This window comes from Zeugodacus cucurbitae, chromosome 2 (assembly GCF_028554725.1).
Source record: "Zeugodacus cucurbitae isolate PBARC_wt_2022May chromosome 2, idZeuCucr1.2, whole genome shotgun sequence".
Taxonomy (NCBI): domain Eukaryota; kingdom Metazoa; phylum Arthropoda; class Insecta; order Diptera; family Tephritidae; genus Zeugodacus; species Zeugodacus cucurbitae.
In genome coordinates this window covers 16,965,005-17,857,500 of record NC_071667.1, presented here as the reverse complement: position 1 = coordinate 17,857,500, position 892,496 = coordinate 16,965,005, and the positions used below count along the sequence as shown (strand labels likewise).

Sequence of the window (892,496 nt, the reverse complement as noted above, 5' to 3'; positions counted from 1 at the left end):
TACTCATTAAAGGATCACTAAATCGGTCAACATGTCATTTTGAAAGGTCAGATGTATTTAACGCTACTCGGTTTCTTGATAGCCACTTGCCAAATCTGAGTATACACAATTATAGTCCCACCCACCGCTTACTGCATAATCTTCCAAAACGCTTATATGCACGTACGCTTAGCGCGCGACAACCATGAAAGAGAATTGTCAAGCAGGCACCCAAGCAAGACTACTGATTAAGCGATTTCGATTTGTACACACCCACACCATTAGCCTGCCAGGTGGCGCAACGACATGCGCCCCGCTGATGTAAGTAGTCGCAATTCCACTAAACATGTCAGAGAGCTTGAACCACACAGACAGACATATACTTCTACACCACCACTTAACTCTACACTCCGCGTTCCACACGCCGTTCTGGCACGTCACGTCGAGACTTTCAATTAATCAATCCCATTGAATCTACTTGCATATTTACTTGCCACCACTAATCGCCACAATTTGTCAGCGGGAAGATTAGTTAATTAGTTGTGCTTTCAATTGAGGTGATTAAAAACGCAAAACTCATTTCATATAAACACACGAATGTCGCACGACAATGACGCGACAAGTGGTTGCTTATTTTGAAAATTTTTTAATTTTTTTACCGAAATCTATATAAGACTTTGGTACAATTCGCAGCAAGTATCTCAATGGTCCGCAAAGAATACCTCAGCCTACTAATTAATGTTAAGACCAGAAAGTCATAACCCTAATATGAGAGTAGGGTAGAAGTACAGTAGAACTCCAATTATCCGAACTTCGACTATCCGAATCGCCGATTATCCGAATCACAAAAAATTGTCGAAAAAAAGTCTAAGTGCGCTATTATTCTTCCCCCCGCGAAGCCAGTGTTTGCGCGTCAAGTCTTGACTTGACTTGTCTTAACTTAACAAAAAAAAAGAATCTGAAGAAAATGAGAAACAAGAATATGGAGAGGATGATGATGATGAAGATGCGTTGTCACTAGAGGAAATAAGAAAAATTATTGTAAAAATTCCTGGTTGTACAGAAGTAAGTGCTGAAGATGTAGGAGAGTGGATGGCTTGTGACACGTCTGACCCTGGTTTTCAAATTCACAATGACGATGAAATTGTTGTAAGTGTGAGAGAAGATGTTGAAGTGGAAGTGGAAGAAGAACTTTCTGCTGATTTTGAAGTAGTCGCTGGATCATCAGCTAGTGAAGCATTTGCCGGCCTCGAGACTGCTTTAAAGTGGATGGAGCGTCAGCCCGAGTGTGACCACTTGCAACTGCTAACCGTCAAGCGAATGCGTGACGTGGCTGCCCGAAAACGGTTGAAGACCGCAAAACAGCTTACATTGACGGAGATGTTTAAAAAACAATGATTTTTATTTCTAAACTTGTACACAAGTACATTTTATTTATATTTAAAACAAGTGAAAATTTCATGTTTCTTTCATTTAATTCAATAAAAAAAATAGTGTAATATCAAAACGTAGCTTTTATTCACTCCAATGGCAATTAAAAAAAAAATCCGATTATCCGAATATTTGATTATCCGAATGGGTCCCGGTCCCCATTAATTCGGATAATTGGAGTTCTACTGTATGCAAGTCCACAAGTCTATGGGGATCGTCATAGAGCTAAAGTTTATAATAGTGTTGTAGTTGACCCGTCCGATGTCAAAATCCGATGAGACAACGCTGGGAGTTTTCGAGGAAAAGTTTTTGCTAAAAGATTTATGGTCCTCTGAACATTCACAACGGCAAATATCGCAGACGATGGAACGATGAGTTGTATGAGTTATACGGCGACATTGACATAGTTCAGCGATAAAAAGACAGCAGCTACGCTGGCTAGGTCATATTGTCCGAATAGACGAAAGCTCACCAGCTTTGAAAGTGTCCGATGCAGTACTCGCCGATGGAAGCCGAGGAAGGGGAAGGCCTCCACTCCGTTGGAAAGATCAGGTGGAGAGCCACCTGTTTGCGACCCATTCATCCAGAAGCAAGACGCAAATGGATGATGGTGAATTATTCTCATTTCACTGTAGGTGAGACCGACTTTCCTAGCCTAGCAAGCTCGTTAGCCTTCCAATTTTCTGCGAGTCCGCTGTGGCCAGGCACCCATACCAGTCTGAATGTGAAGTGATCCGATGCAACTGATAGCAAGGACACGCTTTTAGCACTAACCTAATCTAATCGAACTTAATCGTATGATACCACTTTAATTGGTGTTTATATTTCCATCCAAATCGATTTTCCACTAACTTCTAAATGGAGCCATTTGCGTTTCATTTCTCAATGCGCATCGTCGCCCATTTTCAATGTCCTTCACGCGCCAACTGCAATGACATATAATATATATCTAGAAATATACGTACCTATATAGGACGCCAGTAGCGTGCCACTGGGAGTGCGCTGAAGATTTGCTGATAAATTGATTTTAAAGCGGGTAAATGCGATTTTTATTTATTGCCAACGTGCAGCTGCAGACGCTACCAGCAACCAGGAACCAGCTACAAATAGGCAACGAAGAGTCTCGCTGTGAGGCGTGAGTCATGGCAAAGCCACATCGGTACCGCACAGTTTTTCAAGTAGACCATTCATATTGATTACCCTCACATAAACATGGTGTTTTGCTTGCTTTCTTTGCACTCTGCTAAGCTTCAACTTTCTCGCCTAAATTCTCAACCAGTTCTTGTGTGTCGCTGACAAGTTTTCGTGTTATAGACATAATGACGTTAGCGCCACCTACACTTCAAGTAGCCACAACAACACCTTTTGCCACTCGACAAGCACTTGCAGCGTCGGTTTTACCCACGAACTCACTTCAGCTTCTGCATCGGCAAAGACATTATGGCAGGCAACGGTGTTGACATGATTTGTGTTTGCTTTCTTTTCTTTCCCCGTTTTCAAGGCTGTATTTTCTTTTCTGCTATTGTTGCAGCTGTTGGGGAGTATATTTTCAATACTTTCACGGGCAATTAAATTGTATTTTACGTAGAAAACCGGTGAGTTAATACAACTACCACATGCAGTTGGGTGTTTGAGTGTGTGTCTGTTTTGGGATAGCCATTGACCCGTTTTTGCGGCATCATTAAATAACTGAGTTCATTTGCTTTTGCCATCGTTTTACTAGCGACGGTTAAGGTAGGACAGAGGAAATTTATATTGAACTTCGTTAATCCGTTGTGGTATATTTGAAACCAATAAGAAATTTATATTAAGATTTGTACGCCAGCCAAAGCACCAAAAACCCAAAAGCAATGTATTCTTTTCGAATATTATAGTCACAAGGAACCAAGAAATCACAAGACTCCACGATAGAACTTGATTTCATTCAGACATCAAACCAACTGCTTCCATATCGGAACTTAACCCGATACTCTACGTGGTCTCACTGTTTTAAGTCATCGTAATTTATGCGGTCTTTCGTGGCAACGGTTATTCATTGTTAACGTATAAACTAATAATTTTTGATTGAGATATGAAACCATATGGACTTACGCGAAACATGTATATGAAACTGAACCTATAGAACCAAGTGTTATAGCTATTTTCTCTCACAGAGGTTATGTGGGCTTAACCATGGTTCATGTCTCTACCGCTGTATGTGAAGATTTATCGGAATCATGCTTTCCAGATGTCTACCTTAAGTAAGTATACATAAAACACCGGAACTTTTATATATATCTTCTAATCGTTAACTGTGATTTCAAGATTTTCCGTTTATATGTTATTCGAAGTATGGATTGTGATTTATTCGTTCATTTACTTTAGTTCTTCGTATTTATGTTTGTATGTTTGTTATATATTTATATCAGAATATCTTAAGAATTAGAATATCAAAGAAGCACATTTACACAGGGGAAGGGAATATGCCTTGATTATTGGTTATTCACTCAATATACAAAGTGGTTAAAAAATTAATCGGATCCGTATAGAAAACTTCCTCACAAAGATGCAAATATATCCCACTTATTGAAATAAGAAATAATTTCAACAACGGTAAATGTGACAAATTTCACTTTTAGTATTTAACGGTAACTGGCTTTGTTTACTACGAAGTAATTTCATTTTAATATACTTATTTACGAGGTGAAAAGCAATTATATGAACTTTTATGAATACTTACCAGTACCAAATCGTCTCTGATGCAATGACGTGTTTAATGTATAATCCAATAAACGAAAATTTGTGACATAAAATTCGATCTGAAAAGGTTAAAAGAGAAAGGTTTAACGATAAAATAATAAATAATCATATAAACGTACACAGGAGAAAAATCCCTTCCTTCGACGAATATTTACCGGGGGTTTTAAATAAATATATATAAGATTGTCTAAATGGAACACTCTAAGACCTTGCATTTTTAGACAAAAGAAAGAAAGAGGCCGAAATGTGTGAGTATGAAGAGCTTGACAACCTGGTCGAGAGGGGAAATGCTCGAAAATTCTACGAAAGGATCCGGCGAATAACAGAAGGTTTCAAAACCGGAGCATTCACCAAGCGCCAAACCTTGGAAAAGACCCATGAAACACACACCATCTCTTTGTCGATTTTAAACCTGCTTCTGACTGCACGAAAAGCAGCGTTGAGCAATAGTGAACATGGACAAGATGAAATACCTGCTGTCATAAAACAAACAGTCAGCGCACTCGCGTCTTGGCTCCCACTATTGACAGTCATAACTTTGAAGTTGTAGATAATTTCGTATAAGGTATAGAAAACCAGAATCAAGAATGTCAGTCTCGAAATCCAACACAGAATCACATTTGCCAAAAGCTATGGACGAACAAAAACAAAACTCTACAATTCTACTCTACACTCTACATTCCCGTCTACTTTATGGTACAGAAGCATGGACGATGTCAACATCCGATAAGGCGGCACGAGAAGTTTTCGGAAGATTAATTGTTCCTTAAACATTGGCAAGGGTTGACGATTTACAACACAGACTTCAAATTAAGCATGAGTTGCTAGAAAAGCGAAGCAATTAACACCCAAATTACTTAACTACTAGTTGAGAATATAATCTTCCGAATTTATATCGCTATTATTTGCTGTATATAAAATATTTATAAATATACCATCTTCAAATCAAATTAAAGCAGTTGTACTATGAGTACTTGTGCCTGTCAACACCAAGTCATATCTTATATATACTCGCATTTAACCGAAATAATCTGATACTTCGTAAAACTCCAACTTCCACACTGTGGTGGCAATAAAAGTAAGCTTTATATATTTATTTTTAAATTAATACCCACTTTTCAACGAAATTATTTGCCTTACTACTAACAAAACTTGGGCCACTTGAGAATTTTACGCCAGCTCTTACCGTTGTTGTTGTTATATTTGCGTGATGTCATGCGGCGGATGTGGTGTTGGTTGTGTGTTTGCACGCGCCAAATACACTAAACACCATTAAACTGAAGTGCATGGTACAGGTGGCATTGGGATATAATATATACAAACATTAGGATGGCACTTAAATATGCGAAATAAAATTTAGCTTTCATTTATTTTTTAGCAATTATATGTGTCACCTTCCACCAAAATACCTTCGATTTGTATACTCTCGCAACAAAAGCTGCTAAGAGAGTATTATAGTTTTGTTCACATAACGGTTGTTTGTACGTCATAAAACTAAACGAGTTAGATATAGGGTTATATATATCAAAATGATCAGGGTGACGAGACGAGTCAAAATCCGAATGTCTGTCTGTCCGTCCGTCCGTGCAACGGATAACTTGAGTAAAAATTGAGATATCTTGACCATCGGACCACTGCCACGCCAACAAAATGGCGAAAATCGAAAACACAAAAAGTGTCATAACTAAGCCATAAATAAAGTTATAAAAGTAAAATTTGGAACAGAGGATCGCACTAGAAAGGGCATATTTGGATGTAATTTTTTTGGGAAAGTGGGCGTGGCCCCTCCCTCAAATCGGTTATTTGTATATATCTCGCAAAGCAATAAAGCTATATAAACCAAACTTTCTGCAGTCAGTTCTCTTACGTACCCCACTACAAATTATGAAATTAGTTGAAATCGGATAATAACCACGCTCACCTCCTATACAAAGGTTAGGTTGAAAATTACTAAAAGTGAGTTAACTCAGTAACGAAAAACGCCAGAAACACTAAATTTCACATAAGAAATGACAGATAGAAAATGCACTCAGATTTTTTTACAAAATGGAAAAAGCGCGTGGCATCGCCCACTTATGGGTCAAAAACCATAGCTCAGTAACTACTCGACCGATTTCAATGAAGCATGGTTTGTAATAGTTTCCTTACATCCCAATGATATGTTGTGATAATAGGCCAAATTGCTTCACAACCACGCCTACTTCCTATATACCAGAACTTTGAAGACGATCTGAATCGTTAACTTTACAATATATAAAGTAAGCACTACTGAAGATATCGATGCAGAACTTTGTACAAATACACAAATAACTTTCAATAGACTTTATACAATATATATGACGAATATGTGGGTCAAATTGTGTACTATTATATAATATAAATAAAGTTAAATAAATAAATTGCGAGAGTATAAAATGTTCGGTTGCACCCGAACTTAGCCTTTCCTTACTTGATATTTATAATATTATACAAAAATTATAATTTTTGTATCTTGGATACGACACACCCTAACGAGGACTATTTGAGTTTGGTACAAAATTGTGTGTATGTGAATTATTAACCAGTAAGGACGCGGATCCAACAATGTCAGCCTCGAAATCTAGCGCAGAACCACTCTTGCCAACAAGTGCTACTTTGGTAGGCAATTGAAAAGTAAAGTCCTCTCTCGACGAACCAAAATCAAACTCAGCAAGTCGTTTATCATTCCCGTCCTGCTTTATGGTGCAGAAGCTTGGACGACGTCAACATCAGATGAGACGACACTAGGAACTCCTATGGTGCTCAACGGAGAATACCGCAGACGATGGAACGCTGAACTGTACGAGTTATACGACGGCATTGACATAGTTCAGCGAATAAAAAGACAGCGGCTACGCTGGCTAGATCCTGTTGTCCGAATTGACGAAGACACTCCAGCTCTGAAAGTGTTCGATACAATACCCGACCGACGAAGCCGAGGAAGGGGAAGGCCTCCACTCCGTTGAAGGGACCAGGTGGAGAATGACCCGCTTATACTTGGGATCTCCAACTGGCGCCGAACTGCGAAGGAAAGAGCGAAGTGGCACGCTATCATCCATTCGGCTATAACCGGCTAAACGGTTTCAACGCCAATTACATACATACAAGGACGGACGGATTTGGTAATTTTATCCATTTTATTTCTAAGAACCACCCTAATACAAAAATTTGCCTAACTGCAGGTATATGAGTTGACAAATTCATTGTTATACTCATGTCTATCATACAGCTTACGCTCATATTCACAACTCATCGCAACAAGAATATATTTATTTCATTACAACACGCTTACATTGTTGTTTTTATCGCATTATGCTTTATACATAATATTGGAAAGTTACGTCGCGGCTTCGTAACCGCACTTCCGTCAAGCAGTTCCGGTAAGCTTGGCGCACGTAAAACCCCGCGCTCGTTTACTCACACCCTAAACAACCTCTCAGTCACAACAAAGCATTTAAATCTCACAGCCTCACACCTATAAACTTTTGTTGCCCTTCTTTTTTTCTTCTTCTGGTCTTTTAAAGCCACACAACTCCTGTCATTAAGCTGTTTATTGTTATTATTGTTGTGCGAGTATAAAATGAAAATTCTCCAAAATTTAATCGTAATCGAAAGAGCGTAAATTATTTACGACGTTTTTAAGGGTTTTATTAGCGGCGCGCCGCATCGAACACCCACACCACACCCTCACGTGGGTCTCACGGTGAGTGTGTGGCAGCAACCCCTGTTGCTTCTGCAGATTATTGTTAAGTAATCATCATGGTTCACATTTACGGTAAATATATGTATATGTATACATACCTCCTTATTGATTTCTTTGATGTGAAGCATTTAAGAAATTTAGTGCTTGAATTCACAACAAAACACTTGAGGAATTAGCTGAACTCAATTTCATACACTTTCCTTCTCAATTTCGTTTTACAAACATTCATGTACCTTGCATAGAATGCAAAAATCAATAGATTCTTCAATTTCATAGTCTTCAATTTAAAGTTGAACGCTTTCAGGCAACAGCATGACTGAGTAGGTAGATCCATGCTACTTTAATGATGAATTGTGGATTTGAGATGATATACATATAGAAAATACATATAGAATTTTTGAAGAATTTTTCAGGATAATAATTTGGATAAGAAAATAAGTGTTTTCATAGAAATCTGTAATCCTGAGAACATGTACGCTTCGTGTTTTTCCAGATAATTGGTCAATAGTGGGTTCAACAAGCTTCAACGTGGTCACACAACAGATTTCGGTGAACCATATTCACATGCTGCAAAAATGGCAAACCAATATCCAGTAGTGGACCATAAATTTTTCAAAGCAATCGAACCGTTTGTTCTCTTCGTACAGAAAAAGTTTTTCTCGAAACTTTGCTTCGTCATATATAGCACACTCATAGTGTGTAGAGTTAATAAAAACTCACTAGGTCATCTATAGATACCCAAAAAGCAAGATCATTTCGAACAAGTAAGAAAGTTCGGTCCGATCCTTATATACTGGAAATTTATTTATTTAATTGTATTAAGATAGCACACCCATATATCCGGCATAAAATTCTCTAGAATAGCGAAAATAATTTTATATGGTATATGGAAGCTGGGTTAATTCCAGAACATATTTCAACTATTTTTGCCACTAAGCCACCCTATAATAACGATTTTACATACACTTAATTGTGCTAAGATATCTCACATATTAACCGGAGTATACGGTATAAGAGAGGTAGAAGAAGTGCAATACTCATGTTGTCCATTTTTATTCTATTCTTTATTCTATTAGAAGGAGCACATCTCGTTTGATTCTCTTTAGAATATGAAAAAGATTTACCGATATTTCTGATGAATCGCATACCTCCTTAGTAAAGTTCACCTCTCCTTCGTCAAAGGGGTTCTATCGGGCAATTGTCCCATCGGGATCCACGGTGTAAGGTCAAAAATCTTACCGGATTCAACCTGTAGATGCTGATTTCGAACAACCGGGGAGAAATAGCGGATATAGAAGTGAAAAATCTATGTAAATTTGTAGGTAGTCTTTAGGTAGGGCGCTTTGTCGAATTCTAATACTTAATCAAGAGAGTGGATCCTGGCTTCACAAAAGCCTGTCTTTCATAGTCTAGGTGTGTTTCCCTCTGGCGAACAGCCTTACAACCTAACCTAACTTAACTGAGATCCTCATGTTCGATATCTGCGGCATTGAAAAGTTATAATCCGATTTCGGTGATTTTTAGACGGACTATGGCATACTATAAATACGGTATTTTTGCAAAGTTTTGTTTCGATATCTAAACTGGTGCTAAACTTATATATTGTAAAGTGAACAAATGACTTCAATGACTTGAACTATAGGTATAGTGAAAGTAGCCGTTTCGCCCATTTTCAAACAATAGCATTGGGATACCAAAAAATATTATGAATTGAATTTCGTTGAAATTGGTCGAGTAGTTTCTGAGATATGGGTTTTGAAGGAAAGTAGGCGTTATTATAATCCAATTTCATCCATTTTTAGACTGCATATTGAAGTGGCCGTTTGGTTGTATAGCTTATGTAACTTTAGTTGTGAGAGTCTAAAAATTATTTATCTAATACCGAATTCTGACTCGAATTTAGGAAACATGTAAGTCCATGATAAAACTGCAGAATACCTACAGCTTTATTCTATACAATAGCATTGCTATCTATGGAACGAGGTTGTTCGCAAATTGACAATTAGTGACAAAAACTGTCAACAAATGTAGAACTAAAGAAACTCTAGTGAAGGATTCAATATCTGTTTCGATATAACAATAACCCGTTCTTCTATAATTTTGAGTTTATTAACTCCTACTTCTTCTTTAACCATTTACGTTAACACCACCACCGTTTCGCTGGCTTTTAATTCAGTAAAACAATTAAAAATTATTGCATGTCAATACCGTTGCTGTCAATACCAAGAACTCGCTTACTATCCATCTTCGCTTTAACGTAAAATTTCAGCAGAACCAATTTTTCCATGCATACTATAAATACCTTAATGATATCGTCAGCAGTGTAAATTCATTATTTACCGACTGATGCTGATAATTTTCTCCCACATACTCGTCACACATACAGACACACACAAATAAGTATAATAGTATTATACTTGCAATTCTTCATTGTCTCCTGACAATTGCTTCACCGCTGCTTGGAGTCTGCTGCCAGTTCGCGCGCTTCACTTCATTTATGCTTTATTCCCGCTCTTCATTCATTTAATTATTCAATTAAACAACATTGGTGAAATTTTCAATTAATCAAAAATTGTGCAGCCCATACCACAAGGAAAATATAACTTCATGTTAATGAAAATTTGTTGTGCTTTTATTGGCACTCTTTATCTGCCTCGATATACATACATACATTTGCTGCCACAGCCACGTTTACAATGATGTTCAGTTGAATTATGAACTTATGAATTAAGGTTTCAATTAATATTGTATGCATATATAGTATTCCACACAGCAACAGCAAAAGCATTGTATTAACAGTTACTTACGCCAGAAAATCACGTTAATAAGATAACGGTAGTTCAACATTTTTTACTATCCGATAACACGGTAACTAAATGAAAGGACGTTTTCTGACCTTTAACCTTTTACATAACTCTCACTTTTGCTACACGAACAACGAAACTCTGGCTAAAAGGTACAATTCAAGGCCAATTATTTTTCAAGAAGATAATTATTTTAAATAAACCTGTCAATTTTTAAGTGCTATTTCAGCATAAAGAATTTAAAAAAATAAGATAATAGAGTTTCATCATGTGGGTGAAGATCACGATAGGAGAGCCACTGAGATAAGCCATGAGAGAGAATTAATGAGAACCGGTGAGAGCTGCTTAGGTGTATTGAGACCCAATAAGAGGGATAGACGTCAATGGGTGCGACTGAGGCAGAGAGAGTGAGGACCTATGAGCATCAGTGGGAAGCTATGATTATCGGTGAGAAAATATGAGCAATGCAAATCGGTGGAAACAAATTTAAGTACCAATGGTGGTGTTTGAGAAACTATGAAAGGGGTTTTCAATAAGATCACTACAAAAGTTTCAATTTTTATTCCTGTGAAAGTTCTGTCGATGTCATTATGTATGGAACTCTTTTTCTTTTGCATGACCACCACGGGTACGCTTGCAGAAGTCTGGACGCTGAGCACAATTTTCGACGGTTTTCGTTCGATATTCGTACGAAGTTCGTCGTCGCAGGCTTGTTTGGCGTAGCCGTACAGGAAATAGTCTAACGACGCCAAATCGCACGACCGAGGCGGCCAATTAACTGGGCTATTTCGTGAGATAACACATTCACTAAACTTGGTTTTCAATAAATCGATTGTGACATTCGCTGAGTGGCTTGTGGCGCCATCCTGTTGGAACCACATATTGTCCAAGTCCATATCATCCAATTCGAGCGAAAAATATTCGGTTATCATTTAGAAGTAACACGAAATCACGGATGAAGTACGTAAATGACGCTGCCGGCCCATAAACCGCACCAAACCATAATTTTTTCGGGATCCAATGGTAACTCATGCAGTACGTGTGGATTGATGCCTGACCTACTACGCATATTTTGCTTATTGATGAAGCCATTCAGCCATAAATGAGCCTGATCGCTACGGAGGACCTAGCGCTCTTAAATTTGAGACTCCGAATTTCGATAGTAAATTTTAATAATTTCGCCTCGTTGTTGGATCATATATCTTTCCATGATGACATAACAAACTTTACTGAACAAAAATGGCAAAAGAGCTTGAAAAATATGGCGCTTTTTGATGTCCTTACTGTTCTAATTGTGTAGCGTCCCTTTTGACAATCCTTTTACTACAGTAAAACCTGTCTAAGTTGGACACCTGCGGTTCAGCACTTTTTGTCCAAGTTACGCGAGGATCCAAGTCATGAAGAAATGATTGTTTGCACTATATTATGTTGGTACAGAAAATTTTGTCCAATTTGAGCGAGTGTGCAAATTATAAGGGTTTCCAACTTTACAGATTTTACTGTATATGATTTTGAATATAAAAAAAAATAAAAAATACGCAATTTTTCACCTCTGAAACCTCATTTCGACTAAACTCTTACATATTCAGCATATTACCGTTGTCATAAATACTTTGTTGCATACCACAAGGCGCAATGGGGAAATGTATTTCAGTAATTTAGATTGAGTTTGTGATGTTTTTGTGGAAAGCTACAACAATATGGCGAAGCATAAAGGTGATTCACAAACTTCATACAATGCACATATCTATTATAAACTCGTACGTGCATACATATGTATATTAAATTCCATGCTCATTAAGAATCAAACCAAATTTATATGAGCACCCACACACAAATACGCATAGGTACCAAATGCGGGTGGGCACATTTAATCAACAACTAAATCACAACAATAATTTGTTTGCTTCATTATTTGACCTCAGCCAACGCAATTGCAATTGCATTTAAATACCGAATGTTGAATTTTCGAAAATACTTGCAGCAATTGGCAAATGTAAATTTCCGGAATTTAGTTTGATTGTACGCTGCTCGCCTGCAGTCACACGTTCACTTGCCAAACTAATAGCCGAATAAATATTTGTGGAACTGCTGCTAACTGTATATATGTGTGGGTGTGTGTGAATTCTTATGTAACTTTATGTATGTGTGTGTTCATTTTTCAGTAATTTATCGTTTATTTGAGCGTTCGTTCGATTTGTTGTTCATTTGCCAATGTAATTGTTGTTTGTGGATAATTGAAATTGTTTGTGTTGGAACTTAATGCCAAAACCCTGCCGTCGATTTGCTGCGGTCCACTATACGCACTAAATACTTGTATATATGTATGTATATAAATACACATGTATATATTTGAACCATAGAACTATGCGAACTAAATGTTTGCCTTTTTCACACTATCAAATACACACACTCATATACGCACTCATATTGAATTGCCGAATTCCATGCAGCGACACATGTCAATTTGCTCTCAAAACTCAAATGTGAATGCACAGTGAACAACTTTTTTTTTTACGATACGCATCAGTAAACAATAATTGACATATACATATGTGCCCCATTTCTTTAAAATTTTAAAGAAGGAATGACAAAGTTCGAGTGCTACCTAACCTTATATATATACTCTCGCAATTTATTTTTTTGCTTTTATTAAGATAACACACAATTTGTTCCATATATTCATCATATATATGCTATAAACTCCATTGAAAGTTGGAAACCCTAATATTAGGTACATCGGAGCTAGGTTAAGAGTCATGATCCGATGTCACTCTTTTTTTTGCACGGAGACATACTATTAAAAAAAACATTCACCCTGTATTTCTTCAAAATATGTGAGATATCTTATTTATATTTTCATTAAAAAATTAAATCGAAACTCTGAGGTCCTCACGTTCGATATCTGGGGCCTTGAAAAGTTATAGTCCGATTTCGTCGATTTTTAGAAGGACGACGCCACACTATTCGCAGTAATTGTGCAAAGTTCTGTTCCGATATCTTCACTAGTGATTACTTTATATATTGTAAAGTAAACGATTCAGATTGACCTTACAGTTCTGGAATATAGGAAGTAAGAGTGGTTGTGAACCGATTTGGCCTATTTCCATATCATATAATAGGGATGCCAGGAAAATATTACGAATCGAATTCCATTGAAATTTGTCGAGTAGTTTCTTAGCTTTTTGACCCATAAGTGGGCGGAGCCACACCCTTTCAGAATTAAAAAATGTTTAGTAGTTTTCAACATAACCTATACATGGAAGGTGGGCGTGGTTATTGTCCGATTTCTCCCATTTGAATAGTATATGATTGGGTTCTAAATAAAAATGTGGTCAGTAAGTTTGGTTTATATAGTTTTAGTATTTTGCAAAAAACATGATTGCGATGCCCGGTCCCCACTTTCCCAAAAATCTTTCATCTAAATATGCTCCTATATACTAAATGTTATAGCTTTTTATAACTTTTTTATGGTCGCGGCAATGGCTCGATTTTGCCCATCTGTAATGCCAATCACCCCAGGGAGCCAGGAAATACGTGTAAGTTTTGTTAAGATGTCTCAAATTTTACTCAATTTATCGGTGTACGGACAGTGAAACATCAGGATTTCAACGTCGTCTCGTCATCCTGATCATTTATATAATATCTGAACAATCAGTTGTGTGATAGCTAAAACTTTTTGTTGTTCGATTTTGGTAAATTTCAAATTTTGATTTTATTTATAATCAGGAAAAATCAAATTTTAAACAAAATTACAAAACTGTAATTGCAGGGGTTATGGGGAAAATGTTCATACCGGTTGTAGGATAGCTTCATATTTCAATTTTTAATTTCTACTTATGACCAAAAATTTATACACAACATTTCACGCTCCAAGCTACAGAAAACCTATATTACTGATTTTCACTGAGAACCTAAGTTAAACTGTCCAATAATGTCTGAAACTATCTTCCTGAATTTCGGAAAGAGTTCTTTCGCTGAGTGTAAGCCACTATCTAAATACTTTCACCGTGTATTTTACCTCGCACAAAGCACCGTTTGTTGTCCCATGCAGTTTACGAAAACCAATTCGAATTTGATTTTAATTAAGGTCAATGTGCAGACAATTTTCATTTAGTGGACGCACGAAGAGATTACAAATACTCAAATGGTGTAAATAATAGTGTAGTGCGATCAAATGGTAAATAGTAACTGTATATATAGGTACGTATATAGATTAACAATTAGTTAGAACTAACAAAGTAATAGGTAATAGAACTGTATATTCACAAGCATACAAAAGGTTTTTGATACACAGAGGGCTAGATTATTATATTTGACCATATTCGTATAACCTAGCATAGTTAGAATATGAAACAATAATTTTAGGTTTTTTATGGTCTTGAGTTTACATTTTTGTCACTTATATCCTTAAGGATGATCTGAAGGCATACGAGTACATATAGTACATTTATATACGTTATCTTTACAGGAAGCTCTAGAATAGTTACTAGAAAAAATGACCCGACGAAAATTTTTGAAAATGATATTTATATTTAGTCTTGAAGCATCTGCAGGTCGTGGAAGAAAGAGACTACCTTTGCCTTAATGACAGAAGAAGAAGAGCCATAAAACTTCCGAGTCCCTTAATTCGTACTAATATTAGTAGAAACTGCGTACTTCAAGTACTTTACTCTAACTATTTGCTAGAGAAGAGAGCCACCTGTTACCACTCTGTCTAGAGAAAAAAGGACAGTAAAAGGGTGTTACACTTACATAATATACTGAATCAGCGTTACAAGTGGGAATCATTAACGAACAGCTTAGGGTGTAAGATCGAGTAAAACAATTAACAATAACACCCCACACCCAACAACGGACTGCTAGTAAAAATTGATGTTGTAAAGTTTCTGCAATAAAGAGAAAGCGAGAATTTGATGGCCAAAATCAACATTTCTAATTAACAAATTTTAGTGTTTATTGAATGGCATTTCAGTAATTACAAAACAAAGTTAACGGTATTTGTGTGGATTATACAATATAAATGAGTGTGAGAGAGACCGCAGCAGCAGTGAATGCAAAATACAAGCTCGCTGTTGTGTCTATATATCAAAAGGATATTTGGTTAGACAGAGCGAGGAGTTAGAATCTACTAGCAATAGCGGTTATGCAATAAAATCGTCAATAACTCGAAAATTAATTAAATTATAATGCAGCCCACCAAGTTGTCTTCAGTGACACAAGCACTTTTTGATGAATTTCATTGCCTTCAACAGCTTTTATTGTATACTAAATATTATAGAAAGTAAATTAGGAAGTCTTCAGCAATATATAATAAATATAAACTTCTGGAATACTGTGAGGAATTGTATGAAGAATGAGAGATGTGACTGAGTGCTACAATAAAGTGATTACTTTAATCATTGATTAAAGAGAGATTCATTCTAAATTTTAGTGGTGTGAACACTTTGGTTGTATTTTGTGAAGTCCAGCCTAGAAAGGAGTTGGAACTGTTCTCTAGTACTAATATAACTTTACATAATGGAAAAGTACTGCTTCAGATACCCTAGAATGCACAAAGATAGAAAGAAAAGTCTTGTCATAACTGAACACCGAGATCGAAGATAATAACCCTACCATCTCATAACACTTTTATAAAAATAAATGCTCACAGATTTCTATGTTCTAAATCAAGTCGAAATCTAACGATTACCATCTCTGAGAGAGGTCACTATTTTGAAGATAATCTTAGATATAAATCTAATTCGTTCTCAAATAAGAATAACAGCAAATTACTTACTAAATCCGTGACCACTAAGGCTTACCCAAGCAAAGAGTGATAAATTTGAAGTTCCCTACTTTTTTAAAGAAAATTCAAATTTAATGATGAATGTTTATTATCGTTCGAAACAACATTCTTTTGCATTTATTTTTTTTAAAGATTATCTCTTTCAAATGTTAGCTGCTGCTACGTCTTAGATGGACCATTGAGTCCAATTTTGGATGACTCGTTCGAGCTTTTCGACTGGTACACGTGATGTTTTGCTCCAAAGCTTGAAACAAAGCGGGATTGTCCGTTATATAACATCATAACACAACAGCTTGACACGACTCACGCGTGATCTGTCAAAAAGAGGCTATTGAAAAAAGTACCTCTACTTAGATCCCCCGATATAAAAAATCTATTTCATCAAGAATACAAAATATGTTCGATCTATGATCGGATCAATTTGCCATCAGAGGACACAGATACAGCATTATTAAGATTTAATTATAATATATTATCTTCGACATCAGATTAAGAAGGTCTTATGAATGTAGGAGAGTGAATAAAAGCGAGAGTGTTACCTTATTTGTAAATTATTTAGAAAACACGAACCAAAATTTGTTGAAACCAGATCATAAAAAAGCCTCCACAACCTTTCTCCCCTACACAATTATATTCTCTTCTGTGTCTTACTCATCTCAACATGTGACCCATTTCCTGTTCGTGATTTATTTATTGTAATTCTAAACGAATGCTCTACACTTACATAGTCCTAGTAAAACAAAACTTTTAACTAACTCGAATACACTCTTTTGTTTAAACAAGTTTACTTAATTCCAGCATTCTTTGCAGTAAATATTCAGACCGTGTTCCACATGAACGAATAAACACTATGTGCGAAAAGTAATGAAACTTTTATAACAACAATGCGAATAAAAATTTACAGCAATACTTACAGTTAAACAAAAATCAAATATTACAAACGAAGTACCAGCAAAAATTAGAAGAGCAACAACAGCATAAAATATATATTATGCAACAGTAGCACACTAACAACATATTATAGTGAAGGGCGGTAGAGCTAGACGTCTATTTGCAACGCTACTGGCACTTCCGGTCCTACTTTCTTTGACTGTGATTCTCTTTTTTGCTGTTATTCTTACTCGCTTTTCATTCCGTATTTACCCTACTAATGTAGTGTGTGCGAGCTACTTTCGCAGCATGATTGCATACACACAGGCGCTAGACGCAGGCATAAATAAACACTGCGTGTACTTTTACAACACTTTTGACGCGCAAGGAATGTTTGCAATATGCTGTTTTTATTTACTTGCTGGTCTTACTGTTTTGCCGTTGTTGTTATTGTTGACATGCCGTTGGCTAACCAACGTAAATAAATAATTAAAAGTGTAAACCAAACCAAAAAATGTTCTTTTTATATGTGCAAATGTGCTAGTTTGTGCGCCGGGAAAACGCGCAAAGCGCTTTGAAAGTGGCGAAAATTATAATAATCATTTTTTATGAGACGGATATGACTGTGAAAGAAGTGGCCGAAATTGTAGCTTGTTTAGAGACACCAATTTTGACCCACATATTATAACTCGAGAACAATAATTGTGTTTTATGGTGCTTGATTTAACGAAAGTTCATTTTGAGTACAAAATTATTGTTATATTTCTTCGATTTGTTAAGAGAAACGGGTTTCAAACCCATTGTTATAACTCATGTTCCACAAGCAAGCGTTTATTAATTATTTCTGAAGCGGTATATGAATATTTAGCTTAATTATTTATGTGTGTAACAATCACTCACTTCTAAAATACTCATGGATAGTGGTAAAAACTGACCGTACTTTCTACAGTGGAGCTTATTGTAATTCGGATAATTGAGTAACTTTTTATATATTTCTCCACTAAAAGTTTAAAATTTCGTTACATACCTCTAACATGAGTTAATAATTTTGATCCGAAAGTTGGCGCTACAGCTGCTTCAGAAATATTTTAATATATGTAATCATATATTTCATTTAACCAATTTAGAAAGTCAAAGGTACATATTTAAACAGTATTTTGTGAAATTTTTATTTACAAATTCTGAAAACTAAGTCGTTGGTACGTCATCATAACTCATGATTGGTTCATCTAAAAACAATAAACCAAAAATATTTCGATAATACATGGATAATCTGGGATTGAATGCTGAGAAAGCCGATCTGTTTCTCTTTCTAAGGAAATGCTAAATTCCTCCTTGGAGGAACTTTCGTGAAAGGACCGCATTAAGAACTACCTGGGGGCTTTCTCCGATACTGCTATCCGATAGTGCTATTGTGTGGTGGACGGACTTGTAGAAATGGACCTATTGAAAGCCAATGGAACGGGTTCAGCGGCTTGCAGCGCTTTTTATAATATGAACTCTAAGAACCATCTTACGGCGGCTCTTGAATGGATACTAAACCTGTCGCCTTCAGATCTCCTTGCTGAAAACTGCGCGGCAAAATCGGGACGAAACGACTATAGGCGGGAGGAGAATTTACTTATAGAACCTTTGGACATAGCTCGGTGGGAAAGTGCGGTACCGACTACTTGATCACAATTTTTAAATGATGTAAGGCAGTCTTTCAAACTACCGAATTACTGCAATAATTTTCAAGTGGAGGTGTTTGTTATTGGGAAAGCCGCAGTGCTAGCCTCCAATGCAACATCCGGTTACTCCAGAGTAGATAGACAGTCAAGCAGCAATCAAGTCCAAAATCTCTGTCAAAAGTGTATTAAGTACCGGGGTGGCATTGAGGAGCATGGCAACGAAGATCTTAACGCGTAGGAAAAAATAAAATATTGAGATTTGAATTTTTGACTAGATTTTAAGCAACCAAAACTCACTTTTTGGGTCAAGTCTTCGCCATTTATTGGAAAAAAAAAAGTTGTAATAGAAATAAAAAAAAACTAGATAAGGTTACTTCAAACCTTGGGTAAAATTTGAACAAATTCACTTCATAGCTTTTCGAGAAATCGTATCTACCGGCTTGAAAATTTGTGTTTTGAGATAAACGCGTTTAAAGTTTAACTTTCATACTGACGTGGCCTGATGGGCAGAACTTCCAAATGGTTTATTTCTTAGAATATTACTCGGATTGATTTGATACTTTTGGATAATATTTAAAATTTATTGCACTATTTAATAAGGCAAAAAAATGTTGAAACCCACCTAACCCTTTGATCTTCGAAGAATTACTATTGGTGGCGTTCGGATTATTCAGAATATAAATTTATAGGCAACTCCGCGATCCATTGTTTTTTTTAAAGAACCAACACTAAAAGCAAACGCTTACATTATGCTATATCGATTTACCGTATAATAATGTTCATAACTGTATATCATACATACGAGAATAATATATTATTAACAAATATATAACGCACACACTAGTACTGTATCACTTTTACCGTTCGCACACTTTGCAACCGCAAAATTCATAATTTTTTCATTCGTTGTGACCATACAAAAACAAGACAACACCGAAATAAATAAAAGTATTGTTGAAAGAGAAATGTTGGAACTAAATTTTACACATTCCTCGCTTTCCTTGCATAATTTTTTATTTATTTTTTAATTTTTTTTTTTTTTTTGCATTGCATAAACAGTTGTGGTGCGCATAACGCGTGTTAGTATTCCTGCCTTTTACAGCTGGCGCAATGATGTTTGGTTGTCCAGTTGGCCCTTTTTTATGGCGCTACGTTCGCACCAGCCGTTACACAAGTTGTATTATTGTTGCGCTTTCGGTGTGCCATTAATTTTGCATTCATTAAATTCTTTTGCAATTTTGAGCACACCGCTTTTGCCACCCACAAACGCCCACGTGATACTCGAGCCCATTCAGCGCTTTTTCACGCATATGACGTTTGCGTTTTTTTTTTTTTTTGTTTTTTTTTTACACGCGCTGCAAAGTGAGTACCGAAAATTTTGCATTCCTTTTTTCACACTATCACTACCATAAAGCAGTGACCAAAGTGTTGAGGCGTAGAAAGTTACAACACCGCAAAGTATACAAAACCAGTTTGAAAAACACAATTTCATTTCGCATGACTCGCAAATTTGGCAATGGCAAGCAGACGGCGGCGTAAAAAAAGCAACTGAAAGTGATCAAACGTAAATCAGGAAATAAGTTGAAAAAAATTAGAAAATGACTTTAAAGCACCAAAGCTTTCTGCTAGAGAAAAAACGTAATGTTTCATGGAAACGAAAGTATGTCAAAAATATGGCTTCTCGAAAGAAATGCGTGGAACTTATATCATATGCGAGGTGGAATTAGATCGAGAACAATAAATATGCAAACTCAATCGTTGCTTCCGGGTTACTAAAAGTATTGGAACAACCAAATGGCAGGGGTTGGTATTGAAAATGGGCGAAATCGAACCATTGCCACACCCACAAAATGGCGAAAACCAAAAGCACATTAAGTGTCATAACTAAGCCATTAATTATGTTTATTATGTTAAAGTAAAGTTTGGTGCAAAGTTCGCACCAGGAAGGGCATTTTTGGATGAAATTTTTTTGGAAAAGTGGGCGTGTCCCCGCCCCAAATAGGTTTTTTGTATATATCTCGCAAACAAATAAAGCTACATATGTATATAAACCAAAATTTCTGCATTCATTTCCTTTGCGTACGCCATCACACGCCTTGGAAATAGTTGAAATCGGATAGTAACCACGAACCAGAAGGAAACTGCACTCAGATTTTTTTACAAAATGGAAAATGGGCGTGGCATCGCCCACTTATGGGTAAAAACCATATCTCAGGAACTACTCGGTTCCCAAGCACGCCTACTTCCCATATAACTCAATTTTGAATTTCATCTGATTCGTACACTTTATAATATATACATTAGGAACCAATGAAGATCGCGGAATAATACTTTACACAAATACTGTATATGATCTGTGGCATCACTTGTGAAATTGTCGAAATCGGACCCGGATGTCGAATATGAAGAACTCAGTGCCGTAGGGTAATTTTTCACCGAAAATATTGGTATATCTCTCAGATATCTCAATGTAATTCAGATGAAATCTAATAGTTTGTCTCTGTACCAGAAATGGTTAAAATCGGGTTATAACTTCCCCTAGCTCTCATACAAGAAAAACAATTATTTTCAGAGAGATTTGATTTGAACGAATTAAGGTCGGAAACATTACTCAAGATCCTTTTCAAAATCATGCGAATATATCTAATTGCCTTAAAGCAATGGCTTTTCTAAGTTTTGAAACACATGTGGTCGTACTCGGCCAGATCTGCCGAATAAAGTGGTAGTCGTCGACTTTTCGTCCGATAGTATAGTCTTTGACTTCTTTTGATCGAGTCGCCGAAATAATTCCTTTCAAATATTCCATCCATTCATATCCATATTTCGTCGGCGGTCTTAAAATGACGCAGAAACTCCTTCGGATTCTGCTGAAATGGCACAACAACTAATGCACAAGTCTGAAGCGGTTAAAATTTTGACAGTATCCGTGTACTAAAGATACTTCAATTTTCTGTGATAGTGACACCATCGGGCTGTGGGCTCGATACTTATATATACATATATATGTAGGTCAAGACTTTCCAATTCTGCATCTTCCCTCATAACTAATAATTGTATAATATTATGACTATTGAACAATCACTGTGTACTTGAATTTCACAAATTTTGCAGTTTCTATCAAGAAACGCAGCTATATTCATTGGATTTCCTTCGATCAACATGTGGAAGATCTTCCTTTCCTCACTCAGCTTGCACACCATTTACTTATACATCTATTATTAATGCGAACTCTTTAAAATCGTTACGTAGTTGCCTTTGGGTTGTTAATAAGTAAAATCAACACATTAACGTGGTGTCCACTTCGTGTTCGAAGAACTTAAGTTCACAAATATGCCCGCATGGCTCACGAGTACGTGCGTTCCCTGTTCACATAATTTGCTTGTGGTGATTTCATTTTACTTGCCACTACATTCTCTGTCATTCGTAAGTTTGTTTTACAATCAATAAATAAATAATTGAAGTTTTTTTCCGGCGAACACATTGTCAGCGCGTCCCTCCAACGGCCACCCACCCACAAGTGCATTAAGTAGGCTGATAAATTGCGACAAGCGTGTTGACCTCGCCCAATAACTGTGCGGCATAGTGCGGTGTCAGGCGCGTATGCTGCGAAGGCGCAGCTGTCGCTGTGTTGCATGCAACCAAACAGCGTGTACACAATGGAATTCCAATATGTTTTTCCGCTTATTCCTTTGTGGCGCTGCTGCCATATATGCACTGCATGATATTTTACTTCTTTATTTTTAATGATGTTTGTTGTTATTATTGCAGACAGTGTGTTTTGGTACGCGCTCACATGAAATAGCGTTATTTTCCATTTTGTTTTTTATTTTATTTTTTTTTTATTTTTTTTTTTTGGTTATTCGCTTTTGCTGCAACTTCTTGTCCACCAGACTTTATACGATTTATACCCGCCTGCTACTTGCGCAAACACACATACACAAAATATATCGCATGCACATATTTCGCTGTCAGTATAAAATATATGTATGTGTATGTAACAGCACTTGCAACAATATGTTGCAATACAATGACGACGATTGCCTTGTCGACAAGTCGCACTGATGGGCAATGCCGATTCTCCGAACGAGGACGCAGCAGCTGTTTAAGAATTTTCGCAATGAGTTGCTTTTTGATTACGTATGTAAATATGTAAATCTACATACATATGTGTATAGGAGTATGTGTCGAGATGCATGGGTTTGCGTCGATTTATTCGTGTTTGTGTGTATTGCATCGCAATGCCCAAAAATGGTACAAGGAAAATACGCAACAACAACAACAGCATCAAAAACAATAATAGCAGCAACAAAAACAACAACAACAGCAGCAATCGCAATCATGTAGCAGTAGCATTCAGGAATGTGGCAGCAACATTAATATAGCAAATGTGGCACATGATTGACATGCTGTCCACAATGCGAAAATTGTCCTTGGCGCACTTGCAACATGCCACAATTACACATTTTCACATACACCGATATAAATGCTGCTTGTACTTGTTTCTAAATATCACAGACACACATAACACAAAGCAACAACAATGTCAGCGGGCATACACACATGTGGCATGCAACTAACTAAGCAATTGCTTCCTCTTGAACACTGGCATTCCATAAATACGCGAACAGTGCGATAAGTCGATGAATTTTATATAAATTGTTAGAAAGGCTTAGCTTTATGGCGACCAAATCTTAAGATTTTGTTATAGAAATTGTCTTCTTTAAACTTAATGGATGACGGCAGTAATAAATGCTTAAAAGATCAGGAAGAGAAAATTTTACCTTGATTTCTATTCAAAAAATTAAAAATGTATGAGTTGAGAAGAAACTCAAACCTGACTATACTTAAGGCTCCTTAACCTTAATTCGAAACCCCAAGAAATCATCTAGATATTGCTTATTCAATGGGGTTCTCAAACCATTCTAGCCAGATTTTGAAAGGTGAAAGAACTTTTACTACAATCTCTCCAACTACAAACGATAAATGTTTTGGAGCGTCTCAGAGTTAACACAAAGTATTTTCCAACTTGTAACACTTCAATATAATGATTTAATACCGATCTCTTAAAGCGACCCTTTTTAAGAAAGGGTTTTTCGATTCCACCTTCGACGAATCAAAACTTCCGCAGTAACTCTTTCTATCTTTTCGCCTATGGATTAAGTTCGAAGTGAATTGTTTCCGCGAAGGACAAAGTAACACGTTCAAGGTCTCTTATCATGTTTGATAAAAAAGTGTGGACGAAGAAGCACCTAACTTCTCTTCTTAATTATAATAGAATATAAATTTCTATGGTGGAGTAGGTGAAGAGCCTGTCAGGAAGAAAATCTTCAAATAAAGGAGGCCGCGTCCGTAAGCCTTCGCCAGTCGTCTCTGCATTGCGCGGACTACGCCAATTGGTGATTTCAAGCTTCACCAGGTCTACATCCACTTGATCCTTCCGCCTGAGTTTCGGGTGCGCTTTTCTTCGTCGGCCGCCAATGGTACCGCATCGTGTATTTTACGCGCTGGAGTGATATCATCCATTCGGGCGATATGCCCAAGCTAACGCAGTCGCAGTATTTTTATGCGACTGTACTATATACATATCGCCGAAGAGCTCATACAGCTCGTCTTTCCAACGAATCCGGTATCACCTACGCCCACGCGTAGCGGGTCATAAATCATTCGGAGGACTTTTCTCTCAACGAGAGTGTTGTTTTAGTTTTGCTAGAGAGGATCGATATCTGCGGCATAGGTCAATAACTGGAGACTCTAGAAAAAGATAGTCCCAGCGCAGTTAAGATCTCCTTCGTGAATTATCTTCTCAAACATTAGTTGAAAGACATCGCATGATAAAAGGTCGTCTTGTCAGAAACCTCATTTGGTATCGACGAAGCTGGTGATATCGCTCATCGTAATTTTACATAGCCGTTCTATCAAAAGCAGCTTTGAAATCCACAAGAAGATGGTGCGTGACTATTTGAACCTCATTATGGTCAGGTGATGGTACAATAACGTTGTCGTCAACAACTATGGGTTCGGATTCTACTTCCATTCTATTGATAGCATTGCTGTCACCGTTCAGCAATTACGTCACACCTTGAAGGGGGGGAGGGTATCATTCAGAAGTAACATTGTGTGACAAGGGGCAGGGGGGGGGTCAAAAGCTTTGTGACATCACATCTCAAAATTTAGGGCAATATCGTTTCCCGCTCTGCTGCGCTCCTGGGTGCTAGACGATTGGCTGCTCTGTACCACGCCGATCACGCGCGGCTACTTCTGCCGGCGGTGGCGTGGTTTTACCGCTGCGTATGCATGCTTGTTGTTGCAATGTGTTGGCTGAGATTTGGAGCAAGTTGATCATTGATAATTTTCCAGTCGTTGCTGAATATGTTGCACCAACTGTTACTGGACTGGATCCTGAACAGGCTATGATGTTGAAAAATAATGCTACTTGGTATGCTAAACATGTACGTGAGTCACAATATTTTTTACAAATAGTTAAATGTGAAACTATTGCATGTTGCGGTATAAGACGTTCTAGTCTTTGGAAATTATTAAAAGAAGGATTTTTACCACCACCTGTGTTAATTAAACAGACATCAGAAGGTTATGGAGTCAGAGGGAGTGATGACAAAGGCGCTAAGTTTGCTCCATTATTACTACAGATATTATTAAATCTCCAAGCATCATCCCATCTGAAACAAGTTCCACATGATAGTTATTGCCCTAGTGTCGAGTCGTACTTATTTAAAAGATCGTGTAGCATATGTGGCCTACATTTTTCTTCATATAAAGCCACCAATCAACACTAACAATCACATAAAAAACAAGAGCTGTTACCTATACCGAAAATTCGTCCTCAAATAATTGCGGCTAGACGTGCCCGAGAGATTCTCTGTTTAATGAATGAGTACGATGCTTTATGGATGGAAGAAGAAGATATTGATACGAAAGATGTTCCTGACATCCAAATGGGGGTGGGGGTGAGTTCAAAATGTGATAACTTGTGACAAGGAGGGGGGGAGGGGTTAAAAAGTTCTTACATTCGTGTGACATAATTTATGGATGGCCCCTATCCTAAGTATGTTCCGGTCATCTGTCAACATATTGCCATCATTGTCTCTACAGGAACTAGGTCTGAGCTTGAACCCTCAAGTCAGGAGGGAGACGTTCCGACAAAAAGTCTCGGGACATGTTCTAGTTCGCCAGCATCTCCATCTCCTTGCGCTCATGTTTTCCGGAGAACCCAACTTGGGTAAAGTCTCCAACAGTTTGACGGTTACTCGATTTCCATTTCGTCTTCATAGCCACTAAAAACTATTCAGCATATAAAGTTTTAAGAACACCGCTAACTTATCAAACTGCCCCTGTCCGCACCACTGCACACACATTCATAGTCCATAACATTTGTAGCAAGCAAGCGGTACTGCATGTTGCCAATACAATTGTATGTCACCGTCAAGGGAGCTGTTACAAAATTTTACTGTTACTGTAGTCAACGCTCGCAGCAGCAGGTCATTGGGGCAGTGTGGCACTTCATATACTACATGTACGCACACATAGCCAACCGCAATGCTCATGTTGCATGCATGCAAATTACCAACGCAGCATTACTTGGTCGGATGGTCGGACAAGCCGACGCGTGTTGCAACTTCTGCAAAGGCAGGGCTACTAACGTGTTTTACCCACAATCAATTTCTGTTATTTTACAAATTTCTCTCAATCGACAATGCGAAAATCTATTTGCAACAAGCCTGTTGCAAGCCTTGCCAAGCATGTTGCAACAAATGCGAAATGTTTTAATACTTTTTGTACAAATGCTGTCGAGGTTCGGGCACGGAGTAGTGGCAGCACAGCACTTTTGGGGCAGAGTGCTCACAGACAGACAAGCACAGACTGGCATGCATGCTGCTCGCAGCGCTAAATCGGTTTTACTGCAATTTTTGTTTTACCACTCAGCATTGTTATGACATCTGCTTTATCTGTTAGCATTTGCATTATGCAACAATGCCGCATTTGCATTTGCAAGTGTGTTGCAAAAATGGACGCATTTTTAATTGTTGAAATGTTAGACACAGTTAGTCAAGTTAGAGTTAGACGCTGATTTTTTCCAACACTCAGAAATATGGCTTCTATAAAAAATTAACGCAGAATCTCCAATAAAACCCATATTTCGTAAGTGATCAGTTACCAGCGTAAGTGATCAGTTACAGCGGACTATGATTAAGGGTATATACATGGAGTTTCTGGAGCTTCTATCATAAACATTTTTCCTTTTATTTATTTTGCTTCCAAACCATTAGTAAATTATAAATCCCTTCCTCAGTAGGCACTTTATACTCTTGCAGCATGTTGCACAGAGTGTAATAGTTTTGTTTGCCTAACGTCTCTCTGTAAATTCTGGAACTAAACGAGACAGATAAAGGATTATCTATACCAAAGTGATCAGGATAACGTGATATAGGGTTATATATACCAAACTGATCGGGGTGAAGAGTGTAGTTCAAATCCGAATGTCTATCTGTCCGTCCGTCTGTGCAAGCTGTAACTTGAGTAAAATTTAAGACATCTTGATGAAACTTGGCACACTTATTTCTTGGCACCATAGGAAGGTTGCTTTCGAAATGAGCAAAATCGGACCACTGCCACGCCCACAAAATGACGAAAACCGAAAACACATAAAGTGCCATAACTAAGCCATAAATAAAGCTATGGAAATAAAATTTGGTATGAAGGATCGTGCTATGAAGGGGCATATTTGGATGTAATTTTTTTGGAGAGGTGGGCGTGGCACCGCCCCCACATTGTTTTTTGTACATATCTCGCAAACCAATAGAGCTACATAAACCAAACTTTCTGCAGTCGTTTTCTTTAGCCACTTCTTAATGCAGTCCAAAAATTAAAGAAATCGGATAATAGCCACGCTCACCTCCCATACAAAGGTTAGGTTGAAAATTACTAAAAGTGGGTTAACTCGCTAAGGAAAAACGTCAGAAACACTAAATTGCACATAAGCAATGGCAGATAGAAGCTGCATTCAGATTTTTTTACAAAATGGAAAATGGGCGTGGCGTCTCCCACTTATGGGTCAAAAAACATATCTCAGGAACTACTCGACCGATTTCAATGAAACTTGGTTTGTAATAGTTTCCTACATCCCAATGATATGTTGTGAAAATAGGCCAAATCGCTTCACAACCACGCCTACTTCCTATATACCAGAACTTTAAAGACTATCTGCATCGTTTACTTTACAATATATAAAGTAAGTACTAGTGAAGATATCGGTGCAGAACTTTGCACAAATACTACGTTTATAGTGTGGCAGCCCCATTCTAAAAATCGCCGAAATCGGGCCATAGGCTTTTAAGGCCCCATATATCGAACACGAGGGCCCCGGTGCTTCTAACCTAATATTATGGTTTCCAACTTTCAATGGACTTTATGCACTATATATGACGAATATGTGGGTCAAATTGTGTATTAATAATATAAATAAAGTTAAATAAATAAATTGCGAGAGTATAAAATGTTCGGTTACACCCGAACTTAGCCCTTCCTTACTTGTTTTTTATTTGAGGACCAAATAAATCATTTGTATTAACATGAATGTATTGCATTCACTAACCTGTCCTAAATGCGTGGCATAAATTTTAAAGGAAATCACGGTGCGTGCCTTGTAATTGCTTAATTATTTCATATTATTGAATTAGTTAATTTTTTTTTTGTAAGTATTCTAAAAGGTCTTCTTCAGTAACACTACACTGTTCAAAACAATGTTGCGCCTTTTTAGAAGGTTATTATTTTAGAAACGGTTCTGAAGTTTGACAGTTCCATTAGCAACACTTGGAGTAAGAAAAATCGAATAAAAGCATTCTAGTTTCATTAATTTTATCCAGTTTTTTGGTCAGAAACATTGATGATTACTATGACCTAGGAGTTCTCCATTTCGAAAACTTAAAATTCCTTTATGAGGCTGCATTTGACTAGTTATTGAACATTGAACATTTTTTCGTAGGTAACCAATTATTCCTACATGATTTAGCTTTTGCTAACCTTCAACAGGTCAATGCACAATTTTTCTACTCAGCGAGGTTAGATCCTTGCTATTGACTTAAAAAGTGATATATAATTTTCATTAACCGGATCTGAGCAATTTTCGGGGCAAACTTTTATAATTTTTTCCAAAAACTTTAGAACCAATATTTATTTTTCGAGGATATGTTACACCCTTGATCTTCTGAACTCACAAGTAATCAAAAGTATATGGTTAAAAAAGTGTTTTCTTCGAAAATCCTTAAATTTTGATACACTTGAATGGCGCTCTGTCATACGCATATAACCAAAACACAGTCGGCAGAATAAGTTCGGAAGGATAAGCTCCCCTGAAAATATTTTTCAGTGTCTAAACAATTAAGTCAATTAAACGGTGTAAATTTCCAATATTACTAAATATAGGCCACATGCGCATACCTTGCAACATATATATGAACCGCAACTCTCATATATAAGCCAAGAGTTCTCCTGCTGCACTTTCATAAACAGTCGTTATGTCTAACCAGCCAATACAATTTGAGCGTTTCACCATCCTCGCCAATGCATACTACACCAGCATTGGCCTGGACGCGTACGAAAAAACCGGGCAGCGCACGAGCAATATAAGACGTCGATTGTTGAGCATATTTTTCATCTTCACAATTGCCAATATGAACATAACCTTACTCAGTGAATTGCTATACATTTTAATGGCCTTCGTCAGTAACAACAACTTCGTTGAGGCAACAATGCTTTTATCATTTGTGGGTTTCGTCATTGTGGGCGATGTCAAAATCTACAGTATTTGGCGGCAACGTGAGCGCATTAGCGCCATGATACAAGCGCTACATGCGCTTTATCCCCAAACGCTGGCCGAGCAGGCGAAATATGCTGTGGAGCGGGAACTGCAGCGTTACAAGAGATTCGCTTATGCATTCGTACTGCTGCATGAGCTGCTAGTCTGGAGTTATAATCTATTTCCGTTACTCAACTATTTCATCTATGAAGTTTGGCTGACTTGGCGTGTCGTGGGCAAAACGCTGCCCTATAACTGTTGGACACCGTTCGATTGGCACAATAGTGATTGGCGCTATTATACCATGTATCTGACGCAAATCGCTGCCGGACAAGCGTGTCTCTCCGGACAATTGGCCAATGATTTGCTGTTGAGCGCGGTGGCAGTGCAGTTGATAATGCATTATCGGCAACTGGCGCGGCGCATAGAGGCGCATGTAGCAGACAGTAGAGACGACAGCGCCAGTAAACGGCGTGGAGAAAGTGCTAACGAGTGTGCTGCACATGATTTACATTTTCTGCGCACCATTATTGCCTATCATCAGCAGATTCTAAAGTGCATATTCTTGTTGTTGTCTCTTAAATTTATTGTTTGTATTGTTGTTGTTACTACAATTGCACACTTCTCTTGCAGCATATCACAAGTTTTGAACGATGTCTTTGGCATTTCGCTCTTCATCAATTTTACCTCTACCGCGCTGATTATCTGCTTTGTGCTCTTTCAAATCACCATAGGTGCGAATATCGATTCAATCATTATGTTGGCGTTCTTTCTCTTCTGTTCGCTGGTGCAAATCTTTCTCATTTGCTACTATGCACAGCAGCTTCTGGAGGCGGTAAATATGAGTATATCTATAATATTATTTTCTTTTAGCATAAAATATATTTGACCGCCTCTTTCTTTACACTGAATTAATAATAACTAAATCTCTTTTTTTCCTTTAATCTTTATCGTCTCACCTTTAGAGCGAGTACATCAGCTTTGCTGTTTACAATCACAATTGGTTCGTTGCTGATTTGCGTTATAGGAAAATGTTGATATTTATTATGGCACGCGCACAGAAGCCATCGAAATTGCAAGCCACTTCTTTGGTGACAGTTTCTATGTCAACCATGACTGATGTGAGTAACAGTAAATTAATGTGTAACATATGTATATAACATGTAAGGAAAGTCTAAATTCGGGTGCAACCGAACAATTTATACTCTCGCAATTTATTTATTTAATTTTATTACGATAACACACAATTTCACACATATATTCGGCATAAAACCCACTAGAATAACGAAAATCAACATAAATAAAATATGAGGTAATTACTGAACCGATTTCACTCATTTTCACCACCAAGGTACACCATATCACATAATTTAACATTAGAAGAAACAAATTTTCTCTGAATTACATTAAAATATCTGAGAGATTTACCGATGTTTTCGGTGAAAAATACCCTTAGGCATTGCGTTCTTCATGTTCGATATCCGTGACATTGAGGCATTGGTTCCTAATGTATATATTCCAAAGTGTACGAAAATTTTTAAACCGATTTCTTCCATTTTTTATCCGTGTCATCAGGGTGTAAAAAAAAATATTATATACCGAATTTGATTGCAATTGGTCGAGCAGTTCCTGAAATATGGTTTGTGACCCATAAGTGAGCGACGCCACGCCCATTTCACTTTATAATATATACATTGGGAACCAATGAAGATCTGTGGCATCACTTGTGAAAAAATTTTCGAAAACGGACTATAATAAGGCCCCAGATATCGAACATGTTGAACTCAGGGCCTTAGGTTAAATTTTAACCGAAAATATGGGTAAATCTCTCAGATAATTTAATGTAATTCAGAGGAAATTGCTTTCTTCCAATAGTGTGTCTCTGTTCCAAAAATGATTAAAATCGGGTCACAACATCTCCTAGCTCCCATATACATAATTATAGGTTTTTCAAAAATATCATCCTCTAGCTCCTATATACCTAATTATAGGTTTTTCAAAAAATCGTTGGGCTTTATTACGCATATATGTATTGGTTAATATGTCATATATCTTAGCAAAATGAAGTGAGCGTATAGTATTGGATATAGTGTACCTTGCTGATGAAATTGAATGAAATCGGTTCAGGAATTACCTCAGCCCTCATATCTATATATGACGATTTTCGTTATTCTATTAAACTTTATGCCGAATTTTTGGGTAAATTTGTGTGTTATTTTAATAAAATTTCTTCAATAAATTGCGAGAGTATAAAATGTTCGGTTACACCCGAACTTAGCCTTTTCTTACTTGTTCATATTTATTGTTATTAATACATAAAAACATAACATAAAAAATATTGGATCGAAGTATTTGAGAAAAGGCTAATAATGTTTTGGAATCAACTTTCGCGGATGACACAGCTTTAGTGAGCCGTAACAAATGCCCCATTATAGCATCAAGAATATTAGTGGAGCATTTAAGATCTGTCGAAAAATGGCTAGCTAACTGGCGTATAAATGTGAATGAACAAAAGTGTAAGCACGTTACATTTTCGCTAAGGCCAAAAATGTGCCCGGCAGTAAAAATGAATAATATTCTAGTGCCTCAAGCGAATGAAGTTACCTATCTTGGTATTCACCTAGATAGAAGGCTTACGTGGAGAAATCATATATCTAGAAAAATAAGGTGCATGAAGATAAGATCTGCAAATTTAAATTGGCTTTTAAATAAAAACTCTAAACTTAACCTAGACAACAAAGTGCTTTTATATAATGCGGTCATTAAGCCTATTTGGATGTATGGCATTCAACTGTGGGGTACGACATGTGCAACTAATATTGATATAATACAAAGGTTCCAATCGAAAATGCTTAGATCAATCACGTGCTCACCATGGTACATTCGCAATTAAAATATCCATAAAGATCTTGGTATCCCTATGGTAAAGAAAGCAGTAGAGGACAGCTGATTGAAATATATATCTAAACTCCGTGATCACCCAAACCCATTGGCGAATGCTTTAGTACATTCCTGCGATCAAACACGCCTAAAAAGAAGGGATATGCCTGCGTACTAAAGATCAACGTTTCACCAATACTGCTCAATCACTTGTTTGAGCTTGTCTATTTTTTAAATAGATTTAAGATTTTATAACTTATTGTTAGGCTTAAAATAAAGCAGATTCAATAAATAAAGAAACATTGAAAACAAAGTACCTCGAGGCACTTAAACGGGATTAATTTAAGTGCCTTTCCCGCTTAAAAGTCCTAAAATTTTTGTATGTTAAGAAGGGACACTTAAACGGCGATTACTCTATACTACTAATTGACATAATAGAAAATCTTATATTTTAAGCTATTATAACTCACACTTTCTTTATTTCTACATTGCAGCTACTTCAATTATCCTATAAAGGCTTTGCCGTTATTCGAACGATGTATGCACGAGAACCGAAGAGCGTTTCTAACTAATTACAAATTCTCATATATATATTTAAGTTAAAAAATATAAGAACAAGATTAATAGAATTTGATTTGAATAAAATTTGATTATTATGAGATTTTTATTCAAAGAAAAAGAGTTTAATTTTTGCGTCAATCAACTTAAATTTCGTTCCACCTATAAAATGAACTTCTAATGGTAATTCAATTTTTATGAATGTCTTTTTCATAACAAATCGATTCATACCACTATTTCATTGCTTGTTCTTTACTGTTGATGTTTCGTGACCAAACCAACCCACTTTACTGCGACGAACGCCCCAAAATGCGCAGTAGTATATCATTAAGGGCAGCGAAATAATTTTAAACGCCTACTAAATTAGCCGCCGAATAATTTCATCAATGCTCAATGTAGTTACGCGTATCAATAAGCACTGTTATTAATTTCACATAATCAAGTAATCAAAATCAACGAATGAATCTATTTAAAAAACGCCTCCTTAGAGCAACTGTTACACTATGCAACACAATCTTATTATTTTTGACTTATTGGTCGTGGATTAGGTCCGTCCTTGTCATCTCAAGTCCCCACCTCCAATGAAAAGTTCGAACTCGTCTTATTATTTTGTTTGGAAAGGTCTGCAGAAGAACTGATTAAAACAGATTTTGATTTCAGAGCCATTTAAAATAACAATTGAAACCCCGACTTATCAAGAATATTATTAAACATCTGATCGTTGCGTTATATGTTCTTTGTATGCGATTGGCTGAATTTTTTGATAAAAAACAGCTACGGTAGATGTCGCTGCTAAAAATATCAATCAGCTGATGAAACTTACCAACTTCTTATGAAAAGCAAAAACAAAAATGTATAACAGCTGATCGATTATCGAGTAGCTGTCAGTGTAAAAGGCAAAAAAGGGTTTCTCAATCAAAATTTTGATTGATCAATTGATTTGGCTGCCTAAAAAGCGCTATAAGGTAAGATTTTTTTTTTGGTAAGACTTGTCTACCTCTAACAAGCAGCTTCGCTTATCTCTAAGTCTATAGTAAAAAGACTTCTTTATACACAGCCGAAGTATGTTGGAACTGTCTTCGAAGAAGTTTTGCAGATGTGGTTGGAATATTCTAGATGCAGAGGAAACATTCTTCATATTCAGTAATTAGTCTGCAAAGAACTCGGAATACTTGAATCCATTAGAGTTAGATGAAAGACAAAGCATATTTTAAGCATACTTAGGCGCCGGTATAGTCAGATTCGATTTTTTGGTTATTACGTAAAAGGCATTAAATATGAATAATCGAAGCGATCTCTTAAATACCTACTGCGCTTTCACCCTACCAGACATTGTGCTTGTGGGTTAACAAAAAATATGAAATTTGTTACATAGTATTATTCCCACATTTCTTACATTCGAACAGCCAACTTCTTCGCCTATTTATATACGCTTCCATAACGGTTGCCAGACATTGTTCAGCGAGTATGCCAACCAAAATAGTTGAATTCGACGCTTTCATCAAAACAGCCAACTTCTGGTATAGCTCCAATGGCGTTGTGGCCTACGACGATATCTATCGTCAAGCTGGCAATGAACCAAACCAAAGAAGCATCACAGCTAGATTGGCAACACTGCTGCGCCAAATATACTGTTTCATTAGTCTGATCAACTTGAACTGGGTGCTAATCATAGAAGCTTCATTTGTTGTGGTCAACTTTATGGAAAATGCTGATTTCTTACAAGCTGCGAGAAATTTATCCTTCATGGGTTTCGTTGTGGTGGCGATTTTAAAAATATTGAGTAATCTGAAACAGCGCTCACGACTCAGCGTACTCATGCAAAAGCTGTACGAAATGTATCCCAAGCAAGCGGCTGATCAATCACCATACGAGCTACAGCGTCATCTGCAGCACTACAGACGCATTGGTTTTATATACGCCTTTACACATACCTTCACCGTTTGGGCTTACAACTCGCTACCGATGATCAACTACTTATTCTTGGCGCCGCTGCTGCAGCAGACGGTCGTAGAGCGTGTATTGCCGTACTCCTGTTGGGTACCCTTTGAGTGGCGCGACAATTGGCTCTATTATCCGCTCTATGTCTCGCAGGTCTTTGCTGGTCACACCTCCTTGGCGGCTTATTTGGCTAATGACTTATTATTGTGCGCTGCAACTGTACAACTAATAATGCATTTTCGAAAATTGGCACGTGACATTGAAGCATATCAGGCGGGGAGTACGAATGCCACGCAATTTGTGAACGCGGAAAAAGCGAAGCGTGATTTAAGCTTTCTCAGTACAGCCGTTTATTATCATAATCATACATTGGCGTAAGTTGGCATCTAAGCAAAGTTGTTGTAATTGTTGAAATAGGATTTATTTTCCCATTTTCTTTTGTTTAGACTCTGCCAACTAATCAGTGAAATATTTGGTATGCCGATTCTCATCAATTTCATATCGACTTCGTTCGTTATGTGCTTTCTGGCCTTTCAATTTACCGTTGGTGTGCCATTGGATGCTTTGGTCGTGCTGGTGTGCTATATGATCTGCTCTTTAGTTCAGATTTATATGATTTGCAGTTATGGTCAGGAGTTAATAACAACGGTAAGTATGAGTATGTGAAAATGGAAATTTTCTAAGGAAATATTAGGAAAAACAGAAATGACTGTCACCGAAAACTACAAAAATCTTAAAAACAGCATAAAGAGAGACTAACAGGATTTTCTCAAAAAAACCACCTCTTAGTGTCTGCATCATACGTACTTACCAAACTTTCTGTTACTCTATGAAAGCAAACTACTCAATAACTCTCTGGCGTTAATCCGAAAGTGTCAAAGAAAATCAATTCCGGGACCTCTATATCCTCGATAAGCCTTCCTGTAACACATAGTCAGTTGTTCCCCTATTTCTTTCAGAAGCTGGCTTAGGTTTAGTTAACGCGTTCCTGAAAATCGACAATCTCAGTATAATTTTTTTTGTCGGATGTCTATGAATTAGTTTCTATGAGAATATTTTTCCAGATATAAAGCAGATTTAAGGATCTGTAGTTAGTATATTTAAAAATAATTGAACAGATATGGACTGCTGTTGTTTTTGGAATTACTTTTACTATATTTACTTTTAGAAAATTTGCAAGAAAAAGATGTCCCTCCACTCTAGATATAGAAGTTAAAAAATATATATTTTGTTTTATTTTAATAGAGTGAAAATATTGGTAATGTCGTCTATAACCATAATTGGCTCGTTGCCGACATTCGCTACAAGAAATTGCTGATTATGATTATACGGCGCGCTCAAAAGCCAGCTATGCTACGAGCTACAAGCTTTGTGAATGTCTCAATGGGCACCATAACTGATGTGAGTAAATAATAGGGTTCAAATATTTATAAGTGCTAATATTCTTTAATTTAATTTTTTTTCAGATACTGCAATTATCATATAAATTCTTCGCATTAATTCGCACAATGTATGCAAGATAAGTGATGAAGACATTTCAAAATAAATAGTGAACTGGAACCTGAACCCATACTCTACTCTACCCTATAATGTACTCCGAACTACCCTAAATTCGACTGTACTCCACACCTGACTCTATTCATTCCTCAACTCCATATGCGACATTATACTCTAAAATATACCGCACTCTACTATACTCTATGTTCTATACTCCTCTACTCAGTGTTACTAGATACTTGTTAATATGATTCGACACTACTGCGTTTCTGATTCTACTCATTACTCGACTCTATATTCGACTTTATACTGTCCTCTATGTTCTATATTCATCTACTTAGTGTAACTACACCAAATGTATGATTAAAACTTCGTAATGGCTAACAAATTTAGCGATATTACACTGAATCGGCATTACACATCAACAACAAAGCAATGAACGAATATACGCCACGAAGCAAACTGAAAAGAGCATTGCGATTTAAACACCACTTAAAAGAAAAAACACTTGTGAGAAATTACAAAAATTAATGCCTTTTAAGTGCGAACACATATTCAAGCTTTAGCAATTGGAAAATTCACGGAATTGTGACGGTAACCACGTGTCAAAAAAGTGAACAGAAACATTTTCTTTTATTATCATTATCTTTCTAACTGTCTATTGTTATCGTTACCGTTTTATTATTAATGCTTCAAAAAATAAATAAACAGACATACATATGTATATACATACATTGTGCATGACAAGAGTATTCAATACTTATTGTCCCGCCAACCTGTAAGTAATTTGCGCCTACCCTTGACAGAGAACATCGACTTCTTCTCTTTCACTCGATATAACAGTATTTCCCTTGAAATTTTTAAAAGTAAACTTCTCTTCACACATATACAAATATGCATCCTATGCATAGGTATATACATACATATGTACATATAAACCTCTATGTGTGTACTGAAATGTGAAATTAAATGGTTGGTTGGTTGAAAAGGGAGGCGAAGAGAGCCTGACCGCAAGCGGCCGCACTTAGGCCATTATTAGGCCCATTGTGCTCCCCGAAGGTACCCTGATAAGCGTCACCTGAACAATTCGGTCAATTTAACGAAGTTTCTGATTTTATTCCATCCCTGCTGCCCAATTTCTCTTAGATTAGAGTAATGGAAGCCATAGAAGGTATCTCTTCTTAAACGCAGAAGGCCGGGCATTCGCAGAGATAATGCTCTAGTGTCTCATCATCTTCCTCGCACGCCCTGCATTCCGCCGATTCTACTATGCCAAGTCTCTGCAGGTGGCCTCTTAGAGGCAGGTGCCCCGTGATGACCCCTGTGGTACAGCTTAGTTCTATTTTACTTAAAGTAAGAAGTTTTTTGGTCTGTCCAGTGTCAACACTGCCCCATAGTAGCTTTGTGGTGCGACTCGTGTTGCACATGTTCCAGGACCTGAGCTGTTCCCCTAGCATTCATTGCTTTAGGCAGCGCTTTAGAGAACTGAAAGGTCTGGGGCAGTTTAAGGGAACTGTATTCCCAGCTGCACCTGAGCGAGCCAACTCATCTGACTTTTCATTTCCTTCTATACCTATATGACCGGGTACCCAGATAATGCTAACTGAGTTTTCTCCCGCTAGTCTATTAATTGCCTCTTTGCATGATCTGACGCATTGAGACTTTGTATTGGCGCAGCGGATAGCCTTAATCGCGGCTTGGCTATCCACAAGAAAGTTGATGGACCTGTTTGCTTGGGTACAGGCCCACCTAGCGCCTTCCCTTATTCCGACAATCTCAGCTTGGAATACCGAATTGTAGTCGTTTAGCTTTAAGCTTCTTTCTGTGTGTGGGTATTTACAGAAGAAGCCTGCTCCCGTTCCTGTTTCACCTTTTGATCCGTCGGTGAATATATAGATTTCACCGTTGGTACTATCTGTGATTGTTCCATTGGTCCAATCTTCTCTGCTGGGGAAGGAGAATGTTGCTTTAATTTCCTCCACAGTCTCGGTTTCCCGGTCACAGGACCAATCCAAACCGAATTCAGTGACAAGATTTATTATGATCCCATGTTCCCATTGGTACAAAGTTTGGGTCCAGTGACCCAAGATCTTTAGCCTACACGCTGTAAGCGCTGCAACATACTTCACTTGGATATGTATTGGCCGGATATCAAGGATAACCTCCAAAGACTTTGTTGAAGTTGTTTTCATAGCACCGGTTATCCCTATCAAGCAGGTCCTTTGAACCTGTTCCAATGGTTTAATCCGGCACTTTTTCGTTAGCGCTTTCCACCAAACTAACGCACCATATGTTAGTGTCGGTCGAATCACACTTGTATACAGCCAATATACCATCTGGGGTCGAAGACCCCACTACGTGGCAATATCTCTTCTGCAGGAGTTCCATATACGGAGAGCTTTGGAAGCCCTACACTCAATGTGTTCTCTCCAGCTTAATTAATTTAATTAAATACTTCTAAAAAATGTATAAGCTGCTTAGTGTAATTTCAATTAGTTCTATTTACTTTAAACACAAAGGTATGTTAGCATGCCTCTACATTATTCCATTTTTTAAGCATTGATTGATTGCGGTATGCACCTAAAATAGAGCTCTATCAAAATTTTTATAATGCTTTACTTTTTAGCTTCTTAGTGAAGATTATTTCATTTTATTTTTTTATTTCTCTAACATGTACTTGTACTATATTCAACGTTTAAGAAAATTTTAAATCCGATACAGTGCCATCTATCAGTGAGATAAGAGCATGGTGGTATCTATAAAAACGAATCCAAATTAAACCAACAAGTGGAAGGTGGTGTCTTTTCAGAAAAATTAGATACCAGAATTGCCTTCCGGCTACTGGATCACTGCAGTGTCTTCGAAGCGGAGATTACTGCAATTAAAGATAGTCTTCTCGTTGTGTCAAAAAGAGTGTTAACGATCAGGAATATATCTATATTTACAGATAGCCAAGCGGTTTTAAAATCAATAATGCCTCATAAAATCTCGTCGAAGATAGCGAAAGAATGCTTGGAGCTATTATAGTGATACTAACATCATAATTCACGATAAACCTGCAATGGGTACCAGAACATAGTAATATTCTTGGAAACTGTAAAGCAGATGAACTAGCCAAACTGAGCAACAGCTTACAGCTAGATACCAATAAAGCAGTAATTTACGCAACTCTGGTCACGTGCAGAAATTTAATCCACAATACGCTGTAGTTATATGTAGCTGAAATGCGGTGGAAACAATCACTGAATTGCTCAACAAACAGACAAACGTGGTCTGATTGGAATAAGAGCCGCACCTGTCGACTATTCGATTTTAAAAGGAATGGCATAAGAATCCTAGTAGGAATGTTAAAAGGTCTTTGTCTGATTGGGAGACAAGCCAACAAATTGGGGCTGCCTTACAACAACTACTGCAGAAACTGACAAGAATTAGAAGAAGAGACTACAGAACACCATCTATGCGTATGTAAGGCTCTGTATGAAAAAATAATCGCAACTATCGGACGCGGTCTCTCGATAATGTTGCGGAAGTCGCACACATCAGACTTTTTGGATTATCTAATTTTATTTTTTTTAAGACCTCAGCATTGTTCAAAAAGGACATAATCGTTTGTATTTGTAAATATTAAGAATAATTCTTTCTTTCTTTCTTTTCTTTTCCTTAACTTTTAGAGATTGTTATCCTCTACTGAAAAAGCGTAATCTGCTTGACTTTCTTACTAAAAGACCTATGTTGATAAAAATAATGAATTTTTTAAATTAAAGAAGTATCTCTCAATCGCTCTGAAGGTATACGTAAAACAATACGAATTCAAATTTTGTGGCGTAAACCTTTTGGGGAAGTACTTCGAACCCGAAGACAATTCTTTGAGCCTGAATATGTAGTGATTCTAAGCTGTTTTTAACAAGTCTGTGGTTCGATTTAATAATTTATTACGAGATTTATATAGTCGGCAATAAAATGTGAGTTAAAATTCCAAAGCGACAACGACAGCCAATGTTAATCCTGAGTGTTTTCCAATCGGCCGGTCTGAGGCAGTATTAACCATATGGAGCTGTAGCGCAATTTTAGATGAGTTTTTGAACATTGTTGTTGCAAGGAAAGACTCAACTCAATTCATTTTTATAGCAAGTACTATGTACTCCAGTAGTAGAGATAGTGCTAAAAGTTTCAAGCAAGAAACAGCTTACAATACCCAAGACCATTATTACCAACTGCAGTATAAGTGAAGGCTTCAATAACATCCAACTGCCAGTCTACCGAAACTTCAACTCCCACACCTCCGCTACTAACGGTAGCCACTTATGCGGGCGCAACGCCTTGGAAGTGCCACAAATGTGTTTATAATAATGAAGATATTGTCTCTGCTCTTACCTATACTTGAATGTATGTACGTATGCTTGTCAGCACGCATCTAATCGTGTCACATTTGTATATATGTGTATGTGTGCGTACGCACGAGTTGACGTGTTAGCGCTCATTTGTTGCACGTGTGTCGCGTGTCAATGCTATTACTACTGCTGCCACTTGCGCACACACACACAAACACACACTTTCAAGGACTAACATAAATATATACGCCACCTATAATAGTAGCAGCTGCAACGCCTTAAACTATATTATCCTATTTCCTGCAACTTCGCAAGTGACTGCTATGCACATACTCGTAAGTAGAGCGCATGTCATACCTTAGCTGTGAATAGTGTTGTTAACTAACAAAGAAGATTGGCTACAGCTTGCTGGCAGCGTCTTGGGAGCGCACAAATACTGCAGACTTGAACCTGATAAGAGCAATTCCACGTTTTTCCGCCACCGCGAACTTTACTATCGAGTAAATGTTGTTAAAAAAAAAGAAGCGAACTGCACACACCACGCACGACACACATACAAACGGAACGCAACTCCCCTTCATGTAATTTTTTCCCGATGTCTGCGCCAAGCTCAGCGGATGCACGTTTTACCGACAGCTGTTGCGGATAAGCGACCGCAGCGCTTCTTTATCCACTAAATTGTTGTTTTTGCATTGCGTTTGTGTGTGTGCGTGTGAGCGTAGCGTCACATTTAATATGCGCATAAATTTGACATTGATGGATCCTAATAGAGTTAGCGTGCGCAGTGCAAGTGAACGATGAGCGTTGGCAGCACGTTAACTGCAACGAATTCGTATTTCTCATATTTATTTAGCACTAACAGTGATCAAGGTGTCGAGTAGAGTTAAAATCCGGATGTCTGTCTGTCAGTCCGTGCAAGCTGTATCTTGAGTAAAACTTTAGATATCTTAATTAAACCGGGCGAAATCGGACCACTGCCACGCACACAAAATGTAGAAACTCGAAAACATATGAAGTGCCATAACTAAGCCATAAATAATGGTGTAAAAGCAAAATTTGGTACAAAGGATCGCACTAGGAAGGGGCATATTTGGATGTTAGTTTTTATGGAAAGTGGGCATGGCCCCGCCTTCTATTAAGTTTTTTGTACATGTCCCATAAACTACTTAAGCTATATCAACCAAACTCTCTAGAGTCGTTTCTTTTAGCGACTTCCTTACATAGTCCAAAAATGGCCGAAATCGGATTTTATCCACACCCACCTCTCATACAAAGTTATGTTGAAAACTACTAAAAATACCTTAATTTAGTAAGGCAAAACACTAGAAGCCTTAAATTTCATTATAAATAAGATACAGAAGAGCTGCACTCAAATTGGTATACAAAGTTTTAAATGGGTGTGGCTCCGCCACTTCCGGTTACACGCGAACTTAGCCCTTCCTTACTTGTTTTAGTTGAAAACATCGGTAAATCTCTCATAAATTCGAAAGTAATTCAAAGGGGATCTCTTCGTTCTAATAATGTGCGCCTGTACCAAAGATGGGCAAAATCTGTCCAAAATTTTCTCTACCCTCCGTATATGTAGCTCATAATCGGATTTTCAAACTCCCTGTGGACTTTGTATATATATGTTAGTATGTGAGATATCTTAGTATTATATTAAGCAAACGTAAATTTTGGGTATAATATAGCTTGGTATCAAAAATAGTTGAAATCGGTCCAGGAATTACCTCAGTACCAATATACTGTTATATTTATGTATATACAATGTTTTTTTTGTTTTCTAGTGGACTTTATTCCGAATATGTGGGTAAAATTGTGGGTTCTTTCAATAAAAATAAATAAAAAACTGCGACTGTATTAAATGTTCGGTTACACGAATTTAAGCCTTCCTTACTTATTTCTTTTTATCTGTTGCTGGAGTGAGAATCTTACATAGATACTTAAACTACAGTATAAATGCGTTTTTCACATCAAATGTGACGACCGCAAAATACTTTTTTTACCGTACGTCAACCTATCTCCTTCAATAGCATTTTCTGCTATATCTGTAACTTTCTTGATTGCAACAAGAGTTGAGCGTGTTCCACGGAAACTATATTGGTTTATAGAATTGAGGCTGTCGCTTCGCTAACAGCTTTCCACTTATTAGAGGACTGACACATAAGTGTAGTCAAGTTTTCCACCGAAAGACTACCACCAAGTGCAGTTTCCAACCTGTCCCTTACGTTAAAAAATCGAGAGCAGTGAAAAAATACGTGTTCAGAGTCTACTATGGACTCCGTACACACCGGACTGTACGGACTATCGTCGTGATGGAATTTATGGAGATAGCTTCTAAAGCACCCATGTCCACTTAATATATGTGTCAGATGGAAGTTCAGATCCCCATGCTGTCTATTTATCCATGAATGTATGTCAGAAATAAGTCTGTGGGTCCACCGTCTCTCTTTTTTGTTTCTGTTGGTTGTGATAATTCGCTTAATCTTTCGAATTCGTCACCCTGGATGCCTATGGACGACATATTTGCCAATACTTCAGCTGCTTCGCTGGATATAGTTCGAAAAGCACTTATTACTCTTATTGCTGAGAGTCGATATACAGCAGTTATTGGTTTCGTATACGCTTTAATGTGTAGCGCCTGGGCCCATATTGGCGCCGCATACAATATTACCGAGCTCATAGCTTTTGCAATTAGAAAACGTCGGCTGGAACGTTCGCAGCCTCTGTTTGCCATCGTTATAAATCTTATTTGCCTTATTTGACGTGTAAACCAAGTGCTCCTTGAATTTAAGCTTAAAGTCTCATATTACCCCTAAATACTTCAACTGTGGCTGTGAAATAATCGCACATTCCCCGACAGTTATGGCTCAGCCATTTCCAAACTCATGGAAGAGAACCATTGGCGCAGACCAATTATACACTCATTACATTTGTTCTGAAGGTCATCAAGCTGCTTAGCTACTGCTACCACTACAAGGTCATCTTTTTACGTTTTTTGGCTTTCGCAGCACACCGTAATACACGAGATTCCATAGAAGAGGGACTAAAACAGAGCCTTGTGGAACTCCACTAGAAATAAAGTAGCTCTTAGTTCCTTCGTCGGTGTCAAATATCAACCTTCTGTTTTCAAAATAATTCATAATAATATTTGTAAGGTATTTAGGGGCGCTTATTTCATATAATGCTTTGAATATATTTGTCCATTTTGCAGAGTTGAACGCATTCTTTACATCCAAGGTAATCAGCGCACAATATTCTTTTGTACCACCTTTCCATCGTTTGCCACTTACTGCACATTTTGCGGTGTCATCGACTTCTTTTAGAGCGTCGATAGTGGATCTCTTTTTTATGAAGCCGTATTGTCTCTCTGACAAACCGCCAGCTTCCTGGATTGCAAGCTCCAAGCGATTTCTTATTATGTTTTCGTACACTTTACCCATTGTGTCGAGCATACACAGAGGTCGGTACGATGATGGTTCTTCCGGTGGATTCTTTGGTTTTGGTAGTAAAACCAGACGCTGAACTTTCCAGGGGTCGGGAAATACCCCTTCTTTTATACATGCATTGTACATTTTGGCAAACAGTTTGGGTTTCAAAGTTATGGCTACCTTTAGAGCTCTGTGGGTATGCCATCTAATCCAGGTGATTTGTTGTTTTTAATTTTTTTCGCTATATCCAGAAGTTTCTCTACCGTAACTAAAAGGGGTGACTTTGAAATTTCGTTTCGTTCAGCAATGGAAATTACTATGTGTGTCGGAAATAATGCCTCGACGACTTTCTTCATGAACGGAGCGCTTTTAGGTTGTTGCGACTTATTTTTAAACTTCGACATACAGCTTTTGTATTCAGTTCCCCAGGGATCAATATATGCTTCTTCGCAGAGCTTTTCGAAGCAGTATCTTTTGCTGCGAGTGATGGCTGACTTCAGGAGCTTCTTATGTCTTTTAAACATTTCTTTATGGATATTTTCGTTTTCTCTACCCTGGTTGCGCTGTAAACGACGTCTTGTTGAATGACAGAGCTTCCTCAGCGTGGCAATTTCATCGTTCCACCAATATACTGGACGTCGTTTGTTGTGATGTTTTGTCCTTCGCATTGTTGCGTCGCATGCTGTGAACAGCTCTTTTCGCAATGCGGATACTAAGTGGGCCGCGTCTTCGCCTGGTGCCTTTGCTGCACTCAAGATTATCTCGAAAACATCAGTATCGAACTCGTTTTGCTTCCAGATTCGTTTCTGAGCAGTGTTCCCTCTCGGAGGTTCCATTTCTCGGGACACTGAAACTTCAGCAACGATAGCCATGTGATCACTATATGTAAACATGTCTGACACTTCCCACTTAATCCGCATCTAAGTGCGTCATTTACAGACATAAGGTCTATTATTGAACCTTTATTTCCTTTTTGATATGTGTTTTGGTACCGCTATTTAGTAACGTAAGGTTTGTTTGACTCAGGAATTCTAGTATTAAGCGCCCACGATGGTTTGTACTTCTGCTTCCCCGAACAGTAGACCATGCATTAAAATCACCTGACATTATTATCGGCGATTTGCCTCTCGTTTCTAGAGATAGCTAAAGGAGAACGTTTTCGAATTCCGAGATTGTTGCGCTTCGGCAACTTACAAAATATATATATATATATATATGTATATACCATGTATATTAGCCTATGTAAAACCAGTTTGAGCTGCTCTGGAGCATGACGTGAAAGGTTTTCCTTTGCAGAACCATATTGCCGCCTTGCCACTTATGTCTGAGATCCAAGTGCTTTCCGAGCGCTGAATATATTGCTCACTCAATAAGGCAATATCGATATTATTCTCTAACAGCGTATGTTTTAGCAGCTCTTGTGCTGCAGCGTGATTTAAATTTAACTGCAATATCTTCATTTTCGCAGTGACCTGTCAATCGGGTTGCAGCATGTTCGGCATATTCCCTGAGGCGACAAATCGACCATTAAGTGCCGCTTTGGCATCTTGAGCGCAAAGACACAACAGAGCTATCTGTGTGCCGCTACTTGTTTTTCGCATATTTTTAATATTCGATATCTCTAAATTCTGGCACTCCTTTTTCTTTTCTTCAGGAGTGGTTATTTCAACTAAATCCTTACATACTATTGTAACATTGTGGCTTTTAGGCTGTATTAGAGCCATCTCTCCGACCACTTCCTCTAGGGCATTCTGAAAAGTTTCGGCTTCTTGCCCGTTTGGTTTTTCAGTTCCAGTAAAAGGTCTCCTTTAAGAGTTTTTCTAATGTATGTCACATTCGATCCCAATTCTTCGAACTCACTGTTGTTTTTTAATTTACGCAATATTTCAGCATAAGAAGCACCGTCTTTTTTGGTTAAAACAATAGCGTCTGGTTTCAATCCACATCCATCCATTTTTCACCTGCGCTGGGTTTATTTCCTGGAGTATATACCTCTGCTGATTTCACGGTCTCGCTATATGTTGGCTGCGATTTTTCGTTTACATTCTTATGCTTCTTTGTTGGTGGTAGTTGGCCTTGTAACTCCCGCAGTCTTTTTGGAGTAATTACCTCTTTACTAATAGGCACTTTCTCCACCATAGTTTTCCTCAGTGCACTTTCGTTTTTCTCTGCTTTATTATACAGACTCACTATGCTGCTTACTACATCGCGCATGGCTTGGTTAATGTGTCGTTGGCCAGACATAATGTTTTCTAGCTCTTTAATCTTAGTACCAAGTTTACTGAAAACATTTGCAGTTTCACCAATATGCGATACCAGATTTTTGCTACCGCTTTTAACTTGGTCGGCATTGTCGCCATTCTTTGTTGATCCAGAAGCTATGGATACCTCGTTGTTGCCGTTTGGAGGCGTTCTCATTATTTTGGAGTTCCTCCTAAAAGGATTCTGCGGTGTTCGTCCATCACCATTTTCAGAGGCCATACCTCCGCAAAAGATGTTTGGGAACACTCTATTTATATTTCCAATGGTTGGCAACGCCAAAACCAAAGGAGAAGAGAAAACAAAAAAGGGATCAGCTGATCGAACAAAACAAAACGGCAAAATAGATTAAATGCACGTTTTTTGTCTCAATCGTTAAGAGGGAACTAGTGTTTAATTTTTACAATTTGCCGCGAAAAAAATAGGTAAGTGCAAATTAATTTTAATAAAAAAGCAATTTCTACTTATCTATCCCTGTAGGTATAGTGTCCAGTCAAAAGAATTCCAGTTTCCTGAAAAGCTTCAAGCTAAACTATTGTTGTTGGTGTGAAAAAACTTGGAGTTTGTACATAAACCCCAGGGCCTCACAAAAAAAAAACACGTCTGCTTCACTCTAAATACTGCACACTTCACACAGCGTTATATGTGTATGTGTGTGCGTCTGTGCGTAGAGTGACATTTAATATGCGCACAAATTTGACATTGACGGATCCAAATAGAGTTAACGTGCGGAGTGCAAGTGAACGATGAGCGTTGGCAGCACGTTAACTGCAACGAATTCGTTTTTCTTCTTCTTTAAGGCTAACAGAATAATATTAGCGAGCATATAGAGAGAGATTGAGAGTTTTGATAGTGAATAGTAAATATGATAGTTTATTAATCGTAGGATAGTGAAAATCATTTTTTTTATTTTCCAAGTATTTCAAAGTAAGCCTATGGGCTGTCACGGAACATTTTTTTTAATTTTGAAATGTTTTCAATATTAGCAAACAATAACTACATCTTATAATACTTATTTTATATATCTTTGATTCAAGTTCTTCACATTGACTTTTATTTATCTGAAAAATTAAATTATGGAAGAAAATATTATAAATTTGGATACAATTTTTGGTAAATAATAAAATTTTTAGCGAAAAATTCGCAATACGGGAACCATGTATATGCAATTTGTCAAAACAATATACACCGGCACAAAAAAAAGCTGATTTGATGTTCAACTTAACTCGAAGTCCGTTTATGCACCCGAGTTAACACATCTACATACGTAAAGAAAATGTGTATATTCTATCCGAGTAGATCATTTAACTCGTGGTGAAAAAGTGTTTATGCATGTGGGTTATTCTTATACATATTTTGGCTATAGTCTTTCACACAATACGCTCGACAGGACCTTGGACAGGACCAGGACAGGACCAGCATATTGTGGGGTCTCCCTTTTTATGAATTGGGCAAAGAAGCTGATGCATACACCTTATCAGTTCTTCACCGACGTATTTGAATAGTTCAGCCATTAATCTGTCGGCCCCCGCCGCCTTGTTGTTCTTCAGGCGGGTAATTGCTATTCGAATTACTTCATGGTCGGGTAATGGAACATCTATTCCATCGTTATCGATTGGGGAATCGGGTTCGCCATCTCCTGGTATTGTACTTTCATTGCCATTGAGCAGGTCGGTGTTCCCTCCATAATCCCAGTATGTTCTGGACATCCGTTACCAGATTACCTCCTCGGTGCCTACATGATAATGCTCCGGTCTTGAAAACTTCTGTAAATCGCCTCATCTTTTCATAAAATTTTCGAGCGTTACCCATGTCGGCCAGCTTCTCAAGCTTTTCATACTCTTTTTTTTACTTCTGCAAATGCGTCTCGCTTCCCTCTTCAGTTCTCGATATCTATCCCATCCCGAACGTGTTGTGGTCGATCACAATGTTGCGAGGTAGGCAGCCTATTTTCTCTCCACTGCGGAACGACAATTCTCATATTTTTTGGCGTTGCCGAAGACCAACTGTAGCTGGCTGCAGCAGTATGCAATGAGTTTCAGATGAGGTTCCACAGCTCCCTTATATCGAGGTAGTGATGAGTGCTCTCAGAGAACAGGAGTGCAAGTCAAGTAGAGTATTTCTTGGATGTCTATTGCGATTGCTGCTTTTCGATGTCGAACCTTCCTAGTGTTTGTGGGCAAGAGTTCTTTGCTGTACAGAGGCGAGTGCTGATCTTCGCTGCTACCAGAATATGCGCACAAATTTGGCATTGAGGGATCCTAATAGAGTTAGCGCGCGCAGTGCAAGTGAACGATGAGCGTTGACAGCACGTTAACTGCAACGAATTCGTCTTTCTTCTACTTATTTAGCGCTAACAGAATAATATAAGCGAGCATGTATTGAGGGTCTCGGAGTTTTGATAGTGAATAGTAAATATAAATGATATTTTATAAATCGTAAGAGAGTGAAAGTCTTTGGCGTGGAAGATTGAAGTTTAAGTTTGGACATTTTTTCAAGTATTTGAGAGTAACTGCCTTCCCTAAATAAAAGCGTTGGCGGAACGTTTTTTTCCGCTCAGCGTTAACGTCGATGCGCCATCCCTAAATAAAAGCGGCAACTTTACGTCAAATATCAAAATGTTTACTTGAATTGTTGTTGTGAAGTGAACAGAGAAACTTCGTGTTTCGCAGCCAACTTTACTTCGGAACGCTCTGTCAAAATAGAAAATTTCAACCGCTCAGCGTCGCCGTCGCGTTATTTCGGTATGCGCCATACAAATTGTATGGGCATGAGAATTTTTTGACAGTCATTTGCCGCTGACGCTTTTATTTAGGGAAGGCAGTAAGGCTATGTACCAAATTTAGCAGATGAAAGATGGATTGTACGATTGTTAACGCATTATATTCTATGAGAAGAAATAGAGAGAGAGAAGAGCGATTAAACAGATTCAATCTATAATATTGAAGGCCAAATATAGCTGCTTCTGTGCCCTCTACACAACTATTATGCGCAATTTCCGCTCAAAAAAGTTTAGTGGAAGAGGAAGAAAAAATGATTTACATATTTTTGACACCACACCTCTCAAATATTCGCACTGTGCGCCTATAAGTATGTCAAGATTTATGAGTACGCACTCGATGTTTACATATTAACTGAATGAACCTTTAACCATTTTATAAAGTGTTCGCCATTTATTTGATTTATGCATGTATGTATATATTTTTTTTAATATATACACGAAAAAACGCAGTAAATTCAAAACAACAGGCAAAAATTTTTTTTTCAAACTCATATATGTAACTGAAAGCTTGACATGACAATGAAAATATGATCGACAAGCGACTTTAAACACCAACAAACAGTTAACGCTGTTTCGTTATTATTGAGACTAGCATATTCAAAAGCACAAATTTAGCGGCTTTTTTTGCCTTCAACGTTCAACATTTAATACACATGTTTTGACAAGCAATCGATCACTTTGCTTAGTTCACACTTGAACACGCACACAAACACATGTAAGAGCACAAATTTCTGTCAATAAATTCTCATGTTTTTAACATTTATTTATTTTAATGGTAATTTTGGCTGATTTTTTACTTATTTATTCCATAAATGCATTTAGCAAAAATTTATGGAAATTCGAAAAAAATTCCACAAAAAATATGAAAATTAATGGCATTTGTTATTGATTGAAGGTTCATAGATTCCTTTACATACAAAACCACAAGAGTTGATTGAAGGCAAAAAATTGAATGTTATAAACTCTATGAATTTGTTTTTGAAGAAATTATTATTAAAAACCAATAAAGCTATAATAACAAAACTTTATGCAGTTGTTTTCCTTACCTACACCACTACACACCATAAAAATTCCTATAATAGGATAATAACCACGCCACATCCCATACAAAGGTTAGGTTGAAAATTACCAAAAGTGCGTTAACTCACTAAAGGAAAACATCAGAAACACTCAATTTTGCTGAAGAATGACAGAAAAAAATGAAAAATGAACGTTACGTCGCCCACTTATGGGTCAAAATCCATACCTTAGAAACTACTCAACCGATTTCAATAAAATTCGGTACATAGTGCTTTCTTAACACCATGATAACACGGACGGAACATGGGCGAAATAGGTTCACAACCACGCCTACTTTCCATATAACTAAATTTTTAGTTCCAACTTATTCCTTCACTTTATAATATATACATAAGAAACCAATTAAAACAGCGGAATAAATCTTTATACAAAGTGGCATCACTTGTGGAAAAATACACAATAACTATAACTTTTCAAGACCGCGGATATCGAACATGAAGAACTCAGTGCCTAAGAGTATTTTTTCACCGAAAATATCGTTAAATCTCTCTTATATTTTAATGTAATTCATAGGAAATTTTTTTCTTCTACTCGTCTGTCTCTGTACCAAAATGGTTAGAATCGGATCATAACTTCCCATATACCTAATTATAGGTTTTTCAAAGAAACGATCGGTTTAATACGTTATAAATCGGTTAATATGTAAAATATCTTAGCCACATTAAGTGAGCATATAACCTTAGATATAACGTATGTTGATGGTGAAAATTAGTGAAATCGGTTCAGGAATTACCTCAGCTCTCATATAATTTATACCTATATATGAATATATGTGTGAAATTGTGTGTTATCGTAATAAAATTAAATTAAAAAATTGCGAGATTATAAAATGTTCGGTTACACCCGAACGTAGCCCTTCCTTACTTTTTTAATTTCATATTTTCAATTGAAATAAAACATATAAACATTAAAATAATTTAATTAGGAAATTTACAATATAATTAACAAATTAAAAACAAAAATCATTCATATGTGAGACCACAGTTCAACTAAAATGAACGCACTTGCTTTGGAAGTAGAATTAGTTAAGAATTTTCAAATCAAATCAAATACCAAAGTGTACCTAGGCGTATGAGTAACATTTCATCAAAATATAGAATAGAAAAGCAATATGCTTCTCACTCAAAAGCAAATGATTGGCTATACATACATATATGACAATATAATTAATATAATTTTGCATATTAGCTTGCTTTAGGGACATGTGATTGAAGTTAGTAAGACTCTGGCCATGCACCATATGCACTTATAATTATTATGGTTTGCTGATTATCATAAAATGATGCTAAACAAAGGTAAATGCAAGTAAACACTTAATTTAATCAATACATATATATTGTATTTTCATTGTATATTGCATATGAAATGAGCTGATAACCTATATTGCAAAATTTACTGTATAAATTGGCTCAAAGTACAGATTTTAGTGCATATAGCAAATATTAATTTAATATATATTATAGCAAACAAATTGTTTGTTTCTTGCCATAGCTCATATTTGCTCTCATCAATATTAACAAATGTGAAACTAATAAAAAACAAGTAAGGAAAGGCTTAGTTCGAGTGCAACCGAATTCTCTCTCGCAATTTATCGATAGAATTTTATTAAGATAACACACAGTTCGGCATAATAATATATAGTGTATGATGGCTGAGGTAATTCCTGAACCAGATTTCACTAATTCTCACCACCAAGGTACAACATATCCAAGACTGTACGCTCACTTAATTTTGCTAAGATATATCACACATTAACCGATATATGCGGAAAAACTTATAATTAGGTATATATTAGCTAGGGGAAGTTAGGACCCGATTTTAACCATTTTGGTACAGGGACACACTATTATAAGAAAAAAATTCCCTCTGAATTAAATTAAAATACCTGAGAGATTTACCGATATTTTCGGTGAAAAATTACCAAAAGGCACTGAGTTCTTCATATTCGATATCCGGGGCATTGTGATGGCACAAGTGATGCCACGGATCATATACAGTATTTGTGTAAAGTGTTAATCCGCTATCTTCATTGGTTCCTAATATGTGTACAATAAGGTGAAAAAATCAAATTGTACTAAAAATTGAGTTATATTGGAAGTAGGCGTGGTTGTGAACCGATTTCGCCCATTTTCCATCATTTATCATCAGGGTGTCAAGAAAATATTATATACCGAATTTTGTTGAAATTGGTCGAGTAGTTTCTGATATATGATTTTTGACCCGTAAGAGGGCGACGCCACGTCCATCTCAGTGCAGCTTCCTTCTGCCATTTCTTCTGTAAAATTTAGTGTTTCTGATTTTTCTCATTAGTGAGTTAACGCATTTTTAGTGGTTTTCAACAAAACCTTGATATGGAAGTTGGGCATGGTTATAATCCGATTTCCTTCATTTTTAAACTGTATATGGAAGTTCCTGGAAGACACAACCCTAGAGATTTTATTTAGCTTCAGTAATTTACGAGATATGTACAAAAAACTTATTAAGACGACCGGACCCCGCTCTGATTCCCCAAAAATTAGGCTTGAAATAATATCTGACGATCTACTACAAATTCATTCATTCAAATTCCTCATTTAACTATTGTGAAGTAAACGAATTTAAGTCAAGCAATTCAAAGCTTTTTTATATAGAAAGTCAGATTTATTACAATTCAATCCTCCTTTCCTTTAAACCAAAAACATAAAAAAAGCAAATGTTACTCATACGCCCAGGAAGAATTTGAGTATAGGGCGTATGAGTAACCTTATTTTCAATTTTTAGATAAACTATCACTACTATAAACTAAGCATAAGAGCACATATTTAAACGCACAAATGTATGCTATTAACACTAATTCATTCAATTAATGTACCAATGATGATTGGTATTAAGCGCGAACGATAACAGTTTATCGAATTATATAGCAAACTAACAGCTGTTTGATTAGCCATTGTGTTTAACGGTTTATTTTATATCGTTTATTTGCTGGTTTTAATTAGAAAACAAACATTCGTGGTCGAATATACCATTTACTATTAATCATTTAATTGATTTTCTCCCGAGACCGATTCAGCGAAATTGGCCAACCGGGTCAAAGTGAGCCGCAAAGTTTGCCGGAACAACAAAATAACAACAAAAGGTTAAAAGAAAGAAAATTTCGCAAATGAAACGACAGAAATGTGCGAATTGTAAACGAAAGCGAATTTTTCCGCAGAATGCAGTGAAATGAATGAAATGGCAAAATTGATGTGTAAATAAACTCAAAAGGAATTATAAACATATATGTACTATATATTATTAAGCAGCTGAAGTGATAAATGAGCGAGAAAAAATAATTAGTTCAAATTAATGAAACTTAACTCTGCGCTTTTTTTGCTGTGTAATTTATTATAATTGTTTGAGTGTAAACCTGTTGGGGCATGCTGTTAAACAGAAAGAGTTGCAGCTGGTTTCAATAAGATCCTCTGACAGCAAAGCAATTTCCAAAAACAAGCGGCCTAAAGACGTCGTGAAACTTGAATCACTATGGATAATTTAGGGAAAAATTACTTTCAGATTTCGTTTCCTAAAAAAGAATCAGTAATCCCCAATACTAGTTGAAAACTCTCTTTTAAGCAGATGCTATTCGGGTACGAAACATTTTACTACTTTCTTTAAAGGATCAGTTTACTCCAACTATTATTATTTTCCCAAAGCGGTAATTTGAACACTGAATAGGTTCGAGTTTGAATCCAACCTTAAACACCTTGTTTTCAGTCTTCACTGCGATTGAACGGTCTTGGCGGATTGGGGTAGCGCGTGTGTGCACCGTGCTGTTAACAGGGGAATCCTCCAAAGAGTAGTTCTGTCCTCTGGATTATGGTCGTTAAAGGGATACTCGTGTTTCAAGGGATACTCGTGTGGTGGAAGTCGGTGGAAAAGGCCTCACAAGCTAAAAAGCTAGTAAATGTTCAACGAACGGCTCTCATAAGTATGAAAGCACGGGCGCTCTTCGGACGACACCAACCTTGGCACTTAACACCTGGAAGGTGCTTGGCCGCGAAATGTGTCATCAGACTTAGAGAATCCGGGTTTATATACGAGTGCGAGCCTGGGCACTCAAGAATCCTCGAACACTTCGACTTCATGCAGAGGTTATGGGATCATCTCCTAGCCCTGACGTTTAGGCAGGAAAAAGTCGTTGGACTTCGGAGCGCAACAACCTTTAAGGATGTGACGAATCATCTGGAATGTCCCGGATTTACTAGACCCGGAAAAATATTCCTTGGAATAGAAGTGAAAAATCTCTGCACATTTGTAGTGGGTTCAGGGCGCTTTGTCGACGTCTAATTGCTAATCTATACCCCCTAGAGGCTTCAAAAAGGACTATATTTTATAGTCTACACGTGTTTTCCTAACCTAACATAACCTAACTATTATTCCTAATATTCATCCCCACAGAATGGGAGATTCTTCCAAATTCGGAAAATAATGGAGATAATGTTCTTATGCATAACTTATGGTGAGATAACAGTCCGTAGGTGGATATATATACGAGTCCTTATCAGTCAAAAAATGAAGAGGACCCTTATAACCATTTCTGGTTTGACTGACACCAGAGTTGCAAACGCCAAAACATGTTCTCATGTTCTCATAACAAACTCATTTGTAATCTTCTTGTTTCTAAGCTCGGATTAGAAAATCGTGGAACTGCAAGAACATTAACTAATTATTATTGTTTTTTCCCAAAAATATACTAAAGAGATAAACAATCACTTCCTACACTCCCCACAAATGCCCGCGATTATGTCCCAGTTTTTACATTTGACATTTTATTAGCGGTCAGCATAATGCTGCGCTGCAAATCGCTTCTTTGACAGCTGCGTAATTAATGTCCAACCATTCGCTTGACCATAATTTCAATAATTCTACAAATTTTGTGTTGTGAAAACGAGCGCAGCGATAAAAAGTCTATAAAAAAGGAAAAAAGGAGCAGAAGCCCAACGAAGGATGATTCAAGACAAACTGTGTATGCGGAAAACCCTCAAAGAATTTCAATTAAATCAACGCAGCCACATCGCCAAGCGATGACGATGAGGCCAAAGCGCAGCAAGAAAGACAAAGTCAACGAGTAGCGAAGGAGAACAGAAGAAAATAAGAAAAGAAAAAAGCCAAGCGAAATGTGAAACCGTTACAGAAATGTGTAAAGCACTGAAACAATGTGCGTAGATAGAGGCAGAGCAGTCAATAGCAGGAGTAAAGATAAATTTGTGGTTATGTGCGCACAGAGTGCCGGCGCACTACACTAGGCAAAGCAACGGAAGTATGTAGTGCGGAGCTTATGCGAAACTCGTGGAACTCAGTAGCGTGGAGTTAAGTGAAAATTCGGTTAAACATTTTTTTCTCCTCGCCCCGCTACAGCACGATTTCGTGGTGAGCAGAGAAGCCGAATTGTGCAAAATGAGTTAACGGTACGCGAGAAAGTCAACGTAACGGTGGCAATCTGGACACAGCGCCAGCGAAACGCTATAAGAGTAACAACAAATATGGCAGTAAAAACTGCATGCAAAAAAATCAAAGAGTGCCACAGTACATGTAGTACAATATTTTGGTACCAAGAGACTAAGAGGGCGGCTAAGAACAGAGAGGCAGCTGCAGCGACAAGAGTAGTGAAATAAGCTTTGTTCAAGCAAAGAATTTATAATTTGAGTTGCTTGAGGAAAAAACAAAGAAAATCTGAAAACCAAAAAATAAAAAAAAAGTTAAAAACAAAATAAATAAAAAGAAATGTACTGCAAGCAACAAAACAGCGTTACGCAAGCCAAACAGCTCAAATGGCCATCAAGGCATGAATATTACTGCCGCGCTGAGTTGTGCTCGTATATTATGTACTTAGAATGCTTTGGTTAGCAAAGCGTGTTTTTTTAGTTGGTCATCTGGCCGCCAGTCACTGGATTCCTCCATCTACATTCTTCGCTCTCTTTTCATTTTTGTCTTTGCAATTCTTTTCAGCTTTTATTTTGCCACAGCATTGCAATTTAATTGCGTTTCGCATTACCGTTATGTACAAAGTGACTTGGTATGTAGCTTGAGTGTTTCTTTTTCTCACTAATATGCACTTCGTTTTTATACTCTCGCAACAAATGTTGCTAAAGAGAGTATTATAGTTTTGTTCACATAACGGTTGTTTGTAACATCCAAAACTAAACGAGTTAGATATAGGGTTATATATACCAAAGTAATCAGGGTGAAGAGTGGAGTTCAAATCCGAATGTCTGTCTGTCCGTCCGTCCGTCTGTGCAAGCTGTAACTTGAGTAAAAATTAAGATATCTTGATGAAACTTGGCACACTTATTTCTTGGCACCATAGGAAGGTTGCTTTCGAAAATGAGCAAAATCGGACCACTGCCACGCCCACAAAATGGCGAAAACCGAAAACACATAAAGTACCATAACTAAGCCATAAATAAAGCTATGGAAATAAAATTTGGTATGAAGGATCGCACTATGAAGGGGCATATTTGGATGTAATTTTTTTTGGGTAAGTGGGCGTGGCTCCGCCCCCTACTAAGTTTTTTGTACATATCTCGCAAACCAATTGAGCTATATAAACCAAACTTTCTGCAGTTGTTTTTTTTAGCCACTTCCTAATGCAGTCCTAAAATGAGAGAAATCGGGTCATAACCACGCCCACCTTCCATACAAAAGTTAGGTTGAAAATTACTAAAAGTGGGTTAACTCATTAACTCAAATGAAAGAAATCGGATCAAAACCACGCCCACCTTCCATACAAAAGTTAGGTTGAAAATTACTAAAAGTGGGTTAACTCATTAACGAAAAACGTCAGTAACACTAAATTTCCCATAAGAAATAACAGATGAAAGCTGCACTCAGATTTTTTTACAAAATGGAAACCATATCTCAGGAACTACTCGACCGATTTCAATGAAACTTGGTTTGTACTAGTTTCCTTACATCCCAATGATATGTTGTGAAAATAGGCCAAATCGCTTCACAACCACGCCTACTTCCTATATACCAGAACTTTGAAGACGATCTGAATCGTTTACTTTACAATATATAAAGTAAGTACTAGTGAAGATATCGGTGCAGCACTTTGCACAAATACTATGTTAATAGTGTGGCAGCCCCATTCTAAAAATCGCCGAAATCAGACCATAGGTTTTTAAGGCCCCATATATCGAACACCAGGACCTCGGTGCTTCTAACCTAATATTATGGTTTCCAACTTTCAATGGACTTTATACAATATATATGAGGAATATGTGGGTCAAATTGTGTATTATATAATATAAATAAAGTTAAATAAATAAATTGCAAGAGTATAAAATGTTCGGTTACATCCGAACTTAGCCCTTCCTTACTTTTTTTTTTTTTGGTTAAGTTAATCCAAATTAGATAATAGGATCAAGAGAACGCCTCACACCATCCACGTACATCCACTTTCGGTAAACAATTAGTCACAGGAAAATATTCCCAAATACATGTAGCTTTGTGTCTGCACAAACAGTTGCCCATTTTCACTTAGATTTATTTGAAATCAAAATTTTGAGAAAATTCGAATTGTCAAAATTTAGCCTGACCAACACCTTTCATTATAATAATTTGCTCAAATTTTCGAATATCTTTATGGAATTTTCAGTGTTATCAAGCTAATCACTTGTAGTTTTTTTAATTTAAAAAAGAAGAATTCGTTCCCTTTCATAAAAATACTCAAAAGTTCGGTAGTATCGAATTTAAAAAATTGCAAACTCTCCACTTCATTGTTCATAACTCTGTATAAATTGAAGTTACGGGACTTTAAATGACAGTAAACGGTAGTTTAGACAATCTACTATATAAATAAAGTAAGTTTGATTTCTATTGAATTTTTTGGAATATTTGCACAGTTTTTATACATTTAAGGAAAATTCTCAAATTTTAAATTTTTCACGTTTTTTTACTGGTATAAATTCCAATTTATCTACTGAAAAAAAAGTAAACAAACCTAACCCCACGTCCACTTAATTTATAAATAAAACAGATTTTACAAGACCCACCCAAATATTATCAAACTTCACCTTATAAAATCCCCTAACACTTAACAAAATTAACCTCAAGTGATCCTTCAAAATGTAAAGAAACCCTCACCCAAGGTCAATGACCTCGACCAAAATGTAAACGAACCCCGACCAAAGGACAATGACCACGGTCAAAATGTAAACAAACCACGACCAAAGGTCATTGACTTCGACCAAAATGTAAACAAACCCCGACCAAAGGTCAATGAACTCAGCCAAAATGTAAACAAACCCTTTTACATTTTGGCTCACTTGAGGTTAGGTTTGTTAAGTTTTAGGGAATTTTATATGTTTAAGTTTGTTGATATTTTGGGCGGGTCTCATGAATTATTTATATTCAGGGTTGTTGTGGAATCTGACAGTTGTCGGAATCAGAATTCAAACCGACAAAAAATGCTGGTTCGTGTCATGAATTCTGATATTATTGGTTTGATGTTCGAATCAGAAATTCTATTGGTTTTAGGTGTCATAGAAACCAATTTTATCGGTTTAACTATCAGAAACAAACCAAGAGCAAGTAACAAAATAAGTAATTCAGATAAGATCATGGAAATATCTAACTTTTTATATAAAAGTTAAACAATATACAGTGGAACTTCCATAACTCGAAGATCTCCATTACTTGAACTTATAAATTGGCAATAGCGTTTAAAAATCAAATTTCATACAAATTTCCTTCCATAACTCGAATTTCTATAACTCGAACTCTTGAAGTGGCATTGAAAGGCAATTCCGTATAAATTTCCTCGAAGTTTTTTTGTGGATTACGGTGATTCGAGTTAGAGAAGTTCCACTGTATACATATACTTAAATATGTACAAACTTTCATTCAAATAAAATAAAAGCTGAAATAATTTCTCATTTTAATTATATTTTTTGGGTTTAATGAATATTTTGAACTAATTATGTATATGATTACAATTCCAAAAACATGTCTTGCTAATTTTTCCCCATGAATAAATAGCAGAACAGCTGATTCGAATATTGGTTTGCTTATATTCGAAAAGACGAGAATCCAATCAGATTCTGTGACACCAATGAAAATCAGAATTGGTTTGCCATTCTGACATTCAGCAAATCTGTCTTGGATTCCACAACACACCTGATTTTAAGTGAACGTTAGGTTTATTCACATTTTTTCAATAGGTAAATTGGTCTCTATACTAGTAAAAAAATATGAAAAAGTTGAAAATTGGAGAATTTTCCTCAAATGTATAAAAAATGTGCAAATATTCCAAAAAAATCGATGAAAATTAATTTATACAGAGTTATGGTCAATGAAGTAGAGATATTAAAATTCTTTAAATTCGATACTACTAAATGGAACGAATGCTTCCATTTTAAGCTTTAAAAGCTACATGTCATTAGCTTGATAAACTGAAAATTTCATAAAGATATTCGAAAATTTGAGTAAATTATTACAATTTGAATGAAAGGTATTGGTCAGGCTGAATTTTGAAAATCCAAATTTTCTCAAAATTTTAAGTGAAAATAGGCAACTGTTGTGCGTGTAATAAATTTTTTTTTAAATTTGTACTTTACTGTAGCTGCAATATCTTACCAAAACTCCTAATACTATGGTCCAAATGCAGCTGTCTTATTTTAAAAAATTGCTTGAAGGACCTTGGACGATCAAAAATCTTAGCAGTAAAGAAATTATTTGAAATATTACTGTTTGGTCCAACTTCTTCCATATTCTAGAACGGAAGGAGTTTATGGTATGAAATTTTATGCAACTTAAGGTACCTTTCTGTTAGAAATTTGTGTTTTGAGGCCCTTGAGGGCATCTAAAGTCTTTTTGAAGTGATGGAAGAGTTCAAAAGAATACTTTATTGAGTCAAGAGCATTTAATCGCTCATTATAGATTGAGAGATATTGAGCAGTGTAAGGTTTATATTCATGTCATTACACCAACCACTAACATTACAGTTATGCTGTCTGAAAATTTAAAGCTTTTTACAGCCTCTTTTATATACACAATTCCTTTTGATTAATAGTGTATCAAGGCAACTGTAACAAATACATTAGTGTCGCAGATACATACATACACACAAACTAAATATATATGTGTTATATACCGGCAAACAATTTGTAATCTCGCCAAAACAGTAGCACAAAACAACCGATGAGCTAGACAACCATTTACTTTGACAATAATACTTAAAGCAACGACCGGGCCGGCGCCACCCCGCTGTGCAGACGTTGTGAATGGAAATGTCAGCGTTGGTAATGAAATTAAGACAAACTATTTCCGTTTAACAATTGCGGTAATTTTCTTGCATACAACACCTCAACACCGCGCCAGCAGGTTGCCACCTAACTTGAATAAGCCACGAATTTAACACGCACACCTGCTATGAGACACTCCCTGCTTTCAAAGTGCATTTGCATTAACGAGCTGCCGCTCAAAGCAACACATATATACATACGTACTTGTATAAGTAAATACCTTTGGTCTGTATACCGACCCGCATGTATGCGCCTTACTGGTTACGTGTTTAATTAGATTATGGGCTGTGGCAGCCACAACGAATGCAAGCAAACACTTATGCGGCACGACCGTTGCAAATGCATAGGGCGCGGTTATGCGGTCGGCGATAATCAAAGGCAGGCAGCGGCGAGTATTTAATTACATACAGTGTACGGCGCGCGTACTATCGAGTAGCATTGAGCACTCTAGGCGCACGCAACAACAACGGAACGATTTGAATTGTAACGAACGTAAAGAACGAAGCGCCGCATCGGCGTAGCACCCCCTCGCACTCGCACTCCGCTGTGACTTTCCACTCCCTCGTACTCGCTGGCACCGCTTTTGTACTCCAACTCGGGCACTGTCATTTTGATTGTCAGATTAATTTTAATTGAAAAATGTACGCCATTTCCAACATTGCCAACAATTCGCTGAAAGGTCATTGCGTGGCCGCGCCAAAGCCAGCAAGCTAGCTAGTTGCAACAAACGGACGTAGGACTTGAATTAGTGGTGTTGGCGCTCATTTTACTTATATTTCGAATGACTTACTGCTAGGTTGTCATTCCTGTTCATTGTTTTCCACAGCCAACTTGGAAGTGTTCAGCTGACAATGTGACTGACGGACGTAGAGGAATGGGCGCAAAATACTTCAAGTTGTAATCGTAAATCAAATTTTCATTTATTATTAGTTTTTAATTGTCAGCGAGTAACTAGTAGAAGAAAAAAAACTAATGATAGCGGAAAAAAGAAATGATAGCGGAAATTAAAAAATGTATTTCATGCAAATTTACGCGGTAACGCTGTGGATGCACAGTGGTATACTACTGGATTATGTGTGGAAAATTTTTATACTCTCGCAACAAAAGTTGCTAAGAGAGTATTATAGTTTTGTTCACATAAGTTGTTTGTAAGTCATAAAACTAAACGAGTTAGATATAGGGTTATACATATCAAAATGATCAGGATGACGAGACGAGTTGAAATCCGGATGTCTGTCTGTCCGTCCGTCTGTCCGTGCAATGGATAACTTGAGTAAACATTGAGATATCTTAACGAAACTTGGAACACGTATTCTTTGGCACCCTGAGGAGGTTGCTCTCGAAAATGGGCCAAATCGGAGCATTGCCACGCCCACAAAATGGCGAAAACCAAAAACCTATAAAGTGTTATAACTAAGCCATAAATAAAGTTATAAAAGTAAAATTTGGAATACAGGATCGCACTAGGAAGGGGCATATTAGGATGTAATTTTTGGGGAAGTGGGCGTGGCCCCGCCCCCAAATCGGTTATTTGTATATACCTCGCAAACCAACAAAGCTGTATAAACCAAACTTTCTTCAGTCGGTTCTCCTGCTTACCCCACCACACACCACGAAAATAGTTGAAATCGGATAATAACCACGCCCACCTGCCATACAAAGGTTAGGTTGAAAATTACTAAAAGTGAGTTAACTCACTAATGAAAAACGTCAGAGACACTAAATTTCACAGAAATAATAGCAGAAGGAAGCTGGACTGAGATTTTTTTACAAAATGGAAAATGGGCGTTTCATGGCCCACTTATGGGTCAAAAACCATATCTCAGGAAATACTCGACCGATTCGAATGAAATTCGATATATAATATTTTCTTGACACCCTGATGACACGTGTGGAAAATAGATGAAATCGGTTCACAACCACGACAACTTCCCATGTAACTCAATTTTGAACTCCATCTTATTACTTCACTTTATCATGTATACATAAGAAACCAATGAAGATAGCGAAATAAAACTTTACACAAATACTGTATATGATATGTGGCATTACTCGTGAAAAAATTGTCGAAATCGAACTATAACTTTTCAATGCCCCGGATATCGAATATGAAGAACTCAGTGCCCCAAGGCAACTTTTCGCCGAAAATTTCGGTAAATCTCTCAGGTATCTTAATTTAATTCAGAGGAAATATTTTTATTCTAATAGTGTGTCTCTGTATCAGAAAAGGTTAAAATCGGGTCATAACTTCCCTTATATATGAATATATGAGAATACCTAATTATAGGATTTTCAAAAATACCATGAGCTTAATAGCAAATATAAAATATTTCTGAATGAAAAAATCGATCACAAGATATCGATAAATAGATATAACCGATAACATAAAGTATCGATAACATAATATTGATAATAGATCATACAAAATAATAGAAAAGCGATTTTTTTGAATTGATTCATTGAATGTACGCAAATAAAATATTGCTTTAATAAAAAGGTCGATAATAATATATTGATAAATATTAATAATCGGTTATATAAAGTATCGGTACATTATAAAACAAGTAAGGAAAGGCTAAGTTCGGGTGCAACCGAACATTTTATACTCTCGCAATTTATTTAAAGATTTACCTATATTTTCGGTGAAAAATTACCCTTAGGCACTGAGTTCTTCATGTTTGATATCAGGGGCCTTGAAAAGTCATGTTCCGATTTTGACAATTTTTCCACAAGTGATGTCACAGCACAAATACAGTATTTGTGTAAAGTTTTATTTCGCTATCTTTATCGGTTCCTTATACATTATAAAGTGAAAGAATCAGAAGGATTCAAAATTGAGTTATATGGCAAGTAGGCGTAGTTGTGAACCGATTTCGCCCATATTCCACCAGTGTCATCAGGGTGTCAAGAACGTGTTATATATTGAACGTGTATATTTTATTATATGTTATTCCAGTAGCTTCCAGACTTTGATTAAAAACTGTCAACGTAGAAATAAATCGAATTAATAAATATTTATATTTGAAGACACCAATATTCATAGATTAAATCAAAACATTGAACAGCAACAACTAACCCACTGTGCCACCCAACATAACAAAGCGTACCTCAAAATTCACACCCATTTGTGCAACATGAAAGCATTTGACAAAAGTCCTGCCCCAGTGCACCCACCTTCATCCATACAAATTACTGTCAAGTAAGAATAATTCATTTAGTTTCATTTTAAGGAATTCCAAATCAATCATTTAACTAATACCGTTCAAAAGAAAAAGAACGACAAAAGGTTGCAAAGTGTTTTGAAGAGCTGCGAAACTTAAGCTGCAAGATTATTACTGTGCACACATTTTAATTAAATTTCTCAAAAATTGTTGCTTCAGCAGGGTGAAATTAAAAATGAAACTAAAACTGCATAAATACTATGAGTTAGAGCGGTATTTAATGTTATTTAAGATAAGTAAAACCGAACTCGTCTTGCGAAAATTCTCAAATTATGGCTCATTAAAAATATGCAGTTGAATCAGTTAAGTATTTAGGTTTGTTTACATTTTGGCTGAGGTCAATGAACTTTATCCAGGGTTTGTTCACATTTTGGCTGAGGTCCATAAACTTTGGCCAGGCTTTGTTTACATTTTGACCAAGTTCATTGACCTTTACCTAGGTTTTATTTATATTCTGGTCATCAAAGACTTTGACCAGGTTTTTTTACATTACGCTCGAAGTCAATGAACCTTTGGCACTTTTACCCTGCAAATGAGTTTTATTTTTAAACATTTTAAGGGTTCCGTGAGGTCAAGATTGTTGGGGTCAAATTCGTGATTATTTTGAGGGATCACATGGAATAATGTTGCTTTAAATATTTATTACCAAAGCAAATTTTGTTAAATATTGAGAAATCATACAAGTCAGGTTGGTATAGGTTTTGAGAGCTCATGTAAAGACAGGTTTGTTTTGGAGGGGCCAACCACGTGTGGTCAAGTTGTTGTAAATTTTGAGAGTTTACGGGAAATATTTATTTTCATGTTAGTTTTGTGGGTTGTTATCAAATGTATTTACATACTTGAAGGTTGAAGTAGCGCAATCTGGGGGCCACGAGTGGAGTCAAAGGAAATCAGGATAGGATTTAGGTAAAACGACCTATTGGTCGCTCCAAGTTCATATAATAAATATAATGAATTCAATTATTTTGAGAGGTTGCTTTTGCGAAATTTTATGGTTTTTACCACAGATAGAAATATCTCTTTGTCAGATACTTTTAGGAGCAATCAAGTTTAAGTTTTTGTTATAATATAAATTTCTCCAAGTTGGTTTGGCAACTCTGGAAATTTGTGAATACAAATAAATTTTAAATGTTTGCACTTGATCAATTATACTCGTCATATATGTATACATAGCCTAACAACAGCATTATGTTCGCTGTGCAATATGTTGCAAGAGTATTCATCCATATCCATATAAATATTATAAATGCGAAAGTAACTCTGTCTGTCTGTTACTCTTTCACGCCTAAACGGCCGAACGGATTTTGATGAAATTTGGTATGGTGATGGATGATAACCTAGAAATGGTCATAGGCTATACATAATCACGCCATCGTTTTTAGGTGGTAGGCAGTAGGCAGATAACTAAATTGAGTTAGTGATTTTTAGTCGTTTTTCTTGGGAATTTTGCTTTTTCACGTCGAAACGGCTGAATGGATTTTGATGAAATTTTGCAAGGTAATAGATGGTTACCTAAAAACGGATATAAGATCAAAATGATCACGTCATCGTACTTAGTGGGTAGGAAGTAGGCAGAAAACTGAATTGAGTTAGTGATTTTTATGGTTTTTGCAGGGAGTTTTGCTCTATCATGCCTAAACGGCTGAACGGATTTTGATGAAATTTAGTTAGGAGAAAGATAGTACTTGTTACATTTTTATTATTAGGTAGTTAAGGTAGCTGTTAGATGTAGGTATTTTCTTAACCAATCATTTGTTAATTCTCAATTTATGTGCATGTTCATATGTATGTACAATATTGTTTATGCTACATGGTATGGTATTGTTTTCAAGTGCGATTTTAGACAGACTTTGCCGGGTATCACTAAAAGCACCCCTGCAGAAGAAATAAATGCGTGTTTAAAAGCGACAACGTTATGGGTGCACGTAAAAACGTTTAGTCTGTCTACAAATATGAGAGGGCAACTACACAGTGATGTAAAATCTGGACAATATGCTGCTGCTCTTCTTAAAATTGGAGAAGATCGTATGGCAAAGGATGGTAATGGCATGATTACATTGGATCGTGAATTCTGCAATGTTGTGCATAATCCAGATGATCTAAATAACTTCGTCTATAGCGAAATGCTAACTAATATGTGGAATAGAGAATGGTTATGTGAAAGAGCAATTTTAGCGCCGACGAATGAAATGGTGGGACAGATAAACGAGCAAATTATGTCACGCGTGGGAGGTAATATTGTTGAGTTTTTGTCTGTAGACACTGTAATGGATACTGAACAAGTAACATCATACCCTGTAGAATTTCTTAATTCTTTAGAACTGTCGGGAGTACCTTCACACAAACTGAGGCTGAAAGTAGGCGTTCCTGTCCTTTTGATGCGAAATTTAGATGCCCCAATACTGTGTATTGGCACACGGTTGCAACTTGCAAGTAACACACCTCGGTCGCAATATTGTAAAAGAATGATTGCTTTTGGAATGATTGGACTGGAATGGCAAAAGGAGAGAATGTTTTAATCCCCCGTATACCCATAATTCTGACAGATTTGCCATTCAAGTTTAAGAGATTACAGTTTCCGCTGAAAATCGCATTCGCTATGATGATAAATAAAGCTCAGGGGCAAACATTAAAAGTAACCGGCATTAATGTAGAGCAGAGTTGTTTTACTTACGGACCATTATACGTGGCTTGCTCACGTATTTCAAGTTCACAGAATCGGGGGTTGGCAGATAGTTAGTAGTATTTTAAACCGATTTACATTATTTACTTTTTATATTTACTAAGGAAACATTCGGAGCTATCCATTATGTACTTAGGTTGCTTTTGAAGAGATTTTGATGTGAAGTTGAGGGCCGGAACACGATAGTTGGACATTGTTGCAGGGGGACTTACAGCCGGGAGAAAACGAAAAAACTTATGCGGACGAAGCCGCGGGTAAAAGCTATTATAAAATATATTTCTCAAGATCAAAAATACATTTCGCCCAGCTTAAACCACAGTCAATAAATAGTTTTCGCAAATAAAAGTGATTGACAAACAAACATAGATAATTGTTGTTATATTTCCATTATTGCTGTACAATTTCACTTGATCGCTTTTGCAGCAAAATGCCAGCAATCACAAGTTTGCTATTCAATATTTACTTTCTCAGAGCATAATACTACAGTATGAATTTTACATATACGTACTTCTATACTTCCAAAAGTATTTCCATACCTCCTATCGATACTTGAGTGCAGGCAAATATGCATGAGTTTTTTTATGTTTGAATGTATGCACAATTGATAGATGGTTTTTATGCACAATTTATTATTTGTCTATTTTTCCTATACACTTTTCGCATTGAAAGGAAATTGCCCGCATACAATGATTTGCATTTTTTCTATATTTATATACATATATATATATATATATATAAGTATTTTTGTTAGTTTATTACATACATCCGGTGAACTTCTAGTAGTTATGTATCTGTATGTGTACGACCATGAACTTTATTTCTACTTCAACCATTGCCCAGCAGATTTGCAAGTACAATAAACGCTGATTGGAAATCAAAGATCGAGCAACTGATGAAGCTGAAAGTACTCAACTACTTAGGGAATTGTTGCAGCAGCCAACACGAGTACTACATGTACTGATATACATATATGTATGTATATGTATTGGTGTTCATTTTCGTTTTCTCAAAGTGCATGGCTGTCTGCTGGCCCATTGCTTGCTTCTGGGTCCATTGATCTGTATGCACAATTACCTTCAACTTAACATTTACATACCGGCTGTTACAAGTGTTTGCAATTTATTGCTCTACGTATACATATATGTATATACAAACAATTGGCATTGTGTTAACGGTAAAAGGGAATACCAATCTATTTCCGTTTCGTCAAGTATATTGTTGTAAGCGAAGCAGGAAGTTTAAAGTTTGCAAAAGTCGGTGCGAATTCTGTTAAATATTGCACAAAAGTAAGCCAACAATTTATCCGTCCTTCCAACTGAACCAGCCGCAATAATCTGAATTACAACCAGAAAGGAAGGCCCAAGTTCGGGTGTAACCGAACATTTCATACTCGGAGACACATTATTAGTATAAAAAGATTCCCCCTGAGTTTCTTGACAATATCTGAGAGATTTACCGAAATTTTCGGAAAAAAATTTAAGACAAACACTTAAGTCCTCATTTTCGCTAACTGGGGCCTTGACAAGTTATTATTCGATTTCAGTGATTTGTAGACGAGCGATGTCACACTATTCTTATTAATAAGAAAAATCGTCACACTATAAATTTTGTATTTGTGCAAGGTTTTGTTCCGTTGTTCCGAACGAAATGTATGTACCAGTCAATGTAATCATTCGAGTAGTTGCTGAGGTATGGTCTTCTGCATAATGATGTGCCAGTTAACTCCAGTTTTTGAGATGCATATATACAAAAACTTTGATTTCCCAAAAAATATTTCATCCAACTATGTCCATTACCGTCTTCACCATAAGGGCACACGGGGCCCGTGCCCAGGGCCCCCAGGTCACAGGGGGCCCCGAAGGACCGACAATTTCTCTCACACATTTTTGTCGGGTATATTTCCGAACACATCCTACCTAATTTACTAAGTACACCATCTAGCGATCACTCACGCAATCACTCCGATTCTAAAGTCAAGCCGCGCCGTGTAAACAAGGCCAAACATAAATGTCGACATTGTCTATGGTTGGGGGAATCCCAGAATGATAATACAATTTTAATAACTATCTTAACTATATTAATATATGTGTATGTGTGCATGTTCATGTGTTGGTTATTGTTTAAACCTATGTTATGTGACCTTGGGTTTGTTTTAATGTGAGTACCCATGCAAACATTATTTATTTAAGTGTTTGTTTATGTATTTACTTTGTACTGCCTCAGCATTGGCGAAGACAACATATTGCAAGAGAAAAAGTAATTATTCAATATTAGTGGACTGTATGTGTTTTTAAAATAGTGAGAATTACACAGTTTCATATCTTATCTAATATATTGAATATTCTTAAGTGTAATAAAACTAAATATATTGATGCGTACTGAATGCTCCTTGGTATCAACGTACTTGTTCATTTTTGAACAATGGTTCACAAAAAAGAAAAAAGTTACAGCTCAAAAAGAAACAACGGAAAAACTTTCAAAGCTCACTTCGTTTTTTACCGTTGAAGAAACAAATAAGGTGAGGGATTATTCATTCTCATCACCGCACGACAAAAGTACCTCTGAATGTCTCCAGGAAAATGAGGTAACATGTGACGAAAATGAAAAACATACATTAGATGCTGAACCATCGACTTCAAGCCACTGTGAATTAATAACTACACGCTTAGAGAATGTAACTGCGTCTTCTGACCCTGGTGCTTACTGTGAAGACATTTTACCGGAAGAAGTCCGTGATATTTGGATTCGAAAAGGACCAATATTTTTCCAAAATATAAATAGTGACTTCTCTGAAACTTCTACCAGATCTGTCCCACGTTGACCAACTAACTTTCATAGTTAGATACGTAAAAGACGGACAGCCTATTGAGAGATTTATGCGATTTTTGCCTATGGATAAACATAATGCGCAATATATAGCAGATACCATTTTAAACTTTTTTGAAAGCCTTGATATTCCTATAAAAGATTGTCGCGGGCAGAGCTATGACAATGCACTCTGGGAAGTACTCTGGTGTTCAGTCAAGAATAAAAGAAATTTGCGAATTTGCGATTTACGTTCCATTTGCGGCAGATTCGCTAAATTTAGTGGGTGTTCAGGCTGTTAAGTGTGTTACTGAAGCGGTATCATTCTTTCAATTTGTACAAAAATTGTTCAATTTTTTCTCAGCTTCGACAAAACGATGAAAAAATTTTGACGGGGCATTTAGGAGCAAATAGAGTCCTAAAGTCTCTTTCGGAAACTAGATGGTCTGCACGTGCCAAAGCTATTAATGCTTTGCAAAATGGTTATTTAAATATTTCTAAAGCATTGTCTTCAATCGCCAGTGACACCAATCAACCAGGAGACACTAGAAAGGAAGCCCAAAGCCTAGAAAAAAAAATGGGAAAATTTGAGACTACTCTTCTAACGGAAATATGGAATGATCTTTTGGGAATTATGAATAAAACAAGCATAAGTTTAGAGAATATCCTTCAAAAAAATTGACTTTAAAGATATAATAGAGGATTTTGCTCAACAGAAATCCCGAAAGAAATCGTTATCTTAATATCGTAATCACACACACACCTACACGCATCATCATTAATGACATTTATATCATACTGTATTTGATTACCTTTATTAAATGTAAAAAAAAATTTTAGTATAAGTCGTTTTTTTACTTTCAAAAAGGGCCCCGAATTCTTGTGTGCCCAAGGGCCCCAGCTTGGTTTAAGACGGCCCTGACTATGTCCCTCCCTAGTGTGATCCTCTGTACCAAATTTTAATTTATAGCATTTTATAGATTTTCGGTTATCGCCATTTTGTGAGCGTGTCAGTGGTCTAATTTCCCCCCAACATCCTATTTCACATCCCCATCCACCTAAAATGCTTTTTTTCTTAGTCCGGCTCCGTCGAAACAACTTTAACCAACAGATCTAACAGGGATAGATAATCACTACAACAAAATTAGAAAAATTGTTTATAAAGCCTGATAGGCGGAAAAGGAGAAAGCTAAAAGCTTAAAGCTCAAAGTTCAAAAATCTTCAACAAACTTTTACTTCAAACCGCCTGTGATGAGAATGCAAATCTGAGTTTTACCTCTTGTTGGTTATACATACATATATATCTAATATGAGATTTTAAAAGGTTTCCAAACACACTAAGAACTTTCTTTAGTGCATTCAATCAATATTCTGTTAGAAGTAAAGACTTTTCTACACACAAACGTTAAATATGTTATATACTAGATATTAGTTCCATATACTTTCATATTGAGTTATTTTACTACGCTCGGAACTGCAGCTTAAGACGCCACAGTCCGTTTTACCATGCGCTAATGCTATTTCCACTTTTAGCAGTGCAAATCACACATTCATACAGATTTATTTCCACAAATTTTGTATCTTCAAACACATAAAACCTACATACTGTTGTATTACATAGTGTGCCAATCTCGTATTTTGTCAGATTTCTCGCATTTCAATAATATCCGTTGATGGCGGAACAACTTGGACGACGCCAACAACATATTGTCACTCCTTTAGTATAGGTATGTCAGTGTTTGTATGCGCTGGTTCCTTCGTACGACATTAGTTTTTGGTGCTTCGTGCAAGGAAGCTGAAAATTGAAAGCAAACATTATCCATTTTCAAAGATTATATGCCAAATGGATATGCAAGCGCACTTTACATTACATTCATTCATTTCGCATTTGCTTTGCACACTCTCCTTTCAGCGCTTCCAATTGCATTTCCTCTCCACTCGCTGCTGTGTACAGCTTCAGTAGATCTTTGCTACTTTATAACGTCGTCCAAGCGCTGTGTGCTCACAATGTGAGTAGCCGATCCTTCCAAGTCATTGCAGCTGCTGTCAATCTCTGTGAATATGTGTGCTTGGATGAGTGTGTGTGCGCACTTGTATAATTTTGTATATTGTGTAAAAAAAGGAAATGCAGTCAATAATCGAAATCAACTTGCAACTCGGCAAACTCATAATGGTCGTCCCATTTTCCTGCTTCCTGTTTTTTTATTTTTTTATTTCTCGCCACTCAAATGATTTTATTTTCGAATTTCTCTCTTTTATTCGCTTCAACTACTCGTATTTTCTTTGGCAATCGCTTTAGTTTCGACGATAGTAGGTGCGTATGTACATAGGTAACACTACCACTCAAATGTACACAAACACACACACACACTGGTACATTTCTTGCATTTTTCTGCACTCTTCTGGCTGGCCACTTTTGTTTGCTTGAATAACAACGCAAATTGCACAAAGTTGCGGATACGATTTAAACTGTTCTACACAGAAGAAGTTTTATGCTCTTATATTTGCTGTTATAGAGTTACGTTTTATTGTTTCGAGTCTCAATGGCGCCGAATTATTCGATATTTGATTGAAATAAAAGTAGCATTAGCTCTCTCTCTCTCTCTCTTTACATCGCATTCTCGCTTACCATTAAATTAAACTTCTTATTCTAGCCGGCTTTTCTTGATCTCTGTTTTTTTTCAGCCATTTCATATAACTATCAATATCCAGTTTCTCACTTTCAAAAAGTGCTTGACTAGAAATTATCAAGGCCCCGGCTATCGAACATGAAGATCTCTGAGCCTAAGAGTAATTTTTCACCGGAAAAATCGGTAAATCCCTCAGATATTCTAAAAAAATTCAAAAGATATGTGTTCCTTCCAATAATGTGTCTCTGTACCAAAAATGGTTAAAATCGGGTAATAACTTCCCCTATCTCCCATATACCTAATTATAGGTTTTTCATAAATATGGAGGGCTTTATACCTTATAAATCGGTTAATATGTAAAATATCTTAACCAAATTATGTAAGCGTATAGTCTTAGATATAATGTATGTTGGTGATGAAAATTAGTGAAATCGATTCAGGAATTATCTCAGCCCTCGAATACTACATTATATACTGAATATAACATATAATAGTTTTCTTTATTCTAGTGGACTTTTTGCCGAATATACTGCAAATTCCTAAAATTTCTCCATGTTTTAATTATCGGTCACCGTCGTAATGTGAGGGTTTTAAGGTTAGTTAGTTCACACTTAGATTCATTCAGTCTTTGGAAGTCGCTCTGGCTACGTTCGTTGTATGTCAGATATTTGGAATTAGGCTTTAATTATGTGAAGAACACCTTGCCCCCTAAATTATGAGGATAAACTATTAAAATATGAGTTCGAGAGAAAAGTCTTAAATTACGGTTTGCGAATTTTACGCCAGATTTAGGATCGCAAACGGATAAAATCTATCACATAAGAATCCAGAAGTCATCGAGGAGAAAGCGTATTTATTTGCAAGTATTAAAATACCGATTTATGTACATCCATATATAGGACTGACCGCAAAAATCACAAGGCCAATGTTATTTCAAAACAAGTAAGGAAAGGCTAAGTTCGGGTGCAACCGAACATTTTATACTCTCGCAATTTATTTAGAGATTTACCTATATTTTCGGTGAAAAATTACCCTTAGGCACTGAGTTCTTCATGTTTGATATCAGGGGCCTTGAAAAGTCATGGTCCGATTTTGACAATTTTTCCACAAGTGATGTCACTGCTCAAATACAGAATTTGTGTAAATTCTACCTACCTTTATCGGTTCCTTATGTATACATTATAAAGTGAAAGAATCAGAAGGAATCAAAATTGAGTTATATGGGAAGTAGACGTAGTTGTGAACCGATTTCGCCCCTATTCCACCAGTGTCATCAGGGTGTCAAGAACGTGTTATATACCGAATTTCCTTGAAATCGGTAGAGTAGTTCTTGAGATATGGTTTTTGACCCATAAGTGGGCGACGCCACGCCCATTTTCTATTTTGTAAAAAAATCTCAGTGCAGCTTCCTTCTACCATTTCTTATGTAAAATTTGGTGTTTCTGACGTTTCTTGTTAGTGAGTTAACGCACTTTTAGTCATTTTCAACCAAACCTTTGTATGGGAGGTGGGCGTGGTTATTATCCGATTTCTTTCATTTTTGGACTGTATAAGGAAACGGCTAAAAGAAACGACTGCAGAAAGTTTGGTTCATATAGCTTTATTGGTTTGCAAGATATATACAAAAAAGCCTAATTGGGGGCGGGGTCACGCCCACTTTTCCAAACACTTACATTCAAATTTGCCCCTCCCTAATGCGGTCCTATGTTCCAAATTTTATTTTTATAACTTTATTTATGGATAATTATAGCTCTTTATTTTTACTCAAGTTACAGCTTGCACGGACGGACAAACGGACAGACAGACATCCGGATTTGAACTTTACTCGTCACCCTGGTCACTTTGGTATATATAACCTTATATCTAACTCGTTTAGTTTTAGGACTTACAAACAACCGTTATGTGAACAAAACTATAATACTCTCTTAGCAACTTTTGTTGCGAGAGTATAAAAACACTTATAAAAAAGTCCAAAGAATAAAGAAGCCACTACACAAGGAACTTTATTATCTAAGAATAAAGAAATTGATGTACTCCAAAGAGACTCCTCACCTTTGAACGGACTCATTAGGAAGCATAACGACTGAGTAACGTCGTTCGCAAGTCGAACTCTATTACAAAGGATAAAGTATTTTCGGCCGGTTTTTGGAGTTCGTTAACTTTAAGGAGGCAAACCAAACGCTCATGGGATTTTCAGTGTGTATATGGAAGGGGGTAGTAAATTTGATTGTGTAGCTCTTTATTGTGAAGAAAAGCTGTATATACACATACATATATGGGCACCACTACAACGAGTACGGGTATTTGCGAGTGAAAACCAATAATGCATTGTTTCACTACCGAATTTGAAATGTGAAAAATGCGCAGCTTAAGCGTTGCCTGAAGGATTTTCTAAGGGAAAAAAGCACACGCTTGTACTAAAGCATTGCACTTTGAACCATTGCATTCCATTTTCTAAGATTTTTTTTACATTTTTTTATAAGTAACTGCTGTTGTGGCCACAGGAGCGGGTACAGCGGGCATATTTGTATGTAAGTTCGTGAGTGAGGTTGTGTGACAGTCCAAGCAGCGAACGCATGAAGGCATTTACACTTACGCATACTTCAGTTCTATATACATATATATATAAATACGTGTGTGTGTGTACGCTAACACTTCGACAATATATCCATAAGCCTGTTTGTTTGCGTCCTCGAGCACCAAGATATATTAGTTCGCCAGCGAAATTTGTTGTTTTTTTTTAATGTATATCATTTTCACTTGACGCAAGCCGCAGGAGAAGAAGAATGAAAAGAAATGCGCTTACTGAAGAATGTCAATATGCTTGTGTTTTGTTGTTGTTGTTGTTGCTGCTGTTAATCCAACTTGTACTTCTTGTTGTTTCTTCATCAGTAATACAGCACACACACTCAACATTACCTACTACATATACATGCAACTCGAGTTGTTATTATTGTTGTTGATTTTCTACATACATAGATGGCAACATTTTTGGCTGTTGTCCTCAGCATGTTTGAGAAATTGCTCAATATTTTGCATGACAATAACAGGAAACCAAAGGGGTACTTTTGAGGCGAACTTGTACACATGTACATATGTACATAAATATATATATATGCATGTATTTATACCGTCAGTGTAAACTTAAAAGTGGGAGTAGTTTTTGTTGTTGTTTTAATTTTTTGCTTTCGTCGTTAAAGCGAAAAATAGCCGGAAGTTCAAGCTATAAAATCCACACTACAGAGGCGGTCCGATGAAGTGGCGAAAACGCAATCAGCTTAAAGCAGAAAAAAAAATAAATGAAAACGAAACGGTATTTTGTTTATTCAATTTAGTATTTTGCGCTGCCACTCAACAGTTTTCGCCTTTAGGTGATTATTATGATTTTGTTTTTGATGCGTAGAAAAGTGTTTTTTGGTATGCCATTTGTGGAAGATTTAGTTGTGTATTACTCAATTCTCAATTCCAAAGACCCATTTCTAACAGTGGTGTACTTGTTGTCTCCGGTCGAGGCCCGTGTGCTACCATTTGGAATACATTCGTAGAAATCATCCCTGCAGTCACGTGCTGAAAGCCGAGGCGCCTCCCATATTCATCGAGAGTACCTTTCTAAAATATGTCGGCGAACTACAGAAATATACCGACCGGACTTCGGATGCGAAAGACATTTGACAAGCACTGAACGCCATTCCCAGTGGAACCACTAACACCTTTATCGAATCCATCCCCGTGAATGGCGTACTTGGGGACAAAACACCACCCATTCCCTCGTGAAAATAGAGTGACCCTTCCGCAACTTCCTTCTGGACATTGTAGCAGGTTAAACTTCTACTTATCTAGACTGAATACCAACATATTCAATAAATGTATGTTCTGTATGCTAAGAGTCCCCGCATGACACTAACCACCTCTTTGCATGTTGGGACTTATCATACTTTTATATTCAAAAGCTTTCCTGTACAGTAACCAAAGGACACATATTATCAAACAAATAAATCAATTTCAATAAATAATTATATTTTATTTAAACATATTGCTTTACAGAAATTCCGAAATTTTAAATCTCAAAATCAAATGGTAACTTTGTTTGCAAAATATGAAATCTATTGTGAACTAAATTTATTTGCAAATAAGAAGAAGAGCAAGAATAGAACTTTGTTGTCGAGCGCTTTTGCAAAAAAATTTAAAAAATTATTCAAACGTCGAATATGAATTTATTAAGTGCAAAATATAGTGTGCATGTGGAGATATGCCTTAAACCAAATGAAAAGTAAGTATTTGAGCGCTAAATTTGAAAAATATTCACCTCGTTGTATTTGCAGCCGGCTAGAAGCGCTGGAAAAGTTGCTTGACGCACCTGTACGGGAGTACATTTCATTGGCAAAAGTGCCGCTGGGCGAGACGATAAAAATTGATGAGACAATTATTGCAAACAATACCACGCTGGCAGATCTAAAATTAGTTGAATCTCTACTTGTGGAATGTGAAGCCAAAAGCAATGAAGAGGTACAATAAGATGAAAAACATTATCGAAATAACTTTTTCTTCATTTCATGCTTTTTTGCAGTTACTCACTGAAACTGACTTGAAGCATTTAATATTACATTTCTTCAGCCCACAAAGACGTGTTATGGAACTGGAAACTTTTGATATTGAGTCGAATGATGGCGGTGATGGTGATGCAGTACCTGCATCCAGTCATTGGCTGTTACCATCAAGCAGCTTTCTACACTTATGGGAGAATTTAATTTATGAAAATGGTTTGAAAGAAAAGGTTTGTATATCAAGGCACTATACTTTCATTATCAACACAATCAATGTTAATTCTACTCGTTACAGCTGCTAAAGTTTGCACTTTCGGCGCTGATATTCTCTCAGCACAGCGTAAATCCTCATATAATTTCCTGCAATCGCTTACTACTACTGCATGGTCCACCCGGTACCGGCAAGACCAGCTTATGCAAAGCGCTAGCTCAAAAACTAGCCATACGTGTGCGTCGTACGTTTCGCCACACACACTTAATTGAAATCAATAGTCACAGTTTATTTTCCAAATGGTTTTCGGAGAGCGGTAAACTGGTCATGCGGTTATTTGCGAAAATACGAGAAATTGTTGTTGATCCACATAACCTGGTATGTGTATTAATCGACGAAGTTGAATCGATGGCATATGCACGTGATTGCATGTCGGGGCAGGAGCCCAAAGATGCCATGCGTGTGGTTAACGCATTACTGACACAGCTGGATGCTATTAAAGAACATCCAAATGTTTTAATATTAGCAACATCAAATTTAGCTGACACCATCGATTTGGCCTTTTTAGATCGTGCTGATATCAAACAATATATTGGCTTGCCAAATGCTGCTGCAATTAAATGTATTTACGAAAAGATGTTAACAGAGATGATGCGTATTGGCATAATTAATGAACAATCGCTGCAAGATACTGAACGACATGAGGGATTGTTAACGGCTTTATCCGAACGCAGCATTGGTTTAAGCGGACGTGCACTACGTAAACTGCCATTTCTGGCGCATGCTGTACACACGGCAAGCTCTGATTTTGATATGAATGGAAAGATTGAATTATGCGATTTTTTGGATGCTATGTTAGCTGCGCTTGAACAGCATCATGAAGATCAGAAGCAAATAAAAACATAAGTTAATAAGTATTTTGAAAAGTCAAATTTTCATATATTTTTGTGCATTATGAAATACAATAAATAAATACAATTACACAACAAAAAGTCCGATATCTTGTATGCCGGCCAGTAGAAGCCTTGCAAGGTCTTCGTTTTTAACATTTTGACACCCAATTTCGAAGCATTTAACATACCCAAGGCACCGCGTAGAAATTGCTGTGCACCGCAATCATGTTGTTACCACGCCAGGTCCACACAAGCCACATACGTACATGGAAGGAAGGATTCCTCGAATAATCGAACAACGGTTGAAAAGAAAGCCTTTGAAAGAAAGAGTTGTTGTAGGCAATCATTATACTGTCGCAACATGTTGCACAGAGTATTTTAGTTTTGTTCACATAACGGTTGTTTGTGTCACAAAATAATGGGCCTAATCATTGTATCCGTTTCGATCGAAAAATGGTTCGATTCGATCGAAAAATTTTACGTCGGAATCATTGAATCCGTATCGAAAATAAAATTTACGATCACATTAAACTCACTTACCGACTCGAAGAAATACATCCCGCGGCTAATAGATGTCGCTAATTACGAAATCATTGAATCCGCAAAATCGAAAATTTTTTTCGGAATCTATCCGTTAGTGAATGAGTTGCGGAAATGAAAAGAAATAAAGCATTTGGAAGTTTTTATGTAAATAATTACTGATGACAGACTAAATCATGTTTTAAATGGGTATTTTAGAGACGAGAGACAAAAACGGACTAACAAAAATAAATTAAAAATGTTTAAAAGCGATATAAAGTTGACCACTCGAAATAGCAAAAGAATTTTCTCAAAGAGCCTCAGGAGAATTAAATATTTTTGTGGAAGAAATTTCTCAATAGTTAAATGTCAGTTTTAATTTTTTTTTTTTTGAATAAAGCAAAAAGCACAGACACTTTTTCAAATTTGTCGCATTTGTCGATAAAATAGTTTTACGTTCTCACTTTGTGGTAAAGCAGTTTATCGAATCAATGATTGCATGAACATTTTCGATCGAAAATCTTTATCGTATCGAAATCGAATTCGCTGCGGATTCAATGATTAGGCCCAAAATAAGAGTTAAATATGAGGTTATATATATATATAAATGATCAGCTGTCTGTCCGTCCGTGTAAGTGATAACTTGAGTAAAAATTAAGATATCTTAATGAAGTGCAGGTTGGTATTGAAAATGGGCGAAATCGGACCATTGCCACGCCCACAAAATGTCGAAAACCGAAAACATATAAAGTAGCACACTAAGTCATAAATAAAGTTATAAAAGTAAAATTTCGTACAAAGGATCGCACTAGGAAGAGGCATATCCGGACGTGGTCCCGCCCCCAAATCGATTTTTTGTACATATATTGGGCCTAATCATTGAATCCGCAGGGAATTCGATTTCGATAAGATACAGATTTTCGATCGAAAATGTGCATGCAATCATTGATTCCGTAGAAAAACTGCTTTACCACAAAGTCAGAACGTAAAACTGTTTTATCGGCCTTTATCGACAAATGCGACAAATTTTATAGTGCGACAAATTATAAGTGTCTGTGCTTTTTGCTTTGTTCAAAAAAATTAAAACTGACATTTAACTATTGAGATATTTCTTCCATAAAAATATTTAATTCTCCTGAGGCTCTTTAAGAAAATTCTTTCGCTATTTCGAGTGGGTAACTTTATATCGCTTTTAAACATTTTTAATTTATTTTTGTTAGTCCGTTTTTATCTTTCGTCTCTAAAATACCCATTTAAAACATGATTTAGTCCGTTATCAGTAATTATTTACATAAAATCTTCCAAATGGTTTATTTCTTTTACATTTCCACAACTCATTCACTAACGGATAGATTCCGACCAAAATTTTCGATTTTGCGGATTCATGATTTCGTAATTAGCGACATCTATTAGCCGCGGAATGTATTTTTTCGAGTCGGTAAGTGAGTTCAATGTGATCGTAAATTTTATTTTCGATACGGACTCAATGATTCCGACGTAAAATTTTTCGATCGAATCGAACCATTTTTCGATCGAAACTGATTCAATGATTAGGCCCAATATCATAATCAGTATTTTATTAATACTTCCTGAAGAAAAACCAAGAAAAAACATTAACTTCGTCTGTACCGAAGCTAATATACCCTTCATAGGTGCATTTCTTTTAGTAACTATGTGTTTAAGCAAATCTAAAGACGTATGAAAAAGTAAGTAAAAAAAAATAAAACATTTTACTAATTCTTTTTAGCCGGGTTGTTTGCTAGAAACATTAAGGTTATATAGTTAACCGATCTGAACAATTTCTTCGGAGATTATATTATTACCTTAAGCAGTAATCTATATCAAATGTCGTGAAGATACCACGTCAAATGCGAAAATTTTCCATACAAGCCATTGATTCCGATAGTTCGGTTTGTATGGCAGCTATATGATATAGTGGTCCGATATCGGCAGTTCCGACAAATGAGCAGCTCCTTGAAGAGAAAATATCATCTACAAAATTTCAAAACGATATCTTAAAAACTGAAGGACTACTTCGTATAAATACAGACAGACAGACAGATGGACATGGCTAAATCGACTCAGTTCAACATACTGATCATTTATATATATACTTTATCCGACGCTTCCTTCTGGGTGTTACAAACTTCGTGACAAACTTAATATTCCCTGTTCAGGGTATAAAAAATGTTAACCAAATAATGCCGCGTTCACTCAATGAAAAAACCCAACAGTAGAGAAAGAAGATAATACTATCGCAAACAAAGACTTACAAAGAGATAATGAATGAAAAGTTAGTTGTTTTCATAACATATACAAATATTAGCGCCAATAAAAACAAGATTTATTTACATAGAATGCGGTAAACACGAACTGATTATTATAAAGATAACTGTAGCACAAAAAATTGCATCAAGTGTATAGTACATTATTATTACCGTAAAGTTGGTTCGATCAGCTTTGGGTATGGTTATGACTATAGCACCTCTAATTTAACCTTAATTTTTGTATTTTCTATATAGTTTTATATTATCTTAATTTTATTTAATCATTCAACTTAAACTCTCTAAACAACAAAGAAGTTTTATCTTCACAGCTTCTCTACTTTCAGCCACACTTTGGTGTGGGGTACAAGCACAATACTATATTTGGAAATCTCTAATTCGGTTGGTGTCTTCTCCGATAAGCTGAAGCGATAAGATTTCCAAAGCGTAGGCCAATACAGTTACGCGGGCCATCACCGAAACCAAGGAAAGCTTGTGGATGACGTTTCTGCACTTCTTCCGGGTTGAATCGCTCTGGGCGGAATTCTTTTGGATTCTCATAGATTTCCGGATCATAATGTATTTCTTTCATTGGTATGTATATATTTGTGCCCTTCTCGAGTGTTATATTCGTACCAGGTATTTTATAATCATCAACGGAGACACGAGTCAGAGCAGCGAATGCTGGATATTTACGGAGAACCTCTGAAAATAAAATAAAGAAATAAAGTGAAGTCTCAATCAACATATGTGTGGTACTTAATGAAATGTTCAGATAATAAGCTTACCTGTTATAACTAGGTCTAAATATGTCATCTCCATCATAGCTTCGTAAGTCAAATGACCATTATGTTTCTCCAAAACACTAAAAATTTCCGCTCTCAACTTCTCCTGTATTTGGGGACTCTTCGCTAACTCAAAAAGCCCAAAAGCCATATTACTTGAGCTGGTCTCAAAGCCAGCCGCAAAAAATACGAACACCTGTGCAGCCATCTCTTCAATACCCATTGGAGGCAAGCCCTTTAAATCTTTGGAATTTTTCAACTCAATCAGCAAATTGAGGAAATCATTACGTTGAATATTCTGCTCTTCACGCAGACGCACTGTGTCACGTACCAGCTGCAGTATGAAGGCTTCAACGTCTTTAGGAGTTTCTTTGATATTGAATAATTTCAGAAATTTGTATATAGCGGGATATGTAACCATAAAGGTACGTAGACGTATAGAGAGATAACGTGGATAGAAAATACGGTGACCTATGCGACGAAATACCACATTAGGATCCTTTAAGCTATTACACTCAACACCGAAGACACAATGACCAATCACATCGGTTGTAAAGCGACCCATCATATCATGTAATTCTACATCGACGCTTCGCTTATTGGCCAATAGTGAGTCGAAAACCGCATCTAATTGACTCGCCACTGTCACCACCGTGGGAAACATAAACTTCATTTTCGCCGATGTGAAGGTCGGTGTAAGCTTCGTACGCAATGGACGCCACTGATCGCCATGCAGGCGAAAAAGATTATCTGTGATAACGCTATCAATCTTCCGTTGTATAAAGCGATCCGTAAATTTGTTGAAATCCTTAATTAGTATAGACTTTACCAAGTCTAAATTCAAAACAATAGCAATAGGTTGTGTGAAAATGTATGTGCCGACCAATTTTGCTTCACCACGAAACTGCTGATATACTTCGTGAATGAGTTCCGTTGTATGTATCGTCTTTATGCGAAACAAGTTGCCGAAAATATAATTCATTTTCAGTTGTGGCACTCCAAGCAGCTGCCAATATTGATACTTGTGACGTAGATAGATCAGCAGCACGATAAGTGTGGAGCAGAACACAAGAAAGATATCCATCTTATACATAACAAACTGGTGTGTCGTTAAATTAAGTTAATTCATCGATTTTTTCGTTGTAAGTTCCGTTACAGTTGGCTTTTAAGAAATTACTTTCACCTTGTTTGGAGGCAAACGTCCCTTTTTATGACTAATTTGCTCTAAATGCACTTCTAGTTGTTCTGTACTTCATATTTTAATTGTACTCGCACTTAAAAAAGTTTGTTCAGCTAAGTAAATTAATCATAATTAAATATTTAATTAATATGTTACAAGATTCACGAAATTATATCTATAGTAAACAATAGCTGAGTAGCGACAAACCGAGCACTTCAAGTAGTAAATTTAAGTAAAATTGTTTAAATATGTATATTATTATTATATTATATATTTTAAGTGGTTTGAGTTCATAAATCATTATATATATACATGTGTAGTACACATTGTGTACATATATTATATAGAAGATTGCTGGCAATGTTTGTAAGGGGAACAACTAGGCTATATCAAATCGTGTTGATACTTTAAAGGGCATGTATATAATACTACAATTATGATTATATAGATTGCAATGTCGACTTACCATTTGCTGAAATTCATTCGAGGATAATTTTTGTTTGGAGAGGAATAAGTAATAATATGAACAATTTTCTTTAGTAAATAGCACAAATTTTCGAGTCCACTATTGGTGATATATATTATAATGTATGTATTATATTGATATCTGATTACACCACCACAAGCCTCTCCAAAGGCTATAAAACGAGTCTCTACGCGTTGGGTTGCATTATAAGATGTATAAATTACACTTAATCGAAAATGCGGACATAGATTGACAAAGTTTTTATTAGTAAGCTTAGCAAATTGGAGAAAATCGAATGAAATGAAATAATTCATAACTTTAAGATTTATTTATTTTTAGGATTTATTTATTTTTCTGCGTTAACGATATATTTAACGGATATAAGTTACACGACACCCAACAAATTTAATTAAAATCAAAAATTTTTACATTTTACTAATTTGAACCGAGCATATTGTTCTGCATACGCGCACGCGGAAAAGGAAACTGAAAGAAAAAAGATTGGTGAAGTATTATTGGCAGGAAATGGCGGAAAAGAAATAACCGAAAATAACTGTAAAATTCCAGTATAAGTAATTGAACGACGGAAACAAATATAATAAATATGTGAGAAAGAGTGAAATGAAAATATCAACATCCATTATATTTATACACAAATATATGTACATACGTGCATACAAGAAATAGTTATATTGGAAGTATTTAAACGGCGAAAAAGAAATCATAAATACGCGTAGTTGAAAAATGAAGCGTATTGAGTATTTAACAAGTAAAATGCATTACTTGTAAAATGTTTCATTTGAGACGTTTCAATTTCTTAATGAATTATTTGTATTTTCGTTGCAACAATGCAAAAATATAAGCACTTGCATACTATTCTAAAGAATTTAATTGCAAATTACTACACGTATTATACGTGCAAATTCAAAATAAAACAATTATTTTTGTTTAACAAAATGTATATATGTAATTGTAATTTCATATATGTAAATACATAATTAATAACATTAAAACTCGCTTTCAGTATTTTATCGACTCTTCAAGGTAGTATTTATTAAATTTCTTCCAACCGAAACGCTTCTTTGGGTCCTTTTTACTCCATGCGGGTGTTAAATTCGGCATCAAGCCGGCCTTCTGTGCCATAGTTACTAATGTACCAATACGTTTCTGTTGTCTTTGGCATAATCCCGTAATACGACGGGGTAACATGCAACCATCGGAGCGCACGTATTGTGACAAAATCAACACATCCGTATGTTTGATGTCTAAGCCTAGTGTGCATTCTGGACAAAATCCTGTGCCGCACGCTTCATTTAGCATGAGATCGGCACGCGGCGAAGGTACATGCGCAGCTTCCAGGACAAGTGCATTATTCTCCACTTTTTCATGAACTGCAAATAATTAAATTATTTAGTAACGGGTTGTAAGGTTATGAAACAATAGCAGAGCGGTAAGTAACATATTTGTGACTTCCTATACTAACTTTCTTTAACCAAAACTGTAGAAGTAGTTGTTATACTTCGGTTGATTTGCACAATATTACGGCATATGGTTTGAGCGACACAACGCAATAAATTAGACATTTTCCTATACGAATTTACAAAATTTACTTTATTTACAAAAACATATGATCGGCAAAAATTGCCCACATTCACATATAAATCATTTACAATAGTGAAATGATTCACAATGAATTAATCAATTTGATTTTTCTTTTACATTTAGAAAATTAAAGTTTTTATACATGTATACCTTTATTTACAATCTACTGTTTCAATTTAGACTTTAAATAAGTGTAACTATTTTTATTAAGAGTAATTATATTATATAAATTAAAACAACTTTATGTACTTTAATGGCAATACTTTTGTGTTTATTAAACACACCTCGAAACGGTTAGCCAGTGTTATGTTGAGCATACTTTTATCTCATTCACACAACTGTCATCTAAAGCCATTTGCATCGAGTTTGTAATCGTCTCTTCCCGTACGCAGTCGAACAACTAAAACGTTAAAAATTTTTTCGTGAATTTTTACTTCCCGTTCTGCATTAAACCAAAGTAGTGGTGTGTGTTAATATTCCAGGCAAAGTTTTAATACATTTTCTCGGCCGAGCTAAATTTTTTTTTGTTTTAATCGTAAGTATATTCAAGAAAATAATTGTAAATAATAATATTAGTGTACATATGGCTAAAAGGAAAATGAAATTGAAAATAGAATATTTCGTATAAAAATTCTTTGTGGGTGATAAGGTACGTGCTGATTCATACAAGATGGACGGTTAATGTAGGTATGAGATATGCATACGGTGTTACAATCATTAGCAGATGTTTGGACGCATATACGAGGTTAAGGAATAAACTACTAGTAAAATATTTTAGATAATTTCTTAAATGAGGTCGTTGTGGTCAGGTAAAAATGGTTGTAGGTATAGACAAGTTAGAAAGGTCACCACGTTTCACTACCCACACAAACCATTGTATATGTATGTACGAATACAACGTTATGAGAAATATCACCGAAATGGAAATGGCGGCGATTGCACGATGGCAATCGGTTTATTTTCGAAATCAGTAAAGTTGCCATAGTACTGAAGGTACAAATAATGTGTTATATTTTAATATTGGTATGGTGTCATTATAATTTTTGTATTGTCGTATTAACAAAGTAATTGAACATTTTGTTTCAAAATCATAAAATTATTTCAAGAAATATACATCGTGAGACTTCGTGTTTATGGTTCGCTCATCATGAAAAAGTACGGCAACACTGCTAACTTTCAATCCAGTTGTTGCCTTTGCGCTATCGTCGTATTTTCTCTTCAATCACTTCGTTAATACCGTTCGGCGAAAGACGTGTGATTCTAATTTTTCGGCGTACATTTCGCCACATTAAAGTTTTTTTATTTTTTATAATATCTACTCTTAGTTTTTAATTTATATTAAATTTAATAATAATATTTAGAGAAAGTAACTGATTGTGATAAAACTATACAAGAAAAAATATTAAATTAAATACTAGAAAATAAAACAAAAATAGTGCGTGCGTGCGTGCGTGTCAATTTCAGTGAGTGTGAATAAAGAGACGGACACAAAGAAGAATTGACGAGTAGAAGAGGAAGGAAAACGGAGGTAGCAATAAGTAGAAGACCTTTGAAGTTGATTAGTGCACGAATCCGCTAGATTCGAGATTTCTACAAATTTCTAAAACGAACAAAGGAAATAATTTGCTGGTAATTGCGTGAGGTCAAACAGTAAACTGAAGTTCAGCAACAAGGCAATCGGTGTTTTTTTCCTCAGTTGAAACTTGTAAGTTCAATAAAGAAATTAGTTAGATACAATACTAAGGAAAGGCAAATTGTTAATGACTAAAATTAGTCTTACCAAAATTAGATTTCCATTGCATGCTTTACAACGAATAAATAAATGCATATGCTTTGATGCAATATAACAAATTTGTTTAAATGTGATCTCTATTATGGTTTGCATATTCTCTAAAAAATAGTGATCTTAAACCAGAATACACGTTTGCCACGAAAGAGGTCAGTACGAGGTGATCAGAAAGAAAAAGCATTAGAGAGTGAGGTTAGATGTACTCGCAATTGTCAGTCAATCTTAACACATTTGTTGGTAGATAACAATTTTATAAATGTGTTAGCTATAAAAAAATTAAGGAATGTGTAATAAAAATATATGTATGTATGTATACACTAACACTTTCACTTTCTGTTTGATAAATGACACTTCCGTTTGACCATGTGGAAGTGTAATGGCGGCAAGCGAATATAATAAGTATCATATTTGAGAACAAATGTTTGATTAGCTAATAATAGATATTCAATTGATTTTCATGTAAACATATTTTAATATTTGGTTGACTAGAAATATTAATATTTGAGAAATTATATAAAATGAAGCTCCTTTTATACAATTATTATATTGGTTTTATTTTGTTTTGCAGCAATTTATTGTATGAGTCAAAAAATTGAAAGACCAGTACTATCAGGTCAGCGCATCAAGACCAGAAAAAGAGGTAAAATTACAAAAAAAAAACACGTGAAAAAGTTCGGTTATGCTATAATTTGTATCTGCATTTTAGATGAAAGAGAGAAATATGACCCAACGGGATTCCGTGATGCGGTCATTGCTGGTCTCGAAAAAACTGAAGGTGACTTGGAACAAATCTCTAAATATCTAGACAGCGCTGGTAACAAACTTGATTATCGTCGCTACGGCGAAGTACTATTTGATATATTAATTGCCGGTGGTCTCTTAGGTATGTTATCTTTGTTTGCTAATACAAATTCTGTGACTCTACTCACACTCTTCCCATTATTTTCAGTTCCGGGAGGATCAATCTCTCAGGATGGCGAGAAGCCCCGCACAAGTTATTGCATATTCGAAGCAAACGAAGACATCGAGACGATGCGTAACCATGAGCAGGTAAAATAAATGTGATTTATGTATTTTTTAAATTTATTTTTATATAAGGAACTTTAATTTAGTTTGCATACAATTAGAGCCATCCGTCGACCGGCAATTATTTGATTGCACCATGTTGCGACGGAAGGTGTCGAATGTATGCAACAATAAACGTAACATTTTACTTGTCTTCGGTATGCTTCATAAAAGTGCAAATCGAAGATTTCTTATGTTGCGACAATATTCTTTTTATAGTAATAGATAATTGTTTAATATAGATATCTGCATACAATTAGAGCCATCAGCCGACTGGCAATCGCATTGCACCTTGTTGCGGCAGATGGTGTCGAATGTATGCGATATTAAACGTAACATTTTTACTTGTCTTTGATATGCTTCATAAAAGTGCAAATTGAAGATTTCTTATGTTGCGACAATTGCAAATTTTTTTATTTCAATTTTATTTTATTTACTCACATTTTATTATCTTTTTACTAATATTATTTACTTCTTGTACTGTTGCAGGTATTCCTCAAGCTCATGCGCCGATATAAGTACTTGGAGAAGATGTTCGAAGAGGAAATGAAGAAGGTGTTAGTCTTCATTAAAGGTTTTACACCAAGTGAACGTACCAAACTTGCGCGTATGACAACGCTCTGGATAAGTTAGTACCGTTTTGATATATTTTTTATATAATTATTTATATATTTATTTATATATTTATTTATTTTTTATATATTTATTTCATTCCAACTAACCAAATTTGGTTTAAGCAGTTTGTACCCAATGCGAGAACTATTTAATAGTTGGAATAGTAAATATTTTTGGCGTACTGACTTTTGAATTAATCTCAAATGCAAAAGACACAAACCCAATTACATTAAAAAAGAATTTCAATAGTTTCATTATTTTATTAATTTCTTATTATCACATGTTATTCATTATATACATATATTAATTTTTCTTTATATATAATATTGCAGTTAATAATTCTGTGCCCCCGAGTGTGCTGTTGGTATTGAACAACGAGCATTTGATTAAAGATGGTATTGCTCTCGACTTCCTTATCGAGGTATTTGTCGCTTTCAAAATAGAAAAGGGCATGGCGTATCTGATTCAAGCTCTTAAAAAGGGTGGACTCGAAAGCAAGTAAGTGAATTTAAAACAAATATAAAATGATAAATTAAATATAATATCATAATTTTAAAACACATGTATTTGCACATTTAGCACAGCATTTTTTAAACGCATTCGCACACTTTTTTGCACAATGAATCTCATGAGCTCAACATATTTTCATTGTCTAAGTGTGCAAGAGCAAACTAAAGTGATTGGGTGTCCAAAATTCTTACTTTCATAGAAAAATTGGCCAATAATCTCTTTGACAAAAAAAAAAAAAAAAAAAAAAAAACGTAAACATTACATTATAAATGCACTTTATTGGTAACACGCCGCAGACTTTGAGAATGACTTTGATTTCAAATATATCAATTCCATTGTACAAATTTGCAAGAGCAAAACAAAACGGTTGGGTGTCCAAACTTCTTTTTTGCGATAGAAACATTGGCCAATAACCGTTTTAACAATGCTGTTTATTACAAAATTATTGTTTCATATAAAGTGCCGCACACTTTGAGAATGGCTTTGACTCGCAATAAAACTCGTGACATGTCAATTTCATTGTACAAGTGTGCAAGAGCAATGTTAAAGTGATTGGGTGTCCAAACTTCTTAGTTCCATAGAAAAATTGGCCAATAATTGCTTCGACAATCAATAATCCGAAGAATAAGCAGCTGAGTATGGAATATGAAGAGTTTCAGGTTGAAATTAATATACTCCATTAATTTGATTAATTAACTCTCCAAGAGCAAAATGTAAATTTCATTACTTTCGCGATAACGCCGTACGCGTGCTCGTGTTTCAATTTAATTTGCGACAAATTTGTAAAATTAATTACAGTTCTTCATGCAAATATCATATATTAAATACGCACCTTTGAGAAATGTGTTGACTTCTTATACGTCAATATCATGGTATAAGTGTGCAAGAGCAATATAAAAGTAATTGGGTGTCCAAACTTCTCACAAAAATATAGAAACATTGGCCAATAATTACTCTTACATGCAATAAAAACCAATAAAAGTGTTATATAACGGATAATTTGTTAATTTTATTATAAACGCGATTATGAGATACGTGTGCTCGAAATGCAACAAATGTAAAAAAATTGTTAATTTACAGTTATATTTTTTTGTGTAATATGCACCTTTGAGAAATGTGTTGATGACTTACATATACATCAATATCATGGTATAAGTGTGCAAGAGCAATAAAGTAATTGGGTGTCCAAACTTCTCACAAAAATATAGAAACATTGGCCAATAATTACTCTTACATGCAACAAAACCAAAACTAAGTGCTATCCAACGGAGAGTTTCAGGTTGAAATTAATATAACTTGTTAATTTTATTAATTAATTCTCCAAGAAAAATATATAAATTTGATCATATACGCGATTACGCCGTACGCGTGCTCGTGTTCCAATTGAGTTTCTAACACATCTATACTTATATTCTGATAATTTTCTCATTTAATTTACATACATATATGTATTTATATCAAATTTATATTATATATATTTTTTTACTTAATCAATACTACATGAATTTTCTTTTCTTATTTGCGCTTACAGACTAATGGACTTTTTCCCACCAAACAAACGTACTGAAGAATATTTGAAACAAGTTTTTCTTGAAAAAGATTTAACTGAAATCATAAAATTACACAAAGCGCAGGCGAGTCAAGAGGCCAAGCGTGAACTGCAGCAAACGCTAATCGATGATATACATGACGAGAAGCCACACACAGAAATCACAGCCGATATTAAAGAATTTGCACAGCGCAATAACATTCCCGATCATGAGATTATAATCATTGTAAGTACAACGTACAACAAATATATTTTAATTTTTTTTTGTTATTTGTACTAAAACACGTTTTGTTGTATTTATTTACAGATTTGGTCGACTATAATGTCACTCGGTGAATGGAACAAGAAGGAAGAGTTGGTCACCGATCAGGCAGTGCGCCATCTCAAAGCCTATTGTCCATTGTTGCAGGCTTTTGCCTCCACCGAACGCTCTGAGTTGGCTTTGATACTGAAGGTACAGGAATTCTGTTATGAAAACATGAATTTCATGAAAGCCTTCCAGAAAATCATATTACTATTCTACAAAAGTAAGTGTCTTTAGATTGTGTTTTAATTTGTATGACTTTTATAATAATTGCATTGCTTTTTGTTTTTGTTTTTCTCTCATTAGCTGAAGTATTATCAGAGGAGAGCATACTCCGATGGTACAAAGATGCTCACTCCAGCAAAGGTAAAATGCATTTCCTCGAACAAATGCGCAAGTTTGTTGAATGGCTGCAATCAGCTGAAGAAGGTTAGTAAACAATTATAAAAAGAGAATGGAAAAGAAATTTTGAAATTTGCATTGCCGAAAATGTGTGTATTGACTACAATTGTAAACACTCATCTATTAAAAAAATGCTAAAGCAAATGTCAGAAAGTTTTTGCTTGCCTCGAAATCTGCTTGCTTTGTCTTGCAAAATATAGATTTATTAGGCCAATGAAGACTTTTACAAACTATATTCAATTAAATTTATAAAATAAATAAGTAGTTTGAAATTATTGTTTTTCATACATTTAGAATTATATTTATACTTTCTTCTATTTGCGCAGAATCTGAGTCCGAAGATGAACAAAAGGCACAAAGTAATGGCGAATAACATAATGATGCTGGCATTTTAGATTGGCTAGGGGCGTAGAAGACCAACAAAATCTATAACGTTGCATGGATATTGTTTATCCTCCTTAGTTTAATACTAGTTAAGATGAAGATGAAAAGTAAAAAATCAACGTAACGCGACGCAACCGCAACCACATCCACCAATTCTCCAACTACTATAGAACAACTACATACGTACGTTAGCGACGATGACATTATAACTGGCAGATAACTAAATGAATTCATTATATATATATATATATATTCTACACATCTAACATCAAATATATATATACATACGTACATAAAATATAATAAAAAATCGATCATTTCTCATACACCATAGTAAAAATGTTTACACAAATATGTTTTGAACATACAAAAAATGAAAACAAGCAATTAAAATATACCATATTATACATTCAAGAAAAAAAACAAACAAAAACAAATTTCTATATAAAAGTTATATAAGAAGAAACAATATTTGAGTGCGGAACACACATCAATGACCCCAATAGAAGTGTAACCAATAGGCAATTCATTGAAAACAACAGTCAGGCAACAAATAAAATATGTGAAGGCTAACTTTTTAAATGCCTCCCTTGTGGCAATACCGAGATTAGAAATTGAACAAACCGGAAAGTACAGCAACAAGCATGGTCAATGAGATATTTTAGTTAAGAAGGCTGAAAATTGTTGGATTTATATGTGTGTGCACTTTTTTCTTCTGCTGTAGTCTTATGTATAATTGAACTTAATTGCCAAATGGTGTGTCGGAAAGTAGTGCAAAACAAATGGCCCTATGAAAGTGTTAAAAGCATGAGTAATGATTATTTTATTTTTTATTGAAAATGGTGTGTGTGCGTGCACCAAACCCGAGCAGCCAACAACAGAACTTACCAAGGTAGTAAAATCACAAAAGAAATACCATCAAATTGTCAAAATTTAGGGCAAGAATATTCAAACACAAGTGAGATTGCAAGAAAAGTTGTAAAATATACGTATTAATAAATAATAATGAATGTGCTATATATGTGGAATTAATAATCGAACAAAATCAGAAGAAATTCTATGTGTAATAACAAATGAAATTACATTAACATTAAGAACAAAAAGTAATGTGTTTTATCATAAAATAAAAATATATCATACATATTGCAAATAAATAACACAGAAATTACGGGATACAAGGCGAAAATGTGTGATTTTGATTTTTTTCCTGCTATTTGTAACTAATAACTATGCTAATTTTGAAAGCGCTGAAGTGATTTATTTTTCTTTTTTTTAACTGGAATCTTACTTGAGGAAAAATCAACAGTGCTACTTATGAATTATAATGTTTAGATATCAAAATGGCGGTCAGTAGATTCAAGGGTTCTTCTAAAGCGGCTCTTTCATAGTTGGAACCTACAAATGTCATTTAATTGTCTACCTTATTGTATACAGCGACTAGCAGGTGTCTAGTAGTAGCCACTAGATAACCACACACCTAAATTTGTATTGCCTACAACTACTAGCAACTAGCTACTGATCATAGGTAGCCGGATTATTAACTGGACTCTTCGTAACTCAACGTCTTAAAATTTTGCTCCAAAATATAAAATCTTCAAGTAATAGGCTGGTTGCATCATCAGAAGAAGTCTAATTATGTTAAACGTGCGAAATGTTGGAGGCACAACTTCAATACACTTTAGCCATTGTCTAAACGATCGTCATTGGTTAACCTCTTTGACCCTTGCTACTGATTAATTAACTTTGTCACGGAAGAATGTTGTTAATTTGTATGTGACATTGGCGCCGAAATATTTCTCCTCCTCATATCTTTAGCAAGTTCCTATCCAACAATGAGAGTATAATTATTTTGGTTCCTATCTCAATCTTTCGAGTGAGATCATTTGTTTAAATGAATGCAAGCAAGGATGAATCATTTACGATTAAGCGTTTTTGCAAACTCCAAATTAGATTTTCTTTGTTTTCAGAATTTCAAAACCGTTTCAAAATTTGATTAACTATAGAAATGATGTGAGAAAAGGCATATACAAACGGAAGATTTGGTTTTGGTATACAGTTGTTTTCCGAAATAACGAACACATTAATTGTCAGGCCTATTCGTTACATCGAATTTTTCGTTAATTCGTGTACTCACTTAGAAGTATGTTTCTCAATAAAAATGAGTTAAATATCCGTAAATTGCAGTTTATAAAATTATTTTATTAATTATTTGTTAGAAAATGAAAAACCATAACAAAACAATTCAAATCCAATAAATTCTTCCAAAATGCACCAATTCTGATACTTATACTTCAATTTGGTGCTGATCAATAATTTTAAGTTTTATTTTTAATTCTGGTTGTTGTTATTTGATTTTTTTCTCTTCCTCCATATGTCTTCTTCATTTTGTTCGTTAAACCGAATACTTACAAATCACTGATGTTCGTTATTTAAGGTACTCAATGTAACAAATTTGCTTGTTCGTTATAAGCGATTTTCATTAAAACGAATATTCGTTATTTCGGAATACTACTGTACTATTATTTTTGTATACAGCATACCAAATAACTTAAGTTGTAGTTAGTGTAGATCTAGTATGATCGCTTAATCTATTCTTAAAGTTGATGAAAAACGATCTTCGCTTTAATTGGTAAAATATCTCATTATGCTTGATGTGAGACTTGTCGCTTACAAAAGAAGATCAAGCGCAGCACCCAAAATAGATTTTGTTAAGTTATCTGAACCGAAGTGCCTACGGGTATAAGGGCGCACTTAAAAAATTGATTTTTTACCTTATATATCATGTAGCACTAACATAAATCCCAAATAAAAATTAATTTAATAATAACATTAATTTTTAACACTTTTAAGCTTTCAGCTGAAATATATTTTTTATACCTTAAAAACCTTATTTAAAATGTGCACCCTGCACTGATAAGCCAGCAGCTGATAACCATCTGTTTAATAAGTAAAAAGCTGCTAACCGCGGAAGTCCAACAGTTTTTTCCAAACATGTAAAACTCTACCATCATACTAATAAAATAACAACTCAAATAAATCATCAATAAAATTTGAAAGCATTTGGTACGCAAAAATATGGAAGTGAACGAGAGTAGTGCTATGCCACAAAATCACACACAAAACACTTTTCTGCATTCACTTGTGGTAAATCAAAACACATTTTGATTACAACGTAACCTAATCAAATCCTATTTTGTTTTTTTTTTTTTTTAATAGGCAGGTGGCGTTGCTGGTGTTGTTGTGGACATTGCACTCTTCCCCATCGATACAATAAAAACTCGATTGCAGAGCGAATTGGGTTTCATACGTGCCGGTGGTTTTCGTGGCATTTATAAAGGTTTAGCACCGGCAGCGGCTGGCAGTGCACCAACTGCAGCGTTGTTCTTTTGCAGTTATGACAGTTTGAAGCGATATTTAAGCAAGACAACCGGTTTAAATAATTCGCCATATATACATATGGTGTCGGCTTCGTGTGCAGAAATTGTAAGTAGGAGATTATGAAAGATGATTAAGAAATGTTTATTTTTATATGAACTATTTAAATTACAGCTAGCATGTCTTATACGTGTACCCGTAGAAATCGCTAAACAACGACGACAAACAATTGGCAATACACAAAGAACAACTGCACTGCAAATTCTATGGCGCGCATACAAAACAGAGGGCTTACGACGTGGTCTATATCGTGGCTATGGTACTACAGTGATGCGTGAAATACCATTTAGTTTAATACAATTCCCACTTTGGGAATACTTTAAACTACATTGGACTGACGTCACTGGCATAGAATCAACACCTTTCACTGTCGCATTGTGTGGTGCAGTCGCGGGAGGAATTGCAGCCGGTTTAACCACACCACTTGATGTGGCCAAGACACGTATCATGCTCGCACAACAAGGCACTGCAACGAAGAAGTTGAATGCACGCATTGTGCTAAAAACTGTTTATAAAGAGAGAGGTTTTTCGGGGTAAGCACAAAATAACGATTATTGTTTACCGATATATGTAAGTGTGTACGTTTATTTTAAAATTATATGTGTTTTATCATACAATTTTATAGATTTCAACGATTACTTTCTTTTGCAGAATCTTTGCAGGTTTTACACCACGTGTGCTCTGGATAACTTTGGGGGGTGCATTCTTTTTTGGATTCTACGATCTCACCCTAAGACTATTAGGTGGTAATTCTGAATCGGAAAAAGTAAATTTTTAGCATTTAAATGCAGCAAAATTTTTAGGCGATCGACTAACACACATATATCACATACTCAAACTCAATATGTATTTGATTAGTTATAAGACAATATATGTATTATTTCAAACATTTGTTTTTAATAATTTCGGATTTTCTTGTTGGATATGTCGCTAAGATAATAAATTAATTACTTTCAATATTTATGCTCCTATAAATTTGATTTCATTTAGTGTTTTGTTTAAATGTTCCACTTGCACTGTTTTATCATTCTATATGCGCTATTATGTTAATAAGCGATAAAGGAACGTTGCGTACATTAAATATGACAAATTGTAAACAATAATGTTTTAAGACATTAATCTCACTGGCATATTCTTAAGTATAAAGCCCTTTCCGTAGTGTGCTGTTGTAGCTCTGGAAGGAGATGACATTTTTTGATTAGATTAATATTAAGCGATATATACTTCAACTGTTCACTATTTTATGTTTCACACACATTATCGATTTGCAGTTTTCCTTTCAGCAGGCATTCACTTGGATCATCGAAGTCCCCACGCTCCAGTAACGAATTGGAATAATCTTCGAAATTGTGCTTATATTCATTTCTTCTACGACAGTAAGCCTTTGCTAGGCGCCTTCGATTTCGTCCAATTAAGAAAACCTGAGTATAGACACACAATTATAAGTAAAAATCAATAAAAACATATTTTTTAATATGTACTAAGGAAGCATAGCATTAGACAATTTTCTTACCAATGCTGAAAAAGCTACTATAAATAAAAGAACTGCCAAAGGAATTAAAATAAAATGTCCACTTTCATCTGGTTCAATATCCGTATCCGTTGGTGTTGCATCTGTGAGTTTAATTGTTGTTGTAGCTCTTGACGCAGTTGTCGTTTGCTGTACAATGGAATTTGTAGTTTTTTCCACTGGGTACTTGGTTGCAGTATATGATGTGGAGGATTGAATAATTTCAAATGTTGTCATGTTTGTGTTAATTAATTATATTAAATCTCCAAACAAATTGTATATACAATGCAAAAGAGATTGTAATGCTCTTGTCATTTATTTGTTTACATACACGGAATGACAACTACTGCACAACTCAACGCATGGTTGCTTATAAAGCAAAACATGTGTGATATGGTAACGCCAATTGAAGCACGCCAATCATTTGGAAATCCATCACTGAACGCGTACCTATAATATTTGAGCAGTAATTTCTTGCTGGAAAAAATAATAATATTTATATCACAGTAATTTATATCATATTATTGAACGAGAAATAGCATACATTTGAACGTATATTGCTATCAGCGGATATGCAATCCGGCGAAGTTGCCAATTCTACGTCCATCACGTCATTGGACTTTGTTGATCTATCCGACTATTGTCGTCTTTGCCTGCAAATACCGGAGGACTCACAATTGCTGGATTTACAGTTAATTTATGATGAAGAGGAACAACTCAGCTATTATGATTGCTTTATCATATGTACACAAATTGATTTGCACGCTGGCGGCATTAATGCACCACATCAGCTATGCAAATCTTGTGGCTTAGAATTACAAGTGGCATATGATTTTCATAAAAAAGTGCAAGAATCAAAAAAGTTTTTATTGCAATTTCAAAAATCACATATTACTGATGGAGAAGCATTGGATACAACAATGACAAAAGATGGGACACAACAAGAAACAGATATACTTATTGAAGACCTAGAACAAAAAACAAGTGATGACACAGAAGTAGCTGAACCAATACAATTAGAAAATGAGTCAATAGATAATGAAATTGCCACTGCGGAAGAGGAAAATATAGAGCAATTAGAAGCGCCGATAGAATATGAAGAGCTGGAAGAGCATATTGAAATGGAAGAGTATCAATCTGTTGATGAGCTAATGGATGATGGTAAATACATAAAGCATATTTATATAATTAATTCGTTATAAATAGTAAATTAAAGTTATTGTAAATTAGCAAATAATTGAAATTATTGTACACTTGTATGAGTACTACTGTAAAATGGATTCCATATGGTAGTGTAAACAAATCTGGTTACTAATATTATACATCATTTGCACAACGTGGATTTTTAAAGTGTGTGTATTTAAAAAGATATATATCTATGTAATTATATGCAAAAACTTTAAAATTTTAATACAAAAATATTTGTAATGTTTCCTCAATTGTTTATTGAATGAATTTCAAGCGTGCTTAATTAAAATTTTAAAGTTAAATCAATTTATTTTTTTATTAATATAAATTTCAAATTAATTCATTTAATAAACAGATGCGGAAACAGTACAAATAAGAATCGATGACGACGAATATGTAATACAAAAGTTGAATTTAAGTGCGGATACTAATACCGAAGCCTTAATCGAGCCACTACATAAAAGCACAGATTTGCCTAAAACAACTCACAAAAAATCACAAATTCAAAACAAAGTCAAACATAAATTTGATGGTGAGAATGTCGACAGTGCTGGTACCGATGGCGACTTAACGAATGATGAGATAAATATTATGAAAAGTAACGAGGAGTACTTACAAAACAATAAAACAGCTATAACGGAATCCAAAAGCGATGTGAACTATGTAGTGATTTCGAAAAAAGGTGACATTCAACCACGACGTCGATACAGCGGTAAATATAGCTGTGAATATTGTCAGAAAGTATTTAAAAATCGTTCACGCATGCTAACTCATCGTCGTTCGCACGAACCAGACCGTCCGAAGTACGAATGCGAAGAGTGTGGCCGTTTGTATGCCACAAAACAGGCTAAGGATGTACATGTGCGTTCCTACCACAACAGAAACGGACTTAAGTGTCCAATTTGTGATAAAGTCTTCGTCATAAATAAGTTACTTGAAGTGCATATGCGATATCATACTGGTGATTTTCCGTATGTTTGTGATATATGTGGACAGAAGTTTGCACAAATGTGTCATTTGAACACCCATAAAAATGTTAAACACAATAGTGTGCGCTTCTCCTGTGAACATCCCGGCTGTGGTAAATATTTCACCTCATCTGCCTCGTTACGTAATCACGAGTTTTCACACGGCACAATGCCATTCGAGTGCGCGTATTGTAAGCGTGGCTATCCGGCGAAGGCAAAGTGAGTTTACAAATATTTTATTATATTTAAACTTATTTCTAATGACTTCATTTGTTTGTAGATTAAAAGTGCATATACGTCAAAAACATGACATTGAAGTGTCGCTTGAACAAATGGAGGAAATGCGTAAATTTCATGTGATGCGTTCGAAATTGAATTTAGTTAAGATTTCAAAATAACTATTAATAATAGAAAAGTAAATTAAATATTTATTACGAATATTAAATATAATAGTTTAAAGATAATATTTTAAAAGTAATGTTTCACTTGCGGTATATTAAGATTAAAAAAAAAACCAGTGAACAAATTTTTTAGCGGAATTAAAAAAAAATAAAGAAGAATAAGAGAAGAAGAATGTTTATGCATGAACTAATTCCACCAATTGTACTTTTACTTTACCGAAATCTTTTAAGGGCAGACTACCTACCGATTGAAATTCATCCGTTTACCAATGTTTATTTATTTACTTAAATATAACAACTTTAAGTTTAAATGTCTAAAAGCTTTTTCACACAATCTACTAACATGTTGACGTGCACTTTATAAAACAAATTCTAGGAAATGAAAGTGATGAACCCACTGTTGCTATGCAGCCCGAAGATGACTCCATACCCTTTTCGACAGATAAGTCCATCGATGAATCGGAATCGTTGAATTATTCAACTGCAGTAAATATCAGCACTCCAACCGTTCTTGTGAAGTTAGCACCTCCATCTGATGCCGATGATATTAATTTAGAAGAATATCTCTTTGAAAATCCCGAAACATCCGAAAGTTCGAAAAATGAACCGATGCGACAAGAAGTGAAGACTTCAGGAAAATTTAGGAGTACAAGCAAGCGCGGACGCGCGCCACTCATACCAGGTGGTCCACCATTTCAATGCGAATATTGCGATCATACAAGCCCGTCACGTTCACTTTTAGCCTCACATCGACATCGTAAACATCGTTTTAATAAGCCACCCAATAAATGTGCGGAATGTGGCAAAGAGTTTGCAACCAAACAACAATTGGAGCGTCATCAACAGCGTGTTAGTTGTCAATCTTATCCCGTCTTCAAGTGTGAATTTTGTGAGAAAACATGTATCGGTCGTGCCAACTATCAGATACATTTACGTTTTCACAAAAAAGTCTATCCATTTGTGTGTCATATATGCGCGAAACCCTTTATGATGGCGCAACATCTTAATAACCATGTGAAAACGAAGCATGAGGGCCAACGTTTCATCTGTGAAGAGGAGAATTGTGGTAAAATGTTTCAAACGGCACATGCACTTAAAAATCATGCTTACACGCACGTCGATCAGTTGCCCTATCGCTGTGAGTACTGTCAGCAAGATTTTGCCACCAAGGGCAGGTGAGTGATTTCCCTATAATATATGCTGTACATGTAAATAATTGAAATTGTTCTTTTTTAGGCTTCGTTGGCACATAAGCAGAATACATGGCATAGAGCATACTTTGGACGAGCTGGACAGCATGTTGGTGGCCAAAGAGATTAAACTGAAAGCGAAATTGCGACCAGCATTGACACCTGAGCGCAACGAACAGGGTGAGGTGCCAGATGAGGACGATCTAGAAGGCTACTGAAAAGTTTAGTCTTCTACTTATTATTTTTTTCGTGATAACAATAAAATTTTAAATTCTAACTAAATTTTATTATGTACGATAAATAGATAATGTTTATATTAGAACAGAAGATGCACATACATGAAGATATATATTATATCTACAGTGATATATTAATTACTTGTAGCAATTAAAAAGTTTATTGCTTATTAACAAAAAAAAAAATAGACCGATTTACTCTGTAAGTATTATTTGTATTTCATTTTTTTAATTGTATGTATGAAAATAATATAATAAATATGCAAATGATAAAAATATAAAAAAATTTAAATCTATTACTTCTCAATGCTAAATGCAATGTTATGGGAGTAGGTATTATTGAATTCAGCAAACGGTACGTTCAGTTTAAACAATACTACTTACCGATCTAAAAAGCATAGAAAACTAATATGCGATTAATAGAAAGTCATAAAATAAATTAACCATATTTATAATAGTTTTTATTCACAAAAAAAAAAAATAAAATAAAACGTATATGCATTAATAAATAACTTATTTATTTATTTGATGTTATTATCTATTATTATTTCATTTTTTAAATATTTTAGGACAAATGGAATATGTTTGTATTGAGGAATACAAACCGGTGCCTGCAGAAGTCATATCAACTGCCAAGTCAATTGTCGATACAACCAAATGCTTTGTGGAACTGACGACGAAGATAGATAACAACAATTCGATTACGAAACCATTTGAGTGCATAAAAGCCACGGAAACCGCGATTCTACCAAAAGGCTGTGGTAGTAAAATGAAAAATACTGATCCTCTCAGCACCTCGCCTATACGTGCAGACACATCGCATTTACCAATACAAATAATACGACCGCAACGAACAAGCCGCGTGTGCTGCGATTACTGCTCGAAGTCATTTCCGAGTCGAAGCAAAATGTTATGGCATCGACGCATGCACGAACCGGATCGGCCACGTTTCAACTGTCCTTTTGATGGTTGCGATCGTACCTATTTATCACGTCAATCCTGCGATCTGCATTACAAACAGACACATAGTTCACCTGTTGACTACCAGCCATTGGAGTGTAGGCTCTGTCACAAAACATTTGCCATACCGCAAACCTTGGAGATACATATGCGCTATCACACACGTGAATTTCCCTACGAATGTACACATTGTGAACGCAGATTTGCGCAAAAGGGTCATCTAACGGCACATCTCCAGGTTATGCACAATAATTTGAGGTATATTTGTCCGGTAGAGGGTTGTGGCAAAGTCTTCAAAAACACCATTTCATTACGTAATCATAGCTTTTCGCATACGGGTATGCCCTTTCGGTGCGCCTACTGCGATCGCGGTTATCCGCAAAAATCAAAGTAAATATCGTTTATTGAATTTTTATTTAAATTTGCATTTTTTATTTTGAACATTTATTTGCAGGCTTAAAGTTCACCTGAAACTGAAACACGATGTGGTCATGTCCATTGAAGAACTGGAAACAATGCGCAAACTCAAAAGCTTTCGCACACGTCACACGTTTGTCAAATTGCAAGCTATGCAAAGTGCTACCGCAAATTTCGAGGAAGCGGAGGGTAGCTTAGACAGCGGCGATATAAATGAATATTTCGTAGATGTGGTGGGAGAAAAGTAATGTTCAAGCGTATTGAATACGTAGAAAGACTGATCAAAGTGCTGCTATTGTCCTAGTGCCATTTATTAAATATATTAGTATATTAGGGGTTTGGAACTTCATTAGTTTACGCTCAAAGTGTACGTTATTGAAAACAGTAATTCAGGAAAGTTTTTAAATCTCAATCTAATAATTTACCAAGTTATTTCTATATTTCCGACAAGTTTCTACATTCTCATAATATTGTTGTGGATTCTTAAATTTTTAAATGTTTATAAAACCTAAGTAAAAGTGTTCCAATTCAAATATTTGTATGAATTATTTTATTAACATAATATCTGAATATACATACACGTCTCTGATCTTTGGAAACTTCAAGAGTATAAATGGGGAGGGTGGAAAAATACTTTGAAATTTCTATAAATTCAGCGAGTTATTGAATGATTATTAGCACTGACTTCAATTCACAATTCGTCTTATGTTGGTTTAAGTGAGACCGTTTGCGGTTAGGCGTTCTTTCGATCTCCCCTTTCAACCAATAAAGGAAAATTTCTATCTTGACGATAGAAACTAGAAAATAATTAAAAAATAAGAAAAAAACTATTGAATAAAATTACATTTTATTTGAATATGGCATTATCACGTTTAATAGAACAAAAATATTTAATTTTTGCACATCTTTTTGATAACAACAAATACACCAAAGTACACGCAGACACACTTGCTACTTAGTATATACTCTGCAGTGAAATGAACTAGTTGCAAACTATATACCTCATATAGTATGAGCCTGAAGGCTAACTAATCAAACGACTTTATTTTCTATGAGATAGTAATTACAATATTTTGTAAAAAATAAAGGGATTTTCAATAGGGACGCTACAAAAGTATACCGATAGGGACAGCAAAAGACGCCATATTTTTGCCACTATACGATCCAACAATGAGTCGAAATTATTAAAATTGACTACCGAAATTCGGAATCAGTGGCCTCAACTTTAAAGGCGCTACGTCCTAAGAAGCATAAGAAATATATGGGTTATCCATGTGTCACCATTTGCATCCCGAAAAAATTACGGTGCGGTTTATAGGCCGGTGGCACCGTTGGGTCGTACTGCTTCCGTGATGATCTAAACCGGCACGTTACTGTGAATGGGAATCGCTACCGTTTAATAATAACCGAATATTTCTGGCCCGAATTGGATGATATGGACTTGGACAATATGTCACAATCGATTTATTGAAATCCAAGTTTGATGAACATGTTATCTCACGAAATGGCCCAGTCAATTGGCCGCCTCGGTCGTACGATTTGCGTCATTAGACTATTTCCAGTGGAGCTACGTCAAGTCTATGGTCTATGCCAACAAGCCAGCGACCATTGATGAACTTCGTACGAATATCGAACATAAAATCGCAGCTGTCAGCCGATTTATGCTTGAAAACCGTCGAAAAATTGGGTTCAGCGTTTGGACTTCTGCAAGCGTGCCCACGACTTGTAAATGAAATCGAGTTCCATACGTAGTGGCATCGAATGCACTTTCACAGGAAAGAATAAAGAATTTCATTGATATCCCAAACCGTTTATGTTTTATTTAAAAAACTTTTGTAGCGTTCTTATTAAAAAACACTTTGTATTGATGTCACTCAAAATATTATGGTACTAAAACTTAAGTGCCCATAAGAATTCAATTTCGTGTTCCGATAAGAAATCAAGCTCACTGAATATTGAAAAGGTATTTTTTAGACGGGTTAAAGAAGTTAAACTATCGCTGAGCCCAGTCTATCGAGCCAAATAGTAACTATGTTGAGAAATAAATCGTATTTTTTCAACATTTTTGTCAGCTATGTATAATTCCTCTAGTGAAATAAAAAAATAAAGAAATAACTATTATGCAATCAATGTTAAATGACACGAATCCTTATTAAATCATATTACAATTGTTACCACTCTGGGTCTTGTCGAACTAGTTCATTTCCGTGTCATAATTCTAGTTGAGAACTAGTATTTTTGTAATTTGAAATACATTTAACACATGGTGTGCTTATCGCTTAAATATAATATTTTTTTTTAATATTTGTATGTAGAATAAAATTTGGCATCATTTTGACTATGTATGTAAATTCTTTATATATAGATTATACAATAAATACATTTATGCTTGAGCACACATACATTTGGTTGGGTGTATGTATGTATATATAGTTGTATGTGTGTATGTAAATGCAACTTAAATGCTAGACAATTTCTTTGGTAAATAAACTGCTACTGCACTTGTTGTTGTACTCGATAACTTGAGGTAGCAGTTACATATTGTAGCTAGTATGTACATACATATATAGATATTTTCTTACTTACAGCTATTTATGTTTGTATGTAATATGTGTTTTTAATAGATGATGATGACCGCTCAACCACTTGGTGGCACGGAAATACATACGTTCTTACATAATTCATTTGTATAAAGGGTGATCCATATGGTTGATACATTATTTTGACAGTGTCGGTTCATATAAGAATCTATAATATTACGGCATATCGACATCCGAGAAAAACGCAGACAATTTCATTAACACTGCCTTCTATAGCAATAGCCTCGAAGAACCTAAGGTATGCCTAAATTAGACGGAGTATCTGAAGGATACAAGTAACTATTATTAAATAGTAGTTGATTGCTCTCAGGATTTCTAGAACTGATGGATTAGAGCCTCATAATATAACGCTATATAAACTAAATTTACCGGAAGAAGACTATTATCCGTAATAATTTGGAAAGAGTTTAAGAATACAAAGCAGCTTCGAAGAAAAAAGTCAAAATCTAAAACTGACGTATCCAAACAGGTCTGGAACGCCTAAATAATAGCCCTTAGTGGGATCTGAAAATCCGTGTCAATCCAGCTATCGCAGAACCGGCTGTTGTGGGGATTGCATACCTGTGCATAACGAAATTCTCTCCAGACAGAGCCATCAAGAGTACCAGGACTATACCGACAGTACTTCGGATGCGACAGACTTTCGACAAGCACTGAACGCCATTTACAGAGGAGCCATTAACATCTTCGTCGACTCCCTGCCCGTGAATGGCGTACTTGAAGATAAAACATCACCACAGCACACATAGAGCTTGAGTTGCCTTGCGAAACTAGAGTGACCCTCGCTCAAGTTCTTTCTGGATACTGTAGCTTCCAGACTAGAGCCTGACATACTCAACATATGTCCTGCATGCAAAGAGTCTCCCATGACACTAACCACCTCTTTGCATACCCCCTAAACACCACTCATCTAACACCCCTTTCCCTCTCGCCCGACCCTATCGAAATAGCTCGTTTCCGTGGCCTACCGTTAGATGATTTTGATCAATTAATTTAAGCTTTCCGGTTGAAGCAGGAATTAGAATAGCAATTATCCGCTTGAAGAACAACAAGGCGGCGGTGGCCGATGGATTGCCGGCCGAGCTATTCAAATACGGCGGCGAAGAGCTGATAAGGTGCATGCATCAGCTTCTTTGCGGAATATGGTCGGAAGAAAGCATGCCCGACGTTTGGAATCTCAGTGTACTCTGCCCAATCCACAAAAAGGGAGATCCCACAATCTGCGCCAACTATCGTGGGATAAGTCTTCTTAACATCGTTTATAAGGTTCTATCGAGCGTACTGTGTGAAAGACTAAAGCCCACCATCAACAAACTGATTGGACTTTATCAGTTTAGCTTTAGACCTGGAAAATCAACAACTGACCAGATATTCACCATGCGCCAAATCTTTGAGAAGACCCGTGATAAGAGGATCGACACACACCATATATTTGCCGACTTTAAAGCTGCTTTCGACAGCACGAAAAGAAGCTGCCTTTATGCCGCGATGTCTGAATTTGGTATCCCCGTAAAACTAATACGGCTGTGTAAGTTGACGTTGAGCAACACCAAAAGCTCCGTCATGATTGGGAAGGACCTCTCCGAGCCGTTCGATACCAAACGAGGTTTCAGACAAGGTGACTCACTATCGTGCGACTTCTTTAACTTGATGTTGGAAAAAATAATACGAGCTGCAGAGCTAAACAGCGAAGGTATAATTTTTTATAAGAGTGTACAGCTACTGGCGTACGCCGATGATATCGATATCATTGGAAACAACACCCGCGCCGTTAGTTCTGCTTTTTCCCGCCTGGATAAGGAAGCGAAGCGAATGGGTCTGGCGGAGAACGAGGACAAGACGAAATATCTCCTGTCATCAAACAAACAGTCAGCGCATTCGCGTCTTGGCTTCCACGTCACTGTTGACAGTCATAACTTTGAAGTTGTAGATAATTTCGTCTACCTGGGAACCAGCATTAACATCAAAAATAATGTCAGCCTTGAAATCCAACGCAGAATGACTCTTGCCAACAGGTGCTACTATGGACTGAGTAGGCAATTGAAAAGTAAAGTCCTCTCTCGACGAACAAAAACTAAACTCAACAAGTCCCTTATCATTCCCGTCCTACTTTATGGTGCAGAAGCGTGGACGGTGTCAACATCCGATGAGGCGGCACTAGGAGTTTTCGAGAGAAAGGTTTTGCGGCTATAACCGCGTAAGCGGTGTCTACGCCAGTCAAGAAGAAGAGGATGAAGCAGGTTTGGGTAACCGTTAAAACAACAACAATAAAACTGAAATCCGAACTTTGACAGACACGGACCGCCATTACATGTGGAAGTGGATTTGGAAAGGTTGAACTTTTATGGTGAGAGAAAAAATTAATATAATGAACTGCATATTTATCAAGCGCACTTTTCGGAACCAGTTTTTGGAGTGGTGGCACCATGAACCATTTTCTTTGCAAACACTATGACTAACACGGTCAACAGTAATTACGATAGAACCATAGTGACCACCCTCTATGTATAACTACATAGATATTTGTACGAATAAAGCTACTCTCAATGATTCACGGTCAGCGGTATAGCCTTGCTCGACGATTCATCTGCAGGAAGGTTGAAATTTGTTAATATTATTGTGATTACGAAAACAAAAACTCGAACCCACACACACACATAACTTACATACGTGTTAATGTTTGTAACTCACCCGGATTTGATGATGCGGTGGCGGTTGCAATTGTCGTCGCCAAACCGTTAGATGGATCAGCTCGACGTCGCGATGTTATTTTCTTCCAACCGCGTAAGAGTATTTGATTGCGATATTTCGGAGTGGTGAATGTGTACAGCAGCGGATTGACAGCGGAATTCAGCGGCAATATGAATACTACCAACCAAGCGTAGATATCGTCTGCTCGTAAAACAATCAACAAACACGCACATGTGTATATATAAGCAGCTAACACTGCGTATGAGTAATAAAATTTACGATTTCTTACTTACCCGAAATGTTATAGTTGAAGAAGACCCAAATCTTCATGGCAATAATAGGCGCCCAACACAACACATCCGTGAGTACAATGAAAAAGAAACGCACCGCAAATTCACAATCCAACAGGGAGAGTGGTGTCGCTTTACGTGTACGCCAAATGGATATAAGCAACGCTGTATAGAGTAGCGCAATCATTAGTAGTAAAAATAAATTCACGCCCAAGAAGATGAACGCCGAATATTGCCAACCCAGTGGATATGGTTCTTGTATGTGCAACGGGAAGCATGTGCCCGAGTAGGTGCCATAGAATTTGGTGCTTGAGTGCCATAGCGCAACTGGCGCCACTGCAATGCCCACGCCCATCAACCAGATAGCCAGTAGGGCTATAAAAATATTCTTAATACCGATACGGTGTTGACTGCGAAACGGATCGGCGATAAGTAGGAAACGTTCGAATGACATGAAGGCGAGTATCAACATGGACACCTCGGATGATGTGACGGCCAGCGAGCCGATAGCCGCGCACTGCCAAGAGGTAATCCAATCCAGTGCGACCCTATGCGCAGGGTAGAAGAAAATAACACATAAAATCAAGTAAGTGTGTGTAAGATGAAAAGATGGTGGCAAATTTAATTAGAAATACAAGTTGATTTGGTTGCTAGAATTGAGTGGAGCTGACGCTCTGAACGGAAAAGTTCACTAGCCACTCCTACCGATAGGTTAGAAGCTAGAATCAAAGTGAAGTGTAGGGTCTATAAATGTGTGAATAAGAAGGATCCAGTAAAGTAGACGATAAGATTTGAGTCTGAACTTTATGTATCACGGATTCGAATAGCTTCTCAGGATCATTCTTTCTGTTGGAACGGTTACCCAAACGAGCCTGAACCGGCAAGATTAGATTAATTGAAGAACGAAATTGTCCGAGGGTCTCTTTAATTTCGCGAAATAACACGAGCTCTGTGTCTGCGACGGGTGGTGTTTTATCTCTAAGTACAAGTAGACGATAAGATTTGAGTCTGAACTTTTTGTATCACGGATTCGAATTGCTTCTCAGGATCGTTCTTGCTGTTGGAACGGTTACCCAAACGAGCCTGAACCGGCAATACTAGATTAATTAAAGAACGAAATTGTCCGAGGGCGCTTTAGTTTCGCGAAATAACACGAGCTCTGTGTCTGCGATGGGTGGTGTTTTATCTTTAGGTACACCATTCACGGGGATGGAGTCGATGAAGGTGTTAATGGCTCCTCTGTGAACGGCGTTCAGTACTTGTCGAAAGACTGTTGCATCCGAAGTCCGGTCAGTATAATCCTGTATGTCGTCGACGTATTTCAGGAAGGTACTCTTGATGGTTCTGATAGGCGGCTCGGCTTCTTCAGTGATGATTTCTACCAAAGCATTCTAGCAGAAACTGTCTGGAGAGCATTTCGTAATGCTCCATCAAAGGAAGCATACGGATCTCATTGTGTAGGTGCTCAACCGGAGACATCAAGAAGCTCCTTATCTTGGTAACAATCGCGGTCGTATGGGGAGTGAACGAGTACAGGCTATATAATGTAACACCCAACATTTTCTGGTTATGAACAGTCGGAATTTTGATGTCTGCGACAGAAATGTACAGGTCTAGACTGTACTCTTCCGTCCAGTTGGTGAAAAAGGACGCTGTGGATTTGGTAGGTGAGAGTGTAAGGCTCCTAGCAGTGAAGAAGCGAGAATGGACGAGGAGGCCGTTCACTTTGGATCATATGTCATCGATTCCATTGGCCGACGTCATTATCGTACAATCATGACATACTTCGGCAGGTTCTGGTGGTTGAGGGTGCTTCGATATATAAAAGTTGAATAGCAGGGGGGATAGGACACCACTCTTTGGAACCCCTTGTTTAATTCTTTTTTTGATTATATGTTTGCTCTAAACCTGTTTGGATCGGTATGTTTTAGTTTTCTCAGGAATGTCATCACTGATGGTTAGTAATACACGAAGGGAAGGCCGATATTTATAGTAGGGTCCTGAGTCGTTGCAGATTATCCTTACTAATCCCATAAAACGATGACCTTCACCTCTATTTATGATAGGACAGTTTTCATCTTCTTTGAAAGAGGTTCACTGGGTGGTGACTGTTCTGTTTTGTCCATCCCTTCGGATTGTGTCTAAATAAAGTCAAACACTAATGAGTCTACGAGATTGATTGATACCATGATGTTATGTGCTAATCATTATTACTAACTTCTCTTCAGCTCATTCAACTCACTTTACTTAATTCATAATTTCTATTGACTAATATTATAACTCTATATCTGTACTCTTCCACTTACTTGTAATATTCGCTCCGATAACGATAATCCTGTACGCCAATTGTTATTAAATAGAAACCCATTAATATATCAGCCAGTGCCAAGTTGCGTATAACCATTGTGACGGCAATGTTCTCATCGCGATAGATGAAACGTCCCCAAAGTACCATTATATTTCCCACTACCGTTACAAAAGCCATTATCCAAGCCGAGTAGCGTAGCACCGGTTTACTCAGCAGATCCCGAAATGACGAAACTCCATCACTATTCGGCTTACACATACGAAGTTGCGGTGTCATCGAACAGAAGTAGAAACGATCGAACTCAATATACTTGAGGTTAGACATCAGATTGATGGCTTCAAAATCTATGCGCTCGAATGGGATGCCCGTCAAATTAAGATACGAAATATTTAGATATCCAACAAGCTGATGGCTGATGTATAAGGGTGTGTGACTGAGGGAACTGTGAAAGAAATAATAATTTTAAAGTATCTATAAAGCCTATATAGGTATATTTTCAAACTCACAGCGCTTCTAAGCAACTACTGCGTAGAAATACTTCGCCAGATAGCTCCTTCAGGGGATTACCAATGAGTCGGCTGCAATAAAATAAGTAGAAAATACATGGAGATTTTAATTATTAATTTAATCATTCGTAATGATTATAAGAAGCATTAAGTATATCAAAGGTATACTTTCTTTTGGAGCCTAATGGGAGAAGGAGAACTAATATGTAACATATATGAGAACTGATATGCGCAACAACGTCAACTCCGTAGACTTAGAGCTATCATATTGTTCAAAGGTGTTCGAAAGTAAGTAATATATGTATGATGATGAAGAAATGAAAAGAGAGACTAATTGTAGAATATTTATGGACCTTAAGGAGCTTGTAGCGAAAAGAAAAAAAGACCACCTCAGGGCAGACGAATTAGAGCATTTAAGGTGATTACCGTGTTTATTATAGTAAAATATGAAATGTTGTTTATTTCACAAGAGTACTTCTACCGTATAACTGTCAGATCTACATGACCAGAAGGTATCCGAATTTCTGTCTGTCTAAGGAATTGTCAACTTGACCACTTTTCTCAAAATTATTTTGGGAACGTTTTCCACAGCTTCAGCAACAACAACTAGGGCTTCACTGCTTTAAAGAAAAACAAATCGTAAAAAACTAGGCTTTAATTGGTATTTCAGAGGACAAAAAATTACAAGTGTTCTGTCAAAATCACTTCCGTAGTTATAGCTCCGTTACCAAATAGCAGGAAATTAAATTCGAAACAACACCGAAATCCAGCGTATTCCAGCATTGTGAGCTCAGCTATCAGATACAGCTAGCCAAAAGTTCAACCCTCAAGAAATGGTTAGTGAATTCAGAGTCAATATATACGGGAGACAAACCCAAATTTTCGAATCCATCACTTAGACAATAACTAGAAAAAAAAACATCATAAAGAAGAGTCAAAGTTCATTCAAATAACCGTAAAATTATTATTAACTTTTGCTTTTATATTTTACGTACTTCATGTCTAAAATTAAATAAAATGAGTAGCATCACATTCCCGAGGTATTCTCGCGTTACTCATACGTCACGTAGTAGCCATATATGTACATTTTTTATTCAAAAACGTATAACATTTTTAATAGTTATTTACAATACCGTTATTTGTACAAAAATTTCCACTGTGACCCACATAAAGCATCGTGGATTACAAATGTATTTGCACAACTTTTGTTACCTTGAAGCTTGAGTCTGACAATGCGACGTCAAATAACTACTGGCGCTGGCCAAAAGCGGCATAACCAGAATTGACGCACTCGTTTTGGTGGTATCAGTGGTACGTGCCGTTTGGTAAAAAATGCGCCGTTATGCGCAAATTTCCGAAGTAACAATGTCAATACATACATACATACGTACACTCAAAGGATTCGATACACATAGAATTTATTGTGACACCGTTAGCATCTTTTGCTGTTGATTTGCCAAATATTTCAAAACTGACCAGCAACAGTTAAATATTTACATATTTTTACCCCTAAATACATACTGTATCTACGAGTATATGCTCGTCTGCGGTTGTAAATTAGTAATGAATGTGACCAGAGAGCCTGTGCGTTTCGTAGCATATTGTATCAATAAATTTTCCGAAAAATTATGGTAATTGCCCTGTGTGGTTATCAATAATTTATACTTCAACGTGTTGTTTATTGGATAATGAATTGGAAAATTAGATGCAACAGCAAACATTGAGGCAAAGAGCCCTTACTAATAACCAACAATCAAGCGGATGCACGAAAAATGTTCAAGGACTCTTTACTTTCTTACTTGCGGCTTTCATTTGTTTGGTTTGTAGCTGATAGAGCTTACAGTTCTTTTTGCGTGACTTGCGTGATATTCACAGGAGTTTGCATTAGGAAGATGTTTCCAAAGGACAAATTATGAATAGCTTTTTTATGTGGGAAATATACTCCGAGTTGTGACATTGGCAACCGATATTATCATTAAGCTGTCAAGAGTTTTGAAACTATGTAGGAGCCAAATCATATTTATATATTCACAGCTCACATGAAAAAAATCTATTAATGCCACAAAAGTACGTCATATATGGCTAATTAAAGTCATAGCTACATAATAGAATCATACTGTTTACCTCTTCTTTCCCCTTCCGCTCTTCTGTCGTAAGATAAATTTAAATCTAGATACATTGTCGTCATAGTTGGTACGATCGTTCATTCAAAAATCGCCATCGTAGATAATGTTATGAAAAAACAAGTAAGGAAGGGCTATCTCTTTATTAAGAAAACTATTGCTATATCTTTATTAAGAAAACACAAAATGTGACCCATATATTCGGCATAAATATATTTCACATATTAACCGATTTATAAGCTATTAAGCTCATCGTATTTTTGAAAATCCTATAATTAGGTATTCTCATATATTCATATATAAGGGAAGTTATGACCCGATTTTAACCTTTTCTGGTACAGAGACACACTATTAGAAGAAAAATATTTCCTCTGAATTAAATTAAGATGCCTGAGAGATTTACCGAAATTTTCGGAGAAAAGTTACCTTAGGCACTGAGTTCTTTATATTCGATATCCGGGGCATTGAAAAGTTATAGTCCGATTTCGAAAATTTTTTCACAAGTGATGCCAGAGATGATATACAGTATTTGTGTAAAGTTCTATTTCGCGATCTTCATTGGTTCCTTATGTATGTATTACAAAGTGAAGGAATAAGATGGAATTCAAAAATGAGTTATAAGGAAAGTTGTCGTGGTTGTGCATCGATTTCGTCCATTTTCCACACGTGTTATCAATATTATATACCAAATTTCATTCGAATCGGTCGAGTAGTTCCTGAGATATGGATTTTGACCCATAAGTGGGCGATGCCACGCCTATTTTCCATTTTGTAAAAAAATCTCAGTGCAGCTTCCTTGAGCTATTATTTCTGTGAAATTTAGTGATTCTGACGTTTTTCGTTAGTGAATTAACTCACTTTTAGTAATTTTCAACCTAACATTTGTATGGGAGGTGGGCGTGGTTATTATCCGATTTCAACTATTTTCATGGTGGGTGGTGGGGTACGTAGGAGAACCGACTGCAGAAAGTTTGGTTCCTATAGCTTTATTGGTTTGCAAGATATATACAAAAAACCTATTTGGGGGCGGTGTCACACCCAGTTTTCCAAAAAAATTACATTCAAATGTGCCCCTCTCTAATGCGATACTATGTTCCAAATTTTATTTTCATAACTATATTTATGGCTTAGTTATAGCTCTTTATGTGTTTTTGGTTATCGCCATTTTGTGGGCGTGACAGTGGTCCGATTCCGCCCATTCGAACTTAACCTTCTTATGGTGCCAAGGAATACGTGTTCCAAGTTTCATTACGATATCTCAATTTTTACTCAAGTTACAGCTTGCACGGTCGGACAGACATCCGGATTTGAACTTTACACGTCACCCTGAACACTTTGGTATATATAACCTTATATCTAACTCGTTTAGTTTTAGGACTTACAAACAACCGTTATGTGCCCCTTACTAAGTTTTTTGTTCATATCTCGTAAACTACTAAAGCTATATCAACGAATGAGTCGTTTTTCTCAGGTATTTCCTTATATAGTCCAAAAATTAATAAAATGGGATTATAACCACGCCCACCTCCCATACAAAGGTTACGTTGAAAACTACTAAAAATGCTTTAATTCGGTAAAGAAAACCAACAGAAGCCTTAAATTTCATTATAAAGAAGGCACAGAAGAGCTGCATTCAAAATTGTAAACAAAATTTTAAATGGGCGTGTTTCCGCCCACTTATGGGTCAAAAACCATATTTCCGAAACTACTCGACCAATTTCAACCAATTGAAATTAGGTTTGTAATATTTCCCTTGCATCCCAGTTATATATTGTGAAAATAGGCCAAATCGGTTAACAACCACGCCTACTTTCCATATACCAGAACTTTGAAGCCAATCTGAATCGTTTACTTTACAATATATAAAGGAAGCACCAGTGCAGATATCGGAATAGAACTTTGCACAAATACTGCATTTATAGTGTGGCATCGCTCCTCTAAAAATCGCCAAAATCGGACCATAAGTATTCAAGGCCTCATACATCGAATATGAGGACCTTAGAGCTTCGAATACATTTTTTAACGAAAATATAGGTGAATCTCTCAGATATTTTGAATAAATTCAGAGGGAATATTTTTATTCTAATATAATGTATCCGTGCCTAAAATACATGAAATCGGGTCATAACTTCACCTAACTCCCATATACTTAATATTAGGATTTTCAAACTTTCAAGGGACTTTATACCATATATATGCCGAATATGTGGGTCAAATTTTTTGTTATATTAATAAACAAAAAAACTAAATTGGGAGAGTTGGGTGGCACCCGAACTTAGCCCTTCCTTACTTGTTTAATTTAGCTTTTTCGTTTTCCCTAAAAATATTCTTACTTAAAATTTAGTCTTAAAGGAGAAGTAGTCAATTAACATAATAGCAAAATATGTGACATGAGCCAGAACTACATATTCGTAACACAAATTGTCTATAGTAGTTTCAATGAAAGAAATTACGTATGCCAACGAAATTAATAGGCAGCTAGGTTTACGTGGCTATTGGTTTGTCAGAATTAATAAGAATGTGTACTCGTAAAAATGATCAAACATACATATGATAATTGAGTTTTCGTATTACAATACGAGCCAATTGCATTTAGAACTGATCAGCGATTTTACTTTTCCATGCTTTGCAGAAGGCAAGTAAATACTCGGAAAACTTAACATCTAAACGAACCATGTTATGACTATTGGTAACGGCAACAGAAAATCAATTTTTAAGCAGCCTTGCAGTGGCCATGATACAAATGAAACTGACGAGACCCAAAACATTGAAAACAGAGGTCGGTAATGTGATTACGTAGATCAGATAGCTCTTCAAAATCTTTCTCAATGCTTCTGATTAACATTATATGAAAACAAAACACAAGAAAATATGTTTCTCGGATAATTTTCGTAATATATGTATGTGTATTGCAATCCAGGGAGTCAACGTTGAAAAACTTAAAAACGTCGCATTGTTCAAAATGGAGACTAAATATTTTTCTCTTACACAACTTATTTGGTAGCCTTTTAACGAATACTTAGAAATCATGTTATGGATTTAACCTTGCCAAATATGTCAAAATGGCCTTTTGACATTCAACCAAAAATATTATAATTTATTTTTTTTTAAGAATTAAAAATGGGTGTGACCCTCATTCGACTATATCAAACCAAAGAGCGTGGCTTTTGTTAGATAAATATTTTCAAAAAATATTTCTTCCGACCTTATCGATGTTTATTTGTTGAAGAATTATTCGAGACATCATCATCAGGTTTCATCAAGAATATAACACTTTGAAAAACAGTGATTCAAAACAGTTCTTGAGATATAGTGGACCGATTTTAATTAGATCCTATCAAAACTCAATGATAGGAAACCATCTTCATATTCTGGGCGAATCCTATCTAAACCAGATGATATACAAGCAGTGTGACAATTACTGTCGCCTAAAAGAAACCGAGTTTCATATTCGGGGGAACGAATTTTGATCATTAAGAGAGCTGGTTGGAACTGGAGAAATTTTAATTTCAGTAACTGCTGGATCAATCTGTTCCACATTAAAGCACACATTCGAGTTGCTTCTTCTATTCCGAATGTTAACCTGATGAAGGGCGAAATGGAATTTTGAATCAATCATTGAACCTTTAACATAATTCGAGAGAGTGAGGCATACAACTGCAAAACTGACACAATCTTCATAACTGTTACTAATACACTCTTTTCCAAAGTAGTCACATTTCATACTTTGAATTGTTTTATTTTTCTGCTTATTTATACTCGTTCTGGCTTTGGGTTCATTAATTTTGTGGCATAACTTTGATATGAGCGCCTACTAATGAATTCCGAACACGCCTGTCAGCCAGCAACGCCTCTACGTCACCATCATTGTTTCGCCCACGTAGCTTAACTACATTTTTTGTGCTCCCGTTCTTTTTTATACTCGTGTGAAGAAATTTGCATGAAAGCGTAAATATTTCTTATCTGTCTTGGATTTGTCTGTTTTGCCAACGAATTTATTTGAGTGGATTCCGAAAAGCAAATACAATACAAACACAAAAAGTGAAAACACTGATTACAATAACAAAAAAAAGTTGGAAAGGTTGCACATGCTCGCACAGGGGTGCGCTTCTGTATAGGCGTGATGCAAAGGCGAGAGGCAAAGGGTGACATGTTTCGCGGGAGGAATCACATTCTTGTTAATAACATTATTGCATTCATGCGTGAATATGGTTTGCACTCCTACAACATTTGCTTGCAATTTTTGTGTGAAAATTCCTAAACAAACTGGTTGAAAATATTCAATTTCATGCGCACAAGGACGATTTAGTTGCTACTCGAGGGCGTCTAAGTAAAATCGATATGCGGAGAATGAAAGAGTTGCTTATGGCTATTGTTTTGGGAATACCGCAAAACAGTGAAGTGTAAAATTGTAACAACAACAAATAATACTGACTAGAACTACATAAATTAATTTGTTATTCAACAAATGCGTTTGTATGCAGCTGAGGGATTCCCTGACCGATGATGTCTGGTGCACGAGGCAATATTAGAAAAAATAAAAGAAAAATCGGAAAAATAACAAATACCTCATAAAATAGCAGACAATAATTATGTGCAGAGTACCCATACAGACATAATAATAGTATGTTTCAAGTAGGGTAGGGTTAAGTTCAGACGAAGTCAATAAATCAATAAAAATAAGAAATTGATATGAGCAAATCACTCAGTTAGAGTTTCTCGTAATGCCAAAAGGTTAAAAATTTATGAACAAAAAGTATGTTTAACCTTTATGTGCTCGGGATTGTAAACTTACGATGGCGGTCGTAAGTCTACATTTGTAGCAATTATGTATTTGTATGGAAAACTATGTCAATATATGAACAAAAACACTGGCACGAAGAGTTTTATACTTGAATGCATTTTAATTAAGTAATATATGATTTTTAGATACATAGTTAAGTTGAAAATGTTTAAATATCAATCTTGGTACAACATTTACCCAAAGTATATGTTGTAGCATGTGTTTCACATACGGGTTTTTTACACCAACTGCAAATCTTGCGTGTGGTTTTACGCTTTTCAGCTTCACAATTTTGACAACGAACAGGAAGCATAGGTTGAAAGTCGTTGGAAATATCAGTCAAGTGGTTCTCAGTAGTACAGGAAACAAGAGAACTACCGAGTGATACCCTTGGATTTTCAGAGTGCTGTTCAATGGCTGGCATGAAAAGCTGTTTTGCAAGGCATCGCAGGAACTTTCGTCGTTTGTCTGTTTGTTGGATATGGTCGTTGTTTTCCGAATATATAATGAATCCGGCTTGAGCGCTTATATCTAACATGTTAGAAAACATTGCTAAAGGCCAAAGCAAAGTTTTCCGTTTAGTGGAATATGCAGAAAGCATTTTGTCCATTGCATCAACGCCTCCTTTGGTAGTATTGTAGTCAAGGATATACTTGCTTGTTTTTCTTCTCAGGTACAATAGCATTTGTCAAGGGCGTACAGTATAACAGCTTTTCCCTTCTTTAGCACGTAAGATACCAACGCCAATTTTGATTCAAGAAAGTCAAAAATTGTTGACAGTTCTGCTCGTTTGCGGTCTGCTTTCATTTCATTTGGCACAAATGTTTTGTTTTGACGAACAGTATCAAGAAGAGAGAGCCCTTTCGACATCAAATGCCTAGCCAGATTCAATGAAGTAAAAAAGTTATCACAGATTATGGTTCTTCCGGTGTTTTGCCAAGGGTAAACCAGCTCATCGGATCGAATATCGTCTTCTTCCAGTATCATTTCGTTTTCAGCATCAAATTCTTCGGGATTTATACCAGGTGGTACGTAATCATCAGTAGAATCATCAAAATCTAGTCCCTCTTCTGCTTCTTCATCAACCTCGAATTCTCAATATGGTTTTGAAGCTCTTCGTACCCTAGCCTGTGTTTACAATTTTCTTTTATATCATCCATTCCATGGAAAAGGTACTCTTACCGTTTAACGACTCGGTTTGAGGCATGCCCAGACATATTTATTGTTGTTTTTCCAAAAAATTAGAGTTGAGTGATATGAATTTTCATACATTTTATATGTTGTCTACATTTGTAGACTAACCGCCAGGAGATGGTCATTTTGAAAAGTAGGGCTGGGGGGTGCTGTAAACTATATTTTTTACGTGTTAGCGACCAAAGCTGCTTAGACTTGATTTTTAGGAAGCTACTGAAAATTTCGGACCATGTTGTTATGAAAAAATTGTTTTATTCAACTTTTTCTGCAAAAATGCTACAAATGTAGACTACCGAGCACATAAAGGTTAAATAAACCGATGTGGAATTACGTATTCATAATCTCTCAGAAAGAACGGAAATATTATGGAAATATTGGTTTTGTGATCTGATTTAGAGCAAATCACAAATTAGAGACTGATATTGCTCAATTAGAGATGAGATAAACTCACTAGAATACCAAAGAGTCACTAAATACATATCACCACAGATTCGTATCTATTAGAGACTTGAGACTGCTCGCAGAATACTGGCGTTAGTCTCTAATCCTGCATTGGAGATGATTTGTTGATCATTTGATGCCTATTTTAATGCCTTGGTGCTATCCATTATTGGTCTCGTGTCGTTCAGATCATTCTTGGAATGCTACGTTTATTATGCGCATATTTAATTTATCTTTATATAAAGCTTTAAGGATTAGTTCAATAAGCATTTTTGTAATTTTCGAAGTATATACATAGTTTTAAAATAGACTACAGAGGCAACGGCCCAGTTAGTAGTTTAAAAGGATTATACAACGAACTGTATTGGGGTATACAAGTAATCACCGCTAGTTCTCTAGTTTTACAATATACGTGTAGTAGTCTTGGCCGTCTTAATCAATGCTCAACCACTTTCCTTTTGTTGTACTTTAATAATGCAATCATGAAAGCTTTAACTGGTCTCCTTGCAAACGTCGCACAAAGTAATTAACCCACATTCACATTGCCGGGAAGTTGTAAACTGCGTGGCAGTGGCACAAATTAACTCTGTGCAGATGACCTTAAGATTTTGAAATGATAAATTAAAAACTTTTCATATAAAACTACGTGTATTTATATCATTTTATCACACTTCAGTTGTTTGTAATTAAATTTGCGACTTTTGTTAATTAGAGGAAAACAGATTTATTTTCACAATAAGGGCAATGTTGCTGTTAATAGCAAATGGGTTTCAATTGGGTCCTACTAAAGTGTTTTATTTGAGAATCTGTGTTGGCACAGTTATTTCTGGTGGCATATATGTAATTATGGTGTTTCTTTTGTTTTCGCAGATGGCAATGGCAATTTAAAGTTAGATATTTTGGGCTTTTTATGTGAATAGCATTTTTAGATAGCCAAATTAATTGATCAATCAAAATTTTATTGAAAAACCCTTTTTTGCCTTTTACAATACCGGCTACTCGATAACTGATCAGCTGCTATATATTTTTATTTTTGTTTTTCATAAGAAGTAAAAAAGGCCAGCAATGCTTTATATGCGTGCAGGCAAATGCTGGGTACAACCTAACCTTGCATAACGGGAGCACTAAGAACCACCCCAACGGCGGCTCTTGAATAATACTAAACCTGCCGCCTATAGATTTCTTCGCTGAAAACAGCGCGACAAAATCGGCGGGGCGCCTTATGGCAGCAGGAGAATTTAAGTATAGAACCTTTGGGCATAGTTCAGTGGGTAATGGCAGTTTGGCGGACACCGACTACCTGACCCCATCTTTCAAATGGGAAAGAATGTTCAAAGTGAACCTAGAAAGAGATGGCTGGCGTAAGGGCATAGCACCCGCACGCAGAAATTTAAACATATTTATGGATGGCTCGAAAATGGAGCACGGAGTAGGCGCGGGGATATACTGCCCGGAGTTAGGTATAAGGCAACCATTCAAACTACCGGACCACTGCAGTATATTTCAAGCGGAGGTGTTTGCAATTGGAAAAGCCGCTGAGCTATCCTTAAGCGCACCAACAAGATATTCTAAAGTAAACATATACGTAGACAGTCAGGCGGCAATCAAGGCAATATCATCCTTCAGCATATCGGCCAAAAGTGTCTTAAGTGGTAGGACAGCAGTGGATGATGTCGCCAGAAATAGGCGACTTCAATTCTACTGGGTGCCAGGCCACAAGGGCATAGAAGGTAACGAGATAGTGGACGAGATTGCCAAACGAGGCGTAAAACTGTCATCCGAAAATATGATGAAAGTTGATAGACCTATACACTGTCTATATGATGATCTAGACAGAAACTTGGTAAAAAAGTTCAAAACGCGCTGGAAGAACATACCGGGATGCAAAACCGTAAAAGTTATGTGCAAGGCGGTAGATAAGAAGTACACGAAATTTCTATTGGCGCTCGATAGAAGCAAATGTAGGAATATGATCGGCATACTCACTGGTCACTGTCTTGTGGCGGCGCACGCCTACAAGATGGGGCTGATAGATCGTGAAGGCTGCAGGAAATGTCAAGAGCAAGGCACCAGAGAAACAATGGAGCGACTCTTCTGTGAATGTAATGCATTATCAAGACAACGGCTTCAGCATTTGGGGGCTGCACAGTACGTTAATCTGGAAGAGATTTTGTTGGTAAAGCCACTAAGCCTTTTGACATTCGCAACAAGCGCTGGCATCCTAAAGGATGACTACTCCTCATTAACCAAGTGACGGCACTCCATCTGGTTTCACAAAGGACCAAAATTGGTCTATGTGTGGCGTTGTAGCCTGCCAGAGTAACCTAACCTAACCTAATCTTTTAATAAGAAGTTGGTAAGTTTAATCAGCGGATTGATATTTTTAGCAGCGTAATCTACCGTAGCATTTAATTATCCAAAAATATAGCAAATCGCAGACAAAGAATGTATATATATTGTTATAACTTTGTCGCAAAGTTGTATTTCATTTTTATAATAATATAATATTTAAAGGCTTGAAAATTCGATCCTCAATTAGCTTTGGGTGGCAAATAAGAATGGTTATCTATGGTACTATTATGTAGTACATATATAAAACTATTTTTTTAACCATACATTTCCAGCAGATTAAAGTAGAACAACCATGGGCTCTTCCACGAAAAGAATCGTGCTTTAATGTATGCGTGAAGATTTCTCGCAGCAGAAAAGTTTCAAATTCCATATGTATCATATTGCCAATCAAATAGTGCCAAAAAATTTGCTAAGTTTCGCTACAAGAAATAAATTTGAAGTGTCACTTTAATGAACCACTACCAATGCACACAATAAAAATTCATCTTCGATAGATAAAAAACACATTCACTGTGTCAGAGGAAGCGACTCCGGTTTATTAAATAAACATTTCACATCTTAACTTATTGCTGACGCTGCGTCACCAACCTATACATACATAGTTACAAACATATAAATGATGTGAGTGTGTGTGGAAAAGGTTAAAGAAACACATGTAGCAACAAATCTTATGATGTACGCTTGTCTAAAAACGTGATGTTGTGCACTTTCTAATCTCACTATTCACGTCCAAACAAACACACATATACACACATCTTAAGAAACACCACAGCAGACAGTCAAAGAGTACGTCTGGCAATTGTAACTTTGTGAATTTTTGTTTTGTTTTGCTCGTCTGCCAATCTGTTGCTATTTGTGAGCAATTTTGTTTATGTTTATGTTTATTTTTGAATTCGTCCATTATTATTTTTTGCTTATTTCGCATGCATACACATTCGTACATAGTTATGTATGTACATATGCATACATACATATGTTTCAAAAGCTTTCATTATTATTGCATTTTAAAGTTTGTGTTCGTGTTTAAATGTGTGTAACTATTTGTAAATTTATACTTCCCTTGTATTTACATAAAAAATGGTATCCCAAATTTTGTGGCAAGTAGTTTTTATACTCGTGCAACATGTTGCACAAAGAGTATAATAGTTTTATTCAAATAACGGTTGTTTGTAACAACTAAAGCTCATCCACTTAGATATTGAGTGTCTGTCCGGCCGTCAGTCCATGCAAACGATAACTTGAATGAAAATGGCTGAAATCATTTTATATTCACGCCCACTTTTCATATAAATTTTTTTTGAAATTACTGAAACTCTTTTGTGTCAAAAATCATATTCAAATACTAATATCTCTGTTTGAAATTGGCAAAAATCGGTCCAAACCACGTTTACTTCCTGCATTTGTTCACTTTACATTACATAAATCAAGCCTAGTCAAGATATCGGAATAAAACAAATACTGAATTGTAGTTGTGGCATAGTTGAAATAAAATTTTCGAAATCGGACTATAGCTTTTCAAGGTCACAAATACCGATCATGAGGACCTCAGTGTCTGTGCCTAATCTTTTACCGAAAATATTGCTCAATATCTCGGATATGCTTACTAAAATAATTCAGAAGAAATATTTTCATCATAATTTTTTGCGTCTTTGCAAATATACATTCGCAAAATATATATACTCAATATTATTAATATATCTCACAAATGAATCGTTATATTCGGTGAAAATAATTATATTTACCTTAATATTATATTCACCTAGGGTAATTCATTGACCAATTTGCCCAAATCACTAACTTGGCTTAAGGTGACCCGTAACTAACTAACGTACTGCTCAAAAATAAAAAATTAAAATCACCCCATAAATGTTCTGTTTCACATGACCTCTCAAAATGTAAAATAACTTGCAAAATTAAATCTCAAAATTTTGACCGCACGTGACCTTAAACCCAGGTATAAAGAAACTTGGCACCATGCGAACACATAAAATATAAGCAAGCCCTAACATTTATCCTGAAAAAATATACCCCTAATGAAAACAAATCTGATGTCATGTGACTCCTCAAAATGTAAACAATCTTAACGTCACGAGAACCTCAAAAAATTTACCTTTGGCTGGGGTTCGTTTACATTTTGATCGAGGTCATTGACCTTTGTTTGTTTACATTTTGACGGAGGTCAACGACGCTTTAACTGAGGTCATTGGCCTTTGGTCGGGGTTTGTTCACATTGTGGCCGAGGTTGGGGTTGGTTTACATTTTGGCTGAGGTCATTGACCTTTTTCCGGTGTTTGTTTACGTTTGGTCGAGGTCCTTGACCTTTAACCAGGGTTTGTTTACATTTTAGTCGAAATCATTGATCTTTGACCAGGATTTGTTTACATTATGGTCACGTTCATTGACCTTTGGCCAGGGTTTGTTTACGTTTTAGCTGAGGTCATTGACCTTTGTCCGGTGTTTGTTTACAGTTTGGCCAAGGTATTTGACCTTTGACCAGAGTTTGTTTACGTTTTAGTCGAGGTCATTGACTTTTGGTAAGGGTTTGTTTAAATTTTGGTCGGAACATTGTGCTTGATATAAAAAGCGGCAAGTTTGTATACGTTTAGAAAAAGCAGTTGAGGTCAGGTTTGTTAATATTTAGAAGGACCTTTTAAGTGTTCAAGTGGAGGTTAGGTTTATTTAGAGATATCATGTGGGTTTATTTACAAATAAGGGCACGTGATGCAATGTTTGTTTACATCTTAAGGGATCACATTAGGTTATTTATATTGTCAGGGTTCCGTGAGTTCAGGTCTAATTTTGGTATTTGTTTAATGGATATATCGGTTATCGCGTGAAATATCTTAATAAAAGGGTGTAGAAATTATATAAGTAGATTACGGTTCAACGCATTTCATTAAATTTTATTGGTTCAACATTCCTTATAATTACATTCAATTAAAAGGAAGAGCAATTTATAATTTTTATATGTTTATATTATACACTCTTCACACATTTTATACAAACAAACTGATTTTTTGATTTCAAATACGTACTCATGCATACCCAGTAAGCCGGGTCGTATACGTAATAAAACTTAATATGCGTACTCTTGTGTGACGCCGCTTCTTAACTGCTTTCTAAGTCCATTATCATTCATGAATCACAGTTTATTATAACATTATGCAAATGGATTTGAAATTGTTCTAGTTGTTTATTGAATATGTGCGATAAATTGGCCTACTGATATGAAGGCGAGAGCACAAGAAGCAGTGTGAAGGCTTCCTAAATTATTTGAAAGCAATTTATGATAGTTTTTTGGTTGGTGTAGGTACAAAATTTCTAGATTATTTGTGGTTGTTAGGTTTTTATTAAATTTTTTAGTATTCTCCAAATTTTAAGACATTAATTTTAAGACATTAATTTTATTGCGAAACACTTTAAAATGTGTAAGAATTTTATTTTATTTAATAGTTTTTTTTTGTAATCAATGAAGAAATATATTAAGAACAAGTTTTTTGAAAATTATTTCTATATTCAGAGAGGTCATTTCAGAATATTCGCCATCTAATTAACTAGTGGACAATGACGTTAATATATATATGTTACTCATACGCAATGGCATCACTTAAGCGACTCACATATTTCATGTACATTAAAGTGTTTGCCACATTTTCATTACTTGTGGCAGTCTACCGTTACTCATGATGAAGTGTATAGGTTAGTACGAGTAGGCCCATATAATTTATATTTCGTTTTATGCGGACAGTTAACTGGCGCAATATATTTCTTTAAAGCTCAGCAATTCACTTCACACGATTTTGATGCATTTAATACAAAACATTGGCCATACATTATTAAAGCCGCCCACAAATCTCTAAACACACATAGTACATAAAGCTGGACTATTATTCTTATTTAATAGCAGTTGAAGTAGCATAAAAATACTGTAAATCAACATTGAGCATTGCTTTACGATTTCAAGGAGTTACAGAATTTATAAGCACACAACACACTCACATGCTCGCACATACAATTTGTGGCGGTTTATTTGCTGCATACGCCTTGGTTAACGTGTTTGCTATTTCTCTTGTCTGCTGCCGTTTAAGACACACAGTAAAAACTCAGCGAGACAATAGTGCATTCTACTCTACTCGCATTGATTTCCGTTTCGTGCCCCTACCATATTGTTTTTGGATCAGCTGACCATCAATGCATGAATGCCCGTAAGGTGCTATGCATTCGTAAGGTTCGCTGCATTGTGTTTTAGCAGTTTTTCTTTTTGATATGCCCTTGTATATTCAACATGCGTACCTAAATGTGCAAAAAAGCGTATAAGCTTGAACGTAATACGTGCTTTGTTCCACGGTTATGGATTTGTAACATGGAAGTTTTCTGAAAAAACAAGTAAGGAAAGGCTAAATTCGGGTGCAACCGAACATTTTATACTCTCGCAATTTATTGAAGAAATTTTATTTACATAGCACACAAATTTACCTATAAATTCGGCCTAAAGAATAACGAAAATCGTCCTATATAGTGTATGAGGGCTGAGGTAATTCCTGAACCGATTTCATTCATTTTCACCAGCAAGGTACACTATATCCAAGACTATACACTCACTTAATTTCGTTAAGATATCTCACATATTAACCAATACATATATGCAGATTAAAGCCATATTTTTGAAAAACCTATAATTAGGTATATGGGAGCTAGGGGATGATATTTTTGAAAAACCTATAGCTAGGAGATGTTATTATCCGATTTTAATAATTTTTGGAACAGAAACACACTATTAGAATAAAGCAATTTCCTCTGAATTACATTAAATTAATCAGAGAGATTTATCCATATTTTTGGTTAAAATTTACACTTAGGCGCGGAGTTCAACATGTTCGATAACAGGGGCCTTGAAAAGTTATTGTCCGTTTTCGACAATTTTTTCTCAAGTGAAGCCAGAGATGATATGCACTAATTGTGTAAAGTTTTATTCCGCTATCTTCATTGGTTCCTTATGTTTACATTATAAAGTGAAGGAATCAGATGGAATTCACAATTGAGTTATATGGGAAGTTGTCGTGGTTATGAACCGATTTCATCCATTTTTCACATGTGTCATCAGGGTGTCAAGAAGGTATTATGTACCAAATTTCATTGAAATCTGTCGGTTTTTGACCCATAAGTGGGCGATGCAACGCCTATTTTTCATTTTGTAAAAAAATCTGAGTGCAGCTTCCTTCTGCTATTTCTTCTGTAAAATTTAGTGTTTCTGACTTTTCTCGTTAGTGAGTTAACACACTTTTAGTCAGTTTCAACCTAACCTTTATATGGGAGGTGGGCGTGGTTATTATCCGATTTCTTTTTTTTTTTTGGACTGTATAAGGAAACGGCTAGAAAAAGCGACCGCAGAAAGTTTGGTTTATATAGCTTTATTGGTTTGCGAGTTATATACAAAAAATCTATTTGAGGGCGGGGTCACGCCCACTTTTCCAAAAAAATTACATCCGAATGTCCCCTCCCTAATACCATCCTATGTTCCAAATTTAATTTTCATAACTTTATTTATGGCTTAGTTCTGACACTTTATGGGTTTTCGGTTTTCGCCATTTTGTGGGCGTGGCAATGGCTCAGGGTGCCAAGGAATACACTTTATGGGTTTTCGGTTTTCGCCATTTTGTGGGCGTGGCAATGGTCCGATTTTGCCCATTTTCGAAAGCAACCTCCTCAGGGTGCCAAGGAATACGTGTTCCAAGTTTCGTTAAGATATCTCAATTTTTACTCAAGTTATCCGTTGCACGGCAGACGGACGGACGGACAGACAGACATCCGTTTCAACTCGTCTCGTCATCCTGATCATTTTGATATATATAACCCTATATCTAACTCGTTTAGGTTTATGACTTACAAACAACCGTTATGTGAACAAAAAATACTCTCTTAGCAACTTTTGTTGTGAGAGTATAAAAATTAGAAATTATTTATGTAGAATAATAACTAAAACGGTGATTATCTATAATCGCCTGTTTGAATTTAAATTCAGCGAGTGAGAATTTAAAAATTTTACTGTTTTTTCAAACTGACCTCGTATTCGAATGCAAGTAAACGGTCAATATTTAATTTAGAATACATGTATTATAATGTAGAAGCTATCACCGGAATGTTATATTTTGTCAACGTTTGTACATGACTTTACAAAGCGAGACAAATAGGAAGCACCAACACTAACCTTGGACTTTAGAGTTTCAATGCACTTAGAGTTGAACTCAAAATTAAAATAATGAAAAAGTATTAAGAATGTTAATTGTAAGCAAAATTTTAATAACATCAGCTTTAGTTAAAGTTACTAAGGATAATCTAAGTTTGTCTGCAATTCCAGTGTATTTCTTAAGATCGTAATAGGATGCGCCAACTTCTTTGTTCATAATAACCGTTGTCTTTGTTGTTAACCTAATCTAATATGCTGGCGTACGCCGATGATATTGATATCATCGGAAGCAACAACCGCGCCGTTTGTTCCGCATTTTCCTGACTGGATACGGAAGCGAAGGGTATGGGTCAGGTGGTGAACGAGGACAAGACGAAATATCTCCTGTCTTTAAACAAACAGTCGCGTCTTGGCTGCCACGTCACTGTTGACAGTTATAACTTTGAAGTCGTAGATACTTTCGTCTACTTGGGAACCAGCGTTAACAACACCAACAATGCCAGCCTAGGCAATTGAAATGTCCTACCTCAGTCGATGGAACGATGGACTAAATGAGTTATACGACAACAGAGACATTGCTCAGCGAATAAAAAGACAGCAGCTACGCTTGTTAGGTCATGTTGTTCGAATGGACGAAAATGAGTTCGATGCAGTTCCCGATGGAGGAAGCCGCTGAAGAGGGAGACCTCCACTCCGTTGAAAGGACCAGGTGGAGAAGGACCTGTCTTCACTTGGTATTACCAATTGGCCCCAAACAGCCAAAACGTGGAAAGAGTGGCGCGCTGTTGTGGACTCGGCTATAACCGCGTAAGCGTTGCCTACGCCAGTCAAGATGAAGAAGCCAACCTAGCCTTTGCTGTGATTTTTGTTTCTTTTTCGAGTATTTCGGACGATATGGCTGTGATCATGGCTCAAATGTCCTCGGCTTCGTCAAAACTTCGTGGATTACTGGCGTATACTTTTTCATGTCACGATGGGTAGGACCGTAATTGGTATAGTAATTATTTGTTATAGGTAAATTCCAGCTCTGACTTATTAAACTCCTAGTATGAGCTGCTAAATATCAATCAATACCCTTTCTAACTAACTCTTAGTTTCAGCCAGTCTGAGTCCATAATACAATATTGTCTTTACTTGTAAGACTAGCCAATGCAACAAATTTCTTGCCACTCACGAATACATTAACTACAACGAGTATTTCCCTTTATTGCATTTAATGTTTTCGGTGCCTGCTGCGTGGCATCATCCTCTGCTGCAACACTTATGCAAACATTTACTTGGCACACAATTCAAAACAACAAACTGAGAGACAAGTAGGAGACAAGTTTCTACTTTCACTTTCTCTAGTTGCACTTCACCCAGCAGAGGGTGCATTTAATTTATCGTCTATTGAAGTAAGCGTTGAAATGAGTATGAAAACAGAGAGACTTAAGTATGTGCGAATCGTGCGAAGATGCAAGCTGTCAAATGAAACTAAGATTTTAACTATCTTTGTAGTGATTACACTAATGTATTGATGCTTTAAAGTCATTGAAAGAACAGTAAGAAAATAAGAATAAGTTTAGCTACAAGAAAAATCTGTAGAGAATGAGCTCGGGTGTGAAATATAATGAATGTGTAAACGAGTTTAATTCATTGCTCGGAGAGGTCTTCCTTTGAGGTGTCTAAACTAGTGATGAGCGATTTTTTCACAGTGATTGAAAAATAGTATATAGCAACTTCGATAAAATTTTGTAAATAGCAATGAATTACAATTGCAATGGCAGTTCAATAATTTGAGTTCTATCACAGTAGCTATATATTTGATCACAGTACCTATTGGAGTTCAGTAATTCTAATTCGAACACTGTAGCAATAACAGTTTAGTGATCAAAGTAGCAATTTTAGTTGCAATTTCGATAATTTTGAGTACGGTGATTACAAAAGCAGTTAAATCTACTAAAAATTTATTATTTAGTTAATTGTGTTTACAAAAGCAGATAAATTTGGATATTTTTAAAATTAATATATATAAAAATTTAAAAAATTAAAAAAAAAAAATGTGGAGTAAAAATTCTAATAAATTCGTTTTTTTTGTTGCGATCGCTATAGCAATATAAAATCACAGTGATTCAAAAATAGCAATATCGCTCATCACTACTCTAAACCAAATGCCCGAAGCAACCTCTTATTGACCCCTAACTTCAGGCTCGGCATTAGTTTGTTTAGGAGGCATTCTTAATGTCAATAAAATAGTATTAATTTTAACAGCAGTTAACGATTGCACAGTGGTTAGGCTTGTATGGAGGCGCGGTCATAAATACTTCCCTTTGAGATATCGCTATGAAATTTTCACCAAAAATCTAGAAAAATATTTTAAATATACATTAAAAAAATTGGCCGCATTGGACTACTAGAACCTATAGCTCCCATAGAACAGTAATTGGCATTATATGTCAATGATGCGCAAAATTACTTCTCATGGTCATAGTTGGAGAGTCGAAACTTTCAGTAAGGCTATGTAAAAAATTTAAGAAAGCGATACAGATTGAAATAACGACGGTTTATCCTTCTTTCCAACCTTTTTTAACCCAATTATAATGAGTTTGAACTTAAAAATAGTTAATTCAAAGGCCATTATTGGCCTATGGCGGAACCACTGTGCATTGATTGTAATTAAAATCTACTACCAACATTTGGACAAATGTTAAATCACTCATACGCACTGTAGTACCAAAACAGTCATAAATATAATAGCGAAGCCAATAGATTTAATTACTCTTACTATAATTATTATAAAATTGAGACTTTCCTAACTAAAAACGCAATATACTTACATATCTCTGATGTCATGCAAACTCCAAAAAGCTCTCGGATGAATGTGGGTAATACGATTGTCATTGAGATTTCTTCAAAATAGCCATAAAAATCCGTTGCGCGACATGAAATGACACAAAAGAAATAGTGTTCATATCAAAACAAATTAATCACCTTTACAATATTAAATACATAAATAAATATTTGTAATAGAAGCAATGGGAAAAGCATTTGCTGCTCACACCAGTTGATAAAGGGTGATTGTGTATGTGTTTATTTGTTCAACCAGTGTCCAATATATACAATGACTTACGCGTTTTTGGCTATTGCAATGTTGTTGTAATAAAAAATTGAATGACAGCAACAAATCAATAGAAAGCTGAGGTGTACAAGTATGCAACGCATGTAAATTTATCACAACAACAATAATAATTTGTTGTTGTTGTTAGTATATTTTTTGTTATTTTATTTTTCATTTTTTCTTGTTTTTGTTTTTATATAATATATTGTGTTCGTCGTGTGACGTGATTTTATGCCAAACTGTCTAGGCTGACTGCACTGATTTAGCATAATGTACTCGATATTGACACTAAATGCCGTGCAATCGCCCTCTCACTTCGTCTGTTGACAATGAAAAATGATTGGTATTAAATAAAAACAATGTAGACAATTTATTAACTGAATATTTATACATAGACGAAATGTCGCTTGTCTCCTACGATAGAATGTATGTGTGCGTCTGTGTTAGGGAGAACGTACGACTGCGTGTGAAGAGATATATGTCGGAGCAGCAGGCAAGGAAAGGCATGCCACAATATAATGGCTGAGTATTTAAGTTATGCCACTTTTTAGCTTTCGCTTGAGGTAACAAAATCACATTGTTTACTTTCAAACAATTCCACGCAAAAGCTCGCTGGAAAATTAAAACATCAATTTTGGCAATTTTAAATGATTTAAAATTAAAACTCTTCGCTAGCATCTTGTTTGTTGTTTATATTGAAGCATTTGCTGGGCGTAAAAAAGAAAAGTTTGTGCGATAAATATTTAAATTTTGAATTTTCTAAGTGCTAAAAATAAATGTGAGTATTGCTCTGTACATTAAAAAAATATATTTATTCAATATTCCCGAAATCTACTTACAACAGATTTAAAGTGGCAAGATTTGCAAACATGTCCTCTGAAATGTACTCAATGGCATTTGAATCCAAATAGCTGTAAAGTAAACAAGTGATAAAGATTTAATTAAATTTGTATAAAATATTTTCGTTTTAAGCAAAGTAATAGGCAATGCTAAACAAATTACGAACAACGTAGAATCTTAAGTTGTACGAAAGTAGCGCAATCAATTGAAAAGAAACATAATATCAGCGGCCGAAATGATTCTGCAGGCGCTTTTGAAAGCCATACGTGAGACAATCAAATGCGAAATGACAACCCAGTTACCCAATGGAGTTGAATTTTGGAAAATGAGAATATTTTATACAGTTGGATTTATGTTGTTTTGCTTTTATTAAAATAAAAATAAATGTAATTATATATACTTGGTTTTTGAGGCAGACTACCGATTTTTTTACCTATATTTATATTTGGTTGACTTCAGTTGCAATTCTCTTTAGAAAACAACTGCTATTTGAAACTTCAAGTCAAGATAATTATAATTCACAATACCAACCACAGACTTTATACTAAAGAGTTTTCAGAAGGGACGTTACAAAAGTAAACCGATAGGGATGGCAAACGACGTCATAGTTTTTCATGCTCTTTTGACATTTCTCTTCAGTAAGATTTGCCATTTCATCATGGAAAGATATACGATCTAACAACGAGTCGAAGTTTTTAAAATTTACTACCGATATTCGGAGTCACGGACTTTAAGAGCGTCAGATCAACAATTGACCGCCAAGTGGAATAAATGGAATCCACAGGCACAGTACAAAATGTTCCTCTGCCAGTGAGACAAAGAAGTAAACGTACTGCCGAGAATATTGCTGCTAACGCGTCAAGATTCAAATCAGTCTCCCACACGTCGTTCTCTAGCGTTGGACATCTCTGCCACGTCATTGTGGCGAATTTTGCGAAGTTCAAATTGACGCAAGAACTGAAGCCGCTTGTCCACAAGAGTCGTCATATGTTCGTGAATTGGGATGATCAACAACTTGAAAATTATCCAGATTTTCATCGAAAAATCGTCTTCAGCGATGAGGCTCATTTTTGGCTGAATGGCTTCGTCAATAAGCAAAATATGCGTTCCACACATACTCCATGAGTCACCATTGCATCCCGAAAAAATTAAGGTTTGGTGTGGTTTATGGGCCGCCGACGGCACATTACTATGAATGGGAATCGATACTGCTCAACGATAACTGAATATTTTTGGTCCGAATTGGATGATATGGACTTGGACAATATTGGTTCCAACAGAACGGCGCCACAAGCCACACAGCGAATGTCACAATCGATTTATTGAAAATCAAGTTTGGTGAACGTGTTATCTCACGAAATTGCCCACTCAATTGGCCGCCTCGGTTGCAGCAGTATCGGTCGATTTATGCTTGAAAACCGTCGAAAATTTGGTTTCGTCTAGATTTCTGCAAGCGTGCCCGTGCTGGCCATGCAAAAGAATTCGAATGCCATCGAATGTACTTTCACAGAAATAAATAATTTCATATATTAGATATGCAGAAACTCTCCAGCCATTCATGCATCCTTGGTGAATATACTTTAGTCAGTCATAAAGCCTTTTGGTTCTCGACGTCAATACTTATCATTTAATGCTTTCAACAGCATCTTCTAACGAGGCGTAAAATAAACACTTTATTGGTTCCAGCTTTTGATGATCTAATTAACGATATGTTTCAACGTCCACAGCTCTACCATATGTTTGATTATTTGTAAGCTATGTAGACTTAAAATGCTAAATAAAAGCAGTTCTACAAATCTTACCTAAATGCGAACTTGTTCTTGGTAAGTGTAATTTTTGTCAGGTTGGTTATCATATGTTTACTTTCGTACAAGTAAGAGTTAAATAATTTTGCCTACTTTCTTCTGTTTAACTTAATGGCAAGCATGTTATATAGTATATAGTTGGCTAACGTTTTCCCAAACATTGACTTTTACGACTCACATGCTAACTCACCATCAAGATCGCAGAAAACATATATTTGACTTGACTTCAAGTCGGTAAGTGTGAAACACGCTTTACCACCTACGAGTACATACTCACATTTCATAGAGACGCTGCATGTGCGGAAATTTCTCGTTACGCAGTGTGAGCAAATTATCACTCAGCATCAACCATTCGAGGCGTGGCATGTCCACAAATTGCGCCAACGGCAACTGACGCAATTGATTCGAAATGAGAAAGAGCCACACCAGCGAATTCATGCCACGAAATATGCCAACTGCCAATGTGCTTATATTGTTATGCCGCACATCCAATTTCTCCAGCTGATGTAGGCCATTGAATGTGCCTAGCGGCACATGCGATATGTTGCAATGCTTCAGTGAGCTGCCGGAAGGTGGGCGTTGAAAAAAGCAAAAGAAATTATGTGTAAATGTAAGGCATGTGTGGCTAGGGAAGAAATGCTGTTGATATGAATCGTACAAAATCGGCATAGAGATTAACGGTCAAGCGCGTGAAAGGTCAAAGGCCTCAATTGCTTGCCGCTAACGGTGTCTACGCATTTCCGTTACTTACAGCTTCTGTAAGTGTTTCAGCCCAGTAAAGCTATTTTCACGCAGCGTCAAATTACTGCGACCGATCATCAGATGCGTCACCTGCAATGGAGACGGACAAAAGTGGTTGTGGTGAGCACTTCAATTTTTAGATATGCCTATATTTAGCTCAACAGTTACCTCAGCGCTTAAGCGCGGTATGCGGATTAATTTCGCCTTGCGTCCACAATACAATAAAGTACGCTGGCGGCAGGTGCAAACACCTTTCGGATATGTTGTTATTTCTGTAATATATGAATGTACATATGTATGTCTATATCGTATAATAAGTCATAAGTCGCACGGACTATGTACTAAACATTTGAGGAATGCGTCCGCTGAGATATAAAATGCAGCACTTAAACGAATACTTACCGCAAACTGTATCGTTGTCACTCACTTGCGTACTCCGTCCACCATTTTCGGTGTCAATGGTTGCTTGCCCCAACGGTGTCACACCCACTGTCGTCACATTTATCAATTCTGTCGCGGTGCCATTGTGACCGCTGCTAAATATCTTACTTTGCTGTTGTTGCTTTTGTCGCTGTTGTTGTCGACGGCGTTCGATTGCATTGCCGACAATTTTATCGGTCAGCGCCTTACTGCCATAAAGTAGGCCACACTCGACCGGGTGTTCGTCACTGCCGTCGTCGCAATCTGTGCGATTGTCACAAATTTGACGCTGCGGCACGCACAACGTGTTGCCATCACAGGCGAATGTGCCCTGCGGACAGGGTCCTGCAAAGTGGCAGAGAGAATGAGAACCAAAATTTACAGTTACAATAAAATAAAAGAAATTAGCAGAAAAAATGTCTGAATCAAATTGTTGCCAGACCCGGCGCTGACCGGCAAATTAAAATAAAAACAATTTGTGTTTATAGCATTACCAAAGACACTTATTGGGCGCACCAGCGTTTGATTCACAGTGCCGCAGCTTGCGTTAGATGTAGCAAATTAATGTAACCGCTAACTACCAGCAGCAGAACGTTAATTTAAAATAATTGAAATGAACTTTTACAAGCTGTCTGCATTTTTATTTGCTCAATGCGTCCAACTTACTAGCGCAGTGAGGGGAAGGTGAGCAAGTAATTAATTAATGTCGAAAACAGAAAAATCGATGAGTTCATTTTTTAAAGTCAACTGGTGAATATACTGGTGGCTTCAAGAAATACCACAGTCGACGTTCCAAACAACGGGGAAGATTTAAAAAATCTTAGATTCGCCTCCTGGAGTTCGCATCGAAAAACTTCAAAATGTCACTCCGCTCAGTCAATATTTTATAATTATATAATACAATTCGAATGATATTCATACTAGCGATGAAGCGATTGGAACTCTAGACACTCCAGACACGGAAGAAATCGTAATGTATCTTAAATTAAGAATGAAACATTGTAACTCCTTCAAAAAGTGTTTAACTATATGAACCGCAATCTGTTGAGCTCATGTCGCTTAGTATATAAAGGGGGTTTCAATAGCTACGCTACAAAAGTATACCGATAGTGATATCGACGCCTTATTTTTTTCCTCTTTTTTGGCACTTCTCTTCATTAAGATTTACCATTTCATCATGGAATGATATACGACCCAACAACAAGTCGAAATTATTAAAATTTACTACCGAAATTCGGATTCAGTTGCCTCAACTTTAAGAGTGCTACGTCCAATTTATCGTCGTCGTCGTCATAATCATCTTGCCTGTGGAAAAATTTGAATCCACAAGCATAGTACAAAATGTGCCCGTGCCAGTGAGACAAAGAAATACGCATAATGTCGAGAATATTGCTGCCTATAGCGCATCAATTGAGGAAAACCCAAAAGAGTCTGTCCCACCGGCGTCCATTGGGCTTCTTCCGCGATGATCACGACCGCACGTTACTGCGAATGGGAATCGTTACCGCTCAATGATAACCGAATATTTTTGGTCCGAATTGAATGATATGGACTTGGACAATATGTACTTCCAACATTACGGCGCCACAAGCCACACAGCGACTGTCACAATGGATTTATTCAAAATCAAGTTTGGTGAACGTGTTATCTCACGAAATGGCCCAGTCAATTGGCCGCCTCGGTCGTGTCGTTTAACCGTTATATTATTTCCTATGCGGCTCTTTTTCGGTCCTGGTCTTCGTAATTTGAATTAACAGAACCTGGTTTTTGTAGGAACCTTCGTACTTCAAAAGTATTACATACATAGTTGTTATACGTATAAACAGATTCATAATTGTAACTATGTTGTATATTTGGTGATACACGTTAGGTTGCCTGAAAGCACCTCAAAAAAGTTGAGGTTGAAGATGATGGATTTTAGTGCAAAATATGGTTTTTGAACCTATGACACACTAAACAATCGTCACTCACTTCAAGAACTCGGTTAAAGCGCGGATTTTTTTTTTAATTTGTCAGTGTCTATGGCTTTAAACCAATTTGTGACAAATTTGGCCATAACCGTTATACAAACCACTATTATCTGCAAAAAATAAAGTAAATGAAGTCACATGAATAATTTGCTAACTACCCATAAATGTTAATGCATCCGTATCTTAGTTGTCTTCTTTGATTTCACTTCGGAAAAGCACTTTAAGTCGACACATAAAAATTTACAATCGATGTACCAGCCTATTTGTCTCAAGCCAAGCCAATATCGACAATGTGGCTACAATACATACAATGGCATGTAGACATGTGTGGCGCTCCTCTAATTTGTACCCAGGCATAGATGCCTATCTTGTGGCATGATTACAATATCGAAGACATTAACAATTATTTGATATTCACATTGGATATAAATGTTCAGTCGTATAGTATACAATATCGGCTTGTTATGGAACATATGCACAGTCGGTTTTATTGTTTTGGCACGAACACACACACTTACGCTTGTAAGTATATATGTATATAAGACAATTATTTGAATTAAACACAATTCGAAGACTTTGCTTAAATTGCACGGCTTTAGTTGTACCAGTAAATGTCAGCCATGTGGTAGTAATGCATGAAAATACTTATATAAATAGTTATGCTTCATTCGCAAGTTCCATATTAGCATTAGGGTGCTACTGATGTCAAATGTATTAAGAACATGTTTATTTCACATCCTTTTTCCAACAAATACCGCTGTTTATATGTGAAATTTATTACTAAAATTAGCAATTAAAGGTTAAGAGTTTTTTAAACCATTATTTTGATTTCATAAGTACTACCCTAATGTGTATATAAACTGACTACTACATATGTATATTTATTAACACAAATATCATATGTCTCTTTTCGCCACAGTCAAGAAATTAACTAAACTTTAACTACTCGGTGATTGTTATTGTCGAACATTTTCATACATATTGCTTTGAATTGATTTTATGAACGACTTATTTGCCACATAACAGAGTAATAATAGCAATAATAATCGTAAATACCGATTGGCGTTAGAAATTGTTGAAAATGCATAAACTTTTTTCAAATAGCAAAATTTTTCTTTATTTTTGTGAATAATTTGCGAAAAAAATCGAATTGGGTTGATGAGTGATAATCTATCTTCTTATAGCATAGACACCGCTTACGCGGTTATAGCCGAGTCCAAAACAGCACGCCACGTATCCCTCCTTCTGGCAGTTTGGCGCCAATTGGTTTTACCAAGCGAAGTCAGGTCCCTCTCCACCTGGTCCTTCCATCGGAGTGGAGGTCTCCCTCTTCCTCGGCTTCCACCAGCGGGTACTGCATCGAATACTTTCAGAGCTGGAGCACTTTCATCCATTCGAACAATATGACCTAGCCAGCGTAGCCGCTGTTTTTTTATTCGCTGGACTATGTCTATGTCGTCGAATAACACATACAGCTCATCGTTCCATCGCCTGCGGTATTCGCCGTTGCCAATTCTTAAGGGACCATAAATCTTCCGCAAAACCTTTCTCTCGAAAACTCCTAGTGCCGTCTCATCGGATGTTGACATCGTCCACGCTTCTGCACCGTAAAGTAGGACGGGAATGATGAGGGACTTGTAGAGTGTGGTTTTTGTTCGTCGAGAGAGGACTTTACTTTTCAATTGCCTACTTAGTCCATAGTAGCACCTGTTGGCATGAGTGATTCTGCGTTGGGTTTCCAGGCTGACATTGTTATTGCTGTTAATGCTGGTTCCCAGGTAGACGAAATTATCTACAACTTCAAAGTTATGACTGTCAACAGTGACGTGGGAGCCAAGACGCGAATGCGCTGACTGTTTGTTTGATGACAGGAGATATTTCGTCTTGTCCTCGTTCACCACCAGACCCATACGCTTCGCTTCCTTATCCAGTCTGGAAAAAGCAGATCTAACGGCGCGGGTGTTGTTTCCAATGATATCGATATCATCGGCGTACGCCAGTAGCTGTACACTCTTGAAGAAGATTGTACCTTCTCTATTTAGCTCTGCAGCTCTTATAATTTTTCCCATCATCAAGTTAAAGAAGTCGCACGATAGTGAGTCACCTTGTCTGAAATCTCGTCTGGTATCGAACGGCTCGGAGAGGTCCTTCCCGATCCTGACGGAGTTTTTGGTGTTGCTCAACGTCAACTTACACAGCCGTTTTAGTTTTGCGGAGATACCAAATTCAGACATCGCGGCATAAAGGCAACTCCTTTTCGTGCTGTCGAAAGCAGCTTTAAAGTCGACAAAGAGATGGTGTGTGTCGATCCTATTTTCACGGGTCTTCTCCAAAATTTTGCGCATGGTGAATATCTGGTCTGTTGGTGATTTTCCAGGTCTAAAGCCACACTGATAAGGTCCAATCAGTTTGTTGACGGCGGGCTTTAGTCTTTCACACAATACGCTCGCCAGAACCTTATACGCGATGTTGATGAGGCTTATCCCACGGTAATTGGCGCAAATTGTGGGGTCTCCCTTTTTGTGTCTCGATTCCAATCGTCAGACATGCTTTCTTCCGACCATATTCTACAAAGAAGCTGATGCAAGCACCTTATCAGCTCTTCGCCGCCTTATTTGAATAGCCTTATTGTTCTTCAAGCGGGTAATTGCTATTCGAATTTCTTCACAATCGGGCAATGGAACATCTGCTCCATCGTCGTCGATTGGGGAATCGGGTTCGCCATCTCCTGTTGTTGTACTTTCACTGCCATTCAGCAGGCTGGAGAAGTGTTCCCTCCACAAACTCAGTATACTCTGGTCATCAATAACTAGATCACCTCTAGGGGTCCTACAGGAGTGTGCTCCAGTCTTGAAACCTTCAGTTAGTCGCCGGATCTTTTCGTAAAATTTTCGAGCATTACCCCTGTCGGCCAGCTTGTCAAGCTCTTCATACTCACGCATTTCGGCCTCTTTCTTTTTTTCTGCAAATGCGTCTCGCTTCCCTCTTCAGCTCTCGGTATCTTTCCCACCCCGCTCGTGTTGCGGTCGATCGCAACATTGCGAGGTAGGCAGACTGTTTTCTCTCCACTGCGAGACGACAATCCTCATCATACCAGCTGTTTTTTTTTGGCTTTTCCGAAAACCAATGGTTTCGGTTGCAGATGTATGTAAGGAGTTTGATATGCCGTCCCACAGCTCCCTTATACCGAGATGCTGATGAGTGCTCCCAGAGAGCAGGAGTGCAAGTCGAGTAGAAAATCGTTCGGCTGTGGGTTGTGATTGCAGCTTCTCGATGTCGAACCTTCCTTGTGTTTTTTGACGTGTGCGCTTTTCTACACAGAGGCGGGTGCATATTTAGCTGCTACAAGATAGTGGTCCGAGTCGATGTTGGGACCACGAAGCGTACGCACATCAGAAACACTGGAGACATGTCGTCCATCTGTCACAACATGATCGATCTGGTTGCGGGTGATTCGATCCGGGGACAGCCAAGTAGCTTGATGGATTTTCTTATGCTGGAATCTAGTACTACAGACGACCACATTTCGGGCCCCGGCGAAGTCGATCAGCCTCAGACCGTTTGATGATGTTTCGTCATGGAGGCGGAATTTTCCGACTGTTGTGCCAAAGACACCTTCTTTACCCACCCTAGCGTTGAAATCGCCAAGCACGTTTTTAACATCGTGGCGGGGGCAGCGCTCATAGGTACGTTCTAGGCGCTCATAGAAGGTATCTTTGATCACTTCGTCCTTCTCTTCCGTCGGGGCGTGGGCGCAAATCAGCGATATGTTGAAGAACCTCGCTTTGTTGCGGATTTTGGCTAGACGTTCATCCACCGGAGTGAATGCCAGGACTCGACGACGGAGTCTCTCTCCTACCACGAATCCCACACCGAATTTGCACTCCTTTATATGGCCGCTGTAGTAGATGTCACAAGGACCCACCTTCTTCCGTCCTTGTCCCGTCCATCGCATTTCTTGGATTGCGGTGATGTCAGCCTTTACTCTTACGAGGACATCAACCAGCTGGGCAGAGGCACCTTCCCAATTAAGGGTCCGGACATTCCAGGTGCATGAGTACGTGTGCAGTGGCTTGAAGAAAAAGTATTAGAAATATTAAAGTCGGAGCCGTCGAACTCTGAGTGTTTCCAACGCCTTCATAATAAGAGAGAACGACAACGGAAACCAAAGACAAGAGGTATTATCAAGTTTTAGCTCATTGTAAATAAAATATAATTTCATTTTCGAATTTTTATCATTTTACTTTTTTAAATGGGAAAGTACATACATATGTATGGGAGAATGTGTATAAGTGTGTAAAATCTTATAACTATTGAAATGTTTTTTTTTAAACCCGTGCGAAGTCGGAGCAGTCTGCTAGTATTATAATAAGATCATAAACTATGTATGTATATGTCATCCAATATTTAGTGTTTCTCTGTAACAGTACCACTTAAATATTTGGGGAATTCGCCTTATCGCCATATGTTGAGAATGTAAAGTTAAGGTCCAAAATCCTTCTTATTGTAGAAGCAAGATATCCAATCGCCTATTAGCAATTGTAATGAATATAGTTTATACGAGGCTAAATTCTTTAAAACATTTTCCACATTCTTATCCCTACTGGGAACCTGTTTGATATCATGAATTTTAAAAGAAACCTTGGCTACATAATATTCTACAGATTGGTTCAGGGTATCAATAACATAGCCAATATCTGAAGAGATATCAAGGACTGATTTGCTGTCTGCCTAGTGACACATCCAGCTTTGAAAGGAGATCGTCGATAGGTTATTTACAATATTAACTATCTTGAAGGGGGAAGATCTATTTTGGCCGTGTAATCCAGCTAAAACTGACCTGGGGATCTAATAGCTTACATATTTTGCAAATAATAATTATTATTACGTTAATTTGGTCTTTAGAAATGCATCCCTTTAATATAATCTTTTGCAATCTCTGTCAACAAAAACGAAAGACAGTTGCCTAATCCACATACAATTTATAAACAAGAATGTGCTCACATGAGATCCCACTTGAACATAGTAAACGTGACAGAAATTTACTCCTTATCAATGTATCATATCATGTTGGCCAAGTCTTCGTAAGCCACTTTGCTCACAGTCGCAACAATTTAATCTTAAACACAACACTTGTAGCCAATACTAAAGCTAAATGGTTTAATATTAATGTAATATATGTACATACATATACAAACATATGTACGTATATTACCGCCATTTTATAAGAGGCGTAAAAAATAAGATAAGAATAGCAAAGAAGCAATTAATACTTGTAACTTTATTAAGTGGTTATGACAGGCAGTAGCAAAGAGCAACAACATATGCACGTACGTACATTACAAATTATCAATTTCTGCGATTGTCTATATATTATATACAAACATAGGTATATATATGTATAATCGCAACACGGTCAAGAAGACAATAAGCCTGAGCGCCAAAAAATATTTTTGTATCGCCACAATATCCTGTCCAAGAAACGGTGAAGATAGTGCAGAGTATGAGTGACAGCGGGTCGTGAACAAATCGAAAAAGGCATTAACGGCAAACGTGCGCCAGAATGCGAATAGCGCATTGCCTATTGCCATAAATAGGTTAATTTGAACGCCTGGCCCATGGGAGGAAAAGAAAGATGCTCGCACGGCATATAATTCGCACCGGACAATGGCTGAACGCAGCAAGGATACGCTGCCGCAAACAACAAAAAAAGAAATTATCAACAAAAAAAAGAATGGCGAAGAAAAAGAATAAGAAGCAAATATTCACACAAACTGCAAAAAAGAGCAAATATAGGCGATTTGATAAATAGACAAGTTCAGTTTAGTTAGTGTGCTATGTGTCAAAGGCCAATAGGTGACACTCACACCCCCGGCAATTGCATTATAAATAGCAAAATAGTCTAAGTAGACAACTGACAATGGTCAACGGTCAATGGGTATTGATACGTACATATACAAGGTTCCGAGACCTTTAAGCAAATGAAATTCAATTTTACTTCACCGCAGCAGATTATAAGGTGTGGAATTGATAATAAACAGGCAGCAGCATTCGATGATGTTGTCGATGGTTTGGCATTAAATTTGCGTGAATTCGGCAATAAATTTCTTCTTTTCATTTGCCAATTGAAATATTTTGAATAGCATTTTTATGTGGTATTGCGTTATTGCAGCAATAAAGATTGTTGGAAAATAGATCCTTAAGCAATAGGGTTATCCATACATTATGGAAGCGAAGTTTTAGAGCAGTCTTCCAACAACTCAACTCATATGTCGATACTACTACAATATAGAGATATCATGTAATCGATCGCGGGAATATAAGCTGTGACCCTCAACTTTGGTGTCATTTCACACTCTAGATTGTAAACTCCTTCCCTGTATTTTCACTTTTTCATTTTTATGTTTGCTTCCTATACATGTTTTAAGACAAAATTTTAAGAGCCACCCTCAGGTACTTACATATGTTATTTGTATTATTTTCTTTGATTTTTATTAGGGTCATCAAATGTGCTCCATATATTTGCATGCGGGCAAGAAATTTTCTCAATTCGTGTGGCAAAAGCTCCAAAAATACCAATGATATAAAAAATCATCTGTTTGAACATTTATGTAATTATGATTATTGATAAACACATAAAATGTATGCCAAAATATAGGAGAGAAAAAAATTAAATCCTATATTTCTGCCCAAGAAGAACGCTACTGAAATATCTTACTGCTGAAAATTCAAAAGTATCACTTTACGGTTTCCGATTCTTGAGTAGACTTATATCAATTCGCCAAAGGTATGATTGTCGAAGTGTTTCAATTTCGAATGCTATATATTGGACGACAAAGTCCCTGATGATTTCTTCAAGTTTTCCCCCATATAGCTTTGGCAACTCACGTACGGCAGGATCACCGCTTCTGTACTTATTACAGACAGGGCAGTAATCAGACAGCACTCCTCTGATTGTGAAGTGATAAATCAAACTAAGAGTTCAAAGGACCTCTTACGTTCAACCCAAAACCCTCGAAACAAGCTATCGATAATGAGGTCAGGCACTCCTTGCATAACCTTGAGCGTACTGTCATCTATCTCAAGTCAGTATTGCCGCTCAACTGTTGGAGTCAATACACATCTCTCTGAAGGAGGCTGCACTTCGAAACATTGCATCTACTTCTACTTTCATGGCAACCACTTCTGCTTGAAAGATACTACTGTGGTCGAAGAGCCTCATGCTGGTGTTGATTGAGAGCTTCCAGCAAGAGTATTAAAGGAATCATTGGTTAAGACTTTGTTGAGTGAAAGTGAAAGAGGAGAATTACTTAAACTATAAATATCATCAACATTAAGCTTGAATAATGTGTCTCATTACTACAAATGAACAGATCAGCATTTTCTAAGTAAATCATAGTCACAAAGCTCTGTATCATTTCATCGAAAGTGTTACCTGAGAAATTATAGCAAACGCTTAATTAATTCATTTAGTTGTCTTAATTAGTTGTCACAACGCGAATTAATTACAATTAATTAGGAAAGATTATAGCAATTTTCAAGCATTTTATCACAATTTAGTGTCTCATTATCAACTTAAAACCTCAAATTTTTTTAAATTATTTATCTAATAAATTGCGAAGTCGTAAATTACATTTAATGGCGTTAAATACTCACCTAAACTTAAATAGAATATTAATGCCGAAAGTGTAATGACCAAAAGCAGCAGACAGCCACCGATGGCGATGCTGCGTCCATAAACCATACTTTAAAAGTGTAACCAGCCGATTTTATTTATGACAAGCCAAGCGCCGTTGTTTAACAGTTCATTTGTTGTGAATTGAAAATTCTTAATTTCCTCTCGCACTTCAAGGCATGCAAGCGCAAGCGACTTCACTCACGAGTTCACATTTTACCCAACAAAAGCATAGCAATCGTTTAAACACAATTAAAGTCTTTTAAAGTTGAAGCTTTGCTGCAACGCTTTGTGGGCGGTGGTTCGCTTTACCGTTAGCCGTTTAAAATGTTATGCAGTCACGTGACAACAATCACTAAACAAAGCGCTTCCGCGTCGTTTAGCGATTAATCAAACACATTGTTGTTGTATTGTGTTAGTTGTTATTGTTGTTGCTGTTCATAGTTCATATTAGCGTACTTGGAAAATGCTGCTGCTGCTTCTTCTTCTCTGACAATAACTATCAACACCAACATTAACAACAACTTCAGCGACATGATAATACGAGTTGTTTGCCTTTCTGGTACATATTTACTGGAAAACCATTTTTTTCACACACGTCACCACTTCAAAGGTTCACTTTACTTCATTTATATGCATACGTATAAATACATATACATATCTATATTTGTTTGTATTTTAGCGCTCTACAATGTAAATATCACTTTATACTGCATATCGTCAGCGAGCGTCTGTAAAAGCTTCACAAATAATCCATCATTATCAGCATAAACATCATCATCAAACTGTATGAAATCTCCATTAGACAAAGTGACCAACGTTTCGGTTAAATGCTCGGACGGCAGTTGGTTTTTCACTTAGCTTCTTTTATTATCACTCACTTCTGGTTTTATGGCATTCGACATTTTACGGTGGTGATTGGTGTAAGCTACGCTGTGTAAGTTCGTTCACTGTGCAGTTCTAAATTTGGATATATTGCATATAGTACGAGTATATGTGTGTTCATATATTTATGCATGTGAGTTTATATGACAACTTTTTCATTTTTATAATTTTTATAATTACATAAAATTTTTTTTTATAGTCAAAATTAGAAGGTTTTCGGTAATAAATATAACTTTTCTTTCAAGGATTGTAGGATTTCCACGAAGATTTAAATACGGCTATTTTATAATAACCCTCAACAGTGCACCATCATTAAATGAAATTTCCCCAGCATTACCTCTGGTAGTGGTGCATAAAGTGGTCGGCTTAGTAAAATTCATATTGTCATGTTCGTACTCAGTATTTTATTAAGTTTTTAGAAACTCAAGACTTATTTAACCAAAGTTAGAATCTTGTCCATGATTGCTAATATAGGTCCAGGTATCAGTTATGAGGCTCCTATTTAATAGTAAATATCTAACGAGCTTATATAACGATAGTTTGAGAAAAATCGGGTATTTATATAGAATTGACCTAAGGCGATGTGAACGGGTTCGTTTTAAGATGCACCTGTATTAAAGACCAGAAGCTAGTATGAAGCCTTGAAAATCACTATAATAGTTATATTATAATTATACGAATCCCACAAAAGAATTCGAACCCATAAAGAGTAATTTATTTAAGGAAAATATCATCGATGAAATCATCGGCCCAAAAATGACTATTTGATTCCTGAAATTGAAGCTCGCCGACATTTGTTTTGAACAAGACGGCGCCACTTCCCACACAATCAATGAATTCATTGAGAGAACACTTCGGTGAACAGATAATTGGCCAACAAGATCGTGTGATATCACAACGATATACTTTTTCCGTGGGAATATGTAAAGTCTAAAGTCTATGCGGGCAATCCCGATTCGATTTAGGTCATCAAAAAACATCACGCGTGTCATTCGCCAGTTACCAGTCGAAATACTCAAACTAGTTATCAAAAATTGGACTCAATAGATGGACCATCCAACATTGGATGAAGATAATTAATGCCAAAGAATGTTCTTTCGAATGATAATAATAATGATAAGTGGGGAGCTTCGAAACCCTTTATAAATGTGGACGTGCGAATCACTCTAAAATATGAATATGAACATTTTTATACTCTAGCAACAAAGTTGCTAAGAGAGTATTATAGTTTTGTTCACATAACGGTTGTTTGTGTCACCCAGAAATAAACGAGTTGGAAATAGGGTTATATACAGACCAAAGTGATCAGAGTGAAGAGTGAAGTTGAAATCCGGTTGTCTATCTGTCCGTCCGACCGTCCGTCTGTGCAAGCTATAACTTGAGTAAAAATTAAGATATCGTGATGAAACTTGGCACACTTATTACTTGGCACACTTCTTTGTTGCTTTCGAAGATGGGCAAAATCAGACTACTGCCCTGCCCACAAAATTTGGTATGAAGGGTCGCACTATAAAGGGGCATATGTGGATATAATCTATATCAAGGAAACTTTCTAGAGTCGTTTCTTTTAGGTACTACCTTATACAGTCCAAAAATGGAGGAAATCGGATTATAACCACGCCCACCTCTCATACAAAGGTTATGTTGAAAACTTCTAAAAATGCTTTAATTCAGTAAGGAAAACCACCAGAAGCCTTAAATTTCATTATAAAGATGGTACAGAAGAGCTGCACTCAAAATGGTATACAAAATTTTAAAACGGCGTGGTTCCGCCCACTTATGGGTCAAAAACCATATCTTCGAAACTACTTGACCAATTTCAATGAAATTCGGTTCTTAATATCTTCCTAGCTTCCTAATGATATGTTGTGAAAGTAGTTCAAATCGGTTCACAACCACGCCTACTTCCCATATACCAGACCTTTGAAGTCGATCTGAATCGTTTACTTTACAATATATAGTATAAGGTAAGCACTAGTGAAGATATCGAAACAGAACTTTGCAAAAATACTGCATTTAAACATGGCGTCGCACTTCTAAAAATCGATAAGTTTCCATAAGGACAACAGTGCTTCTAACAAATTTTTTACCGAAAATATAGTTAAGCTTCTCAGATATTTTGAAGAAATTCAGAGGGAATATGTCTTCGCGCCAAAAATTTTTAAAATAACTTCCCCTAACTCCCATATACCTAATATTAGGGTTTTCAAACTTTCAATGAACTGTATACCATATATATGGCGAATATGTGAGTCAAATTGTTTGTTATCTTAATAAAATTAAATAAATAAATTGCGAGAGTATAAACAACTGACCAGATATTCACCATGCGCCAAATCTTGGAAAAGACCCGTGAAAATAGGATCGACACACACCACCTTTTTGTCGATTTTAAAGCTGCTTTCGACAGCACGGAGCTGCCTTTATGCCGCGATGTCTGAATTTGGTATCCCCGCAAAACTAATACGGCTGTGTAAGCTGACGTTGAGCAATACCAAAAGCTCCGTCAGGATCGGGAAGGACCTCTCCGAGCCGTTCGATACCAAACGAGGTTTCAGACAAGGTGACTCGCTATCGTGTGACTTCTTTAACCTGATGCTGGAAAAAATAGTTCGAGCCGCAGAGCTAAACAGAGACGGTACAATTTTTTATAAGAGTGTACAGCTACTGATGTACGCCGATGATATCGATATCATTGGAAACAACACCCACGCCGTTAGTTCTGCTTTTTCCAGACTGGATAAGGAAGCGAAGCGTATGGGTCTGGTGGTGAACGAGGACAAGACGAAATATCTCCTGTCATCAAACAAACAGTCAGCGCATTCGCGTCTTGGCTCCCACGTCACTGTTCACAGTCATAACTTTGAAGTTGTGAATAATTTCGTATACTTGGGAACTAGTATCAACAACACCAACAATGTCAGCCTCGAAATCCAGCGCAGAATCACTCTTGCCAACAGGTGCTACTTTGGACTGAGTAGGCAATTGAACATTAAAGTCCTCTCTCGACGAACAAAGTCCCTCATCATTCCCGTCCTACTTTATGGTGCAGAAGAGTGGACGGTGTCAATATCCGATGAGACGGCACTAGGAGTTTTCGAGAGAAAGGTTTTGCAGAAGATTTATGGTCCCTTAAACATTGGCAACGGCGAATACCGCAGAAGATGGAATGATGAGCTGTATGTGTTGTTCGACGACATAGACATAGTCCATCGAATAAGAAGACAGCGGCTACGCTGGCTAGGTCATGTTGTTCAAATGGACCAAAGTACCCCAGCTCTGAAAGTTTACGATGCAGTACCCGCTGGTTGAAGCCGAGGAAGAGGGAGACCTCCACTCCGATGGAAGGACCAGGTGGAGAAGGACCTGTCTTCACTTGGTATTAACAATTGACGCCAAACTGCCAAAAGGAGAGATGCGTGGCGCGCTGTTGTGGACTCGGCTATAACCGCGTAAGCGGTTTCTACGCCAGTAAAGAAGAAGAAGATATGTAGAAGAAACAAATTATTCTCGTTTTCTCCCAGAAAGTTCATACGTCAGTTGTATAGATTTTTTTCTTCATGGACAAATAGAAGAGAAGAAAGAGAATTTGTATCATTATATAAGTGCGATCAGAAATTTTCCAATGGGGAAAAAGGTAAGAATTGAGTTCCATTAGAACAACACCTTACCACACATGCCGCTAATGTTAGGTGCTCTTGCAATCTATGACGAACGATATTGAATGATGAATCTTTCTGAATTAATTGTGGTGAAAATTAAATTCATTTCAAACTCAGTGCTAATTTACATAAACATTTTATTCCAAACTGTATATTTCATAAACCTTTACTAACTACACTTGAATCTCAATTGACTACAGACTTTCAGCTACGTTGCCAGTGTAGGAGGTGTTTTGTATGTGCTAACATACATATGTATTTATATTTACAAAATTTACACATATTCAAATATTTATATAAACTGTATGAGTGCCTGCTTGTAGGAATTTTAGAGACAATCCACAATTACTTTTTTTAGCACCATCATCAAATATTAGCACTTACATGCATACACGCATACATTATTCGTGTGAAAATATACATGTACCAGCACATAAGCGTCATTTTCTTTATAAAATTACACTTAGTTTTTTGTACTGGCATTTTTTGCACAAAGAAGTCGTCGACTCTTTAGTTTATCCCTTTTTGTGGTGTGCGTTAAGTCCTGGGACTAATGTTTGGACACTTAAATGCATACAAAATAAGTACAGAGCATTATGAAGTCATTGAAAACGAACGAAGCTACTGTAATATGTATGTATAAATGTATGTATAAATGTATATCTATACATGGGACTAAAAATATGCATGTTTTATCTGATATTTGCATGTAGCCAAAAAATTCAAATGTATTAAAGCACGTACAAACTCATATGATTTTAATGCCTACTTTTACAAGTACATTAGCTCTAACTATACGTACTATATATACTTATACATATACATACATATGTAATTGTCGTTAAATTAATTGAAAATTATTGCTGTTGTCTAAATTACAAATTAAGCCATGCTTTTTATTCAAAAATACCAACAATTGTTAAAAAAAAGGGAACAAGGACAGCCTAAAACATTTAAGCGTTAAAGCATTTGTGATCTTTGAAACCAAATCGTAAATTTTAGCGAAAAAAGTACAATGTGTAATGTGGGTGCCCATTAGGCGCTGCTTTTAGTGGCTAAAAGGCAACCACCGAAACCATGACAAAAGTAATTACTTAGTGGAAGGACATTGCATATCTAAATAGTTTTTGGAGGTTTAAGGGGTTAGGGGTAGTCAGGATTTTCAAAAAATCAATTTTTATACTCTGAAAATTTGAAGTTTATCCGATAATTGCTTGTAGAGTTATTCGACAAATAACAACGAGCGCTCGGGCACTCCAACACACTAGTGTGAAACTTTAAATGCTTTTTTCTCAAAATCTATGTTTTTTGAACTGGTGACAACTGTAACTCGAAAACCGCTCGGTAGATTTTAATGAAATTTCTACAGCTTTTAGAATGCATAATAAACTCAGGCCTGAACCAAAGACTTTTTTTTCAAAAATTTAAATTTTTTAAGACCAATTAACTGTTGATTTTTTCCCGAAAATCTAGAAATAAAATTCCTGAGGCCGCCATTTGGTTAATTTTTGAAAAATTACTGAAAATTCTAATTTTTTCGTGTCTCTGACTACCCCATAACCCCTTAAAAGTGCTTTCTATTGCTTTTGGAAATGTAATTTTCATATACTCTGCTTTGGGTTAGCGGAGCAAAAGCAACTTGAATTCAGTTATTTATGGCAGTGGTTTGACCGGGCGTATGAGTAACCTATTGTCATGAATATATTTGAATCGGACTTTCATTTAACGAAATACGTTAATTTTCACCAATTAAAAATATATTTAAGAATAATATGTATCCAATAATAAAGCATATATATTCAGAGCATATATGGGAGTCTTAATGCTTTCTGTTGTTCTAGTAGAACGAGTAACATCTTCTGAACTTAGTGAAGTTAAGGATACCTCTCTATAAGGTTCGAAATGGAACTCATTCCCCAAATTGTTTACATAGACTGCTGGTCATAGGTTAGACGCACCCATTTTTTTCTTTAAAGAACCCGTTATATTTACTACCAGGGATATTTTAGTTGAGCAAAACCTTTTTCTTATTAAAGTTCAAACCATGTTAGATAAAAAACTGGTCTTAGTTGCTTGGCTTGTGCAAGCATAACTGTGCGAAAACTTTAGAAACATCGACGAATCTACATGCGTTTTCAATTGTCTTGTGTAAAAAGGAGTAATTATTTTCATTAATAAAAAAAGTAATATTAAGAAATCAATTGTTTTTTAGAAATATTTGGAAAACAATAGGAATATGTGATATTTTGAGCCTATTGAAAAACAAAACAAACTTTTCGACCGTTCCGCGTACAATCCAAAAATGCAAAACATCTTTAGCGTCTAAAAATTATGAAAAATCCACTTCTGATTGTCATACGGAAAGAAAAACGGCTTCAATTTGCGGAAGAGTACATGCCTCGGAGTGTTCATTCTGACAGTCGACTCAATGATCGGCACTTATTTGTTTTTACTGATGAAATGCGCTTTAATTTAGAGGGACTCAATGGCTTTCAATATTATTTTCATGATTTACGCAAAGAAGAAGTGTGTTTAAGTCGCTATCATAAGTGGGTAATGGTACGTTTTGCCATCACGTAGAACAATTGATTTTATTTTTATTGATGAGAAAGTGAACGGTGGTCGCTTCAAAACATCATTAGAGTCAGTTTTTCCATTGTTAAAAGATCTCTGCAGATCTATTCCATAGATTTTTCAACAAGATAATGCCCCGATTATTAACGCTCGATTAGTTAAGTCATTTACTTAGAGTCAAAACGTTAATATCATGACTTGGCCACCATAATCTCCGGATCTTAACGTAATTGAAAAAGTTTGGATTTAGCTTTCATGGAAAGTTTATGAAGAAGGAAAGCAGAAGATAAATAACCATTAATTGTAATTAATTATTTTATTCTATTCTAGTGCCCTAAGAACATGTTTGAAGAGCACAATTTCGTTAATTTTTTTAAATCTTTAGAATATAATCCCTGAAATATCATTGAATCACCGTTTTTCAACTTTTATTTAATTGAATTCAAAATAAAAGTTCTAAGCTGAATACTACTGTATGTACGGATGTGTTTAAGGAGGAGTGTATAAGTGTTAATCGCTATATATTATATGTTGCTATATTACTATATATATACACATAAAATATCTGTGCATTAATCAAGTCTGAATAGATGCTAAAACCAACCAATATCATCCTTATCTGACCGTCAATAATTTTAGAATAAATTAAAACAAAACAAATAAGGAAAGGCTAAGTTCGGGTGCAACCGAACATTTTATACTCTCGAAATTTATTAAAGAAACTTACAAACATACAAAATTTACCCATAAATTCGGCATAAAGTTTAATAGAATAACGAAAACTGTAATATATGCTATATGAGGGCTGAGGTAAATCTTCCATTTTCACCAGCAGGGTACACTATATCCAAGACTATACGCTCACTTAATTTTGCTAAGATATCTCACTTATTAACCAATACATATTTGCGGAATTATAAGAGCTGCAGAGCTTAATAGAGAAGGTACAATCTTCTACAAGAGTGTAATAATGGATAAGGAAGCGAAGCGAATGGGTCTGGAGGTGAATGAGGACAAGACGAAATATCTCCTGTCATCAAGCAAACAGTCGGCGCATTCGTGTCTTGGCTCCCACGTCACTGTTGACAGTCATAACTTCGAGGTCGTAGATAATTTCGTATACCTGGGAACCAGCATCAACAACACGAACAATGTCAGCCTCGAAATCCAGCGCAGAATAACTCTTGCCAACAGGTGCTACTTTGGACTGAGTAGGCAATTGAACAGTAAAGTCCTCTCTCGACGAACCAAAATCAAGCTCTACAAGTCGCTTATCATTCCCGTCCTGCTCTACGGTGCAGAAGCTTGGACGATGTCAACATCAGATGAGACGACACTAGGAGTTTTCGAGAGGAAAATTTTGCGCAAGATTTATGGTCCTCAGAACATTGGCAACGGCGAATACCGCAGACGATGGAACGATGAGCTGTACGAGTTATACGACGACATTGACATAGTTCAGCGAATAAAAAGACAGCGGCTACGCTAGCTAGGTCATGTTGTCCGAGGAAGGGGAAGGCCTCCACTCCGTTGGAGGTACCAGGTGGAGAGCGACCTGGTTACACTTGGGATCTCCAACTGGCGCCGAACTGCGAAGGAGAGAGAAAAAAAAAACCTTTGAAAAACCTAAAATTAGGTACATATATGAGAGCTAGGAGATGTTATGACCCGATTTTAATAATTTTTTTAACAGAACACTATTAGAAGAAAACAATTTCCTCTGAATTAAATTAAATTATCTGAGAGATTTACCCAAATGTTCAGTTAAAATTTATCCTTAGACGAGGAGTTCAACATGTTCGATTTCTCGGGCCTTGAAAAGTTATAGTTCGTTTTCGACAATTTTTTCACAAGTGAAGTCAGATATGATATGTACTATTTATGTAAAGAAGTTGTCGTGGTTGTGAACCGATTTCGCCCATTTTTTAACCGTGTCAACAGGGTGTCAAGAAAATATTATATACCGAATTTCATTGAAATCTGTCGAGTAGTTCCTGAGATATGCTTTTTGACCCATAAGTGGGCGATGCCACGCTCATTTTTCATTTTGTAAAAAAATCTGAGTGCAGCTTCCTTCTACTATTATTTCTACTAGTGTTTCTGTCGTTTTTCGTTAGTGAGTTAACCCACTTTTAGTAATTTTCAACCTAACATTTGTATGGGAGGTGGGCGTGGTTATTATCCTATTTCAACTATTTTCATGGTGTGTGGTGGGTTACGTAAGAGAACCGACTGCAGAAAGTTTGGTTTATATAGCTTTATTGGTTTGCGAGTTATATATAAATAACCGATTTGTAGGCGGGGCCCCGCCCACTTCACCAAAAAAACTACACCCAAATATGTCCCTTCCTAGTACGATCTCTTATTCCAAATTTTACTTTTTTAACTTTATTTATGGCTTAGTTATGACACTTTATGTGTTTTTCGAAAGCAACCCTCTCACTGCCCCAAGGAACATGTGTTCCAAGGACGGACGGACGGACAGACATCCGGATTTCAAATCTACTCGTCACCCTGATCACTTTGGTATATATGACTTTATATCTGACTCGTCTAGTTCTAGGTGTTACAAACAACCGTTATGTGAACAAAACTATTATACTCTCGTAGCAACTTTGTTGCGAGAGTATAAAAACCGAGTTGATTGGAAATAGTGTGTATGTAAAATAAAATAGCGTACTTATTGTTAATAATACATTTTTTTTTTATTATTGTTCTTGTTTTTTATTATTTCCATAGCAAGCGCATTTTTAGGAAATGAGCCATGTATTCAAAGTAATTTACTAAAAGTCACATAAAGTTGCCATTTCTTTCACCACATAAACACGTAAATATATTAACATACCCAACAATTTACAAACACATATACTCAAGGTACTAATACACATTTGTTGTCGCACAAAACCAACTATTTAACGGTAATTTCCTACTGTTTGTGGTCAAGTTAGACCCAACCGTTAGGCGTTGGATAGGCAATGACGAGAATTATCCATAGAATGCACACAACTCCAGCACCATAACACACAAGTACGCCAAGTAAACCCTTTGAAAAATTAAAACGACATTTCAGTATTTTCGGGCTAAAATGTAACAAATTAAACGAATCCCAAAAGTGTAATGACCCAGCAGAGGTAAAGGAAGTTCAATAATACCATCATTAGAATACCACAATCATTATTGCAAATAGCTGTGGAGTAGTAAATTTTCCAGCAGATTTAATATGGAAACTATTGACATATTTATTTGAAACAAAAAAATTTAAATTAAAACTTGGTTTTTTATATTTAAATATAAGTCTGTATGTGCATGTATTTTTCAAAATTTTCAAATTTTGTAAGTTTAGTACAGATATTTAATTTTTTCAATCAGTTTGAACTTTTTAATTGCATTATGGTCGCTGTTCTTCTTTTATGTGCTGCATGCTTTATGACGCTGTGCTTAAAATAGAAAGCGCCACACAACAATGCCGACGACTTTTTAGTATCAGAAAATAATAAAAAATGCAATATTCAAAGAAATTTTCATAAGAAACGTTCATAGACATGTGTATATAGCTCATTCAATAGTATCATGAATGAAAAATAACAAAAACACGCATAAAGTATTCAATTATTCAATTGGATTTCTTTTTTCTTTTTTTTTTTTGAAAAATAAAACACAAATGCTACATATAAGCTGAAACAATATTAAGTTAATTTATATTTTAGCACATTTTTGAGTGAAAATCGGTAGTTTTCATGTTGTAAATATAACTCATACGCACTGTTGAACACAACTATCGACATGTACTGGCACTGTGTCAAGAAATTTATTTGTATTTATTGTTCACACTTTATTATTATTTAGATTAATGTTAATCATACGCACTGTTGAACCAAAGCAAAAATTAACTTTTAAAGTAAGATAAATTGTATCTCACATTAATGTAAATCTAGAATAGTCAATAAGTTTAAAATATACTTTGTCACATATGAGTACTTGGCTGAAATTTTTGTCATTTTTAATACTTTTGTTCATTTTTGTGAAAATTGTAAAATTAAATTGCAAATTTTTATAATTAATTTTTTTAATTATTGTACTTATTTTTCAACGACTTTTTACGACTAAATATATAATTTTTTTTTATTTAAACGGATAGTAACTAATTTTTATTAGTATATGATTATTATAATATATCTTTAAACATTTCAATTAAATTATTTTATTTTATTACAGTTTCTTAATAATTATGGATTTTTAAGTTTATGATTTTTTTAATAATAATATATTTTATTTTATTTTATTTTATTTCATTTCATTTCATTTCATTTCATTTCATTTCATTTTATTTTATTTTATTTTATTTTATTTTATTTTATTTTATTTTATTTTATTTTATTTTATTTTAGCAGACTAATGGCGAACAGAGGAGGGCCCACCCCAGAAAAGAGAAAGCTCCTAATGTCGACAACCACTAGCGTCTTATTATATGGAGCAGAGGTTTGGGCAGACGTATTAAAAAGGGAAAATCGGCGTAAATTACTGGCTAGAGTGCATCGCACCGCAGCCCTCAGAGTTGCATCAGCCTATCGGACAGTGCCAGGTGACGCAATATTAGTTATAAGCGGAAACGTCCCAATTGACCTCCTAGCATACGAAAGAAAAAAGCTGTGGGAACTAAAGACAGTATGTCCAAACAACAAGAGCGCTATAGAACAAATAAAGAAGGATACAATACTAGCATGGCAACGAAGATGGAAAAATGATAGCCGCGGCAAATGGACGGCCAGACTCATAAAGGATCTAAACTCATGGACAAGCCGCAAATTCGGAGAAGTGGACTACTTCACAACACAGCTGCTATCTGGGCACGGATACTTTAAAAAGTACCTCCACAGAATGGGAAAAGTCGAAGAGCCGTCCTGCCTATACAACGACGCGACAGAAGATGATGCTGAACACACATTCTTTAAATGTGTGCATTGGGAACAGGAACGCACCGCCGTCGAAGACCTGGTTGGGCCAATAAACGCGGACAATATAGTCAGCGTCATGTTGGTGAGCAACGAAAACTGGAATATTATCCAGAAATACGTAGCTAATCTGCTACGTAACAAAAAGCGGGACCTGGACGCAGGTGCGCAGACGTAAGTCTCTCTATGAGAAAAATGGAACGCCACCCTGAAGTAATGCGAAAGCGGTTCCAGGGTGGGCGACGGTTCCCTAGAGCGGGGGTTTTTAGTGGCCTGCGAGTAGCACATACCATTGCTGCGACGACAGCTTTGATGATGCGGCAGGCATTTTCCACCCCCTCTCCCGCGAAAAAAAAAAAAAATTATTTTATTTTATTTTATTTTATTTTATTTCATTTTATTTTATTTTATTTCATTTCATTTTATTTTATTTTATTTTATTTTATTTTATTTTATTTTATTTTATTTTATTTTATTTTATTTCAGTTTATTTTATTTTATTTTATTTTATTTTATTTTTTATTAATTATTTTATTTAAACAATTTAATTAAAATTTTATCCGATCTAATAAACTTAACTGTTAAATTTTTGTTTATTAATTAATTAGTTGATTTGAATTTAAATTCTTTAAATTTTAGCCGAAATCAAATTTCAACATTTTTATCACACACACATCCTTATGCACAAGCAATATTGCAAGTGAACTTTGCCGGCGAATGCGGATGCCATGATAAGCGGCCTAAAGTCATTTAAGGTTTGACACATTTTCAAATCACTTTCGTCGCTCGTTTTACATTTTCGATAACCAAAAAGCACCAATACAAATATATGTATATCTAAGCACACAAATTCTCGAATAACATCACTTTTTTATATAAATTTCTTCTTTCTCAAAGGATTGTGTGCCACATCCGCTTAATAGATCCGCGCCAAAGATTAAAAAAAATATATGTATACATTTCAATGTTTCGGTAGGAAATACACGTCAAAAGCGTATACTCTTTCTTTCTTGCGATCTTGAGAGACAACGGCAAACGTCCTTGCGCCGGCACACACAGCATCCGACTGAATGGAAATTAGCGAATTGTTGCTGATTTTGTCAATGACCAAAACGACAGCGACCACGACGTGCTCGTCGACGCGTCGACGCCGACTGCGGCACCGGCAGCACCGAGTGTCATCAGCAAATCCACTGTATCAATAACGGTAATGATGACGAACAAATGAAAGACGACGAAGACACCGTTATAAAGCGCGATGATTATGACCATGCAGCATGTGACACTCGTACTGTGGCAAATGGTAAATAGTTGTAGGAGCGGTGGTGGTGGGGACGATACGAAAACAATAAACGCACGCTGTGCCATGGTAAGCTCATTATGATGTTGTGTGCATTCCGGCAGATGAAGCTGTTCTACGGAATGTTTCTCTCCTTTATGGTGTTGGTAATTAAGTGTTTATTTTAGCAAAGCCAAAACAATGATGATTATTCTAATGAAATTGGGTTTGAGGTGAAAGTAATATAAATGATTGTCTTGAACGAATGCTTCTAAAGTGCTGCATTGGAACTTATGCAGCGTTAGATGAATTACTTCTGAAGCTATAAAAGTTGTGATACCTGCGCCGTGGTGGGGGGATGTTCTGAAAGTGAAACTGTTGGTGGGAGATTAGATTGTGTAGTTATAGATTTAACAGGTTGATTCATGCAATGCGAACAAACTTATCTGGTATTTAAAAATGAAAAGTAGAATAAAAAAATATCAAATATTCTATTGGACCGTAAGTTTCTCTCGTTGGCTGAGAATACCATTAACTCAACTGAGTCGGTACAGTAAGAGCAAACAGTCAACAGGTTAACGTCTTGGTGCCCACGTGACTGCTGACAGTCTTAACGTTGTAGATAATTTCGTCTACCTTGGAAGCAGCAATAACAGCACCAACAATGTTAACCTCGTAATCCAACGAAGAATCATTATTGGGACGAACGAAAACCAATCTCTTCAAGTCGGTCAGCATTCCCGTCCTGATTTGTGGTGCAGAAGCGATGTCGACATCCGATGACCCAAGGCACTAGGAGTTTCCGAGAGAAAGTTTTATGGTACTTTGAACATTAGCAACGGCGAATATTGCAGACGATGGAACGATGAGGTGTACGAGTTTTACGACGACGTTGACATAGTTAGCGAATAACAAGTAAGGAAGGGCTAAGTTCGGGTGTAACCGAACATTTTATATTCTCGCAATTTATTGATGTAATTTTATAAAGATAACACAATTCGACCCATATATTGGGTATAAAGTTCAATAGAATAACGAAAATCATCATAAATAGTATATGGGGACTGAGGTAATTCCTAAACCGATTTCACTCGTTTTCACCACCAAGATACAATGTATCGAAGACTATACGCTCACTTAATTTAATATTACTTATAATTAGGTATATGGGATCTGGGGGAAGTTATGACCCGATTTTTACCATTTCAGGTACAGAGAGAAACTGTTATAAGAAAAATATTCAGAGGGAATGAATTACATTAAAATATCTGAGGGATTTACCTAAGTATATTTTCGAGGAAAAATTACCCTTAGGCACTGAGTTCTTCATGTTCGATATAAGGGGCCTTGAAAAGTCATGGTTCGATTTTGACAATTTTTTCACAAGTGATGCAACAGATCATATACAGTGTTTGTGTAAAGTTTTATTTTGCTATCTTCATTGGTTCCTAATGTATATATTATAAAGTGAAGGAATAAGATGAAATTCAAAAATGAGTTATATGGGAAGTTGTCTTGGTTATGAACCAATTTCGTCCATTTTTCACACGTGTCACCCTAATGTCAAGAAAATATTATATACCAAATTCTATTGAAATCGATCGAGTAGTTCCTGAGATATGGTTTTTGACCCATAAGTGGGCGACGCCACACCCATTTTCCATTTTGTAAAAAAATCTCAGTGCAGCTTTCTTCTGCCATTTCTTATGTAAAATTTGGTTTTGGTAGTCATTTTCAACCTAACCTTTGTATGGGAGGTGGGCGTGGTTATTATCCGATTTCTATCATTTTTGGACTGTATAAGGAAATGGCTAAAATAAACGACTGCAGAAAGTTTGGTTTATATAGCTGTGTCGGTTTGCGAGTTATATACAAAAAACCTATTTGGGGGTGGGGTCACGCCCACTTTTCCAAAAAAATTACATCCAAATGTGCCCCTCCCTGATGGGATCCTATGTTCCAAATTTCATTTTCATAACTTTATTTATGGCTTAGTTATGACACGGTATAGGTTTTCGGTTTCCGCCATTTTGTGGGCGTGGCAGTGGACCGATTTTGCAGTGGACAAAGCAACCACCTCAGGGTGCCAAGGAACATATGTTCCAAGTTTCATTAAGATATCTTAATTTTTACTCAAGTTATCACTTGCACGGACAGACGGACGGACAGACATCCGGATTTAAAATCCACTCGTCATCCTGATTATTTATGTATATATAACCCCATATCTAACTCTTATATTTCTTGGTGACACAAACAACCGTTAGGTGAACAAAACTATTATACTCTGTGCAACAGGTTGCGAGAGTATAAAAAGATCGCGGCTACGCTGGCTGGGTCTTGTTGTCCGAATGGACGAAGGCACTCCAGTGGTGAAAGTGTTCGATTCAGTAACCGCTCGTGGAAGCAGAAGAAGAAAAAGACCTGCACACCGTTGGAAAGAAAAGGGGGGAGCGACTTTTATTGGTTCGATTCAATTACATATCCATATATCGAAAGCAAAATTAGGACGTTTTTCACTTCTATCTATCAATGCTATTCCAGTCTAATCGGAGTATTAAGCATAAATATGATGAACGCAGATGACAAGTTTAAGGGAGTTAAGGTATTGGAACGTATATAAATATAGTTTCATTCTTAGAAAGCAGTAGAGACGTTTCTGCTCAGCGATTGGCTTTTTCAAGCTCAGAGATTTCGCCCATTTTCAAACTTCACTACTATCATTTGGATGTGAAGGTAATGCCACGAATTAATATCGATCGAATAGTTCACGAGATATGGTTTTTGACCCATAAGTGTACGGCACCACATACATCGTCCATTTTTTATATCAATCTGAGGCAGTATTTCTGTGCCATTCTTTCTGTTCCATATGTTGCGAGAGTATAAAAACATCAGGAGCCATGCTTTTCTATAACCATCATTCCACCAAATAAGGGGGTTTTCAATAGGGTCCCCCTTAATCCCAAATGACCATATTTTTTACCACTCTTTTGACATTTTTCTTCAGTAAGGTTTGCCATATCATTATGGAAAGATATTCGTTCCAACATCGAGTCGAAATTATTAAAATTTACTACCGAAATTCGGAGTCAGTGGCCTCAACTTTAAGAGCGCTACGTCCAACTTATGATGAGGCTCCAAGTACTTCATGAGTCACCATTGCATCCCGAAAAAATTAAGGTTTAATGCGATTTATGGGACGGCGGCGTCATTGGGTCGGACTTCTTCCGTGATGATCAAGACCGGCACGTTACTCGCTACCGCTCAACGATAACCGAATATTTTTGGTCCGAATTGGATGATATGGACTTGGAAAATATGTAGTTCCAAATGGCTTAGTCAATTGGGCACCAAGGGTCGTGTGATTTGACGCCGTTAGACTATCTCTTGTGGGGCTACGTAAAGTCTATGAACTATGCCAACAAGCCAGCAAAGATTGATGAACTTCGTACGTAAATCGAGCGTGAAATTGCAGCAGTATCGGCCGATATACGTATGCTTGAAAACCGTCGAAAATTGTGTTCAGCGTCTGGACTTCTGCAAGCATACCCGTGGTAGCCATGCAAAAGAAGTTCCATACATAATGGCATCTAATGTATTTTCACAGGAATAAAAAAAAGTAATGCTCTTATTGAAACCCACTTTATCTGTATCATAAAACAAGACTCTCAACATATTTTGTGAACTTTTTCAAATTTGCATTTATTTATTAAATTATTGAGATATTCTGCTGAATAGCTATATGTATTTTAACAATAGTTAGTATTTTATTTTGTTTTATTTGTTGATCTCTGCTTTGATCGTTGTTATTTATTTGCACGCGAGTGTGTATGCATTTATACGTAAAGTATTTTTTGTTTATTGTGTGTTTGCTGAGGAAATTATAATTTTATTATTTATTCTGATTTATATATAGTGGCTAGTAGCATATTTTAATGAAATTTCAGAATAACTGTATTTTTTCATTATTTAATCGCATAACAGTTTTATTTAATAGCAAAAGAATAAAATATATATAATAAGATTTAAATTGGAGGATTAATTTTTAATATTTCAGTATGGATATGTGTTTGTGTAAGTGTATATGTATATGTATAAATGTAAAGCTTGTGCTTGATATGGTTAGTATTTATTTGTGAATGTGCAATGTCAGCAGTGTTGAGTCGAATGCTGATAGCAACAATTTAACTATGCTTATTTAATACACATATTTGTATTAACAAATTTAAATAAAAAAATAAATAAATTTGAATAAAAAAATTATAAATAAAAAAGAGAATACAAAATATTACATAAAATAAAAATAAAAATTTATTTTGATTTGAAATTTTTTTGTAAAACATATTTTATAAAATAAAAATAAAAATTTATTTTAATTTGAAAATTCAGTTTTATTTTATTTATGTCTTTTTCATTTGTGATATGTAATTTTCAAAATACAACTACATATTTTCGTACAATTGTGTAATTTTAAATTAATGGATTTTTTGTTTTTGTTTGAAACGTTTATTGCTACATTAAAAGGCTACTAAATGCTACAAAGCTACTTAAATATTAGAAGGCGTTTCGACAATTATTGCAACTATTACATAAGTATGTGTTTTCTTTAAAATAAAAATATTTTTTAACAAAGTGTTTTTATTCTGCTCTTTTCTATAACAAAGCTTATAAGCTGAATGCTAAAAACTAAAATTGTGACATTTTGCTAATGGCAATGACGAACAAATACACTAAGCGTAATTAAGAATAGATTAAAAATTATACAGCGTTGGTGGATATTATAAATTTTAATAATATATAGAAATATGAAATTAAAAGTATAAAAAATCGACCACAGACTAGATAAAGCATCAATCAATATTCTACCAAACAAATAAAATGCTTACGAAATATGCTATTATATTTTATAATAAAAGCTATATTAATTTTTGTAATTTTAATAAAAATTAAAAAAAAAAAATTGTGTTCTATTAAAAAAAATTATATCGTTTTATTAGGTAAAACTGTAAAATAAACTTATCAAAATTAAATTTTGAAAATATTAAAAGAATTTTAAAAATAAAAAATAAAAAATTAAGAAAAATCATGAGAAATTAAAAAATTATTGAAATATGAAAAATTAGATGTAAACGGGTAAAATGTATTAAATTTAGGTGGGCACATATAAAACCAATTCTTCTAGATATGTGTAATTTCTTTTCTAGAGACTATTTTTTTAAGAAATCTTATTTTTTTCTCATGAAATGGGCACACATATGAACAATTCTTCTAGATAAGTGTAATTTCTTTTTTAGAAATAATCGTTTTTTTTTAATAAGAATTTTTTTCGCATGAAATATTTTTAGTGGAAAATAGAAATCCAAATTGTTTATAAATTTGTTAAGTATTTCCACATATATATATTTTTTTATAAAAAGAGAAAAATGCATAACAACATAACAAATAAAGCTTAAAAAGTATAATTAAAGCTTAATGCTGAAAAAATGAATGTGGGAATCTTTGAAAAACGTCTGTTAACCAAATGTAGCATCAAATGCAAATTAAAGCGGACCTACTTAGTGAAAAGTATGTAAACCTTACTTTACACATTTTGTCATACAAATTAATTAACTAATTAAGTCAAATGGGTTTTTCAAAACATAACCTACTCAACTAAAAATAAACTTAACAAACTAAAAACTTACAGAATTAATAATCAAAATGTGCTTATTGAAATTGTAGGTTTACAATTAGTGAGCAGCACAATACCATATGATATTATTACTTTATATATTATTTTTAACAAACAATTCGTGCATTAAAATGTGCATTTGCATACTACTGCATTGTGTTTATATTTTTATTATTTGTTTTTAAAATAATTTTTGTTGGTGGTAAATTTGCACTCTCTCGTGTGTTTATTAAACTAATATGCCTTAAGTTTGAAATGAAATGTTTTAAAACTACAAAAAAATAAAAAAAATAAAAAAAATAAAAAAAATAAAAAAAAATAAAAAATAATAAAAAAATTAAAAATATATAAAAAATTAAAAATATATAAAAAATTAAAAAAAATATATAAAATTAAAAACAACTATAAATAAATACACTAAAATGCTGCTTGGCTTTCTAAGTGTGCATGGCAGCACAAAAATATTGTTAATTAATATAAAATATTGTAAAATTGGTATATATACATATGTAATGCATGTAATTCATGTAATATATAGTATACATTTATTGGCTACATATGTATGTGAAAAATATCCATTTTCTTCATATACTAGCTGGCGCTTATATATTTATGTGTTAAATGTGCCAATTTCGTGTTTCATTAATAAATCACTTATGAGAGTTTTGTAACATTTAAAGTTTCAGTAGAGATCTTTCGAGTGTGAGCTTTTGTTGAACATCAAAATTTGTCTTTTTATGTTATTTTGTATATTTAAGTACATATTTCAATATGTTATATTATGTAATAATTTCAGTTAATTAGGTAATGTGTAAATATGTTTCGTGTCTTTTGTTCTTTGTTTGTAGGATATGTGGAAATTTGTATATTTGTTCGTTAGTATAGAATTCGATGCAGTAATTTTCGTGATTGTGTGTTAGAGTTATATTCATAACTTTTGTGTGTGACCATTGTGTACTAAAATAGTTTTTTTTTTTTGCATATTAGTACTTGAAAGTACTTATAAGTTATAGTAATATTTTTTTAACTATGTGAATGTATCGATCTGGATAACTTTCGATACGTAAAACTCTTTTTAAGAGCGCATTACAAGCAGATTAGTAAATTACTGTGACATATTCCGTGCTACAATTATACCCAAACACCATGTGGATTCTTGCTGGTCGGCACTGCATTTTCTAATTGTCTTGGTGAGCCGATTATGCGACGACTGCTACCGGGTTTATTGGAACCTTTAAAATAATATAAATTAATAAAATTATAAATTAAAAAATAATATAAATTAATAATATTTAACAAATCCATTAATTACCTTCTAAAAAGTGTTTGATCTCATCGGATGTTGTTACAGTGAGGCTTTGTAGATTTACTTCCTTCATTTCATTAACCAATTGCTCCACCTATAATATAAGAAAAAAAATAACATTTATTTCTATATACTACATCTAGGCTTTCTGCATACGTACTTGTCTTTTCTTCTCTGTGATCGCATTTTCAATTAACAAAATTTCTTTTTTCAAATTCTCAGCAGTCTTATTAGACGTATCTGTGTTGTGTATAGCTTGATCGATTTCGCTTTGTATGCGCTCCATCTCCATGAGAAAATCGCGTTCAACATTTTGTCTAAAATTTAAGCATATTATTGAAAAAATTAATTACATTAATTAAAAAAAAAAAAATAAGTACATTAATTAAAAAAAATGTAAGTACATTAATTTAAAAAAAAAAAATTTAAGTACATTAATTTAAAAAAATTTAAGAAAATCATTCAAAAAAAAATTAACTCAAAATAACTGGTAATTACCTATTTGCTTTCTGTTTGGTAGCATTGCTGCGCTGCTCCACCTCAATATCGTTCATCAATAGGCGTATTTTGTTTTTGCATTGCAACAATTCAGTTTCGCAATTTGCTAATTTCGAGCGCAATAAAGCAATTTCGGATTTTAATGTTTTCTCCTGCTGCTTCACCAGCTCATTCTCTTCCTCTACATACTGTAGTGTTTGCAGCTATAAATGTGGTATTAAGCTCAATTAATTGAAATAATTTTTATAATTTTAAATTTTAATATTAAATTTTTTATAGTTTTAATTTTAAATATACATTTTCTCTTTCATTGTATCCATTATATTTTTGCATTTACTACACCATACCCACCTGCTCACTACCCTGTCGAAATATCTGATCTGCTTTAGTGATTTCACGCGAAATCGCTTCAAGCTCCTGCGCTTGATCTCGCTCTTTCGTTTCCAAATAAACTATTTCAGCATCATACTGGTTTTAAAAAAAAAAACAGCATTTAAAATGAATACAGCAATGAAGTTTACTCAAATTTACTTACTTTACTCAATTCCAATTGTTGTGCTGATATCTTTTCGCGTTGGAATTTAATCAGCTGTAATAAATCATTATACTGTGTTGCCTGGAAGATGCTCTCGCTCTCCTCAATACTACCCACACTGCCGCCACTGCCACCACCACCACCAATGTTACCGCTGCCGCCACTATCAGCTAAACGCTGAAAGTCCACATCATAATCGCCAATATTGCTGTAATCGGTAAAATTGTTGTTCACAGATGCCGTGCCCATACTATTCGGTAAAAATTGTTGTGTGTGAAACTGTTGTTGTTGCTGTTGCAATTGTAATGGGCTGTTGCGGGGTGGTGGCGGATCGCGGTAAGGTGGTGGCACCAGCGCTCCATTTGCTGAAATGGTTGGCGCATTTTTATACAGCAAATCCGGTGGCATATCACCACCAACGCCGCCACTCCTATTTACATTGCCATTGTATATATCAAGGAAATTTTCACTGCTACTACTGCTACAGCTATTACTGCTATTGTTGTTGTTAAAGTTATTGCTATGCGGTGTGGCATATAGCACGTCCGGACTGTTGGCGGCTATGCGACGATCCAGTGATTCACGCACAACAGCCAAATTAATTTCATTGATTGATTTGCTATTCTGTGCACCGATTTGTTGATATATATTATTGCTATTATTATTGTTGTTGCCGTCATTGTTTATTTGCTGAGAGTCATGGAAATATCCAGCACCATCGGTAAATGCATTTGTGTGCATTCGAGGCATTTCAGTGGGATTCGAATGAGATTTTTCGTGACGCGGAATAAAATGAGGTAAAGCTGTCGAGTTGTTATTGTCAGTTGTTGTAGTAGGTGAACGTGAGATACGCGCGAGGTGCGGCGAAAGTGGTGAATTCGTGTTTGTGGGTGAGGAATTTTGTAACAGTACATTTCGTTGTTCATTATTTAAATTGTTGTTAGAATTGCTGTTGCTATTGCCACTATTATTATTTTGACGTTGTGGTATACCTTTGACAATACCTATGTTTTCTATACGTTTTGCATCGTGAGCACTGTAAGAAAATGTTGATTAAAAAATCGTAAAATATTCTATTTGCAATGACGCATACCCAAAACTTTTTTTCTTCAATTCACGTGGTTTTTCAAGTTGTGGCGATATATTCAAATTTGTATCTAGGTTGTTCAGATGTGGTGGCTTTGTTTGCTGTGGATTGTAGTTACTATTGGTGTTGTTGTTATTATTAACATTATTATGACTATTGCTATTGTTATTGCTTAAGCCTAAAGGCTTTCTCAACATCACAGCTGCATTACTAGTGTTACTGCTGTTATTGCTATTCACTACAGAATTATCTACACGTTGTGTGGATGGTTGTTGTTGTTTATTTTCCGAACGTTGCAGTATAAATTGAACATCATTGGCATATTCACCCCATTCCAGTAATAATTTAAGCGGATTTTCATTTGGCGCCAGCAAGCGCTCATTGTTGCGCCAACGTTCAATGAGTGTAAAGCGTCCCACTTTCCCAGTGGCATGCGCCAGCGCAAATACCACATCCTACCATAGAATAAAAATACAAGATATGGTAAAAAAAACACGTATTATTTGGATCTCAGCTATATGTATATTTACGTACCTGACATGTTGTGTTCACTGTAACTCCACATACGATCCGTTGAATACCTTCCACCCAAACTTTCAATTCCATGGCCGGGTGCAATGACTTTTAATGCACCAATTTGAGCTCTATTCTATTTATGCACTCGACGGACTTTATATAAGTCATTGATATTGAGGACTGGCGCTTAAAGCAGCGTTGATCGCGTGCTTGTTGCACGTCAAATGGTATGTTGGTGCCACTAACGATAATAGTAGTGCAGCAGACCACTCAAATTATTCGTTTACAACTTATCGCTCCAGTGAAGCGAAATGCATTTGTCGTTTTTATTATTGGCCTTAATGTTCTTCGTCTATCAATGTATGCCTCGCGAATACATATTTATGGCAACAATAGGCATATATTATGTATATAAATATGTCTTATCACAATAAATTATTATTTGTTATGAAAAAGTATGATTTATGAAAAATTAAGATCGATTTTCACTTTTCACAATTCACATTACATTTTCCTTTCTTGCCACGAATTTTTGCCCCGTCACTTGTTCAGTTGTTGTTATTTTCATTTTATGTGCTGCAAAAACTGCATTTGACAAGTTCTACTTGTGAATCGCAACAATGCTGTTGTTGTTGCTTGTTTATTCAAGGGGAGTGTGAGAGATAATATTGAGGGCGTCCACGAAAATTCCTTTTTTAATTGCCTTTTCTGAATACAATATCACATTTTCCTTCAATACGTTTGCATCACTTTAATCTTTAAACTATATTTCATTTTATTAATCATTTAAAACTACAAGAAAATTTATTTTATATTAACTTTTTACAAAACTAATTTCTCCTAAAATTCATCACCAACAAAAAACGCCATTTTGCCCTTTCGGTACATCACTTTTTATTTGACATTTATCACACCTTTCAATGCAACGTTTTGTTTACCTCCCAAAATGGTGCTGGGTTACCTACTCACTATCATACGCATTGTTTAGTACTCTGGAATTTCACCATACTAAAACAAATTATACATAATTAAACTGTTATATACTTGTAATAGCAATAAATAATTTTTCATATTCAAGATAGTCTATAAGCAAGATTCATTTAATAATTTTGTATATGTTTGCAATATAATTAATGCAACTCTGCGAGTATATTTTTGTTTTACTTCCTTTTGTAGTACTGATAGAAGTTGCCTTACCACATTATTTTTATTGATTCCGATATTAATACAATAACTTATTGTAAATAAATGAAAGAGACAAATTTATTTTTATAGAAATATTTACTCTGGCTGATAATTTTATAAACGTATATTATCTATATTAATATCTTGTAAAGCATATTGAACAACAGTTTTTTACCAAATGTAATACCTGGCAACTCATCGTATTTCCCAATTTTCATGTTCTCTTGTGCACTTTTTCATATTTCTGCAGTGGTTTTTTTCAAGTCAGCAATGTTCGTTCGCAAAATTGCTGTGCTGTTAATTTATTTTTATTATATTTCCTTAAATTTAGAAAAATGAAAAATTTATTGATTTTATTGAGAACCATTTTTTTAAATGTCTGATTTTGCTTGAGAAACAGCCAAATGTGAAATTAACGTCGATTAGTACAAAGGAAAAGTGTTTTCGCAGTGTGGTTGGGGGAAAGTATGCATACAATAGTGTGAACGACGAAAGAAAGTCATAAAGAGTTTAGTGGCGGATTGTGTTTGTCTGGAAAATTGTGCTAATAAGGAAAGGATGAAAATTTTGATTATAAGGATAATAACTAAAGTCTGAGCTTTCATGGTGAAGATATAAAATCAGAAACAACTAATAAAGAAGTATCAGATATAAACGGGAAGTAGTTCAGCAAAGTAGTTGTCGCTGTTTATCTTGTGATTGCAGCGACCAGCCCAACCAAAAAATAACTAAGCAGCGTAAATAGTTCGATAATTAAAACAATTCGGAATCACCTGTAAGCTGTTAACTTTCCGCAATGTCGAGTCGCAGTCGTGCAATACTTAATGTAAACCTCGATGCGGCCATGGCTAACGATCCGTTGCGGGAGCTCTTCGAAGCATGCAAAACTGGGGATATCACAAAAGTTAAGAAACTAATTACCACACAAACAGTGAACGCGCGGGATACTGCTGGACGCAAATCGACTCCTCTACATTTTGCAGCAGGTGAGTTCTTTTTTCCTTAATTAAAAATTAATTTATTATAGGGCATATGTACATATGTGTATTGGATCTAAAATGTTAGCGCTAATACAACATACAAGTGCAAATATAAACACACACCCACACAAGTATGCATTAGCATGAGTTCATTCAAGTAAACACAATAGTTAGGTATGAACGTCCTTAACTTAATTCGTCCTTGAATCACTGGGGCAACCGACTGACGCGCTACGGCTGCAATTGCGTCTACAATGCACACGTTGCTTTGACCCAGTTTGCCTGCAAAAATTTCTACAGTATTTCATGGGGCGGATGATAAGCGGTATCAAGGGTGGGCCTGTTGAAACAAGGGCAAGGGAGTGACTGAACATTATATGCTATATATATACATAGTTATGTACTAACATTTACATATGTCATATAGTGCAGCAGTTAGGCCGTGAATGTGATGCTGCTATGTACTTTGTGACGTTTGCGCTGAATAAAGCTTGGTGTATTGGTCCTTACTGTTGGTGCTGTTGCTCCATTTTTTCATATATCAGTTTTAATTTGTGCAACAATTTGTTGTTACTAGTAAAGTGTTGTGCGTCGTTGGTTCTGACGTATTTCGACTTAACTTGACCTGGGTCACCGGAATGTAGTGAATCTGTGATTGCTCCAATATTCAATTCATATCGATATTAATATGGTTACATATTTGTATTGTTTTTAACTTACTTAAATTTTAAAATGTAAAACTGAAGACAATAATTTACATGCCATAGCTAATTCATTTTTAGCATGAGTAAACGTAAATGGTTTTCACAAAATAACCAACTTAAGCATCTGGTCTAATTTTTATTTGCAGCTTAGTCAACGTTGTGCTCATTTTTTATGTTTACACACGTATTATGAATATGATTCCTTCTTCATTGATTTGCAACAGCGATAGGGGTTTGAGCACGTTCATGTGTTTTAGTTTCTAATCTCGGTGCATTAGATGTTCATTAGATGTTGAAAATAAATTCACAGGTTTATTTTTATACTTGAACGTAACAGAGCAGTGGTGTAATATAAAGGGTTGTCAATATTGTTATTATCAAGGATATTTAATCCTACTATTATTCCAATCCTACTATTGTCCAACAGTCTTGTCTTCTCTGTATCAAATGCCTTTTTACTTTCTGTGATGCACTTATTGAAGTTAGGTATTATAAAAAGTTTGGACGAGTTCAATTAAATGGATTTCTACCCACTATATCTATTAATTCCAACGTATTACACTTCGAATAATATAACTCTCAGTAGAGAGATATACAGAAACTTGATTAAGAAGAAGATGGTTAAGGAAAATAAGTGGAGCCTGATGCAGGTTTTGGTTGATTTAACATTTCTTTAAAATTAATGCTGCGAATTGACAAACTTTAGCACCAAATAATGAAAACCGCTTGATTACTTGAATAAAAAATATCTGAAAATATCGAAAATTTAAAAATATATGTATTTTCCACGTGTTACAAATTCCCTTGTTGCGTTGCTGTAAGACTTCTCCTAATTTTAACAGCTTTGTCATTGCTTACTTTTTGTTGCGGTTTTTTTTTAACCCACAAACTTGCTTTCGTTATTATTTAATATTCCAATTGTGTCGTTGCAACACTAACAAAAGGCTGTACGCTTGCAACATACTGAACTACAATTTGCAGCTCTCGCGTCAATTTGAAGTTTCACTCTTTGCTCATTGGCCTCCATCAAATGTATAAAAATGTAAATTACCTGAAAGTGAAGTGTTTGGTGTTTAACCACATTTTTAATACAAAAATATATATGTACATACATATAAGTATGTAAGTGTATGTATTTAATTATTTCCTTACATTTGTTTACTTTTATTTTCATTTTACACAATTTATTTGGCCATATGTTCGACTGTCAGTTGTAGCTTGTTAACTACTAACTTAGTTTCTCTCAAATTTGTGAAACTTTACTGCTTTTTCCCCTCGACTTATATAGGTATCTATGGTATATATAAATTTGTAAATTTTTGTATGCTTTATATAGTTACTAGTGTTGAGTAAATTTATGCCACCTGTCAATATTATTTGTTATATTCATTCAATTTATTCTATCTTTTAACTGATTTTTATATAGTTATAGGACTATAGGACATGCATATGCCCTCATATACATACACGTAATATTGAATAGGCGTTAGAAACCACTCACGGTTCTTCTTGGTAATTGAGTTTTAAAGAATCTAATAATGTTTCTATAAAATGCAATTTGTATTTGTTTTTTTAACTCCTGACATTTAATCATCGAAACTAGAGTGACCCTAGTATAATTGTCCAATTAGAGTAAATTCTTGATTTTCAAAAGAATTCGACGAAAAACATGTTCTTATAATTTGCATAGAATTAGCCAATGTTAAAGTTATCTTCATATGACGTGGTTTTATTGTTGTATATTATTTTTAAATTTAACTATCTCTGATATATGTATATATACAAAGCTATAAATATAATTATCAGTTTACAAGAGAACAATACATTTCTTTCAGAATGACTCAAGGCAGTGAAATCTAGTAATGTTTGCATACGTTAGTTTTCTAACAAATTATTAATACAAAATGTTGTGATAGAGAGCCAATTCATGGACAGTAACGCGCAATCAGCGACCGACCTTGTCTGAATATGTTGTTATTGTATTATGACTGATGTGAGCATTGTTATGGTTAATGTCTAATAGCGAAACCCATTCGAAACGCTAGCCAAAAAACTCATACAAATCGCGAGTGAATTTCAATTTCAAAGAAATATACAAAAACCATTTGTAAACTATTGTACAAGTAACTAGAAGAAAAATTATAACAAATAACACAAATGGCTTAACCGAGTGAACTGATTTGCTCTATACGAGGGTAGTTGGATAAGTTAGTCAGTTAAGCGGAATGAAGCTGATTTTATAAGGGGAGCAAGGTCCGGCTCTTCAACAAATTTTTCCATATCGTCCAAAACATTTTCAAATTTGCTATAAACTACATTATGGATCGTACACCACGTGCCTCTACCAAAGAAAATTTGCCTTGATTTCATCGAAATCATCCATGTAAGGATTTTCCTAAACTATAATAGCTTCTAGAGCAAGGTCCGACTCTTCAACAAATTTTTCCACCCGTCTAAAACATTTTCAAATTTGCTATAAACTATATTATGGACCGTACATAACGTGCCTCTATCTAAGGAAATTCGCCTTGTTTTCATAGAAATCATCCACCTAAACTAGCTTCCAGTTTTTTGCGTCAAACTTTTTTCAGCGATAATTTAAAATATTTGTTAAATATTTATATTATTTTTTATATTCTTATATGTATATCGAATCGCCCTTCTAACTTAGCGTTCACACGTATTTTACGAATAAAATGTTATAATTTTGTATTTGAATTTTTTATTTTATTTTGTTTTGCTTCGTTTTTTATTCAACATTCGTAAAGATATCACGTTTTACTACTGGCATAAGTTAAGCAATTGCATTCGAACCATTGTCATGTTGGCTTGCAGGCGATGACTAATTTGTGGTAACGCATCTTAAAAGCTGAAGTCAAATTCTATAATAACGGAATATACATATATATACGTGTATGTATGTATGTAGCACTGAAGTAAAAACCACTTCAAATAACTTAACTCAGAGAGGAAGTAAATAATTTTTTTTTTTCATTTTTAATGTTTAATAATATTAGTATTAATATGTACTTATACATATATATTGATAGCAATCTTCGCAGTGAATTTTTGCACACTGCTTTTAAAATATTTTCTGCTTATAAATTTGTTGTATTATTAGCTTGCATATAGCCATATTTACTTACATATATTATATACTGTTAAATATTTATTGAGAGTCGAAAACAGTTGTTAAGCTTTTAAGAATTACATTTATATTGTTTTAAATAAGAATGCAGAATTACAAATCTGTGAATATTTATATTTTTAGAACACAATACCGTTATAATATATACAAAAGCTGTGCTCACAATATACACTCATGTGAAAAATAATAGGGACACTTGCTTGAAAATAGGTAAAAAATAAATTATATTAAAATAAAAAAAAAAAATTATCAAAAATGTAACATGCAAATTGTTTGCTGGGATTTCAGTGAAGTAAAGAACCGTTATTAAAGAAAAAATGTTGATCATTTTGTGAAGTAAGATCGTTTTTGAGTGTGCGAAATAATAGGAACATATGTCATGTGTTCCTATTATTTTTCACATGACTGTACTTGTTGACAAAGTTTATCGAATTTTAGTTTTTTTTATACTGTTTTTGTGTATTCTTTTACCTATATTACTCTATACTATTTTTATACTCTCGCAACATGTTGTACAGAGTATTATAGTTTTGTTCACATAACGGTTGTTTGTGTCACCAAGAAATAAAAGAGTTAGATATGGAGTTATCTATATACATATATAAATGATCAGAATGACGAGTGGAGTTGAAATCCGGATGTCTGTCCGTCCGTCCGTGCAAGCGATAACTTGAGTAAAAATTGAGATATCTTAATGAAACTTGGAACACATGTTCGAAAATGGGCAAAATCGGTCCATTGCCACGCCCACAAAATGACAAAAACAAAAAACACATAAAGTGTCATAACTAAGCCATAAATAAAGTTATAACAGTAAAATTTGGAATAAAGGATCGCGCTAGGAAGGGGCATATTTGGATGTAATTTTTTTTGGGGAAGTGGGCGAGGCCCCGCCCCCGAATCGGTTATTTGTATATATCTCGCAAACCAATGAAGCTATATAAACCAAGCTTTCTGCAGTCGATTTTCTTACACCCCACCACACACCATGAAAATAGTTGAAATCGGATAATAACCACGCTCACCTCCTATACAAAGGTTAGGTTGAAAATTACTAAAAGTGGGTTAGTTCACTAACCAAATACGTCAGAAACACTAAATTTCACATAAGAAATGGCAGATGGAAGCTGCACTCAGATTTTTTTACATAATGGAAAATGGGCGTGGCGTAGCCCACTTATGGGTCAAAAACCATATCTCAGGAACTACTACTCAACCAATTTTGGTTTGTAATAGTTTCCTGACCTCCCAATAATATGTTGTGAAAATTGGCCAAATCGCTTCACAACCAACCCTACGATCTCAATCGTTTACTTTACAATATATAAAGTAAGCACTAGTAAAGATATCGGTGCAGAACTTTGCACAAATACTACGTTTATAGTGTGGCAGCCGCATTCTAAAAATCGCCAAAATCGGACCATAGGTGTTTAAGGCCCCATATATCGAACATAAGGACCTCGGTGCTTCTAACCTAATATTAGGGTTTCCAACTTTCAATGGTCTTTATACAATATATATGACGAATATGTGGGTCAAATTGTGTATTATATAATATCAATTAAGGTAAATAAATAAATTGCGAGAGTATAAAATGTTCGGTTACATCCGAACTTTGCCCTTTTTTACTTGTTTTTTTTTTTCATTTTCACTTCGGAGCATTTTTAATGAACTGCAGTATGAAATAAAAAAGTATAATACTTAAATAGGGAGCACAGTTTAGGCGTAACCAATTTTGTGATTTTGATAGAGGGATGTCCCTTGATTTTTTTAATATATGCAATCTATATTTCATTTAATCAATTTAGCATATCAAAGATAGATATTTAAACTCTGCCGTTGGCACCTCATCTCCCATAACGTGTCCAAAAAAAGGTCTTTTCAAAAAACTAAAAATATTTCGTTAGTATATGGATAAATCTAGTTAATGAACGAAGAAAAAATAAAATATTAAAATTTGAATGTTTGACAGAACTTTAAGCAAAACAACTCCCTTTTTTGGTCAAATTTTCGCCATATATTGTTTTGGAAAAAATAACTTTTCGAGAAATCGACACGAAAGTTTTGCAATCATACTAACGTGGCCTGATAGACGAAACTTTCAAAGGGAATATCTCTTAAAATATTAATCGTATTGATTTGGTATTTTTGAATAACGTTTTAAACATATTGCACTATTTAATAAGTTAAAAAATTTTTTTTTTTGCAAATTTTGAAATTTTGAGATCCTTAACTTAACCGCAATATAATCATACGATTTTTAAAATAATTAAAAATTGTGTTTAATTTTCATCTAATATGTCGTTTTAAAAACATTTATAGCATCTTTAATACATTTAGAACACATTTTTTTATGGCAATTCCACTTTTTTATAATGTGGTTAGCTGATCATTTTGAATTTAGCTGTGGTTTGTTTTGTTTTGGCAATGATTGCCTGAACTTGTTATGCATTATGGTTAAAACAACGCCAAATTTTATTTGTTATACATATATATGTACTTATGACTGTTAGACGTATATTGCTCACAATAACTTGAGTCAATATCGTTTTTCAAGTTGATAAGTGATAAATGGTGTCTTCAAATGCTTGCTTGGCCAAGACTTTCATTAATTATTTTAATTTGTTTGCTCCACTGTTAAACATACCATAATATTATGGTAGTTATACCATAATTTGAGCTAATGTTTGCTACTGCTATAAATTGCTTTAATTAAAATAATTATGAAGTCTATTATTATTTTTTGCTTAAATACTCCGATTACGTAATTTCAGTATGAGTATCGAACACGAAATTATAATTGTGTATGGAAATGAGGCATGGAATATCTTTTCAAAGATTTGCATAGCTTATCAAATGTTTTCTTCTTAAAATGTCTCCATAAAATTTCTTTTTTAAATATATATCTCTTGTCATTAGATTAAGTTTATAGTATTACTCGAAAACGTTAAGTATTAAAACCTATGTATGAAGATGGAATTTATTTTGCAAAATCCATTGAGTTTTAGTTGCCAACTTTACATTGCCTTTGTTGCCTTTAATTAATCCTCTTACTACCCAACACATCAGCGCAAAGATTTGTTGACAACAACGACACAATATCCTTGTCCACCTAGTGCTATGCATAAGCACTCGTATTTACCTGTCGCATTGTGTACAGCCTTCGGTGACCCCATTTAACTTGGTCACACAGCATTACTTGGTGACCCTGTAAACAACTTACCCCACCTTGTTGTTGCTTCTACAAATTGGTAGCTGGCCATTGTCCAGTTTACTGTTATTCAATAGTTGTTATGTGTGTGTCCAGATTATTTTTCACATTATACAGTGTAAGCAATAACATTGTGACCAAACCGACTATAAGGTAGCAAAAAGTTAACGAATGGATGAATGTTTATTAACATCTAAGTATATGTACAAAAATCTCTTAGGAACACATAAATATTATATATTTTTAATTATGACCCGATTTCACTCATTTTTGGCACGAAGACATATTATTAAAAGAAAATTATTACTTCTGAATTAATTCAAAATATCTGACACACCTTATATTTGCGTTAAAAAATATATTCGAAGCTCTGCGGTGATTATAATGCGATTTCTTCTTCTATTTTTGAACTATACGAAGAAGAAACAACTCTAAGAGAGTTTGGTTTATATAGCTTTAGTAGTTTACGCGATATGTTTAAAAAATTGGTAGGGGTCGGGGTCACGCCCACTTTCCAAATAAAAACCTTCAAATAAGCCCCTTCCTTTGTACGAAATTTCACTTTCATAGCTTAATTTACGGTATGTTATAGCTCTTTATAGGTTTTAGGTTATCGCCATTTTGTTGGCGTGGTAGTGATCCGATTACGCCCATTTAAAGATATCTCAATTTTTACTCAAGTTATAGCTTACACGGATGGACGGGCAGACAGACATCCGGATTTGAACATTAACCCTATATTGAACTCGTTTAGTTTTAGGACTTACCTATTCGAAAAAGAACAGTTGACCATATTTATCAAAAAGAAGACTATAAAGCGCCGCGAACGTTAACTAACTGTAAGCAACAGGGATGTTTTTTTTTTTTTGAATCCACTGCATTTATTATCTTCATACAAACACATACAGCTAGAAAGCGATATTATTATTATTAGCTAATATGTACACTTACACAATCACTTGCCATGTCTTTAGAAATTTACATAAATATTTTCTATAATCCCTAACAGGTTATGGCCGACGCGAGGTAGTTGAATTTCTTCTCAACAGTGGCGCTTCCATACAGGCCTGCGATGAAGGCGGTCTGCATCCATTGCATAATGCCTGCTCATTCGGACATGCCGAGGTGGTGCGATTACTCTTAAAGGCCGGCGCAAGCCCCAACACAACCGACAATTGGAATTACACACCGCTACACGAGGCGGCTAGCAAAGGTAAAGTGGACGTTTGCATCGCGTTGCTGCAGCATGGTGCCAATCCGAATATACGTAATTCGGAGCAGAAGACGCCACTGGAATTGGCCGATGACAACACGCGACCCGTACTAACCGGCGAATACCGTAAGGATGAGTTGTTGGAGGCGGCACGTTCCGGCGCTGAGGATCGCCTATTGGCACTGCTCACGCCACTTAATGTGAATTGTCATGCCAGCGATGGTAGACGTTCGACGCCGCTGCACTTGGCAGCCGGTTACAATCGCATTGGTATTGTGGAAATATTGTTGGCGAACGGCGCCGATGTGCATGCCAAGGACAAGGGCGGTTTGGTGCCATTGCATAATGCCTGCTCGTACGGACACTTCGAGGTGACAAAGCTGCTGATCAAGGCAGGCGCTAATGTTAATGCCAATGATTTGTGGGCGTTTACTCCACTGCACGAGGCGGCGTCCAAGAGCCGCATCGAGGTGTGCAGCCTGTTGCTGAGCAAAGGTGCCGATCCGACACTGCTCAACTGCCATAATAAGTCGGCAATCGACTCGGCACCGACAAGGGAGCTGCGTGAACGCATCACATGTAAGTTGTATGACAGTTATTATATTTTATACGCATAATATTTCATTGTACTGCTCCTCCAGATGAATTCAAAGGTCACTGCGTGCTGGATGCATGCAAAAAGGGCGATTTGGCACGTCTAAAGAAATTCCTCTCTTCCGAAAGTGTTAATTATATACATCCATATACAGGCGATACGCCACTACATGCTGCCGCCATTTCCATTGATCCGAAACGCAAACAGATCGTTGAAATTCTAATACGCAAAGGTGCATTGCTAAATGAGAAGAATAAGGCCTTCCTTACACCACTACACCTCACAGCCGAGCATTTGCACTACGATGTGATGGACACACTGTTAAAGAATGGCGCTAAGGTAAATGCATTAGACGGTCTGGGCCAAACTGCGTTGCACAAGTGCGCCAGAGATGAACAAGCCGTGCGTCTACTGCTCTCCTATTCCATTGATACAACCATAATTTCGCTAGAGGGTTACACAGCTGCACAATTGGCCTCTGATGCGGTGCTGAAGATATTCAAAGATCCGCCAGACACGGAAACACATCTATTGGAAGCTGCCAAGGCAGGCGATCTGGACACGGTACGTCGCATAGTGCTCGCCACACCGCACACGGTGAATTGCCGCGATCTCGATGGACGGCACTCCACACCGCTGCACTTTGCTGCCGGCTTCAATCGTGTGCCAGTGGTTGAGTTCTTATTGGAGCACGGCGCAGAAGTGCATGCCGCCGACAAAGGTGGCTTAGTGCCACTACACAACGCTTGTTCGTACGGTCACTACGAAGTCACGGAGCTGCTGGTGAAGCATGGCGCCAATGTCAACGTGTCGGATTTGTGGAAATTCACACCACTGCATGAAGCCGCCGCCAAGGGTAAATATGATATTGTCAAGTTATTGTTGAAACATGGCGCGGATCCGTCGAAGAAAAATCGCGATGGTGCCACGCCCGCTGATTTAGTCAAGGAATCGGATCACGATGTGGCGGAACTGTTGCGCGGCAACTCGGCGCTACTGGACGCAGCCAAGAAAGGAAACTTGGCGCGTGTACAACGCTTGGTCACACCGGAGACGATCAATTGTCGTGACGCACAAGGCCGCAATTCAACACCGTTACACCTAGCTGCCGGCTATAATAACTACGAAGTCGCAGAGTATCTGCTGGAAAATGGCGCTGATGTAAATGCACAAGACAAAGGTGGTTTAATACCCCTGCATAATGCTTCATCTTATGGACATTTGGATATTGCAGCGCTTTTAATTAAACACAAGACTGTGGTGAATGCAACCGACAAGTGGGGTTTTACACCCTTACATGAAGCAGCGCAAAAGGGACGCACACAATTATGCGCCCTACTGCTGGCACATGGCGCCGATCCATATATGAAAAATCAAGAAGGTCAAACACCAATCGAACTTGCTACTGCCGACGATGTGAAATGTTTATTACAGGACGCGATGACAACGTCATTAGGCGACTCGACATTGAGCTCCTCACAGCAATCGCTACTCAGTAATTCTCCATCACCAGCGCCAACAGCTGCTGGTGCAGCAGCAGGCACAGCCGCAGCTGGCGCTGGCAGCTTGACTGCTGCAGCGGCCGCCTGCAATGTGCTTTCACCAACCACTGAGACCGTAACACTGCCTTCTGGTGCCTCGATGACACTTAGCGTGCCAGTGCCGTTGCCACTGTCAACGCGCATTAGTCCCGCACAGGGTGCTGAAGCGAACTCTGGCGATTTGACCAGTTGCGAAGAGGTGCCCGATCCGGAGTCCATCACCAATGTGGCCAGTTTCTTATGCAGCCAACAGCTGGAGCACCTAATAGATCTCTTTGAGCGTGAACAAATCACGCTGGAAATACTAGCCGAAATGAGTCATGAGGATTTGAAGCAAGTGGGCGTGTCTGCGTATGGATTTAGACATAAAATATTGAAAGGTATTGCGCAGCTGCGCGCCACTACAGGTGAGACAGCAGTAGCTTCGCTGATTAATATATAACATTTTAATTCAATCAAATTGTTCTTTCTAACCACAGGCATTGGTAGCAATGTCAATCCTGGCACTCTTTTAGTGGATCTCTTGCCCGACGATAAGGAGTTTCTCGCGGTTGAAGAGGAAATGCAGGCTACTATACGCGAACATAGAGACAACGGCCAAGCGGGCGGTTACTTCACGCGCTACAATATTATACGCGTAAAAGAAATTACTGAAATTGAATTTTATTAAATTTGACTTATTTATATTCACGCTTTTATAGGTTCAAAAAGTACAGAACCGCAAACTTTGGGAGCGTTACGCACATCGACGTCATGAAGTCGCTGAAGAAAACTCCATACAGGCCAATGAACGTATGCTCTTCCATGGTAGCCCCTTCATCAATGCAATCGTGCAGAAGGGCTTCGATGAACGTCACGCATATATTGGTGGCATGTTTGGAGCGGGTATTTATTTTGCAGAGCACAGCTCAAAGAGTAATCAATATGTGTATGGCATTGGCGGCGGCATTGGTTGTCCCTCGCACAAAGATAAGTCCTGCTATGTTTGTCCAAGGTAAGTCAAGTGTTGTTGCAACTAGTTCCCCAAATAATTGCTGCTTAAGCGGCCAATACACTACACCATCGTGCTGCTGATTGATCGTGTATGTTCTTATGGTGTAAATGCACAATCTTCTGTAGCAAAAAAGAAACTGGTTTGATATTTTTATGATTGTACCAGCATGCTGGCGTAGTGTACTGTGAATGCATTCTACGCCCTGATGGATTTATTCCACCGGTTCCCATACTAAGTTCTCGAAAAAATATTATTAATACTCCATTTTCCAATTAGAAATGTATAAGTTTCTAATTTTCGAATAGAAATTCAGTCTTTAAAATAGCAAAAAAATTGTAAATTTTCTTTTTTTGAACTCCATACTTCTCATTTTCCCTCTCTAGGCAACTACTCCTATGTCGCGTCGCATTGGGAAAATCGTTCTTGCAGTATAGCGCGATGAAAATGGCACATGCGCCGCCTGGACATCACTCAGTTATTGGTCGACCATCGGCGGGTGGTTTGCATTTCGCTGAATATGTGGTCTACAGAGGCGAGCAGGTGAGTTATCGATTATATTAATGCATAATAATTGCACTCTATACTATACTATTTTGCAATCATATGTGTAGGCCTATCCGGAGTACTTGATAACGTATCAGATCGTCAAGCCCGATGATAACAGTAGCGGCAACGAGGAATCGAGATGATGGCCATCAGTTGGTTCCACTCCCACCACAACATCACCTGCTCAACAGCAACACCAAAATCCACAGCTGCAACAGCAACAACAGCAACAGCAGCAGCAGCAATTGCAACAACAGCTGACGCAACAACAACCGCAGCAACAACAGCTGACGCACCAACAACCTCAGCAACAACAACAACTACCGCAACCAAAACACCACAATGCGATAATCGCAACAACACATCACACACATCCACAACCGAAATTGAAACAGCAGCATTCACTGCCACTGCAACTGCAGTACCATCATCATGCACTTAACCAGCAACAACAGCAGGTCACCACTACACAGCCTTCACCGGCTGGCACATTTATCAGTCAAGCAGCCGGACTTATAACCACCGTCGCCAATGGCGGCGCCGATATCTTAGGGCATAATGGCGATATGTCGCCGCTTTCTTCCAGCAATTCCTTTTCATCGGTAGACACCAATCAAACCCTACTTAACTCAATTGCCAATCAAACGCAACTGCAGTTTCAGTATCAACAACAGCAACACCAAAAGCACCATCAACAACATCAAAAGTCGTCATACATGCTGCCACAACTGCCGCCACCATTACCGCCACCGAACAGCAATGGTGGTAGCCATATCAATCGGCATACTGCAAGCAATCGCTCTTATCGCACCAAATATGGTCAATTCATGATCATAACACCGGCAGTCTCCATTGATCGAGACTACGAGCATGATGAAGCATTCGGTAGTGGCGGTTCCGCGGCTGCCGCATTAACCAATAATTTCGATTTCGATGAGGAAGCTTATTGCAATGACAACAACACCAATGCCAATGGCAACAATACCAACAGCAACAATGGCAATATCTTCCGCATGTCGCTACTGCAGCACAGCAGCAGCATCGACAGCGGCAACAGCAGTGACAGTTCATTCCGCTCCAACTATAATCCCTATTTGCATCACAGTCGTCAGCATTTGCTGCCCAAAACAGCGCCACACTTCTACACATTCTCCTCATGGCGTTGGTGCACGCTCATTTGTGCGGCGATGCGTTGCTTTGGCGGCGGCCACAGCTCGAATGCACCGTACAGCAGCAGTTTTGCGCGCCCACCTTATCAACGTTCGCGCAGTTCTGGCGCACAAACGAGCCGTTCCTCGCAGCCGCATCGACGCTTGCGCTCCTCCTCGTTCACTGCCGAAACGGCATTCGAGCATTTTTCGGCACCATTTAAGGCGCGCAAAACGCGCGATCATCTCAACAACATCACATACGAATTGTGACGGTGGCGGCGGCAGTATGCACGACAACAACAATGTCAATTCGAAATGACGCCAATGCACGCGTGCGTGTTGGCGTTATCGGTGGTGATGGTGGTAATTGCAATCGCATTACGAATTCGAACGATTCGAACGACTGCATTGCAGCAAACGTTTAGCGCATTTTTTGATCTCCTCTTCGTATTTAGATTCGATTTGCTGTTCGGCGTAAAGTCAAAGCCATATGATAACAGCAATACGCTTAACGTCGCGTACACAGTGTCGTCGTATTCCAATTTAAAAGTTTATTATTATTATAATTACGATTATGATTACTTATTATGAGATAAAGAAAACTATTACTCGTATTACACTCTTACATTTACTCCATATTTCTTGAACTTTTAACTTATAGTCGTCGTCGTCGTGTTTAAGCAGAAGTTTAACAAAAACTAAAACAAAAAAAAAAAAAACAAGAAATTATACAAACATCTATATATATACATATTATATATTAGCGTGTAAGCTTTAGGTAGCAACGTTTCGGCAATATAGGAAAGCATGAAGAAAACGATTGAAAAAAATTAAAATTAAATAAAGTAAATATTAAAAAAAAAATGAAACCATAACGGCGCAGCAATGAAATCAAAAGCAGCAAAGAAAATTCGTAACGTTTCTCTAAATAAGCTGGCAAAATAAATATTTTTTTTTAAGTGCACACATACACACGTTAAGATGAGCGCGGGCCAAATATTCAGTTCCAAGCCATTGGAGTAATGCACACAACACATTCGATCTCGACCATTCCGCGTAGGCTAATAAAGTGTTCACGGGTGTTTTGCTTATATTTTTAAATACAGTGGAACTTCTCTAACTCGATTCACCATAATCCACAAAAAAACTTCGAGTTAGAGAGACTTTGAGTTATAGAATTTTCATTTAAACATACAATTTCGCAAAAAGCTGTAAAATATAGATTTTTACACAATTTTATTTATTTACTTCGTATAAAGTTTTATGTACATACGTTAAGACATGTATTCCGTAATTCCTGGTCTGAAAATTCAAATAATGGAAGGAAATTTGTATGAATTTTGACGTCTATTGTCAATTAAAGAGTTCGAGTTATAGAGAAATTCGTTAGGTTAGGGAAGTTTGAGTTATGGAACGAAATTTGTTTGTTGCCGTTTGCTATTGTTCGGCTCTTGACGTCTGTATCCCATTCCTTTGTTACATGATTTATGCAATCCATAAGTGTGATATTATAGTTTTTGTTGACATCCATACGATATTGAGGGACTCTTTTAAAATTCTGCCTCTATAGTAAAATTTTAAATTTGTATTATCCCCTGGTCTGAAAATTCAAAAAATGGAAGGAAATTTGTATGAATTTTGACGTCTATTGTCAATTAATGAGTTCGAGTTATAGAGAAACTCGTTAGGTTAGGGAAGTTTGAGTTATGGAACGAAATTAGTATGAAATTTGATTTCTAAGCGCTATTACCAATTCTAATTTCGAGTTATGGAGATCTTCGAGTTTTAGAAGTTCGAGTTATGGAAGTTCCACTGTATTTTAATGTGTTGCTGAAAATGAAAATCAAAAAGCTATAATCTCTAGCGTAATTTAATTTTAATTTATTTTAATAAATTCTTATCAAAGAATATTTTTCGAAGTTCATCGAAAAAAATCTGTTTTTCGTTCTTCGAAAATTTTATCAATTGCATAGTGAGTTTAGGAAAAAACATCTTCAAATTTTTGTAAAAACCTAGAGTCTTTTTGAGTTTAGTACCGTTAATTCTGTAGTTCCGGATAGCCCACGTCCATCTCTTTTATGTATGCATATTCAGTGAAATTCAGATATTTTTGCGGCACGAAAAATACACTGCAATTTTGAATAATATTTTAAAATTTAGCAAAGATATTCTAAAACGACAAAAAAGACATCAACAATTACCAAAACCCACAAAAAAAGAAATTAAATTAAAATTGATTACTTTACTATGGAAATAATTGAAACCGTGTACGATACTTTCAATGCATGCAACTAACTACTAAACAGCTGTAATTAGAGGTGTCATAAAATTTAACTCAAGATTAAACAATAAGATCATTATTCTCACGAATGTTGCGTCGGATTTTTATCGCGCCAAAAATTGTCAATTTTGCGGCATTATGTTTGGGAATGTTTTTATGTCGCTATAACAACAACAATCAATACAATTGAAAAAATATTTAAATGAACCCTTGTAGCGAGCTAACTACTCTCACTTCGCCAACATTTCTCCGGAATTTTTGGTAAAATTTTTTTCTTTTCTATTAAAATAACAACTAATTAATACTAGATTGTTTTACATAACGAAGAACGAACCGGGACGTATATTTGTCCGAGTGGTATCACTGTTTGACGAATGTAAAATGTAAATGAATAACGACAACATTCAATGCATATATATAGTGATTTATAAATTCTGAAAATCTTCTAATCTTGTACTAAGCTTAGATTTTTCGAACTCAATTGACTTTTCCCTTTTCTTATTATTCGAATAATCGTAACAATGGTTACACTATATAATTGTGTACCAATGTGCAATGTGTAATTACAACAAATTGCAAATGGTTGTAGTTGGTGCGCCTCTAATTGCAGCTGGCAAAGTGCACGCCGTCAATGGTAAGTTTATTGCAAATGTAGACTGCAAACAGACAAGCAATTGTTGTAACAACAAAGTAACGTCTATTTTTCTCGTGTATTAAAGCATACAGTATAACACCAACAAATATATTATACATACATATATATATAAATAAATAAAATAAAAATAAAAATATGTGAACAAATATATATTTTTATTAAGTGACTTTGAATGCGTAACCTTAAGTGTTTACAATTACAATTTACGATCTTCAATCCATTCTCTATACATATATTATTATTGATGTATAAATGATAATTGTATGAAGATATAAAAGAATCTTAATAAATATAAAAATAAAACTAAAAAAAATGCAATGTTTAACTTCAATTAAAATATAACTAAAACGAAATGAAAAATTTGTTTTGTTTACAGGAAGATATTTTATTAAATTTATTTGTTCTATTTTCATATTTGGTAGATAGATCGGGCTAGTCCACTGAAAAATTGATACTGTGATAATTTATTCGGAAAGTAAGGAAAACAGAATACAATTTCTATTTTTCAGGCTTAATTATGATAACATGATTTGAGAGTACGAAGTGTGCTTCGTTTTTTTTTTTTAAGTCACTAAATCACCTTTAAAATAGTCCCCAGTCGATATTATGCACTTATACCAGGGATACTTTCAATCGTCGAAACTGTTCCTAAAAACGATTTTTTGAATAGCCTTTGACACTTTCATCGATATCTTGTATGCTTTTAAAACAAAGGAACCACTTTTTTTCCAATAATAGAGGTTTGTATTACCTATTAACCGTGTTCGATTCGCCACTTCCTGCGGGTTCTACAAAGTCTGATTTTTTGTTATTTTGCTTATTCGATAGTTTATACTTTCAAAAGTATCCTTTGAAATCGACAAGGTCGTATCTTGAATAGGTTTTGAATTTCAGCGGTTTAAAGAGTGACTGCTCGCTCGCATAAGCCGCTATGGTCGAAACTTTAAACGCGTTTTTCTCGAAACGACATTTTTCAAAATTGCTGACATCATAACTCAACAAGAAATTGACCGATCGATTTCAAATTGAAAATTAGTATTCTTGAATATATTTACAATACAATGACCTACGATTTTTTTGATTGATTGAAAATTGTCAATTTGGCTTTAAAAAAAAAACGTTTTTTTAATAAAAAAGCTACACTTTTTTTAGAATTACGCCATTTTATTAATTTTTGATATTTTTCAAAAATTGTAGGTCATTGTATATGAAATACCCTTCAACTTTAATATTCTTTTTCCATTTTTTTTTTTGTTTCAGTAACTACATAACTTTCTTATTATACTCTCGCAACAAAAGTTGCTAAGAGAGTATTATAGTTTTGTTCACATAACGGTTGTGTGTAAGTCATAAAACTAAACGAGTTAGATATAAGGTTAAATATATCAAAATGATCAGGGTGACGAGACGAGTCAAAATCCGAATGTCTGTCTGTCCGTCCGTCCGTTCGTGCAACGGATAACTTGAGTAAAAATTAAGATGTCTTGACGAAACTTGGCACAAATATTCCTTGGGACCATGAGAGAGTTGCTTTCGAAATTGCCACGCCCACAAAATGGCGAAAACCGAAAGCACATAGTGTCATAACTAAGCTATAAATAAAGTTATAAAAGTAAAATGTGGTACAAAGGATCGTACTAGGATCCTAAACAAACCAAACTTTCTGCAGTCGTTTCCCTTACGCACCCCATCATATATATATATATTTGGCGTAGAAACCGCTTTAAGCGAATATAGCCGAATCCACCAGAGCGCGCCACTCGTTTCTCCTTTTTGCTTTTTGGCGCCAACTGGAAACACCAAGTGAAGCAAGGTCACTTTGCACTTGGTCTTTCCATCGGAGTGGAGGTCGTCCTCTTCCGGGGCTTCCTCCAGCGGGTATTGCATCGAACACTTTCAGAGCTGGAGTGTTTTCATCCATTCGTACAACATGACCTAGCCAGCGTAGCCGCTGTCTTTTTATTCGCTGAACTATGTCAATGTCGTCGTATAAATCGTACAGCTCATCGTTTCATCGTCTGCGGTATTCGCCGTTGTCAATGTTCAGAGGACCATAAATCTTACGCAAAACCTTTCTCTCGAAACACCACGCTTCGGCGCCATACATCAGGACGGGAATAATGAGCGACTTGTAGAGTTTGGACTTCGAGAGAGGACTTTACTTTGCAATTGCCTACTCAGTCCAAAGTAACACCTGTTGGCAAGAGTGATTCTGCGTTGGATTTCAAGGCTGACATTGTTGGTGTTTTTAACGCTGGTTTCCAAGTAGACGAAACTATCTACTACTTCAAAGGTATGACTGTCAACAGTGACCATCATACACCACGAAAATAGAGGAAATCGGATAATAACCACGCCCAGCTGCCATACAAAGGTTATGTTGAAAATCACTAAAAGTGCCGTTAACTCACTAACGAAAAACGTCAGAAACATTAAATTTTACAGAAGAAATGGAAAATGGACGCCCACTTATGAGTCAAAAACCATCTCTAGAACTACTCGACAGATTTCAATTAAATTCGGTATATAATACAGTGGAACTTCTCTAGCTCGAATTACAATAATCCAAAAAAAAACTTCGAGTTATAATTTACATTAAAACATATCATTTTTCAGAAAGCTTTAAAATATAATTTTTTTAAACAATTTTAATTATTTACTTCGCATAAACGTTTATGTTAAAATATGTATTCTGTAATTTTGTTTTAGTTGCAGTTGCAGTTTTGTTGCAGCTTTATATTGCTTGGCTCCACGTCTGACGTCTGTATCCCATGCCTTTGTTATATGATTTATGTTATCCATAGGTGTAATATCATATTTTATGTTCGCCTCCTTACGACATAGAGAGGCTCCTTTAAAATTCTGCCTCGATAGTAAAATTTTATATTAAGCCCTGTTCGAAAAGTTCGATTTGCGGAAGGAAATTTGTATAAAATTTGACTTCTATTGTCAATTCAAGGAAGTTTGAGTTATGGTAGGAAATTTGTTTGAAATTTGATTTCTAAACGCTATTGTCAAATTAAAAGTTCGACTTATAGATATATTCGACTTAATAGAAGTTCGAGTTATGAAAGTTTCACAGTATAAGTAAAATCATCAATACAGTTATCCAGTTGAATTCAATAAAGGAGAGCATGTGGATATCTCATTAAAGTGCTGTATCTGTAACCGCTTGATTTTCAAACACTGTTTGATTATACCAGTTTACTAATTTTATACCAGTTGGTGGTTCGATTCACCCAGTTTAGTATTGCAGTGTATTCGAAAATTTCGAGTATAGTAGTAATGTTAAAAATTGTATCATCAACAACATTTTTGCAACACTTCAAAAGCAAGTGATATCGCCTTAAAGTCAGATATTTTTCGTTTTGAATGCAATATATGTACATTCATACTTATGTACATACATATGTATGTATGTAAGTAGATGTGTAAATGCGTTCCTAAGGAAAACACCCATATTTTGCTACCCGTTACCAATTCGTCAGCTGTCAAGTACAGCTTAAAAGCATAGCCCTCAGGCCAACTAACTTTTTTTATTATTCGTACATTTTTGTTATTTTATTATATGTATGTATGTACTACCTTACTTTAGTAAGTACCTGTGACCACAGAGTGCATACAGAAATATAGAAATATCCACAAACATTTACAAAACTGTTGCAGCGGCAAATGTGCAAAATTGCAAAATTATAAGACGAAAAAAAAATAATTTCGTCTGTGGATCATTAAAGTGCAATTTATAACAGATTTGCCTTTCGAGAATCAAAATACAAATTAAAAAATATAAAAAACAGCAACAGCAGATGAACGGCGTGTGCGCTGGCTGACAAAAGATGACCAAACCATGTAGATGTGGTCATTGTCTGAGCGCATGCGTATGTTATACTCCACTTAAACGCGGATACGCTCTCAGTTTGGTTGTTCATTCATTAATTTTTCAACGCAGCTGCCGTTGAACGTTCGCGTTGTTGTTGTTAACGTTTATATCCAAGTAGGTAACAGCTGCGGTTGTGGGTTTTGAATGACTGACACTTTGTGTTTCAACTGTGAAGCCACACACGGCTTTGAATACTATGTGTTGTTGTTATTTATGGGGAGAGTATATTAAAATAAATAATAAATATATATCCATATATAGGGTGCTTTGAAATATATATAATAATAATAATATATATTATAAGTTTAAAAAGTCACCTTGGTAGTTTCGATCTACAGTAGCGGACAGTGAAATCCGGACAACCATTCGATTTTTATTTAACGGGCGATTGTGACCGAACAGTGTATTTTACTGCCGAAAGGCTTATTCTTTCACATAAATACGTGTTCGGTACACGTTTTAAAGCAACTTTTAGTTAATTTTTTAAGAGTTTAATAATTTATTTTGTGCTTGTGCTTCGGTAAAGATTTAATATGCCGAATTTCAAAAAAAATGTCCGAAATGCAAAAAAGTAATATTTTGATTTTGGGAAAATAAAAACTGACAATTCATGAAATTAGTAATAGAGTTGGCTTCAGCAAGTCCTCCGCCGGAGAATTCTTAAAAAAAAATCGATAGAACCAGGTATCTTAAGAAAAAACTGGCTCTGGATCAAAGAAGAAGACAAATTCAAAGAAAAATCGAGTGACGGAACGCATTTGCTTGAGGAATCGCTTCAAAACTGCTGAGGATGTTAAAGTGAAGTTATTTCAAGATGTCGGTACAGAAATTTGCGCAAGAACCGATCGTAGAAGGCTTCAAGATGTTGATTTGAACGCTCTTCGGCCCGCCAAAAAACGACTTTGGACCTCAAAAATGCATCAAAACCGTATACGATGGGCAAAAGATCATGAAAATTGGAGTCATCTTGATTGGCGAAATGTTCTCTTCTCGGATGAATCAAAATTTAACCCTTCTTGTGGCGACGGCATGTCGTACGTAAGGCGGAGAACTTGTGAGTAGTTCAAGGACGAATGTCTTCAATGAATCGTTAAGCAGGGAGGCCGCCGAATGGCCTGGGGATGCTTTTTTTACCATAGCCTTTCACAACTAGTCCTAATAGATGGAACCGTCATCGGGTTTAAGTACCAGGAGACACTTAAAACGAATTTAATACCCTTAATAGTGGACCATTTTTCATAAGCGGAAGTCCTTATTTTTCAGGATGACTCTGCGCCATGCCAGCGTGCCAAAATTGTAAGTATGAATTTGTTTGTACATCTAGAGGTTATTGCTATAATTTAAATTACAAATTTTATAATTGTCCTTTCATTTTTCTTTCAGGTGAAGAATTATTTATAAGAAAACGGGGTTTAGACTTTATAGTGTTCAGGTAATAGTCCGGATTTCAATCAAATTGAGAACTTTTGGTTTATAATGAAGCTCAGATATCACAGAAGAGACCAAAAACTTTAGCACAATTGCATAGAATTCTCGAAGATGTGTGGTATAACGGTATCGCAGCAGGAACATTACAAATTCTGATAAATTCAATGGAAGAGCGGATAAAATCCGTTATAAAAAACAAAGGAGGTTCGACAAAATACTAATTATAATGTTTTTGTATCAATTAATGTTCCCCTTAAATAATACTAAAAAAATATTTCTTTAGTGTAAAGAACAAAAAAGATATCACTGTTTATATTGTTAGCTACCAAAATGATAAAATATCTAAAATTAATTAAAATAAATGGAAGAATAAGTGCAATCAACAACACTGACTTTGTTTATACTTAATACTCAATTATTCTACATATATTATTGTTTTAAAGTAAAAAGTTTAAAATTTTGGCTAAAATAATATGAAATAACTATGAATTTTTAGTTGTCCGGATTTCACTCTCCGCTACTGTATGTATAAGTGACATCTTATGAGTGAGTTTTCCAAAATAGTGAACATTTTTTAAAGTTCAGCATACTCTATGCTTTAAAGGAAGTTCTTGTACGTACGTAGATGTCCCAAACCTTCGACTACACAAAAATTTATTCCGGAGTATGTCGATTGGAGAATACCATAAAATAACAATTGGTCTAGGGTTCATTATCATTTGGTTCTACAGCTCTTTGTGAGAATTGGCCTTCTGAACAATACGCCTGCAAACTAGTATATCTTTTGCGGTGTCTCTCCAGCTTTCCAGTCGGACCATCTTCAGATCTTAGTTTAATTCGTCCTTCCATCTTGATGTTGGCATTCCTCTTGCTTTGTCGTTGAATGCTTTCGCGTTCATTACCTTCTTTTGGATACAGAGAGTTGATAATTCTACGTTTACATTTGAGTACAAAAAATAGAAAACAATTTATGTATGCATATATGAACCTAATTTTTAGGAGCGCTTTTATTTGCAATACAAGTAACATTATTTATCCGATATAAATATAAATAACAGAATAAATAGAAATACATATTATATACGTATAAACGAATTTAATTAAATTTTTTTTTTTTGTAATTCAGTTTCACACTTTAAAGAATTGCCAGCTGAGAATAAAAAATATCACATTTTTATACTCTAAATTAAATAACAATATTTTATATTGAAATTTGTATGTATAATCGTCTTCACGTCACGTTGGTTATGCCAAAATCTGCAGGCCGGGACTAGTGCAATTTGAGCGAAAATAACATAAACAAATTAAGCACCAGGCACGACCTACGCAAAATGACACTATTATATGTATTATAATAGACGAGAGAGAACCATGAAAAACAGCAAATATTTATTATACGACTGAAACTACCACTTGCGAGCACAAGATGTTATTAACAGTCGTAAAGTTTAAAAAAAAAGACAATCCGCTATTCTTACCACGAGGCTTAGCAATATCACCTGCTGCCGAAATGCCTTCTGCCATTTCATTATTATCGCAAATTACGACATTTTTTATTTTAGTTTGCTTTTTATTTGCTCAATGCACAAATATACTTTAGTGACGACCGCTATAGCTGCCGTGAGCGCCGCCAAAGCATTCAGGCAATTAATTTATTAAAATGTGAATGTGCCGAACTACCGTTGGCGCGTTTCCACCAGGACCGTTGAGATGACTGTAGTGACTGGAAAAATTAATCGCATGCATAAAACAAAATATATACATATATATAAACAACGACAAAAACGACAGCAGATGCATTCCAAAATTGCTGGCGGAATTTCTGGAATCTGCAATCTACAATTAACACATATGTATGTCGATTTGTACTATATGTACTACTATATCGGTAAAAACATTATTTTTTTTCTCAAGTTATATACATATCTACATAGTTAAATGTTTTCAGTCCCCAAACGGATATCATATTTAAAGATATAAAATCGTTACCACCACCGGTTGGTTGTGTGGCCTGGTAATGGCTCAATTAATACAGCTTGCTTGGAAATATTACAAATTAAGGGGTTAGGGTAGTCACGAAAAATTTGCAAACAAAAATTATAAAGTTACAGCTGTTTGTGCTGTCCCAGTTCCAAAAAAAAACCTCCTTGCGGTGACAATCATAAGTCCTTGAAGATTCATCTAAAATCAATCGGATGAGAAAAAATAGTTTTATAAATAGATAATCCTGAGCCTGATCGAAGGTTTTTTTTTTAATTAACAAAGTGGCAAATATATATTTATATTGGTTTCAGCAAATCAAGTAAAAAATGAAGTTATTTGGTTTTAAAAAATCGATTTTTTGAAAAAAAAACAATTAAGCTTCGCTCAGGACCACAATTATTATGTTATGTATTCTAAAAGCTGTATAATTTTCATTAAAATCAACATAGCGGTTTTCGAGTTACAGTTGAAAAAACATAGTTTTGAGAAAAACGCATTTAAAGTTTCGCTCTTGCGTTTTGGAGTGCGCATGCGCTCTTTGTTATTTGTCGAATAACTCGAAAAATAATAATCGGATCAACTTCAAATTTTCAGAGAATGATGAAGATGCAAAAAAAAATAAAAATTAATTTTTTGAAATTCCTTACAACCCCTAACCCCTTAAGGAATCTAGGTGTGAGCAGCGTATAAATACAGTACCATATAGTGCAAAAAAACCCATCTTCTTGAAGCTCCAACAATTTTGTGATTGTTTTCTCTGTTTAGAAATCTCAGCATGTGTCTCCAAGACCTCTTTTTCGTTAAAGAATATTTTTTGTTCTGAAAAAAAAATTAAATATTTTTAGCACTTACTGTTTGCTCTCACGGTTCCAAGACGAACCCCTTATTTATATGTGCACAAAATTAAATGAAAATAAACAATTTGTATATTAAATTAATGAAAAAAGTATCTTACAAATCCAATCCAGCAAGCATAACTGAAATTAAGCGCAAAAATCATATTTATAAGCATTTAAAATTTAAGAGAATTAATAAAATTGTTATATAATATGAAATTATAATTTTTGAAGTAATTACTTAAAAAAAAATTGCCATATTAATTAGATCGCCACTATGTCATGATTTCTTATTGTCATAACCGTATTGCTTTGGTCAAATATATATGAATCCATGTCTTCGGTGTTTAGATAGTCCCGATTGTCTTGAAATGTTTTTGTTGTGTTGGTATTGTTGTGGTAAAAAATATAAAAAAAAAAACAATTTATAAAAATATGCTACGGTAAAGCATACTTTATTATGCCCCAAAATGTTCTAAAGTTATTACTATATAAAATAGACTGAAACTTACTGTATACACAAATATTCAAATTAATCATTGAAATAACTGTAAAAGAGCAAAAACTTTCGATAAACAGTCGAAATCCAAAGCTTCCAATACAAATTACTCACATTATTAAAAGCACATGCGGAAAACTTTATTCAATATACAAGCGTTGCGCAAAATATTGTATTATAACATACGAAATAACTAAAACATTACGAATAGGAAAACACAAGACAGTCAGTTCATTAAAAAAATATAGTATTAATTAAAACTAATTATATTTTATATGTATTTTTATTCAAATTATCTGCATGGATATTTTTAAACACCATTCACTGCTTCGCCAATGTTGCCGTTAATTTGCTGAAACGGTTGTGTTGTAGCAGACAGCGCTGATTGTGACTGCAACACATTTTGTTGCGCTGGCACTTGTGTGCTCTTCTCTTTACTATCCAACAGCACACGCACCACCTCCGAAGTGAACTTCTCTACCAACTGCAGCGCGCGTGTCGTGGGTAACTCCAACAGCGAGGCAGATACGAATTCACCAAAAGCGGCATACTTCTGTTCGGAATTACTCAAACAACGACGATTGATTTGTACATTGTAGGCGGAACGTGTTGGCGCCAATGTATGCTGCTGTTGCTGCTGTTCCTTGCGCTGGCCAACGATATTGTTTTTATTGTTGTTGTCATTTTTATGGCTGGTATTATGAGGAATGTTTGTACGCAATTGTGAGTGCGCACCACCACCGGGAGCAGCACGTTCTTGCATTGTGTCCAAGCGACGTATTTTGATTGATGGCGGTAGCGGTGGTGCAGGTGAGGCGGAATATTTCAATGGACGCTTATTGGAAGCGTGGTGGCCCCTGTTAAATGGCGATCTGGAATGTGGCTGTCGTTGTTGCATGCTGAGTAGTGTGGAAGCGGCGCTTAGTTTTAAGGGATGCGCGCTGTTTGTGTCGTCACCGCTTTGACTGGCGCTAAAAACAATAGTAAAATATATTAATGGTTAATATGAATGCAGAGAACAAGTGAACGTCTTATTACGATTCTTCATCGGCAGCATTTGCATCATCTGCATCAGGCTCCTCCATTTTAACGGCGAGTAGACCATTAGCGTATGTCGCCATATCGGCACTGCTGTTGTTACCGCCACCCTCGCCGCCGCCGCCGTCAGCGCCATCGCTGAACGAATCACGATTGCCAGTTGTCACCGCTGCTGAATTTAGTGTTTGTTGCTGCTGTTGTTGTTGTTGCAGGTATTGATCTGTTTGTTGCTGACGAGTACCTGGCTGTTGTTCATCATCATCATCACCGGTCTCCGCAAGCGATGTACGCGGTTGCATGCTCTTGTAGGAGCGACGCGGTCGTATGTGTTCCGAGAGGAAATGCAAATGTTGAAATAGTGGCCATGGTGATTCAATATTTTGGCCAGGATTCTCATCACGTAATTGCTCCAAGCGACGCTTCTCCAGATTGTAGCGATTGCGCAGCTGCAGCATGCGATCCTTCAGCAAGGACACTGAAAACACAAAAATCAAAAGGAAATTTAATTTTAATTGCATACATATTTATTACTATTGATGTGAGAATGAGGTATGTGGTGGCTCTGGTAGTTGCATACAAGACTTTATTACTGCCTTGGCAGTTGTTTGTAAACAAACCCAACACGATGGTTCACCTACTGTCATTCGCAAAGCTACATTTTCGCAAAACCAGAACACATCTGCACGCCAACCTAACCAACAACAACTAAGCGTGGCACGTTTTGTTTACAAACGTTTTATGTTCACACATTTTGAGATTTTCTTTTGGTACTGCTGCTCATTTTTCATACATATTTTTTGTATTTTTATTGTTTTTGCTATGCGCTCTTTTTTCCTTCTCTTGTTGTTATTACCATGCGCAAAGCAATAGCACAATAAAAGCTTTACTAATTATTGACCGCCTAAATACTTCCGTTGGGAGGTTGGTTTTCTGAGTTCTTTTCTTCATACAAATCAGTTTTGTTTTTTTGCTCTCTTCTGTTCTCCACTACCACTCTCTCTTCAATTTATTTTTTTGTAAGTGCTTATTAAATCATTAAAAAGTATGTACGTATGTATGTAGTATTGTAATTGAATTTTTAATAAATTAAGGGTGATTCAGCATATATATTTTATTTTTTATATATATACAGAAATGTGAACATATATGTCTGATGAGAGAATTTGCACAAATACAAAAATTTATTAATTAAAAAATGTTTTTAGAAATTAAATTTTAATTAGTTTGTAGTGAAAAAAAAACGATAACAGTTTTAGTTAATATATAATTATTATAATATCTCATAAACAAAGCTAAGTATTTTAATTTTAGCTATATAAAATACATATAATCAAATTCCAATAATTATATTATCAAAATATTTATTAATTTCAGACTTTAAATAACATATCCATAACTACATATATACATACATATGTACAAAGTCAATGTATCCTCATTGCACAACCAGTTGTATGCACCAACCAACAGCACCTCCAAAATGATAAAATTGCATTTTAACAACTAATTTACTCACCATCAAAGCCCAATTTGTTGGAAATCTCCTGCCATTGATGCGCTGTGTGCAATTTGTCCTTGAAACTGGCTGAATTGCGGTCGTAAAAGCCAGGACGAGCACGAAATTCACGTATGAGACTCAAATCGAATTCGCCTGTTGGCGCATAGCCACGACCACGTTTACATGGTTGCGGATAATCATAATTTACGTAGTCCACGTTGGCCGAGTTGTTGTGGTAACTCGCGTTGTTGCCAGCCGGTTCTGTAAAAAAAAAAGATGGCAAAATAAAGTTTAATTGAAATCAAAAAGAAAGAACTTCTACTGCATTTTCTGCACCATTATATGAAGCTTATACTATAATTATAGTTGATTTCTATAGAAAATATAACAGATTATTTCAATGAACACAGCTGTATTTGTCGTTCTTTTTAATTTCATTTTAATGTATATGGGCATTCATAAATACGTAAACCTTGTAACTTACGGGGTTAGGGGTAGTAGTCAGGATTTTCAAAAATTCAATTATTTGTTTTCATTTGTAGTATCTTAAAAATATTCTTTGAAGTTGATCCGATAATTACTTTTCGAGTTATTTGAAAAATAACAAAAAGCGCTCAGGCACTCCAAAACGTTAGTGTGAAACTTTAAATTTTTCTCAAAACTATGATTTTTGAACTGGTGACAACTGTAACTCGAAAACCGTTCAGTAGATTTTAATGAAATTTATATGTACAGCTTTTCGGATACATAATAATCCTGGGACTAATCGAAGATTTTTTATTTTTAAGAAATTTCGAAGTTTTAAGATCAACTGTTGACTTTTTCCGAAAATCTAAAAAAAAAATTTCCTGAGGCCGTCATTTTGTTAATTTTTTAAAAGAAAAAAGCTTCAATCAGGCCCAGGATTATCTATTTATAAAACTAATTTTTCTTATCTGATTGATTTTAGTTAAATCTGCAAGGACTTATGATTGCCTTCGCAAGAACCTTTTTTTGGAACTGGGTTAACACCATTAGCTATAACTTTCGAATTTAATACTTTTTTTTTCAATTTTCGTGACTTCAAGTCAAAACATTGCGTCATAACTTTTTTTTTATTTTTTGTAAAATAACATGATTGGATAGCAAAAAAAAATACTGAAAATTCGAATTTTTCGTGTCTCTCAGTACCCCTAACCCCTTAATAATATGTTTCCATTAAAAATTCAGTAAGTTTACTAGTTTTCCGTTTGCTGAATACATGTATATTTTTATTTGAAATGTTGTTCTAAGCCTTTAATTTTATTGTGATTAAATTTGCTCCTTGAAATAAGCACTTTACAACATGCTATTTATTTTACTCAATATCGTTTACAATAAATAAAGTCAGATAAGTATGGACAAGGCAGTACATATTTATATAATAAATGACAGCGAACATGAACATACATATTTATAAAAATGTATTCACATAACACATATGTATGCATGTACTTATACATTTTTATACATATAGTAGTATATTTAACGATTTTTATAAATACTTTAATAACTGTGCACAATCATTTTATTAATCAAAGATATAATCGCATTAATTGTACGTAAATATGTATGTATGTATGTTTATTCATATTTTTATTGCAGCGAGTGAAACTAAAGCAAAATTCATGCAATTCACAAAACTTTAAATGTGGAAAATAGTTTGCAATACTTTTTGATTACTTTGCGCAAAAATTCACATTTTTATAATACACAAATTTAATATGTGGATTTATTTTTATTTGCATTGTTTATTTCGATGGATTTTTATTTATCGCAATTACGGTTTGTTTATTTTTTCGTGACGTCTTATTACGATTTTATTTTTATTTTTACACATTTTTCATTGTACATAGATATGTATGTATGTATGTATGTATGTATGTAAATGCCTATACTTATACAAAAATATTTATTATTTGCGTTTGCTTTAAGCTATCTTTTGTGATTAAGCAGCGACAGCGACGAAAACTTTCGATATTCCAGCGATATTGTGAAAAGCAGACATTACATTCTTAAATATTGTATAGTAGTTTGCTCACTAGCTTGCTGAACTCGACAAATTAACTTAAACTTTAAATAAAAACAATAACTAAAACGCGCAGTCGAGTACATTGATATACTTACAACAACAGCAACACGGTGCAAAAGGCACTGTATTAAATTTAATATCAAGCAGAGATACGGAACTTATTATTTATTATTATTTTTATTCGTTTACTTTTCGTAGTTTAACTTAAATTTTCATAAGCCAATAGTGGAGGCAGTCAGCCAGCAGCATATTGCTAGCGCAAACGTTGGGGCTAAACCACCAACACCATGCCATGGCGCTTCGTGAATTTGAGCTGACTCTCTCTTACACAACAAAGTTCTCTTCGCATTTTTTTTTTTGTTTGTGCTTTTATTTAATGCCTGCTGTTTGCCGTGAAGCTTCAGTAGTTTAGCGGCAAATTAACGGCAATGGTATGATTGCTCTCGTCGTATTCTCGTGCGTTTGTGTTGTTGTATAACCGCTGTCATTGCGCGCATTTCTCTTACTCTCTCGCTCTCTCCCTCTCTATATCTATGTATTGCGCTCAGTTTGCACATTCGTGCCGCCGTACGTACTGCGCAAAGTTAAAGAACAAAAAATTAAATATTTTTCTACTTGCACAATAATATGTACAATTTGTTTAGCGTAAAAAACTATTTAATATTTGCTAGGCCGCCGCTGTTCATACTTCATATTAAAAATGACATGAAAAATCTTTGCACTTTAAATGAATTATTGGAAAATAATTGTAAATTTTCTGTTGTTGACGGCGTAATTTATGCGACACCTCGTCGGTATTTTGTTATAATGAAAGTTTTTTAAGAGACAAATGTTTTATAATAACGCGCATTGATTATATTAAATATTTTTTCCTATGTATGTATGTATTTAAAAGTGTGCACATGGCTAAGTAAGCGTGTATGGATACAAAATATATGTAATTATAAATACATAAATGTGTTTATGTTTGCTTATTATTTGTGCATACATATGTATGTATTTATGAACGTAGATATACTTTAAAATTTATTAGTGGCAGCTCCTCAAACACCGCACTGCACCCTTCCCCCCTCCCTTTACGAACTTTCATGGCATAAAAATCCATGTTATCTGTGCTACAAAGCGCTGTGTGGCCTATCTCTTGTATGTCATGTCTATTGTGAATTGTATTATAATTTACATGTTGACTTTTTCAACTTAAATTAAATATACATATATAGATCTGTGTTTGTAAGCATGCAGCTAGTTATGCATGCTTATAAAAATATTTTACATTTAATAAATATTTACTTACCAGTTTGATTATCCATTTAAACGGCGATTTTACGATTTTCACGATTAAATAATATGCGCAAAAAGTTAATATTTTTTATTTTAAAAATTTTCTACGCATAAAAATGCACGTCAAATAATCGATTTTTAGCCAACTGTTTTGTTTTTTTTATTCTCTCTTTCTTTTTGTTATATGCATGAAAATTTCATAAGTAAAATAAATTTAAAAATTAAAAAATTATTTCTCGTTCAGCATATGTATATGTATAACCCGTTCTCCGCTGCCAACAACAAACGACCGCACACAACGACATTAATTTTAAAACTAAAATATGAAATTTTATTATTTTGCTTTAACACTTAGCTGCGCTGCGCACACATCGTGTTACGCTTAAATATAATGAAAATGTAAAAAAGACGAACCAAGGCAACAGAAGAAAATATATAAATTTATAATGGCAATTCACATGTATAAGTTTTTCGAATATTTGTAATGGCATAAAAACACGAAGGCGCGCTCACGCCGAACATGATAAAAACAAAATGCAGAATACCCGTTCACACACACACACACACACACACTCTCACACAGAAGCAGACGGTGAAAGAGCGAAAAACTAAAGTAGTGAGTACAACAGTTGCTCTTTGTTTGGGTTCATATACACGAGAGACACGCTCGCTAAAAACTTGTCTGTAGCGCTGTGCCACACACTCTTTGGTGGCAAGTAATGGTCGATTCTTGAAACATACCGGTTTTGCGTCTTGTGTTGCGACTTTGCACTTGCAACATTGGTAATTTGCAATTTAGCCCAATTAACCAAAAGTAACTGGGGTGGAATTGCTTGAGACATGTTTAATGGATCTCCATTCAAAAGATCTTTACAAATAGAAGTTGTACCTATGATTTATATGTTTTTCAATTTTTTTTCGAAATGTTTAAATTTTTTATGAAACTTGGAAATGCACGTGGTATAATTAATAGAGGAACCAACTACTATTTTTTTATATTTTTTTAGAAACCAAAACGGGTGGTTTGGACTTCTGCCTACCGAATAAAATTAAATATTTAATAATACATTGACAACTGTCCTAGTTATTAAAAAATTAAAATTCGTTTATTCACCACTTTTAGACATATCAAACTCAAACAAGTGAAGCAAATATTAGTAATTTTTCATATTTCAAGCAAATCCCGTCTAGGATTAAGCTTAGTGAATGAGTAGCCGAAAATTGTCAATACTTTATGAAACAAACATAATTTTTTTATTTTTAGAAATATATTTTTGGTTGTTTTTGAATGATAATACACTATATTCGAATGACCAAATTTCACTGAGTGTTAATGATTAAGAACATCAGAAGAAAATTAAAAATAATCTACTGCGTAATGATACACATAACCTGTAAATTTTTATGTAAAATTATAAAAAAAAAGCTGCAAATAAGTTAAAACCAAGTTTATACACATGAAAACTTAATGAAGAATTGTAAAAATAAGTGTTTCAAAATATACTTGTCATATACACTCATACAAATGCAGAGTGTATATTACAAGCACAAAACTACTGGAATGCAAATTGAATGGCTTGCTGGGCCGCTCCGTTGCAGCAGCTCTCCCTAATTACTTTAAATATAAGTCGCGAAAATACATAACTATATCTATATTTACATAAATGTACATCGTAAATGCATACATATATATGTACATACTTTCTATGTAGTCGCGTGTTAAAGAAAAGCAAAAAATAGTTTTAACGGGTGATTTTTTTGAGGTTAGGATTTTCATGCATTAGTATTTGACAGATCACGTGGGATTTCAGACATGGTGTCAAAGAGAAAGATGCTCAGTATGCTTTGACATTTCATCATGAATAGACTTACTAACGAGCAACGCTTGCAAATCATTGAATTTTATTACCAAAATCAGTGTTCGGTTCGAAATGTGTTTATCGACAAATTTTGTTCAGCGATGAGGCTCATTTCTGGTTGAATGGCTACGTAAATAAGCAAAATTGCCGCATTTGGGGTGAAGAGCAACCAGAAGCCGTTCAAGAACTGCCCATGCATCCCGAAAAATGCACTGTTTGGTGTGGTTTGTACGCTGGTGGAATCATTGGACCGTATTTTTTCAAAGATGCTGTTGGACGCAACGTTACGGTGAATGGCGATCGCTATCGTTCGATGCTAACAAACTTTTTGTTGCCAAAAATGGAAGAACTGAACTTGGTTGACATGTGGTTTCAACAAGATGGCGCTACATGCCACACAGCTCGCGATTCTTTGGCCATTTTGAGGGAAAACTTCGGAGAACAATTCATCTCAAGAAATGGACCCGTAAGTTGGCCACCAAGATCATGCGATTTAACGCCTTTAGACTATTTTTTGTGGGGCTACGTCAAGTCTAAAGTCTACAGAAATAAGCCAGCAACTATTCCAGCTTTGGAAGACAACATTTCCGAAGAAATTCGGGCTATTCCGGCCGAAATGCTCGAAAAAGTTGCCCAAAATTGGACTTTCCGAATGGACCACCTAAGACGCAGCCGCGGTCAACATTTAAATGAAATTATCTTCTCTTAAGCTCTTAAAAAATCACCCTTTAGAACATTTACGAGTCTGACAAAGTCATTTACGAGTCTCGTGTTATTGGAGAAGAATCCATATAGATAACAAACATATATAATAAATTGTGGCAAATATGCATACGGAATACAAATGGTCAAAGATTGCATATGTAAGCGTTTTCTATTAATAACCTTGAATAACAAAGATTACCAAAAAACATTGTGTTAATGCAATTAATTATATCAAAAAATCAATTAATGACTCATTAACTTAATTAAATGTGCACAACGTCACACTTTGTATCTACACACGTAAGCGACAATTGAATTTATTTCTAATTATAATACTATATATTTAATTGTATCATTGTATTTTATTAAATGTTTGTGCATGTGTGTGTGCGTTTGATTTTTTATTTAATTTAATTTTTTGTTTAAATATGCGAACAATAATTTTCTATTTTATATTCGTTTTTTGCCCCGCTTATTAACTCTCTTCACACACATACGCTGATGCAGAAGTTATTTAGCACGCTCTTAGTTTCGAACTCTCAACTAGCTCTCACGCTCTTTCGTTATTTGAGATATTTTATTTACTATTAAATATTTACTTTTATGTTTTAATTTAATATGTACAAAATGTAGGTAGAGAAAATTTTCTTTGCTATAGAAAAATAAATTAAATAATAAAAAATACATGAAATGAATGAGAAAGCGTATGGTAAAATCGATAAGGAAGGTGAGCATCTTATGGGGGCGCTATTTTTAGTTGGTATGCACGAGGAAAGTTAATTATTTTCAGTTGAATATAAAAAAATTTGTATGTCGGTATGCATACTTATATTTTCAGGAATTTTGAAATGTAGGACTTTTTATTTGCTTAAATTGAACATACATTCGTAAATGAAATTGTGAAATAAAAATTATGACTGTTGGTAGTAAAAATAAAACGATAGAATTTTAAAATTCACTTATTTCTTTCAAATTCTCTAAATATTTTACAGTAAGACCAAAATCAATTCGTAAATCAAAATTTATTATACATTTTAATTGTTATTACAGATGCGAGAATTTATTTTTTTAACAGGATAATTTCATCTTTGTTAATTTTAAAGTTTTTTTTGTAATAATAAGTGTTTTTTGTATACTTCACATACTCAACCTTATTAAAATTTCAATTTCTCCAAATTTTTTAAAACTAATAAATGTGAAAAAGTGTTATTTCGGGTATTGTCGCAATTCACTTTCTTTATAACCACTTACCTGTTCGGGCGCTGTTCACCAAATCACTTTTGTTAGAAAATTTATCATTTTCATAAACTCTAACTCCTGACTATTGAGGAATATTGCTTTAAATTTCAAATGGGGTAACGTACGTTTTGGAAGCGCCATTCAAAGCTGTAAGGTAAAAAATAATAGTTATAAGAAAAAAAAGAATAAAAGTGATTTAAATTAACTACTACTCTAACGGTATATAAACTGAATAAATATTTCTTCAATTTAATTTAAATAAATTATAATGGTGTAACGATTTTATTTTTCAATATGTACATTTGTAAAAATATATTGTTGGTTTAAATAAATCTACATGATTTCTGTATAGATTTAGATGCCAATCACGCCACAACATCCAAATCCATATAAGGAGATTTATACCTATAAATTATGTGTTTTAAAAAGGATTTTTCAATAAGAGCGCTAAAAAAGAGCAATTTCTTTTGCATGACCACCCAGAAGTCACTGCACGCTCCCAGAAGTCCAGACACTGAACCAAATTTTCGACTGTTTTCAAGCATAAATAGTCCCACAGGAAATAGTCTAACGGCATCAAATCGTACGACCTGACCAATAACGCATATTTTGCTTATTGACGAAGCGCCACGTAGGACATAGCGCTCTTAAAGTTGAGGCCACTGACTGCGAATTTCGATAGCAAATTTTAATAATTTCGACTCGTTATTGAATCGTATATCTTTCCAGGATGAAATGGCAAACCTGACTGAAGAGAAATGTCAAAAGAAAAATATGGCGTCGTTTGCTGTACTTATCGAACTACTTTTGTAGCGTTCTTTTTGAAAAACCCTTTATTTATAGAAGATAGTATTTTTTTTATAAATTTTCATGATCAATGATTATTTAATCTAATATTTTGATCTAGAGGAATTAAAAAGGTTAAATAGTAAAAAAAACTATACACATTCCTCTGAATATGTTTTTTACGATGGAATTAATATAGTTTAAACTAAATATTTCAGTATAAAACCAAATGTACGTACAACTCATGTACCCTAAATGTATGCTTCGGTTTTTAAGTAATACTAGAATAAGAATAATATGTAGTACTAAATGAAGCATCAAAGTAAAGTGCTGAACACAAAGACGACGACACGACACGACGTAGCGACGGCTGATCACAAATGTCGCTTTGAAGCCAGCGGCTTGAACATTTTGAAGACGGCAGCGACATATCAAACAGCAATTTCATTGTTGCCGTACTAAAATCTTTCGCTTCAATAAAATTTACATATTTAGTTTAAAGTGAAATTATTTGTGCAAAAAATGTAAAAATTTGCGATTTATTTGTTTTAAATAATCGATTGTTATTATAAATGATATATCAAAGCTATTTTACGTTTCTGCTCGCAAAATAACGTCATACTTGTGAGAACTTTGAATAATTGTCGTCGGCAAAATTAGAAACATTTTTAATTTAGCGGCAACGACAACTACAAGCCTGTTGTCGCGTAGTCGTGCTGTTGTCAAAAAATCTGTGCCCATAAGAACGCGTGTATTTTAATATTTGACAGATGTCGCTCGTCGCTTGTCGTCTTCTATGTGTTCAGCACCTAAAGCGTGTTATTTCAGCTTTTCATACTCCTACATATATAAATTTACATTATTCTGTCCACGTGTACAAGTATAGTAAATATTCCAATATAAATAAGCTAACGCTATCGATTTATTTCCACTTCTATATGCTCACACTCACAGTTTGTGACACTTGTTGCTCACGTAAACCGCACATAGGCCGGGACAAGTGCAATATTAGCTTAGAATGCAACATAAAACATTGTCACTTTCCCGCCCTGCGTGCAATTCCATGCTACCTTGATCTGTATGCGCTTAGTGAAACTTATAAAAATACATTTAATGTTGCACATGTCGCTGCAACATTTTGGGGATATTTGTGTATATTTATGTATCACCCACCTTCATATACATATATGTATATAATATTCCAAATAAATTGCATACCTTGGTTACGAGCTTCTTCATACTTATTCATACTTCTTCATATACATATGAATATACATACATATATGAGAAAATCTAGTTCTCATTTTTCAATAAAAATAGTTTTATTGTCGCATAAATATTAAATTTCCACCTCCTTTTTATACACATTTCTACTTAAATATGTGTTAAGCATCCTTTACAACACAACAAAAACAATGCTTGCTTCCTGCCAGACTGCGTTCGTGCATTCCTTCCCCGCTTTTAACGGTAAGATAATGTGCCAACGCCAAGCGAGTTCATTTAATGACACATGCACATAGAACATATGCAGCAAATAGCTCCAACAAGTGAATCATTAAACTTTTATTTCATCACATAAAGGTAAACACACATATATATGAACATACATAGACACTAACTTATATACTTTGGCTCTTATGTCTGGCATAAAAATTTGGCAAGATTGCTTACTTTCTGTACCATGTGGTCTGGTTCGGCGGTAACGAATCCCTCCTCTTTACTCCTCTCATCATCTCATCATTACGCTCATTTTGACTTGCCCAACACTTACCTGTGTATGTACATGTGTATTTGTTTATTATACTCCTTCTATAGCGTCTGCCTCAGCGATCTCATCGATTTTTTGCACATTTTACCTTGACGATTACCTCCTTCAGCGAAGGACTGTACATCTTCAATGTCTGCATAAACGAATGAACTACATATAGATGTACGTATGCATGTATGGTTGTGATGCATATGTAGAGCGTTCTTTTCTTATTGCGTTTACTCTACTCCAGTTGTCGGCTATTTAGACCTTTTCTCGCTTCTCAAACAAATCATGCGGAAAATGCTTTTATTTTCAGTTGAAATGCTTTTATTGTACAAGTATTATATGTCAATATGTTCTTTTGTGTTTCTTTACGTTTATATTTTGGCGTATTAAATAATGGCACTAGCTGTTGGGTCTACACTTCGGTAGTGCTGGTTACCTGAGATTGGGCAGAAGGCTGAGCACAAAACACATTTTTTTACATAAAATGTGCCACTGGATACGAAGCGGCATCGATCATACCGATCTTCGCACACATCGATAAAAAAAAAACACATTTTGGTGTGTGTGCTCTTTTAGTTCGTGGTGGATCTTGTTGCAGGTATATCTAACACAAAAAAAAAATTGGGAATAAACATATACAATACCAATTTGCTCCAAATACAGCACATAGTTTTATTTAAGTTCAGATAATTTGATCCTTACAAAATGTGTCTATACAGTTATGTGTAAAATAATAAGACCACTAGCATATTTGCTATATGTACGTCACACAGATCGTTGAATTTGCACAACCATTAAAAGTTTGCATGCTGAGGACGTCATATAAATAATGCTCTTCTAAAAAGAAAAAAAAACCAACAAATATTCTATCACAAAAACAAATAAAATTATTTCGAATTGTTAAAAAAAAAATAACGTTCTTTTGGAAAATTTTTGTGAAAAAGCACGGGATAGCATGAGAGGAAGCTTTAAAACAAAATCTTGAGCAAGTTGAACGAAGATATTTATTCATAAATCATAAAACCATTTTTAGTTGTTAGAAGTTAGTTTACATAACGGTTATTTACGTCAAACGAAGAATACCATATAACCAAATGCTTCAGAACTCACAAGTTATAGAATTTTATATGTAAAATAGCTATTGATGCAGTGTTCCTCAAATTTATTGTTTAAAGATATTTAAAGTACAGTAGTTTTCCGAAATAACGAATATTCGTTTTAACGAAAACCGCTATCAACGAAAAACCCGTGTTTAACGCATTTTTATTGAAAAACATTTCTCTGAGTACTCAAATTAACGAAAAATTCGATGTAACGAACAGGCCTGACAATTAATGTGTTCGTTATTTCGAAAACTATTGTATAACAAAAAGCGAAACTTTTACAGATGCCAAATTTGTCATATTAAAATGATCCGTGATTATAAGTATAACTATAATGAGAATTTTATGGAATGTATAATTTTCGCTTAAATTTAAATATAATAAAATATAAATATAATTTGCCACATTCCATTATATGAAGGAAGTGAAAAATGAATATACAGTTGATCTCCTTTTTACACGGTTTTTTTTTGCACGGTTTTTTTTTACACGGTGTTTTTGACCACTTCCCAGTTACCATTTTTACACGGTTTTACTTTTTTTACACGGATTTTTTATTTTAATTGTATACTTTTTGCAATAAAATCAAAATTCCGAACGTCAATATGTCACAAATCCAATTCTGTTAATAGAATTTAATAAATTTTAAATTAGATTTAAACTAAAAAATACAAATTATAGATTCCAAAGCCATTGAAAAGATTCCAACAATTTCAATACGTAAACAAATAAATGAAGCTACATATATGAAGAAGTAAGAGAAAAGAAGACACAGCGATTAATGATGGAACTTTGAAATGTACTATTTTTTACCATTCCCAGAATAGTTGTTGTTTGTTCCTTCTAACAGTAAAGTGTACATACATAAAGGGTGATTTTTTAAGAGCTTGATAACTTTTTAAAAAAAAAAAACGCATAAAATTTGCAAAATCTCATCGGTTCTTTATTTGAAACGTTAGATTGGTTCATGACATTTACTTTTTGAAGATAATTTCATTTAAATGTTGACCGCGGCTGCGTCTTAGGTGGTCCATTCGGAAAGTCCAATTTTGGGCAACTTTTTCGAGCATTTCGGCCGGAATAGCCCGAATTTCTTCGGAAATGTTGTCTTCCAAAGCTGGAATAGTTGCTGGCTTATTTCTGTAGACTTTAGACTTGACGTAGCCCCACAAAAAATAGTCTAAAGGCGTTAAATCGCATGATCTTGGTGGCCAACTTACGGGTCCATTTCTTGAGATGAATTGTTCTCCGAAGTTTTCCCTCAAAATGGCCATAGAATCGCGAGCTGTGTGGCATGTAGCGCCATCTTGTTGAAACCACATGTCAACCAAGTTCAGTTCTTCCATTTTTGGCAACAAAAAGTTTGTTAGCATCGAACGATAGCGATCGCCATTCACCGTAACGTTGCGTCCAACAGCATCTTTGAAAAAATACGGTCCAATGATTCCACCAGCGTACAAACCACACCAAACAGTGCATTTTTCGGGATGCATGGGCAGTTCTTGAACGGCTTCTGGTTGCTCTTCACCCCAAATGCGGCAATTTTGCTTATTTACGTAGCCATTCAACCAGAAATGAGCCTCATCGCTGAACAAAATTTGTCGATAAACACATTTCGAACCGAACACTGATTTTGGTAATAAAATTCAATGATTTGCAAGCGTTGCTCGTTAGTAAGTCTATTCATGATGAAATGTCAAAGCATACTGAGCATCTTTCTCTTTGACACCATGTCTGAAATCCCACGTGATCTGTCAAATACTAATGCATGAAAATCCTAACCTCAAAAAAATCACCCGTTATAATACCAAAAAAGTCTATAACAACAACAACAGTGTAAATTCTCTGTACGAATAGATAGATTTTCATGTAAAATTAGATATTTTTTACACGTTTTCCATTTTTTGCACGATTTTTTTCTTAAATTGGTCCCAATAGTGAGTTTTATATAAAATTTTTATTTTTTTCACGGTTTTTTTTTGCACGTGTAATTTACTGTTAACCGTGCAAAAAGGAGATCAACTGTATTGAAGTTTTGTCCGTCAAATTAAGAAACTAAAAATAGTCAAAAACAAATTTTTTGCATTTTCAATTATAAGAAGTAAGCATTTTTATTCTTTTCACTCTTCTACAAAAGCCATAAGCGTAATGGCAACAATTTTTTTTATACATACATATTTACCGACCCAGTGAAATCTCGCACAGCAACAAAATAATAAACATATATTTATAAACTTATAATATACATCCATAAACATATACATATAAAACAAATAAACAAAAGACAATGGAAATCAAAACTTTTGAAAAGCGTTGCATTGCGCGGCATTGCTTCATGTAAACAAAACTACAAGAGCCACACAAATTTAAAACGTTAAAACACACAGCATTTTCGTTTATAATTTGTCTTTAGTTGATTTTGAGGAATAAAAAAGAAGTTGTCAACAGCGCAAATTTAGCGACATACCACAACCACTACTACAAACATAAATACTTATTTATACTTATAAGTGCGGCAATTCGAGTGTTGGCTTCGACGAGCTACAAATACTCCCAACGAAGCTGTTAAAACAATTCTTAGAAATAATGATATCCAATTCCGAATTGATCTGCAATATGGCACTGAGCTGATCTTAAGAAATCATCCGATAATAAGTAGAGTGAGAGAAAAAAGGAACAAAGAAATAAATATGTACGTGAATTTAGCAGCATAAAAAAGCTGACACCGTGCTAATGGGTAGGGTAAATTGATTTTTCACGATTTAAATAGCTGCTTTCCAAGAGTGGTGCATAGAACAAGCAGCTTACATAAGTATGTAAAAATCATATATGTTTCTTGCCTTAATTATATAAGTTTATAATAGAAGAAAATTATATCAGAGTGGTACACCCTCGTTTTGAATACGATTAGATAACAATGTTGTTGTTTTCACGTGTCAATTTTATGACAAGAGAGTTGAACAGAGGAGTGACAAATCGAAGGCAAGTATTTACATTTATTATGCAACAAATCTTAAAGGTCGTTATCAAAGATTTATAAATAATTTTGAAACATATAATTGGGGAGCTTCTTTAACTGATAGGTAAATGATATACATATGTATATTTGGCACGCGTATTTATAATAAAAGTGCTTTAATGTGCTTTTATCAGTAAGTACTAATGCTGTTATTTCCCCCAAAAGACATTGCAGCTGACGATATGGGGAATAGTCTTAAGTAAATAATTAGCGTTCGACTTGATTAAGATAAAAATGAATATTGTAATAATCAAAGTTCTCTATAACTATATAATTGATCATTTACCTTACCTCCTGTGCGAAAAGGATGGTTTTTCAAAATCTTAGGAAATAATTTCTAGTTACATTTATTGTTCTCATATACATATGGTATTCTAAATATTATAAAGCTAATAGAATCGTTTCAACATGATAAAATGAAGTACAAATCAAAATATAAGAACAATAAGTTAATGACTCTGACTTAACCTCACTTTATCGACTATATAATGAAATGTAAGGCATAAAATAAACAAAACAAAGAAAAGGGTATTTTCTACACTTTTTAACATTTCATTTTGATACTACTATTTTCCAAATTTAATAAATTTTGACGAAAAAATCATTATTTACAAATTTTCAATCTTTCCAAAAATTAAATTGAAAAAAATATTAGAATATTAGTATGAAGGATATTTTAAAACTTTTTGATCACATAACTAAATGAAAAATAATCTCAAATATAATAATAATTAATTAATTAGCAATATTGCTTTTTTTATAATGAAGAGTAAGTTAAAAAGACAATAGGTTAAATTACCATTACACAGTAATTACAATATTCAACACAATAAAAAATAATGATTACGTCTATTGCCAAAGAAAAACACAATCACCAGGAATTAAGGAAATCTTGCGGCGCATAGAGAAAACTACAATCAGATGCACTTAGGAAAAGTTCGATTGCTAAAGCACAATCGTACTCGTGCTCCACTACACCAATTCGTTGAGATGGCAATGACAGCGGCAGACAACAACGATAATAGTAATAGCATGGTAGGTACTACTATGATGCAATTGAGACAATCGAGAAAACCCGCTCAACGCCCCAACACACCACGAACAGCAGTGGCGTACAATAACACATTATACCATAATCTTACTGTTAAATACTCGTAGGAATATGTAAAGTGTGCCCCAGTAAAAGCAACAATCTGTACATTAGCAGCGCAACAGCGAGGCAACAACAGCTGAAAAGCTGCAAGTAACTATTGATTATGAACAGCCAACAAAAAGGAGCAAACTATACCATGCCACTACAATCTAGTAGCAACGCAAACGACGGACGGTGGACGATAGTGGTAACAGCTGCAACAGCTGTGGCAAAAACAAGAGGCGAGTGAGAACCGGCCTTGCAGCAGTAGACGCATATTGCCGGCCGCTCGGACAAATGTTTCACACAACGACTCCATACATACAAACATACATAGTATATCGTGACTGGGAGGTGGGTACGCTACAGTGGCCGAGTTTGGTGGGCAGCTGTGGCAGTCTAAACTGCTGACTGTGTGGAAAACTGCAAATACTACAGCCCAACCGGGTTGTTGCAAAATCAACGATTGCTACAAAATGCAATACATTCAACTAAAACTGTAACGGTGATTTTGTTATATACTTCAGCATCCTGTGTGTAGGCCAAGCAGTGAGTTAGTGAGTGAATGTACGCCGCCCTCCACTTTCTAGCGCACATATACATACACATACGATATGGATGCCTATCTTCTCGACAGGAAACCTGTTTTGCACCTTCTCTCTAGCCACTCTTCCAATGTTATGCTTATTTGGTTCTTTTTTACCGTTCACAGCCACCTTTCCGGGTGGTGCGGTAGCGTAACGTTTGGCCTAGAGACAGTTATATGTAACAACAGCATCAGTAGTAAAAACACAACAACTGTAAGACTTTGCAACTTTAACACCATTGGAGGTGCAGATAGTTCTTTTCATGTGTAACAATGAGTGTTGCGAGTTTTTGCGCATGCGTGGCACATCGGCTTGCTAGCTAATTCAACTAGGTAAATTCGTTGGTTGGTTGCTTATCTCTGAGTACGCTCCATTTTTCACTTCCTTCTTTTAAATATACTGTACACACCTCCTTTCAATTACATTGAGGCTGTCTGGCACTGTATTTGGAGATTTTGCTGCACTCCCTATCACCAATAAAATATATCAATGAAATGTAACTGTAAAGGAAAATCAAATACAAAAAGAGACTGTTGTTTCTTCATTATTTTATTTTATATTTTTTCCAGGGATTACCTTAGTATCAAATGTGGATGAAAGAATATATTAATATCTGGAAATGAAGGAAAGAAGAATTGAAATTACAAAAAACTTAAAAAGTCTTCGAGACTAGTGCTTCACACTGAAGGAATAGGAGCAATATAGTACTAACCCCTTTTCGCGTATTGTAAAAAAAATTATTGGTTAGCAACACAATCACAGCAAAGAAAAACGAATTTCGTATTGTTTTCTATTTTTTTATTCAAAGGTACCAATTAGTGGAATAATTTCTCAGGCTTAACTGTGTTGGTCTGCTCCATTTATTTATAATCGACAAATGTGTATGAAAAAATAAACTACCTAAAATTTAATTCGCAGAAAAACGGCAATGGAGCGACACAACAAGCGGGACTACCTGCAGAAGCAGTAGCATGACCAACGCACAGCCATCTCCATATATTTCATTATTGAGCTGAAAATCTGCAAGAGATTAGTTTGTGTGCCAAGATCCAACCATTTGCTAAAGGCCACGCACACGCATCAAAGCTAGAGTTTTGAAAACTTTGTCATCATCTAAGCTTACCAGTGAATACACATATTTTTTTATACAAATACTACTCTCCAAGAATCGTACGCTTGCGCATCTTTCCCCCCACAATTTAGGAACATTAATATGAGCGTAAAATGCTTCATAAGAAGCCGCCGAAGCAAAGCTTTCAGCAAGCAGACAGGGAAAGACCAATAAATTCATTTTAATGCTATATACACACAACAGTGAAAAGACAAAGCAGTATACAGCCACAACGGAGGAGTTTGTTGGATGTTCTCTTCTGTAAATGCTACGCGAAGATAAGCTAATTATGTTGGCGCTTAAGTTTAGTTGGATACAAAAATAGATATGCACGTGTATAGATCGGCAGCGGATATGAAATGATAATAAATTCAAAATTTGATTTATTTCACCATAAGCTAAAGATATTTAATGAGTTACAATTAAAAGATATACACATTTATAACGTTATTTCAATGGCTTGTGGGTTTTTAAATGTTTTTTGCTTTTTATTTACTTTTATTTCTCAGATCATCTAAGTTACCAATATTGCCCACTCTTGAAGTGGAAATTGAAGTTAACACAGCTGAAAGGAATCGTTTCTCAGTTACAAATATTTATGATAGCCTGCAGATACCGTGATAATACAGATTTTCAGCCATCACATACTAGTTGATTCGAACAAATATTTTTTGAAAGAATTCTTTCCGCAGAAAAAAGGCGGCTGCTCTGATTGTAATTATAATCAATTAAGTATTTCACATAATCGAAAAATAAAAGTAAACGTTATAATAAAACGTAGGCATACACGATAATTCCGAGAAAATAACGTAAAAATGTACATGCATACATATCTATACACTGAAATACGCATGCGCAACGTAAATGAAATTGTTGTTCGTCTGTGGTTTTGTTGCGGCAGTTGACTTGTTGCAAAAACGCATGTTTCACATGCCATCAATAGCTCACAGCCGACAAGCAGACAGACGAGCCCATGACTGCAAGGACCCATCAGACTGACTAATGATAATGGTTCATCAACACTTTCATCATTAACGTGTCATCTTTGATGTTTCAACATGAGGACAAGTGAGAAGATCCAAAATTAAGGAACAAACCGTGTTTTTTATCAAGAAAATGCGAAATAAATAAAGAAATGTCAGAGGAGAGTGCATAAAGAATATTTGAAAAAGGGAAATATTTGTGAAAAGATGTTGCACTCAGCATTTTAGGTTATGTTTACATGATATAAATAGGTAAAGAACACTATGACTTTATTTTGATGGCGCTTTTTTCAATATGCAATCACTGTAAGCACAACTCCGTAAATGAGTTGTGAAATTTCGCAATTCATATTGAGAAGAAAGATTACCTTTACATACATATGCATATAAAATGTTATAAAGCGAAATCGTTTCTGCTGCCGGTAATTTCACATTTTTTATTGCTGTTAATTGTTATGCGAAACAAAAAAAATTTTGCGATCAAACTATTTATAATGAAATTGTATAAAAACTTAATAAAATGGATTTCTTTTATAGAACTCAAGACGAATACGGTTCATATTCTTGATAAAACAACAATTAGACAGCATCTGTAGGTTTCTAATTGACGCTCAAAATTGTAGCATAGTTCTGGTTTAATTTATACAAATTTTATCGGAAATTTACCGAGTATAATTTAATAGAGAATAGAGAGACTTTAATAGAGTCCAATAATTAATAACTACTTCAAATATTTTAACCATCTATCGATTGTGGTTTTAATATCATAAATATATACTTTATTAATTATTCATTTTGATTGAATGCTGATGACAGGCCTTCCCAATCCAATTTCATTTCAAGGTTGAGTATACCATTGAATGAAAAAGGTTTATAACGCATTTTATTACTAAGAAAAAATATTACGTGGTTCAGTTTCTGCATTTTAATGGAATTATGGTTGAGCTAAAACAGGGGGTATATTTTGGATGGCTCATTTAGAAAATCGCCAACCCAACACTAAACAAGCACAAAAAAAAAAAAAAAAAATGCACACAGCAGCCGTTTTTCGTATGGTAAAAACCCTCAAACTGTGCAATGCACTAGATCCAACTGCCAGCGCAACAAACTTTTTGGTGACGAAATCTATACACCCAATTCCATTCATTTTACTACTACTACTGCTAGATTATTCAGTAGCTTTCTTGTTTTGGAGCATTTGCACGTGCGCCAAATGCAATAGCAAGTAACAAATTTTGAGGGTGGTAAGTTTTATGTGCCACATACTGTGCGTCATATGCCACCTCTTCCTCTTATTCCGTTTGAAGTGTGTACACATACCATTGCGTTCGCTTGAGTTCCTGCTGCTTAAACATTTGTTAGAAATTTTATTTACTACGCAGTAGTAGGTACACCCAAGAGCTTAAGGCTTTGCAATTGGTACAAACTTGCAACGCATTAATATACGCAGTTATTATTGATAACGTAGTTTTCGAAAATACAGTCATAATGTCCAAAGGCATTGTGACATTCGTTTGTGTGAGCATGCTAAAGTGCGCGTTTTATTTCATTAATTTTAATGATTTTTTCAAGTCGATTACACCATTGAGTGCTTACTTTTCCAATTTGTTTATTTTTTATAGCTGCATAGTGTAGAGTTTTGACTTGCTGTATTTTTCAAGTGTGGTGCGTTCATGATTATTATTATTTCAAAATTCTGATCACTATTCTATCACTCTCTATCCCTTATGTTAAAGGATCGAACACAGGTGGGTGGTATGTATGTTTAGAGCTTTAATGGTTCTTTAAGAAGCACGTGGTATATATTATATTCTGAGGTAAGTAGAAAGTATGTATGTCTTCCTTTTCCCCCGCTAGGAAAATCAATCAGTATATCATTATATGTAGATACTTCCTGTAATGTTTACAGTATAACTAGTCACATGACACCAAAATTTTTTTGTTTATTCATTCCTCAAACACTTAATTCCACGATTTCAATATTACTTCATTTTAACTGAACAAAATAAATTTGTTGCAATATATTTTAGACTACATGCAGTCATGCACGCTCACGGCGCTTGATTACTTAAAGCTAAAATTACTTGCCACAATCATCTATAACGGCGGCAGAAGAAACTGCAACCACAGCAGAGTTAGAATCTGCAGCATCAGCAGTCATTTTAGGTTTGTAGCAAGAATATCGTAAGCTTTTCAAGCATTGCAAAAACCTGAATTCGCAACATGTCATAGTTAGAATCTACACCAATGCACCAGTACAAAAAGCAGACCTGTTTCATGAATGAGGAAGTTACCTACACATATCCCAATATGTGTGCAATAGTAAAATATAGAAGAACGGATAATCGTCAGAGTTTGATCATGGCCATGACCATAAGGCTTTCCCTGCATGCTGTACACAGTAAATAGCAGAAGTTCGCTAATCATATGGAAAATTATAAATATTTGCCAGGATTTCGACGAGCATGCTCGACTCAAGGTTATACAACTGAAGGGCCAATTAATAAGTATGTCACGGTTACCCTTATGAGGTACAAGTTTTCTATGCAATTAAATTTCGATTAACTCTTGTTATAAATATTACATGTATTGTTTTATCAGATGGAAAGTGGCTAAGAATTTATTTTTTTTCGCAATTAATTTCGTAAGAAAATTTTAATATATGTACACCATTAAATAATTATTTATCAGGTAAAAGTGTGTTGAAAATTTTGAAAACGTCGTTTGGCTTCTAGATAATTTCATTCATGATAGTCCTATGATTATGTGAAATCTTTACGTATTTACAATCACAATAATTTTAATAACAAAAATTAATATTTCTTCGTTTTATTTGTATTGTCAAGCACTTACCTTATTGTGGATTTTTCTGTTTGCATACACTTGAATATTTTTACAGATGAAAAGTTTAACATAAAATTGCTGAATCACTGATTAAATCAAGGTTATTTATTTGCCAATTAGTGTAGATAAATAAAATGTTTTTATGTTTAATTCCAATTTCACGTACTTTTTGACAATATGAAAAAAAAAACACATTTCAAATAATACACGGAAAGTTGGTAAGGCACTGTAATGTTGCGATAAGCAAAATAACATAACGGTTTTTCAAAATTATTTTTTTCCTAATAATTGATATACACAAATGCAATGTTCACTGAAAATGATAAAGAACTCCTCCCACGCTAGTGTAACTGTAAATTAATATGTCCCAACAAGAACATTCGTTACAACGTCAATTATTGTGCTACACTATTATATGCTGCTCTATAATTCGACTTGACGATCCTACCGGCTTTACTGAAGTCTCTTTACTAGCGGACGAGATATAAAAACAACCGTTCATTTCGATGGCGCGCGCACAAGTGATTCCTTCAGTGCTACAGATTCGCACAACGGCTATCTGTCTCCTGCTGATTCTACAAAAAATGCTCCATCTAGCAGCTAGCTGCACGTATGACAACAACAATATCACACAACTTCAACTCCTCAAAATTTTTAAACCAGAATGCTAACGAACAAATAGAAAAAAAAGGAAAACGTACCGCGAAAAATGAAAAGGAAAAAGAGTAGCAGCCATATAGGCATGGCGACAACAACAAAGACAAGGCAGGAAAACAATGACGACGTAAATAACTGCACTCAATGAAATATAAACAGAAGCAGAGAACAGTTGCGCCGACGCTGACCAAACCGACGTCAAACTTGTTTGAATCGCATTAAGGGCACTCGCGAACAAAGCCGGCAACAGTTAGACCGTTTTCACACGGGCAATTTTTGTCGCGGCAATTCTTAGTTTTATAGGAGAGGGGGCGACCAAGGGAAGCGAGAGAGAGAGAGAAATTCTCCTCTCTTCGTCGCCCCCTCTCCTATAAAACTAAGAATTGCCGCGACAAAAATTGCCCGTGTGAAAACGGCCTTACTGATCAATACACATTCAACAACATACTACAAAATATCTATTTATGTAAGTATGTATATTTATTGTGGGCAAGGAAGTTTACCCAAGATTATCTTTTTTTCATTTGTGCATGAAGTCTGCCTATAAACTAATTATGTATGTATGTATGTTGTGTTCATGGTTGCCACTTCACAAATTTCAATCACCATATTTTTATCGTAAACACCGACATTTTTTTAGCATATTTTTGGCAATCTCATTTTAAATGACCACCAAAGATTTTCGGCAGCGAGGAATAAAATATTTTCTCAACACTTTTAGATTAGAAAAAAGGAACATTTCAAATGTTTTCACTTTTCAGAAACGTTTGGAGATAACGTTTTATATTTTAATAAGTGGATGTTCAATCTGTTGTCACAAATGTTTCTATTTTTCACTACAAAACGTTTAATTATATTATGAAGTATGATCTCATTAAGTACTAAACAACATTTGTACAAATTTGTTGTAACTTCTTTCTGCTCTTTGATATAATCCTGCAGGAATTTAAAATTTTGACATTATTTTCATAAAGATTGGCAACATTAACACAAGCATTTAAATACAGTTGAACTTCCCTAACTTGAATCACCATATATCACAAAAAAGCTTCGAGTTATAGAAAAAATTCATTAAAAGTTACAATTTTGCAAAAAGCTGTAAAATATAGATGTATACACAATTATATTTATTACACATAAAGGTTTATGTACATACGTTAAAACATGTATTTTGATTTGTTGCAGTTTGCTTTTGTTTGACTCTTGACGTCGGTATCCCATGCCTTTCATACATGGTTTATGCAATCTATAAATATAATGTCATAATTTTTGTTCGGCTCCATATGATATATAGGGACTCTTTTAAAATTCTGCCTCGATAGTAAAATTTAAAATTTTGTATTATGTACTAGTCGAAAAGTTTGATTTATGGAATTTCAACTGTAACTACATTAATGCACATATATGCACGTTTCTTGGTTTGCAGCTGCCTCCATACAATGTTAAAATACCTTATAATTTTCTTTGCTATCACTCGGCTTACAACGAAATGCTCGGAACCATCGAAATGTACATACATACATACAATAAACAGACAAATTTTTCCGCATTGTGTAGATCGCTGCAGTTGCGCAGACACCCTTAACAAATTTTTGCGTTCTTCGTATTGAACAAAATTTCTCTCCCGCTCTTCGGCGTTTACAACATGTATGATAAATTTTTGTTCGACCGAGTTTGTGTTATAACAATTATGTTTATACAGTGTGCCGTTTCGACTAGAGCTGCAAAACTGCAAATAGACGGCTAATTCGAGTTTGCGTTGAAACCATCGATATGATAGTATCGGATAATGTTTATATACACAGTTAAACTTCCCTAATACTACGTTCGGACCGACATTGAAAATATCTTGAAAACAAAATTTGTGGATTGTGGAACCAAAGTCGTTCTGGCCGACATTTTGTGTTTTCGATGAGTTTTCATTGACAATTCACAAATTTATTTGTTTGTTTACATTTGAGCATTTTTATACTCCCGCAACGTATTGCTAAGAAAGTATCAAAGTTTTGTTCTCATGTTGTTTGTAAGTCATAAAACTAAACGATATAGGGTTACAAATATCAAAATGATCAGGATGACAAGACGAGTTTAAAATCCGTCTGTCCGTACAAGCGTTTACTTGAGTAAAACTTCTGATACATTAATCAAACTTCAGGAATTACACCATCTTTCATATAATGATTTTTGTTTTCTAGTGGACTTTGTGCCCAATACATGAGTCGAGTACTCTAGTTATCAAATTGTCAGTGAGAGATGACCAGCATAACAGGATGACATTTTTTTGTTTTTTAATCATTTAAAAAATGGAGCACATGTGTATAATGTTGAAATATGAAAAGTCAACATTCGATAAAAGAAAAGAAAACGCGCTTAATAACATTAAACAAATAAATTGCGAGAGTATAAAATCTTCGGACACACGCGAACTTCGCCCTTCCTTTCATATTTTTATTTCTGTTTCTCCATAATTTTGACAAAGCAGTGGAATTTGTTTACAATATCAAATGACAATTTAGAGCTGGCAAAATATGTCTTCCAATAATATCGACTAAACTAGAGCAGGCACCGATTATAATGAGTGGAATGTAAGTTTTCAAGAAGTTTTCATCGAAAACTGTGATTTCGTTTGACAGATTTTGCATGGATGAAAACACAAGTTTTCGAACGAAAACCCATTTTTTCAATGTCGGTCCGAACGTAGTATAACTCAAATCACCATAATTCAACAAAATACTCCGAGCTATAGAGACTTCCTAGCAACCTAACCTAACCTATAGAAACTTGGTTTCATTAAAACATAAAATTTTTCAAAAATTTATTTATATTATATTTATTTATTTATTTACTTCGCAAAACAGTTTGTGTACAAACATTAAAATATGTATGTATTCTATAATTTTGTTTGTTGCAGTTGCAGTTTGCTTTTGGCTCTTGATGTCTGTATCCCATGACTTTGTTACATGCATGATTGCATAAAAATCCATAAGTGTAATATCATAGTCTCCAAACGATATAGAGGGCATCTTTTAAAATTATGCATCGATAGTAAAATTTTAAATTTTGTATTATTTCCGGGTGGAAAAGTTCGATTTATAGAAGCAAATTTGTATGAAATTTGATTTCTAAACGTAATTGCCAATTCAAGAGTTTGACTTCTGAAGATCTTCCAGTTATGGAAGTTCAACTGTACATTTCTTCTTATACTAGGTAAGTACTACCACAAAGTAAGCGTGTAAACTACTAGGAGTAAGTACTACCACAAAGTACCTACACTACTAGGAGTAAGTACTACCACAAAGTATCTACACTACTGCATTAATGTTTGACCACACGAATACCATCAGATTAGTTAGAGTAAATAGCCAATTTGCCAATTATACGATACCATCGTTATTTTCATTTTCGATAGTCGAAAAAAATGGCATAATTCTATTCTATCGATAGCGCCAGCGGTAGTTTTGACAGAAAATCTTAGATCTCAGTGTTTAATATTGTAATCAATCCTATCTCAACACCAGTATTTATTAATAAGTATAAGAAAGAATAATATTTTGGAATTATCGTAAAATGCTACTAAAATATTGAGACATCAAATAAAGGCCAATTGACATGCTATGCAGTGTTATTCTTCATGGTCTAAAGCAGCTGAAAGAGAACGAACTTTTTGAAAGATTCATTCAAGATCCATTCTGGCTAGGTCCCTTTAACATATGGGGCATTCTCTGGAAAAAAAGCCACTTGAAAAAAAAGTTCTTTATTTTCTTTGCCAATTATATATCTTATAGTACATGTAAAACCTTCGAACCGCCATAACTTTAAAACTAATGAACAGATTTTAAAACACCATGTGACTTATTTGTACAGAATTTCTCAAACTTTGAAACTGTATATCGTAAAAATTTTTAAAATTAATATTTCATAGCAAAAAATTCAATTTTTTTTTTTGTATTTTTTACAACTTATGCCCCCTTCGATTTTTTTCGAAAGTATTTTAAAATGTTCCTTATTTCATCACCTTTTTACCCCCCAAAGGGAATTTTGGGACAGCAATATTTGTATGAGCTACAAATAAAAAACCAACTCCGAACATGATGAAAAATCATTGATTTACGCACTATTATTATCAGAATTTAGCGTAACCCAGGATTAACGACGTGGACGTAGCAGACATTTAATCCCTTTTTGTTTTTTTTTTATTTTTTAATATTTTTTTCAATTCAATCCTTCATACCAAATTTTACTTCCATAGCTTTATTTATAGCTTAGTTATGGCACTTTAAGTGTTTTCGGTTTTCGCCATTTTGTGGGCGAGGCAGTGGTCCGATTACGCTCATTTTCGAACTTAACCTTCTTATGGTGCCAAGAAATACGTCTTCCAAGTTTCATCAAGATATCTCAATTTTTACTGAAGTTACAGCTTGCACGGACGGACGGACAGACATCCGGATTTGAACTTTTCTCGTCACCCTGATCATTTTGATATACATAACCCTATATCTAACTCGTTTAGTTTTAGGACTTACAACCAACCGTTATGTGGACAAAACTATAATACTCTCGTAGCAACTTTGTTGCGAGAGTATAAAAAAAGAAGTTAAGAAAAAATAACACTTTTACAACAGATATTCACAGCACGGAAGGACATTAGAATTTACATATTTTTAGGTAAGGGGCCGTGGTCATAGATACAATTCCATAACCTCGAAAACAAGAGTCAATCTTCTAAATTCGGGAATGCTATTTAATTTAATGTTTAATTGACTTCAAGAGTTTTGTAAGTATTTACATTATATCATATTCGTTCATATATAGGTTCTTCTTGCATTGCGCAGTTAGCGGTCGCCTACTTCTACTTTTCTCTTTTGTATGCAGCTTTTTGTACAGCTTTTGTCCTTGAGTTCATGTATTCTTTGCTTTCTAGAATAAAAGCATGTAGCTTTTAACATCACATAGTAGAATTAATTGGGGTTGAGTTGGGTCTAACCTTGAGTTTTATAAGTTTCATAAGCATCTTGGAAGGGTAGAATTTCAGAGTAATAACTAGGGGTTGTTTCTTACTCTTTTAACTCCACCTTATTTTGAATAACTACGAAATAAATATTGCGTAGTAAACTTACGCACTTTCCCAAAAAGTTTTTTATTAAATACGCATCAATGTGCATACATACTTATGTACATACATATGTAGGTATTTTATCTAAGTAAATATAAAATCAGAGCTAGATTGCTGCTACGCAATATTGCTGATGCAAATGACGCTTTTTCTTACTGTATGGAGTGGTCTCGAGTTTATCTTTGCGTATGCCTTTCTAACAAAAGTCTTCTACCAAATATTGTTATCTCGACTCTCCACAGAGAGAAACTAAAAATTAATCCATCAGTAATTAAATAGTGAATTTAAAGTTTATTCATTCTTCATTTAAAAGATAATATCAAGACAATAATTTCGACCCAAAAAAGTATCACAAATCATATCTATTCTCTCTCTATAGAATTATAAGAACAGCATTATATAATAGTTAGTACTGTTAACTGATTCAAAGTCCTAATTATTGTAATGATTTCAAACTGCAGGTCAAAAACCAGTGAGCTTAATTAAAGGCCGTAACAGACATGTAACCTAAGTCGACTAAGAGTTAAAATGATGTTAAATAGAGGGAGCAACTTTAAGGTTAGTTTAGACTAACTGAGACCTTAACTTTTTGCAGATTGCGACGTACCATATTCAAATATGCTTTCTCATACCCCTGACAGACGGCGCGTTAATTCGGAATAACTGCGTTAATCGGGGTTAATTCGAGAATTATATCAGTTAACTCGGTTTACTAACTCCCATTTAATCCTCAAAATTTTAGAGAGTTAGAGGGGGTTCGTGTCATTTTCGTTGGCAACATTGTTAAACATGGCCGCTTTTTATCTATTGTGAATGAAAATATGCAATACTGATAGCTGTTTTTCAATTAAATGTAAACAAAAACATACGCATGCTAATTTTTTCTAAAATGGAAGTTTTAATATTGACGTATTTATGTATATTTTTTTAATAATTAGTGATTTTGTACTAGTTGTGTGGCTAAAAACCCCAATATTTTCTTTCTATCCAATTTCATTTCACCAAAATGGAAATATTATTGCCAATCAGCTGTTATGGGAGTTTATAACTCGCTTTGCTGCCTTCTGTCACCCACAAAATTGGAACTGATTAAAAGCGCAGTTAATCCGAGTTAACTCTGCCGTCTGTCTAGCGTATTACATTCACTTACAAAACCCTGTTTAACAAGAACTTGATTAATTCAATTAAAGGATGTAAGGTGCTGGCGGGTTCGATAGAATCTTGCTTAGACTTACTTTGCTTACATATATGTACATACATATGAACATAAGTATATGAATTTATGTAAATATAAGTATGTAGATATGCATATAAATATGGTGCAAATCTCAATTCATTTCTAATAACATTTATCTACCGATTTCTCAGCATAGAATCTATCTCACAATTCACATCCATGTAACAACCCCATTTACCTACCTAGAAAACAAACCACCAACTACCCCAATTTTCATAACAATAAAACGCAATTATTTTGGCATTTCGTATCATTCAATTGAAATCACATGCTTTGCGGGTCGTTTCTTCGATACAACTAGTTTTCATTCAACTGGTGCGCAAAACAGTAACGCACTTACATACACAATGGCATGCATACAAACAAACAAAAAGGAATCGCAAGGTTTGCTTGCTTAGATTTAGGAACAACGCAATTTTATGAACTTTTAAATGGTGGACACCCTTCGCACAACGTTCAAATAAATTCCGACACGAAGAAGCGATTCGCATGATCCTATGATCTCAGCCCTAATAATATACATAATGTACATATGTATGTGCTTGTTTTTTTGTTTGTAGGACAACAAAGTGATCTCATTTCTTTACTTTCATTATTGTGTTTGAAAGAAAGACTATACGGGGCAATTATGTGCACCGCGTTAGGATATGGGACCATATCTGATGCTTTAATGAAGAGTAGCGAATTCCTTTATTTTTTACATGTATACAATGTGCATACATTTGCTTGTACCTTAGTGTGTTTGTATGTTTCCGTGAAAGTATGTGGCTATTTGTTGCACACCTTTATGAACACGTGGAGTCGGCTACGCGCTCAGCTTCCTGTCACATGGCGTTGTTTGTCTTAAAATTCGTTTAAATATTGCCTGACTGGAACTCGTAAAAGGTGATCGACATAGTGGTTTCGTTCAAAATCTTGAAAAATGCTGCGAAAATACCAACAATGACAATAAATAACGACTTTATTCGTGGGACTGCTTCGGCACAGTTCATTCCGTTAACCAAGTTTTCCTAAACAATGCTGAACTTTATGAATGGATACCTCGATATTCTGTTTAAAGTTTAAAATCAGTAATGAATTGCTCGCTAGACCCAGTGCTTTAAGACACCCTACACAAAATCGAACAGCATGCGTTTTTACTGAGTTTTTCAAAATTTTAATGACGATTTCTGGTACACTTCAACGTCTGAATCTATAATAATAATAATTTGTACAATAATCAAACTTTTTTTACAAGTAAGCTCTAGACTGACTCCTTTTTATACTCTCGCAACAAAGTTGCTAAAGAGAGTATTATAGTTTTGTTCACATAGCGGTTGTTTGTGTCACCCAGAAATAAAAGAGTTAGATATGGGGTTATGATCAGGATGACGAGAGGATTCGAAATCTGGATGTCTGTCCGTCCGTCTGTCCGTGCAAGCGATAACTTGAGTAAAAATTGAGATATCTTAATGAAACTTGGAGCACATATTCCTTGGCACCCTGAAGTGGTTGGTATAGAAAATGGGCGAAAAACGAAAACATATAAAGTGCCATAACTAAGACATAAATAAAGTTACAAAAGTAAAATTTGGTACAAAGAAACTCATATTTGGATGTAATTTTTTTGGGAAAGTGGGCGTGGCCCCGTCCCATACTTAGGTTTTTGTACATATCTCATTAACTGCTAAAGCTATATCAACCAAACTTTCTAGAGTCGTTTCCTTTAGGCTTTTCCTTTTACAGTCCAAAAATGGATGAAATCGGATTATAACCACGTACACCTCCCATATAAAGGTTATGTTTAAAACTACTAAAAACGCTTTAATTCACTAAGGAAAAGCACCAGAAACCTTAAATCTCATTACAAAGATGTTACAGAAAGGCTACACTCAAATTGGTATACAAAAGTTGAAATGGGCGTGGCTCCGCCCACTTATGGGTCAAAAACCATATTTCCGAAAATACTGGACCAATTTCAATGAAATTCGGTTCGTAATATTTTCCTGGCATTCTAATGATATGCTGTGAAAATAGGGCAAATCGGTTCACAACCACGCCTACTTCCTATATATCAGAACTGTGAAGTCAATCTGAATCGTTTACTTTACAATATATAAGTTAAGGGCTAGTGAAGATATGGGAGCAGAACTTTGCACAAATACTGGAATTATAGTGTGGGATCGCCTTTCTAAAATTCGTCGAAATCAAATAATAAGATTTCAAGGCCCCATATATACAACAAGAGGACCTCAGTGCTTCTAATACATTTTTTAGCGAAAAGATAGGTAAGTCTCTCATATGTTTTTAAGAAAGTCAAAGCGCATATTTTCCTTCTAATAATATATCTTCGTATCAAAAATGAATGAAATCGGGTCATAACTTCACCTAGCCCCCATATGCCAAATATTTCCAGCTTTCAAAGGACTTTGTACCATATACATATATGACGAATATGTGGGTCAAATTGTTTGTAATATTAATAAAATGAAATAAATAAATTGCGAGAGTATAAAATGTTCGGTTACGCCCGAACTTAGCCCTTCCTTACTTGTTTTAATTCGATATCTATCGACATTCTAACAGTCAAGTTGGTAAACATTATTACAGCCTCCGGTTGAAAAATAAACACACAGATGAAGCTTTAACCTTCATTTTGACAAACCACATGAACCACCCTTTACTTTGTAAATTTCTTAAACAAATTATTAACGTTACGACTATTTTCTTTCTCTTAAAAACGGAAAATATACTCGCATCATTCCCCTTCGTATAAGTATTTCGGCCGAGGGGTTCTACTGTTTGCGGTACAAGGCGTTTGGCATAAATTATAATCCTGAAGGATACAATTTTTTAATCACAAAGCATGCATGGATAAGTAGGCACATAGATATACAAATGTAAATACATAAATACCCTCGATAGATGAAAAGTGTGCGATAAAAATGAAAAGTTGAAACAACCAGTGAAATGTAGTAAATAGCAATTAGGGGTTTCCTATGAGATAAAAATACGAATTTATGTTTGTATGTGTATGATCTAAGCACGTGTTGCATGCGCTCGATCAGTTTGAATTTGGGTCGAAAGGGTTCTGTCGTAGCTTATCGGCATTTTAATGCATAATTAAATATGTGTATAATCACATCCTTTATAACTGTTATATTTTGAAAAAGGATATTCGGAATAGCATATGCAAAGTAGTAAGAGCACAACTTATGAGCAGTTCCCATGGTGTTATAACTGAAAGTACAAAAGAGGATGGGATCATGTGTAGAAGTTCACGCAAGTGAGGAAAGTTTTTGATTGTCATTCACTTGGGAGTGGCCAGAAACGATTCTTCTCCACATGGTTCAAGCAGCTCACGACTTCCGGTTTTAGACCAAGTATCCTCTGGGTAGCCAACAGACAGCCGTTTGAAGGCGAGCTAAAGTGAGAAGGCGAAGCCCGCTTATGCGGTTGTGCGTAGGGCTTGGGACCCATCACATAAAAACGAAGTACCAATGAAAAAATCTACGAAAGACTCGGATGAGACACCCCCCTTTTGATACAAAAGAGGAATAGTACAGCAAATATACAGCACATAATTAGTAATTACCGTTTCCGCTCAGATTATTTTCTTAAACCAACATGTAGAAGTTTCTTTATGTTTAAAGCCGACTCAAAAAACAGAAAATAATCTTTAATGAGGTCAGAATGTCACTATGTTGAATGTTTTCTCGAATTCCAGTCCCACTCTCGGAAGCTTTTATCGTTCTTATGTATATATAGGAAAAAAACTAGAATACGGCTTAAATTATTTTTAAAAGCAGAATGGTAAATCCCGATCATATTTAAAGTCATCTGTAGTATATAAACCAATATAAATCTTGCCTATTTAAAGACTAATATATTAAACGATTATTCAAGGTACTCAATTATTTCAGATTTCATTCGCGAAGTGACCACCATTGAAAAACATTCTCTAGAGTTTTAGATTTTGATTTGACCAACACTAAACCCACCTAGTGGTAGTATAATTTCTATATTGAATTAGACTCGACTGTGTCAGTTTATTGGAATTTCTGAGAAACAAATATAATTGTCCATAATGAGTTTACACACATTGAAAACATCTCGATTCAAACAACAGATATCTCTTAACTTAAAGGAATCAGAAACTTTTTGAGCACTCAGCAAGCCTGCTTGCCATCGAACAAATATGAGCATTTTATTTCTTTTAACGATCCGCTAAATTTTATGCAACTTTCCATTATTGGGTCATTATAAAGACCATATTCAGATACATACTATATTTCAATCCCTTCCCTTGATATTTTGTTGAAGTTGGAATGACACGTTCCAAAAAGATGGTAAACTACTACAAATACCATGCATATGTACATATATTTATTATGTACCCAAGGCGCTAGAGCTTTCATTCGCAACTAATTAGGTTGCTGCCACACGAGCGAGCAACAAGAAATTTGCGTGACTCCAACGACAGCTGTAAAAGTATTTTTGCAATTTTCGCAATGGTCTGCACCAGTCTTACGACTAGATCGCATATAAATTGATGAGCCTTCAATGTAGAAATACATACTTGCATATGTTTAAACATAATCTATCCCACAGATGTGCGCAGCACACTCTTATAACACGTGCCAAAGCGGCCAACAGCCCTACATGAAGCAAGCATGAGTCAGCCAAATCTGCCTAATGGCCAAACGACGGTAATAAAACATAAAACTAATAACAACAAAGCAGCGCCCCACGATCGTCAGGAAAAGGCAGTCGTCCTGTACGGACTCGCTCCATAAGCCAAATGTCGTTGACTGTATTTTAGCTGGTACAGTAGGGTGCAACTACTAGGCATAAAGTCCAGGTGCTAAGCACTTAAGAAAACATTCAGTCACTCTTGGCTGCCAATAAGTTATGTATGTACATATATAGGTATGAATGTATTTATGTGCCTCCTGTGGCTGAAAGCAGAGCAGTGATCAGCATGTAGCGACAGGATAATTCCTCGCGCTTTGCTCGGTGGCACGAATAGCCAGTTGCTTTGCTCCTTGTACTTGATTATTATGCTGATTCGAGGTCTTATAGTGCATAAAGGTATACCTTGTACATACACACATACATATGTAGGTATGGTGAGCTACCGATGTCTCCCCTTTGTGCAGTATATTTCTTTCATTCATTCTTCTTATTCTTTGTTGTCATTGAGTGTAACAAAAACATAAAAAATAAAAAATAAGACATAAAAAACAGCATAAAAGCATTTAAAGATGGTAAGTGAAGAAGCAGCAGATGAAATAAAGAAAACGTTGGTAACATCTGCTCAAAAATCCTCATGATTCCGGTGTCTTGTAGTTGGCAGTTACTAGTGGATATGCGCACACACTTATTTAAGAAAGTACATATGTATATATATATATATATATAAAGTTTGTTTGTCTGTATATGTCTGAGATCCACCAAAAAGCGGCTATTTTTTATGACAGCCTTCAGTGCTTCTAATCCTAAATTGTTTTATTTTTTTTTTTTGGAATTAAAAAATAGTCCAACAGTGATCATCCCACTCGATTTTTCTAAAAATTAAGAACTAGGAGTGTAGTGTGTTATAAAACTGTTTTCTCAATATCTTGCAGTTAGTCTTTTATAATTCAATGAGTTACAATATAAAAAAAATTAACGTTTTTTTGCAGAAATGTTGGTAAATAGTCTCAAATAGTATCCCTGTTGTGTATATCATTAATTTCAAATTACCATTTAGTTATTTGTAGCGCTCTTTGTCGGCCTCTTAAGATGCAATCTCACTTAGATTTAGCGGATGAAAATTCGTTGAAGCAAAGAACTTTAATATTTAATCATCGATAAGGTCTAAAACAATGACAAATCCGTTCTCGTTCATCATTGTTTCCAACTATTAGACAGTATCGAATGCACGATTGTGTACGAGGTAGTGTCTTAAAATCTCAATGTGATTTCATGAGAAACAGTGTTTAGCCGAACAAATAGGTACTTATCATCATCAAACAATGGTAGTCCACCCCAATGAAAACACCATTGAGAATTATTTCCGAGACAATTTTATGCAGATTTCAATCCGAACACTTATTTATATTGCATTTATGTATTATTATTTATTCAATCAAGAACTTTCGCTGAAAGATGGGAACCATCATATAATTTCATAAAATATATCACTCATTTTCCAAAAAAAAAAAATGTTGTCAATATCAATAAATCTGTAAAATATCGCGAAAATTTATGTACCGGTTTTATTTAACACTTTAAAAATAGCAATTAGTTAAAAACTTAAAATCAAAAATGATTATGTTTAACCAGAGTTGATACGCGAGTACACTTTATTTTTTTATTTTCATTATTTTAGAATGAAAAATTAGGGGTTTTAATTTCGTAAAGCCACGAAAGTTTTCCTCAAACCAGATGATAACCAGACATCAATTTTGAGTACTATCGAAAGTTCAATATCAGTAGCAACCCACCTGCAGTTTCTCAAAGCATTTTGTGCTTGTTGTAAATGTTAGTTGAATTATGTCCGGGTACAAATTAGAAAACGGGGCACTTATACTCACTATCATTTAATATGTTGGGGAGTGAACGAAAATAGATTTGAGGGATCATGTCAAGGTACGAGTAGTAGTAGTGTCAAGGGGAGTTAAATAAAATATGTTGATGAAAAATGTATACGGAATTTATCTTGCTACTCGATATCGTGGTTTATAAAAATTGTTTTTTCGCAAGATCGTGTAAGAACTAAGCATAAGTCCAATACTCGAGAGTTTAAAATATGATTAGCAATCTTTAAAAAATTAGTAAAAATATATACCCGTGGGAAATTTCTGATAATCAACGGATTCATTTCAGATTTAAAAATGAAATGCAAAACTTGTCTTCTTCTGTGTTTCTGCTGATTGAAATTGTGGAAAATTACTGATGATGCTGATTCTCTTCATCATTGTCCATTCGCTGATTAAATGTGTGACGGATTGCTGGCGTGAAAAAAGTCATAGAATTTAAAAAAGACCTATTGTGAATTGATGAATGGGTGGTCAACTGAGATAGGAGGACCTTTGTAGCAAAGGTAAGAAAACCCATTGTTTACAAAAAATATATTATGCAAATTTATCGGCCGGAAACCCGTTGCACTAGTATTTCTCGAAAGACATCTGTGTGCCAACGTGCGCAGATGCACAAACATGAACATACAAAAAGATGTACACAGGTATATATGTACTTTACGGAAACTTTCTTTCCGTACCTTCAAACGGCAAAGGATCCTTTGGAACAATAACATTCAAAACTTGTTCCATTGTTCGCTGGTAAAACCGAAAATTTTGCAATTCTAAATTTTATCACAAGCAGGATAATTCTTATTGTTTAATAAAATACAAAAACGTAAGTCCACGCAGTACAACTCAATTCCTGTTGAGCGAGAAATGCAAATTTCGAGCAAAAACCTTTCACAGCAAAATGCAGATGTACATTCGCAAAGAGATCCTTTTGTGTTCCTTCTCCTCCCGTGTTTTTTTTCGTTTTTGATGTTGTTTGGTTTGTACGAATATTTGTTGTCTCACATTTGTAGTTTACCATTGTTGGCTGTTGTTGATCTTTTCCAAACTGGAATGTAACTTTGTTGGTGTTGCGCACTTTCTAACGTTCTAACAAATGAATGCATTGAAATTTTGCAAGAAAAATAAAATTTGCAAGAAATCTGTGTGTTCGAAATATTTTCCTTAACTTAAGCTACTTGTTAATCTACAGCTGCTCATTGATTATCAATAGTCTTAATCTCATATTATCCCGAGTCGTCGATCTACATACCTGTCTTTCTGACATACATATCAACATACATACATACATATGAACCACAGATTCATATGGACATGCAAACGTACAGTTTGTGAATTCTTGGAAACAATTTCTAAACTAATCCTGTACGCTTTGGTTTGAATGGAAACAAAAATATTTTCAATATAGTACGAATTTAGCTAATATGAACCGGTTTCTAAAGAAGGACACGTACACGTTAAATAAAATTCTAAACCTGCCTGACGGGAATTCTTTGCAGAATCCATGCATATTTATGGATGTTGTGCAAGAAAGTGGAAGAAAACAAGTTAAACGAATAAAAAATCGTTACGAAAACAATGCAGACAAATTACTATACAGCATACTTGTATACGATTTTGGGCATCCGAAAAAGAAATCTACTCGTATCGAAGAAACACACAAATATGAAAAATATCGAATTTCGGCTTGCAAGCCGAAAGCACAGGAAGTCTTTACAAATCATGTGTAATGCGACTTCGAAAAGGATTTAAGTGCATATTTAAAAAAATTTATTGAAATACATTTGGGATATTTGTTATATGCATATATGCAAGCAGTATATCAAGAAAGTGTTTTGATTTGAGAGAAATATGTTCCCTTTAGAAAACACTATCTTGATACATGCATATAATGTATGTTCGTACGATTTTGTCTTATTTTTCTTAACTGGCGTAAGAACCGCTTACGTGGTTATACAACGAGTTACAGACAGGTCCTTCTCCACTTTGTCTTTCCAACGGAGTGGAGGTCTTCCTCTTCCTCGGCTACAAACAGCAAGTACTGCATTAAAGTACTTTTATTCGAACAACATGACCTAGCCATCGTACCCGCTGTATTTTCATTCGCTGAAATATGTCAATGTCACTTACATGTAATGCATACAGCTCATCGTTGCATCGTCTGCGGTATTCGCCGCTCCCAATCCGTAAATCTTCCGCAAAACCTTTCTCTCGAAAACTCCTAGTGCCGTCTCATCGCATGTTGACACCGTCCACGCTTCTGCACCATAAAACAGTACGGGAATGATGAGGGACTTGTAGAGTTTTTTTTTTGTTCGTCGAGAGAGAACTTTATTTTTCAATTGCCTACTTAGTCCAAAGTAGCATCTGTTGGTAAGAGTGATTGTGCGTTGGATTTCAAGGCTGGCATTGTTATTGGTGTTAATGTTGGTTCCAAGATAGACGAAATTATCTACAACTTCAAAGTTGTGACTGTCAACATTGAAGTGGGAGCCAAGACGAGAATGCGCTGACACCACCAGACCCATACGCTTCGCTTCCTTATTCAATCTGGATAAAGCATGCGTATGTACATTGTAAAAACAACAAAGGTAACAAAAGGTATGGTGAAGCCTTCTAATGCCAAATTTTACTCAAATATGAATACCACTAAAAGCTTTTTTGTGAACTAGTTCGCTTCTAGTAGTAGTATAATGTACGATTCAAACTGCAAGTATCAAATAAACAGAGGTGTTTGAAATCGGTGGAAATTTACTAGAGTACCTGATACCTCATAACAATATGGGCTGGTTCTAAATGGTTTAATATTCTCCCTAGCCTCCATGTATATAATATACTGATTTGCGAATTTCTTCGTATTTGCTCTTAGCTAATTGAGAGATTATAAATATTTTTGGCCTACCCTGAACTTAGCTATTCCTTAGTTTTTTAATTTTTTTATACTCTCGCAACAAATGTTGCTAAAGAGAGTATTATAGTTTTGTTCACATAACGGTTGTTTGTAACACCCAAAACTAAACGAGTTAGATATAGGGTTATATATACCAAAGTGATCAGGGTGAAGAGTGGAGTTCAAATCCGAATGTCTGTCTGTCCGTCCGTCCGTCCGTCTGTGCAAGCTGTAACTTGAGTAAAAATTAAGATATCTTGATGAAACTTGGCATCCTTATTTCTTGGCACCATAGGAAGGTTGCTTTCGAAAATGAGCAAAATCGGACCACTGCCACGCCCACAAAATGGCGAAAACACATAAAGTGCCATAACTAAGCCATAAACAAAGCTATGGAAATTTGGTATGAAGGATCGCACTATGAAGGGGCATATTTGGAGGTAATTTTTTTGGGGAAGTGGGCGTGGCCCCGCCCCCTACTAAGTTTTTTGTACATATCTCATAAACCAATAGAGCTATATAAACCCAACTTTCTGCAGTCGTTTTTTTAGCCATTTAGCCAAATGGGCGTGGCGTCGCCCACTTATGGGTCAAAAACCATATCTCAGGAACTACTCGACCGATTTCAATGAAACTTGGTTTGTAATAGTTTCCTTACATCCCAATGATATGCCAAATCGCTTCACAACCACGCCTACTTCCTATATACCAGAACTTTGAAGACAATCTGAAACGTTTACTTTACAATATATAAAGTTAGCACTAGTGAAGATATCGGTGCAGATCTTTGCACAAATACTATGTTAATAGTGTGGCAGCCTCATTCTAAAAATCGCCGAAATCGGACCACAGGTTTTTAAGGCCCCATATATCAAACACGAGGACCTCGATGCTTCTAACCAAATATTATGGTTTCCAACTTTCAATGGACTTTATACAATATATATGACGAATATGTGGGTCAAATTGTGTATGATATAGTATAAATAAAGTTAAATAAATAAATTTCGAGAGTATAAAATGTTCGGTTACACCCGAACTTAGCCCTTCCTTACTTGTTTATATTTACTTACTAGTACTTACCATCCTCAAACAAAGGTAGTACAACATGCAGAACATCAACGAGCCGAAGGAACTCCTTTAGAATATGCCTTTCCTTTGGTAGGTTAACGTAAAAATATACAAGCCAATCGAACAGAAGCCTGCTCAAAGTCTCTTGGCTTCCTGATAATATAGTTATTTCTCTTGTTTTACATAAGTAATTACATATCGGAAATCTGTTTGCTCCAAGTAAATTTCAATCTTTATTTTTATTATTTTAATGACATTCTACGATTAATTAATTGAACATCTATAACGCCCAATATTATCCACTGGTTTCAACTCAACTTACAACTGGTTCAACAACTCTAAACCATACAATACATCTATAACGCCAAATATTATCCACTGGTTTCAACTCAACTTACAACTGGTTCAACAACTCTAAACCATACAATGCTCATACCAATTGATTTTAGATTATTCTTTATTCCAGCTAGCTAAACTTCAAATCAAAGGCGAACCTGTCCGAAGGAAACAAATTACCATAGTCACAGCCAACGCAGAAGATTACAATCACACATTAACCAGTAACTAGTTGAAATTATTTTATAATTGATTTCGCATAAATTCCAGCTGGATCGTTTAAACGATTGCCAATTGATGAGATTTTTATAATCCGGTTTACAACACTTTAATATGCTATTATTAATCAGTTAGACACTTCAAACTTGTCATCATACATATCATAAAGATGACTAAATTGTTGAAAATGATGATGAAGATTATGTTACAGAGAGAGCAATATGTGAATAATATAATATAACCGCGGATTTTACATGATCTGTGTGCAGGTGCTATCTAAGAAATCATCTATGTATGTATGTAAAACTACAGAGTGTATTTTGCGTTAATGAAAGTTCTCAAAAAAATAATATAATAATATAAGATAAGGTGGCTTGAAACGCATAGGATTCAACGATAGTTCTAAGCATCGATAGTTGTGCTAAATAGTCGAAGTTCGAGAGAAAGCACCTATATACATATATGTGCACCGCTAAGACTAAGTTGCACCGATTGCCTAGGAGAATAAGATACTGATTATCTTGGATACAGAATTTCTCAGATCTAGCCATTCACAACAGCATTCTATATTTGCAAAAATATAAAAGTAATTTGAAAAATTTAATATTGAAAGTGCAATAAAATAGTTAAACCGAAAATTTTGTAATTTTAAGTTTTATCGCACGATTGATTATTCATATTCAAAACTGTAGCACTGAGAGGAATAAATCATCTTTAGACTGGGCAGAACAACTCGATTCCTGTCAAGCGAGAAATACAAATTTCTAACAAAAACCTCTCAAATAAAAGGACAGATGTATGTACATATATACGCAAGAGATCCTTTTATTTTTATTTTCCTCTTGTGCTTCATGCTGAGGCCTGGGATTGTAGGAATTTCTGTTGTCTCAACTTTGTAGTTTACCTTTAGTCATACATACATACATAGATATGCATAGCATGTTCTTATTAATGTTAGTTTGACTGTTAGTTCAACATTGCCTGTTGTTGATATTGTCCAAACTCGTTAGCGGCTTCGTTGTTGTTACATATTTAATCGAATGCATCAAAATTTTACAAGACAAAAAAATTGCAAAAATTTTTTCATAAATATAATTCTGTAGCTTTCAAATAGTCTTGCTTAATTTAAGCTACTAGTTAATCTACAACTGTTCTTTGCGTATCAATAGCTCTAGCTTAGCTAATCTGGTATTACCCCGATTCGTAGATCTAACTGTAGCTCATACATATTTACATACAGCCGCATTAACAGTAAAAGTAAGTAAGTAAGAGAAAATTTCCAAACTAATCCTGTATGTTTTCCTTTGAATGAAGAAAAAAAAAAAATTTTGAAAATAGTACCGGCTATTCTAAAGAAGGGCACCTTAAATACAATTCTAAATTACTCTTTGGCTTACAAATCTTTATATATAAAATGCATAATCGGCTGGACCGATTTGAATGAATTTTTTTGAGTGTTTTCAAGAGGATTCGAGAATGGTTTGTGCCACAAACTTTGTGGTCACCATTCGATCCAATTTAAATAGTGCATTAAATTAATTTTAGATTTACAATTTTTGTTTAATGTTTTATAGTGTTGTTTTTGATTGTGAAATGATTTACAATATACTTGGAACTCGCTACTGTCGGTGTACGATATCTTCCATCCAATTACATGTTTATTAATAGCTTAAAATATCATGCAGAACCACGTCTGTCGGGTCCTCTAGTTTAATATATGTAGATAGCAACTAAATTTAATTTTTTTAAAGAGTAACATGTTTATGCTACTTTCTTACGAATATTTATTATTTTATTTATTTTTTAAAGAATACATATATCATGCCCCTTTTTTTCGCTTCTTTTCATATCGTAATCGAACTTTCAATTGCTTAAGTTATTTTTATTGGTTTTTCGACTGTTTCAATGTCAATTATATATTTGCCTCGATCTTAAATAAGCATTGTTAAATAATTAAAACTGTCTCTGTGTTGCCAAAAATGAGTTTTGCTTGATCGAAAAACAAATAAGAATGCAAATATTTAGATATTCGGTATATAAATATATATGAAATATATATGTACTATGTATGTTTATATATTATAGATACATATGTATATCTATACCTATATCCTTAATATTTTGTATAAACAAAAATAAATATTTATGTCAAAAGCTATACCAATAATGTCTTATTGATGTTAACCATGATCGGTGCACATTTCTTATGCGAAAATATTTATATAATTCTTTCGGGTCCACGTTAATTTCATTTCAGATGATTATTAAAGGTAAAATAATAAGAAATAATAAATACTAGAGAACATTAAAATTATCTTTTGGCAGACAGTGTGTACGATTTTTATACTCTCGCAACAAAGTTCCTAAGAGAGTATTATAGTTTAGTTCATATAACGGTTGTTTATAAGTCATACAACTAAGATATAAAAAACCTATAAAGTTAAGTGGGAGTGGCCCCGGAAAACTTTACCCAAATGTTGTATTTGAGATGTAGCATGAAAAATTGACAAAATTGGACTATAACTTTTCAAGGCCTCGGGTATTTTTTCACCGAAACTATTGATAAATTTCTCAGATATTTTAATTTAATGCAGATGGAATCTTTTTCTTCTACGAGAGTGTGTCTCTGTATAACAAATAATTAAAACCTGGTCATACCTTCCCCTAGCTCCCTTATACCTAACTATAGGTTTTTCAAAAATACGCTGGGCTTTATTTCACATGTATCGGTAATATATGAGATATATTAGTAAGATATTAAGTGAGCGTATATTCATGGATATAGTGTACCTGGGTGGTGAAAATGAGTGAAATAGGTGCAGAAATTATCTAAGCCCTCATAAACTATTTATGATGATGTTTGTTATTCTAGAGGTTGCACCCGAACTTAGCCTTTCCTTCCTTATTTTAATCATGTTAGACATTATAGGAAGGCCTTTTACTCCAATTACAATAAGTGATATAATGCCTTGAAGCACTCCTTACAAGATTAATTTCATTGTAACAGGACCTTCTTCATATTGATATAAACTTGAGCCCCAAAAGTTTTCATAGGACCAATATTTTTACCTCCCAAAAAGAAGAAAACCATACATGTCTATAAGCCCACAAACATGTGAATGTAGATAGGTACATTTGTGTTTGCATGTAGTGTGCATTCGCATCCCCTTCTCCATTATCTCCCACTCATTTATTGAATTCACACGATTGCCCGAGATCGCAGCTTGCATGATAAAAGAGGAAACATGCGCATTTTGAATTTCTCACTGCTGACAATTGCAGCAGGCTGTCGATTGGCAGACATCCGCGTATTTCGGCAATCGTTTATATCAGGAAACCCAAACAACCACAAAAAGTAAAATAAATATAAAAGCAAACGACTTAAAACCAAGTTTATGACCAACAATGATCATTAGTTACCCAACAACAGAATCCTCTTTGACGACCAGTGAACTTCCGCAGACAATCAACTCGGAGCCGCCAATGAGAAGGCAACATGTGCAGCATGTTACTGGTTTCTTGGCTTGATCAGTCGAAGCAGATTTCGGCAGAAGGACTTGCAAGTTTATTTTAATAAATACACATACTCGAACATATGTTAATAAAGAATTACTTTTTGAAATAGCCCAGTTTAGAGTTGGTAGCAGACTCTTAAAACAACTGATCGCAATTTAACTAGTATAGTTAAGTTTCTTGGAAGCTCCCAGTTTCGTTTTTCCTTTGCTTGTTCTAGCCAAGTATTTACAAGTATGTGTTGTTCTTAATACTAGAGTGAACGTCTGTAGACTTTGTAATGTATAAATGTGAAAATATGTTTCTTCTTCACCGACCGGTTGGAAAGCTGTTGCCCACAGATGGACCCTGATTTTTATCCGACCATGGACTTTAAACTTTATATAGTCCGAAGAAAGATTCTTCTGATATGAGTGTACTTCGTTAAAGACTAAAGCTAGTTATGATAACATAAAGTTTCAGCTTATGATATGGCTGATGCCTTTGTATAGAAAACACCGGAATCAAGTCGCTAATACCTGGAAAGTCGTTATTGAAATGATGTGATCACAATCACTCTTCTGCTGGGACAAAGGAGTCTGGCATGAATCAGACACATGTTATAAACAACAAGTCTACAATGCCGAAAATTGGCAGATGCGTTTCATCTTCCATACACTGTGCACTACTGTGGAGCAGAGATGGAAGAAATATGAGAGATCGTAGGAAGGAAGCATTAAATACAGCAGGTAAAATAAAAGGATTGTGATGCGTCAAACAACTGGCTTTTAAAGTCTTACTCATTTTCATTTTCTTGCGTCAGAGCATAAATTTGTGCGACAGGTGTTTAACTTATTATCCTATGTTACACATGCGAGCGAGTATAAAAATGTATGCAAGTGCTATAGAAGCTGCTGTTTAAGTATCAATTTTGGGTTACATACATACACACATTTTGGTTAACAAATAGTCATTGCTAAGTGGCGATAAGAATAAGTGAAATGTATGTGTGTGTGATCACTTTGGTATATATAACCCTATATCTAACTCGTTTAGTTTTGGGTGTTACAAACAACCGTTATGTGAACAAAACTATAATACTCTCTAGCAACTTTGTTGCGAGAGTATAAAAATACTTTATTGAATTGTTATATATTCAACATTTGTATGTAAAATAAAGTAGAAGTCCAAAAATAGAAGCATTTAAGACTAGACTCTGAAAAAGTGAGGATCTTATAGAAATATCAATCACCATAATCCACAAAAAAGAACTTCGAGTTAGAGAGCATTCAAGTGTTAGAACGTAATTTGTATGAAATTTGACTTCTATTGCCAAGTTAAGGAGAACTTCGAGTTATAAAAGTTTGAGTTTTGGAAATTTAGAAGGTATAACGTTAAATTTCACGGGTTGTTTTTAAAGAAAAATGTAGTAACTCGCACGTGTTCTATAATCGTGCCAAACCGGACCATAATCAAACTAATGCATTTTCACACTTCGCACAAATACCAAAGTTGTCTGCGTAATTATCTGTTGTTTTTGATTACGTTACCGACTTTATTTGATTTCAAGCTGTTTTCGTAGCACTCTATAATTGCTATAGTAATGTGCAAGTCAGTAAAGGACCAAACTTTCAGCTGTCATTATTTAACTCATACTCGCCCATTAGCGATGTCCTTGCTACGCACTTGCGTTTATTGTTTTTCTTTGCTGTGTGTCAATTCTGCTAAAAAAATTACAAAAGCATATCAGCTAATTTCTTAAGAAATACTTAAATGAAATAACGGATCAGCCTTTCCTATATGTATAAACGTTTTTCCAGTATCTCGGTCGAAAAGATGTTGATCGTATTCGGAAAAGGGATTAAATAATATATAGTCATGTAACACACACTTATATTTGTATTATTTCTTTACATTTGCTATTTATCCTCTAAAATTTATATAATCGTTCCGTTTCGTTATCTGCTAAATGGCTAACTGAGCGTTCTTTTATGTACATTATCCATAAATAACTACAAAAAATGTTGACTTTCACATAGCTTAAGTAAAACTTGAGATATCTTAATGAAATTGGTACATATATTCTTCGGCTCTATGAGAGGGTTATTGCATACCGGCGAAATCGGACCATTACCACACCTTATAAACAACCATTATAGCAGAAAAGAGCTGAACTCAGATTTTTATAAAAGCAAGTAAGGAAGGGCTAAGTTGTGTACAAAGTCTCATCAAGATATTTTAAATTTTACTTAAGTTATCCCTTGGACGGACAGACGGACGGACGGATATGTTTATAACCCCATCCTAACTGTTTTATTTCTGGGTGCCACAAACAACCATTATGTGAACAAAACTATAATACTCTCTTTAGCAACTTTGTTGCGAGAGTATAAAATGGAAAATGGACATGGGGTCGACCACTTTTGAGTCAGAAACCATATCTCAGGAACTTTTCAACCGATTTCAATGAAATTTGGTATATAATATCTTTTCGACACCCCACAGTGGTTCCTCCCATAGGCAAAAACCAAAAAATCGATAGCAAAATATTTTGACAAAATGTGAACGAATTGTCTCTAAAATGACCAAAATTTTATATGGTAAAACAGTTTTATCTGGAAATCTAATGGGACTTTCTAAAATTAAAATATAATCATTTTCACAGTGCAGCTAATACTTCTCAACTAAAGGGGAAAAAGTGGTCTGTCGAATATTTACGTTCCTAAATTTCAATGATTTCAAATGTATTTTAAGTGGAAGGTATATATTTTATGTTCCAATAATAATAAAAGCTAATTTGTGTTTTTTTTTTTAATTATTGCTTTTCTTTTCCTTGTTTTTGTACGCGTCTTTATTATGTTTAGTTAAAGTTGTAGTTGTGTTCTCCCTCTCCTTTGACTTTTTTGTCCAGTGTATTTGTGGCTGTCTTTAGTTAATATAAAAGTTAAAGTTTGCTGCAGAAATTTGCAGATATGTATATGCATAATCTACAATATACTAACTCCATATTTTTTTCTTCAAGGTCATATCAACCAAGGTTATATCAACCAAATTTTCTGGAGATATCTCCTTTAAACACTTGATTATACAGCATGAAAATGGAGAAAATCGGATTATAACCACGCTCACCTCCCATACAAATGTTATCTTGAAGACTACTAAAAGTGCTTTAATTCAGTAAGGAAAAATACCACAAACCATACATTTTATCGTAAAGATGGTACGGAAAAGCTGCATTAAACTTGGCATAAAAAATGGACAATGGGCCTGGCGACGTCCACTTATGGGTTAAAAACCATATCTCAGGAACTACTCGACCAATTCCAACGAAATTCGGTTCTCGATTTTTTTTTTTGCCTCCCAATACTACAGTTTGAAAATTGGCGAAATCGGTTCACAATATTTACACCATAATTTTGAAGTCCATCTCATACGAATACTACATTTAGAATGTGGCATCGCCGGTGTAAAAATCGACGAAATCGTACTATAACCTTTCAAGGCCCCTTTTGTAATTGCAACAGCGTTTAGAAATCAAATTTTTACAAATTTCCTTCCATAACTCAAACTTCTATAACTCGAAGTTCTTCATAATGCAAACTCTTGAATTGGCAATAGAAGTCAAATTTCATACAAATTTCTTTCCATAAATCGAACTTTTCGACCAAGGCATAATCAAAATTTAAAATTTTACTATCGAGGCAGGATTTTAAAGAAGTCCCTATATTGGTATGGAGGCGAACTAAAAATTTGATATTACTCTAATGGATTTCATAAATCCTGTAACAAAGGCATGGGATACAGAAGTCAAGAGCCGAACAATACAATTTGCAACGAACAAAATTACAGAATAATTGTTTTAACGTATGTATGTACATAAAACTTTTTGCGAAGTAATTAACTAAAACTGTGGGTAAATCTATACTTTACAACCTTTTGAAAAATTTATGTTTTAATGAAAATTTCTATAACTCGAGGTTTTTTGTGTATGTACAGAAATGTCTTATTAAGGAGCTGTATATGTATATATGTAAAGAAGTGGGCGGGCCGGAGTGAACCACGACTTTTTCCCCTCCATATATTAATATCTCTGTTATTACAATAAATTGACAAAGTTTAAAACCGAAAATAACAAAATTATTATAACTTGTCCCGATCGTTCCTATGGAAGCTATAGGATATAGTCGCTCGATGTGGCTCATTTTTGTATAACATATTTAGAATATTTTTCTAGATTTTTGGTGAACATTTCATTGCTATATCTCATCGGGAAGTATTTATTGCCGCGGCTTCATACTCGTACAAGCGGAACCACTGTGCACCCTGCTGTTAACGGAGTTCGTACAAAGATATGTATATTTTTAAGGCCCCATGTTGTCTTCAATATTCAATGTTCAATTTTGTCTTCAATCGCAATCCTGTATTTTCATTTTTTGGAGCCTGGAGATAAAATTATTAAATATGTACAGTCGAACCTTCTATAACTCGAAGATCTCCATAACTCGAACTTTTGAATTGGCAATAGCGTTTAGAAATCAAATTTCATACAAATTTCCTTCCATAATTCGAACTTTCGATCAGAGCATAATACAAAATTTTAATATTTTACTATCAAGGAAAAATTTAAAAGGAGCCCCTATATTCGTATGGAGGCGAACAAAAAATATTACACGTATAGATTTCTTAAATCGTGTAATAAAGGCATGAGATACAGACGTCAAGTGCCAAACCAAATTACAGATTACATATTTTAATGTATTTAAATAACACTTTTTGCGAAGTAAATAACTCAAACTGTAGGTGAATCTATATTTTAAAGCTTTTTGAAAAAATTATGTTTTACTTAAAATTTTTATAGCTCGAAGTCTCTCTAACTCGAAGTGGTGATACGAGTTAGAGAAGTTCCACAGTATTTTATTTGCATTGTGGTACCTTGAAATAATCTACAAGAAGTAGGTGTACCGGAATATGACTAGAAAAACCGCTGATCAGACTGCGCCCGATTCTTATTAGATTGCATGGTATTCCTAAGTGTGGTGAGAAACGCTTGTTGTTCTAGTGTATTCACCAATCGTGGTACGAAAGCAGAACTAAAAACAATAAGGTCACATAAGAATTAATATCAAAGTAATTGGTCGATAGCATATACATATCCACTAAAAATATTTACTGTTGATTAACTTCTAAAATGTGCATTTAACTTAATGGGCTCGTCTGGATAATTTCTCATTCACTGAAACTGTTTTCTTAACGAATCTCTTATTCTGGTCACTCTTGAAGCGACACAATCAGCTGTTCAAATGTAAACAAATGAATTTACTTCGAATAAAAAATACAATTAGCTCCATAAAATAATTAAGAAGATAATAGTGTGATTACAATATTCTTATGATTAATGGTTGCAACCAGTGATATTAAAAATAAGTTCCAATGGATTTCCAAAAAATAAACATCAGTGAAAAGGTAGTGCCTAAAAATTATCTGAAACTAGCACAAGATGCACAGAAAAGTAGAGAAACAGAAAAGCGCGAGCTGTTGGAAAAGGTAACTAATTAGATAATAAACAAGATAATCATAGTAAATGTTTGTAACTAACAGCGTAAACTACCAATTAATGGTTGGAGTGATACACTTATCGAAGAACTGGTGCAGCAGCTGTCACTGCTCGACAGCAACAACTTTCCCAAAAAAGCAGGAGTTGGTGAACGCGAAGCACGCATAGCTTGTTGTAAGTAATGCATGTGCAAATTATGTACTATATTTAAAAATTACTATTTTTAGCGCTTGTTGCACGACGTCATTATAATTTCGGTCATGGCATTGGCCGTTCGGGTGATTTGTTGGAGGCACAACCGAAAGCGGCTGGTTCCACACTTATGGCTAATCTAACAAATTCAGTATTGCTAGATCTAATCCACGAGATGGGTGTGCGCAGTTGTCGCAGCTGTTTTTTAGCCCCTCTTGCGACAGGCATGTCCCTGCTCTTATGTCTACTTACTTTGCGGCAACAGAAGCCGGCAGCTAAATATGTTTTATGGTCACGTATCGATCAGAAATCCTGCTTCAAAAGTATAATTACAGCTGGACTCACACCAATAATTGTCGAACCCCAACTAAATGATAACGGTAGTTTAACTACAAATTTGCAAGGGCTAGCGCAAAAAATAGAAGAACTTAATGAAGAAAATATACTTTGTTTTTGTACAACAACTAGCTGTTTTGCACCACGAAATTCAGATGATATCATTGGTGTGGCGAAATTGGCGGCACAACACGCGTTGCCTCATCTCGTCAATAATGCTTATGGCTTACAAAGTACCTATCTCACACATCAACTCGAACAAGCACAGCGTGTGGGACGCGTTGACTTATTTGTGCAGAGTACAGATAAAAATCTCATGGTACCCGTTGGTGGCGCCATCATAGCGGGCTTCGATGAACAATTAGTGCGCAATGTTGCTAAAGCATATCCCGGACGCGCTTCATCGGCACAAACGCTTGACGTCTTCATGACGCTTTTGTCGCTGGGTCGCAATGGTTATTTGAATTTAGTCAAAGAGCGCAAAGAAAATTTTGAATATTTGCGCATGCGTATGCAAGAATTCGCCGAAAATCATGGAGAAATATTGTTGGAAGCAAAAGCCAATCCAATATCGCTGGCTATGAGTTTAAGTCAGTTGCAAGACACTGACATGGAACTAACTAAGTTCGGTTCAATGTTGTACACACGCGGTATTTCGGGTGCACGTGTTGTGGCTGTCGGTGATCACCGGAAGGTTGAAGGGCATCACTTTGAATGTTAGTAAACAAAACATTATGGATGTTTATATTATTTTTTGCCATTATTAATTTTTTTTACGTTTCTTTTGCAGGTTGGGGCTCACATTCTGCAGCGACGCAAATACCTTACTTAACAATGGCTGCCGGTTTGGGTATTACAAAATCAGAAATCGATAATAGTTTTCAAAAATTGCAAGCATGTTGGGACACATTTTCGAGTGAAAAGTCAAAAAACTATAATAAATAATTATAATTAATTAAGAAATTGATACTTACTTACCACTTTCTGTCAACGTTACATACTTATTTTATATTAATGCAGCTTTAATGTCGTGTCTTTTGCTTTTGCAAATTTAATTAACGTCGGTCATTATTTACATACTCAGCTAAACACTTCATTTACATAAAATAGTGCAAACTAAACAAATTGCGGTCATTATTATATTTTAAATCTAAAACAAACAAACTGGTTGATTCATAAACAATAAAAAATACTTATTAACATACGATATATGTATATGTATGCTATACGTATCGTTGTCAATTCTTTTCATTCCTCTTTCTGTTTTCTTTGTCATAGCCTAATTCATGCCGCTTCTCAATTGCAGCAGTAGCGTCTTTCATCTTTAAAAACAAAAATAAAAATAATATTTAAGTATTTTGATTTCTACCTTTAATTGTTCATATTATTCATATTACCTCACGATTCTTTTTTTCCAATGCTTCTTTCATGCGTATTTCAATCTTGGTCAGTGATGCATTATACTCTGTTTTAAGGCGTTCGTATTCGCTTAACATGTGCGCCTCTTTGTCCTCCGCATAGCGCTGTGGAGAGAATCATATTTATGTTATAGATATTGCCATTGGATTTGCATCTACGATCCAAGTGTAGGTTAAACTCTCAAAACAACAAGTTGGATTTAATATTATTTTTAGGTTTTCTGACATTGTGACAAATATATTTATTATCTCTCGTAAAAAAATTGCTAAGAGAGTATTATAGTTTTGTTCACATAACGGTTGTTCATAAGTCATAAAGTCAGAAGTGGGCGTGGCCCCGCCCCCAAATAGTTTTTTTGTATATATCTCGCAAACCGCTATATAAATATACGAAATATACTAATCTTTCTGCGGTCACTTTCCTTACATACCCCATTATACACCATAAAATAGATGAAATCGATTAATAACCACGCCCACCTCCCATACAAAGTTTATGTTGAAAATTACTAAATGTACGTTAACTTTACAGAAGAAATTGCAGAAGAAAATTGAACTCAAATTAAAAAAAAAATGGAAAATGGGAGTGGCGTCGCCCACTTTTGGGTAAACCATATATCTGAAACTACTTGACCGTTTTAAATGAAATTCGGTATATAATATTCTCTTAATACCCTTTTCACACGGACGGAATATGGGCAAACGTTAATTCCTATATTATGCAATTTTGAACTCCATTTGATTCCTTCACATTATTGTACATACATTAGGAACCAATGGCGGAATAAAACTTTACACAAATACTGTATTTGAGCTGTAACATCACTTGTGGAAAAATTGTCGAAATCGGACTAAAACTTTTCAATGCCCCGGATATCGAACATGAAGAACTCCGAGCCTAAGGGTAAGTTTTTACCGAAAATATCGGTAAATCTCTCAGACATTTTCATGTAATTCAGAGAGAATCTTTTTCTTCTAATAGTTTGTCTCTGTACCAAAAGTGGTGAAATTCGGGTCACCACTAGCTCCCATTCACCTAATTACGAGTTTTTCAAAATATTTATACCTTATAAGTCGGTTAATATGTGAAAAATTTTAGCCAAATTAAGTGAGCGTATATCCTTGGAGATGGTGTATATTGGTGGTGAAAATGAGTGAAGTCGATTCAGGAATTTCCTCAGCCTATATACTATATATTATGAGGAATTTTCGTTTTTCTATTGTACTTTATGCCAAATATATGGGTCAAATTGTGTGTATCTTAATAAAAATATAAAAATAAATTGAGAGACTATAAAATGTTCGGCTACACCCGAACTTAGCTCTTTTTTTAAAGTACTTTTGCAGCGTTTATTTCACACATAATTACCTTATAATTCGCCGCTGTATGCTTAGCTGAATTGTATTTCTTTTGCCACGCCGCTAAAGCTTTTTCATGTGCCCGTTCCAACGATTGTACTTTATCCTTCCACTCCGATTCAATATCATCCACATGCTTGCGTTGGTCCTCCCATTGCGCCATCACAGCCTTCATAGACTGGCGTTCAGCTTCGATTTGTACCTGTCTTTCTTCTAGCTCCTTAGACAATTGTGTGACACGCTGATTTTTGGCCAACAGTTCATCGCGACATTTATGCAAAATTGCGGTTTGCTTTTCAATCATCTCATGCGCCTCAGTATCCTTCTGCTTCAGTATATCTTCCATGTGTTCACGCTCTGCGAGTATGGCTTGCTTCAGCAGCTCCACTTCGGTGGTGCGCTGTTGCAGATCATTACTCACAATTTGGTATTCGCGTTGTAAACAAATATTTTTTTCTTCGGTTTGATGCAGTTTTATTTGGAAGCGTTTTATTTCGCCGGCAAAAAGTTTTGCCATTTCATCACGTATGCGCGATTCAATTTGTTTCACTTCGGTGACGGGAAGACGATTACATTCTTGTTTGTTATTAGTATTTTCAACGTTGGATTTATATTTCTGTGGAGACGGAGTTGCACTATTAGGTTCCGATGCACTGCTATGACTTTTGATATACTCCTCGAATCGTGCAGCCTTATTTTTGAGTTCACGTATGAGTTGCTCTTGTTGTTCGCAGAGCTTCAATTTTTCGTTGAGTTCGGCTATGCTAGTTTTCGCATCTTGCAATTGTTGCGTAAGATCGTCTATTTCTTTTTTATTAATAGAATTGACGTTACTTAGCTTAAGGTTTTGTATTTCGAACTAAAAAAAGGAACATTAGAAAATGTCGATATTTTTCATTGTAAAGTACGCTTACCTTCGTTATTTCTGACATATAATCGATGCATTTGCTACAATTGTTTGAACTATCTGCCTTGGTTGCTTTGTTATTCGTAGTCTTCTCTTGCTCCCAACGATCCTTCAGCGTTTTCACATCGCGTTCGTGGCACATTTTCTCAGTCTCAAGTATTTTCGTCAGTTCGGATGACTTTACTTCGGCTAATTGCAGCGCCCGCTGCAGATTGGCTATCTTCTCGCGTTGTTCTTGCAATTCTTTAATGCTATCTGTGTGACGTAGTTTTTCAATCTCATAACCCATCGCTTCTTTTGCGTTAGATATCTCAATGTAGAGATTCTTTAGGCGATCACATTCGGCCTGCGCATCCTTCAGCAGGAATTTATGTTTTTCCAATTCAAGCCGCATGTTATCCGCTGTTGTGCGACTGCGCAAATTCTGGTTCTCTTTCATTATTTGCTCATAGTTAACTTTCATGCTTTCATGCTCCTGTTTCAGTTCCTCCAAATCAACTTCAACGTTACGTAATTGCACATCTAATTTTTTACGCTCCTGCTCATGACTTTTACACTCCGCTTCAAAACGTGCGCATTGTTCCTGTAGTGCCTGCTTTTCGGCCTTCATTTGCTGTTGCAGTGCTTCAATGTCAGCACTGTTCTTGGTAGTATTATGTCTGTTTGCCGCTTTATTGCACAACTCTTCATTTTCTTGTTCAAGCAGCTTTAGGCGATTCTCAAGTCGCAAATTTGCCTCTTTAAGTGTGGAAATTTGTACTAACGCTTTATTTTCTTCTTCGCGCAACATACGTATTTCAGCAGTTTTATCATCAAGATTTTGCTGTAGACGACGTATCTCATCACGCTTGCCTTTTATATTGGAAAGTGCACGATAGAGTTCATCTTTAAGGTTACCCAAACGATCGTTGGTAGTTAAAGGCGTGCTACCCACCACTTTGCCATGAGTTTGGCTCAGACGGCCAGGTGTATCCTCTTGATTATGTTGATGCAGCACACTATCCATCACATCCAGCTCAGCTGTAGTGTGCTCCAAACGCTCAGTTAAAGAATTTATGGTTTTCTCCATCGTTTTAATTTGTTCCTGCAGACTAGCTATGAACTTTTGCAAGCGCATATTTTCCTAAAAGCATTAGAATTTATATTAATAACAATATTACTGTAGATGTCACGTGAACACACCTGTTGATAATCCTGCCGCGCTCTAAATTCTTCGCATGTTCTTTGCGCTTCAGCTAATGCATGATTCAGGTCATTGATTTTGCCAGACTTCTCCAGCAACATGTTTTCGTGACTGCTTTGCAAAGCTTGATACCGCGCATGTAAACTTTCCATTTCGCTTGTTTTTTTATCCAACTTACCAACCAATTGCTCCATTTGCTGTTGCATAACATCCAATTCGGCGCGATGTCGTTCTTCCATTTGTTTTCTTTGCAATTCCGCATTGCGCTGACTATTTTTGCCCAAATCCCGCTCTACCATATCATATTTTTGCTGCACATCAGCCAAAAGCATTTGTGTTGTTTCCAATTTGCCCAGCACAATGTTATGTTCACTTTCAAGCGATTTCTTTTCACTACGTAATTTACTAATACTATTTTCTAAATTGGAACACTTCTCTTTGCACTCCACAAGTAATTCATGTGTACTGTTCTTATTCGCCAATGCGCGATCCAACTCTGCTTCAGTTATACATAAACGCTTTTGCAGCTCATCGCGTTTCTTTTGTTCCTCACTGGCCAACTGTTTGAAATGTTCCGACTCGCGTGTGCGCGATTCAAGTAACATATTTAATTGATGTATCTCTGCATCAAATGCAGCTGGTGGTAAATGCAATGCATGTATATTATTGTTTTGCGCCTGTGGATGTACTTGTTTTGCGTGCGTTGTATGTTCATCATTCATATGCGAATGAAAGTTTGACGTTGAATCGACTGTGGTTTCATCTTCCTCCAAATCATCAAAAGCATTTTGTAATAAATTTCCCAACTAAATGTAATTGATCATATATATAATAAGTACCGAGAGAAAATTTCTTATTTGTATTTCATACAAACCTCTTCTTCGCGGCGTCTTTGATCTGCCAAAGCCTCCTCCTCTGCTGCGCGATCAAGACTTGTGTTTACCTGTATGCTTTCTGTGCCTTGAAAGATACTCATTCTTGCCTAGATTCTTAAACACTTGAAGTTTTGCGCATAGTATAAAAATTAAAACATATAAATATTTAAACAAATTAAATGTTTAACTGAAATTTGCACTAATCGCGCCGGCGCTTTGTAATTAATGAAAAATTATTTGACATTCGTAGACAGTGGTTATTTGCAGCGCCATCTAGGAATGAGTAGCAGATAGTTGCAAAACACAATATTAAGGTGTGTATACAATATTAATATTTATTTTTACATTAATAAAGGACGTATAAATAAATTAGCTTGTTAAAATTATAAAGGGTATAAATATTTTATTAATTAATAATAAAAAATAAATAATAAGAAAATTTTGACATAAAAATTAAAATATTTATGGTTTGCATAAAAACATTTAAAATTTAAATGATTTAAAATATTATTTAAGTTTGCATAACGTTAAGTAAAAAGTTCTAAATTTGTGTAGTGAAAACCCACAATATGAAATGCACATTTAAATTATTTCTGATTTCTTCCCTACACAACTTCAATGACTTCTATATAAAGTTAAATACTGTATATGTAGAGAATAATTGTAAATTTCACTGTTTCATTGCTAACTTCGCAGTGCAATAGCACCACATGTTGGTCATCAGATCTGATTTATTTTTTTTTTAATTTTTTCGATTTCCTTATAAAAACATATTGCTCTACCATATGTGTTAGCCTTGCAAAAGTAAAAAATAAGTAATAGTAGTACACAAGATTAACTCAAAGTTCTTAATATTTTCTTTTATTTTTCATCATGATTTTTACCTTATTTTCAAAAAAAGATTTTTTTTTTAGATTTTTTTCGTGTTTTTTTTTTGTATATTTTATTAATATTATACAGACTGTCCATTCATGTTCACTAACGCAGATATATTGGGACATTTATCTAATTTATCGGCGTCGATTTGGAAATCTTTGGACATGCGTTTCCAACTTTGCGCATCGAAGTAGTAAAATTTTCCTTGATTATTACCAGGAATTCGAGTAATCCATATTTTTTCTTCTATGTGAAATCTCCAATCGCGACCATAACTGTGTATGAAAAAATATTTAATTTAATAAATAAGTGTAAAAGAATAGTTTGCCACTTCAACCCATTACCGACTTCTGATACAGATATCTTAAACACCAAAAAATAATATCGAAGAGGTGTCCTCGTATGGGGACAGAAGGCGGTAATGGATTAAACAAATGTATGCTTGAATTGAACGGGGTATGAGTGAGGGAACATTAAAGCGATATATTGAAATCAGTTATATTCTAGCATTTTTTTTAAATAATACACTTACAGTTCCGCTGCGGCCATCATTTGCCAAATGTCGCCGATATTCGTATAGAACAAGAAAAAGAGCAGATCTTCTTGCAGCTTATTCAGTAACGGTGCGGACAGTTTATCCTTTATCGCATAATTGATCAGATATTCGGTTGGCACGTTGCATTCAACGTCTTGTACTCTATTTATTTATTTAAAAATATAAACATTATTAATAGTTGAAACTTGTTACGCTGAAATTTTGAACAAACCTGCAGGGGTGATCCGCAAACGGTCCAGCGAAGGTAGGATGTAAGCTTTCCTGTGAATTTAAATTCAGACCGAGGCCGGTAAGATCATTTCCTAACGCTAACGTCACTAAATTTGGATCCGACTCCGCCGCCCGTATGAATGTAAGCAGACCCACCATGCCAAATTGGTTATTCACCATACTCGCTGGGATGTTTGTGACCTTGCCTAAATATGGAGAAAATGCAATATTAGTATTGTATATAAACACAATTGATATTTTAGTTACGTTAATGTTTGTAAGTATGTGCTTGGGTACTGTAGAGATGGGAATAAAATTATAACACTATATGCAATAATGATGAAGCAATTTATTGCAACAAAAACAAAGTCATGTGAATTAACTTTTAACATTTTAGCTGAAGAACTAAATTGAACATTGAATGAAATGAAGCGGATTGTGTGCATGTGAAGTGAAACTTTTCTTGAACTAACAAATATCACTTTTTGAATAAATTATTGATCAAACATTTTTGTGAATCGCACACAATATACATAAACTAATAAATAAAAAAAATAATGTATTCGCATTTTGGAAAATAACAAAAAAAAAAAAATATTTTTAGCACTAAATTAGTGCGTAAGTTTATATAAAGTTGTCTTACACTTTATTGTATTTAAAAATGATTTTTCAACCGTTAAAACAGTTTTCTATTGTAAGAAGTCAGAGGCCAGCAGGCATGGGTTGTCTGGTAAGAGCTTTTAGCATTATATCCATAACAATAACTAATACGTTTCTTGCCTTATGAATTAAATATATATTATATTTATTCAATTGCTATAAAAACACACACAAAATAGGTTTTGCGGATTAGTTATCAACAAATAATCCTGGCTTATATATAAATATATTGGTTTTATCAAATTTTTAAACACGAAATATTAGTCTACTTTGATATCGAAATATGATGATTACTTATACATAGTAGACTATGAATAAACAATAAATGCATTAAACTTTTAATTCCCATTTCCACAGTTCCTAATTTCTTTTTAGAACTTTTCAACAAAATGTGTGCGCGAGTGCGTTGTTATTCTTTTACACAAAACGAAACAAGAAAAGTATTTGAAAACGAAAATCAAAATGTATGAGCGAAAGGTAAGAGAGAGACACGCTTATAAAAAAAATTACCATCAGGTGAAGTTTGCACTCCGCTTTTCACAAGTTTATCATTGCTGGAATTATCGTGTTGATGGTCGATGCCTCTACCACTACTGCCGCCACCACTACTACCGCTAACGCCAACGCCACTGCCAACGGCACCTAACCCACTGCCGCCTACAATTGAGTTCATCGTCTTCTCCGCACCGTCCAAATTGTTCTCCGTGATGCCCGAATTCGTTGTACCGTCGGAGATTTGAGTGCCCGGTAACGCAGGGAAATCTTCATTGGACATGGTGAATTCCGATTGTTCCGACGTTGGTTGTTTCACCATGCCGACTATACGTACATAACCCGTACATATGTAGGTATATTATATATTTATGTGTTTTGTTTGAAAGTTTGATATTAAAGGCGTAGAACGACGTAAGCGTTTCGAGTGTTTGTTATAATGCACGGCAACGGCGTAAGTCAGGACGAAAACGAAAACGAGAACAAGAAAATAGAAACGGATAACCCCATTATGAAGAAAGCGTGGCCAACAAATTACATTGACTATTTATTATATGTATATATATATATGTAGGTATAGATATAATATATATAAGAAATGTGTCTAATCAATTAATTACTTGGTTGTTTTCTTTTCTTTTTTCTCTTTACATGACATTTTGTTTAATTATTGCTACGTGTGTATGGTTATTATTTACGAAAATGTTCAAATGTTTTCCAGTTACATATACGTCCTGAATTTGGCTACACCACAACTACAACCACAACCACAATGTGTTTGTTGCGCACACAGGAACTCCTCTACACATAGAGCATATATGTATGTTTATGAGTTTAATGTTTGATTAGAAATTTCAAACACGCACCAGTATATAAAGTATATAAAGAAACATTGAGTAGTACAAAAGAAAAGTAATTAATACGAGAGTATACAATTTTGTTTTCGATTATTGTGTTCATAATAATAGGTGCATACAATTATTGCGATATTTAAGATTAAGTTATATACTCGTACGAGCTTTGAAGAGCTAAGGGAGCTTAATAATTGTATAAATTCACTATAAACTGCCTTTGTGTAAATGTAAATCAGAGAGACAGTAATACAAAAAATAACAATGTTCTCAGTAAAATTCAAATTCAATTTCAAAAAATGTTTTGCTACTTAAATAAGTATTTAATAGACAATATTAATTATTTAATTAAATATGATTACAAATTAACTTAATGCCGCTATTATTATGAACACAATTAAATTGTAAAACAAGATGGAGTAGCTATGTATGTACCAAAAAGTAAATGAAGCAACAGAGATGTGCGCATGCGCTGTTAAAATATATTTTTTTTGAAAATGTATTTTTAACACAACTAATATTATCCCGGCACCTCCACCTGAATGATAATAATAAAAAGATTGCTCCACGTATTAAAATAAATTTATGAATGCGTATGTTTATAAATAATTACATACATACAAATGTTACGACTAATAAAAGCAAAAATACTGAAATGTATCGCTTTCATGTTTATAACCAGTTTTCTATAAACGCGTAAACAATATTGCATTTCTAATTTAATTTAATATTGATAAAATTTGACAAAAACCAATTGTTTGACTTCATTATTTTTATTTTTTATAAAAAAGTTTAGTTTTGCTTTGAATATTCTTAATAAAAAACATTTTACTCTTTTTGTAGTATGCTCATATTCAAATAGTCACTATTAGTTTACTACTTGCACCTACATATGTATGTATGTGAGCATTATTTACACGAGCGCATAATACACATAGAGCAAACTTGTTATACTTAAAATAATTAATGATAATAAAGAAAAAAATATTTGTAAGGATATCGTTGAAGAACTCACAAGAGGTAAAGAAATTACCATAAGGTTTGCTTCCCGGTGGCTGGAGGGGATTCGTCTGAGGCAGTGATTGATCGTTCTGGCCACGCACATTCGTCAACGATGGAAATTCCGTTGGATCGAGCAGCGCGGGCGTTGCCGTATCTCCACTGCCACCAAAAACCGTGGGAAAACCACTTCCACCACCTCCAGTACCGTAGCCACCACGTCCCGATTGCATAAAGCTGCCCATATTCGACTGTAGAAATATAAATTTATATTAATACAAAAATTATACGAACAGATATTTTATGCCGAGTGTTTGTTAAAACTTACCATAGGGCCGCCACCTAACGCCTGCATAGTTCGTCGTTCGAACGTTTGTTGACCAAAGATACTCGCACGACCACCTCTCGATAACGCCGGACCGCCCACAGACAATTGTGCATTGCGATTCGGTGAGAGTTGAGGTTGTTGCGTTTGTCCGTAATTTGCACCGCCTAAAGAAATTTCATATAAGATTTGTTTGTCAATACTTTATTAAAATTGAAAATAAATACATACAAATATCTCCAAAAGCAATATAACTAATATACTTCACTAATTTTGTGGAATTCTTACCCGTTGGAAACATGCCAGACGTTGGTGTTACATGACCAGATAGTGAACTACCACCAAATCCACCTGTAGTTCGCCCCGTCATTGAGGTGTTTGCTAAACTTCTCGGGGGTTGCTGAAAATTTAAATTCGCCATGATCTGTAATATATAAATAATAAAAAAAGTAATGAAAATTAGTTGATTTGAAATTATTTAAAAAAAAATATTTAGCAAATGTATTGCTAAATTTTTATATTTGTACATCATTTGAATGTCAAAAATTTTACTTAAAAAATACCCAGAACAATGTTTGCGCATGCGTAAATATCCCACTGCGGAATCGAATACGTATCATTAAAAAATTTATGTTAAAAAAAAAACAAGACAGATTTACATAATATATAATTCCTATATTGGCCTCTTTTCTTATGTTGTATAATATATGTATATATGCGAAAGATATTCTGACGGAACACAAAGTCAGCAAACAAACCAGCGATAAGCGAAGATTGACTACAAATTGCAGCAAACCACTGTATTGGAGAAGTAGCAAACAAAATTCTTAACAACAAAAACACTAATACATGCACATACACATATGTTAATAAAACATGTTAACCACAAAGACAAATTGAGAATCGAGTCAGTCAACTGAATTTAGTATATACTTTTTGTATATACTGCACATAGTAGCAGCCTGTATTTTCAACTTTTATTAATCCTGGCTATGAATTTTGTCTATAGGGGAACTTCGCTGTTATCGAAGGCGTCTGTGTATTTGTAAATGTGCAAAATGATTTTGCTTTCTATTGACAGAATGTAAACATATTTTTGTATGTGTCTGATTAATCTTAGCACCAACTTTTTGTTAAATATTGCAACTGTATAACTATATTTACATATTCAACATATTTTAGGATATTATTTTTCAAAAAAGCAGATAATGTTTATTGCAATTTATCTATGTAAAATTGAAGTCATATGTTTATCTATATAAAACAATCTAACAAAAGGACAACACTATTTTAAAGAACCGTTATTGGTATTTGCCAATTTGACATCTTTTCTCTGCACAAATTGGAAATTTTTTTGAAGAAAGTTTCCCGCTATTTTTACTCTCTTGATTAATTTTAATCTTTTCGTTTCAGCCCTTTATATTTTCCTTTTATTTTTTGATATTATTAACATATTCACTGTGTTTCTGAACTCACCTAGGTATTCCCCTTTCCCCTCTGTTCTCTGCTGCTTTTTTCCACACGATCGACACACTGTAATTGTTGCGTTCACCGCATTTAACATTCCAAGTGACCTGTTTTCCACAGGAATTCGAGCGCACGCCAAAACGTCGCTTCTTTTGCTATACTGTGTCCGATTATATTATGTTATGGCAGTGTCGTAGACAGCGTTTTAAGTTCTTCTTCTGGCTTTAAGTTGAAGGAGAACAGTTGAAAACTAAAAACCAAAATAATGTTAATGTTGATAGTTCCTTCCAACAACTATTGGTAAAGCAATTCTTGCCTGCTTATAAAATTTGAAAATGTTAAGACGTATGTTTGTAGCAAGTGAAGATTGCTCAGCTTACGGTAGCATACGAAGATTGTTAAACAGCGACCAATCACAATTGTTTTTTTTTTTATTTTGTATGGACTTTACAGCGAATATGGACTGAATTGGATTTATGAAAATACAGCTGGTATCGGTTTATTTGCCGATACAAAGACGACGTTGGCTCATGGGATTTGATATTATTTTGCCCAATATTATGTTGGAGTGTTGGGTTTTTATTAAAAGAAATACTTTGCCTGCACTCTTACGGTGCCTTAGAAAGACGAAACGATGATAATTTTTCCTCTTTCCTATTGGCGCTTTGAATAGCCTGTTCACGACAGATTTTTAGTCCTTTTTCTTATTCTTCACGATTTTCGAGCGAGAAACATTAAATTTACAATTGCAAATTTCGCGCAAAATGCACTTTCTACCTTCTTTGCACTTGCACTTTTACACTTTTTTGTTCACAAAAAATTGATTTCAATTTTTCACACAATTTTCTAACACTCTGCGAAACGACAATGGCGACACGAACACCACGAACGAGTTGACGAACTAGTAGCTGAATTAATGCTGAATAAACATCAAGGCTGAAGTAACGCAGAGTCGTATTCTGGATAATACAAAATGTTTAATTTTAAAAATATTGTAATTCAATTTGGTAAAAAAATATATAAATTATCTTAAGTTCATTTCAATTTAAAAAAAAAAACTATAATTTTTAAAAAACAATTGCCTTGTATCTGAAAAGTATGTCTTGATTATATAAAATATGCATTTTTGAATTTCGGTCAGACAAGTAAAATCAATAAGAATCCAATAAAATCCGATTGGAGTTAGATTTTAATTTGAAACCCATTTAAATTGTTTAATAACGTTAGTTATCAACTTATTATGGTCAAATAGTATAAATTGTTGATTCCGATTTCCTTATGGTTTTACAAAGTAAAAAAAAAACGGGTATGCATAAAAATTTTATAATTCATATGAAAAACCGAATAGTAACCTTTTTCTCAATATACGAGTTCCGAAACCAATACAACCCTGCATAAATTTGACAGTTTAATATGAGGGATTTTATTTCGAATTGGGAAATTTCCCCAATCATATGATCGAAAAAGATTGGAGCCAGTCGAAATATTTTACACGACGGACCGACTTGGAGTAGCGCACACGCACACATTTCTACCTACTCCTGCTTTTTTTGCAAGTAAAATTATTTTTCATATATTTAATTCTTCAGTTCTGCTAATTTCATGTTAATGATTTATTTGAGAATTGTAAAATTTGATTATTGAACTAAGGAACTAAAGCAGTGTATACATACTTGAATTTACAGGAATCGTAAGATTGTGAAAACTGAATTCCATCGGCGGAATCTGAAAATTATTCTGTGAACGAAAAAAAGAAAATTTGCAAAGATGGCACTCAGCGACGCAGATGTACAAAAACAGGTGAGTTAAATTCCAAAAAGTTGCTAAATTGTTTGAAACTCTATAACGAATTAAAATAGATTATCCAATATGAATTTAGAGCAATTGAAAGAAATATCTAATGTGGCTGTAGTAAATTGAAAGATAGCAAATTTGGCAGCCATCATGTCATGGGATGTGTGTCATGTGAATACGACAGACAGTGTATGACAAATTGTAAATACAAATTATGTGTGCTCTCGACGTTTACTAATGATTTCTATCGGTTTCCAAAAATTGGATATAATTTTAATAAATGGTTTTTAAAAAATTAAGGTTTTTCACATCCAATTGGGATATTGTAAGCTGTAATATCAATGGTGCTAGTCATGTGACCAACCGAAGGTTGTGATATGAGTGTGAAAGAGACAACTGGTGTTGAGTGCATGCTTAAATGCATATGAGAGGCAGTTATCTCATTTTACTAAATTGTCAAATGCTAATAATTTGAAGAAGTAATATAGAGTGGGGAAAGCAATTGTGGGTCCAATAATGGCTGTGAATGTGAAAATAAAAATCGGATAAAATCTTATTGGATTGACAAGGGGGGTGGAAATGTGTTATCACATATTTATAAATAAGACGCTACATTAATAAGATCTATCTCCGAAGCTACTTCAAACTGGGATTGTAGATATTGTATTACTACCTAACCAAATCTTAGAAAATAGTGCTAGTAAATGTGAGGTGTTTATGGAACCGCAATGTTTTGCGCTCTTATATTTTTAGGCTTTTAACAACGAGAATCATGTGATTTAAAAGGTGTGTGTTGATGGTTAAAGCTTATATGATAATAGTTAGTTTGTCGATATGTCATAATCGAAGTACCAATAATGTGTCTATGTGTACTTGTTTCAATATAGATCAAGCATATGATGGCTTTCATTGAGCAAGAAGCCAATGAAAAAGCTGAAGAAATTGATGCTAAAGCCGAGGAAGAATTCAATATCGAAAAAGGACGTCTTGTGCAGCAACAACGCCTTAAGATCATGGAATACTATGAAAAGAAGGAGAAACAAGTTGAACTGCAGAAGAAGATTCAATCATCGAATATGCTGAATCAAGCTCGTTTGAAGGTTGATTTTATATTAATTGAAATAATATGAAATAGAGGCAATTTTAAATACATATGTAATTGTTATCCTCTAGGTATTGAAAGTGCGTGAAGATCATGTACGCAATGTGTTAGATGAAGCACGTCGTCGCCTTGGTGAAGTCACCAATAATCCCAGCGAATACAAAGAGGTCTTGCAGAAACTTATTTTGCAAGCGCTGTACCAGGCCATGGAGCCGAGTGTCACCCTACGCTGCCGTCAGGCCGATGTTGGTCTAATAAATGAAGTGCTGCCCGCCACCGTTGAGGAATACAAAAAACAAATTGGTAAAGATGTAAATGTACATATTGATACTGACAACCATCTTTCGGCAGACACCTGCGGTGGAATTGAGTTGATTGCGCTCAATGGACGTCTAAAGGTATTTATTTCTAAAGTTATTGTTTATGGTTTGCATGTTTTTAGCAAAAATAATAGCAATAGTTTATTAATAAGAAATTTAAAACTATTCTTGAATAAATTATTAAAACTTTTAATTTTAATTTTCAGGTGCCCAACACCCTTGAGTCCAGATTGGAATTGATTGCGCAACAACTAGTGCCAGAAATTCGTAACGCTTTGTTCGGTCGTAATGTTAATCGTAAATTCACCGATTAAATATTTTAAGTGTAAACACTATGCAACAAACAAAACCAACAGACATATAAATCCTACATACATAGTTAAACGAAGAAAGAAGAAATGAAACACTGAAAGAAAAGGTAGTTGAATGCGAGTTTATTATTTAATTTTACAAAGTAAAAAAAATATTCATTTACTGAGAAGTAATTGTTAGCTAAAAGAGTCAAATTTTAAAGCGGGTGAAAGAAATGTTGAAAACAAAATTGAGAATGTAATGTAGTGGTTTGAAAACAGTGTTTGAAATAAAAAAGACTCCTAGTGAGTTTTCTTGGAATCGAAAGAAGAGAAGACAAACCGAATGACCTCCTAACAATTATTGTGAATATAATTTAGAAATCAAACTGTGAAAGTGCGTGTACACTTCAAAATAATATTCCATTCAAAGATTTGCTGCCGCTAATTATCTATTTGTGCATATAACAAGTACACAACAACATCTGCTGCTTTATTAAATCTACGTCACGAATTTCTATGTGGATGTATGAAATCTTATTTGAAATACAAACTACTAAAGCCAGCAATAAAAATGGAAAAGGACGGCAAAAAATTAGTAAATGAACGTTTAACAAAAACAAAAATGCAACATATTTGTTAATTTGAGTTGTATAACTTAATACAAATAAAAAAACATAAATAAGCATTAAACTATCTAATAACAAAATGAAAAAAAACATATTCATAAATTGTATAATATCAATACATACTCACACGTTATATACATTCCTGTACAAAAAAAATTATTATGCTCGCTTAGAAATTTCAATAATTATTTTGTTCGGTTGCGAAATTAGTAATGAGCATAGAGTTGTAATAGTACTCAACTTTTCATTACTTGCTTTTGTTTCTACGATCTTTTAATGTATATTTTCTAAACTGTTTTTTTTTTAACACTGGTATCCTACCTCTATTTGGATTTCCTTTAATTGTTTTTATTGAGTTATGATGCACTTTAACCATCGTTTGTTGCCTAATGTTAACCAACTTATATAACTAGAGAAGCTTGTTTAGAAATAACAAAATCTTTATATTACAACACAACGAGCACCACATTTATACACCTCTTCTAGTGACAGGCAGCAGTAGCATCATATGGATAAGCAAATGGAATTTTTAGTTAACACTGTATTATGTATGCGGCGCATGCGAGCAGTAAGATGCAGTTTAATTTATTTTCGGGAATTTGCAGTTGTTATAAATTTGTAGTATGCAAGATGTGAATTGCACAAAATTCGTGCTCTTAATGTGTTCTTAAATGGTGGGCAAAAACAACTCAGCATTGCCGCATTTCAAACACTGAAATAAATGCTCTTCATGTTGCAAATGTGTACAACAGAATTGTGGTTAATTTCACTGTGCGAAATGCAGCGCCCACCAGCAAGATGAGTTTTGAAAACGAATTTTTTCGCGTTCTGTTTAAAAGCGTGAAAATCAAGAAGTTATTTGTTTGTTGGTTGAAAAACAAAATATATTTTGGGGATTTTGCAATTAAAATTATATTCTACTAAAATTTTCGTGTGTATAGTGGGATGTTTACCAGTGGTGTTGAGTTCAAAGTATTTGCAAGTACTTAAGCACTTCGTTTCTTATAAAACAACAAATATAGTTCGTGTTGCTTGTTTGGTGGTAACTCACTAATTTATTCAATATAATCAATGTGTGTATATGTTTGCCACAACTTTTAGTAATCTAAATGTTATATTAAAAAAAAAAATGTTGAAAACTGTTGGAAATATTGCTGCTACAAATCAAACCCGTAAATTTGCAATACTGTTATAATATATAATAACTGCTGTTTCCTATACCACTGCATTGCATAAACAGTTAGACCGAAAATTCGAAATTATTTTGCTCTCTTCGCTGCCTGTATTACTGCTGTTGTTAAATGTATTACAGAGAATCTTTGTAAGCTCTAAATGTTTCTACATTATTGTTTGTTTTTAATCGTTATTGATTTGTTCTTGCTCTTCTTTCGACTTTCTGTTAACTTTTAAAAGTATTTTCTTTACAAATGTAAAATAAAAGGTTGCTTTTTGGCCATATGTGTAAAAAAAGAATATTTAACAAAAAATATTTTGTGTTTTTGTTTTAATCAGAAATAAAAAAAAATTGTTAGCATATAAATAATAAATACAATACAATATTAAAAACTAACATACTTACGCCCAAATAAAACTTATGTACTTTAATAAGCGATATTGGGACGTTGTGTTAGATTTGTAGTTATCGTCATTGTTCTAAAATAGTATACATATACCTGCATATATACATATAAAATGATATTTAATAATAATAAAAAATTAATAAAACAGTATTTGATTGCAACAAAGCGTTCGGAAATGGAAACGGAAAAAGTGTATGTTGGTTTTTGTTGGGGGTAAACTTGGCAATTTACATAAAATGTAGGCTTTAAACGCTGCATTGTTTGCATGTGATTGACTTTACTTTTAAATTGTTCTTTAATAATACCATAATGATTTGGTGTTTGTTGTTGTTGTTTTCGTGGGTTGGCTGCTTAATGTCTTGAATTTGGAAATCTTTGCTATATATCTAAACGTTTCCTAGACAATATGTGGATATTAACGCTATAATAAGAATATACATATGTAATTAAAAAAAATACTCCCTTCAATTTTGTTTAAAATTTTAAATTTAAAATAAATACACATTCAAGATGATGTTTAAAAAAATTATTTATTAATTCTATAAAAAAATGGTTAAATGTCATAAATTTAATTGTTGATAAAGAGGTTTATTTTACATAATAAAGAAATCTGCGAATTATAAAGCAGAATGTGAGTTAATCTATCGCTGTGTTCTTGGAATATAACTGTTATAATAATTAAACTGTTTTGTTGATTTACTCTTGATATTACAATAAATATTACATACATATTGATGTACATTATTTAAGTAGAATTAATAGTCAAGGGTCATTTAATTTTTAATCTAAATTACAAAAGTACACATATAAATACGGGAATATACATATAAATAAATACTATAAAACTAAAATAAATATAAAAAAGGATTTTATTAAAATCCCAACAGATTTCAGCAGAGTGTTCTTAGTAAGTTAATAGAGTTCACAACTGTACTGTATTTAATTAGGAATGGTATATTTAGTATAGGAAGATGTTTAAGTATTTACGTGCATTGTCAAGTCTTAGGAAAAACACCACAGATAGATTTTTTATATGTGAATATATACATATGTACACACAAAATTTCATTTACTAAAAAATAGCTTTCGTGGTGACTTTTTGTACGGCTTTCATTTTGCTGCCATAGCAATGCTAACCATTCTGCGCACCACATTAACGTCGGTCGTCGCGTAAGGTTCCACGTCCTGCTTACCCATTGTTACATCGCAATCCATGTTTGCCACTCCACCATTACTGTTATTCGCGCCAGCTGCTGCCTGTGCAGAAGCATGAAATTCCACACATTTTGTAATCGTTAACAATTCATCCAAATTGCTTACACTAATGCCAGCACCAGGCATTATAATTATATCACGATGCTTAGCAATGAGTTGTGCTAGATTATCACTACCCTCGATAGCGGTAGCGCGAAGTCCGCTACTGAGCAAACGTTTAAAACCTAACTCCTTAATTATGGTTACATTTTCATGCATTAATTGTGGATTAGTGAGATCGAATGCGCGATGGAATGTAAGTGGCATGCCGGCGGCGCGCTCCAAAACACGTTGACATTTTTCCACATCGATAGAACGCTGCTCGGTGAGTGCACCAAAGACAAAGCCATCAGCACCGTGGGAACGTAGTATATCCAAGTCTAACAATACTGATTCAATTTCGTCATTCGAATAAATGAAATCATTGCCTCGTCTTGGTCGTAGCATGCAATAAATTGGTATGTTTATAAGTTCCTTAAGTGTCTTCAGCGTCCCTGGTGTAGGCGTTAGGCCACCTTCACTTAGCGCGGAACATAGTTCAATACGTGAAGCACCACCCTCAGCAGCGGCTAGTGCCGAAGCAATTGAATCGACACAAACCTCAAGTTTTATATCGGTCGAAGACATTTCAGTTGAGTTTTTATACTTTGTTTGTGATAAAAATTGAATTCTTCTATATTTGTTAACTAAAATAGGATATGTTTTATTCTTTAATAGTGCCAAAGAAGAATTATTTTATATTGAAAACATAAATATCACCTGATAACAAATGGCAAGTGTAACCAAAACAAATTTATGAATGAAAGTAAAAGATAGTTGCCAAATACTGAAAATTTAAATTGAACAATGGTGCTGCCTTATGTAAATTACTTATACTTAAGTGTAACAAACACGCAAACTAGAATTCATTGTTGCAGCTAATCTATAAAAGTTGTTTTTTTAATTTAAAGTAAAAAAATATTTCTTCTGACCAGTGGGTTCTACTTAAAAATTATTTTAAATATTGACTTAAAATACGCGTAATTTAATGAAATTTTGATATATGTAATCAAAAAAGAAACATCACTGGTACTTACACAGGGTGACCAATATTTAAAACTGCAATGGTAATCAGCTGATTTTGTTAAATTGTTTTAAATAAATCTTTTAAACCCGCTACATAAAATTTTATACACTAAAAAATGAGATTATCTCATTTGTTAAATGCAATGACTGCCAGAGAACCAGTTCTGCCGCGACGAAGGGTAAATTCTATTCACAAACAATTAAAATGGCTTACTGTAGCAAATATAATTATGCTAAATTCATCGTATCATCGTCCTTTCACACAGAAGTATAAACTTGTTCCTATTTTCTATAGAACAAACTTAGATCTTTGGCGATAGTGACCACGGGTGCAACCATATTCTACGCGGGCTTTTGCATTTACAAAGGCAATGAAAAATTTTACAAGAACACCTTAATGCCCTTATCACGATATTTGCCGGCTGAAACAAGTCATAAATTAGCCGTGCTGGCTTGTAAATATAAGGTGTTCTCAGCATCACAGCTACCAGACTCCAACAATTTGGTTTGTAATCACAACTTATTATTTTATTTAAATACTAATATACAGTATTATTTTCAGGCAGTTAAATTTTTTAATAAAGAAATATCGAACCCAATTGGTATTGCAGCTGGCTTTGATAAGCAAGGTGAAGCTGTGGAAGGTTTATCGAAGTTAGGATTTGGTTTTGTGGAAATTGGTTCAGTAACGCCTGAACCGCAACCCGGCAATCCATTACCACGCGTTTTTCGTCTAATTAACGATGAAGCTATAATAAATCGTTATGGATTTAATAGTGAAGGTCATCGCGTGGTCTTTGAGCGCTTAAATGAGCTAAGAAAAGTGCGTGGTTTCGACGGTGTACTGGGTGTCAATCTGGGAAAAAATAAAACTTCCGTATCTCCGATTTCAGATTATGTGAATGGCGTAAAAGTTTTTGGTCCCATCGCTGATTATTTGGTTGTTAATGTGAGTAGTCCAAATACACCAGGCTTACGTGATTTACAAGACAAAAAGGAGTTGGAACAATTGCTGACTGCAATTATTGAGGCGCGTAACGCTTTGCCTGTCAATAATAAAATACCAATATTTTTGAAAATTTCACCAGATATAACTAAACAAGATATTAACGATATTGTTGCTGTTATAAAGAAGAAAAATTGTCGCGTTGAGGGATTAATAGTTTCTAATACTACTATAACCCGTGATAATCTAAAAGAAATTGAGCTGGCCAAAGAGGTGGGTGGTTTAAGTGGTCCACCTATACGTAACAAATCCACGCAACTAATTGCTGAAATTTATGCACAAACTGACGGCAAAATTCCCATTATTGGTGTTGGTGGCATTTCATCAGGTGAGGATGCGCTCGAAAAATTGGAAGCAGGTGCCTCCTATTTACAATTCTATACTGCCTTTATATATGAAGGACCGCCAGTTGTTAGCCGCATTAAAAGAGAGTTAGCACAATTGCTGGCTGATAAAGGTTATGCAAGTGTGAAAGATGCCGTGGGCAAAAACTACAAAAATTACCTTAGTAAATAATTTGTTTAAACTATAATATAGATAAAGGTGTGTACTAAACTGTTATTTACTAAAAATGCAATTATTATACGAAAATAAAAAAAGTTTATATTCATGTGTTTTTGTAAAGTTTTTCCAAATATTTTTAATAAAGGATTTTTCCAATAAATTCAGTTGTTAATGATAAAGATTTTACAATATAGATTTTTAATTTTTAAGAGTTGGCTGGCTGCACTTTTAGTACTCGTCCTTCGATGAAATGTGTATTTTTATTAGAAGCACTATTAAATCCATCGCGACTGCTAAATGATACAAAACCGTACCCCTTTGAGAATCCTTGCTGTTTATCAAAAACAACAGCCGCATTTGCAACATGACCAAAGTTGGAAAAATATGATTGTAATTCTTTTTGTCCAATGGTCCATGGTAGATTACCAACAAACAGCTTGTATGAATTTCGTGCTATGCCAGACATTTTTAATGTTTAGTAATATTGATTTTTAAATAAAAATTTACGTTGCAACAACTGTTTCACCGTTCCTTTGTGATTTCAAGCAGATGTATGGTGTGACTGCCCATTAATTCTAAGAGATCAACTCCAAAACTTTTACCCAAGTTGTCGATATTGACAGGCACTGAACGTAACTTCCACTTTTTTAACAACGCCTCGATAGACCAATCAGCACTTCGCTCTTGATATGTGCAAATAAATTTCGCGTCTGTATTTCTTTCAAGTAGAAATGAAATGGTTACAAGTATATCTTCGAAAACACTTGGATCGTAAAAGCAATCGGCTCCTATTATCAAGTCAAGTGGTCCTATATTGAAAACACTATTCAATAGTAAACCCCAACTGAGGCCGATAACTTCAATATCTTGTCCGGGTACAAGATTATTAGCTAAGCAAGATTTTCGTATGTGTGCTAATGATTTTGGCAATATACAACTGTCGCTGAGTATAACACGTGCACCGCATTTAGCTGCCAATATACCAGGTAGTGCTGTGCCTGCACCCAATTCGAGAACACGCTTGCCTACAAGATTTCGACGTCTTTCCCACAAAAACCAAGCCAATACTGGAGCACACGGCCAAGTGTAGAATGAGTAACCGCTTTGTAAGAGCTGTTAAAATAAATGTAAAGTTCGTTACATCATTATTTCATATAAAGCGTTGTATGTTGATTTAATTGAAGTTTACGTTTCGTCATGAGCTCACCTCAGGTATTTGAATTTCCACTTTTTCTAAAGGTTCTGATAAAGTAGTAGTATCGCCTGAATTTTCAGTCTTCTGGTTGGTAAACACAAATTTTCTAATATGCCCAGGAATTTCGTTGCTTTTAGCACCTACACTGCCGATAAGCGCACCTGCAGTACTTGTTGTTGCTGTCACAGTTGCCACAGCTGTTGTTGTTTGCTCGTTATCACTTTCTTCGCTCACTTGATAACCACTAGTCATTTTTAAATAATAATTTTCAATAATTATATATATATGGAATATTTAAAAATATATGAATAATAAATCTTAAGACACGAGATAATTCAGGTTTGAAACTAGCGGGGCTTTAGAAAACAATAAAATAACAATAAATATCCCTTTGTATTTTAAGCATAAGATTGGCAGCACTTTTATGGGAAATAACGGAGAAGTCAAACAAAAAACACAAATTTTTAGATAAATTTGCCTTTTCCAATATATAACGCGGTAAACGGGACAGACAGAGGGACAATAAATAAATAACTCATGTGTTATAGTTTTTGTGGTGTTAAAAATGGATGAAGTGAATAATTTCTTTGACTTTTCAAAAGAATTCAACCGTGTTCCAGTACCCCGAGGATCTGTTTCGGGTAGCATTGCTGCAAATGCTGGCAAAATTGATAGTGGCAGACCCATTAAGCGTGAATATTTTGGTGACCATTACTCGAAGCACATTGCCGATAGAGAGCGAAGACGAATACTTGAGGCAAAAACATACAATTTGAATAAATTCACAACGGGAAATAGTAAATTATTTTTATTGTTATAGGAGGAAGATGATCAAATGAATGATACACGTTCATCACACCATGGCGCAAGTTCATCTACATGTATGGATGAACTTGAAGATTTGAGTGAAGAAGATGACATTAAACCAAAGGTAAATCGAATTGACGACAATGTATATACACGATATAATTTCAATTTGAAACGGGATGAGTCGCTTCCAATACACGACAACAAAGACCAAATTTTGAAAGCTATACGTAAATACCCAGTGGTGGTACTTGAAGGTGATACAGGATGCGGTAAAACTACACAGGTGAGTAGATAAACTTTAGTATTTGGGAAAGAATGCTTTGAATTCTCTTTTCATCGAAATCGATTGTTTTTATAGATACGTTCCACATATTAGCTATAACTACGTAACGTATCTGATTACTTAATAGGCCAAGGATTTTCTACTACTGTCTTGGAAAAATATTTGTATATAATTCAGTTTTTAGTACGATTTTTTATTATATGCTTTAAATTTTATACATTTAACTATTTGCTTATATTATATTAAAATTATTCGTTTTGTTGTGACTATGGAATATTCAATCTAATGATAATTTATGCTTATTATATGAGGTCGTTCTAGTCTCTTGGCTTAGTTCTATTTCTAATAGTTCACTTAATTGCTGCTCAATTACTTCTTCCTCTTGGTTGCTTTCATGCGTATCGTTCATATCCTCGGTATTTTCTTGAGATTCTGTTGTTTGCTCAACATCGGACAAATCTTGATCCTCCGTGCTTATTATGGATTCTTGCTCTTGCAGATCATCTAATAAATCCTTAGGCAATTCATCCGTAAATACGGTGCGTGCTGACATTCTTCTACGTATATTACTTTTTTTTGAAATACTTTCGGTTGCACCACAATCTTCGCTTTTCTTATTGTTATGAATACTTGTGAAACCTTTACGTTTCAAATTCCGTTTTGTACTTTTTAAAGGTGATAATTTTGGTTTATTTACTCGTCCCTCATTTTCGTCAACTATAGCCTGAATATTTTGAAAACACTGCTCTATACTTTTGAAAATTGTTGTAGCTGGTAGGGTCTGTTTATGCATACCACTTTTGTTTGAGTTCACTAACATTTCCTTCATTTCATTATAACCATCTTCAAGTACTGTCAGAGCCGGTAATATTCGTTGAATAGTTGGAAAATCCTGTAATTGTTGTCCAAGATTTTTGCTACTATTCTTACCCAAAACGTCTACATTATCTTTACCATTCAGTTTATCGTAATCAACGAAATCTTCCAAGCCTACACAATAGTTTAAAGCTGTGAAACGAAAAGCGTCGGCTTGCAATAGACGCCAAAATATGTATCGAGGTTCGTCCATATCTGGTGACATTGGTAATGAGTCTATAAAGTTTTTTATATTTTTCCAAGTATTTATATTGGTTTCAATTTTAACATAATGTTTTGTAGGTTGTTTAAAGTAAATCGCATATAGTAAATATAGATAACCGATTCTTCTACGTATTCGTTCATCTGTAAAGTGTTGCGCAGTTGTGTTGTTAGTGTTATGACTGACTGGTGGATCTATGTCTGTGTCATTTTCATCAGGACTGCATATATCCTGCTTAGCACAATGTATAATGGCTGAGGTCGTTTGTATTAATTCAATATGTGAGGTTTGCGCAAAATAAATGTGTTGGAATTGCAAAGATTTCCACTGTTTGCAAAATGAAGGGAAACTATTATTTCCCGAATTTACAAAGAGATCTATTAACTTCCGACAGTCCTCGAAAATAGCCGATTCCATAGCAATATTTCGCAATTAATTTGATTTAGCGCAAAACTAGAAACAACAAGTTCTGTTGTTGAAATGTCAAAATAATTGTTCAGTGTGACCCATCAAGACTTTGTTTATTTTGGGATATTTTCCTATTTACATGGGGAATTTGGGAAAAATGCATTAGGGTGTTCCATTTATGATGCAAATTTAAATAAAATGTGTGTATTTATAAATATTCTCGTTTAACAATTTTATAATTAAAATTTTAACTAATTATATTTTTTATTTCAGGTGCCTCAGTATATACTCGACGAAGCCTATATAAATAGGGAGTATTGCAAAATTGTCTGCACGCAACCGCGCAGGATTGCGGCAATCTCTATTGCTAAGCGCGTTTGCCAAGAGAGAAAATGGGAAGAAGGCTCCGTTGTTGGTTTTCAGGTATGTACATATGTTGGAAATATATGACTAAATTAAAAATTTCGATTTCGAAACTAACTTTAGGCAAATCAAATCCAGTACAATAGTAATAACGACATTAGATCGGAAAATACGTTACAATAACATTAGCTGAAAAAAAATATTGAAATATTTTGTGTATATTTGTATATCATATTTTCCCCAGGTTGGATTACACGCCAAAATTTCCGAAGATACACGCCTGCTATACTGCACAACGGGTGTACTACTGCAGAAGCTTATAAAGGAAAAGTCACTTAAACAATTTACACATATTATACTTGACGAGGTGCACGAACGTGACCAGGAAATGGATTTTTTACTAATAGTTATAAGGAAGTTGTTGACTACCAATTCGCGCGGAGTAAAGATAGTACTCATGTCGGCCACAATCAACGCTGGAGAGGTTGGTATATGCTAGTACATTGTACAAAATTAATTTAATAATTATATTAACTTTATTTTAGTTCTCTGATTACTTTACCATACGCCGCAATCCAGCGCCAGTGTTGCGAGTTGATACACGCCGCCTTTTTCAGGTGCGCGAATTTTACTTATCTGATCTGGGTCGCATCAATAGTACGGTAATTATGCCCAAATGTGTTGCATAAAACAGTCAACATTGTATTAATTGTTTTTTTAATATCACTTTATAGAATACCGATGTGGACGTATCGGATCCTGGCATATCGAAAGAAATGTATAATATTGCGTATAAATTGATTATTGTCATCGATAATATAGAGAAGCAAGAGGCTTCTGTTTCTCTGGATCCTGGCTCATTGCCACAAACATCGATTCTGATCTTTTTGCCTGGCATCAATGAAATTGACCAAATGTGCAACAAATTGCAATCGTTAACCGAATCTCTTGAGTAGGTGCTATGCATATGTGTTTTATTAAACAAAATTAAATATCCTGCTATTTATTTTTACAGCAATAATGTGAAACTCTGTCCTATACGTTTGCATTCTTTGATTTCGCCGGATGAGCAGAGCAAAGTATTTAATAACCCACCGACTGGTTTTCGTAAAGTAATACTTTCGACAAACATTGCGGAGAGTTCTATAACCGTGCCGGACGTTAAATACGGTGCGGCAAATATGGCATGTTGTTTAGTTACATTTTCTTATAAGCTTATTTTTTGTTGTAGTCATTGATTTTTGTCTCACGAAGTCACTGGTCACTGATACTGCCACAAATTTCTCGTCTTTACAACTGCATTGGGCATCGCGTGCAAATTGTCGCCAACGTGCTGGACGCGCAGGACGTGTAATGAATGGTCGTGTCTACCGTATGGTCTCAAAAGATTTCTATGAAGTACGTACAGTTAAAACTTTGCATTTCATTATAACCTATAAATATTTATATACAACAAAAAAATAATATTTTCAGCACTATATGGAAGAATTTGGCACTGCTGAAATGTTGCGCTGTCCGCTAGAGAATGCTGTGCTTAAAGCGAAATTGCTCGATATGGGTCCACCGCCAGATATACTCGGTTTGGCAATGACACCGCCCAATCTCTCGGATATACACAATACTATATTGACGCTGAAAGAGGTGGGCGCACTCTTCACCACCGTTAATGGCGCGTACTCCATACAAGATGGTGATCTGAGTTTTATGGGGCGCGTGATGGCCGGCATGCCCTTGGATATACGTTTAACACGTCTCATATTGCTGGGTTACATATTCAGCGCGATGGAAGAGGCGATTATAATAGGTAAATTTCTAAATTCATTCGTTTTGAAATGCTTTCCATGCCAGTTTAACTCGCTTATATGTGTTAGCTGCCGGCTTAAGTGTGCGTTCCATATTCCGTTCTGGCGTCGATCGTCGTGGTAATAATAGTCAAGCAGAAGCGTATATACAAAAACTTATTTGGGCTGACGGCTCTGGCTCGGACTTATTTGCTATTTTAAGAGCCTATCGTGTATGTTTGTATACAAATGTAGTCGTGGGTTAATAAATTTAATATATGTGTATATTTTCCGCGCAGCTGTGGTCATCGATGCGTGAACAACAAAATATTCACGAGGAACACAGTGAAACCATTTGGGCCAATCGTTATTTCATCAATTTACGTTCGATGAAAGAAATGCATTTGCTGGTGCAGGAGTTGCGCGAACGTCTACAAGGTTATGGCATACGCGAACAGAATGCCTATCAACGTGTCTGCTGGATCGATCGTGAAAAGATTATTATATTGAAAATTATCATCGCTGGCGCATTTTATCCCAATTATTTTACACGTTCGAATTTGAATGATACCGAACGTGAACGTGGCATCTACCATACACTATGCGGCAATGACCCATGCAATACGGTCTACTTCACTGGCTTCAATACACGTCACATTGGCCAGCTGTATACGGGCTCGGTTAAGGAACTGTTTCGTTCTGTGCGCATACATCCGAAAAATATCGAAGTGCGTTTTCAACCGGGAACCGAACGTGTGTTTGTTACATTCAAAAAAGATCTAGATGACGATGACGAAGGTGGTACATATAGACTGCTTGTACCGGGACGTGTTTGCCCCGATGTTTATAAGGCCGTGCGCATGCGTATGCTTGGCATGCGTACGTGTGTACGGGTTATGGAGTAAGTTGACTGGCAAGTAAAAACAATTATGATTAATATTTTATATTTTCCCAGTCCGCGCAGCGAGGTGCGCTATGCCGAAGAGCGTCGTATTGGCGCCATGGTAGAAGGAGTTTGGCAACCAACCAAGAAACAAATCAAAAATCCCGAGCTGATTGTCTTGCCTTCGGTGTTTCAGAAAATGATACGCGGCTATATAACGCATGTGAGCACACAAGTTTGCATATGTATTTGCAAATATTAATATTTCTTCCTTAAAATTTAGATTGAAACCTGCAGCAAATTCTATTTTCAACCGCTTTCGGAAATGGAGCGTTTACGTGAAATCCATGCTCTATTAAATAATCCCGAAAATTTGCAACAGGGTCGTTTCAAAAGTCCTGCCTATATATCTAAAGGCATGATGGTGGCTGCTCCATTTGAAAATAAATACCATCGCGCCAGGATAGTGAAAGTTTTAACTGCGGCGCGCCAACATTGTCAATTTAAGGTATTTCATACTCTTATTTTTGATATTTACATAATGTATTATTATTTACGATATGCGATTTACGATATTGCTCATAAACAGTGAAAAATTGGTCAGAAGAAACTGAAAATTCTAGAAACCCTTCAACAAATGAAGTCTTATCGGTTGAAATCTCGTTTTATATTATTATTTTATTATTCAAGACTAAAAAAACTTACCGATCCAAACAGGTCTGTATAGCCGAAACAACCTTTGGTCGCATCCGAAAATTACTGTCAATCTCGGTATCGCAGAACCGACTGTTGTGGAGATTGATTATTAATAATGAAGATTATTCAAGTTCTGCCAACCTAATACCTATATATGTATATGATATCTAATTACAATTACATATTCCATTGCAGGTATTCTTCGTCGATTATGGCAATACGGATGTTGTAGATTTCGAACAATTACGACGTTTCTCCTACCACTGTGAGTCGCTCAACGACATACCACCACGTATGTTTGAATGCCGTCTGGTAATGGTGGAACCATCTATGGTGAAATGTCCGAGCGGCAAGTGGCCCGATGAAGCAATGGAATTAATGCAGCAGACAGCCGATGCGGGTGTGGTCGAAATTGAAGTTTACTCAGTGGTCTCTGGTATTTCGAATGTGATTATAAAAACTGCATCGGGCACACTAAATGAAATATTGGTAGAGAAGAGTCTTGCACATAAATCGGATGAGAATTACATGTCTAAGGTTGTTATTATACAATTGAGCTATAAATAATTATTTTAACTGTACTTTTTTGTTCCATTCCATTTTTCAGGCCGATCATGATTTTCGTTTACGCAAACAATCTGTTGCTACTCGTTTTCTAGATGAAGATCATGCCAAGCAAAATGAAGAGTACTTACGTACCATACAACCCGAAGCCGATGTGGAAGTGGATCCACCACCACGTGAATATTGCACAAAAACGATTAATTTGCGTGGCCCATTTAGTGCGCTCGAAACGAAAATTTTCTCAGCCGTACGCATCGGCACCTGGAAGAGTGTGCACGTTGAACGTGATTCGGTGAATTCCGTGTTGATCGACACAGATCCGCAGGATGTGCACGAGCGTCTGATTGTTGCGGCCAGCATAACGGAAGCACAAAATACCGAAACGCTTACCGCACGCTCGACGACACTTATGCCGAATATACATGGTTTTAGCGCATTAATGACGCTACTCTTCTGTCCGACCATGCAAATAAAACGGAATATTAATAAGACTAAATATGTGGCAATACTGGCGGGCTTGGGTTATAATAAAGAAACCTATAAGCCACTCTATGAGGAGCACGACATTGTATTGAACTTAGATGCAGACATTTTAAAGGACGATTTGGAGTTAGTAAGTTGACCTGTGTAAAGTGGGGTTATGTATAGAAAAATAGTTGCTATAATTTAGTTTTGTTGTTGTTTTTTTTTTTAAATTCGTTTGCCCATTTACATTTTATATGAATTACTTTTCTCGCTTTCAGATCAATCAGTTGCGCTATTGCATGGACACCATCTTATATACGGATCCAAGTGATGAGCGCCCAACTATATTGCCAAATATGCGTGCCGATTTGTCTGCGAAAATTAAAAACTTAATTATAAGGTAAGTGAGAGGACTTAAATATATTTAAAGAAATTAATTGCATTTATTATAAAATGTTTTCCTGATGGCCTGGAGTTGGTATCGTCGAGTAAAAGTTCAGTAAAAACGGAGATATCTTAATGAAATTTGTTACACATATTCCTTGGCACCAGAGACTGTTTGTATTGCAGATGGTCGAAATCGGACTAGTGCCACGCCCACAAAATGGCGAAAACCGAAAACATATAAAGTCCCACTAATATGTCCGTTATTTGGATGAATTTTTTTTTGGGAAAGTTGTCGTAGCTCCGCCCCCAAATAGGTTTTTTGTATATATCTCGCAAACCAATATAGCTATATAAACCAAACTTTCTGCAGTCCCTTTCCTTACGTATCCCTTTATACACCATAAAAAAAGGTGAAATCAGATTATAACCACGCCTATCTCCCATACAAAGGTCATGTTGAAAATTACTAAAAGTACGTTAACTCACTAACGGAAAACACCTGAATCACTAAATTTTACAAAAGAAATGGCAGAAGGGAGCTGCACTCAGATTTTTTTAAGATATGGAAAATGGGCTTGGTGTTGTCCACTTATGGGTCAAAAATCATATCTCAGAAACTACTTGACCAATTTTAAGGGGTTAGGGGTAGTCAGAGACGCGAAAAATTAGAATTTTCAGTAATTTTTTTTTGCTAAAAATTTGAAAAAAAAATTATAATTTCCAAAGTTATAGCTGTCGGTGTTGACCCAGTTTCAAAAAAAAGATCCCTGCGGTGACAATCATAAGTCCTTGGAGTCATCTAAAATCAATCGGATAAAAAAAATAGTTTTATAAATAGATAATCCTGGGCCTGATCGAAGCTTTTTTAACAAAATAACGGCCTCAGGAAATTTTTTCTAGATTTTCGGGAAAAAATCAACAGTTAATTGGTCTTAAAAAATTGAAATTTTTGATAAAAAAAATCCTTCGATCAGGCCTGAGTTTATTATGTATTCTAAAAGCTGTATGAATTTTATTCAAATCTACTGAGCGGTTTTGAAATAAACGCATTTAAAGTTTCACACTAGCGTTTTGGTTTGCCCGAGCTCTCATTGTTATTTGTCGAATAACTCGAAAAGTAATTATCGGCCACTTCAAATTTACAGAGAATATTTTTAAGATATTACACTTAACGAAAAAGCAAAAAAATAATTAATTTTTTTTACATCCTGACTACACCTTACACCTTAATGAAGTTATATGTATATTTTCATATCACCCTGATGACACGAACGGAATTATAATTAATTATAGATTCTTTAAAAAATACGGTGGACTTTATATAGGTTTGGATATAGTGTACATTGGTGGTGAAAATGAGTGAAATCGGTTCAGGAATTACCTCATGCCTCATATACTATTTATGTATGATAATTTTCGTTATTCTATTGGTCTTAACCCGGTACTGCCCAGAACTTTTTACGTTTCAGAGTTTCCTGAAATGAAATAAACCTATGTATATTGACCGCCTGAGCACGAAAATGAATTCTATTATGCGATTCATTATATCAATATATAAATTTTCTGGAAAATGCGAAAAATCAGCGTAGTTTGAAGTTTTATAGTGAAATTTTCAAGTTATTTATGAAAATATAGGGATACATTTTGCGTTACCATATGGTAATCGTGGGTTAATTCGGGTTAATACCACAATTGTGTTATCTTCATAAAATTGCATCAATAAATTGCGAGAGTATAAAATGTTCGGTTGCACCCGAACTTAGCCTTTCCTTACTTGTTTTATTATGCATTTACATACTATAATTCTAATCTTCAGGAACCTATATTTCTCTTTACTTACTCTTCCATAGACTATTGAATAAAAATCGCAAATATATTGAGACACATGTGGATAGCCACGATAATGTATGGCAACCATACGATCTCGAGGATGTGATCGAAACCGAACCCATTTACGGGCACCGCTCATTGTTTCCCATGCATTCGGCGCTCAGATTGTACGATGAGAAGTTTGATCGTATACACTCGTTGGGTGTACACTGTCAGGAGTTGCATCGCTTGCGTCAGTTGTGAGTGACAAATCAACTATACATAAGTATATAGAAAAGTAATATTTTAATTGAATTTATCACATTTTTTCAGTGATGGCCGCATACAAACGATCACTTGTCAGCTATGCAATCAAACATTGGAGAATATCGTACAACTACGTATACATTTGCTTTCGCAGCTGCACCGTGATCGTGAGCAGCAGATACGTTTCAAAATGCCACGTTAACTGGCTTAGTTATTAGTAATGATAGTTATAATAAACTAACTACATTTTTTTCTACTGATCATAAACGAAATATATTCGTTTATATATAGATTCAAATTAATTTTTAAGTTTTATACTTCCTATAAATCAACATATGACATAGTACATACTCGAAAGCGAATTTGAAAAACATGAACTTATATATAGTTTTTTTTTCACATATTGAATTGAATTACCATTTGTTTTTGTTTCAAATTACATAACACAGAATTATCATAAGATCATTTAATTTTCTTTTTATTAAAACTTCTCATTAATTTGTAATTGTACACGTATTAATAAATGTGCTACTCTACATAACATATATTTATGCATATTTTAATATACAATCTATGTATGTTTGTTTGTCTGTTTGTGTGTAATGAAACCTTCACTTCACTGTCACTGTCACTCGTTAGTAACTCCCTTCTACATGCATAATGTGTAATTTTGCATGGCATTCAACGGTTTGCTACAGAGTCCACACATTTTACTTTTGTAGAGTCCGTAAATTTCGAAATTCAAGACATTGGACAAATCAAACTGTATGGTCGAATGCATTTGTGCATTTTCAACGATGAGTATATTATGTTCAGTCAATTCCACGCTGCAAAGAGGAAAGATTTACAGTGTATACAAAAAAATTCCAACTTCACATTCCTGAACTTTTGTTTACTTACTGAAAATCGTAATCGCTCACACCTTCCGGATATTGATAGGGTTTATCGCGCAAATTGATTAATGTGTCATTGCTGTTAACCGTTATATATATGGGCGCTTCATCGTGTAGTTTCGTTTGATTATCTACCGACCTAAAGGTGAAATAATTCTGTCCAATGTAAACGCGAAGACCGTAATTGGCGCTTAAGCCGTACTCCGGTGAAGGCAACAAAAATATGGCCATCTCTGGCAACACTGAACAGTCGGCAGCCAAGAGCGTTTGACAGTGCTTGGCCACAGTTACTTTGGTGAATTCGCTCAGGTTGATTAGGTAGTCGTCGAAGGTATTAACCATGCCATTTATTACCGAACAGGAGCCTAGAGAGGTTATATTAGATAAAATAGTGTCAATTTTACTTTCTTAGAAAACCAAAAATGGAATTAAATTGTTGCTAATTTTTACGATTTTATTCCATTTATTTTATTTATAAACAAATTTTATTTTATTTGTACAATTTTTTATTTTTTATTTATTTATTTTATTTATTTATTTTTTTAATTTATTCATTTATTTTTATTTTAAATAAATTTTTTTAATGAATTTAATTTAATTTAATTAATTTAATTCTATCTCTTACGTATTTTTCCGCTGAGTTTTTTGTTTTTGTTTTCAAAACTTACGTTTGAGTCCTGAATCATAGGATATCTCATGTGAGGCATCATATTTTGAGTCCAATTTCTGCAAGAATGGTATATGATAAATGCGCCAATTCACACCGTTCACTTCCACCGTCAGCCAGAAATAGTCGTTAGGCGCATGAAGTGAGAATTTAATTTCCTCATCCAAATTAAGACTCTCCACCTTTTTCTCAGACAAGGCAGAGACGAAGTGATCCAAACGTGTAGACCATAAATCAAACCAGGCAGGCATCTGGGAGAACGAATATATAATATATGAAGAAAAATATAATATATGGAGAATGAAAATATAGTGTATGGGAGAACGAAAATATATGTATATGTTTGTAAAGGCATCCATCTAAGTAAGTTATACTATCTGTACAAATACCGACACAAATTTAAATAAGGAAATCTAGGTGTAATCGAACAACTGTACTCGATCAATAAGTTTTAAGGACATTATGCTGTGAAAGTAATACAATCCATACAATAGTTATAGGGGTCCAATAATCTCAATTCAATATTCAAGCAATTTATTTTATAAATCACTCACATTATCGAATTTCAAATCCATATCATATTTGGTGGTCGATGTGAAATTTTCAAAATTACTACGCTTGCAATACTTCGAGGTTGGTATAGGGCTGAATTTGAGTACTTCCTTCGGACAGAAATCGGTATCGGTGAATGGATTGTCGGAGAGTAGGAAATCGCGCGCATAATCCGAAGGCTGTGGAGATATTAAAATTTTATTAATCGGTTTATATTCTACGGTTTCCTTAAATATTTCAAATACTTCATTAAATCAACTTACTCCTGCTCTGCCGGAGAAATGCACTTTTGAAGTGTTAAGCGGATTTTCATTCGTTCTGCTGGCGTTGCCGAACACCACATCTATGTTGAAGGTGTGTGGCCGTTTGGTGAATACGAGTGGTGCATAGGTTGCATTGATTTCTGCCTGAAAGTGTAAAGAATTTATATTGAAATTTAATTTAATAAGAGCTATAAGAATTATTCGGTTTAAGCTCGTTCGAAGCAAAAAAAGAGAACTGTCTTCAATAAAATGATTAAAACTAGTATACTCTGAATTTCAATCTGAGTTTAGAACGACGCGTTCCTTAAAATTATATATATATATATTTGGCGTCCTTAAAATTAGTTTCTGATTTATTTTTAATACAGGGAGCCCGTTTACTTGAAAGTGCTGAATTTTTAACCGATATAGTAGCCTTGATAGTCCAAGACCGTTAGATAAGTATCGCATTATAAAGTATTTAGTTAATTTGTTTGTTTGCCATGCTGCTTGATGAAATTGCTTTTGCCGCAATCTCGTACTACAGACGATCATATTTCGGGCCCAAGCGAAGTTGAACAGCTTCAGGCATTTAGGCAATGTTTCGTTATGGATGCTGAATTTTCTGACGATTGTGCCAAAGACATTTTTTTTACCCACCCCAGCATTGAAATCAACAAGTATGATTTTGACATCGTGGCTGGGGCAGCGCTCATATGTAAATGCGTTCTAATCGTTCGTAGAAAATATCTTTCGACACATCGTCCTTTTCTTCCGTTGGGGTGTGAGCGCAAATAAGCGATATGTTGAAGAACCTCGCTTTTATGCGAATTGTGCCTAGACGTTCATCCACCGGTATTAATGCCAGGACTCGGCGACTGAGTCTCTCTCCCACCACAAATCCAACACCCTCAAATCATGATCCTTACGTTTACAGTTGTCGTCATCAAAAGGGGGGTTTCTCATCGGAGCCTTTTCCGATTTTTCATTTGGTATTTCGTTTTTATGTGGTGGGTCCCAAACTCTACGCAAAACCGCAGAAGCGGGTTGCATTCTCACTTTAGAAACGGCTGTTTGTTGGCTACCCAGAAGATACTTGGTATCAAAATGGAACTTGAGTTGATTGAACTATGTGGGGAAGAATCGTTTATGACCACACCCGAGGGAATGGCAATCAAATCAAGAAATCTCTTTCTCTTGAGAAACTGAGAGATTTTCTAACATCATAATAAAACCACGCGGCACTGAGGTCCTTAATATTATCTATTTCATAGTAGTACTTTTTTCCTACAGGATACAATTAACTGCTAAATATGCAGACTTATGGCATTCAAAATTATCTAAACAGCTGTACTTAGGTGTATAAACACGCCACAAATCAAAAATACCACAAATGACATATGTAAATACATACTCGTTTAACAATGAGCTCAATTTGAGGCTAAGTATATGTCCGTACAGAGGTGACGCTTTCTGTGAGAATGTTGGTGGTATTAATGACTTTTTAGAGGCGCTATAAGAAGGATATTCCTTTGAGAAGCAATAATTGAACTTTATTGAGGTTAGACGATAAGTTCCGGTTACAGTTAGATTAATTTGCCAGAAAACTAACCGATATAGTTGTAGAGATCCTGATTTGGAATCAATGAAAATATTGCAACAAATTTTGGTTCTCATACGTTTTCTGCTTTTCAAATGCGCGTTAGGGAATACATACTTTAATGTCAGGCATATATTTAGTGGTTCAACTCTGACTGTCGATGGAATGAATCTTTGTTGGAACATGAAAGTTTTGAATTTTGGAGAGCCGTGTGTCTGTATGATACATACAAAAAAAAAATGTTTCCACAACTGTCGGGTCGTACGTAATACTAATGAGTCCGGATTTATATTCGGCCAATGACTGTCAATGCGACAGCGTTCCTCAAAATTATTTTAGGAATACTTTCTAACGTTAAAACTACAACAGCTTATGTTTTCTTCGAAATCAAGCAGCACACTGTAGCTCACACATTTCCATGGTGTCGGCTCGTTAAACACCTTAGTTACCACAACAAAACAACAGCGTAGAAGAATGCACATTTGTCTTCTTACAACTGACTTTTCAATTTACATACGAAAGTATGTAGACTGCATATAACTCCCACTCATACTTCGTGCATTGTGTTTACCGTTGTCGTGCTGTGAAATCCTTCAACAGTTCGTTGACTGCATTTGGATGTAAGGTTTTTGTGGATACTACTCTCCAACCATCAACTTGCACATACATACACTCCAATTTACACGTTGAAATACATAATAGCAACGCCAACGTGTCGAGCTGGCCGCATGCCGTGTAGACGTTGTGCAGCTCATAACTGCAGCTCAATTCAGTACCTTGCATGTCGTTTGCACTCAGTCCGTTGTGTTTGATCGATAGAGCCGTGTTTTTTTGGCGTATAATTTCGTTTTGAGATTTTGAAATCTTTTCAAAAACCAATACAAGTGAATGTTTTATTTTTTTAGGCAGCTAAAATTTCAGTTTCTCTCATTAATGCCAGTTGTAAAGAGCGACGTGGAACTACGGTCATATTTTGCAATTTTGTTGGATTGGAATTCAAACGAAATTTACAAATAACGTTTTTAATTTTGCATTTAAATTCTATATTCGTTGTTAATAAAAGAGAGCAAAAACAGATTGTTGTTGTATTCGGAAGAAAGTGAAATAAAAAATCCGAATTTTTAGTTGACCTCAAGTTTGTGTGCATCATGTCTTCGGTAAGTTTCGCGCCGTCTTATTATTTTTGGGCATAACTTGAATATTTTCACTTTTGCTCCACGCAGATTGAGTCCAAACGCGTACAGTACCGCAAGTACTTGGAGCGCGCGGGCGTCATAGACGCGCTCAGTAAGGCGCTAATTAAACTCTATGAAGAACAAAATAAACCAGACGATGCCATACGCTTCGTGCGCAAATTTATGTGTGAGTCATGTCCGGACGATGATCAATTCGATATGATGAAATCAGATCTCGAGGAAGCCAACAAGACCATAGCACGATTGGAGCAAGAGTTGGAACGTCTGCGTAGTCAAATGTAAGTTGATACATTTCGTATATACCTTAAACTATCACTTAGACACCACTTTTCTGTGTTTTTTGTTTTATTTTACAGTAAGAAGACACCCGAGGAGATTGCTGAGTTATTGGAAGAAGGCTTCAAGAGTCTCACGGAAGATGAGGAGTACAATAGCTCACTCCTACGCAAATATTTGACGCGTGAAGTGTTGGACGAGTATATGTTGACAACAACTGCACAGCCCACTGAAGCCAATCTTTTCGATTGTATACAATCGGGTACAACACATCACGACTCCAGTTGTGGTATTTATGCTGCCGATGCTGATTCCTATGATGTCTTTACTAAACTCTTCGATCCGGTTATACGCGACTATCACAGTCAATTAGAAAATGAGAGTGATATACTACAGAAGGAAACCGATTGGGGTAATGTGGATGAGATTGAAAATTTGGATCCAGAACGTAAATATATACTGTCGGCCAGAATTCGTATAGCGCGTAATCTTGAAGGTTATCCGTATTTCGTGAAATTGCGCGAGAAACAGTATATTGAAATAGAGGAAAAGGTACGCTCCGCTGCTGAGGGTTTGGATGGTGAGCTTACAGGCGCTTACTACAGCATGGGTGAGATCGAGCCAGATATCCAACGTGAAATGGTCGCACGTCATATACTTTTCAAACGTGGCGATGAATATTTAACAACGGCAGGTTGTTATCGTTTCTGGCCTACCGGTCGTGGTATATTCCATAATCCAGCCGAAACGTTTTTGATTTGGGTTAATGAGGAGGATCATTTGCGTATTATCTCGATGGCTAAGTGCGGTGATTTAGGTAAATATTAACGTACGCTTAAAATACCTTTGACCTATTACTCAAATACCATTGGTATGACATCCCTTAGGCGACGTCTATAATCGATTGGTTACGGGCATAACCGAATTGGAGAAGACGTTGCAGTTTGCGCGTCATCCACGCTATGGCAACTTGACCGCCTGTCCCACCAATCTTGGCACTACGCTACGCGCTTCAGTACACATACGCTTGCCGCTGTTGTCAGCGCAGGATGATAAGCTCAAAGCCATTGCGGAAGAGTTGAATTTGCAAATACGTGGCACCGGTGGTGAGCATACACAAATTGAGGATGGTGTTATGGATATATCGAATAGACGTCGCTTGGGTTTTACCGAATTCGAGTTGGTTAAATCGCTGCAGGAGGGCATAATCGCATTAATTGCGGCCGAGGAAGAGCTTGAAGCTGGCGGCGGTGACGATTAAGCGCATTGAAGCACTGTTTGTGTTTCTAAAGCATATCTGTGTCGTCCTTTATATGCCGAAGCAACAACAGCAGTAAAATAAAATTAATTTTCCATTATTTGTATACATTATTTGTTAACGTTTTAGCGCAATATTATGTTATCCATTTAAGTTTACCCATGACTGAAATCGGAAATCTCTCATTAATAAACTCTGAAATCATTTGTTTCTCAAAGTGAACATGTTTTCAATATTCATATTGTTTGAAGTCATTATTTTAATAGGGTAGGTTGGAGAATACTTTCTTCTGATTCTTGACAATAACTGTTTTGGAAACAGGTTTGAAGGTCGAAATGACGCGGCTTAATTTGTGTTATGGGGGGAAGCTGATTCACTATAAATTTATGATTAGAGCAAAGTCCAAAGTTCAAAATTTGGACCGGATTTTCCAACTTTTTCAATTACGAATTCATAATGAATCGGTATATAATGCTACTTACTTTCCAATCACGTGTATCAATTTTCGATGTGCGTTCCAAGTTGCCAATAATATTGAACCAGTTATTCTTCGTCGAGGAATAGACATCCATTGTAACATTCCAACTATGTAAAGCTTCGTTAACGTTCAAGTTGCTCGAGTGCTCCATTGTCATACTGAATTGCTGTCCAATCTTCTCGGCTGTGTTCAGAAGATCTTGTTTGCAAATTGAACCATCGATCTGAAAAAAATTAAGGATTTAATAATTTAGATACATTTTTATTATATGGTAAGATTTAAAAATATAGAAATGTTATCAAATTGAGATGATGCGATACTCTTATTGCCTATCCTATAGGACAATGCTGCAAATTACTAACCTTTGTAGGTTTCTCGTTCTGTATGAGCATTGTAAAGTTGCGGTCATAACCCAGATGGATTGAACTCAACTGTGCTACACCGAAAACATACATCAGGAAATTGATGACCACATTACGGGAGAAACCACTGTAAAAATGAGAGGAATGGTATTTATAATGTAAAATCATCTCCAGAACAAACTCACTTTTCCATAAATTCTGATTTGAGCAGCATGCCACGATATTTATTCAGCTCATTGAGATTCGTTTTTATGGACATCGAAATTCCCAGATCCTCGGTGTCATATTTGAATAGCTGGAACTGCAATACATATACGGCATAATAAATTAACTGTTGCTGTTTTTTAATATCACTAACTAACCACATCAACTAATCGATCCGGGTACATGATCTCCTCGAATGGTTGCGTGGCCTTTGTTATTTGACCACGTGTCGATGTTACAGAACGCGATTTGAACGAGAGTCCACTGGTCATATTCTCTGGACGCAGGAATGAATAACGCAGACATTTGCTTGTAATATTCAGATTCAAATCAGTATTGAAGGGCACATAAATGAGAAAGCCCTGTTCGCGATTAATCTCGTGATCCAAATTTAAGAATGGATTGTAGCTGCGACTGCGACACGACGCATACGAAGAGTAACGCGCATCAATCTCTAGCGCCGACTTCATTAGATCATTAGTTTGATGTTGTGTGATGTTGCCACGCAGTGAAGTAAGTACCGTGGTTTGCAATAAGACGTCTGAAGCGGTGCCCAATACTGTGGGCACTGAATATTTGGTCATGAAAGGCCAACGTACCGTCTGCATATTGATGTGACTATCGGCGCGTATAATGAAACTCACGCGATTAATAACTGCAAAGTGGACAAGAAAAAGGTTAAGATCCAAAGTCACCTTTATAAAACAATAGTGTGTACTCACGGTCTGTATAGGTTAGTTTTTGGAAAGTTTTCTGGTTTAGGTAATATGACAGCACTGTCTTGCCTTCCATTTGTAATATAAACTCAAGATGTAGAGGTTTGGATTGTATGATCGGCGCTTTCATGGCACGTAGTAATTCTTTGATATGTTCGAATTTCAGTGGGTCCGCAGCATTCTTAAGAAATTTATGGAAAATTGCATCAGGCAGACCGCGAGCTTTGATGTACAACTGTAAAATAAATTAAATTATTAGTATATATGTAAGTATTTACTAATTGTGTCCACCTACCGCTAATTGACCCGTAAACTTTCCGAGCGCTTCTGTATCGAATTTAAAGTATGCAACTACGGGTAAATCTGATTTCGAATCACCAACCAAAAAGGCTTGCAACATTGCGCCAATGCCGTATTTCGAATCGCGATAATCAAATATATAGTTGCCGGTAACCCAGTAGCGTGGTTCGGGCTTCTGGGGTAAATGTCGGTGCATATAAGAGAGTAGACGACGACTGTTGTGATGTGAGATTAAAGAAAAGAAATACACTAGAAAGCTAGAACCTACACTGTTATATGAAAAAGCCTACTTACAGGTGTTGATAACAGGGATAGGTGGTCTCAGATATACTTGTGATGGTTGTACGATAATAATTTATCATATGCGGATCAGTTTCACTTTGTATAATGCGATGAATACTAATAAGACGTGCTGCTGTGGGATTTGAAATTAATAGGAGAGTAACAGCGGTAACACGTAACTCCAAGCTGGCATTGCGTGACTCAAAGATTGGCCAGTATATTTCATAGATCTGCAAAGACATCAAAAACACTATACTGAATTGAACTACCACAAGAGAGATGATAGTCTTTCATACCCGTTCTGCACGCTCGGTAGCCAGTGAGAGTGTTGCCCAAGCGGCTAAGAACTTGATATCCTCATTTTCATTTGGATCGCTAACAATGGGATCAAGATAGTTGGCTACATTGCCCACTTGCAGATTGCTCAGACCTTGTAGGTATAGCATTTTCTGCTCATAATCGCGGCTATCTGTGTGGACATTACGAAATTTAGCGTTTAAACAAACAAATTACCACCAACAAGCTCATTGGATATCTTACTCAAATAGAGATTGAAATACTTTTGTACATATTCCTCGAAGACATCTTTATTGATGCGTCCAGCCATGAAGACGTTATGTACCAGGGTAGCGAAACTCAAAATAGCTGCTTGATGTACGTCTGGGCGATCAGGTCCTACAAATAAATTGGAAGAGTTTTCAAAATATGCCGTTGAAAGACCTTATTAATTTAAATACCCACCCAATGTGAGAAAAACTTCGCATTCTTTTACCATATCCAATGACAACTCAAAAATATGGAATGGAATTGAAATTAGAAGCTGTACCGCAATCGTAGACTTAAGATCCTTTGCCAACACCAAATCTCTTGTTAGAAATACAGAGGCTTTTGTGCCAATACGTGGTATAATCTCATGAAATATATTTCGTAGCGTCTCCTGTCGATACGATGTACCGATATCAACATCTCTATAAAGCTTCTTTAACGAATCGTAATCCATTTCGGACAGCACTTTTATTAAATCAGAAACAGCGGTATCATAGGGTTCACCAAATTGTAGTTCGGCATCTTCTAAACCCTCAGCAAGGCTATTAAGCATACTGGAAGCAGCGGTTATTAAAGTTTCCTGCAGTTGTGGATTACGTCCGCCCGTTGGATCGTTAAGTTCGACGGGTAATAACTCAATCCCAGACACCTCAGAACACATGGATGTCTCAATGTCTATGGGATTATCGATGGAGGTTTCATTCAGAAAATTTAGCAAAAGTCTAAAATACAGAAAGATATAGTTTGTCAAATTGCCAACAAATTCGAAAGTTGTAATTTACTCTGAATTTATATATTGCGCCTCTCCGGTCGACTCAAATGTATGTATCAACGTTGTGCCCTTGACATGTGCCATGCTAAGAAAGTAACCAGTCACCGGATGTGGCAGCATGCCATAAATGGCCTCATTACCAATAATGACGTTCTTTTGGAAGTCGAATTCACAAGTATTGGAAGGAACATTACTGCGTGTGACGTGAATGGCTTCGGAGAAGGGTGTGCAAGTCTTCAGTTCAGGAGTCTTTCGTATGGAAATGTAATTGGTTTTATTCGAAACGAAATACTCTGTCGAACATTTGCCATGTATGCCGATCTAAAGTATAAAATTAGTGAGTTAAGAAATTGAGTTCAAATACATTTTCTACCAACCTCGTCGACTACAAAAGCGCCGCTAGACTCCACTTGAAATTGTAATATAGATGCAATAGCACGCTTGAAGTTAGTCGACCAAATTGGATCTGCTTCCTTGAAGACGAGATGTGAGATTGTGCCATCGGGTGTTAGTACGATTTTGAACGGTTTGTAGGGTGGATACATTTCCTTATTCTGTAGGAACTTTTCACCAGAATTATTAAGTGTTATGTCATCGATGACGAGCTGCCAAAAGAAGAAATAACGTTAATCATGTATATATTTTGCAAAGGATGTGTACGGATCGATTAGAAAATGGAACTGAAAGCCTTTCATATTTTTTTTGTGAGCCTTACTGATAAAATGTTTTGTTCTACTAAATCACAAGACGTAAAACGAATTTCAACGGATATGTAGTTACGATTAGTTTTAATGGACCAAATACGAACTATGGAAATACGACAAATTTATATCAACTTTAACTTAACTTACTTTAACTTTATGGAAGTTTTACATTATAGAAAATATTCCAGTAGAAGAGAAACCTTAATAGAAAGCTTAATAGGCTTTCTATTAACCCTAGATATCTCTTGGCCTTTGCTTGTCGATAGAGGTCACATATATCTCTCTAGCCATCCGAATATTTTCGAAAGAGTTTAAACATCCTCTTAATCAGGAGAAGATAGCGTTGTGGTACAATAAATAATAATTTTTATTAGAAGAAAGCTCTTTTGAGGTATCCATCCAGTTATAGATACAGACAATGAAATCATGAAAAAAGCTAAACAATATGACGTCTAAGTTTTGAGCAAGACTAGTAAGAAAGATGATTACGGAGGTGATTTCGATTTTTTTAATATATATTGATAAGTAATGCTCTATCGGTACTAGAGTAGATATGGTCTGTTTTCCAAACATGTACTCGAAGTAGTTGAGAAACTTCCAAGATTAAGAAGAATTACAAGCCGGCATATTTAGTTGATACTCACTTATGTATGTCTGCCCAACATTAAACATTTCTGTGTCGTCACTGATAAGAGCCCAATCACACACATACAGGATTGAAAATATAATGAATGAGTATATAGAAATATACATAGGACCCTACAAGCATATACCTACATAACTACATATGCATAGTGTACTGATTCCCAAATGTTAAGTGGTGATCCGCGGTAATCAGCTGTTTGTCCGATAAGCATTTATTTATTACTCCATGTCGAGCAACATCATTAAGACAAATACACGTAAAAGCTGCTAAATATTATACATGCAAAAGTAAATACATTTCCCATGTCCTCGTATTTATTGTTTGTACATATGTATGGCATGTAGGTATAGCAGCCGGTCATTGTTGACTACATGAATAGGCTTGAAGATATTCTCAGATTAATCATAGCCGGCATGTGCGAGTAGCTGATGAGTGGGCCTGTGTAAATATTTCCTTTTTTCGCATTATACGCACACATAAACACACACGCATGCGTACATACAGGTACACATACTGGTGTAACCATGCTGAAACGTGACATAAATCGTCACGGCATATCGCCTAACTGGTGATAGTTCTCGGTCGGCTGAGTTCCCACAATCACTACGCCTCAACGTACACAAGTGTAAAATATCTGAGTAATTGCAGTGTGTGTATGTGCGTGCAGTAGACTTCCCTGCGGTAAATATGAGTATATTTATGACCGGTATGGAGTGCAAAAAGTACGAGTATACTTAAGATAGATAATTTTTTTTTGAATGAAATGTCTGTGATAAATTCTGAGGGCTCTGATTTATCTCTTTTAATGACCTTAAAGTGGATTATGTTGATCTTTAGTGGAGGCATTAGACCTAAGGTTAGCGTTTTAGTTCCTACAGGAGGAATCGACTTATGAGTGATCGTCTACAAAACCTATGAAATGATATTGAGGTGAGTTAACTCAAGTAAATGTGATCGCTTAGGCTGAAGAACTTGAAGTAATGTAAATTGTGATGCAATATTCTCAGGAATGCTGCCATTAACAGCGTTCGAGGGTAAGCTCAACTCTAAGATCTCTTCAATGTGGTCTTTGGGGATGCGATCCGCATGAATTGTTAAGCGATTTTCCGCCCTCAAATAGAGCATCGATTCCGAATATCAGTGAAATTATATTACAGATATCAAATTGGTCGAAACAGCGGAAATTTTTGAGTGAACAAGCTAATTGTAGATATTCCGAAAATACGACCCTGACAACAGTTCTTTTTTGCAATGCACCCGAAAGTGTTCAGTGTTATGTTACCCCTTTAGATAGTGGATACGTTTGAGGTTTACATGTTTTCGTCTAAAATTTGAGAAAATCTGTCTGTGTCTATATTTGACAATCGCAGTTTGATTGAGGGTCGGCCTCCAGTAGTTCTAACATTCTCTACAGGGTAGTTGCTTCATTTTTTGCAATGTCTGTGACTGTAGTTAGTCAAAACAATTAGAAGTGATTACAAGTTCGCTCATGGCAGTGAGAACCACAACCTGCACTCAGGCGACAAGTATTGGTGAATATCGGTTCGCCGCAGTTCAACACGACACACTGGAAAGGTCAATTTGTTTGACATCCTCATGAGCAACAACAACAATGGCCCCCACAAACAAGCAAATAAGCATATTGTATTTTTTTCTTCATTATTTATTTAATTTTATTTTCATTGTTTTTTTTTATTTTTTTTTTTTGCTGATTAATTTGATGCGCGACTACTTGTTGTCACTTCGGCATTCATTGAATTGGAAATTTCTTATTGAGTGAAACGAAATAAGGGGAAGAAAAGGCCATTGCCGAAGTGAAAATAAAACTAATTATTTTATTTAATAAAAATCGTATTCAAATTGAAAGGACTTTGAGATGAGGTGAAATGCAAATGCAGTAAAGACAAGTGATTAAATTCTATGCGCTTTCTAATACTATGTATTTATGTGCATGCGTTTGTTTGAAGGTACACGTTGGGGTACATCGATTTAGTTAAATTTGGTTGAGACAACAATTAACCAGTGTTATTTGTGCTATTTATGCAAATTTATAAAAAAAATACCATTGAATTTAATTCTAAAGGTTTCACCCTTATGAGCTCAGCCATATAAATACATACAAACGATCACATTTGTTTATAATGCCTTCATCTCAAATAGATTAAAAATGAAATAGAAACTACTAATACATACAGCTGTGTTCAAAATAATAAAAGTGCTGAGAAGTCAATGTTTGAATTTCTTGTAAAAAGAATATTTATTTCTGTGTTGAAATTGAGTACGAACATAACAGAAACGTTAATTTTACATATTATATGGCTTTTATTAATATAAAACCGCACATTTTTTCAATAACGATAAAATAGTAGTATTTCACATCTGCTTTAAAAAAGTATCTGAAACATAATAAATCTAAAATTATGTATGTATAGATACAAAGAAATGGGATTCAGTATTTGGTCGAAAAGCCTCTATTATATTAAAGTGCCTTATTGGGACGCGGCATAGAGTTGACTAGGCCTTCATAAAGGGTTTTAGATATTTCTTCCCAATAATCATTCACTATTACCCAAAGTTCGCGATTATTGCTTTTCTGAATATCATCCCATAGGTTATCTATGGATTTGAGGACCATTGCGCAGGCCAAGGCGTGACCCTAATCCCTTTGGTACGAAACCACTCCTTGGCTAGCCGACTTGTCTGTTTCGGGCCATTATTTTGCTGGTACACCCATTTCAAAGGAATTTTCAGTATAAGGTAACATTGTGCTATTCAAAATATCAAGGTAGACATGTTGATCCATGACAGTGTATGTACGATACATGGGCCCATGTAACATAAAAATAAAAGATAAGCCCAAACAAATATTTTTGACCTTCCATATTTTACCGTTATCGCAGTGTGTCTAGGGTGGTATTCAGTCTTCGGTGGGTAATGCACATACTGTCGTGAACCTGTGTCTCTAAAAAGAATGACTTTACTTTCATCTGTCCAGCACATATTTCGTCTCTTTTCCAATTTCAATAATACGACTCTAACACGCACACTATTATTATTTTGAACACAACTGTATATAAATATATATATTTTAATTGTGTGAGGTCAAGATGGTTAGTATTGCAAAAAAAATGATTTCCTTTGATATGTGAATATAGTATTGTGTGTGATGTGAGCCTTAGGGCTTGAACGACAAACAAAAATGAGCATAGTGTTCTTTATAAGTTTTTATGTTGGCCGGATTAAGAAATATACATGACAATAATTCGGTGAAATTGAAATGAATTGCTAAAGGCAAGTTCAAATAGCTATGTAATTATGAAAATGAATTAAATCAGAATGTGACCGAAGCAGTATTTGTAATATTGTGTAAGGTTAAGACATTCTTTTTAGGATTGTGGATTTGAAGGATTGTGGAGGAAGCAGAATTAAATCGAAATTATGTATACCCAGTAAATACACTGTTTCGAAATAATCAACTTATCTTCAGAGGTGACTATCAAAACGAACTCATCGATTTAATCGATTAGCTTTATTCAAACATTATTAGAAATTGTTATATATAAGCAGCCAGTGGAATCTGAGTGTCAGTTCTCAAAATTATTTGATAACTTATATACTTTAACAATAAGAGCCACAAAGTGAGTACCCAATGATAGTTGTTGGGATACGATGAAGTTTTTTTGATTAATCAATCTTTATATAATATTCATAAAACCAATAAAATAGATAAAATTATGAATTTATGGAAAGTTGGACAATACCTGACAGTGACTTCAATCAAAGATTTAAAGCTCATGCGATACTAGCTAGTACTAGTAATAGTAGTAACGAAATCACAGATTTTATCAAAACATCACGTTTTCTGGAAAGGAAGTATAGATTTTTTTTGGAATATTCAAATATACCAGCTAATGTACATTATTTTAGAAGAGCGGCAACTTTCACTACTGTTCTTCTGCCAAGATTTCTAAATAAAATTTAACGCAAAACATTTAAATGGAACGTTATAACACTCGAACTATGGCTTTTTGTCACAATTTTTATAGCTGATGGAATTTAAAGTGTAACAAATAAATTTCTATGTAACAATGCATGTTTTAGAAACATATCTAATGATTTACTACTATTTACTTACCGCTGCGGCCAAAACATTAGCTGTCTGCCGTTGTAGGGTCAACTTGCCGCGCACAATCCAACCGGAAGTCGGCGGTGCCGGATGTTCATCTTCTTGTGGTGCCTTGGCACCCACTGCCACCGTACCGACATACTCATACTCATATTGGCGGTTCAAAGCGATAATATGAAATGCGCTCACACTCGCACTGAGTGCGGACAGCAAACAAACTGGCGAAGATAGTGGTGAAGTACAAAAGATTATACAAAATGTAGTTTGGGTATGTTGTTTTGGGCATTTTGTAATATGATTAAACTACTTTTTTTTTACTTATTTAATGTAATAATAAATGAGTTTAATTTATAAATTGAGTTAAATTGAAAAAATTAAAAAAAAAAAAATGTAAACAATTTGTTAAAACTTTTTTCACTCTTCAATAAATTATTTATGAAATTTATTCGATAATTATAAATTATTTAGAATTTATAAAATTTAATTAAACAATTTATACATCAGTTCGTCTAATAAATAGCAATTTCCAAGTTATCTGCCGGCATAAAAATATCTTAAAAATTTAAAAAAATTGATATAAAAAACAATTTTATAAAATATTTTTATACTTGAAAAAAAAAAAAATCACTTTTACTAAATAACCTAGTATACTACATATGTAGTAGCAACAAATATATAGATAGGAATGTATAATAAAAAAAATTACGTCATCGCTGCAATTAGCAGTTTAAAAAATATTGAAAAATAAGATTAAATCTCAATGCAAATGAAATCATACAGAATATATACATATTTATAAATATGTATTGAGATTTTTGTACAAGTATGTATGTAAATTGAACTTGCTACGTACACAAAAAGATTAGGCAGCTCTTGCGCCTCATCCCGTTATCAATAATTGTTAAAAAAAAATATTCTAAAAACTTGAGTTTTCTAATTTATTTCCACGATCCTTTAACTGAACTTTGTTGCACTTCGGCACGTTGGCTTTTCTTGTTTTTGGTGTATGATTACGTTTCTGTTGTTGATTACGTTTACTCTGCGCGCAATTCACTGGTGGTTCACATATTTTGGAACACAAAAGTGTTTCATTTAATTTTTGTACATAAAAACAAAAATATCTCTATACATATGCATGTATGTATGTATATGTATATGTACTGGTTTTTTATTATTATTATTTTTTTGAAACTGATAACGTTGATTTTGTGTTTAAATATGCCTGTTGTAATGCACAAATTATATACACACAAATTCAAAAGCAACTTTTCAGTCAAAAACAGTTATAATAACGTATAACAGTAAATCTGTACGATTTCGAACTATTCACTCATAACCGTTTAACAATAACATATATATAAAATATATATGTATATGTATTTATTTACTAAATAGCGTATGCACACACACATTCGCATGCCCACTTAGAGCAACCGGAAACACAACGAAATGTCTTCGAAAATTGACACGATGTCCTGTTGCTTCGAAAAGTGTGCTTTAACACTTCAGCTGAGTAGTGTTCATACGCGACGCGTTCAAAACCCGTACTAAAGCGTTGCTTGAACGCAAGCTAGAAAGTAAGGGTGCTCGTCTTGATACTCGGCATTATTTTGTTTTTCACTTTCGTAGATAAGACTGCATGAGAAAAGAGCACACAAACTCATGCACACACATATGCGTGTTTAAACACAACCTAAAAATATATAAAAACATACATATGTACATATATATCGTTGTTTATTCACTTGTTGGTAGGTATTTGTAAATAGTATTTGTGAGTATCATATGTGTGGCCTGTGTTGGCGGTAAGATTTGAGTGCCTATATGCATACATACATACATACATACATAAGCGATATAAGGAGATGTGACATTTATGAATGAATGATATGCAAAAATGTGCATGCGTACGTGTGTGTGTCTGTGTGTTTTGACTTATGTACATACAGTTATGAGCCGTGTTTTGTGTAGTAATCATGCTTTAGTAAATCTATATGTAAATGTTTATGTGTAGTTAAACATTACACACAACTCCATTGACATCCCTTTACAACCCTGTAGGAAAAATCCTGGGTAAGCCTAAATATTTATGTAGAAAATAAGATTTTCGTATTTTTTGTGTACACAAATTTTTATTAAAGAACCGTTAGTTTTTCCTTCTAACTTCTTTTTATGTTCTTTGTTGACTCAAGTTGAGATCTCCGCTTGAAATATTTGTGTTTCGGGAACAAAAATAAGTCAAAGTAAACCAAGACTGGTGAATACGTTGGCTACTCGCTGACCTTTGCTTGCATTTCGTTGATAAGCAATACTTTTGCCTTCATTATTCGGCGTTATTCTTGTAAAAAATGAGATCTATGTGGGCTAACAAGATCTATAAAATATGTTAAAAACTTAACCATCGAGACCAAACTCTTTACTGCTGACATAACGATTATCAGTACAATTTCAGTTACTCGATTGCATCATCATTAATATACATACAGAGAAAATTTGCATGAGAGAAATGTTCTACAATCTCAAGATTCTCATGACATCTTTCACGCCGAAACACTCATGTTCTGCATGAGGCTGAGTAGTATTTTAAAGCTTTTGGGAGAATTATTGAAAAGGTTTCACATAAAATCTAGTTTATATAATACTAGCAGACCGCTCCGGCATCGCACGGCATTAGACAAACATTTTGAAAAGTTATAAGTTTTTACATACTCTACCATACATATGTATGTATGTATGTACTTTCCCATTTCTTGAGTGGATTCATTTTAAAAAAGTAAAATGAGGAAAATTCGAACATGAAATTATATTTTATTTGCAATAAGCTATTGATTACGACCAGATCGACTAGATCTTTGATGTCTGTTGTCTTTTTCTCTTATTATGAATTCGTTGGGAACGCCCTAGTGCGAGCTTGTATATTTCTAATATTTTGTTCTTCAAGCCGCTGCACACGCTCCATACTCGACACTCAAGCGCGTGCTTGGGAGTTTTTGAAATTTTGTTCAGCAAGCAGCTGCGAGCGCTCGTTACTCTACTCTCTGGCACGCGATTGCGATGCGAAGAGAATGACTTGCAAGACCATTTTCAGTTACAGATTCAGATTCTCCATCACTGAGTCTTTTTGAACTGAGAGGAACTAGTTCCAGAAAGTTGAGATTCTAGCAATAAATATAGCGCTCGTTACTCTACTCTCTGGCACGCGATTGCGATGCGAAAAGAATTTCAGTTACAGATTAAGATTCTCCATCACTGAGTCTTTTTGAACTGAGAGGAACTACTTCCAGAAAGTTGAGATTCTAGCAATAAATATAGCGCTCGTTACTCTACGCTCTGGCACGCGATTGCGATGCGAAGAGAATGACTTGCAAGATCATTTTCAGTTACAGATTAAGATTCTCCATCACTGAGTCGTTTTGAACTAAGAGGAACTATTTCCAGAAAGTTGAGATTCTAGCAATAAATATAGCCTATGTTACTCGGGATGAATGTAGCTTTCCAATGGTGAAAGCATTTTTGAAATCGACACAGTAGTTTTTGAGTTTATTCATTACAAACATACATACATACAAATCATTACTCTTTATAATAGTAGTATAGAAGTATAGATACATACAAGTCCCTTGATTTTCATAATAATATCGTTAGAAAAATCATTGTTGAGAGTCTGTGCATTTGATGTTTGAAAGATCGAAACTTTGATAAATATTACTGACGAACTTTTGATAACGATTACAGAAACTTATCCGAACGATTACAGAAACAGTTCGACAAAAAAGTATGTCCACCTTTCTTAAAGCTGAGCCCACTAATGGCCGTGAGGAGCTAGAAAAAAGGAATCTTAAGTGGTAATAACCAATATGCATTCTCCTAGTTTTTGAATAAATTTAGAAACTCAACAAAAAATGTCAGATTGTCCTTGAGTACAAAAATACTAACTCTATTCAACGAAATAGTGACTCATTATTCAAAATATCAAAGATATTGCCGTCTACTAATTTTTAAGTATCAAATTTTCAGAAGTTTCAGAAGAAGGATCTATTATTGACACATTATATGCACATATATACTAGTTTATACATTTTCTCATAGGGTTTACATTGCAAATGTTGGTTTGATTTTTTTTTGTAAATTGTTGATAATACGTACAACGTATTAACTCTCGCTCTTATTTATCTTTAGCTACTCGTTTACATCGGACAACTTCATCTAATTGTACTCCTTGATTGCTGATTCATATTTTTTGCTCATTTTTTATGCAACGCCATTGACCTCAGTTATAGTCACAATGAGCCTAATTGTAGGGTTGTGTACACACAATAACCCAGTAAACGAAAAATTTTTCGAAGAAGAAAGATGTCATAGTACTTATGCTGTAATGCAAGAATCAGAGAGTAGAGACTACTTGGTCTCATCTGACTAGTTTATAGGGGATAAACTTAATAATATTACAAGATCCCACTTGTCGGAGATGATTTGAGTGAAATAATGATCTTAGAACTTCGCTCGCTCTTCAACAGCAAAGAACCAATAGCCCACAAAAACAGGCTTCCTTCGATTTTAATTAATTTAGACTTCCCAAATGGAGAAAAACTTGATCGCATATTTTCTGTTATTAACTTCCATATACTGCCTATAGGGTTGAGAATTGTCGAAGTCCCGTGAGACTAAGTTTAAGGTATTTGCTTTTCAAAATACAATTAAGACTGGTAATTCCGAAAAAAATTATGCAATGTTGCTGAATGTACATACGTATATCAGTGGTCATAAATTTTTTGTATCATGGAAAGCAAAAGAGCCGGAGGTGAAGCTGAAGATAATACAGTTGAACTTCCTTAAGTCGAACTTCTATAATTCGAAGTTCTCCATAACTCGAATTCTTGAATTGGCAATTAAAGTCAAATTTCATTAAAATTACTTTCCGTAACTCAGAAGTCTCTAACACGAAGTTTCTTAGTGGATTATGATGATTCGAGTTAGGGAAGTTCAATTGTATGTTAAATAATTCTACGTGCTGTTACGTTGCCTACGTTATTTAAGATCAAAACATACCATACTTCGATTCACCTCATTCTAGCTCAACTAACCTTAATTCACCATATAATAACTCGACCTAGCGGAGATCACTTCCCTTCAAACATTCCACATAAACTCACCTCTAATTCGCAATTCCATTTATCAGATGGTACCTCACTTCATCACACTTTACGTGAATCAAATTTTAATTTACTATATATTTTTAACCCCAATATCTATCGTGGGGATGTAATAAAAAATCAGCGTATTAAGCTGTAAAATTAAAATGAATTGCCATGATTTATATTCCTTAAGCCATTTTACTTTAAAAGCGTTAAATTACCACAGGAAAATACGAATTTAATTTTAAATATATTTTATTACTAAATATTAAGTAGCGTCTTGCTACATATCTCTAAAAAGTTTTCATTGTACAAACCACGAACTGCACTACGCGCTTACAGTTTAATTACATTCCAATACACCATTCATAACAATTTTACATATGTAAACAGGCCGTCACGTGTATGCTACGTCAGTACATTACATACAAAACATGCATATTTTGAAAAAAAAAAAGAATTGAAAAAATAAACACAAGCAAGTCTATAACCGTTCATAAGCACTTGCAATTTAGTATGCACTACAATGACTTTAGTGCGCACCACCATGCGCATGACCGGCGCGTAGCACGGCACCAATGCCACTACCGTCGCTATTTGTTGCAGGTTTGGCTTTCGCATTGTCATTCAATTCACCCTCTTTATCACTCTCCAAGTTCTTGAGCTGTTGCATCCACATCTCAGCGTATACACCATCCTTACGTTGCAAAAGTTCCTCGTGCCGTCCACGTTCCGCAATGGAGCCATCCTTTAGCACGAGTATCTCATCGGCGTTTATGATTGTGGAGAGACGATGTGCAATTACAATTGTCGTACGATTGGCGCAGACCCGCGATAAAGCTGCTTGTATATTACGTTCGGTATTGGTGTCCAGCGCCGATGTGGCCTCATCGAGCAACACCAACACTGGCGCTTTGAGTAGAGTACGCGCTATGGCAACACGTTGTTTCTCGCCACCGCTCAGACGTAAGCCACGCTCACCCACTTTCGTTTCATAGCGATCGGGGAAGCCCAATATACGTTCGTGTATATCGGCCATGCGCGCAGCCTCGTACACTTCATCGGCGCGTGCGCCAATCTTGCCATATTCAATGTTATAATAAATGGTGTTGTTGAAGAGTACGGTGTCCTGCGGTACCACACCTGTGCGGAAACATATTGATATATTTAATTAGATATGAAGGAATTATCAAAATTTTTTGTACTTAACTCACCAATTGCCTTTCTCAAACTCTGCTGTTGCACTAATTTTATATTCTGTCCATCGATAAGCACTGCACCAGATTGTACATCATAGAAACGGAATAGCAAGCGTACAATTGTGCTTTTACCCGCGCCAGATGGTCCAACAATGGCGACAGTTTTACCCGGTGGCACACTGAAGTTCACATTGCGCAGCACAATCTTCTCGGGTGAGTAGCCGAAAGTGACATTTGAGAATTCAATGCCAGCGCCGGCTGTGACAAGTGGTGCAGCACCGGGAGCATCGACAACTTCCTGATCCTCCTTCAACAGATCGAACATATTCTCCATATCAACGAAATTCTTTTGTATGGCGCGATAGTAGGTGCCAAACCAATTGAGCGGCATATACAGGTCCATGAGGTAGGTGAAGAAGAGTACGAAGTCACCGACTGTGAGCGTCTGATGATTTGCAACTAAATAGACACACAGCATTGAGCCGGAGAGTAAGCCGAGACAGAGTATAATATTTTGTGAAGTGTTGAGCAGGTTCAGTGTCAACATGGAGAGGAATTCTTCTTTCTGTTTTCGTGAAATAAATGTATATTAATGAACTGTAAAATTAAATTTTCAGAATATGCATTTACCTGATATTTCAAAATGGCCTGCCGATATTCTTCAACCTCATACTGCTCAGCGCCATAGTATTTTACAGTTTCAAAATTTAGCAACGAGTCAACGCTGCGTGCGCGCTGTTCATTATCGGCTAAGTTCATGCGACGCTGGTATTTAGTGCGCCATTCGGTAACCAAAATTGTGGCCACTGCAAATAATTAAATTAATTTTGTTTTTGTTATATTCATTATTTCTTTGCTTTCTTTGATTTTCAAAATACTTACAAATATACAAAAACATTGTGAGAAACACAATGAGACCAAACCACCAATTGAATGCGTATATGAAAAATACCACAGCTACAAGCAAATCGACAATAGTAGGCGTAATCGAAAATATAATGTAATTTAATAAATTATTAATGGAGTCTGTGCCACGATCCATGATACGCAAAACTTCGCCAGTTTTACGTTGCAAATGCCAACGCAGCGAGAGTTGATGCAAATGGCTGAACAAATCAACTTCGATTTCCCGCGTTGTATACTGTTGTACGCGTATCCACAAGAAAGAACGTAAATTATTGAAAAGGCCCATAGTGCCTGTGCCACCGCCTTGTACAAAGCTTAATGCTACATAGATAAGTACGAAATCCCAGCGGAAGAGTAAAGGCGGTATGGTGAGGCTATCCACTGCAATCAAAGACATTTATTAATTTAAAAGAAATGTCTCAGGTTTTATGTATATAACTTACCCAACTTTTTGCGATAGATTGGCAAAAATAGTTTAATAACGCGTCCAGCAATTAGTAATATTACACAAACAACAACAGTCAATTGTAACACCACGTCTTTTTTGGGCCACATATAGGGAAAGAGTCTACCCAATTTTTTAAAAGCATTACGAAAAGCCGAACCTTGCTGTGTATTATTGTTGCTCTCATTGGCTGGTTCATCGAGTTGTACATAAGGCTGCATAATACCAGGCGCTTTAAGTCCCAATATGAAAATCAATAGTGAGGTTATAAAGCGTGTAACGAATAAAGCCATTTCCACTTGATCTTTATTGCTGTAAAAAGAAAGAGTAGATTAATGAAAAAGCAATTAAGTAAATGATAAGTCATAAATGTATTAGCATAATTTTAACAAAATAATGTACTGAAAGAGGCATGCTATTCCTACTTAGTTTTGTCTAGTACACATAAATTTGTATTCTATGAATTCTTTCAACTACTAACGTTTTAAGTGAGAACCACCAATCTTCATGTCGCAAATTGATGAACGCCAAAGATTCGTTGATAAAACCCAAAGTCCAAAACAGCAATAAAATTAGACCATGACCTCGCGTCGGTAGTGATGGCAGCTGATAGAAGCGTTCTTTTAATATAACGCAAACTGAGAAAGGATATGATATGCAAATAAGCACAGTTGAGAGTATCTAAAATATAAAGAAATTCAATTTTAAAGTGCTATAAAATTGTATTAAGTACACACATAACTCACCATATACCCATAAACTGCATGATCATTGTAGACGCGTGCATTTAAGAAAAATCTTACTAATGCCAATATAGGAAAAAAGAATAATAGGAAAAGCTGTAATGCGTATAAGCGTGATTTGGTGATATGCGTTGGATCGTTGCGTGTGGCGTATTTACGATACATTAGTAGTTGTATTGTGCCCATGAGCAACAAAAAACCACTCGCCACCGCATTTCCGATCGTATCCATAAAACAATGCGATATACCATTGTTTATCCATACTTGAGAAAATGTGACATTCGGCGGACAGTAGAGCATCTTGTTTTTTGTTGCTGTTGTTGTATTTTACTGTTGAAAGAATACATATATGAAAATTAGAATGGTGTATGTGCTTCAAAAACTTCAGAATGCGTAAAAAATCAAAAATAAATAATTACATATATAATTTGTATGGTATAGAGATATTATTATATACACGCACATACATATATTTGCTATTTTGTCGCTGAGCGCTTTGACAGCCGTCAAATAGATAAGAAAAAACTATATTGTTAATTGTGATTAGAGGCAACTGAATCATTAGAAAAGCGACAAAGCCCAAATGACAATATACATAATTATTTCACATTAATAATTTAATTTGGGAAACTGATAGGGTTTATGTGGGCGTTGTGCCATAATATTTTATGATTTGTAACCAGTTAAGTTATCTAAACCTTTTTACTGCACACCATTTATTATTTAGTTATAATTAAACGATAATACAGCATACATACAGCCTTACAGTTTTTTCTTTCTTGAAATTTTCAATTTACATTTGTCATTAGCAAGTCTGATTTTATTCTAAAAACCACTGATTTTGAGACAGACGCGTGCATACAATTATAATAGAAGCAGCAAACAAACAATCAATTGTTAGTATTTTTGTGAAACTTCCATGGAAAGCAAAAAATAAGATTTTGTTGTAAAATGTTTTTATGCACATTAGTTTATTCGTTTTCCTACAATTATTACACTTAAAACATATTTTTATCAAGTGGTTGTTTATTATCAATAACATTTTATAAGGAAGCAACAACAATACGTTTGCATACATACCTATAAGTCGATTGTTTCCTAGTTGTGCCACTGAACTGGACACTGGACAGAAGATCGCTTCCGATTTGTACACTAACTCCGTTTTTAAACTAAACCATTTTTCTTTGTCTCCAACCACACTGTAAAATCAAATTAATAATATAATGAAATTTAATTATAATTATGCAATTTTTGTTTTTACGCACTTCAAATTTTCTTTTTTGGAATGACTCAAATTTTTGTGTGCCGGCGTTAATTTGTACAGATTGAACTGCTAATAATTGATTTTATATATTAACTTTGTAACACTTGTAGTGTATAATGTTAAACACTGCGTTATTTTATTTTATATTATCATTAATTTTGTTTAATAAGCGGTGAAATTTCTGCGTAAACAATATCTCGACTGTTTTAATTAAAGATAAAAATTCTTCTTTAATTTTCATTGGCTGCTGTCAGCTGTGCAGCCAATTGTCAAAAATTACAATTAGAGATGTGCACGAACTTAAGTCGATAAAGAAAATAAAATTACGAAAAATGCGTACAATGTAGTCAATCGGACAATAATACCACAATATAAATCAAATTATAATATTCTATAACTAAATAAAGAACTCCATTAGAGATATTTATTTCTTTTTGCAAGCTATTCGATTAAACCTTTTTTCGATTACATGTATATCGACTGCTAATCACCCTGTGCTTGCCGATTTTCTATAAATCTAAGTTACCCTATGGCAGCTGTAAAACTAACGGAACAGGAAACCATTTTATTTTGTGTCGCAGTTTGTTCCGCATCATTAATGCAAATTTCCTTAATTAAATAATATTTATGTGCAATTAATAAAATCTTAGCAACTTTTAAAAAGAAAAAGTGTAATTAATAAAGAGTAGAAATAAAATGGCATGCATGTAAACAAACGTGCGTGTTCAATATATGTGCGTTAGAGGAAAATGTGAAAGTAAAAAGTATGTGTGTGCAAAATCGCAGTGGGAATATACATATATTGTGTGAAATTGTCATATGAAATGCAAGTCCACCTTTTATAGGTGTATAAAGTGTATATATCATGAAAATGTTTTAAGTGTGCTCTTTTACATGTTTCAATATTGTGCAATGAGTTCCTCTTTGTATATACGAAAAATGCACTAAGGTGATTTCATTGTTGCAGTGTCAAGTAAGTAGTTCTATGTAAAGTTGAATAAGGTATTTTTAAGTTCTATATTATATGAAATATTGCATTAATTTATTATGCATCGGAAATTAAAAGCAATTTGCTATGAGGTATACCATGAGCTTATACCATGGTACCATACCCAAAGAACAAAGTGTCCGCCGATGCCAAAGCAGTCGGTTCTACGTAAGCGGAACGGATTTTGAACCGTTCAACGACTTTCAAATCGGCAACATATCTCAAAATTATTTGTTGAATGTTTTATGCCACTACAACAACAACAAAGTTAATCAATATATTTTAGAACTTATTTCACCAAGTGCTTTTTCTTAAACTCTATTATTGTGTGCGTTTTATCACGAAACATTCTTCTTCTTGACTGGCGTAGACACCGCTTACGCGTTTATAGCCGAATCCAAAACAGCGCGCCACGTATCCCTCCTTCTGGCAGTTTGGCGCCAATTGATTATTCCAAGCGAAGCCAGGTCTCCACCTGGTCCTTCCATCGGAGTGGAGGTCTCCCTCTTCCTCGGGTACTGCATCGAATACTTTCAGAGCTGGAGCACTTTCCTCCATTCGAACAACATGATCTAGCCAGCGTAGCCGCTATTTTTTTATTCGCTGGACTATGTCTATGTCGTCGAATAACACATACAGCTCATCGTTCAATCGTCTGCGGTATTTGCCGTTGCTAATTCTTACGGGACCATAAATCTTCCGCAAAACCTTTCTCTCGAAAACTCCTAGTGCCGTCTCATCGGATGTTGACATAGTCCACGCTTCTGCACCGTAAAGTAGGACGGGAATGATGAGAGACTTGTAGAGTTTGGTTTTTGTTCGTCGAGAGAGGACTTTACTTTTCAATTGCCTACTTAGTCCATAGTAGCACCTGTTGGCAAGAGTGATTCTGCGTTGGATTTCCAGGCTGACATTGTTATTGCTGTTAATGCTGGTTCCCAGGTAGACAAAATTATCTACAACTTCAAAGTTATGACTGTCAACAGTGACGTGGGAGCCAAGACGCGAATGCGCTGACTGTTTGTTTGACGACAGGAGATATTTCGTCTTGTCCTCGTTCACCACCAGGCCCATACGCTTCGCTTCCTTATCCAGTCTGGAAAAAGCAGAACTAACGGCGCGGGCCGTATTAGTTTTGCGGGGATACCAAATTCAGACATCGCGGCATAAAGGCAGCTCCTTTTCGTGCTGTCGAAGGCAGCTTTAAAGTCGACAAATAGATGGTGTGTGTCGATCCTATTTTCACGGGTCTTCTCCAAAATTTGGCGCATGGTGAATATCTGGTCTGTTGTTGATTTTCCAGTATCACGAAAGATAAATAATAAAAAAATGCTTTAATAAACATTTCAGTAATTTTTACTGTTTTAATGAACATTTTTTTTCCAATTGCAAAGGCGAATTAATTAAAACATTTGTTATTGAAAATAATTAATTAGATGCTTTATTGTTTAAACTACACATTTTTACAATATTTAAAATTTATTTAAATGTACCGTATATACACAAATATATATTTCTAAATATACTAGTCAATAGTTAAGTAAAAAATAAATACAACTTAAAATGTAAATATATTTTCAAGATATAAATACATACATACAATTATTTGTTAACGTTTTTGAGAACAGCCACTGAATAGATAATTTACAAACATTCTTCACATACTGTTAAGAAAAAAATTAACTTACATACTATTTGTGATGATCGATTTAAGGACACAATGACATTAAGTTTATGGGGTTAATAATTTGTTATCTTGCTATTGACATATTACACAACACTATGCAACAGTCATTTGACAATCGAATAAATATTTCATTTTTTATAACTAGGATAAAACAATTTTGTGTAATGGTACTGAGTACAAGTATTTTCGTGTTATTAATTTATATTTGCATTTTTTTTATTACAACGAGAGTCACACAATAAGTTAAATTGTAGCAAATCTTAAATTTCAGTATTACTTGATTAAAGTTATTCGTGATCACATTTTCAATCTAACAACAGTTTCAAAGTGTTGCCTGCACTGTGGTTATACCTTCTGCAATAAATATACATATGTACATATAGGCGTCCACTTAGTGAACATGAGTTGCAACAAAACTGTTTTTTAGCTACGCATATATGTATATGCTATAGTACTAAAACAATGATTTTTACCAAATTAAGAATTTATTTTTCCCAATAACGGCTGTGCCACACTACCTACAGTTGGTGCGACCACAGTTACAACATTACCCGTTACACCCGCGCTCATATTCACCACGTTTGGAGTATCCATGGGCGGCACAACTTTGCTATTAAGATGCAAATTCTTTGCATTATTTGCTTTCACAATATTATTATAGCTATTATTGTTGCTATTACATACACTATCACATCGATTTTTTGCGACTACAACACTATGCACATTTTCGCTTTCCAACAAGCGCGCTTTACTACTGTTCAGGTGGTGATTTAATGGCAGCTCAATGTCGTCTTCGGCTTCATCGTCGTCGACGTCATTGTTCACAACACTACAAGGCATATACCTATTTGCTTCATTATAAGATTCATCGTCCGATGTGCCTCGATGAGGTAGAGATTGAGCTGAAGTATTTGCCTCAGCTCTGCCATTTATACAGTTATCTTGCTGCTCGTCACTTTTAATGTCTACTTGGAATTTGATGCGTTGACCACTTTGTAAGCTGGCATTGTCGGCACGTTCACTTGATACCAACGTCGAAATGGTCGGTGATGGTTTAAGGCGTAGCCGTGCTAACGCCGCTGATGTAGGCTGTAGTATGCCGCTTAAATTGGAATTCGAGTTGGATTGCAATAGGTGTGCAGAGCTATTACGGTGGCTATTCGCTAAATTGTTATTATGATTTTTGAGTGCACCAGATAACGGTAAACGTAGATTGACTAACTCGTTGTTGGCATCTTTGCGTGGCTCACGCAATGAGCGACTGCTGTAAATGTCACCATTGAGTCCATTAAAAGGTTTAGCTAGAGTTACTGTGTGCTCTTTGTTATATTGTTTGACATTATCCAGATAGTAATTGAAGTCTTCCGGTTTAAATTCGTTGCCATTTAATTTTGGTGATGATGACGAGATTTTGCGTTTAACCCGCAAAGTGGGTGTTTTTTTTACGCTGTTCTCTTCGGCTATCACCGTTGGCGATAGCTGCTCATCCTCTGAGATCTCGGAATATTGCTTTTGCAACATAGCACTATAACGTTGCGGCGGATGTTTAAGTGATGAACGTCGTCCGTGCAGCAAATGTTGTGCGGGTACCGAAGGTGATTCCGGTTTTGGTACTTCACCTTCCAGCCAGTAGGTGAGCATTTCACCTTTACCCTTCATTGGCACATAACCACGTTTTGTGGTAATAAATGTGCCGAATTCGTCTAATGCCAATTTGGTATGCTCACTAATGTGTATGCGTAGCGCTTCGCCATTCGATTCCATGCGTGACGCCGTATTCACCGTATCGCCGAAGAGACAATATCGCGGCATTTTCAGTCCCACAACGCCAGCTACGCAAGCGCCCGTATGCAAGCCAATACGCAGTTTTAGTTGATCTTGCGGCCGATGATGTATTCTAAATTTATGCACTGCACCCAGTAGTGCTAATGCCAGTCGTGCAATTTCACGCGCATGCTGATTACCATTGCGTATGGGCAGACCCGAGACAACCATATAGGCATCACCGATCGTCTCCACTTTGTAGACATCGAAATTCTCCACAATGGAATCGAAACAGGTGTAGAGATCATTCAGGAATTGCACCACCTGCATGGGTGTACTCTCCGCAGAGATGGCGGTGAAGCCAACAATATCACTAAAGTATATGGTAACCTGATCGAAGGTTTCGGCCACCACCGGTTGTCCGCTGATAAGTTGCGCTGCAACACTCTGCGGCAAGAGCTGATACAACAGCTTCTCACATTTCTTCTTCTCCTCAATGTAGTCTTGTGTACGCTCTTCGACTAGCTCCTCCAGATTATTGGCATACAGCTCCATGCGTTTAAGCAGATTGTCGACAATATTTCCCGTTTCATTGTCTCTGTATGAAAAAAATTAATTGAAATATAATTGAAAGAAGTCGGAGATTTCTGGTAGTGTGTACATACTTGTTGATTCGGCGTATAATTGATTTCAGTGCATTGAAGTCGGGACGGTCAATCGGATCCTCTGCCCAGCACTTGATCATGAGGTTATTAATGTCAAGATATCCATCATGATCATCGATGTATGGACGAAATGGTGTGGATATTTGTGTCGGATAGCTTTTGACTAGTTCAATTATTTCTGAAAAGCGAATATAATATATTTGCAAAATGATTAGTATTGACAATAGAAAAAAATAAACAAGTAAGGAAAGGCTAAGTTCTGGGGTAAACCGAACATTTTATACTCTCGCAATTTATTGATATAGGTTTATTAAGATAACACACAATTTGACCCATATATTCGACATGAAGTCCAATAGAATAACGAAAATCGTCATATATAGTGTATAAAGGTTGAGGTAATTCTTGAACCGATTTCACTCGTCTTCACCACTAAGGTACACTAAACCTAAGGCTATATGCTCACATAATTTTGCTAAGATATCTCACATATTAACCGATAAACGCGACATAAAGCTCACCGGAAGTTTGATAATCCAAATATAAGGTATGTATAGAGGGAGCTAGGGGAAGTTAAGACCCGATTTTAGGAACAGAGACACACTCTGATTTAAATTATAATATCTGAGATATTTACCGATATTTTCGGTGAAAAATTACCCTTAGGCATTGAGTTCTTCATGTTCGATATCAATGACCTTAAAAAGTTATAGTTCGATTTCGACAATTTTTCCACAAAGGAAGCCACAGATGATATGTATGTATGTATGTTATTGGCGTTCAACCGTTTAGCCGGTTATAACCGAATCGATGAGAGCGCGCCACTCCTCTCTTTCCTTCGCAGTTCGGCGCCAGTTGGAGATTCCAAGTGTAACCAGGTCGCTCTCCACCTGGTCCCTCCAACGGAGTGGAGGCCTTCCCCTTCCTCGGCTTCCTCCGGCGGGTACTGCATCGAACACTTTCAGGGCTGGAGTGTTTTCGTCCATTCGGACAACATGACCTAGTCAGCGTAGCCGCTGTCTTTTTATTCGCTGAACTATGTCAATGTCGTCGTATAAATCTTACAGCTCATCGTTCCATCGTCTGCGGTATTCGCCGTTGCCAATGTTCTGAGGACCATAAATTTTGCGCAAAATTTTCCTCTCAAAAACTCTTAGTGTCTGCACCATAAAGCAGGACGGGAATGATAAGCGACTTGTAGAGTTTGATTTTGGTTCGTCGAGAGAGGACTTTACTGTTCAATTGCCTACTCAGTCCAAAGTAGCACCTGTTGGCAAGAGTGATTCTGCGCTGGATTTCGAGGCTGACATTGTTGGTGTTGATGATACTGGTTCCCAGGTATACGAAATTATCTACGACTTCGAAGTTATGACTGTCAACAGTGACGTGGGAGCCAAGACGCGAGTGCGCCGACTGTTTGCTTGATGACAGGGGATATTTCGTCTTGTCCTCATTCACCTCCAGACCCATTCGCTTCGTCTCTTTATCCATGCGGGAAAAAGGAGAACAAACGGCGCGGTTATTGCTTCCGATGATATCAATATCATCGGCGTACGCCAGGAGCTGTACACTCTTGTAGAAGATTGTACCTTCTCTATTTAGCTCTGCAGCTCGTATTATTTTTTCCAGCATCAAGTTAAAGAAGTCGCACGATAGTGAGTCACCTTGTCTGAAACCTCGTTTGGTATCGAACGGCTCGGAGAGGTCCTTCCCAATCATGACGGAGCTTTTGGTGTTGCTCAACGTCAACTTACACAGCCGTATTAGTTTTGCGGGGATACCAAATTCAGACATCGCGGCATAAAGGCAGCTCCTTTTCGTGCTGTCGAAAGCAGCTTTAAAATCGACAAAAAGGTGGTGTGTGTCGATCCTATTTTCACGGGTCTTTTCCAAGATTTGGCGCATGATGAATATCTGGTCGGTTGTTGATTTTCCAGGTCTAAAGCCACACTGATAAGGTCAATCAGTTTGTTGACGGTGGGCTTAAGTCTTTCACACAGTACGCTCGATATAACCTTATAGGCGAAATTTAGGAGGCTTATCCCACGGTAATTGGCACAGTTTGTGGGATCTCCGACCATATTTTGCAAAGAAGCTGATGCATGCACCTTACCAGTTCTTCGCCGCCGTATTTGAATAGCTCAGCCGGTAATCTATCGGCCCCTGCCGCTTTGTTGTTCTTCAGGCGGGTAATTGCTATTCGAATTTCTTCATGGTCGGGTAATGGAATATCTATTCCATCGTCATCGATTGGGGAATCGGGTTCGCCATCTCCTGGTTTTGTACTTTCACTGCCATTCAGCAGGTCGGAGAAGTGTTCCCTCCATAATCCCAGTATGCCCTGGACATCGGTTACCAGATTACCATCTTGGTCTCTACATGGGGATGCTCCGGTCTTGAAACCTTCGTTAAGTCGCTTCATTTTTTCGTAAAATTTTCGAGCATTACCTCTGTTTGCCAGCTTCTCAAGCTCTTCGTACTCACGCATGCTCTCATAGAAAACATCTTTGGTCACATCGTCCAATTAAGGGTCCGGACATTCCAGGTGCTTGCCCTTAAATCCTTATCCTTAAAACGCTTGCAGGGGTCGTCATCAAAAGGGGGGTGTCTCATCCGAGGCTTTCGTCGATTTTTCATTGGTACTTCGTTTTTATGTGGTGGGTCCCAAACCCTTCGCACAACCGCGGGACCGGGTTCGCCTTCTCACTTTAGCTCGCCTTCAAACGGATGTTTGTTAGCTACTCAGAGGATACTTGGTCTAAAACCGGAAGTCGTGAGCTGCTTGAATCATGTGGAGAAGAATCGTTTCTGGCCACTCCCAAGTGAATGACAATCAAGAACTTTCCTCACTTACGTGAACTTCTACACATGATCCCATCCATCCTGATGATATACGGTATTTAAATAACGTTTTATTCCGCTATGTTCATCGGTTCCTTATGTCTACATTATAAAGTGAACGAATCGGGTGGAACTCAAAATTTAGTAATATGGAAATTAACCGTGTCATCGGGGTGCCAATAAAATATTATATACCGAATTTCATTGAAATCGGTCGAGTAGTTCCTGATATATGGCTTTTGCCCTATAAGTGGGCGACGCCACGCACATTTCGTCTCGTCATCCTACTCATTTTTATATATATAATCCTATTATATATCTATAATCCTATTATATATCTAACTCGTCAGTTTTATGACTTACAAACAGCCGTTATGAGGTTATGTGAACAAAACAATAGTACTCTCTTTGCAACTTTGTTGCGAGAGTATTTTACGGGATCAAAAATTTATATACACATTATTCACAAAACTGAATTAGTTACAACTTGCTAAATGGGTCAGCGTGTCAAACAAAGGTTAATAAGGAATATATGTATATACATATATTTTCGAATTTCGGAAAATGCATTCGTAACCATATGATGTGACATATTTTATTTGAAATATTTGAAAAAGGAAATGAAGTAAATTTTTTATTACATCTATTTTAAATTTTATTCTAAAATCGTGAGAGCTAATACCTTGGTTAAAGTACGGCGATAATTATAAAGAAAATTATGCCTTCTTTGTGTTAAATATAGAACTAAACAATTGAACACGTCGCAAACGCTACCAGCAACGTTCTAAAAGAGCTAATACTCATTTATTGGTAGCAATCGTTAAGTAAAAAAGCTGTGTATGACATGTCTTCATGTAAATTGGGAAAGAGCAATATTTCTTGCAAAATTAACGACAATGAAGCACAGCTGCCTGCTAATGATCGTATGAGTACGATTACGTTTAAAAATATAAACGATGCTTATAAATATTCTACAGTCGAAAGCAGCACATCGTTACTGAAGGCAACAATACCGACTCAAGAGCAGAAACGATTTTTAGTTACACCAAAACCCAAGGTGTTAAATATCTGTACGTTAAATCCTAACACAAAAGAATTTGAAGTAGCCACAAGTGCAAAAAACAACGCACAAACAGGAGATCTACCAACCCAGAACTTTCGTGTTGACATTAACAAACCGAAACATGCCAGACCACCATTTTTATATGAACACTATCCACTCAAGCCGGCATTGCTGTACGACAGTCCGTTGAGTTTCGTACGCGAACCACTAAATCGTGCAGATCAAATATCTTACTTGCCACAGAGGTCATTACATTCCATCACTTCGGTTACACAAATCAATCTACTAAAGCATACACTAAAAAAACAAAAATCACGCCTAATCAGCGGCGAAGATGATTATAAATATACTGAAATTGCTAACGCAGCGTGGAAGACGAAAGCGGCCTTTGCATGGACTGAGGGTACATCTTCAGAAAGTGTTTGTTCGACATGTCCTCGTAAAGGATTTTTGGTACCACATACCTCGGAACATTATACAGAACCAATATACGAGTCGGTAGAAACTAGTACGACGCGCGAAGCCGACAATTCGGCAATATTGACGGAGGTTTATAATACTGCATGGCAGAACATAGCAGATGCTTTAGTTGGTGATAATGAAAAACATTTGGATGAAAAAGAATCATTCTTGTTTTATAACCCATATTACCATTATGAGGGAGAAATTGGAGTAGAAACACCACTAGATCATCAGGCGTTTTCCTCTGATAATTGTAAGTTCCCTAAAAGTGTATACATATACGCAACTGCACTAACTCGGAGATATTAAATTTGTCGTTAGCTCGGCTGAATATATCCCCTAATTCGCACCAATCGGAAATAAAACATAAGGACTCACTGCTGCTTTATGCGAACTTAAAGCAAAAACGGCGTAAAACCGTAGCGACTTTGGATATTGGCGAAGGAAAACCATTGCGGTTTACTACATTTTTCGATGAGGGTATGTTCATACATTCATTTCACGTGTTTAGTTAGGCTTATGACCTGATTTGACTACAGCGCAACTCGCTAATAAGTCATCGGATGAGAACATCATTTTTGGTAGTGCTCGGGGAATAAAGTATAAACTTCAATGTTGGGAAGAATCGCGCATCGGTTGGCTCTCCGAACTCGAACGTCGGCACGAGGTACACCGTCGGCGGCAAAAACGTGCTGAGCTCCGTAAATTGAAACAGCAAACAGCCAAAAGCCGCTCAGGACTATGCTCATTTTGGTGTCAACGACTACGTTTCTGGCTAGCCAAATGGGATACCTAAAGGAGGCGGAATGATGAAGGTAAGGAAAGGAATGCATGTTAAATGCCTATTTAGCCGAAAGAATTGCCCGTAATTAGGATTGACACAATAACTCTGACATTTTTTACGCATTTAGAAGAGATGGTGATTTACTCTTATTTAATGGCGAATTGAAGTTGTCGTTCTTGTAAAATGTAAATAAAGGATTAGTGACACTCACGAATAGATAGTTTTTGTTTGCTATGGGTTAAGAGCACTTCTATTCTAAGAATATGTTATTTGTTGAAACTGTTTCGGAAAATTAAGAAGAAAAAAATCGTGAATTTGCGGTGTTGAACCTGACAGTGGCCAGGACAGGGGCCTTATAGAGGAACTACTGAGGTATGCGGAAAACATTCCTTTGCCTATATAATACTGTTGTTTTTTTGAGTAAGTCTGCAATAGGCTTCTGTGATTGACGTCTATATACTCACTATCCTCCAGCTTGTTCTCTAAAAGCCTTTTCGTACAGCCAAATTATTTGATCAATTAAAATATTAATTGATCATTAATTAATTGATTGTATTTAGTAGTATTAATGCTATATGTAATGTAAAAAAATTAGATTTTTATTTTGTATGGTAAATCGATCTAAATCAGCGCTTTAATGGAGCAAAGGCCGGTTAATTGATCAATTAGCTCCTATGCGAAAAGGCTGTAAGGTAAGAGTTTAAATTGAAGTAAAAGTTAATCTCTTCATATTGGGCAACTAGAGCAAATGCGATTTTTTCGATCACTACAGAAATACTGTGCTTATCAAACTTTTATTCCGTATCTATATTTATCGATTCACACGTTTTTATACATTTTCAATGTAAAATTTTTATTGTCAATATGTTTGAAATTCTTTTTTGTAAATATTTTTGAAAATGAAATAAATTCTTTGTTAATTAAAATTTTGAATTTCGAAATCGGGGAAATAAAGAAGTTTCGCTTGAAAAAGTCGAATCTTTTAGAATTGACACCAAAAAGTACACAATTCCAATGCAATAATGTCAAAGCAACAGCTAACGGCAGCAAGTGGTAACAGTGACAAAGCAGAGGTGGTGAAAATTCAAACCACAAAACTTCCACAGACTTCAAAACTCTCGCCTGCAAAAATCCAATATACATTCTACCAGCCGCATTTGTCTCAACCACCAACAGACTATATGTTTCTCGACGATAATCCCACGTTAAAAACTTCAACACAATTACAAACTGCAACAAGAGTAGAGCAGAAGCCAGGTACAAATTTACAACCGAGTCCTAATAAGCAACGACTTGAGAGTGGCGCTTCGCGTAAAGATTCATATGACTCCACTGACGACAATCCAGAATTATCGCTGAAAAGTAAATTGATGGAAGAGTGGGAAGTATGTCAAACGCAAGAAAAAGATTCCAATGAGTCTGTAAAAGGTTCCCGAGATGATATCAGAAGTGAAAAGTCTGTATGCATTACAATGGAACCAACTGAGCAGACGCCATTAAGCCCCCGGCGTTGCTCGGTAGAAGGTAAGCATTTACATATGTATGTGCTGACGTGTATAATTATACACTTTAAAGGTAAATTTATACCCCAGAAAAACCAACTGCCGCCGAGTAAAAGAAAACCCACAACCGTTGAACGCGGTTATTTGCTTTGGCAACTACAAAAGACGGGTGACGAAGTCGATCATTTAGAAACCATTATGAAACGAACGGTGGAACGAAAGCAGTTAGAAACGGAAACAGAAAACGTAACTCTGGAACATAACGTTTGAAATCACAAATGTATTGCAAGAACATAAAGACAATAAATATATATATATATACATATATATAATAAAAAGAGAATTTGTACCACGTGATATTCTTGATAATTAAATATGTTTTGGGGTTTATTAAGATCATTAACTAACGAAAGTCTGTTGCACAATTAGATTCCTTGGGACATATGAAGAGATCAAGTAAGTGGAGGATCACCATTAGAGAGGAGCATATTTGTTTCACTTTACAATATTTGGTTGGAATTTTTTTTTGAAAAGTGGGTGTGGTCCCACCCCCTACTAGGTTTTTTGTACATATCTCGTAAACTACTAAAGTTATATCAACCAAACACATTAGGCTCGTTTTTTAATCATTTCTATTACACAGTCAAAAAATGGAGGAAATCGGTATAACCACGCCTTCCTCCCATACAAAGTTAATGTTGAAAACTACTAAAAATTTGAAATGGGCGTGGATCCGCCACTTTATTTCTGAAACTACTCGACCAATTTCAACGAAATTGGACTCGAACCATTTCTTTGGCATCCCAATTCTATAGCTTAAAAATGGGCGAAATCGATTCACAGCCACGGTTACTTCTCATATACCACAATTTTAAAGTCGAACTGATTCGTTCACTTTACAATATACATATAAGTTAAGCACCAATGAAGATATCGTTGCACAAATATTGTATTTCTAGTGTAGCATAGCCAGTATAAAAATCGATCCGAAATCGGACTATAACTTTTCAGGGCCCCATTAATCGGATATGAGGATCTCAGATCCTGTGTCAACTGTTTAACGAAAAGAAGATGTGTTTCTTCTAATTGTTTGCCTCTGTGCCATAAATGGATAAAATTGATCCAATATTTCCCCTAGCCCCCACATAGCCCCTATACGGATTTTCAAACTACTGGTGGACTTTATACCGCATATATCGTTTACTATGTGAGATATCCTAGCAAAATTAAGTGATCGTATATTCTTGGATATACTGTAGCTTGGTGTTGAAAATTAGTGAAATCGGTCCAGGAATTACCCCACTTTGGGACTTTGGATATTGGCGAAGGAAAACCATTGCGGTTTACTACATTTTTCGATGAGGGTATGTTCATACATTCATTTCACGTGTTTAGTTAGGCTTATGACCTGATTTGACTACAGCGCAACTCGCTAATAAGTCATCGGATGAGAACATCATTTTTGGTAGTGCTCGGGGAATAAAGTATAAACTTCAATGTTGGGAAGAATCGCGCATCGGTTGGCTCTCCGAACTCGAACGTCGGCACGAGGTACACCGTCGGCGGCAAAAACGTGCTGAGCTCCGTAAATTGAAACAGCAAACAGCCAAAAGCCGCTCAGGACTATGCTCATTTTGGTGTCAACGACTACGTTTCTGGCTAGCCAAATGGGATACCTAAAGGAGGCGGAATGATGAAGGTAAGGAAAGGAATGCATGTTAAATGCCTATTTAGCCGAAAGAATTGCCCGTAATTAGGATTGACACAATAACTCTGACATTTTTTACGCATTTAGAAGAGATGGTGATTTACTCTTATTTAATGGCGAATTGAAGTTGTCGTTCTTGTAAAATGTAAATAAAGGATTAGTGACACTCACGAATAGATAGTTTTTGTTTGCTATGGGTTAAGAGCACTTCTATTCTAAGAATATGTTATTTGTTGAAACTGTTTCGGAAAATTAAGAAGAAAAAAATCGTGAATTTGCGGTGTTGAACCTGACAGTGGCCAGGACAGGGGCCTTATAGAGGAACTACTGAGGTATGCGGAAAACATTCCTTTGCCTATATAATACTGTTGTTTTTTTGAGTAAGTCTGCAATAGGCTTCTGTGATTGACGTCTATATACTCACTATCCTCCAGCTTGTTCTCTAAAAGCCTTTTCGTACAGCCAAATTATTTGATCAATTAAAATATTAATTGATCATTAATTAATTGATTGTATTTAGTAGTATTAATGCTATATGTAATGTAAAAAAATTAGATTTTTATTTTGTATGGTAAATCGATCTAAATCAGCGCTTTAATGGAGCAAAGGCCGGTTAATTGATCAATTAGCTCCTATGCGAAAAGGCTGTAAGGTAAGAGTTTAAATTGAAGTAAAAGTTAATCTCTTCATATTGGGCAACTAGAGCAAATGCGATTTTTTCGATCACTACAGAAATACTGTGCTTATCAAACTTTTATTCCGTATCTATATTTATCGATTCACACGTTTTTATACATTTTCAATGTAAAATTTTTATTGTCAATATGTTTGAAATTCTTTTTTGTAAATATTTTTGAAAATGAAATAAATTCTTTGTTAATTAAAATTTTGAATTTCGAAATCGGGGAAATAAAGAAGTTTCGCTTGAAAAAGTCGAATCTTTTAGAATTGACACCAAAAAGTACACAATTCCAATGCAATAATGTCAAAGCAACAGCTAACGGCAGCAAGTGGTAACAGTGACAAAGCAGAGGTGGTGAAAATTCAAACCACAAAACTTCCACAGACTTCAAAACTCTCGCCTGCAAAAATCCAATATACATTCTACCAGCCGCATTTGTCTCAACCACCAACAGACTATATGTTTCTCGACGATAATCCCACGTTAAAAACTTCAACACAATTACAAACTGCAACAAGAGTAGAGCAGAAGCCAGGTACAAATTTACAACCGAGTCCTAATAAGCAACGACTTGAGAGTGGCGCTTCGCGTAAAGATTCATATGACTCCACTGACGACAATCCAGAATTATCGCTGAAAAGTAAATTGATGGAAGAGTGGGAAGTATGTCAAACGCAAGAAAAAGATTCCAATGAGTCTGTAAAAGGTTCCCGAGATGATATCAGAAGTGAAAAGTCTGTATGCATTACAATGGAACCAACTGAGCAGACGCCATTAAGCCCCCGGCGTTGCTCGGTAGAAGGTAAGCATTTACATATGTATGTGCTGACGTGTATAATTATACACTTTAAAGGTAAATTTATACCCCAGAAAAACCAACTGCCGCCGAGTAAAAGAAAACCCACAACCGTTGAACGCGGTTATTTGCTTTGGCAACTACAAAAGACGGGTGACGAAGTCGATCATTTAGAAACCATTATGAAACGAACGGTGGAACGAAAGCAGTTAGAAACGGAAACAGAAAACGTAACTCTGGAACATAACGTTTGAAATCACAAATGTATTGCAAGAACATAAAGACAATAAATATATATATATATACATATATATAATAAAAAGAGAATTTGTACCACGTGATATTCTTGATAATTAAATATGTTTTGGGGTTTATTAAGATCATTAACTAACGAAAGTCTGTTGCACAATTAGATTCCTTGGGACATATGAAGAGATCAAGTAAGTGGAGGATCACCATTAGAGAGGAGCATATTTGTTTCACTTTACAATATTTGGTTGGAATTTTTTTTTGAAAAGTGGGTGTGGTCCCACCCCCTACTAGGTTTTTTGTACATATCTCGTAAACTACTAAAGTTATATCAACCAAACACATTAGGCTCGTTTTTTAATCATTTCTATTACACAGTCAAAAAATGGAGGAAATCGGTATAACCACGCCTTCCTCCCATACAAAGTTAATGTTGAAAACTACTAAAAATTTGAAATGGGCGTGGATCCGCCACTTTATTTCTGAAACTACTCGACCAATTTCAACGAAATTGGACTCGAACCATTTCTTTGGCATCCCAATTCTATAGCTTAAAAATGGGCGAAATCGATTCACAGCCACGGTTACTTCTCATATACCACAATTTTAAAGTCGAACTGATTCGTTCACTTTACAATATACATATAAGTTAAGCACCAATGAAGATATCGTTGCACAAATATTGTATTTCTAGTGTAGCATAGCCAGTATAAAAATCGATCCGAAATCGGACTATAACTTTTCAGGGCCCCATTAATCGGATATGAGGATCTCAGATCCTGTGTCAACTGTTTAACGAAAAGAAGATGTGTTTCTTCTAATTGTTTGCCTCTGTGCCATAAATGGATAAAATTGATCCAATATTTCCCCTAGCCCCCACATAGCCCCTATACGGATTTTCAAACTACTGGTGGACTTTATACCGCATATATCGTTTACTATGTGAGATATCCTAGCAAAATTAAGTGATCGTATATTCTTGGATATACTGTAGCTTGGTGTTGAAAATTAGTGAAATCGGTCCAGGAATTACCCCAGCCCTCATATACTATGTATGATGTTTTTCGTTATTCTAGTGAATTTATGGCGACTATACAGAACGATGTGTGTGTAATCTTAATAACATTAATAATTGCGAGAGTACATAATGTTGTATAAATGGTTACAACCGAATTTCATCCCTCCTTACTTTTCATCTTACCTTTAGGTGACTTTTCTATTGCAGTCTTGCCCAGATAAAATGGACCTTGTCTTGTGCTGATTTCATGTACAATTATGCCAAAGGAATAGACGTCACCCTTTTGTGTACCCTCTGGTGGACGATTATTGCCAATTTTTAGCAATTCCGGCGATGTCCAAAATAGTTCTGTAAGATATTAAATATAAGTTAGAGAAAAGGACTAAATTTCGTCTGTGAAGAATTGAAGACAGTCGATTTAAAAACCTCGAACATTCATTTATGGGTTTTAAAATCAATTCAAATACTTACTACTCCAATACGCATGACTGTTGCAGTCCTCCACATCGTTTTCCACCGCTTCCGGTCGTTCCCGCTTTAATGTATGCAAACCGAAATCGGTTATTTTTAGAACGAAACGCGAATCCACAACACAATTGGAGGATTTCAAATTGCCATGCGAACGTATTACCGAGTTGTGTAGAAAATGCATGCCGCGCACAATATCATGCATCAGTGATAGTTTAATCATCCAGTCCAGCTGGAATTGTTCATTCTCCAATATATCTTGCAGTGAGCCTTTCGGACAGTATTCGGTGAGTAGGAAACGCTTCGGCGGATCCAAACATGCGCCATAGAATTTCACCAAATGATCATGCTGCAGATCCTTCATACTTTTCAGTTCCAACATTAGCGAACGTGTCAAATTGATTTGACGATTCTCGATAGCCTTAATAGCTACTTCACAACCACGATACATCCCAACTGGTATGAAAATTTGACGATCACCGCACAAAGAACGCAAATCATCGGACATGAGTGTCAACTGCGAGTTATGCCGCACAAGTGAGTGGAAGGAGCCGCGTATACCGCGTCCACCCAAATCCGGACACACTAAATCACTCAGTGAAACCTTCCATGTCATGGAATTGATTTCCGCCTCTGATTTGTAATGTCGATAGCCGAAAAAGAAGCCGACGGTCATTAGCACGACTACGACGCCAAGTATGATCGATAGTATTGCATAACCGGGTAGTGCTGTAAAGCAAATGAGTTGAGGATTATAATCAATTATAATTTACTTCTATAAATTAACTAAACTTACAATTATCTGGACACAGTGAACCATCGTAACCGCAAATCGGCATACTAAGTGGCGGTTCTTTTCGACCACCGGCCCAGTGTATCTCCTTGCCCGGCACAAAGTCCAAACGATTATGCATGAAATCAGCAACAATTTCGAAACTACCCGTTTCTGGATTCATATCCAGTAAAGAATATGCTGATATGCGATCGCCGTTGTTATCGATAGTAACATTACCGGTAATACCTTTGAAACTACGACCCCACATACGTCGTACAATATCAGTGCCATTTATAGGCCGTGTCAGCACTGTCGGATCTTCACGTATACTGTCATTGAGTGCTTTGGCATAGAGCAATACACCATCGAAGAAGGATATAACAAAGGAAGAAACATCCTCATTTTCTTGGAATGTGTAATTATATTTCTTCGTGGCGATGGTTTTGATCTGTCAAAGGTTAAACACAAATAATAGTTAGGCAATTTGCTGTCAGTATTCACTAAACTTACCTTGTTAGAAACCCTAGTGTAGGCCTCATCATCCGGTTGTTTTGGTGTTAAATTCAATATAGCTGTATATGCTTTTTTTGCGCGTTCGTTATTTTCTTTTGTATCATTCTTATCATACCAAGGCTTCCAAGCGTTGTGTGAGGCGCTTTAAAGATTAAAGAAAATAAAAAAAATCATTAGGCGCACTGCAGAATGGCAAGGAACTCTGGAATATGAGAAACCAGATTATGAAAATATATAATTTTCAATAAATTTTACGATTGAAGATACGAGTACAAAGTTTTATTTGTAAGACCTTAATGTAATACCGAAATTATTATTGTGTTATTCAATTTTGCTTCAAGTATTTGAAATGCCGCTACTAATTAATTGAAACATATTGAGAATAAAAAAAATATCTGTTAGCTTTATATGACTAATAGCTTCAGCATTTGGGGGCCTTACAGTACGATAATCTGGAAGAGGCATCGTTAGTGAAACCACACAACCTTTGGAAATTCGCGTCAAGCGCAGGCATCCTAAATGATTATTGACTACGTGACGGCACTCCATCTGGTACCGCAAAGGACCAAAACGGGTCTATATGTTTAGGTTAGGTTAGGACCTTTATGTGTCATAGGATCTTATGGGTCTTATTCATTCGAGATGCCAGCTTTGTTTGAAAGATTTCTAATAATTTCTGGAGAAACCCTCTCGTCTCTACAGTCTTCTGAAGCTATCCATTAAGAAATCATCACCACAGAACCACCAAGCTACAATATAATGGACTCATTCCCGACAAGTCTAATATTGATGCACCCTTCAAATCTATTGCTATCGAAGTTACTGCACCAACAGATCACCAGCATTTTATTATTTTTTATTATTCAACACACAGTTCAATTAGAAATTTTAATTCTTAGAAGACTTCTGTTAAATGCTTATGTTAACATTCAAGCCACGCTTCCAAATCTCAGTTCAACGAAATTCACGCGAATCTCTCATGTGCTGAATTACACACTTTCTGTTTTTGCTTTGACTATTTAGTACTATAATATCAATGAGCATAAACACATGTCTCTTATTTTTAGAATTTCGTGTTCGTGTTGTGACACGAGGGATTTTTTAGTTTTTTTTTTCAAAGTTTACCGGTGTATTTATTATTATGAGTGACGCCGCTAAAAAACGTCTAAATAAATACCGTGTCCGCTTCGTGTACTTTTCTTATTGTTGATCATTTGAAAAGCTGAAAAAACTATTAGCTTAGCTAATTACTGTGAATTCGACTTGACAGATCTGAAGGTCGCTACTGTATACTGAAAGTAGTTCAGATTGTGATCAATGAGAGAGGTGCTATTGATAACGATTTTGTGTGATAAATTAGGCATCACCAATATATCAGCGAAATTGTGAATCGATTATCTTATTAACGTATACTATAGGCCACGTGCTCACATAGTTCTATAACTAGATTCTTTTTGATATAAAGTTGTGTTGGACGCTAAAAAGCGTCTAAATATGTAAATACCGTATTCGGCTTATATAATTTTTATTGGTGAAAATTAGTAAAGCTACAACTATTGCTTAAAATCGTTAATAACTTCGACAGGCGTGAAGGTCATAACTGTATGCTGAAGACATGATTTAAATTATTGTTATGTTATTACGTGACCTATAGAATACGTGCTCATTTAGTTATATTACTATATCCTTCATAGTACCTGGCATAACTCTTCTTTCTCCAAGAATTATACTAAAGGGGTTTTCAATAAAAGCACTACAAAAGTTTTTTTTTAAATAAAACAAAAACGGTTTGGGATATCAATGTTATTCCTGATAAAGTACATAATGTATGAAACTCGAATTCTTTTGCATGACCACCACGGCACGCTTGTAGAAGACCAGGCACTGAACCCAATCTTCGAGTTTTTTTCAAGCATACATCGAGCGATACTGATTTCACGTTCGATATTCGAACGAAGTTCATAAATTGTCGCTGGCGTCTTGGCATAGACTATAGACTTGACGTAGCCCCATATGCAATAGTCTAACGCCGTCAAATCGCACGACCGAGACGGCCAATAGAGTGGGTCATTTTGTGAGATAACAAGTTCCAAATTTGGTTTTCAATAAATCGATTATGACTTCGCTGTGTGGCTTGTGGCGCTATCCTGAGCCACATATTGTCTAAGTCCATATCATTCAATTCGGTTATCATTAAGCGGTAGCGATTCCAATTCACAGTAACGTGCACTGCAGAAGTGCGGCCCAATGACGCCGCCGGCCCATAAACCGCACCAAACCGTAATTTTTTCGGGATGCAACGGTGACTCATAGAGTATGTGTGGATTGGTGCCTGACCAATAAGACATATTTTGCTTATTGACGAAGCCACTCAGCCAGATATTGGATTTATCGCTGAAGATGATTTTTCGATAAAATCCGGACCATTTTCATTTTAATTTTTTTGCTCAGTCCAATTCACAAACATACGACTATACTGGTAGTAAAGTGTCTTCAGATCTTGCGTCAGTTTGATCTTGTACGGATGTAGGCCAAGATCTTTACGCAAAATTCGTCACAACGACGTCACAGCGATACCCAACGCTTGAGAACGACGTGTAAGAGACTGATTTGGGTCTTCCTCAATTGATGCGCTAACGACAGCAATATTCTCGACACTACGGCTACTTTTTTTCTCACTGGCACGGGATCATTTTGTATGGTGCCTGTGGATTCAAATTTCCAACTAGAGGCACAATTGTTGATCTGACAGAACGCTTATGACGACTATGAATTGGACGTAGCGCTCCGATCGGTAGTAAGTTTTAATAATTTCGACTCATTGGATCGTATATTTTTCCATAATGAGATGTCAAACCTTACTGAAGAGAAATGTCAAAAGAGCAGGGAGAAATATGGCGGGTTTGCTGTCTTTATCGATCTATTTTTGTAGCGTACCTTTTGATATTAATCATCGAATTGCATATTTTTAAGTTGGTACTTTTCAATTTATTTCATCTATTGCTTATGGGTACATAAAATCTTTTCTGCTTATTATTATACAATTAGCTTATGCATAATTCATTTAGTGTACATATATTTTTACTTACTGCGAGAACATTTCGATATTAATAAAGATATATTCGCCGCTATCGACCATATTCAATTCCTCAGCGGTCAGCATAATTCGACGTATATTTTCGGGGTCTGCACACATAATGACAACTGAAATGAGCAACAAAAAGCAAATCGTTAAAAATTAATATGATTTCTCGTTTCTTTCTTTCTAAATATAGTAGTAGCGTACTATTGTGTTTAGAAACAAGCAACAATTGCCTGCAATTTGAATACAAAATAGCTGAAGAACAAAGCATTCAAATGTGATACGAAATTCGTGAGACGGTTAAACAGTTATGTGTTGTCTAATTTATATGCACAAAACAGGTGTGTTTTATAATTAAGAATTTGTTGAAAAGCTCATGTCTATTTACAGTAGCATAAGCGTGTTTGCATATTTTATTATTCGGGTAAGGGGTTCACTTGCACCAAACTTCGCACTTTTTGCACAATATACGAAGATATTTATAGTTTTATTTTCGTAGAATATTTAATGTTACTTAAACCACTCGTCTCTTTCCTTCGCAGTTCGGCGCCAGTTGGAGATCCAAAATGTAACCAGGTCGCTCTCCACCTGGTCCCTCCAACGGAGTGGAGGCCTTACCCTTCCTCGGCTTCCTCCGGCGGGTACTGCATCGAACACTTTCAGAGCTGGAGTGTTTTCGTCTATTCGGACAACATGACCTAGACAGCGTAGCCGCTGTCTTTTTATTCACTGAACTATGTCAATGTCGTCGTATAGCTCGTACATCGTCTGCGGTATTCGCCGTTACCAATGTTCTGATGACCATAAATCTTCTCGAAAACTCCTAGTGTCGTCTCATCTGATGTTGACATCGTCCAAGCTTCTGCACATAAAGCAGGACGGGAATGATAAGCGACTTGTAGAGTTTGATTTTGGTTCGCCGAGAGAGGACTTTACTTTTCATTTGCCTACTCAGTCCAAAGTAGCACCTGTTGGCAAGAGTGATTCTGCGCTGGATTTCGATAATGTTGATTGTTGATACTGGTTCCCAGGTATACGAAATTATCTACGACTTCGAAGTTATGACTGTCAACAGTGACGTCGTTATGACTTCTCCAAATAGTCGATGTAATTCAGACCTTATGAATCATATTTTCGATCAATAGGGTAGACTTTGTTTTCCTTTGAATAGGTGCGCTGAGTTAAGTCCACTACTTCGACTATTCCTTCGCATTACGTTTGAACAGCGTCAAAACTGCTTTGAATTTGTATCGCGGTTGCATTTGCTTTTCGCAGTACTGTTTTGTATCCTCAATTTTGCAGGAGTTTATTATCAAAACGGCAATACTAGCATTGAAATCGATGACAGCCCTCCTCCAATATGCAGCTTTTTCCAGACTGGGTGTAAAACTCCTTGGAAGGCTTATTTTCAGCGAACCTAGTGAATAGGCTCGAATTGGCATTAGCCAACTCAAAAAGTTTGTAACAGATTCCAAGCACTTTGCCGAATCATTAGGGTCTTTCTGATCCATTAGGAGTTTTTTGGTATCACAAACAACAGTGTTTAAAAGTGTCCAGGTGAGATCTTCCTGACTACTAATCTAACCTATTGTCTTAGCTATCTCGCGCCACCTTCCAAATAAAGGTGACAGGAATTCGAAAGTGGCCAGATGATGCTTGACCAAGCTTCAACATAAATGGGAGATAACATAATGGCATTCATTGCCTACCGGTGGTTTCCGATTTTAGATAAACTATTTTTGATCAGGCTGGCAACTAATGTTTTTGGAATCAACTTAGGTTGACTCTACAGAGTTTTGAAATAAAATAATAAACCAAATAAACCAAATTCTCCTCGTTATAATTTTATTATGATGCTATCTTAAGGCTGACTCTGAATGAATGGGTCAATGTTAGTCGGTAACTTAAAAAATGCTATGTGGATTGTGGAAAGTGAATATGGAAGTTAGGATATGTGTAATGTGAATAGGAATGTGGGATCAAAGTGTGTTTTTATTATTATAGTGTGTTTACAGTATGAGTATGATCTCTTTATATTTGGGTGCGGAACATAACTCCCATGGCGGATTTGAATTCACGTTCTACGCTACTATAAGTTGTCAATAAAATCAGCGATTCAGACTATACCCTCTACCCCTTTATGTGGCATATATGATACATACGTACATATGTATGTATGTATATGTATATACTTCGGAGTGTAGTCAGCTGCTAATTTTTAAAACAATGTGTGATTTTCGAATTTTGAAAAATTTAAATTTAATATGATATTTAGAGATTATCGCCACCTAACAACCACCACGAAGCTACAATAAATAACTACATACTTATGTACATGTATTTATGAATGCATATTTGATTGCACTTCCGTTACGAATGTGTTAATTGTTTATTTCACACATTTATTGTCAATTTATTTGCATCTCTGCCATTGTGCTGCGAATGTAAACGTTGGCATTTCATGAGACATCATACAGGCGACCGTGGGGCGGTGACACGCTGTAGCGCCATAAAGTCTAGATGTGGCCAATAAATATACAACGTCACGTTTTAATGGTGCGCGCATGTGTCCTCACAACTATCACTTGTGTAAATAAATATGTACATATGTATGCAAGAATAATATTTGTATTTGCGAAAATATGTTGGCTTGTTTGTAGGCCTCACGCGAGTGAAACTACAATTTTGCACAAATATTGAACAGATAAATTAAAATATTTATTTTTATAAATACATACTCGTACACTTCTATATATGCGTATGTATGTGTGTATGTTTAGGTGTGCTCCCATCTCCACTCAAAGTCAATAGCAGCAACTTATAAATAAGCATCTTAGTTGAAATATATATATGTATTCGCGTAAATATGTATATGTATATGGCGTTTGTGACTCTATGCATATGTACGTACATAGTCATCCCGTAACTCACAATGTTGCCAATAATTTATATGAACGGAAATCGTAATAATAGCGAGTGCAATAAAAATAACTAAGTATACAATAAAATAAAAAATAATAGACTTGAAATTGTCAATAATTCAATTTGCTATACAAATACAACAACAATAAGAATCATATAGGATATCTATTGCAAGCAAGCGCTGGCGTCTACTTGTCTTACGTGACAGCTTCATTTGATTGCCTTCACCCATTTGTGTGGGCTTGCAGTTGCGATAACAGCACCTAAGCATGCTATAAAAGCAATTACTTGCCGCATAATGTTGCAAATAATTGCTTGTATGTATGTACATATACATGTATTTGAATGTTAAAATTGATTTTGATAATTTCTATAAGTACATATGTATGCAAATAACTCGTCTAAGATCAGTTATAATATCAATTACAATTTGTAGTCGATCATAGCTATAAAATAAAGGGTGTTTCAATAGGGTAGCTACAAAAGTAGACCGATAGGGATAAAAAACAACGCCTATTTTTCCCCGCTCTTTTGACATTCTCACTCTCTTCAGTAAGGTTTGCCATTTCATCATGGAAAGATATACGATCCACCAACGAGTCGAAATTATTAAAATTTACTACTGAAATTCGGAGGCAGTGGCCTCAACTTTAAGAGTGCTACGTCCAATTTATAAATGGTCGGCTTATTTCTGGCAGTATGGCTTCGTCGGCGTCGTCATTGGGCCGTACTGTGAATGAGAATCGCTACCGCTCAATGATAACCGAATGTTTTTGGCCAGAATTGGATAATATGGACTTGGACAATATGCGGTTCCAACAGGATGGCGCCACAAGCCACACAGCGAATGTCACAATCGATTTATTGAAAACCTAGCTTGCTGAACGTGTTATCTCGCGAAATGGCCCAGTCAATGGACCGCATCGGTCATGCGATTTGACGCCGTTAGACTATTTCCTGTGGGGCTACGTCAAGTGTTGGTATAGACCCAACAAGCCAGCGACGATTGATAAACTTCATATGAATATCGAAATTGCGTGAAATTGCAGCAGAATCGGCCGATTTATGCTTGAAAACCGTCGAAAACTGGGTTCAGCGACTGGACTTATGCAAGAGTGGTGGTCGTCGAGTTCCATACATAATGGCATCGAATGTACTTTCATAGGAATAAAAAATTTCATTGATATCCCATAGTAGCATCCCTATTGAAAAATCCTTCGAAATGTTCGATTGGCTCCAACGCGAGGCCAATCGAACAAACCACCCAAACGCGCTAAATATAGGTCTCATAGCAGAGGCGAGTTTTCCAGCCTCAGCTATGGTGATTTAGAGCCGATGTTCCAGGAAATTAATTATATCGTACTAGATTTTATTCTGAATCGTTTCGTAATATAAATGTCAAAGTTCATAATGCTAATATATGTAGACTTTGATCATAGAAAGTGAGATCATTAGTGTCTCAGATATGGAATGCAATCCGAATGGATGCAATGTTACTCACATATTCACATAAACAACGTCCAGACGCAATTTCATTAATTATAAAGTAAAATCCTATATTTTTTTACCGAGATACTTAATTTACATGACTCAGTTTTCTCAACTCATCTAACGACTAATAATTACAAGCTAACTAGCGAACTTGTTGCCTTGTGTACTTAAGTGATTTCGATTTAAACCTGAATGAGTAATATACATAAATTGCATATTTGTGGATATAATTATAAAGGGTTTGATTAAGCAAATAAGTCATTTGTAAAGTTAACGATACTAAAATATGGTATGATTTGCGTTTATTTACTGAGATGAGAATGGACAATTATATTTCGTGATTTAGAAATAGACATTTATTTGTTTTATTTACTTACATATGAGATATATCGTATAATCTCATTCCAACTGCTTATGAAAGCTGAAGGGGACCCATACAAATACGCCATATAACAAGGAACAGTGAAAATATTGGTGCAAACTCCGAAAGACAGTGTACGAACAAAGTCAAACTGACGACAAACTCAATGAGGTTCGAAACTCGGCATGAGCATTTTTTCTTTTTTGTATTTCTGATCATATTCAATATTAATTATGCTGAAATAGATTTATTTAAGATCCCAAGCATTTCGAGATCTAAATCTTACATGACATTCAAAAATATATTTTTTTAATGTTATGACTAAACTGGTAAATTTTGATGTGATATCTTCGACTAAAAATAGTGACAAAAAGCTTTTCAAGCTGAGGACTTTTTATAGTTAAAAATAAGAGATTTCTTTGAAAAAACAGTCAGAGAAAAACTTTTAAAAGATGCCTATCTTCAAACTATCTTCAAACTATCTTGATATTACGGTGTTGCCAAGTTATTCGATTTGATTTTTATATCTCTCTCTTTTAGTTGTTAAAGAGAGTATAATAATTTTGTTCACATTGTTTGTGTCACCCAGAAATAAAAGACTTAATTAAGCCATAAATAAAGTTATAAAACTAAAATTTGGTACAAAGGATCACACTAGGAAGAGGTATATTTGGATGTAATTTTTTTGGAGAAGTGGGCGTCGTTTCCCTTACGTACCCCATTACACACCATTAAAATAGTTGAAATCGGATAATAACCACGCCCACCTCCCATACAAGGTTATGTTAAAAATTACTAAAAGTGAGTTAACTCACTAACGAAAAAGTCAGAAACACTAAATTTTACAGAATAAATGGTATATAAGAGCTGCACTCCGATTAAAAAAAAAAGGAAAATGGGCCACTTATGGGTCAAAAACTATATCTCAGGAACTACTCGGTACATAATATTTTCTTGACAACCTGATAACACGTATAAAAAAAAAAATGGGCGAAATCGGTTTACAACCACGCCTACTTCCCATTTAACGAAATTTTGTTTTCCATCTGATCCCATCGCTTTAATATATCCTAGGTGATGTAAATTAGTGAAATCGGTTCAGGAATTAACTCAGCCCTCATATACTATATATAATGATTTTCGTTATTCTATTGGACTTTTTGTTGAATATATGGGTCAAATTGTGTGTTATTTTAATAAAACTATATCAAATTGCGATAAAACGTTCGGTTGCACCCGAACTTAGCCTTTCCTTACTAGTCTTATATAAAGTTGTAGTCTAGAAGGACCAGCATTGAATTTGGGAAATTTTGGAAATTAATTTATGAAATATGAACTTACTGACCTACTGAAGCAGACTTTAGAATACATACATACGTACATATAATACATACTAGTGTATATAAAATTGCTTCTATTAATAAAGAAATTAATGATTACTGTTAAATAATACTTGAAGTACAAACATATAATTTTGTTGTCGTATCGATGTCAATATTCGTTAAAAAACGAACTCACTCACACTAATCGAGACGTCTATGCAACCTGTGCAATCGAAGTCGGCGTTCAACAACCTTTCGAGGGCTGTCATTATAAATATTGTACAATTATATTGTACTTATATTTATAAGCAAATAAATACATGCGAGTACATATTTACACAGATACAACGAAATTATTTATTGTAATTTGCATAAATAACACCAACGCACACGTTTGGGTTGTTTTGTTTTTGTATTCGTACGTGTGAGGGGAATAGTGGTTAAAAAACTCACAAGCAGCTATGCTGGCCTATGGCAAACTCACCACTTTTTTTACCACTTTTGTGGATTTAAAAAACTTCGGTTTAACCAGCTTTTTCACCACCTTTGGCTGGCAGGGAAAATGCAATAGGTGGTCTGAGTAGTCGCTTCTGTTTGAGTGTGTGTTAGGGCTAATTGTTACAGGGTACACCATTGCTCGATTATATGAGATAGCAGTCAAATATCATCATTTGGTATGTAATGAAACACGGACGCTCGTGTTATTTGTTTTTAACGGAAGTGAAACATTTTGTTTAGAAATACTTGTGTTAGCTTATATTATTAGGTAGAAATTTTGTTTTCATTGCAAACACTTCACCATAGCCATGCGTTAAAATACTAAAATTTAAGCTGTATACTTACTTCGTACTTCCTTCGATAGTTTCATCATCATATTTTTAATCTTCGTGCCATTCCACGTATTCCTATCGAATCCCTGCTGTATAACCGAACTTGTACCCAGCTTCTCATGTATCGCATACGAGCAGAAGAAACACACCGAATAGCCTTTATCATCAATATTATCCGATTCATAGATCAGAGCCGTGCGCGTCCAATTGAATTCGTTGATGATCGCGAACACCGCATTGCCCAAATTGTTACCCTGTGTGCCACGTAGACGCGTCAATGTCGGAAAATTGCCAGCTTTCTTGCCAAATGCCGAAGCACTACCGGCCGTCGTTATAACGGGTATACTATAAGCGCCAGCATAACGTGAGATCGGCGCCAAAACATATTCACACGGCAGACCGAAGATGGCATGCAAATACGGCTGCTGCAGCAACACCTCATAGAAACCAATCGGTCCGTATATCGACGAGCAGAAGGAGTCACGGGCTACGAGCGTAAAATCAATGTAGGCTTCGTGAAAACCATGTTTCTGCACCGCACCAATACCGAGCTCGAGTGCGGGCAACATTTTCGCCATGAAGCAGTCATTATTTGTATCCGGTTCGGTGGTGGGCAACATAGCCAACAATGTAATGTGGTATTCGGCATAATGGGGCGTGTCATTGCGTCGTGGCGCTATAAATGTTTGCACCGATTCGCTTTTAACGCCCTTCCGTATGAAAGGAAACGTTTGACTGGCAATGCGTGTGGGTATCAGTGGGGACTCCGTTTGGTTGTTAGTGGTGGTGTTGACTAGTGCCACAGCACAGACGAGTAAAATCAGCAGCGTTTGACGGAGTAGTGAGCACAGATAACGCTGCATAATACGGCCACCAATTCCCATAGTGTTGTGGTGTCGCTGTGTGCGGATTAAAGCATTTTACCGCTATTGAGCGGATATTTCGGCGGGTTGTGGTTTTTTTTTATTGATTTGCACTGTTAATTGTTGGGATAACTTTGTGTTTTTTGTTGTTCCAATAAATAAATTAAGTTTGTACTACTGTATGTGGGATGAATATCCATAACTGTACTTTAGGTTTTTGTTTTATTTTTTTCAAAGCTATACATTTGACTTCACACAGTTTTTTTTTGTATACCGTTTTTATTTTAAGACATCTTCACTCTGTTGGGTTTACAAAAATTTTGTAAAAATAAAATATTATAACCTCAATTGTGTACGGAAGTGGTATTTAGTGGTTAACACATTTAAGTTAAAGATACATATGTATATATTTTTTGAGTTTTTTAATGCGTTTTGTTTTGATTAATTCTTTTTTGGTTTGATTTTTTTTATTAAATAATTTTTTGTTGTTTTTTCATGTTGTTACTCTTTTTGGTTTCATTATTTTCTATTTTCTATTTTTTATTTCATTATAATGTTTTCATGGCAAATGTTTGCATATTAGTTCCACACAACACAATTCAAGTATTGATTTATGTAAATTATTTGATTGTTTAAAGTTCGCATTTTTATAGCAAATCTCATAAATAATATAATTGGATGTTTCTTTCACTGGTTTTATGCAAATTTTTCGAATTGTTATTGCTTATTTATAACCATATATAACTAGATTAACCTAACCTAATATATATTCATATATGCTATAGTTTTATCAGATCAAATTGTGTCGCGATTATCATACTAATTATTTTAACATTTTCATGTCCCATAAATTGTTTTAGTTTATCGTGGTAGTGACTGATATGTACCTTTATTAGCTTGTGTCTGTGCCTCCAATCGCTTACCAATTAAAAATTACACCCTAATTGAACAGCTTTCTCTTTGTGAGAAATTCTATTTTTTATTCCAAATTAGTTAGTAGGAGCATTTGTATGTTTTTTTTCTGTAAAATGGGTGACAGAATCGAAAAATTCCCGATAAACATTCGTTCGCTTAGTTAAGTTCCTAAATTTAGAGAAACATTTGAGAGAACAAGTAAGGAAGGGCTAAGTTCGGGTGTAACCGAACATTTTATACTCTCGCAATTTATTTATTTAACTCTATTAATATTATATTATACACAATTTGACCCACATATTCGTCATATATATTGTACAAAGTCCATTGAAAGTTGGAAACCCTAATATTAGGTTAGAAGCACCGAAGTCCTCATGTTCGATATATGGGGCCTTAAAAAGCTATGGTCCGATTTCGGCGATTTTTAGAATGGGGCTGCCACACCATTAACATAGTATTTGTGCAAAGTTCTGCACCGATATCTTCACTAGTACTTACTTTATATATTGTAAAGCAAACGATTCAGATCGTCTTCAAAGTTCTGGTATATAGGAAGTAGGCAGTAGGTTGTGAAGCGATTTGGCCTATTTTCACAACATATCATTGGGATGTCAGGAAACTATTACAAACCAAGTTTCATTGAAATCGGTGGAGTAGTTCCTGAGATATGGTTTTTGACCCATACCACGCCCATTTTCCATTTTGTTAAAAAATTAGAGTGCAGCTTCCATCTCCCATTTCTTATGTGAAATTTAGTGTTTCTGCCGTTTTTCGTTAGTGAGTTAACCCACTTTTACCAATTTTCAACCTAACTTTTGTGTGGGAGGTGGGCGTGGTTATGATCCGATTTCTTTCATTTTTGGACTGTATTAAGAAGTGGCTAAAAACAACGACTGCAGAAAGTTTGGTTTATATAGCTCTATTGGCTTGCGAGATATGTACAAAAAACTTAGTAGGGGGCGGCGCCACGCCCACTTCCCCAAAAAAATTACATCCAAATATGCCCCTTCATAGTGCGATCCTTCATACGAAATTTTATTTCCATAGCTTTATTTATGGCTTAGTTATGGCACTTTATGTGTTTTCGGTTTTCGCCATTTTGTAGGTGTGGCAGTGGTCCGATTTTGCTCATTTCGAAAGCAACCTTCCTATGGTGCCAAGAAATAAGTGTGCCAAGTTTCATCAAGATATCTTAATTTTTACTCAAGTTACAGCTTGCACAGACGGACGGACGGACGGACGGACGGACAGACAGACATTCGAATTTGAACTCCACTCTTCACCCTGATCACTTTGGTATATATAACCCTTTATCTAACTCGTTTAGTTTTGGGTGTTACAAACAACCGTTATGTGAACAAAACTATAATACTCTCTTTAGCAACATTTGTTGCGAGAGTATAAAAAGCCATGGTTTGTTCTCCGAGAACATATTCCGAAATACATATTACAATATATATAAAGCACGTGAAAAAGGGGTGGATGCGTTTTAGGCAGCTCAAGTGAAATATACATACATATGTACTTCAAAAGAGGTCCACCTTCCGCGTAGTCTCAAAATTAAGGTACCAATTTCATCGGTCGAATCAAACGACTTTCCATAAGTTAAGTTACATATATATTATATATATGCTATATATTATGGTTTAATATTTTATATCATAATTTATACAAATATTTCAAATTTATCGTTTGCCGAACACTCTTTGCCCACCCTTTTGAATAATGTATTTGGCCTTCAACTTTGTCGGTGTCGATAAAAATCCACACAGTATGCTTGTGTAGATGCGTTTATAAGGAGTTCTGCAGTTATATAAGCCTTTTTTGTCAAACGGCTGGCTACTATGGAAACCCTTGTAGGAAAGTGCTCGCCACTGAGTTTAAAAATTTATAAATAAAATTTAGAAGTTTTGTTATACATGTCTCAGATTTAGTTTGAAGAATAGTTTCGACTTTCGTTTGTAGTATTTTTTAAAACAATTCTTACAATAATATTTTGTAGTAGACAAACAAAAACAGAAAGAAGGCAGCGAAGAATTTATAGTTGTTCAGAGCGTACAGTGTTTTCACTTTGAGTCAAGTTTATAGAACATTTTTGGGTTCAACTTTAAGCATTTCTATCAAATCCGCTCCGCAGCAATATATTTACAAATAAGAGATAATAATATGTATAAATTAATAACAGGGATGCATTATGGACATGCTGTATGACTTTATGAGATACTTTTACGCATCAATCAGTAGTAATGCGATTTCCTGCATGGTATGTAAGTCAATCTAAAAGTCTCAACAGTTTCTAAATATAATGTTTTGCGTGCTTTTTTTTTTGACCACAACGCTGTACATTTGCCAGCCGGCGTCTGCATTTTTTTCCAAAACTTGGCATTTTTTTCTTGTACTGTAGAACACCAAATAATCAATCGCAAGTTTATACAAACTTGTTTGGGGCTTCTACATTTTTCGGTCACTTTTTTGACTTTTGTGTACGTATGTATGTAAACAAACGGCTAAAAATAGCATTTTGCACTCAAACATTCAATAATTTCGATATTTGTTATTATATTTTAAGTTTTTTGCTCGTCGCGTGTTGAAGGATTTATAAATAAAAAAACTTAAATGAGTTGTTCCAGACGAATACATGTATGTATGTTTGTAGAGGAAAAGAAAACGATAATATTCGTTATCACTGCTATTTATTTATTTAAAGAGTTCGCACCTTAATTAATGTTTTTTAAATATATTTTTATGTCTATTTATAGTTTGATAAATTTAAGTTTATTTTTTTTTTATGGCATATTAATAACTGAATAACAGTAAAACACTGTAGATGGCACTGTGTGAAACGCTTCGTTACGATATCTGTTTAAAGTTGAAATTTTTAAGTTCTTCAAGTATGCTTCCAATAAAATATTATTATAATCCATGCTTTCAAATCTTACACTGATTATTGTTAGCTCAATTTAATTGTTCATCAGTTTCTTATCAATGAACCTTAGAATCTTGGTTTTATTACACAGCTGCGCTTAGTTTGTATTCTCTCTACTCTCTACTCTCTAAACAAAACCCGATCTTGGGAATTGATATTTTTAGCTGATAAAATTAATTAAAATCAAAAACGTAGAATGATGGAACTTTTAAGTTGTTAAAATATATTTCTCATATACAAAAAATCATCACAGAAATATATTGAAATCATATAATATAAGCTTGAATCTAAATTATGCTGATATTTTTATAATTTATTTTCTAAACTGATTAATAATGAAAGTCTCTTTGGTACTTAATCGTTTTATAAGTACCAAAGTAAATGTATGAGTATCTGCCATACACCACTTTTGCCATTACAATCAAATATATGTACATTAATTAAAATATTGCATAGGGAAATGCCATTGCGACAGTGTATCAACTAGACAATATTGAAAGTCAAAGGTCTACGCTTAATTATATGCAACTGAGAGATAAGTTCAATTTCCGCGTTACGGATGTGGCTTGGCAAACCGGCAGTTAACACCGTGCGCCGGATCAATTTATTTTCCAGCTTATTTACTTAAGCTTTCATAAATATTTATTCACTTCTTATGTGAAGGATTTGTTTTTTATTTAACTTTCAATTTATTGTACAAATATACATATAGAATATATCAAATACACATGTACTTATACATATATGTATATGTATGTAAGCTTATAAAAATACAATTATTTACCTTTGCAGACATTTTTGTTTATAATGACAATTCGATGGGTTGCTTATTTACTGATAAGCGTCTTTGAATACCTGCATATGTGTATGAAGACATGCATCAGCTATCAGTTGAGGGATCCTGATATCTTATATTCAAGTAAGGTAATAAATTACAAGTGAAAAGTCTATTAGTGATCAGAAAGAAAGACATTTGTTAAGTTTTGGTCAACAAATGAAACAAAGTTTGTTTTGTAAATCTGATTTTTATACTCTCGCAACAAAGTTGCTAATAGGGTTATATCTATATACCAAAGTGATCAGAGTGACGAGTAGATTTGAAATCATATTTGAGTGTAATTTTTTTGGAGAAGTGGGCGTGGCCCCGCCCCTACTAAGTTTTTTGTACATAGCTCGTTAATTACTAAAGCTATATCAACCAAACTCTCTAGAGTCGTTTGCTTTGGACATTATATATTATAATCACGCATACCTCCCATACAAAGGTTATGTTGAAACCTTAAATTTCATGGTAAAGAAGATACAGAAGAGCTGCCCTCAAATGTCTATACAAACTTTGAAATGGGCGTGGCGTCGTTCACTTATGGGTGAAAAACGATATCTCAGGAACTACTCGACGATTTTCACTGAAATTGAGTTCGTATCGTTAATTTGGCATTCTTATACTGCAGTTTGAAAAGTAGCGAAATCTGTTCACAACCACGCCTATTTTCCCTATACCACAATTTTGAGCTCCATATGATTCGTTTACTTTGCAATCTATAAATTAAGCACCAGTGAAGGTTTCGGAACAGAACATTTATAGTGAAGGATCTCCTGTTTAAAAATTGCTGAAGTCGGAGCATACATTTTCAAAGATACCAGATACCTAAAATTAGGACCTGAATGCTTGTGATAAATTTTTTACCGAAAATATATGTAGGTATATCTCTCAGATATTCTAAAGAGAAACGGCGTTGGACTTTTTGAAAGTGCGGTCGATGTTTCCAGTTAACTAGTAGGCTTTGGGCGTCGAAAACCATTAGTTAAACAATATTTTATATAATATATAGTAAAATATATTCATCCAAGTCTAAATAATCTATCAACAACAACAAGGTGCTGTGTCGGCCGTCTAAAAATACGTTCAAACGACGTAGAATCCCAGCTAGCGAAATCAAAAGATCGTTCGTTGAAGTCCACGCATTCAACTTTTAGCCAAAAATATAATTTATCATTCCGCTGGCACACTCACTCATCGACCGATATGTGATACCATCACTCTGATATTTCAAGCTAGCTATCATACTTGTAGTACTGTTCAGTACTGAACGAAGTTAGCTTTTGTTCACTTTTTCTAATTATAGCTTTTATGGTTTCAATGGTTTGTAAAAAAAGTCTTGAGACCTCCTATAGAACGATAGTAAATGGCAATTTGTTAATTATTCAATTTACAATTTTTGGCGGATGATTTTGCTACGTGCGCCATTAGACAGCATTTTACATACATACATATTTATGTACTTACATATGTACATATGTATTTCCCCGCCGGCTTTCAAACTTTTGTTTTGACTGCCATCGCTGATATTCAACTAATGCTTGTTTAATTTAATGATATGAGCTTTGGTCTTTTGTTGTTGTTTTGTTTTCGAGTTTTTTCATTTATGCTTATTTGCTTTTTGTTGACTGTCTATTTTTGGCGACAGTTTCGACAATAATGTCCGGCGCTTGTGCGACTTAATGCTATATATATATGTATATTTATGTACGTCTATTTGATCACTTTTTGTTTTGTTTGCTTCAACATTTCGCTTTGATTGCTTTTCAGATTTAGCACCAAAATAAACTGATATACAATAAATACATATGTATGTACCATAATTATGTACGCTTGTATATAATACATATATATAAGTATATATGTGTGCATATGTATGATTTTCGCTTGTTTTCAGGGGCTTGGCTGATTTTGCTTAGCTAAAGCGTGTTGCCGTAGATAATATTTTATGCTATAAATTATATATACACACATGTACATATATGTATGTTTGTATTTGAATTAAAATGCATTTTTTATAACACTGTTGTTTTTGTTGTTGTACCAAAAAATTAACATATTCCGCGCTGTGACAAATCTTTCGTGATTTCAGCTTTTTATTTTGCAAATCTCTAAGCAGTTGTGCAAAAATATCACAAATTTGTTTGAGTAGCAACATAACAAGAATAAAAATGAAAAAAAAAAAATAGAAAAAGACAAATTCGGGGATTAATACTGAAAGTGTTAGAAGTTGCCTGCGTCTCGTTGTACTCAGGGCGCGTTACAATTTTTTTCTGCTGATTTTGAGAAAGAATACTTGAATCAACTTAACTAGAATATTTACTCATAATGATCTCTCATTCACAATCATCCAAATTCTGGTAAATATTGAGGGTTTTCAAGATAGTTATTTGTTAAGTTGCTTTCAAGACTTTAAAATACAAATGGCATATTGTTTGAAAAGTATTTACTTCGAAAGATCTTATCATCTTATCTGAAAATCTTACCGAAGTGCTCTCTTTCCCCAGCTCTATTTAGCAGCTTTAAGATTTCAAATGCTGGCTACCGTCTATTTCCAAGTACTGAAACTGGCTTTGAAGATGAGTTCATTTTCCACAATTTTAGTTACTTTTCCGATTTACGAAATAAAGGTTTTCTAGAAAGAAGTTTTTGGAACTTAAAACAACCTAACGTAATGTAACATCCAATTGAGGTCACGTTATATGGTTAAAACTATTGCCGGTTGCTAGCTGTAGAAGTTGCCCTGGAGGAGGACGAGGTAGAATCATATTATCACTTTCTACTGGAATGTACCGTCTTTGTGAGATCAAGACAAATATTTCTCGGATCTCTCTTTTTCGAACAACCACGCGAAATGGTGGATATAGAAGTGAAAAATCTCTGCAGACTTGGAGTAGCTTTTGGGCACTTTAACGAATTCGAATATTTAATTAAAGGGGAGCATCCCATAGGGAACAACCATGCAACCAAAATTAACCTAACCTAATTATAAAATTTAATTATGCTCTTGGTAAAAATCCAAAATTACTTGCGTGAAATCAGCCAAACAGTAAGCGATATTTTATCCTAAATAATTTGCAAACACATACATATCTCTTTATTTGCTTGCCTACGTCACACGCCATAAATGAATTCTTTAAAGATTATTGCGCTTGCACGCAAATTTTTTGTTAGGTTTCGGTAGAGAATTTTTTGGGGATTTAGAATATTTTGTATGTTTGTTTATATTTATCAATAAATTTAGGTATCTTAAGCTCATTGATTTGTTGTGAAACTCAGTTCAAACAGCTTTATGGGATTTGCATTAAAAATTTGGCTTTTTTTTTGGAAGAGTTTCATTTACTAAAAAGTTAAATTAAATAATGTAGCTCAAAACGTGTGCCATAAGATATTATAAACAGATGTAACAAATTACTAGATACAATATTAGCTAGATACTTGGAGAGGGCGTAAGACTTGGACGATGGATCTAAATTTGACCATGTTCACTCTAACGAAAAATAAATTTTCGTTGACTTTTGAGAGGAACTAACTGACCAATTAGATTTGTGTATTCATATAGTTTAGTGGTAATCGAGTCCTGAATAGTTCCAGCAAAAAACATGTCCTAGAGGACAACATAGAGCCGAAAAATTAAAATTTGGACTAGGTTTTTTCGATACCAAATCGAGTTTTGATATTCATTATTTTTTCAATTTTATGTTTTTGCTTTTCCTCTAAAAATAAGTCAGTTAAAAGGTCTAAATGTATGTGAAAATATTTACATACAAAGCATATATTTACAATTTCGATACATACATACATACTTCACATACGTTATTGATTTTCACCTTTGAAATGTTAACGTTCGAAAGTCATTGACATTAAAAAGCCACGAGTTTGCACTTTTTTCTCTGTTTTTTCTTTACTTTTGATTTTCAATATTAATTTATACAAAATGCAAATATTTATGCCATATATTCATATGGGTTATAATGAGCCGTCAGTTTATACAAATGACATTTATATGTCAGAGTTTCCATTTTTTATTTAGGTTTAAAAATAGCAGACAATTAACGTTTAGCTCAAGAAATGGTCACATGAAATATTTCAACTGAACGGAATATAATTAATTGTTTAGCTACAAAAACACCACACATGTGACACGGGCTATAATTAAGCTTACTTTTATGGATATTGAATTTTTAAACGTCGAAATCTAGTTGGTGGCGTGTGTAACGGGTACTCCCTGGCACGGAGGGAAATATTTAAATATGCAGAAATATATTTGAACTTAAGCTAAAGGGTATTTCAAGATGTAGATACTCGTATAATAGATTACAAGGGATCAGGGTGACGAGACGAGTTGAAATCCGAATGTCTGTCTGTCCGTCCGTGCTACGGATAACTTGAGTAAATATTAAGATACACATGTTCCTCGGGACCGTGAGAATGTTGTTATTGGGCGAAATCTGACCACTGCCACGCCCACAAAAAGCAAAGCAGAAAAAAATAAAGTGTCATAACTAAGCCATAAATAAAGTTATAAAAGTAAAATTTGGGGAAGTGGACGTGGCGCCCCCAAATAGGTTTTTTGTATATATCTCACAAACCAATAAAGATATATAAACCAAACTTTCTGCAGTTGTTTCTGCAATCACACCATGAAAATAGTTGAAATCGGATAATAACCACCCCCACTTCACATACAAAGATTATGTTGAACATTACTAAAAGACTAACTAACTAACGAAAATCCGCAGAAACACTAAATTTTACAGAAGAAATGATAGAGAAGAGCTGCTGTCAGATTAAAAAAAAAAAAAGAAAAATGGCGTGGTGTCGCCCACTTATAGGTAAAAAAACCATATCTCAGGAACTACTTGACCGATTTCAATGAAAATCGTTATATACTAGTTTCTTAACACACTGATGACGCGGACGGATACGTGCGAAATCGGTTTACAACCACGCCTATTTCCCATATAATTCGATTTTGAATGCCATCTGATTCCTTCACTTTAAAATATAAACATGAGGAACCAATAAAGACAGCGGAATAAAACTTTACACAAATACTGTATTTAAGCTGTGACATCACTTGTGGAAAAATTGTCGAGACCGGCCTATAACTTTTCAAGATCCTTGATATCGATCATGAAAAACTCGCTGAGTAATGGTAATTTTTCACTGAAAATATTGGTAAATCTCTCAGATATTTTAATGTAATTTACAAAAATTTTTGCAATTAAGCAAATTTTTGTACTTCACAATTCTTATTCAAAATTTAAGCGCTCACGGGTACAATCTTTTAATATTTATCTTGAAATGTGTGTTTCTAAAATATTGTATAAATATTTATGCGAAACTTTTTGTTTTCTTACATTTTATTTTAAACCGGTTTAATTAATTGCACACACTTTATTTTTTAAATTATTTTTTGTTTTTCGTTTTCACTCGTTTTTTTCCTTGTTTTTGCTTTGTGGCAATTCAATTTGAATTTAGTGCCGCATTTAGCGAAGTGATTATTTTATACTGCCCGCCATCAAAGGTGGTTTAAATGTACACATGCAGGTATGTATATAAATAAATTTATACATTTTTTATATTTACTTATTTGTATTGTTGCATTTGTTGTTATTTTTAGCTAAAATGAATCCCAATAAAAAAACCAAATGTGGTGTGTGTAGAGTGATTTAGCGGTTTTGCGTGTAGAATAACTAAACGGTTTCTTTAAATATTTATTTTAAAGCTGTGGAAAACATTTGATTTGATTTTCATTTCTAATTTTGCTAAAAAATAGTCTGTGCGAAAGAATTAAAGAGTTCCATGAATAAACGTGGGCATGTTTGCTATGTTAACGTACAAGTTCGAATAAATACACTTATATACACAGTTACCTAAAAACATGTATATCTAAGTACATACAGTTACGTAAATAAACGCAAATAATAGATATATTTGTACTTTTGAGAGTACATTGTTAACCAGATGCTTATTGGAATCCGTTGTATTTTTGGTGTTGACCTTGAACATGAAATCTCTGCCGCACAAAAAAACTTCGCAGTTAATCGCACAATGCACTCAGTCGCTTTGTTGCGCGCACTCCTTTTAAAGTTCAATTCTAGAGATTTTTGTTTCAACTTTCTTGTTTGATTGTTTGTTAGCGGTATGTATTTGTCTTGATTTAAAACATTTGCAAATTAAACGTCATTATTACGTCAAAATTAAAATGCATTTTAATAAAAACGTAACAATAAATTTGCTTTATTAAGTGGATGGGTTACTTAGAAACGAGTGACGAGAGTTTGAAACTTGTCTGATCTGTTTTTGAATTTCACATATTAGAAATGCATTGTATGTGATTTTCATGAGGCCATGTAGAACCACGTTTCTAAAAGAGGACGTGGAAGGAGGTGGATATATATATATATATATATTTGGCGTAGGAACCGCTTTAAGCGATTATAGCCGAATCCACCAGAGCGCGCCACTCATTCCTCCTTTTTGCTTTTTGGCGCCAACTGGAAACACCAAGTGAAGCCAGGTCACTTTGCACTTGGTCTTTCCACCGGAGTGGAGGTCGTCCTCTTCCGCGGCTTCCTCCAGCGGGTACTGCATCGAATACTTTCAGAGCTGGAGTGTTTTCTTCCATCCGTACAACATGACCTAGCCAGCGTAGCCGCTGTCTTTTTATTCGCTGAACTATGTCAATGTCGTCGTATAACTCGTACAGCTCATCGTTCCATCGTCTGCGGTATTCGCCGTTGCCAATGTTTAGAGGACCATAAATCTTGCGCAAAACCTTTCTCTCGAAAACCCCAAGAGTCGTCTCATCGGATGTTGTCATCGTCCACGCTTCAGCGCCATACATCAGGACGGGAATAATGAGCGACTTATAGAGTTTGATTTTGGTTCGTCGAGAGAGGACTTTACTTTTCAATTGCCTACTCAGTCCAAAGTAGCACCTGTTGGCAAGAGTGATTCTGCGTTGGATTTCAAGGCTGACATTGTTGGTGTTGTTAATGCTGGTTCCCAGATAAACGAAATTATCTACAACTTCAAAGGAGGTGGATAATGTGTGTGATAATGTCCAGCTCAGCCGAGGCCTATCTGCCCAGTATTAAACAGCAATAGGACAACAGAGCTCCTACATGTTCCCATGTTACTATTAGTGTGACAGACGTGCCTGATCATGGAATACTCAGCCAACAACTTCCCGTGATTCCGTTGTGGCCAGGAACTAAGACCAGTCTAATCGAAAAGTATAACGATACCTGCAATAGCGAAGATAAGCATTCCTTAATCAGCCTTGAGCGCATGGTTAGCGAATTCAAAGCAAGTATTGCCGCTTTACTATCAGTGTGGATCGTCACCTCTCTAAATGTGCCAGGGCTAGGCTCGGCGACTTGGTTATGATCCATTAACTTCGGGATGATGTCGAAGTGTACTCGGATTTTTAGGTGTCCAGGCACGCACCCCTCTAAAACCCGGTTTCCCTAAGTTTGATACCAGCTTTCGTGGCCATGCACCTTCCAGCTAAGTATGTGTGGGTGCTATATGTACAAATGTAGACGGATGAGAATATATTAAAAAAGAAACGAAAAATACTGTTTTTTTAGCACACCTCTTCTATACTTTTCATATAGTTGGAAAATGTCGAAAGTTTTCTTTAGAAAAGGGAGTTTTAGTTTGTGTGTAGTAGTAGTTTAAGGGGGGAAAACGTTATAGAAAAGAAGTAAGGAAGGGCTAAGTTCGGTTGTGACCGAACATTTTATACTCTCGCAATTTATTTGTTTAATTTTATTAATATTATATAATACACAATTTGACCCACATATTCGTCATATATGTGGAATAAAGTCCGTTGAAAGTTTGATATCTAAATTTTTACTCAAGTTACAGCTTGCACGGACGGACGGACAGACAGACATCCGGATTTGAACTTTTCTCGTCACCCTGATCATTTTGATATATACATATAACCCTATATCTAACTCGTTTATTTTTAGGACTTACAACCAACCGTTATGTGGACAAAACTATAATACTCTCGTAGCAACTTTGTTGCGAGAGTATAAATATTATAATATTCAATCCGCTGAGGTTAAACTGGTCCAAATTGCTGTCATTGTCGTCTTTAAAATATAATCGAAAATAATTTCTTTTTGAACTATCCATTTGAACAGCAGCTAAATATTTTATACCAACAACATTCGCTTATGTCATTAGGCAGCTCATTAGCACACAATTCATATGAAAGCAATGATTCTTGTCATCAAACAACAAAAGCAAAAAACGAGATTTTGTAGCAATTTTTATAGCATCGGTCATTTGATTTTATTGCAGCTACTTTTATAGCACTAATACACTGTTTAAATGTGTCTATGTGTTGCTGATCTGTCATGGTTGGTTAGCGCTTAGTCAAATTTCTGTGCGCTCATTACACAGTAATAGAATATGACTTAAATCGCTGCTTTTGCGTAATGGAACCGGCAAATTTATGGATTTTAGCATTTTCGGTGAATAATTGGAAATAGTCATATGTAAATACAGATTGTACCTTCTATAATTTGACTTCTATGACTTTGTTCTTTAGGGTAACCGATTGTCTAACTATTGATGAACGGAGCAGCCATAAATATTCAGGGTAATAAGAGATAGTCGGTTACTCTCAAATTAAAGTTCCAATCTAAAGGAAATATTTAACTTCTCAAAATTCACAATTTTTTTTAAATAAAATTATCATATTTTTTCAAAATTTATTAAATTTAATTTCAAAACTGGTGCTCAAGTGAGCTGTCGCATTTAATAATCGTGAATACTTTAAATTTTTCCAAAGTGTAACTATTTCAGTGTTCGTAGGTGTTAGCTCGTGCATAGTACGCTGTCCAAACAATCGCTGCACGCTGAGTAACAAACCGTAGGCGGCAATTTTTATACAAATGACAGCTTGCAGCTCTGCATGTGTGCGCTATGTATGTCTGCACTACTTAAGAAGTAATTATTATTTATACAATTTTTGCAGTAAATATACACACGTAAACATGCGGGAGGAATTCAAATTACACACGCGGAAACAGTGATATAATCGAATGTGTGTATGTTTGCATGTACGTAGAGATGTAGTTACATTGACAATGAATATTTAATCAAGTGTTTCAAATTTATCGCAGTCAATTGAGCGACAAAAAACTGACCCATGTCAATAATTATTAATTATAGTATGCTTGACTACAGATATTTATACATACATCTGTACATACATTCATTCATTCGCCATTTGTAATGATGACAAAGTGATAATTTTTTTTTGTATGTGACTGTAAATATTTTATAGTAAAATATTTTTTCCTCGGCTGAGTTCTAGGTAGTGTTTACTTGACACATTAAAATTGAATAACAACAAGTAAGGAAAGGCTAAGTTCGGGTGCAACCGAACATTTTGTCTCTCGCAATTTATTGCTATATTTTTATTAAGATAACACACAATTTGACTCATATATTCGGCATAAAGTCCAATAGAAAAACGAAAATCATTATATATAGTATATAGGTTGAGGTAATTGCTGAACCGATTTCACCGACATACATTATATCTAAGATTATATGGTAATTTAATTTGCCTAAACAGCGCGCCACGTATCCCTCCTTCTGGCAGTTTGGCGCCAATTGGTTATACCAAGCGAAGCCAGTTCTCTCTCCACCTAGTCCTTCCATCGGAGTGGAGGTCTCCCTCTTCCTCGGCTTCCACCAGCGGGTACTGCATCGAATACTTTCAGAGCTGGAGCACTTTCATCCATTCGAATAACACATACAGCTCATCGTTCCATCGTCTGCGGTATTCGCCGTTGCCAATGTTTAAGGGACCATAAATCTTCCACAAAACCTTTCTTTCGAAAACTCCTAGTGCCGTATCATCGGATGTTGACATCGTCCACGCTTCTGCACCGTAAAAAAAGACGGAAATGATGAGAGACTTGTAGAGTTTGGTTTTTATTCGTCGAGAGAGGACTTTACTTTTCATTTGCCTACTTAGTCCATAGTAGCACCTGTTGGCAAGAGTGATTCTGCGTTGGATTTCAAGGCTGACATTATTATCGGTGTTAATGCTGGTTCCTAGGTATACGAAATTATCTACAACTTCAAAGTTATGACTGTCAACAGTGACGTGGGAGCCAAGACGCGAATGCGCTGACGGTTGTTTGACGACAGGAGATATTTCGTCTTGTCCTCGTTCACCACCAGACCCATACGCTTCGCTTCCTTATCTAGTCTGGAAAAAGCAGAACTAACGGCGCGGGTGTTGTTTCCAATGATATCGATATCATCGGCGTACGCCAGTAGCTGTACACTCTTATAGAAGATTGTACCTTCTCTATTTAGCTCTACAGCTCGCATTATTTTCTCCAGCATCAGGTTAAAGAAATCACACGATAGCGAGTCACCTTGTCTGAAGACTCGGTTGGTATCGAACGGCTCGGAGAGGTCCTTCCCGATCCTGATGGAGCTTTTGGTGTTGCTCAACGTCAGCTTACACAGCCGTATTAGTTTTGCGGGGATACCAAATTCATACATCGCGGCATAAAGGCAGCTCCTTTTCGTGCTGTCGAAAGCAGCTTTAAAGTCGACAAAGAGATGGTGTGTGTCGATCCTATTTTCACGGGTCTTCTCCAAGATTTGGCGCATGGTGAATATCTGGTCGGTTGTTGATTTTCTAGGTCTAAAGCCACACTGATAAGGTCCAATCAGTTTGTTGACGGCGGGCTTTAGTCTTTCACACAGTACGCTCGACAGAACCTTATACGCGATGTTGAGGAGGCTTATCCCACGGATATTAGTCCATCGTATTTTTGAAAATCCTATAATTAGGTATATGATAGCTAGGGGAAGTTATGATCCGATTTTAACCATTTCTGGTACGGAGACACACTATTAGAAGAAAAAGATTTCCTCTGAATTAAATTGAGATATCTGAGAGATTTACCGATATTTTCGGTGAAAAATTACTCAAAGGTACTGAGTTCTTCATATTCGATATCGGGGGCATTGAAAAGTTATAGCCGATTTCGAAAATTTTTTCACAAGTAATGGCCACAGATAATATACAGTATTTGTGCAAAGTTTTATTTCGCTATCTTCATTGGTTCCTTATGTATATATTATAAAGTGAGTTATAAGTGAAGTTGTCGTGGTTGTGAACCGATTTCATCCATGTTTCACACGTGTCATCAGGGTGTCAAAAAAACAGTATTTACCGAGCGGACAACAATGGAAAAAACAATGCAAGGTGAGCATGTACCGAAGAGAAAAGTACAATCTGTACAGACTGGCATTGACCGCTACGTCAACATAAAAAGGAAATCAAGTCCTATCAAGACAGCGGTTAATGCCAAAAAGTTTCAACCCGCCACGCTTAATACAAATAAGCCTGGAAATTTAAATGGCAACAGATTTGCCATACTAAGCAATGGTTTGGACGACGATGCGAAGGGTGCCACCACAGTCGCGAATGCTAAGCCGCCGCCAATATATTTACGTGAGCGTAGCTCAAATGCACTTGTTGATAAACTCAGTGAAATTGTAGGTACCAACAATTTTCATATCGTGCCTTTGAAAAAAGGCAAGATTGATGAAACTAAAATACAATCCTACACTGAGAAAAGTTTTATGGATATAGTGAAATTTTTGTCAAATAACAACAAGAATTATTATTCTTATCAACTGAAGAGCTCTAAAGGCCTAGTTGTTGTTTTAAAAGGCATTGAGTATTCGGTAGAATCTAATGATATCAAAGAAGCCCTTGAAGAATGCGGCTTTGGAATTAAAAATGTGGTAAATATCTTCAATAGAAATAAAGTACCACAACCAATGTTTAAAATTGAATTGTTGCCAAACTCTAATCCAATAAAAAAGAATGAAACACACCCAATATACAATTTAAAATATTTACTCCATCGTAGAATTACCGTTGAAGAACCTCATAAAAGAAATGGTCCGGTACAATGCACTAACTGCCAAGAGTATGGGCATACCAAATCATATTGCACTCTACGCAGTGTTTGTGTGGTATGTGGTGATTTGCACCCAATATCAAAATGCACTCTTAAAAAAGAGGATACAAATAAAAAATGCAGTAACTGTGGAGGAAATCATACTGCTAACTACAGGGGCTGCCCTGTATATAAAGACTTGAAATCAAAATTGTCACTGGGAATTCAAGCTCGTCGTAACCAAATGTTGAATATCCCTCGTAACGAAAATGAAGTAATTACAGACCAGAGTTCGAAACCCGGTAATTCTAAGGATATCCTTGTCCAGGGAAGCTATGCAAATGTGGTAAAAGGCAACGCTGTGCAAATGCAACAACCGCAAAATCCACCAAGTGGAGGTATTGAAAATATGATTCTAAATCTGACTCAATGTATGACACAATTCATGTCTACGATGCAAAACATGATCCAAGATTTGATCAAATCTCAAAATCAAATGTTACAAACTTTATTATCTAAAAAATGAGTATACTAAATATTTGTATATGGAATGCCAACGGTGTAAACCAACACAAACTGGAGTTAATACGATTTCTGACTGAAAAAAACATAGATGTTATGCTGATATCAGAAACTCATTTAACAAATAAAAACAATTTCTTTATAGCGGGATATAGACTTCATGTTACAAATCATCCAGATGGAAAGGCGCACGGTGGAACAGCAGTATTGGTTAGAAATCGGTTAAACCACCATGCTTTAGAACCACATGCTACAGCGCAGCTACAAGCTACAACAATATCATTGAAAAATCGAGGCTCTGACCTCAATCTGACGGCTATATACTGTCCACCTCGTTTTAAAATTACAGACTGCGAATTTAAAGTTTTTTTTGGAACGCTAGGTCCAAGATTTCTAGCTGGTGGTGATTATAATGCAAAACACATGTACTGGGGCTCACGTCTTATTAATCCGAAAGGACGACAGCTGTACTACACTATTATAAATAAGCACAATAACCTTGATATAATATCTCCTGGTAAGCCGACATACTGGCCCAGTGATAGAAACAAAATACCAGACTTAATAGATTTTGCTGTAGTCAAAAATATAGATAGATCGCTAATAACAGCAGATACATGTACAGACTTATCTTCAGATCATTCTCCTGTACTAATAAAGTTATTCGAACAGCCCATGATAGTTGAGCCAAAAGTATCTCTAACATCTTTTAAAACTAACTGGTTGAAATATAGAAAATATATCAGTAGCCACATTAATATCGATTTAAAAATAAGTACAGGAAGAGATATTGATGAAAGCGTAATGGAATTCAATGATGTAATAACAAATGCAGCTGTCTTGGCAACACCTAAAAGAAAAGTTAAGGTTTTTAGAAACATGACTAATAATGAAATAGAAAAGCTTGTAAATGAGAAAAGGCAAGCGAGACGTGAATGGCAGTTAAGTCGTTCCCCTTCAACTCTGCGTCAACTGAAATCGGCTGCACGTAAGTTAAAAAAAGCACTTAAACGCGATGAAGAATACAATACTGAAAATTATATAAAGCACCTGTGTCCAAATTCTAGCAAGAAAAACTCCCTTTGGAAAGCCCAAAAGTATTTTAAGCCTCCAGTAGATTCCAAGATGCCTATAAGACAGTCGAATGGTAATTGGGCGCGCAGTAATGAGGAAAAGGCAAATTGCTTTGCAAATCACCTTGAAAAGGTATTTCAACCCAATGTACCAAAAAACAACTTTAAGTTGCCAACTTTGCCCAATATTGCAAACGAGTCAAGCGTGTCTATTAGGACGTCTACTTATGAAATTATCAAGATCCTAAAAGAGCTAAATCCGAAAAAGTCTTCAGGACACGATAATATTACTCCAAAAATGTTAATTGAGTTGCCAAATATTGCTATATCAGTGCTCTCTTTGCTCTTTAATGCAATTCTTGGTTTCGGGTACTATCCAATTTCGTGGAAAAAGTCGCAGATCATCATGATAGATAAACCTGGAAAAGACTTAACACAACCATCTTCCTACAGGCCAATAAGTCTCTTACCATGTCTTTCCAAAATATTCGAAAAAGTTTTACTATCAAAAATGTCTCCTTTCCTCCACGAAAATAATATAATACCAACCCATCAATTCGGGTTTCGTGCTAAACATGGCACAGTAGAGCAAGTGAATAGAATTACAAACGAAATCAGGAAAGCATTCGAGCACAGAGAGTACTGTTCAGCTATTTTTCTCGATGTAGCTCAGGCGTTCGATAAGGTCTGGCATGAAGGCCTTTTATGGAAAATCAAAAACGTTTTACCTTACGAATTGCATAAAACATTGGAGTCATATTTAAGAAATAGGAAATTTACGGTTAAAGTAGCAGATTTTATATCAGAAGAACGAGCAATAAGGGCCGGTGTACCTCAGGGCAGTGTATTAGGCCCCACTCTGTACATAATATATACAGCAGACCTTCCAATAGCTAACAACGTATTGACATCCACTTTTGCGGATGACACAGCCATAGTAAGCCGAAACAAATGCCCCATTAGAGCATCAAGAGTATTAGAGGAGCACTTAACTTGTGTCGAAGAATGGCTAGCCAACTGGCGTATAAAAATTAATGAGCAAAAATGCAAGCATGTTACATTTTCCCTAAGGCCAGAAACATGTCGGACAATTAAAATAAACAATGTATTAGTACCCCAAGCGAATGAAGTAACTTATCTTGGGATTCACCTGGATCGAAGGCTTACGTGGCGGAAACATATAGCGAGTAAAGTAACTTGCATGAAGCAAATTTAAATTGGCTTCTAAACAAAAATTCTAAACTTAGCCTAGACAACAAAGTCCTGTTATACAATGCAATCATAAAACCGATTTGGATGTATGGTATTCAACTGTGGGGTACGACCTGTGCAACCAACATTGATATAATTCAGAGATTCCAATCTAAAATGCTTAGAACAATAACGGGTTCACCATGGTACATGCGTAATGAAAATATCCATAAGGATCTTGATATTCCTATGGTAAAGAAGGAAATAGAGGACAGCAGAAAGAAATATATTTCTAAACTTCGTGAACATCCAAACCCATTGGCAAACGCCTTGGTACATTCCAATCAAACTCGTTTAAAAAGAAGAGATCTACCTGCCTACTAAAGAGCAACGTTCTGCCAAAAAGCTCAAATACATTCTTGAGCTTACTTAGTTGTAAATAGATTTAAGATTTTAATACTTATTGTTAGGCTTTAAACAAAGCAGATTCAATAAATAAAGAAATATTGAAAAAAAAAAAAAATCTGTGTATGTGGTCCGATTTTGCCCATTTTCGAAAGCAACCCTCACATGGTCCCAAAGTACAACCAAGTTTCGTTTAGATATCTCATTCGGTTACTCGTCTCGTCACCTTGATCATTTTGATATATGTACATAACCCTATATCTAACTCGTTTAGTTTTATGACTTACAAACAACCGTTAGGTATGAATGAAGCGTGCGCTTTGTAATGCATCAAAAATATTTTCTTTTTTCAATTGTTGGAAATGAGTTCTTCAAGTGCTCATAAGTACATAAGTATTTTTATTTATTTAATTTAATTTAATTCAATTTTATATTTTATTTTATTTTGTTTTATTCTATTTTAATTTATTTTATTTTGTTTTATTTTATTTTATTTTGTTTTATTTTATTTTATTTTATTTTGTTTTGTTTTATTTTATTTTATTTTAATTTATTTTATTTTGTTTTATTTTATTTTTTTTTATTTTATTTTATTTTATTTTATTTTTTTTTTTATTTTATTTTATTTTATTTTATTTTGTTTATTTTATTTTATTTTATTTTATGTGCTTTGATTACATTCTTCAGAAATATGTATGTAGTTATGCGAATGATCAATTATTTCTAGCATGCTAGCATTTTGTTTTTCATTTGCTGATTGCTTTTTGTTTATGTCATGTAATTGTCATGTTCTGAAAAATGTCATGTAATCATATGATATTATTTCATCAATCACGAGACTTCATTAAACAAATTTTTGTAGTGATAGCTTTTAAAAGTAAACATTCTTTTCCACTTTAATTTTTTCATTTTAATAGTGTCTTCGATTTTTTTCTTGAACAAATTTTGGAGCGTGCCAGAAATAATACTAATGTGTAAATACAGGGTGTTGCTTTGTAAACATATTTTTTTTGTACTTTATTCTTGAGATATCAGAATGCAAATAATATTAAATGATAGTTGTCAACAAGTCAACTCGCCTTTCAAACTACCAGCAGTGTATATAGCAATATATAACAACTGGATTATCCAGATGTTGTCGCTATGTTTCGCACATTTCTATTTATATTATTTAATATTAACACATTTATTAATTATCAGTAATATTTAATAACGTGTGTTTATGCATATATGCTCGGGGAGTCTACGTTTTCTTATCGAATTAACATGCCGTAACAAACGTTTTTTTTGTTAGTTTTTTTGAATAATCGTTAACACTATTCAATTAGTTAATAATTAATATACTTTTAGAATTAGGGTGTTAATTGTTGATAAATATTGATTTGTCTATTTATTAGTTATAATAATTATGTATTGATATCACGTTCTATTTTTCACCACCTATTTAATTAAACGTAAACCATTTACTAATTTACTCAATTAATCTGCGCTCTCAAATAGCTATACATAAGTATCTGAAACTCCAATGTTCAGTTACTGTAATTAATTAATGAACTATTATCAACGGAAATGTCTTTGCGAGACTCCAAAATGATTGATGAACTTCAGACAATCTCGAGTTGGAACTTAAATTTTGTTAATTAAATTAATAAATAACCTATACAAAAATTTGATTTTGGTCTACGCTTGATAAGATGTATAGTAAAGATAGAAATAAAAGTACTAAATTAGAACAATTTGTGTTAGTATATTGTACAGAAAATTGAATTTTTTTCTGCTATACTATCAGGATCAAAATACTATATATATATTATCATTTAAACACTTTTTTATTTCCATACTTTCTCTTATTTTATAGCGATCATAATTCTCTTTCACCTTTTTACAGCTCATCAGTTCGCCTGCTGTTTGAAAAATGCTAACTGCCCGTTCACACAGTATGATATTATGATCTGAATTTATTGCTCGTATTTATTTCTACTTATATAAAGAAGCTAAATTATCACATTCCCGTAAAAAAGGTGAGCAATTAATGTTTCATTAGTACTTAATAGTAATTTTATTAACGCATACAACCATATGTATTTTGTATAGATAATAAGTAAATTACTGATAATTGAATTATCATGGTTCATGATTAATTGCCACAGTTATGCAGCAATAAAAATATATGCAACATATTTCATAATAATTAAAATACTCTCTTTTTGGCAACCACAATGAAATTTCATTAACCATTTATTCATTCAATAAATAATGCTTAATAAATACTTTTGCAGTCAAAAAGTTTTTACCAGAAGTAAAAATAGCTACCGCAGCTAAAATAGACTTAAGCTTTTCTATAATATTGTCACAAATATGTTGGGGTTCTTGTCAAATTGTGAGCTTATCAATCATTAAGATAATTAGATTATGTTATATGTTATTCTCAACCACCATCCAATTTATATCAACTGTGATAGGAAGACAACTAGAACTTGAGTAAATTGTATTTTTTACGACAGTTTAGTTAAGTCAACGATTCACAAATTATTTTCCGCACAGATATCTTTTATGCTTATTTTTAGAACAGCTGCCCACTTAAACATTTAGAAATCCATAACTTCCAATGGAAAAAGTAAATGAATAAGCATAAAATAAAATGTTTTTAGTTTCAAATAGCATTAGACTCTCACTAATTATTAACTAATGCGAAAGTTAATGCAGATATACATAAAAAATATCTTGATATTTCATTGGAAAGATTTATGGAATCAGCACGCTTTTGCATCAGATACGTAAATAAAATACTCAGCAATAACTTTTAGTGATACCCCAGTTAAATAATTATATGTGCATTTCGGTTTTTGTTTATATTTCTTATTCACTGTTATTTTTTGGATTTCGGTAAATGTGGAATAAAAGGTTGATATGTTACCGTTACTATGCAACGAAAATTGTTCCATACTTTTCTCGTTCATTGTAAAGTTACATTAAGAATGTGCTTGTGAATTGGGTATTGCATAGAAAATATTAATATGTGCAAAATCAGTTTAGTGGATCTTTCTTACTGATAGTGTCGCAGCAAAAACTTTTTTTGCAAAAATTTGTTTTCAAAATTATTGTAGGTGTATTAACTTAATGACTTATTAAAAATGTGATTACATTTATTTAACTTTAAGCCTAAAATGCCTCGTGGTACTAGTTTATCAGCCGAGAAACAAGTAATAATCATAGGAATGCATAAAAGCGGTTCCAAAATGGCTCTAGACCAAAGTGACATCGGAACTGTATCTCCAAATTTCTTAAAAACCCCACTAATTATGGTATAGTGCGACGCAGCGGACGAAAAATAACATTGACGAGCGGTGCGAAAGGATGATTCGACGGCTAGTAGTTGCGGACTTGATAAGCAGCGACCAAATATGCACCTAGTTAAGACAGAAAATCACAATAAATATAATTTTTCCAATTATACAAAAAAATCAGTTTCTGTAACACACCTCCATGTCACCTAAACCAACGCTAAAGAAAGACACAATAAAGCACATTTGAGGTTTGCAAATAAATACCAATTCTGTGCCGATGAGTGATAGAATACAGTCTTTAGTAACGAAAAAAATAAAATTTGGTCGGCCCAGGTCATTGCAAGAAATATTGGAGAGATTCGCACCAGGAACGACGGTCCTACTTCATGGACTGCATTTTGCTGCTGTGGAAAGCTATCTACATGTTTTATATTCACTCAAATGAATGCTAATATCAATGTAGATCTTTTGGACAGCGAGTTAATAAAATTTGCTGGCAATATTTATGGCATATAACTGGACATATATAATCCACACGAAGAACATCTTTAACTACCGGAAAATTCCGGTATTACAATGTGCAGAATTGAGTTCGAACCTAAATCCTATTGATGATCTCTGGGAGAACCTCTCTGCTCCTGTTTTCCACAACGGAAAGCAGTTTGAGACAGTACGTCACCTTAAATTAGCCATAAAGCAAGAATTTGCCAATATTTACATAACTATTCTGCAGTCAGTAGTTAATTCTCTGATTAAGCGGCTTAATTTAGTTTTAAAATATAAGTACAATTCTACTGACTATTAAAATAAACATTTCTTTCAGTTAAACTCAAATGTATAGGCTTTAATGGTAAAAATAGTAAAATGCACATATAAATATTTCCCATTAGCCTAAACTTCAATTCTGTTTTATATTTAAAAAAATTTTTTGAAATTTGTTAATTTTTTGTTTTTAATGTCGTATACATTAATAATAACAAACCTGCATACTCAGAAATATTTTGCAATTTTGTAATCTTTAATTTTTTTTGCAAAAAGTTCATGCACATATAATTATTTGACTGAGGTATATAGCTAGTTGATTAGTGAACTGCTTACTAAAAATGTATATAACTGAGAAGATATGTATATTGAAGTAAGAAAGCGATAATTTCGACTGTAATTGAACACTCTCGCAAATTCGTTATTTAATTTTATGAAGATAACACACAATTTGACTCATACACATATTCGGCATAAAGTCCAATAGAATAACGAAAATCAGCATATATAGTACATGTGGACTGGAGTAATTCCTGTACCGATTTCACTAATTTACACCACCAAGCTACATTCAAGTTTATACATTCTTGAAAACAGGAAAGTTTGTACTAAAGTACTACTACAGAAAACATTCACCCGATTTTATCCATTTTTGGCACAGAGGCACCCTATTAGAAGGAATACAACTCCTATGAATTTATTTAGAATATCTGAGAGATTTTTATTCGATCAAAAAAATGAGCCGCAAGCTTTGAGATCCTCATATTAGATATATGGGGCCTTAAAAAGTTTTTGTCCGATTTATTCGATGTGAAAAAATGTTTCCAATATCTTTACTGGTGTTTGATTTATATATTCTAAAGTGAACGAATCAGAAAGAGTTCATAATTGGCTTATATGGAAAATCGGTTGTGAACCGATTTCGTCCCATTTGGAACAACAGGATAGCAAGAAATTCTGTGGACATGGTAGTGATTCTTTCAATATCAACCCTCTAATGGTGCCAAGGAGCATGTGTACCAAGTTTCATTATGATATCTGAAGTTATTATCACATGTAATCATACATATAACTAGGGTTGCCAATGCACATAGTATCAGTCGCGTTTATACTAATCTCTCATGCAATATCTTCTTAAGGTTAATTACTAATTTATATCTTTGCAAAATTCATTCAAATTTCACGCATTCTACAATAGTTCTTCAAAAAGCGGCTACGTCAACTATATTCGAACATCTGTATATGTATATGCATTACTACAAAAAAAAAATCTTTCTTTAACAGAAGCAGTATATTTCTGCCAATGAGTTCTAAAAATATCTGAGCATATTGCTAGTTGCTATTTTTTAATCTACACAATGCTTTGTTGTTTTAACATTTGTGTGTAAATTTTGATTTCGTTTCGCTATACTTTGGAATATAACTATATATAGAACAAAAAGATGCACAAACATCGATACAAATGTTTGTAGTTAATATCTAATAGGTATTCCACATAATGTCGACAATTTGGAGATATTTTTTTAATTATTTGTATGTTCTCACAAATGTCATAATTCGCCAACGATAAAAGTACATACATTCATCATAAGAATCAGCAAAAAAACTGTGCAAACACTTGATATATTGTGGTAAACAAGCTTATTAGTTACTTTCACGCTGAGAAATGAGCTTGCAAAAATATATTCATTATTTTTACGAGCAGCAGCGTTGCATTTTTGTATTATTATTATTATTTTATTTTTGATAATTGTGTGTGATCCATTAGCGTATTTAGCTGTGTAATTTCACATTTTAGTTTGTATTTCTCGCAATGACTACTCAAAGGAACTTTAAGCGCTATTTTGGAATAATATTGAACTTAAGAGAGTTGTTTTGGTTGAAAGGTCATTCGGATCTGAGGTGCAGAGTGAATATTTAAATGCTATTATGTACGCAACTCGCCATTAATTCGATATTCAACTATTTGACGTATTTGTGTTATCTATACTTCTATACTAATATTATAAAGAGGAAATGTTTGTTTTTTTGTTTGTTTGTCTCGAATAGGCTCCGAAACTACAGAATCGATTTGAAAAATTCTTTCACCGTTGGAAAGCTATACTATCCCTGAGTGACATAAGCTATATTTAGTTTAAAAAAAAAAATAGGGTTCCTTACCAAAACTCCGATAATGTAAAAAAAATACCAAAAAACTTTCTTTAATCGCGAATGCTGCGAAAACAATTGAAGATATAACAAAGTGATGTACTACAATTTTGTAGAACTTATCATTATCTACAAAAAACGTCGCGACATCATATCTCTAACTATTATAGTTTTGTCACAATAAGCGATTTTATATAAAAAATTATTTAAAATACCGATACTTGAAAAGGCTCTTTATTTATACCTTAGTATTAATCCTTATCGAAATAAATGATTTATTATTTAAGATCGCTTCAAAACATTTACATATATAACTTTTTGAATTATTAGATTCTGACATTCCATTCAAAAGATATCACGAGTTAAAAATTTTGAAAAGCTGCTCGGCGGCTAACTATGCGTTGTAGAGTTGTAGGCGTCACTCGGGAACGAGAACGGCCAAACCGATCTGGCTAATTTTAGTCTTGAAATATTCGTGGAAAGCCGGAAAAAGATTAGAAAGTGAGTAAATATGGAAAAATTGCGAGGAAGATAATAATAAGAGAATTTTATTCGAGTTGACAAGAGAAAAGAGAAAACAAAAAAATAATATTTTGAAGGTTATCATTGTTACTTTGTTAAAATATTTTTGTTATTGTTTAATTGCATAAGGTCTTGTCGATAGCCCAACACAATTTGTAACAAATAAAGAAAGGCTAAGATCGGGTCCAACCGAACATTTTATACTCTCGCAATTTATTGATGTAATTTTATGAAGATAACACACAATTTGACCTATATATTCGGCATAAAGTCCCAAAGAAAATCATAATATAAATTATATAAGGGCTGATGTGATTCCAGAACCAATTTCACTCATTTTCACCACCAAGGTTAACGGGAATAGGGGTAACTTGGCACCTGTTAGTAGGCAAACAAATGGCACATTCGGCCTTGAAATTACTCCTAAATTGCAAATGAACAAAACACCAGTCGGCAAAATCGCCAAAAATAGCGCTATAATGAAAATTTTCCAAATATTCAAGAAGCCGCTGGAGGTACTGCACAGGACTTTAAAAGATCTTGATTGTCGATGAACGTTTTTGGTGGAGCCAGGAATCTATTAGCAGGTGATTTACGCCAGACTCTTCCAATTATTCCTGGATCCACTGTTACTGACGGGCTAATCGCATGCCTAAAATCATTTAATTTGTGGCGACACATAAAGAATCGTCAATTAACAACTAACATATGAGTGTTTTGTTGTTGGTAGTTGACACCTCGATGGATTAATAGCATTTCCAACAGATTTCTGTCACTTCATTGACTCGAAAGAGAAGTTTTTCTGACATGAAACCTCAATATGATAACCATAAACACTGATTGAATGACCTATATTGGTTAAAAAAAAAAAATATCGATGATCTTAATACGACAATTTAGAATTTCAGTCCAAGACAGTTGACACAGCTACAAACCAGGATGACGTAGTCAATTATCCCAAACTATTTAAAATTGCCTATATTATCACCACTCACTTGGCAATTAAAAGTAGTGTGAGTTGTCATCATGCTGCGTAACATAAATCAACCTCGAGTAATCAATAACGTCGCCGAAGCCAAGATTGCACCAACTTAATTTAATGTATACTTCAGCTACGAAAACGTGTGGTCGGGTCTGCTAGTAGTACATAAAACTACACTTTTGAATCCATTATGTGGTTTATAGACACCAGAGCATGGTGAAGTCAAATAATTCGTAAATTTTTATTTTACGAAGAAAAAAATATTTTAAAGTCATTGTTCTTTAACGAAGTTTGTTATTTATTCTTAACTAACATTTTCATTAGAACAACGGTGAATGTTACAAAAACAATAACAACATAAACAACAAAAACAATATTAAATTTGCACTTAGACTGTGCATAGAAAACAAGCTTTTCTGAAGCTAAGATACTCTACATTCAGGTCAATATACGACTAGCTCAGTGGTGCTGCCCCAGAGAATGTTTTCTGGCAGTGCGTAAGCCGGAACAAAAGGTAACACGTGTAGACAAATGCGTGACACAGATATATTTTTACATACAGATTTACGCTACTGGTTAAGGCCAAAATACTTGACGGGCTTAATTAGTTACGTTAGCGTCTAACTAAGAAAGATTTGCTACACTTAGACTTAAGATTGAATCATGGCTTTTACTCTCAGCACATAACATTTTATGTATGTGTGTATATGTATAGTTCTCCGAGGTATCTTGTGAATATATTCAGTTTCTCATTAATAGTATAAAAATAAGTGTGTTTACACACTTGAAATTGTTGACTCATTGTGAGTTGCTGTTTTGAACTTCGTGAGAAACTCTTCAAACCTGTTACTATAAATTAACTATTTTGTTGTATTTACATTTGAAAACTGCTGTCACATTTTTCCCCAAAATTATAAAAAATATATGTTTCCTCACTTTTAAGTTGTACGTGGAAAACGTAATAATTAGACGTTTCTTGTAAGTAAGAAGGTTAGGTTGGTCTGGTAGACCTGCAGGCCACTCATAGATCAGTTATGGTCCTTAGCGATACCAGATGAAGTGTCTTCACGTATTCTCTGAATAGTAGTCATCGTTTAGGATGTTGACGTGAATTTTAAGAGATTCTGAGCCTATATCCTCCAACTTATCATATTGTGGCCTTGAGCTAATTCAGTGTAATTAACCATATAATGCGCAAGATATCGATATTACAAGGATATTATATATTTATTTGGAATTACCTATACTTTAGCAACGAAACTATATCAGGAATATTTATTGTTGCTATAAAAACCAAAACAAGGTGGTCGAGTTATTTTCAATATGATTGTTTGTGTTACATAGAAGGCTTTTTTTGAATGTTTCAGAAACGTTCTGTATTGGGATGATAACTTTCACGGACCTTATTTGTCGTGAAGTGATGAATACAATAAATAATTGATCAGTTTTGAACATTCTCTTGAAAAATTTGTGATGAAGTGAACTTATGGTGGATTCCCCAGCAATTAGAAAATTAACCCAAAGAACTAAAGTAACTTAACAAATTTGTTTATGTTGAAATTGGCACATGTGCTTGGATATTTCGCAGAAAAAAAATCTAATCTAATCTAATTAAATATGTTTACCAAAAATAGTATTTTGGTTTCAATTTAATTTAAATTTTTGGTTTCATAAAGACATGTATGCTTAAGACAGATTGCCACTTTATAAAATGAAAAATCTGTAATTTTCTATTTATGAGATGAATGGTTGCTGGAGGGTTAAGTTATAGAGAACACATTCGAATGTGATAACTTTATTAATATGTATTTCATTTAAAAACTGTTATTTTTTTTAAATATATATCAGAATTAGTTTTAATTCTTTTATTTGGTGTCAGACTAAACTTTTTGGTGCAACCGAAATAAATATGTATATATTTTTTTAATTTTCAGTACATAAAAAATTGAATTCTTATTATTTATTTAGAAAAAATTGAACCCTCCGGAGCATAAGTGTTGGAGTTCATACATAAAACTGTTGTTCCAATTATTTTTATACATTTTAAATTGTCCAACAGAGGGTTAACTGAAATTTCAGGTTATAGATATTTATTTATTTATTTCCATATATTTATTGCCATCTATCTATTATATCTTTTTTTAATGTGATCGTGGTATACTCCTTAACTTGTTTAAGAAATAATTAAAATCGTCATTTTAATTCTTTTTTTTTTGTTTTATATTATTTGACAATATATTTAAAGCTTTATACATATGTATATATTAAATGCTTTGTTTTTACACTGCTGTTTGTGACTAAACATGTACGTACATATGTATGTGTGCGTTTGTAGAAAGTTATGAGGGCCAAAACAAACAAGCGCATATTTACAGGTATAAGTGTGTATGTGTTCGTGTTAATTTGGAAATGACAAAATCTTGTAAATAATTTGCATTAGAATTGAATGTTTAATTCAAATCACTGCATTTTAAAATCTTATTTATTCGCACACGGTCTCTTTATATTCGCACAATTTCAGTTATATTCAGGCGTTTGTATATATTTCAGTCGGTTTGGTTGTCTATACATAAATACATACTTATTTTTGTCATAACGGGTTTTAATTTTGCTCGACACTTTGACAATATTATACTTTTAAATGTTAAAAAATATACCTACAGTATCTGTTGTTTCAAGTTTTCTTTCAGATCAAATATTTGAAATTAGTTTTGATTTTAGCTGGTGAAAAATTCATTTTCAACTTTTGATTAGGAAAATAAATATTTTTATTAATAAAAATATATTAAATAAATTAACTAACGGGTGATTTTTTTGAGGTTAGGATTTTCATGCATTAGTATTTGACAGATCACGTGGGATTTCAGACATGGTGTCAAAGAGAAAAATGCTCAGTATGCTTTGACATTTCATCATGAATAGACTTACTAACGAGCAACGCTTGCAAATCATTGAATTTTATTACCAAAATCAGTGTTCGGTTCGAAATGTGAAATCCGCTTTTTTATCGACAAATTTTGTTCAGCGATGAGGCTCATTTCTGGTTGAATGGCTACGTAAATAAGCAAAATTGCCGCATTTGGGGTGAAGAGCAACCAGAAGCCGTTCAAGAACTGCCCATGCATCCCGAAAAATGCACTGTTTGGTGTGGTTTGTACGCTGGTGGAATCATTGGACCGTATTTTTTCAAAGATGCTGTTGGACGCAACGTTACGGTGAATGGCGATCGCTATCGTTCGATGCTAACAAACTTTTTGTTGCCAAAAATGGAAGAACTGAACTTGGTTGACATGTGGTTTCAACAAGATGGCGCTACATGCCACACAGCTCGCGATTCTATGGCCATTTTGAGGGAAAACTTCGGAGAACAATTCATCTCAAGAAATGGACCCGTAAGTTGGCCACCAAGATCATGCGATTTAACGCCTTTAGACTATTTTTTGTGGGGCTACGTCAAGTCTAAAGTCTACAGAAATAAGCCAGCAACTATTCCAGCTTTGGAAGACAACATTTCCGAAGAAATTCGGGCTATTCCGGCCGAAATGCTCGAAAAAGTTGCCCAAAATTGGACTTTCCGAATGGACCACCTAAGACGCAGCCGCGGTCAACATTTAAATGAAATTATCTTCAAAAAGTAAATGTCATGAACCAATCTAACGTTTCAAATAAAGAACCGATGAGATTTTGCAAATTTTATGCGTTTTTTTTTTAAAAAGTTATCAAGCTCTTAAAAAATCACCCTTTATTAGAGAATTGTATGTATCAAGCACGGATATTTATTACATACTTTATACATATTTTTCTGCAGACTGTAATTTATACTAGTGAAAGTTTTTAGAATAATTCCTTGTTTTCAAATAAATAATGAATATTAATTTTATACTATGAAATTTTACTTAAGCGAGTCATCCCATGTGATGGGCTCAAAAAATTTTTTTTTAATCATTAATTGCTTTCTTAACAAATCGAGAATACGGTTGTAAAGTAATTTTTAGAAATTCGAAGTCGTTTGAAGTAGCTGTCCGAAGCGCTCAGTCGGCAGCTGGAAACTTTGAACGCGTTTTTCTCAAAACTATCTTTTTTCAATGTTTCCTTCATCGTATCTCAAAAACGGCTTGACCGAAGGATTTTAAATTTGTAGAGCACATTCAGCACATGTAAACGCATGGAACGCTCTATTATTATTTATAAATTCGAAAAATTTCACTTTTTTATAGCAAAAACATACGCAAAAAAAATTGAAAACAATTTTTTGGTATCTTCACTTGATCGTGGTGAGTTCCATGCATTTGAGCTTACAGATTAAAATGCTGCTACCTTTTTTGTTTACGATCAGCCGGAATCGTGGAGGAAGGTCGATCCCATTTTTTCGAGGTGGGAGCGTTCAGAACCCGTTAAAAAATTATTATTTTTTTTTTATTTAAAACAAAAGAATCATTAATTATAATAAAAGGAATTGTCATTGAATTGTCAGCAACATGTAAAAATTCAGCACATAATGTCATTTAATATTTTAAATAGTTGATAAATTAAATAACATTTTCTAAATATTTTAAGTAATTTAATCGGATTTTATGTTTTTCGACATTTTTTTAAATAATAATTTGTATAATATGCAATTTATTAAATATTTTTTTTTAAACGCTGTGAATTATTTCGTACCTACATTGTTGAAATTTGATCTAAGTTCCAATTAACTAAAAAAAAAATTTCACAAATCATACATTTATTAATTAATTTTTTTTTATTATTTTTAATATAATTAAATATGAAATAATCGATACGATTAAATAAATCTATACGGTTTTTATTTTATCATTAAACTTTGGTTCAAGAAAGTAGATCGGGTTTCTACAAAAACAAGTGGGACATATAAGAATTGAATATTTTTATTTTTTACTTTCATTATATTAGCTTGTATTGAACTTTTAAATTGAACTGCTTTCTTAAAAAAAAATAAATATTTTCATTTAAATATTTTTTTATTATTATTACCACATTTTCATATTATATTTATATATTTTCAGTGACTAATTTCTTTTTTTTAATTATTCTTCTTCGCTATTGTAAAAAAAAATGAGTTAATATTTTTTTAATATTTTATATATAAATAGTTTTGCTTTTCAATTTACGTTTTTTGCATGTTTATTTCTTTATTTTTATTCTTTTGTTTTAATTTTCAGTAAATATGTATTTTTCTTATTATTATTTTATAAACAATTTTTTACACACACATTTGTTGTTGTTAAATTTGCATTGTTTTACGCGACGCTGCAATTTTTTTTCATATTTTTCTGTTTTTATTTTTATTATACATTTTTATTATGCATTATTAATTACACAGTTTGGATGCTAAAAAGCCTGTAATTAAACAATTAACGTTGTTCTGCTTCGTTATATACATATAATATATAGGTATATAACAGCAGAGACTGATAAATATTGGAATTTTTCAAACACGTGTTAACACACTAGCCACTTGCATTAATTTTTATTTACATATTTATGTACATATGTACATATGTGTAGTATATAATACATATAATTTATTTATTACACACACACACTTTCTTTGCGCAATTAAAATATTTTCCGCATATTGTTTTCGAACCACTTTCGTTGTTGTTGCTGTTGTACGTTATTTACGCAAGCATACTTCCAAATGCGTATGTTTGCAAATACAATATTCATTTGTTTATACAAAACATCATCATTATGTTAATTTATTAATGAAATCACAAATTGAAATGCATTTTGATTCGAAATGACAATTGTGTCATCATTTTAATTTCGATATTGACAACAACCACTACTACGACGGACGATTGATACGGCGCGGCGATAATGGCAGATGATGACGAAGAAAAGTCCCAAGTTTCGAGTCAATCAATAAATAAAGCAACAGTTGCTGGTAAGGTATGGAGATCGCGCCGTTGTGTCAGCAAAAAAATATTCTGAATGCAAGCTTTAACTTAGACTTTACGGAAATCGCACGCGTTGCCGTTAGAGTGCGTCGTCGATCTATTGTGTGTGCGCGCGCGTTCCTAATCAGCAATCGACGCGTACAACAAGCCGCTTAACATTCGATAACACACGTTCGCTAGCGCAACTCAATTTAAACTGAGTACGCGTTTTGTGGCTGACGAATGGCAAGCGAGTTGATGCTTGGCCAAGTGCAGCGCCGGGCCGTCCGTTGAAACGACGAAGTCAATGGTTAGCACGAAGCGTTTATTTTGCTCTGCGGAGCAAAAGAATAAAAATGCGCAAATAAAAATATGAAGCAAAAGTAATTTCGCAAAGTAAATGTGAGCGCGCATTTGCGTTTGCATTTTGAGAGCAAAAGTAACACTCAATTACTTTGTGAGTGAGTTGTGTGAGCGGTGCGATGCTTTTGTGAGTGGGGACGATGGAGCTGAGTGTGTTGGCTGCTAAAATCAAAAATCAGCTGTTGAGTTTAAATACATATGTATGTTGTTGGGAGGAAAACATCTCTTCGATTTTTGGGCTCATTTGTTGATCAAATGCTATTCCCGAGACTGCGCCTCATCGGCCGGTGGAATTCTCTAGGGCTAGTGTTACTAAAGGTTTCGGATAAGTGTCTTACCGACATATTTAACATCACTTGCTTATCGGACTATTCTTAAAAAATATTTAGAATGAGTACGAATACAATTTTGAGTATGAATATGCGTATGAGTATGACTCATAATCATGCATACGTTAGAGTGACTTCAAATGACAAATGTACGTAAATAAATAAAAGTATGAGTATAAAAATGAGTATAAATCTGAATAAGCGTAAAGTTTACCAGAAATCGCACTACTATGTATACAGACTCATTCATAAATATGTTAGTGTATGTAAAATCGGCAAATAATTTGGTTAAAAAGAAATTATTTAATAATAGCGTGTGTTTTGCAATAAAGTTAAATTTACAGATGTGCATTGAATTTTTATTTGAAATTGAATTTTATTTTAATTAACCCGCAACGCTCGGATGCGGATACAGGTCGCACCGGAAACTATATAAATAAATTCATTGAATGTTGGCAATTAAAGTTTTGATTTTCGTTGTTAAAGTTTTTATAGTTGGAAATGTTTACTTTGTGGGTGGCGTTGGGCTGGGTTTTTGTATTAATGGGTTTGATTATTATGATTCAATAATAATTTGTATGTAAATTGTAGATATATACAAAATTATTATTAATTGTATATGCACAAATAGGAATTTCATCATTATTGATGTTTTTCTCAATAGAAAGCGATCTCCACTGGTTCAATCTTTCTTGATGATCTACTATAGAATACTGTTATATAGTCTGATAGCCTTTTCACACAGGAATCAATTGATCAATTAACTGGCTTTTGGTCGATTAAAATGCTGACTAAAATCGATTTACCAAACATCGATTTACCAAATAAAAATCTGGATTCATTTTTAATTTAATTTTAATCGACTTGAAAATGAAATACAACTCTGCGACAAAGACCGTAATTGTAATTATATAGCTGGCAATGTGAAGGGCAGAAACTGGTTTTGAAATCAAAATTTTAATTGATAAATTAATTTGGCTGTTTGAAAAGGCTATAAGGCTCCCATTCCATTTTTACACTCTCGCAACATGTTGCACAGAGAGTATTATAGTTTTGTTCACTAAAGGGTTTTTCTAAGTTCTCCATACGAAGGTTGGTATTATAGATGTGCAAAATAGAACCATAGTCACGCCCACAAAATGGCATTAACCGAAAACCTATAAAGTGCTTAACTAAGTCACAGATAAAGCTATTAAGTTTTGTATAGAGGATTATACTAGGAAGCAGCGTATTTTATATATTTTTTTCCAAAAGTGGGCGTGTCTCCGCCCCCAAATAAGTTTTTGTATATATGTCCCAAAGTACACATATCTCTTTAACAACCATGAAAATGATTGAATTCGGATAATAACCCCCTATACAAAGTTATTAAACGTGGGTCAACCACTAACGAAAAACGTAAAAAAACACACAAGTTTACAAAAGAGATGGCAGTAAAGAGCTACACTCAGATAAAAAAATGGAAACCATGCGTATTGTTGTACACTCAAAAACCACTCTCTCAGGAAATTTGGTACTTAATACTTTCTTAACACTCTGATGTTATCGATGTAAAATGAGATAAATTGAATAAAAATTTGTTGATTTGTTCACTTTATAATATACTAGCAGACCGTTCCGGCTTCGCAGTGAATTGCGATGCGAAGAGAATGACTTGTAAGCGATTTTCAGTTTCAGATTAAGATTCTCCATCACGGAGTCTTTTTGATACCCTCACCTGGGAACTATTTCCAAAAAGTTAAGGTTCGAGCAATAAATATAGCCTATGATACTGAGAGTGAAAGTAGCTCGAGTTTATTCATTACAAACATACATACAAATCTTTCCTCTTTATAATAGTAGTATAGATGCAGCAAGAACCAATGAAGATAACGGGACAAAACTTTACAAAAACACTAGCTTTGAGGTGTGGCATCGCTTAATTAGATGTTGTAGAAATCGGACCATAAATTTGAACGGCCCCTAATATCGAACATGAAGAACTCAGTGCCTAAAGATAATTTTTTACCGAAAATATCAATAAATCTTGCAGATAATTTAATATTATTCAGGGGAATTATTTTCCTTCCAATAGTCTGTACCAAAAATTGGTGAAATCGGGTAAAAAATTCCCTAGTTTCTTCTTACCTAATATTAGGATTATCAAACATCCGACGGTCTTTATATCATATATATCGGTTAGATATTTTAGCAATATTAGAGATTTTTCGATAGGAAAAATATACGTTTTTATCGAAATTTATCTCTGGTGAAGATGAAAAATATACCAAATGAGCCTGCAGGGTACATTAGGTGCAGCATGGCTTGCGCTGAAAGCAGCCTTGCATGCTTACTTTCTCTCTCAAAATTAGTGTACGAGATGCTTGTTGGATTGTATGCAAGCGTGCTCGCAAGCGTTTACGCTGTTGACTCCATCTAACTGTGCTAATGTGCTTTAAAATCCATAATTATGTATGCGCGACACGTTTCACCATATGCTAGCATGCGTATTTAGACCTCTAATTGCATTTTCTGCACTCATATATGCGATGGGACAGCGCCTGCATCTATGCAACATCCAAATTTATGCGGCGAAATTATGCTGCTGTGAAATGTTGAAGAGCCATTACTGAAACGAGTTTGTAGGTTTTGTTGAAATTTCTCAGTGGCGAACACATATGTATGTACATAATTTATAATTCATATATATGTACATACATATATACTTCCATTACCGTTAGTGTCATCATTACTTTTGCATAAATGCAACTGAATTCTATGTTTAACTTCGAATTCTAAGTGTTGCAATGTCAATTGAATACGCAAGCAATTTGAAAAATTTCTTCGAAATTGTTATTTTTGTACTTGTTTACTAAATATTGTCACAAATTCTGTTTATTTGACAGGTTTCCTACGAAGAACTGTATATATTCCCCTTTAAATTGGTCAACATTTTAACTATGCTGTTTGTGCAAGAGACAGTATGCTTTCACAAGAATTTGCATAATTTTACAAAATGTCAGCGAATCTGAGAAGTCTTCTGAGGCGAAAATGATGTAGTTGATTCTAATATAATATTTGTTTATAAAGAAATCACTTAATTTCACTTTGAATAGATTTTATTTAGAATACTTAAGTGAACCAATTAATTTCATAATTTCACTTCTTTAGAAACCCTTGCCCCTATGGGCAAAGAACTGTGGTAGTTGATTTTAACAAGCTTCTCTTGAAGCAAATTTTTCAGCAGCAAACTCATTCGACGTAGACAGAAACAGGTGCCACACGTCTGGACTATTAGGTCAATGTAAAGGATTTTTCAATAAGAGCGCTGAAGTTTTTTTTTTAATAAAACAAAAACGGTTTGAAATTCTTTATTTCTGTGAAAGATCCATTATCTAATGAACTCGATTTCATTTGCATAGCCACGCTTGCAGAAGTCCAGACGCAGAATCCAAATGTCGACGGTTTTCAAGCATAAATCGGCCGATGCTGTTGCAATTTCACGTTCGATATTCGTACGAAGTTCATTAATCGCCGTTGGCTTGTTAGCATAGACCATATACTTGATCTAGACCCACAGGAAAAACAGTCTCAAATACCACGACCGAGGCGACCAATTGACTGGGTGAGATAACACCTTCTTCACCAAACTTGGTTTTCACACATATTGTCACAGTCCATTTCATCCAATTCGAGCCAAAATTAACCTACCGGTCTTGATCATCACGGAAGAATTACGGCCCAATGACGCCGCCGACGAATAAACTGCACCAAACCGTATTTTTTTCGGAATACAATGGTGAATCAAGAAGTAGGTATGGATTACTGCCTGACCAATATTGCATATTTTGCTTATTGATGAAGCCATTCAGCCTGAAATGAGCCTCAACGCTAAATCTGATTTTTTAATGAAATCCGGATCACTTTGATGCTCAGCCCAATTCACGAACATACGACAATTATGGTAGTCAAGCGGCTTCAGTTCTTGCGTCAAATTGATCTTGTAAGGATGTAGGCCAAGATCTTTTCACCAAATTCGCCACAACGACGTCACCGAGATGCCCAACGCTTGAGAACGACTGATTTGAATCTTACTCAATGGATTAAAATTTTTACACAAGACGCACAATTGTTGATCTGACAGGACGATTATAACGACTATAAATTGGACGTAGCGCTCATCAAGTTAAGGCCACAGACTTCGGAGTCAGTAAATTTTAATAATTTGTTGGATCGTATAACTTTCCAGAATGAAATGGCAAACCTTACTGAAGAGAAATGTCAAAAGAGTGGGAAAAATAAGCTGTCCCTATCGGTCTACTTTTGCAGCATTCTATTGAGATTGAGGTTCACATGAGTCACAATCGCTGTGCGTGGACTGGCATTAATTCTTCTAGCTGATTCTGGGTTCCTTAGTTGTGCTTTTGTAGTTTATGGTACTCTTTATTCCCATAAATGCTTTTAGAAATTGTATCATTCTGTCATCCGTCAATATGATGAAACTGAGCCTGATTTTTGTTTGCACTTTCTTCGAACTATCACAAAAAGTAAGTCTAGTTGCTTTCACTTTCATTAAATTTCAATGGAAAGAATCAGTACATTTCAATTTACATTACGGCTAAGTGCAAAATCCTGACATTCTCACACAGCTTAATTGATTGTGCAAAATTACTTTTCGCTTTTTCAACTTCTACGAAGAAACTTATCAACTTGTTCAAAAGTCAGTTTCATTTGCACTTAAATATTATGTAAAAGTTTTAACAATCAATTGAAATTTAAAACGCCTTGCATATACGTTTGTGTAAATTTATATGACTCCTTAACTGTATTTTAGTGCATACCCTGCGGTCAAGTGGTCAAATCAACCACTTGATAAACTACTTTTCAACTCATATGAACCAATAGATCACTTAGCTAGCCGATGGTATTTGTTAATAAAAAATAAATATACCATAATCATATAGTTCAAAATAAGTACATAACCGCTTAGTACTTTTTATATATATATTCGGAAGAAACTACTATAAGCCTGATACTTTTGTGGCTAGTGCAATTTTAATCATTAGACTCTAAGTATAAACTAGTATTTTTCCTCTCTGGTATAGTATGCGCCTTTGAATGGCATTCCATAACATCCGAAAGTGAGTGGCGGGAAATTGAGGTATTTCCCATGCAAAGTTTTAAGTCGAATAGTAGAAATGCACAAAGTTTCGCTTCTGACATACTATGATTGTTAGATAAAGTGATTGAATTGCGGAAGACCATGTAATGCTTGAACTGTGAAATATATTCCAATGAAAAATAGTAGCAAAATAATAAAAAATATTTTGAAATGTTTAAGTTACAGCAAAAAATGAGCTTAAGAGTTTACTGTTTTCACGTTACTCACTTTAGTATGTAGCAATTAATTGTTTAAAGAAGTGTACGCTTTAAATAAAATAAATTAAATAATGCATATTAAATATAATTTTCATTACTTTCATTATTATTCAGTTTTCCTGATAAATTTACAATATTTTCTTCTTCGAATAACAAAAGAAAAAACGCATGAATGTATGTTATTCTAAACTTTTTCCAAAGTCATTTATATTCAAGTTAATCACAACGTTCAACATGTTTCGAATGGATATATGCGTCGTTTTTATTCGGATCCAAAGTAGGGGATCTTGTATGTAGGATAATTGGTTAAACTTGAGCAAAAATTTAATTATTCTGAAAAGTATTATATATGCTTTAAGTGTGGTATAGTTTTGTTTTTCTGATCGAAAAATTAATGTTTGATGCTCCATTTTCCCTTAAATCGAATTTCAAGTGGTGCTATGGCAAAATTGTTGCTAGTTTTCGAGCTTTCCTCTTGTGAAATATTACCCTCGCAGCTTTTATGTTTCAATAATCTACATTAATGCCTGGCTACCTGGCTATATTAATGCCTGCTAACGCGCTACCGCTCACGAAATGGCTCAGTCAATTGGCCGTCTCGGTCGTGTGATTTGACGGCGTTAGACTATTTCCTATGCGGCTACGTGAAGAACTTCTTACGAATATAGAACGAGAAATTGCAGCAGTATCGGCCGATTTATATTTGAAAACTGTCGAAAATTGGGTTCATCGTCAAGACTTCTGCAAGTTTGCACGTTGTGGCCATGCAAAAGAAATCGTGTTCCATACATAATGACATCGAATGCACTTTCACAGGAATAAAGAATTTCATTGATATCCCAAAAATGTTTTTGTTTTATTTAAAAGCTTTTTTAGCGCTTTTATTGAATAATTTTTTATATTCAATATTTCGATAGCATATACTTTATTATACTCTCGCAACAAAGTTGCTACGAGAGTATTATAGTTTTGTCCACATAACGATTGTTTGTAACACCCAAAACTAAACGAGTTAGATATAGGATTATATATATCAAAATGATCAGGGTGACGAGAAAAGTTTAAATCCGGATGTCTGTCTGTCCGTCCGTCCGGGCACCATAAGAAGGTTAAGTTCGAAAATGGGCGTAATCGGACCACTACCACGCCCACAAAATGGCGAAAACCGAAAACACATAAAGTGTCATAACTAAGCCATAAATAAAGCTATGGAAATAAAATTTGGTACAAAGGATCGCACTATGTAGGGGCATATTTGGATGTAATTTTTTTGGGGAAGTGGGCGTGGCCCCGCCCCCAAATCGGTTATTTGTATATATCTCGCAAACCAATTAAGCTATATAAACCAAACTTTCTGCAGTCGGTTCTCTTACGTACCCCACTATACACCATGAAAATAGTTGAAATCGGATAATAACCACGCCCACCTCCCATACAAAGGTTGGGTTGAAAATTACTAAAAGTGGGTTATCTCAGTAATAAAAAACGTCAGAAACACTAAATTTCACATAAGAAATGGCAGATGGAAGCTGCACTCAGATTTTTTTACAAAATGGAAAATGGGCGTGGTGTCGCCTACTTATGGGTCAAAAACCCTATCTCAGGAACTACTCGAACGATTTCATTGAAACTTGGTTTGTAATAGCTTCCTTACATCCCAATGATATGTTGTGAAAATAGGCCAAATCGCTTCACAACCACGTCTACTTCCTATTACCATAACTTTGAAGACGATCTGAATCGTTTACTTTACAATATATAAAGTAAGCACTAGTGAAGATATCGATGCAGAACTTTGCACAAATACTACCTTTATAGTGTGGCAGCCCCATTCTAAAAATCGCCAAAATCGGCCCATAGGTTTTCAAGGCCCCATATATCGAACATGAGGGCCTGGTTCTTTTAACCTAATATTAGGGTTTCCAACTTTCAATGGACTTTATACAATATATATGACGAATATGTGGGTCAAATTGTGTATTATATAATATTAATTAAGTTAAATAAATATATTGCGAGAGTATAAAATGTTCGGTTACACCCGAACTTAGCCCTTCCTTACTTGTTTTTTTTTTTTTATAAAAAGTAATCGATATCTCTTAGCGTTTGAGAGTTATTTAAAATGTGTGTAATGCGTGTATATTACTATATGAGTTTTGACTCACATTTGAGTGTAATAATTAAGTCCGCTCTGATTAAATTTGATAAATAAATCTTCCGATAAAAATCGATCTATTTATTTGAGATATAGTTGCCAGGATTGTTATCGATATCTTGCTTATTACTATTTTCCAACTTTAAATATCTATACTATTTTCGATTAATATATAGTTATAGTTTTAGGTATAATAGGATATTTTCATATTTGATACATTGATCTTCTATTATATTTTCGTAATAATAAATGTAAAGTGTGCACAATATTTCGAAAATAATTATCGCAAAATATCAATCGAAATCGTAAACTTTTTATGGTTCTATAAATATTTTATAGCCGCTATTATAGTATAAATATCATGTTTTTTTTTCTAAAAAATAGCATGAGCAATGTATATTCATTGCTGTTTACTTATATATGGATATAAAATGATTGTGTGTAATGCATGAAATGGTGGAAATGTTTCTGCACTACTTTCACAACAAAGTTGTATAGACAAGTACGAGTATGTATTCCACCAAATGTTGATGCGTCAAGCTACTCAACTATACAACTGCAATTTTTGTGAACAAAATATTTTCTTCAATTGTAACAATTTCACTTGAAACCATTAAATTTATGGCTCGTAATGAATGCTATAAATTGACGACTGAGGATTCTTTATTGATTACACGACAATTGTCCCGATGTGAGTAGTTGCGCTAAATTTTGTGATATAGTATATTACATTATACCCAAAAGAGTGTGAGTAATTCAGCAGTGTATATATTAAATTTTGAAAGTAATTGAGTTTGATCAAACACAAAAAGACAAAAGACAGAGGGAGAGCAATAATTTCAATACTATCAATCATATCTCATCTTTCTCCCACCACTAGTAACAACTACTCTACAATGCAACTCGAAAAGTAAGAAGGAGTTTATGCCTCCTACGAAACATATGTTTCGTATGTTTGTGCAAGCAACCATAGTTTTTGCGCTGATTTCTTGTTTTATACCCCACACCGAATGCATTGTTTATACACGTGTTTCATACAAGTGAATTCATTCAAACGCCAACCTCCATTCCGGTAAATATTTTATATATTTACATATACAACTTTGGCTTCTGCAATTCGCGCTATTATCAGCACTTTCGCCTCCATATTGACATGGCTTTGAAACGCTCACTTGCAGCGCCAACGCTGCGAAGGCGTTAATTGTTTTTCCCTTTTGAATGCAATATAATGCTTGACAGATGTCGAAGCATTCAGGCGCACGTTTTCCGATGCTTGCCTATGCACACAGCAAGCATACAACATAACAGTAGTGGCGCGGGTGTGTCTTTTGGAAGTAAAGTCAGGTTGCTCAAAGTGACAAAGCAGTTATATTGCTGGTCACGCTGTAGCCATGTTGGAGAATAAGGAAACATTTGTGAAAAGTGTAATTGTTTAAATTGCGAGCATCTCTCAATAAATCTTAAATAATTTCAAAAATATTCAGAAGATTCTCAATAGTTATTCAACAGCAGACGACACATTAGGTTGTTAGTCAATGTTGACATTTTGAGATATTGATATTTGGAAGTGTTTTGAAAATGTAGCACTTCCAACAGCTGGGGTTACATGGGCTTTATCGGGTAAAAAATTACCTATTTTCAATATTTTTTTTTCTATATAAAATATTATTTATTTAATTCAAACTTTTTTCAAATTTTCAAAAAAAAAATAACAAAATTCAAAATTTTGAGTAACAATAATACCTGATTTTTATTTGAAGTCCTCTCGATATCTCTTCAAAACCTGCAGCACGAGCAACTCTTTGCCATCGTTCCAACTCTCTACTAATTTTGCACACATCCCTTTTTATCATATACCTGAAAAGTTGACTTAGTGAGTTTTACTTGTCCATCCACGATGAGTTGGCTGCTCCTTCCGTTTCCGTTTCACTGTATTCTGTATGTATGTATATGTTTCTTTGGAAATTTCATCCTTTTGTTCTTCGGCGCACAATGGAAAGACGGAAAGTCATTGTACAAAGGATTTGATCATGTCTGATTTCCTTCAATGGCGTGTTGTCAGGATATATCAACTGCAAGGAAATACACTTTTACGCATAAATATTCAGGTTATGCGTAAACACGTGGTGTGAGGTGGCAAACGAAATTTGTTTCTGTTGTGGGTCTAGCTGAAGGTTTCTGGCTGTGGAAACTGAAATTTGCTTGTCATAGACGGTCTACCACTGATAATAAGTCTGTACTCAATGTAGAAAGAAGTTTAATGAAGCATATTGGCTTAAATGCAACTTATTTGATACTTAAAGAGTACGTGAGAACGTTGCAAATGTACAGTTATATAAGCCTGCAAGCTTCTGGAATACCGTAATTTTTGCAGATGAGAGTAATTTCAACCTGTTTTGATGGGATAGAAATAGATATGTATGGAGTCCATACTAGGGACAAAAGCAATTGCTGAGCTACAACCGCAAAATCTACGTAGAACCGTAAAACATGGTGAAGGGCATGTAATGGTGTTGGGATGCATGTCGTCTTCTGATGTCCGGAATTTGGAATTCATCGATTGTACTATGTACAAGGGTGTGTGTGTATCTGAACATTTTGAAACAAACGAAATTTGCTACAAAATGATGCGGATTAAATACTTTTGATAACTTTCGGTACTATCAAGATAAAGATCCGAAGCATAAATTCGGAGTTGTGTAAAATTGGCTTATTTGGAACTGTCTACATAGTACAAACACCAGCGCAATCTTCAGATTTAAATGCAATTAAGAATCTGTGGTCAGTTTTGGAACGAGCCATGCGAAAATACCAAATTAGAAATACAGACGACTTGAAAAACGCCCTGTAAACAGAACGGAATAAAATTGCTCTAAATAAAATTGTTTCATACTTTTTTCGTTCGTTGTACAGTTACATTAAGAATGTGCTTGTGAATTGGGTATTGCATAGAAAATATTTATATGTGCAAAATCAGTTTAGCGGATCTTTCTTACTGATAGTGTCGCAGCAAAAATTTTTTTTTGCAAAAATTTGTTTTCAAAATTATTGTAGGTCCATTAACTTAATGAATTATTAAAAATTTGATTACATTTATTTAACTTTAAGCCTAAAATGCCTCGTGGTACTAGTTTATCAGCCGAGAAACAAGTAATAATCATAGGAATGCATAAAAGCGGTTCCAAAATGGCTCTAGACCAAAGCGACATTGGAACTGTATCTCAAAATTTCTTAAAAACCCCACTAATTATGGTATAGTGCGACGCAGCGGACGAAAAACAACATTGATAAACGTTGCGAAAGGATGATTCGACGGCTAGTAGTTGCGGACTTGATAAGCAGCTATCAAATATGGACCTAGTTGAGACAGAAAATCACAATAAATATAATTTTTCCAATTATACATAAAAATCAGTTTCTGAAACACACCTCCATGGCACCTAAACCAACGCTAAAGAAAGACACAATAAAGCACATTTGAGGTTTGCAAATAAAAACCAATTCTGTGCCGATGAGTGATAGAATACAGTCTTTAGTGACGAAAAAAATAAAATTTGGTCGGCCCAGGTCATTGCAAGAAATATTGGAGAGATTCGCACAAGGAACGGCGGTTCTACTACAAGCTATGTTTTGGAAGCGATACCTTGATTTCATGGGCTGCATTTTGCTGCTGTGGAAAGCTATCTACATGTTTTATATTCACTCAAATGAATGCTAATATCAATGTAGATCTTTTGGACAGCGAGTTAAAAAAATTTGCTGGCAATATTTATGGCATATAACTGGACATATATAATCCACACGAAGAACATCTTTAACTACCGGAAAATTCCGGTATTACAATGTGCAGAATTGAGTTCGAACTTGAATCCTATTGATGATCTCTGGGAGAACCTCTCTGCTCCTGTTTTCCACAACGGAAAGCAGTTTGAGACAGTACGTTACCTTAAATTAGCCATAAAGCAAGAATTTGCCAATATTTACATAACTATTCTACAGTCAGTAGTTAATTCTCTGATTAAGCGGCTTAATTTAGTTTTAAAATATAAGTACAATTCTACTGACTATTAAATAAACATTTCTTTCACTTAAACTCAAATGTATAGGCTTTAATGGTAAAAATAGTAAAATGCACATATAAATATTTACCATTAGCCTAAATTTCAATTTTATTTATAGTTTAAAAAATATTTTGAAATTTGATAATTTTTTGTTTTTTTATATCGTATACATTAATAATTAACAAACCTGCATACTCAGAAATATTTTGAAATTTTGTAATCTTTAATTTTTTTTGCAAAAAGTTCATGCACATATAATATTTGACTGAGGTGTTTTGTGATGTTCTTTGTTTTTGTTTTTCTTTTGTTATTATCCTAGTTCACTTAATAAATTTGTTCATGGAAGAATTGGCATCGGCCGATACTTTGCCAACTGGCCGTTTAATTGTCATCGTCTTCGGTCAAAAATTGGGTATCGGTCGGACACTATATCGGTTAATATGTGAAATATCTTATCCAATATACAAATTAAGTGAGGGTATAGTCTTAGATATAGTGTGCCTTGGTGGTGATAATGAGTGAAATCGGTTCAGGAATTATCTCAGTCCTCATAAGTACCATCAGTTTTTGTTAATTCTCTTTTCTGATTATACCGTTAGATACTATTTCAATATTACTAATTTTATTTGTTTTAAGACAATATAAATCTTTTTCATAGCCCGTTTAATTTATTTTTCATCTCTACCCTATGGAATCAGCATCATAAAACTATTTAAGTTGTTAGTGTGAGTGATTACCACATAAAAGTTTCAGCTAATGGAGTGTTAAATAAGACAAGTATTGCTGTGATTATGAATCTGCTAATTCTCTAAATAGTTTATTATTTCTTTTGGTTATTCTGTTTATTTTCCTTAGCTTCTCTGTGTATAAACATACGAACGAATGTTCTTCAAAATAAACTTACGACAACAATGTAATTGCAGAACGGACACTTTTAATTTCATTTAAATGCAACGTTACAACACAAATTAACATTGTTGTCCAATCATTCATACTTTTGGCGTGTCCATTGCCGCTAGAATTCTACAAAGCAAAGAAAAAAGTGTTAATTTGTAATGTAGAGAGATGAAAACTCAGCACCGAAAGGAAAGTAAAAGTGCAGCATTTGCCAAAATTTTGTGGTTTGGCGTTGAGCCAAAATTGTAAGATAAACAAATACAATGCCACGTTTATATACAGTATACTCTCGAAAAGTAAATCGATTGGTATTTTGGGTAATTTATTTTTTCGAATTATTTACATTTCCAAATATATACATAAATTATCTGTTTTTATAATATTAAAAGCATTTTTAAACTTAAAAAATTCATTCATTTATTTGCTTCAATAAAACATATGGATTTATATGAAAAACATATTATGTAAACATATGTATTTACTATGAAGAGAAAAAATCTTGAATATTCTTTTGTTTTTTTTCTTTTGCAATATATTTTCTGACCATTTTTGTACGACAATTCAAAAAGTCTGACACCTGATTTGAATCGTTTTCATTTTTAAACCAGTGGATCAAGTAGGAGAGTTTATTTACGCGATAAACAAGAGAGTAAGTGTTTTTGCAACATCGTAAAAAACGCTGCTTGCTTCGTTTCGAAATTTTTATCACACTCTCTGAAAAGTAAATTAAAGAATTTAAAAAATTTACTTTTTCGAGGTGCATGTGTAATCTTAAAGGTGATTAACTTTTCCGTGATTATTTACTTTCTGAGAATTTACTTTTCGAGAGCATACTGTATATGTAGATACATTGTAGTGAAATCTATTAATGATCCTGCAAATGAGTAGTTCGCAGTGGGTGTGGTCTAGTCGTTTCTTTATTTATATTTCTGCGTGTAATTTCTTAACCAAAAGAAACCAGTAGAAGAAATCAGTTAGTAAATTTTCTTCGGATTTTGTGATCTTCGCTTTCATTAAAATTTGTATTAAAGAACCACTGAATGCTCAACCCATACCGGATTAGTCAAGACGCCTTTTCTTGCCCGTGGGACAAAAACGCATGTTCGCTTGTTGTGGGTTAGAGCAAAATACGTTTTTTGTGTTATTACGTTCAAAGACGTTTTTGACTAATCCGGTGTGGGTTGAGCCTATGGAAGCACCTGCTGTTTTAAATAAAAAAAAACCTGAAACCTGTAGGACAGCGATAACCGAATGTATTGATTTTATGTATTTAATTATATTAGTGGGTCGATTTGATATACAAAGCAAAAACAATCTAATATATTCTATCTATGATACATTTTACCCGTAATTGGCAAGTAATTATAAATTGCTACTTTGTATAATATAATTAAAATATACTTGAAATGTGCTGAATACTTCATTAACACATACAATAATAGTTTTAATTGTATTATTAATTGACAAACCAAAAAGTTGCCAAAATTATAATTGGAAAAATATGGATGTCTGAATTGCTCAAAAAAAAGTACGATAAATTAAAGCGATGAAAATGCGGTTGTAGGAGAAAATGCTAAGCAATTGTACGATTGTTCAAAATATGAAAGTATGAATGGTAGAGAATGGACTATAACTATAAATCAATACGAATTCACTGAATTGTAAGCTTAATATCAGGTGATCCCTAAGATATAGTGCTCCTTGTAGTCGTTCCACATATTTTAATAATTTTTGTTTGTCTGTAAGTTTTAGACTTCTAAGCGTCTTATATATGTGAAGGGTCTATACGATCTACCAAATATTATGAGTAGTCGCTTTGGGACTATCTGTATTTGTAAGGAAATTGTAGACTAAAACATCGTATTAATATTAGAAAGGTTTCAGGTATCGTAATAAAATAATATTATATACAACAATTTGTATTCTATGTATGTATATTAAAACGAATTGCTGTTCGTTAGTCTCGCAAAAAGTCGAGAACTGCCACACCAATCTGGCCAATTTTAGTCTTGAAATATTCGAGCATGGCCAAGAAAGGTTTAGAAAGTAAGTAAATATAGAAAAATTGCGCGGAAGATTGCAATAATAGAACTTTATATGAGTTGACAACAAAATTAAAAAAAAAATAGAAAACACAAAATAATAATCTTTTGAAGGTATTCATTGTTGCTTTGTTAAAATATTTTTGTCATTGTTCAATTGTATAAGCTTGTGTCGATAGCCCAAAACAATTTGTAACAAGTAAGGAAAGGCTAAGTTTGGGTGCAACCGACTATACTCTCGGAATTTATTGATGTAATTTTATTAAGATATAACACCAAATACTGACCCATATATTCATAAAGAAGAATAGAACAACGAAAATCATCATATATAATGGGAATAAGGGCAACTTGGCAACCTGTTAGTAGGCACGCAAACTGTACATTCGGCATTGAAATTACTCCTACAATGCAAATCAACGAAACACCAGTTTGCAAAATCGCCAAAAATAGCGCTATAGCGAAAATTTTCCAGATATACAAGTTGATAATTTGGGAAGTACGGCGCATAAAAAATCGCTTATTTATACATACAGGTGTTTTTGCAACAAGATCAAACTGCGATTGTAGAAGGAGTTGCTAGATATTGGAATTGGTAAGCTCACAGTTGACACCTCGATGGACAACATTTCAAACATATTTCTGTCTCTTTCCGGACATAAAACAACAATATAATACCCACAATTGGCTGAGTGAACGACCAATATTTGTCGCAAAAAACAAAGATGTCGTCGATGTCAATGCGACAATTTAGAATTTCGTTATAGGAGAGCTGACACGGATACAAATTAGGATGACGTAGCCAACTATCCCAAAGGATTTGTATAATCATTGGAATTGCCAGGATTATCACCACTTAATTTTACATTTAAAAGTAGCATCAGTTGTCATCATGCTGTCTAACATAAATCAACCTCGACTTTGTAATGAACTTTGTGTCGTTATCGAAGCCGAGATTGATTGTATATCTTAGCCACAAAACGTGTGGCCGGGTCTGCTAGTAAATAATTGAATTTTACTAGTTTTGATTTGACTTGACAGACCAATCATTTGTCAAACGCCAGCTATTCAATGCCATGACAGCGCTTTCATCTGCTCACACAAAGAGATTTTTCTTGTTTGTTGGCGTATCTTACTAAGCATTTAATATTTATTTTTATGGATGAAAGGTTGACTTAGATATGTATATGGTCGATATACTTTTTGCACAGATTTATGAAAGCATAGGATGTGAGGGAGAAGGAAATAAAAAAAATTCAAGTTTTAGTTATAACGATGAAGAGTTATGCATACATTGTAAGGAAATAAAATAAAATAAAATAAAATAAAATAAAATAAAATAAAATAAAATAAAATAAAATAAAATCAAATCAAATCAAATCAAATCAAATCAAATCAAATCAAATCAAATCAAATCAAATCAAATCAAATCAAATCAAATCAAATCAAATCAAATCAAATCAAATCAAATCAAATCAAATCAAATCAAATCAAATCAAATCAAATCAAATCAAATCAAATCAAATCAAATCAAATCAAATCAAATCAAATCAAATCAAATCAAATCAAATCAAATCAAATCAAATCAAATCAAATCAAATCAAATCAAATCAAATCAAATCAAATCAAATCAAATCAAATCAAATCAAATCAAATCAAATCAAATCAAATCAAATCAAATCAAATCAAATCAAATCAAATCAAATCAAATCAAATCAAATCAAATCAAATCAAATCAAATCAAATCAAATCAAATCAAATCAAATCAAATCAAATCAAATCAAATCAAATCAAATCAAATCAAATCAAATCAAATCAAATCAAATCAAATCAAATCAAATCAAATCAAATCAAATCAAATCAAATCAAATCAAATCAAATCAAATCAAATCAAATCAAATCAAATCAAATCAAATCAAATCAAATCAAATCAAATCAAATCAAATCAAATCAAATCAAATCAAATCAAATCAAATCAAATCAAATCAAATCAAATCAAATCAAATCAAATCAAATCAAATCAAATCAAATCAAATCAAATCAAATCAAATCAAATCAAATCAAATCAAATCAAATCAAATCAAATCAAATCAAATCAAATCAAATCAAATCAAATCAAATCAAATCAAATCAAATCAAATCAAATCAAATCAAATCAAATCAAATCAAATCAAATCAAATCAAATCAAATCAAATCAAATCAAATCAAATCAAATCAAATCAAATCAAATCAAATCAAATCAAATCAAATCAAATCAAATCAAATCAAATCAAATCAAATCAAATCAAATCAAATCAAATCAAATCAAATCAAATCAAATCAAATCAAATCAAATCAAATCAAATCAAATCAAATCAAATCAAATCAAATCAAATCAAATCAAATCAAATCAAATCAAATCAAATCAAATCAAATCAAATCAAATCAAATCAAATCAAATCAAATCAAATCAAATCAAATCAAATCAAATCAAATCAAATCAAATCAAATCAAATCAAATCAAATCAAATCAAATCAAATCAAATCAAATCAAATCAAATCAAATCAAATAAAGTTATACTTCAGATTATATCATTTGTGTTGCATATTTTGTACAATCCTTTTTAAGAACAGTGGCAATCTAGTTTTGAGTTCGGTGCTAACTCCCTAACAACCTTATTATTACAACCAAAATTATTATACGTACACTTTTATAAGTACACTTTAATAAATTCCCCTAACTTTAATTAATTTATTCCCCAAACTTAACTACATTATTTCTCCTTTGAGAATTATTTCTCCTTTCTTTTTCCTCACGTGTTCTTATTTGTAATTTATTTACACAAATTTTCACCTTTCTCCTATTCAACTGATAACTTGCTGCATCAACTTTCACACAATTTATCAAGTTTTAATGAAAGACAACGCAGGAGCTTGCTGGCAGTCACATCCTTATTTAAATATACATACACATAGATATATACATGAAAGTATGTTTTAGTGCAAGTAAAACTTTTCCCTTCATAGAATGTATGTGAGTACTTAGTATGCTTCTTGCTTCTCAGCTATTTTCCACTTCATTTGCACTGTGCTTTTGTCAAGCATATGACATTGCTTGTTTCTTATGAGTAATTACTTCTGCACAAAGTTGGTTCTACATATGCTTGAACATAGATTTACTTACACACAGTTATGCATATATGCAAATTATATTTGCATGCTCTTATCGGTAAATATCTTAATAGTTGTCCGTGTGTGACACACAAATATTTGAGTTTGAATTGCCATTGTTCACCGCCACTTGACAGCTTCATTACTGCATTCATTTATATTGTTAGTAGAGGATCAGCAAAATGGTCAACTAAATCTTAGGAAGTTAGTTAAGTGCGGCTCAATATGCAAGATATAAATGTGTATGTATATGTATATGTAAGAATACTAGTTAATCATGAACTAGACTAGAAGAAAGCTTAAAGGCACAAGTTAACATTAAGGCAATCGATATCAAAAAGTTTTGTTTAACAAACTAAATTTACCCCGAAAGATTTCTCCCGAATATATTTTTGTGTGTGGTTGCCACCTATTTGTAATTCGTATGTAAAAATTTTATAAGTTGAAATAGTAGATATCAAACTAAAAAAATTAATAAAGCTTACAATGGGAAATATTTTTTGAGCAGTGTTGCCAGCTTTTTTGTAGCTTTTTTTTTGGAAGAGTGTTGCCACCTGTTTAACATCGTTAAGGAATAAATGTGTATGCATATTAATTATGAATATATGAGTATCAAATGGAACAGTTTTAAGTGAGTTTACAGTCTACAGAATTTTTCGAGGAGTACTGCCACCTGTTTAGCATTTTACATTTGTATAACACAATTGGCTTACATAAACTAATAATTACAATATACGTACGTATCGTATTCAATAGTTTTATGTATGTTGAAAACATTTGGAAAATGGCTACCAGCTGTTTATTTATTTTTGTAATTTATTGTTTGTATGATTGAAATTCTACATAAGCTGAAACCAGCCCCACGCTGCGCTTATGTATTATGTATATTGTTCGATAGATACTATTTTAGTTTTATTTATTATTTTTCAATATTTTACTATTAAACTGCGTCGAATATATACTGAAAATATTTATGCAGTTCACTTCATAAAAATAATACGATTTATCGAAAAGCAATCAGATTTATCCGCTTAGCTCTTTAATACAATTACACTCATACCTAGAAACGTACACGTGATACATTTACAGATATCTATTTATACCCCTGCATATGGGTGAATATTTCAGTTTGGTAAAACAAGTGTATTTTCAGTTGTTTTGTGAATTTCAGTTGCTTGTAGTACCGACTCCAAATGCAACGCTGAGTTGAGTTTTATGCTCCAAATATGCCGGATTAGAGTGGCTTGGGAAAAATGATTTATTCAATTAACTTGTAGTCTACTGTTTTTTAGCACTTTTAGTATATTTTTATACTCTCGTAACCTGTTGCACAGTTATGTTGTTATGTATACTATTGTGTTGCACACTTTCTTGACACCCTGATGACACGGGTGGAATATGGGCGAAATCGGTTCACAACTACGTCTACTTCCCATATAACTCAATTTTGAATTCCATCTGATTCCTTCGCTTTATCATGTATTCATAAGGAACCAATGAAGCTAGCGGAATAAAACTTTACACAAATACTGTATTTGAGCTGTGACATCACTTGTGGAAAAATTTTCAAAATCGGGCCATGACTTTTCAAGGCCCCTGATATCGAATATGAAGAACTCAGTGCCTAAGGTTAATTTTTTACCGAAAATATTGGTAAATCCCCCAGATATTTTAATGTAATTCATTCCCTCTGAATTTTTTTCTTATAACAGTTTCTCTCTGTACCTGAAATGGTAAAAATCGGGTCATAACTTCCCCCAGATCCCATATACCTAATTATAAGTAATATTAAATTAAGTGGGCGTATAGTGTTCGATACATTGTATCTTGGTGGTGAAAACGAGTAAAATCGGTTTAGGAATTACCTCAGTCCCCATATACTATTTATGATGATTTTCGTTATTCTATTGAACTTTATACCAAATATATGGGTCGACTTGTGTTATCTTTATAAAATTACATCAATAAATTGCGAGAGTATAAAATGTTCGGTTACACCCGAACTTAGCCCTTCCTTACTTGTTTGATTTTGATTTTTGCAAAGTAACGTCAAATTCGTATTCAGTGACCACGAAAACCCCCGAATAATGAGTTTCAAGCAAATCCGATGAATTTTTTTAAAAAAAGCGGCCGCCATATTGGATCTGCCATTTTGAATTTTTAAAAACCGACATCGGATTCGTAATCAGCGAAAAACCCGCTAGTAACAAGTTTCAAGCGATTCCTATGAAGTTTTGAACACGCTGTCCGCCTTCTTGATTTTCTGGGGCTATGTCAAAACCTTGATCTGATGGGGTTATCTGTACAATTTAACCTCAACAATTGCACAATTAAACCACGAAGTGGAGGATTTATGTCGTATTGAAACATATTATTTCCTTTACGCGACTAATATTATTGGATTTCTAATATGCTTTCTGATTTTCAGTTACTTATTCATACCCCTGAAATAATGGTTTTCTGAGCTTGAGGGCTATTATTATGGACCCTGATGTACTGAGTTTTTTCAGTCGCAAAATGTAAATAAAATAAGTGGAGGCTAACAATGTTTAAATGACTATGCATTTTTTCTCAATTCGAAAGCTTTTCAGAAAACTTCATTACGAGTTGAGGTATTTTCTAAACCCGCAGTTCTGCCAATGTGTATGATAATATTAAGACACGTGTCAGATATTGCAAAAAAATTGTGTGGGGGCGCAATTTTCAATTACTAGGAATGGTAAGTAGGTAAATACACACGCTGACATCATATTTGCATACGCGTGTATTTTTGTTTCGGCATTGAAATCCCTTAGCTGTATACAATATAGTGCAATAGAGTCAATCAAAGTACCGCTTATGGGGAAAAAGGGAAAATCCGTCAACAGTTGAAAATGCCACACGCATACACTTAAATAATCACACAAGCGTGCCATTACACAGCGGTTGGCAGCAAAAAGCGCATATACTCACAGCAGTAAATCATTAGATTAATTAAGCAGCCAAATCATGCCACACTGTGTAAATTCGATTGCGATACATTCAATTTTCCCACTCGACAAACCGCAATGGCGTGTGTAGTTTTATTGGCTTTGACTTACTTAAGAGGCGGAGGCCAATTTATTTCTATGGAAAATAGTGAAATTTTCTGGGTGCTTGTGCGTATTTACCTATTGAATATACGGACATTTTTAAGTCGAAATTTATAGTAGATATTGGAAAAGTTTTCAAATATTTAAAGATGCTGTTATTATTTGAATTAGAACTAAAAAATATAGATTAACAAGTAAGGAAATTTGACCCACATATTCGTCATATATATTGTATAAAGTCCATTGAAAGTTGGAAACTATAATATTAGGTTAGAAGCACCGAGGTCCTTGTGTTCGATATATGGGGCTCTAAAAACCTATGGTCCGCTGTAACTTGAGTAAAAATTGAGATATCTTAATGAAACTTGGTACACGTATTTCTTGGCACCATAAGAAGGTTGAGTTTGAAGACGGGCGAAATCCACTGCCGCGCCTACAAAATGGCGATAACCGAAAACCTATAAAGAAGGGGCATATTCGGATGTAATTTTTTTGGGAAAGTGGCCGTGACCCCGCCCCCTACTAAGTTGTTTGTACATATCTCGTAAACCACTGGAGCTATATCAACCAAACTCTTTAGAGTCGTTTTTATACTCTCGCAACAAATGTTGCTAAAGAGAGTATTATAGTTTTGTTCACATAACGGTTGTTTGTAACACCCAAAACTAAACGAGTTAGATATAGGGTTATATACATACATACATGTATACCAAAGTGATCAGGGTTAAGAGTGGAGTTCAAATCCGAATGTCTGTCTGTCCGTCCCATTTTCCATTTTGTAAAAAAATCTGAGTGCAGCTTCCATCTGCCATTTCTTATGTGAAATTTAGTGTTTCTGACGTTTTTCGTTAGTGAGTTAACCCACTTTTAGTTATTTTCAACCTAACCTTTGTATGGGAGGTGGGCGTGGTTATTATTCGATTTCTTTAATTTTTGGACTTTATCAAGAAGAGGCTAAAAAACGACTGCAGAAAGTTTGGTTTATATAGTTCTATTGGTTTGTGAGATATGTACAAAAAACCTATTTGGGGGCGGGGCCACGCCCACTTCCCCAAAAAATTACATCCAAATAAGCCCTTCCTTTATTCTACCGTCCGTTTTGTCCATTTTCGAAAGCAGCCCTCTCACGGTCCCAAGGAACATGTGTTCCATGTTTCATTAAGATATCTCAATTTTTACTCAAGTTATCGCTTGCACGGACGGACAGACGGACAGACATCCGGATTTCAACTCCACTCGTCATCCTGATCATTTATATATATATAACCCCATATCTAACACTTTTATTTCTTGGTGACAGCAGCAACCGTTATGTGAACAAAACTATAATACTCTGTGCAACATGTTGCGAGAGTATAAAAATTACTAGAGTACAAAATGTTCGTCTACTCACTAACTTAGCCGTTCCTTACTTGTTGTTTTAGCTTTTCATAAGAAGTCCGTAAGTTCCTATTTTTTTGTTTATTTCCAGCAGCGACGTATATTTAATTACAAATACGGCATTTGTCACAGAGTTGCATTTCATTTTGATTAAAATTCAATTAAAAATTAATGTAGAAAAATGAGATTTTACTTCGTATGGTAAATCGATCTAAATCAGCGATTTAATCGAGCAAAGGAAGGTAATTGATTAATTAGCTTCTGTGTGAAAATGCTTTAACATCATTTAGCCCCGGGCTATTAAAATAATAACGCATGCAATTATATTTCTTAACCATTTGTGTACTCTGACAACTTTTTCGACTGTTGTCGGCAACTATTTTATTTATTAATTGCAGTAAGTAAGTAAAGTCTCCAGCGCTTACTATCAAATGCCCCGGGGGAAGCATTTGTAAACTTTGTACAATTACTTCAGTACAATTATTCCAGTAAAACGCTTAAGGGTCTATAGATGTCTGTTCTTGTTAGCTTGTCGTCGTAGCTGTAACCACCAAGCACCAACTACTACTTCCTTAAATATTGTGCTAGCAATTTGCATTTTTCTGCCTTCCAATTTATTATTCCTTTTCCGTTATTGCAATTTTGTTTACATAATATTTTCGTTAAAACTTTCTTTGTCAGCGATACGCACTTGGACAACTTGGAACATAATATATATGTTTATGAGCGCACGTGCACTTATGCAATGCCAATATGTATTGTTTGTGTAGCAGTAAACAGCATTTTCATAATGTTCTTTATGCATATCGAAAAGACGAAAGTGCATAAGTAATAAAGAAATTGTGTAAACAAAAGTTGAGCTGCCGATAAATATAGGGTTACTCTTGAATGTTACGGTAAATATGACGTTCCATTAAAAGTGAGTGGTTTTAGAGTTCTAAAAAGTCAATTATCATTAGAATCATATTCCTCGATTATTTTAATTTTTAATTCAATTCACTAGATATTTGTCACAAAGGACGTTTAAGAATAGAATAGTCTCTATAAGTCAATATATATGTATTTCAAAAGTCACTTCATCACTGAAAACTCCATTAAAGTAACCGGCATACTTTAATCTAACCAAATACACAATTAATCAAACCATTAGTGGCAATGTTACGTATACGCCATGGCTACCCTATGATTTGTGTACTTTTGACTTAAGCAAAATCAATATAGCTGAGTTGCATGCGTTTATTTCTTTCACAAAAATGCCACCAGCAATAACCGCATATGATACTGTGAAATATGTTTACTGTACTTCATTTCAACTCACTGCGGTTCGACTTGCCTTTGTGCATGCGCACATACGATTACATGCATACCTTATAATAGTAAATATGTACATACATATTTGTATTACATTCTTCAGGGTACTTGCTTTGTTTCTTTATGACAACATGTAAAATTTATCTTGACGATGCGGATGTACAGCATGCACACAGACGCAGCAGGAAATATAAGGGATTTCTCATTTCAGTGCACACTGCGTCTGCGACAGTGAAGTGGTGATTGTAGAATATACGTAAATATGTATATTGAGGTAGTACTAAATTGCTAAACATTGCTTCCGAGAGTGAGGCAGAGAAAGGTTCAAAGTTCCACTTATCTAGAAAGCAATGAAAAAAAAAACAACATTCTCCACTTATTATACTCTTCTGTAACAATATAAAATAAAAATAATAATAAACTTGACTCCTGAACTTAGTATTTCTCGTTTAACAAATATAGTCTTATATTTAATTACCACCCTAATGTATGAGCTTATTATTATATTTTGCTTCATCTAGTCTCATGCGAAAATCTGTATGGCATTTCCACTGCTTTACTTCTAAAATCACTTAAGTGGAAATCACTTGCTGCTTGTGCCACTAAACAGCGGTAATAGTGCCCAGGAGCGCATAACTGTCACGCTGAATAAACAAGTCATTCGTTGTTTTAAGCACTGTTAAAGCATTCTAATTTAAATTACTTTTACTGCATTTGCATTTATATTTATATAAAGTTAAGGATTAAAAATAAGACTATGATGTCTTCTTTTGGACGTGAGGCACTGATTTCATGAAATGATCACCTGAGCATACATACAATATGCTCTCTAAATCACCATTTCTTTCAGCAAGTAAATTAAATCGTATAGCCTTTTCGCACAGCCAGATACATGTAGTACATTAATATTATAACTGAGAACGAGTTTTTGTCTTTCGTTACTCGATTAACGATTAGCTGTTATATATTTTTGTTTTTGCTGTTCATAAGAAGTTGTTAAGTTTCATCAGCTGATTGCTTGATTGATTTTATCAATAACCACAACCAAAGTTCGAGCGTGGACAACAACCCTCAGAGTAGCAGCTCATTTTGATTCGTATTTGTATTCGATTAAAAATTAATGTCGTAAAATAAGATTTTTCTTTTGTATGGTAAATCGTTTTAAGGGGTTAGGTGGGTTTCAAAATTTCAAATTTTTATTGTCTTATTAAATAGTGCAATATGTTTAAAATAGTATCCAAAAATATCAAATTAATCCGAATAATGTTCTAAGAGATATACCTTTTGGAATTTCCACCCATCAGGCCACGTCAGTACGAATGTTAAACTTTAAATGCATTTATCTCAAAACTCATTTTTTGGTTCGTGGACACGATAACTCAAAAATGTATGAAGCGATTTTGTTAAAATTTTGCACACATCTTTGGAATAACATTATATAATTAATGAACGAAGGATTTTTTTATATTTGTATTATACCTACTTTTTTCGAACCAATATATGACGAAAATTTGAAAAAAAAAAAATTAATTTCTATAGTTATAGCTGTTTGTGTTTACGCAGTTCCAAATAATGGTCCTTGGAACTAGTGATGAGCGATATTTCAGTACCGGTGATTTTTTCATTGTGATTGAAAAATCGCGTATAGCAACAGCGATTAATTTTTGTAAATATCAGTGATTTAAAATCGCTATTGCAGTTAAGTAATTTGAGTTCGATCACAGTAGCTATAGAGAAGTTCAGTGCTTTTGTTCGATCACAGTACATATAGGAGTTCAGTAATTCTAATTCGATCACTATAGCAATAACAGTTCAATAATTCTAATTCGATCACTGTAGCAATAGCAGTTCAGTGATTCTAATTCGATTACTGTACCAATATCAGTTCGAAAGTAGCAATCACTGTTCTGTATCAATATCAGTTCGAAAGAAGCAATCACTGTTCAGTGATCACAGTTGGAATTTTAGTTGTGATTTCGATAATTTTGGATACCGTGATTACAAAAGCAGTTAAATGTACCCAAAATTTATTAATTAGTTAATAGTGATTACAAAAGCAGGTAAATTTTTGATATTGTTAAAATTTATGAAATTAAAATTAAAATTAAAATAAAAAAAATTGGAGTACAAATTCTCATAAATTCGTTTTTTTTTGTTGTGATCGCAATAGCAATAAAAAATCACAGTGATTTAAAAGTAGCAATCACTGAAATCACAGTGATTCAAAAATAGCAATATCGTTCATCACTACTTGGAAGCTTGGAGATTCATCTAAAATCAATCGGTTAAGAAAAAATAGGTTTATAAATAGATTTATAAATAGATAATCCTAGACATGATCAAAGCTTTTTTATTTTTCTTTTTCGAAAATTAACAAAATGGCTGCTCAGAAAATTTTTTCTATATTTTCCGGAAAAAGTAAACAGTTAATTGATCTTATAAAATCGATATTGTTAAAAAATAAAACAATAAGCTTTGATCAGGCCCAGGATTATTATGTATTCGAAAAACAGTATAAATTTCATTAAAATCTGCTGAGCGGTTTTCGAGTTACAGTTGTCACCAACTCAAGAAACATAGTTTTGAGAAAAATGCATTTATAGTTTCTCACTGGCGTTTTGAAAAATTCGAAAAGTAATTATCGGATCAACTTTAAATTTTCGGATAATATTTTTTGAAAATTCAGACTACCCTAACCCCTTAAATGAAATATATGATTGTATATATTTAAAAATTGTGAAAATTATCTTCTTTTTAGCCTCTGAAATTCACCTAACCCCTTAATCGAGCAATGGTCGGTTAATTGATCAATTAAATCTTGTCCGAAAATGCTATTACAAAATCTTAATCTACAATGATATGCATCATCAGCATGTCTAGTGTTGACATCCTTTACTTTCCATTTAGGTAAATTTATGATTTAAGATCACAATAGTCATATTTATGTCTAATGCTTTACTCTTGCTTCATCTGCTATAGACAACAAAAACTTTTTCAATTCAATTAACATGAACAATCAGATCAATCAATCTATTCAATTAGTGTAGTTCCAATCCATTCCTTGCATTCATGACTTTGTTTGAATTGAATTGAAATGAATTAAACTTATAAGGAACAATAGAATCAACAAATCACAACTGGCAGACAGCCAGATAACTGTAAATGTAAATGGAGTTTTAGAATAAAAGTAAGTTGTATAATTTGAATGAAATTAATTCTAGAAGTATGAAAGAAATTTGTTTTAAAAATAAAGTGCTATTATATAATTGCATTAGTATAACAGCATATCAAGGTATTTATTCAACTTGTCATCGAAGACAGTAAAAATAAAGCAAAATGTTAGTTGATTTTATAAAAATATAAACTTGTAGTTTCAAATGGGATTTGTTTGCGTTTGTGCCAGTTACAAAAGTAATTAAAAGCTACGCGCTACATATTTGCCTATATTATATTAGGATGTACATATTCGTGCTGACAGTTGCCGATGAAAGTGATAATTCATGTTAAATTGAATTGAACTGTAATAGAATAATACATCTGCATATAATAGCATTTATAAACTGTCTGCTGAACAGTGGACTGGGTAAGCACCTAATTTTGGCATATACGATAATAGTTGACTCAACCCAGGACCATTTGACTACCTAAGAGAGAATAATTTATGAAAAAAATGATTAGGAGCTTTTCATAAACTGAGATTTGGAGATAAACTGTCTAAATTTGGAAATTTCTATAAATATTTAAATAGTTAACGAAAGGCTGTTAAATGAGAATTTATTTTCTATTAGAGACTTCTTACAAGTTCCAGTGCATCACTCAACTTTCTACTAACAACTCATCGCATGCGCTTCTTGTGTCTTCAACACAATTTTAGCAAATATATGTATTTGAAATATGTACATACAGCGACCTCAAATGTTCTGCAATTTTGTACATATAAAAAATAAAAAAAGCTGTCGTGGTTGGGCATGGCGTATACTTATCGCGTGTTTGCGGTTTTACACTTACACTGTGCCACTAAGCATCACCACCACATATACATTCATATATATTCACAAATTGACCTGTTTTGCGGTTAAACCAAATGTCAGCACAATCTGTAAGTAATTGCGATTTTTTCACGCAGAAGGCGAAAAGTGATGAATTCAGTCGACGTTTATTATTTAGCCACAGATATATATAAATATATTCTCGTAAATACTATAGTGAGACATAAATAAAAGGTTTTTCAATAAGAGAAGTTTGTTTAGATAACAATGAAATTCTCTATGCCGGTAAAAGTACATTCGATGCCATTATGTATGGAACTCAATTTCTTGGCACGCTTACAGAAGTTCTGTCGCTGAACCCATTTTTCGACAGTTTTCAAACATAAATCGGCCGATACTGCTGCAATTTCACGTTATATATTCGTACGAAGTTCATCAATCGTCGCTGGCTTGTTGGCATAGACCATAGACTTGACGTAGCCCCACAGGAAATAGTCTGACGGCGTCAAATCGCACGACCGAGGCGTCCAATTGCCTGGGCCATTTCATGAGATAACATGTTCACCAAACTTGGTTTTTAATAAATCAAGAAATATTCTGTTATCATTGAGCAGTAGCGATTCCCATTCTCAGCAACGGTCTTGATCATCATGGAAGACCAATAACGCATATTTTGCTTATTGAAGAAGCCGTTCAGGCAGAAATGAGCCGACCATAAATTGGACGTAACGCTCTTAAAGTCGAGGCTATTGACTGCGAATTTCGGCAGTAATTTTGTAATAATTTCGACTTCTTGTTGGGTCGTATAACTTTCCATGTCAGAAGAGCGAGAAAAAATATGTCGTCGTGTGTTGTTCCCATCGGTCTACTTTTGTATCGTCCCTATTGAAACCCCCTTTATTACGTGGTGCACAGTAACTTGTATTTCCAGTTATGTAGAAATGTTGCAGCAGTAAATGATTTCTTGGTTGACTTGCACTTAATGTAATGAAATATTGCAAGCCACTGATTTCGTATTTACATTTACTGACAATCATGAAATGTAATGTATAAGTATTATTATTATAATTGAAAAAGTCAGCGCTCGAAAGTTCAACCAACGTTTTTCTATAAGGTTAATTTTTGAAGTGCTAACTGCTGCCTTCTTAGCTCTTTGATAGCATTACGTATATCGTTTCATGTTTTAGCACATGTTAAGCATCATTTAAGAATTATTTCACACATTTACATTTATTAATTTTTGTTGATATATAACCTCATTTTCGAAACTTTAAGTCCTTCATTCTTCTCTGGCTTTCTCACTCTCTCTCTCGCTGTCTCTTTCTTTCTCTTTCTCACTCAATATATTTATCTCTCTAGATCTATAAAATTCTCTTTCTCTCTCTATCTTTCAGTTAGAACATATTTCCATTGACTCTATCCATCCTCAGTTTTTTAAAATTGTCATATTTTTTCAGTTTATAACATAGAACAGTAATTGACGATTAAATGGGTATCAAGGTACACTGAAGGTATTTATGCGAGATTTACCTTTGAGATATTTTTGAAAAGGGTTGAGCTGTACTTAAAAAAATTAACACGAAAAATGTAATACCACAGAAACCTCGACCAAAATGTAAACAAACCCCATCTAAAGGTCAATGGCCTCGGCCAAAATGTAAAAAAACTCCGAGCAAAGGTCATTGTCCTCGGCCAAAATGTAAACAAACTCCGAGCAAAGGTCAATAAACCCACTCAAAATGTAAACAAACCAATGGCCGAGTCAATGTCCTTTGGTCGGGGTTTGTTTATATTTTGACCGAGGTCAACGACCTTTGGCAGTGATTTGTTTACATTTTGACCGAGGTCAACGACCTTTGGCAGTGATTTGTTTACATTTTGTCCGAGGTCAATGACCTTTGGTGGGGGTTTCTTTGCACTTGGTTTGTTTACATTTTGGTCTCGGTCAATGACCTTTGGTCGGGGTTTGTTTACATTTTGCTCGAGGTCATTGACATTTGTTAGGGGTTTGTTCACATTTTGGTCGTGATCAAAGATCTTTGAGAGGGGTTTGTTAACATTTTGATGGATTACTTGAGGTGAAGTTTGTTGATATTTTGGGTGGGTTTTGTGAAATCTGGTTTATTTATTTAATTTATTGGACATGTGGTTAAATTTATTTACTTTATTTCAGTAGGTAAATTGGTCTTTAAAATAGTTAAAAATTTTGAAAAAAATGAAAATTTTAGAAATTTTCTGAAATGTATAAAAATGCTGTTAATTTTTCAAAAAATTCAATTAAAAGCACACTTGCTTTATTTCTAAAGTAGATTGTCCCAGCAACCGTTTGCTATCATTTTTCCCGTAGCTTTAATTTATACAGCGTTATGGGCAATGAAGCGGAGAGAATGAAATTCTTTAAATTCGATAACACTGAATTTTTGAGTACTTTCATGAAAGGGAACAAATACTAAAATTTTAAGTTTTAAAAACTACATTTTATAAACTTGTATAACACTTAAAATTTCATGGATATATTTGAAAATTTGAGTATATTATTATAATTTGAATGGAAGTTGTTGGTCAGGCTGAAAATTTTTCGAATTATTGAAAATTCGAATTTTCTCAAAATTTTGATTTCAAATAAATCTATAAGAATCTATCCAAAATAATTAGTAATTGTTGTATATCGCCTCAGTTATTACTTACCAAATGTGTAATTACTAGATTATTTGAATCGCAATAGTGCATAAATTCTATTTCAAATATTTATTTCTTAATATAAAACCCACAATTATGGTTATATGTACATTAGTCAATACCACAACCCATGGTGTATTAAACTTGGACGCACACCAACCGCCAATAAACTTGTTGTAAACAGTCCTAGGGTCATAATTCAGGCGGCATAACGTGTAAATTTCATCACGTGTCAGTGCATAATATAAAATAGATTAACTTAATTACGTAATGAAAGCAATATTTCGACTATATATGTACTATATGGATTATTGAGTAAATTGTTATGGGAATATTTTGAATTCAAATACGTAATAGGAAACATAGCGCGGTCATGCCGCTATGAAAATCCTATAAAGTGCTGACGTAAGAGTATTTTATAACGGGCATTAAAATTTTAGTTTCTAATAAAGAGACTTATTACTGCAGAAAATTCAAAAAATATAGTTTTTTTTTAAATATACATTCTTTTCGTTATACGGCAGTACATATTTAAATTAAGAGCTAGCTATGGGTAAGAATTAGTCCATATTTTGATTCTCAGGTACATATTCTTCTTCAAACCCTACGTGAATAAACATAACCTGTAAGCGTACATATGTATGTCTATTAGGAAGTTGCATCGCAATAACCAATTTTCCATCGTTGCAGACAACATTTTCAATTTTCAGAAAATCTCATAATTAATATTTATTACAATCGCACTGATTTCTCAATTAGTGACTTAATTATCGCAAAACTGTCGATCCAACATATAATTGTCGTCAAATATATATATTTGAACAAGTTTATTCCGCAATTGACGATTTACTTCACTGCAGCAAGTTGGCGCCACGTCATCAAGTAATATCCTGCAGTTGATTTGCACGCACACACCATTTTGCTAGTTGAATGGATATCAATGTCATTGTGCCTTGGATAGCAGCCGTCGGTTTACCAATTACGTTTTTTTGCGCTTGCATTTGAACGACGTGTGTGTAAGTGAATGTATATGTCATTGCAATGGCTTGCGGCCATGTTGGATGCAGTTGACTTGGCGATTGTCGAACTCATGCAGGTATATCGTTTCAGTGTATATTTATATATACACTGTACATGGTATATTTATACATACTTTAACTGAATTATAATGTCTCAATCAAATCTTTACTAATTTTGATTTTTTTTTTTTTAATTTTACCATCCACACCATTAACAGCTTTTGTAGCCGTGTCTGTTTGAATTTCTTTGTCCTTAAGTTTATATGCTTAGTTTTAGTTCCACCCAATTTGAGCAATACTCACTTTATTTAGTTGGCTTTGACTTTTTTTTTTAATTTTTGTAACGAAAATTTAAGTGTACATTGTTTACGAAAGTAAACGTACATACGCAATGGATAACATACCATAACATGGCCCTTCTTTATCCATGTGTTCATATAACACGTAGAAAGTTAACTTTCTTTAACTTTTACTTCCTTTTAAGCCATATCCCTCTATGATCCCTTGTGTTTGTCTGCTTGTAACAAAATACTTTAACGGACATGATATGGAATGGTTTATTTGTGGCAAAAATAATAAATAAAAAAGTTTTCCAAATATTAAGAGTACTTGAAGCGAAGCAAAATAAAAGAACGTGAAATTGTTACAATTGAATCCACATAATGGCAATCATGGTTTTGAATAAAAAATGACGGCTTATATTTTTTATCGTTTCTAAAAAAGCTTGCCATAGCAAACATACTTGGTAGCTTTCTCAGAACTCAGAAGACATATTTGTGGTTGAACTAAGTTTCTGATTCGAGGAATCGCACCTCATATTTTTAGTTTGGAAAAATTTTAAATTCTTCGAAAGTATTGAAGAAGTATCAGACAGATGAAAATCTAAATTGGAGACAGATAATAGTCTCTTTCTAAAGAATTCTTCCGAACTTAGTAGGCTTCAAATGTAAAGTACTTTCTCGAAAATACAAGTTATGTCCAACAATATTTAATATTTCGGATGAGGGGAAGAAAAAAAGTTCGGAAGATAGTAAGCATTACTCAAATTTGGTAAGGTGTGTTGGTAATCGCTAGACCCAGCAGATTTAAAGGCGAGATCTCCTGAAATGAGGAATGAAGGAGTCCTCCTATTGACCTCTTTTAGGAGCAGTAAGGGAGATTTTTTAATTTTGTTTTTATATTGTGTTTTTTTTATATTTTATTTTTGTCATCTTTTAAAAGGAGGAAAAAAGGAGATTTTATACTTCTATTGTGATTTTTTTTTACTTCATTTCAGTATTGACCTCCTTTTGTCCTCCTTTAGGAGCAATAAAGGAGATTTTTTAATTTTTCGTAGCTTAAAAATCGTACTTTTGCTTCAAAAATTACAATTTAACGGGAAATAATAACTGTTAATTTTTGTCTTCAAGCAATTGTTCATTTCAACTGTGTTTTTTAAAGCGTGCAGACGTAAGTGTTAAAATAAGTGTAAGTGATATAAATATCTATTGAATATTAAATATTTTAAATTGATAATTAAATGTACTCTTAAAGGCATTTAAAACGCCTAGTGAATAAAAAAATAATTAATTTATATAAAAAACAAAATAATAATACACAAAATGAAAATGATGTGGAAAGTGTTAATGAAATTAAAAGTGATACAGGCTCTAAAGAAGTTTTTGAAGAAGTTGAAAGTGGTACAGGCTCGAAAGAAGTGATAGGAGATTTTTATTTGCCAGCTGAACCACTTTCAAAACAGTTAGCCATTTGGGCAATTGAAAATCGAATAACAAAGGCCGCATGTAATAGTCTTCTTGCAATTTTAAACTCACAAAATTTAAATGTGCCTATATCAAAAAATAAGCTCTTACAATCTTTCCAACCATTTAATAATTTACTGCAAGCTTTTTGCAATTGCTGAAGACGATCACTTTCATTTTGTTCCCATTTTGCATCATTGTTACTAAATTAATATATAATAATAATAAAAACATAATATAATACTTGTAAAATAATATAATATTATACACGTAAATATAGATAAATAAAATGGCGTCACAAAATAAATTTTTATTCAATTCTCTCGGTAAGTTTATCTCTTGCAAATATTTTTTCATAACTCTTTAGCACATTTTTTCCTAGAATGCGGAAATTCTTCAATTTTAAGTGGAGAATATATCAATGTGTCCACCAATACCTCCCGAAACAACTCCTCGTGGCAGAAAAACATGGAACAAAGAATACGGAAGAGGAAATATCGGCGCACTATACTCCTGGAGTGGATTATTGACATATTGTAACCGAAGACGATTGAATTACTGATATTTCCTATTAAAAACATGAATGATTTAGCATCTAGAGTCCTTGCTTTTGAATAAGCCTGAGGAAGAAATTGTGAGTATGATAAAATACATTTGATAAGATATTACTAAACAGTTTGAGTTTATTATAGGTGGCGTATCTGAAGCAAAAATTTTCAAAGAGACCCCTAACAAAAATTTTGGATGAAGTGATTGCGGAGTCCCTGCTCTTAAAAGTGAATTGAGATGGAGCCAAAAAAAAAGTTACATTGAAGAATTATGCACTTTTCAATAAATTTCTTTACGGTAATACATAACTTCAATTCATGTCATCTATTTTTTTAACAAGTTTAATTTTTAGAGGCCTTAAAAGATGATTACTCATACCCTGATTTTGAGGCAAAGATCAAAAAGGCGTTTTTCAAATGTAAGGCTCAGTTCTACAGGAACACTTATAATATAAAAAAAAAACTTTAATAAAAAATAAAATTATAAAAACTTGTTTTTGTTAAAGTAATTGCAGGTTGAAAATAATATAGGAGATCTACTATAGTAGTAATCATAGAGATCTCCTTTAGGAGTAATCATAGAGATCTCCTATAGCAGTAATCATAGAGATCTCCATTAGGAGGTTAAAAGGAGTACTCGCGTTCCAATGACATGCAATGTTAAAAACGAGTATACAATTTTACGTGTGTTTACACACGAGTATTAGGAGTAATAGGGAGTATAGGATATCTCCTAAAGGATTAATCCAGGAGGTTCCAAACGATCATCCTAAAATCTGCTGGGGAAGGAGACTAATATTTTTGTATGGTAGAAGGTATATGAGGCACCTCTGTTTGACGATATTTGAAAGAGCTATATTCCCTTTCCGACTCCCATAGAGAAATTATTTATAATAGTAGTCCTTCCGGAAGTTTCAGACTATATTTATATCATGAAAACCCCCTATGTAATGTCCCTCCATTTGTGGAGGTGTTGTATAATATTTCGGTGGTAAGTTCCTCGAGTCTTCGACGAAAAGTTTTTACTTTTCTTCGTTCTAATTAACCACACTGTGAAACATTAATGTTATCATTTCTCCAATATTTTTTTTTCGGCCAAACAATATAAAACCATCTTTGCCTGGAATAGATAATTATACATATGCAAAATCCATACATGCTATAAATAAAATTGATAATAAATCGTGGCTGATAATGAAGCGTTAAATATAATGGCCATAATATTTTATGTGGAAGTATTGTCGCAAAAAAAAGAAGCTAACAATTTTCCACAACTCTTTTTTCGTATGCCAATTTTATGACCATATATTAGGTTTAGGAGATTTAGATATTTTTGGTTCACATTGCTTTAAGGTCATAAATTTTAGTGATGGGAGCGGCTGCAACTGGCTTAATATCATTTCTACCAAATGATACGATTTTAAAGCAAAGTACGCTAATTCCACATATTTATTGATAAAACTATATTTGACAGAAGCGAAAATTCTCTGGTTGTATTTTAATTACGGAATTCAATAATGAAAGATAAATATTAGAGATACATATACTGTCGCGATTATTGAAAATATAAAATACTTTTATATATGTATATCAAGGATGTTTCAAATACAGTGCAAGTAAGTTATATTAAATCTGTATAAGTTTGATAAGTTTAATTTAATGCTTTAATTTTTAAAAAATTTTATTTTTTTAATTTTTATAATGGTAACTGCTCTCTTTAAATATTTTGAATATTTCTATTTTATTTCTTTTTTCTTTAATAATATATTCACTTTAAACACTTGGCGATATAATTTTTTCTACTTTTTTAACCATCTGAGTTTTGTTCCAAAATTTAATAAACAGTTCAGCGATTCACTTTAGTTGCGCTCGATAAACTTCATGTGTAACTGATTTCCATTGGGCAACGCAATTTCTAAGCAAACAATATAGTTTACTACCTACCGCTCATAAAGAAGTTTCACATCATAAAACTATTTAATGCTATTTATAAACGCTGTATATACATATATACTTTTATGTGAACCGCTTTCAACAGCACAGCGTCATGAAATATTGACTCGCCTCTTTATTTATCAACATTTTCGTACAAGGATTGTTATAGCTGTATTTTTAACGCTTTATTGCCCAACTTATCACACACACACACCCAGCTAAGTATGTTTAAGTGGAAAGCAGTGTGCAGATATTGACATGATTAATGAACTTTACGAATAAAGGCACATACAAAGTGTCCCTTGTAAAGTGACTACATTGTAAATCACTTGCCAGAGTGGAAGTGCTTAACTTAATGAGTCTTAAATTTTGTTAAAGCATTTTGTTGGTAATATTTTTTTAGCCTTTTTGATGCTGATTTAATTTATTACAAACATATAACAGATATGTGTGCTGTAGTAGGTATGTCGAGTTTACTTGAACTTAAGTATTACAAGCTTAACCGTTCTCTTAAAGTTTACAAATTTGCTGAATATTACATTGTTTTCTTATTTTTATTAGCGGTATCTTCTTATTTTATTGCCACCCAAGCTCAGCTAACTCTCATTGTTAACACATTTCTGTGAGAACTGAATCCTAAAAAAACTGCTATAAGCCTTGTTGCATTTACAGTTATTTATTGCTTTTCCCGCGAAAGTGGTAAATAAGAAATACCACCATTTGTCGCATGTGTTGAGTAAGAAAAATAATCATTGAACATATGTTGGCATTGAAATGTGATCATCCTCATGTTAGAGTGGGATATCATGTATTCGCCATGGTGTCCCTGCGACATTTTTCCTTGCTTTCTTTGCGCTGCAGAGGCGATTGCGAAACAGATTAGGTGAAAAGACAATTTAGTACAACTGACAGGTTCATGTTTTGATTTTTGTTTTGGAGTGTGTTGGTTGTTGCTTTTGGCACGAAACATTCCATTTCAGTTCATTTACTTTTAATATTTTTTTTTTTTGGAGAGTATACGTGAAGATAGGAAGTGTTATTCCAAACCAATTCATTAATTTGAATTCAATAATTTTCATTTCGTTTACTTTTCTCCCTCCTTCATTTAACTTCCACTTTGTCTCAGATAGTTTTCTTCCCCATATTTCTATTTAAAAAGGCACTTTATCTACAGCCTTAAATGTAATAATGATAATCTGATTTTTTTTTAGAACTTTCTAAGCCAGTCAACTGCATTCGTTGAAGGACCAAGTCATAGACATACTCGAGCCACCGGCGTATAAAGTAGAAAAAAAGGATATCACGTACACATCTTATTACAGGGAGAATGCATACAATTGCACTTGAGCAGCTGACACTCAATGTCAGTACCTTTCGCACTGCATTTCTTCATGCACCGTTCTGTTTTTTCCTTTTCCTTTTCCTCCACTATACTATAGAATTGTGTGGATATATGTATGGTAATATATACATAGTCCACACTATTTGCACAGTTGGCTATTGAGTTGTTGTAAAAAGTTTACAACAATATCGGTCACGAATGAAATGTTCACTGGTCAAGTGTGCAAGTTATTGGAAGTCACAATGCTTGCTTAAATGGGTATTTATGCATATTAGTATTACTGCAAGTTATTTTCATGGTTTTGCTTTTGTCAACGCTAAGTGGTTATTACGGTATTTGCAATACCATGGATGTGCTTGGCAGTTACAGAACAGTGCAAAGAATGAACAAAAGCGTTAATAAAAATTGTGAATTTTTATGATAAATTAATTCTGCCGATAGATCTTACTGAATTCGAAAAAAATCCAGAACTATTCCGAAAAGATATATCGTGATCTATTTAATTAATAAGAATGCGGTAGAACTTGATCGAAATTGGTGTGAAACGTTGCTAATTAATTGACTGACTTTGAGCAATTAACTCAAAATTGATTTTTCAATTTATCGATTATAATTTTTTACCACAATCCCTCTTTAAATTAAAAATACACGGACTTTCCCACGAAACTCGAAACTAAACGTTAATAGTTATTATTTCTTGCAAAATCATGCTTGCAACTTCACACAATATTGAGTGCAGTGTTAAATTATTAAAGAGCTGTGCAGAAGATAAGTTTTATGTCAATAAACGTTTTAGCGCAAACTCTGCATTATATATTAGCTGACGGAGGAATGGTCTGCTCTGCTGACATCCAAGGAATGGTGGGAAAAATGTCATCAATATCAGGCTGTATTTAGTGGTTAGTTGTTGACCACACACAGAGCGCTTCTAGTGTCAGTAACGTGGCAAGTTGTTATGTTTAGCGTTGTTTAGTGTGTCGGTTTAATATGTCAATAGTTAAGATGTACGTGAAATAAATACCCTTTACATCATTTTTCAACAAATTCAAGTAAAATGAATTTATCATTCAAACCGAGTAAAAGAATTCTGGCTTGCAAAAAAATACACTCTTTGGAATAATTTAGGTTAGGTTAGGTTACTCTGGCAGGCTACAACGCCACAAATAGACCAGTTTTGGTCCTTTGTGAAACCAGATGGAGTGCCGTCACTTGGTTAATGAGGAGTAGTCGTTCTTTAGGATGCCAGCGCTTGTTTTAAAAGGCTTTGTGGCTTTACCAACGAAATCTCTTAAAGATTAATGTAATGTGCAGCCCCAAAATGCTGAAGCCGTTGTCTTGATAATGCAGGACATTCACAGAAGAGGTGCTCCATTGTTTCTCTGGAGCCTTGCTATTGACATTTCCTGCAGTCTTCACGATCTATCAGCCCCATCTTGTAGGCGTTCTTTGCCACAAGACAGTGACCAGTGAGTATGACGACCATATTCCTACATTTGCTTCTATCGAGCGCCAATAGAAATTTCGTGTACTTCTTATCTACCACCTTGCACATAACTTTTGCGGTTTTGCATCCCGGTATATTCTTCCAGCGCGCTTTGAACTTTTTTTACCAAGTTTCTGTCTAGATCATCATATAGACAGTGTATAGGTCTATCTACGTTCATCATATTTTCGGATGACAGTTTTACGCCTCGTTTGGCAATCTCATCCACTATCTCGTTACCTTCTATGCCCTTGTGGCCTGGCACCCAGTAGAATTGAAGTCGCCTATTTCTGGCGATATTATCCACTGCTGTCCTACCACTTAAGACACTTTTGGCCGATATGCTGATGTTGATAGGCAATCAAGGCAATATCCTCGCCTTGATTGCCTCCTGACTGTCTACGTATGTATATGTTTACTTTAGAGTATCCTGTTGGTGCGCTTAAGGATAGCTCATCGGCTTTTCCAATTGCAAATACCTCCGCTTGAAATATACTGCAGTGTTCCCGTAGTTTGACTGGTTGCATTATACCTAACTCCGGGCAGTTTATCCCCGCGTCTACCCCGTCCTCCATTTTCGAGCCATCCGTAAATATGTTTAAATTGCTGCGTGCAGGTGCTATGCCCTTACGCCAGCCATCTCTTTCTATGTTTACTTTGAACCTTCTTTCCCATTTGAAAGATGGGGTCAGGTAGTCGGTGTCCGCCAAACTGCCATTACCCACTGAGCTATGCCCAAAGGTTCTATACTTAAATTAGACTTTATTAGCGATTTTGAACTAGTAGAGTCTCATTGAACGGACTTTTTGAGTTAATATTAGTGCAATAATCGATATATAAAAGGTCAGCTAAGTAAAAGCCTTTTCCCACAGCCAAATTAATTGATCAATTAAAATTTTGATTGAGAAACCTGTTTTGTCCTTCACACTGCCGGCTACTGGATAACTGATCAGCTGTTATACATTTGTGTTTTTGATTTTCTTAAGAAGTTGGTAAGTTTCATCAGCTGATTGCTATTTTTAGCAGCGACATCTACCGTCGTGTATGGGGAAACAACAACTCGCAGACAAAGAACGTATATATAATTACAAATTCGGTATTTGTCGCAGAGTTGCATTTCATTTTCAAATCGATTAAAATTCAATTAAAAATTAATGTAGATTTTAATTTTGTATGGTAAATCGATGTTAATCAGCGTTTTAATCGAGTAGAGGCCGGTTAATTGATAAAATACCTACTGTATGAATAGGCTATAATATTCTTAGCCATAATCTCGATATCTACTTCCTCGATGTATTATAGATACCCATACCGTGGCATACCTGATCTTTTTCTTATGAAAGCAAGTGGGCTATCTGTATTGAAGTGATATAACTAAGCCATTAATAAAGCTATAAAAGTAAAATTTTGTATATAGTATCTCATTATTGAGGAACATATTTGATTTTTTTGGGAAATGGGCGTGGTTCCTCCCCTAATATGTTTTTTTTTGTATATATCTCCTAAACCATTTGCGCTTTATAACCCAAACCTACTGGACACATTTACTTTTAGTATCCCACCTTTTTATTTTTTTGTTTCCTTATAAATAAAATTATATATTTATCACGTATAATATTCTTATAATTTTTTATGTATATATGTATAAATCTGACAGAAAAATTATATCGCATGCAATTAATTGTAATGATTTCTGACATTTTAATATGTTCATTCCCTCGGCGCAAGCAATTACTCAGATCTCAGTCATAAGTAGCTCAACAGCATTCAACAAGTGCAACTCTCGAGTGTAAATCACCGACACATTTCTTTTTAATGAGTGAAAATTCGTTTTTTTGTTTCAGCAAAATGTGCGCTCTCGAAACGCACTGAAAGTGCAGTTGTTGTCATTATCAAAACACAAAAACCTTCTGTATGTCGATTGCGTACATTTTCAACTATATGTATTAAAATAGTATGTATATCTGTATAAATTTATTGTGATTTCATTGAAAAAAACCTACAGCGACCCTGGCCAATAGCATTCACGATTGTGTAGTGCGGCTTAACTCTAAGTAGTTTACTTATGAAAATACTTATCTTTATGTTATGAATCTAAGTATTTACTTATTAGTCTAATATTTATTAGACTTTAATGATTTAGTATGGACGAGGTTTGATTTCGGTATGTTGGTTTCTTTAAAGACTATATAGAATGACTCATTCAGCGGAGATCGATTAGTTCCAATAGTAGTAGATATTCTACGTAAATAATCCAGCGAGTCTACAATTTCTCTTTATATTAAAGCAATATCGGGTACTTGGTATGACCGATAAAATTTCAAATAGATCCCATATTCAATAAAAAAGGGTACTGTACAGGTAGACATAAATTAGTGAGAAGAACCGAAGTTGAGATTTGAAGAAGAAAGAAGTTTATCCGTTTAAATAGTGAAAAAATTAGCATGTAAGATTTACTTGTATGTTTAAACCACCTCCTCCAACTTCGAAATAGACGCCACTGTATCTAACTGTATGTGTAATGTATATATATATATGTATATATATACACATTATTTTCTTATCGCTGAATAATGAAATGACTTTACTTGTTTCTCTCTCATGTATATATACATATTCTATATTCTTCAAACAAAACCTATCTATTCTTCACTATATTAACAATAGTCTTCATGTATACATATATTTTTACACAAATATAAATCGTAAAATAATTGCACTTTACTCATTTATTGATATGTAGATATGTCTATTGTTTTTTCAATTATTTTACAGTTCAATATTACCATGCACATCCACTATATGTACATACATATGTATGTATGCGCATATGAGTAGCACCATTGCGTCAAATAAGCCGCCTAATCGCATTCAAACCCATTGTCTATAGGAAAGCGTAATTTTTTTCCATAAATATGCAATTAGATTAAGCTGTAATTATTATAAATTAATACTACACTGTCGCACGAAGTGTACATACGAAAGTATTTGAATGTGTGCTTCTGTGAATGAGAGGGCTGTAATTGCATGCTATGCTAATTTTATTATTTAACTTACGGTGTTCTCAAACAATTACACACATGTTGTTATTATATCTAGATATGGTAATACACTGTATGGTAATAAAACTGTAGTTTTAGAGCAGCAATTATTTATAAATTACTGTACTTAGCACGTTTTTTGGAAATATAGTGAATGAAATTGTCTTTGGTGTGATACGAAGTCGAATTGAATTGATCATTACAAACTATTTTCTTCTTCTTCATTTACTTGTTTATACTCCGCAATTTCAGCAGGTAATAATGAGCATTAATTATTCTGTTTTCATTTTCTAATCAAGATGGTAATTAGGTCCAAGGTAGGATGATTTCTCGACATTGCAAGCTTTTGTATTGTTCTACCATAAAAATTGTGGCCTGAAAACAAATGATGTCGGCTTCTCTTTGATGATTTCTATTTATTGCTGCTAATTTGGCTGAAATTTAATACAATTTATAAATCATTTTTTTGAGACATCGACTCTTTCAGGTATGAAGATCAAATTTACTACAATTGAAACTGTTTAGGTATATCAAATATGTACTCCAATTTTTATTAGCTCTTGTGGCGGCAAACCTGAAACTCAAACATTGATTAATTTAAATGAAATGCATATGTATCAATCAAAATGACTGAGCGAATGAGTTTCAAAATAGAAGCACACTTAATGTTTTAGTTTACATTTTTAATTTCAATAATTAAGGAAGCTCAGTTTTTACTTCGGAAGTGGTTAAGTCTTGAGGTCGAGATACGAGCACATTTATATAATTTATAAAATCTTTTATGCATTTAGTTAGAAAGCCTTTAAAAGGTAAAAATAAAAGTTATCAGTGTTAAAAATGTAAAAAAAAAATTATAAAAATAGAATAATTTATTTTAATATATTCTATGAAAGTCATATTTCATTAAAAATTTGGTTGTTAGCTTTTTTAGAAATGGTTTTATTGTACATAAGTAATTTGTGAGGATTTCAGTAAAGGTATTAGTTGGAAAGGACTTGCTACCCTTATCAAATTTCTAGGCAGATAATGATCCAAAAAGCCGTAAGATGTTAAAAAAATGATTTGATGAGACATTGCTATTTGTTTTGAAATATTAGTAAGGAATATTTAAATTTTGGGAACCCATTTCATTCCATTATAGCCTTTTCGCACAGTCAAATTAATTGATCAATTAAAATTTTAATTGAGAAACAAGTTTATGCCCTTCGCACTGCCGGCTACTCGGTAATCGATCAGCTGTTATACATTTTTGTTTTTGCTTTTCATAAGAAGTTGGTGAGTTTCAACAACTGATTGCTATTTTCTCAATAACCACAGCTATTATTGTCAGCAGCGACATCTACCTTCGAGTAGTATTAATGATAATTATCAAAAAATACAGCGGATCGTAGACAAAGAACTTATATATCGCTAAAAAATCGATTAATTATTAATGCAGAAAAGTTTGATTTTTATTTTGCGTGGTACATCGATCTAAATCAGCGTTTTAATCGAGCAAAGACCGTTTTATTGTTCAATTATCTCCTGTGTGAAAAAGCTATTGCCCTTATTGTTTTATGTTTTTTTCTATAATAGCCTCCATCAGATATCCACTGGATTTATTGCTATCGGTGTTCATAGCAGTACAGAAAAACGAAATATAACTAGAACTGAGCGAAATTCATTTTTATCCAGCCACTCTATAGTTACTATCTAACTAGTTCTTCCGACCACAATAAAAATATTTAATATTTTAGAAAAATGGTTTAAGATAGACGAAACCCTCAGATCTCATATAAAATCGTAGTTTCTTTGCGGAATTGAAATCTTACTTTCGAGCAAATGTGTTAAGTTATGTTAATTAATTAATTAATTAAAAAAAATCGATTATTAACGTTTAATTTAATTTTTATATAATATTATTTAGAATATAGTTGTTTAAAGTTGAAAAAAAAAAACAAATATTGCGTTTAATTTTTATAATTTAGTAACACTGCACTAAAAAAATAGCTACAGCGGTTAAAATATTACTTTCAATTTTATCCAAAAGCGCAGACACAATATGTCATTTATGAAAAACACAACACCGTTGCATAAAAAAAATCTGTTTGCCACTATGGTCGACGTTTTTTAATCACAACTCATTTCACACACACAACACTTAGTTACCGCTGTCAATGGAGCCCAGCTCTCCACTCAACTCATAACTAGAAAATTGGCATACACACTCGAAACTTTGAATGAACGCCTTTAATTTCACAGTGATTATTATTTTTGCTCTGCTACAATTTTATCTTTTGTCGCGCGCACAGCCGTTAACCGCTACCGTTAAATTCGGTTCGAAAATTCACGCACAACTGATGGCTGACGTTCGATTTGTTGTAAGTTGCAATGTGCTCTGAATGCCGGCTATGATTTATTACGATTTCGACGTTGCATCTTTCACTTTCATTGTAGGTATGTGTGTGCCGTTGTTTTTGTTGTAAATTTCGTTAAAACAGCTGTTTTATGTTTTGTTGTAAGTTCGAAAAAGCTCTCACAGATAATGCACGTGTTCATCGTTGGCGCATACTGGGGTTGACAAAGCTTTCGAACTATTTTGTTTACGTTTCATACGCTTGGTGAATATGTGCGTGTGAATGAGAATATATTTGTACCCAGCAGTAAGTCATATTTGGACCACACTCAAAGCTTATATGTATTCCAGTTCAAATTTTGACTACCTTCATTTTGTTTATTTTATTAAAATAATTGCTTCAAGTTAGCCAATATAGAGTTCAGCACTGTTAGGTTTCCTAAATTTTTACAAATAATTGCTTCTTGTGTTATTAAATTATAGTGCGAATAATTTCCCGTTCACCAGTATCTTGATTGCATTTCTTGGAACATAAGATTTCAACTTTGTCACGAACTAATGAGAGACTTGAGAGAAAGAATTATATCATATTGCATCCTAGTACCTGGAAGTCTTGCTCTTCTAGAAATTTATCTCGTCAAGTTAAATAGAGAGAGTATGTTTATACCTCACTGAATCTATTTCTATTTGATTATTCTAGTCTATTTCATTTATACCAGTTGTTTGTTTGATTCGCTGCTCCAAAATCCAAAAACTAATTTTTTCTAGGAGATTGAGTTGTAAATTAAAAAATTGTGTTCACCGATTTTCGAAATTAGCCTTCAAAATCGAAATAAGTGGATTCGAAGTTCGAAAAAAGACGTTATTAAAAAAATTATTGTTAATTATAGAATATAGCTACTAAAAATGCAAAAAATGGATTTAGTCTACATTTTCTTCTTTATTCAAGGGTGTATAGAATTTTTCGGTGAGATGCTAAGAAAGGTCAAAGTTTGACTTTCGAAAAATTAATTAATTGAAAATTTAGATTATATCTATATTTTGGATGTTTTAGTAGCCATATCCTGTAATTAATAATAATTATTAAAAAAAAAAAAAATTTCGAACTTTGAAACCCAATATGTATTTCGATATTGGCGGCTAACTTCCAAAATCGAAGAATACACGTTTCTTACCTATGTCTCTAGCTCCTGAAAAAACTTAGTTTGGTCCAATAACTAGCCGAGTGTTGTACAGTGTTATAATATAATTTGTTTTTTATCGAAATCCATTAAAAGTTTATTCGGCTGATGATCTAATGGAATACAATTTGTATACAATTTTACTTACATTTTTTTATACACTCGTAACAAAGTTATTAAAGAGAGTATTATAGTTTTGTTTACATAACGGTTGTTTGTAAGTCCTAAAACTAAGCGAGTTAGATAAGGTTATATATACCAAAGTTATCAGAATGAACGTCTGTCAGTCCGTGCAAGCTGTAACTTTAGTAAAAATTTAGATATCTTAATGAAACTTGGCACACTTATTTTTTGGCACCATGGGAATGTTAAGTGCGAAGATGGGCGGACCAAAAAATGGGTTATAACTAAGCCATAAGTTAAGCTATAAATTTGATAAAAAGGATCGTTCTAGGAAGGGTCATATTTGGATGTAATTTTTTTGGGAAAGCAGGCATGGCCTACTAAGTTTTTTGTACATATCTCGTAAACTACTAAAGCTATAATATATCAACGAAACACTCAGGAGTCGTTTTCTTAAGGCACTTCCTTCTACAGTCTAAAAATGAAAAAAAAGGAAATCGGATTATAACCAAGCCCACCTCCCATATAAAGGTTATGTTGAAAGCTACTAAAAATACTTTAATTCAGTATTGAAAACATTAAATTTCATTATAAGGATGGTACTGAAGAGCTACTTTAAAATCCATATCTCTGAAACTACTCGCATCAATTTCAATGAAATTTGGTTCATAATATCTACCTGGCTTCCTAATGATATATTATCAAAATAGTTCAAATGGGTTCACAACCACGCCTACTTCACATAACTTTGTAGTCGATCTAAATTGTTTACTTTAAAATATATAAAGTAAGCACTAGTGAAGATATCGAAACAGAACTTTACACAAATACTGCAATTATAGTGTGGCATCGAATTTCTAAAAATCGACGAAATCGAGCCATAAGTATTCGAACATGAGGACCTCAGAGCTTCGAAAAAATTTTTTACCGAAGATTTTTTTTTCTCAGATAAAAAAAATTCAGAGGTTATAGTTTTCTTCTAATAATATGTCTATGCTCCAAAAATGAGTGAAATCGGGTTATAACTTCCCCTAGTTCCCATATACCTAATAATAGGGTTTTCAAACTTTCAGTAAACATATTCTACCATATTAATACCGACTATGTGAGCCAAAATGTGTTCTCTTAATAAAATTAAAGAAATATATTGCGTGTATAAAATGTTCGGTTACTCTCGACCTTAGGCCTTCCTCACTTGTTAATTAATTAATTCTATAAATTTCATAGGCTTCACTTTTAGTAACACCCTCCACTGTGCGAAAAGCTTTTTGTAACAAAATGTTAACATAAATGTTAAAGAAATGAAATTAACATTCTATAAAATTTTAAGAACGAGTATGTTAAAAACATTAATTTCAGAGAATGTTAATGAAAAATATTCACTGTTAACTACCTTTCAACAGCGCATATTTTAATAACATGCTACTGCTATTAACATAACAAATGTTTGTGTAACAGCAACATTAGTAAACTTAATTCTAAGTTAACATGCTGTTAGTGCTAATGAAAGACAATTACAGCTTATCTAATCAACTGCTAATTGCCACAACAGTAGTGTTAAGAGATAAATAAATGTCTCTTCTTGTATAACAAAAACAAATATGTATATATACAGCCCTGTTTAAAGGCACTTACTTGTATGTTTATTGCCAATTTCACGTACTAGCTCCTCGGTGCGATTGCGCAGCTCCGGCACTATGGAATACTGTGCGAATGTCAAATTGAGATTACGCATTTCATCGCCGAAACTTTTCATCATTAAATAGCAGCTATGCTCACCAACAACATTGCTTTGCCCATCACGTTCGTAGAATGCAATGGAGTTGGACCAATTGTAGCTGGAAGCGAGGGAGGGAGGAAGCGTAAAACTTTTAATGCATAAATTATAAAATATACTTTAGTTTGAGATAAGTGACGCTAAAAATGCAACTAATTTGTTAGAAAGTTTGCGTTTTGAGCTTAACTTTGCTTTTATTAGCATAAATTTGAGCATTACATTTACCGTTTCATAAGTTCAATTATCATCAGGGAGAGACTTTTGAAGCTGAGCACGCCAGGACGTACCAACATGTAAAATTCATCAGCACATGTAGTCTTCTGGTCTTCAAAACTATCGGTGGCGCCACCTATCGATATGACGGGTGTACCGTTGCTATTGAAGTATTTGGCAATGCGACTGACGGCGGCTGAAAGTAAAAAAAAAAATAGCTAAAAATACGGACGCACACATCCCCACGTACTCACCTAATGCATAATCGCACACTGGACCGAAGACAACATGTGCACAATTCTTTACGATGCCATCCATGGCCTTTATGGATGCATATGCTGCATCACATTTCACATCGCCCGTCATCCATTCGAAATTCAACTGCGGTGACAATAAACTATTTTCGCGTATATATTGATCGGCCAAATGCAACACTGGCATGGTGCGACGCATCGAAGCGGTGTAGGTGTTATCATCGGGTAGCAATAAAAGTGCGCGTAACGTGCAATTGCGGCCGTCCGGTGTACAAATGGCCTCACAAGCGCGAGCGGACTCTTCGCGACAAGCCGCACGTACATGGGGCGCTGCGCTTAGCAGATACAGCAGTGTGTAGGTTAAAAGTACTAGTGGAGGGGAGCTGCGCCCAGCAGATTGCCATGATTTGGCACGAAATAGCCAATCACGCCAATTGCGAAATTGTGAACGAAAGGATTTTGTGTTCAAATATTGGTATGAGCAATGCGGTTGGACTACAGAGTGGCATGCAGCACGTGTTGGCACTGGTATGTGCTGGCGGTTATGTACAATTTGATGTCGAATTGTTGTTGTTGGTGGTCTCTGATCTTTATAATAACATTCAGTGCGAGGTTGAGTAGTGAGTTGTGCTTGTGTACCGCCTTGAGATCGATATTTTGTGAGCATTATTTGTGGTTTTTCTTTTTGTTGTTGAATTTGATTTATTTGTGTTTGATTTTGTTTGTAAACTCCAATTCGTTGTTCTGCCATTGAAGTTTGAGACCTGTATTGTGAGTTGTTTTGCATGTCTGTTTCTAATTCTGTTTTCATTTCTAATTCTGGTTTTGTTCCTGCTTCTATTTTTGTTGCAATTTTTTTCATAGTACGTTTTCTATTTTCTTTATCAAAAAATAATTCAGTCGCCTCTTCCAACTCGGTTTCAGTTTTTGGTCCTTTCTCGGCCCTCATCTCAGCCATTGTTACATATACTGTTTGAGTTCTTACTTCCACAGCTGTTTCTTTATCTACTTCAATTAAATGCTTTGTTTTCATTTCTGCTTTTATTTCGATTTTTCTTTTTACCCCTATTCCTGTTTTGTCTTTATTTTCCGCTTCAATATCGTCTGCAGCTTTTATTTTAATTTCTGTATCTATTTGAGTGTGTACTTTTGTTTTTAAATATGCTACTCTTTTCATTTCAACTTCTTCAGGCAATTCATAATCTGTTTTTGTTTTGATTTTGATTTCTGTATCTACTTCTGCTTCAGTTTTCATATCTGTTGTAATTACTTTTTCAAATTCACGTCACAATTCAGTTACTATATTTTTTTGATTCAGTTCAGTTTTTGTTTTAATTTTAATTACTGTTTTAATTTCAGTTTCTGTTTCTATTTCAGTTCTGTTGCGTTTTCTGTTTCTATTCTGTATTTTCAGCGCATTTGTGTGTGAGTTTGGTGTTACATTTATTATTGTTTCTTTCTTTGAACTTTCAATTAAATTTGTTATCTCAGTTGAGTATATACGTTTTCCTTAGTTGACTTGAACTTGAATTATTTAACAGGTAACTTCGTTGCATTAAGTTTCTTACGATCTTTGGTTTGTTTGTATTATTATCTAGCTTATATTTATAATTATATTTACTGCTTATTGCTGATCGTTTCTCAACGCTATCTATTTTTCTTAACTTGTTTTTGTTCTCAAATTTTTCACATTGCATACTTGAATCTCGCATTTTCCACTTTTATATCTACATACGCGATTGCTCTTGGTATTTGCCACTGCTTGATAACTACCACTATATTTTATAACTTTTCCGCTTTTATGCACTTATTATTATTTTTTTGATGCCGCACAGCTTTTAATTCTTTCACAAGTTTTGCTAATTCTCACATTCCTTTTACTTTCGCCACCGCAATCATTATCATATTTCACATTTTTTTCAACGTAAGCGGTTCTAACGTCGCCTTTGCTGTAACGTCATCAAGTAGATTAAGCTGAGTTTGTCGCTGCGGTCCTTATCGTTCCGGTTGCCACAAAATTTTATCCTGTAAACTTGCATGCGTTGGTGGATATGTAGCTTCACTGCACTTGGAAATACATTTGCCTTTGTGAAACCTTTTCAACTGCTTCAGACTTTAAGTGCGCTTCTTCTTTGGTTTCGTTTAAATATTCGTTACTGGGACCAATACTGGTGAAAAGCTTTACTTAACATATAGTATGTAGTACTTCATTAAAATTTTGTTAGTTTTTCTCCTCTTTGGGCTTTAGTTATTTTTTTTTTTTTGTACATTACTTGGCAAGCAGATCACTCAGTTTGAGTCTGAAAATAGAAATATTAAATACATTTAGTTCCTTAAGTATGTAAATAAGATATGAGTATATTGAATTTGTTCTATACGATATATGAATAATAAATCTAATATGTAACTTCATGTTCAAAATCTAAAGATTTCATTGATTTATGAAATTAGGTCAACGACATTCTTCATTCCTGGTAGTTTAATAGAGCTATAACCTCCATTCCAGAAGTTGTATGTATAAACTGTGAAGTCCCATGGGTTCAACGGATAGGATAGGATAAGATAGGATAGGTTAAGGGGTAGGTTTCCGCAGATGCAGAGAATCTCACACTAGACAGATTCGACGGTCCGCGACACTCGGAAAACTCCTAACGGATCTCAAAGACCCCTATGATACGACAAAGCGCCTGGACTCTATTATAAAGTTCTTAAGTCGGCTAATGTTCATTCCAGTTACTTCGCTTCGGGTTCACCGAAGATATGCCTACCGAGGTGCTTTAACCTAAGACTGGCGAAAGCTGGACTTTGAAGGAGGAAGTGCTTGGATGATACCACCTCACCTTCCTCCAAACAGCTTTGGCAATTACTTCTAACTTTGATCCCTAGCCTCACCGCGTGTGTGTCTATTGTAATCCCTCAAATGATCGCTTAGAGAAGAGCGTTACTAAGAGACAGTAGCCGTAAAGACAGTTTTCGAACCACTATGGAACAGAGAGACCTCGTAACTGCGCAGGTGCTGTTTGTTCTCCAGCACGGTCCACGGTGTACCCACACGTTTCCACTCCGGCGACAATGTTGCTAGGGTACCCTCCCTTGAAAACTGATCCGCTTTGCAGTTTCCAGTAAATCCGCGGTGATCGGGTACCCACGCAAGTCGGATTATAAAGTAGTTCGAAGCTACTGATAACGATGTTAGGAAATTCCTTACTAGCTTAGAGCATACTATCATCTAATCCAAGGACAGTACAGCCGCTCTGCTATGGTCAATGGATAAATTTGATAAACTTCATTATTCAGAACAGTTTCGTCATACTAAGATTCAGAAGCAAGAGTGAAGTATTTCTTAAGTCTTGCTTATTTCAAAAAATAAATTTGTATTCTTTTAGAATGAACGGTGTTCGGGGTTATTATCGAAATTAAATTTTTAGGAAACCTCAACCTAACCTATCATATAAGTTAAATGTCCTCCAATCCATTCGTTTGCCCTTCCATCAATCAATCAGCTCTTTTATACACTTTTTCATCCACATCATCACTTCGCTATTCCATCATAAATCTGGTCATCATTCCATTCTCAGTTTCTTCATACACAATACCTACAACTTTCTCATCGCCTTTAAAAAAAAACTTGCTTTTATAGCTCAGAGTCAATGCTATGTTCACTCCGACAAACTATTTGTTTACTCAAAGCCTCTGCGAGTGAAATGCATTTAAATATGTACACAAAAGATCCGTTTTCTCATTTCTGCTATAAAATTCAGTTATTCGTAATTTCGCAGAAATGCCTTCCGTCAGGGTTGTCTTACATTACTTACACTTTCTCCTCAACCTTTCTTTTAACGAAGTGCAACTATTTCCCCGCGGTAGCGTGAAGCAAAGCATTACAATGCACACTTTAAAATAAATGAATTCGTTTTCGAATTGCAAAGTCGTGTTGATGCAATTCTGCCAACGATGTGGCAGATAAAAATGTGAAATGTGCGACCCCACTCCAGCAAAATTAGACTCGAACAAAAGGGCGCGCTTAACAAAGAAGGGATTTTTTGTATTATTTATTGCATGCCTTCCGCCTTTTTTCTCAAGTATGCATGTGGTGGTGCAATAATATTATTTTGTTCATTTGCGGGTGTTAAGCAGTGCAACTGCATATTGTATGTGCGAGCGTTTAAATGCTGTAAGTTTTGTGGTCTAGTTACAGGCGTTCGCCGCTTAAGTTGAATTTATTGCAGAATTTTCATTTAATTTAATTCAAACTGTACTTTTCGTATAAATTTGCATAAAAGTTCACAGTTAAATGCACATTCGAGTTTATATGCATGCATGTTTGTTTGTTCATGAGTATATTTTGTGCTTTTCATGTGAGTTTATGTTTGTTTACTGGTATGTTACGTATACGCCCTGTTGACTATTGGTGCAAAACACAATAAAGTCTCCACCTTTCCTATAATAGAATTTATACAAATTAGTTTACATAAAAATTTGCGAGATTATCAGTCGACTCGGATGTCCTCAATAATTAAAATAGAATAAGCCAAGCGTACATACAAAAGGTGTAAACCAAAAAGTCGCGATCTCATTGCCTCAGGCTGTGTTTTTTATACACATGGAATGTTTATGGTTTCATTGTTTCATTATGGACACTTTTCTGGGTTTTATCAATTTTTTTACTCTCGCAACAAAGTTGCTAAGATAGTATTATAGTTTTGTTCACATAACGGTTGTTTGTAACACCCAAAACTAAACGAGTTAAATATAGGGTTATATATACCAAACTGATCAGGGTGAAGAGTGGAGTTCAAATCCGGGTGTCTGGCTGTCCGTCCATCTGTGCAAGCTGTAACTTGAGTAAAACTTAAGGTATCTTTATGAAATTTTTCACACTTGTTTCTTGCACCATAGGAAGGTTGCTTTCGAAAATGGTCAAAATCGGACCACTGCCACGCCCACAAAATTGCGAAAACCGAAAACACATAACATGCCATAAAGGATCGCCCTACTAAGTTTTTTGCACATATCTCGTAAACTACTAAAGCTATATCAACGAGACTTTGAGGATTCGTTTTTTGTCAGGCAAATCATCCAAAAATGGAGGAAATCGGATTATAACAAGCGCACCTCCCATACAAAGGTTATGTTGAAAACTACTAAATATGCTTTAATTCAGTAAGGGAAAAAACCAGGAATCTTAAATCTCACTATAAAGAAGGTACAGAAGGGCTCCACCCAAATTGGTATACAAAATATTAAATGGGTGTGGCTCCGCCCACTTATTGGTCAAAAACTCTATCTCCGAAACTACTCGACCAATATCAATGGAATTTGGTTTGTGATATTTTCCTTGGATCGAAATGATAAGTTGTGAAAATAGGCCAAATCGGTTTACAACCACGCCTACTTCCTATATACCAGAACTTTGAAGAAGATCGGAATCGTTTACTTTACAATATATGTATAAAGTAAGCACTAGTGAAGATATCGGAACAGAACTTTGCATAAATACTTCATTTATAGTGTGGCAGCCCCTTTCAAAAATCGCCGAAATCGGACCATAGGTTTTTAAGGCCCCGTATACGGAATATGAAGACCTCGGTGCTTCTAACCTAATATTAGGTTATAACATATATATGACGAATATGTGGGTCAAATTGCGGGTTATATTAATAAAATTAAATAAATAAATTGCGAGAGTATAAAATGTTCGGTCACAACCTTGTTAACGGACGGTAGTTTTGTTCCGAAAATGAACTATATCCATTTCCTTCTAAAAAATCCAGCATTGCGAATATTTCCTGTATTACGTTTAAAATATTATTAGTAGAATCGTAACTCCGATGAGCTTTTCTTTAACCGGGATTTTCAGTTTTAGCATGGGCTTGGGACCAAAAACCTCAAAACATGTTTGCTGATGGTAGATAATTTATACTGTTCACTTTCTAACACTGAGAACTATCAATTCCATAATTTACTACAAAAACAGTTAAAAAATCAGTTCAATTTCATTAGTTATTTAAGATTATAAACACATAAAAATACAAGTATAGCAAAGGAAATTAGGTTAGGTCGAGGGATAGATCTACGCATCTACAGAGTATCTCACTTAGACAGCGTATACTGTCCTTTGTGACACCCAAATACTTCTAACGGATTGCCAAGACCCTCATTATTCGAGAAAGTACTTGGACTCTGTTATAAAGTTCTTAAGTCGGGTAATTTCGTTTTGAGTTACTTCGCTGGGTTTGCCGAAGGTGTGTCTACCGAGGTGTTTTAACCTGAAGAAGAAGAAAGAAGTGCTTGGATGATTCCTCTTCGCCTTCCTCTAAACAACTTTGGCAACTTGCGTCTGGCTTGATTCATAATCTCAGCGCATGCGTGTCTATTGGACAGTACCAACTCCAATGATAGCGGCGGGATAAGCCTTCCTAAGCGACAAAAGCCGTTTTCGGTTAGAAGGACCTCGCTACTGCACATTTGCTGGTTGTTTTCCAGCGTTTCATTCGAGCTCATTCGAAGTCAGTGTGCCCAACGCTTTTTTAGTGCAAGTTGACCACGGACCCTCTCGCTTCCATTCCGACATCAATGTTGCTAGGATACTCTCTCTTGGAAGTTGGTCCGCTTTGCGCTTTCTAGGGACTCCACGGTGACCGTGTACCCACACGAGTTGGATGACAAAGTAGTTCGAAGTTACTGATGAGGACGTTAGACACTCCCTAACTAGCTCAGAGCGTACTGTCATCGAATTCAAGGCTTTCATGGCATTTAAGAAAATTAAAAATAGTAATATTTACACCAAACTACAGAACTCCAAAATAACTATTTCCCGCTAAAAAAAAAACAACTCTATCATAATAAACGTAGAACTAACGACAGAACCAATCAGCAGTGACTCTTTCAATTCCCAAAGTTAGGCGGTAAAAAACAAGTAATAATAATAACAAGTCAAATTTTGTTATCAAAACACGGTACATTTGAAATGAATGATTTGCTTCGCTTTGACTTATCTAAAGTACTCATAGTTGCCAGGCTATTTTTAGATATACATAAATACTCATTGACATTCCTGTCGCTTCAACTCAATTGAGCTGATTAAAAATAAATATTAGAAGCACTCACAAATATAAATGTATATGTACGAGTATATCCACTTAAACGAGTGGGCGGAGCGATTGAGATGTAGCAGACTTTTATTATTTTTACATTTTACCTCATTGGGTATTCAATTAAAAAGAGTAGAAGGCATACACTTATCACAAATTTAATAATGTTTTCCTTCACACAGTTGGTTTCAGTTCAGTTGTTTGCTAGACTTAGACTGTACATTTCTATAAGGGTTCGCTTGAACGCTGGTCCAGAATTGAAACATACTCGCTACACCTCGGTGCCGGAAATGTAATTAGAGACCGACAGTGAATAATATTTTTTAGATCAAGTAGAGATTAGTTTTAGTTGAGATCAGTCTAAGCTTTCGACTTAGCTGATATACGAATATGGAAATAAATGCGAGTTTTCAACCGATTTCATGAACATAAGGCTCATACACTCTTTTTCGAGTGTTCCCTTTGGAAAACTCTATTTTGAAAATCTTTAAAATTTGTATTGGGAGAATACACTTGGATGTCCAAACAATTTATACCATATCTCACATTTTCGAGTTCACCACACTAGAAACCAATTCGTCATCAAAAAAGTCGAATTGTTTGTTCCCAACGCATCGACCATTGTAGCTGAGAACAACAACAATGAAGTCATGACGGGGGAAAAACGCAAACCCTAAACCAATAGAGTTAACAGCATTTATACGCACTCAAGTGGCAGATACTTAGACACGGCAGATACAAAAACGAAAAATATAAAAAAAAATAGTAAAAACCAACGGAACACATGTTTATATCACCAACTACATTTGTGGCGACTGTTTACTTTGCTACTTAATTTTTTCACTTTTATATATTTCTTTTTTTCAATGTTGTCGTTTTTGTTGTTGCTAGCAATATGGTGTTGGAATCGTTATCAGCTTGAATGTCATATTGTATGGCAGAGCTGACAGTTATTTGTTGTGGTCTAAAACGAATTGAACGTTTATCAGTGCTACAGAAACGTGTGTACGTAGATATGTGTGAAATATTATTGAATAGAGATCCTACCCACTAAATCAGTAGAGAAAATTAAAAATGTCCAAACTGTGTTTAGGTTCAAAGTGTTTCAACGCCTCTCTGGGTCCACTAAATCAGTAGATAAAATTAAAAATGTCCAAACTGTGTTTAGATTCAAAGTGTTTCAACGTCTTTGTGTCTCTCGAATTTTTGAATATTATATTCCGTCGCAGACTAAACTATATTGTTTCTTTAGGTTAATTCAGATCACATCTTTCCAAGTATCTTGAAAGTGTCAGCGCTCTAGAATTATTAATAATTAATTGAAAGCTAACAACTGCATGTCTCACTCTAGGCTGACGTTCCGACTCCAACAAATCCGTTTTATTTATATTTATTGATATGCTCATAGATGTAACACTTGATAACATTACATTAACCTTGATTATCCGCCCGTTTTTAGTTCATGGTAGGCGCTTACCTCTACTATCTCATTATATATAATATTCAATAAGCGTTACACACGCCAATTGAATCCATTTTATCAGTTATACATTTCTTATCTAGATAAGACTAGACAGCACGTGCTATTTATGCTCATATCTCTGCTGATATAGAGTACATTTTCAAAACTTTCGAAACATTATATTTTATTTATCATTAGAACTATTAATCATTTAGTTCGATGAGACACTGTGGGAATTATGGACTCCGTTTAGACAGTTTATGTTAAATTTTGAAGCATAGTTTACACAAGCCTTAAACCATAGAGTCTATTTATTTTTAGAAAAACTTATTAATTTATCTGAAATGCATGAATCCAATGATATTATTACAGTTAGAATGGCAATTTAAACTCCTTAAAAATAGTATTGTTTGCTTTATTCGTTGATTGCCGCTTTAACTCCTTTTCAAACAGCCAAATTAATTGAACAATTAAAATTTAATTGAGAAATCAGTTTTGATACTACTGTCATGTGGCGTGAACAACAATTCGCAGACAAAGAACTTATATATAATTGCAAATATGGTCTTTGTCGCAGAGTTGCATTTAATTTTCAGGTCGATTAATATGCAATTTAAAATTAATGTAGAAAAATGAGATTTTTATTTGTAAATCGATCTAAATCAGCGTTTTAATCGTGCAGAGAGCGTTTAATTGATCAATTAGCTCCTGTGCGAAAAGGCTATAACTCTACTAACTTTAAAGCAGTCAACGTGAATGTCCATTACTTAATCATTGCTAAAATATATTAAATTTACAAATACAAAATACCTAAGTAAACATAATGTACACCAAAACAGATTATAAGTATCTTTCTGACGTTGTTCGAAGTTTATTCATTTTTGGCTTTCTATCACTGTTTCGTCCTCAAAACTTTCCACTGTTTACAAATGTACATGTCTATGTATATATATATTCATAAATTTCTATCAATATCTCTGCACACGAATATTTGCCTTGATAATACTTCAATATTATCTAAATAATGATTATAACATTTTTCATAACCCCAAATGGTTTGACAGTAAAATTAAATTAATTTATTTTAATTTAATAAATAAAATATTTTTGAGTGACGTTATCTGATTCTGGTAATTTTCAAGTTATTTTTGCATATTTATATTTAAAACATTTTTGCCCGGCCAGTAGGTGTGATAGCTCCCTATATGTTCCCTAAATATTCTCCCTAAATATTCATTAATAATATTGAAATTGGTGGGTGCAGAGAGAGTTTACCGTATGATACAGCAATAATTACTTTATGCTACATAGCAGTCTTTGAAAACCCAGAATTAAATCAATCAAGAGGATCGAATCATAGCTAAAGCTTGCTGAAAACAAAGTTCTTATGAATACTGGTTCAAGCACTTTATATAGATGAATATCCAAAGAGAGAGGGAGATAGAGAGAGAATGTTAGGTTAATAACCTCAGTAAATATACTTTTAAATAAGTAATTTATATTTTACAAATAATTTATTTTTAATGGAACTATATTTTGTAATTAGCTCTAATGCATTGGCTTGAAATAGAAATCACCGTAAATCTTACTGCTGACAGCGACATTAACATTTATTTACAATTGACTCATTTTGAATAATTACGAAAAAATAGTCTCAGTTTATAATTAGCTTACGGGAATGCAAAAATAAACACAGAAATTCGCCGGATGATAAACGAGGCATTTGCGATATTGAAAAATGCTTAATTTTCGACATGTCGGTCATAAGTGTTATGCGATTATTATTTTTGGAGCTGTCACAGATAATTAATTAAAGTGACAGCAATTTTGCATGCTTATTTCTCATCGATTAACTACTCAGCCGAAAAGCTTATGCACGATGACTATTCCACAAAGTTAGGGAAATAAGGAGAATATATATAATTTTTCAAAGTCTCTCCAAGTGATGCCATAGTCGACAAGCAACATTCAAATACCTCCAGCGTTAATTTGGAAAATTTGAAAGGGACCTATATATCTTTTATTTTCATTTGAAAACGGTTCGATTGTTTTTGTGATACTGTTGTCTTTTTTGTGACTGGGCAGACTGTTTTCACCAGAATTCATCTTTCTTCCAAGCACCCTTCTTGGTTTTGAGTTTCATACTACTCACTATCTTTTATATTGTTAACTTACTACTTCTCTCATTAGTTTGGTTATCAAACTTTGCCTCAAACAAAAAGTAATTAATACATTTTAAGCTTTTAATAATCGAACTTTTCACAGTTGCGTATATTTTCATTAACTTTTTGTTGCAACAAATTAACAAATTACTTTATTGTTTGTCTTCCTACTGCCCGTATATGATTCGCAAAGTCAATGTAAATAACTAAAGTGTTTGTTGAAAAATAATTTAGGTGTACCAAGAAACACTTCAAAATATGTGCAATAAAATTACTAAGGGGAGGACGTTGCCATTACATTTTCAATATTTCAAGCATATTAATATACATACATACTATGTCTATCAATTGTGTCTTATCAATTTAATTAAATTAGAGTTATCTATAAATAGACGATATTTAAGTGTATGTATAAATTCTCAAGTGTTCTTATGGGGGAATTTAAATTACGTTCTTTGTATTTTTCATCGAAAGAAAACGTTATGAATATTAAATATTATGATGTTTAATTAAGTACATGTTCTGCATTATGTCAGTAAAAGTCAAATAAGCTACCGGTTGAGTATACTCCTGTTGATGTAGTGGTCAGAGAAGCGCTCTCCACCTCTCAAGAACTGTTTGGTTCATTACTTTTTTTGACTGTTCTCGGTAGCATTGTAAAAGCACATTATAATAACCAGAAATTTGGGGTGTTCAAAAACGAATATATATTATATTTATTAAAGTCTTCGGCATTTTATATCTATTACCAAATAAATTAACTATTGAGTACGACCTATGGGCACTAGAATGTCAATATTTCGACACCCGTTAAGAAGCTCAATTAATTACTAAAAACGATATACACTGGTGGTCACATAATTAAAGACACTCAGTTTTCTTTTAAAATATTGGTTTATTTTATAATTTAAAAGCGACATATTTTTTTAAACTTCATCTACCATATTTATTATCTTCTAAGGTATAGATTTATTGAAAATTTAACGAACAAATTGTTTCCCATCTGAACCAAATAAATTAAACTTGGATTCATCGCTCAACAGTATTTGTTTCCAAAACTCTAAGGGTTTTCCGATATACTCCTTTGCAAATTTAATACGACTCTTTAAGTTTTTGTTTGATACGTGCAGTTTTTTTCTTGCGATTCAAGAAGACGACATCTGATGGTTCGTGTTGATACATCGTTGGTCAGTTGATCCTTTATCATGCCAAGAATTTGCCTGGAAGTTAAAAAAGGATTCGCCTTGCAAACTCTACAAATTACACGATCGTCCTTTGAAGTAGTTTTTCTGGGCCGTTGTTTTCTTATTTTACTCCCTGTCCTCCGTAAATAATCAATGCATTGTGAACCATTGATTTTGAGCATAAAAGTTCCTTCGCTACGGCTCTAATAGACATTTTTTCCTTCACGTACTTGTATATAATCATTTTCCTCAATTCTGGAGTACAACTCTTTTTTCGACCCATATCTAAGAGTTATTTTATTTGATATTGAATATTTAGTTAATATACAAATGATTTATACAACTTACCGCAAGTTTTTGTGTTAAAATAATAAAATATCCAATAAAAAAAATTGGTGTCCTTAATTATGTGACCAAGCACCAGCACACTCAAAATACAATAAATTCATCAAACCGCCGAATTTTAGTAAAAGTGTCTAAATTTGTCACTCAAAAACGTGCTACATTTTTGAGCACAGTTATAATATACCGTTGCAATTTACAGTGGGTCTCTAGGCGAAAATTTAGTGCTAAAAACATTGAACTGAAACGCGTATTTTCTTCTTCTTCTTAACTGGCGTAGAAACCGCTTACGCGGTTATAGCCGAGTCCACAACAGTGCGCCACGCATCTCTCCTTTTGGCGGTTTGGCGCCAATTGGTAATACCAAGTGAAGACAGGTCCTTCTCCACCTGGTCCTTCCACCGGAGTGGAGGTCTCCCTCTTCCTCGGCTTCCACCAGCGGGTACTGCATCGAAAACTTTCAGAGCTGGGGCACTTTCATCCATTCGAACAACATGACCCAGCCAGCGTAGCCGCTGTTTTTTTATTCGCTGGACTATGTCTATGTCGTCGAACAACACATACAGCTCATCATTCCATCTTCTGCGGTATTCGCCGTTGCCAATGTTTAAGGGACCGTAAATCTTCCGCAAAACCTTTCTCTCGAAAACTCCTAGTGCCGTCTCATCGGATGTTGACACCGTCCACGCTTCTGCACCATAAAGTAGGACGGGAATGATGAGGGACTTGTAGAGTTTAGTTTTTGTTCGTCGAGAGAGGACTTTACTTTTCAATTGCCTACTCAGTCCATAGTAGCACCTGTTGGCAAGAGTGATTCTGCGTTGGATTTCAAGGCTGACATTATTATCGGTGTTAATGTTGGTTCCTAGGTATACGAAATTATCTACAACTTCAAAGTTATGACTGTCAACAGTGACGTGGGAGCCAAGACGCGAATGCGCTGACTGTTTGTTTGATGACAGGAGATATTTCGTCTTGTCCTCGTTCACCACCAGACCCATTCGCTTCGCTTCCTTATCCAGGCGGGAAAAAGCAGAACTAACGGCGCGGGTGTTGTTTCCGATGATATCAATATCATCGGCGAACGCCAGGAGCTGTACACTCTTGTAGAAGATTGTACCATCTCTATTTAGCTCTGCAGCTCTTATAATTTTCTCCAGCATCAAGTTAAAGAAGTCGCACGATAGCGAGTCACCTTGTCTGAAACCTCGTTTGGTATCGAACGGCTCGGAGAGGTCCTTCCCAATCATGACGGAGCTTTTGGTGTTGCTCAACGTCAACTTACACAGCCGTATTAGTTTTGCGGGGATACCAAATTCAGACATCGCGGCATAAAGGCAGCTCCTTTTCGTGCTGTCGAAAGCAGCTTTAAAGTCGACAAATAGATGGTGTGTGTCGATCCTTTTTTCACGGGTCTTCTCCAAGATTTGGCGCATGGTGAATATCTGGTCAGTTGTTGATTTTCCAGGTCTAAAGCCACACTGATAAGGTCCAATCAGTTTGTTGACGGTGGGCTTTAGTCTTTCACACAGTACGCTCGATAGAACCTTATAAGCGATGTTAAGGAGGCTTATCCCACGATAGTTGGCGCAGATTGTGGGGTCTCCCTTTTTGTGGATTGGGCAGAGTACACTGAGATTCCAATCGTCGGGCATGCTTTCTTCCGACCATATTTCGCAAAGAAGCTGATGCATGCACCTTATCAGCTCTTCGCCGCCGTATTTGAATAGCTCGGCCGGCAATCCATCGGCCCCCGCCGCCTTGTTGTTCTTCAAGCGGGTAATTGCTATTCTAATTTCTTCACGGTCGGGCAATGGAACATCTGTTCCATCGTCGTCGATTGGGGAATCGGGTTCGCCATCTCCTGGTGTTGTACTTTCACTGCCATTCAGCAGGCTGGAGAAGTGTTCCCTCCACAAACACAGTATACTCTGGTCATCAACCACTAGATCACCGCTGGGGGTCCTACAGGAGTGTGCTCCGGTCTTGAAACCTTCAGTTAGTCGCCGGATCTTTTCGTAAAATTTTCGAGCATTACCCCTGTCGGCCAGCTTGTCAAGCTCTTCATACTCACGCATTTCTGCCTCTTTCTTTCTTTTTCTGCAAATGCGTCTCGCTTCCCTCTTCAGCTCTCGGTATCTTTCCCATCCCGCTCGTGTTGCGGTCGATCGCAACATTGCGAGGTAGGCAGTCTGTTTTCTCTCCACTGCGAGACGACAATCCTCATCATACCAGCTGTTTTTTTGGCTTTTCCGAAAGCCAATGGTTTCGGTTGCAGCTGTACGTAAGGAGTTTGATATGCCGTCCCACAGCTCCCTTATACCGAGATGCTGATGAGTGCTCTCAGAGAGCAGGAGTGCAAGTCGAGTAGAAAATCGTTCGGCTGTCGGTTGTGATTGCAGCTTCTCGATGTCGAACCTTCCTTGTGTTTGTTGACGTGTGCGCTTTTCTACACAGAGGCGGGTGCGTATCTTAGCTGCTACAAGATAGTGGTCCGAGTCGATGTTGGGACCACGAAGCGTACGCACATCAAAAACACTGGAGACATGTCGTCCATCTATCACAACATGATCGATCTGGTTGCGAGTGATTCGATCCGGGGACAGCCAAGTAGCTTGATGGATTTTCTTATGCTGGAATCTAGTACTACATACGACCATATTTCGGGCCCCGGCGAAGTCGATCAGCCTCAGACCGTTTGGTGATGTTTCGTCATGGAGGCTGAATTTTCCGACTGTTGTGCCAAAGACACCTTCTTTACCCACCCTAGCGTTGAAATCGCCAAGCACGATTTTGACATCGTGGCGGGGGCAGCGCTCATAGGTACGTTCTAGGCGCTCATAGAAGGTATCTTTGGTCACATCGTCCTTCTCTTCCGTCGGGGCGTGGGCGCAAATCAGCGATATGTTGAAGAACCTCGCTTTGATGCGGATTGTGGCTAGACGTTCATCCACCGGAGTGAATGCCAGGACTCGACGACGGAGTCTCTCTCCCACCACGAATCCCACACCGAATTTGCGCTCCTTTATATGGCCGCTGTAGTAGATGTCACAAGGACCCACCTTCTTCCGTCCTTGTCCCGTCCATCGCATTTCTTGGATTGCGGTGATGTCAGCCTTTACTCTTACGAGGACATCAACCAGCTGGGCAGAGGCACCTTCCCAGTTAAGGGTCCGGACATTCCAGGTGCATGCCCTTAAATCATAGTCCTTTATACGTTTGCCGTGGTCGTCATCAAAAGGGGGGTTTCTCATCCGAGGCCTGTGTTTCTTATTCACTGGTTATTCGTTTTTATGTGGTGGGTCCCAAGCCCTACGCACAACCGCATAAGCGGGATTCGCCTTCTCACTTCCAGACGGATGTCTGTTGGCTACCCAGAGGATACTTGGTCTAAGACCGGAAGTTGTGAGCTGCTTGAGCCACATGTAAAAGAATCGTTCCTGGCCACTCCCAACTGAATGGCAGTCAGCAACTTTCCTCACTTACGTGAACTTCTACATATGACCCCATCCTCGCGTGTTTTACTCAACTTTATTTTGTCCCTAATTATGTGGCCACCAGCGTACATACATACACATTTATATGAAAAATCAGAGGCAAGCGCGTGCAATAAATCTAAGCGAAGCAATTTACAATGAGTCATCTAAGCTTGGTGTCTATAGGGTGTTAATCGATCACTTGGTAGTAACGACAGTAGACAGTTGATAAGCCGAAAATAAAAAAGTTGTTACGTTATTTTAATTTTTGTACTCTCGCAACCTGTTGCACAGAGTATTATAGTTTTGTTCACATAACGGTTGTTTGTGTCACCAAGAAATAAAAGAGTTAGATATGGGGTTATGTATATTTAAATGATCAAGATGACGAATGGATTTGAAATCCGGATGTTTGTCCGTCCGTTTGTCCGTCTGTCCGTCCGTGCAAGCTGTAACTTGAGTAAAAATTGAGATATCTTAATGAAACTTGGAACACATGTTCCTTGGGACTGTGAGAGGGTTGCTGGGCAAAATCGGTCCACTGCCACGCCCACAAAATGGCGAAAACCAAAAACACATAAAGTGTCATAACTAAGCCCTAAATAAAGCTATGGAAATAAAATTTGGTATGAAGGATCGCACTAGGAGGGGGCATATTTGCCATAAATAAAGTTATAATAGTAAAATTTGGAATAAAGGACGTCAGAAACACTAAATTTCACATAAGAAATGGCAGATGGAAGCTGCACTCAGATCTTTTTACAAAATGGAAAATGGGCGTGGCGTCGCCCACTTATGGGTCAAAAACCATATCTCAGGAACTACTCGACCGATTTCAATGAAACTTGGTTTGTAATAGTTTCCTTACCTCCCAATAATATGTTGTGAAAATAGGCCAAATCGCTTCACAACCACACCTACTTCCTATATACCAGAACTTTGGAGACGATCTGAATCGTTTACTTTACAATATATAAAGTAAGCACTAGTGAAGATATCGGTGCAAAACTTTGCACAAATACTGTATTTATAGTGTGGCAGCCCATTTCTAAAAATCGCCGAAATCGGACCATAGGTTTCCAAGGTCCCATATATCGAACATGAGGACCTCGGTGCTTCTAACCTAATATTAGGGTTTCCAACTTTCAATGGACTTTATACAATATATGTATATGACGAATATGTGGGTCAAATTGTGTATTATATAATATTAATTAAGTTAAATAAATAAATTGCGAGAGTATAAAATGTTCGGTTACACCCGAACTTAGCCCTTCCTTACTTGTTTTTTGCTAAAACTGTTTTTATATTTATCATACTTAATTAGGTACACGTGCCATTGAGGAAAATCGATGAAAGCCTTCCGTTTAACCAAACTAATGACATGAAAAAATCTACTCTTAATTGATTAGTTTTGGGAATATCAGCAACTTTAACTAAATTTAATTATCTAATGAAGCAATTAACCCAATTCCAAATTAATTGACAATAAATCGATACAAATATCAAAATGCAACCATGTGAGATATTCTTGAAAAGAGCAGGAAGTATTATTTTCAGTGAGCCTGATTGTCGATTCGATTAATTCGACAGAAAAAATTTTATATTTATAAACAAAAATAATTCAATTAAAAGTTAAATTATGATATGCATCTTATCCGCATGGACAGTAAAACACCAACTAGACGGCTACCAAATACCAATTATTAAATAAATATTAAATAAATGAAGTGTGTTTGTAGATTAACAATATTAGTTAATTTACAACTTAATTGTGTCCAGAATGAATATGACATAATAGCCTTTTCGCACAGCCAAATAAATTTAGTACATTAAGATTATAATTGAGAAACCAGCCGGCTACACGATTAACGATATTATTATACATTTTGATTTTCGCTGTTCATATGGAGTTGACAAGTTTCATCGGCTCATTGCTATTTTACAAACGACAACCAAGTTCACTGCTTAGACAACAACTCGAAGAGTTACATTGCATTTTCAACTCGATTTGTATTCGATTCGAAATAAGATTTTTTCCTTTGTATGGTAAATCGATCCAGAACAGCGCTTAAATCGAGAAAAAAAAACGATTAATTGCTTAATTAACTCCTGTGCGAAAGAGCTATAATGGACGTTAATGTTTTAGTGCTCTAAAAACCTGCAGAAATCGTTGACAAAACTTATAAAGCGGTATGTGGCAATCGGTACAATGAACTTTCTGAGTTAGTATTATTTCATCACGAATATGGTTTGCTGTGTTCACTGTGTGTATGAACATTTTCCGGAGAACATCTGCTCCAAATAGATTTAAGATAGATTTAACATTAATTTAAGGTTAGAAAGAACTTATCTTGTCTGTAGTGACTAATAATGGCATCGCCAAAAGAAAAAATATATATTGAGAAGAAAGCTTAAGAGCGTATTTGGCATCTGATGTTTAATAGTTGGATATATTTGGATATATATTATTAATTATTATATAAAATATTCAAATATACTTTTAAATAAGAACGTACGAATAGTTAAAGTAATATTCGCTTTTTTCTAAGAAAACTGAACAATACACATAAATTAAGGAAATGTTTTCGACATACCCAGCCAACACTTTCCTCTTTATCAAAATTATTTTCTTGCTCATCGTAATAAATATGTAGATACTGATTTATCGTCTACTTCGATTTTTGCACTGCCAATTCCTCGAATACATTGTTTGGCACGCACATTATTTGCTAAGGATTTACTTGTGGGTGAAAATGCATTTACGCCATTTCGAACATATGCACACTTACTCAGAAGTTGTATATAAGTAAATGTGAGTTTGAATGCATTTCGTACGTCGTATAGTGTAAATAAGAGGTAATGTCCGTGAGAAATTACCAATATGGTGAAATGTTTACCTTGTGCAAACACTATAGTGGGCGATCGGCTTTAAATTATGGATATATAGATGGTATGTAAAGGGTTTTTCAAAAGGTGACAGCAAACGACGCCATATTGTATCCAGCTCTTTTGAGATTTCTCTTCAGTAAAGTTCGCCATTTCATCATGGAATGATTTACGATCCAACAACGAGTCGAAATTATTAAAATTTACTACAGAAATTCGGAGTCAGTGGCCTCAACTTCAAGAGCGCAATGCCCTACGTAGTCAGGCAGCAATCCATACGTACGCCAATCGTGTGTTAAGTCTCGAAAGAAGACGCATAAACCAGTTGTCAGCTGTTTTAGCGAAACTATTATCCAAATGGGAGCTTCAGAGTAAAGCTTTACATATTTTGTAAGCTGTGTTGAATAACCGAGTTATTCTAGAAAGTCTCATCAAAATTTCGGAAAATCGGATTATATTAATACAAAGTATTTTAGTTTTTTTACTATTCACTTTTTAATACAATAAGTTACCTCTCAATGAATCATCCTTTCTATATTCGAATAAACCTTTCATCATATCACAAACGTAGCATGCCTTTGGGAATAATCGTTTGGAAATAAATATTAAATTAAAAACAATGACAGTAAATGTCGCGTGTGAAGCTTTATAATCGATCACGGCAAAAGGTGAGACACTATTTACATACCTCTGTAAGTTCGTAGTTAATATATAGTGCACTCAATATGCACATCAGCAAAAAAAAATATTTTTTTAGTGCTTATGTCAGTGCGTCACCGTTATTTATCGCTACTATCGAATTTTATGGTTGCCAGATATATGTTATTTTATGTTTGTTTTTATCAACAGATAATGCATGAGTACATATGTGATTGCATTCCTAATTTTATTATCTTTTGTTTTGATTAATTCGATTTTGACGTTTTTACTACAGTACTTAAGGATCTGTAAATAAATATGAAAATCGATGACATCAATAAATCTTTAAAAATTTCAAATTATCTACTGAAGTGGATATATACTTCGTGTAAATTGAGTTGAAAATGTGTATACGATAATCGTGGTAATAGATAATGATGCGAGTCAATTAACAGCAGTCCAGGCATATGTCATTAAATATATTTTTAAACTCACGCTTTATGTATATTGGTTGTACCGTTATTAACCGTATTAATAAAATAAAAACCTTCTTCGACTCTCATCTCATTTTAATTTGGCTCATTTTTTGATATGGATATTCTAAAAGAATGACAGAAAAAATAAGTTCATAATAAATTAGAGTACTACAGTTTCATCACTGAACTATTAAGATTCCGATGGCTTATTATTTTTTCTAGATCAGTATCTTCCTCGTGTATTTTATATAAATAAATAATCACTTCTAAGATATTCTAAGATAAAACAATATATCTTACTCCGGTAGTAACCCATTGATGAAGTGACGATTTTGACATTTGTGACATACTCTCAAACATGCGTCCTTGTCAAGAAAGTCTCCTATGTCAATTGGCAATACTATTATCAATTCTTGTATGTTTTAAGTAGAAGAAGCCCGAAAAAGCATTTTGATTTTTAAATTATTTTTAGATTTATTTTTGTTGTAGTAAGTGTAGTGCATGACTGCTCACAATGCTTTGAAATGCAAATGTCTTTTTACCAATTCTGTTTTGCTTTGTTTTTTTTGACGTTAAATGTCAGTTTAATAGCGAAATTTTTAAAAATAATTTATATTTATTTTTGTGATAACGTTCACTTAAACTAAACCTAAGTAATTGTCTAACAATAAAATGACTGAGCATAACTAAAGGATACATGATACATGAATACAGCCGATATTTTTTTTGATCAATACTCAAATAATACGATCTGCAGAGCTAAATAGAGAAGGTACAATCTTCTATAAGAGTGTACTGCGTACGCCGATGATATTGATATCATCGGAAGCAACAACCGCGCCGTTTGTTCTGCGTTTTCCAGACTAGATAAAGAAGCGAAGCGTATGGGTCTGGTGGTGAATGAGGACAAGACGAAATATCTCCTGTCATCAAACAAACAGTCAGCGCATTCGCGTCTTGGCTCCCACGTCACTGTTGACAGTCATATCTTCCAAGTAGTAGATAATTTCGTATACCTGGAAACCATCATCAACAACACCAATAATGTCAGCCACGAAATCCAGCGCAGAATCACTCTTGCTAACAGGTGCTACTTTGGACTGAGTAGGCAATTGAAAAGTAAAATCCTCTTTCGACGAACCAAAATCAAACTCTACAAGTCGCTTATTATTCCCGTCCTGCTTTATGGTGCAGAAGCTTGGACGATGTCAACATCAGATGAGACAACACTAGGAGTTTTCGAGAGGAAAATTTTGCGCAAGATTTATGGTCCTCAGAACAAAGGCAACGGCGAATACCGCAGACGATGGAATGATGAGCTGTACGAGTTATACGTCGGCATACATAGTTCAGCGAATAAAAAGACAGCGGCTACGCTGGCTAGGTCATGTTGTCCGAATGGACGAATACACTCCAGCTCTGAAAGTGTTCGATGCAGTAACCGCCGGAGGAAGCCGATGAAGGGGAAGGGCTCCACTCCGTTGGAGGGACCAAGTGGAGAGCGACCTGGTTACACTTGGGATCTCCAACTGGCGCCGAACTGCGAAGGAAAGAGAGAAGTGGCGCAATATCGTCGATTCGGTTATAACGGGCTAAACGGTTGCAACGCCAAACACATACATACATACACTATACGATAAAATCGATTTTTTCGGGTATTGGACTAAATTAATTTTTAATTTTTTTCATGAGATTGAGTCGAAAGTAAAAAAACGTGCCTTCGCCGATTTTCGAAGTTAGTCTTCAAAATCGAAATATGTGGATTCGAAGTTCGAAAAGTTTGAGTATCTCACATATCCATTAATTAATAATATAATTTGTTTAAAAGGAAAAAAAAATAGTTTGCTCCAAAACCATGCCGAATGTTGTACAGTGTTATAGATTAAAGATACGTTGAATGAATTACAGTAGTTTCTCAGGATTATAGTAAACATTTTCTGCTCATGCGTTGTAATCAAATATTTATGTATTAAATTTTTTTTTTATTTTTCGCTTGTTTCTGTCGCTTTCATTTCATTTTAAGAGTTCGCCGATTTATTGCACACGTTTTCAATTTGTTTCACATAAATCAAATAAAGTAATTTCCAACTTTTTATCATTTCAATTAAGTTAGTAATCGACACTGATACGAAATCTCAGGCAATGACAAACATAATTACATACTTAATTATATATGGGTCATATATTTTCGCAAAAAAAAGCTAAAGTTAAATTCATTAATAGTTTGTGTGGCAAGTCACCAATATAAAAATGTATGAAATACTACAAATACAATGAATGAAAGTTTTATAATTTTAGCGCGAATTTCCACGCGAAAATGAGTAATAAAACGTTTATTGTTTTTACCGTATTGTTTTTGTTGATTAATCTTATCAAATGTGTCAACAAACTTCCGACGGCCCAACGCTTTTGTCTTTTGTTTTGATTTTATTTTTGTTGATTTGTTCGGTGATATATGGCAATAATTTTACTTTCGATAAAAATGGATAGAAGTGAATATGTTATACGGAGGGTTAACATAATTTCTCTCAATGTCGAATATGTTGAATAGCCTTTTCACACAGCTAAATTAATTGATCAATTAAAATTTTTTTTAAGAAACCAGTTCTTGTCCTTCACACTGCCGTCTACTCGATAACCGATCAGCTGTTATACATTTTTTTCATAAGAAGTTGGTAAGTTTCATCAGCTGATTGCTATTTTTAGTAACCGCCGTGTAGCGCAGATAAAGCACGTATATATAATTGCAAATATTGCGGTCTTTGTCGCAGAGTTGCATTTCATTTTCAAGTCGATTAAAATTCAATAAAAAATTAATGTAGATTTTTATTTTGTGTGGAAAATCGATCGATTAATCTGCGTTTTAATGGAACAGAAGTCAGTTAATTGATCAATTAGCTGCTGTGTCAAAAGGCTATAACTCTCATAGCGTTCCTTCTGAAGATGGTTTGGCAAAATTTAAAATTTCGATATTAAATTTTTTTTTTCGAAGATCCAACTTATAACTTCTACACTTGAACACTTTAATCGAACCGAACTAGTAAATAAGTGAAAAGCGTAGATTATATCTATATTTTCGACAACAACCGGTTATAATAATTAAGTTTAGAAATACCCTTATTTCGAATTTCGATTTTGAGGGCTTACTTCGAAAAACGGAAAAATCTCTCAAAATCTCTTGTTTCAATACCCAGTGAAAGCTTGTATCATTTACAATTTTATTATATCAAATATGCCTCTCAAAGTTTCGATATTTTTACTTACTGGGTATTAACATAAATCAGCAAAGCAACATGTCTATAACTGCGCACACCAACAAACAAAATTATTCAATTTAACAAGCATTAACGGTGTTATTGGCGTCATGCACTTTGGTTTCTATTTTGACACGATTCGTTATCGCCAGCCAGTATCTGTAACCGAATGACAGTTTGTATGGGACTATCAAGTACATGTCGCTTTATTGCTTCCTGCATGTTGGTGCAAATACACATACATACATAACACAGCACTCGCTTGTATGTATACGTAATAGTAGTGCTGGTGTGTTGTGAAATAAATTGACGGGTAAATACAAATAAAAACCGCCATTATTTAAGCGATGTTATGTTGTATTATATAATCAATGCAGTTTCATTATTATGGCTCAAAAATATAATAATTTCTCATAATAACATCTATTGGTTATTATAAAAGTAATTTTTTCTACTTCTATTGTGATGAGCTTTAACATATTTCATCCACCACTCATATTCTCATGCAAAGTATACATTGCAGTTTCCAAGAAAGAAGACGGCAAATTAGTGTAGAGAGCTCGTAAATTCTCAATAATCACATAATAACCAGAATGATGCAACTATGCAAAGCGTTCTACAATAATTTCACACTAAACCACAAATTAACAAAAGCAAAATTCAGACGCAGGAATTGAAAATATAAACAAACTAAATTTATTTGCACGTGCTTTTCGAAGAAAGTTCTAACTCAACACAGAACAGACAGATTTATTAACACCAATAATAATGGTTCCAAGCAACCACAGCAAGTGCTCATATCTACATTGGAGGTATAAAGTACTCAACGACAGAAGTAGCCAAACACCGCAAGTGTCAAATGCATACTGAGGCAATAAACCGTTAGAGGCGAGGATATTAGGTGTATGATGTGTTAAAAAGGTACTCACCTTGTATACTACAACTACTATATATATTTGCTAAACTAAAATGGAACTATAGGACTATGAATTGTACTCAAGTAGGACTTTCGAAAATGTGTATGTTGGATATTTGAATATAAAAGTAATTATTTAGTTAGTTTGGAATAGCCGCCAGTTACTCTTGTGGTCTTTAGATTTAATTGCTGAATTGGTTTTCCGATTTTGAATAAAGAAACTTAAGTTAGTTCAGTTTTTCGCTGTTTAAAGTTTTTGCTAATTTTCAGCCTAATTCACGAACATACCACGATTCTGGTGGTTAAGCGGCTTCCGTTCTTCCATCAATTTGATCTTGTAAAGTAGGCCAAGATCTTTTCGCAAAATACATCACAACGACGTCTCAGAGATGCCCAACGCTAGAGAATGACGTGTGAGAGACTGATTTCGGTCACGGGAACATTTTGTACAGTGCCTGTGGATTTAAATTTTTCCACTAGACGCTCAAATGTTGATCTGACAGGACGGTTGCGACGGCCATTAATTGGACGTAGCGCTCTTAAAGTTGAGAACACTGACTCCGAATTTCGGTAGTAAATTTTAATAATATCGAAGTGTTGTTGTGTATTTCTTTCCATGGTGAAATTGCAAACCTTAATGAAGAGAAATGTCAAAAGATCGGGAAAAATATGGCGTCGTTTGCTGTCTCTATCTGTCTACTTTTGTAGTGCCCCTTTTGGCAGTATATGCATGTCTATTGAAGCTCTTGTTGTTGTGTCAGAGAAAGAATAATCTCAAAATAATCACAGTTCTTCGAAATGTTGCTTATCTATATACTATTATAAAGAGAAAAGATTTATATGTATGTCTGTAATGAATAAATTCAAAAACTACTGTGCCGATTTCAAAAATTCTTTTACCATTGGAAAGCTACATTCACCCCGAGTAACATGGGCTATATTTATTGCTAGAATCTCAACTTTCCGGAAATAGTTCCCAGGTGAGAGTATCAAAAAGGATCCGTGATGGAGAATCTTAATCTTAAACTGAAAATCGTCTTGCAAGTCATTCTCTTCGCATCGCAATCGAGTGCCAGGAAGTCGAGGAACGAGCGTTCGCAGCTGCTTGCTGAACAAAATTTCAAAACCTATAACTTATAACTTATGAAATGTTTGTTTAAACCCGTGCGAAGCCGTAGCGCTCTGCTAGTATCACACTATCACCAAGTCAGTAAACTTGTCTGTGTGGCGGTATTGCTAACCGCTAATACTTTCTATAAAGTCAACAAAAAAACAACTGTAAACTATCAAATTTCCATTCGAGTGCCTCCAATGCCTTGCTGACCATTAAAATTGGTTCAATCAATAATGTAAATTTACATAACTATCGAAATCCTATACTGTTGTCTAGGCAAATACCAAATTTACATACCGACATATGTACATATGTACTAAATTTTCTGTGTTAATTACATAAGAGTGTCAACACACGTGGTGCAAAACTAAAATATTTACTCTCCTTTATATAATTGTGGAAATCATGATTTCAATGTGTGTGCAGTATATACTCAGAAGTTCTTCGTTTTGTAAAACCAGAAATTTCGCAATGAGTTGCTATGCACACATATATGTAATCAATAATGAACCAATATTGTTCAAGTCCAATTCGATTTGTAAATATTTAATAATGGTAAACAGGTTTCGAAGTGTATCGCTTCATTGGAGTTCATGTAAAAGAGGGCTTAAAAGGTTGTTTTTGCTTCTTAATTACAAAAATTAATCGAATGTGATTTGTAGTAACTTGTGATAGATTCTTAAGTATCTTAAATTGATTAAAGCTATAAAGCTAAATTTCTGAAAAGCCGGTTGTGGAATACGTTCAGAAGAATAAGATCGATAGATTTTGAATGCTCTTACACATTGTACCTCAAGCTGATTGAAAGCAGTCTAGAGGCTTATAGCCTTTTCGCACAGCCAAATTAATTGATCAATTAAAATTTTGATTGAGAAACAAATTTTTACCCTTCACACTGCCGGAAACTCAATAACCGATCAGCTGTTATACATTTTTGTTTTTGCTTTTCATAAGAAGTTGGAAAGTTTCATCAGCTGATTGCTAGTCGTGCAGCCTGAACAACAATTCGCAGACAAAGAACGTATATATAATTACAAATGGGGCCTTTGACGCAGAGTTGCATTTCATTTACAAGTCGATTAAAATTCAATTAAAAATTAATGTGGAAATATAAAATTTTTATTTTGTATGGTAAATAGAAATAAATCAGCATTTTAATCGATGACAGGCCAGTTAATTGATCAATTAGCTCCTGTGAGAAAAGGCTATTAGCATCAACTTAGTGAAAGCGGTCTATGTTAAAGCCATAATTTTTCTTTAATTCAATATTTCTGAAGGATTAAATGCATACAAAGAACCAAAAATTAACTCACCATCATTCAAAAGGTTCAAATTTAGGTGGTCTGATAGAGGTTTCGGTTGTAGTAGCACTGTATGTCAGTGAAGCCAACGGTTGGATTTGTATTTTATGACTGAGAGCCGACTATGTTTCGAAGACGATAAGCCCATATTTTTGTATATAATTTGTATAACTATTTAGCTCTGGCTAAACAATACTATCTGAAACAGATTCCCAAATAAACTAAACCCGATCCTACCGAAAAAAGGTTAATCTGTTCTTCTTTATTTAGCAGTAGTAGCAGTAGCACTGCTATCCTATTGTCCACTACTGTATATCCGATTATTGATTGCATTACTTAAATTGTTATAGTTTACGCAATGTCTCCATTTCAATTTGCAACACATTCCTGCACACCAACACATATATGGTATTCTCGTATATGTATATCTTCTACTCCATTTATCCGTAGCACAACCTTATGCTGATCCCATATAACCTTAACATGTATGTATGTATGTATGTATGTATGCGGGTCAACTGTCATCATACGCATGGAAGAAAAAGGACATTCAAGTTTTTATGTATTTTTCCTTTGTTGTTGTTGTTTGTGTATATACAACTCGTTCGTTAAACGGATATAGACTGTAACTTAATACTTAACTACTTAGTTTACGTTTCCGTCTGCGTTCGCTTGCCTGCCTTTGAGCACCCTCACAGACATAAAAGGAATGAATGCGCATAAATACAGTATTAGTCTGCATGTAGTATATGAGTATGTTTCATATTTAACGGTGACACAAGCTTAATGCTCTTATAAAAGCAGTCAACTAACGGCGCAGGATGTAATGCTGCAATACGGTTATAACTAAACGGTTAATTGAATTTACTCTGTTTAATTAGCAAATAAGAAAATTCCCACTCTGTGTCTCCTAAGCATGAGGTCATCATCAGTTTGGCCAACCTAAAGATCTTAGATTTCACCGTGAGTCATTAATTAATGATTGACTTATGAGGATTGTCTTGGTGACTTGATGGTTGACGGAGAGAATGCAAATCGTGGTGAAGAAAGAACGGAGTATCATCCGACGTGACAAAAGTCCACGGTCGCATACCACTTATTAAAGAGACACGAGATAAATGAGGCTATAGGCATTTCAAAAAGCTACATTTGCCCCACGATTTTGCATGTAATTTTGGCATAAAAAGCTATAGACGCGATGAACTACATAGCATTGATTGACGCTGTTGAAGCACACTTCGAATGAATTATGCATAATTTCATAACCATTTACAGAATATGGATCAGCCGCTAAGGACCCTTCGAAATAGTTTACCGCCACCGCTGAATTTAATTCGAAGAAGTGGTCAGAAAGAAGATGATCGCCATTTCATGAGTTTCACAATCTACGATCAAAGGCAAAACGGTCACAGGACTCTACAATGACGGAGCCATTTGGAGACAAAAAAAAATGCATCATGAAAACGTACTGGCTCACTGCACCGCCGTTGTTGTGACTAAATTAGTTTTACTAGGCTCCGAACTGCTGTCCCAACCCACATATGATCCCATGACTTTTTCTTCCAATGTTAAAAAGTCAATCGCCAGGCAGATATCTGAGTCAAATGTGAATGTTATCGCCACATTTTCTGATGTCTGGAAGAAGTTGCAGGATCATTGGATGAAGTGTCGCGAACTAGAAGAAGACACAATTAACGTAAAAAATAAAATTACATTAAATTAATTCTAGAGCAGTCTCTAAAGTTGTCAGCATTTATTCTGATATATCAAAGGAATGAGAGACATATGCAAGATATCTGGAATACTTGTATAAAGTGCTTGTCGTGTTCATGAATTCGATTTCGAAGATTTAATCCAACGGCTCCAATACCTTTTTACTTTCCCGAGACATAAAGTGAATATTTGCGGAATGAAAGAAGATAAGGGCCTAAAAACAAGCTACAGAGTTCGCTTAATCACTTGAGCTCCAGGTTTTAAGTGTTAGTTACTGATAGAAGTATTTGTAGTGAAACTACCAGTTAATTTCTTCGAAAAAATTAGAACGAAACCCTTGTTTCTGTAAAGAATAAGCCAACCCCCTATATCATCCCTTTAACAAACCGCTGCTTCTGCCACTGTCTTCATATGATTAAAATAAATACCTAAGTTTCAAGTCTTCTTATAATAATTGAAAATAAAATAGTACATTTTTTATACACATACATATAAATGTATTTCACTATTCTACTTGAATGTTAGAAATCATTTGTAAATATTAGCATTTCATTACATCAACTCGTATATGGCAGAAATAGTTATAAAAGCTGCACTCATATGTGTAGGGTTTTTAGTTCTTTCCGAATATTGCCGTCAAACGATGTTAAATTTAAGTAAGAAACGCTGGCAGAATCGTGTTGCCGTCGTCACTGGCGCCGGTGCCGGCATTGGTGCTGCCTGTGTGAAATATCTAGCGAACAATGGTATGATCGTTGTGGGTCTGGCGCGTCGCAAGGAGCGCATCGAAGCGCTGCGGGATCAAGTGGAGCCGACGGCACGCGATCGACTACATGATGCCATAAAATGGCATCAGCAACAGGTTATTGATGCATTCAAATTGATCGTCTCCGTCAATTTGGTGGATGATAATAATCAGCGGGCTATACAGGATGTGATCGATACAAATATTCTGGGTGTGGTGAATTGTACTATAGAAGCTTTTCGTTCGATCAAAGCTCACGGTGGTGTTGGGCATGTTTTTCTAATTAATAGCATCTCTGGACATTATGGCCTGAATTACCGAATACTTCGTTAAATATTTATCCATGCACAAAATATATAACTAAAAAAAAAGAGTGCGTGGAGTCCCTACGCGCGGATGAAGTTAGACTTCTTAGTGATATTCCAAGAAATGCATATCATTTTGTATGAAAGGAAACTAGCGAGAGACACTTTCTTAAATTCACATTTTATAAATTTATTATGCCCATTTTATAAACCAAAGTCCAAATCAATTAACATTTCTGGGTTCTGACAGATTAATATCTATAATATTTACAATTGGATTATGATAACTAAAATACGATATGAAATGTCTTACATCTATTTTATCTATATTTCTCGCGAATACCGCATCAATAGTCGTACCTCCTTTTGTCGTAGGATCATTTCTTCCATTGATCATTTCTTATGAAAATTTCTCTCTGAGGAACGCTAGTAATGGTTCAGCTTCTGGCAATGAGAAATTTACATTAAAATCTCCCGCAAGGAGTACCGCTTGTTCGCTATACCCTACTGGTTCTCCGATAATATCTGCAAAAGATTGCGAACCTGCAGTTGACGACGGTAATAAAGCTTTACCGATGAACAATTTTATATTTCTCCAATATCTCGCCAATTCTTGTTGATGTTGATATCGTCACATCAGCATCACTCGCGTACGGAGCCTTTATATCTAAATGAGGAGTGAGAATTGACATTTGTCTTGTTCATTGTGATAAATAGCAATTGTAGTACATTAATATTTGGCACCATATATTAGTAGAATATTTAAATACATAATTTTTTTGCATAAATCTCGCAAACCAATAAAGCTATATAAACCAAATTTTTACAAAATGGAAAATGGGCGTGGCATCGCCCACTTATGGGTCAAAAACCATATCTCAGGAACTACTCGACAGATTTCAATGTAATTCGGTATATAAAATTCTTTTGACTCCCGGATGACACGTGTGCAAAATGGATGAAATCGGTTCACAACCACGACAAATTCCCATGTAACTCAATTTTGAACTCCATCTTATTCCTTCACTTTATAATATATACATAAGGAACCAATAGGATAGCGGAATAAAACTTTACACAAATACCCTATATGATCTGTGGCAAAAATCAAATCGAATAAGAAGAATTCAGTGCCTTATGGTAATTTTTCACCGAAAATATCGGTAAATCTTTCAGATATTTTTGTTTAATTCAGAGAGAATATTTTTCTTCAAATAAGATACACTATTTGCCAGAACTGGTTAAAATCGGGTCATAACATCCCTATAGATCGGTTAATATGTGAAATATCTTAGCCAAATAAAGTGAGCATATAAACTTAGATATAATGTATGTTGGTGATGAAAATGAGTGAAAACGGTTTAGGAATTACCTCAGCCTATATACTATATATGATTATTTTCGCTTTTCTTTTGGACTTTATGCCGAATATATGGGTCTAATTGTGTGTTAGCTTAATAAAAATATTCGGTTGTACCCGAACTTAACCTTTCCTTACTTGTTTTATATTAATATAATTATTGAACTTTTTGAATTTTTTAATCAACCCATGTAACGCCTTAATAAATTGTGGCCTAAGTCACTGTCGAGACATGAGACGTGCTTAGTAAAGTAAATATTTAATTATTTTATTGATCACAAATCCTTCTAAGAATAGTAAAAGCTTTATATTATGGTGTGTTTATGTAAAATCTCTCTGATTACATGTACGCAATTGTAAATATTAGCGCTATGTTACATTACATCACATATACAGCTGTTGTCAGCTAACTGGCACAGACACTTATTATATTATAAATGATATTTTTTTTCCACTGATAATACGGGTTTATCATATTATTTTATGATATATAATTGATGTAAAAGCTGACTTAGATGAGCAGCGTTTTTAGTTGGTGCCGGCTATTTCCGTCGAACGCTAGCAAAGAAACAATTCATTTTCATTACTACATTTCAAGTATTAAATATTAGTAGAATCGTGTTTCGGGCATTGGTGCTGCCCATAAAAATATCTTGCGAACGTTGACATGATCGCGGTTGCCTTTATATATGCTATTCAATGTGACCTGAACAGATTATTGATGCATTCGTAGTGATCATCTACTAATACGGTCCTATTGCAGACATTAAGCGTGAGAACAATTTCGATTTTATACTTGTGATGTCTCACTATAAATGAGTGCTGAGTCGCGAATTGAAAAACATCTGATCGCGAAGACGAAATATGAAAATGGCGGATCCGTTCGTCTATCAATTTTTGTTCCCTTTCATGTGGCGACCTCTGTTGGTGTATTTATGTGGGTGTTGGGAGTTTAATGTGGTAATGTGGAAATCATGGTGTGTCAGTGTTGTGCATATAAGTAAATGTTATGTATTAGTGTGGTGAGTTGATGCTTGCTGAATGTGGATGTATTTAAGGTGGAGGAACGAATGTGGCTCATTTAAACATTTGTCATTGCGAAAAGTTCTGATATGATATTTTCACTAGTGCTCTACACACTCAGTCTTATAAGTATGAGGTCATCATGAAGCTCTTAGATTGCACATTGTGTCATTAATTAATGATTGACCTCTGACGATTCGCTTGGTGACTTACCAGAGAGCAAAAAGTAATAGAAGTTGGATTCCGAGAGAAGAACGAAATATTTAAAAGTGAATCCACTGGCAATTCCAGATCGGCAGATATGGCGTGCCAGTCCAGCAGCTTGATAAGGCACAATTCACATTAATTTGTATCTTCCTCAACCTGTGATGTAATTTACTCGTACGTTCATAGTTACACTGCGTTCAGGGCTCATATGGTGTTGATTTCAAAATATTTGGCAATCTATGGCAATTTCTCTATTAGATCATAAACACATAGATTTATACTAATAAATTGTTCGCAAATAATTTAGAGCTTAAAGAAGAATGTAAGCCAACGAAGTTCAAAATATAAACCAAAAACAGACAAATTTTGAAGGATAAACTGTGGTATATAAAATAATAGCTTGCCGCACAACCATATGTTGTGCTAGCAACAACAACAATAGCAATAGTAACGTAAGTCAATGATGACAGCGACAAATAGGCAGACACAGGAAATCTTTGATATTGTTAGCCTGTTGGTGTTGTAGGTGCTGACTTTTGACCATGGCGCCAAAAATGATTGGTTTCTCATACGCCGTGTCAACTGAGAGACTGCACGTTTGATGTGCGTGCTTTAGATGCGAACAAATTACAATTTGTGCAAATTTGCTACGCAGAACCTTTAAACGTGACAAATTTGATTGCTGATTGCATAATGCGGAGTGTGGCATGATTATAGGCTGTTTATATACTAAAATTGCTTAGAATAAAAAATAATAAAAATTTAATATTGAATAAATAAAAAAAAAATTGTTCTCTCAAACACCCCTCAAGAGTATAAGAGCAAAATATATTTTTATACTCTCGCAACAAAGTTGCTAGGAGAGTATAATAGTTTTGTTCACATAACGGTTGTATGTAACACTCAAAACTAAACGAGTTAGAGTTAGATATGGAGTTATATGTATATACCAAAGTGATCAGTGTGACGAGGGGAGTTCAAATCCGGATGTCTGTCTGTCCGTCTGGGCAAACTGTAACTTGAATAAAAATTGAGATATCTTTATGAAACTTGGTACACGTGTTTCTTGGAAGCATAGGAAGGTTGCTTTCGAAGATGGGCCAAATCGGACCACTGCCACGCCCACAAAATGGCGAGAATCGAAAACACATAAAGTGCCATAACTAAGCTATAAACAAAGATATGAATGTAATATGAATGGCCATATTTGGATGTAGTTTTTTGAGCGAAGTGGGCGTGACCCTGCCCCTACTAAGTTTTTTGTACATATCTCATAAATGATATATCAACCAAACTTTCTAGAGTCGTTTTCTTCAGGCACGCCCTTCTACAGTTCAAAAATGGAGGAAATCGGATTATAACCACACCCACCTTTCATACAAAAGTTATGTTGAAATCTACTAAAAATATTTTAATTCTGTAAGTAAAACCACCAGAAACCTTAAATTTCATTAAAAACATGGTATAGAAGAGTTGCACTCAAACCTATTTGTTGGTCAAAAACCATATGTCAGAGCTACTCTTTCTAATTTCAGTGAAATTCAGTTCGTAATATTTTCCTGGCAATTATAAGTTGTGAAAATGGGATAAAAACGGTTCGCAACCACTTCTAATTCGTATATACCAGAACTGGGAAGTCAAACTGAATCGTTGACTTTATAATACATAAGCTATCGGAACAGAACAAACACTGCATTTACAGTGTGGCATCGTCATTCTAAAAATTGTAGAAATCGGACCATAACTTTTCAAGTCTACATATATGGAACATGCGGATCTCAGTGCTTCTAATAATTTATTTTTTAACGAAAATATAGGTAAGTCTCTCAGATATTTTGAAGATATTCAAAGGGAATAATTTGTTTCCAATAATATGTCTCCGTGCCAAAAATCAGTGAAATCGGGTCATATCTTCTCCTAGATCCCATTTACCTAATATTAGGGTTTTCAATTTTCAATGGACTTTAACCATACCATACTATATATGACGAATATGTGGGTCAAATTGTGTGTTATATTAATTAAATTAAATAAATAAATTGCTAGCGTATAAAATGTTCGGTTACACCCGAACTTAGTTCTTTCTTACTTTCTTACTTGTTTTATTAAAATTCTTATTTTATACTATTACCAACTTTCCTCCCGTATTCAATATACATAAATCACAACTGTTCTTATCTGTACGCAGCACTATTTGAAATCGCCTCAAGCAAATTAACACTGAATAATTTTTTCGAGTTAAATAATTTATTACTTTATCACTTTAAATGAAAATTTTAGTTTTTTTGGACATTTCCATTGCATTTGAATTTGTTTAGCATATCAGTGAAATAGCGATCTCTCGCATTGCGGGTCATCAATTATCGAGTGTGAAAATTCAATAATTGCTACTATGAAATATTACAGCCACACATATTGCGATTAAATTAATAAGGCCGCATGGAACGAACACGCGCACACAAACATATGTATGCGCATGTGTGTGCTATATGTTTCCACAAATGCATAAATATGGAAATTATGCCCACAAATTGGTTAGAATAATTATTTTGTTGTTGTTTTAGAAATAAATAATTTTTTGGTGTATTATTCATTTTGTGTGGATGGATAGAGGAATAGTTAGGGTGGTTATAGGATTGATTAGAATTTGCCTCCTACTAATGTTCGATATGCTCTTTGTAGACATGCACTCAAGGTTTGCTGTCTGATGGATTCAACATATTCTGTGTCCAATCTGCGATAGGGCTGGTTATTCACAGAGAAATTGGAAAGTTGTTTCATTATTCCCTACTAGTTCGCAAATTGTTCCTGTGGTACTAGTGAGCTCAGTGTCTTCTTGCAGTTAAGGGCTATGCTGGAATTAGTCATTTGCGACGCCAAGGCCAAGGCCTGGCTATTTATGCTTTATGCATCCTCTCATAGTTTTTCAATATAGCTTCGCAGGCCTTCCCAGCACTTCCGCTTGGAAGATGCTGGCCGAGTTCGGTTGTCGGATAGAGAGAGAAATGTACAGATCATCGGAATAAACTCCCGTGCCTACTCCGCAGTCCAATTTTTGAACCCGTTGGTAGAGGCTGAGATAGTACCTTCCTCCCCATTTATGTCCTTCTCCATTCGCGTCTAGAGGGTATCCTCACCTGGAAGTTACTATTGCAATCGAAATTTGGGAGAATGTAGTCTGATTTATTGACGTTTACTCTGAGTTGGCTTAGGATATCACTCCATAGTTCATCTGATTCCAACCACCCAATTCCTTTATTCTTATTGCAGAACATGCTGTTATTTTATGAATATAGATGTCTATGGGTAGTTGATGCAGGTTCACCTTAAGAGCATCAGTTGGAAATTACTGGATAGCATCAGTAACCCCTGCACATGCTGCTCTTTGTATTGTCCCCTATTTATGTAAGTATTTGTCTAATGACGGCCGTATACATCCACATGATTATACTAGGTTTAAGGTTCCAATTCGTGCTGACGATTCTCTTGCAAGTGTACTAGGCCATATAAGCTTCGATTGTATATTGAAACTATTTCGAGTTGAATGACTAACATACGAAAATTATTCGACCTAGAAAGCATTTCTTTTTACGGACTCAAAAAAAAAAAAATATATATATATATTCATATTGTGCAATCTCAATATTTTTCCTTCATACCCCACTGTGAACCCGATTGGAAGGTACTACTTTAATGCTGAAATATTAATGCTCTGAGAATTTTAAGCTATTATATATATAACATATTGAATAAAAAAGAATTAATTTATTAAATCAATAAATGTAAGTTTAACTTACCCTTATTAGAAGTAAAACCAGTTAATCGTCGTATTTGAGGTCAAATTTTATTACATGACATTTATTATCTTTAAGCACTTTTGATTAACATTGTTACTATTAGAATTTAATATTCTTTAATTAATGTCGAGAATTCTTTGTAGTAAAATTTTGATAAATATTTTCTTGAACTAAAAAAATTTAAATTCAATTTATGTTAGTGTTAGTTAATTCTAGCAATATCACATCCTTTTTTCTTTCAAAACAAGAATATTTATTTTTTTATTATACTCTCGCAACCTGTTGCACAGAGTATAATAGTTTTGTTCACATAACGGTTGTTTGTGTCACCAAGAAATATAAGAGTTAGATATGGGGTTATATATACATAAATGATAAGGATGACGAGTGGATTTGAAATCCGGATGTCTGTCCGTCTGTCCGTGCAAGCGATAACTTGAGCAAAAATTAAGATATCTTAATGAAACTTGGAACATATGTTTCTTGGCACCCTGAGGAGGTTGCTTTCGCAAAATTCGGTCCACTGCCACGCCCACAAAATGGCGGAAACCGAAAACCTATACAGTGTTATAACTAAGCCATAAATAAAGTATGAAAGTGAAATTTGGAACATAGGATCCCATTAGGGAAGGACACATTTGGATATAATTTTTTTGGAAAAGTGGGCGTGACACCACCCCCAAATAGGTTTTTTGTATATAACTCGCAAACCAATAAAGCTATATAAACCAAACTTTCTGCAGTCGTTATACAGTCCAAAAATGAAAGAAATCGGATAATAACCACGCCCACCTCCCATACAAAGGTGAGGTTGAAACTTACTAAAAGTGCGTTAACTCACTAACGAAAAACGTCAGACACACCAAATTTTACATAAGAAATGGCAGAAGGAAGCTGCACTAAGATTTTTTTACAAAATGGAAAATGGGCGTTGCGTCACCCACTTATGGGTCAAAAACCATATCTCAAGAACTATTCGACCGATTTCAATGAAATTCGGTATATAACACTTTCTTGACACCCTGATGACGCGGCTGGAATATGGGCGAAATCGGTTCACAACCACTACTACTTCCCATATAACTCAATTTTGAATTCTTTTGATTCGTTCACTTTATAATACATATATACATTAGGAACAAATGAAGATAGCGGAATAAAACATTACACATATACTGTATTTGAGCTGTGACATCACTTGTGGAAAAATTGTCAAAATCGAACCATGACTTTTCAAGGCCCCTGATATCGAACATGAAGAACTCAGTGCCTAAGGGTAATTAAGGTAACTAAGGGTATGTGATTATTGAAAAAGCGATTCTCGAACCGTTGAATTGAGTTCAATTTTGTATTTTATTTTTTGCATTTTGAATTTTGATGTTTTTGCCGACTAGCAAACTTAAAAAACTATTTCTTTTTATTTCAATATTATAATTTTTTATTAATAGTATTTAAAACAATTTACGTTTTTTTTTTTTTTTTTTTTTAAATTCCAAAACTGTGACAATTACAGGCTATGATATGCCATCAAAAAGTTTTTAATTTCAATTAGCAATTTATTTTTTATTATCACATATATTGTTATTTACCTCTGTTAAATGACCTAGAAACTTGCATAACTTCATTTAGGCACACAAAAATTTACTTAATGATTCAGTTTTAGAGAATTCACATCAAAATATGTACATATTTGAAGAGTATATTCAACACCTTCCATGAATTTCATGATTATTTTAACACTAAAAACACAAAAGAAACCACATGAGAGCACACACTGAACTGTAGCCAAAATTGCCGGCCACAAAAAGCTTATACAAATTTACAACTATTAACGCCTCACGCCCACTCAATCACAGTTAGGTGTGAATTTGTGAAATTAACCATCTACTTCACAGCTGTTGTCTGGACACTCAAACATTTTTCGACTTTTTACTTAAATTTTTTTACACTCACTTGATTTCATCAAATTTCTAAAACGCACAATTTGCGACGCGTTTTTGTATTTATTTTTTTAATTTTTGTATTATTTTACGCTAAGTTTGATTTCCGCTACACAACCGCCGATGTAATACCGGTAAAAACGAAGCACGTAGCACACAGGGCTGCAACCAACGCGGAACTGAAACTAATGTTATTAACCACTTTCGTTACTTCCATGCTGCAACTTCAATAAAATTACGCTTAACGCACACACACGCATACACACTAGGCGAAGAATAACAATAACAACGCGTGCTGTTGGCTTATCAGTGTTGGAGTAGCGATTTTGCAGCTGTTAAAGGCTTTGTTGTACTGTATGCTCAGCAAAAGATAAATAATATAATTAACATTGGCATGTCATATTAATTAGCAGTTGACTGTTATGCATGGGTTAACAGATATTGTAGTAAGCTGTGCGCTGTTATGGTTCTGTGGTTGAAGTTTTGATAAGAAAATCTGTTAGCATGGTAAGAAAAATAACAAAAACGAACTTTCTGTTAACCCATTGAGCTTTTGACGGTTGCTTGCCTTTTTGAATATGAAGAAAGCTTTTGAAGTTCAAATATAAAATATTAAAGTTATTATAAAATTGTACCAACATTTATGAGTTCGAATAATACGATGAGTTACAATAATAATATTTTCAAAATTTTTGGGAGCTTCAACTTTCATTTTTAAATTCTATTTCGAAACGGTATCTTTTATAAGAAATTGTGAAACCAACACTTATGCTGTGTCGAAACGGCTTATGAATTTTCTGTGAATCCTTACCATGGAATACACTGTATGCATATATATTAGATTTCATTTACAATTGCGATGAGGATTATCTTTCAATTAGCCGATTCATTAGAAAAAGCTAAAAAAAAATTTTTTCGTTCAACATTACAACATTTCAAAAATTCCATAGAGAGCCCTAAGAAATATAATCTTAAATTAATTAAATTAATCAGTGGCAATGCCGTATAACCGTTGAATAAGTTTTTGAGCTTTTGCTTAAAGGCTCATAAATTGGCGCATATTTGGAAGAATGGAAGAGGTAATTGAAATATTGAAATTCTTACTTTATATTAGAAGCTGGGGGGTGAAAAAGATAGTGTGAGGTATATTGCTATAAAACGAAACTGATTTCTTTTATAGGCACGATTTGTCTATTTGAAAGTAATCCTTTGAGGAAATGTTTAGTGTGGCGTCAAGAATATAAAATCATTATTAGACGGGTAGTCTAATTTTTTATTCAATCCAAAAATTCTATACAGTCTAAACTATTAACTTATTTTAAATTCAAATGATTTAACAGTGTCTGCAAAAAATATATTTACACGCTCATTGTCAGCTGTCGTACATGGCGTATGAGTGACGTGTGCTTCAAAAATATGCCAAAATGGAAAGCGAATTTGGTAAAAGCGAAATGAGAATTTTTTTTTTTTTATTTAGTTTCTATGTCTTTAAGCAATTGCACGCCATAAAAAAGTTAAAATGAATCTGTTGGGAGCATATTTTTTCTGCTTGAGCAAATTTATTACTCTCAGCTCAGTGTTTGCAGCGCAAAAGTTTTCTAGCGTTGCATAAATTTTCACAGAAAAGAAATGCAAACTTATCGTTAGAGAGCTATTAAGATCTTGCTTTCGCTAAACTATGTTTTGCATATAGATAAAAATAAGAAAAATAATAAAAAATAAGAAAAGTAAACAAAATTTGTGCTGAAAAATCAGGAAATAAAAATAAAAGAAAGAGAAAGCATTAAAAAATAGAAAATAAAAGCGTAAATCAACTTCTGAAATGCAGCTTACCTAAGAAATTTGGTTTACTTTTTGATTTCTTTTTAAGCAGTCATTACTTTTTGCACCGCACGTCACTCATACGCCATGCCAAACAGCTGAGAGTTTTAGTAGACGCTGTATTTGCATATTTATTAAAGTAACAGTATATACTGCAATACAATACAGGGGCTTTAAGTTTTTTCTCTAGCAACAATCATCTAATATCTATTTTTAAAATTATTTCACTTTTATACGGTCATTCTAATAATAGAACTGTGCATTTACTCGCCTTTAGTTTTTGCATTCCACTTGGGAAGAATTAATACTGGATCGCTTTGGCCTTACCTTTGATGTGAGTTCTTTTTGCAAGCAAATTTTGGGCATTTGCCAGATTGCATTTCGCGTTATTAGAAGATGAAAAACATTTCTATTTAAAGAGAACACATTTCACTTAGTTCAGCTGAAGCATGCAAATGTATATAAAATGTAACAAAATTTTGTCTGCTGTTTAATATTCATTGACAAAATTCAGTTAGAGTAATGTTTTGATTTTAATTTTGAATTTTAAATTTATTGAAAACATAAAAACTGCGTTTCAGTGTGCAAAGTACATATCAACTAAAGTGCAGTATAATTCCTATTTATCTTAATTACTTAAAAATAATTTATTTTTAAATTTTACTGTTTAGCTTTATTATTTTATTTTGTTAAATGCCTTGGGATACTAGATATATACTAATTATTATTAAAATGTTAATGTATTCTATGAGATTTTTTTTTCGCATTATGAACATATACGAGTATGAGGATCAACCAACACCATGGTTTACTAGCAGTTAATTGTTCATAGATTTCCGATCTTTTGCAATCCGATCTTTGACAAAAATTCCATTCCAAAAATCAATCCTTAGCTTAGGAAGTATCAAAGAAGCTTGTTTTTGTTGATTTATTGGAAGTTCAACACCTCAGTTGAAAGTTTTGGCTTAATATACATATATTTATTTAAAGAATTTCGCCAGAAAATAAGATCATCAATTTTCGTACAATTATCTTACCGTGCAAGCACCAATATTTCTTCTGAAACCAATAATACAAATATTACAGAAATATGCGAGGTTCCATGTTCTGTGTTTCTAAAAAAAGAACTTAATTTTCCATTATACTCATATAATGCTCACCGAACTTAAGTTATAGCCTTTTCGCACAGACAAATTAATTGATCCATTCAAATTTTTATTGAGAAACCAGTTTTTGCCCTTCGCACTGCCGGCTATTCGATAATCGATCAGCTGTTATACATTTTTGTTTATGCTATGCATATGAAGTAGGTGAGTTTCAATTTTCTCAATTATCACAGCCATTATTTCCAGCAGCGACATCTACCGTCGAGCAGTATTAATGCTATTTTATCAAAAATACATCCAATCGTATATGTAATTACAAATACGTTCTTTGTCGCAGAGTTGTATTTCATTTTCGAGTCGATTAAAACACAATTAAAAATTAATGCAGTAAAATTAACTTTTTATTTTGTATGGCGAATCGATCTAAATTAGCGCTTTAAGCGAGCAAGGGCCGTTTAATTGATCAATTAGCTCCTGTGCGAAAAGTTTCCAACACTTAAGGGGCCTTCCATAAATTACGTCACACCTTGAAGGGGGGGGAGGGTATGATTCAGAAGTGACATTGTGTGACAAGGGGCAGGGGGAGGGGTTCAAAAGCTTTGTGACATCACATTTCAAATTTTAGGGCAATATCGTTTCCCGCTCTGCTGCACTCCTGGGTGCTAGACGACTGGCTGCTCTGTACCACGCCGATCACGCACTACTTCTGCCGGCGGTGGCGTGGTTTTACCGCTGCGTATGCATGCTTGTTGTTGTTTGCAAGACTGACAAGTGCCGTCGCACATTAGTGATGAGCGATATTTCACTACCGGTGATTTTTTCACTGTGATTGAAAAATCACATATAGCAACTGTGATCAATTCAGTAATTTACAATCGCAATTGCAGTTCAGTAAGTTGAGTTCGATCACAGTAGCTATAGAGAAGTTCAGTGTTTTTGTTCGATCATATTACATATACGAGTTCAGTATTCTAATTCGAACACTGTAACAGTAGCAGTTCGAAAAGTAACAATCACTGTTCAGTAGCAATACCAGTTCGAAAGTAACAATCACTGTTCAGTAACAATACCAGTTCGAAAGTAGCAATCACTGTTCAGTAACAATATCAGTTCGAAAGTAGCAATCACTGTTCGGTGATCACAGTAGAAATCTTCGTTGTGATTTTGATAATTTTGGGTACGGTGATTACAAAAGCAGTTAGATATACCTAAAATTTATTAATTAATTAATTGTGATTACAAAAGCAGGTAAATTTTGGATATTGTTAAAATTAATAAAAATGAATGTAAAAAATTAAACAAAAAAAGTGGAGAATACATTCTCATAAATTCGTTTTTTTTTGTTGTGATCGCAATAGCAATATAAAATCACAGTGATTTAAAAATAGCAATCACTGAAATCAATGTGATTCAAAAATAGCAATATTGCTCATCACTATCGCACATGCTTCGTGCCGGCGCAGTGACTTCTATTCGTTCCCATTGTTTACTTGACAATTGTCTTCTGCCGTGTAACAGTCATAAGTTTCTAAGTCGTAGTATTCTGATTATTTCTTGACTAGTTGTCTCTTTACTTTAATATTTAACTAAATGTTGATTTTATTAAAGATTATTCAATAAATATAAGAATAAATAGAATAATCTGTTTTTTTTATTTTATGATAAATCCATAAAATTGGAAAATGGGTGTCGTCATGTCAGGGGGGGGGGGGGGGGGTGAGTTCAAAATGTGACAACTTGCGACAAGGAGGGGGGGAGGTGTTAAAAAGTTCTTAAATTCGTGTGACTTAGCAATGCCTTCTGATTTTATTGGATGCTATGTCTTTAAGTTTGTATAAGAATTCTGTAGATCTTTGCTTGCTCACTCTTCTAGCTTGCGGAAGTCAAAAGCATGGTAAGGGGCGACGATTAAATAAAATTGGTTAATATTAATCATTAGTATTATTCGTTTTGATTCAAGATATGTACGCCAACATTTTATTCTGAATACTTTAAACACTTTCTCTTCGTAATGAGGTCATCGACAACATGCAATTAGGTGCTTATGAATCTAGAGCTAAGATAATATGTTGTTCCATGAGTCCTACATTTAGACGGTCATCATTTAGTTCAGTTATTATGTCGTAATATACTGGAGCTTGCCATTAATTTAAGGATCCTGCGATTGGAAGTGGGTACTACTCAGTACTATACTTGGAATTTTATTAGTTCTTCCTGCAGATTTTTGTTCGACTTAGGAGTTTGATTTGAGAAACAGCCATCACTATGCCAAAAATGTTTGTACTCACTTATTTCTTATGAAATTCCCAGTGAATATAGTTTTTAATCCAAATACGTTATTATATCGGACTTTATAGCGGAAATACGCTAAGTTAGTCTTAAGTGAATAACTTTGATGGAACTTTTCTAACGACTAAAGCAGCTCGGAAGTCCTATGACCTATGAGTCTGACTATTCGTGAATGATAATGCATAACAACCTTAACTTTATACATAAAACAAAAACTGGTAATTTTCACACTTTATATATATATTTTTTTATTTTTTTATTATTTATTTTCTTACATTTTATATTATTCACAAAATTACAAAGTTTAGAAACCATTAGCAAAAAAATTATAATATTTTTATTTTATTTTATTTTAACACTTTGTTTGTTATTTTAGAGGTAAACGGAAACATTAAGAGTACAACGTACATTTGAGGGCTTTTGCTTTTGTTTTTGTTCGGTTTATTTATATGAGTGTGGGTGTGTGTGTGTGTGTATAAAAGCGTTGCAGAGACTAAAAGTTTCTTGGCTGGGGTGACGTACAAATGCAACAACAACAACAAACACTGCGAGATTAGATATGTATGTAATAACAACAACAACATAAATTGCACACAAAAAAGGAAAAAAGAAAACAGCATTCACCAGCAGCTTGCAACCGTTAGTTTGGCAGCAGCATCGGTGGAAAGGCGTTGTGGCTAACACTAGCGTGGGTGGGATGTTGCAGTTACATACGAGTATTTTGTGTAAATTTTCATTTGCTACTATGCTTAGATATGTTTAAAGACATTTTCATTTTCATATTTTTTTTGTTTTTGCTTTTAGTTTTCTTTTTTCTTTGCGGTCACAATAAAATTTTTGCGCGCTACAAAAGCAGGTTAAAGCGTCAATGTTTATATTCCCTAAATGTGTGTGTGGGTGTGTGTTCTTCTTTTGTGTGTGTGTGTATATGTATTAGTGAACGGTGTCATTTCACAAACATTTTTAAACAATTGGTGTTGCATGCTTTGCAGTTGGCGCTCATGCCTTTGCCATGTGCGCATAGATGTGTTTGTGTTTGTGTATGTTGGCATGTGCTTAACTTCAGTACTCTGACGCCTGCCTGTGATTCCACCATTATTGGGCGCCCAAGTCGTCGTATTTCTTGAAGATAATATCGTAGACGATGTCAAGCAATTTGTTCCAGGCTTGCGCTTGGCGCTCATTCAAATTACACGCTTCGCTCAGCACCTCCACAATGGCTTCGCGCAGTTCCTATGAAATTAAATGAAAAAAGAAATTTAATAAAATATGAATACAATACATTATTACTTTATTTTATTTTTCTTTCTTAACTAATTTTTAATTTTTTATATTTTTTTTTATTAAAATAAATATTTAATATTTTTTAATTTCTTAAAAATTTTTATTGAAATAATTTCTAATTCTTCCAAAATATAATAAACAAAACTTAACCAACTTACAAAGTATGAAGCCTTGGCAATGTGATGGCGTTGCACATGCGATTTGGCAATATCCTCCCAGATTTCTTGAATCTTTTGCAGACCACCTTCTTCCTCCAGCTGGCTGATTGACTGATCGAAGGTCTTGATAATGCGACCACAGTGAGCACGGAAGCGTGCGCTGTTCTGTAAATGCGATGGAAAATAAAATTATTGCATTTTTTTTAATGTTTAAATATTATTTTTTAAATAAGAACAAGTAACGAAAGGCTAAGTTCGGATGCAACCGAACATTTTATACTCTCGCAATTTATTGCTATATTTTTAAGAAAACACACAATTTGACCCATATGGCATAAATATATTGCACATATTACCCGCTATTAAGCTCATCGTATTTTTGAAAATCCTATAATTAGGTATATCCATATATAAGGGAAGTTATGACCCGATTTTAACCTTTTCTGGTACAGAAACACACTATTAAAAGAAAAATATTTCCTCTGAATTAAATTAATAAACCTGAGAGATTTACCGAAATTTTCGGTGAAAAGTTACCATGAGGCACTGAGTTCTTCATATTCGATATTCGGGGATTGAAAAGTTATAGTCCGATTTCGACAAATTTTTCACAGGTGATGCCAGATATCATATACAGTATTTGTGTAAAGTTTTATTTTGCTATCTTCATTAGTTCCTTATGTATATATTATAAAGTGATGGAATAAGATGGAATTCGAAAATGAGTTATATGGGAAGTTGTCGTGGTTGTAAACCGATTTCATCCATTTTCCACACGTGTCATCAGGGTGTCAAGGAAATATTATATACCGAATTTCATTGAAATCTGTCGAGCAGATCCTGAGATATGGTTTTTGACCCATAAGTGGGCGACGCCACGCCCATTTTCATTTTGTAAAAAAATCTCAGTGCAGCTTACTTCTGCAATTTCTTCTGTGAAATTTAGGGTTTCTGACGTTTTTCGTTAACGAGTTAACCCACTTTTAGTAATTTTCAACCTAAACTTTGTATGGGAGGTGGGCGTGGTTATTATCCGATTTCAACTATTTTCATGGCGTGTGGTGGGGTACTTAAGAGAACCGACTACAGAAAGTTTGGTTTATATAGCTTTATTGGTTTGCGAGATACATACAAAAAAATTACGTCCAAATATGCCCCTTCCTAGTGCGATCCTTTATTCCAAATTTTACTTTTGTATATTTATTTATGGCTTAGTTATAACACTTTATAGATTTTTTTTTGGCCATTTTGTGGGCGTGGCAATGGTCCGATTTTGCCCATTTTCTAAAGCAACCTCCTCTGGGTGCCAAGGAATACGTGTTCCAAGTTTCGTTAAGATATCTCAATTTTTACTCAAGTTATCCGTTGCACGACAGACGGACGGACGGACAGACAGACATTCGGATTTTGACTCGTCTCGTCACTCTGATCATTTTGATATATATAACCCTATTCTCACTCGTTTAGTTTTATGACTTACAAACAACCGTTATGTGAACAAAACTATAATACTCTCTTAGAAACTTTTGTTGCGAGAGTATAAAAATACTTCGAAGCAATTAAAAGAGATTTTTTATATTCCATAACAATATCTGTGATACATTTCAAAAGTGCTTGTATAAACATTTATATAACTCACATTCAATTCCGCAATTGGCACATCACGGAATGGGAATTTCTCCAAATTGGACGGATATTTTGTGAAGAATCTGATCAAAATCGCCGCACCGGAATCAGTTGGTGTAGCAACTGGAATGGCCCAGGTCTTCTTGATTTCAGCAATATCCTCAGCGTTCAATGACATATTGTTATTAGTTTTTGCTTAGATTCTGGTCTTACAAAAAAAATCTTATTTAGTTAAGCTTAAGCTTTGGCTTGTCTTTGGTAGTTTCTGCAATGAAAAAAGGAAAATAGAGAAATTTAAAAAATCAGTAATTACTTTTATATTAAAATTTAATACAAAATGTTCTTCAATTATTGTTCTTATTTCTTCAATTAACCGTTAGTTGTTGTGTTGTTGATTTCGCTAATATTTTATCTACGCTTTGACAGTATGCATTTTGGTGTGCTATTACTAATTGAAATACAAAGTGACAGATTTATGGCCGACGTAATTATATCTATACACAATTACATTTCTTGGAATCTACGTGCCAGTTTATATACCCAGTAGGATAAAATACATGCCGCGATGTCTGAATTTGGTATCCCCGCAAAACTAATACGGCTGTGTAAGCTGACGTTGAGCAACACCAAAAGCTCCGTCAGGATCGATAAGGATCTCTCCGAGCCGTTCGATACCAGACGAGGTTTCAGACAAGGTGACTCACTCTCGTGTGATTTCTTTAACCTGATGCTGGAGGAAATAATACGAGCTGCAGAGCTAAATATAGAATGTACAATCTTCTATAAGAGTGTACAGCTACTGGCGTACGCCGATGATATCGATATCATCCAGATTTCCAGACTGGATAAGGAAGCGAAGCGTATGGGTCTGGTGGTGAACGAGGACAAGACGAAATATCTCCTGCCGTCAAACAAACAGTCAGCGCATTCGAGTCTTGGCTCCCACGTCACTGTTGACAGTCATAACTTTGAAGTTGTAGATAATTTCGTCTACCTGGGAACCAGCATTAACAGCAATAACAATGTCAGCCTGGAAATCCAACGCAGAATTACTCTTGTCAACAGGTGCTACTTTGGACTGAGTAGGCAATTGAAAAGTAAAGTCCTCTCTCGACGAACAAAAACCGAACTCTACAAGTCTCTCATCATTCCCGTCCTACTTTGCGGTGCAGAAGCGTGGACGATGTCAACATCCGATGAGACGGCACTAGGAGTTTTCGAGAGAAAGGTTTTGCGGAAGATTTATGGTCCCTTAAGAATTGGCAACGGCGAATACCGCAGACGATGGATCGATGAGCTGTATGTGTTTTTCGACGACATAGACATAGCCCAGCGAATAAAAAAACAGCGGCTACGCTGGCTAGGACATCTTGTTCGAATGGATGAAGCTGCTCCAGCTCTGAAAGTATTCGATGCAGTACCCGCTGGTGGAAGCAGAGGAAGAGGGAGACCTCCACTCCGATGGAAGGACCAGGTGGAGAGGGACCTGGCTTCGCTTGGAATAACCAATTGGCGCCAAACTGCCAGAAGGAGGGATACGTGGCGCGCTGTTTTGGACGGTCAAGAAGAAGAAGAAGGATAAAATACATATACGGTTTAAATTTTCTTTAAAATAAATTTTTTTTAATCGAAATACTACGAACATATTGTAAAATTATTGTTGCTGTAATTCAAAATAATTTATGTAGAGTAAAACTTCGATAAAAAGGACCTTAGGGCGATCCAAAAATAAACCAAACTGTGATTATTTCAGACTACATCACCTGTATAGCTCACTAGCCAAAGCTTAAATTAAACACCCTAACCACTTAAAACTCAAGATAATTGTTTTTTATTGATACTATATAATCGATAATATCTTATATAATTTTAATCGCTGACTTTCAGTAAAATTTATTTAAAAAGTGTTTTTTTAAGCAATTTAATAACCACCCTCCTATAGAAACGTATACACCTGTCTATCTAAATCCACTTTAATCACTTAGTCAGTCTATCAGTTGACAGCTTGTCAGATGAAAAGTGCACAGAAGGAAGCCACAAACTCAGTCAACAAGGCTACGCAAATTGCCCTTAGCAACTGAGTGAAACTGTTTGTTAGTTGTTAAGCTTTTAGTAAACATCTGTTGGAAGCTGTCTCCAGCTGGCAGACAATGAACTTGTAGCGAAAGGACAGTTGGGGGGTGAGACGGAAGATGAAAATCACGTAAATGGCACAAATGCAATAGTAATAAAGTAGAGGAATGAGGCAACAAGCTTAGTGTACGCAAAGGAAGTAAATACTCATTCAAGTGGTTGTGAAAACATGTGTAAATGCAATGCGTTACGTATACGCCATGTAGGTCGAGTTATATGTGTAATTGTTGGAAAATTGAAAGATTGAATGTTAAAATTGGTGTATTTATTATAAGATTGTATAATTTCAGAATTTATATTTATAAATTCAAACCTATTATGTTTTTTTTTCAATAATATTTGATATTTTTATTTCATTTAATTAATGATATTATTTTTTACTTATTCTTCAGTATTCACAACCAAATTTATTCAATATAATTTTTTTTTGAAATTCGAGCAGATAACCCTTTCTTTTATTTGTATATACATATGTATATACATATGTAAATGTCTTAAAAATTAAACTGCCAATTTATTCATACTATTTAGTCATGAATATAATTTTTTAAATATTAATTTGTATATCATTTTTATTAAAAATTTCTCTAAAACGGCTCAAATAAATGTAGTCCGATGATTAATAAATGTATATGTATATACTGAGCAAACCATAACCTCATAAATTTTTATTATTTGTTATTTGTTATTTATTTTAAAATATGTGAACATTTCAACTCAAAATGCATACCAACTATGACTAGAAGCGTTTGTTTCACACTGCAAGTGTTAATGCCCTGAGGCCAACATACAGACATGTGCAAATCTGGCCATTTCGTTGCATATTGAAGACCTCTGTATACGTAGATATTCATTTGGTTTGCGCTTTGAATTCCAATTTCAGCCATCCGCTATTATTTAGCTTGGTGAATTTTTATATAAATAATATAGAATATGGACATGAAGTTGAAATAAATATGTGGAGTGGTTCAATGATAGTCAAAACCTGTATTGAGCCTGAAACCTAATATAAGGTACCTAAGGATAATCGGTACTCTAAGCTGATAATAAATATATATATCGGGGAAAATGTTAGAAAATCAGTTAAGATTCTAATCTAAACCTGCAACAAACCACCAGGTCCAACTAAACTATATGAAAAAAATTATAGAAAAGAGATATTGCCATCTACAGAAGCAGAAATTTTTAATATTTTCAAGGATAATGGACACAACGTCGCACGAAAATTTAACGGAAATAATAACTAAAGTGATTTTAAATTCAATTCACTACAGGGAAGAGGTGTTTATCTATGAAGGATTTCAAAATCATCTAATAATGAATAACCAACGAACTTCCTCATCGAACTAACTTAAGTCGACACAGTCACGTAATCTCCATATGTGTTTGTATTTATGCCAATAATTTTTCTCACCGCAACCAATCAGACGGAAGGAGCATGCATCCACTGCGCTTATAATTAAATCATGCATACAAATATGCAGACAGGCAAAACTCGTGGTGTGGAAGGAATTGCATTTGTGGATGAAGAAATCACAGTTAGTGGCATGATCACAGAGTTTGCATAATTGAACAGGCGCCGAATTGTCGCAGTTCGATGCTTAAATATAGTTCAATTAATGTCAAAGCTGTGAGACTCTTGACTTTTGCTTTGAAAAAAGCATGAGAAATATTATTATTTATTTCATGCAAGTAAATGCAGTGCTACAAAGTTAAGATAGGAAAAATTATAGGTTTTAAAAATAGAGCAAGTATTTCTATCAATTTTTTGACTGAGTAGAGGTAGTTGGCTACCTATGTCAACCATAAACAGTTCAACTTTATTGCTTAATTTTTTTTAAATAAAAAAAGAGTAAAAAAAATTTAACAAAAAAGTAATAACTTCCCATTTGCAATAAAGCTTCTGACAATAAATAAAATCCCTGCATACTATTTATCTTACGCTCATACGCATATCGTACGTATTGCTTTCATTTCCTGCAACTAGTGAAGCATATGTGTATGCCAGGCGAGGGCTTATATACGCATGCATACGTAAACAGATAAATTGCAGAAGGCCATGAAAATATCTGTGATATGCTGTAAGGCATGTGAACGATTTACAAACATAAGAGTGTGGCTGTACAGATTTCAGCTTCTTCGGTGCGCATATGATATGATTTCGCCTTCAGCGTAAGCGTAAGAGCTTTATTTCACATTTCATTTATTTATTTATTTTCCATTTTCATGTTTATCTCGCTAGGAGGCTTGGAAATATTGTGAGCGCAAAGAAATGTGAAATGAATTTGTTGTTACAGTTGTAAATGTATTATTGCACAGATATGCAAAGCAGTTAGTACATACATGGGTAGAAGATATGCACTTGTGAAACACTGATATTAAGTGACTTAAATTGAACCGATGAATTGGTAAAAAAATGGGAGTAGTTCTAATGTAGTGAAAGTGAAATTGCTGGAAACACCTTGATCTTGACTTTTTGTTACTTAAAAATTTTTATAAACGTAATTTATTCGAAATCATATGCTTCCTAAAGAGCAGCAATCCGGTCAGATCCATAAATGTCAATCTATATTTTCCGGATTCTCGAAACGATTGAATATTTAAGTAATACATATTTACAATCTAAGTAAGCAACATAATCGTGTTTAGAACCTACAAGAGGATTCAAACTTTTTTAATTTGATCTAAATTTATACAAACAGTTTGGAAATCTGATTCATGATAATCTTATTATGATCCCTCCCTTGATATAAACAGCACTTCCTAGTTATAGCGAGATACTAATTCCAGTTTAGTTATCAAATATACCAATTCCATCCGTATTCAACAACCGTGAAATTCACTACCAATCTAACTACATAAATATATACAAATATACTGCAATCAGAAAAAACCGACGCTGAAGTGCATATGCCATATGCACATTAAATGCATTTCCTTTCGTTTATTTGTTTATTTGTTGTAGCTGCAGGCATCTTGTTGTTGTCACTTTGCGAATGCACGTAAAAAGCACTTGAAGCAATGCAAAGAATCTCAGCATATAATAAAAAGAAATAAATACAAAAGTAACAAAACCAGTCCAAAGCAAGCAATGTAAATGCAAAACAACCAACGCCACTACGACCACCCGCCTCAACCACAATAAGCGGCCAGCAACATTACCGTCAGGCACAAGGACACACTTTGCAGAAATCTATTAAATTTAAGTGCATAAATGTCTAGCGTATATGGCATTTCTGTGTAGTTGCCATTAAGTTGACATTTCACTTTCGCTTTTCGAGGACGTGACATTTTTAATGGTGATAATACATATTATATGATTATTATTTATGTAAATTTGAAAAATATTTTTCAAAATATTGATAATATATAATTTTTATCCTTTTTGTATTTTTCATATTTTTAGTTTCATTTTTACTTATTTTGTATTTTTTTTTATAATTTAAATATATTTTTTAAAATATTGATAATATATAATTTTTATACTTTTTGTATTTTTCATATTTTTAGTTTAATTTTTACTTATTTTGTATTTTTTCTAATACTGCTTTATAGTAATTTTATTAACATTTTTACATACAATCTGTTCTTGCGCCTTAAGTTATGCTTAAACTTTGTGCCAAAGCAATCTAAAGCTTCACACGTGCACTTTTACACACAAGTGTACACACAAACTTAAGTGTATGCTCACACATAAACACATCAATACCGCTGCTATCTATTTACGCTGTTCTCTCTGTTAACGGCACGCACTGACAAGCCCCTACAACTCAGCTTTTTTTAACTAACCCCATTTCGTACGCAAAATATATATATATACACGCTTTTATTTATTTACTTAATTTATCGTCACTTTTGCTTTTTAATTGCGTTTTGTTTACTCCTTGACTGCACTGCTCACAGTGCACACAGTAGCACATTGTAACGTGTCAATGCTTTTCGAGCGCTGTAATTTGCTGAGTTTTTCTTTTGCCTTATCATTTCATACAACGTATTTTACCTGCAATTATACCGCGTTTTTTTTTGTAAGATAATACTTTATATATGTTTCTCAACAATTTTATTACGCGTATTTATTAATTGCATTGTTTCTCTTTCATATGTGGTTGTACTTAAATTAAAGTCCAGTTGCGTTTTCTTCCGTCTGCTAGTGTTTAACAACTAACGATTTGTTGTTTAGCGTTAAATCCGTGCACTATGTTCTTCACTACAACCGTTCACAAAGTTCGTCCGCACTCGTTTTCATGTAAATCAGCACTGATTTTATTGCAATCAAATTGACAATTGCTTTCTCAGCAAAGCTTACGTTGCACTCAGCTCGCAGCGCGCCAAGGCAGATTGTTTGTTGTAACTTTTCTGTTTGTGTATCTCTTCTTAAGGGTTGCCACTCATGCATTTATTATATTTCTGAGATAATTTGAGTGCAAAACTTTTTGTATTTTTGTCCCATATAAATCATGTTGGATACCAAAAGTGTTTTATGAAATCGTACACTATGTCTCATAATTACAAAATCCATTAATTTAACCATTTTTATCTTCTTTCCCTTTTAGTGCTTTCATGCTGCTATCGAATATTTAATCCCAAAAATTGGTAAGTTTAAAGAAATTCCTTTCTGAGTTAATAATAATATCTTAGAGCTTCAAAGGCTAAAGCAAGTGTATTTTTACATTTTTGTTTAAATACAGTGGAACTTCTCTAACTCAAATCATCATAATTCACAAAAAAACTTCGAGTTAGAGAGATTTCGAGTTATAGAAATTTTCATTAAAACAAAAATGTTTTTGTCTCTTGATGTATGTATCTCACGCCTTTGTTACACGATTTATGAAATCTATAAGTGTTATATCATATTTTGGTTCGCCTCCATACGAATATAAGGATTCCTTTAAAATTGTTCTTTGATAGTAAAATTTTAAATTTTGTATTATGCCCTGGTCGAAAAGTTCGATTTATGGAAGGAAATTTGTATGAAATTTGACTTCTATTGCCAATTTAAGAGTTCGAGTTATGGAGATTTTCGACTCATAGAAGTTTGAGTAATGGAAGCAAATTTGTATGAAATTTGATTTCTAAACGCTATTGCCAATTCAAAAGTTCGAGTTATGGAGATTTTCGACTTATAGAAGTTCGAGTTATTGAATTTCCATTGTATATACATTCATATATTTCATTTAAACAATTCAGCGTATTAAAGATACATGTTTAAACGGTGTTTTGTGAAATTTTTATTTGAAAAGTCCGAAAACTCAGTTGGTGGCACCTCATCTCCCACGACGTGTCCAAAAAGAGGTCTTACCCTGGACATTATAACTCATTATTGGTTCATCTAAAAACAATAAACCAAATCTATTTCGCTCAAAGCTAGATAAACCTGACAGAATTTAAACCAACACTTTTTTGATCAAATTTTCGCCACATATTGGCTCGAAAAAAATACTTGTAATAAAAAAAAATATTCGTTCATTAACTAGAAAATGTTAGTCCAAAGGTGTGTGCAAAATTTTAACAAAATTGCTTCATAACTTTCGGAGGGATCATGTCCACCGACTTGAAAAATAGAGTTTCGAGATAAATGCGTTTAAAGTTTTACATTCGTATTGACGTGCCCAGATAGGCCTTAGAATTTTATTCGGATTGATTTTATATTTATAATATTTTAAACATTTTACTATCACATCACTATTTAATAAGACAAACAATTTCCAAATTTTGAAACCCACCTAAATTAAAAAAAAAAAACTGTTCTACCTCCAAACGAACTTAATTTGTATTCTATACACGGCAACCCATAAATATATTTGTTTGCAAAAACAAATTTCTCTGCTTATCTTGATTCTTAGATAACCAACACAATTTAACGCCTGCTGAGTGCAGAGAGAGAGAGAGAGAGAGTTACTAGTTTATCAATGCCGGGCCATGTGGACATAAAGTAAATATATATTTATGTTTTTTAACAGATAAGATACTAATATATTAAACGATGCGATATCACTATGAAGTACAACGTACTTGAATTTATATAAATGCATGACATTTGAAATCTGTATATATATGTATGACGATGTAAATACAGATAAATTTTGTTTATAATTTCGATTCGCATAAATTGATTTTTTTTTTTTGGTTTAAGCGCCAAATATTTGCCCAACCACAAATCTGCCTTTGTACCAAGTTCGAATGACTCACAAATAACAATAACTAATTTTGTCAGTGTGGTAAAAATTCAAAATTTTCGAAACCGTACTTTATTTAATCGAGTCGAGGGAACTCTTTTTTATCACTTCAATTTTCTAGCTTCAATGTTAGTTTTTTGAAGAGATTCCACTTTTGATGACCACATTTTATGGATGGAATGATCTTGTAGTTTTTTCATTGACTTTTAAAATGTTGGCAACTCTATTTATTTTTAATTATAATGCCTTCAAAGTTTTTTTGTTGTATTTATTTATTTTATTTATTTATTTTTTTTTTTTTTACATTACTTATTTTTAAACTGCTATATTGTTTTATTAGACTAATTTTTTTGAATAGTTATCAACATGTCCCTAAAAATATTTTAAATATTAAGCTTTCTGCTGTGTTTTTTATTCATTTTTATTTCATTAAAAAAGTTTAACTTTTTTTATTATTGGAAAAAAATTTTGCCCTTTTAAAACATTCATCTTTCCGTCCTACGCATTTCAAGTGCATGAAGCTTAATTACTGTTTTCAAATAGTAATGCAAGGTAATTACACATTTGTTTCGCACCTTTATTTAGGTTTTTGCAAATCTTCGCAATTTGCTAGATAAGTATTTTTCCAGGTAATATGTGTTATGTTGTTAGCATTTCCTGCTGCCGCGCGGCGTCATGTTAATTACTGAGTGCTAACTACTTCACTTTAAAAGGTAAGCAGCGGCATGTGTAGCAATTATATATATATATATATATGCTAATACATATACATACATGTACATATATATGTATGTAGTCTATTAAGAATTTTTTTGCAAAGGAATTTGCAATAAACGCTTTTATGTTCACATTCTTGAGAATCTTTACTGCAAAATATTTACAAAATAATCTTGTGTACACAAACAGAAATTTCAATAATTTTTATATTAAACTGTTAAACGTACATATATTTGTACAGTGTTGGACAAAAAAATAAGAACACTTAACCCAGAAATATTCGATCGAAAATTATTTTTTAGTGTCATCGTGTTTGTTAAACCTTTTTGTTTGAATATAAAGCGGCATATCATGCACAAAAGAAAATATGTTTTGCAATTGCGCAGCTAAATCGCTTACTGAGAATTCCCCGACTATTGCCAATATGAATGTTTCGCAGAGGGACAATAAAATAAGAACAGATTATCAATTCGGTTGCTTGGAGTATAGTACGAAAAAATATATTTGTTATTTGTAATGCTTAGCATTAATGAACGAAAAGAAATTTGATAGTTTAACTGTAAATAATTTCACTTTTTAAAGAAAAATATTGGTTGGGTGATGCAATATTTAACGGAAGTGCGAGAAATACTAAGAAAAAAATTTTAAATTAAAGTAAAAGTATTAGGAAAATTGCATGACTTATTGGAAGATCTTTCACAAATGCCATTTTACCGAAAAAAACTCATTACAAAAGTAGTAGACCTCGCAAAACTACAAGAACAAGACCATAATTTCGTCAGAATTGCAGCGTGACGTGGTCTATTTAACTGAGCTGTTGCAATAATGGGGGAGATAGGAGTTCAAATTTGTGTTTGAACAGTTGTGAGATGTCTGGTTTTAAATAACCGTTATGGAAGAACAGCTGGTAAAGCGCCGATATTGGTACAGAGATAACGAAGCTGTCCCATCGAGATCGCTAAAATACATGTAAAATAGAATGGCTCAATAAATGAAAAAAAATAATTATAACACACTATGGACAAACGAAATCAAGGTGAATTTGGTTGGAAGTGATGCTAAATATTGGTAATGGGTTAAAAAATCCAGCAATTAACGTTAAATATACGGCAAAAACTTCTAACCACGGTGGTGACAGCATTACGGAATAGTAATGATTCTACTGCTACTGTGTAGTAGTTAAAATAAAAGGTGGACCAATTAATTTACGGCCCCATATTCAATTTAGCAAGCTATGCGCCCTTTTGCACAATGAATGTTGCCTCCAAAGTGGAGGTTTCAAATGGACAAAGACCATACAAATACGTTGGCACGTGTATGATATTAAATTCGTCATAATAAAATAGATATTTTAACCTGGTCTTCACAATCTCCGGACCTAATTCCAATAGGAAACTTGTGGAGAATTGTTTAAGGAAAGATTGGAAGGGTCAAGTCAAAAACAAGAAGATTTGGGATGAAATATATTCCATATCACAGGCTACTTGTGAGGCCCCAATGGATCCAACTTGCATATTGGACCTATAATAACACACAGTGTTTCAATTGGTTAGAATAGACATTTTTTTTCAAGATTTTATTTCTTAACGAACTTAAGAACTGTTCTTATTTTTTTGTCCACGTATGCATTTATGTACGCATAAAAATGTATAGATATTGCTGATAAATATGCTTTGTGTACACTCGTGTATTTATTCAATAAGTAAATACACAAATCTCAAGTACCACCTGTAGGCAATGTGCTTTATGTAATAATGCAAATACGTGCACATGTAGATACTGTTGATATACATACATATTTACATATACAACGTACTATCAACCTGCTCTCTACATTCACACGCCACTTGTGAATTATTTTGTGGGAAGAATTGTAAAATTGTATCAGTCTCTCTCTCTGCTTGTGCACTTAAAGCTTTGCAGAGAGCTTTTCAAACAACAAAATAAAGAGTGAGAGAAAAGGGAAAAATGTTATATTTAAATTTTGGAATAATTTAAAGGACTATGTGCGTTGAAGAATGGTCTTATAACTTTCTAAAAATACAGAAATAAACAAAAATATAATAAACAAATTTTGGTTTTATAAGAAAAATAACGAAGAAAGTATCAAACATGAAGCGATAATATACAGATAAAGAAATATTATTAAAAAATTCCGATATTAGTGCAATATTTGAAGAAACCACTTATTTTTAGATCTTACTATATGTCTCGTGTTCCGCTACCAAAAATATTCATTTTCAACAAAAAAACTGAGACGTTTTTCATTGAATCTCAAACAGATTATATCAGTTTTTTTAAATAATATTTGTGAAAAATATGATCGAAATATATATATTTTTTTAAATTTGTGTTTTCATCAAGCTTTCTTTCAGCTTCCAATCAAAAAATTGAAATCATATATTTTGAAGTTTCGAAAAAAAATAACGGTAATTTTGTTTAGAACCTTTTTCTTAATTTTCAAAAGGTCTTATATCCATTTTTTTATTTTTATTTTATTCAGTCCAATACAAGATATTTTATAAAAAGAAAACTAAAATCAAAAATTACAATTTGTATTATTGTTTTAAGTATTTTCGTAGAAATATTGCTGTTGAATTATATTTAATTTCATCAGAAACCATTCTTAGCATGATAACCACAAAATATTGTGCCGTGAAAAGAGTGACTTTGCATTACTAAATAAATAAAGTGTTATCAATTTGAATATGAAAACAGTATGATTTAGTCCGGGAGCTGCGGTGAAAGGTTATCGGAAATTAATGAGTCAAGTAAATAAATTTGTTTTTGAATAATCACATGCTAAAAAACGCTATCAACTATAATTATAGTAAGCACAAATGAAGCCAAAATCAAATTTTATAGTTTTGTTTTGTAAATGACTAAACTAAATTTGTATTTGAATATTGCGAGTTGAATGCTTGCTGGCAGAATTCTTTCTTAATTTATTATAATTTTTTCTTATTTTGATGATTATTTTTATCGCATAAATAATTTTAATCATAATAAAAACATGTCAGCTAACGAACTGGCAGCCACAAAAGTAGTTGATAGAAAAGAGAAAAAAACTATACTCTATCTCTCTCGTTTTCACTTTCTATCAATGGTCACTTACTTTTGCCTGCCGCTGACAGCTTCTGTATGAAAACAGCAATTAAGACACATCTTCAAAGGTCAAATGTAGACAATCCATTGTGTTGTTGCTTTTGTTTTTTTCTTTACAACAAACACATGACAGCTTCACAATTTAAAGCGTCACAAATATAATGAATACTGTTACTACAATGTTATAGTGCCCTATAAAATCGTTAGCTTGTAGCCGCAAGCGGTGACAAGTGAAGGCATAAAATTTGCTGAAAGCTGTTTTTCAGCGGAAAACGCGGAATTGCACAATATTTTAATTAATTAAGTAATACAATACGAAACGTGTAGTGTACACATACACCATCGCCCGCGCTATTGTCTCAATTAAGCATGGAATTCGTGTGAATAGTAAATTCACTACAATTACCACACAGCAATTAATGAATGAATGTTCTTAAAATAAAGTAATAAAGTAAAGTAAATAAATGTTAAATGCGATAAAAGGAGGGTGAGAGAAGTTAATAAAAATAAATTAACATAAAAATTTGCGGTTATTGTTTGCCGGTAAATGAACCGCTAGGTCGAGAGGGAGAGCGCTATGTACAACTCCCAACGCAGCCGGTTCTACGCTACCGGAATTGACCCGAATTTTATCCGGTCAAGGGCTGCCTTTTCGGAGATCTAGCCCTGTTTGGATCCGATAATGTTTTTTTTAGGGAGAGCGAGTTATTTATAAATATTTTTTCTTTAATATTTTTTTTAATTTTATTTATTTAAAATATTTTAATATATTTAATTTATTAAAATATTATTTATTTTCTTCCATAAAATTTCCAACAAATACTTTTTACAACCACCTACATATATTTTCTATACAAAGCTATTATTTAAAATCATAATTGCTCTTCAATTTATTTCACATCATCTTCACACACTCAGTACGAGTACGAGATTGCTACGAACTTTTGCTACGGTACTTTTGTCGTAAATACCACATAATTACAACGAAATTATTTATTTTTGTTGCTGTGATATAAATAATATAATATATTAGAGTTGACCATTTATTCACACATATTTGAGGCTAAAATTTAATAATTATAATTTAATTAATTTCATAGCACTTTAAAATAACCTTTAAATATTGAAAAGTTTTCAACTAAAGCTCTCGACTAATCGACTAACCAGATTAAGGCAGTAGTCTGCTTTACAGGCTTCAAAAAATCGATTTTTTTGTTTTGTTTTAAATATCTTCCAAAACTATCCAAGAATATGTCTTTAAAATTCCAGAGGCCAATTCGACATATTTTCGAAGCTAGAGCAGTTTTAGTGGCCGAGCGTCGAGCAGGTGAGAACTTTAAAGCGCGTTTTCTCGAGTTTTCATTTTCACAAGTGTTAGAAAGCGGTGCCGGCTAAAGCAAAAATAATACATGTCCGATCGAAAAAAAACGAAAGTGATCTAGCTTCAGTATTAAATTATCTTCTATTTGAACTAAAAAAGTTGGACAAAAGTATTATTTAAACTACTTGTTTTGCAACTTAAAGTCAATTTTTTTCTTAAAAAAAAGGTGAATTTATTTTTCAAACTTCGATAAAATTTGGAATTTTTTAACTTCTTCGGTATTTTCTTAGTTCATAAAGAAAAGAACCTTATAAAAATTAGAAAAAAATTTGGTTCGACTGTTTCAGATGCATCTCACGACCTCCATCACCTCCACCGATTTACAAGTGCAGAATCCAGGCGCTCCAGAAAAATACTTACAACTTTGAAAAAATTTGAATTTTTTTTAATAATAAATATTGTTTTTTAAGCCTTAAATATAGTACACTATCGTCTTAAAATTCCGTTTACCGCAATCATTTCCTTCCCTTTAAAAAAAAATGCTAAAAAACTCTTTTTTTTTGGCTTCTTAACCAGATATGGTATTATTCGAATAATAATAATCGGTTTACAGTATCCGGATAGTCAGTCATATGACTATAAGTCATCGACTATTCGATTAACCACTCATTTCCAACTATCCGTTTAATCGTTCGTTGTCGACTATTCGAATAGTACAAGTTCATTCATTTTCTTATTTTTATTGAAAAAAGTGAAACTCAGGAAAAATGGTGCGGAAATTGTATATATGTACGTACACAATTGAAATTTTCACAAATTAAAAACATATAAGTCAAAGGCTGCTGGATTTCAAACAATTTTCATTTATTCAAATACTCGCAGCAGAACAAAAAATCGAATAATCGCTGTAGAACGACTATTCCAATAGTATTAATTGTTTATTAGTACGATTTCAAACCGGATATTCGAATAATCGGCTTCCAGGTTATTCGAATAGTTTTAAGAGACCTAGTTTCAACCATTCAAATATCTAGTTATTTATGATAGAGAGCGAATGAGACTTTATAGAATACGTGTAAAAAAATATAGAAAATGATTCGTATATTAAATTATTACTTCAGAAAATTAAAAATCATTAACAAATTTATGGCTCAAGTGGAGATATTTTCAAAGAATTCAGCACAATCCTACGTATTTAAAAAAATTGTATTTATTTAACAACTTCTTGCAACACTTTATTGAACATAAAAGCTCATATTATTTTTTTAGTATTTTTTTACACACTTTTAAAATATCTACGAGTCCATAAAAACACACATTTTCGCAGAATTTTATCACTCTGTTGTTTGCGCAAATTGAGATAATTTTTAATTGATAAATCGCAACCGGCATGTTGCTGATAAGAGTTTGCAATTAGTATTTAAAAATAACTAAAGCTTTAATTTTAGCAAAAAAAATATAAACAAATAATTTAAATAGTCCCCACAATACCTTTTGAAAACTTTACTCTTCTCAGTTGTCTGCACTGAAACCGACTGACAGTGCCAACACTTAGCACAAATTCAAATTGAGTAGTTTTGAAGTAATTAGACTTTAACGTCCGCACTGTTTCAACGTAGAGCTGATACTGAATTGCGGTGAGCGTCAGCGGTTTAGTTTTAAATTCCTGCCCGTTGCCGGTCGCAATGGGTCGCAGTGATAACTGTTAGCCTTAGCAAATACACGTCATACAAGATCAATCAATAGCTGAGAGCCCATTATGGCCGGCTGACAATCGTTGCCGGTGCGTGTGCAATCGCAGTATATTTGTTATTGTTTTTTAATAAATTTCAAAACATTCTTAGCTTATGCTTGCTTGTAGTTTAATACTCACACTCAGCGCACTCACCAGAGAGCACACGCCTGCATTCGAAATTAGTTTACAATAAAAACTACTCAGTGCTAACAGTTGCCATTGCTGCTGCTGCTGCTTGAGCTTATGCTAATTAATATTCAAAAACAGTTTTGTAATATTTGTATACGCGTGCGATTAATTTTTTTTCTTTTCCAGAAGTTTTTTAGCTTCGTTTTTAGCACACTCGTGTTTGTTAGATTTTTTGTTTTACGCTTTTGCTTATTGCATACATACATACACACGCTCTCTATAGAACTGAAATGAGCGTGTTGAGGTGTTCTTTTCCATTTAGTCGTTAATCTTCAAAAGTTTGTCCATAGTATTTTGCATGTTTGCGTGTTTGTTGCCAAATTAATAACACCAACTAAACAACTAAAAACAATACAAAATTGAATACCGCCAAAACTGTTCCTTGTCTCCAACTGCCCTCCATATACAACTTTATTCAAATACATATTTTTTGAAGTTTTCTGTTGTGACACGAAGCTTGAAGTAATTGCGTTATTTCAACCAAACAAAACTGTATAACACTGAATATTTGTATTTAGTTATTGTGTATATTTCGCTCGTTGACAGTTTAATTGTTTTTTTGCATGAAGACAAAAATTATTTTAGTGGAATACAAAAACAAAAAAAAAATAAGTAAGGTAGGGTTAAGTTCGAGCGCAGTCCAACATTAAATACTTTTGAAATTGCCTGTGTATAAAATGTTGATTACTCAGAGGTTGTAAACCGATTACGTCTGTTTTTGACACCAAAATACCCTAAGGCCATATGCATACTCGTTTCATTTAAATACTCGTACTTCAAAACTTGTACTTGTACTCTAGAAAGTCGGATATATTTTGAGACTCAATAATGTTACATTTCTACTAATACCTTTAAGAGGTTACGGGTAGTCAGGATTTTCAAAAAATCAATTTTCTTTTTTGTTTTTTCGTTAAGTGTAATATCTTAGTAAAAATATTCTCTGAAAATTTAAAGTTGATCCGATAATTACTTTTCGAGTTATTCGACAAATAACAAAGAGCGCTCGGGCACTCCAAAATGCTAGTGGAAACTTTAGATGCGTTTTTCTCAAAACCAACTTTTTTGAATTGGTGACAACTATAACTCGAAAACCGCTCAGTAGATTTTTACGAAATTTATACAGCTTTTAGAATACTTAATAATCCTGGGCCTGATCGAATTTTTTTTTTATTTTTAATTTTTTTTTTTTTAATTTTTTTAATAAAAAAAAAACAATTATAAAACTAATTTTTCTTATGCGATTGATTTTAGATGAATCTCCAATGACTTATGGTTGTCACCGCAAGGGACTTTTTTGGAACTGGGTCCACACAAACAGCTATAACTTTGGAAATTATAAAACTTTTTTTTTCAAATTTGCGTGACTTTAAGTCAAAACATTGTGTAATAATACCTATTATTTAATTTATTAAATAGCAAAAAAATTACTGAAAATTTTCATGTTTTAGGGCCTCTGACTTCCCCTAACCCCTTATCAGATCAATAATATTTCAATATATTCTTCGATATAGAGGAATTCAGTAGAAGTAGAAAAATCGTTATATTCGGTAAACTAATATGTAGACTAAAGAGCAGATGTATATGAACTGATTTCAGATTACCAGATTATATTGTAGTACAAGGAAAATTCTAATTCTCCATAATAAATAATAAATTCTATGGACTCATAGAAGAATGGATGACGATATTTAAATGCGTTTTTCTCAAAACTTCGATATGACTAAATCAATAATTTCTTTACTTTGATTATTTCAAAAATTTGTCAGACAAAATAATAATACCCTGTGTTAAATTAGTCGAGTATCATAATTCATTGTTTAGTAATTATAAACACGGGTGCAAATATACTATAAGCAGGTGTAAAAGTCATTTTATTCTCAAAACTTTATTATTTCTCAAGCTGAATTTGTTCACTTATTATTACTTATTTTATTGCTTTTATTTTAATTATTGCGCAATTCTTTAAACACTTAAAATAACGAGGATGAGCTGAACATGTATTTTGAATAAAGACAATATATGCTAAAGGTATTTTTCAGATTATATTTCAGTATTTGAGCTTGGTAATGCTAATTAGTTTTTAGAAGATATACTAAAGAACCAATTTGGTCAGTAAGGCTGACTACATACAATCCAAACTTGTTCAGAGTAGGCCCGAAATATCATTAAGCGACATAAAATTACCTCTTGTTTTTGTTTTCTAGTTTCAAATTGGATAACAATTTAACCCAAATATTCGTCATAAAGTATATGAGGATTTGGGTAATTCCTGATCCGATTTGATATATTTTTGCCACCAAGGTACACTACATATTATAAAGAGATGGACCTTACCTATGACCCATATATTCGGCATAACGTTCAATAGAATCGAATATCATATAGTATATGAGGGCTGAGGTAATTTCTCAACCGATTTCACTCATTTTCCAAGGTATACTATATCCAAGACTACATGCTCACTTAATTTGGCTAAGATGTCTCACATATTAACCGATATAACAGGTATAAAGTCCACCGGAAGTTTGAAACGGTATATAATATAAGGGGGTTGAAGGAAATAGTAGCCCGATTTCGACAATTTTTTCGCAGGGAATTTGAATTTCTTTATAATACCTAAGAGGTTTATCCCAAGTTTTGAGGTAATCATGATCGATATCTGGGGCCATGAAAAGTTATAATCCGATTTCGGTGATTTTGATACAGGCACACCAGTAATACAGTATTTCTGCAAAGTTTTGTTCCGATATCTTCACTGGTGCTTAAATTATATATTATAAAGTGAATGCATCAGTTGGACCTCAAAACTGTGACATAGTGTAAGTAGGGGTGGTTGTAAACCGATTCCGCCAATTTTCAACTTATACCATTGTGATACCAAGTGAATGTTACGTGCCGGGTTTCTGACCCATAAATGGGCGGAGCCACGCCTATTTCAAATTTTGTATATAAATTATAATGTAGCTCTTTAAAACCCCATACCTAAATCTTTTAGTTTTTGGTGACACAAACAACTGTTATGGTTGTAAGAGTATAAAAATAGAGAGAATTACAAGTAATTTATTGAGGGCTAGCAAACAGAGAAGTGGCGAATCGAAGACAATTAATAAATTGAGGCTGTTGTTAATAATTCTACTTTTACATTCACACATACACTTCTATGTAAATATGTTTGTATGTAGATCTCATGCACTGTTTTGCTTGCGTTAATTTGTACTTATAGCCTAAGTTTCTCCCAACTTTTTTTATACTCTCGCAACAAAAGTTGCTAAGAGAGTATTATAGTTTTGTTCACATAACGGTTGTCATAAAACTAAACGAGTTAGAAATAGGGTTTATATATCAAAATGATCAGGTTGACGAGACGAGTCAACATCCGAATGTCTGTCTCTCCGTCTGTCCGTCCGTGCAACGGATAACTTGAGTAAAAATTGAAATCGGTTATTTGTATATATCTCGCAAACCAATAAAGCTATATAAACCAAACTTTCTGCAGTCGGTTCTCTTACGTACCCCATCACACACCTTGAAATTAGTTGAAATCGGATAATAACCACGCCCACCTCCCATACAAAGGTTAGATTGAAAATTACTAAAAGTGGATTATCTCACTAACGAAAAACGTCAGAAACACTAAATTTCACAGAAATAATAGCAGAAGGAAGCTGCACTCAGATTTTTTTACAAAATGGAAAATGGGCGTGACACCCTGATGAACGTGTGGAAAATGGATGAAATCGGTTCACAACCACTACAACTTCCCATGTAACTCAATTTTGAACTCCATCTTATTCCTTCACTTTATAATATATACATAAGGAACCAATGAAGATAGCGAAATAAAACTGTACAGAAATACTGTGTACGATCTGTGGCGCCACTTGTGAAAATCGGAATTTGTCGAAATCGGACTATAATTTTTGAAGGCCTCGAATGTCGAATATGAAGAATTCAGTGCCCCATGGTAATTTTTCACCGAAAATTATCGGTAAATCTCTCAGATCTTTTAATTTAATTTAGAGGAAATATTTTTTTTCTAATAGTGTGACTTCTCCTAGCTCTCATATACCTAATTATAGGATTTTCAAATTGTGTGTTATCTTAATAAGAATATATCAATAAATTGCGAGAGTATAAAATGTTCGGTTGCACCCGAACTTAGCCTTTCCTTACTTGTTTTTAATTATTTATTTTATATATTTATTGTTTACTAGCGCAATAGTTTGACGTTTTTGGTAGCGCCTGTTTACGATACAAATAAACTTGGCAAACAAGGTGTACTAGGTATGCATACAAATGTTTAAACGATAAACTAGTAGAATCTGGCAAGTGTGAGCATATTCTATATGTTGGCAAAAAAAAAATAATTTATAAAATATGATTTCGAACGAATTCGTAATACATATGTAAATATTGTGCTTATATTGTGAAGATTTAATTGATAATCTCTCGTTGTGGATTCAAATTGCGTCAATTGGATTTAAAACAATTTAATTTTGTAAGTATTTTTAATAAAATTTTAATTAAATCCAGAAATCATGTCAGTAACATTATTAATCTACTTTCGGTCTATTGAATTCTCAAATTATGTCTGACAAAATTTTTCTTGTTGCAATAAACATACTGATAGTTTGGCTTCAAATAGTTATACATATATATTTAATAATATATCTGAAATATGCTCACTATACGAGTATATATATTATATTTAAATATGAGATATACAAATTCTAACGACCAATAAACAAGGAGTTCACCAACTAAATTCGGTAAGCAATAAAATTTTCCTCGGCAATTGTGAACCGAAAATGGAGTGACTACGTATGCAAAATCTATTGAAAAACTATTTCTTCTTATTGAATGGGGATATATGTATGTACAATATACATATTCGAAATTTTGAAGCAATTATTGCATATGTATGCATTGCTTTTTATCGTTTATCGCTATTCTTAGTGCCTTAATACTTATGCAAATTAAGAACGATACGTGAATGGTTTGGCAGGTGTTTTGCAAAAATAAAAAAAATCCACAATTAACTGAAGTAAAATAAAACAAAGAGTCTTAACTACTCAAGAATGCGCATTTTAAATATTCACTGTAGGTATAAACTGATAAGAACAAATAAAATAAAAAGAAGTGAATAAAAAAATGCAAAAAATATTATATAATAAAAATTTTGACTTTGATTTGAAAAATTAGATATTCTTTAAAGATATTGCAAAAATTAAATAATTTAATTCCATAAACATAGTAGATTAGATACTTAACTTATAGCACAATATATATGTAAATGTTATCGGGCTTCAAATACAAAATTTTACAGTTAAGGCGAATGTGGTTGTTTCCTAATGGTCTGATGGGATTGTCAGCACTTTGTGAAATGGTCCATTTGAATGCAACATTTTATCCAATAAATGAACAAGGTTTTCTCATTATCGCTTCAATAAGATTTCGATTTAATCGAAAAACCGACGTATCAAAATTGACACGACTTGACCAATTTCCTAAATTGGTACTTGATTCGAACATAATCGAAACTCATTTTTATGTAGAATAGACTATTTTTTGGGAAAGAGTAGGTTTCATAAATAATGGTTTAGGACAACCGGAGCACTCTCATTACATTTGGTCGGCAAAAGATTTTTTTTAATACTCTTAAGATCTCTTATTTAAGGAATTATATAAGTTCAAGAACATAAAAAATACCAATAATTGTCAAAGTTATGACATTTTATGCAAAACTCGTTTTTTTTTCAAAAAAGATTGCCGTGACTACGATTCCAGTCCATTAGCTCAATTGAAAGCATAAAAACAAACAAATTTCGTTAGTATGGAGACTTCTTCATTCAGTAAAAGGAGAAAAATGTTCTCTAAACGGGGACGAGTTTCTCAAAAGGGTTACTACAAGATAAATGCGTTTAGAGTTTTAAGCAGAATTTTGTCTAGTGTAGCGGAGCGAGATGAAAAACGCTATAACTTCGCTTCTACTGCTAAAATCTCTATACAAATTTTAGAAATTTTTTGACAGACTTCAACATATACATATAACCCCTTAAACACTTATCGCGTGTTCACATTATTATGCTAGTTTTTGTTATTCTATTATAATGATGCTGGAAAAAATTATAAGAGCTGCAGAGCTAAACCGAGAAGGTACAATCTTCTACAAGAGTGTACAGCTCCTGGCGTACGCCGATGATATTGATATCATCGGAAGCAACAACCGCGCCCTTTGTTCTGCTTTTTCCCGCATGGATAAGGAGGCGAAGCGAATGGGTCTGGAGGTGAATGAGGACAAGACGAAATATCTCCTGTCATCAAACAAACAGTCGGCGCATTCGCGTCTTGGCTCCCACGTCACTGTTGACAGTCATAACTTCGAGGTCGTAGATAATTTCGTATACCTGGGAACCAGCATCAACAACACGAACAATGTCAGCCTCGAAATCCAGCGCAGAATAACTCTTGCCAACAGGTGCTACTTTGGACTGAGTAGGCAATTGAACAGTAAAGTCCTCTCTCGACGAACCAAAATCAAGCTCTACAAGTCGCTTATCATTCCCGTCCTGCTTTACGGTGCAGAAGCTTGGACGATGTCAACATCAGATGAGACGACACTAGGAGTTTTCGAGAGGAAAATTTTGCGCAAGATTTATGGTCCTCAGAACATTGGCAACGGCGAATACCGCAGACGATGGAACGATGAGCTGTACGAGTTATACGACGACATTGACATAGTTCAGCGAATAAAAAGACAGCGGCTACGCTGGCTAGGTCATGTTGTCCGAATGGACGAAAACACTCCAGCCCTGAAAGTGTTCGATGCAGTACCCGCCGGAGGAAGCCGAGGAAGGGGAAGGCCTCCACTCCGTTGGAGGGACCAGGTGGAGAGCGACCTGGTTACACTTGGGATCTCCAACTGGCGCCGAACTGCGAAGGAGAGAGACAGGTGGCGCACTATCGTCGATTCGGCTATAACCGGCTAAACGGTTGCAACGCCAATCACATACATACATACATTATAATTTTAATATGTTTAGTGTGATATAAGCACATAAACCTGAACAATATCCAATATTTGTTAAATGTATACATTTACACTAAATTTAATAATAAGTAATATATTAATACATGTACCTATACTCGTGTTCCTGAAAGACGAAAAAAAAACAAAAAATGAATAATAAACAAAATTAAAATTCAATTAAACAAGTAAGGAAAGGCTTAGTTCGGGTGCAACCGAACATTTTATACTCTCGCAATTTATTTAGAGATCTACCTATATTTTCGGTGAAAAATTACCCTTAGGCACTGAGTTCTTCATGTTTGATATCAGGGGCCTTGAAAAGTCATGGTTCGATTTTGACAATTTTTCCACAAGTGATGTCACAGCTCAAATACAGTATTTGTGTAAAGTTTTATTTCGCTATCTTTATCGGTTCCTTATGTATACATTATAAAGTGAACGAATCAGAAGGATTCAAAATTGAGTTATATGGGAAGTAGGCGTAGTTGTGAACCGATTTCGCTCATATTCTACCAGTGACATCAGGGTGTCAAGAAAATATTATATACCGAATTTCATTGAAATCTGTCGAGTAGTTCTTGAGATATGGTTTTTGACCCATAAGTGGGCGACGCCATGCCCATTTTCCATTTTGTAAAAAAATTTCAGTGCAACTTCCTTCTGCCATTTCTTATGTAAAATTTGGTGTTTCTGACATTTCTCGTTAGTGAGTTAACCCACTTGTAGTCATTTTCAACCTAACCTTTGTATGGGAGGTGGCCGTAGTTATTATCCGATTTCTTTAATTTTTGGACTGTATAAGGAAACGGCTAAAAGAAAGGACTGTAGAAAGTTTGGTTTATATAGCTTGATTGGTTTGCAAGATATATACAAAAAACCTATTTGGGGCGGGGTCACAGCCACTTTTCCAAAAAAATTACATTCAAATGTACCCCTCCCTAATGCGATCCTATGTTCCAAATTTTATTTTCATAACTTTATTTATGGCTTTGTGGGCGTGGCAGTGGTCCGATTCCGCCCATCTTCGAACTTAACCTTCTTATGGTGCTAAGGAACACGTGTTCCAAGTTTCATTAAGATATCTCAATTTTTACTCAACTTGCACGGACGGACAGACGGACGGACGGACAGACAGACAGACATCCGGATTTGGACTTTACTCGTCACCCTGATCACTTTGGTATATATAACCTTATATCTAACTCGTTTATTTTAGGACTTACAAACCAACCGTTATGTGGACAAAACTATAATACTCTCGTAGCAACTTTTGTTGCGAGAGTATAGAAATGAATGTATATTTCTTTCTTTTTGTGGACAAATATATTTCTGTTTCCAATTAAAACTAAAGTAAAGTGAGTAAAATGAGCTTTTTTGAAAATAGTTATGTACATAAATCATTTTGACATATTTTCGATAAGATTAATGTTTGTAATTGAAAGCAAATGAAGTGTCAAGCCCCCTAAAGTAATCAAATTCTATGGTGTATTGGTTGATAATATAACTATTTGTGATAACAATGAAGTAAATAAAAAATGCAAATAACAAGTGATAATAATATTCTATACCAATACAGTATAGGTATAACATATATTTATTTGTTTATAAATCGAAAAAAGTGCAGCTTTATAATCAAACAGGCAAACAAGTTTCCAGGCGATATCGAAAATCAAAAGATGAAATGTAAGTACATATTTCTCACACACTTAAGTTTGAGAAATAAACGAGATAATCGCATACACACACACCATGTGAGTGCTTTTGTACCGCTATTTGATTTAATTTCGCAAAAATTAGACACAATTTCGAGAGTTTCCTTATCAATTGCTCTGTGTATAAGCATGTATACACATATATGTATTTGCAGTGCCTACGTGATTATTGACATAGTAAGGAAATAAAGGAAGTACTTAATATTAATAACATCCAAAGAAGTCAAATGTCATTCTTCGATGCATGACGAAATTTGAAGTAGTACTTTCTTAAAATAAATGCATACTATATAATTTTCAAATCTTAATTGATGCTTTAATCATAAAGAGTTGATCACCTTTTTTGTGGTTTAAATATTATATTAGGCCAATAAAGATGACTACGTGAAAACGAAGGCTTTATTTTTAAGGTACATTAAGTCTATTAATTATAAGACCATGTCTAGCTTTCATGAAAGTTAAGAATTTTTCAGTATGGTAAGTATAGTATTGCTTGCAAATTCAACTTGCTGCAACATTTTTCATTTTTATAACACTCGGTTAAAATGTTTAATATTACAGATAGTATGCGAGTATATACTATTATCACTCAATCTCAATTTTTAATTTTTTTAACAATTTATATAATTTATTTTTATTATTTATGCAAAATTAAATCAATAACCCTACAACAATTCAATTTCTTACACTCCCATTTTATATATTCAAATCAAATTTGAACTTAAGTAACTATGAACAAGTATATATATGTATGTATATATGTACATATATAATCATAATGTCTGTATAAGTCAACCGTATTTATATTATCAAATGCTTATTGAGTAGTATTTCTTGCATTCCAGCAAAAAAAGTTATCACTTCTTCTCCACATCTCCGAATATATTTAACAACTTAACATACATTTAGGCGCATCTCATCTGATATTCTATAAATTCGTTGCATTCTCAAAAGCTCTGGCGGAAATGGGAATACTGTTATATGGAAGTAGAATACTGTTATGTGGGAAATATATGAATATTTATTAAGGACATATTCCGTGATCACATATTATATTTACGAGGCAGGCATCGAGGATCTAGGTTCTGATTTTGGGTTGAAAAAATTTCTTCGTCGTGAATTTATTGTATATAGGAAATGTAATATTTCAAAATACTAATTATATAGTACTTCAGTACATTCAATAGACTCAGTGGTCACCAAAAAAACAGAACCTGTCATATTTCAAAATTTATTTTTATTAAAAATTTCCGGATATACTTTTATTTTGAAACATTTTTTGTAAAATTGAAAAAAGTATCAGATGAAGAAATTGTTGGTATAGTTATCATACTTATTTGGAAATACTATATATATGCTATATGAGATATATTTCTGGTTATCCACTATATTGACGAAAACAACTATCTCAAGAATAAAATTTTATAAAAACTCTGTCCAGGTGTTTTCAAATTTTGGATAAACAATATTGTTTGGAAGTGGTAAGCCTCAATTTCGTGTTTGTAGTTATTTGTTATCTTAAAGATCTTGAACTATTTGTCAAACTAAGTGCACGGATGAGGAAATCCTATGTGAAACAATTTGCATTCTTTAAAACTAATTTCGCAGCACAAATTCTGGCTTGTTCTACGAAGTTACAAGTAGGACAGGGTAGTAGTATATCAATTTCACACCGAAAATATTTTGGTATTTTTAACATTCCTTATTAGAGGGCATTTTTGAGAAGTATTATATTAGTACAAAATCGATTTCACCTTAAGTTTTGTGCGAAGCGAGAGACGGAGGAATATTCTATTATCCCGCCTTTGTCCGTATAAAATATGTAACATCTTCATCAGTCTTGCTTAGGGACGAATTTTTAGGGGTTTCAAATCCGAAAAACTTTATTAATGATGGGATATTGAAAATACTCCTCATCAACCTACCTATGTATAACAACTGCACAAGGTTCTTTAAATTCATTTTTGATTCAATTTAACATTTATTTTTCTTAAAACTATAAACATCTATATATATATATATATATATATATATATATATATATGTATATGTATGATAATAACATGGAGTAATATTCTGTAGGGAAATGCAATAAATGCTTCATAAACTTAATAATTTTATATTGAATTCAAAGAAACATCAGTAAGGCAGTTCAAAAACCGCCAGCGCTTATTCACTCTGGCTTTTTATGCTCTCTTGTTCTTATGCGCATTACTCTCACTTAAGCACCCAATTCGGACATTTTCTTGAACAAAATCGCATATACATGATCCAACATTTTGTTCCAAGCCGCCTTTTGTGCGTCAGTCAATTTCGCCGCTTCACTGAGTACCGTCAAAATTGAATCCTTCAACTCCAAATACGATTTCTCCGGTATCTGACGTTTAACATGAGACTTGGCTAAATCTTCCCAGATTTGTGCGATCTTTGCTTCATCACCGAGCGCATTGACGGAGTTGTCAAAGACTTTCATTATCTTCGTTACATGCGAACGGAAGCGCTCATTTTGCTGAAATATATATGAAAATATATTTGTTATAAAGAAGCAAGTAAAATAATCTACAGCAAGTGGTCGCTCACGTTCAAATCAGCGATTGGTACATCTTTGAATGGAAAATGCGCCAGATTCTCGGGATACTTGGTGACATAATGCACAAGTATGGCAGCGCCAGAATCAGTCAGGTTGGCTTTTGGTACTTCCCAGCTCTTTTGGATATCAGCAATTTCTTCAGCAGAGAAACCCATTTTATGTCTTGTTTCTTTTTTGTACTGTTTATACTTTGGTATGTGAGACGTTAAGCGGCTGAAAGAGAGTGTTTGAAATTAGCAAAGATATGTGTTTCTAGATATGTCTCCATTTAAGAAGACATTCCAAATTCCTTATATACTTCATGAACTTTTCCACTCAAAAGGTTTAAACGCTATTGTTACCAATTCTGCTTAGCCAAAAGTTATGTCATGGAAGCATAAGGTAGTCTTTTTCATTACTTGATTACAAATGCCGGCATTTTGTATTGATTACACCTTTGGGATTTCGAAAAGTTCATTTGGACGAATGTTAATTGTAATTAACAAAGTCAATTAACTTGTTTGCGCAAGAAGTTAGTAGTGGGAGATAGTGTGCGTGCGTGAAAGTTATCTGCACGATTGCTGTCGGAAATGATAGAAATCGATTTGTTGTTGTTACGGAAGAAAATAATTGTATTTCTTAGTCGTTGGTTATGCAGAAAGCACAACAACAAAATTATGATTTATGCTGGATGCCATGAAGTTCAAGCAAATGTCGAATATACTTAAGTATATAATGGCAAGTTTGCGATTTTCATATATATTTCGCCTTGAATTTTCAAACTTTGCGCATCTAATTTACCTCGGTGTATCTACGCTGGCTTGAAGCGCGTGCTAGACAAATCACTTATTTAATTTATCTCCTTGGTACTCCTTATGTGATATTTTCTTCAAAACGGCGGAGCATTAAATTGATGCAAGGAACATCATGTTCTCAGAATTTGAATACGACGGGACAAAGTCGTTCTAGTTGAGAATTCTTCGGATAAGTTTAATGATCGTTTTTAAGCTAGCGAGCTCTATTGATTTTAACGAATGACGGTTTGATAGGAGTCTATAATTTATGAATATCTAATCGGTGAAATGCAGGAAAGGAAATCAAAAGTTAGACCACTTTCAATGAGCACCTAACCCTACTATGAAGAATATTTTAACTCTAAATTTAGCCTTAGAAAAGTATGACTAAAAGATAATCGATGTATTAGGTCTCCATATCGTTTTGAAAATTTCACTTCTTTAACGAAAATTTAATAATTGGAGGAAGTCGAAGAGAAATCGTCCAAGCACTTCCACCTTCAATGTACAGTATTCGCCAGACTTAGGTTAAATCACCTCGGTAGGCATATCTTCGGCCAACCCAGTGAAGGGACTGGAATCGACATTAGCCGACTTAAAAACTTTATTATAGAGTCCAAGCGCTCTGCCGCATCAAAGGAGTTTTCCGTTTGTCACAATGGACAGTCGAATCTATCATATCCTAACAAAAATAAACTCGGATTTTATACCAAACTACGTAGTATTGTCATAACGTAGATAGCATGAATTACTTGAAATTTTACAAAAAAAAAGTTCGTGGATAATTATTGATGGTCCCCAAGCACATTTTTTTCCATTAACAGTTATCTAAATTCATAATTCACTTTCTTTCAAATTAATCTAACACTTTTCTAATATTTCCGTAAATTAATTATTTCCTTTTCACCGCTTACCTGCTTTTATCGAAACACCGGCAAATACTCTTGTTTTCAGGTGTTTGGTTGGCTCACTGATCAGTCGTCTACACTGAAACTCACTGACAGCGACTCACTGCTGTTTAATCTTCGGTATTGCGCTGCAAGTATTATTACTGTATGTCCGTGGACACTTGAGCTGTCCGCGTTACTTTAATGATGGTAGGAGACTGTTTGGCATAGCAGCTCGGCAGCATACTTATAAAGCCTTGGCGGTGCCCCCCAAAGACAGCTGACGCGGCGCACGCAGTGTATGTAGGTATCGTATGCACATACGTATCTGTATGTGTTTAAAGGCAGGCATATGAGCTCACTTGCTTTGTGTGTTTTCGAAGAGCAAAAAAAGCATCTGTATTTTTGTTTTGATTTCTTGAGTTCACTTCATTTCTTTTATTTCTCAAATGGTTTCGCTTTTAAATATACATATATAAATATTTCCTTTTTATACTCTCGCAACAAATGTTGCTAATGAGAGTATTATAGTTTTGTTCACATAACGGTTGTTTGTAACACCCAAAACTAAACGAGTTAGATATAGGGTTATATATATCAAAGTGATCAGGGTGAAGAATGGAGTTCAAATCCGAATGTCTGTCTGTCCGTCCGTCCGTCCTTCCGTCTGTGCAAGCTGTAACTTGAGTAAAAATTAAGATATCTTGATGAAACTTGGCACACTTATTTCTTGGCACCATAGGAAGGTTGCTTTCGAAAATGAGCAAAATCGGACCATTGCCACGCCCACAAAATGGCGAAAACCGAAAACACATAAAGTGCCATAACTAAGCCATAAATAAAGCTATGGTAAAAATTTGGTATGAAGGGGCATATTTGGATGTATTTTTTTTGGGGAAGTGGGAGTGGCCCCGCCTCCTACTAAGTTTTTTGTACATATCTCGCAAACCAAAAGAGCTATGTAAACCAAACTTTCTGCAGTCGTTTTTATAGCCACTTCCTAATACAGTCCATAAAAATGAAAGAAATCGGATCATAACCGCGCCCACCTCCCATACAAAAGTTAGGTTGAAAGTTACTAAAAGTGGGTTAACTCACTAATGACAAACGTCAGAAACACTAAATTTCACAAAAGAAATGGCAGATGGAAGCTGCACTCAGATTTTTTTACAAAATGGAAAATGGGCTTGGCGTCGCCAGCTTATGTGTCAAAAACCATATCTCAGGAACTACTCGACCGATTTCAATGAAACTTGGTTTGTAATAGTTTCCTTACCTCCCAATAATATGTTGTGAAAATAAGCCAAATCGCTTCACAACCACGCCTACTTCCTATATATCAGAACTTTGAAAACGATCTGAATCGTTTACTTTACAATATATAAAGTAAGCACTAGTGAAGATATCGGTGCAGAACTATGCATAAATACTATGTTAATAGTATGGCAGCCCCAATCTAAAAATCGCCGAAATCGCACCATAGGTGTTTAATGCCTCATATATCGAACACGAGGACCTCGGTGCTTCTAACCTAATATTATGGTTTCCAACTTTCAATGGACTTTATACAATATATATGACGAATATGTGGGTCAATTTGTGTATTATATAATATAAATAAAGTTAAATAAATAAATTGCGAGAGTATAAAATGTTCGGTTACACCCGAACTTAGCCCTTCCTTACTTGTTATAATTGTTTTCCTCCCATCACTTTCAGATTGGACGTACTCTAAGGCTAGTAAATGAAGTTGACAGCAAGAAAACAAGTTGTTACGGAAAAACTGAAAACGTTACAAAAGTAGCATGGGGAGTCTGCTATTATAAGAATTAATGGATAACATCAACATTTTTTCTTTATGTTTTGCATATGAAAGGCAACGCTACGAGAATCGTCTCAAAAGACCGGATTTAAAACACAAGTGAGCTAGATAATTTTTTTCCAGTCAATGAATCACTTAAGTGGCGATAAGGGGGTTGTATTTGCGCAGGAATCTCTTGGTTTGCCCATAATTACAGAACTGAAGAAGTCGTGCTGATAATTTAACACTAGTGAAAAATATAACCTAAAAAATGTATGACCAACAATGGAGAACGGAGATGAAGTTTAAAATAATTTGTAATAAATCTTTTTCATAAATCTTTCATTGTAAATAGCATAAGCCAATACTCTAATGTATATATGTTTGTACATATTTTTCTTATGTTTTAAAATATTTAAACTTAATTTATGTTTTTATGTATATTTATATTTAATAAAATATTTTTTGTGTATATTTAATGAATAAATGTGTTCAGTATTTTTATTTTAAATAGGAAGTATGACTTTTATATATATTTTGAAGATACAATTATATAATATTATAAATATCTAAAAATATATAATGCGTTAAGCAAGAAAGGAATTTGGATATATATTTGATAAAAGAGAAATTTTGCCATTTGCACCAACTTTTTTTTACAAAACATGCGTCTTCTCACCAAACACCCATTGAATTATTTGGATGTAATTTATTGGGGAAGTGGGCGTGGCCCCGCCCCCTACTAAGTTTTTTGTACATATCTCGCAAACCAATAGAGAGTATAAAATGTTCGGTTGCACCCGAACTTAGCCCTTCCTTACTTGTTTATAAGTCCATTTGCTTCAATGTTTACTCACTTGTTTGCCAGTATGCATTAGGTTTCTTTCACACTTTTCCATACAAATAATTCTTCCAATTAAATTGTAACTGATATTAGCTCATATCAAAGCTGCGGCTGCAGCAAGCTGTTGTTATTATAGAAATGTATATTTAAGCTAAAGTCTGTATGATATTTCATATACATTTGACTTTTTGCCATTGAAGTAATATATATTACCCTAATCGTATCATGTGCGATGTGCAATAATATATCGAATTATAATTCTAATGCTCCTTATTTCTCTCATTTTTGAGCGCTATAATTTACAAAACCAAACCAAAATGCAAGAGGTGGAAATATAAAGGAGCTTAACACTTACAGACTGATACAAAAGAAGAACATGTCACATAACCTTGAAGGGAGTTTTCGATTACATCCAAAAGTCTCGTTGATACCTTATTATCCAATGATCAACAGAATATTTTTTAAAGTCAGCTATATCAGCATCTTTATGTGAGAAAAGTGGGCTACAATTTTCTAGAATTAATCGAAACTCTTTTCTAGTTCGCAACTTGGTGATTTATTGATAGTCAAATCGTGTCTTTTAAAGCTTTTTCGCACAGCCACATTAATTTAATTTATAAAGATCATAATTAAAACAAGTAAGGAAGGGCTAAGTTCGCTTGTGACCGAACATTTTATACTCTCGCAATTTATTTATTTAATTTTATTAATATTATATTATACACAATTTGACCCACATATTCGTCATATATATAGTATAAAGTCCACTGAAAGTTGGAAACCCTAATATTAGATTAGAAGCACCGGCGTCCTCATGTTCGATATATGGGGGCTTGAAAACCCATGGTCCGATTTTGGCGATTTTTAAAAAGGGGCTGTCATACAATAAATGCAGTATTTGTGCAAAGTTCTGCACCGATATCTTCACTAGTGCTTACTTTATATATTGTAAAGTAAACTATTTAGACCGACCTCAAAGTTCTGGTATATGGGGATTAGGCGTGGTTGTGAACCGATTTGTCCTATTTTCACAACATATCATTACAGTTATTATAAGAAGTTGGTAAGTTTCATTAGTGGATTATTACTTTATCAATAACCCCAGTCAAATTTACAGTGTGGACAACAACCCGCAGAGTTGGATTTCAGTTTCAACTCGATTTATATTCGATTAAGAATTAATGGACCAAATAAGTGTTCGGTAAATCGATATAAATCAGCACTTTAATCAAGTAAAGGCTGGTTAATCGATCAATTAACTGCTTCCACCGCACCAAGCTTCTGAAGACACGTAGCTTCTGAAGGTGAACTCTCAATAGTATATTTTCTAAAAAACTAACGTAACTACGAATTATAGTTTTAGCCTGTCCACCGTTCATACTAACACAAATTAATTGTAAGGCACATCCTGTATTAGTGGGCTTCCAAAATTTTGCATTCTCTTAACACTAATAATATTATGTTCTATAATCAGTTACGATGACTGCGTCTCAGTTGCAACTTAGTGAGCCAATTAAATAGCTTTTCCTTAGCATTCCATGACTCTATGTTGTGATCAGGTAACCAAATGATTTTTACCGAGTTCTTCACTAAACGTTTATCATAGTCTGCGAAGATTCACGTGTATATTATCTTATATCCACAATCAGATAATATTGTTGGATGGAGAGACTTAAAAGCAAGAGTATTGTTCCTCAAAGCAAAACTTGGTTTCTAAAAGTGATTTTTACGAAGGATTTCAAAGTATCTTACCTTGATTGTTTGGAAGTATACTTCTTATGTTCCTTGTTCTTGTTCGCCGTTAGAATAATTTTCTTTCTTTTTTATGTGCTTCCTATTGAAGCGAGGGGATAATAATGTCAAGTTCTACTTACTATTGAAGTCGTAGATTATTTAAAGTAATTCGACCGATATTTAATAATAGCTAAAAGGGACTTTTATTTAATGTCTAGTGATATTTACAAAATTCGATTATTAATTTTCGATGCAGTACCCGCTGGTGGAAGCCGAGGAAGAGAGAGACCTCCACTCCGATGGAAAGACCAGGTGGAGAAGGACCTGTCTTCACTTGGTATTACCAATTGGCGCCAAACTGCCAAAAGGAGAGATGCGTGGCGCGCTGTTGTGGACTCGGCTATAACCGCGTAAGTGGTGTCTACGACAGTCAACAAGAAGAAGAAGATATTTACAAAATAAATTTAGGAAATAAAATCATCAATTTAACTTCATCATAACTACAAAATGTTGAATTATCTCTGAATTTTATTGTAATTTAAAAAAAGTAATTTTAAATACGCACTTATCTGACAACTGATAAACTGCAGAGATCAATAGCACAAAATTTATTTCGAAAAAGAAGAAAAAATTAACACAATTTCTACCAAAACCTCGAGAACATTTCTACGCACGTGAATGATTCTGCAAATTTGCTAGTATCGGTTATTGTGTACGTGATCTTGAAAACATTTCGCCTAAAGTTCTACACCTACAACTCGTATATATGTATGTATGTGTGCAGCATTAAAGTGCAAATTTCTTCTATATATCACACAGAATTGAAAACATTTAGATATACAGTAATCTCCGCTTAAGTGCTCCTTCTTAACATTCAAGACTTTTAGGACACATGAGCGGAAAGGGCACTTAAGTGCCTCGGGTTACTTACCAAGATTTTTCTCAAATACTTCGATCTAATATTTTTTGTTTTAGAATGAAAATGACATTTATTTCTTATTAATAACAAAAATAGTTATGCGGTTGTGCGTAGGGCTTGGGACCCACCACATAAAAACGAATAACCAGTGAATAAGAAACACAGGCCTCGGATGAGAAACCCCCCTTTTGATGACGACCACGGCAAACGTATAAAGGACTATGATTTAAGGGCATGCACCTGGAATGTCCGGACCCTTAATTGGGAAGGTGCCTCTGCCCAGCTGGTTGATGTCCTCGTAAGAGTAAAGGCTGACATCACCGCAATCCAAGAAATGCGATGGACGGGACAAGGACGGAAGAAGGTGGGTCCTTGTGACATCTACTACAGCGGCCATATAAAGGAGCGCAAATTCGGTGTGGGATTCGTGGTGGGAGAGAGACTCCGTCGTCGAGTCCTGGCATTCACTCCGGTGGATGAACGTCTAGCCACAATCCGCATCAAAGCGAGGTTCTTCAACATATCGCTGATTTGCGCCCACGCCCCGACGGAAGAGAAGGACGATGTGACCAAAGATACCTTCTATGAGCGCCTAGAACGTACCTATGAGCGCTGCCCCCGCCACGATGTCAAAATCGTGCTTGGCGATTTCAACGCTAGGGTGGGTAAAGAAGGTGTCTTTGGCACAACAGTCGGAAAATTCAGCCTCCATGACGAAACATCACCAAACGGTCTGAGGCTGATCGACTTCGCCGGGGCCCGAAATATGGTCATCTGTAGCACTAGATTCCAGCATAAGAAAATCCATCAAGCTACTTGGCTGTCCCCGGATCGAATCACTCGCAACCAGATCGATCATGTTGTGATAGATGGACGACATGTCTCCAGTGTTTTTGATGTGCGTACGCTTCGTGGTCCCATCATCGACTCGGACCACTATCTTGTAGCAGCTAAGATACGCACCCGCCTCTGTGTAGAAAAGCGCACACGTCAACAAACACAAGGAAGGTTCGACATCGAGAAGCTGCAATCACAACCGACAGCCGAACGATTTTCTACTCGACTTGCACTCCTGCTCTCTGAGAGCACTTATCAGCATCTCGGTATAAGGGAGCTGTGGGACGGCATATCAAACTCCTTACGTACAGCTGCAACCGAAACCATTGGCTTTCGGAAAAGCCAAAAAAACAGCTGGTATGATGAGGATTGTCGTCTCGCAGTGGAGAGAAAACAGACTGCCTACCTCGCAATGTTGCGATCGACCGCAACACGAGCGGGATGGGAAAGATACCGAGAGCTGAAGAGGGAAGCGAGACGCATTTGCAGAAAAAGAAAGAAAGAGGCAGAAATGCGTGAGTATGAAGAGCTTGACAAGCTGGCCGACAGGGGTAATGCTCGAAAATTTTACGAAAAGATCCGGCGACTAACTGAAGGTTTCAAGACCGGAGCACACTCCTGTAGGACCCCCAGCGGTGATCTAGTGGTTGATGACCAGAGTATACTGTGTTTGTGGAGGGAACACTTCTCCAGCCTGCTGAATGGCAGTGAAAGTACAACACCAGGAGATGGCGAACCCGATTCCCCAATCGACGACGATGGAACAGATGTTCCATTGCCCGACCGTGAAGAAATTAGAATAGCAATTACCCGCTTGAAGAACAACAAGGCGGCGGGGGCCGATGGATTGCCGGCCGAGCTATTCAAATACGGCGGCGAAGAGCTGATAAGGTGCATGCATCAGCTTCTTTGCGAAATATGGTCGGAAGAAAGCATGCCCGACGATTGGAATCTCAGTGTACTCTGCCCAATCCACAAAAAGGGAGACCCCACAATCTGCGCCAACTATCGTGGGATAAGCCTCCTTAACATCGCTTATAAGGTTCTATCGAGCGTACTGTGTGAAAGACTAAAGCCCACCGCCAACAAACTGATTGGACCTTATCAGTGTGGTTTTAGACCTGGAAAATCAACAACTGACCAGATATTCACCATGCGCCAAATCTTGGAGAAGACCCGTGAAAAAAGGATCGACACACACCATCTATTTGTCGACTTTAAAGCTGCTTTCGACAGCACGAAAAGGAGCTGCCTTTATGCCGCGATGTCTGAATTTGGTATCCCCGCAAAACTAATACGGCTGTGTAAGTTGACGTTGAGCAACACCAAAAGCTCCGTCAGGATCGGGAAGGACCTCTCCGAGCCGTTCGATACCAAACGAGGTTTCAGACAAGGTGACTCACTATCGTGCGACTTCTTCAATCTATTGCTGGAAAAAATAATACGAGCTGCAGAACTAAATAGAGAGGGTACAATCTTCTACAAGAGTGTACAGCTCCTGGCGTACGCCGATGATATTGATATCATGGGAAACAACACCCGCGCCGTTAGTTCTGCTTTTTCCCGCCTGGATAAGGAAGCGAAGCGAATGGGTCTGGTGGTGAACGAGGACAAGACGAAATATCTCCTGTCATCAAACAAACAGTCAGCGCATTCGCGTCTTGGCTCCCACGTCACTGTTGACAGTCATAACTTTGAAGTTGTAGATAATTTCGTATACCTAGGAACCAACATTAACACCGATAATAATGTCAGCCTTGAAATCCAACGCAGAATCACTCTTGCCAACAGGTGCTACTATGGACTGAGTAGGCAATTGAAAAGTAAAGTCCTCTCTCGACGAACAAAAACTAAACTCTACAAGTCCCTCATCATTCCCGTCCTACTTTATGGTGCAGAAGCGTGGACGGTGTCAACATCCGATGAGACGGCACTAGGAGTTTTCGAGAGAAAGGTTTTGCGGAAGATTTACGGTCCCTTAAACATTGGCAACGGCGAATACCGCAGAAGATGGAATGATGAGCTGTATGTGTTGTTCGACGACATAGACATAGTCCAGCGAATAAAAAGACAGCGGCTACGCTGGCTGGGTCATGTTGTTCGAATGGATGAAAGTGCCCCAGCTCTGAAAGTTTTCGATGCAGTACCCGCTGGTGGAAGCCGAGGAAGAGGGAGACCTCCACTCCGGTGGAAGGACCAGGTGGAGAAGGACCTGTCTTCACTTGGTATTACCAATTGGCGCCAAACCGCCAAAAGCAGAGATGCGTGGCGCACTGTTGTGGACTCGGCTATAACCGCGTAAGCGGTTTCTACGCCAGTTAAGAAGAAGAAGTTATTAATAACAATAAATATTGAAAAAAAAACTTTACAAAACTATGTATATGTTTTCATTTTGACAATTCTCAGCTCTTTCAATGTTAAAAACATTAAAAGGCACTTAAAAGAGGAAAATTGCAAAAAAGTTTGTATTTGTGGTCTAAATATCACAGCCACTTAAGCGGGGAATGTGTTAATTTCACTTAAGCGGGAAAGGCACTTAAACACGGGGATCACTGTGTACAAGAAAATATGCTTGTATATTTGTGAATATGGATCATGCGAAAAATCTTCCAATTTGCTTTCCAAAATAAAAACAATATATAATATTATATAAAAACGCACACATTAGTCTCTTGGCTTTTAGCGTGCATTTGATTGATGGAACATTTGCTCTTCGTTTGAAGTGATACATTTGTCATGAGAGGACGTGAAATAAATTTCGCTAATTTGAAAAGATTATTTTTTATTATCTTGGCATTAAACTTGGAAGTATTGACTAGGGTATTAAATTTTAATTCAAATATGTTATGCTACAATATATACATATCTCCATATACTCGTACTCGTGTACATGAATTTATAAAAATAAAGATTTATAAACCAAAATGCAAGAGGTGGAACTATAAAGGAGACTTACAGACTGATACAAAAGAAGAACATGTCACATAACCTTGAATGGAGTTTTCGATTAGATCCAAAAGTCTCGATGATACCTTATTACCCAATTATCAACAGAATATTTAAAAAATCAGCTATATTAGCATCTTTATATGAGAAAAGGGGGCTTTATTAGTTCGTATTATACCCGTTCTCGGAAGCAGAAAAGTCGATAAAGCGTAGTAATCCATTGCTCCATTTATATTGTCTCAAAACGTAAATAACGGTCTGTAAATACAAATATTGCCATCAAATACACGGACTGAAATATCTATATTACTCTTTCCCGCACATATTTATGTACACATTTGTAGTTAACTAAATAATTACTCACTCAATTAAAAAATCAAACAAATTTAGTTTTAACCTATGTGTTGTTTCATTTGAAGAGGGGACTGTTTGCGATATACAGTAATAACAAAAGTCAGTAAGCAAATTAAAAGTAAAATGTTGAAATGTGAACAACTTGAACACTTGAAATGTGAACAAGAAAAAAACGTCAAAAGTCAATTTCATATACACGGCTGAGATTTAGTTGAACTATTCATTTGTGGCTCTCAAGTATTTCATATAAACTGAAGAGGAATGCATTAGTTCTGCACTGGTTCATATCTTACAAACCGCTCGACCGATTTGAACCAAATTTAACGTTGTGAAAACGGGTGAAATCGGACTTCCACACGTCCTCTTCCAATAAAACTCAATTTAAAGTACCATTTCCTTATTTGTTATTACTGTAGATAGCTTAGGAATTAACAAGGTCATATAAACAAAATTTGCCTGAGACGTAGTAGCGCGGACCATACGTTGCTTTAGCTTCCAAGATCTGGTGAATACCGGATATAATGAGCTATAGCTAAAACACGTCCGTCACTGTAACTCCAAAAGTATTCCATACGGCACGAAGAGTTTGTATAAAGAAAGGGGATGGGTTTCATGAGTTGGAGTGAACAAGTGCCGAGATTTTACTTCTTGTTGCGAAGAAGTTTTGAAAATATTCCTATAAGTTAGATCGGGCAATTTAAGATCGAGGTTTTTTATAGCAAACGTTTTTTTTATATTATAGATTTATATTATAGCTTAAAAGTGCCGAAGCAGTTGAAAATCAGTTCGGGAGAAAAAATTTGTTGTTATAAAAAGAATACAAACACAAAACATACGTAAATGACCATTGACCTATAAAGCTGCCCTTAGCTCTTCTAAAACCTTCCACCGGTATACCGATAATAAACATTAGCAAAAGTTTGTATCTACGCATACACATTCATACTTACCATACCTGAAAAAATTGTTTACAGCAATTTCATATTTTCTTTTTGCACTTTTTCTTTAATTTGTTTACTATTTTTACCGGCTTTTTTGGATATCAGTTTGTATCATTGTGCACATATACACACATGCAAACATACATTTACGCTACAGTTTCGTGTCTCCGGCGCATACGTGATGAATGTCATATAGTGAAATGATAGAATGTTCGCTAGACTAAAAGCAATGTTTCTAGTTCCCTAGCCAAACGGTAAACGAGTATACCGCAATTGGCATTCACTTCAAAGTCTGTCGATCAACAACAGCAGTGTACTAACGATCTATTGTGTGTCAATTTTTGACTGTTTAGAGAGAATTGTGGTTAGCGAGCAAACATCTACATATGTATATATTTTGTTTTGTTATGAATAAGTAGCAAATAAAGAGACAATTATGCCACAAGCGCAATATTCACACTTACATAATTCAGTTAGCAAATACAATAGATAAATATTTGTACATATAATAGTGAATTAAATTTTTCATGCAACACCCATATAAATGATAAACAAATTTGAAGATCACATGGTACTAATAGAGCGCTCATTGCATAGATGATTTGAAATTTTTATTATATTAAATCAGAGTATACATAGTTATTTCGGGATGCATATTCTAAAGGTGCATTAAATAATTTGTAACATAAGATTATTATTATTACTATGCAGTCTTAATTTGAGTATAAATATCGATTATTTCGGATCCTCAATAGCCCTATGTTGGTCGAGGTTATCTTATTTGAGTATATTCTCTCTCACTCTGTGGGGCATTGAGGGAAATTTAAATCGACCTGTCAAAAATATCACCGTAAACAAAAGATAATCGAAGTTACATGTTGAAATTCTCTATAAAAATCAGCTGTTTCTTTGAATCCGTATAAGGTAAATCGCCGACAACGCCGCTCCACTACGTTTGTTAAAGTATTCAGTTAAATAGCATATTTACCTTGGACTGCCTAATAACCTTTTCGCACAGCCGGCTACTCGATTAACGGTCAGCTGTTATTCATTTTGGTTTTTGCTGTCCATAAGAATTTGGTAAGTTTCATAAAAAAAAGACAGCACTTGAGAGAACGAACGAAGAAACTCTATTGAAGTTATTAACAGCAATCGGTTAGTAGATAATAAAATATGGGGAAAGTTTAGAGGACCGGCACTATCAGAGAAGTAAGGGTTTTTAGAGCTCATCATTACTAGAACTGATCTTTGAATACACTATTATTAAAATTTAAGTGGGTATTTGTATAATATCGCTCAATTAAGTTATATTTTTTGTAGATCTCAAACACTCGCATTTAAAAGTTTATGTCTTAATAGAGAGGAGAATGTCCAATATCAAATATAAACAACTAAGGAAGGGCTAAGTTCGGGTGTAACCAAACATTTTATACTCTCGCAATTTATTGAAGAAATTTTATTTACATAACACCCAAATTTATCCATAAATTCGGCATAAAGTTTAATAGAATATCGAAAATCGCTATATATATTATATGAGGGCTGAGGTAATTCCAGAACCGATTTCATTCATTTCATCAGCAAGGTGCACTATATCCAAGACTATACGCTCACTTAATTTTGCTAAGATATATCACATATTAACAAATACATATATTTTATTTTTGAACAACCTATAATTAGGTATATGGAAGCTAGGATTAATATTTTTTGGAACAGAACACTATTAGAAGAAACCAATTTCCTCTGAATTACATTAAATTATCTAAGAGATTTACCCATATTTTCGGCTAAAATTTACCCTTAGGCGCTGAGTTCAACATGTTCAATATCTGGGGCGTTGAAAAGTTATAGTCCGTTTTCGACAATTTTTTTCCAAATGAAGCCAGGGATGATATACACTATTTGTGTAAAGTTTTATTCCACTATCTTCATTGGTTAATTATGTATATCTTATAAAGTGAAGGAATCAGATGGACTTCAAAATTTAGTTATATGGAAAGTTGTCGTGGTTGTGAACCGATTTCATCCATTGTCATCAGGGTGTCAAGAAAATATTGTATACCGAATTTCATTGAAATCTGTCGAGAAGTTCCTGAGTTCCATTTTCACTTTGTAAAAAAATCAGAGTGCAGCTTCTTTCTGATATTTATTCTGTAAAATTTAGTGTTTATGACATTTTCGTTAGTGAGTTAACGCACTTTTAGTCATTTTCAACATAATCTTTGTATGGGAGGTGGGCGTGGTTATTATCCGATTTCTTTCATTTTCGGACTGCATAAGGATATGGTTAAAATAACGGCTGCAGAAAGTTTGGTTTATACAGTTATTTTGGTTTGCAAGATATATACAAAAAAACCATTTGGGGGTGGGGGCACGCCCCCTTAAAAAAAATTGCATCCAAATATGCCCGTCCCTAATGCGATCTTATGTTCCAAATTTTATTTGTGTAATATGTGTTCCAAGTTTTATTAAGATATCTTAATTTTTACTCAAGTTAGCGCTTGCACGGACAGACGGACGGACAGACATCCGGACTTCAACTCCTCTCGTCATCCTGATCATTTATATATATATAACCCCATATCTGACTCTTTTATTTCTTGGTGACATGAACAACCGTTATGTGAAGAAAACTATAATACTCTGCGCAACATGTTGCCAGAGTTTAAATATGTTTTGCGAGGATTTATCTAAAAAATATTTAAATTAGCAACAATAAATAATAACAAATGAAAACACCAGCTGAAAGAAAATAATTTTATTGAAATTAGCACCCCATACATATTTATTCATAAGTGCTTCAATACATACATGTATATATATATATATACAGTGGCTCACAGCTTATTTCGTGTAAGCAACAATTTTGGTAATACTGATATGAAATTAATATTTTTTGCTCTGAACTAAATGAACGAATGATGCAATTATATTGATAATTTAGTTTTAAATACAAAACATGTAAAAAAATTTACAAAAGGATTCAAATTCAATATTTTATTAAACAAAAACCAAAAACACTCATAATTCATGGGCCACAGCTTATTTCGTGTGTTGATTTTCGTTCATGTGATACATGGAAATAACGGATGCAGAAAACTAACGGTAAATCAAAGTGTGAACTATGAATACTTAAGAAGCAGTTTATGTTCTGAAAACAATGCAGATCAGTTGCAATTACGCGGTATATCAACATGGGTCCACGCACTTCAATTGAAAAACGGGAATTAGTTATTAAACATTTTCAAAGTTGAAAAACGCAAAAACAAATTGCTGAAATGGTTGATGTAAGTTCATCTACAGTTCAATATATAATTCAGCGCTTTGTACGTGAAAATCGCGTGCATAACAAGGGTCGAAGGGCTCCTAATAAAATTTTTAATGAAACGGATGAGAGGTGGATTTGAAAAAAGATTAAAAAAGAACCAATGTTAAGTGCTCCAGCGGTGACCAAAGATGTTGAAATGTTTCTCGGCAAAAAATGTCATCCAGAAACTGTGCGCAGAATATTAAGGGATTCCAATTTTCATAGGCGAACAGCACGGAATAAGCCTTTTATAGATAAGAAAAATAAAAAAGCCCGTTTGCAGTTCGCAAATGAACATTTAAACAAGGACAATGCTTTTTGGAATACGGTTATTTTCGCCGATGAGAGCAAGTTTAATCTTTTTGCGTCAGATGGTAAAGCATACGTATGGCGGAAACCAAATGCTGAGCTCCAAACAAAAAATTTATGCGCAACAGTAAAACATGGTGGCGGTCATGTAATGGTTTGGGGGTGTATGTCATCTGCAGGCGTTGGTCGATTGGAGTTTATAGACTCCACTATGAATAAAGAAGTGTACCTAGACTTATTGAAGCAAAATTTGCTTCAAAGTGCAGAAGACCTGGGTATACGTGACACTTTTCGCTTCTACCAGGACAACGACCCTAAACATAAATCTGGTCTTGTACAAACTTGGCTCATTTTGTATTTAAAACTAAATTATCAATATAATTGCATCATTCGTTCATTTAGTTCAGAACAAAAAATATTAATTTCATATCAGTATTATCAAAAATGTTGCTTACACGAAATAAGCTGTGAGCCACTGTATATATCACGACACGTGCTACGAAAAGTGAAACCTCTACATTATATTTGTTTATACGTATGCATAGATAAACACATTTCTTGGCAATAATGCAATTTTGCATATTCAAGTTGTTATAAAGTTGAGACTGAACCAATTATCTATAACTCTATTCAGTAACAAAACTAAAGAGTGATCCATTTCGAGGTTCCCTACCTTCAAACAAATGCAGAAAATTCAAATTTAATGGGGAATGTTTATTATCATTCGAAAGAACATTACTTGGCATTTTATTATTAAAGATTATCTCTTTCAATTGTTGATCGTGGCTACGTCTTATGAGGTCCATACGCTGAGTCCAACTTTCGTTGATTCTGGTAACTGGCGAATGGCACGCATTATGTTTTGCCCCAAAGCCTAAATCGAAGCGAAATTGTCCGTAAAGACTTTAGACTTTACATCCCCACAGGCAAGAGTCTAACGATGTGATATCACGCGATCTTGGTGGCCAATGCTCATCGATGGTTTCTCTCAATAAATCTATTGATTGATGCGATGTGTGGGAAGTGGGGTCGTCTTGTTCAAACCAAATGGCGCGATAACAGTCCGAGTTGTTGCGAACGGCGCTGAATCGACTCTCCATGGTCTTCGTGCACACTCAGTTATTACTGATATATTTTCTTCACTGCATGCTGGACGTGGTGTATTCGTTCGAATATTATCCAATAATGTATGCTGGGTCTCAAGATGTGTGTTGGTGTTGCATATAGTACACTCAGTAGGCCGATTATGTTGACTATAAGTTGAGCGAAGCGCACCAAACACATTCTTTACAGAACGTGAATTTTCGTAATATAGTAGAACAATTTGTAAACGTTGTTCAGGCGTAAGTCTTACCATGATAAAATGTCAAACAATACTGAACAAAAATAACATAACAACTTAACCCGAGCCTCGCGTGATCTGTCTAAAAAAGGCTATTGAAAAAATACTTCTACTTGGATCACGGGATAGTACCTCTTCTAAATTGCGATTGAACGTTCCAAGCGAAGAATACGCCATTAATGATATGTTCAAAAACCTTGCCTATTCTTCTCAAGTAGTCTTGTGCGAAGCTTTCATAACCCTTTCAGACCTGAACCTAAACTACTAATTTTTTTTCATTTTTAGAACATACAGTCTTTATGTGATACTAGCTGTGCCCGCGGCTTCGTCTGCGTGGAATAGTGATTTTGGGCTTCGTCTTTATCTTCGTCCGCGTCAATTTCTGTTATCAAAGAACTTCTGCGTAAATTATATTTTTTGTTTTATTTTCTGGTGGCAGAAGAACATATTGATTTTCTCCGCAACCTGATCTTGACAACGCGACATATAATTGGCCATGTGAAAAGCAGTCTTGGCGTAAATCGATCCCCACGTGTTTAAATGTTTGTCCCTGCGATTTATTAATTGTAACGGCGAAAGATAGCTTAAGGGGAAATTGAATTATTTTAAAATTACAAGGTATATCATTTGGGATCATCGGGATGCGAGGTATAAGTACTGTTTGACCAACTGCTGGACCAGTTAAAACGATTGCAACGATCACGTTATTGCGAAGAAATTTGACTTGAAGTCGGGTCCCGTTGCATAAATTAGGTGGTTTCAGACTTCTAAGTAAAATTATTGGGGCGCCTATTTTTAGCTTAAGGGAATATGGAGGAAGGCCACTTGGGTTCAAAGAATTTAGAAACTTGGGCAATGGACCACATCTTCTTGATCCATTACATTATCAATAGATGTATATGTGACTATATCTCTTTCAAGTTTATTTAAAATTATGTCATGGCTCTCATATTTGTCGATAATTTTAAAATATTTACAAACTTCCATAATGGAGAACTTTTAAGGCAAGACTTTACAATGTCTGCTCCCCTTACTATTACGGGTAAAGTTTGTCGAAAGTCCAAAGCAAACATAACAGTAATCCCACCCATGATTTTATTTAATTAATAATCTACATGAAAACAAAAAAGGATTAATTACTGTGAAACTATTAGGAACAAAGTAATATACTAAAACAAAAAAATATATACTATATAGAAAACAACTACCAAATGAAAATGTGTTTCAAAAGTATTATTACGATGATAATATATATTGCAAAAACAAATTAGCGCTGCGTACGACCGTTCAGTACGGAGCCGACCGCGAGAATGAGCAGCGCGGCATGGTATCTCGTAGAGCTACACCCCCCTCCGGCGCGCCCGCAAACACCCCGCCCGCCGGCCAGCGCAGCGCAGAGTGCGAGTTGATTTTGTTTCGGAGTTATTTATTTGTAATATTATCTTTTAAGTTGTTCGTTGAAATTAAGTGTCATCAAAGACAATTTTATTCAGAATTAAATACTTTTAACCAACAACACATTTACTTGGATAAAGATTAATATTATTATGTTAATACAACTCTAACAAATAATTTCGACCAAATTAGTTATCACAAAAACGGTACTCACAGACTTTTCTTAGATCATTAAAAGAGAAATATTTATTTCATACATAACTTTTGTGTATCTTGAACCGCTTTCGCAACGCAAGGAACGGAAGCCCTCAAAGATAAATAATTTCCCCTGTTTTTTACACATTTACCACTGTTTATTCGCTCCTATTGGTCATCATAGCATATATAGCCTATAGCCTTCCTCGATAAATGGACTATCCAACACAAAAAGAATTATTCAATTCGAACCAGTAGTTTCGGAGATTATCGCGTTCAAACAAACAAACTCTTCAGCTTTATAATATTAGTATAGATAAAAACATATTCGCCATCTAAATTTTTGTGTTTCAATTTCAGTGCAAAAACAAAAGGTACACAATAATCAGCACAGTCGATGCATTTCGGCCTTTTTAACATACGTGCATAAATAGTAGAGATCTTGACATTGAAACTTGACGGCACAATTGATACATCACGGTCTGAAAGGGATAAACACTTTAAACAGAATATTAGTAATCTGAAGCTTTAATCGTTTTAATAAATTCGTTACTAATAAGATGTCAGTAATATCCAATATACCTACTTATATGCCAAAGGTGTGCCTTAAATTACACCGTAGAACAACGGAATGTAATAAATCTATATATAGTAGTCAGTTTTACAATGATATCACTGCATCTTGATATTCACATTACTACTTTTCTTCAAAGCCTAGTGATAAGTAACAAACCGTAGCACTTAGCGGATCTTACACCTTGACAAAAGTTTGAGTTTTTGTTCTCAAAAAATGTTTCTTTTTTATATCACGCGCTTTATATTTTGTTCACTTGTTAGCATTTCGTCACCTTCAGATCAAATAAAATAATATAAACAAATATGTATAAATATTTAAACAATTTGCTATTGATATTGACTTTAACATGGCTTATGGTCATATTCAAGCAATTATAATATTACAGCAAAAAAAACACAGAGAGTACCAACATCCACGCCGACCCACCAAGGGAAAAGAAAATGTGACAGTTGTGCGGTCAGAATGTGTTTAAACATATGGTTGAATAGTACTTCCATCCAACAGAACTTGCAAGCAAATGAATTAGTAAGTGACGGGTGCCGACGCTGAATAGCCAGCAATGCAACATATTCAGCTAAAGCTCGTTGATGAGCAATATATTTCTGTATTATTCTCAAGTTCGCTCATTTCGTTGCTCTGAGTTACCAATTTTAAACGCTCCCTCGCACATTCCATGGATACACGCTCTCCTTCGCTGCGCTAATGATCATGTTGAGATCACAAGCTAAAGATCAACAAAGCTTTTATCAGACTGTAGAAGATATTCGTGGATTATGGAAGCGTGATAAAGTTGTGTGTAAAAATAAAAACCATAAAACTAAAAGTATTGAACGACAGAATAATAACAAACGACCAATGTGTGCGGCTACAAATAATACACAATACAATTTCAATAATAATAATCAACAAAATAATGTCGAAACCAATTCGAGTGGTTCAAATACACATTTGGATAAAGATAAATGTGAGAAACTCAAACGTTTCATTTTAATTGGAGTGCTGGCAGTGTTCGGTATTGTTGGCTGGCACATCTACGGTGAGTGTTAGGAAATGAAAAAAAAATGTGTATCTCAAAAAAATAAATTCATAAATATTCGCAGAGTATTTCTATGCGGGCAAAGGTGGTGGCGGCGATGATGGCACCTTTGTTGAACACGAAATTATTGACCTCACGCAGCGTCTTTTTGCTGACGAAGTGCGTATAAACAATTATCCGATCAACGTGAATTTCCAGGGCAAAACAAAATCATTTGCACGCGACGATCGCGCTGCAGAGCCGTAAGTAGAAGAGAGCTTTAAGAACATTTTCTCCAACTAACTCGAACTTCTCTCATTCTCAAAGTCTTCTAAAAACAGATGACGCTTTGTACACAACAGACGCTTCAACCACCATTCCATTGTTGCGTAGACTATTCGACAACTATTTGCTCGATGTGAATGCAGTAGAAACCACCACAGAGGAACAGGCACAGGAAGAGCTGGACTTTCTCAATGCGGTGCTTAAAACTTCCATAATGAAGCATACAATGTTATTTCTGCAACAGCGAGGTTATATACTTCAGTAGCGTTTCTAAAATGAAATTTCATAGTTTTTTCCTCACTCCCAGGTCTCGTTGCCGCCAATTACAAGGCGCAAATTGAATTACTGAAGAGAGTTTGGTTTACACAGTATTCACGCTCCAGAGGTCGCATGGGTAGTTCAGGTTTTGAGCATGTCTTCTTGGCTGAACTGCGTGATGACAACATTTTGGGTTTACACAATTGGATTTACTTTCATGAACAAGAAGCACAAGGCAATTTAGATTATAAAGGGTTTATCGAGAAAATACAATTGGATAAGGTATTTATTTTGTCAAGCTTTAGCACTTAAAGCACTATGAACAGCAGCTAGTTTTGCAGGAGAAATTTTAACCATTATTTTCAAAACTGATGCTGCTAATCTAATTCTCCAGTAAAAGTAAAGTAAAGATCAACAAATTGAACTCAGAATAAATCTAGTATTTACTTAATTAAAAGCTATAACAAAACCTTCTTAGAATTATCCATCTGTCTTCCACCTCATACTTTAGTACTACCCTCTGAATACTTTTCAATTATGTTTACTACCTCGTCAGTTACTTTCTTTTGCAGAACAAATATGTACTTGCCACACGTTTTACATTCCACAATCATGTGAAACCCTATAATACGCTTTTTATTGGCACCTCCCCGGAATTCGAGCTGAGTGTTTACACTGTCTGCTTCCTGTTGCATGTGGAAGAACCATGTCCGGTGCAGATGGGCAATACGAAATTCAATATTAATACAAATGCTTGGGATTGGCATGGACGAAAGACATTGGCAGCAGCTTATCCGAGTTTGGAAAAATGAAATGTGTAATTTGCTGAAAAGCTTTCACGCCGTTCAAAGCCCGGAGGCTATAGTATTGCTGAATTTTTTTATATTAAATTAACATATTTTTAATTAAATGTGTAGGTATGTATGTATCTTCAATATACATATGCATTTAATACATAAATTGAATGTGTTTAATTTACAATTTTGTGCAATTTGTAAAGTGCTTTCTGATAAGGAGATGAGACACCTGTGTCAATATGAATATAATCAGCTATTTGAAGAAGGAGCAAGCATACCTAATACATCGCTGTAATACTGCTATTATTTAAATAAAGCAGTTATCCGTATTATATCGTATAACGGTTTTGTATAAATTATTATACTCTCGCAATAAAAGTTGCTAAGAGAGTATTATAGTTTTGTTCACATAACGGTTGTTTGTAAGTCGTAAAACTAAACGAGTTAGATATAGGGTAATGTATATCAAATTGATCCGGGTGACGAGACGAGTCAAAATCCGAATGTCTGTCTGTCCGTCCGTCCGTGCAACGGATAACTTGAGTAAAAATTGAGATATCTTAATGAAACTTGGAAAACATGTTCCTTGGGGCCGTGAGAGGGTTGCTGTCGAAACCGGACTACTACCACGCCCACAAAATGGCGAAAACCGATAACACATAAAGTGTCATAACTAATTCATAAATAAAGTTATAGAAGTAAAATTTGGAAAAAGAATCGCTCTAGTAAGAGGCATATTTGGATGTATTTTTTTTTGGTAAGTGGGCGTGGCCCTGCCCCCAAATCGGTTATTTGTATATATCTCACAAACTAATAAAGCTATATAAACCAAACTTTCTGCAGCCACTTCTTAATACAGTCCAAAAATGAAAGAAATCGGATAATAACCACGCCCACCTCCCATACAATGGTTCGGTTGAAAATTACTAAAAGTGCGTTAACTCACTAACGAAAAACGCCAGAAACACTAAATTATACAGAAGAAATAGCAGAAAGAAGCTGCACTCAGGAACTACTCGACAGATTTCAATGAAATTCGGTATATAATATTTTCTTGACACCCTGATGACACGTGTGGAAAATGGATGAAATCGGTTCACATCCACGACATTTTTCCATATAACTCAATTTTGAAGTCCATCTGATTCCTTCACTTTATAAGATACCGAATATGAAGAACTCAGTGCCTTAGGGTAATTTTTCACCGAAAATATTGGTAAATCTCTCAGATATCTCAATTTAAATCAAAGGTTTTTTTTTATACTCTCGCAACAAAAGTTGCTAAAGAGAGTATTATAGTTTTGTTTACATAACGGTTGGTTGTAAGTCCTAAAACTAAACGATATAGATATAGGGTTATATATATTAAAATGATCAGGGTGACGAGAAAAGTTCAAATCCGGATGTCTGTCTGTCCGTCCGTCCGTCCGTCCGCCCGTGCAAGCTGTAACTTGAGTAAAAATTGAGATATCTTGATGAAGCTTGGAAGACGTATTTCTTGGCACCATAAAAAGGTTAAGTTCGAAAATGGGCGTAATCGGACCACTGCCACGCCCACAAAATGTCGAAAACCGAAAACACTTAAAGTGCCATAACGAAGCTATAAATAAAGCTATGGAAGTAAAATTTGGTATGAAGGATAGCACTATGAAGGGCCATATGTGGATGTAATTTTTTGGGGAAGTGGGCGTGGCCCCGCCCCCTATTAAGTTTTTTGTACATATATCGGACACTACTAAAGTTATATCAAGGAAACTTTCTAGAGTCGTTTCTTTTAGGTACTACCTTATACAGTCCAAAAATGGAGGAAATCGGATTATAACCACGCCCACCTCCCACACAAAGTTTATGTTGAAAACTACTAAAAGTGGGTTAACTCACTAACGAAAAACGCCGGAAACATTAAATTTCACATAAGAAATGGCAGATGGAAGCTGCACTCAGATTTTTTTACAAAATGGAAAATGGACATGGCATCGCCCATTTATGGATCAAAAGCCATATCTCAGGAACTACTCGACCGATTTCAATGAAACTTGGCTTGTAATAGTTTCCTTAGATCCGAATGATATGTTGTGAAAATAGGCCAAATCGCTTCACAACCACGCCTACTTCCTATATACCAGAACTTTGAAGACAATCTGAATCGTTTACATTACAATATATAAAGTAAGCACTAGTGAAGATATCGGTGCAGAACTTTGCACAAATACTACGTTTATAGTGTAGCAGCCCCATTCTAAAAATCGCCGAAATCGGACCATAGGTTTTCAAGGCCCCATATATCGAACATGAGGACCTCGGTGCTTCTAAGCTAATATTATGGTTTCAAACTTTCAATGGACTTTATACAATATATATGACGAATATGTGGGTGAAATTGTGAATTATATAATATTAATAAAGTTAAATAAATAAATTGCGAGAGTATAAAATGTTCGGTTGCACACGAACTTAGCCTTTCCTTACTTGTTTAAAAAATATTTTTGTGTTTTGAAAAATTTTTATATGTTTTATTTTGAATCATCTTTCGTGTTAAACTAAGTGAAATAGAAAGAATTTTGCTTTGATTTAGGAACTAGAAATATACAGTTAAGTATATATATATATTTGGCGTAGGATAGTTAAGTATATAACTAACTAAATATAGCAGCTTTGAATACTCACTATCCGAAATTCCTCTTAACCTTTCTAACTCAAAATTTGGAAATTTTGAAGCAAATTTTTGTACTTAACTCCACACACACGCAAATTCATCTCAAACGTCACTTCAAATTTTTAAGCACTTCCCATTTGCCAACTTAAACGTTTGCGGCATGCCACTTCAAAAACGCATAACAATAAATGAAGCATTAAATTTCCACTGCTCAACAATCAATTGCTGTCAATTTAGCTGTTTGATTACTCAATTTCCAATAAATTTTGTTTGGCAATGAAGGAGGTTTTTTGACCTTTGCTCTTTTGATTGTTTACGGACATGAAAATGCTAAATATACGATCAATAATTGCAATAAACAGTAATGAATGTGGTCTTATTTATATGGAGGAAATTTGAAAATTTTAGTTTAATTTGAGAAAGATATTAAATGAAATATATTAAATAGAAAATGTTGGAATTGAGCTTAATGAGAGTAGAAAGTTTAAATATATCCCTGCTCACATCTACTTTATTAAAATTTCCAATGTTCAGGAATGATCTAAAAGTGCTCAAAAATCAAACAAGTCTTTATATTTTCTTCTCCTTAACTGGCGTAGGAAACGCTTACGCGGTTATAGCCGAGTTTACAACAGCGCGCCATTCGTTCCTCTTTTTGGCAGTCTGGAAATCCCAAGATCTTCCAGGTCCTTCTCTGCCTAGTCTTTCCAACTGAGTGGGGGTCTTCCTCTTCTTTAGCTACCACCATCGGGTATTGTAGCGAACACTGGCAGCGAAGGCTGAAGCGCTTTGGTCCATTCGAACAACATGACCTAGCCAGTCTCTATATTTTAGTCCCATAAAAAATACCTTCTGAACTTTGATACAAATACAAGGAAATCTAAAAGTCAAAATAATTTTTCTTGGACCAATAAGCATGAGTAAAGAATTACCGAAATAGCTTTACATATTCACAAACATTTTATTATATTATTATTTTTTTCTTATATAATATTAAAGTATTTTTAATCAAAACCAATTTTTTTTTTAATTTTAATTGCTCAAAATTAATCAATTTGTTCAATCGAATGATTGGCTCCACAGGCGCCCTTAAATTTTATACGTTTCATTAAAGCTAAATGTTAGGATAAATCCCTTAATTTTACTTACTTACATTTTATAAACATTTAGTTGTGTGAATTGTTTACTTTACATATGATCCATTAATTTTAACCAACCTAATTAACGCCCTTATCTTCACTAACAATGTTCATATTAACTGCATTTTCTAAAGTGCCTGTACTCGTTATGCGTCTAATGGCCGTTTGTGCTGGTGAAATGCTCATTTCCGAGATCGAATCAAAATCAGCATTGTCTTCCACTTCAGTGCATGGACCCGAACCGAAGGAACGAATCAAACTCGGACTACTTATGCTAAATTCCAACTCGAAGGGATCGCAGAGCTCGTTGGAACTACATACACTGCCGGCCACCCATTCTGCGCAACTACTTTTTGGTTGCGGACGTGGTAGGCTGTTGTGACAAATTGGATTTTCCTCCGCCGACTGATCCGCTGCTACCGGCACTTCCTGGCCCCACAGCGCCACTGCCCGTTCGCGGTTGATTGCGGCTCTCCGTTGTTGAGCGGCCAGCAATGCTCGTGGCGACTCCACTGGCAGGTGTCGCTGATGTTGGACTGTTTGATGCTGCTGTTTGACTAGCGGGAGTTGTTGTTGTTGTGTTGATATCTCCAGTGTTAACGCTGGGTGCTGCTGAAGTTGTTGCTCCTTCGACACCGGCGCCCAAAGTGGCTGTGCCGTCATACTGATATGCGGACTGATCGTAATCGGTAGCTGTGTAGTCACCATAACCTCCTTGTCCGCCACTGGTGTCGTAGCCGCTCTGCCCAGTTGTATCGTATTGTCCGGCGTCAGCGTATTGCTGCTGACTGCCATCATACGCTGACTGATCGTAGCCGGAGACATCGTATCCACTGCCATCATATTGCTGTTGTCCGTAACCCTCGTAGCCGCTATAGTCGGTATTGTAGTCATTGCTGGTGCTGGGAGCGACCACGTTAGGATCGGTGCTGCTGCCCGATATGTCTGCCCCGGCGGTGACGGTATTGATCTCGCCGGCGGTATAGTCCTTGGTATAATCCTTGTCATAGTCTTTGCTGTAGTCTTTTGTGTAATCTTTGTCATATTCTTTGGTGTAGTCGTAGTCGGACTTGGTTGTGTCAATGGTGCTTGGGACTGCTGAGATACTCGCGCTACCGCCGATGGCTTCGTTGCTGATTCGACGCTTTTCGCCTTCTCCCAAATTGTCTTTGATATTTTCGTCATCGGGATCGTTGAGACCGTACTTGTTGTTGTAACTGGATTTGTAGTCATTGAGAGCGTCATTGCTATCATTGGTTGTTGACTCATATGTGGGCTTGTTGTGCATGGAACTGGCAGTGGTTGTAACAGGTGTGGCATTACTGCTGTTTGCAGTGGTAGCGGTGCTGCCATAGATGTCGGAAGAACCGGATTTACCGAGTAGGGACTCGTAATTATACGGAGAGGGCTTGGTGTAGTCATCAGTAGCGGTGCGTGTGGTGTCGGCTGTACCAAATGTGGACGGCTTGTAGTCGAGAGTGGCTGTATGGTAAATGATAGTAAAGGTCAAAGAGAAAGAAAATAACAGTAAATAAATTTATATAAGAGAGGAGCATATAGAGTGTTTAGTGTGTGAGAGAAAGCATATAGTGTTATGAGTTGAATTGAAGTCTTGGGATATGAGAGTTCTGGATACGTAGCGATAAGATGAGATCATATCTATTTGCAAAATATTTAACAAAAGTACATGGGAGTGGTACAGAACAGAAGGATAATAAAATTTCGAAGAAGAAATTTAGTAGAATATACCCCCACAAAACAAGGACTCTCCTATGGCTATTTGAGCCGATTAAATTATTATCTTTAACTATTTTGTCCGACGACCGGTTAACTATTTTATATCAACCAGTCTAAAAGTAAAGGGGTATCCTGTGGAGATATTTCAATATAAAAGTCGAAGAACACCTAGCTAAGAAATTTTGTTGAACTTTCACTTATCCTCAGAGCATAGCCTTTTTTGCTATCCCATGTTGTAGATACTTTCTAGGATGTAAAAATTATTCTAATTTTTTTTTTGGTATTTGTGTGTTTGAGTGTTTGTAAGAGCTATGTTTATTTGGTTATACTTCTGCTCATAGACTTTTTTACCTTTGGCGCCTGGTAGATTACCGTAGGAAATTGGATTACTGTCCAACTTCCCAATGCGCTCGCTGTTTAGCATGCGATTGCTTAAATATTCTACATTCGATTGTAAAGTTGATATTTCCGTTCTATGATATGTTCAATGAAGTGATTCGGATTGCATAAAGAGTTATGATTTTTTATGAGAGTAAAAGTGAGTAGGAAAGAAAGTGTATGAAGAGAAGAGAAGAAAGAAGAGAGAAGAAAATTTCGATTAGTAAAATTCATAATGTAATTACCTTGTCTAAATTATAAGTACGCGCAGAAAAATGCTCTTCCCCCGTGGATTCTGCGGTATCACTGTTAGAGCCACGACGGCCATTCGGACGCGTCAAATTCTGTTGTTGTGTCTCCACACGTTCCGCGTGTAACTCCTTATAACTGGTCCATATTTGCTTTAGCCGATCCATAAGCTTCTCGTTCGTTTCACGCAGACGTAGACGTTCTTCGCTAAATTAACAAAAGTTTTATTGCAAAATATTAAACTCATATTATGCTATAGTAAATATTGAGGAAGGAAGAGCATTTTCACCACGCTAAAACTCTATATGCTACGAAAGATTTAGAAAAGTTTTGCTGATCTATTTTTGTAATTAAAATATTGAAATATTAACCGTTAAGCTAAAAGTGAATCAAACATTATTGCTCCACATTTGTGTTCTGGCATTCCTCCAATTCCAGATCGTCTAACGGCAGTTCGGGTATCTCACAAGCTGGTATGAGCTCTTGCGTTTGACTTTGATCTCTTTGCGCGCGCTCTCTTATATTCTGACTTGTCGTTGGTGTAGATTGAGTTAAGTTAACTTTAACATCGAGTGGCGTTTTACTTTTATTGTCTGTTTCTGCTTCGATTTTGCGTTCTTTACCCGTTTTGGGTACCAAGCGCACATTTACATCCACTTTAACAGGCGGACGTGGTTTCTTCTGTTGCACAATTGTTTCCTCATGGCTCCTACAATCGCGCATTATGTTACTGCTCACTCTCTTCACTCCACAACATTCCTCGCGTCGCAATAACTCTTCGAAGTAGGCGCGTGGCTTGTTTGTCGATTGTGCCGTACGTTTAGCGACTTCTGGCGCGCCAGTTGCGTGTTCGTTTGCTATTTTCGTGTTCGCTTTGTTGCTCTCAGTTGGCACCGTCAAGTGTGCACCTTGACATGGGCTCTGACATGCGTGACAAGCGTCGAGGCCACTAAAAGTTTGCTTCAAAACTAGATGCTGTTGCAACCAAGGCAACGGTTCCGTTTTGCAATGACTATATGGTGGTTGACATCCGGGCGCTTGGTAAGTGTTCGAAGCGCAAATATTTATAGACGCTCGTGGTTTGCAGGAGGTGCAGAGTTTCCGTCCAACGCCACAGCTTGAAGCACAGACGCATGGCTTATGCGGTTGAGTTGTGCTTTGGTTTACCGAACGCATAGTGGGCGTGTGAGCTCTATTAATACTCGGTTCCTCAGTCAATGATGTTGTGGCTTCAGCTGACAGCTTGTAATTTCCTAATTTACCATCGCCTTTACAGCCGCAACTATCGACCGGGGTAATTGTGGCAACGGCATTCGCATTCCAAGCTAAATTTTGACAACTTCTATGCATATGGTGCGCTCCATCACTTGCTTTTGTTGTTGTGTCTATATTCGTTGCGTTCGTTGTGTCTACATTGAAATTAGTTTCTGCGGCCGAAGTGTGCGCGCTGCTAAATGAAAATTTGCTCTCTTCTGTGCTAAGTGCTTGCTTACAAGCCACAACATTGTTGGCACTACAACAACATGTGCATGCTGGTGGCTCCAAAGGTGCACTAGACGCTACGTGTTTCATGTGTTTACTACAACTACAATGTGTGCCGTAGATGTCGCACCGACCGTAATGCGTTTCTGCACGCGTCGCCGTACGGCGTCCCTCATCGCTGGCGCTACGCGGCCGAAAAGCCGCCATCGGTGTGCGATATATATGGCCGCAACGCTGTTGCCGACGATATGCCGAGAAGGACATGGTCGGTAGTGGTGGCATTTTCGCCAATTCGCGTTCGAGTCGCTCATTGCTTCTCGTTATGTTCGCCAATATGTCCTCATCGCTGCCGTAACGGTAACGGCGTGTGCGCGTTTGTGCAAGTGCTGTGAAGCCTGATGTGTCTTCGGTTTCTGTTTCTTGTGCTTTCGTCGCATGCAATGCATTAATGGTGCTAGGCCATTTAGGCGGCGAAGCGTACGCGCTTCCGTTTGCGTCCGAAGAGGTGTGCGGTGACGCGCTTTTTGGTTTTGCTCCCGTCAAGGAATCCAGTATGTTGGGTTCTTGCTGTTGTTTCGTCATTGTGTGAATACTGTTGGGTGTTGCGGTCGGCTTTGTTATTGTTGTAGTCGTAAGTTGTGTTTTTGTTGCAGCCGCCTGGGCTGTCGTTGGTTGTCTTGCTATTTTGGTGTTTGTAAATCGAGGTGTTGGCACATACCACGCGACGCCGCTTGTTGTAGTTGTTGTTGTTGCTACATATGTTGTTGGTTTTGATGTTTTTGTTGTTGTTGTAGGCGTCGCGCTCGTCACTTGTGTGGGTGCTGGCGTTGATTTTGTGGCCAACTGAGCTTTCGTGCTCGTAATTAGACTTGTCGACGTTGTTTTCATTGTTGTTGCCGCGGTGCTTTTTGCTACTACAGTTACATAATGCATTTGGAAAGTGTTCATTGCATATCAATAATAGATTGTTCATTTCAGGTGTGTGCATTCATATATTTGTATCGATATATATTTTCAAAAGCGTATAAGTATGCATGAGTAAAATCAGTTTTTTGTTGTAGTTTATTGTTATTGTTTTTATAATATTTATTTTTTGTAAATTCGACAGTGTTATCATTTGGTACGAGCAAGCGGGCAGCAGTAAAAAAATAAATAAGAATTGTGAAAAAGGACAACGCATTAATCCAGCGTGTTCTCTAGTTCTTTGATTGGTTGGTTGGTTGTTGTAATTATTATTAATATTTTTTTTTGTGTGAATGACGATTTGTGTTGTGCATTACTTTTTAGCGTATTTAATTTTCCTCTGGTGCAGTTCCGTGTGTGCCTATGGGTTTTGAGCTGAATATTCGGCATTTATATCCGAAACATTTAATTTTTTTTTTCTCTTTTTAGCAACAGTATACAATTTTGATTTTAATCATATAGTTTTTCATTAATTTCATTATTTTCTTAAAGCATAAATTGATTTATTGCTACAAAATACTAATTTAGCCTCCTAATTATTCGAAAAAAACAACACAATTTAGAAAGGTGTAAGGAAACAAATAATAACACTCTTATTCCATATGAATGGGTGTTTGATAATAATGAACATTTAAACAATATTTTCTTTAGGGAATTCAATTCGCAAGATATCATATAGAAGCTGAATAAGAACACATTTCTTATCGAAAAAGGCCAATAGGAAAAGGAAAAGGTCATTCTCATAGTGTTTCCCGAGAACTTATTCTGAATGAATACTTAGAAGAACCCAACTACACGACGATTTCGGCTGGATTGCATCCACTCCGTTGGAAGAACCAGGTGAAGAAGGACCTTTCAGCACTTGGGTGTCTACGCCAGAAGAAGAAGAAATAGTTTCAGACCTCAACCATGTTTGACTAAGATCAAAGATCGAACTAAATTTCTGTTTTCCCTAGCCATTTTTCTAATAAAATATTAATGAATTAAAAATTATTAATCTTAATTTGAGTCCTTAACATATGGATCAAATATCGAACATGTCTGAACTCTTTACGAAACTCAATTGTAGTATTATCTTTTGTTTTGGGTTCATAAATAGGCATACATTTTCCATGCTGAACTCTTGTTAAAGGTTATCCGCCAGATTCTAAAAGCTTTTGTCTAAATGAGTCCTTTGCATAGACAGGACAGTCCTAGAACCTAAAGCATCGGTAAAACATCCATAAAAGCCCTGAACCGTATTTGCTAATATTTAAACATTTTCGGGTCCTAATTTCAGTTGTTCCTCTTTCAATGTTTGGTTGGATTGCATATGATTAAATCAAATAATTTGTTTTTTCATCAAATATTAAAGTTATTAGTGTCAAAATTAAACGATCTGAACCTTAATTGGTAGAATCTGTAATCAATTTTACTAGTCGAGTGTACCTTATAAATGAATTTTCAACAGGTACGCTAGAAAAGTAGACCGAAAGGGACAGCAAACGACGTCCTATTGTTTGCTCTTTTGACATTTCCCTTAATCAATGTTTGGCATTTCATCATGGACAGATATACGATCCAACAATTAAACAATTAAAATTTCCAACCGATATTCGGAGTCAGTGGCCTCACCTTTAAGAGCGCTACTTCTAATTTTTGATGCGGCTCATTTTTGGCATTTCTGGCAAAATATGCGTTATTGGTCAGGCAGCAATCCACACATATTCCATGAGTTACCATTGCAACCCGAAAAATATTATGGTTTGTTGTGGTTAATGGGCCGGCGGTGTCATTGAACCGTACTTCTTCCATGACGATCACGATCCGCATGTTACTGTAAATGAGAATCGCTACCGCTCAATGATTACCGACTATTTTTGGACCGAATTGGCTGATGTGGACTTGGGCAATATGTGGTTCCAACAAGACGGCGGATTCGGATTCTATACATAATGGCATCGAATGTACTTTCACAGGAATAAAGAATTCCATAGATATCCCAAATCGTTTTTGTTTTATTAAAAACAAAATTTAGCACTCCTCCTTGAAAACCCCTTTATCTAAATTACATATAAAAACACTGTTAAGGGTTTTACTCTTTCTTGCTTGATCTAAGGAGGGGTCTATTTTAACTAGAGACCACACAGTTTCTGAGAGAGTTGCGAAATAATGCTCAGGTTTAGTGCAAAATATTCAATATTAAATTCAATTCAATTATCAAAAAAAAAAATGTTATTTCTTGGGATTTTCCAAAAAAGGTTCCTTACATCTTTCCAATTCTAATTACTTTAACTGATATTTATTCTTAAATATCTATGTATGTATGTAGAAAAAATATATATTTACTTGTGTTTAAGAGTTGTGTCCTCGAGTTTACTGGTCAACGTTTTGCATTCGCTAGTTAATTTATCCATGAGTTGCTTCTGACTCTGTATCATATCCTCAAGTTCATTTACCGTTTCGGCTTTGATTTTTACATAAAACAAAAATTGCAATATTACATTAAGATTAATTTAATTTATGTTAGCATTTAATGAGTCAAATGTATGTAATGTGTTAATTGAAATTTCACAAAATTTTAATACTAATTACTCGTACAAGTACTCGGTTGTAGTGATTTTTCAAAATTCGATTAGCGCTACGCAAAACTCATGGATAAACTATTGACTTTCGTTGATTGCATTTGAAATTTACTAAACTCCAATAATATTTGTTAAATAACTATTTATGCTATGCTTTAGAGTTGCCAATATGTTTTGAAATATATATTCGGTTTTTATTTTTGTTTTATTTAAAGACTTTGAATTCAAAAATTAGACAGGTTGAACATTCACAGTAGCCAAATCAATAGCTTACCCAAGACGAAACTGCATAGGGACAAATAACGGTGCATTTTACAGTATATGTATACTAGCTTATATAATTCTAAATATTGTTTGCTTTAAGTGATTTGCTAAATACATTTTTGTAACAAATTAAGAAGTGAGGTTTTCATATGAATAATAAAAATAATAGATAGAATCTAATATTATTATTTTTAAATTATATTTCTCTTTTATTTTAGTGGAATGTGGTCATATATTTTGTCTATATATTGTCAAATGTCATCCAAATAATGTCGAGAATTGAGTTTATTCAAGGATTCCCGAGTAAAATTAGTAATGGTAAGTGATGAGTTATATTAAGCCTATTTCGTCTCGGTCAGGCGTAATATCCAGTCGCGACTTTCCCAGCGATTTTTCCTACTTGGTTACTCCGTCGGATATAGAACACTTGGAATTCATCAGGCACCAGACCTTGAATGGTTGGCCACAAAAAAAAATAACGGAAATAAGTAGTTTCATTGAGAGCACCAAATGGTTCGAACATAGCGATGAAACTTGAAACCAGTCTTATAATAGTGGAACAAACCTACTCCGTCGGAAATAAGGTGTATCTCTAAGTGTTTCAGGAGTAAACAACTCGCGTATGGGGATGGGTTAAGCGGCACATGATCATGGAGCCCAAAATGAATCCTCTGTAGTAGAGAGTTCGATCCGAATCTAGGGTTTTAATTTTCTGTAGGAGGTTACCAGCCGTTTGGGCAATGTATATATAAAACTAAGAATTCGTACAGAATGCGATAGTCATATCAAATCCTAAGATAGATGGCATAGGAATACCCTAATGGCTTCATATTGTGTCATCCACTCCGCACCATTTTAACTAATATTGGAACTGAAGCACGGAAGATCTTCAGAGCTTGGGAATTTGTTGTAAATGGTTTCATAATCATGGCTCTGAATCTAACTGTATCTCGCCTTAAATTGTTTTATGAGTGTGTTATTTGTAAAGGTCAAATCTTCAAACTTTGTCGTATTAAATTTTCTTTCCATTCGGAAGAGAGGACTTTATATACATATGTATGAGTATATAGCAATAATTTAATTCAACTTATCAAGATTATATAAAACACGATGAAACTTCCATAATACAACCGGAAGATGCCAATTTTTGGCACTGAAGCCTGAAATATAGTATCCTAAAAAAGTTCGAGAAATAGATAAAGGATCCAAATTTATCGAAAATCCCTGACGAAAGCGCTTTTTTTGGTAATTACTACTTGCGAAATAATGAAAAGACGTTGGTTATCAAATGAAAATGTATAGATTTTAAAGATTTACTAGTTTGTTGGTGCTTTCGAAAGAAAAATTTTCATGCAACGAAATTTCAAATTAATTAATATAAATAAAAGCATAATACTTTGTGCTACTTTGTTAGTTACTACTCCTGAATTCTCTGTTTTAGTTTTAAGTGATACACAAGATGCAAAAATAGTGTGAATATGAAATTGAGAAAAGAGTTTCAAACTACCAAAAGTCTCACCATGCTTGTCCTGCATTTCGGAGATACGTTTGTCTAAATCCTTTTTGGTGGGACGAATTTCATTTTTCATTTCACCATATGCTAACTGAAAAGCAACAAAACAAAAATAGTAAAATAACCATTTCATGCTATTTATTTATTAAATACCTCCTTCTCCAAATTAGCAATCTCATCATTGAGACGCAGTACTTCACGCTTGGAATGCAATAAATCGGCATCGCCACGATCCAAACGCTGTCGCAACGATGTTATCTCGGCGGTCAGACGCGTCGCTTCGGTTTTCGCCTCACGCGCCGCACGATCCAATTGCAGTCGCAATGCAGTGATCTCTTGTTCCAACGATTGTTTCTCCGCATTCACTTGCGCCATATCGGCGAGGAAGGTGTTGCGATTGGAACGCAACTCCATCTTCAACTCTTCGATTTGCGCATTACGATTCGAGAGATCACGCTTCATGTCATTTGCATAGCGTTTTTCACGCTCTAAATCCAACTGCAATTTGGCCACCTGCTCCCACTGACTGCTCAGATCGCCACCCAATTGATCGACCTGCGTGTTGTAGCGTCGCTCGGCAGTGGCACGTTCGTCTGCAATACGACGCGCCATCTCATGTTGCAGTTCGCGTACACGTTCGTGCTGCCGATCGAGCTCCTCACGCAGATGCTTCACCTCCAGCTCGGCTTGAGCACGCTCCATTTGCACAAGATCATTTATGTAGCGCTTCGACGAAGCGCTTGTATACTGCTGTGACTTGGCATCATCTAAAAGTTTCTGTAGCTGGCGTACACTGTCTTCCAGCGCATGCTTCTCCTGTTGTAGTTGCTCGATTTGCTTGCGATGCGTGTCACAGTTGGTGGTGGACGCACTACCTGCAGGAGCGTGTGTATGGGCACCAGCTAGCACTAGTGGGTCAACGTGGGCCAATTTGCGTTTGAGTTCTTCGTTTTCCGTCTTCAAACGTTTCAGATCAATGTTAGCTTGCATAAGCTCCGCCTCGAGCTCGCTTATGCGCGCTTCATAGACAATATTCGGTGCCGATGCATAACGTGGTGACTTCACGGTAGACGCGTTATCTTTCTTGCTGCGTGGCGTAGTAGTAGACTTCTTTTTATAATGCTGTTGGTCGTCGCTATCTGAAGAAGGACTCGTTGTGGGTAGTGTCTTATCGACACCACCCAGTGCGGCTAACTCGGAACGTGCGGTCTCCGTGAGGTGCGTATTCTCGTTGATGACGTCTTTGACTTTACCAAGCAAATTACTTAACTCGTTGCGGCAGTATTTGGACTCTTTCTCTAGTTGCTCTATATAGTCCTCCTGTTTTTCAATGAAATTGAAAATCTCTACAGGCGCGTGGACGCTATCAGTGACCGGTTGCTGTGTGGTTTTGGGCGTATAATAATCGAGTGGTGCTGTTGCTGTCGTAGTGCTGGCCGCATAGGGCATTTGTAGAGTCAAGTTCTCTTTAGAGGATGAGAAAGCATTGTAAGGTTTCGGCTTGCTGCGAGCGCCTGGACTTATGCGTGATTTCTGAGCTGGCGACAAATACTTTGAGATATCCGAATAGACGGGACGTTCGATGACCTGTGAATGAGAAAAGTGTTTTTAGTATGATTGACTAGTTGTAAAATCTCAAAATAAAAATGTTTTCTATATCGAAGAAGCAATAGTCTGCCCTTCTTCCTTTTCTCTCTCTCAAGGCTTGAACGGATCTTGAATGGGACGAAAAGATCATCGTAGTTGTAAAACAGGGCAACCTTTATCTTTTGTGACTTGAGAGATACTCTCATACCCTTATTCTTTGAGAATCAAGTAGCACTTAGAGCCTTTTCCTATAAATCCATGAATTACAAACTCATTTTGAGGGATTTATGTTTTTATATTTAAAGCAACTAAGATGATGTGAAGCAGAACAATAAGATATGAGCGAAGTTGAGACCCTAAATAAGTTTGGAGGAATTGACGTAGACAGCCATGATCACCAGAGTAGAGTTTTACTATTGACTTTAATTTTTCTCATACCGAGACTGGGCACTTAGCTCTTTTCTAGACACTATACGCCTCGTTTAAGAAAATTCATTGCTTAATCAGATTGAGCGTTTTATTATAGGGATTCCAAAGATATTTTTTCAGAGTGCTTATTTATAGCTGTTTTTTTGACTAGTGTTCTTAGAAAATAGCTCAAATCACGTATGGCTGTTGTTGGTCTAACTAACAATCTAATTAGATATTTTACACTGACTAACTGAAAAGTTCGATGCACTTAATACACACCAATTAGACAAATTGCCACAAATTCGCACCAAAAAACTTATTTTCAAACTCACCGACAAATTATCCGAGTAGTTATCGGTCGAATCCTCATTTACGTGCCGCATATACGCCCCTGAAACACCGTTGCCTCCAGCAGTAGAACCAGCGCCACCTCCTCTGGGCGGGGCATATGATTCGGCCAACATTAGCTTCAGTCGGCTAACGGCCTCATTATATGCATAGTTTGTGTAATCCATCGGCTTAGATTTCTTGTGCGCCGCACTCTTCGACGACTTCATTGGTATGTGCCTAAATGTTGCGCGCAAAAAGAAGGATGAATTAAAACTTTGCGAAATTTCATTTGTTTTATCACATTTTTGTTGAGAAAATAGTTTTCATTCTGGTCTTCTAACGCTTTTTCCGCATTTTTCACACCGCATGTCACCGCATGCTACGCTCTCTAAGCAACAACTAAAGCGCGCTGAGTACAACAAGGACTGCTGAGTCCTGCTCAGCTCTGTAGGCCGGCACAATTCCGCCCCTAAAACGCCGCAAGTGAAGTTGGAAATTCTGGTTTGCTTCCCATTTGCAGTTGTGTTAGTTTACTTTGTTCTGTGTTGTTTTGTTTTGTGTTTGTTCGTTGCTATGGTTCTTTCTGATTGGGAAATTAACCTGTTCGAAACACATGGGTGCAATTGTGCCACTTTTTATTGTTTTGGTTTTCTAAGTTGGAAACTAAAAGTTTTTCTGGTGGTTGTTTTTTTGTTGTTTTTTTATTGTTTCTTTTAGTTTTGAGTTTTAGTTTGGTGTTTTTTGTTTTTTTTTTTGTTGGTTGATTTGGTTACGTTTGAGTGCGTGCTGAGTGTACATTAATTTGAGTGACTGTTATTTTTGGGCAGTTCTACATAATTATTTTTTTTTCCCAATGAATTCTTTAAAAAGGCTTGCAGAATTTAAACTCTTCTGAATCTATTTCATAAAACCTCTCTAGAGTGTGAAACACATATACATATATAAACAAATTAGTGAAAATATAATTCGAAAAAATTCCACAAAAAAAATCCCAAATTAGATTTAAATAAAAAGTTTACAAAGAATTTCCAATACAATTTAATGAACATGAAAATAAATAATAAATATACAAATAATAAGAAATAAAAAAATAATAATTATTTAAAATACATTTTATTTATATTTTTTTTAGCTATTAAAAATTGTGTACATAAAAATTATTTTAATCTAAACTTTAATATCAAGCATTAATTTTTGATATTCGTATATTTATTCTCGGTAGATAAAAATTCTAAGAGATATACCCTGTAGTAGTTTCACCCATCAGGCCTCGTCAGTTTCAATTTCAAATTGTACGTGTTTATTTTAAACCTAATATTTTGATCCGGTGGACATGATTTCTGGAATAATTATGAAGTGATTTTTTTCTTAGATTATAAACACTTCATGTTTATCTAGTCACTGAATGAAGGATTTGTATTTTTCTTTATTTAAACTAATTTTTTTCGAGCCAATGCTTGGTGCAATTTTTACCAAACTTCCTTAACTCGAGCGTCTATTATTCGAAGTTCTCCATAACTCGAACGCTTGAATTGGCAATAGAAGTAAAATTTCATACAATTTACCTTCCGTAACTCGGAAGTCTCTCTAACTCGAAAGTTTTTTGTGGATTACGGGGATTCAAGTTAGGAAAGTTGAACTGTAGTTTTTTTGTTCTAAGTCTTTAAAATTAATAAATAAATTTTTTTTATTTCCAATAATGATATTTATCCCTGTATTATCAATATATTTTAAATTTTACGATTGGATGAACCAATAATGAGTTATATTGTCCACGACAAGAGCACTTTTTGAAGGTAGATGAGCTAAACACGCTTTAGTTTTCGGAATTTTTGAATAAATATTTGCACAAAAACCAGTTTTTAAACTAAAATTCAGTAGAACTCCCATGACTCAAACTTTCTTAACTCGAAGTTCTCCATAACTCGAACTCATGAATTGACAATAGCAGTCAAGTTTCATACAAATTTTCTTACATAAATCGAACTTTGAAATTAAAAATTTTGCAATGGAGGTAGAATTTTAAAAGAATTCCTATATTCGTATGGAGGCGAACAAAAAATATGATATTACTTAAAACTTTAAGCGAAGTAAAAAAATAAAACTGGGTATAAATCTATATTTTGAAAGAGAATCGTTTGGTTTTAGTTAAACTTATTTAATTGTTTTTATGATAACAAAGTCGAATTTGTTTTAGGTTGTACTTAAATTTTGCTGGGGAAGGTATTGCAATAAGTAATGAGTCCTGCATTTTTCCACATATTATACAAAGAGGACTCACTTTAAATGGGTTCTCACATGACATTGTTCTTGTTAGTAGATTTTTTTTTCGATATAATCACTGTGAAATTTGTGGATTTGAAACTTAACTGATGTAAAATTCGAAATATAATAAAAAAAAAAAATTCTAACAAGCTTAAGCCCTCAAGTCAAGTACGACCAAAATGAAAGGAAAACAGAAAAAAATGAAAATGAAAATTGTATATAGTAAAGATAAATGAAACACTCTGAGGCAACTAAAATCAATGACACTCAGTATAGATACTAGATACTAGATATTTGACAGCGTCGTTTTTAATTAATTCCTTCCATTTATTATTGTTATTAAGTTAAAATAATTATTTTATAACATCGCATTTTTTAGTTAAAAACAATTATGTTCTGCACGATCTTCCATTGACATTTCGAGTACTATTAAATTTGTTCTAAACACAAACCCTCAACATGAACTCTATAGTTAGAATGAATATTTTAAAAATATATATTTTAAATGAATTCGCAATGATTCGTAAAACAAATTTATTTTTATTAAAACAATACCGAGCTTGCCTTGTACGCTGCCGCTTGCCGCCGATGCGCGAACTACAAACACTATCCTTATCCGAATAGCCGTACGATGAGCGGCGCCGACGCGTTACGTGATCGCTGCTCAGCAGTTGCGAAACGTATGACTGACGTGCGCCCTGATTGAGGTTAGCTAAGGCAGTGAAGAAATTTTCCGACTTCATCTTCAGCAATGCGAGTTGGTGAAGCAGCTAACAATCGCAACAACAACAGCTACAGCAAATACAAAGTGCCAGTATGTGGTGTACATTTAGTGGTATGCGGTGGACAGACGTTGGGGGCAGATTGGTACAACTTTATTTTGCAAAAAGTTTTCTTGCACTTAGCTGCTATTGTTGTTGTTGTATGTAATATGTGGTTTAATAATTTGACATGCAACGTTGCCACAAAACACACAAACGCTGGCGAAATGTAACGTTTGCAAATGGAAAAGGGAAATGCCCGCGTACATGCACTTCCTCTGCCTTCCGGTGTGTGGTGAATTGTTGGCCAAGAACTTTGCAGACGCGCTGCGAGACGTAGCGATGTAACTCGCGATTTCCGACGCGCGTTTTCGCCGTGATTTGCGCGTCAAAAGTGTAAACAGCGCTGCGGTCGTTTAACCCCACAAATTCATTAACTGTGCTTTATTTGTGTAATTATTAATTATTTCTGTTTGCTTATGGTCGTTCGCGCGCGCGTTTTACTTCTGATTTAAACGTTTAACTGAAACGGTGACAGCGTCGGTGGGCTGCTTTTATAGATTCACAATGCTGAGTTATGTTGTTATTGTGTGGGTGGGGGTGCGGTTGCGATGGAACCCACACCAAAAAAAAACACAAAAATTTCCTGAGAAACGGTGATAAATAGTACACGACCGGAAGGAGACAATAAACGCAGGGGTTTTTACAGATTTTTATGGGTTTCGTGCCATGTCGTACAAAATGAGCAAAAAAAAAAACAACAACAAATAGCCGAAGAAACTAATAACATTCCTAAGCATAATTTGAGCATTAACAGGTTGAAAGGTTGCCAATGGTGAAATGGTAAATAGAGCAGTGGCGCGGCATACAATGGGGTTTTGATGCAGAACATACAAATCTCGTAAGCTAACATGTTTCAAAATCCTACTATAATTTAGTCTGAAAGGACACTAAGTACGTCGACATCGATGCTGGGCGGCTCGGACTTTACTACTCGTTCGAACCGTAGACCTTAGACTTTCAACGATGGTCTCATGATTTTCATCCTAGATTACGTAGATGCGATGTAAAATAGTTTATATTCCATAGCAAGAACTCTCCCTTGAAACTACTATTGAGTCTGTAGGTGCTAGGATTCTATCTAATTCAATAAAATTTCTCTAGTACACTAACTAGTAACAGGCACTAGCCAATTCAAGACTGCATATTGACAGGTGACGACGAAACCTCATTGAGGAATGTCACCTGACAAGGTAATGACGGGGTTAGAGCTAAGCTCCTACCTTCACTTAAGTAGTATAATTTTCCATTCTCTGATCTATTTTAAACCATCTTTTACTAAAAAGAAAAGCTCTTGGCTTATTATTTTAGACAGACAGATTCTATTACATAGAGGATCCTGCTATTTAGATACCAAGAAACTACTTCGCCCATTTACCTCTTTAAATATGATTTGAATTTCAATAAGCTACATACTTTTAGGCGGCCTACTACATACATAAAAATACATATTTATGTAAATGTTAGCGTTTACAAATCCTCTAAGACCTATTTAACCATATTTCAATGCTTCATCGCTATTAACATGCAACTTTTGCGCCAATTTTACGCTCACAAGTTTGATCAATACTTGTGGCTTAATATCATCGACAACAACGACGACGAACTTGATGGCTTTTCCCGCTTTCGACAACTTTTCTTTTTGTTGTTGTTGATTTTATTATCATGGCTTTTGTTGCTTGCATTGTCATACATAATATACACACATTGTTTTTGCATTTGTTATAGTACTTTTTTTTAAACGGAAGACATTGTATTTGGATTTATATTGTGGTAATTTGAGTGCATTAAACTTTACTTCTGAATAACGGTACACTTGTTTGTTTGTATGTATTTCAGTGGCTTGTTGTCTTGCCTTGAGTGGCTGCCAAAAAAAACACAAAAAAAAAATAGAATTTCACAAACTAAAAACTACTTTTGACAAATGCGGCACACCATACAGCACCAAAGCCGTCATACAGGTTCGCCTCTGGCATCACAAACGGACACACACAGTCTAGTTATAAGTGCAACAAATTCTATCAACTTGTCTGCAAATTGATAAAAGTATTTATCGCTGAACAAAGTTTGTTCTTGAACTTTACAGTAAAACAGTTATTTTCTTTTTTATTACATGACTAGCAGACCCGGCCACACGTTTTCGTGGCTAAGGTATATATTATATTAGTAAATGTTTCAATATAGTGAAAAAAATCTTACGCATAAAGACGAAAACGTTATAGCCGGTAAATTTGGAAATGATTAATATAGATTATTGTAGATCTTTATTAAGCGTAAATCATCTTAATTTGTTAAACACTGAATTTTTGTAATCGTATATTGAAGTATGTAACAAATGAGCATATTTCAAAGTTGGCTCAAGCTTGGCTTCGATGACGATATTGATTATCTTCTTCAGAACCAGTCTTGTTCTTTTGCAAAGCCGATGTTGATTTATTTTACGATGACAACTCACACTACTTTTAATTGCAATTTAGTCCAGGCAATTTTAAATAGCCTGTGGGACTTACTGGTTTGTAGCTGTGTCAACGCTCTTAGAACGAAATTCTAAATTGTAGCATTAAGATCATCGAGATCTTTGTTTTTTACCACCAACATAGTAGGTCATTCAATTATCCATTTATGGTTAACATATTGTGTTTTCATGTCAGGAAAAACACGATGAATAAGCTTCTCTTTCGAGTCAATAAAGTGACAGAAATTTGTTGGAAATTTTATTAATCCATCGAGGTATCAACAGCGACCCTACCATTTCCAACCGCTTCTACAATCGCAATTTAATATTGTTGCAAAATCACTCGTATGTTAGTTGTTAATTGGCGTTTCTTTATGTGCAGCCACAAATTAGATGATTTTAGACATGCGATTAGTTAGTCAGCAACAGTTGATCCAGGAATAATTGGAAGAGTCTGGTGTAAATCACTTGCCAACAGAATCATGGCTCCTCCGAAAACGTTTTGGTTGTCGCGTAAATCTTTTAAAGTCCTGTGCAGTGCTTTCAGCGACTTCTTGAATGTCTGAAAAATCGCTGCCCAATGGACATTCACTAGTTAAAATTAGTGAAATTGGTGAAATCGTGTGTTATCTTAGTAAAATTACATCAATAAATTGCGAGAGTATAATGTTCGGTTGCACCCGAACTTAGCATTTCCTTACTTGTTACTCATTGTTTTGCGATATCGTCACAGCCTTATACAATTGAACAATGATAAACATACTTTAACAAAGCAACAATGACAACCTTCAAAATATTATTTTTTGTTTTCTTTTTAATATTTTTGTTGTCAACTCGAATAAACTTCTCTTATTATTATCTTCCTCGCAATTTTTTCATATTTACTTACTTGCTAATCTTTTCGTGGCCTAAAATTAGCCAGATCGGTTTGGCCGTTCTCGACTTTTGGAGAGACTAACAACAACAAAATGTGTGGATTTTTCTCTCTGTAAGCACCATACTTGTTCTTCAAGGAATTTGTAAAAAAAGAATTAGCAAAATCGGCTCAGTTATTCTCGAGTTATGCGCTTAGCAACACATTTTGCGATTCATTTTTATATTATAGAAGATGTAGCGAATATAAATTGGTTTGGAAATCACTAAGTGCACAATATGTGGATATCTTCAGTTGTAATTGCTAAATGGTACGAATATAGCAGTATCGTAGTCTGTATGTGGTGTAATGATTAGAGGTGCACCTCATCACTCCGGAGAACATAGTTGGATCGGGTGTCACAGTTTCTTGATTGTACTCAGTTAACGATTGATATTTTCAATGAATCCACGCCCTTCTAGGTTTCGTAACTGATGTTAAATACATACATATGTATCCCATTTCTGACATGCGACAGATCTGTGTTCGAGAATATGAGATGAAGCGCTATTGAAGTTAGCCTCTTTAAAGATATTCGCATCACTATTTTTTACTGATTCTCCATGAGTAAGAGTTAAGATATTTTACCATAGAAGGCTCTCACTAAATTAAGAATCATGAGTGGAAATAATAAGGAATAGTTAAAGAGTAGAAATCGTTAATTAGTTAAAGAGTCATAACTCCCTAAATGTGTTTAAGATAGAATTAGACGTTTTTTGCTTCATCGTGAATGTAGTTCAATGAAACGTTATTTAGTTATACAAGTTCTGAACATCTGATTTAAATTGGCTTTCTCTCTCATGCAATTGACTTAAACTCTTGATCGTGGATTAAAAATGTTCTTATATGCAATCACACTTATATTCTTATCAGCATTTAAGTTCCAACGAGGAAATAATGCTCTCCTCTTCAAGTTTTATCTATTATCTCATTATAATATGATTAAATCTTAAACTTCTAAAAACTGAAATACGCTGACTTGATTGGGTAATCTAAATTTTATTTGATAGAAAGTTCGTGCTGTTAACCGCTATCTCTAAGTGTACGGAACTTTAGGTTGAGTTTGGTTCAGAGGCTGATCCTCAAGACAAGTGTTAAGAAGGATTCCACTTGAACAACTGAAGGTGCGGGTTCAATGCGTTTTCTAAGCATATTAACTAAGCATTCCGTCAAATAAGTACCCGGGAATTCTTTTAAATGGATAACAATTAAGGAAGGGCTAAGTTCGGATGTAACCGAGCATTTTATACTCTCGCAATTGATTGAAGAAATTGTATTTACATAACACACAAATTAACCCATAAATTCGGCATAAAGTTTAATAGAATAACGAAAACTGTCATACATATATAGATACGAGGGCTGGGGAATCCGAATCCATTCATTTTCACTAGAAAGGTACACTATATCCAATATACGCTCACTTAATTTTGCTAAGATATCTCACATTTTAACCAATACATATATGGGGAATAAAGCCCTCCGTATTTTTCAAAAACCTATAATTAGGTATATGGGAGCTAGGAGATGTTATTATCCGATTTTAATAATTTTTGGAACCGAGACACACTATTAGAATAAACAATTTCCTCTGAATTACATTAAATTATCAGAGAGATTTCGCCATATTTTCGGTTAAAATTTACCTTTACCTTAGGCGCTGAGTTCAACATGTTCGATATCTGGGGCCTTGAAAAGTTATAGTCCGTTTTCGACAATTTTTTCACAAGTGATGCCACAGATCATATACAGTATTTGTGTAAAGTTTTATTTCGCTATCTTCATTGGTTCCTTATGCATATATTATAAAGTGAAGGAATAAGATGGAATTCAAAATTGAGTTATAAAGAAAGTAGCCGTGGTTGTGAACCGATTTCGCCCATTTTTGTCCGTGTTATCAGGGTGTCAAGAAAATATTATATACCGATTTTCATTGAAATCTGTAGAATAATTGCTGAGATACGGTTTTTGTCCCATAAGTGGGCGATGCCACGCCCATTTTCCATTTTTTTTTTTAATCTGAGTACAGCTTCCTCCTGTTATTTCTTCTGTAAAAGTTAGTGTTTCTGACGTTTTTTGTTAGTCAGTTAACTCACTTTTAGCAATTTTCAACCTAACTTTTGTATGGGAGGTGGGCGTGGTTATTATCCGATTTCAACTATTTTCTTGGTGTGTGGTGGGGTATGTAAGAGAATCGACTGCAGAAAACTTGGTTTATATAGCTTCACTGGTTTGCGAGATATACACAAATAACCGATTTGTGGGCGGGGCCACGCCCACTTCCCCAAAAAATTACATTCAAATATGCCCCTTCCTAGTGCGATCCTTTATTCCAAATTTTACTGTTATAACTTTATTTATGGCTTAGTTATAGTTACTTTATGTGTTTTTGGTTTTCGCCATTTTGTGGGCGTCGCAATGGACCGATTTTGCCCATTTTCGAAAGAACCATCTCACGGTCCCAAGGAACATGTGTTCCAAGTTTCATTAAGATATCTCAATTTTTACTCAAGTTATCGCTTGCACGGACAGGCGGACGGACAGACATCCGGATTTCAACTCCACTCGGCATCCTGATCATTTATGTATATATAACCCCATATCTAACTCTTTTATTTCTTGGTGACACTAACAGCCGTTATGTGAACAAAACTATAATAAAAATATGTATTGAACAAAGTGGTTGTGTGAAACTTTGTGTTTCAAACGAAATTTCTTGTGCCAAAACGTTGGAAATGTAGAAAAAAAAACATTTGTATGTTATACTTATATAATATAAATATCGTAAAGACACTTCTATTTCGCTGAAGCGCTTTGAGTTTGTCACAAATTTGGTATGACTACTGAAATGTTTCAACTTAAGTCTTGTGAACGCTGTAGCGCTCGAATGCAAGAGGACAACGGTGCGACAGCTCGTTCCTATTATTGGCCTCTGTGCGACAAGTTGCACAGTAGTTTAATTTTAGTTGAGAATGTCAAGTTGTATTTCAATTTACCTCAATGAATGTGCTATAAGCTCTTATATGATGTAGACGTTAATTTCAATTAATTCGCTTGACTAAAAGATTAAAGTTTGTGTACTAAAATATCGTAGAGTATTTGTTTCATTGGTTTTTATGTGGTGGGTCCCAAACCCTACGCACAACTGCAGAATCAAGTTCGCTTTCTCACTTTAGCTCGCCTCCAAACGGCTGTTTGTTGGCTACCCAGAAGATACTTGGTCTAAAACCGAAACTCGTGAGCTGCTTGAACCATGTGGAGAAGAATCCCAAGTGAATGACAACCAAGAACTTTCCTCACTTACGTGAACTTCGACACATGATCCCATCCTCCAAAAGACAGCGCCTACACAGGCTAGATCATGTTGTCCGAATGGACGAAAACACTCCAGCTCCGAAAGTGTTCGATGCAGTACCTGCCGGAGGAAGCCGAGGAAGGGGAAGACCTCCACTCCGTTGGAGGGACCAGGTGGAGAGCGACCTGGTTACACTTGGGATTTTCAACTGGAGCCGAACTGCGAAGGAAAGAGAGGAGTGGCGGGCTATCATCGATTCGGCTAAACCGGCTAAACGGTTTCCACGCCAATCACATACAAATATATTTGTTTCCTATAGTAACATTGAATTTTGTGACAAAAATTTTGGAGTTCATACAACTGTAAATATTCTGGTAAATCTCGGTAGTGTGTTTTAAATGAAAAAGGTTAATGTTGTTTTTTTTTCAAATTTATTAAAAAACATTTTAATGAATTGCACTTAAAATCTATCATTCTTCCATACATGCTTAGTAGTAGAAATAATTAATGAATTAAGCACAAAATCATTTTTAAAATGATTAGCACTTTCTTAAAATTCTTAAATAGGCATCAACTTTACTCGAATAGAGAAAAATTTTAATTATTTTCTTTTTAATTCTATTTTTGCTTAACCTATTGACTAATAATGATCAGTGGTCCGTACATAATCCAACCCGGACGGCACTGGAACCTTTTCAAACCCCTTCGGAAATAATTTATTTGCCTCCTCATCCGTGACATCCGGCTGAATCATCACCTTATTACCGGGCTATATGAATATTTCAGAAATTACTAAATGTTTAAAATAATTATAAAATAAGTAAACAAGAACTTACAGTCCAGTCGACAGGCGTGACCACAACCTTCAGTTTATGCGTCAATTGTAATGAATCGAGGCTGCGCAGAATCTCACTGGCATAACAAAAATAAACAGATTATTATTTCATAAAAAAAAACGATTACTATCAAACAATTTACTCACTCAACATTGCGACCCGTAGACATGGGGTAAAACATCGACAGACGCACTTTGTGATCTGGGCTAATGATGTAGAGTGCGCGTATGGTTTGTGCGATTATTGGATCACGTTTCTGATCCTCGTCTAACATGCCGAAAAGTACAGCTAAATCACGGCGTGGATCGGCAATAACGGGGTAGGGGAATTCATTGGGTATGTCCGTGCAATATGATTGGATATCTTTCACCCATTTATTATGCGTTTCAATATCATCGACTGAATGTGCCAAGCATTTGGTATTCCGCTTCGTGAACTCTGGTAACCGTGCGGCCATACGTGCCAGCTCCGTGGTGCAGACGGGTGTAAAGTCCGAGGGATGCGAGAATAGTATGACCCAGCTGTGGAGTAAACATAAATTAATCTAATGTATGAGTATATAAATAATATGTCTTTCTTTAAGGGGCTACAAGGGGCTGTGACATTTTCAAAAAAATCGATTATTTTATTTTTTGCTTATTCGATAGTTTATAATTTCAAAAATATCCTGTGAAAGCGGTAAGGATCTGGAATAGTTTTTGAATGGCAGGGTTCTAAAGAAACTTTAAACTTTTAGAAAAAAAAGACATTAATCAAAATTGCTGATATCATAACTCAACGAGAAATTGACCGATCAACTTGACATTTAAGCAAAGTATTCTTGAATATATTTACTATACAATGACCAACGATCTTTTTTATTTGTTGAATATTGTCAATTTGGCATTAAAAAAGCGTCAATTTTTTACCTAAAATAATGATTTTTTTTTTCATAACTCCGTTATTTTTCAATATTTTTGTAAAAAAAAATCTTAATATATAGTTAAAAGTATAGCTTATTATATAGCCTAATTTTTCATGGGTTACACTGGTATAGCCCCTTATCCTGATAATGAGAGGATTCTACAAATTGATTTGAACAAGATAAAGTCCCATTTTCTCGCATTATGATCATGCTCTCGACCGATCTCACATTTGTTTCACATTCCGTTAGCATCTCGTGAGTTTCACTTTTTTGGAGAATTTTTACGATCTCGCCAGTATGTACTCTTTTTTTATTCTTATTCTCTTCTCTTAAATTTATTTCATATATGCTCATTAGCGCTTTAACACTAAACTCTTGTAATTGTAAACATATTTTACAGATGTAAATATATTTATGCTACTACATACATATATGTACATTGTTTCGATTTATTGCTTTATATTCGACTAATAAGTATGCTCACAACTTAAAATAATTAATATTTTCATAGGAGCTCTAACTCTGGCTGCTGCCTCAATTAGTATGCGGCCAGTGATGTATGAGAAATTTCCATACAAAAAAACAAAAAAAAAAAACAAGTTTCGTTGCTTTGCTTATATGTGTATTCCACAACTATTATACAAGTACTATGTCTATATGCAGATAAGTTTCTAGCATTGATTTCAAGCGTATTAATAACTGCATAAGATTACTACGAAACTCTTCAATATATATGCAGATACATACATTTTATTTTTTCTCATTTTCCACACTTTCTGAATTTAATTCACACTTGTTGTTGTAATGTAATATTTTTGTTAACATTTTTTACACTTACGAATCGCCTTGCCATTCGAAAAATCGAATTTTCCCCTTAGTGGTATCTGCTTTGAAATTCGGCATTGTCGCTCCCAAACGCATTTTCAAGCTTTATTATATCTTTTTTTTTAAATGTAAACAATTATTAAATTTTAAGCACAAACTGTCTGTCCGTCAAATTCAAATTCGTATACGCGTACACATGCACCAGCTCCCACTGCCGTCCACTCAATGATTACTTAGACTTTTATATGCCTTCGTTGACTTCACATTGTAATCGCGCTCTTCTTTATTAAAGTGTTGTTGGTGTTGAGTGTTGTCAGAGCGCATACATTATTGTACTCATACTCAAAATGAGTAAGCGAGTTGCTATCAGTTCAAAGATTATATGAATATATATATGTACATACATATATTTCTTGTTTTTATTTACTGATTGTGTTTCATTATAAGTGATATATCAGTGATATATCCAGCTGCGCTGCAGAATGCAACTAAATGACCGAACGTTTCAAGATACCGATACTCGTTTATTTAAATAATATAAAATGCAAGAGGAAATCTCAATTGCATATAGTTAGTTCAAAATCGTCAGCAAATTTGATAGCAGCAGCGTAGTTGTGTTTTCGTGAAAGAGGGACGATAAGTTTAAACCTTTGTTTACCCGCCTTTTCGTGATAGTAATAGGTTTTTAAAGCGAGTGATAAATAATGCTTAATCCAGATAAGATTACCATGAAACCATTTATCAACATCTCAAATATCCAACATATGAGGGTAATGATAGAAACTATGAGCATAGTTTGCATTGTTGTTTTACCAGCAGTTAGTTATTTTTGGAAAGATTTTTTTTTTTTTTTTTTTAAATAGATATTATAAATATTTTTTTTTTACTTTAAACTTACTGATTTAAATTTTCACCGATGCTCGGGGAAATCGTATGATCTTACCAAATAATATGAATCTTTGTATGAGATCATATTATAAATATAATACGCATAAGACAGTAAAATTTCCAAACATAAAAATCTATCAGACATAATTATAACTATAAGATTATAGAAGTACATTTTCAATATAATATCTAAACTTACCGTCCCAAATACTGTCGTCTATAATATATTCCTAATTTAATAGAGATTTAAACGATCTTTAGTTGTTCATGAAAGTGATAAAATGCATTCTCTCTCATGTTTCACCTATTATCTCACTAACATCTTCTCTCATTCTTACTTAAACTCTCTCTGTATCTATACCTAATACTATCTGTCAATATATCCAAATGCTCGAGATTATTTAAGATTTACCAGAACAGTTTCAAAAATTTAAAAAAAACTCTCTCACAAAAAATGTGTATAAACATAATTTAGTTAAAAATTAAATAATCGGGATTTCGGGATTTACATTTCTATGCGTATATTAAACCATGTTGTAGCAGTATAATTTCAGGCGCAATTAAAGTGTATATGATTCTTAAATTATGTATTTAATATAACACTGCCATATATGCGTATATTTTGAGTTACAAATATATGTATTATACTTCCAATCCAGTATAACTATTTTGACTGATAATATATCTTCTAAATAATCATAAATCCTGAACATTAAATGGTTCGTTCAAAGGCACAGCACTGATCGAGTATTGATCGAACGTTCTGTGGCACATTCCTGAGTTACAAAACATACATACAAACATACACACATACTTACTCCTATGGCATTAGACTGCTTGTAAGTGGATCCTATCATAATTTTTTTGTGCGACCATCGCCAAGCGACCGAAGTGAAGTGAAGGCAGTCGAACAGCACACATTCTCAACTAACGAATGCTGTAATAAACAACAACAATAATAACAACAAACAAGCATACAGACGCATATAGCTAGCAATGAGGGTACTTAATTGCTGGTCAGCAACGATCGTGAATACCTTTTCATTTGCTCTTTGGTGTGGACATATGTTGTTGTTGCGTTTATTGCTTTTGTTGTTGTCATTCCAATGTTATGCGCCTGAGGGCTCTCCCAGTCAACTTACGATAGTGGTTAGACGTTCTGCGTATAGTGTAGCATTTGTTGTTGTGTTGTCAGGTTGTTTTCGTTATTGTTGTTGTTTTTGTAGTACTTTTTCTTAGTTTGTTTTAGTCCATCATTTGTATTGGTCATCGCCTTAACGAAGTGACTAGCTTTGATCAACGATCAAGCATATTTGACTCTTTAGATATCAAAACCAACAACAACAAAGCAACAACTTCACCTAATGCAAGTAACTCTCAGTGACTGTATCCAACACAGCATAAATCGCAACAATGTTTCACCTGAAATCCACGTACGTACAACGAACTTGTTTATTTCATTCTCTCCTTCTCTCCCGTTCTCTCTAAGTTTTATCGGTGCATGAGTAGCGATCTCATTGCAATATTGGTGGTTGTTAGTTGAAGGTGTTTGCTGACATTCTCGGGTCATAAATGCTGTAATAATAAAGTTGCGGTTGCGGCAACAACAATAAAACAACAAATGCACTGAAAGAAGAGAGCACAAGTAATATAAAAGACTGCTATAAAGTTCGCCAGATAGCAAAGAAATTCTGCAAGCAATAACTCTCTTTGAACTCTATCAAGCTTTGCACTATCCAATGGGACTCAAACTACAACCGTGTCATGTCTTTATGGATCAAAACAGTAGCTTATTCTTTCGCTTGCTCTAATCAGACCCCTCTTCTTTGGTGTATATCACTATAAATATTTATATGCGTTTTTGATAATACCAGTTTTCACCTCAGTCAACTTCTTCAAGCGATTTGATTGTTTCTTTTGTTTTCTAAATATCAGCTATAAATTATTGAGTATTTCACTGCACTTACTCAAAGAGTAGATAAATCTCCATATGTGTCTATATCTCACTCACAGACCACTTCGAGTATTAGTATTATGAGTATTTTTCCATGCTAATTGCTCTCTTTGCATTTACCATTGGAGCGCTAGTAAATATTGAGTAATTTTATTTCCTATATATTTTACATCTGTAGTTCTCAACAGCTTAATGAATTTAGATTTATGGTGTTTAAATTTGATTTTATATATTCTAATTTTGACAACTCTGAATTGTTATTTATTTTTCAAAATTCCTCGAACCCGTCAGGTGTCGCAACAATCAATATATTTAAAAAATACCGAAATTTGTAGATCAAAGCAGTTTATATACAGAAAGAGGTGATGGATACTTATACATTATTAAAACCTGCATTTACTTATTTATTCACTAGATGTCGCTGAAGTTGAGTTATCGTCATAAGAGTAAAGCTTTAAATCATTTGAGATGCTGATATATATTTATAGAAATTATGGAAAGATAGATTAAGGGGCTATACCAGTGTGACACTTTGAAAAAAAAAATATTTTTTTTATTTTGCTTATTCCAAAGTTTATACTTTCAAAAATATCCTGTGAAATAGTTTTTGAATGGCAGCATCTAAAGAGCGATTGCTCCCAGGTATAAACCTCCATAGTTGAAATTTAAAATGCGTTATTCTCGAGACGACATTTTTCATCGTAACTCAACGAGAAGTTGACCAATTAACTTCAAATTGAAACTGAGTATTCTTGAATATATTTACTATACAATGATCTCCGAACTTTTTGAGTGCTTGATTGTGGCATTAAAAAACGACAAGTTTTTACATTAAATAACGATATTTTTTCAAGAATTATGCCATTTTGTTCATTTTTGATATTTTTCAAAAATCGTAAGTCATTGTATAGGAAATACCTTCAACTTTAATACCCTTTTTAAATTTAAAATTAAATTTTTTTAAATTATTTTGTTTCAGCTACTCATTCGGACGACATCATCTCAGCAGTTGTTTTTTGGCTCATTTGAAGACAGCATATAACTCCGTTATTTTTTCTATATTTTTGTAAAAAAAAACTTAAAATATATCTGTAAATGTAACTTATTATGTTCAATAAACTTCGAAATATTCGATCGAGTACTTTCTTTTAAGAAAAATCACGAAAATCCTCAAATTTTTCATGGGTTACACTGGTATGGCCCCTTAAGACTACTAATCACCAAATAGAGCAGTTTTTACAATAGAGCTATACGCTTGAAGTTTTTTTGAGGTAGAGAGAGATTGTAAACTCAGCAGAATTTACTAAATGCTTTAGGTAATATTTTAAGTCGCTACAACAAAACATAACCTATGGTGAGTGCATAACCAACACGCCAATAGTATTTGCTTCAATTTCCAAGTCACTCCAATCAAAATCAAAAATATAATTAAACAAAAATTTTATAAATTTTCAATAACTCACACAATGCCATGCAAATAAGCACAACAAAAACAACCAAAGCAATGAAAGTTTGTTGCTTAAGTCTTTTGTATAATTTCATGAATGCGCAGTATTCACAAAAATTTTAAATTCAAATTAATTTATTAACGATTTTCTACATTATACGCAACTACTTTTCACTCAGTTAAACACGTTATAATTATTTAAAAACTGTCCCTTCTCTTTGCTCCATTCAACCAACGCTCAGCTGTTTTTTCGCAATTTACAGTTGCACATTTTCAACGCTCTTCAACCTGCGAAACCGTTGACAGCATAAGCTCACCACAAGAAAATTACCTTCACAGTCACTAACTGCTATTCACCAAATAGCAATAACAACAACAACAGCATAGCAATGATCGAACCAAACTCGTTTGTATCAACGAAAAGTACGACGATTTAGCTGCAGCAGCATCAGCGCTCACCTCAACCAGACAGTCTCATTTCGGCTGCGCTCCAACGCTGAGTTGTATTTTCCTGTGGTGGTTAAGTGAACGTGATTGGCGCGCGACCGCAAACGACGGTATAAGCACGGCTGAACAACAAAATCAATAGTTGTGAATATATGGTTATGTATGTGGATACATAGTTGTGTTGAAAAATAAATTAATAGAAATACATATGTATATCTGTGTGTGTTTAAGTGTTTGTGTGAGTATATAGTGGAGTTATTTTGCTTGAAGGCATTCGCGTGTTCGTGTGTGTGAGTTCTTGCAAACCGAAAGAAAAGCAATAAAAAAGTGCATAAAAATGCAGCAATAGCAGCAGCAGCAGCAATAATTGCCAACTATAACAACAACGAAAGCAACAAAAATAAATGTAAGTGCTTACAAGTAAAGCTCGTTTGTATGAGTGCATGTAAATATGTATGCGAATATGCAGCAGAAATAAGAAAAAATATATATTTATGTACAGATATTGGTGGCCAACTGTGGTACAAGGAATATGAAAAAAATGTAAAAACAAAGTGCAAAAGCCTAAACAACGTTTGAAACAACAGCAAAGTGAACAAGTGAAACAGCGCATGAGCGCACGAAGTTGCTGGTCGCTGACGAAGTGATCGTGCCTATTGGAATTTCAATTTGTGAGTGTGTGTGTGTGTGTAATATATAAAATGTATAAATGTGTTTGTGTATTTTTTTTCGGTTTTCGCTATGCCTTTGCGTGGAGAAAATATTCAAATGAGCACAAAATTGTTGTATTCAAGCACAACAAATGCGACAACAACAATAATAACAGCAGTGAATGCGTTAATATGTGTGTATCCATGCTTTTTAATTAAATTTAAACACAAAAATGTTGGAAGAAATATTAAAATTAATATTTCATGCAGTAAATATTAAATGCAAATCACTAAATAGTCGAAAAACGGCATAAAAAAACATCCACAATGCTGCAACTGTATCATGACAAATGAAAGTTCCGAAAACCTGTTATACAAACATGCGAAAATTGTGAAAATATTACATCTATTGAAATAAATATTTAAAATGAAATAAGTTTTTTTTACAAAATTATCGAGATGAAACTTAGTGTTGTTAATTGAAAATATCTATTATATATAAAATACAAGAATACGCATGCCACCAATGCTACCACAGTAAAACCTTATGCAGCGCCTTGTATTTTTATGGCTTCAGTGTGTTAGCGACATAAGTGTGCATGAAAAAAAAGCGTAAGAACAACAAAACAAGTTTATTGGAAAAATGCATGCTTAACTGAAAGTAAAGTGGCGAGTGGAAAATACAATTTTCAAACAAATTTTCAAGGAATATTTAAAAGAAAACAGTTTACATATATGGGTGATTCTACGATTAGAGGTTTCAATTGCATAGAGAAAACGGCCAGAGAAAAACTTTGGATTGTTTTCATGAAACCTCTATATTATGATTTTTGTCCCTTTTATTTATCTTCTGACGTAAGGGCAAGTCATTTATTACATATTTTATTACTTTTTCGACGACCAGGGTAAATACATCGGCCAGGGGAGAGACGTAACGTTTATGGTAGATAATTATTTCACCAAAAGTAAAAAATTAATTTAAAATAGTATTACAAATTAAAGGTACTCTCTTTCCTAGTTGAATAAACCATACAATTAAAATAACAAATCGATAAATTCACTCTTTATCCTAAATAAACGAAACAAATATTAAATATAAAATCTTAAGATCTTTCAAAAACATTTCTGACTTTTTAAAGACGTAATATATCCTCAAAAGAAGATTTGGCATGGGGAGAGTCTGGCCAACCTGATCTTATTTATATATACATACATATATGCATATATATTTGGCGTATGCACCGCTTATGCGATTATAGGCGAATCTATTTTGAGCGCGCGAGTCATCTCTCCGTTTTGCTGTTTGGCGTGAATTGGAAATACCAATAGAAACGAGGTCACTTTTAACCTACGGAATGGAGGGCTTACTGTTCCTCTGCTTCCACCAGCGGGTACTGCATCGAACACTTTCCAATCCTGAAGCGCTTTCGTCATTCGAACAACATGACGTAGCCTCTGTCTTATTATTCGTTATATGAATTGCCAGGGGAGAGACAAAATCAGTTTTCGAATCCAGTACACCACACTATCGGGGCGCAATAACTAAAAAACTATAGCCTTCAAACGGATTTCGCGATTAGTATTGTTAACCTCAGGCTGGAATGAGCCCATGAGCACTTTTTTTCAATGCGATCGTCTTTGAATTTATGTCATATAAGCGGAACAAAATTTGGAAGGGTAGATACATAATAGCAACATAAAGAACAAAAACAATACTTTAAGCTGATTGCCGCACAAGTTACCTCTTAACGTAGAATCACCCATATAATAAAAAAAAGTTTACTTGTGCATATATAAATTTTACATTGACTGCTCATAGACAAATTATTTTTCTAAAGCAGATAATATTTTATAGAAGCATTTCTTTTCACCATTCGTTTCGTTAATATAAACTGAGATCTTTTGGAATCCAAGACAGATTTGCTTAATTGTCAGAATTACAAACCAATTCTGATTTCCAATCACTGACAGAATCTGATTGGATTTTCTTCTTTTCGAATATAAACAAAGTCAATATTGAAATCCGCCATGCCGCTATTTATCCAGTTGGGGATTTTAAGCTTCTTCAGGTCCACATCTACTTGATCCTTCCACCTGAGTTTTTCCTTTCTTCGTCGACTTGTCATTCCAACGAATCCGGTACTCACCTACGCACATACGTAGCGGGCCATAAATCCTTCGAAGAACTTTTCTCTCGAACGCTCCTACGGAGTGCTCATCTTTATTGGTCATCGTCCATGCTTCCGCTCCATACATCAGAATGGGTATGGTTTCGCGAAAGACGGCTTTGTTTTTCAATTGCCTACTGAGCACGTGATAGACCTGTTGGCAAGAGTAATCCTCTGATTGACTTCGTGGCTGACGTCGTTGTTGGAGTTTATACTGAAATCAAGAGAAACAAAGTGTTTTACTACCTCGAAGTTGTAATTGTCAACAATGACGTGGTGTCCTAACCGCTGAGACCCTTTGCATGATGACAAGAGGTACTTCTTTTTGCCCTCGTTCACTACTAGACCCAGGCTTCGCTTGTTTTTCCAGGCTTGAAAACGCTGCACACACGGCCCTGTTGTTGCACCCCACAATGTCGATATCGTCGGCATAGACCAATAACTGGGGACCTTTGAAAAATATTGTGACAGCACGATTAAGATCTTAATTGTGCTCATAATCATTAATATGATTTTTTTCACAAACCAATCTGTCTTTTAGATTTCACCAAATCAATACTTGCAAAATTTAATGTCTGCATCTTCAAAAGTAAAAAAACGGAGGCATTTCAATAAATTCGTATAACTTATAATTAAAATTTAAAAGTGGATAGCAATAAAGAAGCAACATACCTTGAAAACACTCAATTCGATACATAAAATGTGAAACCAAAAGTTTGATAATCAATAAAACTTAAATTAATACAAGAAGCTGCAAGGAAACTTAATTGCAACAACAAAAGGGAATTGCAAGCAAAAAGATATGCCAGCAACAACAACATAAATCGCCAAACAGGAAGTGGTTAAAGCATCCTGTGGTCGAGGTGCCTACAAAGCCAAATATAAAGGCAGAGAAGCATCCACAAGAAATACTCGTAGTTAGATGTAATTACTATGAAGGGATAATTTTTAAAGCCGTTTAAACTAATACTCGTCAGTGAACACTAAAGCAAACAGTTTATTACAAACAAGTGCATGATATATACAGAGTCAGTGAATATAGGAAAGAGGATAGTGGTCCAAAGCGATCATAAAAATATGAGTGATAACACTGATAGCAATTATTTCATGCTATTGATGCTACTAAAATTGACACCAACCACCATTACCTACTAAACTAAACTCAAATTTGAAATCAGTTTAGTCATTTCCTTTGTTTTGAAGGTTGTTGATATAACACAAACTGGAGAATTAAAAATTAAAATGGAAAATAATAGTTTCAATATTCGTATATTGGATACGTAGTAACGGTTACGAAACTGAGCTATTAAGTTAATTCTCTCTCGTTCCAGAGGTGTGTGTGAATTGAGTGCTATAGTGTCTCATAGAAATAGACTAAGTACGCTATCCATAGCTCTTTATTAAGTTCAAATATCTAAGCACCAATATTTGTATCAGTCTAGTATTTCCTTAAAAGTGACAAAGACATTTATCGATATTTGTATGTTAACTATGAGCATAAATTAAACGACTATCTAATCTAGTAATGCGAGATTCAGTCACTGTAACTTTCAAGAACGTCTTTTTTTGGAGGTTATGATAGCGGTTCTTCAATCGTAATCTATAATGTACCTAAATTATCTTGGATCGGCGGACTGTCGGATTAACCCGAACTAATTAAGTTGTGTAATCTTGAAGACCAAATCGGATATGAAGAGTATCGTTTCAGTTTTTGGGTCAATCAGCCCTTCCATGAAACATACTCCAAACAGTTTACCTGAATATTACTCACTTGACTGTCCGTGGTCAGACAAAACTCAGGTTGCGTAGAACCCACAATGGAGGGAATGATATAACAATTGATGGTAGCACATATTTATTTAGAAAATAATATATTTAATTATGTAGTCTAAGTATAAATCTCATCTCAAGCCTCAAAAAAGACATGCTCTTGGAGGCATTGAATCGTAACTAGTCCTGATAAATACAGCATAACCGCACCAAATCTTAACTAGTTCATTTTCACTGCTTAATCGGTAGAAATACCACACAGACTAGCCGTATATTATACTCCTACGCTTGCTAAAGTCAGAATTGAAATTTCAAACGTTTACATTACAAGTAACCGAGTTGAATGGCTTAGTACTTACATGTACCGTTGTACCATTTGTTGAACGATTTGCAGCTAAGAGCTTGTTGTATTGCATATACACGGCGATAAAAACATTGATTGCTGCAATAAAATGAACTAGTATTTATTGCACTAAGCGATAACCTAATAGGGAAACTTTGTTTATGCGATTCACAATGCGGTCTAATTGGGGATATTTCTTTTGTAAAACACTTAAATTTGGAATATGCCCGTTTACTATAGATAACTATAGAAAATTTAGTACTGAAAACAAACGTATAAAACTAAACATTTTAAATTAAAATTTGTATTTTCTGTTTGGTTTTTAGTTAAATTGAGCAATAAATACATATTTTATTTCGGAAAATTTTCAGGTTTCAGATTAAGAACTGATATTCCATCTAGTTCAAATATCGGGCCTTGGAAAATCCATATTCACAGAAATTACTTTTTCCGAGTAATAGTTTTCTCTCGAATCTTTCTATTCGAAATACATTTCTGACATGAGATTATTCTATGAACACGTAACAATATGATTCGTGCCACCATCTAGATATGAATATTGACAAACATTTTGAAACAGTAAATGTGAATCTGAGCTCTTTTTCATCAGGAAGAAACAAATTTCGTGGAAAGATTTATGATTTCATTTATTTGATGATGTTCATAAACCATAATCTTCTGAGTAGCAGGAAGAATGGTTTCATCCTTAAAGTTCTATACGGCTCAGACATTTACAAAATTATAAAAGCCACCTCAGATGTCTTAACTAATAAAGAGAAAATAGGTTAAGATCGTGATCAAACAGAAATTGTTGAAATTAATTTTTAAAATGAATCACGACATTCCATTTGTAAGCGGCACAAAAACTTGTAAGATCCTGCATTTTCAGCCCATGAAAACTTAGTAAAGAGTTTAAAGCATTTCATTTTCAAATCTATTAAGGCAAAAATTAAACGAAAATTTAAATAACAAGTAAGGAAGGGCTAAGTTCGGGCGTAACCGAACATTTTATACTCTCGCAACTTTTATTTAATTTTATTAATATTATATAACACTCAATTTTACCCACATATGTATCATATATATGGTATAAAGTCCCCTGAAAGTTGGAAACCCTAAATTAGGTTAGAAGCACCAAGGTCCTCATGTTCGATATATGGGGACTTGAATATTTATGGTCCGATTTCGGCGATTTTCAGAAAGGAGCTGCCAAACTATAAATGCAGTATCTATGCAAAGTTCTGCACCGATACCATCACTAGTGCTTACTGTATAAATTGTAAAGTAAACAATTTAGATCGTCTTCAAATTTCTGGTATATAGAAAGTAGGCGTGGCTGTGAACCGATTTGGACTATTTTCACAGCATTTCATTGGGATGCAAGGAAAATATTACAAACCAAGTTTGATTGATATTGGTCGATTAGTTTCGGAGATATGGTTTTTGACCTATAAGTGAGCAGAGCCACACCCACTTAACATTTTTTTTACCAATTAGAGTGAAGCCCTTCTGTACCTTCTTTATAATGAAATTGAAGGTTTCTGGTGATTTCCCTTACTGAATTAAAGCATTTTTAGTAGTTTTCAACATAACCTTTGTATGGGAGGTAGGCCGATTTACTCCATTTTTGAATGTATAAGGTAGTACCTAAAAGAAACGATTCTAGAATATTTGGTTGATATAGCTTAAGTAGTTTACGAGATATGTACAAAAAACTTATTAGGGGCCGGGGACACACCCACTTCTCCAAAAAAATTACATCCAAATATGCCCCTTCATAGTGCCATCCTTCATACCAAATTTTATTTCCATAGCTTTATTTATGGCTTAGTTATGGCACTTTATGTGTTTTCGGTTTTCGCCATTTTGTGTGCGTGGCAGTGATCCAATTTTGCCCATCTTCGAAAGCATCCTTCCTATGGTGCCAAGAAACTAGTGTGCCAAGTTTCATTAAGATATCTTAAGACGGACGGACGGACAGACAGACATCCGGATTTGAACTCCACTCTTCACCCTGATATATATAACCCAATATCTAACTCGCTTAGTTTTGGGTGTTACAAACAACCGTTATGTGAACAAAACTATAATACTCTCTTAGCAACTTTGTTGCGAGAGTATAAAAAAAATGTGGTCAAAACAAAACGGATAGAAATACCCACATTTTTCCTTTGTCAAACAACAAAAAAGTCGAGTTCTGTACGCACTGCAGCTGAAAGCATAGTCACTGGTAAAAGGCAACCACAAAACTAACAGCAATTACAGCAGACTGTAAAGAAAAGTAATAAAAATAAAGGCAACAACAACAAGCTGTCCTGTCAAACTGCGAAAAACACAAAAAAATCCAGAAAAAATGAAGTTGTCTGCCAGCAAAGCTGTTCGGTAACCTAGTCGGAGTCGGCAAGCGACAGTTGGCAACCATCAGTTGGTATGTGCCAGCAATAATAACAACAATACGAACAATTGTTGGTTGCACAGTGACATTTTTGCTTGCTGCTACCACCACCACCAACAACGCATCACATCAACACAACTTTGACTGACAGACTCCATCTTTCACTCGCTCTCTTTTACTCCCTTTCGCTAAAGTATTAAAACGGCGCTCCCATTCACTACAGTTGCAACAAACGATCTATATGCGGATCTCTAAATATATTTCTTTAAAAGTCTTTATTTTTATAATTTATTCCTCAAATTTTGTATTTTTTAATCAATTATTCACTTAATATAGTGAGAGTTAAAAGGAATTTAGAATTTTTTTTTTAATATGTCCCGGAGATAAACACAACAGCCACAAGTTTAATATTGACTTTACAACACCAACTTTAGCTATCTCTCATTTAGCTACTAAAAATCGACAGCTGTTATTAGCATTCTCGTAACAATCGATATGCTTGATTGCATTCGACTAAAACACTCGCAATTTTGCGTAATGAGGTCAACGGCAATGATGCTGAATGAATCGTTTTGTTTGCTATCGTAATAAAATAACTTTCAGGTTTCGTAAGCATGTTTCTACTGTTGTTCTTGTGATAAACAATTACAATTACAAGTATATTCTTTGACTAATTCTCCGTTGCGCTACTAACATAAATGGTTGTTATAAGGTCAACTGTGTTTTTTATTAGCAATAAAATTTAGTCTTAACTTAATATTTAAGATTCGCTTGATAATTTATTACCTCTTCTCCTTCGCTACCTTTTTATCACCTCTTCAACCCTTATAATCTATTTATATCGAATTTTTTCGCTAATTATACATAATTATCCTTAAAGCTTTTCATTTAATTGTATATTTTTCAAAAGCTACCAAAAACCGCAATTTTCTAGCGGTTATTAATATATCCATGTTGAAGTATACTATGTATGTATATAAAACCGCATCCTTTGAGAGGCCTTATTCTATTTAAACCATCCTAGTTTAGTCCCCCACCTACCTTACACACGGTTGGTTCGAATCCTATTAGCACTCATTCAGCCATAGAGCAAGCTTAAAGCGCCTGAAAAGCTATGTATGGTGTTTCAAGTTAAGGTGCTTGGGCTTTCAGCGCTTGATACAGCAATCAGTCGTCTTCTTCACTGACTAAAACAGATATCAAGATTGAGCTTAATCCTTTGTCGAATTAAATAAGGACTCAAAACTTAATTCGTGAAAGCTTTATGTTTACCTCAGTCGATCTGAAAGCTTTGGGCTTTCATCCCTTTGAGTCTTTTTTATTTCAATTCTTCCAATTGGATGATTATGGATATTATTACATCATAGAATAGTTGAATCATATGAAGAATATGAATCAAAGACAAAAAAATACTCTAAATTTAATAATGCTAGTGCTGTAAGCATTTGTTTGGTTTACATATTATATTGACAACAATTAATAAAAACACCTTTTGAGGCCTGAGAAGGAAAGTATTAAATTTTAATGGGAACTTTCTTTACGTACGGCATATGTAGCATGTTGGCAACTCTAAAAGTATATTACTTGCATACTCCTATTATCTTGAACGCTCCTTCACGTCACAAACATGCCAATGGCGAAACTTGACGAAAAAAAAAATGGCGAAAGAGCGAAATAAAGCCAAAGCGCGATGCATAGAATGCAATGTCAATACATTTATGCATTGTTACAACCACTTTTACATAGGTACTATATATGCAACGGCATGCATTTATCAACTGCAATCGCGTTGTATTTTGCTCACTACATACCTTTACGTACATATTTATTTGTTCACATCTCACATGTGTGTGTGTGTGTGTCTTTGGCATTTTTCAGGTTGTTGGCAGCAGCAGTGGCAGCAACATGTTGGAATGTTGTCGCTGCCAGTTACATTGCATTTGCTTTTCTGTTACTCTTCTGCTGTCCGCTACAATACATAATGTTGTTATTATTGTTATTTTGTGGTTACTTTAGACGTTTTTATGCGTTATCTTTATTCAACGTTTTCGTAATCCATTAACATGGGTCTAACTTTACTTTCCAAGTTGTCGTCTGTTGTTTTAAGTATTTTAATTTAACTTTATTTTTTTATGAAAATTTGCAAAATTAATTTTTCAAGCTGTGCAGAGTTGGATAAGTTCACCTGGTGGTTGAATTAAATACTTATTATTAAATACTAATTTCAAGCATTTCTTGACAATTTAAATATTGGAACTAATATTAAATGAGGTATACAGGTCTTGAGGAGTGCTCATGATTATAGTATCTTCAGAAATTAAATACTCAAATTAATAGTCGCATTTTGCTTTCTTAGTCTTAAATTGAGATATTTTTATGAAAATCTTTGCCACCATAAGAAGGATGGTATTGTAGATGGGCACTGACACGCCCAAAAAATGACTGAAAAATTATACATAAATATAGTTATGAAAGCAAAATTTGCTACAGAATTTTTAAAATAACAAAAAAATTGAAAATTGTTTCAGATTTTTTTCAAGTAAGAAATTTTTTGGTATTCTGTGACAATTTTGATAAAAGAACAAGTAAGTAAGGAAGGGCTAAGCTCGGGTGTAACCGAACATTTTATACTCTCGCTATTTATTTATTTAACTTAATTAATATTATATAATACACAATTTGACCCACATATTCGTAATATATATTATATAAATTCCATTAAAAGTTGGAAACCCTAATATTAGGTTAGAAGCACCGATGTCCTCATGTTCGATATATGGGGCCTTGAAAACCTATGGCCCGATTTTGCCGATTTTTAGATTGGGGCTGCCACATTATAAACGTAGTATTTGTGCAAAGTTCTGCACCGATATCTTCACTAGTACTTCCTTTATATATTGTAATGTAAACGATTCAGATCGTCTTCAAGTTCTGGTATATAGGAAGTAGGCGTGGTTGTGAAGCGATTTGACCTTTTTTCACAACATATCATTGGGATGTAAGGAAACTATTACAAACCAAGTTTTATTGAAATCGGTCGAGTAGTTCCTGAGATATGGTTTTTGACCCATAAGTGGGCGACACCACGCCCATTTTCCATTTTGTAAAATAATATGAGTGCAGCTTCCATCTGCCATTTCTTATGTGAAATTTAGTGTTTCTGACGTTTTTCGTTAGTGAGCTAACGCACTTTTAGTAATTTTCAACCTAACCTTTGTATGGGAGGGGGGCGTGGTTATGGTCCGATTTCTTTCATTTTTGAACAGTATTAGGAAGTGGCTAAAAGAAACGACTGCAGAAAGTTTGGTTTATATAGCTCCATTGGTTTGCGAGATATATACAAATAGCCGATTTGGGGGCAGGGACACGCCCACTTCCCCAAAAAAATTACATCCAAATATGCCCCTTCATAGTGCGATCCTTCATACCAAATTTTATTTCCATAGCTTTATTTATGGATTAGTTATGGCACTTTATGTGTTTTCGGTTTTCGCCATTTTGTGGGCGTGGCAGTGGACTGATTTTGCTCAGCAACCCTCTCATGATCCCAAGGAACATGTGTTCCAAGTTTTATTAAGATATCTCAATTTTTACTCAAGTTATCGCTTGCACGGACGGACGGACGGACATCCGGATTTCAACACCATTCGTCATCCTGATCATTTGTATATATATAACCCCATATCTAACTCTTTTATTTCTTGGTGACACAAATGCGTACTGAAGCTTTTTATACTCTCGCAACCTGTTGCACAGAGTATTATAGTTTTGTTCACATAACGGTTGTTTGTAACACCCAAAACTAAACGAGTTAGATATAGGGTTATATATATCAAAGTGATCAACGTGAAGAGTGGAGTTCAAATCCGAATATCTGTCTGTCCGTCCGTCCGTCTGTGCAAGCTGTAACTTGAGTAAAAATTAAGATATCTTGATGAAACTTGGCGCACTTATTTCATGGCACCATAGGAAGGTTGATTTCGAAAATGAGCAAAATCGGACCACTGTCACGCCCACAAAATGGCAAAAACCGAAAACACATAAAGTGCCATAACTAAGCCATAAATAAAGCTATGGAAATAAAATTTGGTATGAAGGATCGCACTATGAAGGGGCATATTTGGATGTAATTTTTTTGAGGAAGTGGGCGTGGCCCCGCCCCCTACTAAGTTTTTTGTACATATCTCGCAAACCAATAGAGCTATATAAACCAAACTTTCTGCAGTCGTTTTTTTTTGCCATTTACTAATACAGTCCAAAAATGAAAGAAATCGGATAATAACCACGCCCACCTCCCATACAAAAGTTAGGTTGAAAATTACTAAAAGTGGGTTAACTCACTAGCGAAAAACGTCAGAAACACCAAATTTTACATAAGAAATGGCAGATGGAAGCTGCACTCAGATTTTTTTACAAAATGGAAAATGAGCGTGGCGTCGCCCACTTATGAGTCAAAAACCATATCTCAGGAACTACTCAACCGATTTCAATGAAACTTGGTTTGTAATAGTTTCCTTACATCCCAATGATATGTTGTGAAAATAGGCCAAATCGCTTCACAACCACGCCTACTTCCTATATACCATAACTTTGAAGACAATCTGAATCGTTTACTTTACAATATATTAAGTAAGCACTAGTGAAGATATCGGTGCAGAACTTTGCACAAATACTATGTTAATAGTGTGGCAGCCCCATTCTAAAAATCGCCGAAATCGGACCATAGGTTTTGAAGGCCCCATATATCAAACACGAGGACCTCGGTGCTTCTAACCTAACATTAGGGTTTCCAACTTTCAATGGAGTTTATACAATATATATGACGAATATGTGGGTCAAATTGTGTGTTGTATTAATAAAATTAAATAAATAAATTGCGAGAGTATAAAATGTTCGGTTACACCCGAACTTAGCCCTTCCTTACTTGTTTTTATTTATTTTGGTTGACCTTTTATCAGTTTATCTAACCGGTTTTTATACCGATTTCGCACACGTCTGCAGTTTGGTCTAACTTAAAAGATAGGATAGTTTATATTGAAAATTTTAGTCGCAATGTTCATGCGTCTGTCCATTCGTCCATTCGGTCAGGCGATAATTGGAATTGAAATGAAATCGTTCGTATACGTTACAGTTAGCAATATGAGATTGTATTGTAGATATTCAAAATCGGACAAATGCAAAAAATAAAAAAAAGAAATAAATTAAGACTTTTGCAACAGATGTTCACAAGACCGAATGACAATAGGATTTACACATTTTTACGTAAATGGACGTGGTCACAGCTCAACATCCGTCTATCCGGTCGATCATTTGGTCAAGCGATAATTTGATCTGGATATCCTAATATAACTTAGCTCAAAATTAAGCATTGTGTTACTATGAGAAGCTTGGAATTCTTGATGGCCAAAATCGGACTTCGGCAACGACTAAAAAATTATAGTTAAACAAAAAGGAATATAACAAAGCTACAATTTGAGTTATAAAATTCGGAACACATGAAATAGGTACGAAAAAACCCAAGAGAGAGTTTTGGTATATTTTTCGTAATAAACTAAAGCTGACGGAGAAAATGGAAAGTAGTAAAATAATTTCAATGTATCAAATATACCTTATCCACAGCAATGCGTGGCCCCTCACTAGTAATATTATATAATATAATGCATATACATACATAGGTCCTTTGTAATAGATTTAAAAATATTTGGAATGTAATTTTGATTTAGTTCGTTTAGCTTCAGAAAAGTTCCTTGGGGACTACGAAATCTAAACTTTGTTCATTATTGGCAAAAATGTGCTAAACTGTAATCGAATGCAATATATGTACATATAGAAAACAATTTCGTCAAAGTTACCCTCATTATCTTAATTTTTTTATACAAAAAAGGGAAAAATAAACTTCTTAATATAAAAACTGCTCAATAACGCGAGCTATCAACATGTTCATATTTTTCCTCTTTATATAAAAATAACGACAAAAGTAAAATATCTCCTTTACAAAAAATTCATTCTCACAACTATACACAACGAGATATTTTATTTGTCAAGAGCATTTTACTTCTTAAGAAAAAAGCTTTTTATTTTAGAAACAGAATACGAAATGCTTGATAAATTTCAATTTTTTACAAATTAGAAATTTGTTGAATTTGTAAAGTGCACAGAATAGGCCTGTAAGAAGGGCAAATTTGGAAGAAAAGTTTTTGAGAAAGTTGGTGTGGCCCCTACTACTAAGATTTTTGTACATATACATATTATCTAAATCGAACAAACATTGTGAAGAGATTTCCCTTAAGCACTTTATTATTTCAGCATGAAAATGGTTGAAATCAGATTATAACCACGCATACCTCCAATACAAAGATTATGTCGAAAACAGCTAAAAGTGCTTTAATTCAGTAAGGAAAAATTTCAACAAAACTGGCATTCTAATGTTACAATGTTTCAATTTCAAAACAAACGAGATCGGTTCACAACCTTCTTTCCTTATAACACAACTCCAAGATCTGATCATTCGTTTACTTTACAATCTATAAATTAAGCAATAGTTAAGATATCGAGCAAAAGTTTCAGGCTATAAGGTTCCAAAGCCTCATATACCAATTATTGCTGAACAAAATTTCAAAACCTCCCAATTACGCTGCTCCCTGGTCGAGTATGCAGCATGTGCAGGTGCTTGAAGAAAAAAATATTAGAAATATACAAGCTCGCACCAGGGAGTCGTACTCTCAGCGTTTCCAACGCTTTCATAATCAGAGAGATAGACAACGGACATCAAAGACCAGAGGTCGTAATAAGTTTTGGCTCATTACAAATAAAACATAGTTTCTAGTTAGAGTTTTCCTCATTTTACTGTTTATACTCTCGCAACATGTTGCACAGAGTATTATAGTTTTGTTCACATAACGGTTGTTTGTGTCACCAAGAAATAAGAGAGTTAGATATGGGGTTATATTTATATAAATGATCAGGATGCCGAGTGGAGTTGAAATCCGGATTTCTGTCCGTCCGTCTGTCCGTGTAAGCGATAACTTGAGTAAAAATTAAGATATCTTAATGAAACTTGGAACATATATTCCTTGGCACCCTGAGGATGGGCAAAATCAGTCCACTGCCACGGCCACAAAATGGCGAAAACCGAAAACCTATACAGTGTCATAACTAAGCCATAAATAAAGTTATGAAAATAAAATTTGGAATATAGGATCGCATTAGGTAGGGGCACATTTGGATGTAATTTTTTTTTTGGAAAAGTCGGCGCCCCTAAATAGGTTTAATATATATAAATGTGCAAACCAATAAAACTATATAAACCAAACTTTCTGCAGTCGTTTCTTTTAGCCGTTTCCTTATACAGTCCAAAAATTAAAGAAATCGGATAATAACCACGCCCCCCTCCCATACAAAGGTTAGGCTCAAAATAACTAAAAGTGGGTTAACTCACTAACCAGAAACGTCAGAAACGCCAAATTTTACATAAGAAATGTCAGAAGTAACCTGCACTGAGATTTTTTACAAAATGGAAAATGGGCGTAGCGTCGCTCACTTATGGGTCAAAAACCATATATTAAGAACTACTCGACCGATTTCAATGAAATTCAGTATATAACACTTTCTTGACACCATCATTACACTGGTGGAATATGGGCGAAATCGATTCACAACTACGCCTACTTCCCATATAACTCAATTTTGAATTCTTCTGTTTCGTTAACTTTATAATACATATATACATTAGGAACAAATGAAGATAGCGGAATAAAACTTTATACAAATATTGTATTTGAGCTGTGACATCAGTTGTGGAAAAATTGTCAAAATGAAGAACTCCGTGCCTAAGGGTAATTTTTCACCGAAAATATAGGTAAATCTCTCAGATATTTTAATGTAATTCATTTCCTCTGATCGGGTCTGTTTTTTTTCTGGTTAAAATCGGGTCATAACTTCCCCCAGATCCCATATACCTAATTATAAGTAATATAGAATAAGGTGACCTTATAGTCTTCGATATATTGTATCTTGGTGGTGAAAACGAGTGAAATCGGTTTAGGAATTACCTCAGTCCCAATACTATTTATGATGATTTTAGTTATTCCAGTGGACTTAATGCCGAATATATGGGTCAAATTGTGTGTTATCTTAATAAAATTACATAAATAAATTGCGAGTGTATAAAATGTTCGGTTATACTCGATTTTAGTCCTTCTTTTCTTGTTTATCTCGATGGGTCCGAACTCCAAAACCCCAAAAAAGTGTTATATTGTTTACAATATTGTTTTATTTATATAAAAATTATATACATATATAAAAAAAATATATTATATTTTTTAGTTAACTTTTAATAATAACTAATTTTTCCTTTTTTTACAGATTTTCAGTGCAATAAATTTGTGTTAAAGTGAATTTAAAAAGAAAAAAAAGATTAAAGAAAATTGTTAACGAAAGCCTAAAAATAAGTGATTTTTTACATTTGTGCCCGCTGTGGCACCAACAACAGCAAGAAACAGCTCAACTTAATTCAACTGAACTTGCAATTGTGCAGCATGTAAATCAAGGTGAGTGAAAATAATAATTTAAGTAATAATTAACGAAATACCTCTTGGTCGAAGGAGGAGATCTGAAACTACGATCTGGTAAATAAAACTCTAAAATATATGTATATATGGTTCTATCAATTAGACACATTATTTCCATATACTTATAACTAAACACCATGATAATCAGCGTATAAAATCACTTCATATTTGTATAAAATATTTAAATATTACATAATCGTATTGTCTAAGCAACAAACAATTTAGCATGGGTGTGGAACTGCATTCTGTAGACAAAATTAAAAACCAAAAAACAATAAAGCAAGCTACCTTTGTGCCTTGCAGCGATCGCACCCGCAGTGTTGTGAGAAAAAATGAAATTGAAATTTGCACGCAAATAGTTGAGACATTAACTCATTTAAGCAAATGTTAGCCGGCAATGAAACAAAAAAACACATATATTTATAATAATAAAATAAAAGAGCAGTGACGTTGACAATGTCAGCCACACAGCCACAACAATGAAACCAACCCAGAAAACAGGCAAAACAGCGGGCGTTCAAACAGGCTGGCAGACGATAACCGGCAGCCGACAGCCAGCAGCCAGCAGCGGCATGCAACGGTTGATGTCATATTCATGACAATTTAATAACAATTTCGTGCCATTTCGTCATGCCAACTAAGTGACAAATCGCAAGCAAAGATGCAAATGCTGCACAGCCACATGTATACATGTATATCACGTACATACAACCAGCCTTGCAAAATCTGAAATTAATTACCACGCGATATGTTTACTTGCTGAGTATGCGCTGTTAGTGGGAAAAATGCTTTTAATAGCTCAAATCTTCATTTTCATCAAATTTTCACTTTTTTAACTGCAGAAAAATGAAAATCATTTGCCTTTGTTTTGCAGTCACAGCCAATAACAAAAGACTTAAGAAACGAACTTCACTGCTTTTATTCAGCTATTCAATTTTGTACACATTTAATAATATTTGACACAAATTGTATTTCGTGTCAAATAAAGTAAATAATATTTAAATTAAATTAAAAAAAGCTTATAACAATTATTTAAAAAATTAATTTTAAGAATATTTTTCTCAAAAAAAAATATTTTTTATAAAAATGATCTTAAAATTCAGTCACCAAAATGATATTATTGCTGCCGAATTGCTGCCATCAATTACAATACTCAGCTAATATCAATCTTCAGAGTATATTTAAGTCCTGTGAAATTTTCTCCTTTACCTCATCGTCTTCTTTTAGGTAACTTGAAACTAAGATCTCTCGCACACAACTACGACAGCAGTGATAACAACACATATTTTGTGGACTTATAACCTTTTCCACAGGAGTTAATTGATCAATTAACCGGTCTCTGCTCGATTAAAAGCCTGATTAAGAGCGATTTACCATACAAAAAAAATTTACATTGATGTTGATTGAATTTTAATCGACTTAAAATGAAATGCAACTCTGCGACAAATAGCGTATTTGCAATTATATATACGTTCTTTGTCTGCGAGTTTTTGTTCACGCTACACGTTGGTAGATGTCGCTGCTAAAAATAGCAATCAGCTGATGAAACTTACCAAATTCTTATTAAAAGCAAAAACAAAAATGTATAAACTGGAGCTCTTGTTGACTATTTAAAATATTCTAAATTGCATCGTCAGTTTGAGGAACTTAACAAAAAATGTTATAAAAACTACATAATCAAAGTAAAAAATAATATTATTCATAATCCGAAATTGTTTTATGGGGTCGTTAACTCCAAACGCAGGATTTCAAATTTTCCGTCCGCGATGAAATATAATTCAACAATGTCATGTGACAATTATGTTATTTCTAATATGTTTGCAGAATTCTTCAAATCCAATTATTGTTCAAACTACCCTATGAATGTGCCATATCATCAAGTGTTATGTCCGAGTACTGTAATTAATACACCAATTATTTCTGAAACTGATGTCTTAAATTATTTAGTTACGTTAAAAAATTCGTTTAAATATGGCCCTCCAATTGTGCAAAATATATCTATCTGCCCTAAACTAAGTTTTTTAACCTATCTCTTAAACAAGGTTTTTTTTCGTCAATGTGGAAAAACTCTTTTATATTACCTTTGCATAAATGTGGAGTTAGATCATCTGTTGAGAACTATAGGGGGATAGCTAAAATGTCAGCTATACCCAAACTTTTTGAAGCTATTGTCACTGACCAAATAACTTTCTTAATCTCTCCTTTAATTTCATTCTCTCAGCATGGATTTTGTAAAGGGAAATCTACAGTAACAAACTTGCTTGAATTTGTAAACCATGTGTCAATGGGTTTTAGGGATAATAAGAATACTGATGTTATATATACAGACTTTAGTAAAGCATTCGATAGAGTAAACCACTCAATTCTTTTGCAAAAACTGAATCTTCTTGGTTTTCAACCAAGACTTCTTGAATGGGTATCCTCATATCTTACTAACAGAAAACAACAAGTTATATTTAATAATACATTATCCGATTCAATTAGTGTCACTTCAGGGGTTCCACAGGGTAGTCATCTCGGCCCGATTCTGTTCTTGTTGTTCATCAATGATATACCTTCAGTAATTAAGTTTTCAGAAATTTTATTATATGCGGATGATGTAAAACTTTTTAAATCATATACTTCTCATAACGAAAGGACTGAGTTGCAATCGGATTTAAATAATTTAGTTGCTTGGTAAAAAAAAATGTAAAACGATGTGCTTTTCCCGTAGAACTGTTGATATTTCCCCCTATGTAATAAATAACTTCAGTTTAGAGAAAGTTTTTAGCTTTGTTGATTTAGGAGTTAATATGGACCCTAAACTAAATTTTAATTCTCATGTAAATTCAATTGTCTTAAAAGCTAAAGGTGCTCTTAGCTTTGTTAAACGTTGGTCTAAAGAATTTAGTGATCCGTATATTACTAAAATTCTTTTTACAACATTGGTAAGGCCTATATTGGAGTATGGTTCTGTGGTATGGAATCCTAGCTATCAATCCCATTCTGATAAGCTTGAGTCCGAATGGTTTAGTTTGTAGTTCATTCCTTTTGTCTGATATTAAGTTTAATGTCCCATTGCGTTCATCCAGGCAGTTTAGACCATTATTTCTAAAATCTTCTAGAACAAATTTTGAGTTAAATGAACCATTCTGCCGAATATGTCATGATTTTAATTCGCATTCCAGCACATTTGATCCATCTGACTCAATATTTAGCATCAAAAAAACTATTTTGTCTTCTCTTAATAAGTAATATTCAGAAATTTTTAACTTTTTGTTTTTATAAACTTTTAAATCTCAGCTGTTGAAATGTTTCTTTCTGTAGCTGAGCAGTTTGAGAACCGGACGCTTAAAAATCTCTTGCCTTTCTAGGCAAATTCCGCTCGTATGCGGACTGCGCCCCACGCGTCGGTTGGGCGGGAGGAGGGTAATCGTTTGGGTTAATAATAATAATAATAACAGCAGATCAGTTATCGAGTAGCCGGCAGTGTGAAGGGCAAAAACTGGTTGCTCAATCAAAATTTGAATTGATCAATTAATTTGGCTGTGTGAAAAGGCTATTAAGCTAATTGTATATCTAATGGGTTAAACATCAGCACGTTTATTTATTTTTCAAATATTTTCAACTCGTAAAAATTTTATTTCGATTTAACTGCAATCTATAATGTACTTGGCGCACACGTACAACAAACAGTAGCCAATAGTGATCTAATTACAGTTGTTATTTAATTTCCCCGCTTTGTTTTTTTTTTTGTTAAGAGTCATGCATAATTATTACAGGTTATGGCTGTTTTGTAATTGTGTTGGAGTAGCTGTCAATATACACGTACATATGTATGTAAATGTGAAATCATGTAATAAAAACTATACAGATGGCGACAGCGCCAGTGATGACGACGACATATTTGTGATGACTGTGGGCGGGCGCCACTCGTCCGGTGGCGCACCAATAAAACGACAAAACTGATTTCAAACAAGAGATATACCTACATATGATTTGAAATGTCAACACAGTCAAACAGACAAACTCGTATTTTTGTTTAATTAAAGCAATCGTGAAAAAATTATTACTTGAGATATGAAAAAAAAAACAAATGCAGCAACCACTTGTCAACACGTTGATGTTAAACACAAAACAGCTGCTAAGCTAATTGGCAATGACAATGCGCGGGAATTCAGCATTGATTTAATTTGTGGAAAATTTTTTTTTTATTAAATATTCAGGTATAAAACATTTTATATATATTTGTACATTTCACTGCCATTTTTAATTATTCTTAATTATTTAACTGCAAATTACGCCACTCACAGTTTTGACTCAACTTTCACTCTTGCTTAGCTGTCACCGTTTTAGCGCAGTCTCACCTCTCTAGACGAGACAATAAAATTCCTTTTTACAACTTTATGTACCTTCTGCACACTTTTATTACTTGACTTATGACTTTCTGACTTTACGATTCCGCCTTTGTCTTGTATGATTTGTTGTGTGTTTATAATTCATTGTCGTGTTAGAGTTGAACTGAGGTGTGTTATTGTTACATTGTCTTTGTGTTGTTACTCCATGTATACCACAATGTGTGGGCTGAACAGTAAAATATATAGGGATGTAATGATCCTGCGCAATAAACATTTTGGTTTGAGGTATGCACTAATATTTTTCTCAATTGGATAATCATATTGTTCTTAACAAGCTTCATCATGTTAAAAAAACGGCAGTTCTGAAATATGAAATAAAAAACTTTTTGGACACGTCATGGGAGATGAGGTATTAAAGGCTGAGTTTTTGGAATGTTTAAATAAAAATTTCACAAAATTCTGTTTAAATATGTACCTTTGATATGTAGAATTATTTAAATGAAATGTATGTTGGTATATATTAAAAATAATAAAAATAAAAAATATCCTATTTTTCAACATCTGAAACCCAACTAATTCCATAAATAAAACTAAAATGACCAAATGATGTCGTAAATATTCCCAGAAGTGCATTTTATATGTTTATAGACACATATATACATACATGCATAAAGAGTTTTCAATAGGGACGCTATAAAAGTAGGGACGCAAACGACGCCATATTTTTGCTCTTTTGACATTTCTCTTCAGTAAGGTTTGCCATTTCATCATGGAACGATATACGATCCAATAACGAGTCAAAATTATTAAAATTTACTAACGAAATTCGGAGTCAGTGGCCTCAATTTTAAGAGCGCTACGTCAATTTATGGTCGTCGTAATCGTCCTGTCAGAACAACAATTGAGAATGTAGTGGAAATCCATAGGCACAATATAAAATGTTTCCGTGCCAGTGAAACAAAAAAGTGCTCTGTGACGTCGTTTTGGCGAATTTTGCGAAAAGATCTTGGCCTACATCCTTACAAGATCAATTTGATGCAAGAACTGAAGTCGATTGACCACCAGAATCGTCATATGTTCGTGAATTTGACTGAGCAACAACTTACAAATTATCCGAATATTCAACGAAAAATTATCTTCTCATTTCTGCCTGAATGGCTTCTTCAATAAATAAAATATGCGTTATTGGCCAGGCAACAATCCTCAGTTACTCCATGAGTCACCATTGCATCTCGAAAAAAATACGATTTGGTGCGGTTTATGGGCGGCGTCGTTATTGGACCGTACTTCTTCCGTGATGATCAAGACCGCTATGGACTTGGGCAATATGTGGTTCCAACAAGACGGCGCCACAAGCCACACAGCCAGTGTCACAACCGATTTATTGAAAACCAAGTTTGTTGAACGTGTTATCTCACGAAATGGCCCAGTCAATTGGCGTCCTTGGTCGTGCGATTTGAAGCCGTTAGATTATTTCATGTGGGGCTACGTCAAGTCTATGGTCTATGCCAATAAGACAGCGACGATTGATGAGCTTCGTACGAATATCAAATGCAGCAGTATCGGCCGATTTATGCTTGAAAACCCTCTAAAATTGGGTTCAGCGTCTGGACTTCTGCAAACGTGCCCGTGGTGGCCATACAAAAGAAATCGAGTTCCATACATAATGGCAACGAATGTACTTTCACAGAAATAAAGAATTTCATTGATATCCCAAACCGTTTTTGTTTTATTTAAATTTGTAGTGCTCTTATTGAAAACCCCTTTATATAACACCAGTGACATCACTTAACAAGCACTTCACAGACATCTTGTATGTAGCACTCCCAACTTTGCTTTAAGGCTATTCATCAAATCCATAAGTGCTTATGCACAAACATATGTTTTGCATGTTGAGACGGAAACGTTTTTAAGTCAACAAAATCAATAAAACACACACACATACACACGCACAAACAATAAATGCTGAAGTACTCATGTACATGTGTTCTCATGTTGTCAATATTTCGCATGCCTGTCAGATTAGGTAAAGGTCAGATAGTGTGACTAATAGTGTTGATCTTTTCAAGCGAGCATATGTACATAACGTGTAGATATGTAAATAAAGTTAACGCAAAAATTATGTATTTATGGACTATGCACAAAAGTGACTCTATCACTGTGGACTTAAGCTGTTATAGACTTTTATACTTTTGTCAAACTGAATATTAAACCTGGTATTTTTTTCATCCAACCATTGAATATTTTAAATTTTTGAACTAATTTATAGGGTTCAGCACAACTTATCGACCACCCTAATCCGCATGGTTCTTACTTTATTTTCGTTTTCTCATTTGAACGGAAAATTTTCAAAAACACAAAATTAAATGGATAAATTAACAAGCATGCCGTTATGTAATTAATAAAGCAATCTGGGTGAAGTATTTATTAATTAAACTCGCTTATTGCCCTTCGCACTCTGCTTTGCGCACAATTTAAGTACAAATTTAATGCTTCAGAAAAGTCAGAGTTCTCTCGACAGCACCCGGAAGGCACGCATTCCTACGCAGTCGCACAGCACAGTTGGTACAAAAGTAGAACAAAAGTTGGAGGAAACAAAAGAGGAAAAAAGTTGAACTTAAATTGATTACACAACGCACCTCAAAACGCATTCAATGAGTGCGAGGGGACGCACACACTAACTCGCATAAGTCATCATATATACAAACACATAAAAAAGTTTGTATGCAGATATGTGTGTATGTATATGTGAAAATGATAAATAAATCCGCACTTTATATTCACAATTCCAGCGTTCAATCAGTCAATGCGCGACGCGTTGTGCTGTATTTGGAGCCACAAATCCTCAACATGCTTTGTGTGTGTATGCTCACTTTTGACACAAATACCATTTATGGTGCGTGTAGAGTTATACAATTAGAAATATATATTATATATGTATATATATATAAAAGCAGACATGTACTCGTATAGTAGCATGATGTGTTACCCGGCGTTTTCGACCCCGCTGATCAGTTACTCATTGTTTTTTCTCTATTTTTATTATTTTTTGGTTTTTGTTATTTCATTTTCGGTGCGCATGCGTGGTTGCTTCTTGCACGTTGGCCACCTTTGTTGCTGCTGCTGATACCCAAGTCATAGACAGTTTTGTATAACTATAATAAATAATAAAAGATAGAGCTGAAAACAACATACCAAAATGAAGAAGAAGAGGAAGAAAAAGAGGAAGAAGAATTTGAAAAAAATAACAAAATTTTAAGCACTTGACTAGTAGATTGTCTATTAGTTCAAAATCATAAATCATTATATTTTTCATCGCTTGCCAGTAATGGGCGATTGTGATATGGATATGTAGACATATATATGATTTCTAGTTTAGCTATCGAAGACCTCGGCATTTGAGCATACTTAACAGTATTTATTTATTTACTTTTTTCCGCCAAGGTGTGCTCGCTTCCCATATATATATTTTTTTTACCTTTGCTATAATTAAATAAGAACATTTTTTTGACAAAATTATTTCTTAAATAAATAAAAAAAATGCGAATGTACATTCGGCATTATGTATGTAACTCGATTTCTTTTACATGGCCACCACGGGCACGATTGCAAAAGTCCAGACGCTGAACCCAATTTTAGACGGTTTTCAAGCATAAATCGGCAGATCCTGCTGCAATTTCGCGTTCTTTATTCCTACGAAGGCTTGTTAGCACAGACCATAGACTTGACGTAGCCCCAGAGGAAATAATGTAACGGCGTCAAATCGCACGATCGAGGCGACCAACTGGGACATTGCGTATCTCACGTTCACCAGACTTGATTCTCAATAAATTAATTGTGACATTCGCTGTGTGACTTATGGCGCTGGCCTCTTGGAACCACATATTGTCCAAGTCCATGTCATCCAATTAGGACCAAAAATATTTGGTTATCATTGAGTTGTAGCGATTCCCATTCACAGTAACTCGCCGGTCATGATCAACACGGAATAAATACGGCCCAATGACGCCGCCGGCCCATAAACCGCACCAAACCGTAATTTTTTACGGAATGCAATGCTGACTCATGGAGTACGTGCTGCCTATCCAATAACGCATATTTTGCTTATTGACGAAGCCATTCAGCCAGCAATGAATTTCATCATAAATTTGGCGTGGCGCTCTTAAAGTTGAAGACACTGACTCCGAATTTCGGTAGTAAAGTTTATTAATTTAGACTCATTGTTCAATAGTATATCTTTCCATGATGAAATGGCAACCCTTACTAAAGAGGAAAGTCAAAAGAGAAGACCCTATCGGTCTACTTTTGTACCGTCTTATTAAAAAATCCTTTATAATGGCTTTATTCCGAGTGTCATGAGTTATGAAACTACAATGTATTATTTTTAAGGTAGCAATCTGTAGAACCATATCGCCTGAGTATTTCAAGAATGCACAATGTCGGGTTAGTTGGTCATAACGCCAAATAACACCCTCAGAATATCCAATTTGTAATCAAATTACAGAGAATGATTTTTTTAATTGGTTAACTTCAGATTATGAACTATAGTGAGAATAAGATATCTAAAAACTCTAACCAATGACTTAAGGAACCCTCTTTCATTTTTTTGTAGTGTTTACGACTTCACTATGATTTTATTTAATTTGCATTGGAGCACAAGTGAACCTATGCTGCAGCTGCTTGGAATTTCTGTCCATCTTACCAACGAATGGAATATATGTAAATTGAAAAGGCAATGACGAATGCATTCAAAGCGCAAATCCAAAAATCATTAATGGAAGGAAGCAGTAACAAAAAAAGGCGAATTTTGAGGCAGCGCGACAATGCACATCTCGAAGCCGCTTTTGGTGGTGACCTAGTGACCATTCATTGGCTTGATTGGCTGTTACATTTTTGTGTGATGGCTTTGTGTTTGCTGACATTTTCAGCAGTAATTTCGACTTGACTCATTCCAGATATTTAGTCCTCACATCACAAATTTTAGAGCGTTTTTATTGCACATTTAAATTTCTCTTTTTTCTTTTTTTGAAAGCATTCCTTTCTGCCTGATTACGGTTGGTTAATGAGAAACGCAAACAGTAGAGATCTTCAGGAATTACTTTACTCCCAAACCAATATAAAACATTGCTAATGGCGCCAATCAACTCTCCACTTATTGTACATTCTCGTTTTGTTTTTGGAATTTTATTCGTCTTTGAGGAGGGAGGCTTAATTATGTGAGATGAACAAATGCAGGCTTCTTATCTAATTGCTGCTGCCTGCGCATTATTTCTTCCAGAATTCGAGATTTGCAAAGGGCAAATCCAAGTGAGATCGAATCGAACTATCAGCTATGGCAATCATCAAGACCTTAGCAACCGATCATATGTTAAGTTTTCGAAGTAGGAAGTTGAGTATTTTTTAGACCATATAACCTCACATGATCTTGCCTTGATGTAAGTCAATCACGAATAGATCAAATCAGTCATGCTAGAAACGAGTTGATTCATAGGAACAGTCATTTATTTTAAGGCTTATAAATCGGTTCTTAAAATGAAGATTATCAACCCTTCTATATCAATACAAAATCGTAGTGGATATCCTTCAACTGATAGATGAAGATTACAATTATTAGCTGGTTTCATTATAACTTACTAGCAGACCGTTCCGGCTTCGCACGGGTTTAATCAAACATTTCAAAAGTTATAAGTTTTTACACACTTATACACACTCTCCCATACATATGCATGTACTTTCCCGTTTTTTGCGAGGGTTCATTTAAAAAAAATTAAAATGAGGAAAATTCTAACATGAAATTATATTTTATTTGCAATGAGTCGTACGGGCTTGTACATTTCTAATATTTTGTTCTTTAAGCCGCTGCACACGCTCCGTTCTCGACTTTCAAACGCGTACTTTTGAGGTTTTGAAATTTTGTTCAGCAAGCAGAGCGAGCGCTCGTTTCTTGTTTCTCGACTCTCATTTTCAGTTTCAGATTAAGATTCTCCATCAAGGAGTCTTTTTGATATCCTCACCTGGGAACTATTTTCAGAAAGTAAAAATTGAGATATCTTAATGAAACTTGGAACACATGTTCCTTGAGACCATGAGAGGGTGGCTTTCGAAAATGAGCAAAATCGGTTCACTGCCACGCCCACAAAATGGCGAAAACCATAAACACATAAAGTGTCATAACTAAGCCATAAATAAAGTTATAACAGTACAATTTGGAATAAAGGATCGCACTAGGAAGGGGCATATTTGGATGTAATTTTTTTGGGTAAGTGGGCGTAGCCCCGCCCCCAAATCGGTTATTTGTATATATCTCACAAACCAATGAAGCTATATAAACCAAAGTTTCTGCAGTCGATTCTCTTACGTACCCCACCACACACCATGAAATAGTTGAAATCGGATAATAACCACGCCCACCTCCCATACAAAGGTTAGGTTGAAAATTACTAAAAGTGGGTTAACTCACTAACGAAAAACGTCAGAAACACTAAATTTCACATAAGAAATGGCAGATGGAAGCTGCACTCAGATTTATTTACAAAATGGAAAATGGGCGTGGCGTCGCCCACTTATGGGTCAAAAACCATATCTCAGGAACTACTCTACCGATTTCAATGAAACTTGGTTTGTAATAGTTTCCTTACATCCCAATGATATGTTGAGAAAATAGGTCAAATCGGTTCACAACCGCGCCTACTTCCTATATACCGGAACTTTGAAGACGATCTGAATCGTGTACTTTACAATATATAAAGTAAGCACTAGTGAAGATATCGGTGCAGAACTTTGCACAAATACTATGTTAATAGTGTGGCAGCCCCATTCTAAAAACCGCCAAAATCGGACCATGTGTTTTCAAGGCCCCATATATCGAACATGAAGACCTCGGTGCTTCTAACCTAATATTAGGGTTTCCAACTTTCAATGGACTTTATATAATATATATGACGAATATGTGGGTCAAATTGTGTATTGTAAATATTAATTAAGTTAAATAAATAAATTGCGAGAGTATAAAATGTTCGGTTACACCCGAACTTAGCCCTTCCTTACTTGTTTAAATATATAACGTTATTTTCATTAAAAATTTCCTACAGGGTTCAGTGTTCTCCATCTGTCTCGGTATGGTTTCTTGTCATGGCTTTTTGGTACGAAGATACCGTTGTTATGAGTGGCATTAATTTTCTTAGTTTCTAACACTCAAACACCGTTGCTCATATCGGTTTTGTGCTTTAAAGTAAATATATACAGGAAGATTTATCATTCAAGCTTGTCTGAGCACACCCACACTTGATCAGTTTCATAATGCCACAGTCATTCATAACAATTTCTAACATATATGTAAAATAGTAAGCACACCGTAGAAGTTGTGGCGTTAATATTTTCTCGCCTGTACAGTTCTTGGAATCTAATGATGATGTATGGAGATGGTCTATAATTCAATAAGAACACAAGTTGAAGTGCATATGTAAATATGTACAAACATATTTGTTTCTTATAGAAATGTGCATTAGAACGCATACATATATACACATGGATAACTGCTTAAGGTTTGAGGTTTTATGTCTGTATGTTTGTATAAAATTTGTATTGCCTTAAGGTATTTGCTTGGAAATCCAAGCTCACTATTTAAAGCGAATGTAACCCAATTCCGGCGCATAACTGTCGTGCACTCACACACACACACAACAACAACAACAACAACAACTATTAGGTGCTCATATCCAGCTACCCATAACGCTATGATGATAAAAAAAATTTAAATCAAAACGCGAAAGCAACCAACTACTCACTTGACTCAAGTTCACTCATCCTGTTGATAGGATTTTTTGACCGAATTCGCTTTTGCGCTTTGTTTTCCATTATAAATTTTTTGATAATTTTTTTTTCTTTTAACGTATGAAGTGGCAGCAGTCAAAACAATTCCATGCAGTTGCACGCTCAAAGGTAACCAAAAAAGTGATTAGTTCAGTGCCTCACCACAATTAATGCCACACATGCCACAAGCAGTTATTGACTGGCACTCTTTGTTGCTTTACTGCTCGGCTGTGACTTCTTGCCGCGCTTTTGCTACACTTTCTTTTTTGATTTCCTTGCATTTGTTATTGTTGTTGTTTTCTTCACACTTACTTATTTGCATAGCAGTGTGTGTTCATTCTATTGTTTATTCAGTTTTGTTTATTCTGATAATACAGTCTAAATAAATTTGTTTATGCAAATGGAACCTGGTTTGAACCATAGCTTGTCATTGTGAAACGTATATTTATGATTCAATTCAATTTGGATATTTGGTTTCATTGACAATAGAGAGAATGAATTCATTATACACATAACATCAGTCAGATACTTGTAACCTGATTACCTTTCATCGTACATTTTAAAACAATGACCATTTTCTAAAAACGTGGTATATGCTGCTGATATTTATGTTCAAAGAAGAATACATCAGAATTTGAGTTAGATAACAATTTATCGGATCTCTATTCTAGACATCTAAATCACATATAGTGAGAGTTATAAGGAGTTTGGGGTAATTCCAGAACCGATTTCAGTCACTCCCGCCACCGAGCTATATTATATCCACGATTATATGCTTACTTTCTTCTATTCTGCTAAGATATCTCATATAATAAGTTGGCAAATATCTCCTTCCGCTTTTTGCCCTTTATTTAATTCTTTATAAAAGCGCCGTTTCGCTCGATAATCTACACGGCAACTTCATAATACCCCTCTCGTTGAAGCCAACCTCCTTATTTGCGAAGAACTCGGACAGCCACTTTTCACAAGCCTTTTTTGAGTTCAACTTTACACCACCAAGGGCATTCGCCATGGACAGGAACAAGTGTTAATCACTTGGCAGGCTATATGGTGGATGCGATAAAATCTCCCATCCGAGCTCCCGTAGCTTCTGACGAGTCATCAACGAAGTGTGTGGTCTGGCGTTGTCCTGGTCGAACACCACACCCTTCCTCTTTGCCAATTTGGCCGTTTCTGGTCGATCGCCTGCTTCAAGCGGTTCATTTGTTCGCAGTAGATGGTAGAATTAAGCGTCTGGCCAATCCCACCAAACAGCAAAAACAGTAAAACCTTCCTGGTCGTCAATCCGGGCTTGGCCACTGTTTGGGACGATTCACCGGCCTTCGACCACTACCGTTTTCGCTTGATATTGTCGTTTGTGATCCATTTTTCGTCGCCAGTCACCATCCGCTTCAGCATTCGTTCCATTTCAACAGCATATCGCAGACCTTGATTCGGTCCAGAAGGTCAAATCATGCGGCACCCAAACATCAAGCTTTTTTGTGTATCCAGCCTTCTGCAGATGGTTTAAAATGGTTTGGTGACTAACTCCCATCTCCTGGGCGATGTCACGATATGCCAGTCTAACTCGATGTTTTCCATTATTTGATCGGTATTCATCGTCACAGGTCTTCCGCCAGCTGGTTTACCACCATTAATCTTACGTTTCTCTAGCTGATTTGCCTTTAACGAAGGAAAACTTTAAAATAGCGCGAATTTTTTCTTGGATCAATGGTCATTTGATTAGGTACAAGCTCATACTGTTGGAGAGTGATTTTCATCGTGCGATACTGTTATACTGAAGATCGTGGTCACGAATAATGGTTTTTCTTAGTATAGATCTCTAAGTGTTCATTAAAAAACTCGCTGTTAATGTGGACTATTTTCGAATATATTTTCAATTCTGTAATATCTAGTATCGATAAAAAATGTGTTTTTTATACTCTCGCAACAAATGTTGCTAAAGAGAGTATTACAGTTTTGTTCACATAACGGTTGTTTGTAACACCCAAAACTAAACGAGTTAGATATAGGGTTATATATACCAAAGTGATCAGGGTGAAGAGTGGAGTTCAAATCCGAATGTCTGTCTGTCCGTCCGTCCGTCCGTCTGTGCAAGCTGTAACTTGAGTAAAAATTAAGATATCTAGATGAAACTTGGCACACTTATTTCTTGGTACCATAGGAAGGTTACTTTCGAAAATGAAATTCGCAAAATCGGACCACTGCCACGCCCACAACATGGCGAAAACCGAAAACACATAAAGTGCCATAACAAACCCATAAATAAAGCTATGGAAATAAAATTTGGCATATTTGGATGTAATTTTTTTTGGGGAAGTGGGTGTGGCCCCGCCCCCTGCTAGGTTTTTTGTACATATCTCGCAAACCAATAGAGCTATATGAACCAAACTTTCTGCAGTCGTTTTTTTTAGCCACTTCTTAATACAGTCCAAAAATGAAAGAAATTGGATCATAACCACGCCCACCTCCCATACAAAGGTTAGGTTGAAAATTACTAAAAGTGGGTTAACTCTCTAAGGAAAAACGTCAGAAACACTAAATTTCACACAAGAAATGGCAGATGAAAGCTGCACTCAGATTTCTTTACAAAATGGAAAATGGGCGTGGCGTCGCCCCCTTATGGGTCAAAAACCATATCTCAGGAACTACTCGACCGATTTCAATGAAACTTGGTTTGTAATAGTTTCCTTACATCCCAATGATATGTTGTGAAAATAGGCCAAATCGCTTCACAACCACGCCTACTTCCTATATACCATAACTTTGAAGACAATCTGAATCGTTTACTTTACAATATATAAAGTAAGCACTAGTGAAGATATCGGTGCAGAACTTTGCACAAATACTATGTTAATAGTGTGGCAGCCCCATTCTAAAAATCGCCGAAATCGGACCATAGGTTTTTAAGGCTCCATATATCGAGAACCAGGACCTCGATGCTTCTAACCTAATATTATGGTTTCCAACTTTCAATGGACTTTATACTATATATATGACGAATATGTGGGTCAAATTGTGTATTATATAATATAAATAAAGTTAAATAAATAAATTGCGAGAGTATAAAATGCGGTTACACCCGAACTTAGCCCTTCTTTACTTGTTTTTTATTATTTTTTTTAGATCCAGATTTTATTAATTTTTTTGATGTATATTTTGTATTTTTTGTGCTCATATATGCAAATTCTAAATAAAACTTTCTAAAATACCAACTAGACATATTGTAAAGAATGGAAATGAGTGAGTATATATATACATACATATGGGATTTATATTAGATAAAAAAAATATTTAAAACAAACCAGTAAAGATATATTGCTGCCTACAAATAAGCGCGCGCCCATACACATACACACACCAATATATGTATGTTTCTGTCTCGTTAGAAATAGTGTCAATTTTACACTTTTACCAATCTTTCGTTTAGTGTCAAATACATTATTCGTCTGTGACAAAGCCCTTTATGAACATAACAATAGGAATGCTTTAAAGCTGGCATAGCACAGCAACTTAAGATGAGCGGCATAGCATTTGCATAAATCAAATATTTCTGTTATGCCTAATTTGTGGACTTAAATCAAATGCTTAAACACGTTGGAGGCGAGAAGATTGTAATCTTAACAAAATACGCGCAGTAACAAAAAAAAATATTTTCACATACATACACATACAGGCGGATATACATATATAGGTTTAAGCGTGTGCTTAAGTATATAACATATGTGTATGCTTAATTTATTATATGTTTACTAAATATATGTATATAGTAGAGATTCACTTCTCTAACGGTGTCACGAAATTTCTTCCATTCAAATTCATGTAAATGTACATATGTATGGCTGTGTAAACATAACAAAGAAATTTAGAAGTTGGCGTTCAACATTTTTGCTTTTTTTTTTTGGAAAACAGAAACAAGTGATTTGTGTTACATTATGTTGCATATTAATATGTAAATATATATGTATGTGTGAAATTTATGCCATGAAAAATCACATACGCCCACACAAAACATGTGACTTGAACAACAAAAACAATAAGAAAACTACAAAAGGTTTGTTAATTTTTTCTCACTTTTAAAAATACGTTGGCGTTTAGTGGTTTTTTATTTATTTTTAATTTTAAAACTTCTTAAGTACAGTCACATTATTCTCCCTATAAGCTTTTTGTTCCTTCAGCATTTGATTAATGAGCCTGTCTGTTAGTCGTAGATCGCAATCAGCCACAGACATTTGCGCAGCCATTGAATGACTTACATATAAATTAGTCAATTTATGGCGTCAATCCTTAAAATTCAGAATACTGCATAAGCAGAATGAGATACGCGGGAGCAGAAGTTCGGACTCTGAGAAATATAAATAAAAACAAGTAAGGAAGGGCTAAGTTCGGGTGTAACCGAACATTTTATACTATCGCAATTTATTTATTTTATTTTATTAATACAACACACAATTTGACCCACATATTCGTCATATATAGTGCATAAAGCCCATTGAAAGTTGGAAACCATAATATTAGGTTAGAAGCACCGAGGCCCTCGTGTTCGATATATGGGGCCCTAAAAACCTATGGTCCGATTTCGGCGATTTTTAGAATGGGGCTGCCACACTATAAACATAATATTTGTGCAAAGCTCTGCACCGATATCTTCACATATGGTTCAGATAGTCATCAAAGTTCTGGTATATAGGAAGTAGGCGCGGTTGTGAAGCGATTTGGCCTATTTTCACAGCATATCATTGGGATGTAAGGAAACTATTACAAACCAAGTTTCATTGAAATCGGTCGAGTAGTTCCTGAGATATGGTTTTTTACCCATAAGTGGGCGACGCCACGCCCATTTTCCATTTTGTAAAAAAATCTGAGTGTAGCTTCCATCTGCCATTTCTTATGTGAAATTTAGTGTTTCTGACGTTTTTGGTTAGTGAGTTAACCCACTTTTAGTAATTTTCAACCTAACCTTTGTATGGGAGGGGGGGGTGGCTATTATCCGATTTCTGTCATTTTTGGACTGTATAAGGAAATGGCTAAAAAAACGACTGCTGAAAGTTTGGTTTTATAGCTCTATTGGTTTGCGTGATATATACAAAAAACCGATTTGGGGGGGGCACGCCCTCCTCTCTTTAGCAACTTTTGTTGCGAGAGTATAAAAATAGTTATGTTAACAGCCCATACACTCTCACATTGGAAAGCACATCCAAAATGTAGGCAATGTTTCAGAGTTTGATGTAAGTTCCATACATTCTAATCTGGTCTAATCTTCGTCCATTCTGATCGAATATGTGGTGTTACTATTGATCTTTTTATATAACCACATACGATTTGTGACGGTATAGTAGTATAAAGAACTCTCAGCATATTTCAATAAGATTGGAACCAATACTAATTGCAGACAATTCATTAATTTAAACCATCAACATATTACCTGCATGATTTTTGTGAAAAATTTGCTGACTCTCTACATAAATTGGCTTTTTGAAAAGCTTGTTAGGTTTCATTTTTGAACTAAAGATGTTCTCCTCCGTTTGTGACAAATAACAAATCAGAAAGCCCGTATTTCACGATACATATATTCGATAACTATCTCATGAATGTATAAATCAGGGAACGATCAAGCTATATGTTAGTCGTTTCTACCGTTATTCTTCTTCGTACAAGAATCCATGTTAGTGTCTCCGATCCGAACTCTCTGGATGTTTTTTTTTTTGCAAATATCCGTAACTTCATACCACGATCAACTCGAAAATCCCTGCTACTTTGTATGTTCGCTAATTCGCTTCAAACGATATATTCAAGATGAAGTATTATAATTGTTAGTTGTAAAAACACTATGTGTACCAGCTCTTGATGAGTATCTATTTATATGTATAATAGTTGTGTTTCAAATAACGCAAACGACCTCGACTTTTGTTTAAACAAGTGAAAAGAAGTTTTTAGTAATTTGATACAAGAATTTGATTAAAAACACACGCATGTGAATGTACAGCTGTTATGTAATAGAATAGCTTACCAAATACTATACCATTAAAATATTTGAAGGTTAATTCAACACCTTGAGTTGTACACTAGACTGACTAGACTAGACTAGCTACTGTATATTTGCCAACCGTTATATATATATTGATATAACATTTTGAGGTAAACCTTTCAATGACGTATCTTTTAAACTGCAGAAAAAACAAAACAAGCACAATTCGACGAGCTGCTTGTTTATTTTTATGTCCATTTATTTTGGACGATGTCGCCAGCAATAAGGGACTTCACTTCTACTGGGTGTCAGGCCACAAAGGCATCGAGGGTAATGAGATAGTGAACGCGATTGCCTAGAGAAGCGTAAAACTGTCATCTATAAGCGTGATCGACGCAAGTAAACCCACGTACTGTCTGTATATGATGATCTAGTAAGGAACTTGGTAAACATAGTTGTGTATAAAACTATAGTTCAAAAGTACACGAAATTCCTACTGTCGCTCGATAAAAGGAAATGTAGGAACATGGTCGCCGTACTCAATAGTGATGAGCGATATTTCACTGCCGCGTATTTTTCGCAGTGATTGAAGAATCGCATATAGCAACTGCGTTCCCATTTTTTACATAGCAGTGAATTCTGTGAATGACGATTGCCATAGCAGTTCAATACTTTGAGTTCGATCACAGCAGTTCGGTGCTTTGAGTTCCATTATAGTAGCAATAGCAGTTCAGTGATTATAGTTCGATCACATTAGCTTTAGCAGTTCTCTGCTTCGAGTTGCAATATACCAATATAAAAAGATCAATATAGTTTGGATATATGGTACACATTAGTTTCTCAGATACTTACAAAATCCTGAGTTACCTGCTAAAATTCTATTTCATTTCCTTAATATTCAAATTCCAAAGGATTACAACTTTCCAGTTAGTTCATGTATCAATTCATATTCCTATGGAATTCATATTCCTTTTACTATTCTCAGAGTGATATTAGAGAAAGCTTATACAAGATCTCTATATATTTCGCGACCCAGAGAACCCCCGAGTAACGAGTTTCAGGCGATTTTAAAAATCGCTGTCCGCCATATTGGTTTTCTGGGGTTATATCAAAACCCTGATCTAATTGGATTAAATGGACCTCGAATTCGGATTCAGCGACCCCAAAACATAAGGTCCACATAAAAAGATCACCAGGTCATAAAAACAATGATTGCTGTGTTATCTTTCATGGTACAACTTCAGAAGCAATCTAAATTTAAATGCGTCATGAAGCTGATTTATTTAAAAAAAAAAGTTGTTTGCTTCTTTTAAAAATAACAAATCAACACGTCTTTACCAAAAACCTTTATTTAAACACAAGTTCCAAACACTTTACACAGGATACATGTTAATTTCTTACACAAGCAGCTTTGCAATCTGCTTTTCTTTCAAAATTATTGCCATTTCCAGCACAACCACCATAGAAGAATACCTTACAAGCTTTCGAATTGGAGTCATAATAGAAGCGCCGTTGCAAAGCGCGACATGGACCAACAATACGTGGTAGAGAACACACTGAAAATAATGCAATGAGCTAATTTAAAATCACTGTAACTAGATTAAAAATATATTTGTTTTTGGTTCTGATTAGTCGATGTCTTAAACCTATTAATTAATATTTACTACAAATAATTGAACTCATAAGTCATTCTTATTACCATCTCTTTTTTTCTGTGCATTCACCGTCAAAAAATTGAAGAGTACTACGAAGAAGAAAACACACAAAATCACACATTTACCAGCCATTTTTTGAATTATCTGCTATATTTTAGAGCGCCAATTGTGACTACGTCTTAGCGGCTGTTGAATTACTGACTGATAAAATTATATTTTTCTTTAATAAATATGATTCATGTTGAGTCTTCATTATTACTAGTTGGGAGTATTTAACCAGCTGGTTAAATTTGTATAGAATTCAACAACAAGTAGTAGCTCATATTCATTGAAAGCAATTTAACGTTCGTGTTTGTTTAACAAAAGAAGTACATTGAATAACTGTATTTGTAGGCTAAAGTCCTACATCCAGAAGGTTACATTATGTTATTAAAAATAAATAAATAAATAGCGGTAATCGTCAAAAAAGTTCAATTATAAAAAAACAAAATTTTAGAAATTTAGTAAAATTTGTATTTTTAGTATTTCATATAAGGTTTTGTTAATTCTTAGAAAAAAGAATCCAAGAATTGGAATATTAAGCGAATTTCGGATGATCAAACATCGACCAGATACTTAATAGGGTAAAAGTCTTTTGTGTGAACCGATATCAACATTAATTTCAAGACTTCTTCTAAGTAGAATTCAGTTGAATTGCTCTAATACTCATATTTAATCGGTAAACAATCCAAAGGAAACTTCGTTACCAAGTTAGGCCTAATAAAACAAATTAAGTTGAATCTGGATCCAACTATAGAAACTTGATTTTATCAACTATTTTTAAAGTCTTGACCACTCTATAGTTCCAACCGTCGACAGTTATTACTTATTTTCAAACATTATAACCGTTCTTAGTGAGAAAATGAAACAGTTGTTTATCGTTTATATAAATTTTGTATTCAATTTCAACGTCTTTTTAATAAAATTCAAGCAGTTATAGCTCTCTTTGTTAAAAACAATAAGGTATCAGTGTTTACTTCATTGTTTTTAACAGACAGCGCTCCAATTGCTAAAACTGCATAGTATATACTTAGTATACAAGTACATATGTACATAATAATACTGAAAATATTTCGCAATTAGCGGCGACAGACATTCTTCTATCCCAACAACCCGTTATATCACGCTATTACAAGAACATATCAAACTGAAGTCCGAGTCATCAGGAAAGTAGTCGGGCAGTCCAGCTGCATTCCTTATGGCATCGTAATATTCCTTTTGGCATAATACGGTGCAATCGCTCCTGGAAGTCTTCAGCTTATCCTGCTTCTTTTGACATTTCTTGCACTCCTTGAGTAATATCAAGAGTTTCTCTAAATCACGTATTTCATGTTTGCGCCGTTTCGGCATAACTTTACGAGAAGTTAGTGCATGTTTCGATGCATGTGGTGATGGCGCTGAAGGTGGCGGTAGTGGCTGTGGTGGCTGTGGTTTCTTTTCCTCCTCAACTATAAGTTCATCAAGTATACTATTTAAACGTTCCAGTTTCTTTAGTGTATAATCCTCACGTAACGATACACCCCAGTATTCTTCGAGTACGCGGAATAGTTGTTGCGTTTCTGATTGTGCTTCAATCATTTTGCCCTTAAATTTATCAGCAGCAGTTTGTACAGCAACCATATTTTTTACAGCTTCGAACATTAGTGCTTCTTTATCGGTGTTCACATCAGAAACTGTCTGTAATGTTCTTGCATGGCTACCGCTATCCCGACTTATTTTGCTGAGACGTTGATTATCTTTACTGCGACGTTTTCGACCTTTACGTGCACTTTTTCCTCTTTCTTTCATATCCTGACCCGTATTGTCGAGACTCTTAATGCTTTTCCTTCTGGCTTTTCTTTTTTTTTGTCTTTTTTTAAGTCCATCAATGGTAGTGCTTTGTTGACTCTTACGACTTGATCTTCTACGTCCTCTACCTCTTCTCTTACCAGTGCGTTGTCTCCTCGCATTCTCATCTATATCGGAAGTGGCACTTTGTTTGATTTTGAGCTTTTTTGTACGTTTTGGCAATTTACTGCTCTCTTCGCTTGCAACAACAATTTCGGATGGAGCCAACAGACTTCTGAGGCTTTCCTCTCTCTTCTGTTTATTTCGAAGGCTAATTGTGTTACGAAAACTTGTAAGACTGTGCGATTTCAGCGATTTTCCACGTTCGTATTGCTCATTGGTTATTGCCGGCTTAATTGGTTCTTTGATGTGTAATGCAAATGCTTCACGAAAAGGTTCCCAGCTCAAACGTTGCTGTTTCTTAATCAATGTAGCCAGATCCACCGAACTACGTCTTCTCTTGATGTGCGCTTTCTGCATCCAACGTCGGGCGTAATTACGCATTATGGTAAATTTCTTTACGAAAGTATGCATAAGATCGGTATTATATTGCGTAGGTAAATCACTACCGCCCATTGTCCGTGTAATATTTAATTTATTATGATTTGCTTCCATAGTTCCGCCGTTCAGCCCATGCTCAATAGCTGCACTTAAAATATTATTACTTAAAGTCTGTTTCAACTGCTCACTGTAGGTGGCCAAAGTTCGTTCTAATTCACCGAGTATTTGTGTGCTCTTCCTATGACGATATACCGCTTTGAGTAGAACTGATGTCCTTCTTTTTATTTGCCTCTCCAGATTCATTTGCTCGGCACGAAGCATGTCATATTTTCGACTGAGCTCCACAAATGTATGAATCTTCTCCTTTTTATCTCTTTCTTCCTTTGATCTTTTAATTATACGATTTTCACTAGCATAAGTTTTGCGCTTCTCCAATTTTTGTTTTCTTGCTTCGAGAGATTTCTGTTTCGCCGCATTATAGAATCTTGAGTATATTGAATTAAAACCTAAAGATTTGCAGAATTTCATTGGTGTCCGTTGTGCTCTTAAATGAAAAGGTTTCTTCCATGGTTGATAGCGCATTTTTTATTTTTATTTTTTGGTTTTTAAACTTCTTTAAATTTATTTTCTTCAATATTTATTTTTTACTGAAAATTTATGTGCACAAAATTTTGAATAAATTTAACTGGAAATGACAATTTTTTTGTAAATCTTCGTAAAAGAAACTGATTTTTCGATGTAAAAAGAAAGTAGTAACAGAAAAGTAATATGTTCTACAATACAATAAAAGTACTTCGAGTTCTTAAAAAAGTATACAGCTGACAGTTAGACTACACTCAAGACTTTATATAATATTCAAAGATTGTAAATGCTCCTTTAAAAGTAGGTCAAGATAGAGTCTCATGAGGAAAAGCACTGTGAATTTAAATAAATAAATATTATTTCCTGCAACTAAGGTCAATTGTAGGTCCAAATCCAAAAAGCAATTTTTGTTTTATATGGAAACGTAGAGCTGACGTGTACGAACATTAGTTCAAGTTCAAAATTCCTACCACGGATGGCTTACTAAGAACACAGATTTAACATTAAAAAAAAATCGAAAGAATCTGGTTTCTTTATTCCTTAAGGTTTCGATGAAAAATATCAGAAATGTCTTATCTCTTATCTGAGACATAAAGATGTAAATCCATCTATACACAATTTTATTTTTAGGAACATAATTAATAATGTATCCCACAGCATAATCATTCCCATAGAGTTTATCCGCCGTCATTATGCTCGAAGTGCGCCCTTCGTTGTACAAGTTAAGCAGCAATCACCGCGACCAATCTAATTGCCGCCCAGTGAACTTGTATGAATTTGCATTGCTCTAAGGAAATTTGCGCCGATGATCTATATAAGTTATAAGAGTATGTACTTGAACACATACTTGCACAAATTATAAGTATTTAGGTGCTCGGATAGCTCGGTGTAGCGGCTAGAGTTGAGGACGCTGGTCACACTAGTTATACTCTACCAACAAAGTCGCTAAGAGAGTATTATAGTTTTGTTCACATAACGGTTGTTTGTAAGTCATAAAACTAAACGAATGAGATAAAGGGTTACATATGTGAAAATTATCAGGATGACGAGACGAGTAGGAGAAATCCGAATGTCTGTCTGTCCGTCCGTCCGTCCGTCCGTCTGCCGTCTGTACGTGAAACGTATAACTTGAGTCAAAATTAAGATATCTTGACGAAACTTGGTACTTGGTAATTTTTTTTTTAAGCAACTACTCGACCGATTTCAATGATTCGGTTTATAATACTTTCTTGACACTCTGATGACATGGAAAATGAACGAAATCGGTTCAAAACCACGGTTACTTCCCATATAACTCAATTTTGAATTCCATCTGTTTCCTTCACTTTATAATGTATAGATACATAAATAAGGAACCAATGAAGATAGCGGAATAAAACTTTTCACAACTACTGTGTATCATCTCTGGCTTTACTTATGGAAAAAATGTCGAAATCGGACTATAACTTTTATATTACTTTTTATCGAATATGAAGAACTCAGTACCTAAGTGTAATTTTTCACCGAAAATATCGTTACATCTCTCAGATATTTTAATGTAATTCAGTGGACTTTTTCTTCTAATAGTGTGTCTCTGTACCACAAATTATTAAAATCGGGTCATAACTTCTCCAAGCTCCCATATATCTAATTATATTCAAAAATACTGTGGGCTTCATTCCGCATATATCGGTTAATATGTAGATATCTTAGCAAAATTAAGTGAGCGTATAGTCTTGTTTATAGTGTATCTTGGTGATGAAAATGAGTGAAATTGGTTCAGGAATTATATCAACCCTCATATACTATATATAATGATTTTCGTTATTCTATTGGACTTTAAGCCGAATTTATGGGTCCATTACATTAATAAATCAATTGCGATAGTATAAAATGTTCGGCTCCACCTGAACTTAGCCTTTCCATACTTGTTTTTACCTATGAAGATCCCAAACAGATAATAGATTTTTTAAATAAATTATTTAAGATCTTTTAGAAACCATATTTTAATATTTGGAATTTGAGAATAAGTCTAAGACACACATCGAATACTGCTCTCAAAAGTAGAACGACAAATTGAGATCGACAAAATTCCACTTTCAGTTCTGCTTGCCAGTGTTGTGTTGTTACTATAGTGTTGTATTCGAGGAATATGCTGCATTCATTACGTTAGGTGCTGTATCCTCTTAATGTTGTTGCAACTGCGATGGTACATTGCGAGCATGGCCTGGAGCACTGAAAATGCATCAAAATAATGAGCATGGAATGTGCATTTAAAGCATGTCGGTACCTGTCTCTGATCCATATACATACGTGTACACGGCTTGCCTTCCCACCCTGCAGCCAAGGTTGTGCGCAGTCGGTCGATGAATTGAAGAAGCATCTCGGTAGCAAATAAGGGCGACGATGACCACGACGGCCAATGGCACGATTGATGGCCGTAGCGACAATAGTGCTCACAGCATTTAACTTGGCTTGAGCGATGGGAAGGCGGCAGTGTAGCTAATTGTGGTAGCACATTTATTGAAAAAAGAATTTAAAAAAAATAAAAAATAAAAATAAAGTATTCGCGTTTCCTTTCTGTTGCCAAACGTATTTGTCGTAATGCCGAACAGCTGTCGTAATTTTGCGGCATCAATGGATTTGGTTTACAATGTTGCTGTTTTTGTTAGTGTTGTCGCTGTTGTTGTTTATGCCATACACATGTAGATTAGTCGCCTCATAACACGCACTCACGGCATACACACTTACGTGCACGTAACGTAAGCGTATTGATCGTGTCCGTCAGTTGATTTGCATATTTTCTTGTATGAAAAGGACCAGCAGCATAACAACAACAAATATTATTGTAATAACGCTTGCAATTGCTTGGTTTAATGTAAAAATGCAATAAACTCTCGGGAGCAGCTGAAGCGCCCCATAATTTTCTCGCTGCCATAGTCTCACGAGATCGATGTACTTTTTGATGTTCGAGAGATCGCTGCTTGGAGATTGGTTACAGGCGAGTTCTTGTAAATTGGAACATTGAAGCAAAGCAGAAAGTGTACAAAATTGCGATTACAAATATACAAATCTACATCTAAGGAGGGATATTTATAAAATCGACACAGCTTTTGGTTTTCCATGAAGGTTCTTTGGATGCGAATTTAGCCCGACTACTCATATCGCTAGAACTCGAACAAACAAGTTGATTGAGTTATTCTGGAGTAGCAAATACACAACTTCGTACATATAATTCGAAGCGACACAATTTCGCGAGTTCGATAAATCTCGGGTTTTAATCAGAAATGTTTAAAGCCAAAGCCAAAGTTGTCTGATACTATGGAGTCTCTACTATCGATGTAATTGTCCAAAAATACTTCCGTTTAGGTTTGCCTATTGAAATTTGAGTTTGACAGCTTTCCCTATCATTAAGTTTCCCTCAATAATCCAAGGATCAATTTTTCTGACAAACATCTCCTTTTTAAAGAATATTTAGAAAGCTAAACTTCTAGAGAATCATTAAATTACCGGATTTTATAATTTGAAATTCTAAAATTTACAACAATTTCTTTCTTTTTGCAGCTCAGCATCAACTTTAGGCCGCTTCTAACGCCTTTTTACGTGTTTTCCTTGTCGCTGTTGTCAAAGCTGCTTTGATTTTTCTCACCGCCCACGCGTTCAGCATGTCGCATCAGACGGCACGCCGCGCACAAGCGCCTACGAGTCTCGAGTGTCCGTTGGCCTCATTGGGACGCAACAGTAGCGCCGTCATCGATTCGCTGACGGGGCATCATCAACCGCCATATCACCATCCACTCAGTTCCAGTCCACTCGATCCACAGGTGTATCAGATGTCACGCAAATCGCCGGATCTCAGCATCGATGCGGACGATATCATCTACACACCATCAGCATCGCAACAAGGTGATACGGTGGATGGACTGCTCAATGAATTGGTTAATATTGAAGAGGATGCGGAAAGCGCTGCGGCAGTCGCATCATCTTTGAATGCGACCGAGCAACGTAATCACACGCTGCCAGAAATGTATCAGCTGCCGCATAGTGGTTCACATAGCGGAGGCACAACGGGCGGACGCATAACCAGACATCAAGGTGGGCGTTGCAGTGTGCCGACGGTGTCAAGTACGGTCAATGGTGGTAGCACACGAAATATGCAATACTTTTTGGAAAAGAAAATGGACGCGCTGTACTTGGGTAATGCGATACGCGCACTTCCTTTGGGTTCGGAGGCGAGTCATTTTCAGAATGAGCGCTATTTCCTTGAGGACGGACTGCGTAATATATGCAATTACAATAGTGGAGCCGAACGGTTAGCGGGTGAGTATTAATAACCCTACTATTTTTTTAGTATTCTTCTTATATGTACCTTTCTTTTGCTAGACGCGCACTACATGCGTCATCACACCTCCAGTCCGAGCGAAACGAGCGGTTCCGATCGTTACCTGCTAAATCGTACCGGTTCGCCGACCGATGCATTCAGCTCGTCCAATCATTTGGAAAATTTTGGCAGCACCAGCAACAATACGGCATCCTCTAACCTTGCGCTGGATCAACGTTTCCATCATACCAAAGTGAAAAGTCTTTCCGATGGACTCTGCAACATCGGGCGCTTCTCACCTAGTCTAGATCAAGGTTATGCCACGCTCGTTTCGCCCTCGCCAACAGGTCATCATCCGAACACAATCACAACGCATAGCATCGTTCACCATCCACCACCGTCGACCACTACTTTAACCGCAGTGACGCGCACACGACACGACAATGTCGTGCCGCCCCCTTGGAATAAGAAAACCTTCCGTTCGGGTCCACTCTTCGATCGGCTGCCCGACGATGTCGTTTTGAAGATTTTCAACTGGTTCGACAGTTGTGAATTGTGCATTTTGGCGCGCGTGTGTCGACGTTTCGATCAACTCGCCTGGCGCCCCGTACTCTGGAAGGTGATCTCGCTGAAAGGCGAACATTTGAATGGCGATAAGACGCTAAAAATGATTTTCCGGCAATTATGCGGGCAAACATGTAACGGCTCGTGCCCGGAAGTAGAACGCGTAATGCTTTCTGAAGGCTGTCGAATATCCGACAAAGGTTTACAGTTATTAACACGACGCTGTCCGGAATTGACACATCTGCAGCTGCAAACATGCATGCAAGTAACCAATCAAGCGCTCATGGATGTACTTACGAAATGTACAAATTTGCAACATCTCGATGTGACGGGTAAGTACGCCGGCAAGAGTTTAGCAAAAAATACGTATTCAAGCTAGAAAGGAGTATATTATATCTTCTCTTCTATATCTTCCAGGTTGCACGCAGGTAGTCAGCATTAGCACGCACCCAAATTTGGAACAACCACGCCGTCTGCTGCTACAATATTTAGATCTTACGGATTGCGTTGTCCTAGACGATGTCGGACTTAAAATCGTGGTGAAAAACTGTCCACAACTGGTGTATCTCTACCTGAGACGTTGTATCAAAATCACAGGTGAATATTACCGGCAATATCAACTACATTCTAATGTGCAATCTTTTAATATAATCTGCTTTCAGATGCCGGCTTGAAATTCGTGCCGAGTTTTTGTATCGCTCTCAAGGAGCTCAGCATATCCGATTGCGTGAACATTACAGATTTCGGCCTATATGAACTCGCAAAACTGGGCGCTATTCTACGGTACCTCTCCGTGGCGAAGTGTGATCGTGTCTCCGATGCTGGTCTCAAAGTAATCGCGCGTCGTTGCTATAAGCTGCGCTATCTGAATGCGCGCGGCTGTGAAGCAGTTAGCGATGATTCCATCACGGTATTGGCACATTCCTGCCCGCGACTGCGTGCACTCGACATAGGAAAGTGCGATGTAAGCGATGCGGGTCTGCGTGCACTCGCCGAAAGCTGTCCGAATTTGAAGAAGCTCAGTTTGCGGAATTGTGATATGATAACAGACCGCGGTGTACAGTGTATCGCTTACTACTGCCGTGGCCTACAACAATTGAATATACAGGATTGTCAGATATCGATCGAGGGCTATCGGGCGGTGAAGAAGTACTGTAAGCGCTGCGTTATAGAACACACAAATCCAGGCTTCTGTTGAATGAAGTAGTAGTTGGATATATGCTTTCGCGCAGTTATTTACATATTTAGTGAAGTGTATGAATCTCACCGTGGTGAATAGAGGCAATATATTCAAATATTTCATATTTCATAAAATGAATTTTAAACCAAGTTGCGATGCGTTAGAAAAGCAGAAGAGATAGTTCTGTATTAAATTAGCTACTTGAAACTGAAAATACTCTGCATTTAATGTTATTATCTTAAACTATATTTTAACTAAACTTCGACTTTTTACCGGAGTTTGCAAATATTCAAAATATAACTTTTGCATTCAAATTTGAAGACACATACAATCACATTCACACATACATTGCCAATATAATATAATTAATGTTTTCTTCTAGACTCTCATATTATACCGTTAACTTATTTTGAACGCCAGATCAATTTAACTTTCGAAACGATATTTAGTTCTGACAAACTTCGTCAGTTAACGGAAAACAATGCTTAGCAAATTATTTTTTATTTTGTAGATATAATGTGTGTATAGGTACATACTAACGTTGTACAAACGTTTACATCTTCATTTAATTATATTTAATATTTATATAAAAAATACTTTAACGAGCTTGTAAATACATTAGATACATATAAATTATGAAATTATATTGAAATGTCATTAATTATAACACAATATTCGATAAAACAAAATTTATTTAGTATAATTGTCAGTTTGTTTTTGATTATGTAAATTGTTTCTTTTTAAATTACAAATGAAATCAATATGAATGTATGTATGTAATTATAATAAATGACAAAGAACACTATTTAACAAATGTGTTTAGTTTATTTTTATTATTTATAAACTTAACGAACAACAAAAAAGCAAATACATACCTATATGAATATTCCTAACTTAAGAAAATCAAAACGTTTGTGTCGCCCTGTTGACGCACAACAGTGCTGCCAAGTTCGTTTCGACATACGTCAAAAACATCTGATAAACCACTAGAGGTTTTAGGTTAGAAACGATTGTGTAATGTCAAATTGTAAACATCACTTTTCGCAGTACCGACCAAAAGTTTCACAATATTTTCACTTAAATAAATTGTATCGAAAGTGAATGTGTGCATTACCGGTATTTAGAAAGAAAATAATATAAGTATGGCGAAGTATTTGGCGCAGATCATTGTACTTGGCGGGCAAGCTATTGGACGTGCATTTGCGAAAGCGTTAAAGCAAGAGATAGCGGCATCACAGGAGGCAGCACGTCGTGGTGGTGGTGGTCAACAGGGTGAGAAGCGAGCAGAGGCTAATGCGCGTACTGGTAAATTAAATATTAATTGTTATAATGCAACTATTTTAATTATTTGTTTTTTTTTTTTTTTTTTTTTTTTTGTGGAAATTGCGCTGCAGGCATGACATTGGAAGAGGCCAAACAGATTCTGAATGTGGACGATTTGAAGGATCTTGAGAAAATTATTAAAAACTATGAACACTTGTTTGCAGTAAATGAAAAAGCGAAAGGCGGTTCATTCTATCTGCAATCAAAAGTTTTACGTGCAAAGGAACGTATTGATCACGAACTAAAACAAAAAATGGATGCGGCACGGTCAAAACAAAGTGAAACGTGATGAGGTACAAAGGCTTTGTGATGAAAATACTAATCAATTGCGCATAATTGTTTATGTCTATAAATAGGTTAATTTTTCTAGAATTAATTTAACGTAAGCGGTAAACGAAAATATTCGAAATTGCGAAGAACGAAAATACAAATGACCCTCGTAACAAAGATGAACAAAAGCAGGAGATCAATGTGCTTTCAGGCCACTTTATAAATTGATCAAAGGCCTTGTAAATAAGAACATGGTAGTTAAGACACTGAAGAAATATGGATTTATTTTAATATTTTGCAATTAAGTAGCTGGAAGACTTTAGGTTTATAAAAGTTCCTTTGTACAGTTTATAGATCGGCTGGTTATCAGAGTCTCCTGCTTTTCAAACTGAAAATATAAATGAACTTGCTACTTCAACAACAGAAAAAAATATGTATATAAACATATATATACAAATATATATTAATAAACAAAATGCTATGAAGAAAAATATTTGAAAATTAATTTTATAGGTGTTGTGGGAGGGGAAGATGATAATTTTGTCTTTGTTATTATCCTAAATAATTTTTATAGTAAATATTGCTTACATTTAAAATCAACGTCTACAGAAAATATCAAAAACTAATAATTGATAATTAAAAAATAAATTTAATAGTTGAAAGATTATTAAATTTGATTTAGATTTATGTGCATTTATCGATACCGATACCAATTTTACCCAATTGCGTTTAAGCAAATGCAACACTGTAAATACGTACAGAAAACATTTACCAAAAATGATAACAAAATAAAATTGGTTGAAACAAAAGTGGGCAAACCAATTGTGCAAATATTATTTAAAAAAATTAGTAATTATTTTGCTTAATAAAATTTTTAAAAAGTTTCGTAAATTTAAACACAGCTAGGAAGTGAATGCATTTTTGAAAACGTCAAAACTGATGAGAAATTCCAGCACAAAGTACACGTACAAAGATTCATTTCCTTTCACCCACCACCAGTGGGAGCAAAAGAACAGATTCCTATTTAGAAACGTTATCGTTCTGCATGAATTGATGCGCAGACATTCCAACGTGAGTAAAAGTCTCATTGCAGCGAAACTCAGTATAACGAACTAATGCTTTCTAGCAATTGTGTTTCCTTTGCAGTGACAGTTTTCAGAGGACCTTCGCCGAAGTTGGAAGCACTACTTGAAAAGTCTCTAAAGTCAGATATTTTCTCAAATATAGCTAAATATTGAGCCAGAAATCAGCATTGTAAAGCAGTGGCCAAAAGCATACCTAACATTACAGTTCAGCCATCCTATATACTATAGTGCGCGTTTCTTGAACGTACTTGCATGTAATATCGATTAAAGTGTGGAATTTTATAATAATAAGTCCTCGTTGACACATATTAAGTAGTAATCGCGAGTATTTATGTGTAATATATAATATTTTACGTACCTATTTCATTTCAGAAAATCAAACAATTCATATAACTAAAAATTACAAAATTATTGATTTACAATTGGTTATTATAAAGAAGAAACACACTGTTAAATAATTGCCAATTTCATCTTGCATCTATTTTCTGAAAAAAAGTATTGAAGTGAAAATATTATAAAAAATATGTGTTAGTAAAATTAAACACAAATCTTAACATTGAAAAGTTCATATTGGCCAAAAAGTAAAATATTGAAAAAAAAAACATAAAAATTATCTGCAAAGTAGTCAACAGTCACAGCAATCGTACAATTCAGTAAAAGAACTCGTGAAAACGTGAGAGATTCGTGAGAACTTTTTCTCCAAGCGAACAATCAACCCCAATTTTCTTATTCGGGGCAGACCTATTGTACATTCCATAAAAGCGTTGTGACGCGTATTTAAAAATCGCCACCCACTAACAAACCAACCAAGCACATCTGCACTACATTCTTGTCTTGGCAGTGTACTCATTACTCTGCTCTTCCACGCACTGGTTACTACGTTAAGCCCATAATCGGCACGCCGTCTACAAGTCTACGCTAGCACTACATACATATAAACCATCATACGAGTTACTTGGAGTCAAACACTCCCACCAATACACACATATCGATTGATATAGGAAGAGTGCCAGTAAGCCAGCAAGTGCAACGTTGGCAAATATTTTACGTGAATAGAAAGGAATTCGTAGAAGCAAGAAAATCGTTAGTGGTCGAAAATGTTCTCTGGTCTAACAAATCAGTTCACTTCATTGGTGGGCGCCGTCAAGGGCGGTCAAGCCGACGAAGATGTGCCTGCACCTACCCAAGATGCTGTTGCCGCTCCGGAAGTATCCGCTGCTACAGCAGCACCAACACCAGCTGCAGGCGCCGAACAAGCAGCGAATGCGGCTGGCGTCAGTGGGGAGCAGCCTGTTGAAGGTGAAGAGGGCGCTAAAAGGTGAGTACTTTGAAAAAGAAAAAATAAAATAATAAACCGCTAACTGCAAGTGGAAGTTGATACTTAGTTATTTTAATTACTATAATGTTAATATATTTGATGTTTTCTGTTTATTTGAAGAATCAAACAATTATTTATTCATGTTGAATCAAAATATCTTCTTTTCATAGTGAATTGAATGTAGGTGATACATGTAGTTTACGTAAAATGTTTTTTTTAAATATGAACACTAATGTTTTAGATAATTTATAGTTGTAAACAAATTATAATTTATTCATGGTTTCATATACATATGTATAATTTAAATACATGCACATGAGCATAACTGAATAAGCGCTCCCATAAAATTGACCTACATACCTACTTTGTTGCAATACTTGTGTCAATGACAATTTGACTACTCCCTACGTATACATAACCTTGCAATTATATATAATAGTTAATCCAATTTCAAATAATTAATTTGTTTGTATCTAATCAATAATTAAAAACAATTATCTGTAAGTTAGATTTTATTAAAATAAAGAAAAAAATATTTATTTCCAACAAACTTAGGACTAGTCCGTGTAGAATTTGAACTGCCAAACCCAAAATCTGCAGAGTTGCCCATTAAAATCTCCACAACAGCGAGAGTTGGAGTGCAAATGAGTAGATACTCACATATGACCTCCATCCGCAAACCCCGTTATAACTGTTATCAATGCAAGTACGTAACAGTGAAAATTAAAATGAAACATTTTGTGCCATTTTTAACTTTCCAACTTTCGAGAGAATGGCTGCGTCTGACACATCATGCTTATCAGCCATTACCAGATTAAAGTAATAAAAAAAAGGACAATAACGGGCTGTCATAATCGTAAAAATAAGTTAACAACTGTTTTATTTGCTTCAATGAAACCGTTGTATTAATTTATTTCTTAATCACTCTTCCTTAATAATTATAATATGTAAAAATAATTGTTAAATCTGGGCTCTAACTATTTACACTCTCATCTTACTTTGTTGCTCCATTCTGACTTTTATGAATAATATTTTTAAACTATGAGAGAAGTTAATATAACAGTTTTTTTTTGTATTTCTCTACTATCCACTACGTTATGTATAAAAAATTGCATGACTTTATGTTGTTGTGAATAAATATATGTTGTTGTGTTATAAATACTTTCCCCACTAGCAAGTTCAGATGTCTATATGTTTGTGCAAGAATTTACAGTTATTTGAACTTCGTTAATACCCATACTTTTAAAACTTTATTTTTATTTGTATTTATTGCCATTTCTTGCTAAATGTAATAATTTCATTTTCATGGTCTTCATGGCTATTTGAACTTACCATTCTCAGTCTGTATTCTTATTTTTGGCGACTATTTGTGTATTCGCGTGTTTGTATATTTATGCACCTGCAAATATTTCATGCAGACTTATTTTATGCTAGCATAGCGTGTTAAAATGACCTTGCTGACTGTTTCTTTTTTGTTTTTTTTTTTTAATGAGTTATTTACCTTACCGTAGAATTGCTATTTGTTGTTGCTACTTTTGGTTTTTGTACAAGCATTTATTTAAAGTTGTAAATAATGAATTATAATTTTTGACATTTGGTACAATTTGTCCAACACTTAAGTTGATTTAGAGAATTTTTTGTTAGAATTAGTTAGCAGATGGAAGTCCTAAACCCGGAGGGAGTGCTTATGGTAAATGTAAAGCTTTCAGTTTATTTTTGTAAGAAATTTGTCTTCTATTGTCAATTCAAGAGATCCAGTTATGGAAGTTCTACTGCAAATGTACGACATGGCGTATGAGCAACGTAGAAGTACGAGTATTAGTGGTCAAAGCAAATATGCGTCAAACGCTTTCGGGTTTGGACTTTTATCTAAAATTCGAGTTTGGAATAGCATTTATATAAATGGAAAATTAATTATATTGATTTAATTGTTTTAGAGTAATATTTATATGATTTATATTTTCTTTATAAACACACTATTTAGAAACAAAAAAATAATTTCAAGAATTTAGAAGTTAACTCCTCAAATATATAATACAATATTTTATATTTCATAACTTGATGTAATTTAACTATTTAAACAACAAAACAAGCATAATTCTGTCATTGAATTCTACACTTGTATCTACTTCTGCAATGTTAAAACAAATATTCACTTTACATTCACACAAAAATATGCACAACCGCCCAGTGACACAGTCATTATGCATATATATAGATATACCTACAAAACACTGCTCCCGAGACACTATTTATAAGAGATTTATATGTATTTGTTTTATGCCATTTCCTTAGTGTGCAAATAATTTACTGATCGTAATGGCACAAATGAGTCCGCCAACCACACTCACTTGACGTATTTATTGACTTAACTGCTCTATTCGGCTTTGGTTTGACTACCAGTTATCGTATCACAACAACAATAGATTAAAGCATCACTTAGCGTATAGCACACTTATCACTTTATTGACTGTAATCAATATTTAATTGCTAACAATATTGTACATTTAATTGTATGCCGAAAAGTGGGAGCTACTATAATTAACGGCCGTATATTGTCATGCACACATACATATATATGTATATATAGTTGTAATGCTCATAAGCACTAACCAGCTTGGGTAGCTCTCAAGTGTTGTTATGATAATCAACTGCTGCGGCAATAAATTTGGACTATTACCTTGAATTTCTGCAAATTATGTGCGTTTCTTTAATTATTTGTATGATATATCGATGATATACATGTACGATTTCAATACAGGAAACAGCTTTTTATAACGCTGTCTGTATGTGGGTGAGTATTAAACTCACTGCTAAACCGTGATTTCTTTTATCTTCAGAACTTTCTTGTTTCACTTCCTTGACTGTTATTGTTCCTTGGTATCGGTTAGCAATCAAGTATTTGATAGCGGTACAGTAGACTCTATGTAATAATCGAACTAATTTTTAATGCTGTGATCGATTTAAGCGTTTTCTAATTGAATTAATTTTAAAATATTTTCAAATATTTTTTTAAAGAAAAATTTGTATTCCAATTGTAATACATTTTTCGAAATCGCATTGGATTAACCAGTTCCTTATTCATTTCAGATCATTTTCAATCTTTATAGTATCGAAATAAAAAATGCTGTGAAATTATTTTCAAAATCGGTATCAAGTACCTCTATAACACTATATATATACATCCTTTAGCTTCAAAATATTTACTTTCGAAATAAAAAATGCTGTGAAATTATTTTCAAAATCGGTATCAAGTACCTTCATTCATTCTATTTCCTCTACATCGCTATATACTCATCCTAATTTCAAAAGCCCATTATATTTTTGCCGAGTTTCACATTGCACCACAGTGCAAATAACCCTCCTACGCTGTACTGTTTGCTAACTGCGTTCCCCTACTCTGCTTAGCAACTTCACTTTTATTGACTTCTTTACAACTTTAATCCTCCTGCTAGACATACTCATTTCTTTTTTCATGCTCTTCTTGTTCGCTACACATTATTTCATTTTATTTTTATTTTATTTTTTTTTTTTCATTTTTTATTATCGAACAAGCTCGCACATGTTCTGCTCCTAATATAAAGCATATCAAATGTCACAGGCCTCAGGCGTCCACCCACGCGTTCGCTAAATAATGGGAAAAGCGGAAAAGGGCAAATATGTAGGCACACATTCGAGAGTGTGTCTGTCAACTTGTACGAGTATGACAATAAGCGTAGCTATGTACATATGTATTTCGGCTATGAGTACTTTCGTGCTCCATGCGCTCGCATACAATATTCATACACGCGCGACATGCATAAGGCCTTACAATTTTGTTGAGTCATAGCATTTGCGTAATTTTGTTTTTTCTTCCACATTTTTCTTTTCTTTTCATTTTCGTTGTTTTTCACTCACTCGATTTGTGCTATTTAAATCGGTATGTATTGCATAAATATATGGTATATATACCTACTTATATACATGTACATATATTTGCATACTTTTCTGCGCCCCGAACAAAATGGTATTGAAACAGCGTGACTAAAAAGACGCTATGCCGTCAAAGTGACTACGGTGGTCTTGTGCAAAGTCACGCTCTCTGTCTTTATACATTTCCTCCACTTTTCTTTATTCCACTTCCATAACCCAAAGAAACCACAAAAGTGAAGCATCTACTCAGCCGTTACCACTTGATGTCGAGTAGAGCCAGCAGCAAGCTTAAAATATGTACATATGTATGTATGTGGAGGCAACTTTTGAGTGTAAGGCGTTGGAGAGTGGGGTGTTGGTTTGCTTGACGGGGGTTGTTGGCGTCCATTGAGTACCTATTGTCAGAAAATAGGAAAAAAAATGTACTAATTTTCTTATGGCCCATGCAGCAGTTAAAGTCTCTCATTTTAAAATAACATTTTATTCTAAATATATATCACAATTTATCAATTGAGAACAGTGAGCGAGAGAACAAAAAACTCTCATATCCACTACTTTAATTGCCTCTTCGTTGTGTCGTTGCCATGGCAGCACAATTTGCTCAATTTTTGTTTATAAGAATGTTACCAGTTGCAAAAATCAGCGAGTACACGCTCTCATATTTGGTACTTTGATTTTTTCGTGCTCTTTATATCTTTTTCATTTTCTTACATCGCATTTGTGTCGTTTTTCGATCGATATACTCGAGTTGTGGCCTGTAAAGTGTGCAGTCTACTTTTAGGCGCTGTTTGCAATTCACTTCTTCACTCTCATGCTCTCTCGCGGTCTCTCGTCTATTTTAAACTTGCGCTTGTTCGCATTTTCGCTCTGCACTTGACTCAGTTGATTTCTGCACAACTAGCACATGTGATTTGTTTCGTAAACTTTTTTCAGTTTTTTTTTTCGTTTTTTCTATTTCACTAACACGTTTATTTCAATTCTTTTGCATTTGCAATTTTTACTAAAGTCACTTTCATATAATTGCTGCCATTGAGCATATTTTTATGCTGTTTGTAATGAGTCGGAAAACACTTTTTCTAATTTGGTATTTTTTCTTATAATATCTATATTAATTCTACTGCAGTTAAAAAATATATTTAAAATATTTTCGCCTAAATGTATGCTACGATTATTGATTATGTGTATTTTCTTCTTATTTTAAAGATTTTTTTGTTAGATTCTGCTTGCTTGATTTGATGATACACATATTTTAATATTTTTAATGAATGAAGTAATTAATTTTTCATTTAATTTGTTTAATTTTAATATTTGACTTTTCTGTCGTTGAAAAAATTAAATAAATTGCCTAAAAGTATGCTAAATGTAAGCAATAAACAAAGAATTCCTCATTATTTATTTAAATTGTTTTCACATAAATTCAAATTAATTCATTAAGCCCCCAAAAGCATGCAACGTTTATGTAACTCAGCACCGAAACATGGCAAATATAAATTATACATACATATATATATTAAATTTCTATATTTCTTGCTGCCCTTATGACCTAACATAAGTGACCTACTACCTCCTGCAGTAAAAATAGCATAATCATGAAAATAAAAGTACTTTCATTGAACCTTTTAACGCGAAAACAACACTTTTGAGGCGAAATTCACTCCCCTCATGCGTTCTTAACGACATGCACTTTTTGCACGCGACCCTCTTTTCCGCTTGCACACGGATGTAATGCTTGCATACATACATACTTACATTCATTCTGTGTGTATGTGTGTGTAAACGCGAAATTCCGCACTGCTACACACCACAAACGTAACCGAAATTATCCTTTACATCACTATGCTCTGGTTTTTTTTCGTTTTTCGCTTTTTTGCCTATTTTTGTTTTTGTTTTTTCTTCCACAAATGTGTGAATACCATTTGTTTTGGCCCGTCAAGGACTCGATACGAAGGTTTTCAGTGCAATTCTAGTGCATTGTTCTGTCCCACTTTTATGGTTTTGCCAACGTCTCTCGCTACCTCATACCGCTGGCCGCATGCCTTTCATTTCTTTTCCTTCCAAAAGTTGTCGCTTTCATCGCAGTCAATATTCACATTGTCCTAATTTTTTTTTCAACTTAAGTTAATGACGAATTAGTACAATACTATTGTTTAAATCCTGCCTACATACACCCGTACATATGTACATATGTATAGATATGAAAAAGTGAAAAAAAAATTCGCAAAAAATCATAATTATGATTTTATGATGTGTACAACTGTACCTCAATTATTTGCTTAAAGAATTTGATTTACGTCGCCTGTATGAAATATGAATTTGGGGAATCCCTTGCTTACATTTATGTATTTTGAATTTTGTCAATATATTTCATGAACTCGTTCAGTTGATTTTTATAAGTGTTACTGATAACACGCATAAAAGAGTGAAAATGAGTTCAAAACGTGAATTTAAAAGTGTTCGTGCATTTCAATTATAAAAGAAACGAAATGTTATTTCTATTAAAAAGAAAATGGAAGTCATTCAGCGCCATGATAAGGGCGAAAAGGCTTTTAATATAGCTAGCGTTATGGGTTTGCCTTCAACAATCGTAAGAACAATCATAAAAAGTAAACAAAAGATTATCACAAGTGCATCCACTGCTGCAGATCGTTGTTTGGAATCCGCTACTAAAATAAAACCCGTTTTGATGGAAAAGATGGAGAAGGCACTGACTCTTTGGATAAGTGAAATAAGTTGGGGAAAAAAATATTCCGGTAACTAGTTATTAAAAGGAAGGCAATTAGTTTATTCAATGATGTAAAGTTAACAACTACAGATTGTGTAGATTTTTGTTTCAACGCGAGCGATGGGCGGCTGCAAAACTTGCCAACTTTATAATATAAAATTCCATGGAGAATCTGCAAGCGCAGACAACGAAGCAGCTAAAAATTTTGTGAAAAAGCTAAAGCAAATCATTGATGAAAGAGGATACTCACCTCAGCAAATTTTTAATGTGGACGAGACGGGACTTTTTTGGAAACAAATGCCAAAACGGACATTTATATCAAAAGAGGAAAGAGCGGCCGCCGGGCCAAAAGTTTCCAAAGACAGACTTACACTTCTTCTTGGAGGAAATGCTGCAGGTGATATGAAGCTTAACTCCTTGTTGTTATATAAGTCTGAGACGCCAAGAGCTATGAAAAATATTAAAATAGAAAATCTCCCTGTTGTTTGGAAATCCAATAAACAAGCTTGGAGGACTGCTAAACTTCTTTATGATTGGTTTAAGTTGCATTTTTGCCCAACATTTATCAAATATTGCGAAGTAAATGGATTCGCGTGCAAGGCATTGCTGTTAATTGATAATGCCCCTAGACACATTATCCCGCTTGATGATATGAATGACAATATTAAAGTAATCTTCTTACCGCCGAATACGACGGCGCTTATCCCACCGATGGATCAAGGCGTTATCGCGGCATTTAAAAAATACTACTTACGAAGGACATTTAACAACTTGATTGATGCAATTGATAAAGAATCTCACTGCGCATCTGCTGATGTAGTTCGCAATTTTTGGGTCAAATATAATGTCATGCAAGCAGTGGAAAATATTAAACAAAGCTGGGAAGAAGTATCCGCGACAACGATGAGCCATGCATGGAAAAACATATGGCCGGAATATACTACATCTCGATGTGGATCAGAAGAAAATTCCAACGATTTAAATATAGAACTAATTAACTTAGCGCACACTGTTGGCTTCACAGATGTTGATGAATCCGACCTTATTGATATCTTGGAAACAGGTGATGAACCATTAACTAACGCAGAAGCATTGGCATTGACAGATACTCCTAATAAAGATGATAATCTATTAGAAAATTCGATGATCGAAAATGAGAGGGAACGTTCACAATTCCCAATCTCAAAGCTATCAGAGGCTTTTAACCACATACAGAAAGCGATCAATATTTTTGAAAAATTCGACAAAGATGAAGAGCGAGTTATCTCAACACGAAACTCAATTAACAATAGCTTGCAACATTACAAAGATTTGTTTACACAAAAGAAACTATTTTTGTCACAGAAGCGGATTGATTAATTTTTCAAGCCCATTTTACCATCCGATACTCCTTCGTCAAGCCAATACCAAACCTCGCAGCGCAATATTCCAGACGAGGATATCCAAATTATCATGTCTGAAATTTCATCAAAGGACTTTACTTCATCAACCCAAGGACAGACATTTAGCCAGCGAAGTCTTCCAGACGATGATATCAAAATGCTCGTGTCTGAAATTTCATCAGCGGACACTACTTCATCAAGCCAAAGAAGTCTTCCCAACGATGATCTGCAAAAGCTTTTGTCTGAAGTATTGATACCAAATGAAAACTTCGAGGAGTGAGATATTCTAAAAATTAAGTACTTTTATTTCATTTATTGCTCAAGTGAATTCATATTTTAACTTATTATTTTTTACATACAAACGAGTATGTAATATGTACATTTATCATAGATGTTCCAAAAAGGATCTGAATTTCATATGTCGAATTTTTTTACACTTGAAATGCACTTATGTAAAGTAAATATAATGTATCTCTTAATTTCAATAGTTTTTAACTCTTTTTATGTGCATATGGACTTATATACATACAATACATTTCTTAGTGTGTAAAATGTGCATTTATGTAACGGGTGATTTTTTTGAGGTTAGGATTTTCATGCATTAGTATTTGACAGATCACGTGGGATTTCAGACATGGTGTCAAAGAGAAAGATGCTCAGTATGCTTTGACATTTCATCATGAATAGACTTACTAACGAGCAACGCTTGCAAATCATTGAATTTTATTACCAAAATCAGTGTTCGGTTCGAAATGTGTTTCGCGCTTTACGTCCGATTTATGGTCTACATAATCGACCAAGTGAGCAAACAATTAATGCGATTGTGACCAAGTTTCGCACTCAGTTTACTTTATTGGACATTAAACCAACCACACGAATGCGTACAGTGCGTACAGAAGAGAATATTGCGTCTGTTTCTGAGAGTGTGGCTGAAGACCGTGAAATGTCGATTCGTCGCCGTTCGCAGCAATTGGGTTTGTGTTATTCGACCACATGGAAGATTTTACGCAAAGATCTTTTGTGGGGCTACGTCAAGTCTAAAGTCTACAGAAATAAGCCAGCAACTATTCCAGCTTTGGAAGACAACATTTCCGAAGAAATTCGGGCTATTCCGGCCGAAATGCTCGAAAAAGTTGCCCAAAATTGGACTTTCCGAATGGACCACCTAAGACGCAGCCGCGGTCAACATTTAAATGAAATTATCTTCAAAAAGTAAATGTCATGAACCAATCTAACGTTTCAAATAAAGAACCGATGAGATTTTGCAAATTTTATGCGTTTTTTTTTTTTAAAAGTTATCAAGCTCTTAAAAAATCACCCTTTACTTTATTTGAAACAACCAATAACCTTGCCTTTTTCATAATCAATTGGAAAACTACAAATTTGATTAACGTGGTTTCGATTGACGTCGCAATCTTTCGGAACCGACCAAAACGTAAATCGAGATATTACTGTACTCCAAACAGGCTTACAAAAGTTTTTTTCTAGGTAGGTATAGTGGATGTCAAATGACGCACTTAGGCCTTAGGCCTAATTGTGTTACCATCGGGACTGCAATCCCCTCACACTACTAAGTCCTCTTTGCACCACTCAGTGGTCCTGATGAAATTAATTAATTCAAAAAGCTTTAACTGTGCTATTTCCGAGATATCGTCGAGGAAACCACGACCGATAGTTGCCATTCTTTTCCTATATAAAGCTTTGAATGGTATGGCGTTCCCAATCTTCATTCCGGCCACATTAGTCTGCTTGTTAAGCAATTCAGGGATTGCTTCCACTGAGACTCGGCCAACTCTATGACATATTTGTCGATTAGATGTTTGCAAGTGGCCAAAGGCAAGTGTATATTCCCACTTTATCGGGTTCTAATTGTAACGTTATACCCAATCTGGCAAGTTCGTCTGCTTCCCAGTTACCTGGAATATCGCTATGTCCTGGAATCCATTGCAGATTTATCCTAAAATAAGAAGCTAGTTCGATTAACGGCTCAAGACATTCCATCACCAGTTTCGAAGTAACGCATAGAGAGTGAGTTAAAGCCACTTGGCTGTCTATGAATATTGTCGAGGTACTCGACGTTGAGTTGCCGGTGTGCCAAATAAAATAAGATGATTAGTTTCGATATAAATTGAATTTAGTGTATTTGGGTTAGTGGGGTATAAATACATACAATTTGCTAGTGTTGTATTTATACAAAAGGGTGAGTGTGTTTATATGTAAGTATATATGGATAAGTTACAATTCAATCTTATATTTAAGGTAATATTAAATGTATATTTATAACCAGTTGAATGGGTGGGTAATCCCGCGTTGGTTGGATTGGTTATCTCCTGGTGCTGTTGTTGTTGTTGGGGTGGTTGAGTGATCCGCGGTGATCTTACTTGTTTGGCGCCTGTTTGTTCGTCCGTGGGTTCTTATTCTTGCTGTTGTGGATTCGATTTTTCTAACCTCTATATATATTTCAGTCTTGGAAAAGCTTCTCACAAAACGTATCATTCCTTCGAATACGTCTTACTTTGTATTTTCGTATAATGTAGAGACTCTCCTGACAAATTTGGATTACGAAAAGTTTGACCTTAGAAACAGTTTGTTGACTAGTTAATTTCAATTAAAAATTTTGTAACTCTTCTGTATTTTTTACCCATTCATTGAGTATTCTATTTTCCCCCCTAAGTTAACATTTCGTTTTAAATTTTCGTATTTTCTCATCACCCGCAGCAATGCAGAAATCACATTACTGTCAATATTTGCGTATTTCGCTTGAAATGATAGACACCTTTATCTCCGGTTGTTGCATAATTATTGAATAGCTGTCGTTATAAAAGTAAACTGTAATTGGAATACGATAGTATACTATGTAGGTGAATACACAATTGGCATGGGCATAAATATACTAACTATAATTAAGTATTTAAAAATATTCATTTTTTTGGTTTAATCTTAAATGATTTTTGTTTTTTCGTTGTTGGACCAATGTTAGAGTACCTAAAAAATGGGGTCACTTAATATTTATAGAAACCAAGATTAATGCATTAAAAAAACTTCTTTAAAAACTTTCAAGTTGATTGACTGTGATTGCTATAATTCGCAATATTGAAAACTTGTTCGACGAAGAAACTCGATTGAGTACCTTTTTCATTGGTCAGTTTCAGCTGCGATGGGCCTTATTGTAGGGTCAATAATGCCATAAAAAATAGTTTATACGAATTCGCAGCACAAAAATTTACAACGTCTGTAGAAGAAGTTATCATAAAATAACACAAGAATAATAAAAAACAAGTTAGGGAGGGATAAGTTCGGATGTAACCAAACCTCTCGCAATTCATTTATGTAACTTTTATTAAGATAACATACAATTTGTTCCACATATTCGGCATAAGTCCACTAGAATAACGAAGTATATATAGTATATGGAAGCTGGGGTAATTCTTGAAACGATTTGAACTATGTTTTTCACTAAGCTATACTATATCCAAGGTTATACGTTCCCTTTTCTTGCTAATATATCTCACTTATTAACCGATATATGCGGTATGTTTTCAAAACCGATAATTAGGTCGTATACTTACCTAGATGAATTATGATCCGATTTTAACAATTTTTGGTACAGAGGCACACTGGTAGAAGAAAAAGATTCACTCTTAATGCCATTAAATTATCTGAAATATTTACCGAAATTTTGTATAAAAAATTACGCTTAGGCACTGAGTTCTCCTTGTTCGATTTCTGAGGCCTTGAAAAGTTATGGTCTGATTTCGACAATTTTTCAATAAGTGATGCTTTACCGAAAATATAGTATTTTTGTAAAGTTTAATTCCGATATTTTCGTTGGTTCTTGATGTATATATTGTAAAGTTAACGCATCAGATGGTACATGGATTTCTCCTATTTTTCAGTGATAATTTCAAGGTGATAAGAAAATAATTATCAGAACTAAGAGTCAGACCATACGAATAAGATCTATATACAGTTTGTCAACAAATTCTTTGCAAAATGTAATTTGATACAAAAAATCAACTTTGACATGAAATTTCTATAATAAAATCAAGCACAAGTCGAAGAGATATTCATAAGAAATTAACGGGACATTTTTTTCAAAGAAAAAATCTGCACGTGCACTTCTGCGACTATTGTGGCATGTTTATTCGTGCTATTTCTTTTGAGCTGTACAGTTTTAATACGATAAAGTGATATTTAAAAATGCCAGGAAAACGAGTTGATGACAATTTGATCCAATTAGTTTATTTCCATTATTATAAAGGAAAAACACCAAAAGATTTGTCCGAAATGTTTAATATTAAGCTAAGGACAACATATTATATTATTCAGCGGATAGAAAAGGAAAATAGACTACATTTGAACATCTCTGGAGGCAGACCAGCAAAGCTTTCACGTCGTGATCACTCAAAAATATTAAAAGAAATACATAGATAAAAATCCGAAAACTAGCCTGAGAGAGTTGGTGAATATCATTAAAAAGGTGAATATCATGAGGAAAGTATTAAAACTCCACCAGTACTCGTCGCACGTAGCCAGGAAAAAGCCTTTGCTATCTGTTATGAATATTGAAAAACGCATCAACTTCGCTATTTGTAATGTTAATAGGCCAATGGAGTACTGGAATGACGTTATTTTTTGTGATGAGACTAAAATCATGATGTATTATAACGATGGACCAATCAAAGTTTGGCGCAAGCCAAAAACTGCCCTGTTACAAAAAAATATAATCCCAACAGTTAAATTTGGCAAACTTTCTGTAATGTTGTGGGGTTGTATTTCATCCAAAGGCGTCGGAGAATTGCGTATTTTCACAGATATAATGACAAAGGAGTTTTACTTGGACAATTTAAAATACAAGCTGTACCAAGATAATGATCCCAAGCACAAATCGCTGCTCTGTCGGACTTGGTTGCTTTACAATTGCCACAAAGTGATAGACACGCCTGCCCAGAGTCCTGATCTGAATCCTATAGAAAATCTATGGGTATTATTGAAAAAAAAAGTGGGAAAAAGGAATCCAACTAACAAAAATGATTTGATTAAGGCAATCAACGAAGAATGGGCAAAGATACCCGAATATTACGACATAAAAAAACTTATATATTCAATGCCGCGGCGTCTACAAGCTGTATTGAAAGCTGATGGAAAGCATACGAAATATTAAAGACAGATATTTGTGGTTAAAGTTCCTTTTTGCAACTTATTTTTGCATTTTGTAAAGAATTGATTGACAGCTGGAATTATGTTGATTTTGTTTATTCGTGGAATATCTTATGTTTTTATGTTGATTTTTGAAGTTTTTTTAACATGTATTACTATTTTATATATGTATTAATAATTCTGTGAAAGAAATATCATAAAAAAAGTTTCTTTCCTAATAAAAATTCATGTCAAAGTTGATTTTTTGTGTCAGTTTTAATTTTGCAAACAATTAGTTGACAAACTGTATGTTATTTTTTTTCTATGTGTGTATTATTTTAGCAATAGCTGTATGTATTATGATGTGTATTCCAACTCAAACACAGTATCATGCCACAGTGCAATTGAGCAAGTTGTTGAATAGTCAACAACATGTTCAACCAATAATAACAACAACAAACATAAGTTCTTTATTCATATGTTATATACAGACAACAAAAAATAACAACAACATTGTTGTTCTACATATTACGCTTACAAAACCACAAATGTAATTGCATAATTAATTGCAATAAATTGTTTAATTTTATTAAAATTTATATTATACATACATACTTACACATATACAATATTTATGTATGTGCAAATGCATGGCTATCAATTTCGCATTGAAAGCATACTTTGAATGACAACAAAAACGTGCGAAAAGCACGCACACATGCACAAATAAATATAGATATATGTATGTATGTTCATAGTGAGCTTGTAATGAGTGCACTGGTTCATTGCATAACCCCTAATGTATAAAAGCATATATTTAGTATACCGCCAGTACAACATGTCGTTGGGACTAATAATATTACAACGCACTTCATTTTTGCTATGCGCCATTCCCAAGCGCTATGGAAACCAATTAAAAAATGACATATTTCCGTATGCGCTCCATATGGCGGTCATAAATTGATCCTGCTGTTACTGCACATGCATATGGTATTTAACCTTACAGTCATGTGAAAAATAATAGGGACACTTGCTTGAAAATTGGTAAAAAATAAAATTATCAAAAATGTAACACGCAATTGTTTGCTGGGATGTCAGTGAAGTAAAGAACCGTTATCAAAGAAAAAATGTTGATCATTTTGTGAAGTAAGATCGTTTTTGAGTGTGCGAAATAATATTATTTTTCACATGACTGTATATACTGCTGAAAATAAACATGCAGCTTCTCGCCTCTATTGGCCGGCGGTTAATTCACCACAAAAGCTAAGCATTTGTTGGCACTCAACTGACAATGTGCTGCTGCGTAACGGTAAAAACGAAAAAAATAAATTGCCAACGCCTTTTCGCCAGCTGCATGTCGTTTTGCATTCACTATTTGCCAAATTTTGGGTATTGATTTTTGTTTTGTTTTGTTTTGGCACCATCATGGACAATGCATTCTTTCTTTTTTATTTTACAGCCTATTTGTGGCACTGCTGCGCTGTTGGCGGTCTCATTGCATTGCTATAACTTTTTCATTGTTATATTTTACGGTTTTTCCATACAACTGCAGTGTTGCCTTTTTACTTTTTTATACTTCGTAATTCTATGGCAATAAATTGGGTGAATGATTTTTAAAATTTCTTCTGAGCAAAAAAACAATTGGGTTTATTGATCTCCATGCTCGTTTTGGCAAGCATTTTGCTTTATAGCTGCCAGAAACCAACGTTATTGAGGATATAGTACGTGCTTTATATGTTATGTTGACATGTTAACCTAGTTGTCTTCTAAATCAATTAAAATATATAATAATATTAGGATAATCCCACAAGTATAAGTTATACCAAAATGGAAAATTTTCAAAACATCACGTTCAAGATAGTGACGAATTGTCTGGAAGAAACAATAAACAATATTGACATGCTACCACAAGAATATGAAGGTTAACCCTGTTTCTAGTAAGTAACCCTGTGACACCAACCTCCTATTGACATTAACTTGATAACCATCTTGCATAAAACGTCTATCGAACTGATCCCAACCTGCCTACAGATCTAATCCATAATATGGCTCTATATCTATCATTACAGTAGAGTATAATGAGTACTTCCTGGCATTTTCTTCTTTTCGAAAATTAATTTGGTTTTTCCAGTGACTACACTTGATTTGCTTATTGCTCGTTCTTAAATCCAGCTGACCGATCAATAAAATGCAGTAAATCGCTCCCACAAGTGCGGCATCCTTTAGAGAGTTGTGTATTCACTCCGATAGAATAGCGACAATACTGTCCTTGAATTCGATGACAGTAAGCTCTAAAATAGTAAGAGAGGGTCTAACGTCGTTATCAGTAACTTCGAACTACTTTTTAATCCGACTTGTGTGGGTACCGGCCACCGCGGAATCGCTGGAAACTCGAGCAACATTGGCGCTTTAGTGGAGACGAGTGGGTAGTCCGTGGTTCGCCTGTTCTAGAGCACTGGATTCAATGACTTCGAGCGAACTCGCCAAAAGCTGGAGAACAACCAGCACATGTGCAGTAAAGAGGTCTTTCTGGCCTGCAGTGAATGGAAAACGATTCTTCCAGTTGCTGTCGCTTAATAATGCTCATCTCTCAGCAATCATTGGTGTGCTTACTGGCAATTGTCCAATAGGCACACATGCGGTGAGGCTTGGAATCAAGCCAGACGCTATTTGCCAAATCTGTTTGGAAGAGGCGAAGAGGAATCATCCAAGCACTTCCTCCTTCAATGTCCAGCATTCGCCAAACTTAGGTTAAAGCATCTCGGCAGGCATATCTTCGGCGAAACCAGTCAAGTGACTGGTATCGACATTAGCCGACGTAAGAATTTTATAATAGAGTCTAAGTACTTCGTCGTATCATAAGGGTCTTAGTGATCAGTCAGGAGTATCCGGGTATCACAAAGGACAGTAGAATCTGTCCAAGTGAGGTTCTCAACCTAACCAACCTAACCCACAATAGACGGCATAATGATTCTAAGTTGTGAGCCTTTAATTTAATTCATCACCTAGTGATAGATATACTTTGACTGGCAACTCAATATATAATTTTGCACCAGGTCGACAAGACAAATAACTCACTTTTTAAATTGAATCTAAGACTGTATAATGATGTCTACCATACCATGAACCATAAACTACAATGACTTTTCGTTCATCAAACTCTAGGCTTGAGTATAATTCTCAACCAAGTTAAGATAGGTAATTTATATCGTTTGGGTAGCTTGGATATCAAAAGCAATTTTATATCAAATTTCGTAATTTTAAAACAATTTCCGTGCAATCATATACTATACGAGCACAATTAGTGAAAATTAAACAAAAAATCATTCCCATGTAAATATTAAACAAATATCTGAATGTATTAATAATGCCTACAATATAAAGTAAGCCTCGAAAATTATGCGCATGCAAATGTGTAAAGATTTTCACCACGTCTAAGCAAAGTCAAGGTGTCAAAAGACACAACAATAAGATGCACAAGGACTGCATTAGCACCAAGCGTATTTGGTTAAGTACCTTTTCTCGACGACGTGGAGGTGGAGTAGTACACATAGCGGTTCTATTATGCGCTTCGTCAACTATGTTATGCTATGCTATGCAGAGCATCCAGCCATCCTATTGTCTCATGAATTATTCAAATGTGTTTGTGTTCTAAAATTCAAATGTTAATCGTACGAAAGCAAAAACAGCAAAAAAAATGTCTACTTCACACTGTAATTGTCTGAAAGTGTCAACTTGCTTGTTCATGGCTGTGACATTGTCGCACTGCAATTTATGATCTGCATACATATTTAACATAATTCTAAAAATTTCCCTGTTCATGAGGTGTCAGTGCGAGTATACAATCGGTATTGGGTGTCTCAGTAGGGAGGAAATATTTTAAACTAATGAGTGCCACGTGTGACCGTTTCACAAGCATCTTCTAATTAATTGTAATTTACTAATATGTTGTTGTTTGGGAACCTCTAAGGTTACACGAACTTGATATATTCTCCTTCCAAAGTCTTGTGCGTTCGATAATAACTCTATACTCCGATTTTCTTAGTATCATGAGGACCCTTTAATTCGTAGATGCCTCAAATATTATCTGAATGTTCTGGAAATCAGCTACTGCTTGAAATATTCTTATCAATTTATTTAGCTCCTTGGCTGGAGAAAGCAGTTAATTTTTATTTTGATTTGACGGCTTTCTTGTGGAGTACATCAACTCAAATACCTTCAAGTATTGTAACGGGTGATTTTTTTGAGGTTAGGATTTTCATGCATTAGTATTTGACAGATCACGTGGGATTTCAGACATGGTGTCAAAGAGAAAGATGCTCAGTATGCTTTGACATTTCATCATGAATAGACTTACTAACGAGCAACGCTTGCAAATCATTGAATTTTATTACCAAAATCAGTGTTCGGTTCGAAATGTGTTTCGCGCTTTTTTATCGACAAATTTTGTTCAGCGATGAGGCTCATTTCTGGTTGAATGGCTACGTAAATAAGCAAAATTGCCGCATTTGGGGTGAAGAGCAACCAGAAGCCGTTCAAGAACTGCCCATGCATCCCGAAAAATGCACTGTTTGGTGTGGTTTGTACGCTGGTGGAATCATTGGACCGTATTTTTTCAAAGATGCTGTTGGACGCAACGTTACGGTGAATGGCGATCGCTATCGTTCGATGCTAACAAACTTTTTGTTGCCAAAAATGGAAGAACTGAACTTGGTTGACATGTGGTTTCAACAAGATGGCGCTACATGCCACACAGCTCGCGATTCTATGGCCATTTTGAGGGAAAACTTCGGAGAACAATTCATCTCAAGAAATGGACCCGTAAGTTGGCCACCAAGATCATGCGATTTAACGCCTTTAGACTATTTTTTGTGGGGCTACGTCAAGTCTAAAGTCTACAGAAATAAGCCAGCAACTATTCCAGCTTTGGAAGACAACATTTCCGAAGAAATTCGGGCTATTCCGGCCGAAATGCTCGAAAAAGTTGCCCAAAATTGGACTTTCCGAATGGACCACCTAAGACGCAGCCGCGGTCAACATTTAAATGAAATTATCTTCAAAAAGTAAATGTCATGAACCAATCTAACGTTTCAAATAAAGAACCGATGAGATTTTTTTTTTTTCTGGGAACTATAAACTAATTTTAGTTCTTAGAATATCTGCTTAGTTCGCGGTGAACTTTCGCTCGACTCATTTGTATAGCATTGACTTCTGTGAAATTTAAAATTATTATTTCCAACTAATACGACCTACATTCGAAGCCTCCAGTGGGTTTTGTACACCGCAGACTACTGACAATGTGCTTTGTTTTATTTATCCTTAAATCTCGACCACTTTGAGTTCGCCCAATTAAATTTCCACTCTTTAGTAATTGCTTGTTTGACTTTTGGAAGCTTTGTCGGTTTGTTGTTGACCAGGCAAATGGCATACGAAACGCAAATATTACCAAGGGTATTCCATATATTTGCACAGCAGGACTCCGCCCGGGTATTCGTAGAGAGTATACCACGGGTCTGTGTGGATAGGGGGTGTGGCCGCCCGCCAATTCATCATTCAGTGTCAAAAGTGGTGACTTCGGTTTGCTGCTTTCACAATTTGGCATAGACGAGTGTGCTAATTGCTTACTGAACTCCTAAACCACTGCCATTTTTTACATTCGCAATGAATGTAGACTATTTACATACCATTTGTGTGTATGTATTACTTATGTTCATGTTCATTGCGCGCAATTCTGTTTGGGTTCACTACTTTTCAATTCAGTTCTGTGGTTTCAGTTGTATGAACTTTAGTTTGAAAATGTTTGTAATTTCATACAAAGTTATATTAACAAATAAAAAAGTGAATTTTAATTGCTTCCTCTTCATGAGTTTATTTAAAAAACAATATATAATTATCTTTCATTATTTTTTGAATCAGACTTTTATGACTTTCACCAAGGCTTCACTTTCAAAGTTGGTGTCTATTGTGGACGCAGGAGCTTTTCTGTTTGTTTGTCCCAATGCAAAGGCCTCCGTTTCATTTGGATCATGGCCCATTCGACCCAATCAGATCCAATTACATGATCTTTACTGCAATTAAGAGTTCAGTTAAACATTAAAGATATTATTCAAAAAACGTTTGCAACATCGTAAATTTATTCTTTTCAGTTCCTTCGTTAGAACTCTAAATTTCAACCAAGCCTTAGGTTTGACTAGATTAGGTTGTAAGGCTGCTCGGTTCTCGCAAAAGCAGAACATTCCAGAAGAAAGTGATGAAATAATTCCACCTCATCCTCCTCCATGCATCTTCTACAGCTAGTATCCGGTTAGATTTTTAACAGCGTGGATATTGAAGGGATAATGGTCATTAAGAACTCCTACGACTAAGGTCCACCTGTCCATTAGTAAACCACAATAAGGCAACGGTGCTCCTACATGTTTCAATACTACTAATAGTGAGACTGACGTTTCTAACCTTGCAAGCTCATCGGCCTTACTTCACAGAAATATTTGCTTGATTTTATCATATATTTTCCAATACAATTAAATAAGAGGTTGTCGCAGTGTAGCTGTGAGCACGGAACTCTTCTTGTTATTGTATGTATGTAATTGGGGTTGAAGCGTTTAGCCGGTTATAGCCGAATCGATGAGAGCGTGCCATTCCTCTCTTTCCTTCGTAGTTCGGCGCCAGTTGGAGATTCCAAGTGTAACCAGGCCGCTCTCCACCTAGTCCCTCCAACGGAGTGGTGGCCTTCCACTTCCTCGGCTTCCTCCGGCGGGTACTGCATCGAAAAATTTCTTGTTATTATTGTACTTAAATTTTATCCAATCGTTATTAATGGATTGAATCCCACATAGGCATTCAACCAGCATTCCAAAAGGTGGTAACCTACCACTCAGTACTGTCGTTTATATTGGCTAAATTACAGTTACAAAGTATATAAAAGATTAAGTTATTTTTAAACGTAGCCCAATGGCTCTATTACAGTACAACATCTGCACTAATAGAAATTTTAATAACACAAGCAAATAACAAATAAACTAAAAATAGATTCTTCTGAGTAATTATGCGTCCCCTATTGACTGGGCGTATACAATTTCCAAGTGACTATTAACTACAGCAGTTGATTTTGTTGCCCTTCAAGCGCTGCTCTAAGCCGTCACTCCTTGACTGTCACATTTTATCAGCAATCTGCAATACATAATTACAGAAGTATATGAAAGAATGTTTGTGAATATGAAAGAATAATGAATAGACTGTGCTTTCAGGCCCATAATTTACAATTGTTTGCTTACTTTAGACCTTTCTGCTTTTTTGATTGGCATGAATTGCGTAATTTATTTTCGTATAAACTCCTATATATTATGCGACAAAACACACGCCCATTCCGGGTAAAAATTGAGGTTATGTCGAAGTTGAGGCATATTTAATGTGTTCGATAGTTAACAGGTTAATAATAGCATTCAACGCATCTTGAGCTTCAAATTTATATATTCACGAAAAAGGTAATAAGAAAGAAAAAATTAAATCATCGAGAGAATTATACAGAGGTAGTCAAAATTATTTACACATCGGACGTTTTTTTACATGTTTCACAGAAAAAGCTTTCGCTTGTTGTTGTTGTTGTCGCTGGGTAACAAAATGCTATGTTGTTGTAAACCTTGATATATTCCTGAGCGATTGAAGTCAGTTGGGCTAGAATAGTTAGAAATATGGCAGAGAAATAAGTAAATGCATTGAAGGCTCGCTGTAGTCAAAAGTATTTACACACATTTTTTTTGCGTCAAAACTATTTACACACGGTGATTTAGCCTTTATCCTTGGATTTGGTTTAAACAAGAGTAGTAATTGGATTCTATTGCATTCATAACAACCTAACTCAGCCTTAAAATACAAAAATTGGTAAATAAAATGCAGAAACCAAAGGAATTAAGAATTATAACTAGATCGGACTGTTACTAAGTTTAAGACTGGGGTTTCGGCTTCGGAGTTAGTAAAAATTTATAGAATTTAAAGGAATGCTGTTTATAATGTTATTAAAAAGAAGGACACGAAATATTACAAGGGCAATTTAAAGATAAATGGGCGGAAACCTGTGATAACTCAAAGAGAATGCAGAAGATTAGTAGGAACTGTCATACAAAATCCCACAATTAGTCCTGTTAATATTGCAGCAGCATCGAATCAGCATATTGCATGAACAGTCAATGATGCTACACTGCTCAGGACCTTAAAAAAAGTTAACAAAAATGCCTACGTTGCGCATAAAGTTGACCACTTCCGAAACCATGAAAGCTTTATTTCCGAAACTAAAAAAGCGATATGCCTCTCATTTGCCATTGATTCCATCCTAAAGCCTGTCGTGGGCAGATAAGGCTAAATTTTAGTTTCAGGGCTTCTTTAATAAACGCTTTATGCATTTACCACGTGAAAAAGAGAACGTGAAAAGAAGAATAATGCAGTTTAGACGCTAAATAGAGTCGGGAGAAACATTATGATTTTTTGAATTTCTTTTGGAAATTTTCCTTACTTCTGTTTTGAAGATTTGGTACTAATTTAGGGACCCTAAATCAGCCGGATATATCAGAATTCACATGACCATGTTATTGTAGTGGTTAGTCGGCCTGTTCCAACTACTGACTACATTTTACAACAGGACAATGCTCCATTTCATAAAGGATCTTTACCTACAAAAGTTTTAAATGAAGCAAATCAAGTTGACCTCCGCACAGCCCTCTTCAAAACTTTAGTGAAAATGTTTGGACAATTGATATAATAACCGAAACTGTTAACTTAGCGCACAATTGTGTTGACTCAATTCGGACCATAAAGCAGGCTGTTATTGATGCCAAAGGCGGTGTAACCAATTATAAATTTATCGCCTTAGAATAGTAACATAGACTAAACATAAAAATTAAAAAAAATTATCATTCAATAAGAACAGGATAATAGAGTTCAAGTTGTGTGTAAATACTTTTGACGCAAAAAAAATGTGTGTAAATACTTTTGACTACATCGAGCCTTCAGTGCATTTGCTTATTTCTCCGCCATATTTCTAGCTATTCTAGCCAAACTGACTTCATTCGCTCAGGAATAGATAAAGGTTTACAACAACATAGCATTTTGTTACCCTGCGACAACAACAACAACAAGCGAAAGCTTTTTGTGTGAAACTTGTAAAAAAAACGTCCGATGTGTAAATAATTTTGACTACCTCTGTATATATTCTCGCAATAGTTTTTTAGTTGTTTTTTTAAGAACAATAAAGATAAAAAAGAATTGCAAAATATTTTTCTTAATTTTATTTAAGTTTCTAAATTCTCAAGTTACTCAACTAAGAATTAACGCTCTACTGCTGACATTTGCAGTCAACTGCACTTAAAAGTGAGGTTATGTAAGCGTAGTACTCGTAAATAGAAGATGACATGCATAAATGCAGTAAAGAATTATGTATTCGCATGCGTTCATGCACGAGGCGTACACTTTTCGGACTTTGCTTCTGTCGAGTTTAGTGTAAATTTGCGAAGACGCTTTAAAGTGCGGGCACAAAAGAATGTCTGTGTTGTTGAGAGAGCGTCTACAGTGATGGATGAGCAAACAAAGGTGCCACCGACAGACATGAATTTCGACTTCACCTTTGACCTTCGTAGTGTGCAACAATATCACTCTAAACAAGCTTTGATGTGAAGCTGTGGAAATGTATAGATTAAATTAAGTAAAAAATACAAAAATAAACAAATAAGGAAGGGCTAAGTTCGGGTGTAACCGAACATTTTATACTCTCGCAATTTTTTTTATTTAACTTTATTTATATTATATAATACACCATTTGACCCACATATTCGTCATATATATTGTATAAAGTCCATTGAAAGTTGGAAACCCTAATATTAGGTTAGAAGCACCGAGGTCCTCGTGTTCGATATATGGGACCTTAAAAACCTATGGTCCGATTTCGGCGATTTTTATAATGGGGCTGCCACACTATAAACATAGTATTTGTGCAAAGTTCTGCACCGATATTTTCACTAGTGCTTACATTATATATAGTAAAGTAACCGATTCAGATCATCTTCAAAGTTCTGGTATATAGGAAGTAGGCGTGGTTGTGAAGCGATTTGGCCTATTTTCATAACATATTATTGGGATGTAAGGAAACTATTACAAACCAAGTTTCATTGAAATCGGTCGAGTAGTTCCTGAGATATGGTTTTTGACTCATAAGGCGGCGGGTGCCGATGGATTACCGGCCGAGCTATTCAAATACGGCGGCGAAGAGCTGATAAGGTGCTTGCATCAGCTTCTTTGCAGAATATGGTCGGAAGAAAGCATGCCTGACGATTGGAATCTCAGTGTACTTTGCCCAATACACAAAAAGGGAGACCCCACAATTTGCGCCAATTACCGTTGGATAAGCCTCCTCAACATCGCGTATAAGGTTCTATCGAGCGTACTGTGTGAAAGACTAAAGCCCACCGTCAACGAACTGATTGGACCTTATCAGTGTGGCTTTAGACCTGGAAAATCAACAACGGACCAGATATTCACCATGCGCCAAATTTTGGAGAAGACCCGTGAAAATAGGATCGACACACACCATCTCTTTGTCGACTTTAAAGCTGCTTTCGACAGCACGAAAAGGAGCTGCCTTTATGCCGCGATGTCTGAATTTGGTATCCCCGCAAAACTAATACGGCTGTGTAAGCTGACGTTGAGCAACACCAAAAGCTCCGTCAGGATCGGGAAGGATCTCTCCGAGCCGTTCGATACCAGACGAGGTTTCAGACAAGGTGACTCACTCTCGTGTGATTTCTTTAACCTGATGCTGGAGAAAATAATACGAGCTGCAGAGCTAAACAGAGAAGGTACAATCTTCTATAAGAGTGTACAGCTACTGGCGTACGCCGATGATATCGATATCATTGGAAACAACACCCGCGCCGTTAGTTCTGCTTTCTCCAGACTGGATAAGGAAGCGAAACGAATGGGTCTGGTGGTGAACGAGGACAAGACGAAATATCTCCTGTCATCAAACAAACAGTCAGCGCATTCGCGCCTTGGCTCCCACGTCACTGTTGACAGTCATAACTTTGAAGTTGTAGATAATTTCGTCTACCTGGGAACCAGCATTAACAGCAATAGCAATGTCAGCCTGGAAATCCAACGCAGAATCACTCTTGCCAACAGGTGCTACTATGGACTAAGTAGGCAATTGAAAAGTAAAGTCGTCTCTCGACGAACAAAAACCAAACTCTACAAGTCTCTCATCATTCCCGTCCTACTTTACGGTGCAGAAGCGTGGACGATGTCAACATCCGATGAGACGGCACTAGGAGTTTTCGAGAGAAAGGTTTTGCCGAAGATTTATGGTCCCTTAAGAATTGGCAACGGCGAATACCGCAGACGATGGAACGATGAGCTGTATTTGTTATTCGACGACATAGACATAGTCCAGCGAATAAAAAAACAGCGGCTACGCTGGCTAGGACATGTTGTTCGAATGGATGAAGGTGCTCCAGCTGGAAGCAGAGGAAGAGGGAGACCTCCACTCCGATGGAAGGACCAGGTGCAGAGGGACCTGGCTTCGCTTGGAATAACCAATTGGCGCCAAACTGCCTAGAAGGAGAGATGCGTGGCGCGCTGTTTTGGACTCGGCTATAACGCCAGTCAAGAAGAAGAAGAAGTGGCCGACGCCACGCCCATTTTCCATTTTGTAAAAAAATCTGAGTGCAGCTTTCATCTGCCATTTCTTATGGGAAATTTAGTGTTTCTGACGTTTTTCGTCAATGAGTTAACCCACTTTTAGTAATTTTCAACCTAACTTTTGTATGGGAGGTGGGCGTGGTTCTGATCCAATTTCTTTAATTTTTGGACTGTATTAGGAAGTGACTAAAAAAAAAACGACTGCAGAAAGTTTGGTTTGTACAGCTCTATTGGTTTGCGAGATATGTACAAAAAACTTAATAGGGGGCAGGGCCACGCCCACTTCCCCCAAAAAATTACGTCCAAATATGCCCCTTCAAGTGCGATCCTTCATACCAAAATTTATTTCTATAGCTTTATTTATGGCTTAGTTATGACACTTTATGTGTTTTCGGTTTTCGCCATTTTGTGGGCGTGGCAGTGGTCCGATTTTGCTCATTTTCGAAAGCAACCTTCCTATGGTGCCAAGAAATAAGTGTGCCAAGTTTCATCAAGATATCTTAATTTTTACTCAAGTTACAGCTTGCACAGACGGACGGACGGACGGACGGACAGACAGACATTCGGATTTGAACTCCACTCTTCACCCTGATCACTTTGGTATATATAACCCTATATCTAACTCGTTTAGTTTTGGGTGTTACAAACAACCGTTATGTGAACAAAACTATAATACTCTCTTTAGCAACATTTGTTGCGAGAGTATAAAAAAACACATCCGAACTTAACAAAACGTTTACTATAATAATTTATTTTGAAATTATTAAAAAAAAGCACAAAATATACCGTCATTGCTACTTTTACCTAATAAATATAGCAACACTCCTCTACGCTAAAGAGCTTTAGCAAATTTTTAGGTCTGCAACCAAATTTTGTTTGTACAGAATTAGCTTTTAAGATGAAAGTACCTAATAGTGCGCAAAAATAAAATTGTTTGGTTTCACTTGTACTTAAATTTGACTTTTTTCCTCAGTTCAAAAGCTGCACCGACTAATTTAATTTCGCTGAGCAAATGTTTTACTGCTTTCACTTCCTTATTATGCCAACTTTCTACAATTTTTCGCTGCGTGTTTACACAACTTTCCTTTTTTTTGCTTTATTTCATCTCTTATTTTTCGCTTACCGGATTTTCCTTTGCTTGCCGCCACATCCGCCGGCAGTGATTAACATTTAATTTAGTTAGCCACAAACAGTTTCACTGCCAATGTTAAATATTCTATAAATAAAGAAACTGACTTACTTTGTGCTTTTATTAACCATGTCTAGAATGCGAACATGTTGTCAGGAAGTATTTATCATTTTTAAATACACTATTCTGAAAATAGTGCTGTGTTGTTGTTGGAGTCATGGAGTTAGACAAGACATTTCACACATGGTTTGGAGGAATGCTGACGCTCGTCCGTCTTCTGCCCATGTTTTTGTTCGTTTATAATTGCGATGGCTCTTGAATTCTTTATTGAAGATCTTAGTATATGCCATTTATATTAATCGATAGTCATATCTCTAGAATATATTAAGTAACGATAACTTTTCCATCGCTAAAATACAGAGTAAAGTATTCTCCACATTCTGAAAATAAAGAACTGTGTGATATGGTAGAGGTCTTGACGGGGTATTTAATCTTTCAATCTCTACTCATAAGCTAGGTAACTGGCAGAATGCAGAACATTCTCTAAGGATTATGAAACAGCAGATCATTATGTCTTCAGCGGGCTGAGGCAGAACACATTTCTCAGCATACAACGTTCCAATTCAAAAAAGTGAACGGTAGAAAAAACTCGAGATTTTCAGAAAGTATCTGAATGGGGAACAATAAGTTTAATAACAGCCCCGCAATCAGCCAAAGTATTTTCTTTCTGTCCATTCGTCTCTCAGTAGGCAACGACAAACCTCCAAGTTTAAAATGAAAACCTACTCATAAATCATTTAATGATTTGGTCGGTATTACAAAATACATATATATTTCTTAATTATTAACGATTATTAATTATGTATGCGCTGTGGGTAACGACTTTTCACTTGTTAACCAACGACCACTCATCCGTCTACTAGCTTGCTTGAATACCCTATCTTTGAGATCTATATATGTACGCAAATACAAAAATGATATCTACCTCTTACATTCGCTGACCTCAACATAGCCAAGCTCACCACCACGCTCTGCACCGCATCGAAAAACTCTGATTCAAAATTCAATATTCGTCCTTCGCCTTTTGCCGTTATGTATTCGTTAGCTGAATCGCCTCTTATTTATGTGCATACTTTTACATAACGAAATATTCACCGTCCATTGCTTGCATAATTTTTACCATTTCCTTCCTTTCTTTTCCTGTTTACACAAACATATGTACACGTGTAGATATGTATGTTGAAAGGTTTTTCGGAGAACTTTTCACGTTTACACTTTAAAAGACTTACGGCTTAAGAGGTGAGATTCAAAAAATTCAAAATTTGAAAAAAAAAATGTTGTTTTATTAAATAGTGCAATATTTTAAAAATTTTATCCAAAACAAGTAAGGAAAGGCTAAGTTCGGGTGCAACCGAACATTTTATACTCTCGCAATTTATTGCTTTATCTTTATTAAGAAAACACGCAATTTGCCCATATATTCGGCATAAATATATTTTGCATATTAACCGATTTGTAAGCCATTAAGCTCACAGTATTTTTGAAAATCCTATAATTAGGTATTCTCATATATTCATATATAAGGGAAGTTATGACCCGATTTTACGCTTTTCTGGTACAGAGGCACACTATTAGAAGAAAAATATTTCCTCTGAATTAAATTAAGATGCCTAAGAGATTTACCGAAATTTTCGGTGAAAAGTTACCTTGGGGCTCTGAGTTCTTCATATTCGATATCCGGGGCATTGAAAAGTTATATGTAGTCCGATTTCGACAATTTTTTCACAAGTGATGCCACAGATCATATACAGTATTTGTGTAAAGTTTTATTTCGCTATCTTCATTGGTTCCTTATGTATATATTATAAAGTGAAGGAATAAGATGGAATTCAAAATTGAGTTATAAAGAAAGTAGCCGTGGTTGTGAACCGATTTCGCCCATTTTCCACACGTGTCAGGGTGTCAAGAAAATATTATGTACCGAATTTCATTTGAATGGGTCGAGTAGTTCCTGAGATATGGTTTTTGACACATAAGTGGGCGATGCCACGCCCATTTTCCATTTTGTAAAAAAAACTCAGTGCACCTTCCTTCTGCTATTATTTATGTGAAATTTAGTGTTTCTGACGTTTTTCGTTAGTGAGTTAACTCACTTTTAGTAATTTTCAACCTAGCCTTTGTATGGGAGGTGGGCGTGGTTATTATCCGAGTTCAACTATTTTCATGGTGTGTAGTGGGGTACGTAGGAGAACCGACTGCAGATAGTTTGGTTTCTATAGCTTTATCGGTTTGCGAGATATATGCAAATAACCGATTTGGGGGCGGGGCCACGCCCACTTCCCCAAAAAAATTACATCCAAATATGCCCCTTCCTAGTGCGATCCTTTATTCCAAATTTTACATTTATAACTTTATTTATGGCTTAGTTATGACACTTTATAGGTTTTTGGTTTTCGCCATTTTGTGGGCGTGGCAATGGTCCGATTTTGCCCATTTCAACCTCCTCAGGGTGCCAAAGAATACGTGTTCCAAGTTTCGTTAAGATATCTCAATTTTTACTCAAGTAATCCGTTGCACGGACAGACGGACGGACGGACTCTCTTAGCAACTTTTGTTGCGAGAGTATAAATATTAAATATATACGAGTAATATTCTAAGAGATATTCCCTTTGGTAGTTCCGCCCATCAGACCACTTCAGTTTGAATGTAAAACTTTATACTTTTACGAAAATTTATGAAGCGATTTTGTTCAAATTTTGCACAAAACTATGATATTATCTATTATCTAGTTATTGAACGAAGGATTTTTCTTTAAATTTATTATAACTGTTTTTCTGGCTCGTATATGGCGAAAATTTAGAAAGAAAGTGAGTTTTTTTGTAAAAATATTGTCAAAAATTCAACTTTCAATATTTTATTTTTTTCCTTCGTTCATTAACTAGATTTATCCATGTGCTCTCGATATATTTTTGGTTTATTGTTTTTAAATGAACCAATCATGAGTTATGATGTCCACGGCAAGACATTTTTTTTTTTGCCAACGCCTGAGTTTTAGGAATTTTTAAATAAAAATGTCACAAAATACTGTTTAAACATGTATCTTTGATATGCTGAATTGTTTAAATGAAATATATAGATGAGATAAATAAACTTATTTTGTGTCAAATGCCAAAAGTTAATTAAAATCTATCTATCATGTATGCAGTCAAATCCCAATAATAAGCTCCAGAATAATAACATTACAGCTGTATGTAAGTTTAACCGAAATAAGTTTTATGTCATGTTTACTTGGTTTCTGGAATATATTCGAGTCTTAATTATCACAATTTCATCAATTATACCTCTTAGCAGTGCAGCAACTAACAATTTATTCTACAACAATAAATTACACAATGCTTAGAACTTGTTATTGGCGCTACAAGGCCTTGTCTACGAAGTATTATGTCACATAATTGCCTCCGAAGTTGCAGTAATAAATATACTGCACAATGACAATGCACGAACAATACATGACCTGTAGGAATAAAGAACACGAGCGAATGAGACAAAATTCTATTTGGAGAACAAATTCATAGGCATCAAAATCATCCGTCGTTGGCCTCGGAGAATAAATCTCGCCTTCCGATCGACATCAAAAAGTGCTCTAAAGTGTTCGCCTTTCGGCGTTATTTTCGCACCTTCTCGTCAAAATTTTTTAATACCTCGGAGCTTGACAGTTTGGAATCACCGTGTTGCTTAAAAACCATCCATCGATAAACTTAATAAAAATTCTCGTTCTAGTTGTTATTATCGCAGCTATAAAAAATATTCCAAAACTTTGAATAATGTTGTCTAGATAAAAATCGTTTGTAGATGTAGAGCAATTGCGGCTAATCAATTTTCCTACCGAGTACATCAAAGACATATTTTATCACAACTATTATTAAATTGAGAATTTGATAAGTTCTGACGATATATCCGAATCCATTAAATTAATTATATGTTGCTCACACAATAAATGCTATTGCTTTCAAAGAAATTGTTACATTCACACAACAACATATTTGTATAAGTTTTCATTGGAAGTTGATATGCCTTAAAGCTAACCGAGTTTATACATATTTTATATACCAGCTTTAGTTTATTGGTTCACCACATAGTTGCTGTTCACACATTGGCCATGACCAAATCGCATTAATCTGCTGAAAACTTATACAAAATTGAGTGACAAGCTCACCTTCATTGGGTGCCTGTGTATTGTACATACGTGTATATACACATTTATGAAAGCATTTTATTTATGCCATAAATTTTTATGCAAGAGCATACATGCACACATGTGTGTATACAAACTTTTTTGTATGTGAATTCTCATCTACATGTCAACAAGCAAACAAAAGGATTTAATTAAATGCATCCTTGTTCGCTTGGTTGACCGGCTGGCGAGTCAAACAAACAACCTCCTTTGCATATGAGTTCGAATTAATTTGAATTCAAAGGCGTAAAAATATTTGCAGTTTCATATATTCACACCAATAGGAAAAGTGATCTGCAAGTTTTAGGCCAATTCCGCAGGACCGATAGGTTTCTATGTGAAGTCTTGTTGTGGGCACAATAAATGCGTAGTTTTGCGTTTACGTTCGAAGTTACAAGATCTCTACCTACTATGTATGTATGTATGTAATTGGCTTTCAACCGTTTAGCCGGTTATAGCCGAATCGATGAGAGCGCGCCACTCCTCTCTTTCCTTTGCTGTTCGGCGCCAGTTGGAGATTCCAAGTGTAACCAGGTCGCTCTCCACCTGGTCCCTCCAACGGAGTGGAGGCCTTCCCCTACCTCGGCTTCCTCCGGCGGGTACTGCATCGAACACTTTCAGAGCTGGAGTGTTTTCGTCCATTCGGACAACATGACCTAGCCAGCGTAGCCGCTGTCTTCTTATTCGCTGAACTATGTCAATGTCGTCGTATAACTTGTACAGCTCATCGTTCCATCGTCTGCGGTATTCGTCGTTGCCAATGTTCTGAGGTCCGTAAATCTTGCGCATAATTTTTCTCTCGAAAAATCCTAGTGTCGTCTCATCTGATGTAGACATTGTCCAATAAAGCAGGACGGGAATGATAAGCGACTTGTAGAGTGATTTTGGTTCATCGAGAGAGGACTTCACTGTTCAATTGCCTACTCAGTCCAAAGTAGCGACCTACTATGAAAATTATTAAATTGGCAATAATCTACGTGGAAAATAAACTCATCATTCTGATGATATCAAATAAAATCATTAAAAATCGATTTCGTAGAAAATTACCTACAGGGAACTTACTATTCAAAAGCTATTTACAATGTAACGAAATGTTCGATGTATCCCCACAAATGACTGGAATATGAATTTTTGCTGCGATTGTGGCTCGCAAATGTAAATCTCGTCAATATTCACACTGTAAGCAAATATAGTATTGTCATGCCATCATAATAACAGGTAACAGGAAATGCAATATGCAATGTTGACATATTTTGTTTGAACATGTGAAATGGAATTTTCGTAAAAGCGCAATACTTTCATTTCTTTGAAAAACCGAACGCCATATTTCACTTTATACTCAGAAGTGATATAAAAACAAGGAAATTTAAAAGGAAGAATGGAATTTCAATATATTTTTGTATTCGGAAAGAAAAAAAACAGTTTTCGTTGAATTGCAATATGATGATGATTATATGTGAATGTTAAAAAATTAAGTATAAACAATTTAATATTTCACAAAGTCTTTGGAATTTGTTTTCATACAGTAAAGTATCTTCGAGCCAAGATTTTTTCCAGAAAATTAATCGCTGACATTTTGCCAGTTTTCTGTGTTTTATCTATCTTCTATCTGTATATTTAATAAGTAAGGAAGGGCTACGTTCGGGTGTAACCGAACATTTTATACTCTCGCAATTTATTTATTTGACTTTATTTATATTATGTAATACACAATTTGACCCACATATTCGTCATATATATTGTATAAAGTCCATTGAAAGTTGGAAACCATAATATTAGACTAGAAGCACCGAGGTATGTAAATAGTGTGTACTATTTGCTGTGCATTCTTCAATTCCATCTGAAGAAGTAGAAGTTCCTCATGCGGACTTTATTGAATTTAAGTGCATACGAATTTGTATTAATAAATGTTCTATTTATCTAACTTTATCTTATATTCCGCCTCAATCGGACTTATCTGTATATACGCAGCATGCTTCTTAAATAAATAATGTTTTTTCAATTGCTAAGAATACTGATTACATAATTGTTCTAGGCGATTTCAATTTACCGTGTGTATCTTGGAAATCTGTTGACGATTGCATTACCCCTTTTTGCACTCGTTTAAGCTTTAATGAGTTTTTGGAAGAAATGTCTGGGATGGGTCTTAACCAAATTAACTTAATTCCGAATAAGTTTGGTAAATTCTTAGATTTGGTCTATGTTGATAATACTTCAACAGTTTCTGTGGTCCGATCTGATTCTTTAGTTTTGCCAGAGGACTCTTATCACCCCGCCTTGGAAATTAATATCGAAATCATAGACGAATTACTTGTATGCAACAAACAGGACCTTTGTTCTCGGTTCAACTTTGCGAAAGCTAACTTCAAAAAGATTAATTGTGAACTTTCTAAATTGACTTGGCCTGATTACAGTGGTAATATTGAATTAAATGTATCACATTTTAATGAAACAATTTTTAATATTGTTTAAAGATTTGTTCCGAAATGTTTTATTACCAAAAGGAAAAGTTCAAATTTGTGGTATTCGAATGAGCTATGTAAATTAAAAAATAAAAAAGCTAGTGCTTTTAAACTTTATAAAAAACTGGAGCTCTTGTTGACTATTTAAAATATTCTTAATTGCGTCGACAGTTTGAGGAACTTAACAAAAAATGTTATAAAAACTACATAATCAAAGTAAAAAATAATATTATTCGTAATCCGAAATTGTTTTATGGTTTCGTTAACTCCAAACGCAGGATTTCCAATTTTCCGTCCGCGATGAAATATAATTCAACAATGTCATGTGACAATTACATTATTTCTAATATGTTTGCAGAATTCTTCAAATCCAATTATTGTTCAAACTACCCTATGAATGTGTAATATCATCAAGTGTTATGTCCTAGTACTGTAATTAATACACAAATTATTTCTGAAACAGATGTCTTAAATTATTTAGTTACGTTAAAAAATTCGTTTAAATATGGCCCTGATATGATTCCCTCAAGCTTTCTTAAAAATTGTGCAAAATATATCTATTGGCCCTTAACTAAGCTTTTTAACCTATCTCTTAAACAAGGTATTTTTCCGTCAATGTGGAAAAACTCTTTCATATTACCTTTGCATAAAAGTGGAGTTAGATCATCTGTTGAGAACTATAGGGGGATAGCTAAAATGTCAGCTATACCCAAACTTTTTGAAGCTATTGTCACTGACCAAATAACTTTCTTAATCCCTCCTTTAATTTCATTTTCTCAGCATGGATTTTGTAAAGGGAAATCTACAGTAACAAACTTGCTTGAATTTATAAACCGTGTGTCAATGGGTTTTAGGGATAATAAGAAAACTGATGTTATATATACAGACTTTAGTAAAGCATTCGATAGAGTAAACCACTCAATTCTTTTGCAAAAACTGGTTTTCAACCAAGACTTCTTGAATGGGTATCCTCATATCTTACTAACAGAAAACAACAAGTTATATTTAATAATACATTATCCGATTCAATTAGTGTCACTTCAGGGGTTCCACAGGGTAGTCATCTCGGCCCGATTCTGTTCTTGTTATTCATCAATGATATACCTTCTGTAATTAAGTTTTCAGAAATTTTATTATATGCGGATGATGTAAAACTTTTTAAATCATATACTTCTCATAACGAAAGGACTGAGTTGCAATCGGATTTAAATAATTTAGTTCTTCTTCTTCTTCTTAACTGGCGTAGAAACCGCTTACGCGGTTATAGCCGAGTCCACAACAGTGCGCCACGCATCTCTCCTTTTGGCGGTTTGGCGCCAATTGGTAATACCAAGTGAAGACAGGTCCTTCTCCACCTGGTCCTTCCACCGGAGTGGAGGTCTCCCTCTTCCTCGGCTTCCACCAGCGGGTACTGCATCGAAAACTTTCAGAGCTGGGGCACTTTCATCCATTCGAACAACATGACCCAGCCAGCGCAGCCGCTGTTTTTTTATTCGCTGGACTATGTCTATGTCGTCGAACAACACATACAGCTCATCATTCCATCTTCTGCGGTATTCGCCGTTGCCAATGTTTAAGGGACCGTAAATCTTCCGCAAAACCTTTCTCTCGAAAACTCCTAGTGCCGTCTCATCGGATGTTGACACCGTCCACGCTTCTGCACCATAAAGTAGGACGGGAATGATGAGGGACTTGTAGAGTTTAGTTTTTGTTCGTCGAGAGAGGACTTTACTTTTCAATTGCCTACTCAGTCCATAGTAGCACCTGTTGGCAAGAGTGATTCTGCGTTGGATTTCAAGGCTGACATTATTATCGGTGTTAATGTTGGTTCCTAGGTATACGAAATTATCTACAACTTCAAAGTTATGACTGTCAACAGTGACGTGGGAGCCAAGACGCGAATGCGCTGACTGTTTGTTTGATGACAGGAGATATTTCGTCTTGTCCTCGTTCACCACCAGACCCATTCGCTTCGCTTCCTTATCCAGGCGGGAAAAAGCAGAACTAACGGCGCGGGTGTTGTTTCCGATGATATCAATATCATCGGCGAACGCCAGGAGCTGTACACTCTTGTAGAAGATTGTACCATCTCTATTTAGCTCTGCAGCTCTTATAATTTTCTCCAGCATCAGATTAAAGAAATCACACGAGAGTGAGTCACCTTGTCTGAAACCACGTCTGGTATCGAACGGCTCGGAGAGGTCCTTCCCGATCCTGACGGAGCTTTTGGTGTTGCTCAACGTCAACTTATACAGCCGTATTAGTTTTGCGGGGATACCAAATTCAGACATCGCGGCATAAAGGCAGCTCCTTTTCGTGCTGTCGAAAGCAGCTTTAAAGTCGACAAATAGATGGTGTGTGTCGATCCTTTTTTCACGGGTCTTCTCCAAGATTTGGCGCATGGTGAATATCTGGTCAGTTGTTGATTTTCCAGGTCTAAAGCCACACTGATAAGGTCCAATCAGTTTGTTGACGGTGGGCTTTAGTCTTTCACACAGTACGCTCGATAGAACCTTATAAGCGATGTTAAGGAGGCTTATCCCACGATAGTTGGCGCAGATTGTGGGGTCTCCCTTTTTGTGGATTGGGCAGAGTACACTGAGATTCCAATCGTCGGGCATGCTTTCTTCCGACCATATTTCGCAAAGAAGCTGATGCATGCACCTTATCAGCTCTTCGCCGCCGTATTTGAATAGCTCGGCCGGCAATCCATCGGCCCCCGCCGCCTTGTTGTTCTTCAAGCGGGTAATTGCTATTCTAATTTCTTCACGGTCGGGCAATGGAACATCTGTTCCATCGTCGTCGATTGGGGAATCGGGTTCGCCATCTCCTGGTGCTGTACTTTCACTGCCATTCAGCAGGCTGGAGAAGTGTTCCCTCCACAAACACAGTATACTCTGGTCATCAACCACTAGATCACCGCTGGGGGTCCTACAGGAGTGTGCTCCGGTCTTGAAACCTTCAGTTAGTCGCCGGATCTTTTCGTAAAATTTTCGAGCATTACCCCTGTCGGCCAGCTTGTCAAGCTCTTCATACTCACGCATTTCTGCCTCTTTCTGCAAATGCGTCTCGCTTCCCTCTTCAGCTCTCGGTATCTTTCCCAACCCGCTCGTGTTGCGGTCGATCGCAACATTGCGAGGTAGGCAGTCTGTTTTCTCTCCACTGCGAGACGACAATCCTCATCATACCAGCTGTTTTTTTGGCTTTTCCGAAAGCCAATGGTTTCGGTTGCAGCTGTACGTAAGGAGTTTGATATGCCGTCCCACAGCTCCCTTATACCGAGATGCTGATGAGTGCTCTCAGAGAGCAGGAGTGTAAGTCGAGTAGAAAATCGTTCGGCTGTCGGTTGTGATTGCAGCTTCTCGATGTCGAACCTTCCTTGTGTTTGTTGACGTGTGCGCTTTTCTACACAGAGGCGGGTGCGTATCTTAGCTGCTACAAGATAGTGGTCCGAGTCGATGTTGGGACCACGAAGCGTACGCACATCAAAAACACTGGAGACATGTCGTCCATCTATCACAACATGATCGATCTGGTTGCGAGTGATTCGATCCGGGGACAGCCAAGTAGCTTGATGGATTTTCTTATGCTGGAATCTAGTGCTACAGATGACCATATTTCGGGCCCCGGCGAAGTCGATCAGCCTCAGACCGTTTGGTGATGTTTCGTCATGGAGGCTGAATTTTCCGACTGTTGTGCCAAAGACACCTTCTTTACCCACCCTAGCGTTGAAATCGCCAAGCACGATTTTGACATCGTGGCGGGGGCAGCGCTCATAGGTACGTTCTAGGCGCTCATAGAAGGTATCTTTGGTCACATCGTCCTTCTCTTCCGTCGGGGCGTGGGCTCAAATCAGCGATATGTTGAAGAACCTCGCTTTGATGCGGATTGTGGCTAGACGTTCATCCACCGGAGTGAATGCCAGGACTCGACGACGGAGTCTCTCTCCCACCACGAATCCCACACCGAATTTGCGCTCCTTTATATGGCCGCTGTAGTAGATGTCACAAGGACCCACCTTCTTCCGTCCTTGTCCCGTCCATCGCATACTTAGTTACTTGGTAAAAAAAAATGTAAAACGATGTGCTTTTCCCGTAGAACTGTTGATCTTTCCCCCTATGTAATAAATAACTTCAGTTTAGAGAAAGTTTTTAGCTTTGTTGATTTAGGAGTTAATATGGACCCTAAACTAAATTTTAATTCTCATGTAAATTCAATTGTCTTAAAAGCTAAAGGTGCTCTTAGCTTTGTTAAACGTTGGTCTAAAGAATTTAGTGATCCGTATATTACTAAAATTCTTTTTACAACATTGGTAAGGCCTATATTGGAGTATGGTTCTGTGGTATGGAATCCTAGCTATCAATCCCATTCTGATAAGCTTGAGTCGGAATGGTTTAGTTTGTAGTTCATTCCTTTTGTCTGATATTAAGTTTAATGTCCCATTGCGTTCATCCAGGCAGTTTAGACAATTATTTCTAAAATCTTCTAGAACAAATTTTGAGTTAAATGAACCATTCCGCCGAATATGTCATGATTTTAATTCACATTCCAGCACATTTGATCCATCTGACTCAATATTTAGCATCAAATAAACTATTTTGTCTTCTCTTAATAAGTAATATTCAGAAATTTTTAACTTTTTGTTTTTATAAATTTTTAAATCTCAGCTGTTGAAATGTTTCTTTCTGTAGCTGAGCAGTTTGAGAACCGGACGCTCGTATGCGGACTGTGCCCCACGCGTCGGTTGGGCGGAAGGAGGGTAATCGTTTGGGTTAATAATTAAAAAAAAAAGATCAAACTGCGATTGTAGAAGCAGTTGCTAGATATTGGAATTGGTAAGGTCACAGTTGACACCTCGATGGATTAATAACATTTCAAACAGATTTCTGAACGTCCAATATTGGTCGCAAAAAACAAAGATGTCGTCGATGTCAATGCGACAAGTTAGAATTTCGTTACAGGAGCGCAGACACAGATACAAATTTAGATGACGTAGCCAACTATTCCAAAGGATTTTTATAATCATTGTAATTTCCTGGATTATCATCGCTTAATTTTACATTTAAAAGTAGCATCAGTTATCATCATGAATCAACCTCGACTTTGTATCATCATCGAAGCCAAGATTGATTGTGTATCTTAGCCACAAAACGTGTGTCCGGGTCTGCTAGTTGATTTAATAATATTTGAAGAATATATTTGAATAAAATTCTGCTTCCATGATTTAAATAAGTAGAAAAGCGAAAAGCTAAACAGATACTCACTAACTAATTTGTAATTTTTTCATATGCACATATATCTTCAGTTCAAGTACAAAACGTACATATGTTATTTACGAACTGCCAATATTAAAATTCTCTCCAACTTTAATAGTCTTAAATTCAAAACTTATAAAATGTTGTTTAAGCTACGCGTAATACCCGCAGCGTCATGCACAGCTGGCAAATGAATTTCAATTCACTGTTGGTTATAATAGCATATGTTATGAAGTGCCAACAGCGATTAGCCAGTTATCCGAAATAAGCTCCCTACTACCCATTTGCACCCACGTATGCTGTGTGGGATGCCGGATGCAGTATATGAATGGTACACTAAATGTAGATACACACACATACTTAGTGCACGGGCAACCACAGTGGCTTATTGTTTATTTGTTTTGAGTAGGAAACCGACTGTTCCTCGTACAATGCTGCCACTACTCAACATAAACACCATATGTTCCTAATGAACGCGGCAGACGGTTGTGTGCATATGTTCTATGTGTACACAGGTACATTGCTAAAGACTACAATGATGATAACATTGAAATGAGATTAAACATGTCTAGAAGTGACTGAAGCGTTAACGCGTAATGCCAACAGCAAGAGCGAGAGCACGTACGATTTTAAAAATATAGCAAATTAAAATTGACATATCCTTATTGGACTTTAGAGAGCACAACAATTATGGTTGTTATGACAAACAAATCTTCAATCATACATACATATGTATGTATGTATTTAGTTCTTAAATACTTAATTAGCAATTACAGTTGATCTCTAATCAGATACCATTTTTACACAGTTTTACTTTTTTTACACAGATTTTTATACTCTCGCAACAAAAGTTGCTAAGAGAGTAGCAACGGATAACTTGAGTAAAAATTGAGATATCTTAACGAAACTTGGAACACGTATTCCTTGGCATCCTGAGGAGGTTGCTTTCAAAAATGGGCAAAATCGGACCATTGCCACGCCCACAAAATGGCGAAAACCTATAAAGTGTCATAACTAAGCCATAAATAAAGTTATGAAAATAAAATTTGGAATATAGGATCGTATTAGGGAGGGGCACATTTGGATGTAATTTTTTTTGGAAAAGTGGGCGTGACCCCGCCCTCAAATAGGTTTTTTGTATATAACTCGCAAACCAATAAAGCTATATTAATCCTTAACCACGCCCGCCTCCCATACAAAGGTTAGGTTGAAAATTACTAAAAGTGGGTTAACTCACTAACTAATCCTCAAAAACACTAAATTTTAGAGAAGAAATAGCAGAAGGAAGCAGCACTCAGATTTTTTTACAAAATGAAAAATGGGCGTGGCATCGCTCACTTATGGGTCAAAACCCATATCTCAGGAACTACTCGACAGATTTCAATGAAATTCGGTACATAATACCTTCTTGACACCCTGATGATACATGTGAAAAATCGGTTCATAACCACGACAACTCCCCATATAACTCAATTTTGAATTCCGTCTGATTCCTTCACTTTATAATGTACATATATATAAGGAATCAATGAAGATAGCGGAATAAAACTTTACACAAATAGTGAATATCATCTCTGGCTTCATTTGAGAAAAAATTGTCGAAAACGGACTATAACTTTTCAAGGCCCCTGGTATCGAACATGTTGAACTCCGCGTCTAAGGGTAAATTTTAACCGAAAATATGGGTAAATATCTTAGATAATAATTATCATGTAGGGACCGAGGAGGTAATCTGGTAACGGATGTCCAGAGCATACTGGGAGCATATGGAGGGAACACTTCTCCGACCTGCTCAATGGCAGTGAAAGTACAACACCAGGAGATGGCGAACCCGATTCCCCAATCGATGACGATGGAATAGATGTTCCATTGCCCGACCATGAAGTAATTCGAATAGCAATTACCCGCTTGAAGAACAACAAAGCGGCGGGGGCCGATGGATTACCGGCCGAGCTATTCAAATACGGCGGCGAAGAACTCATAAGGTGCATGCATCAGCTTCTTTGTAGAATATGGTCGGAAGAAAGCATGCCTGACGATTGGAATCTTAGTGTGCTCTGCCCAATCCATAAGAAGGGAGACCCCACAATCTGCGCCAACTACCGTGGTATAAGTCTCCTCAATATCGCATATAAGGTTTTGTCGAGCGTATTGTGTGAAAGACTAAAGCCCACCGTCAACGAACTGATTGGACCTTATCAGTGTGGCTTTCAACCTGGAAAATCTACAATGGACCAGATATTCACCATGCGCCAAATCTTGGAAAAGACCCGAGAGAGAAGAATCGATACTCACCACCTTTTTATCGATTTTAAAGCTGCCTTCGATAGCACGAAAAGGAGCTGCCTTTATGCCGCGATACCTGAATTTGGTATCCCTGCAAAACTAATACGGCTATGTAAGCTGACGTTGAGCAATACCAAAAGCTCCGTCAGGATCGGGAAGGATCTCTCCGAGCCGTTCGATACCAAACGAGGCTTCAGACAGGGTGACTCACTATCGTGCGACTTCTTCAATCTATTGCTGGAAAAAATAATACGAGCTGCAGAGCTAAATAGTGAGGGTACAATCTTCTATAAGAGTGCACAGCTCCTGGCGTATGCCAATAATATTGATATCATCGGAAGCAACAACCGCGCCGTTTGTTCTGCGTTTTCCAGACTAGATAAAGAAGGGAAGCGTATGGGTCTGGTGGTGAATGAGGACAAGACGAAATATCTCCTGTCATCAAACAAACAATCAGCGCACTCGCGTCTTGGCTCCCACGTCACTGTTGACAGTCATAACTTTGAAGTTGTAGATAATTTCGTTTATCTGGGAACCAGCATTAACAACACCAACAATGTCAGCCTTGAAATCCAACGCAGAATCACTCTTGCCAACAGGTGCTACTTTGGACTGAGTAGGCAATTGAAAAGTAAAGTCCTCTCTCGACGAACCAAAATCAAACTCTATAAGTCGCTCATTATTCCCGTCCTGATTATTCCCGTGCTGAAGCGTGGACGATGACAACATCCGATGAGACGACTCTTGGGGTTTTCGAGAGAAAGGTTTTGCGCAAGATTTATGGTCCTCTAAACATTGGCAACGGCGAATACCGCAGACGATGGAACGATGAGCTGTACGATTTATACGACGACATTGACATAGTTCAGCGAATAAAAAGACAGCGGCTACGCTGGCTAGGTAATGTTGTACGGATGGAAGAAAACACTCCAGCTCTGAAAGTATTCGATGCAGTACCCGCTGGAGGAAGCCGAGGAAGAGGGAGACCTCCACTCCGATGGAAGGACCAGGTGCAAAGTGACCTGGCTTCACTTGGTGTTTCCAGTTGGCGTCAAAAAGCAAAAAGGAGGAATGAGTGGCGCGCTCTGGTGGATTCGGCTATAATCGTTTAAAGCGGTTCCTACGCCAAATATATATATATATATATCTTAGATAATTTAATGTAATTCAGAAGAAATTGTTTTCTCTGTGTGTCTCTGTTCCAAGAATTATTAAAATCGGATAATAACATCTCCTAGCTCCCATATACCTAATTATAGGTTTTTCAAAAATACGGTGGGCTTTAATCTGCATATATGTATTGGTTAATATGTGAGATATATTTGCGAAATTCAGTGAGTGTATAGTTTTGGTTATAGTGTACCTTGTTGGTGAAAATGAATGAAATCGGTTCAGGAATTACCTCTGCCCTCATACACTATATAGGACGATTTTCGTTACTTTATTAAACTTTATGCCGAATTTATAGGTAAATTTGTGTGTTATCCTGATAAAATTTCTTCAATAAATTGCGAGAGTATAAAATGTTCGGTTGCACCCGAACTTAGCCTTTCCTTACTTGTTTATTTTAATTGTACACTTTTTTGCAATAAAATCAAAATTCCATACGTCAATACGTCACATTGCTGTTAATAGAATTTAATAAATTCTAAATTAGGTTTAAACTAAAAAATACAAATCCTAGATTCGAAAGCCATTGAAAAAGTTGCAACAATTTCAATACGTAAACAAATAAATGAAGCTGTATGAAGAAGTAAGAGAAAAGAGGACACAGCGATTAATGACGGAACTTTGAAATGTATTATTTTTTACCATTCCCAGAATAGTTGTTGTTTGTTCCTACTGACAGTAATATGTACATACATACATATGTATAATACCAGAAAAGTCTATAACAACAACAACAGTGTAAATTCTCACTGTACGAATAGATAGATTTTCATGTAAAATTAGATCTTTTTTACACGTTTTCTATTTTTTGCACGATTTTTTTCTTAAATTGGTCCCAATAGTAAGTTTTATATAAAAATTTGATTTTTTTTGCACGGTTTTTTTTTTTACACGAGTAATTTACTGTCCCAGTTAACCGTGCAAAAAGAAGATCATAATCCTTTGGCATCTCTAATACTAATAAAGTATATTTCCTCAAACACTTTTGATGCAGCGACTGTTGGGTTTAAAGAAATAAAATAAAATTTCTCTTTTAATATTCAAACACAATTCTGAATCGTGCAATATTTCCGATACAATCAAATCTAATGACACTGAATGTTATTTTCAAAACCTCCCACACTTCTAATTTACTTTACCACCATTGTCCGAAATCCTTCAACATTTTGATACTTCCCTTGTGTACTTTTCCATTTATTTACTTTCAAACAAAGGCTAGACAGCCGCTACCGTTATTGCTTTTCGAGTACAGAAATATGACATCTCATATTCATTCAACACGTATTTGTACACTACACCAAAGCAAGAGACTCCACATAATGCCATATTATATACTAGTACATAGTACTTTGTCAATAAATTCTTATTTGCTTATGCCTACACACACTATAAAGAGCGCACAGTATTTTGGTAAGAAATTTTGTTTGCCAACACGTCTACTTTGTTTACAATCTTCGTCGTGACTTCACACATATTTACACGAGGATATTTTCCACTCGTTTCAATATTGCTTAGTCTTTCAGAAATGTATTTTTCACCGTCGGAGTTTTCTTACTTTTAGGGTGCTGTCAGACATAGAAAGCGCTTTGGATTGCTATGAAGTTGAAGAGTTCAATTTATTAAATTTGTCACATTGTAATCACTGTAGGATTGTTAAACTTTACACAACCACTGAAACCCCGTAATACTTGGAATTTAAAAACATTCCCATCACTTAAGGGATTAGGTGGCTTCCAGATGATAAAAACAAGAGTTTTATTTAATTTTTTTTTATTATATATACAATCATCTATTTCATTTAAACAATTTAGCGTATCAAAGATACATGTTTAAAATATGTATTGCGAAATTTTTATTAAAAAATTTAGAAAACTCAGCCGTTGCTAACTCATCTCCCATGACGTGTTCAAAAAAAAGGTCTTGCGGTGGACATCATAACTCATGATTGGTTCATCTAAAATCAATAACCAAAAATATATCGATAGTACATGGATAAATCTAGTTAATGAACGACGGAAAAAAAAGAAAATGTTGAAATTGAATTTTTGAAACCTCATTATTTTGGTAAAATTTTCGCCATAAATGGGCTAAAAAAATAGTTATAATAAAGATATTAAAAAATCCTTCGTTCATTAACTATATTATGTTATTTCAAAGATCTGTGCAAATTTGTATAAAAATCGCTTCAAAGCTTTTTGAGATATCGTGTCCACCGACTTGAAAAATTTAGTTTTGAGATAAACGCGTTTAAAGTTTTACATTCGTACTGACGTGGCTTGATAGGCGGAACTCCAAAGGGTATACTCTTAGAATTTTTCTCGGATTGATATTTTTGGATAATATTTTAAACATATTGCACTATTTAATAAGATGAAAACTTTTTTTTTTTTTGCAAATTTTGAAACCCACCTAACCCCTTAATATAAAGACAAAATCTTATATTTTATATTCACTAAATTGAATTTAATATTTATTTTTATTACTTATTCTGCAGAAAAATGTTTTCGTTCTTTACATACATTTGATTTGCTAATGACCTATGAATGGTAAGAGGAAGATAAAAATTAAAAAAAAAGTTTTCACGTAACTATGGAACTATTATATTTGTATTTAATACCGGCTCAGTCTAATTAACCCACAAATAGTTCTACGTTATTATTTTAAATAGCAATATATGTTCTAGTAAACCCTGTCGCCTAAAAATATGCTACAAAATGGAATTTTCAATTATTTTCTATTAAAAATAACTCAAAATCAATTTAATTTCAGCGTCGAATTTTTTAATTTTTTTTTTTCAAAGTTAAGCGTATTTTTTTGTCACAAAACCACATTAATAACTTAATATTTTAAAATCTCGTATATATATAATAGTATTGCAAGGTCAGAAATGACACAAACTTATTTCATGTACGCACGTTACTCTCCGACACACAGTCTGCTTAATGCACAAACAATAAAGTCTCAATCATCATTGCTTTTTATGCTCACCATAATCCTTGTGTGTGGGATTAACTTATTGTTTTGTCGCAAACAAAGGAGGATGTGACAACATTGGCAAATGGACCATGTCCATCAGAAAAAAACCTGCTAGTACACACACACGGCACAGCCTCTTGTGTTGACGATTTGTTGTAACCAATTACCACAAAGACGCTGCTGGTGACGACGACAACTGCCAACGCACTTCAACGAATGCCAAGTGTTTGCATTACGCTTTCAGCATATTAACTTACCGCCTGTGGTGCTCATTCGCTCAGCAATCCCAATAATCCCGGGCATAGCATGGATCGGGACGTTATTTGTTTGAGGCATTGCTGTTGTGTCCTATTTACGTTGCAATCATTTTGCTTTTTCAAATGGGTTAGTGATTGCTTGTAACACTAGAAATACATATATATACCTACATATCGATGTATGTTCGAGTCTATATATGTACATATGTATACAACATTTCCAATCCCTTTGCTATGTATGGCAAAACATAAGTATTTTTCGCCTGTAGTTTGGGTCAAGGCTCTTCGATTTTCATTCCTCCTCCGGCAATGTCAGTGTGCGCCTTCTGTTGTTTGTTTGTTTTACCATATACTCATACATACTTGTTGTTGTAGGTGCATCGGAATACGGACTCTCGTATGTATGCACAATTTCGACCTTTAAATGCATGCATGACAGGAAATAGCCCATAGCATGCGGGCACAAGTAGACAGTATTTCCGTGTGGTTTTGTACACAGTTTGCAACGATCGGCTTGGTTCGATTTAATTGGTTGGTGGTTATGGGGTAAACTGCAAATCAAAAGCGGCAAAATAGCAAACTATTGCATACATACATACAATATGGTAATAAGTATGCGGCTCTGTCACTACTTGTTATCTTTCTCTGCTTGTTTCCTGTCATCAAATTATTTTTGAAAATGCCTAACCTGTGATTGGCATTGGTGTCGTGATTAGAGTTGCATATCATCAAACCACAGGATGTGAATTAAATCCCAATTCTCGATTGGTAATCACAAATATCCGATTATATTTTAAACATGAAACAATAGGTCTAATGACCAACTAATATACTCTACATAGAAAAATGATCCGTAAGGTGACTCTTGGGTTGATATATTACAATAGGTTCCTGCGTATTGTGAAATCCAATAGCTGCGTTGGTTATTTCGAGAACTGCCGACAAAAATCAGTTACAGTTAAGTTATTAAAATAAGGAATGATATAAATAGACGGTTGGTGAATTAATATTTCTAAAATGATCCTACTTTTCCACTTCAGAAATCTATGTCGTGGTATATATTTAATATCTTAAACCAATATACTAAACGATTATTATTTTTTCTTCTCATTACAGGTGAGTCACACAGACAAGGTTAATGTTTTGAGTGTTTAATAAACAATTGAAATAATTACCAGAGAGTAAGTACGTTATAGACAAAATAGATATCTAAAGCGTTTTCACGCTACATCGTGGACAGGTGAAAATCGATCTAGTTAGAACATTTCCAAGTTCATGAGTTTATATGATTCTTCTCGTTCTTTGCCTTATAGCCCTTTCTCACTTCATCAAATCGATTTACCATACAAAATAAAAATATCATTTTTCTTCATTCATTTTTAATCGAATTATAAATGAGTAGAAAATGCAATGTAATGCCTTTTTACACATGAGCTAATTGATCAATTAACCGGTCTCTGCTCGATTAAAACGCTGATTAAGATCGATTTACCATACAAAATAAAAATCTAAATTAATTTTAATTGAATTTTAATCGACTTGAAAATGATATCCAACTTTGCAATAAAGACGTACGGTATACTTTCTTTGTCTGCGATTGGCTGAATTGTTTGATAAAAGAAGCTACGGTAGATGTCGTTGCTAAAAAATATCAATCAGCTGATGAAGTTTACCAACTTCTTATGAAAAGCAAAAATAAAAATGTATAAAAGTTGATCGGTTATCGAGTAGCCAGCAGCGTTTAGGGCAAAAAGTGGTTTCTCAATTAAAATTTTAATTGATCAATTAATTTGGCTGTGCAAAAAGGCTATTAGACATTCGCATTATTTAAAAAAAACCAGTTATTGTTCTGTCATTGATTGATATGATATGAAACATCGTTTACGCTACATTTTAAAAGAGCTAAATATTTAAACATTTTCCCTTGTGTTTTTCTAATTTTTTTTTCATAAATTATAATAAATTTATTTATTTTTATTTTAATATTGTATTATATATGTTTTTATATATATTTTAAATATATTACTTATTAATTTTTTCTTTAGTTTTTATTTATCATTTCTTATATTTTTTTATTTTTCTTTAGCGGTGAAAATATTGTTGATCAATTCCTCACAGAAGCCACGTAAGTTTATCCAGTTTTATTTTCTTAATTTATATCCGTTTTTATCTCATGTGCTTAATTTATTTTTTATTATTATATTTTAAGTTTAATTATAAAAATATATTATTTAAAATAGTTATTCAATTCATAAGTATCACAGATATTATAATACCGGAAATTTTGATTATCCGGAAAAATTTGATTCTCTAATTATGTCGTAAGATTATAAAACTTTCTGGAAATATAACGTAATTGTTTAAAATATCGTCGAAACTTGGGAGAAGTTCCAGATCTCTTAAGCAACTAAAGCTGTGAACGGCAAACAATCGTTTAATAACATTGCGCCGATAGAATGAAGATAGTTCAAATTGTTATATTATACTAAAAATAAGACAACTTTTTAACAAATAACAGAAAATTTAAAATTTAGAAAATTAAGAAGGTTTCAGCAGTATGGGTAGGTTAAAAAAGTCCTAAGCCTTATACTTGTACCCGTACCGCAATTTAAAGGCAATTTACTGTCAGTGCTGCAGTGGAAGTACTGAAATGACAAATAGTTGAAAATTTATTCAAGGCACACAATTAATATTTAACCCCTTTAGACATTTCAGCACTTTAGCTGCTAAGCCGAATGTCCTTTTTGCGTGGCGTAACCATGAAACGTGCAAACTTGGTGCAAGTAGCACAACATTAACTTTACTTAACTTGACTTCAACATGTACACACACATAATATATATATAACGGAATATACCTACTTAATTGCAAATGAACTTGCGGTTAAAATAAGATTAATGCCTTGTCGTCTCTCTTCATTTACCACTCAACTGTATAATTAAGTTCGCAACACAGAAAGGACTGGTTTTTTGTTGCTTTTGTTGTAGTGCTTTTGGTAGGATTTTCGTCCAACACTACACTACAAGCGCCTACTGCGCCTCGACCTGTGGGTGGGTGGTTGTATTTTTCTTTGTGTTTCTTTCACTTCTTAGCAACACGTGCTGAAATATAAACAAGTGAAAATTATACTACTTATATATTTGTATGTGTTTTTAATGAATTTAACGCTCTCTTCGGCGAAAGTTCCACAACAGGAAAAGTTGTAGTAGGCTTTAAACTGCGGTCTAACGGTAATTCCACACTGTTGGGTCATTTAAATGAAAATAATATAAATGTATATGGATGTTATAAGCGCAGTAATACCTTTTTGTGGTTATCCTTTTCAACAAAGCATAAAAGCTTACGATATTTGTTATATGTATGTATGTATATGCATACAAATGTACTTAATAATTCCCTTTAGTTAGGTGGAGTTGGTTGTTGTAGCAACGTTGTCAGTGACATGCATTTAAACGTCACAGTTTCTGCTTAACAATTCCCAATGACGTCACTGCTTGATTACTATTTGCCTTGTCATTTACCCCTAATGATACAAAAGTGTGAAACTCAACTCTAACTAAAAAACCTACGGTGTCTCTGAGCTTCGAAATATATAATTTTATTTGTAAGTTTTGATGGAATGTATCAGAAGGTTTTAATCACGTGTGCTTTCTAACCTAGATTATAAAGTCGAACCAAAAGTCCCAAATTTAATTCTTAAAAAACTCCGAAGATGTTGGCGACTTATATATTACTACAGTTAATATTATACACTACTGGAAAAAATTAAGGGATACAAAAAAATCCAAATTTTTGGGAAAATTCAACAGGCCCTAACTTCGAAAGAAATGGTCGTACAAGAAATCGATAAAGATGGAAAATATAGCTCCTAGTGCCTAGTTTTTGGATTAGAACTTTAAAAAATTTTAACCTCTGCGGTTTTTGAGTAATCGTAGAAAAACCAGCTACACACAAACTTTCAAAATTTTTTTAGTTTTTTTGGTCTACGGGCGTGGAAAAAATCTGTTTAGCTTAACCACTATAAGGATCGGATACTTTGTTCATTTAGCTTTAATTTGGTTTTTTGAACACCTCGATAAGTCCACTTCTCGCCGAGATACCGGTCTTCAAATGGAAAAGGATCCTTTTGTCTTTGATAATCGATATCTCAGCAACCAATGATCGCACAGAAAGTTAAAGGTGGGTTTCAAGAACTTGAATGAATTCTCATTAACGACTAGCCATTACTTTTCCGAAAAAAAATTTTTGTCTTATTGTCACATGAATTTGAAAATGCAACTAAAAAAGGGCTTTTGGTGGTTTTTTGGAAAATCGAGCGCTAGCTCGAAAATATTGAGGAAACCACTAATGTTAAGTGTGCCTTTTACAGTTCAATATGTCCACAAAAACCCTACAAATTAAAATCAAATTAATCCAGCCAGCCGTTTTTTTGTTTCGATCGAATTTTTGAAAACATTAAAGGATCACGTTTTTTGCTCTGAAAAGTTCATAATTTTTAAAAATGAGAAAAAAAATCGTTTTTCCTAGCTTTTTCCACATTTTTGCTCATAGGGAAAATACCTCGGTGACTCAAAAAAGCTAAAATCAATATTTACCATAAGGAAGGTTATTGAAATCTGGAGATCGGGCACAAAATTGAAAGATCAGACTCTTTTCGTCGTCGTGCCCCTTTTTTTTAATGGAAAATTTTATGGTGAAAAATCCAACGAAGGGAAATGTTAAACTTTATATTCGCCAGATAAATAAAATTAAAAATCAAACCACTAAAAAATTTTGAACTGCACAAAAAATAAAAGATAATTTGGGTTTTCCAGTGACAACCAGGCATATTGCACACATTTTACATAACAGAAATTAGTTAAAATGGAAGAAACCGGTGTGCAAGCCTGGTTGAAGTCTCATCACAAACAAGTGCACTTAAACTTCACCCGGAAACCCATGTAAAGGACAACTGAGATGGATGATGTTGTGTTTTCTGATGAAAAAATATTAAATTTAGATGGTCCAGACTCTTACAGTTGTTGCTGACACGATTTATCAAAAAAAAATTTGGGTGGTGGCAGGTAAAGCAAAATTGTGCTTTGGACTCAAAATATACACCGAAGTGTTGGATCATGCTCTCATTTAATTTTTGGATAACAAAATGGATGAAGATATCATTTTTCAACAGGATAACGCTGCCATTCACGTTTCTAAGGAGTCTGTAAAATGGTTTGAGGAGCGTAATATTGCACTTATAAAGTGCCCAGCGTGCAATCCTGATTAGAATTCAGTGTCCAAGATCTTATAAAATCTTAAATTGGACCTTAAAGAAACATGGGAATATTTTGATCAGACGAAACTGAAACATTTAGTGAACTCGATGCCAAAACGTGTTTTTGAAGTTATTAATAAAAATGCAACATCAATTAATTATTAAAAACTTAATAAATATGAAAATATGAGACATTTAGTTGATGCGTTTAAACGACTACTACCCCTTTTTTCATATTATTAAAAAAATGCATTAAATATAACAACAACAACGAAAATAGGTTTTTGCATTACAAACAAACTCCCGGTAGCCTAGCAAGCAATATAACATAGAATTTGTTTTAGGCAAGTCATTGATTGAGAGAATGAAAAATAAGGCCGTGTTTAAACGAATGTCTGTCACTGTATATACGAGTGTCGTGCACATGAAATGTATAATGTCTTATTATAAGGCTATGTATTAGACTTTTCGCACAGGAGCTAATTGATCAATTAACCGGCCATTGCTCGATTAATGCGCTGATTTAGTTCGATTTACCATACAAAATAAAAATACATTAATTTTTAATTGTGTTGAAAATGAAATTAGTGAAAGTACCTATTTGTAAGTAATACTACTCAACGGTAGATGTCGCTGCTGGAAATAATGGATGTAGTTATTGAGCAAATAGCAATCAGCCGTCGAAACTTACCAACTTCTTATGAAAAACAAAAAACAAAAATTATAACAGCTGGTCCATTATCGAGTAGCCGGTAGTGCGAAGGGCAAAAATTGGTTTCTTACTTCATATTTTAATTGATCCATTAATTTGGCTGTGCGAAAAGGCTATAATGGGTATTTTTGAGTTGTACAAATTTAGTTCGATGTTCTTTAGTAGTCCACTACCAATAACTTCCACTAATATAATTATTCACTAACGATTCGAAGATATAATTTGCGGGCAGTATTATAGGACCCTAACATTTTATTAAAAAATTACATATAATAGGCCCTTTAGCATTTAACATTAAAATATATACATATTACTAAAAAATTTGTCCTCCAAAAATGTCTGATAGTGAAACTCCGTATTTCTTCAAATTCATATGTGTAACAAGGAGAACAAACCATTATACTCAATTCCATATTTAATTTTCTAGCTCTCTTTATGATTATTTGCCATTACTTTGCATATGCGTGACTTCCTTTTGGTTGGTCGTACGTCCGCCCACTACGAAACAAAAAATTATTAAAATTTTATTTTTATATCACCTTCGAAACGAAAAATCTCTATGAGATTTTATGAGCCAAAATCGTCTGCCCTAAATCCATCATCCGTTTGTAGGCAGCTCAGTATAATATTATTATTCTTATTGCCAACAAAGCTAACGAATTTATTTTTAATTCATTAATACACATTTGTACAGTCGTATACTAAATTTGAACAAAAATTACATAAAACTCGTAAATAATGCGTTTGTAAATCTCAGCACAACTCACAAGCACCAACACGCAAATCGCACATAATCTCTGACATCTGTCAAGGTGACTAACGTAAACATTACATGAGGGGCGACGCAAGACAGTAATATACATATATAGTACATACCCGTACCTGTACATGTGTAGCGGCAACATTAAGCAAATGAGGGATCGACCTGAGAAAATGCATATAAATCAGCGAAAAGCTATGCATGTCCTACTTAATCAGATACCGGATATTCGCACTGTTATAGCAGTCGTTACTGTTGCTTTGCCGCTTCCAATTTACTGTGAAATGCCTCTAGTGAATGGCGCACAGTAATGTGAGGACAGACATTTTCATTCATTTAGTCAGATGTGAGATAAATGATAAGATTTACTTAGAGTTTAACTTGAAAGGGGTGATAGTGAAATTTGTGAGTTTGAAGCCTTTAAATTTGTAGAAAAGAAGAAAAAGGTGTGTACATGGAAAATTAATCATTTGTAGTAGTTTTAAATTCTTTCAGATTCTTGGTAAAAAAAACGAATGTTTATATCTGTCTATATTCTTCTCTGAAATCTTTCCCAGTAATACACTCTTCTGAATAAATCGAGAATCTTTTGAAGTACAAATCTCACATTATTTGCCTCTGAATAAATCTGGAGCCAAAAAAAATTCAGATTTTCTTTAAGTAGTTATGGAGCTTTTTGAAGTAAAGTCTGTTGGTAATATTTTAAATCACCCGGCCTAGTTGATCCGTGTGAAGACCAAAGCCTGCTGTGTCTTTAGTCTTACGATGGATAATAGTCGCTGTAATATTATCCTTTTTTCGCCAAGAACTAGCGAGAATTTTCTGATAAATTATACCGTGTCTCGTCTTTTTAATCATTAGCGGGTTCGGAAAGCCTGATAAAAATAACTTAGCAATACATATTGCGACATGCTGAATAAAACATAGTATATGAATTAAATTCTAGCATCACGTGATTTTTTAAAGATGACAATGGGTATTTCGTTTTATATCAGAAAGGACGCTGAGTTACGTAAAACGAGACAACAATATAAAAACAACAAATAAATAAACACAATAACAATACATGCAAATTGCCAGAGACTGTAGAGATGCGATACGTATGGCAAGATAAAGCCGAGGTAAAAAGATTTATAACACGCAATAACAAAACACAGCGCATTCATTCAAAGCTAAATGAAATATAAATGACCTTCTGCCTTCTCTTTACTCCTTTCTGCATTATTTCACTGCGCGCCCACGAGCCAAGGTAATCGACGTCAGAATACATGAAAAGGGATTTACTTTAATAATGCCAAGAAAAAACAAAACAAAAGAAAAAAACATCAACAACATGCAATATTGTCGGTTTAGCAAACGGCAGTGATATCGTGTTCACTTTTAATTAAGACACTTCAAGCAAATATGAATCTGTCTGTACACGTAAGGCCATTATGGCGCCCACGAAGGCGGGTATTGAAAAGATACATGAACGAAAGGACGTGTAAAAATATATTTTCAATATGTGAGAGTTGGTGCTAAGTGAAAGTAAGAAATGAAGCAGCAAAGTCTTATATCTCTTTCTTTCTTTTCTTTTGTGATGTGACGTTACAATAGAATTATAAACTACATAAAAAGGTGTATTAAAAAAGCAAATGGCCCGAGTCCAAAACAAAAAGAAATATTATCTTTTAAATGGTTGCGAAACAAAAAAAAAAATATGGAAATCTTTGAATCTGTCTTATATAGTTGTTAAGACTTTGGGTGCCATCTTCTTCTTCTTGACAGGCGTAGACACCCCTTACGCGGTTATAGCCGAGTCCAAAACAGCGCGCCACGTATCCCTCCTTCTGGCAGTTTGTCGCCAATTGGTTATACCAAGCGAAGCCAGGTCCCTCTCCACCTGGTCCTTCCATCGGCGTAGAGGTCTCCCTCTTCCTAGTCTTCCACCAGCGGGTACTCCATCGAATACTTTCAGAGCTGGACCACTTTCATCCATTCGAACAACATGATCTAGCCAGCGTAGCCGCTGTCTTTTTATTCGCTGAACTATGTCAATGTCGCCGTATAACTCGTACAGCTCATCGTTCCATCGTCTGCGGTATTCGCCGTTGCCAATGTTCTGAGGACCATAAATCTTGCGCAAAATTTAACTCTCGAAAACTCCTAGTGTGGTCTCATCTGATGTTGACATCGTCTAAGCTTCTGCACCATAAAGCAGGACGGGAATGATAAGAGACTTGTAGAGTTTAATTTTGATTCGTGGAGAGAGGACTTTACTTTTAAATTTCCTACTCAGTCCAAAGTAGCACCTGTTGGCAAGAGCGATTCTGCGTTGGATTTCAAGGCTGACATTGTTGGTGTTGTTAACGCTGGTTCACAAGTAGACGAAACTATATACTACTTCAAAGGTATGACTGTCAACAGTGACGTGGGAGCCAAAACGCGAATGGGCTGACTGTTTGTTTGATGACAGGAGATATTTCGTTTTGTCGTCATTCATCACCAGACAAATACGCTTCGCTTCTTTATCTAGTCTGGAAAAAGCAGAACAAACAGCGCGGTTGTTGCTTCCGGTGATATCAATATCAACGACATACGCCAGCAGCTGTACGCTCTTGTAGAAGATTGTACCTTCTCTATTTAGCTCTGCAGCTCGTATTATTTTCTCCAGCATCAGTTTAAGAAATCACACGAGAGTGAGTCACCTTGTCTGAAACCTCGTCTGGTAACGAACGGTTCGGAGAGGTCCTTCCCGATCCTGACGGAGCTTTTGGTGTTGCTCCACGTCAGCTTACACAGCCCTATTAGTTTTGCGGGAATACCAAATTCAGACATCGCGGCATAAAGGCAACTCTTTTTCGTGCTGTCGAAAGCAGCTTTAAAGTCAACAAAGAGATGGTGTGTGTCGATCCTATTTTCACGGGTCTTCTCCAAAATTTGGCGCATGGTGAATATCTTGTCTGTTGTTGATTTTCCAGGTCCAAAGCCACACTGATTAGGTCCAATCAGTTTGTTGACGGCGGGCTTTAGTCTTTCACACAATACGCTCGACAAAACCTTACATATATGCGATATTGAGGAGACTTATACCACGGTAATTGGCGCAGATTGTGGGGTCTCCCTTTTTATGGTTTGCATGATTATGCAAAAACAGCTAGCTTAGTTAGACAGCGTTAACATCCAACTTACCGGCAACAATAAAAGTTTCAACATAGTTTCGCCGTCATGGCTAACCGTGCATAGATTTATTCGCCATTACATGCCACTAACTTTCCGACATATTGGCTTTACAAATACTTCAACTTTGTCATTCTTTTAATGTAATTTTCCGAACATAATAATTTCCTATGAATTTATTCAGCTCAATAAGTGCGCGGATATGACAGCAGCATAGGGTGTGCCAAGCATTTGCGGTTTTATGTGAACTTTTTTACATGGTATGCATAAACTGTACTCATGACTATACCCTAGTATACTAGCGTATAACGGCGAAGTGTGTTAAGCCAAAATGACATAAAAGCTTATCTTTTCGTAATGATGTGCAGCAATTCTTACATCACTATCATTATTGTCAAATGCGTTTTTTTTTTTGTACGACATCTCCTGGAATCGCAGTTCAAAGCTCCGCCATTTGTCCATTTACCGGTGATGTTGTTCGCCATTGCGTATGAGTAATATTCTTTTTCACTGCAATGCACTTAGGTGTAGCATCAGCACAAAGTGTGGAAAATTTGAGTTTTTCTAAAACAGCAACTATGGTATAAATAACACCCAGTAAATGTGCTGCTCTTATCTTTCTTCTTCTGCACAGTATTCCAGTTTCACTAACTTTATTTTCAAGCAAAATTGGAAACTAGAGAGACAATTGTTGTTTTTAATGCGGATGTCCACTCGCATGTTCTACAAAGGAAAAGTTTAACTCTGGCAATACTAAACTACTCATATTTATTGCATTAACGGTTGCTTTGCCATTACTGCATTTTCAGCAGCTTGAAAGCTTGACACTGAATTCCCTATACGAGAGACATTTATAAGGACCGCTTTGTGAAAGTTGTTCGTGATTTGTTTCTACACTATTTGCCGGGCCACTATGTGCAACAAACAACTTAAATTTTCGCAGTTATTTAATATTTAAGTATAGATTCGCTTGCATTTTTATACAAATTTATTTAGCATTTTATGTAGCTGCATCTCTCCCTCGCTCGATAAACCAAATATCCATACAAAATCGTATTTGTTTTCCATTAATTTTATATTTCTTCACCTACTTTTTTACAACGCTTACTTGCAGCTGTCAGCAATTTGAGTATTTCTTTAGCCGCATTACCCAAGTATTGCAGCACGACACTAATGTGTTGTTAGCCTCGTGACTCCTAATTTCAGATGTATGTTTGTATGTGTGTTGTTACGACACAGTATTTATATTGCATTTGCCACATATCGCTAGTAGCTGACTGTGCAATTTTGGAACGAAGCTAGCTATCAAGAAAGCTTACTAGTTGAAATGCTCCGCTACTATTGAGAATTTCTTCACCCTAAATGTGTCCGTAGTAAAAGAGGTTACCGCATGCAATCATTTATTAGATAGTGAAGCAGTTAAATGAAATGCGACAAGAGTATTTCCTAAAGCTTTTTTTCGATTTATGTGAATTTAGTTGGCATTTTTTTTTATAAATATTTTTCATTTTACCTTTATAATCCCCATATGACTATTTATAATTTGTCTAAAAGCAGGAGTAATATAATTATTTCAAATTCTAACAATTTGTTTGCTGTGATCAAAATTATTCAAAAGAGTTTTGCAAATTTTTGTATCCAATAATTTGTACTTTTACTGTATGAATATATATGTATGAATACTGCTTATATATATTTATATATGTCAGCTGGGTCAAACTTTATTGTTTAAAAAAAATTCATACAAAACTTTCTGTAAGGAAAGGCTTTGTTCGGATGTACACACAACAACACACAATTCGTCCCGTATATTCGTCATGAATTCCACTAGAATAACGAAAATCATTTTATATAGTATATGGAAAGTGTAATTCCTAGATCGGTTTCAAGAATTTTTGCCACCAAGCTACGTTATATATGTTATATATGATATAAAGTCCACCGGTAGTTTGAAAATTCGTATTTGAGGTATATGAGGGCTAGAGGAAATATTGACCAAAATTTGCCTTCTTTTGACACAAAGGTATGTTATTATTAACCCTTTTGACTCGACTTTTTCCTGTGGTTTTAAAATTTTTCTCCATTGGGACCATACAAGAATGCCAAAAAGAGATTACTAATAAAATTTCATGTTGCCACGCCTTTTATTATGGGCGCTACAGAAGGTTGCTTGTGAACAACAATGGACCATGGTGGTATACAAAAATCATAAAATGAAGATTTTGATTTGTTTCATGAAATCTTCTTCTTCTTCTTGACTGGCGTAGACACCGCTTACGCGGTTATAGCCGAGTCCACAACAGCGCGCCATGTATCCCTCCTTCTGGCAGTTTAGCGCCAATTGGTTTTACCAAGCGAAGACAGGTCCCTCTCCACCTGGTCATTCCATCGGAGTGGAGGTCTCCCTCTTCCTCGGCTTCCACCAGCGGGTACTGCATCGAATACTCTCAGAGCTGGAGCACTTACATCCATTCGAACAACATGACCTAGCCAGCGTAGCCGCTGTCTTTTTATTCGCTGGACTATGTCTATGTCGTCGAATAACACATACTGCTCATCGTTCCATCGTCTGCGGTATTCGCCGTTGCCAATGTTTAAGGGACCATAAATCTTCCGCAAAAGCTTTCTCTCGAAAACTCCTAGTGCCGTCTCAACGGATGTTGACATCGTCCACGCTTCTGCACCGTAAAGTAGGACGGGAATGACGAGAAACTTGTAGAGTTTGGTTTTTGTTCGTCGAGAGAGGACTTTACTTTTCAATTGCCTACTTAGTCCATAGTAGCACCTGTTGGCAAGAGTGATTCTGCGTTGGATTTCCAGGCTGACATTGTTATTGCTGTTAATGTTGGTTCCCAGATAAACGAAATTATCTACAACTTCAAAGTTATGACTGTCAACAGTGACGTGGGAGCCAAGACGCGAATGCGCTGACTGTTTGTTTGACGACAGGAGATATTTCGTCTTGTCCTCGTTCACCACCAGACCCATACGCTTCGCTTCCTTATCCAGTCTGGAAAAAGCAGAACTAACGGCGCGGGTGTTGTTTTCAATGATATCAGTATCATCGGCGTACGCCAGTAGCTGTACACTCTTATAGAAGATTGTACCTTCTCTATTTATCTCTGCAGCTCGTATTATTTTCTCCAGCATCAGGTTAAAGAAAACACACGAGAGTGAGTCACCTTGTCTGAAACCTCGTCTGGTATCGAACGGCTCGGAGAGGTCCTTCCCGATCCTGACGGAGCTTTTGGTGTTGCTCAACGTCAGCTTACACAGTCGTATTAGTTTTGCGGGGATACCAAATTCAGACATCGCGGCATAAAGGCAACTCCTTTTCGTGCTGTCGAAAGCTGCTTTAAAGTCAACAAACAAATGTTGTGTGTCGATCCTATTTTCACGGGTCTACTCCAAAATTTGGCGCATGGTGAATATCTGGTCTGTTGTTGATTTTCCAGGTCCAAAGCCACACTGATTAGGTCCAATCAGTTTGTTGACGGTGGACTTTAGTCTTTCACACAGTACGCTCGACAGAACCTTCAGTTAGTCGCCGGATCTTGTAAAATTTTCGAGCATTACCCCTGTCGGCCAGCTTGGCATGCTCTTCATACTCACGCATTTCGGCCTCTTTCTTTTTTTGTCTGCAAATGCGTCTCGCTTCCCTCTTCAGCTCTCGGTATCTTTCCCATCCCGCTCGTGTTGCGGTCGATCGCAACATTGCGAAGTAGGCAGTCTGTTTTCTCTCCACTGCGAGACGACAATCTTCATCATACCAGCTGTTTTTTTTGACTTTTCCGAAAGCCAATGGTTTCGGTTGGTCTCTCAGAGAGCAGGAGTGCAAGTCGAGTAGAAAATCGTTCAGCTGTCGGTTGTGATTGCAGCTTCTCGATGTCGAACCTTCCTTGTGTTTGTTGACGTGTGCGCTTTTCTACACAGAGGCGGGTGCGTATCTTAGCTGCTACAAGATAGTGGTCCGAGTCGATGTTGGGACCGCGAAGCGTACGCACATCAAAAACACTGGAGACATGTCTTCCGTCTATCACAACGTGATCGATCTGGTTGCGAGTGATTCGATCCGGGGACAGCCAAGTAGTTTGATGGATTTTCTTATGCTGGAATCTAGTACTACAGACGACCATATTTCGGGTTAAGGCACATTCCCTTTGAATTTCTTTAGAAAATCTGAGAGATTTACCGATATTTTCAATAAAAGATTACCCACTTGAGGTCCTCACCTAGATTCACTTGTTCTTGATGTACTTATATGTTGTATAGTATCGAAATACAAAATTGTGGTATAAAGAAAGTAGGCGTGGATGTAAACCGATTATCATCCATTTTTACACTATCTCGCAACAAAGTTGCTAAATAGAGTATAATAGTTTTGGCCACATAACGGTTGTTTATAAGTCCTAAAACTAAACGAGTATAGGGTAGATATGTATATCAAAATGATGAGGGTGACGAGACGAGTCAAAATTCGAATGTCTGTCTGTCCGTCCGTCTGTTTTGCAATCGAACATGAGGAGCTCAGGGCTTCTACTGTTTTTTTTTTTACTGAAAATATAGGTAAGTTATTCAGATATTTTGAAGAAATTCGGAGGGATAATCTTTCTTTTAATAATATGTTTTCGTGCCTAAAATACGTGAAATCGGGTCATAACTTATGTATATGACGATTGTGTGTTGTATTAATAAAAATAAATAAATAAATTGCGAGAGTATAAAATGTTCGGTTACACTCGAAATTAGGCCTTCCTTACTTGTTTATGCTAATACCAGTGCGCCTTCGCTGTACCATATTCACCATACTTTTTAGGGTTGCTATGGTTTTTCCTTACTGAACGAAAGCAATGTTTGTAGTATTCAACATAACGTTTGTATTGAAGGTAGGCGTGGTATTTCAACCATTTTTAAAGTATATAAGGAAGTGTCTAAAGGAAGAGAGAGAGTTTGGTTGATATATCTTTGGTAGTTTACACGTTTTAAGTACAAAAAACATTATACAAAAACATGTTTATCCAAATATTCTACTCCTTAGTGGGATCCTCTGTTCTAAATATGGCTTTCATATAAGATTTCATAGCATTTTAAATATCCAGTACTTATTATGATTTATATTTATTTCGAACTTTATAACCAACTTTTTATAGCTTTACAGCACTTATATGCACTCACAATGAAGAGAACTTTAATTTTACCACAACTCTTATAACAGACAACAGGTCTTCATTGCAATTTATTGCCACTGTGGCAAAAATATTATTATTATTTTTTCATTTTTCACTTTAAGCATACTTAAAACAGGGGTACGCTCGCAGGTATTCAGCGAATGTGTTTTCTCATTATTAACCATTGCTATTTTAACGAGTTTATAACCAAACTCAATTATGTACATGCATAACTATCCATCCATCTACGTGGCATTCATTTTATTTTCGTATGAAATGTAAAGCAGCAGGCGCAGGTTAACAGTAAATTGTATGCATATGTATGTCTGTATGTGTATGCATGTTACTGCTTAACATATAATTTCTGTGTGTGTGTGCGTTCAACGTCTGCCTAGGGCCTAGCCACGATCACCACATACTTATGGCATGTATGATAGCTGTTTTCGCAGCTACTGTGAGCTAATGAAAAGTTTATTTATTCAACTTTCACACTCATTATTTTGCGGATGCTCCTGACTATGCATGTATGTATGGACAGACATATACATTTATGATAAAAAAAAACTCCGCAGCATATTTTACTTCGTTTACCAACTTTTTTGCTACGACTGATATGAACTTTCGTCATGGCAAAATTTCCAGCACGAAAGTATATGAAAGCTTCGCCAGTTTATGGCCAATTTGCGTTTGTTATTAAAGTTCAAAGTCCACCGCATGCACGACTAATAATGTGGCGCTAATCCGCATGTGGCAACAATTTAAAAATTTTACAATAATCGAACAGCAATTATACACACACTACACTTGAATATATGCACACATACGTACTTACTTGTGATTGCCATGTTGAGCGTCATATTGCATACATTAATGAAGCCGTGAAGTGCAGTCAAGCAATTTCAATGACGCCATTTAATGAAAGTTGCCGTTACCACCTACAATTCTATCGCCTACGCCACCGTAATTAGGCTCACCGCATGCAATACTCCTGCGCTCGCACAGTTCGCGCGAAATTTACGCATCAGATGTGCGTATGTTCAAGTACAACAAAGGATGAAATCAATTTGATTGCAATAAACGGCGATTGAAGGTCATTTTGTGGCATGATTTCCTGGTTCATTCATGCATACATCTGCCGCATGTGCGCAGTTGCAAACCCGGTTTTAATGAGTTTATTGTTGATCGACTGGGGCGTATGAGTAACATTGCGGTTTCACTTGCAGTGCAATATGCTCGTTGGTGAAATTCTTTGTTTTCTTAATGTAACATATTTAAATTGATTCAGAAAAAATATATAGGACAGCAGCATTTTAGCAACCGCATGAATTTTAATAATTTTTCTACTGTTGACGTGGCGTATGAGTAACGTGATCTGTATGAATTTTTAAAATAAACTTAAGCACATACACCTAAGAGCATACTTTCTAAGCAAATATTTAAATTGTGGAGCTCATAAATGCGTTAAAAGTTGATAAATGGAATGTTTTTTATAAATTTTAAAATAACGTTTAGTTATGCATTAATATTAAAATTCACCATATGTTTGGGCAGGGCGTATGAGTAACATAAGTATTTTGAACAAACTAGATAACCTCATTATTTTATTAATTTTTATACTCTCTCAACAAAATTGCTAAGACGCAAAATTAAGATACGTTGATAATACATGGTGCACATGCTCCTTGGCACTGTGGGAGGGTGGCTGTGGAAGAAATCGGAAAAGGCATAAATAAAGTTATGAAAGCCATATTTAGAACAGAGGATCCCACTAGGGAGTAGAATATTTGGATAAACATTTATTTGTACATTTTTTTATACTGTTTTTTGAGCATAAAACTTGTAAACTACCAAATGAATGAAATCGGATTATAACCACGCCTACCTCGTATACAAATGTTATGTTGAATATTACTAAAAAGCTTTCGTTCAGTAAGAAAAAAACAACAGCAACCCTTAAAAGTACGTTAAAGATGGTACAGAGCAGGCGCACTAAGATTTTCATAAAAAAATGGACGATAATCGGTTCACACCCACGCCTACGTTTTTATACCACAATTTTGAATTCCATTTGATTCGTTTATCAGAACAAAACTTTGCAGAAATACTACTTTTCTTGTGTGACATCGCCTGTCTAAAAATCACGAAGATCGGGATATAACTTTTCAAGCCCCCAGATACATGTCGAATATAGGACTCCAGCACATGTGGCTAATTTTTTAACAAGTAAATTGAGAGAGTATAAAATGTTGCCTTTTCTTACACGTGATATAATATATGTATATATTTTTATTTTTTATTTTCATATTATTTATTTAATATTTGCATTATTTATGAAAAAATAAAATATATAAAATAATTTTCCAGAAAATATTATTTTACTTTAAAAAATTAATTAAATCTAAAATAATTTGTAATATGTACTATAATTATTATGCATTAAGTACTACATAACATTTATAATATTAACATTAACTTTCACTAATTATAAATTGTACTAAACAATAACTAAACCTTCAACTAATCCTTTTGTTTATTTGTCTCTTATATCTTGCAGTGGTTGGTTGGGAAGTGCCAAAGGCTGGTTAGGCAGTGCCAGCGCTTCAATTCCATCAATGCCGGCAATGCCTACCATGTCTATGCCATCAATGCCAGCCATGCCGTCGATGCCCTCAATTCCGGGGCTGCGCAAAGGTGGCGCCGAAGCTGGTGAGGGTGTCGCCGCAGATGGCACTGTCGCCGAAAGTGGTGATCCTACAGGTGCCGTGAGTGGTGATGATGATGACAAATCGAGGTACATTAGGTATGGGCCAAGCAGCTAATGACGGGACAAAGCTATTTTATGAGTTACAGCAGGGACAAATAAAACGTTTTATTACAAAAACAAAGAAATACTTTTTCAAAGTATAACTTCATTAAAAAAAAAAAATATCTCAAATACATAATTTTAATGCAAAAGTTTAAACACACTAAACACAAAAATTGTGTGTTGCTTTTGTATTATATTTATGTAGTTAAAAAAAATATATTTTGAATTTTTATCAAATTGTCTAGTTTAGTTGAATTTAGTTTAGTTTCACTAATTATTACAAAGTTCTGACACAGCAATTTATGCAATAGCTTAATACAAATCGTTTGGAATCGTTCTTTTTTACATTTCGTTCAATTAAGTTGACTAAAAATCACTTTTGTTCAGTTCGTTGCTGTGCAGTTGTATTGATTAAATGCAGTCTTTGAAGCACAACTAACTAACAAGTTGAAAACTATATTATTATATTAAAAGTAATATTAACTCCTACCGTTATAAATTTCTTATACTCACTTATACTCGTATATATTGGCCAAAACTATACACACACACACACACACACACACACATATACATACAAGTAAATACAATGCGTTATAGCATTAGTTTATAGTTTGCTTTTGCTTTTTTCAATATTAAGACACTTACAGACGTTCGTTTATGCAACTTTTCCAAATTTTATTCAAAATTTTTGCAAACTTATATTCTACGAATTTTGTAATTTATACATAGGGTGGTGCGAATACAAGTTTTAAACATCGCTAAGTGATTAACAACAAGAAACCAGCCGAAATTAGTGAAAATCTAAATATTTTATTAAAACAAAAACGGTTAATTAAAAGAAATTTCAATAATTGCTAATTGTGTATATATATAAAAAATAATAATTTAATATTACAATTTTTTAATTTCATTAAAAGCATATCTTGCTCTCATTGAACAAATTAAAAATAAATATAATAAAATTAAATTAAATACATCAAATATTATTATTCATTTAATACTACTATTTTGCAAAAAACTTGTATTTATATCACCCATGATGCAAATATATAGTCTAGCTTACCATATTAATCACAAATTTACAACTTTTGCTCCAGATTTCTTCTAACTTAAAATTTTCTAAACTATTTCATCACTATTTTTCTTACCTGCCATTTACTAAATTTTTTTTTTATTTTTGTATATTCTATCTTTGCTAACTCACTTATTACTTTAATATTCCAGTTTCCTTCTTGGCTTAAATTGTACTTTTGCTATATCAAATCTAGTATAATTATTACTCACGTACTAAATTATAATTTTGGATTTTTTATTTCATTAAATATATATTTGGAAATTTTTGTCCCATGTAACTGATATAAAAAGTCTTAAAACACGATGTCTATGAAGTATGTACATATATATAATCTCTCTCATTTCAAAAGATTGCAAACTATTATAATTATTAACTAAGCAGATACCCTTAAGACTAACTAAACCAAATATTGTTATAATTAACATATATTCTTAATAAAATATATTTATATACTGTTAACTTATAGCCTTTTCACACAGGTGCTAATTGATCAATTAAGCGGCCTCTGCTCGATTAAAACGCTGATTAGGAGCGATTTACCATACAAAATAAAAATCTACAATAATTTTTAATTGAATTTTAATCGACTTGAAAATTAAATGCAACTCTGCGACAAATAACGTATTTGCAATTATATATACGTTCTTTGTCTGGGAGCTGTTGTTCAAGCTACACGGTGGATGTCGCTGCTGGAAATAAATAAAAAAATAGCAATTAGCTGATGAAACTTACCAACTTCTTATGAAAAGCAAAAAAAAAAATGTATAACAGCTGATTTGTTATCGAGTAGCCGGCAGTGTGAAGGGTAAAAAGGGGTTTCTCAATAAAAATGTTGATTGATCAATTAATCTGGCTGTGTGAAAAGGCTATTACGAATATAGTCTAATGAACTAATTATCATCTGCGGACAAAAATTTCCATAATTTACTTCATAACCATATGTGTAATTAATTAAAACTCACATTGTCACCAACTTGCACCTATATATTAACGTATTAGCTTTTATATAATTACTATTCTCTGAATTTTATTTTTGGCCAATTTCATTTATATTTCATCCAATTATATCAATATACCCAAGATTATGTCAACATTTTCGTTCTCTCCAATTTAAGTTGTTTATTCTTGTACTCCCAAACGTAAACGAAAAGCAGCTACATAAAAGTAATCGTTTTTAAAACGCTCAACTCGCAAGTAAACCGTTTGTAGTGAGACCATGCAGCGCAACCATAAAATATCAGTTACCATCATTATTGTGCGGCCCATCAAAAATCACAAACCCAAGCGGATATGCAAAGAAAACATAAAGCAAAAAATAGTAAAAGCTCGCAAAATAATATTTGTAGAGAAAAAAATTAAGAAAATGTGACTGAATTAGTAATCATATTCGTGCATTGAAAATTTTAAAGCAAAAAACAAAAAAAAAAAACATTCGTTATTCTTATCATTATGTCTTTTTGTTGTCTAGTGAAAACCGTAGTGAAAATTAGTGCAATTTTTGTGCTCATGAGTTGTAAGTGTTTTCTAAACTACTGACTTTTTTATTTTTTTTTTTCATTATCCTACTTTCCTTACAACTACTATTTCTTTTCTGTACAATTTCGTAGATCTCTCATAATTTTCTCTCATATTTTGCGCTTCAATATGTGCTTCTTTAATATTTTATTTTAAGAACTTACGTTTTCTTTTAAGTTTGTAAATTACTTTTTATGTATTTTTTCTTCAAAATAGTTGAGAACTTTCCTTTCACCAATGTTCACTTTACTGTTTATCGTGTGTTCTAGTATCGCATACTTGGGAACAGTCGTATGTTTTGCATGCGACGAATTTGCAGCAATTTCAGACTACATCTCTTTGCTGTGTTCATCATTTTATGTTTCTCCCTAATTTATTTTTATAGGTCTACTTTATTACATTTTCATGATTTTTTTTCCTTCATCTCCAGGAATCGGCGCTCATTTGTCTCATGATCGTCTTAGTAGTATAGAACTGCATATCCATCATCAAAGCTAGTCTTGTAAATATGACAATTCATCCAAAGTTTTATGTCACCGTGCTCACCTAAACTCAAAATATATTTTTATTTAGTAAAGAATATATAAATTTTAATAGCAAAAACATTCAAACATTATCTTAATTTTTTTAAGATTTTATAATATTACTGTAATGTAATTTAATAATAATATTATTCTGTAAAGTATTAAACAATACTTTTTTTTTATTTTATATTCTATATTGAATATCTATATTTTTCCATAAACTTCCAAAACTTTTTTAATATATCCAATAACTTTATTTAAAATATACATATGTATGTGCTTTTTTAATTAATTTTATATATTATAGTTCGGAAAATTCTCTATAAATATTACTTTTACTTTAGAAATTAAAGCCTTTAGTATAACCCTGTTAGTTATTCCAAATAAACACACCATATCTTATACCTTATTCGATTGAAGAGATTATATATTATACTGATTTAGACCACTGAAGGAAAAGGTCTGAATAGACCAAATCGTCTTAGTATTCTGCTGTATGAGAGCATACTGTGTAGTTTTAAAGCTCTGCTATTTAATAAACTGGATAGGGTTGAATAAATAGAATAACATAGAGGTCTGTTCTCTACTCCACCGATGCTACTGTTGCTAGATGCCGTGTACAATCTTCTATTTTAAGATTCTTAATTAGCGATTTCTTTCAGTATAAGCCTTCGACTTAGGCTAAACCGATTTTTGATTTGATAGCGTTCGCCTCTCGGCAACTCACTATTTACTGCGACAGGTTTATATAGAAAGAAAATATAGTAATACAGCCACACAACACTCAGAAAATGAGGCTGAACTTTGTTAACCTAATCTAACTAAATTCTAGAATATAACACTAAAGTATAAAAGACAACAATTTAATGAGTTTGTATAAATTATTATCTAATAAGTTCATTTATTTTTTTGAATTCCAACCTTTTTATATATTTAAATTATATATTTTATTATGATTAAAAAATTTTAGATAATTTGTTTTCAATTTTGCATGCATGTTTTTCTATGTTTGTTTGTTGTTATTATTCAAAAAAAAAATGTTTAGAAGGCATGCGATATTTTCAAGTTTGATGCACTTTTATACTTTTTTTTTCTTTCTAATAACATTTATATACAATGAACATTTCCGAATTTCTTCACTAAACTAATACTTGCATTGCTTGCGTTTTCTTTACAGCGCTACAGAGGGTGCCGATTCGCATCCCGCTTCCGGCGGTGGCACTCCCACTGGTGATGAGGGTCAAATCGGACAGGGTAAGGGCGAAGAAGCAAACAGTACGTGTCACAGTACAAAATTGATTATCGAATTGGTAACAAAATTAATGTGAACAATGTGCTCAATGTGCTTAACAAGTTTTATTTACAAAAAGAAAAAAATATACAATTTAATTTAATTCTTTGTACCTTGAAAATCACAAAAAAAAAGTCTCAAAGAATGGCAGAAATGGTGACAGGTTACTACTAATGTGCTCGCTTATGTATTTCTTATAAGATTCTTTCTTTTTTTATACATATGTACTATATATATACATTGCATGTCGCATAAAATCATTTGTTGTTTTTATACTTTGTAGATGTGTGCTTTGCGCGTTACCACACATTCCAGTGTTGTTTTAATTAATTAATTTGTTTATTTTACTTGCTTTGAAAATTATAGTTACCACCAAAGTAACACAGCAAGCTAAGCATTTCGGCTCATTCTTGTCGTCGGCCATAAACAAGGCGGGCGCCAAAATCAAGGAGACTGTCAAGGAGAATGTAAGTATTGACAAAAATAAATAAATATATTGCTTAATGAAATTACAATAGTATAATTGAATATAAATATATACTAGAGTTAATGTAAAAAGGCCTAATCGTTGGTTTGCACTTCCGTCCCTAATAAACTAAAAAATGTAACCAATAATGATCTAATTGGTTGGAAATTTTTAAACATATCTCTTTTGTTTCTAAATTTTATTGAATCTCATATTTCCAGAACTCCAAACTTTCTTCGACTTTTTGGTTCCATTTATTGAATTATTTCTGCGAAGAGAATGACTTGCAAGCGATTTTCAGTTTCAGATTAAGCTTCACCATTACGGAGTCTTTTTGATAGCCTCGCCTGGGAATTATTTCCAAAAAGTTAAGATTCTAGCAATAAATATAGCCTATGTTACTTAGGGTGAACGTAGCTTTCGAATGGTGAAAGAATTTTTTAAATCGGCAGTTTTGGAGTTTATTCAATACAAACATACATACAAATCTTTCCTCTTTATAATAGTAGTATAGATAAAGATATTCATTTAAAATATTCTTATAAATAAATAAAAATAAATTCTAATGCTTTTATCTTTTTTTGAACTCACAGCCCATTCTCGAGTCTTTCAACAAAGAGCAGGAAGCCTTTATTAAAAGTCAAGGCGGCTCAGATTCCGGTATGGCACCATGGATTGGACACACCAATGAGGCTAAGATCAAAGAAGAGATACTCGGTCTCTCACAGGATCGTCGCAATTTCGTGCGCGCACCACCAGCCGGTGTTGATTTTGATTTCAACTACGATACAGCGTATCCCACAGCTATTGCCATAATGGCCGAGGATAAAGCGCTGGAAACAATGCGATTCGAACTGGTTCCCAAAATGTGAGTAGCACGCAAAGTGCTAAACAATGTAGGGGAAGGGAGAACATATTCATTATTTTAATTTTTTACATATTGTTTTTTAGTATCACCGAGGAAAATTTCTGGCGAAATTATTTCTATCGCGTTTCACTAATTATCCAGGCAGCTGAATTGGGTACACTCGGCGCTGATGGTGTTGGTCAGGCCTCAAGTGGTGAAGACGGTAAGTTGTGTGTTAACTGTGTGGTTGAGAAATGAAGTAAAATAAAAATGCAAAATACATGAAGCAAGAAAAAATATTGCAAGTATGCTGTACCGCCTACTCTCTTAAACTGTCATTTATTCTAACACCACTACTATTACGACTTCTACTACTAATACTACTACTTCGCTGCAATGTATTCTACTTTCTTTTATCGATTAGTTTTGACACACTTTAAGCTTTTATAAATCAATATTTTTCCTTTTCTTCTATTTTTTTAATTTCTTATATAATTTGCGTATTTACTAGGCAATTATAAATGAGTAACTTTTTTCACCAACTAAATTTCAAATAAAATCATTTTCTTGTAACTAGTCATTTTCGTTTCGTAAACTTGCTGTCCAACTTCCTTCCTTATTATACATATTTACAACAGCAACTCTTATGTATTTGTGATAATTCCAAATAGAATTCTACATATAGCTATAAATATAAATTTTAATTTAATTCGTACTACGAAATGCAAAAAGTGGCGTTTTTCATACATTACAAAATTGTGAGAGATTGTTTTTAGTTCAATTATGATTCGCAGACAACCTAATCGGTCAGTCAATTTACGTTCCAATTGATTCTAATGTCTTTTTTTCACAAACCACAGTTATCACTTACATGAACATACATACATACATACACATACAAACATACTAACATACATATGTACATGTAGTTGTTACTACGCGCATTTGCTAACACCGGAAATCAACGCAAACATTAATCAATTCATGAGCAGTCGATAGAATTCACTATGTAATAGCACGTCGTCGCGCAATAAAACCGTCAATCAATCAAGCAATCTATCATACTACCGTTCGATATGTAAGAAATTTATTCTTTTTGCTGTTTTTACATACATGAATGTCATTTAGACGCGTTAAATCATAAGCTCCAAAGCGGAGAGATATTCATAAATCAAGATATCGCATTTAATACCGTTGTCATTTATTTAATATTTGTCTTCATTTCAAAACTTTTACTTCTTTAAATGTTTCTTTATTTATATTTGATATATATTTTTTTTAATTGAAATTTAAGTTTTTAAAATATGTTTTATTATTTTTTATTTATATTTTTATCCGTCTTCTTTTATTCCATTTCATGTTCGTCTTTCAAATTAAATCCATAATAAAAATAAATAAATAAATTGGCAATTTTGGCAATTAAAAACACATTTAAAAAACGCAAATGAGACGTGCGAAACTGTTTTAATGAAAACAAAAAATTACAAAAAAAAATTAAATAAAATAAATCACATTTTATTAAATAATTGTGAAAAACAATATATGTTAAATATGGATTAGCAGTCAAAAAAGTAACGGACAAAGCCAAAGCTGCTGCTGTTGCTGTCAATGAAGAGCAAACAAGCGCAAATAACACCGATATCAAAGTAACTACCGCGATTTCACCGATATTTAAACAACCCACCGGTGTTGGTGTTGATAAGCCCGTGAGCCAAAAGACACGACACAGTGAATCGGAATTTGTTTCCGACTCATACCGTACGAATGCCGAAACTGATTTGGAAGAAATCAAGGATGGCATGCGCAAATTGGGCATTGACAGTATGACAGAGCAAGCGCTGGGCAGTGATGGTAAGCGGTTTTTTATTTATTTATTTCATTTCATTTAAAATTGGTGGTTGATTTTTTTTATTGATAATTTTATGTGTTTTATTTTTTATTCTTTAATTTTAAGTTTTAGTTTAAGTTTATAAAAATTTGGGAAGTGTTAAAAAGTATTGAAGTTTTAATATATTTGCACATGTTTATTATTAGCATAACTATTGAGGAAATACTACTAATTACACCATGTAAAATAAATCAAATTTTAATATATTGAAAAAAAAATGTAAATAATCGGTAACCTGATGACCAATTATTAGAAAAATATATACATATTTATTTTCTCTGATGTCAAAATGTTTGCAAATGGTAACTGAATTACTTCACTTCAGAAAATATTATGAGAAAATTCTATAAAATTATAAAATTTAAAAAATGAGCTAGAATTTATATTAATAATAATTATTTTTTTTCACAATTCAAAGAATGTTTCCTTTGTTATTGCAAATGTTAAAATATAATATATAAAATTTCGCTTACGACATAAGGAGACACTTCAAAGAACGTCTCCTTTGTTATTGCAAATGTTAAAATATAATATATAAAATTTCGCTTACGACATAAGAATGTACATTGCATTTCCCAAATATGTTTGTAATTAATATTATGTTATTTTCATACGTACATGTATAGTATTTTAAGGTTATGTATTATTTTTTCGTTAATCTGTGCTTTTGAGAACTTTTGCACTGCTATTAATAACAAAGAATGTGATCTCAACTAATTTTGTGGTATTTAACAACATTAAATAACAATCTAACAAATGAAATGAAATATGCAAAAAACTATATTACAAACTTTATACTAAGTCGCGTTTAAATATCCAAAAAATACCAGGAAATCATACCTTTGTTGAAATGTTTTTTAGAAACGTTTTTCAATCCTCTTGAATTTCGAAAATCTCAAAAATAAAGCTTTTCAGAGACATCTTTCAAACATTTAAACCATACTCCACCAAAAAAGCATCACTTAAACGACTGGTTGCGACATTGACATATTTTCGTCTTCTAAAACCATTAGATTTTATTTCGCAAAACCTCATACAATCATATGTATGTGCATCTATGCAATTAAATCAATCAGTATCAATTCAATAGTTTTCATAAAACGCTGTCGTCAATTTCATACGAAAACACTTTTGCATATTCTTTCGTACAAAGCATATACATACATATTTACAGTTATTCGTGCAGAATTCATTTTAGTATTTATTCACATTTTTTCTCGCATTTGTATTATATGTATGTGTAAACTACAAAAGCACTGCTTAACATGCATTGTAGCAACACGTCTCTTTTGCACTCTCTCTACCAATGATTTTAATAGTAACATGAAACATGAATTGAATTCGTCTCATTGCTAATTTGAGCTTTATGAAACAAAAATAAAAAAATTAAAGAAATGTTATCAAAATAATAATGAGAATTCTACTGCAATTCAAACAAAACAAACAAAAAAAAAACAAAAAACGAAACAACAGTGTAAATGGTTTTTCTTACTTTTTTTCTCATTTTTTTCTCTCTCTCCTACTTTTTTCTTAACTTATATTGGTTACGTTTACTACAACAACAACAACAACAACAGCAATGACATTTAATTATTAAATTGCAACAAGTCACGAAAGACAAGAATAATAAAATATTATACATAAATATAAAGTAAAAATTATTATAAATGAAAAAATATCATAAACCAATATAAAAATAAAAATATGAAATATAAAATATAAAATAAAAAATAAAAAAAATATAAAATATAAAATAGAAATGTTTACATAAATGTAATAAAAAATACAACCTGTAATAGCGACTTAATAATATATCTAATTAGTTGTAGGCGTTAAAAATTTTATTAGTGAACAACAAAAGAGATTCTAAATTGTCGAAAAAACTATCGAACCGAAACAGAATCAATGATAAAACATTGAAATATATACATATGAAAATAATGCAGTGGCACTTACACACGAACACACACAACCACGTAAAAGTAAATTTTCAACGTGTGCGTAGACTTCAATGAAAAATTTTTATTAGCTGCATATGTATAATTTATATGTATGTATGTATAAGCGCGTTAGCAAATGTTTTAAACTGCAGCAACAAATAACAAACAAACAGAAACAAATACTTACAGTTATTGCTACACACACATATACATGCTTTTGTGTATGTATGTGTATTACACTTGAAATTTATAATTTCTTTCATTTGCCATTAAATAGTAAAATATACTCAAATTCTACTAAACATATTTTGCTCATTTAACATTCAAAGTATATACCACATATTCTATTAATTTTATATATATTTAATTTAGAAGTTTTCTGTTTTACCTTATTTTGCATTTCTACTTTGGCTCTAGCACGCTTCTCTCGCTATTACCCCGCCTATGTATTTTCACCACTTGAATTTCACCGGTTTTATTTAATTATTTGCCTTGGTGCTCATATACGCTTTGCTTTAATGCATTTTCCATGCTCTAAATTAAAAAAAAAAACATCAAAAACATTCAAAAAACTAAATTTTTTGTCTTTTCTTTTTAATTTTGTATTGAACAAGAAAAAAAGTATTTGCATTTAGGCAAAAGTATACGAAACACGAAAAGCAAATGCTATCTATTCTATTAGATTTATATGCGCCGTTTGCAAATTCGTTACAAAAAAACCCCAAAACATCAATTGACTTTTTACTCTATCAAACTCAAAAACAAAAAATGCATAATTATTTATTTACTTTTCTTTTCGTTTCGTTTTTAATCATCTTGCAGAAGATTGAATGGATTTACGCTAAATTACTATGTATTTAAAGTACCAAAACAAAAAAAAATGAACCAAAACTAACAAAATTACAAAAGCAAGCAAAAACCAAAGTATCACATAAACTTTATGTAAACAAACAAAATACCAAAAAAAAAAAACAAAAACAAAAATCGCATTGATTAGAGAAGCAACCAAACTCCCTGAAAGAAAACAAAATCCAAAGAAATTAAAAAAGAAACAAAAAAACAAAGCAAATCCAACAAAATGCAAACCAAATGTATGTTTACTCAATATAGATAATACAAAAAAGAAAACATAAAAATGAAAAATGAAAAAAATTACTTATAAAAAATATCAAAAGTCAAGAAAAAACATAACAAAAAGATTTTGTGTGGTAAGTTTAGTATTGCTGATTTTACAAATAAATTACGCTTACAATACAATTAATTACACAATTATTATGCAATTATCTCATTACTATACAATATGTTATCGAAATTTCCCCAACAAAATTTATATTTACATTTAAAAGAAATTATACTATTAGTATTCTAAAATTAATACATTTACGAAAATTTTAAACGAAAAAAGAGAACAATACACACACTTAAATAAATCATATATTCGTATTGCTTATAACGTTTTATATTTATTAATTATCGTTTGCTACTTAGTGCGTTCGTTATTTTTGTCTAATTGTGCGTTCGTTGGTTTTATTAAATGTGAAATTTTTGTTCAATGTTCACTAAACGTATGCTCCAATCAGTATATGTGTAATTTTTTAAATGAATTAGTATCTGTGTATGTGTGTTTAGATAATTCAACTATTCTTTGGCAATTACTTTTAGTTAACCATAAGCAATTATTAGTTTTTTGTAACCAGTTACACTTCTAATGCATTTTTTAACTTACGTCTCCTTTGCGCTTAAAGTAAAAATTTGTGAACTTGCAACCTATAAGGTCTAAAGTAGCTTATTTGACAAATATATTTCTTTGTGTTCAAATAAATGCAAATAATTATCTAAATAAAAAAATATTTACATATTTATACATAAAAAGTCTTAAGAAGTGACACAACTACTTTTTAGTTTAAAATTAAAATTTTTAGGTTATTGCGACGTTGTAATTCCATCGCCAATAATTTTGTACCGGCAATCTTTCTGATAGCACTGTATATTAAATGTACTTCAATATTTAAGGGGTTAGGTGGGTTTCAGAGACTACAAACTAGGGTATTTTTACAATTTTTTTTAAACAGCATTTTGTTTGAAATTCATGTTAAACAGTATTTTGTGAAATTTTTGTTTAAAAAATCCGAAAACTCAGCCGTTGGCACCTCATCTCTCATGACGTGTCCAAAAAAAGGTCTTTTGCCGTGGACATCATAACTCATGATTGGTTCACCTAAAAGCAATAAACCAAAAATATATCGATAGTACATGGATAAATCTAGTTAATGAACGAAGGAAAAAAGAAATTCTTGAAATTGAATTTTTGACTGAATTTTAACCAAATGTTTTGGTCAAATTTTCGCCAAATAGGCTATGACTATGCATAGGCTAAAAAAATAGTTATAATAAATATAAATGAAAATCCTTCATTTATTAACTAGATGTTATTAATTAATTAATTATTAATGTTATTTTAAAGATGTGTGCAAAATTTGAACCTTCATAAATTTTTGAGTTATCGTGTCCACCGACTTGAAAAATTGAGTTTTGACATAAACGCGTTTAAAATTGTATATTCGTACTGGCGTGGCCTGATGGGCAGAACTTCCAAAGAGTATACACATCTCTTAGAATATTACGCGGATTGATTTGATATTTTTTGATAATATTTTAAAAAATTTTCACTATTTAATAAGGCAATAAAATTTATTTCCAACTTTTGAAAATTGAAACCTCTTAAGAACGACTGTAAATTTTGATGTTTTTTAATGAAAAATTAGGACTAATTCTTTTTTCTAAAATCTCCACGATTTAGGTCCATTATAAAGATTCGATAAATCTATCGATAGGTCTGTTATCAAAACATAGAAATTCAGTCTTAATTGATCTCGAGCTCTAAGTTTTTCAAAGAAATATTTTAAATAAGAAATAGTAAATGTAATACAGTTATCCAGAAGTACAATTTATGGACATTCGTATATAAAGTACGTCACCTTTTATGTCAATATGAAGTATATTGTGAGGAACGATGGTAAAAAGCAGAAATCAGATATTGTTTTGTAGAATATAAAATTCATTCGGGATTAAACGTATTTGTATGAGCAAAAAACATGAAGTTTTTGACTTTAATTCTTTTGGTGTGGTACGAAAGTAAATATACTGTTATCTGTTGTGTTTTTACTTCCAAAAAAAACACTAAAAGTTAATGTTTAGAAAAAAACACTAAAAGTTAATGTTTAGAATTTTTTGTCGAAATCGTTTAAATGACAACTTTTTATGTTTATGTGATGTTTTATATATATTTTTTTAAACAACTCACCACACAAAATACAGTTGACATTTTTGATCCCAAATTTAATTTATATGTATGTGTGTATTTTACCTCGCTATGCCCCCAAAATAGCGTTAATATACATAATTGAGAATTATCAGAAAAATAGAAAAAACAATTGAAAAAAAAATTGAATTAAGTTAATAAGTTGTGGTGCAAAGCTGCTTTCTTTACAGTATTTTTGTTTTCATTTTTTATTTACTCCCTTGCATGTGCATATATATTTTGTAATTGCGTAAGTAATATTTGTAATGCTTTTAATCGTTACATTTTGAAATAAATCGGAGTTAATTAAAAGCACATATTAAAAATTTAATATTATCAGTTTAATTGTTTTTGATTTTTAATTTAATTTTAATATAATTAATTGTTTTTTTTGTTTTGTAAAAACTTGCTTTTAAAGCGCTTGACTTACATTTTTTGTCGTTTTGCTACATACATATGTTCATATATTAAGTTATTGCTTGCTTTTTGGCATTTATTCCATTTACTTGTGTAAACAAATACATATATATGTGTAATTATTAGATAGAATATTTAACAATATATTTAATATACAAAATGATGAAGCATGTGTGAACTAGTTTATAAAGATTTTCTTGAAAATCATTAATATAACTATGTAAATATTATAAATATATTGTTTAATATTTAACAAAACCAATATCACTTATATAAATATATACATATATATATATATATATATATCACTTATTAACAAAGCGTGCGGCAGGAAAGGAAATAAATACTAAAATCTGAAAAGTCTGCTAAATAATAACACTTAAAGCAAGTGCACCAATAAACAATTTATTTTATATATATAAATAAATAGAGGAAAATATTTATTTTTTATTTTATTAATTTATATTATTTTATTTTTTCTTTGTGAACTCAATTATTTCTCTATAATTTTGTTTAGTTTTTTCTATGCTATTAGCGCTAATCATTTTGACTTTTATTTTTATCTTTAAACCAAGATTACATTACAGTTACTGTACGCATACCAAAAAGAATACAAGTCTGCAATGGCCTTTGTCTAGGCTACGCGCAAAATCAATAACAAAATATGTCATTTTAATTTAATTTGAAAGGTAAAAGCATTTTTATTTGTTTTGGTTTATGCTAATATATGCAATAAATAATTCAATGGGTGTTTGGTGAGAAGACGCATGTTTTGTAAAAAAAAGTTGGTGCAAATGGCAAAATTTCTCTTTTATCAAATATATATCCAAATTCCTTTCTTGCTTAACGCATTATATGTTTTTAGATATTTATAATATTATATAATTGTATCTTCAAAATATATATAAACTTCATACTTCCTATTTAAAATAAAAATACTGAACACATTTATTCATTAAATATACACAAAAAATATTTTATTAAATATAAATATACATAAAAACATAAATTAAGTTTAAATAATTAAAAATATAAGAAAAATATGTTAATTAATGTACAAACATATATACATTAGAGTAGTGGCTTATGCTATTCACAATGAAAGATTTATGAAAGAGATTTATTACAAATTATTTTAAACTTCATCTCCGTTCTCCATTGTTGGTCATACATACTTTAGGTTATATTTTTCACTAGTGTTAAATTATCAGCACGACTTCTTCAGTTTTGTAATTATGGGCAAACCAAGAGATTCCTTCGCAAATACAACCCACTTATCGCAACTTAAGTGTTTCATTGACTGGAAAAAAATTATCTACCTCACTTGTGTTTTAAATCCGGCCTTTTGAGACGATTCTCGTAGCATTGCCTTTCATATGCAAAACATGAAAAAATGTTGATGTTATCCATGAATTCTTATAATAGCAGTCTCCCCAAGCTACTTTTGTAACGTTTTCAGTTTTTCCGTAACACCTTGTTTTCTTGCTGTCAACTTCATTTACTAGCCTTGGAGTACGTCAAATCTGAAAGTGATGGGAAGAAAACAATCATAAAAATAGATACACAAATAGTGCAGAAATGATTGTGGGCTTCTGTTCTGATAGTCATGGACGACTTATTCTCAGATTTTCATTTGTTTAAAAACTGGTTTCAATGGTTTAAAAATCTGTAAATTTCAATTTTCAAAATAACTTGGAAAATTTAATGCTATTTTCAGCGTATATATGAAGCTGCTATCATCGACCTTATCAGCTGATGAAATGGAGTACTGAATTTATTTAAAAAAAAAAATATTTTTTTAAATTCTTATAAATATGAAGAATATCTTTTTTTCAAATTAATGCTCATTCACTTCACAAATCCAAATTTTAATTTTAATAAACAAAAGCATAATTGAATTTAATATAAACTCTATTTATATATAATATTTATGTACATATGTATGTGTGTATTTGAATGACTTGTAGGTGCATAACTAACTGTTAAATATTTATAAAAATATATGTATGTCTGTGTGTATATAAAAATTATATTGCTATTAATTATGCTACTTTAAATGATACGATTATACAATTCATATATATTTACATGCACTTACGCGTTAATATACTTTATATGTTCATATAACAGTATACCTAGAACTCTTTTATATGTGTAACCTTCGTTTATATATAATATAAAAAAAATAATTTTAATGGAAATGACATCTAACGTAATTTTCTCTCTTATTTTCCCCCCGAAAACAAATTCTCGCATACTACAAAAATAAAAACTAAATGACCAACGCACGCAGAAGAACAATGGGAAAAAGATCTGGAGGCTGAGTTAAAGGACTACGAAGTGGTAAGCGACACAACAGGCGGCGGCACGACAACAACTCACAGTCGTGACCGCGCTGACGGCGCCGGCAATACTGGTGATGGCAATGGCGATGACGACGAAATACCGACAATATCTAATCTGCGCACACGTTCAACAAACAACGATTGGGAGGAGTATGCCGATCTGATCGAAGATACCGATGATTTAAAGTAATTAAGAGCCTATATCGTAGCTTCTTCTAACTAAGTTCATACATATAATCGTTCCAATATATTATATTTACTACATACATACTCCATATATTTTTTACCAATATGTAAAGCCTTCAAACTGTGATTTATGTTTGAAAATGTATTGTTTGTTTTATATTCAATTTCTCAATTACTGCGCATACGTTTACTTGACTTAACTTAATTGTTGTACTTGTAATTGACGTGTAACATATTTTCTGATTTTTCTTCTTTTCTCTCCTTTCACATACTTTTCCAAACCTGACTTTTGCCAACGACGGCTTTACCGTTTCTTTCTGACCTTACCTTTAATTTATTGTGTACCATATACGCTTTTTGTTTTTCTACCCGAATACAACTAACTGTATTTTATGTTTTGTGGTTGTGTTTGTATTGGAAACTGTATTGCTGCCAATGAATTACACATTCAATGAATTTATTATAAATCAATTATATAATTCATGATTTTATAATCAACAAATCTGAAAACTGAAAACTAAAAACATAATGTAATAATGTAAATGTTTATTTATACAAATAAAATATATCACATTTACTTGATGTAGAACACTAAAAAGTTTGAAGCGGGTCATGCTGGGTTATCAATGAGCCGAAGAGTTCTTTACGAATTTTTTTGTTTTCTTTATATTTTGAGTTTGAAATTTGTAAATGTTAAATGAAATTGATATTTAAAGCGCGTAAAGTAGATTTTTCTCAATAAAACCTAGTTTTAAATACTTATTTTATAGTTTCATTTAAAATATCGAATAAATTTACAATACAGTTAAATACAGTTGAACTTCCCTAACTCGAATCACCATAATTCACAAAATAACTTCGAGCTTAAATGACTTCAGATTTAAGAAGGTAAAATGTATGACATTTGACTTCTGTTGTCAATTCAAGAGTCCGAGTTATGAAAGTTCAACTGTAGTTTCAAATCATTTGTGTTTTGAATTTTGAGTGAGAACTTTAAGATATAATAATAATATAATATAAAAATATATATTTTTTTAATTTACAAATGGGGAAAATTATAAAAAATAGAACTGAATTCATTTTTTATTTTCCATAATTGTAATAACAAAGCAAAAAAAAAAATATTCAAAATAATTAATTTTATGTTTAATTATATAAATTATTTAGAACAATTTATGTTTGACTGTTATTGAATTCATTGGCGATTAAAACTGAATTACTGAATTAAACGCATATTATGACTTTACCATATTATGTATTTATACATTTTTAAAACTATTTTTTAGTTTCAAAATTTATTTTTGACTAAACTAAATAAAAATATTTAACTGATTACTATTAATAACAATATTTTTTAATTAAAATGAAATTTTTTAATTAACATTAAATGAAATTCCCAAAATGTTGTTTAATTTATTTACATATACATATCTAACTTTTTATTTGTATAGTCCACAACTATCTTCCAATAAAAACTTTTTAATAAATTGAATTTACTGCATCGCTTGTTTAACCAAATCGCATGACCCATTCTAATTTAAGGGACACTAGTTCGCGTCAGTGTCTCAACCACTGCTCCAAACTTTCAGCACACAAAATGCATAACGGATTGTGGCAGACACAATTACAAAAACATTTGTTATTGAAATTTAAGAAAATTATTTGCAGAAGCGGTAAGAGATTGTACTAAAACATTTTCGAAATGTACACAAAAACAAAAAAAAAAAACTAGGAAACGGGTAACGGGTAACGATAATGGCAAATTAAATAGTAAACGTGAAAATAACTGAGCAACCAAAATACTACACATACAGCAGATAACTACAAGAAATATAAACAATAATTACACTCAAAAAAACAACAACAAAAACCACACTAAATTAAATGCATATTATAAAAGAATATTTATACATCCATACATACATAAATGTATATGAATCGATTATATGTATACATATAAATATATTACATAACAAAACTTCTTGAAAATTAAACCTAACAGCAATTATGCATACATTATTATACAAATACATATATATATACATAATTGTGTTAAGTATAATTGAAATTTAAAAAAGAAAACAGAAAAAAAAACAAAAACATGTTGACATTAAAGTTCACAAAAACGAGAGCAAGAAATGGGGAGAGCGCAAGCTGTTTGAGTGCATATACTAGAACAAGAAAAGTAGCAAATAATGCGTAATGCTTCAAAGGGAATAAACTTTTTCGTTAAAAAATAACAAATATTTATATATATACAATTAAAGAAGTAATTTAATAAAAATATAAAATACATATACACAAATTAAATTGATAAAACACAAATTAAAAAAAAAAAAAGAAAACAAAAAAATGTTTAAAACGATATAAAGATGAATTAATGCATTTGAAATAAATGTGTAAAGAAATTTAAGACATATTGTAGCAAAAGATAAAAACATATAAATAAATAATATAATTAAAAGTAAAACAAATTATAAAAATGAACTATTAAAAGTGTAAAACAACAACACGCATGCAAGCAAAATGCAAAAGCGTAAATGAAAAGTGAAAGTGTAAACAACCACAATATTATTATTATATAATTACTTATGTATAAACAGATTACAATTATTATAATTACTATTATGATTATTATGTATTATGCGAATTAAATAAAGATATTAAAGATTATGATTACACTTTTTTTTGTGAGAATCTATATCCAGGATGTGCAGTAAGTCAAATGATTTCAAAATAACTAAATTTTAATTATACAATTTTAAATTAAATTTAGAAAATATGTTTTTGCATTGTTTATTGTTATTATTTTATTTCATGTGTTTTTTGTTTTTTTTTATCGGATTTTCTCGGATTTTCGGATCCGACCCAGACCTGTCTGGATCGGTAAGTTCTAGTCTAAGACTGTCATCAATTGAGCAACACCTTACAGCAGGGTTGCTCTCTATCCTTTTGATCCGCGCTGGCGTTGAGCCAAACCCGAGTCCAAGGGAATATTTCTGACCTCGGTTAGGTGTAATACATGCAATGGATGGAGCCATCTTAAGACCTGTTCTGGCCTTAAGACACATAGGGAGGGGAAAAAGACAATGTTTCATTATTTTATTCACAAATTTAAGTCTAATCTTCTTTTATTTTGGGCCATAACATTTAAAATCTCTTCCTCCGTCACGTCTATATCTCTATGGATATTCAAGAGAACCATTCCGTTCAGGCGTGCTTCTCCAGTTTTATTTCTTAAATATGTTTTAAGCCTGCGAAGTAAGGAAAACGAGCGTTCACTTGAAGCGACAGATATAGGGATTGTTGCTCCAATCTTTAAAAAACGATGCACTGTTTTGAAAATTTTTTCATCGCAACAATTCAAAGCGTCCAAAAGAGTTTTGGATCTCTTTGTTTGATTTAACCAGTTCCTGAAAATATATTCAAAATTATAGTTAGAAAATATAATATGAAGAAAAGATTTTTAACCTTTTCCACATTCTAAATTCAGCAACGAAATCATCGGGATCTTCTACATCAGCGGACCACTGCTTTTCTAAAACACGAACAGTCTCCTGCATCTCAATAACGTCAAGATTTATGCATTTATTTAGCAAAATGTTTTCAACTTTGGAAAGCAGCTCTCGATGTTTTAAAAATCTTTCATTGATTTGGTCCAAAAAATGATCTAAAAACGGTATATAAATTGATCTGCGGTAATATTCTTCCGGTTCGCCTTCGAATGCAAAAATATAAGGAAAATGCAAAAGCGGCACAAGAACAAAACACACGTACGCACATAATTAATTTGTTCTATTCTCATTCACGCTCTAATAATTAGTGACAAGTGTTGCCGTGAGCTAAAAAAATTAAGTATATGTTGCCAAGCAAAAAAAGTATCAAAAAGTATCAAAAGCACAACCGTTGTTTTAAAAATTTTCATTTGAAAAACAAATAATAAGTAAAGTTGTGTATCTAATTCAGACCAGTTTTTTCTGGTTGTTTTTATTAAAAATGTAGACATTTTAGTTAAGGCACTCAAGTATTTTTTTGCAATTAGCATAATTTTTTTTAATTTAAATTTATTTCACAACAGTTTGCTCATGGAACGAAAACTGAAAGTCATAATAAATGAGTTTTTATTTTTCCTGTATTATGATTAACAATAAACTCTAAAAAAAATAATAGAAACCTTATTGGTGACTTTTCAGTTCAGAACTAATTTTCAAAAGAAGTCCATTTTCGACTCACAATTCCCCTTAAATCTAAAAAAAATCCAGTTCAGCAGTACAGAGTTATAAGGCAAACTCGTTACTTTGAAACAAATTAAAAAAATGTCTCTGTCCAGTTTATATTTTTCTGGGTTTTTTAATTGGCCAACATTCCCACAACTTTTTAATACTATCCAGATACAATAGGTTTGTTTTTAGTTTAACATTTTCATAGTTTCAAAAAATTAAATTCTATCAGCAGAAAAGTATCAAAATAGGCCGTTTGTGAACAAAAAAGTATCAAATCACAAAATTTAGAAGATACAATTGTATCAAAACGGCAACGCTGTTAGTGACTAATGTATTCATTTATTTTACATATTCATACATCGTCGGCAGAAAGATTGCTTTGAAAACAACAAATTACAATTTTTCAAATGACTATGTAGAATTAAATTCTATTATTTAAAAATTCAATTACTTTGTGGGGGGGGAGGGGGGGGGGGGGGTTTTGAGGTGTTAACGTTCGCCCCTGTAATGAAGACTATTCTAATTATTTTATAAAATCAATCAAGCTTGATAATATAAATTTGATTTTAAATTGAGAGCAGTTACATTAAAAAGAATAAATATTTTAGAAAAGCAACTAAAGGATTTCTTAATTTTAGTTAAGAGATTTATCAAGAAAATAATATGTCGTGCGTTAACTTGTCACTTTTAAAGGCAAACGATTTTCTTCTGACAACATTGTTAAAATTAGCACTCTTATTTTGATTTGTAAGCCTATAATTTTCGCCAAAATCTATTTAAATAGCTAGTTAGTGAAATTTAAAGTGCGGTTTTTGCTCATATGTAAATAATTAATGTAAATGTGTATATTTACATACCTAAGTCAATTTTATAAAAGAAAGAAAATTCAATAGTAGTTACCAAAACCACAAATCTTCTGATTTTTGAAGAAGGTTTTTTTATTTTAATTGTATAAAAATTTACTGTTTATACCCCAAATTTGGCGAGCTTGCTGCTTATATTTGCGATGCAGTAGGAACAAGTGTTGTTTTTTGATGTCGCACGGGACATTAAAATATAGGATAATAAGAGAGCAAAAACTTACAGTTATTTGCAATCGCATGCTCTTTTATGCATTTTATTTTGCTCTTTGTACCCTTATAAAGGTTTTACACAAAGCAAAAAACTACACATGATATGTTTCTTTAACAATTTTGACGAAAAAACAAATGCAGTAGAAAAATCGAAATGAGAAATGTAGCTCCTATGCAACTTGACTTTCGTATATCTCGTAATTGGTTATGAATTAATTTAAAATTAATTAAATATAAATAAATTTAAATATTTTCCTATGAAAATATGTAAAAACTTTGTAATTCTAATAATGTTTAATATTTTGTCTGTGGTGGACCTTCTGGCGGAAATGCCCATATGCACATTAATATTTACTCTACTATTTAATAATATGTTGTTGGAGCAACATAAAAGATGTAAAGGAATGGTCTCTGGCACCATATAAATCACGGTTGCTTGCGGTTTTTGGAATTCTTGAATTGACTGTATAGCTTCCTGTATAGTAGTGGCTGCGTAGCAATTTAAATATCCAGTACTTATTATGATTTATATTTATTTCGAACTTTATAACCAAATTTTTTTAGCTTTACAGCACTTACGATGAAGAGAACTTTCATTTTACCACAACTCTTATAACAGACAACAGGTTTTCATTGCTATTTACTCCCACTGTAGCGAAAATTATTATTATTTTTTTCATTTTTCATTTTAAGCATACTTAAAACAGGGGTACGCTCGCAGGTATTCAGCGAATGTGTTTTCTCATTATTAACCATTGCTATTTTAACGAGTTTATAACCACACTCAATTATGTACATGCATAACTATCCATCCATCTACGTGGAATTCAATTTAATTTCGCATGAAATGTAAAGCATCAGGCGCGGGTTAACAGTAAATTGTATGCAGTATGTATGTCTGTATGTGTGTGCATGTTACTGCTTATCATATAAACTCTGTGTGTGCGTTTAACGTCTGCCACATACTTATGGCATGTATGATAAATTTTTTCACAGCTACTGTCAGCTAATGAAAAGTTTATTTATTCAACTTTCACACTCTTTATGTTGCGGATGCTCCTGACTAGGCATGTATGTATATATGGATAGACATATACATTTATGATAAAAAAAACTCTGCAACATATTTTGCTTCGTTTAACAACTTTTTTGCTACAACTGATATGAACTTTCGTCATGGGAAAATTTCCAGAACTAAAGTTTATGAAAGCTTCGCCAGTTTATGGCCAATTTGCGTTTGTTATTAAAGTTTAGAGTCCACCGCATGTACGACTAATAATGTGGCGCTAATCCGCATATGGCAACACTTAATAAATTTTACAATAATCGAACAGTAATTATCCATACACAGTCTACACTTGAATATATGCACACATATCTACTTACTTGTGATTGCCATGTTGAGCGTTATATTGCTTACATTAATGAAGCCGTGAAGTGCAGTCAAGTAAATTCAACGACGCCATTTAATGAAAGTTGCCGTTACCACCTACAATCCTATCGCCTACGCCACCGTAGTTAGGCTCACCGCATGCAATACACCTGCGCTCACATAGTTCGCGCGAAATTTATGCATCAGATGTGCGTATGTACAAGTACAACAAAGGTTGAAATCAAATTGATTGCAATAAACGGCGATTGAAGGTCATTTTGTGGCCTGATTTCCTGGTTCATTCATGCATACATCTGCCGCATGTGCGCAGTTGCAAACCTGGTTTTAATGAGTTTATTGTTGACCGGCGGTGGCGTATGAGTAACATTGTGGTTTCACTTGCAGTGCAATATGCGCATTGGTGAAATTCTTTGTTTTCTTAATGTAAAATATTCAAATGATTCAGAAAAAATATATAGGACAGCAGCATTTTAGCAACCGCATGAATTTTAATAATTTTTCTACTGCTGACGTGGCGTATGAGTAACGTGGTCTGTATGAATTTTTAAAATAAACATAAGCATGGGTTAAGTAAATATTTAAAACGTTTAGTTATGCATTAATATCTCATATGTTTGGGAGGGACGTATGAGTAACATACTTGGTTTGAATAAAGTTGATCATGTTATTAATTAAACTCTCGCGACAAAGTTACTAAGAGAGTATTATAGTTTTGTTCACATAACGGTTGTTTATAGTGTTATATATACCATAGAAATCATAGTGACGAGTAGATTTGAAATCCGGATGTCTGTCTGTTAGTCCGGCTATGCAAGCGATAACTTGGTATTGCAGATGAAATCGGACCACTGCCACGCCCACAAAATGGCGAACACCTAAAACACATTAAATGCCATAACTAAGCCATAAATAAAGTTACAAAAATAATTTTTGGATGTTTTTTTTGGGAAGTGGGCGTGGGCCCACCCCAAAATAGGTTTTTTGTATATATCTCGCAAACAAATAAATCAAACTTTTTGCAGTCACTTCCCTTACCTACCCCATTACACACCAAAAGAGGTGAAACCGGATATGGGCGAAATCGGTTCACAACCACGCCTACTTCACATATAACTTAATATTGAATTCCATCTGATTGTTTCACTTTATAATATATACATTACCTATCAATGTAGATAGCAGAATAAAACTTGGCACAAATACTGTATTTGAGCTGTGACATCACTTGTGAAAAAATTGTCAAAATCGGATCATGACTTTTCAAGGCCCCTGATATCGAACATAAATAACTCAGTGTCTAAGGGTAATTTTAACCAAAAATATCGGCAAATCTCTCATATATATTTAATTTTCAGTTTACCAGAAATAAATAAAATAAATTCTAAAACAAGTAAGGAAAGGCTAAGGGTGCAACCGAACATTTTATACTCTCGCAATTTATTTAGAGATTTACCTATATTTTCGGTGAAAAATTACCCTTCGGCACTGAGTTCTTCATGTTTGATATCAGGGGCCCTGAAAATCATGGTCCGATTTTGACAATTTTTCCACAAATGATGTCACAGCTCATATACAGTATTTGTGTAAAGTTTTATTTCGCTATCTTCATTGGTTCCTTATGTATATCTTATAAAGTGAAGGAATCAGATGAATTTCAAAATTGAGTTATATGGGAATTGAGTTATATGGGTTGTGAACCGATTTCGCCCATATTCTAGCAGTGTCATCAGGGTGTCAAGAACGTGTTATATACCGAATTTCATTGAAATCAGTAGAATAGTTCTTGAGATATGGTTTTTGACCCATAAGTGGGCGACGCCAAGCCCATTTCCCATTTTGTAAAAAAATCTCAGTGCAGCTTCCTTCTGCCATTTCTTATGTAAAATTTGGTGTTTCTCGTTAGTGAGTTAACGCACTTTTAGTCATTTTCAACCTAACCTTTGGGCGTGGTTATTATCCGATTTCTTTCATTTTTGGAGTGTATAAGGAAACGGTTAAAAGAAATGACTGCAGAAAGTTTGGTTTATATAGCTTTATTGGTTTGCAAGATATATACAAAAAACCTATTTGAGGGCGGGGTCACACCCACAACAAAATTGCATCCAAATGTGCCCCTCTCTAATGCGATCTTATGTTCCAAATTTTATTTTCATAACTTTATTTATGGCTTAGTTTTAGCTCTTTATGTGTTTTTGGTTATGGCCATTTTGTAGGCGTGGCAGTGGTCCGATTCCGCTCATCTTCGAACTTAACCTTCTTATGGTGCCAAGGAACACGTGTTCCAAGTTTCATTAAGATATCTCAATTTTTACTCAAGTTACAGCTTGCACGGACGGACAGACGGACAGGCGGAGAGACGGACAGACAGACATCCGGATTTGAACTTTACTCGTCACCCTGATCACTTTGGTATATATAACCCTATATTAACTCGTTTAGTTTTTGGACTTACAAACAACCGTTATGTGGACAAAACTTATCAACTTTTGTTATCAACTTTTGTTGCGAGAGTATAAAAAGAAAAAAAACAAGTAAGGAAAGGCTATGTTCGGGTGTAACCGAACATTTTATACTCTCGCAATTTATTTTTTTAACTTTATTTATATTATATAATACACAATTTGACCCACATATTCGTTATATATATTGTATAAAGTCCATTGAAAGTTGGAAACCATAATATTAGGTTAGAAGCACCGAGGTCCTCGTGTTCGATATATGGGGCCTTAAAAACCTATGATCTGATTTCGGCGATTTTTAGAAAGGGGCTGCCACACTATAAACGTAGCATTTGTGCAAAGTTCTGCATCGATATCTTCACTAGTGTTTACTTTATATATTGAAAAGTTAACGATTCAGATCGTCTTCAAAGTTCTAGTATATAGGAAGTAGGCGTGGTTGTGAAGCGATTTAGCCTATTTTCACAACATATCATTGGGATGTAAGGAAACTATTACAAACCAAGTTTCATTGAAATCGGTCGAGTAGTTCCTGAGGTATGGTTTTTTACTCATAAGTGGTTTGCGAGATATATACAAAAAACCTATTTGGGGGCGGGGCCACGCCCACTTCCCCAAAAAAATTACATCCAAATATGCCTCTTCATAGTGCGATCCTTCATACCAAATTTTATTTCCATAGCTATATTTATGGCTTAGTTATGGCACTTTATGTGTTTTCGGTTTTCGCCGATTTTGGGCGGTGCAGTGGTGCTTAACCTTCTTATGGTGCCAAGGAACACGTGTTCCAAGTTTCATTAAGATATCTCAATTTTTACTCAAGTTACAGCTTGCACGGGCGGACGGACAGACGGACGGACAGACAGACATCCGGATTTGAACTTTTCTCGTCACTCTGATCATTTTGATATATATAACCCTATATCTAACTCGTTTAGTTTTAGGACTTACAACCAACCGTTATGTGGACAAAACTATAATACTCTCGTAGCAACTTTGTTGCGAGAGTATAAAGACATGTTGACATTAAAGTTCACAAAAACGAGAGCAAGAAATGGGGAGAGCGCAAGCTGTTTGAGTGCATATACTAGAACAAGAAAAGTAGCAAATAATGCGTAATGCTTCAAAGGGAATAAACTTTATCGTTAAAAAATAACAAATATTTATATATATACAATTAAAGAAGTAATTTAATAAAAATATAAAATACATATACACAAATTAAATTGATAAAACACAAATTAAAAAAAAAAAAAGAAAAGAAAAAAATGTTTAAAACGATATAAAAATGAATTAATGCATTTGAAATAAATGTGTAAAGAAATTGTAGACATATTGTAGCAAAAGATAAAAACATATAAATAAATAATATAATTAAAAGTAAAACAAATTATAAAAATGAACTATTTTTGTTGTTTTTGCAGCAAAGAGGAACACCACATTTAAGTCATTTAGTCAATGGAGTACCAGTTTGGTATTGTCTTCAACGTGTCTTCGCGACATCAAATTGAAGTTTAGTGAGTAGAGTGTGCTTTAGTTTTGGTTGAAGTACACTCAAATGATCGCAATAAAGTAGTCAGGTGTTAATAGAAATGTGACTAAACAACGGTAAAATTGTCTCATATACCACATCGTTGAGCAAAAGTTTACTTTATACGATTCCATCAGAATGTTCGAAAGATCTACACCTCGCATGTGTTTATTATAGGAAGCGAGAACAGCAGGCCTAATTCTAATATTGCGCCTTTTTAGAATTTTAGAATTTTCACCTTGTTTCTAAAAACTTTCTGTAATTTTAAATATCTTCTTCTTCTTGACTGGCGTAGAAACCGCTTACGTGGTTATAACCGAGTCCACAACAGCGCGCCACGCATCTTTCTTTTTGGCAGTTTGGCGCCAATTGGTAATACCAAGTGAAGACACGTCCTTCTCCACCTGGTCTTTCCATCGGAGTGGAGGTCTCCCTCTTCCTCGGCTTCCACCAGCGGGTACTGCATCGAAAACTTTCAGAGCTGGGGCACATTTCAAATATCTGGGATTATCATTATCTTAGACAATTAATATACGTTTTTTCAATGCTATTATGTTATTTCTGTTCTTTCATTGTATGACGAATCATATCTATTCACAAATTTCTTCCAAAAGTCCTATTTCAATGCTCTGTGCGCTTTCAACAATGTCCCTAACATCACTGAAACATCTCCACTGTCTACAAAATATTGTTATTTTCACTTTATAAGATACATCTTTTGAACGCATAACTAAATTTTTATTACTACTATGGCCCAATGTTACACGCTTACGTTACGACTTACAAACGTTCTTGTTTCCCAACAAATATTATTCAATAAATTTCGAACAAAAATTCATACTCATTTTTTCATTAAAATAAATTATTATAATATTTGGATCGATTCTAACAAACGTTTGAAAATTTCCGTTCACAAATTATCTACGACGTTAATGTACTATGTTAAAAAAAAACTATAAGAATAACGGTAAAGCCTGTTGTTAACTATTTTGATTTTCATTCTTAATATATTAACCTATAAGTAACCATTTAAATTGAACACAGCTTTTGCTTTAAATAATCAAACTGGTGGAATTGTTCACAGGGTCGAAAGGGTTAAAGTACATTCATTTGCGTCAAACGTATTTACACACAACTTGAAATGGATTATCCTGTTATCTTTTAATGATAATTTTTGTATACTCTCGCAACAAAAGTTGCTAAGAGAGTATTATAGTTTTATTCACATAACGGTTGTTTGTTTCACCAAGAAATAAAAGAGTTAGATATGGGGTTATATATATATAAATGATCAGGATGACGAGTGAAGTTGAAATCCGGATGTCTCTCCGTCCGTCTGTCCGTGCAAGCGATAACTTGAGTAAAAATTGGGATATCTTAACGAAACTTGGAACATGTATTCCTTGGCACCCTGAGGAGGTGGGCAAAATCGGACCATTACCACGCCCACAAAATGGCGAAAACCAAAAACACATAAAGTGTCATAACTAAGCCATAAATAAAGTTTTAACAGTAAAAATTGGAATAAAGGATCGCACTATGAAGGGGTATATTTGGATGTAATTTTTTTGGGGAAGTGAGCGTGGCCCCGCCCCCAAATCGGTTATTTGTATATATCTCGCAGATCAATAAAGCTATATAAACCAAACTTCGATTCTCTTACGTACCCCACCACACACCATAAAATGGTTGAAGTCGGAAGGTTAGGTTGAAAATTACTAAAAGTGAGTTAACTCAATAACGAAAAACGTCGGAAACACTAAATTTTACAGAAGAAATTACAGAAGAAAGCCGCACTTAAATTTTTTTAACAAAATGGAAAATGGGCATTGCATCGCCCACTTATGGGGCAAAATCCATATCTCAAGAACTACTCGACAGATTTCAATAAAATTCTGTTCCAAAAATTATTAAAATCGGGTCATAACATCTCCTAGCTCCCATATACCTAATTATTATTCTATAATACGGTGGGCTTTATTCCGTTATATGTAAGATATTTATTGGTTAATATGTAAGATATCTTAGCAAAACTAAGTGAGCGTATAGATTTGGATATAGTGCGCCTTGCTGGTGAAAATGAATGAAATCGTTTCAGAAGTTACCTCAGCCTTCATAATCTATATATGACGATTTTCGTTATTCTATGAAACTTTATGCCGAATTTATTGGTAAATTTGGTTGTTATGTAAATAAAATTTCTTCAATAAATTGCGAGAGTATAGCTCGGTTATATCCGAACTTAGCCCTTCCTTGTTAATTTTAACGTTCAGTCTAAGTTACTGTTCTAAGTCGATAAATTCATAATTGGTTACATCGCCTTTGGCACCAATAACAGCCTGCTTTATGGTCCGAATTAATTCAACCTAATTATGCGTAAGTTAACTGTTAATTTAGACCAAATGTCGGTAATTTCGGCGTTTTCGATTATTGTATCAATTGTCGTCTGATATTTAACGAAACCCCAAATATTTTCAATAAAGTATAGGTCGGGGGTCTGCGGAGGTCAACTTGATTTGCTTCACTTAAAAATTTTGTAGGTAACGATCCATTATAAAATGGAGCATTATCCTGTTGTAAAATGTAGTCAATAGTTGGAAAAGGCCGACTAACAACTACAATGACATGTTTCTGACATATCCGGATGATTTAGGGTCCCTAAATTAGTACCAAATGTCCAAAACTTAAGTAAGTAAAACTTCCACAAAAATCATCATGTCACCTCCGACTCTGTTTAGCGCCTAAACTTCATATTTCTTATTTTCACGTGGTAAATTCATAAAGCGTTTACTAAAGAAGTCCCGGAACTAAAATTCAGCCGTATCTGCCCAGGACAGGCTTTACGATGCATTTTAAGACAAATGAGAGGCATATCTCTTTTTTGGTCTCGGAAATATAGACCAATATTCGCAAAACGTCAGGTATTTATGTTACTATTTTTTAATTGTCCTGAACAGTGTAGCATCATTGACTGTTCATGCGGTATGCTAATTCGATGGTGCTGCAATATTAAGAGGACTAATTGTGGAATTTTGTATGACAGTTCCTACTAATATTCTACATTATCTTTGAGTCAGGTTTCTGCCCAGTTCTCTTTAAAGTATAAGATTATAAACAGTATTCCTTTAAATTCTATAAATTTTTTATAACTCTGAAGCCGAAACACCAATCTTAAAGTTAGCTAGCTATTCTATCCAAACTGACTTCATTCGCTCAGGAATAGATCCAGATTTACAATAACATAGCAAAACGTTCGATGTGTAAATAATTTTGACTACCTCTGTATATTGTATAGTATCAGAATAAATACAAAATTGTGGTATAAAGAAAGTGGGCGTGGATGTGAACCGATTATCGTCCATTTTTTATGCTAAAATTAGTGCGCCTTTGTACCATATTCACTATACTTTTTAGGGTTTGCTGTTGTTACTGAACGAAAGCACTTTTAGTAGTATTCAACATAACGTTTGTATGATATTTCATCAATTTTTAGAGTCTATAAGGAAGTGCCTAAAGGAATCGGGATAGTTTGGTTGATATATCTTTGGTAGTTTACAAGTTGTAAGTACAAAAACCAGTATACAAAAAATTGTTTATCCAAATATTCTACTCCTTAGTGGGATGCTCTGTTCTAAATATGGCTTCATAACTTTATATGACTTAATTTTCATAGCATTTCGGTTATTGATAGCCACCCTCCCACAGTGCCAAGAAATATATGCATCAAGTTTCATCAAAAAATCTTAATTTTTATTCAAATTATTCGCTACACGGGCGGATGGACAGAAAAACATCCGGATTTCAAGTCGTCTCGTCGTCCGTTTAGTTTTATGACTTACACTTCGCAAAAGCGCCATAAATCAGAGCTTCATGCAACTTTATAGAACACATTTTGCTGTAAGCGACCGTTGCATAACTTTATTGCTTTATTCGGCTTATTTCGGTCTTACATCAATTTTACATTCACTTGCATTACATATGTACATTAATATTTACTCTACTATTTAATAATATGTTGTTGGAGCAACATAAAACATTCCTCAAAAGAATTAAAAGAATGGTGCTGTCTCTGGCACCATATAAATCACGGTTGTTTGCGGTTTTTTGAATTCTTGAATTCGACTGTTTTAGCAATGCTTCCCATAGTAGTGGCTGTGTAGCAATTTAAATATCACGTGCTCATTGTGATTTATATTTATTTCGAACTTTATAACCAAATTTTTTTAGCTTTACAGCACTTATATGCACTTACGATGAAGAGAACTTTCATTTTACCACAACACTTATAGCAGACAACAGGTCTTCATTGCTATTTACTCCCACTGTAGCGAAAATATTATTATTATTTTTTTTCATTTTTAATTTTAAGCATACTTAAAACAGGCGTACGCTCGCAGGTATTCATCGAATGTGTTTTCTCATTATTAACCTTTGCTATTTTAACGAGTTTATAACCACACTCAATTATGTACATGCATAACTATCCATCCATCTACGTGGTATTCATTTTATTTTCGTCTGGAATGTAAAGCAGCAATCGCGGGTTAACAGTAAATTGTATGCAGTATGTATGTCTCTGCTTATCTCTGCCTCTGCTCGTATGTTACTGCTTATCATATAAACTCTGTGTGTGCGTTTAATGTCTGCCACATACTTATGGCATGTATGATAACTTTTTTCGCAGCTACTGTCAGCTAATGAAAAGTTTATTTATTCAACTTTCACACTCTTTATGTTGCGGATGCTCCTGACTAGGCATGTATGTATATATGGATAGACATATACATTTATGATAAAAAAACTCTGCAACATATTTTGCTTCGTTTAACAACTTTTTTGCTACAACTGATATGAACTTTCGTCATGGGAAAATTTCCAGAACTAAAGTTTATGAAAGCTTCACCAGTTTATGGCCAATTTGAGTTTGTTATTAAAGTTTAAAGTCCACCGCATGCACGACTAATAATGTGGCGCTAATCCGCACGTGGCAACAATTTATAAATTTTACAATAATCGAACAGCAATTATACACACACTACACTTGAATATATGCACACATATCTACTTACTTGTGATTGCCATGTTGAGCGTTATATTGCATACATTAATGAAGCCGTGAAGTGCAGTCAAGCAAATTCAACGACGCCATTTAATGAAAGTTGCCGTTACCACCTACAATCCTATCGCCTACGCCACCGTAGTTAGGCTCACCGCATGCAATACACCTGCGCTCACATAGTTCGCGCGAAATTTACGCATCAGATGTGCGTATGCACAAGTACAACAAGGTTGAAATCAATTTGATTACAATAAACGGCGATTGAAGGTCATTTTGTGGCCTGATTTCCTGGTTCATTCATGCATACATCTGCTTTGGGTTGCAACATTAAAGAGACCGCATGTGCGCAGTTGCAAACTCTGTTTTAATGAGTTTATTGTTGACCTGCGGGGGCGTATGAGTAACATTGTGGTTTCACTTGCAGTGTAATATGCGCATTGGTGAAATTCATTGTTTTCTTAATGTAACATATTCAAATGATTTCGGAAAAATATATAGCTGCATTTTAGCAACCGTATGAATACCAATTATTTTTCTATTGTATGAGTAACGTGATCTGTATGAATTTTTAAAATAAACATAAGCGTGGGTTAAGTAAATATTTAAAACGTTTATATATATATATATATTTGGCGTAGGAACCGCTTTAAGCGATTATAGCCGAATCCACCAGAGCGCGCCACTCATTCCTCCTTTTTGCTTTTTGGCGCCAATTGGAAACACCAAGTGAAGCCAGGTCACTTTGCACTTGGTCTTTCCACCGGAGTGGAGGTCGTCCTCTTCCGCGGCTTCCTCCAGCGGGTACTGCATCGAATACTTTCAGAGCTGGAGTGTTTTCTTCCATCCGTACAACATGACCTAGCCAGCGTAGCCGCTGTCTTTTTATTCGCTGAACTATGTCAATGTCGTCGTATAAATCGTACAGCTCATCGTTCCATCGCCTGCGGTATTCGCCGTTGCCAATGTTTAGAGGACCAAAAATCTTGCGCAAAACCTTTCTCTCGAAAACCCCAAGAGTCGTCTCATCGGATGTTGTCATCGTCCACGCTTCAGCGCCATACATCAGGACGGGAATAATGAGCGACTTATAGAGTTTGATTTTGGTTCGTCGAGAGAGGACTTTACTTTTCAATTGCCTACTCAGTCCAAAGTAGCACCTGTTGGCAAGAGTGATTCTGCGTTGGATTTCAAGGCTGACATTGTTGGTGTTGTTAATGCTGGTTCCCAGATAAACGAAATTATCTACAACTTCAAAGTTATGACTGTCAACAGTGACGTGGGAGCCAAGACGCGAGTGCGCCGACTGTTTGTTTGATGACAGGAGATATTTCGTCTTGGCCTCATTCACCACCAGACCCATACGCTTCGCTTCTTTATCTAGTCTGGAAAACGCAGAACAAACGGCGCGGTTGTTGCTTCCGATGATATCAATATCATCGGCATACGCCAGGAGCTGTACACTCTTGTAGAAGATTGTACCCTCTCTATTTAGTTCTGCAGCTCGTATTATTTTTTCCAGCAATAGATTGAAGAAGTCGCACGATAGTGAGTCACCCTGTCTGAAGCCTCGTTTGGTATCGAACGGCTCGGAGAGGTCCTTCCCGATCCTGACGGAGCTTTTGGTGTTGCTCAACGTCAGCTTACATAGCCGTATTAGTTTTGCAGGGATACCAAATTCAGACATCGCGGCATAAAGGCAGCTCCTTTTCGTGCTATCGAAGGCAGCTTTAAAATCGATAAAAAGATGGTGAGTATCGATTCTTCTCTCTCGGGTCTTTTCCAAGATTTGGCGCATGGTGAATATCTGGTCCATTGTGGATTTTCCAGGTCTAAAGCCACACTGATAAGGTCCAATCAGTTCGTTGACGGTGGGCTTTAGTCTTTCACACAATACGCTCGACAAAACCTTATATGCGATATTGAGGAGACTTATACCACGGTAGTTGGCGCAGATTGTGGGGTCTCCCTTCTTATGGATTGGGCAGAGCACACTAAGATTCCAATCGTCAGGCATGCTTTCTTCCGACCATATTCTACAAAGAAGCTGATGCATGCACCTTATCAGTTCTTCGCCGCCGTATTTGAATAGCTCGGCCGGTAATCCATCGGCCCCCGCCGCTTTGTTGTTCTTCAAGCGGGTAATTGCTATTCGAATTTCTTCATGGTCGGGTAATGGAACATCTATTCCATCGTCATCGATTGGGGAATCGGGTTCGCCATCTCCTGGTGTTGTACTTTCACTGCCATTGAGCAGGTCGGAGAAGTGTTCCCTCCATAATCCCAGTGTGCTCTGGACATCCGCTACCAGATTACCTTCTCGGTCCCTACATGATAATGCTCCGGTCTTGAAACCTTCTGTTAATCGCCTCATCTTTTCATAAAATTTTCGAGCATTACCCATGTCGGCCAGCTTTTCAAGCTTTTCATACTCACGCATTTCGGCCTCTTTCTTTTTACGTCTGCAAATGCGTCTCGCTTCCCTCTTCAGTTCTCGATATCTATCCCACCCCGAACGTGTTGTGGTCGATCGCAACGTTGCGAGGTAGGCAGTCTGTTTTCTCTCCACTGCGGAACGACAATTCTCATCGTACCAACTGGTTTTTTGGCGTTGCCGTAGACCAATTGTTTCGGCTGCAGCGGTATGCAATGAGTTTGAGATGCCGTTCCACAGCTCCCTTATATCGAGATGCTGATGAGTGCTCTCAGAGAGCAGGAGTGCAAGTCGAGTAGAAAATCGTTCGGCTGTCGGTTGTGATTGCAGCTTTTCGACGGCGAACCTTCCTTGTGTTTGTTGACGGGCGTTCTTTGCTGCACAGAGGCGAGTGCGTATCTTTGCTGCTACTAGATAATGGTCCGAGTCAATGTTTGGTCCTCGGAGCGTACGCACGTCTAAAACACTGGAGACATGTCTTTCGTCTATCACAACGTGATCGATTTGGTTGCGCGTGTTTCGATCAGGAGACAGCCAAGTAGCTTGATGTATTTTCTTATGCTGGAATCTAGTACTACAGACGACCATATTTCGGGCCCCGGCGAAGTCGATCAGCCTTAGACCGTTTGGTGATATTTCGTCATGGAGGCTGAATTTTCCGACTGTTGTGCCAAAGACACCTTCTTTACGCACCCTAGCGTTGAAATCGCCAAGCACGATTTTGACATCGTTACGGGGGCAGCGCTCATAGGTACGTTCTAGGCGCTCATAGAAGGTATTTTTGATCACTTCGTCCTTCTCTTCCGTCGGGGCGTGTATCAGCGATATGTTGAAGAACCTCGCTTTTATGCGGATTGTGGCTAGATGTTCATCCACCGGGGTGAATGCCAGGACTCGGCGACGGAGTCTCTCTCCCACCACAAATCCAACACCAAATTTGCGCTCCTTTATATGGCCGCTGTAGTAGATGTCACAAGGACCCACCTTCTTCCGTCCTTGTCCCGTCCATCGCACTTCTTGGACGGCGGTGATGTCAGCCTTTAGTTGTATGAGGACATCAACCAGCTGGGCAGAGGCACCTTCCCAATTAAGAGTCCGGACATTCCAGGTGCATGCCCTCAAATCATGATCCTTAGTACGTTTGCAGGGGTCGTCATCAAAAGGGGGGTTTCTCATCCGAGGCTCGGTGTTTGTTTTCATTGGGGAGATTTTTTTTATGTGGTGGGTCCCAAGCCCTACGCACAACCGCACAAGCGGGCTTCGCCTTCTCACTTTAGCTCGCCTCCAAACGGATGTCTGTTAGCTACCCAGGGGATACTTGGTCTAAAACCGGAAGTCGTGAGCTGCTTGAGTCATATGCAAAAGAATCGTTCCTGGCCACTCCCAAGTGAATGGCAATCAGAAACTTTCCTCACTTGCGTGAACTTCTACATATGACCCCATCCCCCGTTTAGTTATACATTAATATCCCATATGTTTGAGAGGGACGTATGAGTAACATACTTGGTTTGAATAAAGTTGATCATGTTATTAATTATACACTCGCGACAAAGTTACTACGAGAGTATTATAGTTTTGTTAACATAACGGTTGTTTGTTAGTCCTAAAACTAAACGAGTTAGATATAAGGTTATATATACCAAAGTGAGAAACGTCAGAAACCAAATTTTATATAAGAAATGACAGAAGGAAGCTGCACTGATATTTTTTTTACAAAATGGAAAATGGGCGTGGCGTCGCCCACTTATGGGTCAAAAACCATATCTCAAGAACTACTCGACCGATTTCAATGAAACTTGGTTTGTAATAGTTTCCTTACATCCCAATGATATATTGTGAAAATAGGCCAAATCGCTTAACAACCACGCCTACTTCCTATATACCAGAACTTTGAAGACAATCTGAATCGTTTACTTTACAATATATAAAGTAAGTACTAGTGAAGATATCGGTGCAGAACTTTGCACAAATACTATGTTAATACTGTGGCAGCCCAATTCTAAAAATCGTCGAAATTGGACCATAGGTTTTTAAGGCCCCATATATCGAACACGAGGACCTCGGTGCTTCTAACCTTATATTATGGTTTCCAACTTTCAATGGACTTTATACAATATATATGACGAATATGTGGGTCAAATTGTGTATTATATAATATTAATAAAGTTAAATAAATAAATTGCGAGAGTATAAAATGTTCGGTTACACCCGAACTTAGCCCTTCCTTACTTGTTTAAAGTTATTTTTTCACTAGTTTTAAATTTTCACAACGATTTCTTCTTCAACTCTATAATTATGGGCTAACAAAGAGATATCTTTTAATATTTTCTTCTAAGTAAATGCTATCCACTTTTCGCAACTTCAGATTAAGTGTATTTAAATCCGGTGCTTTGATGCAGGTACCGTTGCCTTTCATATGCAAAACATAAAACAAAATATGTTGATGTTATCCATGAATTCTTATAATAGCAGACTCCCCAAGCTACTTTTGTAACGTTTTCAGTTTTTCCGTAGCCCCTTGTTTTCTTGCTGTCAACTTCATTTACTAGCCTTGGAGTACGTCAAATCTGAAAGTGATGGGAGGAAAACAATCATAAAAATAGAAACACAAACAGTGCAGAAATGATTGTGGGCTTCTGTTCTGATAGTCATGGAAGACTTGTGCTCAAATTTTCCTTTGTTTAAAAACTTGTTTCAATGGTTTAAAAATCTGTAAATTTCAATTTTCAAAATAACTTGGAAAATTTAATGCTATTTTCAGCGTATATATCAAGCTGCTATCATCGACCTTATCAGCTGATGAAATGGAGTACTGAATTTATTTAATAAAATAAAAATAATTTTTTAAATTCTTATAAATATGAAGAATATCTTTTTTTCAAATTAAAGGTCATTCACTTCACAAATCAAAATTTTAATTTTAATAAACAAAAGCATAATTGAATTTGATATAAACTCTATTTATATATTTATGTATGTATATATGTGTGTAGTTGAATGACTTGTAGGTGCATAACCAACTGTTAAATATTTATAAAAATATATGTATGGTGTATATAAAAATTATATTGCTATTAATTATGCTACTTTAAATGATACGATTATACAATTCATATATATTTACATGCACTTACGCGTTAATATACTTTATATGTTCATATAACAGTATACCTAGAACTCTTTTATATGTGTAACCTTCGTTTATATACAATATAAAAAAATAATAAAAATAATTTTTAATGGTAATGACATCTAACATAATTTTCTCTCTTATTTTCCCCCCAAAAATGAATTCACGCATACTACAAAAATAAAAACTAAATATCCAACGCACGCAGAAGAACAATGGGAAAAAGATCTGGAGGCTGAGTTAAAGGACTACGAAGTGGTAAGCGACACAACAGGCGGCGGCACGACAACAACTCACAGTCGTGACCGCGCTGACGGCGCCGGCAATACTGGTGATGGCAATGGCGATGACGACGAAATACCGACAATATCTAATCTGCGCACACGTTCAACAAACAACGATTGGGAGGAGTATGCCGATCTGATCGAAGATACCGATGATTTAAAGTAATTAAGAGCCTATATCGTAGCTTCTTCTAACTAAGTTCATACATATAATCGTTCCAATATATTATATTTACTGTCACCACAACCATTAACTTCACTACCACTACAAGTACTACATACATACTCCATATATTTTTTACCAATATGTAAAGCCTTCAAACTGTGATTTATGTTTGAAAATTTATTGTTTGTTTTATATTCAATTTCTCAATTACTGCGCATACGTTTACTTGACTTAACTTAATTGTTGTACTTGTAATTGACGTGTAACATATTTTCTGATTTTTCTTCTTTTCTCTCCTTTCACATACTTTTCCAAACCTGACTTTTGCTAACGACGGCTTTACCGTTTCTTTCTGACCTTACCTTTAATTTATTGTGTACCATATACGCTTTTTGTTTCTCTACCCGAATACAACTAACTGTATTTTATGTTTTGTGGTTGTGTTTGTATTGGAAACTGTATTGCTGCCAATGAATTACACATTCAATGAATTAATTATAAATCAATTATATAATTCATGATTTTATAATCAACAAATCTGAAAACTGAAAACTAAAAACATAATGTAATAATGTAATAATGTAATAATGTAAATGTTTATTTATACAAATAAAATATATCACATTTAAATGAAATTGATATTTAAAGTGCGTAAAGTAGATTTTTCTCAATAAAAACTAGTTTGAAATACTTATTTTATAGTTTCATTTAAAATATCGAATAAATTTACAATACAGTTAAATACAGTTGAACTTCCCTAACTCGAATCACCATAATTCACAAAATAACTTCGAGCTTAAATGACTTCAGATTTAAAAGGGTAATTTGTATGACATTTGACTTCTGTTGTCAATTCAAGAGTTCGAGTTATAGAAGTTCAACTGTAGTTTCAAATCATTTGTGTTTTGAATTTTTAGTTAGAACTTTAAGATATAATAATAATATAATATAAAAATATATATTTTTTTAATTTTTATTTTGTCGCTATATGCAAAACCCAAATTTTTTGATTTACAAATGGGGAAAATTATAAAAAATAGAACTGAATTCATTTTTTATTTTCCATAATTGTAATAACAAAGCAAAAAAAAATTATTCAAAATAATTAATTTTATGTATATTTAATTATATAAACTAATTAGAACAATTTATGTTTGACTGTTATTGAATTCATTGGCGATTAAAACTGAATTACTGAATTAAACGCATATTATGACTTTACCATATTGTGTATTTATACATTTTTATACTCTCGCAACCTGTTGCACAGAGTATCATAGTTTTGTTCACATAACGGTTGTTTGTGTCACCAAGAAATATAAGAGTTAGATATGGCGTTATATATGTGGGAAGCGGTGACAGGACAACACGTAGTGGACACACCTATTAATACGTACGCACACTCACCTCACTTACAAAAGGGCAACACTGACCTATGACAATAGGCAGCACTGATAGGGCACGACCAACTTAACAAACAGGACAAGAACACAGTCGTTAAACAGTCATCGTACATATAGGACGGTCAAACGGACGGACTTCACATATTCAGTTTATACATGAACATTTAACATATTTTAAATAAAGTGTGTGTTAATTATAAAGTTGAACCAAGTGCATTTATTTGAAGGGCTATCCTACATATATGGTGTCAGAGTGGGATGGTAGCCCCGCGGGGAAAAAAAAAACTTTTAAATTGACAATTTTTTATATTTCAAATGTGAAGTGCGCGTAAAGTTATTGGATAATAAAAACGTTTCCGTCAATGTGTAAATTTTAACTTTATATCAAAAATATAAAACGTGCGAAAAGAACTGTACTTTTGCAAAATATAAATACATATTTACATATAAAAGCAAAAGTAACTGTGTAAAAATAACATACAGACGTATAACGGACGCCTATTAGAAAAGCCTGGAATGTAGCGGTGAATGCAGTGATTAGAAGCAGAGAAGCGGATGAGCAGCGTAATTTTTTTTTTTTTGTACGAGACCATCAAGTCAGCAACAAGTAAGATCCAGAAAGCAGCAATAAAGTAAAGCAGCATAGCAGCAAAGGGTAAGAATATAAAGAAACAGAATATTAAGGCGAGCGTCAGGAACGCAGACGTATGCGGCGTCCGTAGCGGTAAAAGCAGAGAGGGCAGCAACAAGGCATTCGTAGCGGTGTAAAGCAGAGAAGGCAGCAACAAGGCATTTGTAGCGGAGTAAAGCAGAGAAGGCAGCAACAAGGCATTTGTAGCGGAGTAAAGCAGAGAAGGCAGCAACAAGGCGATCGTAGCGGTGTAAAGCAGAGAAGCAGCAACAAGGCGTTCGTAGCAGAGAAGGCAGCAGCAAAGCGTTGGTAGCGGTATAGTAGCAGAGAAGTGAAGAACTACAGTAGCGGTAACCAAAAGAGGACAACTGTAAAACAATTCACAAGTACAGTTGAGGCTAATAAAGTAAGGCTATATAATTGTATATTCATTTTTCTAATATTATAATTCAATTCAATTTAATAAATTTTGTAATTCAATTTTTCATTTTCATTTTACAAACATTATTCCAATATTATTATTCAAAATAATTTTAATAAACTTTGTAACCATATTTAGTAACATTTTGTAAAAATTTTCAAGAATTTGCGGAATTTTATATTTATTTCTAATACGTATATAAAATTTAAAATTTATAATATTTCACTTCTTCCTTAATTTGTATTGATATTGATTTTGTAATTGAATTTGTAAAAGCATTGTAAGACAATGGACCGCGAACAGATTTTAGCATTGACTGTGGACGGACTTAGGGAAAACTTGGAAAGGTTGGGATTAGTAGCTAGTGGACGGAAAACCGTACTGCAGGACAGATTGCTGGAACACTTCGGCCTGAATGCAAGCGAGGATGAGGCCGATGACGCCGCTAGTAGACGTAGCGTGAATACACCGATTGTAGAGCGATCGATGTTTACACTTCGTGATGTGGAAGATTCCATGACTCCATTTAGCGGTTCAGGACAGCCTAATTTTGAACAATGGCTGCAAGACTTCGAAGATAATGCGGAAGCAGTACAGTGGAGTGAGCTACAGAAATATATCTACGCCAAGCAATTACTGAAGGGAGCTGCAAAGATGTTCGTACGTGGTCAAGCTGGTATTTGTAGTTGGAGTTCGTTGAAATCAGCATTGAAGAGCGAGTTTGGTACCACCGTATCAGCTATTGATGTACATCGTACATTGAGGAACCGACGTAAACGACAAAACGAAGATATGCGTGAATACCTATATTGTCTGATGGAAATCGGGAAACCTATAAACTTAGATGACCACAGCCTTATAGAGTACTTCGTCGATGGTATTCCGGATTCCAAAGTAAATAAATCCAATTTATACCAAGCAAGGTCTATCGGTGATCTCAAGGAGCAGATCAAAATTTACGAACGAATCAACGCTGGAAAGCCTCCATTCCAATTTGCAAATCCGTTCAAATCATCGTCGTCAAACAGAATAACATCGAATTTCAATCCCGGAGATAGGAAGTGTTTTAGATGCGGGGAAAGTTCACACATGGCTAGAGATTGTCCACAGGGCAGATTCACCTGCTACAGTTGCGGAAGAGAAGGACATAAAGCATCCGAATGTAAAACTTTCGTCAAAGTCAACAAGCCAGAAAGGGGTGCGAAAGGGGGTATGAATACAATGAGGAAGATAAGCAGGAACAGCAATTTATTATTCAAAGATTTGATTTTTACGGCACCTAATAGGATGCCCCAAACGATGTCTGCGTTAATTGATACTGGTTCCGATTTGTGTCTAATTCGGAATGATGCTTTGTTGAAGCTACGGTTTGATGTTGAATTAAGTAACGAAAAGAAGTATCTAGTTGGCATTGGCAACAGCGAATTGGTAACCATGGGCAGTTTTACGATGTCAATGATTATAGACAATATACCTTTGGAAGTTAAGTTTCATGTCGCAAATGAACGTGATTTAAGTTATTATGTCGTGATAGGGAATGATATCCTGAAGCAAGTAGATTTGATAGTGACTGAGGAAGACGTTAAACTTTGCAAGAAAGGGTCGAAGCAGATAAAGGGAGTGCAGCAGAAGACCGGCAGAAGTGTTTGTACCGAAGAAGTTTCATCTGAGGCGTGTGGAGAAGAATTTGGTGCCAAGGGGCACGTGGACGTGGTTAAAGAACTGCGTGGACACAGTAAGTTGTCGAAGGGCGTTTTGAAGGAACACGTGATGTGCGATAGAAGGCACGACATACCCGAGAATGGTGATACTGGAGAGTACGTGAGAGCAGTCAACGAACTGCGTGGACACAGCAAGGTGTCGGATGGTGCCATCAAGAGGTACGGAGGAGAATCAGAGTCAGAGAAGCACGTGGAAGAAGATAGTGCACTTCGCAAACATGGACGAGGGTCAATGACGAGTGGAACAATGGAAAACTACAGTGTAAGCGTAAGGGAGCGCTTAGTTGCAGAGTCAACAACTAATAAGCGAGCCCAAGGAGCTGATAGTATGAAGCGTGGCGAGGCATCAACGTCATTATACAGAAGTGCCGATGTATGCGCTGTGAAGGGGAACAGTATGGCACAAGATGATAATCGGATTGATGAATTGATTGGCGAGTTTGGAGACATTTTTTTGGCGTCTGATATGAGTGTAGCATCACATATCGACTTGCAGCATCTCAGTCACACACATGCGGTGATGATAGATAAGTTGATAACCGAGTATCGACCAGCGAAGAACGTGAAGTCACCTGTCGAGATGAAAATTGTAATGAAAGACGAAGAGCCGGTATACGAAAGGCCGAGGCGAGTATCCTACGTAGATAGGATTTGTGTCGATGAACAAGTTGGACGATGGTTGGAAGAAGGGGTCATTAAACCCAGCACATCGGAATATGCATCACCAATTGTTCTGGTACCTAAAAAGAACGGTGAAAAGAGAATATGTTGCGATTATAGGAGATTGAATGCGAAAATACTAAGGGACAATTTCCCGATGCCATTGATGGATGAAGTAGTCGAGTGTTTGCAAGGTGCCCAGATATATACGACACTTGATTTGGTAAATGGATTTTTTCACGTGCCCGTAAGCGCCGAATCCACAAAATATACGTCATTTGTTACGGGTACCGGACAGTATGAGTTTCTGTATGTACCATTTGGAATTTGTAATTCACCAGCAGTGTTTGCAAGATTCATTCTAGCCGTATTCAGAGATTTGATAAAAGATGGGATTGTGATTGCGTACATGGATGACCTTATAATACCTTCCAAAGACGAATTCGAGGGCATCAAGAACTTGGAAGTTGTGCTGAAGACAGCTGCAGCTAGTGGATTGCGAATCAATTGGAGCAAGTGTCAGTTTCTGGTGAGGAAAGTTGAGTTCCTGGGTTATGTCATCAAGAATAGTTGCATAAAACCATCCGAGGCGAAGACGAACGCCATCAAACAGTTCCCGCTGCCACGTGATAAAAAAGCTATACAACGATTCCTTGGACTTACCTCGTACTTTAGGCGATTCATCGAAAGTTACGCAACAATTGCGAGACCATTGTCAGAAATGTTGAAACAAGATGTACGATATGAACTAGGTGAAGAGCAACTAACAGCATTCCAGCAACTAAAAGCGGCACTAATAAATGCGCCAGTTTTAACGTTATACGATCCGCAAGCAGTAACCGAGGTGCATACAGACGCATCGAAATTCGGATATGGGGCAGTACTATTGCAGAGGAATAGAGATGATCAGAACTTTCATCCAGTCCAGTATATGAGTCGGAAGACGAAACCGTGTGAGGAGTTTTACCATTCGTACGAACTCGAAGTCTTAGCCATCATCGAAGCACTCAAGAAATGGCGTGTATATCTGATAGGTATTAAATTCCGAATAGTAACCGATTGTAATGCGTTCGCCATGACGATGAAGAAACGAGACGTGCCCTTAAGAGTTTCGCGCTGGGCGATGTATTTACAAGATTTTGATTACGAAATACAGCATCGGAGTGGCACTAAAATGAGGCACGTAGACGCGTTGAGCAGAGTTTCCTGTCTACTCATGGAAGATTCATTGCGACACCGGTTAAAGCAAGCTCAAGAAGAGGACAATTGGGTTAGAGCTGTGCGGAAGGTTTTAGAAAAGGACGAATACGAGGATTACTATATGAAATACGGCATATTACACAAGGACCCCATCAAAGAGTTGATAGTAGTACCTTCACTCATGGAGGAGGAAGTGATAAGGATTGCACATAAACAAGGTCATTTCTCCAGTAAGAAAACACAAGATATAGTGGAGAAAACGTATTATATTCCACAGTTGAAAGCGAAAGCATCTCGCGTAGTAGAAAGCTGTATCGAATGTTTGGTAAACGAAAATAAAATAGGGAAAAAGGAAGGCTGGCTTAATCCAATTAACAAGGAGGACTGTCCTTTAGGTACATACCACGTCTATGGAAATGTCGAAGAAATCTTATAATTATTTACTTGTGGTTGTCGACGCATTTTCCAAATTTGTTTGGCTTTATCCAACAAAAAACACGGGAGCAAAGGCAGTAGTTGACAGACTTAGGAAGCAGTCGTCGGTATTTGGAAATCCAAAGCGCATAATCAGCGACAGAGGCTCCGCATTTACGTCAACTCTTTTCAAAGAGTACTGTGTGAAAGAAGGTATTCAGCATCTAACAATTGCCACGGGTGTTCCAAGGGGGAACGGACAGGTTGAGCGAATACACAAAATCGTGATACCTATGATATCGAAATTATGCCACGAAAGTCCTGGTGAGTGGTACAAACATGTAGAACGTGTACAACAGACTATAAACAACACTCCACCGCGTAGTACAAAAATATCGCCGTTCAAGATATTAACTGGATTAGAAATGCGAGTGGCTGAAATGCCGAATCTGGAAGAGCTTTTAGAAAACTTCGCAACAGAGCAAATCGACTCAGAGCGTGAGAAAAGCCGTCTTCAAGCGAAAGAGAACATAGTTCGTTTACAAGAAGAAAATCGCAAGACCTACAATGTTCGTCGTAAAGCTGAAGTTGAGTACAAAATTAACGAACTGGTAGCAATCAAACGTACACAGTATGGATCTGGGCTGAAGCTGAAGCCAAAATATCTTGGACCGTACAAGATCATTAAGCAGCTGAAACATGGCAGATACGAAGTTGCGAAAGTTGGAGATCACGAAGGACCCGGACGCACTACTACCGTCGCGGAATTCATGAAAAAATTTGATCCTTCATTCGGGTCGAATGAAAGTGCAGGATGGCCGATTGTGGGAAGCGGTGACAGGACAACACGTAGTGGACACACCTATTAATACGTACGCACACTCACCTCACTTACAAAAGGGCAACACTGACCTATGACAATAGGCAGCACTGATAGGGCACGACCAACTTAACAAATAGGACAAGAACACAGTCGTTAAACAGTCATCGTACATATAGGACGGTCAAACGGACGGACTTCACATATTCAGTTTATACATGAACATTTAACATTTAACATATTTTAAATAAAGTGTGTGTTAATTATAAAGTTGAACCAAGTGCGTTTATTTGAAGGGCTATCCTACATATATACATAAATGATCAGGATGACGAGTAGATTTGAAATCCGGATGTCTGTCCGTCCGTCTGTCCGTCTGTCCGTGCAAGCGATAACTTGAGTAAAAATTAAGATATCTTAATGACACTTGGAACACATGTTCCTTGGCACCCTGAGGAGGTTGCTTTCGAAAATGGGCAAAATCAGTTCACTGCCACGCCCACAAAATGGAGGAAACCGAAAACCTATACAGTGTCATAACTAAGCCATAAATAAAGTTATGAAAATGAAATTTGGAACATAGGATCCCATTAGGGAGGGGCACATTTGGATGTAATTTTTTTGGAAAAGTGGGCGTGACCCCGCCCTCAAATAAGTTTTTTTGGATATAACTCGCAAACCAATAAAGCTATATAAGCCAAACTTTCTGCAGTCGTTTCTTTTAGCCATTTCCTTATACAGTCCAAAAATGAAAGAAATCGGATAATAACCACGCCCACCTCCCATACAAAGGTTAGGTTGAAAATTACTAAAAGTGGGTTAACTCCCTAACGAAAAACGTCAGAAACACCAAATTTTACATAAGAAATGTCAGAAGAAAGCTGCACTGAGATTTTTCTACAAAATGGAAAATGGGCGTGGCGTCGCCCACTTATGGGTCAAAAACCATATCTCAAGAACTATTCGACCGATTTCAATGAAATTCGGTATATAACACTTTCTTGACACCCTGATGACACGGGTGGAATATGGGCGAAATCGGTTCACAACTACGTCTACTTCCCATATAACCCAATTTTGAATTCCATCTGATTCGTTCACTTTATAATGTATTCATAAGGAACCAATGAAGCTAGCGGAATAAAACTTTACACAAATACTGTATTTGAGCTGTGACATCACTTGTGGAAATATTGTCAAAATCGGACCATGACTTTTCAAGGCCCCTGATATCAAACATGAAGAACTCAGTGCCTAATGTTAATTTTTCACCGAAAATATAGGTAAATCCCTCAGATATTTTAATGTAACTCATTCCCTCTGAATTTTTTTCTTATAACAGTTTCTCTCTGTACCTGAAATGGTAAAAATCGGGTCATAACTTCCCCCAGATCCTATATACCTATTTCTAAGTAATATTAAATTAAGTGATCGTATAGTCTTCGATATATTGTATCTTGGTGGTGAAAACGAGTGAAATCGGTTTAGGAATTACGTCAGTCCCCATATACTATTTATGATGATTTTCGTTATTCTATCGAACTTTATGCCGAATATATGGGTCGAATTGTGTTGTCTTTATAAAATTACATCAATAAATTGCGAGAGTATAAAATGTTCGGTTACACCCGAACTTAGCCCTTCCTTACTTGTTTAAACTATTTTTTAGTTTCAAAATTTATTTTTGACTAAAAAACAACGCAAAAACTAAATAAAAATATTTAACTGATTACTATTAATAACAATATTTTTAAATTAAAATTAAATTTTTTAATTAACATTAAATTAAATTCCCAAAATGTTGTTTAATTTATTTACATATACATATCTAACTTTATATTTGTATAGTCCACAACTATCTTCCAATAAAAACTTTATAATAAATTGAATTTACTGCATCGCTTGTTTAACCAAATCGCATGACCCATTCTAATTTAAGGGACACTAGTTCGCGTCAGTGTCTCAACCACTGCTCCAAACTTTCAGCACACAAAATGCATAACGAATTGTGGCAGACACAATTACAATAAGTAAGGAAAGGCTAAGTTCGGGTGCAACCGAACATTTTATACTATCGCAATTTATTTAGAGATTTACCTATATTTTAGGTGAAAAATTACCCTTAGGCACTGAGTTCTTCATGTTTGATACCAGGGGCCTTGAAAAGTCATGGTTCGATTTTGACAATTTTTCCACAAGTGATGTCACAGCTCAAATACAGTATTTGTGTAAAGTTTTATTTCGCTACCTTTATCGGTTCCTTATGTATACATTATAAAGTGAACGAATCAGATGGAATTCAAAATTGGGTTATATGGGAAGTAGACGTAGTTGTGAACCGATTTCGCCCATATTACACCCGTGTCATCAGGGTGTCAAGAAAGTGTTATATACCGAATTTCATTGAAATCGGTCGAATAGTTCTTGAGATATGGTTTTTGACCCATAAGTGGGCGACGCCACGCCCATTTTCCATTTTGTAAAAAAATCTCAGTGCAGCTTCCTTCTGTCATTTCTTATGTCAAATTCCAAATTTCATTAAGATATCTCAATTTTTACTCAAGTTACAGCTTGCACGGACGGACAGACGGACGGACAGACAGACATCCGGATTTGAACTTTACTCGTCACCCTGATCACTTTGGTATATATAACCCTATATCTAACTCGTTTAGTTTTGAAACTTACAAACAACCGTTATGTGGACAAAACTATAATACTCTCTTAGCAACTTTTGTTGCGAGAGTGTAAAAACCTTTGTTATTGAAATTTAAGAAAATTATTTGCAGAAGCGGTAAGAGATTGTACTAAAACATTTCCGAAATGTACACAAAAACAAAAAAAACTAGGAAACGGGTAACGGGTAACGGTAATGGCAAATTAAATAGTAAACGTGAAAATAACTGAGCAACCAAAATACTACACATACAGCAGATAACTACAAGAAATATAAACTATAAATACACTCAAAAAAAAAACAACAACAAAAACCACACTAAATTAAATGCATATTATAAATTTAAAGCCGCTATGGCCACTGGATGTGACTTCGTATCTACTGGTAAACCGACCTACTGGCCTACCGATGCATGAAAATTACCTGACTTGATCGACTATTTTATCATTCGTCAAATATCAAAGGACTTCATTACCGTAGACACTGGCTTAGACTTAAATTCGGACCACTCACCGGTGTATTTCATTCTAAATGACCATCTAAAAGAAATCGAGCTACCACCATATCTCTCTAATAAACATACAGATTGGGAGTATTTTAAAGATATGCTTGACAAACATATTGATCCTACAGAAAATATAACAACACCTGATATCCTGGAATATGAAGTCTATGAATTTACGAAAGTTATTCAAGAATCGGCAAGGAAAAGTACTCCTGTCCTAAAGCAAAAAAACTTTTATACTAAATACCCTGCAGATATTCTGGATCTCATTAGTAAAAAGAGAAAAATGCGTAAAAAATGGCGAAACACGCGATTTCCTCAATATAAAAAAGAGCTGAACAATTTAACCAAACTTCTCAGTATCAAAATAAAACAAATTAAAAATCAAAACATTTCGAACTATATTAAGAAATTAACGCCAAACAAAAATACAGACTATTCTCTTTGGAAAGCTGTAAAAAATGCCAGGAAACCCATATTGGCTAATACTCCTCTCAGAAAGCCCAACGGTTCCTGGGCTAAAAGCGACGAAGAAAAAGCGGAAGTTTTTTCAGAGAAACTAACTAAAACGTTTAGTCCATTTTCGTTCCATGATAGCTTACCGCAGCTAGAAGCAACGCAATATGTAAGCGAAATTCAACCAGCTACAAAAAAAGAAGTGGAAAATATCATCAAAATTAGATTAAAGCCTAAAAAGGCTCCCGGCTTCGACTTAATTACAAGTGATGTATTGAAACATTTAACACCCAGAGCCTTAACAAAGCTTACATCGATAATAAACGTCTGCTTAAATCTTAAATACGTCCCAATGTCATGGACGGTATCCGAAATCATTATGGTACAAAAACCTGGGAAAAGCGCACATGAAGCCTCGTCATATCGTCCAATCTCATTGTTGCCTATTTTGTCTAAGCTACTCGAAGCTGTCATTATCAAAAGACTTGAGAACATAATTGAAGACAAAGGTATCATACCAGTTCATCAATTCGGTTTTAGGACTCAACATTCCACAATCGATCAAGTACATCGCATAACGAACATAATAGAAGATGCGATGGAAAATAAATTGATTTGCACAGCTGTGTTTCTAGACGTATCTCAGGCATTCGATAGAGTATGGCACCATGGTTTACTTTATAAATTAAAACGTTTCTTACCACAATACCTAACTGATTTGCTTGAATTTTACTTGAGCAACCGCTACTTCAGAATCAAGCAGGGACAATCGTATACCATATTGCAACCAATAAAAACAGGAGTACCCCAAGGTAGTATCCTGGGACCACTTTTATATATCATGTTCACTTCCGACATGCCTACGCCGACAAACTGTACAATTGCCACATTTGCTGATGATACCTGCATCAGGCAAAAGCGAAGTGGAAACGGCCAACAGTATTAAACGTAATATTTAGTTTCTGACAAAAAAAAAACGCTTATATTGTATTTATCTTTTAAAATTAGAAAAATATTGCTTGTTACTAAAATTTTGTTTTGTTTCACTAGTTGCAATCATATGAAATGTAAAAATATATCTAATTACGTTTCAATAAAAAAAAAAAAATATTATAAAAGAATATTTATACATACATACATTATGAATCGATTATATGTACACATATAAATATATTACATAACAAAACTTCTTGAAAATTAAACCTAACAGCAATTATGCATACATAAATATACATATACATATATATACATAATTGTGTTATGTATAATTGAAATTTAAAAAAGAAAACAGAAAAAAAAAACAAAAACATGTTGACATTAAAGTTCATAAAAACGAGAGCAAGAAATGGGGAGAGCGCAAGCTGCCAATTTTTATATCTTCATTTATGGCTTAGTTATGACACTTTATGTGTTTTTAGTTTTCGCCATTTTGTGGGCGTGGCAATGGTTCGATTCTGCCCATTTTCGAACTTGATCTTCTTATGGTGCCAAGGAATATTTGTGCCAAGTTTCGTCAACATATCTTAATTTTTACTCAAGTTACAGCTTGCACAGACGGACAGACGGACGGACGGACAGACATCCGGATGTCAAATCTACTCGTCACCCTGATCACTTTGGTATATATGACTCTATATCTAACTCTTTTAGTTTTAGGTTTTACAAACAACCGTTATGTGAACAAAACTATAATACTCTCTTTAGCAACTTTTGTTGCGAGAGTATAAAAAGCTTCGATCAGGCCCATGGTTATCTATTTATAGACCTAATTTTTCTCATCCGATTGATTTTAGATGAATCTCCAGGATTTACAAACAGCTATAACTTTGGAAATTATTTTTTTTTTCAAATTTTCGTGACTTCAAGTCAAAACGTTGTGTAATAATGCTATTTCTTTTTTAAAATAATATGATTTAATAGCAAAAAAAAATATACTGAAAACAACTATTTTTTTCGTGTCTCTGACTACCCCCAACCCCTTAACATGACTACCGTGCTTCACTACTACGTGACAGTTGAATCAAGGTATCCAGAATGGACCTGATTTGTAAATTATTTTAAATAGTATACTTACAACTAATGTTGCTGAAAAATACTACTTTAAATAAAAAACATGTTTCATGATGGTTAATACTTTTCGTTTAAAAACATTTATTGTTAAAATTTAAAATAAATAGATCAATATGCCAGCAGCACTTGGAAATATAATTTGTATTGTAAGAACTTTTCTAATAAAAATTCTTACTAAGTGATTATATGTATATCTATAAATAAGTTGCTATCGAAAGCTGCGAAGTTATTTAAAAAATCACCAAAGTGCGGAAAAGGCCGTGGTAGTGCATAACAATAATCCAAATTCGTTTGTTGTATAAAATAAGTTTTTAATTTAAATATGTTGATATATATATGTATCTACAATTGTTGTTTTTTTATTTGTAAATATTTTTATTATATTTTGGTATTGAATTTAAATAATTTATTTTCCATTTTTTTACATATGTAAATACAAATTGTTTATGTATAATAATGGAACTAAAATGAATGGTAGTTTAACTAAAGTTGAATAACGAAAGTTAACAAAATAAATTAATAAAAGCAAAGAACTGAGTTCAATTATTTGTTCAATACAAATAGGACACATTCTTCAGCTTATCTAAATTATTTGCCATTATGATTATTAAAATGCATTGTATTTGGATTACGTCATTCAACTTCAGTACACCTAGCATTCATTTCAGCACAAGCACCTTAACAGATTTTGTTATCGGCGATATACAATAAATTTATCTCGTTTACACTTATTACAATCGTTGCCAGTGGTTTAATAATAAATATATAGTTTTTTTTTAACTTCTAGTAAATTTTCTTCGCACATTTTTTGAACTGTTTTATCGTTTTCTTATGCGTGTATTGTATGTATGTACATTATAAGGAATGCCCGCTTTTTTGTAACATTATAAATTAGTATGCTATCAGGCAATGAATGTAAAAATAAATAGTAGATCTAACAATAAGATTCATAGATTATGTTGTTCTAAAATGCATCGGCAAAATATCACTTTATTGAAATTTTCTTTCAAATTCGGGAAAATTACCCATACCAGACCTTATCATAGGCGTTTGCAATGGATTATGACGCATATTATATTCAATGTTACTATTGTAATGCGGCCGATTATATTCTATAGCTTTTAATTCTCTAGCAGGTCGGTCATTATAATCTTGCAGTTGTTGTGTTGGTATCATTTTTCTTTTCATAAATGCATCTTTCCAAATCATTGCCAGTAGTGTATAAAATCCCGCAACAATTTTATTTATCGCCTCTATTACTTTTAGTATGATTGGTGTCATTACCTGCGTAAAGCGCGTAAATTCAAACATAAAACGCAAGGCGAAGGTACCCAAGTACTTGATGGCTACAACGCTGCCGGTCAACAGTGAGATCACAACTAAGCCCAGAAATTGTAGAAAATCTTTAATGTTATCTTTGTTTACATCATTCGACATAAAATCGTAAACTGAGTGTTTTATGGTTGTACCCCAGTCGCGCACCACGTTAACGAAGTCTTCATAACCGATTTGTAGCACTTCGGGTTGTATCATAATTGGATTGCTCACCATATCCTCGCCAAATTGTGGTGCGTTCTTCGAAAGCTTCACTGAATCATTTGCTATTAACGCCGACTTTGACGCATCACTGACGTACATCAATGCCGGCGTTGATAATTGAGTTCTTTCAATTCGCGTTTCAGTTTCTACATTGCGCACAACATTTAGCTTTAATATCACTTCATTCTTTCGGAATCGTATACTCTTTATACTGAACCAATACTGGCCGAATGCAACTTCCTGCAGTTGTATCCAAATGTGTGTGTCTAGTGTGTTCTTTTTAGGCGTTATTCCCATAAAAGCACCGTGTGTCACGCCAATCCAGACCTGCTGTGTATGTTGATAAAAGATTTGCAATTTGCATTTAATGTCCAACAATAAACGCTCCAAATCACGTTCACCGCGATGTAGACCAATTATATCTCTATAGCCGCCTACAGCATCCACGAAACGACGTTCCTCATAGTAACCGCGAAAAAACCTTGATTTCAGCAATTTTTTGCAAAGTGATTGCAAAGCTTCTTCTTGAGGAGACATATATGTCGATGTCTTACTACTTTCTTGAAGTAATGATTCCTGTTCTGCCATTGTTTGAATTTGTATCTAAATAAAGACCGTACAATGGTTACAAATTTGAAATGCCATCATTGACCTTGAGAGTATTTTTCCACCTACCTTCACTTTTATATCTAAACAAAGTTAACATTTATTGACTGCCAGCAATTTTGTAATCCAAATTGTTTTTGGACTTTGATTTTCGTATTATTCTTCAATTTATGTTTCGGCCGTTGGCTACAGTTTCTTTTATTAATTATACAAAAGTTCTAAGGAGCGTTTAATATTTTAGTCGTTCGCCTATAGATTTGAATAAGTATTTTTGTAACACAAAGCGAAATTTTGGTGGTTTTACTCAAAATTTGTTTGGTTTAAACTTTAAAGCAAGAAAATATTTTGTTAAATTAAACAACTGAGCAGCTGTTTACTAGAGTTGCCATTATTTATGAGTATTGGAACAAGCAGTTAAACAATAAAATGGCCCAATGTCTGGCAAAAAAATTGTTTAAAAAAACCAAATTTTTTAAATCTTACTTATGATATATTAATAAAAATGCATGAAATAACTATAGTTATAACGAAATAAACCCTTACGAAATAAAAAACCCTTACTAAACCCTTCTGAACAAAATAAAAAGTTCTAACTATTTTAGTACATTTTTGTGGCAATTCTATTTAACCTTTGAAAGAGAAGTGAAACATATGCTTGTAAACAGAAAGTGATTACAAAAAGAAAATAAAATTCAAAACATTGTGATGGTTTTCTAATTACTATCCAAAGGCTCTTTCTGAATATCACTGAAGTGAACTGGATATTAAAATGGGAAGAAATTCAAATGCAACTTTTGTAAATAATGCACGCATCCAAAAGGAGCAGCTACAACTTTGTAAAATTCAAAAGGAGCTGGAAACCATTATAGGCAGAGTAAATGAAGCCATAAACGAATTAAAGGCAAGTAAAATTCAATTCTTGACTTGAATTTATATATTAATTTTGTATTTTTACCGTACAGGTGGAAGAACTACAGTTAAAAGCAGGAGCAGCAGCAGCTTTGAGTGAAAATATGCGATCCGCAAATCTAAACAAATCATGTGAGCAAGAGCTACCCAGCACGAGTAACCAGGCCAGTTTATCACTCGCTCAATTGCCACATAACATACCATGCAGATCAACAGAACAAGATAATGTGCAAATCGATGCAGTTATTATCAATAAGCAAATTATATATTTAAACACAGATCGGAAGGCCAACAATAACATAGAGGAAGAGGAGGAAGATGACATGTAGTAGCAGCAAGCAGTAGTGCCTAATTATGATTTATTCTGAAACACCCGCACATTTTTATTACACATATAATTTGTGATGTTTTTATTCATAAATAAATGTATTTTATTAAAATAGACCAAATATATGCTTTTATAAATAACAAAATATTTAATCAAATTAACATTATACAATATTTATATAAATAATTTCTTTAATTAATATGCACATTCTTTACTTATTAAGCTGATGGTTGAGAAGTTTAATTTCATATTTTAAGAATTTAACCATGCATATATTTACACTTTGAAGCAAAAAAGGTTAAAATTAAACCATTTGATGTGTATGTACTGAGGTAGTACAGAGATGGATAATTATATATTAATGATTATGCTATTTTTAAACGCGCTGGTTCAAAGTTTTAACTGAAATATACTGCAAAGTTTTCCGACTATTAAACTATAAAAATGGTCACTTGTTTACGTACATATAAATGAAAAATGCTCGATGAAATATATATCATCAGTTATCTCTCAGCATTACCAACTTATACTACTAAAGCTTATTATGGTCCTTCTCAGAACGTTATGATTTGTTAATGTTTCAATCAAATATCATCATCACTAGATGAGCTAGAGGTACGTCGGCTTTTCTTCTTTTTTGGTGACTCATCGGAGCTGGAAGAGTCGCTAGAATCACTTGAATTACTTGTACCAGAATTAGACGAATCACTTCCAGAACCGTCATCACTACTATCACTGTCACTATCTGAATCTGAAGAACTGCTATCACTAGAAGAATCGTCGTCTGAATCCGACGAACTACTATCGCTTGAAGAAGATTGTGAGTCTGAATTTGATCCTTTCGAGGCATTCCCTGCTGATGATCCGGATGAAGTGCGTGTACGTTTTGAACGCTTTGCTTTTGTTCCCTTTTTCAATGCGACTGTTGTACTACTCTCATTACTTTCAGCGCTTACTTTGTCAGCTAGGCGTTTTTTAAGTTGTTTGGTACGTGAACTGCGATGTACATATTTACGTTTCTCTTTACATTCGTACGACCAATGTCCAAGTTGTAAGCATTTTTGACAACGTACACCATTTGGGAAAGCAGCCGCCAGTTTGGCATTACTAAAAGAAAAATAAATAAGTTTACTTATTTTAATTTTACATATTACGAGGAGCAACGTGCTCAAAGAAACTTACCGCTTTTTAATAGAAAGTTTACGTGCAGCGAGACCTACGAGCGTCATTTGAATGCTTTTTAGGTGCATTGACATCCCCAAAAAAACACCGATATTTTCTTATAATATTTTAAAAAATGCAGATAAATAATTTCGTCAATTTTCGTCGAACTGTATTTTATAAATGAAATATGTAAAAACACTGAAATGTTGATGCTTTTATTTATTAATTTTTACCTCCTTTTGTTATGACCTTCTTTCAATGTTGCCACTAAAGCAAAAAAAAAAAACGTTAATGATGTCAAATTAATTATCGTTTATCGATATATAACGTATCTGAAATTCGTAAAAACATTTAGTATTGAATATATATAATTAAGTGTATTAAAAAAATAAATAAAATAAAAATACTAAACAAATAAATAATGCATTATTGCTTGATGTACAATAAAATCATAAAAATAATTTTTTTTTACTTATGTCTATATTTGGTCGATAAACTAACCTCAAAATTTGTATTTCTTCAATATAATTCAATAAAGTAATTAAGACAATTTTATCAATTTCAGCTAAACTATTTCTTTTTTCACTTAAATATTTATTGATATGTCTTCTTCTATTCCTTATATCATATTTCCCCACCAATATGCAAAGTAAACAACAAAACAAATACAATAATTGCAATATTTACTTTGCCATTTCATGTACTTTTAATTTACTTGTTTACCATTTCTGTTTTTCTCCACAATTCTCTCAACACATATGCAAAAAATACCGCCTTTGTTTTTGTTATACAACGAATGTGCTATTCTTGTTTTTGTTTACTTCGGTATTTGCGAAAGCGATGTGCATAACAACAAGAATCGGAACAAGGACGTAAATGGCGAAAAATCAATAAACGGACACGACGGACACGGCAATAACAGCATCAATCGCAGCGGAAGAAAAATAAAGGCAAAATGTCCTTTCACACACACAAATGCTTATTTACATATATGCATATGCAACATATACATACACATGTAAATATTTGGCAAGTGCAAGTGGACTGTTCGTTCACTTCATTTTAGCGACAGTTGGCATGCAGTTAAAATGTATTAAAGGCACATAGAGACATTGGGCGTGTTAGGGCTTTAAAATAAATATTAAATAAGTGCAAATGTATTTAATAACTAACATATATAAGTCGATTAATACAAAATTTCTAAAATTTGTGCAGAGTATGCAATTTTGAATGAAGTGTTGCTATAAAATATAAAAAATATTGCTTAACGCTTGCATATCTCTTAGTATATATTAAGAATATCCAATTTCATAATTAATGAATAATTTAAAACTGTTCTAAATACCATAAGAGTTGTGATTTAAACGTATCCTTAATTAAAACGATAATGGTTAGCAAGAGTGCAGTAAGCGGCGAGGAACGCCCCGTTTTTATTCCACCTCGAAAGCGGCAGACATCAAAAAAAGTGAATGGCGCACAAAACTACGTGGATCACATAGTTAATGTTCAGGTGGGTGTTTATGAATTAATGAATTTTATTTTAGCATAAATCGAAACCAAAATTGTTAATATTTTATATTTTTTAATTTTCTATTGAAATTAATTTGATACTGTGTTTGTGTGTGTGAAACAATACTGACGCAAGCAAATAAGTAGGGTAAATGAAACTTTACAGACACCTAATATGAAATTTGAATATGTATTTTCAGCTCGACTTTTACTTTCGTTACAGACAACGAGAGCATCTTTGTTGCCTTAATTTGCCAAATTTGAAGACTATTAAATATTTCATGATGTCTGTTATAAATAGTTAAATATCACTTTTTCATTAGAATATCTATTATTAGAGTCTCAAGTTAAATTATGGAATTATTTTATATTAAGTACATAAATATACTATTGTAATTTTAAAATCTCACATAATCTAGTTCGGAGAACCCATTTAAAATCATTACATTACTCTTCAACTACAGAATCGACAAAAACTATCACCATCCAATCCGGCACTTGATGAGGACCTACTGAAAACATCATTAATATTGAAAAACAAACAACCACTGCCACAAATACCAGGCTCACAATGCAATGGAGACACTGCCGACGACCGGTCGACACATAAGTCCTCACAATCTGTGGATAATATTTATGAAGATGACAATGAGTTGCAAAATTTCGAAAGCGTATCACAAGGCACAAAATCGACAAATCGTCATGAAAGCACCACAGTTACACCGAGCAGTTATTCAGAGAGTAGCTTGGATGCAAAATCACACGATTGTCTTAGTAATCGTTCATCGTCCAAGAAACGTGTCAATATACGTACCGATCCATCACATATACGTAGTCAACGTGAATCGCCGGAAATAGCCAACTATGAAGATTTAGAATCCGGTGAAACCAGTGTTTTGAATATCGATATGCACAGTTTGGAGCGGTACAACACGAGGAGGTCAATGGACAGCAATTATCTAACTATGACAGGTACGTTGTCTGAGAGGGTGGATGAAATATTTACTTTCAACTAATATATGAATCTATTGGTTGGTCTAGTAGTTTTTTCAATATGTTTAAAGCGGCTTAACCTTTTCATTACATTTTAATTTTCAATACCATGTGATTATAGATCTAGTTTCTGTATCTATTTAACAGGTCCTCTATCGTTTGTTCTCCACTCTATACTGCTAGGCCCAATGGAATCGTTTTTTTACAAACCATTGCTGAAATTATCGAAGAAAAATGTCCTGTTATATTTTCAGCTTATAAAACACTTGATTATAGTCATAATTCGGCAAACTCTATTTTCGGAGTATTGCATTGTCTTGATATGTCGTAAGCATCGAATGTATTAAGATTCTTGATCTCTCCACTCGACAGAATTGCATCTGAGATTAAACGGATTTCAGAAAATTTTGCAAATTACGGAATAAACTCGATATCTCTTTATATTTTTGTGAGACTAGTTGGGATTCTCAAAGCCTTTTTTAGATACTTCTTTATGTTAGTGATATCAGAAATCTTTTTTTAATTATCTTTCAGAAAAGTGAAAACAAAGCCAAAAATATCAATAAATAAAATAATAATTATCAATTAAGTGATCTTAATGATATGAAGTTTAATAAATAATGTTTTCCTTTATCTTCATGATCTTTCCGTACAGGCACAATTAAACGCGGTCGCAAAAAGGGTCAGAGCGTTGATCTACAAATCAATATTAGTCGTGAAGAATTGGAGCAGATCAATGCAGTTGCAGCAGCTACACAAGTGAATAAAAAACAGAATTTATGTTGCACCTGCGCACCGAAAACCGGCGTACATATCCTAATGCTATCGCTAATATGTCTTCCATTCGTGACTATAATCTCGAGCATTTATTCATTTTATATCGGCACATTAACTTGGTACAATATGTTTAATTACTTTAATGAAGAGAAATCGTGTATATATAAATTCTTTATGTCGCCCATATTAATACTCGCCTATCCGGTGGGCATACTCGTTTGCACCGTGGGTCTGGGCCTCTACTCGGGTATTGCACAATTGAGTCTACAACTAAATAGTTGGTTAAATGAGATAGCCGACATTGAGAAGGGCTTCTACGGTTGGCTATGCTCTTTTCTACATCTCTCCGATTGTAGTCCATACGAGGTTGTCATACTTATGGATATACAACCAGCACATGACGTACCACGTGTACATGTGAATACCTCTACGGAAGAGCTATCACTCTAAGCACTCGAAGATTGCAACAAGGTGAATATAGGTGTATTAACAACTCAATAGTGAACACAAACCGTCGAAAGGATAGTGATATAAGTTACTTAATTATTGTAGAAGCAAATCGTGAAATGCAACTATAGTAATTTTGTAGAAACGTAATTTTTTGTGGCTAGCTAGCGAAGGATGTGATTCCGCGTTTTATCAGGTGATAATGAGAATATATATTTTGAAAATATACTAATATATAATAAGAGACTTAATATGCTATCTGTTTGGTATAATTTGCATAATATTGTACAATATATAATATATCCGCTTTTATATACAGGCGTAAAACAAACCAGCTCATCTATTTCATAATTAATTTTAACTATACACATGAGATTTGGAAGAATGCACCATTCACAAAAATATAAAATGCATCAAAGAAAATAAACTAGGTTAAGAAAGAGCTGATTTTAAATGATTATAAAATTTGTATACTCTCATACTTTACTGGATCCCAAATTCTTATAGAAAGCTGTCAAGTTTCCATTTTTTTATTAATTTAATATACTATGTATTTAAATTCTCCTTAAAATACAACACTGTAAATATGGCCATTTAGGTTAAGTTTCCATATTAATTACAACAAAGGACCGCACATTTTTTAAAAGAAATGGGGTCTGCTTAAATATTCAGGTTAGTAAAGGGATTTTCAATAAGAACGCATAAATCGGCCGATGCTGCTGCAATTTCACGTTCGATATTCGTACGAAGGTTATCAATCGGTTGTTGGCATAGATCATAGACTTGACGTAGCCCCACAGGAAATAGTCTAACGCACGACCGAGGCGGCCAATTTACTGGGAACACGTTCACCAAACTTGGTTTTCAATAAAGCGATTGTAACATTCGCTGTGTGGCTTGTAGCGTGGTCCTGTTGGAATAACATATTGTCCAAGTCCATATCATCCAATTCCGGCCAAAAATATTCGGTTATCATTGAGCGGTGGCGATTCCCATTCACAGCAACGTGCCGGTCTTGATCAGCACGGAAGAAGTGACTCATGGAGTACGTGTGGATTGTTGCCTGACCAATAATGCATTTTTTGTTTATTGACGAAGCCAGAAATGAGACCCATCGCTGAAGATGATTTTTCATTGAAAATCCGATTAATTTTCTAGTTGTTGCTCAGCCCCATTCACAAACATACGACGATTCTGGTGGTCAAGCGGCTGCAGTACTTGCCCAACGCTTGAGAACGGCGTGTGAGCGACTGATATGGTCTTCATCAATTGATGCGCTAGCGGCAGCAATATTCTCGACACTACAGGCACGTCTTTATCTCATTGGCACGGACGTATTTTGTACTGTGCCTGTGGATTCAAATTTATCCATTAGACGCTAAATTTTTGATCTGACTGGACGATTATGACGACCATAAATTGGACGTAGCGCTCTTAAATTAGTAAATTTTAATAATTTCGCCTCGTTGTTGGATCGTTTAACTTTCCATTATGAAATGGCAAACCTTACTGAAGAGAAATGTCAAAATATGGCGTCGTTTGCTGTCCCTATCGGTCTACTTTTATAGCCTCCCTTTTGAAACACCCTTTAAATACGGATATTAGAACCATTACTTTGAAATTATATGAAAACATGATTCCATGGTTACACAACCCATTGGTTGATGACTCACTTTCTGTCTAGATCCTATATCAAAGGAATTTACAGCTAACATATATTTCTTGCTCACAAGTAAAATTAATTTTTACCGGAAAATTATTAATTTATGCATCGTAACTGTGATGATTGTCCCATCATTTCTAAGAATTCCTCCCATTTTAAATGGGATAACTCGGGTATTCTACTTTTAGTATCTTAGAAAAAAAGTTACATACATATGTTATATATAGTGACAGATTGGAAATGTACGGATATAATGGTGTTTTTAAAATAAGTTTGCTAGTTTGCAAACAGAGGCCGGCTCCCAAGCTTAACTATACCGTACTAAATGCTAAACACAAATAATTAAATTAAGATTAAAAAATTATCATTAGCGCTTACAAGAATTTAATAAATTTTTACTAAAACGTCCGGTTATAAAACTGAATTGCTTTACATGAAATCCTACGTGCTGTTATTTTGCGTCTATTAATTTGATATTCAAATATTTTGAGCGAAGTTTAATTAGTTTAAGATTCATTTATTGTGCAATATTCATTTGCAATATAAGTATTCTAATGCGATATCGGTACAAATCGAAAAATTAAAGAAATAAGTGGATGAAATAAAAATAAAAATGTAAAAAATTAATTAAACTAATGAAGCGAAATATTATCAGCTACTTGATGAACTTAAAGTGCATTTCGAACATATTCCTTTTTTCACGTAGTGCAGCTACATATATACTACATGTACTTAATAGTATTACATTCAATTATAATAAAAACATGCATTTGTATATACAAGTACACATACGAGTAAAAAGCATTTATTTATTTTGCGCAAAATAACTCAAGTCATTGCAACTTAAATATAGATTTAAGTGTAATAAAGATAATTTGAACGCGTATACAAATTAAGTATGGGAAAACTAAATAATTATGTGATAAAAAATTAATTACAATTTGCTGCTTTGACAAACAAAAATTATACAATTGCAATTTGAATAAAAAATTATAATAGTTTATAAACCCCGACGACTGTGCTGCATTTATTGTTCGAGAAATCTATGATTATACAAAATACCTATTGTAATTATTGAATTTGTCAGTAATTGTACAATGACATTTAATAATTTGAAATTTAAAGAGTTTAATTTTAAATCGGTAGTTTCTTTCTAAGCTAAAGTTTTATGTATTTTTAAAAACTAAGAATTTTCCAATTCAATGTTCGAGTTAAAATCGAAATGTATGCCAAAAAATAGATAATTCTTCGAAGATGTCGCAATAAATCTGAACGAAATTATATATATTTCATTGCGTTTTAATTAAGAATAATTTTTATTCCAAGTACAAAGAGTTTCAACGGAACTCATAATTAGAAAACTATTAACCAATTAACTATAATGTATTGGAATTCGTGGTTCACGGAGCTATTGCTATAAGATCTTTGACTTTGAAACAATACTTTAAAATATTGACCCGTTTGGTTCAGCGGCGCTCAACTCATTAATTTTAGGCCTACTCGACAGCTGTGTCATCCTCGAAATGTCAAAAATACTTTGAGTCATTACTATGTATATATCAAAATTAAGACAAATTGCAAGTCAGGAATTACAAGTGTATCATATAGAACAGTAAATGTCCCACAGCAGCGAATAGTCAGAAATTTGTTTTTTTTTTTTTTTGTAGGTACTGTGATCTATTAAAACGCAGTCAACGCAGCAGATCCATAATAATGTCGTTGTAAACCTCACGAATCCAACTGAACACAGGTTTGAATACCCCTTGCTTAATCTATAACATAGAAAAAATGATATTTCTAAAGCTATTGATAATGTTCAACGATTTTTGGGACGGTGGAGCGGTTACTTATTGCCGACTTTAAACAAACATAGACTCTGAATCTATATAAGTGAACACTCAAGCCACTCACCATTCAGTTCATCATCGGTTGGAAATACAAAAACGGCTTGTTTTCATATCTGTTGTATTAAAAAAGATTTTTGTACAATTTCATCAATCTCATGAAGCAATTTATATTATACAAACTAGGGTCCTTAAAATTATTCGAATAACCCGAAAACCGATTATTCGAATATCCGGTTTGTAACCGTTCGTATTAATATTAACCGATTAATACTATTCGAATAGACGACTATCGTATATTTTCTTCTATGGGAAGAGTCGTTCTAATACAATTATGATACGTTTATTCGAATAGTTGCTCTGCTGCGAGTATTTGTATAAATGAAAATTATTTGAAATCGAAGCAGAATTTTTATTTTTGTTTATAATATATAAAAATAGAAATTTAATGAACTTGCCCTTTTCGAATAGTCGACAACGAACGGTTAACCGGATAGTCGCAAATGAGCTTTTCATCAAATAGTCGACAACTCACGACTATCCGGATACTACAAACCGAATATTATTATTCGAATAATGCCCTATCCGGTTAGTCTATTAGTCGAATACCAAGAGATCTAATACAAACGTGACTATCACATGTCCCAAACTCTTATTCCACCTGTAGAGGCATTGCTTATCGCCAGCAATTACCACTTCAAATTATTTAATTAGTTAAAAACAATAAAGTAATTGACTTTTTGAGTATTTTCAATTTTGCAAATAAAACTTATTGATCGAGGTATTATAAACATGGGGATCCCCAGCCGGTACTTAAATTTAAGAAATCTTTACGATCAACTGGGTTGCGTTCCAATATTGAGTGTTCTCAATCTGTTTCATTATTTTTCAATCTGTAATTTTATCGTAATCTGGTTGGCAGGTAACAATAGCACTTTGGTGATCTTTTGAAGATATTTGTCGAAATTGTTCATGATAACCTCGGCGTAAGGTGGAACGATGTAAGAAAATTATGTTGATATATGTTTAGACTAATGCCTCACTTCAATGCACGATTAATTCTCTACGAATAGGGTATAAGCACCAAGTAAATAAAAACGTTTCAAGCTTATCGATGTAAACATTGTTAATAATCACCAGGAACACACTGATTGTTCGCAGTTGCGATAGCAGTAGCTGCTTGAAATTATAAAACATATTTACAAAGTAATGATAATAACGGTGAATGTCAAGGGGAAAATTAATTTGTTGTATTTACAGCAAATAAACAGCTGTTTGTGCACCAATTATTTCACAAAGCTTTAGTTGCTGATTTACATTTACAAATGGATAATTCGAAAAGTTTTTGCTTTCTTTTCGTGCTTGTTTACATGTTTACTCAATGGATTTTTTCATACACAACTTTTGTTTTAACATAATACAATTCACTATTTCAACACGTGAGCTTTTATCATGCGTAGTATAAATTTACAAATTTATAAATATATATTTGTATTGTTGTATATATATTCAATTTATTTTTAAACTATTCAACGCCATTAATTGCGAGCTCCATGTATGTGTACAAGTACATATGTGAATATGTACATACATATGTAGTTTAAGAACCGGCAGAAAATACAAGTAGTTGTAGCTTGTATATATAAAATATAAACAGATAACATATTGACATATGAGTATATTTATGTACATACATACCTTTGTATAAACGTATGACGTACAAGTATTTCGTATTATATTAAAATAGCTTAAGTTCACTTTAGTACATATAAGATACTTAACAGTGCATTCTCCACTGTATCCGAAGAAAAAAATATTATGATTAATACATATTACTTATAAGCTTCGAATCGTTAAATTTATTTAAGTTGCCCAATAGAAGTACTAGCTTAAGGGGCTATACCAGTGTGACAATTTGCTGACAAAATTGCTGACAACATAACTCAACGAGAAATTGACCGATCGACTGAAAATGAGTACTCTTGAATATATTTACTATACAATGACCTACGATCTTTTTGATTGGTTGATCATTGTCAATTTGGCATTAAAACAAAGACCATATTTTACCTAAAAAAACGACATTTTTTTCAGAACCACCCCATTTTGTTAATTTTTGATATTATTCAAAAATCGTAGTTCATTGTATAGGATATATGTATATTCAGCTTTAATAACCTTCTAAATTTTATTTGTCTCAGCTACTCATTCGGATGGCATCATCTCAGCAGTTGGGGAATTTTTTTTGGCATCTTCGAAGACAGCACATAACACTGTTAATTTTCAATATTTTGGTAAAAAACAATCTTACAATATAGCTGAAAATATACCTTATTATGTTCAGAAAAACTTGGAAACATCTGATCGAGTACTTTCTTTAAAAAAAATCACTAAAATCGCCTAATTTTCCATGGATTACACTGGTATATCCCCTTAACGTTGCGTATAATCTATACAAGAATCTAGATATTCTCCATATGTTGTGTTCTTTTAACGAGAGCAATTTTTCTACATGATGTTCGGTATTAGTTCACCTGATTGTAGGTACTCTTACCATTGGAGGAGCTTGACGATGTCAACATCAGATAAGACGACACGAGTTTTCGAGAGGAAAATTTTGCGCAAGATTTATGGTCCTCAAAACATTGGCAACGGCGACGGTCCGCAGACGATGGAATGATGAGCTGTACGAGTTATACGACATTGACATAGTTCAGCGAATAAAAAGACAGCGGCTACGCTGGCTAGGTCATGTTGTCCGAGTGGACGAAAACACTCCAGCTATGAAAGTGTTCGATGCAGTACCCGCCGGAGGAAGCCGAGGAAGGGGAAGGCCTCCACTTCGTTGGAGGGACCAGGTGGAGAGCGACCTGGTTACACTTGGGATCTCCAACTGGCGCCGAACTGCAAAGGAAAGGGAGGAGTGGCGCGCTCTCATCGATTCGGCTATAACCGGTTAAACGATTGAACGCCAATCACATACATACATATTTTGTATCTAGCTACTTACTACCTATAACGATTTCTTATTTAAGATATTTCAGAAAAGTTTACCCACTTATACAAAGGTTAAAAAGTTCATATATATATATTTCTTATTGTATGAGACGAAGTGACTACGTCCCCATCTATATTTGAGTAAAATATACTTAACTTCTTAATTTAGAATTTTTGACTTAATTCGTTTCACACGTTTTACAGTTTAAACAAATGTTTATGTATGCTATTATGTGCTCCCAACTAGTTGTGCACATGAGTATATTTATACAAGATTAGTGTGTGGTATATAGTGTCTGGTACGTAAAAAAAACACGAAGAGGCCTGCCGAGCGCAGCACATACCGGCAAAAACTACGTGATATTGTCAACTTCTAACGCTCCGCATTGATTAAAATTCAGTCCGTTGGGTGCTTTGCAGCAGAAAAGTCAATTTTTGGAAATTCTTCTACAATTCTTCCGACAAGTGTGAATTAATTTAAATTTATCGTGTTTTTTATCAACTAAGTAAAAGTAAGAATGGCAAACGATAACTTAACAGCGGTTTTGTACGGCATCGAGGATTTACGTTTGGTAAGTTGGCAAGGGTATTGCGTGAAACTGAAGAAACTGCGAAGTTACTGATATGAAATAGTATATAATAATATAAATTTTAATTAAAGAATTTTTTCTAAATATACCAATAGGTTAAGTTAAATTCAAATTGATTATCTCATAAAAAACTTGAGATATCTTATATCTAAATAGGGGCGTACGTAAAATATTTTATAGAATAATTTCAATTATTAGTGACTTGTATTAAATGTTGATAATTAATATGATTGTTTACAAGTTTTCCGAGTCAGTAGGAAAAAAGCTCAACATACTGGCAAATAACTCAAAAACCTGTCGAAAAATAAACACTGAAGTAGTTTGCCAAACTTTTACCGCTGAAGTTTAGCGCTTTGTGACTGACAAAGATCCGTAATTTCTACGCAGTAAATTTACCTCGAACATTCAGTAAATATTGTGATTTTCCAAGCATTGGCACAATTATTCCTTACCAGGAAAAATTTTTTTCAAAATATCTGTTAGCCATTTCTAATTCAAAAGACACCTTTAATATGACCTCTATAAATGACTTATAACAACAAGATTCCATTGCTCTTTTCGAGAGTGTTTGAAAGAAAAATGCATTAGTTATGAACAAAAGGTTTTGTTTTCAATTATTTCATTTCGTTTGTGGCGTATCTATCATTCTTTCGGATATGTGGGTTGCACCACACCTTTAAAAGTTTTCAAATAAAACTAGACAATCGTATGGACCGGTTTACTACCAAAATGGACCACTTTTCCTCTAACAATTTGTAGTTGGTTTTATTCCTGGTATGCACATACAAGAGCGTATATATATAATTTCGTATATGTATTATCAGTTAGTGGTATACTTAATTCTTAAATAGGTATAAGTGTTTATTTTGGTTGTGGGCTCGTCAGTTGTATAAACATGACACGTACCTACGAGTATGTATGTATTTGCATAACTGGAATTCGTCGCAAACTAAAGAGCTTCCCACATAATACTTTGGAATTTAGAGTGCTATAAAATTATACATCTTTTTTTGCATCTAATAAACGGTGGCATATTTATGAAAAGCAAATGAATTGCATACACATCGTTTATCACATGTGTGTTCGTATACCTATATTTTTATTAATTAAGTAATTGAGACAATTGACTGGTTAAATATAACTTGAAGTAGTTAAGAATAACTACGATTACAATAAGGTCGATTTCTTTAGATGACTAACTCAAAGTCTGCTTATGTTGTTTTAAGATTATTATTTTAAAGCATTTAGTTGATAATATAAAAATAATTATATTCAAAATCGAAATTTCGTTAATAGTTTACATGCATTTATTGTTTTAATAAACATATCTTTCATTTTTTCGTTTTTTTTTTCGTAGGAACAACGTCCCGTTCCCGAAATTGCAGATGATGGTTGGTATTTTTATCGAATATATAACGCCAAATACACATAATTTATTAAAAATCTATTTTTAGAGGTGCTCTTGCGAATGGACTCCGTTGGCATCTGTGGTTCCGATGTGCATTATTTAGTTCATGGACGCATTGGCGATTTTGTGCTCACCAAACCAATGGTAATCGGACATGAAGCTTCTGGCGTCGTAGCTAAAGTAGGCAAGAAAGTAAAACATCTGGTTGTGGGCGATCGTGTAGCTTGTGAGCCGGGTGTACCCTGTCGTTACTGTGATCATTGCAAAGCTGGTCAATATAATCTATGTCCCGATATGGTATTCTGTGCTACACCACCTTATGATGGTAACCTCACACGCTACTATAAACATGCTGCTGATTTCTGTTACAAACTGCCCGACCATGTAACCATGGAGGAAGGTGCACTGTTGGAACCACTTTCGGTTGGTGTACATGCTTGTCGTCGTGCTGGTGTGGGACTTGGCTCGAAGGTGCTCGTATTGGGCGCTGGTCCAATTGGTTTGGTCACGCTTTTAGCAGCGCAAGCTATGGGTGCGGAACAAGTATTGATCACAGATTTGGTGCAGCAACGCTTGGATGTCGCCAAAGAATTGGGTGCCACTCACACATTACTCATGAGTAAAGATGATAGCGCCGAAGAGGTGGCGAAAAAAGTGCATCAAGTAATGGGTGTTGAGCCCGATAAGTCGATCGATTGTTGTGGTGCGGAGTCCACAACACGTCTCAGCATTTTCGTAAGTGAATTTAAACAAAAATTTCAAAACTAATGTTATTAATAAATGTAATAATTATTTTCGTTTAGGCTACACGTTCAGGCGGTTGCGTTGTTATTGTAGGTATGGGTGCCGCTGAACCAAAAATACCCTTGATCAATGCCTTGGCACGTGAAGTAGATATTCGTGGTGTCTTCCGTTACTGCAATGAGTGAGTTAAAAATTACGTGATGAAAAATTGATTCAGAATTAATTTTTATATTCGTTATCAGTTATCCCGCTGCACTGGCATTAGTTGCGTCTGGTAAGGTGAATGTGAAACGTTTGATTACCCACCACTTCGACATAACAGAAACAGCTAAGGCATTTGAGACCGCACGTTATGGACACGGTGGTGCCATCAAAGTCATGATTCACGTGCAACCCAGAGATGCAAATAATAAAGCCTAAGAGGACTTCAATGGAGTAAGACTTATAAGTAATAGGAGATAATTGTTTTTGTAAATAAAAAAATATGTTTTTTGTCTAATAAGAAGAAAAAGTAATGATATAATATATATTAAATGTGTGAAATGGTTATATGAAACGTTTCTTTCTTTAAAATAACGATGGAAATTAAAAATGTTCGTGTATTTGAAATCATTGCACGTACTGTAATTTGAATTTCTTTTCAGTGACTCAAACTGAGCCTTCGGGTATAACTCGTATCCCCAAATTTGAGAGATTTGTGCTTTTAGGTTTCTCTTCAGTTTTGGCATAATTTTTCTTTAAGTATTAATAAGTGTTTTCGTCTTATCCCATATCTGCCGTGTAAAGCTCTGTAAATCTTCAGAAGCACCAACATCGTTTATTATTGTATAAAGTGATATTTGCATTCAAAAAGGTATATACTATAGCTAGAATTCAATATTGATATTGTTATCGGTCAAAACTATTTATATTTTCCCACATATATCGCTATACCAAATTATTGTAGGTCAATAAAAGTCAAAAAATACGTCAAAAGCTTATCGACAAAATTATTACTTAATAATAATAAAAATACATACATATATAAAAAGAAACAGTAGTATATAAAAAATATACACTGATAACAATCCCGTAAATGTATCAAATCTGTAATTAACTGTTAAATACTGTTGCAATTTATAAGCTGCCAGAGCTTCAGATAGTATTGTTACTTTTTGTTATAACTGAGACCCCATATAGTTGAAATAAGAAGTCATTTTCATTCAATGTCGGCCGCAGTCTTCTAAAAAATACTGTATAACTACTGTTTGGTGATTTCCTCATTTCAATGTCAATGCTCATACATAGTATTGAAATGATTAATATAATATGAGCAACACAGTAAAAGCTCCTTATTCGCGCTTCCTTTATTCGCGTTTTCACTATTCACAGATTAAAAAAATGAGACCCAATTTCTATATTCGCGACTAAAAATTTTTTTATTCGCGGATCTAATAAGTACATACATAATAATAAAATTATTCCAATAGGTATCTAACCCAATATTCTTGTCAAATGGACTAATAAACAAGTAAGGAAAGGCTAAGTTCGGGTGCAACCGAACATTTTATACTCTCGCAATTTATTGAAGAAATTTTAATAAGATAACACCCAAATTTACCTATAAATTCGTCACAAAGTTTAATAGAATAACGAAAATCGTCCTATATAGTGCATGAGGGCTGAGGTATTTCCTGAACCGATTTCATTCAATTTCACCAGCTAGGTACACTATATCCAAAACTATACACGCACTTAATTTCGCAACGATATAGTATCTCACATATTAACCAATACATATATGTAGATTAAAGCCCACCGTATTTTTGAAAAACCTATAATTAGGTACGTGGGAGCTAGGAGATGTTATTATCGGATTTTAATAATTTTTGGAACAGAGACACACTATTAGAAGAAAACAATTTACTCTGAATTACATTAAATTATCTAAGAGATTTACCAATATTTTCGGTTAAAATTTACCCTTAGGCGCTGAGTTCAACACCCGATATCTGGGGTCTTGAAAAGTTATAGTCCGTTTTCGACAATTTTTTCTCAAGTGAAGCCAGAGATGATATGTACTATTTGTGTAAAGTTTTATTCCGCTATCTTCATTGGTACCTTATGTATGCATTATAAAGTGAAGGAATCAGATGGAATTCAAAATTGAGTTATATGGGAAGTTGTCGTGGTTATGCACCGATTTCATCCATTTTTCACATGTGTCATCAGGGTGTCAAGAAAATATTATATAACGAATTTCATTGAAATCGGTCGAGTAGTTCCTGAGATATGGTTTTTGACCCATAAGTGGGAGATGCCACGCCCATTTTTCATTTTGTAAAAAAATCTGAGTGCAGCTTCCTTCTGCTATTTCTTATGTAAAATTTAATGTTTCTGACGTTTCTCTTTAGTGAGTTAACCCACTTTTAGTCACTTTCAACCTAACCTGTGTATGGGAGGTGGGCGTGGTTATTATCCGATTTCTTGAATTTTTGGACTGTATAAGGAAACGGCTGAAAGACACGAATGTAGAAAGTTTGGTTTATATGGCTTTATTGGTTTGCGAGTTATATACAAAAAACCTATTTGAGGGCGGGGTCACGCCCACTTTTCCAAAAAAATTACATCCAAATATGCCCCTCCCTAATATGATCCTATGTTCCAAATTTTATTTTCATAACTTTATTTATGGCTTAGTTATGACACTTTATAAGTTTTTAGTTTTCGCCATTTTGTGGGCGTGGCAATGGTCCGATCTTGCCCATTTTCGAAGCAACCTCCTCAGGGTGCCAAGGAATACGTGTTCCAAGTTTCGTTAAGATATCTCAATTTTTACTCAAGTTATCCGTTGCACGGACAGACGGACGGACGGACGGACAGACAGACATTCGGATTTTGACTCGTCTCGTCACCCTGATCATTTTGATATATATAACCCTATATCTAACTCGTTTAGTTTTATGACTTACAAACAACCGTTAGGTGAATAAAACTATAGTACTCTCTTTAGCAACTTTTGTTGCGAGAGTATAAAAAGTAAAATAGATCTTATTACAAGAAAATGTTAAATATTCCACTATTTTCGCAATATTTTTTAACTTTTGGTAATATTTCCATATAGAAGGGGCTCACATGGAACTGAACTCTTGTTCTTAACCATTCTTTAGAAAAATTTCAAAAAACACTTTAAATTAAATGGAACCAATAAAAAGTTACAAAATTCTTCAAACCATTGCCTAAGCCTTAAGATAATTAATTAAAATGTTCAAAAACTTCAATTAAATAATTTTTTTTTATATCTATTTGTTTTTTTTTTTGTCACCTAGGAACATATCTCCTATAATCCGATATAAATTACCATCCCGTATTCACGGTTTCTGAATTCGCGGCATATTTATGGAACATATACCCTGCGAATAAAGAGCTTTTACTGTATTGCATAATTTCCTAATCTAAATGACTTTGACGAAGAGTTCAAAAAACGAAAACCAAAAACCTGTAAAGTGTCAAAACTAAGCCATAAATAAAATTATAAAAGTAAAAATTAAATTATAAAATTTGGAATAAAGGATCGCACTAGGAAGTTGCATATTTGGATGTAAATTTTTTGGGGAAGTGGGCGGGGACCCGCCCCCAAATCGGTTATTTGTTTATATCTCGCAAACCAGTGAAGCTATATAAACCAAACTTTAACTCTCGGATAATAACCACGCCCTCCTACCATACAAAGGTTAGGTTGAAAATTAAGTGGGTTAACTCACTAACGAAAAACGTCAGAAACACTAAATTTCACAGATATAATAGCAGAAGGAAGCTGAAAAAATATTTCTTTACAAAGTGTAAAATGGGCGTGGCATCGCCCACTTATGGGTCAAAAACCATATCTCAGGAACTACTCGACCGATTCGAATGAACTTCGGTATATAATATTTTCTTGACACCCTGATAACACGGATAAAAAATGGGCGAAATAGGTTCACAACCACGACTACTTTCCTTATAACTCAATTTTGAATTCCATCTGATTCCTTCAAATTTGTAATGTATACATAAGGAACCAATGAAGATAGCGAAATAAAACTTTACACAAATAATGCATATCATATCTGGCTTCACTTGTGAAAAAATTGTCGAAAACTGACTATAACTTTTCAAGGCCCCAGATATCGAACATGTTAAACTCAGCGCCTAAGGGTAAATTTTAACCGAAAGTATGGTAAATCTCTCAGATAATTTAATATAATTCAGAGGAAATCGTTTTCTTCTGATAGTGTGTCTCTTTTCCAAAAAATAATAAATATTAATGAAATTAACTTTAATGTTATATAGGCATATAGTTATACAAAAAAAAATTGTTTAACTCTTTGATAGAGGTTTATTAGACTTTCTAACAGAAGCCTACAAGCGATGGACTTTACAACAACATTTTCATACCAGTGCTTAAAAACTTTTCTCACCTTAGAAAGAAGAACTATCACACTCTAAATAATTTATATTCCCATTTTATAATGTAATGTAAGCTCATGTTTCAGAACTCTAATCTTCCTCATTTCACATCTTGTATGAGGACCCCCCCTGGATTACATTTTCTATTAAATTCTTCAATAACCTATAAATTCGATCGGCAGTACCTTATTGTAAGTGAAAATACTTTTACCGTAAAAGTAAATAATTTTCCAATATCTTTTCTTTTCAATCTATCAATCAAATATATGTATAAAAAACTTAATTTAAATTTTTTCGTTAAAAGATTTTCAAACATTTTCGCAAAGATTACTCAAAAATAGTAAAAGGTCCGAGATGGATTAAATTTTAAATTTAAACAACTAAATTTGGATAATAAATTTTATAAATTAATTATAAATGTGCATTAATACTTTCGAAAATGTTTCTGGGCCACAATCAGACGTTAGCTTCGCTCAAATGTATTGCACCCACGTTTGCCCTCCTAGCTCCAAAAATTATTGGAGACGTCGTAAAGTGTTTCAGTTCGAAATGCGATGGCGGCTCTAGTAAGAATAAAAAGTCAAAGAAAAATGGCAAAGATAAAAAGTCAAAGAAAGGTGGAAACGATAAAGGATGCGCTGATGGTAAAGGTAAATCGAAAGGTGAAAAGGATAACTTAACAGCTGTATTATATGGCATTGAGGATTTGCGACTGGTAAGCAAGCTCAAAGCGATTTGTCAATTCGAAATCAACATTTCAACTAACACATTTACACAAACTCAAATAGTGAAACAAATAAATTTCGATTCTAAAGCTATAGTAAAAGACAGCTCGTTTACGCTGAAACTCCCATTCTCCAATTTCTTTGCATCTGTATACAACATCCAAACATTCTTTGAAATGTAATACCCTTATAATTATTATATAAATAATTAATTATTGTATAAAACATATTTTTTTATTTTTTGCGTTCTCTCAGGAACAACGCCCCATTCCAAAAATTGCTGATAATGGTTGGTATTCCTACGAAAATTTTATGTAAAACATGCATGATCCATTTTATAAACTTTACTTTTCTTTCCATAGAGGTGCTTTTAAAGATGGACTGCGTTGGAATCTGTGGTTCCGATGTGCATTATTTAGTTCATGGACGCATTGGCGATTTTGTGCTCACCAAACCAATGGTAATCGGACATGAAGCTTCAGGTGTCGTAGCTAAAGTAGGCAAGAATGTAAAACATCTCGTTGAGGGCGATCGTGTAGCTACTGAGCCGGGTGTACCTTGCCGTTTATGCAAATATTGCAAAGCTGGTCAATATAATCTGTGTCCCGGTATGATATTCTGTGCCACACCACCTTATGATGGTAATCTCACACGCTACTTCAAGCATGCTGCCGATTTCTGCTACAAACTACCCGATCATATGACCATGGAGGAGGGTGCACTGTTGGAACCACTTTCGGTTGGTGTGCACGCTTGTCGTCGTGCTGGTGTAAGGCTTGGTTCCAGGGTACTTGTATTGGGTGCCGGTCCAATAGGTTTGGTAACAGTTCCAGTGGCTAAAGCTATGGGTGCAGTACAAGTTATGATCACAGATTTGGTGCAGCAACGCTTGGATGTTGCAAAAAAATTGGGTGCCACACATACATTATGTATTAATAAAGACGATTGCGCCGAAGACTTGGCAAAAAAGGTGCATGAAATAATGGGTGATGAACCAGACAAATCGATCGATTGTTGCGGTGTAGAGTCCACAACGCGTCTAAGTGTTTTCGTAAGTGAAGTATAATAATAATATACATATTTTTTTCGAAAGTGTTATAATTAGTAAATGAATTATTATTTTTTTAGGCTACTCGTTCAGGCGGTTGCGTTGTTATTGTAGGCATGGCTGGTGCTGAGTCGAAAATACCCTTGATCAATGCATTGGTGCGTGAAGTAGATATGCGAGGGGTCTTCCGCTATTGCAATGAGTAAGTAGATACGTTCAGGTGGATTTAATAAAATACAAATAACACGTCTATTTTTATATTCATTATTAGCTATCCCGCAGCGCTGCAATTAGTTGCCTCTTGTAAGATGAATATGGAATGTTTGATTACCCACCACTTCGACATAACAGAAACAGCTAAGGCATTTGAAACCGCACGTCGTGAAGACAGTGGTGCCATCAAAGTCATGATTCACGTGCAACCCAGAGACACAAATAATAATAAGTCTAAGTGAATACCAATGCTGTAATACTTATGAGGCAAATGAGTTAATTATTTTTGTAAATAAATATTTTCAAAATAAGAATAATAAATGAAAATCAAATTTACTTTTGTAATAGAACTGCTCTAGCCAAAGTAGACACTAGGACTGAATACATTGTAGTTTTGTAGATGCCCTCATAAAATTCCTACAACTAAACCTTTCAGTTTACGATATTTATTATTTACATTCCTACTCAATAAAGTGCTACTTGTATTCGAAAAGAAAAAACTCACAATTCCTTTCATTCCTAAATTGACACTTATTGGCAGATTCTATATTGAAATTGTTTAACTATGTATATGTCAAGGTTGAGGAGTTTGAGATTTTTGCTCACTATTATCTCACATTTAGTCGAATTTTAGGTCAAAGAATGTCAGAAAATACGTCAAAAGCTTATCGGTAATAATAAAACTTTAAAGAAATCCGTATAAGTAAACACTAGTATACAATAGATGTGTATTATATGTATATATATGATAAGAGTTCCATATATGCAGTGATTATTTTTAAATCACCTCAACTACGGTTGCCATTTTTAGACGAAGTTAGAGCTTTCAAATAAGATTACTACAGTTTAAATATTTTATTTACTAAGCAATGCGTTTTTGTTGGGTTTTAAGTATAACTAAGAATATATTATAATTTAAATAGAAAGCAGAAAAGTTTTATTTATATATTAAGGTCGCAGGTTTTTAAAGAAGTCTGTGTGACCGCTAATTGATGAGTTGCTATTTCCAAAGTCAAACCTCCTAGTCTTGAAATTATTATTATGAGCAATATTGTGTGATTTTCTTATCTAATAAAGTATGACGTATAACAATTAAAGTACAAAATAGCAGCTACATGTGAAAATAGCTCAAGTCGATTTTAAGCAATTTTGAAATGGAATGAGAATAATTTTAGAAATTATATTATTATTCAGTAAATCATGTTTCTCCTCCTATTTTGAGCAGCAGTTTTGATGGTTATCCGACAGATTGTAGAAATTTTAATCCATTTTATAAGAACCTTTTTCCTGGCAGAAATACATTAGGAGCTATGGAATTATAGCCGAAACCATAGTAATTAGAAAAGTTTACGATTTCAAAACTCTTAAAGGCTATTTTTCAAAGGATAATTAATAACAGCTGTTATTAAACGGTTTCTGTCCATTTCATATCCTCTAAAAACTATACCCACATTTGTTTCTTTCAAAATTTATTCAATAGTTTCTTTAGCACCTTTATGAAAGTGAAAACACATTTTTCCCTGAAAAAATACAAAAATATACAAATTTTACAGTTACATCAATCTATCAATCAAATTACATTCAAAAAGATTTTCTTTCAGTTTTTCCATTACAGAAATTTTGTGCAAATTCATAAAAAATCAGAAAAAAATAGCATTAGAACCGAAATTAATAAAAATTTAAGTTTAAAATTTGATAAAAAATTAATAACTAAAATACAAATGTATATTTAAATTTATAAAAATGATTCTGGGCCAATTTCAAAAGTTAGCTTCGCTCAAATGTGTTGCGCCTACGTTTGCGCTCCAAGCGTCGAACATTTTTGGAGACGTCGTAAAGTGTTTCAGTTCGAAATGCGATGGAGGTAAGAGTAAAAAATCAAAAAAAGATAAAAAGTCAAAGAAAGGTGGAAACGATAAAGCATGTGCTGATGGTAAAGATAAAAAGAAAGGTGGCAAGGATAACTTATCCGCAGTGCTGCATGGCATCGAAGATTTGCGACTGGTAAGCGGGCTTTATTCTACATAGGAGTTTCTTATATCTACGAACAAAATCTCTGTTCGGTTATTTTAAATGCATTTTAGGAACAAACGCCAATACCAGAAGTTCTACCAGGACGTAAGTGCAGAACTAAGCTACAATGATAAAATTAAAAACAAATAACTTATATTTTACAGAGGTACTGCTTGCCATGGATACAGTGGGTATTTGCGGTACCGATGTGCATTTCTTAGTAAAAGGTCGAGTCGGCTCGTTTGTGCTGAAAAAACCGATCATTATTGGACATGAAGCTTCCGGTATTGTCGCAAAATTGGGTAAGGGTGTTAAGAATTTGAAAGAAGGTGATCGTGTCGCCATCGAACCGGGTGAATGTTGTCGTATATGCGAACATTGTAAGAAGGGTAGATATAATTTATGCCCTGATATGAAATTCTGTGCTAATCCACCGTATAATGGAAATTTGCGTCGCTATTACGCACATATGGCTGATTTTTGCTACAAATTACCCGATCATGTCACGATGGAGGAGGGCGCTTTGTTGGAACCATTATCAATTGGAGTCGCTACGTGTCGACGTGCGAAAATTCGACTCGGTTCGCATGTACTCATCATAGGTGCTGGACCCATTGGATTAGTGACACATATTGTGGCACAAGCATGGGGTGCTGCATCGACGACCATCCTCGATTTCGAAGAGCATCGACTTAAAGTGGCAATGGATTTGGGTGTGACCAACGCATTTAAGGTGTGTAAGGATATGGATGTGCAAGAAGCTGCAAATAAATTAATTAAAAATATTGGAGTTAGGCCTGATAGAACAATCGATTGTGTGGGCAATGAACAAGCCGTGAGAATAGGAATCTATGTAAGTAATATCTCTATGACAATATCTCTATGACTAACGAATAGGTTTGTAAGTCAGCTGTAAAAGCTAGAATTTTTTCCTTCGTCCAGTTACTGATATCCCTCTATAATATACAGAAATATAAAATTCATGCAACTGTTTAAGGCTAGTTGATTTACTAACGTTTCAAGGAAAGAGTGTCTTTTCAACAATTCTTTTGAGCAAATTATGCACAATAGTTTCCTTTAATGTACCCAACTTCTACTGTTTTCTGATACTCTCGCAACAAAGCTGCTAACAGAGTATCATAGTTTTGTTCACATAACGGTTGTTTGAAAGTCATAAAAATCAACGAGTTAGATCCGTTAATGCAACGGATAACCTGAGTAAAAATTTGGTACACATGTTCCTTTGGACCATGAGAGGGTTGCTATTGAAAATGGGCGTACCATTGCCACGACACAAAATGACGAAAACCGAAAACATATCTGGTATAATTCATTCTAGGAAGAGGCATATTCGGATGTATTTTTTTTTTTTTGGAAGTGGGCGTGGCCAATAAAGATCTATAAACCAAACTTTCTGCAGACGTTTCAATTACGTACCACATCACACACCTTGAAAATAGTTGAAATCGGATAATAACCACTCCCACCTCCCACACAAAGGTTCGGTTTGAAAGTACGTTAACTCACTAACAGAAAACGTCAGAAACACTAAATTTGTATTATTTTTTCCATTAAATGGCAGAGGAGATTTAAAAAAAAAACAAAAATTAAAAATAGGCGTCGCACACTTATAGGTCCAAAATCCATATCTCGAAAACTACTCTACCGATTTCAATGGAATTCGGTACATAATACTTTCTTGGCACCCTGACGATACGGATGGGAAATGGGCGAAATCGGTTCACAGCCACGACTATTTCCCATATAACTCAATTCTGAATTCCATCTGATTCCTTCACTCTATAATATATACATAAGGAACCAATGAAGAAAGTGGAGTGTAAAAATTGTCAAAATCGGACTATAACTTTCCAAGACCCCGGATGTCGATCATGAAGAACTAAGGGTAATTTTCACGGAAAATATCGGTAAATCTCTTAGATATTTTAATGGAATCCAGAGGGAATATATTTCTTCTAATAGTGTGTCTGTACCAAAAATTCTTAAAATCGGGTAATTACTTCCCATAGCTCCTATATGTATACCTCATACTCGGATTATCCAACTTCCGGTGGGTTTTTTAGAGATATCTTAGCAAAATTAAGTGAGCATATAGTCTTGCATATAGTGTACCTTGGTGTTGAAAATTAGTAAAATCGGTTAGAGAATTACTTCAACCCTTATCTATACTAATATTATAAAGCTGAAGAGTTTGTACAATAGTGATTTTGGGCTTCGTTTTTTTCTTCGTCCGCGTCAATTTCTGTTATCAAAGAACTTCTGCGTAAATTATATTTTTTGTTTTATTTTCTGGTGGCAGAAGAACATATTGATTTTCTCCGCAACCTGATCTTGACAACGCGACATATAATTGGCCATGTGAAAAGCAGTCTTGGCGTAAATCGATCCCAACGTGTTTAAATGTTTGCCCCTGCGATTTACTAATTGTAACGGCGAAAGATAGCTTAAGGGCAAATTGAATTCTTTTAAAATTAAAAGGTATATCATTTTGGATCATCGGGCTGCGAGGTATAAGTACTGTTTGACCAACTGCTGGACCAGTTAAAACGATTGCAACGATCACGTTATTGCGAAGAAATTTGACTTGAAGTCGGGTCCCGTTTCAGATTTCTAAGTAAAATTATTGGGGCGCCTAATTTTAGCTTAAAGGAATGTGGAGAAAGGCCACTTGGGTTCAAAGAATTTAGAAACTCCTGTGAGAATGGACCACAACTTCTTGATCCATTACATTATCAATAGATGTGTATGTGACTATATCTCCTTCAAGTTTATTTAAAACTAGAAGTTGGAAGAACGGCACATTCGGCACTGAAGCTTCCGTTAAACATGCAAATCAATGAAACACCTGTTTGCAAGGCAATCAGCTATGGCAAAAGTGTTGAAGAATTGTAAACTGATAGTATGAGATAAGTGCAATTCTCTAGAAGCACTTGACAGACCCATGAAAGATCTGTGAAATAATAATCTTTCAATTTTTTATTCCAATTCATCGTATTTGTGGCGATACGTGAAAACCATATGATTGACCATGAATATACGAGTGTTCCTGCAACAGGATAAAACCACAGAAGAACTGTTAAAAATTGGAAATGGATGGATTGATATCAATTCCACCTGCCATTTGTCAATTCACTTCAACGAAAGATGAACTCATCACGAATGTATATCTGAACATATTGGCCAAAATTATAAGTAACTACGATTGGTTGAGTTCATGCACAATTTTAGCTGTCAAAAAAGACCGATGTTGATGACTTCATCTACACGATTCAAATCAAATTCCGGGAGATTTGTGTGTTGAATTTCTAAATTTTTTGGATTTGCCTGACATGCCGCCGCATCATTTACATCTTAAAGTTGGATCTGTCATTATTATGTAATTATATCGAAACTGTGTAATTGAACCCTGATTGTGTCGCAGCTAGCGAATAATGTGATAGTTGCAAAAATTTTGAAAGGGACTTACAAGGGGCAGAATGCTTGATTCCACGAATTTCTCTGAGTTCCAACGATTTGCCGTTTCGGTTCAAACGTATTAGTTTCCAGTCAAACTTGCATATGCCATGTCAATCAACAGGTCACAAAGACAGTCGCTGGAAATGTGTGGCATAAATCTGGAAATGCCATGTTTTTCATACGGTCAGCTATATGTGGAGTGTTCACGAGTTGAAAAGCCATCTTCTCTGTACATTTACGCTCCGGAACAGAAAACAAAAAATGTTGTTGTCAAGCTGCGTTACATTGAAAAAAAATGTAGAAAAATCGAAAATAAATGATTTTCAATACAATCTAAATTCAACTTTCTTTCCTTTTCAAAACAAATAATTTCACGCAGAGCAACGCCTGTGGGGTCAGCTAGTATATAATATATGATGATTTTCGTTATTCTATTGAACTTTATGCCGAATATATGAGTCAAATTGTATTATCTTAATAAAGCTATATCATACATTGCGAGAGTATAAAATGTTCGGTTGCACCCGAGCTTAGTCTTTTCTTACTTGTTTGATACAAATTATATTATTTAATATTTACATTGAAAAATAATTTAATAGCAAATAATTATTATTGAATTTAAAAGGCCACGCGTTCCGGTGGTATATGCACAGTTGTTGGCATGGGCGCAGCAGATGTAAAGTTCCCCCTAATGGAAGCGCTCACACGGGAAGTGGATCTGAATGGAGTCTTCCGTTATTGCAATGAGTATGTCATGTGCATACATATTTAAGAAGTCAAATAAAAATTATTCATTTATTTGCATTTTAGTTATCAATCAGCTTTGGAATTAGTTTCCTCAAAGGATACGGGTGTCAAGAAATTGGTCACGCATCATTTTGATATTGAAGATAGTCTTGAAGCTTTTGACACGTCACGTCATAGAAAAGAAAATGCTATTAAAGTACTAATTCATGTGCAAAAACGTGATACAAACAACAAAAAACCATTTGACAAGTAGGCGAACGCTATTGTATTAAAAATTTCGCGAGTATATTTGAATAAAACTTTTTTCTTTACTTAAATTCAAAACAATTTTTCTTAGAGAAACAAAGAGTATACAAAAAAATAAATTTTTTCCAACTATTTATACATATTGTGAGTGTGTTTATGTATATATAAAATAGTATATTTTTTTGTTCATGTCGGCAACTATTATATTTTTTGCTATGCTTTACAATGAACAAATTAAAAATGCGTTAATCGTAAAAATGTGCATTAAAACAGCTGAGATTCTCTCAATTAAACATATTATAATTATACAGAGTGTGTAAATTCGTTTTTGAATCAACTCAATTTCGTTATATATATATATGTATGTATATGCTTCCGCTAGCGTTTATACATAAGGAATATCAAATTTTTATAAAAATTCACTTTTCACATTTAGTTGGCATACATATTACTACAATAATTTAAGCTAATAATTGTTGAGCTGCTAATAGTTTTATTTCTAGGCACTCGTCTTGATTTTATTACCACTTTTAAGTTATTGCTTTTTTATAAGAAATCAATTATATGCGACAAGCACTGCGGACGGAAGCCAAATGTACTCTATAATAGACTAGTGAAAAATAGTAGCGTAGTTTTTTGTTCAAACAATTCTCCAAAGAAATTTAAGCGAATCAAATAAATGCTTAGTTTGTGCGATTATATGTTGGAAAATCACAAGATGCCTACACAAAAATTTGTGTATATAATTAATATCATTGTGATGTCACTATTGGCTTACGCGCCACCTCAATCAGTACATCGTACACGACATTTTAATGATGTGGTGGTGCAGTTGCGTTGTTGAACTGGAACGTTGGATAACGTGGCGCAAAATTGACATCGCCAACAATCGTTGTGTGCTCCGAATCCTCATTGCTAGTGATTTTTGGCGCACGGAACTGTGTCTCGACAAATTGTGGTGGCGCTGTAACGGTAAATATATATTTTAATAAATCAACGCAATCAATTTTTACTGATATCACTTACGTATATTTGGATAAAGCTGCCCACCAGCGCTGTCTGCTACATTCCAGCCAAGCGCACCACCAGCACCGTCACTTGGTGGACTTGCTGGACTAACCGGTTGCGTTGGCGCCAATGATGGATCTTGATCTTGCGGCTGTGAGGGTATTTGTGCGGGCACATCTGTATATGGAGCTGGCGGCTTGAATGATGCCAAAGGAATTGTACCCAGTATGATTGGTATATTACCGGACAAATTACGATGTGGGCCGCTCACGTCACATTCAATCTAAATATAATATAAAACGTATGTATATAACCAATCACATATAAGTATTGTCTTGAAACAATAGCTCCTTATAAGTTTAGGAAATCCATTATACTTACATGTAAATCATAATCCAACGATATAATACCGCAATTGAGTAAATTTGTTGGTGGCAGTGCTGGTATTTCCAATTGTTGCGTAAATGTGCGTGTCTCACCGCCCGCAACTGGGCCAATGCTCAATTCGGCTATTGTAATTTTGCTTTGCTTCTTTTCCGCACGCGGTTGATTCACTTGGAACGTGACACGTTTACGTAAAATAAACTTAACTGATGTGATGCCAACATTACTAGCATTATCGCATTCACAAGTGATTGGTATTGTCTGGCCAGATACGTAACCAGTCACTGGCACGGTGGTGATTACCGATAATGGACCAGAACGACAGCAGAAACAGCAAAAGCTCTTCTCCAACTCGAGTTTATATGGTTCCTAAGCGTTAATTTTTTTTTTAATATTTATTAATATACATATATACATATATGATGTTTAAATATTTTGATACAATTGCACCAACCTTTACGCGTGGGTTGACGTTAAGATCGACTGGTGAGATTACGGTGAAAGCCATTTTCATATCCTGATCAAATTTCCATGGACGATCAAGTGTCACCTTAACCGTGTAACGCACATGACCGAATTCACCCTCAAAAGATGAGGGCAATGTGGGCGGCAATGCGCAAGTGAATGGATAAGTGTGCGTGCCAGCTGGGAGCTCAGTTTCAGAACCTTAAATGATAGGTGACCATAGAAATTATTAATTTAGTATGTTGCATACTTTTAGGATTTATAATTTATGTGCATACTTATAAAAGCTGTATTACAGTTTTGCTCGTTTCCTTATTTACTTACTATTCTTTCCACCCAGTAGATAGTACTGTATTTGGAAGTATTCTTCATGACCGCGCAAAGTTTCCGTTTCCTGTTCAGTCTTTCCTTCGCTTGTGGTAACGGTTTTTGTTTCCGACCATTCAGTATTGGCTTCGCCCAGAAATCTGATTATAATGCCTAAAAAGTTAAAAAGAAAGTTTTTAATTTTTCGAGCGATTTGTTTAAAATTTATACTAATTAAAATGAAAAACATGTAACTAATATTTGCATACAAGCTTTGAATAATTAAATAGCAACTCCCTTTTACAAAATCGATTAATATTATTACTTCATCGACACTACAACAATGTTTCATGCTGATCAACAACCCATACATGTATACAAATATATCTACATATATATATGTATGTATGTATGTACGCCCAATCAGTGAGATGACATCATTCGCATCTTTTTTTGAATCACAATATTCATTTGCGACTATTCGTCACAAAAGAAATAAAGCTCATTCGAATTTTGATAACTTTTTGTCTGTTATTTAGCAATAAATTTGCTGGTTGAATAATTACAAAAGTACGTACAAGTATTTAAATAGTTTTGAAATCATATCAAGTTAGCACTTAAATAAGCTACCAGATAGGTATGTGATGCTGATAATTTGTCGCCACGAAAAGCTATCACAACAACAATATTAACGCACCACAATGTACATATGTACATATATACAGATGTAGCAGCAGAATTAGAAATACACAAAATACTTGAAATTCCACTGTGCATTTGGGGCGAAAGTGCTGTTTATGTGCGAATACGTCTGGATCCATTCTATATTTGTATGTATGGATGTTAATATAGTTGTTTTACATACAAATATGACATACATACATGTACGCACACCCGCATATACTGATCTAAATATGAATGTAAATTGTTTGTTGTACTATTGAATACTTATATATTAGCACTTTTAAATATATATGTATATGCACAGATATGTAAATATTTACGTAGGAATTTGGGTGTTGAAGGGGTCACTGCCAGTTTCATATAAACAGAAAGGTTATACAAAAAAAGTAACAAACAAATAAAGCACGAAACCGCTTTTTCAAGTTTCTTCAATCGTTAGATATATCGAAGTGATTGGACACATAAAATACAAAATAAGAATGTATTTGTGTGCTACAGCCGGCTATTGCTGATTCAAAACAGGGAGGTGGTGTAGTGGGCCCTAATAATAGATGCATACTGCATCACGAACGAAAATAATGAGATACGATTCTACTTATGTCGTCATAGGTGAGTAATACAATGGTATTAAATCGCAAATCACAAATATAATATTGCACCGTCAGCCTTTTATGTTTTAAATTTATACGTGTATAATTTTCGATGAACCTACCTCGTACTTTTTTCGCTGAATCAAAAGTCAATTTCACCTGTCCATTAATGGTTTGTCCTGCATAGTATGTATTCCATGGATTATCTAATTGAATTTCACAACCTTTAAGTCCCATTTTAATTAGCACAACACAATAAATTCCAGTTAGAATTGAATGTAAGATGGATATATATTTTTAGATTCTTATAAGAATTTTAATCTCGAAAGCACTGGACTATTTAACACACCCAACTAACTAACATTAGCTACATCTGTGGCTGTAGGCTTTGAAGCAAATTATTTCGCAAGTGTTGCCGTACTTCGATATTTTCTCTGATGCTAAAATAGGTTTGGCAATGGCACTTAAAGATCTATTAAAACAAAGAAATATATATATAATTACAAATAAATATATGTATATATATATAATTGTAAGATACTTAGTTATAGATAGTATAATATTTCTTCAATATTTTCGTTTTCAATTGACAATTAGAACAAATCACTTTGTGCGTAAGAAAATCCGATTACCCAAATAAATAAGAACTTTCAACGGCACAATTTAGTGCAAAATGTTATGTGGCAACTTTGCTTTATAAAAAAATTACAAACGTCAAATATAAAAACTGCAAAATTGTTGCAGACATACTAAATTAGTTTTTTCATTAAATTAATTGCTTATAAACGTTTGTTTCATTTGTTTAAATAATATAGTAAAAGTGGTGCTTTGTGTGCGGTTAACACCAAGAAATGTCTTTATTTCGTAAACCAAAGAAAATACAGAGGCGTGTTTTTTCAAGCACCCTAGACGAAGAGGATGAAAATGCGGCGGATGCGATGGAAGTCGAGATTGATGGGGAGCAATCTGTGCAAAATAACAAAAAAAGTAAAGACGGCGGCACGAAAAAATCTAGCAATAAAACAGAAAAAGTCGAAGAACAACCAAAATCTAAGGCTTTATTGAGTTTTGCAGACGATGGTAAGTACTACAACTCTATTACATACGTCCGTAATCGCATACATACATATATACATATGCATGTATATTGATATTATTTAGTTGTAATGAACATAATGCAAAATCAATATCATTAAACCAATTTAATTACACAAATACATACACTATATACATATATTTAAGCATGTATATTTATATAAATTTCAGAGGAGGATACCGAGGTATTTCAGGTGCGAAAATCATCAAATAGTAAAAAAATCATGCGCATGTTGGACCGCGAGCGGCGACGAAAGCGTAAGGAGGAACGCCATAATACACAGTCAACTGTAGACGGTGAATATAGTGGCGGTGGTGATGGTGGGGTCTCCATTGGGCGACAACGTGAACGACAATCATATGAACATTATGAGAATGGAAAATCTACTAACGGCAGTAGTAATAATTCTCACAATTTAGGTTCCACTACAACATCAAGTAATAAATATAAGGGTACAACAGCGTTAGCAACGAGCGGAAAGTCCCTAGGCACTGCCTCAGCAACTGCTGTTGAACAGTGTAAAAGTAAAAAATCTGATAGTATCCAAACTGAAATACGCACAGACGACTTTGTGGTAAGGTTATTATTATCAATTTCTCTACATGTTTTTTGTATAAAAAAATTACAAATTCCAAACAAAGAAAATATGAATCTCCAAATGCTTTTTTCGCGCAACGCTCTGTTACACATTTTACATGGGGGCGTTTTTGTGGTCGCACTAATTAGAATGAGAAAAAAGCGGAGGAATCATGTCGTAGTCGCTGACAAAAATAACATTTTGGATTTTGTTCGACACAGCAACGTTTAAAAAACTGGTTGTAATTTTGTTACTTTAACAATATTAATTAATAATTTCTATCGTTTTCTTAAAAAAAAATATATAAAACCACAAAAATAATATTTTGGCAGCGTTTGATTACGAAATGATTCCTTTATAAATAAAATTAAAAGAGTATACATATATCGAATTTTTAAAATATTATTATTTATCTAATATAGCCCTTTTTAGCGCGAATTTGTATAACATTATATGATTTTATGCGCTTTAAGGGTATTAATTATTATACAAAGTTGTAAAACTTTGTTATTATAAAATAATAATTTATTTTTAAGATTATTGCTTATATATATGTAATTAAAAGTTAAAAAGTCATTAAAACAAAACAGCACATATGCATTTACAACCTTTTAAGTATCATATTTTTTGTTTATTATGTGCTGTGATGGCTGTTATTTAATAAAAAATATTAAGATTTGCCAATTTATTACGTACCACACACAGAACAAAATGTATTAACACAATTTTTCTGAAAAATCTTTATTAAAAAAACATATGAATGGGTAATATTATTGTGTTACAGATTGTTTCTTAGCAGTCTTACCAGTTTTAATTAATTACTGTAAAATTATTTATGCTATTATTTTTTTTCTTTTCCGTTGGCTCTCTTTTTATTTTACAAAAAACCCGTAAATCGACAGCAAAGAGATTTATATTATATAAATTTAGTATATTTAAGCAATATAAGTTGGCATCTCTTATTTTCTATTCACTTTAATTTAAAAACGCCCAACGATAATCATTAAAATGTATTAACATCGTATTTATCTCTCTCATAGCTTGTTGTTAAAAAATCTGAACCGGAAATTATACTTAATGGACGCGCAGCGATTTGTGCTGGTCGCAACGACATGTCCGATGAAGATGAACAAGAAGCCGATGAAGATGAGCATGATAGCAAACATCGTTTTTCTAAACCCGAACACTTAAAACAAATGTTAGAAAGCGGTTCTATACCCGATGCCGCAATGATACACGCAGCTCGAAAGCGTCGACAGAAAGCGAGAGAACAAGGTACGTTAACTTCCGATTATAAATAAAAGGTACTTTCATTTTTTCTAATAAACAAATGCTTGTGCACGCGCAGGTGATTTTATACCAGTCGAGGAGCCAAAAGAGCCAGTGAAGAAAGGCAGTCGGTTAGCACGTGAAGATGTTGAGGGTGATAACTCCGACGACGAGGAGCGTATGGACATGACAGTTGCGACTGGCAAAAAGGAACGCGATGAACGACGTGAACAATTTTACGCTGTGGAAAACAACGATTGTATGTAGCGTTGCGCAATGAACAATGCCAGTTAAATGCCAACTAGAAAAAGGCGCACATTTTTCTCATTGTCTTAATTGTGGTTTTTTATACACAAAAAAAAAAAACAAAAAAAAAAACGAAAATATTTGCTCGAAACACAAGAATTTACGGAAGCCCAAAATTTTCTACTTTTACTCCTAGATTCCGATGAAGACTCCGATCGTGAAATGCACGAATGGGAAAATCAACAAATACGTAAAGGTGTGACTGGTGCCCAATTGGTGAGTGCACAACATGATGCGGTACTCTCACGGTTCATGATAAAACCTGCAGCAAACAATGCCCTGGAATATGTGCCCGAACAGAAATCGACTTCGACGCTGTTGGAGCAAGCATATGCTAAGAGTTCGTTGCAGAAACCCCAACAAATATTGAGCGGAACAACGAAGTCGAAAAAGGAAAAGGTTAAAGCCGCTTCAATGCGCTCACCCAAGGAAATACACGATGCGATACAAACACGGTGAGTCTGTCAATGAGTAATTGTAATTAAGGGAGTAAACTGACGCTTTGTATTATGACCTTACAGTTTGACGAAATTGCAAGAAGTCAACCAAAAACACATGAGTGATATTGAACGTATAGTCAACGATTTGAAGATATTAAAGCTGGAGCAATTAGATTGTACACAGAAAGCGCCAACAGCGGCAGCAAAATATCGATTTTATCAAGAGCTTAAATGCTATGCCGGCGACTTGGTGGATTGTTTGACGGAGAAGGTGGGTAAACCGTAATATGTTAATATTTATAAAACAATTCACGATAAACTGTGTTGCAGCACCCTATAATCAATGAACTGGAGAAACGTATTTTGCAAGTATACTCAAAGCATCAACACTTTCTTATTGAACGTCGTCGTCAAGATGTGCGCGATCAGGCCAAAGAGATGGCAGAGGCTTCAAGTAAATTTAGTAATTATTTAATATTTTTGTTGTACTCAAAGTATATTACGTATTTAGAACCTGCTGGCTCAAGGCGTGCACCGGAATCGGAGGAGCAAGTCAGACGTGCTGCGGAGCGTGAAGGTAGGCGCACCCGTCGTCGTTGTGAACGTGAAAAAAATGAACTGCTTACATCCCATTTAGATGGCATGTCTAGTGATGATGAAACGTCGGATCGCTACCAGGAGCAATTAAAAAATAATTTAGGTAGTTTTGGCACTTGAGCTGCAAATGTTCGACATACAATACATATTTATATTTTTCCATTTTGTTTATTTAAAACAGAGCAAATAGAAAAGGAGTCAGAGGCAATATTTAACGATGTAAATGATGACTTTTATAAAGTCGAATTAATATTGATGAAATTTTTTGCTTGGCGCAAAACCGACATTGAATCCTACAAAGATGCTTTTATCAGTCTATGTCTGCCAAAGGTGAGTGGGTGTGCGCATTATTATCAATTAATGAATTCTAATATTATTATATTATTTTTACCGCAAATCGCTAGGTGCTTGGCCCACTAGTACGTTTGGAAATGCTAGCCTGGTCACCACTGCTCGATGAATATAAAGATATTGAAAAAATGAACTGGTATTCAGCATGTATGCTTTATGCTGGTAGTGTAGATGAGACCGAAGCAACTTTAAGACTTGATCCCGATGTTAATTTAGTGCCAACAATTATCGAAAAAATTGTTTTACCCAAGTTGGCAGGTAAGCAGTCATATTATATTAATTTTTATTATTTTTTTTTTTAGTAATATTATTTTTGTTTTCAGATATTGTGCATCAATGCTGGGATCCACTCTCTACAACACAGACATTGCGTTTAATTGGTTTTATAAACCGTTTGGCACGCGATTATCCACTCAAAGCTACTTCAAAACAATTGCAGCAATTATTTGAGAAAATTTTAGAAAAAATGAAGCTGGCTTTGGAGAACGATGTCTTCATACCAATATTCCCCAAACAGTAAATATGACAAACGCAATATCAAATATATTCCTAATTCATATTTATTTGAAATTTCCAGGGTACAAGAGGCGAAAACTTCATTCTTTCAACGGCAATTTTGTAGTGGTCTAAAATTGTTTCGAAATTTCCTCAGTTGGCAGGGTATATTAGCAGATAAACCCTTGCGTGAAATGGCCATAGGTTTATTATTAAATCGCTATTTACTGCTTGCTATGAGGGTAAGTGTGCAATATTAAATGATAACCCAACGTTGTTGCATGTTTATTTTATATAATTTCTAAATCTATAGGTTTGCACCGCCAATGATGCAATAACTAAAGCGTACATCATTGTGAATACATTGCCAACGGTTTGGTTGCAACCGGAATCGGAAACGTTGCAGAATTTACAATTACTAATTGCCTATATAAAACAGACTTTGGACGCATTCGATGCAAATCATCCACTTTTTATGTAAATATTTTTGGGAAAAAAATTTTCAAATCGCATATATAAATTCAAAAAATTTATATTTTCATTACAGACAAACTAGTGATAAAGCAAAGCAAATTCTGCAACGATTACACAGCTATTAGTACGCACACGATACGAGTAATTATACACGTTTGTAACGATGATTGCCTGACGTCGTAAATCAGCACAGTGCTGCAACATAATTTGTAGTATATACTATGTAAATATTTGTAGTCGAACTAGCTATACAATTATGTAACATTATATTTAATTCATTAGCTGTAAGCACTTTTTCAAAACATCAAATAAAATTAGGCATTACGAAATTGTGAAATACGCGCTTGTCACTCCACAAACAAATAAATAAAAAAATAAAAGTTACTAAACTCCCGCAAATAACTTTATTCCAAATAAAGCATACAAATTATTAGGTTTAAAAGAATTGCGCTTTACATAAAAAATGCGTCTACCAAGCTGTCATTCAGATTACAATCATATCTATTCGGTTTTGGAAATGCCGGGCTTTTCATAAGACGCTGCTAACTCTTTAATGGTATTTTGTAGGCTCTGCAACTGTTCGTTTATGTTTTTCGCCTCGTCGCTGTCTTCTTTCGCTTGCAACAATTTCAAAACAAAGTCTGTAAAGAGAAAATAGCTTAGTACTACTTATATAGAGCAGAATTTTGCTTGATAGTACTCACCATGGTATTGCATAAGTTGTTCATTTTGTTCGTTACTTAAGTGGGGACGTATGTAAGCGAGTATTTGTGCGACGAATTTACCAGAAGCGTGTATGATACAACCCGTTACTGTGGTGAAAAGTATTAAAGCGGCCAAGTGCAACACCAACGCCGGCTCAACAGTTTCCTGTAATTGTTGTAGCAATTTTTCTTTGTGCTGCAGTATAAGTTGTCGATCCTTTTTCTTATCAACCTTCTTGATTATCATGCTGCACGCCTTCAATACACCTTCAGTAGCCAAAACAAAATCATCGATTGTTTTATTCAGCGCTTTATTGATTTCCAGTAGTGCTGTTTTATACTCGGGATCTAAAGAGCGGTGGTAAAAAAATGATAATTATTAAAAAAATAACTGTAAATTATGCATACTCACCACACTCCTGTGCTATTTTGTTGCGTTGATCCACATTGAAATTTGTAACTTTTGTATTTAAATTGCATTCGCTGGCAATATAGGCGGTTAGTTCATTACAAATGTCATTACCAAGTGATTTGAGCAAATATTTCACGAGTTGCGCTTGCACATCGGCCGGTAGCAGCTGTACCGAAATGTTAATGTCATTTTAATACATTCTAAATTATAAAATTGATTTACTTCCATACCTTTAAACCCTTCTCATACAAACGCAAATCAACGAGCAATGTATTAATACGTTCTTGTATTGCTGCATGAGTTTGCCGGCGATTTGTTTGTGGCGTTGCTTCGAACAATTCTTGTGCTTTGGCCAGCGCAACTTGATTTAATTGGCTAGACATTAAAATTATATTAAGGAATATTATTTATGCATTGTGATGGAACATACCTGTAATGCAGCGCTGCGATGGTATCTGCGAGATATTCCAAGCCTTCCTCCTCCAAAGTCTTGTTAATGATGTTTACAATGTCAACCACTTTCACCAATTCAAAAGTTTTCGCACTTTTTTTGCTTACACCACCACGCGATTCTTGTTCATCGTCGCTATCGCCAGCATTTCCACGCCCACCACGTTGATGCTTTTTAGTTGATTTGGTTTTGGTCTCGCGTCCCTGACTGCCGCCACCAGCCTTTCCAGATGCTGCTTTTTTGCGTCGCTCCTCACGCTTGTCAGTTTTGGAATCGTCGTCATAGTCCTGCGCAGACGCCGATTTCCCAGATAGCTGTTTTTCAGCTAGATACTGCTGATAAATGCCGCTCTCAACCGCAGTTTTGGCATTTGCATGTGCCATTTCGTGACATGGTTGTACAAGTTCATTCAAATATTGTTGCGAGAATACTGTCAGCATAAATAGAAAGTATTTATTTAAAAAAAAAAAAAACACATTTTTTTAATACAATTTTTTACATACCAATACTCTGCAGGAATACAAAATTTGCGGGCGTAGCACCTTTTCTAGACATTATCGTTTCGAATACCTCTTCTATATCTTCTTCCGACATATTAGATGGTAGTATGGTGGCCAAGTCAACGTAACTTTTAGTAGCACTACACTCATTCAATGAACTAAGCACAGTGAGATCGATTATTTTGGAGCCAATCGCACAACGTTTCAAGTAAATAATGTCTTCATTGGGTAATTGCTTTTTTATAAACTGTTTCGCATCAGAAATACCCAATTTAGCAACACCTTCATACTCCAGGAATCCGTTTTGTTTGTAAAATGAGTTTACCCAGTCCGCCTGACAGAAGAAAGAAAAGAGGAAATATTCGTATATTGTAATAGAATGGCTAATATGTTGATTAGATTAATACCAGTTCCTTTCAACAATTACTCACTTGCATTTTTGTATAGATATTTGGAATATATTGAGCGTTTGCTTGCTTAGATGTCACATGACCGGCAGGTGCAATCTCATCGAAGAGAGAATGAAAAATTTTTTCTTGAACATTGATTTGTTGTAAAATGATTGCTACGTTAGTTGGACAAGTAATAGCTTTCAGTGCACCTCGTATTTTAGCTTTGCAACGCTGTATATATGCCTGAGTGAAGAAGACACGTGGATTAGATGCATCTTGTCGTCCGCGTATGATTTTCCCCAAATGTTTTTCCATAACATCGTGCTGCAGAAAATCGGAAGGCAAGTCAAATTGTTGAGCCAAGTCTGAAACAGTGATTTCGCCCTTCTGTGCTAGACGCTCGTTGGCTTCTTCTGCAATATGTGTGATGTATTGTTCGTTGATTAACTGGCCCAACATAAAATGTATCTCAGCATCATTTTCTGCAATGCGTCCAGCGATTTCTTCTATCTAAAGATATAAAAATGGTATATGTTTGCACAATTTGTTTATAAAATTGTCAAATGCATTCAACTAACGCGTGACAAATCAACGTTGAGCGTTTTGCTGACTTCTACTAAATTAATACGTCCACCGTTCACATATAGTTCATCCTGCACTTCACGTTCCAATTGATCTGGTGTAATATACTCTTTGCCATCGTTCGTAAAGAAAGCTTCTATTAAATTTTTCTCCAGCAATAACGTCACTATTTCTATGCAATTACGTTCGGAAAGCCTATAAATATTTGTGGGTGAAATTGCATTTCTGAAAAGCTATTTAACAAGTAAATACCTTTGCAATGTCGATGTTAACTGGGCTTTCTGAAAATCAGCGGCCAAACGTTTAATTTCATCCCAATCGGAACTCATTTCGAATTTTAGTATAACTTAAGATATATTAACAAAAATCCTTAATATCACGTCCAAAACAACTTTCATCTGCTGCAATCGTAGACACTTCACAGAAACAACAAAATAAACACGTCGTCAATAATATCCATTGTGAACTTTTCCCAGTGGTAAGAAGTGGTAAGTGTCAAAATATATTCATTAGACTAGCATAAGTGTGTGACTAGCATAACATTGTGTTGTTGTTCGAAACCCATTTGTAGAATTATTCAATATTGGGTTATTTTTTCTAAGACAATTTAATTAAAACGTTAGATGTGTAGCTGCATGATTTATTGATATTTATTATATTACAAGAGTTAAAGGCTTCGTACAGGAAATATTTATGATAAATTTATGCATACAATTTATTTCGAAACTGTTTTATATTATATTTAAAATTTTACACGCAAAACAGGGATAAAAAACCAAATAGTAATTAAAATGAGTATAATATACTTGAAGTTTTCATTATATAAAATTATTAAATTTATTTTTTAATGTAATGTTTTTATAACGACCTGACTGTAATTCCAATAGTGACAAGTTATGCTATTGTGATTTGCCGCATCAATGAAGAATAAGCATTTTTCAATAAATCAAATTTTCGAAGGTAAACAAAACTCGTATTCGTTATTTTAACCATTTTTAAAATATAGTTTCTTCAATTAAATTGGCCGGATTAAATGAAATAAACGCTTGGAAAATAAATGTATTAGCAGTGCACACACAAAATTATGTCAATAGCAAAATTATTTGTAAAAGTTTTTGGTGAGGATATTTTTGAACAGCTTAGTACGGTTGAGAAACAACAGCCAGAGGATGATGATGATGAGGCTGGTTGCTCAGCTTCTCAAGATATTCCAAAGCCACCAAAAGTGGAGGATATGAAACTAACAGAGTAAGTTAAAAGTACTTAACTTGAATTACTTTTGCCTCATGGTTGAATTCAATACAAGCAACTAAACAAATTCTAAAGTCTGATTTCTAATTCAATACTTAATATTAAAACGTTCTTTTACTATATAGGCAAATGGTCATTGTACGGAATTGGCTGACCGAGCGTCTCAATGTCATTGAATTAAATAGTATACATGCTACAAAAACGCAGCGCGTCGAAATGGACTCAAGGCTTGGTCCGGAACAGACAATTTGTGATATTGATTTTACATCGACAGTGCGGATATCAGCCGATAGGCTATCGCTACGTTCACAGGGTAGTTTCAATACTATAAAGGCAAATGTTTGCGTTTACGGTGGGCGTTGGATGTATGAGGTAAGCAAACTAATATAAACTGGATGGGGCTATTGGGGAGTCAATGAAACATGGCATTCGGTTTTATTAGCGGTATGAGATTATTAGTGGTAAAAGTTAATCGGGCGATTGCGAAGGCTAATGACCTTGAGTTGAATGTGTTGTTAAGTAGGTTAACGACCATGCGATATTTGGCGGCTAATATTTCACTTTTAATAAATTTGCACGTGATGGCATAAGTTAGGGTTTTTCATACATATGTATATTTGTGATGTTAAAATTTTTTTAAATATCCTAATTTTAATATTATTATTTAAAAAAATTCTAGGTGCTTCTTCATAGTAAAGGCGTAATGCAAATCGGTTGGTGTTCCAACAAATGCACTTTTAATGAAAACAGTGGAGTTGGTGATACAAAATGGAGCTATGGTTATGATGGTAGCAAGCAACAGATATGGCACATTTCCACTTCAAAGTGAGTAGATAAAATAATATTTTATATTAAAAATACTGTACAATCAATGTTTAAAAAAATGTAGGAATATCCTTGTAATGTTATTAAATACAAAATTTCTATTTATAAGAAAGCTCATTAAAAGTCATTTTCCACATTTCAGATATGGCGATAAATGGCAAATCGGTGATATTATTGGCATTGTAATTGATGTTGAACAAGAAAAAATCGAATATTTTCGCAATGGCCATACGATGGGTGTTGCTTTCACCAAACTAGAACGTGGTCCTGGTATATCATTTTTTCCAGCCGTTTCTCTTGGTTATAATCAAGGTGTACAAGTAAACTTCGGCAATATGCCCTTTAAATATCCTGTGGAAGGGTTTTTGCCGATACAATCGAAGCCAATTGTACGCTTACAAAAAGCCGATCTCTTGCTTGGTTATTTGGTAAATTTGTCGTCTGTCTTAGCACACAATCCGACGTGTAAGAAAAAGGATTATGTTGAAGGTAAAATATCTACGAAGAAAACAGTGTATGTTGTGTTTGCTACACTGCTGATTGAGAAGCTAACACAAGTGCTGTTTGATCCATACGTCATCGAAGACAAATTGCTACCGCGCATTGTAAATTTGTGTACGATTGTCAAGTAGGTGAACACTTTGTTAATAACCATAAACAACAAAAATGTTTAATTAATTAATCTATTTGTGCAAAGTGCAACCGATAAGGATCCGGCTGTCGTACCAGGCACACCCGAAAGCACATTGGGTGCGCTGCTATCTCTATTGTGGAATTATTTGGAAAATGAAGAAGTGAAGTATGTCATGCGTAAATTGGTGAATGCATTGTTGACCTCATATACACACACGCATACCGGTTTGGATTATGAAAAGCAAACGCGTGCCATTACGATACTCACCTACATATGTACGCACACACAAACGCGTAAAACATATCTGGAGTACAAATTTTTCAAAAAACACTGGTAAATAATTTTATTTAAGTGTTACTAGTTACATATACGCTATAACATTCCTATTTTTTAGTTTGGCTTTACTAATGTATATACGTCCACCTGAATATAAATATATGCAGCAACTGGTGCCCGATCCGATTGTTTGGACAGAGGGTTTGTGCAATTGACCAATTTGAAATTTACAAAATTAAATTATCTCTAACTGTACAGGTGTTGGCGGTCCAAAGCAAAAATATCTGACACAAGTTGATAAATTAACTAAAGCCACCGAAAATCTTTACAATGCGCAGAAAAACTTCATATTGCTGTTACTCACTAATACGGATGGTGACGAGTTGGCGCCGTCGAGTCGAAAAATATTTATATCGAAATTGCGTCGCTATGTCATGGATCTTAGTATGGAGCAGCGAGTAAAGAAACAAAAGTTCATATTATTTTGCCTGTAAATTGCATACCATATCATTTTGCCCTACAGCCATTCCATTCGTTCTTCCTTATGCAATCTAGCATAATGCATCCGATGGATTCCACAGTGGCATTAGCATTTATTTGCATACTCATAGATGTTACTAAGTTTTTATTCGAGCGTGAGCTGCCTGCCACGCCAGTTGGCGGCAGACCTGAGTACTTCTTTGACGGTACATTCGAATATCAGCATTTCGATCGTGTGGGTGGTGTGCTGTCGCACTTGCGTAAGGTGCATCGCAATGATATATCGACACATTTGGGTGCTGAACGTGCGCATGAGTTGTTGGAAGAGGATCGTACCATGATGCGTGTGGGCGAGCTAGGTGCGTTTGTGAATAATGAATATTACAATATATAATATAATAAAATATATTTCTATTAAGTTGATCCAAGCATGTTTCTAACCACGACAAATCTTAATAATATTGCAATAGTTGGCGCGCAGGGCGGGTAAATTGCTTTTGTTTAATTTTTTAATAAAATATTAAATTATTTATTTTATGTTTATCAGTCCTGCTGCCACTTTCACACATTTCTTCAATCCACGTTTGAATCCTATGCCTGATGCCTCGCCGGGTAATAGCAATACAGAGAGTTCGCTCTCCGAAATGTTCGACATCTGCGTACTCTACTACTATTCGGTGGGACATAAGTACATTGTTAAGGTGCAGTTTTGTATTGGAAATTTTGAAATTATTACAAAATATCTCAATTCGTAAGATTTACTATATTTCCCAGATATCATCGGTGCGAGATGAAATTGCGGCATTAAATGAGGTGCTGCGCGAAACGAAATTTTATCGTGAGGACGTTGAGCGCAAATTGAAAGTGTTGGAAGATCATGCTAGTGTTTGTATGAACGAAAATCATTCCAGTATTGTTGCAGATCTAAAACAGAAATTTAGTCAGCGTGAAAATGTGTTTGCAGTGAGTTGAATTGTGAAAAAAAAAAATTTAGATTGATTTTCCAACAATCTTTGCTTGCTTTGTAGAAACGTTCCATTGAGTTGGCGCGCAAGCAGACTTGGTATCGTGCTGTTGCGCTTGGCAAACAACGACGCATGAGCATTGTGTGGTTGTTGGAGAAAACGCTGCACACTTTAAATGTATAGTATTTTCGAAACAATCAAATTTTTGGCTAAGAAAATAAATAACGTTTATATTAAACATTTTTAAAGGTGTCCTCCCAACTTGGCCCCTTGTTCTCATTTGTACCTGAAGTGTATGTTAATATACTGCCAATTTTATTGGATACCGTTATGGATTTTAGTCATCATGATCTGCATGTGCAGTTTGAGATAGCTGGTATTGTAGACCACACAATTTTGCATAAGCTTTAAATTGCTGTATTTAATTATTTTTTATAATTTTTTTTTATAATTTTTTTTATAATTTTTTTTTTATACTTTTTTATGATTTGTTTTTGATTTTTTTATATATTTTTATAATATTTTTTTATAATATTTTTTTATAATATTCTTTTTTCATTATAATATTTTTTTTATATTTTTTATTATATTTTTTATATTTTTTATTTTTTTAATTCTTTTTTTTATAATATTTTTTTTTTAATTTTTTTTGTATACTTTTTCATATTTGTTATACTTTTTTTTATAATTTATTTTTAAATTTTTTCATAATTCTTTAAATATTTTTATAATTTTTTATTTTTTTATATTTTATTTTTTTTTTATATTTTTTTATATTTTAATTTTTTTATATTTTTTTATATTTTATTTTTTATTTTTTTATATTTTATTTTTTATTTTTTTATATTTTTTTTTTATAATATTACTTTTTTATAATTTTTTTATCATTTTTTTTATATTTTTTTTTATACTCTTTTATGATTTGTTTTTGATTTTTTTTATATATTTTTATAATATATTTTTTATATTTTTTTATAATATTCTTTTTTCATTATAATATTTTTTTATTTTTTTAATTCTTTTTTTTATAATATTTTTTTTTTTAATTTTTTTTTTATACTTTTTCATATTTTTTATACTTTTTTTTATAATTTATTTTTAAATTTTTTCATAATTCTTTAAATATTTTTATAATTTTTTTATATTTTTTTTTTATTATTTTATAATATTACTGTTTTATAATTTTTTATTTTATAATAATTTTTTTTATTCATCAATTTTTATACTTATGTTATTATTTTTTTTAATTTCTTATCTTATATTTATATATTTTTTTTTAATTTCTTTTTTTATTTTTATATAATTTTTTTATAAATTTTTCTTTTATACATTTTTTTTCCTTTTTTATAAATTTATTTAAATTTTTTTTATGAACTGTTTTATACATTTTTATATTTTTACAGATGCTGAGTGCGCCATCAACTTGTCAGCTGAATTTCTCGGCTTACACTCTGCTGATCCACGCATAATTTTAGCCTCGTGCAAGGACTCGTTGCTACAGGCGCTGGGCACATTGACCTGCCATAAAGCTGGTGTGCGCGCTTTGGAGCGTGCGCCAAAGAAGAGGTTGGTTGGCGTGTGTAAATAACTAATAATTTAAATTGAGACAATTTTCCCCTTTTCTTCTCACCACAGTCAAGTTGCGCTCGTGAAATCACTACTGCGTCCATATGAAAATCGCGCTTGGGGTCAAAGCAATTGGTTGCTATTGCGTTTTTGGCTTGGCGATGGTTATGCGTATCGCGATTCGCGCCAACCGAGCATATGGCAGGGTGGTAATCAGCCCATACAAATGGGACTTTGTCGCAGTCGTGCCAAAAATGAGACGCACACTGGGCTGCTGCATCATATTGCGCCGGCGAATCAATCGCGTCATTTTCAAAAACTTATCGGACAAAAGCTGACGGAAGATGAGCCATTCGCGACGGCTTTTCTCAACTCGGTGTTGAGTCAGTTGAATTGGGCGTTTTCGGAGTTCATTTTACTGTTGCAGGAGGTATTTCTAGAGGTTTTTAATAAACTTATACATTTAATTGAATATGTCATATATCTCACATTTAGATACAAAACACCGCGCATCGTCAGGAGAATGCCGTGTTCGAGCCCAAACAACTGAAGATATGTTCAATGTGTTTTGAGTTGACCGTGTCGTTGATGCGTTGCTTGGAAATGATCATCACTGTGGCGCCGGAAATTTTCCAAGAACCATCGCGTTCCAACAGCGACTTGATATTGAATCGTGTGTGCCAACTGATTAGTCAGGTGTTATCGCGCGTCACAGTGCCACCGGGTTGCTTTCAATTCATTGTCGATATGTGCTCTTCGGACTTGAATTCTGTAACACATTTTCCGATTATAAGCGCTGCGCTAGGTATATTATTAGCATTGCTGCGTTCGGAACTTGAGTTGGATCGTAATCCACAAAAGGTGCGTGACTCAATAAATAACATATTTATTTAAACAATTTTACGACTGCTTGCAGGTAACGCGCATAACACGCGCCCTACTCACTGATCCCAGCTTTCAATTTGCCAATTTGGAGTTCGCTTTGGGTGAGATTAAAACACCAATATTGCAACAGACCGAAATACCGCGTGGAAATTTCGATCCACAAACGCGCGCGCATATCGATCCACTGACCAATGATGTGCGCGTACCAGTGCCCTCGACCTCATCGAAAAGAATACGCGCCGATCCGCCGATTATCAAATTTGCGCTTTCTGATTGTAAGTTACGTGTTGAATTTTTGTTTGTAATATTACTTAAATATTATTCCTTCCTTGCTTTACATTAGATCCTACCCATGTTACGACGGCTGAAATTGAAGAAGTACGTCGCCTCATCGAAATGTTACGTTTGAAACAATCGCTACTCTCAGATATTACATTGCCTTCGGAGGACTCGCTCTGTCCGATTTGTTGTGCCAAACCGATAACGGTGATTTTCACGCCTTGCAAACATCAATCGTGTAGCAACTGTATTATGCAGCATCTGATGAATTCGAAGGTGTGCTTCTATTGTAAGACACTCATAAAAACCATCGAAACCAATGAGGGCACAGTGATTTACACCAACAACGAATATACATCAGCACCAACATTCTTTGAGATTTAGTAGGGTAGACCTGGGTGTCACTTCTCATCATACTGAGTGTTTTATATATGGAATGACCCACCTGATTCTAGTCAAATATTTGTGACAACTTCAGTAAACTTAATTACAATTAAAACTGCCTGAAATTAATATATTTATAAAATTGTTACAAATTTTTACAAAATGGACAAAAGAGTTGCATTTGTTTTAGCTTTAAATGTTATTGTGATACGCTTTAATAATCGAATAAACACATTTACACTCGCTACATATAGTTATATTACACACAAAAACATGCCACATACAACAACAACAACGCATAGCATGCATTGTGTGAAAATATCAAATATTTTTATTGCACTTAAAAGCACGCTTCAGAGCAATTTATCCAAGCAATTTTAAGGAGTTTTTTATATTACAGCTATTACTTGTAAAATAGCAAAATTCCAAATTTAAATAAAAACAAAATAGAAAATTACTCACAATCCAATGAAATAAAAACGTTAATATCATTTATAAGAAAGCATAAAAAACAACTGGCTAAATGTGCTTAAAGCATGATTATTCCATAGCTACATATATGGTTATGAGTACCATTCATCAATTCTAAAAGAAAAGCATTATTTATACATTGTGTACAAGGATGTTCAAAGTTAACTTATCATACAAAAAATATGCATAATAAAAATACCCTTATGTACAATAAACACTGCCAAAAATATCACGTGTAAATTGAATTGTATGTAGAAGAGGATGGGGATTGGCTGACGGGAAACGGAACCTTAACTACTCTTCAATATTATAAAAATATAAGAAGAATGAAATCTATTGGGGTTTCTGCAAAAATATTTAATATATAAAAATGCCGTTTCGATAATAAATATCATTTATGAAGTGATTATGGTAATTTCTAACCCTTTCCTCCCACGTCACTGTTGACAGTCATAACTTCGAGGTCGTAGATAATTTCGTATACCTGGGAACCAGCATCAACAACTCGAACAATGTCAGCCTCGAAATCCAGCGCAGAATAACTCTTGCCAACAGGTGCTACTTTGGACTGAGTAGGCAATTGAACAGTAAAGTCCTCTCTCGACGAACCAAAATCAAGCTCTACAAGTCGCTTATCATTCCCGTCCTGCTCTACGGTGCAGAAGCTTGGACGATGTCAACATCAGATGAGACGACACTAGGAGTTTTCGAGAGGAAAATTTTTCGCAAGATTTATGGTCCTCAGAACATATGCAACGGCGAATACCGCAGACGATGGAACGATGAGCTGTACGAGTTATACGACGACATTGACATAGTTCAGCGAATAAAAAGACAGCGGCTACGCTGGCTAGGTCATGTTGTCCGAATGGACGAAAACACTCCAGCCCTGAAGGTGTTCGATGCAGTACCCGCCGGAGGAAGTCGAGGAAGGGGAAGGCCTCCACTCCGTTGGAGGGACCAGGTGGAGAGCGACCTGGTTACACTTGGGATCTCCAACTGGCGCCGAACTGCGAAGGAGAGAGAGAAGTGGCGCACTATCGACTCCATTAGTCTCAGCACCCTGACAAATTTCACGATGGTACTTGGATTAAGGGAGACGATGCGCCCTTCTGTTGGGATGGTATGTCCCTGCGCAATCTCATCTTTTTTCTGAGCAAAACAGATCCCGGATAGTATAGGGACCCACTACCAGAAAAGGTTCTGAACCAGCCTTTATGTCCTGGCACCCACATGAGGCGAACTTTATATTTTTCTCATCGCACCAGTTTATTGCATATACTTCAGCCTAGAAGATGCTCGGAAAAGCACCCATTGGCACAGAAAGTTTAATGCGAGGCCTGCTATGCCTCGAATACCTCGAATGCCCGACTGTCCCAGTCGCCTATTTTACCTAAGGTGATCGCAAATCTCCTGGTGAAATTTGTCTCCCTGATGGTATCGTCCCTAGGAAGGAGGGCTAGAGGAAGCCTTTCGCCGATCTCCATCATGTTCCTGGATGATATCACTTTACCTTTTCAGAATGGTTTGGTTGGCTCAGTGTTTGATCATTATGTGCAGTGGGGTGAGGTTAGGGATTGCCTCTATCGCCGTGAGGTTAGGGATTGCCTCATCGCTCCGCACACGCATACGCAGGCTAACCTTTGCAGTTTGGCCAACTTCACTACAGCAAGGGAAACCCTATCAGCCCATCCACCGCTCCATATGTGATTATTGGTCTTACTATCATAGTGGACATCCATCTAATAATGTGTGGACTGTAGCCCCAAGTCCTGTCACCCAGACGTTTGCACCCCATAAGTGCCTTGGTTGCTTTCACAATTGTATTGTCCACATGTGTATTCCAGAGAAGTGAAGCGTCCAAGGTCATTCCTAAGTTTTTCACCTCGCTGGAGAACTTAATATCACTGCCGGTAAGCTTGATGGTCCGTAGAGACGGCAGGGTTCTCCGTCTAGTAAATGGGGCAATGGTTGTTGTTTTAGCAGGGTTGATGCCTAGTCCGACCTCGTCGTACCAACGTTTTGCTAGACTTAGTCCTCTCTGAATGATATACCAAAGTGTACTTTCGAATTTGCCTTTAGTTAGTATCACTATGTCATCCGCATATACTTGACAGCGGATTCCGTTCTCTGTTAGAAGCACTAAGATATCATCCACCAGGAGGCTCCAGATCTGAATTGTGCTTTACCCTGAGATAGTCTCAGTCAAATAAGTAACCGGAAATAGTTAAATTAGCGGTTAAATTAAACTAGCTGCTGCTAGTGCACCAATTGAGCAAAAATTTCAAACCACATGGCCACATTACAAATGTGAGGCAAAGAAGTGCCCGTAGTGTCGACAATATTGCTGCTGCTAGTGCACCAATTGAGCAAGACCCAAATAAGTCTTTCACACGTCGATCTCAAGCGTGGTTGTGGCGAAATTTACGAAAAGATCTTTACAAAATCAAATTGACGCAAGAACTGAAGCCGCTTGACCACCAGAATCGTCGTATATTCGTGAATTGGGCTGAGTAACAACTTGAAAAAGATCCGGATTTTCATCGAAAAATCAATTTCAGCGATGAGGTTAATTTCTGGCTGAATAACTTCGTCAATAAGCAAAATATGCGCTATTGGTCAGGTAGTAATCCACGCGTACTACATGAGGCCCGAAAAAATTACGGTTTGGTGCGGTTAATGGTCCGGTGGCGTCTTCTTTGATGATCAAGACCGGCACGTTACTGTGAATGGGAATCGCTACCGCTCAATGATAATCGAATATTTTTGGCCCGAATTGGATGATACTTGGATACTTGGACAATATGTGGTTCCAACAGGACGGAACACAACGAAAGTCGCAATTTATTTATTGAAAACCAAGTTTGGTGAAGAACATGTTATCTCACGAAATGGTTGGCCACCTCGGTCGTGCGTTAGATTATTTCCTGTGGGGCTACGTCAAGCCTGTGATCTATGCCAACAAGCCAGCGACGATTGATGAACTTCGTACGAATAAAGAACTTGAAATTGCCGCAGTATCGGCCAATTTATGCCTGAAAACCGTAGAAAATTGGGTTTAGAGTCTGGACTTCTGTAAGAGTGCCTGTGGTGGCCATGCAAAAGAAATCGAGTTCCATACATATTGGCATCGAATGTACTTTTACAGGAATAAAGAATTTCATTGATATCCCAAACCAATTTATTTATTAAAAAAAAACGTTTGTAGCGCTCTTATTGAAAACCCCTTTACAATAGAAACATATATATCAATTTCTCCCATTTTTGAAAGAATTTTGGTTGATTTGTGAGAAATGCTATTTCACCTTAAAGTAAACGGCACCACGCCCATACATTCTCTTAATCCGATCTTATTATCAGGAACAATCTTATTCAGGAACGAGATAAACGTAAAAACAAAACAAAAATTTGTGTTTCGAGAAATTTTGCCTTCTAAAATTAAATACATTCAAGTTAGAAATCGACAGATCATGCAAAGAGCAAACTCTCTCATTATCTTGAGTATGTATATATCCAAGTGTTCGTGGTATAAATAAAATGTATAATAAATCTTAACGATAATTTTTATAATCTTAGATATGATACATGCTATATTGCTTCTTCCTTCCTTAGTCGTGAATAAAAACCATGTTTAAACATTATTCCTTTTTATTCAGTTTCTATGAAGATTCTTACTTTCACAAATTCGTTTCACTTACAAAGCTGCTTAAATGTAACAAAGCACAACAATGACATTATACTCGTAAACTATTTTGATTCAATTCACTTTACTTTAATAATATAATCCTTCAATTCTGCTTTAGCGTGTGTTCTTTTGTGTTGCTTAATTCCATAAATAATTAATAACAATTTACTGTGATAATTACAAATTTATATTAATACATATTTCGATTTATTGCAATGGCCAAATTCTGGTGCGGAGACACACATATCAACTTTTTAATAACTAAATAATTATATACATACATACATACATACATACATAAACAGTTTGCAATGAGTATTCTTAATCTCTAAACTGCTCGTATTATTCTACATATGTGTATATACGAGTACTGGTTACACTTAGTCTTCAAGAAAATTTGATTCAGTTTATTAAATAGTTGCTTTCTATACCAAAACTTGAATTTTTTTTAAATTTTCCGTTCCTAGAAAAATATTTTTCGCAGTAATTTCCTTCTTTGTACATTTCGTTTGTATTAATTATAATTTTTTTTCACTAAAAGATATGCATTCTTTGCTTTGATTTAAATTAGTTACTAGTGTTACATTGACTTTATTTTCTGTCTCAACATTTAGAATTTTATTATTAAGATTATATAATTTTTTTTGTTTGCTGTACTTTTGCTTATTTTTTAATACATATATTCAAAAAATGTTATTCAATTTTTTTTTGTAACATTTAAAATGACACATTGTTCCATTTTATTATTCCATTATTTATATTTTATTATTATTATATTTTTTCATAAATACATAGTTTTCCTCATTATTTCCGCAATTCTTTTTGCACAATTTTGCTATTCATATTCCGTTAGTCCATTAGTATATTGTCGTTTGAAGAGGTATTACTTTTAGTATATCCAGTTTGTATACATAACATTTTCGTTTTTTAGCAACTACTATATTATTTCCTTACTTACTTGTACTATACAAAAAATCAAAGTGTTAACAAATAGTTTAACTTACTTATATCTAAACATTTTTTCAAAGCTCGAAATTGTTTTATAATATAACGTACGGTGAAGCCTTTGCAATCTCTCCTGAAAACGAAGTTTAGCCTTTCCATAACATTTAGTGCTAATATTTATAGATTTGAGATGTTATTTTTTTAAATATATTTTGATATAATTTCAACATTAACTAATTGTTTTTTAGTTTTTGCCTCAGTTGTGAAAAGTTCAGTTCACAAAAAATTTAAGCTTTTATATTTTTCAGTATACAAGAAAGCGGTAACCATTCGGCTTGCCATTTCAGTAATAATATTCTATGAGTGACTGTAAGATCAGATCAGATGTTCTGTTCTCAGTAATAAAAGATTTAATGGTAGTAAAAACTCGTAACATTTGGGATGGAATTCAATCAAGCAGAGAATGTGATTTCAAAAAAGGAAAAAAAAATAAAAATAGAAAACGTCAGAAGATACAAAATTTAATAATAAGTAATATACTCAAAATCTTATATACAATGTCTATGTTTCAGATCTTTAGAAACTGGTGAACTACACCATTCATTATTCCCAAGGACTGACGTACTGATTTCTTCATAAATCAAAATGGATGTTATTGGGGTATTAAAATGATCAGGACGAGTATCTTTATTTGACCAAAGATTAATTTAAGAATGTTAGATTGCAAAAATAAAAATCCCTTTTTAGTCAAACTCCAATTTAACTACCCATCTACAAGACCAAGACTATAAATTAAATTAAGAAATAATTAAATAAAAAATTTAAAACATTTGTAAAAATTAAAACAATTCGTAAAATTCGGTTACTCGACACATAAATACATTTGTACAGATATTACTATTGCTAATTAATGATCATAATAAACATTTTCTTCACTGTTTACTTAACTACATTTCAGGTAACACTCATAGTTGAACAGAGAACTAATGTTTTCATTAGCTATATTTGCATAATTTGGTAATATTGTAATAGAATTCTGCTATATTTGTTCTGGCAAGAGTTTCGTATACATATTACATACTATTCCTTCGAGATTTGTTGCATTTATTCTAAAATACATTTAGCACCTTCATTAACACGCCCCAATACATTGCATAGCGAGACACACTTTAGTGACGTCATTGTAGCCTCTTACAAATCTAATATTCAAAGCATAGCTAATTTCGTCATTTGCTAAGAAATGCTGACCATCGACTTCAACAATGATCTTTCCTTGTGTCTCCATTATTTGATTACCACCTTAGTACTAACTACTATAGCCGCGTTGAGCTTACATTACTTACATTACACTCACAGTTTCGCATTTAATCAGCGTAATTTTATATTCGATTACTTTTGGGTCCTTAAAGCAATTGACATGCATTGGAATGCACTCTATGTCGTCCATTTGAGTGGTTATACCCGGTACAACATTGATGCGCAGTAGCACGATTATGACTGAAACTATGACTGTTGGACATTTTCGGCTCGTGTGCATGTTGACAGGTAGCATAATGCATTTGTGAGTAACTGTGGTTGTGTCTAGAAAAATTTAGAAGAAAATCATTTAATGAGTCTATCAAATCAATTTAGTTCAATATACCTTTATCTGATATCTCTGATATCTATTAATGGAAATCTAAAATCTAAAATCTAAAATCTAAAACCTAAAATCTAAAATCTAAATTCTAAATTCTAAAATCCAAAATCTAAAATCCAAAATCTAAAATCTAAAACCTAAAATCTAAAATCTAAAATCTAAAATCTAAAATCTAAAATCTAAAATCTAAAATCAAAAATCTAAAATCTAAAATCTAAAATCTAAAATCTAAAATATAAAATCTAAAATCTAAAATCTAAAATCTAAAATCTAAAATCTAAAATCGAAATCTAAAATCTAAAATCTAAAATCTAAAATCTAAAATCTAAAATCTAAAATCTAAAATCTAAAAGCTCAAATCTAAAATTTAAAATCGAAAATTGAAAATCTAAAATCTAAAATCTAAAATCTAAAATCCAAAATCCAAAGTCTAAAATATAAAATCTAAAATTTAAAATCGAAAATCTAAAATCTAAAAACTGAAATCTAAAATCTAGAATCTAAAATCTAAAATCTAAAATCTAAAATCTAAAATCTAAAACCTAAAATCTGAAATCTAAAATCTAAAATCTAAAATCTAAAGTCTATAAGATCTCAACTACATTATACATATATATTTCCCTTACCCATGATGTGCCAATCCCGAATCTGATATGGAGTTTGTCATCTGCGGACCTGGTGGCGGTGGTAAAAATAGCGGACAACCACCACCTCCATCGCCACCACCTTCATCACGAAAAGCAGCCATGCGTCGCATGTTAGCACGCTTGTTCTGCACATCGACTTCATTAGCTTCCTCTATCATCCGATCCAGCTTTTCAATAGCTTTCGTTTGCTTGGCGGCGAGGAATGCTTTACGTGCTGCTTTCGACATGGGTAATGGTGCCGAGTTAGAGCGAATCGGTGGCGAACTGGGTGATAGTGATTCTCGTGACGAGGTACGACTGCTGCCGAATGATATGTTGTTGTTTGTAATCTTAGGTTTTGCAGTCGATGTTGTCGGCATCGTAACTGCGGTGGCTTTTGGTATGATCGGTACCGGTATAGAGGCAACAGTGGAGTTTGAAACACTGGAGGGCTGTGGCTTTTGCTGCTTCAATTGCTCTCTTGCCGGTTGTTGTGGTGGTTGTTGTTGTTGTGACACAGGTGGTGGTGGTGGCGAAACAACTGGTTCTTGTGGTATGGTTAGGCTACGTGAAAATGTGATTTTTCTAATTAGAAAGAGAAATTATTCAGTGGAGTATAAACAAAAGAAAATAAAAAGCTTATACATACATAATTACGCATAATAGAATGGAGTTCTTACATTGTATGCTTAAACACAACTTCGAACTTCGGTTATTCACAACATGCTCTTCATTAATGTCAATATAGCATAAGGTCTGAGCTTTACGACGACATTGACATTGAAAATATAGCGGAGACGCTGGGTAGCGCATATGTCCGAACGGACTAAATCACTCGAGCTTTGAAAGTGTGTCTACGCCAATATAGAAGAAAAAGATCCTGGCATCTAAACATATATTCGGATTTAAATGTGTCCATGTATGACACTAACTACTTTGAAACCCATCTATCTATCCCCGAAACACCCCGTTCTTTTAACCTCCCGTTAGGGAACTTCCCTCTAACTAGAATCTACTTAATCATTAATGCTAGAACGCTCGAGCTCATAATATGAATTTTTAACATGTTTTTAGCCACGGTTAGTCTTTTAAAGGATTAGTCAACGAAACATTTAAGATTCAATTACTTTAACGCATTTTCGATGACATACCACGCTTTGATTTCGGCTTAAAATCAATTTCCACACGATTGAAATGCTCCCCTTGTGACTACACCTACCTAGCCTTTGATTTTTCCAACGACGCTGATGATGTGGTCGGTGCCACTTTGCAGGTGACAGTCTCCCGTGGGGGTGCTGTCGACGGTGGGGTGATCTGATCCATAGCAGCCAGTTCTTCAGGTGTAAACTGATCTGGATTATTGAGACGTGGTTTGGACGGTGCGCTACCTATGCGAAATGTAGGTGCTGGACTATAGGGACACACGGCTGAAGAGGTGGCACTATTAACCAACGAACTACGTGAGTATTGCAGGTCTTCTAAAAATTCTTCGGTATCCAATATGAGCGAACCGAAAATGTCGCTGGGTGAACGCATAAAAACATGACCCATCGAATTGGAGCGCGATTCACGACCACATTCATTGCTTCCAAATGAGTTGCGTACAGGTGAATTAGCTATGCTGCGACGCGCTATATCAGTGAAGGTTACGGGCGAGTAAATACGTCCGCGCTCTTTACCAGCGCTACCATGTGATGGTGAGCTCGTACTTGCTGCGCTCGCTGCATCCATTGAATTGATCATGGCACTCGTGGCATTAGCCAATTGCATACGTTCCACTGAACCTATAACCGGTTGAGCAGCAGCTGGCATAATAGCCTTCAATGTCTGCGAAACACTCAAACGACGATCGGATGTAGAGGCTGCTGTAGACGGAATTGAGGTCGCAGTAGTTACTGTCGGTGCTGTAAATGTTGAAATCGGGTGGAAAAGTTCAGGTGGCAATTGTAATGATTTGCGATTTTCACGCTCTTCCAACCAATATGTTTTCATAGGACCCTTTCCTTTGACATCGATTTCACCACGTTCCGTTAACTTGTAACAAGGGCTAAGAAATTGTTTGGCCGGCTCGGAAACGTGAACTTTCATCGCAGAGCCTGTCGATTCCATACGTGATGCTGTATTCACCGAATCACCAAAAAGACAATATCGCGGCATTTTTAAGCCGACAATACCGGCAACAACCGCTCCGGAATGCACACCCACACGTATGCGCAAATGTTGGCCCGTCGACGGATCTTTTAGATCTGTGATGGCATCCACCATGTCTAAGGCCATATCACAAACTTTATCCGCATGATTTACGGATTTCTCTGGCGCACCCGACACAACCATGTAGGCATCACCAATTGTTTCCACCTTGTACACATTATTTCGCTCGGTAAGCGTATCAAATATAGAATACATAGCATTTAACATTGACACCACTTCCATGGGTGTTATGCGACTGCAGATTTCGGTGAAAGTGACAACGTCAGCGAAAAGTATAGACACACAGTCGAACATCTGTAAAATAAGAAATGTTGGAGACATTGTATTAGACCCTGATTCTGAGCATGGCTTCTTAAACTTCGTGACCATTACCTCACACGTATCAATGGGATTCTCCCCGCGTCTTAAACGATCCGCAACCTGTTTGGGTATCATCTGATAAAGTAACTCATCTGTACGCCGCATTTCTTCATCCAATTTGCGCATAGACTCCTCCAGTTTCTTTGACTTTTGTTGTTCCTGATCGAGCGCTAATTTGAGTTCGACTGATTGCTGTGTGCCAGCCAACATGAGATCTCTGAAGAATGCATATATAGATTAATAAAGCAATAACTGTAATAATATTTTTTTATCGTACCTGCTGAAGTCGTGCATTGACAAATCGTTAATATAAAGACCAGTTGTAATCAGTGAATTGAGATCAGGCATAACAGGCGTACCCAGAAACATGATCATACGCCAATTTTCCATGTAGACCATTTGACCTGTAGTCAAGAAAATTGACATTTTATATAACTTAGGTGAGATATCTAAAGAAAAGAACATGGAAAGTGGAGTGGAGCTGTTTAAGCCGAAAAACTCAGAACTCAGACGTGGATTTGGAATTAGTATACGACATGACGTTGGATAATACCAGAACAACAGTAAGAATTGGGAAGCACCTCTCAATTGAAATTAAAGTAAAGTCCTTTCTCGACAAATTAAAACCAAACTCTACAAGTCGCTCATTATTTACGTCTTGATTTATGATGCAGAAACTTTGACGATGTCAATATCCGATGAGATGGAACTATGAGTTTTTGAGAGGAAGGTTTTGCTGACGATTTTTGGTCCTTTGAACAACGCCGAATATCGCAGGCGATGGAACCATAAGCTGTACGATCTATACGACGACATAGTTATAGTCCAGCGAATCAAAAGACAGCGGTTACGCTGACTAGGTCAGGTTGTTCGAATAGATGAAAGCACACCAGCTGTGAAAGTGTTCGATGCAGTACCCGCTGGTAGAAAGAAGGGAAGAGGAAGACCTCTACTCCGTTGGAAAGACCAGGTGGAGAACGGTATAAATACGAAAATTGTTTACTGCGACGAATATAGGAAATGTTAAGGGTCAATCAAGGGATTCGACTATTTTCCTTTATTTAACAGACAATTAACATCGGGTCAGTTTCATTTCCAGGACAAGGACTTTCGACTTCTTTATAGATTATATATATTATATATTGTACTCAGTAAACCTTCGATAAACTTGAAAATTAAATCTTTTAAGTACTACATGAGGACACGATGTGTTGTATAGCCTGTGAGATCGGCATATATGTTATTACTACAGTATACTCTCGAAAAGTAAATCGATTGGTATTTTTGGTAATTTACTTTTTCGAATAATTTACTTTTCCAAATATATACATAAATTATCTGTTTTTATAATATTAAATGCATTTTTAAACTTAAAAAATTCTTTCATTTATTTGCTTCAATAAAACATATGGATTTACATGAAAAACATATTTATATTTACATACACACATATGTATTTACTATGAAGAGAAAAAATCTTGAATATTCTTTTGTTTTTTTTTTCTTTTGCAATATATTTTCTGACCATTTTTGTACGACAATTCAAAAAGTCTGACACCTGATTTGCATCGTTTTCATTTTAAAATCAGTGGATCAAGTAGGAGAGTTTATTTACTAAAAAGACCCGATAAACAAGAGAGTAAGTGTTTTTGCAACATCGTAAAAAACGCTGCTTGCTTCGTTTCGAATTTTTTATCATACTCTCTGAAAATTAAATAAAAAAATTTACTTTTTCGAGGTGCATGTGTAATCTTAAAGGTGATTAACTTTTCCGCTATTATTTATTTTCTACGAATTTACTTTTCGAGAGTATACTGTATTACAACGGCGGTCCTGTATTTAAATGAAGGGAGCTCACATTTGAAACCTCAAGTTCCGTTACTCCAAACAAACTATCCTTCTATAAAAATATTTTTCTGCTTAATTAGTGTCTTTACCTTTTAAACGCAGCGTCTTCTCTGGTTCGGAACCATCATCGTGTAGCAGTAGCTCGGTGGAAGGTTGAATATCGACGCGATCGGTAACAGGTTCTACCGTGACCAATTCAAAGATGTTATTTGTTCTATTTAAAATCTAAATATATGAGAGAAAATATTAATCAATTACGCTTTGTATAGATAGTACTAATCGAAAACTGAATAGGATGAGACAAGTCAGTTTGTAATTATCACACTATTTCCAAGCCAATTTTAACTTTTCCTTCAACTGTCTGTCTGTAATTAATTGAATAGCGCACATTGACATCAAATATACTCACAGTTTGGAATTTGAAGGCAATTAATGGACGCACCAGATCAAACCAGGCGGTAATTTTTTGCCCCAACAGGTCGGGTAGTATGACCATTAGAGAATTGCCAATGCTGCGCACCACCATATCGGCACTGCAGGTCACCAATAAAATTGAAGCCGCGGCAAATAAGAGGGAAGAGTATAAAAAGAGAAGAAAATATCATCGAATACAGTCGTCTGCATCAGCATTACCCGGGCAACAGCTGCATTCAATGCGTTTGGCCCAGTTAACGTGCCAGCGATCGAATGCACTGCTGCGCCACATAATTAAAATCTCCACGCAAGTGCCGTTGCTATAATCAAATGACAGGCAGTTGGTATTTACTGCCTTGCAGCCATAAAGTAGGCAAGCCAACAATTGACAATGGCACAGCACTTCTTCAGTGTAGATGCAAGTATATATAGGAGTACATATGCATGTATATATGTATAAATTTATGTACTTACCCGAATACAATGCAAAATGGAAATATCTCGAAGAGCACATGTGCACTGATGGGCAAATGCTTCTCCTCCCGCGTCATCGCCAGCGATGCAAGTGTGAATGCACGATTATCAAATGTCAATTGAAATGTTACGTGTACGGTATCGAAGAGTATCTCCTCGCGTACCAATTCGATATGCATCTCTTTGTGGTAGAAATGTCGCGCCACTTCACGTATCTGGCCCATTGTGTAGTAGACGAAGCCGCGCCGCTTGGAGCGGTAGTGCAATGTGAGGCCTTGCCGCGTCTCATTTTCACAAATAAATGATGGCGCTCGCATACGTGGATATGAGAATTTTAAATATTCATGTAGATTATCGAGACCGTTAAGAAAGTCACGCATATGCCGACCCAGCACAGAGAGTACGCGATCGTAACCATATTGTCCGACAAAACCGACAAAATACACACCCATTTGATCCATGAATTCGTGCTCGGAAACGCCGAGTACCTGAAAGCATTAATAAATAGTATATTTAAGTATAGGAACCGCATGAGTCACATCCTATATGAGATACAGAACATGAGAAAGCTGTCAACGCAATGAGTGCCGCGTTTCTTCGTTTTCGACAAAACGTGGGATCGCCATGTGATAAAACCTGCTGTTTCAGCCAGGAAAGGTGAGTATCAAAATCTTTTGAATTTCATAAAGTGTGATCTACATTGACTATCTGAAGTAGAACAAAACAAGCACATGGCTCTACTATGATGAGTTATCGGGTCAATATAATTTCGAATTGCAGAAAACACAGTTTCATTTGATGAAGAAAAAGTGTTCTTCCACCACAACATTACACTAACTCACACCCCCGAATTCGTCATAAGCAAATCATAGATTTCAGGTATAAACTGTTTCCTCATCCTGGGTATTCTCCAGATTTGGCCTTACTCACTTCCTTGACTTTGCAGACTCCCTCATAACTTATTATTCCGAAGTTGGTGCACCACATAGTCAAGTTTATCAAGTTAAAAGTTAAAAGTAGACAGTGTTGAGACTAAGTATTTTTTTCGACAACTCATTTCTATAGTTCTAAATTTCACAAAAACCAATTTTTAGACCCTTTTTTGATTTACTGAATAAAAGATCAATCAATATTTTTACGCTTAAGATTTTTTACATGATCTAAAAATGACTGAATAAGCCAATTCAGCAGTTTAAGCAGTTTAAACTACTTCCTGATTTATAAAAATAGCATGAATTTATAGGGAAATGTCGCCTTGCGCAACATACATAACACAATTATCATCTACTTCGATTTCTTGTTATTTTCAGCAGCAATATTATTTTTTCACACTGCTTACCTGTTGCGCCTTCTTCGCCAATTTGTTCAGCATATTCTCCGGGTAGACTTGATGTACGCTGAATGATGGCGAGTCGATACCAGCCTGTCGTCGTATGTCTTCCCATTTCTCTTCGCCGTACACTGATTTAATATACTCGGAGAGATTCTCCAATAGTAAACCATACATTTTCAACGGTAGTTGCTTGAAGTCAAGCGCTCGGCGGACGGTGGGAAGTTGCTGTGATGGAATTGATTAAGTTGTTATCTGTATAACTATGTGAGTGAGTGTATGTATGCGTACTTTATATTACTGCAGTAGCGGCTTGTATGTAAATATATTTATTTACTGATGACTATCGCCATTAATTAAATTGCCATCTTCCATTTTTGATACTTCAAAGCCATTTTCGTGCAGTGCTGAAAGACAAATAAACAAAATGAAAATGATGAATAAGTACGGTAATATAAAATAAGGTTGTCTACAAATCGCAACGCGGACTTTGTTGTCAATCAATTTATCATTTTCGCTGACGGGTGTAAAATAAAGCGATGTGGTATGTTTATATAATTGTGAAGTGTGTATATATTGGTATATACTATATGTATGGAATTTGAGAATATGATTAATAACTTGGATTGAAATTGATTATTTAATACTGAGTAATACTCTGGTGGTTTAAGAAAAAGGGTTGTAACTTGTTTTCATTCTTAGAAAAAGGCTTTCTAACAGAAACACGTATTTACATGTATAAGTAATTATGTATTTCCGATTTAAATTTGGTTTGAAATTCATGTTTTCAACGAAATTGTTTTACATACATATATATTATGATAAACCCATTATCAACTGCCCCCCCAAAAGTCGGGTATATAGAACTGGACCAAATTTGAATCATCATTTCGACAGAATTTGTAATAATTAATGTTACTAAAATGCACACTTGTTGTTCAAATTCATGATTTTAAAAGAGTTATGAGCGTTAAGTAAGAGCTCATTAGCGCTATTATGAACTGGAGACTACAGTGAATGAAATCTGTAAAGTTTGAGGAATACTATATTGTCTTATAGCGGACTTAGGTGAGGTTAGGTTAGGTTATGGGAATCTCACTTGAACAGATTCGACTGTCCTTTGTGATACTCGAATACTTCTGACGGATCTCTAATGCCCTTATGATGCGACAAAGCGCTTGGACTCTATTATAAAGTTCTTAACTCCGCTAATGTCGAATCCAGTCACTCCACTGGGTTCGCCGAACATCTGCCTACCGAAGTGCTTAAGCCTAAGTCTGGCGAATGCTGGACATTGAAGGCGTAAGTGTTTGAATGAATCCTCTTCGCCTTCCTCCAAACAGCTTTGGCAACTAGCGTCTGACTTGATTCCAAGCCTCACGGCGTGTGTGCCTATTGATCAATAACCAGCAAGCACACCAATGATTGCCGCGAGATGCTAGGCGACAACAGCTGGAAGAACCGTTTTCGAACCACTGGAGGCCAGAAAGGCCTCGTTACTGCACAGGAGCTCACTCGAAGTCAATGAATCCAGCGCCGATCCACACGCGCCAATGTTGTTAGGGTACCCTCCCTTGCAAGCTGATCCGCTTTGCAGTTGACAGCGATTCCGCGGTGGGCGTGTACTCGCACAAGTCGGATTACAAAGTAGTTCGAAGCTATTGATAACGATGATAGACACTCCCTCACTATTTCAGAGCGTACTGTGATCGAATTCAAGGACAGTATTGCCGCTCTGCTATCGGATGCCTCTCTGAAGGATGCCACACTTCGATGCAGTATGTCTACCTTAATGGCTGTCACCTCTGCCTGAAAGACGCTGCAATGGTCCAGAAGCTTGAAAACTGCAGTTAATTGAGAGCTTCCGACAGAAGACTTAGTTCTTAACAAAATTGTATGTACTTAAATACTAGTAAAACTTATCTTTCTTCATGAGTAGATCAGGTGAATGTAATGTCGGAACAATATATATAATAATAATATATTTTAATACCGCAATGTATTCACAAGACGATATTTTAGAAATCTACAATTTTTTTGTGATTTCAGAAATTTTATAATTATTTGTTTTAGCATAAGTCCACAAACCAAATATTCTCGAAAACATCACTAACCTTCCCACAGATCGAGCTTTTTAAGTCGCAATATTTACTATTTCCTCTTGAATTTGTGTTAATTCTTTAAGCTTTTCACATCATTATTTACACAATTTTTCCAATCCTTTATGCTTTTGTTTATCTTTATGTTTATGTAAATTTATTTTTTTTTAATTATTATAGCTTTTAAATATTTTATTTTTGTACCACTGATTTTTTTAAACCGTCTTTATGTGAATGTCAACCCTAACTAAAACGGCTTATTTGCCCAGAACTTATTGCAAGCTAAAGTATATACTAGAATAAGTAAAAATCGAACTTTATTTTTTTATTTTTTAATTCAAAATCGTATCGTAAGTGATTTAAGAAAAATCAACATTTGATCTGTGAGAATAATTCAAATCGCACATAATAATTAAAGTATCAGTAGTGAGACGATTAATGATTTCATTTGTGGCAGTTAATGGGTGAGACATTTTGGACATTAGCAATTGTGGTATCAATTTAAAAGCGCTTAAGTTAACATAACTAATCGATTTTTATATACAATAAGTATATCAAATATATTTCAAAGGGTGAATTCTGCTGAAAAATTATAAATTAATCGTTCGAGTGCGTTGGAGTAAAAAACTATTGCCTAAAATGTAGATCTTATTAACCTATAACTTCAGGTGGATTCAAATATATTATAGAAATCATTTAATAATGGTTGAACTATAACTTTTCTAGTATCCAGCTACCTAATATACTCAGTCTCTACAGCTAATTTTATACCGAAAATCCGAAAAAAAGATGTATGTCTTCCTATAATTGTTGTCTGGTAATAAATATGGGTACAATCGATTTGGTACTTACTCTAGCCCCCAAAAACCTACTATCGATAAAATCTCAATACAATTGGATGAAATATATTTTCCCTTTCTTTAGGTCCGATATAGTGATTTTCAACCTAATTGATTAATTTAACAAATTTTTCTCTTATATAAAAACACTTACTGAGCTTATGCTCGCTATTAGTTTCATCACCTTTCAAAAAGTGTCATATTGCCACTTTGCACTTTTCCATAGATTAATGATAATCTATCGCGGTGCAATACAATTTTCTTCAATCTTACTCAATCGCTTGATTTAATTAAACCATTACTGCTGCTGCTGACAAAGGTGTCAGTTGCTATATCGCGTTCCGCTGCTGTCGCGCAGAGCGCCAATAGCAGCAAGGCAACTGGATGAGCAGCCATTTATATGTCAACAGGAATGATTCGTTATGTAAATATTGAATTGTTTGCGCTTCTACGTGAGTTACGCGCTCCAAAATGGTGTGCAGACGTTAATGAATTATTTTCCAATATGACATTCAACAAAAAGGCAAGGCAACAGTGGGAGTGACTTTACAGGAACAGTGCGCTAATTACATTTTATATTGTTAAAGAGTTCGTATAAAGATATGTATAAATAGATAATTAAATGCACTTCTTCATGTAAGAGTAACCGATATCCATCATATCAGTATATGTTACGTATACGCCATGTATAACGGCAGCATAATAATGCTGTGTAACGTATACGCCACGTATAATTTTTTTATGCCAGCAAATATGAAAGTACAGGCACCATAATGTTAATAACACAAATAATTCAGTTACGCCAACTATTAACACAAATCAAGGTCAATTGATACATTTGTGCGCACTTATATACATATATTTATATATATTTAATGCAATATAGTTATTTGAAGGCCATAAGAATGTTTATAGCAATTTCTTAAAGGCATATACCGTCTTTAACTAAATAAACATCCACTAAAGTGCAATATAAATGTTGCTATTAAATCGCTTCTGTAGACAATTTAACTATTTACTCAGCCATTGGGCAGATAATTTCACATAAATCTGGGGGTTCAATAGCAATTGTTGTAGTCATTACATGTTAAATGCGTCACATAAAGTGAATTGTATATGTACAAGCGCTGGAGTTGGCATACATACCAATTCACAAAATTTGTGTATAATGAAAGTGTAATAATTGCTTTGTTGGTTCAAAGAGGTTGAAGAACTTTGCCTTTGTATTTTGGTAAATGTGATGGAAAGCAATCAAATGTTAGATAATTAGGAGATCATATGACGATGTTGGCATTCAATAAAGACAGTCAAAGTTTAAATTTATAAAAAAGTTATATATACCTATGTACATATAACAAATAAGGAAAGGCTAAGTTCGGGTGCAACCGAAAATTTTATACTCTCGCAATTTATTGATGTAATTTTATAAAGATAACATACAATTTGACCTATAAATTCGGCATTAAGTCCAATAGAATAAGGAAAATCCTCAAAAAATAGTATATAAGAGGTAATTCCTAAACCGATTTCACTCATTTTCACCACCAAGGTACACAATATCAAAAACTATGCGCTCATTTAATTTTGCTTTTAGTTTAGATATCTCACATATTAACCGATATATGCGGAATAAAGCTGATTGTTGAAAAACCTATAATTAGGTATTTGGAATCTAGGGGAAGTTATGACCCGATTTTAATAATTTTTGGTACAGAGACATACTATTAGAATATTATCTAATAATTACATTAAAATATCTGAGAGGTATATCTTTCGGTGAAAAATTACACCTAAGCATTGAGGTTCTCATGTTCGATATCCGGGGCCTTGAAAAGTTGTAGTCCGATTTTGGCATTTTTTTTTCATTGAATTTCATTGAAATTGGTCGAGTAGTTTCTGAGATATGGCTTTTGACCCATAAGTGGGCGACGCCACGTCCACTTTTGATTTTATTTTAACCTCTGTGCATCTCTCCTATGCCATTTCTTCTGTAAAATTTAATGTTTCTGATGTTTTCCGTTAGTGAATTAAAGCACTTTTAGTAATTTTCAACCTAACTTTTGTATGGGAGGTATACATGGTTCTTATCCGATTTTCTCCATTTTCAGACTGTATAAAAAAGAGGATAAATAAAAACTGTGTTTGTTGTCTTAGCACAATAATACAACACTTAAGTTGATGAAGTGTTGTTAGGGATCTTCACGAGAAATGAAATGAAGTGAGAAATATTCTTGATATTTAATTATCTTGATTTTAAATATTTACCTTTCCCCCTTCACATTTTGATATTCGTAAAGTATATCTCTTTATATGACATAAAAAGAACTGCCAATTTGTAAATAATTTTGTTTAAGTATTTTTTCGGGGCATGGCGTTGGTTTAGATGAGCAATTAAGGTTATAGATTTCTTTAAAATTAGACGATAATAAAAAGACGAAAAATTACGTTATTTTTTGAACACATCTTGTGTTCAATAAAGAGAAACCTTTTAAAGCTTTCAAAAATTACCAACTCCTCTTAGAATATATTTATACATATATAAATTGATGTAAATAAACTGATCTGATGAAAATGTGTGTGTAATTCGAAGACTCTATCCATACTATTAAATACAAAAGCATTCAGCAAAGTTCAATGACTCCAAGATATAAGACAAAAATTGTGTTGGTCTGTGTGTTTTTATTTTTAGCTTGGGTTAATTGAATTCTCAAATAATATTGCGATGCAGCTACATACAACCTTAGCATTAGTAATTCAATACTGTAAGTGTTTTCAATTAATTGACAACAGCTTTGAGCTAGAAAATGTTGCATACTCCAATAGCTAGTTGTGATTTGATGAGTTCTAGTAGGTCTTCTGAACTACGGCACTTATCTCTTGGTTTGTATAGCGAAGACTTCTTCCATGCGACAGTCCTTACAAAGCGAATTTGTGTTACTTTGTGTTCTTAAGTGACTTTAAAGAGTTAGGGATAGTCAGGATTTTCAAAAAATCATTTCTTTTTGAATTTTCGTTAAGTGTAATATCTTAAAAATAATCTCTGAAATTTTGAAGTTGATGCGATAATTATTTTTCGCGTTTTTCGGCAATTAACAAAGAGTGCTCGGGCACTCCAAAATGTTCCTGAGCATGTAGCTACATTTGAAATGCGTAGCACGAAAACCGCTCAGTAGATTTTAATAAAATTTCTACAGCTTTTAAAATACATAATAAACTCAGATCTGATCGAATTTAATTTCGATTTTTTACCAATTAACCGTTAATTTTTTCCCAGGATTATCTATTTGTAAAACTAATTTTTCTTATCCAATTGATTTTAGATGAATCTCCAAGGACTAATAATAGTCACAGGGTCAACATAAACAGCTATAACTTTGGAAATTATACTTTTTGTTTTAAATTTTCGTGACTTCAAGTGAAAACATTGTGTAATTATGCCATATGATTACTTTTGTAAAATAAAATGATATAATAACAAAAAAAATAACCGAAAATTTTCATTCTTTCGTGTCTCTGTCAACCCCTAGCCCTTTAAGGGGAAGAAATGCTTGCTTAAACATTTTACTTTTAATTCGGCAATTGGTTTCATTCTTTATCTTACGAATATATGAATATACGGTTCATTTATGGGCAAATTTTCTTCGCATATTATCGGAAACTTTAAGTGATCGATTTTGTTATCGGCGTTCTTGGAATTGTTTTCAAAACTAAAATGTACAGACTCTTTCAAGACTTAAATCAGTGTAAACTACTTAGAGAAAACGGAAAAGATCTCCAAACCTTTCTAAGTAAGTTTTTAAATTGTCTTACTTTCCACTCCAACCAAATTTTATCAATGTATACAACATATGTTATATATCATTTCTTATCCGCTGTCTGTTATTTATTTGTTGCAACATGTCTTTATATGCACGAAGAAGTGGGAAGCTGTCGCTAAATTATATGCCGGCCGGTTTGTATGTACACATGTACATAATAAAGCAACAATGTTAACAACATCTTCATACCGAAATGTGTTACAGCTGATGCGAAGAGCTTGTCAGCCACTTAATATGCCAAGCACAGAAGGGCTCAGTTAGAGCTGGCTTTATAGGCACAAAATAGCTACACTTGACCGCTGCGTTGCTTGCTTATCTGTTCACCGTTTTGATGTAAGCCCTTGTGTGGTTGTTAGGCACCTATTGCATTGAGCTTCTTAATAGAATTGTGCCTTTTTCGCTATATATTTGCTTTTTAAATCAATACAAGCGGATAGCGGAAAACACTTGGGTTTGATTATGTAACCAGTTTGCCGGAATTTACAAACTGATTTACGTTTCCGATTGTTGAAATTCAAGCCAGCAGAAGTAGTAGCTTAAATAAAATGAAGAATACAGTAATAAACAGACAGAGAGAGTGAGAGTATTGCAAACAAATACTTCCTGCCAACTAAATGAAAACATTGAATTCGCCTACCAAAGCCAAAGGCGCCAAATCGATGACCTTAAAATTTACCAACATTCACCAGTTTAAATAGCTTGCAAGTTGGTCTGGCATTCGACAATAACACCCACTCTACAACTGCAAACGGATATAGAGAGAAACTCGTATACTTAAGTATGTAGGCATTTTACTCATGGCGCAGCATATCACAGCCGCTGGCGTCAAGTGCCTGTGTGGCAAAGAGAAATATTTATTTTACAGCTAATAAATGAGTTGGGCAGCCGGGCGGCTGCAATATGTTTAAGAACTTTCAATCTTCTGCACGCTTAAGTACACAGACACAAAAGCCAATCACGTCGGTAAGTATATGTAAACCACGGAAAGATCTCGCTATTGCTGGTTTGTGTAGATAAGAGATTTGGCTCAAGTTTTTTTTCTTCTTAGCTAAGTTTAAGATACACTAATTAGTTAATCAAATGTTTAAATAAAAATGTTTAAAAATAAATTAAACAAGTAAGGAAGGGCTAAGTTCGGGTGTAACCGAACATTTTATAATCTCGCAATTTATTTATTTAACTTTATTAATATTATGTTATACACAATTTGACCCACATATGCGTCATATATATTGTATAAAGTCCATTGAAAGTTGGAAACCCTAATATTAGGTGAGAAGCACCGAGGTCCTCATGTTCGATTAATGGGGCCTTGAAAACCTATGGTCCGATTTCGGCGATTTTTAGAATGGGGCTGCCACACTATAAAGGTAGTATTTGTGCAAAGTTCTGCATCGATATCTTCACTAGTGCTTACTTTATATATTGTAAAGTAAACGATTCAGATTGTCTTCAAAGTTCTGGTATATGGGAAGTAAGCATGGTTGTGAAGCGATTTGGATTATTTTCACAACATATCATTGGGATGTAAGGAAACTATTACAAACCAAGTTTCATTGAAATCGGTCGAGTAGTTCTTGAGATATGGTTTTTGACCCATAAGTGGGCGATGCCACGCCCATTTTCAATTTGGTAAAATAATCTGAGTGCAGCTTCCATCTACCATTTCTTATGTGAAATTTAGTATTTCTGGCGTTTTCTGTTACTGAGTTAACTCACTTTTAGTAATTTTCAACCTAACCTTTGTATGGGAGGTGGGCGTGGTTATTATCCGATTTCAACTAATTTCATAGTGTGTGGTGGGGTACGTAAGAGAACTGACTGCAGACAGTTTGGTTTATATAGCTTATATATACAAATAATCGATTTGGGGGCGGGGCCACGCCCACTTTCCCAAAAAAATTACATCCAAATATGCCCCTTCCTAGTGCGATCCTTTGTTCCAAATTTTACTTTTATAACTTTATTTATGGCTTAGTTATGACACTTTATGGGTTTTCGGTTTTCGCCGTTTTGTGGGCGTGGCAGTAGTCCGATTTTGCCAATTTTCGAAGCAACCCTTTCACGGTCCCAAGGAACGTGTGTTCCAAGTTTCATCAAGATATCTCAATTTTTACTCAAGTTATCCGTTGCACGGACGGACGGACGGACAGACAGACATTCGGATTTTGACTCGTCTCGTCACCCTGATCATTTTGATATATATAACCCTATATCTAACTCGTTTAGTTTTATGACTTACAAACAACCGTTATGTGAACAAAACTATAATACTCTCTTAGCAACTTTTATTGCGAAATGAAATTCAATGAAATTCGTTATTCCTGTGAAAATACATTCGGTGCCAATAATAATGAAACTCGATTTCGTTATCATGCCCACCACGGACGAGTTAGCAGAAGTCCAATCGGCCGATACTGCTGCAATTTCACTTGCAGCTTGTTGACATAGACCATAGACTTGACGCCGTACCACCGAGGCGGGATAACTCTCTTCGGGATAACTCGTGTAGTACGTGTGGATTGCTGGAGCATATTTTGCTTGTTGACGAAGCCATTTACCCATAAATTAGCCTCATCGCTGAGGAACACGAACATATGACGATTTTGCGGTAGCGGCAGCAACAGTCTCGACACTTTTTTTGGACTGTGCCTGTGGATTCAAATTTTAGACGCTCAATTTTTGATCTAACAGGACGATTATGACGACCATTAATTGAACGTAGTTGTTGAGGCCACTGACTCCGAATTTTTCGACTCATTTTTGGATCGTTTATCTTTCTATAATGAAATGACTAATCTTATTGAAGAGAAATGCCAAAAGATCAGATGGCATATGGCGTCGTTTGCTGTCCCTATCGGTTTACTTTTATAGCGTCTCTATTGAAAAACCCTTTACGTTAATCCATTATAGGTAAGGGAAAAGCGTTTGATAACTCTCTATTATCAATATATCATTATCAAAAGACAAAGTCTGAATCCAATGAATAAAATCCTACAGCTATTTTCCATATCCTTTCAATGTTTTACAAGAAGTTGTTTCCTATTGAAAAGGAATTTGAAAACTGGACCTTTATAACCCGCGATTAAACATCCCTCTATTGTTTTCTCTTTAGTTACGTTAAATCTACCAAGCATTGGCAAAGCAATTGGCGATTGTCAGCAAAATCGAGACGCATTCAAAGTTTTTAACCATAACCGTCCAAAACCACAAATATATCCTACATTGTTGTTGCTTTGCTTATTCGCAAACGAATTTATGCAAAACTAAATTCATTCCACAAATAAAAGTAAAAGCTTCAATAAAAACTAAAAGCAAACTCTTAATTAAATTAATTTCTGCTCATCTAAGGTTAGCCGCCTCAAAACCCCACTTTCATCTTGGCTCAGATTTCATTTAAGATAGCATTGAAGCAGAAACCAGATCAAATTGGGCGTAAAGTAGTGTGATTGGTAAATAATTGCAAACATTTTTTGTTTTCGATTGAACGCAACGAGACAAAACGAAGCGACAAAACAAAATACAATTAAATTTTAAGTCGGCGTGAAAGCAAAACAGCTTTTTGCACATCATAGAGACGTGCTTGAGGCAGAGAATTAACGAGCGGAAAGTTAAACAAAGCGCAGCATAATAATGGGGTGCAAACAAACTAGTAAATAGTGGCATTATTAAAGAACTGAGAGAGTAGGCAAGACATGCTGAAGTGCTTTTGTGTATTGTTATTAAAGAGTATGTTTGTATATACATAATTAATTGCTCCTAAGGAGAAAAATATTTATGTATATATATTTTCACTTATGAAAAAGAAGAAGTCTTAAGAACAATAAACCCCCTGCTTTAATTCGTGATTATTGAATTTTATTGCGCAAGGAATTCCACCAATACATATATCTTTTCACATTAAATGCTCGCTTGACTAACAGTAAATTTATTATCCTTAAGCGAACTGTCTGTCTGTATGTACAATTTTAAAATGTATAATCGAGTTCAAGAGGGTGTTAAGATGTTAGTCTTAAGTGCGTTTGATTGAGGTGACACTGAGTGATATATACATACACACATACATATATATTGGTAAATCAAGCACGTTCTATGCTACAGTACATATGCTATGTTTGTATGTATATATTAAGAAAAAAATGAGCAGTCTGTTGCGCTCTTCTATGGAAATATATGTAATTTTGTTTGCTTGAAAAGGGTGTCTCAAAAGGAAGCTCAGCTCAACTATATATTGTTATACTCTTGCAATAGTTTTGTTCACCTAACGGTTGGTTGTAGGTCCAAACACTAAACGAGTTAGATATAGGATTATATATATATCAAATCCGGATGTCTGTCTGTTGACCAGCGTTAAGAACACCAACAACGTCAGCCTCGAAATCCAACGCAGAATCACTCTTGTCAACCGGTGCTACTTTGGACTGAGTAGGCAATTGAAAAGTAAAGACCACTGTCGACGAACCAAAATCAAACTCTACATGTAGCTCATTATTCCCGTCCTGATGTATGGCGCTGAAGCGTGGACGATGACAATATCCCATGAGACGACTCTTGGGGTTTTCGAGAGAAAGGCTTTGCGCAAGATTTATGATACTGGCAACGGCAAATACCGTAGACGATGGAACGATGAGCTGTACGATTTATAAGACGACATTGACATAGTTCAGCGAATAAAAAGACAGCGGCTACGGTGGCTAGGTCATGTTATACTAATGTTCGATGCAGTATATATATACATATATATCTCTGTCTGTCCGCCTGTCCGTGCAAGCGATAACTGCAGTAGAAATTAAGATATCTTGATGAAACTTCTTACACGTGTTCATTGGCACCATACGAATGGTGGTCGTAATAGGCGAAATCGGTTCACAACCACGTCTACTTTCTATATAACTAAATTTTGAATTCCATCTGATTCCTTCAATTTATAATATATACATAGGGAACCACAAAGATAGCGGAATAAAACTTTACACAAATACTGTATTTAAGCTGAGGTATCACTTGTGGAAAAATTGAGATCGAACTATAACTTTTCAAGGTTCCTAATATCGAACATAAGGAAATCAGTGCTTAAGGGTAATTTTCCCCCGAAAATATTGGTAAATTTCGCTGATATTTTAATGTAATTCAGAGGGAATCTTTTTCCTCTAATAGTGTGTCCCTGCACTAAAAATGGTTAAAATTGGGTCACTAATAATTACCTAATTACTCCACACATATCGTAAGTGAGTGAGTAAGTGAGCGTATAGTCTTGGATATAGTGTACTTTGGTGGTGAAAATGAATGAAATCGGTTTAGGAATTAGATCAGCCCTCATATACCATATATGATGATTTTCGTTATTCTATTGGACTTTATGCCGAATATATGGGTCAAATTGTGTTATCTTTAAAAAATTGCATCAATAAATTGCGAGAGTATAAAATGTCAGGTTGCACCCGAACTTAGCCTTTCCATACTTGTTATAATTAAGTGCTTTCATCTATTGTTCAATTGTTTGATAAATCATCTGCTATACTATTAGCTCAGCACTTCATTGCTTAAACTTTTATTGAAAGGCATTTAATGTCGGTATCATATATTCTCTACATCGCCTTGCTAATTCATGCTTAATGAAACACCCTGTACAAGACTCCACAGCATCAGCGTCATTCTCGCCAGTAGCCTTTGAAGTGCAGCACTTGAATTCAATTTAATTAGTGGTGAATAAATAGCGTTATAATAACAATAAAAGAAATACTGATGAACTATCAGTTGACTGCTGCTATGCATGGATCACTATCTACATACATATTAATACGAATAGAAGCTATCTGCCACACATTGCTCCTTGGAGCAACAGTCAAACAATCAACTTAACTGCATGTATTCACACACATGTACAAGGATATACTACAAAAGGACATACAAATATCTTAAGGATATCTCATGGCTTCGTTAGTCACAACATATTCGTATGCACACTCATAGAAAAGCAAATGTCGGTTATGCTTGGTGGAAAATGTGCTTGTACCAAGCAATTTACAAGTTATTCTACAACTTGCGCTTGTTTCTCGTGAAACTGCAACATTTCTCCGTATGCATATTCTTGTGAAAGTTGTCTTCTTCAAATGTGCACTCATGCATATATTAATGAATTTATTTCAAATTGTGCAAGGAAATTGCAAGAATCTTTGTGTTCCTCGTGTAAAACTTCATGCAACCATGTTGATAGTTGGCAATACTAGCTGTTTCAAGTGTTCCGACTGCAGCGCATAATGAAGTGTACAAATTGCTAACATTTGTTTCTAATGTAAATTGATGCGGAATGTGTTTCACAACCCTTAGGTCGACAGTGGATTATCTTGTTTAAGATGTTTATAAAAGAGTAGTAATGAAAGTGTAACTTGACATTATGTATACGATCTCACTGACATCAAATAAATAATTATATAGATTTATTACTTTCGCGCAAACTAGGATTGCATTGTGTGTATCAGTTAATCAAAATGCAATTATTATTAATAATTATAAGAAGACATAATGATTTTATGGCCACATGATAACTTTCATTGGCTGATTTTCATATTCTATACATTCAATTGTACTGAAAATATATAGCATTCCCACAATGCTTTTATGCTTTTAATTTTTAGCAAGTTCTATGAATCTAATGATCTTCTTTAGCGGAAATTTCCATAAGCGAAATAGATTTATGTAAGAATATTGAACTTGCAGAATAAAAATTACAATAAATCGTGCAACTTTGAGCTGATGCCAAGAGATTCTTTGCCTATTCCTCTTTACTGGCATACCGATTTTCAAGCGAGGTAAGTATAGCTATTATCGTCATCTTATTTTCAATATTAGTATTTTCTTCGAATATATTTACGGACGATATTTACAACTGCCATTCGTACTCAAACAGTGATTGAAGTTACTTATCCATGGGAGCTACGTTTTCAACTATTCTTCTTAATTTTTTTTAAGAAATATTTTATTTAGATAACATAAAAATTTGACCTATATATTCGGCATAAAGTCAAATAGAATAACGAAAGTCATCATATATAATATATGATGTCCGATGTAATTCCTGAACCGATTTCAATCATTTTCACCACCAAGGTACACTAAATCCAAGACTATATGCTCACTTAATTTGGATATTCACTAAGATATTTCACATATTAACCGATATATGCGGAATAAAGCCCACTACTTTTTTTCAAAAATCAATAATTAGGTATATGGGAACCAGAGGAAGTTACGACCCGATTTTAACCATTTTTGGTACATTTTTTACATTAAAAAAATGCCTTTAGACTGAGTTCTTTATGCTAGATATCTGGGGTCTCGAAAAGTCATTTTTATGTAGGTGAGTGTGAGTTTTATTTCGCTATCTTCATTGGTTCTTTATGCATATATTATAAATTGAAGGAATAAGATGGAATTCAAAATTGAGTTATATGGGACGTTCTCGTTGTTGTGAACCGATTATGCCCATTTTCCACACGTGTTATCAGGGTGTCAAGAAAATATTATGAACCGTATTTCATTGAAATTGTCGAGTAGTTCCTGAGACATGGTTTTTGGCTCATAAGTGGGCGATGCCACGTCCATTTTGTATTTAAAAAATCGGAGTGTAGCTTCCTTCTGTCATTTATTCTGTAAAATTTAGTATTTCTGGTGTTTTCCTTTACTGAATTAAAAGTTTTTATTAATTTTCAACATTACCTTTGAATGGGAGGTTGGCGTGGTTATTATCGGATTTTGTAAAAATTGGATTACATAATAAATTGGATTATGTTATGTAGCAAAAAACCTATTTGGGGGCGCGGCCACGCCCACTTAACAAAATTACATCCAAACATGCCACTTCTTAATGTGATCCTCTGTACAAAAAATTGTTTTTTATCTTTATTTATAGCTTAGTTATGACACTTTATAAGTTTTCGGTGTTCAGCTTCTTGCATACATATATATTCATATATTCACATATATATCAGTACTCAGCTCCCATTGAATACCACTTGAATCATTTGGCAGAAAACCTACATCCGATAAGTATCTTGTATCCACCTACTGATTTTCCGAGTATGCATTCTAATGTGGTAATAATGTTTTCAAAATGCTATTAAGTCAATACAATAACAAGATTGTTTATGTGAGTGGCCATAAATATAAACGCCCTTACAAAATATACAACAAACTTAGTTCTCTGTTGCATTTTCCACGAAAATCCGTTTCGTTTTCAAATTGCATGTCACAAAGCGTAAAGCTAATAAACCATATACGTTTTAACAACTTTTCCATTTGATTTTGTTGCGATTTGATTTGTGTACGCTTTGGATTTTTATAATCATAAATTTAAATATCTTTACTACACCATGTCGCATTTCGGAGGGTCAATTTCACATTGATCACATTCAGATATTCAAATTGGAGTGTGTTCTTTTTCGTTTGTGGTTTAAGTTAATTTCGCTTTTATTGTTGATTGCTGGAGTTTATAGATGTCTGAGATTATTATGGGGTTTTCTCGTCTTAAAGGCGAATGTGTTACTTCAGTTTTTATGACTTTCATGAATGTGTTGTTGGGTGAAGTTGGTGTGACTGGAAGGGCGAAAGTTCATTTTTATGGTTTTGTGAGTTGAGTGAAGTAAATATTATGGCAAGTTTTGAAGTAGAAAGCTCGGTGTTTCGTGTTGTTGTTGGAGCTCAGAAAGTTTTTTTATTTATTTTTTTCAGTGAATTCCGTTATTATGCATTTTGTATGTATATTTTTAATAAATATAAAGGAAAGATTTCTTTCGACATAAATCATTTTTAAAGTTTTTTATTTTGATAAGCCTTTTTATAAGCCTTTTTGAAAGTACATAGATACTTCTCCTAACAGACACCTCTCTTGAGCATTTTTGTATGCATTAAGTTAAATTTGTAGAACAAATGATTCTCTCCTAGGCCAAAAATTCGCTCGACAGTGAGTGTCCGTTCAAGAGAGGTTTCACTGTGTATAGTATATTGTAGTGTAATTAGCTTATCAGTTTAATTTATTTCATAGCTTCTCCTATTCAAATGGTATAAAAAATTATAAATATGGGTGGTTCTGCCCACTTAAGGGTCAAAAGCCATATCTCCGAAACTACTCGACCAATTTCAATGAAATTCGGTTCATATTATCTTCCTAGCTTCCCAAAGATATGTTGTGAACATCGGAACAGAACTTTGCAATTCTGCATTTAAAGGGTGCCATCGCCCTTCTAAAAATCGTCGAAATCGGTCCATAAGTTTTCAACACCCTATATATCGAATATGAGGACCTCAGTGCTTTTAACTAATTTTTTACCGAAAATATAGATCTCAGATATTCTGAAAAAATTCAGATGGAATATGTTTCTTCTAATAATATGTCTCCATGCCAAAAAAATGCCAAAAATCGGGACATAACTTCCCTATCACCCATATAACTAGTATTAGGGTTTCCAACTTTCAATGGATTCTATACCATATATATGACGAATATGTGAGTAAAATTGCTTGTTATATATTGCTTAAAATATAAAATTAAATAAATAAATTGCGAGATTATAAAATGATCGGTGACACCCGAACTTAGCCCTTCCTTACTTGGTTATTATATAAAAATTTAAACAAGTGGAAACCTTTTTAAAATGAATCGACTTAATTATAATGATATTTAAGTATATTTTCCATTCCAAATCTTTTCCTATAAAAGTTAAAAGGTTCAAATATTTTAAGAAAGTAATACAAAGAGAAATAGTAATATATAAACTGAAAGCAAACATACTATAATAAACATACATACAGCGTGCATAAACCTCTCTATATACATATAGCAAAATTCTGAAATAAAACACATTTCTAAATTTCGAATTGGAAAACAGGATGCCATGCATGTGACGTCAGTGCTAATGATGCTGGTGACGACTGAAAGACCGATTGGAATACGAGTATGTTTGTATTATATAAAGATATACACAGGCACATATATTAGCGCTCGCCCAAGTATAAAATTGCTTCATTCACACACGCAGAGATCAAATAGTATAATATATAATAATATCTCTACTTGACGCTTTATTTTTTTTTGTGGAGGAGTAGCTGGGGGTTTACAAAACCCTCTGTTTTGTTGTAAGGCTATAGAAAAATCTTTTGTTTTTGTGATTTTTATATATAATTTTAGTATTTTACTGGAAATTAAGGCAGAGGCAAGGTTTCTATTTAAGCAACAGACATGTGGATTAATAGGATTCTGATTATGTACATTAAAGAATCCGTCAATAGTTTTTTCAATTTCTCGGTTAAGTAAATTTAAATAGATTTGTATCATTGATATAGACAAATATTTGGTTTGTTTCATTAAAACTAAGTACAACCTTATTTTTATATAAAAATTCTAAAAAGTATAAAAATTCTTCCCTAAGCAGAAGCGTAGTCGGCACCTCCTCCGCCTCTGATTACATACAAAATGCTAGAATGTGGTATAGAGATGTTGGATATTTGTTTATAATACTAACGATGTTTTTTTTTTCTAATTTCATAAAACATCTCTATTCGCCCCTTTTCAACTTGACTTTGATATTGAAAACACATATTATATACTAGCAATTTGTTTCGCGAGTACAGACTAATTTATTTACAAAATTTACGTATTTAAATTTATTTTCCGCCTCATGAAATCACTGTCCGCAAGTGGAATATTTTCGCAAGCATTCCTGTCCATTCAGAAAAACATTTCGCAGTTCTGCTTAATTTCAACCAAATATGAATATTTCCTTACAAATGTACACAAATTTTGTTTTGGCTTGAAATAATACTAAAAACTTATTTTTGTGTTATGACTGGTATATACATACGAGTACATATGTAAACGTACAAATTAGCAAATAAGTATTGTTGATTGCCTGCTATTTCTAGCTTTAGTATTCGATTTCTTAATATGTCTACAATAATAATTTACTCACTTGCCATTAAATGAAATATAATATATTATTTTATTATTTCGCTTCCTAACCACAGCCATCAGCAAATCGAAACTGAGGCGATATTTCCTGAAAAACCTTTTACCCTATTTGCTTGCGAATCGATCAAATGGACATTAAGTTTTTGGACCACAGTTTTGAAATCAGCAGATTTTCAAATTTCAAGCAGAAATTTGTCTTCTTAAATGCTTGCCAACTTTCCTTTGTACTTTTGTGCCATTGAGGTTTTCAGTTTTCAATTTTCTGTTGTCATTTAAAATTTCATTTGCGTTCGCCGTTAGTGTTGTGGCATATTTATGTATAGTATATAAAGTCGTTTATATTAATTTTTACAAAAAAAAGTAGAAATAAAAATATAAAAATTAAAAATATCTTCCTCATTTGTTTCGTTTATGTTCACATACATGTAGTGTTAATAATTCTTTCACTATGATTTATTGCCTTGTTATTCTATTATTTGAACAGAAAAATAATAGCTGTCAAAAAACATTACAAAATCCTCAAAATAAAATTTAATACGACGAAGAAGCCTGAATTTTGTTTTGAAAAATTTCCCGGAAATCTTCTATTACAATAAAAAAATATAATAATATATTCAATTAATAGTCGAATGAAAACGCATGAAACTCTTTGAACGATAATTTTATATGTTAAAGCTAGTATTTATTATTAGCACAAACAATCAGCAACTTTTTTCATTATATGTCCAATAATTGGACGTTATCAAAAAAACCTTTGGCAGATGCAACTTGCATAGCTCTATCATAGATTCTACTGTAAACATTGATTTTAAAATTTGGCACTATTGTCTTTCACCAATTCAGACTTGTTATTCACAAAATATGCTACACGTTCAATACTTATCACGCGATCCAATATCTGGATTTCAAAATATTTAAATATTTCGTGATATGGATCGTAATCCATCAATATGGCATGCTAAACGTTCAATAAATATCGCGATACAGGAAATATCACGATAAATACTGAACGTGTAGCAGGCGCCATACGATCTAGGCAACCAAGTACTATAAGCGTTACTCATACGACCCGTCCAACAAACATTTCTAGAGAATCGGCCACAAAATTCAGCATCGACATCGGCCATATTTGGCCGATTCTTAGCCGATTATTTCTACTTATTTTGAATTGCACTTATATACATTAATTTTAAGTTTTTTTTACTTTCTTGTTTTCTTAAAAGCCAAACATATTAAGTCTTCTTTTCACCTTATAAAACACAGTTTGATTCCCTCTTGCCTGAACTAATCATTCCTTACGATGATAATATTAAGTCTAGTATAAAGAACTTTATTATTATACTCTAGCAACTTTGTTGCTGTTATAGTTTGGTTCACATAACGGTTGTTTGTAACACCCAAAACTAAACGAGTTAGATATAGGGTTATATATACCAAAGTGATCAGGGTGAATAGTGGAGTTCAAATCCGAAAGTCTGTCTGTCCGTCCGTCTGTGCAAGCTGTAACTTGAGTAAAAATTAAGATATCTTGATGAAACTTGGCACACTTATTTCTTGGCACCATAGGAAGGTTGCTTTCGAAAATGAGCAAAATCGGACCACTGCCACGCCCACAAAATGTCGAAAACCGAAAGCCATAAATAAAGCTATGGAAATAAAATTTGATATGAAGGATCGCACTATAAAGGGACATATTTGGATATAATTTTTTTGGGGAGGTGGGCGTGGCCCCGAGCCCAAATAGGTTTTTTGTACATATCTCGGAAATCAATAAAGCTATATAAACCGAACTTTCTGCAGTCGTTTTTTTAGCCACTTCCTAATAAAGTCCAAAAATGAAGAAAATCGGATAATAACCACGCCCACCTCCCTTACATAGGTTAGGTTGAAAATTACTAAAAGTGGGTTAACTCACTAACGAAAAACGTCAGAAACACTAAATTTCACATAAGAAATGGCAGCTGCACTCAGATTTTTTTACAAAATGGGAAATGGGCGTGGCGTGACCTACTTATGGGTCAAAAACCATATCTCAGGAACTACTCTACAGATTTCAATGAAACTTTGTTTGTAATAGTTTCCTTACATTCAAATGATATGTTGTGAAAATAGGCCAAATCGCTATGCAACAACGCCTACTTCCTATATACCAGAACTTTGAAGACGATCTGAATCGTTTACTTTACAATATATAAAGTAAGCACTAGTGAAGGTATCGGTGCAGAACTTTGCACAAATACTATGTTCATAGTGTGGCAGCTCCATTCTAAAAATCACCGAAATCGGACCATAGGTTTTTAAGGCCCCAAATATCGAACACGAGGACCTCGGTGCTTCTAACCTAGTATTATGGTTTTCAACTTTCAATGGACTTTATACAATATATATGACGCATATGTGGGTCAAATTGTGTATTATATAATATTAATAAAGTTAAATAAATAAATTGCGAGAGTATAAAATGTTCGGTTACACCCGAACTTAGCCCTTCCTTACTTGTTTTTGTTTTAAATTTATTATTACATTAATTGGAATGATCTGATTTATTTCAAATATACACAGTTTTGTTAAACAACTTGTTGAGATTTTGAACATACTTTCATAATGTCAATCTTATAGAAACCCTTGTTGCTATTGGCAAAAAACTGGGAGAGTCTATTATTAAAAGTTTCTCTTGAGACAAATAATCAACATCATTCGCCACAGGACAGGTAATAATCATTTGGTGCTGATTTGGACTATGAGGTGCATGTAAAAGAAAAAGCTTTCTTTCAGTTCAGCTTCGGCCAAAAATTGAGTATCGGTCGGACACTAAACATTTTACTTTTATTACTTATACGCCCGGGTTGTACCGATGTTAGTTACTCATACGACAGGGATCCCTGTTAATTTAATTTTCTAACTAATACGATCTGTCCGGCCATTTATTAAAATAATTTGTATTTTTTGTGATAAAATTTCTAATTTTTGGTAGGTACTCTGACTAGTCACGTCCACGTAATTGGAAGATATACAAGTCACATTTAACCAACATAAGTCTTACTTGCTGAATGTTAAGAATTTGTTTTTTATTGCAGTAATTTTAAAAGAAATTGAAAATGATAAAAATATATTATTAAGCCGTTTATAAAATTAATACAAATTTTCATTTATTTTTTTCTTTTCAAAATATTCAATTATCACTCTTAATAAGCGGCAATGCTCTGCTATTTTTCCAAAAGTTATTGTATAATAATTAAAAAAATGTTTAACATATTTCAAATTATTTCGGAGTTAACACACATGATTGACAAATAATGTTAAATGAACTCGCTATTTTTATAAATTCTATCTAGCTTCATTTTAGAAAACTACTTATTATTATATTCTTCTGCAGAGTTAGGTATGTATACATATGCACATAATTTTTCAAAGCATTAGCCATTACTTAAGTGCTCACATGCAGCGTGTGTTTATTATTAGCAGATACATACAGAAGTATTTGTATTTTGAACTTTAAAAACATGTGTCGTTGTGGCAAGGTCGTTTTTGCTGTTAGACGCCCTTCAATCGATTGCATAGCTTTGTGCAACCTTCAATAAAATAAATAAAATAGTAAAATAAGCATGATGCTATTTAAAAATAATGAAAATAATGTTTAGTTTTCCGCCAATTCTTTTAAATGTAATTTTGTGCTAATGTAAATATAAATTTTATGTCTTTCAAGCTAATTATTTTCAATTTATATTTAACTAAATATATGATCTCCCTACTATATAAACTAAAACTTTTTCAATATTTTATTTTAGTATACATTTATATATCCTTATATTAGCATATTATAGAGATATATAAACATATAGAAACAATTTCAACAATAATAAATACATTCAAAAAAAAAAAAACATTATATAAGTGAGAACTATTTGCTCCAGCAACAATCACATAGTTTGCCCTAGCAACTTTGGCATTAAATAGTTAAGTAGCCTTGATAACTTCAAACACAGACACTGAAAAAATAAACTCAAACTATGCTATGTGGCATTTAATTGCTGCCATTTGCACCCAATTCAAAATATTTAGACGTAATTACAAACATTAAAAAGAAGAAAAAATAATAATTATTTTTGCTAGCAACCGTGAAATAAGCTGGCACTATAAATTGTAAATATATACTAGTAAGAAATGCTGTTTCATTTAGTTTTTTGTACTCTGAGTGTTTATAAATTTTGTATTTTTAATGAAAACACATTGCAGCTTAATAAATTAAGTTTAAATTAAACAAAGATCAAGTACGCTTTTTTGTTATTGTAGGTTCGCATTAATAAAAAACTTGTTTATAATTATTTGTAGGAAACGTGTTTTTTTAATATCTGGAACTTAAATTTTAAACATTTTCAAAAAAATCTGGAGTGCTGTTTAAAATTAGGATACGATTTTTTTATAAATTTTTCTCTCTAGTGTATCAATATAGCAATGGCAATTTTCTCCAAGAACATCAAGATATATTTTGAAGTTCTCAATTATTTCATATTATATCTCTATTGAATTATACCAACTTTAATTATTACCAATTATTTATGCGACCTAATTTGAAATAGTTTTAGTCACTTGTCTTCACACTTGTCTCTATTGTACTATACCAGTCCATGTAATTTATACTAATTGTTTATTCGATTCGCTACTATTCAAGGTTTGGCCAGTTGAAGAGGTACTTTCTTTTCCAACGGTATTTTCATATTTTGTCATCAGAGCTTTTTGCCTTGCTGGTCATCTAATCTTAGGCGCAGCTGCTTAGATGGAAAAGTGCTAACAAAAACTAAACTCTATCAGTATGTCAGTCATCTTCACAAGTAGTGCGTATCCAAATTATTCATTAAAAATATTTACTTGCATCTACACTATATATGTTTTTGTAGATTTTGCCGACACAAAATTTTTATATAAACAAATGTAGGGCTGTTTGCTGAACAGTTTCCGCAAGTCAATTAATAACAAATTTTTTTGTTGAGAAAAATGTAAATTAACCCATTGACCGCAATTTTTTAATTGATTTCGAATAAAGACATGATTGGCGCCGAAAACGCCAGACACAAATATTTAAAGTGTTTGCAAAATATTGATGATGACGAAAATACCTTGGCATAATGTACGAAAATTGCGCATATTTTGCAGATACGAGTATTTAATGGACTGAATGGAAGAATAAAAAAAGAGCTGTATTTCTAACAAAAATGTATATTCCATGCATTTGCTAATTATACCAAGAAGATACCCGTTGATGTATCAACAAACATAAGGTAATACTACATAAACTGAAAGCTCTAAGCAATTCCTCGGATTGATCTATTATATCAGCCAAGAGGAATAAGATCGATCACAAAAATGACATTGGATCTTTATTTGAATATGTTATGTTTAAGATCTATCTCAATACTTCAGAATTTTTAAGTTTATATGGGTAAGAGATACAGTGATTTCTTCTTCGATAACTTCAAATAATAGACTATCTCGTGATCGTTTTCTGAGTAGAAAGTAGGTATTTTTTATCGCAGTGGCATGGACGCATCTTAACAAAAGCCGAGTTAAAAGTAGTAAATATATTTGTCTTAAAGGGCATAGTTTTCAAGGTAGTTTCTTAAGGTGTAGAAAGTGAAGAAGAAAATATGTAATGGCATTCAGCATATCATATAAAAATAAAGGGTCACTAACTTTTTCTTTGTGAAATCTAAATTAAGTGGACTTTCATTTAACCTGTGTGAATATCAAAACAACACTGAACTACATTATATTTCAAACAAAATATACAGGAAGTGTCTAAATAGACAATTATTCGCCTAATTAGTAGCTTACACTAACAAGCCTCGGTGATTTTAAACTACAATGTCTTACATTTACAGCTTGTCTTGTGATAAATTATTACAAATTGACGTTTCATTTGCTAATTGCGTTCTTCATTTAATATTTATTTTATAGTATTTTCCTAACAAAAGCAGACAGTTAATGTCCGACTAGCGCAAATAATTATCGATCAAAACATAGTGGGCGTTACAAACTGCAAATTGTACTTAAAAGTCAACTGTGAAAGGCAAAATTAATTTTAAGTGCCACAGATGTCAGGCAATTTATTTTGGATAACAATAAACGAAGACCGCTTATATTTGCATAAATATGGCAAAAATAGTCAACTGTAGAAAAGAAAAAAAATGAAAAGAAAGCAGAAAAGCCAAAATAAATAATGGCCACTACACACAGCGGCTGACTTTGAACGCGAAATGAAAATATTGAGTTGAAAACTTTAAAAATAACATTGAATGCCAATGAAATTAAAAGTGTACAATGCCTTGCCTTTCAGTCGCCGATAATTATTATGAAAATATTTAGTTGAATGCGCATATGAGTGTGTGCATTTGTAGGCGCGAGGCGATGTGTAGGCAGCAAAGAAGTGAGTGGTCATCTTATTAAATGCATAGAACGCAGTATATGCTATTGATGAACGGATGGAAAGCTGACTGACGAGTTGTCGCTCGTTCAAGTGTCTGTGCATATTGGACAACAGCTGCAACCCATGGCAAAAGCGAGGCTAAATATGTTGATATTTCTTCAGTCCGTTGAAAAAAAAATTAACACAAAATTGGATCACACCATGAGTCATGTCAATTTTTGACTTAATTATTTGCTACATTTGTTTTATTTTAATTTTAATTTTTTTTTTTTTCAATGAAAAAAATCCTAGATTAGTCAAATATTCAATGAATGCCTTGCTATTTTTAAACAACGCGGCGAATTCGCTTATATACAGTATATATATCTTATAGTTATTACTTATTTTTGTAGCTTTGCATAGCCACTGTTGACTTTTCAATTCTTTTTTGGCATTTACATTGTTTAAAAGCCCACTTGTATGCGGCAGTAAATGTTTATAAGCTACATATGTACATACATATATCTGTACAAAACTACTTGCAAACCACACAAGTCGTCATCGTAAATTAAAATAGTAGAAATTAACGTCATAGAATATTTTCCTGCAGATATATATGCACAAATATACGAGTTTATTAAAAGAAAATTAATAAATTATGAAAACAACGCTCCAAAGGCTTGTTAAATGTACATATGTATGTACGTATACATATGCACACCTACATTAATATATGTGCATTTATTTTGTTGCTTTTATAAAAAAAAAATAATTTATACAACTGAAAATGTCTCATTTGTTTGTATAGTTGTTAGTAGTTGTGCACCGCAAGAAATATATATACAGGTATACTACACATATAAAATGTGCTGAACTGTATATATCGAAGTGTGTATAAATAAGTTTTATTTGTTATATAAATCTCATGGGCTGTGCTTTCTTACGCTTGGAAAAGTTGCTTTGAAAACCAAACGAAGAACATATCTAATAACTAAATAAATATATAGTTATTCCATGATATATAGTACATAAGATTCTACATACATATAAATATATATTTGAGTGAATTTATGTATGAAAATAATATTTTACAGTATTGTGTAAAATAATTCTATAATGTTGTTCAAATAGGCCAATTAAACTCAAACTCAATTTAGCTTAATTTAGCCAAATTAATTTAATACATTAAGATTATAATTGAGAAAGCAGTTTTTGTTCTTCGCACTGCTAATCGATTAACGATCAGCTGTTTACATTTTTGTTTTTGCTGTGTTTGCATAAGAAGTTGGTAATTTTCATCAGCTGATTGCTATTTCATTAATCAGCACAACCATTATTTCCAGCATCGACATCTACCGTAGAGTTGCATTACTGCTATTTTATCAATCAACACAACCAAATTCACAGTTTAGACAACAATCCCCAGAGTTGAATAGCATTTTCAACTCGATTTGAATTCAATTAAACACTAATGTAGAAAAATTAGATTTATTTGTTTTTTTTTTATGGTAAATCGATCTAAATCAGCGCTCCAATGGAGCAAAAGCCAATTAATTTGATCAATTAACTCCTGTGCGAAAATGCTATAATATAGTTTAAATAGCGGCATTTTAACGAAATTAAAAAAATTAGATTATACCTTTGATATTTCATTTTCAATAAATAAATAAATAAGTAATTGATTTTATAAATAAATGTCATCCACAACTACGTATCAACTATCATCTCAATTTATTGTGTATAAAATACTAATGGAGTAGTTAGTTAATTAAGTAGAATTGTTAGTTAAATTAGGAAAATCGTGCTTAATTAGAAATCTATTGTGCTTATTTTTAAATTACTTTGTCAATATGCACTAAATACGTAAGAGATTGAAGCTGAAAGGAAACCGCAAGTACATTATATGAAAAGAGAGATGTTTTTGGGTTTACCAAAAATATTGGAAAGCAACTAAGGAAAGGCTAAGATCGGGTGCAACCGAACATTTTATACTCTCGCAATTTATTGTTGCAACTTTATAAAGATAACACAATTCGACCCATATATGCGGCATAAAGTTCAATAGATCAACGAAAATCATCATAAATAGTATATGGGGACTGAGGTAATTCCTAAACCGATTTCACTCGTTTTCACCACCAATATACAATATATCGAAGACTATAAGGTCACTTAATTTTATATTACTTATAATTAGGTATATGGGATCTGGGGGAAGTTATGACCCGATTTTAACCATTTTTGGTACAGAGACAAACTGTTAGAAGAAAAAAATTCAGCGGGAATGAATTACATTAAAATATCTGAGAGATTTACCTATATTTTCGGAGAAAAATTACCCTTAGGCACTGAGTTCCTCATGTTCTATATCAGGGGCCTTGAAAAGTCACGGTCCGATTTTGACAATTTTTCCACAACTGATGGCACAGCTCAAGACGAAATATCTCCTGTCATCAAACAAACAGTCAGCGCACTCGCGTCTTGGCTCCCACGTCACTGTTGACAGTCATAACTTTGAAGTTGTAGATAATTTCGTTTATCTGGGAACCAGCATTAACAACAACAACAATGTCAGCCTTGAAATCCAACGCATAATCACTCTTGCCAACAGGTGCTACTTTGGACTGAGTAGGCAATTGAAAAGTAAAGTCCTCTCTCGACGAACCAAAATCAAACTCTATAAGTCGCTCATTATTCCCGTCCTGATGTATGGCGCTGAAGCGTGGACGATGACAACATCCGATGAGACGACTCTTGGGGTTTTCGAGAGAAAGGTTTTGCGCAAGATTTATGGTCCTCTAAACATTGGCAACGGCGAATACTGCAGACGATGGAACGATGAGCTGTACGATTTATACGACGACATTGACATAGTTCAGCGAATAAAAAGACAGCGGCTACGCTGGCTAGGTCATGTTGTACGGATGGAAGCCGCGGAAGTGGACGACCTCCACTCCGGTGGAAAGACCAAGTGCAAAGTGACCTGGCTTCACTTGGTGTTTCCAGTTGGCGCCAAAAAGCAAAAAGGAGGAATGAGTGGCGCTCTCTGGTGGATTCGGCTATAATCGCTTAAAGCGGTTCCTACGCCAAATATATATATATATATATGTCACAGCTCAACTACAATATTTGTGTAAAGTTTTATTCCGCTATCTTCATTTGTTCCTAATGTATATACATATGTATTATAAAGTGAACGAATTAGAAGAATTAAAAATTCAGTTATATGGGAAGTGGGCGTAGATGTGAACCGATTTCGCCATATTCCACCCGCATCATGAGGGTGTCAAGAAAGTCTTATATACCAAATTTCATTGAAATCGGTCGAGTAGTTCTTGAGACATGGTTTTCGACCTATAAGTGGGCGACGACACGCCCTTTTTCCATTTTGTAAAAAAATCTCAGTACAGCTTACTTCTACCATTTGTAAAATTTCGTGTTTCTGACGTTTCTCGTTAGTGAGTTAACTCACTTTTAGTCATTTTCAACCTAACCTTTGTATAGAATGTATAGAAGGTGGGCGTGGTTATTATGCGATTTCAATTTTGGACTGTATATATATATATATATATATATATATGTATATATAAGGAAACGGCTAAAAGAAACGACTGCAGAAAGTTTGGTTTATATAGCTTTCTTGGTTTGCAAATATACTTTTATATACAAAAAACCTATTTGGGGGCGGGGTCACGCCCACTTTCCCAAAAAAATTACATCAAAATGTGCCCCTCTCTAATGCGATAATATGTTTATTTTCATAACTTTTTTATGGCTTAGTTATGACACTGTATAGGTTTTCGGTTTTCGCCATTTTGTGGGCGTGGCAGTAGGCCGATTTTGCCCATCTTCGAGAGCAACCTCCTCAGGGTGCCAAGGAATATTTGTTCCAAGTTTCATGAAGATATCTTAATGTTTACTCAAGTTATCGCTTGCACGGACAGACGGATGGACAGACATCCGGATTTCAACTCCACTCGTCATCCTGATTATTTATGTATATATATAACCCATTTATGTATATGTATATATATAACCCCTAACTCTTTTATTTCTTTCTGACACAAAGAACCGTTATGTGAACAAAACTATAATACTCTTTGCAACATGTTGCGAGAGTATAAAAATGAATGTAAAAATTTTGGGCTTTGACGCCGGTTTCACTGCATTGTCTTCCAACTCACTTCCACTGATACTATTGTGGTCATTGTGGTCCGAAATGCACATCGGACTTAATGAGAAATCTCATTAGTTTCTCTGCAAAGCTGTTTCTTAGTGGTATCCCTGCATTTGCTTACCACAATATTGTATACTCCTATACCTAATACATAGTCTCCATTCAATTTGTATAAACAATTCAAAAAAGAAAAATTTACATACATGCAAAATCTTTACTCGTACATAAGAGAAATAGCAATAGTATCTGTTTTAGTTTTGTTCTCCTCTACCAAGTGGTATTATTTTGTATTTTCCCTGCCTTTATTTAATATTTCTATGGCAGATATTTATAATCATTATGATTCTCGTTTTCACTCATACATATACATTCATGTGTATTTACTGTACTATATGCATGAGAGCATATACATATTGTCTGCTAAAGCGAATTGTTTGAATTCATGTTGTTTTTGGCCTACGTAAATGAACTTGAAAATCAATGACTGATATAAGTAAATATCTACAAAGACAAGTCATATTTTTAGTGCATGAATAGTAAATGATTTAATTTAATTTTAATATAGATTTAATTTATTAATATTTTTATTTAAAAATCATTATACATTTTACAGAATAATTAACTATATTTATGTATCGTTTAATTTCTTATCCAGTATTTCCTCAATCAATCACTTTCAAAATATCTACTTGGTTTTCATTTCCTATTATAAATGCTGAACAAATTTCCAATATAATTTAAAGTTTCTTGCCGTAAGTTTTCCTCTCTACTTAATTTTCCATAATTAACCTAATTTCATATTATGTTACGCACTTGACTTCTTGGTAAGCTTGTAAATTGTTCCTCGATTTCCAACTCAACTCATACATATTGTATTATGAATAGTCTATAAATCAGAAAAGCGAGTTTCTGTTTCCAGAACTGAAATTGTTCCGAGAATGCAATGAAGGAAATAATAACAATAATAATGTTCAATAAGATCACTAAAAGCAAACATTTCAATAAATATCTTAATAATAAATTGAATAGGCTTAATTTTCAAGTTTTTGTGGAGTTATGGAATCAAATATATAGCAAAAACTTCATTAGTTTAAATGAGCGAAAAATTGGCTTTATAATACTTTAAGTATACACAAGTGCATACAAAAACTTTAAATATCATTTTGAACCCTTCTGAGAGATGAAAATAATACATTCACTTGGAGAGCTTGTGCAATAAAAATTTAATTTTTATTTCGAAACTTAGATTCGTTTCATGTCATGCCGCAATGGCCCAACAAGTTGTCAAAAGCTCATATCATTGCTGTAAGAGAGCGCCACTACTTTTTAAGGGATTAGGGTTAGTCAGAGACACGAAGAAATGAGAATATTCAGTAATTTTCATGTTTTCAGTAATAATATGGCATTATTACAAAATGTTTTGAATTGAAGTCAGAAAAATTTGAAAAAAAATTCCAGAAAATATAGCTATTTGTGTTGACCGAGTTCCAAAATAAGGTCCTTCCTGTGACTACCATAAATAATTGGTGATTCATCTAAAATCAATCGGATAAGAAAAATTAGTTTTATGAATAGATAATACTAATAAATAGGTAATCCTGATCGAAGCTTTTTTTTCAAAACGTACCAAATGGCGGCCTCAGGATTTTTTTTTTTATTTTCGGGGAAAGATCAACAATTAGTTGGTCATAACAAATCGAAATCTTTGAAAAAAAAATTCTTGAAACAGGCTTGAGTTTGTTTTGTATTCTAAAAGCTATATAAATTTCATTAAAATCTACTGAGCGGTTTTCGAGTTACAGTTGTTACTAGTTGAAAAAATATGGTTTTGTGAAAAACGCCTTTAAAGTTTAACTACATGCTCCCGAGCATTTTGGAGTGCCCGAACGTTCTTTGTTATTTGTCGAAAAACTCGAAAAGTAATTATCGGATCAACTTAAAATTTTCAGATAATATTTTTAAGATATTACATTTAACGAAAAAAAGCAAAAAATATATAATTTTTCGAAAATCCTGCAAAAAAAAACAAAGAGTGACGCAAGTTTTAGTATTTTAATAAAATTAATAAAGAGAGATTTCATTGATGATTGCAGGTTTGGAGAAAATTGTGTCTGTACTCAGGCTACAATAGAACGGTTGTTGGTAAGAATCGTGACTTCTATTAAATAATATCAACTTGATCATGCTTAGAATAGGAAAATTATCCAAGTGAACAATTTATATTTAAAACCATTTTTTATATAAATATTGCTGCTTGGTATTCAATTCAGTAAAATCAAATTGACGCAATTGCAATGCAAGAAGAATGCTATTGTATAATAACATAAAAATAAATATTTAACAACGTCTCTAAAATACCATGCACGTGTTCAATATACACACATATATCTCTATTTTTACATATGCATATATAGATTTCCGACTTACACATACTTGCAATTAATCTAAAATAGCACAAGTGCAAACAAAGAAAATTTTCTTCAACAAATGATTGAAACTTGTGTTTTGTTTACATCAAAAGTGGCCATAAAAGTACAAAGGCAACCACAGTCCGCCTTCGATTATAGCCAAATTTAGATAAATGGAAGATGGCGCTGTCTGACTGTGAGGGAAATATATGTACTATCACTATATATATGTATGTCACTATAGCACAAGTATTAACCTTGACATTGGGTTCAACAGAGAGCACAAAAGAAAACTTTTTCAACCGAAGTAATGGTTTCAGTTTCTTCACATGCTTCTATTGTCATATGCGTTACTTAACTTTGCCATACTTCCTTTTTGTTTTCCTTTTTTTTTGTTTGGCCTCTAATATATACTGAATGCTATGTCTAAGCAGATATAACCATTTTTGGTTGCAAGAAGCCAAAGTTATATAAGTATAAAAATAAATGCAAAAAAAAAAATCAGCGCATAAAAAAGGAAAGTTGAGGAAGTGAAGGAACTTTGGCAAGTGGCTTGAAAAGTGAATTCGTTTGGGAAATACCTGGCAACTGCAATAACAACGTAGAAATCTATTCGTAATGCAGAGATATGTGTATGTATGTGTAGCTACTTATCTGCCACATTCTTTTGTGTTTTTTTATTTGCAGCAATTGTAAAGTCAAAGGCAACTTTCACTGCGCAGCAAGAAATAAACTTTCTAAAAAGTGAAAAGTTGTGTCTTTTATCAGAAAAGTTTGTGTGTAGTTTTTTGCGCCATTTGTTGAGCTGCCAAGAATTCATTGACTCTTACTTTTATTGCATTTTGATTAAACACCAGCAGGTGATTGCCACGCGTTTATCACATAAATGTGGCAAATTACAATATTTGTTGCACGTCTCTGGGTATTACTAAATAGTTTGATTTGAACGAAGTGGGAGGGAACCCTTAGTGGCTTGGTTTAAAAGTTCTTTGTTTATTGAATATGCTGTCTGTCTAACCTTCAAAAAGTTCGTAGGTTTCATTAAATATTTGTTGATGCAATTGATTTTTAGAGTGGGAATCATGTGATTAGTTATCCGACTTCTGACTCTTTGGAAAGATTTTTTAAATTAACAAGTAAGGAAGGGCTAAGTTTCTGTGTGTAACATTTTATACTCTCGCAATTTATTTATTTGATTTTATTAAGATGACACACAATTTTACCTATACATTTGGTATTAAGTTCAGTAGAATAACGAAAATTATTATGTATAGTATATAGAAGCTTGGGTAATTCCTGGACCGATTTCAAATATTTTGCCACCAAACTACATTTTTCCAAAATTTTAAGTGGACTTAATTTTGCTTAGATATCTCACATATTAACGAAAATATAAGGTATAAAGTCCACCGAAAATTTTGAAAATCCGTATATGAGTTATATGGGACCTAATTTTTGGCACAGAAGAACACTATTATAAAAAACAAATCTCCTTTGAATTTTATTGGAATATCTGTGAGATTTAGCGTTATTTTCGGTAAATAATTAGCCACATGTATTGAGGTCTTCATGTTCGATATTTGGGGCTTTGAAAAGTTATAGTCCGATTTCGGTGATTTTTAGACGGGCTATGTCACTTTAAAGATACAGTATTTGTGCAAAGTTTCATTCCAATATCTTCACTGGTGCTTAAGTTATATATTGTGAAGTGAACGAATCAGATGAACTTCAGAATTGTGGAATGGAAACTATCCTATTAGAATGCCAAAAAATGTCCCGAACCGATTTTTGTTGAAATTGGTCGAGTAGTTTCTGAGATATGGGTTTTATCCATAAGTCGGCGGATCTACGCCCATTTCATATTTTGTATATGAAGCCTCATCTTTGGATGAATATAGGATGCAAAAGGCAGTCGGGTGTATACTTCTAAAATGTACTCGGTTTGAAACCTGAATACGACCAACGTTAAGAGTATTCCCCAGACATATTTTGAATATTGAGGATATGATACATAGTTATTAATATATTTCATCAACTTCTCAGTTAATATATTGCTTTCTGATAGAGAAATCGTGTTGGTCCAATACTATTCAATATAGATCTATTAGTAGATATATTTCTCTTCACTGAATCTTTTGATACACACTCTAATGGCCTCCTCTTCTCTAGTACAAAATTAAAGTAAATTTTATGTATTTTTTGACAAAATTAAAAGTTTTTATAAGCAAACTCCCTATTATTTTTGGGAGTTGTTGCGTACGTGATAATCTTGTAATGATGGGTTCCTTTCGGTTAGGGCATACCAATGAAAACTCATTTATGATTGTCAGGTTTAGAACTGTGTCTAATGTTAGAGTGCGAACTCACACAATGTAGATTTTAACTTGTTCCCCTATATCTACATTATTATCATTTCTTTTGAGATCACAATTTCTGTGATAAAGCAAATTGAAATTTTTTTTTTTTTAAATTGCCATATTGATTTGATCGATCCGAGACAGAAACCAGATATGTCTGGAATGAATTTGGAAATGAGAAACGAAATAATTTAAGAACGAAATCAAAATTTTTTTAATATTAAAATTTCTTCAGAGACAACTATTGAAATTGTCAAATATTTTGATCCAAAACAGCTAAGAAGTTTTACATTATTTGATTCACAGCCCTGTAAAGAACCATTATTATATGGCAACAATTTTTAATAACGCTCTCCGCTTGGCATTCGAGCTTAAAACTTAACACGCATCCCATAATTGAAATACATCTTATGTAACTTAAGTCTTCAATCAAATATCTGATTCACTCTTTCGATAAAGCACCTACAAAATATTAAAAAAAAATACTGAAATTATTCGTAAGGATATATAGAAAGGACAATCGAGTCTAATACAAATATTGCGGGGTAAAAAGACCTACACGATAGGCAACGCGTCAAAGAATGATGCAGAAAATTCGTTCTGTTTACAAACAAATATATATTTGGTATGAAAATGTAAACTAAAATCGACTCAAACAGCGCATGATCTCATAGTTTTGTGAGACAATTACTTCATATAGATATAAAGTTAAAGCATATGCTGCTATTCATTATATATGTTCATGTATGTATTATATACAAATAGCTTACTTTGTATATAATTAACGCTATGTGGATATTCTTGTATACAAATTATGTACAATTAATTTAATATATAGACTTAAGTTCACATTAACTACCGACTGATCCACAAAATCGAATTCTGCGGGTTAAACAGCAGAAGAAAGAGGCAGCAGCAGGTGGGTGAGTAGCCAACTGAGCGAGTGAGTGAGCAAAAAGGAAGAGGTCACTACAACGTTCAAGATCAAATTTGACGTAGTTATATATCAGCATGATGATTTATCGCCAGTCAAGGGGACATTTTAAAATGCAACAATGTAATTTATTTGAAATATTAAATTAAAAACAATAATTAAGCAGAGCAAAGACCTCTGGAACACAAACATATATGAAAGTAAGAATGAATACTCAAAATTAATTTCTGTATCCTCGCGGCTTGGCAGGCAATACTTAATGGAAATTGACAGTGAAAATAAAAATGCAGGTATAACTTTTTGTTAAACAAGCAGAGGTGCTCTGTGGCATCTTATAATGCAAATAATCAAAATGCCATAATTGTGGTCAGTTTGCCCATGAATACTTGACAGCATGTGTGAGTGTGGGTGATAATCGGCGATTAACTGTGATCAACACACGCAAATGTCCGGGGCGATCATTTGTAAGACTTTCCAAGGCTTTTTTCAAATAGAATAATGAAATTTTTGAAATGAGATAAAATCACAAAACAACAACAACAATGTATTTAAATATACTTTCAATAAAAGCCAAATGCAGCAAAGCAGTGTACAAAGCATTTACTCGTGGGAGGATATGTGGACCCTAGTATGTAAATACATATTCATAAGCAATACAAAGAACAAATTTTATTAGAAATATGTGTGTGTTTGTACGATATATGGTTACTCATTTGCCCACAAATTAACAATGTATGCGTATTTGATTTCTTTAGAAAGCGTTGGCGAGCAGAGCTTTCGGCCACCAATACTTAGGCAATATATGTACATTTACATTTGCAATTATAAATTTCCGTAGTATTGGCGAAATCACTGCGCATACATAAAGATGAGTTCTTACATATACTTAAGAATAAAAGGAATTTCTGTGATAAAGCGAATGAAATTGGTGAAGCCGATTTTCAACATCGAACAGTTTGAAAAAATTCTTCGTTGAGGATAGATCGCTATTTTTTAGTAAGAGTAAAGTAAAATGTAAGAATTTTTGAAACAAATTAAAATTTTAATTATAAAAAAATAGAGAAAAAATAATGAGGGAAGAAAAAATTAAAAAAAAAAATTAAAGTGAAAAGTTTTTTGAGCAACAACTCAAGGAGTTTGAAACACAAAAAAGAAAGCAAAAAAACATTTATTTAAAAGAAATATTAAAATTAAATTTAAAAAATTATTAAAATAACTATAAATAATTTAAATATTAAATAGATAAAATAATAAAGAAATATCACTAGCAGTTAAAAGTGACTAGTGACTTTATAAAAATAATTATTAAAAAAAAATTTAAATACTGAAAATAAACAAATAAATTAAAAAAAAAAACAATTGTTTAATGAATAACATTTAAAATGTGTAAATGACAATAAATATACAAGAAAGTGTACAAAACTTTTACTAGAAATATAAATAAATTTTTTTAAACCGAGAAATTGTTAAAAAAATATTAAAAAATTGTAAAATCCTGTACCGGAAATTTTTTTATCAAACCACATTATACAACACCTTGGATATATGCATAATTTTTGGAGCAATAATTTTCGTGGCAACAACAGCGAATTTGCATGAACGAAGCGAAAATATGAAATATTTCAAAATTTTGTATCCGTGCCAAAAATGGCATGATCAGACACAACAGCAACAACAACAAGCATTTATAATGAGCAACTCGGCGGTACGCGAACACCAATATATGTACATCACAAGCACTAAATGAAAAGAATATAAAACGCACGAAACTTAAAAAAGCAAATAGGAAATAATAAAAAATGAATACATAAAAAAATGTATGCGCAAAGGAAAATCTGCCGTCGCAAGTGGTCATAGCGCCAGAGCAAACACTACTACACACCAACAAACACACAAACAACGGTTTCACGTACATATGTGGGTATATGCATGAGAGCGCCTTCATCACAACACAACACTCTGCACTGGCGCGCTGTGAAAATATTCAACTCAAGGACATTTAAAAATAACCGTGAAATTTAGCTGCCCACTCCAACAACATTGCCCACTATCCAACAGCTAACGCCAGCGTACACGATCAATGCGCAGTGGAGCAGCGGAAAGCAACATCATTATCACCAACACCTTCAACTCTCGGCGAATATACAAATATTTTCCGCGAGCAGATCATATTGGCAAAAGGTTGCTCTTATTGTTGTTGCTGTATTGGTCACCTACCTTCGCATGGTATTCGCATTAAACGAGCAAAATAAGCTGCTCTGCTCGCGCTTGCTCATTCAACAGGCTGCATACATAGAAAATAATATCTACATACATACATGTATAAAGCTTTGAGTATAGTATTCATGTGTGTGTGTGGTGTGTGTAGTTGACGAAACATTTTTGAAGTGAAGTGTGAACATTTTTTCGTTATACGTGAAAATATATTTTTAGTGTTCGGTGATCTTGTCGTCTTTGCGAACGTCGTCGACCATTTCTGCGGTTTTTTTGATACGTTAAAAAGAACTGGAGCAGAATTACAAAGTAAACGAACAATTGAATGAAAAACTGAGCTAAATAATAAATATTCAGAAATTTTAATTTAAATAAAATTGTTAATATAAAATAATTGTAATACAAAATTGTGGCAAAAGTTGTAGCACAAGTGTATAAGAAAACATTTCAACGCTAAACAATCAAACAAACTAATAAAATTAGGCCTAAGATGAAATATTTATATTTAAACAAAATTAGTGACTCCCATTTAGTCCAAATCCATTTTTAAACTACAAATTATCTGTTGTACAATATTTATGTATCTCTTCTTTTGCTTTTTTGTTCTACTTTATTGCAGCGAACGAGTTATTTGACATCGAACCTCAGTAAACTTAATACTATATAAATCTCTTGTTTCGAAACAAGCAACAGCAAATCGATCAAAATGTTTAAAAGCCATTTGGAAATGATTGGTCGCAATGAGACCCCCAGCAAGAAGGCGAAATTCTGGCAATCTTACATCAGATCCTTGAAGGGTGAGTTGAGTCTTATAGATTATTTATAACACCGAATCGATTTGAGTTCGAAAATAAGATTAGATGGAGCTGAGAAAAACATATCCAGGAAACAATGGCTGGTCATGATCTTTTTATAATGAGTAGTACACAGTTAGACTGTGAAATATAAACAAATAGAAACAAATTAGAAACATATATACTTTTGAATTTACATATTTAGAAACATATTTGTTTATGCTCTAAAGAACTGTATCAATGAATACGCGATCAAGTTATAGATCAGGGAATATTACTTTGAATTCCAATCTTGAGATAAACTATCTCTCTCTAACGTATGGTTCTTCTGAATGAACAAACATTTTTTTCGGTCATAGATAAAGCTTTTCTAATAATCTCAAAAATCAATTCGACGAAATGGACCATAATATAGGCTTATAAAGCTGATATCTTTTGTATTCATAATCATTCGTTTTTTTCACTGAGAAAAGAGATCAAATCGCAGTGTCATATAATATACACTTGGTCAGTGTCATATAATAATAATACAAATAATAATCCTTAAATAATCTGATTAACTGAAACCATATCAATTATATTTTAGTTTATTTTGGAGATAGATAGATTTTAATTTGAAAATATAGAAACATAGTTCAACAGTAACTAAAGTCAATTAAGGGACAAGAAATTTAAAATTTTAATATTTCGAATAACATTTCTTGTATACTTACATAACATTATACAGCAGTATAAGAATACAGAGGATTATTTTCAAGGTGGCCAGTCCAAAACAAAAACTGAGAACTTATTTCAAATGACACCTTTTCGCTTTTCTATATATATTTTAATATATTTAGAACATTTACTATATATAAATGATGTCGAGTTCACACTTTGTATATAGACACATAAAATTTGATCTGTGCGCTCACAAATAACACATCTCCATATACTATAAAGCGATTGGAATGCTTGTCGAAGCACTAAATATTTTTAATTTGTATAATAAAAATTTTCTAAGCACGCACACACACACATAATTTGAGTGAAATCTTAACTGAACTCAACGCAACGGTGCGCTATTTTCGAAACGACAAATCAACACAATCAGCTGCCTGCCAACACATTGCTTATTTTCATATCGAAAAGTGTATATTTCAACTATGCCAAGTCATAAAATAATATTTCGTTAAAAAATAAAAGAAATTTATAAAACTGAAAATCGCTAAAATACACAAGAAATAGGCAAACCGAAATTGAAAGAAAAATCTTCGAAAACAGACAAAAACTAATGCTTCGGTGAAACACCGAAGACATGCGTGGCGATTTATGTGTTTTCGCAGTGTGAAATTGGCGAAAAGCCAAAATTGAAAACGAAAAACCTAGCGAATAAACAGCGCTGAAATATGCAATAAAAATACAACAAAGTATTTTGCTTTTGTTGCAAACTATGCATGTGTTTATCCAACGAACGCTGGATAAACCGTTAGCTATTTTAGTATTTCAACTAATTTATTGTTAATATTTTAGCGGCCAAATGTTTCAGAAATATGCGCGCATTATTTTAAGACACCAATTTATATGAAAAATATTCAAAATTTAATTTCAAAAAACTAATTTCGAAAATTCGAAAATCGAATTTCGAAAATTTGAAAATCAAATTTCGAAACAAAATTACTGAAGCGAACACTTGCATGACAATATGCATCTGCGACAAACACTAAATTAACGGTCTGTAATGCATTCACATGCGCTCTATTTGCAGCAGACGCATTAGCAGCAGCTGAGTATGTTATTTTTATTTATGTAATTTTAAGAGATTTTTACGCTATACAATAGTGGGTTTCTCGGTGTTTACTTTTTGCATTACTATTTGTTTATGTTTAAATTTCTGAGGTCACAAATGGGCGGCAATGTAATGGTCTCTCGAGTAACATAAATATTGAAGGAATGCGTTTTGATAAACATATTTGGTCTTGACCTGCTTGTAAGGGCTGAGTAAATGAAAATATTATTTATAGAAAGGTGTCACGATAATTGATAAAATTAAATTCGGTTCAAGTATTTAATTTTGTTCGAAATGTCATAATAATTTTAAGTTTGGAAAATACATTTTTTTTTAATATTTTACAAATGAGAACATAATTTTGAAAACAAGCACTAACTCCAAATAATACCGACAAAAAAATAATAAAAAAAATATTTTTAATAATTAAGAGTTCATTAAGCAAAACTCGTTTAATAATATATTCGTTCATATTCTCGCATTGCAGGATCCGAAGATATTCGTGCCCATGAGGCTCCACGCGCCAGCCGTCCATACAGCTCATACTTGGACTCGCCATCCACATACAGGAGCATCTTCGATGAGCCCGCCACTGCCAACGAGCGTGTGCAATCGCATGGCTACAGATACTTGCCAGTGAGCAGAGACACCTATGGCTACTCGCCACGTGCCATCTATGATCATCATTACAGCAGAACAAGTAAGTGTTTGTGCAAATTCATTCAATAGCTGTGTCTTTCTTTAAATAAACATTTTTGCAAATGTAGTCGTTAGAGATGTGCTGTCAAAAAAGTCGTGTAACCTAATAAGAACACATTAGAATACTATAAATCGATAAAATTTTAAATTTTGAATTAACATTAAGATATATATATATATATAAAGTTAACAATTACGGAAAATAGAGAGAATCAAAAATATATCGATAATTTTTTGTGGTTGTCGATAAGTGAAAAGTGATTATTTAATTTAAAGAAAAAATTCTTTTAGTTTTTCTCACTAAAAATTCTTAATATTTTCAATGCTCTAAAATACAAATTTATCGATAAAAGTTTGAGGTTTTTTCTTTACATTTACAAATTTAATAATATTGGTTAATTTTTAAACATCGTTTATACCGAAAAATGTTGGCACATCCCTAACGAATTATGATCTTTTTGTATTTACAAAGACTGCAGTTTATTGCTTTTCATTATATTATTTATTAAATTATCATTTGTTACCATGCATCATCGCCACTTGCATTTGAATAGCAGCGACTTCATAGCCGTCAACATATTATAGCTCATTGCAATATCGCATAATTAATATATGTATGTATGTAATGTACATTTATATTTATTTCAACAGTTAAATGTACTTTTCGCACACGAATTCATTGCATTCTCAATTGCCAACTCATTTAATATATATGGTTCACAAACATTTTACACTTAATGTGCTCGCCCGTCGATTCATCGTGCAGTACCTTAAACCTTGGTTAATTTTAATGATACATGGCATGCGTCATACAAGAAATATTCGCAACACCTCAGAGGTGTCGCGAGTTGGCAAGCACTGTACACTTTGCAGGCACAACAATTTCAGTGTCAGCAAGCATTTAAATAAAATAAATTTAAATTAAAAGAAAAAAATAAAAAAAAAAAAAATATTTAAAAATAAAATTTCGAAATAAGCTGATAAATATTTTATTTTAAATTTAAAATATATAAAAACTGAAAGCATACACTCGCTTCTGCGTCTCGTCAAAAGGCATTAACTTGCAGTGGTATTATTTAATTTTTATAAAAATAGCCCGTGAGCAAATTACGTCAGTTTAGTGGCTTTAGCGCATAACATCGTGAGCAGTAACATGTATGTAAATATGTGTGCTTATATATATATACAATCATAGATATGCTGCAAATTTTTGCTCACATATATTTTCTATTAGTACGTGTGTCTACAGAATTCTCAAAAACAATATTCCTGTATTAGTTATTTTTGTATTGAACATCTCGGTATTCTAAAGTCTTCTCATTCGTACCTGTATACAAAATGTTTCTCAATTTTAGTATTTCTCAAAGGCTTTCAGACTTTCGAGCTGATATACATAAATGTACATATGCGAATTTTTACTTAAAACAGTTCAGTAATTCAATAAAGTCTTTCCATTGCTAAAAAATCCAAAAACAACAATATAGTGAATAGTAGCAGCTACGTCGTATGTTATGAAAGGCTTCTACTTCCTATATGGCATGTTATACTCGTATTTGTGTACAAAAATACAGACAAATCTTGTACACATAAGAATCCGTATTTTTCCAATACCATACTATACTCAGCTACCTATATGTATATGTATTAAAGGCACAACATTTCCTCGGCTTACTTAGCTATATGCTACAATATATGTATGTATGTATATGTTTGTAAGAGTATTTCAACATTTTGACTTTTTTGCCTTCATATTTGTTATCAAATAACCGGCAGCGTTTGTGGGTGTTTGCTTTGATTGCCAATATGTGGCGGTTCTTTATATACATGCATATGTATATATGGCATTACATGTTTACCCCTACATATGCGTCTACTTATAAAGATATGTTATGATTGAAATTATAGGTCTGCACTTCACTCGCATCACTTTAAGAAAAAGAAATATAGCTAGTCTAAAAGTGTACATACATAGGTACAAAAGCTCCTTGTTTGGTTTAATAGGAATAGTATGAGTGATATTTGTTGGGTGCACACTCCAGTATTATAGTTAAATTTGAATTGGATGCTGAGTATTTCGTAGAAAATACTTCAAGTCACACAAAAATATTACATTAAAGTAGTAGTTTCACCATTAACATTAGTTGGAGAGTATATTAGACTTTTCTCAGTTCCAAACAATTTTGGATCAATAAAGGCTTTTAATATAATTTTTGAAAATTTCAATTTTTTTACATTAAAGTAGTGGTTTCGCCGTTAACATTAGTTGGAGAGTATATTAGACTTTTCTCTGTTCCAAAAAATTTTGGATCAATAAAGGGTTTTAATATAATTTTTGAAAATTTAAATTTTTTTTCATAATTACCTGGGAAAATCTACTTTTCGTTGTAATTTTATAACTTAAGAACGGGCACACCTATCCAAACCATATGTTTAGAGTTTGTTCGGACTATTTAGTAGATGGTTTATGTGAAGTTTGCACAAAATCGGTCCGGGGTTTCTTCATTTATTATAAATTATTTTTTTGTTTGAATAAATAAATTTAATTGATGATTTTAACATTCATTTTTTTTATTTCACAATATACATACGTAGCGAAGCAAGTACCAGGCCTCAGGTTTTTTTTTATAAATTTCTAGCGAATAGTACTCTAATTTAAAAGTTTTCAAATATTTATTGACAATAGATTTTATAGCGAATCGAACAAGCAACTAGTATAAATCACATAAACTGGCTTAATCAAAAACAGCTAGAATACTAAGCACTTAAATCACTTAAGTGAGGTATATGTCAAGAGAATTTAAAATTTTCTGATGCTTTCATATGTGCATAATTCTGAGACGATGGCAGTGCACGAAATAAATGAGCGGAGAAGTGTCGAGACATAAATGAATTTGTGAATTTTACGGATTTTTACAGCGAAACAATAATTTCTAAATAATTAGTTATTTTTGACAAGTTGAATGATAATTAATATAAAAAAAGTAATGCAGAATTGTCTTTTTCTCTTTATCTTTCTCAAAAAACATAAACAATACACACACATTATATATAGAGCCTGTATAAATGTTGCGAACTGTTTGTAGTATAGAGAATTTATTAAAAAAGTGAATTACTGAAAACTATTTTAAAAGTGAAAAAAAAAATATATATATAATAAAATACATGTTTGTTGATGATATTCATAGTACTCGTTTAATTTTTAAATCTTTATTGCACAATTTGTTCAAACACCAAATAAAATGAAAATTAAATAAATTGAAAATTTAAATAAAAAGGATACGCATATCCTTCAAATTGAGCTTATCAACTCAACACGTTGCAATGTTTATACGTTAATTATGTTATTATGTTCTTAATAAAATGTTAAATGCAATGTTAGTTAGTTAGTGTTTTATTGCGGGTAACTTATTTTAACCAAGTGCGCACTCATGATAGCCATGTTCAAACACTCGTAGGTACAGTTCTTAGCTGCAACATATTTTTGCTACGAAAGTGCTTTGCGATACTCAACTGCAATTTGCGCTGAACACAGGTATTTTTTTGAATTTTAAATATTATCTAATATTTTTTAGAAATAATAAACTATATTTTGCAACCTTACTTCTCACATTGAAGTACACATTTTTGTTACTTATGAACAATTTAAATATAATTTCCCCTTCCTTATTAATATTTACATTCAAATAATCGTGATTTTTGAAATTTCCAGTCGGTTTGAATTTCGCTGTAATTTGATTTTTTGTCAGCAATTTAAATTTTAATGAAAAATGAATGAATGAAAAATTCCATGCAATGCTCAATGGCGGTATACAGCTACTTGTGTGCAATATGGCTGCCAGTTATTTTCACATGCACTCATACATTGATACATGTGCATTTGCATATTCATTTTCATGCATTCAGCTCCATTGCATTTTCGCGCTTGTTTACATAAATATTCACTCGTGAATGCATTCATTATACGTTTGCATATTTTCGTTACGTTTTTTTAATTTTTTGTATGACAATTTCATTTATTCGTGTTGCCATTATTAATTTTATTATTGAGTGTAAGTTAATAGAGATTTAATATTAAAATAACATAATGATATTGTTATTTTTAAATATATATTATTTTTTTATTTTATTAGTTATTATTAATATTTAATTTTTTTTTTATTTTTTATATTTTTAAACATTTTTTATTTATTATGTTTAAAAATTATTAAATGTACAATATAAATTAAAATATTTCTTTAATATATTTTTTGACATTTCTTCATACCGCTTCCGATTGGACATATGCTTTAACTATGCTTCTGCTATTTCACCTACGCTTACTTGCTTATTTTGTATGTATTGCCATGGACTTAAATTGCTAACGAGATTTCGAGTCTAAATGCCTTATTTTATTCACTGTAAGCCAACATATATAGTTTTTCAATTAATCATATTTACATTATTTCAAAATTGAATACGAATATTAATTTTTTTGTACTTTTTGTTCTAGTTCCAGCCAACTACGACGCAGAGAAGGCATGGAATGATCATTTGAAGCGCATGCAAGAAATCGAACGCAGGTAAGACCAATAAAAATTAAAAAAAAAAAAATTTATTATTATAGTTAAAAAAAAAGTTTCTTTTCTATTCAACACTCATATAATATTCTAAATTTTCAAATTCTCTAATACAAAAATATATTAATATTTCTTAAAAGCAATGAAGTGCCGAAGCAATGCAAGCTTCGTCTCTATTCTCTACTTATTTTCTCTCATTGAAAACACTTTCGCATACATTATTATGCTGTATATTTCACATTCTTTATAAAAAAAATAACGTTCTCTTCCCTCACAGATACCCATCTCGTTATGGTCTCTACTTAAAGGACAAGCCATACACACCCAACGCTTTGGTGCCTTTGGAATATGAGCCAGAAGATAAGCTGCTCCAAGAACTCAACAAGGGTAAGGAAGTTTAAATTTTAAGTAAAAATAAAAACAACAGTAATAAAAACAACAAGCAAACATATATTTACTCTACTAAAAAATAAACAACAACAAAGCGTAACAAAATACACAACAACAATATTTACAAGAATCAAAAAACAAAAAAATAAGTAAAACGAACAAAATTTATATGAAAAAACTCAAACGAAGTAATCAATTTGATAAAAACTATTTAACGAATTAAATTTAGAGAATTGCAAATATTGTAAACACGAATCAAGTAGCGTAAAGCGAAAAACAGCAAAGATCCTCTATACTGTAAAGAATTTTTTCAAATTCATTAAGAACAATAACAACTATGCAAATTATACTATAAACATTTTAGAACTGCTCACTCAACGAAATTTACGCAAGAATTGGCAAAAAAATTATTGGAGATATGTAATATGAAAATATGGCAAAATTTGAAAAATAAAAAAAAAAACCAAAATTTATTTATATAAGTGAGAGTAGTCGAGTGAGCGCACACTAGGCAATGAAATATGCAAACACCTGTACATATATGTTATATTACTACTATTTACTAATTGGCGTCTCACAAGGTATACATACATATATACTTAATGTTTTTGTAATTTTTTGCGTAAGACAAACTTTTGCTAATATTTTCATGAAATATGTATGTTTCTTTCTTTACTTTAATTGTTATATTTGCAGCACGAAATATTTGAGCAAATAGCCAATTTTCGCTAGCAAAACTACACAGCTGCACAAAAGTTCACACTTAACTGAAAGAATGCTAGTGATTACAACAAAACCAAGCAAACAATGTAATGTTTAATGAAATTTAAAATTAACGTAATCTTGGCATTACAATTATTATTTTTTGTCTGTAAATGTTTAAATTAAAGTTACACATACATATACACATATCTCTTAATAATATAGTGAAATGACTAATTGTATATAAATTCAAACATTTGTTTGAGTGCAGGTGCGAGAGAGCAGCTATAAGATCAAAGCAACTAAATGAGTTTAAAGCGAAATGCAAAAACAAACAAGCAGAAATTCGTTAAATGTTTCATTGTATTTAACGTCATAAAACATATGTTTACTTTTAATTTAAAGAATAAATACTGAACCAAAAACAACTTACTTACATATCTTATATTTAGTTAATAACGATGAAGTAGGAAGAGAGAAAAAACTGATTTAAAAGCTTCATTACAATTAAAAGAATAAAAAAAAAACCCCAAACAAAAATAGTTTTTATTTAATATATTTTTATGCAAAAATATTTATTAATCATTTAACAACAACTAAACGCAATAATATAATAAATTAATTATGAATGATATGGGCTTCAAGTGGAATAGAATAAGAAAAGTGCAATCTTTTTGAGAGAAAAAAATTAAATATTTTGAAAATTTCAAGTTCAAAATAATATATTTATTTTTTAATAAAAATTTGTGTTTAAATTATTTTTTATTTATTTCATTGTTTTTATTTTATTTTTATTAATTATACTGGTTTTTACCGTAATTTATTTAAATATATTTATTTCTTGAATTATTGTTTTTTGCTGACAAAGCAATTAATTTATATATTTTTAACTTAGAAACAACTAAAATTTTCAAACTATTGCACATGAAGCCCATAACTCAACACATCATAAATTCATTATATTTACTAAATAAATACTATTTTAACTAAGTAGCTCATTAGTAAACCTGTATAGCGGTTTGAATCTTAGTTTAAAGCTTAGTTAGATGATGAGAGTAAAAACAGTGTGAATAGTCTTTAAAATTTTCAACAAAAAGAGAGAAGAAGAGTTGATAAAATTCAATCCGGATTTTAACGTTTTTTTTAGGGAAGCTTTAAAGCAAGGCTTTCATCACATTTCTTTTCTGAGCATTTTTTATGGTATTTTTTCAAGCATTCGAGGAGAGAAAACATTTCAATGAAACTTGTTTTCAAATTGGGCTTTTTAAAGAAATAACTATTAATGAATAGAATTTAAAATAGTGTAAGGGGAAGTATTAGTTGAAAATAGGAACAACAATGACAGCTCGATTTCCGAGTGACCACTAAAGAGGTTTGCTGTGCGCTCATTGGTTGGTTTTTAATAGCAGATAGGAAAAGAGCGCCGAGAGTAATATTGCTCTTTACATGCTAGAAGTGCTAGCCAAACATTATTTACTACATCACGGCCTCATAAAAGAAAAATTCAACATAATGAGAAAGTAATAAATAATATTAATAATGACAAAAAAAGAAAACAACCACAAAACAAGAATAATGAATTACGTATTTAAGAACTATACTTACATTAAACCACAACCGAAAAATCATATTAAGCAAGTCTAAATAAATCATTTATTTAACAAAAAAAAAAAAGTAATCAACAACTATTGTTTTCTTTATGCTCACCATCAAGTGACACGGATTTTTGGATTTTGAACTTCACTTCACTTGTAGTGGGTTGATTTTTTCCAACAATAATAAATTTCTAATACATTTAATTTCATTTCACATATAATTTTTCATATTTTAGTTATTTACTAATTTTATTTTATTTTTTTGTTTTTGTTTTATATATTAATTTTACTCATTCATCATTTTTCTTTTATTTGACTTACTTTTCATTTGCTGTACTATATCTATCTGTCTGTGAATTTGTATGATTTCGTCTCGTAAATCGTATTACGTCCTCCTTGTACATTCCTTAACTCAACTAAATAAACTTATTTAATATAAATAAATCGAAATTAATGCGCCAATCAATACACAAAATCATGCATTGTGCATTCGCCTGTAAATACTGCCAAAATACAAAAGTTATTATATGTTCTAATCCACCAAAAAAGAACAACTCAAGCAAATTATCTACAAATATATTTAATATTAAATCATAACCCTAAAAAAACAACAAGAAAAATGAAATATTTAACGAAAAAGCATATCAAAGAAATGTATTTTATTTGTAATATTGCACAAATGCGTTGAAGCATAAAAAATTGTTAAATGTGTTTTTGTACTTTGTTGTGAATTGTTGAAATATGTAAAGCAAAACCGAAAAAAATTGTAAACAAAAACAACAACAGAAAATCACAGCAAAAATGCTGATTATCTATGTAAAGCCACTTCCCTACTTTGTAATTTCCAAACGCACTTAAATTGAATATTTCAATTCCAAGTTGATTGAGCGGCTTGTTTGACAGCGCGACCATCCGCCCACTCTCGTGCACCAATTGGCAGTTCCTCTTCTTCTTCTTTTTCCCAACACACAAAAGTCAAACGCGCGCACTCGCTCATCCACTGAACGTTATGTGTAGAGTATGGTTTTTTTTCTTTCGCAAAAAGTGAAATGTCAAATGTAAATACCGTTTTTTTCTTCTTCAATTTTCAAATTGTTCCATGAATTGTTTAAATTGTCAGAATATAATATTGACGCATGAATTGTTTAAATTGTCAGAATATTGACGCTTTCAATTGTGTTGACAATTTAATTTCAATGCATCAAATTAAACGCAACTCATTGCACTTTACACTTTTGTTCCGTTATGTGTATGGTCACAATTTTGGTGGACATTCAATTTTTTTCTCTTCTACCAAAAATGTAAAGTTCCTCCTATTGTAGTGTATTGTTTCGTGTGTACAGTCTTTGTGATTGTCAGTTAATTTTTATTTGTTGAATAAGTAATAATTTGAGAATGGAATGTAAAAATTTAGGGTGAATAGTTTTGACCCTTTTGTAGAGTTGTGTATTTTGAAAATGCGGTAAGTACATATCTGTAGTAAATAATCAAACTATTTATTAAGTTTATTAGAAACAGTAATTAACTGGAGTCAGATTGTAATAGCTAGAGAGTAAAACAATTCAACTAAGTCCATGTCTAAAGTTATGGATACTGAATCCCGTTTGTTAGATTTTTACTTCTTCTTTATTTACAACTATATATCATGTAGATCTTTTCTAGAAGTACAACTGTGGGAAAAAATTTTGGCAACGTATTTATCGTTAATAGAAATATTGTATTAAATTTTATAAAAATGTCATTTTAAAGAATGCAGGCAGTGTTGTTAACACCCCACTATTTTCCTGACATTTTCGACGGTCCTACCGCAAGTGTAACAATCAATGTTATGATATTAATATAATGTGATTTATATTATTCCCTAGAGCTCCTGTGACTTATACTGCTTCAGTAGAAACTAAACATCTTCTACTTACCTCGATGTAATTTGAAACAAGTATGAGCAGTTTTTATCCCAATTTGAGTCTATTGCTGGTTCTCAGATTGAATATCTACCTTTCTGATAGATTTTGTATACTCTCGGGCATTAGTAGAGAGTATAATAGTTTTGTTCACATAACGGTTGTTTGCAACACATAAATAAAAGAAAAAATAATCGGTTAACAACCACGTCTACAGCCCATAAAGCACTATTTTGAAGTCCATGTGATGCGTTCACTATATAATATATACTTCAAGAACCAATGAAGATACCGGAACAAAACTTTACACAAACACCGCACTTGAACTGTGACATCACTAATTTGAAAATGGTCGAAATCAGACTATAATATTCAAGGCCACAGATATCAAACTTGAAGACCTCAATAGCAATGGATAATATTTTACCGAAAATAACGGTAAATATCTCAGATATTTTAAAGACAGTTGGATATTTTAGAAATTAGGAAATATGTTTTTTCTAATAATGTGTCTCTGTACCAAAAATTAGTAAAATCGTGTCATAACTTCCTCTAGCACCCATATACTTAATATTAATGTTTTCGGGTAGACTTTATACCGTATATATCGGTTAATATGTAAGATATCTTAGCAAAATTAAGTGAGCATATAATCTTGGATATTATATATCTTAGTAGCGACAATAATAATAATGTGATATCGGTCCAGGAAATAATCCAGCTTTCATGTACGTTACATAATGATTCTAGTAGGCTTCAGGCCGAATATATGTTACAAAAGCCATTTCTTACTTGTTACATTTATATTTAGTCTACGTTAAATCTGTCAGAGCATTTTTTATTCTCTAAGTTTCAAAAATACTGAGGATATATGGAATTTCATATATAAATAACGTAAGTATTACTTTAGGAGCTTTGATTGAACCTTTCGACATATATTTCGAAAAATAAAATCTATGTTCTCTTCGGTGAAGTCAGTGTGATATATAGACCCCAGAATAAATCATACATATTTCGAATTATATTTGAAAAAAAAAAAAGTTCTTCCACCCCATACTTTTTGTACGAGGTGATTGTCGTCATTCCAAAACTAGTTGATGCGTTAACTCCGAATATTTATGCACTGCAAAAATAGAGCAATGCTCTGTCAAAAGTTTGTATTGGCAGCTTATCAACATATTGTTTTTGGTAGCTTGTAGCCAAGCCACTCATAATGCATGTGTATATATTAAAACTTTCACTGTTTTACCACCTATATGAAAGCTGTAAAGATTCTTTTAAGTAAACACCAGAGCTTGGGTAGGAATATAATGGGAAATGAAGGATGAAACATATTTTGCTTCATATTCGGTTCATCATAGTAATACGTACCTCTATATGCAAATGTTACACAAGTACAAGTACTTTTCAAAATACGCAAATACAAATAACCATGGAAGTGCATAAATTTATTGGAAAAGTTCATTTGAATTCGACGATGGGAAAATATGCAACTGCTAATGCATCCTTGAAACTGTATGCATTCTTGATGCTAGTTTGTGTCGAAATAAGTTCTGGATAAGTATTTTGTTAGACTGTGAGATTTGTTATTAGTTTATGGGGTAAATTTGCATAGAAGGCATAATTGAAGAAATCAAATTCTATTGGTTGGATAAAAAATAATAAATCTCTTTTGCCACTGTCTTATTATTATATATATTATTATATATATACCAAAGTTAAGATATTTTCTACTTCAACAATTTAGTTGTTATAAAGTTGAGTTTGCAAAAGCGAGGTTTTGATTGGCATAGATTGTTAATAAAATGTAATTAATTTACGAATTATATTCCAAAGATATGTGAGTTGAAGTTTAGGAAGAAATCTAATAAAAATCCAATAAGTAGATCGCTCATGTCTTTTTCGATGCCCACTCGAGTTTATTATCTATAACAGCCGTTCAAAATCAACACGCAATATCTCAGGCAGCTACAGTAACGATTTTCAGTCTCAAGTTGTCCTAATAAGCTTTTTCTGAGAGTTTTGTAGAGGTCTGTGGGGTCTATACCACGGGAGAGAGAGTAAGGCACCGTTTAATAAGTCCCGTTAAAGATTTAAGTGCAATAAAATAAATTTTTAGATGCACCTTACAATAATACCTCTCAAATACTTCAGTCCAATATATTAATTGATAGATGGTTTATGGAATTCCAAGAATTTATTATCGGATTGCGAAGGAACCTCAGTAAATACCATACCACAACTAATTTAAATCCACAAGGTAGGCTAGAGTATAATTACTTCTACTATAAATGCACTTTTTTTTACAACTACAACAAGAAACACTTAAGTAAGGAAGTCTCAATTAGCATAAAATGATATTCTATTTCGATTATGTTCTACACTCCAATTAATATTTATGACTCTATTAAATAATAAATATTTAAAAACAATTAGATTATGTAAAAATTTCACAACGATGATTATTTCTCTATCTTATCTCCTGTTTCACACGCTACCTCTTTCTTTACAGCGCGCCGATCACCATCACCACTTCCAGGCCGTTACACTCGTGCCGGCAGTGAACCCTATGTACCACCACCAACATACTGGAGCCGCGCACCCAGCGTAGCTCGTGCTCCATCTGCTTTTGATCGCGCACGCAGCTTGGCCCCAGCATTGTTGGATCGTGCACGCAGCTTGGCACCCAGGCCATTGTACCGTGCCAGCTCGTTGGAACCATTGGATGAACTCTTTGATAGTAAGTTAGCTGACAAACCTTTTGAGCGTGCCGGCTCACCAAGTCCCACTCCCGTTAAGGCTGGCCGCTGGGGACCACGCCCCAATGAAGTCTCCTATGATGCTAATGGTACGAGCAAATGATTGCGCTTAGAAAACACACACGTGTCTCCGTAGCTGTGGTCGCCATCTACACTCCACTGCACTATCTCCACTCCGCATATATCCTTTGCTAAAAAGCAAGCTAGCTCCTCATCCTTGTGGGTGTGCGGCCGCAGCAGGTTGGCGTGTTGTGCAATTGAGTTGCAAGTCAAAATTCCTTCTTTTATACTATTCGGTTTTTATGTTTGGCCGTTAATGTTGTTGTATCATTTTATTATTGCTTTCTTTGAATTCAAATATTTCCTCGCTTCCGGCATTTGGAGTAATTGAATTGAATAATTGGCAGCCCGAAATTTAGTGCGCATGAAAATGTCATGAAATTATGATTTTTATACCGTTTGAATATTAATTGGTATTTGGTATGGCGGTATGAGTCAAAAAAATATTTAATTGTTGATTAGAGTTTGCGAAATTTATATATTTTTTTTTTGGTATGCTTTACGCCAATAGCATCAGAGTAATTAAATACAAGTCGTGTCTTGCACGAAATGCCCCGCCGTGAGCTTGCAACGCTTTCGATGTCCTCAAGGCAAAGTGACCTTTATTTTAATTATGCAAATGGACCATCAATATTTTTTCCCAATTATTTTCATTATCTTCTTATTTATGCGTTATTGATTGTTTTACTTTTACTTTTCTCGCTTTTTATATTATTTCACTGAAAAATTATTTACCTACTTATTTATGGGTATATGTATTTGCTTTAAATATTTTTTTTTTTGTTTTTCGATTTTGCCCCAAAATTCTTTTTAAAAATTTTATTATTATTTATTTTTGCATTCAGTATTGTTGTGTTTTTATTTAATTATAAATTATATTTTATTAGTTATTTAAGCCTTGAACTTATTTCCTTAAGCATGCATTACTTTAATTTTTTTCCAAAAAAATCAAAAAAAAATCTTGCGAATATTCCTTCTATATGTATGTTTTAGCAGCTATTTAAGCACTTAGTAAATGTTTTTAGTCGCTTTGTAGTGAATCTGTATGTTGTACGCAGCGCAAAAAAAGAAAAAACCAATGAATTTGTGTCGGGTCCCAGCAGCGGCAAGTTTCCAAACCGTCAATCCAACACGCTGGCCTAAAAAAACGATATTTTCCTACAGTTTAAACATTCAAACAAACACGAATGCATCTGTAAGCACACTCGTGGAAAATATCTAATGCGCATTTTCTACACAATATTTAGTTTTTGTTCTAAAACATTGTTTTTCTCTTTTTTTCCTGTGTTTTTTTTCCAAAAATTAAAAACAAAAAAATTACTACGACGCGTCGCTAATTATTGTTATAGTTTAAAAAAACACAAAATTTTCTTTCTACTCTTCTTCCTGCAAACATCACGCTGTCACTACAACAACCAAAAAAAAAATGAAAATCAACGACAATCATGCATAAAAATTCACATAACAACAAAATCAATAATATCAAACAATAACCACATAAATGACAAACAAAAAAATCTTGAAACAATAGGACTTCCCATCTTCCACCCACGCAATCGCTTCAGGGATTTGTTGAACCCCAATCCATATGCACCCATCTCAGCATTCACACGCGATCCCTTCTGGTGGGATGTCGATGATTTGGCGCCCTTCCGTGCCCTCTCCGTGCCACGGGCTTCCAGCCCCATTGCACGGGACTCGTTCTTGTCGCCGGTGAAGAATCGTTACTTGTGGTCCAGACATCCAGCTAGACCATTGACCCGTAAGTATTTGTTGTATTTACAGTTATAATAGTGTTGTTTTTCTTATTATTTACTTATTTATTTATTATTAGACAATATTTGTATTCGATTGAATAAAGTGGATTTTTTCTCCCTTTGTTCTGTATTGTGATATGAAATTGTTGTTTACATACCCATCCCTAAAGCATACCAAAATTTCATATACCCCATTTATTCAAAGTACACTCAACACAAGTAGTTAGTATTTTGAAACACACAGTATTTAGAATTTACACAAAATTAGTTTTTAGATTCCAAAGCGCAGTGAAAGCATACCTAAATTCAGTTTTGATAGTTTTCAATTTATCACTCACAACACACTCACATTTTAATCATAATACCCACTTATAGTAACTATATAATAACTCATAACTTTACTTTTAGTTCTTTACAAATATGTACAAAAATTTTCATATATTCTCCATCTACTAAAGAATCTCACACCTAACATATTTTTGACTGATATTAAAAATAAATCACACTCTAAATAATCCCATCAGTTCAACATTGAGTAAGTGATTTATAAGTAACTATGACAAGTGGTTTAACTTGCTTTTTGTGGGTTTCTATGGTTTATGTTTCCATCTCCATCACCAGTTCAGAAACAGTTTAATGTTCCAGATTTAATACATCTAGACCATCTAGTTTTAATACATCTAGAATATCAAACTGTTTCTGAACTGATAATGTATTCTTTCTTCTGAAAATGTACGGTTCAAGGGACGGCTAATAAAACAATAGTATTTTTATACTCTCGCAACATGTTGCACAGAGTATTATAGTTTTGTTCACATAACGGTTGTTTGTGTCACCCAGAAATAAAAGAGTTAGATATGGGGTTATATATATTAAATGATCAGTATGACGAATGGATTTGAAATCCGGATGTCTGTCCGTCCGTCTGTCCGTCTGTCCGTGCAAGCGATAACTTGAGTAAACATTAAGATATCTTAATGAAACTTGGAACACATATTCCTTGGCACCCTGAGGAGGTTGCTTTCGAAAATGGGCAAAATCTGACCATTGATACGCCCACAAAATGGCGAAAACCAAAAATTTATAAGGTGTCATAACTAAGCCATAAATAAAGATATGAAAACAAAATTTTGAACATAAGATCGCATTAGGGAGGGGCACATTTGGATGTAATTTTTTTTGAAAAGTGGGTGTGACCCCGCCCCCAAATAGGTTTTATGTATATATCTTGCAAACCAAAAAAACTATATAAACCAAACTTTCTGCAGTCGTTTCTTTAGCCATTTCCTTATACAGTCCAAAAATGAAAGAAATCGGATAATAACCACGCCCACCTCCCATACAAAGGTTAGGTTGAAAACTACTAGAAGTGGGTTAACTCAATAACGAAAAACGTCAGAAACACTAAATTTCACATAAGAAATGGCAGATGGAAGCTGCACTCGAATTTTTTTACAAAATAGAAAATGGGTGTGGCGTCGCCCACTTATGGGTCGAAAACCATATCTTAAGAACTACTCCATCGATTTCAATGAAATTCGGTATATAACACTTTCTTGACACCCTGATGACACGGGTGGAATATGGGCTAAATCGGTTCACAACCACGCCTACTTCCTATATAACTCAATTTTGAATTCTTCGGATTCGTTCACTTTATCATAGATACATTAAGAACCAATGAAGATATCGGAATAAAACTTTACACAAATACTGTATTTGAGCTGTGACATTACTTGTGGAAAAATTGTCAAAATCGGACGATGACTTTTCAAGGCCCCTGATATCGAACATGAAGAACTCAGTTCCTCAGGGTAATTTTTCACCGAAAATATAGGTAAATCTCTCAGATATTTTAACGTAATTCATTCCCTCTGAATTTTTTTCTTATCACATTTTGTCTATGTACCAAAAGTGGTTAAAATCGGGTCATAGCTTTCCCCAGATCCCATATACCTAATTATAGATAATATAAAATTAAGTGGGCGTATAGTCTTCGATATATTATATCTTGGTGGTGAAAACGGTTCAGGAATTACCTCAGTCCCCATATACTATTTATGATGATTTTCGTTATTCTATTGAACTTTAATCAGAATATATGGGTCGAATTGTGTTATCTTTATAAAATTACATCAATAAATTGCGAGAGTATGAAATGTTCGGTTACACCCGAACTTAGCCTTTCCTTACTTGTTCTGAACTGTATTCATGATATCAAAGAAGTTCTCTTGGAAACTAGCAGATCATGAAACATTAAAACGCGAGTACAACAAATAAAATCAAAATGATTTCAAATAAAAATAATTTAAGAGAAATTAATAAAAATTAAGCAGCAATTGTTAACGGTTAAAAAAAAAAGTACGTACTCAAAGTTTCTCACAAAATATCGCTTGTAACCACTAAATCAACAAAATCGTAAAAATTAAAACAAAAATTAAACCCTATCATATTATATTCAACCAACACATTCTCAATCGTCAAATCTATCAATTCACACAAACAAACACCGAACTCTCATACAACTCTTGTATATATTTATAATTTTCTTTACATTTTTATTAATCCATTAAATATTTTCTAAATATTATATCTCTCTAATCATTTTCATAACAGCTGAAGGCGATGAAATTTTCTAAAAGGAAATTTACTAATAACTTTGCCTAACAACGACAACGAAAAAAGCACAAAAGAAAAATTATACAAAACGAAATTTAATGGCTGTTTATCAAACCTTTAACAAACTTTGAAAAAAAAAAACAACAATAACAATATTTGAAAAAATATTTAAATGCTAAACTAAGAAATTTTAAAAAATCTAAAAATCTCTCCATTGTACTGAAGAAAAACAGTAATCTGTAATACTTATTTACTACATTTACTCCAATTCTATGTTCTAACCAACAGCCAGCCTTTAAGCCAAACAAATTGTTAATGAAATACAAATGCAATTACTCGTACATTGTTATAGGAATTGGTAAGACAACATTTGACATTTGTAAATATGTTTTCCATGCATGACAGTTCTTAGAGTTGCTGTGTAGAGCGCCATCTATTGCACGAAACAAAATTCGAAATTAGTAGCGTTGGTCATAAGTGCCTGCAAATTGGTAATGTTTCCCCATTTTTACGCATAAATATGTAGTGTGTTGGCAGTACAAGTATTTTATGAAATTATTTGCTTAAATTATAAGAGTATTATTAGATTCATATTTTTTGGTATTTTTTTATGTGTATTTATAGAAGAAATGTTCCAACAAGTGTTTGGTTTAAAAGAAATCAGTTTCTTTATTTAGTGATTATTTTTGAGAAGTTTACCCCAGTTTATAATGGGTTCTAACAACATTACGTGTTGTACATCGTACTTTGCCGTAGTCCAATAGTCTATTATTTATGTCTTTAAGAATGTTTTTGGATGAGATTCTCAAGAAACTTATATTACGAATTATACAAAAAGAACACTTTACATTAAAATGAAGAATCATATTAATCATGTACAAGATATTTAAGTATATCGACATTCTTTACTTCTTGGTACATGATCTTCTCTATCAACATTTGAAACAAATTTGTGATCGAAAATGATTTTAGAAGAGATCATATTGATTTATTAATGTTATTAATTATATTTCATACAACACAAGACATTTGAAAGTATTCAGAACCGAATTAATGGTCGCATGAAGTCCATTTTTGACACGAAAAATATTGATCTAAAATGTGTTAGCGTTCACCTAGAGAACTTCTCTATGTACTATAATATAAGGACGCTCATTGCAAACAGGGGAAGATACCCTTTCTTATATGGATATCCAAAATATTGTTGATAACTCCTGGAGTCCGGGATCTATCCCGGAGATATATCGTGTGCAGGACTTTTAACAAAAGCACACTCAGTAGGCATATCAGTGTTCTAGAATCTAGACTCTTCATATTATATAGTTGCTCTCGAGTATTAAGTAGAGTGCATTTGGAAGGAGTAACTATTTTGAAAAAAAGCGTAATGATTACATTTGTTGGAACTTTCTCACAATGTAGCAAGTATGTATGTAGCAAAATTTCCAAAACAGCGCTTGTGGTTCAAGTAGTGCATTTTAGTGCCTTAAAAAATAATATACTCTTTGGTAAATTTGTATGTAACACTGTAGTTTCATTGTATGCGACAAAATGTATGTGTAATTTTAAATATATAAACATATATTTAAAGAAATATTATATTAAATTAAATAAAACTAATAAATTTGTATTTTACAGCACACCGTACGATTTTGTAAACACGACGACAATTTGAATAAAAATATGCGAGCTTTTTTCGTCTACACGAAATAAGCAAAACGAATAATGAAACGAGGGCCAACTAAGGAAGAAATCGAAAATATACTAAATTAGTCGACCTTATCCAATAAAACGAAAATTTTTTCAACGCATAAAAATAAGAACAACAACTACACGAAAACACTGATATAAACACCCAGAAAACCAACAACAAGATTAGAATAAAAAAAAAAATAAAACGCTTTAAAACAAGAACTTCAGTGTATTAAAAAAAGTAGCAATCATAATGGGTGTATAACAGCAATGGAATAATAATAACAATAACAACAAAATTGTTTATTAAAATATTTACGATTCGGTTGATTAACTTACAAAATTTTGTATTTTGTATAGAAAATGTATTTATTTCAATTTTTGTGCTGCCAATGACGACAACTATGGAACTTAATATAAATATATGAGAAACGAAATAAACGTATAAGAAAAACAAAAATATATTGCGAAATATAATAAATAAAATAAAAAAAATAATAATTAAATAAAACAAAAAGACCTGAGTGCATATTTCCCGAACTTTGTTTTTGCTAACTACTAGCGAAAACCGAATTACTTTTCAATTTTTATTCATAATAATAACTTCTCGATTAGTATTGCAAGCATTATGTGTAAAAAAATGATTTACATTTATTGTTAGAGAGATATAGAGAGCACGCTCTCGCAAAAGAGCGCGCTGTTGTTTAATGTTTTAAGATTACTGAGCTCATTCGACTCCGTGGTCTTATTAGGTTTAGGCGTTGTCTAAGAAGAATTGTTCCTTTTTTGTATACTTGTGTAAGTTTTATTTAAATGTTAAGTTTGGATAAATAAAACAAAAACAAAAACACGCTGTAAAATATATTTATGTTTAAACACAAAAAGTAAATGAAATAAATGTGCACACAAACACATTCACAACTGTGTGTGTGTCAACGAATTTTGTGTCTGTGTGCATGTAATTGTAAAATTTACGAATTATGTTTTGTAGGAAATCGAAAACATTTTTATGAAAATTTAACTGAATTGTATATATCTGCCAACTTTTTATAAAATATGTATGGTTAAATAAATAAATTGCAAATGCAACAAACAACACCACACACAATTTGGATTTTATATTAATTTCGAAATGGCATCAACAACATAACATAAAAATTAAAAAAATATATATATTTTTAGATTATTTTAAATTTATTTCTTAAATGTGTGGCTCTTGAATGAGTGAATTGTCCTCACTGAAGCGTGTTTTCAAAATTCAACGAAAATTACATCGAAATCGATTATAGAAACGGACGATCCTTTACAGGCAATGACCTATTTGTGGCTGCATTACTTAAAATTCAAAAAATCCAATTTTCAATATCTTTAACTCATTTAATGAGATTTAAAAGATATTTCAGTTCCATGGACTGCCATCATTAAAAAAAATATTTACGCGAATTGATGAAAAAAATGAATGTATCAAACTTAAGAGATTTTAGAAAGATTGCTGTTGGATATATACTTGTTCCAAGAATTTCATAAAGAAATATTTTTTTTTTTATGAAATTATAAAAAAAAATTAATATTACAATGTGGATATCAATTTAAAACATTATCATCATTTTCTAAAATATTTGAGATCAAATTCCTACAATATTTTCCAAATAAACATTACAAAAAGGTTGAATCTTAAAATCATTCACTAATTTCTGTTTTCATCCACTAAGAGTTGTCGTTTTCAAGTCTTCTCTATGGTGTATGCATTTTTTATTACAGTAGAATCCCGATGATCCGTAACAAACAAAACTAGTTTAGTAATGAATCAAATGTTTTCATTGCGGACAAGTCCCTGATGCGCCTCAATTGTGAGAACTGTATGGGATCTGATTCTCCTGTCTTTCAAACAACTTTCAAAGCAACATCAAGAGATTCAATAGCTTCTTGATGAGATGGTACTTGACATACATCCCCAGTTTAAGTATCTTCATCTGGTTTCTGTTGGAAGCTTTCAATTAACTCCAGTTTTCGGCTGCCAGATCATTTCAGGCAGAAGTAGCTGCCATAAAAGTAGCAGTAGATATAATACTTCGAAGTGCGGCATCCTTAAGAGAGGTGTGTATTCACTATACGCTCTAAGCTAGTAAGGGAGTGCCTAACATTCTTGTCAGTAACTTCGAACTACTTTATAATCCGACTTGTGTGGGTATCCGGTCATCGCGGAATCGCTAGAAACTGCAAATCGGATCGGATTGTAAAAGACGGTAAACTAGCCAATTGACGAATACGGAGTGGAAACGTATGGGCAGTCCTTGGTCCACTTGCGCCAAAGCTCTGGATACACTATCTTTGAGTGCGCCTGCCAAACGCTGGAGAACAACCAGCACCTGTGCAGTAGCGAGGTCTTTCTGGCACACAGTGGATCGAAAAGGATCTTTGCAGCTACTGTCGCTCAGTAAGGCTCATCTTTTCGCGATCAATGGAGTGCTTACTGGTCATTGTCCAATAGGCACACACGCCGTGAGGCTTTGGATCAAGTCAGACGCTAGTTGCCAAAGCTAAGAAGAGGAAGGCGAAGAGGAATCGTCCAAGCACTTCCTCTTTTAATGTCGAGCATACGCCAGACTTAGATTAAAGCATCTCGGTAGGCATATCTTTGGCGAACGCAGCCAAGTGACTGGATTCGACATTTGAAGAACATTATTATAGAGCCTTAGTGATCCGTAAGGAGTATCTGAGTATCATAAAGGACAGTCGATAGTCTGTCCAAGTGAGTTTCTCTGCATCTTCGAGAACTAACCTTTAACCTAACCTAATTAACCTAATATTTGGAGCCAGGGTTTTCATTACCACAGTTCAGCCACTCCTTATTGTTCTTTTTATCGCACCCTTCCCCAATACTAATAATTTTCATTGTCTCAGTTATTTCTTTAAAAACACAGTGCGGTTCAATTGACGAATTAGATAGAATAAAGTTGACAAATAGTGACGAGACGAATGCGTTCGGCTAATCGGATAATCAATGTTCGGATAATCGGGATTCTACTGTAATATGTTTTTTGTATTTTTTCGAACACGAATTATGATATCCTTAATATTCTTATTTGTTATATATACAACAATATGGATATACTTATAAGCTATTTTCATATCACTATCAGCGCTTTTTATTGTATTCAACTATGATTTTTAATAAGCATAATTTATTATGCTCTCGGTCAAGTGTGAAATCAGGCGTTTGCGGGTACTTCAAGCCAGCGATGATATTTGCTTAATACTCGCAAACACTTAACTTTGAATGACCTTCAAAGAAAAAATGGAATTATTAAATTTGGCACAAAAAGGAAAACTCATTGAATCCAAAAAGACGAACAAAAATGCGAAAATATAAATAAGAAAACTGAAAATGGTAAGTAGCTTAAAATAAAAGTAAAACTTAAAGAAGAAATGGTCCTAGTAACAGAAAAAATATAAATAATAAAACATAAATAAGTTGACATACATAAGAAGCAGTTATGAGTAGGCAATATTTTATATTAGATACCACGATGTTTCTATTACCAGCAAAAAACGACTGATATTTTCGAATACCCCATATTTCGATACTTTCTTTAAGAAAAGTGTAAATAAAAAAACAAAAGTGATAAACATGCAAACAAGCACTTTCACGCCGAGGGCAATAAAACCTGCCAAATTGAATACAAATTGCGTGCCAAACACTTTTATACTCATATTTACCTAATGAAATTATATAAAAAAGGCGAAAATGAAAGAAACATGAAAAGGTATCAAACGACAATCCATTCATAATTGTCGCATCAATTAATACAAAAAAATGCGAGTAAAATAATTAAAAAAGAACATAGCAACATTATTTACGACTAATAAAGCGCTTAGAAGACACTTGAGTACCAAAGGAAAGTCAAACTAACTGAGTAAGTGGCCACAAGTGTCACTTGGAAATGGCAGATATGCAATTGCTAATAGCAGTAAGTAAAAAAAAAATGCGAAGGAACCCAACCAATTAATAAAATTCAGTTAAACGCTGCGTGAGCAAATTTCATTTATAACATTACAAAGCCAGTTGTGGCACTTTATTTACACAACCACCTACAAACGCACGCATTCACGAACTCAAAAGCCAGCTAATAATTGAGTGCACTAGCAATTTAGTCATACTGTTTAAGTGAAAGTGTCGCTTCAAGTGGCTTATGACATTGCCAACATGCTGTGTGTTTGTGACGCAAAGTTGTCTGTCTGGCTCGAGGGCAATTCGATGAAGATGAAGCAGGTCGCTGCTGTCTGCACGCAAGCAGCATGGAGTTAGCTAGTGGTTATGGAGTTAGTGGTAGTAAACTGTAAGATGTCAAAATTAAATTAATATTTCTTCCATCTTTTCACTTGGTGACAAATATTTGGTTAGCACAAACATTTCTCCAGCATTTAAAACCACTAATTTAATGCACGCGCTACAAATTAAAATTCAATTAGTAAATTTACAAAAGTCTACTACGAAAATGTTAGTTAAGGAGGGGGTAAGGTTTGACAACTTTTTTTTTTTCATTATTATTTTTATTTTTTTCCTGAACCATCAACATCTCAAGAATATTGTGTTAAAATTTTAGGTCATTCGGAGAAAAACTAACGAAGTTACAGCAGGTTGAATAACGATACCTCCAGCTACCTACGCTGACTGTACAAAACTTTGAATCGATTTTCCCAAATATGTCATTTTTAAAGTCGGTGACCAGCCTACAGAAAAAACTACTGCATCGATCGTTTTTTGAACAAATATTCTACATATATATAGCTCTCGAATGACGTCGAGTTTTTCCAAAAATTTTAATTACTAACAATTTTACAATAACAAATAGGTCGATTTTTTCGTCTAAAATCATCATTTTGGCTTGAAAATGGTACCAAAACTTGAAAAATTCAACAATTAAAAAAAAACTCCACGTCAATTGAAAGATAAACTAATGAACTAAAGAAAGCATTTTGATTTTTTGGTTTCGGATGATCCAGTGATGCTGTAGGCTGGTCACCGCACAAACACTTTTTTTCGAGGTGCCTGCAGAGATCGACGATAAATCCGTTATTCCTCGCTATTTTTCGATAAAACTTTTTTTTAAGTATCCTTCAAATGTTGTGTTTTCATATAATAATAAGTAAAATAAACCAACAGCAATACTTTTTTCTAAAAAAATTCATGAAAAAAGGTCTTTTTTCGACGAAACAAACAATTTTATTTGATTGACCAGTTTTTGCCCTTCGCGCTACCCACTCGATAATCGCTTAGCTGTTATACATTTTTGTTTTTATTTTCCATAAGAAGATGGTAATTTTTATGAGCTGATTGCTATTTTTAGCAGCGACATCTACCGTCGTATAGCGTGAAAAACAACTCGCAGATAAATAACGTATATGTAATTAAAAATACGATCCTTGTCGCACAGTTGCATTTCATTTTCAAGTCGATTAAAATTAAATTAATAAAAATTAATTAAATTTGTATAGTAAATCGATCTTAATTAGCGTTTTAATCAAGCAGAGATCGGTTAATTAATCAATTAGCTCCTGTGTGAAAAGGCTATTAGGCTATTAATCATTCTACATACTTTTAGAGACCCATGAATTCAAAATTTAAAGTCTATTCTAGAGTGTGATCGAAATAGTAACTAACGATACGCATAATACACATAAATAACTATTCCGCAACAAAAACATTTTTGCTTTGCATTGTTTTTTTTTCTACAAGTTGTTCTCTTAAGTGCTACAAGCATTTACCTGTCACATATAGTGCACACATGCGATATGTTACGCACTAAGAAGTGTGCTCAAAATAATTAAATTGCAGACGAAATCATGACTTTGATGTGTGGGTGGTGATTAATAACTATATAATATTCTATACATAAACATAGAGTGGTAAGTCGGCAAAAATTTATGTGGTTTTACCTTTAGGAGACAGCTAAATTTAAACAATAATGTATTTTCGAAAATGTATATTTAAGATACATATTATTTATATTTAAAATTATTTGTTTTGTACTCACCATATATGTGTGGAGGTACGGGTACGGTAGCTGAAAAAATTAATAAAAATTAATAAAAATAAATAAAAAATATATATATAAAATTAGATTTTTATTTTATTTTGTAAATCGATCTAATTCAACGCTTTAATAGAGCAAAGTTCGGTTAATTGATCCATTAACTCGTGTGCGAAAAGGCTTTAATAATAGATCTCTGCTTATGATGACAAAAAATTATACATTTATTACTTTAATTTAATTTTATAATAATTAGATAATGATTACATTAACATCCCCTATCGTTTAATTCCATCCATATATAATATTATATAATTGCATATTTTAATCATTACTACTTAATGATCGCTCAATTTATGACGTTCATACCAGTACAAACGCACCTCAAACTAACTAATAAATCAACTAATTGCAAGAAATGTATACATATATGTTAGTACGCCAGTGTGGTATAACCACAGTCATGTAATGTATTTGGTAAATTACTTTGGCGTCAAAGCATTACTTGAAATTAATGATAAATTATCACATTTCCAAAGCAAAGCCAAAGCAAATTTTCGACAATACCTTCTTCTTCTTCTGTTACTACAAACACACAAATCGTGGTAATTACCAACGAAAGCAAGTGGCATGCTGCTAATGACAAGAAAATAAATACATGTAATAGATTGCGAATGAGTCGGTATGGGCGATTTGGTGTGTCTGGCAATAACGTAGCAATTTTTATTTTTTGTTTAGCTGTTTGTGGATAAAGAAAGATAAATTAATTTGATTTAAAGTTGTAAACCTATAAGTGCATACATAATTCTAGAAGTGAAAATTTGTATTGTAAAATTATTTATTTTCAGAGCAATTTATTATAAACCTCACATTAAAATTATATTAACAGATTCCGAAATATTAATATCTGAAATGAAATAACAAATAAGTATAAAACTCAATTTCAAAAACTGTAAGATTTCCACAAAAACCTGTTCTCATTTTCGAATTACACACTAAGGGTGAATTTGAAATTTTTCCTCAATTTTTGAATACAGTAATCCCCGCTAAGCGGTATTCATTTAAGTGCCTTTCCCGCTTAAGTGTCTCAAAAGTCTTACATGTTAAGAAGGGGCACTTAAGCGGGGATTACTGTATATAGTTGTTAAATGAAATATCGACTTATGTAGTTATAAGAAAGTAAAAAAAAATCGAAAGAAGTTATCTACACTAATGTAGAGGTCCCTTTCACTTGCAACTAGTTTCAGTGAGAGTAAATCCTCCACACGCAGATGGAAAGCAGTAAATGGCAAAATTTATCACTTTAATACGATGTACATGGCTCAATGATGATTGATTAGAGCACAGTACACATGAAAAAAAATTAAAAGTTTAATAAAAAAAAAAACAAATTTTTAAACCTAATTCAGTTGAGTAAGGTAAGAGGTTCGGTATTTTCTGGGCTTATTTGAAATATATACGTGAAGAAAGGAAAGCTTATTTTTACAGCGTTTTGGACAGGAACTAATTTATCAATTAATAATCGATTTACCATACAAAATACATTTTACATTTATTGTCAATTGAATTTTAATTGACTTGAAAATCAAATTTTAATAAAAAAGCTACGGTAGATGTCGCTGATAAAAATATGAATTAAGCTGATGAAACTTACCATCTTCTTATGAAAAGCAAAAACAAAAATGTATAACAGCAGATCGGTTATGGAGTAGCCGGCTGTATTAAAGGCAAAAAAGGGTTTCTCAATTCAAATTTTAATTGATCAATTAATTTGGTTATCTAAACTATTATCAAATTTAGCATTTTCTATTTTAATCTTTCGAATTTTTCGTATTTCGTAAGTAACTTAAAATTAATATGTACTCTGATGAAGATCGCAATATATTTTCGATGTTAGAAATAAATATAATTCTGAACTTTGGAATCTAAAACATGCAAGAATGAACGATTCCTTAATTAGTTCTTATCACTCTAAACATACGGGTTATTTATGAGAATTTTAGATTTTACCTAATTAAGAATTGAGAAATCCTTACATTACTTAAGCATTGAGAAATGGGAGATATATATTTGTATAAGATTAGATACTTTCAAAAATTAGAGAGCTTAACTATCAAACTGTACTGGAAGACTTTAAAAAAATCTAAATATTAAATATATTTTTATTTCCACTAGTTGACTTCAATTTTTTCAGTGGAATGTACAAGAATTCCGAAAAATTCATCACCATTTGTTTACCTTTATCACCTTAACACATTTTTCATTTTGGTCGGAAATTTGGTAGAGCGCTTTTGCTATATATACATGACTTATGCGTTCTGTGAGCGAAATGATAGACAAAAGAAAAATGTGAAATTGAAGGCAATAAACGGCGATCAAAATTTAAAAATATATACGTATGAATATACTTTATTATGCAAACTTTCCTACATAAGTATTAAAAAATTGTATATATGTACATAAATATATATACATGTATATATAAACTTCCTTGCACTGCCCGAAGCTTAAAGTGTTTATGAATTCACAACTTTGTGGTGTCTTAGCATTACTCTGATTGTGTGTGTGTCGCCCTTTATCACATCAGTGATTTAATGGAGAGGAAATGTTGGAGGGATTACTCAATAAATTTTCTATTTATATTGGAGGATAGGCTAAAGTTCAACGATGGTATTGAAAACAAAAGATTAACTCGAACTTGTTGAAATGTTGAAAATACAGATGCACAAGTATGTGAAAATGGATTTGAGTGATTCTGGTAGAATAGGAAAATACAACACCATATGTGCTGCTATGTGATTTAAGGAATTAGTACGTTTAATTTGCGATGAATAATGCCACGAAATGTGTGTTAAAGTTTGTGTTAACTGTGTTGAGAGAGCATTAGAGAGTATCTGACTGAATTAGGGTAGGCCGATTTGTGAGTTAGTATGTTTTGAAACTTTAACAAGTGGTCTTATGGTGGTTAGCACTCTAGACATAAGTCCTACAGGAATTAGGAACAACCAAAAATAAATAAGGGATAGGATTATGTGCAGAGAATAAAATAATATAAAAAATAAGAAAAGCTTTTCCACATTTTGACACCTTATGACAGATTATTGTAATCTACTTAGTGGATATCTTTTTTTATATGGTTCTCTTTGTATATGAAGTTTTATGGTCCTAATATATGTTAAATAGGAACTGACTCGAAATTTATTTGATGTGTATGAATAAATCAAATTTGATGTGTATGAATGAAATGAGGGAGTTTTATATATGCCATTAATTCCAAATTAGTAGCTCCATCAAAGTATACAAGTATTTGAAATGCAAATTCGTCTCAAACAGGCAATAAATGAAAAAGATTAAGTAAAATTTGAAGGGTATGCGAAGAGACCTGCATACATTAAACAGTAGGGACAGTAAATGAAATGGGCGTGGGGAGTGAGACAATTTGCTGCATTTGTAATTAAGTCTTAGCAATATTAAAATTTTATTAACTGCTTTAGTGTTGTTGTATTATTAGCATGCTACTGCTTCATAAAATTTTCTACTGTTTTTTCTTGTCTTCTTCATGCTTACGGAAAATTTGAATATCATTAGCAGAGCATTGGAATACATTACAAAGGAAATCATTTTTAATTACGTGAGTGCAAATGAAAATACACATAAAAGAAATCTGCATGGAGCATATTAAATTAATTTTATCGGTTACAAAGATCAATACGCAAATAACGGCAAGCATAGCTAAGCGCGCGAGCGTGTAATTAGCGCGGATAATAAAAATATCATAATTTCGTTTTATATAAACTTCATCAAACGAGATTGATTATCCAACCAAGGCATTGCTGGCGATATACGATACTCGGGAGTTATAACAATTTGTATATATAAATATATATCTTTATTTTGCGGAGTCCTTTACTTACAGCTCGCTTTCAGCATGACATTTCGAAATTTCATCACTTTAGCGTGAGCTCAAGCGATTTATTGTTATAAACAATTTTGTATATATGGGTAGAAATAATGCAAATAATAGGGGGAGAAGAATTAATGCATCATTTTTATCTCCAGTTTCTTGTGCTGCGGAAAATTTATGGCTGATGCTTATTTGTCTATATAAAAATTAAGATAAAAGTTAATAGTGTGATGAATGGTTTGATTTTACATATGGAATTTAGTAAGATTTATTAATACTCGAACTTGAATTGTATTTAATCGAAGTATTCTAATTTCTAAGAAACGGATTTAAAATTTACTATGAGAGCAGTATGTAGCAAATAAACGTCACCATCACCATTTTTAATGAATAAATCTGAACTTTCGAGGAACTGCATGAAGATAACGTGTTCATATACCCTAGCCATATGAACTTTTTTTTGTAAGTTTACGTTGCCCTTGTAGCATTTTCTTTTGCCTCATACTCTCATCGGCAAGGTAGTATATTAGCAGCATTCTGACACTAGAGAAGTACCTGATATTCTGCGAAAAAAAATTCACGCATCAAATCAAACAATACTGAAAAACTTTGGCAGCTGACTGGCGTAAATAAAATATTTGCTTACTTTTTTCTTTCAGTGTGATACAGTGTAACTTTAATAAAGTTTTAATTTTTTAAGGTTAAGCGATATGTTGCTTTAGCTCAAATCCATTATATAAGACATACAACTTAAACGGGTCTCAAAGTGAAAATTAAGCAACAGCAACTGGAAATCATGCACATGTGAAGCAACAACAAAGAAAGTGAATTCAGTAAATTACTTAAAACATCATCAAAGAAATGTTGGTTAAATTTTCTGCTAAAACGCCTAAATTTGTGCTAAAGAAAATTATTTGCGCAAACGACTGAGCACTTATTAAAAAGTCACAGCACATTAAACTTTGCCAACGATTATTATGACGCAATTAACACACGACAAATCAAATGCAGCGTCAACTCCACAAAGAGCCGCAATCACACGCAAACACACACACTCACACACCAACAGGAAGCAGAAGGTTTTGCTTAAATGCAAACGACACGCATGGACGGTTACTTCAGCAGCAGCAGCTTCGTTCTTTTCGTTTTTATTACCGCGTTTCCGTGCCGCAGTTGCTTTGCAGTTGTTTCCCCTAAGCCATTAAATTTCGCGCCGCTTTCTACGCTAATTTAATTCCAAACAGTTCACTGCACGAACAGGCAAAGCAAACGTGTGTCTCGGCTGCTGTGTGCGTGTATTAATTTTGTATGTGGGAGCTGAGCGTATACAAATATATGGTACATGGAAGCTGGTTTGCCTGCTTGAGAGTTATTGAGGTTTTTTTGTTCGTCAAAGTATTTTGTATTTACAGCACGTGCATGCTTATTGTATCACACCCACACACACACAGATGCACATACATATGAGTACATACCATAGCATACATGCAGACATTTATCATTCCGTATAACTTTTTCCACACTCTGCTGTGCTGACTTTCAAGTCATTCGTGGTCGCCTTTTTGGTCTTAATGAGTACGTGCTCACCATATGATTGTTTCAAATAATTCAAGTGGCTTTAAGGCCAAATTATGGCCAACTCAATGGCAGCAGAGCTGTTAAAAGCACGCAAGGTATGTGTGTGTGTGTATTTGGTAAGAATACGTAAATTCCGAAAAGGTATTGCAAGTAATACTGCTTTGTTGTGTTACACTAAAGAAAATAAGCGAATGGTTAGTTGATTTCTTGCAATAAATTGCATAAAAACAAAATTAATTTGTTACTAGTACTGTGAAGAAAAATGTTCATCATACGCCACGGTGCACACGCCAAATAGATTAAAGCAGGCAATTTTCATATGAATAGATAATAAAAAATTATAATAAATATATATTAAACAGTAAATTATTTAGAAAGCTTAAAATTGGTAAATAAGTTTTTTGAAAGGGTTGCCACCTATTTAAAATATTTTATTAACATAAAGTTTGGATAACATACTAAATTGGTTTAAGAACGGTTTCAATTCCACAAATAGTATAATTTTATAGCAAACAAGTAAGGAAGGGCTAAGTTCGATTGCGACCGAACATTTTATACTCTCGCAATATACTTATTTAATTTTATTAATATAACAAACAATTTGACCCATATATTCGGCATATATAAGGCATAAAGTCCATTGAAACCTGGAAACCCTAATATTAGGTATATGGGAGCTAGGAGAAGTTATGACCCGATTCCACCCAAATTTGCTGGGAGATATGTTATTAGAAGAAAGACATTCCCTCCGAATTTCTTCAAAATATCTGAGAGACTTACCTATATTTTCGGTAAAAAAATTATTCGAAGCATTGAGGTCCTCATGTTTGATATAAGGGGCCTTGAAAGTGTATGGTCCGATTTCAGCGACTTTTAGAAGGGCGATGCCACACTATAAATGTAGGATTTGTGCAAAGTTCTGTTCCGATACTAGTGATTACTTTATATATTGTAAAGTAAACGATTCAGATCGTCTTCAAAGTTCTGGTATTTTTACAACATATTATTGGGATGCAAGGAAAATATTACAAGCCGAATTTTATTGAAATTAGTCGAATAGTTTAGGAGATATGATTTTTGACCCATTTGTATACCATTTTGAGTACAGATTTTCTGTACCATCTTTATAATGAAACTAGCTGACTCCGCAGTCGTTGCACTGCGTGAAATTATTTGTTTTGAAAACAAAGTTGAATTTGTATAGTGTTGGAAAACATTTATTTGCGATTTTTCTAAATTTTTTTTCAATGTAACTCAGCTTAATAAACAACATTTTTTTGTTTTCTGTTCCGGTGCGTAAATGTACAGAGTAGATGGTTTTTCAACTCGTGAATGAAATTTATGCCACACACCTCCAGCGACTGTCTTTGAGACCTGTTGATTGTCATCCCAAATGCAAGTCTCGTTGGAAACTGAATACGTTTGAACTGAAATGGCAAATCGTTGGAACTCAAAGAAATTCATGAAATCAAGCATTCTGCCCCCTTGTAAGTCCCTTTAAAAAATTCTTGCAACTATTACATTACTCGATAGCTGCTTGAACATTGCGAAGAATAATAAATGACAAAGCATTATAATGACAATGAATTTAGAAATTTCACTGGATAATTCACAGCTTCGTCTTCATTTTCAACATGATCGATCGATGTGTATGAACACAAATCTCCCGGAAGTTGACTTTAAGTCGTATAGATTAAATCATCGACATCGGTATTTTTGGCATTTAAAAATCTGCGTGCGCTCAACCAATCGTAGTTACGATAAATTTGGCTAATGTTCGGATTGATTTCAAACCATTAGAAGTATTAACCAGAATTTGCCCAGTTCTTTGCAAATCCTCTGCGGTGCTTTCCTGTTGAAGGAACACCCGCACATTCATGGTCAACCATATGGTTTTCGCGTGCCGCCACAAGTACGATGACTTGAGACATGCGTTCAATTCCTCCGCCGTTGTTGATGTCGAAATAACAGAATGTGTTTGTCAATAATAGTATCATTACGCCACCAAAGCGACGATTATTATTCCACAGATCTTTCATTGTTCTGTCAAGTGCTTCTAGAAAATTGCGCTCATCTCATAGATGTTTCATAGATTTGCATGTTTAACTGAAGCTACAATGTCGAATTTGCCGTTCTTCCAACTTCAAGTAGCGTTGCTGCAATTCCAGTAGATGCGAGAGCCAACGTAATGCCATTTTTAGATCGTATTGTTGCCAAAATCAATGATATCAGAATCAATCAGGATTCCTAGTTCCACCGTGCGTATCAAGAAATAAAAGTCCACCATTTCCATCATGGACAGCCTTAATCAATTCATCATAGGTTGTCTTTTGCTACTCATTAAATAATGGAACATTTCTTTTTACTTGTTGTTCCAAAGTTATTCTGTCGTATGCACATCTCTAATTTCACGATTTGGTGATGGCATATGAATTTCAATGCTTCAATGTAGATGTCACCGTTCATTTGCAAATCTGAATTCTCTGTTGCCACTTGCCAATTTACGACTTACGACCAATTTACACTTTTTGGAATTTTACAATTTTCCGACTAAACCTTCCAAGATCCACAACGAACAACCTCTCAACATTTCATCAAGAATGGTCCTATCGTTCTCTCAAAGATAAATAATTTCCCCCGTTTTTTACACATTTACCACTGTTTCTTCGCTCCTGATGCTATGTTGGACTATCCAACACAAAAAGAATTATTCAATTCGAACCCGTAGTTTCGGAGGTTAGCGCATTCAAACAAACAAACAAACTCTTTAGCTTTATAATATTTGTATAGATTTAAGGTTTATTTTTCTTCCTATCGAATTCAAAATATTTGTTTCTATTTCCGACACTTCTGGTAAGTTTTACACCTTCTCTTCGTGCAGTTATTTTTTCAGTGTACAAATACTCATAGATATGTATATCTCCTACCTCTCTCTTCACCTATAAATTATCCATTATTTATGTAGTTAACACTGTCTTAAGATAAATCGGTTGTCGAGCTGCAGCATAAATATTGAGTTATATAAACATACAATATATGTCACACTGCTTATGGTAAAATTAGTTATACATGTGTGTGTGTTCACTTTCTAAGGACCCAAATTAAGCAATGCACACATACTTACATATTTATTTATATGTGTGTAAGAGTATGTTTCGACATAATTTTTTAAGTACCTTCTGCATATTTGAGCATGATTCTGACAGCCATTCTACGGTACTGTGGCAGCGGAAGTTATTGTATGTGAAATGTGAGGCTATGTCTGTAGGTGTATGTGTTAGTTAGGCATTTGGTGAAGTGACACTTCAATGACTTGAAAAGACAAAAAAACTATGTTAATATAATTATATACACATATGTATGTGACAGCGCAAATATGTATAAGGTGAATTTTATATTTGTTAATGCTTTTAATATACGTACATATGGTATTCAAGTACTTAGCATATATTTTTAGTATAGCATTGTATGTAACTATTATTAGCTGTTAGCATAAATTTATTGATTTAAGGTTTTGCGATTATATTTTGAAGTCTGCTTGTTATACTCTCACAAAACAGTTGCTAAGAAAGTATAATATTATACATATAACCGGTGTTTGTAAGTCATAAAACTAAACAAGTTAGATATAGGGTTATATATATCAAAATAATCAGGATGACGAGACGTCCGTCTGTACGTGCAGCGGATAAATTGAGAAAAAATTAAGATTTCTTAACGAAACCTGGTACACATGTTCCTTGGGACCATAGGAGGGTTGCTTTGAAGTCGGGCCATTGCCGCGCCCACAACGGAAAACGTCAGAAATACTAAGTTTTACAGATTAAAAAAAGGTAAATGGGCGTGGCATCGCCCACTTATGGGTCAAAACCATATCCCAGGAACTACTCGACCAATTTCAATGACATTCGATACATAATACTTTCTTGACATCCAGATGGCACGGATGGAAAATGGGCGAAATCGGTTCTCAACCACGACTACTTTCCATATAACTCAATTTAAATTCCATCTGATTCCTTCACTTTATAATATATACATAAGGAACCGATGAATATCTCAGAATAAAACTTTACACAAATACTGTATATCATATGTGGCTTTAATTGTGGAACAATTGTCGAAATAGGACTATAACTTTTCAAGGCCCCTTATATCGAACAGGAAAAACGCAGTGTCTAAGGGCAATTTTTCACCGAAAATATCGGCACATTTCTCAGATATTTTAATGTAATTCAGAGAAAATTTTTTCTTCTACTACTATTGTGTCTCTGTTCCAAAAATGATTAAAATCAGGTCAAAACTTCCCCGACCTCCTATATCTTCTTCTTGACTGGCGTAGACACCGCTTACGCGGTTATAGCCGAGTCCACAACAGCGCGCCACGTATCCCTCCTTCTGGCAGTTTGGCGCCAATTGGTTATACCAAGCGAAGCCTGGTCCCTCTTCAACTGGTCCTTCCATCGGAGTCTCCACTCCGATTTTAATCATTTTTGGATTTTCTCCCTCTTCCTCGGCTTCCACCAGCAGGTACTGCATCGAATATTTTCAGAGCTGGAGCGCTTTCATCCATTCGAACAACATGACCTAGCCAGCGTAGCCGCTGTCTTTTTATTCGCTGGACTATGTCTATGTCGTCGAATAACACATACAGCTCATCGTTCCATCGTCTGCGGTATTCGCCGTTGCCAATGTTTAAGGGACCATAAATCTTCCGCAAAACCTTTCTCCCGAAAACTCCTAGTGCCGTCTCATCGGATGTTGACATCGTCCACGCTTCTGCACCGTAAAGTAGGACGGGAATGATGAGAGACTTGTAGAGTTTGGTTTTTGTTCGTCGAGAGAGGACTTTACTTTTCAATTGCCTACTTAGTCCATAGTAGCACCTGTTAGCAAGACTGATTCTGCGTTGGATTTCCAGGCTGACATTGTTATTGCTGTTAATGCTGGTTCCCAGGTAGACGAAATTATCTACAACTTCAAAGTTATGACTGTCAACAGTGACGTGGGAGCCAAGACGTGAATGTGCTGACTGTTTGTTTGACGACAGGAGATATTTCGTCTGGTCCTCCTTCACCACCAGACCCATACGCTTCGTTTCTTTATCCAGTCTGGAAAAAGCGATATCATCGGCGTAAGCCAGTAGCTGTACACTCTTATAGAAGATTGTACCTTCTCTATTTAGCTCTGCAGCTCGTATTATTTTCTCCAGCATCAGGTTAAAGAAATCACACGAGAGTGAGTCACCTTGTCTGAAACCTCGTCTGGTATCGAACGGCTCGGAGAGGTCCTTCCCGATCCTGACGAGATCCTATATACCTAATTATAGATATTTATTCCGCATAAGTCGCTTAATATGTGAAACATCTTAGTAAAATTAAGTGAGCGTTTAGTGTATATAGTGTACCTTGCTGGTGAAAATAAGTGAAATCGGTTCAGGAATTACCTTAGCCCTCATATACTATTTATGACGATTTTCGTTCTATTATACCGAATATAAAGGTAAAATTGAGTGTGATCTTAATAAAATTACATCAATAAATTGCGAGAGCATAAAATGTTAGGTTGCACCCAAACTTAGTCTTTCCTTACTTGTCTAAGAATGTTTTTTTAACTGAAAATATATTTGAGAGAATATTAACTTTAATTACTTTCAATGTCTGGCTTACTACACGTTAATTACAAACAACAACATTTGTGTTTAGTGTAGTAAAAAAGCATTCCAGCCAACATATTTCCACATAAGCTGTTGAAATTCTACAAATATTACCGCTGTAATTACAGCAATTACATCATCAGGGATACATGCAAATTAAACTGCAAAGTAAATCACATTGTACACATACATACATATGTATATACATAAGCATTTACATTTGTACATATATGCATATAATTTTCGGCCATTTTAAACAAACTTTCGCCATTAAGTTAGCAAATATATATAATCCTTCCTCATTTTTTATTCCTTTTACCATAATAAAAAATAAATTTTATGTCATTTTTTACACTTTCACACAAACATGAGCTCACAATAAAACCATTTATTTTATACACGCATTGCTCGTAACCACCAGTTGCTCGGTTCGACAATCACAACGTCTAGTACACGCACATAGCATGATTTTCACCAAATTACATGTACATATGTGGTCATGTATGAATATATGGTTATGTGTTTATATACACCTGCTATCATTTCAAATGGAATGTCATAAACATGCTTTTGGAATATCACTTATGTAACTGCGGTGGATATGATTGTAGTGGTGGTCTTTATCCAGCGCGCAAACTGCCGAAGGCGGTGTAGATAGATAAATTATAAAAAATATATGTATGTGTATTTAATCCATAAAAAGGGAGACCCCACAATCTGCGCCAATTACCGTGGTATAAGTCTCCTCAATATCTCATATAAGGTGTTGTCGAGCGTATTGTGTGAAAGTCTAAAGGCCACCGTCAACGAACTGATTGGTCCTTATCAGTGTGGCTTTAGACCTGGAAAATCGACAATGGACCAGATATTCACCATGCGCCAAATCTCGAGAGAGAAGAATCGATACTCACAATCTTTTCATCGATTTTAATGCTGCCTTCGATAGCACGAAAAGGAGCTGCCTTTATGTCGCAATGTCTGAATTTGGTTTCAGTTTGAACGAGGTTTCAGTCTATTGCTGGAAAAAATAATACGAGCTGCAGAGCTAAATAGAGAAGATACAATCTTCTACAAGAGTGTACAGCTGCTGGCGTATGCCGATGATATTGATATGATCGGAAGCAACAACCGCGCCGTTTGTTCTGCTTTTTCCAGACTAGATAAAGAAGCGAAGCGTATGAGTATGGCGGTGAATGAGGACAAGACGAAATAGCTCCTGTAATCAAACAAACAGTCAGCCCATTCGCGTATTGGCTCCCACGTCACTGTTGACAGTCATACCTTTGAAGTAGTAGATAGTTTCGTCTACATGGGAACCAGCGTTAACAACACCAACAATGTCAGCCTTGAAATCCAACGCAGATTCACTCTTGCCAACCGGTGCTACTTTGGACTGAGTAGGAAATTGAAAAGTAATGTCCTCTCTCGACGAACCAAAATCAAACTCTACAAGTCCCTAATTACTCCCGTCCTGATGTATGACGCCGAAGCGTGGACGATGACAACATCCTATGAGACGACACTTGGGGTTTTCGAGAGAAAGGTTTTGCGTAAGATTTATGGTCCTCTGAACATTGGTAACGGCGACTACCGCAGACGATGGAATGATGAGCTGTACGAGCTATACGACGGCATTGACATAGTTCAGGGAATAAAAAGACAGCGGCCACGCTGGCTAGGTCATGTTGAATGAATGGATGGAAACACTCCAGCTCTGAAAAAGTTCGATGCAGTACTCGCTGGAGGAACCCGCGGAAGAGAACGACCTCCCCTCCCGTGGAAAGACCAAGTGCAAAGTGACCTGGCTTCACTTGGTGTTTCCAGTTGGCGCCAAAAAGCGAAAAGGAGGTGGCGCGCTCTGCGAATCCAGCAGATCTATAATCGCTTAAAACGGTTCCTACGCCAAATATATATACATATTTAATAGTATAGAGAGCTTGAACTTTTTTAATAATTTACAGGATGTCGCACTGATTAAAATAGTTCAAAACAAAAAATTCATACAAATATATTCTGTGTATTTGTTTCATTATAAATTCAGTGCGATTATGTTCCAAGAAGAATGGATTATTTTATTTACAAACATCAAGTTGTCTTCATTTGCATAGAATATATGCATTTATTTGCATAGTGGAGTAAACAGCAAAACACTTTACATACCTAAGGCGTAACAAATCACCAGCGGCGATGTTTGCAAATTAATTGTTCGTGTACTCGATGTCAACATTGCTATACCCATATACATTTGTATGTATTTATGTATGTAACAGTATCTACTTGATTCCAGTGCTTTAAGTTTGTTGTCTTGGCTGTTCGCTAATATTGTCCTGAGGCATGTGAAGCCATGCTAAAGAAAACATATAAATTTTACTTGGCTTACTTAAAGCTGTTGTGAGAACGTGAGATGCTACTGTGCACCGGGGCGTATAAGTGACACACACAGCATTCAATTTTTTTGAGCCAATGTGTGTGTAGTGAATGGAAAAAAGACTCTTTCAACAAAATAAAAAAAAAAAACAAAATTTAAAGCACATTCCCACATACAAGTACTTCTGTTAAGTCTTCTTCGTTGTGAAAATAAGCAGAGTGGTAAGCAGGTAAAGTCGCAGACGAGCTTATTATAGGTATATTGAAGCAATTTAAACAAGCTTCCGCAGAAATTTGCTTATGTCAATGCAAATACGCTTCAATTGAGAAATGTTCATGAATATGCCATCATACATACATATGTATGTACATGAATATATACATATAGAATTGAAGAAGTATTAAAATGACAAATTCTACAGAAGAGCAATTTCATACAATACACGCACCTGTGGGCAGGAAATGCAATAAAGAATTCCAGAAATGAGAGATGACATATCATTTAATTTTGAACTGAAAATTTTATGTATTAAGAACAAGAGAATGCAACAGAAATGTATGTATATTCGTTGAACCTGAAATTGAATTCAAATGCTGACACCTTTTAAAGCTGAAAATAAAGCCAAGTATTGCTTATGGTATTACTTACACATCAGCTCTTGAGGGGGGATAGGGGCAAGGCCAGAATCGCCTTCCGACAACCGGATCACTGTGGTGTATTTCAAGCCAACATTGCTGTAATTAAAGAAAGCCTTTTCGTTCTGTCAAAGAGAGTGCTTACAACAAGAAAAATATTAGGTTGGCAAATATATGAATTTCGCGGCTATGTATAAAGCTCTACAGCGAACTGCGGAGGAATGGTTTCGACGATTCAGAGCGGGTGAAAAAGACATCATAGATAAGCCAGCCGGCGGAAGTCCTGTGATGACGAATATCGATCAAATCATGGAAAACAACGAGATAGACCGGCATGTGGCATATCGTGACATCGCCCAGGAGATGGGAGTTAGTCACCAAACCAATTAAACCATCTGCAGAAGGCTGGATACAGAAACAAGCTTGATGTTTGGATGCCGCATGATTTGACGCAAAATAATCTTCTGGACCGAATCAACGCCTGCGATACGCTGCTGAAACAGAACGAGCTCGACTCATTTTTGAAGCGAATGGTGACTCGTAGTCGAGGGCCGATGAATCGTCCCAAACAGTGGAAAAGCCGGGATTGACGACCAGGAAGATTTTGCTGTGTGTTTGGTGAGATGGGAAGGGAATCATCCACTATGAGCTGTTCCCATATGGCCAAACGCTTAATTCTACTATTTACTGCGAACAAATAAACCGTTTGAAGCAGGCGATCGACCAGAAACGTCTAGAATTGGCCAATACGAAGGGTGTAGAGCAACACTAGGACAACGCCAGACCACACATTTCGTTGATGACTCGTCAGAAGCTACGGGAGCTCGGATGGGAGGTTTTATCGCATCCACCATATAGCCCGGATATAGCACCAAGTGACTACCACCTGTTCCTGTTCATGGCGTACGCCCTTGATGGTGTAAGGTTGAACTCAAAAGAGGCTTGTGAAAGGTGGCTATTCGAGTTCTTCGCAAATAAAGAGGGGACATCTACGAGGGGGGTATTATGAAGTTGCCGTCTAGATGGAAACAGATTATCGTGCAAAAGGGCGCATATTTTAACTAAATCCAATCACTGTACTTTTTATAAATCATTGAATAAAGAGCAAAAAAGCGAAAAGGAGATATTTGCCAACCAATATTTATATTCACAAATGTCCAAGCGGATTTAAATCACTAAAGTCCCACGGTATCTAATCGAAGATAGTGAAAAGATGCCTTGGTGGAACTAACAACATATTTTACTATAAACTTGCAATGCGATCCCGAACAGTGGTATTTCTGGAAACTATGAAGCAGATGAACTAGCCCGACTGGGCACCACTTTACAATTAGATTCAGAGAAAGAGAGTGTATTTATGCCTCCGGCTACGGGCAGATATTTAATCCGCAGATAAATATGCCGACTATTGAAGTTTAAAAGGAATGAAATAAGAACCCTAGTAGGGGTCTTAACTGGTCACTGTCTGATTGGAAGGCACGTCAGCAGTCTTAGAATGATTACTGCAGAAGCTGCCAAGAAGTAGAAGATGAAGGACTATAGCTCATATTCTATACGGACAGTAATTATTTTAGAGATTCGCTCCATTATTTGAGAATACTTGCAAATATTTGTCGAAAGCTATGATCAAAAGGAAGATTTGCATATTGCTACAGTGAAAGTCTAAAGATTACGCCAAGCGACGTCCGGTTGTCTTTGATACACGCAATTTTCTTAGGAAATAAATGATAATATTTCTGAAAATAAGCCTTTATTTTTAGATATATCACGCGAGAAATTCCAAGTGTTAATCTCCGCAAAGTATTTTCTTAAACTCTTTTAAAAACTTAAATTTGTGTTGAATTGACAGTTCAAAGCTGTTTTCAATAGTTTGCTAAAGCATATTACTTGTTTCCTTTTCCACTTTTGCTATACGGAAGAAAGCAATTCTCGCTAAGTAATATGATTGTATATAAGAGCATTAGAGAACCTGGAAAATTCCATTAGCTTTCACTTACTTTATATGTGACACACTAGTACGTATTGTTTATACTTATATGTAGTACACATATGTTCTCAAGTTAATGTTATGCATGAACTTTAATGAGCGGCTATAGGATGCCAACGCTTCGCTGTGCTACTGCGCCTTGCATAGCTCTGCTGTTACACTTTCAAAGGAAAACAAGTGATTCGTGGGACTAAAATCTTGTCAACCCATTTAATGTTGGAAATTTCTCATTTAATGCGCTGTAATAAGTCTCAAATAACAGCAATAAAATGGCATTTATGCATGCATGGTTGTGTAACGCTGCGACTGTGTGGTTGTGTGTGCAGTGGATGTTGGCAAGCTTATTAAATTCTGATTGCCGTTGATACACAGGAAGTTGGTAATTATTAGCAAAAAATCATATTATGTGTATGTAATTATTTTTGAGTGTGTCTGGTAATGTATGAAACTCAGTTATGAGTTTCCAGTGTATATTTTTAAGCTCCAGGTAGTAGGAATTAATAATATATGCTTACATACATATGTATATATTTGATAAGTATATTTTTAGATAAAGCATATGCTTATATACATATAATCGGTTTGCAATGATGCTTTAATTAAATATTTCTCAAAATAGGTAAGAAATCGATAAATCAAGAAAAGACTGAGCGCTGTAGTCTCTTTGAATATTGACAGATATTATTCTAAATAATATTGTAAATATAATATATATATATATATATATACTAGCAGACCCGGCCACACCTTTTTATGCCTAAGGTATACATTAAATTAGTAAATTTTTCAATACAGAGAAAAGATTCTTACGCATAGAGACGAAAAAGTTATAGCCGGTAAATTTGAAAATTCTTAATATATATTATTGTAGATCTGTATTAATCGTAAATCCTCATAATTTGTTATAATTTGAATTGTAATCGTATATTGAAGTATGAAACAAATGAGCATATTTCAAAGTTGGCTCAAATTTGGCTTCGAAGACTATACTGATTACCTTCTTCACAGCCAGTCTTGTTATATTGAAAAGTCGAGAAATATTGAAGTCAACCCACACTTCTTTTAATTGCAAGTGAGTGGGGATAGTCCAGGCAATTTTAAATAGTCTGCGGGATATCGAGCTCTTTGTCTTTTACCACAAATAGTCATTTATAGTTATCATATTGTGGTTTCATGTCAGAGAAAAGACGATGAATAAGCTTCTCCTTCGAATCAATGAAGTGAGAGAAATCTGTTTGAAATGTCATTAATCCATCGAGGTGTCAACTCGGACGCTATCATTTCCAACTGCTTCCACAATCGCAATTTGATATTGTTTCGAAATCACTCGTATATTAGTTGTTAATTGGCGATTCTTTATGTGTCGCCACAAATTAGATTTAGGCATGCGATTAGTTCGTCAGCAACAGTTGATCCAGGAATAATTGGAAGGGTCTGGCGTAAATCTCCTGCCAACAGAATCATGTCTCTAACAAAAACGTTTTAGTTGTCGAGTAAATCCTTTAAAATCCTGTGCAGTGCTTCCAGCGACTTCTTAAATATCTGGAAAATCTTCGCTATATCGCTATTTTTGGCGATTTTGCAGACTGGTTTAACATTGATTTGCAATTTATGAGTAATTTCAAGGCCGAATACGCAATTTAACCTTGATGATTTTCTTCTGGATTATATGCCGAATATATAGGTCAGATTGTGTGTTATCTTAAAAGATATATAGTAATAAATTGCGAGAGTATAAAATGTTCAATTGCACCCGAACTTAGCCATTCCTTATTGGTTACAAATTGTTTTGGGATATCGGCACAACCTCATACATTTGAGAAATGATAAAAATATTTTAACAAAGCAACAATGACAACCTTCAAAATATTATTATTTTTTGTTTTCTTTTATTTTGTATTTTTGTTGTCAATTCAAACAAAATTCTTTTATTATTATCTCCCTCGCAATTTTTCCATATTTACTTACTTTCTTAACCTTTCTTGGGCTTGCTAGAATTTTTCAAGACTAAAATTAGCCAGATCGGTGTGTCTGTTCTCAACTTTTTGCGAGACTAACGAACAGCAATTCATTTTTATGTTCGTAGAGTAGTTTGTATGGGAGATTAGAAAAGTGTGGATTTTAGACTTTTTAAGAAATTTTTTTAATTTTTCTCTCCGTAAAAACCATCCTTGTACTTTAAGAAGCATTGTAAAAAAGAATTAGCGAAATCGGTTCAGCTGTTCTCGAGTTATGCACTTAGCAACATATTTTGCGATTCATTTTTATATTATAGATGTATATAATACATTTATATATTTATAAAACAAAAAAATAGATTAGTATATGCACTGAGAAATAATTCTTCTTCGCCACTAAACCTAAACTACTTCCTATATATGAATTTATTTATTTCTCCAATGTTCTTTTCGAACCTACATCACAATTGTCAACATGACCACATTTTAGCCCGGCGCTAAACTACTACTCGAACTAACGGTGGTATTTCAGTTGTGTTATATACTAAGTACATGTATGTATATATTTGCTCTCATATATGTATATAGCATGTTAGCCACTCATATCTGCCTTAAAGAAGTGACCTCCAAGTGGCAATAATAAAGTTTAAATTTAATAAATCTAAGCACAATGGATCACTTTGATGGACACAACGCAGCTTGGTCACGTAGTTGTAATTTAAATCGGCTTGAAGTAATCGCAGCTACGCGTTATTGCATTCTTATTTCAATATTACATGGATGAAACTCTTTCAATGTCAAGTGCTTTCAGAAATATAATATAAAATTCTGTTCTACCGCTTTTATACTTAAAAATTTAGTAATATTTCCATTGGCAACATAATGTGAACTATATGCAATTCGTCTGTATTCTTTGAAACTTTTGTGTTTTTTTTTTAATTACAAGAAAATATTTTAGGTTTCGTTTGCAAAGAGATAATAGTTCAATGTATTACTAAATCTGAGTGTGAAACGATAAATTCCGTTTATGCAATGATACATTATTGCCTCACTAGGTTTAGTATCGCATATTTCCATAATCAGATGTTCGCCTGTCAGTCTCTGTCTAAAACAATATAGTTTCTCACATGTCGATCTCTGCTCAGAATTCTGTTCTTTGATATCCCGTTATACTACTCTACTAGACAACTTACTTATTCTATACAACTATTATAAAGAGAAAATATTTGTATTGTCAAAATATATGTTTGTAATGAATAAACTAAAAAAATAATGTGCCGATTTCAAAAATTCTTTCATCATTGGAAAGCTATTCACCCTGACTAACATAGGCTATATTTATTGCAAGATTCTCAACTTTCTGGAAATAGTTCCCAGGTGAGGGTATCAAAAAAACTCCGTAATAGAGAATCTTAATCTGAAACTGAAAATCCTCTTGAAAGTTATTCTCTTCGCGTCTCAATCGCATGCCAGAGAGTCGAGTAATGAGCGCTCTCAGCTGCTTGCTGAACAAACTTTCAAAACCTCCCAATTTAGCGCTTGAGAGTCGAGTACGGAGCGTGAGCAGCGGCTTGAAGAACAATATACTAGAAATATACAAGCTCGCACTAGGGCGTCGAACTCTGAGCATTCCCAACGCCTTCATAATCAGAGAGAAAGACATCGGACACCAAAGACTAGAGGTCGTAATCAGGTTTTAGCTCATTGCAAATAAAATATAATTTCATGTTCGAATTTTCCTTATTTAACTTTTTTAAAATGAATCCACACAAGAAACGGGAACATTGATATGTATATAAGTATGTAAAAATTTATAACTTTGGAAATGTTTCTCTTAACCCGTGCGAAACCCGAAGCGGTCTGGTAGTCTTTAATAAAAACATAAGAAGAATCACAAAGAGCCCTTGTCTTTATTTTGTAAAACCATTGAATAGACCCACAGCGTGAAACCCGAACTAATATCGAAACTAGTAATGGTTTGTACATAAAACAGATAAATAAATTTTCAAACTCTCAAAAATATTACCAACTAAAAACATCCCTGCATTTAAAATAAACCAGTAAGCATGTCTAAAACGGAAGTGCTAAAAAAGCACTGAGTGCTAAAAAATTATCGCTCAACCTCAGCAGATGCTGCTGTCACAACGTACAAATTATTTTATGAACAATCTCTGCGGTATACTCAGACACTTTGGCGACTAGTAAGGAACAAAAAAAAAAAGTAAAAAAATATATAAAATAAAATGTTAGTACGTACTCGAATTTGACCGCGCTGCCACCAATATAAAGTTAAGCACAATAAGTGGTACGACACCAAAATTTAAGCAAAATAAATGACATGGTCAGTGGGACACAATGATAGGAGAGTGGAGAGTACATCGACCGCAGTGAAAGAGAAAGTAAAGCAAAGCAAATGAAATAAGTGGAATAAAACGAGCGCAGCATAAGAATCAGTAGCACATTTTAGTTAACAGGAGTTCATGTCTCGTCACTTTTCAACATGCTTCTGGGTGAAAGGAGGAAGCCAGTAAGGAAGTTGACACATTTTAAAAAGGTTAACAAAGTATGCGATACTTATTTTGACGACCATTTTGAGTATTCTTCAGACAATAAAAGTAAAAATTTGCTCTAAAATATTGCCTGCTAGAATATAACATAATGATACCAATATATGTATGTTTGTCTAGCAACAGCGTTGTGCTTAAAATAGCTTAAGCCATAAAATCAAGCGGCATGATTACTTTGTACAAATCACACCTGAGCTTATTTCCCATTTTCTAAAATACATTACCCATTTAATTTCAACAGTAAATATAAGTATATATGAATTCGCTAACATTTCACCACTGTCTATGCGAAGCCATGTTTGCCCTTTCCTCCAACCATAAATTGTGAATTAATTCCTCGAAATTTAAGCCAAAATTTATGTGTGCTGAACATTTTTGTGCGCTTTCGCCGTAACCTCCAATTTCACTGCCTGTTGCATAGCCTGTTTTGCGGCTTTCTTCTTCTTTCAAAGCTTCTTTGTTCTTCGCTCAAAGCTTTGGCAGGCATTTGACCTAATTCACCTTCAGACGCCTACTTTTAGCATCCACTTAACTTGGTGATAAATATTTTTCAAGTTTAATTTCGGTTATTTGTATAAGATTTGTTTTGTTGTTCGTTAGCCGCATTTCCGGAGGTGTGCTTTACAGTTATATTGAAATTTAAGTTAAATTTCTTTTGTTTTTATATGATTTTAAGTGAAAATTTAAAACAAATCCCATTTTCTTTATTCTTGTTTGCTTTATTCTTTCACTTCTATAAGCGTTTTTTCAGTTACTATAGTGATTTAAGGCGAGTATGCTTTTTTCGTAATAGCATCTGACGATATTTAAAGCGAAACCTTTTCCAACTTTAATTTTATACCACGGAGCAGAGTAATCATAACATATAGTATCTTAGCTTTACAGCATAAGTTCTCCATACTGCTGATAAGAATCAATCCCAAAAATCTCTTTTTAAATTTGGGTTGGGTTATTTAATTTTTAACAAATATTCAGAACTCAGGACTCACAATATGACTAATACCAATAAGAACCCTCATACGATACCAGCATGATCAACACCAATAACGTCAGCCTTGAAATCAAACGCAGAATCACTCGTGTCAACAGGTGCTCCTTTGGACTGAGTAGGCAATCGAAAAGTCGATGAACTAAAACCAAAACTCTGCAGAAGTGTGGACGATGTCGATTTCCGAAGAGATGAAATAAGGATGATGATGCAACGATGAGTACGATTTATACAGCGATATTTACATAGTCCAGCAAATAAAAAGACAGTGCAACGCTGGTTAGGTCATGTTGTCCGAATTGATAAAAGCACTCCAGCTTTGAAAGTGTTCGATGCAGTACCCGCCGGTGGAAGTAGAAAGACCAGGTGAAGAACGAACTGGTTACACTTGGGACTTTTCCAGAACACTATATACTGTCATGCTAAGAGCATTTTTTGCCAGAGTTACCGTTTGTCAATGGCTTTTATCAGTAATCACAGTTTGAAAAGGACTCAGCAGCATGACATAAAAACCAGAGTTTGTTATTCAAAGCGCAGCCAGAATTTTCCCCAATGGACTCTTTTGTTTGGATACTATAAAGTAAATGTTTAGCAATAACTGATACTAGTAACTAGTGTAGTTCCAGAAACTACAAAATATAAATCATGCCATACTATCGAATTCAGTGTTTCTTTCGAATCACTTTATATTTTTTTATAAGATAAATCGTGATCTACTAAGTAATACTTATATATAACGTTTTTGTAAACAACCATAGAATAGAAAAGTTCGGCAATTTCACACTGAAACAGGATTTTCAGTTGAAATGTAACAAAAATACCGTAAAAACAGTGGATAAACTGATTTTGTCGTTGAAAATTTCTGATAAATTAAAACTTCCAAAATTCAAATTGTTTAACAAAATTAATATTTTTTTATATGGAAAATGAATACGCCTTCACTTCGCTTTCTGAGCCACCCTTTACGTATTAATTATAAATGCCTGCTTCCACTTTTTTGCGCTGCATTATACGGTAGTTGTTCGTCCTTTCCTATTCAATATTCCGTTTTCCGCCTCATATACGTTACTAAGTTGATTAACTTTCAGCAGAAATTCTTAGAAAAGAAATCCCAACTTTTTTCACTTCGTCAAGCGTGTGCTCTTCCGCATTTCCTTTTCTTAAAGCACTGTTATTTACTGTTTGTCATGAATATACCTAAGCAGTGTCCTTTTGAAATATTGTTGTCATTTGAAGTAGCACAATAAGTATGCGAGTAAGAATGCTAATATGAATGCTATTATTACTTGAGTTGTTGTTGTTGTTGGAAACCTATTATTTACATTATTAGCAATCAAGCGCAAAGTAGTGAGAAATTGACGTATTCCACGGGAAAGAAACATTTTTTTAATATAGTTACTCTTGAGTGCTGTTGGGAGTATACACATATATTGGATTCACCTTGAAAATATCCGCCTTTAATATTAGGTGAAATCCGCTAGAGAAACGTTCCGTTAGATTAGTGGTGTTTTGAGGTGTATCATTTCCAACTGCGGAGGAATGGTTTGACAATTCAGAGCGGATGAAAACAACACCATGGATAAGCCAGCCGGCGGAAGTCCTGTGACGACGAATATCGATCAAATCATGGAAAACAACGAGTTAGACCGGCATATGGCATCTCGTAACATCGCCCAAGAGATGGGAGTTAGTCACCAAAACATTTGCAAGCATCTGCAGAAGGCTGGATACATAAAAAAAGCTTGATGTTTGGAAACGTTCTGAACCGAAACATCACCTGCGAAATGCTGCTGAAACGGAACGAACTCGACCCATTTTTGAAGCGGATGGAGACTGGCGACGAAAAATGGATCACATACGAAAATATCAAGCGAAAACGGTCGTGGTCGAAGGCCGGTGAATCGTCCCAAACAGTGGCTAAGCCGGTATTAACGGTCAGGAAGGTTTTGCTGTGTGTTTGGTGTGATTGGAAGGGAATTAATTCTACCATCTACTGTGAACAACTGGATCGCTTGAAGCAGGCGATCGACCAGAAGCGTCTAGAATTGGCCAACAGGAAGGGTGTAGTGTTCCACCAGGACAACACCAAACCACACACTTCGTTGATGACTCGTCAAAAGCTACGGGAGCTCGGATGGGAGGTTTTATCGCTTCCACCATATAGCCCGGACATAGCGCCAAGTTACCACCTGTTCCTGTCGTTGGCGAACGCCGTTGGTGGTGTAATGTTGAACTCAAAAAAGGCTTGAGAAAGTGGATGTCCGAGTTCTTCGCAAATAAGGAGGAGGGCTTCTACGAGGAGGATATTATGAAGGTGCCGTCTAGATGGAAACAGATTATCGAAAGAAACGCCGCCTATTTGAACTAAATCCGATCACTATAACAGTTTTTATAAAACATTGAATAAAGAGTAGAAGAGCGAAAGGGAATATTTAACCTAATATTTAATTTATATTAAAAAAAATGTGTTAGAATTTCTATTTTTTTGTAATGCGTGTGGCTTTGAAATGTTTATTAAATTATATTTAATGTAAGCGTACATTCTGCGACTTTACACATTCGCTGAATTTCATATTTTACATGCCCAACTTAATAATCTCTTTATACCATATTAGATGGCTACGCATACATATATACGTAGCGGCATACATACATATAAGATCATACTAATACAAGTATAAGCACATTAATATATTCATAAGCGAGTTCGAAATTTGTGACTCTTTTTACTCTTGTTGTATTTTAAAATGCCGCTGGGTTTTATTATGTTAATTTTTTCGTTCGTTTGACTATGAACTTAACGGTTGCATGAGAAATTTCATATACATAAACAAAATTAATTTAATTAAATTATAATGTGGTTCATGCAAAGTTAATCTGTTGCTTACTCGCATAATTATTTACTTGTAGGATGAGTATAATAAAATTATGTGTAAGGAAGGGCTAAGTTCGAGTGTAGCCGAACATTTTATATTCTCGCAATTTATTTATTTAATTTTATTAATAACATGTAATGTTATAACACACAATTTGACCCACATATATGGTATAAAGTCCATTGACAGTTGAAAACCCTAATAATATGGGTGAAGTTGTGACCCGATTTCACGTGTTTTATGCACGGAGACATATTATTAAAAGAAAGATATTCTATCTGAATTTCTTCAAAATATCTAAGAGACTCACCTACCTTTTCGGTAAAAAAAGCACTGAGATCCTCATGTTCGATATATGGAGCCTTGAAAACTTATAATCTGATTTCGACGATTTTTAGAAGAGCAATGCCACACTATAAGTGCAATATTTATGCAAAGTTAGGATATGTTCATTAGTTCCTACTTTATATATTGTAAAGTAAACGATTCAGATCGACTTCAAAGTTCTGGTATATAGGAAGTAGGCGTAGTTGTGAAGTGATTTGGCCTATTTTCACAACATATCATTGGGATGCAAGGAAAATATCACAACCCATTTTCACTGATATTGGTCGAGTAGTTTGGGAGATATGGTTTTTGACTCAAAAGTGGGTGGAGTCACGCCCATTTAAAATTTTGTATTTGAATGCAACTCTTCCGTACCATCTTTATAATGAAATTTAAGGTATCTAGTGTATTTTTCAACATATCCTTTATATGGGATGAGGGCGTGGTTATAATCCGATTTCCTCCATTTTTGGACTGTATAAGGTAGTATCGAAAAGAAACGATTGTAAAAAGTTTGGTTGATATAACTTAAGTAATTTAAGTTCACGAGATATGTATAAAAAAACTTAGTAGGGGGCCCAAAAAAATTACATCCAAATATGCCCCTTCATAGTGCGATCCTTTGTATCAAATTTTATTTCCATAGCTTTATTTATGGTTTAGTTATGGCACTTTATGTGCTTTCGGTTTTCACAATTTTGTGGGTGTGGCAGTGTTCCGATTTTGCCCATCTTCGAAAGCAACCTTCCTATGGAACCGAAAAACAAGTGTACCAAGTTTCATCAAAACATCTTCATTTTTAATCAAGTTACAGCTTGTACATACGGATGAACGGACGGACAGACAGACATTCGAATTTTGACTCGTCTCGTCGCCCTGTTAGTTTTGGATGTTACAAACAACCGTTATGTGAACAAAACTATAATACTCTCTTAGCAATTTTGTTGCGAAAATATAAAAAGTGAAATAGTTACTGTGAAACACTGTTGATCTTGGCAATAGGAGGACTTTACATACACACACATCCATGGAATGCATATACATATATTATTCTTCATTTGATTTTTAACCAATATTTATTAAATATCTCCGCATTTCCTTCTTTTTATGCTAAATATCCTTTATACGTATGTATGTATGTGGTTGTAAACATTGACACTTCTTTTTGACTGCGCTCCGTAGATATTGAATAAAAAATAAATTAAATGTATTTCCATGTGAGACTTAAAAACTTAACCCTTTTCTTATCACACACTGCCTTTGCCATGACAAGAGCGAAACATGTTTTGAGATGCTTTGGCAGACACACCAGCTAGTCCTTTTTTGGTTTTTCTGTTCGCAAAGTGACATTTGAAAACAAATTCAGATTCGCATATCTTTGCAGTGCATGTTGAAAAAACGTAGACAGGGTAAGTAAAAAAAAAACAGTTTTTTGCACGCAATCTTGCTAGTCGACAGCCGGCAGCCAACAGCAAAGGCTGTACATGAATGCATTTGCCGGCTGAGCGAGCTGCGTGAAAAGGATCAAGCGATTGTATCCTATTTTGACACGTTTGTTCGCACACAAACAAACAAACAAACTCGCATGGTAGTTTTTTTCCTCTTTTTGGTTTTGGTTATTTCATGCGTTAAAACGTTTTGTGTCTGCGCAATTTGCATGTGTGTTTGGCGTCTGGGTGTATGTGTGTGTGTGTGCGTTGTGGTTGTGATTTAGCATAATCGGTTAAAGTGTAGTAGTTTCGGCGAAACTTGTTGAAGGAAAAGGTATACACATACTAAGTAGCAACTACTGTCTGGTATAAGCCGATATAAGCATATGCATGAGTTCACATGGGAGTACATATACACTTACATATGCTGTGCTTGTTGTATAAGCAATTGGTCTTGCATGTGTTTAAAAATTTATGCGTTGTTGTGTCTATGTTCGCACCAAAAACGGTTAAATTAAGCATTAAAAAGGAAAAGCGTTCTGCGCGTTTTGCGACTTTTGTACTTTCCGCTGCTCACTTTGTCCACCTCACTTCTCATACTCTTGGTTTGTTGTTGTTATTTTTGCCCTTGTTTGCTCTTTTTATAGCACTAAGTAGTTACTCAGTGAATTTTTAGTAGAAGGTCACATCGCATCCAAATGTTAAAATAACATTTGTGCCTCAAAACGTTTGCTTTGTGAACCCTTTTGTGCTCTTTGCACATAATCTCCATCATCATCCCTCTTTCCAATTTTCATTTATTGCAAAAGTTTCGCAGTGTTGAGTCTTTTAGTTTCGCTTTTATTTGATTTTTTCAACTGCGTTATGTACTTTTGAAATTGTAGTCTCACAGCGGAAATTCAGACATTTATTGCATTTTTCTTTGACATTCTGGTTATTGTCGCATATTGGTTAACACAGTCGCATGTTTACTACGAATAGCTTTTAAACACTTTTTTTTTGATAAAGTACTATAAAGAGTGATTTTTTTTAGGGGAGGGTAACCTGCATATACATAGATAATCGGCCAATGCTAAGTCAAGTCACTGCTATACAGAATAAAATTTAATTTTATGAATATCATTTTTTCTTATGCGGCACCCTGTATTAATTATATATATATATATATATATATATATATATATATGGTGTAGCAGCCGCTTACGCGATTATAGCCGAATCTACCAGAGCCCGCCATTAACTTCTGTCAGGTCACTTTCCACTTGGTCTCTCCAACGGAGTGGAGGTCGCCCTCTTCCGCGGCTTCCACCAGCGGCAATACCCGCGAACTCTTTCAAAGCTGGAGTATTTTCGTCCATTCGAATAAAATGACCTAGCCAGCGTAGCCACTGTCTTTTTATTCGCTGAAGTATGTCAATGTAACGGATGTCCAGAGCATACTGGGATTATGGAGGGAACACTTCTTCGACCTGCTCAATGGCAGTGAAAGTACAACCGTCGTATAAATCTTACAGCTCATCGTTCCATCGTCTACGCCTATCACCGTTGCCAATGTTCAGAGGACCATAAATCTTTCGCAAAACCTTTCTCTCGAAAACCCTTAGAGTCGTCTCATCGGATGTTGGTATCGTCCACGCTTCTGCGCAATACATCAGGACGGAATAATGAGCGACTTGTAGAGTTTGATTTTGGTTCGTCGAGAGAGGACTTTACTTTTCAATTGCCAACTCAGTCTAAAGAAGCACCTGTTGGCAAGAGAGTTTCTGCGCTGAATTTCGAGGCTGACATTGTTGTGTTGTGTGTAGTTGATGCTGGTTCCCAAGTAGACGATAATATCTACGGCTTCAAAATTATGACTGTATTAAGAAGCTCACGTCTAAGCAAAATAATGAAAAATGTGTCTCTGGTTTTGTCCTTTTCATGGACGCTACGCATCAAGGACAAAACCAAGCTGCAAATATTCGAAGGAAAGATCATAAGAAAAATCTCTGGAACAATCAAAAAGAATGGAGGAGTGGCCAATAAGCTGGAACATTGAGTTAGACCAATTCATAAAAGCTCGTCTAACATGACTCGGCCATGTAACTAGAATGGGCAACAAGAGAGCATAGAAGATTATTGTAGAGGCCACAGCATTCATCACTAAAGTAAGGTGAAGACTACGATCGAGATGAATTGACGAATTCGAAGAAGTCATGAAGAAGTTTTACATTCAAAATTGGAAATAAACAGCAAAGGACCAATCTATCTACTATCTGTAGGTCACATGACAGCAGACCAAAGCTTATAAGGACTATTAGCGCCAAAAGATGATGATGATGATATATCGCTATATAGCAGATCTGCGGGTTTCAAACTAAACAAATCATCAGATATTCTATTTTTTCGTTTTTATAACGTTCGACAAGAAGACGCTAGTATATTTGTTATTTTTATACTCTCGCAACAAAAGTTGCTAAGAGAGTATTATAGTTTTGCCCACATAACGGTTGTTTGTATGTCCTAAAACTAAACGAATTAGATATAAGGTTATATATACCAAAGTGATCAGGGTGACGAGTAAAGTTCAAATCCGGATGTCTGTGTGTCCGCCCGTCTGTCCGTCCGTGCAAGCTGTAACTTGAGTAAAAATTGAGATATCTTAATGAAACTTGGAATACATGTTCCTTGGCACCATAAGAAGATGGGCGAAATCGGACCACTGCCACGCCCTCAAAATGGCGAAACCCAAAACACATAAAGTGCCATAACTAAGCCATAAATAAAGCTATAGAAATAAAATTTGGTACAAAGGATTTTTCTATGAAGGGGCATATTTAAATGTAATTCTTTTGTACATATCTCGTAAACTACGAAAGCTATATTAACGAAATTCTCAGGAGTCGTTTTTTTCAGGCATTTCCTTATATAGTCCAAAAATGTAGGATATCGGATTATAACCACGCCCACCTCCCATACAAAGGTTTTATTGAAACGACTAAACTACTTTAATTCAGTAAGGGAAAACACCAGAAACCTTAAATTTCATTATAAAGAAGGTACACAAGGGCTCCACACAAATTGGTATACAAAATTTGAAGTGGGTGTGGCTCCGCCCACTTATGGGTCAAAAACCATATCTCCGAAACTACTCGACGAATATCAATAAAATGTGTAATATTTTCCTTGCATCGCAATGATATGTTGTAAAAATAGCCCAAATCGGTTCATAACCACGCCTACTTCCCATATATCCCAGAAGTTTGAAGTCGATCTGAATCGTTTATTTTACAATATATAAAGTAAGCACTAGTGAAGATATCGGAACAGAACTGTGCGTAAATACTGCATTTATAGTGTGGCAGCCCCTTTCTAAAAATCGCCGAAATCGGACCATAGGTTTTCAAGGCCCCATATATCGAACATGAGGACCTCGGTGCTTCTAACCTAATATTAGGGTTTCGAACTTTCCATGGACTTTATACTGAAGAGAAATGTCAAAATAGCGGAAAAAATATGGCGTCGTTTACTGTCCTTATCGGTCTAATTTTGTAGCGAACGAATGTACGCTAAAACGAAAATTTATAGATATTTATCAAAAGCGAGACCTATTTTTAACCAAAAAAGACAAATAGTAAAAATCTTGAGAAATATTGAAAACAAAAAAACTTGAGGATAAGAAACAAATTAATTTGAATTATAGTGTTTTAGATATATTTTTAACAATTTCTGCTTTATTTTTATACTCTCGCAACAAAAGTTGCTAAGAGAGTATTATAGTTTTGTTCACGTAACGGTTGTTTGTAAGTCATAAAACTAAACGAGTTAGATATAGGGTTATATATATATCAAAATAATCAGGGTGACGAGACGAGTCAAATCCGAATGTCTGTCTGTCTGTCCGTTCGTCCGTCTGTCCGTGCAACGGATAACTTGAGTAAAAATTGAGATATCTTAACGAAACTTGGAACACGTATTCCTTGGCACCCTGAAGAGGTTGCTTTCGAAAATGGGCAAAATCGGACCATTGATAGGCCCACAAAATGGCGAAAACCAAAAACTTATAAGGTGTCATAACTTAGCCATAAATAAAGTTATGAAAATAAAATTTGGAACATAGGATCGTATTAGGGAGGGACACATTTAGATGTAATTATTTTGGAAAAGTGGGCGTTACCCCGCCCTCAAATAGGTTTTATGTATATAACTCGCAAACTAATAAATATATATAAACCAAACTTTATGCAGTCGTTTATTTTAGCCGTTTCCTTATACAGTCCAAAAATGAAAGAAATCGGATAATAACCACGCTCACCTCCCATACAAAGGTTAGGTTGAAAATAACTAAAAGTGAGTTAACTCACTAACGAGAAACGTCAGAAACACTAAATTTTACAGAAGAAATAGCAGAAGGAAGCTGCACTCAGATTTTTTTACAAAATGAAAAATGGGCTTGGCATCTCCCACTTATGGGTCAAAAACCATATCTCAGGAACTACTCGACCGATTTCAATGAAATTCGGTATATAATACTTTCTTGACACCCTGATGACACATGTGAACAATGGGTGAAATCGGTTCATAACCACGACAACTTCCCATATAACTCAATTTTGAATTCCATCTGATTCCTTCAAATTTATAATGTATACATAAGGAACCAATGAAGATAGCGGAATAAAACTTTACACAAATAGTACATATCATCTCTGGCTTCACTTGAGAAAAAATTGTCGAAAACGGACTATATCTTTTCAAGGCCCCTGTTTTCGAACATGTTGAACTCCGCGCCTAAGGGTAAATTTTAACCGAAAATATGGATAAATCTCTCTGATAATTTAATGTAATTCAGAGGAAATTGTTAAAATCGGATAATAACATCTCCTAGCTCCCATATACCTAATTATAGGTTTTCAAAAATACGGTGGACTTTAATCTGCATATATGTATTGATTGATATGTGAAATATCTTAGCGAAATCAAGTGAGTGTATAGTCTTGCCTTGCTGGTGAAAATGAATGAAATCGGTTCAGGAATTACCTCAGCCCTCATATCTACATATGACGATTTTCGTTATTCTATTAAACTTTATGCCGAATTTATGGGTAAATTTGTGTGTTATCTTAATAAAATTTCTTCAATAAATTGCGAGAGTATAAAATGTTCGGTTGCACCCGCACGTAGCCTTTCCTTACTTGTTGAATTTATAACCATTACTTACACTGAGTGAAATGTCCGCTTATAAAGCTAAAATTAATAGAGCAAAGTGAAAATTCTAACAGAGCAGTTAATGTACCGTAAGACCACTATTTAATATATAAGCCAACATTTATATAATAGCCGCCATGTTTTAAGAGGCATATAAAAAGTAGCATAAAATACATAAATATGTACATGGCATATGCAAACTTTTATATGAGCAAGGCATATGCTTTTAACATCAAAAGGGAAATGAAACTTTTGCTAAATAAATTGTATGCTCAGCTTGTTGCTTCAAGTAATACAATTTTGTTTTATGCCTATTCACCAATAACAATAAATTTTCATTTTTACGCGTTAACAGTCTTAAGACGCGCCATATATGCTGCGAAGCCCATCATAACGTAACGTAATTTCGTGAAACTTTGGCGTATGTGACGCACGCCGCTAACGCTCGCACATAACCAGAAATCGTAAATATAAAATCAAGCAACAAGCATTTTATTCCCCATATGTGGCATGCAACAGCCACAAAACTTACATCCTTACGTAAATGATAAGTATGTAACGGGTGATTTTTTTGAGGTTAGGATTTTCATGCATTAGTATTTGACAGATCACGTGGGATTTCAGACATGGTGTCAAAGAGAAAGATGCTCAGTATGCTTTGACATTTCATCATGAATAGACTTACTAACGAGCAACGCTTGCAAATCATTGAATTTTATTACCAAAATCAGTGTTCGGTTCGAAATGTGTTTATCGACAAATTTTGTTCAGCGATGAGGCTCATTTCTGGTTGAATGGCTACGTAAATAAGCAAAATTGCCGCATTTGGGGTGAAGAGCAACCAGAAGCCGTTCAAGAACTGCCCATGCATCCCGAAAAATGCACTGTTTGGTGTGGTTTGTACGCTGGTGGAATCATTGGACCGTATTTTTTCAAAGATGCTGTTGGACGCAACGTTACGGTGAATGGCGATCGCTATCGTTCGATGCTAACAAACTTTTTGTTGCCAAAAATGGAAGCACTGAACTTGGTTGACATGTGGTTTCAACAAGATGGCGCTACATGCCACACAGCTCGCGATTCTATGGCCATTTTGAGGGAAAACTTCGGAGAACAATTCATCTCAAGAAATGGACCCGTAAGTTGGCCACCAAGATCATGCGATTTAACGCCTTTAGACTATTTTTTGTGGGGCTACGTCAAGTCTAAAGTCTACAGAAATAAGCCAGCAACTATTCCAGCTTTGGAAGACAACATTTCCGAAGAAATTCGGGCTATTCCGGCCGAAATGCTCGAAAAAGTTGCCCAAAATTGGACTTTCCGAATGGACCACCTAAGACGCAGCCGCGGTCAACATTTAAATGAAATTATCTTCAAAAAGTAAATGTCATGAACCAATCTAACGAAAAATCAATCAAATTTTATGCGTTTTTTTTTTTAAAAAGTTATCAAGCTCTTAAAAAATCACCCTTTAGAATAACGAAAATCGTCCTATATAGTGTATGAGGGCTGAGGTAATTCCTGAACCGATTTCATTAATTTTCACCAGCTATGTACATAGTGTACTAATAAAACTATACACGCACTTAATTTGGCAAAGATATAGTATCTCACATATTAACCAATACATATATGTAGATTAAAGCCCACTGTATTTTTGAAAAACCTATAATTAGGTACATGGGAGCTAGGAGATGTTATTATCCGATTTTAATAATTTTTGGAACAGAGACACACTATTAGAAGAAAACAATTTACTCTGAATTACATTAAATTATCTAAGAGATTTACCAACACTTTCGGTTAAAATTTACCCTTAGGCGCTGAGTTCAACATGTCCGATATCTAGGGTCTTGAAAAGTTATAGTCCGTTTTCGACAATTTTTTCTCAAGTGAAGCCAGAGATGATATGTACTATTTGTGTAAAGTTTAATTCCGCTATCTTCATTGGTTCCTTATGTATACATTATAAAGTGAACGATTCAGATGGAGTTCAAAATTGAGTTATATGGGAAGTTGTCGTGGTTATGAACCGATTTCATCCATTTTTTACATGTGTCATCAAGGTGCCAAGAAAGTATGATATACCGAATTTCATTGAAATCGGTCGAGTAGTTCCTGCGATATGGTTTTTGACCCATAAGTGGGAGATGCCACGCCCATTTTTCATTTTGTAAAAAAATCTGAGTGCAACTTCCTTCTGTTATTTCTTATGTGAAATTTAGTGTTTCTGACGTTTCTCGTTAGTGAGTTAACCCACTTTTAGTCATTTTCAACCTAACTTTTGTATGGGAGGTGGGCGTGGTTATTATCCGATTTCTTTCATTTTTGGACTGTATGAGGAAACGGCTGAAAGACATAACTGCAGAGAGTTTGGTTTATATAGCTTTATTGGTTTGCAAGTTACATACAAAAAACCTATTTGAGGGCGGGGTCACGCCCACTTTTCCAAAAAAATTACATCCAAATGTGCCCCTCCCTAATACGATCCTATGTTCCAAATTTTATTTTCATAATCTTATTTATGGCTTAGTTATGACACTTTATAAGTTTTTGGTTTTCGCCATTTTGTGGGCGTGGCAATGGTCCGATCTTGCCCATTTTCGAAAGCAATCTCCTCAGGGTGCCAAGGAATACGTGTTCCAAGTTTCGTTAAGATATCTCAATTTTTACTCAAGTTATCCGTTGCACGGACAGACGGACGGACGGACGGACGGACGGACGGACAGACAGACATTCGGATTTTGACTCACCCTGATCAGTTTGATATATATAACTCTATATCTAACTCGTTTAATTTTATGACTTACAAACAACCGTTAGGTGAACAAAACTATAATACTCTCTTTAGCAACTTTTGTTGCGAGAGTATAAAAATACATATATGTAGTATATCTAACCGCACAATTATTTAGTTCCTTATCAGCAACCACACATTTCATTACAGTAATAAAAGACTTGTTTGGTTCAATCTTGTATCATTGGTAATGTGAATCATTTACTCGATATATACATATGTATGTCGACAGGTTTGTGCTTTTCGGATGTTACTCGCAACCCGACAATGCGAAAAAGGAAGCAACAAGTTGAACTTACATGTAATATGTATGTACATATGTATATGTATATAGATATGAAAGAAATGACGAAGTACAAAAAAAGTCAATGTCTCTGAAAGAAAAGTCTATAAAATTAATGTTCATTATATATGCCACGATATGTGGATATAGATTCACACATTTACATATTTATATTTATATCACAAGCATAATATATACATATCAGTATGTACATCTAAAGCACATAGCTCCCTACCAAGAGCCACGTGCTTGTTTAACTTCATAAAAGCAAAGTGTTTGCGATGGATAATTTCACGCTGAGCTTGCTTGCTGCTTTAGAGTTGCCTAAAAAATATACGAGTATACCAAAATAGAAACAATTGAGCTATTGAAGTATTGATCCCTTTATACAGCCACTCGTGCCGCACATTTTCATATGACAAATCATTAGCCGTTAATGCTTGTGGCCAATTTTTGTGGGTCAACAGTTCGGAAAACAATTTCATTGTGCGAGAGCGAGTGACAGTTTGAGTGACATAACGAATAATCCCAGTTGTCTGATTTAGACTGACGCCAGGAAACAAAACAAAAAAAGTGATAAAAAGTAGGTTTCTCTTACATTCAATACGCATGGCTTGTGGCTTATTTATACAGTTACATTTGTTTATGTGTAACTGTAAGCAAAGCTCAGCCCCCAATAATTGTCACTATGACGGAGTGTGAGAGTGGAGATGGTAGAACGTTTGTTTGCTTGGTAGAAGTATCTGGCAGTGTTTGCGAGAGCGAGCGGCAGCTGCTCGTGTGTATTGCTATGGAAACATTCTCATATCAGTCTGTTTCTGATTGATTATAAACGATTTTTATTTTTTTTTTTTATAATTTTCCACATCACTGATTTCGTAGCCATTCACTGCACTAAATTTAATGTGAAGCATCTACTTAATGTTTGGTTTAGTTACTGATTATTTCAGTACTATAATTTATGGTAAATATTTGTAAGTTAAACAAGTAAAAACTAATAGCTAAAACTCTCTTAAAAGAAGGGGAAAGGTAGGAGAGGAAGTCTTCTGTGGAAACTCTCAATTAACTCCAGTTTTCGGCTGCCAGACCATTGCAGCGTCTTTCAGGCAGAGGTGGCTGCCATTAAGGTAGCAGAAGACATACTGCTCCGAAGTGCAGCCTACTTCGTGTGTATTCACTCCGACAGCAGAGCGCCAATACTGACATTGGATTCGATGTCAGTACAATCTAAGCTAGTTAGGGAGTGTCCAACATCTTTATCAGTAGCTTGGAACTATTTTGCAATCCGACTTGTGTGGGTACCCCGTCATCGCAAAATCGCTGGAGTGGAAGCGGTGTCAACTTGCGCTAGATGTAATCAACCGTTTACTTAATAAATCCTTAGTGTCAGGTTGAAATTCTTGAAATTATAGAAATCAGTAACATATGATCTAAACTTTTATCGAAAAAATTTGAACCAATCAAGAATATCTTTAAAAACCAATTTCGAGTAACATGCACATAATTATACGAATTCCCCTTTATGGCTAGGTTGCTAACTTGATGATTACATTAAATCTTAAGCATTTTCCATTACAAAATTAAAGAAGGCAACCAAGTCAGAGTGTAAAATTGCATTATCTTTCAGCTTAATGCTTATGTTCTTAACCTAATCAAACTGAGTAAAAAATATTGCCTGTTTCTTTTGCTATTCACGTGATATTAAAAATATATATCTTCTTTATTGTGCTCCTCTATTTTTTAGTTTAATATATGCACATTCGTTTAAAGAAAAGGCTTGTAGGAATACTTCAATTTTCAATTCAAAATTTTAAAGTAGCTTAAGCCAAGTTAGTTATTTTGAGTTCTAGAAAAAATCCCATTATCCTATTATGCATTATTTAGAAAATCCACAAAAATATTTAGAATTTGTGAACTAATCTTATGAAAAAAATATTAAAGTTTCTCGGATAAGCTTTTATCGAAACTAAATCTCTCTCGTTTTCAACAAATTCCTACGAGGTCCTCTGAATTTGTGAAAAATTTACATATGTAATGCCATAAATTGCTGCTTGTTTGTACGCGAAATTGCCGCTTGCTATGCGTCTGCCAAATATACATACATACATACATACATTTTTACAGAACGAGCATTGCCCACTCTCTCGTGTAATTTTTGTTTTTTTAATTTGCCTTTCAAAGCGCGCTGGAATATATATGTAGTATGCGAAAAAAAGTAAAAGACGTGCACTGCAAACATGCCATAGGCTGATAAATCACGTTTTCACTTACAGCCTCGCGTTAGGCGCTTATTTATTTCCATAACGTTGACTTTTGACTTTGCATAAACATAAAGGTTTTGTGCGACATTTCTGGCGAAAGCTAATGGTACTGTTGAAAGGAATCTTTATCAATAGAAGTGAAATATGTAAATTATTTTGTTTTTTTATAAAGCCCTCAATTTTATATTATTTTACAATCTATAGTAGCGCAAGTAACGGTTGTTTGATTCTTCATGAACGTTAGGAAGTAGATTTCAAAATCAAGTCAAAATTTTTCAGCAACATAACATCTACGTATATCGCAAAGCTATACACAAACAATGTAGGAAATGAGCTGGAATATTTTTATTTAATTCCCATCAAATCAGATTAAAAAATTCAACTTAATTATGATTGATTTATAAAAATTGTATATATTATTGTTAGATTTTAGAAAAACATATCGAAATTATTTCTAAAATGGAGCCAGTTTAATTGAAATTGAAATATTATATTATTTGAATTTTCTATGTGTTGAAAATATTTACTTCAAATAAAAGTCAAATTCTCCACAAGAAAAGTTTAGATTCTATGTCTCAGTCAGATGCCTAGCTGGATTATCACAGCATACTCTTATATTTATATATATTCATAGCCATAATAACCACGCGCAAGCAGCCAAAACTATTATAAGCTAATCGCACAGTTGGGAAAATTTAGCAGCAGCAGTTTGAATGCTTTCATAGAAAATTTAATGTGAAAAGCTGTCAGTGGCACTTGCAAATTCAGCGCAGGATATGCGGTCACGCGTCCGTCAGCCAAACGGCACAAAAAGTGTGAGTGCCATCATCATATTCCATAAACGTAACGGTTTATTTACATACATTACATAAGTGGTATATTCGAATACCTGTAAATGTGCACCTAAGAAATATGAACATATTTATACTTAGACCATACTACTCAGTTATGCTAATGTTAGATAAAATCTCCAGTCGCAGTTTAGCTGAATTTATGTTGATTGCAGTACAAACGACTTCATAGTTTACAACTGATTATAACAGACTCAAAGTAGTTGAAAACACTACCTGCAAAAATGGCTCCATTGAGCCATTTTTTAGTAGTGCACATCTCTTTAAATCTAATCAATATTACCAAGGTGTATTAAAACAATTTTGAAGTCGTAGATAATTTCGTATACCTAGGAACCAGCATCGACAACACCAACAATGTCAGCCTAGAAATCCAACGCAGGATAATTCTTGCCAACAGGTGCTTCTTTGGGCTGAGTAGGCAATTGAAAAGTAAAGTTCTCTCTCGACGAACCAAAATCAAACTCTACAAGTCGCTCATTATTCCCGTCCTGATGTATGACGATGAAAACATCCGATGAGACGACTCTTGGGGTTTTCGAGAGAAAGGTTTTGCGCAACATTTATGGTCGTCTGAATATTGGCAACGACGAATACCGCAGACGATGGAATGATGAGCTGTACGAGTTAGGTCATGTTGTCCGAGTGGACGAAAACACTCCGGCTTTGATGCAGTACCCGCCGGGTAAAGCAGAGGAAGAGAAATGCCTCCATTCCGTTGGAAAGATCAGATGGAGAGCGACCTGGCTTCACTTGGGATTTCCAACTGGCATCGAATTGCGAGGGAAAGAGAAGAATGACGCGCTATTATCGATTCGGCTATAATCGAAAAATTGCCAGAAGAACCAGAACGCATGCTCACAGAAAATTCTAACCTAAGTATATGGAGAATATTTTGAAGAATGCAGAAGAGTTATTTTGTTACCCGAAATACTAATGGAGTACGAACCCCAACTGGATGCCTAAATGCAACGAATTGAATAGTTGGACAATGTTTTTCGAGTTTAAATGTCTTTTTAATATATTATCTGCCGAACCGAACGTATGTTTCAGTAACTTAATAAGCATGAGAACTTCTTGACTTAAAAAAGGCAAAATATAAATACAGTTTACTTAAACAGAACGGAAGCGGATTTATAACCTGCAAATACCTGTCATTACAACTGGTTTCCCTCAAAAGTATTAGGAAATTTAATATGCTGCTTTATAAGAGCCTCTTTAATAATATTCCTTTGTACACCGACAATTTCGCTTAAGCGTGGAAATTGCATTGTCACTTTACGCAAATATGAATAGTAGAATTTATGAAGATTTACATACAAATTATTGAGAATGATGTTGTTGAGCACATTGAGCGAAGCAACGATGACAACAATTGAGTGGACTTGCCGGTAGCTGCGCAAATGCTGTACTTGTTAACAATTTCAAGCTTCACTGCAAGGCTTTTGCTACTTCTTCCTTGTTTACTCTCCATATTTAGACAGATATACTCATATAGTTTTCAACACAATTACTGTTATATGCTGCTTTATAATTCACCTTTATTTTGGTAAATTAGTATAAACAGACCTGTGTGTGTGTGTGTGTGCCGTATAGTGTCGCTCTCTCATTAAATTTAATGAGGAAGCTTACCTTTTTTATGCGCCACTTAATTTACCTAAATTCCTTCATACTTCGCTGTTTTGTCCACACAAATTTTCCAACATCCGTTGGCTAAATCATTGCTTGAAAAGTAAGCGCTGTGCAGGAAATCATATTTCCAAAACAAAAACAACAGCAACAACAAACCATGTGCCCTGCTTTAAAGGAGATTGCTTTAAAAAGTTTTTGAATTATAAATTTAGTAAATAATTTAGTGAATATTTTTAGTCGCTGCTTTTGCGCCGCTTCCGGTGGTCTGGCACGGCACAAATTGCTTAAAGTTTTATAACTTTGGCGTAAATCATGTTTGCGCGCTACAATGTATATGCTTACACAAATACATACAATAATCTCTGCAGAAAGCAGAGTTTTTAGCTTATTCGCGGAAGTGATGGCATTGAAATGAGTGAGGAGTATGCGCCGTGTAACAGGTGGGATTCCCAATAAGTCGGCTATTCGGAAAGTGTGCGACACTGTTATTGCCGCTGAATGTAAATCTGTGTTAAGTTTATTATTAATGGGAAGTCAAATGTGAATGAGAACGAAATTTCTACGAAATTTAAATTCAGCAGAATGTAAAGCTTAGAAATTTAAAAAATATTAGCAGTTGATTCAGCCAAAGAAATTATAAAATATTTATGATTAACCCACAATTGAATAAAAACCTCATTTTATATAGATCTCAAAACACTTTTTTTTCAATTTTAAAAATTTCATACTAAAATCTTGCAAACATATTTTATTATCGAAAAAACAAAAAAAAAAAAAATAAATAAATACAAATTTACATTGATTTATTGGTCGTTTGAGAATAATTGATAAACATTAACTGCAACTCCCTTGAAGGCAGTTAGTGGTTTACCATAATGTGAAATATGTGAACTGAAATGTATAAAATTATCCCATTATTTATAAATCTACACACAAAGTTGTCACACTCAACTATTAATAACGACCCAACCCAATTGCGACACCCTGTTTACATTCACTTACAACTGTGCTAACACACAAAAACTGTTGTTTTCCATTTAATCGCATAATAAATATGCATTTGTGGAATTAATTAGCATTTTATTTCCACTTATAGAAATCAGCACCACATGGCGTATGAGTGACATTATTATTTGGTACACATGTTATACGCAAATTATGCAGCTGAATCTAATAATTTGTTCATTCGAGGGAACATGTGCGGAAAAGTACATAAACAACAAAATATATTTATGTATGTATATTTGAGTAAACTATTTAATAAAATTAATGAAATAAATGATTCCATATATGCAATTAGTGGCAAAACGGTTATATACGGTTGTTTACAATTGGCTTCCGCGTATTTGAGTAATTTCTGCAAATAAAAACTAATAACACAAAATAACTAGTTTTTTATTAATTGAGAGAATTTAATTAAAAACAAGTAAGGAAAGGCTAAGTACGGGTGCAACCGAACATTTGATACTCTTTAGCAATTTATTGCTATATTTTTATTAAGAAAACACACAATTTGACCCATATATTCGGCATAAATATATTTCACATATTAACCGATTTATAAACTACTGATTTCTTCACTGCACTGAGTTCTTCATATTCGATATTCGGGGCATTGAAAAGTTATACAGTACGAACTCGGTAATCGCAACTAATAGAAATCTAGGTAGTTGCACTTATTGAGTTTGTTGCACCCAACGAGGAAAAATATATAACAAGAAATATGAAAATGAAAATCGTTTTATGATATACAAAGCTTATTTTTTTATTAAAAATTTTATTTTTTAAACATATCGGGTATTGTTGTCTGCACTTTCTTCTTATTAAGTGTTTTTATTATAGCTCTTTCACGAAGCTCCTTCAGAAATATAATATCTTTTATTGGAATATCGTTTTCCTCAGCCCACTGAATGCATGTGTTAAAAGATTACATAGCAACTGATCCTTTTATTTTAGGAGGTGGAATAACATCCGCTTCGCTATCATCAGAATTTTCAATTTCTACGGCTTCTTTATCCACTTCTTGATAAGCAACACTTTCCATTCATTTAGCTCTTCAATTGTGAACGAATCATTTGGTGCAAGTTCTTGGAGCATTGATACAAGGATTGCGCGTTCATTTTCAATTTCTCTTTTTAGAACGCTGAGAGGAATAGCGTCCTCTTCACTCCACTCAACATCAGGTTTCATTAAAATATTCCAGCACTTGCGAATGGAGCTTGCTGATACTTTTTCAAATGAACTTACAAGAAGACAGATAGCATGTCTTAAGTTGAATTCCTTTATTTTTTCCTCCAGATGAGTGGTTTTATTCCCTATGAAATGCTCCAAAAGACCTTTTTTGTAATAGACTTTCGTTAAGTTAATAACGTTTTGGTCCATTGGTTGGAGAATCGCGGTACAGTTAGGTGGAAGACACATAACGGTTATCATTCCATAATCACTTTTCATTTCATTGTATTGAGGATGACACGGGGCGTTATCCAAGACCAATAGGGCTTTTTTGGGAAGTCCCTTGGATTCTAGAATATAATTTTAAACAAAAATTCAATACATTTCGTATTTCTCACCTCAGAAACAAACTTATGATGAAACCAGTCTTCGAAAAACAAATTAGTCATCCACGAGTTCTTGTTAGCCTTGTAGACAACGGGCATTTTTTGAAAATTTTTGAATGCTCTAGGGTTTTTTGCTTTTCCAATGACATAGAGCTTAACTTTGTGCTTATCGAAGCATATGTGCATGCGAGAAATGTTATTCTTTCCTTACTAACTTTTCGACCAGGAGCAGATGATTCCTTGAAGCTCACCAACGTTTTATCTGGTATCTGCCTGAAAAACAATCCGAACTCGTCGGCATTGTAAATTTGTTCTGCAGAAAGATCAAGCTCCTTGATTTTATTTCTAAAACGTATTACAAATGGGCCGACGGACGCTGTCTTATTGGAAAGCTTCTCTCCACAAATTTTCAAGTGGCGGAGGCCATATCGCTTTTTGAAATTAGATACCCAACCATTACTTGCATGAAAACATCCTGTCTTTTCTCTTATTTTCTCATGGAGCTTGCGAGCTTTTGCTTTGACGATACCGACGGATATAGACACATTTTCACTCCTTTGTTTCAAAAACCACTTGTAGAGAGCATTTTCCATTCTTGAGTATTCACAAGATTTTAAGGTTTGCCGTTTTCCTGGCCCAGCTTCCATATTTGTGGCATATTTAAGTATACAAGCTTTTTTCTTCTTTATTCTCGTTCTTGTCGACTTGTGAACTTTATAATCAATACAAAGAGCTTTTGTCGATACACCTCTTTCTAGTTAATCAAAATTTCAGTTTTTTCTTTAATTGTTAGTTTTATTATTTTTTTTGTGACTACCATGACTTTTACACATAAAACACTACTGGCGTGTTGCTAAATAAACTGATAATGAAAGTCATTTGTTGATAATTGCTCTTAACGCACACAAAAAACAGCAAAGTCGACAGAGCAACGGTAAAATAACGATCAGTTTGTGAATACATAACAAAAAAAATGCCATAAGAAGAAACCGACAAAGAAAGAATTGAAGCAAAACATATTTAGATGTAAAGTTGCAGTTATTGAGGTCAATATTTTTGAGTAGTTGCACTTATAAAGGTTACAATGCTATGTTTTATAGTGTTGCATGAATCGAGGAGTTGCGTGTACCGAGGGTTGCGGTTACCGAGTTTATACTGTAGTCCGATTTCGAAAACTTTTTCACATGTGATGCCACAGATCATATACAGTATTTGTGTAAAGTGGTTATTATCCGATTGTATGTTTATGGTGTGTAATGGGGTCCGTAAGGGAAGTGACTGCAGAAAGTTTGGTTGATATAGCTTTATTGGTTTGCGAAATATTATCAAAAAACTTACTACGGGACGGGGCCACGATCACTTTAAAAAAAAAAAATTACATACAGATATGCCCCTTCCTAATGCGATCCTTTATACCAATTTTTTTTTATTTTATTTTATATTTTTAAAGCTTTTTATGGCTTAGTATAAAAAGACGGAGAACACAGTTTTCGACTGATTACTACATAATTTGAAACGGTGGTAGCCGTATATTAGTATTGTTTTAGTGAAATAAAGATAAATATTTGTATTCATTAAAATTTTTTAGTCTAAAAAAATTGAAAAGTTATTTAAAAATAAAATATTTTTTTTTTATTACGTGTATATTTTTTATATCAACCCCACATGTTTAAATTGCAAAAAATGTTTTATTTTTTTTTTAATAAAACAGCTATCAACATATAACTGTTTACCTTCAGGTGTAAATAAAGTAAACAAACCAAATACAATTTTGACTCAATCAGCTGTGACAAGTGCCAGGCGTAAGCCACCACCAGCAAACACCTGTAGCCATTCTGTTACACCTACACATGCACCGTTACCTTGCTATAATGGAATGCCTCTTATCCATAGTACACATCTGCCTGACAGCTGTAAACATATACATACTTAGTACAACCAGTGAGAAGTTGTAAATTTGTGTACAGATTAACAAATGTTCGCACAAAGCCTTTCTATGAAAGCAATAAGCAAACCGCCAAACGCCCCCTGTGAATATAGCCAAAGTGTCTGTCAAATTCATTGTTATGGTAATATCCGCAAACTCACATACATGTACATGAGCAAATGTACGACACGGCTCCATGATGCGTCAGCTCTTTATTGTTCCACCAGGTAAAATTGAATTTTTGCTGACAATCCTGACCTTTTTTTGCACTATATTAATACTAAACCTTTGCATATACCCGTATATATGTGTGTGTGTACACTTTAGTTTACTTTAGCGCACGTCAATCTTCCACTAGGGCAAGTGAAGTTTGTACTTCTTATATGTAATTTAAATGCAAAAATGTGCGTTTCATTTAAAATAGAAACAAATTTATGACAAAGCAATTTTTATACTGTGGCCTATTATCATAATACGAGTAAATATTTCTGGCATTCAGAGTATACACATTTTAAATTGTCTTCTTCTCTTTCTTGCTTCCCCAATTCTTATGTATTTTTTTGACAAATCATAAGTTAACACAGTTTCCAAAAACTAGTAAACGAGTGACTTCTAATGGATTATAAATAAAATAGACAACTCTAGTAGGAGGCACATTTTAAAAGTTTTTGATCCAATTGATATGTATGTTTACTGAACTACATAATCCGCCAAACTTTACAGAGAAAGAAAATACACCAACAAGGTTCACATGACCACTATTATCCTTAGAAGCAAGTTCGTGGAGAAGATGTGGAAGAGTTAGTAAACGAATTTGGTGGAAGTGATAATTTTTTAGGATAAGCAACTAGACGAAGTAATCATTTAGTTTAGTTTGTAGTTTAATTACATGATTAAATGTACAACTGTAATTATACTCACAAAAATTTAGAGTTCAACTTTTAAGGAAATGATAATCGACAAGTAAGGAAGGGCTAAGTTCGGGTGTAACCGAACATTTTATACTCTCGCAATTTATTTATTTAACTTTATTTATATTAATAATACACAATTTGACCCACATATTCGTCATATATATTGTATAAAGTCCATTGAAAGTTGGAAGCCATAATAGTAGGTTAGAAGCACCGAGGTCCTCGTGTTCGATATATGGGGCATTAAAAACCTATGGTCCGATTTCGGCGATTTTTAGAATGGGGCTGCCACACTATAAACATAGTATTTGTGCAAAGTTCTGCCGACCGATATCTTCACTAGTGCTTACTTTATATATTGTAATGTAACCGATTCGGATCGTCTTTAAAGTTCTGGTATATAGGAAGTAGGCGTGGTTATGAAGCGATTTGGCCTATTTTGACAACATATCATTGGGATGTAAGGAAACTATTACAAACCAAGTTTCATTGAAATCGGGCAAGTAGTTCCTGAGATATGGTTTTTGACCCATAAGTGGGCGACGCCATTCACATTTTCCATTTTGTAAAATAATCTGAGTGTAGCTTCCATCTGCCATTTCTTATGTGAAATTTAGTGTTTCTGACGTTTTTCGTTTGTGAGTTAACCCACTTTCAGTAATTTTCAACCTAACCTTTGTATTAAGAAGTGGCTAAAAAAACGACTGCAGAAAGTTTGGTTTATACAGCTCTATTGGTTTCCGAGATATGTACAAAAACCCTCCCCAAAAAAATTACATCCAAAATGCCCCTTCATAGTGCGATCCTTCATTCCAAATATTATTTCCATAGCTTTATTTATGGCTTAGTTATGACACTTTATGTGTTTTCGGTTTTCGCCATTTTGTGGGCGTGGCAGTGGTCCGATTTTGCGATTTCATTTTCGAGAGCAACCTTCCTATGGTGCCAAGAAATAAGTGTTCCAAGTTTCATCAAGATACCTTAATTTTTGCTCAAGCTACAGCTTGCACAGACGGACGGACGGGCAGACATCCGGATTTGAACTCCACTCTTCACCCTGATCACTTTGGTATATATAACCCTATATCTAACTCGTTTAGTTTTGGGTGTTACAAACAACCGTTATGTGAACAAAACTATAATACTCTCTTTAGCAACTTTGTTGCGAGATTATAAAAATGTATACGTTTCTCTAAGTGATTTCATTTTGTTTATTTCAGATTAAGAGATCATATATTGATTATTGTTGAGTTTTACTTATGCTGAATTGATGGAACATATATATTGAGAGTATACTCTTTAATTGGTGTATCTAAGTAATTACATTTGGATTACTTCACATTACGATTACTAAAATTATATTTTGATTATTGTTGTGTTTTACTTTTGCTGGATTGATGGGAAATACTTAATTGAGAGTACTAATTACTTTTGGATTACTTCATATAACAATTACTAAGATTACATTTTGATTATTGTAGAGCTTTACTTATACTCGCTTAAGAGCCTCTGGTGCCTCTAAGTAATTACATTTTGAGTACTTTAGATAACGATTACAAAGGCTATTATTTTATTACTGTAGAGCTTTACTTTTGCTTGATTGATTGGAAATACTTAATCGTAAGTACTTTAATTGGTGTCTCTAAGTAATGATATTCTGATTACTTCAGATAACGAGTACTATAATTTTAATGAATTACTTGAGCATTACTTTGCGTCTGAAAATATGTTTATATTTTGATTATACCGTAAGGTAATCATAATGTAATGTAAAGAAAATATTATACAACACATAGTTTTTTATTAAAAAAAATTGTTTTCCAATACAATACAAAAAAATACTTCCTAACTGTACCGTTAAAAATATTTCATAATTGTGATGAACTTAGGATAGGTTTACCTTAAAATCTTCAGACAAACTTGGATGTTTTAAGCCCTCCAATGCTTGGAGTATTACAGTTTTGTTCACATAACGGTTGTTTGTAAGTCATAAAACTAAAGGAGTTAGATATAGGGTTATATATATCAAAATGATCAGGATGACGAGACGAGTTGAAATCCGGATGTCTGTCTGTCCGTCCGTCCGTCCGTCCGCTCGTCTGTCCGTGCAACGGCACACTTGGAACACGTATTCCTTGGCACCCTGAGGAGGTTGCTTTCGAAAATGGGCAAAATCGGACCATTGCCACACCCACAAAATGGCGAAAACCAAAAACCTATAAAGTGTTATAACTAAGCCATAAATAAAGGTATAAAAGTAAAATTTGGAATGAAGGATCGCACTAATAAGGGGCATATTTGGATGTAATTTTTTTTGGGGAAGTGGGCGTGGTCCCGCGCCCAAATCGGTTATTTGTATACATCTCGCAAACCAATAAAACTATATAAACCAAACTTTCTGCAGTCGGTTCTCCTACGTACCCCAACACACACCATGAAAATAGTGGAAATCCGATAATAACCGCACCCACCTCCCATACAAAGGTTAGGTTAAAAATGACTAAAAGTGGGTTAACTCTTTAACGAAAAACTTCAGAAACACTAAATTTTACAGAAATAATAGTAGAATGAAGTTGCACTGAGATTTGTTTACAAAATGAAAAATGGGCGTGACATCGCCTACTTATGGGTCAAAAACCATATCTCAGGAACTACTCAATAGATTTCAATGAAATTCGGTATATAATATTTTCTTGACACCCTGATGACACGTGTGAAAAATGGACGAAATCGGTTCACAACCACGACAACTCATTTTTGAATTTCATCTTATTCCTTCACTTTATAATATATAGATAAGGAACCAATGAAGATAGCTAAATAAAACTTTACACAAATACTGTATACGATCTGTGGCATCACTTGTGAAAAAATTGTCGAAATCGGACTATAACTTTTCAATGCCCCAGATATCGAAAATGAAGAACTCAGTGCCCCATGGTAACTTTTCACCGAAATTTCGGTAAATCTCTCAGTTATCTTAAATTAATTCAGAGGATATATATTTCTTCTAATAGTGTGTCTCTGTACCAGAATAGGTTAAAATCGGGTCATAATTTCCCTTATATATGAATATATGAGAATACCTAATTATATTTTCAAAAATACGATGAGCTTAATAGCTTATAAATCGGTTAATATGTGAAATATATTTAAGCCGAGTATATGGGTCAAATTGTGTGTTTTCTTAATAAAAATATAGCAATAAATTGCTAAAGAGTATCAAATGTTCGGTTGCACCCGAACTTAGCCTTTCCTTACTTGTTTTCGTACAGTTTTGTAGCTTTACTTTCTTCTGTTGATATTATATATCCTTGTAATCTAACTCTTTTTATTGGATTCATGCATATAAATCTCGTTATTGAAGTATTTTAAATACTGAGTAAACTCTAAGTACTCTTATACTCCATTAATAGACAAATAAAATCATATATAAATACTCATGTTCACTCAAATCCACATAATAACACATTTTCTCCTATCGCTCCCATTCGCTACTCTTTCACTTTATGCTTTAGCGGCGTCTTTTTGTTTACATTCACATATTACCGAAACGTGATACGGCATAACGGCCTGCTAATCCACAATCTATAAAATGTATCAATTTTCGTACACTTGTTGTTATTGTTACGCACACAACCAAACGTGAAGCCGGTACTCGCAATCACGCCGAATACTTGTCGTTGCTGTAGATATGGTTTATAATTGGAACTGTAAATGGTGTGGTGTCTTTTAGCATAGGGATAAAAATATTTAGTCACAAATAAATATGTTTGTGTGTGTGTTGGCATTTGTTTACATGGCGAGTGACAATATTCACTTTTTGTACTATTTGGCTGAACAATGAGACCGTGATTTGTTTTTGGCGCTATGAAAGTATGATTTCCTTACTTTATTTTTTTCTGATTTTGATTTATTTGTTTTTACTTTAATATATGTATGTCTATATTTGAGTATATTCCTACACACATGCTTTCATATATAGCTTGTACTCGTGCCAGCGTATTATTTATTTATGATAATTTCATTAGATAATAAATGGTGGGAGATAAGACCACCATTAGCGTCAATAGACTTCGTTACGCTGCATATTGAATTGTTGAATGTGTGAATGAATTTTTGCAATGCGACACCTATGCTTAATCATATTCATTTCCGATTTCATATGCATTTTATTTATTGCTATAATTTTATTTGTTTTTGCAGATAAGCGCTTCAACGAAACGCTCGATTTATTTACTCTGGTAATACAAATGAATTGAAGCGTATAAATGCCTTTATGATTAGTATGCCACACGCCACAGTTATTAGCATTGCAAATCTAATAAAAAACATAAATGCAGTTTCTAATTTGAAATGTGTCAACATTTGTGGTGAACTACTGGTTAATTAATGACAGTGTTTGTTATAATTTCATATTATATATACTATACTCTATATTGCAGATGGGCGAAATCGGACCACTGCCATGCCCGCAAAATGGCGAAAATAGAAAGCATTTAATGTGCCATAACTAAGCCATAAATAAGGCTATAAAAGTAAAATTTGTTACAAGGGATCGCACTATGAAGGGGTATATTTAGATGTAATACTTTTTGAAAAGTGGGCGTGGCTCCGCCCCCAAATAGGTTTTTTGTACATATCTCGCAAACCAATAAAGCTATATAATCGGATAATAACCACGCCTACCTTCCATACAAACTTTATGTTGAAAATTACTAAAAGTTCGTTAACTAACTAACGAAAAACATCAAAAACGCTAAATTTTACAGAAGAAATCGCAGAAAGGACCTGCAATCAGATTTTTTGAAAAATGAAAAATGGACGTGGTTTCGTCTACTTATCGGTCAAGACCCATATCTCAGAAATTACTCGATCGATTCCAATCTCGGTATCTAATTCCTTTACTTTATAATATATAAATCAAGAACCAATAAAGTCAAATTAATACAATTTTTCACAAATAATGTGTGTGAGGTTTGCTATAACTTGTGGAAAAATTGACGAAATTGGACTATAACTTCTCAAGGCCCTGGATATTAAATATGAAAAACTCAGTGTTTTGGAGTATTTCTCAGATATTTTAATTAAATATCTCCTATGGGTCATATCTCAGAAACTACTTCACCAATTTCAATGAAATTCGGTAAATAATACTTTATTGACATCCCGATGACACGGATGAAAAATTGTCGAAATCGGTTTAAAACCACGCCTACTTCCCATATAACTCAATATTGAATTCCATCTGATTCGTTCTCTTTATAATATATACATACATAGGAAATTAATGAGGATAGCGGAATAAAACTTTACAAAAATACTGTATTTGAGCTGTGACATCACTTGTCAAATTGTCGAGATCGGACTATAACTTTTCAAGGCCCCGGATATCGAACATGAAGAACTCAGTGCCTTAGGGTAATTTTTCACCGGAAATATCGGTAAATCACTTAGATATTTTAATGTAATTCAGAGAGAATATTTTTCTTCTAATAGTATGTCTTTGTACCAAAAATGGTTCAAATCGGGTTATAACATCCCCTAGACTCGCATATACCTAATTATGGGTTTTTCAAAAATATGGTGGGATTTATTCCGCATATATCGGTTAATATATGTCTCACATATATTATATTATGACAGGTAGAATTTTAGATTCTATTCTCGATGGAAAGGGTCTGCGCTGGTCGTGCTTAAAGTGTAGACCGACAGATATTGAATTATTTAAAGTTTTTAAACAGGCGCGCAATAATTTTAAAGAAATCGGTCGTGAACTTCAAAACCTTACAGAAAAATTTAAGAATTATGAAGTGTTGTTTCAATCATTTAAATGCCTAAATGATCAAGATGATAATGCTAAGCCTTCATCAAAACGTAAACGTCCGTCTAATGAAGAACCTGCCACTTTGTCCGTAAAAAGTATGTCACCGGTGAAATTAGACCTTATTAATCTCTCATCTCCTTGCCCTCAAGGAGAGAAGCCTTCCTCTTCAAAAGTGCTTAATCCTCCGAAAACAAATAACGATAACCTTAAGCGGAAAACTATTCAGGATCCGCCTCCTATTAACTCTGAGTTTGTGGCAAAAAATTTGGTAGTAATACCTCAACGAAAATCAATTTTCGTTTCGAGATTCGCTTCGGATACCACAATCGAAGATATAAAGTTTTACATCTCGTCGAAATTGAAAATTAACGATATTGATATTGATGTCAGAAAATTTAACTTTAAATACGAAAGAAACATATCTTCTTTCAAGATTGGCGTTTCAGCTGTTAATTTTCAATTGCTACTTGATGAATCATTTTGGCCACCTGGTGCTTTCGTGCGCGGATTCGAGCAAAAGCAACAAAAACAAACTGTAATTGCTCATATTCCAAAAAATGCCGCGGATTCAAAAAACTAATTATAAAAAATTCATTACAAATTCACTATCAAAATGTAAGGGGTTTAAATACAAAATTAAAAGAATTGTATTTGAACAGCACTAATTGTAATTTTAAAGTCATCGCTTTTACTGAAACTTGGCTTAAACCTCATATCTTTGATAACGAAATATTAAATAGTGAATTTCAAATCTTTAGATGCGATCGACTGAACAGAGTCGGGGGGGGGGGGGTGTACTATTTGCTGTGCATTCTTCAATTCCATCTGAAGAAGTAGAAGTTCCTCATGTGGACTTTATTGAATTTAAGTGCATACGAATTTGTATTAATAAATGTTCTATTTATCTAACTTTATCTTATATTCCGCCTCATTCGGACTTATCTGTATATACGCAGCATGCTTCTTTAATAAATAATGTTTTTTCAATTGCTAAGAATACTGATTACATAATTGTTCTAGGCGATTTCAACTTACCGTGTGTATCTTGGAAATCTGTTGACGATTGCATTACCCCTTTTTGCACTCGTTTAAGCTTTAATGAGTTTTTGGAAGAAATGTCTGGGATGGGTCTTAACCAAATTAACTTAATTCCGAACAAGTTTGGTAAATTCTTAGATTTGGTCTATGTTGATAATACTTCAACAGTTTCTGTGGTCCGATCTGATCCTTTAGTTTTGCCAGAGGACTCTTATCACCCTGCCTTGGAAATTAATATCGAAATCATAGACGAATTACTTGTATGCAACAAACAGGACCTTTGTTCTCGGTTCAACTTTGCGAAAGCTAACTTCAAAAAGATTAGTTGTGAACTTTCTAAATTGACTTGGCGTGATTATAGTGGTAATATTGAATTAAATGTATCACATTTTAATGAAACAATTTATAATATTTTTGAAAGATTTGTTCCGAAATATTTTATTATCAAAAGAAAAAGTTCAAATTTGTGGTATTCGAATGAGCTATGTAAATTAAAAAATAAAAAAGCTCGTGCTTTTAAACTTTATAAAAGAACTGGAGCTCTTGTTGACTATTTAAAATATTCTAAATTGCGTCGTCAGTTTGAGGAACTTAACAAAAAATGTTATAAAAACTACATAATCAAAGTAAAAAATAATATTATTCGTAATCCGAAATTGTTTTATGGTTTCGTTAACTCCAAACGCAGGATTTCAAATTTTCCGTCCGCGATGAAATATAATTCAACAATGTCATGTGACAATTACATTATTTCTAATATGTTTGCAGAATTCTTCAAATCCAATTATTGTTCAAACTACCCTATGAATGTGCCATATCATCAAGTGTTATGTCCGAGTACTGTAATTAATACACCAATTATTTCTGAAACAGATGTCTTAAATTATTTAGTTACGTTAAAAGATTCGTTTAAATATGGCCCTGATATGATTCCCTCAAGCTTTCTTAAAAATTGCGCAAAACATATCTATTTGCCCTTAACTAAGCTTTTTAACCTATCTCTTAAACAAGGTATTTTTCCGTCAATGTGGAAAAACTATTTTATATTACCTTTGCATAAAAGTGGAGTTAGATCATCTGTTGAGAACTATAGGGGGATAGCTAAAATGTCAGCTATACCCAAACTTTTTGAAGCTATTGTCACTGACCAAATAACTTTCTTAATCTCTCCTTTAATTTCATTCTCTCAGCATGGATTTTGTAAAGGGAAATCTACAGTAACTAACTTGCTTGAATTTGTAAACCATGTGTCAATGGGTTTTAGGGATAATAAGAATACTGATGTTATATATACAGACTTTAGTAAAGCATTCGATAGAATAAACCACTCAATTCTTTTGCAAAAACTGAATCTTCTTGGTTTTCAACCAAGACTTCTTGAATGAGTATCCTCATATCTTACTAACAGAAAACAACAAGTTTTATTTAATAATACTTTATCCGATTCAATTAGTGTCACTTCAGGGGTTCCACAGGGTAGTCATCTCGGCCCGATTCTGTTCTTGTTGTTCATCAATGATATACCTTCAGTAATTAAATTTTCAGAAATTTTATTATATGCGGATGATGTAAAACTTTTTAAATCATATACTTCTCATAACGAAAGGACTGAGTTGCAATCGGATTTAAATAATTTAGTTACTTGGTGTCACAAAAATGATATGCCACTGAATCTTAAAAAATGTAAAACGATGTGCTTTTCCCGTAGAACTGTTGATCTTTCCCCCTATATAATAAATAACTTCAGTTTAGAGCAAGTTTTTAGCTTTGTTGATTTAGGAGTTAATATGGACCCTAAACTAAATTTTAATTCTCATGTAAATTCAATTGTCTTAAAAGCTAAAGGTGCTCTTAGCTTTGTTAAACGTTGGTCTAAAGAATTTAGTGATCCGTATATTACTAAAATTCTTTTTACAACATTGGTAAGGCCTATATTGGAGTATGGTTCTGTGGTATGGAATCCTAGCTATCAATCCCATTCTGATAAGCTTGAGTCCGTTCAAAAACAATTTTTACTTTTTGCTTTAGGCCACTTACATTGGGATTCAAGATTGAATCTTCCCCCGCATACTAGTCGTTTAAAACTTATAAGTCTTCCCACACTCACTAGTCGCAGAGAAATGCTAGGTATAATTTTTCTAGTAAAACTTCTGAATGGTTTAGTTTGTAGCTCATTCCTTTTGTCTGATATTAAGTTTAATGTCCCATTGCGTTCATCCAGGCAGTTTAGACCATTATTTCTAAAATCTTCTAGAACAAATTTTGAGTTAAATGAACCATTCTGCCGAATATGTCATGATTTTAATTCACATTCCAGCACATTTGATCCCTCTGACTCAATACTTAGCATCAAAAAAACTATTTTGTCTTCTCTTAATAAGTAATATTCAGAAATTTTTAACTTTTTGTTTTTATATATTTTTAAATCTCAGCTGTTGAAATGTTTCTTTATGTAGCTGAGCAGTATGAGAACCGGACGCTTAAAAATCTCTTGCCTTTCTAGACTTGGCAAATTCCGCTCGTATGCGGACTGCGCCCCACGCGTCGGTTGGGCGGGAGGAGGGTAATCGTTTGGGTTAATAATAATAATATCTTTGACAAATTAAGTGAGCGTATAGTCTTGGATATAGTGCATTTTGGTGGTGAAAATTCATGAAATTGGTTCAGGAACTACCTCAGCCCAGTGAAAATAAATTTGTTGAATAAAAATCGATTCAACGCTCTAATGCATAAATATTTAGTTTATTTGGAAAAAATTACCATAGAAAAAAAAAATATTTTCGAAAAAAATAACACTGATTATGGTCATCATTATTTGTAAATTCCACTTCATTTAACACACTCTCCTTTTTATTTAAATCCAAATAAGTCATTAATATTTTCAATCTTATAAAAAAGGCAAAGTAAAAGGTTCAACCCTCATTAATCAATTAATGTTTGTCCAAGTCTCACAAAAAGTTACTGAAAATATGTCTCACTCGGATCAACAAATACTATTCACACAGCAAAAAGTCGAAATATATGAATCTCATACTCTAAGGCGATTTTTTGTTATTATACCACCAAGCGTAGCAATTAAACGAACAAACAAGAATTAAATGTTGCACATGAAGCATTTTATCTTACGCATGCAGTTCAAGGTTCAACATGTCGTATACGTAATATTTCACTTTACATGTGTGCGCATAAAAATTCACTCAAACTTGTATGTTGAGCAAAAATATTTAATCTAACAACAACTTTCGCATATTCTTGTATTATTTATCTTCATTTGCTTGGCATATAAAAAATATTATCATTATATTTTTACTCACATGCACAAAAACAAACAGCCATAGGTCACATTTTCCGCCGTAATGCACGCACAGAATTCCTCTTAGCTGCTGCTGTAGCACTAGTGTTACTTATTGGCCACAAACTCTTTAATATTTAAAGATTTGAATCTGCTACGCTTGCTGTAGCTTATTGCAACTACACTGTGAGTCCTCTGGGTAGTGTGCAGCCACCGGCTACATTAGATTATATGTGTACCTCAGTGAATTTTATTATGCTCAGTTCTCTTCATTTCTTATTTTCTTGCTTTAGTGCTGTCTAGCTATGTTTTATGTATTACAATGTGTTTCTTATTATGCTCATTTATTTTGTTCGCACTTTAATTTTTTTGCCTTGTGTTGGCTATTTATTTTATTCTCTTTTACTTTACGTTTTATTTTTGCTTTTGTTAGTTACTTTTGTTGTGCTTAGCTTAGTAAGACAAAAACTTAGCCGGTTATTTGTGTTTGTTGCGAAGAAAAAGTGGGACTCAGCACATTTGACTTCGCTTTAAGTATGGTTGCGTATGCTTTTAGATGCGGGCAATTAGACTACAGTAATTGTTGTTCATGCGAGCTATGTGCACGTGACAAGAATGCAATGTAATGAAAAATAAATAAACAAATTGTAGTATATAAGGGAGGAGTTGCGAGTTGTTATTGTGAAAAATATAAAAATATTTTGAATTTTTTATAATTTATTTTTTTATGATTGATTTACTTATTATTTTTTTCAGATTTTAACTAAATAAAAATATGCTTAAAATTTATCAACGCCCAAATATATGATTCGGCATAGTCTAGTTTATATATCAATTTAATTGTATTTTTATATTGTCAATTAATTATTCTTTTCCCTTGTTTTACTTATTTTTATTATAGTATTGAAATGTAATTATAGTTTCGTTATATATTATTTTTAAGATATTTTATTCATATTTTCTATTATTCGAAATAATAACTTACTATTTATTTATAATTCTTAAATATTAAAAAGAAAAATAATATTTAAATTAAAATATGTTTTTAATTCGAATTGATTTTTTTATTAAAAGTTACTCTATAAATTTTTATTTTCTTTTTTATTTCGTAGCTCTTAGTCAGATAGTTCATTCTTCAAAATGTATATTTATTGCTCTTCTATTTTTTTATTTATTGTATTTTATGTTATTTCATTTTTTATCCTTTAACTTTCTTTACTTTATTTTATTTTATTTTATTTTATTTTATTTTATTTTATTTTATTTTATTTTATTTTATTTTATTTTATCTAATTTAATTTAATTTAATTTAATTTTATTTTATTTTAATTTATTTTATTTTATTTCATTTTTTATCCTTTAACTTTATCTAATTTTATTTTATTTTATTTTATTTTATTTTATTTTATTTTATTTTATTTTATTTTATTTTATTTTATTTTATTTTATTTTATTTTATTTTATTTTATTTTATTTTATTTTATTTTATTTTATTTTATTTTATTTTATTTTATTTTATTTTATTTTATTTTATTTTATTTTATTTTATTTTATTTTATTTTATTTTATTTTATTTTATTTTATTTTATTTTATTTTATTTTATTTTATTTTATTTTATTTTATTTTATTTTATTTTATTTTATTTTATTTTATTTTATTTTATTTTATTTTATTTTATTTTATTTTATCTAATTTAATTTTATTTTATTTTGTTTTATTTTATCTAATTTTATTTTATTTTATTCTAAATTAAATTTATTTTAATTTTTAATTCAAAACGCCTTAAAGTATACTTCTGCTTTTTTAATTTCTTGATTTAAATTTTCACTGACCACAAATAACCAGACGGTTGCTGCTCCGCTTATTATTCTTCACTTTCGTCTTCACACTTCAGCAGCAAATTAAAGCGACGGTATTTAATTAAAATACTTTTAACTTTGTTTGACAGCCATTAAGACAGTCAAATCACTTAAGAAAGGTTGACTTTCTTTTTCGATTGCGCCACGACTTTAGCACTACCACTCACGACGGAATCGCGCCTTCAAATAAACACCAAAACGGCGACAAGCAAGCTACGGAGCCTTTGCCAAAGGATGCACCACTTTGCGTGCGCATCAACCGCAATTTGCTGCTAACAACAAAACACCAACTACCAACAGTTATGTGCTGAAAATCGAATTTTCTCTACTGATGCACATGCACTACATTGTTAAAGGCTGCTAACGGAGCTTTGGTGAACCGTACACGAGCATCAACAGTAGCACACTGCAAGTGTTCTTCACTTTTTGGCATCAACCAACGCTGCTGCCACTGCTTGCTGATAACGGTTTTTCGCATAAGGATCTTCGAAAAATATTTTTCGAAATCATCTGCTATGCGCGCACGCACACTATCACACTGCGTGGCTCTGGCAGTTAAAGCATGAGCAGCAGCCAACTGTGGATATAACAGTATTTATGGCGATACGAGTGTGCATGCCACCCCCAAAATTAGAGTGGTAGGTAAGTCCACACGGCTTTGTTTGAAGCAAAGTGTTGACGCGAAAATCTTTATCACAACAAAATATGCAATAAAACGTAGATAGGTACAAACGGCAATGAGTAACGGTAATATTTGCATTTTGTTGCTTTCATAGGAGAGCATTTTGAGTGTGAAGGGTATTCACAGTTCACAGTCACAAAATTATGAAGGGCTAAGTTTGGGTGTAACCGTTTTATATTCTCGGAATTTATTAGATTTTATTAAGAGAACACACAATTTGACCCATATATTCGGAATGAAGTCCACTAGAATAAAAAAAATCATTATATATAGTATATGGGGGCTGGGGTAATTCGTGGACCGATTTGAACTATTTTTGATATCAAACTATATTATATCCAACATTATACATTCAATTAAATTTGCTAAGATATATCACATATTTACCGATATATACGGTTTAAATTCCACCGGAAGTTTGAAAATCCGAATATGAAGTATATGGGGGCTAGAGAAAATGTTGATCTGATTCTGCGCATTTTTGGCACAGACTCACATTATTAGAAGGAACACATCCCCTTTGTAGCACTTTAAAATATCAGAGAAATTTACCGCTAGTTTCAATAAAAAATTAGCCGTAAACTTAGCCATGTTCGATATATGAGTTCTTGAAAATTTATGGCCCGATTTCAGCGATTTTTAGATGGCCGATGATACACTATAAATCACGTATTTGTATAAAGTTCTGTTCCGATAGCTTCACTGATGCTCCATTTATAGTTTGTAAAGTAAATGAATCATATGGACCCCAAAACTGTGGTATAGTGAAAGGAGGCGTGGTTGTGAACCGATTTCGATTTTCGAATTGAAATATAAGGATGCCAAAATAATGATACGAAACCAATTTCGTTGAAATTCGTCGAGTAATTCCTGAGATATGCTTTACTGAATTAAAACATTTTAATAGTTTTCAACATAACCTTTGTATGGGAGGTGGGCGTGGTTATAATCCGATTTCCTCCATTTTTAAACTGTCTAAGGTTGTACCGAAAAGAAACGACTCTAGAAAGTTTCCTTAATATAGTTTTAGTAGTTTACGATATATGTACAAAACTAGTAGGGACGCTCAGTTCCCCAAAAATATTACATCCAAACATGCCCCTACATATTGTTATCTTCTGTACCAAATTTTACTTTTATAACTTTATCTGTTATGATATTATACTTTATATTGTTTTCGGTTTTCGCCATTTTGTGGGCGTGGCAATGGTCCGATTTCGCTCTTTCTAAGGTAGTTTAAGTCTTGCATCTTCAACCAACGGAAAACCCACTATATGATTCTAAGCCAATTCCGAATCGCTGATAATCGCGAAAATATTGCACTACACACTACAAGCGCAGGGAAGCTTGGCCTTAATGAACACTTGCAAGGCTTATACAACAACATAATTACAAATAACATTTTCCGCCACAAAACAACAAAGTCATTGCCGCCATATTCGCGCCAGACAGCCTCAGCCACAGCGACTTTGCTGATGTTGCTTTAGTCGGTTTTATTGCGAAAGCTCGTTGGCGCAAACGCAGACTGTTACTGAAAATCTTGCTGATAACAACTAAATGCTAAGTATATTTGTTGCTTTTTACTGTCTTTTACTTTTATTGCAAGTTACTTAGGGCACAACAAACACACACATACACCAATACATACATACATATATTCGCAAATATGTAAATGCTGTAAAACTCCACTTGATTTGCTTTACCTCGGAGCGCCGCGACAAACTTAAGCGTTGTAAAAAAAAAGTACTCAACTAAAACCGAGAGTGCAACAACAACCACAACAATGACTAGTAGTATTAGGTTTATGTGGATCATCAAAATATATCTCATGGCACTTTTTCTTGTTTTTTTGTTTTTGTTTCTCCTCAGCATTAGCATAGACAAGCAACAACAACATGTTAGTGTTGTAGTAAATGACAGTGATTTGCATTGTTAGCACTTGTCACTGCCCTGAAAACTCTCAGCTGTTGCCACTGTTGCTCCAGTCGCTGATTTGTGCGCCTCTTCCGTTCATCTTCTTCCTTCAGCGTAAATAAATGTGCGCACAGTGTGTATGTTTGTAATTCAATTCGTAGATAAAATGCAGTGGCATTAATTTTCATTAGGCTGTGATGTATTGAAGAGTTGATACGCACGTTGACTTGCTTCTCGAGCAGATTGATGAAAATATATTTATGTTCATTCATATATGTGTGAGTGGGAGTGTGTGAGTGTTTGTCTGACATTAGCTTGTTTTATGCAAAAAATATCGCACACCTTTTGGTTGCATAATAAATTAGATTAAATTGCTTGTGAAAGTGTGTGGAGTTAGCAAGTTGCTTTGCATAAAAATCGATTAAGTCGTAGGTGTTGGAGTGTGAACAGATCCTATATTTATATGTACTACATCTGTTGACGCAGGCTTCCACAATTCATTGTAATTAAATTAGTGTATTACCCAGCATGATTTGATATTCCGAACACGAAGAAAAACTATTAATTTTACGATTGATGATATAAGTATTAAGTTTATTCAAAAATGTGTCTTTTGCCTTAGACGAGATCTAATCATTCGTCAGACTTTTAGGTTATGAAGCGTTCAATTTTAATATTATAGCTAAAAAGTAAGTGAACATCAAGTCAAAATCATCTAACTCTCTATCTCTCTCTTCTATCAGGCTGTTAGCTTATTGAATATTTTTATACTCTCGCAACATGTTGCACAGAGTATTATAGTTCACATAACGGTTGTTTGTGTCACCAAGAAATAAAAGAGTTAGATATGGGGTTAGATATGTATATATAAATGATCAGGATGACGAGTGGAGTTGAAATCCGGATGTCTGTCCGTCCGTCCGTCTGTTCGTCTGTCCGTGCAAGCGATAACTTGAGTAAAAATTAAGATATCTTAATGAAACTTGGAACACTTATTCCTTGGCACCCTGAGGAGGTTGCTTTCAAAGATGGGCAAAATCGGTCCACTGCCACGCCCACAAAATTGCGAAAATCTAAAACCTATACAGTGTCATAACTAAGCCATAAATAAAGTTATGAAAAGAAAATTTGGAACATAGGATCGCATTAGGGAGGGGCACATTTGAATGTATTTTTTTTGGAAAAGTGGGCGTGATCCCGCCCCCAAATAGGTTTTTTGTATATATCTTGCAAACCAATAAAGCTATATAAACCAAACTTTCTGCAGACATTTCTTTTACCCGTTTCCTTATACAGTCCAAAAATGAAAAAAGTCGGCTAATAACCACGCCCTCCTCCCATACAAAGGTTAGGTTGAAAATGACTAAAAGTGGGTTAACTCACTAACGAAAAACGTCAGAAACACTAAATTTTACATAATAAATGGCAGAAGGAAGCTGCACTGAGAATTTTTTACAAAATGAAAAAATGGGAGTGGCGACGGCAACTTATGGGTCCAAACCATATCTCAAGAACCACTCGACCGATTTCAATGAAATTCGGTATATAACACTTTCTTGACACCCTGATGACACGGGTGGAATATGGGCGAAATCGGTTCACAACTACGTCTACTTCCCATATAACCCAATTTTGAATTCTTTTGATTCGTTCACTTTATAATACATATATACATTAGGAACAAATGAAGATAGCGGAATAAAACATTACACAAATACTGTATTTGAGCTGTGACATCACTTGTGGAAAAATTGTCAAAATCGGACAATGACTTTTCAAGGCCCCTGATATCGAACATGAAGAACTCAGTGCCTAAGGGTAATTTTTCACCGAAAATATAGGTAAATCTCTCAAATATTTTAATGTAATTCATTCCCTCTGAGTTTTTCGTTTTTTTCTTATAACAGTTTGTCTCTTCACCAAAAATGGTTAAAATCGGGTCATAACTTCCCCCAGATCCCATATACCTAATTATAAGTAATATAAAATTAAGTGAGCGTATAGTCTTTGATATAGATATTGTATCTTGGTGGTGAAAACGAGTGAAATCGGTTTAGGAATTAACTCAGTCCCCATATACTATTTATGATGATTTTCGTTATTCTATTGAACTTTATGCCGAAGATATGGGTCGAATTGTGTTATCTTTATAAAATTACATCAATAAATTGCGAGAGTATAAAATGTTCGGTTGCACCCGAACTTAGCCTTTCCTTACTTATTAGTATTATGGGAGTTGTCTCGAATTGCTATTGAATTTGATAAGATTTCTTTGAACTGCTAAATACGGTTTTAGATTCCGCCTCAACGTAAATTTACAATACTTTGGACTTTGATAAGTACTTAGATCTGGCGTCACTGTTTCAAATGAAATTTACTATTACGTAGTACAAATGATAGAGGTTCCTGCTCAAGTCTTGATCATTGACGAAACACTCGGACACACCTGGGACCATGGAACAATCGAATCAATGGACTTCTACCAGACAGCCTGTTCCGCAGAAGGAAGAGCGACAACTAATGTTTATTGGGTCCATTCAACTCAGAATTCTACAATTTTGGGTGCTGGAAAATTCTGAAAAAACGTTCCTATTTGAAGATGGTGATGGTGATCTTTCACCGTGAAAATATACTGGCTCACACTAAACTAAACTAGGAATTGCTACTCAATCCGCTCTATACTGACAAGTAGTTTGAGTATAATTATAAGATAAGATAGATGAACGTACAATTTTCTACAAGAGTGTACAGCTGCTGGCGTACGTCGATGATAATGATATCATCGGAAGCAACAATCGCGCCGTTTGTTCTGCTTTTTCCCGCATGGATAAGGAGGCGAAACGAATGGGTCTGGAGGTGAATGAGGACAACACGAAATATCTCCTGTCATCAAGCAAACAGTCGGCGCACTCGCGTCTTGGCTCCCACGTCACTGTTGACAGTCATAACTTTGAAGTTGTAGATAATTGCGTATACCTGGGAACCAGTATCAACAACACCAACAATGAAAGCCTCGAAATCCAGCGCAGAATCACTCTTGCCAACAGGTGCTACTTTGGACTGAGTAGGCAATTGAACAGTAAAGTCCTCTCTCGACGAACCAAAATCAAGCTCTACAAGTCGCTTATCATTCCCGTCCTGCTTTATGGGGCAGAAGCTTAGACGATGTCAACATCAGATGAGACGACACTAGGAGTTTTCGAGAGGAAAATTTTTCGCAAGATTTATGGACCTCAGAACATTGGCAACGGGACCAGGTGGAGAGCGCCCTGGTTACACTTGGAATCTCCAACTGGCGCCGAACTGCGAAGGAAAGAACGGCTGAACGGTTGAACGCTAATCACATACATATAAGATAAGCGACGCTACAAAAGCCAGCTAAGAATACTTATAATAAACGTGCATTTCAGGCCTGTTAAAGAAGTTGAATCATCGCTGGGTCATGTGTATTGTGGTAAAAGGAGCTTTGTCTTTCTATCAATACTTCACTTCAAAAGTATACACCTATTCAGATTCCTTGATTATAATATTGCTTATTTCGATCAAGTTCTTTGTATATCCTTCCATGTACTTGCATACACAGAGACAACTATTTTGACTCAAATAATGACAACTGACCCAAACAAAATTCAAATGAATTCAAATCAGTATTATAAAGAGTCATGTGTGTGAAAACATACATATGTATTTATTGATATGTCAATTGTCATAATATCGATTTCAAATATACGGTTAAAAGTGGTCCAGTCAAGTAGGCATTGTATGTAAATAAAAATATTACCTACTTACACATACAACCATATACAACATGTATATTTGGCACACCCATGCAGATTAATTGTGAATAGTGCGAGCTTAAATACATATGCACATATGAGCACAAAAAAAATAAAACGTATGCACAGCTCTTCTCTTTTTTAAGGCCATTGTAGTTGACTTGCATTGCGTTTTGGTCATCTCTCAAAGGTACTTAGGCCAATAAGCGGCTTTCATCGAAAGCTCTTTAGTTGACCATTAGGCTTGTGCGAATTACTTATAGCCAAATTGTTGTTGGTTTGACAATGAAAAAGTACCTTATGATTGATATGGAAATCTCTCTTTTTAAAAGGTTGTTGGTTTGTGTTATATCTGTTTGGTTTTGTTATACCCAAGAAAACGAAATGAGAGATTTCTATTCAATATTTGAATCGGGTTTATGGTTAAAGCGCTTATTAAATGTGCCAGATTGAAGTAGAATGAGATAGCACCAGGGTGGAGCTCAGTGGATTGTGAGAATATTATACATATGTATGTATATAAGTACTTATTTACGATGCAATATCATTCTGGAAGCAAGACATGGTCAAATTGATCATATTAAGATTTGTCTTACACAATTAAAAATTCCATGACATTTTCAAATTACTTGGAAAATGTTTTTTCCTTGGCCTTTAATGAAGCAGTCTTCGCAAGTGCATCGATGAATATTGAATTTGCCGATACAACACTTTACCTAAGACATATTGGGTCTTCTGCTAATTTTTAATCTATTTTTTATAATATATGAGAGAGCATATTTTTATTTATTTTATATACAATAACAGTTATAATCAAATAAAATCGTTACTTAACCTCATTTCCATACAAATTATTGTGAAAAACATAAAAATGCCTTTGCATGATAACCTAAAATTATCGGCGATGACCCTAATTATGCAACCTACCACACAGCAGGTAAAAACAAAGGATCAAAAAGAAAAGTTACCGAAATTCCGAAGCATTGACCCTAATTACTCTCTTTAGCGTTTAATATATTGCTAAAAACAACGCACACATCTTCACGTGCAACAAAAGTGTGTCAAAGAGCAATTATTATTGACAATATTGGCATATTAAACGATTTTCAATATACTTGAATTTATTAATACATTTTGGTAAGAATTTTGTATTAGTAATCTCAAGTATTACCAGGAATCGGTTATAATTTAATAAGTACATAAAGTGCTTGTGTATGTTCATACGCTTATCTATATGTATACAAACATGTGTCTTATGTTTGTTTTGAAATGTATTACTGATGTTGCTTCATTACTACCACAAAACCTTTTCTTATTCCAATGCAGCATAGTAACTACCTTAGTTCTTAACACAGTTCTTAGTTTATATGCACATATCTAAATAAGGAGAAAAGTTAGACGAATAAGAATAAATTAATCGCAATCCAATTAGATCCCATTAAGGAAACTAGCCCACATACACATACGGTACTATTTTGCTTTTTCTTTCCAAATGATCTTTTCAAATATAAAAATTTTCGGAGATATAAAGACATATAACTATATTGTTATTATGAGTATTTTGAGAGATAGATAGTGTGAAAAAATACAAACAAACTTAAGAGAAACTCAAGAAGACAAATAACTCACCTTCTTCTCCTAACTTTTCCACCGCTGACTCC

The 892,496-nt window shown here is 34.6% G+C and overlaps 55 protein-coding genes, 3 long non-coding RNA genes and 1 pseudogene across 95 annotated transcripts in view; 30 read left to right on the top strand and 29 right to left on the bottom strand.

Annotated features, from left to right (window-relative positions):
• The window catches only part of LOC105218549 (odorant receptor 85c), a 101,634-nt gene extending 97,429 nt beyond the window's left edge, over positions 1–4,205 (bottom strand). The window contains exon 1 of the mRNA XM_054229415.1: positions 4,130–4,205. The gene's annotated coding sequence lies outside the window, so the exon portion shown is untranslated. The remainder of the gene's footprint in view (positions 1–4,129) is intronic.
• Positions 4,206–29,534: 25,329 nt separating this feature from the next.
• On the top strand, positions 29,535–33,267 carry LOC105218550 (putative odorant receptor 85d). Its single transcript, XM_054225487.1, has 4 exons — positions 29,535–30,370; positions 30,449–30,650; positions 30,781–30,936; positions 33,190–33,267. The coding sequence occupies exons 1-4, from the start codon at positions 29,535–29,537 to the stop codon at positions 33,265–33,267; spliced, it is 1,272 nt and encodes a 423-aa protein (XP_054081462.1).
• A 1,328-nt stretch (positions 33,268–34,595) lies between these two features.
• On the top strand, positions 34,596–36,754 carry LOC105218551 (putative odorant receptor 85d). The gene is made up of 4 exons (XM_054225466.1): positions 34,596–35,568; positions 35,641–35,842; positions 36,440–36,595; positions 36,661–36,754. The coding sequence occupies exons 1-4, from the start codon at positions 34,721–34,723 to the stop codon at positions 36,715–36,717; spliced, it is 1,263 nt and encodes a 420-aa protein (XP_054081441.1). The 5' UTR covers positions 34,596–34,720; the 3' UTR covers positions 36,718–36,754.
• A 39,535-nt stretch (positions 36,755–76,289) lies between these two features.
• On the top strand, positions 76,290–77,928 carry LOC105218539 (pachytene checkpoint protein 2 homolog). Its single transcript, XM_011194206.3, has 4 exons — positions 76,290–76,451; positions 76,504–76,687; positions 76,749–76,955; positions 77,021–77,928. The coding sequence occupies exons 1-4, from the start codon at positions 76,390–76,392 to the stop codon at positions 77,840–77,842; spliced, it is 1,275 nt and encodes a 424-aa protein (XP_011192508.1). The 5' UTR covers positions 76,290–76,389; the 3' UTR covers positions 77,843–77,928.
• A 2,740-nt stretch (positions 77,929–80,668) lies between these two features.
• Positions 80,669–82,679, bottom strand: LOC105218542 (cytochrome P450 6a22-like). The gene is made up of 2 exons (XM_011194211.3): positions 81,401–82,679; positions 80,669–81,317 (listed from the first exon to the last, which is right to left on the bottom strand). The coding sequence occupies exons 1-2, from the start codon at positions 82,488–82,490 to the stop codon at positions 81,007–81,009; spliced, it is 1,401 nt and encodes a 466-aa protein (XP_011192513.1). The 5' UTR covers positions 82,491–82,679; the 3' UTR covers positions 80,669–81,006.
• A 1,343-nt stretch (positions 82,680–84,022) lies between these two features.
• On the bottom strand, positions 84,023–84,714 carry LOC105218541 (39S ribosomal protein S18a, mitochondrial). Its single transcript, XM_011194210.3, has 2 exons — positions 84,527–84,714; positions 84,023–84,434 (listed from the first exon to the last, which is right to left on the bottom strand). The coding sequence occupies exons 1-2, from the start codon at positions 84,624–84,626 to the stop codon at positions 84,064–84,066; spliced, it is 471 nt and encodes a 156-aa protein (XP_011192512.2). The 5' UTR covers positions 84,627–84,714; the 3' UTR covers positions 84,023–84,063.
• Positions 84,715–84,965: 251 nt separating this feature from the next.
• Positions 84,966–91,582, top strand: LOC105218540 (protein krasavietz). Of its 2 annotated transcripts, none has more exons than XM_011194207.3 (10): positions 84,966–85,180; positions 87,003–87,074; positions 87,141–87,317; positions 87,384–87,484; positions 87,989–88,127; positions 88,447–88,612; positions 90,156–90,399; positions 90,481–90,700; positions 90,784–90,906; positions 91,206–91,582. In XM_011194207.3, the coding sequence occupies exons 2-10, from the start codon at positions 87,014–87,016 to the stop codon at positions 91,250–91,252; spliced, it is 1,278 nt and encodes a 425-aa protein (XP_011192509.1). In that variant the 5' UTR covers positions 84,966–85,180; positions 87,003–87,013; the 3' UTR covers positions 91,253–91,582. The 2 variants fall into 2 exon arrangements, with proteins under 2 accessions (XP_011192509.1, XP_011192510.1); XM_011194208.3 differs by lacking the exon at positions 84,966–85,180 and adding an exon at positions 86,082–86,350.
• Positions 91,583–94,189: 2,607 nt separating this feature from the next.
• Positions 94,190–95,657, top strand: LOC105218545 (S-adenosylmethionine mitochondrial carrier protein homolog). Its single transcript, XM_011194216.3, has 4 exons — positions 94,190–94,407; positions 94,480–94,746; positions 94,813–95,231; positions 95,350–95,657. The coding sequence occupies exons 1-4, from the start codon at positions 94,339–94,341 to the stop codon at positions 95,474–95,476; spliced, it is 882 nt and encodes a 293-aa protein (XP_011192518.1). The 5' UTR covers positions 94,190–94,338; the 3' UTR covers positions 95,477–95,657.
• Positions 95,635–96,593, bottom strand: LOC105218544 (uncharacterized). The gene is made up of 3 exons (XM_011194215.3): positions 96,212–96,593; positions 95,955–96,119; positions 95,635–95,872 (listed from the first exon to the last, which is right to left on the bottom strand). The coding sequence occupies exons 1-3, from the start codon at positions 96,443–96,445 to the stop codon at positions 95,834–95,836; spliced, it is 438 nt and encodes a 145-aa protein (XP_011192517.1). The 5' UTR covers positions 96,446–96,593; the 3' UTR covers positions 95,635–95,833.
• A 26-nt stretch (positions 96,594–96,619) lies between these two features.
• Znf710_0 (zinc finger protein 62 homolog) lies at positions 96,620–102,101 on the top strand. Its single transcript, XM_054225486.1, has 7 exons — positions 96,620–97,369; positions 97,752–98,583; positions 98,645–98,748; positions 99,142–99,940; positions 100,002–100,135; positions 100,761–101,541; positions 101,606–102,101. Exons 1-7 carry the CDS (start codon positions 96,781–96,783, stop codon positions 101,814–101,816), a joined length of 3,450 nt encoding a protein of 1,149 aa, XP_054081461.1. The 5' UTR covers positions 96,620–96,780; the 3' UTR covers positions 101,817–102,101.
• On the top strand, positions 98,645–100,377 carry LOC128921859 (zinc finger protein 700). The gene is made up of 3 exons (XM_054230547.1): positions 98,645–98,779; positions 99,142–99,940; positions 100,002–100,377. Exons 2-3 carry the CDS (start codon positions 99,171–99,173, stop codon positions 100,171–100,173), a joined length of 942 nt encoding a protein of 313 aa, XP_054086522.1. The 5' UTR covers positions 98,645–98,779; positions 99,142–99,170; the 3' UTR covers positions 100,174–100,377.
• Positions 102,102–104,139: 2,038 nt separating the features above from the next.
• Positions 104,140–144,545, bottom strand: LOC105218552 (relaxin receptor 2). Its single transcript, XM_054230544.1, has 12 exons — positions 143,573–144,545; positions 133,929–134,291; positions 133,695–133,798; positions 133,537–133,616; positions 133,063–133,347; positions 130,980–131,051; positions 129,860–129,931; positions 109,964–110,035; positions 109,456–109,899; positions 107,153–107,697; positions 106,860–107,060; positions 104,140–106,755 (listed from the first exon to the last, which is right to left on the bottom strand). Exons 1-12 carry the CDS (start codon positions 143,658–143,660, stop codon positions 106,712–106,714), a joined length of 2,370 nt encoding a protein of 789 aa, XP_054086519.1. The 5' UTR covers positions 143,661–144,545; the 3' UTR covers positions 104,140–106,711.
• A 19,087-nt stretch (positions 144,546–163,632) lies between these two features.
• On the bottom strand, positions 163,633–167,462 carry LOC105218546 (uncharacterized protein DDB_G0283357). The gene is made up of 8 exons (XM_054225179.1): positions 166,578–167,462; positions 166,050–166,498; positions 164,957–165,992; positions 164,773–164,889; positions 164,422–164,624; positions 164,084–164,240; positions 163,930–164,017; positions 163,633–163,849 (listed from the first exon to the last, which is right to left on the bottom strand). The coding sequence occupies exons 1-8, from the start codon at positions 166,647–166,649 to the stop codon at positions 163,749–163,751; spliced, it is 2,223 nt and encodes a 740-aa protein (XP_054081154.1). The 5' UTR covers positions 166,650–167,462; the 3' UTR covers positions 163,633–163,748.
• Positions 167,463–167,842: 380 nt separating this feature from the next.
• On the top strand, positions 167,843–184,200 carry LOC105218547 (poly [ADP-ribose] polymerase tankyrase). Its single transcript, XM_011194220.3, is given in 7 exon segments — positions 167,843–168,730; positions 176,797–177,579; positions 177,642–179,543; positions 179,616–179,773; positions 179,838–180,130; positions 180,514–180,670; positions 180,742–184,200. Coding segments are annotated over 7 exon segments (4,839 nt in total). The 5' UTR covers positions 167,843–168,540; the 3' UTR covers positions 182,098–184,200.
• A 9,304-nt stretch (positions 184,201–193,504) lies between these two features.
• LOC105218548 (dynamin-A) lies at positions 193,505–199,645 on the bottom strand. The gene is made up of 4 exons (XM_054225180.1): positions 199,270–199,645; positions 195,944–196,186; positions 194,428–194,902; positions 193,505–194,360 (listed from the first exon to the last, which is right to left on the bottom strand). The coding sequence occupies exons 1-4, from the start codon at positions 199,283–199,285 to the stop codon at positions 193,700–193,702; spliced, it is 1,395 nt and encodes a 464-aa protein (XP_054081155.1). The 5' UTR covers positions 199,286–199,645; the 3' UTR covers positions 193,505–193,699.
• Positions 199,646–202,119: 2,474 nt separating this feature from the next.
• Positions 202,120–217,265, bottom strand: LOC128919811 (uncharacterized). Its single transcript, XR_008469950.1, has 3 exons — positions 216,390–217,265; positions 203,072–203,206; positions 202,120–203,006 (listed from the first exon to the last, which is right to left on the bottom strand). It is a non-coding gene; the product is annotated as an uncharacterized LOC128919811 (long non-coding RNA).
• LOC105218264 (uncharacterized) lies at positions 210,303–213,872 on the top strand. Of its 5 annotated transcripts, none has more exons than XR_008469948.1 (3): positions 210,303–210,492; positions 210,585–210,758; positions 212,012–213,003. It is a non-coding gene; the product is annotated as an uncharacterized LOC105218264 (long non-coding RNA). The 5 variants fall into 5 exon arrangements; XR_008469946.1 differs by lacking the exon at positions 210,585–210,758 and adding an exon at positions 213,335–213,872 and having other exon boundaries at positions 210,321–210,492; positions 212,012–213,267; XR_008469945.1 differs by lacking the exon at positions 210,585–210,758.
• A 25,939-nt stretch (positions 217,266–243,204) lies between the features above and the next one.
• On the top strand, positions 243,205–245,088 carry LOC105218262 (O-phosphoseryl-tRNA(Sec) selenium transferase). Its single transcript, XM_011193713.3, has 4 exons — positions 243,205–243,493; positions 243,548–243,677; positions 243,731–244,747; positions 244,822–245,088. Exons 1-4 carry the CDS (start codon positions 243,380–243,382, stop codon positions 244,974–244,976), a joined length of 1,416 nt encoding a protein of 471 aa, XP_011192015.1. The 5' UTR covers positions 243,205–243,379; the 3' UTR covers positions 244,977–245,088.
• A 148-nt stretch (positions 245,089–245,236) lies between these two features.
• On the bottom strand, positions 245,237–250,041 carry LOC105218263 (uncharacterized). Its single transcript, XM_011193714.3, has 6 exons — positions 249,773–250,041; positions 248,898–249,704; positions 247,723–248,838; positions 246,819–247,667; positions 245,429–245,554; positions 245,237–245,353 (listed from the first exon to the last, which is right to left on the bottom strand). Exons 1-6 carry the CDS (start codon positions 249,872–249,874, stop codon positions 245,270–245,272), a joined length of 3,084 nt encoding a protein of 1,027 aa, XP_011192016.1. The 5' UTR covers positions 249,875–250,041; the 3' UTR covers positions 245,237–245,269.
• Positions 250,042–250,612: 571 nt separating this feature from the next.
• Positions 250,613–257,142, bottom strand: Rga (regulator of gene activity). Of its 2 annotated transcripts, none has more exons than XM_029044092.2 (9): positions 256,590–257,142; positions 256,219–256,525; positions 255,031–255,166; positions 254,746–254,909; positions 254,452–254,668; positions 252,586–252,894; positions 251,417–251,621; positions 251,182–251,346; positions 250,613–250,924 (listed from the first exon to the last, which is right to left on the bottom strand). In XM_029044092.2, the coding sequence occupies exons 3-9, from the start codon at positions 255,161–255,163 to the stop codon at positions 250,726–250,728; spliced, it is 1,392 nt and encodes a 463-aa protein (XP_028899925.1). In that variant the 5' UTR covers positions 255,164–255,166; positions 256,219–256,525; positions 256,590–257,142; the 3' UTR covers positions 250,613–250,725. The 2 variants fall into 2 exon arrangements, with proteins under 2 accessions (XP_028899925.1, XP_011192012.1); XM_011193710.3 differs by having other exon boundaries at positions 254,434–254,668; positions 256,590–257,139.
• A 467-nt stretch (positions 257,143–257,609) lies between these two features.
• Positions 257,610–260,825, top strand: LOC105218259 (V-type proton ATPase subunit E). The gene is made up of 5 exons (XM_011193707.3): positions 257,610–257,765; positions 257,895–258,009; positions 258,891–259,103; positions 259,177–259,503; positions 259,632–260,825. Exons 2-5 carry the CDS (start codon positions 257,977–257,979, stop codon positions 259,737–259,739), a joined length of 681 nt encoding a protein of 226 aa, XP_011192009.1. The 5' UTR covers positions 257,610–257,765; positions 257,895–257,976; the 3' UTR covers positions 259,740–260,825.
• Positions 260,826–262,435: 1,610 nt separating this feature from the next.
• LOC105218258 (copper homeostasis protein cutC homolog) lies at positions 262,436–264,087 on the bottom strand. The gene is made up of 2 exons (XM_011193706.3): positions 263,938–264,087; positions 262,436–263,864 (listed from the first exon to the last, which is right to left on the bottom strand). Exon 2 carries the CDS (start codon positions 263,803–263,805, stop codon positions 263,035–263,037), a length of 771 nt encoding a protein of 256 aa, XP_011192008.2. The 5' UTR covers positions 263,806–263,864; positions 263,938–264,087; the 3' UTR covers positions 262,436–263,034.
• Positions 264,088–264,216: 129 nt separating this feature from the next.
• On the top strand, positions 264,217–265,914 carry Dhod (dihydroorotate dehydrogenase (quinone), mitochondrial). Its single transcript, XM_011193705.3, has 3 exons — positions 264,217–264,422; positions 264,539–264,748; positions 264,806–265,914. The coding sequence occupies exons 1-3, from the start codon at positions 264,360–264,362 to the stop codon at positions 265,763–265,765; spliced, it is 1,233 nt and encodes a 410-aa protein (XP_011192007.1). The 5' UTR covers positions 264,217–264,359; the 3' UTR covers positions 265,766–265,914.
• Positions 265,862–266,219, bottom strand: LOC114804695 (SRA stem-loop-interacting RNA-binding protein, mitochondrial). Its single transcript, XM_029044094.2, has one exon. The coding sequence runs from the start codon at positions 266,217–266,219 to the stop codon at positions 265,959–265,961; it is 261 nt and encodes an 86-aa protein (XP_028899927.1). The 3' UTR covers positions 265,862–265,958.
• A 56-nt stretch (positions 266,220–266,275) lies between these two features.
• LOC105218255 (histone-arginine methyltransferase METTL23) lies at positions 266,276–267,315 on the bottom strand. The gene is made up of 2 exons (XM_011193704.3): positions 266,961–267,315; positions 266,276–266,866 (listed from the first exon to the last, which is right to left on the bottom strand). The coding sequence occupies exons 1-2, from the start codon at positions 267,198–267,200 to the stop codon at positions 266,276–266,278; spliced, it is 831 nt and encodes a 276-aa protein (XP_011192006.2). The 5' UTR covers positions 267,201–267,315.
• A 106-nt stretch (positions 267,316–267,421) lies between these two features.
• Positions 267,422–277,878, top strand: LOC105218252 (probable ATP-dependent RNA helicase spindle-E). Its single transcript, XM_011193699.3, has 18 exons — positions 267,422–267,705; positions 267,769–268,041; positions 269,801–269,950; positions 270,135–270,374; positions 270,436–270,552; positions 270,625–270,842; positions 270,906–271,060; positions 271,122–271,288; positions 271,364–271,694; positions 271,762–271,904; positions 271,971–272,572; positions 272,627–272,777; positions 272,838–273,062; positions 273,446–273,787; positions 273,858–274,427; positions 274,558–274,679; positions 276,517–276,735; positions 276,809–277,878. The coding sequence occupies exons 1-18, from the start codon at positions 267,514–267,516 to the stop codon at positions 276,942–276,944; spliced, it is 4,353 nt and encodes a 1,450-aa protein (XP_011192001.1). The 5' UTR covers positions 267,422–267,513; the 3' UTR covers positions 276,945–277,878.
• LOC105218251 (uncharacterized) lies at positions 268,214–269,603 on the bottom strand. Its single transcript, XM_011193698.3, has one exon. The coding sequence runs from the start codon at positions 269,534–269,536 to the stop codon at positions 268,319–268,321; it is 1,218 nt and encodes a 405-aa protein (XP_011192000.2). The 5' UTR covers positions 269,537–269,603; the 3' UTR covers positions 268,214–268,318.
• LOC105218254 (uncharacterized) lies at positions 277,194–294,112 on the bottom strand. 3 transcript variants are annotated; one of them, XM_054225177.1, is made up of 20 exons: positions 293,971–294,105; positions 293,416–293,784; positions 292,572–292,780; positions 287,464–287,691; positions 287,097–287,407; positions 286,510–287,036; positions 286,309–286,443; positions 286,065–286,237; positions 285,781–285,998; positions 285,482–285,701; positions 285,193–285,421; positions 284,629–285,125; positions 284,452–284,567; positions 284,267–284,393; positions 283,909–284,127; positions 279,118–279,261; positions 278,857–279,033; positions 278,304–278,553; positions 277,643–278,000; positions 277,194–277,569 (listed from the first exon to the last, which is right to left on the bottom strand). In XM_054225177.1, the coding sequence occupies exons 2-20, from the start codon at positions 293,444–293,446 to the stop codon at positions 277,392–277,394; spliced, it is 4,347 nt and encodes a 1,448-aa protein (XP_054081152.1). In that variant the 5' UTR covers positions 293,447–293,784; positions 293,971–294,105; the 3' UTR covers positions 277,194–277,391. The 3 variants fall into 3 exon arrangements, with proteins under 3 accessions (XP_054081152.1, XP_011192004.2, XP_054081153.1); XM_011193702.3 differs by having other exon boundaries at positions 293,416–294,112; XM_054225178.1 differs by lacking the exon at positions 293,416–293,784 and having other exon boundaries at positions 293,971–294,107.
• On the top strand, positions 281,584–283,643 carry LOC105218253 (arginine kinase). Its single transcript, XM_011193701.3, has 4 exons — positions 281,584–281,853; positions 281,920–282,170; positions 282,249–282,985; positions 283,056–283,643. The coding sequence occupies exons 1-4, from the start codon at positions 281,845–281,847 to the stop codon at positions 283,427–283,429; spliced, it is 1,371 nt and encodes a 456-aa protein (XP_011192003.1). The 5' UTR covers positions 281,584–281,844; the 3' UTR covers positions 283,430–283,643.
• A 3,822-nt stretch (positions 294,113–297,934) lies between the features above and the next one.
• Positions 297,935–302,518, bottom strand: LOC105218240 (ATP-binding cassette sub-family B member 6). The gene is made up of 9 exons (XM_011193683.3): positions 302,256–302,518; positions 302,071–302,189; positions 300,994–301,320; positions 300,729–300,928; positions 300,246–300,559; positions 299,779–300,183; positions 299,527–299,702; positions 298,912–299,461; positions 297,935–298,840 (listed from the first exon to the last, which is right to left on the bottom strand). Exons 3-9 carry the CDS (start codon positions 301,288–301,290, stop codon positions 298,230–298,232), a joined length of 2,553 nt encoding a protein of 850 aa, XP_011191985.2. The 5' UTR covers positions 301,291–301,320; positions 302,071–302,189; positions 302,256–302,518; the 3' UTR covers positions 297,935–298,229.
• A 312-nt stretch (positions 302,519–302,830) lies between these two features.
• On the top strand, positions 302,831–583,515 carry Fbxl7_1 (F-box/LRR-repeat protein 7). 4 transcript variants are annotated; one of them, XM_054225169.1, is made up of 9 exons: positions 302,831–303,227; positions 352,803–352,935; positions 464,667–464,706; positions 517,858–517,957; positions 554,221–554,405; positions 580,691–581,446; positions 581,510–582,343; positions 582,429–582,608; positions 582,674–583,515. In XM_054225169.1, exons 6-9 carry the CDS (start codon positions 580,792–580,794, stop codon positions 583,207–583,209), a joined length of 2,205 nt encoding a protein of 734 aa, XP_054081144.1. In that variant the 5' UTR covers positions 302,831–303,227; positions 352,803–352,935; positions 464,667–464,706; positions 517,858–517,957; positions 554,221–554,405; positions 580,691–580,791; the 3' UTR covers positions 583,210–583,515. The 4 variants fall into 4 exon arrangements, with proteins under 4 accessions (XP_054081144.1, XP_054081146.1, XP_054081145.1 ...); XM_054225171.1 differs by lacking the exons at positions 302,831–303,227; positions 352,803–352,935 and adding an exon at positions 443,343–443,501; XM_054225170.1 differs by lacking the exons at positions 302,831–303,227; positions 352,803–352,935 and adding an exon at positions 463,258–463,412.
• Npr1_0 (atrial natriuretic peptide receptor 1) lies at positions 305,043–449,861 on the bottom strand. 6 transcript variants are annotated; one of them, XM_054225161.1, is made up of 12 exons: positions 449,346–449,861; positions 447,757–447,926; positions 412,298–414,597; positions 412,056–412,239; positions 411,689–411,891; positions 323,309–323,423; positions 320,217–320,361; positions 319,728–320,154; positions 318,935–319,660; positions 318,647–318,811; positions 307,359–307,536; positions 305,043–307,291 (listed from the first exon to the last, which is right to left on the bottom strand). In XM_054225161.1, exons 3-12 carry the CDS (start codon positions 413,550–413,552, stop codon positions 305,407–305,409), a joined length of 5,283 nt encoding a protein of 1,760 aa, XP_054081136.1. In that variant the 5' UTR covers positions 413,553–414,597; positions 447,757–447,926; positions 449,346–449,861; the 3' UTR covers positions 305,043–305,406. The 6 variants fall into 6 exon arrangements, with proteins under 6 accessions (XP_054081136.1, XP_054081137.1, XP_011191988.2 ...); XM_054225162.1 differs by having other exon boundaries at positions 449,710–449,861; XM_011193686.3 differs by lacking the exons at positions 411,689–411,891; positions 412,056–412,239; positions 412,298–414,597; positions 447,757–447,926; positions 449,346–449,861 and adding exons at positions 330,241–331,390; positions 364,177–364,968.
• Positions 310,771–314,032, top strand: LOC114804693 (uncharacterized). The gene is made up of 3 exons (XM_054225172.1): positions 310,771–311,977; positions 312,046–312,204; positions 312,264–314,032. The coding sequence occupies exons 1-3, from the start codon at positions 311,044–311,046 to the stop codon at positions 312,518–312,520; spliced, it is 1,350 nt and encodes a 449-aa protein (XP_054081147.1). The 5' UTR covers positions 310,771–311,043; the 3' UTR covers positions 312,521–314,032.
• Positions 313,357–314,367, top strand: LOC128919808 (uncharacterized). Of its 2 annotated transcripts, none has more exons than XM_054225174.1 (2): positions 313,357–314,032; positions 314,084–314,367. In XM_054225174.1, exons 1-2 carry the CDS (start codon positions 313,531–313,533, stop codon positions 314,278–314,280), a joined length of 699 nt encoding a protein of 232 aa, XP_054081149.1. In that variant the 5' UTR covers positions 313,357–313,530; the 3' UTR covers positions 314,281–314,367. The 2 variants fall into 2 exon arrangements, with proteins under 2 accessions (XP_054081149.1, XP_054081150.1); XM_054225175.1 differs by having other exon boundaries at positions 313,360–314,032; positions 314,101–314,367.
• Positions 316,479–317,537, top strand: LOC105218242 (uncharacterized). 2 transcript variants are annotated; one of them, XM_011193684.3, is made up of 2 exons: positions 316,479–317,202; positions 317,254–317,537. In XM_011193684.3, exons 1-2 carry the CDS (start codon positions 316,701–316,703, stop codon positions 317,448–317,450), a joined length of 699 nt encoding a protein of 232 aa, XP_011191986.1. In that variant the 5' UTR covers positions 316,479–316,700; the 3' UTR covers positions 317,451–317,537. The 2 variants fall into 2 exon arrangements, with proteins under 2 accessions (XP_011191986.1, XP_054081148.1); XM_054225173.1 differs by having other exon boundaries at positions 316,481–317,202; positions 317,271–317,537.
• LOC105218266 (farnesol dehydrogenase-like) lies at positions 437,900–444,565 on the top strand (annotated as a pseudogene).
• Positions 455,134–473,083, bottom strand: LOC105218244 (cytoglobin-1). Of its 2 annotated transcripts, none has more exons than XM_011193688.3 (4): positions 472,924–473,083; positions 457,994–458,245; positions 456,355–456,519; positions 455,134–456,145 (listed from the first exon to the last, which is right to left on the bottom strand). In XM_011193688.3, exons 2-4 carry the CDS (start codon positions 458,156–458,158, stop codon positions 456,008–456,010), a joined length of 468 nt encoding a protein of 155 aa, XP_011191990.1. In that variant the 5' UTR covers positions 458,159–458,245; positions 472,924–473,083; the 3' UTR covers positions 455,134–456,007. The 2 variants fall into 2 exon arrangements, with proteins under 2 accessions (XP_011191990.1, XP_011191991.1); XM_011193689.3 differs by lacking the exon at positions 472,924–473,083 and adding an exon at positions 464,114–464,367.
• Positions 484,195–486,583, bottom strand: LOC105218245 (globin CTT-VIIB-7). Its single transcript, XM_011193690.3, has 3 exons — positions 486,376–486,583; positions 484,679–484,901; positions 484,195–484,607 (listed from the first exon to the last, which is right to left on the bottom strand). Exons 2-3 carry the CDS (start codon positions 484,841–484,843, stop codon positions 484,320–484,322), a joined length of 453 nt encoding a protein of 150 aa, XP_011191992.1. The 5' UTR covers positions 484,844–484,901; positions 486,376–486,583; the 3' UTR covers positions 484,195–484,319.
• Positions 503,583–504,353, bottom strand: LOC128919810 (uncharacterized). The gene is made up of 2 exons (XR_008469944.1): positions 503,862–504,353; positions 503,583–503,773 (listed from the first exon to the last, which is right to left on the bottom strand). It is a non-coding gene; the product is annotated as an uncharacterized LOC128919810 (long non-coding RNA).
• LOC105218246 (endoribonuclease CG2145) lies at positions 504,304–506,539 on the top strand. The gene is made up of 5 exons (XM_011193691.3): positions 504,304–504,888; positions 504,953–505,130; positions 505,195–505,400; positions 505,460–505,692; positions 505,983–506,539. The coding sequence occupies exons 1-5, from the start codon at positions 504,555–504,557 to the stop codon at positions 506,220–506,222; spliced, it is 1,191 nt and encodes a 396-aa protein (XP_011191993.3). The 5' UTR covers positions 504,304–504,554; the 3' UTR covers positions 506,223–506,539.
• Positions 510,072–524,998, bottom strand: LOC105218265 (serologically defined colon cancer antigen 8 homolog). 3 transcript variants are annotated; one of them, XM_054225167.1, is made up of 7 exons: positions 524,301–524,998; positions 521,483–521,717; positions 519,306–520,739; positions 519,159–519,243; positions 517,140–517,257; positions 512,091–512,212; positions 510,072–511,484 (listed from the first exon to the last, which is right to left on the bottom strand). In XM_054225167.1, exons 1-7 carry the CDS (start codon positions 524,486–524,488, stop codon positions 510,349–510,351), a joined length of 3,318 nt encoding a protein of 1,105 aa, XP_054081142.1. In that variant the 5' UTR covers positions 524,489–524,998; the 3' UTR covers positions 510,072–510,348. The 3 variants fall into 3 exon arrangements, 2 of the variants coding, with proteins under 2 accessions (XP_054081142.1, XP_054081143.1); XR_008469942.1 differs by lacking the exon at positions 517,140–517,257 and having other exon boundaries at positions 511,240–511,484; XM_054225168.1 differs by lacking the exons at positions 510,072–511,484; positions 512,091–512,212 and adding an exon at positions 514,168–514,762.
• Positions 531,642–534,036, bottom strand: LOC105218247 (peroxiredoxin-6). Its single transcript, XM_011193692.3, has 4 exons — positions 533,808–534,036; positions 532,212–532,586; positions 532,066–532,141; positions 531,642–531,998 (listed from the first exon to the last, which is right to left on the bottom strand). Exons 1-4 carry the CDS (start codon positions 533,888–533,890, stop codon positions 531,870–531,872), a joined length of 663 nt encoding a protein of 220 aa, XP_011191994.1. The 5' UTR covers positions 533,891–534,036; the 3' UTR covers positions 531,642–531,869.
• Positions 573,875–574,413, bottom strand: LOC105218248 (PI-stichotoxin-Hcr2h-like). Its single transcript, XM_011193693.2, has 2 exons — positions 574,243–574,413; positions 573,875–574,099 (listed from the first exon to the last, which is right to left on the bottom strand). Exons 1-2 carry the CDS (start codon positions 574,328–574,330, stop codon positions 573,933–573,935), a joined length of 255 nt encoding a protein of 84 aa, XP_011191995.1. The 5' UTR covers positions 574,331–574,413; the 3' UTR covers positions 573,875–573,932.
• A 672-nt stretch (positions 583,516–584,187) lies between the features above and the next one.
• On the top strand, positions 584,188–586,129 carry LOC105218239 (mitochondrial import inner membrane translocase subunit Tim16). 2 transcript variants are annotated; one of them, XM_011193682.3, is made up of 4 exons: positions 584,188–584,496; positions 584,586–584,807; positions 584,871–585,855; positions 585,931–586,129. In XM_011193682.3, the coding sequence occupies exons 1-2, from the start codon at positions 584,334–584,336 to the stop codon at positions 584,801–584,803; spliced, it is 381 nt and encodes a 126-aa protein (XP_011191984.1). In that variant the 5' UTR covers positions 584,188–584,333; the 3' UTR covers positions 584,804–584,807; positions 584,871–585,855; positions 585,931–586,129. The 2 variants fall into 2 exon arrangements, with proteins under 2 accessions (XP_011191984.1, XP_011191983.1); XM_011193681.3 differs by having other exon boundaries at positions 584,586–585,855.
• Positions 586,130–586,758: 629 nt separating this feature from the next.
• On the top strand, positions 586,759–666,760 carry LOC105218238 (synapse-associated protein of 47 kDa). 5 transcript variants are annotated; one of them, XM_054226234.1, is made up of 9 exons: positions 586,759–587,187; positions 649,401–649,637; positions 653,947–654,023; positions 654,427–654,527; positions 655,120–655,394; positions 655,478–655,596; positions 656,934–657,224; positions 665,213–665,450; positions 666,038–666,760. In XM_054226234.1, the coding sequence occupies exons 1-9, from the start codon at positions 586,967–586,969 to the stop codon at positions 666,078–666,080; spliced, it is 1,602 nt and encodes a 533-aa protein (XP_054082209.1). In that variant the 5' UTR covers positions 586,759–586,966; the 3' UTR covers positions 666,081–666,760. The 5 variants fall into 5 exon arrangements, with proteins under 5 accessions (XP_054082209.1, XP_054082208.1, XP_054082207.1 ...); XM_054226233.1 differs by having other exon boundaries at positions 649,401–649,646; XM_054226232.1 differs by having other exon boundaries at positions 649,401–649,646; positions 653,947–654,044.
• Positions 666,761–668,533: 1,773 nt separating this feature from the next.
• On the bottom strand, positions 668,534–669,259 carry LOC128920022 (52 kDa repressor of the inhibitor of the protein kinase-like). The gene is made up of 2 exons (XM_054226231.1): positions 668,922–669,259; positions 668,534–668,863 (listed from the first exon to the last, which is right to left on the bottom strand). The coding sequence occupies exons 1-2, from the start codon at positions 669,011–669,013 to the stop codon at positions 668,557–668,559; spliced, it is 399 nt and encodes a 132-aa protein (XP_054082206.1). The 5' UTR covers positions 669,014–669,259; the 3' UTR covers positions 668,534–668,556.
• Positions 669,260–700,223: 30,964 nt separating this feature from the next.
• Positions 700,224–702,699, bottom strand: LOC105216608 (uncharacterized). Its single transcript, XM_011191195.2, has 2 exons — positions 702,392–702,699; positions 700,224–702,319 (listed from the first exon to the last, which is right to left on the bottom strand). Exon 2 carries the CDS (start codon positions 702,302–702,304, stop codon positions 701,168–701,170), a length of 1,137 nt encoding a protein of 378 aa, XP_011189497.1. The 5' UTR covers positions 702,305–702,319; positions 702,392–702,699; the 3' UTR covers positions 700,224–701,167.
• A 240-nt stretch (positions 702,700–702,939) lies between these two features.
• On the top strand, positions 702,940–703,680 carry LOC105216609 (uncharacterized). Its single transcript, XM_011191196.3, has 2 exons — positions 702,940–703,223; positions 703,285–703,680. Exons 1-2 carry the CDS (start codon positions 703,092–703,094, stop codon positions 703,558–703,560), a joined length of 408 nt encoding a protein of 135 aa, XP_011189498.1. The 5' UTR covers positions 702,940–703,091; the 3' UTR covers positions 703,561–703,680.
• Positions 703,681–703,929: 249 nt separating this feature from the next.
• Positions 703,930–704,968, bottom strand: LOC105216611 (zinc finger CCHC domain-containing protein 10). The gene is made up of 2 exons (XM_011191197.3): positions 704,742–704,968; positions 703,930–704,666 (listed from the first exon to the last, which is right to left on the bottom strand). Exons 1-2 carry the CDS (start codon positions 704,813–704,815, stop codon positions 704,144–704,146), a joined length of 597 nt encoding a protein of 198 aa, XP_011189499.1. The 5' UTR covers positions 704,816–704,968; the 3' UTR covers positions 703,930–704,143.
• A 626-nt stretch (positions 704,969–705,594) lies between these two features.
• Positions 705,595–712,955, top strand: LOC105216612 (uncharacterized). The gene is made up of 3 exons (XM_011191199.3): positions 705,595–706,233; positions 706,697–707,204; positions 707,881–712,955. Exons 1-3 carry the CDS (start codon positions 706,111–706,113, stop codon positions 708,450–708,452), a joined length of 1,203 nt encoding a protein of 400 aa, XP_011189501.1. The 5' UTR covers positions 705,595–706,110; the 3' UTR covers positions 708,453–712,955.
• Positions 712,956–715,337: 2,382 nt separating this feature from the next.
• On the top strand, positions 715,338–718,244 carry LOC105216613 (sorbitol dehydrogenase). The gene is made up of 5 exons (XM_011191200.3): positions 715,338–715,525; positions 716,901–716,934; positions 716,998–717,686; positions 717,755–717,876; positions 717,938–718,244. Exons 1-5 carry the CDS (start codon positions 715,472–715,474, stop codon positions 718,113–718,115), a joined length of 1,077 nt encoding a protein of 358 aa, XP_011189502.2. The 5' UTR covers positions 715,338–715,471; the 3' UTR covers positions 718,116–718,244.
• Positions 718,245–722,384: 4,140 nt separating this feature from the next.
• On the top strand, positions 722,385–724,445 carry LOC128919715 (sorbitol dehydrogenase-like). Its single transcript, XM_011191202.3, has 5 exons — positions 722,385–722,838; positions 723,104–723,137; positions 723,211–723,899; positions 723,977–724,098; positions 724,168–724,445. Exons 1-5 carry the CDS (start codon positions 722,563–722,565, stop codon positions 724,349–724,351), a joined length of 1,305 nt encoding a protein of 434 aa, XP_011189504.2. The 5' UTR covers positions 722,385–722,562; the 3' UTR covers positions 724,352–724,445.
• Positions 724,446–725,696: 1,251 nt separating this feature from the next.
• LOC105216614 (sorbitol dehydrogenase) lies at positions 725,697–730,663 on the top strand. Its single transcript, XM_054233095.1, has 5 exons — positions 725,697–726,113; positions 726,194–726,227; positions 726,287–726,975; positions 730,225–730,346; positions 730,410–730,663. Exons 1-5 carry the CDS (start codon positions 725,853–725,855, stop codon positions 730,597–730,599), a joined length of 1,296 nt encoding a protein of 431 aa, XP_054089070.1. The 5' UTR covers positions 725,697–725,852; the 3' UTR covers positions 730,600–730,663.
• A 283-nt stretch (positions 730,664–730,946) lies between these two features.
• On the bottom strand, positions 730,947–734,402 carry LOC105216615 (arrestin domain-containing protein 17). The gene is made up of 6 exons (XM_011191205.3): positions 734,152–734,402; positions 732,774–732,929; positions 732,439–732,650; positions 731,982–732,353; positions 731,619–731,883; positions 730,947–731,556 (listed from the first exon to the last, which is right to left on the bottom strand). Exons 1-6 carry the CDS (start codon positions 734,264–734,266, stop codon positions 731,405–731,407), a joined length of 1,272 nt encoding a protein of 423 aa, XP_011189507.1. The 5' UTR covers positions 734,267–734,402; the 3' UTR covers positions 730,947–731,404.
• Positions 734,403–734,725: 323 nt separating this feature from the next.
• Positions 734,726–740,023, top strand: LOC105216617 (PAX3- and PAX7-binding protein 1). Of its 2 annotated transcripts, XM_011191207.3 has the most exons (14): positions 734,726–735,109; positions 735,296–735,699; positions 736,743–736,977; positions 737,051–737,230; positions 737,414–737,732; positions 737,799–737,988; positions 738,048–738,171; positions 738,229–738,417; positions 738,496–738,644; positions 738,719–738,923; positions 738,989–739,181; positions 739,243–739,402; positions 739,474–739,637; positions 739,708–740,023. In XM_011191207.3, exons 1-14 carry the CDS (start codon positions 734,881–734,883, stop codon positions 739,757–739,759), a joined length of 2,793 nt encoding a protein of 930 aa, XP_011189509.1. In that variant the 5' UTR covers positions 734,726–734,880; the 3' UTR covers positions 739,760–740,023. The 2 variants fall into 2 exon arrangements, with proteins under 2 accessions (XP_011189509.1, XP_028898943.1); XM_029043110.2 differs by lacking the exon at positions 734,726–735,109 and having other exon boundaries at positions 735,558–735,704.
• Positions 739,708–743,116, bottom strand: LOC105216616 (E3 UFM1-protein ligase 1 homolog). Its single transcript, XM_011191206.3, has 9 exons — positions 742,928–743,116; positions 742,672–742,870; positions 742,133–742,603; positions 741,705–742,035; positions 741,181–741,631; positions 740,981–741,125; positions 740,751–740,916; positions 740,339–740,686; positions 739,708–740,275 (listed from the first exon to the last, which is right to left on the bottom strand). The coding sequence occupies exons 1-9, from the start codon at positions 743,002–743,004 to the stop codon at positions 740,136–740,138; spliced, it is 2,328 nt and encodes a 775-aa protein (XP_011189508.2). The 5' UTR covers positions 743,005–743,116; the 3' UTR covers positions 739,708–740,135.
• A 493-nt stretch (positions 743,117–743,609) lies between these two features.
• On the top strand, positions 743,610–750,435 carry LOC105216618 (E3 ubiquitin-protein ligase RNF123). Its single transcript, XM_011191208.3, has 18 exons — positions 743,610–743,923; positions 744,052–744,298; positions 744,606–744,751; positions 744,894–745,379; positions 745,449–745,718; positions 745,780–745,862; positions 745,920–746,119; positions 746,185–746,500; positions 746,561–746,627; positions 746,689–746,842; positions 746,916–747,104; positions 747,170–747,283; positions 747,356–747,482; positions 748,510–748,672; positions 748,742–749,102; positions 749,168–749,533; positions 749,589–749,832; positions 749,901–750,435. Exons 1-18 carry the CDS (start codon positions 743,760–743,762, stop codon positions 750,218–750,220), a joined length of 4,017 nt encoding a protein of 1,338 aa, XP_011189510.2. The 5' UTR covers positions 743,610–743,759; the 3' UTR covers positions 750,221–750,435.
• A 3,753-nt stretch (positions 750,436–754,188) lies between these two features.
• LOC105216636 (soluble guanylate cyclase 88E) lies at positions 754,189–883,251 on the bottom strand. Of its 2 annotated transcripts, none has more exons than XM_054226172.1 (12): positions 882,626–883,251; positions 827,766–827,795; positions 764,515–764,630; positions 764,233–764,451; positions 762,894–763,381; positions 762,415–762,538; positions 762,095–762,230; positions 760,435–760,561; positions 760,170–760,374; positions 758,806–760,091; positions 757,587–758,150; positions 754,189–756,902 (listed from the first exon to the last, which is right to left on the bottom strand). In XM_054226172.1, exons 4-12 carry the CDS (start codon positions 764,398–764,400, stop codon positions 756,725–756,727), a joined length of 3,276 nt encoding a protein of 1,091 aa, XP_054082147.1. In that variant the 5' UTR covers positions 764,401–764,451; positions 764,515–764,630; positions 827,766–827,795; positions 882,626–883,251; the 3' UTR covers positions 754,189–756,724. The 2 variants fall into 2 exon arrangements, with proteins under 2 accessions (XP_054082147.1, XP_054082146.1); XM_054226171.1 differs by having other exon boundaries at positions 757,587–758,171; positions 882,626–883,250.
• Positions 799,078–822,667, top strand: LOC105216619 (uncharacterized). 10 transcript variants are annotated; one of them, XR_008470133.1, is made up of 9 exons: positions 799,079–799,238; positions 801,058–801,235; positions 803,488–803,700; positions 808,189–808,258; positions 808,533–808,642; positions 815,356–815,691; positions 817,194–817,424; positions 820,327–820,396; positions 821,674–822,667. XR_008470133.1 is itself a non-coding variant. In XM_054226177.1 (8 exons), the coding sequence occupies exons 2-8, from the start codon at positions 801,145–801,147 to the stop codon at positions 820,056–820,058; spliced, it is 1,053 nt and encodes a 350-aa protein (XP_054082152.1). In that variant the 5' UTR covers positions 799,078–799,238; positions 801,058–801,144; the 3' UTR covers positions 820,059–820,314. The 10 variants fall into 10 exon arrangements, 9 of the variants coding, with proteins under 9 accessions (XP_054082152.1, XP_054082148.1, XP_054082154.1 ...); XM_054226177.1 differs by lacking the exons at positions 820,327–820,396; positions 821,674–822,667 and adding an exon at positions 820,036–820,314 and having other exon boundaries at positions 799,078–799,238; positions 808,210–808,258; XM_054226173.1 differs by lacking the exons at positions 820,327–820,396; positions 821,674–822,667 and adding an exon at positions 820,036–820,314 and having other exon boundaries at positions 799,078–799,238.
• Positions 883,252–892,496: the final 9,245 nt, after the last annotated feature.

Coding starts and splice junctions, on each gene's coding strand:
- LOC105218550 (XM_054225487.1), top strand. CDS start 29,535: ATGTCTAACCAGCCAATACAATTTGAGCGTTTCACCATCCTCGCCAAT. Junction 30,651..30,780: donor CACAGCAGCTTCTGGAGGCG/GTAAATATGAGT, acceptor TCTCACCTTTAG/AGCGAGTACATCAGCTTTGC. Junction 30,937..33,189: donor CTATGTCAACCATGACTGAT/GTGAGTAACAGT, acceptor TCTACATTGCAG/CTACTTCAATTATCCTATAA.
- LOC105218551 (XM_054225466.1), top strand. CDS start 34,721: ATGCCAACCAAAATAGTTGAATTCGACGCTTTCATCAAAACAGCCAAC. Junction 35,569..35,640: donor TATCATAATCATACATTGGC/GTAAGTTGGCAT, acceptor TCTTTTGTTTAG/ACTCTGCCAACTAATCAGTG. Junction 36,596..36,660: donor CAATGGGCACCATAACTGAT/GTGAGTAAATAA, acceptor ATTTTTTTTCAG/ATACTGCAATTATCATATAA.
- LOC105218539 (XM_011194206.3), top strand. CDS start 76,390: ATGAATTTATTAAGTGCAAAATATAGTGTGCATGTGGAGATATGCCTT. Junction 76,452..76,503: donor TGCCTTAAACCAAATGAAAA/GTAAGTATTTGA, acceptor TTGTATTTGCAG/CCGGCTAGAAGCGCTGGAAA. Junction 76,688..76,748: donor AAGCCAAAAGCAATGAAGAG/GTACAATAAGAT, acceptor GCTTTTTTGCAG/TTACTCACTGAAACTGACTT.
- LOC105218542 (XM_011194211.3), bottom strand. CDS start 82,490: ATGTATAAGATGGATATCTTTCTTGTGTTCTGCTCCACACTTATCGTG. Junction 81,318..81,400: donor TTTAGACCTAGTTATAACAG/GTAAGCTTATTA, acceptor TTTTATTTTCAG/AGGTTCTCCGTAAATATCCA.
- LOC105218541 (XM_011194210.3), bottom strand. CDS start 84,626: ATGTCTAATTTATTGCGTTGTGTCGCTCAAACCATATGCCGTAATATT. Junction 84,435..84,526: donor TACAGTTTTGGTTAAAGAAA/GTTAGTATAGGA, acceptor AATTATTTGCAG/TTCATGAAAAAGTGGAGAAT.
- LOC105218540 (XM_011194207.3), top strand. CDS start 87,014: ATGAGTCAAAAAATTGAAAGACCAGTACTATCAGGTCAGCGCATCAAG. Junction 90,701..90,783: donor CATATTACTATTCTACAAAA/GTAAGTGTCTTT, acceptor TTCTCTCATTAG/CTGAAGTATTATCAGAGGAG. Junction 90,907..91,205: donor GCTGCAATCAGCTGAAGAAG/GTTAGTAAACAA, acceptor CTATTTGCGCAG/AATCTGAGTCCGAAGATGAA.
- LOC105218545 (XM_011194216.3), top strand. CDS start 94,339: ATGGAAGTGAACGAGAGTAGTGCTATGCCACAAAATCACACACAAAAC. Junction 94,747..94,812: donor CGGCTTCGTGTGCAGAAATT/GTAAGTAGGAGA, acceptor TTTAAATTACAG/CTAGCATGTCTTATACGTGT. Junction 95,232..95,349: donor AAAGAGAGAGGTTTTTCGGG/GTAAGCACAAAA, acceptor TTTCTTTTGCAG/AATCTTTGCAGGTTTTACAC.
- LOC105218544 (XM_011194215.3), bottom strand. CDS start 96,445: ATGACAACATTTGAAATTATTCAATCCTCCACATCATATACTGCAACC. Junction 96,120..96,211: donor TAGTAGCTTTTTCAGCATTG/GTAAGAAAATTG, acceptor GTCTATACTCAG/GTTTTCTTAATTGGACGAAA. Junction 95,873..95,954: donor GAAAACTGCAAATCGATAAT/GTGTGTGAAACA, acceptor ATCTCCTTCCAG/AGCTACAACAGCACACTACG.
- Znf710_0 (XM_054225486.1), top strand. CDS start 96,781: ATGCAATCCGGCGAAGTTGCCAATTCTACGTCCATCACGTCATTGGAC. Junction 99,941..100,001: donor GATTTTGCCACCAAGGGCAG/GTGAGTGATTTC, acceptor GTTCTTTTTTAG/GCTTCGTTGGCACATAAGCA. Junction 101,542..101,605: donor GGTTATCCGCAAAAATCAAA/GTAAATATCGTT, acceptor ATTTATTTGCAG/GCTTAAAGTTCACCTGAAAC.
- LOC128921859 (XM_054230547.1), top strand. CDS start 99,171: ATGCAGCCCGAAGATGACTCCATACCCTTTTCGACAGATAAGTCCATC. Junction 99,941..100,001: donor GATTTTGCCACCAAGGGCAG/GTGAGTGATTTC, acceptor GTTCTTTTTTAG/GCTTCGTTGGCACATAAGCA.
- LOC105218552 (XM_054230544.1), bottom strand. CDS start 143,660: ATGGTTTATGGACGCAGCATCGCCATCGGTGGCTGTCTGCTGCTTTTG. Junction 133,617..133,694: donor TACCGCGCTTAAGCGCTGAG/GTAACTGTTGAG, acceptor TCTCCATTGCAG/GTGACGCATCTGATGATCGG. Junction 110,036..129,859: donor TTGCATGACATCAGAGATAT/GTAAGTATATTG, acceptor ATTTTATTGCAG/CCGACTCATTGGTAATCCCC.
- LOC105218546 (XM_054225179.1), bottom strand. CDS start 166,649: ATGGAATTGAAAGTTTGGGTGGAAGGTATTCAACGGATCGTATGTGGA. Junction 164,241..164,421: donor ACCAAACAGAAAGCAAATAG/GTAATTACCAGT, acceptor CTTAAATTTTAG/ACAAAATGTTGAACGCGATT. Junction 163,850..163,929: donor GATCAAACACTTTTTAGAAG/GTAATTAATGGA, acceptor ATTATTTTAAAG/GTTCCAATAAACCCGGTAGC.
- LOC105218548 (XM_054225180.1), bottom strand. Junction 194,903..195,943: donor CAACAAATTGGGCTTTGATG/GTGAGTAAATTA, acceptor TTGTGTTTTCAG/TGTCCTTGCTGAAGGATCGC. Junction 194,361..194,427: donor AATGCTGCCGATGAAGAATC/GTAATAAGACGT, acceptor TATTGTTTTTAG/CGCCAGTCAAAGCGGTGACG.
- LOC105218262 (XM_011193713.3), top strand. CDS start 243,380: ATGGATTTCCAAAAAATAAACATCAGTGAAAAGGTAGTGCCTAAAAAT. Junction 243,678..243,730: donor CGAAGCACGCATAGCTTGTT/GTAAGTAATGCA, acceptor TACTATTTTTAG/CGCTTGTTGCACGACGTCAT. Junction 244,748..244,821: donor TGAAGGGCATCACTTTGAAT/GTTAGTAAACAA, acceptor TTTCTTTTGCAG/GTTGGGGCTCACATTCTGCA.
- LOC105218263 (XM_011193714.3), bottom strand. CDS start 249,874: ATGAGTATCTTTCAAGGCACAGAAAGCATACAGGTAAACACAAGTCTT. Junction 249,705..249,772: donor AAAGACGCCGCGAAGAAGAG/GTTTGTATGAAA, acceptor AATTACATTTAG/TTGGGAAATTTATTACAAAA. Junction 247,668..247,722: donor ATATGTCAGAAATAACGAAG/GTAAGCGTACTT, acceptor TCCTTTTTTTAG/TTCGAAATACAAAACCTTAA.
- Rga (XM_011193710.3), bottom strand. CDS start 255,163: ATGGCGAATTTAAATTTTCAGCAACCCCCGAGAAGTTTAGCAAACACC. Junction 254,910..255,030: donor GTCTGGCATGTTTCCAACGG/GTAAGAATTCCA, acceptor AAATTTCTTTAG/GCGGTGCAAATTACGGACAA. Junction 251,347..251,416: donor TTTGCGGATCACCCCTGCAG/GTTTGTTCAAAA, acceptor ATAAATAAATAG/AGTACAAGACGTTGAATGCA.
- LOC105218259 (XM_011193707.3), top strand. CDS start 257,977: ATGGCACTCAGCGACGCAGATGTACAAAAACAG. Junction 258,010..258,890: donor ACGCAGATGTACAAAAACAG/GTGAGTTAAATT, acceptor GTTTCAATATAG/ATCAAGCATATGATGGCTTT. Junction 259,504..259,631: donor CGCTCAATGGACGTCTAAAG/GTATTTATTTCT, acceptor TTTAATTTTCAG/GTGCCCAACACCCTTGAGTC.
- LOC105218258 (XM_011193706.3), bottom strand. CDS start 263,805: ATGTCTTCGACCGATATAAAACTTGAGGTTTGTGTCGATTCAATTGCT.
- Dhod (XM_011193705.3), top strand. CDS start 264,360: ATGAGATTATCTCATTTGTTAAATGCAATGACTGCCAGAGAACCAGTT. Junction 264,423..264,538: donor CAGTTCTGCCGCGACGAAGG/GTAAATTCTATT, acceptor TATTTTCTATAG/AACAAACTTAGATCTTTGGC. Junction 264,749..264,805: donor TACCAGACTCCAACAATTTG/GTTTGTAATCAC, acceptor TATTATTTTCAG/GCAGTTAAATTTTTTAATAA.
- LOC114804695 (XM_029044094.2), bottom strand. CDS start 266,219: ATGTCTGGCATAGCACGAAATTCATACAAGCTGTTTGTTGGTAATCTA.
- LOC105218255 (XM_011193704.3), bottom strand. CDS start 267,200: ATGACTAGTGGTTATCAAGTGAGCGAAGAAAGTGATAACGAGCAAACA. Junction 266,867..266,960: donor TGGAAATTCAAATACCTGAG/GTGAGCTCATGA, acceptor TTATTTTAACAG/CTCTTACAAAGCGGTTACTC.
- LOC105218252 (XM_011193699.3), top strand. CDS start 267,514: ATGGATGAAGTGAATAATTTCTTTGACTTTTCAAAAGAATTCAACCGT. Junction 272,778..272,837: donor TACGCGGCTATATAACGCAT/GTGAGCACACAA, acceptor CTTAAAATTTAG/ATTGAAACCTGCAGCAAATT. Junction 274,428..274,557: donor TAAAGGACGATTTGGAGTTA/GTAAGTTGACCT, acceptor TCTCGCTTTCAG/ATCAATCAGTTGCGCTATTG.
- LOC105218251 (XM_011193698.3), bottom strand. CDS start 269,536: ATGGAATCGGCTATTTTCGAGGACTGTCGGAAGTTAATAGATCTCTTT.
- LOC105218253 (XM_011193701.3), top strand. Junction 282,171..282,248: donor GAACGTCTGCGTAGTCAAAT/GTAAGTTGATAC, acceptor TTTATTTTACAG/TAAGAAGACACCCGAGGAGA. Junction 282,986..283,055: donor GGCTAAGTGCGGTGATTTAG/GTAAATATTAAC, acceptor GACATCCCTTAG/GCGACGTCTATAATCGATTG.
- LOC105218254 (XM_011193702.3), bottom strand. CDS start 293,446: ATGAGGCGCAAGAGCTGCCTAATCTTTTTGT. Junction 285,999..286,064: donor CTACCGAGCGTGCAGAACGG/GTATGAAAGACT, acceptor ATGTCTTTGCAG/ATCTATGAAATATACTGGCC. Junction 285,702..285,780: donor TATCCCTGTTATCAACACCT/GTAAGTAGGCTT, acceptor ACATCACAACAG/TCGTCGTCTACTCTCTTATA.
- LOC105218240 (XM_011193683.3), bottom strand. CDS start 301,290: ATGCTCTACTGTCCGCCGAATGTCACATTTTCTCAAGTATGGATAAAC. Junction 299,462..299,526: donor AGGCCATTTTGAAATATCAG/GTAAATGCATAT, acceptor TCACGAAAACAG/AAAGAAGAATTCCTCTCCAT. Junction 298,841..298,911: donor GAGTTTGAGAAAGGCAATTG/GTGAGTTAAGTA, acceptor GTTTCCGCACAG/GTGTGGTACCGCAGGACACC.
- LOC114804693 (XM_054225172.1), top strand. CDS start 311,044: ATGTCTTCATGTAAATTGGGAAAGAGCAATATTTCTTGCAAAATTAAC. Junction 311,978..312,045: donor GGCGTTTTCCTCTGATAATT/GTAAGTTCCCTA, acceptor ATTTGTCGTTAG/CTCGGCTGAATATATCCCCT. Junction 312,205..312,263: donor TACTACATTTTTCGATGAGG/GTATGTTCATAC, acceptor ATTTGACTACAG/CGCAACTCGCTAATAAGTCA.
- LOC128919808 (XM_054225174.1), top strand. CDS start 313,531: ATGTCAAAGCAACAGCTAACGGCAGCAAGTGGTAACAGTGACAAAGCA. Junction 314,033..314,083: donor CCGGCGTTGCTCGGTAGAAG/GTAAGCATTTAC, acceptor TACACTTTAAAG/GTAAATTTATACCCCAGAAA.
- LOC105218242 (XM_011193684.3), top strand. CDS start 316,701: ATGTCAAAGCAACAGCTAACGGCAGCAAGTGGTAACAGTGACAAAGCA. Junction 317,203..317,253: donor CCGGCGTTGCTCGGTAGAAG/GTAAGCATTTAC, acceptor TACACTTTAAAG/GTAAATTTATACCCCAGAAA.
- Npr1_0 (XM_054225161.1), bottom strand. CDS start 413,552: ATGAAAACTGAAGCAGAAGTAGATACAGAAATCAAAATCAAAACAAAA. Junction 320,362..323,308: donor AATATCGAAATGTTCTCGCA/GTAAGTAAAAAT, acceptor TAATCTTTAAAG/CGCCTCACACAACGCTTGGA. Junction 307,537..318,646: donor AATAGAAAAGTCACCTAAAG/GTAAGATGAAAA, acceptor TTCGCTTTTCAG/AAATAATTGAACTAGTCAAA.
- LOC105218244 (XM_011193688.3), bottom strand. CDS start 458,158: ATGTCATTGAACGCTGAGGATATTGCTGAAATCAAGAAGACCTGGGCC. Junction 456,520..457,993: donor TGCCAATTGCGGAATTGAAT/GTGAGTTATATA, acceptor TCGCATTTACAG/AACAGCGCACGCTTCCGTGC. Junction 456,146..456,354: donor TTGCCAAGGCTTCATACTTT/GTAAGTTGGTTA, acceptor TTAATTTCATAG/GAACTGCGCGAAGCCATTGT.
- LOC105218245 (XM_011193690.3), bottom strand. CDS start 484,843: ATGGGTTTCTCTGCTGAAGAAATTGCTGATATCCAAAAGAGCTGGGAA. Junction 484,608..484,678: donor TACCAATCGCTGATTTGAAC/GTGAGCGACCAC, acceptor TATATATTTCAG/CAAAATGAGCGCTTCCGTTC.
- LOC105218246 (XM_011193691.3), top strand. CDS start 504,555: ATGATCATGTTGAGATCACAAGCTAAAGATCAACAAAGCTTTTATCAG. Junction 505,131..505,194: donor GACGATCGCGCTGCAGAGCC/GTAAGTAGAAGA, acceptor TCATTCTCAAAG/TCTTCTAAAAACAGATGACG. Junction 505,693..505,982: donor AGAAAATACAATTGGATAAG/GTATTTATTTTG, acceptor TTTCTTTTGCAG/AACAAATATGTACTTGCCAC.
- LOC105218265 (XM_054225167.1), bottom strand. CDS start 524,488: ATGAAGTCGGAAAATTTCTTCACTGCCTTAGCTAACCTCAATCAGGGC. Junction 520,740..521,482: donor ACTACTCGGATAATTTGTCG/GTGAGTTTGAAA, acceptor TCTCATTCACAG/GTCATCGAACGTCCCGTCTA. Junction 519,244..519,305: donor TTGCTAATTTGGAGAAGGAG/GTATTTAATAAA, acceptor GTTGCTTTTCAG/TTAGCATATGGTGAAATGAA.
- LOC105218247 (XM_011193692.3), bottom strand. CDS start 533,890: ATGCGTTTGGGAGCGACAATGCCGAATTTCAAAGCAGATACCACTAAG. Junction 532,142..532,211: donor TCTACGGGTCGCAATGTTGA/GTGAGTAAATTG, acceptor TTGTTATGCCAG/TGAGATTCTGCGCAGCCTCG. Junction 531,999..532,065: donor TCACGCCTGTCGACTGGACT/GTAAGTTCTTGT, acceptor ATATTCATATAG/CCCGGTAATAAGGTGATGAT.
- LOC105218248 (XM_011193693.2), bottom strand. CDS start 574,330: ATGGCTGGTAAATGTGTGATTTTGTGTGTTTTCTTCTTCGTAGTACTC. Junction 574,100..574,242: donor TGCACAGAAAAAAAGAGATG/GTAATAAGAATG, acceptor CATTATTTTCAG/TGTGTTCTCTACCACGTATT.
- Fbxl7_1 (XM_054225169.1), top strand. CDS start 580,792: ATGTCGCATCAGACGGCACGCCGCGCACAAGCGCCTACGAGTCTCGAG. Junction 581,447..581,509: donor TGGAGCCGAACGGTTAGCGG/GTGAGTATTAAT, acceptor TTCTTTTGCTAG/ACGCGCACTACATGCGTCAT. Junction 582,609..582,673: donor ACGTTGTATCAAAATCACAG/GTGAATATTACC, acceptor ATCTGCTTTCAG/ATGCCGGCTTGAAATTCGTG.
- LOC105218239 (XM_011193682.3), top strand. CDS start 584,334: ATGGCGAAGTATTTGGCGCAGATCATTGTACTTGGCGGGCAAGCTATT. Junction 584,497..584,585: donor AGAGGCTAATGCGCGTACTG/GTAAATTAAATA, acceptor ATTGCGCTGCAG/GCATGACATTGGAAGAGGCC.
- LOC105218238 (XM_054226232.1), top strand. CDS start 586,967: ATGTTCTCTGGTCTAACAAATCAGTTCACTTCATTGGTGGGCGCCGTC. Junction 587,188..649,400: donor GGTGAAGAGGGCGCTAAAAG/GTGAGTACTTTG, acceptor TATATCTTGCAG/TGGTTGGTTGGGAAGTGCCA. Junction 665,451..666,037: donor GAAGATACCGATGATTTAAA/GTAATTAAGAGC, acceptor TACTTGATGTAG/AACACTAAAAAGTTTGAAGC.
- LOC128920022 (XM_054226231.1), bottom strand. CDS start 669,013: ATGCAGGAGACTGTTCGTGTTTTAGAAAAGCAGTGGTCCGCTGATGTA. Junction 668,864..668,921: donor GAATTTAGAATGTGGAAAAG/GTTAAAAATCTT, acceptor ATATATTTTCAG/GAACTGGTTAAATCAAACAA.
- LOC105216608 (XM_011191195.2), bottom strand. CDS start 702,304: ATGGCAGAACAGGAATCATTACTTCAAGAAAGTAGTAAGACATCGACA.
- LOC105216609 (XM_011191196.3), top strand. CDS start 703,092: ATGGGAAGAAATTCAAATGCAACTTTTGTAAATAATGCACGCATCCAA. Junction 703,224..703,284: donor AAGCCATAAACGAATTAAAG/GCAAGTAAAATT, acceptor TTTACCGTACAG/GTGGAAGAACTACAGTTAAA.
- LOC105216611 (XM_011191197.3), bottom strand. CDS start 704,815: ATGTCAATGCACCTAAAAAGCATTCAAATGACGCTCGTAGGTCTCGCT. Junction 704,667..704,741: donor AAACTTTCTATTAAAAAGCG/GTAAGTTTCTTT, acceptor TTTTTCTTTTAG/TAATGCCAAACTGGCGGCTG.
- LOC105216612 (XM_011191199.3), top strand. CDS start 706,111: ATGGTTAGCAAGAGTGCAGTAAGCGGCGAGGAACGCCCCGTTTTTATT. Junction 706,234..706,696: donor ATCACATAGTTAATGTTCAG/GTGGGTGTTTAT, acceptor CTTCAACTACAG/AATCGACAAAAACTATCACC. Junction 707,205..707,880: donor CAATTATCTAACTATGACAG/GTACGTTGTCTG, acceptor CTTTCCGTACAG/GCACAATTAAACGCGGTCGC.
- LOC105216613 (XM_011191200.3), top strand. CDS start 715,472: ATGGCAAACGATAACTTAACAGCGGTTTTGTACGGCATCGAGGATTTA. Junction 715,526..716,900: donor GCATCGAGGATTTACGTTTG/GTAAGTTGGCAA, acceptor TTTTTTTCGTAG/GAACAACGTCCCGTTCCCGA. Junction 717,877..717,937: donor GTCTTCCGTTACTGCAATGA/GTGAGTTAAAAA, acceptor ATTCGTTATCAG/TTATCCCGCTGCACTGGCAT.
- LOC128919715 (XM_011191202.3), top strand. CDS start 722,563: ATGTTTCTGGGCCACAATCAGACGTTAGCTTCGCTCAAATGTATTGCA. Junction 722,839..723,103: donor GCATTGAGGATTTGCGACTG/GTAAGCAAGCTC, acceptor GCGTTCTCTCAG/GAACAACGCCCCATTCCAAA. Junction 723,138..723,210: donor TCCAAAAATTGCTGATAATG/GTTGGTATTCCT, acceptor TTCTTTCCATAG/AGGTGCTTTTAAAGATGGAC.
- LOC105216614 (XM_054233095.1), top strand. CDS start 725,853: ATGATTCTGGGCCAATTTCAAAAGTTAGCTTCGCTCAAATGTGTTGCG. Junction 726,114..726,193: donor GCATCGAAGATTTGCGACTG/GTAAGCGGGCTT, acceptor AATGCATTTTAG/GAACAAACGCCAATACCAGA. Junction 726,976..730,224: donor CCGTGAGAATAGGAATCTAT/GTAAGTAATATC, acceptor TGAATTTAAAAG/GCCACGCGTTCCGGTGGTAT.
- LOC105216615 (XM_011191205.3), bottom strand. CDS start 734,266: ATGGGACTTAAAGGTTGTGAAATTCAATTAGATAATCCATGGAATACA. Junction 732,930..734,151: donor TTCAGCGAAAAAAGTACGAG/GTAGGTTCATCG, acceptor TTAACTTTTTAG/GCATTATAATCAGATTTCTG. Junction 732,354..732,438: donor ACGTCAACCCACGCGTAAAG/GTTGGTGCAATT, acceptor ATTAACGCTTAG/GAACCATATAAACTCGAGTT.
- LOC105216617 (XM_011191207.3), top strand. CDS start 734,881: ATGTCTTTATTTCGTAAACCAAAGAAAATACAGAGGCGTGTTTTTTCA. Junction 739,403..739,473: donor ATTTACTGCTTGCTATGAGG/GTAAGTGTGCAA, acceptor CTAAATCTATAG/GTTTGCACCGCCAATGATGC. Junction 739,638..739,707: donor GCAAATCATCCACTTTTTAT/GTAAATATTTTT, acceptor TTTTCATTACAG/ACAAACTAGTGATAAAGCAA.
- LOC105216616 (XM_011191206.3), bottom strand. CDS start 743,004: ATGAGTTCCGATTGGGATGAAATTAAACGTTTGGCCGCTGATTTTCAG. Junction 742,871..742,927: donor TTAACATCGACATTGCAAAG/GTATTTACTTGT, acceptor AAATATTTATAG/GCTTTCCGAACGTAATTGCA. Junction 741,632..741,704: donor TGTATTCCTGCAGAGTATTG/GTATGTAAAAAA, acceptor TTATGCTGACAG/TATTCTCGCAACAATATTTG.
- LOC105216618 (XM_011191208.3), top strand. CDS start 743,760: ATGTCAATAGCAAAATTATTTGTAAAAGTTTTTGGTGAGGATATTTTT. Junction 746,120..746,184: donor ATCTTAGTATGGAGCAGCGA/GTAAAGAAACAA, acceptor TTTGCCCTACAG/CCATTCCATTCGTTCTTCCT. Junction 746,501..746,560: donor GATGCGTGTGGGCGAGCTAG/GTGCGTTTGTGA, acceptor ATTTCTATTAAG/TTGATCCAAGCATGTTTCTA.
- LOC105216636 (XM_054226171.1), bottom strand. CDS start 764,400: ATGTATGGTTTACTATTGGAGAATCTCTCCGAGTATATTAAATCAGTG. Junction 760,375..760,434: donor TCAATGCACGACTTCAGCAG/GTACGATAAAAA, acceptor TGCATTCTTCAG/AGATCTCATGTTGGCTGGCA. Junction 756,903..757,586: donor TCGGGATTGGCACATCATGG/GTAAGGGAAATA, acceptor AAATTTTTCTAG/ACACAACCACAGTTACTCAC.
- LOC105216619 (XM_054226173.1), top strand. CDS start 801,145: ATGTTTAAAAGCCATTTGGAAATGATTGGTCGCAATGAGACCCCCAGC. Junction 808,259..808,532: donor ATGCAAGAAATCGAACGCAG/GTAAGACCAATA, acceptor CTTCCCTCACAG/ATACCCATCTCGTTATGGTC. Junction 808,643..815,355: donor GCTCCAAGAACTCAACAAGG/GTAAGGAAGTTT, acceptor CTTTCTTTACAG/CGCGCCGATCACCATCACCA.